General features: G+C 36.1%; 5 protein-coding genes and 1 pseudogene across 15 annotated transcripts; 3 read left to right on the top strand and 3 right to left on the bottom strand.

Annotated features, from left to right (window-relative positions):
* Window positions 1–8,301: 8,301 nt before the first annotated feature.
* EYS (eyes shut homolog) lies at window positions 8,302–908,703 on the top strand. The gene is made up of 49 exons (XM_061989098.1): window positions 8,302–8,479; window positions 143,021–143,875; window positions 145,638–145,751; window positions 187,838–188,031; window positions 190,177–190,304; window positions 194,649–194,763; window positions 216,753–216,912; window positions 224,602–224,706; window positions 224,971–225,110; window positions 228,117–228,283; window positions 238,120–238,373; window positions 248,846–248,950; window positions 332,327–332,440; window positions 334,260–334,382; window positions 348,464–348,568; window positions 366,882–367,004; window positions 368,717–368,830; window positions 370,009–370,122; window positions 370,564–370,677; window positions 386,825–387,022; window positions 390,619–390,740; window positions 421,090–421,211; window positions 444,807–445,066; window positions 454,060–454,156; window positions 454,401–454,508; window positions 455,088–455,233; window positions 474,299–474,470; window positions 474,993–475,071; window positions 488,422–488,621; window positions 550,248–550,372; window positions 553,120–553,244; window positions 558,442–558,694; window positions 631,059–631,249; window positions 632,728–632,816; window positions 647,815–647,965; window positions 678,868–678,980; window positions 704,346–704,575; window positions 741,653–741,817; window positions 753,016–753,169; window positions 789,574–789,682; window positions 794,062–794,282; window positions 855,528–855,700; window positions 870,625–870,807; window positions 874,583–874,749; window positions 874,921–875,065; window positions 880,337–880,511; window positions 884,813–884,985; window positions 898,358–898,519; window positions 907,505–908,703. The coding sequence occupies exons 1-49, from the start codon at window positions 8,302–8,304 to the stop codon at window positions 908,701–908,703; spliced, it is 9,129 nt and encodes a 3,042-aa protein (XP_061845082.1).
* On the top strand, window positions 462,304–466,372 carry LOC104553467 (cathepsin B-like; annotated as a pseudogene).
* Window positions 908,704–911,651: 2,948 nt separating the features above from the next.
* Window positions 911,652–959,895, bottom strand: PHF3 (PHD finger protein 3). Of its 11 annotated transcripts, XM_061989522.1 has the most exons (17): window positions 959,629–959,895; window positions 952,426–952,553; window positions 950,597–950,865; window positions 941,849–942,010; window positions 938,844–940,662; window positions 928,598–928,925; window positions 927,723–927,900; window positions 927,021–927,171; window positions 926,741–926,897; window positions 925,668–925,784; window positions 923,193–923,324; window positions 922,111–922,243; window positions 920,953–921,148; window positions 919,231–919,378; window positions 917,273–917,362; window positions 915,859–916,054; window positions 911,652–914,696 (listed from the first exon to the last, which is right to left on the bottom strand). In XM_061989522.1, the coding sequence occupies exons 2-17, from the start codon at window positions 952,497–952,499 to the stop codon at window positions 912,523–912,525; spliced, it is 6,324 nt and encodes a 2,107-aa protein (XP_061845506.1). In that variant the 5' UTR covers window positions 952,500–952,553; window positions 959,629–959,895; the 3' UTR covers window positions 911,652–912,522. The 11 variants fall into 11 exon arrangements, with proteins under 11 accessions (XP_061845506.1, XP_061845513.1, XP_061845509.1 ...); XM_061989529.1 differs by lacking the exons at window positions 950,597–950,865; window positions 952,426–952,553 and adding an exon at window positions 942,565–942,720; XM_061989525.1 differs by lacking the exon at window positions 952,426–952,553 and having other exon boundaries at window positions 950,597–950,773.
* Window positions 959,896–969,920: 10,025 nt separating this feature from the next.
* PTP4A1 (protein tyrosine phosphatase 4A1) lies at window positions 969,921–976,099 on the bottom strand. Its single transcript, XM_010206328.2, has 5 exons — window positions 975,982–976,099; window positions 974,347–974,439; window positions 973,860–973,990; window positions 972,749–972,823; window positions 969,921–971,586 (listed from the first exon to the last, which is right to left on the bottom strand). The coding sequence occupies exons 1-5, from the start codon at window positions 976,084–976,086 to the stop codon at window positions 971,469–971,471; spliced, it is 522 nt and encodes a 173-aa protein (XP_010204630.1). The 5' UTR covers window positions 976,087–976,099; the 3' UTR covers window positions 969,921–971,468.
* Window positions 976,100–976,435: 336 nt separating this feature from the next.
* Window positions 976,436–984,215, bottom strand: LOC133624838 (uncharacterized). Its single transcript, XM_061989535.1, has 2 exons — window positions 983,959–984,215; window positions 976,436–976,531 (listed from the first exon to the last, which is right to left on the bottom strand). Exons 1-2 carry the CDS (start codon window positions 983,995–983,997, stop codon window positions 976,436–976,438), a joined length of 135 nt encoding a protein of 44 aa, XP_061845519.1. The 5' UTR covers window positions 983,998–984,215.
* A 39,726-nt stretch (window positions 984,216–1,023,941) lies between these two features.
* On the top strand, window positions 1,023,942–1,083,554 carry LGSN (lengsin, lens protein with glutamine synthetase domain). Its single transcript, XM_061990985.1, has 4 exons — window positions 1,023,942–1,024,055; window positions 1,070,492–1,071,476; window positions 1,080,086–1,080,264; window positions 1,082,349–1,083,554. Exons 1-4 carry the CDS (start codon window positions 1,023,942–1,023,944, stop codon window positions 1,083,552–1,083,554), a joined length of 2,484 nt encoding a protein of 827 aa, XP_061846969.1.
* The last annotated feature ends 69,879 nt before the right edge of the window (window positions 1,083,555–1,153,433 follow it).

A 1,153,433-nucleotide genomic window follows, 5' to 3' on the forward strand; every position in this document is an offset into this window, starting at 1 on the left:
TTCCTCCTTGATGGGTTAAAAAATTTGATAACATTAATTATTTGAAACTCTGAAGTTCTCAGTGAACTATTGTCATCCTTTGCTGTTTTATTAAATGTACAGAAAGAATGACAGTGGAAGTAATTGGAAAATATGTGGCTTAGAAAGGTTAAGTGACTTTCCTGAGGTCACAATGAGGATTTTTTTGATCTCTTGACTTGAAGAGCCATATTTAGTTCCTTCTCTAGCTTAATCCAATTAGTAGCTCAATCATTAATTCAGCCCAAAGAGCAATTATTTTCAGCTATCTGCTTTTGTCACATAGTAGTTGAACGTACCTTATATGCTCTGTGGGAGAAGGACACGAGTTCAGATGCATGTTTACTTTTGTGGAGTCCAGAACTTAAGGAGATGATAGTGGATTTATGTTTTACTGTGCCTGTACTAGACAGAGGACTCAGCCTCTATATGATCTTCAGAAACAGACATGAGTAGCTGGATAATTCTTCTCTCCCACTTCAGCATACTTACGGACACTAAAATAAATTGGTTTGTGTTGGCCTTTAAATAAATGTGCTATAGCAGTTGGCACATTTTTGCTTTAAACATACCTTCATGAGGGCTTGTCAAAATATGGTGCTTCGATTGATTATGCATTTAAAGTGAGTAGTTCTAGAAATGCATTTACTCCACATGATTTAGCATATTGCCCACTGAGTTGCAGATTTTTTTTGGATTTTCCAAATAGTGCCAAGAGATCACAATAAAAGTACAGTGAAAGCTGCTATTGGAGCTTTGTTAGGAACTCGGGGAAAAAAAGGAGAATCTATAACCTTTGGAAGAAGGGGCATGTAACTCAAGGACAATAAGGATGTTGTGAAGTTATGAAGGAAGAAAATTAGAAGGGCCAAAGCTCAGCTAAAACTCAATTTGGCTACAGTTGTAAGAGACAAAAAGAAATGTTTCTGTAAATGTATCAGAAGCAAAATAAAGGCAAAGGAAAATCTCCATTCTTTACTATATATAAAGAGGTACATAACGACCAAGGTTGAGGAAAAGGCTGAAGTACTTAATGTATTTTTTGCCTCAGTCTTTAATAGTAAGACCATTTGTTCTATGAGTACTCAGCTCCTTGAACTGGAAGACAGGGAACAGAACAAAGCCCACTTAGTCCATGGGGAAATGGTGTGCAACCTGCTGCTCCACTTTGACACACAGAAATATATAGAGTCAGATGAGATCCACCTAAAGGTGTGGAGGAAGCTGGTGGAAGCACTCACAAGACACTTTTGGTCATTTTGCAGTAGTTTTGGCTAACTCGGGTGGTCTCTGTTGACTGTGAGGTAGCAAATGTGACAGCCACCTACAAGAAAGACTGGAAGGGAGACCTGAGGAGTTACTAGCCTGTCAGCCTGACCTCGATGTTAGGCTGAAAGGTAACAGACCAGATCATCTTGAGTACCATCATATAACATGTATGAGACAACCAGATCAGGCTGGAACGATGCCCATCAGAAACACGTGGGAGTGTTAGTTAATAGCCAGATGAAAATGAGTCACCAGTGTGTGCAAATGGCCAAGAAGGTGAATGGCATTATGGCTTATACTGGAAGTAGTGTGACCAACAAGACCAAGGAAGTGATCATTCCCCTGAAGATGGAACTTATGAGGCTGCACCTCAAATATGGTGTTCAGTTTTGGGCCCCTCAGTGCAACAAAGTCATTGAGGTCCTGGAGCAAGGAATCTGGAGAAGGCTGTAGAACACAAGTCTGATGAGAAATGGCTGGGGAACTGGATTAGTTCAGCTTGGAGAGAAGGAGGCTGAGGAGAGACCATATTCCTCTATAACTGCTTGAAAGGAGGTTGTAATGAGGTGGAGGTCAATCTCATAAGCTACAAGCGACACAATGAAACGGCCTCACGTTACACCAGGGAGGTTTAGATTGGATAGGAAGAAAAAATTCTTCACTGAAAGACTTTCCAAGCATTAGAACAGGCAGCCCAGGGAAGCAGTTGAGTCACCATCCCTGGAGGTATTTTAAAGATCTGTAGATGAGATGCTTAGGTACATGGTTCAGTGCTGGATGTGGTAGTGTTAGGTTAATCTTCAGATTTGATAATGGTTGAACTCTATGAGTCTTTCCCAACCTAAATGATTCTGTGATTCTGTAGTAAGGACTGTAGAACTACACTACTGTTTTCAGTTTATTTTCAAGTCGTACATCTCTCTCTGGTACAGAGTTTATTAAAAACACTTAATCAGCAACACTTTTTTTTTTTTTTTTTCTGGCTGAGGATACTGCAACACTGGAGTATCATAAGGGAGAAGAAAAAGAATCTGTGAAATTATTGAGCTGAGCTCACTCATGAGAAAACCTCTGCATTTGAAAACGAGCCTAACAATTTTAAGAGAGTTAAATGGATGTGTGAAGATTCTTGGTAAAAATGTGCAGTTATTAGAAGAGTCCTTAATATCCAAAGTATGTTAAAATCCTAGAATGGTTTGGATTTGAAGGAATCTTTAAAGATTATCTAGTTTAACCACTCTATAACAAACAGGGACATAGTACATCTTTATTCAATCGCTTCTCTTAAATATTTGTAATTTACATGTTCAGAATACAGACAAGGAATTTTCAAATCTAAAAGGATGAGACAGCAAGAAATATTCAAAATTTGGCATTTGTTGCCAAGGAAACTTTCTAATCACCATCTGAGGAAAGTGACTGAAAGCAACTGTAGTGCACAACTGCATTCAGCTGCTACATGACTAATGCAACTACAGCATAGGAGGGCAGTAATTAGTATGTGAAACACACTGAGGTATTATGTGCTCTGCTTCACTGAAGAAAGATCCAACAGTGCTAGTAATTCACTATATTCCAATGACAACTTTGATTCCTTCCATAAATAAATTATTAGAACTATCATTTTATGAGAAACAGTATTTTGCACTATGCATCATTTCAAAGCCTGAAGGAAGAAATTTTTTGGAAAAGTTATCCATGGATGTTTCAAAATTAGACAGTAGTTAAAAATTTATTATCCTAATTACTGAGAAAAAATTCAATAGTTTTATTTTAGAATTAGTCTGACTTCCTTCACCACATCATATATGAACTATTGGATGCTGAAAAGCTAATAATATTTGCAATTAGGGAAAAATTGAAAAAGTGGAACTGGAATATTTACTAGGCTTAAATATTAGAGAAATGATTTTGTGTATGTGTTCTGAAATAGGATATCTGTTAGATATAATTTAAGGTATTATTATACAATCAATGCTGGGAACCACACATAAACATTAAGAGCTGATGAAATTAATAATCAAATACATTGGCTGAAATGTGTACTTCATTTTACAGTGCTAAATGTTTTATTATTTTACCTGTTAAAAATCAAATATAGTTCAACATTTGCAACTTCTATTACAGATTTTTAATGCCTTCCAAATAATAATAATAAAAAACTGTTAATATAGTTGTGGGTTTTCCTTCCATTAAAATAAATAGTTTTTATCATTGGCACTGCACAATTTATACAAAGAATTGAAAAGATGACAGAGTATTTGGGTACATGTAGCAATATATAGCAGATTGTTTGGGGTTTTTTTTCATTAAGTTCATGTTGATGGATTTGACCTTTCTAGGAGAAGTTACAGGCATTAAAGAATCATTGCTGTTACTTGTCTAGCAACAGAACATTGACTGTATATTTAAAGCCTGGCATGGATGTCATTGTTAGAAGCTACATGTCCTAACAATAATGAGGTCTATTGCTGTCAAAGGCAGACACTTAAAATAAATTTAAGCATATAATTATTCGTGCTTGTGTCCACTTTCACTCATCTGATGGTCTGCATTTAGTGTATTTTCTATACAGGGAGACTTTGCAGAGGACAAGCAATACAGTTTCTTTTAGAGTTTTATCATTAATGTCTTAATAGGCATGTGTTTTCTATTAGATACCTAAAGGTCATCTATCTAAAATTGGAGAATTGTATAGATCAAATTGACATACATTTCAGGAATTCCATGTGTTTATATTTAAGTTGTAGTTTAATATACAATTTCTAATTGTTGTTCTTACAATCATCCATCAGATGATTAGATATATTGAGTAGTCCTTCAAGAACCTTTTCTTAAACAGATTATAGAAACAATATACAAGCATTCTGTAATAAATATCAGATTGTTTATGATCAAGATAGATGCCAGGGATTAATAAAATGAGACAAAGAAAAAAAAATAAACTCAAAAAAACAGCACACCAAAACCCATAACAACAAAAATAACCAAAGTGGGAAAATAAATAATTATGTGATTTTGTAAAAATAGGGATTAATTTACAAAATAAAATTGTTATTTTGAATAGCTGTTAAAAATGAAGTTCCAGAAAATTCAGTAACTCATTTACTTACATCTAAAGTTATTTGTAGCTAGAAGATATAGATTTCTTTAATCAGATAAAGGCATTTGTATTCATGGAAGCTATTATATATTAAATGTACTTTTTCATTTTAAAAAGAAACTTTCAGCATTAGAAAGACTGTGTTGGTGATTATATTAATGTACATCATTATCAAGATCCAACAAGGTTTATTTTGGATAGATTTCTTTTTCAGGGTTGTGATGTTTTTTATTTCATTGGCTTGTTTTATTTTCTATTGCTAAATCTGAAAAATTCCTCAGACTACTTAGATTACTCTCCCAGCATTTAATATATCTGCATTTTTTAACCACATTACACATTGTCTTTGTTGCAATTACTGTTAAACTATGCTTGTAATAACAAAACAAAAAACAAAAAAAGAGAAAAATACAACTTTTAAATATTGCCAGCATATATAGAAATATTTGTGTAATGTCATAGAGTTTTACAGGATTTTAATTTGATTGAGGGCTTTTTTACGTTTTTTAAAATTCTTCAATTTATCTTAATTTTTTTTACAGTAATCTGACCAGCTAAATAGTGTTATAGATACAAAGTGATCTTTACTACCACAGTCTGCATAGCTTTTATGCACATCAAATTATTACAGAAGTAACTGTATAAAATGAAATGCATTATATGATATGTTTGATTCTTGCTCTAGTATTGGTACATGTCCTCCTTGTGTCAATGCCTCTTAAAAAAGTAAATTGCTAGCCAAAAAAGTCTTCTCCAAATGTGAAGATTAATGAAACTAGGTAAGAGTATATATAATTCTAGTACAGTATCAGTTTATTGCACTGTAGCTTGCACTCATTGGAGGAAGAAATGTATATATATTTAGCAGATGCCCTCAGGTAGAAATGTTCATCTGAAACCTGGTAGATTTTGTGGTTTCAAGTATTTACCACTGCATAAATTAAAATGTATTTATTTTATACCATATCTGTTCTAGTCCAAGATGAAAGCATGCTTTCCTCTCTATTAATCTCCCCAAATATATATTATTTTATTGTAAGCAATATTGTTCCTACACTTATTAGTGATAGCTTCCATGAGATTATTTTACGTGTTGCTTATCCTTTCCTTGTTCTGGACAAAGTTTAATGATACTATGTACAGAACTATTAAATGTAAATTATTGTTCTTTCATTGTCTATCCTCTCACTGGCTGCACCAAAATAAAGAAGTTTTCTCAGACTAAAACATCAAACCCATTACAATCTTATGGCTTACCTATGTCATTTCCTCTACCAAAAATCTTTAAGAGCATCTTGCTAAGAAAGTACTGACACCACATACCAGATCCTGTCACCTCTTTACCCTGACAAAAGGAGAAGGAGGCTAAAGAAAGAGGAATCTATTTCAGCAAACTCCATTCCCTCTTGATGTGGAGTACCAAGTATGGAATCTCCACTCCTTCATAAAACTACATCAGAAATAATTAAGAACATGTTTTCCTGCAGAACTATATCTATCATCTAAGAGAACTTCTGTTTATACTTACGTTTAAATGCACAATGAAAAAGACAAAATTAGGTGAGAGGAGGAAGTTAAAAAAAACCAAAAAACATAATGAAGTGAAACTTTATGTTTAAGAACATAGAGACAGGAGTAGGTTTTTTCTTTTAAGGCTGTTTATACACTGTCCCATACACTAGAAATGCCGGAGTCTCTTTCTTGTCCTTTTTTTTTTTTTTTGTGGAATACCTCTTACAGAAACATTTTCTTCTTAGGTCACTTGGCATCTCTTCTGATAAAGTACCTTCAGGCAAACTTTTCCTCCCCGAGTCCCATGCTTTGACTTTGGCACAGGCAGACAAAGTTTGTATACAAGACCTCTGAGAGCCGTCTGTAGTCTTGAAGAAAACAAAGTACTCTCCCCTCACATTCACTTTCTTTCTTACCTCTCACCAAACATAAAATGTAAAGCCTTCTCTCTCTCATTCTGTGCTTCTCTCAGTAGCACAGAAAACCTAAGAACACAATGACAAATGTAATGGGATGGAATGTATTAGGAGAAAGCAGAGGATGGGCTGGAGTAATGGAGAATGATGGTGACTTGAAAGAGAGAGACTAGTAGGGAAACATACAAGCACTAAGATTATGTTTACTATTGCTTTTAGATTTCTATCTTCTTAATAGAAATTAAAAAGCAAGGTGTTATCTTTAAACATGAGAGTTATTACTTTTTTGTGAGGGTATAATGCTCAGTACTAGGATTTCTAACTTCTACCACGCTGTCAATTATGTCAACACGTAAGTATAGAAAAAAAATTTATTAAAAGTTTTTCCAGAGAAAAAAACTGATTTCATTCCTTCTAGAACTCACTGAAATTGTAGTACTCCAAACTGCTTAGTTATCCCCAAAATTCAGTGTCTGGAACTCTCACCAAAGAAATTATGTATCTACTTTTTCATATTCTCATTCTGTTCTCTAAAATGTACACTATCATGAGAAGAGTACATAAACATGCATTATCTCTGATATGTTATTCCCATTAGCCTCAGAGCTAGCGATACCAGAATTACAACAATAGGCACAATATATATGCTTAGATATGATGAGTAACATCTTGGGTGGAGAAACTGTTTTGTTTAGAGACTCAGTTTCTGCTGCAGATTTGACCAAATTGTGTATAGGTAATGCACATGGAAATACTCAATAGAAAACATTGCTTGCAGACACAAGAATGGTCACATAGGTCAGACTTCTTTACAGATCGATGTTTTCCATGTAGTTTGAAAATAATGGATCATGTATATTCCAAGTACCCCGCTGAGACCACAGGGCATATGGATGTGGGTATTCAGTAAAAAAAAAGGTGCAAAGAATCAGTTTTGGACCAGCTGATGTTGCAATGATCATGTTGCAAAAGACATCATCTGAATAGGGACTGACCATTCTGTTCCAAAGATTTGCTTCCACTTGTGAGTATTCTTAGGTAAAGAATAACAAACAATATTTTCTTTAAACACTATTTCTCTTTCTAAGCAATACATTCCTAGAAGGCCCAGACCCCTCCAGAGATAATGGTGCAAATTCCTTTTTCTCTCCTGAGAGATTTCAATTTATACAATACACTGTATCTGACTGGTGTTATCCGTGAAACACTGTTTAGGAAATTTATTGGTGCATATAAATTCTTTTGGGGTTTTTTTCATTACTAAGTTCAGTCACAGCTTGTCCCAATGTGTTTCTTGGCTCATTCAAGTATTGTTTTTTCTGATGTTTTGACTTTGTTTAGACGTTTGTTTAACAAAATATGTATATTTCTGTAGCTGTTGAGCACTCACCTGCTAAGTTTTTATGTCCTGCTGAAATTACATCCCTCAACTTTTAAACCAAATGACCTTAAGAGTAAAAATATTAATTAGGAGATCAAAGATGCTCCAAGGACCAAAGTCTTGTGTTTTCGTGTTAATGTGGAACCATGATTTTGGTAAAAGGGGAAGTAATGGTGACTTTTGCTCGAATGTTGCTCAAAACTTCCTCTGGCTGTAAATCAGAACCACTTTGACAGAGGCTAGGCCAATCACACACCTCTGCCACCACCATTTAAGATGGGCAAATCTGCAGTGGGAGAAAGAAGTGTAAAGGAGTGGGATGAGAGAGAAGTAATCATGCAGTCTTTAATGCTAGTGAAAGAAGAGAGGAGGAGGGAGGTGTGCTGGAGCAAAGACTCCTGTGCATCCCACAGTGAGACAGTAGCTGTCCCCCTGCAATCTATGGAGCATAACGACAGAGCTGATACGTGCCAGCAGTTCATGGAGGACCCTATGGCAGAGGGGGTGGCTGTGACCGGAGGGGCTGTGACTGTGTGGGGAAGTGATGTTGGAACAGGATATGCCTGGATTTTGTGAAGAGCTGCAGCCCTTGTGATGGACTCATGCTGGAGAGGCTCCTTAAGGACAGTATCCTGTGGGAAGAGGAAGAATATGAGCAGTCTTCTTTGCCTGAGGAGGAGGAAGAAGAGGCAGAGACCACCACTGGAGGGACTGACCACAAACCCTATTCTCCATGTCTGTGCGCCACTGAGGGGAATGAGGTAGAGATATCAGGAGCAGGTAGGTGAGTCTGGGAAGATGGAAGATCTGGGAGGAAAGTGTTCTTAAAGAGCTGTTTGCACATTTTCTTCATCATACTCTTCAGGGGTTTTTTTTTCCCCTGTTTGTTCTGGTTTTGATTGATGGCAGTTTAAATTTATTTTTTTTCTCTTCCATAAGTGTACTCAAGTCTCTATTGTCTGAAACTGTAACTAGTGAGCAAGACCTTCCTGTCCTTATCTTGATGCACAAGGGCCTTGGTTATCTTTTCTCTTCATCCCACTGCAGGATGTGGAGGGTGACTGAGCAGCTGTGTGGAATTTCCACCCGACTGGGCTTAAATCACAACAGCTTGTCTAAGTATGAACCTAAATCTATGTCTTCAGAAATAACCTCATCTACTTACAGACTGCAGGTGTATGATATAATTAAAATAATAGCTCCAGTTTTTCTTCTAAGTATTCTTTTCTCACTGTTGATTGGTTATTAGATTTGTGCCTTCAGTAATCGCTCTGAACATGAGGTAAATGAGATAGATGATGCAATAAGTAAATATTTTGGTTTAATAAAATCACAAGCACTTCCAGATCTATTCCAGACTACCTGTATTCATAGCTATCAAAAAAATAAGATACAATTAAAGGTATAGCTCAGAATAATTAGACTTCAACTTTCTGTTTTCAGTACTATTTGTTTCTTTTCTGCGTCATTTCACAATTACTGTATTTTTTTCTTCTGTCTGCATTATTTCTCTCTTCTTTCCTATTATTATTCTCATTCCTGTTCCTCTTTCTTACTATCTCAGACAATTTTAAAAAATGTCAGCATATTTTAATATATTTTTATATTCAGTGTGTTTTTACATAGTCAATAAAACATTTATCATGCAAAACAAGATATAGACCTTATGTATTTTTTTCAGTGACAAAAGCTCATGCTCTATAAGTGGTGTTAATCTTTTTACTATCCTTTAACTATCTTTTCCTACTTTTAATTTGAAAAAAATATTTATTTCTGTACTATTCCTCTTTTATCCCTTCTCTTTTTCAGTCATGATGCAGGACAGATATGCAGATGTTTTTGTGCTCCTCTACAGAAAAAATATCTAACTTAAACGGGTTTTTAAGTATTGTAGAAACTGATCTTCCATGGAAATTTCATTGTCATTTTGTGTTTAGTTAAAAAAACCCTTCAAATATCTGCATCTAGCATTGTAATTGATAAAAATTAATATTTTTAAATTCGACAGTGTTTCATAAACTTGCTTTTCATTCATATCATTCTCAATCTTCAATTACTTAAAGATATTTATTACCTGGACACAGTGTCTACTTTCCATTATAAATCCTGTACTACTGCTTTTAAATTCCATCCTTACAGACATTCAATTAGTTTATCTAGCTCTTTTAGAACTTCACCAAGATTTCAGGTCTCAGAAACAAATGTCCAAACCAGAACTGATAGAATTGCATGACAAAAAATACCTGCCTTCAAAATATATCAATGCAACCTTTACCATACTGAAAGTAAAACAAGCAAAGAAACGCATGTTTCTTGTGGAGTTCCTCAAGTTTCCATTGATAACATTGTAGGAGTTAAATGCTATGAAAATGTTATTATGTACATTGTGACAAACATGCTTTTTTTATAGATGACAATTTGACAGAAGCTAGTAATATTCTTCATTATACTTAGGACTCTAGCCCACATCAGAACTATACATGAAAAGATGTATGCAAACGTTTAGGTTTACAGTGTAAAAATAATCTCTAAGCAACTACCCTTTCAACAGTGTAAACATACAGCTTTACTAAATTATTAAATTAATGTGCAAACAAATCAGAATCAACATTTCATTCTTCATTTCAATCATTTGCGAGACTGAAATTATTACTACTGAGACAGAAAGATTGTAATAGAAAACTGTGACTATTCCTACATATTCCAGATACATCTTCTGTGGAATTCTCCTTGATTGTCTTGTCTTTAATGATCATAGCTAATTTTTGCAATGGACCAGTACAAGATTCACATGGATGTACTTCTTTCAAGTAGACTTAATAACAACCTATTATGAATTAATATGCAAATTATACACTTTAAATCTTACTTTGATGTAATTATCAAGCATAGTTATTCTGAAATTATGACTGTATTTCAAAGGAAATAGTTTGCTAGAAAGACTCACACAGCTACCATTGCCCATGACTCTGAACCCATCTCATAGTATAAAACAATTGTCTGTCATTTATCCTTACTTTTTTTAGACTTGCTCATTTCAGTGTGTGAAATCATTAAATCATTAGATTTAACCTATACTGCAGTTGTAACTGAGACACAAAATGCATAAGCTCAGTTCTAACTGACCAAAATTCAACTAGTTCAGATATATTTTTGAGATGTCTGACCTGCTCTTCCATTTCACCTCACTTGTTTAACAAACTTCTTGCTCCACTTGCTAGGATAAGGCCTTTTAACTTAGTATAGCATACTGGATTTGCATAACAAGTTTTCAGTGGCAGGAGGGCTACAGTGGTGCTTTCTGTGGAAAACTGTCAGTAGCTTCCCCTATATTTTATAGGGCAAATGTCAGTCACCACTAAATATGACCCTCTGTTACCCAAGGCAGAGTTTATAAGCAATGGACGTAAAGCCTCTGTGATTAACATATTTGAGTACCCTCGTGACCAAGAAGGCCAATGGCATCCTAGGATGCACCAAGAAGAATGTGGCCACCAGGTCGAGGGAGGTTCTTCTATCCCTCTACTCTGCCCTGGTGAGGCTTACTATGGAGTACTGTGTCCAGTTCTGGGCTTCCCAGCTCAAGAGGGACAGAGAACTTCTGGAAAGAGTTCAGTGCAGAGTGACCAAGATTATCAGGGTACTGGAACATTTTCCTTAAGAGGAAAGGCTGAAGGACCTGGGACTGTTAAGCATGCAGACAAGGAGACTGATGAGGTATCATAGAATAACAGAATGGTAGGGGCTGAAAGGGATCTTTAGACATCATCTAGTCCAATCCCCTGCTAAAGCAGGTCCACCTAGATCAAGTCACATGGAAAGGCGGCCAAGCAGGTCTTGAAGACCCTCCCTGCACAGCTTGTGCCAATGCTTCCTCATCTGAACAGTGAAATAGTTTTTTCTTATGTTTAAATGAAACCTTTTGTTCCAGCTTCATCCCATTACCCTTTGTCCTGTCACTGGATACAATAGAAAAAAAGGATGCCCCAAACTCCTCACATCCACTATTTAGATATTTGTAAATATTAATGAGATTCCCCCTCAGATGCAACAAAGTTTACTACTTCACCAAAGAAAATCTATGTTATGTACTAGTACTACAATTTGTACTACTGACTTCTTTGCTAAACCTTATATGTTCATAAAAATAGAAGAGGAGGGAAAAACAACTACAGTTATCATGAATTTTCTTTTGATAGGTTTACAAGTGCTTGTTCAAGGTAATGAAGCATTACTAAAAATGATAATGAGAACAAAAACATCGGAAAGAGGAAGACTAACATCATATTTCAATAGTTTTTACTTTACATTCCTATGAGAATTACAGTTATTTGTAACTTGAATCTGTTACAGTTCCATTACAAATTCAGATTTAATCCCTACTGTTGAAATTGCTCTACTAGGATTTTTTGAGATTAGTTTTTCTTTTTCTTCAGGTGTGCAATATCAGAGAAGAAAATACTTAACAACTGCAACTAGCTAGACTGTTGATGTTTATTTTGCAATAACAATCATTCCATACATTATTTAAGCTCTATTTAAACATATTTTTTTAGGGATGTGATGTGCTATCACAAAAAATGCTATTAACAGAGCATTGATGAAATAGAGCTACTAGACAAGGCTAAGCACTCTACAAATCATTTCATGTCTTGCTATGTAATGCCACTAACTTCCTTTACTGAAATACAGAGTATGAACTTATATTTAGCTTTTTATCAAAGTTAAAAAATAAGAGTACTTTATCAGGAATTTACAGATAAATATATCTCTTAACAATGAGGCAAGTATAACTGAAGACATTACTTTGACAAATACAAATAAACGCTGCTTACCTGGAGCTTACCACTCCCAGAGTAAAACCAAGAGGGAACCCCTCCAAGCACTCCTAATCAATCAGTGAAATGTCAAATAATTTTGTGTTAGAGTAGTCTTGGAGATGGTTCATGGCAACTTGGCTGACTTTGCTTAAAATATATTGTACTGTAAGTATTCAAAAACTTCTGCTGCTTAAATATTGTGATATCATAACACCTTTAAATTGTGCTTGTTTCCAAAGTGATAGTGCGATTATGTTCTCATTTTTTCAGTACTTTCTAACAGTTGCAATTCAGCTCTCTAGAATTTTCAAAACTCTCTTTTTTTTTCCAGTTTTTACTGTAAACAACTAAGATAATGGCAGAATGTCAAGTAACTACAATAGCAGTTGCAACAGAAAGTTTTACTAAAAAAGTTAGTACATTCACTGCACCTGTCAAAAGTAATTAAAGTGATATCTCACTCTTCTATGTTTCTTAAGGTTAGGAACATTTAATTCTATCCCCTGTTAGACACAATTTTAGGATTATGTCTGTAAAAAAAAACAAAAACAAAAACCAAAAAACATCTTTAGGTTCAGCACCTGGAAAACATGCTTTTCTGAGCCAAGGATGAGGCAACCAATCCTTGCTATAGCGTAAATGTTCATAACACCACTAATCTCAGTTTCACACTCCCATGTCTGGAAATATCTTTCAAAATTTAAGCATATAGATTGGATTAATAGAGAAGTAATTTTGGGATATGGTTCATCTCACCCTAAGCGGATTTCTGAAACAAGTCAGACAAACTACATCTTAAAATTTATTCTAGATACTTAAAATAAAGGAAACCTTGATTCTTGATATCTAAAATAAAGGAAAACTTGAGTGAGCAGAAATCATAGAGATTTATATTAAGGTTCTGCTGTTACAGAATCACAGAATGGTAAAAATTGGAAGGGACCTCTAAACATCATCTAGTCCAACGCCCCTGCTCAAGCAGATCACCTAGATCAGGTCTACACAGGAACACATCCAGGTGGGTTTTGAAGACCTCCAGAGAAGGAGAGTCCACAAACTCCTTGGGCAGCCTGTGTCAGGGTTCCCTCACCCTTACAGTAAAGAGGTTTTTCATTAAGTTTAAGTGGAACTTTTTGTGTTCCAGCTTTTGTCCATTTCCCCTTGTCCTATCACCAGACACTACAGAAACAAGTGTTGCCCTATCCCCTGTTCTGACAGTGTAAGTTGGATATCTGTCATAGGGCCAAATTAGACTTTACTATCTATTTATTTATTTGTTTGTTTGTTTCATTTACTTTCCACTATAAACACCTGTGTTAAAAATTGCACTGAGATAGACATTTTAAAAATCAACTCTTTAAATTCTCTTGAAATAAATCACCTACAGATGCTTTCATATAGGTTTCATTTAATTTTGGTTTTGAAGTCAGTTTAATTTTTAAAAAATATTTTTTTGTTGTTATTTTCCCCAAAAATGTATGTCTTTTTTCTTACGTATAATAACTACCAATAATTAACCAAATATGACAATGTTACAGAACAAAAGAATAAATAACATATTTTAATCGTATGGTAAGAAGGAATAATCTTAAATTTAATATTTTTAAGCTTTTTACACAATGAGGCAAACTCTTAATATTGTTTTTTAACTACATTTTTCAGCATGACATTACTACTTATCTATTGTACTTAATTCAAATATTACACTGTGTAGAAAATATTTTTATTTTACTAAAGGTCCTTTTTACATTATTCACATATCCTTAAAAAACATTCATAGTCACAGTATTAGTTTGTTAAATTTACCAGATATTATTATCTTTATTTTACAAACAGGAATGCCAAGGGATAAGGAAAGTAATTTTTTTTTCCTATAATTACTTATTAGTTTAAAAAGTTATATTTATTAATTTGAAGAACCTGTGCCAATAAAACAAAGATAAACTTTCTGGGGTATTATAAAACACAATTAGCATTTACTAGCTAATAAATACTTATAGTGGTCTCCATTGTGCAAATAGAATTATAACTTTCAAAGTAAAATACTGTTCTCAGCTGCAGCCATTTAAATCCAGAGTGACTCCATGTGTGTTTTTTTAGTATTTTACAGAAACAACTTGCATTTATTTGCAGACTTGAGGAAGAATTTCAGATCATACCCTAGAGCTTTATTAAATTTGTTTTGTGGGATATTATTCCTAAGGTCTTTTATTAAAAAGCACACATTACAGTATTTTAGGAAAGAGCTGAAGCAATAAGAGTTACAAGAAGTCTTCAGTTTTTATTAAAAACAGAAAGACTTAGTGTTAAAAATGAATGTAGGAAATTATTTCTCTACCGAGAATACTTCCTGAAAACACTTTGAGAACTCATTATCTAGCTTTCTGTTAGGTTATTTTCATTGTTCTAGAGTTTTGGGTTTGTTCAGTTTTTTGTATCCTTTTGCATGCATTGTTAATGGATGTTAACAAGCACTATTTTTCACATGTCAATATCAGGTCTGTATGACACAAATGCGAGTCTTTTTCTCAGTTATTTACTCTAATTAGAAGAAAATGAGAGGATATGCTAAAAACGTGTAAAAGCAGTTTGAATTTTATATATATATATATACAAGCATATTTATAGAGTGTTAGCATTATAGTCAGTCTTAGAAAGGAAATTAAAGACTTCAACTTCGAGGAACAATGTAAAATCTTTCTATATATGGATCATTTTTATGTTCTGCTCTCCCCTACAAGGAAATCAGATATCACTTTGCCAGATTACTGCTTTTATCCATCCTGCACTTTGAATAGTGATGACCTCCAAGAAAGACTTTACACTTTCAGAGTTCAAGAAAATCCCACTAGTTGTTGTCTCTGAAACATCATCCTTCCCAAAGGCTTCTGTAGTTATCCATGATGTAGGTAATGTCTTTTTAAGATTTACAACCAGCATTCAAAAGGCCCAAAGAAATTTTAATTTAATAGTACTCTTCAGAGCTGTGAGATGTAGGTCTGAGACTTTTATTCACATCCAAATTTATATCAGTATTTCTCTTTGCAACAATTAACTTTGTTTAGTTGCAAAATTCACGGAAAGTGATATGATGGGTTTAAATACTCAACAATGTCAAGTATCTTGGGCTACTTTCAGGTATCTTGGGCTACTTTATGTATGTCTAGTTTCCAAAGAGGGAATGCTTTTTACAATATTGCCACACTATCTTTCCACAAACCAAATCAAGCCAAACCAAACCAAAATAAAACAAAATAAAACAAAACAAAAGCAGTAAATTAGTCTGAGTATCAATACAGTAGATTTAAACAGGACTAAAATTATTTATTCACTATTTGAAGTTCAGTTGTACTAATTTAAGCTCATAGAAACCTGAATTATGAAATAAAAAGGTTTTCTCTTCTGGCATTTTCAGGAAAACCAAATGTTAAAAAAAATTCTACTTCTAGACAGAATGATGTGAATGACACCATACAAACCTACTTAAATTCTGATTATCTGTCATTACTCATGTATACATCTTAAGTATTTCCTTTTTCTTCCTCCAAAATGAAATCGAGAATCTGTTCACAACCAGCAAGAAAAAAAGGATAATACTAGTGAATATTGCTTCTTGAGAGTCTTACAGCCAAAACGTCGCTATTAAGGTCAGTTGTTTTGTGGGGTTTTTTTTATCAGTACCATAAATTGCGTATGATATTTAACTTGAGGAAATAATTCAATTTTTACTCTCCATGGTCAAATTTGACCTATAATATTCGTTGCTTATTCTGTATTTATAAAAATCATTGTTAGTGACAAGAAGACAGTACTTTGTATGTTACTTTTAGCTCATTTCATAGAATCATAGAATGGTAGGGGTTGAAAGAGACCTTCAGAGATCATCTAGTCCAACTCTTCTGCAGAAGCAGAGTCACCTAGATCAGGTCACATAGCAGCATGTCCAGGCAGGTCTTGAAGACTTTCAAGGAAGGAGATTCTGCAACCCCTCTGGGCAGCCTGTTCCACTGTCACCCTCACAGTGAAATAGTTTTTTCTTATGTTTAAGTGGAACTTTTTGTGTTTCAGCTTCATCCCATTACCCCTTGTCCTGTTGCTAGCCACAATAGAAAAAATGGATGCCCCAACCCCTTGACACCCATCATTTCGATATTTTTAAATATTAATAAGTTCTCCCCTCAGTCTCTTTTTTTCAAGACTAAACAGCTCCAGTTCCCGCAGCCTTTCCTCATATGAAAGATGTTCCAGTCCCCTGATCATCTTGGTGGCCCTGTGCTGGACTCTCTCCAGAAGTTCTCTGTCCCTCTTGACCTGAGGAGCCCAGAATTGGACACAGGACTCCAGATGAGGCCTCACTAGGGCAGAGTAGAGGGTGAGAAGAACTTCCCTTGACCTGCTGGCCACACTCTTGATGCATCCTAGGATTCTATTTTTATAAAAAAAGATTGTATTTATAGTCAGACTCACTGTCACTTCCAATCTATTCTTAAATTCATCTTGCAGCTGTCATTTCCATTCTTGTTCAGCATCACTTCCACACAATACTTCAAGCACAGCTACTAAGGGCCAAATATGCCCTTTCCATATACAACAGGATTCCTGCTGGCTTTAGTGGCAGTAGTAATCATGTAAGGAATAGAGTTGAATTTACTGTCTGTTATATTCAGCAGTGCAATCAAAGAAAGTTTAGGTTGTTTTGATGTTTTTTCATATACAGAAACCCAGTGCTATCAAGGCAAACCAAGCACTTTATTTCTCCTTGCTTGCTGCAAGAACTAAAACTTAGCGCATGCTGCACTACAATTCCTTTTTCTTCAGATGTCAGAAACATCTGAAATACTATTTAAAATACGAAATATGACGTTTGAGATATTTTACATACATGCATAGAGATAAACACTGACTTAATTGTGTCTTCACAAGAAGTGAGAGTATTTTTCAAAAATTCATATCTTCCTTCTTTCAAAAATGTTACTGTATTGAGAAACATAGAAGTTTGATTGTAGTCACCTAAAAAGTCAACATTATCAATGATGGTAAGAAATGTTTAAAACATATCAGTGTAAAATAAAATCAGTTAAAAATTAAATAGTTAATTTATTAAATCTAATTAACTGCAAATATATGATTTATCATTATTTTGTAAACTTGTAATCCATACTTCTGCTTTTATATTCTTTGCAAAGAATATAGATTAGCTAGTAAGATTTTTAGTCTAAGCTAATATAAATGTGGAATATAAAGTTTTGACAACCATTTTCTCTATTATTTTGTATCATATGTTTCTTATATTTTCAGACTTCCTAGTTTGAGACATCTTCAGAAAGAGAATAATGAAAATATGAAAAAATTCAGACTATAAACATAGTTACATTTCAAACAAGATTCATATAAATCACCAAGACTGAGAGTTTGCACCTGCAGAAGTGTAACAATCTGATAATGAAATGTAAGCCATAACATACAAGCCATCAGTACATCTGCCAGTTTTGAGGCTTCTTCCTCCTGGCTGTCTTAAATACATTTAGGCAAACTTCTGTTCTATGTAGGTTTCTGTATGGCTTACATAGAATGACTGAGACTTTAATTGTCACCTAGCCAACATTCTGGATCTATGGCAATATTATTTCTAGCTATGAATCTCTCAGTAGATGTTTACTTAACCTCTTAAACACATCCACAAGGTCTGTGTGTATTTAACTACTCCAGTGTTACCACCAGAAAGCTATTCTTAGACCGTAATCAAAATATCCCTTTCTCTGATTGAAACCTACTTCAAATGAACATAAAAAGCAGATTTTTCCTTTCACCCTAGCATTAACTTTTGATGAATTTGGAAAGTATTAACTTTTCTGTGCTTAGTCTAAAGTTTATAAATTAAATGTCCCTTTCTAAATCCAACCTCGTGCACTCTGTTTTTATACAACTGGTAATTTACACTATTCTTATTTTGATCCACGAACTGAGCTCTTTCAGGAAGTTAGATGTGCATGCAGTTCCACAGAACAGACCTCAGCAATGTAAGGTAGAGAAGAAGATTCTCTTTCCATACCTTGTAGACAAGTTTTAAAAAGTTATCTTTCAATTTATTAACTACTTGTAGTACTTGATTTTTTTCTCCACAATAATTTTTACGAAACTGCTACTTGTCTTAACCTGAACCTGTATTTATGCACATGACTATTTTTCAGTGCAAAATGAATATTTTTTGTCTCTGTTGAATTCTATCTTATATTTCTTCAGATTATTTCTCCAATTTCTTTAAGTCATTTAAAATTCTAATTCTTACTTACAATGAAAGTTCATCTCCTTCAGGTTCATATAGTTTGCAAATTTAATGACCTCCATTTCATCATCTATATGATTACCGAAAATACTATAATTGGATTCTGCACAGATCTCTAAGGAACTTTACTGATATTTCACTTTAATAATGATTCTTTAACAATCAATAACTAACTTCAGGAGCTAAACATTTAACTAGTTTTTTAATAGTTCTCACAATATCTTACAGTAGTCTCATCAAAGTGTTTTCTAAGAGTACTGACATAAATCAGTACATTAAATCTGAGTAAGAAAAACAAATTGACAGACATTTGTGAAAGCAATTCAACCTTGTGAAGTTTTACTGTATCTTTTTCATCTCTAAACAGTCTATTATTGGAATACAAAGCTGATCAAAGTAATATATATGCCAGCAAAGATGAGCTTCAAAGAAACACTCAAATAGCTTAAAGTAGTGACATGTTTTGTAAAAGTTGTATAAATCGTCTTTCTAAAATATTCAAGCACATATATGTGTGAAGAGAAGAATTAGGAATACAAAATTAAGCTGATCACATTTATATCAGCATTTTAAGCAGTCTGCAATTCACATTATTAATATATCTACTTACACAGAAAATTCAGAGTGTTTTGAGTGATAAAACTAATTTAATTTTCAGATATGCAACCAAGATCACTGCTCTGTTATTAAAAAACGAAAAAAAAAAAGGAAAATCCTTATTGACGTTTTACTGTTAGAACAGATGTCCATCATCTCAGCCACAAATCTTTTCAAATTATGCATAAAAGGGAAGTGGGTTTTCAGTTTTCCTCAATAACAACTTTAAAAAATTAGGTAGTATTTAATATTTTAAGTTGTTCATATTTTTAAATTATATCCTAGTATTTAAAAGCAAGTGTTTATTATCTCTCCTGAAAATTTAGTACAAATGGTAAAAATGTTTTTTTAAGAACAAAACTTATTGCTAATGGAAATGAACAGCATTTTGTGTACAAAACCAGAGGGATCTTTTCAAGACTGTTTCTTAGTGTTACTGCTTTAACAGCAAGACTTGGAAGGGAGGGAAAAATAAACATCTAAGTCCAGGTGGATCTGACCTGCCAGCATTATCCACCCTAAGTCTTGTCAGTCATGATCCATGAAGTTGGCTGAGAATTTAATCATTCATAAGGTAAATATGCCTCTGAAACAGTCTTTTTTTAATCATAAAATACAGATTGACTCATTTTGATCTACAGAAAGTAAGAAAAGGTGTTGAGCCCCAGGTGTCTCTGATGTGAGTTACAAAGTTGCACTTTTTATTGCACAAATGAGTAAGTAGAGCTCGAGGTTACAGAGTTCAGATGAAATATCTGAAGAAGTTACTGACACCCCTTTCCTTGTGAAGTAATGGTAGTTATACAGTCAGAAAAGTAACTCTAATATTAATCTGGAGGACCTAAACCATAATTATGCAACTAATCACAGTTACCTGTGATTTGACAAGATATTATATTCTGATCAGAACAATTTTTCTACTTTCTTTGTGATCAAATGAAATAGACCTAATTCAGGAATGAAAGTTAACAGAAAAAATAAATCACAACAATAAACAATTCAGTGTGCAAGGATCAGAACTGTTTTGTTCAATCCTGCTTATGTGGTCACCATGAAAGGCATGTCACAAATCACAGGCACTGCAAGTTACTCCATGGAATAGGTCTGTTTATTGAAAGCACTTACACCATATTCTGTGCAATGATCAAGGGAAACAAGACAAGATTTAATAATTACTATCAACTTTTGGAACTAAGTTTTAGCATTGACATCCCTCAGGAGACCTTGATGAGGAAAATACATGAGTGGAATCTGGACTTGAATGAGAGATTCACACAATGACAATGTTCATTTCCACCTCCACTGAAGTTTTTCAGTTGTGACTGAAATTAAGAGAACTCTATTTTAACAATGGAAAAAGAGCACTTGGAAAATGAACATATGTAAATTTAGAGGTTATAAAATTCTACTAATGATCATTCATGCTGTACATTTTCTTGTTAAAATTGACTTTTCTAGTGGTTTTTTTCTGAGTTTGGTGAGATTTGAAATGCTTAACTTATAAAACAAGGAAGTAAAATTTAATTTACAGTGTCTTATGTGCACATGCTTTAATTTTGCTGTGTAGAATATTTTTGGGTTTTTTTTCTGTTCTCCAAACGTGAGTCATCAATAAATTATGTTTTAAATTGTATTTTAAAGAGAAGGTTTATGCCCCCTAGGAAATATTTGTCTTATGTTAGTCACAGAGGTTTAGATAGAGATTCCTAACTGACTTAAATAGGCTCACTAAACTGAAATCAACAGACTGTACAAGGCAGATGTGCTCTCAATAGCAAAGACAATGAGAACAAAACATCTAAAACAGCTGCTGCATAAACAATGTTAATGGAAGACACATAATGATCCGCATATAAAGCTATAAAGATTAAATGATGGAATGACAGATCCAAGGGGGAGAAGTACACAGGAAATATCTTAAGAACAGCTTGAAGTGATAAGTGGTCAACATTTGTGAATGCTGGAGTGAATCAACAATGGGCATTGAGGAATGTATATGGGCACTCATGGAAGGTAGAATACTGTGCTGTCAGTGAGATAAAGAGCTTTAGAAGACACAAGGCTAAAATGGGATTGAGAGACCAAGGAATGTCTTCGATCTCTTGCTGTTTTCCCCTTCAATTCAAATTTTAATAACTGTTGGTAAAAGATTATGCGTTTACAAAATGTCCTGCTCAATATCATCTCAATCTTGTCAGTGTGCTGTTTTATTTCCACTAATTGTACCATTTATTACAGTTCAGTTGGTTCACAGCTGATAACAGTAAAAAAATTCTCCAGTGGCAGTCTTACTAAAGAGCTCCATGCTTTCTCTACTGCCTTTATCAGACATTAATAAAGAAACTCTTATTACTGAAATGCGCTGACATCATTGATTAGGTTTTTGAATATAATAGAAAGTAAACAAAAACATTAATTTTAATTTTGAACTCCATTAGGAATTCAAGAGTAAAACAAAACTGATGCCTTCAGAGTACAAGTGAAGCTTGCTTAATTGAGCAGCAGATGTATATTTTGTGGTTTATAAGGGAAACCTCCAGAATAGATGGTAAAAGCACTTTAAAAAAATGAGAGCATTTTCCCAACAAACTGTCTATGTAATTCAAAGATTTTTTTTTTTTTTAATTTTCTACACATTAGAGGAAAGTAAAGAAAAAAAGACTGATATTTTAATCAGTCACTGTAAGATGTCATTGACAAGTATTGCTATGTCATACTTCAGTAATATTTATACATAGAAATAATGCTGAAAAGGCAAACTTTAAGAACTCTGACCAAAGTCCTGGCTCTGTTAAAATATGCAGCACTTTTACTATTTAGTGAAAACAGGACAAGTTTATATATCTTATGGTATTCGCTTATGCTGGTCATATCTCAGCTGCAAAGGGTTTGGGTCCAGATCCTCGACTAATGTAAATCTCAGCATAATTGAACTGAGATCAAGGAAATAAAAGGCAGTAGAAAGAAATAGAGAATATGCAATAGAAGTAAAGAAGTGAATGAGGACAGATTTTGCTGTGATTCATATAGTAGAGCTTTTTTAAAAAAAAATCGAATATTTATTTTTTTTCTGCAGCATCAGATGATTCCTTGGTTACGGTTATTGATGATGCCCAATACTAATACAATTCTGTTGTTTTTCTCTCAGGGTCTGATAATGATCTTGCACACTCCACTTCTGAAGAGTGCTCAAAGATTTTTGCCAGACATTTCTTTCGTCATGTAATGTGGTTATGGCAATATCCCTCCATCTTACAATCTGTTGTGGGTTTTTTTCTCTTACAGTGTTTTCAAAGCATTCTAGTTGATTGATTTTTGAATTTAAGAAGACAGGTCATGTTTGGAACAATCTTCTGTATTTCTTATTTTGTCATTTTGATTTACACTGTCTTTAGTTCCTCTTTTCACCTTCTCCATATTTCTATCAAAAAAAATCCCTTATGATTTCTTCCATTATATATGGATCACCTTCCATAAATATTTAATGATTTCTTCTTTTTCTAAAGCTTTTAAAACCACTCACCTTTCCTGCAATTTTTATCATTCTGGTTATTGAGCATCATCTCTTTTCTCCTTTTTTTCAGGAGTTCATTGAGAATAACTAGGAACTATACTGAGGACAATGTACAGGATCCTAGAATTATGATCTGATAATTCTTATATACGCTAGTTATTGTGGCAGCCATGAAGATCTTAATGTACATAGCCTTCTGGCCTTATGGGAATGATACGATCTCTTGACTACTAGTCTCATTCTTCTCTCCTTCTGTTTATCTCATCAATACAAGTTTTGTTGTACTGAATGTGCATTTAGTACATTTGACAACCGTGGTATGATAATAAAATTTATCATACCAGGACTAGAATATATGACATTGGGATGGAGTGAGGACACTATTTGTTCAGCTAAGAGAAAAGGAGACTGAGGGGTGAAGATTGATGTCTACAACTTTGTCATGAGGAGGAGTGGAGAGGCAGGTACTTACTTTTTCTCTCTGATATCAGATGACAGGATGTGAGGGAATAGTTTAGATCTGCATCAGAGGAAGTTCAGATTGGATATTAGGAAAAAGCTCTTAAGTGAAAGAGTGATCAAGCACCTCCTCAGAAGAGTTATGATGGTCCCAATCTTGTCAGTGTTCAAGAAGTGTTTGTACAGCACCCTTAGATAAATGATAAAGCTTTTAGGTTGTGCCATGTTCAATCTCGAATTGGATTCTGTAATCCTTGTGGATCCCATAAAACTCAATATCTTCTATGATTCTATGATAGCTGTAGAGAAACCTGAAGATCAAACTGGAATCTGGAAAGTTATCACTTAACAAAAGCAGATATTGTAAGAGTACTTGCCCCCACTCTACCTTGAAATAAGTTTTATTCTGAAGAATCATCTGAAATTTCATGAAAGCTGTAGTATGGAATTGTGTATTTCTACTTGACTGATGTCACAGAATCCATCACTCGATGAAAAATGGTGAACTATTCACTAGAATTCAGAAAAAGTGATGGTTAAAAACAACTTTGATGTCTTAGTAAACAAAAAAATAAAATATTAGAATTCCAGTTAGATGCTTGGACCTTAAAGTTGTATGATACTTATGTGCTGCCAGTGAACCTAATGCTTATGCCAATGTTTACAGTACGCATAAAAAATATAGTTTAGTTTTATTGCTATAACAGACACAATACGCAATACAAAGCAGAAACCCATATGAGTTAGTGACTACTTCTTATAGAAAAAAAATGTTGCCCCATATTAATATCTAAGAGGATGAAAACACCTGAAGTAGCATGGAAGAGTTAAAGAAAAATATGGGTACTCTCAAATATCTTGCAAATTTTTGTGTACTCCACCTGTTACACACACAGAAACCATGTAATGATTTAAAATTACTTTTAGAGAGTGACTGTAAATATGCAACACCAATCTCCATTGGATTACTCTCATTGTCTTTTTTCTTATAAGAACTCCTCTGGTTACCTTTCTGTTACTGTAGCTGGTATTTAATTGTTCAAAATAATTAGTGTAACAAACTGTGTACTTTTAATGGTTGATGGTCACGTTACATGATAGTTAAGGTTGATGAAAATTTCTGAATTCACTTGAGGGCAAAAATTGCATTTGTAATTTCCATATTATTACTATTCACCTAATAAATACAGTAAATTGAACTGTTAAAAAGATTTAAAATATTAATGATTAAGATAGAGACAAATCCATCATAAACTCCTTTAGGTCCCCTTTCTGCCCTGGATTTGGCTGGGATAGGGTTACTTTTCACAAGAAGATGTGAGGAGATACCATCAGGACAGTTGACTCAGGATAGCCAAGGGAATATTCCATACTATACTAACTGATGTCATACTCAATATAGAGATCTGGCAACTGGCTGAGGAAGGGAGAATTGCAGGAATCATGGTTTGAGTTAGGACTGAGAATCAAGTTTAGGGTGGTAAATACTGTGTATCACTTGCTTTGCATATTTCTTTATTAGTATAATTGTTATGACTTTCCCCTCACCTTGTTCTGTGAAATTGTCCTTATCTCAATCCACAAGGTTTTATCTATTTTTCTGATTCTCCTCACCATCCAGTCAGGGACAAGAAGTGTGCAAGTGGCCACATGGTTCTTTGCTTTAGCTAGGCTTAAAGTGTGGTTTAAGCCACAACAGTCCTTTTTTTTGTACCCAAAGTGGGACCCAACAAGTACAGAAAGCTGAGAAAACAACAAGCTCGACCAGGCATGCTTAAAAAAAATGTGTTATATGCATTTATTACATTAGTTAAATAGTTGCTTCTCACGATGTTTGTTTATTTGTTCATGTAGTGGTGTTATGTAAACTCTTGGAGCAGTGAAACAGGCTGCCCAGAGGGATTGTGGAGTCTCCTTCCTTGGAGGTCTTCAAGACCCGTCTGGACATGTTCCTATGCGATTTGATCTAGATTGACCTGCTTCTGCAGGGGGGTTGGTCTAGATCATCTCTCAAGATCCCTTCCAAACCTACCATTCTATGATTCTATGTATTTCCTGCAATGCTGTTTATGACCTCTAGGTGAGAAATGAGAACCATCAGTGTGTTGTACTAGTTAATATTAACTTGTATGATTATATCACTATCAGTGAAGTTAAGCTGCCATTTGCATGCAGCATTGTTGTCATTCCTGTACCCTGTTTCCTCTCAGAATATATCAGTAGTTGCATCCAATCTATGAGGAGGGCAAGGGAGGATACTTTCTCCTACTCTTTCACTTCCTCTTTCACCTTACCTTGTAAACCTTCTCTATCAAGTAAAAGAAATAACATGATTTTGAACAGGGCCTTGAACAGCAACAAACCTTTGAGCAAATTAAACAGGAGGTTGTTCAAGCATTAAATCTTGGGCCAGTCCAGATGGAGTAAAATGTAAAAAATGTGGTCTTCACTGCAGCTGGGGAGGCTCTGGAGGAAAGCATCCAGGGAGACCTGAGGTTGATCCAAAGGAAGAGTCTCTACAAATCAGGCAACTGATGCCATACTTTGAAATGTTTATTTTATTTTAAGACATGGTCTAATTACAGAAAAGTATTAAAATCCATGATTATTTCTAGCAATTGATGTATAATTCCCAAAATATCTGTAGTGGTTTGGCCCAGCTTGCACAGCAGGACCACAACAGTCTCTTGCTTGGTGTCCCCATTCACCCCCACCCTCGTTAGGATGGTGGAGGCCCCAGTGAAATGGGAGGAAAAAGATAAGCAAGATTGTTGTGGATTAAGACAAGGGCAGGGAGGACTCACTGCCAATTACGGTTCCAGGCAAAACAGACTCTAGTACTCGACTTAGAAAGGAAAGTAGGAAAGTTTACTCTACAAGAAACAGAATGGAATAAAAGCAAAAAGGGAGTAGGATGATGAGAAAATTACAACCAGCACTTTAAGATCTCCCTCCCCCATCCCTCCTTTCTTCCTGGGCCCAGCTCACTGCTCCCCATATCTCTACCTCTTCCCCCTTCAATGGCTCAAGGGGGCAGGGAATGGGGGATGTGGTCAGTCTCTCACAGATGGGCTCTGCCTCTTCTGTCTTCTCAGATGAGGATGACTCCTGGCATTCTTCCCCTGCTCCAACATGGGGTTCCTCCCCTGGGATACAGTCCTTAACAAACTTCTCTGGTGTGGGTTGTTCCCAGCAGCTGCAGCTTCTGCCGATACAGGGTCCCTCACATGGGACTCGGTCCTTGGTGAATATCTCTGGCGTGGATTCTTTGCCATGGTTGCAGTTTCTGCAGTTACAGGGTCCCTCTCTTGGGACAAGGCTTCTTCTGGGCATAAGTTTAATGAGCTGCTTTGTCGTGGGTTCCTCCCCACAGTTACAACTGTGGATATTGGGTCCCTTCCTCGGGACACGGCCTGCTCCGGCCATAGTGATAAAAGGTCCCTCTTTTGGGACATGGTCTCTTCTGGCCATAGTTTTAAAGAAGAAAATCACTACCCCTGGCTCAGGGTCTGCAGTGAAGTGGTTGGGTCCACCCCACAGGACACAGCCTCCTCTGGCCTTAGTCACTGTCCCTAGCTCAGGGCCTTCAATTAAGTGAATTGCTGCCCCTGGTCTGAGGCCAGCTTTAGCAAAATGAGTCTCTGCCCCTGATATGGGCTCATTATCAAAATGAGTCTCTACCACTAATGCAGAGTCTTTAAAGAAATGAAAATAAATCTCTGCTTCACCAGCTCTCCCCATAGAATGCAGGGGAGTCTCTGCTCCAGCACACCTCCTTCTCTCTTTCATCACTGACCTTGGAGTCCGCATGGTTGTTTCTCTCACTGTTCCTACTCTTTGCACCACCACCAACCAGAAGAAGAAGGAAGGGCAGAAGAGGGAAGAAGATGGAGGAAGATGGAGGAAGAGACCTCCTCTTCTGACTTCTTAAAAAGTGATCGTGGAGGCATCTAATTGGCTCAGCCCCAGAAGTGAATCTGGCTCAGAGCTGGGGAGAGCTGTGAGCAACTTCTTACAGGAGCCATCTTTACAGTCCCTTCCCCCTTACCAGAAAAGGCTGTCATGTCAAATCATGACAACGTCCAATTAAAAAAAAAATAAAATAGCAGTTACCAAAATTATATTTTTCTCCTACAGGTGCCTACTTGTCAGTCATGAAATCTGTAACAAATTAGACTGAGTATTTTGAAAGTACTTTGTACACTATATAATTTAGCTTCATCAGGTAATATTTAGTTAAGAAAAGAAGAATAACTCAGAATATTTTATAGAGTTTAACATGAGCTCGATATCAGCTACTTTACCTGCATTTGAGCATTGAAAAATGTTCTTCTCTAAGAAAACGATCTTCCAGTGAAACAGGCTCCCCAGGGAAGTGGTCATGACACCAAGTCTGTCAGAGTTCATGGAGTGTCTGGACAATGTTCTTAGTCATATGAGTAAATTTTATGTAGTCCTGTGAGAATTAGAGAGGTGGATTTGATGACCCTTACAGGTCTCTTCCAGCTTGAGATATTTTATTATTCGAGGATTTTATAATTTCCATAATGAAAAAAAATCCAGAATAATTTTCCTTTCTATTTTAAGAAATTAGTAAAAATATTTCTTCTTCCATTATTTAATATATGAAATTATTTTATATTTAAATATTACTCTTTCCCTTAGTCTAACAGTTGCTCTATTAAATTACTTTTATTAAAGTTACCTTATTATTATAGTCACCATGATGAAAAATATCTAAAAATCTATATTCTTTATTTATGGTAAATCTGATGCAAAAGGTTTTATAGGTTTTCAGGTTAGTTTAGGGATCTCGGGTTTGTGTAGGTTTTGATTGATTGGCTTTTCTTTTTGATATACAGATGATGTCATTTCTTGATAGTTTAAATCTCAATGGGAAAATACTTTCTGCAACTGAATATTTTCTAGACCATGATCATGGTGAATAACTAGAACTTTGCCCATGTGGATAAAAGGGATTAGCTTTTCATGCTAGGTTATTAACTGAAGGACAGAGAACTTCTAGGGAGTCCAGTGCAGAACCACCAAGTTTATCAGCAGACTGGAGCATTTTTCCTATAAGGAAAGGCTGTGGGATCTGGGATCGTACAACCTGAAGAAAAGTAGACTGAAGAGGGACTTCATTAATACTTATAAGTATTTAAAGTAGGTCAAGAGGATGGTGCAACACTTTTTTCTGTAGTGTCCAGGGATAGGAATGGGGGTAATGGACAAAAGCTGGAACACAAAAAGTTCCACTTAAGGAAAAATTTCTTTACTCTAAGGGTGATGGAGCACTGGTACAAGCTGCTCAGGGACTCTCCTGGACAGGTTCCTGTTTGACCTGATCTGGGTGGATCAGCTTGAGCAAGGGGTTGGACTAGATGATCTGTACAAGTCTCCTCTAACTCATATAATTTGTATGATTCTGTGAAATGTAAAGGGAAAAAACCCACAGAATTAGTTCTTTAAATAAGTAATTAAATGTATAATTTATTAATATAACATGTCTAATTGATGGAGAAAAAGAATTAGAGTAATCCCTCAAGGAATGATTTCCCTAACATGGCAGAAGGAAGGATTTCCATTTCACAATGCATATCTAGAAAATTGAAGCATTTTTCAACAAACATTATCTTATAGTCATGTACTGCCACAGTTGATTTAAAAGTAGATGAAGATTAAACTATTTTTACTTATCAAAGAGCTTGTATATTTCTTACTACTTAATTCCCATGTAATGAATACTGAATTAGTCAGAAGGAGAGTCAAACCCATTACTGTGATGTGATGTGTTGGTAAGTGCTTCTGGGAATCACCTGTTAAAACAGGTGAAAGAAAGTAGGTTAGAGTAATTTTCTACCTCCTTTTGTAACTTCAGTAGTCTGTATCTCATATTAAATACCATTGTTGTTTAAAACAAAACAAAAAATTAAAAGCTAATGAAGCTAGACTCAACTATTGATCATAAAGAAGAATCATTCTCTTGATATTGAATAATAATTGAGAACTGATAATCTGGAAGATCATTGGCTGAAGATGTCTATTTCCATTCTGCAGTCAAAAAGCATTCAATAGAACAGTGCAGAAGAAGGATTGGAGTGACAGGCTAGGAAAAATCTTTTGCATTAACTTTTTGGCTGGCTATCAAAACCACATGATTGCACTACATACAGGTAAGTGGAAAGAACAGTTTAGATAATCAAGATGAGAGATAATGCACTTGTTTATTATGGATCTGGACCCATACAAAATATGTCTTTCAGCAATTATGCAAAATATTCTGGCTAATTTTTAATACATTAGATGTGGGAATCTAGAGAAGAGCCCAAGGCTGAGCTGATATGCAGTTAAAGACTTATGACAGTGCAGTGCAAGATTATTAATTAAGAAAGCAGGCAGATTTTAGGATAAAATCTGGTTAAAGAAAAAAAGAAAACAAAACATTAGAAAAAGCAAAGAAAGATATAATAAAACTGATTTCAAAATGAAGTGTATGGAAGAGGGCAGGTAATTGATTTTAAAAAAACACCCTGAATTCTTTAGTCACTGCTGTATGAATTTCTTCCTAACTAGTTTAGAGAATCTTTTTTATTCCAATGTTTGGGGGAGCTTTGTTGTTTTTGATTTTTTTGGGTTTTTTTGGTATTGGTTGGTTGGTTTTATTTTTTACAGGGCTAGAGGAAGGAAATTTTACCAAAGTAAAGTATCGTTGTTGCCTTTTAACTCTATATCTGATGTCTACACATATTATACCAGGATAGATTAATAGAAGAGTGATTTCGGTTGCAGGTATTATTTGTAACCCATACCAAAGAGATTTGTGGGAGACAATTCAGACAGTATTATTCTTATAAATAAAAGGAAGACTGGGCAAAAATTGTAGTCTTACATTGTGTAGAAGTTCAGGGTTTTTTTGTTAAAAAATTAAAGAACGATTAAAGAATGTGAATATTAAAAAGAAAGTTCAATAGGAAGATTGAGGGAATGAGTGTGAATAACAGAAAAACTTGAGATATGTATATTTTACTGAGTGTTCTGTCCCTAGCATCCAAGGATTAAATTGTAGGTGCCCTTATCCTCAAATCAAACAGTATAAAGGTTTTATGTGACATGACAATTTAAAATGTTGTATTCCTCGGCAGAATTTCTATTCATTTATGTAGGTTTTTCTGTGGAATTTTGTCTGTTCTGTTATTTTTCTAAAGGAAAAAAAAAATTAAAATATCTAAACTACATTTTCTGTGACTTGATGTAGACTTGATGTTCATTGAAAGTAAGGTTTATCTGGGCTGGGAATTACGAAATAATTGAAAAATCTGGTTATTCATTTGATTCAGGTGGGAAGAGATTACACAGTCACTTTCATTTGGCTATTAGAAAGAGTTTACAGATAAAGAATGGAAGTGAGAAACAGACTGACAGACATATTTGTGATCTCCCTGAAGAGATCACAGCTGTGGTATGACAAGAAAATGAAAAGGGCAAGGATTTTAAAGTCTCGTGTTTAATTTTCCCCCTCCATAAATGGCTACATCTGAGATTTTAAGGGCTGTATGTTGTAGTGAACGAAACAGTGTAAGTGGCTGTTGTGTACCTTCCAGTCCTATAATGTCCTTCAAGAGCTCCATTTTTTGATATCACAAATAATCCTACATTTTTTAATTTCATTCAGAAAGTGAAGGTGGATATTGGTTTGAGTTTTTGGGTTTGGTTTGGTTTGGTTTGATGTTTTACTAATGTGTTGAATTAACCTTGGCTGGCTGGCAGATGCTCACCATGACACTCTCACTCCCTCTCCTCAGCAGGACAGAGGGAAAAAATAAGATAAAAAACTGGAGGGTGAAGATCAAGACATTTTAATTTTCAGAAAACAAAGACTGAAAACAGAAGCAAAGGGAAAAAGATTTATTCTCTACTTCCCATCATTAGATGTCCAGCCACCTCCTGGTAAGGCTTCAATACCCATCCAAGCTAGATCCAATATAGCTATGTATGTGCATATCTGTGAACTCATACATGCTTTGGCAGAAACATCCTACTAAAAGTCAATTTAAACTGCTGGAAGGAATAACAAATTCATAAAAGAAAGACTAAGGAAGCATAGTCCTTATAAAAACATTACACTAAATTAGATGATCATGTTGCTAAGAAGAAATAAACATTCTACAGCAAACATTTCAAGCTAAAACTTGTTAGCTAAAACATTTCAAGTTAAAATCAGCCAGAGCTGTCCCCATTATCTCAGCATCGGAGCAGTCAGGTGAAAATGTGCTCCCCTGCATGACGGCTGGAGTCCTTTCACATATCTCGCAACTTGCTCAGGGATAGGGATTGGATAGTAATTGTCTCATTCATAACTTGGGCTCCTCACTCAAAAGGGTCAGAAAACTTCTGGAGAGAGTCCAGTGCAGGGCCAATGAGATGATCAGGGGACTGGAACATCTCCCATATGAGGAAAGGTTGTGGGAACTAGGGCTGTTTAGTCTGGAGAAGATTGAGGGGGGATCTTATTAATATTCACAAATATCTTAATGATGAGTGTTAGGAGGTTGGGACAGCCCTTTTTCTGATGGTATCTAGCAACAAGACGAGGTAAAGGGATGAAGCTGGAACAAAAAAAGTTCCATTTAAACATAAGAAAAAACGATTTAACTTTCAGGTGAGGGAGCCCTGGCACAGGTTGCCCAGGGAGAGTGTGGAGTGTCCTTCCTTGGAGGTCTTCAAGACTCACCTGGATGTGTTCCTATGCGACTTGATCTAGGTGGACCTGATTCTGATGGGGGGTTGGACTAGATGATCTCCAAGGATCCCTTCCAACCCTACCATTCTATGATTCTATGATTCTCTTCCTCCTCCTTTTGTGATGGTCCTGCCTCTGTTTCTTCCTTCCTCCTTTCTAATTGGAGTTTCTTCCTTTTATAAGAGAGTTGACTTTTGCATCCAACATTATTCTTCTCTACAGGGACGACTGATACTGGCAAAGGTTGTTTTCCTGATTTGTCTGTGCTTGCTACCAGAGTTTGAGTAGCTATGCTACCTGTTGCTGGGGTCTGTGTAGCTACAGTGCATGTCATTGGGGCTGGGTTAGCTGCAATGCCTGTCAGTGTATTTTTCCCCCCTTCTCCCTGAGGGTGCTGTCTAATGTTCAGTAATATTTGATATATACTAGCCAGGGCCTAGCACAGTGCAGTCAGCTGTGTCTCTCTGGAATAGCCATAGCATTTTCTTTTAAAATACTCTATCACTCCATCAGGGTCATGTAGTTGTTCCAAGGTGAAATTCCAAATCATTGGAGGTCAGAAGCTATCTAAATACCTGCCCATATTCTCCCACATTCCATTCCACCCGTTACTATCCAGCCTTGAGGCAGATCTTTGGGTGAGAGTTTTAACAAATTTTACTACCTTAAGCAAGATATGAAGCATATTCAGGAGACATAACAGTAAAAGCAGGATGACTGGAATGTCCCAAGAATATCTAAACTTCTCAAATGTTGTTGTTACTAGCCAGAAGGAGAAAGAGGAGGTAAAAGGGTAGGAGAAAGTATCCCTCCCTGCCTTCTCCATAGGTTGGGTAAGATTACTAATTCATTCTGAAAGTGATCTTTTGTTTTCCCTTTGGTTCATAGTTACATAAAATCTTCAGAATTTGAAAGAAATATTGTCTTTATATTGTCATTAACAAAGATCTCTGAAGAGAGTTCTTCCAATTTTTCTGAGACATGACAAATCATAGGATTATTTATCTTCTAAGTTTTATAAAGTTATTATCTAACTTAAATTTCAACAAAACCAAATATTTTGTATAGCATGGAATATCTTAAGATTATGTGAAACCACCCATGCTAAAGAAAAGAATGAAGGATAATATGAGTGAGGGATTTTTGTGTAGCCTCAGAAAAAAAGAGACCAAATTAAATGATTTCCCAAGCATGCTAAAATATAGATCTATGCATCAGGGTCTTTATAGAATTTTACTGGTTTGGTTCCTAATCAATAGAGAGTGTTGGCATCTGATTGATTTACTAATCTCATTCTTGTGAAATCAAGAACCTTTATTCTGTTTATAATTTAATTGCATGTATTGTATGATTGTGTCAGGGTGCTTGGAGGCTTGGACAGACTTTTATAATAATTTACAACTGATTAAAACAAAAAATATTAAACATAATTTAGCAAGCCATAGTAAGAGAAAACAATTAATGAAATCTGACTGAAAAAGTATACCTCTGCTCTTGGATATACATTATTAAGGAACGATTTATAAATTATGGTTTTTTAGTGCAAAGACAGTGTCCTGGGTTTGGCGGGGATAGGGTTAACTCTCCTCTGCCACCACCAGGGGGCATGGCCAGGCTGTTTCCTTCCATGTGACTCACGCTCAGAACATAAGGGCAGCAGCCGGGCAGTGGTGTCGGGCTGCACGTCAGGCTGCGTTTACTTACAGCACTTACTTACAGCGTCTACTTACAGCGGGCATTGCTAGTTTTCTATGTCCCTCTGCCCTTATTGTAGCTGCTTACCCTTTGTGGTGTTCTATTAAATTGCCCTTTTCTCAACCCACAAGGTTCTAGAACTCTCTCTTGATTCTACTCTACTGTGGCTAAACCACCACAGTCTTTTTGGTGCCCAGTGTGGAGTATGAAGGATTGAGATAAGGACAGGACTGACCAGAGTGTGTTGAAATTTGTTATACAGTTTTCTTACATTGGTTATATGAGGCAACTGGTCACAATGCTTGCTCAGCTGTTCACATGGTGATTCGATATGAACTCTTACTTGACTTGCTCTAGGTGTTCCCTGTGGAGCTGTTTATCACCTTGGGGAAAATAACAAGGACCACGATTTTGTTCTACTGGGCTCTTTTGGCTTATGATTATATCATTGGTTACAGGGCTTAGCTGGTATTTGTATACAGCATTTTGGTCACTCCTATACCTTGAGATTTTTTAAATGATCATTTTATTAACAAAGAACCATAATACCTGTTTTGGTCCTTCCTAGATATCCCAGTGTTACTCCACATATTATGAGCCTCATTTTTTCCTACATTGTAGGAGACATGGGACAAGCAAGTGATGTCCAAGGAAAGGAAATGTAAAAAAAAAAAAAGAGAATACTAGAATATTGAAAGAATGCTATGAAAGAAGGAACAGAGCTGCAGTGTGCTGTTGATGTCTGCAGAAAGACTTTCTAGAGCCCTTCTATTCTTTCTGATCACATTTATTCTTTTATATCTAAAATAAATCACATTTGCATATGGGATTTTCTGTCTGCAGATAGAAAAATAAATATAATAATATCTATTTAATTGAAATTATTTTATTTAAAATTAACTTTATATCATCATTGCTATCATGTTAACTTTGTATTACACAGCATATAAATGTGTAATTTTTTTTATGAAATAAGGGAAACAGCATATGTTTGATAAAGGACAGAAAAGTATAACACTTAAAATGTTCATTAACCATAAATGAATAGGAGGAAATAAGACAGTATACGAGTTACTTGGATTATTCCTTTCTCTTATGACATTAAACTAGTTTTTTTTTTCTTTGGGAAAGAATGAAAACCATAATGGTTTGTTTGCTACTATGTCTCTAGAAAGATTTTGTTATTTTTTTTTTTGTGATTCTGTTTCACATATAGTTTCTTAGTTTAATCTCTCTCTTGTGCTTCTTGTGCTTTTCTTATCCTTTCCTACTTATTACTCAGAAATTTTAAAAACATAACTTCATATACTATTCAGGGATTGAAGGAACATCAATGAGAATATTATAATGTTACTCTATATTATTCGCTCCCTACTTCATAGAATTTCACAGCTTTTTGAATGTTACTGGCTTATTTGAGTTGCCTATGTTATCTAGATTTAATTTTGAGACAGCTAACTTGGCATATGTCCTCAATAATGTCAGTATTTTTATGAGTGATAGGATATATTGTGAGCAGAGAGTGGGAAAACTTGTCTTTGTATTTTTTATTGTTTTTGCTAATATAAGTAAGTTATTCCTTTTGATTAGGTACAAAAAACATAAAAAACCTTCCATGTTTTTGTCTTCCTATGTTGGTAGAAGAAGACCATTCATAGGGCTTGTTTCCAGTTCCAGAATATTATGCTAGGCACAAGATGAATTTTGAGATGAACTAGCCTTATTCATAATCCACCCAAAGAACCTGGAGTATCTTTACTTGTGATATTAGCTAAGAGCAGATAATGGCTACACGTTTTTACCTAATGCTTTCTGATATGTTTGCAAATGTAAACATTGAATACATATACTCAATATATATTCATTGAATATATATATATTATATATATTATATATATATACTCCTGTATTTGTTTGGCTTCCACTAGTTCTTATTTAATGTTTATATTGTCCTTGAAGACTAGAATAAATTAAATATTTTCTGTATTACATGAAAGAAAAATCCAATCAAAGTTCGTATAGTTGCATCACAGTTCAGATGACAAAACATCTTTTTTCCTTTTGATAACTCTTCAGATCAAGACACATGTGGAGGAGGAAATGGATGCTTTTTTAAAACATCTTCAACTCAGCTGCCGACTTTTTTCAGTTTATGAGTGAAATAAAACTAACAAAGATAAAATTCCAAGTTAGGAATGGAGGCTTAGTAGCAGAGTCTTCAAACAGAAGAAAATTTGATGGGGATACCATTGAAGGAAAGTCAGTGTGAAGTATCACACAGTGTTTTCACAGTTCCTTGTCTGATTAATACCACAGCTTAATGATTCCTGTCCATTATTGATGTGTTGTACTCACTGATTTATACATTAACTTTGAAAACAGTACCATAAATAAATTCTTGGCATGTGTTATTTTTTCTCTTCTTACTGGGTATTGGCACTAGGAATAAGAATGCGATTATATATATTTCCCTGATGAGTGTGCTGTGGTACTCCTTCTTGTCCTCGATGACTTTTACAATCATCAGTTCCCCAAACTATAGGAGAACTAAGCCTCTTGGGAGAGACAAACATGTTTTGCTTAGATGTTGGTTTAAAGAGAAGTACAAAAATATTTCACTATCCTATGTCTTTTATTCTACCATTTCCCATTCTCTATAAGAAAGGCTTTTTAAGTGCTGCCATAGTCCCATTGGATTCATACTCTGAATTCCTTTGAATTGCAGTTTCATGTCTTAACACTTACCTCACATGTAGCACTTCTTTGTTAGGATGGGGAGTTGTAACAGCCTGTAGATCAAATGAAAGCACAACAGCAGTAGCAGTTTTTTTATGGATGAAAAGTCTTGGGGTCAAACTCAGATGTGATTTAAGAAAACAGAAGAGAAACCTATGTATCCTTAGCAGAAGTTCATCTTCTTAGAAGATCCATTATTTTTAATTCAGAAACATTCATCATTTCTATATTCATAACTAGTCACTGAAGCTATGTGTCAGGAAACATTGAAATTCTACTAAATAGAAAATAGACAAACAAATAAATGCTAAAGAAACTGGAAAAAGACAATTTAAATATCACCATCTATAATGCAGTTCAGGCATGCTTCCTATTGCACACAACAAATCTAAGTTTATTCACACCATGCTGATCTTTTATAGACTTCGAGCTAAATTTTCTACTATCCAATAAATTGGAAAGGTTTTGTGTGTCAGGATTTTGTCTGTATTTTTTTTTTCAGTAATAACACCTACAAAACTTAACCATACAAAGGTAAAAATTATTAAAGGAATGGGTCCTTATTTTCATTGTAATGATTTTTTTTTTTTTTTTGAGTAAAATATCTACACCACTTGCTCAAAAGTTTACTCTTGAATGTGTCTGTAAGTCTGTCTTTTTATACTACTTTTGTGTTCAGGAAAATTTAAACACCATAAGACAAGGTAACGGCCTTCGCATAAATAAATAGCAATTGGAGAGAGGAAGATAATTAACTGTTTTTTTCATTCCAGTCATCCAAATATAATGGGTTTAATGAAAAAAGTAAAGATCTGACTACTGATGAGGGTAATTAAACTTTGTAAAATGTTGTCCAGGGAGATTTTTGAATCCATATTATTTGACTTAAAAAAAATAGGTGAAACAAATGTGTTAGGAACACCTCAACTACAACTGACTCTATCCTGTGGCAGAGAATTTGATTATATGATACCTCAAGTTCATTTTCTGTGTTTTATCACACTACAAATGCTGAGGTAATCATGCCCACTTTTCTAAAACAATACTGGAAAACAATTAGAAGAGATCAATGTACAGTAGGACATATAGCACTATCAATAAAAGTCTCTGGCCTTCAGCTTAGTACATACTCGCATGGATTTCTGAAGACCCTTAGCGTCTTCATTATCCTGTTACTACTCTACCGTGTGACAAAGCAGTGAGTGTGGGGCTAAGATGATATCTATATTATCAACCAGAGCAAATAAAAGACTTTTAGCTCTTTACTGTAATTCGAGGGAGTTTCAGGAAGAAACAAACTGTTCTGACTTCTTTTCTGTCTTTTGTTAACTGCACCAGCCATGCCGTTACTCAGTTTCCTTGAGAAGTAAAATAGGTCTGAGTTGTTTTGGGTTTCTGGGTTTGCGCTTTTTTTTCCAACCTGAGTAGGTACACTATTTAATCAGACAAAATTTCTAGTATTGCAATCTAGGTGCTATGGATTCTAGACAGTTTGAGAGTTCATCATTACTTAAGTTGGAATTGAAGCTACTTTGACAACAATTACATCTCTCTTTAGTAAGTTAACTACCATAAAATTTCATATTTCACCACTGTGTTGGTTTTGTCTGGGACAGAGTTAATTATCTTCACTGTAGCTACTCCAGGGCTAAGTTTTGGATTTGTGCTGGAAATGATGTTGACAACATATGGATGTTTTAGTTATTGCTGAGCAGTGTTAACACAGAGTCAAGGCTTTTTTCTGCTTTCAAATATCCTGCCAGCAAGCGGGCTGGGGATGCATAAGTAGATGGGAGGGGTCACAGCTGGGACAGCTGACCTTATCCAACCAAAGGGTTATGTCAGACCATACCACATCATGCTCAGTATATAGAGCTGGGGGAAGAGAGAGAAAGGGGGAGAGTTTGAAGTGATGTCATTTGTCTTCCCAAGAAACATAATGCATGGTGGATCCTGGCTTTCCTGGAGGTGACTGATCTCCTGGCTGCCCATCTGACATGGGGAATCAATTCCTTCTTTTTCTTTGCTTATTAACAAACCTTTAAATATTTAAATATTTAGATGCCTTTAAATATTTAAATATTAAGATGCCTTTATCTCAACAAATTAGTTTTCTCACTTTTCTGATTTTCTTCCAAGTTCACCACAGAGGAGTGAGCATCTGTGTGATACTTAGTTGCTGTCTGGAGTTAAAACATGGCAACCATGTGTCAGACTTCATCGGTGGATACCAATTTAAAGCAGTAAACAAGGTTTCAAAATACTGCAAGTTTCACAGAAAAACAAATTTCAGAAGCAAGGATGCCACACGCAGGTAGTCTATATCACAAAATAAGACCATCATAGGATTTTATTGAGTTTATAGTAGCCTACACAAGAGAAAAATTGTTAGTATTGATAACATTATTCCCAGAAATAATTTTTCATAGATGATTATAAATAACAAGTTTAATAATAACAAATTTTGATTATAATCATCCAAATAACTCAAGGATGCTTCTAAATATTGTATATTGTTTAATTGAACATAAATATTTAGGTATTAAAAATATTTATTTATTTTCTCTGACTTTCAATTGAATAACATTTAACTGACAAGACTGACAAGTGTGCTTCTACATTTCATTTATGAAATTTGAGTTTGTAAGGGATTATCACATCCAATGGAATATTTTTCCAGCCTGCATATACTTTGAGTTCTTTTAGTAAGAAATCCAAGTGTTCAGTCACAAGGGAAAATTGCAGATATCCTGGGATATCTAAAAATGACGATAACAGAAATCATTGTATGCTTTTGCTAATGTTGTCTACAACATTTTTGGGATTCACTACTTGTCAGAAAAACATATTTCTTTGAGTAAGCATCTCTATATAGTTTTCTTATATTTCATGCCATATGGGATAACTTCCTCTCAGAAAACACTGTGCTCAAGATGCTATGATATCTTTGTATGAAAACCAGCAGTTCAGAAGAATCTTATCTTTCCTCAGCAAGGATTAAAGATACTCTACATTGAGAAGTGCTACATAATTTAAGAACAAAAATAAAAAATTGTATAAAGGGCTGATTTGGTTTATGTTAAATACATCTAATTCTACATCTAAGTCTACATATTGTTACTTGTGTACTACTCACATTGGTTTGGTCACACTTTAACTGATCTGGACTGTAGTATTGAAAAGTTATTCAAGCATACAAACAGGTAGGCCTCTTGGCAGCAATTCATGAGATATTCACAGGCAATCCTCCCTTTTATTGTATTATACATTCCTCTGAGGTAGAAATCACCCAAAGTTTCAGCCTGTTATTGTTTTACAATGCAGTCAGAATTATTCCTTACTGTAGTGATGCAATCTCCTGGAGGAATTTTCTGACCTTCTGTCAGTCTAGAATTTTCTTTTTATAGTAAAGAGAGTGATCAGAGCTCAATAATATGAAAAGACAATATAGTTATTAGTTTTGTAATTAGTAGCATTCTCACCATGCCCAGGGGTATCCAGAAAGTTTGCCTTGGAAATCTATTTGATTTCTTAGTTTCTGGTGTGTAGTTCAACAGCATGAATAAATGTAATATTCACAGTTTCTCTAAAGGTAAGCTATTTACATATAACACTCGAGTTATCTTAGAATACATCCCTTCTGATAGTTTTATCCATAGTGTGATTAACAGAAAATAAAATTTAAATGAATTAGACAGATAATTTGGAAAACATGAGGATTAAATTATTGACCTTATTCTCAAGGTAAAACAAGTTATTAATGAAAATTATTTCTTGATCATTTATATGAAGTACAGGTGAAAAGAAAATACTGTTAATTATCAATGTTTACCACTGGCAAATGAAACACACTGTAATTATTTTTAAAGAGAGTTTTAAATTGTGGTAAACTTTATTTCTCTTCAAGAGAAATTAACCACATTTTCAAGCTTACATTTTATCAGGTATATACAGCACAAATACGAAAGGAGGGAAGAAATGAAAAAAAAATCACTTAAGAAAATTATATACTTTGAATATGCAATAAAATTAGACATTAGAATCAAAATAGAAGTAATTCAAAATATAGTCACTTTAAGTACTTCAACAGTAATTAAAATATAAAATGTACAGAAGTACTTCAACTATATTTGTATCTTCTTTGTTCATTCAAAGAAGTGCTCATTATTTGTATTCTTATGTTTAAGTAACTCTGTTCTACTCTGTTATTTTTGTGTACTTGGACACTTTCAAACTTTACTAAGAAAATTCATTGTTTTTCAGAATTGCGAGTAATATAACTTGGCATAAGCTTATTAAAATTCATGACCTACACTTCTCTATCCTCATAAATTCTATTTTAGATCCAGATCCACATCAAAAATACTCTTATCTCATTTTGGTTTCCTTGGTCTAGACTACAAAATGGTAGGAAATATTTTTCCTTGACTTTGAAAACATCAGTTAGAAGCTTAATGGACACTTCCATTGCATTTCACTTTTTGGTAAGTCTTTAACTCCACCTTAACATTTGAATAACCTTTTAAAACAGATTCCATCCAATAATATTTAATTATGGGAAACAATTCATGTTTTACAGAAGAAATTAAAAGTTTGCACCCTTGTTTACACTTGGCATGTTTATCCTTAAATTATTAATAATTCCTCAAAGTATTTCCTCTCTATGATTTCTTTTTCACAGTTCATAATTTTTTCTTTTTATATTGTTTTTACTGTCAACTCTACAGATTAAATACATCACATCCATATAGTGAAATTGTTTGAATTTTACAAAAATCAATTTTACTTAACCTCTGCAGCAGACTACAAAAAAATCTTATATGCTTATGTTTGGAAGTTTAATTTTTTGTGTGTGTAAACACACAATATAATTGTCTTCTGTGGTCTTCATGAATATTGTAGGTGAAGTAAGAGACAACAGAATGAAAATAAATAAGAAATTAAAACCACTTGGAATTATTTGTCATTTTACAAGAGTACACTATGCTGTTATACTACATTATCTAATCATGCTTTTTATTTTGCTAAATCTGTTATGTTATACTAGCAGCTGTAATAATAAGTTAAAACAGAGTTCTTATTTATTACACTAAGATGCTTAATAGTACAGGGCTCAGAGTTCAACTGGGCTTGTAGAAATGTACCTCAGGAGTCAAACACACAGAGAATCTATTTTCTAACATCACATTTCTTGAGCATATGGTGAAAGGAGTAGGGTACCTGAAGCAATTAAACAAGATATCAACCATGTGATATTTGCTGCAGGCACTCTGCCTGCAGGATGTTGATGCAGACAGAATGCCTCCAAGAGTATTAGACAATTGTGGTTGGGAACAACTGTTAGTATCAAGTTTTAAATGGATGCAGCATGTTCATCCTTACATAGGCTTTAGAGTACAAAAAGGGCAAAAGGGAAACTGTGCACCAATTTAACACTATTTTAAACCTCAACACATTTCTATGAAAATAATGAGTTTTCTAATGACTTGTGGTTAAAGATCAATGATATTTAAAACTCAAATAAACTTAGAGGTTACTTTAAGCTTACTACAACAGTTCTCTGAGATATTCCAAAATGAATTTAAAAAAAAAAAATAATTCAAACGTGGGACATGTAAGAAAATTTGAAGTATGCCAATACCTGTTTTACACCAAAAAATACAATATCATGTCTTTTTTGAAAGACATAGAAATGGTCCCAGAACTATTCCACCACTAAGACCTCTTCTCCCCTGCCCACCTTTGTCCATGACAGAATAACAGAATATTCAAACTAAATAAAAATTCATCCTAATTTAACTTAAACAGTACTGGAATTTGTGATGTAGCTGGCATTAGGTCCTATCAGTGTCCTGTGTAGACAACCATTGAAGAGGAATCTCTGTCTCAATTCACTAAAGAGCCAGAGTCATAAATCTGGAAATAGAGGTTCAAGTTCTGGGACTTAAAGCCAGCCAAGAAGGCAAGAACCGCAGAGCTGCCAAAGGGAGGAACAGGGAGGGAATCAAATTGTTGGCCTAGCTGAGCAGATGGTTTACAAACAAGTAGTGCTTTGTTTTTGCCATAATTTCACTCATATTAGTATTTTTCATAATTTCTGTAATTCTAACAAACCAACAATCCTGTCTGAAAACTAGTAAAAAAACACCTGCATGAAACTTCTGTGATACATCTACACCTTATTTAAAAGATTTCCATTAGATTACTCTTAGTAAAATTTATATCTGATATTTCTATAAAATTAATAATCTAGACATACTGTTTTCTAAGTGGATTAAATGTAATGATTTGAAAGTTTTTGATATGGTAAAATGCATTCAGAAAGCAACTTTGTAAATAATAAAAACTTATATTATGTTTTTATAAAAAACCACAAAGCTGCTACAGAAGACCAGACCATAGATCACGTAGTAAAGCACTTACCTCCTCAGTGGACTGTGTCTTGTGTAATACTGCCTAGCATTTGTAAAGTTTTCTATATATTCAAAGCACTGTGAAAACTGTAATGAATTAATCATAAATCTTGAGTAATTAATTTGTTGCACGTATACAAGCTTGGAACAAGTTCAATGTTGTTTTATTACCAGTGCAGAACAGTTTTAAAGCATCTCAGAGTGTTTAGTAGAGGTAAATAATTCCAGTATCAGAATCAAGGTAGCTTGAAAAAAAAAAGAAATTAAATACCCCAAAATATGTAGACCTTGGTTTATTTTTCCCCTAAAGTTTTTTTAGGAGGTGGGAAAATTTCAATTCATAATTAAGAAATTAGTATCCATAACTCAACTGGGTAGCTTGTCTTAAAGAAATAGAGTGAGAGATGAGATTAACCTTTTTCAACAGGAAGTTGAATGCCAATCTCTGGGATGAGATAGGATTGAGCTTCTCCATAAGCTACTAGCTGCTCTATGATGTAAGCACTCTTATTTTATTAAAGTAGAACTTTTATTATACTATGAAACTCAGATATTGTTGACATCCTGAAAAGTTACACAGAAAAAATGGTGAGCCCAATACTATTCAGAATTAGTGAAAGAAGAACAGTTTTGTGCATTCTACTTACAGTTGCTTAAGATTCTTGTGTTTCTTCAGTACTCCTCTGAATGAATATAAAAATAAAATCATAAAAAGCTACATCATATAATGCTTGTCTTCACAGAGTATCAGCATGCATTCCAAATTGACAGATGAAGTCCCTACTATATCTTATAGAGTTCACTTCATACATTTTTGAAATGCAGACTCTGGGTTAAACTCAATACCTGTTTAACAATGCACAGCAAACCTCACATAATGTTTTACTAGAAGAAAAAGAAATGCAATGTCCAAATAAAATGCAGGTGGATTTACTGGCATACTGTAATTACTTGTGTTGGAATTTTTCCAGGACACTGGGGTTAATACTCCTACTGTTATGGAAAATCTCGCCAGCTATTTAATGTCTTCAAATGGCTGAAGTATGATTTGATGTCTCATATAAAGTAGATGATGAGAATCTTTGAAAGGTCTTTGTATTTGAGTCTGCTTTCACTCTAGTTTGAGGTAGCACAGCACTTACTGTTCTACGTAGTTGCTAATGATCTATATTAGCCAAAAAAGAAGAAATGTCAAACCTTCAGAAAGTCTTGCAATCCTCTAAAAGCTGTAAGGGGTTTTTTTCTTGATATTAGGCACATATAATATTGAAATATGGGTTATGACTCAAAGAATCACTCTCAGTATATGATGTAAAATTATATGGGAGATCAGAAAGCAAGCCCATTCATGGTTGTATTTCTAATATAATCTCGGTTCCCTCATTATTCTGAGCTGAAATAATAACTCTGTAAATAAGATCTCCCTACATAAGATACAGTTCTTAAATCTTATTAAGGAAAAATCACATTATATACTGGAAAGAAGAGCTTGTAAGCAGTATGTGAAAAATACATTAATGTGCAATGAGAGCCTTTCCACAACCTGTAAGAGAACTCACAAGTATCTCAGTCCAGACAAAAAAAAGTACTTCGATCTTTCTAGTGTAATGATTTATATACTCAGAAAACAAATATATTAATGTAAATTATTTTTCAGAAAGTTATCTGCTTTAAGTATTCAAAACTAGTTAAGACTGTTATATCATGGAATATTATTTATTCAAGGATTTCACTAAGCATGTGAATGTCACAACATATTCTAACCCTTCTGTTACTTTTCAAACAAACACAGGTTTTGACAGACTATAATAATCTCAAACATTAATTCTTATAATTTTGTTTCATATAAATCCTTTAATGGTCTTTAAAAAAAATCTAAAAAGTTACTTTTTCCTGTATTTTACAGCGCTTGCAGTTATAAATATGCAAGTCAAAATGGAAAAGAAGACCCTGCCATATAGACTTTAACTTATTCTTGCCTCTGTTTTAGCTATTTCAAGGTATCTAATCTAATTACATTATTCTGACACTTTTTCTAAATAAAGAAATGATAACTCACTCCTTATTTTGTATCAAGGATAAATAGTGGAACTGGCCTGACTTTTCTAGTGACTAAGGAAAGGGTCTGACAGCTAGTTCAGAATAAATCAGATGTTCCAAAAATGTGGATAGGACGATCTCTACACTGCAAAGAATAAGTGTCCCTGGAGATTAGAATTTGTCCTTGAAAATCTACCTTAAACGTCATTGAATGGTAAAGATATTTATACTTCTAAGAAATATGTTTTCCAATTTATATTCTAAATTTTACAGAAATGCCTTTAAAATACACACTTGAAGATGTCAATTATACTTCTAATTCACTCCTTTTGAAAGCTTTTCCTTGTGTTCTTTGTTATAGGGCGAATGAAAAGAGTGGCTCTAACACTTCAGATATTAGGAGTCTGAGTTTTAAACATTATGTATAGCTTTATAACCTGAGGCGCTTTCCTCCTTTGTTTACTGATGTAGAAGGTAAAGAGACAGAATTCAAAAGTTTTTATTGCAATTTGATGTTATTGTTTTCCTGCATCTTTTCTTTCATAGTGTTAGAATCAATTTTACAGAATTGTTCTTTGAGAAACAGTGCATTTTATAGAAATCAAGTACTTTGACCAAACAGCTAACGATAAAATTTCACAATAGTTCTCAAACTATTATAATCAATAGTTCTAGATGTAAGAGAGCTCTAAGACTATTCGTAACTTCCCAATTGAAACATTCTTTAAATTAAAACCTTTCAGTTGGGCACAAGAACTTTTAATTCACATTTGATATAATACTATGCTGTAAAAAAAAGACTTTTGATTGTTACTTGGAAAAGTCAGAAGATGACCTTTTATATTTTCCTCTTCTAAACAATGAAACATAAATACTTGCTCTCAAAAACTCTGGAAAATTATTATAGTATTCACAATGATGGGATATGTGGGGAGAAACACAGTGCACTAATTAAAAAATAGATAATAAATTGAACAAATGCTGCAGGTACTGTTTACTATGGATTTCTAAAAATGAAGGGAAGTATTTACTCTCTGGATTGTATTTTTCCAAGAAAAAGACATAGAGTGTCGTTACATTAAATTGTTCTACTTTAAAGAGTTTTTGCTGGTAACCTGTGTACGTACAGATTATAAATAACGTGTAATACTGAGGACTCATTAATTTTCTCAGAGTCTAACCACAAACTCTATTTCTAGTTCTGTCCTTTTTACTTGCAGTTTAAACTAGAATTCCAGTAATCTGTAATGCAGGAATTAATGTAGGCAAAGTTTCTGAGTCTATAAAGTTGTTTACTTTAAGTGAATTCCTTTTGTAGAAAAAAGTCGCTTTTCCGCCACTCAAACACCCCTCAAGTCTGAATGCCAAAAAAATTGGGACTTTCCTCTGTCTACCTAACATATTTGCTTACTATATTTTTGCTTTTTTCTTTTAAATGGCTCTCCCAAGATGATGAAAAATCTCTTGTCAGTGTGTTATGCTCAACCCCTCACAATCCATTTAGTGAGGTGATAGGCAGCACAAGAGGTTGGAGTATGTTCCTGGTGTCACCCTTCTACTGTTCATTTCTTATTTTCATCCTGTGGTGGATTGACCCTAGCTGGATACCAGGTGCCTACCAAAGCTACTCTATCACTTTGGAATGTGGGGTTATATTGCACCTATATCTGCTGCTTATTCCTCCTCAGAGGGAGGACTTCTCATACTCTTTCTGGGCTACAGTGTAGGGTCTCTACCACAAGATACAGTCCTACACAAACTCCTATAATGTGAGTCCTTCTAATGACCTACAGTCCTCCACAGACCACTAAAATGTGGGTTCTTTCCACGTGCTGCAGTCCTCCAGGAACAGACTGCTCCAATGTGGGTTGCCCACAGGGTCACAAGTCCTGCCAGAAAACCTGCTCCTGTATGGGCTCCTCTCTGTCCACATCCTGTCAGATGCCTGTTTTACACAGGTTTTCCTTGGGGTCACAGGCTCCTTTGAGCATCCACCCACTCTGATATTCAGTCCTCCTCCAGCTGCAGGTGGATCTCTGCTCCACCATGGCCTCCATGGCTGCAGTGACAGAACCTGCCTCACCATGGGCTGTACCACAGGCTATGGGGGAATCTCTGCTCCATTGCCTGCAGTACCTCCTCCCCTCCTGCTTCACTGACCTTGGTGTCTGCAGATTTGTTGTTCTTACATACTCTCACTCCTCTTTCTGTTGCTGGTGTTTGCTCCAGTTTTTCTCGCCCCTTCTAAATCTGTAGTCACAGAGGTATTACCACCATAAGTCATGGCCTTGGCTTCAGACAGCCATGGATCTGTTTTGGTGCTGTCTAACATTGTGCCTTTTGGACACAGAAGCGTCTTCTAGCAGCTTCTCACAGAAGCCACTCCTATAATCCACCCTCCTACCTTGTTGTGCAAAGCTCCTTGCTTTCTACTGCTACTGTGTACTGGGATGAATTCCCCTATGGGCTGCAGTATCCTCAGGTGTATCCCTGCTCTGGGATGGATCATCTATGGCCACAACACAGATCACCTGTGACTTGCAGTCATCTCTAAGAGGCAAAAGCAGAGAGATATGGTCTCATTTCTGAGAAGGACTAAGAGGCAGAAAGGTGACAGGAAGGATCAATGTTCCTGTTCATTCAAAACTCTGGAAGCAAAGAAATACAGAAATGTAAAATGTGGAGATTCAAATACAGCAGTGTGTTATAGTAGCAGAGTCTGAGCTTTACCAGAGTTGCATGACATCTTCCAATTAGTATTGCTTATGAGAAAAAACAGATACAGATAAACAGCTAGTACTTTACTTAATTGTTATGAAAGGAAGAGTATGAAAATAGATGCCATTAAGATCATAAATCATATTATGAAGCAGATACACACATAAAGAATTTATGCACACTATGTAATGAAGCTCATTTGTTAAAACATGAAACATTTTACAGAGAAATCGCAAGACATATTTTTAAATGCACATTAAAATACATCTCTTTATAACAGATCCACCAAATGGACAATTCTCAGATAAAATATGCCATTAGTGTCAAATTGTATTATATAAAAAATAATATAAATATACCACTTTTATATTTTTCATATAAAATTGTTAATATTAGAAATTTTAATCACTTCCATTGCTTCCAGCTGTTACAGCTGCAGTACTGTGTTTGATCCTCAGTTACTAGTGGTAACACACTATTAATTCTGCTACATCTCCAGATGCAGTTGGAATATTGTTTGCATTTTGGAAAGAAATTGTTTAATAGTTATGTTGAAAATGGAAAGGCAATTACATGAAATGAAATACTGCAAAATAACTGTCCTATTGTTATTCAGGAAGAACAGGAAATTTAGTGTTCCTGTGAAAAGATGCCTTTAAAACAAAGATACTTCCTCAACTGTGTCTGTATGTTACCTAGGAGAGTGTTGTTTGGTCTGAGGTAAAACTACACCAAGAGTCATGTTAACAAAAGAAATGGACAGTCATGGGCAAGAGATCAATATCATGTCCCTGTTTATTAACTAATTTAAATGTAGAAAAAGACTTTATGGCCAAACTCAATTATGAAAATCCACTCTGTCTTTTACCTTAATGCTAAACTTTAGGTATTAAGCAATTAATTCATTATTTTCTATTTTTGTAGTAGTCTATTACATATTCCTTACAAAAACATTGAGTTCTGAAAAAAAAAACCTCAAGTGAATTTTGATCCAGGTTCTTTTTAGTGTCTAAGAGGACCACAAAACCTTGACTGTTGACTGCTTTATTGGTTTTGCTCTTAAAATGTGTTTGTTTTGTCTAAATTCATTTCATATACCATCCATCTTGCTGTTACACGTATATTTTACACTGAGAAGTCTTCACATACTTTTAGATAGGTTATGATTCTTTTGTCTTCTAAGTGTTCAAGTAGACTATGGGTGAAATCCAACTCTAGATTCAGACACTTGCATTTTGTTATCTGTACCTTAGCTATCTACATGTCAACTACATAGAAATCTAAGCTTTCCTTACAGTCCATGGATATCTAATAACACAGTCAAAAGCTCCTTGCAAAATTTTAGGGCAGATATATCTGCTTTAGAATGAGCTACATGTCTCCATTTGATATCAATTGAATTAATTAAAGTCACAGTTCAGTTGCACAATTATGAGTCTTTCATGACATTTTAGACACTCTAAAGGATTTGAGATATCCACAGTAGACTGGTGAATGTGACACGGGACATGCAAGAAAGACATGACCTCCTAGAATGATACCTGAAGGACAGAATATCTCAAATGTACCAGACATATAGGTAATTTAGTGAAGTCTGACTGTACATTTCAGTATAAAGGAACTTTAATTGTTTTGGCCACTTGTAGATATCTACACTACAGACAATTCAGTGTATGGATCTGTATCCAATGCAGCCCAACTTGCATAGGCTAAACCCAAACCTTTGTGAAATTATATCTCAGTTTTTGTACCACTTTCGCAAAGCAAGTTTTCAAGCAAAAAACTGACTAATATTCCAATATGGATCCTAATAATGCTGAGTGAACATATTTGATGGTTTAGCCCTGGCTAGGTGCCAGGTGCCCACCAAGTTGTTCTGTCACTCCCTCTACTAAACTAGACAAGGGAGAGACAAATACAATGAGAGGTTCATGAGCTGAGATAAGGACAGAGAGATTTCTCAGCAATAACCATCATGGGAAAAATAAACTCAACTTGAGGTGAAATAGTTTTATTTATTAATGAACAAGCAGAACAAAGCAGGGAAAATAAGAAATAAAACCAAATCTTCAAACAGTTCCCTCACCCCTCCTTCTTCCTGGGACTCTCCTTCCTTCCCCCTCAGTGATATAAGGGATGAAGAATGGGGGCTTATGGTCAGCTCATTATAGATGGACTTTGCCATCGCTTCTTCTCAGGAGGAGGCCTCCTCACACTCCTCACTGTTACACTGTCTCTACCATGGGAGACAGTCCCTCATGGACTTCTCCAGTGTGGGTCTTTCCCATGGGCTACAGTACTTTGTGAACTGCTCTAACATGAGGCCTCCCAATGGGGCAGCTCTTCACACACTGTCCCAACATGAGCCATTCACAGAGAAAACAGTCCTTCAGGAACAGACTGCTCCAGCCCGAGTCCCTCACAGGATCACAAGTCCTGACAGCAAACCTGGTCTGGTATGGTCTTCTCTCTCCAGGTCCTGCCAGGAACTTGCTCCAGCGTGGGCTTCCCACAGAGTCACAGCCTCCTTCAGACATCTACTTGCTCTAGCATGGTGTCCACCATGGGCTGCGAGAAGAATTCTACTCCCCTGGGGACCTTCAAGGACTGACTGCAGGAAAAGAGCTGCCTCACCATGGGCTGCACCACAGTTCACAGGTGAATCTCAGTTCTGGGACCTGATCACTTCCTCCCTCTCCTTTTCCACTCACCTTGGTGTCTGTGGAGATGTTTTCATATTCCCCCTCCTTGTCACTACTGCAGTTAAATAACTGCACAGCAACTTCTTCCCTTTCTCAAACATGTTAATCACAGGGGTATTACCTCAATCACTAATTAGCCCAGCCTTGGTTAGCTGTGGACCTATCTTACAATTGACTGGCATTAGCCCTATCAGCTACAGGAGAAGCTTCCGGCAGCTCTTTGTTTAAAGAAGCCACCCTGGTAGCCCCCTGCTACCAAATCCTGGCCCAGGTAAAACCACTACAACTTGCAAAATCACCTTTTTGTTCCTGCTTAACAATCTTCTATCCACATTTCTATGAATGAATTTAGTTCTTCATTGTTGTGCATCATGTTTTGTGTAGTTGGCCTTTCATGATGATACTTTAAATCCTTTTTCAGAATTAACTGACAGTTTTGGCTTTATTGAAATGAAAACCAGTTGCAGAAGGTAAACTTGATATTTAACTAGAATCACAGAATCACAGAATGGTAGGGGCAGGAAAGGATGTCTAGAGATGACCAACTCCCCTGTCATAGCAGATCCACTAAGATCAAGTTACACAGGAATGTGTCCAGGTAGGTTTTGAAAACCTCCAGAGAAGGAGACTCCACAGCCTCCCTGGGCAGTCTATGCCAGTATTCCATCATCCTTACAGTAAAGAAGTTTCTCCTTAAGTTTCAGTGGAACTTTTTGTGTTCCAGTTTTTTTCCATTACACTTAGTCCTAAATACTCTTTTTTATATGCCAAGATAAAGAAACTCCAATACAGAATTAACACTCTTCTACTGCTACCTTCTGTTCCTAAGATCTTAACCAACTGGAATAACGTGCAATAGGGATTACTCTAGCACATTACATTTTACAAGCTCCTAACACTGTTAGAATCTTTCTTAAAGTATGTTACCACTAAAGAATAAAAAAATTAACAAGCAAGAAAAGTAGCAGTACACTAGAGGCTCAAAGGAAGCAAAGACAGAAGTTTTGTCACATAATATTAAGTAATGGTATTGTTATTAAATTTAATTCCTCCAGAAAACAGTTCTTCAACACAAGAGCACGTTAATAGATTTTGTCTTTTGAGGTTAAGGGTAAAGTTCATTGTTTCAGTAGACTTCAGCAGAGGGGCAAGTTATTTATATGAGGAAAAAGATAGTCAATAAAATATAGCTGTAAGGCATCTTGTAAGAATGGAGGATAATTTAAAAATCGATGTATTATTCAGTGTCAAATAAGCAGAAATAAAATGTTCTTTTTTCTTTGGTGCCTTTGTGGAAGTCTTGCTGTATTATAAGTTACATGTTGTCTTTCAAAGTGCAAATCTGTCTTTGCCTTTTCTTGCAACCATAATATGTCTAGAGTACTGCGATCAGTCTAGAAGGTCTGTAAGACTATCAGCTATCTTGATGACTGGAGATATGTGTCCATACTAGAACATGAAATTAACATTTCAGATCTCATTATAGATCTTTAATCTGAATTGAGGAAAAGCCGATTATTTCAGTTTTGCTGTTTGTGAGTTAAAAATACAGTAACAAACAAACGAGAAAATAAGCTAACATGTTGCAGCTTACAACTGCAGAGCAAATGCATGCTTTTCAGAAAACAGAGTTGAAAAGTAATTCAGTAAGGGTGTGCTACTTCTAGTCATTTGCCAGATTTTGATTTCCTGAATGTGCCAAAATATTTTTCAATTAAAAAATCTGAAAAAAAGGCTTTTTTCTAGTATCATTACTTTAAAAAAAAGAAAAAAACCCCAAATGGTAGAGTACTTAAATTGCTGGTTCATTAGATGTTAGCCTTTCATTTCAGAGGTTGTAAATCACTTCTTTTCAGACAGTGCCAGTAAGGCTTTATGTATCACGTAATCCCATTTAAATTCTGCAGTGAGAAGCTAATTGAGACTTAAGTGATGTGTCATCCCTGTACAGGCCATCTGCACAGGCTGAATTACATTCTGAGGCGGCCTATGAGAAACTAGAGTACATAGTGGCTGCTTGTTGGAAAAGTATAAATTTATATCCATATCAATAAATACGATAAAATTAATTACAGGCTGTAATAAAATAGTCCAGACTTCTGTATTTCTATGTTGGTTGATCAAGTTTAAATCAGAACTTATTTTCACCATCTCCAAAGAAGCTCAAATTTGGCTGATTTTGGCTTTATAATTTACTGCACTGTAAGGAACCAAGTGATTTGACCCAAGACTTTATCCTCTGTGTTTTGTATATAAACAAATAAACCAATGTTCTTTGAGATTTCCAATACATTTACATTAAATCCTCTCACCCTCCTAACTCTTTCACCATTTCATTTTTAGGTAATGTAAGACCATAGTAGCTTCTGGATAACCAAATGGATACAATCTCTTTCAAAATCTCTAGGAGTTCATTCGTATAATATCTTCTTTTGTCCATCTGAAGACATGTAATTGATGCTTTCATTAAACAAGCATTCAGTCCACAGTAAATTACATGCAAATGGGCAGCAAATGACAATGTCGTTGTGTTTCTTTCCCTTCTCTCCCCTCCTAACTATGCTGGAAAACATAAAAAGAGACAAAATAGCTTGTGGATGGCCTCTCATCTTGACTTGGAATATTGACATAAGCATCTTGTTCTGGTGATCACAGTCATGAATAACTATGCAGGTATTACTGGAAACAGAAGGACCAGTCAGGTAAGCATCCTATATTTGCATAGAGATTGAGGAATAAAATTAATAATTATCAGAGAGAAATATTTTTCTAAAAGAGACTGCATATTAAAACTTAATCAATGATGCTGTACTTTTTTTCTGTATATATATATCTATTTTTGTATTTAGAGACAGGAACAGAGGAAGAACATGGTCAAACAAGTAGGCAAAAACACCCCATGACAACAGTGGAGTGAAATTAACTGATAACAGACTGTGGGGGTGTGAACAAATGCCTGCAGCATACCCAAGGCATGTATTAATCACATCTACTACACATTCTGCATTAGGGTTTATAATTTTAAAATCTGCACAGAAAAGTAAATCTTTTGAAGGTTAAAGTAATTTTAAACACTTGATTGTAGTAGATGAGATTCCCGTGGAATATATTTAACTTTTTATTATTAGAATAATAATTTTTTTTCAGGTCGTTTGTAATATATTTAATTTTCAACAAACCTCCTTTACATAACTGAAAGTGGAAGGAGCTGTCAAACTGAGAGATAGCCAAGTCCTGAGATGAAGGATAAGGGCTTGTGTACAAAACTCCATGTGTTTGTGCTAAAACACCCTTGTGTCATTTTGTCCTTTAAAGTTAATGGCAGGCATGTACATGGAGTTTAGAAATAGCTTCTTGTTTAGGGATGTTTTTACTTTGACTGATGCTTTCAAGGATTTTTTTAATGTATTCCTTCCCCTCACAGCAAAATTGCAAGAAGATCAAATATAGACTGAATTCTAGAAGGCTGTAAAAGAATACCAAGCTCTAAATTATTAGCTATATCGGTTGGGGATATTTAATCTCCTACTAGCTAACATACCTATATGGTGAAAGGGAATGCAGGATGAAAAAATCATCCTTCTTGATAAGAAAGCACAGTTTACTAGCTCCACTTTGATCAGTGTTTTTTAATGGGTTTATGTAAGGAGTAGATTATTGAACCCTGCAAGTAGTTTTCAAATTGTTTCCTTTCAGATAATGATGCTTCTTGAAATGAAAAAAAAAGAAATAAGAGGATGATAGCTAATGAAAAATTCACATTTAATACTAATCTTTCAGATGAAGGTATTGTACCTTTCTTAGCTCCATAAAAGGATTATTTCCTCTGACTTACACGAGCAATGAATCAGATCCTGTTAAATACCAGCTCTTAATACACTTCCGCCAACAAAATGCTTACACAGGTTTTTCATAGTGTGAGGGAAGTACAAACTGTGCCACAATATTTCTCTATTAAAACAAAGCAACTTATTTTCTTTAAGAATGAAACTTCTTCTATCCAGTTGGTAATAGGATAACAGCTAGGATACAGGATGTCATCCATGAAGGAGAATGACGATGTGGGGAACTGAATTTAGGAATCTCCTGAAGTATGACAGCAATACTACTAAACTGAGATGTTTATAGACCACAGACAAAAATATTTTATTCTTTGATTTCATTTCCGTTGCTCCTGAAATGAAAATTCTGTATTTTTTTATGAAATATTTAATCAAAAGCTCAGTTTGCTATAAAAAAAATTCTGAGGGAACATTTTCAAAAGGTATAGTTCTTTTTTCCAAGACAAAATTTTGTCTGTGGTAAAGCGCATGAAAGGCTTTCCTGAGATTTTGAATTCTTGAAGTTGAATAGTATTTATAGAGCAATAATGCTGTGAATTGTAACTTATTATTCAAATAAAGGGAAAATGTGAAGGACATTTGCTGCCATCAAACAGTACCTGAGCAGCTAATGCCCTACAAAAATTGAAAAATGAATTAATTGTAAAAGACTAGACATTTAAATTAATTCCTGTCATAATGATCAAAACCAGATGTGAGGATGATGAAGAATTACCTCCAGAAAATGTGCAGAAAAATCATGGCATGAACAAGCTTAGATATTTAGATATTTCTGTCATAGCCACTTTTGTTTTATCTGTCACTAAAACCATGTTAACTTTATAAGTCTCTTTAGTTATATATTTATGTACACTAACAAATACTAATAACCACAAGAAATACAATACTTTAGGGTATTTTCTGTTAAAATTTCTAAATCTCAGTGAAATCAAGACTCCCTTTTTGCATATCTCAGAACAATCAAGAGGAAGAAGAAAAAGTAGATTCCAATACCTATCAGAGACCTTGGAAAATAATTTAAATTTCCTAATACTTAAGTCAGGTTGGTTTTTACAAGTGTTTTTTTATAACAGAAATTAAAATATATTAAAAAGCAATACACCAGAAAAAAAAATAAAAGACTTTCATTTATATAACTGGTTACATTAAAAAGTACATATAAATGTTTTTTATTAATTTAATTGTTTAGTATTCTACTAGTGGATTTGAAGATAGCTTTATGAAAAATTGGCCCTAGAGTCTGATGCTGTGGTTTATTGTGACGTAATACTGGTTTACGTAGTAAGTATCTTTAGGGTGAAATGTTCTCTCCTCTGAGTTAAAAGCTAAATAAAAAGCCATAACTATTTGTATCGGTGCATGAACTGTATCGTTTGGGTTTCAAGTTTTAAATATACCTGAATTTTCTTATATTTTATTTCACTATTCTTGGCATGTAGCCCAAGACCAGCAGAAAAAGTAATGGTTTGAAGTAATAAAAACGAAAAAGAGAAAGTAGATATACCTGCCCTTCCAAAACAATGAGGAATTGTCCAAGGTTGAATTGCTAATGGCAGTCATTTAAGTCTCCTCACAGTTGAAATAGGTTTGATTTGAAAAGAGAGAATATTACCCTAAATATCAGGATCACTCTCTTTAAGTGCTAGATGAAATATTGCCTTATATTATTACCTTCACATTTTCAGGTTGTTGTTCAAGCATGTATTTCTTGAAAATATATTGCCAATACAGTACTTGAAAAATAGTAGCAGTCACGTTTCAAAATGTATTTTATTTTACATCTTTCTTTCATCCAGCAATTACAGCATTTGTGTTCTTTCTTTTATTCTTTGTAGTGTTATAAATTAGCTAGCCATAAAGTCATAAATTAATTATTACAAAAAAAAAAAAGAAAAAAAAAAGAAAAACTTAACACACAAAATAAAATGTAAGTCTAACCAGAGAAAGCTATATGTCTGTGGTTTACATTGTAGAGCTAGAGAAAAGCAGTAAAGAAGACATTTAGAAAGTAAAACTTGTTCTTCTAGTGTATTTTGATATTACTATGGCTGGGATGGCAGAGGCTTTAGGCCAGTTTTCATCCTGTCCAAGGACCCAGGAGTAAAAATACATCACAAGGATAGTTTGGATCTTAATCCAATAGCAATCCCTAATGACCACTGAAGGAAGCAGGAGGACACTGAAAGCAGCATGACAGAGGTGTAACTGGAGTGGACCAAGATGGGACTATGGCTGGGGCCTTTCCTGGAAATGTAATGAATGTCCATGTTTACTGTAAATATAAACTGAAAATTCAAAGGCTGGAATGGGCAGGTTTGCTGAACAAATCCCCCGTGTTCCCAAGCGCTGCAATAAAGAATACTTGTTTAATAGTCACATTGGCTATTGAGTCCTGATTGGCTTCTTCATGGCATCAATATCATCATGATATATGTGTATTATGTAATTAGGATTACAGTTATGATAGTACATAATATGACAACATTAACCAAGATGCCTTGAAGTGTTTATTTCATTCATATATTCTCATATATACATATATTTACTGAAGGGCAGACATGACGTAAAGTAATATCTATATAGGTAAAGAGCTGTCTTCTCTAAGCTACTATCAAACATAAATCTATAGATAGTTCACTGGTGGCCATTCCCATTTTGCTTGCAATAATGTTTCCTTGAAATCTTGCCAGATTTATGTTGTAGTAAGAAAGAGTTTTGAATTATTTTCTATTGTTCATTATTTATTTTTATGTAGCTTCAAATGTATATATTTAACAGTGGAATGAGAAAATATATGGTCCTTGCCCAAAAGAGTCTAGCTCTCACAAGGAAACAGAAAGAAATGATGCACACAATTTAAAGTGAGAATGAAATTACTTATAGGCAATTTCCTGTGTAGTCCAGGTATGGATTTTTTTTTTTTTTTTTCCAGAAAAGCATATGAGAGAAGAAAATAACCTGTAACAAACCACTGGACTAGCAACCTGGACTGTAATATCAATGAACAGAGAATTTTTGAGTTTTTTCTTGATATGATATCCACATTACTATGCCACTTCACATTGATATGCTGTTAAAACTGAGCCTAGAATCAGAAAAGCAAGGATTTTTATTTGAATTGGCAGAGTAGTTATTATACACTAATTTATTCATAAGTGTGAATTACTCAGGAAGGGAAGTGATTATAGTATATTAACTAATGGTAATATGCTCCTTCTGTAGGTCTATATGTGGCTGAAATTTGGGAAACACCAAAAAAGCCTATATATCACTTCTGTAAAAATAAGCAGGCAGACTGACAACCCTTCAAAAAAACTGTGCATGTGAGAAGTTGTAGATCTTCCATATTTCCCACTTTACCTCCAAGGTGCAAACCAACCAAACAATTTGATATTCCCTTGATACATCCATGCATTACACATAGAAATCACATCTATAGATTGATAAACATTTATTTGTAATTCTATGTATAAAAAGGCATACATTTATCAATTTCAGACCAGATAAAAGTAGTATATATACACAGATATATGTATATTTTAGTATCTGTGTTAGTGTCCATTGTGTCTACAAGAGAATAAATGACCTAAACACTAGAGAAAGTATTGTCTGTGAGTTTCAATACTAGTAAACTATTAATACTCTCTGGTATACTGCACTTTATGCATTTTTCTGTGTTCACAAAACTGAAACAGATGAACCAAAATCAAGTTAAATTTCTTGAGCAGAACATCAATCTCAGTCACTAACTATTGTTCATCTGTTGCTACATATCCAAAGCTTGCAGTATCTGAATTATCTTGCTTACCCTGGAAGTGTGATTATAACTCCATAAATTTCATTATTTGCATGAATATATAGCTGATATAACCATCTTGTTGTAGATGTGAATTTTTTACACATAAATGAGAAAATGATTGACGAGAATCATTTTGAAGGATAGTAATTCATGAGGTGATACACTTGAGAATTAATAGTGAAGCCATTTCCTAAGAGGACACTTGGTAGCATCCCCAAACAGCTTAAAATGCTATATCTTGGTAAATTGAACTACTTGTATAGATAATTTGCTACAACTCTGTTTTTTCGAGGTATAATTTTGATATTTCTCATATATTTTCCTTCCTTTTGTGTTTGAGTAGTGTATTTTCTCATAGTATTATATAATACTTTTAAGACTGAATAATTCTGTCGTATAGCAAGAGTGATTGTCTATTTTAACCAAGTTCATTCCATTCTTTTGAATATGAATTCAGCAATACTTTGAGACTATTACTATTTGATTCATAACAGAGTTTCATCTAAAATAAATAACAGTAGCTTTTTCAAAGCAGGAGAATTTATATTCCAGTCATGATTTCCCATGATAATATCTATTCACAATAACAATCAAAATTTTTTAGTGTGCCTTACCATCATACACTTTCCCATATATTTTATAATGTCGTATTTCTCTCTCCCCCATTATGATTGTGTAAGGAAGAGTGTAACAAGTGGCCTAGATTCTGAAAAGCATCGTGGCCTTCTTTGACGATAAATCTTCTGAATAAAATGATATTCTTAATCCTTGTCATGTTCAATTTTTTTAAAAATTGTTTTTGCTGGATAACCTACATTAATAATTTCCACTAATTCAAGAAACACCAGAATAATTTTACTTTATATTTTCCTAAGAACCATTGTTGTAACCTCTTCAAGTGTCTCTAAGATAAAAACGGTGAATGTACATACAGTACTTACTATTCAAATATTGAATTTTTTTTTTCTTTTATTACATTCTGCACTGAAACATTCTGGAAATTATCCTTCCAGGATGTTTTCTAAGCTATTGGATAACATATATTGAGTGGATTTTTTAGCTGCTTTTGGCAAATATTACATTTTCCCAAAGAGGACTTAATCAGAAGTAGTCTAGAACAATAAATTAAATTTTAAAGTGGTGAGCCACTTGGAATAAAATATGGAGGAAATATTAAAAAAGTTAAAACATCTTTCATTTGTGAAATGTTGACACATTTTATTCTGACGTTTCAAAAAGAAATTATTTTCCATTCAAAATAGTTTTAATTTAAGAGTAGTCTATTGTTTTAAGATAATTTTATAATGCTTAATTCAAAAAAGCATTAGATTATTTAACAGAGGAATACTTACATTTTCTCCAAATTAATCTCAATATTATTTTGTTGTTGATATTGAAGACAATTCTACTCTTTAAACTTCTAACTCTTATTCAAAAATCAATAGGAAAAAAAAAGATCTGTTCGACCAGCACCATTTTTAAATTGTTTTATTTTGACCATAAATCAACAGTAAATTAATAGTAGTCATTCCATTACTATTTAAGATCCAAAGAGTATATATAATAGTGAAATTAATGAGATTTTACTAAGCAAATTTATCCTGGTACTTGCTTGTTTTGGGTTTTTTTTTTTAAGGACTATAGGTAGAGGTATTGTTTGGACCTACCACTGACATTATCAGAAATTCCCTTTGATGTAAATTGTGAGGTCTATTGATGATCTTCAGGTTCAAAACACCTAAGTATCCTGGAGATTCAGACTTAACTCACTATAAGACTGAATCAAGTTTTAGCCTTCAAAGAAGGATAGATCAATTGCCTTTGTGTGTTGTTTTAGACCTTTGAAATGGCAGACTTTTCTACTCTGTTTGGGGAGTAAAGTTTCAGTGGCCTTATTCTTGAATGAAAGGAGTTGCTCTTGTGAATACAATCAACAGAATTCCCAGAATTCTGTAGTGGGCTGGGATACGTGTTTATAAAATGCCTTGGAATGAAAAACTGTTGGTGAAATAATAAATATTATTTCTGTGCATTTATAGAAATATTCCAAGTTACTAAATTCAGAAATACTATTTTGCAATTGTAATAGTATTTTAAACTTCCTCTCAAAAAATAAAAAAAATTACAATTCTAAATGAGTGATTGAATATGACATAAATCTCTGAACCTGAATAGTTGTAGGCCTCCATGAATCTGGAATTATTTGGAATTTTGTTCTCCTTTGATCCCTTTCTAATAATAATTAATGAACTTAAACACAAGAACTTACATCATTTTAAGTTATCAATTTAAATACAAATGATTTGAGGAAGTAAAATAGATCTTCTTGAGATAAAAAACCTGAAATGTTTTTCAATATGTGTATATAAAATGCATAAATGTTATAAACTTAATATATTTAGCAAAGGTTTTAGGAAGATTATTTACCTCCTCACAGAGCTTTCAGACAGGTTATATTTCACTGGTATATATTTTACTTACATTAATAGAAATCCTTTGTGTTTCTTATCAAATTAACACATTTTAGACTATGAAAGTATTCTTCTGATTTATTCTTCTGGTAAAACATATTCAAAACATCTGTAATTAATTCTTATTTCTTGTCAGTAGAATTACTGTCTAGTCCCTCAAGTAGACAATCTCCAGGACAATACCATCTGATGCTGTCATTAAATCCTTAGCGTTAGGTTTCTGTAGCAACAGAAGAGCTCTCCCTGCTTCACTGTCTGCATCTGAAATTCGGAACAGAAACAGTTAATCTTGCACGGGTTTCTACAGGTTTTTTTTGACAGATTTTATCTCAGACCTTCTGTATCTGGAAAGAAGTGGTAAGTAGGTTTAAAGTTTGTGATTATTAAACTATAGGGCTGTATTTTAGTTGTTGATATACATGCACACCAGATGGTGGCCTGCTATATTCATCACCAGATTAGAAAGATAAAGTCTGGGCTATATGTAGGCCTACACACATGCTTATGAGGTTTACTTTGTAAAGCACAAGAAGTTACAGAGCTTTTAGTGCTTATTTAAGACAATAAATCTTGAAAAGCTTTGTTTTCATCTGATTATAAATTTGACAGGAATAACATATTCCCAAGGTGTTTAAAGTTAGTTTTGATATTATTGTTTTCAGTGATATCCCTCTCCGGGTTGACAATAGGAAGCAATATGCGAGTTACAAAGAGTACCTCATCTAGGAGTTATTGTTCACAGAACATACAACTGTATTTAACTCAAAATACAATAATTAAAAATTGTGACCAGAACTCACATATTGTTTTCATACAGGAAAAGTGGAAAATGGTTCTGAATATGATTTAGTCTCTATGTACATGGTAACACATTCTAAATGAAAGCTTTAAAGTATTCACTAAAAACCTTTATTTTTTTCATTGCTAGGACAACTAGATTTTCGTAAAGCCAGTAGGAAGTCAGCTCAGCTAGCATGGAGAGCTCCCAGATCGGTGGAGTTTTGAGTTTCGGTTTAGTAACTATACTTTCTCATTATATTTTTATGATCTTACTTTGTTGTTGCTATGGATAGCATGCATGATATTTACTTAGATAATTCCATGTTTTGGAAGCAATATTTACACAAAATGTAGTTGATACAATTTTAAAAACACCTTCATAAATAAGCCTGAATCACTGTCATTTCTTGGTGTAGAAAACTTCGTTATGATAATCATGAAAGCTATGATACAAGTTGAGTAAAACAGTTCTGACTGTGGCATTACTTAAACCAAGAAATTATGCCTTTATACTTTTAAAAGTTGGAAGAAAAAAGGGTAAGACTTTTATATAACACACATTTTTGTGTATACAATTACAAGAATATGGGTTTTTTTAATCAATCTTTTCTTTTTCTTTCTTCAAAATTTAATTGATGTTTTTCTACTATACCAGTGATTTTTCAATAAAGTAATCAATGTTTCAATTAAAAAAAATATATAAACACAAAATAACCAATCCTATTCAAAATCATTATTTCGGAGAAACAATTTTGCCCATGGGAACACAATTGAGTATTTAAGGCTAAATGGAAGCACAATTTATTTGTTAAGCCATTACTAAACCATTTGACTTGGAGAATCACAAAAGGGAGTTTACCAGCATCTTAATCTTCTTTTAGTATTTTTTTCTATAGATCACAGACAAATAATATAACTAAAAATAATTGTGAAAATACTTTCAAAATTTGGGGTAATTTTTTTACTTCTGATACACATTTATGTTGCAGAAAATATGTGGACATTTGCACACAGGTTCAACTATATTTTCATATAGTTCTCTATTTTTTACTCATTCCCAAATATTGAAATTTTGCATGAAGAGCGAAAAAATATATAGGCTTTAAGATTTACCTTCTTTTTAAAGAAATTTCTCTACTGTGAAAATGTTATATAATGAACATTAAATGTTAGCTAATATATTATTTGTTAAACAGAAACCTACACAATTTTTGTTCCCAAACGCATTTGAAAGAGTTGATTTTCTTTCTTGTGTCATATTTTGTTTTGATTTGTGATTTTTTTTCCATTTTTCATAAACTTTTGGTTGATAAAGAGGGGAAAAATATGTGTGAAAAAAAGATTTGTTGCAGAGTGGACATAGTGATAGGAATTGCCTGTAATAAATGCATTCGCATGATGATTTCATGTTGCTGGTATCTCCTTCTTCTGTCAGTCTGGCAACTTTTCTCTTATGTCAATCAAATTAGTCATATTTGAACCCCAAATTCCTGAAGCTCATTTAGATATGGAGACTTGATTGATAAAGAAAAAAAATTTCATTGTTTCACCAATCAAAATCAAACTTTGTCTGGAAAAGAAGTAAAATATAAAATAACAGCAATATAAAATAAATTGCAAGCCTCTAGTTGTTTTGCAAAAAAATAAACTTTTTATAAAGTATATAAATCAAATGGACAGATAATTAATGTCAAATCTACTGAAAAAACTACCCTTGCAAATGGAATGTCAGACTAGATCATAATCTGTCATTCACAGAGCTGATGACCATGTGTACTTTCCTAAGCATGCCTTGAACAAGAGTTGTAGTAAAAGTCACCTTCATACTAAAATGTATTTAATGTAAATTTCATGCTTAAGTGTGAAAGATATTTAAAATTAATAAAGATTTCCAAGTTATGTGATGACAAAACTGTTCTTAGCTATAAATATATATTGAACTTTGACTTTCTGGATCATATCATTATTGCAGTAATTATAAATAATGATTCTTTGTTAAATTAAAAGAGAAAAAGATTCATTTTTTAAAAAATAAATATTATTCATTGATGAAAGCTGTAAAACATGTTGGCATACTTTACATTAGCAAACTGCTGCTGTGCCTGTAGATCCTTTCTGATCCCCAGTCTTTTACTAGCTTTTCTAATCTTGTAAGGCTTCCAGACAGCATGTTCCTTTGGAAATCTTCCTATAGACAGTAGCTGCTATCATTTTATGCACTAATACTGTAAAATTTAAATAGGGTAAATATGCAATTCTGCATGAAAGCAGTGGTTAGGTAAAGTTACTCATATAAATAAGTGGTTGCAAGGCAAATACTCTATGGCCTTTTTTTCACTAGATGTTCATATTCTCATGTTATCTTCAATGACATGTTACTTTTTAACATCAGGTGCTTCACAGACTGAATGAATGTTTCTTGCCTGGTTAACAGCACCTAGAGAGGTGATTGATGGAGTATATGCGTAAAAAATTCAGAGGTAAAAGATTCAGTTACACACAAGACTTTCCTTTCTTGAGTGGGTACACAAAGCTCTACTCTATTACCAAAAAAAGGAAAGAAATTAGGTGGGATATGAGAGTTAGGTAGCCCACCCTTCGTAGGAAAAGGGTATTTAATGCATCTGGAAGATTTTACTATGACAAAACAGGGATATTGAGTTCCTATAAGATTGGCAGCAATTTTGAAAACAGTTCTGCAGTTAAGAGATTAACATGGATTTTGATGAGAGTCTCCTGCTTCTTGTAAGGTTTAAGCTACTTGCAATCTCTTGTGGAGGGCCTTAACATTTAATCCATATAATTAAAATTTTCTCATTGCTTTCTCAACCAGTTATTGTGTGTTTGATACAATCTAGGTTACCTTCAATGAGATACTTAGATGATAACCTCAAATCCTGATATTTAAAGAACTTCAGAAAGACACAGAATATTTAGAAAACACCTGAGCTTCTTAAAAATTATATTTTTCCTAAACATTAGCTTCATGAACTAACAACTACCTTGCAATTGTTGAAGTAGAAATTATTTATTCAGCTTTAAGATGGGCACAATTTGGAGCTCGTGTTGGGGAGAAAAATGAAGTTTTATTTCCATTCATACTAATGAAGAAAACAAAATAAATTGTAAGAGATTTCTTTTCTTTTATTCTTTCAAATTTGATTTATTTAATCCTTCCACATTTAGATTAAGCTATTGAACTAAAAGTGCTCCTCCACTCCTCTTTAACTACATATGTAAGCAGGGAATTTAAAGTCTTCTTTAATACAATATTGTGAAATGCATAAATGGCTAAGTAAATCTGTTTTTGCAGATTTTCAAAGAAATAGTTGTTGCTTACATACCTGTGATTTACAAAATTCTATTGATTTGTAATAGTGAACAGAAGTGTAAATGTGGCATCAATATTAACATTACAAAATGTTATATATTTCATTTTGGTATTTTTCTTGACACAGACTTAACTTTGGAAGAATATAATCAGCTAAATTCTGTCTGGTCTTCCTCATAGCTCTTATATGAGAAACCTGTGGTTACATTGAATATTTCTCATATTGTAACACAGTAGCTGGTCAAACAAAACTTGAAACAGTACTGGGTATGGTGTGCAAAATCCTAGACATTCTCTGTTTTGTGTCCATTGGCCAATAAGATTCAGCACAACACAGCAAGTAGTATGGCCCAATTAGATTTAATCTTGACAGCCAAACCACTAGTCTGGAAGATTTAGTATCCATATTATACATTTCAGGATCTTTATTTTGGATTAACTGTGGGTTCTACGTGGAGACTTAAATGCCTATTAGCAGTTGAAGTTGTTACACATTAATTTCCTTTGAAAGCAATCCTATTTATGTGCTATATGATATGATCCAAAGCACCACAATCAGGTGGGGACAATCAGGTTATTCACTTAAAAACCACAGTCCTGATCCAAACAAAAATGCTAGATAGCACAGCTTCTCCTTCAACTATAGTCTTGTACTTTTCTATGTCTTTATGCACTGTTATGTGAAATAAAGTGTTTTGAAAACCAAAACCCAGAGCTGAGCAGTCTTTTTACTGAGTAGTTGTTGCCAATGAATGATTTAGGTATTAGATCAGTTGAAGAAAACACTGTCAAAGGTATTAGTAAAACCAATTTTAATATGGATTTTTAAAAATTTAATATGGATCTGTAACTTAGAGTTCAATGGCAAGGTTTCCTCTATTATTTTCTACAAGGGAGAAACATACAAGAGGGAAATCAGATTGGGGTTTGTGTAAAGTGATTTGTACAGAAATTGGAAGCAAAAGTGTAAGGGAGATCCACTGAATCACAAGCTTTAGAATGGACTGACTTGATTTTTACACTCCTTCTCAGAGAGGACTCTAGGTGCAGCTGGATCCACATCTAGTGTCAAACTTGGTCAATGGCATTTATGTCTAACAGAATTAATACAGAAGGTAGAGAAAATATTCTTAACAATATTTAATCATCAGTTTGTTATCAGAGTGATTTGCTACAATGATTTAGTTTAAAAATAATAAAACTTACACAAAACATACAAAGCTTCTGACTGAATAACACACATACGCATTTAATGAGATTAACCCAGGTTTTTCTCATTTTGGTCAACTGTAAAATCAAATGATCTTCAAATCCTGAATCTGAACAAAACTGAAGTGTCATGAATTATTCACTCTTTTCCATTGTCAGCATTCATCAGCAGACAATGGTTAGCCCTTAGTCAGCATTTTACCAGCAGACAGTCTTGGAAGTTGTCAAGCACTCCTTCCACAAAAGGCATTCCAGCTCAAGGGGAGAACCAAGGGCACAGACTGCTGCAATCACAGAGAGCTCAAATAATTTTATTTTAAGACTGCTATTTATAGGATCACAAAATAATTGACTTTGGTCAATATCATTTCATTTTGGTCACAGTACTTGTTTGGTAACTTCTAGATCTTCCAGAATAGTCTGAGAACCAAGTAGCTGGAGTTGGTGGTTTGTTTCCCAGAGAGCAAGAGTTCAGGTCCAATTAGGGAGTGCCTACCCATTTTAACTCACTGTACTTACAACCAGGACCATATAGTACTAGACAGTCTTGACTCACTGCACTTGTAGCCGCTATGGGAGAGTGCCAGATTGTCTCAGTTCACCATATAGGTAATCAAGGCAAGAACATGATGTTGGCTGGTTCCAACATAGCAATGCAGCCGAGGGATGAAGATCTGTACCACCACAGTAGTGTGTCCTCTTTTTGAATCTCTGTTAATTTTGTTGTTTGTTTGGGGTTTGGTTTTGTTTTTTTTTTTTTTGTTGTTGTTGTTTGGCTTTTTTTTTTTTGGAAAATTCCATTTTCAGAGATGCAAGGAGATATTTTGGAGCTTATTAATTGTTCCCCTGTTTCCTCTCTTCTTGAATTTGTTTACCTTGTGTACTTGTAACTAGGTAACGAGGTAACAGCTTCAGGCAGTAGAAGTCACATACTTTACCTTATTTAGCACATCATTCTCATGCCGTAGTTGTTGCAGTTTTGTCCATAGTAATAAAGATTTGGGAAAACTATTAAAAAAGAGATAAATGAAAACTAGGAAGAATAGATATATTACTATGTCACTGTAATTTCCTTGATTTGGCATCTCATTCAATCCTCTAGATACAGGCCTGCAACTAGACCCTGCCCCACTGATCACAAATCTCTGCCTTCTTTCCTTCAACCAGTTAACAATCCACTTCACTACCTGATCATCCAGCCCACACTTTTTTGGTTTTGCTGCCAGGATGCTGTGGAAGATGGTGTGAAATGCTTTCCTGAAATCAAGAGAAACCATATCCACTGCACTAGCACCATCTATCCACCTGGTTACATCTTCATAAAAGGCTATCAGGTTGGTCAAACCTGACCTCCCCTTGGTAAAGCCAAGTTGACTGCTCCTAATCATAGAATCATAGAATGGTAGGGGTTGGAAGGCACCTTTAGAGATCATCTAGTCTAAATCCCCTGCAGAAGCAGGTTCACCTAGATCACGTCACATAGGAACATGTCCAGGTGGGTCTTGAAGATCTCCAAGGAAGGAGACTCCACAACCCCTCTGGGCAGCCTGTGCCACGGCTCCATCACCCTCACAATGAAATAGTTTTTTTCTTATGTTTAAGTGGAACTTTTTGTGTTCCAGCTTCATCCCATTACCGCTTGTCCTGTTGCTAGCTACAATAGAAAAAAAGGATGTCCCAACCTCCCGGCCCTACTCTGGACTCTCTCCAGTACTTCCCTGTCCCTCTGGAGCTGAGGAGCCCAGAACTGGACACAGGACTCCAGATGAGGCTTCACCAGGGCAGAGGAGAGGTGGAGAAGAACCTCCCTCAACCTGCTGGCCACACTCCTCTTGATGCATCCCAGGATGCCATTGGCCTTCTTGGCCACTAGGCCACATTGCTGGCTCATATATAGCTTTTTATCAATCAGGACTCCCAGGTCTCTCTCTGCAGAGCTGCTCTTCAGCAGTTCAACCCCCAGTCTGTACTGGTGCATGAGGTTGTTCCTTCCCAGGTGCAGGACTCTGCACCTGTCCTTGTTGAACCTCATGAGGTTCCTCTCTGCCCAACTCTCAAGCCAGTTGAAATCCCGCTGAATGGCAGCACAGCCTCCTGGGGAATCAGCCAGCCCTCCCAGTTTGGTGTCATCAGCCAACTTGCTGAGAATACACACTGTCCCCTCATCCAGGTTGTTGATGAAGATATTGAACAAGACTGGCCCCAGAACTGATCCCTGTGGAACTCCACTAGGACTAATGACCTTGTTCTCAAAATTCTTGGGGACAGCACCCAGGATAAGTAGTTTCATCACCTTTCCAGGGATGGAGGGGAGACTGGCTGGTCTGCCATTCCCCAGCTCCTCCTTCTTGCCTTTTTTGAAGACTGGAATGATAATTGCTTTCCTCCAGTCCTCAGGCACTTTTCCTGTTATCCACAACTTATTGAAGATGATGGAGAGTGGTTTAGCAATGCATTCTGCCTGCTGTCTTAGCACCCATGAGTGCATCTGTCATGGTTTGACATGAAGCTGTTTCTGGTAATGAGGAACGGGCTTTAAAGAAGTTGCTTAAAACTCTCCCCAGCTCTGAGCCAGACCTACTATTTGGGCTGAGCCAATTGGGTGTCTCCACTATCACTTTTTAAGAAGAAGTGGGAAGAGGAGGGTTATTCCTGTTCCTTCTTTCTTCTTTATCTTCTTCTTTTTGCAGCTGATGCTGGTAGTGGGAAGAGAGAGAGAAGTAACTATGTGTACCCCAAATTCAGTGAGGAAAGAAAGGAGGAGGTGTGTTGGAGCAGAGATTCCTCTGCATCCTGTGGAGAGGACTGGTGAAGCTGAGATTTTGTTAAAGATGCTGCATCAGGGGCAGTGATTCTCTTCATTAAAGACCCCGTGCCAGGAGCAGTGACTATGCTCAAAGAAGGCTGTATCCCATGTAGGGGACCACATATTCACAGAAGTTGTAACTGTGGGGAAGAATCCATGCCAGAGAAGCTCATTAAAACTATCCTCAGAAGCGACCCTGTCCCATGGGAGGAACCCTGTATCTGCAGAAGCTGCAACTGTAGGGAAGAGCTCAGAACAGAGAAGTTCATTAAGGAATGTGTCCTGAGGGAGGGAACTCATATTGGAGAAGGGGAAGAATGCCAGGAGTCGTCCTCATCTGAGAAGAGAGAAGTGGTAGAGTATATCTGTGAGAGATTGACCACATCCTCCATTCCCTGCCCCTCTGAGATGTTGAGGGTGGGGGGAGTAGAGATATTGGGAGCAGTGAGCTGGTCGCAGGAAGAAAGGAGGGATACGGGAGGGAGATCTTAAAGTGCTGGTTGTAATTTTTTCAATCATCCTACTCTCTTTTTGCTTTTTCTTCCGTTCTGTTTCTTGTAGGTAGTAGAATAAACTTTCCTTACTTTCCTCTCTAAGTCGAGTAGTCATGTCAGTGAGCCTACGTTGCCTCTAGTATTAGTTTTATCTGCAATGTATTTGAAGAAGCCCTTCTTGTTGTCCTTGACCTCCCTTGCAAGGCACAACTTCCACGAGTCCTTAGTTTTCCTAGTTGCCTCCCTACATCCTCTGACAACAGTCTTATATTCATCCCAACTGGCCATCCCTTTCTTCGATGATCTATAGACTCTCCCACTCGAGTTTGCCCAAGAGTTCCCTATTATTTCCGTTCCTGCTACTTTACAATATTATGTTTGTCCTTTTACAAAACTGATGTATTGCATCACTGATTTATAACATTAAGAGGGAAAATATTAGGACATTAGAATCTTGTCACAGTGTTGAATTATTCTCTTGTTTTTAAAACTGTTGATAATATTACTTTTTATCCTAAAAGAAAAGAGAATCTTGTGGTTTTGGAACCTGAAACTCTGAGGTATTTATCATGCTTCATTTTTGCTGAATAGCTTTAAAATGAACAGAATTAAACTCTCATTTCTTCTTTTGCTCCTAAATGTTATCTTTCCTTCTATAACCACAGTGCACAACAATATCTCATATTCTTGAATATATTGATTTTCAGATTATCTTATCTGAATTGTATTTGAATGGTATATAAAAAACTATTAGCTGTAAGATGAAGAATCTACATACTTCTTACACACAGGTTATGATGTAATGGAAAATAAGTCTAGGTTTCCTTAGTCTTACAGGATTTGTGTTTGTCTGAACAAGAAGAAAAGGATTTTCAAATTCAATTTTTGAAGGAATGCTTGGATAAGCATATAAATAATGTCATATTTTGTAATGTTCTTCAGTTCTGCATTTAAAATACATTATTTCAGGTTAAAATCAGGCTGTCTCAGTGAACCACCAGCAGTAAGTTTTGTAGATTTAAAACACTGATGTTAATGTATCCTCAGTAGATAGTAAAACAATATGACTAAATTATTTAACAGTAGTGTTCATAGATAAATACTACACAGCCTAAAAGTCCATGACTACAGCATAGAGGACCCTTGATATGTCTGTTAATTTCTCTAGATTGTAAATTTTTTGTCTTGCAGGTTGACAAATGACTGTGGTATGTAATTCATAGAATGTTAGTCACTAGAATAATTAAAAGTAATTTTCCTTTCTGTTTTTATTTTGAGGAAAAATTGTGGGCTATCACCCCAATTTCCAAAACATCTAATCAAAACAAAAAACCCCTCTGATTTTAAGGCATACTTTGTAACATAGTACAGGTAGCAGCCTTAATAAAAAGTGAGAGAAAATGGTGAAAAACTGCAATATGTTGGAAAAAGCAAAGCTTTTTATAAAGGAGACTGGCAGGATGGAGTGAGCATCTGTCCTTTTGATCTATTATACAAATTTTCATCTCAACATGAAAAAAGAGGAATTTTTCCAAACATGTCAGTTTGGCCAAGCTCTGTGTTTCATCTCTACTCCACTTCTTCTTAAGCTAAATTAAAAAGACTTAATTTCTTGCCTGTTTATTGATTTGCATAAGTCACAGCCTTTATCACTTACAATAAATCTCTGCATGATGATTCACTGTGTTGAAGGAAGGACAGATCTGGTTTCTATTTTTGTGACTGATAATATCCAAGCAGTCACCTCTCTTATGGCATTTGAAGAGGACAGAATATGACAATTTCAAGATTATTAGGAAGGTGGGTTTAATTTTGTACCCTGTCAAATCCTTGCAATAATCTTTATCACAAGAAAAGATCCATGTAGTATAATTTCCTTTTCTCATTACAATCATTGCCATAAGAAGGAGAATCAACATGTAATTCACCATAGTTATGCAGTATAAGAGACTACCAAACCATTAACACCATTTTCTGAAAACTGCCACTAATCTATTCCTTTATAAGAGCAGAGGTTGTGACTGATTAGTAGACTGAACTGTACACTGTCAAAAGGGTTGAGGTAACACTTTTGGCTATTTCCCACTGCAACCTCCTACAGTCATAATGTACAACTGAAAGTGTTATGTGTTCTTAGCTTCCTGCCAAGAACAAATCAGTTTGACCAAGTGCTGGTCCACAGCTGGAAGGCTGCCTGAAGTAACAAAACAATCATGTCATACTAAAGTGCCTCACATATTAAGTCAGACACAGTGGGATTCAAGGATTGCACACAAAATATATCTTATTGAAAACCAAGACAAAAGCAAATCCTGTAATCAGGGCAGGATATTGAATTGCATATTTACCTTTTATTGGATTTTCTTTTGTACAGAAAATCCTTTTTACATTACATTTTAGTAGCATATTTATAGGATACATTACTGTGAATGTTGAAAAACTATGTCAATGGCAATCCATTCCTATATCAGGTGTAAATTCAATACAGTGAATGAGTAGTGTGTACTACCCTCACATCACACCACTTGTTTATGTCTTCATTTTATGTCTCATTGTTTCCCTGAAATATGCTTTTTATTGTTTTATACATCTTAATCTGAGACTCATTCAAAGAGGTTGTTTGTTTCTGGCCCCGTACGAATGGTAGTGTTTGAGCTCAAATTATAAAGTCTTTTTACCCAGCTCATCAGCAGATTGGCTATCATTTTACATACTAGTACAAACTGTATTCTAGACACTACTTCAGACACTGAATTGTACTAGAAGCTGCAAAACAATGCTCTTTTTCATCATCAGAAGGTGTGTTTTTTTTCTAACACTGCTGCAGCTAAAGGCAGAGCAACTGTGATATTCAGTAACAAAAACCGGGACAGAGAGTAACTAGGAATCTCTGAGATATTATTGCTAGCAAAACAGGATATCCTTTGCCTGTCATTGATATTAACAGTCTTCTCAGTAGTTGTCAAACAGAAAAAAACCATATTTTTAACCTATGGCAGACAGACTCTGAAACACTAGCTACAATATCCACTTTAAAAGAATTACTCAAATCATGCTATAACAAAGAAGCAGGCGTTGCCATTCTTCTTGTTACTGTGGAATATTGCTTTAACCTTTCAGAAAAGATATATTGCAACAGTATTATGTAGACAGGTTTTTGCAGAGAACTGTCAGAAAAAAGTGTAAACTAAAAAAACCCCCAGAACTATTGCAAATTTCTATCATTTTCAGCAAGAGTGATAATGCTCAAAAAACAACTAGTCCTTTTTCCTCTGCTGTTGCATTTTTTATATGTGCCTTTTTACAGATGTTTAAAGTAAACCACAGCTACTTCTTTCTTTTTCTTTCAGACCACTGGCTTTCTCTGTGTTGTACCTGCTTCACTGCTCCACTGAGCCAATGCTTATTCAGTTTGATTCAGAGTCAGATACAAAACTAACTATTCCTCTCTTCCTAATAGATAAAAAAGGTGGTCTAAGAAAACATGGTTGACCCAAGTACAGGAAAACAATCACATATGCATATGCACAGTCTAATCCCTCAAACTGCTAAAAGAAGTATTCGACACAGAAATTATTTTTTAGTATCTGCTAAGGAAAAAACTTTGATGGGAGAGGTAATTAGTGTACTCTGCAATTCCATTTCAGTAAAAACTTTTACCTTGCCTTTCATATTCTATACAGAATATTATTTCCTTAATTAGGATTAGAAGAGTTTGTTCTCATGAATTGAAGTAAATCCAATTTTTAGAGAATTTTAAAATCTATTGTATATATATATATGTATGTATGTATAACTTGCTCTTTTTGGTTTTGAAAGTATCAGAACTCAGATCATCTAGTGCAAAATGTCTTATGTTTAGCTACTTAGCTTTCCCCCCCCCCTCCCCTTTCAGTCATACTATCAGAGTTCTTCTAGGCCTGTGTGTTTCCTAGTGAGTTCTTTCACTAGGAGCCATCATACCTCCTGGCTACCAGCTGAGTGTTAAAATGCACAGTGACCATAGAAGAATGTCACTTGGTTAAGTAGCTGACACAGCAACTTTGTGAAGGGCATAAGTTAATACAGCATCTTTCCTTAGAAAAATCGTTCAACTTATGCAAAGACATTTGGTCAAAGAATCTTGGTGTTCAGGACTAATTTTCAGATGGTTCAAACCACTTAGGTTTTGCTTGGTTCAAGTAGTTGTATTTTAGCTCTTGCTGAGATTTGAGTGCTGTGATTCCCTGCTGCCTACACTGGCAAAGCTCTCTTCAAAAACTGCCCTAGATTTGACTTTCAAGAAAATATAACACTAGTTTATGACACTAACTCTTCATAAGAGCCTGGATCACCTTGAAGACAGTGTCTGAGATCACTGCCTGGAGAGATCCATTAGGAGATTGTCCATTAGGAGAATTGTATCAACTAGCCCCTATGAGATATTATCCTGACTTTATTAAGCAGATAGACGTGGCACAAAGACTCCAATAGGTAAGAAAAAGAGACAAAAACCACTTTAGCTAATGTTTCAAGAGTGTTTTTAAATGAAAGTTTGAAATGGATTTTATATAATCTATGTAGAATGTTAGTCCTACTTTATATGTTCACAGCAATTAAACGTGGAAAATATTTTTCAAGTGAAGTTTCTTTAAAAAAATAGAGAATTGCTGAGATGATATAAAGCACTACTGCTTAATAACTTTCTGAATCAATATACTTTATCTGTTTTCTCTTACTTTAAAACTTCAAAAGTGTCGTGAGGAAAAAAGAAGAGTAATGGTAACTATGCTTTGAAGATAATGGGTCTCCTTCTCTGGAGACATTCTAAACCCACCTAGATGAGTTCCTGTGTGACCTGCTCTAGGAGGTCCTGCTCTAGCAGGGGGGCTGGACTAGATGATATTTTGAGGTCCCTTCCAACACTTAAGCTTCTGTGATTCTGTGATTTTTCCTGGAATAACTTTTACTCTAAAGTTTTAAGGTGTCTGTGTTTTTATGAGCATAATGAATGAAAACTTTCCATGTGGGTCTTTGGCTGACCTGTACTGTCCATCTTTTAAGCTGATTTTTATATTGATATTGCAGTGAACAGGCCATATAGAAGGAAGCTACTGTCCAGCTGCTTTATATGTACATGTTGCAATAGAGCTGCCTAATCTTTGTATCTCCTTGTCTCAGGAGGGCTTGTGACACATTAGGATGGCAGGAAGTTCTTGTTATCATTTTATCAAAAGCTTTTTTTTCAACAAATTTCCTGATGTTATGGTGGAAACCGAAAATAGAGTATCATAGGTCTCCATCCTATGTTCGGGTGGCATTTATTTTAATTTAACAATAATCATAAACAAGACTTTTATTTGCTGAAACAATTTGGTAGTCAGACACTTTATCTCCTCTATTTAAAATATGTCCAAGAAATAATTTGAAAATTCTGGATTTATCATTTACAGGTTGTCCTTCAATAGCCTTATTATGATGGTGTGCAGAAGGGGAATTCTTAGAGATCACAAACACAGAGGAAAGCCATGTAAACAGCTAAATATAGGAATGTGGAACTTCCTGCTGGAATGCTCAAATTAACTGTGCATCTGTTAAGCTACTCAATTTTTTATGTTGAAACATTGAACTATTTGGAGTATGGTTAATCCTGTTCTCAGGGCATCAAGTTCTGTGTTGCTTGGGAAATCAAAGTGCAAGAAGTTGTTTAAGCTTTACAAAAATGCAAGCATAGACGTGCACAGCTACAAACTGATAATGAATTTTTGCTAGAATTGTTCTCTTATAAATAATAATGATGTGATTATTGTAATTAAATTCTAAACCCAAATGTTGATATGAGTTTCACTAAAACTATTCCTACAGCCAAAGCAATCTCACCATAGGAATTGAAGTGGTGAAAAAGATACAGTTAATACATACTATAGTTAAATAAGGTGTGATTCATTGTATTGATCTTTTGGGATAATAAGCTGCATATATTTTAAATTTTAAACATACAGAAATTTAATAATAAATTTATTTTTAATAATGTCATATATTGATTTCTTTGTTCTTAAACTACATCAAGTAAATAGTACAGTAATAAGAAAATATTTCTATATTTATTCAGAAAAAATATATAAAAATGATTCCAAGTCAACAGAATTGGAGATCTTTCACCTATAAAGTAATTTTTTAACTTATATCATAGTTCTTTTAAAAATTATAGATATTCTAGCATTACTAAAAATAACAAAAATCTAAGTATCTTAAAATACTTGGAATCCAAAAAACAACTTTCATTTCAGTAGACTATTTTGTAAATAGAAAATGAGTGTGATCTGATAATTTTAAGTAAGTTCTATGCTAAGTTTCTGCATATTTAGATAACGTAGTTATAAATATGGGGAGTGTTCCACTTTTCACTAATTAGGTCACACAATGCCATTTTCTTCAGAACTCCATGGCTTTGTTTTCTAAGGATCATTAATACATATACTGTCAAGTTTAGATCTAGAAGCTTTTAAAAGCAAGGATTCAAAGCATACAATGAAATTGTGTATAATAAGGAGTTGCTAATCAAAAACATTAAAAATGTGGGTAAAATATAGATCTCTTGACTCAGCACACTATCTGAAAGCTACAAGATTGCAATCATAACAGGGTAATGAAAATGGATTTAGCTGATGCCATTTCTCATTTTCATTACCATCATTTTCATGAGAATGGATTAATATTGTACTATTTTGTATTCTCATGGCAGTTTTTGTCACAAAATGGATTCATGCCAAGCCATCTTCTGTTCCTGTTAATCTTTGTCAAGAAGGCAGGACACCAAATTTTTCATGACCCATTGATTTGGTAAGAATATGTAAAACTTTCACAGTCCTGTAGACTTCAAACTTTTTTTTTGTTTTGAACAGTCTAACTCTATGTGATACTTACTGCAGTACTATAGCAAAGAACAGAAGTCAAAGGAAACATAATTAAACCTTTTTTTTTCCCTCTAAATATGATTTGTGGCAAAAACAGTAGAAAGTACAAAAATATAATATCAGTGGAGATTAGTGAATAGACGATAAGGGACTTACGTAACTATTTAGAGTTTTACATCTATAAATGTAAGGTTATAAATATAGGTCAAAAAGTCATATAGCAGATAACTGTGTTCCATAAATTATGACAACAGACATAAGGAATTGATTATAATAAAAATTAAAACCCAACATGTTTCCATTTTTGTGAAATATAAAGGGTAGAACTTTAAAAAAAGCTGGCAGATAGCACTTCAAGGAACATATACAACCCCTTTTATATGGATACACATTTATGCATTCATGTGATAAATTATTGTGCCCATCTGAATTAGTTTAATTTTTTATCTTACTTTTTCTTCATATTGGCATTTTGGTCCATACTGGATACATAGCTGAAATATTTAGTAATAATTTTGAACTAAAAAAACTGCATACCAACATTACATGATCATTAATCATTAATCTAAGACATTAGATGTCTTACAACCTGAATGTGGTTTTGCTTTGAAGATTACATGCTGAAAGAAGGAAATAACATGGTAATTTAACTGGAGCAGTGGACATGTATGTAACTCTCCTTTAACACGTAAGGAAATATCCTTATTCCTGTAGTTAGAAATACTGAGTGTCCATAGCAAGGTGGTGAACTCATCATAGCTGAAATGTCTACAATAAAATCCGAATTTGGAAAAAAATCTGTTCAATTTCTTAGATGTTTAGCAAATTATTTTGAGGTACATAGAAGGCATTTTTTTTTAGAAATATGAACATCTTTGAATACTTTATCCTTTTCCCTGTCTTTGTATCTACTTCAGTATCCTTTGCTTGAGCTGAACTTAAAAGTTAATTGTAACATAAACATTAATCAGAAAGGGGAATTTTCAGTCTATTGAGAATCTTTTGCAAGTCAAATCTGATCAGCTAATGAAGAAGGAAAGTTCTAAGCAGTATAGGACAGAGTATATTAAAGCCATTTTCCAAATCCTTCAATAGAATATTTTGAATGAAAACTGAGATGTTCGTGACATCGATATTATCTTTTTTTAATGATACTCAGCTTGTAAGAACAACTTTGAGACCCTTCTACTTTACCTAGGGCTTTCCCACTCATAGTACATTAACTCTTTGCAATGATCTGTTAAATGAAAGTTTGGAAGACAAATCATTTTATAATTACTTGTTGTGGTTGGCCCAGCTAGCAAAAAAGCACCACAACAATGTCTTGCTCAGTGTCCTCCATTCATCCCCACCCTCCTTAGGACGGCAGAGGCCCCAGCAAAATGGGAAGAATAAGATAACTAAGGTTGCTGATTAAGAAAAGTGCAGGGAAGGCTCACTGCAGTTATGATTCCAGGCAAAACAGAATCCAGTACTTGACTTAGAGAGGAAAGTAGGAAAGCTTGTTCTATTACCTACAAGAAACAGAACAGAATAAGAGCAAAAAAGGAAGTAGGGTGATGAGAAAATTACAACCAGATCTCCCTCCCCTATCCCTCCTTTCTTTCTGGGCCCAGCTCATTGCTCATAATATTTCTACCTCCTCTCCCCTCAGCAGCTCAGGGGGTCAGGGAATGGAGGATGTGGTCAGTCTCTCACAGATAGACTCTGCTGCTTCTCTCTTATCAGATGAGGATGACTCATAGAATCATAGAATCATAGAATGGAAGGGATTGGAATGGACCTTTAGAGATCATCTAGTCCAACCCCCCTGCAGAAGCAGGGTCACCTAGATCAGTTTGCATAGGAACATGTCCAGGTGGGTCTTGAAGACCTCCAAGGAAGGAGACTCCATAACCCCTCTGGGCAGCCTGTTCCACTGCTCCATCATCCTCACAGTTAAAAAAAAAAATTAAGTGGAACTTTTTGTGTTCCAGCTTCATCTCATTACTCCTTGCCCTGTTACTATCTACTATAGAAAAGACAGATGTCCCAACCTCCTGACACCCACCCTCTAGATATTTATAAATGTTAATAAGATCTCCCCTCAATCTCCTCTTCTCCAGACTAAACAGCCCCAGTTCCCGCAGCCTTTCCTCATATGAAAGATGTTCTATACCCCTGATCATCTTGGTGGCCCTGCTCTGGACTCTCTCCAGCACTTCACTGTCCCTCTGGATCTGAGGAGCCCAGAACTGGACACAGGACTCCAGATGAGGCCTCACCAGGGCAGAGGAGAGGGAGAGAAGAACCTCCCTTGACCTGCTGGCCATAATCTTCTTGATGCATCCCAGGATGCCATTGGCCTTCTTGGCCACGAGGGCACATTGCTGGCTCATGTGCAGTTTACTGTCAACCAGGACTCCTAGATATCTCTGTGCAGAGCTGCTCTTCAGCAGTTCTACCCCCAGCCTGTACTGGTGCATGGGGTTGTTCCTTCCCAGATGCAGGACTCTGCACTTTTCCTTGTTGAACCTCATGATGTTCCTCTCTGCCCAACTCTCAAGCCAATTAAGATCTTGCTGAATGGCAGCACAGCCTTCTAGGGAATCAGCCAGTCCTCCCAGTTTGGTGTCATCAGGGAACTTGTTGAGGATACACTCTGTCCCCTTATCCAGGTCATTGATGAAGATGTTGAACAAGACTGGCCCCAGAATCGATCCCTGTGGAACTCCACTGGCCACAGGCCTCCAACTCAATTCTGTGCCCTTGGTCACCACCTTCTGGGCTCTGTCATTCAACCAGCTCTCGATTCATCTCTCTGTCCAAACTTATGAGCCTTAAGCTTGGCCAACAAGTCTTTAACCTCTTCCTCTTCCACCCAGGGCAACTCCTCTGCTGTCCTGGCCATCCTGTTATCCTTTCCAGACTGGGCTTCCCAAGGGTCAGCCTTGGCCGTAAAGACGGAAGCAAAGAAGGCATTCAGTACTTCAGCCTTTTCTGCATCCTCAGACACCAGGGCACCCTCTGTGTTCAGCAGCAGGCCCACATTCCTCCTCACTATCCTACTGCTGCTGATGTACTTGAAAGATACCTTATTACTGTCTAACATCCCTGGCTAAATGTAATTCTAGAAGGGCTTTAGCCTTACTAGTTGCACCCCTGCATGCCCTGACAATGTTCCTATACTCTTCCCAAGAAGCCAGCCCTTGTTTCCACCTCTCATAGTGGCTGCTTTCTGCCTGAGTTGTCCCAGTAGATCCTTGCTCATTCATGGAGGTCTCCTACCTCCTTTTCCTCCATTCTTGCGCATTGGGACACACTGATCCTGGGTTTGGAGGAAGTGGTACTTTAAGATTGACCACCTGTCATTGGCATTTGTACCATCTAAAATCATATCCCATGTATGACTCCTTGCATTCTTCCCCTGCTATGATACAGGGTCCCTCCTATGGGACACAGACCTTAATGAATATCCCTGGCATCGATTCTTCTTCACAGTTGCAGCTTCTGCAGCTACAAGGTCCCTCCCTTGGGACATAGCCTCTTCTGGGCGTAAGTTTAATGAGCTTCTTTGTCGTGGATTCCTCCCCACAGCTACAGCTTCCATGAACATTGGGTCCCTGCCATGGGACACAGCTTCCTCCAGCCATAGTTACAGTCCCTTGCACGGGGTTTTTAATGAAGTGAATCACTGCCCCTAACTGAATTTTTAGCAAAATGAGTACCTGCTCCTGACATGGGGTCATTATCAAAATAAGTTTCTGTCGCTGATGTCAGGTCTTTAGTAAAATGCAAACAAATCACAGCTTCACCAGTCCTCCCCACAGGATGCAGGGGAGTCTCTGTTCCAGTGCAATTCCTCCTCTCTTTCCTCACTGACTTTGGAGTCCATATGATTGTTTCTTTCACTCTTCACGGTCCTTGAACCACCAACAGCAAGAGGAGAAGGGAAAGAAGAAGGAAGAAACAGGAAGAAACCTCCTCTTCCAACTTCTTAAAAAGTGATTGTGAAGCTGCCCAATTGGCTCAGCCCCAGAAATGGGTCTGGCTCAGAGCTGAGGAGACTTTCGAGCAAATTCTTACAGGAGCCATCTTTACAGCCTCTTCCCCCTTACCACAAAAAGGCTGTCGTGTCAAACCATGGCATTACTGAATGAAGTGAATGCTAGACTAAAGTGATCTCTGATTTCTAAAAGTGGTCTTCTTTTTCCCACCAAATTGAAACTGAAAGTTTGATTGTTTTTTTTAAAATTTTCATTTGATTTTATAATTTAAGTGGAAAAAATGCTAACATGAAATTTAAAGAGAAGTCTTTCTTTTCCAGTGAAAGCATTTATAAGTACTCAGACAGAAAAATAGAAAGAGTTACGAATTCTTACTGTGTAATCCTTTTCTGAATGCTTCTCAAGGTAAAGAAGCCTCAAGTTGTTTTCAAAGATGCTCAACAAAAGGTGTCATATATACTTAAATTTCCCTGACTACATACTTTGCAGAATCTAGTTGATCGGTGCTTAGCTATTTTGAAGGTATGTCAAGTCCTTTCAGGCTAGCTTTCAATATGCAGAATTTTCACAGAAATATCTGAAATATTTGTCAGATAGTTTCCTATAAGGCCTTCTGGATGTTCCTTTTGCCCTGTGTTCTACTTCCTAAGTAGCATATTATGCATTTGCCAAGGAAATAGATAGCTTTCAGTTGAATACCACTTTGTTTCTGGTCTTTAATGCCAGGTTTGTATTAGAGTATGGGATTCCCTTTATCATATGGTATGGATTTCCGTTGTTTATTTTGCATATGAAGAATTGTAAAAAGAGGAAATACTGCTTACATCATATCATAGAAGTGGAAATAAAGTGGGAGCTTTTATTTTGCTGATAAATCTTTCTGAATAGAGCCTCTTGTATATCCAGGATCTAATTAACAGTGAGTAAGCTTTTATTCAGGATATTTTATATTAATATCTTTCATTGCTTTCAAATTTAGCTTCAGAAATCTTACTAATTATTAAATATCTATAGCTGTTTGATGCTGGATTATTTCATGACAAGTATATGAATTTTTTAATGAGACTCTACTTTGACAAATAGTCTTTATTTTTCATGGGAATAGTTTGTAGACCAACAGTTTTATAATTTGATTTCAAAATATTACAGCTTCTTTTCTCTTTCTGTAGGGCATGAGGCTGAAATATTACAATATATTTTTAAAAGAAGAGGACCAAACATATTATTTTAAGCACTGTCTTGTAAACTCATTGTCCACTTGTGTTCTTCGTTTTCATTGTTTTAAATTACCTGGAGACAGGTAATTATTTACCTGGAGACAGGTTTTCCCCATGTATTAAAATATAAAAATAAGTTCTCTGCTGATTAGATCTGTAGCATCAAAATCTTCAGGTTCTTTTTTTTTTAATTAAAAATAACTGACAGAATACAATGCTATATTTAGAAGGGGGGAAAAAAAGCAAAAAAAAAAGCACTAAGATAACAAATGTCTTATCTGTTATCCCCAGAGTTGATGACTCATCAAGTAGTTTCAATTTAAAAGACAGATTTGCAAATGAAACATAAGTCTCTGCTCAAGGGAACGTTGATTAATTAGATGCCAGCCATAAAATTCATATAACAGGTTTGGGAGCAAGAACCAGAACTTAGAATTGCTTTGCTGACTCTACAGGGTCTCACTTTCACAAGGAAGGAAAGTGAATTTCACAGCCTCATGGCAGCCATCTGCTTATACAAAGTAATCTCTAAGAACATATATCGTTCAAATCCATTTAAAAAGGGAAGATACTGAACCTTGTTCTTGCACCTCTTGCATGAAGGTTTCAATAAGAAGACAAAAAAAAATTAGAAGGCAAGAGAGGTCTGACCCCCAGAACTCACTACAAAAAATTCCACTCTGTAGCTTACTCAAATTTCTTCTTTACTATGTAATATTACTCAAAGGCAAAAGACTGTGTCAGGTGATGAAGAGAACTGAGAAAGTGCTTCAGGGTTTCAGTCAGAGAAAAAACTCAATGATGACAGAGGTGGAAAGGAAAGGTAATTTGGCTAAATACTAATTTATATACATATGAGCTACTTTGAATAAAGTAGTTTTTGTGACTGGTTAAAGTGATTGTTTATAGTAGTCAGTATGGCTATTGATGTTATGAATATCAGAAAAAACATAGAATCATAGAATGGTAGGGGATGGAAGGGAACTTTAGAGATCATCTAGTCCAACTCCCTGCAGAAGCAGGTTCACCTAGGTCACATAGCAGGTCACATAGGAACATGTCCAGGTGGGTCTTGAAGACCTCCAAGGAAGGAGACTCCATAACCAATCTGGGCAGCCTGTGCCACTGCTCCGTTAGTGAAATAGTTTTTTCTTATATTTAAGTGGAACTTTTTGTGTTCCAGCTTCATCCCATTACCTCTTGTCCTGTTGCTAGCTACTATAGAAAAAAAGGGATGTAAAATATTTTCAAAATTAGAGTTTGTGAGAATTATCTGAGTAATAACGTTTAGAAATTGTAAGTATAATTAGTTCACTAATTTATAGATTGACCAATAAGTTATGTTTTGTTGTAAAGGTATCCTTCCACAAACCATGCTATTACTTCAAAGAGATTGGTTGTGAGGTAGGAAAATAGAAAATATCATAGTTTAATAAAATGCATATTTTCTCATATAATACCTCATAAAATAACACCCAGGTGTCATTCAATGAAAAATTTTGAAAGATGGGGAGGTACTTTTCCATGTCTTTCATTATTAACACCAACTTTAGAAGTATAGCTATAGGGGTTATAGACTATGTGTAGCCATAGAGGTATAGACAAGTGCAACAGCCCACTGTGGTATCCCCTTCCTTATCATCACTGTTTGACATGGAGCTGAAAGATATTTTCCAATTTGTTTTTTGTCTTTTTTTAAATGAGTAGTCATAAAGCAGAAAGCAGTGACAGCCAAGTTAGGCCTTTACTCATCTCTATGTCACTTTTTCAAATGATCACTCAGTCATGAATCCTTTGTAGAAAGGCCTATATGATGTGCTTTAAAAATTTTATTAGTATGATAGAAGCTTGGTTAATGGCTAGAAGCTTAAAGGCACTACTGTGATATAAACACTAAGCAATAATTTTCCTGTGAATTGTGACCATCCTCCATCAGACTGGATTGTTATGAAACTTCAGAAAATATAAAAAAGCAAAATATGTATTGTTTGACTATTGTTGCTTAGTAATTAAACTAATGGCTTGGAAGACAACAATTATTGCTGGTAACATGTACATAGACAGTAACAAGAACAGGGACATTTCATGCTCACTTATGGAAAGACATGCCTGTCTCATTCAGTTTTAATCTATCTGGTATCAGGTGTATTTGAAAGGATATTCAGTGGTTGTTTCCATTAAATTGAGGATGTTCTTCCCTCAAGGACTATAGAGGTGCAACAGCTCAAGATAAATTTCTATGTGGAATAGAATTCAATTGTTCTATGGAACAATTCTATTTCTATCTTAGATGGTAGAATTTGCTTTTAGTATGAGACAAATTGATTATCTAGAAACTAGATTTATTAAATATATTGTATTCATAATGTCTGTTAATTAAAAAACATTCCATACACATAAAAATAGAAATGGCAAAGAACTCTAATGACTTCTCATTTAGACTAAAAGACAGCTTAATACTTTTTTTTTTTTTTTCTTTTTCTGTTTCATATTGGAGTACCATTGTCTGTAGTCATCTACAGAGATTTTTCCACTTCTTCAAAGTTCTGGTTCCTTAATGTAAAATAATTCATATCTTCATAACACAAATACTTAGACGTTTAGATATCTTGCTTAATTGTTAACTGACGTCGTGCAGAAGAAAACAGATACCGATTTTTACTTTCTTAATGTATCCACAGATTTTTATTTATATTGTGAGTGATTTTTTTTACTGCAGGGTGTTTCATGATCACAAAGATCTAATTTCTAAACAGGTGAGAGTGACCCTCCAACAGTATGTGATTTCACTGAAAACAGTAATTATTTCAAAATAGATTTTATCACTTGTTTTTAAAATCAGTCTTAACTAGTACTCAGTAACCTCTTTTCTTCATAAATTTAAATGTAAATTTCCTGAAGTCTAGAAATATAAGTAACATGCTAATTAATAGTATATTTTAAAATACAAAATACTATTATGAGAAAAGATAACACACTGTAGAAAGTAGGATACATTTAAACATTAAAAAATAATATTTCAATATCTTCAAACAGTGAAATTTCTTCTATATATTAGTTCTTAATAATTCATTTAAAAGTATAATATTTATAATAAGGTCTATGGTTTAACTGAGGTTATCTGTACTCATAAATGATAAAATGATAAATAAAATCTTACTCAAACCTTCTTATGGATGATGAGTCCTCTTTGTGGGTCTTCAGTAAGATTCCTAGTTTGATTTAACATAGTTTAAGGTGTGTGGAAGAGTATTATGGAAGAAAAAAATCTGGAAACTATTTATCTCTCACAATAAAGTCTAATTTTCCTTTGATGTTAATTTTCTCTTGTTTTGAGAACATTTCTAGGATTCTTAGTAACCAAATACATATTACACTCTAGAAAGGATCATATTAACTGAGGAAATTACAGTGGAAAACATTATTTTATAACTTGTTTAAATTAATGTGTAATTTTAAGCACCTGGAATTTTTTCTAATGTAAAAAGTATATTTTCTTTATTATATTGCTCAATGTAAACGTGAACACCTTTTTCCTCCCTTAACCACTATGTATTTGTGTTTTATATACCCTTTTTATAAATAAAACCAAAAACAATTAAACCCAAAACCTAAAACTATCAGGGCATTGTAATCTTCCTGTTCCCAACATAACTGGCAAACATCTATGCTTTTTTTCCACAAACTAGTACCTCAAAGATGTAACAATATTCTTGCTAATAACTAAACTCATTTTCCAATAGCCTCTTAAACATTAGTAGCCTTGGGGCATCAACTACATCTCTGGGAAGCCTGTTCAAGCATTTAAACATCTACTTGTTAAAGAAATGCTTCCTTATGACCAGTCTGAACCTGCTGTGATGAAGCTTTAAATCATTCTCATGTGTCCTGTCACTGGATACCATAGGGAGGAACTTGTGTCCTCCCTCTCCACTTCCCCTCTTCAGGAAGCTGTAGGGAGTCATGTGGCGATCTTCAGAGATGAAGGCCCCACATTTTCCTCACACTTGACTTTTTACCTTCCCTCTTGGCGCGTGTTCCTTAGGCTGTATTTCACAGTGTCACAAATAGGATTTAGCTGGAACCAGTCCTCTTCCTGTTAACAAGAATGTAGTACTGTGTCTTGCAGGTGTTGCTGCTACTGGCAACATCACCAGGCCACCCACACGGATCACTCAGCTCACCAACAGCTGAGGGGACAAGATCAATACATACTCAGTATGGATGATACTTTATTCCAATTTATTGCTTGTGCCACGAACTTATATCTGCCAACACAAGCACTTCCTTTCACTCCACCCCATGCCCGTCTCTTCTCTACTCTCCACTTCTCACGTTACAGTCTGAGATCTTCCGGACTCTTACAACAGCAGGCTTATTGGCAGTGCAGACGTCTGACCTCCATGGTATTTAAGGACCCTTAAAACTACAGATAACTTTACACAAATAGTTTCACTCCACCAGCAGGCACAATTTGCAAGCTAGTAGACAGTTTTCTTAAAACTTAAACGGCTTCACCTATGAGCACACAGAGTTTACAAGTTAGCAAAAGCAGTTTGGTTAATACTTTGTATCAGTAAAGTAGCAAAAATAGTTTGGCTAATACTTTGTTTCAAATGGAAAGCCACTGTTCCTGCACTTGTGGTCCTCATACTCAAGGGACCAGGTAGTCCAAGATCTGACTAAGGCAAAAAATCATTGAATGCCTCTGCTTTTTCTTCATTTCTCTTAGTCAGATGATCATCCTCAAGAAGTATTTATTAGGTGTTTTCTGTAGACCTCTTCTTGCTGTTAACATACTTTAAAAAAACCCATTTCTTATAATTTGACATAATATTGGCCAGTTTTGACTGTAATTGAGCTGTAGACTTTCCTGTCCTCTCCCTGTACATAGGAACTACAGTTCTGTAATATTTCTGAGAAGCCTGAACTTCCTTGCAGAGGTTATATTTAATCTAAGTTTCTCTGAAAACCTCTTTGTTATTTAAATTAGTTCCTAATTTTCAAGTTTTTTATTTAAGAAATGAATTTTCTTGTAACATTTTTAAGCAGAGTTAGTGAATACAGACAATATTTATTAAAACATAACTTTCTTCTCACTTCTAAAGTTGAGCAAAGTGTTAAAGCATTGTAGTAAATTGGTAAAATTCTCTCTATTAAAGAGGATATAAACAGTTCTATCATTCTTTATAATATCTTCTCCCCTAAAAAGCTAATGCAAGGAAAGAGAAAAGACAAAAACATTTTCTTCATTGCTAGTCTTCATATATGCAAATTAGTTAGACCAGATGGTACTGAATGATGCTGTTATTTGAGATGCCTGCAGCATTCAATTTACTCCTCATTCATCACTTTAGTCTGCATTGTCCATGTTAGGTACCCATCTGCTTCAGGATTAGTGCTGATGGATCCATTTCTAGAGAAAGCATAAATAGGTGACCTTCTTTTTGAGATACCGCATGTCCAGGAGCTCAACACCATTTCATGGCTCTCTGCCAATTATTGCATTCTTCCATGGACTATATTTTATTTAATTGCCTAATAAACTGTCAGCTGTATGGAAGATGAAAAGATCCAAATCTGCTTGAATACATCCAAGATAGTCTAGACATTAATGGAGATTCTTGTTATTCCAGAAGTACAAGTGCAATATTATCAGGCTTCCTTTGAGAAGCCCAAGGAGACTGATTGGCCTCTAGCTGCCAATCTAGAAGTGTTAATGTATCTGTGACTTATCATGAACACAATACAGATGATTCTGATATATCTGGTTTTCTCAAAAAGGCACTAATGCCTATATGTAGGAACGTGGATTCATCCTTTGGTCTCTTTGTTTCTTGTTGAGAAGCAAACCTAAAGTATGCTCAATATTCTGCATACTCTTCTTTTATGCAAAGTTATTATACAACATTATATAAATAGCTACAGTTACTCTGAAACAAAGGACAGCTTGGAGAATAAGACATTCCATTGTTGCAATAGTTTAAATTTAACTTATTGCCATTTCATACTTTTAATACTAATTGAGTATGTTTTCTTAAAAGGTGCTTGTTTTTTGTTTTATTTATACAAATATACAAATAGTGAATACTTAGTACCTCTACTGTACTCACAGTTTTGAGGAAAATACAAACAACAACTTGTATATAATTTTATCCTTCACTTTTGGAGGGCCATTCAAAAATAAAGTATATATTGTGTCATTAAAAATAATACAGACATAACATATGTTCCTTTTTGCAAACACTATTTTTTATAAAAGTTTTAGCTATCATTCCTGTAGATTAAGAAATAAGTAAAACTTTCAGATTGCACATTCAAGTAATTATCACAATATAAATCTGTGTTTTTGCAAAAATAATATGCATGTTCTAGATGAGTTCTGGGTTTCATTTCTACACAGATTTCCTGAAGAACTTTTTCTATACACAAGAGATGTACTATCAAGTCAATGTCATCAGTTTTCCTATTATATCCTTCATGTCCTGCAGCTAAGTATATGTATTGAACAATTTTGTATCACGGGTCTTAGTAGAGAGAGCAAAAACTACACTTTTCTAAAAGCAAAAGCTCTATTGTTTTCCAAAATTCACTCACTAGTGTCAGTTCCATTCAATTTTCTTTTCTTTAAAATAAGTATAGATGTTAGCAAAGTTTAAAGAAACCCTTCAATCTAAAGAATGAGATTCCTGTAATGTTTTTAAAAGAAAAACTATTTTGTTATTTCCTAATTTAAATATAGTTCCTCACTATGATATCTAAGCAAATAATAGAAAATGGGGTTTTTTAACTATCTACAGCATAGTTCTTCATTTTGTGTTTATAATTAAGGCAAGAATTGTGAGTACAGAGAAGTTTTCTATTGTGTGTGCTTACTCTAAAGTGTTTTCTTTTCTTTAACTGTTATAGCTAAATCCAGATGACAAAAAATTCTGGAAGAAGGAGTTTTTTGTTTTAAGTGTTTCTATATTAACTGTGATACTGCTATTGTTGTTATTAAGAGATATATATATAGATATATATATATATACACATTTTATATGTGAATGTCAGAGGTTTCATACATATATGTACCCAAGGAAGTCTTTAAGTTAGATTCAATTCTTAGTGTGTAATGATCGATTTTGTAAATAAAGATTTTAAGATAGTTTGTAGGTTGTAGTGAGAGATTTAACTAGGTTTGCTTTTGTAATTAAAAAAGCTACCTATTTACTTCAAAAATCTTTTAGCCATTCCCAAGGTACTTCAGAAAGAACTGTGGTCTAAGAAATCAATAGAGAGTTTAATAGAGACGACACCAGTTGACTGAGGCATTAGATCCCTAGCAGTTAGATGACCAAGGCTGATTTTTAATCTTGTGTCACTTGTGTCTGTATAAACTAATTCAGTATATAAAAGTCTTATACTCATGAGATATTTGAGATTTACTATCCAAAATAATTGCCAAGCAGCAACTATGTGAAAAAAACCCAGAAATTGAAATAAAAATATTTGTATTTTATCTCTGTTTTTAAGAACGTGACTAATTTTCTAATATCATAAATTAATCCTTCAAAAATTCCTTTTGCAACCTCACATGCTGTATGGGAATATAATTAATCATGTCAATGTAATTGCTTAAGAGTATATAGATTCAATAACGTCTCTTTCAAGTGAAATTCCTCAACTTCTATGTCAAAGTACACCTAAAGTCTTTCAAGTTTGTGGGGGAGAAGAAAGACAGGCTTTCCAATTTTGATTTACAACATTTTTGTTCCTCTTTTTTACTGAGAGTAAATATTTTAAAAAAAACCCAAAAAATCAGAAAGATCCGCTCACATATAATATTCTGACAAATCAATCATTATATAAAAAACATTATGGCCAGACTTCCATATAAACTAAGCAAATTAGCATCTGTCTTCTGTAACTGAAAACCAAACAAAGCTTGAAAGGGTGTTAAAAGCTGCCTAAGGAGCAGTGGCCTATTTCAGAGGAGAATTACAGTACTGCATAGCCAAGATTCTCATTTTTCCTTCATTGTCAGTAACTCTCTGTAGCACAGTTCATCTTTATTCTGGAGAGGAAAGCTAAAAAAGCCAGGAAATTACACCAGTCCTAAGCCCTTATCTTTTCCTGGCTTGGTCACCTGTGTTAAAAAATAGCCTGACAAACAGGGTAAAAATGCTTCCAATTATCCAGAGAAACCTAAAAGGACCATTTTCAACTAATTCTGTCACAGAAATCTTTTAGTGCCCACAACAAAATACTCTTGGTTTCTGAAATCTGTTACTGCAGGTTTTCTTATAGCAATTGTGAAGATTTAACTTGTAAGCAGACTCTTCTGTTAAAACCTAAGTGTTTAAGAAGCCACTAAACATCCAAGGCTCACATAACTTATACTAATTCAAAAGAAGAAATAGACTTTAAGATGAAATATAAATAAACATGTAAAGTGAATTAATGTTATAGTGGATTCCATTTTTGTGAGTGCTCACATATGCACACATTATACTCATTCATGTGAACAAACTGGGGAGAAATAGGTGGCTTGGCATACTAACTGCTATTTTTCTATTAGCTTTTGAGTACAAACTTTTTGTTCATGTTTTCAAAACTCTTTCAAATCTGTATTTCCCATGAAAGCGGTCCCTTGTACTCCACCACTTCTCATTTATATCTCAAAGATCATAGAATCATAGATCAGGTCACACAGGAACACATTCAGATGTGTTTTGAAGACCTGCAGAGAAGGAGATTCTGTATCCTCCCTGGGCAGCCTGTTCCAGGGCTCTAAAGGTAAAATACTTTTTTTCTTATGTTTAAATGGAACTTTTTGTGTTTCAGCTTATTTCTTTTACTCCTTGTCCTATCACTAGATACAACAGAAAAAAGGGACCCCCAACCTCCTCACATCCATCATTCAGATATCTGTAAATATTAATGAGATCCCCGGACACATTTATATTCAACCTGATCTAGGTGGACCTGCTTCTGCAGGGGGGTTGGAGTAGATGATCTCTAAATGTCGCTTCCAATCCCTACAATTCTATGATTTCTCCTCAGTCTCCTTTTCTCTAGATTAAACAGCCTCAGTTCCCACAGCCTTTTCTCATAAGGAAGATGCTCCAGTCCCCTGATCATCTTGGTGGCCCTACGCTGGACTCTCAAAAGAAGTTCCCTGTCCCTCTTGAGCTGGGGAGCCTGAAACTGGACACAGTACTCCAGATGAGGTCTCACCAAGGCAGAGGGAGAGGAGAATCTCACTGGACCTTCTGGCCACATTCTTCTTGATGCATCCTAGGATGCCATTGGCCTTCTTAGCCACAAAGGCATATGGCTGACTCACGTTCAGTTTATTATCAACAAGGACTCTCAGGTCTCTCTCTCTATAGAGCTGCTCTCCAGCAGGTCAACCCCTAGCCCACACGTGCATGGGGTTCTTCCCCTTGAGATGCAGAATTCTGCAATTGATTACTCTGCTCTTTGCACTTGATTGCCTTGTTGTTCCTTCCAGAACTCGGTTTTCTTTCTATGTAATTTAACAATACTTTCCTCCTAAGACTTAAGGTTATGTCTTTTGAGGTTTTCCTGTTTGAGTTCACAACCTTTAATACCTGAAATAGACTAGGAAGATTTATTTTTATACAGATTTACTTTTATCAGGTTGTCTCTACAGGATTAAAATGTTGAAAGGCTTAATTCAGTCATTGTAGGTAAAAAAATTGACTAAGAAAGTTTACTCAGAATATTTTTTTTCCCAAAAATAGAGATCAGAAGTTTCAAGAAAATTTTTATCTCTCAGTTTCTTAAACTTTAAGGAAGAGAAATAGCTGCTCATGCCAGCTATACCAAAATCTCTGTGTCATGAAGTTCCTGACTGAAAGAGATGGCAATGAAGAGAATATTCTGATGATGCATTGCTGATTTTTTTTTTTTTTTTCCCCCAATAATCTTTTCTAGACATCTAATTCTGGAAACTGCTGGAAATAGCACAACATTGTCATGTTGTTACAGTGATTAATAAATGACTGATGTTTCTGGACACTGTTAAAAAGGTAGTCATACTGTTGCTAAGTGAGCTATTTTCTGCCAATATATTGTCTTTTGGATTATTTAGAACACAAAATCAATTGTTATGTAACTCTTTATGTCATTGTTCATAATTCATACACATTTAAGTATAAGCATTTCACAATAAATTAAAAATATTCCATGTACACTGATATTAAAATTCTCACACTTCATAAGTAAAATTATTTTCCATGATGTACTGAAAAAGTATTTGTCAGAAAAAAGCGCAGTTTTTCAGTTAGTTATATTCAGTTTCAGTTATAAGTTAAAGGTCAATTTTTGGGTGTTTTCTAAAACTTTAAAGAGTTTGGTTTTTTTTAAAAAAAAAAAAAAAGAGATAATGCAGATTGACCAGGAGAATTTTATTTAAACAAAGAATAATATCTGTAGTAGTAAAGAAAGAAAATGTATCTAGCATTACATTGAAATATTAAATACAAGCAGTTTAATGTTGTGTAGGTTTTTATATTTATATATATAGTAGTATATTTCTGAACATTAATTTTAAGGGATTTTTATATTACATCAAAGGAAATAGGTAGAATTATATTTATTTCACATGTGTTTAGCATTACAATATTATTTCTTTCAGTAATTTTTTGACATTTTCAAAGTAATGAAATGTGACTTTTGTAGCAGGACTGGCCAATATTTAACACTGATTTCTGGTAACTACTTTGTCACAGCCTGTTCTACTAATTTTGGAATTAGTATTATTCATGTTTTCTCATTTTTACTGAGATGATATATGTTCATCAGACTATTAAATGATGAATTGCTGCATTGTGTGAGAAGACAGCCTGCACAATGAATGTGCAGAGTGAAAAACTATGTTTTTGCTCTAAAGAAAGTTTTTGAAAACTTGTTTAGCTCCATAAATCTATTATGACATCTATAAATTTTAGAACTGTCCCTTCAGCAAATGCCTCTGTTCCTCTGAGTCTGTATGTCCACCTTCTAGATGCATATCCTACAATTCTTCAAAGTATGCCTACATTTTTCCTTGGTCTGATTCTCATCACTTAGATTGAGGCAAAAGAATTGCTTTAATTTCTTTTTAACATATTTATTTTAGACATCTTTTTCATTCACATTTTAAAAGCAGAGAGGGAAGCAGTTCTAATTATATAGCATTTTCATATGATTTTTTATTCTTTCTTTAATTCCTATGGTAGTGATTTTCTCTGATGTTAATGATGCCAGGGGATCTTTGTCAAAATCCTTGTCCTTATCTCGATCCTGAGCACTCTACTGTTTTCACTATCCTGCAGAAACCCACTTTCTGAATCCCAGGGACTATGGAAGCCTGTCTGTGTAAGGGCCCTGACGTCTTTTTTGAAGCAACGTCTGTAGACTAAATGTTCATACTTAAGAGAAAAACTTTGCCCCAGGTGTTGCTGATATTCTGACTTCAGTGGCAGAACCTTGTTGCTCTGACCTTAATACTCACTGAGCACTAAGACTCAGCAAATCAATGGTGTTGATTCCTACATCTGATTCTTTTTCTTCAGTGACAGAACTGAGCTGACCTCACACAGGAACAGATGGATGCCCAAAAGATATTGTGATCCTATTGGAAGTCTGCACTGGAGCAGACTCCTGGTAGGACTACGAAATTATGGAGAGAGAAGCCCACAACAGGTCAGACAGGACGTGTGACAAAAGCCCACACTGAAGCTGTCTATACCTTTAAGACTGCATCTCAGGAAAGGAACACGCATTGGAGCAGTTTGAGGAAAAACTGTAGCCACTGAGAAGGACTCACATTAGAAATGTTTGTGGAAGACTATCTCCCATTGGAGCAGGGAAAGGTATGAGGAGTCCACACCTCAAGGAGACAGGAGAAGCAAAGATTATGTGTGATGACCTAACCTCAACCCTGCAATCCTCACATCTTTCATCACTATTGAGAAGGTAGAGAATTAATGAGTAAAGCTAATCTTGGGAAGAAGGAAGACATGAGGGAAAGGGTTTTTTAAGATTTTATTTCTCATTATTTTACTCTGATTTTATTGGTAATAAGTTAAATTATCTTTCCCCAAGCCAAGTCTGTTTTACTCATTACATGAACTTCTGAATTATCTCTGCTTGTTCTTGTCTCAACCCAAGAACACTTCAATATATTTTCTTCCCTGTGCAGCTTAGGATGGAGAATGATAGAGCAGCTTTGAGGCACTTGGTAGCCAATCAGTCAAACTACCCTACTAGATTACATCATTTTGGTAAGAAAATTTTTTATTTAAGAATTATTTTTAGGGGAATATTCACATTTTAATATAATCTCCAGCATACCTCCTCTCCTGCTTCTTCACTGACTGCAGAGGTGCATCCATCTTGTCCCACTCTTCAACTGCAGATTCCCCTTCTTAAATAGTGATGGCAGAGGCAACAGACCCAGACAAGCCAGAGATGGGTCCAATTAAGAACCACTGGAAGTTTCAATAACTGTTTAGGGGGATCACTACCTAACACTATGTGTTATCAACATTATTCTCATCCTAAATCTAAAATATAGTACTATATCAGCTACTAGGAAGAAAATTAACTGTATCCTAGCTGAAATCAGGACACTTAAGCACATAGCTTTAACATAATTCCTTACAGTGCACATACCCCAGCTTGCTGCAGATGGAAATCTCTAGATAACTCTCTCTGAAATATCTAGAGTTTGCTGTCAATTTCAGTGGTAGCATCCAGCAGTTTTCTGTTAATTGGAGGTTGCAGACATTTTGTCAAACATCTCATTTGATAAATTGGAACATCTTCTAGTAGCTTATTGCTCTATATTCTTTACATTCTCTTTCCATCCAGTCTCATAATTTAAAGAAATTCTTTGCAGCTTTAGACACCCAGGATTATGATTTGAAATTGCCAGAGTGACGTGACAGAAGTGTGCAGATACTAAAATCCTGTGTCTCTTATTCAGAAATGAATGGGTTTATATCTAGGGTTCCAGCATGGACAAAAGTAATTGAGTGCTGGTGCTTTAACAAGCTATTGCCCACCAGCTGAGCTTCTACAAATGTGCATATGCATTCTATTAGCATGGCCCAATTAGCTGAAATCCTTGCCACTGGAGTTAGTTCTGATGAATAGTTACCTCTAGGAAGTTTATAGGAAAGGTCTCATTATATTGTATTGCCTGCAAAATAAAATTTTTGTTTATGGATTGGGCATCCACAGTCTTACGCAGTGAATATAGTAAAAATACCATTATAAAAATAAAAGGATTAGGAGATTTATGTTGTTTTCTCCATTTCTTCTGGAATTATCTTCAGTTACTCAGAGGCTATAATTGGGAACTGACTTGCAAAATGAGACCTAATCCTTATTATCAATGTTAAAGTAGCATAAAGAAAGCTCAAGTAACATTGGATAAAATGTTAATCATATTTATTCAGATTTTTCTTTTTAAACTCAGCTTCTACATTTCAGTGTTCTTGTTTCATTTTCACTGCATTTTTTTTCCTTCCTGAACCAGACAATATTTCCATGTTTTTATCAAGAAAAGGAAATATAGAAATGGACAAAAAATATTCAATGTCTTTGGAAATTAACACCTGAATGAACCTTGTCTATAGAAGGACTTATTTAGTATTTATTTTATGGCTTTAAATCTGTGTCTGGCTTTAGAGTCATAGTTCTGTTGGACTATGCTTCTTTAAGGCAAGTCATTGTTTATGTTATTGAACTGAAATCATGATGACTGGAAATAACAATCTATTTATTCTTTTAAATAGTCCTATCATTTAACTATGTTTTTTCCACTTCACAAGCTTTGCATTCTTTTTAGTAGCAGAACACGGAAAGTAGAAAGGCAAATTCTCTCAAATCAGAGACAATATATTAGCAATCACATAATTTTCATACTAATATCACTTTTGATATTAGTATGCACACATCATACAATAAAAACAGTGTCATAAGACCGTTAGGTCACACACTGTAGGATTAGAAAATAACTGAATTCTAGTGCTTTAAAATTGTAACTCAGTTTCTTCATGTTCACTCTATGATACTTTAACTTCATTATCACTATTTTTTCACAGTATACACTCAGACATATTTATAGCAGAGAAGGTAGCAATGAATTCTTTTGTTTTAATTTCACTGTTTTGTGGACATGTCAGTTATCCTATGCTAATCAAAATCTCACTCTATAGATAAGGAGCAATAATGGTGTCATGTTGTTACCATGAAGTAAAAAATACCTAGTGGTTGTAATGAAACAGTTTAAAACAGATGTCACAAAAAAACTACTGTATGACTTTGAAGACCTGAGTAGGGAAAATGGGATTAAAACTAAAGTTTTTGTCTTTGTTGTTCAGAACAGTTCACATGAACTTTTGTTCTAAACTGAAAATTCATCACTGGAATCAACAAGAAATGATTAAGAATTGAGCATACTAGTCAATTTCATCATGATTATGATCTACTAGTATGATATAACTTCATGTAAGGTAATGCGATGGTTTAGGAAATTATTTCCTACTATTTGAAGGAAATGAAGACAAGGCTTTATATGATTTTATCATATAAGGAGAGGTAAATAAGGTTTCATCCATTGTGATATAATCTTTTATATCTGAACTATAAACATAACAGAAAAATACAACATTGTATATTTAGATGGTCAAGCATCTAACAGCCATCATTTTATGCAGGGGAGAAAACTGTTGGGCATAGAAGACTGTCTTTTGATTTTTTTCCTTACAGTAATATAGCCGTTAAAACAGGAACAGTAATTTTGAAAGACATTAACAAAGAATGTTAGAAAAAAAGCTGGAGACATTCTAGGAAGCAAAACAACTACTTCCTTTACTTTTTACTACTATGTTAGCAAAGGCAACTTACATTTGACTTTTTAACTACTATGTTAATTGATTAATTTCATAAGTAATGTTTACTTATGAAAATGAGGATCTGATAGGCAAGAAAATCCAATTAAGATGAGAGAAACAACACATTCAGAAAACACAACCTCTTATTATGCAACAATTGTATTTTCCTCTTGTAAACTCTACCAATAGAAAACAGTTATCAGGAAACACCTTGTTTTTCATTTAGAACTAGCAACATCTGAATTACTCATATTTTTTCTGTAAAACGGTGGTTTGCATGCCAGCACACATTTAATACTGTTTTTTAATAGCAGAAATGACAAGTGTTTTTATCTACTCATTTATGCTATTCAGTATTATTCTTATAAGGAACATAATATGGAGCAAAAGTACAACTTCACAATGTTTAGAGGCCCAAATCATGCTTCAGGAAGTTTAATTGTTCCATATCTCTGTCATATAGTATGATATTTTCAAATGAAAGATAATATTTTCGTGTTTTAAATGACATGAGCAAAGTGAGATAGCTAATTTAAAACTTCTTCGATTCTTATCTGAGAAATTTAACATAAATTTTAAAGTTTAATATGCAACAGGAAGAAAATATCTTAATATTTGCTAAAGTATCCAAAATGAAAATGTCTGACCTATGATTGTATGTAAAGTATGTAGATTGGGAATTTATTTGTCCTGTTGTCAACTAAGAGATACACACGAAAAAAGGAGACAGTTTTAATTAGCATATCTTGTGACATGCATAATACAGAAACTTGTCAAGACTTTTTAGATGACCCAGAAAAAAGTATCTCTTTTCTGGAAAAGGAAAAATGATAACAATGTAGAACATAAGATATTTTATCATTATAGTTTCTTTTTTAAGGTGTAAGTCAAGCTATTTTTCTCCAGAAACTTTCATTTGTTAACCAATAGAAATATTCTGGTTTACACTATACACCTGGGTAAGTAACCTGTCAAAATAATAAAACCACCAGATTAAGGACATATGATTTACCAAAGCTTTGACAGGAGCTAAAGATTCCTTCCTTAAGTCCTTCTAAAGAGATAATACTATTTAATAATGCATAAATTCTTCCTAAGAGCATTTTTCTGTTGAGATACTTTTTCTACCACAATTGCAAGTTCATACAATAATGTAATTGTTATCAAAACATTAAAAGTTTGCTTTTTAGATCAGAGTCTTTTGAAATTACTGTAATATTCTAGTCTTATTTCTGTTGTTTCTGTTGTGAAATGTTAAGAGGGGAAAGTGTGAAGTGGGAAAAAACAACTCTAAATATAAAATGTTTTATAGCTTTTTTCTGTGTATATTTTAAAGGTAAAACAGATAAGCCTTCTAATAAGGTTTATAAATATTGCTATCATCCAAAAAAATGGTGTTTGAAATATTTCAGTCAGTCCATAAAAGTAACACATTTAAACTTCTTCATCCCCAAAGGGAGAATAAGGTAGAGAGAATTTCACACACAATATAAAGAAAACTCTACATAGAGATTAAAGAATGTTGCCCTTTTGCTCAAAATTGCACTATATTAAATACATAGAATCATAGAATGGTAGGGATTGCAATGGATCTTTAGAGATCATCTAGTCCAATCCCCCTGCAGAAGCAGGTCCACCTAGAAAGCTGTTGCTGAGATTTTACAGAGAAGGAAAGAATTAACCATCCTATGTTCAGTTAACTCAGCAGCTATAACTTGTTCAGCATCAAATATTTCAGCTTTTCTGTTCAGCTGGATATAATTTTCTTATTTTTTCTGGGGATTTTTCATTCATGCTTTGAAAGAATTTCTAATTAAAAAACCCAACAATTGAAATGCCACAAGAATTAACATATGCATTAGACTTTCTTCAGTACTTTCATTTGCTCTGCCCATTTTTATGGGCCTCTTGCTATATAATAATTAATAGTGTCACTGACCTAAAAGCACATCTTCAACTTTAGCATAAAAATAATTTAATTTACAATTACCTGTTGTTTATGTGTCTAAGTTCAGAAAAACTCCAGACTAAGGTACTATACTCTTAAGTCATCTGAAAATCTATCAATGTGGATCAGTGGAAGCAAAATAAATTCAAGGTACTTCACCTAAAACTTTCTCCATAAAAACAAGGAATCAGAATTAATTATACTCTGAAAAGCTGAATACAATTCTTTTTCCTCATGTTCAAGACTGATAAGATCAAACTACAAAAGATGCTGACAAAAGGAATGACAATGATAAAGTAAGTAGGTAGCTAATCTTATGAGCGAAAAGGGGAAAAAAAACAAAACCCATGGTTTGTTCAGTCTAGCACAGTATTTCTAATATACTGCCAGGAGACAGAATTATAATGTTAGAAAGAGCTTACTATAGCTGTGAAATGTATGGGTTTGTCATAAATATTTACATTGCCTAAGGAACTATTAGTTTTCTAGAAGCTAGGCAGTGAAATTCTCTGTGCATATCAGATGCAATCTAGCAAAAGAATGACAGAGAAAGATTATGGTACCTCTTTATAAATACACCAAGGGTATAATCATCAGCAAAGAAAAAAAATTCCTTTTTTAAGCCATGAGTCAATACTGGCACAGTGGTGTATAGATACATACTGGTTGTGGAAATATTTAAACATTTGAATTGAGAAATTATAAAAAAACCTAATAGTCACTAAATATGTCCTAAGCAGTGCTTTCACAGCAATAAGGTTGGTAATCACAAGAAAAAAATCACAAAAATAAAGTCAATGTGAAGAAAAATCCAACTATTTTTTTAAATTGTGAGGTTTCGGGCTATGATCACTGCAACCACACAGGCTCCACCTAGGAGCTCCCTTTCAGACTTATATTTCTAAATATTTGTTAAAAACAATCTTTCTGTGTCAGAGCTTCTATTGACTTGGAAAAAAAATAATTATACTTGAAATTTTATTCTTAGACCTTGATTGTATGATGCACCTGACTAGTATAAATTTCTTACTCTTTATCTAGATATGGAGGCAAAAAATAAGAGCTAAAGAAATAAGTAATGCTAATAATGATAGCCATACAACACATCTCCAACTTCTTTAAGGGACAACATTCTTAGAGCACAAACTGATAAGACAGTGCAGTAAGAGGGGTTTTTTTTTTGCAAGTAGTTGGAGATGGGGCTTAAAAAAGTGTAATATATTGTCGTTTCTTATTAAGTATTGTCATTCATACCAAGTACCCATTGAGAAATCTTTTTTTAACTGAAACTTTAGCCTTGCAGTCAAGATCACAAGACAGTGATATTTATGCATAGGTATTTTTTAGAAGAGAGAAATATGAGATAACTACACAAAAACAGATAAAACCATTGAGCTTAAACTGTTATCCATTATTTTTTCAGTATTCGAATTTTGAGAAATTTAGTTTTACAGAAATACAACACTGGTCATTTTGAACATCTCTAATATTGTCCCCATACTAGTTTATAGCTGATTAATCTTATTTGACTGGTTTCACATCAGCAATCCTCCTTGATGCAGAAGTTAAGGAAAGTTGTGCTTACTGTTTGATTTCAGTTTCACTTGGCTTTATATGGAAAGGAAAAACTCAAGCATAACAAACCTGAACTCAGACCCCAAATCTAGCTACATTAGAAAGTGGCAATGTTCTAATATGAGTCATTAGAAAGTAAAAAATAGAAGTTCCTTTTGTATTCGCTGTTCATAACTACTAGAATACACAACATTATGATAGTCATAGTTTATCTGTTGCATTTATTGTTTAGCAAACTACACAATATTGCTAAAGAAAGCTAAGTTTTGTGGAAAGGGGTAATACCCTTTAGCAGATGCTACTAAGCGACTGAAAAAAAAAAAAGAGCTTTCAGCACACTAGATTTATTTTATTTCTCCAGTTAATACACTATTATCTGAATAATTCAAATATTACTAAAATGCAACTTGAAGTCTACTAAAAAAAAAAGTGTGCAAAAATATTGATATAAATCATTTACTGTCTATGATTTTAATGTTGACTGAGTCTGCAAGTTTCTTGATAAGTTGCTTTCTAATCAACAAAAGGATTAAATTATTTATTCAAGTGCATGAAAAGGCAAAATAGGAACTCACATCCTATGCAAGAGTGAATGAGCACTATGAAATGATGTGATTCTCAGTACATGAAGACCAATTAGACTGTGCAATATAAGAAAAATCACAAAAGAGAAATATGCCTAAAAATTTCTGTGAAATGAAAATAACTTGTTGATACTTAAACAAATAATTGAAATATTATTTCAAACAAATAATGAAATATAGACAGAACCTTTTCATCACTCATTTCAAATTAGTTCCGTACAACTGGTGTTTTATGTCTCCTATACCTTTCCTAAACTACAAGTACTCAACAGCATTCATTATCTTGTACTTTAAAAGCTATCATCACCATGGGGCAAGTCACATGTTACATATGTTACACACATGTAATATATGTTACTCTCTCTAGACATAGAACTGATCATAAATATTCTGAAAAAAAAATTATATCATGTTAAGAAGTGCTAATTATTTGTGTCTGAAACGGTAATTTGGAACACGTTCTGTTTCATAACTTTTTGGTCACTTGAAGGTAGGGTTTCAAGAGGCACAACATAGTATAGACCAAACAGATTGACTATTTGTAATGGTTTAGCCCTGGCTGGGTGTCAGATGCCCACCAAGTTCTTCTATCATTCCTCTTCCTGAATTGGATAGGGAGAGAGAAATATAATGAGAAGTTTATGAGTTGATAAGGGCAGGAAAATCACTCACCAATTAGTGTCTTAGGCAAAATAGATACAACTTTGGGAGAAATGCTTTGATTTAGTAATGAACAATCAGAACAGAACAGAGAAATGAGAAATAAAATCAAAGCTTAAAATACATCCTCCCTCTCCTCCTTCCTCCTGGGGCTCTTCTTTCTTTCCCCCTAGTAGCACACAGGATTGAGTTTACAGTCAGTTTATTACAGATGGACTTTGCTGCTGCTGCTGCTTCTCAGAGGGAGGCCTCCTCACACTTCCCATGGCTACAGTGTGGGGTGACTCCCACAGGAGATAGTCCTCCACAGACTTCTTTAACGTGGTTCCTAGCATGGGCTCTTCCCTCCTCACAGGCTCCCAGGTCCCGCCAGGAACTTGCTCCAGGATGAGCTTCCCACAGAGTTACAGCCTCCTTCAGGCAACCACCCGCTCTGGCACAGGGTCCTCCACAGGCTGTGAGTGGATCTCAGCCCACCAGTGGCCTCCATGGGCTGCAGGGCACAGCTCTCTCACCATGGTCTTCACCACAGTTCACAGGGGAATCTTTTTTCCATGGCCTAAGCACCCTCCTTCTCCTTCACTGACCTTGTCCACAGAGATGTTATGTTCTCACTCCCTGCTGCTGCTGTTGCAGATTAGCAGTTGTGTAGCAACTTCTTCCCCTTCTCAAATACTTTGTTCACAAAGGCATTACCTCACTAATTGGAGAGGCCTTGGTCAGCTGCAGGTCCATTTTAGAATTGACTGGTACTGGCAACAAAACAGGCCTAAAGCTATTAGAGATTTTCATTTAAAGTTTGACAGAGATTCTTCATTGTTTTGCACTATGCTGTAGGTGTGTTTTACTGCTACAGAGAAAGCACTGGGCTCAAAGCTGAACTTGGAGAGGCTTACATTTCTGTTTAGTAAGGCCCTAGCCATGGTCAATGCTGTTGAAATGCTGCCTAAGCGCTAAGACTTTCCAATATGCCTATCATATCTAAGTCTTCCTGACTGGCTGATTAAAGTTAGTCCTAAATTTTCTGATGGAAAAGTGTTTTTTTCTGCTATTTTGAAATATTTCAGATAAAGTGAGTGACCTTTTAGGAACTCAGAGAATTCGGATTTTGTTTTAATCTCAGTAGGCTGCTGCAAAAGGAGGAGCATTACCTATGCTGTGTTGGCTTTTCAAGGCTCACTCAGAGGTTACTGGAGACCAGGAGCTGCTGTAGGACTCCTGTTTTTGTCCATGGGTTCTGCTGCCTGCTGAAATTTGACAGTCCAGGGATCCAAGGAGATGCTTCTAGGGAGGATAAATAGTGCCAATGTGGAATTCAGATAGAATCTCTCTTGCAAGTATCTTCAGATCTAATGCATCAGCTCAGCTCCTCCTCTTTTTTAAGGAGAACAAATAGGGCTTGTATGTGTGGTGCTCCATATGCATTTTGCAAAAAAGGCTTACGTTGATATGGGCAACTGTAAAAAGCAGACTGATTTAACTGATTAATGGTTTTGAGGGATGTTGGTTTTTTTAGTTGTGTGGGATTTGGTCATTTTTAATGCCAATATTTCTTCACTGCTGTATGCTTTTGACACATTCTTTTTCTCAGTCGGAGTCTAGCCAAGATTCTAATGTTTTATTACTGGATAAGTACAATTTGCACATGAAATAAAATATCCAGAACTTTGCAGATATGTTCTGCTTCTACATTGTTAGCTATTTGACAATTCCATAGAATTATAGAGTAATTTGGGTTGAAGAACAAACTGATAAAGTCACTTAGTTCAATTCTGGCCAGAACAAGGCCAACCTCATAAAGAAGAATGAAGGTCAGAAAAAACTGTTCTCAAAGGATAACATATGTGGAAACAGTGACAAGAAATAGGAAATATCTGGTGCAAAGTTACTTTTCAAGAGTCTTGGAAGAAAAAGCTGTGAAATAGGCAGACCTAAACTTAAATTGTATGTGTTGATATCAGCCTAGCTGTTTAAAGACTAAACTAGAAAGATCTCTATGCTGTGCTGACAATAAGAGCTGTATGACAAAACAAGGATATTGATAAAAATAGAGTTTAGAAGCTTAAATCAAAGGGTTCTTCTCCGCCTCAATGGACAGTTCCCTACATCTTCCTTCTTAATAACTTCATGACCACAATTGAGATAACATAAAAAGTAATTCTTACTTTTTACTAAACCATTACCAAAACAAATAACTTTCCTTAAAAATGTTTTATTAATTATTTGTGTGTTTAATAGTTCTTTGTCAGGCAAATGTCACCAATGTTATTTGGTAGACATTAAATCCATTATTTGGCCAAGGGAAGGAACTTTTACTTGATACCTGAATATTTAATGATATAGGATATTTTTCTTTCTGTTCTTCAAAATCCCTTATGTGTTTTGTATCCCACAAATATCAGGAAGCTGTGCACAAAAGCCTAAGTGTACGAGCTGGTTTCATTTTATCTGTTACTTCCAATTCCAAAATACCTTGTGTTCTTTATTAAGCCAGGCAAGTTTGTGGCTATATCAACCTTTTTTTTTTTCTTCTTCTTCATCTGTTTCTGTATGTTATTACATTAACACTCCTGTCAGAAACTACTTTTATTTCACTAATCTGTTTTTGAAGGTTTTCTTAGGGGTGTTTTGTGGTTTTTTGTTGTTTGAGGGGTTTTTTTGTTTGTTTGTTTGTTTTATTTTGTTCTCCTCTTTAGCTCTTAATAGGTAAAGCTGCTAAAATCCATGGTCATTCACTTCTTTCAGTTTTTTTCCCCCCATTAAAGTATCACCTAGTGATAGCATATTCTGGTGTGGAGTTTTTTTTACATAGAAGTAAATTAGATTTTGATGAAAGCAAGGTTGTACTCTGCTTGAAACAAATATGCTTCCCATTCATAGTCTCATGTTCTATTTCATTTTGGAAAAAATAATTAGAGAAGAAAAAACTTATTTTTCTTCTGTATTTTTATACTGTACTGTACTGTATTTTTATAATGTCTAACTGACATTATAAAAATAATAAATATTTAATGTCTAACTGGACATTATATCCATTTAGGACTTGGATTATTTTGTAAATAAAAATTGTATTTTCCAAATTTAAAAAAGTGTCATAATGTTTGTACATACCTGTATTGTTTTTTTCTCAGACATCTAATGTTCTCAGCATAAAGAGAGTTTGGTGATTATTATCACATTATCAGGAAACAGCTGGAACCCTTATGACTTATAAGCCTCCAGATGTTCCTAAAATTGTTAAACCAGAACTCTGAGTCAGACTAATCTAACGATTAGAACTCATTTAATCATATTTCAGAGAAACCATGATAAAGTTTTATACCTGAGAGAGATTTCCTGCAAGATTTGCACAGATTATTTGGATTGTCATTGCTTCCTTCTCTTTGTGTGAAACAGACACAACAGTGGTTCCGTATCCCAGATCTGTGTGAAAAAAGGGTACAAAGATTAAGAGTGTCCTTGTAGTACAAATAGGGGGACAAACAACTGACATCTCTTGGTCGAGATTTTGACCAGTTCAAATTCATGACGTTCCAAGAATGAGTGTCTTCTTCCAGCCTCATCAGAACTCAGCCACTAACATTTTGCCATTCTATGGAATGCCATTCCATTCTATGGAATGCCATCTATTTGTCCTTCTCCTGCAATTTTGGTATCCACCATTTTCAGTTCTCTGACAGCACTTATTTTTGAGTTTGTGATGTTGATATCTTGAATTTGTAGCTTTCCTCCCAAAATATCCTGATGATCTTATCTTTAAATGAATCTTACAAATGCTCAGAACTTTACTATTTTAACCTATCTTGTCCAATTAATTTCAGTTATACATTATCAGTAGATCCTCACAACTTATAAGTCATGTTACTACCCTTGATGTCTATCTTCTAGACTATACTAAACCATTGATTTTCAAACACTTGTCACATTAAACTTAATTAAGGTCTCTGTGGAAAGTGGTTACTTTCTAAGGCAGGAATCAACATGATCATTTTAGGCCAAAATGTGAATTGAGTTTGTCATATAGTACAGTTAAAAAGAGATCATACAGATGCAAAGAAAGGTAAAACTTTTGTTGCAACACTTCAGGAGAAATGTTAAAGCAAAGATGTTATAAGGGAATTACTGGATATACATTACAGTGTAGTTCAAGGTTCACAACTTTCTTTCTATGCAAAACATTCTGATTTGTTCTGTTTTATTCTGTTTTACCCAATTTGTTAGAGACAATATAGCTTGACATGTACAGACTGTCATTTTCATTATTTCAAATTCCATTCTCCAAAACCAACTCTTCAGGGAAAGATATTATTTTAATGATATAGACATACAGGGACTAAGACAAGCTCAGGAAGGAAAATGTAATTTGCAAACTAATGAGGATTTGAATTTAAGACTCCAGTGCCAAAAGGGAGTACTTCTGACAGCCCATATCCATCTGTATATTAGATAGTAGTATTCCATAAGTAATATGTTGTTATGTGACGTGTTACACATGGGTTTTAAAGATGACTAAATTTAATATATGTCTAAAATCTAAAAAGATAAGAGTTTCAATTTCAAGTTGGTGGAAAATTATTAAGGTGTCAAATAGATTTGGTAATTGCAATTAAAGTAAAAATGTTATTACAAATCAGGGGTATATTTTTGAGTTTGTCACTATTACTCCATCCTCTTCACTGCTTAAATTCAGCCTTCTCTTCTCTTCTCTTCTCTTCTCTTCTCTTCTCTTCTCTTCTCTTCTCTTCTCTTCTCTTCTCTTCTCTTCTCTTCTCTTCTCTTCTCTTCTCTTCTCTTCCCTCCCCTCCCCTCCCCTCCCCTCCCCTCCCCTCCCCTCTCCTCTCCTCTCTTCTCTTCTCTGCAATGTAAATAACACTGTTTATAGTGTTATTTACCTGTTACATCAGTTCACTAGAAGACTTTCTTAAATCATATGAGTTACCACATTTCTTTACTCCACATGGAAGTGAAAGAGACCTGGAAGGGAAAAAGGTGAAAAAAAAAAGAAAAATCTTCAGTCTCCATAGATAGAAATTTGGTTTTGCATGTATTTTTTCAGGTTCTTTCAAGCAGTGGAAAATACAGTGAAAGAAAATTTCATAAAGCACAGTAATATGCTATTAAAAGCTTTCTAAAAATCGATATCTTAATTGCTGCATGCTGTTATCTAATTTAGCAGAACCTTCATCTTCCACACTGTGCATGTTACCATTTAATGTATACTAGCAAAACTCCCCATTGTATTCAAAGTCAATTTATGAAGTTTTGTAATTTGAAATTTATTTGCATAGATACAACTTTTTAGTTAATGGACCGTATGGAGAGTATACTAAATTTATTCCATAGAGACTAAAACCTTACTTTACCATGAAACATGCACATATAATCAGAAGTGGAAGCTTCACCATGATGCTGTACAAATATAGGTTTAATCTTATCTGGAAGGCAGAGAAATTCAGTCTCATTGCCACAACTTATCAATAAAGCTGAACAGAATCAGGTAATACTTTTCCCCTTTTGATGGACAAATAACACATTGTAATGATGGAAAGATGCATTTTGTTTGGGAAGAAAAAATGTATACTGTTGCACTGATGGGTGAATTGATTTGAACAATTGTATCCAGCTCAGAGAAAAGTTATAAAAAAGCTATTTTGTTTTGGAAATAAAGTCCAGAGGCTAAGATTTTCTCTTCATAGCCAAGGCATATGAGTTCTGATGGTGTGGCAGTGGGTCAGGATAAAGAACTAATAGTTTATTGATTTTACATAGAAGAAATTCTATCTATTTTCTCATAAGTTTAAGGAGACATGTATAGGTTACTGATGTGAGCAGATGTGATATTATTTTTGTATAGCACTGGATGGCTGAGGTTCTCATTTGTGTGAGTTTATTAGTGGTTTTGTAAACTATTGCACTCTCATTGTAAATACTGAAGTTATGTTGTGGCCCCTCAAACATTAGAACTATCATTTTTGTAATGGGAAAAAAATGAGAATAAAATTCATGTGGCAAATACTGACATAAATTTTATAGAAGACACAAGCTAAATTTTACAGTGCAAACAGAACAACAGCATATTGTCAGGGATTAGGAGACAAGTATTCAGGAATTTAGTGTGGAAGTCCTCATTCACTAATCTATCTGTACAATGGGTCTGTTTCCGAAATGGAAATAACCAGTACATCTTTCTTTAGTAAAGTACAGTGAAAGGTTAAAATTATTATAAAATAGTATACATATGTAAATAAGCTATACCATAATAAGCTATAAATAAGCTGTAGTGTCTATATCATGTAACCACGTATGTGTAATTAAATATGTATATATATTTTATTGCAGTGTATAATTGTGACAAAAACCTCTAAACAACATATCTAACCAAAATAACATGATAATGTGTACCTGAAAAGCATGACAAAGTGCCATATACTTTTAAAGTAACTTTAATTGACATAGAAAACAAGCATTCTCATATCCCATTCTATGTACAGAGCTTTTAAATAATTTGTTCTCTAAGATTATTTTTTAAAGTCAATGAACAGTCTTCTTTTAATTATGACATTACAAAGCAATAATTCAAAGATCACTTGATATGATTCTGTTGTGTTACTTTATTTTACTGTCACAATATATTTATTGAAATATTCTTTCCTGCATAGCCTATAGCAAAAAGTAACTTGTCTGACAAGTAGGATCTAATATTCCAGTGAGAGTGATGAAAAATGCCCTATCTTTTTCAGTAAGCATATTTTATAAAGCACACAATAATATTGTTATCTTCTTTCAAAATATAATCTGGATACAGTCAAACAAATGAATCTTTCATGTTTTTTTAAGTTTTTTTTCACTGTGATCAAACACAAAAGACTTGTACCATTTCTTGCCTGAGTATTCTGTTCAGTTACCTCTCTAAGTAGTAGTTTTATTTAATAAAATAACACAATATCAGAACTACCGAGGATATGAGAGTTCCGTATGCTAATAATTCATGCATTATCCCAGCACTACATGACTGTTTTTTGAAGTACACTCACTCTAACTTAAAGAAATATATTAAAAAAAATATGAATTCTTGAATTACGTGCTTTTAAAATACTTCATTTAGTCCTATTTTCAATAATAAGGTCAGTCCATAAATATTCTAAAAATATGTCATAATTTTATGTGTTAAACTGTTTAGTTATGTTTTAAATTAACTTTTACATTAGATTAAAATTTAATACAATATGAAAATATCCTTAACACTACAAATTACAGGCATCTTTAATTTCCTTCCTACAATGTTACTTCTTAATGCGTACATTTTATGTAACATGACATATAACTGACCTTTTTTACAATAGAAGTAGATACTTTGTATATAGCGTGAGTGAGGAATACTGTGCCAGGCAAGAAAAGCAAGTAATGTATTTATTACTTCCCGTCAGCAGGCAAGTGTTCAGCCATCTCCAGGAAAGTAGGGCTCCATCGGGCAATGACACTTACTTGGAAAGACAAATGTTATCACTACAAATGTCTTCCCTTCCCCCTTTCTCTCCCAGAATATAATGCAAAGTATGGCATCATACAGTCTGGAATATTCATTGAGTCAGCTGAGGTCAGCCATCCCAGCAGTGTCTCTTCACAACTTCTCGTCCACCACCAGCCTACTTAGTGGTGGGGTGGTATGAGAGGCAGAAAAGGGCTTGACACTGTATGAGCATTGCTTAGCAATAAACAAAACATGCCTATGTTATCAGGATTGTTTTAATCACAGATACAAAACACAGATCCATCTAGGCTACTATGAAGAAAATTAACTCAATCACAGCTAAAACCAGTTCAAGTAGACAACACAGTCTTAACAATACAAATATTCAGTGTTTTAAAAATTCTTCATATATTTCATGGGTTTATACTACTCTTTTCCCCCTAATTATGTATAGTAGGTCATGCCTGAAAACTATTCCATCTACAAAGAGAAATAAGGTAAACTTACACTAAGATTCTCTGTAATTTTCAAGGCAAACTAAAAATTTTGACTAACAATTGCCAATTAGATGACAATGATTTAATAAAGAAGGATAAGAGATTTAAATCTTTTATCATGAAAAATCGTAAAATATATTTAAATAAAAAGACAGTTTTAACAGCTTGTGATTCTGAATCAAGACTTTTTCCTCACTAAATGAATTGTCACATAGTGTCTCAAGGTGGTAATCTGTTCTGTTTTTATTAATACCATTTTGAAATTTGCACTTGTTGCCTTCAGATAAAAAAGCTAATGTGGATGTCAGACTGGAGATGTAGGTTTTCATCATATACCTGACATTTTTGAGAAATTATTTTGAAATAATTAATAATTCTAAAATTCTAGTATTTAAAGATACAATTAGAGAGAAGAATCAAATTTAATGGGAATAAAAAGGAACTGCCTGAAGCAAAAGGCTTTATTGGACACGTGACAAGATTTTTTAGTCCAGGGATGGTCAAAATTTACTTTGCTTCTCTGGAATGTGATTACAACTCAAGACTCTTGCACCTTTATTCACTTTCTGGTGTACAGAAACTCCCCTCCCAGAAGATGGATTCTTTTTCCTGAGTATCTAAATGATACATTATTGATTTGCTTCAGATGGAGACAGTTTAGCACATTATAACTGCTGTTAAATGAGGTCTTTTTTTACTATCTTCTGCAATGCATTCTTCCATGGACGTGTCTTTCCTTTTTTCAGACTTTCCCTATTCACCACTGTATTAATTTTAATTACAATTATCAATTTTTTCATCATATTTTTGCTATTGTGCATAGGTTCAAAGTTGATGTACAATAATAAACTCAGAAAAGATTTGCCTTGCTAATAGATTTTGAAATAGATTTTTTGATAGATATATTTTTGGAAAAGAAGAATGGAGTTATTAGTGCAGGGAGAAAATCAGAACTTGTTTTTAGATTCTAATCTAAAGCTCTAATGATGTTTAAATATTCAGAAATCTTTCAATTTGTCTGTGATGAAGAATGCTATATTATGGAAGGCTCCAGCAAACTCTATAAGGTCTTAAATTTACAGAAAATGTCAATTCTACCTGTTAGATACAAGAGACTAGGGAAGATTCCTTCAAAAGTCCGTAATAAAGATGATGTTTTGATTTTTTTTTTTTTTCTGAATATGATACAGTTTTTCTTTTCAGAAAGAACTGTACACAAAGTGATCTAAAAGACCATGGTAGGAGAAATTGTTATGTATGAAAAACTGAGGGCCAAAGGTACAGTCATCATGTTTCATCTTTTTGTACTTCTGATATATCTCCAATATTAATGAGATTTGTAGGGCATGTGGGAATCCATGTGAACCTGGAAAACAGGATATCAATACTGAGAAATATAAAAGTAGGAGAAATCTGGTCCATCTTCATGCTGTTGTATGTATCTTTTCATCTAATAAAGACATAAGGTCCATCATGCAACCATTCCATTTTCTCCTACTCTACTTTTAAGACTGTCTCCTATTATCAGTTTCTGATTCCTTGATCACAGCTGTGAATTCCATGTTAACTTTCCCTGTCTTTTTTATTCATTATTGAGGATATATGCAAGCTGAGGTCTTGCACAAGGGCATTATTATATAAAATGTTATTTGCTGGCAATTCATGATCTTTTGGGGTGTGCTTTTTTAAAATATGTATTTTATTTTGTCTCTTTTTTCCTTTTATCATAGAATCATAGAATGGTAGGGGTTGGAAGGGACCTTTAGGGATCATCTAGTCCAACCCTCCTGCAGAAGCAGGTTCACCTAGATCAGGTCACATAGGAACATGTCCATATGGGTCTTGATTTATCGTTCCAAACTTCTTAAATACTTTTATACTAAAGAAAATTAATTATCTCTAGTTTAGCTGCTGAGAGCCCTAGTAGCAAAGGGTGCATCCTCATCACAGGAATTGCAAAAAAAAATCTTAACTGCACTCTTAGTTGGAATACAGAAATTTCTTCAGGGATAAGAAAGGTCGCAAGGAAAGAATCTGGAAATGCTTCTGTACCAACCTCTTTTCTAGACTTGATAAAAATGTTTTAAGTAGAACAACAATTCACAGAAATCAAACTTAATTCCTTTAAATACAGAAACCATGGTTTAAAAGTGTGAAGATATGGACTGCAAAACTAAAAATTGATGTCACTAAGCCATAAATCTAAGCAAAATTGAACAATACACAGTTCATTGGCACAAAGGCCCAAACAAAATCTCAACAATTAGAAGGTACTAACAGCCATCAGGATTACAAATTTGCCAAAAAATATTTTAGATAGTGGATTATTCTGTTTGCTGGTATCTTAGCTGGCTTTTCCTCATATATTTGTCCCTTTTTTGTTTCCATTCCTACAATTTGTAACAGTGTCTAAATGTAATCTTTAGGGTAAAGAAAGTTTCTCACCTCTGGATCGATAACAATTGCATTGACCAGCTACATTAAGGAATAATAGTTATTGGGTCAGGGAATATTTTTACACTTGAGATAAGCCAGGAGTATAGTTAGCATTGCTATTGGAGGCCTGATATACTGCAGTTTTGCATGTGTAAATATAGTGAAAAATTAAATTGACTTTGAGACTTGACTTATTCTGGCATGAGAAAGCTTAATCTGGATTCTGGTGTGTTTTATTTTAATTTATTAATCAGGACTTTCATTATCTTATCTGAATGACATTGCTGCTTAACCTCATTGCCATTTTATTTGCATTAACAGTAGCATTATAATCACTGACAGTGATGACTTGTGTAACTCATTTGTTCTGTCAGTTTCTTCTCTTGGACTCTGTTTTACAAGCTGCCACCTTTCCTTACTTTCATTTCTGACCATATTTTAAGGAGAGATTAGTAAAAAACTTGTTATATAAGCCTAAATTTAAAAAAAATATAGAATCAAAACACTTAGAGTGGGTTTCTTTTCATTCCCTACTGTCCGACCTACAAAGGAAAGGAGAAATTTTATGAAACTCAGAGGACAAATCTGTGAGGTTTTTGAAGATTTGGCTTTCCACTTTAAGAACTGTTACTGATGTCTATAGCCTCCCCATTTAATACAATATCTTTTGGAAAGTACATATTTTAAGCTTTGCTGACATTAGACACTTTTGCTAGATATCTATTTACTTGTGCTGAAGTAACAGATTTCATTTCCCTCATTAAAATCACATGATGTGGGATTGCCTTAAAAGGCTTGAGCAGGAGTAGAAAAGACAAGTGCTAGGACTCTACAGGAATCTGCCTTATATCTATCCAAATGTATCTGCTTAGCTGAAAGTTTCCATTGTCTTCTATCCTCTATGTTTCTTGCTTTCTTCTTCCTTTAATTCCTTCTGTTTTTTCTTCTAGGAAATACAATGGTTTAAATAAAATACATTTTTTAAGGGAAAATAGTTACTTTACATCTCTTACCAGCAATGACAGTGGAATGACTAATACTGTTTGATGAGTGAAAACAAGATTCTTAAGTGCCCCAGTTAAATATAGAATAAATTTGTCACTGTTCTGAGTTTCCAAGATTTTACTTAAGTATTGTTATTTTGTGTCCTTGAACAACAGCTTTTCCTCTACTACTTACTTTTTTTTTTGCATTGTACATTCAAATGCACTAAGCATATTTCATAGAAAGTAGTTTTAGAAGTTTTTATTTTCAGTGATATTCAGCATCTTTTGCACTATGAACTAGATAAGCTGTTGTGATCTAGATAAGATATAAGATAAGGTAAGACAAGACAAGACAAGATATAAGATAGTAAAGCTGAAAGGCTGAGATTTGGTAAGGTTGCAGTTATAATAAAATCTTATAACACTATACCTAAAAACAAGTAATTTGAAAAGAGTAAACCACATCCACTTCACATTTCTTTTCCAAGAGAAAAAATAAGTTGACATTCTCATTGAAATGAAGTTTTCTTAAACAGTAAAATTTAAAATAATAGAAAAAAAGCAAAGTGGTACTGTATAAATGTCTGTAGAAATGTCTCATTTTGATCTAGGAATAATTTTTGTAGAAACAGTAACGGCACTAATCTGAAGGAGACATTTTGCAAAATTCTTAAAGGAAATATAACAGCAATTTTTAGCACAGTAAATGATGAAATCATTCATCATATTCAGTTCCATTATGGACACAAATCAAGAGACTGCTGTTTATACATATTTTCTAAAAAATACAATGTAGGGAATTTTATAACCTAAGAATCCAAATGAAAATTAGACCTTGTCACTTCTTTCCCTTCAGATTTTTAACAGTCAGTCTTTTGTAAGCAATCTTTGATTAATAAGAATTAGACTTAAAAGGAGAATAGTTGGGCTGCAATAATGCTTTAAATTCCAATTTTTCACAAAATCTAAATTCCTACAGTAACTTAAATGATTTGTATCTTTCTCATGTTCCAAAGTTTGACAATTTCAGTTAAAATTATCATAATGAAATTCATAAATATTATAAAAGAAGATGGATTTTGGGTATTTAAATATTTTTTCAGTGGTTATTTTTGTTCAATAATTTATCCCCTGCTTTTAGGCCTATTAAAGAGACAAAATTTAAAGCTGATGTAGGAACAATGGTAATTTTTAAAGGATATAATGTTCGTTTGAAGCAAAAATTTTCATCATTCTATGTTAGGAAAAGAATTACCTCTTAGAGGTAATGAGACTATTTGTAAATAACACTGGAAAGTATCATTAGTATTAAAAAATGATGCAGTCCAGGAAAATCAAGAACAATTTCTGTTCTTATTTTTGCGTCATTTTCTAGCTGATAATATATTTGAAATACTTCTATTTTCCTTGTGCTTGGTAAAGTTAATTTACATCATAATATAAAGTATAGATCATTGTCTTCATGAAAATGATTTTTTTTCATCCTAAGAAACAAATAATATGAAGTCCTTTCAGAACCTTGTAAAAGAACAATAATTACAAGTTCACTCAACTTCAACACAAGCCTCACTAATCTGTCAGTCACTCTACCAGAATTACTCTCTGGAAGGCACAGGTTCATTCCACTGACTGTAGAGTGCGGTTTGGAAATGGAGGATTGAAATTTATGCATCAGGCAGGTGATTTAGATTACTTGGGCTGAAACGAGGCTTTAACAACCAATTACAAATTTCCTTTGAATGCTGAAAATGAAGAAGAATAAAAAAGCAAAATCACTACAGTGTAGTTCCAATATAATGAAAAGTTTTTGGTTGTGGTGTTTTTTTTTTCTTGTGGCAGAATATTTTAGGATGTGGGATTCAATTTCTAATTGAATTTCAATTAGAAATTTCAATTCTAATTTCTTATTCAAACAGTGGCATACAGGGCATCCCACTGAAGCTCATCAGGACCTTTTTATATGTGATATAATTATACCATGTATTACACTGTCTAAGAATAGACCCTTAGAGTAAAACAAAGATAATTTCTCCAATGTTCTCCATTTAATGGCAGAATTAGTAATGATATCCAGTTTCAGAAGGAGTATATGGTGGATATGAGGAGAAGGCACACAGAACAAGCCAATGATAGTCTGATAAATATCTGCAAATGCAGAATTGAGAAGTGATCTTAAGATTACTTATTTCAATAACATGAACTTTATTGGATGTGAAAAAAAATCCATAATCTTTTGAAATGCTTCAGAAAAAGGAGTCATATTGTGTCTCAGCTAAAACAAATATATACCTTGATAGAGTAGCTCTTCCCTGTCTATTTAGAGAGACCATGAAATCCTGATGTATTCCTTCTTTTTCAGTTAACTGGACGGAATGTTCATCAATGCAACTTAGTTTGTTGGAACATTGGTTTCATTTTAGTCACTGCACCCAAAATGGATTAACTTCTAGAAGAAGGTTAAATATTTATTTTAAGAACATTTAAAGGAAATTAATTACTTTGACAGTTACTCCAGCTTTTGAAACCACTACACAGTGCTTAGGCACAAATATCAAGTTAGACTAAACAGATCAGATAAACATTGAAGTACATGAAATGATAAAAGGTATCAGGGAAATGTATATATATCACTAGGAAAGAAAAATTGGCCCTATGCAAATGTATTTATCTTGCAATTCTGAAAATGTGAAAGTATAAGAAGTATATTAGTTAAAATGTTCTCATGAACTTACAGAATTCCCCTCAGTTCTTAGAAAAATAGGCATAAAAACCCTTCTGAGTCTTAGAGGTTACGTCTGCCATGTTCTGGAAGATCTTGGACACTTTTGCATGTCACTAAACTCAGTCCCCTGATAATGTAGGCAACTATATTGTAAACTGATTTACCTTTCTAATAAAAATAGTAAGATATTTTTATCTCATTCTTCTGACTTAGTATTCCACAACATTGATAGTTTGAAGTTTAGAAATATCTGAGTTTTCTTCTTAATTTATTTCTAGTGCACATACATGAATTTGTTCTTCTGCCAGCACCGCACTTTAGCTCTCTGATTTGTTTATGAGAAATTATAACTCTTTATAGACTTAATTTCACTACAATAAGTAAATCAATCTGGTTTAATATTTTCATTTAATTTAAACAAATTTAATGATCATTCCTTTTCTGCATTTGAATAAATCTATTAAAAACAATGACTCATACCATATACAAGAAAGAATTGCCCATATTTTATGTGGAGCGTAATAGGTTCCTCATATGGTAACACTGTAAAGCAGGATATTCAGAATGATAATTCAAAATATTGTTATTTGCTCTGAAGCTTATTTCTTTCTATTAATTGATAGACAGACTTTTATTACAATGAAGATGTCTCAATTAGCAGGTCAGAGCAATTCTTCCCAATAGTGTAGATTAAGTCTCTCCTGTTTTGCACATTGGTCCAACTCCTTACCCATTGCAAGTTCGTGGCCTGATCTGCCCTACAAAATTCAATGACTTTTTCATGTCTCCATTACACTACTAATTGATGCATTAATATAGACAAAATTTTATTCTCCTTTCACTTTCAAACTCAGCATCTCCATTCATACAGACTTTTCTTATTAGTAATCATGAACTTTATACTAATATAATTCCATTCTTCCTGTTCTGATGATGCTTTCCGTATCTTTGGGTTAGACAAACATTATTAGTACTCTGTTACCTTTTTATTCTTATTAGTGAAATCCCTAGGATACTAATTTTCCTTTCATCCTGATGTTTTTCTTTGAATATTATTCTGTCTTCAGTAAAACACCTTACAACTATAGACATCATTCTCTACATTTAGAATAAATTTCTGTGGCTCTACATTAAACATTTTGCCTCATATTTCTCCAGTTTAAGAAAAAAATAACCTGCATATTACAACTTTTCTCATAAAATCAACATTAGAGAAAAAAGCACTGCACTTGGAAGTAGAGTTAGCACTTAATTTTTTGTCATGTATGAATTAACTCCAAAAATTAATTCTGATGTGTATGTTCATGTATATTCATTTTTTTGCAAATGTAAATTGAAATACAATGTCTAAATAGTACTTTCTTTCTTAATCTCAGTTTCACATTATTAGAATTAGTTAAATGTAATTCTTGATTAAATTTATTTTGTTGAAAAATGAGTTGAGACACAAAGAATTTTTCTAATTTCAGTAGAGAGTATCTCCCAAATATAGAATAACTAAACTAGGCTAGTGTTGGGTTTGTGTGGAGACTTTTCTGGTAACAGGAAAAGGGCTACAGTGGTGGTTCCTGTAGAAAGTTGTTCAAAATTTTCTCTGACTATGTCAAATCCATCTCTGGGAATGAGCTAACTGGTCATCTCTGTGATCACTTTTGAGGATAAGCTGGAACAGGAGGGGTTGGAGGTGGTGGAAGGAATGAGATAGGAGAGAAATAGCCATCTAGACCCCAAGGTCAGTGGGGGAAGAGAGATGTGCTGGAGCAGAGATTCCCCTGCATCCCGTGGTGATATGCCCCCTGCAATCCATGAAGAGTAATGGTGGAGCTGAGATTTGCCAGCAGCTCATGAAAGAACCCATGGCAGAGGGGGTGTCTGTGCCCAGAGGGGCCGAGACTCTATGGGGAGGTGGCATTTTAACAGAATGTGCTTGGAGTTCTGCTGTTGTGAAGGACATCCACACTGGAGGAGTTTGTGAGGAGCTGCATCCCTTCAGAAGGACTCACACTGGACAGGTTCTTTAGGGACTGTATCCCTTGGGAGGGACCCTGGTTGGATCAGGAGAATGAGAGGACCATCCATGAAGGACTGACTGCAACTCACGTACCCTGCCTCCCTGCATGACTGAGGAGGGAGGTGGTAACAGGAGCAGGAAGCTGAGCCTGGGAAGAAAGGAGGGATGCAGGAGTAAGATCTTAAAGTGATGGTTGCATTTTTCTCATTATCCTGCTCTATTTTTGCTATATCTGTTCTGTTTCTAACTGATAGTGGATTAAACTGATGTATTTCCAAAGTCAAGTAGTTGAGTCTGTTTTGCCCAGAACCATAGCTGGTAAGTGAGTGTCCCCTGCCCTTTTGTCGATCCACAAAGCCTTTGGTTATCTTTTCTCTTCCCATTTCCCTGGGGCCTCCACCATCCTACAGGAGGTGGGAGTGTGTGGGATGAGATGAATGAGTGACTGCATGGTGCTTTGTTGATGGCTGGGCTTAAACTACAGCAGTTAGGTACTCTTTTTGCATTTGAGATAGATTATCCATGAAAATGTTCATACAAATATTACACTAGAGCCTATTCGTCACTTTTATGACCTGATTCACAGTAATCTCACAGCAAGAACAGTTAATCCTGTTATTTGCCTTCTGAGGATTTTAAAATGCAAAAGCTTGTTATTTATGACTTAATTTAGGACATGATAAAAGTTCTCCTCCAGGTGAGAAAAGCTGCTGCTTTTATATTGACTCTGAGGATATTATATAATTGAAAGAGGTTTAAAAAAACAGTGTCTCAGTTATTGAGCAGTGCCAATTCCACTCAGCTGTGTATACTGTTCAATGTGACAGTCTGTTAACTGGAACAATCTGTGAGTGACAGTTCTTCAGGAAGAGTTGGTTGATTTTTTTTTTTTTTAAATGAAGAATTGATATTTTTTTCCTGTGCTTTCCTGCTATTTAAGACTCCTTTAATAGATTTTTCTAAAATACCTTTTACACATTTTTTTACTTTATTAGTTTGAATATTTATGTTGTAATTATTTTTAAATTTCTATGCTACTAGAGTATTATTGTTTTAAGATATACTAAAGAATTAGGATATTTATTACACTGGCTTTAATTTTTACCCTCAAAGCCCCATTCCCAACTCCCAGTACAATTGTTCTATTATCAGAAAATGTAGGCTACTTTTTAAACAAACATGCAGCAAGAATACTTTTTGATATAACATCTAACAATGTGATGTAATTTAGCAAGGGTAACAAAACTCTCTGAGAAAAAAAATTACATGCTCTTTTCCATTGAGATCTTTTCTGTTTTAATTTCTTGTAGAAAGACAGAGAAACATCTAACTATTAGTTATAATGTTGCTTTCATGCAAACATTAAGCTAATAATATGAATCCCAGTGAGAAAGCAATAGGGATGAAATAAGATCTGAATTCTCAAGATTTGAGAATGTATTTGTTTCAATCTCACTAAATCTCAGATTTATTTTGTAACATTCCTAACTTCCTCTATCACAGTATTCTGTAAAATAATTTGTAAAATAATTCTGTAGATGTTTTGGCACTGATTGTTAGTACATTTGCAATCCCACACAGATCACAGACTTCACGTTTAAGGTTAGAAGTACTAACTTATTTTAATATAAATGTGTAGTATAGAAACACAAGTAATGCCCTTAAAGAAATTTTGGGGTTAGACACTTTTTCCCCCCATGCCTGGTAAACATACGATATGTCTTTGATGTTTCTATGGTACGCATAAATCTAATTTTATTTGCTTCGAGAAAACAAATCTACCTTTCAGAATGGTATTTTTATGTTTCATTCTTGGTTTACACCCTGATTTAGCTTAGTGAATCTCTTGTCCTGTTTTCTTTTGAGTGAAAATTGGTTTCATGATGTTCAGTGTCACTTTCTTCAAGGACAAGATAAATCCCACTGAAGTCATGGATGGGAGCTGTTCTTCAAGCATGCCCCAAGTAAATATATTATTTTGAAAGAGGATTGTGCTACATAGTAATACTACATAATCTTAAATAAATTCCCTCCAAAATCTTCATTCTTGCTCAGGCCTCACCTCAACAGGCTGGGCCATGCCTCAAACCTTAGCTGTTCGTAACGCATACTGAGATAATGACTTACTGGAACTGATTTCTGAGTGTCATTATGTACTTTCTTACAACCTTTGGGCACATAGCAATGTGGTGGGTTGATCCTGGCTGGATGGAGGCTCATGGGCTCATGGGTCAAGATAAGGACAGAGAGATCACTCAGCAATTACTGTCATGGGCAAAACAGACTCAACTTGGAGAAAATTATTTTATTGCCAATCAGAACAGAGAAGGGTAATGAGAAACAAAAAATAAATCTTAAAACATCTTCCTCTCATCTGTCCCTTTTTCTCAGTTCTCTATCTCCTCCCTCTTCCCAGTTGCAAATGGGGATAGGGAATAGAGGTTCATCACAGATGGTCTCTGCTGCTCTTTCCTCTCAGGGGAAGAACTTCTCACATTCCTTCCCTGATCCAGAGTGGGGTCTCTCCCATCAGAGACAGTCCTCCACAAACTTCTCCAATGTGAGTCCTTCTCATAGGCTACAGTTCCTCATGAACTGCTCTAATGTGAGTGCCTTACATGGGATGCAGTCCTTCAGGAATAGACTGCTCCAGTATGGGTCACCCACTGCATCACAAGTCCTGACAGAAAAATTGATCTGATGTGCACTCCTCTCTGTCCGTGGATCCACAGATCCTACCAGGGCTTCCCATGCAGCCACACTCTCCTTTGTGCATCCACCTGCTTCAGTGTGGGGCCCTTCCCAGGCTGCAGGTGGATCTATGTTCCCCCATGGCCTCCATGGCTGCAGGGGCAGGGCCTCATCATGGGCTGCACCATGGGTTGCAGGGGAACCTCTGGTCCAGTGCCTGGAGCACCTCTTTCCCCTCATTCTTCAGTGACCTTGAAGTCTGCAGATATTTTGCTCTCTTGCATTTCTCTTTTTCCACAGTTACTGTTTGTGCAGTAACATTTTTCACCTTCTCAAAAAATGTTATTGCAGAGGCATTACCACAACCACTGATGGGCTCAGCCTTGGCCAGGAGTGGATCAGTCTTGGAGCCAGGTGGCACTGGTTCTTTTGGACACAGAAGAATCTCTGGCAGTTTCTCACAGAAGCCACTGCTGTAACTCCCCTATTACCAAAAGCTTCCTAAACAAAGTGTACACAACAAACTTCTGATTTCTAACACTGATATATGGAAAAAAAGGTGACACTTAAGTAGTGAGATACTCAGATCTATTGGTGAAACAGATTAAATTCACATCTGAAGACTAATTTCCTCTTACCGAAACTGACCTTCCAACCTTTCCTCTAATTTTGCTTTCAAGACAATAATTTAGGGGCTCTGTGTGTGGTCACTGATCTCCATGAAAACCTCTTTTCCCCATTTTAGAGACTTAGATTTGTAGTTGTAAATATGTCCTTAACCTTTCTACTGCAGGTACTTTCCTAAACTAGGAAAGACAGAGAACTCACTCATGACTTTACTGTTGCAACTAAAACAGACTTGGGGAATTTGACTTAATTTAACAAAACCTAAACATTTACTTACGAATTGAAATACGGAGAAACACAGAAGATTAATATTCTAAACTCTCAGGAACATACCTTTCCATTCCCATTCCCAAGCTCAGCTCTCCTTCCCACAACCTGATGTCCACTCCATTTGTTATTGCCATAGGTTGCATGCAATCACTTTGGCAAGGGTGACACAGAAGCAGGATCAGAGTGTAACAGTATCTGTCTGATACTTTCCTCTTCTCAGTTGTCTCTTCTGCTCCTGGATAAGTCCATGGGCTGTAGTCCCTGCAGAGTTTCCCAGTGCCAGCACAAACTTGTCCAAAGCCCTCAGCCCCTTCAGGAATGTTACCTTCTACTACCCTGACCTCGTTCCCTTTCTCACTTTGTTCTTTGCTGTCCTGATGTTCCATTTTTCCTTTCTCAGTGTTTCTTTTAATCTTTTTAAAGTGTGTTCTCATTGAGGAGCCACTAGCCTGAAGGTGGGCTCAGCTGTGTTTTTGGATGAGTCTGTTGTAGAGATGACTGAAACAGGCTATGTCCAGCACAGGGTCACCTTTGATATCCTTCTACAGAGGTCACCCCTGCATATCCTCTCCTCTACCCCTGCTACCAATACCTTGCCCTTTATGCCAATTAGCACTTACATGGATTTTTTTTATAAGACATTGTCACTAGTCTAACCCAGTATCTTCTGTGAAAATCACAATATTTATCTTGACTGTCTGATTCTTCATCAGAGTGTATCTTGGCCAAGTTAGAAAAAGTGATGTGGCTTCTGCATTTAGATAATCAAAAGAAACAATCAGCTGAGTATGATTTCATTCAGGCATATCAATGTAAGTGTGGTTTTACTGGGATTTTTTCAGTGGCGGAGAGGCAGTTGATAGGAAATAACTGCAAATCGGATGCTTAGTTTATTTCTGAAGACAGAAATAAGCAGCTAAGTAGTGTAGAACATGAAAACAAAATACTTTTTTGAATAAACAAATTAATTATTATTTGGCTTTAAACTGCACCCTTCAGTAAGGTACTTCAGCAGATGCTACCTCAGGAGGCTTCAGCAGGTGCTCTTGAAATGAGATCCATGAACCTCCTAAAATCTACTATGTACCATTACCTGATAATAACTTCTTGTTATTATGTTTGGCTAGAATTCAGTAAGATAAAAAGATTATAAAATATTTAATACACAAACTATTCTAATAACACTTCATTTGTATGTTAAAATGGACAGGAAGTCCATTCAGAAAGTTCTATGACAAAATGCCTTTTTAAATTAAAATTTTATATTAAAAAAGGAGAATCCCAAAATTATAGTATGTATCAGATCGGTACATAATCAAGTCTGTCAAATAATTTACAAGATAATCTGAGGATGTTAAAATAAATTTTCTAGGCTTGGTACTTAGATCCAAACACTAAACCAAATCTACTTCAAGCTTGCAAAAATAGCTAACTAAAATCTTCACCTAATTTTTCAAAGCAGTCTCTCATTGTATGTTTATTTTCAAACGCAAAATTTATGTTTAAATTGTGATGAATGCTTTTTGAACAGCATTTTTTCCTTTAAATTGTGTGGTTTTCCTTATCAAGCTTTTAGGAAAGTAAAATTAGCATAGAAAAGTATTAGCAAATCAGACAAACAATATTACTATTAATAAAATAAGACTATTTCTTATTACATTCCAGTTCAAGACTTATGTTCCTCATATTTTTTTCCCAATACTAATTTTGCTAATTTTTCTTAACTGTTGTTTATGAAAGAAAAATATTTTAAAACAGATTCTGTCAGTTTTGGGGTTTTTTTCATAGCAAAGTTTATTCTTGCTCAGCCACGTGTAAAGATTTCCCATCTTCAGCTCTAAGATTTCCATCCATGACTGCCTGTTTGTCAGTTTCTCACAGAATCTCCTGGAGCCTTCACTCACATGACTCCTTGTGCATTGCATTAGATCCTGCAGCTTGTATACAAGGCCCTTACTCTGATTGTACTTCATGCCTCTAAGAACTCATTTCTCTGATTCCATAAGCTTGGAGGCATCTAACCTAATAAGTTTATCTTTATTTTTAATCCTATCCTTTTTAATTTTTTTTTGTAATTTTTCCATTTATTTCTTCTCTGTCTTTAGAACGTAAAGATCCTAATGATAGGGATTAGCTTACAAATGCAGATATGTCTTGCACATTGAGAGTGCAACTATAAAAAAATTTTATTGTTATGTTATAGAATATATGTATGAATACAATATGCAATGTTTTGAAGATGCTGTCCCTCCTCATTTTGGAGCAAACTGTGATTTCATTAGGTAACATGACATCCTGTAAAGGTGAGAAATTTAGAAATAGGAAAAGAACAGTAGTATTTTCTGGACAAGATGTAACTTTAATTTAAAATTATCCAATGGTAGACATACACCCCAGCTCAGCATAACAGGAAAAGAAAGGGAGATCTGAACAAAAAAAACCCCAGGTAATCGGTATCTCTGGATTCTAGAAAAAGCTATACCACGTCTCCTTTGAATGTCTTTATTAACAAGTCTTGGACAGGATGGTTAATTGCCATCCTGCTTGTCTGAGCCGTTTTCCCTTCCATATTATATTCCCACTTAACAAATTTCTTTGGCAGACAATCTCTACAGCATCTGCATGCAGTTGCCATGATCTTTATCTCAGTGTTACTTTGTTTGGCTTTGCTTTTGCACCACTTTGACAATTGAACTCTGCTAGCAGCCTTGAAGAAGGAGCTGGTACACAATTGCTTTGCCTTCATTCTTCTAATATTGTTATTTTCCTACACGACTGAGAAAGAACTTCAGAGAAGACAACCTAGGAGACACAGGAATGTATACCTCTACAAGGACATGAGAGCTGCATCTATGTTTATAGTGATGATACTAGTATGAATTTAAAGCGTGACATTTCTGCTATAAAGGGAGAACATTTTGTACTGTTGCCATCTGTTAGTTTCTAGATAATGTAGATTTTTTTCCATGCTCTTTAATTTGATTATTCATAACTTAAATAGCTGGTGACAAAGCATTTCCTGAAACTGCTGAGAATACATTCCAGTTTCAAATTTTCACCGTCATTAATGAAATCAGAATTTTTGGTTTTTACTTTACATACACTTTTCATTGGTGTATGTTGTGCTGTTGTTTTGTTTGAGGGATTTTTTTTTTTCTCCTTGTAAGCCTTGTTTTTCTTTGCATGTTAAAAGAAAGTACTTTAAAATATTCATACCATGTGTATTTTAGGTCTGCATTGGACCTGGATACCAGTTTTCATTCCCCAAGCTGGATATAGCCTGTTGAAGTTAAAACTTGTAACTACATGGATTAAATGCAACAAATTAAGTTCTTTCTTTGTAACGAACTTACTCAATTTCTATGTTTTCTGTGATATAGTATAGTATTAAGGAGAACTGCAAAACAATTACAATTTTACTCCTGTTTTCAACATTAGATTTCCTTCAGTTGCATAGTTAAAGAGGTCAGGAAGCCTGTCACCACAGAAAACCAAAATGTTTATCAAAGACTCTTTATTCAGTTTAATTCCATAAATGCAGACTGAAGATGAACAGAGTTATTTAAGATCTGAATTAACTGTATGTAACCTAAAAGATATGTTGGGGTACTCTCAGGTGATTTCAGAATTAATGTCTTCCAAGTTCATGCAACATCTTTATCTTCTAACTTGCATATATTTCATAGAATCATAGAATGGTAGGGGTTGGAAGGGACCTTTAGAGATCGTCTAGTCCAATCCTCCTGCAGGAGCAGGTCTACCTAGATCAGGTTGCATAGGAACATGTCCAAGGTGGGTCTTGAAGACCTCCAAGGAAGGAGACTCCACAGCCCCTCTGGGCAGCCTGTGCCAGGGCTCCCTCACCCTCACAGTGAAATAGTTTTTTCTTATATTTAAGTGGAACGTTTTGTGTTCCAGCTTCATCCCATTACCCCTTGTCCTGTTCATAGCTACTGTAGAAAAAAGGGATGTCCCAACCTCCTGACACCCACCCTTTAGATATTTATAAATGTTAATAAGATCACCCTTCAATCTCCTCTTCTCCAGACTAAACAGCCCCAGTTCCCACAGCCTTTCCTCATATGAAAGATGTTCCATACCCCTGATCATCTTGGTGGCCCTGCACTGGCCTCTCTCCAGAAATTTTCTGTTCCTCTTGAGCTGAAAAGCCCAGAACTGGACACAGGACTCCAGATGAGGCCTCACCAGGGGAGAGTAGAGGGGGAGAAGAACCTCCCTTGACCTGCAGGCCACACTCTTCTTGATGCATCCCAGGATGCCATTGGCCTTCTTGGCCACGAGGCCACATTGCTGGCTCATGTTTAGCTTATTCTCAATCAGGACTCCCATGTCTCTCTCTGTAGAGCTGCTCTTCAGCAGTTCGAGCCCCAGCTTGTACTTTTGTATGGGGTTGTTCCTTCCCTGTATATACACATATACTTTTCAATATTAACAATAAAAAATATTTTAATGAAAAAACACTTTGCAAAAGAATTTTGGAAGTGATATTCCATATAATTATGTAAATAGTTTAATTTCAGGTTTAGGAGACTTCATTTATTTTTATCTGGTTACTGTATTTGTGGCTAATTATCCTTTTATAACAAATGAAACCATGTTAAACTCTTGGTATGAAAGTGCAATACTTTATTCTTTTCAGGTCTATCATACAAAAATTGTAGATAAAGATATCTAGGATGAAAGGCTCTATCATAAATATAAAATGAAATAACTGTGGATCAAGGTACTGGCTCATATGAATGGTAGTGTTTTTACACTTCTCAATTTTATTATTCTCTAAAAATCCAAAGAACCTAAGGGTCAGTGGTTATTACTTTTTCATTCAGTAATATCTACTGTACTTGCACTATTTCTTGCATGACAGAGATGGTGCTATATCTAGATTAAAATTATGGGTATTGTGTTATGTTTTACCTGGCCTACTACTTTTAACAATGCAATTGGTTGTGGAACTAATATTACATAGATGATGCTTCTGGACTACATTATTTTTATTTTTTAAAATGACAATTTTATGAATGATAAGATTCTGATAAACAGCAATTTTGAATTCCTGAAAATTTTGGACAGCCACAGATGTCTTCATGGTTAGTCTGGACTACTTAAGAAATCAGCATTATTCTTGAAATCACAATACTTTGATATCTGTGTTTTATTAACAAAATAATTTATCTCCCGTAATGATTATTTGCTTGGATGAGGAACGATCAGATATGTATTATTTTATAGACTAGAAAATAGAAAATCTACCTTTTGAGCAGCTTGTATTTATAATACAGCAACATATAGTAACATTTCTGATAATTAGTTTAATTGACTCTCCTTTTGCTCTGTCACATCACAATAGCTTCTGCAAGTATGTATCATTACCTCCCAGTCACTGGGAAATTGTCTCAGGAGTTAACACCTCTTTTCAAGTTCATTAACTATTCTCATGATCATCACCTGAAATGCTTGAATAATCAAATCTCATTTTCCTAAAGGGTATAACTTACCTCTGTAAATATCTTTTACAGTGATTGTATGTGGCATCATTAGCACTCCTTCACATGTTCATGGGAAAGTGACTTTTACTGTAAAGATTATACTTTCTACCATATTTCACTCAGCCAGAATATAGTGTTTTGACATTGGTGGTACTAGATTTGTAGATGGGAATCTATCCAGTAAAGAAATAGTCCTAAATGTTGCACACTACAAGATATATTGGGCTGAGAAATTTTTTTTTTAAATGAAAAGACTTTTTTTTGTTATTATTAATTTTAAAAAATAATTAGTTCCTATCTTTCTCATCACCTCACCAAAATTTCTTATATTCAAATCTCTGAGTTTTATTCACACAGAATTCATTTGCTGCACTATTTGGTAAATATAGGAAAACCTACCACATTATATTGGGGTTTTGTGGTGGGATGTATTTGATACACAATTGAATGTAAGAATGGTATGGTAAGTTTTTGTAATTTATGAATATCTGTGGTTTTGTCTAAGGACAACTTAGGGGAGGTAAGTAGGTTTCAAAACCAATGTTCAAAGATACTCTACTGAGGTTGCTTTCATAGAATCATAGAATGGTAGGGATTGGAAGGGACTTTTAGAGATCATCTACTCCAACCCCCCTGCAGAAGCAGGTTAACCTAGATCAAGTCACATAGGAACGTGTCCAGGTGGGTTTTGAAGACCTCCAAGGAAGGAGACTCCACAACCCCTCTGGGCAGCCTGTGCCAGGGCTCCATCACCCTCACAGTGAAATAGTTTTTTCTTACATTTAAGTGGAACTTTTTGTGTTCCAGCTTCATCTCATTACCCCTTGTCCTGTTGCTAGCTACTATAGAAAAAAGGGATGTCCCAACTTCCTGACACCCACCCTTTAGATATTTATATATATTAAAAAGATCTCCTCTCCGTCTCCTCTTCTCTAGACTAAACAGCCCCAGTTCCCACAGCCTTTCCTTGTATGAAAGATGTTCCATACCCCTGATCATCTTGGTGGCCCTGTGCTGGACTCTCTCCAGAAGTTCTCTGTCCCTCTTGAGTTGAGGAGCCCAGAACTGGACACAGTTCTTTCATGCATTCTTATTTGTTTACTCATTCAGATTACGAAATAGGAGTAAGTAAAACTATCTAGGAAAGAAAAAAGTTCTATTTGAAAGATTTGTGACAGTCCTTCATGATACCTCTGAAAAATATGTATATTGATGAGATGAAGGAAAGGAAAATATCACAATAAGGAAAGGGAGAACATAATAATTACCAGAGAGGTCAGGAAGATTTTTATGACATAGGAGATTTTGGAGATACAGACTCCATGTACTGTACTAATAAATTGAATGACTTCATGAGACTTGTTTTTTTTTTTGTTTGGTTGGGGGTTTTTTTTTTGTCATTTCAATATTAAATTACCAAACTTCTGTTTCAAAGTCAGCATGATTCATTTACTTTTGGAAAGAATACCTGGTTTCTAATATACAAAGATGGGATGTTATGTCAAGGCAAAGTAAACACTGAAAAGAAGGAAACTGGAAGCCATATGAATTGTTTCTATACTTAAATATGCAGAAAGTAAAAAACACATATGAATTTGAGTTAGATTAGAAAAAAATCCGACACAAAAACTTTGGAAAAAATATTAAGTGACAGACAGATAAATGTAAAAATCCAGCATTTCTCAATTTATTCAGCTTAGCATTGGCTGTGTAGAGGTAAGATGCTGATTAAAATTCTACAACAAATTTATGAATACACTAGTAAAAAAGGGATGCATGCAGGGTCCTAGGAAAAGTTTTTCATTATTTGAAATTTAGAAAACAAGGGTTGTTTGGTGGTTGTTTTTTCATTTGAATAATAGATCAAAATAAAACATGTACAACTTTTAAAATATTTTGTTTCAGATATTTGACACCATTCAGCCACTTGATCAGTCCTCTCTCTCCTAGTCGGATGGAGGTGAGAATCAGAAAAAAAACCCCACAATGGTTAAGATAATAGCAGTTTAATAACTGTAATGACTGAAATATATAATAATAGTAAAAGTAATTAAAAAGAAAAAATCAAAGAGAAGACGATGATGCCCAATGCAATTGCTTTGCACCTTTTCACCAATGCCTGAGCAGTGATCTGCCTCTCCCTGACAGCTCCCAAAGTTTATATACTGAGTGTGATGTTCTATGGTACAAAACAGTCCTGTGACTAGTTCAAGTGAGCTGTTCTGGCCATGTTCCCTTCCATCTTCTTGTATACTTCCTCACTGGCAGAGCATGGGAAACTGAACAGTCCTTTACTTAAAATAATGCTACTTAGAACAACTAAAACATCAGTGTTTTATCAATATTATTCTCACACGAAATCCAAAACCAAGTACTTATAAGAAAATTAACTGCTTCCTAGCTGAAACTAGAACAGTAAAAAACACATCAAAATTTATTAGAGAAGATTCTCCTCCAAGTGTCTTAAAATAATCAAAACTAGTTATTTTTTTACCAGTCCTGCTTATAAATGGTGAGAAAGTATGTAAATAATCATAACTTACAGAAAAATATTTGGCTTTTGTCTCTAGGAAGCCTACATTTTTCAATTAATTCTAGAGACTGACAGATTTCTGCTCAAAGTGTTCTACACTGCAGTCAACCTATGACAAATAATGTGAGATGTCTCTGCATTACTTGATGAGGTCATTGCTCTTGTTTCTCCTTTCCTGTGTCTATATGCATAATTTCAGTATAAATTTGAAATTATTAAATTTAATGTACTTCTACCCCTCAACAGATTATAGTAATTATCTATTTAAACTAAAGATATGATCATGGAAAAAGGAACTAGTTTAAGAGGATTACTTATGGAATTGGATTTATACTGAGGCCAATGTCAGACCACTTTAATTCTGACAGGTCTTGCTTTCATGGCTTAGAAGTCAAACCTTCAACAGTTTTAAATGTATCCTTTTGTAATGACGCAGTATATCCACAAAAGAAAGTTGAAAGATGCATTCACAAGACAGGCCTCGGTACAGAGTAATAACAGATGTGCAACTCAAGAAAATACCCCTCTCAGAAGGCTATTACAGCTACAAATGGGAGAAATGAGTAAGATATAGTGAGGAAATTAAAAGAGGCTTTTAACTACTATATGGTGAGAATACAAAGATCTTTTGAGAGGTAAGATGTGCCAAATGGAAAAGTGTAAAGGAATAAAGCAGAGGTGTTGGAGTGGGGGTGAGGAGATCAGAAGGTCTGAGGTTCTGAAGATAAATGCATTTTTAATGACTTTCCAGAAAAGTCAACATATTTCTGACCCTGCTATAAATTTTTTCCCTAACCTTTTTGCAATTTGCAGACTGAGTCTGTGAACATCCATGGAGTAAGTATTTTGCTTCTATGTTTGTGCAAGCCAATGTGCAAGAATCTTTATTAGCTATAGGAATAATATACGTGACATTTACTGAGTACCAATTAATAACAGTAATGACACAGAGAAGGCACAAAGTAAGTTAGAAAAAAAATGTAAGAATGAAATGGCAATTCTGTGCAATGGTTACATCTCAAGTATTTTTCTGTCTTAAGTTAAAATCTTAATTTAGATATTTTCAAGCCTTTTAGTGAAATATGTATCATGCTTCTATTAAGACAGATCAAAATGAGAAGGCTTCATTTAAACAATATTGAATGATAGAGTTGAGTATATTTTCAGGTAAGCCACTGTCAGAGTCCAATACTTTCTCACCAGATAATTTTAGAAAATCTACATGTGGAAACTGTAATGTTTGTTATTAAATATATTTATTTAAATAAACTTGATATCACATGGGAGTTTTGATTTATCATAGATATAAAAAATATACTCTATAACACAATCAAATGTAAGTTAAACCTATCAAAATACAGCAAAAATTACAGTATGATGTTGAATCACAATATCAATGTAATCTCTGTTACTGGTGTCTATAATACACTCCCTGTCACAATGCTGTGTGTCTTCAGGCACTAAGAAAGAAAATCTGTATTGAAACTTGATCAAACTCCTTGCTCTCTTCAAGATTATTTTACTACTTGTCTGGGTTGTATACGTGCAATTGGATTTATGAGCTATTGCATTTAACCATGTATTCACATTTCCTGTGCTAGTATTGTTAACTCAGGAAGATGTTCATACTTTCAATGAACTCAGGGAGAAACAATTACACCATGAGTTGATCCACTCAACTGTTGGCAGCTGTTCATCTAAAACAAAAGTCCATGTTTTTTTCTAAACTTCATAAGCACATCAGCTTTTCCCATTTCCTCTGAGCCTTCTTGGGAAATCCTCTTTGACCAGCCTGATATCCTTCTATGGGTGTATAACCGGCTGGCTAGATGAGGGGAGAGCAGCAGATGTCATCTACTTTGACTTTAGCAAGGCTTTTGACACTGTTGTCCATACATCCTCATCAGAAAGCTCAAGCAATGTGAGTTGAATGAGTGGACAGTGAGGTGGATTGAGAGTTGTCTGAATGACAGAGCCCAGAGGGTCGTGATCAATGGCACAGAATCAAGTTGGAGGCCTGTGGCCAGTGGAGTTCCACAGGGATGGATTCTGGGGCCAGTCCTGTTCAACATCTTCAACGACCTGGATGAGGGGACAGAGTGTACCCTCAACAAGTTCCCTGATGACACCAAACTGGGAGGACTGGCTGATTCCCCAGAAGTCTGTGCGGCCATTCAGTGGGATCTCGACTGGCTTGAGAATTGGGCAGAGAGGAACCTCATGAGGTTCAGCAAGGACAAGTGCAGAGTCCTGCATCTGGGAAGGAACAACCCCCTGCACCAGTACAGGCTGGGGGTCGAACTGCTGAAGAGCAGCTCTGCAGAGAGAGACCTGGGAGTCCTGATTAATAAGTAAAAAATGATGCTTTGTCTCATTTCAACTAAGCATGAGCTTTTGAAAAACTACTGCAATACAGGTGGTGAGCAAAAACCTCAGTAAGCAATGTCATCAAGAATGAACAGAGCCAAGAAGTTCTGGAAAAGAATAGGGAGGAGGCCTCAGAGACTGAAGGAAATATTGACAGGGTTTCTTGGTTTTGGTTTGTTTTGGTTTTTTTTTTAACTTTCCTAGAGAGAATGATGTAGTTTTTTTAGTCCAAAAACCTATGAGAACTACAGGACCACAGGAAAGGGTATACCATTCAGTTACAGAATACTGTTCAATTACACAATGAATGTTAGTAATGCTGTTGAAAAAACCCTTTTCTATTTGTCTGATCAACTGTAACTTACAGATATTTCATTCTAATTCTCCTAGAAATACAAAACCGTCAAACTGCTGAAAAAAATGAAAAGTGTATCTGTTTCAAAGCTGTAAATGATTTGAGGTCAGCAGCATTCAATCAGTTTCTAGGTTTAGAAGTTCTTGAGAGATTTCATTGTCTTTGTCAGATCTTCTAAGGGTTAGATTTTGCTTTGCTTTGAGTTTTGTTATTGTTTTATTTTTTTTCCCTGATCTCTGATGAGTTTTACCAAAGCCTACTGGGAAAAATGAAATGCTCACAGCAGGAAGCACTGAACCAGTTTCTGCATTTCTCTGACAACTACATTCTACAGGCTTCTCTCAGAAGTGAAATCTAAGCTGGCACATGCATTTCTTTCATGAATGATCAGGAGAACAGCAAGAAATGTCTCACATTTGTGTGAGAAATTAATGTTCTGAGATCATGATGAGAGTCTGAGTAAAATATAAGCATTTTACCCATCAAAAATATACCATTGAAACAAACTGGTTTAAAGAAAAGAAAACCAAAGTACAGACACCAGTGTAAATTAATTTTGATGCATCAGTAACCTTTTGCTCTGAGACAGAAAGCATTGCTGCTTTGACTAGTAACACAAGTAACATTGAATAAAATCACCACTTGAATAAAAACAGCTTGAAGTCCAAATCAGATCTTTTCAGGCAATTAAATTAAGCACCAGAGTTTTACAAAACTTTCTGTTCTATAGTGTTTTTCTACAATTGAAATAGGTGAAAAGATCCCTGCTTCCTCAAAAGTAGAGAGTTTGAATACCGCTCTGGGAATACTAAGACATTTATGGTAGCAAAAGATAACTCATTGTGATCATTATTTATAATGATAATCTGGAGATAAGTGTTGACACTTTTTTTTTCCCCCTATCTAAAGGGATTTTTGCCTCACCATCAGTATTTGAGGATTATTTCATAGAATCATAGAATGGTAGGGGTTGGAAGGGATCTTTAGAGATCATCTACTCCAACTCCCATGCAGAGGCAGGTCCATCTAGATCAGGTCGCATAGGAACATGTCCAGGAGGGTCTTGAAGACCTCCAAGGAAGGAGACTCCACAACCCCTCTGGGCAGCCTGTACCACTGCTCCATCACCCTCACAGTAAAATACTTTTTTTTTATATTTAAGTGGAACTTTTTGTGTTCCAGCTTCATCCCATTATCCCTTGTCCTGTTGCTAGATACAATAGAAAAAAAGGATGTCTCAATCTCCTGACACCTATCCTTTAGATATTTATAAATGTCAATAAGATCTCCCTTCAATCTCGTCTTGTCCAGACTAAAAAGTACCAGTTCCCACAGCCTTTCCTCATATGAAAGATGTTCCAGTCCCCTGATCATCTTGGTGGCCCTGCGCTGGACTCTCTCCAGCACTTCCCTGTCCCTCTTGAGCTGAGGAGCCCAGAACCAGACACAGGACTCCAGATGAGGCCTCACCAGGGGAGAGCAGAGGGGGAGAAGAACCTCCCTTGACCTGCAGGCCACACTCTTCTTGATGCATCCCAGGATGCCATTGGCCTTCTTGGCCACGAGGCCACATTGCTGGCTCATATTTAGCTTATCAATCAGGACTCCCAGGTCTCTCTCTGCAGAGCTGCTCTTCAGCATTTCGACCCCCAGCCTGTACTGGTGCAGGGGGTTGTTCCTTCCCAGATGCAGGACTCTGCACTTGTCCTTGTTGAACCTCATGAGGTTCCTCTCTGCCCAACTCTCAAGCCAGTCGAGGTTAGTGGTTAGTGGTTGGCCTTGATGATCTTAAAAGTCTTTTCCAACCTGAATGATTTTGTGATTTTACAATTCTATTTACACATTGTGCTAGGAATGACACCTCATGGCTATGTCAACCTAAATGTTTTTAAAGATCTGTAATTGCATGTTGCATGTGTAGTTAAGGCATGTTTGGTAGCTATAGAACATTTAGAAGAAAAATGCAGTTGATAAATCTGAGATTGTGATGTCTAGGACTAAGAAAAACACACCACAACTGAACTGACCTTTTAATACCATGAGTCATACAATTTCATTTAATGTCGTTATTCACATGTCCAATGATTTTGTTTTTATAATATAATATATTTCAAAATACTAGTAAAACAGCAAGCATATTCTGGATATGTATTCTGGATCATATGTTCTAGGCAATTATTTTTTCAAGCAGATATTATCTTTTCTCTTGTGCTTCACAAGTCTCTGAAATAGTATAATCATACCCTACATTAAAGGTCTGAAGACTTTTTCTAGTAACTGATTATTTCCAGAGCCTGTTGTTTAGTTTTGAGGCTTAATGGGATTGTCTGACTTATCCAAGCTATCAGATTTTCTTAGCCTGCAGGACATGTCCCTGTACTCTGATCGCCTCTTGGAAATTATCCTTGGCCTGACATCTCACAAATTCTGCTTGAGAACTGACTGTTAAAATACAAGTTGGTAATGACTACAACAGCTTCAAGAAACAACCTAACAGTTTAACAGTATAGAACAATATATCTTTCTTACTTGCAGATTTGATAAACTGATACTTGGTTACTACTATAGATGTTGCTATTATATTTTACATTTTTTACTTCCTACCATATGTTAAATAATACTGTTTGATTCTTTGATATTACTAACAACTCCTATCCTGTGGTTTTGTTTTGGACTTTTTTTAAACTGTTTAGTAGAATAAGTGGCTATTTTATTATGGAAAAAATGCATTATAGAGTTTAAAAAAAAAAATACAAACAAAAGACTTAAATAAAACTGAACTCTTGCAATTCGTTCTGAATACTTTGATAACTATTCAAAAGAGAGTTACGCCTTCATTTAACATCTAGCTTGTTCCTATGCTGATTCATTTTTCAGTTAAGTAGGACATCTAGCAGTCTCCAATAATGTTCTTTATTCTGTTCTCAATTATAGTTACAATAGACTGTAATAGTCAAGCAATACTTGACTAATATGGTTCCTTAAGAACGAGTAAATCAGGTTAATACTTTCTCTAACACAGTATTGAGGTCAATTCACTAGACCTAAATCATCTTGAGTTGGAAAAATGAATTTTCTTTTCAGATATATTCTAGTTTTCAGGCAGATTGGACTTTGTTCCTTTGCTCTAATTAGGGAACAGTTCTGTTGAACACAACAGAGTTTAACTCTTGAATAGTTTTGGAAATTAGTTCTATTTTAGTTCACATTTAACTCACAGACATATCTACATTTTATAGCAGCATGGAGCAAAAAGAGGATTTTTCAAGTGAAACAGTGAAACTACTTGCCACTGCTACTTTACATTCTTTTTTTTGTTGTTGTTCTTTTGGGTGTTTGATTGCCAACTAGCCCTACACATCTAGCCCTACATATATGGATCAACATCCATTAATTGCTGAAGTACACTAGGTACATTCTTGAAGTGTTTATTTCCAGTTTGTTTCATCTGAAGATTCAGTTGTTTTGAGATTTTTGTGTTATGTGAAGTTAAGTAAACTAAGACAGGACCATCTGAAGTTGGTTTCAGAAGTGTGTTTTTTATCTTAATGAAAAGGTTTCTGTAAGTGCACCTTACAATAAAAAAAAAATCAGTATAGGAAAATACCAGTTATAGAAAATAAAAAAACCTCAAAGAAATGGAAAAAAGGTGATGACAGATTTAAAATTCATTTTCAGATCTGGGTATCTAGTGCATCAAAAATGAATTTGCTCACCCCCACAGGCTTATGTTATTACTATGGTTCTAAAATTTGAATGCTGAAGATGTAAAAGATATACAAGATTGAGATTCCTAAGAATACGTCTACTTAGTATTTACTATACAGTTGATCCTAATTCAGTACAAGTTGTCTTAGTGACTACTTTCTAAATCTAAAAATATGCCAATTTTTCTAGCAGAAAAGAAAAATGTATCAAAAAATCCTAGAAACAAGATCAAAAGAAAAAAATATTTGTGAAATCTCTGTAATTGTTTTTTATTTGTAAGAAACTGTATGGTATTTGAAATGGATTTTTCGAAGTGTAGCTATTGGAATAACTACTAAACAGTGTTGGGAACATATCTATGAAAGTTTTAGGCTTTTAAACACAAATTACAATCAACTATCCAACTGCATCTACATTGTACAGTAAAATGTTAACTTCAACTGAAGAATGAAAAACATTGAAATCATTTATTGAAAGTAGAACATCTGTTTAACTTTTAAAATTAGTTCATAGCAATATAAAACAGAGCTAAAAATACACTGAGAGTCAGATTTAATAAAAAATCAGACATTATTGGTCACATAGAAATAGTTTTACACTTAGAATTTTTCATTATATAATAATCTTCTATTCAACTGAGAAATACTATCACTCAAGGTCTAACTGATACAGTGCTCGTTTCTGCATGATCCTTTTTTTCGATAGCTTTCTATATTCACAGAGGTCTCAATTCAAATACAATTAAGCTAATGTAAAGATTCCAACGAGATGAGTGTTAGATACTTCACGTGTTATTTAATTTGTTATATTATGTCAACCACAGCTAATTTAATTACATTAGCAGTACTTTGATCTCAAACTCTTTCATTGTTTAGCTTTTACAGAAAAGAAGTATTATTTTCCTGAGAAAATTCCAATAACTTTTCCAAAAAGAAAAATTAGCATATAACATTCAATTATGTTGGATAGGCAAATTCTTGAAAGGAAATAAAAAGAATGAAGAATGATTAGCTGACTTTCTCACTTCTCCAATCAGGATTTATAGATGACATTCCAATACTTATCTATTTATGATACATAGAAACTATAATGAAAAAAAAAAAAAGTCTTTTCAAAGCACTAACATCTCATTCATGAATCACAATATATGAATATTAATCATGGCAAACTGTTTTAAAACAGGAACACAGAAGGCAAACCTAGTGTGTCTTTCTAAGTATTTTCTAATGAAACTAGTTGTTTCCACATTGAACAATAAAATCACCAACGCAAATGATATTACCTGGACAGCAGTGGAAATACAACAGGAACTGCAGAGAAGCAGAAACCTCAAGGCAAATCTAGCAGTAGACCCAGAGGTCAGTGGCAGAAAACTAATATTGTTGGCTTTGGCATCTTACCTGCATTTTAATTCTGAACACATTAAGTAAATAAAGCTAAGATTTTACTTTGTGTTTAGATTCCTCTTACAGTTTTATGCTGGCCATCATACTTTTAACTCATTCTTCTTGAATATTTCATTTCCAAGTTTAAAAAGTTTGCATATGCTTTACTGGCTTGAGTAAATATTTTTGAAGTTTGAACATCAAACAGAAAGGTAACATGATGATGAGTAAGAGAAATATGTATCCCGGTGTAACTCATCTGTTTTTGTTTCACTCTTCATATACCACTAATCAGGGAAGCCGTTTGAAGGAATGTAACTGAAGTAAACACTCCATACATGTTTAGATGAATGTCAGTGCTCTTTATCATCATCACTTTTGGTCACTTTCATGACTTTGTTCTGTGATTGTGTTACAAATATTAAGGGACTTGAAGCTTCTTGTCCATTTTGAAGCTTCTTGTCCATTGTAAAGCTTGTGTTGTCAAGTGCAGTAGCGTTAAAGGACAGAACACATTTAAAATCAGCCACATTCTCTTTTAATACAACTGTAGTGCAATGAACTAAATATTATTTATGTAAATTAGAATGTAGTTTAAGGAATATTAGAAAGGACTTTTATCACAAGAACACAGTGTGTTACTTAGCAATTTCCATTTTTATTATTTCTAACAATGTTTTTTTTCCCCCAAGCATCATAAGCACCATCAGTGATTGCAACAAATCTTTGAAATTCAACAGTATTAAGTCAGTGAGACTAAGGGAATGCCATTCTCAGTGGTTTGTGAAATTATCTTCCGGTTTCCCTGAGATAAAAACTTCTAAAAATGTCATTTTCTTTTATAGTTTGTACCATGACCACAATTTTTGCCAAATATATAATGCTACTGCCTCGGTAACCCAAGCTATATCAAGCATATTGACAACTGGAGAAGTAGATTTACTTTGTACAGACATACTCTGCACAGACTATCTGTTCAAGCAAGCTTCCCCAAGGTTTTAAGCCAAAAACCGAATCCATATTTTATTCAAACAGTGTGTTCGATTATAAGCTGTTTAACAGATAAAATCAAGGAAGAAAGAACACTTACACAAAGGGTTTATTACAGCTCTTGTTTATTGCACTGTGCAAATCATCGATTGCTCTCGTCTCAATGACTTTCTAGCTTGCCTCAAACTCTGTGTGCTTCAGTCCTTAGAAGGTATTGTCATCACTTTAGAGGTCTGTGACTATTCATCAAGAGTTGTAAGTCCACAGCTACCTACTGTGCCTGACTCACCAGTCCCTTAAAACATCTCTCCCTAACATGAAACTTTCATCTTTCTGTCATCTTCTGTCACCAATGAGAAGGAAAACTAGTTCAAGTGGAATCCACTTTTTAACTCTTCTCGAAAAGAAATTATAACACTGAACAGAACATAAGTTTCAATGGCCATTAAGAAAGAGTGTAGTAGGGCACTTAACTGGGAGATGAGACTAATGTGTTTTGATTCTTCTATACACAGTTCTTGCATTTAAGTTACATAAAATATGTTACTTTCTTATTCTCCTGCAGGAAGTGTACTTTAACAGGCATATGTACACTTGGGTCTGCTTGTATGAAGTAAATTGAGTGAAAGACTAGTCATCAGAAAGCCCTAGTCATTTTATTGCTGGCTGCACCACCATTCCTTTTGTATAGTATAATGTAGAAATAAGGATTCTGAATTTTGAAATGCAGCTAAATTCATAGTCTAGCATGTTCAACATTCTAGAAAATTGTATTAGAAAACACTGTATGTTTTGGATTATATATAATAAATAAGGAAAGGATTGTTTGCAACAAATTAAGATTGGCATAAATAATACATAGTTTCTAAAGAATTATTAATTTTTGATGAAAAATGAAAAGGTACAAAGGACAACTTGATGTGTTGACACAACTAGTGCATACTGTTAAATTCAGAGGGTAGAAGTGAATTTATGCAGGCACTGTAATTTATGTCATTTCCTGTATTAAATGTACATACTAAGTAATGCTTAAATTTGCATCAGAAACAAAGTGAGCATGATATCACAGTCCCGGGGAGAAGGAAATATGGGCTGTTCTGAAAGGGAAGAGTGCTGCGAGGGGACAGTGGCTGTGGCTTCAGGGACATGGATCACTTCCAGAGTAGCCATGCAGGAGTCACAGAGCATGTCTGGAGATGGCACTCAGAGCCAGTCAACAGTCCAGTGATTCCCAAGCAAGCCCACAGTGAGAAACTAGATCCTGAGACCAAGCAGGTATTCAGGTAAGTTATATATAAGGTGAGGTGATAGTTCACTTGCAACATAGCCCAGACAGGGACAAAGAGTGACAGCCTGAGCTTAAATTACACTCCTGAGCAAGGTGGGGGGCCCTAGTAAGCCCTTCTGCCATCCCCCTGTCAGATTTTTTCACCTAAGTTTGGCCTATGGTCATACCCATCCTACCTGAGTTGACCTCAAGCACACATAGGCAGTTGGCAATGTGTGGGTGAGATGTGGGGAAGTGGCAAGAGGAGGCTCATTCCTGGTCCTGACATGGTGATATAAGATTCCTGGTTTCTTCTCTTCTTTGATAGATTCTTTTTTTTTCCCAAAGTATCTTCTGTGGGTTTTTTTCAAGTCTTACTTAAAATGTACCTTATTTATGTCATTAATATTCCATAACTCTTACTAATGGAAAGACAACATAATACTGAACTGGAATGCAAATAACTTGGTATTCATATTTGCTTTGAAATTACTTCCCTCGGGTTTTGTAGAAAACTTTCTGTCTTAGTTCTCCTTTAGTACAAAACAGAGCATTGTGCTGCTTTTCACCCAGCTTCATGTAACTCAGATTTAGATTTCCTTCAAGTATCTTACTGTGTGTCCATAAGACTCCCAATCTTGGGCTTTTATTGGTCTTCATCAATGACATGGAAGCACCTGTGATTATAAAAACAGGCCAATTTTCTCCTTACTTAATGTAGATCTAAAATAAAATAGCTATCATAATCACTTTCAAATTTTATTTCATGATATCATTTTGTCTCATGATATGGCATCAGCATTTTACAGATATTTAATTTCTTGTCTGACTTCCTAAGTCATGTATGTTAATATTGTAATTATTTCATGCATAGCTCTTTACTTTTTGTACTCTTCAATATATTACTCTCTCTTTTCCTCTTGGTTTTTGTCATGATTTAGGCCCATCCAGGGACAAAAGACCACGATTAGACTCAAGTACCACCACTTATGGTCCTGGACAAAACAGACCAGGCTACTCAGCTTGGGGAAGAAAACAGAAAATAATTTAATCCACCACCAACTAAAGCATAACCATAAAACTCCAAAACATAACAAACAGAAAACAACACAGAGTGGTACAATGATGAAGAGCACAACCAGCCCTTAAGACCACCTTCTTCCCATCTATCCCCTCTTCCTGGGCTCAGAGCCCTGATCCTGGTGTCTTTCTTTCTTCCCCCTGTGAATGGCTCAGGAGGGTAGGGAATGGGGATTTCCAATGACTTCTGTTGTTTGTCTCTCCTCAGGGCAGGTGGTCTCCTCACTAATCCTCCCTACTCCTCCTAAGGGTCCCTCACACACCTGACAGCCCTGCACAGGCCACTCCAACATGTGTTCATCCCAAAGGCTGCAGCTCCTCTCTGCCTCTCACGTGGGTCTGCTCTGTGGCCCACAGGCCCTCCAGCACAGCCTGTACAATGGCCGTCTCCTCACAGTCTCCTGCCTGTCTGGGTGCACTCATCCGGAGCTGCTGGTGGCTCTCAGTCCTGCCATTGCCCTTCATGGATTGCAGGGGCAGTCTGCCTTCTCGTCATGAGTTGCAGAGGAGTCTCTGGTCTTGTGCTCCCCCTTCCTTGCTCCTTCTCTGACTGTGGTGTTTGCATGGTCACCTCCATCTTGCACCACTCTTACACCTCCTCCCAAGCACTTCAAATTCCTGTCCTTAAATAGTGATGGCAGAGGTGCCAGATTGGCCAAGCTGGGCTGGAGGTGGGTCTGAACCCAAGAACTGGGGGAAAGTCAGAGACCCCTTTACAAGGTCTACATTACAGCCTCCTCCTCCAGTTGCCAATCAAAAGCGTCTCCTCACAAACCCACAACAGTTTTATTGCTAAAAAAAAAATATTCTTTTTTTCTCTTTTGATATTTATTTTCTATCTTCCTCTGTTTTTTCCAATGGTTTTCCAAGTTGTATTTCTTTACCTAACATTATTAATCTTAGTACTTCCATGACAGTCTTTCGGTTGCATGAAGACTAATAATAACTTTTGTGAACTCAGAATATCAAGTGTTCTAATACTACTGATTACTTCTTTTAAATTAGTTCAGAAGATTCATTCCATACAAGGCATATTTTCTTCACCAGTAAAAATGAAGCCTGTATATGATACCTGAACTATGTATAACTACAGGAAAGGCAAAATATAAGTGGGCAAGAACTCTTCTGCACTGGACATGCAAAAGCTTTCTTTTTGAAGTGTCTATAAAGAAAAATAACCCTTTATAAACATCTATTTCAGTAACTCCAGGGAAAATCTCATTATGAAAAATATATGTAAAAATGTGTCGTGGTTTTGCCCAGCCAGAGCAAAGGGGAAGAAAACCGCGACTCCTCCCCCTCCCCCTCTCGACGGAACGCTGAGGGGATCGGAGAGGGAGGAAAAAAAGTAAAAGAGCCCGCGTAAGTTGAAATAAGAACAGTTTACTGGGGAAATTGAAGAGTAACAACTATAACAAAGACAAGGGTATATTACAAAGAAAACTGGTGAGTGATACAATTGCTCACCACCCGGGACCCGACGTGAGCGACCGCTCCCGACCGGCGACCGAGAGCCCGCGCCCCCCGGAAGAGCTTATTCCGGGGCAAGAGCTTATTCCGGCCAGCCCCCACCTGTACCCTGGGCATGACGGTTAGGATGGTATCGAATACCTGCTGGCCAGCCTGGGTCAGCTGTTCAGGCTGTGCCCTTTCCTGGTTCCTCACGGGAATTAACTCTATCCTGGCTCAAACCAGGACAAAATGGATTGTTGAATATGGGATTTCTAAATAAAGAGTAATACATAGTGTATCATTTACACCTGATACTAGTGTCAAATGTAACAGTATCTTTAATGGATATAATAGTTCAACACTGCTATCTTAAAAGAAAAAAATTGTGAAATGATCCAAACTACACATTTGGTAGCACATTTTCCATAATGGTATCATTGAACATCATGAGATTCTGGGAATGGGAATGGCCTCAAAACAGAAAGGCTATGAGTATTCTGTAACAGAGCTAGTAGTTTTCTTGCAGATACATGCCTTTTTTTTTTTTTTCTTTTTTTTTTTTAAAGTAAGGAATTATTTCCTGGGGCTAGAAATATAGAGATAGAAATTAGAAACTAGCCTACTTGCCTGACTATGGGACTGGGAGGTTAGAGTACTTAAACTAATTGAAGACAGAATTGAGATTCAGTAACAAAATTAAAACAAAAAATATTCTGGGAGAACTATCAAAGTCTAGTTTTCTACCCTTTCAGAGTTTAGTATTCTAAGCCTCAAGTCTGCTATTATTATGTATTAGTCATATCCACATCTCTATGATACCTTCAAAGACTGTTTGACGGTTGCTCTTCTGCACAAAAATTTTTAGGACAGATTCACATACACTGCAATGTACTAATAGGACATGGCTAAATTTTTTATGTTTTCATCCTAATTTAGATGACAATAGGACAGAAAGAATACTATTATTTGACATCATCCTACAATTTTCAAGGGCTCACTGAATCATTTAATATTCTCCAACTCAACCTTTCCACATAAAATGTCTTTCCTGTACCACTTTGATCACTCAGCATATTACGAAAAAATATTTTTGATATACATAAAGACAAGAATATTGAATTAAATGATGTAATTAAAGTAATATTTTAATTCACATGTACTTTAGAGATAAACCAGTTGCATGTGGGTGTAAAAATGTGCATGGATATATGTCATTCCATATCCTGTGTAAAAATGTAAACAATCTAATTTCAAAATAGAAACACTTTTGTTTATTTTCACTAAACAGCTTCTATTTCAAGATACAATTTATTCTTTACAATAATTTTCTTATTTGTAATTGTGAGTTTAGAGGTCATAATCTTAAAATGTAAGATAAATATACTGAGGGAAAAAAAAGCAATATAAAATTGAGAGACAAAACCCTTACATTTAAGCCAAATTCAACTGCTCCTAACTCAAAGTTGTTAATAGTTTCTAAGGTATTAAACGTCATATTATGTTTTCATCATTTCCAATGTAATGGAATATACTAAATGAAAATCAAATCTTTACCAATAATAGAAAGAAGAAAAATCTGATTTTTGTTACAGTGATGTAGCTCTGACCAGTTAATTGGAAATACTCCAGTTTCTAATTAGTATAACTAGATGTAGACTTTGTTTTGGTTTATATTTTCTATTTTTATAATGAGGCTTTGAAATTCAACTGTATTTTGTGTGAAAAAGAATTATTTTTCTCTGAATTCCTAGGTTGCCATGGAAAATACGCATGCACCTTAAGGAACAGATATTCTGAAGCTATACTGATTAATGAAGCTACTGTGAAAGACAACTGCCATTTGCTAGGTGAAACAATGACTAAGACACCAGTAGTTTGCATGTTAGCATGCATTCTTCAGCTATGTGTTGTAAATGGGCAGGTAATATGTGAGAGGCAAATGACTGCTGAATGGCGAGTGGAACCAAAACCTACTGTAATAAAATGGACACCAAAGGAAAATATCTGCTCAGACTTCTACACCCAATGCTGGAATATGAATAAAAGTATTAAAATGGAAATGGAAGAACAAAATCTCAGCATTCCTCAGATATGCCCCTTACAGCTTCAACTAGGTGATAGTCTCTTCATCTCCTCTGAGCCATCATTTCAATCTTATGGAATGAATTTGTTAAATGTCTCCAAGGAAGAATTTATTAACTGCCCTAAAGCTGGATTTCTTCAAAAACAGTTGATTTTTATTTGCCAGATAGGAGGGCTGCATCAAGTTGACCCTAATTGGCTTGGTGTTGGAACTCATTACTTTGCTGAGCTTCATAAACGAGGCCCACTATTATGTAACATGGGCCTTCGTCTGAATGTAACTGTGAAGCAGCAGTTTTGCCAACAGTCTCCAAACGCATCGTTATGCTCTGGGCATGGCAAATGTCTAAGTCATGTTTGGGATAAAGCATATCATTGCCATTGTTTCTCACAGTATTCTGGAAGATTCTGTCAGAAGTTTGATATGTGCTCCACTAAACCTTGTCACAACAATGCTTCTTGCACCGAGAAATCAGAAATTTCTGAAGATTCTTATGAATGCATCTGTCCTTCAAAATTTTCAGGTATTTCTTTTCTCAACTAGGAATGAATGTTACATAGATACATTTTTTTCATAATGGATAATAAAACCGTGAGACTAACATTAGCAATGTTTTTGTGTAAATTGAGTGTCCATTACCACTACCACATCTGCACTTTTGCATGTAGGCACAGGAGACTGTCAGTTGAAGACATTTGCTTATATTTATGTGTGCGTTGTGAGAAAAAACAGAGTAAGTTCTTATGCTTCTTTTTTACTTAAATGTAAGATGCAAGTGAACTCACAAAAGTAACTGCGTTTGTTCAGCAGTTCAAGCTTGTTACAAGAAGCAAAACAAAACATTCTTTTCTTGAAGATTGTTATGTTCTGTAAAAAAGAAAAAAAAAAATTAAAAAATCCCCTAATTCTGCTTGGGAAATATTGCAGTACTTTCTCCCACTGGAGAAAAAGAAACTGAATTTCAGATTGGATTACCAGAGAGTACAGTATGATTAGATACATTACCTAATCTTTACCTCAGTTTCATGGAGGAAGAAAAGAGGATGAAAGAAATTACAAGTATAGTATTCCTGCATTCAGATCAATGGAGTCCAGGAATCCTTTAGAAAATATCAGAAACATCAATTCACATTGCAAAAGGGATTTTTGTTGCTCTTTCTCTACTTATGTAGAAGAATTTTAGCAATATTCCCTTGATGGAGTGTGCTTCTATGCTCTTCCAATAGCAATTTTCTGCTATGAAATGCAGCTGATGAGTCAAGAATGAGTAAGGTTCATAGAACACAGAAATGAAGGTTATGTTGCATAAAGTTTGCTGTAATTTGATTTTAATTGCTTTTAAACTGGATAATAATTTGGTTACTAATACATTTGCAAATAGAAGTCATACAGGTATGAACAAATCAATGTCATGAGAAAAATACTTTTAAAATTTTTCAAAGTTTAGTAAAATAGTGTAAAACATTGATGGTATAGAGTATGTTTTCTGTTTTATAATGTCTGGAGACTGTGTAAAATGCTTTGAAAGAATATAAAAAAGTGTCTGGTACTACCTTAATTCAAATTAACAGAGAAATTCATAAGCAATTCTGTTCAAAGCAATCAACGTGCTTAATGTTATCAACAAACAGTGCTTAAAAGATTGTATTAGCCTATAGAGGGGAGTGCTATTGGCAATATTTAAACAAGACGAACTAGCAGATTAAACAATCATATATTACAGACGTGACTACACAAGAATAAGGAAGGAAAAAAGTCTATTAAAATTCTGAAAAGTTGTTGAAGTGTGAATAATGTCATAACAACAATTCAAGTGGTAAGCATAATTATCCAGTATTTAGACCAATATGCTGTAATAACATAAACAATTTATAAGTGGAATTGTAATTTTCAGAAAGCTACATTTTAAGAAAACTTCAGTGAGTTTGGACTCCATAGGAGACTTTTTGTTTACAATGCTGGAAGAAACTGTAGGCTATATTCATGTCAAAAAGAAACAAATACTACATACTCTACTAACAGCATTTCTGCATTTAAAACTGTATGTGAATTTGTAACATGAATATGTGTATATGGCACATGAGGTTGAACACAGTAGCTCATATTACAGTAGCTGAATATCTATCTTGCTTTACAACTTTAGTAATTTTGAAGAAAACTGGCGACCAATATTGGCACATGTACCTGTTTGTCCATTTATCTACTTAGTAAATGGTTTATATTACATTTAAATTTTACATTTTATTAACAAAAAAGTTCAAAGTTCCATTATTCCTTTTAAATAGGTAAAAACTGTACAGAAATAGTTGGACAGTGCCAGCCACAGACATGTTTCAACGGTAACTGCAGTAATGTTACTCCAAACACTTTTCTTTGTGAATGTGACAAGGGATTTGAAGGTAAGAAATACCTTTGTTTCCTGTCTTATAATAGTGGCTTCCTCTGTTATAATAACAGTGTGAACTTTTATTCTGTTAAACCAATTATTTTAGATAATTTTTGAACAGTTTTCAATTTCCTCCATTTTTTATAGGTTTTGTCAAGTTATCAGATTTCCATGCAACAATTATAAAATAATTGTGTACTACAGTAAAACCGTATAAATGGAAGAGATTTTTCATAACTAAATTCTCATCATGGATACCCTTCTCATAGTTACAGTATTCCAAAGGAAGACCTATAATCAGAAACTCACTGTTTCTCAGTTCCAGTGTTCACATGGATAGGATCAGAAGCTCTTGGTGGATTATTTAGAACTATCATGACACCTGCATTCATAATATTTTAGAAGAAAAAAAAAATCACTGAGTAAATAATCTCATTATTTAGCTGTGTGTCTTGGTTAAAAAAAAAACCAAAAAAACCCAACTGTCAGAAACTACTAGATTTACTTATGATATATTGGACAAATAAGTTTTTTGTGAGAAAAACTTGAATTAAAAAAAATGTCTAAAATCATGCTATTGTAAATACTTTTTCTTGGGCATCAGGATAGCAGCCAATATTAAGAAGCTATTCATTCTTATACCTCACAGCAGAGATTTACTGTGTTGATATAAGAGAAGCAGCAATACTCAGAAGAATATTCTTTAAGACTGAGTAAAGCATAAAGCTAACAGTTGAATATCCAAGGACAGTAAACTTTTAAAAAATGTTTTTCTTGGAAGCATCAGTTATTCCTGACAATCACAGAACACAAACAAATAATTACATTGAGATGAATAACAAAAAGAAAAAAAGAAATCTAAGAAAAAGAGAAAAAAAGTAAGAAGTCACAGGCATCCAAGAGCAGGTATTTATTTTCATAGTGTTTCTGAACATTCTTGTTGACATTTTAGTTAAGCCTGCATAGAACTGTAATTTTAAAAATGGGAAAGACATGCTTTATTCTAAATTCCTTTTAAATCTAATTTATATTACCCTCCTTTTTCTCTTTCCTTCACTGTAAGACTTGTCATGGTCAGCATCATTCTGAGAAAAATTTTAAAAAAGCAATTTTTCTAAAGATCCATTAGTAAAGTTTAATACAGCTAACTTTTCTGCCATGCATGGTATATATCTTTGTAGAACACTGACTTTTGTCCCTTTCACCCAAATAGTGTGAGCGTATTTCCTTTCAAATTTTCCCCACAAAAATATTTTGCAGTCTTTCAATTTGACCTAATGAGGGAGAGGAAGGGAGGAAACACCCAGATACAGTAAATCCAGACTCATCATAACATGAAAACAGTTCGATACGCTTTGGAGGATGGCAGTAATCATTGTAATCTACTCTGCAGGTAGTCAGAAACGACTGCAAAGGAGAAAAGGAGACTTTGAGTGTGATTTGGCTCCCTTTCTATTCTCCAGGTATCTAAAAGATGATGGAGAATATTTCTTGTCTCTCAGCATAAGTATCATGTAAGGAGAAGGCAAACTTTGAGGAATTTACCTCTTTTTTCCTACTCTAATATAAATTGCCTCAGGTCCTGTTGTAACAGGAAAGTATGTAGCACATCAGAATACTTTGAAACAGGATTGATTGACTAACATAAAATATAATTTTACAACTGTTTTCTGGCCAAATGTGGTTGTTTTAAGTCTAAATTTCTTCCTATGATCCCATGTAAAAATGTTTTTTATCATTAATCAATTTCAAGAATAGATACCTAAAAAGATCCCTGCCAACCCATGGGAAAAAAGAAATTTTTCTATGAAAACTGAAAATTTGCTGTTGTTATTTCATCATGGCTGTTATGCGGTCGCAGACTAGATGAGTTGTACAATTATGAGCCTTATATCTCAAATGCTATTCTGAGAATATGAAGTTGGCAGCAAATTCAAAACAGAAGAATGTTTTGATGTTGAACTAGTGCACAGAAAACACAAACATAATACCAAGATTGTACAAATGATGTTGAAGATTTGATGTACCTTTATTTCAAAATGAAGTAAGACACTAGCAGTAACTAGTTCACATGATATATGTTATTTTCACAAGATGTACAGAAATTGATTATAAAATTAGTTTTATACTTAGAATCACAATTATTGTTTATAAGCTTTTATTCAAAATATGTAAAGGTTGGTTTGTCAAAGTTGTGTTCACAAACGTAGAATGGTCCTATTGGACTAAGAATGCATCTGCTCATGTTAGGTTTGAATTTTTAATTAATCATTTAGTTCATTCTCAGAACTCTTTACTTTTTTCTGAGGGAACACTTTTAAAACAATAGCAAACAACTAACATTAAACATACCTCTATTTTTGTGATCAAACACTCCAATTCATACCAGAATTTGCACCCTTAGACTTATTAAGAGATTTTTAGAGGAAAGGGATCTGGGTGAAACAAGGATGGGATGAATATAGAGAGGAAGGAGTTATAAAATAGGCTAGCAGTATGAGCAGTCACTGGTCAGTACACTTCACTCACTGAGCACTGCATCAAATCATTGTGGTCTATGCAGTCTTCTTTTTTAATTCCTTTCTTAACTCTCTTTCTATGTAAATTCCACCTGTGAGTGCTCTAAAGTTCAGATGCTAGAAACCAGAGAGACAATAGGGACTGAATTTGAGGTCTGAAATTGGACTTAGGTGACTGATGATAGTAGTCCTAATGTCCGTGGTGCCAGCAACTGGACTGAATGATGGTCTCACCAACAGCAAGTCATACAACTGTCTGTAGTGAGTGAATTACAGGAAACTTCTAGAGAGAGTCCAATACAGGGTCTCCAACATGATGAAGGGACTTGAGCCTCTTTCTTATGAGGAAAAACTGTGGGATCTGGTACTGTTCAGCCTGGAGGAGACTGAGGGGCGACCTCATTAATACTTGAAAGACATATGTCAAAGGAATGGGACAGCCTTTTTTTTTCCCTAGTGTCCAGTGATAGAGTTAATGGACAAAAGCTGGAACATAAAAAATTCCACTTAAAGAAAAATTTATTTACTGTAAAGGTGATGGAGCATTGACACAGACTGCCCAAGGGGAGTGTGGAGTCTCCTTCTCTTGAGGTTTTCAAAATCCTGCTGGACACGTTCCTCTGTGACCTGATCTAGGTGGATCTACCTGAGCAGAGGGATTGGACTAGATGATCATTAGAGGTCGCTTCCAGCCCCTGCCATTCTGTCATTCTCTGATTTAGTGCCAGTCACTGGTGTCAAACCTTAAGCTATTGAGGCTCCTATGGCTGATGCATCTGGTACAGGTGAAGATTCCAACATCAGCAAGTGAAGAGGGGATCAAGAGTGACAGGGCTTGTGTGCCTGGGCACAATCCATTAGGAAGATCAGAATGTTTGTATTCTCACCTAATCTGATATGTGGGCCTATATATATGTTTGTGCATGTGTAATTCATTAGCAGACTTCAAGCTGGACTATCTGGTGAGTAACAGGCCCAGGGTCTGGGCATCATTATTAAATGAGCTGAGGTCTCACACGGCTACTCAGGGGCTCCATGAATGCATCTGTCCTTATGAACTAGAGAGTAAAGGGCTGTGTGTTTTCACTAATAAGCTTCAATCCTATCAGTCAGAGAGGAAGACTTGAATTTAGCTGTTTGTACATGTGTTTTCTGTGAGATATGGAAGTGTTATATATGAGAGCTGTTAAAGGCAGTGCTCTGTAAGTGGGCAGTCTGTGTAGGTGGTTGTGTTGATGTTCTTTGCATGTCTGCCTCTCTGGCTTACATGTTTATCTTTGCTACTGATTGAACCTGCAAACAGGTAAATAGGAGCTACATCCATTGACTTGGGACAGAGATTCTTCCAAGTTTCTGGGTATGCTAGGCTGGGCACCAAGAGTTGATAAGAAGGCTCCTCAGGTCCCAGAGCCCACCAGGGAAAATGCCTTTTATACATTCCCTAACAAGAGGATGTCTCAGAAATTCTGGTATTTGTTATGGTACTGCTCTAAAGCTGCATAGAATTTTAATGAGGCACAGTCACAGCCTATAGGAAATAATGGTATCTTAACTACCTCTGTAAGGCTTAGTGTGCTTACCCTAGACAATGTTTGTGGATTAAAAGCAGTTTTCTACTTGAATATGTTTTATTGAATCTAAAGAACTTTTTACTCCTTAGGTGTAAAGATGGGAAGTAAAAGAAGTGATTAAAACCTCTTTGTAGGGCACTTGAGATTATTGGATTTTTTACATATTCCTGTAAGGGAGACCTACATTTCCTGCCTTCCCCAATGCTGCAATTAGCCTCCTTACAGGTCCATAATGAGTTCACTTCTCTCTTTTGGGATTATAATGAGGTGTTTTTACTTGGAGCCACTTTGTTAAAGCTTACATCATCCAGGTGCTTTAGTTCAAAATGGCCTTTTCACTTAAGCAGTGAATTACAACCAAAGTATTTTGAAAAAGGTCATCATTGTAAAAGGACTTCACTATATATCTATGGAAAAAAGAATTTATTATTTGTACAATTAGTGTTTTAATAGCCTAATAGTTCAATTTCTCTAATATTAACACTCATAGCCCAAATTTATACTCAAAGCCTTATTAAAAAATAACTCTAAAAATCTTATACAAAAATGCCTTCCTACTATCTATTTTCTCTGCTGGTATTATGCTCAGCTTTCCAGTGCCCCTCTTGGTCTCCACAGCAACATAAATGTAAAGCATATATGCCTGTTCTCTGATCCACCTACTATATGTGTTTCTTTAGTAATTGTTTTAAATTCAGAGTCAATGAGTTCACATTTCATTCACATCATGTTTGATTATGATATCTTAGTTATTACTACGTTTTTTAGGGATTTGTGTTTCCAGAGATTGATTCAGGGAACTGAGACCCTGAAAAGACTACTTCAACAATGAAGGAATATTCTAGTTAGAGAGTTAAGGTAATTGTCCATAAATTATGAGATAAGAATATGTGCCAGAATTTTCCACATATTTTTTGAGGTTAAAACAGTTTAAATAAATAGTCATAATATACTCTTATAAACATGGCACAGATCAATCTGACTTAGTTACTAACAAAGATATATATATCACAAAGACTTATCAGAACTAGACTAAATTCCAGAAACGTTTGACCTCGTGAATTTAAGCTTGCTTAAATTTACTCTGCTGACATGATTTCACTACACACTTCAGTCATCTATTTTTCAAATTTCAAAATTAGCAAATAAGTTTTGATAATTTTTCTCCATGGTACAATATTTTTTCTTGCCTTTACTAATATATAACTATTGTAACAAATTTTCATATTTATTGAGTATATCAACTCAATGTTACGTATATTCAATCAATGTAATGATTGAATATATCTCTGATAGCACTTTACAATAGACAAGTATAGTTACTCTGGGACAACAAAACATGTAAATTTATTGTAATTTGCTATTAATTACTAAATATAAAGTACAGAATAGAGTGCTCCAAATGCTGAGCAGCTCAGAGATCCCTTTAAAGAAGTGAACTAACTTGCATCATATTTTCTCTATTATAATAAGGCAAATTCCAGTAACCTTTCCCAAAGTTAAATGTAAATCAAGACCTTGGAGAGTAAATTGTACATTTCACTGACACTCTAATCCAATATGTCAAGTAGTAAGTCTTTAAAAAAATGAATTGTAACAAATTCTATTTAAAAATTAGCGAAGGTTGTTGACCATGAAATTAATAATAATACTTAGTTCTACAGTAAAAAAGTGGAAATTGCCCTATTATAAGAGAAGATCATCAACTCAAAAATAACTTGGAAATACATGGCAACGTGCAAACCTTCATGAGTGCTGTACAGATTTTAAATATATTGCTTACAAGATGCTTTGAGGATATATGCTTGAGCAGTGACGAAGTGAACAGTTTAGTTGATGAAATCTAGAGCAGAAAACCGAAAGATAAAAGGGTTAGCAATAGGCTGCCGAGGGAAGTGTTTGAATTATCATCCCTGGAGATATTGCAAAAGATGTGTAGATGTGATGCTTAGGGACATGGCTTAGTGGTGGATGTGTCAGTGTCAGGTTAACAGTTGGACTTAGTAATCTTTAAGGTGGCTTCCAATCTAAACAATTGTATGAGTCTATGACTCTAGGACTCAGTTCAGGATTTTTTTCCCTTATCTTTTCTGTTTTCCAAAAGCACATTGTTTGTCCATACTGGGAGAAGAGTCATCCTAAAATTTTGTGTGAAAGAAAGTTTTTTTATCATTTCTAGTTTTATTTAATTATCCAGCTTTGTCAAAAGATTTTTATCTTGACATCTTGATTAGAAACTTTATTTTCTAGGATTTTACAAACAAAATCCTACCTACAAAGTGAAAAAAACCCCATAGTAATTGAATTAGTTGCTACTTTATTTAAAAAAAAAAGAAGTAAAGCTATTTTCTACTTGTATAAACTGAGATTCATCTGTAGTCAGGCTACATGTGTCTATAGAACAAATCAGCCAGTAGAAAACATTTTTTATAAGGACACATATATGAGAACCCATGTTATTTATAATAACTACTGTGACAGTTTGGTTCAGAGTAAATTCCTGGCTTGTTTTGTTTTATTTTACTTTCCTGAAAATGAATTAATTTTTCTACATATTTTTCAGAGAAGGGCTTTATTTCCTATAAGATTATTAATATCTTACTCCACAATGAATTTCTAACTGAATAATTTTTTATTACCTCTATTATATTAAATCTAGTTTTAAATAAGTGCTTGTGAGTTTTTTAGTAGTTGAAGCAGAAATGCAATTCTCACTAAATCTTAACTAAATTAAATGACTAAAGCAGTCACACTATGTACTTTAAATGAATGACTTTGTTATGAGGCTGCAGAGCTTCCACTGTATTAAGTAATATATTTTTTAATTCTAATCCATGGACTCCCTTTGAGTCCTTACTTCGTTGTCATTCTGTGCAGAAATGAGATGATAGAATATAATGTATTATCAGGATGCACGTCAGATGGAAACTTTCTTATCTCCTTAGAGACAGAAAATCTCTTCAATCTTTGATATGTATCTGTGATGGGTTTGTGTGGACCCATTTTTGCTTGATAACAGGAGGAAGGGGTTGTAGTATTGCCCCCATAAATATATGCAAAATTTCCCCTGTTGCTGAGGGCGACCCAACTCTGGCCTGACCCAGCCAGTCTAGAGCCTCTGCCATCCCTAAAGAACAGAAATTTGTAGTGTGTAAGAGATGGAAGAAATAGAGACAACCACCCAGACCCTACAGTCAGAGAAGGAGGAAGGAAGGAGGAGCACTGGGCCGAATACTCCCCTGCAGCCCAAGACGAGAGAACAGCTGTTGCCCTGCAACCCAGAGAGCAATGGTGGGACTGGGTTGCAGGTTCTAGGAGGACACCATGCCAGGAGGAGTGATTGTACTTGGACAGGCAGGAGACTGTGTGAGGAGGCTGCCATGGTGTGCTGGAGAGCCTGCAGGCTGCAGAGCAGACCAACACAGGAGGTGGAGAGGAGCTGCAGCCTTTGGGATGAAGACACAGTGGCCCATGCAGGGCTGTCCAGTGTGACAGATCCCATGCTGGAGAAGGAAGTACTGGTGAGGATTCCTTATGCCCTAGGGCAAGACAAGCAGCAGGAGCCATCAGAACAGGACTGACTGAAAACCCCATTCCCTTTCCCCTCTGTGCTACTCAGGAGGAGGAGGAGTGAGCAAGCAGCTGCTTGTGGTTCTTTGTTCCCAGCTGTGTCTAAACCACAATACTATCCTTCACTAGGTGTGTTCACTAGTAATTCTTACATTACTTTCTCTAACTGTAATTTCTATAATTTTTAATTATTTTTTTACAGTTCCTCAAGGAAACCAAAATAATTTCTGCACATAGTCTTGCAAAGGTATTGAGGAAAAAAAAGTTTGTATTTATAGATATTATAGCTAAAATATACTGATAATATTGAACATGGAATTAGAAATAATCTGTTAAATATATTAAAGAGTTAAGTGACTGAAACTCTACTGTATGAATATCCACAGCCAGTGAAATACTCTAGTTATTCTATCCCCTTTATGCCCCCTAAGTTTACTCTGCAAAATCCTTCTTTGAGCTGAAAAAACACAAACTTTTTTCACTTGACTAGTAGTCTGTAAGTACTATGCTTATTTGAATCACAGAATGCAGTGACGATAATAATCGTATAATAATGATAAGAAGAAGAAGAAAAAAAACTCCACAACTGTTTCCAATATGCAGTTGCAACTCTTCTCCTCCTTACACATTTCAAATGTTTTATGTTCAAACAAGATTGATATTTCATCCTCTGATGGCATCCGTTGGAAGACAAACCTGGATTGTGAGATTGAACAACTAAAGACACAAGAATGTGTGGCAAATGCTCTTGTGTGTTCCCTGTTTATATAACACTAGCTGCCTTGGTCTTACATAAGTAGGAACAGCAAGAGTTTATTTTTTGAGAATAGTTGGTGTTATTAGATCATCAGTGAAGGAAAATGAGCTTCTTCAAGGATACTATTCAGTCAACATTACCATGGACTTTTAGTAGAATGGCAAGCCTATATATCCATATTGTGTTCTCCCATGAACAATATTGTAAACATCAACTCCAAACTTGCAAGGCTCTGGAAATTCATCTCAAGCAACATTGATTTTTGTCTCAGCTAGACATTCACCAAGATAAAATTCTTAAATGTGAGTGATTACATGTAGGCATAAGAGCTAAGTGATTGTACGTATAAGAGCTAATTGTTCAAAATCGTATTGCATTCAGTGAATATTTAGTCAACACAAAATCTAGCAGATTTAATCAACTGAGTGCCAGATGTTGAGAGTTAACTGAAACGTTCTCCAAGCTGGTATTGCTACTGGTACTAGCTGGTATTAGTATTTCACAACTGGAAGTAATGGGAATGTCAAGACCATCAAGATCTACTTTAACGGGTAACCATACAGTTGTGTAAAATTGTGTTAATCTGAGAGATGAACTTACTCCTAGCATTCCTCTACAGGCTAAAACTCTTATTAATAATTAGTCTCAATCTAGAGTTGAGACTAATTACAAAGAGTTTCTAGGTATTTAGCTCACATGTTTTTTTCTCGTGTCATAGATATCTAAACTTAAATAATACTCATAAGTATATTAAAGAAAACAAGAACATTTTTCCCCTGTTTACTCTCTTCTTGAATATCATATTTTAAATGCCTAGAATCTTATAAGGAAATAAACTTTCATTTCCACCCTTTCCACATTGCAGAGTGAATATGAATGGCATTCTATATTAAAAAACTCTTTCTATACGTTACATTTTCCTGTTTGTTTTTTTTTTGTTGTTCAAATGTCTGCATATAAACATTGCAATATTCTAACATTATATCTGAAATAGTTCATAGTATCATTTATAATTGTATAGAAATATGAATATGTAATAGTTCACTTTTTAAAGACTAAAATCTTGGAAAAGGAAAAATAATCTTAAAAAATATTCTTATTCTAAGAATCTATTGCAATTATAAGTTAATCATTTAAATTTATGTTTATGCTCTGTGCATAGTCATGCAGAATTCTCCGTACTAACCTAAAATATATTTGTAGCTAAAAGCATTTTTAAGATTATAGGTTTGAATTTTCATTTTGAGTTTCCCCGTTGTAAATCACACAATACAGTAAAATCCCCAAACCCTTTTATATTTAGAATTACAAAATATATTTTTTGCTGAATGTCTGAAATCCTCTCTTCCTCAAGGGAGGCAAATTTTAAATGACAATAATGACAGATGAGATGTAATTTGCCCTTAAACACAAGTTTTCTTGTATTAGCCTATCCTCATTAGAGACATCAGAACCATAGACACTTTAGTTCCAGAACACAGTGGGGAGCAGAAAAGTATGGGTTTATTTGCAGATCCAGCTACTTCCTCCCTTTCTGCCAGGCCTAAGATGACTGGTGATTATGAATAATTTACAGTTGGTACTGCTGGCATCAGTAGTCACTGGGAAATGGATCATTACAGTTTCCAGTAAATGCAGACTATTAGGAAATTTAATATGGAGTAACAGATCAGGAAAGAGATGAAAATTCAAGTTCAATATTGATTTACAAGGTATGAGGATAACATGGAAAACTAGTAAGTGATGTACTGATATGGAAGGGGTCAGTAATATAGATTAGAAAGGAAACACAGAAGAATTTGAGCTGCTAGTGAGTAGCGAAGAAAAGGATAGATGAGAGAAAAAAAAGAGAAACTTTGGCTTGTTATGGGATGTAACTGATTTAAGGTTGCCCATAGGGTAAGGGTTTGGAAATAATTCAAATAAACTAGTTTAATATCAGTGCCTTGAAGTGTTGGTGCAGTATGAAAAAAAAATAATTCAATAGTTCTGTGAAATAAAATGAAACCACAGGGCACATAGTAAACATGGATGTTATTACAGTCAATGTCACTTCTATAAAAGGAAATATTGCCTCACTTGTCTGCAGAAATTCTGCAAGCCCATTATTAAACATGTGGAAAAAGGAAATTCAGTGGATATAATACATTATGACCAAATGAGCACAGGACACTGATTTTCAAAGAATCTATTTTTGGATAACCCTTTATTTAATTGGGCCAGATCCTAAGTCTTGTGAAAATTTTTATAAGACAGTTTTTTTCACCTTAACCTTAGTCATTTAACTAAACATTTAACACATTCAAACATATCGTGGAAAGATTTCTTTTAATCTTGCCTCCAAATGAAGACATCTTCAGTAGCAGAAGTGAAATTTCTGTTGAAAAATGAACTCTTCTGCAGCATTTACATAGAGATTTTTGTAACCTCAGTGTTCCAGGATTTCTGTGCCAATATTAAAAGTTGGTACGCATACAAAAGCATAGTAAGATGAGTTTTTTCCCTTCACTTTCTGAGTCTCATTACTTTTCGCAGGTAGCTAATATAGCTGTTTATAACAATTTCTCTTTAGAAATTTGCTCATTTTAATCTGAATGCAATCGTAGATGACTTTCTGTTTAAAAAAAATACGGTAGGAAACAATTGTTAGAGAGGCACATTAACAATACAATTTTCTATTCAAAGAAGCTTGGAGATCAGCAGATATGGGTTGTGTGGGATGGAAGCAGGATTTCTTCCTGTATTTTCTTCAAGTGCTTCATGTAATTGTTCTGAATAGAGAGAAAAATTAACCCGATATTGTAGCATACAATGTCTATTGTACTTTTTATTTAAGCAATACCAACACAATATTGTGACAATAGGTAAAATAAGAGAAGCTATAAGATACAGACTGTGTCTACAGTATACAAAATCTGTGAAGGAACACAGATGCAAGTCATATCCAAAAGTCATGATAATTCAGTTTTACACAGCCAAGAAAATTTACATTGGAGAATGAGTCAAGTGGGATATAATATTTCAGAAATGTTGGCAGACATCAGGACTAAAAAGCAAGACACACTGACTGTCATCTCTATTTGATGGAATAACAGGCTGAAAGTGCTCATAACTTAGGAAGTAGCACAGAGCAATATTGATATCAAAAATAATTGATAAGTTTTTTATCTTTTCCTGAAAATTCATTTATGCTTTTTACAGATTAAAAAAACTCTAAATAAATAGATAGGTACAGTAATGACATAGTCACTGTCCTATAGGCCCTAGTAGTTTAATTGCACTGATGAAAATAACTTACACTGATTAGATGATACAGATAGACCCTTGCAATATAAAAGCCATTTCAACTCAAAAGCCTTTCAATATTTTTTCAGAAAACCTAATCATAAGTAGACAAGCCAAATCCAACAGCAGGAGATTATTAACAGGAAATATTTTGAGACCACATTGTGTTATGATCATTAAGAACAACAGTAGTCTAAGTCCAAAAGGATTCTCAGATAAACAAGTAGTATTCTAGTTTTAAGCAGTCAAAGCATATGCCTCAAGAATGACATAGTATAATACAATCAAGGGATAAGTGAACTACTATGAATGCTACAAGATGCAGATGTTATAAAACATGCAGCATGTATGCACATGCCATGTAGGAGCTTGATTGTCTGGTTTTATAGACTACATCTGTGAGGTAAAATTTGGTACACGTCTTGAATGTTATTAACTGAAGGAAAAGTGGGAGACAAAGAAAGGAAGAGAAAGAAGACAAAAATGAGGAGGAAAGAAAATGAAGGAGAAAGGAGGAGGAAGGGAAGAGGAAAGAAGAAAATGAGAGAGGAAGAGAAGAAATGAAGATGAGAAGAAAATATTGGGCAATTTCTCAAAACTCTCACCATGACATTACAGGGAACTTCTAGAGAGAGTCCAGTGCAGGACCACCAAGATGTTCAAGGGACTGGAGCATCATTCTTATGAGGAAAGGCTGTGGGTTCTGGGACTGTAAAGCCTGGAGGAGACTGAGGAGGGACATCATTAATACTTATGAGTATTTGAAAGGTGTATATCAAGGGGATGGGGCAACAGTTTTTTTCCTGAGTAATCAGTGATGGGACTAGGGGTATTGGACATAAGCTGGAATACAAAAAATTCCACTTAGGGAAAAACTTTACTGTGAGAGTGAGGGAGTCCTAGCACAGGCTGCCCAGGGAGGATGTGGATTTTCCTTCTCCTGAGGTTTTCAAAACCCTCCCAGGCATATTCCCGTGACCCGATCTAGGTAGACCTGCTTGAGCAGGGAGGTTGGACAGGATGATCTTTAGAGGTCCCTTCCAACCCCTACCAGTCTGTGATTCTGTGACATCAAAGCTGACTGTAAACTAATGGTACTATCAAAATATTTCATTGTTCACTTTGTCATGATGTAAAATCTCAAGATCTGTATAATGAGGTATCTTTTGCAACCCACATTACTCCTGTAAAGAAGTTATATTCCTAAAAGACCCACAGTCCCAGTCAGACAAGTGGTTGAAGGATCTAAGCACATGTAACAACTAGTGATGATTGCAGTATAATTCATTATGACTTCATAGAATTACGCATCTGATTAGTTTCCCATATTTATATTTCACTTGTGAATTACTCTCTAGGAAGTGCATTCATCTGTGAAAAATTGTCATTTTTTTACAAAAGGGACAAAATATATTTAATATACATAACAAAGTCAGATATAGACATTATTTTCTACTTTAAATAATTCTAAAATCTCAAGATATTTTTCTCATATTGTCTTTTACATCTCAATAATACAAGGATCTTCTCTTTCAAGTTAGAATATCAATCACTCATACTGAGCTATTTTATTTGACATTGATGATGCACTTTGGAGTAAACTCTATAATTAAATTACATTTTTTAACAACCGATTGTATTTTTTATGTAATTTAAAAGGGATTCATGTTGATAAAGACCTAACTACATAGAATTTTACTGTAAGTTCTCAAAAGTAAGAAGGAGAAGAGTATGGTTAATAATAGTCTTCATTACTGTACAATTAATATTTATCAAAATAATCTTCTAGAAAATGAATCTTCTTGAAGAAATCTTAGATTATGTTAATGTACTACATTGGACTTTGGAAAATAACAGCATTTGTAAGTTCTAAAATATATATAAGTATGTAAAAGGTACAAACAGAACTGATTGACATTTCAGATGTTGATATAAATCACTATCTTGTGTTATTGTTGTTCCTAACCTGATGAACGTGACAGAGAAAACATGACATCAACATTTGTGAGTCTTTTAAGACTAGGAAAGTGTGAGTAATGCTGATGCAGATGATGACACTACAGCTTTCAATACACAACAATGCAATCTTATATAACTAGGAGAAAAGAAAACACAATCTTTACAAAGGGCTTTCATATTTGCAAAAGAAGGGGCTGTTACTTGATAGTGTCATTTAAAAATATGGAAAATTATCACAGAAAACCAGAAGAGGATGAGATACTAAAAGGTAATTTAGAACCCATCCCCTTCCATCTGGGTTTTAGCTGTATTTGTCATCATAAGGCGTGTCTCTTGCAAGCTGCTGGGAATGGGGCTGGCAGGGTAGCCAGAGCTGCCCCATGCCGGATACAGCCAGTTCCAGTCGGCTCCTGCCCATCCACCCACTACAGAGTATGGTTCAGCCCTGCAGCTGAGGCATAGACCTCTTTGAAAATGTACTTAAGTTTTAATGTTTGACTTTGTTTCTCACCACTTAAATCTGTTCTAACTATGAGCAAATTAATTTTCCCCAAGTTGAGTGTCATTTGTCCACTGCAGGAGTTGATAAGCAACCTGCCTACCTTATCTCAACCCACAAGCTTCCTCATTCCTATTCTTCCTATTTTCTTACCCTGTCCTGTGGCAGAGGGGCCATGAGAAAACAACAGGGTAGGCATTTGCCCTTAGCCAAGGTTAAACCACCACAATCATTCATACCAATATTTTTTCAAATGTTCTTAAAGGTCTCCAAAGATACAGACTTTACAAACTCCAAAGACACTCTATCTGCATCATTAAAAGTTTTCTTACCAACTGACTTAAATATTTTTTTGTAGTTATGTTCAGTGCTATATCTTGAGCATAGTAAACAGAACTGTCTTCTTATTTGCAAGTCTGATGTATTTGAAAATTTTTATAGCTCTGCTCAGTCTTATCTTCTTTAGTCTAGACTACTCAAAATAAATTAATCACTCTGCTATTTTCTAGGGACTTTGTTCCAGACTTTTTTTCTGAGGCTTGATAGTTAACTGACTCATCTATAATTTATAGTTTTCTCCTTTGTTTGCTTTCCTTTTTGAAGTTAGACATTACACTTAAATCTATTATTTCAGTGTAATGAGCTGATATTCTAGGCAAGGCCTTGAAGATAGTTACATGCATTTTTGAAAAGTGAATATTTGCTAGTGTAATAAAATCTACTTAAACATTATTTCAAATTAAACCCAAAAACCAATGAAGCAAAAAATACCCTCTATGTTTCCTTGTTCTAGGAGAACTGAAGACATAGAATATAAACAGAGAAGCTATCTTGAAATATAGTTATAATTATATTGTAATAACCCAAAGAATTCTACAGTCTCCATCTGTTACACTATGAAGACAACAATACTCATAAGTGCACCAAGTATAGGTCTATTAATATTTTTGGTATATGGAACAAAGACAATGACAAATGAAAAAATCTCCAAATTTTTCTACTTCTTTTGAAGAAGGCAGAATTAGCTGCATAATTTTAAGTCTAGTTGTTTCAAATATTTTATCTAGTTTAAATAGACAGTCATTAAATGCAAGTAACCAGTTCAATCACACACATTTAGAAAAGTTTCAGATCAAACAGTGAATAAAATGATCTTTAATTACAATGGAACAATACTTCAATACATAGTAATACATTATAGGATATCAGAGTGAACAGCTCTGCATAGATAGTACTGAAGCATGGCATCTTCAGAATCAGTTTCTTTTCATGTCATCTTGTGTATGATATAAAGGCACTTCCAGCCATGCTATGAGTTATGGGCAGCTTCATTAGCTTATGACACAGCTTCATCTTGGTAATTGGCCATTTGTGTGCATTCACTGCTGTCTTTGATATGTTTCTATATTTCCAAAACCTCTGCTTTGAACCCTCAGGGATCCCTGCTACAGTCCTGTAACATTCGCTTTCACATACCTGTCTAGTCTGCAATAGGTCACAGTGCACAGCATTGATGTTCAAAAACATATTACTGTGTATCTATCTAACTGTCTATATATATATCAAGTAATTTTTAATATCAGACTACTATAATTTTTGTTACAGTTTTAAATGTGGGGGATTTTTTCAGATTATAATGCAATCATAATACAAAGTCAGTGGAGATACAAATTTTGATCTTACTTGGTTTGCCCTAGAATTGTGCGTCTCCCCACAACGATATGTACAGAAAGGAAGCTAGTAGGTTGCATGTCTAAGTAAAATGCATAAAATCTGATGGAGAAATTCTGTGAAGTTTATTTCATTAGCAAAACAAAAGGAGGTGAGTTGAATAGTATAAACAAATGGGGAAAGAGGGAATGAGAAAATTTTTTAACAAAAATTCTAGTCAGTTGTTAATTTTAACTATTTTTTTCCACATCTACTAGATACATAGAAGAAATATCATCAATAATATTATGAGTTAGCCAGTTCTGTAAAATATTGTTAAAGGGAAAGGTACTATTTTTCTTACAGCTGCAAAGTAAACCACTTTATTAATCTTTCATTTAATAAAATAAATATGACAATCGGTAGAAAGAAACAAAAGCATTTCCACTTCTTTCCATGGGACCAGAAGAGAATATGTCTTTTAATTTCTTAAAAGTTCTGTACAGCTACATTGTCCAGAACAGTGCTCAGTTTCATACTGCAACTATAATCACTGAAGAACTACAAGGATTTAGAGCCAAGACTTAATATTAACTTTTTATATAAGTTAAGCAGAGAGTGTGACACCAAAAAAGAGAATATAGTGGAGAAATGCCAGAAAAAGGAAATGTAAAAACACATAAAAGACTGGTTTCTATAATAATGAGTTGAATAATTGTGAGATCTCATGTGAGATAGACTCAGAAGGTCATATTAGCTAAGAGACTGAAGAGAAATAAGACATTAAAAAGAGACATTTTAAATCTGATAATTCGTATTTAAAGAAAAAAATAACTGAAAACAGAACAAAAGATTAAATAGTGAAAATCAAAAATAATAGAAGTGTTTGAAACAAAAACAGAGACATCTTTTGCAAAAAGCCAAAACTGAGTGTGAGAAATACCAGTCATGCATGAGAGCCTAGGGCAGCCAATGAGGTTGATGAATGAAAGGTAGCTCAAAAGTGACATTAACCACAAACCATAGCAAATGCCAAGAACAAAAGCACTCTACTCCAGCACAATACTGGGCCTGAAATGGTTGATATGCCAAAAGCTCCATTACATCCACAAAATATATCACTATTCATTTTTCTGGAAGTGACTGGATATGGGGATGATGGATGACTAGACAGATAGATAATACAACAAACAGAGATTGCTCATGGTTGAAATGTCATTATTCATATTTAGCAATCACAGTTGGATTGGTGAAGACAAAGCATACATTGCAATATATTGGGTTATGAAAACATAAAGATGTAATATTTCTTTTTAGTTCTACTCTTGCTACCATTTCACTTACAGTTATGAATTACACTTACAGAGAGAAAAATATCACAAGACAATAAGAAAACTTCAGAATAGACAATATCCCTGAAGTCTCACGAGCTCTGACATAGCAAATGTTAAAAATAATAGTAATTCTAGAAAGTGGACAAATATCATAGGAAATAATAAAAGTGACACATTCAATAAAGGTACTGCCACACTGAACAGCAGGCTGTTAAAAATTATCAACATTAAACAAGTAACAAATTTTCAAACAAAAGTAGTTTAAAATAAAATCCATGGTTTATGAGCAAAAATAAAAGGTAGTTGTTAGTATTTCACAGTGATGTGATAATAACGGATTATGAAGGAGAAGTTAAAAGAATAAAACTAAAGAATAAACTGAATAGAAGATATTTTCTCTTTTTCTTCCTTCTTTTCCCATTTCAATATCTTACATTAATTTTAGCTTTAACTCCAATTATTGTTGTACTAAGGATTATGCAAGCAAAAATAGTTCCTCTCCAAAGATTTAATGACTGAAGTAACAAATCATCTGAATTATAGGAAACTGTGGCTGAAGCTCCAAAGTTACTCAACAGGACACTGTAGGAAATTATAATACAGCTCACGTGTCATACATAAACACCTGCTTATTTACTGAATAAGTTTAATGACAGTGAAATTCTATACGCATAAATTAATTCAATAGTATGTTGATGTATCCCAGTTTAATATGCAGGACATATCAACAGAAGGTGAGTGATTAACCAAAAATCATATTTCATGGACAAGACTTTTGATAATACTTACAGTAGCAAAAAGATTATGCACAATAGAAATCATAGTACCTCACTGCTTACCTGTTAACAAAAATGAGTGTTACTATGATGAACCATTTTTTACCCAGTGATTCTATTGCAGCTCCTTATAGAAAGATGTATAATCTCCACCTTGGTTAATATTACAAGAATCTAGTTAAAAAACTATAGCACTCAAATAACATATTCCTCTATAAGCATTCAAAAACACTGTGGTTTGCAAATTTGTATCTGCTAACTGCATAGAGAGGTTGGAAATATAAACCTTCAAAGACCGGTTCAAATATGCATGAGACATGATCAACACTGACTTAACAACAACCCATTAATGACTTGAGTACAAAAGGTAAAGCTGTGGTAATGAAATTTATGAAATATACCAATTAGGATCCTTTGTCAATAAAAAGGAAAATTAGGAAAGATTTACAGAAGGATTTGTCGATGCATGTTCAACTTTGTGTCCAGTAGGACCCCAGATTCCTCTCTGACAAGCTGCTTTCCAGTTGGCCAGATTACAATTTATAGTAGTGCTTGGAGTTATTCCTCCCCATGTGTAAAATTTAACTCTTCACCTTTTTTGAACTTCATGAGGTTCTCGTCAGCTTATTTTTCAAGTCTATCAAGGTCCCATTGGGTATCAGCACATATGACTCCTGATGTATCAACCACTCCTTGCATTTTTGTGTCTTCTGCAAATTTACTGAGGGTGTATTCCATTCCATCAATCAGATCATTAATGAAGATATTACATAGGACTGGAACCACTATTAATACCTAGATGTGCACTGTTAATTCTTGACTTCCAAGTAGACTTTGTGCCACAGATCATCTCTCTCTCGGCCTGACCTTTCATCAAGTTTTCAGTTTACCTCACTAAGTGCTCCTCTACTCCATAATTCACCACGTTTTAAATTTGAGTGTTGTGGAACATAATGTCAAAACTACAATTTCAAAGAAGGCAATATACACTACTCTTCCTCATCTACCAAGACAATCATTTAATTGTAGAAGTTTCTCACATTGGTCAAGAATGACTAACCCTTGGTGAATTCATGCTGACTACTGCAGATGATTTTCTTGTCATTCATGGTGTCAATGATTAGCTGCTTAAGACATGTTTTATTCACTTTGTGCTTACTTGCATTCACATGACTTTGGGCACTTGTCAGTCCTGTCTGTCATTCCCTCAGAGGACTGTTCATAACTCTCTCCCTCCCCCGTTTTTTTCTAGTTTATATCCTTCTTTATGAAGTCAGCCATCCTACTGACATTACATTTGCCCTACCCGTTCTAAATGGATCCTATCTCTCCAAAAATGTAGCTTGTTCATTGTTATAAAAGTGAAAATGCAACACAGCGCTTTCATGAGAACATGGGACTCTGTCGTCCAAGAATCTGTAGTTGCCTGCCTTTTTGACAACTAAAGCACTGGGAAAGAACTGCTCACTCTGCCTTGACTTTATATTTGGTTTGGGACTTTCGATGCAAAACTATGCCACTAAGTAGCATATGTTTTCAGTGTATTGTACTCCTGTTAATTCCATGTAATATTATCAGTTCATCTAACTCAATATTATTTTCATATGAGTTCTCAGCGCATGCTAATTGGGAAAAGGAAGTCTGAATGGGAGACAAAGAGACTGTTGTAAAAGAAACCAAGGATTATTTAAGAATGCCGTGGAATAAATTAAGGATTATTTAAGAGTTAATTCATCTTTATTAAAGAAGGAAAAAAAAAAAATATCTTTAGTTAAAATATAAAATAAAGAAATTTATAATAATAGAAGATTAACATGATAAACTAGTTGTTATAGTTACCATGAGAAGTAAAAGGCAATAGTGTCACTGCTGCCTTGTACACAGTGATAAAATAAATAAGTTAGTATTTCCCAGGTGAAGAAAATCTGTTTTACACCAAGTTCTAATGATATTAGTTGTCTCTTTAAAAGCCTTCACATCAAAATACCTGTTGTCTGTTATATGTCAAAGGAAATTACATAATAACAGCACAGAAGATAACAAGGTAAATACTTTCTTAATATGAACATGTGTTATTTCTGACTTTATCTCCACAAATTAATCTTGTGCTAGCTTTCTTCACATAGTGGGTCAGACTTACAAAACCAACTTCAAATCAAATCATCAACATCTAGGTGGAAATGGTTGTAGTTATATTTGCTCAGCTAATTTAATTGGAGCATACTTGTTACCAGGCTTTCCATAAGAAAGAGAGAAATATAACAAATGGTTTGTGAGTTGCAATAAGGACAGAGAGATCACTCAGCAATTAGCGTAGTGGGCAAAACAGATTCAACTTCATCCCAGTAACTCCCCTCACTACCAAACCAGGCAAAACCACTACATAAGTACAACGTGAAAGACGCACTATACAACAAGTTATTGCATTGCAATGTTTTTGTCATCAAAAGATCTAAAAAGCCTCTTTTAAACAGGGACCTAACACATTATGAAATAAATATAATTTAAAACTTGTCTGAATAATGAATTTATTCCTGAAGCCTTCTGAGAATCTGATAATATTGAAGGCTTTGAATTGGTTATATAATGTTTTCATTAATTTTCTGTTCTGTTACAATCTATCTCAACTCAATCAGTGTCATAGTTGAATCCCAGCAGACAGCAAAGAACCACATAGCTACTTGCTCACACTTCCCCAGTCAGATGGAGGAGAGAATAAAACTGACAACTGTGACAAAACTCATAACTTGAGATAAAGACTAATAAATAGGTAAAGTAAAAGCCAGTCATGCAAGCAAAACAAAACACAGAATGAAATCACTACTTACCATCAGCAGGCAGGTTTTCAACCATCTCCAGGAAATCAGGGCTCTATCACATGTAACGGTTGATTGGGAAGACAAATACAACCACTCGGAACATCCCACCTTCATCCTTCTCCCAGCTTTTTATTGCTCAGTATAATGTCATGTGATCTGGAAAATCCTTTGGGTAAATAGGGTTAATCTGTGTCCCCTCAATTTTTTCTGTACACCCTCAATCTACTTGCTAATGGAGTGTTGGGAGAAGTGGAAAAGGCCTTGAGGCCGATTAATCACCAGTCAGCAATAACTACAATATCCCTGTATTATCCATACTATTTTGATCACAAATCCAAAATACATCACCATAGCAACTACTTTGAAGAAAATTACCAAACAACCAAAAATGATGCACTCAAAAGCTATGGATTTACTAGAATTTCAAACATAATTTTTTTTTTTCTCTAATACTTTTATCAGTGAGAGAACCAATGTAGTTATTATCGTTCCTGAGACATCATGTTTTTCTTTGTAGAGATGAAAATAATTTTTTCACTTGAAAAAAATTTCATATGAGGTTTGTCTAAAGCATAGATTACATGACCCGTTAGTGTCTCCTAAATTTATGTGTTTTATGGGAATAACATAAGTTTCTGCTGAAAGGCTCTATTGCAGCTGTTCAGTAGTCTTAAGCATATCACAAAGGTGGTACTGTTACTATCTGCGTCTTGATGGGGAGTTTAAGTTTCATTTACCATTTTGCCAGGAATGCTAGGTGAATGATTTAATGTTGTCAAATTCTTCATTTTGCAGTGATGATTCAAGATTTATCCTCAGTGGACAGAATTTTATCATCTGCATCAAAATGTTGCACAACATCAATATCACATTTCAGGCCACTGTATAAGTGTTTGATGTCATATCATTTATCCACTTTTTTTGGCATTTATACCTTTTTCATTACTACTTTGAATTACTACTGTAAAGGATCTCTAAAGATCATCTGGTCCAATCCCTCTGCTCAAGCAGGTCCACCTAGATCAAGCCACACAGGAACACATCCGGAAGGTTTTTGAAAACCTCCAGAGAAGGTTCCCCATTTTTACATTTTTCTCAAGCTTTGTGCCGTATTTATGCTTTAACAGTACCCTGATGAAATTATATTAAAAAAAAAAAACCAACATAATATGTCTCACACTTGCCTTTGACAAAGTGAGGAACCTCCTCTGAGGTAGTGGATACTGCTTGACTAGCATCCTGACTGGCAAAAATATGACATTTAATTCATCATCATATCATCTACTCCCTCCCTTTGTTCTATGGCAGAATTAGCTTCCTTGTAAGAAAAAAAGGTAGTTTGTTATGTTACCACAAGACAACTGCCATATAGATCCTAGTCAGTGTCCCCCTCATTTATTTTTTTTTAACACATTCTAATGCACAAGCACTTTTTAATGGAAGGTCCTGTCTCTTATGACCCCAGGAAGAAATACTTAGACCCTATAAAGCTCATGTTAAATGGTACACTAAAATTTATCAGAGCTAACAAAACAAAGATAAAATAACATAGGTAATCTTATATCTCTAAAGATTTAGTTAATGGTCCTTCAAGCAATGTGAAGCATTCCATGTTGACCCTATCCATGGGAATGGTTACTCCATTTTGTTCATTCAGGCTATTATAGGATTCTCTTAGAAAAAAATCTTGAAAGCTTTCTTGTACTTGAAACTTGGTGCAACGTTATCCCTAAGCCTTTTTTTTTTTTCTTAAAACAAGCTGAAGCTCACTTTGTAAGTCTCACATTCATAAAACTTTTGATACTTCCTGTTCTTTAAGCAGGATTTTATGCAATGTTGCACTTTCTTTTTCACAATGGTTTTAAAATTGATCCAGTAATCTGAGATAAAATCAGATTATGTTTTCTTCAACTATTTATGGAAAGCAATGCCAAATGAACTATTAAATTTAATATAAATAACATTATAAGACTTGTCTTTCATAACTCTAGACTTGTTTCACAGGATTTGTAGCTTACAATTGAATGTTGTCTTTTGTGTTTGTCATTATATGCTCACTTCATTGTCTTCCAGGTATTTTCAAATAGCTTGAATATTTGGTATTTTCCATGTGATCTTTTAAAAGTCTAGGGGGTATTAAAAATTACAGCCATTAATTTTTTCTTCTCTGCGCTGCTGAGTAAATGGATCTGAACCCTTTAATGTGTTAAAATTGATATTTAAATAGCAGTTGTCAGGCATCTTGTGACATATAATATCCCACAGTTTGATGCTTTGGCAAGTAAACTGCATGATACATTGATAATTCTGACCTCTGTAAATTTTGAATTGCCTCACAGTGATGAAACTAAAAAATTAATATTCCTAGACTATGAATCTAGAAGTTTTTCTTCAAAGTTTCTTGAAGTGCTGTACTAATGATGACCACCTGAAACTCATATTTTTTCTTTTCTTCTCTAAGTTTATGCTTATCTAGGTCCTTTAATAGGAAGTCAAGAGCATGTAATTTGTGCCATCAACTTTACAGCATTGTAAAGATAAATTTTTCTGACTTCCTGTGCTCCTTTCATCATAGTGAATGAGTTGCCTCAATAGTAGTAAAACAACTAGCTGTCTCTTTGTAACACTAACAACTGGCTTACCAGTTCCTCAGGTAGAGAAAACAATCTGTCAGTAATCACATACTATTCTTTTTGTTCCTCCAATATGCCCACTCAGGTAGCTTCAAAGTCTTTCAGTTGAGATTTGTTAAACAAGCATTTCTAAATTCCAACTATGATATCTGCACATCACTTTCTCTACTTTTCTGCACTGTAAGAGTTAATATATTGAAAAATAAAAGGAATAACACAATATTGCTTTAGAAAAGATATTCATATTGTACAATCACAGCAGCAAAATTTTGCATAATCCCATTCCAATTTTCCTATCTGTGGCTGTTAATTATGTATTGAAATTTCTGCTGAAAAAAGAAGATGATAAAGTGAAAATTGTTTGTCTTAATATGGTGAATTGATATAATTTTCTCATGTTTGATAGCATAAATTGCAGAAATCTCTACAAATTTATGTTAATTCAAACCTGTCGTGTGTGTACTGCTCAGAACTGCAACAGTTCCACATAGGAATAAGTGCAGTTTCTGAGTCTTTAGGACTTACAAAGTAACACATCTCAACTTCTATCCAAAACCTAAGACACCTAGGACCTGTTGGAGTGGTCGCAGAGGAGGACAACAAAACTTATCATAGGGATAGAACACCTCTCCTATGAGAATATGCTGAGAAAGGGGTTATTCAGCCTTGACAAGAAAAGGCTATGGGGACACTTTCTTTTGGCTTTCTGGAACTTAAAGGAGACTTACAAAATAGATGGAGATAAACTTTTTAGAAGTGCCTGTAGCAATAGGACATGGAGTAAGAATTTTAAACTATTAGAGGGTTGATTCAGATTAGATATGAGGAAGTTTTTTATGATGTGGTGAAACACTGGAACAAGTTGCCCGGAGAGGTGGTAGTCAGGTTGATGGGGTTTTGAGCAACTTTTTATGGTTGAAGATGTCCCTGATAATTGCACAGGGTTTGGACTAAAAAACTTTTAAAGGTTTTTTCTAACATCAACTCTTCTATGATTCTATTACGTCAAATTAGAAACTCTGCATCAAGAAAAAAAAAGTAGATAAGAAAACATTTCACAGGTTATAGGAAACATTTTTTATTTCTATAGAAAACAATTCCATTTATATAAGCAATTTTTTCAACAACAAGAAATTACTGAATCACATTTTTAGTGTAGTGCTCTAAAAGCAGGAAATTATTTTCTAAGTACTGTTTTTTAATCAGCTATTGCATACATGACTATTCCTAACTAATTGTAGAGTCTACACATTTTGGTGCATTGAACTCTGCTTTTCTAAAGTATTTTGAAATCCAAATCCATAACAAAAAGCCATTCTCAATATATTTTAATGATTTGTTTTTATAGACACAAATTTGTATCAATCTTATTTTTCCATGAGACCAATTTGATTGTATTATTTCAGCAATCATTTACAAAAACAAAAAAAACAAAAAGAAAACCACAAATCAAACAGTAATCTCTAAATAAATACACATTTAAAGCTGCAAGAAATATGTTTTGAATGAATTGAATTGCAACTGAAAGATAGTCATGACTTTAGTGCATGAGTAGCAAATGAATTAAGATTATATTCAGTTTTATGCAAAAAAGTAGACAAACTTCATCTTCTTGCGCGCTTCAGTTTTAAATCGGATTTAGTAATTGGTGTTTGCATTATTTCTAAAACAAAATTGATTTACCTATTTCATAATAGAGTTTTTACAAAACAATGAAGTTCCTCAGTGCAACAGTCTCTTATGTCCACCAGTCATATTAGTTTACCAAATTTCTGTTCCTATATAGAATCATAGAACCATAGAACGGTTGGTGTTGGAAGGGACCTTTAGACATCATCTAGTCCAACCCCCTGCAGAGACAGGTCCACCTAGATCAGGTCGCATAGGAATGTGTCCAGGTGGGTCTTGATGACCTCCAAGGAAGGAGACTCCACACCCTACCTGGGTAGCCTGTGCCAGCGCTCCAACACCCTCACAGTGAAATAGTATTTTCTTATGTTAAAATCGAACTTCTTGTGTTCCAGCTTCATCCCATTACCCCTTGTCCTGTTGATATATACAATAGAAAAAAGGGATGCCTCAACCTCCTGACATCCACTCTTGGGATATTTGTAAGTGTTAATGAGATCTCCCCTCAGTCTTCTCTTTTCCAGACTAAACAACCCCAATTCCTGCATCCTTTCCTTGTATGAAAGATATTCCATACCCCTGATCATCTTGGTGGTCCTGTGCTGGACTCTCTCCAGAAGTTCTCTGTCCCTCTTTTGCTGAGAAGCCCAGAACTGGACACAGGACTCCAGATGAGGCCTCACCAGGGCAGAGTAGAGAGGGACAAAAACCACGCTTGACTACAAAGTTACTTTTCTTGATGCATCCCAGAATGCCATTGGCCTTCTTGGCCATGAGGGCACATTGCTGACTCGTGTTTTGTTTATTATATAAAGATATTTTCTGAATATTTATACTTCAAAGACACTAAAATTTTGTGAATGAAACATACAAACATACTGTAGTAAGATTTTGTTAAATATGTTCTTTGTTACAATAAGGGAGTATAGCTCTATTTTATTAAAATTAACTGTGATTGCCTGTAACTGTTACTTCTCATGGTGTGGATTGTATTTTTTCTGACTGATATGGAGGATTTCTCTGATCATGTATAGATTTATGAACTTTTGTGGCAATTTAGAGAGAATATTACTTTTTCTGCCTTCACTGAACATTAGTATAGTAGAATTAGAGTGTCAAAAAAAAAAAGCAGATGTTCTTGATGATTGTTACTTGAAGTGCATAAATATCATTTATATGTTCAATGACTGAAGACCGTCATTGAACATATAAAACTGGGGTAGCTTGACCCTAATTATGGCATCTGCATGTTAGACAAACACAGAATACCAAGATCATGATGCCTTTAGAACGAGGTTGCCACAGTGAGGTAGTAGCTGTTTAGAGGCTATTTTATCACAATTTTGAATAGATATCGAACTTAGCTGTTAATGTTCTGCCACCAACACAGAACCTTTTATGAGCTCTAGACTGCAGCTTCTACAACCTCTCTGTATTCACAAACTAAATCTTCCATGCTTAGACTTGTCAGTCCTTTAAGTTGACTGTGAATGATCCAATCCCTGTACTTTCAGGTGTTCTGTTACTGTATGTTGATATAGAACACAGGCGTACACTCATCATTTGATTTGTCCAAAAGAAATCTATTTCACTGCAGGAAGAAAGAGCTTAATAAGTGTTCAGTACAAAAGACTGTAGTTTCACAGTTTCTTGCTGTTATTATTGGCCTTTTAAAACAGCTGGTACTCTCTACTCAATTAATTTTGTAAAAGATCACTAAGGAGACACCATTTTATCAACACTTGACAGTAATATGCTGTGTTTCTATTGTTTTATAAAAAGAAAACAATCAGAACTATTCTTGAAAACAATTTTATTCAAAATACAGAAAGCTTTAATATACTGTGTTAAACTATTGTACAATACAGAAGCTTGTGTGGATGCCTGTTAACACAAGAAATCATACATGGAGATCACCCCTGTAGAGAAATGCTGTGCTTTGTGTGGAGTAAAGTTATTTGGGATTTTTTTAAATTATGAAAATCATTTAAATGATGAAAATCATTCTCTAACATAGAGAAGTTACAAATGTAAAGCAAATTCTATACATATTCTGTTGAGATTGATTCAATTTTCCTTTTGTTCGATGAATATCTTTGCAGAAGGTAAACTTGTAATACCTTTATTCTGACAACTTGTTGAGTGAATTGAACAGTTGAGTCTTAAAAAAACCACAAAATTCTGTACACTTTACTATTTTAACACATATTGTGCACATTCTATTCAATACAGTTATATTACTTAAACTATGTTAATAGGGAAAAATCATTACCGTTAGTTTTCTTATATTTGAAATTTTCTTCTTGTTTTTAAGAACATGCTCTAGAGAATCATTTCTTTAATTTGATGCTGACGTTTGTTATTTTTCTCTTACTTAAGTCCTTAGTGCTTTCTGGTCAACTTGTGGTAGTTTGTTCAAATGTAAAGCCACAGTGTACATGAGCAGTGATTTGAAATTCCTTTTGACACTAAGCATAGCTACAGGAGCATATCAATCTATAGTCAAGAGAACTGCATTTCTTCTTTGTCTCCGTTTGTTACTATGACTTATTTCTTCCCTCTGGCTTTTCAGCTTTCTCCCAAGTTAATAGGTTCTAAACTCTGAGATACCTGATATCTTGTCTTGTCATTAATCACTCTGAAGTTAACAGATAGTACACCTTTCAGCACTATCTTGACTTTAACTTTGTCCACATAGTAATGAATCAAGGTCATGAAAATATAGGATAGTGTCATTTGAAACAAAGCCTCTTTTCTTTTCATATCAGACAGTGTTTCATTTTAAGAAAATCTTTTTATATTGTTTCGAAAGAATGGCAGCCGAATTGAAGTTTATGTGTTAAAAAAGATTGTAGCGCAGAAAATTGTAGACACCACAATTTCATGTAAGTATATTTGAATTAAAGCAATTAACTTTATTATTTATTACAATGTAATTGTAATACATTTATTTCATTAAAATATTATAAATAATAATGGGTTTGCAGCATCATTACAGTAATATTATGTAATTTTAATTATTTTATAATTAAAAAATGTAACATATTCAAACCTTTTACCATGTAATTTCAATTTAGAATTTTCATATTTTGTCCAAAATTGAACAAATTATTGGTCTGTACATTCCTGATTATACATTTCATTTATGTTCAGGTCAGGACTTCTAAATAAAGAAGTTTAAAGAGTTTGCAAATTACTTCTAATCCATTGTTTGTTCGTAATCCATCCTGGACATCGTTCATCTTGCCTGTAAAATAGGTAGAAATTTCAATGCAGAGTAGAAAATTATTGTTGTTTGATTGTTTAGTTTACTTTGTAGAATAATTCTTCCAATTCTGAACAAGCAATTAACACAGGACATCTTTTACCACTCTTCAGGGAGAGGGAGTTTAACTCTGGGAGTTTTGATATATTTCAACAGGTTTTAGTTTTGACTAACAATGATATATAAATAAAACAGGTCAGTGTACTAAGAATGCAAATCTCCTGAAAACCGTCCAGCACACTAATTATAATCACACAAAAGCAAATACATCTTGTGTACATTGAACCTAGAGCACAATACCAAATGTATGAAGTTTATTCATGTTAGAAGAAAAAAATCATAATATATTAAGTATACATAAGTATACAATTTCATTACAATTGTATACCTCCAAATGCATAAATAGATTATAACATTCTATGTACTTTATTGTTGGACTGCATCAATAAGTATAGACCTTTTACACCTTTGCTTAATGGAAACTCTTAAAAGGAGTCTCTGCACAAAAATGCATATACACATCTTCTAAAGGCGTTAAGTTCTGTGCTCCTCAGCTCAAGAGGGTCAGAGAACTTCTGGAGAGAGTCCAGCACAGGACCACTGAGATGATCAAGGGACTGGAACATCTTTCATACACGGAAAGCCTGCAAGAAATGGGGCTTTTTAGTCTAGAAAAGAGAAGACTGAGGGGAGATTTCATTAATATTTACAATTATCTAAATGATGGGTGTCAGGAGATTGAGGCATCCCTTTTTTCTATTGTATCTAGCAATAGGACAAGGGGTAATGGGATGAAGCTGGAACACAAAAAGTTCCATTTAAACATAAGAAAAGAATATTTTACTGTTTAGATGATGGAGCCCTGGCACAGGCTGCCCAGGGATGGTGTGGAGTCTCCTTCCTTGAAGGTCTTCAAGACCCATCTGGATACATTCCTGCGTGGTCTGATCTAGGTGGACCTGCTTCTGTAGGGAGGTTGGACTAGATGATCTCTAAAAGTCCCTTCCAATCCTAACATTCTATGATTCTATGATAAGAGATTTAGAGAGATTAAGAGAAAATCTTCTATATGCTAATTAATAGAATAGTAATAGTAAACATATTATTACTCAAGCTCTACAGTACCTTCATGATTATGTAGAATATTTGAAATATTTAGTGATACTATATATTAATAAGAATATAAGGCTGTGTAGTCACAGACCAGGTAGAAGAGAGATTGGAATTTAAATAAGTCAGTTACTGACACCACTAATATCACTTTAAAATAGCTAAAATGTACAGACTGGAATAAGGACAGCCATCCATCAGATCACTTTAAACATGTAGGTAATTAAAAGAAATTCATTGGTCTTAGTTGAAATATTTCTTTGAAAAACAGACAAAAGATTACTTCTTCCCTAGTGAACAACTGAGCAGTTTTACAGTAGAAGCCTCCACACAGCAGTGTGACAAACAGAATTAAAAATAGGTGAGGAGACTTGCTTTTGCAGAAGACTGCTGGAAAGGAGTAAGGTTTAGACAGCCAGAAGGCAGTGGTGTTGTAAAGAATGTTCTAGAGACTAGGGTAACCATGCAGTTAGACAAGACACCAAGCCCGGAGGCACGAAAAGATCTAAAAATAAACCATGGAGGAGGAAAAAAACCCTATGTATTAATTTCTTTTACTCTAGCTGGATAGGTCATTTTGAGGTTTTTTTTTTTTTTAAACTTAATTGTTTTAGATGATAACATCCGATCTTTTCACGTTTTTTCAGTTAAAGCAAAAATCAGGTGTTATATGGGAACTCTCTTTAAAGAAGATATTCAAAGTTGTGACTTACTTGGTGATCTGCTCCAATATATTTATATGGCCCTGAAAAAAACTTAATTTAAATACATAACTATGTTAAATATATACAGGGTTATGTATTGTTCAGGAAAGACAGACTGACAAGGCGTGGAGGTGGAGTTGCTCACTATGTGAGAGAGCAATTAATATGTACTGAATTGTGCCTGGGTGGGGATGAGGAGAGAGTAGAGTGCTTATGGGTAAAAATTAATGGCCAGGGCAAGGCAGGTGATATTGTTGTAAGAGTCCGCTACAGGCTACCTGATCAGGAGGAGGATGTAGATGAGGCTTTCTACAAACAACTGGTAGCTGCCTCACGATCACAGTCCCTGGTCCTCATGGGGGACTTCAAGCACCTTGATATTTGCTGGGATAGCCACACAGCCAAGCACACACAGTCCAGGATGTTCCTACAGACTGTTGACAACAACTTCCTGTCGCAGATGATCGAGGAAACACCAAGGAGGGGTGTGCTGCTGGACATGGTACTGACGAATAGAGAGGGCCTGGTTGGGGATGTGAAGGTTGGAGGCAATCTCGGCTTCAATGACCATGAGATGGTAGAGTCCAAGATCCTGTGTGGAAGGGGCAAAACACAAAGCAGGACCGTGACCCTGGATTTCAGGTGAGCCGACTTTGGCCTCTTCAAAGATCTACCTGGACGGATCTCATGGGATATGATTCTAGAAGACAGAAGTGCCAATGGGAGCTGGTCAATCTTCAAGCACAACTTCCTCCAAGACCAGGATCAGTGTGTCCCAATGCTCAAGAAAGGAGGAAAAGGAGGTAGAAGGCCTCCATGGATGTGTAAGGATCTGCTGGGACAACTCAGGCAGAAAGCAGCCACCTATGAGAGGTGGAAACAGGGACTGGCTTCTTGAGAAGAGTACAGGAACATTGCCAGGGCATGCAGGGGTGCAGCTAGGAAGGCTAGAGCCCTTCTAGAATTACATTTAGCCAGGGATGTTAAGGACAGCAATAAGGCATTTTTCAAGTACATCAGCAGCAGAAGGATGGTGAGGGGGAATGTGGGCCCGCTGCTGAACACAGAGGGTGCCCTTGTGTCTGAGGATGCAGAGAAGGCTGAAGTACCAAACACCTTCTTTGCTTCAATCTTTACAACTAAGGCTGACCCTCGGGATGCCCAGTCCGGCAAGGATAACAGGATGGCCAGGACAGCAGGGGAGTTGCCCTGGGTGGAAGAGGAAGAGGTTAAAGACTTGTTGGCCAAACTTAAGGCTCATAAGTCAATGGGTCCTGATGGGATGCATCCTAGAGTGCTGAGATTGTTGGCTGATGTGATTGCTAAGCCTCTCTCTATCATTTTTGAACAATCATGGAGGACAAGTGAGGTGCCTGAGGACTGAAGAAAGGCCAATGTCATGCCAGTCTTCAAAAAGTGCAGGAAGGATGACCCAGGAAACCACAGGCTGGTCAGCCTCATCTCCATCCCTAGAAAAGTGATGGAACAACTCATCCTGAATGTTATCACTGAACATATGAAGGAAAAGATGGTTATCATGTGGAGTCAACATGGCTTCACCAAGGGGAAATCCTGTTTGACTAACCTGATAATCTTCTATGAGTGCATAACCAGCTGGCTAGATGAGGGAAGAGCAGTGGATGTCATCTACCTTGACTTCAGCAAGGCTTTTGACACTGTCTCCCACAACATCCTCATCAGAAAGGTCAAGCGGTGTGGCTTGAATGAGTGGACAGTGAGAAGGATGGAGAGCTGGCTGAATGACAGAGCCCAGAGGGTGGTGATCAATGGCACAGAGTCGAGTTGGAGGCCTGTGGCCAGTGGAGTTCGACAGGGATGGGTTCTGGGGCCAGTCTTGTTCAACATCTTCATCAACAACCGGGATGAGGGGGACAGAGTGTACCCTCAGCAAGTTGGCTGATGACATAAAACTGGGAGGACTGACTGATTTCCCAGAAGGCTATGCTGTCATTCAGCGGGATCTCACTGGCTTGAGAGTTGGGCAGAGAGAAACCTCATGAGGTTCAACAAGGACAGGTGCAGAGTCTTGCACCTGGGAAGGAACAGCCCCTGCACCAGTACAGGCTGGGGGTTGACCTGCTGAAGAGCAGCTCTGCAGAGAGAGACCTGGGAGTCCTGATAAACTAAAAATGAGCTAGCAATGTACCCTCGTGGTCAAGAAGGCCAATGGCATCCTGGGATGCATCAAGAAGAGTGTGACCAGCAGGTCGAGGGAGGGTTCTTCTCCCCCTCTCAGGCCTCATCTGGAGTCCAGTGTCCAGTTCTGGGCTCCTCAGCTCAAGAGGGACAGGGAAGTGCTGGAGAGAGTCCAGCGCAGGGCCACCAAGATGATCAAGGCTATAGAACATCTTTCATAGGAGGAAAGGCTGCAGGAACTTGGGCCGTTTAGTCTGGAGAAGAGGAGATTGAGGGGTGATCTTATTAACATTTATAAATATCTAAAGAGTGAGTGTCAGGAGGTTGGGACATCCATCTTTTCTATAGTAGCTAGTAACAGGACAAAGGGTAATGGGATGAAGCTGGAACACAAAAAGTACGATTTTGACATAAGAAAAAACTATTTCACCATGAGAGTGAGGGAGCAGTGGCACAGGCTGCCCGGGGGGATTGTGGAGTCTCCTTCCTTGGAGGTCTTCAAGATTTGCTTGGACATGTTCCTATGTGACCTGATCTAGGTGAACCTGCTTCTGCAGAGGGGTTGGACTAGATGATCTCTAAAGGTCCCTTCCAATCCCTACCATTCTATGATTCTATGATCTGTGTACGTAATAAATTTTATTCCCTCGCAAAATCACTTCTGAAGGCAATTTTTTAAAAAAATCCCAACTCATTCACATCTCCTTCAATTTATCTGAAAACTTAAATCATCCAGGTGACATTCCATTTCTTTGAGGAAATCTAAAGGACATCAAGATTTAAACCGAGCCAAAACAATCTACATCAAAACCAGAAAAAAAATGATATTTAAAAAATCCAAATGAAACCAAATAAAATCAAATCTGTCAATTATAATATCTTAAAATCTAAATTTACTTCAAAAGACAATTATGTGATTTGTTACCTAGACCAAATTGTGCATAAACGATACTGACCCATTATAATATTACTTCAAAACAAAGGAATTTGCAGAGATGTAGTGTGACTCGGCTTGGGGTAACTTGAATGATACAACAATTTCTACTGGAAACAATACTTAGTAGGAAGGTGAAAAAGGTGTATGGGAAGTAAGCTTTCAGTCACATTACAGCATAGTTCTATATAGCTCTCCCAACAATTGCTCTGTCCACACAATGACTTGCTCCCTCCCTCTCTATTTTGTAAATAATTTTGTGAATGAAATTTCAATACAAATTTTTCCATGGAAGAAGGTGTAAAATCAACAAGATAGAGATTTGGACAGAAAAGCAATAGATTGATGCATAATCTGAATATTTTTTAAACTACTATAACTATTTCAGTATATATATATATATATATATATATATATATATATACTAGACAGTCTTTTGCTTTGATAGTTAAAGGATGAAGATGCTACTGATTATCTTTGTGGCAGTATCTTGTACCTGTCAGAGTGTGTATTGCTTATGTAGTGCACTGAATATGTGATTTTTTTATATTACTAGTCAAAGCCTTCAGGATGTGTGCTGATCCATCAGTGCAGAGGCTCAGCCTTACCTTGACCTGAGCTAGATTTTATGACTGCTGCCTCCTCTACTCCAGCTACATCTCTGTTGATGGTCTCTCTGAGGAGGAGGGGACATGACCTATTCCTACTCCCACAGTCAGTGTCAAACAAAAAATAACACTCTGTTTGTGTGTGGCACAGGGACCTGGGGGCCAAAACTTCAGCTGACAGCTCAGGAGAAGAAATTTGTCTGTGATTATAAAATATATATATTTTTTTTAAATCAAAACACACACATGCAAACTCTAGAGTTGAAACATAGGAGCAAGAATCCCCTTTCATGAACATCATGCTTTCCATCAAGAAGGCATCAAGGTCCCATAGCTAGGATTTGAATATCTACCTCTTTCTTATTGAGAAAACAGAAACTCAACCTTGTTTTGGTGGTTTAACCCTGGTTGGGTACCAGGTGCATATCAAGTTGTTCTATCACTTCTTCTCCTAAACCGGACAGGGGAGAGAGAGATATAACAGGAGATTTGTGAGTTGAGGTAAGGACGGGGAGATCACTCGACAATTAGTGTCATGGGCAAAACAGACTCAACTTGGGGATAAAAAGGTTTGATTTATTAAATAACCATTAAAACAGGGAGATGAGAAATAAAACTGAATCTTAAAACACCTCCCCCCACCCCACCCTTCTCCAAGGACTGTCCTTCCTTTCCTCTAAGCGGCACAGGGGATAGGTGATGCAGGTTGTGGTCAGTTCATTATAGATGGACTTTGCCACTGCTCTTTCTCAGGAGGAGACCTCCTCACACTTTCCACTGCTACAATGTGGATCCCTCTCACAAGAGACAGTCCTCCACAAACTTCTCATGAATTTGGGGAGTTTTTGATCATGGGACAGCTTACATGTCACCAGGGCTACTTCAAAGACAAATAGTCTGTCACAAAGTGCAAAAAGGATCCTAAGGCTCATTAGGAGACCTTTAAATGAGATTTGAAGGGGGAAAGGGGCAAAGCCAGACTTGATAGAGAGAAATCTGGAGGTAGCATGTGGGCATCTGGTCTGCCATCTCAGTGGAGGTAGGGGTGTCAGAAGCCACAGAAAACCCTGAAAATGGTCATGTAGGGGTTAGGATGTAATGTTAGGACCTAACCCTCATGTAGGGTTAGGACCTGTTTTCTTTGCTTCTTGGAAATCTTCACTTTGTGCTCATGTTGCTTACCCTTTTGCTCACAGCTCTGCCGGGATTCCTGCAGTTTCAGTTATATAGAGGAGCAATTTCATCCCTTCCTTCCTGCAGCCTTCTTCTAATCCATAGTGCAGTAGACAAGAAAATTTAAAACAGGCAATGTTCTTTTATGCTGTTTGCTTTTGATTTTTACAGAACTTAACATATACTAATTTATGCTGTTGTTTTATATGTAGGAGGGAAAAAAATGACCTAACAAGTACCTAACTTTTTCATCAGGAACTCACTCCTCCAGAAACACAAATTCTCTTAATTCTTAAGATTAAATGTCTTGCATAATGACATGCCTCCAGAAGTTTTCACTCTGGGGAATATTTCCAGACACAAAGTCACAGGATTGATAACACCTCTATTCAGTATACTAATCTTTCTCCCTAAGCTAGTAATTAATTGTCACTGATAGAGAAAGAATGACAGTATTCATTGCAGAGGTTTCTTTATTCTATTCCCAATAACTATAGGAAGACTGACATTTATAAAATCTCAGAATATTGGGTTTTGTACATGTTAAAAAAACCGATTGATTTTCCTGCAAACAACAAATTATTTTATAATTCACTGTTATAATTTTCAATACAATGTATCAGTATCATTTACAAAATATTCCTTTAAGACTTTCAGCCTTTATTGAGTTTTTATGTCTGAAATTTAACACTTTAGGGTCCTGACTCAAGATTTGCATCCATCTATACCTGCAAAGTAGATATGCTGGTTTTAGCTGGGATAGACTTAGTTTTCTTCATATTACATAGTGCAGGTCTGTGTTTTGGATTTGTACTGGAAATAGTGTTGATAATGCAGACATATTTTAGTTATCACTGAGCAGTGCTTACACAAAGTAAAGGCCTTTTCCCATCCTCCTCCCCAGTGAGTAGGATGGGAATGGACAAAAAGTTGCAAGGGGACACAGATGGGACAGTTTATCTCAGCTGACCAAAGGGATATTCCCAACCACAGGACATCATGCTCAGCCATAAAACTAGGGAAAATATTGATGTGGGGGCTGTTGCTCAGGGACTGGTTGCGCATTGGTCAGTTCAATAGTTTTTATTTGCATCACTTGTCTTTCTTGGGATTTGTTTTGTTATTTTCCTTTTCATTACATTTAAAAGAAAATCATAGAATGGATAATTAAATCCCCCGCGGTTGCTGTGACTCTGCCTCCCGGCAAGACTGTCCCCCTCACGAGAGCTGCCTGCTCCTGGAAGCTCTCCTCACTTCTCCTCCTCTCCCTGTGCTCCAGGAACCCCTGGATGACCTCAATCAGCCACATAGCCGCAAATAAACGAACCTTGCCTCCGCCATGTCTTGCCAATAATTTTTTTTTTTAAATCCAGTCGTTTAAAATAGTATTGAAAGCATACATCAATGTGCTTCTACATGCTTTTGAATGTGTAGCCTTTCTACATCTTTTATGTAAGTTTGAAGTGATGTCACTAAATTTTTCCAAACGAAAGTTTTGAATCATACCTTTACAGTGTTTATCTGACCTCATGATAGACCATAAATCATGTTAAAGTTGTTAAAATCTCATAATAAATTTTAAAAGACCTATTTAAAGACTTAATTCTTTATAACTAATTTTTGTTTATTTTGCTTTTTTGCTTTACACAAGAAGCAAGTAGATTCTATTTGAACAGAATAGATAGAGCTGCAATTTTTTTCCTTTTTTTTTTTTTTAACTTTCTCCCACACTGGTATCTCCAGCATAATTTTTAATTGTTTTTAAACTCATCCACTTTTAATCACATTTTCCTCTTTTTTTTTTTTCTATTCAGTACATTGACACAAGCCTTTAAAATGTACATTTGCTTTCCCACTAAATTATACTTTTTTTTCTTACCTTCTTCTTCATTATATCACATTTTTTGTGTACTGTTTGGAGATGAAAGACACTAATTTTTATATAATCTTTTTATTAATAAAACATTAAAATAAATATAATTTTAATCATATTGTTACCATGATTATTTGAAAACGTTACTTTATGTACAAGCTTTGCTTTTATGTATAAGCTTTCCTTGTTTTTTTAAACTATTATTCTATTTACTTTTTATCTATATTGAGTCCATTCTGTTAACATAATGATTAACTTCCTTTTTATCTTGTACTGGCTATTAAGTGGGCAAGTATGAACAAAATAAAAAAGATAATGTCCTACACAAAAAGAAATAGTCTTTCCTATAATAAAAATGAAAATATATAAAGATTGGACTGCTTTGATATCTAATGAAATATTTTGTTTCACCTATAAAAGTCGATGAAACTGCCTACCTTCACTTGAGGGACATATTCTGGTACTAAATTTCCTTGCATTATCTCTGTTATTTACTCAAAATGGTGTGAAATATTTAATTTAAATCTCGCTACTGATATAAAACAGCACTTTCAGGTCCCTCAACAATGATTATGATGTTTCATTTCCTGTGAACAATGAGAAAGTTATTTAGATCTCCAATGAAAAGAGAGTAAACAAAGACTAGTCTTGCTATCTGATAGACTTCCTTCTTTTTTGCTTCACAAAGAATTTGCCAATTTGTTGGTGTCTGGCATCTGTTTATGTACAGTTACATACTTAATATTTGTGTGAGGGCTTACTTTCATATTTTGTACTTTTGCAGTTTGAAATCACACAGGCTTTTGTGTTTTTACAAAGAAAATTTATTTTCCTCTCAGTATATTGTCTTGATCTAATATTATTTGGGATTTTAATAAAAACCATGCACCCATTCATACCTCTAGAAATCATAATGAAGAATATCATGCCCAACATTAGTCCATAAGCTCCAAGAGACACCTCCTCCTCCCTAAGACATAAAAAAAAATACTTCAGAATTCAGAAATATAGAGAAGAATGTGGGCTGTTAGGCACATACCTTGCCTTTCAAAATAGGAAAGATCTTGGCACTTGAGGGGCAGCTGAGGAGCTGAATTAATACTATCTGGAGAAACTGTTCCCTTAGGGAAAAGTGTGATTAATCACTGTATTTTTAAAACCACCTTCCCAAAAACAGAGATTTCATGGAGAATTTCAGTCATTCTTTTCTGAAATCTAGATTGACAGTACAATAAGTAGATTTCAATTCAAGCTTTATGAAAACTTTATATTCACGAACGAAAATTCATTTATTGGTTTTGATTAGAAATGCATAGGAAGATGCAAATACTGTATTAATAATTCTTTCTAGAAAGGGAATTTTGAAGTATTTTTCAATTTTAAATTTAAGAGGAAGGGTAGCTGACAAAACTCAGGAAAAATAGAGGGAAATTGATTGGACTATTTATAAACAATTGTTAACTGAGCTATGCAGATAGAGATTTGCTTAATTGCATAAATATTTTGACTTAATCAAATGAAGTCTGATACTCTTCAGGTTCAAAGATTGTTATTTTGGAATTAGTTTTACAGTGAAAAGAATGCTAAACATTATTAATGGCATGATATCAAAAGAACATAATATGAGTTTCTATAATTTCCATTAAACTAAACATATTAAAATCGTCACTGTTTTTATCAATTGAATTACCACACCTGTCTTCATTGCCAGATTTTATTGTTTACTGCCTATTGTGTATCTTGGTCCTTGTTTGTAGCTCCTAGCAACCACTTGTTTAAAAAAAATCTGAAAATAAATATCTCCAACTAAATAGTTCCTTTTTTATTCTAAACATGATATATTATTGCTTTATTCTAACTAAAGTAAAAAAAATTGAACGTATATGGGTGTAAGATATATTGTTTCCTGAAATAGTCTACTATGACGTACGAATTATGTTCTAGAAATACTGATTTTTCATTAAAGGAATAATAAAGTAGTATGTTACTCCTTGGAAAGAGAGATGTTTGTGTAAATACAAAATCCAGAAAGACTTTTATTAAAAATAAAAAAACTATTTATTTATTTAAATTAATGACCCCAGATATTTCTGTAAATGGTACTATGTGATATCTTAATGAACTGACTGATGTTTATCAATTGTATCAAGAATGTCTTCATGGCCAGTAAAGCTAGAGAAGGATCTAGAGAACAAATCTCACAAGGAGCAGATGAGATAGCTGGAAATATTTAGAAGAGGAGGCTGAGAGGAGACATGATCATTCTCTACAACTTCCTGAAGTGGAGTTGTAGTGTGGTGGAGATCAATCTCTTCCCTCCAATAATGAATGATAGAACACAGGGAAACGGATTCAAGTTGCACCAGGGGAGGTTTAAATTGAACATTAGGAAGAACTTTTTAACAGAGTGGGTTATTAAGCATTGAAAGGGGCTGCCCAGGGAGATGATGGAGTCACTATCCCTAGAGATATTAAAAAAAACCCACGTAGATGAAGTAGTGAGGGAGATGGTTTAGTTTAGTGTTGCACGTCACAATATTAGGTTAGTGGTCGGACTTGAAGATCATAATGGTCTTTTCCAATTGTTACCATTCTATGAGTCTATGATTGTTTTGACTTTTGACAGATTAATAATATGGTAGTGAAATTAATGAAGACTGGCAGATCTTGTAGGTTATGCATCAAATCTATACAGTTAAAAGATTTTGCCTTATACTTCATAAAATTTAAGTCTCAGATTTCCAGATGTGTACAAACAGTTTTAACATGCACTTGCAATTTGGACTGAAGCATTGTTCCCAGCTGCACTGTTCATTGCTTAAATGTTGTCATCTTTCAGGGGTTTGCATTTAATTTCAGATTATATAGATCTATTTTTTATCCTGTTCCCTCTTCATTTAATTCTAAAAACAAATCAGTAAATATTAGCATGGCTTTGAATTTAATTATTTATTTAAACGTACCTAAACAAGAGGCACTGACAATGACAAAAGGCTAAGAAACTCTTGGTAATGGTGGCAGAAAAAATGGGGAGGACTGAATAGATTTGGAGGCAGAAACAATGATGTGAGCGACTGATTAATCTATTTGTTTTTTGATACTTTCTGTCTTTCCTTTGTGTAGAGCAGTTGGGGCCATTGTTTTGCTTATTTGTTTTCTCCTGATTAGTAATGAGAGTAGGACAGGAGCACTCATTCTTGTCAAATGTGCCCAATTAAAGTGTTTTTTTAATTAAAAAAAGAATAAGAATTAATATATAACTTCATCTATGACTACTGCCAGGGTGCAATATAGTGCTAAATTATATCAGGACTGCTACATACTAAACTAAAACAATTTTAAGAAATGATTCATCAATTCACCATTTGTCATGTTACAAATGTTCTCTTATACATGCACTAACACCAGATAATAGCCTTGTTCTGAGGAATGACCTTCTTAGCTTTTCCTATTAGTAAACCTTAACATCTGCAGGTTGCAATATGGTTTTACTGCAATTTGATTACTGTGGTGATGAGGAATAGCAACAAATTTAAGAAAGATTCTCTGAATATCCTCCGATGTGAAAGAGAAGTGAATAACATGTCTTAAAAAGTAGATACAATTAATTTTGCTGTATTGGAACTACTATTTCCAAAGAACTAAATGATAAAAGGAAATTGTGTTTTGATCTTTTTTCTGCTAATGAGATTTTCTTCTACAATCTGTGTTGCTTCAGCTGGTATGGTATATAATAGAGTATAATATTTAACTCTTCTGCTAAATGTTCTTCCACATACAGTTCCTCTATAGAGCTGGTCTGTTGGTAAAGAAATCATTAGAAACCTGCATACTTATTTATAATTTATTTAGAAGTAATTAACTATGTTTGTCTTTCAGTTTACAGATCTGAATTAAAAATATTAGATCATTTCAAAAGTATACATATTTTTATAAAGTGTATTATGAGCATCTATTTTTAATTCAATTGATTTAAGTAACTAACAAAATGTAGAATCAATACATAGTACTGCTTAAGAATAGATTTATTAAGTTAATGTTATTGCTCAACCAAATTATTGCAAAATGCATCTGATGTAGTCTGTAACTTTGTTAGAAAGATGGTTTAAATCAGAGTACCAAAGTATAAGATAAGTAAAAACATATTTGCTACTTAATTTTTCAGAAGGGAATGGTTAGCTGCTGTTATTCTCCTGTATCTTTGATGTTGCACAGTTAAAAAGAGTTCATCATCCAAAATCCTTAGGTTTTTCATAATCACTGAGGTATGCAGGCAGATTAGTAAACCCTGGACTGAGGTTACAATGACTGAACAGAACATGAGAAATTCTTGGACATAATATCAGAAGCTCTTGCTCTTAACAAATACCTGAGCAAATGATTGAAAAAAAAGTTACAGATGTTATGATGAGTGATGATTGGATTTCATGGACAGTTAAGGGAGAATTTTGTGAGAGATGGGAAAGCTTCATAGATAATTAAAGAGTGGGTGAGGAGGTAGTCTTAAAACAAACTTAAAACTCATGCTGATATTCAAGGGATCTATTAATGTGGGTTTATTTGTGCATTTAGAAAATGAGGGACTGTGTATGTTTACTGGAGAGCTTCAATACTAAGTAGACAAAGTGGAGGAAAAAGTTTGAGCTGTCATTGCTCTTCATGCTCATACAAGTGCTGTTTATGTTTACGTGTGGGAAAAGACACTGCTCTTCATATTGATTCATTTATGTTCTGTGTATTGTATGGTTGTGTAAGTACCTACTGAGCACATTCACCTTCACTACTGACTGGATCTATAAACAGGAATGGGAGCAACCTCCTTGTCTGATACTCCACTGGATTCAGCTTCCCTCAATAACATCCTCTGAGAGAAATATATTCAGTGACTGTTTAGTTTGCTCTGGGACTGTGGTTCTAGTTCTCCTCCCTTTGCTACAGATGAGTTTATTCACTCCCACATACTTCTACCATGTTTGTTCTCCAAAATAAGCAAAATGTAATGGAACATTTTAAGGTTATTTTATATTATGATAATTTACAGTTGTCCTAGTCAATAACTGGAGTTTCACAGTGTAGACAATTTAAGAAAAAAGCTTTAAAAATTAGCCTCTCAACCCTTCCTAAAATTAAAAAATTAAAAATTTAAAAGAAAAAAGAACTAATGAGAAATAATAGGGAAATACAACATAGTGACAAGGTCATGTTTATGGGCAGTCTATTAAGAAGCATCATTCACTCAGACAATCCATAATTTTTAATGTTTATTTCTTTTAGGCCCATTTTGTGAGAAACGTCGTGATCCTTGTGCATCTCATCCATGCCTAAATGGAGCCATATGCCAATATGATCAGTCTGGATATAGTTGTGATTGTCCTGTTGGTTTCCTTGGTCATAACTGCGAAATTGATGTCAACGAATGTTCATCAATGCCATGTCAGAACAGAGGCACATGTATCGATTTGCCAAATGTAAGTATATACTTCAGAGATCCCTATGAGAATATAGAATCATGGAATCTCAGAATCATAGAATGACTTGAGTTGCAAGGCATCTTTAAAGACCTTGTAGTTTCAACTTTGTTGCTATTGGCAGGAACATTTTTCACTAGATCAGGTAACTCAAAGCCTGATCCAACTTGGAGATTAATATTTGCAGGGATGAGACACCCACAACATCTGTTGGAAATCTGTTGCAATGTCTCACCATCTTTATAGTGAAGAATGTCTTCCTTATAGCTAATCTAAATCTACCATTTTTTAGTTTAAAACCTTTACTCATTGTGCTACTCGTACAGGCCCTAGTCTCTCTCCATCTTTCCTACAAGTTACCTTTAAGTATTGAAATTCCTCAGTAATGGCAGTTCGTTAGGCTAGTGGTTGGACCTGATGACCTTAAACGTCTTTCCAACCTTAAAGATTCTACGATTCTTTGGAAATGGTTATCTAGACAATTCCTTATCCATTGAATAGTTCTTCCCTCAAATGCATTTCTCTCCAATTTAGCAACAACATTGCCGTGTGAGATGATACCAAAGGCCTTTTAAGAATCAAGGTAGATGACATCAGTTGCTCTTCTCTAATCCACTGATACAGTCACTCCATCATAGAAAGCCACCAGATTAATCAGGCATGATTTGCCTTTTGTGACATCACGTTGACTATTTCTAATCACGTTCCTGTCATTCATATGTTTTGACATAGATTTCTGGAGATTATGTTCCATGAAAGTGCCAAAACATTAAATTACAATGTAAATTTTTAAGCTTGCTTTGCATGCTTCTTGAAGAAACACAGTACTGTCTCAATGTGCAGTGTTTTCAATATTTCTACATCTAAAAATCTTAAATGTCACATTTTTAGTTCTGTTACTTGGCAATTGCTTAAGAAACTATCAATATTGTTTGGACTTTTTTTTTCTTTCTAATAAAATCTTCTCATATAAACCATGGTACATCAGTTATCTTTATTAATTAGTGATTTGTTTCTTGCTCTTCCTGTGTTATGCTTTTAATTCCTTTTGTTCTCCTTTCTTTTTGTAAAAAAGAATAAATTCATGGAAACTTACAAAGGTTTGATAATAGAATAAGATCTGGTCATACTTCAAGCTGTATTGCCATTATTATTTCATTAGCATGACTATTGCAAATAACTGTGATGACACAGAACCAAAATAATGACAGAAGTGTTCAAAAGCTGTTGCCACATTCCAGTGATACATGTTAACAGAGAGAGGGGAAAAAATTCTAAATTGCTGAGCAAATGTATAGGTTTACAAATTATGCAATTGAAATACTTTGTCTAGTAGATACACTAGCACATAATTTTTTGTAAAATTATATCTATAGAAAAACATGCAACAGCTTCCTTCACTCATACAAAAATAGCTCAATAGATGTTAGAGTTCTTTGATTATGCCTTCAAGACTGATTCTAAAGGAACACTTGAACACTTCCAATTTCACTAGAGGACTAAACTCCTTTACTTTATGACATCAAAAGCCCTATAAAGAACATTATTTTAAAAAAATAAGTATACGAATGTCAACTCTAAGAAATATTTTGTTTTGTGAATTATCTTACTGTTCTCACTGGGCAAATTACACATTTCAGTAACTGACAAGTCTTTCTTCATCATAGAGAAGCATATTCTCTGCTTCATATTGAAGGGGAAAAAGGATACATTCTGTTTTCTTTCTTACTCTAGCTACTGAATATTTTTGGGGATCTGATGTATTTTGTGCACTGTTATTGTTTGATAGGTACAAACATGCATTGGAATAAATTCAGAAATGAGGAAAAATCCTAAATTAATTATCAAACTCCTCCTTGATTCAGTTATGAAATCACAAAGCTGGTCAAATTTAGAATTGGTGTATTTTCAGCTATCAAATCCAACTGTGCTATAATCTGTGCTGGAAGGCCTATTCCACTTGTCTCAAATTATGTTTGCAACCTATCTGGGGCCAGGAATGCTTTTTGTTCTGCCTTTGTACAATGTTCAGTATGATGAAATCCTGTCCTAGTTAGGGTCTCTATAGTAATGGAAGTAAACACTAATTTCTATATTGCCTTGGGTACAACAAATAATTATTTCTAATTTCCTTCTCTCCTATAGGATGTGACATGTGTCTGTCTGCCAATATTCACTGGCAAGTTCTGTGAGAAAATATTGAATCCATGTGATCTATTGCCTTGCTTAAATAATGCAACTTGTGTAGCTCAACAGCAGACCTATAACTGCCGGTAAGATTAGAACTTCATTTATTTCAGTATGTTGGATCATTTGGTGATATCCCACTGATTGCAGAAAGAAAAGATATCATCCATCACAGAGAAAACAAAAAACCTATAAACTTTTCTTTTAAACATTTTTTATTTACTTTTGGTGCTTTATTGTGTTAATCTTCTTGAAAGCTTTAAAGTCCTACAAAAATAATTAAAGTGTTTAAAGAGTTATAACTTGTTTCATTATTAATTCTGTAAGACAAAATATAGAAATTCTGACATAGTGATGAAAAATGAGGTAATTATACTACACATAACATGTCCTTTCAGGGTATGTGATATTTATGTTATTTCTGAAGTGAAAGGCAACTGATTTTAATTTTTAATTTCCACACATGCATCAGTAGCTCTTAGATTAACCCCTCAAGCAGCATATGAAAAGGTGTTTTATTCAGAAAGACCGTGCTAAAATTATCTATTAGAAAATAACATAAGTCATCCAGTGTATAATTTCATTCAATTTAAAATAGATTTTAAGATATTTTCTTACACCACTATGGAGTACAATCTGTCCTCTTCCCTTTTGCTTGACTTTTATCTGCCTACCTGAAGTAAGTTCTGTTAAGCATTACAGAAGTACAGTAAACAACTTTAAAATTTTAGGATACTCATAAAAGCAGAAAATTGAAAGCTGTGTGTACACAAAAGTCTGAAAGCACATTATGGACAAACTTAGAAACTACAAATACATAACAGCAATGTAGAACATAAAGTTACAGTCCATCAGAAGAGATTCAGTTGAGAAGTTTGAAAATTAAAATGTAAGTAGATCTATGTTCACAATTTTCTCAAAGAGTAAAAAGTACTTTCAATTATTTTATACTTACATCTAAATATATATATATATACTTACAAACAATATATACCTACAAACAATGTGTATATGCATACAAACACATATAAACAATGCATATACACACACATACATAGAGTTGGATCTCCCAATATAGATATGTACAGCACAGAACAACAGTGTTAACATTAGTTTTCCAATACTGTAAATCAAGATCTAAGCTATTAATAATTACTATTATACAGCATGTTGGTGCATGAATTTATATGAAAAAATGCCTGAGGTTTACATTTAAAAATATTTGTAACATAAACAATTAAAGTCACTTTTTAAATTGTCTTTCTTTATATATATATATATATATATATATATATATATATATATAAGTTATATATCCTGTCCCTGTGTACAATGCATATTGAATAATTTATAATTTCACAAAGTTCTGGTAGAAATTATCTGTCTTGTGAACTTCATTGTACTGTAGAAATTGGTTAATAAAAACAGCTATGGAAAGGCATGGCAATTTAACAGTGAGAGTAAGAGTGGAAGTCATTATTTAGATCAATATAACAGGAAGTAAAAATGAGCCTTTAACAATCCATTTATCTTCATTATCAAAAGAAACAAGTTCCATGCTAAAGCTAGATACTGTATATTTTAGTTTTGGGCACAGATGGTACAACCCTGTATACTGCTAATATCAAGCCTTAAGATCCTGTCAATATCAGTGGTGTCTAGATTTTGCCTTTTAATATTTGCCTGTTATTCATGAATTCAGTTTTCCTACCTGTAAAATACACATTTGACAAGACAGGCAAGACACATTTATGGAGAGCTAGTTTGAGAAATACATTAAGTTATAAGGTTAGTATTTTTAACACTAATAACACTCTAAAAAAGAGAAATATACTAGAGAGAACACTATAAATAGAGTAATGGAGAATGTAATCCCCCTGCAGAGGCAGGGTCACCTAGATCAGGTGGCAGATCACCTAGATCAGGTAGCAAACTTACACTTTCTTCTTTGAGAAAGTAGTTATTTTCTATTCTAAGGATATAATCAGTCTCAATTTTATTTTCTCCACCTCAATTATGATGTATGACTATCTTGTATCCTAATCCCATCCTTTCAGTCTTGATATCATATACAAGTTTGTACTAAGAACATTCCTTAAATGTCAAGATTTAAGCTGAATTCAAACAGATAGTAAACAAAGATATTCATCACAATAAACTGTGATTGTTTACTTTGTCTTTTACTCTATTATCCATTCTTTCAGAGAGCAAAAAGTCACAAAAAAAGGTGAAAAAGTATTTTGAAAGTATTTGTTCTGTTAGTGTCGTCTTTGTAATTTGGTCAACTTTCTTACTGTTAATTGACTCTTACGGTCTGACATATGTGTGTCTATTGTAAAACAGCAATTAAAAACTAGGAAAAATTGTATTAAGAAGCTTCTAGAATTGTCTTACTAAATTATCTTCTATGAAATAGTCAGATTACCCAAATAAATTGAATCACAAAAGCTAACTCTTTCACTGGATTTCAGAACACAGGTAAAAAGAAATCATAAAGAAAAAATCATAATTGAGTTGTTCTTATTTTGATTTAAGTGTTATTTAAAAGTAGAATTCTAATAAAAGGAAGAAAATCTGTTTGTTTGGGTTTTTTTACTTTACAATGCTTTTATATCTAAATACAATATATGGATGAATGGTGTTTTAATATAAAGGACAACAAATACAGTAACTGTTGAAGTGAGTACTTTTGTTTAGAGGGAAAAAATAAATATATAACTATCTAGTATATTTGAATATTCTCAAATAATAACATCTAAGTATTAAGGAAAGCTCTTTTTTAGTTAAGGTACATGAACCAGAAATTCTTTTCATGAGTTTTTATTACAAGTACTTGAAATGGTACCTGGCAATTTTTTCAAGAAGGTGAGGATTGTGTAGTCCATTGTTACTTGTGTAGAGTATTCTTCTATGGTTGTACCTATACTAGCCTCAAATAATCTAACCATTTGGAGAAGATTGTTTTATATCCTCCTATCTATGTCCTACACGTGGACTGTGCAGATACATTGCAGAGATTTCTGGTGTAATACAGCTCGTTTAACACTCCACCAAAGGTTAACAAATGACTCCAGCTTCTGGACATGCAAGATGCCACTGTGCATTCCTACGAGGAATATCCATTCTCATCGACTAGATATCTTTAACTGTTTTAGGAAATAAAACTGACTTAGATATTTTCTATTGAATGTTGCTGTCTGACTGTTTGCTATATCCTTCATTTTTGCATGTTAAATAACTATGAGAGTCTTCATCCATTCTGAAACCAGGGATGGCATTATTTTTTGAAATGGGGAAACATCAGTAAAATAACTTGAATCTCCTATCCATTAGGAGTAAGAACATATAAAAAAAATATGTATTGACTTCATGATTTTCACTTCAGAGAGCCATTAGACACAGTACCCATCAGAAAAAAAAGCTAAAGAAACTTCTCGTCTACTAGTTTTGAGTTTCTTCACAAATACAATTTTTCAGCTAACTTTGTCCTCAAATTTATAGACAGATAAATGTTCTAAGCATGTCTGTAAGAATATGAGTGAATTTGACAGGGATTATATATCTACCACAATACAAGAGTTTTTGCAATCTGGTTCTTGCTTTTTGCACATTTTGTGCAAAATATAAATACTTAAATATTTTTTTTCTGCGCTGTTTCATTGTTGCTTTTGAATAAGACTTGTTTTCTATCCATTTGAATCTCATCTTTTTTCTTAGTGCATAGGAGATTTTTTTTTTAACACTGGAGGGCTAGATAAGAAAGTTACCTTCTCCTACTAATATCAAGTGTTGACAATAAGCAGAAGAAAGTTTTGCAGCTCTTTTGACCATAGAAGAGTTACCTGCAGCTGTTGCCACCATACAGATCCAAAAAACTGTTAAAAAATAAAATGCTACTTTTATGTTTTAAAGACAATACCAAATTACAGTTAAGCAAACACAGAACCAACTATGCATTGTTCTCTCCACAGATTCTTTGCTTTGTTTCTTACGTAGCTAAGCATGTCATTATAGACAACTCTTTGTTACTCATTAGTAGTTATTGATGCTAACTACTTTAAACCTCATTTATCATCATATTTTTCTCTTCAATGTTTTAATTAACCCATCCTTTCTCATAAATCTCTGAAACATTGTTTATAGCTTTTTATTAAATATTACTTCATTCTAGAATGTTTTGCTTTTTTTTCTTTTGAAGATTACATGAAATATTGGTATGAATACTCTTTAATCAATGAAAAAAATATTTACCATAGAAGCAAAATCATTCAGATTTTTAACTCCTTGAAAACATGTTCTTTTTGCTTTAAATAATATATGAGACTCCTTTTGTAACAGCAATAGCAATATTTAATAGAATTATGGAATATAATTAAATACCATTAACTTTTAAAATGTAAGTCCTCTAAAATACACCCTTGTATTTGCAGCTGCATGCCAGGATTCACTGGAAAGAACTGTGAGGAAGTAGTTGACTACTGTAGGCTGCTCAGCATCAACTGTCTGAATGAAGGATTGTGTCTTAATATAATTGGAGGATTCACTGTAAGTAATTTAATACATGTTAAACTAATTCAGTGCTCCAAAGTATAAAAATCTCAGACAAGCAGAACTTGAAATACATTCATTATTCTAGGAGACGAGGGTCATACATTTATGTGCTATATTTAAAGAATAACATAAGGATGACTCACTTGCATAATACAGATTTCTTATGACTTTTCTAATAAGATTGTGGTTTGTACTATATCAAGTAAAAGAATCGAAGAGTATTTTTATAGTAAAGAATATATAACTAATTGTGGTCCAATACTGTTATCCATGCAGATAATAATCACAGCTGTGTTGCACACTGCTTGAATTCAGAATATCTGTTTCCATTGCTTTCTCCAGAATCAAATTAGTAATATACACACAAGCACATTTTAATTTAAAACAAAGTTAGAAATGGGACGGTGAAACTGCAAAGTGGTGAATCATAGAATGGTAGGGATTGGAAGGGACCATTAGAGATCACCTAGTACAATCCACCTACAGAAACAGGTCCACCTGTATCAGATCACATAGGAATGTATCCAGGTGTGTCTTGAAGACCTCCAAGGAAGGAGACTCCATACCCTCCCTAGGCAGCCTGTGTCAGGGCTCCCTCACCTCAACAGTAAAATATTTTTTTCTTATGTTTAAATGGAACTTTTTGTGTTCCAGCTTCATCTCAATACCTCTTGACCTGTTGCTAGATACAACAGAAAAAGGGGACGCCCCAACCTCCTGACACCCACCATTTAGATATTTATAAATATTAATGAGATCCTCCCTCAGTCTCCTCTTCTCTAGACTAAACAGCCCCAGCTTCCACAGCCTTTCCTCATCGGGAAGATGTTCCAGCACCCTGATCATCTTGGTGGCCGTGCTCTGGACTCTCTCCAGAACTTTCCTGTCCCTCTTGAGCTGGGGAGTCCAGGGCAGAGAAGAGGGGGAGCAGAACCTCTCTCGACCTGCTGGCCATACTCTTCTTGATGCAGCCCAAGATGCTACTAGCCTTCTTGGCCACGAGGGCATATTGCTGGCTCGTGTAAGTCAATCTGCAGCCTGCATGGGGTTGTTCTTTCTCAGATGCAGGACTCTGCAGTTGACCTTGTTGAACCTCATGAGGTTCCTCTCTGTCCATCTCTCAAGCCAGTTGAGATCCCACTGAATGGCAGAAAAGTCTTCTGGGGAATCAGCCAGTCCTCCCAGTTTGGTGTCATCAGGCAACTTGTTGAGGGTATACTCTGTCCCCCCACCCAAGTCATTGATGAAGATGTTGAACAAGACTGGCCCCAGAACCGATCCCTGTGGAACTCCGCTGGCCTCCAACTCCATCTCGATTCTAAACCATTGAACACCACCCTCTGGGCTCTGTCATTCAGCCAACTCTCCATCCTTCTCACTGTCCACTCATTCAAGCCACACTTCTTGAGCTTTCTGATGAGGATATTATGGGAGACAGTGTCAAAAGCCTTGCTGATGTCAAGGGAGATTACCTGATTTGTACAGAAGTTCTTTGTTCATCCATGGAGACCTCGTGCCTCGTTTTCCCACTTTTCTACACATGGGGACACACCAATCTTGGGCTTTGAGGTAGTGGTGCTTGAAGACCAACTAGCTCTCTTGGAAACTTTAACCATCTAGGATCCTATCCCAAGTAGATCTTTCTGCTAGGATCCAAGTAGATCTTTCAAGAGGCCAAATTATCAGTGATCTCAATTACCAGGAGTAAGCAGCTTTTTACGTTGGCCTCATTCAAATACTTGCACTTACACAGATCTGTAACAAACATTTTATTTGAGAATGATAAAGTTAGTACACTAAGCTTATATAAATCATAATTTCAGAAATTAATGAATAGTGTTTTACTGAAAGAAGTATGTACCTTGTGTCTGCTAAATTCTGATTAAATTTGTTTTGAAATTTGTGGTTTAAGAACATTTTTAATACTACTTGCAAATAGACCTTAATTACAGCAATAGTATATAAAAGTCTCTTACTGCAAAATCTGACTTTATTTGCAAAATACTGCACATTAGAAAGTTCTATTAACAGACTGAACCATCCATACTTAGAAGAACATAGTTCTAACTTTGCTGAATATACTGTATACATTACATTCATAGAAGAATAAAATGGCAAGCAATTCTGTCTAAGAATTTCTCTCTCCTCATTGCTGGTAGCAAATGAAACAAAAAAAATACTTAACTCGGTTTAGCTGCACTTGAATAGAAAGGTACATGAAAAGAGATACTGATTTTTTTTTTTAATCTCCCAGGTAGCTTACCAACATGATAGAAATGTTAGATTCAAAACATGAACATTGCTTTTACCTCTTTTCAACTAATTATGTTCACTTATATAAAGCAATAACAAAGATTCTGCTGGAACTGGGGCTGTTTAGTCTGGAGAAGAGGAGATTGAGGGATGATCTTATTAACATTTATAAATATCTCAAGGGTGGATGTCAGGAGGTCGGGACATCCCTTTTTTCTATAATAGCTAGCAACAGGACAAAGGATAATGGGATGAAGCTGGAACACAAAAATTTCCACTCAAACATAAGAAAAAACTATTTCACTGTAAGGGTGAGGGAGCAGTGGAACAGGCTGCCCAGAGGGCTTGTGGAGTCTCCTTCCTTGGAGGTCTTCAAGATCAGCCTGGTCCTATGTGACCTGATCTAGGTGAACCTGCTTCTGCAGAGGGGTTGGACTAGATGATCTCTAAAGATCCCTTCCAATCCCTACCATTCTATGATTCTATGATTCTATGATTCAAGTAAAACAGTTAGAATGTAAAACTGGTGTAGAATTCTAAAATTGTCTTGATTGGAAAAGACCTTTAAGATCAAGTCCAAGCACTAACCTCACACCAACAAGCATTAAACCATAATTTATCAGTTAGTATATGTTTGACATATGCAGACATTGGAGTAAATACTAATCAAATACAAAAAAAAAGAAAATAAACCCCAACATTGTAAAAAAACCAAACAAAACTTAGGATCTAAACCTCACAGAACAGGTGGGTTTTTTGTTTAAAGTTTGTTGCCTATAAAAGTGAATAGTATAATATGGTACCTGATAGAAAACTAGTATGACAGCCTTTGGGACTGAAGAATCAGACTGAACAGACAAATGGAGGAAAGCATGAAGCATACTAAAGTGCCAGATAAAAACTTCTGTTTTTTTTTTTAACTGCATATTATGCTGAACCATGGTTCAGAGTTATTGTCCTTTTCTTTGACAATGTTGTGATATTTTATTAGGAAGACAAGCAGCTGTACATCAGTTGTCGATTACTTTTCCTAGAAGACCCAAACAACTATGGATGATTTCCAGGCATTTTTTTTTTGTTTCTTTTAGTTGTAACTTTCTTGATTGTAATTCATTTTTTCCTCACAGAAAATACATATTTTCAGTGTTATAAAACAACCAAATACTGATGAATAATTTGAGAATTCCAACCAAAATAAATTTGACTGTTAGATTATTAAAAAAGTCTAAAAATCGAATTTCGGAGTACTAAAACTTATATAAACATTATAGGCATTTATATAAGTGGCAGTAAGGAGTCCATTACCAAAAAAAAAATCAAACAGCAAAAAAATCATGGCAATATATTTTTTTAAAATTCAAGGCATTGAATCTTGATGTCTGATTTTATTTTTTTTTTTTTTTAATGAATCTCTGGTTTAGATTCAAAGAGTATTAAATATTTCAAACTTAAATGGTAGAGTTTTCTTTTTTCAGTATTGTTGTAAACAGTTATTGGCACAAGTCCTTGACCAGTAATTAGTATTAATTATAAGTAATTATAACATGGATAGTTACTGTTTACATTTATTATACTTCGTAATTGACTATATATTTCTAAAATTATTTCTGCCTCTGCTAAGAAATAGCTCTGACTAATGCATGTGAACTATATCCTAGATAATAATGCTGGTTACAGGAAGTATTTATTGATGATTATGTGTGATGATGGGAATTGTTCCTTTTTAGGAAATGCGGCTTCTCCTTTCATTTCATGTTCTCATATTTCATGTTTGTATAGCTCAATTCTCATATCTCATCTTTTAGAGTGCAGTTATAGTAATAATAAATAATTTTCTTTGTTTTTTCTGTTGTTGCACATCATACTGGGAACTAAAGGCATGAAGCATATATTGAGATAGGATTTATCAGTAGAAAAATAGTATGTATTTCATAATTAATTTGAGCTAACACAGCTTAATGAAAACATATCGTATCAGACAAAGCAGATTTAATGAGATGACCTGACAGATGGTGATGGAAAAATATTTTCTGCTGCAATTCACTCATTAAGCAAAATAAATCATTTAATGGAGCAAGTTCAGTTCTAAGAAGAAAAAAAAAAGATCTTGATGACACTTCAATGGTTATAGAAAATCAGGTTATTGACATAGGGAAATAGTTTTGTTTCTAAATATTTGCATGTTTTGCTTTTTGTAGCACACATCTCACATATCCCCTCCCCATCCAAAGGAAGCAGAAGATACAATATTTTGTGTAGCTAGATGTGCATGTTATGGCCAACTGTCAAGATGACTGAAAAAGACCTAGAGTTCTGTCTAAGAGAAATTTGGGATTTAAAAAAAAAAAAAAAAGATCTGTGAAGCAGCTGTTCTAATTTTAAGCTATTGCCACTTATTTGCTTGTCCCAGGCAAAACAGATGGGCAAAACTTTGGGAAGAAAACAGAAATTAATGTAATCCAACACCAATCAAAAACATAAAACCCAAAACATAACAAACAGAAAACAATACAGAATGGTACAATGATGAAGAGCACTACCAGCTCTTTAAGACCACCTTCTAAGCACTCCTCTTCCCAGGCTCAGAGGCCTGATCATGGTGTCTTTGTTTCCTCCCACCCTGAACAGTTCAGGGGGACAGGAAATGGGGGTTTCAGTCAGTCTTCTGATGGCTGCTACTGCTTGTGTCTCCTCAAGGCAGATGAGCTCCCTGCTCCAACACAGGGTCCCTCACAGGCTGGGCAGCATCCCGAGGGCTGCAGCTCCTCTCTGCCTCCTGTGACAGTTTCTGTGGCCCACAGGCTCTGCGACACTGCCTGTGCCACGGCTGCCTCCTAACAGAGTCTCCAGTCTATCTGGGTGCACTCATGTGGAGCTGCTGGTGGCTTTCAGTCCCCCTCTATGGGTTGCAGGGGCATAGCCTGTATTCTTGCCATGGGTTGATGAGTGGGCTGCAGTCCAGCACTCTTACTTCCTTCCTCTCTCTCTGACTGTGGGATCTGAATGGTCATCTCCATCTTGTACCACTCCTCCATCTCCTCTTCGGTCTCAGATTTGCCTTCTTGAATAGTGATGGTAGAGGTACCAGATTTGCCTGGCCAGGCTGGAGGTGGATCCATCTCAGACCTGGGGGATGTTTTGAGAACTGCTTACTGGGAGCAGCACTGCAGCTCCCTCCCTCTGTTACCAAGTGGCTCCACACAGTCCCATGACAACTAACTAAGAAATGAGTGAATATTCAAAGAATAAAAAATATATTAATTTGGAATTATTGTCAGTTGTGAGAATTTTTAATGATCTCATGGAACTTTGTTCTTGAACTTGTTATTTCTAGTATTTTAACGCAATAGAACATGCAAAACTCTTTCTGTTGAAATGTGTAGATGACTACAGAAATGGTAGTATAGGAATAATATGCAAATCTGATCAGAATTTCTTGGTAAATTCTACTACTTAGAAAAAAATGTGTTCTAAGAGAGGTGACTGTGGTGCTGTACGCATAGAAAAAATGAATCATGCAATAGTGACTCTTTCCTGACAGTGGGTGACAAAGAAGAAAACTTTGAGCTCAAGATGGATATTAAATTTGACATCACAATACTGATGAAGACAGAAAGACAGTCCCTGTAGTCATAAATAGTGTACTCATATATAGAAACATTTGTAAGTTGTCATATTTCTGTGACTGACATTGGAAGGTACATCACAGGTAGTTTTATCATCTAAGTTGTTTTAACATTGTTGAAAAACTGTAAAATGAAAAAAAATGGTGTATGGAAAATTAACAATTAACAATGAATTAATTTTAAAACTATATTCTCCAAAATATGCACACATTCACAAAGTTAAACCAGTCCATGGACTGTCAGTTTTCTTCAGAATAAAAACAAAGGAACAGTTAAACTTAAAATACTTAAGTCTAAGTACCAAAAAATGTTTAAGTCACATGAGCAAAGAGGTACTTATAATGTTGCCCCTAGTTCTGTGCAGATACCTCTTCTATGCACTACTGATTATACCAGAAACATTTTCAAAAATTATTAGACAATAAGGTACAGTGTGATACCATCAGATCAATACCAGGTCGCATCTGTCTTGACCTAGTTAGTAAGTTTACCACACATTAAATTCTACGAGGATCTACTACTGTGGAATCTAAATCTCAAAATCACCACTGCAGACTGAAAGCCTGGTAAACTTATTGTGGATTGTTTTCAGTAGTCAATACAGCAGATACAATATCATTCCACTGATAATGAAAAGTTGGGAAAAGGATTATATTTCTCAGATTAATCTGGGCTCTGTAGAACATCAAAGAAATGACTTGCACTTTGTTAGTGTCTATAACAAAGAATGGTAAGATGCAGCCTTGCCTCAGTTTAAGAAATCTGGATTTCATTCGGCTAAATCACTGTAATAGGTGACAACTACAGTACTTGGACTTTACAAATCTTCCTCTTTCAAAACTACTACTATGTAAAATTCTATTTTTTTCTATGGATTTGTTGATTATTTCAAGAACTCTGCTATTGAATTTCTCCTATTTTGCAGCTGCAATATTAGAATCAATGTTTAAAATCTGGGTAATAATTTTTGAACTGCTGAATAAAATACAGTACATTTTATCATGACATAAATATACAAATAGAGTATAGCTTATTTTCTTTGATATCCATCACCAAAAAAAATTAAATTAATGTTAATAATTAAATTAATATCTAATTATTAATTACATTAATACTATCAATGAATACAGGTTTAACATAAACCATACCTTTACAGTTACTGTATGAGCTAATTACAGTTTCCAGCAGTCTTTTAATACAACTATTCATCTACATTTTTTGTCAATATGTTAACCTGCTTCTTAAATTATATTTTTTTTAAATCTACCCACAGAGACATGTTTCCATAGACTTTTCTACTCTCCTGACAACTTTTTTTTTTTCTGAAATGTATTTTACAAATGGAAAATTGGTGCTTTTAATTTGCAGTTGATAGTATTTCCTCAGTGCTTTTAATATGAGTGTCTAAAACAACTTATGGCTATAGATATCTGTTACCTTTATCCTTGTGTGAAGACAAGGAAAAAATGAGCAATTTCCAAAGGACAGCTGACAGGGAAAAAAGAGCTGTTGTTTCTTTCATTCTAATCATACTACTGCCACATGTTAACCCCCTGGGGACATGCAGAGGTTTGAATAGAATTCTCACAGTGAATGGTCTCAGCAAAAGGTAAAGAGTGCAAACAAACAATGAATTATCTAGAAATGTAAAGCTGTTCTCTAGGTCCCAAGGGGGAATCAGGTATGTAACTATTTATCCACAGCAATTGACTTAGATCAAGGCAAGAAAAATTCTCTCTGCTTAAAATCCCAAGAAAAAAATCCAAAGAAACAAGAGACACTGAAAAAAAATAAACTAATCTAGTGTAAATTATGAAGATCACAGACTGTTAATTAAATAAATTTTGATAACTGGAAAGAAATGCATTTTCTAAAATGTGATAATGGGAAAGCCATGAGTATAAAGGCTGTCAAATTTCTGACATACCAACTGTCTTTAGTTTCTAGGGAGAAACCACTGAATTGGATAAAATTTACAGAATTCAAAAGCCAGTTATGATTACCTACAGAAGTGTATTTGAAGGAGAAAATACAGCCCGACAGCAGCTGCAGACAGGGAATTCAGAATTACTACATACTCTTTCTTATTTCTGCACTGCCATACACTTATGAAACCACATGCAGATGAGAAATGTATTCCACTTTCTACAAGGTGTAAAAACGTTAATTCATAACTTTTTTTTTTATGTTAACAGCTCATTACTGTGTTATGAGTAACTATCTTTCAAGTTACATAGTCTGTGCAATGTATCCAAGTCAATTTTGTCAATAAGCCTTTCTCCCACCATCCTAACAAACCAGCAACTTGTGTAAGCTTATGTGCTTGCAGTTATCAAAGGAACAGAGTTATATAAACACAAAACCTGAGGCTAAAAGATGAAATGAAAGGAATGCCATTGTAAAGTCCATTTCCATTTGCCTGAACTACACTTGAGACAAGACCTAAGCAAATTATACATATTGCCTGAATAGTAGAGCTATGTTGGTGAGCAAATGAACACTACAGTAACATTAAGGAAAGATACAATAATCTATATTATCATTCTGAGTTTCACAATTGCATCCACTGTTAGCTATTCAAAGTGAATATTTAATTTTCTTTGAGAAGCTGTACTGTCACTTGAATGTGAAAGTTTATGTTGGAATCATTGTCAATAGATGTCCCTGTGCCTTCCAAAAAAATAGCAGGATTTGTTGTTGATTTCTGGGTAGTGTTTACACAGTGCAGTAGAAGTAGATTAGGGTGTTAAGGGAGAGTGAAGCTAAGAAAAAAGAAGTAAGGATTTTAACATCTACAAGTAATTTGCAGAATATGTGTTCTGTAAACAGATGTTTGTATATACCTGGGGAACACTGACTAAGGAAAACATGTACCAACATGCATATCTTTCAAAGGATTGTTTCCTGGTCACATAGGGGTTTTTTTTTACTTTTTTCTATGGACATGCATTTAATACTGTATATCAAATAGTATGATCCACTATAACAGGATAGAAAATTAATATAATAGAAAATATTGTTGTCTAGAATCTTACCCTATAGATGACTCTGTGGTTGTTCATGTTAGATTTCATTTGATCCTTTTCCTCAAAACCATATATCAAAGTCATAACTGTTATATTTGGAGCTTTATAGTGAACCTGAGATACTTAAACAGCAAAGTGTGAACCAGGAGGATACATGATTGGTAAAGTAAAATCATAAGTACAAACGAATTATCAGTAACACCATGGGTCACATCATTCTAGTTTAAGTTGAAAAAAATAGCAAATACATGCTGCCCAAAGATTGTCAAGTTCTCTGGCAAAGCAGAAGAGACTTGTATACTAACACAAAGAATTGTCTTCACCAAACCAGTATGTTCCTTCTGTGGGGATAAGGGAGTGAGGAGAGAGAAGAGAATTTCTCTTTACCCTGTCTTTTTTCCTCATGTCAGAAAGCTGGTACATGGTACATCATCGACAGAACTTGTGCAGAAATTGCAATCATGCAGACAGAGCTCCAAGTTTCATCTCTAACCAGATGAGATTTGCCCTTGTTGGTGCAGAACCAGACCCATCAGCCAGCTGTCAGGCTGGGAATCAATCTGCTCTTTTCAGAAAAGTGGCAAGCACTGCCAAGCCCTGCAGGCCTGCAGTACACCCTACATCAGCCTGAACAGTCTTTGTGAAAAATCTGCTGCCATAGCTCCCCTTTACCACTTTATGAGTTCTTCCTTGAGAAGCTTCCTTGGGAAGTCCTAATGCTCTTTGATAATAGTTTATCCCCAAAGCTCTGGTTGAATTTATAGCTTTGAAGTATCTCTATGCAGAATTAGCAATAATCTTCAGAATTGAGCTCCATCAGTCACACTGCTTAGATCTTGCACCCTTAAGAAGGCCTCAGGCTTATTCTTAGAGGAGTCATTTGTATTTGTTGCATAAGAGGAGAAACAAGTTCTAGATAACTTATCCAGAATCAAAGAAGTATAGTTGAAAGAAAACATTACCTTGTTTAACAAATAAAGTTCTTTAAAAAGGAAAGTCACTATGGCTCTTTTAAACTTCTCTGCACTGAATCAATCAGCATTAGTTTCCTGAGTATAAAAAAGCTGTAAGGAAACGAACATTTAATATTTTTTACATACTATATATTAAAGGAGTTGGAGTGATAAAGATGTTATGAATATTTATAACAACCCTACCAACCATGTTAGAAGAAATAAAAATTGGCACCACAAAATCTACATCTCCCAGATGCAATTTTATATTTGTGTACAACATATACAATAGGTCATTGTCATTTTCCTTTTTAAAAAAAATCTCACCGCAAGTTTTCTCCCTGTGGACTATTTGAGCAATATAGTTCCATCTCTGTGAAGCCACTTTTATAACATCATTAATTGTACTGATATCTCTCCTGTATTTGGCCTTCCAGCTGACTGTTCAAACAGCAGTAGTTCAAAGTCAGATACTTCCATTAGTTTGCATAAGTTAATTAGTCCACTTTCTTCCACATAGTAGCAGTAATTTTACAGAAGAGTTTACATAAATTTTCAAATGTCCTATACAGTTTTTTGCTTCTTCAGTGTTTAATTCAAACTTTACCAAAAATAACACTTTCCTGCTTTTTTTATCCTATCGAAGTAAATGGCATCGGAGCACTCAAGATACATTTCAAGTCTGCTGTAACTTCTGAGAAATACAGAAGTTAATGAATGGTATACAACTTCATGTAATAAACTAAATCTCCTGCTTTACAATAGTTAAAAGAGTTAAAAAGTTTAATAGTAGTTACAATTAAATGAAAAATAATTAAAGCTTTGATCATGTAACAACTTTACATATCTTTATACAATGAATGTTAATTGATCTGTTAGAATAGTACATAATTAAATCTGGACAGTAAAATACACCATAAATAACCAACAAGAATGTTTTTTTAAGTTTTTAAACAAAATGTCTGAAGTTAGTCAGTAAAAAAAAGTCATAAGCCAGCAAAAATAATGAAAAGTAAAATATATAAAATTGGTAAATGTTACAGTGATAGACACGCTACATGATCAGCATGAAATATTGGGTTTTATTCAGCTAAGAATAGTAGTGTTTTTTTATTAGGTTATTAAGTTATTAATTTTATACTCTTAAATAGTTACTATACCAGTGACTGTATAACCTACAGCCAAGATGCTTTTAATTCATATGGAAAAAAAGGTGAAATATATAAAGGGAAATGAGAACTTGTACCTGAAGAGAGTGAAATATTCATTAAAAAGACACCACATGCATTCATAAGTGTCTGTAATGCAATTCCATGCTGTTCAAAATCAGAAAGAGAAATGCTAACAAGCAACTATAAAATTTCTTCCTTTTTCAGTGAAGAATTTTATTTTTTACTGCTTATAGGGGACTGAAAATTGATGTACATAAAAGTAGTGTTGGATACCAAATAGTTACAATGTTAAAAAAAGTAATTCTTTTAAAAATTCTTTATTAATGAGTGTTTCATTGAGCAAAGATCCTATATATTCAATAATATATAATAACATAAAAAATGATGTTGTTGCCTAACATAGCAAATAGGCAATTCAAACAATAAAGAGAACAGAAAAAAATAAGTATGTCTAATATTAAGAAGTTTGATAAATAGAGACAAATTTTATTACCTTTGGACAAGATTTTTAGTTTGTTTGTATGACTGCATATCATCATACAAATTGATAAAAAAATGTTTCTACTGGATATAAGGAAAAATATTTTCATTGTGTAGTGAATCAAGAACTGGAACAGGTTACTCAGAGATGTTTTGAAGACTTCAAACTTGTATATCTTCGAAGTTCAACTTAATAAAGTCCTGAGGAACATGATCTGATCTCATAGTGGACCATGTTTTGAGCAGGAGATATTACTAGCAACCTCCTGATGCTCCTTCCAACCTGAATTATACTATGTACTGTAATGTACACTAAATAACCAATAAGGCAATCTACAAGCAACAAAATAGAGAAACTTACAAATGACATGTTTAATTTTAATATTTTCAGTGATATAATGCCATTGTTCCTCATGCCTGCAGGGTGATGATGGAAAACTCAGCTTTAGTAAAACAGAATTTTATTTTTACAGAATAATATGATTATTGGAATTGGAAATATATTTTATATATAGTTTCAATCAGGAAAAGAATTTAGGTTTTCTGGTTTAGTAGACTTAAATAGTTTTTCTAGTTTTAATAGTATTTTTATGTTTTTAAGTTAGAGGAATACTTAGTACATGATATTTGTACTGTAGCTAGTACTTATTATCAATTAAATTAACAGTTTAAAGCTAGCTTATTTTATAGAGAATACTTACTTCATAGAGAATGATATTACTCACTGATATCAAAGACAGCAGGTGACTCTCTTTCTCTCAGCTCCAGATGGTAATTTTGAGGGATGTTCTTGCTCAAGGGGGAAGATTTTCAGACACACTGCAATGGAGAGTATGCAGAAATCCTCTTACACATGCAAAAAAAGGCATTGGGCTTTTATAGAATAAAGTGATTGACAGTCATCTTGTTGAATTTACATCTCTGTAGAACTAGTAGCAAGATCTATTTTCCAGGAACAATGTTGCAGCATTTAATATTTCTTTTATGTTGGCTGCAACACCAACCAGAACAAGTTAGAATATTTTTAAATGTTTTTCACATTGAAAAGTAATTATGTCAATTTTCCAAATAAGATGTCCTGATGGTTGAATGATCTTCAGCCATCAAGAATTAAACTGGCATCCCAGAATAACAAAGGACCACCATAACAGGCATACTCACTGCCAACTAGAAAACTTGAGCTTTGATTATTCACAGTTAAGAACAAATTAAACAAACAAGCTTATGTAACACCAGTTCTAGAAAACTATGAAAAGAAAGTAGTGGTCAGATCTTTCACAATTTCAACTTCCACTTCTATCTCTTTAGTCAGCTGGGGTCATTTTCTCAGCTGTGTTCCCTCTGAACTTCTTGTAACCTCCAACCTATCCACTCGTGGGGTGGGGTGAGAAGCAGAAAAGGTCTTGATCCCAGTACTATCAACATTATTTTGAGCACAAATTCAAAACATAAAAATATACTAGCTACTGTGAAGAAAATTAACTCTATCCCAGACAGAAATACCAGAGTAAGCTAGCTGAATTTGGGTCTTTTTTATCAAACCTATCAAATAATAGGTTAAAATCAAACCTATGTTCAAGATTTAACTACTTTACAAGGATAAGAAATTCCTCAAATCTCTTCTTTTCTGACTTTCCCATCTAGTAAGAAATGGGCTTCTTGAGATAAGGATGTTGGCCATAGAGATTGCATAAAAGTTCAGCCAGTCAACTCAGTACTGTGTACTTCTGAAGTACATAATTCATATGAAAAAAAAATCTTTAACTTGTTTATTGTCAGTAAAATTAGACATGCATTCTCCATGTGCTGTATAGATTTTGTTTTGCCTTCAGCATCTGTTTCCAATACTGCACAGCAAGTTTCTGGTACACATTATAGCTTCTTGCTGATTATTTTTCATCCTTCAATATCTATCCTATCTTCATCATCTATCAAACACTCAAAAATGCACATTTTAAATTTCCCTTTCTAGCTTATAATTAAATATTAATAAAATATCATTATTTTATAAAATCTGACAAAAAGGGACGTGGCAGCTGTTCAAACTACACAAAAGCCAAGTTCATCGTACCTCTCTCTCTGCAAGATCTGCACAGATAGAGTTCTACTTAATCAGAAGGCAGAGGAATACGCTATAAAAAAAAAAGGTATTTTCTGGTTTACCCCAATAGGTCCACCTGAAAAATAAAATAATATAATCTCTACTAAAATTAATTATTTAATTCAAACTATGATATTTTCTGCCACACCCCTAATAGTTTTACCTAAAATCAGGGATTCACATGAATAAATATATCATATTAGAGATCACAGAACCATACTTCGGGTTGCAAGATGCCTTTAAATGTCATCTAGTCCAGCCTCCCTCAATGGAGGACATCTTCAACTGTTCTGGTTTAGCAAGGAGCAGCTTTTGGCTTAGTAACAGGGGGAGCGGGTTGCAGTGAAGACCCGGTAAAGAGTTTGCGGACCCTCCCCCGGCTCCTGGGTTCACACCCACCTCCGGCCCGGCTGGGCCAATCTGGCGCCTCTGCGATCACTATTTAGGGGACGGGAATTTGGAATGCGAGTCAGGAGGTGTAAGAGGGATACAAGATGGAGGCGACCACGCGGACCCTTCAGCCAGAGGAGGAAGGAAGGAGGAGCAGTAGACCGGAGACCCTTCTGCAGGCCGTGGCGAGAATGCAAGCTGTGCCCCTGAAACCTGTGGAGATCCGTGGCAGGACTGAGAGCCACCAGCAGCTCCATGTGAGTGAGCCCGGACGGGCGAGGGACTGTGTGGGGAGACGGCCATGGCCCAGGCCGTGTTGGAGAGCCTGCACGCCGCAGAGCAGCCCCACACGAGAGGCAGAGAGGAGCTGCAGCCTTTGGAATGGGTGCACGTCGGAGCAGCCCGTGCAGGGCTGCCATGCGTGTGAGTTACCCCACGGACTCGCAGGGAGGACTGGTGTGGAGTTCACCCGTCCTGAGGAGGGACAGATGGCAGAAGCTATTGGGAGCAGACTGACTGAGACCTCCACTGCCTGCCCCCCCCGAACCGTTCAGGGAGGGGCAAGGTAAAAACCCCGGGATCAGGGCTCTGAGCCCGGGAAGAGGGGAGGTGTGGCGGGAAGGTGTTCTTAAAAAGGCTGGTTGGACTCTTCATTGACGTATTCCTCTGTGTTGTTTCGTTTTGGTTATGTTTTGGGTTTTTGTGGGTATGTTTTAGTTGATGTTGCATTAAATTATTTTCTGTTTTCTTCCCCAAACCGAGTAGCCTGGTCTGTTTTGTCCTGAACCTTAAGCGGCAATTAAGCCCTCCCTGCCCTTGAGCAATTCTCAGCCTCTTCGGTACTTGAGGCTAATCGTGGTCTTTGTTCCCTGATGGGCCTAAACCAGGACATCAACTATATCAGGTTGCTCAGAGCCCATCCAACCTGACCTTAAATGTTTACAGGGACATAGCATCCACCACGTCCACGGGCAACTTGTTCCACTGTTTCATCATCCTTATCATAAAAAAATTCTTTCCTTATGACTGGTTAAAATCTAACCTCTTTTAGTTTAAAACCATTACCCTTGCTCTATCACTACATGTCCTTATAAAAAAAAAGTATCTCCCCATCTTTCTTATAAGCTTTTATTAAGTACTGAAAGTCCATAATAAGGTCTACCCATGGCCTTGCCTTCTCCAGGATGAACAGTCCCAACTCTCTTAGCCTATGCTCATGGAAGAGGAGTTTCAGTACTCTCATAATCTTTGTAGTCCCCCTCTGGATCTGTTCCAACAGTTCCATATCTTTCCTGTGCTCCTTCAGAGATGAACACAGTACTCCAAGTGAAGTCTCACAAGAGCAGAGAGGTAGTATCAACTCCCTTGACCTGCTGTCATGCTTCTTTGGATGCAGCTCAGGTTATGGCTCGTCTTCTGGGTTTTGAATGCACATTGCAATCTCATGTCCAGTTTTTCATTTATCAGTACTCCAACTCTTGCTCCACAGGGCTGTTCTCAAAGTCTTCATCTCCCAGCCTGTATTGGCGTGGTTGAACCTCATGATGTTCACATGGGCCCACTTCTTGAACTTGTTCAGGTTCATCTGGATGTCATTACATCTCTCAGGTGTGTCAACTGCACCACTCAGCTTATTATTGTCTGCAAATTTGCTGAGGGTGCATGATGTAACTAATTTCCTAATTTCTTTGGGATATGAATCAGTGACAAAGGCCTTGCCCCAAGTTCAGAGTGATCAATCTCTCATAGTATCTGTTGATGTAAGAGTTTAAATTACAGTGGAATAGTAGCTTTCCTTACCTTGTTTAACAATTGTTATGTAACTATGTATACATATTTGTTATGCATTACAAATGATGGCTCATTCAAATAAAAAAATTTCATCTGAGGTCTATAAAGACTGAGATAGGAAGGGGAAAACAGATATCCTTTCTTGCTTGAGTACATCCCTGAAGGGGCTCTGGAATTCCTAAAAGAAGTCTGAAGCATCTGCAAAGCTAGACTGCCACCAGTGAGACCCCACACTTAACAACTGACCTATTCATAAACTACACTGCCACAACATGGAAGAATATTTGTTCTGGATTATGTTTGCCTGAGCAGCTGAAGAGGTACAGGAATTACTGTCGTCACAGAAGATACCTGCTTCAAGAGAAAACTGAGCCTCCCTTGCAGGTCCTTTAGCAACTTAGACTAGGAACCAAATGAGTAACGGGAGTTAGCCACTTTAGCAGCCATTAAGAACCAACAATGTGGTATAACATAAACAGTATGTGGTATACTGAATATCTCCAAGTAAGGACTTTGCTATCTCCAATATACTGTAATTGAAATAACATTGCTAAAGGAGAAGCCTAATCAAAGAATTTCTGCTGAATGCTTGCAGTCTGTGAACTGGGAAAAGAAAACCAATGTAAGCATCACTTAAGAGTTATGAAAATGGAATTTGAAGTTTCCAAATCTCTAACAGAGTGGAATTTGTTAGGTAGGATATCCATGTGACAAAGCAATGCAGTGAGTTAAAAACATGGAGTGGACTTTTTTAGTATCTTTTATAAGACAGTAATATCATTAAAATAATCAAAAAGGTTTACCCTGTACAGGACAGGTATGGTAAGTTACAATCAACTAATTTTCTCTTTTTAAGTTAAAAAAATCACTCACATGTCCTAGTGCAAGATAAGCTAGCAAGTTGTTGTTGTAAAGTTTTAAAACTTAGCCATTACAGACAAATCAGAATTTATTGACAGCTATAGAATGATCCTTATTTTCATTTTGTACATAATTTGAAAGAGAAATATCCTAAATTTCCCTTTTGTAAAAAGATATGTATTCCAATTGGAAGAAAGAAGAGATTAAAGAGATCGCTTCAAATATTTCTCTCAATCCAGTTCACTATGTAGCAACATGTATGTTAACTATGAACTAAGTTTCCATGTTTCTTGCAGTTATTATCTCCTCAGTTTGAATTACTTCCACAGCTTTACTTAGGAATACATTATACATACCGAAAAAATTGGAAGCAGATTTTTTTTTTCTGATATTAAGATAAGGATTTTATTTTCTTTATTTTAACAATTTTTGTAGCTTTATCAACAATAACAAAAAAGTACTTTTTTTTTTCATTTGGTCAACAGCATGATCTAACTTCTTTAGATTTTGTCATAAATCAATCATGCAAGTTCCTAACATTGAGAATATCTGTAGGAAACACTGAGAAAATAAACAACAGTAAGGATATGCACATCACTCAGACTGTTTTTGTAGAGTGTATGAAAAAAAAAAAAAAAGGAAAAAGACTTGGGGGTGTTAATCGACAGCTGGCTGAACATGAGCCATCAGTGTGCCAAGGTGGCCAAGAAGGCCCATGTCATCCTGGCCAGTATCAGAAACAGTGTGACCAGCAGGGCTAAGGAGGTGATTGTTCCCTTGTATTCAGCACTGGCGAGGTCTCACCTCAAATACTGTGTTCAGTTCTGGGTCCTTGTCACTTTAAAAGTGGACAGAGAGGGTTGGGAGCAAATAAGCCCCCTTGCATTCTAACTCTCCTTACTGAGGTTTTGTAAGCTTACAAAAATACAGGGCACACACTCAAGAAGGAGTAGCTGCTCCTTGGAGGCGGGTATCCTTTGGCATGGAGGTGTGTTTTGGTACTGGAGTTGTGGTGAGATGGGAGTCGATCTTTTCTCTCCAGTAATGAATGATAGGACACAACAAATGAGTTCAAGTTGTGACAGGGGAGGATTATTAAGCATTGAAAGGGATTGTCCAGGGAGGAGGTAGAGTTACCATCCCTGGAGATATTCAGAAAACACGTAGATGAAGTATTGAGGGATGTGGTTTGGTTTAGTTTGGTGATGGGCTTAGCAGTGTGAGGTTAGTGGATGGACTTGATCTTAAAGATCTGAGAGTAAGAAAAAACATAGGAGAACATGTAAGATAAGAGGAATTGACAGCAATCATATCCTGTTTGATGTCTAAGTTTTGAGTTGAGTAGGGGTTTTCTCTAAGTACTTTAAAAGTAGTAAAGCACCTTATAGACAGGAAAATCTTCATATGTCCGATCATCTTATCAGGCAATTGAAAAATGAGAAGGAAAACAAAAGGTTAATGTAGCAATTTTCAACAAAACTATGGGTATGTTGTTGGAGTGATTTCAATTCAGCTGAAAAAATTAACTAAATGTTGGTAGAAAGTGTTGACTCAAGAATTCCTAAGACTTGTCTTTTAATTATCCTCAAAAGAATTCAAGTAAAAACTGTAAATAGTTATTTAATTCCTGTTCTTGCCAATATGTTTCAACCCAAGTGCAGCAAAACCAGTTTGCTAGATGAAAAGTAAATTTAGTCTTCACATTTGATCTCTGAGAACAGATTTATTAAGTGAAGTTATATCCACTAGGAAGAGGATACATGAAACATATTTATATAAGTGAACTTATTTGAATAAGTTCTTTCTTACAGAATGACTTTAACAAGTTATGTAAAAATGGAAATAACTGTTAAACAGTTTTAGCCAGTTATAGTATATATTTAGTGGCTGAATAGATAAAAAGTTGAGTCTTGTCAATGAGAATTTAAAAAAAATCCTTATAAAAAAATAATCACAAATGAGAAACTATCTTATAAACTCCACTTTTTATAGGTACAGCAACTGGAAATAAAAGAGACCAAGGATAACGTAAGCACACAGAAGTGACTGACATTCATTGCCTCTGCTCTGTTTTTTTCACTTGTAATGTTTACTTTCAAGTTTCCCAAGTCTCTAAGATGAGTGGCAAAATTCAGAAGACAGAAGTACTATGAATGATAGAAGAATGTAAAACTAAAAACTACTTAGGGCTTGAAAGGATGTATATAAAAAAGATGAGGGAGTGGATCAACATAATTTGAAGTTGATAAAGGCTAGCTGAATCTAATATTAGTTTGCATTATTAAAAGCATAGCCAGCAGATCAAATGAAGTCATTAGTCCCCCCTGCTCAGCACTTATGAGGCCACCTCTATGTGGCTTTGGGCTTCAATGTACAAAAAAACCACACAACTTTGACAAAATTGGAGGAAGTTCAGCACACAGTTATCAACATTGTAAAAGTGTTGCAGTACATGATGTATGAGGAAAGGCTGCAGGATCTGTATTTGTTTACCCTTGAAAACAGGAGTTGAATGGGAATAGAATTGTTTTCTTCAGCTCCTATTGTGTGATCACAGACAAGACAGAGCCAAACTTTTCTCACAAGTGTACGGTAGTAGAGTGAGAAGAAATTGGCACAAGTTTCAACAAGGGAAATTCTGACTAGATATTAAGAAATTGTACACAATGGAGTGTGATTGTGGTTTTCTACAGAAAAACTACAAGCACTGCAGCATGTTACCTGGAAAGACTAAGGATTTACCAACCTTGGACATATTCAGATTCTGAGCAAACAGCTTATATTACTGTATTGGGATTGAGGTGGTGGTGATTTTCCACAACAGCCTTTGTAGTGCTGTGATGTCTATTGGTAGCTAAAAATATGTATTGATAGCACATCAATGTTTTGGCTGCTGCTCACACAGCATCAAGGCTGTCCCTCCAGCATTCCTTCCCCCATCTTCAGCAGTAGCTGTGGGTGAGCAGGATCCTGGGATGGCCATGGCCAGGACAGCTGGCCCAGGCTGACCAAGGAGATACTCCATACCATATGACATCAGCTCAGTAATATAAACCCAGGGAGAGGAACAGGAAGGGGGACGTGATTCATTTTGGCCTTCCAAAGCAGCTGTTACGTGTACCAAAGTCCTGCTTCTCTGGAGGTGGCCAGACATCGCTGCTGTAGAGAGTAACAGCTTATTTTGCTTTGCTTCACTTCTCACACACGTGACTTTACTTTTTCATTATTAAACTGCTTTTATATCACCTTACAAGACTGTCATCTTATTTTTTCCCCTCCCTGGCTTGCTGAGGAGGGGAGTGATAGAGAAGTGTGGTGGGTATCGGGCATCCAGCCAGGGTCAAACCACCACAGTTATAAAGTTGGCTTGTTCTGAGAAAGCAATAGGACTGTATGACCTCCAAATTTACTCTAAGCCTAAATTATTCTTGAATTTCAAGAATTTACATACATTTATATACTGAATAAATAATAGTTTTATAGGTTTGTTTGCAGTGTTGTATACTGAATGACAAAGGCAGACATACTCACAGACAATATTATGTAAAACATGCCAACTTGTTTTTACGTTTTTATGATAATGTCAAATTTAATCAAACATAAGAACAGTACACAGGCAGTGTCAAGTGTTTCTGGAAATTGAGGGGAATTAAATCAGGATATTGTTGTGTAGATATTGTCACAGCAGAAAGATACAGCAACAGGAATTTGGAAATTGGGACTAAGGAATATACAGCCTCTGGAGAACATTATGTTCTTCATGGAAAGTTAAGTAACACTAATTCTGTCACATATCCTGTTCTTCTTATAACCAGGTCACCCAAGAGATGACAACCTACTTTAACTATTTGCTGTTTCTGTAGTTCAACTCAAGAGTTTTGCAAATGTGGGATTCTCATTGCTGCAGTTATCTTAAAGGCTTAACTTGGCCACCTGAATACTGTTAATTTTTACAAAACATGTATATCAGTTAGGAAATCAGAGATTATTGTAATAGGAATGTTTGGAAGACTGATAGGTAGGATCAGTTTAAACTTTAAAACAAACCTTTACTGAAATAATTCTTAAGCAGTATAGTTGATGCTCATAGATTTTACATATATTAGTCATTCTCACTATGCTACATGTTGTTGTTCTGTAACATTATAAATTACCTGTGACTATACAATACTACGGAATTGATGTCATACAGACAGTGCTGATGGCTATGGTCCTTGTTGGATCTTAATTCCTGAGATCCAGGTATTTTTTCCTCACAAGCTTTTTGATGAGAAGTCATTCCTGAAGTGAGTTTGCCTTTTTCTCCATTCTTCATATTTGATGTTCTACATTATTTACCCACTCTGTTCCTTAAAAAAAAATAGTCTTCTCCTGATATTATTTGCCTCGGGATATTTGTGTCTTGTCAGTCATTATTCTGTATTCAGCAATACATCCTGCCTATTTTCTATGTTTTACACTAATCTTGTCCTTTGGCAATGCTATGTTACTTATATGATGTGTAATTGAACCAATGTCTATCCCTTTGATGGTCACATTGTACACATACTCATGCAAAATGCTTGTGTGACTGCCTACAACCTCATAGTATTCTAAAATACTTCTATGCTTCACAGAGATATTTAAGAAGCTAATATAAGCTTGTATTCTGATACGATATTTTCAATGTGGTTTTTGTTTATGGTTATAATCGGAGTCTTCCATTTTTTTAATGGCATGTCTTGCTCCTTGAAGGATATTGAAGCAAAAAAGGTCTGCCAAACTGTTTCTGTCACAATATAACTTAATAATAACCTTTTCATAATAATGGAAAACAAGTCATGATTATATTATCACTGTCCCAAAACAAAAGACGTGTAATGTGTGAAGTCCACTGAAGAGATCTCCATTACTCTAGATATTTAGAGTTTTTTCTTAAAGGAGCACTTCTAGTCCTGTACTCAATATCTTCATGAGATAGCTTCAAATCTTCCATATATCTTCTTTCATATGGAGAAAATATTTTTATTTATTTTAGTTAACAGATAGGGTCAGAATGTGTAACAGAAATGCCATCTTATGTTTTCTCATTACTAGTTGGTTACTGTGTTTGTCCATATCTTACTGACAGTAGTTATCTTGCAGTTTCCTCCTACTTATGTATCTTCTTTTCCCACACTTTATCAACAGATTTGGCAGATGAGTTCTGCAATTACTGGCATGAAAATAGATTCATTTGGATCTAACACCCTGAATACTTTCACTTAATAGCAGCAAAGAGTTTTCGAAAAACTTTCACATTACATTTTCACTTGGTTTTTCTTCGTGTTTTTTCTTTTGTTTTTATCTAGTGCCTCTGTTCTCCTGGATGGACAGGAGAATTTTGCCAATTTGCTGAAAATGCATGTTTAATTTACCCAAATAGTTGTTCTGATGAAGCAACTTGCATTGATATGAGCCAACTGAGAGTGCAACCTGTATTTCAATGTTTGTGTCCTCGTGGGTTCACAGGTAAGGCATATACAAATCACATAGAAGTTCATAGTTTAATTTCCTTTTAAATATTCAAGCATAGTAATGCTGAATTTAAAAAAAAAAAACAAAAACAGAATAAAGAAATATCTGGAGTGGTAAATATATTTCAACTCTCTGTTGTGATGCCTTCAAGCTCTAAATCAAACTTACAGATTATTTCTGAATCTTCTAATTTAGATTATACTGAAAAACGACCTAATGTGAGCTTCAGTTTAAGAGACTGAGTGTATCTCTACATGCAGAAATTCTGCATATAAGATAAATTTCTGACTTCTCAGTCTAATTTCTAGAGATCTAACTAATGAAAGTAACAGTGTCCAGGGAGATTATTAGTTTGTATCAACCTGTATTTGGTCAAATAACTTTAGTTATCATTCTGAGAGCTGAATCCCAGCTTGATGGGTCACCCATGATTTCTGCAGCTTAATTTGCAATGAGTTAACTAATTTATTTTGCTTGACTTTAGAAGTCTAAAGTAATGTGAGACCTAGAAATAAGTCTTCAAGGCTCTACGTATCATCAATGAGTATTTTCACAGGGGAATTCAGACCACCTGTGTTACATAATTATTAGTGTTTTTCTGATTACAAAAGAAGCCTAGAAAAAGAGTTTAGATTAAGCATATTGTTTTTTAGCTGGCAAGGTAGACAATTCTAGTCTTTCCTCTAGCCTTATCCTTTAATTAGAGACTCATTTAAGTCAGATTCTACAATCCTTCACCAATATTTGGTTACAGAGGTAATGGAAAGAGAAGCATTGAATATGGTTCAGATCAGTTTTAGGTAACATTAAGGAAATAGACACAAGCCATATGTGTATCAATTTAAAGATAAGTGTCAAAAAGATCAACAGAATTTTAAATTTAACTAAATTAATCTAAAGAAATATTAGTAAAACACAGAGGAAACAGACTTTAAATTTACCACTGTTAAAAAACAAACAAAAGACTATTCCAGAGAGTTGTAACTGTCAAACTTTTTCCATTTCCTCCGTGTCAATCTGTATGATTTTCTTTTTTCAATCTGATCTTGGGTTATTTTTTATTTATGTGACAGCTAAAATTCTGAACATTTAAAAAACTAACCTTTCACTACAATACTTCAAGGCTTTTGAGGTAACAGTAAGGTCTCTACTGTAGAACCTAATCATGACACAAAAGTCTGACAAGCTGTAGTAAGAGGTGATATATGTATGTAATTAATACAATTTAACCTCACTAAACACTGAGTTATGACAGAGTTCAAGTGGAAATTACTTCAGTGTTAAGGGACATCTTATATTAAGGTCAGGATTCTTTCCCTTGTGGGATCTCATGGAAAGAGGTTCTTCAAATTGTAGTAGACTTTTCTTTTTTCTTACTTCTTATTTTAAAATAATCAGTTGCTTCTTTAGTCTTGTTCCATGATATTTTTCATTTACACCTGTTTATTGTTTCATTCATGTATTTGAGAAGGAAGGGAGGGAAGGACAATTCAGTGGCAATTTTGACACGTTTATTAGACTCTGAACTGAAGAGTATCTGCAACCAGAAAGACTAATGCAGTTTCACATCTAATTGTTCTTTATAAATTACAAACACTACAGCTGCAGCCTTTACACTAACATTTAAGTCATATTTGGAGTAGACTTATCTTAAGGAAAATAAAATATGACACGATGTAACATTCTCAGCTGTGAAAAACAGAGCTTTGATTTAAAAATAAATAAAAAAAATCATTTTTGTTTCATACTCTTAAATGGCCTTGGCATATAGATACCAATGCAATTTTAAAATACATTTGTTATTTCTGTTCATATGTAAAATATATTTTGGATAATTGACTCAGAAAAGTATCCATGTAATTGGTTTAAATGCTCAAAAGAGACAACAAAAGGGTTATAAAGTATAATTATTTTTTTAATAGATGTCATGACTCCTGTGCTTTTAATTTCCTTCTACAGTTAGTTCTGTATTTTTCTTTTTCTCTTCTCTGAAAGAGGATAAAAACCTTTCTGTCTACAACAGTGTATGTGAGTAACATGGCTTATGACATTGAAATGAAACTATCCATGTCAGCGATTTCTCAGGTTTTGAAAAGTAGACCAATTGTCCTTGAAGAAGCTTTCTCTAATTAATTACTGTCTTTCCTTGTGTGTAGAGCAATCATATTGGCAGGAATCGATTGGACATGTTAGACACTTCATTTAGCTGGCAGAAAATTCCTTTAATTAAAATAATCTTACTGCAGCTAGAATGAACTGCACCCCAAGCAAACTCACCAATCAGAATTTAAAGTACTACTTCAATTACATACTTTTTTCTCATTTTAAATTTTCATTTTAGAAGGCTTATGAGATCATTCACAGATTTATCCACTTTCTATTTTCTCGTTTTGTTGGTTTTTTATTAAGTTGAGACAGAGTTGCTAACTTCTGTGGGCAAATATAAACAGACTTGGATGATGCTTGTATTACTGAACTATCTAGGTGATTTAAAGCAGCCTTCAGTAAAAAGTACCTCTGGTGCCATAATAGCTAATATGCCAGAGAAAAAGATATGTTATATGCAAGTCCTTGTATCTTTCACTATCTGGTTAAGACAAAGCTTATACTATTGAACAAAACAATGGTACAGCCTCATTCAAACCGTTCTATCTGGTTAAAGTCACATTTTAAACCTATTTTGTTCTGTAAAATACAATTGTGGCATGGTTTAATCACAACGGGAATCTAAGTACCACACGGGTGGTAACTGACTCTCCTGCTGTGGATTAAGGGAGAGAACTGGAAGAGTAAATACAAGAAAACTTTTGAAAGTTGAGATAAAGATAGTTAAGAGGTGAAGTAAAATCTAGGCATGCAAGTAAAGCCAAGTAAGGAATTCATTCACTGTTTCCCATCAGCAGACAGGAGTTAAGCCATCTCCAGAATATTTGGGGAAGACCTCTATTTCATGTTGAGGTACAGTGCAAGCCTTTTAAGTCTCAAAAAACAAATAGATATAAAAGAGCAAAAACATTTCTTCCACAGCTCTATTCTCTGTACTAAAGGTGAGCTGGTGTAGGAATTTTTGTAGCATCATGGGAGACCCCTATATACAGGACTGTCACTGGAATTACACGGCAGTATGTGTCTCAGCAATAGATATTGTCATTTTAAGCTTTGTTCATTGCACATTGTTCGATCAACTACTTACAGGAGCTATCTTTACAGCCCCTTCCCCCTTACCAGAAAAGGCTGTTATGACAAACCATGACCAATGTTTTATCATTTGAGAGAGAAATTGTTAGAGCACAGAAATTCCAAGCATTGATGACCACGAATTGAGCTAATAGAATAAAAGAAGTCACTTGCTAAGTATTATTAGAGAAATTTACTCAGAATACTTCATTAAATGAAGAAAAAAAGGAATACCTTGCTGTTTTGCAGAGGATTTAATTTTCTGTTAAAGAACTTTCAGTGGTACTGAACTCCAAAAACTGCTTTCATCCACCTTGGTCAAACATATGTTTTGTTTTGTTTTTTTTTTTTAACTAAAGTACAAAACTCTTGACCTTTCATTTTCTGGGACTCCAAGACCAGTACTCAAACCAGAGCGATACTCTTACACCAGGGACTGAATATTGAAATAGTAACAAGGTTTCAGATACACGGTGAGAATGTTTCCTAACACAAGGTGTTCACTTGAGAGTTTGGATTCAAAGTCAAGTGCATAAAACCCAAACTACTTTGTTGCTTTCTACTCCTGCTCTTCACTTCCTATCAGTCTACCATGACTCATTTTATTAAGGAATGTAACATACAGATTTCCTCAGGGAATTTTCAAGACTGCTAATTAGCATTAGCCTGTCTCCTCTGCCTATACATCTACTGATGCCTATACTTCCCTTAGTTACTCATTCAGAGTAAAATGAATCTAAAAGTCTTTTGTCCATGGATAGTTACCTTAGTCTCTCACAGACAATACTAGTGCATTATTCATATTCATTATGTAACATATAAATCTGCCGAAAAATGAATTAGCATTTTTCTTTAAGAATTCAGAGAGGCAGCTGGAGAGATAGTGTACATTCAAATAGCAGTATATAACCCCCTAAAACAAAATCATTAACTCACCACTAAGAAACAGGAGGGAAGTATGTCTTTTATGTATATTCAGTCAAAAAGCTTCCAGAACAAGTTGTTTGATGTCATTGAAAAAGCTGATGATTGCTAATAGTCCCAGAGACACTTTTTCTGATTCTCAGATAAGTCTGTGTTGATTTACTCAGACAAGTACATCATTTAAAATCTTACCTGGGAGCAAAAATTTTCAACAGCACTATAAAATAACGTACCACACTAATGGGTATAAGACATGATAAGATATGTGATGCAGATGTAAATACAGCCTGTTGAAAAATAGAAAATGCATTGAAGAGATGAACAGCATGATCATGTAAATGTAATGAATGTTTTTCATAGATACCATGCTTTATTTCATTTTTTAAAAGGGCTTTAATGTTACATCTTTTAGCTCTTGAAATTTTTCTGTATAGTGGAACCATCATCAAATTGAGATTTAGTGTTTTTGAAGAAATTATAATGAATGAAAATATGTTAAAAACACGATTAAGAAAAACAGTTACCTATTGAATGTCATCTTGTCCAACTTTCCTGGTCAAGCACAATCCCTTAGAGCAGGTTGCTCAGGACCATGTCCAGATGAATTTTGAATAGATATTCACATGGAGACTCCACCACCAATCTGGGTGACTTGATATAGTTCTTCATCACCTTTGCAGTAAAAAAAAAAAAAAAAAAAATAAAAAAATAAAAAAAATGGTGTTAATGCATAACCTCAATTTGTGAATGTTTGTGGTAAAACTTGGTTTTACCATAGAATTTGTCATTAAACAATTTAACTTGTAGAAACACGTGCTTAGGTAAAAAAAAATCTGTAAGATAATTTAAAAAAATAAACAGTAAACTCCTCTCTCTTGTGTTGTATAATTTATTTATTTTTCCTTTTGTAGTTCTACCTGCTGAACTTACTCTTGATATAAAAATAACATACCTAATTGTGCACAAAAATCTTGTATCAGTTTCCTAAGTATTGTATTTCTCAATTATTCAGCCCTTGCTGACTATGAAATGATAATTAGGCATTAAAAGCTAAGTGGATTACTGTGGAGATCTCTCCTGACATTCATTTAACACTTAATCAGATCTTAATACCATAAATTATGCATTTATTGGCAGTGTTCACATTCTAATAAATGTTATAATAGTTTGGAATTGCTAGGTTTTCTTGACCTTATTGTGCCAGGAAAAGTTCTGATGTTTGCTTAAAGAGTAAAACTGTTATAAGAATTCCAGATTTATCAGTAAACAATAATTTAAGTCTATTTGATTGTACTAATATTCATTCATAAGAGTTTCTTAGGTAATATAATTCCACTCTCATGAATAAATATGAAAAAATGAATCCAAAATACATATTAAGCTCAATTTTATTCCCAGTTTTTTGTTGTTTGTTTTTTTTTTTTTTCCCCTCCCCAGTTTTTCCTTCCACACCTTATTAAGAAATAAATGAAAAAAACCCACCACATTTCCCAGGAGACAGAAACTTCCTCAATACATTCAGTTGACTGCAATTAAAATATCTATTTATTTTTTAACTTCTCTTTTTGTCAACCAATATTACACAAAGTTAAATTTAATAACTCTTGTCCTGATTCATACCGTGGCTTTCAGAAAGTATTGCTCAGAACTCTGTATCCTCAGAGATACAGATACATACAGTTACCATTTGTGCCAATCAAAACTGAGCAAATGAATCTTGTAAACGTAAAGTCAAGTTGTTCACAGTTTCCCATGTAATATTACATATTATAATAATGAAAACCAAGAAGAGACTATTTTCTCTATTAGTTCAATTTACCAGTAATATCATACTTTAAAAAATATTTCTAACTCTGTAAGTTTTATAAAATAAAACACATTATAAAGTGTAGAGTAAAATCTACACTTGTCTATTGAAAAAAACATATATAAGAAGACATTTTTGGCTGAGGAGCAAAGAGATAAAATAAACATTAAAAGACTGTACAGTATGCCAGTCAATCTCTTTGTAAATACAGAAGATTGTACATGGGGTTCAGCATGTGTTGGCCCAAGACAAATTCCTGCATGACAAATCACAGAATTGAGGCCTTAATAAGTATATTGCTGTTAACATTTACAGAGATCCATAAAAACCAATTTTTAGGTCATAGTTAGACACTTCATTCCAGCATATTAAAGGACACAGTTTATGTTTCCTAAAGCTTAAGTAGTTTATATTAGGAATGGTTTACAGGGAATGAAATTGACAGAAATCTTTTGCTGAAAGAGAGGTATAGTCATCTCCTTACCAAAATTTGTACTATTAGTTCAGTTTCTCTTGATGTCTCTAGCTTTACATCATAAGAAAAGCTTATTAGGATTTTTAAAATAATGCCAATATTTGAAGTAAAAATATTTCTTTTTTCCTTTTTTTCCCTAATGAAGAATTTAAAATAGAATATTAGCTTTTGACATAACATTTTACAAAACATACTGTCTGATTAAAGAAATTATCATTATTTCTTGTACATCTCTCCCAAATATTTTTTCTCCTGTGCAGTTCTTCCATATTTTCTACTTTTACTGCTGAGTGACATAACACTGATTACAATTTGATGGTAAACCCATCAGTAATCTACTCCTATTTTCTTTTCTGAAGTTTTTATCTTTGAAACTTTTCAAAATTTCTTCACAGTTTTCTAGTTTCTAGATTTTTTCACTTTATTCCATATCTTTTCTCAAATTGGAAAAAAGAAAAGAAAAGTAATTACTGAACTCCTGCTGTAAAAATAGTACATAGAAAACAAAAAAAAATAATGGAAAAGGGAACAATATCACATCAATAACAAGAAGAAAAAAATCTTTTAAACAGAATTCATTATATTGTTTTCAGTACCAAAAAGAGTAAAGAGAAACCTTAGTGTGTTTTCTTTATTTGTCCAATCTACTAGTTTTCCAGGAATAATGGTAAAGGTGACAGCCTTTTTTATTGATCACATTGTCAGAAATATATTTCTCTTCAGTATTTTTTTTTAAAACTGTCCAGCTTCAAGTTCAGTTATTTCTTCCTGCTGTGCAAAAAAAAAAAAAAAAAAGCACTTCAGCTAAGTAAACAATGACACTAAAGGTTATTTCAGAAAAATGTAGACTACCTTTTTCCTAGCTAAAATACAGTCTAGAAAAAACACGATGAAATATACACATAATAGAATCAGAACTCTCGAGTAAAGATCAGATTTGACACATGTAGCAGTAAGCAGCAGAAGAATATGCAAAAGTCTTACCTCCATTTCAGATAATTATTTCCAGTTAAAATACCTTCTCTTCAGCTCATCTACCCTTTTGGATCTCATCTGCAATTGTTTCTCAGTGCTGAAAGAGTGTATTTTGACTTTTTTTTAAGACTCCAAGAGGTTTTTTCAATGTAAAGACAGAGAGAAGGGAGTCTGAAATTTTACACAAGGTCTTTAAATTCTAACCTGTATTACAGAAAGATTATTTAAAGCAATAATTATTTTACCAATATTACTAATATGATTCATTTTTAAGAACCTGATATTAATTCATAATCTTATCGGGATTTTTTTTTTTCAACTCCAGGCAGATTCTGTGAGGTGCAAATTGATAAATGTGGTTACCATGCATGTGAAAATGGAGGAACATGTGTTGACTATGAAGATCATTTTAAGTGTGTTTGTCCTATAGGTGAGTAGTTGGAAATTTATTTTATTTTCTAAACAGAGCAATGAAAATGTCATCCAAATATTTAAGAACTAGTGACATAAAAATAGCAGTATAACTCAATGAATGCAATTAACTTTTTTATGAAGAATTGCACTTTTTGCTTTTATCCAGGAAATAAAACTGCTAAATTACTCTAGTAAAGTGGTGTTAACTGCTAACACCCTGAACAGACATAATGTCAATATTCTGAATGAACTGTGATTAAACATTCTCTTTGTGGTGCAGGTTTTGAAGGTGAAAGATGTGAACTGGATATTGACGCCTGTCTATTCTACAATATAAGCTGTGCCCCGGGAGCACTGTGTATGGATAAATCTCATGGATTTAATTACACATGTTTATCACCATGTATTGGAAACACAGAGGTAGGATAAAGTGATATATTCCCTCCAGTGTTTTGGGGAAATCAAACAAGTTATTCTAGGAGTAGTGAGCTGATGAAGCCCCATTTCCCGTAAGTTTCCTAAATTATAATAATACTCATTCTTGATATACTCATGCTAACCTGACTCTTTCTTGTGTAATATGCACATTTCAAAAATGCATAATGTGACTAGTCTGGTCATTGCTTGACAAACTATGTAGTATCTGAGCTTGTCTTGTTTTTCTTATTCTTTGTAGGGGCTTTTCTTTTTTTTTGTAGGTTTACTCACTGATATCTCGTTCTGTACCCTTCTTTCTCCTGATGTATTGTGAGTCTTGTAATAACTTGAGGTGATAATTCCTTGAAGTGTTTCACATGTTTAAAAGCTACTAGAGAGAAGGCTGATGCTACCTCAATGCATAGAAAGAATGACAAAAACACAATTTCTGTTAAAACCAAAGAAATAAAGAACATAATTAAAACTGAACAACTAAAACAAGACTAACTACACTGCAATGAGAGCTTAAAATTAAATTAGAAAAAAAAATAAAATAAAATTCTCCCTGCAAGTTGCTTTTAGATGATCACAGAACATGGTAATAAATCTGGTTTTTATACATTCAACGTTTTCTAGAAATCTGTAAGTTAGTTTTCATCAATATAACATCCATTGTGTACTTTAACAAATATATTTACTGTATCCTCACTTTGCTTCATAGAATCACAGAATCGATCTTTTCAATTAAATTACTGATTTGGCTAGGTGTCATTCACATCAGGGTGGCCTACAGACCTAGGACATTGAGTTACTGAGATTTTGATATGGGTTAAAATAAAATACTGTTGTACTTTTTTATTTTTATAGTTATTTTAAAAGCTTTGTACAAAATGTTATATAGCCCTTTCAAGCAGCTACTCAAACATGATAACCAGTGTTTCAAAGGCTTAATCAATTCCCTTACTGAAATATATTCACCATAAAAATGTACTATGCAGACAAGGCAATGTGTTTACACAGAAACAATCAGCATTTGTGTCACTTTGAAGTCCATTGGTACACGCTCATCAATAAAAATGAAATGTAACACTGAAATACTATCTCAAAGGTTTATATTTAAATTGTTCAGCATCTGGTAAATTTTAACAGTTTTATGTTTCTAAGTGTCACATTGAGTGCAAATTTATTGTACATAGCATAACACAATAATGATGCAGAAATAATTATGGCTAGTTAGGATTGAAAGTAATGGTGTGCCAAGGATGCTGATGTATGCTACTAAAGTATTTTATTGTAGTGTTTGTTTAAAAGCCCTCACACATATTTAATTTACTTACATAAACATTTAACAGACCATCATAAACACCATGTGGGAAAAAAATAATTATATATATGTATCTATATATACTCACTGTATGAGCTACTTAATTTGGACATAATGCGAATAATTAGTACATTTTCTAATGTGGAAGGGAACAGAAACTAAAAGGAGTGATATGTATGGGTTTTACTTGTGTTCTTAGTCTACTGATCATTCAAGTACTGTCTTTGCTTAATGGAAAAAAATAAAGGCCTTATTCAAACAAAGGAATATTTGTATACTTTTTGAAATGGTGTAACTAATAATTTGAAACTAAAGTTTTGTATGACACAGTAAATTACATAATTCAGCATTTAATTATTTATTCTTTGTGGCTAGAAAGTAAATATATATTTTTACATTCTTTTATTTTGTTTCCATTTCCAATGGTATCTTAGTTATGCCGAACTGGGTATTCAGCACAATAGATTGAAAGGATGCTACTGTTTTAAATATTTTGTTAATAAACAAGAGGTAAATGTATTCTGTAAGCTTATTTGACCTATTTAAGCATTGAAAAATAATAAACCTCAAGACAAAATCCTGTTGAAATATTTAAATATAAATGTATGAATTCACATGAAAATGAAAAAATATAATATTTTCAAAATTACATACACAGGAGTTTTCCTTCAGTTTGTGTTGAGCAGTGTTTTTCTTCAAGAAGAAGTCATATTGAAAAATGATCCCATGCTAATTCTGAAATAGACTACAGAGATTATAGAAAAAATCTCTTAATTTTAAGGTCAATTTAAAACTTAATCAAAGAAAAATGAATGTGAGAGGATTTCTGCCAAGCACTGTTATTATTACAATTCTTAATGACCTTATAAAGAGACTCAGACTCAATCAAACTGAAGTACTCATGCATTGGGTCATCTTCTGGAGACTACTTTTTTTAGAAATCAATTGATTAAAGGGAGAGGTCTTAATTGCTTTGAAATGAAAATGTAGTTATCCATTTTTACTATAGTAAAATTTTCATGGAAATTAAATGGGATCCTAGAAGTAAAATGAAGAAAGGAGCATTCACTGAAACAGCACTTTCTGTAATTCTTGAAGGAATTTTAGTAAGAAACATTAGCAAATAGAAGTTAAAAGAGAGAAATGCTATTCCACTTTATTTTTATTAGTTTTTAAATATCCGCACGTTGTAAAGGAACAAGGTACTGGTCTTTCCAAAGCATAAATGTTTTTCATAGATGTATATATAAAAGATGCAAGAATAGCTTGTAAATCAGAATTATAATTAAAAAAAATTAAAATGTTCAGTTATTTTTTCTGATAATCACAAACCTAAATTATACATACATTTTAAGCACTGGAACAGTTCTGTTTTTTCAGTGGAAAAGTAACCAGATAGTTGATTGACATTCTTCCTAAAACAAGCAGATTTGAAGGTCAGTTGTAAAAGTACCATTGTTAAATTGTATCATAAATGCTTCTTTCTATCTGAATATTTAATAAATGTATATGAGTTAATGATATTCAGTATCTCAGGTTCTTAGAGATCTACCTTTGTAACATTACTACATAAAAATATTAACTAACCGTCTTTATTACCAATGTCTTATTCAGTTAAACTCTTTGAGGAAAAGTCCAACACATAAGGAAAAACATCTTCATGTGTTTGTATGTTTCATCTTCAGGTTTGTTCAAATGGAGGTAGCTGCTTCTACAATGAAGAAAACCATAGATCTCACTGTGTCTGTGCTCTTGGATGGACGGGACAAACATGCCTGGAAAATATTGATGACTGTGAGGTAAACCAGTGCCGACATGGAGCCACATGTGAAGATGGAATTAATAAATACAGGTACTAATATGATACTTTCCACGTAAGACTTCATAAAGATGTTTATGCCATAAGAAAATCCACTTCCTTACAAGAAGAATTACAAAGGGAGTTGCTATTATAGTTTCCTCTAATTATTAATAACCTTGGATACTAACTTTCAATTAACCATGTGCATTCAATAAGACTGTGTGGTCTGAAATATTGCATGGGAAGCACTGGACAAACATATTAAAATACTATGAAAAAATTTTAGATAAAGAAATAATCTTTTAATAAATTAGAAACACTTTATGAGCTTGAGTGTGTCACGGAGTAACTTCTATTGGAAAAACTTGAATTGTAATTTTCAAGGGAATATTTGAAATGCTGAGTTATTTATGGATTATTATTTTTTTAGGTATTGAAAAAACTGTCAAGCATGTGATTTCCTTAGTGAGCTGTAAAATTCCATAGATCTTTGAAAATTAGACTACAAAAGAATGGGGAAAAAAATAAGTGGCAAAGGATTTCTTCAATAAGCAGATTTTGTCTGTTCTTATCAGACTTGAATTATTTCTTTTTCCTTTAAAAAAACAGAATAAAATATCTCCATTATATCTGTGAATGTATTTTGAAATTGTATTTAAAAATTAAAGTAGAAGTAATTAAAATTTTCTTCCACTCTACCTGTTGTTACAGGATGTTTTGTAATAATAATTTAAATCCCCAAATAAGCACACAAGTACAGATTAGTACATGATTCTCAGTATGCCAGAGTTAAAAGGAATTTTTGTCAGTGAAGATTTTTTTTTATGAGAACTAAACTATTCCTTCCTTAATAATAATGGTATTTCTCAAGAGTTATTTATTGTCATTTCCCCTTTCCCATACATTATGAAAATGAAAAAGAGAGGAAATGCTAAACTGAACTACTATAGTCACCTACAAAGACTCTTACAGTTTGCATGTCTATTGTAAAATGTGTGTGTCATTTGTGACAAGGCATGTATTAAGAGTTGTATTTGTAGCAAAGTAGTTTCAGGAAGACATAAGAAAACTAGCAGTATAATATAGAGAGAATTAGATGTGCAAGTGCAATTAACAACTCTACTGAGATTCATTTTTAAAACTATTAAAGTCATTCAAAACATCACTTAACTTCATCATCTTTATTTATTAAGAAAGCCAAAAATTTATGTATTAGGCTTTTATTTATGAGAAAGCAGTGTAAAACTAGAGATTTTTCTCCTATCTAAAAAATCTCAACTTCTAAACCAATTCATAAACTGTATTGTTCCAGTGGTGGCTTTTTGTAGTAATGCTATGGCCAGTAAAGCCTGGAAAATATCCAACTTGACTCCAAGAACATTGTGTTCCACGAGTTGTCAGTTTTTCCCAGACTGAAAAGAAGCATTCAATTGTATGCAATTTTTAAAAAATTTTTCTCTCCTTATAGTGGAATATTTTTTTTTCTCCTCTCATTTTTCAATTACCATTCCAGACAGTAGTGTCACATAGGTGAATATTTAACATATGCAGAGAATTTTGAGTTCAGGGTGGGGAATTGCTCTGGTTGGAGGAGGACTTTAAAACTATGATATAGTATAATATTCAGTAATGCTACATGATAAGACCATCATGATCACAAGAGGAGTTTTAGGAGTCTTAGGAGTTTTACACTCTTGGCCTAGTGAGCCTTTTACAACTAAAGTGGCCTCAATCACATTGACACAAAGCCTATGAATTATTGTACTTCCAACTGAGCCTGTGCTGTTTGAGATACCATAAGTTAATCAGCATGTATTTAAAGTGATAAATTGTGCAAAGAATTACTGCTTCTGTCATTGAGTTGATGATGTAGCTGTCAATATGATGAATCAGTCAGATATGCAATAGATAATTGCATCCACATGCCAAATGAATCTATTTACCATTTGTCACCTATATTTGGGAGAATAAAATCAGAGAAGATTCATTATCTCAGTACATAGACCTGTTCATCACATAGAAGAACTGTTTTAATTTTCCTTTCAAAAGAACCTGTGTTGTTTCATTATATTCTCTGTAGGAGAAGAGAGAGAAAACTGATGTAATGTGTCTCATTGTGAAGCATTTCATGAATAATTAAAGTGAAAAAATCCTTCCATCACCTACCTGGTTTCTTCTGTTTCTTCAGTTCAATCTATTCAGATGAAGTTCTGTACTTATCATAGCCCCAGGAAAACCCCATAAAAAAGACTGGGAACTACCAGATTAAGACACGTGAAGAAGGTGTATTATAGGATTTACCACTGTTTAAAAGGCCATGATAAACTAATGTTTTAAAAATATATTTTAGTGTGTAGAAATAGCTCTGGGGACTGCATTCCATGAGAGGAAAGCACCCCATTTAGTAGCTTTGATCTGTTGTAAAGCTTGAATTGTCAACTCATTTTTCAGTATTCAGTATATAAATTTCAACGTGCATAATTTAACCTTGAATTAATCTCATTAGGAAAGAGTAAAGCTTTTACAAGTGATGCATTGTTAAATAAAATGCCTTAAAATATTATGGGGTTTTTTTGCAAGAATGTGAGAAGTACACATAGGTTAGATAAATTTTCACTATCATAAACTTAAAAAATATACTTTATACGTCCTTGACTTTTTCCATTTTCTGCCAGCTGGATAAATTACATTTCAATTAGGTTTTTTTTATATCTAATTTTCCATCTTTAAGTTTATTCTTCATATACTATATATACAACTGACTGCAGGACGTAGTTGAACAGGCCACATGAAGTTAAGTAGTGATATACACAGTTTTCTATGGCAACAACAGACTTCTCGCACTATAGAAAAAGGAAAAATAATCTTCTTTGCTTTGTTACAACTCCAGAAGGTAGGTAAATATATGTCACAATTTGTTAAGGAATATCTTATACAACAACATTTCTGCAGAGATCATAAATGCTTACAAAAACAAAACTAAATAACATTTTAGTTTATTTAAGAATTTCTATGTAGTTCATATTTCAAATAAACAAACAGATTAAAAATATTGAATAAATGAAATGAGTATGCTTGGACTACTACAATTACAATAACTATAACAAAAAACCATCAAACACATGTTTATTTAAAAAAATGGTTTTTTAATAAACTTATTAGTAATGTCTTTAGTCTTCAGTAATGTCAAACCAGTGCTCCTATGTATCTTCTGTCTCAAGACAGAGTATAACTGGTTCATCTCCCAGCATAACCACCTCTTAAGTCTGGGTTTTTTACTTTTTTTTTTCAGTCATTTTAGTAGTCCACATGTTTTGCACAGTTAATTGATCAATGACATAAGTCATACTATATCTCTTTAGTGCAGATAGTCTATGGTGATATTGTAGCAGCTGCCCTGCTTAGTTTAATTAGTATCAGCTTGCTTATACGTACTTGCTCTTCTAAACCTTTGGTGATAAAAGTTACATTCTACTGCATATTTGTAGGACTAGATTGCAGCTATGCTATAACCATCTGCATGTGAGTTATACATTCCTTAGACTAAATTCCATGCCTGACATATGCATCTCCAATTAACATTTATTTCACAGGCACATCAACTTATTGTTTAACTTTAGCTACATTTAAACAGTGGAATAGCAACAAAAACTTGTCTGCATGGTATGTGTGGGAGCAAAGCAATCCACAACCATCAGTTGTGTTTCGCATCCGCTACTAAAATGCATGTTTATAGCAAAAACACTGAGATACTGGGTTTCTCTCCTCGGATTTGTTACACTTTAAATCTTGCTATGGGCAAAAGAAAACATACAGAAGCTAAGGAACCATGTTTATTCCCATTAATGTTAATACAAAACTTCATATTTACTTTTTCTTTGATTCTATGATAATCCTTTTAACTTTCCCTTAGTTTTTAAGTTTGACATTTTAGTTTTTCTTAAGAAAGTAGAGAAGCATTTCAGCTTTACAGCAAGTGAAAACTGCAAATCAATCCATGATTCAAAGCTTTTTATACCATATTTAGTATTTTACTGCTGCTGATGTGTTAATGCAAGGTCAAATTCATTAAAATCTAATGTGATTATGGTATTTTTCCTACTACAAATGTAAAAGACTTAATTACTTGAAGATCATTAGTCTTTATCTTATTTCTAAGACAAATAGAAAAGATATTTGAAGTTCAGCTATGTCAGAGTTATACTAGCACAGTGTTTAAGAAAACTGAGTTCAAGACCCACTTCATAGATTGACTTAGAGTTGAAATTATATAATGTATTACACATCTTGTATCATTTAGAATCTTATAAAAATACTAAATCTACAAATAAATGCACTTAGATTCTATAACAATGGGCTCTCCCATTCACTTTCACCCCACACCTTACTGGAACCCTGATGAGGTGATAACGACTGCTGGTGGTAATAATGGAAGCATAAGGTCATGATGGCTGCATTCCACTCAAAGTGGACTCAACAGAGGCTGATATTTAAAGGTCATAAAATTACACTTAAACTATTATGCATTAAGAAATATGAACAGTGCAGATGTCTAGTAATGTTGAATATACAGTACATAAATTTAATCACAGAATCACAGAATGGTAGGGGTAGAAAGGGACCTCTAAAGATTATCTAGTCCAACCTCTCTGTTAAAGCAGGTCACCCCAGATCAGGTCATAGGGGGAACACGTCCCAGTAGGTTCTGAAAATCTCCAGAGAAGGAGACTCCGTACCCTCTCCAGACAGTCTGTGCCAAGGCTCTGTCACTCTTACAGTAAAGTAATTTTTCCTTAACTTTAAGTGGAACTTTTCTGTTTCAGCTTCTTTCCATTACCCCTTTTCCTATCACTGGACACTAGAGAAAAAAAAAAAAGGATGCCTCATCCTCTTGACATATACCTTTCAAACACTTGTAATTATTAATGAGGTCCCTCCTCTGCCTCCTCTTCTCCAGGCTGGACAGTCTCAGATCTTACAGCCTTTCCTCATTAGAAAGATGTTCCAGTCCCTTGATCATCTTGGTGGCCCTGTGCTGGACTTTCTTCAGAAATTCTCTGTCCCTCTTGAGCTGAGGAGCCCAGAACTGGACACAGGACTCCAGATGAGGCCTCACCAGGGCAGAGGAGAGGAGGAGGAGAACCTCCCTCCACTTGCTGGCCACAATCTTCTTGATGCATCCCAGGATGCCATTGGCCTTCTTGGCCACGAGGGCATGTTGCTGGCTCATGGTTACTTTATTGTCAGCCAGCACTCCCAGGTCTTTCTCTGCAGAGCTGCTACTCAGCAGGTCAACCCCCAGCCTGTACTGGTGTACGGGGTTGTTCCTCATGAAGTGCACTTGTCCTTGTTGAACCTCACGAGATTCCTCCTTGCCCAACTCAAGCTGGTCAAAATTTTGCTGAAAGGTTGCACAGCCTTCTGGTTAATGCAGTTAAACTTACAAAAAAAATATATAAAACTTAAAAACCTGTCTAATTTAGAGATTTATTGCATAAAAATGACCTGGTTTTATGTGAAAAATAGACACATTTAAAAATACAGATTTTAAATAAAGATGATTAATAACTTACTTGTTTAAATATATTTAGCCTGCCTATATACAACAAATACAACAAATATACAATAAAATACAACAAAGTTATTGGTAAACATGGTATTAGAATTCAATGTAAATTATTATGAATAAATTATAAGGAATTTATTGAACCTCTAGATTCTATCACGCCTAAACTGCAGTCTGGATTATAAACAAAAAATTATTATTAGGTTTAATCCTCAACACACAGTAAGAAATTAACTTGCTGTAAGAGGACTTACCTACATTTGCATTAATGTATATATTTGGCAAACACTAACAGAACAAAACTTCTTTCTGCACTCTTGGTTTGTAGTTTTACATTATTTTGAGCAAATCCCACAGATTTGGAATTGACTCACTGCATAAAGTCAGCCAGTTTGTTTTACATGACATTAATATCTAGTTTTAAAGTTATTTTCTAGTAATGTTTACATTGAAGAAAACAACTTATAACTTCTTCTATATATTCAGTAAAGCAATAATGTATAATTAATAGCTAAACCAATCAAACTTTTCACATTGAAGTAATAAGAGAAAACTTTATGATTTTGTTTATTTTTTCCTGAGCAAAAGTATAAAGAGTCTAAAATAAAACACTGAGAGCTTAATTTATCTGAAGCAAATGAATCATATAATGTTGAAAGACATGAAGTTATCATTTCACCAGGAAAAAAAAAAAAAAAGACATTTAATTATTAGTTTTTTTGTTTACTTCAGACAACAAAGAATTAAAAATTACAATACTCATAACATCATTGCTTGAAGTATGGAATTAGAAGATTGAAACTGAAACTAGGAGATTCTCTATTACATCTGTTTCTATGTAGTTCTGTGGTCTCTGATGATAACCTACACAACTGGAAAATTCCTTCTCTTTATTCTCTCTTCTTTAGGAGAGCTGTAAGTTAAATATTCTATTCAATATTAATAATAAGACCAATGTGTTCAAAGAATGATTGAACAGTTGCATTTCACAATGTACTCATTACTGCATAATAGTCAACTAAGGAAATAAAGTGAATAACTGCATCAGAAAAATTAGTATGACTAAGTGAAGTTTTACTGTTGCTGAATTCAGAAACTATGAGCTAAAGGTAAGTAAAAGTGCACATGCTTCTATGTTTATGGACAATGAAATTTTATGTAAATCAGCATTTACACTTAGTTGTTAAGCAACAATAGGAGATTATTTGTATGAACATAATTTCTTTAGAAAGTGAGAAACAGAGTCAGCTGAAGCTCTTGAGAGGAAAAGATTTTTCTCTTACTAAGGAATGAGATATGATGAGAGAATACAACAGCTATGCCTACTTGAGTAGGTACTGCAGTGCAGTAGCAATGAATCTGTAAAGCAAAAGTGGTTGTGTAAAGGAACTCACAGACACATCATAGAAGATATGGACTTACTTCAAGCAAGCTCTATTTTGGTCCATGGACTAAAAGCCTATTAGCAGTTGGTGTGCTTTAAAGGTACTCCAGGGACCACATTTACTGATTTAGTTTCAGCTGAAAGAAATCAATGTTACATACTCTGATCTTGCTCTGCAATGTGATAAAAAATACAGTTTGGACAGACACAAAATTTATCATAACAGTTTTCTGTTCATCTGGTCTAAACCAGTTATTCAGACACACTTTGAGACAGGAGGGAGCACAAAGGTAGACTTCAAGTGTTACAAAAAAGATTCCTGGGGATCAATAAACACAAATTTGAAAAAAAATTTGACTAGGAAGCTTAGAGTTCCACAGAACAGTCAACAATATCTCCTTATAATGACACCTTTTTATTGTATTCTTCTTTTAGTCACAACATGAAAGGGAAAAATCACGTAATTTTCCATGTGCTCTGAAGCTACTCTTGAACTCACAGAGCTGCACTAATGTCCACAGATTATCTTGAGAAAAAAAAAAAATTATTCGTTTAAACATTAAGAACTATTATTTATTTTTTTATATATATATATATATATATCTTTTCTGTCTTCCTTTTACTTCAGAGGTATTTCATTAGGATCAAAATAGAGCTCTTGTGGTATTCTGCCTTTCTTAATCTTCACTTCATACATAGATAAAGTTCTTTGGTGTTTCAAATTCTCTCACGTCAAGAAGAGTTGCAGGTAATATTAGAGCTTAATTTAATTGAGAACAAAGTATAACAGTGGTAGATATAGTTATGATTTCCTTAGTCCAAAAGTCATAATGCAAAAAACTTGTGAAATTACATTAATGGTTTTTTTTCATATGATTCTTTCTGTACACAGATTCTTACATGAAGTCTTTTTCCTGCTGACTTACAATTATTCTGTTAGAAATTTACTACAGATATAAAAACATTTAATTGTGAAAATTTTGTGGAAATTTCCAACGAGTATGACAAAAAATGAAGAAATAAAAAAGGGACTGAAGTAAACAGACAAAATAAAGAAATAAAGAAAAAATATTCTTTCTACCAGAAGGATTAATATGGAAACTTGCTATAATCAAGGCTTCCTTAACATGTTAGCTCTTTCCAGCTTCTAGATACTATCTCTACAGATCAAGATTATTATAAGATTATTTCTTTCCACATGATAAGACCTCTGGCCATGATAAAGAGATGACCAATCAAAGAAAATATTGTCAAGTACAAGGGATTTTTTAATTTTATGAAATATAGATCAGCTATGAGATAATCAAGCTTTGTTTTCATTCACACATAAAAGCCCCGAGGCTAGAAGAAAGGGAAGATGTCTCCAGTCTTACACAATGTATATGTCATCTTAGATTGTATGAAAAAAATATCTTGCTCAATTTGAAAAAAATATCTTGCTCAATTTCTATAAAATCTGATAGATTCTGTGGGTTTTTTTCAGTTACAAACAGACGACACAATCTTCGTTTCTAATGATAACCCTTTATTATACTGTTTTTCATGTTCAGAGCAAGTAGGATGTATCTCATGGTTTGGGCACAACCACTAAAAAGCACCACACAGCCACTCCCTGGCTTCTTCCCTCCCTGATGAAACGGGGACAAGAAAACATAACAGCAGACTCGTCTGTTGGGACAAAGACAGGGAGGGATCAAACACCAATTTTGGTCACAGACAAAACAGATTCAACTTAGGGAAAAAGTATATCAATTTAATCAGTTTTTAATAAAATCAGAGTAGGATAATACAAACAAATCTTAGAACCATCTTCCTACCACTCTTCCTTTCTGATTTCTCTGCCTTCTTGTCCCGCAGGGGGATGGGAAAGGAGACTGCAGTCATTTCATGACAGTGTCTCTCCCACCTCTGTCTCCTCAGGCAGATGACTTCTCACACTTCCATTGCTCCAGTGTGGGGTCTCTCTCATTTGAGATAGTTCTCCAGAAATTTCTCTGACGTTAGCTCTTCCAACAGGGTGAAGTTCTTCACAAACTGTTCCTACGGGGGTCTCTTCTATAGGATGCAGTCCTTCAAGAACAGATTCCTCCAGTGTGGGTCACCTACGGAGTCACAAGTCCTGACAGCAAATCTCTCTCCACTGGTCCACAAGTCCTGCCAGGAGTCTGCTCTAACATGGGCTTCCCACAGGGTCATGGCCTCTTTCAGTTATCCACCTGCTCTGATGTGGGGTCCTCTCCAGGCTGCAGGTGGATCTCTGCTCCTTCACAGACTCTGTGGCTGCAGGGGCAGGGCCTCACCATAAGCTGCACCATGGGCTGCAGGGCAATCTGTGCTCTGGCACCTCCTTGCCTCCTTCACTGAATTTGATGTCTGCAGAGTTGTTACCCCCATATATTCTCTCACTACTTTCTCCAACTGCATGCTCTTACACAGTAACTTTTTCTTTTTCTTGAATGTATTATAATAAAAGTGTTACCACCATCACAGTCTTGGAGCTGGCTGGCATTGTCTCTATTGGAAATAGAATCTTCCAGCAGCTTTTCACAGAAGCCACCCAGTAACCTCCTGCCTACCAAAACCTTGCAACACAACCCAAATAGACAAGCAACTAATAACTTTCAGAAAATAAATTCTCACCATGTATAATTCCTACAGTTTATAGTAGGTTTTTTCTAATATTTTAATTTTGTCATTGAGAGCTTGATATAGTTAAATAAATAAGATTTTAGTTATGTGTAGTTCCATTTAATTATTACAAGCAGTCTATGTGAAATAAATCTTCTTAGTGACTGATTAAAGGTAAAAGAAAGCAGGTTGAAAAAAATCATGATTCATTTGTGAGTAATCGAAAGTGAAATTATTTTTAACATTATTAATCATTATTAACCTATGTATTCAAGATTGAGTTTATTTTTTCTTGCATTTCAATAACAGATGCATATGTCCCATTGGTTACACTGGCACGTTTTGTGAACTTCATACAGACAACTGCATTGGAAACCAGTGCTCTGAGTATGGTTTCTGCCAGAACCACTTGCAAAATTACAGCTGTAACTGTGTGCCTGGATATGAGGGATCCTTCTGTGAGGATGAAATTAATGAATGCTCAAGTTCACCTTGCAAAAACGGAGCTACGTGTATGGATTTAATTGGCCACTTTTCTTGTCATTGTACTGCTGGGTTCAAAGGTAGGATTTCTCTTTTGAAGTGTCTAATACTAATACGTGATTTTCCAATTCTATGTACATGACATTTATATGATTATTTAACTGCAATTGTATATATATATATATTTGTGTCTTTGTATGACTTACAAGATTTTTATCGGAATTCGTATGGAAACTATTGGACTATGTCTCCCAATTATTCCTTAGCTGATCTTCCCTCCACTAAATGTACAGTTCTAAGCATGAGCTTTGATACCTTGGCAAAAAACTTGATCAAGTTCCAAGTCACAATTTTATTTGTATTCTTTTAATTTCATTGTTATGCAGACATAAGTGTCATGGATAAGTTGATAAGAGATGTTTTGGTATAAATGAGGAAAATGTAAGCATGAGGAGGAATGAAATTAGTAATATCATCTCTCTACACGTATGGAATATAAACAGCTATATTTATATGAGTTTTCAGACTCTCTTCTTCTAAGATAAGGAATCTTCTTACTTTAGACATCTATTCTAGGATGACATGAACTGTAGATTCTGTGTTGAATTAGATGAATCACACACAAGATGATAACACTGATAATTGTGCAATTGTTCTATTTTGTGTGAATACTCAGACTATGTGTGGGAGGTAGAAAATAATTTTTAATCCAGCAGTATAAAAATGTTGCATTTCCAGCCTTTAGACTGCATAATGTAGCACAAGCACTAGTGGTCTGTATACTTCTCTATTTTTATTGAGAATCGGTATTATGCTACAATTAAAAAAGATAAAAACAAATCACATGGTATGAATAGTGTCATCTATAATACCTAATCATTAATTTACAGCTTATTCTTCTAAGTTGCTGAATGCTCTTGCTCCATTTCAAAGAACATGTATAATACTGGATTTGTAAATCCCAGTTAAACCACTGAGATAATATGTGTCTTTGGATCTTTCTGGGTCCCTGCCAAAGTGCTGAGCTATTAAGTAATAATAACTTCAGTGCTAATTTTTCATTGCAAATTCTGGCTAGCTACACTTACTTTTAACATTTTAGCACTACATTTTTTATTTCAATTGTTTTTTAATTAATCTATATGTATATAAAAATATACATATTTTTATATGTAATAAATTTACGACTTTCTTATCTTCCATTTGAGTTGAATATATAATTTCTTGTTTTTTGAATACATATTTAATAAAATTATTTCATGATCATTTATTAATAAATGAGTAACAAACAGAAAAATATCCCTGAGGTGGCCTAAATTCTGTTAAAATAACACAATGAAATGTCTCATTTTTACAAAATCTATCACAATATATCTCCATTTCATTGCTGGAACTTCAATCCTTATTTTTTACTTTGTTGGTCTTCATGCGAAACTTCAACTATCTCAAAATCTACTGTAGAGACAATACAGTGGGGTATAAGGTCTAGAAGAGTCCTTTGGGATAAAACCCTGGAGGGAAGAGGGCTCCAAGAAAGCCTATCACTTCCTCCAGTCTCAAGATCAGCTCATTTCAAAAAGCAGAAAGTCATACAAAAATACCAGGAAATATGTATGGATTATCAGGGAACTTCTGGAAAAATTCAAATATCAAAAAAAAAAAAAAAAAGGAGAAACATACAGAAAGTAGAAGCAAGGACAAGTAGCCTGGGAGGAAATACAGAGACTTTATTTGAGCATGCAGTGATAAGGTTAGGAAAGTGAAAGCCCAAATGCAGCTGAATCTGGCAAGGGATGTGAAAGACAACAGGAAGGGAAGAAGTATGTACGTGACAAAGGCAAGGGTATGGAAAAGTTGGGTCTGTTACTACATTAGAAGAAACCCTGATGATACTGGATATGGAAAAGTTTGAGGTACTGAATGTCACCTTTGCCTCAGTCTGTTCTGATAAGACTGTCTTTCAGAAATCCAGAGATCAGAAGGAAAGTCTGGAGCAAGGAAGATGTACCCTTGGTGGAAGAGGCTCAGGTCAGGAAATACTTAAACAAAATGGATATAGGCAAATAGGTCCTGATGGGAAGCATCCACAAATGCTTTAAGAGCCAGCCAGCAGATGTCATTGCCAGGTCACTGATGACAAAATTTAATTGGTTGTAGTGATTAGGAAGAATGCAAAGGTCACTTCTGTCTTCAAGAGGGGCAAAAAGGAAGACCTGGAGAATTATAGGCAGGTCAGTCTCCTCTCTGTGGAGGCAATGGAGCAGCAAATCGTGGACACCATGAATTACAAGAACATCTTCTGAATACTAAGTCTGAATTAATCAAGAGTTAGACATGCTTGACCAACCTGATAAACTTCTGTCTTGGTAGATGAGAAGAGAGCAGTATATATTGTCTGTCTTGAAATTAGCACTGGTTTTGGAACTGTTTCTGACAATATTCTCATGAAAAAGCTGTGATGAAGTAGAAATTGAATGAGCAGATAGTGAGATGAATTGAAAACTGAATGAGCCACACTCACAAGCGATCAGTGTCATGAAGACAATTTGAAGGCCAGTAACTAACCGTGTACTGCAGGAGTCAGTAGGGAATTCAGTCCTGTTAAACATCTGACTGATGGAACAGAATGTACCCTTCAACAAGTTTTTTGTTGACACAAAACTAGGAGGAGTGGCTGACACATCAGAGGATCATGCTGCCATCCAGAGTGACCTCAATAGGCTAGAGAAATGGACCAACATTAGTCTCATGAAGTTCAATAAAGAGAAATACCAAGTCCTGTACGTAGGAAAGAATATACCCAAGTACCAGTACATGCTGACATTTGACCAGAGAATCATAGAATAGTTTAGTTTGGAAGGGATCTTAAAGATCATCCAGTTCCACTGCTTCTGCCATGGTCAGGAATACTTTCCACTAGACCAGGTTGCACAAAGCCCCATCCAACTTGGCCTTCAGTACAGGGATGGGACATCTACCACCTCTCTGGGCAACGTGTTCCAATGCCTCACTACCCTCATAGGGAAGAACTTCTTCCTAATATCTTATCTAAACCTATCCTCTTTCAATTTAAAGCTATTACCCTTTGCCCTATCACAACAAACACTTGTAAAAAGTCCCTCTGTGGCTTTCCTATAGTCTCCCTTTAGGGACTGGAAGATGATAGAAGGTCTCCCCAGAGCCTCCTCTTCTGCAGGCTGAACAGCCCCAACTCACAGCCTTTCTTCATGGGAGAAGTGCCCTCTGATCTTCACAGCACTCTTCTGGACTCACTGTAACATGTTCATGTCTTCTCCTGTTGGGATCCCCAGAGTTGGAAGCAGTACTCGAGGTGAGGTTTCATGTGAGTGGAATAGAGGGGCAGAATCACCTCAATTGACCTGTTAGCCACGCTTCTTTTGATGCACCCGAGGATACAGTTGTCTTTCTGGACTGTAAGTGCATATCATTGGCTCATTTTCAGGTTTTCATCCACCAACACCTCCAAGTCATTCTCCTTAGGGCTACTCTCAATCCATTCTCTTCCCAGCCTGTATTTGTGCTCGAGATTGCTCTGACTCATGTTCAGGACTTTGCACTTAGCTTTGTTGAACTTCATGAAGTTGTCATGGGCCCACATCAGAAGTCTGTCAAGGTCTCTTGACCTGTCACCTTATCAATTAAAACTATAATCCTGTTGTAGAAGGCCGTCAAATTTGTCAGACACAATTTGCGCTTTAGTGAAACCATGTTGGAAAACAAAGAGGTGACTGGAGACAGCTACGTACCTTAGTTAGCACAATCTCCGGGAGGATCCATTCCATGATCTTGCTGGGCACTGAAGTGAGACTGACTGACTTGTAGATCCCCAGGTCTTTCTTTGTTCCCTTTTTTAAAAATGGGCATTATGTTTCCCTTTTTCAGTCAGTGTGAGTTTCACCGGACTATCATGACTTCTCAAATATAATGGATAGTGGATTAACCACTTCATCTGCCAGTTCCCTCCAGACCCACAGATGCATCTCATCACATCCCATGGACTTGTACAGGGTCCTCAGATGGTCTTGAATCTGATCTTCTCTTACAGTAGGTGGTCCTAGTCTCTGCCTTTGTTGTGATCTGAGAGACATACCTGGAACATTTGCCGGTGAAGAAGGAACCACATCTCCTGTTTCCTTCTGGAGAGAAGGACATTTTCCCTAGTCTTCCTTTTATTGACAATTATGCCTATAGAATCTTTTCTTGTTGCCCTTGATGCCCTTGGCTAGATTTATTTCTATCAGGGCTTTAACTTTCTTAACCCAATTTCTGTACGTTCAGATAATTTCTCTGGATTCCTCCCAGGCTGCCTGTCCTTGCTTCCACCCTCTGTAGGCTTCCTCTTTGTGTTGGAGTTTTTCCAGAAGCTCCATCTGGAAAGCGGTTCTGTGGAGAAGAATCTGAAAGTCTTGGTGTATGTCAGGCTGTACATAAGCCATCAATGTGCCCTTGTGAAAAAGAAGGTAAATGCCTAGGATCAAATGACAGGCAGTTTGCCAGCAGGTACAAAGAAACGATGTTTCCTCTCTACTCAGTACTAGTAATCATATCACACCTTGAGTATTGTGTTTCCATTTCTGTGGTCTCCAATACAACAGACACATGGATCTAGTGAAGAAAGTCCAGCCAAAGGCCACTGAGATGACTAAGGGGCTGGAACATCTCTCCAATGTGAAAAAGCTGATGGAGCTGAGACTTTAGTCTGTAGAAGATAAGGCTGAGGAATGGATCTTATCAATGTCTACAAATACCTAAAGAGAGGGTGAGCTCTTTTCAGTGGTACCCAGTGAAAGGACCAAATGCAATGAGAAAATTGAAACACAAGAGGCATTGTCCAAACATCAGGAAATCCTTTTTTTTTAGTATGAGAGTAATTGAACCCTGTCATAGATTGGCAATGGTCACTGAGGAATCTCCATCCATAGGGATATTCAAAAGCCATCTGGACATGGTCGTGGGAAACTGGCCTTAGGTATCACTGCTTAAAGGAGACTGGACAAGATGGTCACTTCCAACTTCAACCATTCTGTGACTCTGAAAAGAAAGACTTGCTTGCATAAATGGTATATTACTGTAAAAAAATATTGTTTTTCATCCAATGAGGTACTATAGAACAACATTTCCATAGAAATAAATTCAAAAAGAAATATAATATTGCTAATTTAGCATAGTTCATTGTTACATGTACTGGATATATTGAAATCTAATTTTTCAGAGAGTTTAAACTACAAACAATTAATAAAAGGTTGTTTAAACTTACAAAAGTCTTATTACTGCCCAAGTAATTACTTTTTCATATAGCTTTTGAGTGTTTATGATCCTGGGATATTTTCCAGCACAGAACAGATTTGAAGCTTGGTCATTACTGCATGTATGAATCAGAGAAAAGTATTTCAGTGTTATATTAAACCACCACATTTATTCTTATCTCATTTTTTTTTCCATGTGTGTTTGCTACATAATTTATGTGTAATTCAACTTTTTTACACATCCAGATTTATTTCTTTTTTCTTCATAAATAGTAAATCCACTTTCAAAAGAAATATCAAAGACAATAGTAAATAAATTAATGAGTAAACCAGAAGTTATTGTTGCTCGGGACTCTGTACATTGTTTGAGGAACTATCATATTTTGTGTCCTAGGATTCCTGTATTTGTAAGTAAGCCATGAGTTCCCACTCACCAGTTTGATTTCTCTCCTGCTAATAAATGAATCCCTCTGTACTCTTGGATATAATTTTAGAACTAGTTTTTATTTCAGAAGTTAAATTTTATATAAACAACTCATAGCTGTCTCCTCTGTCTGGATGATTGATTGATCTGATGTCTACCAGCATTTCTCAAATGCTTTGCATTCCACTGCCTATGGATCCCTTAGGCACTATAATGAGATTTGTTAACATGAAAAGCATGATTGGATTTGGTAAAAAAAAGTTAATCAAAATCCAAGGTTTGGATATTTGCATAGTAAAAGCAAATACTTTATAACATCATATACCACAATCTTTTCTTTTGAACTGCAAACTATTTGTGATGGAAACTTATATGGCGACATTTTGTAGATATCTGGAGTACTCTCCATTGCCTACAAGAGAATTTGGGTTGTGTCAAACTTTGAAGTTTGCAGTATAATCTTTACAAATTGAGTAAATAATTTTAAAAATTAAATTATGCTGTTAATCATTTGATGACCCTCTCTATCCAATTGTCTCTCAAACATCTCTGGGGACAGTGACTCCAGCACCTCCCTGGGCAGCCCATTCCAATGCCTGACAACCCTTTCAGTAAAGAAATTCCTCCTCATATCCATCCTGGACCTCCCCTGGTGCAACTTGAGTCTGTTTCCTCTTGTTGTATTGCTTGTTACTAGGGAGAACAGACTGACCCCGGCCTTGCTACAACTTCCTTTCAGGCAATTGCAGACAGCGATTTAATTTCTCTTTTCAAATAAAAGTATTTGAAAGATACAAAGACAGCTACTCAGAGCTTGAAGACAGGAAATATTGCCCCATTGGTTTCTCTTAAAGGTTTGTATTTATATGATATTGATTGTATAGTTAAGATTTAGAAAATCTTTTTATTCTCAATATATACTCTATCTCATATAGCAAGGTACTGACCAATCATTGCTTTACCCACGCATATAGCATATAACATTATTAAGGCTCATCACCCATGCAAGCCTTCCAGTGGCTTTTTGAGTTTAACACAGATATATTCTATATATGATATTTTCAATATTCCTCTTTTTGCCCAAAAGAGGAAAATAACATGGACATTTTTTATGTCATTCTATTACTTTAAATTTTTGTGCTTTGTTTTTACTTTTTTATTCCACAAGTACATCAGATAAGCCACATAGCATGTGAAGTCTATTTGAGAAGAGTCTTCTCTGTGTATGTCCAAGTGTTTCTGTACATTGTACTCAGAAAATATGGTTTCACAATAGCTTCACAGATTCCTTGATTCTCTCTGAAATATTTTGAAACATACTGTCCATATATTTTTTACTCCGAGGACACAATTTCTTAAATGTCCTTAGTAACCCTTTACAGGAAGTTTTGGGACGTGTTTTGTCAGATACACCTACCAGATATAACCAGAAGTGCTAGTTATTGTCTACAGTAAAAAAAACCCCAAACAATTACCTTTATTTTCAGTATATATGCATTTGATTGGTAGAAATCGCACTAAAACATGAAAGCTTTCCCAAGTTTTAACATGACTAATAGGAAAAGAAAGTTATTATCCTAGCCTCCGTTGAGATTTACACAATTACCAAAACTACATGTGAAGTTTTAGATGAAAAATAATATAATTTTTTCATATCTGTAGGTAATATATTTTTCACTGCCTAGATAGCAAAATTAGAAGGAAAACAAAAGTAAACTTAGAGCAATTGTAACAGAGATGAATAGAAACTGAAGTCTTAGCTGTGGATGCCAAGGATACTGCAAATTGGTCAGGAAAAAAACAGTGTACTGTCTTTATTTAATGTGGTAACAGTGCTTTCAGTTGAAATATTTCACAATGTTTGGTATCTTTGTAAATAATTCTGCAAGTACTGTTAGGTAGCACAACTTGTAAATCTATCAGTGGTTTTCACAAATATTTTCATCACTTAGGAGAACGGTATTCTCAGTGCTTGATAATGCAGATGAAGATGAGTGGTGTGTAGTTGCTTCTTTGTCAATTGAAGTAATTTAGCTGTAATAACAATCTAGCATAAAATCAGTACCTTTATCGTCAGAGCAGGGAATTTGGAGAGTTTTTTGTGTTTGGTTTTTGTTTTTGTTTTTTTTTTACATAGGTAAATAAAAGAATGCCTGCAAACAGATAGCTTTCTGTTAAACAAGATTATTATATGTATCTCTACTGTACAGCATCAGTTTGGATATTTGGGATTAATAGTCTGTATTGAAAAGAAATATTTTTATCTAAGGATTGTTGCAAAGTTGATTAACAGATTAAGGAAAACTATAGTCATTGAAATCTTAAATAAATAGAGGTTAGTGACATGATATTAGAAATTAAAATCAGTTTCTGATGCCACAATTGAGAATATTTTAGCTACACATTTTACCACATGCTCACTTTTTTCCAAATCAAGATGCAAAATAAATTATCTTTTTTGCATTCTTTCTCATATCGACAAAATCATTATACGTCCTTTCAGACTTGGAATGGAAGAATGGCTTTGTCTCCTTTCTCATCCTTTCTACACAGAATCAAGTTTTGTCTTTCCTTTATACAGCTAAAGCTCCAACATTCATCTCATGTCCCAAATTCCTATGGCCTTCATTGTTTCATCATCCTCTCAGGACTCCCCAGATGTTGTATCACTTCATAGAGTTCGGTTAAAACATAGCCAGAGAATTAACCTTTTGATCATGTGTCATTTTGCCTTTGAGTTTCTCTAGGGTACATCTTGCCCAGTACATCCTGAGTTTTATTCCTTTTTGGAAATACTCAGTTGACCACTGCCCTCAGTGTCTTTGATCTTTTATCTTATTTCCTACTATCCCATCAGGATTTCCAACCTGAACGACCAATTTATGATACTGCTCTAAAACTGTTGCAACTGCCTCTGCTTGATCCATTTCATCCCCTAAGGACATGTTTCTTGAGAGTGAATACAGGACATCCTATATTGCATTAGATACTGGCATTTAGGGAACTGAATTTCACTCTAAATGCTCAGTTTTAAAGTATAGATCAGTAGTCAGAATCTACATGTAGTTGACTCATTTTCCTGCTTGATGTCGCATAAGAAAGAAAAGAAAATCAAAGAAATTGTAATTATACATGTTAGACCTATGAATGAAAATTATGGTACTATACAATTCAGTGCAATATCTTTACTCCTTTAGATTCAAGAGAAAAACAGATCCATCTTCACAAAGAGACAGTGAGAAGTTAACAAGTCTTTGGCATTATTCCATCATTTCCCTTAAAAATACATTTGCTTTAATTCAACTGTTTGTCTCTGAAGGGTATGCAGCAACTCAAGGGAGGTGAAAGAATCTGTTTCAGGGATTTTTTTCTTGTATATACTGCAGCTTACCCATGGCTTGTGGCAAGATGACTTACTTTTAGAGGAAACTGTTTTTGCTGCTCTCTGCTTGTTGATGCAGAAGAAAAGAACAGATGCCAATACATTTACCTTCCTCAAAAGAGACTCACCATAATCAGGGACTGAACTGTGGAAATGTATCTGAACTAGAAAATATATGGAAAGCAGAATATCAGAAATAGATTGGAAAGGCTGCACATAGTGTTGTCACCTTATCAGCACTTCAAAGAAAAATTCTATATTTTTTTTTAAATTAAAATAATTTAGAAAAGGATTTATACTTTGGCCAGTCCTGACTGTATTTCTCACCAGTGCCCCAGCACACTTTAAGTAGCACTCAGCAGCTGCTCCTAGCAGATAGCTTTTGAGTTACCTGAATTATCTGTGGTCTCTGCTCATGGCTCCTTCTCTTCACCTAGATATCCTGAAGTCTTATGGGAAATGCAGAAGATGTTTAGAGGCAAGAAAAACCCTAATAAGAGCCACTCTGTCATAAGTTTATGTATGGAATAGAACCTAAGTGTTACCATGGGCTTCTCCAACGAAGGCCTTTTATATCTAGTAGATTCACAGGTTTTAAGAGCTGAATGTCTTGGTTCATATGTTTGTATGAGAGGGCATGTATGTGTGCTGCAGATAAGAGACCAAATATTTTCTGCAGTGCAAAGAATTCAGGAGTATTTCAGCGTTCATTTTTGTTTTATTTTCTGTGAGTCTCAGAAAAAGCTCAGCGTGCTTTGTACACTGCTGACCTGTAATAGGTATGGAACATATAATTTACCTCTGTATTGCTGTGGCTAGAAACAGTTTTTCATGCTACAGATCAAAGGAACCCCTATTGTAGGTTACAAATCTACATTTCCCTATACTTCCTGCCTTTACTTTTAATCATTTCATTCCCTCTCTTCTGTATTTTGCCTCATTAAATATTCTTCAGTGACTTGATCATCCTCCTCCTTTACATCAAGAAAGAGATATATCAAGTATCATACTACCAACAACTTTGTGTAGAAATAGATAGACCTCTACTGTTATATCACTAAATTGGTATTGGCCTGATATTAATATACAATGATATTTTGTCATTCTTTTTCAAAGAAGATAGTGAGTGAAATGAAAGAAAATGATTGACACAACTAAACAAAACCTGCCTGAATATAGTCATTTCGTATAATGGAAAAAAGCTCCAGGATTATGCATACCCTCAGTAGGAAAGCTTTCTATGTCCCTGATTTTCATGCCTCCAACGTTGTCTGTCAAAATGAACTGTCTTGTAACCAATGAAGCAGAAAAATTCATGACACATAGGATGTCTATGTACTATGTACTCAGTAAGTGCACCTTGGCCACTGGGGTCAACTTTTAGACTATGACAATCCCATAGTCCTTTTTCATTACAAATATGTTTCTATGATTTGAACATGTCAGCACATTGTCTTATTTTTTAATCTAAAATTTCAGGAGAAACTTGTTCTGTTCGCATGCACAAGTGTCTAGACAGACCCTGTTGGAATGGAGGAACATGTGAAGACGACATAAATGGCTTCAAATGCAATTGCCCATCTGGTAAGCACTTAGCGTTTTTATAAAATTGCTAGTTTGGCATAATGTGCAAGTTCTACATTTATTACTCAGATGTTAGAAAATTGTATACTGGGAAAGCATTTTACTTACATTTTGAAAGGTACAGAGATAGTTATTTGGACCAATCAAAAGGAATTTTTTTCTCAATGAGAGTCAATGACAATTTCCCTATAAGTACTTTTTAAAAATTAGTTTTAAAAGTGTCTGTACCACTGGAACATAATGGTAAAGAAAAATTACCAAACTGGAGATTTCCAATTATTTAGTGTCTATTTGTGTAGACAACTTATAGCAACATTTTTCTTCCAAAAAAGTGTAGATTTTAGACAGTAAAGAAAGTTGAAGTTTAGCAAATATCCAAAATCCCTGTCTTTGGAATTTTATTCTACTGGCCATGTTAATTATAGCTAAAAGAATTGGACACTACTCTAAATAATGTATGATGTCAATCTGGTTGCCTGAGAGTGTGTATTTTGCACCATCTGAAGTGCCCAGAAGTAATCAAGATATGGTATGAGACTGAAAAATATGATATGTCCTGTGTGACTTGATCTAGGTGGATCTGCTTTGGCAGGGAGCCTGGATTAGATGATCTCTAAAGATCCCTTTCAACCTCTACTAATCTGTGATTATATATATACATTTATTTATGAATCCCAAGACAGATCAGGCCAGGTGGCAACTGAACTAAGTAGACAGTGTAAAAAGACCCAGCTGAATAAAAGGAGAAAAAATAAAATATATATGTGCTGTATAATTTGTCATTCTACATGTTATTGTATGTTGACTAAGAAAATACAGAAAATGATGGATAAGAAATTCCTGACCCAAGAAAATCTTTGATCAGGATCAGCAGACTTTCTCCAGTTTTTAAAATCATTGTGGCTAGAAATCACTGGTAAATTCTAGAATAATTTTTTTTTGACATGTACATTTTTAAGATCACTGTTACTATGGAAAATTAAGTCAGAGAAACTAATTTTTTACAGTCATGGTCTAACAAGACGTACAGTACTAAGATGTTTAGAGGAAAAACTGACAGTGATCAGTAAAACCTAGAAATGTTGGGGTACTGAAACACAAGTTTTTAACCATCCCTCTCAAGAAAATTAACTGATTTTAAGGAGACTTTAATGTATTTAATATCAAGAGATCCTTAACTGCTTTAAGGGTGATATCCTGCTGAGTTAGGAACTGAAAACAATACTGAGTTATATCCTCAAAGGTAAGACATTTTCATGTCTGTTGCTTCATTGGGACAGATGTAGACATCTGTTAAAGTGCTTTACTGAATATTATTGTCAGTAAACATTAACAGAAATATTATCTGTTTTGTTCTTCTGAGATGGAGATTCTCTTATTGAATGCACTGCTTTGCTGTCCCATGTTTAACTCCCATTGGTATTCCCTAACATTCTTAAATGATGACACCATTTCCCTTCCTTCCACAGATCTGAAGGGAAATGTCTTTCACATAACAGAATGTAATCAATGATAGGAAAGAAAATGGTTGTGATTTTGTCTTTGTAGGTCATTTGTGCCTCTTTTCTCTAAAGAAAGTAATTCTCTAGATATGCCTTATCTGATTAATTTTAACATTTTTAGTCTGTATGTTTGATATGTCTATATATGGTTTCACCTGTTCCTAACTATTCATTTGTGTGTTGTGCCTCTGAGGTTAACCTAGGTATTTACCTGGAACAATGTGTTTTATGAAATACACAAACATATACTAGAAACTATGAGTTTCATTCTACCGACTACTAAAATGCTCTACATGGAAGTTGTTCTTTATCATTGTCAGTAAAAGGATCAAGTAACTCTCAGTGAACCAGAGGTTATCTGTAGAAATGATAAGTTAGTTTTGAAAAGAGTTATGATTTTTTATATTGGTATTTGCAGCTACGTTATTAATATAATGGCAAGATGAGTTAGAGAGGAGGAAAACCGTGTAGTGATGTGCATACCTAACAATGAGTTGAGAAGATAACTTTAATCTAAATGTGATACAATTTCTCTTTGTGCCCTTGGGTAAATTAATTATTATCCAAGTTCATATTCTCTAGGTGAAGATGTAGATAAACAAATATAATCATCTCACAAAGATATTGCAATGATTAAGTAGATAATGTCTGTAAATTGCCTGAAAACAAAAGTTGCTATGTTACTGGATTTTTTTTTTTACTGCTAGCTCAATTCTAATAAGAATATCACTTCAAAAGATAAGACAGCTAACTCAAGCTAATCCTTAAGTGAAAAATGACAATTTATGTCTCCATATTTTCATTGATGATCAGTGGATTGGATATATGGAAAAAAAATAGGATTTACTTATCAGAGGATTTATAATTGCTGGCTTTTAGCAAGTAACAGTAAATAAATAAATTTCAGTAACTAAAGTAAGTAAAAAATATTTTTAAAAATACATCTATCTAATAAAAAAAAATGCAAGGGAACACAGAGAATTTAGATATGCTCTCATAATCAAGTTCTTGTAAATGCAAACACTTGTATCTGCAACTGACTCTCTGTCTAAACTGGCAATAACTTGGTTTGCAGTGTCTGTTTTGTTTGGGGGTTTTTCAATACATTTTCATTCACATGTTTGTTATCTTTCTCCATTTCTGTTTTGCCTGCTGTGGTCTGAAATGGTCTCTGATTTATTCTTATATTTAAGTATATGGTGATGTCTTCCAAAATTAGACCTTTCAATATTATCAAATAATATAGAGTCATGAAATCATAGAATGGTTGAGATTGGAAGGGACTTCAATGATCATTTAATTCCAACTCTCCTGCTACAGAAAACGACACCTTCGACTATATATACTATAAATAATGAACACAATGAACTTTCCTCTGTATGCAGTGGAGGTTGCATTTCTATTTTAATTTAAATTATTTTACCATGAATTGTAATTTTACTAGACACAAGATACTTCTGTTGGATGAGAAACAGAATCAAAGAATCATGGAATCATAGAATCATAATATGGTAGGGATTTGAAGGGACTTTAAGAGATCATCTAGTCCAACTTCCCTGCAGAAGCAGGTCCACCTAGATGAGGTCACACAGGAACGTGTCCAGGCAGGTCTTGAAGATCTCCAAGGAAGGAGACTCCACAACCTCCCTGGACAGCCTATGCCAGGGCTCCATCATCCTCACAGTGAAATAGTTTTATCTTATGTTTAAATAGAACTTTTTGTGCTCCAGCTTCATCTCATTACCCCTTGTCCTGTTGCTCAATACAGTAGAAACAAGGATACCCCAATCTTTTGACATCCAACATTTATATACTTGTAAATATTAATGAGATCCCCCCCCAAGTCTTCTCTTCTCTAGACTAAACAGCACCAGTTCCTGCAGTCTTTCCTCATCAGGAAGATGCTCTAGTCCTCTAATCATCTTGGGGATGGCCCCCTTCAGAAGTTCTCAGTTCTTCTTGAGCTGGAGAGCCCTGAACTGGACACAAGCCTCCAGATGAGACCTCACCAGGGAAGAGTAGAGGGGGAGCAGAACATCCCTCGACCTGCTGGCCACACTCTTCTTGATGCATCCCAGGATGTCATTGGCCTTCTTGGCCACAAGGGCACATTGCTGGCTCATGGTTAGTTTATTGTCAACCAGGACTCCCAAGTCTCTCTCTGTAGAGCTGCTCTCCAGCAGGTCGACTCCCAGCCTGTACTGGTTGCAGTAAGAAAGTTCCAGAATATTTAAATCCAGGTTAGTTAGTGATATAATTAGCAAGAGGAATTCTGTTTAAGATTCTTGAAATACAGTGAAAGGACCTTAAAAATAAGTCTTATAAAGTGGGAGGAAAGGCCTTAGGCAAACTTTCTGCTTAGTCCTTCGACAGAGGCAAGTGTTGAGCCTATAACAGACATGCTTGGTAGATGGCACTGAAAAAACAAAGAAAGAATCAAAATCTCTTTTTCAGCATAGTAAGATGTCTTGTGCTGTGTCATGGTTTCAGTCCAGCTGGCAACAAAGTATCACACAGCTGCTCTCAACCCACACACACTCTTGCCCCACGAGTTGGAATGGTAGAGGCCCCAGTAAGGTGAGAGGTGAAAAGATAACACAGAATCTTGTGGATCAAGACAAAGACAGGGAGGGGTCACTGCCAATTACAGTCCTGGGCAAAACGGACTTGACCAGAAGAAAACAAGAACAATTGAATCAACTACCAAATAGAACAGACAAAAAACAGTGAATCAACATTTTTATCAGAGAAAAAAAAACAATAGTGGAAAGTGTTGGATCTGCTCTTGTTCCAAAAGATAGCATGTACATTTTAAAAATTCATGGATTCACTGTCTGTATATTTTACTGCCTTATAGCTTCACTGTACACTCTTCTTTTATATGGCTCAGTGTTCAGAATATTTTTATTTGTCCTTCTTGTTTTTTGTGATTTTGACAGTTTATATTGCTCATTGAAACATTACTAATTTGTTTGCTTTCAAGTTTGCTTCAGGTTATATTCTGAAGATGTGCACATGTCGTCCTTTTCGTTCTGAGCCCAGTGGTATTTAATACTTTTTTTTTGCATGATGATAATTAGTACTTAGAAACTCTTATTAGTTTCAGACATGCTCACACAGACCAATTTAACCTCTGTTTCTTTCAATCAGACTAATTAGCAAGCTTCTTTTTTATTTTATTTTTTTTACTTTGTCATCTGAGCATTTGTATTCCTTTTCTGATTAACCTGGTATTCATTTTGTTTACTTGTGTTTTTTTTTTTTTTTACTTCTAGAGATGAGCTATGTTAGTTGATCTTTTCAGTTCAATTGGGACATTCATAGATAATAAATAATTTTAGCATTTCAAATTTGGGGAGACAGTTTAAATATATTTTATTCTTTCTTTAATTTACTCTAAGTAAAACATTTTCTAGATAACCTTTACAGAGAGTGACTAACTCTTTTATGCATCTCTCTCTTTTAATCTTTCAGCTAAATGTCTGTAAGAGTAAAACGAATGTTTTCATTTTTGTATGTTTCAGAATAGGTAAATATGCCATTAGTCATTGCCTTGCATCTGAAAAGTTCTTATGGTGTCATCCTGTTTTGAGAAAAATAAAATCATGAATGACTTGAGGAAGATGAATTTTTTAAGTAACATAAAGCCTAAGCAGAAGCTAAATAAAATTATAGCAACAAAAAGATTTCTAACCTGACCGTTTCCATGACAATCTCTCATGGAGTTTCAAAAACCATTTCTGCATTACTCTTGTGCTACTCATCACTTTCACTGTATGTTATTTCCATAGACAGATATTTCTGTTTTATCTATATTAAAAAGTCAGGTGAAATACATCATATAAGGTAATTTCTTATGTCTATTATAATAGTGTTTATGATGTCTGATTTATATTAGGGACAATTATACTATGTGGTTCATGTATGCATTTTCACTTTACAGTAGCATAGACATTAATCTAATACAGAAAGTTTAATAGATTTAGGTAGGTTGGTTGATTTTTTTTAAGTGCAACCATCATTGTTATGAAAAAAAAAGGAAATAGTTGGATATACTAAATATTGCTTTCCTATTTTGTAGTTGTGGAGACAATATGATGAACATTTCACTAGAGTTACCAGTCTCTTACTAGAGCTTAGTTACGAGATCAGTTACCAGAGCTTAAACTGAGAGGGCTTTAGATTTAGAAAACTAAGTTTTGGAGAGCTGAGGGTAAATGAGATGAGATGAATCCTAGCTGAAATCATTTTCCCTGTGACTCTAGACACAGCAGTAAAAATGCAGAGAGATCTCCTTAGCCTTATTCTGATACTTTTTTTCCATCTTTACAACTGAATTTTGGGGATTTTTTTTCTGGATTAACATCATTTTCTTCTCTGTTATTCTCATTATAACCTTAAGATTCTGAAAAGGGTTATCTGCTTTAATAAAATACTTTTTTTTTGCTTTAATCCACTGACTGGATCTGAAAAGGACAAGTAGAAGGTGTGTATGCATTATAACTAAATGCGAATCACCAAAGAAATAACATGAGGGAAGTTATATGCAGCACGATGATAAAGGCAGAATTGCAGTCTCTATAATCAGTGAAAATAAGTTGTAATAAGGTACTATGAAAAAGTTAAATAAAGTAAAACCTCACAAAAGCTACCACACAATTTTATTAAGTTCAACATAATTGGAAATTCTTTTTAAAGAATGGCTTGGGACTGAAATAATAAAGCTACTGTCTGAATTGTTGAAGTACTCTGAAAAGGACTGAGGCAAACTGCACACTATTTCAATACATTATACCTCCCACAACTGAAAATAAAAATTTTAACTAATTAATAGCATGGTTTTGTTGCAGTCAAATTACAGTCTAGATTGGTCATATTGTTCATCAGTTGTTGCATCCAGCCTTAATAGGCAGTTTTCAAACTCAGGTACTCAGGCCAAACACAATCACAAAGGTCTTAGACCAGACACTTTTCACTTTAATGGCAATAAAACAATTTTGATGTAATTAGCAATAAAATAAAGGCTAGCAGTCATAAATTTGGCATAACTGTTTCTTCAGAAGAGAGTACGTGTACAGCTCACTGGAGTCCCAAATTAGGGACAGGTCTATTCAGGCTACTAGTTGTACTCAAGTATAATGATTATTTACATGATGAAGCTGGGTTGTCTTCATAAGGGTAATTTTTCCAGAGAAGTTTTCACTTTTCTTAAGTATGAGAACCAGTTATGTCAACTACTTTGAGTTATATATATTCTTAAATAGTCTGTACGTTTTAGAGAACTTGTTCATCTATACACCACTTACCTTGCTATATTCTTCTTTGGTGCAGATTGATTTTTTTAAAGGCGTAATATCTTTCTGATGTTTTTCCTAAATTAGCTTAAAAAATATCATTAAAAAGTTCTTGGTTACATGTACAGTTTCAGTTTGCATTTTGTAGATTTGTAGATTCAATCTGATGTTTGTAGATTTTTTATGATCCCTAGAAATTGATATTACATATCAATAATAAAAATATATAACAACATATTCTTTTTCCACCTTACACAGATGTATTTCTTCTCCTTGAGTAGTTTCAGTAGTTCTTTTTTCATCCATAGAAGCCTTTTGCCTCCTTTTCCTGCATTGCTTGCTACTTGTGAGGACGCACCAGTCTTGAGGCTGGAGGAAGCGGTGCTTAAAGATTAACCTGATCTCTTGGGCAGTTCTACCGTTTAGAAACCTGCCCCATGAGACTCTTCCAAGTAGGTCTTTGAAGAGCACAAAAATTCAGCTTGCCTGAAGGCCAGGGTGGTAACCTGACCTGGTGTCCTGCTTCTTTCACAGAAGATCTTGAACTCCACCATCTCATGGTCACTACAGCCATGGTTGCTTCCAACCTTCACATTTCCAATCAGGCCTTCTTTATTTGCTAGCACAAGATCCAGCAGCACAATCCTCCTTTGCAGCCCCTCAGCCATTTGCAACAGGAAGTTGTCATCAACATTCTGTAGGAACCTCCTGGACTGTGAGTACTTGGCCAAGTGGCTTTACCAGCAAATATTAGGGTGGTTGCAAACTCCCCTGAGGATCAGGGATTGTGATTGTGAAGCAGCTATCAGTTATTTGTAGAAAGCCTCATCCACTTCCTGATCAGGTGGCCTGTAGTAAACTCCCACAACAGCATCAGCCACACTACCCTGTCTCACTCATAAACACTCAGTTTGTCCCTCATCCCCATCCAGGCAGAGCTCAATACACTCTAATTTCTCTCTCACATAGAGAGCAACTCTACCTCCTCTCCTCATTTGCCTCTCAGCAGGATCTTCCCCTCGCAAGATCCTGGTGGATCTCCACCCTGCTCCTCCACTTTCCCTGCTCTGGGAACCCCTTGCTGTCTCCAATCTGCTGTTCAGTCACAGAAATTGAGCCTTGCCACTGCCACATGTCTCTCCAGCTGACAAATATATATCATGACAAGTGTCTTCATCCTCCGTGACTTGTTACCTTTACTGAATTTCACTGACTTCTGTCATGTTGCACGGTAAACTCATATCTAATTTGCTGCCCATGGACAGTCATAATGTCCACTGAAGGACTGTCTCTCTCTTGAAGTTTCTCCTGTTCACAATATTTCACTCTTTTCATTCCTGTGAACCATTCCTGTAACACAAAGACTCTAAGTACTCTTCAAAGTGAAAGGAAGATTATTTCTATCCATTGTTGTGGTAAAGTTACATAACCATAGCTTCCAAGGAATGATATAGAAAAATAATTAAATAAGATTATTGAAAAGTTTTGTTCCCTTTTTCCAGAATAAGAAACTCACAACAGAATTATACTCTGCCTTCAGAATGAAAAACTAGCCTAGGATAAAAATAAGGTACAAATAATAATAAAAAGTGCAATTGTTATGTCAGTATTTTGTCAGAGAATATCTCAGAATGAAAAGATTCTCTTTCAAACTAAGGCTATAAAAAACACAAACCAAAGAAAGACATGGTCACGTTTTTTAGTATGTTTTTTTCTTCTAGTATCAAGTGCTTGGAGATTTCTGGCTGATTGTTTTCTATTTGTGATTGATTTATTTGTTTATTTTTTCTGAAAAACCTAATGATTTTGATTTATAATTCCTGTTTTATCAATATCTTCCTAGTAAGGACACATCAAATCTGGATTCAAAAAAATCAGTAATTCAGTGTAAATGTTCTCTTCCCTACCTTCCTTTATTGAGATGGAGAGCGTAAGAGGCTTTTCCAGTGGGAGGTTCAGATAAGGAATTAAATCTTACTGCTTTGTATAATTCTCCTGAGTGTTTTCTAATCATATTAACTATGAACTGAACATTGGGAGATTAACATCTCTAGCTACAGTTAGCTTTTTCAGAAACTTTTATTTGTTTTATCCTCATTCAACTGAGAAAGCTGAATACAACATCTTTAACTTATTTGCAGTCTTTTAATGCATTACAGGAATCTGCAAAAATTTTCTGTCTATAATCTAAAATCTATTGAATGGCTCTAAAGTCCTGTGAATTACAGCTTCTTCCCTCAGGACATGTAGAATTTAAGGCAATAACTGTATAATCTGATACAAGGGTTTTAACTAAATGAGATTTTAATGTATTTTCCTGTTATACTTTTTCATCATCATTTTAGTTTTTCTACACTATTTGTAAATCATAATTCAAAAATAACTATTTATGAACAACGATTGTGGCCTTAATAGGTGTTCCCTCTGGCTAAGCCACATCTTTTGAAAGTCCTTTGAAACACTTGGCTTAAATGTTTCATACTGACACTTTTCCAGGGGATGACTGGGCATACGCCTCTGCCACAGATATCACTGTATTTACCTAAATTCTTTAAGTGTATGTAAGTGAAAAAATCTAGCCATTAACTTCAGTGGTTGTTGTATGTGTAAAATTGAAGGTATGATGCAAAAGGGTTCAATTAGGTGACATATGTAAGCAGGCTGAAAATCTGTTTAATATTAAGCATTCTTACTAAATATTTCACTTTCCTTTTCTCTCAGATATGAAACACAACATGTATAAAAATATTCTTTTAACAAGTTTGTCCACTCGATAGACGAAAATGTAGGGTCTTAGGCATCCACATATAATTTCAGCTGACAACGACGACAGTGGGTTACATTGGTTCTCTGGCCTTTATTTTCAGAAGGAAATTTTTTTCTCTTTTCATTTTCAGTATTGATCCAATATTACTCTTCTTTTGGGGAATAAGGAGAGAGGAGCTCATACTAGCTTAGCAACTAAGTATGAAAGACTAAATGAGGGTGTCTGCTGATACAGTACTTGAAAGAGTATGATGTGTGATGGACAATATTTCTAAAGAAATTGGATAGTGGTACATCTCCCTTTATTTTTCAGTGGTATTCAGTTCAAAATCCATTGTTGCTTTTTCCTAGTAAATTGAGTTATAATTTATGAGTTACATTTATTATTATGTATTTAAGTTTCAGGTTTTTAAAATATTAAAGGATGATGTAGCTTATGCATATTGAGTATTAAGGAATGCTTCAAAATATGCCTTTGTTTAATCTCAAGTCTTTTTTAATCACAATTTTATTTTTTAAAATTTACATAAAATTTCATCCAAATCTTCTTGAATTTAAATCAGATTAAACATAGCATTTCTCTCACAAGTTTTAATAATGTATCAAAATTTTTTATTTAACGTCTCTAGGTACACTGAAAGACACCTTTTAAACCCATGTCAGTTCTTTTACACAGGCGTAGAAAACAGCTCAGTAGGAATAGAAATTCAAAAAACTGCAAAAAATATCCGCTTTTCCTTGTTAGATTCCTTCTAGGAATACCAATCCCCTCAATAATGCTCAAAGTGTCAATATGATTGCTGTAATTGAGGTCACTGCAAAAAAATATTGTAGCAGGGTACAACCATAATCATGTTCATTTAGCTATTTGATAAGTACATTACTGATGACTTCTTCCAAAGTTTTGTTTTGGATATTTTTTTTCTTCTAATGCTCATTACCAACTACTTTCTAGGATCTGCAGTTATAGCACCAAAAAGAGCATATGCATACATTCATCTATAACTCTTTATCTACCATGAATAAAGATTTGGTGTGGGGTGGGGTGGGGTGGGGTGGGGTGGAGATGGAGGGCAAAGTGTAACCTATGAACTTGATCCTAGGAGCTTAGTTCTTTACACACAGAGGTTACTGAAGTCACCCAGTCACTGAAGATAACTGTCTGAAATTAAAATTCTATTCTGATCACTTTCATTATGTCATGCATTCATGGTTAGTCCTATGATTTATTTATCTAGTCAAAATATGGAGGTCTAAACTGTCTTTGTTATAACTAGAACATTATTTAGGGATGGTATTATTTATGAAATCTTGAATACTTGTCTTTGTAGTATAGTCTATCTTTTAGAAATTCCCATTAATGAAAACATAAATCTTCAAAATTCATTGTTTTTGTCTCCTTCTTCAGCTTCTGTTATACTTTATTTCAAGAAATTCTGACATTTTTTTCAAAAACAACTTAACCATTTGCCATTGCATACTCAGTTATCTTAGTCTGTCACTTGCATTAGCTGGCTGTTAGCAAAACAGTTCTTGTATCTTAGAAATACTTCTGTGTTGAAAAAGGCATGCTTAGATTTCACAAGCAATTTCTTTTACTCATATGTAGCACAATCAAAAAAGTAAATCTCAAAAAACTTGGCTTACTTATTTCTTCCTCTCTCCCTTCTACTCTGGGTCAAGACTTTTACAATACAATATTTACAGTCTTTGCTACTGTAGTCAAAGGGTTAAAGTTCCACTAAAAACTAAGTCATATAGCATTTTTTATTAGTCTTCAAATTTCTATCTCTATGTCAAGCATGAGAAGCTGGCATTTATCAACGACTGATTTGACTGTTTTACCTGAGAGAGTCAAAGATTCAGCAATCCAATCTATATATTTACGAGACACATTAAAATCTCATCTTGACAATGGAAAGGAATTAAAAATTTAGGACCTATTTCACATGAAGTTTTAAGTGTCTACCAAGTGACAATTCACTCTTCAGAGATATCTTTGTTTTTTCACTGATGTAAAACTTATTGGGAAGACTAGATGAACTGTGTCATGCAAATCTATGCCGTAAATATTTATTATTAGTAATGCAAAGCCCATTCTTGCTTGTTAATTGCCCAAATTTTATTCTTCCCTCTCACATCTCTAAGTTGTCTTTATTTTTTCAGGAATATGTGGTGGAAAGGTGTATTCATGAAACAGCTTTCCGTTCCCACCCTTTTTAATTGGAATGAAGTAATATATGTAAGACATAAAATCATGAAACAAGTAATATCCTGTATCACTAAGACCTGAAAGATTGACAGTGGCATTTGTAGATTTGAGTATTGTGACATCCTTATCATAGACTGTAGTTTTTGTACATTTAACATAATATGCCCAAATTTAGCGACATGAAGGTCAAAATCCCTCATGAATTTTCCACTGTACTAGAAGAATGGTAAAGCTCTTAAGTCAATAGAAGAACCAGAAGTCAGCTTTCACTTTCATGGAATTTATAGAAATAGCCCTTTTAGAGTAGCAACTTTCTAGAATTTGAAATTAGTCAGTGAATTTAATGGCCTATTTTATGTATATATTTATGAAAAATCATAAAGCTTATTTAATGAAGAATATCATGACATAATGTTTATTTTGTAAGACATTAGGATAAATACAATAAACTACTTAAATACTTAAGATATTTTTTCTTAGTCTCCATTTTCTAATTTTAATTATCTGTCAAATTTATAACAGATATAATTTTTAACAAGATAAAAAGGATAAGTTTTTGTATACATTCTAACATATGAAAGGTTATCTTTCTTTGGAAGTAGAAATTAATAGGGAAGACATTCAAGAAATAATAAGATCTGACATTTCATAAAAAGCTTTATTAGAATTTTGAGGAAAAAAAGCAGAACAAGCTTATATTTCAGGAAGATTTATACCTAATACAAAAGATAGGCTGTCAGGACATTATTAAGTTGAATACACTAGCTATCTTGCTACTTTATATAAAGGCAACTGGAGGAATATCAGCAAAAAAAGTATCAATATGTATAAAGTTACTGTCATTTCTGAAAATATATTGATCAGACAATTGCAGTTGCTAGCTGTGCATGTGATGAATTCCATAATTATTTATTCTACTTAATGGAATCCACAGGAATCAGTAGTTATACTAAATGTCTTCTATTTTTTTATTTACTGTGAAAAAATTAATGTATTTCAAATCATCAAAAGACAAGTCATTACCAACCAGACCTGATTACTCATGAAATGTACATGAGAGAGCTCCAGAGAAACAATCCTAAAAGCTGTAGAAGGAATGAGTGAGTTAATTAGATTTCTTATGCAAGTATCTGCTCTCTTATTGAAACTGGCATTTAAACTTTTTACACTTCACATCTAAAATACCGTGTGGTTTGACTCATTTTCAAATTAATATGACACGTCAGAAAAATCGTGCCAGTTTTTCACCTCTATACTTGGAGAAACTTGAAGTCTGCTTTTCTCAAAGTAGTACTCCAAAAGAATAGATTATTACTCTTCTGCAATAGTTGCTGCCCCCCCAACAAAGAATCATAAAATCATAGAATGGTAGGGGTTGAAAAGGACCTTTAGAGATCATCTAGTCCAACCCCCCTGCAGAAGCAGATCAACCTAGATCAGGTCTCACAGAAACATGTCCAGATGGGCTTTGAAGAACTCCAGAGAAAGAGACTCCACAACCTCCCTGGGCAGCCTGTTCCACTGCTCTGTCACCCTCACAGTGAAATAATTTTTTCTTATATTTAAGTAGAACTTTTTATGTCCCAGCTTCTTTCCCCTACCCCTTGTCCTGTAGCTAGGTACAACCGAAAAAAGGGATGCCCCTAACCTCCTGACAGCCACCATTTAGATATTTGTAAATATTAATGAGATCCCCCCTCAATCTCCTCTTCTCTAGACTAAACAGCCCCAGTTCCCACAGCCTTTCCTCATATGAAAGATGTTCTATACCCTTGATCATCTTGATGGCCCTGTGCTGGACTCTCTCCAGCAGTTCTCTGACATTCTTGAGCTGAGGAGCCCAGAACTGGACACAGGACTCCAGATGAGGCCTCACCAGGGCAGACAAGAGGGGGAGCAACACCTCCCTCCACTTGCTGGCCACAATCTTCTTGATGCATCCCAGGATGCCATTGGCCTTCTTGACCACGAGGGTACATTGCTGGCTCATATTTAGTTTATTCTCAATCAGGACTCCCAGGTCTCTCTCTGCAGAGCTGCTCTTCAGCGGTTTGACCTCCAGCCTGTACTGGTGCATTGGGTTGTTCCTTCCCAGATGCAGGACTCTGCACTTGTCCTTGTTGAACCTCAAATATCTAAAGGGTGGGTGTCAGGAGATTGGGACATCCCTCTTTTCTATAGTAGACAGTACCAGTACAAGGGGTAATGGGATGAAGCTGGAATACAAAAAGTTCCACTTAAACCTAAGAAAAAACTATTTCACCGTGAGAGTGAAGGAGCCCTGGCACAGGCTGCCCAGAGGGGTTGTGGAGTCTCCTTCCTTGAAGGTCTTCAAGACCCACCTGGACATGTTCCTATGTGACCTGATCTAGGTTGATCTGCTTCTGTAGGGGGGGTGGACTAGATGATCTCTAAAGGTCCCTTCCAACCCCTACCATTCTATGATTCTATGATTCTATGATTCTATATTGCAATAAGTATTCAGAAAAAAAAAAAAATAACAGTGTTCAGCAAATGATCCCTTCACTGAGCTTCTTTCCACTCTCTCTACTAATAATCTCTTTAATTGAAATGCTGAAACTGCTTTATTTAAAAAAATTAGGAAATTACTCTCATTTAAGAACACCTAGTATTCTTTACGTAGAATATCTCCAAAAATATGTAATATGTTATGTCATGTATGACACAAGTTTCTGCCAGTCTGTTGTCTTTTTTTCATTTTATTTTATAATTTCAAAATAATAGTAACAGTTGAGTGCAAAATATTAATATAAAGAAATCCAAGACTATGAGCCATGTAAGGTTCCTGTACTAGAGTTTCTTTGCATTAATGACAGAGTAATAGGCTCAGATGATGAGTATACCAACTAGATGCAGGTCAGAAGTTTCCATGTATTAACAAGAAAGATCAGCTCATCTAATAACATTTTAAATCAGCTATAGTTTTCAGACACAACTGTTTCTATTTCTGTAGTCTTATTACTCTAGAACACCCTCTCACTTTCTTAGAAGTCTCTCTTGTACTTCAATTTTAATGATAAGTATACTGGCAGTTGTTTCTTTTGCTCTAAATGACAAGCATAAGAGTCTTTATTGTTATTGTTCCTCATATCTCTATCAATTCCACATACTTTATTTTAATACAGATAGTAAATGCTAAAATAAAGTATGTGGAATTGATAGATTCTATGATTAAAATATTTATAATGTTGTAATGCAGGTGGATGCTCTCTGCAAATAGAAAATAACTGAAAATAGAAATATAATGAGGTAAATCACAAAACTTCCCCCCAAATTTTTGTATTTTATATTCCAACTTTTATATTTTTCAGTTGTTTATTTTGGTTCTTATCCTTACTAATATCAGTTTAAAATAAATTTATTTCTGTTTTGTTTTATGTATCCTACATATTAACAGATGAATCAAGTTGATAACTAGCCATGGTGAAAAAGTTAAAATAACCTAGTGCTCCAGTATTTCCTTGTGATTGGGTGCTACATACAATCTTGAAAGGACATTTCATGTATACTTAATATTAAGAATATTCACCAATACATATTTTTTGCTGTTACTAAATTTTATTCTTTTAGTTGAATTTCAATGATTATTTAATCACAGTGTATAATTACCACCCTGATATTAGTAGTCCATCACACATATTAATATTCTTAGATTTCAACTGTTATTTGAAAATATGGAAAGTTACCTGAAGATTTTGTTGCCTGGCACACTGATAGGGACTGTACCACCACTACTCTGTAAGATATCTTTATTTGAGTGTTATTAATAGCATTTTAACAAAAATAAAGATCTAAGGACATATGCATCAGAACAAAGAGTTCAGATCTCAAGGAAGATATGTCCTTGGGCTTGGGGTGAACCTAAACTGGGACAAGAAGAATCACACAAAAATAAAATGTAAAGCACTGTAACTGGAATAATCCCAAAAAACACAAGCTGACATCTTTATTCCTACAAGTGGATAGGGGTATATATCTGACAGGAAAGCCCTGGGGTCATGATGAATAATAAGGTGAACTTGAGCAGATCAAGGGACGTGGTTACTCAGCTCTTGGCACTTTCTAGGCAACACCTAGAATATTGTATCTTCTCTGGAGGACAGAGAGGAAAGTTGGAGAGTGTCCCGCAGAGATCCTAAAATGATTGGTGGTTTGCAGAACTGAACAAATGAAGAAAGGTTGAAGGAATTGAGTTAATTCAACTTAGAGAAGAGACAGCTCAAGGGGCATCTAGTCACAGCTTTCCAAGAGCAAAAAAAGCTAGTTACAGAGAACATAAAGGGTGTCCAGAAACAGAAGGGGCAACAGATATAACTAGCTTCAGGGCAAAGTCTGTATGGATTAAAGAAAAGGACTCCTCATCATGAGAACAATTCAACATCAGAATAAATTGCCCAAAGAAGTGGTGAAATGCTCATTACTGGAAATGTCCAAGACTTCTCTTGCCAGAATCCAGGATAACCTAATTTAAGGCCCTACTTTCAACAGGGGTTTGGATTAAATAGTTTCCAGAAGTCTGATCTTACTTAGACTTTTTTAATATTCTATACTTCTAGTTTCATCTAAACATGCTGTTCATAGATTGTTTACATGTAAGATGTGAACTACTTCTGTATATCAAGGCCTCATAACAGTGGACTGATCTTTAAGTACTCATTATTTCCAATTTCTCTGTAACTTGATCTTATAAAGAAGCATAGAGATATCACATTATTTCAGTATCATTAACTGTATAACTTTATAATTATAAACTGTATAACTTTCTTACAAGAATAATTGGGTGAGGACATCCTCAGAGGGAGACATAACATTCTTTATTCTGGTAGCTATCTGATGTGAAAGTAATGTAATACAGCACATCAGTTGACCCTATAGTGATACCCTATTTTTTTTCAAATTTGTTAAGTCATAGAGACTTATTTTGTATCTTACCTCTAGCTTGATGTGTTTGATATGACATTACTAAATACATCATTTCTGAAATTAATTGAAAATTTTTGTCATGTCAGAATAGAAGCAGAATAGACACAAGAGAATTCTGCAATTGCACAAACCTGGTAACTTGCTTAGCTTTGACAGGAATACGAACAATATTTTCATGACTATTGTTTCAAAAAGTGTATGACTTTTTCATAATATTTCACTAGCAGATTTGAAGGTTGACTTTTTTCAAATATAGTTGTTCAAAATGGATTGAATATCTTTTCAAATATGATCCTTTATTTCCTGGAGCTGCAGGATCATTCATTATTTATAACCAGTCTTGCAGTCTGGGTACGTTCTGAATACCCTCTGAAAAGTCAGAGCTCATATAGAGATGGACTGACACTGATATGCACAGCTTTTCATACATTAGTTCTTTAAAAGACGTTTTGTCTGAGGATATGCAGATACTATGATGTCCAGTTATGTTCTAAAATACATCACTGGTTAAAGTTCATCACTCAAGATGTTATACAAAACAATTTACTCCATAAAAATAACACGAGTTGTTACTTGCAAAGGTCAATAGGTCTTGCAATATATACAGTGTAATACTTCATAGTACTTCAAACAATTGACTTAATTGCCTTTTTATTCACTTGGTAAATATCTAGGACTCCATTTTCATGAAACCATTAAAATTATGAACTTACTTTGTAGAATCATATATATGCTTAATATTTATACAACAGCTTTGCTTTTAAGTATGATACTGCATATTTAGTTAAGAAAGATGTATGGTTTTGTGAAGAAATTACAATATTTGGTTAGTGTGATAACGTTATCATCTTGAATACATACATTATAAATTTTGCAATTAAGTCAATCAGTATGCATGACTTAAAAACAATAATTCCATGGTTTTCTCACACTACATAGTATTCAAAGTCTGCCAGAATAAACTTAAGCTAAAACTGTAAGATTTTATCTCGTAACAGCGATAATGAAACTCTCAACCCAGCTGTTCTGTCTTATTCTCTGAAAGAAACTTCTCTTTGTTTGGAGAAGATAAAAGATAGAAAAAATCATCAAATCATAGAATGGTAGGAATTGGAAAGGACTTTTAGAGATCGTCCAGTCTAACCCCCCCTGCAGAACCAAGTCAACCTAGATCAGGTCACACAGGAATGGGTCCAGGTGGATCTTGAAGACCTCCAAGGAAGGAGACTCCACACCCTCCTTGGGCAGCCTGTGCCAGGGCTCCCTCACCTGAACAGTAAAATAATTTTTTCTTGTATTTAAATAGATCTTTATGTGTTCCAGCTTCATCTCATTACCCCTTGTCCTGTTGCTAGAAACAATAGAAAAAAGGGATGCCCCAACCTTCTGACACCCACCATTTAGATATTTGCCGATATTAATGAGATCCTCCCTCAATCTTCTCTTTTCTAGACTTAACAGCACCAGTTCCTGCAGTCTTTCCTCAATGGGAAGATGCTCTAGTCCTCTAATCATCTTGGGAATGGCCCTCTTCAGAAGTTGTCTGTCCCTCTTGAGCTGGGGAGCCTAGAACTGGACACAGGTCTCCAGATGAGGCCTCATCAGGGCAGAATAGATGAAGAGCAGAACCTCCCCCTCCCCCTAAAAATATTTTTCAAAGTCAGTTACTGAAATTTTTTCCATTACTACAAAATTAATTTATTTAAAAGAAATTTTCATACATTTTGCCTAGGCAAACAGTGTGAAAAATCTAAAGATGAGGTCTAATTTCTCAGAAAATATTCTATAGGGTGTATTTGAAAACCTGTTTTTTTAAGTTCATTGATTTTACAACAGTGAGTACATTAAGGACAGTACAAAATATTATGCAATACTTTGATACTACAAACAAGATATTTAGGATGAAGATCAAGTATGGAGGATAAGTACTATCAATATGAATAAATCGTATGGTTTATTCCAGACCAAGAGCTTTTTTAGTCAGGATCTAGTGATCTAACTGTAGATCTTGCAAAGTATGTAAGCATGACCATTTCATACAAGTATGAATGAAGAAATACATCCAATAAATAAGCTAATAGAGTAGTATTATTTTCCATTACAGCTGGGAAATGTCTTCCAGATGAGAAGAAATGGTTGAGTCACAGAGATTTTTTTTTCAATCTTACAGAGAGACATTTTTCCTCCGTGCTGTAGCCTTCCTTTTCAAAATGCTAACAAAGGACATGAAATAACTCCTCAGTTGAAAAGACAAAGCAAAGTAGGAGCAACAGTTATGCTAAAGTGATTTAAAGTAAATAAATAAATAAAAGAACCAAAGGAAAACAGAGGGGAATGTTATAATCTCTGCCCCAGGGCTGTTGCTGAGCAGAAAGCCATCATACACTTGCTAGGATTTCTCTGTGCAAGTAACCATTTGGATCTAGACAGAAGAATATGTACTGCCAATTCTCTTTATACTGCCTCTCTCATCCCAGTATGTCATCTCTGATCATTGTCCCTTCTACTGGGAGACAGGCCTTTTCATCCCTCATAAGTAAACAGAAAAGTAGCTAAATAAAACAAATCAAACCCAGTCGTCTCTTCTATTCATGTATGTAGATGTAGAATAAATGTGTAGCATAGAGGGTTGTGGGTTTGGTTTTTTATCTTTTATTTTTGTGGTTGGAAGTGTGTGTTTTGTTATTTAAGGGGGTTTTTTTTGCATTTAATCTGTACTTCTAAACTTTTCTTTCCAAAGGATTGGTTCTTCACTGTGTAAGCAAAGAATAGAAACCAGTGTATCTAAAGTTGTACAGTCTCAACACATATATAGGCTGTTATGGTAATATTAATGTTTTCTTATCTTGCCATCATAATAAAAGTTATGTGCGTAAATCTATCAATCTTTGGCTCTTGTTCTTAATTTTATTGATAGTCAACAATAACAGAGGAATTCAGAGGGAAGTCACAATACTGGAACTGCTTACTGTAATGATATTCTCAGGCAAGTTGACATAAATATATAAATTATAATATATAAATTATAATATACAATGATAAATAAATGCATTATGTAATAAGATATTTATTACATATAAATTTTAATATGTTTTTATTTGACATGATAAATTAATAACAGTTTTATTTGTTTAATAATATATTTATTTTAAAAATAGAATAAGAAGATTTACATGAAAGATCTTTACTTAGATCTTTCAAGTACTGTGCTGAGGAAGGTCATCAAATACTTATCTATCTAAATGTTAACATTAGTGTGTTAACTTACATATATGTATGAGCTGTGTACTCTTTTACTCAGTCTTGCTACATTATATAAAAGAGGAATTTTACTTTTTTTTTAATATTGAGTTAAAAAGTTTTTTTTTTCTAATCCATTTCTGTGAAAGCATGGATTTAAGCAACAGTGTGAACTTTGAATATCAAGCTCCATGGCATCTTTTTGTCTTATATTGTAATAGAAATTAAGTTGTTTGTGTTCCAGATTTACTCAGGAAACAACAGGTGTTTCAGCTTTACTGAAATTTCATGACACGTTCATCATAATATTGCAGATCTCTTCAGTAAGATGAGGTGAATCCCACATTGAAGCTTTCACCCAGTAATATCCCAAAGAAAAACAGACTTTGTAGATCAGTTTTCAGAAACTGAAAACACATGCAGAGTCCCTAAAAGCAATCTTGTCAGTTCTCAATACTAAGCTCTTAGGCAGAGATAGTATTAATTTTACTCAGCTTGAGCTACCTTTCTCTGAAATAGTCATGGATAAACTACATGACTGTGTAGTAAGCAGGGGAAAAGAGATTCTTTTAGTGAATTATTCAATCATTTTTAGATATGTATTTTGGATTAAATCAATCATATTTCAAAACTTCTCAAATGATGTCCTCTTGGTAAATGTAGATATCTGCAAGAAAATAATTTTATTTCCTTGTATGTATTTGAAGTCTTTCCTATGGCTTCATGTGTGTTTGTGCATTTGTGCAGCGTCTCTAATGCACAGGAACAGGACTGCAAAGACAAAAGAGTGTGAAATTTAGCCAAATAATTCAGAAAATACAGAGAGAATGGCTATTCTAAGGCATTTCAAAGTATATCCTTTGAGCTACAAGTACCTTTTCTTCTTGAATAGAATATGACTAATATTTCTGAGTACTGGGAAAGGAATAAGCATGTGTATACATGCCTTTGGGTTTGATTTTAAACTATCCTGTAAAGAAAAGTATGTCTCGAAAAAGTATTTTTAACAAAGAAAACACACAGGGAGGCTTAAAAACTTCTTTTGTGCCAGTGACAGCTATATCCAGCAGATACTAATCTTTTGGATTAGCTTAGGAAAAAAATGAAGGAATGAACACCTGCTGACAGCAATCTGTAAATGATATAGTTTGCATTACTGTGTGGTGTTCATTATTACCATGAAAGGGAATTTCAGTAGCACTTGAAATATCCAGTGTTTCTTAAATGGTTATGGAGTCTCACTTAGAATCATAGAATCATTACAGTTGGAAGAGACCATTAACATCACTGAGTCCAGTCTTTTTCCCGGTCCTATCAACCACTAGACCATTTCCCTAAGTACAACATTCAGTTGTCTTTTAAACACTTCCAGAGATGGAGACTCCACCATCTCCATTTTTCTTGCATTTTCCAATTCTTATCTCTTTTAAATCACTTTTATATGAATACAACCAGTGCGAGCTGTAATCAAAATATTATCAGAATAAGAAGAGTTGATTATTCTTTCTGTAAGTAGTGCTCTATTATAACTTGATAAATTGTGAAAATGTAGGCTTTCTCCTGTGTCTTTTATTTGTAACAGTAAATTAGGCTTGAAAGACCTTGAGAGGTTATATATATGAGTCTTCTGCTCAAAGCACATGTAACTTGAAAGTTAGACCAGGTTGCTGAGGGGTTTTTCTAATCCAGATCTGAAAATCTTCATTGACAGTGATGTCACAGCCTCTAAGTGACCTGTTCTAGTAACTCAGGGATCAATCGTGCATCTACTATCTTTCCACAGGTTCATGGGTCATAATTTGTGAGAAATAGCTGATATATTTGAAGGAAGGTTGGACAGTCTGGGTGAGCTAACCAAGCTGGAGAAATGAGCCAATGGACCTTCATGAAGTTCAACAAAGACAAATGGGAAGCTCAATCCCTAGGGACAGAGCAATTACATGAATCAGTACTGCAACTAATGTGCTGGGGAAGAGCACTGCAGAAAGGTCCTGAGTGAATGTCTTGATGAACAAATTAATGTGAGGCAGGACTGCATTCTTGGTGTGATAAAGGCTAAATACACAAAAAGCTGGTGAGTGGCTTGATCCCACTTAACTGATGCCAGTTAACTTCCCACACATCTGCTAGCTTACTGCCCTACAGGTGATCTGGAAAGAGGATCAGAAGCACAAATGTTTTGTGTATGCAAAGCAAAATAAGGAATTTGTTTACTACAATCCATTGACAGGTAGAGATTTAACCACTTCCAGGAAAGTAAGACCTCAGAACACTTAATGGTTAATTGGTAAGATCAACACTGTGACCACAAATGTCATCCCTTCTTCTCCTTCTTTTCCTGATATTTTATTACACAGTATGGTGTCATATGGTATAAAATACCCCTTTGGTCCATTGGGATCAGTAGTCTCTCACTTCTTGTGCACTCCCAACTTACTCTCTGTGGGGACAGAGTAGGAAAAAGAAAAGCTCTTGATACTGTGGAAGTACTGCTCAGACATAGCTAAAACATTGATGTGTTATGAACACCATTTTTCTCAGAAATTCAAAGCAGCACCATACCAGATACTATGAAGAAAATTATCTTTATCCCAACTAGACCCAGCACATCTCTGTTAGTAACATCATTGCCAGCTATCTGGGGGAAGCCGTTACTGCACTGGGGAGGCCACTTCCTAAGTAACATGTCTTGTTCTGAGCCCTAGTATAAGAATATGTTAATAAAGTAAGGCAAATCCAGCAGAGGATCACTAAGTCAGTTAGAAAGCTGGAATAAATAATTTGGGAGCAGATGAATGGGTGCTTTGTGTAGCTCATGAAAGAGAAGTCAAGCAGACAAGGCTTTAATTCCATTCTAATGGGAATTAACAGAAAAAATGGAGCAGACTTGTCTCTGACATGTACAATAAAAAGACAGGGAATGATAGTAAAAAGTTGTAGCATATCTTCCAGAGAGGTTATGGAATCTCCATCCTTGGCGATTTTCAAAATGTAACTGGACACTTCACCTACCTTTGAAAGTGTATCTACTTTGAGCAGGAGACTGAATTAGATAACCTCTCTCGTTCCAACCTAAATTACTCTACAATTCAACAAATCAGTTATTTCATCTTCCTATTGCCCACTGGACCAGTCTATAAGAAAATACATTATTTATTTCTCTGTGTGATCATTCTTTTTCTTCTTTTAAAGACTACCTACTCCAAATCATTTAGAGTATTAGCTGATCTAGGTAGACTTGCTTCTGCAGGGGGTTTGGAATAGATGATCTCTAAAGGTCCCTTCCAACCCCTGCCATTCTGTGATTCTATGATTCTATGACACAAACTCAGAATTTCTTGTGCAGCTTTCTGAATCATTTCTGACATTATTTCAATAATGGATCTACTTTTTATAATTAATACAAAGCTCAGTAGTTTTATGCAGTTTCCCAGTTAGGCTTAAAAAGTAGTTGATTTCTATCCAATACAGAATTAATTTACCTGCACTGGTATCTCTCAGAGAATAAGCTTTTGTTGGTAGTTTTCTGCTGTTACATTTAAAGATTTTTTTTTTTAAGAGATAAAAAGAATGTTTTTTAAGCTCCTTGAAAGAGAGTCAAGGGAATAAAAGAACACTCCTTGTCATTTTACCTTTGAAATGAAGCCATTGTGTAAGTAAATATGAGTCATTCGGATTTGCTGCCTGCTAAAGTACTTACGTGTTGTAATACTGTAGATATATATTGTTTGAATTACAATATCTGTAAAATTGAGCTTCTGTAAAGGTTTGAATCAGTGAGATGAATTGAAGATGTTTTAATGTGTCTGTTCCTGAGGCACCTTCTAGATGACGACAAATAGTGATAAGGCCTCTATTAGACTGCACTTCATAGGGTATGAAGCTGTAGTCTGGGTTACTTGAAAAGAGTAATGAAAAATCAAAAGGTACTTTAAAAGAGAAAATGAGTTTTCATTCATATATCCAGAAGACATCCTGTACTATTGCTGTGTTTAAGTGTCTTTCTATAGTTTGATTATTAACCTTTGTTTTTAGGAACTTTGTAACTCAGACATTTTAAATCATATTACAAATGCATCTTATTGATCCAAATGCATGCATAATAATTTTTGGTTTTAAAATTAAATACACTTAATCAGACAGTAGTAACAGCCCAACAAGATGTTGCTCTTCAAAGATCATGTGCTGAACTGGTGACATTAATTCAGCTAAGGTCAAATTTGAACAAAGCTTAGTTAAAAATAGTGGGTTGGATGGTTCTGTGAGCCAATTCAATCTCTGAAATATCTGGGAGATCAAAAAACAACTGAAACAGAAGAAATAATGAGAAGAAAAACTCAGAAAAACTAAATGTCAAGGCCTGAAAATGCAAAGAAAGGTAACTGTGAACTCTGCAAGTATCTTAGAGACTGAAGTCAATTATAACTTCACTTAAAACTGTGATGAGTAATTCAGGTCACCAATTACAACTGGTCTACTCATAAACTTGGCTATTGCATATATAGATCTCTTTTTCAGAATTAACATATTTTTCACAATCCACCTTGAAACTATTTTTCTTTTGCCTACACTCAACATAAAGCTGGGAATCTACTCTACTTCAATGCCTACATTTTCCTGTTTCATGATTTAATTGCTAACCGTTGTTCCCTTGCAAGTCACTAACTATGGAAAAGGTATACAAAATACACATAAAATTTTTCGTATTTTAAAACACATTTAATTCTTTTTTTTACTAGAAAAATATTCACCATTAACATTCAAATTAGCTGTGCATTCTCCTTTCGTCTTCATCTATCCAGTTTCATCATTTTCACCCAAACATAAAAGTGGACTGCAAATTAAGTGGTCTTTCAGTTCCTGATTAGAACATTTTAGACTTCAAGATATTCTTAATGCTTATTGTATGAATCACTAAATAATAAACTACTGTGTTGGGAATCCTTTCAACAGTGTTTACTAGAAACCTACGAAGGAAAAGTTAATCTGCATACTTACTCATAGATGTGCTGGGTTACAAAAAAATCAATTTTAGAGCAATCGATTGTCAAAATCTGAAGGAATCTTCTCATTCCATACCCAATTTGACTGGCTATTCAGTAACTAGATATCTTAAACATTCCATAAAAACAAGTTCCTATGAAGTAATCCAGTATCAGAAAGTGCTTTCTCTATCCAGCCTTAGTTTCCTGCTGTTGTAAGTCAGTGTAATTTATAATTCTTTTTACAAACCTAACCCAAGTTTTGGATAAAAGCAGTAAAGTTTTTTCCATGCCTTCTGTAAAGTTTTTCTGGAAACTCAATCACTTTGATGCCTTGCAACCTTATTTCTATTCCATTATAGTATGTTTATACCAGTTTATTTCTCTGTCAGTACTATTCTTTTCATGGAAATATATTTTTAGGAGAAAAGTTAAGCTTATTTATGCCTCTTTTGTGTAATAAATGCATATTAAATTTTTCCAACCCCTTTAAAAAAAACTTTTTTCTCCTGTTATATATATATGATATTTTGATATTTATTAAAAGATTAATGTATATATATATTAAAATATTATGTTTATCAGTGCAATAGGTAGAAAAATTCTATAGATATATATTTTTTATATATATATGATTTATGTGGGTCACAAGACATCACATTAAGAGAATTGCTTTCAAAAATGAACATGAATAAAGATTTAATAGCTCATAGGTGACAAATGGATAAGATGTATGCTGATTTGCTCTTCCTAAGGAAAAAAAACCCCAGTATGTAACATTATTTGTAAAAGACAACTGTCCTCACATAGCCATAGCTATCTATACTGAGCAAATCCTATACAATTGTTCTGCTCATGTACAGATTCAGTCCTGAGTTTGTCACATCTTTAGGAAATGAGCAGTTTCACATGCCAATACCAGGTGAATGCAGTCCTGATTTTACTCAGCAGCTTTTATTCACTGTATAAACTAACCACTGTAAATTAATTTGAGTTCCTCTGAATTCTTGTCTCAGCATGAACTATATATCCTTTGCATATGTTTAGTAAGTTAATAACTTGCTTGTGCATTGCATAATTTTATAGCTTATCAAATTCTTTGAAGCAATTGAGTATCATATTTCATTATGCTTTTGTTTTATTTATTTACCATCAAATACTCCAGTTCAGACTTTTCTGAGAACAACACACTTTTAAAAAACTTAAAAGTACCTTACAGCTATTTTTTTCCAAGCAATGCTTTCACTTATATACTTTATTAATGTGGTTTTTAACATCTGATAAAAACCTCTAACTGAGTTGTACTTCACAGCACTCAGACATATTTATTTTTCTATATGTCAGAATAACTGTATATTAGGTGCTCCAACACTTCATTTACTGTTTCCATTGACTTTGCATTTCAGCATGACATTTACTGCTGCCAGGTTTATCAGCATATTCTGAAATGAAAGTTTGGCTTTCTAGTCAGAAAAAGAAAGTGGTATCTTGTAATATAAGTTGCATTGGAATATATTCCTATATTCATAAAAATATATTTTATCATCTTTTTCCACCTGCCTGCTTCGATAAATTTCATACAAATGACTATTTTTCTCATAATCAATTTCAAGGAGAATGTAAATATTCATGAATTCATCTCAGCAATATTAATTTGCTGGAGTTTTATTCCCCTGGTAGGGAGTCTCTGATGCATCTATTATAATTTCACATACTTTTTCAACTTGACAGTGGTAAATGAGATTCAGGAAACATATGTTTCTTCCATTCATACAATTTAGAGAGTGATAATAAATTATTGCAATCATAATATGTTTATAACTATATAGGAGAAAACAATTCATGCAAGAGAGAGTCACAAATACATCCTTCCCTAATATCTTTTTTATGAGTTCAGAATATATGCATTAAAAATTATGTGTATTCAATTATGTGTGGTTGAGAATTCTGATAATTTAAATATTATTTATTTTATTCTCAATATTGTGTATATGCCCATGCACAATACAATTTAAAGCCTAACCTTTGAATAGAATGAGTGAGGGAGAGGGAAGGGAAGGGAAGGGAAGGGAAGGGAAGGGAAGGGAAGGGAAGGGAAGGGAAGGGAAGGGAAGGAAAAAGTCTTGCATTCCTCTTACAAGTCAGCAATATCGTGGTATTTTATTTCTATACACATTGCTGTCAAATAAAGATTGTGGGTGTGAAGAAGTCAATGACAGTCCAGCAATGCTGTGCAAGGAGACTGTGTAATTTGAAAAAAACCATCTATACAGAAGAACAAGGCTTATTGGAAAACGTTCCTCATAGGAAATCCTGTATAGTGGTCTACAATGCCTGCCCATGATCAGTTGCTATTATACTATTGATATTAGTAGAAGGATTAGTTTATTTTATTTCACTAAAGTTGTTTTAATAAACATACAGACAGAGAGTGTAGCAAAAATATGCATTAACCTGCAATATTTTGTTCTAAAGTTAACGAATATCTCACTTAAAAGTTCCCCAAATCTTGTTTCTTACCAAGTTCTTGTCAGCATCTGTGAAGCATTAGCTACACGTGGGTCAAAGCCCGGTATGAATTCACAGAGTTCTCATTCTTAAGTCTGTTTCTCAGGAAGAATGTTGATTCACATATGTTTTTACAAGATGCCTATGACATGGACTTGTGCACAAAATAAAATTTTAGGTATTGCTTGTTTAAAGTTGTTCTAATATTAGTATCATCATCTTTATTAATAGCGTAGTGGTCACTCTAGTGGCTCAGTTTTCCAAGTATCAGAGAAGTATCTTTTCATTGTCATTATGCTTGGTTTTTAATGTTCCATATTCAGAAGTCTGGTGAAGGGAGGGATCAGAATTGTCATTATAAGATAATGAGTTGCTCAGTTGGCATTTAACAGTAAAATAAAAAGTATTTTGCTAGCATTCAAAGTTCTGCATGACTGTTGTTGCTTCAATCAATATAGAGTCCCGAGTAGTCCTAAAACATTTTCATTATGTCCAAGCATGACTGGAGCCAGAAAGCTTCTCTATAATGAATAATAATAGAATCTTAAGGGTTGGAAGGAACATCGAAAGATCATCCGGTCCAACCCCCCTGCCAGAGCAGGACCACCTGGAGTAGATCACATAGGAACTCATCCAGATGGGTTTTGAATGTCCCCAGAGGAGACTCAGCATCCCACTTGGGCAGCCTGTTCCACTGCTCCATCATCTTCATAATGAAGAAGCTTTTACTTGCGTTTCCGTGGGATGTCCTATGTTCCACCTTGTATCTGTTGCCCTTGCCCTGTCATTGAACATCATTGAGGACAGCCTAGTTCCATCCTTCTGACACCCATCCTTTATGTATTTGTAAACATCAACGAGGTCACCTTAGAGCCCCATCTCCCTCACCCTTTCATCATAAAGGAGATGCTCCACTCCATCATCTTGGTGGCCCTGCACTGAACACAAGCAGCTCCCTGTCCTTCTTGAACTGAGGGGCCCAGAACTGGACACAATATTACAGATACAGTCTCACAAGGAGGAGAACCTCTCAGGACCTACTGCCCACAGCCCTTCTAATACACCCCAGGATGCCATTGTCCTTCTTGGCCTTGAGGCCACTTTGTTGAGTCATGGTCACATTGCTGCACACCAGGATCCCCAGATCCCTTTCCCCTACACTACTCTCTAACAGTTCATTCCCCAACTTGTCCTAGTACATGGGGTTATTCTTTCCCAGATGCAAGTTTTTCCAGTAGCCCTTGTTGAATTTCATTAGATTTCTCCCCACACAGCTCTCCAGTCTGTCCAGGTCTTGTTGAATGACATCACAGCCTTCTGGGGTGTCAACTGCTCCTCCCAGTTTAGTATTATCAGCAAACTTGCTGACAATGCCCTCTGTTCCCACATCAAGGTCATTAACAAATAGATTGAACAGTACCAGTCCCAGCACTGACCCCTGAGGGACTCCACTAGATACAGGCCTCCAACTAGAGCCTGCCTCATTAATCACAACTCTCTGCCTTCTTCCCTTCAATCATATTAACTATACTCATCATTCAGACCACACTTTCTCAGTTTTGCTACAAGTATGATGTGGGTAGAGAAAAAGGGACATGAAATTAGTGAAAAGTAAGAAGGGCTGTGTGATAATCTACTGATTTTCCTTCATTTCATACCATAAGATTGTACTTCTATGACACCATGATAGTTGTACTATTTCACAGACACTCAGAGCAGGTAGACTTTGGTTCATCTAATAGGTACTCTCCCTAGAGTAGATACTGAGACAAGCATAGCAGATGTACGCTGATGGATCAGGACTAGCTTAGGCTGGGCACAGTCTACCTGCTCCTCTGGAGTGTTAAGGCAGAATGTAGTAGTACTTCTGTGCAAAGATGGGAGATTGTCTCAGTGACATGTCAGATCCAAACATTTCAGACCATAAGTAGCCCACGAATTTTTTTGTTTATTCGCTGTGCTCCAATATGTATTATAAATATGTCCTTGCCTTTTTTTTACTTTTTAAGATGCAACTTTATTATTTTTTCAGAACTACTTGTGTGATTTTTTTATTTGTGTGTGCTGCAGTATGAAAACATTGTGTATGCTTTAATCTTGCTGCATACAGTAGATTTTCAGGAACTGGATATTGATGTTCGGATTTATATTTCTGAAACAGATATTTGTGTGTACTACGGCATACCTATGCATCCACTTGTGTATCCATATAAATATAAATAAACAAGTTACACTGAGGTAGTAGATGACACCTCACAGACTAATTGTTCCAATAGAAAATAGTTTACAGGGTCCTAATTTCAATCACCATTCAACAGAAGAGCAGTAAGGCTAAGAAATGTTCATTGTCTTCTATTCTGCTCACAGGAAAATCAAACTATGGATTCTTTCTTAGGACTACAACTACAGATGAGTAAACCCAGTTCCCTTGTGTTTGTTCTTCAATCGGCATTTATTACCAAGCATAGAACGGGGCAAGTGATTCTGCCATCACATAGGACCTTTAGCCTATATTTTACTTAGTTGTATGAAACTCATATGATTTCCTGAAGCCTATGTAAAGCTAACTATAACATACCAGGTCTTTTCCTAGTTGTAAGTTCTATATTTTGCTTTCATATAGTCTTGAGAAGATAGTTCAATGTGTCGTAAATGAATTTACTGTTATGTAACACTCCTTGCTTTGAAAACGCAGTATAGCAAACTAGGTCAGAATGCATTCAGAAATGCTGAACCCTGTAACAAGAAATACAGCCATTTTGTGAAAAGACTCCATGAATCTATTAGTAATTTTCTTTACATTTAAATTGCAAACAATTGTATTAGCATGTCTCTAGGCTCCCTGTAGAGAACCATTTCAAATCAGACCTATGAGGGATGTTAGAAGAGAACAATGTAAGTACAAAGATATTCTCCTTCTGTGTGTCTGGTGATAAGGAGACTTACTCTATAGTTGGCTTTTTCTGGTAATAATTAAGACATAGTTAGGTAATGGAAACTGAAAATGCAGTACTAGATGAATGATTGCAATTAGAAACATTCTGTAGCAGAAAACTAACACAGAACATCAGATGAAATAGAAGTAGTTTCCCTCTGGTACAAAGTGTCTCTGACAGGAATGTGACATATGTATAAACAAAGCATATAAACAAAGGCAAAAAGAATAAAGAAACAACTGCTGCCAGTTGCAGAATAGGACACATCTAGTGCATTTTATTTTTCACTATTTACTGTATAAGACTATGGCTCTGGTTGGTAAAAAATCATTACTTTTATGGGTTTTTAAGCATATGTGTGTTTGTCATTGATTGCAAGTTGTTGCAGAAATTAATAACAGTAAGGTAGTAAAAAATACGTTTCAGGTGTGCAGTCTTTGTATTGGTAAAAATATTCATGTACAAATAGTCTTTTATTGTCCTATTAAGCAGATATGTGCTCCATCAGATATTTCTGTAGCTTTCAGAAAGACTAAGTCTTAGATTTGTAAGTCAAATCCCTGCTTAGAATTTCAGATTTTTTAATGTCCATAGGCATTTATTAATTTGGCAGTAGTTAGGAACATGTACAAAAAAGATATATTTTTGATGGATGAGGACTGAAAACCTTCCTCAAGCTAAGAAAATTGCCATTTTCCATTGTTGTTTAATAAAAAAATAGAGTAACAGTGCATTTTCTTTTTCTGTAGCACCAGTGTTAGAATCATAGAATTGTAGAATCATAGAATGGTAGGATTGGAAGGGATCTTTAGAGATCATCTAGTCCAACTGCCCTGCAGAGACAGGTTCACCTAGAACAGGTCACATGGGAACAAGTCCAGGTGGGTCTTGAAGATATGTAAAGGAAGAGAGGTAGAACAATTATACAGGAAGAAGGGTATAGTTTTGGTTCCCTACTCAGCTTACACCTCCACCACTGAGAACAATGCCAAGCCTAACTTATCAGACTAGCATATCACTTGGGCACATATGTAAACCCATTTTGTAGTAAAGATATCACACAGTGCAGGTTTCGGAGTTCATAGATGTGAGAAAACATGCAAGGCAGTTTGTGCTCCTCAGCATCCTAACACTGACATACTCCCTCTGATAGTATGAACTTGTCTTCAGCCCTTGTTCCCAGGAATGTTTTTGTACTCTGCTTGAAAATAGGTCTGAGCTAGAACAGGTATAGACAAAAAATTGTCTGAATTGCCAGTCACAAGCTTGTAATTCCATTTTTTCTCTCCCAAATATTGCATTTGTAACTGTTCATTCTCAGAATGAAGCTGAGTACAGGGTTCTGAGACTGCATCCTGTTGTACAAGTCTTGCTATTGCTTAAATATGTTTAGTTAAGAATAAAAATGATGTTGTGCCTCTACCTTGCCCTATGAGTGCTTCATTACAGAATTGTACAATGCATACATATAATATATGCCTCATTTTAAAACAGAGGTTGACTTCAGTACATATCTTTCACATTCTCATCCAGACACTTTAAATCTGAAGAGAAATCACTTTCCTGTTTCCTTCTGACTCCTTTTCATAGCTTGCTGCCTGGTACTTTGAGAGCTACAGGCTGACTGATTCCCACTTACAGAGACAGACAAAGCTGAGCAGTGGATTTTATTGTGACACTTAGGCGGGTCAAAAATGCAACTAGATCTAATAAAAATAATAACATAATTTACATGAGCCAACAATGTACTCTCATGGCCAAAAGGGCATCAAGAAGAGTGTGTCCAGCAAGTTGACAGAGGTTCCCTGCCTCGTACTCTGCCCTGGTAATGCCATATCTGAAGTAGTGTCCAATTCTGTGCTTCCCAGTTTGTGAGAGACGGAACTTCTGAAGAGAGTCCAGCACAGGGCTATCAAGATGACCAGGGTACTGGAGCATCTCACTGATGAGGAAAGGCTGCGAGAATCCACATGTTCAGGCATACTTATTTGAAAACTATAACCTGTAATTATTGAATAACCTAAATATAAGGAATATTGTAGTTAGTGACCTACTCTTAGTAAGAAGTATACATATTTATTACCATAAACATGAGGAATACAATTTGAGGATAAATCTATGGGTGTCTGTCCATGCATGTGTATGAGAGAAGGAGAGGAATTGCATTGATTTGATTTAAAACAAAGGTAATTTATTTGAATTATGCCATTTTTACATTATTTTGTTCCAAATTTTATAATAAAGTCTACTAGGAAAAGATACTAAAGACAAAGGAATTGGAAGTCAGATGGAAAAATCTTTTTCTTGTTGTATTTCATAACGATATCATGAAACTTTACTGTTTATTTGATCTTTTCAGTTCTGACGTCACTAATAAGGGATTATAAATGTCTCAATCAGCTGTAACTGACAAAATTTCTGCCTTCATTACAAACTAAAATATATACAAGGCAAATGAAAAAGTGAGAGAGAAATTAATCCGAATTTGCAGGTCTACCCACTACAGTCTTTTCAAACTTTATGTAGTCTTTTTTTGTAAATGAGTTTCATAGCTGTCATTCTGATGTATTGATTTGCACAAAATATTCCTCAGGGCTCTGTGACACTCTCACTAAAAATAACGCAGTGTGGGGAAAACATTGCAGCAAATTGACATTAATTGTAGCAAAAATGTGTCAGTAGAATGACAAATTTAGTTTGATTTGCTTTTTCATACAGTCTGTATAGGAAATTATACATCTAATTATCTTTCAAAATGGCTTGTACTTTAACCATGCAATATTCAGTGTAGCTTGAAATAGTGTCCTTACCACTGTGTCTTAGGTGGATGATTTGCTAGCTGATGTTGCTTAGAGCTAGAGTCTGTTTAGTAATTTTTATTTCACACTTTTCTATCTGCAGATATTTGTATTGCAAGATTTAAAGTTTCATATGGGATTTTTTTGGGAAAAGGAGCCCCATTCGCCATAAATCTAATTTTTCCTATTCATTAAAAAAAAGAAAAGATTGCACCTGAATGGTTGCACATATATGAATAGCAGATACAGATCTGTTTTGCTCCATTCTTTGCCTTGTGAGTACTTCATGCTTATCAGAATATCAATAAACCCTAACACATGTGCCATTGTGAACTAAATGCATTATAAAAGTAGGGGCATTAGCTTTCATGTTCTTTTTTTCCCTTCCAGTCTTTCTGGCTTTGTAATGTATGTCCTCTCAACTTTCTGTGAGTTTATTGACACAGAGTTCTCAGGACAATATAGTTCATGTACAAATGCACAGAAAACAATTCAAAGTGATATTATGATATGAAGAACCTCCATTCTTTAAGTAAAAATGACTTGATACAGCTCTATTGTAAGCTGTATTGAACTTGTTAGATCCATTCCACGTAATGACTGACCTGTTAGCAAAAGTGATAGTTTATACTGAATGTTAAAACTAGTGTGTTTCTGTTAACATTGAACTACATTGTGGTAGATAATATTTGGAATGCTTATTTAAGGTGCAAACTGACAAGAGATTTACCTGGGAGATTTCAAATGTCTTTAGGCAAGAGAAAACTTTTAAGCTTGGTCTTAAAATTACTCTGCCTTGAGCTTTTAGTTAATGTGTAAAACAACCTTTTGCATTTATTATCATTTCATCATTCCATTCCTTTATCATGTAAAATTTATGGTATCACTGGGAGATAGGTGCCAAGTATTGCCCATATAAGGAACTGTTTCAAGTCTTAAAATCTATAACAAGTTTAATGCAAGATCTGTTCAGAATAGGGGCATATCAACCCCAAAATGTGATCCCAAAGAGACTGCATAACCCGAGAAACAAGTGAAGACTGCTCATGTAGCTTTGTAGCTACATTATTCATACTAGTAAGATCCTCTTTTGTAGATTTCCTGTAAAGATGCAAATCTTGTCAAAATCGTTAGAGAGTTTTCCCTTGAATGACTTTTTTAAACATTAGGCTAAAAAGTCATTCATTTTCGTCTCTATCTCCACATTTTCTTTCTCATTTTATGTGATCTTTCTTTACTAAGGAAGAGAAAAAGGTGAGGTTTGCATCCTTTAAAAGATATCTGATGACTTTGGACTAAGGTACTCTCCTGGTAATATGAAATGTCAGTGCAAATAACTTCAGCATCTGAATTTCTCCAAATCAAGATTTTTCATGTCAGTGGTTAGGATTCAAGATATAAAGCTTTAAAGTAGTAGGAAAACTCTGTCAAAGAGCAGTAAGGGTGACCCCTGCACAGGTAGTTTTCCACAAATAGAGGTTGTAGAGGTATTGATTCTCAATAAAAGGATTCCAGGCTTTGCTCCTGAAGGAGATGGAGACAGATAGCTAGAGATGAAATGGATTCAAGTCACAGTCATCTGAGAATATTTCTTATCAGCCTGCTCCTGGTGGTTTCCCATTAGACATATGAATTTTGTCTTTTCACAGCACTACTGTTGCCCCAAATCCTGGTATGGGAACCTCAGTGTTTTACTTTAGAATTTTAGAATCAAAGTCATGTATTACACTGTGTGACAAATGGCTTTCTGGAGATCTGCAGTTCTAAAAGGAAGGTATGAACCTTTTGAAGATAAGTACAAATTGTCTTACTGAAACGAGGACAGAACACCAAATTGTCTCACTGAATGGAGGCCAGAACAATGGCAGGAACAACATTTTGCAGTGTCTCTGTTTTACAATTATCTTTAATTACAGTACAGAATATGACTTTCAAAAGCAATAGATTCAAGAATAAAATAATCTAATTTGGAATATACTAGTGTGTTGATTTGGCTTGACTTTCTAACTTCCTATAAGCCAATGCAATCTCCAAATAGTAATAAAGCTCTTTTGTGTTGAAGAATTGGGCCAGTTCTGTTTCATACCTTCATCAAAAATATGGACAAAGGGATTGAGTGCACCCTCAGGCCAATCATATGAGGAACAACAAGGTCAAGTGCTGGGTCCTGCACTTGGACCACAACAATCTCATGCAATGCTACAGGCTTGAGGCAAAGTGGTTGGAAAGCTGTCCATCAGAAATGGACCTGGGGGTGTTAATTGACAGCCAGCTGAATATTAGCCAGCAGCATGCCCTGGTGGCCAAGAAGGTCTTCTGGCTTGTATAAGGATAGGATAGGATAGGATAGGATAGGATAGGATAGGATAGGATAGGATAGGATAGGATAGGATAAGACAAGCCAGCAAGACCAGGGAAGTGATTGTCCTCCTGTACTCAGCACAGGTAAGGCCACACCTTCAATACTGTGTTCAGTTTTGGACCCTTCACTACAAGGGAAACGTTGAAGTGCTCAACGTTCACCCATGAATACTGAAGGAGCTGGTGGAAGTCATTGCTAAACCACCCTTCATCATCTTCAGTAAGTCATGGAGAACAGAGATACCTGAGGACAGGAGGAAAGCAAATGTCACTCCAGTCTTCAAAAAGGATAAGAAGGAGCACCCAGGGAACTACAGACCGGTCAGCCTCACCTCTATCCCTGGAAAGGTGATGGAACGATTTACTCTGGGTGCTGTCTTCAAGCATTTAAAGACAAGAGGGTCACTAGGAGCAGTCCCCCTGCTTAACCAAGGGGAAGTCATGTTTAACCAACTTGATAGCCTTTTCTGAAGACGTAGCCAGGTGGATAGATGGTGGTAGTGCAATGGATGTGGTTTATCTTGATTTCAGGAGAGTGTTTGGTACTATCTCCCACAGCATTCTCACAGCAAAACTGAGAAAGTGTGGTCTGAATGATCAGGTAGTGAAGTGAATTGTTAACTGGTTGAAAGGAAGAAGGCAGAGAGATGTGATGAATGGAGCAGGGTCTAGTTGGAGACATGTATCTAGTGGAGTCCCTCAGGTGTCTGTGCTAGGACCAGTACTGTTCAATAATCTTGAGGGAACAGAAGGCACTGTCAGCATGTTTTCTGATGATACTAAACTGGGAGGAGTGGCTGAAACATCAGAAGGCTGTAATGCCATTCAACAAGACCTGGACAGGCTCGAGAATTGTGTGGGGAGAAATCTAATGAAATTCAACAAGGGCAAGTGTAGAGTCTTGCATCTGGGAAGGAACAACCCCATGTACCAGTACAGGCTGTTGAATGAACTGTTAGAGAGTAGTGTAGAGGAAAGGGACCTAGGAGCCCTGGTATGCAGCAGGATGACCATGAGCCAGCAATGTGCCCTCGCGGCCAAGAAGGCCAATGGCATCCTGGCATGTATTAGAAAGGCTATGAGCAATAGATTGAGAGAAGTTCTCTTCCCCCTCTACTCTGCCCTTGTGAGACCGCATCTGGAATATTGTCCAGTTCTGGGCCCCTCAGTTCAAGGTCAGGGAGCTGCTAGAGAGAGTTCAGCACAGGGCCACAAAGCTGATGAAGGGAGTGGAACATTTCCCTTATGATGAAAAGCTGAGGGAAATGAGGCTCTTTAGCTTGGAGAAGAAGAGACTGAGGAATGACCTCATTAATGTTTACAAATACAAGGGCAAGTGTCAGGAGGATAGAGCCAGGCTCTTCTTAGTGATGTCCAATGATAGGACAAGGAGAAACATGAGGTACAAGGTGGAACATAGGAGATCCCAAGGAAACATGAGGAACAATTTCACTGTGAGGGCAAGAGAACACTGCAACGGGCTGCCTGGATGGGTTGTTGAGTCTCCCTCTCTGGGTACATTGAAAACCCACCTGGATGAGTTCCTATGTGATCTATTTTAGGACGTCTTGCTCTGGCAGAGGAGTTGGACTAGATGATCTTCATGGTCCCTTCTAACCCTTAAGATTCTGTGAGATTTTGTGATTCTGCACATCAGGGAAGGTTTAGTTTGAATACAGGGAAAAAGTTATTCACAGAAAGATTTCCTGAGGAAATGGTGGAGTCATCATTTCTGGACTTATTTAAAAGACCTGTAGATGTAGTGCTTAGAAATATGGTATAGTGGTGACACGGCAGTGCTAAACTGATGCTTGGACTTGATGAGCTCAAAGCTGTTTTCTAATCTAAACAATTTCATGATGCTGATTGCCTTTGTCAGTTCGACAGGAATTTAGAATCTTGCAAACTTAGAGCTGTGACCATTGTCCTCACATCACATTTACTTCACTGTAAAGTATGTAAATCATTTTTCTATTTTCAAATAAATATACTGTAAAGAAAAAAAGTAACATAAAAATTTCCATTCACTTAAAGAAAATAGTGTTATTTTAGTTGATAAAAAGTGTGCAGTATTAGTTACAGCAGCAAACATTTCACTGAATTCTACATAGTTTTCAATTAGTTTTAATTTCAAATATTGGACAGGTTTTATAAAGTTAAGTATATAAAAAGTATTTTTAAAATGCATTCATAGAAATCTACAGAAGATGAAAAATTGTCCTTGTGCCAGTATTCAGAGGTATTTGATTTTTAATTAGTAAGCTCATCTGATTGCATATGGATTGTGGAGGAATTGAGTTACGAGGTAAAGGTTTTTAATTACCACTACCTCAAAATTAGGAATTTAAATTAACTTTTTTCCTATTTTATGCCAAAACCAAATTTATTAAATGGATTACCTCTGATACATTCTTACAGTCAAGTCAAGATATCTAGCAAAGAAAAAGCTATAGTCAGCTAAAATGTCATAGTATTACGTGCAAAAGGAACAAAGTCTGCTTGAGATGCAAAACTATCAAGTTTTTATAAATGTCAAATGCTCTTTTCAATATAATCTCTGTTTGCAATAGTGCTTTGTCTCTTTTGTTCTCTCTGCCCTGTAGATTTTTTTTCTTTTTAATATGAACCCATTATGTGGTTGTCATTATTAAGCCTCGTCATGAGCTACCTCCACAATTAGCCTTTTTTGTTTTGTCAGAATGATTTAGATAGTAAGAATATTTTGAATATGAGTAAAGAGTTATTAATAACATCCCTTGTGATTTATGTCTCTAAGGGTAATTTTTAGTAATAAAACTCTTAATTTTGTTTGCTGGCATGATCTCACTGCATGTTTATATAAGATTTAGATATTTTAGAGCAAGGTCAATTACCTCAGGCTAAAAGTGATAAAATTACTATGGTTACAGTAAACATGAGTAAACACCCAAAAGTCTGTATCAGCTTTTTATAGAAATGTGGGAAGTTCTTCCAAGATTTGAAAGAAACTGCATTACCTATCTCTAAACATTTTCATCTTTTGTAATGACAAATCTATATGATAGAACCAGTCTTTCTATATAATTTCCTGAAAATTTCTTAAGCCTCAGTTCAATCATGTCAAGGAGCTTAAACCGAATACAATGGCCTCTATTATTTTGATTATTACTGAATGAAATAGAGTTTTGCCTCCATTCTAACACAAAGGCTATGTTTTCAGAGGGATTTAAATCACGCCATAACTCATTTTTAAAAAGTAAATATTCAAAGAAAAGAAAATAATAAAAAAGAATAGGAAATCAAGTTACATTTTGTTCCTTATTCTAGTCATATGATCATTTACCAAAACTTTTTTATTTTGGTAAAAAACAGGTTATCCAAAGGCAACAGCAAGTTATTGTGAAATTCCTATTATCTATTCCTGTATCAGGAACAGTTTTGTCAGCAGGAGTATGGAGGTGATAGACTTTGGTGAAACTGTATCTCAAATACTGTGTCCAGTTTTGGGCTCCTCCCTACAGGAAGGACATGGAAGTGCTGGAGAGAATTGAGAGGCAGGCTACTAAGCTAGTAAAGGATTTGGAGCATGTATCCTATGAAGAATGGCTGAGGGGCTATTTATCCTGGAGAAAAGAAGGCTTAGGGAAGACCTTATCACTCTCTACAACTACCTGAAAGGAAGTTGTAGCAAGGTGGGGATTGGTCTGTTCTCCCTAGTAACAAGCAACAGGACAAGAGGAAATGGCCTCAAATTGCACCAGGGGAGGTTCAGGCTGGATAGGAGGAGGAATTTCTTTCCTGAAAGCATTGTCAGGCCTTGGAACAGGCTGGTCAAGAAGGTGGTGGAGTCATGGTCCCTGGAATGTTTTGATTGTAGATTCATTGTAACTTTCTCCTTAAACAGTTTAATAATGCTGTCCCAGAAAGACCAATAAGAAGAATGGGAATGTAGAGTTTTATGGAAGGATCAATGATCTCATAAACTGTGGAGGTGATGGTTAGAGGTGCATGGCTGGTCCTATCTGTGAAAACACATAACCATCTACAAATGCCTATGAAGGAAACATTCTTAAAAAAAATTGAAGTATTTCTGATACATAGTAGGTAGGAGCAAATATAGATAGCTATAGATAACAAATCTAGGTAGTATATTTACATTTCCAATACTGCAGGATTATTTTATGAATTGTAATTTAATTGTGAAGTACTTCTTACTTGTTTTTCCAGAGACTAAACTTTAGAGACATAATATCATGGAATCACAGAATCATAGAATGGTAAAGGTGCAAAGACCTCCAGAGATCTCCTAGTCCAAGGCCCTGTTAAAGCAGGTTCAACTCAATTAGATTGCAAAGGAACTCATCCAGGAGGTTCTGGAAATCTCCAGAGAGGAGATTCCACAATCTCTCTGAACAATTGTCAAAACTGTTTAAGTAGTTTAGAATCCCAAATCTCATAGTTTTATCCAAGCAAATACATTTTAGAAATTTAACTTTAGGATATGCTTTTTTTAATGAGTGATCCAATGCTTTATTTTGTCTCATTTTTCAGAAGTCTAACTCCTGATACCATTAAAAATGTTGTTCCATCTTCTTCAAAACGTCATGTTTAAAATAACAACTTATTTCTCTTTATTTATCCTCTATAATAAAAGAGGACAGGCTAAAATTATAATATGTATCAAAACATAATTCCAGTAGCCAATGCTGAAGATAGATTTAGCATGACTAAGGCAGTGTCTATGGTATGTAGCCATATTGTACTGAACTTCCTCAGTCTGCTAGAAATGTGTCTATTAGCCTAGAGAATAAGCTAAGTATAGCCTAGGTAAGCTGATGTCTGTTTATTACTGACATTGAGTTTCCCTCATCCTTGAGATATTGACAAGATAGCACACTGTCTCCTCATTTTAAAATGTCTGATGAAAAATTGCAGTGGACAATGTTGAATGTCTAAAATTAATTAAAGTGTTTAAAGTGAAAAATATAAGAGGTTGTTTTATAAGGAAGATATAATAAAGATTTGTATCATACTTCTTAAGAAAACTTCCATAATGTAGAAAACTGACAGAGAAATGGTCTCTTTAGTGATAGAGACACAAGAAAGTCTTTAATAAAGCTGAGTGTCTTCTATCTCTATAGCTGTAAATCAGGCTACATGTCTTTCTAGAAGCACCAAGTGAACTGTAATGTCCTTTTGTCTGCAGAAAGTCAGCTCAGGTTGAAGTCCCTTCTGACATTAAACTACTCTACACATAACACAGTTTACTCCTTGCAAAAGTTCTAAACAAACAATAATCAAACTGTTAACTTCACATACGTAGTTTTACATTTGTAGTAAACAAAAGTAAGTTCTCAATGTTGTCAAGTGGACATTGAATGTTTGCCAATTTGAAAACAACACAATTAACAGGGAAAATTATTTCCATTTTTCTACTGCTCTGATTGCTGAGGAAGAAAATAGGAAAATTAATGTTTGAAAAGTGTCTAGTTATTTTCTCTTTTAGACATACCACCTGAGAGCTGTCATTACATCTTATGAAAATTTGACAAGATAATTGATACTTTCAATATGGAAAAAAATCTACAATCTAAAAGCTTTAAGCATTAATTTTTTAAGGAAACCATGATATGTTTTAAAAGCAGTTAAGTGGAAAGCCTAACAAAAATATGTATGTTTTATAAAATAAATAAATTTTTAAAAAATCCGAAGACTATGCTTAATATTTTAGATTATAAGACTTCTTTTCTAACTTATATAGTTATGAAAATCAGGAAATTATATGACTGGTCTCCAGTGAGTTATCAAAGCTCAGTAAAAATGAAATAATCTAATTCTGCAGATATGTGTGAATACAGGTTAATATTTCATGTGTCTGTGGTTTTCTGTTTGTGTCACTTTACATCTGCAGTTGTTAACTTTGCAAAAAAAAAAAGAAATAGCAAAATTTTTACTAGATTGGATAGATTGAAATAGATTTTAGATAGATTGAAAACTATCTGGGACTTATGCTTCCTTGGAGTGAAAATTTGTAATAAGTTATTTCTTTAATATAGTGTGTTTTGTAACATTTAAAATAATAAGAATTATGTGGTTTATAATTACATATCTCAAGTGCAATACAGATTATAAAACAAAAAAAATCAGATAAAGACTTGGTCTCCAAGGACCTTCTGGAGATCATTTGCATCACTGAATTACATTCCTCTAATTGAACTACATTCTGTTTGTCAAGATAGAACTACATTGAAGTTGTTTCAGAATCTTGCACAGTAATTTTTAAACAATCTGTAAAAATAAGATATCCCTAACTTCCATGAGCAATCTTTGCACTATCTTTTCCTTCTTAAACAGTCTTTCCAAAGTGACATTTTAAGTTATTAAACTCAAGTTAATCCTTTAAATGACAGCCTGTCCTCTTTTTAGAAAAATAGCTTTAATCACTTCTTTTATTTGTTTCTGCTCTTCTGTAAGGGTCAAAATCATGCCATTTGCTTTTTAACTGCTGTGGCAATATGGTTTAATATTGCTTCTGAACATCCATGTTTTCCCCTAACTGAATACCTCAGTTTATTCATCTGTAAAATATCTATAATAAAGCACTTTCCTCCCTCACAGGGGTGTTGTAAGGTTTAATGAGATAATAATGTGCAGTACTCAAGATCTTCAGATAATAGATCATGTGCAAGTGCAAAGCATTAATTATTATTATTTCTGTCCCTCAGAATATACTTTAAATTCAAAATCCATCAACATGAGGATATTTAGGGTTTTTTTTGTCAGCTTTAGTTTTCTGACTTTTCTTCAGCAGTATGCAGTGGGACTCATATTTCTCATCTGGATTTATTTAATTTCCTAGAGTTCATATCTTGCAAACTTCTGGTTTATGATAGATTAAAAAAAACCAACCCAAAACAAAAATGAAAACAAAAAGTTTCATTATAACTTTACCACATTTAAATGTAGCACTCAAAGGAAAATTTCTGTTCAATAAAAATCTAAAAATCTTTTCTTCCTACTTTAAAAATTTAGATAGATTCAGAAGAGTTGTCTATGAAAACAAGCTTGCCTCATTAATTTGACATTCTACTACCACAATAAAAGTCCAGAACTAGGTTCCTAAGCTTATATGTAGGCATCTCTAACATTTTCAAAAAGATGACTGTCTTGTAATACCCAGAAGTCTAATTGTATAGATAAATGAAGGCTGCACTGTAGCCCAACAAAATTTTGTATCCTAAATGCAACACAACAGCTTGACATTGGAAATAAGTATTATGTATCTTAGAATAAAATACGAAGGCAATGTTTGAGTGTGCAGTCATCTGATATAGACACAGAAGACTATATGAGGCTGAAACAGTCAAACCTCATTTAGACTTTTCAGTTTTGCTTCTTGGGACCAGTCTCTCAAATAAAGGGCCCCAAGAATCTCTCCTGAGCCTTGATTTGGAGAGACTCTGCTGGAGACAGCCAGCCAAAAAAACAAGGACCTACAAGTACTGAACTCTAGTCATACTGTAAATTTCTACTTTCTAAAAGACACGTTCTAGCCACCAGAAGAGCTGGAATGAGAATCTCCTCAATCTCATCTGTCATTGAGAAAATGAATTCAAGGAAAGGGAATAAAATGAGATTGGTGGGAATATGGCTGCTAGTATAAAGATCAAGGCATTTAATAGACATTTGGGGTCTTGTGAGTCTGTTTCATAAGCTCTTTTTGGTGAAACGGAAAGAAGCAAAAGGCATAATAATTAAAATGTCATGTTGGTAATAACAATAAAGTTCATCAGAATAACACCCAAAGGTATATTGACTTTGAAGGCTTTGAAGTTGTTGAGTATGAAGGCACTGCTGCCTTTTCAGTTTAAATTCCTAATGCAGTTGAAAGATAGCAGACTTTTCAAAAGCTTTGTACAATTTACTTCTGGAAGAAGATGGAAGAGATTCAGGAATATTCTGTAGGGCAAAGAGCTCAGAAAGTGACAGCAGTTTTATGTCAAAATGTTCAGAATCAACAGTGACTCACATGTTCTGATCTCAAGTCAGGCACAGAAAATAAGAGCAGCAGGGAAGACGTATTTATTCACCTTATTGTGACTCAGCTTGTAGAAAAAAAAATTGCAAAAACAGGGAGAATTGTGTGACTTAAACTATACTGGATTTCTTTTAAAAAGTTACATTTTATCTTGACTTTAAAATTTTCCTTCACCTTTTTCTCAAATTAGTATAGAATTTTATTTTGAAAACATACTAAATCAGTTGCTACTTATTAATAAATGATAGTATCTGAACATAGACATGTATTAAAAAGGAATAATTTGTTGCTAAATAGTCTTATTGTTATTATACATTATAGATATTAAGAATTCTATTCTTGTGTTTGATTACCTTTTCTCTCTCATTCCACCTACTTCTTCAGCCCTTGTCAATGAAATTACACCGTATGATATACAAAGTGCTGCTCTCAAATACAAGTGAAGAATTAGTGCTTGAATTAATTCTATCTGTTAAAAATACTATTTGTTTTGTTAGGAAAGTTGCATGTGTACCATCAATCCCCAGCTTTTAATTTGTGCTTAAATTGCTTATAAAATATTTTTATATTAAATCATATTCAATACATTTAATATATGCAGCACTAATGATAACAGTTAAGGAATATATGCACAGAAATGCATAATATTTATGAGCAAATAACATTGTAGAAGACAGCACTATTCTTCTGGAATTTATGTCCATTCTTTCCGTGTATTTTGTTGTAGTTGTTTAAGCGGTTTCTTTGTAATTAAGTAGTGAAAAGTATTTCTATCATTTTCATTATCTTTCATATCTTCAAAGAAAAACAAGAGGCATTTAGAAAATGGATCTTCTGAAGCAAAGAAAATTACAAGAGTATTATATGGATCAAAAACAAAATTACAAAGTATAGGCAATACCACATTTGAAGAGTCACTTATATGTTCACAGTATGAACAAGTCATGATAATTAAAGCAGTTAACCATGCTTCTCTTTTTCTCAGGATCTATAGCTTAATACATTTTTAAAATAAAGTTTTGAGTAGTTCTTAATTTCTTTTCAATATTATTATTAGAATATTAGAAGTATTCTGGAGTCAACTAAACTGCTATGTTAGAGTTACAGAGGGCAGACTTTGATCTGTTTAGGAAATTGGTTTGGCAAAGTCCCTTCAGAGACAATTTTTAAGAGCAAAAGAGTCCAGGAAGGTTGGATATTCTTCAAGAAGGAAATCTTGAAGCTGTACCTATGGGCAAGAAGATGAGCTGGTAGAGCAAAAGATTGTCATGGCTGAACATGGAGATTCTACTGGAGCTTACAAAAAAAAAAAGACATTAAAAATTTTGGAACAAGGGTCAGGCAACTCAGGAGAACTTCAAGGAGGTTCTGAATTTATTTAAGGAGAAGATTAGAAAAGCCAAGGCACAAGTAGAAATTAAGCTTTACGTTGTTGTATAAGACAATAGAAAAAGTTGCTATAAATATATCAGCAACAAAAGAACAGCTAAAGGGAATCTTCATCCTTTAATGGGCTCAAGGGGAAGCACTTTAGAACAGTCTGATTAATGACATATATTGTCATCCGGCACAGAATTATCCACTCCTTCATTAAGACTGCCTTTATTTTTAGGTATTGCATAGGAACATCTTATCAATGCTTTATGCAGCAAAGTGAGTCAATTGAAACAGACTTTAATTAAGTGAAATAAGCATCATTTTCATGGAAGCGGGTCTTTATTTTATACCGTGACCCTACATACAGTTTAAACTAAAGGCTGTCAGAGTTACACTATAACAAATTCATTTTGCACAAGTAGAGGGAGGAGTTTTCAATCCTTGTCATACCCTAATTATCTAGAATTTTTAAATTAAAAATTATTTTCCTAACTTTTTTAACAAGAAAAACAACTGCGAGTCAGGGTGAGCAAATGGATTGCTTGGTTTTACACTAAAGTCTTGCATAGCCCTTTTTTGTTGCCAAAATTTCCTGCTGTGTCAATGAATCTCAACTGACTTGACTTGTAATTGCACCTTACAAATATAATAAGTGTTCTTTGAACTATTAAAATGTCTATTGCCTTGGATCTTTCCTAAAGTGGATACAAAGTCTAAAGAGAACCTGAAAGATACAGAAGGATAGTAACAGAAACAAAGCTAGCTGATGCTTCTCTAAGCTTCTGATCATGTTTACACTACAGTGTGATAAGTAGACCAGAGAGCAAAATGAAATTGTTCATAGTTTCCAAGTGGCCTTTCATTCATTCTATTGGATATATATTAGGAAAATCTCTCTTGATTATGAGAGTCTCAGTCTTTTCTACAGAGATGCAGTTGTTAGAAAATGATCTCTGGGCTTTCTGGAACATATGCAGCTGTCTCGGCTTTCCGTATCTTGGGACAAATTGTAAATATTTCAGATGTGGAATTAATTTTGTACCTAAAACTACTAGAGAAATGTGTAATGAATTCGACATTAGCGTAATGTATTACAAAACAATGTAGGACTAACTATATCTGATCTGCTATGATCACAGACAACTTCTGTTTCACAATGATTTGTAGACGTAGCAGGCTAGACTCTTCGTTTTTATGCATATATTAGTAAGTTTCATGTGGCATTTGAAACAGGTGTAACATATTTTGAGGAGAAATCTAATGAAATTCAACAAGGACAAATGTAGAGTCTTACATCTAGGAAACATCTAGGAAACAATAACCCCATGTACCAGTACAGGTTGGAGAATGAACTGTTAAAGAGTAGTGTAAGGGAAAGGGATCTGGGGTCCTGGTGGGCAGCAGGATGACAATGAGCCAGCAATGTGGCCTCAAGGCCAAGAAGGACAATGACATTCTGGGGTGTATTAGAAGTGCTGTGGGCAGTAGGTCGAGAAAGGTTCTCCTTCCCCTCTACTTTGCTCTTGTGAGACCGTATCAGGAATATTGTGTCTAGTTCTGGGCCCCTCAATTCAAGAAGGACAGGGAGCTGCTTGGGTTCAGTGCAGGGCCAGACAGATGCTTAAGAGAATGGAGCATCTCCCTTATGATGAAAGGCTGAGGGAGCTGGGTCTCTTTAGCTTGGAGAAGAGGGGGTTGGACTAGATAACCTTTTGAGGTACCATCCAGCCCTTGAGATTCTGTGATTCTGTAATTGTATATTAGGTGCAATGAAGTGTGTAAGGTATGAGAAAAAAACAATCACTGTTTTCCTTTTTTTAAAAAAAACACTTAAAAAACTACTTTATAAACTTTTAAAAATTACTCATTTCACATGCTAAAGCTTCTAATATTTCACTAGTTGACCAAACACCAAGGCCATAAAAAACTAAAAGCATAGATTTCTAAAGATATTAACCGGTATCAGCTACTTAGTTCTCTGGGATAACTCAATATTATCCTTTGGCCCTGAAAATGACTGTGACTCATCATTCTTTGGTAAACAGTCAGAGTTTCTAATATGTACCTGTTTTTCCTCTCATGAGGGAGGAATCTTAATTAATTAATCTGAATGGCTTTCAGATTAATCTAAAAAAATAGCAAACATCATTAAGAGAAATTTGTTTTGATTGATTTGGTATTCTTCTGACCTACCATTGTAGGCTTTCACATGATTCCTCATGTCAGTGATACAATTTCTAAAATTTTCATACTGACTTTATCTTTTTTTTCCTGCTTGTAGGTCAGTTCTCATTTTGCTGTAGTTTTGTTGTTGTTGTTTGAAGAAAATTGTATTAAATCATATATATGCTGCTTTGTACTCTGTGTTGTCTCCCATGGAATAAACTTGAAGATAAATTATGACTTATATAGGCTGTAGAAAAGAAAATTAAACTAATAATCTGACAAAGATCTTTTTACTCCTCGATCAGTAAATAGTCAGAATTGTCATTTATCTTTTTTTAGAAGATTAAACTGAATTTTGAAGTGAAAAATACCATTTATCAGCAGTATATTCCTCACCAGGAAGTTTAATACTACTTAAAATAAAAAGGTTAATTTAAAAAATAATTTGCAGTAAATGATGGCAAGGAGTACTTCTCGCTGTGTGAGCTTTCAGAATGATTCACCTTGCAAATTCGATTAATTTTCTTATAACTTTCACAGTTAGATGAAAGCATTTAACACAAAAACAAAGCTGGGGTTATAATATACGCATTAATGTTTATTTCAACCAGACAGAATTTATATCTAGAACTATATCCAAAGAATGTGGAACTTTTCTTCTACCACTTTCTTTCTTTCAACGTAATTTAAAGACTTTGGAATTGAACAGTGGAATGCTCTCATGTTGTAGCCTAACTACCATATTAACTACCTAGAATTTTCCTGGCAAAAGTCTATTTATGAATTCTGTTTTGTGTTGTAGAATCTAAATATTTCTTAGAAATATGTTGAATTCAACAAAATTCTGTCTAATTGTTGTGAAATTCATCTGGGTTTTAGAGTATTCTCTTCTAGGAGTATGTTAACCAAACAGAAGTATATGACATCTTGTCAACATCATGGACAATTATTTCCCAAATGATTATTTTTCAAAATTTCTATTCCATGGCAGATTTTAAAATTGGTTCATATTTCAAGACCATCTAAGATATAGAATGACCTAACTCAGTTTATCAGCTCTTAACCTGTTCCCTGCTTATGTCTTCTGACCCGCTGCAAATGTTTTCTGGAACTCCAGAACCTGGTAGGTTTACACAGGTAAATGGCCTCATTTCAATTACTAAGATCATTAGTATTGTTTTTCTAATAGTATATACATAGTGTCTATGGCCGTTATACATATTTTCCTTATGGATAGAGGCTTGAGAAGTATTTGGGAACCCACTGACTGACATGTGAGAGCAAACAAATGCAAATGAGTGAGAGGAATCTCATGAGGTTCAAGGGCAAGTGCAGAGTCCTGCAACTGGGAAGGAACAACCCCATGCACCAGTACAGGCTGGGAATTGACCTGCTGGAGAGCAGCTCTGCAGAGAGAGACCTGAGAGTCCATGAGCCAGCAATGTGCCCTCGTGGCCAAGAAGGCCAATGGCATCCTGGGATGCATCAAGAAGCCAGCAGGTAGAGGGAGGTTCTGCTTCCCCTCTCCTCTGCCCTGGTGAGGCCTCATCTGAAGTCCTGTGTCCAGTTCTGGGCTCCTCAGCTCAAGAGAGACAAGGAACTTCTGGAGAGAGTCCAGCGCAGGGCCACCAAGATGATCAGGGGACTGGAACATCTTTCATATGAGGAAAGGCTGCAGAAACTGGGGCTGTTTAGTCTAAAGAAGAGAAGACTGAGAGAGGAATCTCATTAATAATTGCAAGTATATAAATGGTGAATATGAGGAGGTTGGGACATCCCTTTTTTGATGATATCTAACAACAGGACAAGGAGTAATGGGATCAAGCTGGAACACAACAAGTTCCATTTAAACATAAGAAAAAAATATTTTACTATTCAGTTGACAGAGCCTTGGCACAGGCTGCCCAGGGAAGGTGTAGTCTCCTTCCTTGGAGGTCTTCAAGATCCATCTGGATACGTTCCTGTGTGACTTAATCTGCTTCTGCAGAGATGTTGGACCAGATAATCACAAAAGGTCCCTTCCAATCCCTTCCATTTTTTGGTTCTGTGATTCTGTGAAAAATATCAAGAAGGATTTTGCTGATTAACTCAACAGCTCAGAGTTAGCATCTGTAGAGTACTTAGCCATTCTCTGTGGCCCATCCTAGGGTTGTGACTATATTTTTCTCCTTCTCATGTGAAATTCCAGGTTTATAATTCTACTGAGCTAGGAATTTAAGGCTAAACTAGCTAACCTACAGATTTCAACTAATTTGTCAACTAATTAGCTTTTCAGTGCTGCTTGATATTCACAACTACTACTAACTTGGCAATTCTTGTCAATATAACTATTGAAATTGACAGCTGACAATTGTTCTCAGCATGAAAGAGAAAGAGTCTTTCTCTGTCATATTTTTGAGAAATTATTCTTCTTGATCTTTTTCTCTTTTTTGAATGCTCCTGCAAATTAAGCTTACTTAGCAACCACCCGATAAATTAAAATGAGTTAATGCATATTAAATTTTAAATGTAGCCTGTCTGCATAGCTGTAGCAAAAATGGTACAGATTATTTTCAAGTTCAATAAAATAATTAATGTTGAGGGGAAAAAAAAATTTGTTGTCTCTTCACGCCTTCGTGTTCTTCATACCAGTGTATCTTGAGTTAATGCAGAAGATATTGTTATTCAGTGCAGTTGACAATAAAAAATACTTGACATATCCAGATGAAAATACATTATTGATTGTCCATGAAAATGACAATGAACTACGACAAAACTTTTATCCTGATCAATTATCGAACTTACCAAGAACAAGAAAGATATCTTCAAACTTTTTGTTTTTAAAATTATTTTTAATGTAATAATTGTTATTAAATGAAAGATTAAAGATTATGGTTTTATCAGTCTTGGGGTCATTGTAGCAGAAAAACACTGGATAAAGATTTGATTTTTTTAAAAAAGGAACACAAATATTATCTATAAATGATTAAAGACAGGTTTTGCATGATTTCTACTTACTTTGTAAGCTTTTTTTGAAACCTATCTAGAGGGCAAAAAAAATATCATTTTGATTTTACACTGCACAAAGACAAGGTTAAAATGCTTTTGATTTGAAAGATTATAATATTTTCACTAGAAGTGGTAGAGAAACAAACTAGTGAGTATTGAAATAGATCTTGTTTCAAGCTAAAGATATGGATGAAAAGTTGAACATAAGACAGCAAGATGCACTTGCAGCCCAGAAAGTCAATTGCATCTTTGAGGATGGTGAAACACTGGAAAAAATTGTCCTCAGACATGGTAGATACTTCACCCCTGGAAAGATTCAAGGTCAAGTTGGAGTGGGCTTTGAGCAACCTGATAGAGATGTCCTCCCTTAAGGAAGACTAGATGGCTTTTAGAAGTCCCTTCCAATCCAAACTATTCATTGATTCCATGATCCCGGATTGCGTTAAAACAAATTTTGAAAAGTATGGCCAGCAAGTCAAGGGAGGAGATTCTCCCACTCTACTCTTGTGAGGACATATCTGGAGCATTGCATCAAGTTCTGAGGTTCCTCACACAAGAAAGACATGTACTTGTTAAAATAGGTCTAGAGGAATGCCATGTGTATGACTAGAGAGCTGGAACACTTCTATGAAGAAAAGCTAAGGGAGTGGAATTGTTTAGCTTGGTGAAGAGAAATCTTTGGGTAGACCTTGCTGTAGACTTTCAGTACGTAAAAGGAGCTTATAAGAAAGATGGAGAGACTTTGTACCAAGGCTTGTTGGGGTAGGAAAAGGGGATAAAATTTTAAACTTAAAGAAAGTACGTTCAGATTAGATATAAGGGAGAAAACTGTTATGATGAGAGTGGTGAGGCATTGGAACAGGATGCCCAGGGAGGCTGTGGATGTCCCATACTTGGGAGTGTTCAAGGCCAGGTTTGATATGGTTTTGAGTAGCCTGATCTAGTGGCAGGTGTCCCTGTCCATGTCAGGGGAGTTGGAACTAGATGATCTTTAATGGTCCCTTTCAACCCGAATAATTCTGTGATTCGGTGATTCAATGACACAATATTTATGTTTTTAATATCTATTATTATAACAATCTTTTCTTCCATTCAGTTTTTCCTTCCTTTTCTTTCTTTTCCAATTACATTAAAATTTCCAATGCTTAAGGTTTAAATATGCAAATTTTCTAGAGCGTGTACTAAATTTACTTTATCTGTGATACAATCTCTTCTTTGTGTGATACAGTCCCTATAAAACCATGTAAATTAATACACGACATACACACACTTTGTAGAGGTAGAAATTACAATAAAAACTTTTAAGAAAGAGATAATTGAGTTCCCTTTGTGCTGAATAACATTTTGCATTCAGAGACCTTACCAAGGAGCACTCAAGCTCTGTTAGAGTTAAAAGCAAGATTGAACACAATAGTAATAGTTACATATCCTGGTATCTGGCAGCAAACAATTTTGAATGATTTCAAATTCAGGACAAAGAGGTAATGAATGAAGATTAATCCTTATTGAAATGAATTCAGTTCAGATAAAGGCAAATTTAAATGTTTCTAAAGAATACTTAAACAGATTAAAATATTTGCAATTATAGATGAACTAGAAAAAAATAACTCAATTTTTCTTAATAAAACAAATTACAGATTATCAAACTTAAGTTTTACCATCACCACTTTTGATGACCTTTACAGCTTTAATAAAGAATAAATTATTTTCTCATTCAAAGTACTGCTAGTAGACAGTGAGGTACAAAATGTATATATTTAAAATTAAATTTCAATACAGTTAGCATAGTCATTTTCTGACTATCAGAGATTTGTCATAAAGCATACTTTAGTTTAAGAGGTCATATAGGGCAAAACAGTCTTTGTTATAAGCCTGAGTTCATAATATTGAAGCATATATTTAACTGCATCTTCAGATATCAGTATGACTTTAATTCTCACTGAAGCATAACATACATTTCCTGAAAATATGTGGACAGTATTACTGTGGATATGATTTTAATAGTATGAGAATATCTTGAGTTAAATTAGTAGTATTTCAAAGTTTGATGCTTTATCATTGCATTTATTCTTTGTATAATAGAAATTATTTCACGTGCAAAGAGAAAAACAGTGTCTAGTTCACGTTTACTCTTCTGACATGTACCTCTGCATTTAAGTAAAGTTTAGAATGTCACAGGTAGCACAGTTTATAGAAAAACTATTTTGTGTTAATTTTTTGAAGCATCAAGGATTTGTTGACATTAGTGCTGTAATTCCAATGGATTAAGTCTAGGGGCTTAGAGTGTTGCATGGTCATGAGTTCAGCCTAGCAGGCCGTGTGTCCCTACATCATATGACACCAGTAATTCTGAGTAGTTAATTCAAATATCAGATACATTTCTTTTTGTCACAAATTTTGATGTTTATGGACATAGTACTATGTGCCATAAACTGAATGTTTTAAAATTGGAGATAGGATCCCATTTAAAGAATTACATACCTGAAGTTGGATAAAAACATCTAGTCTTGCTAGATTCTTTCAAGTAAAACCACTGTTTTTCAATGACTATACTACAAACGTAGGCACTAACTTACAAGGATTTCTTCACTACAGACACTGAAAATTTAAGTGCAGTCTAGATTCCACATTTATAGCAGAGACTTTTCTCAGTCCCTCATGATTTATAAACTTTTAAGATATTATTCCAAAGCATAGTAGGCAAAATTCATGTAGTAAATTCTACCTTTGGCACCAACAAGTCTACTCTCTTACTGCATTTTACTTTTTATCTTTTTTCATTAGAAAAATATTTTATCTTGTAATGAGACTTTGTGTTACTTCTTGTTGAGGCACCAAACCTTTCATACAGTGTATGTTGATATGACCTTTGGGTCACTTCAGTATTATTTTTAGTCATGTACTCTTTCTTAGGTCTCCACACAGAGTGCAGTGCAATTTGGCAGTTCACAGGTTTTTCTGAAAATTGTGCTAATTTGGGTATTTATTTTATGTATTTACACCTTCACAGACATCACATTCAAAATATCAATGGTTATCAATAAAATTAAAGGCAAAAACTGCAATGCAGGTAAAAGTACCTGGAATCCATATTTCAAGTATAAAAAAGTCATTGCACAACTTAATATTTTTTTTCTGAAAAAAAAGAAAACAAACGTTTCAGGAATAATAAAAGTTATTGTCAAGTCAAACATTTGACTCTTGCCTGAAAACTGTTTAAATGAGAAGAATAAGCTTACCCGTAACAGCAGATAAGCATAAGTCAAGTGGGAGTGATGGTCTAAGAAGAGATTAATTTCTGTCAAATGTTCCTGATAGTGCCTTTCTGTTTTGCAATAATCCCTAAAATTCTTCATCATACGTGAATATAAACTCTGTTTTCCATCTTATTCTATTTTTAATTGTGTGAGGAAGTGATGAATAAGAAAATCTGTATAGTTTAATGCCAGAGGGTGTTGCCAAAACATCTGCTCCTGCTTTCATATTACAGACTCTTATCTTCCTCCCACTTCCCCATAGTAATCACTAAGATATATCAGTCCTCTGATATAGTTGTAGGGCACAGCTTGTGAAAAGGGAATTTAAAAATACAATATGTATTAGGACTGTGAAATTATATGAACAGGAAAATAGTAATTTGATGTCATAAAAACATTAAAAATGTTAACATAAAAAAGAATTGACAAAATTTAAGATTCCTTCTCAAAGATAAATCCAGCAATCAACCTGACCACTAGTATGTTAATAGCTTATACTTGCTGAGTACAGCAGCAGAAGGTTTTGGTGGTCTCTGTTCCATATTCTCAATAGCCTGTACTGTGTCCAGTCTCAGTAAACAGAAATTTATTTACATGCTTTGATCATAGTTGGAGAAGAGTATGAATGAGCTATTTGCAGATCTGTAACAGCTGGCATGACCAGTAGCAACTCCTGAAACAAAGTCCATGGAAAACAGAATTATCACAGCAGTTGCCTATCACTCAACAAAAACAGTTCAGTAAAGGAGCAGTCAGATATTCCACTACTTCAGAAGACAAAGTAGAATGGCATTGGAGGAGTTTGACAAATTGTTTCACTACAACAAAAAAACCACATTTGAAAGATTACATGGAATTAAGATTACTTGTCAGTAAATTTTAGCCTTAGTTCTGACAATGCATCTTCCTAAAGGCCTATGTCACTGCATATCAGTTTTGATTTTCCCAGCAGTAAAATAGAGACTGCATTATTTCAGCACAGTGTTAATTCTTAGTTCTACCAAAAACACATAGGAAGAGTTCAATTCATAAACTTCTAGAAAACATTATCTGCCTATACAAGGCAGATGCTATTCAATCCTCCCAAAAGCCTATTCTGTGTCATCAGCTATTTCTTTATTATCTTCATAATTTTCTCCCCCAGTTTATAATTAATGAGACTGAAACTGAATGAAGAGTATCTCATTCATTGGAATGAGTATTTGTTATCTAGACAGTAAAATGATAGGGAGGATCTCAAACTGTCTTTAGCTATGACTGAGATTTCATACATTAACAGAGATGTTTGTCAGTGATCATTTATATGAGAAAATGTTATACATATAGCTCCTGGTTTTACTCTGAATTTCATATTTTCAATGAGTTTAGCATGGTTGACCCTTAGAAACCTAGGTCTTTTTTTAAAAATTGAAGGGTTTTGTAATATTTAAAAAGTATCACAGAATCTTAAGGATTGGAAAGGACCTTAAAAGATCATCTAGTCCAACCTCCCTGACAGAGCTATGAAATGGATTTCTCTTGCAAATTTATGTAACGTAACCAAACGTGACTACCATGCCTCTAACTTATTACCATGGATTTATGGAAAATTTAGTAATCTTACAGAGTAAGTGTCTATAAATAACTTATTTTTTCCTCTTTGAAAAATTATCTACACTGTATTCAACAATTTTTGTAAGTAAGGTTTGTCTATCAGAATGAGGTTCAAGTGAAAATTGATTTACAAATACTTATTATTAGGGAAGCTTTAACTTATTTGGCTTACAGTTTCTATATAATATTTCCTTAATATAGTCCAAATCTTTAAGATCAATGATCATTTAGCTATCAATAAAAAACCTCAAGGTTCCTTTCTATCCTTGGTCCTAATTATGTGCAATCGCTTCTTACTTTGAAGCAACTAGGAATAAAAAATAGATGTTGGCTCCAGTGCATCACCTGTTCTCCCTTGGGTTTATGTTTATATTCAAGATTCGTGATTCAATGGTATTGTGAGTTTTTTTTCTGATGACATGGAGGGCTGTTTACTTCTGTAGACACTATCTTTCTATGCAGTTCTGAGGTAAGAACAAATGCTGGAAAAAAAAATCTGAAGAAAAAATAATAGGAATATACTCTATTAATTTAATGGTAAACAGAAGACTATAATTCAGGTGAAAATGATAATTTAGGCTGAATTGAATAAGTCATTGTAAAAGATTTGATGTATCCCTTACTGTCCTTGATGATATCATGCTTTATAGATTTTCTTTCTTCTACAATAACTTGGCCTAAGTCAAACAATCTGTAAACAATCTATATTACTTTCCTCTACATGGTCTAACACCCCAAGCCCTTGATGGGCTAACAGACCAAACCTCCCTTCTTCCTCCAAGACTACTAGCACTGCCTTACCAAACAGAAAGCATCTTGCATGTCTTATTTGAACTTTTCCAGAGACTTTGCTTTGTTGGCGTCATCCTGCTGAATGCCAGACCTTGCCCATGATATCTTCAACAATCATAGAATCATAGAATGCTATGATCCTTAAGAAATTTCAATCCTTAACAATCCTTAAGAAATCTCTTCTTCTCACATTCACAAGGAAGGATTCTTGCTACCTTGCTCAATGTTACATTAAAGTGGGCTAGAGTTGCCCATTATGTTGCCTTTGGAGTAAGTTTTCCCTCCTTGTTCAGCTCACAACCTAGTATGAAGAAACGCAGGGGAGAAAGTGCAGATAACCCTCTTTAATTCATTTAGAGTGCTAAACACAGAGATTATATTAGTCCAAGCCACCTCTTTTGGTGTGGTCTGACCTCAATGGCTGTAACAGAAGAGCTGCAAGATCACAGCAGAAGTGAGGAACATAAGAGGTCTGCCTAAACCTTAATAGTTGTTAATGACAATACAATATGCTTTCTACTACCTCTTTTTTTCTGATCATTCTGTAGAAATGATTTGTACCTTATGCATATTTTCTTTCTGTAGAGATAAAAGAGATCCAGGAGATAACCTGTAAATAATGAGAGCAACACTTTTTGTTCACAACTGTACATTGACATTACTGAAATTCCATATAATTTCTCAGATAACGGGCCTCTTTTTTTTTAGCTCATCATGTCTGGAGTCATCTCTTTCGATTCAATGCACACAACTAAATGGCTATTACAGCTTCTGTTGGGTCACAGGCTGTTTGTACAGAGAAAGTGTGTCCAACAGCAGCTCAGATACATTCCTATCCTGTTGACATAGGGACAAATTTGTGTTGGCAAGGATGCAGGGACTCTGTACCACTATATATTACTTAGTCTGCCTAATAAGTCTAACTTGCATAATTCGTAATTTGTCAATTTAATTTGTGCCACAGTATCTACTTAGCACAATTTTGGCAAAGTTGCAATCATCTCCCTTCCCAATAACAGCAGATTAACTCCTGTTTACACTAAAGTGACCTTTGACAGACCTTTGTTCTAAAGGCAGCCCTTTGAAATCAGTGATGTTCCACAAACACGGTTTTGGGGTTCATTCATGACTGATCTCTGTTGTTAAACTGCTCCATTACATCACCTACTCAGATGCATAAAGACATTTAACCTTACATGAGAGCCTCCAGCCAACTTCAATTTCAGACCAGATCTGTTAACCTAATGCAGATTTTCTTTTTCAAGTGGAAAGAAGTATACACCTATTTTTGTAGTTGCCAGTTATAACAGTAGTGTCAAGATAAAATACGTGTTGGTAGTTGGTCGATGGTAAATATTTTGTTAGAGATGAAAAAAACAAATGCAATAAGAATTTTTTAAAAAATCAAAACATATCTGTTTGAAACAAACAGAACAGTGTCAAAAAGAGTATATGTTCATTGACTTTAAGCAGTGGAGTGTTTTTTAGAATGCTTATGTCTTTCATGGATTGATAATAGTGTTTGCTTTGATAGCCTATGTTTTGATCACCTATTTGATAAAGGTTCCCAACTCTAAGCATTAAAAGTTTGAAAGCTTGGTATCTAATGTGTTAAATAATTGCAGCAGACAAGTCATTACTCACAAGGTTTACATAATTATCCACACAATTTTAAAGTGCAGCATATTAGAAAAATTTAATGTATTGTAACTCCTGATTTACGGTTAGATCAACTAAATTCATAAATACTGCTTCAGTGCATTTATGATTATATGTATTTTGCTTGAGGCAAGCCTGACAGCCTGCATATCCATACTACAGTCATCTATTCTCTCTCCTCATATAAACAATTAAATGAAGATGCATACTCCTAGTACCTAGTGAAGGGGAATAGTCATACAATTTTTTTTTTCTTTTTTATCTTAGCAGGTACCTATTTTAACTGATGTAGTCCACTTTTTATTTAATTTGCTGAATATTTTTTATTTTCTTATATAAAACTCTTAATGAAATGTTTTTCATCCTTGATTAAGCACATTCAGTGTAGAAATAAAATTAAATGAGGAAAAATAATTCCTGGCAAATCATTTTATTCAATGTTTTTACAGTCATTATACAATGAGGATTTAAATTGACTTGAATGTGAACAGGGAATGTAGAACAATGCCCTAAAACACAAAAAGCCATGGTTATTCTAGATATTTATCTGGTGCTCTGCTGTCAGGAGGAGTTAAGATGAATTCCTATAGTCTTAACGTGTTGATACCAGTACAGAAGAGATTAAAGTAATTGAACTACTATGACTGAAGAAATTATTAGCTTAAATATAAAATATCAGATAAGATATATCATGATGGAAAACCTTATATTATTCATATTTTAATTTTTAACACAATCACCTCACAAAAGTAATCATGAATAGAGTATTAAAGTGTTATTTACCTCACAGAAATAATATTCTTAAAAACAACAATGAATGTATACTTGTGTAAATATTCTTGGATATTTCTCGTCCAAATAGAAGAAAAACTATATGCAATGGCAAATATGTTCTTCCCAACAAGTTTTATGAATGAAGAACAGACCACTTCTTTCTAATATAAATCATTGTACTTTAATGCTGTTAATTTCATTGCTGACTTCTCTATATCTTCTGTACCTTGTCTTCATAGAATGATAGAATGATACAGTTGGAAGGGACCTTTAGAGATCATCTAGTCCAACTCCCCTGCAGAAGTAGATTCACCTAGATCAGGTCGCATAGGAACATGTCAAGGTGGGTCTTGAAGACCTCCAAGGACAGAGACTCCACAACCCCTCTGGGCAGCCTGTTCCACTGCTCCCTCACACTCACAGTAAAATAGTTTTTTCTTATGTTTAAATAGAACTTTTTGTGCTTCAGCTTCATCCCATTACCCCTTGTACTGTCACTCAATACAAGGGGAAAAAGGGATGTCTCAATCTCCTGACATCCATCATTTAGATATTTATAAATGTTAGTAAGTTCTCCCCTCAATCTCCTCTTCTCCAGACTAAACAGCCCCAGTTCCTGCAGCCTTTCCTCATATGAAAGATGTTCCAATCCCCTGATCATCTTGGTGGCCCTGCACTGGACTCGCTCCAGCACTTCCCTGTCCCTGTTGAGCTGAGGAGCCCAGAGCTGGACACAGGACTCCAGATGAGGCCTCACTAGGGCAGAGTAGAGAGGGAGAAGAACCTCCCTTGACCTGCTGGTCACACTCTTCTTGATGTATCCCAGGATGCCATTGGCCTTCTTGGCCACGAGGGCACGTTGCTGGCTCATGGTTACTTTATTGTCGACCAGGACTCTCAGGTCTCTCTCTGCAGAGCTGCTCTCCAGCAGGTCAATTCCCAGCCTGTACTGGTGCATGGGGTTCTTCCTTCCCAGGTGCAGGACTCTGCACTTGTCCTTGTTGAACCTCATGAGGTTCCTCTCTGCCCAACTCTCAAGCTGGTCGAGATCTCGCTGAATGGCAGCACAGCCTTCTGGGGAATCAGCCAGTACTCCCAGTTTGGTGTCATCAGGGAACTTGCTGAGGGTACACTCTGTCCCCTCATCCAGATCACTAATGAAGATATTGAACAAGACTGGCCCTACAACCAATTGCTGTGGAACTCCACTGGCCAGAGGCCTCCAACTCTTTACTACATTCTGACTAATGAGTTGTATAAGCTATCACGAAAAGTGTCACAAATATGAGAATGTATGGAAAACATTAAAATTTAGCAAATACTGTTGGATAAGTCATCTTCCAACATTTAATTACAGATATATCTGACTGTCTGACAGATTATTTTATGCATAGTTATAGCTATTCTGTGTCTGACAGATTATTTTATGCATAGTTATAGCTATTCTGATTATAATGTTGATGTAACTTTAAAACAGTAATTATTCAAAGTTTAATAAATACTTCCCACCAAAGTACTGTCATCTTCCTGAGCTTCAACTATTATTGGAATAGCAGGTGAAATCCTTACTATGAAGGTCTTGACTTGGGTAAGTTAAGAGGTGATCCATAGAAATTAGATCAACAGAGAGAATCCTATTGACTTCAGTGGGATGAAGCCATTGGAGAGCAGTCTGTGAGCACCATTGCCAGCCAATTTACCCACAGCTGTCTACTTTTCTCTACACTGGAGCTGATGTTTTCCTGTAGAATCATCTAGCTGACAATTGTAAGCCTGCTTGCAATAGTACTGCCTAACAACATATTTTTAAAGATTTTTTGTTTACAGAACCAAAACAAATATTTCAAAAACCTACAGGATTTCTTGTCTGACTTTTTGTGCCTCAAATTGTAAAGGTTTTTCAGTTGTCTGAAAGCTTTGGATAGTTGGACCTTATTGGTTTTTGTCTTTAGGAGTTTTGTTCTGGTCATCTCAAATTGCTTAGTTTTTATAATATATATTTATATATATTTATAATTATATTTATAATATATATTCCAGAATACCTGGAAAAAGTTATGCTAGCCACAGTTAAAATACGTGGTAGCATGGTTTATTTGGGAGTATTCTTAAACCAGCCCAAGACTGAGATTTTTTCCCTTATAAAACATATTATCAAACAGCAGTAATCTTAATGTTATGGCTTTTCTGAAGAGTATGAGGAAAAGTGCCCTAAATTCAACATTACATGATAAGTAGCTTAAGTTAGCTATTGGTGTGTGACTGGAACAAAAGTGCAGAGGGGTAGCTGTTCTGTAGATATTGCAAACTATCCTATATAAATAATTACCTCAAACTGTATAGTACTATAAGATGAAAGCATAAATCTTCTTTCTATAAAGACTTTAAGGTCTTTCAACATTTAAAACTAAAATTCCTACTCTTTGCTATAGGCTGCATCTCCTATCTATACTCTGAATTTGGTGTAATAAACCACAGTTACCATGAATGCTAAAAGCAAATTTACATATGGAAAAGAAGTATGCATAATGACAGATATGACAAAAAATGATAGCTCTATTCAGAACTGGCAATGTGAAATATGTTGAGAATCAGTATTTCAGTAGAAGCAGTATATCTCCATTGTAAACAGAAAATATATACCATAGAAATACTTATAATTTTTTAGAAAACCTGAATATTCCACTCATTTGCAACATAAAAAGTAAAATGAGGAAAGATAATTGTATTGTAGTTAACCAGAACTAAGTATATATAAAGGCAGAAGAGAAGGCACTGTAAAATAAAGCTGTGAAAACCCTGGAATGAAGTAAACCAAATACAGGTCAATGAACTGAATAAAGCTATCTTCAGTGTTTACTTCTGTAACACACACATTTTTTAAGCTTTTTCTTGCTATGCAACGATTTTATACATTTGATTTGGCAATGCTGCAGTCACAGGAGCACATGTTGTAAACACTGGAAAATCTGGCCCTGTACTCAATGCATTCCTTTTTCAATAGCATATAGCCACAGTTCATTTACAATATAACATATATCCTACCTTTCTTCTTTTCTTCAAATAAAAATAAAATGTGGTATATCCTATACCTGGATGCGTTATCTATTGATAAATGCTGATTTTGGCTGGACAGTGTTTATACTGGCACTTGCATAAAGCTATGAGCCACAATCCAGCTAGCTCAGAGTCCAGCTCAAATGGCTAGGTATTAAATACTGCCTGTGTGAAAATTCTGACGCAGAGAACAATATTTGAAGCATTTCATTCATCTTCAGGATACTGCAATTCTAGACAGTTTCTGTTTCATCTTTGTTTACTTACCCTGCAGAGAGATTCAGTTGCATCCTTTTCATCAGTGGTTAATGAGCTGCAGTGCAGCATACTGGCTTTTAGATTCCTCTTTTCTCTCTGAAGTGAAGGCATTGTACTCCATCTCTCATTTTATTTTCTCATTTGTAAAAACAAGAACTAGTACAGTCAGAACTATGAATGGTGTAGGTGAAACCTGGTTTGCCTTTTCAAATCTGCCCAAAATATGATAAATTGATTTTCTTGTTTGTATATCTGTTTCCATTTCTCTTCTTTGGCTTGTCTAGGTGAGCTCTAGGCTCTTAAAAAAATGATGTTGGTATGGGCCATAAATATATCAGCATTTAGAACAATAAAACTAAACATCTGAATAAACCAGAATCAGCAACAGAATTAACTAACAATTAAAAAGCAATTAATGTAAGAGAAAGGATATATATATTGTCACAACATAAAATCTCATATCAGTAAGCTTATTTCCTTTTAGCCAGAAGCCTATTTTCTTTTCTTAGAATTTCTTTGCTATTGTTTTCATGTTGATATGAAAACTGCCTGGTAGTATTTTTTAAATATTTCTTCAATCCAAAAAGAATCAGAAAAAATCACAGTGAAAAACTGAGAAAAAAGAAAAAGTCGACAGATGGTAGTTAATTGTTGAGTGATATCTGTTAATTTGAACAGAACTTCATTAAAACTATTTCAGATAACTATTCCAGCACCACAATATTCAATTTAAAGATTCAAAACTTCAGGTATCAAATGACTGAAGTCCAAAGGTAAGCATAGATAATTAAGTCCTGTAGTGACTGACTAGTTGTAGACTCATGAGAGGAAATACATGTTGACAAGGTGAGAGTCATTATAACCTACTGCTTGTGCAGTTGATATGTCTGCATATGAAAACCGTAGGTGTCTTAAATCCCAGTTAAAATAAGAAGTGCTGAGTAATTTTCTCATATAATTAATTATGTGGTCAGGTAAACTAGTTCCACTCACAGGAATAAAAAAAAATGAGAGATTTAATTACTTAGTTGTGAAGTATATCTTAACTTTAAGTGAATCTGTCTTATTAAACTACTTTAGCAATTGTTTTATGTTGTTTTATGCATGTTTCTGTAAAAAGAAGAAAAAAGTTGAAGGCGTTTGAGGTTGAATCAAATTGGATAAAAAATCCTAATACTTTAGATTTTCTGGTAATCTCAGAGAAAAGCTTATTGGATAAATCCCACCCACATATGCTGAAGTAAGTCCTATAAGCAGGCATGCTATGGCATTCTAAATTAATGCCACTAATAATGTTTCTATAAACCCTTTGATCTCTTTTTACCACACAGTTTTGTCACAGTCTTTAGAGACCAAGGACCCAGATGGTCTCTAGCCTGTTCTCACCAATAACAAAGACCATAAAATGCCTATATTATAGCTCCATTTCCTACTTTGAACAATCACAAAGAGTATGAGATGAGGATAAATGTTGCATTGATTTTGGTGACTGACATTAGAGTGGAACAAGTCCTGAACAGTACATGTGAGGTTTCTGTAATTAGCTCCTGCCTCAGACCACCCTGCCACTAGTCTCGTTTAGTACAGTTATGCCACATCCTCCCTTCCATTCTGTGATGTCATATATTGATTTCTGGCCACATTTCTGAGCAGCATGCTGTCTCTGTTCAGTAGGAGTCTGCAGCACTGTGCTGCTACCTAACTGAACCTCAAAGAAGTCCCATTAGCACCCTCTCAGAAACAGCTAGTTGCAGCTAGGGCTATGGACAGCTTTCTGGTGTGTAACCTACTCACTCACTCACTGACAGCCTCTTCCCAGCATATGATGCACAAAGTCTCACACTTTGGAAAGTAATAAATCAGTCTCCCACACTCTTTCTGTGTCTACTGCAAGTGATGTGTTTTATAGCCTGGCTGATTTTCAAAAAATAAAAAATTTAAGTCTACGCTCATGCTTGAGTCCTGAGTTTGAAAGTTTTTATGAGATTTTTTTTATATTGCTGACTCTTCATTTCTACATGAAGGTGAATTTTGTGCTATACGAATGGAATCCAAGTCTAGTAGAGTATTTAATTACCTAAGTAAGTCTAATTATGTAAGTGACTCCACTGAAATCAATATCATTCCTCATACACTTAAATTGTACCCCTACAAAAGTGCTTTCTTGGATTCGGGCCTAAAATATTTGAATTGGAAAATGTGTTGCTTTGCATTTCAGAGAAATGTAACAATAAAGGGGAAAGTCTGAAAAATTTTCATATCTAATGTGTGCTTATTTAATAAGGGTTGATTGTGTCGATAGATCACAGTAATAAAAATTATAAACCAGCAATGTCTAATTTGTCTATTGATTCCCTTCAAATAATTTACAAAGCCCGTTTTCCTCATAAATATGGACATATTTAATTAATATATTTTCTACACAGTCCTGTATGAATTAAGATGAAGTTTTATACAGATTTCATTCAGACCTGAACAGAATTATAGTTTACTCTTACTATGACTTTTGTGAGCCCAGGCTAGAACTGCAGTTGAGCTGAAATTCAGCATTACAAGTTTCCATCTGAGTAGCAAATATCTAAAAGTAAACAAAATTAGTAATAATCACAGGCTACTGACGACTGGAATGGCAAAAAAATAAACACGAGATAGAAAGTCTGCTGATAAAGGTTGTCTTCTACATCTTTATATTCCATGCAATATTACATATTTGCTCAGACAAATTAGATTGACTGATACCTTTAAGACTACCTTTGTAAAACAAAGTTTTGAAGACCTGAAGCTTTCCCAAATTGTTTCAGAAATGTCAACCCAAGAACTAAGTAAAAAGATTACCATAATGGTCTCACTGATAATATTCTTCCAATTAATGTTTAACCTCTTTCACTTCATACATCAACATCTTATACATAACATCATATTTTGTATCAGTGTGTCAATTTTATTTGATGTTGCCAATTTTCTTAAAATAGTGATCATTTATATCTATTATGTTGCTGCCCTTGATTCATGTCTAATTTCTATCCAAGTCTTACTATAATTCTTTTCTGGAAGTACTGTCAAGTTAACAAAACTAAATCTCTAATAGCTCTTTTAATCGGACATTTAACGTAGAGGTAAAAGTTGTGTCTGCGTCTCCAGTCTTCTGAAGTTTTTATGTTATTCTGATCTTTTTAATAATTAATATTAGTTATCAGAGATCGTTTTGATAATTCTTTTAACAAACTTGAATGAGAATTTTGTGCTCCCTAGGCTGAAAATTTAGTAAATTGAATACTTTTAGTATTTTGTCTTTTAGTGTTATCCGTAGCACCGATGAAATAGAAAATATTTCATGATCGCTGTAAAAATAGGAATAGTTCGTAAGTTAAAAAGAAAAATTGGTCTTGTCTTTTTAGTATTCACAGTATTTTTAACAAATGCTTTAACCACGGTAGAGGAAAATGAGTTTATATACATTAATGAAAATTTTGTAGCATTGTCCATATGTAACACATTTTTCTTTTCAGTATTTCACTAAGTTCACTAATCTTACTTATTATTAATTTACATCTTAGCTGTAGTTCTTTGTAATTGCATTTAACTGTGATGACATAAAATTGATATATCTGTTAATTCTAAAGTGAATTATTTTTAATATGGCTTCCTTATATTTGCAGTATCATAACACTGTGTTGTCATGCTCTCTGTCATGCTATATGGAAGAATAACCTTCAGTACTTTCAGTAAAATGCTGAGATATACTATCATATAAACTGATAAGGATGGATTATGTTGAGATTTTAACAGATTGATAACATCTTATCTTACAGCTGCACACATACTTCTTGAAAGTAGGAAAGACAATCTACCCTCCACTGTGACTATTAGCTTTTTAATTGTCTTGGACTACTTGTGTACAAGAAACCATTAAATCACCATTGGAAAGGAAGGATGTGCATGGTGGATGAGAGCATCTGTGTTCTTAATTTCTAAGTAAACATATTGCACCTGTTCAAACACTACTTCTAACACCTATTCAAGAACAGCTCAAGCTGATATATATTCTTGGTCAGCTGCTTTTTAAGCACTTGTTACTGGAATGGATTACTGAGACGAACAAAACAGTAATCCTCTAGTCATAACTATCCTCAAGTTTGTGACAGGAATGTTCAGAGACCACCATTTAGATTTGATTCCTTAGGAGCAATTTTTGTCTTTGAATTAAAAAATATGACTTCTAAGGAAAAGTTAATAAAAAATAGTAGGTTCTCACGTTTTGTTTCAGAAGCTGAAAAAAACCTTTGTAATAAACCTGATATCACAAGAAGAAGTTACTGAAATATACATGCTAAAAAGTAATTTGAAATGTACATTCTTTTAATAAAAATTTAAGAATCAGGAACACAATCTTTGTGCCTGAACCAATGTGCACAGAAATCAGATCCTTGTAAGGGATTTGGTTTATATCCTTGTACAACAAAGGTGAATTTCTACATTCCATTAGACTATGGAAGTATAAGGAACCGTAGCAGATCTTGCTATCTTATAAATTATTTTTACCACTTTTTATGCCTATAAGACTGACATTGAGTTTTGAGAGAATAGTGATAGGAAGTTAAATTTAATATGAACCAAATCCTATATGAAAGGTGCAATATTTAAATTGCCTGCCTGGTCATCTCTTGTGTTTCTATTTGGATGAGTTCTAGTTCTTGACATTACCTCAGATATAATTCGATTTTTTTCATGTTTCAATATAACATAGTGAACATTTTCAAAATAAATTTCATGGTCTTAAAAACATAATAGATATAAAACACACATTAACTACATCCTAGGCAGCAGATCCTGCTGTTTCTCTACATTGATATCAACAATTCAATTTACATTATCAAAAATGCTTTCATGAAATCTCAGGTATGAGAAGGTGCAGAAGTGGTTTTTTCTCATATTCTTGTATTCTAGGAGACAGTTTCCAAAGCTGGAAGGAAGGACACAGGAGCCTGATTTCCACTGATTGCTAATTACAGTTAAACACCTGACTTCCCTTGACAAATTAGATGGGGATTAACTCCCACAGATACCTTTCATTTAGTCTTACCAAATGTAACAACACAGGTCACATATCTAAGTATTTTAGTTTATTAATTACACTTAACATTTCTTCCCTGACTGGTTCTTTTATAAATATTAAGTCTTTTTAGCCTTCCTAGGAAGTAGCAGCCGTTCTCAGATCCCAGGATAAAAAGGAAGTTTCATCTAACAAACTCTTACTGTATCTACAACTTTTGGCAATTTCTTGATCTTTAAGTTCCACTTATCCCTATTCCTGACATAATTGACTTTGTTGTCACAGGTTTTAAGTTTATAACAGTTTACTGAAAAGATTTGTGAGAGATGTGAAGAAAATTATAGTCTTCTAAAAGAAGCATTTATTTCATGATCAGCAGCTTTCAGCAGTGAGAGGAAGGAGATGACTGATTCAACGACTTCAGTAGTTCTTACCAGTTATATATTCCTGTGACATGCTACTTCTAATATCATCTGATTCCCACAAAATTTCCCTTAAGAAATAGCTACTGACTTTATAGGAGCTGTAATCACTTTGATCTGTTTTTTTGGGTGTTTTTTTTTAATTTTATTTTTAAATCAAGGAATACTATTAGTTTAATCAGATTCATAAACCTCAAAGCATATGATCAAAAATCAGTAAGCAACTGATAGAAGTCCATGTTCAGTTTGGAAAGGCCAAAATTAATTACAATCTGCAGACTTTCTTTTTTTATGGATTATAAATTTTATGAAGAATTCACCTAGAATGCTAAAACTAAAGTGAAATTTAGTTGTAGGATATGTGCGGACAGTAGTATGCTAAGTTTTGTCTGTCACATCCCAAAAAAGTATTAACATTCAAATGATCTTTTTCTTCCTGATACTCAAATGACTGCAGAACTATTTCTTTTTAACTTCTTCTTAATTTATCTTGTCAGGCTTTCCCACTAGGTAGTTTCAATAATAAAGTATAATAGATATCAGAAAATGAATTTCAGTTTAACTCTCAAGGATATTGCTCCAAAACCTGAATGAGTCACATTGTTTAGGACACCCATGGGATGTCATTGTATTTGTTTTAAGTGCTTCTATTTAAGGACAATGCTTGTTCAATATTTTTACCAGCACCATGCTTACTTCTTAAATGAAACATTTCTAACTACATAGCTAACAGAATACAGAATTCTCGACTTCTGAAACTCCAGTGCTTTGTGTCATGGAGCAACACTTGACACACTCTTTATTCCCATACCTACTGGGGAAACAAGCATCCTTGCAGAAAACCACAGAAAGTTCTTTTGTAACATCACACAACAGAAATGACACAATGCTAAATAACTTTTCAATGCTGTTTAAATTTAACTTCAGCAGACCTCTTATTATCTGCTTCTTAGTTGTTCTGTGAATACAAACTTTCAAGCTAGTGTTTCTCTAAAAAAAGAGAGCAAAATAATTTTGTCTGTATATGGATCATATTAAACTGAAATTTAATAAAATATCTAGAAAAATGCAAAAGAATAGGGGAGTAAACAAGAAAATTTATAATTTAGAAATAGTGTGAAACTTTTTGTTTTCACTGAAAGTCCTAGGAAATATAGGTCAATGAATAAATTGAATTACAATAATGTTGACTAAAAAAGACTTCAGGTAAGTGAGACTTTTATGAGGAAAAAAAAAAAAAGCGCTTTTGATTGGTTAGTAAGGATATATTGCTTCCATAAAGAAAATTACTGATTGTGGGAAATATACACATAAACAGATACTTTAGTACACTTGAAAAAGCAATCCCAAAATTATTTTATTAACAAAAGCATTCAGAGTTCACAGGTACATCAAAATTATTAGATTACAGAAGGCAAATGGAAATTTGAGTAAGTGAGGAGCAGATACTCTGTTTCTTTAGATTATGGGTGCATGAATAATTGTTTTCTAGTTACAAGGTTTTGTTTGTATATCTGTAAAAGGTGAGTTCCTGTAAAGGGTAAATTTGCAAAACAATGTCTTGATTTAGACTAAAGGAAGACTTTTGACATTGAGTACAGATCAATTCATGATTAACTGAAGATAATTCTGATAATTTACTTTTATATAAAGTTCTCTTACACTATATGTGTGTCAAAACTTTGTGGTTAGGTAGAGTTCAATTCAGAATAGAAGAAAATAAAAGGCTTGCATTTCAGTTGATATATATCATTAACTCATGATGGAATAACATTGTCATGCTGTACAAGTTTGAAAGATTTTTTTCCCATCATAATTTCACACTGTAATGACAGCATGATAGACTCATAATGGGCTCCCTATAGACACATACAAAAATCATTTTGTCATGGTTATCTCACCTTGTAACAGCATTGAAAGCAGTTGGTCTCTGTGGTCTTGCATTAAACTGTCACATCATTGTTAAAACTGTTTCAGGAAATGATGATGGTATATCTTGATTATTATGAAAAAAGAACTATTTCATTGTCCATCTTCAGTGGTTCTCAAACCAGATTACTCTCCTGTTCATGAATGGAAGGGGAAAATATTTTTCAGTAGTAAGTGATGACAGAGATTAACCGTTTTATTTGCTTATTTAACTGTCTCAAAATGATCACACCAGCATTTTACCATGCCAGTAGTAAATCTTGTGGCAGTATTTATGTTTCTAGGTACCTGCACGTTGGCTTACCCTGATTTTCAATCCGTTTTTAAATGTACTCCAAACACACAATTTTTCTTTTTTCATAATAAGCTAGTCTCTAGACAGGACACTCAATTTTTTAAAATTTCTGAGTATTCTATTTGCTGTCCTTGTTTGATGTCCATGGAGATGTACTGCTGGTGAAAGGATAAAATGCAATGAGGAAGAGATGGAATTAAGATATTCTGACTGTATGTAAGGAAACACCTTTCAGCATGAGGACAGTCAAGAAAAGGAATAGGTTGTCCATAGAGTTCATGCATTCTCTATCCTTGGGAGTTTTCAAGAAAAGACTGGATTAAGCTTTGAACAATCTTATTTGATTTCATAGTTGAAACTGATTCGAACAAGCAGTTAGACTTAGGTAATTGCCTGAAATCCTGATTTATTCTATGATTTTATGATTCTGTGTTAATCGGGTTAAAAACAGATGGTAATTCAGTTTACCCATTTTATTTCATACTATGATTTTGTTTCACAAATACAGAAAAATGCATGTCTGAAATATCTTCATATTTCTAAATAATCTAAATGTGTAGTACTTTCTGACATTATTTTTTTTTATTTTGAGCCATCACAATCTATTCTATCTCTTATATTTGATATCACATTCTCGTACACTAGGCTTAGACAGAAAAATAATCGGGAGGCTGATAGCATATTTGGCAGATAGTTGCAGAACTCTATATCAATTGGTATATAATTAGTACAAGAAATTAAAACATAATAAACTACATTTCTCTGTGATAAATGTATTTCTAACACTTCAAAACCAATCATCAAGAATGTCCTTCAATCACTTTCTTAATTGTTCTGGAAGTAATACAGCTGCAAATATAATGGTGGGTCTTTGCCAACTTGTAAAACTCTTCTGTAATTGTTATGGCTAGCAAAATTCTATTCTCAATAAAACCGGTAAGGATTAATTAGAAAACATATAAAGAATGGGTTTTTTGCTATTATTACTTTTTAATTCCTATCATTTATATCTTTTCTGCTGCATTATTTATTTTGGTATTTAATTAAATTTTTGAACAGAAAGCTGAACTTGCTGCCATAACAATAAAATATAGTGGAACTTACCTTGTTTAGCATGTAACAGTCAATATTCTATCACAAGGGTCAGCCTCTGTGGGTCCATCATCATTAACATGTCTCTCTGCATCTATTCTGAGATAATGCTGAGGTCAGGGAGAGATAAGAATTTCAAGAACTTATTCTTGTTACCTTCTCAGGGGATAATGAGAGAAATAGACCCATCAGAGACCTTATCACCACTTTTCCGTGTTTAAAGGTGGTTTATAAGGAAGACAGAGAAAGATTTTTAGAAGGCTTGTATTGACAAGAGGAGGAGCAATAGGGTGAGTTTAGATTGGACAAAAGGAAGAAACATTTTATAATGAGGGTAGTGAGACACTAGAACAGTTTAGCCAGACAAGTTGTGTATGCTTGATCCTTGGAAGCGTTTAAGGTTTGATTGGATGCGGCTTTGATTAATATAATCTAGTGAAAGATGTCTGCCTATGGCTTGAGAATTGGACTAAATGATCTTTAAAGATAATTTGCAATGTAAACCTTTCTATGATTCAAGACTAATAATGACAATAGTTAAAACCACAAGACAGTTTATTATCCATTTGTAACTGTATTCTGGATGGTCTGTTCTATCAGTATGGAAATGAATGCATCTCATGTGACAATTACCAAAACCTTGAACAGAATACTTCTCTAGTTGACTTAATACAGGCTTTTAGATATAAATTTGCCATCTAGTATATTCCTTGTTTAAGTAAAATGACTTTCTCTGACAAGGAAAGTCACATATTTTGAATCTCTTCAAAATTACATCTTTGATACCAATTAAGCCACTGTCAGGTGCAATAGTGTAAGTCACAACCCCTAGTGGATCTGAATCATGGGATTCATTTAAGAACAACTCAGATTAGAGCTCTTATCATACAATTTTATCCCACACATTCACTCACTTGATTCCTTCCACGCTACATTTACCATGTTTTGATTCTGTGGGAAGCTCAAGCAGAATGTCACGCTGGTTCACACTGAGCTGCTGCTCAAAGTTATCACTCTTGGGAATTAATGACTACAGTCCCTGTGTATCCCCTGGCATATGTTTCCACATATCTCTGATCTATATTCTGTTCTCATTCTCCCAGGATCTTTCCTCCAGTGAAGATCTTCACCTCCTTCTTTATCACCTGCCTCCTTTACAACACTCCTGCTTGTTTTCAGAATATCTTATTTTCCAGCACAAGCTTTTCTCTCTGAAAAGTCCAACTCCCAGTTTAAATAGTCTTTGTGCAAAGTGGCAACAAATGATGAGATGGATAGTGCTCTCTCATGTCTCTCCATTAACTGCAAGACAATACAGACACATGGTGACTGCAGCTAATAAGATGCAGGCTTCTACATGAGATGTTTACCCACATGTACAATTACATGTTATCTGCTAACATTTTCAATTTAGGCTTCTTTTTTTTTTCCCTCTGACTATCACATTATGGATTTATATTTGTGATAAATAGTTATCAGATTTCAAGGACGACAATCCAACCAGTTTCACTGGTCATATTCATCATTTTTGCCTCTAAATTACAGGAAATCAGGAAGCCATCATTAATTCTCATCATGGTTTAAGCCTAGACAGGAACAATGTACCACGCAGATGCTCATTCATTCCTCCCCCTAAGTAGTGGTATCAGGAAAAGACAGCAAAGGGCCTCATGGGTTGAGATAAAGCGTGAGAGGGATCACTCACCAACCAGTCCTTTAAGGTCAACTTCTTCCCAGCTCTTCCCTCTTCTTGGGCTTTGCTACTTCCTCCCAATGTCTCTACCTCCTCCCCACTTAGGGGCACAGGGGACAGGGAATGGGGATAACAGTCAATCCTTCCTCTCAGATGCTGTCACTTTTTGCTTCTCAGAAGAGGAGGTCTTCTTGCATTCTTCACCTGCTCCAATGTGAGGTCCTTCTCATGGGAAACAGTCCTTCAGAAACCTGCTCAGTGTGAGTCCTTCCCCGAAGGCTACAGATCCTTACAAACTTCTCCAATGCGAGTCTCCTCCACAGTAATAGAACTAAAGGCACATTCTACTCAAACACCACTTCCTCACAGAGTCATAGCCCCTCTTGACATAGCCATTTCCTCTACCATGGGGTCCTCCATAATCTGCTGTCAGATCTCAACTCCACCATTGCCCTCCATGGGTTGCAGGGGGCCAGCTGCTGTCTCTGCTCCAGCACATCTCCTCCTCACGTCCCTCACTGACCTTGGGTTCTATGTGGTCACTTCTCTCTCTGACAACTTGTTCCACCTCCCACTCAACATTTTTCCCTTCTTAAATAGTGATTGTCCCTTCTTTCAGAGGCCACCAATGCAACTCCTCCACAGTTACCAAAAAATAGCTCCACAGAAACCGAACACAATTATTTATATTATAGAATTTGTTCAGTCTTCACCAGTAGGAGTCAAAAAGTAACATTCAAGTCCTAGTTCAAATGATATGTACTCTGAAATCTTTGTCATTTATATTTAAGGTCAGCCTCCAGACTATTTCTAAACTTAAGTTTAAGTTTTAACTAGGGTAAAACTGTACTTTGCTGTTCTAGTTTTGGCTGGGGTAGACTTCATTTTTTTTGTAGTAGCTGATACAGTTCTGTGTTTTGGATTTACTGTGAGAATAATGTTGGTAACACATTGATGTTTTGGTTGTTGCTAAGCAGTGTTTATAGAAAGGACATTTCAGTTTCCTAGTAAGGAGTTGGACAAGAAGCTGAGAGGTAGCATGGCCAGGACAGTTGATTCAAAGTAGCCAAAGAGCTATTCCATACTGTAGAACATCATGCCCAGTATATAAACTTGAGGGAGTTGGCAGAGAGAGACGGACCACTGATCATTGATCAGCAGATGATGGGCAGTTGCATTGGGCATCACTTTTTTTTGCTGTTTTTTTATTCTTTCACTCAGATTTACTTCTCCCTCTTTTTGTTAAGTTCCTTTTCATTGCTACTATTATTGCATATTTTTTATTATCATTATATTTTATTTCATTATAGGTATTAAACTGTTCTTGTCCCACTGGGAAGGGGAGGAGCGAGCAAGCAGCTGCATGGTGCTTAGTTGCTGCCTGGGGTTAAACCATGACATTTACTTAGAAGAACAGTTAATTTAAACAGACTTACAAATCTAAGGAGTTGTGGAATGATTAATATTCTGTTGCATTATTTAAAATAAATTAACAATCTTTCATGGTTTTTTAGATGTTTATCTAGGAAAAATGACGTCCATGTTGTGCATCTGAGGGGCAACCAGCATATCACAGTTATATACATGAGGATTTTAGTCTCCTGGTTAAAAAAGTTCCCATCTGGTTAGGAGAGTCCAGATGTACAATTATTATTTATCATACCATTTGTCTATTCTGTTTCTTTTACAATCAACAACCAAGAATAATTTTGAGTTCAGTTTAAAATCTGTTAGAAAAATAAATATAAAACATCTCTACAAAAAAACAGATATAATAAGAAAGGAAATCCAAACAAAAGAATGTCAAGCAAAAGTAATTCTTTAAATTCTTTTGAATATATTGGCTTTAATATATTTATACCAGGAAAAAAATTCCGATGTGTAGGTGTGTTACATTTTCTTAAAACTGTATGCATTACTTATTCTTTTTATTCAAGCTGTAAATCCTGTTATTCTCAGGTCTAGAGATATAAATGAAACAATAGTTGTCCCTGTGCTGACTGTGGTAACAGGTATGTTCAAGTTCTTGCTTGGAACAGAGTAATTTGTGGGGACATCTGTGGCTTTTTATCAGCAGGAGGTATCCAGGTGCTGTTCATGCGTCCTTAGTTTTGACATTGCTTTACAAATTTGTCTGCAGTAATGACATCCTCTCAAAAAGACAGATATAAATGATTAAAAAAAAAAAAAGGTTGTTCTTAAGAGATGGCAGAAACCACTCTGATGCTTTTTATCTTTAGACAAAAAATTCACGGGTCATTTGAAAATTAGAATAGGTTGAAAGAAAAGCCTAGAAGATCTCCTGCTGAACCACGAGTAAAATCAGTAAGCTTCAGCTTGCACAGTTTTTGTACAATCATCCTGTCAGGGGGCATGGTTTTCTATTCAGGCCCACATTACGATTTGTGTGACTAGCATCTCCCACATGCAAGTCTGTCTTTATTTTTCTCTGCAAGGGCAAATCATACAGGGTTTTTTTTAAATAATTGAATATATGTACTGTCTACTATATGTTTGTTCTTAATTCCTATTGAAATTTGTTCAGCAGTCTTGAATTGGCTGTCAAGAAAGCTTTATCTCCTGTACAAACAATTCTAACCCTTGCACTAGAACATTCTAATGTGCCTGTTCTCTACTTGTTCTGAAGTTTCTTAATACTTTGGTATCCTAGGCTCAGACTACTGAGACCTTAAAAAATAAAAATGACATAAAATCCTGCAAGAATGCAAGGTAGTTTGCAGAAGACAAGATAGCTAAGTTATGGATACTCCCCTTTGCCTCCTAACACCATGGAGTTAGTAATGACTTAACCCTGAATAGAGAGAGATGTAAAACAAATCATCGGTATGCAGATTTATAAAACTGAAACATATGGGAGATTAGATTTTGTACTTTACTGCTTCTAGATTAATCTCCAGTATTCCATTCATTTTGTATTTGTACTGTAATCAGAAAGTTAAGTATGTTTGTTGTGGACACTCTCAACTGGAATAATTCATTCCATGAAGTTTGGTGAGTATCATATTCTTTGCACAACTGGGGACTTTATTCTTTCCTTTTTAGGATTTACATGCCTTTATTCTGTATATCCAAAAATTGCATTAAAAAAAATTATTAAGGTTTCAAAATCTGGGAATCCCAGAATTAATGTTACCAGTGATTTATGATTCCCTCACTCTTCCTCTCTGTGCAAATCCATTATAATCTGAGGCTGCATAATTTCATTTCACTTTCTGATTCCTCTGTTGTGTGACAGGCTCTATGCTTCCCTGGTCATTCTACTAGCTGTTTTTTACATGCTTTTTTATTAAAGAATCATAGAACAACTCGGGTTTAAAGATATCATAGGTTTGTGAGGAGCTGCTTTTGCTTGGTAAGAGGGGTACAGGGTTGCAGTGCAGACCCAGTAAAGAGTTCTCTGACTTTCCCCCGGTTCTTGGGTTCAGACTCACCTCCAGCCCAACAGGGCCAATCTGATGCCTCTGTCATGACAATTTAAGGATGGGAATTTGAAGTACTTGGGAGGAAGTGTAAGAGTGGTACAAGATGGAGGTGACCTTCTGTATCCCACAGTCAAAGAAGGAGGAAGGGTGGAGGGATGCCAGACACCAGAGACCCCTCTGCAACCCATTGCAAGAATGCAGTCTGTACCCCTGCAACCCATGCAAGGCAATAGCAGGACTAAGAGCTACCAGCCCCTCTGTGTGAGTGCACCTGCACAGATGAGAGACTGGGTGAGGAGATGGCTATTGAGCAGGCCTTGCTGGAGAGCCTCACAGAGCAGACCTACACAAGAGATAGAGGGAAATTGTAGCCTTTGGTATGAATACACTTTGGAGCGGCCCGTGCAGGACTGCCGTGTGTGTGAGGTACCCCACGGAGATGCAGGGAAGACAAGTTAGGAGCCTATCTGCCCTGAGGAGAGACAAAGGGCAGAACCCATTAGGAATAGACTGACTGAAACCCCTATTCCCTGCTCCCTTGAGCCATTCATGGGAGAAGATAAAGACACTGGGATCAGGGCTTTGAGCCCAGAAAGAAGGGAGGGATGGGGAGGAGATGGTCTTAAAGGACTCGTGCTCTTCATCTTTGTACCACTCTGTGTTGTTTTGTGTCAGTTATGTTTTGGGGGTTTATAGTTATGTTTTAGTTGCTGGTAGAGTAAATTATTTTCTATTTCCATCCCCAAGTCTGATCTGTTTTGACTGGGACCATAAGCGGCAATTAAGCTGTCCCTGCCCTTTGGCAATTCTCAAGCCTTTGGTACTTGAGTCTAATCATGGTCTTTTGTCCCTGGATGGGCCTAAACCACAACAAAAGGGACCTCAAAAGATCATTTATTCCAAACATTTGTGGGAAACAGAGCCTATATAAGACTACCTATCACTCTCTCCAGTCACACCTGGAAATCTTCCACTGGTGATGACTCTACCACCTGCCTGAAGAGGTTATTCCAGTGAATATTCTTCCTGTAAAAAGTTTCTTTCTCGGATCTTCTGGAAAAAACAGTGCTTTCCTCTAACAAGACACTTCCTTTATTTTGCCAATATGCATTTGAAGTAGAAAATGCTGTGCCATCCCTATGGCTTTCTATCCAAGCAGTTCCATGGGCTGAATTGTTGTTCCTTTGTTCTCAGAGGAGGCTTTTAATAAAATAATGATCTTTTTTTGGAACTAAAAATGTGATCTCAGCAAGGAGAGATCACACATCATTGATGGAAGTGTACACATTTTGGTTTCTAAATACAGTGTTGGGACAACCATAGTCATCATATGAAGTAAGAGAGTAGAGGCCAAAGGTTTGAAATACTCAGATAGAGGAATGGTAAATATTTGTTATTGAAGCATTTTGAGGAGAAAAAGGAAATATGTATTCTGCATCTGCTTGTGAACCAATAAACGGCTAGCACTCCCAGTGTAATGGTATATATGATATTTTAATACAGGAGGTTGTGTTTTATTAAGAAAGTTATACAATATGGTCATTGCTAATGTATTATTGATGTTTGATAACACTACAAAGCTTCCTTTAAAATACAGCAATAAACTTACAACTACAAACTGAAACATAGACGGTTCCCTCTGAACATCAGGAAATACTTTTTTTGCTATGGGAGTGACTGAGCACTGGCACAAATTGCCCAAGGAGACTGTGAAGTCTCCATCCTTGGAGACATTCAATAGCTATTTAGACATGATCCTGGCCAACTGGATCTATGTGACTCTGAGGAGAGGGTTTGGACCAGATGACTTCCAGAGGTTCTTTTATATGTGAAATCATAGACTTGATGTACTCATAAAAGACCTTCCCGACAGTTGTAGAGCAAAACACTGACATGAATTCATTCATATCAGAAAGCTGCATGCTTCATTCTCGTGGCTTTAACAAGTGGGAAGAAAAGGAAGTTGATCTCAACTGTTTCAAATTTGATTCTTAATGTTCTTTGCATTTTCCACAGAATAAATTTATCTTTCCATTTTTCTTCTGTTAGTAGTGTTATATCCATCATCAAGTTACCTTACATTTCAAAGTCTATTTGGCAATGTTCATAAAACATAAAATAGGAATATTTTACACACATGATCATAAATGAAGTCTCATTTAACTAGACATATAGTTTCACAGTTTTGGTATTATAAACTAATGAAATAAAAACGTATTTCCTCTAACACAGTGTTTCATGTACTATCTTGCTAGCAAGAATTTTATGTTCTCTGTTAACATTAATGTCCATTTCTTCTCATATTTTCATGTACATGGAACTGACAACACCTGTATGGTACATCAGTTAAAATCATATCAAGTTGATATTATTTCAAGCATGCAGATATATTTATATTGTAGTTGACTTATTTCTTCTATTTTCTTGTCTAACTTTATTCTATTATGTCAAAAGTAGGTAATTAAGAATGAGTACACGGTTTATAATGTGGCTGAAAACACCTCTCATTGCTCATTCTTGATTTTAAAATAATGCAAATGAAGTTTACTTCATTTATGTCCTTATGTTCTTCCAGAAAATTAAAATACTTAATTGATGTTTGTAAAAAAGTATAATTTGTCGACATTCTGATCTGCAAGAAATAAACATAATCAAAGTATATGATGTTATATTGAAAATGAATAATCTACTTCAGCAGAAACAAATTAAGATAAGTACAGATTACATTCAAATTGCTTTCTGTCTGCAGGACAAATTATTTTTAAAATGCTACAAGGAAGAGACAAAGAAATAAAAATCTATCAACATGACAGATTCAAATCTTTCAGAGTGGATAATTCACATGCAAAACAATTCTATTAAGGAAAGATTCAACTTAGACCTTTAATTTCTTCCCTCACTATCTTTAAGTTGGTAATATACCAAAGACAACTTTGAATAGTTGTAACAGTGTCAAATGAACTTAATAGTGAAAATCTTTAACAAGGAGTATCTGTTATCTGCAGCTCTGCATTTACCACTATGATATTTCCCTTTGCTTACTAGTGCTCCTATAAAAAATATCCTCAACATGTCAGGACAAGACATTAGATTTTTACAACCCTCCTGAGGAAGGATATCCCCACCATGACTTGTCACAGAGTGTTGTTGCAACATCCCAAACAGACATCTTGAGGGCTGGGAGCCCTTTTTTTTTTTTTTTTTTCAGGCTACCTCCAATAATAGGACTGTTGTAGGATCCAAATGTGTGAGTTTTTTCTGATTCTGAAAGGGCAGTAGTAGTTCTTAAAACATTTTCATGTTATTAGCAAAAACTATAAGAATGTCAATCTTGCTTCAAAGTGCTGTTTTCTAAAAAAGGGAATACTATGAAAGATGAGAGTAGCAATAGAAACATTTTATCTCCTTTTTTAAGAATGAAGTCTTTCTCTCTGTGCCTCTTAATTTTCTGTCTTTTTAGGGAAAAAAAATTGAAAAGTTGTTTGAGGCAGGTTACAGACAACTGGGTTTTCAATCTGAATCAGATACCATCTAGTTAGCTATTTTCAATAGGATGGAACTGTTAGGAGAAAAAATAATCTAACTAGTTAAAACTTTACAAATTGGCCTGTAACAACTCCGTTAGGGTAAGTCAGCAGTTATGCCTATTTTTGTTTCCCTAAAGGTCAAAATGCTAAAAAGCATAGGCAAAATTAATTTATCCTGCAGTTTTTTAACACATTCATGTGCAAAACAGCTTTTTGTTTATCTTTTCTTCTGCTCCACAGTTTACATTATAATATATCAGCTCATTCCAGTGGTTTTAGCATTTTGCATATTTTTTCCAAATTTCTTCAGTGTTGAATATCATCAAAACAAATTCAAATATATAGATCTTAGTTCACACTGTAAGCCTTTCTTCATTATACTTCAGATTAAATCTTGGACTTGGGTTGTTATTTAGTAGAATACCAATTTACCTTGTCTTCATTTGGGAAATGTAAGTTAGGAGCAAGTGAGTTGCTAGCTCTGCCCTTTTTCCTTACAGTGAAAATTAATCAATTTTTTTGTTTTTGTTCTGTAGCTCTGACAAACTGAATTTCTGCCTTCAGATTCCTAGGCTAAATAGTAAAGTAGATAAATGTCTTCCACCGTTTCCAGCTTTAGCCATGCAATCATATATTTTAAATTGTCAAAAAGTGGAATATGATACAAGTTAAAGCTTGAATGGCTCAAAGTTTATGAGATAATATCCATGCAATAACTTGCTTTTACTACATCCAAGAACACAGATCTTGTTCACTTGTGATTTGCTAGAAACTATTGAAATTTAGGACAAATCATCATTTTACTAAAAAACAGGTCTGGTCTGTTGTAAGCTGCCGAACGGTGGTGATGCTGCCACAGTCCCATGTTCCCAGGTCAAAATATTTGCAAGGATAGAAAGGTTTTTCCAAAAGGCACATGCACACACATCTACAGTGTATATATATATATATATAGTCATGGTCACCCATACAGACCAACACAGACAGGAAATACAGCAGTTCCATGAACACAACACCAACAGCTTCACCCTATTTATTTCTCTGACCAGCCAGGATTAAACTTAGTTATATACACATACACGTAAGTACACGCATACATACATTTATATCATCTATATATCATCAAAATACCATGATCTAGACACAATAAACTCATTATATCCATAAGATAGTGAATTCTTAAGATATTACCCTATGTTATATATTTTTGTTTACTTTAAGAGCTCAGTATGACAAAGATTAACTGAGATAAAGGAAGGTTTCATTAAATGGGTCATCTAGGAGTGTGTAGGACCATATGCTGCAGCCAGCTGCTGTTTGTGGAGATGACATTTACTAAGGTCCACCTCTTTTCTTCTTTTTCTCATAATATTCTGTAAAGAAATCCATACCTGCCTGACAATGGGAAGTAGTGAATGAATCCATTGATTTGCTTTCTTTGCCTGCACAGCTTTTACTTTCCCTACTAAACTATCTTTATCTCAACTCACAAGTTTTCATTACTCCTCCATGTTGCGAGGGAGGAGTAAGTGTATGTGCAGGGATTAGTTGCCAGCTGGGGTTAAATCATGACAACTAGGTCTCCTAATTTATTCAATTCACTTCTTTAGCAATGTAGCATTCTTCTATTTTTTTCCTTTTTTAATGCTTGTCTAATCGAAGCATATAGGGACTTTTTTTATAAAAGTATGGGATTTCCACTTTGTGTCCTCAAAATTAAATAATTTTTCAAACTCTCCCTTCTTTTCCTGTATATTCCTCCCTTTCAATGAAAATCTGAATATATTTTCTATTTTACTCCTAACCACAGATTCCCATTTTGGTGGTATTATTATTCCTTAAGTATAGCTATCGTTATGATTAGGATAAGGTCAATCTGGTCATAACTTCAAGCAATATAAATATAAGATAGGAACAGTCTTTACCTTCCTTTAGAGAATTCTTTTAACCGTGTCCTTTAATTCAACTTTATTTTTCTGTGCTTTTCTCAGTTCTTAGGAATTTACTATCACTCTGAAAATTAGAATGTGTAACAACTTATCTTGCCATAAATTTTGCCAATACCTATCCAGCATTGTCTGTTTATACTGGGATGATATTCCAGAGTTGATAATCATCAGACTGCATGTCTAAGTAAAATATTCTCTAGTTTTTCTGACTAGTATTTGTATTATTATTTATTATTTAAAGAATAACTTCAGTTATTCTAACTGGAAATTCTTCTTCATCCTTGGTATTTTTTCCAGTCTAGGGAGTGGAGATGGTGTTTTTTTCAGTCATTATTTAAAGAAATCTAACAAGATATCTCAGCTGCCTAATCTTTGGAGGTAAAATGTGCTCTGTATCTTCTGAGCTATATGGAAGTGGTGGTACCAAATACCTTTATAGGGAAGAAAATTATCAGTCTGTTTGACAGGATTGCTTTGCACACTAGAATCATAGAATTGTTTTATTTGTAAAAGACCTTTAAGATCATTGAGTCCAACCACTCACCTCACATCACCAAGACCATCACTAAACCATATCCCTCAGCACCTCAGCTACATGGCTTTTAAACATATACAGGGACGGGAACTCCGCCTCCCTCTGCAGCCTGTGCCAGTGCCTAGCAACTCTTGCAGTAAAAAAGTCATTCCCAATCCAAATCAAACCTCCCATGATGAATTATTCCAGGGACCAGAATTGCATCTAAGTATTTCAGATCTTAATTTACTTTTGATATTGAATATGAATTTAAAGGCTACATTAAATATATCACGTAAAATAGAATAAACAGTAAAGATATGTACAAGTAAAGTTACTGAGGAAACTTGATTAGCAGTGAAAAATAAAGCACCAAGTGTTATATAATAATTTTGTTTAATATATAAAATAGAACTTGATTGCTATATAATAATTTTATAATACTTCTGCTTTTTGGAAAATGAAGTCTGTTATTGTATATCCAAGTGATGGGAAAATGAAGCTCACTGGAAGTTAGGACAAGTGGGAAGATCCTCGGCTCTTGAGGCTAGTTCCACAATGGCACAGAGAAACAAAAAACTAACCCAAAAGGGACCGTTTGGAGTTCCCTGGTTGGCCTTAAAATATTTCAACATAAATAGAACTGGTTATTTTTCTTGTGTTATGTTTGCAAGTCAAAACAATGTTTCACTCCTATGGATAGTTATGTAGAATTATGGGGAAAATATGATACAAAATAATCAAGAATAATCCAAATAGTGATGATTGTGTGGTGCATTCTGAAAAAAAATCAGATAAGACTGAAAAAGAGGTTCTTTGAAAGCATATTTGACTTCCCTTGTATTCTGTGTAGGTTGTGCTCTGTATCTTATGTGAGAATCCAACTATATATTAGAATTCATAAACAAATTCTGCAAAAAAAGTGGGAAAAGAACTCACATGATCCTTTCCTAATTTATAAAATTGTTTTAATGTATAGATTAATTTTTATTTAGTAGCTTTTAAAATATTTTAAAAGATAATTTTAATAATGATAATTTTCTGTTTTGCATAAATAAACGGCAGTTTGACAATATGACATGCTTTCACTACATATCTTTTGAAATTTGTGTCCTGGGAATCTAATATAGATAAGAATGCTTTTTCCATCTGAATAATTACACAAGGTATATGGAAAGAAACTGAACAGAAGAAAAGAAAAGCATTCAACAGGAACACTCATTTTATGTATGGATTTTTGTGAATGAAGATAATCATAATGGAACTAAATGTGCTAATGGTTGTGTATAGATTAGTGGTGATAATTAAGATAGAACAAAGCTACAGATGTGTGGTGGGTTGACCTTGGCTCACTGTCAGACCCCCCACCCAGCCACTCTCTCACTCTGCCTTCTCATCAGCATGGGAAAAGAATACGAAAAATTTTATAGGATGAGATAAATACAGGAAAATCACCTATCAGTTATTGTCATGGATAAAAAGGACTCAAATTGGGGAAAATTTGTTTAATTTATTACCAGTTAATGTAGGTTTGAATAGCGAGAAACAAAGACAAGTTAAAACACATTTCCCATTCCCATTTTTTTCCCTAGGATCAACCTCACTCTTTCATTCCTTACTCCTCTACCCTAATATAAGGATAGAGGACTCTAATACAAGTAAACTAATTGAAAATCTGTATATTGTTTGTATAATTCGATGCATGTCTTCCTATTTTCTGGAAGTACTTCTTACTTCGTTTATTGCATTATTCAAGCAACAAAGACATGTATTTGTAATAATGAATAAGAAATAAGTGAAATTTAAGTGGTTTAAAATTAAATACAGAAGTTCTGACTTCCAACTCTCTTTTTCAGAAGATTATGGAGTGTAATACCCCTTGGTTTTAACTACAGAACAACATTTGGAATAAAAAAATTCATATTAATAGCATACATAAAGATGAAGAAAATCAAAGTTTGTCTTGCTTCCTTTGCAGGTTTTTCTGGCCAGTACTGTGAAATAGAAATGAATGAGTGTGATTCTGCTCCCTGCTTGAATGGTGCTGTCTGTCAGAATGATGTCAACAGCTATGATTGTTTTTGCCCTGAAGGTATGTTTTTCAAAATTATTTATTTTTATTATCTTTGACAATTTTCAAAATTGCCTGCACTCTGCAAAAATATCTTCTTGACAGTCTTCACAACCATTGTTAACATTCCCTTTATGGGAAAGTCATTCATTCTTTTCTGAAGTCTCATTTACATTTTTGTCCACCAAGGCACCCAATAAAACAAGCATGATTTATAAGAATGGAGACAAATATATTTGCAAGTGCTACTTTTTTCAGATTGAACCTCATGATTGTCTGAAGGAGTGGATAAACACAAATGAACAGTATGTGAAATCCACAGAAAATGTAATCGATGAACTTATAGAGAAAATAGTTTATCCTCATGTACTAACTTGCAACTTTATGACTTAGCACAGCAAACAAATTACAATGGCCATAATAATGACTGTAATACATCTTCAGTACAAGAATCTATTAAAATTTTCACAAACTAAACCAATGTGTTATTCAGCACTTATAGTCTGTCTCTTTAAAAATGCATGTTGCTCAGTGATATTAGAAATGTAGGAACAAACGAGTGGTTTCAAGAATAAAAATAGTTCAAGGGAAAAACAAAATACTTTAAAACATGAAATTACAGTTTCTTTGTGAAATATTTTCAGAAATGATTTTCTTCTGAATATTCATATGTTTATATAAATCAGATTTCTAAAAAAAAAAAATAAAGATTATGATTTATAACCTGGTATTATTTTGCTGCATTTTAAAAATTCTTGTACTCGTTTGATTTTCATCTTCAGATAGTACTATTTTGTAAATAGGGACTGATGATGAATTCATTTCACAGAGATTCAGGTATTTGTATTACAGCATTACAGTGGTAATGATAAGTTTCAGAAAAATAAAAGTAATTCTCATAAGTACAGCCTTGGTCATTAGTTGAAAATAGAAGCCAAAACAGATATTGGAAGGTAGTTAAAAATTAAGTTTGGAAAAGATCATTCTGCTGTTTTATCTGCCTGGCCAGCTTATAGAAAAATAAATCTTAGAATATAAATTGATAATTTTGTGACTTAATCATTACCCATGAGACATGGGTCTGATTAAACTCTAGATGCAAATGAGGACTGTTACTTGTATACATTATGAATGAACAAAGGCTAATTCTAAAGTTTTATGGCTTAAGGATCAGTGGAAATTGGTTCCATGGTCAGTTTGAGAAATTATGGGAATATGCCTTGCACTGAGGGTGCTGATAGCATAGCATTAGTCATGGTCTTCCTGCAGCCATGACCTGTGACAGCACTAATGATAGTCATTTTGTAGCATGACCATGAATTAGAATACATTTACAGAACTGTAAAATGTCAGATATTGGAGTACAGATTCTCCAGTAATTTCAAGTACAAAAAATCACTGTTGAACTTCTGAGTTTGGTAAAAGTCACAATGACACAAATAAATAAGAAAAAATAGAGAAGTAACTATTTAAGAGTTGGTTTAAAACATATAATCAGATGTCCAAATCCCAGAACCACTTATCTTCACCTGTTATGTTCTCAAAATAGCAGATAATACATAGATTTTTTAGTCTCTACTAAATAAAACTACATTCTAAACTTGTTTTCAATTAGTAACTCATTTTATAGTGTATTTGATGATCAGATCTATTTTCCTGTTAATGACAGCAGGAAATCTTTTACATAGTTCTTTCAATAAGACTTTGAGAAAAAATTATTAAAAGAGTACATCAAAAATCATCTATTTTTTGAGAAGAAAAAGGCTCAAAGATATGCTTTAGAAAAAAATTCACAGATGATACTGAATAATACATAGCTATTTGTTTCTTTCCAACCAAGGATTTGAAGGTCTGAACTGTGAAATCAACTTTGATGAGTGCACGTATGGCTTTTGTAAAAGCAATTCAACTTGTTTAGACCTGGTTGCAGACTATAGCTGTGTTTGTCCTCCAGGATTCACTGGTAAGATCTATTTTAACTCTGGAAAATACAATAAATAGTTAATTTTTTTTCCTTTCCTTTCTTGAAATGAAAAGAAACTCTTTCTAATTGCATTTTTTCAGTGTTTTAACATTAAACAAACTAAATTCAGCTGTGTTCTGTGCTACTGGTAATCTACTTTAATTTCTTCACTAATACGATAAAAATTGAAACCAGTGTGTATACTGTTTTATTAATTGATTGAAAACAAAATGATATTTTTCTGAGAAAAAAACCCACCTAGTATATGAAAAGCAGGTAAATAGCGATAGCTATAGTTGGTGTTGCTTGTCTTCAGAAGATCATATCACAGCCATACTTGATTGAGATAGAAATGAGAATAAAATTTTATAAGGAAAACATTTTATTTTCTTCAAGAAAGATGCCATCAGATCCTTATGATAAATAGCTTGTAAATTACATAAACTTATCTTACTAGATTTAAGAAAATAGCTCCTGCATCAGGGCTAGTCTTCATGTCCCCACTTTCTGCCAGAAGCAGCTAACGGGATCATTGAGAAATCAATAAAACTGTCTTAAAATATGTCATCTTAACAACTAATATACTGTGATGTCAGGGACTGGAACACACTGACTTTCAGCTGCTGATTTCAGAGAAGTAAATGGAGCAGCATTAGTCATAAGAGGTAACAGAAAGATAAGCAGTGACAGTGTCAGGTATCATACACAGTGAATGTTGTAACAAAAGACAAACATATGTACAAAAAGCTCAAAATCTGTGGTAGTCAATGAAGAGGAAAAAAAAAAGAAACATTTTATGGAGAAATAAAAGGCTAAAGAAGCAAATAGAGTAGTGAAGGATGAGGAAGCAAAATTAAGTTAGGAGTACATGGAGTATTTCAGGTTAATAGTGACACTAGTGACATCTAGTTTAGAAGCATTTTGTATCTAATTTTGTCAATGGTTAAAAATAGACAGAAGGGATATAAGAAAAGTAAGATGATACATAGTGATTTAGGATCTACGAAAATTATAATAATTGAAGATCCCACAGAAGTCTATGATTTTGCATGATTCAAGCCAACATATTCTAATACTATTTGGCATTACAAACAGAAATGTGCTGTATTTCCTATAAGATCACAAATATTTTTTCTTTGATAATTGGCTTTGCTGTTGTAAGTTTGCATACCATAAGCTTGTTTCATGTCAATCATGAAAATAATGCAGGTGCTTAGAAAGTATTTGTTCATACAAATAGAAGCAATTTAATGCAATAATTTTAAAAGAATGAGATTTAAAAAGTTTAATCTTTCTATACTAAGTTGCAATCAGTTTGAACTAAGTGATGCAGGAAAAGACATTCCTTTGAAAACACACCTACATGGCTTTGGGATATGATGGAATCCATATTACAGAACCAGAACTATAGACTAATGTGTGGGTGTCACCAAGGCAGCCTTGAATAGAATACATTCTCCTTGGGAGGAACCTATTATCCTAGATTCATACTGATGCAAACAGTTTGCCAGTAACGTGTCTGTTCATTCCAAGATGAAAAGGATTCAATATCTGTGAAAAGTAAAACAGTTACCAGTGAGTTATGGGTAGTTTTTAAAGAATACTTCAAGATCTATGTTGAAGTCACAGAAGTTCACATGACTGCATAATAGACTTTTATGAAAAGTCTTCAATTTCTCCTTCATTTCCCATGTGAAAGATTTTTTTGTCATGAATGTACAATTGATCTCATTTCATATTGGCTTGTTTTTGTGAGACAGGACAGCTCTCAAAAGAAAATAGATCAGCTAGTCTACAGATTGGAATTGAAAGTGAAGATAAAGATATTCCTGATTACACTGAATATTTTCATCTGTGCTCATGCTATTTGTGTAATAAATGCAGTTAGACATTTTGGATGTCATTAGGTCTCCTCTCTCCAGGCCTATTAACAACTCTTTCAGCCTCCCTAGTCAGTCTTTGATGCAAAACAGTGAAGTGAGCTTCCACTTTCTAAGAGAAGCAAACAGTGGTAAAGAATATCATGTCTTTCTGAATTCTAGGACTCAGTTTAAAAGTGAGGGGGAAAGACAAGAAAACAGGTATCATGGTAGAAGTCTGTTGCAGATATCTTGGTAGAAGTCCATTACAGACTACCCAAATGAGATGAAGAGTCAGACAAAATATTCTATAAGCAACTGGGTGAAGTATCACAATCTCTAACCCTTGTTCTTATGAGGGACTTCAACTTACTAGATACAAATATACAGCAGGCAAGGAACAGTTTAGGAGGTTCTTGGAGTGTGTAGAATATAAATTCCTGACACAGCTGGTGAGGGAACGAAGTAGGGAATGTGCCTTGCTGGACTTGTTCACAGGTAGTAAGTTATTCCTCTATCAGAGAGGTGAGATGGGGAAGAGAAGAGATTACAAGGGGACAGTTGTCTCACTGGATTCAGGGTGATATCTTCTCTGACACACCTCTCTTCGTTCTTCAATGACTTTAGCATTTGCATGGTCGTTTCTTTCTCATCCTGCTTCCCCGCCTTTCATCTATTCTCAGCCACTTTGTTCTACTACTTTCTTTTTCCACTGGAGATTTTCACTTCTTAAATAGTTATCACAGGGTCACTTGATTACCTCAGCCTTGACTAGGGATGAGGGAGCTTCTTACAAGGGCCATCAAACACAATGATACGTTCAAAACCTTTTTAAGGGCAAAAGGAAACATAATGTGTATAGAGATTTTTTTTTGCTGTTTATCCAGTTAATATTTAAGTAATGTAGAAATCCATATTAAATAATGAATGTAGAAAAGTGCCACGAACAGCACAGTCGGAATCGTTTTACTGGGAAATTTATTAATACCTATCAATTTTCTTTGGTATTATGTTCAAGTTTCCAGTGTCCCTGGGGTCCGGTTGCTGACAGTTTTACTCTTCTCGAGGAGTGGGGGAGTTCAGCCCTTAATCATTAACATCTTGAGCCCTTTCCCAAGAGTAAGATAATGTTCCTTGGGGACATTTCTTTCTCCTTAGTCAGGGGTCCAGCTCCTGTTGTTTTTATACTTTTTCTCATGCAGTCTGTATACATCTGCACTGCCAGCTGCAGCCTGGAAGTTGTCCCTGGCATGGTTAGCCACAGGCAGGGTTTGTCTGGTTTGTCAGACAGGGACTAGGGGGCAGGGTGTCACTCCCTCCCCAGCGGGGCCACTCCCAGAGCTGAATCTGGAGCAGAGGAGATAGGAGTCACTGTCCCCAGCACAGGGATTAAACCAGTGGTGCGCAGCAATGCTGCACTCTGGGGGCAGTGCATAGCTGGAGCATTCCTCTGTTGAGGGCAGAAATTGTACAACAGTTAACTTTGACTACATGTTGGCACAAGTTAGATAGTTCATCAACAAATCAACCCTGTTGATCGCATCTTGTACTTTTCTGATGAGACTTGATCAAGGAAGCCAAATATGGAAAAAATCCAGTAAATATACATGGTTGATTTTGAATTTTCTTTTTTTTTTTCTGATACTTTGCTTTTCTAGAATATTAAAATGCATTTCTAAAAATATTTTATTTTTAACACCTGAGTAGGTCAGATCTAAAACCTGTTTTAAGCCTAGATGTTTGCATGTCTTTCTGCTTACTGTCTCTGAGGAAAGCCAGGAGGATGGGAACATCTAAAACACCTGAAACAGCTCTGAGATGAGCAGGGAATCTTCTTGCAGTTTTTGCTCCTAAGTTCAGTTTTTATCGTTAAAAGGGTAAGCACCTGAAGGCTGTCAGCTTTGCAATTTGCTTCATGAAGTTTCCTTTACTCTGAGCAAGATACACAGATAGAGAGAAGCAGCACCTAAGACAAGAAAAGACTGTTAAATCAAAGCTTGCTCTCAAATGCCCTCTTGTGGGAGTCAGCACACACAGGATCACTGTAATTACCCCATAGCAAAGTGCTACTGACATGCACAGATAGCAGCACTGTCATCTCCTTCCCTCACAGTATTTTGTTCATTTTACCATTTAGAGGAGTTTCAAGAACATCGGGCAGTTGAGACAGATAAAGACAGTCTAAGTCTGTTAAGCTGGCAAGCCTCAAAAATTAGAAAAAAAAGTTTGCTCAGCACATCCAGACTAGGGAATTCTGGTCCTTATCAGAACTTAAAATATGGAATTTTAATATTGAAAAGTAGGAAAACTTTTGTACTTTATGTAGTAAGAAACTTTTAATCAAAGCATCCATCAGGTGGGTTGTTATGGAACTTACAGGTTCATGTCCAGATAGGTCTTGAAGACCTCCAAGGAAGGAGACTCCACAATTCCTCTGGGCAGCCTGTGCCACTGCTCACAGTAAAATAGTTTTTTCTTATATTTAAATGAAACTTTTTGTGTTCCAGCTTCATCCCGTTACCCCTTGTCCTGTTGCTAGCTACAATATGTTTACCATTATCAGGATGCACTATGAGTCAACAGTCAAAATCTACCATCAAGTATATAAATAAGTCTTTAGTCCTTACACAGCAGATGGAATAATTTTTACAAGCTTTTTAACATGCTTTCTGACAATCGCAGAATCACAGAATCTTAAGGGTTGGAAGGGACCTCGAAAGTTCATCTAGTCCAAACCCCCTACCAGAGCAGGGCCACCTAGAGTAGGTCACATAAGAACTCGTAATCAAATCTATATAGTTTCTTTTGTCATTTCCTCTCATACTATGAGCTTTATGAATCCTGTAGTGGGTAGTGGGGCTAAATAAGTGGTCCTTGAAACACTGAACATTTGAAAACCAAAAATAGAAACAGATGGGCAGTGTATTCTAGCTCAATTTACTCCATCATGAGGCAAAAGGTGATACCTTTTTTAGTGCTTTTAGAAATCTTTTCCAATGTGTTCTTCTTCTGCTCTTTTCCAAGCTTTATTTTCAGTAAGCCTGCAAAATCTGTTTTATTTTAGGTAGTTTTGTTTGACTCAGATGGTTTTAGTTAATATCAGGGTCCCTGAACAGTTTAAAATCATTGAGTCTCTCCATCCTCCATTCTACACTAATCATATCTGGTTATGTCCTCAACAATTCAAAGGAAAAAATTGGCCTGAGAAATCTATTGCTGTTTACTCATCTTTAGAGATGGTGACAGATACTCAGATGTCACCCAAATCACATACATCCTGTTATTGTTCCACATCAACGAGTCTTATAGAAGCTGCCCAAAAGCCATGTTTTCTTTTCTCTAATATTCCTTAATGCTAAGGTTTTCCAAACCAATGCAAAGCCTGGTAGCTGAAAACTGAAGAGACTGGGATGGTTTCCCTGCCTTTCAGCCAGCAGAGCTCTGACTCATAGTGAGACCATGGTAGCATGAGAGCAACAGGCTGACTGCCTTTCCTGCTGCTGAACTGCAACTGTTCCAATGGGCTGCTGGTTTTTGGAAACAGAAAGTGGACTGCTTAAGACAGGCTTACCACAGTTGGGCATGCAAACTTAATATGCTGGAAAATAAACACTATTTATGCGTACATGGAAATGTATTTAATACGTATTTCAGTGGTTGTTAGAGAAGGTTTGCTGTCACTTGTGAATGTCCCTGCTTCCACTGGAAGGAATTCAGGTTAGAACACTGAGTGGAAAAAAAAGATCAGTAGAGTGCAGAGAAGTCTTTTTAAGTTTCATCATGCTGCAAATTACATTACATAAAAATGTTGATAAACTAATACATAAAAACTATTGAACTGCACGAAAGAAAAACAAATCAATTATAGTTCAGTAGTAATGTTTTTCCAGTCAACTAAGAAACAAGCAAAGACTCCTACTTTTTGTGAAACATCAAATGGCACATTTCTCCAATAGTTTTCCACTTACAAATACTAAGAATTGTTAGTTTAAATTAGAAAATGAGTAATAATAATAGAAAAAACTGACAAAAGATAAATTAGTTCTCCAATTGGGAGTTTAATTACTTTATATAGGATTAACTTTATCTTTGCTCAATTGAAGGTGTTATGTGTAATTTTTTTCTGTTTATCTCCTTTATTGATATAATGAGAGTTTTTTCAATAGCGGTGGTAATTGTCATGCGTAATAGAATGTATGTGTAGAACAGACATTAATATCTTGATGATATGACTGTGCATTCCATTAATTTAAGAAAAACTGTAACATAATCATTCAATATGAATAGGATTGCTTTTCAACAAAACGAATGTGTCAGTTGCTAGGAAGTCCTTATCAAATAAAAAATGAAAAGCAATCTTGTCTGGAAAGCTGATACAAAGATTAAAATGCAGACAGAAGACTCTGGAAAACATGGCTGAAATTCTTAGTCTCCCTGAATTACTGTGGGAAATCAATCAAATTTGTTTGTAACTCAATACTTCTTTTCATAAACTGTTTCTCTTTTCTTCTTTTCTTTGTATATGTTTTACATTCATGTTCTAAACAGTTAAGGTCATGGACAACATCACACTGAACAGAACTATGACAGCACAGTGCATAAAATGTTTACTTTTTACATCTGAGTTCACCTGTAAAAGTAATGTGGATATTGAGGCAGAATTTCTACCTGTATCAAGATTTTTATTATAACCGCCTTAATTTACCTGCTAGGATGAAATTTTCTGTTATGACATGAGTAATCAGTGAATGAACTCTGACATAAAATAATCTACCTCCAGTCAACTTCCTCAGTGCACGTTTTCCATCCCTTTCAGACAGTCTGTTAATGAATTTGAGAAATGGGAGTGGCATCTTTTATAAGAATGGTTATCTCTAGGTTTGTTTGTTTAGTTATTTTTATATATAGTGAATGGTTCTTCCTCTGAAAAAAATCCATCAAATTGACGATGGAAAAAGACTGTTGTTCAAAACCAACTAGCATTGCACCAGAGGTTTTAGTACTAAATTATATTTCCCAGTATACAGTAGGCAGTGTTTTTAAGAATTGAAACAATTTAGCTTTGGGGTATCTCCTTTTTTTTGACAGAGCCATATTATAAAAGACAAAACACTCAGTATTGGTATGATTACACTATGTAGTGGCCATATATGGTGCTATCTTTGATAATCTGTTGGGTTTTTTCCTTCATCCTATGGCCTTCCTTTCCCTTCCCTTCCCTTCCCTTCCCTTCCCTTCCCTTCCCTTCCCTTCCCTTCCCTTCCCTTCCCTTCCCTTCCCTTCCCTTCCCTTCCCTTCCCTTCCCTTCCCTTCCCTTCCCTTCCCTTCCCTTTCCTTTCCTTTTCTTTTCTCTTTCCAAAATTAAGGAAGACTAAAATGAATAAGACAAGATCCACCTGGTCACTGGACAAGTCCTGAGGCCTCTGGTGTTAGACATCAAATCTTTGGCCTGATATTAGCAATGACAATGCTGTGTGTACTGGGTTACAGGGCTGCAGTGATGATAACAGGTACATTACTGCACAGCTTGACTCACTTCACTTAAACAGCAGGTTGACTGGAGACTACTGCTGAGGAGTCTGGAGACAGGGGGGAAAAGGTGCAGAGTGATGTTTCTAAAGCTGTTTCTGTGGCTTTTATCAGAAGATATTTTTCCTTTGCACTTTTGCAGTCAGTCAGGAAACAGAGATTGCATATATTATTTACTCTGGCAGCAGCAGAGAAGCACCTGACAGCTAGTTTTCCTAGCAATCATGAGAACCTCCAAGGACAGAACTTGTACTTTTCACATGATGACAATGCTACAGAGCCTGGCTGGCTCGGGGTACTCTATTGCTGTCACAGAAATACATCTGGCTCACAGAATTGTCTTGTTATTTTCCCAGAAAAGACCCATAGAAGACTAGGGGATAAGTGAATTTATTTAGGAAGTCTTCTAATAACCCATAGATTGCTGTTGTATGCTCTACATTAGGTCTGTATACCTACAGACAGTTACTGTTGCCCATTAACCACCTTGTACTGATTCTAATTACTTAATTTTGATTAAAACATACAATTAATCTAAAAGCATTAAATCATCATTTGAATGCATGAGAAGAAGCCAGAATTTCACTAGCTTTTTTTTCTGGTGGTAATCACTATCAGATTTAGAAGTTTATGTTAAATATTTTATTTAAATTCTTGTCTTCAACTTCAAGCTAGTGCATCTCATTACCTTTTCTACACAAAATGAAAAAGTCTCTTGCTACCCAAGTATTTTCTCTTTGTAAAGATGCTTATACATTGTAATCAAGTCACTTGTTTTTGTTTGTTCTAAATGAAACAGATGGAACTCTTTAAGCTTTTGCCAACAGCATGTTTTCTTCAGTTGTTGAATAAATTGTGTAACTTTTCCTGCATCCTTTCCACTTATTTTTAAATATTGAACATTGTAGTCAATGTTTTATGCAGAAGTATTTCACACATCAATATTCCTTCTTGCTTTTTTAATTACATCTGAGATTTTTTTTTTTTCTCTTACATCATTGCAATAGAGCTCATATACTGAGGTCTTCAGCAGTCCTTTTCAGACACTTTTGTTGTTTCTCACATACAATTCGAACATACAATATAAGTTTGGTAGCTACAACCTACATACCTTCCTTTTTGCTTGCATCTGGCAGATGCAAGTGACCAGAAGCAACCTGCAGTACACTCCAAAATTTAGTTTAACTAAACAAAAGTTATCACAAGATTTCAATTACTGCATATGTTTACTTTCCCAGGGAACAGAGACGCAGGAAAGGAAGTGAGAGTGAAAATACAGAGTTTGTTTAAAAGTGTTGTAAAAACAACGTAAGAGTTTTTCACATTCACGTATGCAAAAAGAGGCTCAAGGAAGTATGACATTACTCTTTTATCTCATTATGATTTCCTCACGAAAAGATTTGAGGGGTGAATGTAAGTTGAATGTGTCAAAAGCTGTACTACTCTTTGTAAAAGTAGGACTTTTCATCTGTCCTTCTCTGTCTTTAACCATGTACATTTGTGGTGTGCATGAAGAATTTCCACATGCTAGTATTGATAGCTTTATCCTCTTCTCTTGCATACTGCTTACCTGGACTTACCTCTGTCTTACCTGACTAATACAGAAATGTATTTTGATGGAGAGTAGAGATACAGATTTGGATAGAAGCACTAGATTCCAAAGCAGAAGCTCTATTATCACACACCAAGTTACTTGAGACTTTTACTGTACCATGAGGCAAAGCAAATTTCCAGACAACCCAATTTAATACATAAACATAAAAGCCTTTCTACCTTTTTCAGTGTTATGAACATTGTGCGTGTACCCTGTAAATTATATAATCATACCCTCAGAACAAAACACTAAAGATGATCTCTTTCATCCTCATCCCATCAGAAATCATGTAGTATGCTATGGAGATTCTCACTTAGATTTCTCTTTCCTTAAAGAGGTCCAAAACCGTTCCTTATCTTTCCTCAGGCAATCTTTCTAGTGTTTTATTATACTAATCCTTAGAAGGAATTCCTTATCATCTAATCTTTCACTGTAGTTAAAATGAATTATTTCTTATTCTATCTGCTATGAACACAGAGAAAGTAATGACATTTGCAAAAGCCTTGTCTTATTTTATGATTGTCATCACATTTCTACTCAAATCTTCCTTGTTTAGTCTTTACGGCCTGTCATGGTTTGACATGATAGCCTTTTCTGGTAAGGGGGAAGGGGCTGTAAAGATGGCTCCTGTAAGAAGTTGTTCACAGCTCTCCCCAGCTCTGAGCCAGACCCACTTCTGGGGTTGAGCCGATTAGACGCCTCCACAATCACTTTTTAAAGGAGAAGCTGGAAGAGGAGGTTTCTTCCTCCATTTTCCTCCATCTTCCTTCTTCTGCCCCTTCTTTTTTTTCTGACTGATGGTGGTGCAAGGAGTAGGAACAGTGAGAGAAACAACCATGCGGACCCCAAGGTCAGTGATGAAAGAGAGGAGGAGGTGTGCTGGAGCAGAGACTCCCCTGCATTCTATGGAGAAAACTGGTGAAGCTGAGATTTATTTTCATTTCTTTAAAGACCCCACATCAGCAGTAGAGATCCATTTTGATAATGACTCCATATCAGGGGCAGAGATTCATTTTGCTAAAGCTGGCCCCAGACCAGGGGCAGCGATTCACTTCATTAAAGGCCCCAAGCCAGGGACAGTGACTATGGCTGGAGGAGGCCATGTCCTGTGAGGGGGACCCAACCACTTCACTGCAGACCCCAAGCCAGGGGCAGTGATTTTCTTCTTTAAAATTATGGCCGGAGCAGGCCGTGTCCCGAGGAAGGCATCCAATATCCACAGCTGTAACTGTGGGGAGGAACCCAGGACAAAGCAGCTCATTAAATGTATGCCCAGAAGAGGCCTTATCCTGAGAGAAGGACCCTGTAACTTCAGAAACTGCAAAGGTGCAAAGAATCCACACCAGAGATATTCACCAAGGACTGCCTCCCATGTGAAGGACCCTGTATCGGCAGAAGCCACAGCTGCTGGGAACAACCCACACCAGAGAAGTTCATTAAGGACTGTGTTCCGGGGGAAGAACCCCGTGTTGGAGCAGGGGAAGAATGCCAGGAGTCGTCCTCATCTGAGAAGACAGAAGAGGCAGAGCCCATCTGTGAGAGACTGACCACATCCTCAGTCCCTGCCCCCCTGAGCCGTTGAGGGGGGAGGAGGTAGAGATATCGGGAGCAGTGAGCTGGGCCCGGGAAGAAAGGAGGGGTGGGGGAGGGAGATCTTAAAGTGCTGCTTGTAATTTTCTCATCATCCTACTCCCTTTTTGCTTTTATTCCATTCTGTTTCTTGTAGAATAAACTTTCCTACTTTCTAAGTCGAGTACTGGAGTCTGTTTTGCCCAGAACCATAATTGGCAGCGAGCCCTCCCTGCCCTTGTCTTAATCCACAACAACCTTGCTTATCTTTTTATTCCCATTTCTCTGGGGCCTCTGCCATCCTAATGAGGATGGGGGTGAATGGGGGCACCAAGCGAGAGACTGTTGTGGTGCTACTGTTCTAGCTGGGCCAAACCACGACACTGCCTCATTCATTTTGATAAGTCATGTTTTGGAGTTTTCTGTCATTCCTCTCATGTTTATGTTCACTGTCTTCATTTGGTCCACACTTTTCTTGAAAGTAGCTCATGGCATATTGCAAAGCACTCCAAATGCAGCTTTAATTCACCTAGATGAGAACAGAAAGACTAATTTATGCTTCTAATTGGCTATGTTCTTTTTTTATATATATCAGCACGCTATTTGGTTTGAAACATAATTCCAGGGTTTGAAGCTACTTAACTTGTGATTTGTGCTAGTATTATGTCTTCCACGTGTTCTGATTGCACAACATTTGTTATTTCAAACTCTTTCTCCAATTTGTCAAAGTTTATGAAGACTTCCAATCCTGTTTTCCAATGCACCTTTTTGTGTTGTCATCAATAAGTTTACTTTGTTGCCCAGCATCCAATCTGTTGTTGAAAAAAATTGAGTGGAACTAGATGGACAGTAGACCTCTTTCAAATCTGGACAAGCCATCTGTTTTGGTAACAAACCCACTAATAACTAATGTATGAATATAGATTTCCAATAATTTTTACTTATCTGATAATATTCTCTTACAGTTCATATCTACTCCAGTTATTAGTATTTCACATGAGATAACATCAGAAACGTTAGTGAAACCAAGGAGTATAACATGATCCTTTGCTTTTTTTTTTAATCCACAGAGCTTGTAACTCTAGTCTAGAAGAGAATTGGTTTGCTTATATAAGGTTCATTTTTCAAATAAAATATTTTATATTTCTGGGTTCTTACAGTAATCAGTTTAGATTCTCGTCTTCATATTTCCATCAGGAACTGAAATTACACAAATAGATCTACAATGTCATGGCTCTGTGTTTTATTCTTTTTTAAAGGTTGACTTCATTGAGTCTTCAGGTACCTTACTTATCTTCCACAAGTCCATAAGTCAGTCAGTACCCAATGTGAAGTTCATCAGATCAGCTTATTTGAACATCTAACTCATCCAATATTTCTTCAGACTACCTTCTCTACTCAACATTGAAGTTTTCGCCTTTAATCGTAGGTATCAGTTATAACAATCCACTTGCAGCTGACCTTTTTACTGAAGACTGAAGCAAAAGAATTATTGAACAATTTGACATGATTAGCATAATCTGTAACCATCCTTCTCCATTGAAAGGCAAACCATAGCTCTCTATCTTTAGTGCTGAAGTACTTACAACATGACTTCTTGTTACCCTAACCATCCCATAACAGCTACATCTTATTCAGTGCCTTTGCTGCTCTGATTTCGTGCCTATATACTTATGTTATGCTTCTTAGGTTATCTTTAGTAACCTGACATATTTTTTGTTAGTTGATCATTTTTATCCTTCAAGAAACAAGAAGTGCCAAGTTGGTCTCCTAATATCCAGTGTCTTGCTCCCACTAAAGCATATTTCATCATAGCGAAAGCAACTACTTTCTTAATCACCTTTTTACTTTAGTTCAATCTCTCATCAGGTTTCACATAAGAAATTCTCTGCATTCTTTGCATTTTTCCGAGTTCTGTTATTATTATGTTTTGCATCCCCCTCTCCTCTAAATTCTCATGAATCTTGATTACTCTCATCCAAGTTCTTGACATTCTTTTCCTCATATTCAGTTTTACTTAGAATCAAATCCCAGAAAATCTCTGTTTATAGTTCCTTTTTCAATATCAAATGAAAAACATTGCAGTAGCACAATCAAAAAACTTGACATTCTTGAATGATTCCTTTAAAAAATGTTTTGATAGTCAAATATTCTATCACTCCTATGTTCTTAAGGATTCTGCTATTTCTTTTTATATATATATATATTTAAATAGCAAACAAATCAAACAAAAAACTCAAAACCGATCCAAAAAACCCCTACCAATTAACCAGTCAAAAAACTCAAGAAACCTAAGCTTTCATTCAGATTATTTTATTGGATTTGTGAGCTGTACTGAACCATTAAATACAGAAGATTTTGTGTGAGCATGTGAGATTTCCCACATATTTTTAAAATCATATCAAGCTTTTATTATTGTCTTTGTCTATGACCTTCTGCGTCCTTCCTCTTAAGGTATTTTATAAATATTTTAAAGAAACTATGCAAAGATAGGGATTTTTTCCTTCCCCTGTCTTGTCATTACTTCTTATCCTCTCCATTGTGCTTGATTTTTTTAGATTCTGTTTTTACCTGTTACTCAGAAAATATCATATGGTTAAGGAAGGCAAAAGTACTGAATAACACCATCTGACAGTATCTAGCATTGCTGGAATGAAACCACACACGATCCTTTAATCCAGTGGCTTCTTAGATTAAGATTCCTAAGAGGTATTACCTATTTGGTATATCTGATCTGAGTGACACAGGGTTCCTTCTGTCACCTTCTGGGTAGAATATCAATGACCATTCTGCTTGCTCACATCAGTGACAGTTATAGTTTTCCCTTCCATCACTGGATTAGCACCTGGTATTCATGGGAGCTCTTAATCTCTGTAACTATGTCTTGATATTGGATCAATTTTGGATCTGAAAGATCCAAACCAGGTTAGAGCTTGCTCTAAACTAATACAGGGAACAACAGAGAGGTGAGGGACTATAAACCTTCTTTGCTATGCACAAGGAGTTAATTTCTTGCATAAACCACCTATTACACTGTCTTCTAAATATTGTCCTCTATATGTCCTCTGTATTGTCTCCTATATTTTTGTTGTTTTGGTTGATTTGAATTAAAGCTCAATTAAATTTTTTTAAAGACATGGATAATTTGGTTTTCTATTGGAATCTGAGAAATGGCTTTATTCATCTAAATATAGAAGAAATACATTTCTTATTCTTACTGAGGTTATTGAATGGTTTTAAAACTGTGACATGCAATTCTACTAATTATGGTATTAAGATGTGATGCTACAATATACAAAGAATGTGTCTGCAAATGTATCTCATACTTATTCCTTTAAAATATTTAATTTATTATCAGCTATGTTCTATGAATATCTCTAGTTTTAAAACTTTCAAATAGAAATAAAATAATGTTTTCAACCTGAAAAAGTTAAATTATACAGTTGTCATTTGTACTATGAAGCGGCTTTTCTGCTTTCCCAAACCAAGCATGATTTATAATTTTAATGTTTCATTTTCTTTTCTGTCAGATAAAAACTGTTCGATGGATATTGATGAATGTTCCTTAAAGCCCTGCAAAAATGGAGGCCAGTGCCATGATTTGATCGGCAAATTTTACTGTAGCTGTTTGCCAGGTAAGAGGTCAAGTGATGTTTCGATAAGAAATGTTCTGTGGTATTCAAGAAATAAATATTTTTTTCATAAGCACACAACTAAGTAGTCAATTATTTTGCTTGAAAAGATAGGACCAAGCAGACTTTTTTAAAGCATATACTATAATTGCTAAGCATCCAGTGTCAGTAGAATTTATTTACAAAAAAAATGACTTGTGTACCAGAAGTCCTGCTTTAGAAACTGATGAATGAAGAGTTTCAGAAATCAATGAACACTTTCAGTGATAGTTCACTCCAGAATCTTTGAGTAACTCTGAATTTCTAGATCTTCGCAAAAGTTCATTTTCTCTCTTTTATGAATGTAGAATTGTTTTGTTTCTATCTTTTCTACTAGCAAAGGTAGACTTTTAAAAAATTCCTTATGATAAACTGAAGCAAAAAATGAGGAGAGTTTCTACAGTAGTCGTAAGGGTTGCTGTTGAAGGTTTACTCTGGCTGGTTGCCAGGTACCCACCAAAGCCACTCTATCACTCCTCTACTCAAACTGGAGAGGGAATATTATGAAAGGCTCATGGGTCATTATAAGGACAGAGAGATCAGTCGGCACTTACTGTCATGTAAAGATCAGACTCAACTTGAGGAAAATAAATTTCTTTTTATTATCAGTCAAAATCAGAGTAGGATACTGAGAAACAGATACTAAATTTTAAAACACCATCTTCCCCTCAACCTCCCATAGGTAATGGCAGTTATGGTCAGTTCATCACAGATTGTCTCTGCTATTCCTTCCTCTTGGAAGAAGGACTCCTCACATTTCCCTTGTTCCAGCATGGGCTCCTTTATCTATGAGTCCACAGATACAGCCAGGATCCTTGTCCAGCATAGGGTCCTCATGGGGACACAGCCTCATTTGATAGCATCCACTGACCTGCTCCTCAGGCTGCAGGTGGGTATCTGATCCCCCATGGAGTTCATGGCTGCAGCAGTAGGGCCTCACCATGGGCTGCAGAGAAATCTGATACAGTGCCTGGACTATCTTCTTCCCTCCTTCTTGCTGAGCCTTGTGTCTGCAGAATTGCTGCTCTCACATCATCCCTCATCTCTTCGGTTGCAGTTGCAGTTACACAGTAGCTTTTTTCCCCCTTCTTAAATCTGTTATCACAGAGGTGCTACCACTATTGCTGATGGTCAGTCTTGGCCAGTGGTAGCCATCTGGCCATCTTGGAGCCATCTGGCATTGGCCAGATTCTTCTAGCAGCTTCTCACAAAGGTACCTTTGTAGCTCCTCTCCAGTACCAAAACCTAATCACACAAACACAATGTAGTTGCTTGCAATGATGAGAGAAGCTATTAATATTTAAGTCATCAATTATATTAGATATTTTGTCTGCCTTCATATGGCATACCTTACTTTTATCCAACATTCAGTGTCTTACAGATATATGAACTTATATCCTTATATAACTTGAATGTGAAACATAGAAATACACTCACAGTCAGCATTGTCACTAAATCATAGTGTATGAACATAAAAGTAACTTGAAAATATACATAAATGCATACGTATATTAGATATACAGGAATGTATGCGTGTGTGTATTATACAAGTAATTCATTTACATACTGATACAAGTTCTTTCAAGACCAAAGGGTCTCCAAATAGAATTTCAGGATACAGAATATCAAAGTTTTGTCCTTTTTTTGTGGTTGTTAATACTATTAATTACTGTAGCTATTGTGTTAAGGTTGGATTCTTATCTGTTGATGTAATAGGTTTGTTTTATTTTTAAAATTGCAAAGCAAATGATATTTCATTATTCTTTCCATTTTGGATAAACTAAATGTCACACCTCATTTGTCAGGGTGTTTTGCTTTGTGCAGTCACAAAACAAATGACTATGGGAACATCTGCCTGCTTTACAGGACTGAAAAAGTGAGACCATATGCATGAAATTATTATTAAGATGCTGTAAGAAGCGCACATATGAATTCTCAGATTGTGTACACTTCACATTAATAATTTTGAGCACTCATTAGATACAGTCTTTGTGAAATATTAACATATCTACAAAACACAGGATGAAAATGAATGACAGATGGTATTAAATTCAGGACATTATGAGGTTATGCATGTACTGGATTTGAAAGAAGAAAGCAAAGAGGTTTATAAATAAAAGAAGACAAACTGTATACAATAATTATGCATCATAAGGATCAAGAGCACAGAAAACAGAACAAGTAACACTGAGACACTAGTTGTTATAGCAGCTTCCAAGCTCCTCTAATGAACTGCAGAAAATATCTTTTGGGATCTTCCTTTATGAGAAACACTATCTGGCAGGCTGCAACATTGAATAGCTTCTGGAGGACTTTGCTTGTTAGTTGTTTCCTTTTTAAGGAGTGTCTATACACACTGTCTTCACCTGACTGCTAAACAGGGATTGTTGAGTAACTATTCAGTTGAAGCTTGGAGAGGAGATATAAATCTTGTAGATAGAAACAAAATTGCTAGAAAGTAGAAAGTAGAGATATGTTAGTTGTGGCAAGATGGTCCTTGAAACTGTACTCAAGACTAAGCTATGTGCAATGATGGTGGTCATGTGCTATACGACAATCTCCAGTATCGTTTGAAGAAAAAAATCCAGGCAAAACAGAAACCTTGATGTAGGCAATACTTCTGAAACATTATGTTACTATGCAGCCTTTGGGCTGCAAATAGTACTTCTTTCTGGGGTGAGGATGATGGTGATCTCATCTATGAAAGAGGTGAGAAGACTGTGTAGCATCACAGGAAATGAATAGAGGAGTTCAGTAAGGTCTTTCAATCTACTCTGTAGAGACAAAAGTCTGAGCTGCATGATGCAAGGAAGGATGAACAAATCATGCTTCAAGGAGCAGTAGATAGAGATTCCCAAGTTGGAATGCAGGAGAATTCTGATTAGATACTAAAAGGGAAGAAAACCCACTCTGAAGGTGGTTGACTATTGGAACAAATTGTCTGGAAAGCTTGTGGAATCCCCATTCACATATTCATAGTGAGAGACATATTCATATCCTAAGAGGACAGTTCCCTGAACTATCTGATATAGCTGGTCTTTTTCTCAATGACCATTAGATTAGATGGCCTTGAGAAGTCATTTCCAACATAAATTATCTTGTGATTCTATTACTAAATAGGGAATCTTAGACCAAATTTATGTACACTTACAAATATAATACTTAAAGTTGAATATGAATGGAACTAGATGAACCTACACACACTGCAAGTATTTAAACTCTAATTTTTTTCCATATTCTTAATTTGGATATCGTTTTTTATAAATCAACTCTGTAGCTGAAAAAAAATAAAAGGGTTAATTTACATGCAACGTTTTTCCAAAGCCAGAGTTTGTATGAATATTTAAAAACTTCTCAAATATATTTTTTCATATGTGTTAGTTTAGCCTTTCACTAGGAAATGATTTCATATCTGTACTGAATTTTAATAAGGTAAAAAGTCAAAATAAAAAGCAAGCACAAGTGGTGTAATAAAAATTTTGTTACAAGAATAGTCCATCATTGGGAAACCCTGACTTGAAATGGCAGAGAAATACAGTTTGTGTGAGAAATGATGATTCACTCTTCAAAATTTGTAACAGGTAATCAGATATATATGGAAATATTAGTCTGGAAGGTTTTGGATTTGTAGAATGATTCGGGAAAGAAAAAAAATATGAATGGAATGGAATAGAGCAACTGTCTTATTAAAAAAAAAAAGACTCAAAGTTTGCAGAAGAAAATTATGAAGGAGAGAAGGCTTAGAAAAAAAAAAAATCATGAAAGCAGGGGCTAAATCTGAAAGCAGAACTGTTGTTCACCAAAGCAAACTAAACACATAAAAGAATTTTTAACAGATTTTTTTTTTTTTAACTTATTACCAGAGAATGTGACCTTGTTATAGAATCCATTAATGTTTGGCAAGGAAGTAGACAAATTCACAAACAAAAGGTTATGAGTAGATGCTAAAAGATCATTTGACTTCTTTAATGTACTTGAATGGTTCAAGATTTCAAAAGGAGCAGAATGCTTGAAGCAATTGAGCTATGATGCTCTCACTAAATAGCATCTCTTTTTCTGCTCTCTGACAGTTCTAGACTAGATAGATTATTTAACTGACTGCATTTTACAGTAGGTTCTCAAGTTTTTGTCTTTTAAAAAAACTCACATGTAAAGCGCAGTTTCTTTCCCATCCCCATTCATACCTCAGTGATATATTATCATTGCTACACCTAACTGAATATATAAATAATTAATTTTTTTTCACTGGGATTACTGGATAATTAGCATGATTGCTGTAGTAAAGTGATTTTGAAGCAGAAAATCCTGTCAGTTGAGTTGCTTGAGTTGATGGATTCAACCTAGAATCAATTTTTGTTCAACTTCATACACTGAATCAAAGGAGCGGTACTTCTGATTAAGAGAAAACTCACACACAGAAAAATTGTAAATCAAATTCTTCCTTTTTTAGAGGTTTCCTGTTATTAAAGTTTACTGTACCATGAAATAAGACTGTACTTTCTTTCAAACCTTTCTGGTAATCCTTATTATGAAATATAAGCTTATATATGAAAGTTTTTATTCAGGAAGAAGCCTAAGGAAAAGTGTTAACATGTTGTGACTCAAAAAATAAAGTGAATCATCTAGATTACAGATGGGAAATGCTTATGAAATCATTCAGTCCTTCATGCTACTTCTATCCAATCACTCAACATAGAATTTGACATTACTATTTTTTTGGGTTTGATTTTAAAACTGTCTGATAAAAAAATCTCACTTTTTTTACATGAAACTATTTATCATTTTACCAAAGAGATTATCTGATGAACATTTCCAAATTCCTATTACAAATTTCTTGCTGAAAGTCACGATTCATTTATATAATTTGCAAGTCATACATTTTTCTTATACTTAGGACATCCTAACTTATACAGGAATAACATTCTTTCTAAAGAAGTCCATCTAATCAGCTGCAGAAATGTTCAGCAGCCTACATTTACAGAAGATGTTTTGAGTATTCATATAGCAAAACAGTACAGAACTGCTTGAAAACACTTGTTGTTGGACTCAATATATCAGACAAATAGAAGTTAATATATTCATATGATGTTAGCTCTTTTACAAAGTCTTTGTACTGAAACTTCTATGGATAGTCATATACAAGAGGTATTGATGACTTTAGGAAGAGGGCTGAAGCCATTGGTAATCAAAACTGTTGGAGAAACAGAGGTTATGCAGCTCGCCACCTATTTAACTACATTTACATAATAATAATACACCAGTATATATGCATTTATGGACGTGTCAATGTGCAGAATCTCTTCATTGCATGTTTTCAAAATATTTTCTTATCAGCATAAGTTATCCTGATATTTATAATACTTGATAAACAGCTCTATTGTTCATAAGCCTAATGGAGGACATACTAATGAAAAATGGAGTTCTTTAAAGACAGTAACAGAAATGGAGTATATTTACTAATGACATTTATATAGGTCTAACAAACTATTTTTTAAATCCAGGCTGTACTTTTCTTTTTGTTAAGAACATAGATGAATTTAAAAAAATTCTGCCAAACACTTCAGTTTTTCTTGTTTATGTATTTAGTTTAGTCATTCAATTTTAGGCAATTGCAGTGACAGTGCTTCTTGTTGCTTACAAAATGAAAAGCTATAAATGTCAAGGCAGCAGAAAGACATCAGTTAGTCTGTTTTATCTTTTCAAACTCTGATAATTTGTAATGATTTTGTAGTGCAACATTTTTCTGCTTTTAAGCTATATAGAGAATGGACAGTTAAAATGTGTGAACATAATATAAGTAAATAAAATTTAGGGATATATAAACTTCTTCCTGCTTTCATTATTTTCACTAGGAGAACAAGATGACAGTGCAAGAATATGTTTAAGTTTCCACACTTGTAATTGTCATACATTCATTTTAAGTTGTAGTACAAAACAACAAAAAAAATCCAAACTCTGTAATTTCTACTTATGTGAGACTTCATTATATTATTTTCCCATAATAAGTCTTAGTGAGGTTTTTCATACAAAGATTGAAATATGTGTAATTTTGAGAATGTAAAAGAGAAAAAAATATTAAAAGCATTTATTGAAATAGATATACTTTTAAATCACTAACATTTTATGAAAGATAAGAAATAAATGGAGAAGGAAGAAGAAAATTCACAATGACATTGAATGCCATTCATTATACATAAACACAAACTAGGCAATGTAAAGAAGCATATAAAGAGGAGCAGTAGAATGGAAAATATGGAAACCAAAACATTGTGATGAAAACAGGAAACAAGAAATGAAGAAAGGACAAATGAACAATATGCTTTACAAAGATCATTAAAAAGTCCCTTACAAAGGTTTTATGCTAAGGGAGAGTATGATGAAAGAGAAGATAAAATCATTATTAAGAGAGCACCTGGCAAATTTGTCATTATTGTAAAAGAATCCAAACTTATTACTTGTCAAAGTTTTACTAAATGACTTTCTCTTTTACAATTCCAATTTTCTTCCTGTGTTTCTGTCTTTATCTATAGTGCTTCATACCAGTGGTAAGTGAAATTTTCCTGCAACAAAACAAGAAAAAATTGCTGTCATCCTCTGTATTTTCTCAAACTGTGCTGTCATTCATGGGGCTAAAAATACACGGAAAAAAATTCTATTGATTAACAGCTCGTTCGTAATATCAATACAATCCTCTAACTCTAACAGATGACTTAAAAATTTGACATTTTTCTAATAGGAAGAACACTATTTATTTCAAAATGGATAAGAAGACATTGAGTTACTGTTAACAAAAGCAGACACAAAAAAATGTCTTGGGAAATACTGGAATAATCCATTACAAATCCCTCAGGTGAAGAAATATCTCTATGATAGTCTTTACCTTGAGTCTATTCATTTCTGAAGCTACTATAACAGCAGTTACAAAATGGAATGCAATCATCTTTTTCTCAATGTTAAACAGCTATGTTAAAGACTTGTTAAAACCTTCATAGTTATATTTCACAATTCAGCAGTTACACTCTTCCATAAAGGATTTAACTCCCCAATTGTTGACCAATTTTTCATTTGCTGCTTCTATATTTGGCATCTCTATGTTTTTCTTATTCTCTGATACATTAATGGAATATGTTACCATATTTAAGTGACTGTTAGAATGAGCCCATTTACATATAACAAAAAATTAATAAGATCACCCCAAGCAAACAAAGAAATAAAACCACAAATTAGGATTTCTTACTCAGGTAAACAAATTAATCAGATCTAGAAAGCCACTTAATTCCCATTTCACAGCTGAGAAATCTCAAGATTTTTTTATATTCATATAATTTCTGCAGACAAGAGGAATCTGACTTGTAGCACATCTAGATTTCTACCCCACAGTATTTTTCCAGGATTTACCATAAAAAATGTTTTCCTCACACCATTATTCTTTGGTATGCATGATTCTTTTCTCAATAATGTGCACAGATATCACAACTGTACAGTTACGTAGAAAATGGATACATATGGAGTACTATGTCCAGTTCTGGGTTCACCAGCTCAAGGGAACTTCTAGAGTCCAGTGCAGGGCCACCAAAGTGATCAGGGGACTGGAACATCTTTCATACAAGGAAAGGCTGCAGGAACTGGGGCTGTTTAGTCCAGAAAAGAGGAGACTGAGGGAGGAACTCATTAATATTTACAAATATCTAAATGTTGGGTGTCAGGAGGTTACGGCATCCCTTTTTTCTATTTTATCTACAGGACAAGGGATAATGGGATGAAGCTGGAACACAAGTTCCATTTAAAGATAAGAAAAAAATATTTTACTGTGAGAGTGATAGAGCCCTGGCACAGGCTACCCAGGAAGGTTATGGAGTCTCCCTCTTTGGAGGTCTTCAAGACCCACCTGGACATGTTCCTGTGTGACCTGATCTAGGTGGACCTGCTTCTGCAGGGGTTTGGACTAGATGATGTCTAAAGATCCCTTCCAACCCTACCATTCTATGATTCTGTGCTGAGGGAGATGGTGAAAGTCATTGCTAGACCACTCTTCATCACCTTCAGTAAGTCATGGAGAACAGGGGAATTACCTGAGAACTGGAGAAAAGCAAAAAGGGTAAGAAGGAGCACCCAGGGAACTACAGACCTGTCAGCCTCACCTCTATCACTGGAAAGGTGATGGAATAACTTATCCTGGGTGCTGTCTCCAGGCATTTAAAGGACAAGAGGATCATTAGGAGCAGTCCTCCTGCTTTACCAAGGGGAAGTCATGTTTGACCAACGTGATAGCCTTTTCTGAAGATGTAACCAAGTGGATAGATGGTGGTACTACAGTTATTGACAGATCCACAATAAGAATAAGATAAGAATGCAGATAAGCAGGCACTTCTTCATTATGCAGCACTGGGGGGTGTGGGGGGGGGGAGGGGAGGAATAGCTCCATTAGTTACCATTTTCAGGGTTTTTATACAGCTGGAACAAAAGAGTCACATTTGCCAACACAAGCATGCATAAAATGTCCATCTATCAATTTAGCCCTTCACCTTGATTGGTTCCCAACAAACACAAAATTTCCAAAATCACAGTGATTGGTCAAAAAAAGATATCAGTCCCTTTGTTTTAGTAACAACTAAGGTAACAGCCAAGGTAACCTAACAAATACATTCACCAGGGTCTTGTAGCTAACAGGTCCCCATCAGGTGTGGTATGTAACTCTTGCAGTTTGATCCTTATGTGATTCAAATGAATACTTAATCAATAGGTGTTTGAGTTATTTGTAAGTGCTTAGCTAATTGATTGAACTATTACCAGGTGATTAACAAGTGCTTAACAAGTGCTTGACTGCTTATTGTGATGATAAGTTGTTTACTAATATAATTGTGTATCTGCAACACAGTGGATATGGTTTATCTTGATTTCAGTAAAGTATTTGACATCATCTCCCACGGTATCCTCATGGCAAAACTGAGAAAGTGTGATCTGGATGATCAGATAGTGAAGTGGATTGTTAACTGGTTGAAGGAAAGAAGGCAGAGAGATGTGATCAGTGGGGCAGGGGCTAGTTGGAGGCCTGTATCTAGTGGAATCCCTAGAATCTAGGTGCTGGGACTGGTACTGTTCACTCTATTCATTAATGATCTTGATGAGGGAACAGAGGGCACTGTCAGAAAGTTTGCTGATAATACTAAACTAGGGAAGTAGCTGACACCTCAGAAGGCTGTGCTGCAATTCAAGGAGACCTGGACAGATTGGAGGGTTGAGCAGCAAGAAATCTAATGAAATTCAACAAGGGCAAGCGTAGAGCCTTGCATCAGGGAAAGAATAATCCCATGTACCAGTACAGATTGGGGAATGAACTGTAAGAGAGTAGTGTAGGAAAAAGGGACCTGGGGGTCCTGGTGTGCAGCAGGATGAGCACGAGCCAGTAATGTGCCCTTGTGGCCAAGAAGGCCAATGGCATCCTGTCATGTATTAGAAGAACTGTGGGCAGTAGGTCAAGAGAGGTTCTTCTCCCCCTCCACTTTGCTCTCATGAGACCACATCTGGAATATTGTGTCCTGTTCTGGGCCCCTCAGTTCAAGAAAGACAGGTTGCTATGGGAGAGAATTCAGAGGAGGGCCACAAAGATGAGTGGAGCATCTCCCTTATGATGAAGGGCTGAGGGAGCTGGGACTTTTCAGCTTGGAGAAGAGGAGACTGAGAGGTAATCTCATTAATGTTTACAAATACATAAAGGGAGAGTTTCAGGTGAATGGAGCCAGGTTCTTCTCAACGATGTATAATGATAGGACAAGAGGCAATGGGTATGAGCTGAAACATAAGAGGTTTCAAAGAAATACAAGGAAGAATTTCTTCACTGTGAGGTTGAGGGAGCACTGGCACAGGCTGCCCAGGTGGTTTGTGGAGCCTCTGTGTCCAGACACATTCAAAATCCACCTGGATGTGTTCCTGTGTGACGTACTCTAGGTGGTCCTGCTTTGGCATATGAGTTGCACTAGATGACCTTTCCTTCCAGCCCTTGAGATTTTGTGATTCTGTAATTTTTTCTTTCCTTATTTTTCTGGGTTTTGTTAAGAAGTAATGCAGTTTTACTTCTGCTTTCTCACTGGTGAAGCACCATCATTTTAATTTCAGTTAATCTTGCTACTGATACTCTAACTAAGACAAGAATCAAGACATGTTACTTAACTTTCTAACTAAATTGCAACATTTGAGTGGTAAAATATTTTTTACTCTTAGATTACTGATCTGTTCCAATGAACTATGATAATGTTTAAAAAAAATCACTGATCTAAAAGCTGAAGTCAAATATTTCATACCAACCTACTAACAGCATTGTTTTTTCTTGGATTCTGACTGATTATGTGTGCTTTGCAAGTAAATATCTCAAATACTTATTTTGGTCTAGTTACACAGAATTTTTATTATAAAATATCAAAGTAGCATGTACAGACACTCCTTTACAGAGAGAGAAGAGTATATCTCTAGAATTTAGCTTTAATTATCTGCTGAACTTTTGCACTTTTAGGTCCAGTGGTTATGTTTCATTAAGGGATATATTACAATGATCTATGAGATGATACAACAACAAAAAATATGGATAAATCAAAACTATTTCTTAGACAATTTCTTACTCTCTTTTTTTTCATCATGCATAAAGGAATCTATAAATGTCATAGCTTTTTGCTTATAAATTACAAGAAGAGATTATATCGAAAAGAATAGCAAATTACTTATTGCTAATAAGCAAGGTATGTACTGTGACACACACGACCTTCACAGTATATCTTGACATCTTCCCAGAAGAAGGTGCAAACACTTTGCAGTCTTTCTGGTAAAATGAAAATGGGTAACCAATGTTATTTCATAAGATTTTTCTTCTCCTTCCTACTGTTGTAGCTATATTATTCTTCAGTTGTAAAACAGCTTCGGGTGCTGTTCTAATGCATCATAGTACAAAATGATAAGATAGTCTGACACATTCCAGGGCAGCAAGTACCAGAAGGAAAACTTACTCTGGTTTCTTAGTGTAAAAAATAAAGAATCTGAAGTTGCCTTCTGTGGTAGAGTAATCAAAATTGTGTTGTAATAGTTGTAATGTGATGTGTTTCTGTAAGATTTATGGAGTAAGTCTTTGCTCATATTTGGTTCTCTTTCTCTCAGTTTTATCCATCTCTTAGGGGAACTGACAAAAGAAATTGTACAGTATTGGAAGATGCATTTTGTGGCCCTTTTTGTAGGTTTGAGGGTTTTCTTGAAAGAAAAACAGAGTAGAGCAATAGTTCTTTTACGTCTTCTCATGGAATTGTATGGCTTAAGGTCCAGCTTGTCCAAAGCAGAAGAAATAGTCATTCAAGTCAGGATGCCATGACAAGTGATGTACTCATTAGCCCTTAGTGGCAGAAAACAATTGTAGATGGGGAGAATGAGAAGAATGTGACAGGAAAGTCAGAGATCTTACAGAGAAATTTGACCACTACTAGCAACAGTTTGTGAAGGCACTGTTCTTAAAAGAACTTTCTAGGCAATTAACTTCTATTCTGCTGTTTTACTCTATATTCAAGAAGATGCGAAGTACTCTTAAAAAAAAAAAAAAGATTGAAGAAAATGTATAGCTGGTATTGAGTGATTTTTTTAGAAGAAAGTAAAACATCCATGTTCTTCCAAAGAAAGAAAGTTGTTGACAGATGATAACAAGTTTTCAACATCCTTTCTGCTTCTTCCAAGTAGAAAAAGTACATTGAACTGTCTAAAAGGAAGACCTTTGACCCCCCCCCAAAAAAAAACATTCTGGAAAACACTTAGATGAAAATGCATAATTTAATTCTTCAACTGTCTTCTTTAAAAATGATTCAGAGCATTTTCAAAGCTGTTGGCTTGTAGATAGGTCAAATAATACAAATGTAGAAAAGAGCAGAGGTCTAACTGACCTGAACTGTCAGGTTGAACTTGAATACTGAAAAAAGTACTAGACAAAATGTAAAGACGAGCAACTTATAAGTATCTAGAAATAACAAAAAGATGACAAGCTGTCACTAGGAAACACAAATTTCTTGAGCAAAATGTAGGAAACCACTGTAATTTCCATTCTCAAATTGTAATAAACCTTCTGGATAAGGAAGAAGTAGATGATATATCCTAAGTGCATTAGAATTCTTATATGAATACCAAGGGAACATTCATAGTGAAACTACCACTAAGTGATATATTACTCATCAGAAAAAATACAGTAGAACACAATAGTGATTCAGTGCAGAAAAGAATTTCACTTGAAGGGTTTTGAGTCCACTAATGTTACTCAACAGTGTGTGTCATGGTTTAGCAAGGAGCAGCTTTTGCTTGGTAACAGGGGGAGGGGGTTACAGTGAAGATCCAGTAAAGAGTTTTTGGACTCTCCCTCAGCTCTTGGGTTCAGACCCACCTCCGGCCCGACTGGGCCAATCTGGCACCTCTGCCATCACTATTTAGGGGGTGGGAATTAGAAGTGCTGGCAGGAGATACAAGAGTGATACAAGATGGAGGTAACCACGTGGACCCCACAGTCAGAGAAGGAGGAAGGAAGGAGGCGCACCAGACCAGAGACCCCTCTGCAAGCCATGGTGAGAACACAGTTGTACCCCTGCAACCCATGCAGGGCCATGGTAGGACTGAGGGCCACCAGCAGCTCCATCTGTGTGCAGCTGGACAGGCAAGAAACTGTGTGAGTAGGTGGCCATGGCACAGGCCGTGCTGGAGAGCCTGCAGGTCGCAGAGCAGACCCACATGAGAGGCAGAAAGGAGTTGCAGCTTTTGGGACAAATGCACATCGGAGCAGCCTGTGCAGGGCTGCCATGTGTGCTAGGTACCCCACGGACTTGCAGGGAGGGCTGGTGTGGAACAAAGGGCAAAAGCTATCAGGAATAGACTGACTGAAACTCCTATTCCCTGCTCCACCCCCCCCCCTTCCCCCCCCCCCCCCCCCCCCCCCCCCCCGTGAGCTCTTCACTGGGATCAGGACTCTGAGCCTGGGAAGAGGGGAAGGGTAGGGAGAAGGTATTCTTAAAGGGCTGGGCGGACTTTTCATCATTGTACCACTCTGTGTTGTTATGTTTGTCATGTTTTGGGGTTTTATTGTTATACTTTAGTTGATGTTGGATTAAATTATTTTCTGTTTTCTTCCCCAAACCTGGGGAGTAGCCTGGTCTGTTTTGTCCTGAACCTTAAGTGATAATTAAGCTCTCCCTGCCCTTTGACAATCCTCAGGTCTTTGATACTTGAGGCTAATCGTGGTCTTTTGTTCCCTGATGGCCCTAAACTTTGACACTGTGTTTCATCCATGACCTGGATGATTGAATTGGGAATATTGTGATTGAACTTCCAGATGGCACCAATCTAAGAGACAGGCAAAAACTCTTTGATCTGGAAAAGAAAGAAGAATCAGTTGAGTGAAGATGTATTCTCTTTAACAGTCATGAACAAATAAATACAACTTGGGAACAATCAGGCAGAAATCTGCTAAAACAGATACAGAGAATTGACACCAAATGAGATTAAGCAATTTACGGATGAAATCTCCATGCTGAGATATTTGGTCAGGTGTTCTGCTTGCACAAAAAGTGAAGTAGTTCCCTGCTATATGTCAGAGTGTACCAGTAGGCTTATGACAATCTGACCTTTCCTTGCTGACTTGGACTTCCCAGCTTCATCTTGGACCTGGCTTATTACTTCAGGCTGTCTTGTCATCATTGGACTGTGGCAGACCCTGATTATCAGCACTGGACCTACTCATCTCTTTTCATTTGAGTCCTGTGGGACTGTATTTCTTCTCAGTATTTTAAAACGTAATATTAGGATGTAGACTTGCCATCTGTAGTCATCATGTGACATGACTGCAAAGTGTGTGTTGCCAACCATAAAACATCTCCCAAAGCCTATTAATATTTTATAGTCTAAAGGATTTGCATAGTGATTTTCCCTTTTCATTACCTTTTCTCTATTTTGTTTAACTATTCTTTTATTAGTTGTATATTTAATGCATTTTTTACATTTCATATCATTTTTTACAACAATTTTAAATGTGAAATTCTAGAGATCCTAAAGGAAAGTAGGATTTCACTATGATAGGTATTTAATCTCAAAAAAAAAAAAGACTTGTAAGTTATTATTATCACATTCAGTGCAAATAAGGAGAAATTATCAACCATTAATGCATAAGAATTTTAACGACAATGAAAATATTGTCCAGGTTTTAAATTAAGTTATTAAATTCTTACATTTGTTTCTTTCAGTCTAAGTTTTTCCTAGCTGTAATTTTAACAAGAACCGTATCACTCTTTCCCCAGAAGTGATATTTGTTCAATAAGAGTGAATAAATGCACATCAAATCATGCTGACCCTGACAATAACCCTTAATGTGAGGTTCTAGTTAACAGCTTCAAATGTACCTGCCATCCACAATATAAGGAGCTGTGTAGTAAAATTGCCATAAATCACTGTGTGGTTGGACTATGTCAGGATTGATCACAATGCAGTGATCACCCTGGAGAGTTTAAGTGTCACAGTCTGACTAGTAAAAATCACTTCTGTAATGAGACATTTGGGTTTGTCAGAAGAAATGTCTGAATAATGTAAATGTGGCATTTTGGAAAAAAAAAATCTGCTGCTAAATTTCCATTATCTAACTTCATGAAACTCTTTTGAGTTTCTATAGCAGAAAAATAAAGCAGCACTTGCACATTTCTTTTTACAGGAAACAATATATTCTCAATACTACTGCTGAATCTGTTTTGATGCGAAACTTTATACAAAACCAGATGTTTGATATTAAAATTGGGCTCTGAAATTACCACTCTTTCTTCTTGAACTTAGTTTAGTAACTTCAGATACATTTCTCCATGCTGTAATACTTTGATAATTAATTAAAAACACAGAAATAAAAGTACTTGTAAGTTAAAATCTTTATTTCCCATCTAAAAGTTATAATGAATATTTATTTTTTGTTTGACAAACATGAAAAATCATGTGAGCTTCTCTATATTAATTACCTCCACTTCAATGACAGTCACCTAACCACATACAGTTCTACATATATCCATGTATAACTGTTAACACCATTAATGTTTCTATTTTACTGCTTTGTCATAATTTTTTATATTAGTTTTATGTAGTACTTCAGTAAACAGATGTTAACATCTATTTACAAAGACAAAAATGAGAGAGATGCTTAAATTTTTAATAGCAATCAAGAGGGAGGAAAACCTCAGCTGTGTGTGAATGTTACACAGCTGGTGTTTGGGATGGAATAGAAACATAGCTTGAAGATACCTTTCTGCATCCACTGACTTGGAAACCAAAGTGACTGCATGTATAAGGACTTTTAATATGCATTCTCTTGTATTTACGCCTCAAAAGCTTGTTATACAAGCCAAGATTTCTAAAGTACAATATGTTTCGTCAATTCACCCTGATGGTCAGAAGTGGCTGTCTGACTTCATTTAACCAGCTGTTAAAAAACTAAAAAATCTTCCAGATCAGGAGCTCTTCAGTTGTGTCCTAAGGACATGGTTTACGTTTCCTTTAATTTTAAGATTGCGATAAAGTAGGCCTAAGCAGATCTGAACTTTAAAATTTTTGTAATCATTTATTACTCCTGATCCCCACTTAATGAATGCTGTAAAACAAGGGTTTTTAACATTTTCACCGTACATCATAGGAATACTAGTTTGTTTAAACATCTGTGGTCAAAAGTCTTCCTTTTTCTCTTTAGTATAAAACGTCAGATATGAGGCAACTCAATGTCACACTAGAATCTGTTCTGGCAATATCTATGATTTAGAAACTTTTCTTTAAAAATAAAATGTGAAGTTCAAAACTTCAGCCAAATATGGTATCCAAGTTTTTAAGACCCTGGAAATAATTATATTTAGCTCACTGAAACAAATCTCTGGTTTAAGTCTTTAGTGTCTTTTCATGTTGTAATTGTTAAATTATAAGACATTAATCCAGCCTCTTTTGTTCTTCTCTGGAAAACTATTTTTTACAAGAATCTTTAGAATCTTTTACAAATTCTTTAGAAAATGTTGAGATGCTCAGTTCATAGGGGAACAGAAAAGTATACTATACGCTATAGAATCATGGAACTGTTTTGGATGGAGAAGATCTTCAAGATCATCAACTCCAACCACTAAACTAACACTGCATCATGTCTACACATCTTTGAAATACCTCCAATGAGGATGATGCTACCACTTCCCTGGGCAGCCTGTTCCAATGTTTGATAACCTGTTGTCTTGTTGCTTGTTAACTGGGAGAAGAGACTGATACCTACCTTGCTATTTTGTCCTTCTTATACTTTAACTCACTGATTTTTTATGACAGTACTTAAAATATCTACATCTGAAAACTAGAATTTATAATTAATACTTGGATTCTAGTTTCACATAAAAGGATTTATTTTAATTTATTTTATATTAATTAATTTTAAAATATTTATGGGTTTTGAAAACAACCATTTTCCAGCGAAATAAAGCATATTTATTTGAAATTATTGTTCTGGTTTAGCAAGGAGCAGCTTTTGGCTTAGTAACAGGGGGGGCGGGTTGCAGTGAAGACCCGGTAAAGAGTTTGCGGACCCTCCCCCGGCTCCTGGGTTCACACCCACCTCCGGCCCGGCTGGGCCAATCTGGCGCCTCTGCCAGCACTATTTAGGGACGGGAATTTGGAATGCGAGGCGGGAGGTGTAAGAGTGATACAAGATGGGGGTGCCACGCGGACCTTTCAGCCAGAAGAAGAGGAGGAGGAGGAGGAAGGAAGGAGAAGCAATAGACCAGAGCTCCCTCTGTAAGCCGTGGCGAGAATGCAAGGTGTGCCCCTGCAATCTATGGAGATCCATGGCAGGACCGTGAGTTACCAGCAGCTCCGTGTGAGTGAGCCCGGACGGGCCAGGGACTGTGTGGGGAGACGGCCATGGCCCAGGCCGTGTTGGAGAGCCTGCACGCCGCAGAGCAGCCCCACACGAGAGGCAGAGAGGAGCTGCAGCCTTTGGAATGGGTGCACGTCAGAGCAGCCCGTGCAGGGCTGCCATGCGTGTGAGTTACCCCACGGACTTGCAGGGAGGACTGGTGTGGAGTTCACCCGTCCTGAGGAGGGACAAACGGCAGAAGCTATCGGGAACAGACTAACTGAAACCCCCACTGCCTGCATCCCCGAACCGTTCAGGAGGGGACAGGGTAAAAACCCCGGGATCAGGGCTCTGAGCCCGGGAAGAGGGGAGGTGTGGCAAGAAGGTGTTCTTAAAAAGGCTGGTTGGACTCTTCATTGATGTATTACTCTGTGTTGTTTCATTTTGGTTATGTTTTGGGTTTTTGGGGGATGTTTTAGTTGATGTTGCATTAAATTGTTTCTCTGTTTTCTTCCCCAAACCGAGTAGCCTGGTCTGTTTTGTCCCGAATTTAAGCGGCAATTAAGCCCTCCCTGCCCTTGAGCAATTCTCAGCCTCTTCGGTACTCGAGGCTAATCGTGGCCTTTGTTCCCTGATGGGCCTAAACCACGACAATTATTTATAAAGATCTAAAATAAATTGTGCTGTCGTCAGTGAGTTATGTGACTTTCTAAGTAAATAATGTCTTTAGAAACCATAATATCATGGCAATTCTATCCTAAGTGTAAAAGACACATTCATATTCTATCTTTGAATATTTTTTTAATGCATATATAGCCCTCAACGGGAAACATGGATGCTCAATGACTCACAAGATTAAGTTTCTTATTAACTGTAAGTTAACTGGTTAAAAAAATCAATATCAATTAGTTGCCAAGACCTGTCAGATCTTGTAATAGCTGCTTTATAACATAATGTGTTGGGACAATTTCTTTTTTTTTGGCTTGGAAATATAGAATGTGTTCTTAGTGTGGTGTACAGAACATCAAAATTAAAATGGGAAGGATTTATCAAAAGTATACCTAGTGATATTTCAATAAAATTAATAATAAAATTCAATAATATCTGCATAAAACCATTTCAAGAAATTGACATTTTATCAAATTCTCTTGAAAATCTATTGTATCAGGAATGATTTTTATCATTATTGCAAGTAGAGCTTTATCATATCTCTTTTGTTTAGAATTTACTTACTTTGTATATGAAACTAAAACTTTCACAGAAACTGGAATATTTTGCTCTATCTTAAGTGAAAGTTAGAAATATAAAGAAAGAACACAAAATCACCTAGTAAGATTAGCCTTTCATCTGTCTGTTTTCTTAGACTAAATGTTATAATAAAGCTATGAGTGTTTTTGTTACTCTCTTTTTCATCAGGTTTTACTGGTCAGTTTTGTGAAGAAGACAATGCTGCTTGTTTGTCACAACCCTGTGGAGCTTCCAGCATCTGTAAAGACATATTGGGTGGCTATCTTTGTTTCTGTGCACCTGGTTTTGTAGGTGAGGTCAAATGAGTGTTGTTTAACATATGTTTAAGTCAGTCCTAAACCACAGAAAGTAAGGTTATTCAAAAGTAGGAATAGATATAATTTAGCTGTGTGTCTCTGAGTCAGTCAGAAGAAACTTTGGTTTCCTGACATAAAAAAATTTTTGTCTGTGTAAGAGTATTCAGCTCTAAAAAATTACTGACTATAAGGGACTATTTTCACTCCACTACTCTTACTTTATACTATTTTAGACAGGGTTTCTGTCTTACACTGTTGTGATTTCAACTCCCAACCATATGCGGGATGGTCTGAATTTATCTGCTCTGTGCTTCCTGGAACAATAAGGCTTCGGCAACAAGGGCCTCAAATGCCAAATATATATTCAAGATTCTGCGCAGGTTAATTTCTCATGTTTAAACCTGCCCTGCAGGTCATTGTCATTCATACAGAGTCTGGTTAGTTTGGTTGTGTCAGAATACAGTCATGGTAATTCCAGATCACTCTGGGGAAAAAAAACAACCAACCTTTCTAGATACAGATTCAGATCTTTTTGATCATTTGTATCATGAAATAAGTAAGAGCAGTAGGAGTTCTCTGAGTAGCTGATCAGCTTTACAGCTCAGTCTAACTGTGAAGATTTTGAAAGGGCTCCTAAAGCAGGAATAGAAGGATTCTATAATCTCTCTCAATAGTCAAGGAGACAGAAGCAGTTAGAGGAATTCAGATCTTAGGTAGACTTCTAAAACTGTTGCTCTCTATCCTGATGTTGACATTATTTGGATGAAATAATCTGTAGTATTTGAGTCTGTAATATAATGAAATATTATACCTTGTTTCTATGATTGGTTTCTTTTTTATTATTATTAAAATACAAAGTATTTCTTTTATGTTTGTTTCTTTTGTGATAATTCTTGATGAGCTCTTATTTTATTGAAATCTTTTTTTAGGTTCTTTACACATCTACATAGTAGTGTATTAGTATTTTTAGTTTATATTTATGCTCTGCACAAATAAAGCCCTCAAAACCCCTTTGAAAATCAGAAATTTTAACCTACCTTTTAGGCAGAGGTAATAATGAATTTGCAGCCATTACCATTTGTTTGGATAATTCATATACAAAATGCAAATAAATACTTTCTGAGCTGTTTTCTGTCTTGGACAGGAAAAAAAATTTAGGTACACCATTCTCAACTAGAAATAATAATCTTTTTTTTTTTTTTTCCTTCACATATTAAACATATATGGTAATATCTAACCTTCTGATCGTTAGATTTTTTTAAAAATTAAAAATTGATTATAATGGAAACCTTTTCCAATATTTACCATAAAGATATTTATAAAAAATATAGAAATCTTAAAATGTATGAAAAAGAATACTAGATAAAAATACTGACAGTTTAATATTTGGTCTTAGAAAATGTACTTACACTTGTGAGAGGTTGCTCAAGGTTTTACTAGCCTTAGAATATGAAAAGGTGCAGATATTTTAGTACATCTATAAATTAGTCTATGAAATTCAGATCTTTTTTTAAAAATTATATATGATATATACCTTCCACTTCTGCCTTTAATCAGCAAGAAATGAATTCCCCAAGGACAGTTTATGGCTCACTGGTAAAAGTTCCCATAACTTAAACTCAGTTATTTCATTTTGTTGTTGCTGCTTACATTGGTGACTCACTAGTTGTATGTTCCTAATGGAGTGAATCCTTCACTTGTTTCCAGGTAATAACTGTGAGATTGAGGTGGATGAATGTCTTAGTGATCCTTGTCTCAACAGAGCTACTTGTGTTGATCATCTGAATGCCTTCAGTTGCATCTGTCCGAGTGGTTTTCAAGGTACTAAAAAATCCATAGGTCTATAACTGCATAATTCTACTTTGAATCTTGAACTAATTTTTTAACAAACATGTTGGTTGAAATGCATTTATACTTATTTTGGTGTCATCTGAAGATATAGACAGATAAATTCAGTATAAGTGCATCTGGACCAAAGTTACCTATATTGTTTTCCTGACAGTGGAGAATAAGGTGTTTTCTGCAGGCTGATGGTTTAGCTATTCAAAATGGATCAGAAGTGTTCAGTGAAATTTTGCAAAAAGCAAATTTGATTTTCTGTAAGCTTTGTAAACTGTTGGCAGATTTAATATAATAAAATCACAGAAAAAAAAAGTGTGGGAAAGGTTTTGTTCTTGACATATTTGTACAATGTATATGAAAAATGTAATCACTTTATAAGTGGATACATTAATATTTTCAGCTACTCTCTGCTTTCAACTAAGATTAGGAATTTAAATTTTAAAGTTTATTGCTTTTCTTTTTAGTGCATAATTTTTTAAACATCATGGATTTTTAGTCATTGAAATACAAAGAAATCTATAATTCAAATGCCACAGGGCAAAATCATGTATTTCTACTAGTAGTTGTATTCTATTCCACTATTATTTGCATTTTTGTTTACTAAAATTCTTTGAACTTCTTAAACCTCAAAATTGATGTAATTTTTTAATTTATTCTACAAATGATAAAAAATTAAATTCACTCAGAAATATTAGCAACATTTTAATATAGTAAGTAGCTATATGATTACCTTAGCTGCAGTCTAAACTGAAATATATTGTTTTCTTGTCTAAGTAAAATTTATTTTTCCATTTTTTGGGATTACATCTGTTGCCTTATCATGAACACAAGTATTATTTCCTTATGTCATTGTAATGGAGTCTTATATATCTAAAGCAATTTGTTTTCCGTTCTTCTATATTCATATAAAAAGAAATTTGCCTGCATTAAGCATTAGGAATCTATTCAATAACTGTACTTCTAATATTTTAGAAAAAAACAGCGACTAGCTTAAATGTTAAAAATATCAGCATACTCTCATAAATGCCCAAATCTGGATATTAAAAAAGCAAGTTAGATTCAAGCAAGAGCTATATTCAGTTAAAATGAATGTTAGTTTTTAACTATATGTGCTATGTAGTAACTTCTCTTTCGTTTGCCTTATTGTGTATTTATAGGTACAACTTGTGAATCAAACATAGATGAATGTCAGTCTTCTCCATGTCATCATAATGCATCATGTGCAGACCTTACTGGTGGCTTCGAATGCATCTGTATACCTGGCTTTACTGGTGAGTTGTATTCTCAGTAAAACTTGTTTTCCACAGCCAAGTAGTCCACACAGCATCCATTAAGACATCATTGACTAATTTGCTTGTGTTTCCTTCTCATTTCTCTTTATCTGCCCTGGTCTAATGTTTCATTTGCATTCCAACAAACTGGAACACTGACTCCATCTGTAAACTAAATAGCACAAGATAAATTAGCCTGCATTTAAAATGCCTTCAAAGCTTCTACAGCTTTAGTTACTATTTAGCAACTCAGAAATAAGTTGTTATGTATTCCTGCTGATAAGAATTAAATGGATGCTGACATTAGTATGTGTGACTCTTTATTGGCTGATTTATGTTTGTTTCTCCTCACAAGTTGCTTGAGATTCTTGTGCTGCAAATGAATTAGAAATTGGCACCTGATTGTCTTACTAAGTGTTCAAATCTTTCATCTTTTCAAAGGTGTAAGATGTGAAACAGATATAGATGAGTGTGCTTCATTTCCTTGCAAGAATGGAGCCACCTGCATTGACCAACCTGGTAATTACTTCTGCCAATGTTTGGCTCCATTTAAAGGTAATGAACACCAAGGGAGAGGGGAAAGCAAATGTAATTAACTTTAGAAAGTGTTTCTGTCGATTGTCTGAACTCATTTCACTCTTCCTACAACATTATTAGTCTTTCATTCTCTCAAACAAAGCTTTTAAAGTGACCAGCCAGTTATGCCCCAGGCTGCAAGTAATGTGAAGTAAACTTTATTTATACATCTACTAGGAGTGGTTATTTATTAATCAAAATGGTACTTTAAAATCAGATTGTTAACAGAATAAGATTATTTACAAAATGAGAGGCATATGCTCATTAAGCTGCTTTCATAATGATCAGTTGTTTTTCTACACATTTTCTCTCTATTTTAATTGGTCATGTCATTCCCTAAATTATTTGTTTGCTCCCAGAAAACAATGTGTCATTATCTTGAAATCCATAAATTGTGTGTGATTGTTTCTGTTCTTTTAAAGGAAACACACTTAAAATGCAAGCTTCATTGTGACCTTTTTAATAGAAATTTTGGGGGGTTAATTTTAAATACACATTAAAACAACTTAAAATAACAAATACTGTGGTGGTTTTGAGCAATCTAACTCAAGCAATAATCTCAATTTAAGACACTTGTTTTATAAACTAAATACAAACACATTTTTCCTCCTGCAGTTCAATAAAATGATAAATACTTAAGATTCCAGAATAATCATTAAAAGGCAATTTTCATTATATGTTGAGACAGCAGGGCTTTTCCCCTTTAGGGAAGATGGTTGCATTAAATTAATCATTCATGAGAAGAGAGTGAGCTCTCATGTTTGTTCTTATTATTCTAGTTAATTGTTAAAATCTAGTTTGTCATTTTTATTAGTTTTAATTTATGTTCTACTGAATAAGATCTAGTATAATAACAAGTAAATGAATGCTGCAGCATCAGAATTTCCTTTGCTTAGAAAGATGTGAAATCATTTTCATTACAGTTAGAAATAATAGTTTCTTAAATACTTGTTTCATAGGGAGACATATTTTCAGAAGACTTTGGCATTCCTTTAAATACTTAAGTCATTAAATTTCAGAAAGTTGATATGTCTGTAGTGAGGAAGCTAGAAATGTCTAATATTCTTAATGGAAAAGTTTACTGAGATTCTTTGAAAAGATACTATTCTTGGTACAAAAATTCTAAAATCTATGGGATTCATATTGAATTTTTTTTAAGCTCTTTATTTTTTACAGGTTTATTGGACCTTTCAAGATCAAATTCTTATACTGATATTATCTAGATTTACACTTTAAATAAAACCAGAATTAGTTTAATATGAGAACTCTACCTCAGCCTCACCTGTTCATGCACTGTGAATCAATTAAAGACTGCATTTACAGAAGTAATGGGTAGTTAAACTAGTGCCCACTAATTACAGAATTAGTTTATTAAAAAGTAAATATGTGATGTTAATGTTAGAAGTTATCTAGAAAAATCTGGGCAGAGGGGGGTAATATTTTCACAGAACTTTTTTTTGCTGCTTCTGTTATTCTCAGTGGAAAGGCATAAATGCTATATTGTGAATGTTTTAATTTACTTGGAAAGTAATGTGAAGCTTTATTTCCATAATAAATTGCAATAGTTTGATTCTTCCATCACAAAATCTGACTTGAAGGGTATGCACTACTATTAGGACTATATAGTATACCTAATATACAAGATGTTTTCAGCAGAACTGTACTGTATAGAACATTGAATTTAGGAATTCAGAGTATGATTTGGATAGTCATACAAAATGCAACCTGTCAAATTAAGCTGGAAATGGAATCTACCTATAGAAACTAGTTTGCATCCATTTGTCTTCCTTCCTGATTTCCTTGACTATTTTCACTTGTTTTTTTTGATAAGAGGACTATGCAAGATTATTTTCAGAATGTCCGGATTTTTCCATTTTCCTTTTTCTTCCAACTGATTTTCTCTTCTTTCAAAAAGAAAACCAAAATATTTTCACGTTTTTATTTTCTTTCTACTTCTCTTGATTGTAACTATAGCTACTTCTTGTCCTTCTGTGCTGCAAATTTTTTGATATCCTGCATATGTATTTTTCTATTTTAACAAAGTTTTACATTAACCTTATATGAATATCTTGTTTGGACTTGTTACTTGATGTAACAATTCTATGATTCTATCAAAAGTGTTCAGAAATTTCATAAAGTACTATTATAAACTCATAGTTTCTTGTATTTTTATTGTGTGTTTTGTTCATGTTTTTTTTAACACATGGATTTCTGTACTTTGACAAAATCTTTTAACTCATTCCATTGGCTTCCACAGCATTACAAGAAGATATCCAAAAATTTTAAGGACAATGATGATTGAGCAGAAGTGTATATCTGGATTTTTCCTCAGTTGTTCTACATTTCATATTACACAAACTCTACAAGCTTGATCTGTGAATTCCCGTTTAGTTTTACTGTGTGCACAAACCTTTTTAGAAAATCCAATTTTCTAATGAAGTCAATGAATGGAGAGCACTGGATTATATCTTCTGATGCTGTTACTGCAACCCTCACAGAGGCAAAATGATGCATTCTCCAACAATGTTCTGCTGACAGAGGGTTTCCTCATAGTGTTAATCACTGACTTTTCTGTATATTCTACTATTTCATTTGAAGTATTGTCACTGAAATTGTTGCCTTTATCTTTTCCCAAATGTCCAGCTGGACAGCTTCAGTGGGCTAGCAGTCCATCTAAGTATATTTCCAAATAAAACTGGAGAAATTTATACTCTTTCCAGATATGAAATAATATCCGTGTCAACTTCTGATAATGCTCTGATTACTAAATAAGATAATTGAAGTATTTTCATCCCATTTCAGCCAAGTTCATTGTCCTGAGGAAGAGAAAATTGAATTTCTATTTTCCAAAATTACAGAGCTTTATGTATAGTCCTGATAACATACAAAATAATGAACTTCAATTGTTGTATACTTTTATATCATAAAAATATCATAATCACTCTTTTGACTCAAGATTTAGTTGAACAAAACCAAAAATCTATACCAGATTATCTTATTACTGAAAAAAGTCCTGTGCAAACCCACATAGAAATCCTAGAAGTTACTGAACTTTACTGAGCACATGTTCTAACTAAGCTCAAATGAAAAAAAAAATCTAGATTTATGTAATATACTTTTACCATTTGAAACAGTTTTGCAACAAATACTATATGTGCTTCTGACTATGTTCTATTTGTGACACTTCACTTCTAAAACTCCCATTATCTTTTTCTGTCTGCTTTCACTAGTGTTCTATCACTGCCTTGAGTAGTACATATTACTATTATACCTCCCACATTAATATATTAATATAGTAATAATAATGCCATTCTGACACTTATACATACTGTAGTATAATATTTTGTTCATACAAGATGTAACCTAGGTACCTATGTGGTATAGTTGCTTCTGCTTGATTCTAATGTATTAGTCCTTGCAAATATACAACTACTTTAGAACTATCTCTCTCTTCCACCCAGTTTTTATCGTATCCAAGGTACAATGCTGTTAGTCACGTATTTTGGACATATTTTCTCAACAGACATTCTGAATTTAAGTTGTTCAGAATCAGAGACCAGCTAGTTTTCTGTTTCATTCCCTGCTGGCAAAGTAACTATTGAACCTGGGAGCAGGAGGGAAGATAAACATGATTTGAGTGCAGAACAAATTAAAGATTTCAATATTAACAACAAGAGACAAACAGCTCAGAAGTATATTCAGTAAAAGTTCTGGCCAATACATTATTACTGATAATCCTTGTCAATAATTTATCTACTAGTGTTAAGTATTCCTCTCAGCCCTCTTATGAGCTTGATTCCATTATAATATCCTAGCTGGGGAGTTATAATAATAACTTTTCTAATACGATATTGATTCTACAATTGTAGCTTTTCTATAATAAAATCATAGTTCTTAGTAAATTGATATGAAGCTTTTCAGAAGAGATCAGAGCGTATGAGAAGTATGTTGTGAAACTGTTATCTCATTTCCAGGCCCTAACAGTTTCTTGGAAGGCAGAATGAAAGCTCACGTGTCTCTGCCAGGAAACACTATCTTCTGCCATTAAAAATTCACATACAATTCAAGAACAGTGTGGTTAGCAGATGTTATAGTTCCCATTGTTATATTTTATCTCTATATATTTTTTATCTATATTTATATCCATTTCCTTCCATGTGAAAACATGTTAAATGTAGACCTGAAAGCATTTATTTATAGAAAATAACAAAATCCAGAAGTTATTTATGAATATGATTTGAAATCAACATGCTGTTTAATTTTCAAAAAGATAAAGACCCCTGGGTCTTTTTGGTTAAGGAGCAAAAACTCCAAGTCTCAAACCTACCATATTTTTCATTCCCTTTCCAATCTCCATTATAATTTAGCAAAGCATATTTTTTTGTTTTCAGCTATTTATTTTGTTGTAAGGCTGAAGCATACTTATTGTATTCTTCCATCCATGTAGTTAAAATCAGAAGTGGTTTTTTTTGTTTGTTACAGTTTAATTTTCTTTCCTTAGTTTTAAGTCTTCACATAACTTACACCTGGAGTTGCTAAATTAGTTTACAGATTTTATCTGGCTCTTGCTCAGCCACATTAAGTTAATTCCTTTGTTCAAAGATACCTTAGTATAAAAGGTGATATGTAAAAAATGCTACACTGATAAACATTGGTTTACTGTTTCTTTGTAAAACTGGGCCATGACACTGCAGATGAGTCTTTCTTACACTTTTGGCTTGTTCTGGTTGCAAAGTACCTCTAGGTGCATCACCTCGACCTTTTCATCCACATTCAGATGTATTAGTATTTTTTCTAAAAACATTGTAGTATAGTCAAATATTCTCCTGAACAGCCAGGGACATAGTTAGTTGTAATTATTAGACATCATTTTGTGTGAAGTGGGATTACACTTGTATCAGGAAAGTTGCTTTTCAGTATTCTTAGCATGCAAAAGGAGAATGATCCTACCATAACTTCTAGACCAGCTCATTTTTACAGAAAATAAATTAGAACGTATAAAGCTGCTTTAATTGTACTTGTGATTGAAAGCTAAGAACAGATCTTGCAGGCCCACAGCAGAACTGCAAATTTTCCTTATTTTCTACACTGATATTTAAGGAATATATTAACCAAACTGCTTTACCAGCATTTCTTTGACCACAGACTCAGAGAGTATTCTACTATTCCCACAGAAAGCTCAGGAAGGAAGAAAACATCAAAATGTTACTTTCAGGCAGAGTTTATATATTTGATATATAATAGCCCTGTAACAGTTGACATGAATAAGTTGCATTTAACTGATAGAGTAAAGAAGTTTATCTTTTGATCAAAATTATTACAGGACTCATTATAAAATGCATTGTATGTGTTTGGTCTAGATGTTTCTTAGATGTTTCTAATAGAGATGGCCTTTTTAATCAAATATATGTAATTGTAGAGGAAAATTGAAATCCAGCTCTGAGGAGATGTCTGCTTATTTGTTGCAGCTTTAATGACACATGTCTTTAAATGGGTTCCAATTAAGATTAAAGCAAAAATGGTAATTGTCCATTAAACATGTTGCAAAAGAAAGTAAACTAGAGAGAAAGGCAACTCAGCAGAAAAAAAAATGCTTAAATCTGTTGAAAAGCAAGAGTAATAATGGAGTTTTCAGCATAGGACACTATTACAGGAACAGCTAATTACAAAACAAATAATAAGTAAGAAATGAAAGTGCTCATGAAGGCAAAAAACTAGAATTGAGATAATGAAGCAATTACTTTTTAAGTGCTCATAGGCCAACTTTCAGTCTTTCCTGTGCCAAGACCTATGAAAAAAGGCAGTTTTGCAGGACCTGTGGCCCTGTCTAACATATCTCTGTGTAAGACCGTAAAATAATATCTCCTATTCAACATCAGTTTATTTTTGTTTGTGCCTTCTCTTGACACTGAAAAATCAAATAAATTTTTACTTAGAGGAAGAATTAAAGTGATGTATAGAGCTATGAAGGTCACTTTGCATTACATAGGAGCTTTTTGTGGGTAGAGAAGTAGCCACATTTGTGGTATATTATCTATAAAAGCTGCATTGTCTATAAGCAAAAAAGGTTAATCTAAAAAGCTATACAATACTTCAGCAGATATCAATAAGATCTATGACTTGCTGCTGGTTCATACATGAAGTCAGTGCAGAACTTCTTTGGAATTTTTTCCTGTTATTTCTACTTATTTTTCTGTTATTTCTAAAAGCTGGCATCTAGATACATCAATACAGGGTTTTTTACCTCCTTAAAGAAACAATTCAGAGAGCAAAACCTTTGCTATTCCTAGTGTCAATTTAGATGCACTTGGGTGTTATAAATACCCACAAGGGTCTGGGAGATACAACAAGATCTGTAGGAGGCTCGTGTCCTTCAGAACAGCACTGAGAACCTAAAAAAATCTCTAAAAGCCATCATTGCTTATCTCTGTCCACAGAAATTCAGTGAAGTATGCATTCATCTCTGCTTCAATTTGCACCTTGAGACACATCTTGCTCCACAAGAAAAATTTTCTAAGCTTTTATGGCCCTGAGTACCCTGGGAATGCTGCATGGGCAAATCCAGTCTCCTACAGCAGTTAAGGGATTTGAATTTCATTAGTCATTCTGTGAGAAGAATGTACAAGAACCTTTGTTACAAGGAGATTTAAGTTATGCAGATGATACAAGATACATTCATTGGAAATGAGAATCTGTATGTATCTGTCCCTTAATTTTCCATAATGTACTAACATACCACATTTTTTCTAAGATTTAAAACATAGTTATGCTTTTCCAGTAAATTCTGAGGACATTGCTGTTGCTCGAAGAAAAGTTTACCAAATTTCAGAGATTTTTTTGGCTAGTGAAAAAAATGTTTGGCAGCTTTATTTTTCTACATGGTAAGCCTATTTATGATGTAAGGTGATCTTTCTATACGCAAATAAAAGTATCAGCTACTATAAATCAAGTTTGGCCAATTTGTCAAACTTTAAGAAAATGAAAACAGGCTCTGAAAGCAAGGAAGGTTTTGGATACTCAAACTAAAAACGACCATTATTATATCTGAAAATTACACCCAGAGGTCTTAGGCCATAAGGAACAAGTAAGTTTGATACCAGTTTTCTGTGCCTTTTCTGTATATATTTGTAATTTCAGTTGAATTCTCATTTAGTAAAGGGAGAAAAAATCAAAGTGAAATAAAAGCAATGCCATATTTTTCAGTAGGAAAGAGATTTGGAGTAATTGTTTTCCACAATAGCATTCTTTTATTTTCAGAGAAAGAATAAAACATGTTTTTATGTTGAAATGTGAGATGCACACAGGTGGATAAAGTCATATATTCACTATTTTTTAGTCATAAACTTGTATATTTCAGAAGAGAACAAATGCATATAAATAATAAATTCTATTTCTATCTATTTTTACAGAAATGTATACAGGTATGGATCAATCATATATGCATCTCTGTGTGATTTTCATTTTAAATTTTGCGATGTGAGTCTATCTCATGTTTTGTTCCAGCATTGCTGCATGGTCTGCATTATCATATAAAATTAAGGAAATGGTTTTTATTTGAAAAGTACTAAGCATTGCTTTTCAAATATCCTTCCTTCAAAAAAGCAGATAAACACTGTTATGGATTTTCAACTAATATGAATTTAATCTAAAATGCTTTTTAAAAAAATCATCTATAGAATCACAAAGCAATTTCTTTCATAGAAATTGGAATTTACATTTGAAGGAAAATAATAGATTTGTTATAAATTTGAAGCGAAAGAAAAACTTGTCCTATTTTTAAAATGTTAGAGTAGATTTTTTTCCATTCTTTTCTTACTAATATACTTTAAACAGGTGTGATTTTTCATTTTGTTGAAGCAAAATGCTATTAACTTCACTCATATGATATATAGTTTGTTTCATCAAATTCACAATGGTGAATAAACTTTAGGCAATGCTACTGAAATCAAATTATATCAGTTTCATAAGGTTACTGCAGCTGAAACTCAAAAAAATAAAATAAAATAAAAATTAAATACTTTACTTAGCCAGCATCTGAAGATCAGAAACAAAGATCAGATCAGCATCACTGATGGCACTCACTTCATAACTTCACAGCACAACTAGTTCCTCTAACCCCAGTCTGGTGTCCAAAGGTAGATGCTGCTACTTGGTTGGTTCTTCCTCTTATCCAGAAGCCTATATACACCATTTGGCAATGACAGCACTTGGAGTTTTCTTACTGACTGATATGAGCACATATTTAACATCAATCACAGATATTTTGTGTTATTTAGAATATTGCTATTCAAATAGCATGCTTATTCTGGTGCTAGCCATAGATAGTTTATTTTCACTATATTGTCATAATCAGATACATTTTGTCATTCTATCCATGCTTTTATGGCAAAATGCTGACTTTGAAAGCTATTGTCAGATTTAATTCTTTAAAATGTTAATAGTAAACGTGTTTTTTATTAAATTATTCTCTAAAAATAACAGCACTGAAAAGGTGCCATTCGTGATTATAAGGGAATTCTGTACTACACCTCCAAACATTTCATGTACAGATATGCAGAGTAATTAAGAGACAAATGTCAATAGTTTTGCATAAAGAAAGGAAAACTTGTCTTAAGTAATTTATTTTCTATTTCCTTCTTATAAATTATGCTTCTGACTTGAGTAATAGGCTTAACATAAGTCTTGTTAAAAACAAATCTATTTACAGTGTTTATTTATGATATTAAGAGATTGCACTTTAGCTTATAAGCAAACACAGTAGAAAAGGTAACTGATTCATATTAGCAGAATGATATCTCTGTGTGCAATATTCTTCCCATTGTTAAACAAAAAGAGAATTTTCCAAATAAATTACTAATAATTTAATACATATTATAAACCAACAGAGAAGCATAGCATAAGCTATAAGTATATGCTTCCATAGAGAGAGAAGTATAAAATTTAAATCATAATAGTGTGCCACTGAAAAGGAAATTTAATTATTTGTGCATATTCTTTTGGGGTTTGTTCAGGTTTATCCTAATAAAGAGGCCTTTAATTTTCTAATAAAGGCAGTCTATTTTTGCAATCAATAAAATAGAGTGAAGAATTAAACAAGCAAAAAGGTTAAATTTGTGTAATGGAAATAAATATGATTGGAAATAAGTGCAGTTGGAAAAATATGCTGAATTTATTAATTCATTAATTAATTTCTTTGTTTGGTTCTTTCACGTTTGATCTCTTGGTCATACATTCAATTTTTTTCTTACAGATATCTATAGTGAATATTACCTTTTTACTCTGTAATGAAGATTTTTAAAAACCTGATGTGTCAGTGGGAGAAGAGAGTTTATAAACTCTTTCCCTGACACAGTATTCCTTTCTGTCAGCAACCACAGACCTACTATTTCAGAACCTTATCAGATTAAGCCACGTGCATTTTTTTAAAAAAAGTCTACCTTAAACCAGTCAACTTTCTTTCCTTGTTTTCTCGCTAGTTACACTATTTACCATTAATAATACATTATATAATGATTAATGAATTTCAGAATTGTTTTAAAATAATGCAAATAGTGGTGATCCCCTGGGTGAGGAATATTGATTCTCAACTCAGATGGTTAAAAATTAATTGATTCAGGGAAAGAGACTGAGCAGGTGAGAGAGTCTTCTTATTTTCTCACTGTTTTGTTTTCCCAGACTTCCAATTTGAATATTAATGAAATCTTTGCTATTTCTGACAGTAACAGAAAAAGATTTTCCATGTAGAGATATGCAGGACATTTGAATGGGAGGAAAAAGATTGAATTTCTAATTACAGAATTTTTGAAGGTCCCGAAAAAATTGTTTAGAATATTACTGGCAATTAATACTATACCACATGATTTGGTCTCATTTGGTAAATAGAATAGTGAAGCTAGATCATCAGCTACATGACTACATTTTAATTTACTACTTTTTATAACCGTCAGGATAATGTACATATTTTTGCTTTATTCTCTTTTGCTTTACTACAGTTGGATAAAAAAAGCAGTAAATTGTTTCCCCTAATTCCTTAAAAAGAAAGGAAAAGTCTTTTTTTGTCAGGGAACAATTTTTGTGTAATTTCAAACCAATAAAAACTTCTCTGGAATTCATACCCTTCAGAGGAACTACGTTGAGTAAGAATCTGAAGAAGTATAAAACCCACACTCCTGATTGCAGAAAAGCATGGAAGGGAATTGGATGAGCTCCTTACCAGCCAGACGTGCATACTGGTTGAATTGCCATGCTGTCACGAGAAGGAGTTGGGGAGGAGTGACATGCTCATCATTGGTGATGACAAAATTGAGATCAAGAAGTTCTTCTTAGACAACTTGAAGGGACAAAAGTCTGATAGTCACAGGAGGTGGATTGGAGGAGAGGGGAAGGATAGGTAAAGAATATAGTCAGGCACTGGGATACAGAGACTCTACAACTGTAAAGACTGGAAGGTGATAACTTCTGACAACTTGAAGACAACTTTCTCTTCAGCTATAGAAGTTTGCATATGGAATAAATATGGAAGAGTCAGTTCCATCTGGAAAGGCATGCAAGCTGTCTGTCATGCACCCTCACCAGTACCACTAAAATGAAGCAATGGTTGGCAACAGATAAAAACTCCCTTCTCTGAGGGACAGTGGAACCCATCTGTAGGTCTAATCTGATCTCTGAGAAAGTTTGTTTGGATGTCAGAAGTCTGGATTTGGTGTGTGGAGAAGAGATTACCATGGAGCCCTCTTTGACCAATGAGGTCCGATAGAGAAAGATGTAATCAATCTAAAAAAAAAAGTCTGAGAACATCTTTGTCCACAGGATTGCTAACTCTGAGAAGAGAGTTTTAAACTACATCAACTAGAGAATTCAGAGAAAAACCTAAAGGGAAGTGGAGTTACAGGGATTTGGAAAGAACTACCTGTGGGACAGCATGATCAGGGAAGCCATCAGACTTCCTTGGACAGCAACTGAAGGCCTACCTCAAGTGACTGAGCACAAAGTACACAGCATAGGAAAGAGTAAGAAGTTTATGTGCTTTCTACGAACTACAATCTCCCATCGTAAGATTAACACACAGTGAGACATCACACATTACTGATTTGCTGCGGTGGATGGATGCCAGCTTTTGAAAGAATCCAGCGCAGGACTACCAAGATGATCAGGGCATTGGAGCATTTTCCTTATGAGGAAAGGCTGTGGGAACTGGGGCTATTTAGTCTAGAGAAGAGGACACTAAGGGGACAATCTCATTAATATTTACATGTATCTAAATTATGAGTGTCAGGAGGTTGGGACATCCCTTTTTTCTATTGTATCTAGCAACAGGACAAGGGGTAATGAGATGAAGCTGGAACACAAAAAGTTCCATCTAAACATAAGAAAAAACTATTTCATTGTGAGGGTGATGGAGCCCTGGCACAGGCTGCCCAGGGACAGTGTAGAGTCTTCTTCCCTGGAGGTCTTCAAGACCCACCTGGGTGTGTTCCTGTATGACCTGAGCCCCCAGTAGTACAGGGGATCAGGAAATGGGAGTTGCAGTCAGTTCATCACAGATTGTCTCAGCTGCTACATCCTCCTCAGGAGGAGAGGATTTGTCACATTTTTCCCTTACTTCAGCATGGTGTACCTCCCATGGGAAACAGTCTTCCATGAGCCTTTATGTGAGTCCTTCCCACAGGCTGCAGCCCCTCAGGAGCTGCTCTAACATGGGGCATGGGGCTCTTCTGCAGGCTGCTCTCCTTCAGAAACAGATTGCTCCAGTGCAGCCTTCCCACAGAGTCACAGCCCTCTTCAGTCACAGTTAAAAAAAAAAGCTCCAGCTTGGGGTCCTCCATGGATCCTCACGTGCAGATAGATCTTAGCTTCACTATTTCCTTTCATGGTTTGCAGGAGGACAGCCTACTGTCTATCATGCATTCTATCATGAGCTGCAAAGGGATTCCTTCTTCAATAAGTTTAGTGTCCACATGGCTATTTTTTTTCCCATCGCACTTCCTTTTTCCACTGTAGGTTTTATCTTCTTAAGTACGTTACTGCAGAGGTGCATGTTTGGTTTTACTTTGGCTGGAGGTAAGTTCAACTTGGAGCCAGAGGAGATTCTAGTAACTTCTCACAGGGATCACCAATGCAGCCCTTCCCCCACTATCAAAAAACTCTGATACATAAACCAAATACACATGTCAACATTTGTTAAAACTTATGAAAAGAACCTGAAAGTGCAAGTTACCCCTGTACCTTCCTTTCTGAATCTATTCACATTGAACCATTTACATTTCAAATATTTCCCAAAATCTTCTCAGAAATTGTGAGATAGTAAGAATCAACTTCAGATGAAGCTTAAAATAATTTCTTAATTTTTGAATATAAAAAATACATTTTTACCCATACTTTGTTGAAGATCACTGGGTTTTGGAGGGACTTAGACCAGACAAAAACTGTTCAGTTATTGTTTGATCAATTATACAATTTTCTATACACAGGGTAGAAAGAAAAGACAGAAGAAACATGATATGCTATTGAATCAGTAGAGCAAAATGTTTGAAATTTAAAAATCATACATAGAAAACAGGGGTCTGGAAATATATTGAGAGGGTTTTTTTACAAAAAAAAAGTAGCACTTTTCTGAAATATATAGTTAACTAATATTGCAATTAAAAATGTACAGTTTGTTATTATTCATATGACTATCCTATTTACCTTAGACAAATATTTGTAAATAATATTAAACTGTGGCTTTCAGGACATAATATCCTACCAGTTTCTTATTGCCTCTTTATTTTCCAATTGTTTATCAAAACTGTTACATGAAAAAGTGTCAATATCTAGCATTGGAGAAGGCTACTACAGTAGTCGAAAAATTATGTACTGTGGTATAATCTTTGCTTTACATACCAGAAAAATCTACTACTCTCACAAACACTGGGTATATAAGAAGATTGGCAAATCTATTCAAAGTTTCCTCCATTGACAGAAAAGAAAAAAAAGTTCTGCATTATTGGATCATCTGACAGTTCCACTTATTATTGTGAGCAATGTGTTATAATTCATGCGGGCATGAACTCCACTTCAGAAATCAACAGAGTTGTCACCCATGTCAAGCTAATTTGGTATAAAGATGAAAACTTCAGGGCAAAAATCTCTATGTACCATATGGCTGCTTTTGCTTTGAAATTCCATGAATACCAGATCTGAGGATGTCAGCTGCCTATGGCAGAATCATCCTGCACTGGAGACACTACTGGTGACACAAACACAGAGAACAACTTGTGCTGCTCTTTTTCTCCTCTGTCAGTGTGACTACTGGGGTTATAGGGTTATTGGGGTTTTTTTATCTCAATTTTGTTCCTACTTGTTGCTTTTACTGTTAGAAGCCTTAAGATTTCAGCCATTAGATGATTGCCTTAAAGTAAGGAATCAGCTCACCTAAATTCCTGCTGATATTTTGGACAGCGTATGTTTCATTATTATGAAGGCCTGTTCATAGTTAGCATGATACTATGTGATTAACAGTTACTGTGTGATTAACAGCAAAACGAAGGAAGGAAGCTAATGTGGAATGGACTAACAAAATTTTGATACAAACAAAGGATAAGTGGGTTCAGTTGACCACAGCCAATACTAAGCATAAAGTATCTGTGTGCCTGACTCTTCTCCTTTGTAGCAATGCTCAGATGATTTTACTGACAATGTATGACAGTAAATATAAAAGTAGTTGTCCAGTATAAAGTTAAATGATATTGAATCTCATGGATACCTTAACATTGAAGTTATCCAGTGAGTGTTTCTCATCCTTTCAACATATGCTATGAATTGAAGGAATTTTAGACTTTCAAACAAGTCACAGAATAGGGCTAAGTGGCTTTGTAGCATGATGCCAAGCACTATGCTGTAATTAGTCTTGTTTTTCTGAAACTGTAATGAAATATTCTACATATTCCTCTAGAGTAGGCAAACCACTTAATTGATTTAGTTTCCCCAAAATAATATTTTAAAAAAATGTATGAATTGCCAGTTGGTTAGCAAAGTCTACGAACTTACACTTGCCATATACCTTAGGTGACCTGTAACACCGGTTGATTCTCAGTCAGAAATTCTTGTCTGAAAGTTGGAGATTCAAAAGGAATTGAAAATTCCTACTATTATCCATCTCATGAACGTGTTTTGTCTCATATATCAGGTTCATGTACCCCGGCCCTGTCACCAGGGGCTGCAGGGCCTGTGTGAGGAGAGGCCGGGGTGGCCCCGAGCTGGCCACAGCCAGTCCCAACTGACTCCAGCCCACCTGCCTCAGGGCACTGCTCAGCCTCCCAGCCCATGGGAACATCAGGGAAATGTATTTAATAAAGGGCAAATGCTGCACAACAGAGAGAAGCAAGTTAAAGTAATTGAGAAACAGCTCTTTGAGCACTGAGGAAAGAGAAGGATGAAGGTGAGGAGATGCTTCAGGCACTAGAGCAGAAATTCCTCTGTAGCCTCTGGAGAACACTGGCCTATGTGAGATCTGCACTGGAGTAGAGGAAAAGTATGCAGAGGGAGGGGTAGAAGAAAATAGTTATAGGCTGACCACAACCCTCACTTCCCATCCCTCTCTGCTACTCACAGGTGGAGAAGAGTTAAACGAGTCTGGAGTGAAGGATTGAAGTTGAGCCTGGGAAGAATAGAGGGATGGAGGAAGATGTTCTTAATTTTATGTTTGTTACTTACCATCCTATTATGTTTTTAATTGGCAACGCATTCTATCAGTTTTCCTAAAATCGAGTTTGTTTTGCCTGTGACAGTAATTGGTAAGCGATATCCCTGTCTTTATATTGACCTGCAACATTTCCCTGTTGAAGGAGCATGAGAGAGTGGTTGAGTGAGCTTCTGGCAACCAGTAAAGTTCAGCCCACAGCAAACTAGCTATATGAATTTGATTTTCGTCATGACTACCCAGGTGTTTTATTTTGTAGTGTTACATTACCTATCACTGGGTTAAAGCTGCAACCTGCTTAAGGAAGAGGAAGACTCTTGGGGCAGGAAGACAGTGGTCCAAGAAGGAATGGCTGTGCAACCAGAGCTGACACAAGGGCACCAGTACACCTAGTAGTGGGTAGAGGTCCTAGAGTAGAGCAAGCCCTGGGAAGCTCTGACAGAAAACATAACATCGAGACAATGCAGCCTCAGCAATCACAGAAGGGCAGATGGACTTCAAAGGAGCTCAGAAGGCCTGTGCACAGTTTGCTGCAGCCCCAAAAGTCAGTGAGCTCTGTCTGAAACTAAGCCTGAAAGAACAAATTTGCCTTCATTAACACTGAGGGAAAAGAGGCAGCTTTACAAACCCAAGCCCATTTGATCTCTTTTCTCTTTGCTCTCATTTTGAGTTTCGTTAGTGGAAAACATGAATCAGCCTTGCTTATGTTCTAACAAACTTAGGCTCACTTTAAAGGGACTTTTAATCTTTTTTGATCTGTTTATTGTAAATTAAAGATTTAGATGGGGGTATCTGTGACCCAAGATCACTATCACACAGTCCCTTGATTAGCCAGATAAACATACATAATCTGTTATACACTAGAATGTGTGTTAGGAAAGAGTAGAGAGGGACTGTGGCAGATTTTCTATTGTATGGAATTTTTATAAATGATGGAGTCACTATTAAATACATACATAATTTCTGTAAAATAATTTGTCTGTAGTCAGAAATTACAAGTAGAATAATTATACAAGATTACTTGCATTTCATTCATTTTTAAGATTATGGATTAATGTATAAACAGCTCGTATGGCAGCTGTGACAACAGGATGTCAGGAAGAACTGAGGAAGCTTCAAACCAAAACTAGTTTTTTAAAATACACTTTTTGAGCCATTTTAGAGGGCAAGGTTAACCATAAAACCTATAAAATATTGTCAAGGTAGGTATCATGGTTTTAAAATGCAATATCATTATAGAAATGAAACTGAGAAAATCATCTGTGTTTGTAATTCTATAACACAAACAAATCTTTCTGCATGGTATTATATATATATATATACCTCTGAGACCCTATAAATCAGTTTTAACCAGGTATATAAAGAAAATACAGCTCATAATAGGCAGCAGCTACAGGGATATGTTCATTAGTTAAACACTGACAGCTTTGCCATTTTCCTTTTCAGGTTTGAACTGTGAGTTTAGGCCTTGTGAAGCCAGCAATCCCTGTGAGAATGGAGCTGTGTGCATAGAAGAAATGAATTTGGACATTTTTCCCCTTGGATTCCAGTGCCAGTGTGTGAAGGGCTTTGCAGGTCCACGTTGTGAGATCAATGTCAATGAGTGCAGTTCTAACCCTTGCCTCCACGGATACTGCTATGACAGTGAGTTCAGCCTGGTTACTCACTTTAATGTAGAGTAGTCTTTCTGTTGAAGTGTCTGTAGCTACTGAGTTGCTCTAGGGAGAACAGTGGATAATTTACTGAAATTTAGCTTGTCTATAGCTCCACAGCCAGTACCGGGAGAATTACTTTTGCCAATATGCCTCAAATCTTGGCACTGGGGTTTGTGTGTTCGGCAGTCAGAATGGCAGCTAATGAGAAATTTTAATGAGATCTGTGCTGTCTCTTTTGATACCTAAATTAGCCAAACACATCTTACAATGCATTCAATGAAAGAATACTCAGGTGCTGAACAGGGAACTCATGGAGTAGTTAGGCAGTGTATGTCATAATTCTAACAAGCCCAAAACCAGAATTAAATATCAAACTGATGCAAAATGGAGTGTCTGTTAACTACTAAGTGCCTTCTAACACATAACTATGTAACTTACACTTTCTCTGTTATACTTAAAGGTTTTACAAGTAACTTGATTAATTACCATACTATATTCTGTCTGGATTGGCGGGCTAAGTTTAATAGCACTCATTATGTATGGAGTACTTACTGGAAAGTTTTATGAGGCTATTACCATGTATCAAACACATTCTACACTTGGTACAAAAAAAAAAAAAGCAAGTCTGAGAATGCTGAGTGAAAAGCAGAATGACATCTAGAGGTTATGTAGTCAAACCTACATGAAGCTGGACTATCAACAGTGTTAGAAAAGGTCAGTCATATTTTTTTCTATCTGAGTTTTAAAAACCTCTAAGGACAGACAAATTCCACAAACTCTTTGGAATAGCCTATTGTACTGATGGCTTATTCCAATCTTGAAGTACTCATCTCTACTCCTCCACCTGCAGTGTCGTGGTTTGGCCCAGCTAGCACAGCAGCACCACAACAGTCTCTCGCTCAGTGCCCCCATTCACCCCCACCCTTGTTAGGATGGTGGAGGCCCCAGAGAAATAGGAGGAAAAAAATAAGCAAGGTTGTTGTGGATTGAGACAAGGGCATTGAGGGCTCGCTGCCGATTACGGTTCCAGGCAAAACAGACTCCAGAACTCGACTTAGAGAGGAAAGCAGGAAAGTTTATTCTACAAGACACAGAACGTAATAAAAGCAAAAAGGGAGTAGGATGATGAGAAAATTACAAGCAGCACTTTAAGATCTCCCTCCCTCATCCCTTCTTTCTTCCCAGGCCCAGCTCACTGCTCCCGATGTCTCTACCTCCTCCCCTCTCAACGGCTCAGGGGGGCAGGGAGTGGGGGATGTGGTCAGTCTCTCACAGACGGGCTCTGCCGCTTCTGTCTTCTCAGATGAGGATGACTACTGGCATTCTTCCCCTGCTCCAACATGGGGTCCCTCACATGGGATGCAGTCCTTGGTGAATATCTCTGGCGTGGATTCTTTGCCATGGTTGCAGTTTCTGCAGTTACAGGGTCCCTCTCTCGGGACAAGACATCTTCTGGGCATAAGTTTAATGAGCTACTTTGTCGTGAGTTACTCCCCACAGTTACAGCTGTGGATATTGGCTGCCTTCCTAGGGACACGGCCTGTTCTGGCCGTAGTCACTGTCCCTGGCTCGGGAGCAATAATGAAGTAAATTGCTGCCCCTGGTCTGCAGCCAGCTTTAGCAAAACGAGTCTCTGCCCCTGATACGGGCTCATTATCAAAATAAGTCTCTACCACCGATGCAGGGTCTTTAAAGAAATGAAAATAAATCTCAGCTTCACCAGTTCTCTCCATAGAATTCAGGGGAGTCTCTGCTCCAGCACACCTCCTCCTCTCTTTCATCACTGACCTTGGAGTCCACATGGTTGTTTCTCTCACTGTTCCTACTCCTTGCACCACCACCAGTCAGAAGAAAAAGAAGAAGGGGCAGAAGAAGGAAGAAGATGGAGGAAGGAACCTCCCCTTCCGACTTCTTCTTAAAAAGTGATCGTGGTAGCGTCTAATTGGCTCAGCCCCAGAAGTGGGTCTGGCTCAGAGCTGGGGAGAGTTGCAAGCAACTTCTTACAGGAGCCATCTTTACAACCCCTTCCCCCTTACCAGAAAAGGCTATCATGTCAAACCATGACATGCAGAAATCCCATTTGAATCTCCTAAGCTGTAACTTTTAGCCATTGGCCCTTATTATATCGTATAATGCTTCAAAGAGGAATTAAGTTCTGTTTCTGCAACTACTTCTGAAGTTATGTTATGTAGCCCTCCTAACTGTTAACTTTTTCCTGAAGAGACTAATACAAACCAAGTCCATCTGATCCAACTTTTCCTCATAGGATCCTTGCTTTAAGTGCTGAGCAATCATATTTGTCTTCTGCTACACCTTCCTGTTTCACCACATGAGTTTTAAAATTAGAATGATGACTTGAGAATTTCCTTAAAAGTCTAAACTTTAATGCAAATTTAGAAAGGATCAAATTTACTTGTTAGTTTTAGATGAGATCTTAAAGAACTGATCCCAAATTAACAAATATATCATCACCTAAAGCTCTCCTAGTTGAAAAAAAAAATAGTTTCAATAAGCTTTAGGAATTCTGTTTTTACATATATGGGAATAAAATGAGTAGCTTCATTTTTTATCTAGTAAATACTATTTCATAACGAATTTACAGATATATTCTATGTACTCTACATTGGTTCAGAGATACTTTTGAAATGAAATTGAGAAGAGCACCAGTAAAGTTTTTCATGCTTACAAAATGCCAGATCTTTGGGGATAGCTTGTCTTTTTGGTGTCTCTGGACTTGAGATGTACGATGTGGACATGTCAGTTCCTCTGTACTCTATGCACTGTCTGCTGAAAGTTGGAATCCTGAGGAAGCTTGGAAGCTCTTAGCAGATGAATCATGTTCCTGCTCTGAAGGACTTGAAGCATGTAATGAATACAATAGAAGTTACATGTGCAGACACAGTGGCAGAACAGATTTCATGGTGAATTTCAGTGATATTGAAGAATTAAGTGTCTTCTTTGGGGTTAGAATAAATGCAGGCCTGCAAGAAGTGCAATTAGTGCTGTCGTCAGCTCCTTATGTGGACATATCACTCTAAAGATTCCTCTCTGTTTGGATTATTAATGATGAAAAAGGGAGAGGATTCCTGTCATTAGCTTGCTAAGATTACGATGAAGCATGGAAGTGTATCATAGGTTGTGCCAAATTTTACTGAGGCAAGATTCCCTTTAATATAGTGGTATAATTGGAGGCAGTTCTTACCATAAAAAACCTCAAATCAAACAATATTTAACTGCCTCATCTCATTTAGATACAATATCAGATGCCACAATAAAATCTTATGTACTTTCTGTACAGTTTTGTGATGGAAAATTACTCACTAGCTTATGAGATTCCTTTTTCAGAAGCTTTCATTGATTTATAATACTTATGTCAAAATACTTAATTGTTTAAGTAAAATGCAGTACATGAATCTGCTTTCATTTTAAAATGATGCTTTCAGATATTAACATATCTACATCTTTTATGTAAAGCCAGTACAAATCTTTTCCAGATAGTAGTCATAACTGTAACTTACTTAATTTTACTACATTCAGTTGCTGTTCTAAAACATTCTTAGTACTAAAATTCTATCTCTGTTGCAGTTGTCGATGGCTTCTATTGTTTGTGCAACCCAGGATACGCAGGACTGAAGTGTGACCAGGATATTGATGATTGCATAATCAATGCTTGTAAACACAATTCTACATGTGTTGATCTACATCTGGTTAGTAGAGAATTATTTTTAATTAAATTAGTTGCTAAGTTTTGTTCCTGAAGTCTAAAGCAATACTATTGTAAGTTCTAAACCTCCACACAATCGATACTCCTGTCAAGAGTTGTAGAATTGTGTTTTCTCATCACTGGCTTTTTTGTTTATTTGCAATGATATAGGCAGTGAGAAAGAGGAATGTTTTTATCATTTAAAAGCAGCTATTGAATCAACATGGTTATATGGGACATTCAAAAGGAGTGGAAAATTTTCAACTAGACATGTTTATGGCCTCACTATATGTGACAGGAATAACCATTCACACCGATGACATTGACTTCAGTGGGGCTTAGAAAGTGTCTTACCTCCCATAATGTCTTTTAGTAATTCAGCACTTACTTCTGAATTTCTTTAACTATATTAGTCCATGAAACATAAATAATGTTAAAAATAACATATTTCTTCTCAGAAATAAAAGCATTTTATCAACTAGTTTCTTCAAGGGAAGAAAGGAGATGACAGATATTCATATTGTATAAACTTTGGCACCAGAGGTGGCCCATGTTGTGTCACTTCCTCCAAGAATTTGTCAGGAACAAATTTGTTTTTAATATACTCAACAGGGACATTAAGACTATATAGTATGAATATTGTCCTTAACAAACATTCAGACTATCAGAGAAACTAGGTGCAGTTAAAAAAAAGAGAAAAGCTTGATTTTTTTACCTTGTTTCTCCCAGCATATTTGTGAGTATATTAAACCATTAAAATGTTAAGGCAAGGTGTAGAATTCAGATTAATATTAAGATACTTAAATGTAGCTGTCTACATATGATATATAACATCTAAGCACACATCAAAGATGCTAGAATCCTTGCTGATGCTGTCAGCACAACCCAGAGAGTGAATCAGCTTCCTGTCTTGTGGATGTCCACTTTGGGTGAACTGAGCAGCCTCATAGGCACAACTAACTGTACAGCTAGGATGCATTATTACTGACACAGACACCCATGTTTAGATGTCTGCATTTCCAGCTGCATGCCATCCAGGGTCCCAGACGTGTGTGAGGCATGTGCGGATTTCTGGGGTTTTGTTTTAGTTTGGATTTTTTTTGGTCTTTTTTTTTTTCTTTTCAGTAGTACACACATAAGCAAATTACACTTCCTTCTGATAAACACCAGTGGTAGCCCTCTTTCACTCTTTCCTGAACTTGAACAGAAGCTATATGCTTCAAGAGAATTTTCTCAAATCTTCTCTGATTTTCAGAGCTGTTTCTTATTTCCACAGTTAGAACACTTGGAGAATCCAGAGCTTGGTACACATTTGTTCTTGTCTTTGAATGCTCTTGCAAATGTATTTTTTAAATCAATAGACTGCAATTCATATTTCAAGCTCTCATACTGGAAACATACCAGCATCTTAAAATCATGTTCTAGACTATTCCAAAAATAAATATTCTGCTCTCAACGTATATACTGTCCCTTTTTCCATGAGATTGTATTGTATATGTAGACATTTCAGGTATTATTCCTAACTGCAGCTGATGCTTTGACTGAGACTCATAAAATGGAGCTGTATATGCAAAAGTTTAAACAACATCCTTCCCAAAGAAATAAGATATCAGAAATGAACAAAATTTGGTTCTTTATTAAATAAATGTATAATTGAACCAAGAATATCTGCTAAGTTCTACTAAATGAGTTGTAATATTGATCCATAGAGAGTTTTTAATTTAGACTATATAAAACCTGTCAAAGAACAGTAGCTCACTGCATTTTTTAACTCTGTTTTAGATTTTTTTTCTTCTTGTGCCTCTCATGGGTTTGTTCTCTTGATTCATTTCTGTTACTTTTTGTCCTGCAGTATCTATACATTTCTCAGCTTCTTTTCACAGACCTATGCCATTTTGTTTTAAATGGACTGTGACACAGCAAATCAGTAAGATCCATTCAGATTCATTGTTTCAATGTTTTTTTTTTTCAATTGTTCTATAGTATTTTAGAGCTCTACTAAATTGAAAAACTAGTATCAGCATACTTTTAAGACAAGAAATAGGGAATGACTAGTAGTTTTATTTTGTTATCGCAATGTTAAAGCAATAATAAGTCATTGCCATTCAGTCCTTATACTTTCTTCTTCTCTATTCTCCTCTATTGTATATTTACTTAAACTAAAACTTCCGATATAAGTTTCTGAAATAACTTTCATGTGGATTATCTTTTAAGTTGACTCTGAAAAGGGACATAAAAGACTCAGTTGCTAAGTGATTGCATTACTCAGTTTATATGCAGCTATATTATTCTACATACAATGCCCTTATTGTATTCAATATCAAAGAGTATTGAATTTCTTCCACATCAAATGATGCTGTTTTATACACCAAAATTCCTCAGTGGTGGATGCAAAGAGGATTCATGAATTAACATATATTCATAGAAATAGAAGGAGACTCATTCCCTTTTCTTCAGCCAGACCAGTTGTAAAAGAACAGGTATTGAGATAACATTCCACTAGAGAATGGATCTTAGACGTTTAAAGGATCTTCTGTGACTCCTGTAAAAGGTGGGGGATGGGGAGCAACTGAGCCGTAATCAAGGAATACTTAAAAACAGATGGAGATATCAGGGGTATTCATAATTTCACCATTAAACACAATTTTCTTCCAAAGATATATTACAGTAGCCTTGTAATGTAAGTCAAGGACCAAAAATCTTAATGTGAGAAATAATTACAAGATACACTGTAACTGCAACATATACTTTGCAGCTTTACCTTGGCTCTCCAGGCAGTAGGTGGCATTAAGCAGTTGGATCACAGGATGAGATTGGCAGACGTGAAGTACACAGCTGGATGACAGATCTACATGACCTTAAGGAGGGTCCAATTTTCTACTGCACCTGAGAATTACAGTTACTCAGGAGCTACTATGTACCAACATAAGCCACTATGAATCATATTAGGCCCAAGGATGGCTCAGAAATAATTTGCTATTCTTATGTTAATAAAAGTTTAATTCTGGAGTCCAAAAACTCAAATATTTTAATGTATTTTTTTCTAGGTAAAAGCGAGACAATTAACGTTTTCAAATGACACTTGCAAAACATATTTTTCCTCCTTGATGTTGATAATGTTATGTGATATAGAGCCTTAAAACTAGATATCCATGTTCTCTTAACAATACATCAGCAAAAAAAGGACACTTATGTGCTGGGTTTACCCCAGCTGTCAGATAAGCATCACATGGCCACTCACTCTGTTCTCTCCATGGGGTGGGGGAGAGAATAGGAAGAGCAAAAGCAAGAAAACTTGTGGGTTGAGATAGTTTAATAAACAAAGGAAGGAGAAGAGGAAAGAAAGAAGGCATCTACCTTCCATGTGTGCAATGATGCCCAGTTTACAAGCAATGCCTACCTTTACCAAACCCACCTCTTATCTGTCCTTATTATTGATAATGATGCTACATAGCATAGAATTTCTTTTTGGTCAGTTTGGATCAGCTGTCCTGGTTGCATCCCCTCCTACCTTGCTCCGCATCCTTAGCATACTGGTTGAGAGAGAGGGAAAAGAGAAAACCTTGATGCTGTGTAAGCACTGTTCATCAGTGACTAAAATTTTTGATGCCTTATTAACAATGTTGTGGTCACAAATCCAAAACATAACACTGTACCAGCCACTATGACGAAAATTACCTCCATAATAGTCAGACATACTACAGAACAGAATTCCAGAGAAAAGACATATAGTGAGCAGCAGCTGGAAGGATAAAAGCACAGTGTTCTGCTTAACTAACTATAGAGAGAAACAGGAACACAGCATTGTATTCTCAAGATTCCATAAGTGGTGGGGCCCCAGAATGTATGGCAAAATATAAGAAAAAACAGTTATAACTCAGAAAACACTATGTTGGAGTTGCTCATCTTAAATTTTGAGCATCTTTTCAATTTATTCAGTTCCCAAATTTGTTCATATAATGAGATGGCTGGGCACTACATTAGCTATCCATGTTAAGGAAGCAGAGTGTTAAATAGTGACTAACAGACATTCAAAATTAACAGATGATTTTTTAAAAATAAAAGATCCTCTTACCAACATATCAACTTCCATCTATCTTAAAAATATGTGACAAATTATGAATTGCTTTTCTACAGAAGTATCATGGAAGAAGAAATAATTTTACTTATTACAATCTATTTGAGATGTAAAGAAGAGGAGTTAATTAGAAACTTCCTTCATTAGGTCAGCTAGGACAGAAAAAATTAAAAGCTAGTAATACTTCTAACATTAATAACACAGATACTTATCCTATATATTCTCAGTCATTGATCCTCTCAAGCAGAATTGTCATCTTCTTTTGTAGCCTGACTATAAAAAAGGAAATGGATCCTGGGAAGTTTGATCTGACACTAGTTGTCCTTCACAAATCAGTTATCATCCTTTCTTTACATTTTTTTTTAAACAAATATTTCTCATTGAAGTGATCAAGTTTTCACAGTACTATGAAACATTTGGCCAGCCCCACGAAAAAAAATATGAAACCTCAGATTTGCATTCATGTAGAAATAATGCGATTGCTCAGTAAAACTGGTAGATCAAAATAATACAATGAGAGAAGTATGAGAGTGGTTGAAAGATTATACTGTTGTCACAGCAAAAGATGTGCAGCCCTCAGTAATCAAGGTAAAGAAGAGGTGGAGCTTTCTGCATCCATTTTAAAAGTAATGAATAAAAATAAAATAAAACCAAAAGATACAAAAAGTAAAATATTTTACAAGAAAAAAAAAGCTATCAAACAGTAAGTGAAAAATAAAGTTCAGAATATTGGCCTCTGGTTGTGCTTATGAAAAGCAGAGTTACCCACAGTAATTTGCAAATTCTTCTAAAAAAATTAAAATAAGCAATTCCAAGTGTTGTATAAACTTGAGATGCTGTCACTAATATTTTTTATAAGATCAGGTACTGGATATTGGGATATTTGCATTTTAAAAATAATAATAATAGTAACAGCTTCATGATAGCTGTGACTTCAGGTTTTGTTTTTACTGTTCTTATGTGAAAATATAATGCAATTCCTGATACTTCAGTGTATATGGATATTCATGCAGCAAATTCTAATAGATCTTTCTTCAGAGCTTTGTTTCTGGAAGCTATTATCTCTGTGTATTTACCACATAGTAAATCAACAATTATAAACTGTAGGTAAATTTATAAATGTATAATTGTGCTTTTATTGCAATCTCATATCCTATTTATGGTTAACTATCTATCCCTGCTTGATTTAAGACACAGTTGTTTCTCCTTCAATAATATGTAATGCAAAATGTATGGAAATGATCTCTCCAGTGCATTACCAGAAGATATTGTCAGTTTGAACCTAAAGAAACAATAATTACTTGTTTAGTTTTTGATTTTAAAGTAATGTTAAAAAAAGGCTTATAACAAGGTGAAATTAAGTAATTCAGGTCTTTTAGGAACTAACACTTTGGCTTGTAGGGAAGGTTTTTGTGAAGGGTGGAGAGAGTTGTATTAATTTTCAAACTTTTTTCAGAAAAAATATTCAGAGTTGATAGGAGGTCTATACCACAGATCCTATTTCAAGAGTATAACCTACAAGTAGGTTAGCTCATTATATAAATTCTTAAAGGAAGATTAATTGGTAGAAACTCTGGCACTGAGAACAAAGTAGTACTTAAACATTTACGTTACCCAAAAAGAAATTCTTTAAGTCTTTGGACTAATCTAAGATAATTTCTTACATTTCTCAACTACCCTAATTTCCATTTAAAACAGAATCTCCTGTAGTCTCTGCTAAATAGGAAGAAAAAGAATAATCTCCAAAACTTATAATTTATTTTAGAACATCCAGAGATACTCAAGGTATAATAAAGTAACTGAGCTTCAGGAGTGTCATGGTTTAACCCCAGCCAGCAACTAAGCATCACATAGCACAGAGCCAATTACTCACTCCCAGCCTTGTGGAATGAAGAGAGAATTGGAAGAGTAAAAGAAAACTCATGTGTTGAGATAAGAACAGTTAAAGAATTGAAACAAAATAAAATAATCATAACAAAAATCATCATGTAAGGGAAAATAACAAAAAGAGAAAGAAATAAAACCCAAGAAAAACAAGTGATGAAAATGAAAAACAATTGCTCACCACTACCTGACTGATGCAGCAGCTCTCTAGCCAGCTTTCCCTCCTATTTATATACTGAGCATAACATTGGTATGAAATATCCCTTTGGTCAGTTTCGGTAAACTATCCTGGCTGTGTCCCTTCCCCCAGACTCCTTGCTGGCAGGGCAGTGTGAGAAACTGAAAAGTACTTGACATAGTGTAATAACTACTCAGCACCAACTAAAACATCAATGTCCTATCAACATTACTCTCCTCCTAAATCCAAACCACAGTATTATGCCAGTCACTAGGAAGAAAATTAGGTGTATACCAACTGAAACTAGAACAAGAAGGCTTTTCCTCATATCTGATGATAGTAATTGGTATGACACTTGAAAAGACAAAGACTACATAGGTTTGCATTAATGAAAAAAATTACAGATTTCTATAGGAGTGGAAACTCTTTAAGACCTAAATAAAGCAAACAAGCTCTGACACTGAAATTGATTTGAAACAGTATCTTGGTTTAACTAAAGACCACATATCGTGAGTGACAATCAGTATATAAAAAGCAGTAGTCTCTTAACATTTTTGAGGTCACTTAAATTCAAGTTGCATTGTGTATGACACAAACTTTTACACTGACTTCAGTGATAGAATCCATGTGCTGAAATTGTGAATGTGATGTTTGATAAATCAGACTACCAATTGCACATCCTAGAAAAGAGTTATACAGCTGCTGATGTTCACTTAAGAAACTAGGAACCATAGCAGTAGTTCTGAAAGGTACTACTGCTAATACAACTCACTGTGCTGCCCTGAAAATTTGACTTGACACCCCTGATATATTTAATCTTCTATCTATATTTAGTTCAAAAAAAGAACAGTGTCTTCATAGCCCTTCAAGAAAAGTTTTTTGAAGAACGTCTAATGAAATAACTCCCTCTCTGACATGTCCTACTGAGCTATTGGATACAGTGATACGAACTAAAAGCTTAGTCATTATGGGGTGAACTCCTTTATGCTCTAGTAAGTCCAGTTTCATCAAAGACGTTGGAATGCACACAATTAACTATTGATTTACTGACTCAGGATAATGTCTTTGATATGATCTATGGAATTACACATTATGCAGATAATTATGACGTCTTATGCCCTACTCACCCAATTAAAAGTTGAAGTCAGAAAAAAAGCCTCCACTTTCCATTAATATGTTTTATTATATTGCTTTAAAATGCTTTAATTTTATTTTTGAAAGAAATTGTATACATACCTGAAAATTCTTCACTTTAATAATGTAGTAAATACCATAGGAGTGAAAATATTCTATTGTCTTTTCCATAAATTGAATAAAACAGTTACAAAGTAGAGGAAAGAGTGACTCAGAGGAAGTTAAAGGTGAGCTTTCCAACGAAATTTGTGATCAGTTGACAAATGAAAGTGACAAATATACAGGAAGGAGATCCACGATAGTGTGCTGCAAGTTCTCCCAGGAGCTAGAAGGCTGGACCAAAAAAATCAGTGACAGCAGAAGTAGTGAACTTCACAGCATAAGGATCAGAATGGAGAACTGTGGCCTGTTTGTGGACAACATAACTCTAAGTTCAATTTTTGCATTACACTGACATTATTATTTTGTTTGAGGTGGGATATGAAGTGTTTATATCTTTGAAAGCATCAAAAGACTGGCAGTGGTATTATAGAGACTATGATAGAGTCCTACTTTGGAATTCATTGACTCATAAGGAAGAGAATTTCACACAGGAGGACATAGCTGCAGAGAAGGGGATACAGTATATTATCTGTATTTAGTGGATTTATAGAGCAGGTCATGGAAGGGTGTAGGTCTACAAAGAATTTACTCTAAGTTAAATGGTGCAATTTATCAATTAGTCATCAATTAGTCTTTGAAAACTGCCCACAAATATGTCTTTACCATATAGCACAGAAACATAAAGATCATATTTATTTTTCAGTAAAATGATGATGAAGTAATCAATTTATTGTGAGATAAGGCTGAACATCAAGGCAATTACTGAAATGGAGCTCTCAGATTGTAATATCACACCCCCAAAATTGCATTTTTAGTGCAATAAGTCACTGTCTCTAAAGCCAAGTCAAATGATTCTGGGTAGGAATTTTTAAATCTCATCTACATATTATTCTGAGAACAGTGTTTCTCATTTTCTCATGATGTAGTTTTGTGATATTTACCATTAAAGAAGTATATTGGAAGTATTTATTTATTAATTTAAAACACATCTCCTATTAACTTGAGTTTCAGATGTCAAGTTCAGTTCTCAAAATTGCACATTAACCTCAAGATTAAGAAATAAACAAAAGGAGGAATTAGTTTCTATCTATTAAAAGATATTTGCTAGGCTAAACCTAATTCAGCTAAAGTAGAATTCAGTGTAATTTCCTTAGGGAAATGTTCAACTGAAACCATAAAATAACTCTTGTGGTTTCCTTCTTTATTCTAAGTACAAGAGAACAGAAAAAAACATGTTTCCCTTTACTGTGCTTCTAAAGCAGATCGGTTTCCTCATGCTCTTTTGTGTTCTGAATGATGGAAAAATATTTAATCCACGTACGTGAAGACTTCTTTATGGCATTTAAATGGAGAGAGGCTAAATGTGATGAATCATTTTTAAAAAACCTTAATTCTGACATTTCCTAAATTTTGAATGTATATGACCTTGCACCTCTTGCATTTTATTTTAGCATATATTTTGTATAAACTAAATGTAATGGATCCAAATAATTACATGAATTACATGAATGAGTTTTGGTAAGGAAATCATCTTTTGCCATCCATACAGCAGAAAATTTTACTTTCTAAATGTGAGCCAATGTTACCCAGTTTCTGCAAAGCAGTCAGTCAGATGTCCAGGTTTATGGAGGGGAGGGGAGGGGAGGGGAGGGGAGGGGAGGGGAGGGGAGGGGAGGGGAGGGGAGGGGAGGGGAGGGGAGGGGAGGGGAGGGGAGGGGAGGGGAGGGGAGGGGAGGGGAGGGGAGGGGAGGGGAGGGGAGGGGGGGGGGGCGGTGGTGCTACAGGGTGGCTTCCTTATACAAAGATGTACCAGAAGCTTACCCTGTAGGTAATAGGGCTAATGACAGTCACTTGTAAGATGGACCCAGGCCTGGCCAATTAGTAATTGATGTAATGTGATTAACAGATTTGAGAAGGGGAAGATGCTGCTGCAGAGTTGTTGAACTGCAGCAGCAGAAGGGAGTGGGAATATGAGAACATCTCCACAGACACCAAGGTCAGTGGAGAAGGAGGTGCCCAGACACTGGAAGAGAGATTCCCCTGTGACCTATGGTGAAGTCCATGGTGAGATATTCCCTGCCCCTGCAGGTATGGAGGTGACAGGGGTGGAGAGACCCACCTACAACCCATGGAGGACCCCATGACAGAGTGAGTGGATGCCTGATGGAGGCTGTGACTCTGTGGGAAGCCCATACTGGAGCAAGGTCCTGATAGGACTTAGAGATCCATGGAGAGAGGAGTCCATGCTGGAGCAGATTTGCTCTCATGACTTATGATCCTGTGAGGGACTCAAGCTGGAGCAATCGATACCTGAAAGACTGTTCTCCCAGTGGATGACCTATGTTGGGGCAGTGTGTAAGGAGCTGCCCCTGTGGGAAAGACCCATGCTGGAGCAGCTCATAAAGAACTGTAGCCCAGGGAAAGGGCCCATGATTGAGAAGGGGCCCATGATTGATGATTCATGAAGGACTGTCTTCTATGGGAGGGACCCTACCCTGTATCAGTGGGAAGTGTGAGGAGGCCTCCTCCTGTGAAGAAGCAGTGGCAAAGTCCATCTGTGACAAACTGACCATAACACTCATTCCCCTGCACCTCTGAGAGCGGGGAGGAGGGAGAATTCAGGGAATAAGGAGGGGTGGGGAGAGATATTTTGATATTTGGCTTTATTTCTAATTTTCCCTGCTCTGTTTTCATTGTTTATTAATGAAGCAAACCATTTCTCCGCAAGTTGAGTCTGTTTTGCTTGTGATGGTAATTGCTGAGCTATTTCCCTGTCCTTATCTCGACTTGCAAGCATTTTGTTATATTTCTCTCTCTCCCATCTAGTTGAAGAAAGGGGGTGATAGAACGACTTGGTGGACACCTGGCACCCAGCCAGGGTTAAACCATCACAGTGTAGTATGTCTTACAAACAAATCTTTTAACTTCATTGTGCAAAAAGAAAACTCAAAATCCAAACAAAAAAAAGTCCAAAATATCATCCATATATTCTCTACAATTTGGTATTAAACGAGAAAAAAAAAAATCTCTAATATTTAAAATACTTCTGACCACAAGTTTTCTTATATCTTTATCTGTTTCCCACTATATATTCTCATTTATGAAAATTGACTTTTTCTTTTTTTATGAATGAAAGAGATATTACCCGAGGATTTTACGTTTCTGCTAGGAGCAAATTTGCCTACATTATCAACTCCAAGAACTTCATAAAGACATCTGATGCTTAACTTTAGAGGCACTGCTGTGTCCTGCTATAGGAAACTGATAATCAAATGAGAAACAAAATCAACTATTCTGATAATCCTTCTCTGCAAATAAAACCCATTAATTCTATACTACCAACTGTGTCAATTCCTATACTGTGTCAGCAGGGAATCTGCTTTTGGGCACCCTGAAAGCAGCTGTCTCTTCTCTTTCTGGAGCTTAAGACTCCAATTATATTTATCCATACCATGATATCCTTAGGTTTTTGTGTGAACAACTTTTGATTGTCACCTTTAATTGACTTTTCCAGAAGTCATATCTGGACTTTAGACATAGTACTGTCTGGCTTCAGTACAAGATAAATTCAAAATTGAAGTATTTATACTGAAAAATTCATATTCTAAAACAAATAACTGAGGTGGTAGTAAGAGGGAGAATATCAAAATGATTGTACAGCAAGACTTTTTTCCAGTTATGGAAATGAAAATGCAGCAAATGTTTGAGGATTGAATAAAACCAGACAGATGCTAGTGTTTCAATATTGGGAGAGAATAAAAATAGAAGCAAAATATTCTCCATAAATATCCTGTAAGTTGTATAACTGTATTTACCTTGGAGTGCGTATATGAAAGGGAAAATATCTTTATAAGCATAGGACTTGACTATCACATTTGCAGGTACCTGCTTCTAGGAGTGCTCTAATTGAGTTCAGAAGGTTTCTTCTGGAAAGGAGAACCAAAAGTTTCTCAGATCCTGATAACACCCAAGCCTTTGTGTTGTTACATTGCACAGTTATGCCATAAAGACAAATGCCCGCTGAAGCTGCAGTTAAAAATCCTTTTATGCTACACTTATTGCACTTCACATAGTCTTGCAAGAGTTATGGTATTTTCACCCTGAAAAGAAATTCTGTATGGGTGAAACAAAGCCATTTTGTGCATGTAGTGGGAGAGGTTTTTTTCATTTGTTTAAAGAGATCATAGAATTATAGAATCGTTTCAGCTGGAAGGGGCTCAAGTCAAACTGTTTGCATTTCTAGAAAAAGTTTAAATATTACTTCTAGTCTATCAATTATAGACTATGGTGTAACAAAATAAGTTTTGCTGTAGCAAAGTAAGCTCTGAAGGAATAAAGAGCAACTGTCTCTTCCTCTTTGTATAAGGAAATGTGAAATATTTCACATGAAGTCACAATTTATCTACTTATGTTTGTCATCCACAGACTAGCAGGTCATTTGTTAATTTTAGTAGACCTGTCTAACCTCTATTTAGAACTACCTTCAGGCTTTTGAAAACTGCTTGGTGCTTGTCATGGAAAATATCCCAGAGAAAGAATAATTACTCAATTTTTTTTTGTTACTTTTAAGTTCTGTGATCTATCCTACTTCAGATTTTAAAATTATGTTCCAGTGATTCTGACTGAAAAAGTGGGAGTAAAAAGTCAAGTTTCTGGCATCCTTTCATCTTGAAGAAGTGGTTGTAAAGGCATACAAGAACGAGCACTGACAGATAGTGCTGTACATGACATGTCCGAATACACACCTAAGAATAGCATGTATATTGGAGGCAGAATGGGAAGAACTTTACTTACTGGAGGATGCTACCATTATTTTTTCATTAAAAATTAGAGTTTTTACAATCCTTAAAATCTCTCTAGAAGACCTTTGTAAATCACGTTATACTATTCTTATCACACTCGTGAGATTAATTATCAAAAATAATTATTTAACTTTACTTATTATTGTGTTGATGATTCATCTAACTAAGCTGTTTTTATATGCAGATTTTACTCTGTCACAGTTTACTGACATTTCTAAACCATCATATTGAATGATAACCTTTTCTTCATGCTGAAAACTTTCTCTGTGTTTTCATACAAAATTCTGATATACCATATAATATGTAACTTGTCAAAGTCTGTGATGAATTTCATTGTGTTGACTGCCTCTGCCCTTCTCCTTCATCAAAATGCCGTTTTACTGCACGGCACTGATATAGAAAGGGTATTGCCAGACCATGTGATAAACAGATGTTTTTACCAGATTAGAGAAGACCTTTTTCTTAAGTAATAAAATAAAATGAACTACATTAAATTAAATTTAAAATATATAACTAATTTAAATAAAAAACAAAAAATAAATCCCATGCATTTAACCTTATTCAACAATATACGTTGTAGAATCCAGTTATCCACAATTTTCATAGTCTGTACACACAAACTAATACATATAAACTAGAAAAACCTTGTGGCGTTCATTGTTGACAGCCAAGTAGATTAGATTCACTCATTATTATGTATTCCTATAATTTCCCTCAGACTGTCCACTTAACACTGGCTATCTTTTGTTACAAAAAGCTATGCCACCAGCTAGAAAAACATTTCTTACAGATTCAGGCTCTGTATGTTCTTGGTCATATACCACAAAGGCCATAAAAAGTGTCATGTTTTAGGGGAAGGTTACAGACATGGACTAACTTAAGGTTTTTATGAGATGTTAGTCTTACAAGTAGTCAGCTAACAAATTATTTTCAAGTTACAAAATCTATACTGAGATAAAAACATGTCAAGGTGCTTAGCATGTTGATTGATAAACATGAAAAGGATTTCCTATCACACTAATTAAAATATTATGGAATATTTATTGTAAGTGATACTTTCCACATGCACACTAATCACTGAGTCACAGAACCATAACTCACCTTTTAGCATAGAAAATTGCTTTAAATTTCAAGCATAGAAATTGCCTTAAATAGAGCTAAAATTTCAAAGGTCTCAGGCTAAAGATAACATTTCTTACTGAAAATGTGTGATTGCAAAAGAGATTCTGGAAATATAGCTGCTCAAATTAGCTTAACAGGCTTCTGAAATGGCTTTTTTAATGCTGAGCAAACTATCTAATAGGTCTCTGTTTTAACTCACTAATTCAGAACAAATGTAAATGCAACTTGTTGGCCTCCCTAGGCAAAGTTCTTGTTCATGGTTCTGGATTTCATTCATAAGTGGTGGATTCAAAGTTTAGCTAATTTGAGAACAACTTGGTATTATTGCAAGGAATTTTTCTGTGGAAAAATGTTTGCCTTGTCGATCATTTTGTCTTCCTTTCTTCTGTCTGTGGCACAGTCTTGCTAAACAATTATCTTTTTTTTAAACAAATAATTGCTGCTTGTTTCTATTTTGTAAGTCAAGTGTAAAAATGAAAAAGGAAAAAGCTGAAGTCCTCTAAAGTGTCTTCTAAGGCCTGTTTATGTTAGTTTGTATTATAAGAATACTCCAAATCAAGCCTCACATCTGTAGCCACCTACTACATATAATTTGCACAATGGTTAATATAATTAGACTGTTAAACTAATCCGTGAAGTTGTATTTTCAAAATCTCTTCTCTGATCACATACATTCAGTAAGAAATTTTATCTTGAACTTGAGATCTTTGAAATTTTAGGTCTATATAAGGTAATTTCTATTTGTTGGATGATGCAAACAAGATTTCTCTTGGAAATCTAAACCAGAAAACACTCTTCACATGTGACTATAATGACCTTCAATTGTTAATCTTCAATCTGTGGGATTAGATAAAAACTTTTTTAAAGTTAAAACCTCAGAATCCAGTAGTGGGTATGTTGAGTCCTTAGGGCCAACAGTTTTCAGAGATTTGTTGCTATTCCTGACTGCTAGGGTAGATAAAGCTATAGTCTGTTGAAGTTTCACAAAAATACAGCACAATTCATGTTCTCTTAAATATTGAAAATATCACTTAGAGTTAAGCTTTTCAATTTATGAAGAACTATGTGTCTGAAATTTACCTCATGAAGTCCATTTCTGCTAAAAGCTTTTTGGGGTGATTTCTTGCATAGTAATGTATAAAGTAACTTCTATCTTACATCTTTAAATTTATTTCACTCAGCTAGACTGATTAAAAAGATTCCATGGGCTCTCAACACTAACACTGCAGCACTTTTGATTCTCTCAATAATATTTTTTTAATGTATTAGATCGATTGATGATTCTATAGCAAGCTCAGTGATGACTGGAAGAAGATAATAAATACATATTGTCTTTTGCTACATGTCAGTAAGCAAGAACAAATAACACTAAAGTCAGATGGAGGTCTTGAAATATTTCTGTTAAATTGGAAAATCATATAAGCAAATATATCAATATCTAATACAGGAAAAGTGAATTTCTTTTCAAAATTAATTAATATGGACCATAACTAAATCCTGTCAGGCAAATTTTACATTTTGTTAGATGCAGTTGAAAAAAAAATAGATGTCCTTTTAAGTATTTTTTTTTTTCAGTCAGCCTATATCTTGCAGTATTTTTTTATTCATTATAATTTATCTCATAGCGTTTTTCTCTTATGAGAATGGAAAAGAGGGAGATGAAGAAGACGTCATACAATTTAGCATATTCCATACTAGTCATAAGGACAACTTATTCTTATTTCCATATTTTATCTATCCTATTTCAGAGAGGAATTTCGAATCCAAACTTTACTAAAGATGTACTCTGGCAATATATATTCTGTTTTATTTGGATAACAGAAAACTGAAATATCCTGAGATACTGGCCAGAAAATGTGATTTTCAAAACTAATTTCTAATAGTTATAGTAATAGATTTCCATAGGACAGATTGTGAAAATAGGAGATTACGTCAGATTTTTATATCAAAACTTTTAACCAAAATTTCCTTTCAAAATAATTGTGATCATTTCTTATTATTTCCTCTTTACTCTCCCTTATTACTTCAAGTTCTGCAGTAATGCTTGTTTTAGGCTGACATATAGTAATCTAGCGTAATGGCTATTTGCAGCCCTATTTGAGGATATACTCACACATCAATCAAACATTGGTTTAACTAGGAGTTTGCTGAAACAGTAATTACATATGCATTTCCTTCTTTGAGTCATACTACCAAGACTTTAAAAATAATTCATAACAGGCATCTCCAGCACCTTCTGGATCTGTTGTAAAAATGAAAGCCTTTTTAGAAATCTCTACTAACATTTTAATAATTTCTGAACCTGTTTATACTATGGCAAAGAGCTGATGTATTACATGAATGATTTCTTATATTTGTTTCAATAGAGCTTCAGCACCAGTCAGAAAATTCCTGAATTTCTCAATAAATTGTTACCTGCCAGATTAGTTCTGTTTCAGTCAGACATCATATCCTTCATTTTTCAGTCTAGTTCTCTTTTCAAGGTTCCTTTGTATAGAATTATGTTTCTATTTATAGGAAAAATAGATTATTTGAAATAAAATCATCACGATCTTAATGTAGACTCATTCATTTCTACTAAAACAGTAAATTGAACAATGTCAGAGCATGTTCCCTAGATTTAAGATCAAATAAGAATTTTTAAGAATTAAACCAAGTGTCTTTATTCTGGTCGCTAATAATGTGAGTATAATTAGCTAATAATTGATTCTTGGTTCCATGTCTCTCATTTTGTCATTAGAAGCTCTCAACACAAAAGTATACCTCACTGTTTTATTTGTTTTTGAGAAGCATCTATGAAATTCATAGAATCATAGAATGGTAGGGATTGGAAGGGACCTTTAGAGATCATCTCGTCCAACCCTCTTGCAGAAGCAGGGTCACCTAGATTGTGGGATATAAAATTAGAAAAATACATTTAACTTTCCACACTTGTAGTTTTCATCAAAATCACAAATGGTATCTTATGTCAAATACATCTGAATAGCTAAACTGTTCAGATACTATTACTCAGTCAAATAATACTGTAAATTTTTTACCATTGTATGAAAAAATATATATTCTTTTTTGTGACAGGATATTAAAAGTTAAGAATTAGCACCAAACAGTGAGATTTTAAAGACTAAGGGCCTACCTCTGCCTATGAGCAAAGGTAAGGAGGTGTCAAGAAGACAGCATTATAGAGGAAACTCACACCTTTTCTGAGAAATGAGCACAGCTGGGTGTTCATCTGAAGGATCTGTATCTGATCCAACTACTTATAGTTTAATACCTACCTTTCACTGCATTTACATTTGACTGATGTCAACCTATAGAAAAAACCCAAATAATAAGGTCCTAGAATTGTATTGAAGAGATATTATACATTAAGAATTGATCAAAAGGTGATTTCCATCTGTAGAAACACACTTGATTGATAGAAAGTGACACTAAAATATCTGCATATGAAAATGCAACAGCAGTTTCTTTAACAACCACTTTACTTGAGTGTAAACAAATATACAAGAATAAGAAACTCTGGTTCTTCTAGTCCAATCTTAGAGTAAAAACTAACTTAGACTGACAGAACAGTTTCAGACTTTTACTTCCTAATGCTCAGTTACAGATTACTTCATATTTCTATGTTTTTCTTAATTAAATAAAAATTACTGTGTAAATGGACTTTCCTAAAATTAATTCTATAGATACCTTAGTGGATGTCTGTAGTAGTCACTGTGGGATTGATCCATGTAACAAGGGGGCTTTCCATATAAATACAGTAAATGTTAATCAAGACATCAGAAAAGAAATCTAAGAAAGGAAAAAATCTGGCTTTTTCACTTATATTTCATAGGACACCTGAACCAAGGGTGTTGTTACATTGGCAAGCAACATAGATCAATGTAAAAAGTGAAACAATAGGAGTTGAGGCCTGGCTGAAACAATGTACATGTTTTGGGGCAGAGCCTTACAATTTCAGACTAGTTCAAATGCAATGAACACAGTCCTGTGGACTTAATGATTGTTACTTGTTGAAGACTATTAGGTGTGCTCTTGAAGCACTTATTCTGGGTCAGTTTCTTTCAAAAGTAATCAACTGATATATGTATCCTGAGACCTCTGTGATATGAGGCAAAGTGCATTTAAGAAAGGACATCTGAGAAATTAGTGTCAAAAGAATATTCTCAATCTAAACCAAAACATTAATGAGTCTGAATCTTACGGAGTCTAAGAAGTGTATGAGCATGTTTATTTTTAAATCACTTGGGCCAATAGATTTTTAAAGGACAAGTCATATGAAACGGCATTTTGGATAACACCTTGGAAATGATTCCACTAATTCAGGAGGAGTTTGTGGAGTCTTCATGCCCAACTGTTCTTCATGATACAAGTGACAGATGTAGAACAGTAATGTGGATTTAGAAAAAAAAATAAAATTCAATTGCACTATTATGAACAATGGAAGAATCTGAAATTGATTTTAAAACTGGATAATTAATAGCACAAGTGTTAGTTTTGATCCAGTTCAAGTATACTGAATCTCATCTAAGAAAATTAATACTTTTAAAAAGTATTAGACTTCTTCTGTCTTTACTGAATATATCTCCTCCTTACAACAACTATTTAAATTTTCTGTTATTATTTTGATCATATCAGTTATTTCACTGTTACTGATGTACATCTTTTTTAATCTTCCGTATGATATATCAGGTTTCAATCCCAAAGTTTCCTTCAGTTTGTAAACTGGCAGACAAGCAGAACACATATTGAACGTAGTCGAGTTTTATTTAGACAGGGTAGATATCTTCATTATATTTTTCTGTCTCTAACTCTTGGGTGAGATAAATATGCACTGCAGTCTTAATTTTTGTGAAAATATCATTTCCCAGAAATATGTCATAGCAATACTTACATGCTTATAACTGAGAAATTGTATATTCAGAAGGTGTCTTGGCCATGATTATTTCTGAACTGTACCTCCAAAGTGTTTGAAAGTGCACTGGTTGTGCCAGGCAGGAAGACTTTCATACCTGTAGCATCAAAACCAGACACATGTGCAGAAATGAATTTAGCAGATTTTGAGCTTCTCTTCCTCTCCAAAAAATCATGAGAATTCAAGCAACTGCATCTCTTCCACCTTTGTCTGAACTCCCCTCAGGTTACTAAATTTTACTCACCATTTAGGGTAGAAAAATAAGAAGAGAAAACAATTAGTCCAGTTTGTTCTTTTCTTTATTTTTGGGGTTTTTTTTGTTTGCTTATTTATAGAATCTTAAAATAGAATCATAGAATCGTAGGGATTGGAAGGGACCTTTAGAGATCATCTAGTCCAACCTCCCTGCAGAAGCAGGGTCACCTAGATCAGGTCGCATAGGAACATGTCCAGGAGGGTCTTGAAGACCTCCAAGGAAGGAGACTCCACAACCCCTCTGGGCAGCCTGTGCCAGGGCTCCCTCACCTCACAGTGAAATAGTTTTTCCTTTTGTCTAAGTGAAGAATATTTGTCTTTTTTTTTGTTATTTCACACTGTTCTTGCTGGCAGTAACAACAGACATCTCCTCTTTCAGCCAGTCCGTGGTAATTTTCATATTTCTTGACCCTGCTTCTAGACTTGACTCTTGTTTTTACCACATATCACTGCCTCATAGAACTGCTTCATGCTTACCTATAGAATCTTTAAAATTCAATTCTGTACAGTCCTGTATAATGTTACAACTTATTAATGAGAATATAAGCCCCTCTTATTTGGCTTTTTACATATTTAGATGGCAAATGGGCTTCTTTCTTCCACTTCCTAAGTATAGCTTTCTTTTTCATGAAGGAATATATGGAAGGAAGCTTGATATGTTTCAGGAAAATTTAAACATGAGAACAAAGTCATTGTCTCCCACAAAAATTCTATGTGTATGTGTACAGCTACTTTTCATTATTCTATAATTGTTTACTAATACAGTAGCCATTCTGAAAGACTTTTTTTTTTTTATCATAAATAAGCACCATTCTATTTCGCTTATAATACTGAGATCTCTTCCCTCATCTATTATTGAGTACAATGACAGTAACTAATCCAGAATAGTGCTTACTTTAGCATTTTCCATACACATCAGTAAATGAGTTTTCTTTATTCTTGTTCAAAGTATGCATATTTAATGAAATACCAAAACAGCAAGATACTCAATCCACTTCACACTCTCATGATTTCTCAATGATTTTTGCTTTTTTCTTTTCTGCTATATTATCTTTCAGAAGATGATACACGTTATGAAAATGAAAGTAAGAGCAGGAGCAATTTTAACTTTCAGTGGTTTTAAGCAGTGATATTTGCTAGCTCTTTATACACTTTTCAGAGACGATCATTTAATTGAAGAAAAGACTTTTACATTTGTATTTACATTTTTATATTTGTATCTTAAGTAATTCTGCAACGATCTACTTGTTTTTTAAAACATCTTTTTCAAAGAAGCTGGTTCAATTTTTTCCCACTAAGTTGCAGTCTTTAATTTCCACCTCTCTGTCCTGTAGCTCTTGGTATAAAACTTTATACTAACTCTTTCATCTTATGATTACAACATCCTGTCCCTTCTTTATTTAGCCCTATAGTGGCATGTGAGTTGCTACTAAGAACAAAGTAAGTTATACTTTTTCCATACTGAAGGAAAGTGACTCCACTTTGATAGCAAGTAAAATCCAAGAAAAAATTCTTACACTGACCTTCTATAATGTCTCAGATCTATACTTCCATTTTCACAGAATTTAGACTCAAGTCTGGGACTGCAGTATAAAATAAATCATCCTTGATATATTAAGCTTCAGTTTCATTAACAGTAGAATCTACTCACTCAGTTTTCATACTGTAAGCAGAGAGTTAAGAGCTTTGGGCCTTTTAAGACATTCTTATATACTGCTACTATGCTTTTTAAAAGAAAAAACTGAAGTTTTCTATTAAAGCTTAAAGACAAAAGTAAAAAAAAAAACAACAAATTATGCTAAGAATAATATTGATTTAAAAATAAAGTTAAATAAAATCATAGAATCATAGAATCATTAAATGGTAAGGGTTGGAAGAAACCTTTAGAAATCTAGTCCAACACTCCTGCTCAATCAGATTCACCTCAATCAAGTCACATAGGAATGTGTCCAGGCTGATTTGGAAAACTGCAGAGAGGAAGACTCTACAACCTAAGAGTATACTTTCAGCAAGTTCGCTGATGACACCAAATTGGGAGGACTGGCTGATTCCCCAGAAGGCTGTGCTGCCATTCAGCGGGATCTTGACCAGCTTAAGAGTTGGGCAGAGAGGAACCTCATGGGTTTCAACAAGGACAAGTGCAGAGTCCTGCATCTGGGAAGGTACAACCCCATGCACCAATACAGGCTGAGGATTGACCTGCTGGAGAGCAGTTGTGCAGAGAGAGACCTGGGAGTCCTGGTTAATAACAAACTAAACACAAGCCAGCAATGTGCCCTTGTGGCCAAAAAGGCCAATGGCATCTTGGGATGCATCAAGAAGAGTGTGGCCAGCAGGTTGAGGGAGGTTCTTCTCCCCCTCTCCTCTGCCCTGGTGAGGCTTCCTCTGGAGTCCTGTGTCCAGTTCTGGGCTCCTCAGCTCAAGAGGGACAGGGAAGTGTTGGAGAGAGTCTAGCTCAGGGCCACCAAGATGATCAGGGGAATGGAACATCTTTCATATAAGGAATGGCTGAGGGAACTGGGACTGTTCAGCCTGGAGAAGAGGAGACTGCAGGGGAATCTCATCAATACTACAAATATTTAAAAGGGGATGGGGTAACATTTTTTTTCTGTAGTGTCCAGTGATACAACTAGGGATAAAAAAGCTGGAACACAAAAAGTCCTGCTTAATGAAAAACTTTACTGTTCAGGTGAGGGAGCCCTGGCACAGACTATCTAGGAAGAGTGTGTAGTCTCCTTCTCTGGAGGTTTTCAAAACCTGTCTGGATGTATTCCTGAGTAACCTGATCTAGGTGGACCTGATCTTTAGAGGTCCCTTCCAAACCCTACCATTCTGTGATTCAGTGGTTCTGTAACCTCCCCAGGAAGCCTGTTCCAGTGCTCCCTCACCCTTTCAGTAAAGAAGTTTTTTCTATGTCATCATATGTTGTTGCATAAATTTACAATTTTACTTTCCCTTGGGCATACAATCAAATTGAAATATTTAAACATGGAGTTCAGTGAGATGTGTGAAGTAAAAATAGTTTAAAATATAATCTTTTTAGGTGTTATATCTCAATATCCTTAATAAAATATTTTAAGAAAAAACTATGTTTTGCATGCAAAAATACCCTCTCTGCCCCATTCTTCCCCTAGTTCAAAACATTGTAAAAATATAACAAAGTGGAATGAATTTCAGCAAATAATGCATACCAAAGTTTTGTAGAGGGAGGACCCTGACATGGGTTACAATTCTTTGGAAGTGATGAAGCAAGAAATTTTTAGGAAAGCCCAAAAAACAAATAATTTGTGAGAATAATGTTTAATGGTAATATTTTTTTGTTATCTTTTTATATTTTCCAAGTATTATCATCTTAATATTGTTTCATACAGCATTACAGTACCTCAGGAAAAAAACAAAAGGATGATACTGTAAATGAAGAAGAGACAGTAGGAATCTTGCATGTGTGTCTTGACAAGCCATGATCCTAAATTTATATGCCTGAGATTGTTGGTGGGGAACATACTTTTGTGATCTTATCTCACGGTGCTCTTGCAGTCTTTTTCTTCTACATCTCTCAATTCACAGCTTGACCCAGTAACATATGATCAAAAATCAGATTTTCTAAAATTCTACAAATGCTAATAAGGATGGCTAAGTCAGAGGTTATGCTCTTTCATGTTCTCATTGCTCTGAATTGTCAATTCCCTCTCTGACTTTCCTATCCTATTTCGTTACTGCTTTCGTCCACTTAAAGCTCCCTAGGTGAATACGCCTCTCCAGGGTCCATCACTGTCTCATTGCTATTAGCTTTGTACTTCTGTTGCCTTATAGTATCCCATCAGCTGCAATAGCTACACAAATCCACATTTTTTTTTTTAGTTCTTGCTGGAGTCTGGTTATGATCCCATAGGTAAAAGAAATGGATAAATCTTTAGTGGTGGAGACAGAAGGAAAAAGAGTCAGTGGTGTAATGATGACACAAATGCAATTTACATTGATAGGAAAAGAAGAAATATAATCTATCACACTTTTCACAATCTTTTTTGTGGCTTCTTGATGAGATTATCTGTTTTATCAATATGCTGTTGAAATCCCAAGAGTGAAGAGAAGCCCTAATCATGCACTAGCATCATAAGTTGTAATAGATTTAAGAAATATGGGTAGTTGGTACACTGCAATACTATTAAAAGGTGTGGAGCCACCATGAACTCCTGTGGGCAAGTATTCTCATTATTCAGAAATAGAACTTCATTACAGTAATAAGAAGCAAACTCCAGGAAGGCCCACAACATGCAAATTACAAAAGATTGCCCTTAATAAGATCAAGCTATCCTAGGGAGTGGAAATGAGACAGAAGAAGTTATAGCTAAGATTAAATATATTTACAACCTTACAAGATTAGAATGAAAGTCTTTATATTTGCTGCTATCAGAGAAAAAAAAAAGCCTTTTATTTCTCTCATGTGAAATATGACCTAACAGGAAAAAAGTTGTTGACCTCTACCACACCAAATATAGACAGAACCATAAAATCTGAAGTCATAATTTCTAAAGCATAACTGCCCTAGTGTAGTCAAATTTCAGCACAAATTATTGGTACCTTTATTGCTTCATCATAAATACTATTAAAATATGTAAAATATGAAATTAGGATTTTATTGTAAGAATATTTTTATTCACTTTTCTCTTACCTGTATAAATATTTCACAATGGAAATCCCTTCTTAATAGTCCTTTAGTATGCTAATAGATCTAAAAATAGCTTGCATTTTTATGAAAAAGGGAAACATCTTATTAAAGTCTGGAGCTGGTATTGCTTTTTAAATCATGTTCTACTTTTCAAGGAAAAATAGGAGAAACATTCAAAAAAAAACCCCAAAAATATGAGACTGAAAAAAGTTTGTAAAACTAGGAGAGTTTAGTCATTATGCTATTTCTCAGCTTATGTAGCCTGTCTTCAATTTTATAATTCCTTTCTCTCTCTCTCTCTCCCCGTCTCTGTCTCTTCTGTCTAGTAAACTGTATCTTTAAAATGGGGATAACAGTTAGCTAACTAAAATGTATCACAGTATTAACTTCTGTTTCCTGCTCTACAGCCTTTTTATTCATATTTTAAGTGATTTTTTAAAAGAACTCTTAAAACCAAATTCATATTGTTTTCTCAGTTAAATAATTTGATTTTCAGAAGAGTATTTGTGTTTGAGATTTGGTGACTTATTTATAAATATGGCACTACATAACAAGTAAATTAAACTGTCAGAAACTTTTATGAATTTTTTTACCTGTGAAAGCAACAATCACTGGATTACTCTGCTAAAGAGACTCTTCCAAATTCTTAGTGTATAAATCAGCTTCAAGTATGCATTATCAGTCATGTAGTGTTAGTTTTGGACTGTGAGTGAAGAAACTGAAAAGAGTGCTGAGATTTAGTTTCTAATACAGACTATACCTATCAAGTGCAAACATCTGCTCTACTGTGCTTTTATCCTGGAATAAATTCTAGAAAATTGTGCTGCATTTAGTGACTCAGAATCTGAGGACTCTTTTGTGGATCCCAACCCACCTGGCTCCAGAGATACATTGGCCTTCCAGGAGCCGGGCTTAGAATGCCAAAACTCTCAGCAATAAAGATTATTAACTTTCCCATAAAGGCATGCACAGAGCTACCTGGACATTAGTAACTATCTAGTTTTATAAACTAAATATATGGGAGAATTTCCACCAGATTTTAAACTTATTTGTGTATTGTTTTAATTGAAAAAGCAAAGTATGATGACAAAGCTCTGAAAATTAGCACTGCCAAACCTGCAAGAGTCACAAATTCAGAATATGGAATCCATGTTCTCATTCTTTGAGATTTCAGACTTCCAATACATGCCTTGCTCGTCTCTCTGTTGGTACAGCTGTGACCACAGCTCCTGTCAGTCTTAACTATTATGTTAAGTTACCAAATAATTTTGTTTTATGGAACACAGTAGTTGTTCTACTGTTTTTTCTCATTTTATTTTAAAACCTACTGGCAGCAAAGAAAAATTTTATTTCTGTCTGACAGTATCTAGATTGTTCCTTTGGATTACCACCGTTAAACTCCATAGCTTTCATATTACCTGAGATCTAGTGGCAAACTGAAATCTCTGGACAAGCTTTTAGGTAGGTCAAGTTCCTTTTGGTACTTCTGCTTAACAGGAACGTGTTTATGACCTTTCACTATTCATTGAACAATTGAGCTAAATGTCAAACCAAATATGCTGAGCAAAGGCTGGTACTCAAATAACTGTCACTAGCTGCACTAGCAGTTTATTTTGCACAAACAACTTCAGGTTGCTGTTTTTCATTAGTTTTCCTGTGTTTTTCAGTGCCTGTCACATTGAAGGTGATTTATTTGGCACATTTCCTAGTAAGCTCTCTAGGAGAAGAAGGAAAGAAGGGTATAAATAGAATAAATGGCAGATGTCAAGAAATAGAGACAAAAATTGATCTATCACCAATTATTAATTAATCTCAAATTGACCTTGGTTTGTTGTAATAAAATTACTTCCAGTCTGGTTAGATTAGGGTGATACTTAGAATTGTATTTCTAAAAAGAGAAAAAAAAAAAGGAATAAAAAAAATTTTTTACCAGAAGTCCTTCAGCCTTTCTAAGAAGTATCTGTCACAGTTCTTAAATACTTCTTATGGCTTTCTAATGCTCATATTTCTTGTAGTGTCTCCTATAATAACATTTAAAAATAACTAAAAAATGTAAGAACGCAGAGGCACAGGTTTGTTAGTGAGTGTTTTTCCTTTTTCTGCAAAACATAGTGTTTAATATTGGCCATTCTCAAATAGAAAACCTGGGTCAATATGAATCATATAAAATAATATTTAATAGTTTATATATAACTATATGTGCTTCATATATATCTTTATATGTAACAATAAAGGCTATGATACATGTTTGTGTCTCTCAGTATGTTACAGATGAATCTCCACAGTGAAAACCAAATCCAACAAGATTTCTGCTGGATTGTGAGAACTGACATATCTGAGCAATAAGGGAAATAATTGTTTAAATTCTAAAGGCACAAGGCAGCATTTATTTGAAGTGAGAACATGAAATCTAAAATAATTTGAAGAGAAGTCTATTACTAGCATTAGTCATAATTTAATTTTAAGAGCAATAAACTTTCAGCAGTTTCATATTTTTACAAATGTGCACCTTTAAAATGATCGATATCAAAAGCAGCTATGATTATAAATTTATTAGCAAAGCTAGCATTATATGAAATGATGGTTTATAGAGACTTGCAATGCAAATAACTAGTATTGCCATTTAAGATAATTTTCCTTCTAGTCACAAATGTCAGTAAATGTAGCTAGAGTTGTAAATACGCATCATATCTAGATATCAGCCATATTTTCAGCTAGAGCTTGCATTCAATAAAAATGTGTGCTTTTGCTGCTAGTGCTTTACTGAAATAAGATGAACAATATACATTTTGCACATGTTTAATAAATGCATTTAATATACACAGATATAAAATATTACAAAGATACAACTCATTACAGTTCATCAAACTTTGTCTATAGTATCTCTTTTAAATACACCTATTCTTGCTAATTTAACTAAGTATATAGGAGGTTGGAGAGATAAGCAAATTAAGAATGTTATTTCTTCCTCCCATGTTCTTAAAATTTAATTAAAAAAAATTCTGTTATATCCCTTATATCAAATAATACATAGTTTATGAAAATTTAGGGTGAAAAAGAGTAGAAGTTGCTTTGGAAGGACAAATAAATATACCAGAAAGAATTTTCAGTGTCTCAAAAGATTTCTTATACCCTTGAATGCAGAGGTAAACATAGTGACAAAGGACGAAAAAAAAGGTTGAGAAATGCCTTCTATGTCTCAAACTTTAAAGGCGAAACCAGTTGTTCTCTAGGTACCCAGCTCACTGAACTGGAAAACAGGGTTGGGAAAAAAATGAAGCCCCTGTAATCTGAGAGGAAATGGTGTGCAACCAGCACTTAGACACAAGTCAATGGGACTGGAAGGGATCCATCCAAGGGCACTAAGGGAGATGGTGGAAGTGCTCTCCAAGCCACTCTCCATCATCTACCAGCAGCTGGCTCACTGGGGAAGTCCCAGTTCACTAGCAGTTAGCAAATGTGACACTCATCTACAAAAAGTGCTGGAAGAAGGATCTGGGGAACAACAGGCCTGTCAGCCTGACCTTGGAGCTGGGTAAGATTATGGAGCAGATCATCTTAAGTGTCATCATGTGACATGTTAAAGGACAACCAGGTGATCACGCTTAGTCATCATGTGTTTATGAAAGCCAAATCCTGCTTGACTAACCTGATCTCCTTCTATGACAAGGCGACCTGTTTAGTGGATGAGAGAAAGACTGTGGATGTGATCTACCTGGACTTCAACACCATTTCCCACAGCAGTGTCCTGGAGAAATTGTCTGCCCATGACTTGGATGGACATACTCTTTGTTGGGTGCAAAACTGTCTGGATAGCCAAGCCCAGAGAGCAGTGGTGAATGACGTTAAATCTAGTTGGCAGCCAGTCATCAGTGGTGTTCTCCAGGGCTCAGTGTTGGAGCCTGGTCTATTTAACATCTTTATCAATGATCTGGGTGAAGGGATCTAGTGCAGACTCAGGAAACTTGCAGATGACATCACATTGAGAGGAAGTGTTGATCTGCTTGAGGGCAGGCCACACCTTAAATAATGTCTTCAGGTTTTGGCCCCTCAATAGAAGAAAGACATTGACGTGCTTGAGTGTGTCTAGAAACACACAATGAAGTTGTGACTGGAGGAATGGGAGTTGTTTAGCCTAGAAAAGAGAAGGCTGAGTGCAGATCTTATCACTCTCTACAACTACCTGAAAGGAGGTCTCTCCGAATGAAGAAGTGGCAGGACAAGAGAAAACAGCCTCAAGTTTTACCAGAGGAGGTTTAGGTTAGATATTAGATTTAGATATTAGAAGATTTTTTCTTCCCAGAAAGTGTTAACAAGCATTGGAGTGGGCTGCCTAGGGAAGTGATTGAGTCACCATCCCTGGAGGTGCTTGAAAGATGTGCTGATGTAGTGCTGAGGGACGTGACCTAGTCGTGGATGTGGCAGTGTTAGATTAATGATTCGGCTCAGCCATCTTAAAAGTCTTTTCCAACCTAAATGATTTTGTGATTCTATGATTCTAAGATATCTTTTTCCCCACTCTAACATTTGCTTTCGTGCACTGATAAATATTCAGAGACTTGATAAAGTATCAGAAAAACTTTTGAAATAATAGAAGATATTTAATAACTCATTTGAATGTGGCAGTGATGTAATAAAAATCAATTACATGTGGGTTAGTTATGTAATTTGCCTGAAATGTATTTTCCTTTTTCTTTCCTTGGCACATTTCCCAGAAATTTGTTTTCTCTTTCCAAGTCCATCTCTCAGTATTATATTTGAAAAATACAAAATATTTTAACAAAATCTTTTCGTCTTCTATATTAACTTTTGATTTAGAGTTACTTCAAATGTTTCCTGCTTCTTGCATTCATGATGCCAATTTTATTCTCTCTTTACAGAGAATACTTTGTAGTTCTTGAATTTGAGTTCAGCAGGAAAGAACAGTCACAGTAAACTATCAGTCAAGCTTTTTTTTTTTTAGTTTTTTAGAAAATTGAGTCCATAGATTCCAAGTTGTATTTAGTTGCATGGAATAGCCTCACCTATGTAAAACACAAAGGACAAAATGTTACTTTATTTTTTTTATTAGAATATGTAGTAATCAGTATATACTGAACTCATCTTGAATGTGCAACCTGCTTTAGTGCAATTATATTTCTCTTAATTTGCTCTATAAAGAAGTTACTGACATTTCTTTATTATTTTTCAAAATATTCTGTCTTAACTCAGATATTCTTCAATTTTATGTTCTGACTTTCATAATTTATCTCTGAGTAAAGGAAATCCATATTACAGAAATCAAGGTGTTTCCCAAGTAAGTATAGAAACTTTGTTAGTCAACATTACCACAAAAAAATGTCAAATGCTGGCAAAAATATAAATCACGATTTTTACAAATTTGTTAGTGTAAAATTTGTTTTGACCAGCTGTAGTAGAACACACATGTAAATAACTTGATTTTAAGTACAGGAATCGTTTGTGCTCTTCCAAATTATATAAACCTCAAGACAATCACACTGAGCTTTGAAACATTAACTTCCTTCCATTTTGTTTTGATATCTTAGTACCAATAAAATACTCCTAAGCTTTTAATTTGGTGAGATACAGTAAAAATGTCATCATAGAAAGGTCTAGGGCAACTGCTCAACATGCAATCAGAGTTCTGATCCTTATATTTTATTTCTTTTTTACATTATTTTATTATCTTTTATTTATTGATTGCTATACTGTAAAACTGTATTAGGAAATTAAATAACTTCTCCTTATATTAATGCAAAAATTCATAGGCTGTATCTCTTTGAAACACAAATACATCTGCTGTTTCCAAAGTGCAGATTCAATAACAAAACAGCTAAAATGCAGCAACATGACTTGCAGAGTGTAAATACCTATTGATGTCAGGATGCTGGAATGCCACGCATTTGATTATAATGCTATTGCAGTCTGCTTATACATTCAGCTTTTAAAATAAGTCCTAAACTTTTTAAAAATCAATCTTAAACTTTTTCTGCTCTACATTAATGGCTTAAAATTGATGTGGATTTTAGTAGGCTTTAAAATCTCTGAAAGCTATCACAGCATTTAGCAAGTAACTAAATAATTCTCATTAGTCATGCTTACCATTAAAATGTTTCTTAACTTTTGGTAGAAAGAAGCCTTGTTATAAGCAGACATGTTACAAAAGAAGCAATTAAAACTCTGCTGCATGGAAGTGCCGGCATTGCTGCCCCTCTCTGATTAATAAACAATTCAGCAGATGTTCACATTTCTCCTTTTTAAAATGTGTGTGTTTGTTTCTTTGTGGAAGAATGTGTGTTTTTGATGGTGTTTCTTTTTGGTTTTGTTTGTTTTTCTGTGTAGAACATTGCAGGAACATTGCAGTTTCATGCTTTTTACTTCTGTGGGATTATGTCAAACATACCATTTCATGCAGACAACAGATAATTTTGAAGCTGCAGATAATACTGGACAGTGGTTACAGTTTGGTATGATAGCTTTCCAGTGTGATGAAAAATGCCCTATAATACATGTAATTTTGAGATGGCTATACACATTATTGAAGTTTCATTCAGTTTAATCAGTCAGAAGTTTAGCCCTCGCAACACCTGATCATTACTGTATTTAAAACTCCCGTCATAGATCTAGAAGACTCAGTAATTACTACACCCAGATTTTTATCTAATAAACTGTAATAGGAGAAAGTATTTCTCATGTCATGAGTTGTCTAGTACTGTGTTATTAAGATACTGATGCACAACTTCATATTAAATGGGTGAAATAAATTGGATAGCTATATAATCCCAAGAATTTCCATAACAAATTACTTTATATTGATTTCTGTTTGGAATGCATGCTGAATAGTACAACACAGATGATTGTAAATACCTGTCTTTTAGTCATGTCAATGTAATATCTAAGCAGTTTTAAAGGTGAGATTATATCTTTTATTAGAAAAACTTGGAGGAGGAAGGAAAAGATAGCAAAGTTTTGAGGTACACGATTATTTATACAAAAAGCTACATAATAAATGATATTGCATACCTACCTCATATCTTCTTTTTTTCATGATATTATAGGTCAAATTACTGATGTAGTTTTGTAAATTTTCATGCTTTGAAATGATGAAGTGCCTGTAAGAAGACAAAAAATGCACAGCTATTAGTAATAACACATGTTGCCATTGTATTTAAATCACAAAAAGTAACAGATTACTTATTTTACTTAATACATTACAGCAATACCAATGTGTGTGTTTGCCTGGATGGGAAGGAACATTTTGTGAAAATGAATCAAATGAATGCAGTTCAGAGCCTTGTGCAAACAATGGCACGTGCATGGATCTTTTCAACAGCTATCGGTAAGCATAGCATCTTCTTACTATATGATTGTGTTCCAGGAATGATAGACATGTTATTACTTTATTTCTCACCTTGGGGAATGGAATGTTATTCTACAAATCAGCAAACACTTTTTATCGCTTTACATTCATTTGAAGTCAGCAGACACAATTAATAGTGGGTGGAAAAATTTAAAACTATATCAATTCAAAATGCTTAACAAATAATGTAATCTGGAACTGTATTTTACCAAAGAAAATATAGAATCTCGTCTTGTCATATGGTCCCTGTAAGCACAGGAGATGCTTTAAGAGTAAAAGTTGTGGGAGTGGACAAAGTGGGTCTCTCTTAGGTGACGCGATTATATCCTTGCTGCCACCTTGTGGCTTAAAATGACAACAAAGTATTAATTTAGCTAAAATTTGCAGTCACGTTGGGAGAAAGCATGAGGATTTGACACTACTATTTTTAACTTAAACCCTAATCTTTATTTCATGCATGCATTTGTAGAATAAAAATTACTTTTTTTTCAGTGTGATGAGAATAAGAACTCTGCAAACAATTGAGCAATCAGCCTCTGTTATTTGTTGCCATGGTTTATCTGTTATGATGTCCATACCAGAACAATTCTGTATCTGAATATAAACCTCTAATAGATACTAATATTGCTGCACAAAGAACACAGTGTAATAACTGCACAGTATACGGTCTAGTTGTTGTGCAGTGGTTATATTCCTGGTAATATAGGCACTAATCAGAAAGAAAACCTACCACAGACAAAAACAGATAGATGATTCTCTAAATAAGCAAAGATAACTCAGTTAACTAAGTTAAATAATACACAATATAGTACAGTATAGGATAGTGTAATATACTGTACTATATTATATTATTTAACTTAGTTAAATTAATCTTTGCCTATTTAGGGAATCATCTGTCTGTTTTCATCTGTGGTAGGTTTCCTTTCTGTATTGTCTGTAAAACAATATAAAATAAAAATACTTGTATAACATAATATAATATAGTATCATATAATATCTTTTTGCATGAATGGTTAGAATTTAACTGAACTATTTTAAATTATTCTAGAAGTGCATTTTTTATAGTATTAGATGTCTTATTTTTGAAAAATAAGACATCACAGAAAACTCTCGTGAGATCGGAAAAAAATGGTGAAAATAGTTTTAATTGTCTTTTTTTCCACTTAAGGTTGTTAGTACATAAAATAATTTGTTAAAGGATTTTTAATTTTGTAGTTCTTATTTTTGTGAAATGTATAGTTCTTTGTAGTCTATTAGACTGTAGTTATTTGTAATCTACAAGAAAAAAAAACCATCTCCTGTTTATTTATGATTCATTATATTATAGCAGTTTGAATTCTTATATGATACAACGGATTATATAGGCAAATATACAGTTTTAGCATGGACAACTATAGGTATGTGAATATTTTGTAACCATGTATTGCTACCTGGCCTTATGTTTTACCTATTTTTTCAGCCTCTGGAAGCATTATATATATTGCAGAAGGTAACATGTTTTCCCTTGATTTTATTTATTTATAGCTGAGTCAGCTACATATGAGCAAATCCAAAGACTCCCTCTAGTTTAATGAGGCAAAAAGATGCTCTAAAAGTACTTTTCTGGATTTGGCAAATACTGAACTGTTCCAGAAAATGTTTACAATAGAGTTGGTTTGAGCTGTAAACACTGTACATGTTTTTCTTCAGACCTATTTGTCCTAGTAGATGTAAAGAAGCAGGAAAATTGGATGCGTCATTGAATCCTCATACACAGTTGTCATGTTAAGCAAAAGAGAACTAATTTCTTCAGAGATATCTGTAGTTGAAACCAAAAGTTTAAGACTTGGCAACTACAAGGAAAATTAGTCTAGACTAATGTTTTTGTTGTATAATCTAAAGCAATTTCTTTTCAGTCATTAGAGTTGTCCTAGTTTATACTCACAGGTGATAAAAGAGTTTCTGCTTTTTTTCACAATTACTGTTAATATTTTAAAAGGTGTTACTTTTAATATTTATTAAATATTAAATAATAGTTAATAATTTAATAATTATTATTTATTAAATATTTATGATTTATTTTTAATATTTTAAAAGATGTTACCTTTTTTAAACAAATTTCTCTTAAAAACTACAACAAGATGAAGTGTTCATCTCATGGTAGCTAAGCACTGGCGGTGGCTAATAGCCGATTCTGAGGACATCCAGCGACATTTTTAGCACAGGATAACTGACTTCTTAATGCCTAATAGAAAAGATCTTTGACATTCCCGAGCCACTCCTAGGCATTGTTTTAGGCAAGAGCTAGTTGGTCTGGACCAGAATCAGGTCATGAACTTCTTTGAGAATGCAGTGATGACACACAACGTAGTTTCCCTGCCTGTGGCCATGTTCCGCCACAGCCTATTTTCCTGGTCTAAGTTCAACTGCTGAAAATGATTCTCAGAATTTTCTGAATTTCTTTGAAGCTAATCACACCACTGCTGGTACTTGATATCTCTTCTGACTTAAACGAATATAAAGGAATTCTTTGATGTCTTTGATAATAAACATTAGCTTACTTTCTCTTAAGTATTTGCAAATCCTTCTGAAAACATTGGTTCCTGATAAACTAGATAATTTATTGTTCAGTAATATAAAAAATATATATTTATTTGAAAAAAAAAAGGTAAAATACTATAATGTAAAAGGAAATATTTTTATACCAAATTTCAAATTTGTAACAATGAAAATAACGATTCAAATCATAATTAATAATTAAAAATATTTCTTTTAAGCTTGTTTCTGTATCTGGCACTATTCATTTTCAAACCTTGACCTGAAAACTTGCTGTCAAAATGGAAGGATCAAGTATGCCAGAACTAAATGGGTTTTTTTTCTCCCCTCTCACTTTTTTCTTTGGCACATGGCACAGCAAGGAAATTAATTTAGAATAGTTTCATGTATATATTTCCAGTACTTCGTAAACCTCACTCTAATTCTCATGATAGTACAATCTCTCAAGTGAAGTCTCTGAACATTCATAGACAGATGCATCTATTACCAGCTGAATTCCCTGTTTCCTCTCTATTCTATTGTATAATTTCTCCTGGTACATTTGAGGTTTTTCTCTAGTAACATCAAACCCTAATTAAAGCCCTTGTGTCTCCTTTGCTGTTACCAATTTACAGGAAAACCTTAAGTGAAAATCTCTTTAATTCTTTTCAAAAAATAATAGAAAATACAGTTTTATGGATCAACCAGTGTTTCTAATGATGTAGAGTAGCTTGGAACTTGGCTGTAGTTATTATGGAATTAAAATTTGGATAATCAATCAAGTATCTTTCCCAAGTACTCAATTCTTTCTGTATATTCACATTGAATCCCACAGAGTCATGCTATTTGCCCTTTTGTCACTATTTGTTGTTGAGGTTGCTATAAAGATTAAAGATATATGTTGTTTTTGTTTTTATAACATAAAATAGAAATCTCCATTCTAAAAGAGAAACGAGACTTAACTTTTTTATAACAGTTCTAGGGTTTGCTTCAGTAGAGACAAGTTATCGTCTATCAGAAGTTGACTCCATCCAGCAAGATACCATTTTATAATCTCTGCAGAAACTGAAGTCCCATTATATTGTTACTTAAAAAAAATATATAATTTATTTTTTATGAAATCTAAAATATATACAGAAGAGTCATACTTACAGTATCATGGTTCATTGATTGCGACTCATGCTGACTGTATTAATCAGTTGAACAGTGCCAGTCCTTGTACGAGAGTTCTATCTCTACTCTCTATAACTTTAAAGTATAAATTTTTTTCATTGTAACTTCATTAAAGATAAGTTTGTTGCAAATGAATAGATAGACACATATATCAGTTAGGAAATTAGTCATGGGAATGGTTAACAAGACTGTCAAAGTATACAACTTCCACACTTCAGAATGTCTCTTCAGAGGTTTATTGATATTCACTAACATTACACATTACCCAAAGTTAATTCATAATCATTATCACTGCATGTACAACATCATCAGTCCTTATCATTTTTATATATTTGTTTCTATATTTATTCATCATTTATACAATCATGCAATACCATGGGACTGATGCTGTTTAGTTAGCACTGCTAGATGTGTGTGTTCATGGTTCTTAGTTGCTGAGGTCATATCCTGGAGTCCATCACTGAGGGAAGCAGGAACCACAGTGGTCTCTCTTCTTTTTCCTCTGTCTTCCCTAATTTATCATCAATATTTTATGCTTCCTGCATCCTCTTTTGGAATCAAAGCACCTTCTGGATTTTGTTTGTTCTTGCAGAGACAGGAATCTTTTTGCTTGCTCATTCTTATCCAATGTCATCTACCTGTATAGAGTTCTTAAAAAGAGACTAGTCTTATGTTATTAGAATGTCTTCAGGGTTATACATAGTGTGAACTTTAATTATAAAACTGTTGCAGAAGAGGCATCATTTTTTTTTTGCTATTGTTTTGGTTTGGGTGTTGTTTTCTCCTTTGGAGAGAATTTATTTGGAAAAGCAAAGTAAAAATCATCCTCTGCATTTTCTCATAACTCTGTAAGATTTATTGTAGAAGCAAGTGTCCTAAATTCAGGATGAGAGAATATGTATTAGAACTGCAAGTAAATGCATGCATATTTATGGAGTATAGTTTTAAGATATCCTTATTTCTAAATGAATGGATTTTAAACTATCATGGAATTCAAAAGTAAATCGTGATACGATTAGAATTTGAATGCTAAGTTCAGTCTGCCTTCTGTTTTTACTGAACACTCCTTTAAACTACTGCTGTAGTATTTCTTACTTTTTCTCCCCCAGAAGCAATAAACAGCTTTTCCTACAGATGGGGATCAGCTTGGCATTTAATGGTCCCAGATGCCAAACTCTGCAACGTTTTTTTGCAAGCAGCATCTGCCTTCTTAGCTGGCATTTCTTCAAGGTTCTTTGGCTAGCTCTTCCTCTCTTGCTGCAGAGACATTTCCCCAAACATTTTTTCTGTTGCACATCTTTAGTTCTAACTTGTCAGGGTTTTTTTCACCCAAGTACCAAGTTATGTAAGTGCCCCTTTCTTACTCAAAAGCATCTTCAAAAGATTTATATGGACAGTCAGAAGATTTACTAATGAATTAGCTAATGAAATTTGTGAAAGCACAAATAAGTGTTTCCTCCAAAGATAACAAGTGTTTTATAGTTTCATCTCTGCTAATACTGCTAACAACTGGGAATGTGTAGTGTGCTGCTTGTGATACTGCAGTGTGTGAAATCAGCTTAAAGGCTTTTGTTGCCTTAGGCAAACAACAAAATATCATTGAGTCATCTTAGTAGCATCTACTTAGAAGTGACTGTCATTTTGCACCCCTTAGGACATATTTTGGCCATTATTCAACAGTTTTATGAAAGGACAATGGCATTTTTATTCAAAATCCCAATGAAACATGAAATTTAAAGCTACGCACAGAAAGAACCCAGAAAATACTTCCCCCAGCAAACTAGCTTCGCCTTCCTGCACAGTAGAATAGCTCCTCCTGGTATATTTAATCATGAACTGGCTGATGTCATTGTGAAGCCACTCTTCATTATCTTTAAAAGGCCTTGGTGACTGGGAGAGGTTCCTGATGATTAGAAGAAAGATAGAAGATACAAATATGCCAGGGAATGGAATGGAATGGAATGGAATGGAATGGAATGGAATGGAATGGAATGGAAAGGAAAAAGGCAGAAAAAGGAAGACTTGAAATTGAAACATCACTTCTATCTTCAAGGAAGGCAAGAAAGAAGATCTGGGATACTACGCATCAGCCTCACCCCAATCCCCGGGAAAATGATGGAACAAATAATCCTTGAAATCCTTGCCACACATGTGATAGGAAAGAAAGTAATTGAGAGCAGGAATTTACAGTTGAAAGCATCACTGCTGATAGTATTCAATGAGATAACTGGCTTGACGGATAATAGAGATCTATGGATGTTTTTTTATCTTTACTTTAACAAGACTTCAGATACTGTCTATCACAATATTGTCATAGATAAAATTGGCTCAACTGTCAGGCACAAAGAGCAGTTGATAGTCAGTCAGTCATGATGTACCCACAAGGTCAGTAAGGAAAGTCAAGATTATGTTGGTCTGCGTTACGAAGAACGTCAAAGTCATATTGACAGAGATCCTTCTCCTCTACTCAATTCTTGTAAGATACATTTGGAGTGCTGTGTCCTCTTCTAAGCTCCCCAGTATGAGAGACCTGGATAAACTAGACAGAATCCATCAAAAGACCATTAAATTGACCCAGGGACTAGAATACCTCCATATGAGGAAACATAGAAAGAAATGGAACTATTTAGCCTAGAGAAGAGAAGGTGAAGGAAGATCAATGTGTGTAATACTGGAGGTGAGAGACAGGAAGAGGGCACAAGAAAAGAAGACAGATGAATTCTTTTTAATGGTGTCAAGTCAAAGGACAAGAGGCAACAAACAGAAATGGAAATACAGGAAAGTCCATTTAAACAGAAGAAAACCCTTTTTTACTCTTAGGAGACTGAACACTGCAACAGGTTGCTCAAAAAGGTTGTGGAGTGTCCATCCTTGGAGACGGTCAAAATTCAACTGCATAAGGTCCTGGGCAGCCTGTTGTAGTTGACCGTGCTGTGAACATCAGTACTGAACTAGGTGATCTCCAGAGGTCTCTTCCAACCTCAATGATTTTGTGCATTTCTATTTCTTTCTATAATCATACAGATTTTTTTTTGTCTGTTTATATGCATAGTTCCCTCAAAGTTTGGGTGTAAGTAGATGATTTTGACAGCAAAATTGGGCAAAAGTACACGTGAACGTAGACATTAGTTACTCTGCACCTTAAATCCCTTTTAAATTCAGTCTACTCTTATGTTCAATTATTTGTATGTGAAATATGCAATTTTGTATTTACAGTTTTTCAGTGTTGATATGTATTTTGTGAATCTGAAAATTTAAGTTTCATATACATCCATAAACTAAGATGTTTATACTACATGTAATTAATGTAGTTAGGAATACAAAGTAGTGGACTAGATACATAACAGTGGTATTAATTCAACAATATCTGATAATAAAATCTGTATGGAAGCATTTAAAAGACAAACATGACGGAAAGAGCTAAAGAAATAGTGAACTATGCTTCTGGTTTCTTTTCTCCTCTGGTGGCTGAAGCGAGAATGAAGGAAAAAACCCCATTAATGTAAATTTCCCCTTCATGTTGTCTCCCTCAGATGATAAGATGAGGAGGGATGAAGGTGACAGTTTCTGTAAGCACAGCTTGTAACAGATTTATAACAGATTTGAAGAAATACTGAGATATATCAGTTCTTATCTCTCCACTGACAGGGTGTGGAGACTGAGCAGGCTGAGTATCCTTTCTGTTAAGGTAAATTCTTAAGAGTACATTGAGGTATCTCTTATCTTTCCTTAAACCTAAGCTCCTTGACCTGAAAATCACTGCTAAAGAGAAAACAAAGAGAAAAATGGACACAAAGACTGTGGGCCAATGGAAAAATCATCTGCAAGGAATAGTTTAAAACTGTACAAGTACACACTGAGAAGCCTGAGATGTCTATGAAAATAATAGTGCACGTAAAAGACATAGAAATTACTTGCATCTAAAGATGAAGAAAGGCTAAAAATAGTAATAGCTTTGCAGAGATGTGAGGATTTTCACTGCAAGAATTTCCCAAAACTGGATTAGAAAACTGCATGTTTTTGCTTTTTAAAAAAGGAATTGTTCAACAAATTAATTCAGAATTTTCTCAAAGGCATTGAGGTGAAGGAAGCAAAGGTTTGGAGAAACAGTTTAGATAATCTTAAAATACTCTTGTTCAGATCTGATGGTGCTGTGTTAGAAGGCAGGTATCTGAGCTAATGTGCTGGATGAAAGAGTCAATAAAATTTAAGTATTGCAAGAGAGATAGAGAGTTGTGTGCTTATTATGAGATTTGATCTAATAAATTAAAATTGGGAAAAAAATATCCTATTGCCATCAGTGCAAATGACAAAAAGTAGGATTTTTTCTACAATTATTTTTTAAAAATTATTTTTTTAGCCATATCTTACCTTAAAAAGAGTATTTGACTTTTATTACTTGGTATTTTTCTACCTGACATCTTCAATGGAAGTCATTCTTCCATCATGTTATATAGCACTTAAATAAAAATTTAAATTCAATGACTTGTCTTCAGTAGCTACAATTCTGGGCAACAACAAAAACGTTGCCTCCACTAAGTATTCTTTGCAGAATGGAGATGGAGTGAGAATCAAACCTAGGATCAATAGAAATAAGATAGGCAATGAACAGAAGAATTTCTGAAAATGTTTTGACTTCACTACCTCATTATTTTTAATCCAAATGTCTTTTTGTTGCAGATGATTCATAATATGCTCAATTTTGCCTGTTCTTTTGCTCTTCATTTAACAGCTCCCTCAAAGTACATTCACTTTTTTAATTTATGAAACCTTAGTAAAATAGGAAGTTTAAACAAACAAATAAACCAAAAAATGATGCTGACAATTTAAACATTGCTCATTAGAAATAAATGAGATGACTACAGGTTAGATATGTCATGCATCTACAGTGTCTAATACACACAAAAAGGAATCAAATTTGGAAAGGATTATGGGCATTGCCACTGACACTATATCCTGCTCACCATGGAGAATGGGTAATAAACAGTTCCACATAAAAGGACAGGATTTGGATCCCCATTTTATAGTAAATACAAAATCTGCATTTCATTCCTTTGACTTGAAATGTTAGTAAAATCTACATGTTGCACTTCTTAAAGCAGGTTTCATCAGTTTCATAGCTATTATTCCTTTTACCTACCTTCTTAAAGCAACTCTAAAATGGTTAAGAAATGTTTTTGAAAATTAATTCTGTCAGTTTTAACACCAAGGTATTACGTGTGTTTATTTTGTACTTAACTCCTCAGCCAAAACAAAAGCAAGGTTTCATCCCCAGTTATGAGGCATTTTCTTTTGAAGTAGTGAAAGATTTTTAGAGAATAGCAATCATAATTTCCTTGTTACTAACAAAATACAAGACTTTTTTGCAGACAGCATTTTTTCTGTTTTGGGAGATAAGAGAGAGAAAATGAAGCCTGACTATATATTTAGTTAAAATGTAGGTGGTTAGATTATAGTTATGTCAAGCAATTCAGTAGTGAAATACTATCTAGCCCAGTCAACATTGATTTCCATCAGTGGTGCTCAGAGACCTTAGATGAAGAGGCTATATTACTGTCTTTAGGTCACTGGGGTGATAAACATAAATTATGTGAAAACGAAGTCTGCAAGGCTATTAATAGAACAGAGTAAAATCTAACATTTATGGAAACAGTAGTACATAGGCTATAGCTAATGGAAGTAAAAAGAAAGAGAATTCTGGTTTGGTTTGGTTTGGTTTTCCATCTAAAATGTGGTAAAATAAATTAATGTATGTTTTTTTAAAGCTATATTTAAAAAAAAAAAAAGACATTGTGATCACAACTACAAAATTCATTTTGAAGAATATAATAGTACATTTAGAATTAGAAAATACATACTTGAAAAATTATGAGTTATTCAGCTAAGCTTATATCTTTGAAATTATTGCTTATATGAGTGCAATATGAGATATATGTACACATGTACAAGTTCTGTGAAATTGTTCTAGTATAAGTTGTACAAAATCCATAATTAGAAAATCAACATAGTCTTCTCCACCACTAGTTTCTCTGGGTAATTGAATTTTAGTAAATAATCTTTTGGGAGTTGTCTGGGATTTAAACTCTTGTGTTCTCTTAAATTAACAGAAGTGTTATATCAAAGTTTCTTTGGACTGTAATTACAGATAGTGTAATATTGGAGGTCCTCACTAAAGCTATGCTTACTCTTCAGCAATAGCAAGCAGACTGATGTTGAATCTGTAATTAAGATATTTATTTCCACCAAATGTCAGTTTCAATGTGTGAAAAAATATCTATCACAGTTATAATGGAAGCCTTTATCTTTGAAGGTCACAAGCAGAGAAAAGGGAGCACAGATACAAAAGTCATATCTCTCTATGAGCATCCCTAAGTATTGTTATGTGTGTCTCTTAGGCTTGTTCATTCCCTACCTGGGAAGAGCAGTCATGAAATTTTTATTGGTTTACTTTATTGAAATAACTCAGTGAGACAGCCGTAGTAGAAAGTTAGATTGTTTATACTACAGTAGATATCAAAGGTAGATAAAGACATCACTGACTCTTGGAGACCAACTTAAAATCAGTTTTATTGTTTGTTTTTATAGCTTTAAATCAGAACAATAATATTTTTAAGATATTTTTAAAATGCAAGAGACAAGAAATCAAATTTTGGTTTGCAACAGAATTTATAGTAAGGAAGTATCGACCTCATTTTGTGACTGCAGTTTTTGAGCAGTATATACTTAATGTTGATAAATACTGGCTGAATTGAACTGAACAGTGCTTACTTTTGCTCTTTCTCTGTTGTTTATATGCTTGAAAGTTGTAGCACTCCTTTGTAAAATATTTCATGGGTTTAATTAAATAATTCTTCCTAGGCAAACCTACCAAAAGCCTATGTAAGGTGATCGCTGGTACATTTAGTTGTGGCAAGTTGAAATGTTACTGTCACAGATATTTGTTGGAAGTTATGGCCCTCATACATGAATAGGTGAATGGTAAAATATTATAATTTGGCATATCATTTTAAATCAGTAATGAAGGTCAGTTTGAGCAAAGCCTTTTTTCTTTTCTTTCTTTTGTTCTAATAATAAATGTGAGAACCAAGTCTTGCTTCTTAGTCTTTTCCTAAAACATTTTCTAGACTGGCAGTATTAATGACAACAAACTCTGTAGCTGTTCCAAAGGTTTTACTTCTTATAGGCTCCTTTGAAAATCTGAATTTATAGTTTTTAAATTGTGAGCATTGTGAGAGATGTTCACATGCTAAATGATTCAGCAGATTAATTTTGATGTATAATTGATTACTGCTGAGTGTTGAAAATGCTTGAATAGTGCTCTTTAAATGTATCAAGTTTGATACTATATGTTTAAGTTATGTCCTGATGAACTGAGGTATTCTGCCCTACTAAATATATGTCTGGTTTCAGCAGGGATAGATAATTTATTCCAAGTAGCTGGTATAATGCTGTGCTTCTGATTTGAGAATAACATGTATAACACACTGATATTTTGGTTGTTTTTAAGTAATGTTTATCTCTAGTTAAGGTGCATAAGAATCTGGGAGGAGGTATGGCCAGGAAAGATGATCCAAACTAGTCACAGGGCTATGCTATACCATAGGATATCATGCCCAGTATATAAACTGGGAGGAGTTAGTGAGGAGGGTTGGGTCACTGTTTGGGTATTGGTCAGGAAGTCATGAGCAATTGTATTGTGAATAATTTGTTTTTTCTTTGATTCCATTTCTTCATTTTTTGTTATATTTTTCACATTATAATAATTATTATGATATATTTTATTATAATTCTTGTTATTATTTTATTTCAATTTAGTTTAAAACCTGTTCTTATCTCAACCCATGAATTTTACCTTTTTTGGCCAATTTTCCTCCTCTTCCCATTGGAAGGGACATGAGTGAGTCTAACTGCAATACCAGTTATCCATGGTTATCGGTTGTTTACAGGCACTTAGTTGGTTCTAAGCATAAAGTAGTCAATATGTTTATATTTGGAATTTAAAAAAATTTAAAAGGAATATTATTTCACATGGAAAATTAATCTATTTGTTCAAAGGCATGTTTTTTAATGTCTTTGCTTCAATTCCTGGATTTGATAGAGGTTTTGTGTCAGACTGAGCAAAAAACATAGTTTCTTCTGTGATAGATCTCCTTGAAGCATGAGTAGATCCAATCTAAAGATCAAATGACAATACTAAAAGTAGCTTAAAAAAGAGGCATAGAACATTAAAAATAGAAAATAAAGCATCTTGCTTAAATGACAGAAGTGTTTTCAGAGATCAAAACCAGTCAGAAATACATCTTGTCTGTTCAAATAATTATGCAGAGGTCATTTACATAGACTTGTGAATTGGTGTCCATTATGTTAAATTATTTTTCATGTCAAATTTTCTAAATGTCCCAGTAATCTTTCTGCAGGATAAAATTCATGTTGCTTTTACTTCGTCAAATTTCAGAGTTGCAGCAAACTATCTACCACTTAATTTTACTGTGATAATTATTACTAATAAAACTAGCAGTCGGTCTTCTTTTGTTGCCTATGGTGAAAGGAACAGGCCAGGAAAGATCTTTAGTCCTCCAGAGCAAAAGTATTTTCCATTGTTAACACTCTACTTAAAGAGTTAATTTTTCTGCTCTGTAATCACTGCCATCTCTGGTGATGAGCTCTGAAGTCAATTGACAAAACTACTGTTTCACTGCTAAACTTTCTGAATGAAACAAATGTCTCTCCTGCTGGGGCTGTTACCTACTTGTTATTTTTTCAGTGCAACATTCTTCTTCCTTTCAGATTTCTCAGGACAAACAGAATCTGTCCTAAAATCATTGTACTAAAATACAGTAAGAACTACCTCTAAAGTCTCACAAAATATCGTAGAATCATAGAATGGTAGGGTTGGAAGGGACCTTTAGAGATCATCTAGTCCAACTCACAGACAATACAAATAATATAAACTGAAAAAAAGACATTGAGTTAATTTCCATATCAACTGGGCCCTTTACATTAAAATCTAGTAGAGATTTCCAAAGGGAAATACCTCTGAAGGTAATAGTTTCCACAGATGCAGCAATAAACCCAGTACCACCGGATTTGTCTTCAAAAGCTAGTATTAAATTAATATGGGGGAAGCACAAGAAAACAGACAACAAGGGAGATGGAGCCTTTTGTTCAGGAATCCTTCAAAATGGAGAGTCTTCCAGATAGCTGATTTATTCAACATCTGAGTTCTAAACAAGTCAACTTTATGTAATATCAGCTTCCTGGATACGGCATGACAACTGATTACCTCTGATTCTTGAAAGAATGAAATAACACTTCTTTTTTCCTCTGTCAAAGTGAATCGTCAGCATCCAAGATACTTGAGGTAAATTCCTCACTTACTGTTCACCATAGCATTGATTCTGTGTTTTCACAAGTGAAGTTTTTTTTTCTCTGGCAGACCCAATCTTTGTAGAAGTTTTTCCTGTAAAAAGACAGCAATTGTCAGATTGCTGGATGAAGTAGTTTGTTTCTGTTGTCCTGATTATTGTTGTTCGAGTGTGGGATGAAGGACACACAGGCAAAGAATGCAGTTCTTGATGTTAGTGACAACAGATGGTAAGATAAAAAGGAATGTATGTCTTTTTCCCTTTACATTTTGTCAGAAATGGAATGAAGCCTAAAGCAGTTTTACTTCATCAATGACTGTTACTCAAAAGAACAGCTTCACATGCCAGAATGCATGGACATCTTATATGGGAGTCTGAAGTAATTTAAGAAATTAATGCTGCTACTCAGGAAATAATTTTACACACTGAACACAAATTAAGACAGATCTTTCCTTCTCTTTACCCTGTATTGTGTGCTAACTTGCTAAGCTGCATTCCAACTTTTTCTTACTACTATGATGCCCTTCTGATATAACTTGGATAATTTGGAAGTTCCTGTCTTTTAAGGGTTGATTTGTTTTGGTTTTTTTAAAATCTTTTTATAATTTGTTTTTAAAATCTTGAACATGTTAAGCAGTTTTTTCTAGTATCCTAGACAATAATGAAAACTGTAAAGTAAAAAAAATATACTCCCAAAATGTGATTTTCTTTTTTTAATGTATTCATTTCTGCTGCATATAAAATAGGAGTTTCAGGACGTAAGGCTAATGGGAAAGGACTTTACCAATTGTTTTCTACATGGTCATGGTCTATGAACAAGACCATTGATATTTTGTGGTTTATAGCACTATGACCTGAGTGACAGTAATAATAATGTTTTACTTGTTTTGTTGTCTTTCCTAATTAAAACTATTCAAAGTATTCTGTGTTGTTTTTCAAGTGCAAACATTTCTTCTAATGAGACTGCCCTCTAGTGACAGTCTTATTAGTGAATTTGAGTTATTTTAACTTTTCCTGGATGAAACAAAAAACAATACAATTTCATTTGGACTTATAGATAGGAGGATTTGCTGCAAAATCCTTCTTGAGATAAATATGCAAATAATTTGATTGATCTGAAAAGGAACTGGGTGTACTTCATCTCTGTGGTCCAATAGTTTGAAAGTTGCATCCAGTCTGATACAAGATGTATTTTTATTTAGGTAAACGGAAAAAGAAAAAAGAACCAAAAATCTGCATTAAAAAAATGGGAGTTGAAAACTGAAATACTCTTTGTAAGACATAAAACTCTGTTTCTTAAAACATTGCAGCTGAACTAGAGCTTAATGTAAAAGCTGAAATATAGCTTGCTGTCTCATTGAGCTGAATGCTACTTTGTGAGCGTATGAATCCATTGCTTTAGATAGAGGATTAAGGAAGAAATATCTGGAAAAAAAGTCAATGCAACTTTGACCGTTTGTTCCTCTAAAATATTTTTTCTTTGTATCATGTCCTTGAATACACAGAATATTAGGAATAAATTTTAAGTATTTCACCAAAAGGAAGAATGTGAGCAGAGGACCATGGGAACAAAAGTACACAGAACAGAGAAAATATATTCTAAAAAAAATGAAAAAAAAGACAAGGATAAAAAGGCTGAAACAATTAAACTTGATGGGAATGAAGACTACCTAAACCCTCTAAAGTTCTTCTGTATGCATCAAACGTGCAAAAGGCACTCTTTCATACTATTATTAGGAGCAGAAATGTAATCTTTTAATCTCTCTTTCCAGCCATGTGTCTCCCAAATCCTTTTTCTCTAGTTTGGAATCTATATCCAATTCTATTTCCAGCTTTAAGAACAAGCCAAAAAGGTTCAGTGTACTGTATTTGTGAATTTTATGTATTTACTTGTATTCTACTTCATGTTTTCTGTGTAAAAGGGATAATATTTCTGATTTCTAATTCACAAATATAATAGCAGAAAAAGACATATTAATCTTTCTTAAGAATGACAAAATACAAATAGATTTTTTTAACATATGCATCAGGAATATATTATAAAAGTATAGATCTATCCCTTGGAAAGGGTAAAAACTAAGGAGAAATCAAGCAATTGCCGTGGAGCCTTCTGTTTATGGTCTCATACTTTGAGTAGGATGTGATAAAAATTAAGAGTTACATATCTGATACATCAATTTTATGCCTGCTTTTTTAAAGACAATGACTCAGTTGTTTCTGTGCTCAGGAATACATAAAGCTAACAGGAAGAAGTATTTATCATTATGATTATTAAAATTATTATTATTAAAATTACATAAACTATATCAGATTGAAATTTTAAAATCTCTTAAAACGTTTTTTTTTTCTTCAGTTCTATAAGAAATTTATGCTAAATTGTTCACTGTTGGACTACTTTTTAGTAAAGAAATAGAGCTGCCTCTGAAATGTCAGGGATTTACAGTATATCAAATTGAAGAAGATAGCATAGTACAAAAAAACTCAACCGACAGAATTTAATAGTAAAAAATACAGGAATTATCTAGACTATTAGATAGTATTTTCCAATTTGAGAAAAATGGTTTGGTCTAGATAGATCTTCATGTATGTGATAGATCTGATAGAACCCTAAATTCATAAGCCTACCTGCACTGTATGTTTTATAGCCAATAAAGATAAGTAGATGGAGACATTCCTTACTGTATTGGGTTTGTGTGGAGCCACTTTTTCCTTGATAATAGGTGGATGTAATGAGTTCTTGAAACTTCCCCCAGCCCTGAATTGGACCCTCCTCTAGCGCAGGTGGGATAATCTGGCACCTCTGCCATCACTACCTAAGAAGGGAAATCTGTAGTGTATAAGAGGAAGTGTGGGACAAGATGGAGGTGATCACACCAGCCCCACAGTCGGAGGAGGTCCTATCAGATAGAGAAGATTCTAGCAGGTGGTGGATTTTTTTGTTTGTTTTTTTTTAAGAAGCCATCCCTGTAGACACGCACTACCAAAACCTGGCCACACAAAGACACTAGTTTATGTCATATGATCATATACATGAAAACTGGAATAAATTTGGATGAAATCAAATTAGAGAATACACTCAGAGAATGTCATGTGATGCAAATACTACAGGATATTCAGTTTATGGCACAAGACTAGAACTAGCCTGAAGTAAACCAGTCAAAACATACACAGTGTTTATATCAGGTATGCACCAAGTCTTTTGCTTCACACATCTCTATTTGTGCTGTACTATGAGGGCATAGCCTTTGGCTCCTTTCTTTATGACCTGTCCGGGATAGGTATCTAAAAGAAGATATCTGCTGCTGCATAGGCACAACCAGTGAAATCTGGACACTCATCTTTTCTTATGACTTTTAAAAATGGGATTAAGATGATATTTTGTAACAGGAGAGGGTAAGAGGTAATATTTCTTTTGAGTAGTTACTTTCTTGCTGTAGACATTTGTGCAGTTTGGAAAGATATTTAACATCTGGTCATAGCAGATATGAGCATATTGAAGGATCAAAACTGCTGGATAATTGATCAGCTGCTTAACTATTTCTTCCTTTGTTTAATCTTTTTATGCCCTGATCTTCATCCCTGAAATCAAACCAAGCTAATATTTATTTCATTGCTAATGAAACTTCCTATTGTCAGATTGACAGTCCAAGGAGCTGAGCTTCCTAACTAAATACTGTGATGGTAGTTTAATACCACTTCCTAGCACTGAACTGAGAAGATGAGCAGGTAATTCAGTCTCCAGTCCCTGTGCTCAAATTAATAACTCAGTTTACAAAAAGTGATGATACCTATTGTAGTAATTGTAATAATGAAGGATGATGTTGTAATCATAGAATCATTTAGGTTGGAAAGGACCTTTAAAATCAAGTTCAAATATAATGAACCATAATAATGAAAGGTGTCCTAATATTTCTCAAAGGCAAAGCTGAAAGGCTTATATCTAACCTACTTATGTGCCATTTTTGACTGGGACAGCACCTAAACACATCCAAGATTTATCTAAAATCCAGTTAAATATATGTATATTTGCTTTCTTTTTAAGTTAAGAGTTGCTTAGGACAAATGCAAACAGGAAGACATGCTATTCCTAAAGAAATAATGGTCTCCTAAGTTATGATACTGTAATACTTTCACAATGCCTGGCACTCCTTACATTAGTCAGGTGGACTTTGGGGACTGGTTGTACATCTGCACTGAACTCTATGATTCAGTACAGGAATTTGAAGTAGAAAGCATCTGTGTTGAAAAAAATCTTGTTATTCATATTAACAAGAATCTTTCTGGCACACCTCGGAAAAGGGTAATGAGTGAATAAATTTATAACACTGCACTTTTATTTCAGAAGTTAATTGATCCTACCTTCTTAATCACAGTAATAAAGTAAATAGTAACTTTAGTCTTTGCCATTATTATCCTTTATGGCTTTACCTTGATCATTCAAACATTCCACCCATTGCTACTACTCATAAAGATTACTATATATGTCTCACTTAAGAGTATGTAAAAAAGAGTTGAATAAAAAGTACTATTACTTTTGTAATGCAAATCAGATTGAGAAACTAGCTTCATTCTTAGTCTTGTGTGCTTTCCTGTCACAGTACACTTCTTTCTGCATGGCTGCCAGCTGCAGTCTGGCTATAACCTCCAGCCCTCCTAACAAAAAGTCCTATGCTTTGTTAGGCAATGACTGTAAATGTGGGCAGAGGAGGGTTGTCACTCCCTCCTAGTGGGACTATTCCTAGAGCTGCAGCTGGAGCATGGCATACAGCAGTCACTAGGCTGCAGCACAGTGAATGAACCAGCAACCATCAAAGACTGAGCTACTGCACTGCTGAGTCAACACACAGCTTAGGGGCTTATACAAGCAGTGGCAAAATTCATAGTATCACAGAATCATAGAATGGTTTGTTTTGGGAGGGATCTTTAAGGATCATCTAGTCCAAACCCTCTTCCATGGACAGGGAGATCTTTCACTAGATGTAGTTGCTCAAAGTCCTGTTCAACTTGACATAGGAACATTTCTAATGATAGGGCATCCTCAACTTCTTTGGGCAAATTTTCCCAGTATCTCACTATACTTACTGTAAAAAATTTCTTCCAGACTTCCTCCTATCATTGGAAGGACTTAATTCTCCTAGTCCTTCTCATGAGATTCAAAGGCTTGAGAGATGGGGAAGAAAGACTGGCATGGAAAACTGAGGCAAAAGAATGGTTGAGTACCTCATCTTTCTCCACTTTGGTTGGCCCCAATTCTTCTGTCTTTTTTTTCACAGAGGTACATTTTCTTTAATCTTCCTCTCCTAGATAACATACTTGTAAAAGTTCTTCTTATTTTTCTTTGCATCCCTTGATAAATTCAACTCTAATACATCCAGGTAATATCCTGTATTTTTCCAGGAATATATGTGCCCTATTTCATTGCATATGCATTCCTTTCTTCAGTTTGTCCATGAGGTCTTTACTAGCCCATGCTGGTCTCCTGCCTTCCTTTCCTGATTTCTTACATGTGGAAATCAAGAGCTTTTATACTCTAAGAAAAATGTACTTGAAGAGCGGCCATCTCTGTTCAGTTCCTTTGTCTCTCAAGATTCTTTACTATTGGGTTTCATCTGCTAATTCCTTAAACAACTGAAAGTTTGCTCTCCTAAAATTCAGGATCCTGGTTCTACTCATCAACTGGATCATATCACTCCATATTGTGAGTTCTGACAGGGCTTCAGCACTGCAGCCTATGCTGCCGCCAATCCTGACCTCTCTAATTAGTTAATGTGTCACATTTGATAGGTTACAAATGGAGACCTCTAGGAAGAAAATAGAGAAGGAATAACGGAAGTGATGATAAAGAGAAGCTCAGATAAATTCATCAGGAAGAAGAAAAGGCAAGAGTGGATTTTGAGGAGAACATCTATAAGTGATATATGAGAGTGAAGAACTAGTAAGACTAGAAGAGCATAAGGGAGAAACTCCTAACAGGGTTTTGTAGGTGAAAACTATTGGAGTATGTAAGATGGGTCAGATAAGTGCCTGAGAAAAAAAGCTCATTGAACTTTCTGAGAATAAAAGAAAGTCTTTATGGGAGGCAAGAGAGAGATAGATGAGCATTTAAAGCCTCTGTGGTGACTGGAAGGGCATATCTTTAGAGCTTTGTGGTGTGTGTTGGTGCTATAAATTCTAAGCTATGTATACATTGAAAATGAGCTCTCATTTTACTGCTTCAGATGATCCAGTGGTCTCCAATTTACAAGAAATAAATTCACTTTTCAATTCTTCAGGCTGCTAGTTGATTTGATTGGATGGACTAGACATTATAAACTTTTACTGTAGAATAGACTATTGTTGTGTGTATTGTATAATTAATAGGTCAACCTAAACTTCATCGAGCATCTTGCCATTTCTCAGCAAGATCCTGTCAAATAAAGAGGTCAGTGAATGATAGCTACAGCATATCTGAGGGTTCTTCTTAATATTCCTGTTGCTTTGATTGAATTGCTAAGGAAAAAAAAATGTTGTGCTGCATCTTGAATACCTTATTTAATTTAATCCATTTTTTTTCTGTAGAAATGTCTGCATCTGTGGCAAAAGCAAGTGTTTTGACTGATATTTTCTGAAAATTTGATACAAATACAGAGGACTGAGAAGACTGGTTTCTTCTGTTCTGTTGTAGATGTCTGAAAGCAAAAAAAGATCTCCTGAAATTGGTTCTGCTGTGATATAAACATCTTCATTACTGCTTTTGTCAAGCTTTGTCTATTTTCCAGTGCTTCTAACTGAGCTAGGTTGGAATGAGCTCACCAAAAGGATTTTCTAATAGACAGAAAATCACTTTAGAACTCTTAAGATTCAGAGTAGGTTGTTGTTTCAGTTGGCATGATGAAAAATGGCTTTGGTTCAGGGAAGATCTTGTCAATATGTGTAAATAAATGATGAAAGAGAGTGAAGATGTTGGAGACAGACTGTTTTCAGCGGTATCCAGTGACAGGACAAGAGGTAGTAGACAAAAATGGAAATTCAACTCTAAGATAAGAAAATGTCTTTTTAATGTGAGAGTGGTCAGGTGCTGGAACTGGTTGTCCAGGGCAGTAGTGGAGTCTCCATCTTTGGAGATATACTCTAAACAACACTGGACACAGACCTGAGAAATCTCTAGTTGGCCTTGTTCTGAGCAGAGGGGACTGCATGAATCTCAAAGTATTTTTCCAACATCAACCATTCAGAAACGCTTAAGACCCTTCCCTGTATTTGATTCCTTAAAGCCTATTAGGTAGAATATAAGGCAAGTGATACCAATATATTTTGCTGCAATCCGAGGAAAAAAAATAAAAATGGAGTTTCCAAGCAGATAAGAACCAAATAAGCCATACCCATAATATAGAGATAAAAGAAGTTAAAGCATTAACATTAGTCACGAGTACCATTCATGACTATAGCTTGTAATTTTTAACTGACCGTAATATTAAACAGGTAGTAAAATACAAACTCATACATATAGTTTATATCGTATATTTTTATTACCTTCTTTTATTTATTTCTGTTTGGAAAGCTTTCAAATCTATAGAGACATGTATGGAAAGTCAACAGATAATATTTCTGAAAGCTTATCTATATGTGTTGGAGGACATTTACTTATGTCATAGTCAAAACATTGTGTGAGGCTTACATTATTTAAATAAAATAAACATGAGTTATTTGATTTTGAATTATCAATGGAAATACTTAAATTTGATTATTTAGAAGAAAATATAGAGATAAAATGTTTTCATGGTTAATTTTTAAATATGACATGCCTTATTTAGGGATTTAATTTTTGTAATTTTGTGAGACTTTCATAAATTCCTTAATTATTTGAAGAAAAGCCTTGTAAAAACTAGCTTCAGAATTTATGACTATGTGTGAATAAAAATGTTGGTGGTATTTATTCTTAAGAGAAGATTAACTTTTTGAGATTAGCAATGATAAAATTGTTTCAGATGCCCAAAGTTATTTAGAGTTCTATTTGTTTAGCTTTATGTTGCTTTTATACTAAATATACATCTTTTAGATTTATTCAGTTTCTAAAAAAAACCCTCTGAATATATTCCAGGCAAATACAGCATAGGAATTTATAGACAATAGCAAACTTTTATGCTCAAAGAGGTTTTGATTACCGTTTCATTAATATGATAGTTTTTATACATATAACTTGCAGTTTTAGAGATTTTTTTATAAAACTTAACATTATTTGAACACCAAATACTGGGGAATTAATTTTAAAAAATTGATATGATTTTTAAATTATTTAGGAATAAACATAAAGTTACATAGGGAATGTCTGTGATATTTATAATTCTCTCTTTAGGAGATACACGCAAACTTTAATTGTACTCTGCTAGCACTCTTAGAAATTGTAATCTGAGTTTACGAGTGGTCTCATAAAAGCATATACTAACTCTTTTATTTCCTTGAGCATCCTAGGAATCAGTTTGATTTTTCTAATGTGAACGAAATAGTCATTTTGAAAAAGGTGGTTTGTTTAGATTTTGCTTTCTGACTAGATAACTTGCAAGAATAACAAGTCTATTAGCTTAACTGATAATCTACAGTTAAAAAAATTCTGGTATATCTTTTAATACTCTTACACTTCCTTACCTTGTTTAAATAGCAGTTCTGATACAGAAAAAATACTGTCTTTAATCTTGAAACTAGACCTCAAGGTAAACCCTTGTATATATCATTTAACATTTGATCAGACCATCAGAAACTTTTAGTATTATTGTACTCTTATCTATACTATGTTATTGTCTCCTTTACATTAATACTGACCTTTGCATCTCGGTTGGTAGTTGGGATGCATTCAGAGGAGGACTAGCTAGTTGTGTAGTGTAGGTAATTGCTGTTTCAGTGATCTTCATCTGACATAATGTTCCCTGTGGCCATACAAAACAGTTCTGATAACTCAAAGGCAGTTATGAAACTCATTAGGTAAAAAAAGTGAATGGAGCATGTTTTATGTTTGCTCCTCTGCCCCTCAGTTATACCCGTAACAGTTGAATCAGTTAAGAACTGAACCCCGTTCTCATAATCTGAAGTGAAATTGGCTCCATTTAATGAGCTTTCCAAGCTACAAACCACTACATATCACTTTGTTGTGGTAGTAATTTATTCAGAACTTTGCTTAAGAAGTCAAGAAAAAAATGAGCAGTTGTACAACAATCAACATCTAAAATATTTGATCTGATCTATTGGGACAGAATGTTCTTCTATATCCAGTCAGTGATTTGGAAATACTTAATTTGTAATAGATACTCATGCTTTTATAGATTGACTCCTTAGAAGAAAATTAACAAAGCAATGAGCAATGGGTGCACTGTTATTCAGCATTATTCAGTGAGTATTGCCTCTAGATACCAGTTTGAAGCTACCCTTGTATTGCAAAAGCAGATATGTTTGATATCCTTAAACACACTAACAAAACATGTTTATAACCATAGTTCCAAAAGTGTGATTTGAGTACTGTGACTGGTAAATAAGTTCTCAAATGTGGGTTTTGTCATAATTATTTTAAGAATGCCTGAATGTCTTTTGATAGTTACAACTATTTGTCTTCAAAAACGTAGTAACCCATTTTTTTGAATCCTTACTGCTAAAACGCTCAGAATTTTCAAATTATAAAGTTTCTTAATATTACCCATTTCCTTTCATGTGACAGGGAAATTAAACACCACAACCAACCACAGAGCATTAATTTATGTTAAATTTAGTTCTGTCATCAGTGGAAGTAACAAGAACATACATATTTTAAAGCCCATAGAGCTTGCTTTTTTTGAGGCTAATGAGGATTCTCTGAAAACTGTGAAATCAATAGCAAATTATAATCTTTGAATTTCTAGAATTTTATAATGTTTATGTTGTAAAGAGACATTTATCTAATTTATAAAGATAGATTATTTGCAGTCAAATGTAGTGTAAATTTTTGTCCACGTTTTCTGTGTTGTCAATAACAGGTGTTTACAACAACAGACATTAAAGACAATATGATGAAAAGAGGACCTTTCTATCACATATAGTGCCTTTGGGTTCCTACTTTTTCTTAAAAGTGTGTTGAATGCTACCTGGTGCATTTAATTTCAAATGCTGAAGTATCTAATTGACACCTACTACCATATATGTAAAAAAAAAATTCTGATACCGAAGCTTAAAGATATCTACATTCCATACTTGATTATTTGAGGTGTTGCTTCATCTTTAAGAAGATCCACATATAACTCTGTCAGCATTACCTAAACTAGGTGGTTCTCCAAGTGAGTAAATCCTGTGATTTAGAAGTGATTTTGCTTTTGCTCAGATACATCCTGGTAGAAGAATCTGAAGGTAACTTATTCGTAGTGCAGACTGATAAAATTGGAAGGAAAAAACTATGCACAGGGAAAAAAAAAAAAGATTTCAAATTTTTTTCTTTAAAATGGAGATAGTTGTAACAGAATTGACTGAATTGCTGATTTTCATTGTGCCACCTTGACAACTCTTCTTTAAAATTTTTTTTCAGATGCATGTGTACAGCAGGGTGGACAGGACCAGACTGTAGTGAAGATATAAATGAATGTGATTCTGAACCATGCTTGAATGGGGCCACCTGTTATGAATCTGTTAAGCCAGGACAGTTTGTATGCATTTGTCCTCCATTTTACACTGGTGATTTCTGCCACCAGCGCTTCAGTCCCTGTGAGCTGCCTTACAATCCATGCATAAACAATTCAACCTGCTTAGCACAAGTTGATGGAAATCCAATGTGCATTTGCAAAACAGGTAAGAATTTGTATAGTTAATCTTTTCTGTTGTCTATTGAGCTGCAAAAATGTTGCAAATATGTGTTGAATTTAATGCTATCTTCAGTGAAAGTAACAATTTATAACTTTCAAAGTACATGAAATCTTCATGAATTACAGTAGGTCTATTGCTTATGTTAAAAGACTGGTACGATAACTGTCAATTTGCCTACTATTAATTTCTTCTATTAGAAGAAATTACATAGACATACACTTGTCCAACAAAATTAGCAAACTAAATTGACAAAACAGACAAGCAGAAACAGACAAAATATATACAAATTGATAAAAGTACAAAAACTAGAGCAAATTGGAAATGGTTCATTTTCCTGCTGAGCTGTCAGGAAGGCCTGGCACATCAGGGGAGTAATCGTCCCCTACCCAATGGATAGAGTGGACGACTCTCTGTACACACAACAAGCAAAAATCACATCAGGTGTTGACAGCTTTCCTGGACCATGGCTTAAAAGACACAATCTCTACCTGGATGTACAAGAACGACTAAAGTGGAACCGAGCAACAGTTTAACTATGCAGAACACAACTGTTCAATTTTGCATAGGAATTGAAGGTTAGATTAACAAATTAAAATTAAAGTGAAAATTTAATTAGAGAGAGTATGATTATTGAATTTGGAATTTATGCCTGGTTGATAATAAACTATGAGCCAGCAATGTGCCCTCATGGCCAAGAAGGCCAATGGCACCCTGGGATGTATCAAGAAGAACGTGGCTAGCAGATCAAGGGTGGTTCTGCTCTCCCTCTGTTCTGCCCTGCTGAGGCCTGATCTGGAGTCCTGTGTCCAGTTCTGGGCTCCCCATCTCAAGAAGGACCGAGAACTTCTGCAGTGGTCCAGCACAGGGCCATCAAGATGATCAGGGGACTGGAACATCTTTCATATGACGAAAGGCTGTGGGAACTGGGACAGTTCAGCCTGGAGGAGACTGATGGAGAATCTCATTAATATTTACAAATATCTAAGTGGTTGATGTCAGGAGGTTGAGGCATCCCTTCTTCTGCTGTATCTGGTGACAGCACAAGGGATACTGAAAGGAAGCTGGAACACAAAAACTTTCATTTAAGCGTATGGAAAAACTATTTTACTGTGAGGGTGAGGGAGCCCTGGCACAGGCTTCCCAGGGAGGATGTGGAGTCTCCTTCTCTGGAGATATTCAAAACACACCTGAATGTGTTCCTGTGTGACCTGATCTAGTTGGTCCTGCTCTGGAATAGGGGTTGGACTAGATGATCTCAAAAGTTCCTTTCCAACTCCTGCCATTCTGTGATTCTTTGAATACATAGAAGTCATCAGTATTTATAGTTTGGGGTTTTTTAATATTAAGACAAATACTACCACAAGTTACTGATTTTTAAAATATAAAAGTTACTGAGGTGGTAAACATGTTGCTTATTGAAGTAGATTTTAGAAAAGTTACTTTTTAAAAACAGCTTTTAGTACAATGTATTGATTTTTAAACCTTTCTTAGCTATTACCTGTAGAGAGGCATGTAGTTCAAGCCTTTTCTTAACATTCCTCAAAAGAGTTTTTTCAAAACAGTTTTGTGCATAGTTTCTTGAAAATCTAAAGCAATACCAACTACAATTCTCATGGATTCTTGGAGCTTGCAGTTAGGCATCTTCAGGGAGTATCATGCATTGCTAATAAATCTTGGAAAGTTAAAAATATTTCAAAATTGAAAAGGCATAAAGGGCATAATTAATGAAATAAGTCATTCATGCTAAGCAAACTTCAACCATTTATTCAGGGTGCTATCAAAAACCAAAAGACAGTAAAATGCAGAAATTTAATTAAAAGTTGTTTATGGAAATCTATTACTGCAGTTGTCTTTTCTTTTATTCTATTTCTGTCTGTCATGTGCCTCCCTTTCTCTCACAATAAAACTGTCACAATTGCAGATCTGATCACAAAGGGAAGTCACACTGACATAAATTACTCCAGGATACCTGACTTAGTATCAAATGGCACCTTGCCAGTGGTTAAGAGTCCAGTCTTTAGAAGGTATAAATCTTTAGCAAGAGTTGCAAAGTGTATCTGTGCTTACCAAATTCTAAATATTATCTTCAGGAATCCATACTTGAGATGGATACAATAGGACTACAAATCCTGCTATTGACTTTGATACTTATTCAGAATAAAAAGAGAATATTCACTGACTACAGAGAGATGGAATTAAGATGCCATACTAGGGCAAAGAATATAAAAGCTGATGGAATAAAAATTATGTACAATCAAACTTGATGAAAGACATTAGCCTAGGACAGAATTATTACAGCAAATTGATAGGGAGATAATTAAGTCATGGTTAGTAGTAGCATAAGGCAAAACTACACATCTTTGTCTTTCATGCATGTTGGTGAGTTAGTTGTCTGGTTTTGATTTAAGTTTTTAAAAATTCTATAAACAGTATAAAAGTAGAACTTCGTTTTGAAATGTCTGCCCTAGCTGTAGAGGTTTACTTCCTGGAAAGAGTCAGATTATAACATTAATAATGTAAAACTAGGCTCTCATAGATTGCAGAACAGTGTCAGATTATGAGTTTAATTTAAAGTTGTCAATATTGGAAGGTTAAACAGCTATAAAAAATATGATCTCTACCATTGTTTGCCGATGTATTCATGATTGCCGGAATGTTATAGGGTAGACCATAATTGTAAAAGTTTAGAAATCATTGCCTAAGAGCAATTTTCCCAAGAAAGGTACATGTATATGTGTATAGCAAATATTGAATCCTGTCATTAGTTTCTTTTCAAATGCTACATACTAAATGCAAATGAAACAGAAGAGGAAATGACAACTTAGGACAAATAGCCATTTTTTTTTATTTTTTCATTTATCTATGTATTTTTCTGTTGCTAAAGAATTTTGTTCTTGGAATTAATAATAGAAATAAAAATTTCAGAGAACAATAGAGAAAGATAAGAAACATGAGCAAAACTATGGAATATAAATACTTTAGAAATATTTGTAGTTGAGCCTGATCAACTGTTCAGAAATTACCCAGAGTCTACATGAAAAGATCCAAAGAGAAACTCAACTGTGTACCTAAATGAACTAGCAAGTAAACTAGAGGATGAACATTAGACAATGCTGTTCTAAATAATGGCAAGGGCACGTGTTCCTTTCATGAAGGAAACTTGAAGGGAAAAAAGGAAAATTAAGTAAAAACGGTGCAGTTTTCTGAGAACAACTGGGTTCTAAGAAGAAATTACTGAAAAAGATGTATTCAAAGTGAAGGAAAACTATGACAGGGCATGCAAATACGGAGTGAAAGATCAGCTAAGATTATTGAATAGGCAACTTAATGATGAAACTGGAGACAAAAGGTAACAGTTATCACAGAGAAATGTGAAACCAGGGAAAATACAAGCACATAAATGTTACGGAGAATTAACAAGACAAAATAACTTGCCAACATAAACCATGAGCCAGAAGACATTTAGTGTTTTCTAATAACTTTTTTTAACAGTGATTTACTGTTCTGTGAGAATTATTAGTAGATATATCTAGGCACTAAAGCAAGGCAAGGTTAGTAGGAATACCAGATACCGTTGTTTCTGAGACAAAGACAGGAAGGGAAGGACAAGGTTTTTGAATTCAGAGGGTTTTTAGAATTACTGCTTCTTTTATGATGAGATAGAAACTAACCCCTTTTTAAAAAAAATAGATACGAATCTTCTTTCATTAGTCCAAGTAATACCTTGAACTAAGGATGTGTATTGCAATAGAAGCAATATTCTCAGGAAACATCTGTAAATACACCATATATTGCATATATATATAAATATATATATATTTATATACAGAGAGAGAAAGTATTCACACCAAAGTTTTACCTTCCCCTTTGAAAATATGGGTTATTTGGTGAGCATTTGTTAATTCTATAACATTTAATCAGTTAGGAAACTCAGAAGGGAAATTAAATCAATGAAATGTATTTCTTATCGAAACCAATACCCCAGGAAATCTGCATTAATTTGACCTCATGTAGATGTTCACAGTTTTACACTGAAGATGTATGCATACAAGTATACAGTATATATTGAGGTAGTCCCTCTGTTTTCTGTTTATGGTTGATGAAGAAGAAAGCAGTTTTCTGAGGTAATTCATGTCATCCAAAACCAGATAGAATCAAATGACTAATGCTATAGACATTTTTATGTCACTGTGCTTACTATATAGGCAATTTAGGGCAATTTGTTTACATGGTAGATGGACTGAATTCCTTACCAGTTGCTTGTTGCATAGATTTCTGTAGAAAATTTTGTAATCTCCAAACTTCTAGGGAACACACCATTTTAAAGAGGAGTGAAACAAAAGAATGGATAGAAGCAATTTTTGTCATTATAGCACACAAGTAGTCAAAAGTTTTGTAATTTTACTTGTGCTCACGGTATTTTTAAAGATAAAACTGGAAGCCAAGAAGCTGAAAACCTGGTTTATGCAATAGAATTACATGGGTCATAAGGTTGCAACCACACGTTTTAGAGTGTCTTGTTCTGGAGAAAGGAGTTCTGGAGACCTAAGGAGAGTACTGTGGCATCTCTAATGAGAAAAAACAGCTACACTTTGTACTGGAATTAGTCATCTTATTTTTTCTTTATCTTCCAAGTACTTTTACCAAACGCAAGATTTTATGATTCCTTTCTTGATGCTTTAAGGCAGTTTCTGAAGTCCTTGTTTTAATCAGTTCTTTCCAGAACTTTTCCACTCCTTTATCAGACTATTGATGACAACTCTTTCCCATGACACCTTTTTTTAATACAGTTTGTCCTGGCATTCTAATGATTATTTTTATTTGCTCTATAGTATCTCATGTCTAGAAGCTTTTAACTGAGACAAAATATTTTTCAGCCCGTGTCTCAGATAAGACTAAGTGAAAATTCTTGCAATGCCTAAAATTTATAGTATCAAGCAGAACTAATAAGCAAATGTTTAAGAACAGAAGTTATATAACTTAGAGATTGCCATTGTCAGATTTCTAAGCCCTTCAGCAACAATTTCTTATGCATGCATAATGTACAAAGGAAAATACCTTTTTTACAATATCTAACATTTCACACACCTTTCATTTTTTATATGCGTACCTACCTATGTTGTACTGAATAACCTAAATACCTGCACTAATAATTATGGGACCATTGTGATAGCTCTGCTGCTTACAAGCATTGATTTGTAAATGGTTCATGTGAGGAGACAAATATAATCCGTGATATTGTTATAATCAGAAAAACAGTAGAGAAATTATGGGAAAAACATCCCATTAGTCATCTGAGGCATCTGCAGAGTTAAATTCTATATTTCTCTGTAATGAAATAAGGAGATGAAAATGACCATAACTAATGGCAGATGTATAGCTTCTCTGTCTCGCATAGTCATGCACTTTGAAGCTCACAGAAATCCCATGGATAGAATGGAAACATGCAATAGCTGTTTCCTGTATTTCAGGGAAACAGAAGGAAAATAGGATCTCTCTCACCTTAAGTAACGACATTTAGGTCTTCATCCACCAATAGCCAAACTACCATAGGATGTTGGAATTTCTATAAACCCAAATAAATGTCTCATTCTACCTGCACATAAATTGTAAGCAAATTTGAGCATGCTGTCACAACCACTAGTGCTAATATTCAGTGTAAGAAAAAAATAGGGTTTGAGATTAGGTGACCTACTCTGGGATGTTCTCCATAGAATACAAATATTTTTAGATCTCAGGTGACTTACATGCTAACTGAACTGTTAAAAATACACAGAATTAAAAGAAAACTGTTGAACACAAAGAATTGTGATGGTTTGTCATTGTTTTTCATCTCCGTTATTTTCTGAAACTCTTATAGTTGCTGTTGCTATGAAACTTCCTCAAAACAAAAAGCTATATATTTTCCCTAAAATGATAAATAAAAGTTTTAAACAAATTCTGTCTCTTTCTATGATTTAATATGTGGATAATTGGTAATACCAATGAGATTCTGTTTATGTCTTTCTCTAATGTGACAGAAAAAACACTAAAATATATTTCATAAATAAAAACATTATGTTTATTTGTTGGACTTTACAATGACATTTGTCCAGCTAGAAAAAAAAATTACACTTGTTTCTTTAATTCCATATTCAAAATCTGGACCAGATATTTAATTAAATTAGAGAGGTATACAGAAGTAAAAATGTGAGCCATGTGATCTTCCCCATTGATTAGAGACATCTTTTAAAAGTTCATAATGGTTTGAACCAAGTTCAAATAAATAGCAATATGTTCAAAAATTGCATTTTTAAGGAGTCATTTGGATTTGACAAGTGGAAAAGCTAGCTTGCCAAGTATATGGTTGGAGGGCTACATCCAATCCTTTACATATGTTATTGATTTACAGTTTGAATCTTAAGCTTCACTGATTGTCAGTAGCAGACATTTAACTGTGCATATTACTACATATGCATGGTACTATACATGACTACAGTAACAATACATCGCAGTAGCAATACATCACAGCACCATTTGTCAACTTTTCCAGTAATGCACCACTTTACACAATAGTTTACTTAAAATATTTTTTTTACAGTTCAAACAGATTAAATGTATTCATAGTATGAACTAGAAATTAAGTTTTGTTGAAATCATTTAGTGAATGCTTTTTTACAAACTGCAAAGTTCCTTGCAACTGAAAAATGTTTATTTCAGTAAAGTATCTGACATGTTAAACATTTTAAATCATTTTCTCCCCTATTGTCTTTTTTCCTTTCTCTTGCAACACATGAAATAATTTGGGAACATATCTACATGACTGTAAAACTTGCATCCATAAATGATTTTTAATGGGAGTATCCAAGAAGATCACAGCTTTTTGTACAGAAGTTGTAGGTTGTACAAAACAACCTAATATATTACATTATTCTAAAAATTGCACTTACGTATCAAAATTACAAAAAAAAAATTAAAAAGTCTAATTTTTTTGTAACATAATTAATTGCACTGTGTATCTAAAAAAAATCCTCTAAATAGTTTTACCATTTTTAACAGTATATGTCTTTATGAAAATAAAGATTTACTTTTTTAGTAAAAATGAGCAAGATAATTTCTGTCAGCTGGCAAAAGATATTACACTGAATTTAATGTGGGAAATAGCCAGTAAAATTTTGTGACTTTTTTCTCCAAATTTATAAATAATTGATGAAGTAGCATAGCTACTGTGCGTTTACTTGCTTTATATCTTTTCAAGGTAGCTATGTTTTACTATGGGCTCAAAATGTGTAAAATCACAATTAAAAAATATGTCTAAATGGTGTTAAATATATTCACTTCAGTACTATTTACTTCAAAATGTCTATAAAACATCCACAGAGAAGTGAGGATGAGAAGCAGCATGATTAATAACCTTAATATTCCTGTTTATTTATTTTAATCTAACAGCTCTGGGTTTGTTTTCTTAGAAAGATACTATATAGTACCACAAAAGAATAAGAAACTATTCTGTATAAGTTGATAGTATTTTTTAATTTGTTCGTTGTTAGCTTCACACCCTTTTCTGATTACTTTATGAAACTAAAAACCATCTATATATCTTTCCATATATCTATCTATACAACTTCCTCTTTCAGTGTCTTTCTCTCAGTGAAGTTCTATTTCCTCTGTCTATTGACACAGCTTTCTACTCTGTAACAGAAGCTAGTTTCAGAGATGCCAAACATTACAAGTAAATTATAAGTCACAGATAAGAAAAATGGCTATAAATAATACTGCAGTCCTGGTCTCTCACATTCATTATGCTCTTCAATTTCTTACTCAAATCAGAGTTAAAGAAACATGACATTGTATTTTCTGGTCTTATTCAGTGGCACCAGGTTAGTACATGTCAAAAGAAGCTCTAACACTAAACATTGAATTAACATGTCACAGCCCAAGTTAGTCCTTTTTTCTTTAATCAAACTTCAGGCAAATATAGATGAAGGCTCCAGTTGCAGTATTAAGATGCAGATTATACATACTAGAGATAAGAAAATTATTGGGATTGTTCACTCTAGTTCATTTGTAAATAATAAGCTAAGACATTCAGAATATAACAAGTTCACCTGTGCTGAGGGAGCTGCTTCAAAGCAGTACACTGGGGCAGAGAATTTTTTCCCTAGTATGACAATTCTATCATTAAGTTTATGTAAAACTCCATACAAATAGTGGAGTTATATATACAAGTAAATATATACCCACTTCACACTCATGATTTTTCTGAAGAATAATGTCATAATAATACAAGTGACTATAACTGAAGAGTTATTTTGAAATACAGTCCAGGCTTTATTTTCCATCCTTTATTTTAAAGCATGTTAAGACTTCTTATGCTCTCTGAAAATTGACTTGTTGAAGCTAAGTAACAAAACTAATTGGAGAATGTTATTTTAGGATTGCATCCACTTGCTGCCTCTGATCTTAGAGTCAGAGAGCAGTGAGGGCTAGCTGCTTCAGAAGCAAAGGTAAGCCAGGAGTCTTATCAAGGTTACCAGGTCAGGGACTTCATTGCCAAGGCTACTATCTGATGGTATCTGAATGAGCTGTGCCAGTGATTGTCCAGGAACAATTTAATATGCCAGTTGTCTTGTCAAGGCTACAGGGAATTGGACAGGTCCAAGGTCAAGCTGAGGAGTTAGTCTGAAAGCTGAAGTCAAGAATGAAGATAAACAGACACGTGGCTAGGCATGTGCATGGCTACAACAAAGGTCAGTTAGATTCTAAAGACAAACAGCCTCAGCTTTGATGCTCCCAAGAGAATGGGTAGTCACTACTGATGCTTCTTTCAGCTCTTCCTTGAACAGCTTCAAGAGCAGATGAGGTTTCTCAGGCCCATCACTTGCATTTTCTAAGTTAGTCCTAAGCTTAGACAACCAAACTTCCAAGTGAATCTACATCTCTTGTAATCACACTAGGTAGTAGGATTCACTCAATCACAGTTGATATCTTTATTTCAGGATTTGAGGGTACTTACTGTGAAGTTAACAGTGATGAGTGCATTTCCCATCCATGCCAGAATGGAGGCCTCTGTGTGGACGGGGTTAATCATTACAGGTAAGTGTCATGGTTTAGCAAGGAGAAAGTCTGTGGCTTGTAACTAATAATGACAAAAATCTTATTTCCTGGGCTGTAGTTACCATAGTTTTGTGCAGCCTGTTAAAGTACAGCATTTTGTAATGATAAGAAGAAAATAAATGAAGTTTTGGAACCTCATAATTCATATCTCTCAATCTGCCATATTTTCCCCAAATAATTTTGTCTTAGAGTAAAAGTATTATAGTGACATTCTTTTTCCTAGATGCTCCTGCCAACATGGCTTTACTGGGACACTATGTGAAGTGGAGATTAATGAATGTCTATCAAGACCCTGCAAAAACAATGGAACTTGTCTGGATCTTATAAACAGGTTAGTAACTACTACATGAAAAGCAATTCTCTGATTTCTTTACTTATAAAGTCTGTTTGTTGTCTTGTGGTTTGACTATCAGCCTATGACGTCAGTGTTAAAATGAGGTAGACAAAAGCTGCTGAGCAAGTTATTTGTTTCTTATGTGATCTGAGAGGAAAATAGAAGGCAAACTGTCTTCAGTACAACGTGTTCTTCTTCTCATTACCTTTTTTCTTTCTTTCAACAATGACCTTTTCTAATGTAAATGTTTACTAAAAGTTTAGTGTATGCAAGAGAAAATATTATATCTTGTGTTTATTCCACAACATTGTGTAGTTGTTCGGAGATTTGTGTAAAAAAAAATTAGTAATTCCTTATATCTTCCGTTAAAGCTGTGCACATCTTTTTTATTAGTTTAACAAGGAATGAATTACTTTGCTTGCTTCAGGAAAATGGAAATAAGAAAGTCTGTTAATTATTTTAGTATGTGTGATTAGGGAGACCACTTGACATAAGGACATATGTATAACTTCAGAATATTTGAATAGATCATGTTGTTTAGATCTCTTTGCTTAGTTGATTTTCCTTTTTCTGAAGATTCATTTGTAGTTGTAAACCTGGATACTATGGGTCTCTGTGCGAGATGGATATAAATGAGTGTGAAACTTTGCCTTGTTTGCATGGAGGAACCTGCATCAACAGGCTTGGAGGCTATCGGTGTTTATGTCCCCCTGGATTCACAGGTATGGCTGGCTTTCTACCACATTGGAAATGTTAGCTGAGGTCATTGCTATAAAATAATAATAATTTAAAAAAAAACGGGTAAAACCTGGCCTTTTCCAACAAAGGAAAAGCACACAGAATCATCTCTTTACAGGAGGGTAAATCAATACTAATTTAAACAGAACTTTGCTAAGTTGCTCAAGATATTAATTACATTAAGACTTGATTTATGATTTCTTCATACATTCAGGTGAAATAAGTTTATGGAGAAAATGTATAGTGGAAAATATTTTCTGAATTCAACCAAAAGGAAAAAAAAGTATTACCATAGTTAAAGTTTACAAACATAAATAATGCTACCCTTTCATTTGAATTTGCACAGAACCATAGCAACACTTTGACATTTTTGCTTTTAATGTTAATCTTTACATTTTTACAGAACTAATGATGAAATATTTAATGGGAAGAGATGTGGTAAAATTTCACTAAAATAATATTGCCATTTATTTAAATGCTCTACATGCTCTAGAACAAGTAGTTCCTACTTCATGTTTTAATACATCCAGCTTAAGTAACCTAAAAATATATGGGGTCAAATGACTCTGTTTGAAGTGTTTACAATTGTCTGTCTCAATTGGTATCATTTCTGCATTCTTTCAGCACAATTTCTTTTCTCTACCCATTCCAGCCTGTGATATAATTCCCCAGTCTGATCATTCTCATTCCATACCTCCCACCTTTACATGGGAAAAACCTGGCCTGGTTTGTAAAACCAGTTGAAAAAAACAGTGGCTGAAAGTTCTAAGTATAGCTCTTTATTCCAGATCACAGTAGGTACTGTTTATTGTTTTTACATTGATGATACTTGAATGTTAGATACAAAAATAAAGCTGAAATATACCTCCTGAGACACTGAATCTGAAACCTTGTTTGTTCAAAGAGCCAGCCATTCATTCATTGAATTTGTACTGCAAATGTTGTAAAGACATAAGCAACTCTAAACATATGCTTTGTAATTTATCAAATATGAGACTTAATGTATATAGATGATACATTTTTGGGGGCAAGAAAACACCAGACTTACACAGTCATCTTTTAGCACTAAGATATTCTTCTAAGTGTATCTTGCTCAGGGATTGTTTTTTTTCTATAAAATTCCAGAATCCTTTGATTTCAAAAATGTTACAGTAAAGACAGGAAATTTGCTCATAATCTAAGGAAATGAAAGGAGAATGAAAGGCCATGTCAGATTTAATTTTGGCTTGGTATGTTACCAAACCTTTATCAGAGAATTTGAAGATACAGTGCAAAGATGTGGAACTCCTATGACCATTTATGAAATTCCAAATTAAATAGAATATAATCAGCAATTTAAAACTAAAAGCAAAACAAGGAAATATAATCACTTACTATAGCTATATCTTCATTATCACAAATCAATGTGATATTGCATTCTGAATGTACATCGGCATGCAATTCTGTAAAGGATAAAACAAGAAAAAGTACATAGATGTGTATTCCACTGAGTTTGATGTTAAAAAAATGTTTAATTAAAATGCTAATGTTACTTTTTCTTCAGCAGTGCAATACAGCATCTTAGGAATAAGTAATTAAACATAACATATTGTGATCACTTACCCTGAAGGTCATTTTCATCATTGAGGTCTTAATCTCTTTATAAATCTTACCATATGAACAACCTTATGTCAAAGTGTAATCCAGATGATTCAGACATACCTCATGTGAAATATTTTTCATGTTCATGAAACCTTTAATTTATATTCAAGTATAAACCATAAGTGTCTGGGTTAAGAGGTCTGCTGTAAAAAGGGTTTAATAAGAGTACAAATTTTTTTGACTGTAGAATTTCATTTTATAATTCCTAATTCCTTCTTTTGAAAGGATTCTAAGATTACAAAGTCATTACTGCCTTCATTGACAGGCTTGGTAATTCTTAAGTGTATTTTCAGATTTTCTTGTTTGAAACTAGCTAAATAATTCTAAGATCTCTTGCAAAGACTATAGGTTTTTCCTAAACAGTGTTGGGTTGGCCAGTTGCCAGTTACTCACCCAGCCTCTCTCTGTCACCCTCTGTGTTGGGTAGGTGTGCAGCCATGTTTTTGGTAATAGGTGTAGGGGCTACAGTGGTGGCCCCTCTAGAAAGTTGCTTGAAATTTCCCTTGGCTTTAAGTTGGACTCACCTCTGACCAAAGCCAGACCAATTGAGTGCCTCTGCCACATATAAGAAGGGAAAATCTGCAGTGAGTGGAGGAGGTGGAAGGAGTGGGATGAGAGAGAAATGATCATGTAGACCCCAAGGTCAGTAAAGGAAGATAGGAGGTGTGCTGGAGCAGAGAACCCCCAGCCCTTCATCTGATGGTGAGATGGCAGCTGTCCTCCTGCAAGTCATGGAGGGTAACAGTGGAGCTGAGATCTGCTGGCAGCTGGTGGAAGAACCCAGGACAGAGGGGACAGCTGTGCCCAGAGGAGCTGTGATTCTGTGGGGTGGTGACATTGGAGCAGAATTTACCTGGAGTTGTGCTGCAAAGGAGAAGACCCACGGTGGAGGAGGAGTCTGTGAGGAGCTGCAGCCTTGGGAAGGACTCATGTTGGAAAGGTTCATTAGGGACTGTATCCTGTGGGAGGGATGACACATTGCAGCAGGGAGAGAACATGAAAAGTCCTTCCTACCCTGAGGAAGAAGGATTGACCATCCATGAGGTTCTGAGCATGAACACTATTCCCTGTTCCCTTGTGCTGCTGAGGGGTAGGAGGCAGAGATAGGGAGCAGAGATCTGACCCTCAAAGAAGGGAAGGGTAGAGGAAGGAGGTCTTAAAGGGCTGGTAGTACTTTCTTATCATCTTACTCTGTTTTTTTCTCTGTTGTCATTGTTGGCAGATTAAATTGATTTTGTTTTCTTGCCCAAGTTGAATAGTTGAGTTTGTTTTCCCCAGGATTATAACTGGTGAGCAAGCCCCTCCTGTCCCTGTCTCAATCCATGAAGCCTTCGATTATTTTTTCTCCTCCCCATCCTACCACAAGTAGTGTGAGTGAATGAGCAGCTGTAGGCACCTTTATTTCTGTCTGGACTTAAACCATGACATCCTCAGCATCAGGACAAAAGAAAATAAAGATCAAAAAAGTCATGGGTCAAGATAAAGACAGGGAGATCACTTACTAGTTATCATCATGGCCAAAACAGAGTTGATTTGGGTAAAATTACTATATTTTACTGTCAATTAAAAGAGATTTTTAGATGTTAAGAAACTGAGATAAAATAGAGAAGCACTTTCTGCTTGTCTCTCCACTCCCTGCTCCTCCTCTCTTCCCTTCACTGTCTCAATGTCATTCCAAATCCCAAGTGGCTCAGGGAGATAGGGAATGGGAGGTTGTTCTTAATCCATAACAGCTTCTCTTTACTGTTCCTTCCTCCTAACACTAATGGCTTGCTCCTGAATGGGTTGTCTCCCCAGGCTGCAGTCCTTCTCAGATATACCTGCTTCAGTAAGAGCTCTCCACAGGCCATAGTCCTCCAGGAAATAATCACCTGTTTCTATGTAGGGTCCTTCATGAACTGCAGCGTTGATGATGGCTTGTGTGGAGAGTGCTTTCCACAGGCTGCAAGGTAATACATACTCCACTGTGGACTCCTCCATGTGCTGCAGAAAAATCTGCTCCAGCACCTGAAGCACGTCCTCTCCCTCCTTTGACCTTAGTGTTCACAATTGTTTCTCAGCTCCCCAGTCTTCACTCAGAGGAGGTGCAACCACCTTGGCTGAGGGGCTCAACCATGGGTCCACTGGAGCCAGATGGAACTGTCTGTGTCTGGCATGAGACAGCATTGGTCTCTTCTCACAGAGGGTGCCTTGCAGCTTCCCACCTATCAACACCTTTATACCTTCACCCCATACTCAGAATAATATTTTGATGGCTAAAATAGAATGTGTATTAAACTGAGATATATAAATTCAAAATTCTAATTCAAACCTCCCTTTATTGGACATCTGATCCAAAAGATGTCTAAAAACGACTAAGTACCATGAAATCACTTTTTGTTGTGAAAGTCAGTTATAATTTTTGCAGAGTAGTAATTATTCCTTAATTCTAAATAACTATTCTCTTAATCCCAGATACACCCTTACAATCTTGTCTTCTCTATGAACTCAGTACAAACTGACATTTTTAAGTGACTAAGGGTGCACTTATCCTGTATGTTAAACCAAGTTAAAATCTTGGCTTAAATAACTCATCTTCTATTTTATCTTCAATGCCAGTTTATCCTAGGCCTCAGAACCTGTTGTTCATCTTGTCTATGTGACAATGAAAACTCTGCTCTGCTATTTATATAGCAGGCTGACCTAACAAAAAAAGTCCCACAAGATCCAATCAATGTAAAAGGAGAGAGTTTTCTTCCCACCTAATTCTATAGTTTCATACTGCCATCTGACTCTGGCAATGATTACATCTGCATTCAAACCTCTGTCTGTAATCCTTGTTATTGATATCCAGAGGAAAAGAGCACTATACTATTAACTGAAATGTATATTTATTTAGAGTTACAGGGGAGGAATCTCATGGTACACTCCCTGAGATGTCAAAGCAAGATGTATCTTATGTATCAAGAAAGGACAAAACCTATTGGCAAGCCAAGAACAAATTTAACATGTATATTGACAGAACTGTGTTTCTGTACTAAATGTGGATGCAGTTAGATCTGTCATTTAGCTTAATGATTAGATGGCTTGCATAAGTTTTGATAATTTTAGGTTCAGTGAACACACCATCATGACAGGGCAAATTTACATTAGGTATTTTCCTGAGAAGTGTTGAAATGCTCATGTTATAAATTAGACTTATTGTAGGGAAAGGACACTAACTATACTTGTTGAGCTTCAGCACCTTTTAGTAAAGATTTCCTGGGCCAGAAAGAGCATAGAACAGTGAGGTGTAATCTTATTAAGTACTTCACTTGAAGTGTCAAGTCTAGACTGCTACTTCCCTCATCCTCTCCTGAAAGCCAAGTTCAGGACATAAATATTCTTTTTCCTCTCAAAGTGACTCACCATCTACTAACTAGAGCCTTAAGCCAAACTTTAACCAATTAAACCTTAGTCTGGTAGCAGCTTTGTTCTAGGTACTGCTAATCATTGTTCAAGGAAGACAACGGTCTAGAAGGTATGGCAGATCAGGAAGGATGAATAAGAACCACGTAAACAAACCCATATGCAGACAAGAAGCAAACATGTGGTGAAAGGAGTAGGGATGGATTACTTAGGAGGAATATTAAACAGTTTCCTAGGTGTGCAGATTTGAAATTAGGAAAGGAAAAACTCAGCTAGAGCTGAGAATACAGAAGGATACAAGAAGGTTTTCTATCTGTACATTGGTGGCAAAAAGAAAGTCAATAAAAAAGTCAGTCTGCTTCAAATCAGTGAAGTTACTGAACAGATAAGAATCCTATTTATAAGAAAAGTAGGTCTCTATAGAGCATGCAAAGTGTCTGGTCCTTAAGGAGACAGAGTCAATAGCTGTCTAATTTTTTTGTACAGATTATGCTCAAAATACACAATGCTATAGTCCATTCATAGTAAGTGTTTGGCAACAGTAACTCTCACTGTGTACTCAAATTAAATCTGGTGATTACAAAGTTGGATGACAGTATGCTCGCCTTGTTTAGTAAAACATAATTGTTTTGGGTTGCAGATTTTTGCCTCTAGGGAGAAAAATCCTTGTCTTTTGGCAAAGTATATCTAAATGCAAAGTGTTTGTTCTTCATGCTCATTACTGTCTAATTGGAACGTATTTAATATAGCAATTCTAAGGTGATTTCATCAATGTGTTATACAGTTAATTGCTATTAATCTTCAAACAGAACAGCTTCTTTTTCTGGATTTACAGGGATCAGTAAAGAGGAATAGAACTAACTCTGCTTCTTGTTTTTGACTACTGAAAAAAAACCAGTATGTTAGTTATAAATTTTGAATTGTGAATAGCATCAGTATAGAAGACACAGATTTGTAATGATAAAAAGGACACTGTTCATGCAATCATGTACATTTTAGGACTTACACTCATTTCCTATAATACCTATTGCCTAAAGTGGTGTCATGGATTGAGAGAAAAACTCGTTTTCATCCTCATAGTTTCCTCCAAGTTTCTGCACCTTCATAGAGGTTAGTAAATGCAGTAACATTAACAAATAGTTTCAAATAACCTCTTCTTCATTTTTTTTTGTATATGTCATTCCATATAGACCAAAATGAAGTCTCGAGTCTAATTCTTGTGCATAATGTAAGATTATGGTGATGTATCCTCTCTCACATTCCCTCTCTTTCTATATCTGGTCTGTTTAATATTAATCATTCATACTAAGTGGAAAAAAAACTCACCCAAATCAAATCAGAAGAATTATTTTCAATATAAAATATAAAACATATAAGTCATCCATACATTCAATTAGTTTATGTGAAACATTTTTACTCCATATCAAGCAGATCTGGAAAACTTTGAGAATAGTTTCTTAATTTGTTAATGAAAGTGGAGAAAGGTGATCCCTTAGACTAACACAGCTCAGAGCAGTAAGCATACTATACAGCACATTTCAAAATTTGCAAACTAAATTCAGTGGTCAAAAAAAAATCAATTTAGCTGCCTGAGAACAGTGGAAAGTCTTGTTGCCTCTCACAAAGTAATGAATTTGGATGAGACTTCAAAGAATTTGACACCATTCTTATTATTTCTGACTTGTTGCCACAAAGAGGCAATCAAAGTAATCATAGTACTGCTACAGTACTACCACTATTGATCATTATTTGTAATTATCATCATTATTATCTCTTCCTCCAGAAAACCTTACCCCACAAGAACAGAATCACTGTTGTCTTCTAATTATGGAAATGCTGCTGTGAAGTTCTGTGGTACGCCTTATGGTTTTGATCATGATACTCTACATATCACATAAGTATCTTTCCTAGGATTCACACATACTATTTAACAGAACAGGAACATTGAATAAAAATGAGACAATCCCCAGCTAAAGAAGTAGTGGCTGTGAAGAAAGTGCAGGGCCTGCTAGGGTGGTATGGGGTCATGTGTGATGGTAGAGAATCCCGTCTTGTAGCCAAAAAGTGGCTGTCAAAGTCCAACCTGTATGTTCTGGTGGTCTTTACCAATGCTTGCAAAACTCTCTACTGTCCTTCACTCTCCAGTGACTTGATCAACCATGTAAACAAGTTCAACATCACCTGGAAGACAGAGCATAACTTTCACAATACTTACATGGTCTATGTGAACATCTGTGATGCCTTCCTAGGTGGACCCACGCTAAGGGTCTAAGCTACCAGAGAGGGTAGATTTTACTGCAGACATGGACCTGCTTGATAACATTGACTCACAGAGATAGCGTCTTAACTGTCAATGAGATAAGAGAGCAGGGCTCTTATGGTTCTTTTTGGACTTCTGATACCTTAGAAGCAATTGCAGACAGAATCTGCATTCACACAGACACCAAGGTGAGAGTGGAAGTCTTGGCTTAGACCTTCTTGTCATGCTGCTGTTACGAGTGTGACATGGAGTGCAGGGGTGGTTACTCTTCTGGCACATGGATGTTCTGGACAGAGAGGGGCCTTGTGTCTGGACCTCTTTACTATTCCCATGTGGGCTGCCATCCTTCTCCATCTCACCCCTGTCAGTAACATGCCAACAACTTCTGGCCACCATGCACCAGAAAGGAGAGGAAAACCCCTAGGTGCAGCTGGTACTGTGAACTTTGCTACTTGCAAGGAGAGTAAGCACTACAGCATCACATACCACAGTGTCCTTTATTGTGAAAAGGAAATCATGGTTGAGATCTAAAAGAACATCCCAATGTTCTTGTAAATAAAGGACCTTTTATTGCCTATGAGGACTTCCTAGTGTACAAGTCTGGAGTTAACCAGTATCTGTCTAGAGAGCAGCTTGGAGACCATGCAATCCAGATCCCGGTCTGGGGGATAACCAATAGTCATCTGTACTGGAGGATCTGCAACTTCTGGAATATCAGCTTTGGAAACAATGGTTACTTTAGAACAATTAGAACTTAAGCTGGACACTGCCATAAAAGATAGTAGGAAAAGTTTCTATAGATACATTAGTAACAAAAAGAGGGCTAAGGGGAATCTCCATCCTTTAATGAATGCAGGGGTAAGCACAGAGACCAAGGATGAAGGAAAGGCTGAGATACTTAATGCCACCTCCACTTCCATCTTCACTGGCAAATCCATCTGTTTTCTGGGTACCTGGTCTTCTGAGCCATAAGACAGGGACAGGGAGTAGAATGAAGCCCCTTTAGTGCATGAAGAAATGTTGAGTGACCTGATGCTTCACTTTGATTCACACAAGTCTATGGAGCTGGATGGGATCCACTCAAGGGTGCTGAGAGAGCTGGTGGAAGTGCTCACCAAGACATTTTCGATAATTTAGTAGCAGTCCTGGCTCACCAGGGAGATCCCTGTGGACTGGAGGCTGGCAAATGTAACACCCATCTAAATGAATAGCTGGAAAGAGGATCCTGGAAACTACAGGCCTGTTGGGCTGACGTCAGCACCAGGGAAGGTTATGGAACAGATCATCCTGAGTGCCATTGTGAGACACACATGGAACAACCAAGGGTTCAGGCCCAGTCAATATGCCTTTACAAAAGGCAGGTCCTGTTTGACGAATCTGATGACAAGGTGAGCTGCTTAGTGGATAAGGGAAAGGCTGTGGATGTGGTCTACCTGGACTTTAAAAGCCTTTGACACAGTCTCCCACAGCATTCTCCTGGAGAAACTGACTGCCCATGGCCTGGATGTGTAGATGAGATACCGAGGGAGACAGTTTAGTGGTGGGCTTGGCAGTGTTAGGTTAAAGGTCTTTTCCAAGACACAATTGTATGATTCTATGATTCAAAATCATCTGAGTACAAGACCACTGTAGCATTGAGTTCGAGATCATGTCAGCATCCCCAGGATGGAGCTATGGGGCATTCACTGCTCAAAAGATTGCTGGTGAGCTTGTTGATCTCTTGCACCAATGTATTTGGTTAGCCTGGACCCTTTCTAATTCAGTCTGCATTGGAAGCGTAGGAAGCATTAGCTTTGTGCTGGGACTTGGGTCTTGTTGGTGCAGTGGAGGTGGATCCTGCTGGGAAGACATGACCAGGTGTGATTTGTATACTCTTGACTGGCTTGGTTTGACTGCACCTGAAAGCATGATAACATGTGACTTGAATTGGATAAACTTATACCTATTCATGATGAAATGTTAATGATGGGGCTGGCTCTGGCCAGAGCTTCTTTAAGGCTCATTCCTTATGCATCGTTTGCTCTGCTCCATCCATTTGACTGCTTTTTAAACCACCTGTTCTTCAGCTGTTTAGTTGCTTTTTTTCTCCCATAGTCTGAGGTTATTGATTCTAGGGAAGGGCCTGGCTGGAGTTCCATAAGCCATCAAATGTCCTGAAAACATCCAGGAGCACATTGGAAAGAGCAAATTACTTTTCATTTGTGGTTGAGCAGCTTGGAGTGTATGCAGCTTCAGATCACATCTTGGCAAGGGTGCTGCATTGAAAATTGGTGTGGTGCTTTGGGACTGCAGGTGCTCAATGATGAGCAAAAATGAGGAATGTTCCTTAGGTCTGCTGCAAGGACGTCATGCAGGTGCTTGGAGGTTTCTCACTGCAAAACTCAGTACAAAACTGAAGTGGTTTTTTTTTTTGAAGCCACAGGTGTTGAAAAATAATAAAAAAACCTTACTTTTGTTGTTAGGGGGAGTTGCAATAGCTGCTTAGGAGGAATCATGTACTTTGCCAACACTAATATAACAAAAGAAAGTTGTGGGTTTTTTTTTTTTTATTTTAAAGCACAAAGGATATTGCTGAGCTGAGGCTACTTGCCTGAAATATCTGAAGCAGACTCTCTCCTGCACTTTAAAACAGTCCTTTAACTTCTGCTTACTGACACTGAGAGAGAGCTGTGGTGTACACAATCAGAACAACTGTGCCAATAAAGGATTTTTGGAAACTCAAACAAAATAAGCAACAACAGAAAAACGGTTTCACTTGATGATCTTAAAAGTCTTGTTCAACCTAAACAACACTATGGTTCTATGGAATTGATAGTATAAATACAATGTATTAGATCAGTGTTTCAAGCTAAAGCAGATGTAGAACACCTTCTCTAAAGATGTTTTGAGCTGCTTGAAATGTAGAATTCAGGAGATAGAGCTATCCAATGAAGACATTTTAGAATTTGTAATCAAGTGATTATATTTAGAACTTATCTATTACAGTAAGCTATTAGATGACAATTTAAATTATTTAGGGCTTTTAGAGCCAAAGTCAGTGCTTCACATGGTACCTACAACAAATTAAAGAAATCACTGATGCAACTGTTAGAGCTGTTTTCTAATTGTTATTGCTAGCAAGGAAAGTGTCTCTACTTTTCACCAAGTGTAACTTTGGAAGGGTCTTCGAATGTATTCAAATATGCCACTGTGCAAGCTTTAAAAGGCTTTCTATTCTGTAAGAGTTACCAGGGCCCAGGGGATTGAAATCTCAATTTCCACACAAATTGCCTTACTACAAATACTGTGACAAAGGAACTTTTAAGCAGCTTTAATGTGAGAACACCATGGAGGAACACTATGCATCATAATGCCAGTCTATTCTTCTGTGATTCTGTGATATTTCTTTGAGCTTTGTGTAAGTTGTAAATGTGCTTAATGTTTAAATCTTTTATATTATTACAGTATTTCTAAAAGATAATGTTAAAAATGAAATAAGAATATTTTAATAGCTGTTTCTGATGGTGTCATTTTTTGCTGTGCAGTAAAATAGTAATGATTGCAAATCAGTTAGATAAAAGCATAAAATTCATTACTTAAAAACCTGTGGATATTTCAATCAGTGACAGCAATAAATATCTAAAGCAGTGTCTGCTGAGTGGTGGTTTCACTTTGCAGAACTCAATATGCTATATGTTGGAACAGTCGGAACAACAGTGTTGGAACAGCACAGGTTGTGCTTATTATTTCTGAAAACTATGGCCATGGTAGTGTCACCGATTTTTTTTTGTTCTCTGTAGGTTTGTCTGCCAGCAATCTGACTTTTGTCATCAACAGGATTCAGAGAAGTAGATAACTTTATGAAGAATATTTTTTTCACTGGAGTAGAATGGGTTGACTTTTCATGCTACTAGTTTTCATCTAGTAGTTTTCTTAGCAATTTCATTGTATTTTTTCCTAGTTTGTAGTGGAAAAATGTATGAGGCAACTCTCTGGGTCTCAATGATTACATGACTTGGATCTATTTTCTTTCCCCGCAGTCAGACTAAAGTACTATTCTAAGTTACTGAGTTTTTCTTTGAAAAAAATAGTGAAGGTGGTTTGCTATTGCAGTTAAATGAACCAAACAATGTCTAAGTATACTGCCCAAGGCATGCCTGTATTCAAACTAAGCCATTTTCTCACTGGTAAAACTATTTCTAGTTATTAATATTATTTTTTAATATCTATACTTTCTACTTGTCTGCATAGAGTCTCAGTGTGTGATTAGCATAAATCTAAATGAAAAAGAGAGCATTCTATCTTTTTTAATACATTCTTTTTAGTTTTTTTGGGGGGGAAGATTGAATTTCACCAGAGTAGTATAAATAGCACAAGATTTCTGAGAATTATTAGGCTATAAGGAGATATACGTTATTCACAAGTAACTTTACATTTTAAAATTATCAATTTCTTGTTACATTATCCTTTGCTTCCATGCATTCACTGCATGCTTTTGTTCCCATGCATTTTGCCGTTAACCAGGCTAATAGGTCAAGCTACTATGGGAAATTTCATTCTTGAATTTGAATTCAGATTAGAAGGGACCTTGTGGGGTCTCGAGTTGAATCTCTGATTAAATCAATGCTAGCTATGGAGTCAGATCAGGCTGCTTAGGGTCCAGTTGAGTCTGGAAAACCTCCACGGACAGTGTTTTTCTTGTTTCTGATGAGCCATTTAAACTGTAATGTGAATACTACATTACTTTATAAATCATGTGATTCCTTGTGTACTAAAAAGAGAAAGACACGTTGAGTTTTCAGCTACACAGCAAACTTTAACTTTTATTTTAGTTTGACTGTAAAAATACATAAGTACTTCAGTTTTAAATAAGACTATTACAGAATACATAAAACATGGCTAACAGAGAAGAAAATCAAAAGCTGCAATAATCATAACATCAGCATATTCTGGAGACGTTCAGGTGATAAGGAAGCAGACGTTACTATATATTTTTACACAAAGCTATACTATAACATCTTTTTCTTGATGCCTTTACCACATAGTACAGCTCTCTAACTTTCCCTTATTTAAAACTTGTTTTTACACTCCATTTTACATTACAATGGTTAATAAACAGTGACTATACTGAATAAAACATGACTATTTATATGTAAGACTATGTGTGTGTGTTAATGTTAATATATGCACAATATATTAAATATTATACGTACAACATGACATACCAGTACAGTTATTTTCTCCCTCTTGGCTTATACTAGTTCAAATGAGAGATACTTTGATATCAGAAATTTGTATTTCCCTTGCAAGTTTTCAGTTACCTTTTAGTTTTAGAAGCTTTTCTCAATTTTAATGATTATCCATTAAAAAACTTATGTTCTTAAAATCTAAGTTGAAATGACATAAATGTTGAATTGATATTTTCAGCTTGCCTAACTACAATATGACCTCCTCTGTCAATATGACAAAACTACGAGATTTTTTGTCATGTTTTCTATATTCAGACATTAATTAATAGATTTTACTTTCACTGCCTTCAGATTTATTTTATGTTCCATCACTTTCTGTAAGTTTATTCCTATGTGAACTGAATCATAATTCTGAACTGCCATTTCTTTAGAATCATAGAATTGTTACAGTTGGAAAAGACCTTTAAGATCATGAAATCCAGCCACTAACCCCATACTGCCAAGTCTATCACTAAGCATTTTTTTAATATCTCTAGAGTTGGTGATTCCTCCCTGGGTAGCCTGTTCCAGACTGCTAATAACCCTTTTGGTGAAAAGGTTTTTCCTAATGTCTAATCTAAACCGTCCCTGGCACAACTTGAGCCCATTTCTTAATGCATAGCTTGATTATATAATTTTATAATCCAGTAAATATGATTTCTGCTTTTAGCAGAGGGAGGCTAAGAGGACCCAGTAGTGCATGGATTCAGCCTTATTGTGACCTAATATGGATTCCACTGTTTTAACACCTATGCTGGGGGCAATGTCTGCTTCTTCCTCTGCTTCAGTTTCAGCTTTGAGTATGGCCCCATTCGGGAGGGGGATGACACCCTGCCTCCCAGTCCCTGCCGGACAAACTATAGTCTTTTGTGTACTACTTGAGAAAAGGAAGTGATCTGTGGTGGTCAAAGGTAAAAAGGGAAACCCAAACAAAGCCCAATAGTAGGTGAAGAAGAATATATCAACATGATATTCCACTAAAGAAAGAGAAGAAAAAAATTCACCACCAGGCACATCATATTCCTCCAGGCAAAGATGTCATGACACTGGCAAATCTTTACAATGTCACTGTGTCCACCTTCCATCTACAGTTTTAAGGAGAAAACTTTACTGTCACACTTGAAACTCGCAGCAGTACTTGAAGCCTGAACAAGGCAGGGTGAGGGGGGGAGGGTAATATAAGCATTTAGACTATTTTTATAACAATGCTTTTCAGTTCTGATAATTTTTACTATCAGACCATTAAAATAGAACTGTCATTAAATTCTAGGTTCTCTGTATGGTGTGCTCCCTTTCACTTGTCACAAGATTATGGATTTTTTAATTTCTATTATTTTTAGTATAAAGTGTTCAAATCACTAAGATCTGATGCTTGATCTCATGTTCTCTATGACTAGGCACAGCAACAAGCCAAGAAGTAATTTGCTTAGGTAGATTACTGCTTCTGATTGCTGCATCATGCTCCACTCTAGAGTTCAAATATTTAAATAACAAACAGTGCAAGCTACCCATGATGTTTTTCTATTTAATCCCTCTGGCTCTTGCATTCACTTTTAATTTAAATGAGAAGATAAGATTTCCAAAAGCCATGTATGCATATCAAAGATCCCAAACTGGTATTTAACAGAAAATAATATCTTCAAAGTTTTAGACCAAGCAAATTAATCTGTATTTGTCTTAATTACTTTGTCTCCTGTAGTCCAGTAACACATCTGTCATAGTCAGAACTATGAAGTAATTTATAGGGGTTGTTTATGTAAAGGACAGGTTCTGTGGCATCATAGTCTGTCTCTCAAACCAGTTTTGCAGAATGCTTGGATATGGCTATGCTAGGTTAAGGATAAGTCTTTTCAAATTTAAATTGTTCTACGATTCTAATACAACAAGATATTTTTATTAAAAATTTTGAATAAGAATTGAAAAAGAAGACAGGTTTCAAATTAAATGACAGTCATACTGGAAAAGAATGACAGGCTGATAAATTAAAGGCATGAATGATTTCCAGTCTTTTTGTGTCTACAATAAGACACTTTACAAATTAAGTATATTTTGCTCTCGTACATAATTTAAATCAAAATCTTTATTCATATCAGGATGGCTTAATCCAGCAATGCTAAGGGATTCATGCCAAGGGTGTATTTGGACTGATTTGTTCAGAGGTTATTAGAGTGTAGATTTTGAATTTAAAGGAGACATTCTAGCATCCAAATGTAAATTATTTTTTATTTAAACTTTCAAAATAATTTGAGTCAGTGCATTTTGACAGGAACATTTGAACTAGTTCCATTATTGAGCAAGTTATTTTCTTTATTAGAACTGCTATTTATTAGTATTAGCTTTTTCCTGCGTTACATGTGTACATTTTAATTTTTAAACCTACTATACCAGTAATTATTGTAATGAGTATAGTCTGTATTCACAGTAAATGTCAGAAATTCAGTTTAGAATGTGAATGATAACATAGACTTTTACTATCTATGTGTGTCTGAAATGTTTAACACTGACAGGACTAAAAGTTTATTTTGCATATTAATATTGTTAAAACTTTTCTTGTAAGAGCAGAACAAGGAGATATTACTACAAGGCTTTTCTGTTCTTTACATGAAGAACATTCTTGGCAGAATCTAATCTTAATTATATCTCATGATATCTGTTTATTAAGGAACCTAGCACAAAGTTGTCTTTCTCTAACTTCTGATGTTACTCCCTGCCTGAATTTCAGTTCCCATATTTCAGATATATCTGGAAATTAAAGATCCTTTGTGATAGTAAGTATTCTTTTAAGCAAAGACTGCCTTGAAAGGTGGAGCACAGAATTTCACAGTATTTGTATAGAAATAAAGACTATTGTGATATGCTCTTGCTGAACTCTAAGGAGTGAAAGAACTGAGTCTGAGAAGAAAAACTTTATGAAAATATTATTTCAAGACTCATATTGATGTTCCTAAAACATTTACACTCACTACAAAAATAATTAAAAAATACATAGATTTAGAAAATGTAGACCAAGCTGCATTACATGGTTAAGTATGTTTGCAGCTAATACTAGGAATAGGCTTAATTTCCCCTAATTTGAGTCTTTTAAGAGCTAGACAGCTAGTTCAGATTACTCATTTAATTTTCATCTACAGTCATTGCCACCACTAGGACATTCAAGGTAAGAGACATCCAAGATGCTTTTCTCTTTCACCATTTTAAAGCAAGTTTAGTCACCTATCTTAAATTACCTGCTAAATTTTACAATAGTTAAAGTTTGACGGGATGTGGTACACTGACTTCACTAACACAATATTATCTGTATTGTGCTGTCTTCATTGCCACATAGAAGCTGAGGAATGGACAGATGCATTCTGCCCACTGTCATTTCCACAAAATCCAGTCTTTGTAGAAAAATAATTTTACAAGTTTTTAACCTTTCATAAGCATATTCTGTCTAGAATATGAAAAAATAGTTACTTTCTTCAATTTACATAGTTATTCTGAGAGGTTTACTTTTTCATTAGTTGATTAAGAGTATTTTACTGGATTGTCCAAGGGGAAGTATGGTAGTGTTTACAAAAGTCATGTAACCGCACAAAAAAGGACCATTTATTTGCATTAGCAATATGGATGACTGGTTTTAATTTGGCACTTTGATCAGAATTTTACTAAACTCTTTACTCCTTTCTTTTTTCCAAATCAACCAAGGAAGTTTTTGGACACTTCAATGAAAGTGACTTATTAATTTTGTTCTAATTTAAGAGCTGTTACAGATTTGATTGCAATTATATGGCATTTTATCAACACTTATTTTTTATTGTGGCAATTAAACATATTATCACATTCAATTTAAGTGTTCATGTTACAGAGAAAGAAGATCTCTTTAAATAATGTATGTTTTGAATATTTCTCCACAATATGATAATTCTGAGTAATTCTGAATACTTTAATTTTTTAAAAGGAAATACTGCAATAATTTCAATGGTTTTAAAACTCTTTATAACTGTAAGTTTATTTCTATGAGTAAAAGGAAGATATAAAATACATTTTTCCCAATATATCTTGTCTTTTGAACTATAACTTTTTGTAATAATTTATTGACACATTAAATTTAAACACTGAGTCTTTTTTTCCCCTCAATCAACTAATGGATTTTTGCTGCTTTGGCATTGTATTCATTGAGCTGTTCAGGCAAAATGTATTCAATGTCACTGAGTTACTAGATCATTGTAGATCATTTTTAGAGCTGCAAGTCAAGTGAACTCAACATGTATTATTGTGTAGTACTACCATCACGCCAATGCTTTTGAAGGCTTCCTTAATAAGAATAGATTATGAATTTTCTTTTCTAATGCTGATTTACTAGGAGAATTGTATTTTTAATAGTTAGATCTATAATAGAACAGATTAACTCTGTTCCTGAATTTAGATTTTGACAAAGCGTTCACAAAATAACTCCTTCTGAAAGTTTTAAGTTCTGATACGTAGCAGATATCAAATAAGAAACCAGTGATCCAGAGAGTGTGACACTAAATGAGTGAGTGTCCAAGGAGCATGAACCATCAATAAACAATTGAATGCTTGTATGGGATGATGCCTTCTACTTTGTACCAATATGTAGTTTAGGATAGTGCAAGTGCCACTGCACCAAGATGTGGTCAAATACAGACCCTATCAGCTCATTTTCTTCAGAATACCTGCCAACTCCAATGTCCTGTCATGATTTTCCACTAGATCAGTACTCTAGGATTTTTGGGGTTAAGGCCACAGATTTCAAAAGAGAATCTCAAATGTTGTTTTATTTTCTTTGTCTCAATGAAACTGAGTATATATTGTGAAAATATTTTCACATATTTAACATTCATATTCACTTGAATTTTACACTATTGATCTTCAATAGATAAAAAACAGTCCCTATGATCTTAAAGTAACTATCTGTAACGTGTTAATAAACTTATTGCAAGTGCCCGATTTTGACATTTGGCTGTATATTCACACATGAACTAGACAAATGTTAGAATATCTTCTTCCTTTCAATGAATTCCTTCCTTTAAAAAGCTGCCAGTATCTGGGTGCATAGGAATGATAAAAGGCTATAGGAACTTCTAAGTTACTCTTCACATTTTTGTATAAAAAAAGCTGATTTAGAATTAATATGGGAATACTTAAGTAAACATCTCATTGCAGAAAGGCAAGAAATGGCTTTCATTTTTGTGGTGAAATGGAGAGCCAGATGAATTGGTATAAATTCTGGCTTTTGTACACTTTCTCTGCTCCAGAGGAGGACTTTTTGTCATAAGCTTTCCTTTTTTCTCCTCCACACCTGCTGTGGCCCACATACCTGAAAAATCAAGAGAATATTCTTGCATGATCCCTAGTGTAATGGTTTTGGCTGGCATAGAGCTAAATTTCTTCATAGTACCTTGTATAGTAACATGCTTTGAATTTGTGCAGAAAACAATGTTTAAAACACATCAGTGTTTTATTTTAGTTTAGTAGTTTAAATTTTTTTTTTGCTTTTCACACCACCCTACCAGTGAGTAGGCTGGGGATGCACAAGAAGCTGCGAGGGGACACAGTGAGAACAACTGACCCCAATCAATCAAAGGGATATTCCAAATTATATGATATCAAGCTCAGTAATAAAAGCTGTGGGGGGAAAAAAAGAGGAAGGAGAGAGGTTTGGAGTGATGGCATTTTTCTTCCCAAGTAACCATTATAAGTGATGGATTCCTTTTTCCTGGATATGGCTGAACGCCTGCCTGGTGACAGGAACTAGTGAACAAATTCTTTATTTTGCTTGCATGCACAGCTTTCTCTTTACCTATTAAGGTCTCTTTATTTCAGCCCACAGGTTTTCTTATTTTTAATATTTTGTTTCTCTGTCCATCCTAATGCAGAGGGTGATTAAGTGGTTGTGTGGGGTTTAGCTGCCTACCAAGTAGTAGGCAGTAGCTCCCTACAGAGCAAGCTATGTAAATGTTCGTTGTTAAATAGCATTTTGTAAAGCAATTTGAGTTGAGTGGAACACACGTGCCACTAATTTTCAGGAAAATTAGAAGCAAAAACGTGCAGCACCATACCTCTCATAATGAATGTCTTCAAAAATATTTCAAACAATTTTATGTCTTGCATCATTTATGGAAAACCTCTCCATTTCAATTTCATTTTGAGAAAATAAGTACTACAGTTAGATCACCACTAAGACATATAAAATTTTATTTCTGTATTTCTCACATAGGAAACCTGTGCTATCTTTATGACTATAAAAATATTCCTCTTTAAACTTCAGTTTCTCCATTTAATTATTTTGCTTGCAAGCTGACCCTCACAGCCTTCTTGCCTTGCCATAATTATACTTTATCATTGTAATATATTGCAATATAAGTATTCTTTTCAGTATTTGCACCTGTAGATAAATCCAGTAGGATATTCCTTATTGATTAATATAATAAACTATATGAACAATTTATGTAAATAAAAACAGTTTATCTAGAATTATTACTGTTAATAAAAAAAAAGTTGATTTTAGTTTAGAATTTAAAGCTTAATCATATATCCTGTTTTTTACACAGGTGATAGATGTGAAGTAAATATTGATGAATGTATGTCTAATCCTTGCCTCAACAATGGAAGTTGCATTGATGACATAAATTCCTACTCGTGCCACTGCAGAAGAGGTTTTATTGGAACAAATTGTGAGATAAATGTTAACGAATGTATGCCAGATCCTTGTCTTCATGGAAGGTGACTATTTTTATTTAACTATTATTATCTCCAAGATAATGTAGCTAACTAGCAGTATTTAAGATTTAATGACATGGGAAGGCTGATAAATATACTTTTAATTATGTTCTTCCATAAAGTGAGAGTACAGGCATGTTTAAAGATGACAGATGTTGCCTGCTTAAGCTATTGTAATATAATATTACACTATCTCAGTTTCTCTTTCATTTTCTTTCATTAGCATAAAAGTTTTCAGTACTTGTGGATTAATTAGAATTTAATATACTTAAATGCAAATCTTTATCTGTTATATGCCAATAGATTGAAATGGGAAGATGTTTTTAATACGACAATCTATATCCTTATAAAACTTCTCAGCACCCATAATTATGCATTTGAAACCTATTACTAAAACTAATTAAAAGTGCCATGAATTTCAGAAGGTTAGATCAGACTATTATTTTGAAATATATGGAACGATACTACTGGTGTTGAATCTAGAATTACAGAGCTTCAGCTGAATAACACTATCTTGTATTTCAGATGCATAGATCTCGTTGATGGATACCAATGCTCTTGTGAATCAGGATGGACCAGTTCAAGATGTGAGATAAATATTAATGTATGTCTTCAAATTTTAATTTAATTATAGAAGAAGAGTAATATGCCACTTACAAATCATTTTTATTTAAGTAACTTCTGACGAGTTGGTTTATTGAAGATGCATGACAGAAATTCAGTTGTATCAAATCCATTCTAAAAATCTCCTTATTTGTTACTCACATGAATCTACATAAAAAGTAAAAAACTAGTGAGAAAATATCTAAGAAAATTTAAATGGAAAGTGTGAATGATAAATCTGAAAAGCTACAGCAAGCTAAGCCAACATTTCCTGAAAATCATTTATCCCTCAATTTGGCATGGATGATATAAGTAAGTACTTGATTTTCATTTCAAGCCCCATTTGCTCTGTCTTAACTGTATATTTGAATAGTAAACATCAAGGTGCAATATTTTACTCTGAAAGGAGGGATGACTCAAGTTTAAAATTTCAAAATCCAGGTAACTGTAGAGTTCTATTATACAAAATACACTACAGACTTCCTTCTCTTAAGCTCAAGAATACTTTTTTGTTGCCATGGAGAAAGGCTGTGGATGAGAAAGTATCTATTTGTGCAAGTCTGTGCCTTGAAGATACTCATAGTCACCAAACCACCTTGGAGAAGATGATTATGTCTGGCATAATAATGAAAAGCCCTTACATTGTTGGACACACTTTGGTGAAGTATTTAATTGATGTAGACTTTTTCAGGTTTTATGCCAAGTAGAGTTTAATCAGATGTTTGGATATGATCCTTTTAAATGTGTTTGATCTCATGAGAAAGTCTGGTATGAGATCTGCCTCCCCTTTCAATACTGTGATTCTGAGTTGTCAATAACACATTCCAAAATGTTATTCAAACTTCTATTTAACTGTGTGTGGTGGTTTAGCCAGGTGTCCATCAAGTCACAATATCACTCTCCCTCCTAAACTGGACAGAGATAGAGAGAAACATAACCAGCAGTTTGTGAGTCAAGATAAGGTGAGAGAGATCACTCAGCAATTAGTGTCACGGGCAAAACAGACTCAACTTATGGAGAAAACCGATTGATTTATTAAACAAACAATAAGAACAGGGAGATGAGAAATAAAATTGAATCTTAAAAAAACCTCCCCCCACCCCTCCCTCTTCCCAGGATCCTCTTTCCTTCCCCCCAGAGACACAGGTAATGGGGGGAGTTGTGGTTAGTTCATTACAGATGGATTTGCTGCTTCTGCTTCTCAGGGGAAGGCCTCCTCACACTTCCCACTGTAGGGTCCCTCCCCACGGAGATAGTCCCTCACAAACTTATCCAATGTGAGTCCTTCCCGTGGGATACAGTTCCTCACAAACTGCACCAGCATGTGTACTCCCATGGGGCCAGCTCCTCACACCCTGCCCCAACGTAGGTCACCCACTGGGAGAACAGTCCTTCAGGTACCGACTGCTCCAGCCTGAGTCCCTCACAGAAACGCAAGTCCTGACAGAAAACCTGCTCTGGTGTGGGCTCCTTTCTCCCCACGAGCTCCCAGGTCCTGTCAGGAACTTGCTCCAGGGTGAGCTTCCCACAGATTCACAGCCTCCTTCAGGCATCCACCCACTCCAGTGTGGGCTCCTTCATAGGCTGCGAGTAGATCTCTTCTCCCCAGTGGCCTCCATGAGCTGCAGGACACAGTTGCCTCACCACAATCTTCACCACAGGTCACAGGGGAGCCTCTCTTTCAGGGCTGAAGCACCCTCCTCCCCCTCCTTCTCCACTGACCTTGGTGTCTGCTGAGATATTTTCACATTCTCACCCCCTGTTACTGTTGCAATTTTGCAATTGTGTGGCAACTCTTTCTCCTTCTCAAATATGTTATTCACAGAGGCATCATCTCCATCACTAATTGGCCAGGCCTGGGTCAGCTGCAGGGTCCTTGTTAGAACTGGCTGGCCCTAGCCCTGTCAGCTACAGGAGAAGCTTCTGGCACATCTTTATTTAAAGAAACCATGCCTGTAGTTCCCCCGTGCTACCAAAAGATCTGGCCCAGGAAAAACCACTACACTGTGGTATGTATGTAGGGACCTTCCATTATTTTTTCATATATAGCTAAAAGTACCACATAACTGAAAATATCTCATTTTATGTAAAGGAAGTATGGTCTATAACTTTTCTGTTGAAAATGCATGACAGTCTCACATAAGGAGTAAATCTATCTGGAATATTATCTTCCACTTCCTTTACAGAAAGAAAAAGTCAGAAAATAAGTAATTCTGCTCAACAGAGTGTGCATCATATTATATTGCAAATCTATGTGATTATCATCTGTTGCCAATGCTAATATAGGATACCCTTGGGTAATATTTTCTCTAGCAACATCCATGATTTACACTTTCCTCCATTTTAAGAGAATAAGAGAATAGATGACCTGTACACAACTGCATAAAATCATATTCAAAAGATAATCACATTTCATGTTGAACTGTTTAAGAATGCATAGATCAGAAATTCATAGAAAGAAACAATATACATATATATTTGACAAATAAGTCTGTCAAAGTGATGGCTTCATTTTCTGATATTCATTCCATTTGCATGCAATGTGATTCCCTGATTAGACTGTGCTGCAAGTGTCATATTTTTAAGGGCTCTAACACTGCATTCATCCTACTTAGACGTATATCATGTCTATGCAAGACTTACAGTGATGAACGAGGCTTTCTGACTGTGTAGAGATGTGTGCCTCTGAACAATCACAGCAGAATGATGTGTTACAATTATTTTGTTCTAGGTTAACAGTAACCATTTTTTTGTTAAAAAAATAATTAATTAATACAGGTAAATATATTTCAATATTTTATTCACTGGAAGATAAATTTATTTGTGTTAAGGTTCATGCAACTGTATTGGGTGTAGGTGCCAAGGTTTTGTTTAGAGGGAAAAAATGCAGGAGCAGCCTCTGTGAGAAAAGGCCAGGGGCTGCCCTGTGCTGGACAATCTGTTCCAGTCATCTCCAGCAGAACCACCACAGGACAGAACTGAGCCTCTCACCCAAGATGGTGGCATCTCTATGGAAACATATTTTAAAAAGTGTATAACTGCCTAACAGAGAGAAGAGTGAGAAAAAAACGTATGAGAAGAAACCCAGCTGATATCAAACTCAGTGAAAAAAGGAGGGAGAGGAAGTGCTCCCAGGGCTGGAGCAGAGATTTTTCTGGATAAATCCTTGGAGTTTTTCATCCTCTACATGTGTAATATTATTTGCAAGAAAATACATTTTAAGACTTTCTCAAGTTGTCTAATAGTTTTAGGAAAAAAAATAAGCACTTGATATCTTTATACATAGAGCCTATAACTTTAGCATATCCAATATGGAGTGTGGATTTTGGAAGTTCCCTATCTACTTAATTTTTAAATTGCTTTTTCATTTCTGGATTTCATTCAAGAAAGATTAAGAGAAAAAAGATATGCACAATATGAATTAGTTGCAACACACGTGGTTTAACATTTTCATATTTTTGAAATTATAAGATTAATGTAACTGAAAACTGATCTTTTCTCTCTAATACAGGTAAAGTAGATTGCTAATCTGGTCAGTAATAGCGATTATTGTTATTGATAGACATTTCTTATTTTCTCATCTTTTTTTTAACGATGACTAACAAGAAGTCATGGGGAGTTGTGCTTCTTCCATGCTCAGCTACGACTGTCTCATATTATCAAAAAGGGAGCAAAAAGGATTTAGAGTCAGGAGAATATTCAACTTGTTAGTGTTTCTTCTTGTATCTGATACAATACTATTGTCAGACTGCATCCTAGTATTATTTTATTTGGTCTGGTTTTAGTAATCTTTTATTTCTATTTTCATAAACTACAGAAACAAAGGGGAAATCGGGAAAAATAACTAATTTTCTACACAGAGGCACACAGATGCTACAAATGCATATGCAGAGAACAACGTTCTCCTAGTCAGAGCAGATAAGCAATTATTCACCAAGACTTGTCAGTATGCACATAAGACATGAGACTAGACTGTCCTACAATTACCTGTGAACTGATTCAGGAAAAACAGAATTCAGCTTACCTGCCTGAGGTGCCTTCGTGAAAAGTGGTTGTCTATGCATGCTAGTCAATGAAAATGTGGTGAATATTCAGTCAGGTCTGCAGAGTTGTCCAGATAATTTTGAAATGGATATTTGAATTTCATTAGTGATTCTAGACTCCACTGTCTGAGATGACTGGGTCTGAATGGACTATAATAGCCAAGCCAGAGAGTGGAATCCTCTCCCAGAATTCGCTCTGTGTATATGGAGAATATAGGTGTATGACAAACATCGATGAATGTACAAAGAGCCTTAGGTGAACTCAGTCCTCTTTATAGCAGCTCTGTAGGACATTTTCACACTATTGTGTAGTTGTACATATCACTGACCAGTTTAAAGGGGGCTGAGTAAGTAGTTTATTGAAAGAATTTAAACTAACATAACATTCAAACAAATAAGGTAGTTTATGCTCAAGATATAGATAGGTAAATCTAAAAGTAGGAGGACAGGAAGCTACCCACTTTATTTTGCAAAGTACAACATCTGTGTCCACTCACTCATTCAGTGCATGCAATACTCCATGGACCTCCTGACCTTGAGGTAATAAGTTTAAGTTCAGTGATTGAATTAGAGATTCTATTAAATTGAGAAGTAATACGAAAATAGAAAATAGAAGTTGGAGAGGTAGAGAAATGGATGAGATCTACAAGAATGTTGCAGAAGAGTTGCACCTCCAAAGTGGTGAGCCCTCTGAGGACATTCCACTGATGTATATATATATCTGGTCTCTTCCATAAGAAAAGCCTATCAACTGATATAACAGCATCAAGGATATTCTAGCAATAGAAGGTGTCTTGAAAACATAGGTACATAGTTAACTGGATTTATGACAGTAAAGAAACTTTGGATACAAAGTAACCTCCTTTGCATCTGGAAAGACAATGGATCTCATAGTATGTCTGGAGAAGTTACTTCAGTGTACTGTAAAAGAGTTGATAATTGCGACTTGTGTTGGTAATCAGTAATGGAGGAAAGTGTTGGATGGATATTCTGTAGGTTATAAATTTAGGCTGGTTGGGAAATAGAAGTCTAGGAGATGCATCTGGCTTTCTTTGAAAGACTGAGAGTTCCACATGAGACCTGAGAGACAGAGATTCAGCCCCAGTGTGAGTAAAATGCTAGTATAGACAAATGCAATTCAACTGCATTTGAAAATGGAAAACCTTTTTAAATTGGAGGAACCTATAGAAGAATAGATTACATCTTTATCATCACAGAACGTGGCTGCTGAATTAAGATTTAAATGATTGTAGGGGCATAGCTAAACTAGATACTTGGGAAATGATGACAAATATAGAAAAGTACTATTTAAGAACTTAAAATCAGAACATGATTGATGTTCAGCATGCATCTGAAGAGACTAGTATCTGGCTCAAGAGGTCTTAATGACAGAGGTGATGTCTGTTAGTGATGATAATACAGCCAGGTTTATGACTGTACTATGAGAGAGAAGGCCAAATAAATCCATCAACCTTTAACAAATGAAAAGCTTGCCCACATGGGAAGAACAGAAAAGTTGGTAAAGCACATTAGTTCAAATGTTGGCAGGAAGTTCAAAAAGCTAAAACACAAATTGGAAGGTATTTTGTAAAGGATACTCTAACTTGCAAAAATCTCTTCACATCCGTCAACACCAGGATGCCAGGCAGAGAACTAGTGAGATGGCTTGATGGCTTGAGTGAAAAATGGACACTCAGACAGGGCAAGGTCATCATAAGAGAAGCTCAGTGAATTCTTTGCATTTGAGGAATGCCAGGACTTACAAAATGGAGAGTGAAAAGGGGGCAAATAAGCTTCAGTGTAAGATGATAATCTTGCAAAAAATAGCCTAATACTTACCTGCAACTGAATTCAGAAGTGTTAGTTACAATTTAGGAATCATAGAATCATAGAATGGTAAGGCTTGGAGAGAACCTATAGAGATCATCTAGTGCAATCTCCCTGCTAAAGCAGGTCTGCCTAAATCAAGTCACTCAGGAACACATCCAGGCGGGTTTTGAAAACCTGCGGAGAAGGAGACTCTACATCCTCCCTGGGCAACCTGTGCTGGGACTTCCTCACCCTTACAATAAAGAAGTTTTTCCCTTAAGTTTAAGTGGAACTTCTTGTGTTCAGGATTTGGTCCATTACCCCTTGTCCTATCACTGGACACTACAGAAAACAGTGTTACCCCATCCTGTTGACATCCACTTTTAAATTTTTGTAAGTATTGATGAGGTCCCCCTGCTGTTTCCTCTTCTCCAAGCTGAACAGTTCCAGGTCACACAACCTTTCTTCATAAGGAAGATGCTCCAGTCCCCTGATCATCTTGGTGACCCTGCACTGGACTCTCTCCAGAAGTTCTTTGTCCCTTTTGAGCTGGGAAGCTCAAAACTGGACACAGGACTCCAGATGAGGCCTCACCAGGGCAGAGGAAAGGGGGAGCAGAACCTCCCTCCACCTGCTGGCCACACTCTTCTTGATGCATCCCTGGATGTCATTGGCCACCTTGGCCACGAGGGCATATTGCTGGCTCATGTTCAGAGGTGCTCTCTCTGCAGGTCAACCCCCATCCTGTACTGGTGCATGGGGTTGTTCCTCACCAGGTTTTTTCCAGCAGTATTATAGAGAGAATATTGGGCCAGATACAATATATTGCTGCTGTTGTTGTCTAAAAAATAGCTCTACTTACAAAGAAAAATTTCAAAGTAAAATATTTTTGTCACTTTGAACTCCTTTTGAATTGAATTACATTGGATAAAATAAACATTCTGAAATATGGAAATAAGTTTTCCCAGTTTATTCCACAAAATGTTGTATGCATACACTAATATATATATTTCACTAAACGCAAAAGCTTTTTAAAGTTAATGAACAATATGGATATTAAAGAAAAAATTACAAAAAAATAGACTAATAATTTCTTCACTAGAAAAACATTTTTTTGTTATAGTGTTGTGAAACGTAAAATAGAAATAAGCATCTGGAACAGTCATGTCAGTTCCTAATGTAATGACTTTTTCATGGTAGCAATACTATTGAGATTTATCCCAAAGTAAAAGTGCATTTCAAACTCCCATTTGAATGGTAAAGTCCATAACTTAGCAAACCACATAGCTGAAATTAAGTTTTAAATTTGGAAAAAGAAACCTGAGCCTTTTGGTCTCTTAACAGCAGTTGTAACAGTATCAGATCGTTGAACTCATGATAAATTAAATAAACTGTGGTTAAAAAAAAATAAATTACTGAAGTGCCTATGCATGGTTTCTGACTAATGCACTGAACCATGGCTGTTTTGCATAACTATGAAATCATATTAAAACATTAATTGTAAATTTCTGATTAATACTGTAAATTTTTTTTAAATCTAAATTCAGGTGCATTAAAAACCATATGCTTTAGCCCAGTAATTAGTTTGGAAAGTGTTTATTTATAGCATTGATTTCTACCTACTTTTTTAAGATTCTAACCCAAACCCATGGCCATGTGGCTTTTTTTTATTACAAAAACCTTCACTTTCGACCTGAGAATATAGTTGCCCTCAGCCTTGTTGTTAAATGACTGGAAATATGATTCTTTAAAGATCTTTATTTTGAGGTGCAGTATCTAAATTTGAATTCCTTTCTTATCTCTTCCTTTTCAACTCTATCAAAATCAGGTTTTAAAACTGTTGTTCTACCTTCTGTGAGTCAGTGGCTTCCATCTGGAATCCAGTTTTCTCATAAATATCAGGATGCTTACTTACACTCCCTGAACTGATATTTAAGCCACTATCTGTTTCTGTTTCAAGTGTTACCTTACACTTAATCACTTCATAGTTGTCCATAGGAAAACCAAACAGCAAATGGCACTTTGGGCTTAATATCATAAGCATTCACAGGAAATTAAACCATATCATGCACCACATACTTACAAGTATGGCAAACGATAGATTTGGAATTAGGCTATGTATATTTCTGGATTTGCATGTGTAATTTATGTTAAGAATTAGTCCATTTTATAGTTACCTTTTTAATATAAAGTAAAACTTCACCTCAATAAAAATGTATCGATCATCACAATTTCTTTTTGCTTTTAATCTCTTATATAAAAATAGATTTTTAAGTATTGTTAGAAAGATTTTTTTATTTCTAACCAGAGATTTCAAGGACAACTAATACAAAATAGTCTTTACTGTAGGAAAAGGGAAAAAAATTCCAAATTTCTAAAATGCATTTGTAGATTTTGTTTTAAGAAATAATATTGAGGTCATACATTATTTAGAAAAAATGTGAATTTTTATTATTCTTATTAATTTACTAAAATGTGTCCCCTTCATAATTATTTCAAGCTATGGATTGTGACTTTGAAGATATAATGTAATAAGTAGAAAGTTAGGGTTTCTTAGACTGACCTCAGTTCCAAGGACAGAAGTCAATATGGACCCATAGATTTGGTTAAGGGAGCAGCATGGCTTGAATAAAGTGTTGTGCCTTTCTAGGTCATTCACTAGAGTCCAGATTTCAGAATAATTCACCGCCAGCAGAACCAGTGAGCTGTATCATGACAGGTGGGTTCTCTTAAGGGAAAGTCACCTCCTTCTAAGTACATCCAAGATATACTATTAACATTCCAAGAGCAAGAAATAATAAGTTATTGTGCTTCAGTAAATGTAATGGGTAATTTTTGTGTTGCTTGACCCAAGGTCTCTTAACAAAATCTACCCTTAAAAGAGCTGCATAACTAGAAATCTTAATATTCTTTCAGGTTTTTTTTTTTTTGTCTTGACTTTAAATTGTCTTGCTATGATAAGAAAATCAGTGACTTAGAGACAGAAAATCACCGTCCTATTTTCCTTTCTGAAGTCTGTATACTTCTTTCATTAACATCCCCATGAAACCTAATACTTGTATTTCACTTATGCTTTCCTAAAGCATAAGGTTCAGAGATATATCCAGTCTTTATCTTAAAACAAGAGTTAGAAGACCAACTACTTTTAAGAATTTTGCAATGGACTCTCAGGAGTAAAGTTGGGTCTTTAGCTGGACATACCTGGATTTGTGAATCCAGGTACTTATTTTTGTACTTTCTCTGGAAGTTGGCACACTCAATACTTCTGATGGAAATAACTGCACTGCCAACACTTCTCTCTCCATTTTCTTTGTGATATACTAAATTTAAGAACACTCATAAAGCCATCAAGGGTTCTGGAACTTTTTATTGAGAAGAACTCACACTGACTATTGCTTTTAATAGCTAGAAACAGACCTGTACTCCATGAATTTGTATAATCATTTTTAACATTTATCATGTGAAAAAGAGGTGTATGATGTGATAATGTTTTTGAGAAAAAATATGTCCTAAAAAATTTTTAACTTATTATTTTCCTTAGACTCAACTTACACTTCATCTAGTACTTAAATAATTTATATTTGACACCTTTTATAATAAACAGATGCTGGAATTTTGCACAGTGTTTCAGTTTCCACTACCCATAAAAAGAGGAACAATCTTCCATAGTATTGTAATGGGAGTTCATCTTGATAGCTTGTCCATTATAACTTTCCAATTCTTTCCAAGGTCACTGCCTGTTAATAGCACATAAGCTCAAAGGATTTCTTGTTAAATCAAAGTGGGAAAAGGGTATGCTTCACAGGAAAAAACAGATTCAGAAAAAAAAGCTTTCTGAAAGGGACTCTTCCTTTGGATGAGAATAAAATGTGTTAGATTGGCTAAGTGAAAAGTTAATAAAACCCTATCCAAATAAACAGTTGTATCATTTATGTTTTGTTAAATTTTATTTATTTATTTATTTTTAAGGGAGATTATTGAAGCTATTTGTGCTTCAAAAGATGAGCTGGGAAGGAGGTATTGGTATGCTGTAAAATGTGAGTACTGGGCATCATTTACACATGTGATGATGTGCGAGGAATGAGCAAAGCACCTCAGCTGAAGTTAGTAAGGGACACTTTATTTTTGTTTGTTTGCTTTGATGACAGTGGAAGGAACAAATCCCTTCAGAGTAAGAAGAACGTGACAAAATGAAACCTGAGGATAGCTCTCTGACCTGATTTCCTTGGAAATGGACAGCTGCAACCCTGATTTGACTGAAGTTGCCTATGAAGGGAACAAAGTAGAAAACGGGAAGGGAAAATGTACAGGGCAATGACCATCATAGAAAAAGCTAGGCAATGCAGCTCATTTTGGCAGGTACTTGCTCTGATATGACAGAAAAAAAAGTTTTACAGCCTATGAATAAACAGGTGTGATGAATTAACATTGTCTGGTTGCCTGATGTCCACCCAGTCACTGCTTCTCCTCATCAGGATGGAAGAAATAAGAACAGTTTCTGAGCTAAGATTAGGGCAGGGAGATTGGTCATGGTTACCAATTACCATTATGAGTAAAACAGATTCAGCTTGGGGAAGATTAATTTAATTTACTGTCAGTGAAAAACTAAACCACTTTCCTCTCAATCTACCAGAAAACATGCTCCTGTGCAGGCTCTCCTTCTGCAGCTCCTGTGAGGAGTCTTATCAGCAAGTTGTCTCCATGGGCTGTATCTTCTTCTGGAACTACATCCACGTGCTCTGACATGGTGCTCCTACATGTGGCAGTGTGGCTATCTGCTCCATTATAGTCGTTTATGGGCTGGAAGAGGGCAACCTGCTTCAAAATAGTCTTCTCTGACCTTTGTGTCTGCAGGGCTGATTTTCACATTTCATCTCTCATGCTTTGCTTCACAACTGTTTTTACTCTTTCTTAAATACACTTCCCCAGAGGCATCACCGTGTTGTCTGTGAGGCTCAGTTATGTCCTGCAGTTGGTCTTTTGTAGATAACTAGAATTGTCTGTGCCTAGCACAGGGCAGCCCTGGTGTCTCCTCACAGAGGCTGCCCCTGTTTTACTCAATGAGGTTACTTGTAAAATTTTGGTAGGGTTGCTGTAAGTTTAAGACTTTGCCTTTGAAGCTTGAAATTATGTATTTTTAACTTACAGATAGCATTTCAGAGTTTGTAAAGGTTAAAAATACCCATTGAAAATAATGAGATTAAAAAATGTAAATAAATGAGCAACTATGACACTTTTATACACCAACAAATATGTGTTTTGGAATGACTAAAACAATTAAGCTATGTTAATATTTTTGTAGCTTTCAGGTTTCTTACTCAAAAGCAATTTTCCTTTGACAGGATTCAATTCCTTCTAGGGAAGAAAATGAAGACTATTACTTTGGGAACAGGGCAACTGATGTGCCCAAGAGTCCTTTTTTCCTACTATACTGTGGAAGAGAGAAAATATTTCTAGGACTATGAGCCCTTGAAACTGTTGCTCTGATATGGGAACTGTTTGGTTAAGGATCATAGTTAAAATTCAGTATCATATTATAAACAAGAAGATAAAACTGACATTGTGTTGATGGTTAGGCGAGCTTGTCTTCAGGGAATCAGAGTAGCTGAGAATTTTCTGTAGAGACAGCTATTCCCTAATGCCAAGTTTTAAAGTCAGTCTCTGGTAGAATCTGAAATAGGCGAGACTTGGTAGCAGCTGTGTTGGAATAACATACTATCTAAAGTCTTTGGTCCTTTTGACTATGAACTACAGAATTTGGTAGTAGTGTAGCAGCTCACCAGCTTTGAGATAAAGTTATTTGTGGCATTTTTAACATAGCTGTGTGTCTTCATTGACACACATTGAAGAACAATGCAGACTAGCACATCTCTGGTAACAATGCACTCTGTTTTTTTACAAGACTAATTATGAACTTTTAACGGCAGTGATAGGTGTGGTTTCTTTCCTAAAAACTGTCTCATTTTTATGTTATTGTAGAAAATAATTACTGTGAGCAGTTTTGTGAAATTTCACAACAATATATTCCATAGAAGAAAATGAAAAGATTTTACATTATGTTCAAAACTTGATATGACTGTGATGATGTATGGAGCCAAAGCTGTGAATATTTGTCTGAGCTTTAAACTTATCTTTAGTTACTTTATTCTGATTGGTTTGGTTGTTTTGATTTTTTTGTTTTTTTGTTTTTTTTTTTTAAATTTAAACTCTGGAATTATAATCAAGGGATAAAACCACCCATTAATTGATAGATTTGTAATTTATTCTGCTAGTGGACAAAGCTCTAAAAACAGAAGTAATAGAGGTGGATATAAGTGAATAGAAGTTAAGAAAACTAGATAGGAGAAGTTGCTGGAATAGAAAAAAAAAAAAAGCAGAAAGTAAGAACTGTGAACTGAGATTTTTTTTTTACAAATAAGACAAAGACTTTCACTGACCAACAGCAAATGTAATTAGTATAGTGAAACACTACTTCCAGAACTTAGACATGGGATTTTTGGCAGTCCGTGGAATTATCTTCGTCTTTCTGTGGGATGTATAATTCAATTAATTTATGTAATGTTCACCAATAAATCATCTTACATATACCCAGCTGGAGAGCTTAGAGGAAAATAAGTTGTTTTCTTACAATTCCTCACGGATATCTGAATTAGCATTCTGTCATAGCAACTGTAGCACCTGCAGGAAATCTGGATGCCCTTGGATACCCCTAAAGGATTAAACCTTCTAAGGTTACTTAAGTGTGAGAATAAATTTTAAATACTGAATTTAGCTAGACTATTTAGGTGGTAGCAGGAAAATAAAACTCCTTTGGGTTATAGGTAAAACTAGGTTTCTGTGCTCAAGGGCAAACCCACATTTTTTTTTACACTGGCAGTTGAACTAGCTAAATTCTCTTGTAATTCTGGAGAAGTTTTAATTTGCTGCTACTCTACATGTTCTCAATTTTATGACTTTCACATTACCTTTATCAGAAGGAAATGTTATTATCTGAATATGTAAACAATTCTACATATTTCTCCTTGTAATATGATGCATTAACTGGTAATAAGAAACCATTTATCAGGAAACACTGAATAAAAGTTTGTGTGCATTTGTTAATATACATTATTTTTTATTCTTTCCAGAATTGTCTTACTAATGTGACTTTTTCCCTGCAATGGATCTTATTATAAAAAACTTAGGAATAATTGTATAAACTATGGCTCAGAAACATGTTTTAAATTTTTAATAAAGAAATCATGAATGGGAAGCACATGCTTATTGCTGTGTTTCTCCAAGATTGACTAGTAGGAACAAGCATGGTTTCAAGAGTGAGCATGAGTTGTAATCTCTACATAGACAAAAATTGCCTCAAATTAGAGACTTTTATTTATTAGACCATAAAAAAGTCCAAAACTTTTTCTAGTCTGCAGTCTCTTGCACTTACCGTTGAAATTCATGAATAAATAATGTGTATTAAAGCTGTGTAGTCAATGTGTTACTATTTCTCTCCTCAGGAATGTGAATCTGCTCCCTGCATTAATGGAGGTTCTTGTCAAGATGTAGTCAATGCATTTGTTTGTACTTGCCTGAGTGGATACACTGGCAGGTTTTGTGAAGTTGATGTTGACATTTGCAGTGAGCCCACACTGAACTCAGTGCTCTGTTACAATGGAGGCGTATGTATTGATGGACCTGGAATAACTTTTCATTGCAGGTTAGTATGAATATCGTCATGTAACTGCTTTAGTTGATACTCTTTGATTTGCTAAGATTTCAGACAGATGTTGTTGCTGTGTGCAGTATATGAACTCAGTTGAATTTGATGCTCAATCTAGTGCTCTTAAATATTGTTATCTTAAAATATCACTGTTTAACATCATGTCTTTTTATCTGGAAAACCCTTATAGTGCTTTTCAGAATTACAAGTGGAAGCTTCTGACATAAACTGACCTAAAAAAAATTTAAATAATTGTATTTACAGATATGTATGTACTCCTGTGTTTTGTGCTCAGAAAGAAAACTAATTTACAATCAAATTTAGATGACAGGTAGTTTTTATAGTATGTATGCACAGGTATATATCCCAAGAAATTTCTTATGAAGATCCAACATCTTCATTCTCTGACTGTTTAAGGCTTTTGACTAAACATATGTAGTCTTATAGCTTATATACTTGCAATATAGCAGAGCTCCTTTAAAATTAAGCTACTCTGTAGATTGAATATGTTATTCTCTACTAATAATAAACATATCAACTCACAATTATTAAATCCATGTTCAGTTACTACATTTGTAGAAATATTAAATACTAGGAAAAGATTTTATATGCATATTTTAAAATGTGTCATGAATTTTTTCTCAAATACAATTCCATGTTCAATATCAGGTCCAAACCTGTCCAATGTTAAATCAAGAATGATCATTCTTAGTTGTGTGTAATAATTTGATAGCTTTATAATGTAGTCTAAGAAATTAAACCAATTTAATTTCTTAAGAAATTAAGAAGGTAAAAAAATAAATGTATTACATAAATCTGTGGCTCAGTTTTCACTAGTTGATCCCTTGTATCCTTTTCTTAATAATCATGGAATTTCATTACTATTCAACAGAATAACATGGCAAATGGCCTCTGGACAGTCAGGAATTACAAATACAATCTCCATGTGTCAAATGAGATATACTAATTATATTTATGGTCATAGAATCACAGAATATTTTGTGTTTGAAAGAGACCTGTAAAGATGATCTAGTCTAACTCTATGCCATGGGCTAGGGACATCATTCACTGGACTGGGCTGATAAAAACCCAGTCCAATCAACATTTCAGTAATGGAGCATCCACAACTTCTCTGAGCAACTCATTCCAGTGTCTCACCACTCTCTTCATAATAAAAGTCTCACTGTATCCAATCTAAATCTACCCTATTTCAGTTTAAAAACAATGTCCCTTATCCTGTTGCTGTAGACCTTGGTAAAAAGTCTTTATCCATCTTTCTTATAAGCTCCCTTTACATATTGAAAGGCTGCTATAAGATCACCCCAGAATCTTTTCTACTCTAGATTGAACAGCTCCAACTCGCTAAGCCTTTCTTCACAGGAGAAGTGTTTCAGCTCTCTGATCATTTTTCTGACCATTCTCTGGACCTATTTCAGCAGGTTCATATCTTTCTCATGCTGGGGAACCCAGAGCTAGATGCAGTGCTCCAGGTCTCACAAGAATGGAACAGAGGGTCTCCTTTGACCCTCTGGCCATGCTTTTTTTTTATGTCACCCAGGATACAATTGACTTCATGGACTGTGGATGTCTACTTTAGCTCATGTCTTGTTTTTCATGTACTAATATCACAGAATCACAGAATCTCAAGGGTTGGAAGGGATCTCAAAAGATCATCTAGCCCAACCCCCCTTGCCAGAGCAGGACCACCTAGAGTAGGTCACACAGGAACTCGTCCAGGTGGGTTTTGAACATCCCCAGAGAAGGAGACTCCACAATCCATCTGGGCAGCTGGTTCCAGTGCTCTGTTACCCTCACAGTGAAGAAATTATTCCTTGTATTTCTTTGGAACCTCTTATGTTTCTGGCTCCATCCTATCCCCTAACCTTTTTCCTCAGAGCTACTCTCAATAGACTGTTCTGATAGTGGGGGGTTGCCTTGACTAAGGTGCAGGACCTTATACTCGGCCTTGTTGTGCTTAATGAGATTAACATGGGCTCATTCCTCAAGCTTGCCAGAGTGCCTCTGGATAGCATCCCCTCTCTCAAGTGAATCAGCTATAGCACTCAACATGTTGTTATCTGCAGCCTTGTTGAGAGCCATTGTCTATATCTCTGATGAAGATATTAAATAGTGTTTGTCTCATGATAACTCAGATATATTATGATTTAGCTTAAACGTCTTAATGCATGTTAAGACAGTCAATATTAGCTTACTTCTGCGGTGGGATGCTACCTGTACAAATTAATCTTCCAAATTAATTAAATTAAATTACTTTAATTTATCACGTCTTCTACTTGGGATCTTACTCCAAATATTATGAGAGTAACTACTTTTCACTTGCTTCTGAGTCCAACATTGGCCATCAGGAGGAGCTGCTCAGGGAATCAGTCAGGAAAACTATAAACAATTAAAATCAAGGTTTTTAGGGTTGCCAAGGTTACAAAAGGCTTTCATGAGTGATGTAAGACTACAATAAGGTAAGTTGATGTGAAATATGTCTGCAGTCCTGCAAAAAGAAGTGTCATACTTGATATAAATTTCTTCTTGAAAGAGATCTGGATAAAAGACTTTTTTCAGCTGAGTGCTTCAAAGTTGATATGCATTAGAAGATAGACATAACTCCCTTTCTTGTCCTTCAACAGCTGCTACCATTCCAAGTAATGTGTACAAGTGGAAACTAGAAACATAAAAAGATGAGTAAGTCAGGTGTCAAATGTGAATATTGCGATGCGAGTGCTACCTTTTTCTACCATTTCTTCTGCTTGCTTTAAGAAATCTGAACAAAACTCATACAGACAGGAATAGGACTGATACAGAAAATGGAAGAGCAGAATAACTGAAGAATAAGGAAGGGAAAAACAGCTCCTGCTCTAGCAAAACACCACAAACATCCAAATTAACACTGAGTCTGTTACACACTCAGTGTTGAATGGGCAGAAGGAAGGATAAAGCCAACATTGTTTAGAGTGTCCTTGTTTTGTTTATCTGTTTTTGAATGTTTCTATTATTGTAGCTGGTAGAACTGGAAACAGCAAGTAACAGAAAGCATCCATTAATGACTGTTAGGCTGCCTTAAATGCAGGCAGCACTGGCCGCTTCAGCCATGACGTATGTGCTATTTTACCCAGTAGTACAGTGAACAATTCAACTTTTCTTAAATTATATGAGAATCAATTATATGAAAAACCTTATAAGCTTCTTTTTAAAATAAATATGAAAGATACCCTCTGGGATATCCCTTAAATTGTGTGTTATCTGAAATATCTTTCTATCTTCAATTCCTTAGTTTAAAATTAAAATAACTCATTGGAAATGAGAGTGGTGCTGGGAGTTGTAATTTGGTTCTGTTCTGGGCAGACTGCCACTGAATCAAGGCTTCAAGAAAATATTACCACCTGAAAGTATGCCCACCTACCTTCCTCTTTATTTTAGTCTTATTGTTTAGTTTTATTAAAGGAACTGGCTGCCACAACAATTCTATATAAATGAACAAATTAATAACAAAGCTGTTGTTGGGGTTATAGGGGTTTTCAAAAAACAATTCAACCTAACCTATGTGTGGTTGATATAAACGTAACAGGATTCTGAAGACTTTTCATAGCATTTTCCATGTGTCTTGAGAAAGAGAAACTGTTCCACATAACATATTTTTTAATTATATTTAATCCACAGTTGGTTCATCCTCACTTTTGCACCTGTTGGTTCTACACTATCCAGTATATTTGACTTGGGATATAAAGCGTAACAGTAAAAATAATGATTTAAAGAATTGCTTCCTCCCCACTCATTCCTGCATTGAGCCTTTTTTGAATATGCCTTCCAGCTTCTTCCTGCTGACTAGGTTCAGAAGTCATACTATCTAGAGGATTATCTTTGCGATGCTTTCACTCTGATTAAGTAAAAATAATGTCAAGAAACCTTAGGACAGGCTTTACCTTGAATTAAGTTATTGAATATTATAACTTCATTTTACATTTTTCAACACATTATAGTTCATTTGGGTTTTGCAATGTTTTTGTTAAGGAAAACAAACGTAATTTTTGATGTCATTCTGTCTTTGTCATCTACTCTGAGTAGTCTTTTTTCAGGATTTAAAAGTATTTAGTGGTAGATTATTTTGTTGGGTTTAGAAATATGTATGGTCACAAGTAAGTTTGACCCTATTCTTTGATACACAAAGGGAAACTGGTGTTTTTTAAATCTACTTTTTTGAATTATATTTGACTACAGTATTTAGTTCAGAACTCAAGCTTGTTTATCAGCAACTTTCAGAGATTATACTCACAAGATGATACTATGAGCTTTATTTTTGCATTCTAAAGGCAGATAAGAGTGAGTATTTGACAAAAAGAATATCTGATCAGCGGATTATAAAGGATTTTCTTCCAGTTCATGAGGTTTTATTATGAAAACATTCTAATATAAGAATATATCATTATGCTTTTCCTACAAATAAATTGAAATTATTTGTGTTTACTATATCTACCACTCCTTATTTGTGACTATAAATTGATTGTAATGAATGCAATGACAAGTAGTGAAAGGTTATATAATGATCTTCATAGTCCTATATGTATGTGAGAAAAGTTTGATGAACCTTTGATTCTCATTTAACCAAGCATTCACTAGCATTTGTAAAAGGATACAACCTATTACTTGGATACTAATCTAAAGAAGCAAATAATGTTTTTGTAAATGATCATAGTAGTACATCATGTATATCAGCTGATATCCTTGAAATATCTTGTCAAAATCTTTAAAATACATAATTTTTGGACATCTTCAAGTGGTAGAAATTATGGTGGAGGAATTATGAAATCTGTATAATTTAGCCTAATATCTGACATACATAAGGATAAGGGACTATGATTATGACTGAGGATATACTATTTAATATTGATGGAGAGACTTCCACAAAAACTGTTAGCAACTTAGGGTTTTTTTTTTTCATTCTTGTGATTCTTAATGAGAATCACAAGAAGTGAATGTCACTTCGCAAGACGAGACATTTGGCACTTAGGAAATACTTTCAATTTCTTCTTGTAATTATTTTTCCCTTTTCTTTCTTTCAGTAAAATCATATTTCTCTTGAAAATAGTTACATTGCATTCTTTTATATGTTATCTTTGTTTAATATTTTTCTTACCACAGCTAGAGAAAATGTAGAATGTGTAATTAAAAACCAAAGCTGTCCTACAATCTTGTTTATGTGCTGCTTAGGAACAGATGGTAGAAAAAAATTAAGATTAGTACATTTGTATTCTTGTAGTCTACTGATGAGGAAGCAAAGTTTATATTTTTAAATGTCTTTTTTCCAGTTTGCTTCTATTTTAATTTGCTTGATCTGTGTGAGCACAGTGTCCTACTGGAGCCCAAGGCCTCATAACAATCTAGGGGCTCTTCAGGGATCCAGGAAGGAGATTAAAACAATTCAAGAGTGGAGATGCTGTATGAGCAGAAAACTGGAGTTCAAAAATCATGTTACTCTGTAGCTCTGGCACACAGATTGCACGTTAAGATATGTGATGATTTGCATTAGACTAGGTGTAAAGTAAACAATATACTGTAGTATGAATCAGATTATTGTAGAGGAAGGCTAGAGAGTCTTGAAGGGTAATCTAGGCAACTGTATCTAAAAAAAATGCTGTTTAATTCTGTCATTGAATGTAAAAAGAGTTGATCTGCATGATTTCGAAGAATCCAATTTGTCTGCGTTTTGATAAGTGACAGTGTATTTACATTAAAAGCCACTCCAGTTTACAAATCAAGCAAAATCAGAGACACACAGAATCACAGAAAAAAGTAGATTTCAAGAAACACAACTCAATATGTATTCAGTCACATTTGTAACTCATTGGCCCCATGAGAAATTCTCCTTAGGAGGCAGTAATAATCCAGTGTGCATTTGAGAAATGCATGAATTGCTAAGATGATGGAGTCCACCTTAAAGAAGTGAGACAGAAATTCAGGCATCATAATAGAATAATAGAATTGTAGAATCTAGTTCTTTTTCCTCCAGGCAGCTTTCCAGCCACATGTCTCCAAGCCTGTAGCTTTTTCTGGGGTTGTTGTGGCCCAAGTCCAGGACCTGGCACTTGGCCTTTTTAAAACCCATACAATTGGCTTCAGCTCATCAATCCAGATTGTCCAGATCTCTCTGTAGAGCCTCCCTGCTCTCAAGCAGACCAACACTCCTGCTCGTCTTGATGTTGTCAGCAAACTTACTAAGGGTACACTCAATCCCCTCATCTAGATCATTGATAAAGATGCTAAACAGGACAGATCACAACACTGAGCCCAGGGGAACACCACTGGTGATCAGAAGCCAACTGGATTTAACTCCGTTGACCACTACTCTTTGGATCCAATCATCCAGTTTTTTACCCAGTGAATAGTATCATAGCATTATAGAATGGTAAGGGTTGGAAGGGACCTTTAGAGATCATCTAGTCCAGTCCCCCTGCAGAAGGTCCACCTATATCCATCCAAGCGATGAACAGTCATTTTCTCCAGGAGCATGTTGTGGGAAACAATGTAAAAGGCTTTATTAATGCCTTCATAAACAACATCCACAATGTTTCCCTCATCCACTAAGCACATCGCCTTGGCATAGGAGGAGATCAGGCAGGACTTGCCTTTTATGAAACCATGCTGACTGCTCCTCATTATCTGGTTGTCCAGTTCATATCATATAATGGCACACAAAATTATCTGCTCTATAACCTCCCACAGCACTGGGAACAGACTGATAGGCCTGTAGTTCTCAGGATCCTTCTTTTTTCTTGCAGATGGGGGTCACATTTGTCAACCTCTAGTCCGCTGGGTCCTCTACGGTGAGCCAAGACTGATGGTAGATGATGGAAAGTGTCTTGGTGAACAATTCTGCCAGTTCCCTCAACACCCTTGGGTGGATTCCATCTGGCCTCATAGACCTGTGTGTGTCTAAGTGGTGTAATGGATCTGTATCTATTTCCCATGTACTCATTTTCATTCTGATATAGAAATTCGAGAGTAACAAATTACATATTTTTTTTTAAAGAAAGGTTAATTTTCATTTGATTACCTCTTTTTTTTTTTCATGTTTTGACACTCAGGTACAAAGAATTCCACTGATTTTACTCTATCTCTTGCTTATATATAAGTCTGAACACGAAGCAGTCATATTAAAAGACACACTTCAAAGTCATAGGCTTACAAAAATGCTTCTGTTTGCAAGACAGCAGGTTGCACCTACATAAAAGCAGAAGCAGACCAGGCTTGCATAACACTTCTACGTGTTCTTTTGCAGATCACAGAGGAGAATGACTGCTTGTGAAAGAGGTCTGGAAAGTGACCAAGGTCAAGCTTCTAGCAGTTACAGATAGAGTGCAAATACTGGGTCAGAGTTGAATGCACTCACTTTGCACAAAATTCTGTGCTAACCTACATAGCTCACATCTTAAGTATGTTAAAAGTATTTCCTTCCTTGATACAGCAGATATTACAAGATATGTTTAAAATTAGCATATGATTAGAGCTATTGAGAACAGGGAAACTAAGATGGGTTGAATAATAATGATATATCTGGTAAAACTGATCAAAGGCAAAGTTTACATGAATCATGAGAGTGATGGCAGACCTTGTGAGTATAACAGATACAAATCAATACAATAAAACAGAATCAAGAAGTAAAAGTGTCCTGTAATTTCAACATTTTTCAGAAACCTCAGCATTCATATAATTGAATGGAATTTGATTAAGGAGAAAGAAAAGTATTACGGTATTTTGGAATTATTATGAAAGATAGAAAACATTCTTAGCTCTTCTGACAATTGCAGCCAAGAATATGTTGCACTATCATTTTCCGTATGACTTCCTAGTTAAATAGATGATAAAAGAAAATGAGATGCCACCATACATAAGAAGCCATCTTTTAAAATTAAATGTCATTTATTGGTGCTGTATGTTCAATCCTCCATCCCAAAAGCTATAGAACTCTTCTTTGAAGCTGTTCATGTCAACTGCACCTTCACACAATAATCAAAAGTTTCTCCTGTACTTAAAAGACTTAATATGTGGAGTATTTGCACAGCAGTGTACCCCCACTAACCAAAAGAGAAGCTTAGTGGTAAGGTATTCATTTTAAGAATGACTCCAATGTTATGTGCCATGTAACAGAAAAGGCATGGTTCTGTTGGAAGATTCTTAATTGAAATTCTCTGTTTCATGTAGCTGTTGATAGCTTGCAGGATCTGACCAAAGCTGCAGCATATACCTTACGCAGAGTTATGTATTTCTGTTTCTCAGAGCAGACAGATAAATGCAAAAAGAAAGTGATTTTATCATACAAGAATGATTTCAATTCACTGAAGTATCTGAATCTCTTAAAACAGAAAAGTCATAAACCAATCACTTCTCACTTTCATATGTTCTGTGAATATGTACACAGCGCTCTCTTTCTTTCTCTGTCTCCTCTGTATGAAAACAGATGCCCCTCCATTTATGTTTGGATAATGAGATGGCTTCTGCATGGCTTGTTGATTTCATAGTCAACTATTTTGTTCTTTAAATTTTGTGAAGCATGAATATTTTAGGGTTTGCATTGTGTGCATGTATTGGGTTACATGAAAGCATAAGAATGGATGTCCACGTTGAAGCCAAGAACTGTTTGTATGCTATTTCCAATGGTGACCATAAGTGGATTGCAAGGAAAGCGTATGAACAGTGTAGGGTGTTATTTGTTCTTTAGTACTTGCCCATGCTCCTTCCAACAGGGGTTTCCTGGAGCACGTTGTAGTTTATATCAGCAGAAACTGGTGAGTCTCTAAATAAACTTCTCTGAGGAAGGAGCTTTGCCTAGGTAATCTCCAGATGTTCCTGCCAACATCAGCTGTTCTGTGACAATAGCATTCAGCAATTAGACTCGTAGGTCTAGACTGGTGCATGAAAAAAAGTCTCTTTTTAATTTCAAGCACTGCTCCTGCTAGCATTATCTAATGTTCCCTGTTTCTATTGTGTAAAAGGAGGATGAAAAACTGATTTCAAGCCATCTTTTCCCTGCTTTTGTGATCCACTGCCATATTCCCCCATGCTCCTTCATTTCAAGGCTAAAGATTTCTAGGTTTTGCAGTCCTTCCTACTTCAAAAGTAATCCCAGACTTTTTGTCATCCTTGTTGCACCTTTTCAAGGCTTTTTGATATCTACTTTTTTCTTTACTGACATGAAGGGACAAGAAATACACTCAGTAACCAAGCTATGGCCACTCTATACAGTGGCACAATGTTTTCTGTCTCCTTTTCTATTCCTCCCATAATAACAATAACTAAATTTTCGTTGATGCTGAGGGGAGAGGGAACACAAGTGCTTCATTTTTATTCTTAAGTTGGCTCATCACTGAACTTTAGATTCCATGGAGAAGTTGGCTTCTATACTATTTCATGTATAATTAGTTTATCTATAAATATGGATATGAATATTTATGCATTATTTTTCTTTACACTGCATTTCCTCATTTAATCAAAATCCCACTCTGTCAGAGAAATAAGAACAGATAATTACATTGAGGACAATTTCTAACCATGTATTGCATTTTATAATGTTAGATGCTTGTCTCACGATGTGGAAAATACTAACTGTAATACTATCAAAAGAAATAGTATAATTAAAATGCTTATCATGTCCTATATTTCTCTTACTTTCTGGATATGTAATAAAATCATTTGTTTATATACATGTAAACTTCTAACTAACTGGTACTCAACATATTTTTTACACTTTCAAAGAAAAACAAAACTGTAATCAGAAAAATGTTAATATGTTATTGAAGAAAAGGTAATTCTCCAAGTGACTATGATTTTTAATTATTTATAAATATTTTTTAGAAATTTTGTTAAGAAGAAGTTTTGGTGCTCATAGCTTGCACACTTTCCAGTAAGTTGTGCTTAATATATGCCTTATTGCTCCCTTGCTTATTCAGATTGCATCAAATTGATGATGCTTTTTTTGTATGCTATTGTACAAAAGCTGATGGAATATATCGTAACTGTAAAAAGACAATACATCCATTTTAGAGAGATTTCTTCTGTTCCAGCAAATTTACCAGGTCAAGATCACAGGATTCAGGAGTATTTAAGACAAACAAATAATGGCTGTAGGACCTGGAGCTGCTTAGCCTAGAAAAGAAAAGACTAATAGGGGATCCCGTTAACACTTAAAGGGTGGATGTCAGGAGGATGGGGCAACACTTTTTTCTGTAGTCTTCAGTAACAGGACTAGGGGTAATGGAAATAAGCCAGATCACAAAAAGTTCCACTTAAATACAAGGGAAATCTTCTTTGCTGTAAAAGTGATGGAGCCCTGGCACAGATTCCCCAGGGAGGTTGCAGTGTCTGTCTCTAGAGGTTTTCAAACCTACCTGGATGCATTCCTTGCGACCTGATCAGAGTGAACCTGCTTTACCAAGGAGATGGACTAGATGAATCATTTTAAATACCTAGAGAGTCATTTTGCCAATTAAATAACAAAACAGAAAATGAAAAAGAAAATTGTAAGAGGCTTTAAAAGTGGAACACGGAGAAAAGGAAGGCATTAAGAAACATTCCAAACCTCTATAATTTAATGGCTAAGTATTCTGTCTTGTTGCATTTTACTAGTGGTATTTGCAATGGTAGTACTACATCTAGTAAAAATTACCCACTTTCCTTACCATTTAAACTTTTATAATTCAACAGTAAAGTGCAATCTGCTAGAGAACTAGCATTGTCTAAATAATTGCAGACAGTAGTGTCTGGAAATGAGACACTAAAAACTAGTAGGAAAAAACCACACCCAAGAGCTAAACACAAATCTAGTACAAATCACCCAGCAACCCAGTCTCAAACTAAAGCCATTTTAAAGCTTATACTTGAATGGTTATTACCAATTGTTATATTCTGGGTTTTTTAAGCAAACCTTTTAAAAACTCATTGCCTGAAAGCACATAGGATGCTTTCACTTTACTTTTCTTTTTCTCTATAAATTCTTTTCTGAATTCAGAAACAGAAACCAAACAAGAACAGTTTCTAGGAATCACATTCAAGTCTCCATTATACAAGATTTAGTGACTGAAGAGTTGGGCATTTTCACGTAACAGAATATTTTTTTTCTAGCCACATATAGAGAATATTGAATTCAACATTACCCAACACATACAATTCCAAATAGAATCCAACACCTTGAACAAGATTTAAAATTTTACAGTGCTTTAAGATGTAACAAATTGTCTTTTTCTTCAGAATTCTATATGAAATACTATAACATGCTACATAAGTGATTCACACATACATTGCCTTTGATATTTTTGCTGTTACTGTCTTCAAACTTGATATTTGTGGCATTCTTATGTTTTCTTTCTATAATGTATATTCTGAGTGCATATACATAAATGGCAAATGTCTTGCTAACAGCAGCTTTGACTTTTTATACTAATTGTTGACAAAACTAATGATAAATTTATCACAAACCTTACAAAGTAATTTTAGAAAGATTCCTATATTTGATTAGAGAATTAATTGTATTAATAATAAAATCTTTATTAAATTAACAAGTTATATAATAGTTGAAACATTTAATATTTTATAGCTTAAAAACTTTTTGCATTTTATAAACATGGGAAACATTACTACCTTGTGTCTTGAGTGACAATCCACAAATTAAAAAAAGGACTATACATCATATGAGTTTATGTTATATCAATTCTTATATCTATATATACATACATAATTTATAATATATAGTTCCATATCTATGGAACCGCATGTAATCGGAGAACAACAATACTCTAAGGTTTAGTATCTATCATATGAAAACCACTAACTCAGATAGGAAGACACGGTTTACTGGAATTCTTGAGAGTATTCTGTAAGAATTAAATGAACGTGCTCAATAGTGTACAATACAAAACAGTCTCAACAAGGATAAAAATGTAGGGAAAAATATTATTTCTTATTTTAAAATACAGATAGATGTATTAGCGCTTCCATTTGCCTGTAAAAGAATGGCTTTTTCTAAATGATATTCGCTTGTCCGTAAACTTTAGTCACATAAAGAACTTGAAAGACAGTATATTTCAAGTCAGTGTACAACACAACAATATTTCCACATGTTTTGATTAATTAATTGGTTAGTTGGTTGGTTTTTAAAGGATAATTATTGAAAAAATTACAATGTAACTTATGTCTATTTGGCTTAGTTGTACCCTGCATGTAAAATGTGAGAAAACAAAGTAGGGTTGGGAAAAGAAGGTAATTCACTGTAGCTTTATTTTTAGCACAAGCAATTTTACATTATCATTCAGATGTACAGATTGTTTCTTACTTTTTAGAGAGTAGTGTGGGCAAGGGAAAGGAAAAAGGAAAAGAGGGCACTATTCTGGCAAGTTAGTAATTTTTGAAGCCCAAAATTTATTTCTTTTTTCCCATCTAAGCTCTGAATTAAAAATGGACATTTTATAATTAGTCTCCAAGGGAGCCATACCATTTTTGACAAGTGCACGTGTGGGCAGTACTCAGGAATGTAGTTAGTTATACCTGGTAATTTTACTTTAAATTTATAAATAAGCATATATAAATTGTCCTGGTTTCAGCCAGAATAGAGGGGTTTTTTTTTCCTAGTATGTTTTTTGAACAGTAAAATCTCTTCATTTATTATGTTTGAGGTTTTTTTTTTTTTTCATTATCAAGCAACCATTTCCTATTTATAATCCTTCCAGCTATTTAGCGATGTTTGATACAAAGCTTAGAAAAGGGTAAAGAGTTTTTTTATATCACAATATTGTAAAGTTTAAGCTAGATTTCTATCACTTTTAGGGCTGTTTTATAAGTCTATTGATAACAACTTAAATTTGTTTTGTGTCATGTTTTTTAAATCTCTCAATATTTTCCAATATCTGCAGCTGGTTAGATTCAGAAATTGAGATGGGACTCTAGGTGTTACATTGTGAGCACTGAAGTCATCTTAGTATGACAAACTCTTAAAATAACAGAATGATAGGAAGCTTGTGCAATGCCTTAATTGTATTATTTGAAGTATTTTCTCTAGAGAGGTAGAATGAACTAGGAAAAAATGAGAAACATCTGATTTTCACTTTAGTTCTTGCCAAATTTGGAAAACTAAATGAGTTTTAATTAAATTAAATTTCTAGATTATTGATGCTCACTCCAGCAATCTACAGGCTTTTTTCCTGAAATTCTCTCTAATGAGAAGACTACTAATCCTGTTACATTAAACATTGTTTAGGATGTCTCTATTAAATGCTGGTTGAAAATAAGAAAGCAGTACACATTCAGTTTTTCATAAAGGGCAATACCATTAGCAACTATCTCTATTTTAATTTGTTTTGAAGAAGAGTATAATTTTTATTTATAATGTTAACAAAATAGACTTTTAAAAAGTTGCCCCTTGACAAAAATTGTCTGACATACTCTTTCTTCCCTGCTTCAAAGGGAAATGTGCTTTAGCCACTAGTAATGACTTATTTTGTTCATTGATTCACTTGTATCAATAAGTTTGTGTTATATCAATTCTTATACGTATACATACATAATTTATAACATATAGTTCCATATCCATTTGAGACAAATTTCTTCAAGTTGCTGCACATAATGAGAACAGCAATGCTAAAGGTTTATTATCTAGTAGTGGCCTACAACTCATTGAATTACAACAAATATCAGACAGTCATTTTATGTGACTATAAACCTGGATTTTGTCTGACTTCTTCTATATTTCTGAACTACATTTTAATAATCTTATTTTCATAGTATAATAATTTTAAAATAAATAAACAAAATCAACAACATCCTCATAAACAATTACATTTTCTGACTTATTAGAAAAAAAATCTGGAAAAGGCTGTTGAAAAGCTCCTTCTAGAGTAAGCTGTTTTACTTTCAGAAATTAAGCATTAACATATGCATTCTTTTGAACTGCAATTTGCTTTCAAGATTTCTGTTTTATATGTAGCAGTTCTCACATAAGGGAAGTTAACATGAGTGATTTTATCTCTGTAATCATACCTTCAGACTAGATATCAAAATTCTGATTGTCTTTAGTTAGGTTTTTACTTTATTAGTTTCAGGAGAAGATTTTAAATATGAGATAACATATGGATACAAATAAATTTGATAATAACTAGTAGATTGTTCAGACTGAAACATAGAATCATAGAATCATAGAATCATAGAATGGTAGGGGTTGGAAGGGACTCCCAGAGATCATCTAGTCCAACCTCTCTGCAGAAGTGGGTTCACCTATATCAGGTCTCATAGGAACATGTGCAGGCTGGTCCTGAAGACCTCAAAGGAAGGAGACTCCACAACCCCTCTGAGCAGCCTGTGCCAGGGCTCCCTCACTCCTACAGTAAAATAGTTTTTTCTTATGTTTAAGTGGAACTTTTTGTGTTCCAGCTTCATCCCATTACCCTTTGTCCTGTTACTATCTACTATACAAAAGACAGATGTCCCAACCTCCTGACACTCACTCTTTAGATATTTATAAATGTTAATAAGATCACCCCTCAATCTCCTCTTCTCCAGACTAAACAGCTCCAGTTCTCACAGCCTTTCCTCATATGAAAGATGTTCTATACCCCTGATCATCTTGGTGGCCCTGTGCTGGACTCTCTCCAGCACTTCCCTGTCCCTCTTGAGCTGGGCAGCCCAGAACTGGACACAGGACTCCAGATGAGGCCTCACCAGGGCAGAGAAGAAGGGGAGCAGAACCTCCCTCGACCTGCTGGCTACACTCTTCTTGATGCATCCCAGGATGCCATTGGCCTTCTTGGCCACGAGGGCACATTGCTGGCTCATGTTTAGCTTATTATCAATCAGGACTCTCAGGTCTCTCTCTGCAGAGCTACTCTCCAGTAGGTCAGTCCCCAGCCTGTACTGGTGCATGGGGTTGTTCCTTCCCAGGTTTAGGACTCTGCACTTGTCCTTGTTGAACCTCACGAGGTTCCTCTCTGCCCAACTCTCAAGCCGGTTGAGATCCTGCTGAATGGCAGCACAGCCTTCTGGGGAATCAGCCAGTCCTCCCAGTTTGGTATCATCAGGGAACTTGCTGAGGGTACACTCTGTCCCCTCATCCAGGTCATTGATGAAGATGTTGAACAAGACTGGGACCAGAACCAGTCCTGGTGGAACTCCACTGGCCACAGGCCTCCAACTCAACTCTGTGCCATTGATCACCACCCTCTGGGCTCTGTCATTCAGCCAGCTCTGGATCCACCTCACTGTCCACTCATCCAAGCCACACTGCCTGAGCATTCTGATGAGGATGTTGTGGGAGACAGTGTCAAAAGCCTTGCTGAAGTCAAGGTAGATGACATCTGCTGCTCTACCCTCATCTAGCCAGCTGGTTATGCACTCACAGAAGGCTGTGTCAGGTTGGTCAAACAGGATTTCCCCTTGGTGAAACCATTTTGACTCCCTCTGATAACCATCTTATCCTTCATATGTTCAGTGATAACATTCAGGATGAGTTGTTCCATCACTTTTCCAGGGTTGGAGGTGAGGCTGAGCAGCCTGTAGTTTCCTGGGTCGTCCTTCCTACCCTTTTTGAAGACTGGCATCCTTTCCTTCCATGATCTATAGACTCTCAAGTGACTATGTTGTTATAAGTAGTACAACAAAAAATACCTTTTTTTCTGACAAATTAGCGCTTTTTAAATTTATTATGGGTGGCTGATCACTGATGTTAGCACAACAGAGAAGTATCTGTTTTCATTGATTCCTTCGTTTATACTAACGGAACAGGGAGATTGCAGGTACTGAATTTCTTTAAACTGACAATCTTTGTAACACATTGTAGTTGTATCCCTTAGATGCCAGCATATAAGTCTTTCTTTTATAACAGCTGTACAGTTCACTTACCTGTATCCTCTTGTTTAGCAACTAACAGCTGAAGGATTCCAGATGATAATGGTGGTGCACTTCTTAATGGAATTTTTTCAGGTATTGTTATATTTGCACTCACAGGGAACACTCCCTACATGTCCTCATAAAACAACTCATCCTGTTATTTTGAAGTTTTGCAGCTGCTGCTTATTTTCCTAGATTTTGCTTGTTTTGTTTGTTTTTTCTGACATATTTATTTCATGAAATTTGAAATAGATATGTTTGGAATGAGATTGCTCCAAGGCAAATCTGCTAGAAACAGATATTTAGTCTTGCTGCCTCCTTCTTGTCCATCTTCTGAGTCTTTTCCAGGCTGCCTCCAACAGATAATATGCATAACATTACAGACCTTGAAGGCCCTGGAAAGATTTAAGAGCCAGCTTGATTATCACTAGGTATCTCTATCACTGTATTTTGTCTGGATGGACCAGTAAAATCAGCAGCATGAACTTTGACCAGTAGTTCAAGCACAGAGATGCACTTGCAGCAAACTGTCAGTAAGAGAAACCAGATAACAATGTCATACCACCTTAATTGATTATTACTGCTGTAATACAACCAAATTGAGATGAACAGAGTAGTCTTTGTAATGTTTTAGTGAGTTCCATTTCATATTTCCCTCACTGAATTTGTTGTTTAATTAGAGCTATGTGAATTGAGGATAATATACCAAGCATAAGTAGCCAAATTACCATTTGCTGCTGCTAAGTGTTCTCCTCTTTCGTAGAGTTACAGTACAGAAATAAAAGACTTCAAAATAAAAATCAATGCTTCCTAGTTTTGGGGGCCTTTAGGGTAGTAAGTTGAGTGTGTGACTGACTGATAAAAGAATTTACACCTTTGGGGACAGAATCTTAATGCCTTTCCAGTTTGTGTTCTCTGTAGTGGAAGTTGTGTTGAAGATGACAATACCCAATTAAATTCATTGTTCTGAATATTGTCCTGACACTTCATTTGTTTTTGTTTCATAGCTGTGGATATTTTTTGAGAAGAATGATAGAATTTTCAGTGATTATACTATTTTTTGCTTTGGTTTGTTTGAAAAGTTGAGTCAATATTAATGTCATAGTCAGACTTCTTGGTTGCCTCATTGTGGCAGGTGTGCAAAATTAGAAACTGAAGAAAAGAGAAGCCCAGATCCCTAATAATATAATTGTGTTAAGGGATGCTACCAGTATGAGTCCTTTCAAAGGCCTGAAGTAGCATGTGTGGTGCACATTGTTGAGATTATTCGTAAATTGAGAGCAAAGCTGAATGCATGATCTGCTTTCAAATGAGAATGAATGCTGCTGCTAGTACCTCAGCATGATGTTTTCTTTACACTCAGAGCCAGTCATTTCAAAACAATAAAGAAAATCCTCTCCAAGTCACATCTCTCCTTCAAATAGAACAATGCTAGCTGGCTGAGAGCAGAAGATTCCTCTGTTCCCTTTTGATATATAAATTCAGTCATCTTCTTTCCTCATGATTCATGCAGTAATATCCTACTCCTTGATGAAAATTGACATCGGCAATATTATATACATATTTATCCATTTATACATGCATACATATATGCTTATATATACACTGTTCTGTTGTAAAATATGAGTTTACCTGGATATTTTTTTAAATCCAAATTTTCAGAACTGAATACATTATTATATTAAGCCTTATCACTGTAAATTAAAAAAAAAAAAAAGTGTCTTTATCTGGAAAAATAAATCTAGTTTCTGAAGAAAACAGTGACTAATGGCCTGTGTACATTGCTACAAAGACAAACACACAAAGCTTGAGACACATCAGGATGTTCAGAAAATGTACTTGGTCTTTTTCAGTTCAGGACTCCTGAATTTTACCTTTAAAAAATGACATCATTGAAGACAATGCAGATGCCAATGATTCTAGAATGTCCTTATTTACAAGTAGAATGATTTTAAAATAGTATGACATGGATGGGGTATGAGAGATGTTAGATAATAAATATTTAATATTTCCCATTAAATCCATAACATGCATTTAATGTTTATTTTTAAACAATAGCCAGCTAATTTTAAACTTTGTAAATTTCTATTATATTTTTGATCTACCTCTCTTTCCAGTTCAAATTGATGTTTTCTCTCAAAGCAAAATAAATACATGTGATTCTTTCAGAATCTCTCATTAGTTTGACTTTGTACCTTCCAAGCAATACACTGAATAACTGGGGTAGCAGAGAACCTCACCAACTAATAGAATATACCTTTTTCAATATACTTTTTGAAGATTTACAAGCACTAATCGGTCATACTCTTGTAAAAGCTATCAAATAATGAATTTCAGCCAAGGGAAGAGCTACTGAATACTGGGTACTTCTCAGAAAGGATTTAACACCTCCATGATTACATTCATTCTGCATTCATCACCGTCCCAGTTTTCTCATGTATTACCTGACCATTTACTACTTATACATTTCATTAACTTCAGTTCTTCACTCTCTCAATTTTCTAGAGGCAGCTCTATAGAAGCTGTTAAGCATAAGCCACACTCTGAACCTTACACTTGTTCAGACACTCCATAATCTGAAAGTGAAAGTACAGTAAACAATAAGACTATGGGAGATATAATATCCTGTTCTGTTTAAAATGTAGTACGATCAGTCTTTTGAGACTTATGTGTTAAATGCAGGCAAATCAGAACTTGTAACTAATCCAAACTTGTAAAAATACTAACAAAATGCTATAGGAAATATATTTTGCAGGTCTGAGTTTGAAAGCCTGCACAAATAAAGAGAAATGTATCAGGTACTGGAATGCTATCATAAATGAAATACAATTTAGTCTCACTTTTTTCCATACATCGAAGGAAGCATCCTGAATCACATAGTGAACCAATCCTTTCCTGGGTGCAGACTTCATCCTTTCACCTCCTGGGTTCAAGAATGCTAGCTGATATATTATCAAACCTTCCACCCCCTTCCTGACTAGCCCTTCCCCAGTTATCACCATAGGAGTCAGAACAGCAGTTGGGAAGTGAGTATTGCTTCCTCTCTCAGAGTCTGAGTGTAGAAATGCACAAGGCAGAGAGAAAGAGAGTTCCATACAATATTACAGCCCTCAGCAAGAAAACATAAAACTAGAGCTATTGAGATAAACAAATACAACATTCTGGTGAAACTTTTAAATATTTATTTATTTTAATATCTCTGATTGATAAAACACATTCTGTTCTATTTGATTCTTGCCTCTTTCCCCTTTTTTCCAGAAATTAAATACAGTGTAATGTTTACCTTGACTTTGAAATTTTAAGAAAATGTTACAAGGAAAGATAAACTTCATAAAGAAACATTATAATTTTTACTCCCTTTGCAATGCAGCATAGAAAGTCTACTGATGTGTCAATCACCTCTTCAAATCTCTGTTTTTGCCATGTAAAAGCTGACAGTGTATTCTTTAGAACATCAGCCAATGGTAGCTGACTTCCTATACAGATAACAGAAGAGTAGACTTTGTTTGTGTATATATTCATATGTACATTTCAAAAGTCCACAGAAATCAACATCTCCATTTAAACTAAACTTTTTTGTTATTAAAGATTATTCTGACTTTCTTTCTGGTCTAACACATTTATTTGAAGTAGCCTTCCAAACTGAGAAAGAATATTTTTGTCTTATGAAATACCACTATATTACAGATGATTTTCAGGAATAATGACTGTAGCCAGTTTTCTAGGACAATCATATCAATAAAGCCCTCTACTGCCAACCAACCAGTTCTTTAGAATTGTGTCATTTTTATGGTTCCCCTTATTTCCTTTTTCTCAGTTTAATTCCTCTTTTTCATGTTTGAACTGTTTCTTCAGCAAAAAAAGTTCACCTCTTCACTGTGTGAATTCTTGTGTGCTAATGCTGTTTCTGACTGACTGATATGCCTCAGTGTCCTGAAAGATTATTTCACGTATTGTGAAATTATTTCCAGATCATCGTATTCTTGATAATACACCATATTGAGATCAACTGTACTAAATCCTGAACAAATCAATGTAGGCTGATCATTTTATATTTGAAATAACATAAAAAAGACAATAAAAAGACAGTTCTATTTTAAAAATGGAAATTAAATAATAACGATAAACTCTGTTTCTTAGAAACAGTAACCAGCAATAGGCAAATGTGAGAAATAATACTTTTTAAATGGAGAATAATACTTAATTTGCCTTTGTCACATTATAACTGTGGCAGATGGCTTAGCACGAACCAGCCACTCGTTCACCTTCCCCTGTTAGGTTCAGGAGAGAATCAGAAGGATACAAATGAGAAAACATGTGGATTGAGATAAAGACAATTTAATAGATAAACCAAAAGCTGAGTGCGTAAGCAAAGCAAAATACTACTTCCCATGGACAGGCAGGTTTTCAGCTATCTCCAGGAAAGCTGAGCTTCACAAGCATTACAGCTACCTGGGAAAACAAACACCATCACTCCAAATGTCCCTTCACCATCTTTTTTCTTTCCTTTCTTTTATTGCTGAACATGACATCATATGATACAGAACATCCATCAGTTTTTCCAGCTGTGTCCTATCTCATCTTCTTGTGCACCTTGAACATATTCATTGACAGGGCTGTATGAGAAACAGAAAAGACCTAGAGGCTGTGTAAGCACTGCTCAGCAATAGTTACAACACTGATGTTTTAGCAACACTGTTCTGGTCACAAATCCAAAATGTTGTAACCAGCTACTATAAAGAATATTAACTCTATCCCAGCCAAAATCAGTACAGCAAATCTCTGTACAATCTCCAGTGAAATTTTAAACTTCACTTCATGTAGCCTTTATTCTACTTCTGACTTACTGGAATATTAATTCCCAGTCCTGAAAACTCAGATGTCATCTGGGACTAGATAATACTACTTTCTTCAGTTGATATTAACTAAATTTCAAACCAGTAATCATATGGGCAAAAAATAAGATGCCAAGACTATTTGAAATAGGTGCTTGAAATTAGACTATTTGAAAGAATTAATTAATATTATAGAGTTCTACCAAACTTCTACATGCAGTTAAACGAAAATGTCAGGCTCTTCATTTAAATTTCCTTTTTGTTACATTTTGTTACGTCTTTACATTACCTGTCTCACAAGGTAACCTCTAAACTTAAATTTAGGCACTTAAATTTAGGTACTATATACCTTGTATATAATTCTACAATATATACTATAGCATCATAGAATGGTAGGAGTTGGAAGGGACCTTTAGAGATCATCTAGTCCAACCTCCCTGCCAAAGCAGATCCACCTAGATCCCAGGTCTCTCTCTGCAGAGCTACTTTCCAGCAGGTCAATTCCTAGCCTGTACTGTGGCATGGGGTTGTTCCTCCCCAGATGTAGGACTCTGCACTTGTCTGCGTTGAACCTCATGAGGTTCAGAAAACTGTCAGTGGTTATATGCAGGATTCAGGAAGTAGATTGTGCTTGTACTACCATAAGGTACTTTAAAGGTAAAAATACAGATTGAAATTTGTAGTATATGGTTTTTTTCTTTCTTTTTTATCATTTTGATGGGTTACCCGGGTGAGAAGGTGTCTATATGTGCATGAATCACCAATCATTAACAATCACACAATGTTTCACATGATCTGGATAGGTGTGTTAAGCTTTAAAAGACCTGGGTACTAGCAACTTAAGAACTTCTTAAGCTAGTGTACGTTATCTGGTGACTTACTATAAACTAAAAGATCTAGCTTCAAGTACAGATTTCTCGGAATCTTGGGTTGGATGTTTTGTAAGGAAAGAGATATGCCATCTTGATAGAGCAATGCTTCATAATGCAGAGTTTATAATTTACTTAACTACAAATTTACTGCCTAACAATTGCTATTATTTTGTAAACATAAAATGGTCAAGTGAGCAGTGATTCTTGGAGCATGGCCTTATGATACATGAAATGCTCTTAGCAACACTCATACATTTTTATGGAGAATAAATGAGAGTTGTGTCCCTATGTCTGATCCTAATGAAAATGTTGATTCTCATATGTCAATATGAATCTTTCTGAGAGCTTTACACAGCATTTAGAATCTCACTAACAGCTGTTTCTGTATTCTTCTGAGAAGGATATGTATTTTGTTTCCCCTATGTCATTGTACTACTGCTGCCAGCAGTTATTTATTATTTGTAATACATGTATTAACAAACATAATTTCTAAAAAGAAATCTTTCAAAAGCTTCATTGAACTTCTCTGATCCAATTTGTCTTCTTTTTTCAGGATGAAACTCAAATGCTTAGATGTGATCATTTTTCTTTTTGCATGTCCATGGCAGATGTTCATAATGAGATTCCTGTAGATCTGTACCAGCAAAACTGTGTAGATTGGCAAAAATGTTAAAAGAATGTTAGTCATTATTGATGGTTTCCCTAGAGTACCATTGATTAGTCTGAAAAGAATTCTGTTAAGCAGAATTTAGTTACTCTTATAAATAGATCATAGATATTTCTTTCTTTTAATCTGCTACTGGAATAAGAATGGAATGGAAATTAAAGTGTATTTAGTAACAGCAAATAATGAAATTTCAACTATATAATACATTTGTTTGGGAATGTATATGAATTGCTAAAAGTTAAAACAAAAAAAAGAAAAAAAACAACTAGAAAAAAAAAAAAGACTTTTCTGGTAAGACACGCATAAGAAGAAGTAATGGAAGTGTTTAATAAAAACAGGCGAGATTCACAGTTAACAAAACTGTTGCTATACCCCACGATACATCACTTGTAGTTGATGATCATTTTCAAAAATTTGGGGATTAATATCTTCATGTTAAGTTATCTATTTAAGTCTAAATTTAGCTGAAGATAAAGAAAAATGTTTTGTACAGCATTATTTTTTTGTTTAAAAAGCTTATTGGCTTACAGGTTTTGAAGTAATAAACCCTGAAAGTTGACAGTGGAGAAAGAAGATCATTCCTTCCGGATTTATCTCAGTTCAGTTTTTTAAATCTATACAAATGTAATCAAGTGATAAGCCTTAAACTTGATTTAGCCTATTAAATTGAATCAAATCTTTTAAATTCCATATTCACTGTGAATGGTATATCCAAGTTCATCTGGATCACTAAGTATATTGTTTCTAAACCGAGTTTATTCTAGCCCAAGGTGAGGTTTGTAACTACTGATGGAGAGAGTGGTGAGATCAAACATTTGCAAATAAAAGTAAGTTGCCTTTTTTTTTTAGTTTGAATTCATAAGAGTGCTTTAAAATGTGGTAGAAATTAATAGCAAATGCTCAGAAATAACAATATTAGAAGCCAAGGAAGATGTAGAGCGTTCAAATACGTCACTTCTAAGAAATACCAAAAAAAATAGTGCATTCCATCATTACCACAAGAGCAAAAGAAAACAAATTAGCACAGTTAAAGATAGATAAGGAAAGGAGGTGTTGATTCCACATATGCCTTTCCTTGAAACATGCACAGGCTAAGAATGTGATTCTGGTGTGTGAAGGGGCATTTCAGTGAGGATGTTACCATTTCTTTCTGAGATCATTGTTAATATTTGCCATATTTACTTGTTATTTTTGCTGTTAAAAAGTAAATGTAATTATGAACATTTCAGTTGTCATCCAGATCCAAATTACATCAAGTTTTTATCTATGAAGATTATATGTACTTTCCTGTCCTAGATACACACTATAGAACTTTAACATTTTCTATCTATCTGAAAACACAATTTATGTCCATCTGATATTTTGAGGGAAAAGAGATCTTTGAAGGAAACATTGATTAAAAATATTGAGCAACTCAATGTATGTTGTAAATGAAAACAATCGTAGAAGTAGATATTCTTGTAATAAAGCATGTTTTCAATTTACTTGTGATTAATCTGGAACCTTTGACATTTTAAATATAAATCAATTCAGAAGATAAATTTAAAAATTTCGTTAATTCATTAAATACCTACAGTATGTATATATATACCCACATACAAATATGACTCTATTTAGAGATATTTTTTTCAAAGCAAAATCTGCTATAATGTATGACTGTCAGTAGCAGATAAACATATCCTTTGTTCCCTTTCAGTTCTCCAAGTACTTGCATTCACCTCTATTCCTTTATTGCCTTGAAATCTGAAGCTTTAAAGATATGCCAGTATAACATGCACTCAGTTATCTTTCTCTTGCTGTGTTGCCAGGATTCTAATTTGCAAATTATCAGATACATCTTCCTTCTTGTCAAAATGTCTTTTACTTTATTATGTAGAGCACAACCATCTGTCACACTGGCAATATTATTATGTGCTGTTTCTATTAGATAGTCTTCATTGTTTAAAGTGACTGATTTTTCTGCTTAAAATAATTTTTTTTTAGCAGGACAAGAGTGCTTTGGAGTGTGGAGGTGTGTGCATTATTGTTCCATTATATTTTTCTTCTTGTTGCTCTTTATTTACAACTCACATGACAAACATTTAAGCTTCACTGTAAACCAATGCCCTACTTTACTTGGGGAACAAATAAAAGCTGGAGTTGTGCTACATTCAAATTAATCAGGCGGGCCTACAGCAAAATTCAGTGAAGATTGGTTTCCCCCTGCTGTAATACTCTGTGACTTGAGTTATCCTCACAGAAATGGTACGTATTCCTTCAGGTACTACAACTTAATCTTGTTGCTATACAAGATAGTGCCCCCTTTTCCGTTCACTTATCAGGGCATAGTCAAGTCTTACATTGTAAATGAGACTCTAAAAATTTTCATGTTTGACAATCTAATCTTCATATGTAAATTAATTTATGTATAAGAAGCTTATAATAAGACATTGTTTGCAATCGGGAATTTTTCACATATAGGAATGAATCAATGGTTTATTGCTAGCCTAACCTTTCCATTACTATAGTTCTTGATTTTTTTTTCCTTTCCCACAAACAGAACCCAGGTTTACTTTCTTTTTAAAAGTGTAATATGGAAACTTCTTATTTTACCTTTATGAAATAGATCGCTCATAAGTGCTGGAGATGCCTCATTTTTTAAGCTTAATTATTTTAAAATGGTTTTCAGTCTTTCTGTAATATCGCAGTGATTGTCTCTGTCCCTAGGTATATAATAGCTATTCTTAAGTTGTTATCCTAAATTATTCTCTCGAGAGACTAAAGCCAAATATCAGACCTAGAGACAGGTGCAAGAGTCATTCTCTCAGATTTCTACTTGTGAGACACTAAGCATCACGAAAATTGTTTTAACTTCATGGTATTTCCCTAAAAAACCCTGTAATTTTCTTCAGATGGTAATCTATGTGGGTATCAATGCAAAATTATTTAACACCAATAATATTTTTATAGTCTATTTTCCTTCTTCTTAACATAGTTCAAAATGAACTCAACGGGAAGACAAAACCAAAGAAAGAAAAAATTCTACAACACTTCTTGGCATAAAGCCTACATGAGAGATTATATTGTGGGGAGAAATCTTCTGGCTTGTTAAAAAACAGTGGAAATATGACGCTGTCGTGGTTTTTTCCAGCAGAGAACAAAAGACCACGATTGGCCTCAAGTACTGAAGAGGCTGAGAACTTCCAAAGGGCAGGGAGAGCTTAATTGCTGCCTAAGGTTCAGGACAAAACAGACCAGGCTACTTGGCTTGGGGAAGAAAACAGATAATAATTTAATGCAACATCAACTAAAACATAACCGTAAAACCCCAAAGCATAACCAAAATGAAACAACACAGAGTAGTACAACAATGAAGAGTCCAACCAGCCTTTTTAAGAACACCTTCTTGCCACACCTCCCCTCTTCCCGGGCTCAGAGCCCTGATCCCAGTGTTTTTACCCACCCTGAACGGTTCAGGGGTGCAGGCAGTGGGGATTTCAGTTAGTCTGTTCCCTATAGCTTCTGCCGTTTGTCCCTCCTCAGGACAGGTGGACTCTGCACTCATCCTCCCTACAAGTCTGTGGGGTAACTCACACACACGGGCTGCTCCGATGTGCATTTATTCCAAAGGCTGCAGCTCCTCTCTGCCTCTCGTGTGGGGCTGCTCTGCGACGTGCAGGCTCTCCAACATGGCCTGGGCCATGGCCGTCTCCCCACACAGTCCCTCGCCCGTCCGGGCTCACTCACATGGAGCTGCTGGTGGCTCTCAGTCCTGCCATGCGTCTCCATAGGTTGCAGGGGCACAGTTTGAGTTCTTGCCACGGCTTGCAGAGGGATCTGTGGTCTGGTGCTTCTCCTTCCTTCCTCCTTCTCTGGCTGAAGGGTCCGCGTGGTCGCCTCCATCTTGTATCACTCTTACACCTCCCGCCTCGCATTCCAAATTCCCGTCCCTAAATAGTGCTGGCAGAGGCGCCAGATTGGCCCAGCTGGGCCGGAGGTGGGTCTGAACCCAGGAGCCGGGGGAGAGTCCGCCACCCCTTTACCGGGTCTTCACTGCAACCCGCTCCCCCTGGTACTAAGCCAAAAGCTGCTCCTTGCTAAACCAGAACAGACCCTACTTCCAATACTCTGTCCTGTGATCATTTTTGTTCCTGGTCATGTCTGCAATATGGTATCAGTGTTATACATGGAAGGAATAAAGTACATGCTGACTTTCACAAAATCCTCATCTTCTTGAGTGCTATTTCCAGAAGTTTACTTTTTTGGGGTTTGAGGGTTTTTTTAATTTACAGTGTGCAAATAAAGTGTGCATATAGTGTGTCATCAATATCACCACTACAATAGAAAAGTTCACTGAGCCAACTGATGTATCTACTGGTTTTTAATCTTTATTTATCAGTTTCTAATCTATGGTTGAATAGACAACTGAGTTTTCATTAAAGAAACCAACTTAAACAACTGTTTGGCACTATCACGGATTTCAAATGAAGTTTTAGACACCACAGTGTTAACCTTTGCTGAATCACTTTCAGCTTCGGAATTTAAACGTATTCAGCTTTTCATAACTCCATGAAAAAAGTGAATCATATCAGTATGTTACTGATTTTAATCTTTTTTTCTTGTTTTTTTTTTTAATGGAAGAAAAAATATTTAAAAATTATAAATTACTTCTTCTATTTGAGGATTGCATGGATTTGTACTGATTAAGATTCTGAACAATACTATTTCAAAACATTGAACCTTCAAAGTTTAAAATTCATCGTCTTACAGTGCATTTATCTCCCAGAGTTAAATTGGAAATTCTAGTAGTTGTAATTTATCTATAATTTGATTTTCATCAGCTACATTGCACTTGAGGGTTTTTTTGTTGAGTTTTAACAGCTAAAATAATTTTACTAGTTCTCCTAGACTGATTGACCTCCATCCCTGGAAAGGTGATGGAACAGCTCATCCTGAATGTTATCACTGAACATATGAAGGATAAGATGGTTATCAGGGGGAGGAAACATGGCTTCACCAAGGGGAAATCCTGTTTGACCAACCTGATAGCTTTCTATGAGAGTATAACCAGTTGGCTAGATGAGGGTAGAGCAGCGAATGTCATCTATCTTGACTTCAGCAAGGCTTTTGACACCGTCTCCCATCACATCCTCACAAAAAAGCTCAGGCATTGTGGCTTGGATGAGTGGACAGTGAGGTGGATCCAGAGCTGTCTGAATGACAGAGCCCAGAGGATGGTGATCAATGCTACTGGGTCAAGTTGGAGGCCTGTGGCCAGTGGGGTTCCACAGGAGTCAGTTCTGGTCCCAGTCTTGTTCAACATCTTCATCAACGACCTGGATGAGGGGATAGAGTGTACTCTCAGCAAGTTGGCTGATGATATCAAACTGAGAGGACTGGCTGATTCCCCAGAAGGCTGTGCTGCCATTCAGCGGGATCTCAACTGGCTTGAGAGTTGGGCAGAGAGGAACCTCATGAGGTTCAGCAAGGACAGATGCAAAGTCCTGCATCTGGGAAGGAACAACCCCATGCACCAGTACAGGCTGGGGACTGACCTGCTGGAGAGCAGGTCTGCAGAGAGAGACCTGGGAGTCCTGATTGATAATAAGCTAAATACAAGCCAGCAATGTACCCTTGTGGCCAAGAAGGCCAATGGCATCTTGGTATGCATCAAGAAGAGTGTGGCCAGCAGGTCAAGGGATGTTCTCTCCCTGCTCTATTCTGCTGTACTAAAATGACATCTGTAGTACTACATTCATTTCAGGGCTTCATAGTTTGAGAGTGATAGAGAACTTCTGGAGAGATTCCAGCAGAGGGCTGAAAAGATGATGAGAGGAATGGAACATCTCTTCTATGAGGAAAAGCTGCAAGACTTGGAGCTCAAAAAGCGAAGACTATGAGGGGACTTTTATTAATACTTATAAATACATAAAGAGTGAATGTTAAAGGAGAGCTGTCTCTTCTGTAGTGCCCAGTGGCAGGACAAGGGATAACAGACAAAAGGTGAATCACAAAAAGTTTCACTTGAACATGAGGAAAAATTTCTTTACTGTGAGGATGACAGAGCACTGACACAAGATGCCCAAGGAAGTTGTGGATTCTTCTTCTATGGAAGTTTCCAAATCTGCCTGGACACATTTCTGCACAACCTGATTGATATGAACCAGCTTTAGCAGGGAGGTAGGACTGGATGACCTCCTGAGATTCCTTCCAACCCTTATCATTTAGTGATTGTTTGTATTTTTCACCGTGCAGAATTCCAGTTTTTATATTAAAAATAAAGATGGCAGGGACTTATTAGTCTTTCTTGTTCTCTCTTTCTGGAAAATAAGGATCTTCCCTCTTCTTTTTTGATCTAGTCCCATCTGTGGACTGTGAAATAATACAGCCATTTAGAACGTGTATTAAGACCTCCAGATACAACATACTAATGAACTGTAAAATTATCTTCTCAGCCAACTGACTCTGGATGTCAATGCCTCTTGGAGAATATCCAAGAGAACATTTCACAAAGCTCATGCTGAGTTTTCTACCTGGCCAAACACCGGGAATGCATGGAACAATACATATAAGCTCCACTATAGTTCTATTACCTGCAGCTGTTTCTACAAAATCTAGTTCATGTCTGACATCTCACATTAAAACAGTCTTTTCTAAGCTCTGGCAAGCAATGTACAGAAGTACACTGGGAAATAGATTCTCCTCAGCCTCTACTTCTCTCAGACTGAGAGAGAAAATCCTGAGATGGATGAGAGTTGTCTTTGTGCTCATCTGGCCCTCCACCAATTCTTTTTTTTAGTTTCTTGGTTCAGCACCATTGGCAAATGAGACATGGGAATATTTCATTTAGAAGTGGAGAGCAATTTTGGAGAATCAATGATGAATGTCCTGAAGTGTCACCTCATCAACTACTTTCAATCAAAAAATATAGTTGTTGTGGTAAAGGTGTTAATAGTAGTTAATTTACCCATATTTCTTAGAGTGACTTCACATTCCTTTCTTAGAGACAACTCAGATTAAAAGCAACAAAAGATAGAGTTGTGACCTCCAGAGGAAAAAATATGTACCTTGGGGTTTCCCCTTTATATACACAATTCCTCTGTTAAAACAGCCATCAGAGATCCCGACTCTTCAAATCCCTAACTTTAAATCTCACAAAGTGTAAATCATTCTCTAGTGAAGTTAGAGGTAAAAAAAGGTAAAGAACTCTTATTTGCAGAAGATTGGTTTTCAGTGCAAGAGAATTACTACAATTAAACGATTTAGGTTATATGTTCATCTGTTCTGGACTAGTTAGTGTTCTGTTTGCCTTTTCTATTACTAGAGAATTCTTAAAAAATATAATCATTAAAAAAAACCCAACCAAGCAAAATCAAAATGCAGATTAATAGTATAACGTTTTGTTAGGTTCTTCCAAATATGTTATATTAATTCTTTGTGTATATGTGAGTATGTATGTTAAAATATGTGCATCTGTGTGTATGCTTATTGCTGTTTATGGGCATAAAATTAGATCAGTTGATATCACTTTTTATTTGTTATATGTACCTGAATAGATTAATAAAAATTTATGTTTTATTACTAAATTTAAATATTCAATCTGTGAATAATGTAGTATCTTTTAAATTAAGCTCTGTAGAAAGTTTTAATATAAAAATGTATAAATATATGTAGAAATATAAACAATAATTGATTAGTTGTAAGTTGCTTGAAGATAAAGAAATAAATGTATTGGGAGAAAAGTCTCAGCCCAAAAGCTGATAATTTATAAGTGCTGTAATGAGAAATTACAGTAAGGTTGAAATAAATATGAAATACTAGAGTATTTATGAGGAATTATTGTCTGATGTGAATAGATACTTTAGTATAATTTTTCATTTTTTCATTCTGCCACCATGCCAGATCATACTAGAGGGATTTTGGCTTTTTCCTTTGTGTTACAAAATAGAAAGAATCAAAATCCATTTGATTCATGCAGAAAGCTGCTATCTACTTTTGTTAATAATATATTGTTAGACCTTTTTTCCCCAAATAATTTCAAAGAAACGTGATTGATTCGCATGTTTAGAATTAGGGTTAAGTTTGAACAAAAGAGAAAACCTATTCAGAAATAGTAAGAATGAATTCACCAAAGGAAAGTCAAGCTTGACCAACTTTATAAACTTCTGTGTCTGGAATGATCGACTTGGTAGGTGAGGTGAGAGATATCCAAAAGACATCTGGATATGATCCTGAGCAACCAGAATTTTAAATGTAAATGATAGCACTATGATTTTTTAAAGTCTTCTGAATTTACATGATTCTGTGTCTTTTTCACATCATTTTTAAAGATGGAATTTCAATATTTCTTTAGAAATCTTTGAATTTACATTGATCATTTAAAAAAAAATACTAACCTTGCTCTAAAAATGGATTGTGACAACTTTAAAATTCCCATATTTAAAGTCAGCGTAGGTTTGTTGGTGGGTTTTTTTTGCATTAAACTCTCATGTGCATATGAATACATTAGAACTGATTTCTATACAGCAAAAAACACTGTTATATAATTGCAGAAACATTGTTTTCCTCAAATATATATTGGGCTTAGAGATTTTGGAGTGTAGAGGGACAATTGAATATACTGCTATTATTTCAGTGACACGGGAAAATGCCTAGAGAGATATCAATACAAAGGTAATAAATTTCTGCTACCTTCAACTAACCTGAGCTTTCTGAAAAAAGCTTACAGACATAAATACAGATAGGTTGGTATGCTTCAAATAAAACATTTAATTACCATTTTTAGTATACAAAATGTAGAAACATGAGGTCTTAAACACAAAAAAAGGGAGAGGAGTCATCACAACTAGAAGTACTTTGGAGAAAACATTACAGGAAAAAAATACTCATTTTAATGTAACATATAACAAAAATATAACTGTGCAAAGTGGTTGAGAGTTTATATAATTCCATTTAATTTGTTTTCCTGCAGAATCTGGACTGTAGACATTTAAGCATATATTTCTTTTTATAAAAATAGTAAATGTCAAACCAATTATTTTTGAATGTCTGGTGAGGCTAGGGTTCATGAAGATCTGTCTGACAGGACATAATATACTGTGTTAGAATATATCTATTGTAGAGATCCTCCAATGTAATATAGATTAATCTTAACATAATTTTAACTAATTTATGCTTTTACTTTTATTGGTCTTTCTGTGCAAAAGGTTGAGTCCAAGACACTGGCTACCTGGCAAATGAAATCTGCTATCTATCTTCCTCTCAAAACTTTCTACAATGTTTTATTCCTGCCAAATCCTATTACTGATTTATCTAGACAGGGAAGAAAACCAAACCTGTTTTTCAAACTCCATTTAAGACCTATATAATTAAAACTAATGGATAAACTGTATATTACATTGTCAAGATGCTGTATTTATAAATATTGTGCATTCTATCTGTCCTAGCAGTATTTTATGAATCTCTCTCAACTAGTTGACTCAGGTAGGGGCAGGTGTCTACTGTGGTCAGAGAAAAACTTATACATTTTATTGTAAAATATTACCTTTGGTCAATTCTTCAACCTAAAACAGCAAAATTCTTAAATGTTCTGGTTGTTCAATCCCAAATATACTTTATTTTTCACATTTTAGTCTTTAAATTAGAGTTAAAAAAGAGGATTATGGCATTGATTAAAACATCTGCACACAGAAACACTTCTAGCAGTATGACTAATTTAAAAATCAGACTGTAGAAGTTTTTTGTTGGCCAGAGAGACAATTGATTCTTCCATGAAAGACTTGTATTATACAGAGTCCTACTGGGAACAAAAAGAAATGCATAATAAACAAATGAAGTAGAAGTCACAAAAAGATTAACCCAGACTAGTGTAAAATTAGGAAAAAAATGTAATTATATCTATATCAAAGAAATAAAGAATTTAGAACAGATATTAAATTAGAAAGGTGTGAATCAAAACAAAGTTACTGTCAAGGGAACATCATGATCTTGCCTCAGTTAAGAGTGGAGTTACTGATAATAATGAGTGATGGGCGAGAACTGTGTGTGACGAGCTGTTGTACAAGCAGTGGATCAAAAAATTGAAACGAGGAACAATTCTTGAAACTACTGGAAAGGTGTAGCATGATAAGGGTTTGAGTTGATTCAACTGGTGGCCTGTGCCAACATCTGGTAGATGCTGTGCAAATACTGTTCTGCAATGGCTAAAACGTTAGCTAAAACATTAATCATCAACACTTTTACAGTCACAAATCTAAAAATCATAGCACCATATATGTTGCTACAATTAAAATTAATTCCACCCAACCAAAAGCTAGTATATTCCTGTGATGTTTACTAGATGAGGCAGACATGTTCCTAATTAAGCACAAAAAAGAGTTAAGACTTTTTGACTTTTTGGTTGTACCTGCAGATACATCATCAGGAAAAGAAAGAAAAGCAAAAACATATTCTACATTGCTCTGAAAATTCTATGCCTGTGTTTGAGATAGAAAATCACAGTCTAATACCAAATTCTCTAGGACTTGTTCCTTCTGTATAGAGATGAAGGAGATCAACAGATACGTTTCACAAGTTGCCAATTCTGGCAAAAGTACTTTTCTTTAAAAAAACCATATATCAGTTTCCCTCCACTGATATCAGTAGTTCGTTTAAATATCTGACCAAGTAGTTACACATATCTATCAGGCTAAGAATGAATTTTAAAGTTGGTTATGTTACCAAAATCAACATATAAATAAATATATGGGTTACATTTGATAGGAAGACAAGATTTAAGGATCATGCTTGTTATCAAAGATTTATTGGTACATGCTAATTCATTAATGCATTTTTCAAACAAACCAATGAGACTTCAGTACCACAGAAAATCAGACATCAAAATTAATCACAGCTAATATAGTCTTAGAGTTATAAATTGCACAGCATTATCAGTATCTTTAAATCTCTGGTACTATCACGTTCATCATTCGTATAACATTATAATGAAACTCTGCCAACCCTGAGGTAGTGTAGCCTTGGAATACTTCCACTAATGTCCAGTATTACACAGCTATATTCAAGATTAATAGAAACCCTTGAAGTTTCCTTATTAATAGTACTTTGTCTCCTACTGCATTAAGGCAAACATGGAATTATCATTTTGATCAAGAAAATCAAACTCCATATAACTCAGTTTTAAAATGGAGTCAGTCTTTATAACAGAACTAAGGATATTACTTACATTCCTTGTAATGAAAACACTAGCAACAAAAGCCCATTTAAAAATTGTGTGAAGAAAGAAACGAAACTCACGAAACAAAAGACTGTTTCCTTTTTTTGAGACTTGAATATAAAACCAGTAAAGTCTTCATCAATAGCTAATTAGCTAGACATACAATTCTAGCATATGTATATTAATCTTACTAGTTTTCTACATTTTTGAAGGGAAGAAAGAACAAATAATTTCCTTTGGATCATTGCTCTGCAGATGGAGTGTGACCGGTAGTCATCAGAGAAAGCTTTTATTTTCACCCCACTTTAATGCTAACTCCAGAATAACTTGGATACACAACAGTGCTTCATAATAGATGTCGCTTTCATTTTGTGAATTAACTGAAAAATGAAAATACATAATAATAATAGCAGATGACTTTTGTGGATTTATTAAACTGCATGCATTAAGATCACAGTCAAATAAAAGTTTCCAAGAGTGGAAAGTATTAATATTCGCTACAAAAATAAGAATGTTGGAAAACTACTTAATACTTCTCAAAATCTATTTCAATCATTGACAATTTCCATCTCTGTTTTTTTAGCAGAACCACATAAAATAATAAATGCTGAAATAAATAAAACAGTTTATCTATGTTCTCCTAACACAAGACATTCTCTAGTTCTCTTTAAATTGAGTTGGTTTTACAATTCTTTTAACAATTTCTCATATAAGTTATGAGACTCTAATTAGAAAGGACCATCCAGATAAGGAGCTCTTTTACATTATATACACATATATTTCCACATCTGGTCCACATTAGCATTCACGATAATTAATATTATGTGACTACCTGTGACTCTGAGTAATATTCCATAACTCTCCATTTTTTAATTGTTTAATGGGTACAACACTTTTAAGAAGAGTCCTACTTCTACCAAACTACAGTCTATAATATTTTTAAATGCAAGCCAATTTTGATTTCAGGATCACATCTCATTCTATTACTGATGTACTGTGCTTGAATTCGGGCCCCTAGAGACCAAACACGTGTGCTAGAAAACTATTAAGTCATCTATTCACTTAAAGTATTTTGCATGATGTACTGAGCACAGCCTTCTCACTTGCATCTTATTTAAAGGATTGTGCTTTTATAACACTATTTTATTAGCTTAGAATGATTTGCCACAAACTTGCTTTTTTAAAACCTCTTGTAATTCATGTGATGTTTCTTAGGCAGAATGTTCTGGAGAAAAAATGTTATAGTGCTCTGTCGGAGTAGGTAGTAATAACAGAAATCTGGCATATCTCCCCAGTAATAAAATTCTACCTCTTGGTAAAGAACTGCCATTTTGGTATGAAAAAAAACTTAGCTCATGCAATATTTATGTCAGTGTTGTGTTTGGTACTGGACATGGTAACACAGGTACAGGTGATACATCTTTTTGTGTGCAGTGCAGATAGCTGAGGCAATTCATCTACAGAATGAAACACACACATTTAAATTTCCACATGTGCTTATGTTTAGATGTACACGTACAGTCAGCTTTCTATGTTGCTGCTGTAGTCAACGAAAACCACTCAGTACAGTCACTGCAGTCTGAAAAGCAGTTCAACCCTCCCTTGAGACCTGGAGCTACAGCATCTGTTTCAGGCTCTGTTGCCTAAATATTGATATCAATGCCACTGTAAATGCCCTAGAGTATCTAAAACTTTCACAACAGACTAGCAGATCTACGGCAGATCTGGTATCAGTCTGTGCCTGCAGACTCTAAAGCAGAATCATACACCTAAGGACATACAGCTATATATATATATCTCTGAGCTGGGTTGCTAATTGTACTGGCAAGGTGTTTATCAAATATTATGAGATCTAAATAAGGACATACATTAATATCTTAGTTTATATAGAGTGCAACTTTGAAATATCTTTTCATTGTCTCATTTACAGTGGGAGTGGTCTCAGAGTACACAAGATTTCTTTCAGATTGAATGAAACCAGAAGATCTGCTCCAAGACCACAACTAATAGTCTCTAAAATCAAATAGTTTTGCCCACAGGATTAGAGCATAGACAGTTTAAAGATAAAAAAAATAAAGAAAAATATGAAATGAATACAGTAGGGATGTCAGATGCTGAGAATCATATGATTTCATCTTCAGACCCTCCCCTATAAGTCCCCACATCTTGCAAATATATAATAAGCCTTAGAGGCTGTATTAATTAGATATTTGCTTGTTGATGTCTAAATTTAGATCCTAACTGTGTATATTCATATCATGTACACACCAGCTACTGAATTAAGAACACTTTAGTGGGAGCATCTAGAGAAAACAATTTTATAGTATTTGATCTGTGAAAAACTTTATATGAAAGCTTTAAGAGTCCTAGACTCTGTGTATCCTGATCAATACTCTGACCTATATTGGTCACCATAAAACACTTTTACTTTTTCCTCAATTTAGTAATAAGACTGTGTTTTTTAAGAAAAGTTAATTACTACTCTACATATACCATCTGTTACAAGGCACCCTTGTTTAACTCTGATTTGAAGCTATATCAGAGAGGCAAACTGCGTTCTTGATTAGTATTGATTGTTTGTGTAGTTCTGACCTCCACAGATTGTAACAGGGGAATTAAGGCTGGGGTAGCTGCAAGAGCAGAACCAAACACCTCAGTAACATAAAATATAAGATTTATTTGCTGAGTGGAATGGATTTAGCAAATGTACAGCAATTCCCGTTATACAACACACACATTCATACAAATACGTTCACTCTGATCAAGGACCCAGCTCCTCTCGTGTCATTGTGACCAGCACCACAGACATGTCAGTACTAACAAGATAGTCACTTCTATCTAGTCCCAGTCCTGGATGATAGTCTGACCTTTACATGCAGCACTTCTATTTCAGGCTCAACCCTCTCTGCAGCAAATATGTTGTTCGCAGACGTGTTTGCCAAAGGGAATACTTTTTTCACTACTCACTGCTTTTTAACTGGTATGGCTAGTACAATGGGCCTGCAGGTCAAGTCATCCCAGACAAATCTTCACAGTTTTCTCCCTTTCTAAGCCAATAAGTGGTCTTTGCTATTGGTCTTGAAACAAGCCAATTACTGGTTCTTGAAACAGTGATCCTTCCTGCTGTTGAATGTAGAATGGTGTATCCAAAGGATGATAACTGAAAAAATGAGATTATGCATACACAATGAGTTTAAACAGAAGTTAACAGGCTTAATGAATGAGTTTTTAGAAGGAGTTTTATCTATGTTTTGCCAGAAAACTAAACAGTTAAGGGTAGCAATTACTCTAAATATATAATATATTTTTCTACAGAGCTATAGAATGTGTAGGATGCAAATGAAAATTAATGTTAATATTATTAGGGATTATGATCCATGTGGAAATTAATTTTTAATATCTGTTGCAATCTAGAATCAGCTATTCTTGACTTCTAGTATGATTATGATTTCTTTAATATCTTTAACAGGTCAAAGTACTAATAGGGAATGCTAAACTTACTTTCTTCCTTGAGCATCAATATTTCATTCTTGGATCATAATTCTAGATTTTGGATTTTCTTATATGTATATTCACTACTTTTGTAGGTCCAAATGATACTTTTTTCCCTCATCCAGTCTTCCCATTTAACAAAAAATACCTGGAAATGGTATCTGTGTAATGTTACTACTTGTAACTGGGAAATTCTTATTATTTTGCCAGTGTCAACTATTACAGTGACAATGATGCTAGGAAAATAAAAAATATTTCATGAATTACCAAGTAAAATCATAACTTCTTTTTCTTTTCTGAAACCTCAGATAAATATTTATATTGGCAAATCACTCATTGCTATTCTCTAGCTGTTCTGTTCTGTGTAATCAGAGCTTTTGCATAGTATAACACTGGAATAATAATTCCTGATAAATACAAGGTACATATATTTTAATATTTCAACTAAAAGAGAAGACTACAGAATATTTGTATTTTATACCAGGCACTGCCTAGCAGAAAACTTGAAAGCCACATCAAGAACTTTGTTTTCCTAGAGCAAGCACCTGCTGGATTATGAGATTATGTGTAATACTCTGGCAATTTGCCAGCACTTTTATTTATATAGATTTGCACACTATGCCTTCTAGTAAATCTCTAAGCACACTTTAAATCAATGGTCTAAAACCAAAAGGACTCAGTCAGCCCTAATCAGATTTTGAAACATCTGCAGCTTTATAATTGACAACTGCTAAGTTTAACACAACTGCCTATGGAAAATAGATTCTTTTAATAAAACCATAGCAGTGTGTCTTCTTGTGTATGCCAAGGTCCTTGAGATTCATTTCTTTGCTGATTTACATCTCAGCCACATTCTACATGGCATATGGCCTTCTTAGATAACTGCTGCCATGCTTTCTAAAACTTCTTCATTTGTACGGAAATGAACATCCAGCATTCAATCTACATCAAAGCATCTGGTCATAGAAACAACACATGTGCTTAAACATGCATATGCACTTTTGAAGTTGCAAATATCTGCATACACAAATCAAGTGCTTGCCATGGAAATGGGTTTCCTGAATCTATGAGATTTAATTTCTGGACATGTCTAAATATAAACATTTTTGAGGTGTTTTCTTAGCCTTTTCTAGAGGCTGCCCAAAGAGACTGTGGAATTTCCTTCTCTGGAGGGTTTGAAAATCCACCCAGATCCATTCCTATGTGACCTGATTGAGGGAAAACTGCTTTAGTTTAGATTGGACTAGATGATCTCTAGAGATTCTTTCCGACCTCTACCATTCTGGGACACTGTTTTTCTGCATAGAGTATATGCATAAAATATAAACTTGTGTTTAATTCAAAAGACAACACTAGGAAAAGAAAAAAACAACTCTTTCAAATACACTTCTTTTGATACATTTTCTTGTATAGAGGCATTAAATATGCACACAGGTGTTTGTATGAATATGTGTGTGCGTGTATTTCAAAAGATAAAATGCTGTGTTCAAATATATATAGTTTCTGCATATACTTAAAAAAAAGTGATTTTGCTTGAAATGTTGCATCATATTGCTGATCTAGAATGTTTACTTGAAGAAGCTTATATAACTGCAGGAGATTATTCTAGTAGAAAAATCTCTGTATGTATAGTCGTACATACTTATTTATAAGATTATTTATATGCTTAATGAGAAAAAGTGAAAAGTATGGAGCTCTCACTTTCTTCTTTCTTCAAGTCCTTCAATTTCTGTCTTTAACACAACATCACTGTTTTCTGTCTATAGAACTCTGTTGTAGCAAGAAAAGGATTTTATCTCCGTGTTAGATGTACTTTACTTTTCTTCAACTATTGTTCTGGATATAGTAGTATAGAACTATACATGCATTTAAAAAAATTAATTTTATGTCGTCCTTAACCGAGACACTGCAGTTCATGGTAGAACCAAAAATGAAAAACAGTGATTGTAGAAATATTTGACAAGCCAAATCTCCAATTTTTTCTTATTTCTTAATCCAAAACTTAGTTTGTATATTCCATGTTTAAACTTGTGTAAGACCTAAAGCTACTTTCAATGCCATTCTTGATGAATATGTATACAGTTACAGGCAGGAGTCAAGACAGTTACAGATATTTCTTCTCGAGGAGTAGGAAAGTTCAAACTTTCACACAGATCAACCGTATAACACTGAAGGACAATATATGGAAAACTTGATATGGGATGAATAAAGCCTAAACAAGAGGAAGCACTATGTGTGCACGGGACACCCATTGAAAAATTCTCTGCAAGATAAGTGAACTGCCCTATGTTCAAAAGGGCATACCTCCCAAGGAAACTTTTGTTGCTGTTATTTTCTACTATTGACATGGATAATTTCCTGCTGCCACTGAATGCAGACTTTAAATACTAACTGGGGCTCATGAACCTCTATGCAGCTTTTACAAAACCTTACTGCACAGATCTAGTAAAAAATGGCATCTGTGGAACGATTTTTAAGAAAGGCAGTCTGAAAAAATAAGAGATGTTTACATTTTTATTGTTAATTAGAGTGAGAGAAATCATGGTAAACATCTCAAATAATTATATAATGAATAGACATACTATAGTTCTAAGTTAGTTGAGTGATAATTGTGTTACCATGTACATACAAATAAAAACAAAATGAAAATCTGAGAAAAAGCAGGATTGTACTTATACAACTGCATCTCATCTTCTGACGTTGAGTAATCATTTACGTTGCTGCTGAATGTGCTCTAAGCAGCTAATATGAAATATAATATTAAGCGTCATATGATCATAACCAACATTCATGGGTTACAGATTATTAATTCTGATTGTTCTGTATTTATATCAGATAGTATTAACAAGTCAGTATTGATTCATTGAAAAAGATTAAGCTAGAGAGTGTTATCCAGAATAACATACTAAATTTAGATCCTTCTAATTTCTCTAGTTGTTTATGTTACTTTTGAAATGTCTACCATATGAAATGCTTCAGGAGTTTTTACTGGGATGAAACCACAGTTCCTTCTCACTAATGCTTTGGATGACCTTGAATATCTCACTCCTCTTTGTACTCCCATCCCTCTGGCTTAGTCTATTTATATTGCTAGTACTTTCTCCCATCAGGTGTAGAGACTCTCAGATCTTGATATGGCTATTTTGATGTTGCATTTATACAAATTATAATAAAAGTGACAATAAATGTGTCAGTGATGTGATTCTGAGTCTATAAAAAAGCCCAGCATTTTCATAGTGGTTTCTTTGCTAGAGAGATGGAAATAAATTGTTTCTTGAGTCCCTCTAAATATATGTACCTTTTCCAGAATTCAACGGAGTCACAGAGACTTAATGTGCATAAAGCTCAACTAATATTTTTCTATGGGTGGCAGACTGTAACTGAAATTATTCTCACCTGTGAAAGTCACTGTAGCTGAATTCTAGAATCCCTACAGTATTTCATTTATCTTTGAGAGTTACAGGCCAACGGCAGTAAAGTAGTTTCAGTCACTCATCTTTTTTAAGGCTTTAGATCACATCCAGCCAAAGAAGTTAAATTAATGATTTTCTTGTTGTCAGTAAGAAGCAAAAAGAGAAATATATTACTTATAACTGCTATCTAGTGAACAGTTATTGACTTCAAAAGAATGAGCAGATCAGGCTTAGAAAGTCACTTAGTTCTGTTGTGCAAAATCCCAGCATTCTAAATTGGCTAGAATGAGAGAACAGTGGTGTAAGAGAAGCATAAAAATTACAGGGATTGGGGCAATTTGGTCTTCTCTGTGTGTGCTCAGCACAATGTCAGAGCCTGTAAGACTAAAACAAAAGTCACAGGGCGTCTTTGGCCTCTTTTATATTGCTGTAAAATGTATTTCAAAACTGCAGAGAGATAGGGGAGACATGTATGAATGGCAAAAAAAGGATGTGGCTGTAGAGCTGGATTTTTATTAATTTCTTTCACTGACAGAAGCCACGAGGATGAAGGAAGGAACTAATGTCATATTCTGACAAATCCTCTCCAAAAAGGGATTACCTCTGTGATAATTCCAATTTATCTAGTTCAATAGAGATGTCAGAGGAATCTTTCCAGAGTGTGGTCTTAATTTGGCCAAATTTGAAGTCAAAAGTCTATTAGATCTTAGAAATAAAAGAGGAAGTTCTCCAAAACATGCTACAGGGTTTTATAATATGTTATTAGGTATCACTGTATTTTTTTGTTTGCTGTTGTTTGTATTTGAGAACCATAGGATTCAAGAAAAAACACATTCTATGTTACTTCTGCTTCCTCCTTTGCATTCCGTATCAACCAGGTGAGCAACAAGGTGTGAGAAGCAAGAAATTGGGAGAGAAGAAATGAGTAGAGCTAGAAGCAAGTAGAGACAGACTATAATGCAAATACAAGGAGCTCTATCGTCCTCCAAACAGTGAGGAGTTGCCCCAGTGGTCATGCCATAACTATGTTGGCCAGACTGCCTTCCAGAAAATGTCACCCTCGTGTTCTCCACAAATGTCTCCATGAGGACAGTGATCTAGCTCATCCTCAACCCAGGGTAAGGAAAAAACAGGATGTTTCTGGTCACCATCTACGATGGCCTGAGATATTTTCTGGGGAAGTGCCCAAATATGGCCACGTAACATGCACACCCAGTCTCCACTGCTGTTATGAAAAGGCATTTGTTTCTTCATTGGCCCTTTCTTGTGTGAGCATGTGGCATAAACTGTCCAGATATTGCATCCAAGTGTAGAAGAAAAACAGATTATGAATATTTTTTGGCAAGTTTTTTGTTGAGATCTTCCCATTTTCAACAGTTTTGGTGGCAGGGATCCTATTAGATAGTTTGTGAATACTTTATTGATTTGGACAGAGTTTTTGCTTGGTTGGTTTGCTTTTTGTCCCCCTTCCCCCCTTTTTAGTTTTCAGAGGTGAGTTTGGGGGCAATGTTGGTTTGTTTGCTTGTTTTCTGCCTCTTTCAGTAACCTCTCATCACTCTGGTAGCTGTTGGCACAGGTTATTTCTTGTTGTGGTTTAGCTTCTCCATGAACCCAGACTGAAGCTTTCAGTGCCTTCTGGCAGCTTTCAGGGCTTTTGCAGCTATTGGCTTCTGCAAGCTGGTTGTTTATGTACTGATTGCTAGATGTTTCCCAATAGGCCAGTTGGTGATGTGAGGGGGTTTCCATTTTTTTAAATCTTCCATCTTTCTCCTTCATTCCCCTGCAAACAGATTTGATATTATGGAAGATTTGGGTCGTATTTCCTACTGGTAAAATAAGATCATCGCCATGATAAGGCCATGACAATGTTTAAAGTGCATTTTCCTGATTGTTAGAAAAAGGAACTAAGTTATCTCCATGTTTATTTTTCTCCCTCCTGTGATCTCATGGCATGTGTGAGGAGTAGCACAGTTTCATGAGTTCCCAGGTTGCGAAGCAATGCAGGTGAGGGTTATGGCCACCTCACATGATTAAGATCTGAAGTTTTGACAAAAGAAAATAAAGCAATGGCTTAAATAATATCAGATAACTCTCTTAATGGATATTTATGACAGCTCTGTAAATTCCAGTAAAAGATGAAAAGTAGAGGATATCAGTTAAATCAAATCTTTAGGGGTAAATGCTAATTGTTGTTCTTGAGTAGTTAATCATAAAATCTTAACTTTCATTACCACTGTCAGTGGAGGAAGTCTCATGTAGCTAAATGGGCAGGCTTTTTACCTTATCAGATAGTTAGGCCTAGTCCTGCATTTCCTATTATGGTTTGAGCTGCAGAGTGCAAAGGAAATGACTGAATATATGAGCACTGTCCTGTGGTCTGATGGGTGGGATTTAATTGTTTAGATAGAGTTGCAAAGGAGAACACAAAATATATGTTGGAACTGCAAACTGTTTTTTATCAGCCCAGTGCTCTAGTATACCTCATAAATACACAAAATTCATTAGCAAATGCGCTTAAATTTGCTACATTTTTATTTTCCTCACTGTCCTTTTTTTGGTGTTTGCTCACACAATGTCCCCTCATGTCCTAAAAGCTGATGTTTCAAGTCTTCCTTATGCAAAATATGGAGTTATTAGCATTCTGACGTCTCCTCCTGATTTTTTGTGTCACTTTGGATTTCTTTTATGTGATTCCACATGACAGCATGCTTTCCTCTCCCATGCTTTCAGCCACGTTCCTCCTATCCACAAAAGGTTATGGTTTGTCTGGTTGTTTTTCAGTGACTCGGGAGATGATGAGGAGGAGAGGGTTGACAAGGTCCCCAGAGGGGCCATCCACAGAGCTGAAGCTGGAGCAGGGGAAATAGCAGTCACTGAGCTTGGCATATATGCTACACCAAAGCAAATCCAGACCAAGACAAGTTCAGACAAAGCCTGAGACCCTGCAGTCTGTGTCTTGCTGTTAATGGCACAAATCATGTTTACTGCAATACAATAGGTGTTAAGTGCAATTGTAATTTCTTTTCTGAATCTGAGACACGGACAGGGTAGTAAATATGAAATTGGACTTCTGGGAAAGATAAGTACTTTCAGAGAAGTAGTAGGAAGCCTGTTGGAATGCATTAGAAGGCCTAAATTGCTACTTCATATTTCTGTGTAGGTGATTGAATCCCACCTGTAGCACTACAGTTAGCAGCCAAAGGCTAAGGAACAAAAATAAGCAGAAAACACTATGCACTGCAAATGGCAAAGTTGAAGCCTTTGGAGAGTATAAAGGAAGTTCTAAACAGAGCTTGACAAGTAGAGTGCACAAAATTGAGTACATAATGGAGATGTTCAAGGTTGGAGATGCAGTTTTAGGTAGATAAAGATTCAAACAGAACTTTCCTAAAAGGTTCCTAAAAGTAGTTGTATTGTAACAGAATTGTTTTGAATGGACGTAAGAGGATTAATGTCAAAGGTACTCAATAGTGATGGAATAAGATGGAACATACTGTTTCCACTACTATTCTTATATTACTGATTTTGCAAATATAGTTTAGCACTGAGCATTAGATAACACATTCTCTATGCTAATACTCATCCTAGCAATTTTGAGGTGGAGTGAGAAGAGGGAAAGAAATTTCAAGATTAAGATTAAGATTAGTTTTAAGATTAAGAGTTAACTTAAATCAGGAACTGGAGATAATCCTTTGGCAGCAGTATTGTAGCTTAGCAAGAATAGGTATCAGTATTTGAAATATCAGACAACATAAAGGAAGTATAAGTTTTTCTTTCGTATATTCAATAGGTATGTATGTCTTCTAAGGGGAATATTTATGTTAAGGAAAAAGAAAGTTCTGAAGTCATGGAGAAAAAAATAAAATTACTTTTTGCTTTCATTGTCACTTAGAAAATGCAAGTGCTAATTTCTGTAAATATTCATGTTTAGTCCTAATATTTACTTTACTTTTCTGCTTATACCAGATGCTGTAGGGGCTGTGCATGTTTTATGGAAAATATGTGTTAGTAACAAAGTGCAGAGATTTCTTTATATGTATACAAGTTCTTGCAATTAGATAATATTAGAAGAAAATCAAGTGATTTTCTAGTTAGTGTAAGGAGTTCTTATTTAAAAATCAGGTTTTGTTTCACCCCCATTGACACCTATACAATCTCTCCAAGAAGTTGGCATATATTCTTCCACTCTATTCTCCAACAGTCATCAGATAAAGCAATAAATACATGTTAAAAATAGCACAGTAGATACTATACTTGCACTGAAATGGTTCTTCACAACTCCTTTTTTCCACAATTTTCTTTTATTGTGTCAAAATTGTTTTCAGTTCTTTAGGAATTGCTATAGCTTTGTGCAGCCTTTCAAAAAAAGTGCTCTGACTTCTTCTGAGGGAATACTGTTTTCAAGTGTTTTAACTACATCGATGGCAGTAAAATATGTCCCTTGATAAACAAACTGACTTGACAGTGTTCTCTACTACTATTAAATGGAGTTATATACTCACTTGAAATGTCTGCTACACAGAAATTTCTATGGATGCTAGTAATTGGGACATATTGTAATATTGTTCAAGATGTCCCTGCACATTGCAGGGTTGTTGGACTAGGTGACCTTTGAAAGTCCCTTCCAACCCATATCATTCTAAGATTCTATGATTGTCTGATCATGCTTTTGGGGAATCTAAGGTAACAGTTTTGATGTTAAATGAGTTGTTCATAGCCATTAGAGACATTTTTTTTATTTATCACAGTTTCTACTTGTTATAGTAGTTCGCCAGCCTTCTCCCCCAGCCACCACTATGGGAAAAATGTTAGCATTTCTCTCCAGCCAAAGAAACAGAAATAGTAACTAGTCATATACAGGTAGTATTTTTTTCAGGTGATACAATTTCATCATTTGTGTAAGTCAGTCTGGGTTTGGAAGAGGTTATATGAGATTGTAGGTCTAATTGGAATCTTAGCAATCTTGCCAAAGTATTATTAGATGAATTCTAAAAGTACTAAGACTCACAATGCAAGTTATCCAATTATTGCAGTTTAAACACAGCAGGAATAGGTTAATAGTTAAAACTGACAAACTTTTGACCTTCAATGGTTTTGTTCAGGGGGAAAGTGTTATGGTGAGTTGTCATTCTGTATCATTTACTAGGGGAATGTGATGGGAGTTTCTTCATTCTCATACTTGACAAGCTTATACTAAAGGATACTTTTAAGCATTGTCTAAAACATTCTGCATGTTATTTTCCATTTCTGTATTACATCTGCATTTCTTATATAAAGTGTGTTTTACTTATGTTGGAAGCTTGTCTTCTTTTTACTCTTAAAGCCAATTTCTCCTATCTTCTGTCATCTCTTCAGTGATCAGTAGTTAATCAGTAATGATCTGTCATTCCATAGAATCATAGAATCATAGAGTGGTAGGGGTTGGAAGGGACCTCCAGAGATCATCTAGTTCAACCTCTCTGCAGAAGCGGGTTCACCTAGATCAGATCACATAAGAACATGTCCAAGCGGGTCTTGAAGACCTCCAAGGAAGGAGACTCACAACCCCTCTGGGTAGCCTGTTCACTGCTCCATCACCCTCATAGTAAAATAGTTTTTTCTTATATTTAAGTGTAACTTTTTGTGTTCCAGCTTCATGTCATTACCCCTTGTCCTATTGAAAACCTATACTATTTTCCAGCTTTTGTTTCCTACAATAACACATGATTTATTCTGTACATGATAAACTGCGTCACCAGAATAGTACTTGCTACCACTATCTGTTACTCAAAGAGCTATATCAGAATTATTAGAACAAGAGACATAGCATCACAGAATTGTACAAACACAAGCAAAACACAAACAAATTTATTAACAGTGCTGGAGCTAAAAAAGCTAAAACAAAGCCTCAGGTGAGCATAAGACAAGTCCAGACAAGATCTAGGTAGTCCTGTTTGAGCAGGGAAGTTGGCCTAGATGATCTTTAGAGGTCCTTTCCAACCTTTACCATTCTGTGATTCTATGATTCTATGCCTGATAAGCCCCAATCCAATGGCCTTGAAGTGTTCGAACATACCCCGTGGTTTCTCCTTCAGTAATACCACATCTACTGAGCTAAAGGACTAGAAAAATGAGACACGGGAAAAAAGTGTGATGATACTAGAATTTTTTGTAAAACTGAGAATATTTTCTCAAACTATTTTCTTGAACTATTCAAAATCAAAATGGCTAACACTGACAATCATCTGAGACAGGCACTATGAAATTATCCTTGAGGATTTTAACAATAAAATGGGCAGATTGGTCTTGACAGTAAATAGCAGCCTGCTAATGAGGTGCTCACAGTTCTGTATTATAACTGTAGTATCAGAGTTGGTAGATACAGAGGTCTTAAATAGTACTTGCAAAACTAGACTGAGTAGTACAAAACTTTTTATATAAGAAGGGTTATTTTCTAGGTAACATCTCTTCTTTCCTGTTCTTATTTAGCATTTTGTGAGCTCTTCACTTGCTTTGTAAGGTAACATACACAAAGGAGTTCAAGACATGTCAAGCATTTGATGTGAAGGATCATGAAATATTGGCAATGATCTTTCACATTAGATTCTGCATTGGTTCACAAAAGAAAAGAACAGTGTGACAAAAAAAACCCACAGCAAGTAAATAAAAAAAACCTCACCAAAAATGCTAACCCAATCACATAAATGAACACCTGAGTTTTAATAGAAATCAACTGCTGACAGAGATTACTTACGGGACAAACTTGTGTGCAAGTAAGTTAACCTGCAGTCTCGTTGACAAGAACAGTTTGTGGACAGTGACAAGGTAACAGCTTAGTCTTCTGGCAAGTTTTTGAAGCAGTGAGAAAGGACAACTTCCCAAAGTTCTGTTACTTCATACTTCAATTTGAAAAGCAGGAGTTCTAAGGAAGAACTGAATCTAGTGGATCATAAGCAAGCCCAAATGATTTCTCTACTTCATCTGTTAGAAGGCCTGCTTCATGAACCTAATATCATTCTGTGACAAGAAGATTTGCTTAGTGAATAAGGGAGAAGTTGTGGATGTTATCTACTTGGACTTCTCTAAAGCTTTTGACACCATTTTCCACAACATCCTCCTGGAGAAAATGTCTACTCATGAATTAGATGAATGTATTCTTTGCTGGTTAAAAAAAATGGCCATATGGCTGGGTGCAGAGAGTGGTGGCAAATGGAGTTAAATCCAGTTGGCAGCCAGTCATCAGGACTCAGTACTGGGACCTGTTCTGTTTAAAACCTTTATTGATGAGGGAATGGAGTGCACCTTCAGTAAGTTTACAAATGATACCAGATTAGGTGGGAGTGTTGATCCACTTGAGGGCAGGAATGCTTTACATAATGATCTGTACAGGCTTAATCAATGGGCCAAGACCAATTGTCTGAGATTCACAAGACATATGTGTTGGGTCTTGCACTTACTTGGATCACAACAAACCCAGGCAACACTATATGCTTGGAGTGACCGGAAAGCTGGCTTGAGGAAAAGCACTTGAGAATGCTGGTCAATAATTATCTGAATGTGAGCTAGCAGTGTATCCAAGGTAGACAAGAAGGCCAATGGCATCCTGACTCGTGGTTGTCATGGTTTTGTGAGGAGACACTTTTTCTTGGTAACAGGGGGAGGGTGTTGCAGTTCAAATCCGGTAAAGAGTTCTTTGACTTTCCCCAGGCTTTGAGGTTCAGACCCATCTCCAGTCCATCTGGGCCAATCTGGTGCCTCAGACATCACTATTTAAGAACTGGAATTGAAAGTTTTTGGGAGGAGGTGTTGGAATGGTACAAAATGGAGACAACCCTGCGGACCCCACAGTCAGAGAAGGAGGAAGGAAGGAGGAGCATCAGACCAGAGGCCCCTCTGCAACCTGTGGCGAGAATGCAGACTGTGCTCATGTAACCTATGGAGGGCAATGGCAGGGCTGAGAGTCACCAGCAGCTCCATGTGAGTGTGCCCGGATGAGCGAGAGACTGTGTAAGGAGGCAGCCATGGGGCAGGCCATGCTGGAGAGCCTGTGAGCTGCAGAGCAGACTCACATGAGAGGCAGAGAAGAGCTGCAGCCCTCGAAATGAACACACGTCAGAGCAGCCCGTGCAGGGCTGCTGGGTGTGTGAGGGACCCCACGGAGGAGCAGGGAGGACCAGCAAGGAGTTTGTCTGCCCTGAGGAGAGATAAGAGGCAGGAGCCACCAGGAACAGATTGACTAAAACCTCCATTCCCTGCTCTGATCCCTTCATGGGGGAAGGAGATAAAGACACGGAGATCAGGGCTCTGAGCTTGGGAAGAGGGGAGGGAAGGGGAGAAGGTGGTCTTAAAGGGCTAGTTGTGCTCTTCATCACTGTACCACTCTGTGTTGTTTTGTGTTGTTTATGTTTTGGGGTTTTATGGTTCTGTTTTAGTTGGTGGTGGATTGAATTATTTTCTATTTTCTTTCCTCTTTCTATTTTCAAGCCCTCCCTGCCATTTAGGAATTCTCAAGTCTGCAGTACTTGAGTCTAATCTGGATTTTTAGGAATTCTCAAGTCTGCAGTACTTGAGTCTAATCTGGATTTTTGTCCCTGAATGTTCACTGTCATGGTTTAGGCCCATCCAAAGACAAAAGAGTACAATTAGACTTAAGTACCCAGACTTTGGAACTGCTGAAAGACCGGGAAGGCTTAGTTGCCTCTTAAGGTCCCAGACAAAACAGACAAGGCTACTCATCTTGGGGAAGAAAACAAAACTTAAAATAATCTGCCCCAAACTAAAACACAACAGACAGAAATATCCAACATAAAAATAATACAGAGAAGGGCAAAAGATGGAAGTGCAACCAGCTCTTTAAGATCTCTTTTCCCCCACTCTTTCTCTCTTTCCAAACTCACAGCCCTGAGCCCAGTGTCATCACCTCCTCTGTCATAAGCAGCGCCAGGGGCAGGGAATGGGGGGGTGCAGTCAGTCCTTTCCTGATGTCTCTTGCCACTTTTGACACTCCTGAGGAGAAGTGCTCCTTGCCAGTCCTCCCTTGCTCCAGCTCAGGATCTCCCACACACTGGGCAGCCCTGCACGGGCTTCTCCAATGGGCCACTGCAATCCCAGTTCACCTTCTCTGGTTTGGGGTCTAAAATCTTCACTGACTCTGACCCGGAGTCTCCAGCTCTCATCTCTTCTCAGATGTGGTCTCTGCTTCTCATTGCAGGCTCCAAGAATGTCTCTGGTCCAGCATTGTTTTTTTTTGTCTTTTCCTGTCTGTGAGATCCATGTGATCGCTTCCATCTTACCCTTCCCTTCCATATCCCTCCATGTACTTCAAATTCCCATCCTTAAATAGTGATGGCAGAGGTTCCAGATTGGCCCAGCCAGGCTGGAGGTGGTAGAGCCAGGGGAAAGTCGGAGAACTCTTTACCAAGTCTGCACTGCACCCTCTCACCCTGTTACCAAGCAAAAGCAGCTCCTCGCAAACCCATGACACTGACTTGTAGCAGAAACAATGTGACCAACAGAACTAGGGAAAGGATTGACCCTTGTGTTTGACACTGATGAGGCCACATCGCAAATACTGTATTCAGTTTTGGGCCCCTCACTACAAGAGGGACATTGAAGGGCTGAAGAGTGACCAAAGAAGAGCAACAAACCTGTGAAGGGTCTGGAGAACAAGTCTTACAAGGAGTCGCTGAGGGAAACCGCGATTGTTTAGCCTGGAGGAAGGGACACAGAAGAGATACCTTATAACTCTCTACAACTACCTGAAAGGAGGTTGTAGTAAGGTGAGTGTTGATCTTTTCTCCCAAGTAACAGGTAATAGCATGAGAGGAAAAAATCTCATCTTGTGCCAGGGAAGGTTTAGATTATATTAGATGGTAGGAAAAAAAATTCACTTAGATTATCAGGCTTTGGAACAGGCTGCCCAGGGAGGTGGTGAAGTCAACATCCCTGGAGATATTTGAAAGACATGTAGGTATGGTGCTGAGGGACAGAGTTTAGTGATGAACATGGCAGTGCTAGTTTAACAGTTCCACTCAATGATCTTAAAGGTATTTTTAAAGGTCTTTTCCAACCTAACTGATTTTATGCTTCTGTGTTAGCACATTTACACATCTGGCTGGGAGTAAAGATGCATGGAAATTCAAAAAATGCAAATACACTCCCTCTAGCCAACCAGCCACACTGATGAGTACATAGATGTATTTACAGGCACTTAACATAATGGCAGTCACACAGGAATGATCAGCACAGATTACCTGACCTAGTCCTTCCTCTCTGGTAGAAGGTGTTAATTTTCAGTAGTGGTACTTACACACAACCTCTCTGTCTTTATTCAGATATAAATCTGTATTAATGTATCCCTCGAATATTAGCATGGGTCTGAAGTCCAATATCTACATTCACACTATAGGCACCTTACCCAATTGCAAGCTTAGACCTTTGGTCTTTCCAGATACTGATCTTATAACTGGCTTGACCAGCTATAAGTTCACACACACAATAAAGCAAGGGTCACATAGAAACTGGTACTGGAATTTAGTAAGAGGTGGAGGGAATGGCTAGAAAAGCATGCTGATGAGAAGGTATTCAATTTAATTTATTACTTTTCTTCTATTTTCTTTTTCCTTATGATGAATAGCTGTTAAACAGATATCCTTAGAAATGAAGTGTCCATACATTCAAGATTTCCTTAAGAAAGTGTCTAACTGATCCAAGGGAAAAAAACAGGTTGGATTTACCTTTGAGATGTGCTCTATCTCAAAAATCCCTCTAAGTCTAGAGCAATGTCTTTAGTAGCTTATTTCTAACAAAGGAGACAACTGCAAAGAGTAATTTCTTTTCAGTGAGAATTTTATAATCTAGTATATACTCCTGCAGATTTCTCCCTCAGGATGGCTTTTAGCTTGGAACAATGAGTACTTTGCACGTTTTTTAGGAAACAGAAATCCCCAACTGTAGACACTTGTCCATAATTTGTGACTTTTCAAAATAAAATACTTCTCATGGGTACTGTTTGATTCTGGCTGTTTATAAACAGGAAAAAATTTAAGACCAGAGTCACTTAGAATAAGGAGAAACTTTAGAAAACAAACGAGTAAATAAGTTTTTCATCTAGTTGGCTTTATAATATTGTTAGCTTTTAATATTGAATGGAGACATAGATACCCTCAAGCTATAAATTGTCTCTTCCTGAAAGAAAGAGTTGAATCACTTTCTGGAGATTGCAAGGTAGGATAAATGTTTAAAGTGGTATGAATTGCTCTCTGAAAACACTTGCCTGCCCTCACTGAAAATATGGAAATCTTAGATGTCTGGGCATGAGGGACAGTACAAATAAAAATTGCTCTAGTTGATTTTCTGTCTTGGCCAAATTAGGCTGAAGACCATTTAAGCTGCTTTTATCATCTTTTGATGAGTGTTCCAACACAGAGTGCACTACCACAGTAATAAATGGTCTTTTAAGTGGATCTATATAAAATCAACTTATTCAAAACTTCTTTTTTCATATGCATGGTTCACAACATAGTCATATAAAAAGCTGTTTTGAACCATGAAAACTGAACAAATAGAAGAAAAATAAGAAAATACAATATGATATTAATCTGTTTTGTTGTGTCCAGCAGTGTGAATGAGTGTCTGGATAGTACAGAAGTATGTCAAGACTGATATTATAAGAGTTTACATCAGCTAAGAACCCGTCTTAACATATTCACATACAAGAACTGTTTGTAAAAAGGTCAAAGACACTTCTGTCTGAGTAGGGATTGACCAGACAATGATAGCTTTTCTGTATGTGTAATTTGAGTGCAAATCTGGATTATTTTATCAAACTGATGAATGATGGCTTTCCATCAGTCCTGAAAGGACACATACACGTACACAATCAGTTCCTCTTTTAATTTTGCCCACACTACTGGTGTGTGAAGAAATTCACCTAGATTCTATTGGATAGATTAATGAAATAAAGGAATGTGTTAACTCTAATACACGTTCATCAAGGCTTAGCTTTTCTGGATATTTTACTGTATTCATTCTAGCCAAATCTTTTGTGGATTAACCTTCCTTATAACACTGTTACACCCCACCAACTGTGATTTTGCAAGTATGTAATTTATCACTTAATAAGAATGTCTGTGTTAACTGCAGTGGGTGATTTTACTGACAGTTAAACCTGCTTCTTCTCTTAGGGAAAATAAAGGCTGTATTCAAGTAGGCTGAGAAAGTTTAAGGTCTCTTATAGTGAAAATGACCTTAGAAATAACAGAACTTTTTATTACCTAATGTTTAGTATGTGTTGTGGTGATCCCGAGACATTCAGAGAATTAAGACCCTTATTGGCCAGTTATTTTTATAAATTAAAATGAGGACAGTGCCCCAAGTAGGTTAATGTGTTCTAACTGGTAAAAAAGTGGTTTTATTTAGCCCATATCGCACTTATTATAGTTGGGAATAAAGCTTTAAATATCGTGCTTACTGCCCTACCATTGCTTTGTCTTTTTTTTTTGTATAGATAATTTCTCTATTTTGTTAACTTTTCTTTCAAGCACAGAAGAGTGCTGAAAAGTGCAGATCTTCTACCTCCAATCTTGCCTAACTATCTGAATCTTTTTTGAGCTATTACATGCAACATTCCTCTTTTAGGAAGAAAAATGCCTTGCACTAAAATACCTAGAATAGGCTGCTCTCAGTGTTGCTTTTCTAAGAGGAATATGAGTAAACTGCTTGTTTCCTTCATTCCTTACAAATTATTGATGTATCAGTTCATTCTCTTACATTTACCCTTGCAAATAGAAATCTCAGGCAACAGAATGTAGTAGAGATGGGGACAACAAACAGAGATAAATGTTTGTTATCTTTAAACCTGTTGGTCTTCTGTAAGCCTATGTTAAGTTCAGATTGTTAATGAGAATCTGGGACTGTGAAAAGTGAAGAGATGGCTAAGGTCACAAACTTATGTTTGTAGCTCCTGTTCTAAAAGCAGTTCTCTAAGAGAGCTGCACTAATAATTACCCTTTTCAAAGTAATTTTACCTTTGCAAAACTACATTCTATAAAAAAATGAGGATGAATATGGAGAATTTCCTTGCTATAAGCATCAGAACATTTACAAGATCTGATCCTAGATCTCTTCACCTATCTATGTGACATTTTGTTTAATTTTTCTCAGTTAAAATTTTCATACAAATCTAAAATATTTTCGTAAGTGAATGACTTCTCCCATAAACTAAGAACCAAAGCAAAAAAGGAGAAAGATTGCTTATGTTACTTCAGGCTGTAAATCTCTAGGAAGGATTCTGATGCTAAAGTGATTGGAACACAACTGTAGATGAATAAATGGAAGAAAGTGTTCTAAAATAAAATATGCACTCAAGTATGTTATTCTTTTTTTTTTTCTTAATTCATATTAACTATTCTTTAAGATAGAACTATTGTTTTCTGACAAGTATGGACAGCTATAAATTATTTTTATTCGTTCATTCTAAGCCAAATTTTACATCAGAGGTAAATAAACTTGCTTCTTTCTTGGCAGTATCTCCAAGGATAATTCAAAGGAGGAAAGGGAAAGAAAAAAAGTAATGTGATATGCTAGAACTCTAGCATGGGGAAAACTTCAGCATGTCAATATTCTAAAATTTACAATCACAATACCACCCATGGAAAGGATTTTAGAGGAAATTATCAGAGAAAAGCTCTCTTGGGAGACTTTTGTAAGGTCCCCGCGTTTTACTTTCTCAAATTCTCTCCATAGAAATATTCAAATTATATCAGGAAAAGCAAATTTTAGTAGTACTAGAGATAAGACAGCTGAATCATGCTATTTTGAACTCAGAGTCCTTGAGTTTATGGAGATAGCCAGTTTAACTCACCAATTAAAAGACGTTACCAAAAAAGATGTACACTGCTCTTTGATCTCTCACAGGATCGCAGAAAATATTAAGAGCTCACACCGATATGTACACAGAAGTCAGTGATTTTTTTTCCTGCTATCATTTTTTCAGAATCTAAGAGCAATTGAACTTATATATATATATATATCTATATATATATATATAGCACACAGATTGTTTATGTCATCTGCTGTGTCATCACCAGAATTCACAATCTTCAGACCAGACAGCAGATAATTCACTTTGATGTGATATCTTCATTTTTCAGTTTTCCATAGAGAATTACTGCATTTGAGCTTAATGTGACAGAAGGTAAAAATACGTAGCTGGTGAAACATGCATGGGACTAACTAACATGCATGGGACACTAACTTGCAAATGAAATAAGTTTCATTTTTCAACAAAATGCTGGTATGGTCAGAATTTTGTCTGGCTCATGTATTTCTTGAGAAATGGTAATTTCAGTTGAATAAAAGTATTTATTTCTTTTAATTTTGCCTGTAAGTAATACTACTTAAAAGGGTGAAATTGATGCATTGACTTCCAGTAAATTGAAACTTATGATCCAAAAGGTTGGCTGCTAGACAGTGAAGGACAATAACAGCTACAAACTTATTTGTCACCAGAGATGAATTTTCCCAACAAATTTTTAAAGCTTAAGAAATTATTTTGTATATGTATTATTTAAAATCAATCATTACTCTTCCTCATTTTTTCTTTAAAATTAAAAAGTTTCTGCAGAAGTTGAATGTGTTGAGACTATTCATGAAGGTCATGCATTTCACAAGAAACATCTGTAATTCTCTAGAAGGTGGTTGAATTATCCAAATTTCCTTGCTCTTCCTATTTTCTTTCCAATCTGGCATATGAGCGTCGATTAAATGTATGATAAGGTCCACGTTTGATCGATTTTTCACTTTTTTAATTTAGAAGGTAAAACTTTCTATCACATTTGAAGTTGAGAATTATGGTCGAGATAATAGAGGTCTGATTGTAGTGAAAGTTAAAAGGAAAAAGTTGCCTCGCAAATGTCAAGACACCTTGTGGTCCAAGATGATTAAAACTAAACTGTTTGCTATATGAATCCCAAGGTGCTGCTATATCTCAGCTTCCATGACATTTAACCAGTGACTTTTTATAGCTTGTTAATAATGTATAGCAATGACAGTGTAAATTTGCAGTGACAGAGCTGGCCTATTACAGGAGAGCAGTTAACAAAATTTATTTTGGACAGAAAAATGCAGATTTGAGAAATAAAAAAAAATCATTGACTACCATCAAAAAAGATTGCATATTAACAACACTATTTTAGCCAAGGCAGTTGCTCAGGAGAGGTGATTTTCATACCAATATTTTATTCGGTCAAAGTCCTAATTACCTAACCAAGAGGTATTAAGAAAACATTATCCCATTCCTCAAGATTAACATCTGTGAAGAAAAATTGATGTCCCAAACAAATTTCTTAGTGTGGCCTGGTCCATAAAGTTCATTGCTTTTACCAGGTTGAATGAGCCACATAGGCAGGTAAAGGTTATAGCTCAAATGCTGTCTTATAAGTACAATTGGTTTTAATCACTGTTCCCAGATAAACCTAATAAACTTCAGTGTTGTAGAAACCATGTTTTTTTCTGAACTTTATATCTTGCAGATACACAAATTATTCATAAGCTGTAAAAGGTCACAAGGCAGATGAAGAGAGAAACAGAGAGAGGAGGAAAAGGGTACAGATAAAAAATAGACTCAAAAGATGAGTTACAAAACAGACTCAAAGATCAATGAGTTACAACAGGATATGAATTAAACTTGTGGGGAAAAAACTGGCTGACATTTGGGTTCTTGAAAATTTTCTTTGAGGCTGAAAGTTTACTCACGCAGAATAAATTTTGCTATGACTGCCACTGTAGTCATAGATCAAAATCCTTCATTTAATTATCAAAATAAGTCATTAACTAATCACTTCAGAAATATTTTAAATGTAGAATTTTATGTAGTAGAAACAAATGCATGCCAGCAAGCCTTAGGATACAGAATTAATATGAAATAAAACTTACACAAGAGTTATTAATGCTGCTTTTTTTTTTTTTTTACAGGAGTTTTACATAGGGCATCTTGGGTTTATATTTAAAACATCATTTAGGAGTTGAAGTCTGTTATTGATTTGCTCACTCTTTATATGCAAATATGTAGGAAAAAAATACAAACAATTTGGAAAAGCTAAAATTTTTATTCTAAAATTCTAGTTTAGCTAAACTTAATTTCTACATGAAACACTTGAGCAAATCTATGAAGTTCTTTTACCTCTTCTCTGATTTTTTTTTTTTAAAAAACACAACATTTTTCCTATTATAAAACAAGCTAATAAAATAACTTAGCTTTTTATTTAAAATAATTTTTAGGACTAGAACAATTGTGAAGATGTGTCAGATTTTTCTGTAATTAGTGTTCTGATTAATAATCATGAATACAAAAGACTATAGACAGTTGAGTTTTCAATTAAGTGTGAGGAGCTCAGGAAACAAGCATTCAGATAGATCTTTTCTCAGCTGTATTCTGATTTGTTAATAGATTCCTTTGCTGCTCTTTAAATCTTAAAAAATCCCAAGATTGCTGCTTTGATATGAAAACACTGAAGTTCTTAGGTTTGATCTGATGAGGTCTGGACTAATGGAAGAACTTCTTCCTTCTCCCAGTGTATGTTCTATGAATTTATTACAAGAAGTGTGTGTTTTCATCTTATTATTGATTGAAAAATCACTTCCAACTTAAAAAACAATTAATGTATCCCAATTATTTATTACTATTTGGTAATTTTCCCTGTCACATTTTCTATTTTTATTATTTTGTTTTATATGGTCTCATAGGTGCAGCAGCTCCTGCATTAGGTTGTTCAATGTTTTATATAAAGCCAGGACATTTTACTTTTGTGACAATTAGCCCAGTTCTGACCTACTGTATAGCCAGCTTTGGGGTAGGATGTCTACAACACTGTGAGACACAGCCACTTAAATCAGGTAGATGGCATTTTCTCTGACCTTTGATTGATAAAATAACAGTAATGTTACAATTTCCCATAGTTCTGTAAATTCAGAAATATTAAAATAGCAAATGCTGAAATTGTTTAAGATTGTTAAATCTGTGAATGTTTTTAGGACCTTTTCATCTTTCCTAAATAGATCAGCAAAGTGCATATAAGCAACACAACTCCACTGTCTTCCTGTATTTGCACAACTTTCTTAGGTTTAAAAGTCAATTCCTCATTAAATTAATGGGCAGCCTCTTAGATAACTAAGCCCTCATCTTGAGTGAGTCATCTTTCTTGAAGCCTGAACCTTGTAGCTAGGCCAGCTTCAAGCTTGCAAAATTACTTTTTTACTGAGCCCACAACAGGCCCATTCTCCAGACCTTTTCCTCCTTTTTCCCTGATTTTGTGTTACCTTCCTCACTCAGCTTAAATGTCATGGCTTCTTTCTGCAAGAAGGCATTCAGTGCATAACTATTCCCTCTACTGTTATTGAATCAAAGTATCACAGAGCTATGTGAGGCAGGAATAAAGACCAGCTTCTCTGAACCCATAGTGAATCTTAATGAAAACCATGGTGAAAATCATCTTAAAGCTAGAACATAGTAACAAAATACATATTCCCAACTGTATTTGGTTTGTGTGGCAACATTGCAGGGTGGCCTACAGAAGTGATTTTTGTGAGAAGATGCCAGAATCTTCTCTTGTGTCCAATAGAGCCAATGCTAGACAGCTCCAAGATGGATCTGCTGCTGGCCAAGGTCAGCAACAGTGGTAGCACCTCTGTGATATCTTACTACAGTGAGAACAGCAGGAGAGAAGAATGAGAATATGTGAGAGACAGACCTATGTGGACACTACATCAACATAACCCTGCTGTTCAGGACCCAAGCAGAAGAGACTTACTAATTTCCAAAGACTGAATCTTCCTAGGTATCTGCAACCTTTTGTGACATCAAGTGTGAGTGAAAGGTACAAACCTTTGTTTTTTGGGTCATTTTTTTTTTTTTGCCAAGTAAGTGAGTAAAAGAATCTTTGATGTTACGGAATCATCTAATGATAACTAATGAACTTCTCACACTGAAGATCTCATTGTAAGTCAAATTTGAAAATTCAACTGTGACAGAAGCATGGCTTTTTTGGAAGAATAAGACTGGAACTATCTGTGCTTTATCAGTCCCAGCACTCTCCAGGAATGTAGGGGTATCGGCAAGGAAGTCTAAGGTAGACAAGGACTAGTTACTGGAAAGGCTGAGAACGGACACTGAGAATGAGGAAATTAGTCTTCTACTAGTACAGAGTCTTTTGTTCAGAGCTGGTTTTTTTTAGACTTTCTAAAATAGTCACAACCCTAGTGAAGCATCATTAGGACACTAGCTCTTCCTAACTCAGGATGAGCAGAGCATGGCAACTTCATCACAGCCTGACCCTTCTTTTCTATTTCTTAAAAGCCTTTTTCTTGTGTCCCTTAAATATGATTTTAAAATCAATGGTCTACATTTTAACTTTATTTCCCCTTTCTGCTTCTTGAAGTGGCTGTATTCTTAGACCACTAGTGTCTCTATATTTGTTCAGACTGCATTTCTCTACCCTAAGTGTTCCTAGCCTCCTGATCTGTTAGTATGCTTGCTCCCTCTCAAATGGCCCATCTGATCTCTCTCAAGACTTGTATTCAGTAAAATACCTCGACAAGTAAACTCATCCCTTACTCATCATCTGTCTTTTCTGTTTTCATATCAGCTAATACCTCAAAGATGATGCACCTTTAAAATAATCGGTGGACTTTGCTCCTGATTTAGGAATTTCAGCTTGGAAGTGCCTAAGAGGTTATAGTTGCACTTCAGGGTCATTTTCACTCATAGGTTTCCTGGATGGTTTGGGATTCATTTAGTTATAAAATAGGTCTTACCAGATGAGTGGTATAACTGGCCACCAATTGTAAATCTCTCTATATATTTTAGTGGTAGTTTTAACTTAGAGGCACTTCTGTTCTTCATTGTGCTACTTAAAATAGATACTATTGAAACAACGTCATATCCAGGGCAAATGACATTTAGCTTCGTACAGAATCTATGAGGTCATCTTAATAAACGCCTACATTCATTGTAGAAGACAGAGCTATTATTCCAGCAGAGATTAACACAGATTAAGGAAAGATTGCAAAATTGAAAGTTTGCAAATATCATCGCATCACAATTTGCAGTTAATGTCAGATGCAAGTTGAAAATTGAAAAGAACTGGTGTTTGTAGAAATTGTATGTTGACTAGTAGGCCATGCCTTTCTGGAAGTAGGAAATGAACTGTCATCTTCTGCACCACACTAACCCTCAGCTAAGCATTTTGCTGATATGCTTCTTTTCATCTCTGTTCTTAACTACTGTGTGAAAGTACTACAGTTAAATTCTCTGTTTTCAATCCATCCAGTTCAATAGAATATTTTCAGCCTTTTGTTCAGTTATTGCATTGGCATATGCTCAAATTAAGATGATCACTTCTGATAATGACTGATATAAAGGTAAAACAGAAAAGAGACTGTATTTGCATTATGTGATGTCAGTATTTTACATAAGAAAAAAAAAGCTGCAGAGAATAATAGAAAGAGAAAGATCTTTGCCGTCATTCTTATAAACTGTTTATAATTAAATTATGATTGCATTATTCTTACAGCAAATTAGCAGTACTTCTTTTGATGCCTTTCAGTACTGAACTATTGATCTTATGTTGACATCTAAGTTTAAAAGCTCGGCCACCACACTGTATTAGCTTTCTTTATCAGTTAAGCTCTAAGAATTATTTGTTACTAAACCCAGACAGATATTTACAAATAAATTCATAAATTGTTTTTGATAAATAGCAATCAATGTACAGGACTTGTAGTGATCATACTTTGATATGAAAGCTACCTAAAAGTCCCTGGTTTTCATTTACAGAATAGTCATATCCCAAGCACCACATAAAAATACGATCCAAAGTATTTGAGTTAGGTTTAATGCCATTTATAACACAAAAACTGTTTTCCATATCTACTTACACTTTCTAATGTCATTTGTATTTAAATTCTATTGTTTCTGTCCATCTAACTCTCAAAAAAAAAGAAGGTAGATAAGAATGTGGAGAGGCAGAACAGAAATATAAATTTATTAAAAAAGGGAATAAGAATGAAGGTGAAAGTGAACAAAACTGTAAGAAATTATTGAAGTGCTTGTCATTTCCAAATAAGTAATAATTTCATTAAAACTCTTAATGAAGCATAGAATTTATTGCAATTATATGACAGGTGAAAGCTGGTAACATTAAAGTATTGCTATATGACTTGAAAACACTTACCAGTAGCATACTTAATGTCTGTTGTTTCAAAATTGTTTCAAAATTGTTTATTTAATAGAAAGCCTGCCTCTGTAGTCATGAAATATCATTTATATCTAATTATGTTATCTGAACACAAGCAACCTGAACACTGTGTTATTGTAATAATTAGAGAAAATGAAACACATCCATTTGTGAAATGCTTGCAATATTTTTAAATATTCCTTAAGTGGAATGATTAACTTGTGGGAAAAAGAAGTATATCTGTATGTGTGAGATACACATACAGATATATTTGTTTGAATATACTCCGTAAGAGTGTATCTGTAAAGCTGTGCACATATATATGCAATGAAGTATCTTAATAATAAAATTAGTGAAATTTTTGAGCTTCATTAGAGGTCTCCTGAGTCTATGTGGACCAGTTATAGTTATATGTTGAAATGACATTCTGGTATTAGTGATCACATAGGTTTTACAATCAGAAAAATATAAGATGACTAATATTTGATAACTAGAGTGCTAAAGAAAGAATGGTCCCCAAGGGTTAGCTTTTATTCTTCTGTTACATTTAATAGTGCAATATTTCTCAATAAGCAGTTTTCCAAGCATTTGCAGTTACTTAGATAAATAAACTATTTTAGTAGACAAGCAGTATCCCAAGAGTTTATAAAGAAAGGTTTGTATTCACCTCGATAGAGCCAGTAATCTGTAATAGAGGTCATTATGTTTGATTAGATCCAGATTTGAAAATTGTGGATGAGTTTTGCTGTTACAAATCCCCTAAAAGATTGCTATAGATTACAATTTGAAACTTGAAAGAATTCCAGTAAAATACTCCTTAAAATTGAAAGGAATATATGTGACCGACCTGGATGAGTTCCTGTGTGACCTACACTACATGGTCCTGCTCTGACAGGGAGGTTGGACTAGATAATCTTTTGAGGTCTCGTTCAGCCCTTGAGATTCTTTGATTCTGTGACTGGGTCCTCTTAATACCCTTACTTTATCCATATTGTTTCCCCATAAAGTATATTTTATATGATGGTTATGCATAGTATAACACTTTGGAATGTTGTTTGCTTCAGGTGTCTTGCTGGATTTTCTGGAGAGTTTTGTGAAATAGAAGTTAATGAGTGTAATTCATCACCATGTCTACACGGCTCAACCTGTGAAGATCATATCAATGGATACACTTGTAAATGTCAACAAGGTAACAGACATCTGACAGAGTATTCTTAAACAATTAGAGTTTTGGATGAACACTGTTACTACTTAGAAAATCAGTACATTATATCAAGATCTTTATTTGTATATGACTTATAATTTAAAACAAAAAATGACTTATAAGTTAAAACAAAAAACAAGAGTATTCATTATATTGAATCAAGAATGTGTGTGTGTGCGCACATGCACATTATGAACTCCATTGAGTGGAGTGAGTCACTCAGTGAAAAATTTCTGAACTTTGCCAGAGGGTCAGAATTCATGATCACAGTGGTCTCTTCTGATCTTAAAAGTTGAAGTCATGACCTACCTTCAGTATCTATGTATCTTTTTTCCTCTCAGCACAGTTACACAATGGAAATTCCAAGGGGATAAAGCTGTATGTCCCCTTACTCTACTTGGTACTAGATATGGCCACATACATCTTCACCTATGTAGAAGACTTAAGAACTTAAAAGATACAATTTTTTATCCTCACAGAGCCTCACATAGAATACATTGTCAAATTCAACTTTTTCTCTCCTTATTTTTAAAGTTAGTAATACTTTAAATATATTTTAATATAGACTTGCACAAATTGCTTGCCAGCCAAGGACTGTAACTACAGTCTTTATGTACACTGAAATGTTTGATATAACTAGAAAACACTTCTCTAAGGCCTTGAAACTCACTTCTATTGTTTATATGTTTTAAATACCTTCCGCCTCAAGTGCAAGCTGCCTTTCTTTTACGTTTATTTTAATATTAGCATTCATTAGTAGGGATGAAATATCTACAATTTTTTTCCCCCAGTAAAAGACATCAGGAATAAAATGCATGCATTAGGTATATTCATAATGTTACTTTTTTCCCCCTTTTAAAACAAATTAACATGATATTTTCAAATGTGAATTGAGTCTCTGAAACACTTGAAGAGATTAAGGTTATAACTCAGAAAGGAGTGAAACTGGAGAGTGAGGAGAACTTTTGGGAAAAATAGCTTTTTGGAAAGTTGCACAACTAAAGAAAGGAGTTAGATGATGAAAAAATATCTTCCAGAGACAGAAAATAGAAATGCCTGGAACAAATCTGCTTTTATTTTAAGCTTTTACTGTTCACATATGATAGGTCTCAGATTTCTCCGGTAAGCTTCACCTATAGAAACATGGAGACAGGTTTAAGTATTTTTGAATTTGTAGAGGCAACTATCTCAGGGAACTTTCCACAAAGCAGAAAGTTGGAGATATCCAGCAACAGATCCACAGAGGAAATTTAATGAAATAGCAAAGAGATAGCAGCAGGATAGAGGTAGGAACAAGACAGTTGATTGCAGCTTTCTAAAAACCTCCGGAGAACAAAATGAAGCATGCAGTGACAGCATGTGATACCAGAAAAGGGAATTGATTCACCTCTGACTAATCTATTTTGCAATGGATCATGAATTTTGTCAGCTATTGTTCCAGTAGCCAGCCCCATACTCTTAGAATAAGAGATGGATATTTAGGATCTGTGGCTGCAGCTGCAGGCAGTTCAGGTGCAGAAGCAGCACAGAGATATGTAAACTGTATTCTAACAGAATCTTAGACAGCTTAAAAGCAACAACAGCAGCAGTTAGAACTAATGATGATCTCACAGCTGAAGTCTTTAGTTGAGACAAGCTGTGCTGCTACCTGGGCAGTTAAAGCGGGACTGGTATGTAACTTAGTGGGTTAATGTGGTGCATGCTCTGAGGCAAATGTAGCAGAAACTAGCTTTGTATCAACTGAGGACTGATAGGGTTTCTTTAGACTATTGGGGCTTTTGGGAAAATTTAATCCAAGAAAGAATAAATCTCTAATGGATGGTGGGAGTATTGTGGCGTAAAGTCTGATGTTCTTCAATAGCTAGCCATATTTTACAAAATTCTGGGTTTGTATTTACCAAGAAAGTGGGTTGCTTCCAACTTAGCTTAGCTACCAAGGAGCAAGTTCACTACAGATGCAAGTACCATGATCTACAAACCATCTTCCAGGTCAGTTTTCAGCCTCTGATATATGGGTATACTTGGTTGTCAAGCAGACTTTTCTAAGAAATGCACATAAACAAAAATGCTGGCATTCTGACTACTGAGGTACAAGAAGATGGTATGCTAATGTTATTCAAACACAAACCTAAATTTGCACAGAAATTGTTCTCCTCATTGATTTGTCTCAGAATTTATCTTTTAAACATTTTCATTTTATTTTATTTTATTTTATTTTATTTTATTTTATTTTATTATTTTATTTTGTAGCTGTTCGTGTTTCTAGTCCTCCAATATTCCTTCCCCAATGTGGCAATAGTGCACAAATTAAATGAACAGGATAAAAAGGGCAAAAACAAAGAAAGGTAATTCTGTAGCCTTTCCCTTAAATTTTGAAAAAATATTGCTTTGGTTGCAGTATACAGATCTAGAATAAGATAAAAGGTTTCAGGGAGTGTTTTACTCTTGCTAATTCTTAATCATTAGAGAAATAATGAAACACATAATTCTGCAGATGAAGGTCAAACCATCAAGTCGATTAATTCAGTGATGAAAAGATATATTCAGATTTCAGGGACCTGAAACCTGCTAAAGCAGGTCCAGCTAGATCAGGTGGCACAGGAACACATCAAGGCAGGTTTTGAAAATATGTGAGGATCTATTATAGGTACATGTAGCTGTTTCTATTTGATGATAAATGAATTTAGATTTTAATGTATCTTGGTTTGGGGTTTTGTTTATTTTCCTGATAGGATGGGAAGGTCTTCATTGTGAGCTGGATGTTGATGAGTGCATATCCAACCCCTGCATACATGGCATCTGTGTTCAGAATGACCCCAGCTTTGGTTATTTATGTTTTTGCAAGCCAGGATTTGTGGTGAGATGCTCTCCTTTCATTGCTTTCCCTGAATGTGTCTATTCATGAAATGAATAAAATGATACAATGAAATTTCTGAAAAATATAATATTTTAGTAACTGTTCATTTCTTTTCTTTGTATTTTTCACTAAAGGGAGCTCTAATATTCTAGAGAAATATTCACCTAATATCCATGAAAAGTGGAGATGTTGAAGTGTACACAACAGCATTGTTACTCATCACAGTACTTGAATATTGTTAAACACAAATTAATTTTTTTAACCTACCAATTAGTATTTTTATTTAGCATACCAATTTATATTTTTACATGCTAAGATAACTCATACTTGAAACTATTGTGTACAGACACATATTTTGAAAATGAGTTCCTTGAAACTAAACCAAATAGTTTCTTTGAATGCTTGACCCAGTGGGTTTTGGTCTTATGTTTTATTCTCTTTGTTTAAAAGATTCTTTTCAGTATGGCTAAATGCCAGTGCTATATATTCATCTAGGGTTGAAATTTCCATGCTGCCACCACCTTTTTTGTGGCAGTTCTTTCTGTAGTTGAAGACATGCAGTTGGCACTTACAATTTGACTTTGTGCTTTACCTCATCACACTTCAGGCTTAACTTAATAGTATCACATAACAGTTTGTACTTAGTAACAAAAAAAGGAGTACATGTTTGGGTTTTTTTTCTTTTTACTTCAATAATTCTTACTCTATAACTCCAAGTTTAGAACTGTTATTTGAATATCTTTTCTTTATAAATGATGACAGTGATGTTTCTTTTAACAGCTATGCCACATTTATTTGGTGTGTTTTTGTAGGAAAAACAGACAGAACAGATCACTGGAAGTAAGATTTGGATTTATCTTCATAGATAAATGAAAAAAAATCAGTCTTCATTTCTTCTCAGACACCACATTTATCTCTGTCCCATGCCTTTTCTCTCAAGGAAATACCCAGTATATATTAGCACACATAAAGGAGCTGCTGTAAAGTGTCAAGTATGTTGCTTCGCAAGGGAAGGCAGGACAGGACCCAAGGATAGCAGCAAGATAGACAGGAACAATGGCCTTACAGGTAAGGGAGTTAGTCTTGTTGTATCCATGCAAGGATAACAAAACAAGACCAGTGATGGTGAAAATCATCCAAAAGGTTCTTCCAGAAGTCCAGGTACTGACAGGCAGTTTCATGATCACAAAGGATGTATAAGCCAGGAAGTCAAGGCAGTAAGGCAAGGTCAGAATTAACAAAGCACAAGGCTTATTATATCAGTCGTTAGCTTTATTGTAATCTCAGTCAAGGACCAAGGACAAGGGCCTGAGTTTAGTTTCTAAGATCAGATATTAAACCCCAGGTGAGACACCTCACATCTTTCTTGCAACTTAGTTCTTCTCACCTTGGGCTGATCCATGGTTGCACAACTGCACCTTGTGAGACTTGACCTTCAGCACAGGGACCTAAACCTGTAAGTGTGAAGGAAGAAGTTGCAGAAATAAATATCAGAAAAATTATGAGGCTGATCGGGGCCTTGACATTAATACGTCTAAAATACAAGAAGACTTTTGTGTTAATGCTCTTATTACAGGACGTTTCTGAGTCCTTCTTCGCACACATACACATCTTTAAACATTCAGACAGACAAGCATATCAACAACTCCTTCCAATTTTGGATCAAGTGAAATCTTGTTGAGGGTCAACACTGTCTTATCATCCATTATTGAAGAGTTTAAGTCATATTTGACTTAGTATTAGCTGCTGATGCCTGAACATAACTCTTTGAGCCTGGCAGTTAAGACAGTTTTCAGTCCATGTCCATTCATCTAGTACACATTTTATCAGTTTCTCTGCAAGGATATTATGGCAGAAAACATTCAAAGTCTCACTAAAGCTGAGATAGACAACATCCACAGCTCTTCCATCATCCACCAAGCCAGTCATCTCTTCATATATGGCTATTGTGTTGATAAAGGACTATTTCGCCTTCATAGCTCAATGCCAAATATTTCTAATTACCCTCTTGTCCTACCTGTACTTAAAATTGGTTTCAAGGTATTATTGCTTCATCAGCTTCCCAGGAACTGAGGTGAGGCTGACTGGCCTGAAGTTCCCTCGATCTTCCTTCTTGCCCCTCCTGCCATATGCTCACTTCCAGTCACCGGGATTTTCACCCAGTTGCACTGACTATTTTCCCACAATTTTGTAAAATTTGTATTTTTCTATAAGGACTTGGTAGATTTAAAAAAAGATCTTAGTAATCAGACTAAATTTACTAATAGACTATCCTAACAAGGAAGAGATTATTCCATGAGAGTCAACATAATGTTTTCTAGGGTGCTTTTTACAGACTAGAATAAGTAGCATTGACACTTCACCACAGACCATAGCAACTTCTCTCTTTTCGTCTTCAAAAGCAGTCTGGCAATCAAAACAGGGTCAGGTGATGATAAAGAGTACCTTAGTTGAGGAACACAAGCTTTTTATATGAAAAACAGTCAGACTCTCATGTTAAAATAATCTCTTTTTGATCATTAAGTATTCATAATTATCCTGCACAAAAAATTGTAACAGAGAAAATCAATGACACAATTTTTTTCATATTTTTCTCTCACAAAAGAAAATCTGAATTCAAATTAAAACCACCAGAGAAGCAGCTTAAAATGTGTATAAAGGAAGTATTTTTTCACCCAGTGAAAAATTCATTGGTTTGATTCAATGTTGCATGATAGTGCAGAGATCAAAAGTACAAATAAGTCAAAAAATGAGTTAAAAGGATAGATTAATCATTATTCACACTCCTCTTCTTAATGTTACCCTAGTAAATCTTTTAATTAGTCCTTGTCAAAAGTTGAAATATTATATTTAGTGGATTATCAGATTCAAACTCTGCTTGTTTTTTTTTTTTTTCTTGTGTTCTCCAAGTATTCATTAATAGCTCACTGAAGATGGAACTGGACAGATATCTGACCTATGTGATTAACTTTCCTATTAGTACATAACTTGGGCTTTAACAGTTCATTATGTTGCAGAACAAGCACTTGTGGAAGAAAAAGTAACAAATCTTTAATGTAGCTAGAATTTAATTGTTCTGTTTTCAGTCCCTGAGATTCCACTATGCTTTGGGAAGTCCACAAAAAGAAAGAAAAATTGTGAAAAAAACCAGAAAATATTTAACATAACTATCTTTAGTACGGAAGTTTAGTTAGGGTCTAAACATCTCAAGATGTGTGTTTTGTAGGCCCCCGATATTTTCTGCTTCCTAAGTACAGGGTGGAAACAGTGCAAGTCCAGAGATACAAGTATTGAAGGAACAGTTACGGTGTGTGTTAAGTAAATCTTTTGTCATCTATGTATGTAAAACTATCTGAAGTATGGATCATGAATTTTCTCATAAATTTTGAGAAGACAGAGATAATCAGCAGTAAATTGAATAAATGTTTACTTTTTTGAATAGAAACATCTACAGACATATACCTACTTTTAAATACAAATCTATACCATCTGCCTGCATGGAAATTGTCAAAGCATTTACAGACACTTTCAAGGCTATCAGATTTATCTGTGACTATTTAATGTACCCTTCATGCACAGTGGAGGTTTTTCACATCTGTTTTGTTTCTATGAGTCATAAAATCACAATCAAATGCACTTCACCATTACAAGCAATAGTAATAAAAATGTACTAATTCGTCACAGGGAAGGTCAGAATGAAACAAGGTTTTTTGGGATTATTAGACAGAATTCTCATTCCAACTGATCATTTGTGCTACACATGGAAATAGAAGAGAGCAAGAACAAAATGTGTGTTTTATCATTGTATGGAAAGCTGACAAATAAATTGGTCTGCTGTTCCTTCATACTTTGGAATACCGATACAGTGAGTGAATTTTTAGGATGTCATGAGATTACTAGGTAGCTCATCTGATTTCCAAAACAAATTAAAAGCTTGATTGAAACAAGCATGCTTGTATCTAAATCATTCAAAACTCCTCAATTTAACCTCTTCCTTTTTAAACACTGAATGATTTAAACCACTGGTAAGAAAACTAATGTCTACATTCTGCCTCTATCTCTCTTGTATCTTCTGTTATTTCGTAATATCATAAATGAATTCGATAATGTTGATAGAGATCTCAGAAAACGTGAATTACTTCAGATTCTGTGTAAATAGCTAGCCAGTTAGATACGATAAAGACTATTTAAGCATCTTGTCTGAGGGAAAGTATGCAATGAGAATGCTCACTAAATGCCAAAGTATTTACTTGGATTTTCTTACATACATCCCAGTTGCAGGAGAAGCTTCAATTGAAAATTATATTATGAGGATAAATTGTCAGAGATGCATGTCTTTTAAGGACAATATTGCATATTTTAAATAGTTACCTAGATATGAAGGATCCTTCTAGGTTAGCTAATTTAGCTGCATCATTTCAAGTAACCCATTAGTTAATTGCAACAAAAGTGAAAAGAAAATGAACTCAGTCTCGGCTTCAACATATATTTCATATATTTCACACTTCAAGAATACATTTAATTAACATAATTATTGCTGTGCAAAAAAATATATTATTTCTTGGCTTTTTTACAGACCATTGAATATGAACATTTTAAAATTATTATAAGGAAGGATTTTTCAGGCTTGCCATGAATTGTTAGTCTTGATAAAACGTAAAAAGTGAGCGCCAGGTCCAATTTGAGATGGACATTATATTTTTTCTTTTCTAAGAGCTATTTTTCATCTTCCTATGTTAACAAGGTGTTCTATGAAGATTTGGCAACAGGCAATAAATACTGAGCTTCATTGTGTAAACTGAAAGAACATTACCTTCACAATCAGAACAAACCAAAGGTTTTTAGACAGCTGAATGACTGTACAAAGTTTTCTGTGTAACTACATGCTATCTAAAGATAATTATTTTAATCACATTTTGTTATTGGTGACAATACTATTTTTGACACTTTGCAATTATGTATCTATAGGGAATTATTTTTATTAATAATTTGCAATAATTTAGTTAAAATCTATAATATCCAACTCTACTATTAAAATAGTTAAGCAATATTATACACATGATTAGATTTGCTTTTAAAAGTGCAGACAACTTAGTATAACCAAACAACATTTTAGAATCAAAGGAAAGCAAAACTTTCAGCTAATGCTACCATGAAATGCAAATTGCCTTAAAAATGGCTTTTTTTTTTTTTTCAGGGACGAAGCTGTGAGCTTAATTACAATGATTGCCTTATACAGTCCTGCTCTGCTGGGTTTCTTTGTGTTGATGGAATAAACAATATCACCTGTTTACCTACTATCCCTCAAAGCAAGAAAACTGTCACTGAAGTGGCTGAAGTGTTTCCTGCTGAGATTTTAGACAATGACCTTCAATCAGCCCTGGCTATATCTGTGGAACTTTGGTCTAAACATGCTGCTTCTGATTTGCATTCAGGAGAGGTGTCCCAAGGTAAGCAGAAAAAACAGCTTAAGTAATGTTTAAATCACCCTCTCTTCCTTGTTAATGCTTTTTAAATGGTAAGAATATTCAAAAGACATTAACTTTCTTCTTAAGAATACTGTTTTCTACTTCCTTCTAATCCTTTGATTTAATTCATCATCTTTGCATAACTGTATTTACATGTAACTGGAAAATGACTATTTTCTCTCAAAAGAATTTTTCCCGTCTTACACATCCAGTAGGGAAAACTGTCCTTTCGTTTAGTTCTCAGTTTGCTTTGTTATTGTGGAATTTCATATGCCTCATATTTTGTTTACCAATCTTCTCTTCTTCCTTGGCTAGTCAGCACCAGAAAGACAACTTGCCTTACTCCATGGGGAGTTTGATTTTCCTTTCCTAGTTCTCATGTTTTCTGAGCTGTTAATTTTATGTGCATTTAGATATTTTTTAATAAAAATCTATGGAATGAGTATCTTGATATCTCTACTGTGTTAACTATCTATGGTGATTATTTTGAGAACTCACAATATTGCCTGTCCTGTTTTTTTAAAAAATATTTGAAGAAAAGTCAACCCTAACAGATGTACAACATTATTTTGAAGATTGTACATTCATTCTGGTGAGTTCATTTTGCTAAAGCTATTGTTGTACAGGTATCATATCTATAAGTCATCCTCTTCACAGTTAATTTCAGATTTTTTTTGCTTATATGTTACTTTTGGCTAATTGCTTGTATAAGTAAGAAGTCCTGTTTTTTTTTATTTGGGTAAATGAATTTTACCGGAAGTTTGACTTCTCTAAAGACTATTCTTTTGGGGATATGTCTAAGCTTTTATAAAATTCTTAATAGATAATATTCCTTCTTGATGTAAGTAATGACACTGAGTCATATGCAGTTAGTAAATGCAGTTACATCTGTGTATCTTCTAAATTACTATGTCAACTAGTTTGCTGCTGTTCTCAATGGGTAACATCCATAATTCATTTATTTTATGTTGATTCATAGTAGGAGATTGATTCAGAAAATTTAATACTTTTGTTCTAAGCAGTGCCACTTGTTCTGATGTTGGCCCTCTCACAGAAAAAGAATAATGGGAAGGTTTGCATTTACTCAACTCCTGAGGTCACTGAAACTGCTTTTACGCTTTTTTTAAGAATATATTTTGCAGAGCTGTATTTTCTGCTATGTAATACTTTGGCAAGACCAAAGGTTTTGGTGGACATGTAATTTCCTGTAGATTCACTTAAGGACCAAATTTATTATTTTTTTTCTTTTCTCTTATGTGGGTTTGATATTGTTTTTTCTACATTTTTATCCTTAAATATCTAAAATGTAGGGAAAGTCAGATATTTTCAATTGCTTCATACTTCCAACCTCTAATTTGGCTAAATTGAGCAATGGACAAGGAGGACTAATTACCACTGGAGAGTCTTCAAAAATATTTAGGATAGCAACCTCAACAGATGTTCTCTCTCCACACTTTCTTAGTTCTGTAGTTCAGGTCTCTGTAACAATAAAGTCTAGTATCATATCTGTACCACACATGACTACTGATACTTCCATAGATTTGAAGTCAGTACCTCTTTCCTAGCACAATTATGATATAATCTCATTTACCACCATTTCCTTAATGTTACTTTCTGTTTTCCCATAAGTTTGATCATTAAAGCAGCACCAGACGCTTGCTTTATGTGCCACAAGTTCAGTAATTAGCAACATACCAGAGGCCGAAATGAAATTAAATACTGAGTCATTACTCTGCCATAAATTACAGTTTACAACTGATTCTACAAACGCAGATTCAGTTCTTTATAGGATGCCTATAGAACTATAGGTCCTAAAGAACTGTCTTTTCAGCATCAGAAGAGCAGTGAATATTATGAAGTCCTTCAATAATTTCTTGTTCCACTACTAAGATACATATCTTAAAACAGATATCTTACATTTTACTAGTCATGAAACTCAAATGTAAACACCTCTTCCTAGTGAATATTTGACTATTACTGCTTCATCTGTCAAAAAGAGACTCAAAAATATCAATTCACAGTCTACTGACTCTTTGAGTGAATTAAGCCAAATATGTGCAACATGTTCTATGACTGGAATAAAACTGATGAATTCTCAGACCAAGTTGTTCATAGTAAACAATCCTCATTTTATGAGACATTTTTAATTAAGTCAGTGATATTAACCAGCTGGTACACAGTAATGAGAGCTTCTACTGTATCTTCTGGATATTTATTTTTCATCTAGGAAAATAACATCATCATTGGAGTTCATAGAACTGTCATCTTTGCATCTCATTACAGGAAATACATCTCTGATTGAGAGAACTGTCTGTTCTGCTTTTTCCTTCAGAAAAATCTGATATTTGTTTGTTTTCCATGTTTTGATTCACATTGTCTGTCTATTTTTCCTTCAAAGACCATCTCTTTATAACTTTCATCACACCTTTTAAAAAAACAAATGTAAACTTGACAAAAAGTTTAACTACTCTTGAGCAGTTGAAATTCAACAGAGGAAATTCAAAAACTGCCAGAGACAAAACTATATGATTCAATTATGAAGATCTGTCATTCCTTAAATCACCATATTTTCTTAAACATTCAGCTGAGTACTATATGTCAAGAACCGTTTTAACTCACATAGTAAGAAGTAGTTCTGTGTTCAAAACACACCTATTAATAAATGTAGGTTTCAAAAACAATTTGGTCAAAAGTTCTTGATGTGTATTTTCTCCCTAAAAAACTTCAGCTGTACCCTTACTGGTGGGTACTCTGAAAGTCTGTTATTATTTGAATCTTCTAATGATGAGTTATCTTATTTGGTTTTATCTGCCCAAATCTCATCTGTTGCAGACATAAATTTGTAGTGTTAGTGACAAAACATTTCTCTTTATATACTTGTCATCCTATTTTAAGTTCTGCCTTACAAAAACATTAGCAATATTGTACTGAAATATATGACATGAACAGACAATACTGCTATGCAAGATAAGGAACTTCTTATTAATCTCTAAACACAGTCTTTCCTAGATTTCATAGTATATCTGCAGTGAATGCAGTTTCTGGCCTTTGTCACACAATGTTATTTGTTGAGTTTCTAATTTCTCTTCAAACAACTTTTTGAGGTGTAAGGTGTCTTTGTACAGAGATAAAAGTGTCTGTCAAGGTTGCAAGGTGCTTGGAACAGATTTATTGTTTCAGCAGCAGCCTGTTCAATGGATATGGCACCTGCTGCTGTACCTGACACAGATGGTTATTCTTCATGTTCCGCCGCATAGGTTACTAGATCAATATAGAAGCAGGTTGGAGGCTGCTATAATGCTCACAGGCAATCAGTGACTGAAGAGTTTCACTTCACTACAGTTAAGTTTTCAGGATTTTGGATGTACATTTCATCACACATATAAAATCAGGAGTTATCTCTATGCTTACAGTATACAAGTATGATTATTAATATTTTAAATGTAAACACAGAAAAAAGTACTTATCTCTTGAGATAATAGTTTTTTTGTAATATATAATTAACATACTATTTCTTAATCTAAAATGAGATAGATGATGGCTACATTTTTCAAGAATTTTGCAAAAAAAAAATTGCAAGAATATCGCAGAAATAAAGTTGGGAAATTAAAAGAACAACACAAAAACCTATAAATTCTAAAATATTAGAGGATATTGGTTCATTTGGGCTAAGTTTTTTTTATTGTGTTTTTATAGATATACTTTCTACAAAATGAATACTCATAAAGTCAAGGAGAGAGTTATATTGTGGGTTGTTCTTTGTTTGAAGGTTTGTATAGGAAAAAGTAGGTTTATTTCATTGCTTTAAATCACACAGAAAAAAATTGCAAAGGATTCTAGACTATGAAAAATATGTATAAATATGCCAAAAGACAAGTAAAATTCTTTTTCTTTAATGGAATAACAGTTGTTTTCCTATGAATACTTGACCATGTAGATTTCATTCTTAGTATGCATGCATACAGTACACATACATAAGATCTAACTCTTTTTGCCAGAATTGTCTCCTGATACTCTGCCTGCATTCATGAGGTCAAGTTGTCTGAGCACACCACTGTGGATTCCAACTGATAAAGATATAAATCAATATATAAATAAATCTCAAGCTCTACATCTGGTGGATGACTACTGTTTTAAAAAAGCTCCCTCTGAACTTCCAAAGAAAAATATGTTAGACTTTAAATTTTTTTTCCCCCCTTATTCTTTTGATACCTTTAATGTGAGTATATTTGCATGGATTCTGTCATACACTTTTCAAGTGTTTCTTTCAATACCTGTGTGTTGCTCAGCACCTAGTGGAGTCTTTGGCTTCCACATTAATTCTTCTTGTTGACTTATGCAATATCAAGAGAGCTGTAAATACCGAGATCATAATATTGCATACCACAGTTTATTTGGCCACCATTTGCTTCCTCTTTGAAAGGAAGAGACTTAAATATACCAAGAAATAATTGTAACATACTTTCATCTTTCCTGTAAAAGCATCAGAAAGATTTTGTCTCCTCACCCTTTCTGACTTAGAAAGCAGAAAAGGACTTAAATTGAATGGACATCACTTGGGAGTTAAAGGAAACAGGTATTGTTGCCATGACTCCAGTATCCAAATGTTCAAAATACATAAATACACATAAGCTATGAGGTAAGGCAAAAGAGACCTAAAAGGCCATATCTATCCAAATCTTATTTACCATGGCTAGATATCTTTTTTGAAAAGGAAATAATACATGAGGAGAACAGTGCATCCCCAGAAGTAACACTTGACATTGTATTGATGTAGAAGAAATCCATGCCTTGTTTAATGGAAGAAATAGGACTATTATAAACCCATATGAGAAATGGTTTTGTATGAATAAGGTTTTTAATACACTGGGGTATTCACAGTAGAAGAAATGTGTCAAGCTGTTAAACCTGCTGTATGCTTCTGTGCTTACTACACAGTGTATTTAGTAATAACCTATATTACTAAAACTTGGGGGAAAAAAGACTGATTATCCACCATAGATAACTTACACCCTGAGGAAGATGAATGCCACACACTTTTCATATGTTTTAGTGCTGTTATTCTCATCTGACAATGAGTTCATACATTACAGCAAGTTCTAAGAGAGTTTAAAGTAACAGGGGCCTCTAAAAAAGGGCTATGAGATATGGGAACTATGTGGCAGAAATGTATATTCTTTGGTTCAGTCTCCAGGTATGCATTTTAACTACTGTACCATTGCTTGTGGGAAATAATGTTTCATAAATACATTTATTCTGAGAAAAATACATGTTTATAGAAAAGCTTTTATGAGACCAGAGGGAATGATACAAGTTCTTCATCACATAGAAAGGCCTGTTAGCACTCTGCAAAGTACCTTATGCACACTAATATACCTATAAACAACATAACCACACTCATGTTGATATGAATATTGTTCTGATAAAAATTATAATAGCAGAAGAGCTTCCATCTAAGTTTTGAAAGCTATTTAACATGAAGATATTCAAATAAATTTTCCTTAGAGATAGATTCCATAAATATCCAAAGATTTATGAAGACATTTAATGATTTTCTCACTTGCTGCCTCTGGTTCAGATTATGAATCTCAAGCGTATTGTACTACCAGTTTGAAAAATAAGTCCATTTTTTAAAATGTAGGGTTATTTGGGAAAATTTGGTCTGCACATTTACGGTTCACTTCTGTAGTAATGGCTGTCATATAGGCTTTCAGCAGCAAAAATAAGACTAGGGAAAATGCAGGTCCTCTGCTGAATGAGATAGGGAATCAATGAAAAAAATACATAGAAAAAGCCAAGGTACTTGGTGCCTTCTTTGACTCAGTCTTTAGAGATATAACTGGCTTTTGGGAATCACTGAGACCAAGAATAATTTCTGGAGCAAAGAAGAGGGTGAATTGAGGGAACATTTAATAAAAATGGACATATATCAGGTCTGTTGGACCTGACATAATCAAATCTCCACAAATGCTGAATGAATTGGATAAAGTCATTGTGAGGTAACTCCTGAAAATTTTTGAAAGGTCATAGTTGCCAGCAGAGGTTTCTGGTGACTGGAAGAAAACATGTCAATCCTGTCTTCAGGAGGGGCAAGAAAGAAGATCCGGGGAATTACAAGTCAGTCAGCCTCACTTCTATTTCTGAGAAACTGATGGAGTAATGACACCTGGAAACCAATTCTAGGTACAAGAAGGACAAAAGGTTGATAAGGGATAATTGACATGGAGCTATGAAGAGGAAATAGTGTTTTATCAACCCCATAACCTTCAATGAAGAAATGACTGGCTCAGTGAATGAGAGGACAGTAGTTGATGTTACCTATGTTGACTTTAGTGAGGCTTTGAACACTTTCTGCCATAATGTCCTCTCTGAAAAAGAATGGACTAGATGAGTAGACACAGTTGAACTGAAAAGTGTCTGAACTGACAGACTCAAAGGGCTATGTTCAGTGATCAGCATCCTGACCTACATTACGGAAAGGTTTGAGACCAGATCAAGGGAGCTGTTATGGAAAGTTTTGAGACCAGGTCAAGGGAGCTGATTCTTCCCCTTTGTAAAGCACTGGTGAGACTATACCTGGAGTCTGGTGCCAGTTTCTGTCCCAGTCACAGAAGAGAGATGGACTTACTCAAATGAGTCCAAGTAGAGGTCATGAAGATGATAAAGGGCTTGTATCATCTCATGTATGAGAAGATTCTGAGGGAGTTGGGATTTATTAGCCTTAGGAAGACAAGGCTCAGGAAGCGATCTTACTTATCAGAGGAACCTTATATCTATGGTCCTGTGTCCAGTTCTGGGCTCCTGAGCTCAAGAGGGACAGGGAACTGCTGGAGAGAGTCCAGCACAGAGTCACCAAGATGATTAAGGGTATAGAACATCTTTCATACGGGGAAAGACTGTGGGAACTGGGGCTGTTTAGTCTAGAGAAGAGGAGATTGATGAATGATCTTATTAACATTTATAAATATCTAAAGAGTGGGTGTCAGGAGGTTGGGACATCCGTCTTTTCTATAGTAGGTAGTAACAGGACAAGGGGTAATGGGATGAAGCTGGAACACAAAAAGTTCCACTTAAATATAAGAAAAAACTATTTCACCGAGAGTGATGGAGCAGTGGCACAGGCTGCCCGGGGGGTTGTGGAGTCTCCTTCCTTGGAGGTCTTCAAGACCCACCTGGACATGTTCCTATGCAACCTGATCTAGATGAACCTGCTTCTGCAGGGGGGTTGGACTAGATGATCTCTAAAGGTCCCTTCCAACCCCCACCATTCTATGATTCTATGATTCTATGGTGCCAGAGACTTCCCTGTGGTGCATGTTGACAGGAAAAGCAACAATTGGCATAAATTGAAATGCAAGAAATTCTTAATTTTTACCTTTTTTTTTTTTTTGTACTCTTAGGACAGTCCAGCATTGGAACAAGTACTGGACCAATTTGTCTGTTCCTGTTAAGTGTGTGGATGGCGGAGTTCACAAACACATCTAGGAGACCAAAACCAGTAGAGCCAGACATTAATATGAAAAACACATGTCAGAGAAACAGCGATACTATACAGCAGTTAACTGATTTATCATCTGTTATTTATGGAGATTAACACATTAAACCAATACTGTGGGGTGGATTTTCATGCCTCTATTGCACCCCCTATTCACACTGCTTAAATATTTATGTTCAATATATATCATTATTTCCTTTAAGACTGCTGACAGGTGAAGTGGGATATGAAAATACAATAGCAGTTAAATTGGCACATTCTGCAAAGCTCCTCATATGTAGTATTACTCTTTCTAAAATCTTGCACAGTCAAGCTTCAAATTTTGATTTCTCACTTGCTCATGTTCAGTTGTTATGAATTAAAAACTCCTAGCAGAAAGGAAAATGCAGAACTTTCATTGTTTTTTACACTCTTTTCCATAATAATGTAATGCTTTTCCATCTTTCTCCTTAATCAAGTTTGATTCAATTATATGAAACAGTGCATGCTGAGGACATTTTGCCTTCTGATTCTGTGATACTAATTTGTATCTGTTACATTCACAAGGTCTACCATCACTCTCATGATTCCTGTAAACTTTGTCTTTGATCAGTTCTGCCAGACATACCATTATTATTATTCAACCCATCTTAGTTTCCTTGTTCTCAATAGCTCTAATCATATACTGATTTTAAACACGTCTTGTAATATCTGCTGTATCAAGGAAGGAAATGCTTTCAACATACTTAAGATGTGAGCTATGTAGGTTAGCACAGAATTTTGTGCAAAGTGAATGCATTCAACTTCGATCAGGTATTTACACTCTATCTGTAATTGCTAGAAGCTTGACCTTGGTCACTTTCCAGACCTCTTTCACAAACAGTCATTCTCCTCTATGATCTGCAAAAGAACATGTAGAAGTGTTATGCAATCCTGGCCTGCTTCTGTTTTTATTTAGATGCAACCTGCTGGCCATCAAACAGAAGCATTTTGATAACCTGTAATTTTGGAGTACATTTTTTACTCAGATTGCTTCATGTTCAGACTTCTAGGCAAGCAAGAAATAAAGGAAAAACAGTGGAAATTCTATGTACCTGAGTGTCAAAACAAGAAAAAGGGTAATCAAATGAAAATTAACCTTTCTTTTTTTAAAAAGTACATAATTTTTTACTTTACATTCAGAATTAAATGAGTACACAGGAAGGTTAGTAAACCTGCTACATAGCTTAGACACAACTCCATGGGAGCAGGTAGGATCCACCCAAGGGTGCTGAGGGAGCTGGCGGAAGTGCTCACCAAGCCATTCTCTGTCATCTACCAGCAGTGCTGGCTAAACAGGAGGTCCCAGTGAACTGGAGGTTGACAAATGTAACACCCATACACAAGAAGGGCTAGAAGAGAGATCCTGAGAACTACAAGCCTGTTAGCCTGATGTCATTGCTGGAGAAGTTTATGGAGGAGATCATCTTGAGTGCCATCATAAGGAACATATAGGAGAAACAGGGGTTTAGGTCCAGTCAACTTAACTAACCTGATCACATTCTACAACAAGGTGATCGGCTTAGTGGATGAGGGAAAGTCTGTGGATGTAGTCTACCTGGACTTTAACAAAGCTTTTGAGCTTCCAGTGCTTAACAACCTTCTCAGTGAAAAAGTTCTTCCTGTCCAATCTGAACCTCTGCCAGTGCAACTTGTATCAGTTTCCTCATGTCCTATCATTCATTACTGGAGAGAAGAGATTAACCCCTACCTCACTACAGCTCCACTTTGGGAAGTTGTAGAGAGTGATCATGTCTCCTCTCAGCCTCCTCTTCTCTAGGTTAAACATCCCCAATTCCCTCCTCCTAAGACTTATTCTCTAGACTCTTCACCAGCTTCATTGCCTGTCTCTGGACACGCTCCAGAACTTCAATTTCCTTGTAGTGAGTGGCCCAGAATTGAACACAATATTCAAGGAGTGGCCTCACCACTGCTGAGTACAGAAGGACAATCACTTCCTTGGTCTTACTGGCTATGCCATTTCTGATACAAGCCAGGATGCCATTGGCCTTCTTGGCCACCTGGGTACACTGCTGGATTGTATTCAGACAGTTGTCGATTAAGACTCCCAGGTCCTTTTATGCTAGACAGCCTCAGGCATGCAGCAGGAGGTTGCATGTGACACAGAAATATGTATTGTAAAGTCAGGACAGGATAAGTAAAAGTCAGTGCGCAGTGAGGTAACGGGACATATTTAAGAACAACACTGAAATGGTACAACAGGTTATTGGTCTTGAAGAAAACTAGAGTTCCTGTACTCGTCCCAGGTTCCCTTCAGTTTTGATAAGTGTATTAAACTTAAAAATCTCCATAATTATACCGAAGGAAACAAGAGGTAATACCTTCTTATGAGTAAAACTGTAGTCCTCCTACTCTGTGTTATGTAGGCTCACTATTTTATGTTTTCGGTACCTCTAACAGGCTTGTAGAGTTATAAGCACAAGTGGATTATGCACCTCGGACCTTTGACCAGAAAGGTTGTTGTGTTCCAAGTAGCCAGTAAATCTTTGTGTGTAGTTATGGAAAACACAAAATGATGTCATAAGACAATCTCATTTTTTCTTTTGATGTCACATAGGTCATTTTATCGTAAAGACTGAACGGATTACTCAATGCCCTTGAGATAATTAAGCCTGATTAACAGTAAGCTGCCCTGTGGCTTGACTTGGTCTGGCCAGTAATTTATCATACATAGCTATTATATTTTCCTTCTTCTTCAAAAGAAAGATGAAGCACATTTTTCACTATTAGTTAGGACACTACCCAGCTGGAGTAAATTCTCTTAAGTATTTGTTGTTTGGGCTCTGCTTCAGAAGTTAGAGGTATCTTAAATACCTTTATACATCTCTTTCCTAGCACTACTGCTGTGTGTATAACTAATTAGTGTACAATGAGCCTCTGTTACTTCAAGAGAACAAACAAGAAAGCTGAGCTATGCCTTTTCTGCATGTTTGAATAGTTCAAGAATATACCAGAGGAAAAACATTTTACTTGTCTTATTGGCTGGAAATAACTTCTCCTGAACAGTTTTAACATTCAGCTTTTGAACACAATTTTCACCCACTGTTGTGGGGAGAAAAAACTGGTTTAACCTCTCTTGGCATAATTTATTGTAGAGACTCTTTTTTTTTCTTCCATGCTGGGCAAGTGAAAGGCTGTTAATCCTTAGTTACTTGTGATTTGCATTGTTGCATACTGTCATATATTCCAGAGTCTGAAGAAACTCTGCATTATAAAATATCAAAAGCATTTAATCATATGTCAATTCAGTCATTGTGTGTATCACAAGTGAGTTTTGTACTAGTAACTCTAAAACTAAGCATTTAAGATTAACTATGTTTAGTAGAATTTATTTAGTATCTCAATAAATGAGTCAGAAAAGTTTGGATGGCATAAAACATCTTGATAAATATTCACTTTAGAAACAAAAGTTAAAAAAATGTGCTATCTTTCATGATAGAAGTAGGAATGAAAGAAACAGAATATTTTCATATTTTCATATGTTATCACTGAACATATGAAGGATAAGATGGTTATCAGGGGGAGTCAACATGGCTTCACCAAAGGGAAATCCTGTTTGACTAACCTGATAGCCTTCTATGAGTGTATAACCAGCTGGCTAGATGAGGGGAGAGCAGCGAATGTCATCTACCTTGACTTCAGCAAGGCTTTTGACACTGTCTCCCACAACATCGTCACAAAAAAGCTCAGGCAGTGTGGCTTGAATGAGTGGACAGTGAGGTGGATGGAGAGTTGGCTGAATGACAGAGCCCAGAGGGTGGTGATCAATGGCACAGAATCGAGTTGGAGGCCTGTGGCCAGTGGAGTTCCACAGGGATCAGTTCTGGGGCCAGTCTTGTTCAACATCTTCATCAACAACCTGGATGAGGGGACAGAGTGTACCCTCAACAAGTTCACTGATGACACCAAACTGGGAGGACTGGCTGATTCCCCAGCAGGCTGTGCTGCCATTCAGCGGGATCTCGATCGACTTGAGAGTTGGGCAGAGAGGAACCTCGTGAGGTTCAACAAGGACAAGTGCAGAGTCCTGCATCTGGGAAGGAACAACCCCATGCACCAGTATAGGCTGGGGGTCAAACTGCTGAGGAGCAGCTCTGCAGAGAAAGACCTGGGAGTCCTGATTGATAATAAACTAAATATGAGCCAGCAATGTGCCCTCGTGGCCAAGAAGGCCAATGGCATCCTGGGATGCATCAAGAAGAGTATGGCCAGCAGGTCAAGGGAGGTTCTTCTCCTCTACTCTGCCCTGGTGAGGCCTCATCTGGAGTCCTGTGTCCAGTTCTGGGCTCCTCAGGGACAGCTCAAGAGGGACAGGGACGTGCTGGAGAGAGTCCAGCACAAGGCCACCAAGATGATCAAGGATATGGAACATCTTTCATATGAGGAAAGGCTGCGGGAACTGGGGCTGTTTAGTCTGGAGAAGAGGAGATTGAGGGGAGATCTTATTAACATTTATAAATATCTAAAGGGTGGATGTCAGGAGGTTGGGACATCCCTTTTTTCTACAGTAGGTAGTAACAGGACAAGGGGTAATGGGATGAAGCTGGAACACAAAAAGTTCCACTCAAACATAAGAAAAAACTATTTCACCATGACAATGACGGAGCAGTGGCACAGGCTGCCCGGGGGGTTGTGGAGTCTCCTTCCTTGGAGGTCTTCAAGACTTGCCTGGACATGTTCCTATGCAACCTGATCTAGATGAACCTGCTTCTGCAGGGGGGTTGGACTAGATGATCTCTAAAGGTCCCTTCCAACCCCTACCATTCTATGATTCTATGATTCTATATTTTTCCTTATGTAAAAAAAAACAACTTTCTTCCAATTTATTGTGTGTAGCATGAGTAGCAGTGTATCTTTAAATGCTTGAGCATCTGTCAATATTTTTCGACCAAGTAGTCTCAGTTTCTCCTGATTTCTTAGTTTTTAGTTTGAATTTTGAAATGCTGATGTTTTAATCCTTAATTAGAGATTACACCAAATATTGGCAAACATCCTAGTATATAGCATTTCCCCTTAATTGTCGAAGGCTACTAAAAGAATACTAATATTTATGTCACAATTTTATTCATTCTTCTTAATGATCACAATTAAGCAAAAGAAAGTGCTAAGCACGCACAGTACAACAGTGCACAGTGAATTTTCTTTATGATCATTTACTTTATACTACGAATACAAATTTCCATGAAATAAATGGATAGGATCATATCTTAAAGGAAAATTTAAAACAGTGATTATCTTAATTATCTCCTGTGATTCTGGTTTTAAAGATCACATCTTGAAAATTGCAAGACATGGGTCTGTATAACAAATTTCCCTATTTCCTTTTTTGGTTTGGTTTGGGGTTTTTTTTGTGCACAGTTGCTTTTCTCTAATCTCTTTAAAGATAGTTTCCTTGGTAACCTTAATTTTTTATGCTTGCAGTCACTTGATACTTACATAAGACCAGGGCATTGTACTTCAAGATAGGATTATGAAATATATCTTTGTGTCCAGTACAGTGCATATATCATATCTATTTCTGGAAAGGATGGAATGTTACTTAATGACTTCTAATGAATGACTTTGAATATAGAAAAACGAATAGTTCTTTCATTGGTGAGAGGAATTTACTTGTTTTTGTACTTTAATATAAAATCACTATGAGGGAAATTGAATTTGAAACACGACAGAATTACTGGTGGTAGGGAAGGAAATATGAACTTTTATTTCTGGACATATTGGAAATATGAACTTTTATTTCTGGACATATTGCAAATCTTAAGTTCTACACACATGCAGAGACAACTTGAAAACAGTAATTTCTGTTTCAACTTGAGACAGGAAAGGCATTCTTTTCCCCTTCTCCAATAAAGAATTGTTCTTTTCCTACAAGACTTTTCATCTCTGATCCTTTCAAAGTTCTCTCTCTATGTCAGCAAGAACAAACTTTCTGCAAAGCCTAGAGGATGAAAGCTGCTTCCATTTCTACTGAGCTTTGTAGTGAAGGTGAAGTGCAGGCTAGACTTCATCACCTCCCCATAGAGATCTGAGGATTAGTGTCCTATTCGGAAGAGGGAGAATTCTCACTAGCATGTCTTTAATGGAAATCCTGGCCAGAGAGACAGGGTCTTTACTAACCCCAGCTGTGGAAAGGGGAGACATTAACACTCTCATGATGGAAAGAGCTTAGATGTGGAATCCTTGATAACACTTATCCCATGGACTTTTATCAGAAAACATACCGTGGATTTGACAGAAGAGAATGGCTAAGGGTGTAGGGAAATAGATTTTTCCATTAATACATTAGTTTTCTTATAGGCTACCCTGAAATTTTCAAACTGTCTAGTAAGCAATATGTCTATGTGGCCGAGAAGGCTAATGGCATTCTGGGATGCATCAAGAAGAACATGGCCAGCAAGTCGAGGGAGATTGTCCTCCCCCTCTACTCTGCCCTGGTGTGGCCCCATCTGGAGTCCTGTGTCCAATTCTGGGCTCCTCAGCTCAAGAGGGACAGGGAACTTGTAGAGAGAGTCCAGCACAGGAACTTCAAGATGATCAGGGGACTGAAGTATCTTCCTTATGAGGAAAGGTTGTGAGAACTGGGGCTGTTTAGTCTACAGAAGAGAAGACTGAGGGGGAATCTCATTAATATTTACAAATATCTAAATGGTGGATGTCAGAATGTTAGGGCATCTTTTTTCTGTTGTGTCCAGTGACAGGACAAGGGGTAATGGGATGGAGTTGAAGTTCCATTTAAATATAAGAAAAAACTATTTTACTATGAGGGTGAGGGAGCCCTGGCACAGGCTGCCCAGAGAGGGTGTGGAGTCTCCTTCTCTGGAGGCCTTCAAACACAGCTGGACATGTTCCTCTGCGACCTGATATAGGTGGATCTTTTTTGGCAGGGGAGTTGGACTTGATGATCTCTGAAGGTCCCTTCCAACCCCCACTATTCTATGATTCTATTATTCTAATTGTATAATGAACATAGATATCTAAGAGAGAGCTGTGGGGAAAGAGGAATTAGCAGATGGTTTAGATAAAATTACACATCACAAACTGCCAAGAATTGATTTTGGTTAAATAGAAGCCTTGTTAGTTTTTCAGTTTGACACTCTTTTGACTTTAGTTACTTTGGAGAGATGTATGCCCTCTTGGTCTCTAAAGGTACTCTCTTATGCATTTTGATCTTACAGATACAAATAAACACTAAAAGTTGTAGATTCTAAAAGTTGTTCTTATAAGCTAATGAGTACAACACAGAAATCGCTATGGCTAGGTGAATTAGTTTAGCCAGTTCATCTCATACAGACTTCTCTTTACTTTGGAGAAGACTGAGGGATGACTTATGTTTACAAATACATAATCTGTGGGTGTCAGGACGATGGAGTCAGACTCTTCTCAGTGATGTCCAATGATAAGACAAGGTACAAGGTGAAACAGAAGAGGTTCCAAAGAAATACAAGGAAGAATTTATTCACTGTGAGAGTGATGGAGCACTGGAACAGGCTGCTATTGAGTCTTCTTCTCTAGAGACGGTAAAAAACCACCTGGATGAGTTCCTACGTGACCTACTCTAGGTGTTCCTGCTATGGCAGGGGAGTTGGACATGATGATCTTTCGAGGTCCCTTCCAGACCTTCAGATTTTGTGATTCTCAAAATTTTCTTTTGTGGTTTTGTTTGTATTGTGTTAAAGAAATTTAGAGCATTTTAGAATATTTGTAATCCCTTGTTTAAATGAATATATAAGCCTAACCATTGACCTAGTTAGTAATATTTTATATGCTTAGATACATTATAAAAGATTAATAGAACAATAGGAGTTGTGATGAACCTTCAACATGAGGTGCATGAGACCTCACAATATTTGGAAAAGGACAAACCAGTACTACTTTAGCCATACTTACTGCAACTTTTAGCTGTGTCCATATGGCATCTGGTAAAAAAAAATCACGTTTACTTGATTTCTGGCTTCTTTTAGATCGTAAGACATCTATTCTATGATTTTATGTTTTTTACTAAATGTGTTTTGTTATTTGGAAATTAAAAATTTAGAGTCTTGAGTTTTGAAATTTAAGAAGTGAAACTGAGAACTTCATTATTAGTGATCTGCATTTACAACATTCCTTTTTTTTATTAGCCTATATTAAAAAATGTGTGAGAGAAGTGAAGGATTTTTATTTCCTGAATTAATCTTTGAAGTGAATATATCTATTATTGTACCTGTGTCATAGTTCTTCTATGTTAAGTATCCAAGTTATGTTTTCTTCTAGTACTCATTTGTACTTTTTTTTCCTCTTTTTTCTTAACCTCAAATATATGAAGTAGAGTACTTACCAGTGACATTGTGCTGCTTAGTTGTATTCCTGACCACCTCTAAATTGGTGAACTATTAATTCTTATTATTTTTATCTAAGATTACTGGAGAAACATCTCTTCCCATTGAAGAATAAAAAATAGAGCCAAGTTTTGTAGTACTGACTTATCCAAAATTCCACAGTTATGTAAGATGTTTTCACTGTAGATTCACCACATTTTATTTTCTATATTGAATAGACAGTCACAAGATCACGTAAAGAACTATTGAAGTCTGTTATTTATCTTACCATCACTTAAAGACAGTAGCTTCAATAGTAGTGTATAAAATACTGTATCATGACAAGGACTTAGCAAAACCTCAGAATTTACACTCCTATGTGGTCGATAGCCCAGGTGATGAACCTCAGTAGCTCACATAAATAAGAATGTTAAAATATCTCAGTTAAAAAGTAATTTTTTTTTTTTTAATGTCTACAGCAATAACTACATTATGATTCAGTTATTCACATTAACAGTATACTATATATACTAAAATGGGTCAGGAACAAAACCACTTGATCCTTCAATCACAACATACTGTGAGAGTTTTACCTGTATTCCAAATACCTCCAGAAGAAACTGGTATGGCTGAAGATGATAAATTCTGAAACTCTGGCAGGCTAAACATAAAAACATAAGGCAGGTAGAAAAGCTTTGAAGAACAAGTAGCAAAATGTGTCTAATCTAATGACATGTTTTTATCCTGTATTTGAAGGTCAGCATATCAGTAAGTAAATCCACAAGGTTGATGGATAAAGGGGAAAACGGAGTAATGGAAAAGCCGGGGCCATTACAGAGAAACTGAAGTCAGTCTTTACATTTTTATGGTCTTTATTCTGTCTTCACTTATAAAAATCTCGGGAAGCATGGATGGATACCTTCTTTGAGCGTGAGTCATAAAAAGACCTTTATGGAAAATAATCTTCATTAATAATAGTTGAATAAACAGAAAATGAACATTAGACATTACCTGTGTCAAGTCAGTTTTAGGCAAGAGATCAACTCCAATGACACAGATTATTTTAGGAGAGCTCCTGGAAACTGATTGATATTCCACTGTATCATGTAAAGTAATAGAATAATATTTAAGAATATAATCAGTGAATATATAGCTAAATATGACCTAGTTAAGACTAGTCAACGTGTTTGTGTATTTTACAGAGCAATTGTACCCTAAAACCTATTAAAAGGATTAGAAGAGTTAGCTGTCATGTGGATAAGGCTGGGATTAAACCAAAACATGGATCACAGAATCATAGAGTGGCTTGTGTTGGAAGGGACCCTAAAGACATCTACTTCTAATTCACCTGCAGGGTCACTTTCCACTAGATGGCTCAAAGCCCCATGCAACCTGCTCTTGAACACTTCCAGAGATGAGGCATCTACAGCTTCTCTCTACAGCAACCTGTTCCAATGCCTCAGTGCATTGTCAAAGTGAAGAATTTCTTCATTACTACGTTAGGTTAGATTGGAGGCTTTCTAAATTTTCAAAAGTCTACTGCTAAGTCCCATATAAAAGACTTTTAAGAAAAGTGACAGCTAAAGAGTAGGAAACAGTAAAACAGTAAATATGTGTTGCAGATGATGATCAGTAGAGCTGGATCATTCTAAAAGCTGTTAATTTCTTTCATGAAAACAAAATAATCAATGTAATGAAAAAACAGTTCACCAAAGAAATCGAATTATTCAGCTGACAAATTGTAGAAGAGCCTTATGACACTATGGAACTGTATTATGAAATGGCATAATGAAATTCAGCACGTTTGAAATGGTGCTCAGGTATGGAATGAAGATAAGAAAAACTGACACAGTATACAGTGACAGGCTAAGGAGCAGAATTTGGGGTTCATGCCTGATATTTGTAGGAGAGTGTCACCTCAGTGCTGAGTAACCATTAAAAAAACCTCAATAGATCAAGTGTTAGAAATTATTAAGAAAATAAATGAGGAATTCAAAGATACAGCATAGATGTTAATCTCTTGAATGCCACTTTGGTCTTCCCATCTCTTTTTAAAGAAATGTAATCAGGAATGATTAGAGAAGAATATTGAAGTTATTAGTGTGCAAGCCATCAAAGCCCTATCTGAGAGACTAGCAGAGACATTTGTATGTTTGATCTCTTCTTGCCTTTCTACAGTCATTCATTTGAAATACTACTGGAGAATGAGGACTTCTGAAATCAAAGAATAAGTCTGTTACATTTTCTGTGGTAAGATGTGGAGTTACATCCTCATTCTGAAAGAATTCTTGATTGGTTGTCATAAATTAGTGTTAAACAAATAAACAAGTTCAAATCATTTTTGGTTCATCTGTCTTAGTACAATTTAATAGTTGATTTATTTTACCTTGAAATGCCAACACAGTTGAGCCCTTTTTTTAAATGACTTTGATTCTGCATTGAAGATTACTTTCAAATTGTTAATCTTTATTTTTAATACTTAGTCAATTCCTTTAAAATCCTTGCAACACTGTTCTGAACAGCTAGTTATGTTATCCTCCAGCACTTTTTTTCATATGTAGTGCAAAGAAGCTGTAAAATCAGTAGAATTCAATTCCTAGGTACAACTTCTTAGATAAGGATTTTCACAGGGAAAGGCATATGGCCTCATTGCCTTACATGTTGATTTCTGCTTTCTCACAGACCCTGGAGTAGACATCTCCAGGATAGAAGTATAGAATTTTACAACCATTTGGAATAAGTATTCCAGAACAATACAACAGAAAAGAAACTGAAAGTGTGTCATGAAACCTGGGACCTTTTTTCAGCTTCCTCATGACAGCAAGAATACCAAATAATTGTACCAAATCTTGACAGTTGTTGAAATACGGTTAATGTAAAAAAACCCAAATCTTACATTATCTATATTTTTCTAGAATATATTTGTCTAGGGGAAGAGGAACATATGGAGTTAAATAAGACAGGGCTAAGGAAGCAATTGTACCACCTGGCTATTTTTAATGCAGTTTTTGTCACTTTTGTCACTTAAATTCATAAATTAAATATGCCAATTAAACTTTTTTTAAAAAAAGAAAAAGCATCAGGGGGGTTGGACTAGATGATCTTTTGAAGTCCCTTCCAATCCTTAAGATTCTGTGATTCTGTGAGATATAATTATCAGTGTCAGGCTGGAAAGTTACAGTGGCTTTACTGGTTTAATAATTTGTCCTGAAATAGTACTTGACAGTTGAGGTGAGTAAACCTTGTTACATAAATCATTATGAGCCTTTTGAACTCCCTCAGGCTAGTTAGAGAACTGTAGATGAAAAAGGCTCGTTCAGTCAAATATAAATCTGTTCCTCAAGGTTTGGGAATTTCTACCAAAATTGCTGCCAAAAATGAAAACAAGCATATTTCTCAAATGGTGGCAGATTTATGAATTTCTTCATTTTAGTGTTAAGTGGGAGACGAGGCTTTCTCTGCATGTGTTTTGCTTTTAACATCACCCAAAATAATATGCAGTTCCTTAGGTTACAATATCTAGACAGAGATCTGTAGTGTATGCCTACATTCATAGATAGGAATATAGCCAATACAAACATCCACACCTAAGAAAAGAGAATCGTGTTCAGGCTTTTGCAGGATTTTTGTTTATGTTAAGTACTGACAAGCTATTGACTTTGTCCTTTGTGCTTATTTTATAATGCATTTCTGTCTGTCATAAGGCTATAGTGCCAAAGCTCTACTTTGTCAACTTTTAAACTGCTTTGCACTTTGAAATTTTCAGTGTTTGTTTACTTATTCCTTGCATATTCTGGGTTACAACAGTTTCACATATTTTATGGAATGGATAAGAAATATCCTTAAAATCAAATAAGTTAAATCTATGCCCTCTATGCTAGAGGGCATAGATTTAAGTACATTTAGGTTGTAAATGGTCTAAAATTGAGGGATTCTAATGAGATGAATGAATGAGCAATTGAAGCCCAAATATCTGCAGAGGAATTACTTTCAACCTGTAAGTAGATAAGAATAAAGAAATGCTGAGTGCCAATAGTTCTAGATGCACAGAGTAGCAGAATATAATTACTAAATCTTTTGAGTTGGGGAAAAGATATCAGCAGTTTGAGATATTGGCTTTGTGTATGCTGGGGAAAAGTGCAGTAAACCCCAATCATCTTGTCCATCACTACCTCATGTTTCTTTAGGTATTACTACAGTTTGTTGCCTATCAAAAGGTACAAAATAACCTGAATTTGGCTTAACTTTTAACATTTTGAGTAAAATGAGTCAACATAGAAGTGCTGCTTTAGGCTTTGAAAACACGGGACTCCCATAAGAATTGAATAACTCCTATATAGACTTACATTTGAAGAACATTTTTTTAACTATAGATCAAGAGCTTAAGAACCTCTGTGTTGGCATGCAGAAGAGCTTTGCTCTGTATTTGTTTCTTGAATGTTTAATGTTTCTTGAATTATCCAATTATTAATAGCTTTTTTTCCATGGACGTGTCTTTTATTTGTCTTTATTAATGGAAAAAATATTTATGGGTAAACTAGAACTATATGGGAAAGTAAACAGTATCTTAGCAACATGAAGAGTACTTCATAACCCCAAGAAAGCATTCAGCAACAGCTTTTGACTTGCTGGATCCAGAAAGCATTAACATGGAAACTACTACTTATGAAAATGTACTTTATAAAAAGATCTCTGAAGTTTGCAGCAGTTATGTGATCTTTTCTGCTGCATGTCCATATAGCCTTTACAGATCTCATGAGGGAGCAGTAGAACGAAAGTGGGAAATGCAGAGAGAGAAATTGTGTCTAAGCATTAATCTAGATGGAGAAGAGAATAAGATGGATCATGGAACAAAGTGAAGAAGCAAGAGCTGGCTTTGCTGTGAAAGAAAATGCGGTGATTGAAAGATAGAGAACAGGTGGGTGAGGAATGGAAAGAGGACAAGGAAGCAGGGGCATGTAGCAGTGTATTGAGTTGGAAATAATCTTGAGTTGCAATAATCATAGAAAGCGGCAGGAGAACAAAGATTTGTTTGAATAGGATGCAGGAAAGACAAAGTAGGAGACCCAAACAGGACTTTTTGGATAGCTTGGCTCTTGTTATATATTTTGCTTTCTAAAAGTATCTGTGTGCTAAATTTTTCTTTTTTATATGATCATGGTCAGATTAATTTGTACTTAATAGATCCAATACTACATTCATTGACTTGTATGGAATTGTAAATTTACGGAATAATATTATTTATGAGATTGTACAATGTATTTATAGCCTTGTTTAAACTCTTTCCCTGAATTTTCTTCAAAACTCTAATGTCTACTGGAGTCTACTGATAGGTTTAAAAAATGAGCTTGATCTTCTCTGCAAATATAAATAGAGCACTTATGACATATTTTCTGGTGAAAATCTATTACCATGACTATAGTTTTGCCGGGGGGAGATCAAGTACTGCTCTGATGGTATTAATTAGAGGGTGAAGAGGGTGAGCAAGAGAGGGAAGATGGAGTTCTGATGTTGAAGAGAAGGCAGACAGTACTTTTTTTTTTTTTTTTTTTTTTTTTTTTTATAGACATGGGAAAAGAGACGTGCCATGAGGCAAAATCAGGACACAGTAAACTCAGAGATCTTGTTTCCTTAACATTGATGTAGGATTTTGTTATATTTTTGTGTGGTAGAAATAAAGTTACAGCTGAAGAAACGAAGAACAGACTTCTTGAAAGTATAGTTGTATAATACTTGTTCTTATATCAGAGTCTCTTTGGAATAAATTTTTATAATTATGTAAGGACTATGAATTTTTATATCCTCTAAGGATTATGTAGTTTAAAATTTAAAGGCTAGGTCTGACAACAAAAACCTCTATGTAGTCTCTACTGAGTCCCTTGGAAAAAATCTTACTGTTACATCTAAAGTACAGCTAGATTCCTCTTCTCTGTTTTTCTCAGATGCCTCCCATTCTCTTTTACTGTCACAAACCCCTCACTTACAGTATCTTTTGTTCTATTTATCCCAATGGAATAGGTTTACTCTTGACAAAGGACCCTTCTCCTTCCTCAGCCTGCAGTGTTTCTGATCAATAGCAGTACAGTATATGGGCAAAAGAAAATGGGTATTTCTTCTTTGCTTCTGCAAGTTGTCCTTCTAAAGGCAAACTGTGAACAAACAGAAAAAGATAAAGCCTCTGACATCACTAAGTTAATCACTGTGTTTCAAAGAGTCTGTCCTTGAGCACAGTAAGCTTTAGTGAAATTCTTTTAGCAGTGAAGAGGGGAGGGAGAGGAAGTGAATGTCAGGGAAACAGGATAAATATTCACTTCTTAAATGAAAACAGTTATTAATGTAAGCAATCACCGGGGGAAATACTGAAAAATACAGGACCTAGAACTTAAGATACTCTGGGAATCTTACAGAGTGAAAAGTATGAAAAATTAGATAGTGTTTTGACTTACAACAGGCTATGAGTTGAACCAGTGTCTTTTCTCAAGAAGATATCTATAGTGGTACGTATTCCTGAAGACAATGAGTTCTCTATCAGCTCACAAACTTATTAATTATATCTAGTGAGTATGTGGGTTTGGGGGGCAGATAAGGTGAGGGTAAAGTAACTTAGAAGGAGAAGGTACTCTGGGCTTCATAGACTCCCCTTTCTCACTGATTTACTTCGTATTTCTATTACCTCTCTTTCTTCTTTTTTAAAAACCAAAACTCTTTGTCATATGCTACAACTGTTTGATCAAAAGTTAATAAATTCATTTACGGTATGGTGGGACTTAAAATCCTATCATTTCTGATACTAATGAAACAACGCCCCTGCTGCAAGTAAACAAGTGATGCTCCTTCAAGAGTCGGGTGAATTGACTTTATCTTGGAAGTATGTTTTGACATAAGGATATGAGTGAAGACTATCCTTTTCTCTGTGCAATAATGCTTCAAAATGTAAGTTTGTAAAATGCCAAATAAAACTATTCTTTCCCAAGACAGAAATGTTATTGCCAACAGCTTTAAAATGAAAAAAAAAGGAAAAAAAAGCCCTGCCACATATTGAGATTGTTGCAAAAGACACAGCAGTAGATTTCAGAGCTATGAAATACTGATATCTCTCCTCTAACCTTGCGATCCAGTAGAAAGTATGTTCATATCTCAATTTGTTAAGAATTTTATGGAAAGACAGTTTATATTAAGGCTTTTATGGACAGTTGATATAATAGTAGAACTTGACAGAAAATACTTGTATAAATAGTCAGATTCTATATGAATGTATAAAGGATAAACTGTCATTTGTGCAAACACCCAGGCAATCAAAAATCCACTTGTATGCATACTGATCGAAAAAGAGCATAGTGGCTGCAACTGAATAGAGCTGTTAAAAATTGAATCAATTTTTAAATATTTTGAGAGTAATACTTCTGTAATGTTAAATTTGAATAGAGACAATAGGGTTTCTTGAAAGTGACCAGTCAAACCCATCATCAATGTGTTTTACACTGACTAGTGAGTAATACAAGCTTTATTGTTTGCATTTTACCTTTTAATTGTTTACATATTTAAAAAGATAATATTAGTGTTTCAAAATAACTGGTTGAAATAGATGACTGCGAAAGATTTAAGATGTCAGTCTTAGCTGATAATAAATCACATTGTTTGACATACAAGGTAAAATTCTATAAAAAAGAAAATTGCAAGGGAGATTTTTTGTTGTTTGTGGCTTTTTAGCTTAACCTAATTTGGAGGCAGTATCTACTTTTTAACATTAAAAACCCACAAAAAAAACCTCTTTAACACACGGTGACTTCATTTTAACCATATTTTTTACAAGGGAAGACAGAAAAACAAATCCCTTCTTATAGTCACAATATCACATTCTCTGAATGCTGTCATTTGTTGATTGGTTAAAGTTGGAATTGTAATTACAAGCAGCAGTGTTCTCCCTCAACTCTCACAATAGCAGAATGAATTAGAAAATGAATGCTCAAGCTAATATAGTTCTACTGGTTTTTTTAATCTATATTGAGTGATGTTCACCACTCTGGTAGATCTTAGAATCATAGAATGGTAGAGGGGTTAGAAGGGACTTCAGGGATCATCTAGTCCAACTCCCCTGCAGAAGCAGGTCTACCTAGATCAGGTCGCATAGTATCTTCATAAAGTAAACAAGTATCAACTCAAATGTGACTTTATAATGTGTAATGTGAAAAGTATTTACTAATATCAGTAAACTTGCAAGTATGTCTGTGTAAGAATACTCTATAAATTTAAGCTTCTGAAAATTAAGTAATTCTGTATTTTAGTAATTACATAGGTCCTCTTTAAAAGAAAATATTTATTTATTTCCAACAGTATTTGTGAGGTTGAACAAGCTGAATCATATTTAGGAGAAGTTTTAAAAAATTTAAAAATCTATTTCAAATAAAGCACGTAGCAACTGTGTTAATCCAAGTGATACCTTTCAGTTCACCATTCTTTTTCTCAGAGTATATCTTACCATATTTTTTCAAAAGCTAATTTAAAGCCTAATTTATTGAAGAATAGCCATGCTATTGCTTGGGCACTGAAAGAGGTAAGGAGAATAAGGAGGTTTAAAGGATTTGCACCTCTGATTCCTTATGGAGAGTTAGTCATGGCTCCATGAAGGCAGTGGACATAATGCTGCATACCACCTTGAATATTCTGCATTTTTCTGCTGTATTCAGCTGGCTCACACTTTCTGCAATAGAAAATAATGTTCATAAAGAAAGACGTGTCATAATGATGCTGCCCAGCATCTGAAATACTGCAACTCCAGTAGCTCAATCAACAATTTTCTGGTTGCAAAGATACAGAGCAGACTCTGAGTTGATGTACACAAATTATTTAAATTTCTTATGCTGCTCTCCTGTGGTAGAGAGGAGACCATTATTCTGACTGTAAGTAGAGAATATTTATTCAGGTTTTAACTAACCAACTAATGAGGCACCCATAAATACAAGCAACTGTGGGATATAATCCACAAGACCAGTATAAACTATTTTAAAATAGGCTGCTAAGATCTACTGATTTTGTAAGTGAGGTGTTATGTGTAGCCAGCATGGGAAACATGGTTTAAACACCTGTGGCTGCAGCTCAAAAGATGCAATAATTATGTCATAAATAGTGAAACAAGTTAGTTGGCATCATATTTGAGTTCCAGGATCAAGTTCTTACACGACGAATGGTTCAGAAGAAGTGAAATTTCTGGAAATACTTCTTCCTCAAAAAGGAGATAAAGTTGTGAGAAGTAAACGCATAACTGTACAAGTAGTTTTAAATTAAGATTTGAAGTTTAAAATTTCACACCATTTGCTAAAAGTTATGTGAAATTACAGATGGAGCCAGGGCTGTAAAAATGAGGCTGACTGGGTTTCACAGACAGGTAGCTGAAGTACTCAGGAGGGAGTTGGAATACAAGGTTGGAGCGAAGCCAAAACCAGCACAAACTTAGGCAGAAATAGAGCTGCCAAAGGACTTTATGTGTTGGTATATTCAAAGTAGGAACATTGGAATTAAATCATTGTTACAGCCTGTAACAGAAAAATATGGGGGACAGGCTGACTGGGGACCTAGTCTGTTCAGAAGAACCTTGGGAGCTGCAAGCTGAGAATGAGTCAGCAGTGTGCACCGGCATGGTGGTGGTATGTTAAGCTTTTTCATGTACTGTCACTCACATATCCATGTTCCTGCAAATCCTGATGGAATCATGGTGGGTTCTCACGGGACGTACACACTGGTGACATGTAAGTCACCTCTTCTTTCCCCCTTTCCTACCTATTGGTCATATCTTTTGTTTTACATTTGCATAGCTTAATCAGTTAGTGTGTAGCAGTTGGCCATGTCTAAAGCATGTTCCAGTCAATGCTAATGGCATCAGCTTTTAGCTAATTAAAGCAACCTATAGGGAATTTGAGAAGTTCTTAATGAAAACTGCATGGCTGTTGTGGCAAAGCTTATGCACGAGATGATGCAAAGAATGCTTGTCTGGACATGTGCTAAGTCTGTAGACTTAAAGGTAAAATTTTCAGGTAAACACCTGATATACTGGACTCTCTACATCACTGCACAGATTACAAATACTTCTGCAGTGTTTATTTCCCTCACCTTATGGAACTGCGGCTCCTCAGGGCAGTGATAGTTACATGACAGCATTACTTCAAACTTGCAGAGTACACACTCACTATTTCAAGTCAATTACTGGAATACAAGTACAAAATTCCTTTCAAAGAAAGATCAATGAGAAAAAAAGTTTGTTTTTTTTTTCCTCTTTACCATTGTTCAAAGGCATTTCATAAACTCTGTGCTTCAAGGTAGCCTTTGCAAGTGACTTTTTTTAAAAAAAGAGTGAGTATACAATTTTATGGACACTGGGAGGTTAGTTAACCATAAAGCACTGCTGAATCATTTCAATTCAGCACTGAACTTAATGTTTATTTTTCACCTTCCCAAAGACAACTTTTAATATTTGCCATAACAAATCCTAAGTGAGCACAACAACATGATGGACTTTAAAAATTAAAATTGGAGAAATTATAAGAAAGTGGTGCTGGACATGTTCCTATGTGACCTGAACTAGGCGAACCTGCTTCTGCAGGGGGGTTGGACTAGATGATCTCTAAAGGTCCCTTCCAACCCTACCATTCTATGATTTTATGATAGTCTGCCTTGATCAGCCAAGATAGATTTAAGTTAACACCTCTATTTTTTTGATTGGAAAATGGTGAATGCCTCATTAAACTTTCTGATGTCACCCACACCTGTCTACACTCTTTTTATATTATTCTTCCATCCTTCCTTCTCTATTTAGCAAGAAAGCCATCTTCCTTCATTTTTTTTTTTCCCCAATCTGTAAGATGAGGGACCAGACCACTCAGTATTCATAGTATGGGGACATCACCATTACATGAGACTAAGGAGATCTTTTCTGTTTCCTTGTCTCTATGTTCTTAGTGTCTAACATCATGCTTACCTACATTGACTTCCATTTCCCATTTTATTGCTTTATAAGTTATTCTACATTAGTTCTGGTTCACTTGGTGTAACAAGCATTCACTCAGAAATTTAAACCGTTATGACCTGCTAGAACTGAAGGGTAAAATGTAGGTCTGTGATTTGAGGGAGTTATTTCAGCTTTTAGTTGGAAGGTTGAAGAGTCACAGTGGACATTTGATCTTAAAAATAGAATAAGGTGCATGTTTATTCTTTTGTCAGGGTGACTTTTAAAGCACTGTATAAATTATTATTTTCTGTAGTAATAAGTTTAACAACAGTTTTATGCTGAGTATCTCATTGCTTATGATCAAATTGGTCCTTAACCATTGTTCCTGTTATAAATCTAGATAAATTGTATATATGCATGTGTGTACACAAAGGATTTTTTTTATTCTTGCCTCCAGAAGGATAGGATATATAATGCATGGAGACTGGCATTATGCAGTTTATTAACTGCTCTTTGTCAGGATCAATCTCTTCTTAGCCTAAATTTCTGATCCTTTGCTCTCAAGATCAGACCGTTATTTTCAGTCACTCTCTTCATCATTGCTAGGTCTTCATTAGAGGTAGGAGAGGCATGAAATACTTTACTGATACTTTAATGTGAATAAAACAACATCCCACAAACAGTGAGATTTAAATCTAAGCTCTCAGAATACAAAGAAAAGCACAGTAATTCTTGATGTAGGGTTTTATACATAGAGTTGTAATTAGAAGTAGCAGGATAACAAATTTGTACAGGATAACAAATTGCAGTTAAGATAATTGACCTCTTGCTCTGAAAAATAAAAGAAGAAAAAATGTTTGTGCCTCCTTCCTGCTTCCCACTCCCTGCAATTGAAAGTTCCACACAAACAGGTTCAAATGAGAACACAAGTGAGATTTTGCGAAGCTGGGGAAGGAATGGTAGCATTTCTAGCTACTTCGTCAAAGAAAAGAGAGAAATAGAGTGAATGCTGAATAATTTCTAGCCACCACAAGGTATCAGGAACATATTAAATCACAGCTCTGTTGTGATTGCTTTTATATATGCCATCCAGTCATGAATCAGTCTGGTCTTCCTTAAAAGTGTATCAAAGTTGGTTCTTTCAAATTGATCCATGTCTCAATACTACTTTTTTTCAGATACTAAAAGTTTATAGTAGATTTGGTTTTGTATCAGGGACTTAGCATCAATGAGTAGTTCTGTGGTAATATGGCTAGTCCTCATCACACAGCAGGAAAGTAATGATTCTTTTTCCTCTGCTCTCTTGGTTACAGTTGGTTTTGCATTCACAGCTTAACACACACCAGTTAGATTTGATTCCTCACTAATGTTGGCTACTATCTTTCTGATTCTGGGTGAGAACTTCAAGCTTCTAAAGTTATTTTCAGTTCACAAAGATGTAAATCTGCCTTCATAAACTCTGAGCAGATATATGAGAAGTGGGTAGCAGGTACAGTACCACTGGCATCACTCTCAAAAATAAAACCATTAGAAGTCTTGCCAAGTGAATTGAGAAAGACCTTAACTCCTTTCTTCAGGAACATATCTGGTAGATACTGCCTTCAGCAGCAGTAAAACAAAAGTCCCAGCATATTCTGAATGTTTTTCCAGAATTTACCTTTTAATTTATTACTGTATGTCTTAAAGTTTTCTTAACATATTTTGGTGCCAGACCTCACATAAACTTTAACAAAGGAACCTAAGTGCAGACACGGACCTTTGACTGTTCAAGCAGTAAATCCAGTAAAACATCTAATACTAGTAAAGTGACACCATTTACTGTATAAATACTTTAGATTATCAATCTATGTAACACACAAGAAGCACTTGGGAGGAAATGTGATGAGAGAGAGACAGGAGATTGTTAGAGGAAAATTGAAAGAAAAGAACAAAAGTCTGACATATCATTAGGAAACAGAAAGGAAAAGCAAAGTTTGATCAGTAGAAATGTTTTTAAAAGATTCACTAATAAAAGAGATGAGCAGCCAGTCACAGTAAAAAGTAAAGATACAGCTATAAGCAAGGTACATAGCTTTTATGGGTTTTGTGATGCTTGGCTTATAGACAGTTTTATAAGCTCTTGTGACAATAAAATGTTTTTTCTTCTTTATTTTAGGAGAGGAAAGCACTCAGAATGTGGTGGTTATTAATAAATGTGTTGTCCATTTAGACTTTTTAGACTTCCTAATGCACACTGTAGCTAAAAAGAATAACCAAAACACCCTTCTAAATCTCTCTGTAACAGCTTCTATTATTTGGAAATACTGAAAATATAGTGACTGGCAACTTGTAACTTCCAAAAGCTTTTTGTTTTAATGATGTGATCCTGATAGCTATGAGATACATAAAAAAGCAATGTGTTCAGAACGAAGACTTGGCATTGTTGGTTCTATTGGTTTCTGAATGGCTGTAACTTCTTTAGTCTACCACATCTGCAGAATGATTTTAGATATCCACCTACACTGCTTATCAGCCTTTCATCAACAATTTCTGATTTACTGTTGTATCTGTCAAATCCTTGGGATGGGGGATAGGTAATAGAACACCACTATATGTACACAAGTTACATGTAAAGCTTCCACAGAAGCTGCTGTTTTCAACTTGAATCTGCAGTAATGCATGCTAAAAGCTAACATGAACAAGAAAGTTATAGTTTAGAACCATAGAGTGTTCATTTTAAGAGAGATGTCTGGTAAACTGGGTTTTCTTCAAATAGGTTGTTCCGGTAAAAGACCCATCAGTACAGCCTTATGCAGCTAGTTTCTTCTGTGCTCTGACAAAGCCTTATAGTTCTATTGTGGTTTAGTATATAATTTCAAACAATATTAAGTAGGGAGTAAGCAACGAGTAGTTCAGTATCTGATCTCAGAGGGTGGTTTTGAAGGGTTGTAAATCCAGCATCTTTTCCATCTGTTACTCAAATTCTGACTTTATTGCCAAAAACACTCATGTTTCAATGTACTGAAAGTACCTTAGCAAAGAGTGACAATGCTGAGTGAAGAAGTGAATCAAAATAGCTTTCTATTGTCCAGTCTTGGTACATTGCTTCATGGTTTAGACAACATGAGAGAGGAGACGAGTTTTCCATTGATCTTCCTTATTGGCCATTGTAATTTTTCAGCTGATTGACTAGGAACATTCATAGAGCATTTCCTTGCCAAAAGACTTCAAGTTCTGTGTCAGGAATTTAGAAGGCAAGCAGTACTACATCAAATGGTTAGTTAATTAAATTCTTTTGTGTATCTGGTCATTTGAGAGAACCCAGAAGACTAATAAAGGGAATGTGAGCAAGAAGGTAAAATCTAAAGAACACTTCTGCACAACACTGCGAATCTTGTCAGACTATATAAAATGTGTATTTTGATGCACAATAAAAATTAACCATAAACATTAGCTCTCAAGTAGAACAAATGACATTAATTCCTCTTCTGTCATCAGCAGCTACCTGCATTTATAGGGAATATATTTACCTAATCCTCTCTAACTGTATGAGCTCATAGAGGTCTGTATCAGTATATATCTGTCAAGAAACTCCAGTGAAATCACTACAGCCTGATGAAATAGAAAATTATGCTGTTTTGTATCATTCTGTTCTGTTCTGGCAAACGAGATAAATAATTCTCTGTAAAATAGAATGACTGCCTTTCTGTCTCTTACTGAAGAATTAACTCCTGGCCTTATCAAAATGACAACGATATTTACAGTGGCTTTAGTTTTTATATTTCATGTTACTGAGATTGTATTACCTCATATCCCTTGATGTTACTCTTGCTTTAATATGCTGTCACCTAAGTCACTAGCATTGAATCTGGAGAAATTTAAAAGTCTAGAACTATGGACATAGTACTGTGATCTTTGTATTTTAACTGTAACATCTCTAACTTTTCTTTGAGTAATTGGAAGTTACATTCCAAGACATCCTGAAGCCAAGGCAGAGTCCCAAATCTGGCAGGATAATGTAAAAACAAGCTTATGCAGAACTAAGTGGTTGTCTCTTTCAATCTAACATGCCTTTCTGAACATTAACATCTTTGGTTTCTCGTATTATCTTTCTGAGAATCATAGACATAAATTCTTTCTCATAAGATGACCAGGAAAATTACATTGAAAAATGTAACTATAAAGGTGTATTTTCAGAAGAGAGAAAACAGGCTGAAATGAATCATAGAATCATAGAATGGTAGGGGTTGGAAGGGACCTTTAGAGATATCTAGTCCAACCCCCCTGCGGAAGTAGGTTCATCTAGATCAGGTTGTGTAGGAACATGTCCAAGTGGGTCTTGAAGACCTCCAAGGAAGGAGACTCCACAACCCCCCTGGGCAGCCTGTTCCACTGCTCCGTCACTCAATGAGATATGTACTGAGTAAGTGTGAAGACAAAACCCTGATCAAAACTCTCACAAAATACAAAAGACATGAAAAGATACAATCTTATCTCTTGCTGAAACTCATAGCAATGTTATCGTGTAAGGAAAGAATAAAATGGCTTTATAAAACAGAATAAACCATGTTGGAAGACTGGGCTGGTACAAGCTGGAAGAAAGGTTTCTGTATGTGTTGGAAGCCTTTATTTACCCCTTCTGTCATCTGAATCTTTAGAGAATTGAGGGTAATTAGAGGAAAATGTATAGAAACATCCAAGGAAGGTCTTCTTACTTAATCCAGGTGCGTTTTTTCATACCTTTCATTCTATTTTCTCTGTAAATAATGTGTATTGGTAATCTTTACTCACATCTTATTTTTATCTTGTACATAAGTCTAATTAACCGTGTGGAAGTCCTTAGAAGTAACATTTTTGTATTCCATAGCAATTACTCTTCACAATAATGGTGCACAATAATGTAGATACTGTGTTCTTTTTTTTTTTTTTGATAGCTGGTATGGAAGCAGACAATCTTCCAGTGATCCAAGATAGCCAAAAGAACTCATTGAAATGGTGAAAGGCTGTAAAGATGATGTCTAATCCTCAAAACTGGAAAAAATTGTATGAAAATCAGAGCCTCATTGTTGCCAACTCTTGAAAGAAGTGTTATGCTCATTATAGGTCTATTGATCTTATTGCCATTAAACGCAGTAGTATAAACAGATTATATCAAATAGTGAGCAATAAAAAATCCATTGAAAACTTTAATTTAAAAAGTCCAGTATAAATCTTATGTATATTACCCTTTCTGTACTCATGCTAGAGATCAAAATTTCAATGCCACTCAGCAGTTCATGGTCTGGTTTCAGAGTAAACACATTCAAGTTCTAGCCAGAGGAGGTTAGACAGGTCTCACTGCCAACCTGCAAAGGTAAGTAATGCAGTTCAGAAGCCAGACTGGCACACAATAAAAGCAGTGATGTGCTTGAGCTCAGCTTAATGGCGCGATCATCCATCTGCAAAATGCATATGCATTCTTTCGACACTATCTCCCATAACATCCTCATCAGAAAGCTCAGGCAGTGTGTCTCGGATGAGTGGCCGGTGTAGTGGACCAAGAGCTGGCCACTGACTCCCCAGAAGGCTGTGCTGCCATTCAACAGGATCTCAAACAGCTTCAGAGTTGGGCAGAGAGCAACCTCATGAGGTTCAACAAGGACAAGTGCAGAGTCCTGCATCTGGGAAGGAACAACCCCATGCACCAGTACAGGCTGGGGATTGACCTGCTGGAGAGCAACTCTGCAGAGAGAGACCTGGTAGTGCTGGTTGACAATAAACTAACCATGAGCCAAAAAAGTGCCCTCATGACCAAGCAGACCAATGGCATCCTGGGATGCATAAAGAAGAGTATGGCCAGCAGGTAGAGGAAGGTTCTTCTCCCCCTCTCTTCTGCCCTGTTGAGGCATCATCTGGAGTCCCGTGTCCAGTTCTGGGCTCTTCAGCTCAAGAGGGACAGAGAACTTCTGGAGAAAGTCCAGCACAGAGCCACCAAGATGATCAGGGGACTGGAGCAACTTCCATATGAGGAAAGGCTGCGGAAACTGGGACTGTTTAGTCTAGAGAAGAGGAGACTGAGGGGTCATCTTATTAATGTTTACAAATATCTAAATAGTAGATATCAGGATGTTGGAGCATCACATTTTTCTGTTGTATCCAGTGACAGGACAAGGAGTAATGGGATGAAGCTGGAACATGAAAAGTTGCTGTTCAGGTGAGGAAGCCCTGGCACAAGCTGCCCAGGGAGGGTGTGGAGTTTCCTTCCTTGGAGGTCTTCAAAACCCTCCTGCACACGTTCCTATGCAATCTGATTTAGGTGGACCTGCGTGAGTAGGGGGATTGGAACAGATGATCTTTAGGGGTTCCTTCCAACCCATTCTATGATTCAATCACAAAACTGATATGTTTTCTCCACATTTTGTTACTACATAATGTCAATTCCTGAATCTCCATCTAAGTAATTCTGTAATATTTATGTGTAATAGCAGAGAACATTTCAAAATAAGAGCAAAAATCCTTAATTGTTTCAGGGATATATTTGACAGTTATTTTAAAATCTATCCACTGTGATACATACATTGAAAGTTATTTCACTTTATAAGAGAAAGTGGAAAATGAAATGCTAAACTCTAACTTCTTCAGAAAACTTGAAAGTTAAAAAAGCTGTCAAGATTTGTGAATCCTTTATGGTATTGCTGCATAGGAAAGACATCAAATAACTAACAATGAAATCTGAGAATAAAGTACATTTGATATAACAGAAATCAAGAAGATCTAAAAAAAAATTGTAACTTTGAAGTTCTTTATCATTAGAAATTTATCAAATATCTTTTTTACAGCATGCTAATTAATTTTCTATACTTTACGTACATTTATATTTCCTTTTGAAATCCTGCCTATTGTTTCTAAATCATTGCTGCTATTCAAACTTCTTCTGGATCTTAAGACCTTTAAAAGTTTTACTGGTTTGCTGAAAGTATTATCTCCTCCAGCTGTTATTGAAATAGTAATCAACTGATAAGTAGCTAAAGGAAGTTTTTTGGGTTTTATTGTTCAGTTGGTTTGCTTGCTATACTTTTTTTCTGGTTTTAATTTGGACAAGTCAAGAAAGTCTAGTAAACACAGAGTGCTGTTAGAGCATCCTGCTGTCCCTCTGGTCTGCATGAATACAGAATAATGGGAAAGATACTGTGCTCTCAGATACTTACTGGTGGTTTCAAGCTTGACCAGTAATATCAGTAGGATAGAGTAGAATTTTAATGCTACCTTTCTCTTTAATGGTAAACAGACTGACTTTACCTTAAAAAAAAAAAAAAAAAAGGGAAAAAGTTGCTTCCTTTTATACACATATATACACTACTGTTACTCATATTTTTGGATTCAGAACATATCAAGAAGTAGCTATTTTATAAATCATAGTATGTGCATCAAAACAGAGGCTTGCTGCAAAGAGTGATTGACAATGTTATCTGTCTTAACTGAGAACTAGTAATGGTCATTCTCAGTCTCAAAGAGTCAGAGAGGAAAACTTGACACAGTATAATGAAGGATCAAATCTGAAGATATTTTAGAAACACAGGAGAATTTCAGTTCCTTTGAAGAATCACACTTATGGCCTAACAGATTGAAAAGCCTTTTAGAAAGACATTGTCCTTCACCTGTGATGCTTCTAGTGAAAGGAGTAGTTATTTGATATTTCACATTTTATAGGGAGATGTATTTATGCTTGATACCTGTCTTGTGGTTATTTTGTTCATCCTGGAAGCTTAAATGTATACAGTACCGTTATCCATTTACTAGTATGATTTGAGATACATATGAGTTTAGCCCTAGCTGGGTGCCAGGCGCCCACTGAGTCATTCTATTGCTCCTCCTCCTAAACTGAACTGGGGAGAGAAAAATATATTGAGAGGTTTGTGAGTCAAGATAAGGACAAGATGACTCAGTAGTTAGCTCCACAGTCAAAACACATTCAACTTGGGAAGAAATGGTTTGATTAATTCTTTTTTTATATTCAGCTATATCTACAGGTACATGAAACCACAGAATTATGTTCAGAATTCTCTGCTTTTGTTTGCTCAATGATCTTTTTCTAGACTAGGCTTCTTTTCTCATCACACTTCTATTATCATTAAAATATGTAGATGATTAAAAAACAACCCCTTTTGTATCCCTCTGCATGGATGTTTTCCTATACTTTCCAGCTCTTGCTTGGAAAACTCTTCTTTAACAGTAGCATCTGGCATGCAACCAATAGGTAACAATATCTTTTAGCAGTCTTCCACCTGCACTCAGGGCAAACATCAAATAATCAAGGGAAAATATAAAGCCCTTCTTTTCCTTCAATATGTACTTCAGTCCTGAAATGACTATACTAAAAAAAAGTCATTGAACTTGCTTTTATGGTTCATTGTTATATACTACTGTATACTTTACTGGCATGTTTTTACTGATTTTTCCTCTGATGTTTTATAATCAACACTAATCTAAAACTGAATTAATATTTTATTTTGTATACATTCAACAGAACTCAGCTTTATTTGCAGTGTCTTTTATCAAACTGATTTCTCTTCAAATTATGCCCTCAGATCCTACCACACTAAAGATAATAGAATTGTAAAGATGTAATTTAAAGTCTATTTTGGGAATAGTCAGTAGCCCAAGGAAACACTTGACCTGCAGAAACTTTATTACTAGTGATTTTATTCTTTCTCTTGATTAAGTATCAAGTTGACTTTCAGATCCTGACCTCTTTCTTTCCACCAAGAAAATAATTTTCTTACAAACTTTTGAAAAATCATATGCCGCCGGGCAGAGAATTCACACAATAATTTTGCTGTCTGTTTTTGGAGTATAACAATTTTGTCTCTTTTTTTGGTCATTTTTTATAGCAATCTTAATTTTAAAACAAACAACTTTCATGAAACTTCAACCAGGAGCACAATAATAAAGTATGCTAGGGAATAAGAAAGACAAAACTGAGTATGACCAGAGTTTTTCAACATTCTGAAAAGCTTCTTTTTTTTGGCGGTAAAAACATTTGAAAACACAAAACAATGGAGATATACTAGATATGGTATATTGCTTCTCCATCTCCTCATAGTGGTATCCTAGCAGGACAAGGATGCTTGTTCATCTCAGAATTTTCAAGCGGTAATTTTGAAAATACATCACAAAATTATACAGTCTTCATAATGGTAATGGTTTGAACAGATGTGCTGCTGCTCTCAGGCTAGTTATTCTAAGGGCCTTGACTGGCTGCTGAGGTGGCATGTATTGCAAAGTTCTTTAGAGTTTAGTGTTGCAAATGGTCTAAGAAAAGAGAAAAAGACAAAGAGGAAGTCTGGATTTTCCCACTAACTACTTCCTGAAGCTGAACAGTAACCTAAACTAAATTTGCTTTTCATGATTCAGAGGGGTTTTATTTCTGTGTAGGAGCAAAATATGGTGAGTATCTGCCTTTCTAGACTATAAATTTTGTATTGTCATTCCTGAAATAGAGTTGTTGTTGGCCCTTGTCATGTCGACTGCAGTCACCAGGTGACCACTAGTTACCTACACAGGGAAATTCAATTCTACCTTTGTGAGAGAAAAGGTTACACATCCTGGGTTGTTTCACCGTTATTTAGTGCTTTACCGGGGAATGGGAAAAGGGTGTTATTTTTTAAATAGTCTATTTATGTATACAGACAGTAGACAAAAGTTTGAGTCCCAGTGTTCCTATGAAATAATCAAGTAACACTGTTAGCATTAAATAAATGTAAGGAAAAGGGCCTTGCAGAGTTCACACCTCAACTCTCTCATCATCCACTGGAAATCATATGTTTTTTACATTTACACTTAAAAACAGAAAGAGTTCCAAGTGCAAGTTTTCAGTGATAATTTTGGATCTTAATGGTCTCTTACACTGGAGAAAGAAGATGGATAGTTTCTTGACAAAACAATTCATTGTTTCCAATGAGAATTTGTTGGTTTCTAAGGAATTTGCTGCAATCTAATTGTAGTGAGACTTAGACTTTTGTAGTTTTATTTTCCTTTAAATAACTAGTTAATGTAACAGAGGCAGTATGGGAGACAGGTTGCTTTGGTTTTCTGAATTGCCTTAAAAATCAAGAAATACTAGTGGAGAGAAAGTAGTAAGTGGGATTTTTTTTGCTTGATACAATTCACACAAAACCATTTTTGCTTCTGCAGAAGAGTAACAAACACATCTAAGTCCATTTTGCATTGGAAGTGAGAAACTTGCAGCAAAATTCACATTCTGCTAAAGGAATACACAGAGGTATACAAGAGTGAAGACCTTTGCATTGTGAACTGAGACTTCTAATGTTTCTTACTTCTGAGGCCTGTAAGTTTTTCATGTACAGTCTAGCAAATAGTTCACTAAACTAAAAAGTCAGGTACAAGACTTGGTTCATGTGAGATAATTCTTAATTCTCTGTGCCCATGTGGCTTTAGCAGATTATCCCCTGAAAACTGCTGCAGAGTCAAAACCACTACTTTTTTTTGTCTCAGCACAGTCTTACTATAAGAGGGTTTAATGCAAATACTGATAATAACCGACCATTTAAAATAAAGAAGAAATTAACTAAAACTACTTTGAAGTAATATTTAGAATTCATTATTTTATACTTTTTATTTAAAATTGAAGGGATCTGTTGTAACTAGACATTTCTTGTTAACTAGAGAATTCATATATATGCTTCATTTCTGGGAAATATCAGGTCAAGAAAAGTCTTGGCTGAAATTTCTTGATCTGATTGTTTTTCTAACGTATGGATATAAAATAGTTCATACTACTACTACCAGCGATAATAATACAACCCCAAAATAACAAAAATGAGGTTAATGAATGATTTGATTTTACTAGATTGAGTTTACTGTTTATCTACTTTAAACAAATTAACAAATCTTACATGTAACAGTTTTCTTAAATGGTTTTACAAGTTCCCATCAATTGTTAGTATTATTTTCTCATTTGTGTGGATATAATGAGTATGGTTAGATCATTTTGTACACAGGTGTGTCCAGGTACTTCAATAAGTTCTTGCTCTGATAAAAAACCCTCAGCCTGTTTGAATTCTCAGGAGGAGGTAACATGAATGGCAAGTGATTATGTTGTGCCAAGAAGTGTTCTACCTAGAGCAGGTACCAAAATACAGTGCTGTAGCTCTCTGTTTGTGACAGAGGCATCTGTTCTGTGACATCAATTGTAGACCAACCACAATGCAACAGCCTTCATTATTCTGCATCTAATGTAGCACAGTCCCATTTTTAATATTCCCACCAGTGTAATGGCTGCACAGAGTTTAATTCTTGATAGCTTTCCCTGGATGTGAACCATAGACAAATGCCTGGTGAGCAGCTGTATATCATTTAGTCATCTCCCTGTGGAAAGCAGTCATTTGAGCTAGATTTAAAATTAGAGAAGTCATAGACTTTGTCACCTACAGAGTTTCCCCTTTGCCCATAATGGGGAAGAATAATGAGTTTCAGTACAAATTGTAAGGGCTAAAAATATTGCTTTGTGCAATGAAAATTGTACTGTTATACATCACTTCCCTCTTCTTATGACATTTTCAATCAGTTTGTCAGCTTTCACTGGTAGATAATTTGATGAAAGCTTTGCACTGAGTAAGGGTTTTTGCTCAGCTGTATACAGCAAAAATACTGCTTGTGTCAGGACCAATTAATAATGCTGAGTGTGTTTTCATACATGTGAACAACTACTATAAATCTTTTTTCCATGAAACACCAGGATCCATAAGAATAATGTTAGCAATAGGTACTAATGGAACACTTTGTGGCTGATCTAAAGATGTTACAGTAGCCACTTAATAAATGTGATGACAGCTGACAAATTTCTGATACTTTAGGATCCCTGTAGACTCCTGGTAGCTTACTTTAAAGCTTCATTTCTTGTGTTTACCTCTAAGCATCCTGAAAGTTTGCAAAGGCATATACGGGTGTTAGCCCATGTTAACACTTCTCTCTCTTTCTGGTCTTCAAGCTTAAGACATTTGATATTTAGAAGCTTTATTTGTGGGGGTTTTTTTCCTTCTTTTTCCTTGCAAGGCTAAAAATGTCTACTATTCTCATTGCATTTATGATCCAAAGTACATATCATTAAGAAATATGGGAAAAAAATCTGATAAGGAAATATGGAATGTCTAGCAATATTTCCAAAAAATAATAGCATCTCAGTTGAAAATGAGTTGTTTATGAATCTGGTATTATTAGACCCCCACAGGATCTTCCTACTTTTTGCTCACTGGATATGATATGCCAAGTGCTAGGGAATGCAGAACTCACTGCAACAAAAGGATCCAAGCAGCTGAAAATTAAATTGAAAAAGTTAAGGTGTCAGATACTTGACTATTTTGAGGAAAGCTGCTTTTGTTCTCTCCAATCTTCTTTCATTTTTTTGCTCATAAGTTACAGAAAGCTTCTTTATTCCTCTGTAAAATGCTTTCATACTATTAAGCAACTTTTTTTCCTGCAAGGAGTTAGAAATCTACTTTTACCCCTTAAGACTGTTGCCCATATATTATATGTGCCAAGGAAAAATCCCTCTTGTGAGCACGTTTTGTTTTTAATTTCATGATACCAGCAACACATTAGACCTACCTTAGGAATAGCTAATTTTTCCTTTGATACTTTAAAGTACAGTGCTGTAACTTTTATTGTCTCTGTACCTGCAGACCTCTCTATATGAGAGCAAATTAAAAAGACAGATACACTGAAGTTAGTATACTGGTCAATTCTGTTCTCCAGCTGTTTAATAGGAGCACAGGTTGCAAATCATTAGTGATTTACCAGATTTCTTATGATCCCTGAACTGTAATCAACAAATTCATTAACAAGACCTGGTACAATTCTACTTTTCTTAATTCTTTTATCTAGCTCCCGATTAATGTGCATTACTTTCCTGTTAGGCTTGCCTTTAAGTACTATTTAAGGATTAGCTGCATGTTTTTAATATTTGTACTCATTTAATTCATTATGTCATAAAAATCCTTCCTAATAACACATATATTTCTAATTTTACTGATTTTTCATGTATATTCAATAGTTAAATTGAGACAATGACACTTACACTGTATTTTTTTAATATACTTCATAAAAATTACAAAGAGAAAAAGACTGGTTTGTTTTCTTGCTTGTTGTTTTTTATAAAAAAAGGATTACATGTTTCAACACATTATAATATTTTTCCAAGAGATTTTAACAACCTATAAAGAAAATAGATTTTCATAAAGATGCATTTGAAACCAACAAAAAAAGTAAAACTATAAAATACTATCTATTCCACAAGTATTGCACAGGTAATAACTATAAATTCATGTTGTCTGACAATGAATGCAATTTTTTTTAATGTTCTTCATTTGAAAAAATCCTAGCTTGAGTCTCAAGGGTTGTATTGGTGGTTGGGTAGGAATATGATTGAATGCACTGTTAGATGTGTCATGTTTCTTACAGAAAAGAGGAGTAGATGAATGGATCCACACACAAATGATGATATCTGAGGACTGTCAAGTGAAATCTTAAAATGTACGAGGCAATCATTCAACTGCCCTAGTAAGGTTTTCAGAAAAGAACATATCAATCATTTTTCAGTGAGAGCATCATTTCTATCTTGTTTCTTTTTTCAACCTCTGCTTCTAATGTGCTGACTTCATAAAAGTTGTTTAAGCATGTCTCGATTTCCCTGTCTCTACAATGGGTGATTAATATATTATATCTCGCCAGTCAACTTATTATTGCATATCTCTTTACCGAAGGAAAGTGGCTTGTAAGGAAAGCACTATCTATAAATTTCCTTCTTGATTTTTTCACTGTAGGTGATCAGTCTGTGACTCTTGTAAGTACAACTACAAAGGAAATATATAGGAAGCCAGTATTTCTTTTAGAAGTGGCTGTGGTGCATACCTGGTTCCATTATTGAAGTCACAGTGTTCGGTTCAGAATGGAGTAGAATCGTAGAATAAATCATGGAATAGTTGGAGTTAGAAAGAACTTTTGAAAGTCATCTAATCCCACTTTTCCTGCAATGAGAAGGGACACCTTCAACTACATAAGGTTGCTCAGAGCTCTATCAAACCTAACCTTGAATATTTCCAGAGATAAGGTATCCAGCTCCTCTTTGGGCAACCTCTTTCAGCTTTTCACCATCCTAATTGTAAAAAAATTCTTATATCTTGTCTCTTCTTATATCTACTCTCTTTAGTTCAAAACTATTACCCTTTGTCCTGTTGCTACATGAAACCCATCGTTCTTATAAGTGCCCTATAGGTATTGAAAGGCTACAGTAAAGTATCTCCAAATCCTCTCTTCTCCAGGACGAGAAACATTCTTCTGTCTTCAACTTGTGGCAGAAGTCCTCAGAACATTATATTCTTAATGGCTCTTGCTCTGTGGGAACTTAGTTGTGCTATAGAACAAGAGAGCTGGAATAAATCAACTCGTGTGATAAATTCCTTTAGATTTTTTTAATACATAAATAGTTATTTTCCTCACTTTGGAAAAAAAACAAAAAAAACCCAAAACCTACTAATTACACAATAGAAGACATAGAACCTCTTTGTCACCGGAGAGGAGAAAGAAACACCACCACGCAGTGTGCCACTGATATGTTAGATTTCGTAAGGGGACCAACACAATGTCACATACATATTATTCATTGAGACCTGCCCATGCTGCTGTGATAAGAAGGCACCATGGAGCTCAGAAGAAGAAAACTGGCTACTGTTGGCACTGTAAACTCTGGCATCACGCTGTAGCCAAGCAGCTAAGAACAAACACAAAACTGTTGCACATCAGGGACTCTACATCCATGAAAAAATGTTTCCCCCCATCTTTATCATTTGTTATAACTTAGCTTTGTAATCACTGAAGTGGTCGTGAGGGGTGATAAGCGTGTTCGTAGACAAATTTCAGCACAGGCTAACAATCAAATCACTGTGTGATGCTGCCATGATGCATCTTTCCAGCAGCTTCAGATGCGGTTTTTGCTGTTGTTTAAACATTCATGGCACATGCCATGCTCGTTGTACCTCAGGTCTTCTTCCTTCTGTCCCTTTGAACCAGGTCCCAAAACCTCACTCCTGTTCACATTCGTATTCCTAGTCAAAGCAAGGCCATGATAGTGCTTTTTCACATTTTAAACATCTGTGAGGAGAATTCATGTAAATAAATTATATTTGAGACAAGTTTGAAACAAAATAAAAAGCATTAAGAGGCAGAGAAATTGTTTCCTATGCATATGAGTACTAAACTGAGCACCACTTACTTTCCCAACCTGATAATACTGCACATAACTCAGATCTTAAAAAAGAAAATAAACTCCTTTTGCTTGGAAATATGACTGAAATTCACATATGTGCTTTTTTTAAAAAAAAAGATCCTGATAACATATTAGTAACTATTCAGAACATTTAATAAATCTTCAGAATTCATTAAATTCATACTGAATTAAATTATTGCTTGTCTGTTATAAAAGCAGACATCTTTTCTTTGTGAACAAAAGGTATTCTGATGCTAATCTCAGATCATTCATAGTCACACTGCTGTAAAGAATGTATTTATCTATCCAATGTGTTTTGTAATAGCAAAATTAAATATTGTGCCTTTGTCTTCAAAACAATCAATACAACATATTCCAAATTTCTGACTTTTTAGGTAAAATCAGCTGCTTGTTTTATTAGATGTGCTTATGTGCATTTATCAGCTTTGGATAAACCCTGTGATCTGATGTAATGGATCATCTAATATAGTCTGCATAAAGGATTAATGTGGACAGAAATAGAAAATATGGCACTGCTTCAAAGACACTTTTTTAACCAATAAGTGTAGAGTTAATGTATGTATTTTCAGATTAGTGAAATTTAACATGGTTATTGCATCAGAAATGTGTATTTATAGCATGTACCTGTATGTTTTGCATTCATGTTGTTTCTTATACCAGAAGGCTTATTTTATACTAGATTAGATAAAATAACTTGGGTTTAAAACTAAATTATATTTCACTGTTAAGCTTTTTATGATAGGCATCTAAAAAACTATTAAAAAGTACATTTTCTTAAAAACTAACATTTAATTTTGCAATTTTGCAAGTGCATTTACAGCTATGTTCTCAGTAGTTGACCTGTTCGTGTGAGAAAGTTTGATTTCAGAATAGCTATGTTTTGGCTATAGTTATAGTATAATATTTGTACTTATATAGGTATGGTATAATATGGTAGTTATTATGATATAATATCTTTACAATATTATATTGCATTTTTATGACCTGCTTCTTTTAAACCATGTTTATATGTCATTCTTCATTCCTTTTATTTATGCCCATTTATTAACATCACTTCTTTCATAATCTATTTTTATATTATTTTTTAGCATTATGAAAACATTTTACTTTAATTGTTGATACTTATATTTTCTCCAGATTGTTAGCTGTAAAAAGCTAATTTTAAATTAGAAAGCATTTGATCTTATTTATTTATTCACTTAAATCCAGGCTTTTAAAATGTAGACATTTAAGTAACATCAGTGTCCTTAAATAATTTTGGGTTGTAAGATACACTTGGCTATGTCTTATCTTACCCAGAAAGAATTATTTCCCATACAATCTTTCAAAACTAGAGACTCTAAGAAAACAAAATTAAATAGAACTTTTCCAGGAATTCCTTAAAACAATCTGTGTATTTGGCTTGACAAAAGTATTTGATGCATACTTATCATGATTTATTCAGTTTTATGATGACAATTAAAAAGGAAATGGTACCTTTATGGAATATTTTTCATATTTTTAACATAAATTCTACTTTGATTTCTTTAAATTTTTGTTGTTGTTCCCTGTACTTTCTTTAAACAATTAGTGGGTTACAATTTTTAAGTTCTCTATTCCTACAGATATTACGAGTCAGGGCAGCAAAACTGACACTTTGGAATTTCAAATGGCAGACTTTGACCTGTTTAGGAGGTTACTTGACAGAATTTCTTGGGAGTCAGTTTTGATGGGCATAGAAGGCCAAGAAGGCTGGACACTTTTTAAGAAGGAAATCTTAAAGGCCCAGGAACAGGCCATCCCCATTTGTCATAAGACAAGCTGGAGACACCAGTCTGGAAGAATAGAAGATTTGGCTTAAAATCAGGGGTAAAAAAAGAGTTTATGGCCTGTGGAAGAAAGGGCAGACCACTCACAAGGAGTATAAGAATGTTGTTAGATTATGTAGGGAGTTAATTAGAAGGTCAAAAGCCTAACTAGAAGTCAAGCTGGCTTTAGTGATAAAGGATGATAAGAAAATTTCTATAAATATATTAACAAAAAAACAAAGACCGAGGAGAGCCTCCATCCCCTATTAGATCCAGAAGGAAATTTGTTAATAAAAGACAATAACACTGAGGTGCTTAACCGCAGAATCTAAAGGGTTAGAAGAGACCTTAAAACATCAACCTCCCCTGCCAGTGCAGGACCTCCTAGAGTAGGTTACATGGGAAATCATCCAGGTGGGTTTTGAACGTCTCCAGAGGAGACTCCACACCCTCCCTGGGCAGCCTGTGCCAGTGCTTTGTCATCTGAATAGTAAAATAGTTTTTTCTTATATTTAAATGAAACTTCTAGTGATCCATCTTCTTTCCATTACTCCTTGTACTATTGCTAGGTACAACAGAAAAATTGCTGTCCTAACCTCCTGACATCCACCAATTAGATATTTGCAAATAATGAAATTATTTGCAAATATCAAGAAATATCAAGAAAAGGCATGGTGGCTTTTTGGGTTTTTTTTTCTGTTACCTTTGCAGTTTGTTAAGTGAGTTTGGCATTTTACAGACATGTGGAAACATGATTCTTTTCCCCATAGAGCTGACAGTAAATGTGTCAGAGTATAGAAGGTTAGGACAGGAAAAGGAAAGTGAGAACTCCAAGAAGATGAGTATGTTTTTGTTGATTCCTCACTTTGCATCCTGGGTATGAAAATAACCCAAACTTGTCAATATGTCTTTATAGCATGCTGTTATCAAGAAAACTATACTATTCAGTAGAAACATCATACTAAAATATATTTTTTTTCTCTCTTGTGGATGTGGGAATCACTTTGCACAGAAATCCATTAGGTTCAACAAAAAATAATGTTCATATCAATGGCAGAATTGGATCTCCTTCTTTGTCTTCATTCCAGAAACAACCCTTTTCCAAACAGTCTGTAGTGATGATAATGACTGTGTTTAAAGCATTATTTATCTTCCATAAGAAACTCATGTTTGTCTAACAAAAGCCAAGTTTGTGTACATGGGATGATCTCTCTGCAAAATATTCCCTTTTCAGCACGTTAACTTTATTAGAGAAAGCTGATATTTCACTCCTTCACTCAGCTGCAAATTATGTCTTCTTTTTTCTGATACACAGAGATAAGTGTCTATCAGAAAACTTGTATTCTACATGAAAATTGTGATGGGTAAAAGGAAGCTGATGCTATTACAAACAACTCAACCTATGTTGCTTCTAAGCATTTCAGTTTATTGACAAATATGATTATTGAAATAAATCATGGTTTAAGCAACAGAAGAGAATTTAGATTTTATTTTTACCCCAGCAGTAGGGATTGTATAGGGAAATATTAGACACTTTACTACTGTGACCTCTAAGTGTACATGTTCCTCAAGGCACTCAAGAGGTGTGTAGATGACTTCATGATGACTTCATCAAGGCTTTTTTTCAACACTATATCCTGATGCAGTTCCAAGTGCTTGCTGTTACACTCTTTCAATCAGCCTTCCAGTTCACCTCCTGAAGCAATGCATTGTATAACATTAATTTTAATTCATTATCTCATTGTCCCTGTATGCTTTCCACAAGCTCAATCGATGTAGTGAAAGAAGATTTATCTTCTAAATCCAAAAAAACCCAGTCCAGGAAAAAATTATGGCAAAAGTGAGAGAGACAGTGCAAACCTATGGGAAGTGAATAGCCTTGTAATTACTACTTACTTTTTTTTCCCTGATATTCGTTCTTTGAGTACTCGTTTTTACAAATGGACAAATAGTAGTGTGTCTGTCCTTCTAAGGGAGTCCTATTCGAGCTTGTTTACTGTTAATAGAATGCAGAATTCCTCAGCTATTGTCAGCTTTAGGAGATTAATTTTTCTTCTTGGGATGTAATTTCATCTTTGTGATGTTGTTTTTCACACAGTCTTCCATGAAATTACATTTATTTACCCCAGAGTACTGATTAAATAATTACTGAGGCTCACAGTTTTTCACCAAGACAGAACAAGTTTGTGCTACCATATGAATGACAGGGAAAATTCTGTGAACTTCTACTGTTCCATATGATTCAGGCAGAAACTGAGACAACTAGCTTAATGTTAGTTTTATATACCATTCCTATCTAATTGTGAATAGTTAATTTAGGTTCACAAAGATTCATAGAAGCACAGAAGAGAGGAGCTTATCTTAAAATTAATGGAGCTTGGGTTTTTAGTTCTATGTGAGGTCTATTCAGTTTATATGATACTCATCCTCAGAGATCGCATCTTGCACTATCGACATTTAATGAAGAGACATTCCAAATAGAAAACAGGTTTCTCTCTAAAGGATTTTCAGATTTGTATGTAATTATGTTCAAGATCTAAACTAAGTGGAGTTTGCAATTTTGTTTATGATATCTAGAAATAAACGCATACAATCTCATAGACTGAGATGAGGTTCAATTTTGACAAGTAAATGTAAGTGTTGCTAACTACTTCAGGTGACTGAAATGTGGTTAGTACTGTTAGTGACTCTTAGAGAGCTATTTAGCTGACCAAGACTTAAAATCACATGACTAAACAGAAGGCAACTGAAACAGTGGATTATCCTGTCCATATTAGAAGACCTAGATTATCCCCTGGTTACTGAAGGACTAGAAGACACTATTCAGGTATCCTCACCAAGTAGGTTATGGAATCTAAAATGGTGCCAAATTTCAGGCAGCTAAGTGTCTGCACTACAAAGCTCCACCAACTCTAGTGGGAATTCAGTATGTCTTTATATATTTATCAGAACACTTCTATTTAGACATTTACATCTTGACCTGAATCTCATCCCTAATACACATTTTATGTCTTGTAAAAAAGCTCTCAGAGCATCTGAGCTCTCTGTCAACAGAACTATTCTATAGGGAAGTTGGGAAGTCAGAGATAGGACTATAGTTTATGTAGATACAGAGGACCAAGCTGTAAAATTGCTTGCTGTGATGCAGATATCAGTTTATCAGCACAGAGATCAACATTGAAATCTGCTGAGAAACCTGGCCAGTTGTCCCACACTGGCCAGTCGTCTTCTGACATTTATACTGTTAGTATAATTTTTTGGTAATCACGAGATTCACTGCACTAAATACAAGCAACAATTTCTGCATATCGCAATTGTTTTAGTTCCAAAATCGTTAGGAATCCACTGACACACTATCTCAAACATAACACATTGCATTTAATTGGATGAGCACGTGTGTGCCTTGAGAAAGCTAAAGTTGCCTCTGCCATAAAACACACAATTATACAAAGTCAGAGGGGTATGGCTAGTCAGGCAGAGTGAAAACTAGGCCAACATCTACTTAGTGAAGACCAGGGGTTTTTAAGTTATAGTGACAATGGACCCCCACGTATGCCTTACTGATGACCGTATGGCTGTATATCACAACTGTGTGGAGAGGATTCTAAACTCTTTTTTCTGTTTTATCTTCTCATGAGAAAATATCAGGAGACAGAGGTCTCCTTAGGGCTGCCATTTTAAAGAATATTTCAACACATTCCCAACAAGTGTAAGAGCCAAAAGTAAAACTTCTGCTAACTGCAGTGCCTTGAAGAACCATGGTAACTACAGAACAAGCAGCAGCTTGTACACTATGAATAGATTTCTGATACTTTCATCTGCTATGTTAACAAATAATTGTTACTTTGATGGTATATCTACATATATTAAAATTGCTTGCAAGAAACTATCACCTTTTAAAGACATGTATTTGGAGACTTTTTAGTGTGAATTTCCAAGACAGTGAGTAGAAATAAACTGATATATGCTTGAATTTATTAAATTTACATCTATAATTGTATAAAAATTTGCTGTGGAAGACTTTTCAGTCTCATTTCTCACATGAAATATAGCTTCCACCACTCAGACTACTGGCAATGACTAAAAAGTGGTTCATAGCCTTGTACATCTCTTCCTGTTGATCTGCTCATGTTTGGGCCAGATGCAATCTCCTTGATTCCAAAATTTCCAAGTGTCCTTTGGAACAGTTCTTCCCATTTTTGTATATATGTCTATTTTGCTTGGATGTTTCCTGAGCATTTAATTTTGATTATTTCCCTTTCTTAAATTGTACTTAATACATTTTTATTTCTGCATATGTCAGCTCACCTAAAGGGAACACAAATATTTACTTTATAAAAAATTGCACACTGAACTCTACCTCTGTTTGCAAAAGTCAGAAACACTACAGAATCAATATTATAAAATCTAAGCTAAAGAAGCTTTGCTTTGGTGATATTTATGTGTCTTTTCTATGCTTTAATTTAAAAAAAAAAAAAAAAATCAAAAAAAGGTTTCATGAAAACCATTGTAGCTGCCATGAGATGGAGCACTACCTGACTAGGCATGCCTTTATTAAATCTGTTAACTGTAGAAAGTATATCAAAGGCTCTAGATGGAAAATTCTTCCCTAATAATGAGACAGCTGTTGACTGAACTAATGAATTGATTCTGTAAGTTAGTTTTCCTCCCATGTACTGTAATGTTTTAACTAATATACACTTTAAATGTGATGTTTTCAAAAGACTGTTTGCCGTAGCTGCTGTCTTTTGTTTCCTTTTCTGCAAAGTCCTCCATTGTCATTTTCGCTAACAGTTGGTGCAACTTATGCTATGACAGAATTATTAGCTAATACTTGTCGCCTTCTTAAGCTCAAGTATTATATTGGACTTAATACATGTATAAAAAAACTTTTGAATAGTGATTCACACCATTAAATGCCTCTTAAATGGCTATACAGGTTTTGCCTGTTCATCTCCTTTTGAAGCAGAAAGTGTTCACGGGTATAATAGATTTTCTGTGATCTACAATGACAGGTTTATAGGTGTAAAGCATCAAAAGGCCTTTTCTGGTTCTGCATTACAGGTATGATCACTTTAAGACCACTAAAAACAGTTAAGTTGCTGAAGCTCTCATATGTGAAGCAGTATTACAGCCCAGTGATACTATGTTAAATGAGGGACCAGAGGTAGAGTGAATTTCAGGGAGATAATGAAAACGAAATGTATTATTTGGAATTAGTAAATACAAATTAATTCTGAACCTGCCCTTGCAGTCCAATGCACAGTTGTGTTCTCATAAACAGTCATAAGGAATTTCTATAAAACTGCAATCTATATGGGCTCATTAGTGGAAAAGACTTTATTCTGATTCTTCAAGGGAAGAGTATCAAATAGAAAAGAAAGGTCCTAGTTGCAGCACGTTCACCAGTGTTCTATTAATGCATTAATGAAATGTAGAGCATCTGGGTATGTGTCAAAGTAACTAGAAACACTTCTAATCTTTGCTTAAGATTTTATGGCTTGCTTTAGTTTCACACAATTCTGCACAGCCAGTTAAATCAAATGGAGCTACCTTAGATTTAATCAATCACTGTAAACAGATGGAAGCAAAAGATAATAGAACACTCTCTTGTTTATTCTGCAATTTTTTATACTTTTGTGACCAAGTTTAATCCCTTTGAAGTGTTTCTAGTCTTATAAGTTATTTACTTTTCTCTTAGAGCCTGAGAGAAATAAAAAAGTGTTATTTAAACTCTTGTCTTTTATCATTAGCAAGCCTGTCCACAGGATAGGAACATTAACCTGCTGAGGAAACTCTTTGAAACTCTTTTAAAGAAAGTCTGTATAGCTGTAGGTTGTAAATGAATTCTCTTTTCAGGATTATGATGCCGTATTCTCACTCCTTTCTAAAGAACTTTCTTGACATCAGCAGTAATCTAAAGCCTTAGGCAGTAGCTTAGAGGTGAAAATTGAAAGGGAAGGTTATAAGAGGACAAATACATTTGTATAAACAAAAATTTTCTATAACCAAAGGAAAAATAATGTTAGCCTTTACCTAGAGACACCAGAGTGTCATTATACCTTTATTATTCTTATTGGCTCTAAATAATTAGTTATTTTTTGCTATAGAATAGGAAGGAGGAAGTCTTTATGATAGACCCTGGCTCTGAAGAGGCTACACTTGATTCCAAAAATCAATCTCACCAGGAAAAAAAAAAAAAAAAATTTACACCCCAATTCTATCCCAATCCCACCTGGTACATTGAGGTTCCATTACACTGATGATGATAACTCAGTCCAGAGGGAGTTAAGTTCTCTTTAAAAAGAATCTACCCATGTGTTCAGTGAAGTTCATGCTTCTAATGTAAGCACTGTTACTTTATACGTGACGGAGCAGATAGCAGAGACAAGATTAATCTATAATGAAATGATCTATTGCTACTTCAGGACAGAGGATATTTTACCAGTGCACTAAGATTAGCCATTTCATCTGGAACATAGGAGGCAATGGAGCATTTGTGTAGAAAGCAGTTGTTCCAAGTTAATAAATAATACTTTTTGCTGAGAGCATTTTTTTTCCTTCTCCAAAACTCAGAGCTATTTCACTGCATCAGAAAGGATATACCTATGCTTATGGTAGAGTGTTAAGTCAAAAAAAAGGGCTGAAGTCAAAGTTTCCTTGACTCAGCTGTTTAAGGGCATGCTGCTGTTCTTGGAGAACAGTAATAGATGTTCTCTAAGCAGCCTGGCTTTACAATGTCTTCAAACCCCACTAACTTTTGCAGCAGGCAGTCATGGGGCTTTTTCATACTGGAGAGGTCAGGAACTACAAAAATATGGGCCACATAGGGTAGGCACAAAGTTCTCTAACCATTCATACTGCAGGTGGTTTCATGGCCTGGTCTGAGCTGAATAGTGATGCAGGTCTTATTCTTTATGGTTCTCTGCAAATTGTCAAGTCTGGACGTAGTTATGGTCTTTGGTTGACACAGCACAGAAACCAATAATGTTTGGACTTGAACATATTCTACATACTGATGAATGAAACGTGCTGTGAAAGCGAACACAACTCTTTATACTACCATTAAAAGATACTGTTCTGAAAAAGTCTCCCCAGCAGCAGTGGCTCAAAATTAATCACATGCTGAATGAACATACTGCAAGCCAAACAGAGGAACTGGTCAACAGATTCACTTCATGGCTGTTAGTTTGCCAAAACAAGTAGAGACAAAGAAATAAAGTGAATAGAACACCATTGGCAATCTAAACAGAGAATTTCAAACTCTTAATCACAAAAAGACATGCAGACAGAACTCTCACAGTAGACAAACCAACCTGCCAATGATTATCAGCTCCCTCTTTGTGTTATAGGCAAATCTCTATAGGTTCCGGAGATACTTATTTTTCTCAAGAAAGTCTGCTCCTTGTTGCCAAGCCACTATAGCAGTTCTGTTACAAGTGATCAATGTGAACTACCACCACATTTTTTAATTGCCTTTAAAATTAATTATGAGAAAATTTAACCTTTTAAATTTAGTTGTTCTTATTACCATTCTCATTGTCAGTACAGAGTATATGTATTGAATAAGCTGTGAGAATTGTTATCAAACTATTCCAAGGCAACTTTAACGAAAAAAAGTCACAAGAGCAGCAGAAAACATAAATGACAAGAGGTTTATATGATAAAATTTGATTTTGTTAAAATATTCTACATATAAATTTTAAAAACAGGGACTTTCTGTCTATCTAGAGTAATAGATGAGGATAGAGGGAATATAGAAAAAATTGATATGTACATTTTCCCTCTATAGGACGTAAAATATGTGGAATCAACATTGAATGATTATAGAAGGCTATTTTTATAATAGGACAAATGTAGATCTTTTAACTTCCACAATCTGAGATAGTGATCAATCAGACTGTGTTTTGATTTAGATAAGTTTCTACTAGCAATCATATCTGAGATTGAAACACAGATGGAGTTTGGGATTCATCATGCTGAAGTCTCTAAACTGTTCTAGTAAGAGATTTGGCCCAGACATTTTTCAACACTAAGTCCTGTACAGTCAAAATATATAATAAGTCATTTCCAGAGTTCTCTATTAGCTTAGAAATAACCATAAAATAGCCTTTTTTCCTTACTAATCTATAGATTAATCTGAACTTGTACTGCACAACTGGGGTGTGAGTGATATACACATGCCTGACAAGCCATTGCACAGTGCCTAAGGATCATTGTCAGGCTGCAGCTGGCAGCCCAGGAGAAGAAAACAGAAGAAGAAAAAGAAGACTCCAAGCCTAAGAAGAAAGAAATATAACACTTTCTGGTGCAGGCCTAAGGATGCTGACAGCTCATTGCTGAGGAAGAATGGCAAACCTTGGAACACAGCAGTACACACTAAGTACGTGACAGCTAGAAAAGTGAGAGATAGTAGGAATACTTAGTTTTAGCTATATTAACTAATGAGGCACTTCTATAGTAATTATATAGTATGTGCTATGAGACCTTTCAAATACTATTTCTTGCAGCCATATAAATGGTGTTTTCTCTTTTGCCTATGGCAGGATTTTGTGTCTGACACTATACTGCCTTTATGCGGAGAAATAGCTGTTTTGAGGATGTGATTCATCTCAACAAATGCATCTAAAATTATTCATATAAACCATGTTATAAGTGTTCTTGTCTCTCCATCCACCATAAAGCAAATCTGAATCCTCTTGTGGCTCCCTGCTCTCGGAGAAATGCCCTCATCTAAGACTACAAAATCTATACTTTCCTCCTCAAGTTTTTCATTAATTTTGCCACTCTGAGGGACAAAATGCCCTCTGTGCTAGCTTTCTATATAGTAGCTAGGACATTTGCTAATACATAGAAGACACAGATACTGAGTTCTAGACAGAGAAACAAATGAAACAAAGTTTCTCACTGGCTGAAGAGTGTAAAAATTGCTTTGTAGCATAAAGATGAACAGTGTCACTACTATCACCTCTGTGGCACTGCTGTAAAGGAAAATAATGGTACCTGTTTAGTTCTTCGAAAGTGCAATTGTACATGTCGATGAACAGCAAAAATTTCTGGCCTTCAGCTTCCAGGTGGATGGATCTGCAGGAGATACTGAATCAGACACCTTTCAGCTGATGAGGACTCAGATTCCCAGCCATTCTTTTCCTTGGTTTCTATTACCCAGTGTTAGCTAGGTTCCTGCTTTATGTACAGGTTTTGGATTATTGTTCAAACATGCTTAATTCCACAAGCACCGCATAGTTCTTGATCTTGTTTTAAGGGGACAGAAAGAAACAGTACAGGGATTTGGTCATGGTCACTCTGTTGGAGATGGTGCTCAATCAATTCCCTGAGTTATGTTTAAAAAAACAAACAAAAAAACCCCCCAAACAAATATACACCGTTTAGCAAACTGCATTTTTAGATAGCTATCTTTACATTGGTCTAGATTTTTTTCAAGACCAGTGTATCTGTTTATATCTTTTCCAGAATAATTAAGCAGTTTAATCCATTGCAGTTCTGGTGGGATTTTTTTTGAGGCATAGCGCAACTGATTTAATACACCAAAAATGCATAACATTTCACAGATTTCATTTGCAAATATATCTTCTCTTCTCAGCCTCCATAAAGAAATTATTCATTTGTTTACTAAGATAGAATTTCATAGTGTTTAAAGGTGATCTGAATTCTATACTTCTCTATATCTATGGAACAGTTGAAGTCATACAGTCAAAATCCTGTTGCAATGCACAAGTCCTCTAATGTTTCTATCCATGTGTCAGCCTTGTTCACTGGGCTACAGCTAGAAGTCTTGGACATCTCCCACCATTTCTCTGTCCCAGTGGATTTGAAATTCAGTTCTGCAGAATGACAGTATTAAAACATTAATACGATCCATAACATTTCTAAGGAAGATGAGAGCTGTAGGTTAAACCTTTTCAGGCACAAGGGTTTTGTAATATATGTCTCCCTTGGCTGTAATGTGTCTGTATATGTGAATTGTCGTCAGGTATTAAATATGCCAACTGTCCATATAAGAGAAGAAAATACTGTTCCTTCCTTCAGAGTGCTTAGCACCGTGCTCCTTATGGATAGGAAAGCATGCTTTGTACTTTTAGTTAGGAAGCTGGTTTTAAGTTCTTAACTCTCTGCACAGAGCTCCATGTGCTGATCAGTTTAATGTTGTTTCAGCTCATTTCTTGTGCCATAAGAAGTTGATCCTCATTAGACTTTTATAACTATCAGCATCAGGACAGTTTTGTTTCTATCCTTAGCAAGTTGATAAAATTTCTACTTATGCAGAAAGAAAAGCTTGAAAACAAAGCTGATGAAAACAAAAGACATGGAGTTTTCTTATTCACGAGAATGTAGCTTTCAATGCTCACAATTGGCATTATTGGGAATTTACTTTCATTTAAAACTTTAATTTGAAAATTCCAAAGATATAAGATCAAATTCCAGCATTTTATTTCATTTAAAGTAAAATAATTTAATTTTATTCCATTGAAAAATAATTATTTGGGGTGGGCTGTAAAAGACAGTGGCTGGATCTTCTGTGTGCCCCTAACTATGCAATGTTCTCTTTTTTTCCTTTTTGGATTTTGTTTTTCTAATTTCCCTATCATTTATTTATAATATTAGAGAGAATGAAATTCACTTGGGAATGTTAAGCATAGTCATTATGTGCTGGCCTGAAGTTTTCCTTAACAACCAAATTGACCATAAATTTCCTGTCCCATGAAGAGAAAGAAGCATAAGATCTTTACAAATCTATTACAGAAGATAAAGTGAATGGCGTCAACAGCTATAATCAATGCTTTCAATATTTCTTTAACTCTGGAAAGACCATCCTAAGTAATACAGACATTGCATGCTGCCATAAGATACATTACACTCTAAATCTTTCTGTACTGAGCTAACATAACTTTTCAGGACCAGACCTCTGTATTTCAGGCTCTTTCTTGTTTTCATTAATGACAGTTTCACCAAAAGTATGTACCATATGTGCTCACATTGTTAAAAAAATATACTGCAACTATTTTTTTATTTTTGGTGTATTAACAATTGAAAACAATAAATCTTTAATTCTATAGTGTTTGTCTTTAACCAAGTGATTGTCATATGAATATTTAAGGTGAAAATCATAGCTATCACACACATGTCTATAACAGGCAGCTATTCCTTGTTTTTATATTTTTTTTAATGTCTGAAAATGTCCATTTCAAAATGCTTACTTTTCTTATCTAACATTTCTAACAAATCAAATCAGGATTTTGGAGACAATTTTAAACAGAGGTGGGCAAATGAAACATCAACATATCCAAGATTATAGCGAATAATTTTTTAATACATTTTATTTGGTGACAATAAGAGGTTTTTTTTCCCATCCTTACCTATGTCTGCTGACAATTCCTGACTTACTTATAAAAATAAATAAATAAATAGTATGCTCTAATTTCCAAATAGTGACTTATTTTATGCAGGTTTTTTCCTCTTTGTTTTATTCAAATACATAATCCAGTGTTTTCCAATAATTCCTCAGTGACTGCTGTTGTGTGCTATTTAAGAATAAGTCAGTATTTGTAGTTTGATTTTCCTGGGTAATCTTTACTTGAAGGCATCAGGGACAATAGTGTTTTTCTTAGTTGGTATTTTATATAGGACGGGTAAACTCTGGGCTTACCAGAGCTGAGTTTGGATTTCTGTGAGAGGTAACAAGTACATTTAGACAGAAGTGCTTGGCATATTGCCAGATTAGGCAGAAAATTGAATAACAGAACAACAACAGATAAGAATTCTGCATGGGCTTGGCTGTGAAATAAGACTGTTACCAGCTTCTATACAAATTCTAATTTTTCCCTTAGTCCTTCCTCAAATTCCTCAAACATTTCTGTATTGATTGTTTACATTTTGAGGAGATTAGAGATATCAGAAGCAGGTAAAATGGTCCTTTACAAAGGGTTTTTTTAACTTTGAAGATAAATATATAGATTATTTTTAAAAATTAGTGTTATGCACTAGATGCAGAAAATATGCTGGGTTTACTCCCAGTTAATATCACTTCATCAATATAAACAATCATAAAATTAGGTGAAGGATACTAAGGACTGGATATAAAGTTGCAACACTGATTTTTCTGTAAACAGCTTATTGATATCCAGTTTTTATCTTAAAAGGGGATAGGCACATTAGGAAATATTTTATGTGAAGTTACAGACATCTGGTCCATTAAAACTCAGAACTATAAGGGGCCCATCTTGAAGCAGACTAGAGTTGTAGTGAATGTGCTGCTTGGATGCACAGAGATCTATAAAACCAAACTAAAACCTCTGTCTTCACTGTTTTTACACATCGGTAATTCAGCAAGTGACTAATATAAAATCTAGGGTCTTTGTGCCTGTAAAAGGAAGTCTTTGAAGAGTTTTCTTTCTGTTCTTTAAGAAATTTGTTTTGAGATGGGTTCAACTTCCTACTGGACTTCTCTCTCCATTGACTGAATAGGACAATGTCATACAGAGCTGCTTTCTAGATTTGTATAGATAAATTACATAACCCAGCAATTGACCAAGTGATCCATTTAATTAATACTAATTCTGAACCTCTGCTGTCCTGCAGAATGGGTTTTAAATATAAATAGCTATATATGTTTTTTTTTTTTTTTTCTCTTTGGGATTGGTGCTCTAGCAACAATTTTTAGTGATATAAACTTTTTTAGCCATAGGGAACTTTTTTATAAACTAGTAAAAGAAATAGATTATTCTGTAAAAACTATGAAGGAACTGAGTAGATTTGCCTTGTAAGTGAATTGACAAATAGCAATTGTGAGAGCATTGTCTCTATCTACAGTAACTTCTCAGTAAAGGAGAACTAAGGCTTACTGTGACACAGAAAGTACAATAACTTTTTACAGCTAATAACTGTATAAAACTGGCATGATTTCTGTACCACCTCATAAAGTTGTGGGTTAGTTTCTGTGGTCCAGACTTATATACTAGAATAGAGCAAGAGAATTACTCTGATTAATACGGACATAAGCAACTCCCTCTCCTAAGCTGGACAGGGTAGAGAAAATATAACAATGTCAAGATAAGGACAAGGGACATCACTTGGTAATTACTGTCACAGACAAAACAGACTCAACTTGGAGATTAGTTTAATTTATTCCCAAACAGAACAGAGAAGGGTAATGAGAAATTGAACCTAAATCTAAAAAACACTTCTCCCTCCTCCACTCTCACCATTCTTCACAGGTATCTACCTCTTTCCCTTCAGTGGTAGAGGAAACTCAGGTTATTGTCAGTTTATCATCTCTGCCACTGCTTCCTCTCGGGTGGAGGATTCCTCACACTGCCCTTGGGCTCCTTCCCAAGGAAGACAGTGCTCCATGATTTCTCCTATAGGGTCACAAGTCCTAACAGCAAACCCATTCCAATGTGAGCTCCTCCCTTTATGCCCCCCCAAAGCCTGCCAGAAACTTGTTCCAATGTGAGCTTACCAAAGGGGTCACAGCCTCCTCTAGGTGCATCTGCTCACTCTGATGTTCAGTCTTCCCCAGGCTACAGGTGGATATCCGCTCCCCTGAGGCCTCCATAGTTTCAGGGACATAGCCTCACCATGGACTGCACCATAGGCTGCAGGGGAACCTCTGCTCTGGTGCCTACAGAACCTCTTCCCCCTCCTTCACTGACCTTGGTATCTGCAGGGTTGTTGCTCTCATTCTCCTCTTCTGACAAAGTTTGTTCCTGTGTAATAACTTTTCTTCTCTTCTTAAATATTTCATCCCAGAGGTGTTATCTCAGTCAATAATTGATTCAACCTTGGTGAGAGGTGGATCTGTCTTCTAGCCATCTGACGTTGACCCTATCAGATACAGGGAAGGCTTCTGGCAGCTTATCACAGAAGCCACCCCTGTAATCCCCCTCACCTGCTACTAGAATTTTGTTATGCAAACTTGTTACACCTGAAGAATAAGAGTTTAGGTTTGTTTTCAATTTTCCCTTAAACAGAATCAAGAGTAGATGCTGGTTTTGTAATATTTTTACCTTAAATGGTATCAAGAGTAGATAGTATTTTTACCCATCTTCTTCCTAATTCTCTCTCGATTCTTATTCGTGACTGTTGTATTTAGGATTAGGAGGCCATAAGAATTTATTATAAAGCTTAACGTGACATTTTCATTTCTGACTTTCACTTTATGACCATTCTGAGTTACATATGAATAAGACATCTGAAAACATTCATCTGACCAATAGTACAGAGCTGATTGATAGAAGAATTTCAGAGTTCTTTTTCAGAGAAAGATCATTTTAAAAACTTTATCTCCTAGAGTTTCTAGTTCTTCCACTTAATTGTGAAAGAGTCAGCACCATGCCATAATGTGAGAAGCCATTTTCTCTTTGACATGAAATGTAAATCTGTACACCTACCTTCCTCTCAGCTTCCATTAGTGACATTACTTCTGATGCCTGGTTTCTCCTCTACACTATCTTTTACTAGCTTGGATAATTTTGTTGTTGCTCATTTACTAGAATCACAATATATTCTTAGTTTTAACTGGCATACATCTATGTGGGAGGCTGTTATCTTCTACCACCATCTGCTCCATACATACCATTGGACCTATTCTAAACTCAATCACTCTTTCCAGCTTTTGTTGTTGTCATCTTTATCTTTGAGATCTATTGAAAAAACTTCAACTATACATACATGCCTTTGTAACACAGTCAAATATCATGACTTCTTCAGAAGCAAAAGTTCTTGTTCTTGCCACCTTAGTTACCTCTGTCATTTTAATAGCAGACATCTTCACCTTGCTTTCACCTTTTCCTTCACAAACAAAAGTGCGTGTGTAACTGTTTTGTTTTGCAGCCCTAGCCAAAAGCCAGCTACCCAGCATTTTTAAACCATTTACCTATCATCCATGTCCCCTCAGGTTTGCAATTACATTTCTGTTTAACTCCATGTAATGATCAAAGTGGGAGAACTTTCCACAAATTCTTGTTTAGAAAGCCTCTATCCCAAAAAGAGCAAAGTTTCTTCATAGCCCAATCTGCATTTAAACCACAGACAGTGCAGCCAAACACTGCACAAACACTTGTATTTATTCTGAAGCAACAAGAAATTTCCTATTTTTCATTACCACAGACAAATTCCATACGCATCGTTATTTCAGAAGGTGTCCTGTGTCTGTACACTTCAATCTTATCTTCATGATTCATGTAAAATCTTTGCTACTGAAAATTTGTCTGAGGGCTTCATTTTGCACTTGTAAGTTCTACACAGGGGAAATTATTCTGCAGTGATTACACTGGAACTCCAAATTTAAATTTAAATTTTTCAGCATATAAATTACTTCAAATGTGTATTTTGAAATAAATTACCTAAACTGCACTATCATTCTGAATCTTACCCATCCTTTGAGCTACCAGTTCCCATACTAAAAAGCTACCAGATAAGAATTTGCATTTATATGTTGCAAGTGACTAGATCACATACAAAAAAGGAAGGAAAGCAGCTGGGACCATATATTACATTATTATATATATATATATATACATAATTTATACATTTTGGTGTTCTTCAATACATTGTGTGTCATAAATGACACCCACTACATTTTCTGATCCTGTTTTTAATTAAAGCTTCATTTGTGTGACCTTCAAAACATTCACTGAGTTTTATGTGGTGAAACATTTGTCTGCTATGTTATTAATGATTCATTCCTTATTTGTATTCTTAAATATTCATGGCAGTATTTGTTTCCACAGTACTTGTTCACATTAGCAGACCTTAGACCACTGTGACTCAGAAATAGGAAATGGTATGTTGTATGCATCTGTCTTATGCCTCCTATATTGGACATCATCAGGGAAGCTAATACTGCAAATGATAAATGTTTTTAACATTTACTGAGTAATTTTTTTGTTGATGCCTTATATTCATACAGATCTTCATTAGAATTCATAAGTTAAGCTGGAGTAAAATGCATACCAACACAAGACAGTCTACAGGATTTTAATATTGGATCTAAGATGAAGGAAGTAGAACTAAGGCTTGCCATGGTCTTAATTGAGTGCTTTAGTATTTCTTTCATGTCAGCCACATATTTTCACAGCAAAGTACTCTGGGTGAAAGTAGAGAGGTATAGACAGACTGAACATAGTACTACATGTAAGATATTAGTTGAAAGAGTCACAGCTTCACCAGAAAATGTGAATGAGGTATTATTTGAGAGTACTGTGGCTTTGCTGTTAGGATCAATAGCATCAGCCCTATTTTTAAAAGACAGCTTTATAGGGCACTACTGTGAATACTACCTGTGTTTGAAGGTGTAGCTTCAGTTGAGACTGTTTTCAGGTTCTGTATGTCCAAGATAAAGACAGATTCTGCAGCAACTACATCTGCCCAGTAACAGTTTTGACACCACCCTGAGAGCTGACATACATATTCGTGACCATAACAAGGCATACTGAAAACAGAAACATGTATTTGGCCAATTTAACTGCAACTCACTTGGCAAATATAGGATTATGCAAAGTTGCATCTGCAGTAAATACAACATATGTACTTATATAGTGGTCAGTTTAGTGAAGTGTGTGCCATTAATAGGTAAAAGTAATTACCATAAATTATGAGGCATAAGTATAGCCACTGTGCAAGCCTTACAATGCCATCTTGCCACAGTATTTCATCAATGACTGGGGAGAGATGGTTTTCAGGACAAGCATAGTTTAAATCTTAGGAATCCATGAGATTTTCTACAGTAACCTTCAACAGGAAGAAGTACACTGTTTATAATATTTGTCAGCAAATCACCTGAATGTCACTTCTCCCATAGCAGCATACTGCCAAGAAAATTCAAGCTGAATTAATAAATCAAAATGTTGGATCTGTGAAGATTTGGATCTGGAATAAAAACAAATTATTCCCAGAGAGTTATTATCCTTCTGCACACTAGATACCTTTTATGCAACCTCAACTAAATGCATAGAGTACACAGTATTGCTGTAAGTGCTACTTTCAAGCAACCCATAGTCAGATAGTCCATTCCCCTTCTTCACGATGTTTTTTTAATTATATTAGAAAAAAACAAAACACCATGAAAGAAATTTTAAAAATCCATCCCTTTTATCAGTGGATTTGACCATTTTGATTTTTTTTTTCCCGAATTTCTGTTTTATAGTCAGAAAATAATCTTGCTTAAGTGATTGACTTGGTATAGGGGGTAGGGGAAGAAGGATGAATATTGGCCTATATTTTCTTGTGTTAAAGACTTAGGACCTTGTGCTTTTAGTGTGTACTTCCTCCACTTCATTGTAAGATTTTTATTATTATGCTATTCCCAGCATTCTAGAGTAACCACACTATAGAGGACATTTTAAAGCCGTGACCTTTGGTATTGCTTGTAATCTTTAAAATAGTTAATAAGATGTTAAAATTAATTCAGTTCTGTTTGTTCAAAGTCTAGTTGTAAGACTGAAAATAGCAAGCTGGTTTATGAGTAGAAAAAGCTTGGTTTCTTATGGATACATCTGTTTTTCTCCCAGTGGTAGCTCAAATGCTTCGCAGCCATAGGAGTTATCAACATTCAAGTAGTGTCACTGGGCCTGGTACTGGCTGTGTGCCAGCTGTCAGTACTTTGTAGAAAGGGCAACAGAAGGGAAATATTTTAGTGAGGTTTGTGAACTTCTGCTGAGAGAAAGCCAAATTATCCTGAAGGTGTAATGTTCCTGATTTCTACTGTAATAGTACTTGATCCTCTCTATGTCCCTTATGGTCCATACAAAAAGGAAAGAAACAACACACCTTATAGCTGAAGTAGAACCACACACAGCTGAGGTTTTACCTTATTTGATATGTTGATATGTTTTTATACCTTCAATGAGAGAATTTCTCCTATTCACCTGATAATTGCAGTAAAACTTAAAACCTCTCTGCATTATCCATTTTGAGTAAATCCACATTGAAAAATGTCATCTGACTGGCAAACAGCAGTCACATGAGTCTCATTTCATCTCACTAAGCTGATATTGTTCCTGTCCTCTGATCATCTTGGTAGTCCTCCACTAGATTGTCTCTACAAGTTCCCTGTCTCTCAAGCTGGAGAGTCCAGAAATTAGTATTAGTACTCATTAACATTAGAATAAGTGCCTCAGAGTTTTTATTATACTACCGTTCTTATAAACCTTGAACTTGGTTAAACTGTACTGCAGATATCTTATCCTGAATTTATCTCAATATTTCACTATCAGCAATTTTTTTATGTCGTGCAGCTGTAGTTTCTGGTTTGATTATTGGTGGAATTCATTTAGCACTGATGGTAGTAGGAGTAGCATTAAATATGACCCTTAGTGGTAAATGAAAAGACAAGAAAACCATAAAGATTTTCAAGTCCATTGGACCAATTAACATGTCTTGTATGTCAGTCTTCTGTAGGTCTTGCTTTTAGAGAAGACATTTCTGTCAATCTAATTTAAATGTCAGTGGGATACACCAAAAGTTGCTTTAGGACAGGACCTCAGTAAGGGTTCGCTAAACCCAGGAAAAGATAATATAGCAGATAGACATCTGTTATTGTTAGATATCTGAGTGCAAAAACAGGCAGAGAAAATTTAACATCTGAATGTAAGTAGCTAAAACTGACAATAAAGCATTGTTCACAGGCAAGTAACAGCATTAGAAAAAGATCACATTGCATGAGCATGATGTTTTCAAAATTCAGTAAGTATAAGGAATGAGAGAGAGGAAACCCCAAAATTTTAGATAAACTGCATATATATATATGGAGTTTTAAGGGGTTGAAATACATATATTTATCACCTACATGAATAGCAAATAATTACTTCCAGAAATACAATGTAATCGTAATTGTTCTGGCAAAGTAGAGCACGGCCACAGTTTACCTGTGCTAGGTGATTCTGGAAAGATGTTAAATTGAAAGTGCTGACCTGACTGTCTGTAAATGACCATCAATTTGGCTGTCAGATTGCAGGCATCAGTGAAAATTGGAATAGAAATCAACAGAAATTGGAAGCTTCATTTTAGGCATTACAACTGAGTATCCATCATCCTAAAATAATTTCAAAGTAATTCAGGAATTCTCTGCATTCAGGAATAAAGGTGCAGGAGTTAGAGCACTCTAAACTGTTATACCTGCAGGAAAAAAAGGGTGTATCTGATTGCCATTTAGTTTAAAATTGACTCATTTAAGTTATACTTCTGAAAGATTGTTGGAGCCCAAATGTTTTCCTGGCATATACCATATGCCAATGTGAGACATAGGCCAGATTGCTGGGCACAGTCCAGCACTTCAAATGCTCCTTTCCATGGGGAGCTCTCCAGAAGCTCTTTTTCTTGGCCCATAAGAGTCATAGAAGAGGGTCAAAAATAGAGCTATTTGCTGGTGCTCAGTTAGTTTCCTTTATGCAAAAAAAAAAAAAAAACAATAGTTTAAAAGAAGTTCTCTTCCTCCTTCACAAGAGATTTTTAAAAGTGTGAGATTTATGTATTTTATATATCCAGAAATTTCATATGTATTGCCTATATATGCTTCAATATATATTAAATGTAAACTATTACTGTGACTATAATCTACTATTATCCTTGGACATAAATAAATTTAATGTCCATTTCCACCCAGTATCCAAATACTGTAAATAATAATCAAATAATTCATTTACATTTTTTAAAAGGGATTTTGCTTCCACTTTTCATGAAATAAATCCCTGTGTTGCAGTGTTGGCTTCTCTCTGCTTTCCAAAGATCTTTATTGTTAGTGCATATAAATATTTGTTTTTAATTATTGAAAAATGCATTGTGTAAGAAAGTCTTGTATGTATAGATTTTTTTGTTATTTCTAACTGTACTTTTTAATTCTTGAACAGAATGGAGGAAACCGAAAATTAATAGAAAATATAGCCAATTTTCCCCTTTATGGAGTGAGCAGGGAGAGTAAGTGCAGATCCAACTATCAAAAGCATTGCAGAATAACTTTTGAACACAAAGGGATTAGGACTGACAACATGAATGTGCAGACGTGGCAGATGTACGTGTGAGGAAAGATACACACTAATTGCAGGAAAGGCAAAGACCTTCTGATTTTCTGTTTTTCCATTCCTTTAAGGCAGTTGAATTCTACGCATGTGTTTGTGTACGTGTGTATGTTTAGGCTAGAAGTGTGGAGGCTGTGAATGACTTAAAAAAAACAAAAAAAAAAAAAGCAGAACTGAAACGAAAGTTCTAAATATATATTTTCCTTTCAGAAAAATTTTTCAGTCTACTCAAATGTGTAGCTCTGTGTAAGCGTGACAAAGAAACAATAAAGAGGATTTATTCTTAACTGTTGTTTTCTTTGCTTGAACGCTGCTTGTGGGCTGCACTGGCAACTGTTCTGGATGTTAACCACATTTTATTGTTGTCTAGCATGCCACATTAGTGAACACTTCAACTTTTAGAGAAAAACATAACTACAACTCTCTCCTAGACATACAGTACAGACTTCTTTGACAGCATAAAATATAGATTCACTGTGACTGTGTGGATGTAATGTGGAACCAAAGATCAGGCATATCACAGTGAATCATAGAATCATTATGGTTGGAAAAGACTTTTAAGATCATTGAATTTAATCACTAATCTAATACTAAAGTCCAAAGGCCAAGTCCAACACTGAACTAAACCATATTTGTCAGCACCTTGTCTGTCTCTCTTTTGAAGATCTCCTGGGATGGTGACCCCACCACCTCCCTAGGCAACCCGTTCCAATGCTTAATAAGCCTCCCGGTGAAACAGTTGTTTCTAATGTCAAATCTAAATCTTCTCTGGTGCAATTGGAACATGTTTCCTTGTGTCCTATCACTCAGTACTGGAAAGAAGAGATTGACTCCCACCTCACTACAACTCCCTTTCAGGTGGTTGTAGAGAATGATCATGTCTCCTCTCAGCTTCCTATTCTCTAGGTTAAACATCCCCTCAGCTACTCCTCAAAAGATTTGTGCTCCAGACCCTTCACCAGCTTTGTTGCACACCTCTGGACATGCTCCAGCACCTCAACGTCTTTCTTGTAGTGAGGGGCCCAGAACTGAACATAGTATACAAGGTGCAGCCTCGCCAGCGCTGAGTACAAGGGGACAGTCACTTCCTTGGTCCTGCTGGTCACACTATTCCTGACACAATCTAGGATGCCATTGGCCTTCTTGACCATGTGAGCACACTGTTGTCCTTTTCTGCCAGAGAGCTTTCCATGCGCTCTGTCACCAAATCTGTATCATTGCCTGGGGTTGTTGTGGCCTTAGAGCAGGACTTGGCACTTGGCCTTATTGAACCTTATATGACTGGCCTCAGCCCATCACTGCAGCCTCTCCAGGTCCCTCTGAAGAGCCTTCCTGTACACAAGCAGGTCTAGACACTCTCCCAGCTTGGTATCACCAGCAAATATTATATCTGAAAACAGAAATAGTGGTTGAAGATGATGGTTATTGTATTTGGGAGAATAAAGAATAAAACTTTTGGATTATGTTGCTGGGGCTGTCCTCCAGGACTCACTGGAATTAATGACTTTATTTTAGAATGCAAAAGAGAGTGATTGACATGACTCATTAAATGTGAAAACTCAATGAAATGCACTTTTTTGAGATAAAACATGGAAACGTAAAGAGGTACTTTGAGCATACTGAGAGTAAAGGAAAAACATTGCTACATACATAGACCACCTGAGACAGGAGGCTCCAAAAGAGGTTAAAAAAAAGCACCATATGATTAATACTATCCATTAAATTCACTGTCAAAGATCACAAAACTAGCTCTTTGTAGTTAGGACAGCAACCGTGTCTATACTGTATAAGTTACCTGTTTCAATTTAAGACTATTTTCTCTTATCCTCCTGTCATTCCTGTCTACAAAGGGCCTGACTATATCCTCAATATCCTCTCTTTGTGTACTGAAAGACTGCTGTTAGCTCTCCCTCAAACCTTCCCTGAAGGCTTCTCATCTTCAACATGAACACCATTCTGGATCCTTCCTCTGTCATGACAATAGTTTTTCCTCTCTTTTTGTATCTGGGAACCTTCAACAGTGATTGAAATACAATTAAAATCGTGCATGCCTGTTGGTAACATGAAAAAGGTAGTGTGCACCTGCAAAAAGCAGATTCTCATTATCAACTGTGATCTAGGTGCAAAAAAAATTGTACGGAAAAAAAAGTGAATGAAGGAAGTGCAAATGGCACTTTGGTTTGTGGAATGGTTTATTGGTATGAAGTACAAAGTTTGGATAAGCTATAGCTTTGATAAAGTATTTAACTATAATTGGTTAGGGTCATTGTTTGAAAATGTGCTCCAGGGTTTAGAACAGTAATATTTTACTGAAGATATCAGTTCCATCTAGGAATGGAATTCCCACTAAACTGCTTTACGCCTAAGAAAGACTGATTTATAAAAATCGCCTCTCTTTTTTTTTCAGTAGTTAACTTCAAGCTAAAAGTGATACAAATGAAATTTACTTTTTGTTTATGTATTTCCCATGTTCCTCAGAAAGTGAATAAATAAGCCAAGATATAGAATTTCACAGCAAAGTATCATGGCTGAACTTGCTTTGTGCCATCCTGATTAGAGGACTGAAGTCTTAATTATGAATTAAGAGTGAAATTATTTGTTTCAAGGTGATTGAAGAATTGTTTCAAGCACTAATCTCTCCAACAATATATTCACAAAAGTATTTGTTGAACTTTAACATTCTGTATATGTTCATGTAATTTAAAAGGGTATTATGTATGAATACTCGGGAGAATGAGATGATGGGGAGGGCTAACAAAATTCAATGATATTTTACCTGACTTGCAATCTGTAATTCTTTGCAGCACTTGTGTTTTTTTTCTTCAAGTGTCACTGGTTGAGAAGCTTATCCATCCTATAACAGCACATATTGAGTTAAATTCATTTTCCTAGAATCATAGAATGGTAGGGGTTGGAAGGGACCTTCAGAGATCATCTAGTCCACTCCCCCTGCAGAAGCAGGGTCACCTAGATCAGGTCACATAGGAACATGTCCAGGCAAGTCTTGAAGACCTCCAAGGAAGGAGACTCCACAACCCCTCTGGGCAGCCTGTGCCACTGCTCTGTCATCCTCACAGTGAAATAGTTTTTTCTTATATTTAAGTGGAACTTTTTGTGTTCCAGCTTCATCCCATTACCCCTCGTCCTGCTGCTAGATACAATAGAAAAAAAGGAATGTCCCAACCTCCCGATATCCACCATTTAGATATTTGTAAATATTAACAAGATCTCCCTTCAGTCTTCTATTCTCCAGACTAAACAGCCCCAGTTCCCACATCCTTTCCTCACATGAAAGATGCTCCAGTCCCCTGATCGTCTTGGTGAACCTGCGCTGGACTCTCTCCAGCACCTCCCTCTCCCTCTTAAGCTGAGAAGCCCAGAACTGAACACAGGACTCCAGATGAGGCCTCACCAGGGCAGAGGAGAGAGGGAGAAGAACCTCCCTTGACCTGCTGGCCACACTCTTCTTGATGCATCCCAGGATGCCATTGGCCTTCTTGGCCACGAGGGCATATTGCTGGCTCATGTTTAGTTTATTATCAATCAGGACTCCCAAGTCTCTCTCTGCAGAGCTGTTCTCCATCTTACTTATAAGAGTTTCCTGTCATACTCGTCCCTAACTTCTCTTTAGTTTATGGTAATTGTCTCCTGGCATACCTACTCTTAAGTCTTCACTAGGTTAGCAAAAACACTCTTGCTCCATCTTGTTAGATGTGTCAACAAAACAGCTAGATGTTTTGCTGTATGAGTCAGCTGCTTGTTAGAGCTTTCCCTCTTAATGGTGAGAATCAAGGCCCTCATGTCTTCCTCCCTCACACCCAGAGCTCTACAGTCACTCTTGATAAATCAGATTACCCTGGCAGCATTATTGGTGTCCACATGGAAAAGCAGCAAGAGTTAACCACGTGTGGGCTGTGCAAGCTCTGCTAGTTCTTGTGCAAAATTCCAGACCCTGGCCCTGCCAGGTAGTGAGCCTCTGGAGACACAGTGTTGGACTGTCAGATTGTCACCTCCATATCCAGCAGAAGAGAATCTTCAGTCATGAACTCACTCATTTTTGCAGTCACAAGCTCTGGGCTGAGATGGCTCTGAAAGATCTCCTGGACCATCTTGTTTGCCTTCAGTAGTGCCCATAGCACCTGTAGGTCTGCCAGTTGATCAGAAAGTAACTTCTTGATGCCAGAAGTCACAAGCTTTCAGCACATATAATCTCAACAGGCTCCCTCCCTCACTGTGATCTGTAGGGCTGTGGACTCCAGCTGTGCCTGATCCCTTTCATTGTGTTTCTTGGCTTCCTTCTTCCACGTATTTCTGCAAAAATCCTCATTTTCCCTGATGACAGGCAGAAACCTCATCACTTCCCACAATTCCCTCACCTGACAGAACAACTATTGGCACCAGCACATGTTGAGAGACCTGCCCACAAGCAGCAGTCAAAGAGGTCTGCAGCCAGTCTAGTGAAACAGTCCTTGCTCTGACCTTTGCATTTTGCTTTTCTAAAACTTTTTTCACTTGGCATTCCCAGGTTTAAGTAAACATAACTTTTTTTGTAAACATGGCTTTATACTGTTGTGAGAGATCTGTTCCTTCTTTACAAAAAAATAAATTAAATTTCCAAATGGCAAACCAATTTCTCATATTTTTCACGAGTGTCCTTCCACAGGCCACAGTGCCTTCTCTTTGAAAGTTGTAAGGCGTTTCTAATTAAAATAATTGCAAATGAAGTAAAAGTTGTGTCCATGAAAGAGGGAAAAATGATAGCTTGAACAGGAAAGTTTTATTCCAAGGTGTAACATAACATAAAAGAATAGGAGTAGAAAGAAGAAAAGTCTTACTGTAATAATCTTCTCAAAGCCTTAATCCATGAAAATGGCAGAGTATGCATTAGATGTAGAAATATCCTGAGACAGAAACTCCATTGCCCACAGAAGTGTATGCTCATGAGCATATTAAAAGTTCTTATTATTCATCTGTGCCTTTAAAAACCAAGACCTACACTTGTCTGGCTCTTAACTCGACAGTTTGAAGGCTTCTACTCTGAAGCTGATGCAGCTGAAGCTTAATGGAATGTAGGAAACCCAGTAGGCAGTGGCAAGGGTTAATGAATCTTGCCAGTCAGCTGGGTTGCAGACCTGCCTGTGTATGTGTTTGCCACTGCAGCTAGGTCTCAAACCTTTTAACATCTTGAAACAGAAAAACATAGAGTTGTACACACACAGGGGAGTGAGCTACAGCAAAAAAGATTTTCTAGGCCAAAGGGCTTTCCTGTTTCTTAGGAAAGCATGTGTTAGACATTCAGGGTGAAAGATAAAATACAGCTTCAATTTTTCCTTATTTTTTTTCTAAAAGCTTGGATGATGAGCACTCTGCTTTAGGACAAATAGCAATCTAGGAAGCTAACTCCAGAGGTCAAATGAAAAAAAAAATGCATGTAAGTGTAGCAGAAGGATTACAAACAAAGCTTATGTTCTATGAAAACAGATTGTGTACTGTCAGAAACAATGTGAGAACCTTTGTAAGTAAAACCACAGCAGTGGATATTGTTAATAGTTATTGTGGGAAAGCATGTAGTCATTTGTGATTCAAGTAGCACATTTTTATGGGTTTCACAAAAACCTGAAGCCTGATAGATATTCCTCAGCGCTTTCTCTCATTAATTCTTTCCACAATTACAGACGTGAAGCAATTGAAGCAATTTTACTTCAGATGATTCCATTAAGAAGCTTTCTGGTTAGCAGCATAAATATATTTCCCGTAAGACAAACTGGCCTCAAATCCATGGAATAATGGCATATATTGTCTTGCAAGGCAAAATTGTTTCTGACCGTAGGAAGACAAAAAGACATGGTTGTCAGAATGAAGTACAACTTTTTTCTGCAGTGCTCTGTGTATTTTAAACAATTGTACATAAAAAGCTAAAGGCAAATGCCACTACCTTTTGCTTATTTGGCCTTTCTTGATATATACTATATAATACAGTGTGGCCTCAGTTACCAGAGTTAGATTATAGTTTCAGGAATTATTAATGAACTGCTTTGTTCTCACCCACCTTTTTTGTTTTTCTCCTCATGATTTACAGAATTCACTCTCTTGTAGTGATATATAGAGGCTCAGTTGGTTTGTGTTAGCAAAGCATCAAAAAACTGACATAATTTTGACTTATTCTCATATGTGAACATAATTATGAACTGAACAAGGTTAAAAAAAAAAAAAAACCACAAAAAACCCAAAACACCAGAAAACCCAAAACCAAAAGAACACACAACTCCAAAAATCCTGAGCAGGTACAGAATTAATTAAGACTCCAGGGAAGAGATATTCTATGCAACTTTGCTGTCTTTCAGCTAAGCTCGTCTCTTAGCTGGAGTCAAAAAGAGGTGGTTAGATATCCGTATCTCAGGAGTGTGGGGAAAAGTGAGTGGTTTCATGGGAAGAGCAAAGCCATCTGCAGGGGCAGTTCAGGGCAAATGGAATGAGGGAAGGATTTAGTGCTCAATGGTGAACCCAGTAAGGAAAACAAACAAGGGTAAGGGATTGGAGGTAATCCTGTAAAGCTGTGTCTGCTCTTTCTTAGATAAATTGTCTTGTCTGAAAAATGGAGGGAGTTTTCTCTGCAAATTTGAACATTTGGGGTTTTTAAAGTAAGTTTTCTGAAATTTATACATATAGGTTTATTTTTCAAACTAGAATTTTTAAAGATTAAATAAATTTCAAATCATAAGTTCATCTTTTTTGCATCATTGGTCATTGATTGATATTGCTTTCATTTTTTTGTTTGTTTTACTGTGTGTTATATGTGTGCATATATCAGTGATTCATTGCTGTTTCTCTTTTCACTCCTTCCTGAGAATTTAAGAGCTTTGTTCAGGATTTTACCACAGTGATTCTGGTTTTCTGAACTTCTCAAAAGTCATAAAAGGATAAAATTCAGTGTAGTTTTACATTGATATATAAGAGTACAACATTAATAGTTCTCAATTTATCCCAGTATCATTGATGTTCAGAATGTAAACATAGAATCATAGAATGGTAATGCTGGAAGGGACCTTTAGAGATCATCTAGTCCAACCCCCATGCAGAAGCAAGTCAACCTAGATAAAGTTGCATAGGAACATATTACTACATACTACAAACGTAGTAATGTATCTGCAATTGAACTTGTTCTCCTAATAGATTAAAATTTGACCTATTTTGGAAAGTAGAAATGGATCTCTGACAGTCAAGGATACTCAGAATCTCTGTATTGATGATTTGCTAAAATTTGAGCCAGGCAAAATCAAACTATTCACTTATGTGTTATACATTGTATCTAGGTTCGTATTGTTGCACTAACATTTTTAACAAGATGGGTAAGTTGGTAATAATTCTTTAAACTTTTATCAGCTTCATAAAGCCGATCAGACAAATACTTGTTTGCTATGTTCTTCAAGTGACACTAAAGCATTTTTCTGCAAAAATCAAAATAGGTGTACTAAAATGAAAGAGCTAAGCTCCTCATGTTACATGTGTGGCTGGGGACACACATTTTTAATTTCTTGTGAGCACATAAATGTACTGACCTGAGGCTTGGCTATAATAGCAAGCAAAAAAAAAAAATAAAAGTGTGACTATACATCTTACAAAAACACATCTGAAAGAGAAAGGAAAGTATTGACAGAGAAAGAGAAGGAAGGGAAGGGAAAATATAAAAGAAGAGAGGAAGGGAGCAAGAGAGGGAAGGAAAGAGAAACAAACAAAAAAGGAAAGGAAGAATAAAAATAGAAGAATTAAAACTTAAGAAAAAGGAAAGAAAAAAATACAAAGAAAAGGAAAGGATTAAAAAAAATTACTGCATCCTTTTTAAGTGTACTATTCTGTCACCTGATTGGCCTGCAGCCATATATTCATATACCTTTTCCATTTTAGTAAGGGCTGCATTTGTCCTTGACAGGTATTGCGCAGGGCGATAAAGGTTAAAAGGCACCTAGATAAATCAAACAGACAAGTTAGATGTATTCAGAAGTGAAATTTTCAGCTTTCACCCTGGCACATCCCACTGTTTACTTTAGATAGAAACAGTTGACATATTTGATTAAGATGTGAATTTCATAATTAGGTCATGGAATGTCTTCCTCCCTTTCCATACCATGTGGTTTCTGCAAAGACTTCAAAGTCACTCATTCATGTATCAAAAACTATGTGAATTCCTAAGTTTAAAAAACTCTTCTTGACTGATGGTGAGCCAGATCTGCTAGATACATAATAAGTGCTACCATTTTCATAGGCTTTTCTTTCAGGCATTGATCCTAGTTGCTTGTTTAACTTGGTTTCACTTAAGCCTTTATGCCTAGTTTTATAAACCCTCAGTGTTAGTCTTAGTCTTGCCTGTCTCTTTGACAGATCTAAAAGAGTATCTTATGTCTTTGCCACCATTAGCAGAATAAGAAAGCAGTTGGTGAAGAAGAAAAAAGTCTTTGGATCCTTATATCTCTCAAAATTCTATTTACAGATTTTAGTTATGCTCACTATTATGGTGATTCTTACCTGGAATTTCAAGGCTTACGTTTGAACAAACAAAACTTCATCCACTTGAAATTTAGGACCTACACTCCTCACGGTCTACTGCTGTACATTGAACAGAGCCCAGAAACAGTAGGACATTTTTTAATTCAGCTTTCCATCAAACACGGCACTTTACAGGTAAGACATTGAAATCTCCCACATTCTGAATGAAGTGAATTTAAGATATTCTGTTTTATATATGAAGTCCAAACTAACTGAACCTTCTCATATGCAAGTCATTAAAATTGTGATAAGGGAGGCTGTGGAATTGAGTGAACCCTCACAAGGAAATTTACTGTGTAAGGGAATAGAATGTGTCATTGTTACCTTGGGATTCTGAGTAGAATACTTTTATGTGATTTGTCATTTTAATTCACAGTTCCACAGGATCACAGAAGCCATTTGTTTGGTTTTCATGAATGAACTAAATAGGAACAAATTTGTTTATAGACTGTAAGGCATATAGTGTGTGTGCCAGTATGTCTTTACCTTTGGCAAATTATTCTTTTCTGAGGAAGAGATAAAGCTTGAGCTTTATGAAGAGATAGGAAGATACTAAAAAGGCTATAAAAAGATATTAAAAGAGGAGCTTTTTTTCTTATAATGGATCTTCCATTTTCCTGTTAAAAATTTCAAAAAGTTTGACTGTAATCGTATCCTTCTGTAAGAATTGTGAAATGACTCATAGGAACAGCATATTTGAGTTATATTTTCCTCCATATTTTAAGAGTGTGATCATACTAAAAAGGTATATAAATTGCATTTAAATAGAAAAAAATAAGAAAACTATTTTTTGCTTTATTTTGTTGTATTGTGATTTACTGTGTTTTATTATATTGTGACTCTCTTTGTGCAGAACAAATGAGATTAGTCAGGGGCAGGAAGTTATCCAAGGTTTAGAAAATGTTGACGGCGTTAAGCCCATCTTACTTGTATTCATGGTAAAGTAATGATGCAGAAAAATATTTTTATCATATCATAATATATCATAAGCACCATAAAATATGAAAGTACTTTAATTGACAAAAATCTATTCAGAGATCCCAGTGTGCCATGTTAAAACTAATTGAATTCACTTAATCATTCACAAAGCCGGTCAATTAAATGTAGATTTAAAGCCCAATGAACAAATGGTTCTAAGCTCACAATCAAGCTACAATTACAAGTAGACAAACCATGAAATCAAGTGCTTGTTCACATTAGTATAGGAAATTAAATGGTGTTCCAAAATGCTCTAGCCTGCATGCTACATTACGTGTTTGGAAGTGTAAGGAGGCCATAAAATGGTAAGTAAAATTCACCCGTGGCCAATGTTAATTTCAGCTAGGTTGCAGATGGTCAACTTCTTTGCAAATCAGGCCTATAATATCTGTTTGTACAACACATGAAGATTAAGGTATTTTCATGAAGGCTAGAAAGGATATGTTTGCATGTATATTTCTGGTGCAATAGACTTCCTGATCCAGATTTTTAACGAAATATTAGTTTTCCACAATACACATGACAGCCTTTAGATTTTTATGAAACCATTTCTTATTTTTAAATTCAAGTTTTCAAGCCTGCAATTGTTTAATTATAAGAAAACATGTAATAAATACATTTTTCCCACTTCATAGTACCAATTTTTATGCGATGAAGCAGAAGTCAAAAACATCGCTACTACTGCTAAAGTGGATGATGGATACTGGTATAAAGTACAAATTAGGTAAGTTCTTACTGTTGTCTGTGTTTATAATTGCTACAAAGATCATCTAAGTTAGATATTAAATTCCAATGATATCTCATTAGCTATAAGTGATACTTAAAACTGTGCAGAAAAAATCAAGTTATGGCATTGTAGACTACAACACATAGAAAGAATTTTTAAAACTACAGTACAGTTGGACAGTGCTTATCACATAAGTGTTGTACTTCATGGAAATAAATTTATTCTCATGGAAACCATGTACCATAGTAAACATGAATGTTCAGACAGGGAAGTAGTGGTGTAGTAGGTCCAGGCTGCTTAGTCCAGGAAATAGTCGAATTTCCAATAAAGAGAGTGTGACTAATAGAAAACAAACCTTGGGAAATATATCCATAGGCTGAAGCAGCAACATTACTTATTTTTGCTGTCACTAACTTGCAGCTCATAATAGGATATACTTACTACTCCTGTAAAAGAATACTTGCAACTGAAGGATTATAAAATAAAAGGAAAATGAGGTAAGCAATATATATGCCATGGTCTTTGTACATAGATGTATCTAATGTACTAATATCTGTGCTGTTAGCATCCACAACCTTTTAAACACATGGAAGATAATGTTTTCTCTTCACTTTACAAGAAAATTAGTCATGAGTATGAGTGAGCTTTCCAGGTGCCTAGTTTCTCTTAAAATTAAAATAGGTTCAAGTCCTCTTGTCCAGCAAGAAGAATGAGAACTAGCTATCTGCTTTTCTATTAGGAGTAAATGAATCTGTAAAAAGTTTGCAGAGGAATACAGAAGGAACAAAAGCTTTTCACTAGACTAAGCCTTTTATTCCTATATCTGTCCAAATGTAGCTAAATGAAGCACCTTTTCAGGGCAACTACAATTGGATCCTTAGCTTCTATGGGAAACCAAAGTGGTGATTAAATCCATGATATTGTGCCTTGCTGTCTTAGATGTGGCAGTGAGTAGTCAGTGAGAAGAGCAACAGTTTGTTGCTGCTATTCAGTTATCAGGGTTTTTTTCCAGAATAGTAAACCAGGCTCAAGCTTCAGACCACAGTGTAAGACAATACTAAAAAAAGGAGCAAAAGTAATTCATTGCAGTTGTGCTTATCACTCAAAAAAGGGAATAACAGGAAACCAAGCTATACTAATGGAAGCTAAAAGCAGGTGTAATATCCTCTCTGATGAGGAAGGAATAAAAAACATCACTATGACACGACTAAAAGTAAGAACATCTAAAATCTTGAAGGAACGCAGTTCTGTTTATTTCTCTGGTTTTGGCTCTCAATATGAAAATACAGAAAGCAGAATTGGAATTTCTTTTAGAGACAAGATGCAAAGATAATAAATGCTTTAAGCAGCTTCTATATGAATGGTGATTAAATAATTAAAGGCTCTGCAAGACCATTTAAGGCAACTGAGGGAGAATACCAAAGAATCCCAGGAGATACACAGAAAATGGATAAGGGCAGGAGACATTACAATTTAATCTGCTAGCTAGGCTAATCTATTAGAATCATATTGTTATTCTTTTGTTGATCACTTTAAGAAAGATTTAAGAGTCTGAAGAGAACAAAACTATGAATACCTGAACCCTCAGTACTGTAGGAGACTAAAAAACCAAAATCTTTCCCCTGACACTGGACATTAGTCAGGAATGCTTAATTACAATGATGTGAGTGCACATGGTTGAACTCAGTGTTCTTAAAGGTCTTTTCAAAAATAAATGATTCTATGATTGTAGAATTTAAGATCTTAATGGCATGGATGTCAGAAAGATTTAGTTAGAAGTTGCTTCTTGTTTGAATGTAATGCATCTTCACATGCTCGAGTTACTTTTCCGTACAGTATATACATTTTCTTAATTATTATAAGAATTACTTTACTTATTTTTCCTTTCTTATCAGGTAAATATATATTTTTGACAATTAGACTTGACAGAGTCACTCTTGAAATATGTGTGTTGTTTTATGAATTTAACATCTAATTTAAACAAATATAGAATAATATGGCATACTATAACTTTAAATAACTTCACTGAAAAATTGACATAGCTTATTTGGCAGCTGTCTAGAGCTTTGCAATCACTGTTTAATGTTATCAGAACCAATTTGCAGTAAAATATGTAAATTTTGAATAATGGTATCTGGGAAGCTGGAGAAGTCAAGATGGGAATGTAGGACATACTCAACACTGTAACAGTGGATGTCCACTTAGTTCTGCAGATGTTAAGTAGAATGAACAGACATCATGGCTAGGAATAATATTATTTTGTTCTAGTATGTTGAAAGAAAATGGTGATACTTAAATTAGTTCTAATTGTTTGGAGCTCTTTTGATGTGGCTTTGTGTTGAAAAAAAATACTATTTTTCAAAGTCACTAAAATCAGTGCATTTTAGCTACTGAAGATAAGAGTATACTTCCTCTACAATATCACATGAAATCAAAGAAATAGACTTAAAAGTAGTAAGTGTTGTATAGTACAAGTTGAAAGACAGTGAAAATTAGATTATGATAGTATCTTCTTTTTTTTTGCTTGCAGGGAAACATTTTAACGTTTCCTTTATCCCACAGAAATCATTCCTGGTGTGAAGAAAATAATTTTTTAATGTTTCCAAATGTCACACCTTTTAATGTTTGCAAATAAATATGTATATTACTGTCAGAAAGTACAATGCATGCAGTTCTCATAGTTGATCAGAATATTCACATTGAAAATAAAAAAACAGGATTGCTGAAGCATGTCTTTTCTGATGATGGAATATTGTGACTACAACAATTATAATAATTTCATAAAATTATATATAATAAGACAATTTGCATAAAAATCTGTAGATCTTGATAATTTTGGATAGGATTTAGCTTTTTACCTCTGATTAGTCTTAATTTATGACATTGTTTGCTAAAATAATCACAGAGCAGTGCCTTAGAATTCCTTTTAGGTGTAAACTAGTACAGTTGATTACTAAGTGTAACTACTAATGAAAATCATTTAGATGTTTCACTCACATTTCTGAGCATATAATTTTGATTTTCTTAAGTGTTACCATGAAAATGAAAGAGTTACAGTGAAAAATAAATATAGGCAATATCCTAAAGAGATTAGATTTCTGCAGGGTATTAGGAAGGGAGGGAAATATTAGACTCAGGCATAAGAAAGTTTATGTTTGATTTTGTTGTGAAGACACAGTTCTCTTACTTCTAAGGCAATGGATGCTCTACCATAGTCTTCGCATTCCAGCCCTTACAAAACTGGCTTCATTACCTGCTTTAAAATATATCTTCTTCTATCATTGTCACGAAAACAATTTGATAAAATAAAATATTCTGCAGATCAGGCTGAACTGCAACAGTGGTATTAGAAATTTGTCCTTTAGGTGATCCACTATGCTCCATTTCAGAAATAAGTATTTGAGCACTAGTAGTAAAAATGTCCTTGATTAAATAAAAAAAAATAATCTCAGATACCAATTGTCAGTTTCTTTAGCAAATCTGTCATCTTATAAATCGATTATGTAGTAGATGTCACAAATAAAACTTTCTTTAAACTGAATCCATTCACTTTACATTTTTTTTAATTGACTGTGACCATTAAGATTAGAAAACTGGTGTAGATGCTCCATTAGTCTAGAAGCTAACTGCAAAACATTATAATTTGTTTTTTAAAGTTGCATTATTCTTCTCCTTCAATTCCTAATGTTTGTAATGTTGACATTTAATGTTTGTTGTAGACTTTCAGTGATTGATTGTCTTGGTTTTGAGATGTAAATGGTTTTTGATTTCTATAGTCAGAAAAAAAGATCTTTTTAATCATGCCATAATGCAACATATGCTCAATATGGGACTTGTATATTACTTGTTTTCATAGCTTTTTATGAAGGATTGAAATAATTCATATGGTGCAAAATATGCTGTATTTATTAGTATTCAGAATATACATATACATTTTTTGTCTAGGGATTTCTGGCAGGTAAGAAAAACAAGTGACAGATAAGGTGGTTAGAAAAATCTGCAGATGTCTCTCGTCATTTTATTTCACTTTTATTATAACTTCCTATTTTATTTGGTTGGACTCGATGATCTTAAAGATCCCTTCCAACCGAAATGATTCTATGATTCTATGATCTTTTCACAAAGGTCGTAAACATTGGCTTCCATTTCTAACATAATAGTACACATGTGACAGGTCATCCATCTGTGATTTCATGTACCATGTGAATGTCACTTACTCTACTTGATGAAAGCATGGCTTAATCAGCCATTTCCTCAAAAAAACAGTCTAAGCCACAAGGTATTATTAGCAATGCAGCTGCTTAATTAAAGAAGTATGTTCAATATTTATAACACAACAAGAAGTGATTCTATGGAATACCATTCTATGATTCTAAATGTGTTCTTCAGATAAGATAGCTTCATGTTTTTTTCATTTTCTGAGGAAGATAACGATGGACTTATATCAGCTGCAATGTTTGTTAAAGTGCTAGAACATATGTAGGGTCAAGCCTGATGTATATTACCAATACAAATGATTTAAGAAGACATTGGACCTCTAAACTGGCCACTGACAGGGTCCTTGCAAACATACTTTCCTAGCCATTGGCTGTGAAGGTCTTTCTAACAGTACCTCCTAAAGTATGTATTGTAAAACTAAGGTTGTTTGAAATATAACACAAGTGATGACTTTACTCATAATTTCTAATTTTTGTATAGTCTGAAACTTTTCCTAGCTCCATGGTCTTACTTGGGGAAAAAAAAAATCCAGTTTATTACATTTAGTACAATTTATTTATTATTTATTAACATTGGTAATAAAATGACATTTCTTGTTTCATAAATTCCACTGTACTTTGATTCTTACTTAGGTTATATCCATTGCAAAAAGGCTAATTCAATTAAAACAAACAGAATTGTGCATATACTTTAGGTGTAGAGGTATTTCTATTTTAAATGGAAGTAAAATCATGAAAAGTTTTGAAATAAAGATACTAATGTCAAGACCTGAATTAATAAGGTGGAAACTAGTTGATCAGGAAGTATCAAGAAAATTAGGATTATTTTTTTCAGTTCAGTTCGGAATTTTTTTTTGACAGAGATAAAGAAATTTAACCTAAAATACTTATGGTGACTATTACACAGATCAACAGGGGGAAGTGAATAATATCTCACAAAAAGGGCATTCTGAAATACACCTGAAAGAAAAAATGAGTATTGCAAAAGTAGCTGAAGAAGTAGAAAAATAATTTCTATGTCTCAAAGATCTCTGTTACACTGTGATGCCATTGCTGCCACTGGCAGATCATGACAGAGCCACAGAAATGACAGCATTGGATTGAAGCAAGAGTCAGAGAATCTAATTTATGAACTATGATATTAAAACCAAATATGAATTTTAAAAGAACACTAAATAGACAAAAAATTTTGAAATCTTCCTAATCTGAAACAAACCTTTATGTGTTTTATAGTTCATTTGGCTAACCTGCACAGTACATTTAGAGAGAATTAATTTAATTTTAATCCTTTCACAAATAAGTAGAAGGGGAACTGAGCTGGTAACATTCCCTCCTGTGGCTGAGTTTATTCATTTCTTTATCTCATAAATACCTGATAATTTATGTGTATCTTAATGTATATTTCTGTTTGGAGGTCAAATGCTTCATAAAAATAAACTTTAGCTTTATAATAGTTCTCAGACTATACTTCCTTTTTGTCGAAGTATATAATCTGCATTTTCTAATGACTTGCACTGTGGAAATGCACTGTGGAAATAATTACTTTGTAAATGCTAGAGAGTAGTAGCAATGTGAATTCAAATACAAATAGCATCTCTCTAAAAATTTTCACAACAGTTAAACAATAATAAACTCGAATAAGTAAACTGGTCTGTACATAAGCTGAATACTGAGAAGGCATTAATGACATCTGCCACTGAAGAAATATTAAGGAAAACGATAGGCAATCAATGAAACTACAATTACCCAGTTTGCTCTGTGACTAAGCATAGATTTTTATAGCTGAAAGTCATTCTTGTGTAAAAATGTTAGAAATTAGTTTCATGTACAGTGTGTTAGTGCAGTTATTTTCTATTGATCTTAGATATTTTCATAGTACCAATTAGTTGAAATTATTTTTTTCTGGAAAAGAGAACATCTTAAACTTCAGTAGCAGAACTACTTTACCAAAACTATTATCTATTCAAATGTAATTACCATGAAAAACTGAACTAAATTTTTACTTTTTAGATTCACAAACTATTCTTTTTCTTCATTACTTACAATTGCCTTCCTTTCTCTTTCTTTAGTGGAAAAGGCAAAGAAACAACATGCCCTCTTTTACTGATTGCTGCTTATCACTAAATTCCTTATCTTTTAGAGATACTGTCTCAACAATTTATGTATTTGCTGGAGGTTTTTCCACAGGACATATCTTTTGCTGATTCTGTGTTTAAGCATATTTAAATCCTGTTCCATTATGTGTGATCTATACTCCTAACTACATTCCCCACATTGTTAATCTCGCAGACTGTTCATAATTTTATTCACAGAATAAAAGAAATTTTTAAAATATTTAACTTTAAAGCAAAGTAGTAACAACACTGACTGATGCTTTTTATACATTTGAAATAACATTAAAAAAACATTATAGGATCCTATTTCTGAATGGATTTTCTTATTTGGAAAACAGATAACACACACAATCCAATAGGGATTTTTATACACTTAAAGGTTCTGAGCCCTTTGACATCCTAAACGAAGTGATTTTACATTTTCATGTTTTCACATGTGATGTCAATATATTTTATTCAATAGATGCATATGAATTAAGAGAAAATACACCAGCTATGGCAAAAGAAGCTTACAGAAAAAAACAGCGTAGGATTTAAAAAATATTTTAGAGATATTCTTTTTTACTCTACAGATGAACACAGTACATCAACTAAACACTATATAGTAAAGTAGCATGGAGTATTATTTTTATCTAAGATATTTTTAAAACCTCTTGGCTTTAGAGTTTCAGGCTAGAAGGGACAACTCATTCAGCCACCAAGGGACAACTAGCTTGACATCCTTTATGTCCTAAATTATCTATATTTTTGACAGCAGCCCATAGACTTCACTTAAATCAAACCTTTCTGTTTCTTAAATATTTTCCTGAGATATATTCTACTTTGGTCACCTCTTCCTAAACTCACAGCATTGGTGTGGAATTTATATATCAAAACGATTCTGGCTGGCAAACTCCAGCCAGTACTTCAGTGAAAATCTGGAAATGAAAGCCAAGTAAAGATTCCTTTCTGACCCTGATAACCCTGTGTATCAGATATGTGACCTTAACTACAGGAACAAGTAGTGGTACACACCTGAGAGGTGTAATTTGATGTCACTTCAAAGATTTTTTTTTTTACCTTTTAGATATCTTTTCACCAAAAAACTCAAGCTCTGCTGTTTGAGACATATCCCAGAGAATGGGGAAAAAAAAGAATATTTAGCCAGGTCTGTGCAGGGAGAAAAAAGCTGTTAGTCACTGCACAACGCATTTGGAAGCCTGAAAGTAAAAGGTTTGTGAAAATAATTGTACCAAGGCAGATATGAGGCAGCATGAGTGTTTGAAAGATGATACAAGTCATCCTTTTCTCACTGAAGAAAGAAGAACATGCAGTACTGCAGACAAGTAGTATAGTTGTCTTGTTTGTTCAGACACTGCTATGGGAATACTGTATGCTGTAGCTCCTACTTAGTAAGAAGGAAGCTGTCTTTCCACTTTATTCTGTGTGTTTCCCTTTCAGTTAGTCATCTGGGGGCACGGAAATTGCTCCTTTCCTAAATGAAAATAAGCTTTATCTCCCTGAAGGACAGGACGTAAAAGTGTAAACTGGGAAAATACTGAAAAGAAAAGGAATCTGCCTGCTATGGGAAATAGCCACTAAGGTGAGAGCCTTATAAGGCTATGGAAGGAAGAAGATTTTGTTCAGGACCAACAGTAAATAGTAAAAAAAAAAAATCAATTTAATGAGTAAATTTGCTTTCAAGCTTTTATTTAGTCTATCACATTTTTACATTTTCACTTTTTTAAAAACTTACCTTTTAAAAATCTGGTTATCTTGAGCTCAAAATAAAGTCTATCTTTAAAGAATCTTCCTTTGAAAAAGTCTGAATTGTCTCCTTTTTGAGGAAGTGGCTTCTCCAAAAAGACATAAAATGAGGCTTCCCTTTAATCTGACAACAGATTAATGTGGCCAGAGCTTATATAAAGAACTGAATCAATTAAAATCAATTTTATTATCAGCTAAATTATTTCCTTAATGCAAAATGCTGTGAGAAGAAGGAAGCATGAATGCCCATGAAATAAAGACTGAAACTTAATCTTTTGACTAAATTGTCAGTGAAAACACACATACAGATGTATAAGAAGTGCCAGTGACCCAGCTTCTATCATATCTACTATACATAGTCACAGTCCTCCATTCCTTTTCAGAATTTCTGTAAAATGTTATTTTTCAGCTTGTTTTCTGAAAATGAGCAATTTAGCTTTCTTTCAGAAACATTTTCTTCTGAAAAAAATCATGCTATTACACTGATTAAGTTATGTGAGCATACTACTTTTTTAACATTGTGTGGTAAAGATCTCAGTTCTGCATTGCCAGATATGTCAGAATTCCCTTTGCTATTCTGAAGTCCCTACAAGTGATTTATTCATTCAACAAGAACTAAGATATCAAAGAGAAAGAAAGAATAGTGGAAAAGGATAAAACCTAGAAATTATGACAGAGAAGTTTGACGTTAATATTTTCATACCTTGCAGTTACTTTTCAGAAACTGAGAATAGGGAAAGTAGACTTTTTTCTTGCATATCTCTCTCAGTATACAAAAAATCCTACAATGATCAAATAATCTAATAAAAAGATATAAACTACGTGCATTTGTTTGCAGATAAATAATATTTTATTTTACATAAATGCAAAGTAAAAAATTCTTAATTGGAATGACAAACTGTCATGAAATGGAAATCTTCCACAAAGACTGACTATTTTTCATAAACTTCATGAATCAACAGAAAATACTCAACTGCCTTTTTCTAACAGTTCGATGTAAATGAATGCAATTTACTTAATTATACTAAATTGATCATAATAACAGTTAATAGCAACTTAATAATACCAATTGGTACAAACTGATGTTTTACAGCCTCTTTAAGATAAAAGCATACTTAGGCATGCCATATCTTGAGTACAAATCATATTCTACACCTTCTGAGAACTCTGCCATCAAAGAATACACTCAAAAGTTAAAATTTAGGATCATTAAAAGAGACAAACTTGTGGTGCATAGTGATCTCTTCTTACTCAGATTATCTAACTAAATAAATACTAAAAAATGTTTCTGCCATTGCTACTTTCTTTTACCCTGGATCTCAATAGAACTCCTTAGTCTCACTACTGAAAATGAAAATTTTTTACTTTAGCTTTTAAAACAACTTACTGCAGGGACATAAATATAAAAGCTGTAAAGTAAGACTTTAATAACGGGCAACATACCTAAAACTTTTTTCTATATTATTTTATGAGGATTATCAAAGTATGTTTATGTCTACTAAAGTGTGTTCAATGTTTCGTGGCTCCCTTGACCCTGTGTCGCAAGCTTATAAATGACGTTAAGAACACAGAGAGTGTATAGAAACCAGAAATAATGTTGGCTTTTTAGAGTTCGTGCAAATATTAATTCCCTCTGTGTGTCTTATGCAGTGCAGTCTTTCAGTTTCAATTGAAATAAAATGTCAGTGTTGCAAGTCTAGATCCAACTCTAAACTTGTCACTGTCTTAATATTTCAATAGAGTAAACCTTTTTACTAAATGACACTTTCTTCTTCTTACGTCAACTTGAGGTAAGTGCATGTTGTTTTCTAAATTTAATTTTTGTAAATAGTATTCAAGGTTGTTACAATGTGAGCACCAGGAAACTTGTAGTTCTCCAAAGACATTGTTTTTGTTATTGTTTGTCATTTTGTCATTGTTTTGTCATTTGTTTGACATTGTTTAGGTCATTGTTTTTTCTCTAGCTAACTTGATGGTAGCAAATAAAACTGAAATATGAAGACTATTTTCTGGACCTGGGGCCACCTGGCATATCCCAGATCATATCTATAAAAATACTTACTAAAAAATTGACTAGCAAAATTTAAATTAGGAATAGTTTCAGAATCACACTAACCAGTGAACTTTCTTATTTTCAGAATTGAAGGTGATAGCTATTCTGGGTGGCAACTAACAAAAGCTGTGATAACTTTAGAAAACCATGGATAATTGTATGTCAGGACTTGAGCTCATGTTGTAGACCTTTTTGATTTAATAATACAAGCATAACCTCTGTGAAAAGAATAAGGGGGACCATATTTATTAATTCAAATATGAATCACAGAATCACAGAATCACAGAATCACAGAATCACACAATGGTGGAGGTTGGAAGGGAAATCTAGAAATCATCTAGTCCAACTACCCTGCCAAAGCAGGTCCGCCTAGATCAGGTCACATAGGAATGTGTCCAGGTGGGTCTTGAGGATCTCCAAGAAAGGAGACTCCACACTCTCCCTGGGCAGCCTGTGCCACTGTTCCCTCACCCTCACAGTAAGATAGTTTTTCCTTATGTTTAAATGGAACTTTTTGTGTTCCAGCTTCTATCCATTACTCCTTGTCCTATCACTACATACAACAGAAAAAAGGGATACCCCAAGCTCCTGACACCATTTAGATATCTGTAAATATTAATGAAATCCCCCTTCAGTCTCCTCTTCTCTAGACTAAACAGCCCCAGTTCCTGCAGCCTTTCCTCATATGAAAGATGTTCCAGTCCCCTGATCATCTTGGTGACCCTGCCATGGATTATTTTTTCTCATCTGTTAGGGAAATTTACATCATGCCTTGTCATGAGCTTCATTGTTCTTATATATTTAGTTATATTACTTTCCAAGACCAAATTAAGAAATCAGCCCCAAATCCAGGAAATACAAGTCTACTGTCAGAGAGAATGAGAAAAAATATGCAACATGGGAGCATGTGTTAGCTGGTGACACAATCAATACCAACTGATGTAAACAATCTAAAATGCTTCATCTTATACTGACAGTGAGTATAGTATATTTTCTAGTTAAATAAAGGTACTGAGGGTAATATGAAACTCTGCCTTAATCTCTAAATGTAATTTCTGTTTGTTTGGGTTTTTTTTTTACTAAGAAAAAAATCTCAGGATTGTAGAATTGTAGGATAACTCAGACTAGAAGGGATCTCAGGTGGTTTCTAGTCCAACTTCCTGCTCAAAGCAGTATCAATCAAGGTGTTAGACCAGATTGTGCAGGGCTTTTATTCATCCAGATTTTGAAAAAGTCCAAAAGTGAAACCTTCTCAATGTCTCTGAACAGAGAGGTCCACTCTTCAGATGATCCATTCTTAAAGTTGTCTCAAACAACTTTGCAAAGCCTTAAGGGTTTTAAAACCAGTGCTGATTCAAAATTGATCCGACTTTTTAAATGTACATTAAGAATATGTAACTCACTTATCTGTGACATTTTTTGAAATTTTACAGAATAAACATTGTATTGCAGGGAGTTGTTTGAGTATGAAACCAGAAAAAAAAGAAAACTACTAGCTACTAAAGGAAAACAGCAAAACATGCATTGGCCTTGATTTTTTTTAAGCCAACAAATCTGTAAAATAATAAAGAAACACAGGGAAAATGAAATATTTTCCCTAGCTCGAATTAATCAGTTGTCTTCAATAAAATCAGGGAACTTTGGGATTTTTTATTAGAATATTTATCAATAAAATTTTTCTTTAAATCTTGTAGTTCACAGCTCTGACACGTCTGATTGCAAACCTGTCGGCATTTTTGTTTAATACTCTGCACATTAACATTACAACTAAATAGTTCAAGGATAATTACTGAATTGTTTATTCTTGTTTACCACAATCACATTCAAAGTGAAATTGCTAGAGACAGGTGAAAGTTTCTCTTTTCCAGAACAAGAGATTTCCCTTTCAGGAAAAGCAGATTAAAGATTTATTCTCAGCAAGGCTGCACAGCATGGCTGACTGATGCTTAATACTTTATCTAGACATCCCTCTTTCATCCCTCCTCTTTCCCCATTTGTTTTATTACCTTTTTACCATTTTATGATAATCCCAAACATGTCATTTAATCATCACTAACAAATGTCAGCAAGTAAGGACATTATGTAAAAGGATTTGGATTTCATGCAGACATTGTCATGTTTAGGTACCATTATCCCAACAGTTATCAAATTATTACCTGACCTTTCCATCCTTCCAACCTGCAAGGCATTGGGCAATGGATTGAATACTGTTTAGACAGAACTCATCTTCAGGTTATAATTAATAGGCCAGTATTTAATCATTACATTTATGTGAGCACAAATGAGGAAACTGTGAACTATTACTGCTGGGTTGGACTGAGGCACAATTACTGGTAGCTTACCCAGCAAAAGTGCTTGAGAGTTGCTGTATGCATTTCCACATTTATAATTATGCAAAAAGCTCTGTCATCTTACTTGACCTTTAAAGAGCCCAGTGTGCTGATTGTAGAAAAAGTATTTTAAAAGCCTGATGGAAATTTCATAGAGTGCATATAGGAATCAGTGATTGTATCATCAGCAAATACTAAACAATAATGGTTTGAGGTTGTTATTCTAATTTGGTCAGACCCTGCTAGATTCAATCAAATACAATCAGGGGTGCAAGGCTGACATTCTAACAAGCTTAAGGCAAAGGCAGCTCATGCTACTGAATTGCATTAACTTGTCTTCTGACATAAAGTACTGGAAATTGATTTCAGAATATGTTTAGATATGCATACAAAAAAACCTCTGCATTTCCATTATATAAGCTGTTAAGGACAAACTAACAAATAGGTCTAAAACTAATTTGAAAAGAACTACCTGTAATCAGTTATAGTATTAGCATCTCAAAATGTGTAAAAGAAACAATCATTTAAAAAATAAAAGAAGTTGTTTGGGGGGCTTTCCTTTACTTCACACGTCTGTTAATTAGTTTTAAAAAAATAAAGATATTTGTCGGTTCCCCTCCACTTCCACTGCAGTCTTAAGAATTCTGTTTACATTGAAACTAGTCATTTAAAATATTCAGGAATATTTCTAACCTTTTATTATGTTTTTACTCATAAATATATCTTTTTATCTGAAAGAGAACAATTTTTTTTTAATATTTAAAACCTCATATTTTTCCTTAAAACTCTCACTACATCTTTCTGCTGTAGAATGAGTATAGCCAATATGTCACACTGGGTTCAAGCCTCAAGAAAAACTGTTTGATCATTGCAAACAGAGCTACTGAAAATGCATGCACGAGGTACACATTATCAGCAAACTTCCTTTGCAAGCAAATAATGAAAACAGTGTGGAACAGAACCTTGTGTATGTGCCTAGACACCCAGCCATTGCCCAACATATACAAAATGTGGCAGGAAAATGTTCCTTTTCTTGATTGCAATTCTGCAATCAAGATTCGGTTCTACAATTTTCTCCCTTTTCACACTCATATTAGCTATTAATAAGAAAGTTTTTAAAAACTGTGTAAAGACAGAGGTAAAAAAAATCCCCTTATCCTTAAGAAAATTAATTAATTTAATCCACAGAAATAAAAATTGAATTTGTTTCTTTTTTTAATATTAATTTTAAGCACAAATCAAAATTTTATATTCTTCATCTGAAGTTCTTTACCATAGTATGGAGAGGCCAATTTTGCTTAAAAGAGCATTTATAGTCCTTTCTGTTAAAAAGCTAATATCATGTTTGCATATTTCTTCTGAAAGTGTGTCAGGACCAGAATTATACAGATAACAAACATAATTGTTTGCATGTGTTGTTAGTGCTAAGTCTCCATCATTTCAGTTAAAAAATGGTAGAAAACCTTATTAAATAGTATATGAGAAATCCTTGACATATCATTAACTGAAAAAAAGATTGTGAAGAAAACTTTCCACACTCTATTTCTAATCGTTAAGTTTCAGAAGTTGATTTTGCATTATTAAGAATAAACCACACACATACTTTACCTACAGCATACAAACTAAATTGCAAGCTGTTGTTTTTACAAGTTGGGGGTTTTTTTGGTATATACTGTTTTCACATAGATCTTTTGTGGCACCTGTATTACAAAGATACTTGAATATTTTAAAACATACAGCTGATTGAACTCTGATTTGTATTGTGTGGAGAAAGAAGAATATGCTCAGAATTCCTGTGTGAGAGACTGTTGTTTAGTTGTGATATTTCTTCACTCTGGTTTCTTTCATGAAGACAAAGTGTTTACTGCCAGTTGGTTACCAGAATGTAAATGAGCTTTGCATAATTGAAGAAAATCAAATTGTTTACTTTACACCTTTAGTTTATTGTTAACAATTTATGCATGCTGTTAAAAGTAATACTGTTAAGAGGGGGTGTGGAGAGGGGGAGGTAAAAGGGAATGTTTGCATTAATTTTAGGGTCTAATATTACTGTCTTTAGATTCAGGAATGATGCTTTTAAAGATAAGTATTACAGATAATAGTATGCCTGCACTCTCTAAAATGCAGTTTATTTTAAATTGGTTTTCAGGGTCATGTTTTTTTTGTGTGATTCAAAGGAGGGATATTTAAAATATTTGAGGTCAGTAGATGTCTTTTTTCAAATTACAAAGCCTTCTTGTTACTGTTAAAAAAATTGTCAAACTTTTTTATTCAAACATTATTATGTGCTTTTGATTTTTTAGCAATTACACTGCTCAGATTTACGATATGGCTTATTTTTAATGGAAGTTCAAACCTCAAATGAATACCAATTTACAGCTTGTTAAACAGCTTCTTTTATGTTTATAGTCTTTAATATAAAAACAGCTACTTACATTATTTTCCTCACTGTTTTTGTAACAGTATTTTTTTCAGATAGACAGTAATGTAAACAATACAAAGTGGTAAAATATGTCCATTTCTAAATTTATGCAGGCAAGTCATGGTACCATGTGAAGCAGAAATGTCAATCCAGGGGATCTCTGCAAAGACAAGTATACCTACAAATTTCTGGTCCAGTTCACATTGGCATGAAATAGGATCCATGTTTATTGGTGGTTTGCCTCATCATTATGCAGTAAAACAGGTATTTTTTTAATTCTTTCTTTTTATTTATGTTTATTATTTTGGGAGTGGCATACTGAATAGAATATTACTGAAGACATTTAAACTATGAAAAGATAAAAATTACTTAAAGCTGTCAGATGATTCAATCTAAGGGATAAGTATAGTCGCTTGAAGAGTTTTTCTGGTGCATGGGACTTTGGTAAGTGCACAGCAGCATTCTGTTCTGAAGTCATGAACTACAACTATGTTTGCTTTAAGTGAGAAAAGTTAAGGAGCAAAAATGATCAAATTTAGAGAACGTAACTATTTGCTCAGGTGCTAGCTCTGTGAAGATGTGAAGAATATAACTGCATCGGGTTCCTTAATGAAAAAAGCTCTCTGCTTGCATCCTGTGCTGGCACAGATAGGTCTAAATAAAAATGGACCAAGCAAGAGAGACCCAACCTGTGGAACTGCATTAATGAAAGAGAGACATGGTACAGAAGCTTGAAGATTGAAGTATGCAGCTAGGTTAACTGTTTATTCAGGAGTGAGCCATAATATGCAGTAGGGTAAGCACAGAGCAAGGGAAACATACATACTGAGATACGCAAAGGGTTGAAGAGAAGTGAATCATTACTGAATAGTAGTTATGAAGGAATTTGAGGTAGTCACAGTAATGAATGTATATCACTTAAGTGACTTCCAATGGTGGGGGGCGTGGGGGGAGGGGGGAGGGGAGTTGAAGAAGGATGAGTGTAGACAGCAATTTCTATTCTAGTCTCTAACACTCAAACTCTTCACACTCACAAAGATCAAAGTCACAGTCCCTGTAATTCATTTGGGTCTGGTACCATACATCCAGGGGACACTAGGTCCAGCTCCTGGCAGCATGGCCCCTATGCAAAACAGTTCCCAGATGACTCAGCCTTCTACATCTTGTCAGGTATCTGAAGTCCTTCTCTGCACTCAAGAGGCTATTGTCCTAACCATATGGGGTTTCTTTAAATTCAATTTTTGGCTAAATGTGCCAGAGATCTGTTAGTCATAGTTCCAAATCAATATCTTTCCCCTTATCTAAAGCCATTGAGTGTTGCTATGTGAATTACTTCATCTTCTAGCCTCCTATCTCAAATGTGTTACCAGAATGTAAATCCATTCACCATTACTCAACAAAGATTGTCTGAGAATCTTTTTGTTTTCTATCCATAGTGGAATAAACTGAACTGTTAGCACTGAGTCTAGCCCTGGTCTCATCTACCTGAGCAGTGCTCTTTGGATATGTCAGCCCACAACTGTAGCAAAGTTAATACACAAATGTTTTTGTTTTCCCAGGGCACAGTAAAATCATGTACTCACAGCTAGACATATGTATTCCAGATTTCAAATTTTTAGCCATACTTTTGGACAGGTCTCACTTTGTGACAATTGTTTCAACCTTTTTCTTTCTGTTCTGTTCTTCAGAAAGTGAAGGTCGTCCTATCATGAAGCAAATGTAGTAATTTCAAGCACAGACATGTTTTCAATGCTGCTATTGTAATGCAGCAGTTCTAGATTACTTTCACCTTATAATAAATTGTACAGTAATCAACAAAGTGGTGATACTGTTGAGATACAACTTAAAATTTCTTGTTAATAGATTTTTTTAGGATTGCAAAACACTCAGCTAAAAGTGTATTTCTAAATACCACATGTTGGTATTAAAAAAATGTGTCAAATAGTATTTGTAGTCACATAAATTTTTCCTTAGTTCAGATGTTTGTACACGAACTATCCATTCATCTGGAATATTTTATCCTCTTAGTTGCATATGAAATTTTAGTTACTTTATTTTTTTTTTAATTTTATTATAAACATATCTTCATTATTTGTTCTATACTACTAAGATATAATCAAGTATTTTCAGTGTTTAAATTGCCTATCTTCTAAGAGTTAAGAGAAATGTTTTTGTAGATTCTCAAAGGAATTCATAGTGAAGGCTTCAATCCATGGAGTGTATGTAGGAGGAGAAAAAGAAAAAATATATTTGAGGGTTATATATAATAATGGATATGAAAGAAGAAAGTTTGAGATGGTAAACAGCTCTTCAATAACAAAAGATAAAATAAAATTGAGAAAATAGATTTGCTTTAGGTAAGTTAAAATAGCAATAGGACATAATGCTTTAAGAGTGACTTACTGCTAAAACATTTTGCCTCTGTGTGTGTTCTATTGTCATATAAAAATAGGTTTCCATTCTTTAAGGATGTTGCAGGTGAATAGATTATTCTAGTCTACACAGGACTAATAGGTGAAATGTTATGGTTTAGGCTTATTATTTAGATAACGAATGTGGGACTGTATCCAAGTGCTCAAGCTGGTGGTACTTAACATCTATTAGTACTTGGAAAGCATATGTTCATATAACTTCTCCTAAAGGTAAAAATACATCCTTGACTCTCAGTTGCCTCTCTAGTTTACCATGAAGGTTTTTTTGGGAGTTTGTTTCTTTCTGTCTGAGATTACCTCAGCTATTTCTTTCACTTCATTTTCTTTGATCCTTTGTGATTTTTCTATTCAATTTGATCTTAGTGGCTCATTTCACTTTTTGTTTTTTTCTTTTTCTGTAGCTTAGTTTAATTTTCCTTATCTTTCCCATCAAGGTCTGTTGGCTAAAAGCCACATACAGTCTATAAAGGCTATCTTTTTTCGTCTTGTCAGGGAATGGAGAGCTGTGTGTCCAAGTTCTCTTCCTGTGGGCCTTTCAATACCAGCAGAAGGAAACCACTGCTTTGAACCAGCAGTCAGGCTTCTATTGTAAAACCTTCATCATTCCTGAAACAGAAAAGTCTTTTTCTGGCCTTCATCCTGCAGTTTGCTTCAATGGAGATTTCTGCTCCTGCTGAGACTCAGCTTTTTCTGCAAATACTCTGATCAGTCTTGGAGTAAAGTCTGATAATGACCTTTGTGATAAGTATAGTATCTGTCTAATAATACATTGTCTTGTTTTAGATGAGCTCTTTCTCTCACTAGGGTAGTTCACTCTACTGTTGGTTGTCCTACCTTCTAATATTGTACAAGTTGTAGAGAGCAGTGACTTCAGACCCTAGACTGCTTCAGTTTCATCTAACAGTAACTTCTAGCTGTCAGTGACAGAAACTGTTGACACAGGAGTTCTGTATTATTGCAGTTGGCTCATACTTCACTATTATCAGGCTAGATTCCTCTTCTTTTCTTTATAAGTGAAGTTTGATATGATCTGTGAATCCCTCAGGGTAATATATTGTGTCCTCTGAGGATTTCCTATACTGCAATTTCCATATCAGTTCTCAGGCCTCTATGCCTATTTTTCTACACATTTATTTTTGTCTGTATATTTATTATTTGATATTTCTTAGAATTAGAGTGCCCTCAACATGTAAGTCATGGTGCAACAATTAGTCTCTGCCTTTCAGTCTGAAAAAGTTGAAGCCTTTCCAAAAATGAGAGGGAATATTACCTATTTATCTTGACTGCCTGTTGTTCTTCAATGCCGTTCTGTATAAGGGGTATTATAAGGGATAGTCTTTTACTCTTTCTCTAAGGGAGAAAATTGTTTTAGTTTTCCTTAATGATTGGTTAGGAAACCATAGTGTCTTTCAGGATTTATTAAGAGAAGTTGCTATTTCTTTATTTGTACTCATTGAGGTGTTTTGAGTCTGTTCTGAATCTGATTGGCATTCTGCCTCTTGTACACTATTTTGAACAGAAATATCAATAAACAGAGTCAATAATAATTCTAGACTGAAAGGCCTGATAAACACCAACTATATATGTTTCCAGTGCCCAAGGTAATAACAGACTTAGCACACTATTAACAAAAGTTTTAATGTCCTTCCTAGTCACCCTCTACTGATTTCCCTAGTTGCTGACATATCTTGGGAAGGCACCCCAGGAGAACAGATTACAGCCCTGCTCTCAAGGCACATATTTAAAAGAACCGCTGTGACATCTGAGGAAGCAGTTCCATAATACTCAATAGAATTCTTCATTAATTAGAAGTTCTCAGATTCCTTGGACCTCTGTACCTAATGGCAGTGATTAGTGGGGACAAACATCACTAACAGCAAAGCAAGATAAAGTTATGGACTAAAATAAATCAGGCGTATTAAGTATCATGGGTCCAGATGGGATGCATACAAACATGTACCACTGGTTGGTGTTATCACAAAGCCACTCTCTATCACATCTAAAAGACTAGGTCAAACAGAGGAGAATCCTGATGGCTGGAAAAAGACAAATATGATGTCATCTTCATATTCAAATAGGCCAAGGAGGAAGATTTGGGTAATCATGAGCTTACAATGGCACAATTTAGTGCCTGAGACAATTGTAGAAACAAATGAAGGACAAGGGGGTCCTTGGGAACAATCAGCATGGATTTACCAAGGTGAAACACTACCTTATGATTATCTTCCATGTTGAGATGACTGACTCTGTGGACAAAGGGAGGACTGTGGATATTCTTCAGCTTTTTTCCCAAATTCATCCTCACTCCCCACTCCTTTATCTTCTTCCCCTGAAGGGTACAGGAAGGATAGGGAATGAAGATTGTGGTCAGTCCATAACAGTATATCTCTGACACTCCTCATACACATCTAGAGTTCTCTGATATTGTGTACCCACATGCCAAAAGACACAAAAAATATTTGCCTGTCTATGAATTCTGAAGGATCTGAAGACATGGGTAGTAATTGAGATAACAGATACCTGCACTGGTACACCTTGGACAAATTCAGCCAAGTTCAAGCACTGAAAACTACTTCACACACAGGAAGAAATTGTTTCTATGAGTCTCTGTAAACTGTCCTTTGCAAAGCTTGGTGAATTCATCTGACAATCTAGGAAGGCAGAGCTGAGCAGTCAGGAGGAAAGCTAGTCTATAAATAGCTGGCTGGCAGACATCTCATCCTGCTGTCTCCACACAGTGAAAAAACTCCCATTTAATTCTGTGACAGATTTTTTATTACTTATTTTTAAATCATATCCTGTTTCTTTGTTAAAGAATGTGACAGGCATACTTCAGACTTGTCAGATCTAAGAAACAGTCAAACAGTAAAATCAGTTAAACAGTTAAATGGTATCATCCTTTTAACACACTGGGATTTTGAAGCTTTTTGTGATAGCTGTTTTCTGAGACTTAAAAATCAACAACAGGAGAATAGAAACCAGACAAAAAACAAGGAAAAAAAAAGGATATTTTAAATCAGAAATTGAAAAAAAAAAAAAAAATTCTTCTAAAATCTCAAGAGATGTTTCAGAATAATTTATTTCACTCTAGCTTCAGTGGTGTTAATTGTTTACAAGAGCCTGTTCTTCTGCAGAGAAGATTGGTATACTCAAAGGGAAATTAAAGATTGTTTTCAAATACCTAAAGCAACAGATTATTTCACTAATAGTGCTATTTCTGCTCTTATAATTACTCCAGTAATTTATATTTCTAGACTTAATAGTATTTTAGTACTGAGAATGTGAAATGTCATTATATCTTTGTATTCCTTTTCAACATGAGCAGTTCTCTGTAATTAAAGTTTGCAAATATTGAAACAGAGAAGTTTCATAAGGAAAGGAAGCTTCTGTACCAGGAGAACAATCTTCTAATGTATATGTGGATATCACTATCCCCTTGTTACCAATGGAGAAAGTGTAACAGATAATTAATTGAGTGATATGCTCAGGATCGTGGTATTGTAACTAAGATTAGATGAAAATCATTATACATCTAAAGTCTCTCGGTTGGACTGCTAGTCCATACCTGTGGGAACTTTTTTGAGAGGATGCATATTTTAAATATATAGATATAAAATATGGTGTTCATATGTAAGAAATCATAGCTTTCTTATAAAAAAAAATAGATAGTATGATATCATAATCATATGAGGAGACAAAAACACCCATCTAGTCTTAGAATATTTTAGGTATCACTATATATAGATAAAATGTCATAAACATGTTAATAAATGATTGATAAAACATACCAGATGACATTCTGTCGCACTTACTCATTCGTTGAATTAAATGACACTGAGTGAAGAAATAGACAATGTAAAACAGGTGTTGCAAAATACAGAATTAGGCACTTAATTTGGAATGATCTGAAACCAGTTTGCTGTATGTTACAGCTGCTGTGCTTCCATAGACCAAAGCAACAGTAATCCCTCTGTAACTGTCTAGTTAGACATAGTTTATGATCCATTTCCCTTGCCAGAGCATTGCAAAGCAGTGGGAGAATTTAGTACAATCTGTGCACAGTATTCAAGTTTTATTATCTGGCATTTGCTTTAGCTGATAAAACTGCAGAAGGGGGATCTGACTGTAACTTTCACATAATAATTTATAATAATATAATATTTACACAATACTTTCACATCCTGTTACAGTAACCATCAGAGATGAGAAAATTACGGTGGTCCTGACCTTGTTAATGCACTCTGGGCTGCAGTGTTCTGCTTGAGAAGGTTCCTGGAGGAGACAACAAATGAAAGGACATCCAATGTTTCATAGGATTACAAGGCATAGTAGGCTGTTACATTGCTGCAGCTGTTTGCTACAATGATACAAACAAGAATGGATAAATTGAAACCTTGCAGGCGAAAGTTCTTGAAACCCCACAGATTTCCTGTTGTTCTACAGTAAATTTTTAATTTTCATAATTATTAATCATAAGATTTGTAAAACTCTTTTATTTTAACAGAATGTTGACTTCTTGATTGTGAGTCAAATTACCAGATTTGTTCATAGAATCTTCCAAGTTTTAAAAAACTACTTGAATTTTCTCAATTTCTTTTTTATCAGTGTATGCAATGACACCTGCAGACTGGTTAAAGCTTTTTTCATTAGTTCATAAATTTGCTTAGCAGTTGTTCAAAGAATATCTCATATTTTATATCATTTAAAGCATCATCTATTCCACTACTTTAAACTCAGTAAGAGGGAGCTAGGTGCCAGGCTTTATTCTTCACTCAAGGTATAGTAGAATATAGGTGCTTAAGTTGTAGCAGCTATGCACTTGAGTTTGAGGTTCTGTTGTGATACAGAAAATGAAAATGAATAGTGTTGGCTCCTCTATGCAACATTTTCATATGGTTTACTTTCCTTACACACGTTATATGTCTTTTGAGCCTGCTCTGTTGTCTGATTTGTGATTACAGTATTCAGAAAGACTTTTCCACAGTGTTCGTTGGTTTGAAATGCATTGTACCTCCTGAGGAGTATCTGATCTCTTCTTGACATGACAGCCTTAGATCCTGACAAGTATTTTCCCTTTAATGTTCTATTTAGGATATGCTCTGGATCTGTCTTTGCATCACCCAAATGCTTGTTATAATTAAGATCTCTGCTTATTCTTCCTTAAGCTATTTCATATTTATATGCTTTTATACAAACATATAGATGGAGACTAAGTAAAAATTTGTCACATCACCAGAAATACGTCTTCTACATGGCACTCATTGTTTTATTGACTATTGTTACATTCACTGCTGAACATTCTTCTTTAGATTGAAAAGTCATTGTCTACGTGCTCTGTTCTAATCATTTTTCTGAAATCAGATGTCCTGTTTCTCAAGTGAGAAGATAATTCTGCAGTCTTCTTTAGGGAGCTACTGTTTATATTGTCCTGAATACTTTGCTGTAGTACTTTGTGGATGTGTTTACAAGCACAGAACTCAGTTGGAAATATTTGTGGCAGGTAACCCATGCGAAAACTGACCTAGTATTTTTTGTTGTTGTTGTTGCCTTTTTTAAAACCAGTTTATTTACCTAAAAGAAGTTTTTTTCTCAATTTCCCATGATTATTAATTTTGTTTAAAAACTTTGTGTGGGGAATAATGTCAAAATATTATTGAAAATTAAGTTAGTTATGCTGTTTGATGACCCTCTTGTATAGGCCCATTGATATGTTGAAGGAGTTGTAATTGGGGAAGCATAGCCTCCTTTTACAAAATTTTATACTGATTCTTTATGGCATATTGTTTCATACCTACATTCTTCATTACAACCTTTAGGAAATTACTTCTCAATATAGATTTGTTGGGGGTTAATTTGGTTGATTTATTTTGACCTTTCTTTGTTCCTTTTAAAAAAATGGTATTGTATTTGCTACTGTTCTCCAGTTTGGTACAAAATGTGATTTAAGTGAAAAGTTACTTACAGTATCTCCAAGCTTCCTATTTTTCACATTTCAGAAAATTTTAGATAAGTACTAAAACAATCTCCTCAGGAACGTGGTAAAGTTCCCGTCACTGGATGTTTTCAATATGTAATTGAACAGATAATGTTATCTAAGCTCCCTTTCCCATGAAAGGTTGGACCAGATGATCCTTTGAGGTGTCTTGCAACCTGGGTTGTTCTGTGATTGTGTGTTTCTATGATTGTATGTTTCTATGATTGTATGTTTCTATGAGTATTTATTTCTACCTAAAACAAATTATATCCCAGGACCTTTTTGAATATGCATAGTTTTGTTTAATTTATCAGATATGTTCCCTTTACATCCTGCACCTTTATTTAGGCCTGAAAGATGCTGATTAGTAGGCTTCTTATTCTATTGTTTTGTTATTCAAGCCCCTTTGTTTTTAAAAGTCATCCTTGACTTTAGTTTGTTTTTTCTACTGGAGTTATGTATAAAGTTGTCTGAACCGTATGGAAGTCTTTTTCTGTAAACTGCAAATATTTTACCCATTTTACCCATTATTTTTCCATTTATTTTTATCCTTTCTAACCTTGTCCTACTTTAGCTAAACTACTCTTGGTGAATTTTTTAAGTGTTTTTTTCTCTCAGAAGAGTACTGAAGATTAATACATTATAGTCAATGGTTTTAAATACTTTTTTATTGTTATATAATGAAAGGGATCCTATATCTAGCTTAATGCAAGACCAAGAATTTTTTCTCTTGTGGTTTCTCTAATGGTTCCAAGAAACCATTATTTACAGCATCTAAAAATGCAGTTCCTGCATAATATCTTGTCATGATTTCTTACCAGACTGCTTGGAATTAGTATCTCCTTCTACCGTGTTTTCTGCCTTTCTAACCTTTCTAACCTACTTTAGTACTTAACAAGACCATCTTTGTTAGGCAATATATAACATAGATCTAATATCGTATGATTATTTCTGTGAGAAATTTCAGTGCAGAAAGATTTATGCTAGTTTGTATATATTTATTTCACTACTTTCTTTATAGTGCCTTTTTTCTTGTGCTTCCTACACCTTACCTAATTTTTATACTTAAATCACGGTAACCTAGTGTTTCTTTTTCTATTGTCAAGATGCTTATCATATTGTTTGACCACTTCTTTTTTCTTTTCGAATTCAGATATCTTTCTGGAGGCAGTTACCTGTACTTTAAAAAGAAATAATAATTAAGTGGTTTGATAAAAGGAAAGTTATGTTTAAAACATACATATTGTTTGGAGTTTTTTATTACTTTTTTCTTTTCTGTAACATATTTACCTAGCTTAGTGTGGTGGTTTAACCATGTCTATGTGCTCATCAAAGTTGTTCTATCACTCCTCTTCCTAATTCAGATTGGGGAGAGAGAAATATAATGAAACACACTCAGCTTGAGATAAGGACAGGGAGATGACTGAGCAATTACTGTTACAGGCAAAAGAGACTCAACTTGGGAAGAAATGGTTTGAGTTATTAACAATGAGAGCAGAGTAGGGAAATAAGAAATAAAAATTGAATCTTAAAGCACCTCCTTCCACCCTTCCCTTCTTCCCAAGTGTCTACCTCTTCCCCCTCAGTGGCGCAGGGGATCGCGAATGGGTCATTTCATCATAGATGGACTTTGCCGCTGCTTCCTCTAAGGAAGAGGCCTCCTCACACTTCCCACTGCTACAATGTGGGGACCCAGTGTGGGCAGACAGTCCTTCATGAACTTCTTCAACATGAGTCTTTCCCATAGGTCACAGTTCTTCACAAACTTCTGTAGCATGGACCCCCAAGGGGTCACATGTCCTGATAGGCTACTTGCTCCAGTGTGAGCTCCTCTCTGTCCACGAGTTCACAGGTCCTGCCAGGAACTTGCTCCAGCATGGGTTTCTGACAGGGTTACAGCATCCTTCGGGCATCCACCTGCTATGGCACGTGATTCTCCAAGGGCTGCAGGTGGACCTCTGCTCCCCTGTGGCCTCAATGGCTGGAGGGCAGGGCCTCACCATGGACTGCACCATGGACTGCAAGAGAATCTCTCCTCCAGTGGCAGGGCACTTTCTCCCACTCCTTCTTCAGGGACCTTGGTATCTGAAGAGATATTTTTCTCATTTTTTCATTCCCTTCTTCTGATGCAGTTTTCAGCACCTGTGCAGCAACTTCTTCCCCTTCTCAAATATGTTAATTACAGAGGCATTATCTCAATCACTAATTGGCTCAGCCTTGGCCAACAGTGAGCCCATCTTAGAGCAGATTGGCACTGGCCCTATCAGATACAGGGGAAGCTTCTGGGAGCTTTTCACAGAAGTCACCCCTGTACCCTCCTTGCTACCAAAACCTGTCTGTACAAGCTCTAGACACTCAGTTGTATCATGGCTATTCTGACCATGAAATTTTGATTTTTTTTTATAAAAGTAAAAGATAAAAAGAAAAATGTGATAAAATGAAAACAGTAAATCTGTTTTAAAGCAATTGTGATATTCTGTAATTATGACTACTATGTAATGTTAATGTACTGTCTTACCCAAACCCATAGATACAAAATAACAGTATATATGAGACATTAGATATTTTACTGCAAGTTCTAGATGTATGCAATGTTTCTCTGTTAGGATTTTTTGTTATTTGTATGTGTCATGGATTAGGCCCGTCCAGGAACAAAGGACTACCATCAGCCGTAAGTACCAAGGGCCTTTGGAAACCCTAAGGACAATTGCTACTTATGGTCCCAGGCAAAACAAAGAAGACTACTTAACTTGGGGAAGCAAATGAAACTTGATTTAGTCTGCCACCAACCAAAAAAACATAAATGGAAATACTCAACTGAAAAATCAATACAGGGTAAGGTAATGACAAAAAGTACAGTGAACTCCTTTAAGATCCCCTTTCCACCCTCTCTCCCCCTTCTCAGGCTCAGGCACCTGATCCTCATGTCTTTATCTCCTCCCATCCAGAGTAACACAGGGGGACAGGGAATGGGGATTTCAGTCCCCATTTCAGTCCCCTTTCCTGATGGCTCCTGCCACTTGTCTCTCCTAAAGGCAGCCCAGTTCCTTGCTGCTCCTCCCTGCTCCAGTGCAGGGTACCTCACACACTGGGTAGTCTGCACAGATCACTCCAACTTGCACTCATTCTGAGGGCTGCAGCTTCTCTCTGCATCCTCTGGATTGGGGTCTACTACACTTGCCCCTCTGGCACAAAGTTCTCCCAGATCTACTGGCAACTATTAGTCCAACCAGCACCCTCCATGGGTCACAGGTGTTCAGCTGCACTCTCACCATGGGCTGCAGGGAGGTCTCTAGTCCAGTGCTCCTCCACTCTTCCAACTTTTTAACGGTGGGGTCCACATGGTCACCTACATCTTGCCCCACTCTTCCACCTCTTCCTACAAGATTGACTCAGCTGGGCCAGAGGTGGGCCCAGCTCAGAGCTGGGGGAAGTTTTGGGAACTGATTATGGGGGCAGCACTGCAGACCCCTCCTGCTGTTACTAAGCACAAGCAGCTTTTCACAAATCCATCACAGTGTGTCAATAGCCCTTACCATCTTAAAGTGGTATCTTGCTTGGTCTTCAAGGCCAAAAAATATTGAGAAGAAAAATCTAAAATGTTCCCATAATACTGTATTACTTGCTTATGTTCTTCTTTTCAAATCAATCTGTGTTGTAAAGTCTGCAGGTGATAATCTTAGACATTGCAGTATCTAAGATATCATCTAAAAGAGGTATGTGCAGAGAACATTGTAGTGAATAGTGCCACATCCTAGTGTGGGGTTTTTTTAATTAGATTAATCAGTATACCTATTGGAATGTTATTGGTCTTTTTAATGCTTTTTCTTAGATCTGAATATGCTCATGTAAGTGGTCTTGAGAATTATTGGCTTTTCTACTCGAAACAAGTTTGAACTCTTACTGAAGGTCGGTATTGGTACTATATGATCCTTCATGCTACAAAATAAAATGTCCCAGCTCATACAGACTGCAGTGGCTTTGGGTTATGTTAGTTATATTAAAATCTAAACCTAGACTATGTTAATCAAAATGTACAATAAATCTTTCTAGTATTTGTCACAAAATCCAAATTTATAATATTGGAAATGCAGAATGGAAAGCATAAAAGCAGATATAAAGAACCTTCTCTTCTTTTTATTCAGTTACTGATACAATTTCCTGAGTAATTCTTACCAACTTTACATTGAAAAATTCATATTAATTTGAATGATTGTACTAGTTACAGATTACACTTCATATTTTATTAGGAAGATCAGACTTCTTTTTGATTGTGAACATGCATATGAAAAACACTCTTCCCTTTTCTGCCTTTTCTCCAGCTACAATTCGTAATAGTTTTACTGCTTTTAAAAATTTCTTTAGAGTTGACTTAGAGAAATTAGAATTTCATGTGTGTTCATACGTATACAGGAAATGTTTTGCATTATATAAATAGAAATATTGGTATTTCAAATAATATTAATTATCTCTTGATATAAGTATATTGTAATGATATAATTAATAATATTTTCCATAAAATGTACCCAAATCATAATGATATAATCTCACATCAGAAAGCAAAAAATATCCTTCACTGCATTAAATACATAGAGCAGAAAGTATTGCTTGTGAGAAATCAAGATCTTTTCTCAATGATCATCTTCTGCATGAAAGGAGAGAGATAGTTAAGGTTTTATATTAACTGATATATTTTCACATGGTCATGCTTCATGGACGTGCAAAAATTTTATTACTACCAAAAATCCTACATAAAAAATGCATTTACACTCCACATAGATAATATGTCAATATTTATATTCCACAATATAAATTGATTGCTATAACTGGGATTAAAAATGTAATTTAGTCTCATTAGATAATGCTAGAATGCCAAGTACAGAGCTACAGATCACCCAAACCAGTGATATTATAGTTTCACTACATTCTTGCAGAAAAGAAGCCAATGAATATTCAGAAATTCATGGTCCTGGGCCATTTGTGCAGTAGGTCTTGTGTAGGAGCTGTCACACTTAATCAGAACATTCAAAACAATGAATTTGAACTCCAAAACTCCGGGCAGAATCAAGGACAATGTGCCAAATAGATTAGTCCTGTTTCCTATTTGTATGAGAGTCCTGATATGCGTGCCTTTACTTAAGTTCTCTTGAAGCTTTCTTATGCAGTTAGCAATAATCAGACCTCTATGTGCATGGGGAAATCAAACTACTGAAGCTTATGAGTCTGAAATTAAAGGAATATGATGAGAAAAGGAAAAGACAAAAAACTAGAGAAGGCTGCTGCTAATCCTGAATGATTATGATTGCCCCTGTCTCACTGAAATCCCCTCAGATTTTGACTTTATGGAAGTATTTTTCTCAAAAGTATTTTAATTGTTTCATCCTTACAGCATAAGAACTCAGACTTATTTTATTCTAAATGCTTGACGCTAACTAGATATCTAAATTAAAAGACTGATACAAAGACATCATCAAAACTTTGTCTTGCTCTCTTGAGATATTAAAAAAAACCCCAACCATATAGAGGAAGGAGACGTAAACAAACTCTGCATTTGGAGATTTTAATAGGACATTTAAGTTCAGATTTCTGTTTAGCATGGAAGAAAGATTTTCCTTTTTTGACTAATATTTCCTATAGAGAGAAATACGTGGCTGAAAAATAAAAGATAAATTAAAAGTAAAATAGTATGATTTCTAGAGGCAACTGGTGAGTGCATCCAGATGAATTAATATAGCACTGGAAAAATACATATCTTTTTGAAAGAAAGTACATGTTGTATATTCCTTTGTGACACCAGAACGCTTTTCTACTGCAGTACCTCTAGAGACCCCGTTCAAGCTCTTTCTCTCCTCTTAGTAAATATGTGAAATAGAAGAATATCTGCAACCATTCCACACTGTACTGAGCTAAATGCTCTTCTACTTGATATTTCTTGCCCCAAAGTTGTCTTTATCATTTGGATTTTAGGAACTCAACTTTGTGCCAGCTGTGGGTCTGTATTTTATTTCCTAAAACGTGTTTTTTGTACTGATGCCAGTGATTCAAGTTGTATCTAAGACAGGTCCATTGTGGGCATTCACTTATTTATGCATTAGGGAAACAGTGGGTTCAGTGTGAAATAGAACCAAGGAACTGGTTACAAACGGCATAAAGAAGGCCAAGGCACCTGACACATTCTTTGTTTTGATCTTTACCCATAAAACCAGCCTTCAGGACCACTAAGCCCAAAAGACCATCTGGTGGAGAAGGACTAGATTAAGGAGTCCAATATTGGGTCCAATACTGTTCTAACATCACAATTAGTGAACTCGATGATGGAATAGAATGTACCTTCAGCAAATTTATAGATGATACAAAGCTAGGAGGAGTGACTAATTCTCCCGAGGGTTGTGTTGCCACCCAGACGGATCTCATTAGATTGGAGAAATGGGCTGACAGGAATCTCAGGAAGTTCAACAAGATGAACTGCGAAGTCCTGTCCCTGAAGAGAAATAACCCCATACATATTGGATCTGGACAACAAATTGGTAAAGGAGGATCTTGGAGTTCTGGTGGACAAATGACACCCCATGAGTCAGCAATGCACCCTCGAGGGAAAAGAAATTCAACGGTATCCTGCAGCTGTACTAGGAAGAGTATTTCCAGCAGGTCAAGGCAGGGGATTTATCCTCTGTACTCAGTGCTGGTAGGGTTTCAGAATTTATGTGGCCAGTTCTGGACTTCCACAGTACAAGAAAGTCATGGAATTACTGAAGCATCTCCAGTACAGGACCACAAAGATGATTAAGGGACTGGAACATCTATCATATGAGGAAAGATTGAAAGAGCTGGGACTGTTCTTTTTAGTGTTCTCTTCCTGTAATATCACTCTAGGCCCTTTGCTCACTAACCCTCACAGGATTTGACTCATTGGTTGCTCACAGGGCTGCTGGTAACTCTGTCTGTCCGTTATAATTCCTGTTTTAAACATCTCCAAGAGATCCCTTTCACGCATAAGCATTTCTGTGATTCTGTGCTCTACGTCTACTTAACCACCAAAGAGAGTGCTGATACTGATACTAGCAGTCAATGATAAAGCACATACTCAAACTCTGTTTGTTTGCATGTCTCCTTGGGAATTCACTCTGTTGAGTTTTTTACTCTGGAGACTCAAGTTGGAACTTTCCTTCAGGGTACCTTCTGTGCATTGTCAAAGTATGGCAATGTGCCCAGGAAGGAGACAGAAACACCTGTCTCCTCACTGACATGAATGTCTTGAGATTTGTTGTTCTTGGACTTTGAGGGTTTTCAGGTTCAGCCTGCCTTCTGCTAATCCCGTGTGCTGTTTGATCCTGGAAACTTCTATCCAGCGTTCAGAGTTAGGGTAGATACAGTGTAATGGAAGTTTTCTTCTATATTATCCCATGTAAGATTATTTTCTATTTGTGAGGCCTTGTTGGAGCTTGACCATGCAATTTGGCAACTGTTACCCTCTTACTGTCATCCATAAAATGGATGAACTACAACTGCTAAAACCCTAGGAATACTGAGTACCTATATGTATTCTGCTGTCTTTTTCCTTTACTTTCTTGGCTGTGTCAGAGGAGTATAGAGGCATGTGCTTCACAGGAAAGAGGGATGGTAGGAGACTGACTGCTAGAAAAAAAAGGCTTATTCACCTATATTCCTCAGAATTACCTAGTGAACTGTTTAGACTTTTTTCTTTCAGTAAGAACTCAACAATAAAATATCTGAAACTGCAGAATCTGCCTTGAATTGTACCTTAGAGGACTTTTCAGCCACTGTCGCCAATTATTCCATAGTGCTCAAAATTGTTCATGATCTATCAGGCTCTCATCTTGTTCTTATCCTTCATACTTTTTGCACATGACTACCAAAGAAAATGGAGGAATTTACCCAAGAGAAATTATTTAAGTCCTTCACTCTTTTGAAGCCATGCTGTCATGTATCAAGTTGCATCCTCTGTTGGGGTGCTCCTTAGTGTCAGCCTCAAGAGTTATTTAACCAGCTTCTCAGATGGCAGCTCTTCATGCATCGTGGATTATCTGCATTATTCCCATCATATTATTATTGTATATCACCAGCCTTAAGTAGGTGTTGGAGGACTTGATATTCTTTTTCTAATTTTACGTTTTCCTGCATGCAACAATGATATCTTAAGTTCCTCTTATATTCAGTGCTTGACCTTAAATACAAATCATCATTGGGCTAGATGATCTCTAAAGGTCCCTTCCAACCCTACCATTCTATGATTCTATGATTTGTTTAACTTCACCATTCTGCTGCCTTCTAAGCCTATGTCAATTTTGGGAAAGGTAGTGGATCAGCACTGGATAAGGGACAGATATCCTAGTTACTCATTTACTACCCATCCTCAACTTGATGGGGAAGCAAATAAGATGAAATAGCTTGTAGGATGAGAGAAAGACAGAGATCTCATAGCAATTAACGTCCAGGATTCCAAAAGCATCCTGGTAACAGCCACAGCCTTATTTTGCTGGTAAGAAATCTCCTTGACACCTTGCCTTGATGGGTGGGCTGATGTGGGAATTGTTCTGGGAAAATATTTTAAGTGTCTATGTGATGTTTTGACTTTTTGACAACCTTGTTTCTTTAACTATTTGTCTTTTCTTTCTATTCAGTGTGAAAAAATCAGGGCAGTTAGAGATATTTGGGATGACATCTTCTGCTGAGGATGTTTAGCCCTTTTTGCCCAATAGTTTTCCATGTTCTCAAATTGTATGACTTACCTGGAAATGTGACAGTCTGTATGTGCATAACACCCTTTCAGATACATTTTTTGTCTGTTGTTCATGGTCTAGTCCGGAAGACACTTTTTAAGAAGTTGTTGTTGTCTTGAAAGTGTCAGCATACAGAATTATGAGTTGAGGAGCATGCTCAGGCAGTCTGCTACACAAGATCTGTAGTGTTTGATGGAGCTATGCCTTCACATTGACATCTTGGAAGTCATTTCAAACCATAAAGTGTATACCTGTGAGAATTGTAAGTGTAGATTTGCCACCACATATAACACCACATGTTATACAAACAATGAAAGAAATAATTTCCTTTGACTGGAAGCAATGGAGCTCAACAGATGGCATGATCTGTGAAGGTAACATTTCAGTAGTGTGTTTGCACGACCCTTTGAGATTTTTTTTGGAAAATTTCAGCAGGTCTGGTGGATGATTAAGTGAGAAATAAGGCTTGAGCAGTTAGCAGATAATTTTCATGAGCCCTTAGAGGATGTGTTTGGTATCAGTCCCTTCCAGCAAAGCTTAAAGCTTAAACAAACTACGGTGAAGTGACTTAATGCAGCAGTGCTCTTCAGTGCTTACATCCCAGACATCTGTTGTCTAATCACTTTGAGCTCCATCCAGACACTGACTGAACATTATATTGTTTCCAAGCAGCATCCCAAAGCTTGGGAATAAAGGCTGCAATCATTCATTGCGTAAGTGTATTCTGGGGTCTTGTGTAAGAAGCTTGATGGCAGACTATCTGGACTGAAAATGTATATGGTCACACTTTCCTCAAAAATGTGAAGGTTTCGCACAGAAAATTCACATGCAGTCTGCAACTACATTTGTATGGCTCCTTACTGTGGTTTACACCTTCCTTTCAGTCTCTTTTTCAAGGCAGAATTAGATCTTAAGAGTATTGATGGTGTTCACTATAAACAATGAAGAAGTTGTAAACAATGAAGAAGTTCACCTCTCAGAAAAGGGGATATGTTGAACATGCATACCAGCAAATACCAGTTAGTGACCTGTAATCTTCCTTTATAGCTCTTGTGGTGGTAAGGTCTGACAGTGTAAACCTAAACGATTAGCAGAATATTTAACAGAATGTGTGGACCAGTCAGGCAACTAATGCAATAATTACTCAAATGACCCTATCAACCAGCAGTTCCCTGGATTAGTTGCCCACTCTTTCCTTGTATGTTCAGGAACTGTACATTCATCTCTTGCAGACTGGTTCTATCTGCAATTGACGAGAATGCACAAAAATTACCTTGTGTTTATGCATTCTCTGCAACACAGATAAAACCTAAGGAGTTGATCTCCTTTAGATATCAACTTACTCATCTGTTAACTTGGTTTTGATAAGGGTAAATGTCTAGGCATAGATTGTATCAATCAAACCACAAAACTCAAGCTACATGAGAAAAACTGTTATGCAAATTTATTACATTTTAATAGACAAAATCAATATTAATTTGTTGCTATTTTATGTATGTGTGATTTTTCTCTGAATTTTTTCAAAAGCAGAGAGGTTTATGCCACAAACATGAAGGTTTGGGTGTATATCTCCATCCTATTAAAATGCAAATCCACTAGAAACTTTTCAGGAAAAAGATGACAATTTGCTGCTAAATCCCACAAAATCCCATTTAAAATCACTTTACTGATTAAACTTGTGTGCTTTGGATGGCAAATGGAGCAAATTGTTGCCATTTCTAGTAAATACAAACTCAGTAACCAAAAGCATGCATATAGCCAGAGAATGTATTAAGGTAGTTTATTCATTATTCTAAAACCATGGAGTGTCACCTGAATTGATAATAATAAAAACATCTTTGCTCTCACAGATGTGTTTTTACAGTATTATGGGACAGAAGTTTTGGAGTTTTTTTTCTCACCTCTGTTACCATTACTGTCAAACTAGTGTTTGTAGCACTTTTCATTTCTCTAACATCTTCAGTGGTAGTTGTTTGTATATCCATGCACTAACTTAGAGTAGGTATTACATCAACTAGTTTTGTCAAGTGCCTGTGAAATTCTGGATTCTTGTTGATTCCCTGTACTGGGTCTGGCTGGGATGGAGTAGTTTTCTTCATAGCATCCAGTATGATGCAGTGGTTTAGACTGTTGGCCAAAGCAATGTTGCTAGCACAGGGATGTTATGGCTGTTGCTGAACAGTGTTTACACAGTGACAGGAAGGGAGGGTGGGAAGGGAGGGGGGGTGGCAGTAGTAGACTGGGAAGAGACATAGCTGAGACAACTGATTCCAAATGACTGAAACTGACTGACTAATTGACATACCATACGATGTCATGGTCAGCAATAAAACTGGGGAGAAGTTTTTGCCAAAGTAGCTGTTGCTCATGGGTTGGCTGGGCACTGATTTGCTGGAGGTGATTGCTTTTGCATCACTTGGGGTTTTTCCTCTTCCTCCCCCTCCTCCTTATTAAACTATCTTTATATCAACCCTTGAGTTTGCTAACTTTTGTCCTTCTTCTCTCCACCATCCTGTTAGAGGGAATTGAGCAAGTGACTGGATGAGTCTTACCTGCCACCTTAGGTAAACCCACAACATTCGCTCAACCTCATTGTCACCCCAGAGTAACCTTGGCAGGTAACTTCTGTCATGTGCTCACCATTAATCTCACTCAGTATTGTCTGTTGTATTTCTGTCAGGTGTTACTGTTGATTTGTAGGTCTATCGGTAGCAGATGTGTCCAGAATTGAGAGCCCTACTCTACTAACTGCAAAACACTATTTCTTTCACAAGAAAATAACAAGATCTTTGTTAGAAATACTCAGAAACACTTAGAAATACTAGCATAGCCAGTATGAAGAGGTCCTACCTATATACTATTTGTATATCATATGTGTGAGTCCCGCAATAAAAATCAGAATTTCTGAAATTAAAAAGAGTGTTAGTAATTCCTTAGGAGAAATGTGATAGTTTATCTTGAAGCACATGAAATCATAAGTGTCTGGTTTATAAAAGGCGGGAAAATATACTGAAAAGTACTTCAGCTAGAAAACAGTCATGTAAGGTTATACGCTTTCCCTAATCTTTCATTGAAGGGAATGTTAAAATATGGATTTTCCTCATGGAATCCTAACAGAAGGCAGTATAAATACTCTCACAGTTTATGGCTTCCTCATCTGATGCAAATTACAGGAAGTTACTGGGGCATGATATTCTGTATAGTCTTCTATAGTCTCTGATTAAACCAAAGAAAACTAATTCTTCAAAACATAAACATCCCAGGTTTTAACAGAATAAAAGTTAGAACATTTCACCTCTTCATAACAAAGGCTTTGTGTGATGTCAGACAAAACAGGAGAAAAATGGTTAGATGCAATCCTTTCCTACTCATCATGATACTCTAGGAAAACCCTAGAAGTACTCCTCCAGTGTCAGCAAGACAAAGGTTTTTGGTGACAACTGCAGTGTTTGTAGCTTGGTATCTCTACTTATTTGGAGTCAGTCACTCTTCTTGCCCCAATGTGTTTAAGTTTTGTTAAAGGTCCACCTCTGAATTTTGGCAAGTTTTATTTCACTGTTATGCTTTCTACTTCCATTAGATATCATTCTTTGCTGGTTTTTTGTTTGTGGTCTTCATTATTCCCAGTACCATCTTCCAGCTGGTGATTTCCAGACATTTCTGCCACTTTAATTAAGGAAATTTCACCCCTTCCATCTTCAATGTTTTCAGTTCTTTAACTGATTCCTTTAATTTTATAATTTTTCCTTCCAAAAATCATTATTAAGGATGTAGTTTTGTTTTTCTAAGCTCTTTTTAGATAATGATAATTTCTGGTTGGTCTTTCAAGAGTTAAACTGTCTGCTTAGTAATTCTATAGCATCCTTAACATTAAACAAACTAAAATATGAGGTATCATTGTCTTTTTAGGCTTAGAGTATATTTGAAAAATTAAACAAAAAAAAAAAATCAAAAGTTTGACTGAGGAATACTCCATCAAAATCAAAAGCACTTGGATTTCTCTACACGTGCTAAGTTTGTCTCATAGTTGTGTGATTTCCCTCAGAAACTATTTCTTTAATAATGTTAGTGATTTCTCTCCACGTTCATTCTCAGTACCAGGATCTTCTGTTCTCATTAATCTTCTACTTACAACTTTCAGTAACAATATTACTTCAATAACAATAAATTGACTTTGCGTATCTTGGCAGCTTTGACATTTCACTGTGTTGTTTCATTTCTTTTCCCAACTGCAAACAATGTAGCAGAGGCAGTTTTTATAGAAAACTATAGTAAATGGAAGCCATTCCTGATCCCTAGCAAATAAGCCCTTCAGTGCTGTTTGCTTAATGGCTTCACTCTACACTAAGTACCTGAATGTACCATGGGGCACGCAATGAATAGCTGAGCCTGAAAAACGTCAAATAGCACATTTCCCAAGCCAGCAGCAAGTGCACATTGTTATAAAGGTAGAAATCAACTAAGCTGTTGGAATAAAAAAAGAAGGGTCAGTACTAAGAGAGGAAGACAATGATCAGAGTGTTTGTAAATTTGTGGGTTTTGGTGTGTATCAAAAAAAGAAGTAACGGAAGAACTAGCAACTGTTATGCAATAAATCATTGGAAATGGAACTCTTGCTTTGTTCTTATCTAAATGATATGAGATTTGGAAACCATAATAGTGACATAAAATCAGTGATTTCCTATTTTATTACCATAGAATCACAGACAGGTTTTGGTTGGAAGGGGCCTTAAAGATCATAGAATCGTAGAATCATAGAATCATAGGATGGTAGGGGTTGGAAGGGACCTTTAGAGATCATCTAGTCCAACCCCCCTGCAGAAGCAGGGTCACCTAGATCAGGTTACATAGGAACGTGTCCAGGCGGGTCTTGAAGACCTCCAAGGAAGGAGACTCCACAACCCCTCTGGGCAGCCTGTGCCAGGGCTCCCTCCCCGTCACAGTAAAATAGTTTTTTCTTCTATTTAAGTGGAACTTTTTGTGTTCCAGCTTCATCCCATTACCCCTTGACCTGTTACTATCTACTATAGAAAAAAGGGATGTCCCAACCTCCTGACACTCACTCTTTAGATATTTATAAATGTTAATAAGATCACCCCTCAGTCTCCTCTTCTCCGGACTAAACAGCCCCAGTTCAGTCTGGAGACTGATCATCCAGAAATATCATCTAGAAAGATCATCTAATTCCAACCCTCCACTATACCAGATGGCTCAAAGCCCCATCCAACTTGGCCTTGAACACTTCCAGGGATGAGGCACCCACAACCTGTCTGGGAAATCTGTTCCACTGCCTCACCATCCCCATAGGGAAGAGCTTATTAGTACTAATGAAATGTTTTTGAAAGCAAAAAGGAGTAAAGATAAGTAACTGTGTCAGTGTCTGTCACTATCTGTGTGAGTTATTATAATGAGGAATTTGTAGAGTTCTTACAGAGAAAGACTTGGGGTTCCTGGTGGACACCAAGTTGAATATGAGGCAGCAACATGCCTCTGCAGCAAAGGAAGTTAACAGTATCTCAGGCTGCACTAGGAGGAGTGCTGCCACTATGTCAGGGGAGGTCACTCTTTTAACTCTATGCTCAGTGCTGGTGGGGCCACAGTAGGAATTGTGTCCAGTTCCAGGTTAGTCAGCAGAATCATGACAGTACTGGAGAGAGTCCAGTAAAGGACACAAAACTGATTAAGGAAATGGAGTACCTCTATCGTGAGAGAAGGCTGAAAGACCTGGGATTGTTCAGCTTGGAGAAGAAAGGACTTGAAGGGATCTTATTAATACATGAAAATATCTGAAGGAAGAGTAGAAAGAGGATAGACACAGGTTTTTTCAGTGGTGTCCAGTGACAGACACAGGACATGCCAATCAAATACTAGTAAAAACATTTTTACTATGAGAGTGACTGAGCAGTGGCACAGGTTGCCAAGATTGGTTGCAGCATCTTGATCCATGGAGAAATTCAAAAGTCAGTTGGACATGATCCTGAGTAACTGACTCAAGGTGATGTTACTTTAGCAGAGGTGTTGGACAAGATGACCTCCAGAAGTCCCTTAAAACCTCAATCATGCTGTGATTCTGTGCAATACCACAGATTATGTGATCTATTGTTGTTCTTTGTCCTAGCATCCTGTGTTTGTTGCTATGGCAGATGTAGGATACATGATCAGTGCCTAGCAAAGGTGGTTCTTCACTCTCACCTAATATTTCTATTTCTAGGAGAAAACTGGGGGAAAGAAATATTTTTCATGATTGGTTGTACTTTATTGCACTTTATTGATGTATTTTACTACAGATTATTGTGTCAGTAGATGCCTCAATGACTGCAGAATAGTGGAAAGGAGGACTTAGAGCCCTCTGAGTATCAGATCTCAGTACCATGATACCTGTAATCTCTGTGAAGACAATAGAAAACTAAACACTATTAGCTTATAAAGATGTATATTGCATCAAAACTCCTTTTTGTATATAATTCTAAAGAGTTTTAATTGCCTTGAAAATTTCATGACAGTTGGAAAGGTTTTTTTCAACTAGAAGGAACGTACTAGAGAAAAATTAAGAACAAATTATAATGCCAAGAAAGGGAAAGTGGTTGACCCTGTGGTATTTGCCCAGAATAACAGCCTGAGGTATGTTTAGAGTAAAAATAAAAGAGGTAAGATTTCACCTTGAAGCAGGTCAGCACTGAGGCTTAAGATGGTCCTAGGAAGGGAGCTCAGTTCCAAGATCTGACTGATGGAAGCAAGTAAGGAAGCAGTTTAGAATCTGCCATGTATGTCTTTTTTAATACTTTTTAAAATTTTTTTAAAGTGAAAAACTTACTTCATACTTCCATTGTTTAGAATATTGTTTGATTTCTCTTCTAAATCATCTAGTACATAATGTGGGTTCATGTGAATTTGACATTTTTGTCTATTCTGGCTTTCCTGAAGAGTATCAATTCAAAATAAAATTTGTAAATGTTGTAGACACAAACTCTAAGAGCATAAAACTCAGGGTAAGTATGAGAATCTTTGGACCAGGTTTGTCTTTTGACAAGTATATGAACAGTGTAGGAGTCAAAGTGGGGAAAGATAGAACTGAGAGCTGAAACAAAAAGAAATATTCCACATAAACCAACATCTGCTTTTGGCAGTCAGTAGGCAGTGCAGAGATAGTTCATAACTCTAGGGAAACACATACTGTTGTAAGTCTCTCGGGACTGTGACTCTCAAACTGGAAATGCAAGCTAAAAAAAATAATTAGGTAACCAAATCCAACTTCTTACCTCAGTCCTGTGCTAAAGCTTTTCATTTCCTCAGGAGAGGTTGAGAAAACAGATCACAAGTTCACTTCTCACTTATGGTAAGTTAAACTACCATTAATCTCAATCTATGCTAGTGTAGGCTGCCAGGGAGGTTGTGGAGCCTCCTTCTCTGGAGGTTTCCAAAACCCACGTGGATGCATTCCTGTGTGACCTGATCTAGGTGGACCTGCTTGATCGGGAGGGTTGGACTAGATGATCTCTAAAGGTCCCTTCTAACCTGCACCATTCTATGGTTCTATGATTTTCCTATGCTGTTATCTCTGTCTGGAAGGCAATGCGGACAACAATGGGTAATAACCTGTCTATTGTATCATCAAAAATTGACATTTAAAATGTTCACTCATTGGTAGAGTTTATTACTTTTGAAACACAAAAACTTGTCTTACTCTAGTAAGAGAATTAAATATATTTCAGAAATGCATAGATTCTTCTTTGTACACTATGATTAACATTTTTATGCGATCTCATGTGTATACACCTCTCATCACATAAATATGTGTGGCACATCTTAGTGACCTTGGAATACACACATGCTCCTAAATATCTTTTTACATGTCAGGTAGCTCTCCTTGTTACTGTGTTCCTAACACTGCAAACCACCATATTACTATTTCTAACGTAGTCCTGATAGCTTATAAATGTTACACTGTTAGAATTATGACTCTCTGAAGTATTTTTATGAAGTTAAGGCACTTGCTGAAAAGCGAAGTGTACCAGACCATATATTCCTTATCTCTTGTGTGAGGAATAATGTGTTACCTTGAAACCTCTCTTGCCATAGAAGAGATTGAGATAGAAAAAAAATTATTTACAATATACAAAAAACAGACAATCCTATGGCAGATGTTTATAAAGGATATAAAGGCATGATATAAGGAAGCACAAAATCATAAAAATTTATGAAGATATTTTATCTCATATTTCTCTTCTCCAGCTTAGAATCTACCATATTCATCAGGTTATATTCACTAACGAAAAACCTTTTTAGTTGGAACATTTTAAAGTCTTTTATAGCCATTTTTTTCCTTCTGAAGACCTCCAGATGTTCCAAAAAAATACAATAATTTTCCTTGAAACATATGTATTTCCTCCTTTTGCCAGAAATAGCCTTATCATCAGCGTCAAATCTATCGGTGCATAAACATATGCATTTGATACAAACATCTCTTGACTTAAATGTTTGTAGGTCTGAGCTTTTAGCTATTGGTTGGACAAGAATCATAACTACAGAAATTGACTGATAGTTCACATTGATGGACTCCAAATATCGTTCTTCCAAAGTGCTATAACACTGTATTATATCGACATAGCATGACAATCAGTATGTCTGACTTCAGCATCACTCTGAAAAGGTGAAGTGCAGCTAGATCAGTTAATTTCCATATTTAGTTTTTCAAATTTCACTCTACATGTTGTAGTCATCTCAGGCCAAAGTATTTTCCAGCTTGCTCATAGACAAGGTCTAATACCACATTAATAGAGAATTAAAAAAGATAAATTGGATAAATTGCAGTAGTTGAACTTACTAAGAATTTCAATAGCAAATACAGTAAGTAAATCATGTGTTATGCTTATAAGAATAAACACTAAAATTGTTTACAAAAAAACCCCAGACATTGCCAGCCGTAAAACTTATGAAGCTCCTTCCTTACTTCACAGTCTTCCTATCACTTCTGAAATGTAACATTCCACTTTCTTAACTGCAACGTAAGAGTAAGTTTAAAAGATAAGAATCTTGTCCAAGGATAAACTTTAATAAAAATAGTAAGGGAATTTCTCAGTACCCTTGAATCTTTTAGACTTACTGGTTTTAATTAATCCTTTGTGGTTCAATGAACCATTTGCAGCCAGAACAAACTGGAAACTAACAGTGAAACACTTATGCTCAAGTTTTAGTACACCAGTCAATTTAGATGAGGAAGTGGTGCAAGAGGGAGGAATGTAAATGTCTGTTATACAATGATCTGGCTCCAGCAGAGACTAGGAGCAGACAATTGACCAGTCTGGTTCCCGCTGTAAAGCACAGAAGTTCAGGATGTGTTTTATCAATACTGATTCTCTCACAGATCCAATGTGAGAGAATGGTCTCAACTCCTTGCCCTACAGCACAGTAGACTGGAAGAACTTCTGACTTGATTTCCCATAATTGGAGAACTACTAGTATAGCAAGCTTTGCTACCCCTGATTTGAGTTTCTATAGGAAATGAGAAACGAGGAGGTGAAATATAAACTTGTACCACCCTAGGCAGTTTGGCATTTTTTACCCCTCTTCTGGCTGTTTTATTATGCTTTACCACTCTTGTTTCATGAAAGTTTTGTGATTGGGTTCGAGATAGGATAAATATAGATTCGAATTAACAGCAATAAATTGTTTAAAATTTTAGTAGAAGCATCTACATAAAAAAAAAGTTGCTTCTTAACACCTTTTTAATTTTCTTAGTACATCTGAATTAAAATTATATTTTTGATGTTTGGCTCAGATTCATGATTTTAGTATAAAATCAGCTATTATACAAACATATCAATTTAATGAAACTGTGATATTCTGGATAGGTTTATACAATGTTTCGTTTCATGACTAGTACTGGTCAAGATGTAGGAGAGTTTTCAGCTCCCTTGTCTTTCATCCACTTTATTTTATATAGGGTGACAGGTAGGCAATTTTACCAATACACCTTCCCACTTTTTCTTCCTAGTACTCGTACGGAAGCTGAAACAATATTCCTTTTCCCATATTTTATGTGGTTTATTACTTTTGTTTTCAGAATCAATACCACTTTTCATTTTCTTTCACATTTTGAAATGTCATTAAGCTCTAACAAAAAATTCTGTCTATTACATTATCTAACAATAAAAATGCATGTGGATTAAAATTGAAACTGAGTAGGAAAAGTATTTCAAAAAGTAAGTACTAGAAAGTACAGTAACAAACAGCACAGATAAATCAAACCCACCACCACCACTGTCTACTTCAGCAACACTTCTCAGAGGAAGGTGCATTTCTCTATAGTTAATGCGTATTAACCAGAGAAACATCCATTTTACTTGAACTACTGGAGATCAAATGTGCAAAGTTTAGTTTTGATCGACGTTTAAAAAGTTTAAATAAACAAGAGGAAAACAAAGTTAACATTTTATAGTCAAGGTGTTGTCTGAGTGACTAATACCAATTTAAAAAAAAAAATCCCCCGAACTGTAATGTCTTCAAGATATTGGGAAAAAATCCACATCCTATCTATAATACATTGTTTGAATAAACTCAAGTTTCAGTGCTCACTAAATGGTCTTGTTGGAATCAACATGTTTTCTTTGCCTTAATGCTAGCATGGTAGTCTGTACAGTGTTACTTTGTTCTGTATTTAATTCATTATCTAACCCAGGAATAGGAGCTGTAAAATGACATTCCTTTAAGAATAAATTCTTAAAGAAGATTGGGATGAAGCTGGAACACAAAAAGCTCCACTTAAATATAAGAAAAAAATATTTTATTATGAGGGTGAGGGAGCCCTGGCACAGGCTGCCCAGAGGGGTTGTGGAGTCTCCTTCCTTGGAGGTCTTCAAGACCCACCTGGACATTTTCCTATGCAACCTGATCTAGGTGAACCTGCTTCCGCAGGGGTGTTGGACTAGATGATCTCTGAAGGTCCCTTCCAACCCCTACCATCCTATGATTCTATGATTCTGTGATCTCTAAAGGTCCCTTCCAACCCTACCATTCATAATTCTATGATTCTTTAGGGGAGAAGGGTCATCACTGTCACCTATTAAATTTAGACTTTTTTTTAAAAAAGGGATTATTTTTGTTTTTTCTGATTTTTTTCCTGGATTTTATATTGATGTTCAATTACAATAGGTTTTCAGCACGTTAAAACTGAAGTGGTTAGTCAAAGTTGTTGCTGTTTTGCCAATCTGTAGAGAATACAGAACTGAGAACTTGATTAATTTCAGAATTCATTATGACCATTTCATATAATTTGAATCACTAGCAAGAACCAGATCTAGAGAAATTTTTCTCTCAAACTTGATTTATATCTTAGAATTCTGTATTAATTTCAAACTGTTCATCATATTATTAGTAAATATAAATAAAACTATTATTAGAGTACTAAAAAAATGTACCTGGGATACTTTTTTTATGCTTCAAATATTAGAATGTGAAGTTTTACAGTCTTTTGCAGACAGTTCTAAAATTGGACTCCAAAATTAGACATATTTCAAAAAAATCACAAATATTAGTGATTAGAGTATCCTAGTACCTATAGTGAGAATTTTTGAGATGCATAAAATACATCTGGAGCAGAAACAAATGAGGAAAGATTGTACTAGACTTTGTTTTCTTTTGAAGTTTGAGTTTTTTGAATAAATTCTCTGATCATAAGCCAAATCTTGTTATATTATATATGAACCTGCAGTGAAATGACAGAATGCAAGCTCATTCCACTACCAACTCAATTTTAGGTTAATTCTACCTAACAGTAGCTCTAATTCAGTCTAGTCAGTAAGAGATGTTAATAAACGGTTTGGCATATATGTATGAACTTTTCCTACCAGGTAAGTATCCGTACTCATTTTGTCAAGTACAAAGGGCATTTAAAGAGCATGGTTACTATATGTCAAACATATCTGCATATTTTTTGAAAAGTGAATTGTAATAAATTATATTTCTCGTGTCTCTATGAATCTGATGTTTTCAGGCAATTGAAGTTTTACAGTTTTCAGCTTATGAATGTATTTATCCAAATGGAAGGAAGCTCTACTACATGTGAAAACTACATTTCAGTACTCTGCTAAAAATAAATTACTATCTGTTCTCAAAAATAGCAGAATAAAAGCTACTTGCTTTTGATTATTTGCATCAATAGTCATTATTCCTATATATATCTAAGAAGACATTATGTTTTTGTATAGCCTGCATAGCAGTTCAAAGGCAAGTAATTGAGTAAAGTATTTAATGATGTAATTAAAATTACAAAACAAAGAAGTAAGAAAAAAGCAAACCCAAACCAACTTAAACACAAACCAAACAAAAACTCAAAAACCCCCACATCTACCATTCCCATGATTTGGATGTCATTTTGAGTGATGACCACAGAAATTCTCTTTAAGACTTTCAGACAACATTTTATGGACTTTCTCTTTTTTTGCTACTGTCCATTAATTTATTTTAAAACATTTTCCAGTAATAATTCAATATGAGACAGATCTCTGCTGTATTCCTCCTAAAGAAAGAGTTCTGGCATGGGAACCTCCCAGAGCTACTTTATATTAAATTTTGAGTTGGTGAGTTCATTTACATTTCCTGCTAGAGCTTTATCTCTTTGAACACTCTTTTTATACTTTGAGAGTCTATTGGCCCTACAGCCTTTCTGGCAGGCTTACTGCTGCTATTGGGTTTTTAAAAGCATTTAATGCTTGCCATCATGCTTTTAGCAATTTTTTCCTCAAGATTTTTTTATTTTCCTTTAGCTAGCCTGTCTTACTGGGTTTTCACTGCCAGTATTTATATAACTTCTTATTTCCCTTCATTTAGACATGACCTCAACCTTTAAAGGATGTCTTTTTAGCCATCATAAAAATTTCTAGCTTGCTATTGAAACATTCAGATTTTTGAGGAAAACTAAAGTCTTTCTTCTTCTATCAATTTATTTACATTTTATGTGAACTGATAGCTTGTTTTAAGAATTCATTTGCATGTGCTATACCCCCTGGGATGCTCCTTTGAATTTCCTTTTAAAAAGTTCATTCCTACTGTATGAAATGATGGGTTTCATTTTTTTATATCTGTAGATATCTAAACCTATAGGTATCTAAACCTGACTTGATGGTCAGTGTTAGGAACTGATCTTCAGTGTTAAGGACAAAGCCAAGACTTGCTTGTCCATGGGCTTAGGACAGTATTCATTTCAATGCCTCAGGTCATACCTCTTCCAATGTTACTATCTCTTCTTCCTGAATAGTCTCCTGCGTAGTACACTTGCATGTATCAATGACTGTTATCTTCATGGGCAGTCCTAGCAGTGTTTTTTTTCTTATTTTGTCATGAAATTTATTTTATAAACTATGGAGCCTTACCTCTTTTGTGGCCCCAAGGACAGGTAAACATGACCAGCAACTTGTCCCAGTCCAGTGGTGAGTCCCTAAAGTCACAGTTGCAACATTTTGGGTGGTGTGTTTATACATTATAACTGTCAACATACTCTGTCAGTGGTATTTTACAAATCAAATTATTGGTCCGTGTTTTTTCAGTAACGCTACAGTGATTCCTATTTTTAAAAAGTCCTTTGGCATCTACAAAACATGATGAATGGTCTTAGATGCTTTTTGAGTAGGGGAGTAGTAAACCTAAAAGTAGACTTTTCAAAACTTCCTTGTTTATCATTCTCTGTGACGTGTGATAATCTATAAAAAAAGTAAATACTTGATTAAAGTTAGAGATGTCCACTGTTTGCTGGTGTTCACTTTTTGCTGTCATCTTACTATACCTGTCATGCTGTCAGCATGTCCAAAGCTCTGAGTTTATTCTTAAGTCAGTATTGTCTACCTTCTTGTAATATTTTTTCACTATTTTTTTTCATTGAATTCCATTAGAGAAAAAATAGAGACCAGAAGGGTTCTCAAGTAGGGTTAAATTATGTTTCAAATCTTCTGTAGAAACAATTAATTTTAAAATCAATCACAAGGATAACAAGCAAAACAACTGTGTGCTTTTTCTCCTTTGTAGATGCCTGGACCTGTCTACAATTTCACTGGCTGTATACAAGTTGTAGAAATCAATAATGTGGGACCTTTCAACTTCTCTAGTGCTGTGAGAAGAAATAATGTTGACAATTGCAGGTAAACTACCCTCTGTGCCTTTTTAAATTGGAAAAAACCTCTCTGTGTTGATTTTGCTTTCTTCCTTAAATAGGGTGACCATTTTAGGTAATTTTAACAATGCTTACAGGAAAAAAAAAAATATCGAGAGGGATATTGTACTTTCTTTTATGTTCCTGAAGCATTTTATTTATGGAAGATGCTTTCTGCAGAGTAGTTCAATTAAGCTTGACAGCTTATTTAGAGTGAGTTTTCACCTACTGAATGCTGAAACACAGTGTACTAAGCAAGATAATCTGCAACAAAACACAGAAATAGGAAGCAGGGTGATGTGCTAGCTTTGTTTCTACTTATGGTTTTGGGATTTCCATTAATCTTGTAACAAATACTGATGACACTGCTACACTTACTCTGCATGAGATTCTGAAAAAAATCTGGAAAGTATTGCTTCCGAATACATTAAAAAAACCCAAACCAAAACCATTTGGTTTCATTATTGCATATTCACATTGCTATTGGTCATGCTGTTGGTTGAAAGAAAAGGCTACACAGAGACAACAGTGTAGATTAGAATTCTATTCTGACATAAAAAAATGTTTTAATATGGATAAGTAGAAAACAAAGGAAAGGTGGATTGGATTTATAGATCACAAAGTCTTTCACAACAGAGGACTATTTTTGTCATGGGACATATGATTTATATTCCTGGAGATTTTGTATAAGCCTTTTTACGTATGAATTTCTCCCTCCCCTCCCAGTATTCACAGAATTGTTTAATTAATGTTTGTGTGCTCATTTAAGTTTTAATTTAGAAAGCCAGTGGTAACTGACTTGATCATTAATTAAAAATCCATGAGATCTGACCTCTGCACTCACATAAACACATCAGATTCCAAGTTATGATCAAACCCATTATCTAATCAACCACTAGCCTCAAGACCTAGGCATTTAAGCTTTTGCTGGTAAAGCTTACCCTGAACATAAAGTTCAGCTTGTTGTACATGCACAGACCTGACATCATTTCATTTTGAACAGTAGCTCAGTGTCATCTCCTTGTCCAAACTTGAGAAAGAAATAAATCTTTGTACCCTATCGATTCCCTAAGATATTTTGTTAGGAAGGTGTCCTCTAAGTGCATTTAACAGACAGTTGAACGTGTAAATCCTGCACAAAGTACAGAACTTTGGCCCCTGTTGTGACCTCAGCTAAGAAAGAAGCGATGGCTTCACTCTTGCTTTTCTGCAGAGATTTTTTCCTGGACAGAACTGTGGTCTTCACTAAAATGGGGCCACATACCCTTGTCTGTCAAACTATCCCTTTGTGCAGAACAGAAATTCTTGGAGACAAAGGCAAGTAAGAAAAGTACTTCATGACTTTAATTCATGTATTAGCTTAGGGGAAAAACAATCTTCTCCTCAAGGCCTATGTATATATTAGGAATTCAATAACCATTGCAAAAATTCATAAGCTATCTCATGTGTCTTCTCTGGAAATTGTTCTTCAGTTTTTGCACAGGCATTAGAGCTTTAGTATCTCAAATACTAGGCAAGATGTAGCTCTGTTTTTTAAACTACTAGGTAGAAGAGGGATGAATAATTTAAAAATCTGGATTGTTTCAATCTTTTGTGCTTTCATTCTCAAAAATACCCCACTTTATCTGAGATAGATGTCTACATCCTTGTGGTTTTTTACATTCTTTGTTCATCTTTTTCTATTGAGTAGCTCATATAACAATTAATTTAAGAACTTTCAAAACCAAAACTCAATGAAATTTTCTTTCTCCAGTCTGTGTCCACTTTATCCCTGTATACATCATCTAGAGGGATATAGGCAGAAAGGAAAAGCCTTATAATGAAATTTGGCTTCATTTCCTTTTAAAATTTCTTTAATTTAAAATGCTATATTTCTGTTATAATTTAATCTATAGAACTATATGCCAAGATTTATTCCTTTTTCTACTGATTCATAGCTAGCCAATTAGCATAGGAAAATGGTTGATATGCTAAAGTATAGATATTAGAGATCACTATACTCAAAGCAGAACTCAATGATCACAGTCTAAGGCTATTTCTCACAAATACTGTGTAAAGTTAACTAGCTAGATGAGTAAAGTGACATGATAGTATAGATGAGCTGTAGCAATATCTTGTACGTAAAAGGATGCTGGAAGGATGTTTGGCCTCCTCAATCCTCTATCCTGGACAGCATGTTCCTTTTGCCACCCTGCTCAGACCAGAATGCTACAGATGAGCTTAACAGCTTCCAGACCCATGCAGTCTACGCAAGAGCTGGTTTCATTGTGACCCGTCACAGCTATTCCTGCTTGTGAAATGCTAGGAAACAGAATTGCAATTAGTCTGACTTTCCATTGGTGGCATGGCTTCCCAAAGGAGTGGACTGCAGAGAAGCCTGGCAAGCATTCTCTTTACTTTTTCCCTGCCCTGTGACACATGAATTTTCTATCTCCCCACACATGGCAGTTTACATCATCCTTTGCTTTTCACTTGAGACATAACCCACAGACATCCAAATCATCATCAGTCCTTACATATAAATCCTGCCAACCAGAAAGCACCTAGGAAGCCCGGTTGCTGTTCTCTTTTTACAAGACAGGCTTCTTGGAAAGAAAGAATTGTTTTGAGAAGGAAGAAGAAAGTAATTGAAGAAAGTTGCTTAAGTAGGGCAATAATGGATTACATATGTTGCAAATGCAAGTATTTGGTGATACCAGAAAGTCTGCTGTACTCGTGTTTGCAGAATTCATATGGTTCTGTTGATGCAACTTTGCTATAGTTGAAGCTGCCTGGCAGTAGAGACTACTCTACAATGTGGCAGACAAAGCAATCCCATTTCTTCCAGCACAAACATCTCTGTATCTATTATCTAGTGACACTAAGTAGTTCTGTTCTTGCTGTTCTATTTTTATTTCAATCAACTTTCTATTTGTCATCATCTGTTTGATGACTTCTAGGCCTTTTAGATACTATTGCTTTTGCATATTTAGCTATACTATAGTGGTATTATTTTACCATGCTGGGGTTTTTACTTCATGGTTTGCTTCATTATTGTGTTGTAGAAGGTCAGCCAAAGGGAGATATGCAGGCAGGAGCTTCTTAGAGTGTGTGGGCTTGTGAGTAAATTTTTAGATTATTAATTTGTAATAGGTTTGAAATTTACTCAAATGTGTTCTGTGATTTTTTAACTGGATCTATTTGAATTTTAAAATACCGAAATGGAGAGATGATATGTGCAAGGAATATAGAGACCTTTGAAAACCAAATTTTAGATACAGTTCATTAACCTTTCCAAAACTATTGACATCATTACTTCAGGAGAAGGCAATATCATTGATATACTCCATGTTACTGATTTCAGAGCTTTCTTATCACATCCTTAAAAATCAGAAATGTAAAAAAAAATGAAGCTGTAGCATTAATTTCAGTAGCATATGTACTTGACTATTTGTTGTCTAAACTGTCCTGAATACATAGTGCAAAAATTCTGCACAGGGCCACAAAGATGATGGAGTGGAGCATCTCCCTTATGGTGAAAGAAGGAGGGAGCTGAGGCTCTTCAACTTGGAGGAAACTGAGGAGTGACCTCATTAATGTTTACAAACACATAAAGGGCCAGTACCTGGAGGATGGAGCCAGGCTCTTCTCACTGATGTTCAATGATAGGACAAGGGGCAACAGGGACAAGCTGGAACATAAGAGATTCCAAAGAAACATAAGGAAAAACTTCTTCCCTGTGAGGGTGATGGAGCACTGGAACAGGCTGCCCAGATGGATTGTGGTCTCCTTCTCTGGAGACATTGAAAACTCACCTGGATGAGTTTCTGTGTGATATACTCTAAGTGTTCCTACTCTGGCAGGGCAGTTGGACTGGATGATCTTTTGAAGTCCCTTCCAACCCTTAACATTCTGTGATTCTGTGATTCATATTTCATAACTCAAATAACATATATTGCACAATGGGAAGGATTATTTTAACTTAGTAGAACTAAATGAGAGATGGAGACAATGTGAATATTGCCTTTCATCTTATTTTGGAAGTAGGTGTTTCATTCTGCTTAAATTCAACAGGTTGATTGATAAAGGCAGCACTGGAAAATTGGATAAAGTCAAAGACCTTAAAACTTGCAATAAACCTGATCATTCTGAAAGATGTATGTGCACACTCAGAAACATTGAAGTTTCAAGCATGAGGCTTTAATTCAGTTAACGTGTGAAGTCATGGCTCAGATCCTTCTGCTAATCACAAGCAACACTGGATAAAGTTGATAGATATGCTACAACATATCAATATGATGGGGAGGAGATAACAGCCAGTAGGAATGTATTGCATTGAGGGCTCATCCTATGACAAGATGTAACTAAGGTGGAGTAGGAAATGACAGAATAATGTCACGGGTAAGAGGATGTATTTAAGCTTTGCTCTCTGAGAGCAGATTTTCAGCCACAGAATTCCTCTGAGTTATGTATTTTTTGCTTTCAGGAAAGGTAATAATAGAACTGTATCAATTAGTAAAGGTCAGCCTCCAATAGGTAGTTTTCTAGAATTTTACTAGACTCTATAGAAGTATGTAAATCTTGTCAAAGTTTATTTTAGGATTCTGTTTAAACTATTGCTGTCTCGAAGTTGTGAATATATATGCAATTTCAAAACAGATTATATAATGACCAACAGTAGTAAAAGAGACAATTGGAAATAACAGATCTGTGATTAGATCTGTTGAGAAATTAAATATTTTTTATTTCTTCCTTCTTCTGAAGCAAGTAAGAAACTTGTGATGTGTTAATGCAATACAAAGCTCTTGTAAGGGTTTCAGAAAATGTTACTGGAAAAGATTTGCAGGATAAATGACTGTCACTTTCAAGTAGAGCTCAGAAGACAGATATAAATGAAGCTTTGAGTCCTACTATTAAAAGCTGCTATTTACTGACGCTTGTTCTAGTATCTGGGAGCTAGGACTGCTGTATGTTCCTGTAAGAGTTTATGGCATGTAGTAAATTCAAAGGTTCAAAACACACATATATAAAATATGTACATATACATGCACATATGCATAAACATATATCTACCCAAGAAAGGTTTTGTTCTTATTTTGAAAATTCCTAACTAGGAAAGAGACAAATGCTGTTAGCTGTTTTCATAAGAGGAGTCTTACTGATTAATGCAGAAGTATGAGGCTAATTTGCACTCACAGACAGGAGCTAATAAGCAGAGTTCTTCACTGTTACCCATTAGACAGGTTTCGGGTTATTTTTTTTAAAGATTTTATTTTGCTATTAATTTATCTTAAGATTTTTTTGCCCAGGTTAAAACTGAGCTTTATTTCAGCAAAGACTCAGATTGCTAGCTGCATTTAGGAAAGAGGCTCTTGCATGTGCATTACGCAAGCTCCATTCCATCAAGAGGACTGATGGTTTTCCTAATGCACGGCAATTTTCTCAGGAGCTATATAACACATTTCGGAGATCTCTACATGTTTTCAGTAAGGCCTCAGTTCCACTTTCCCTTCACTTATCTACTTTCCAACAAGGTCTAAATCCATTTCTTTATGTGTGAGTATTCCCTTTTGTATTCTTTAGTTTTCTGTGATATTTTTACAAATGTCCCAACAGACTCCTTAACACTCTTGTGAAGTTCAGTCTTCCGTGCAATGTCTTTTCTTCTATGGAACTTCCTGCTTTTTCAGAATATTATAAACCATCATAACTCAGAGCCTCTGACATCAAGTATCTGAGATATTTGATTTCTGTCTGTGGTGGCTTAAGATAGCTGTGTGCCAGGTGTGCATCAAGTTGTTCTATCACTCCCCTTCCTAAACTGGACAGGGGAGAGAGAAACATAACGAGAGGATTTTGAGAACAGACTCAACTTAGGGGGAAATGGTTTGATTTATTAATGAACAATCAGAACAGATTAGGGAACATGAGAAATAAATCCCAAATCTTAAAACACCTCCCTGCCACCCTCCTTCTTCCCAGGACACTCTTTTCTTCCCCCTAAGTGGCACAGGGGATGAGGGACGGGAGTTGCAATCAGTTCATCACAGATGGATTTTGCTGCTGCTTCTTCTCAGGAGGAGGCCTCATCACACTTCCCACTGCTACAATGTGGTTTCCCTCCCCAAGTGAGACAGTCTCTCAAGAATTCCAACATGGGTCTTTCCCATGGGCTGCAGCTCCTCATGAACTGCTCTGTCATGGGGCCTCCCACAAGGGTAGCTCTTCACATACTGCCCCAACATGGGCCATCTACTGGGAGAACAGTCCTTCAGGAAGAGTCTACTCCATCATGAGTCCTCCACAGAGTCACAAGTCCTTACAGCAAACCTGCTCTGGCGTCGGCTCCTTTCCCCACAGACTCCCACGTCCTGCCAGGAACTTGCTCCAGGGTGAGCTTCCCACAGGATGCCTGCTCCTTCAGGCATCCACCCTCTCTGGCGTGGGGTCCTCCACAGGCTGTGAGTGGATCTCTGCTCCCCCTCACCGTGGGCTGCACCACAGGTCACCAGGGAATCTCTGTTTCAGTGCCTGGGCACCTCCTCCCCCTCCTTCTCCACTGACCTTGGTGTCTGTGGAGATGTTTTCACATTCTCACTCCCTATGGCTGCAGCAGTTCAGCATCTGTGCAGCAACTTCTTGCCCTTCTCAGATATGTTATTCACAGAGACGTTACTTCAATCACTAACTGGCCTGACCTGGGTCAGCTGTGAGTCCATCTCAGAGCCGGCGGGCACTGACCCTATCAGATACAGGGAAGCAGATGCTCCTTGTTTAAAGAAGCCACCTCTGTAGCCCTCATAGTACCAAAAACCTGTCCCAGACAAAAACATTACACTGTCTTTGGAGTTAACTACATACTTTGAGAAGAAGGAAGTTGGATCTACTGAAAGTAATTTTTTAGCTGGTTGTGAGAGTCAAACAGCTACTATTCCACAAATGGAAAGTGAAAAGCACTTACAGTGGTGCATACTGTTTGTTAGAGTTCATCTTGAAAGTCCCTACAATATCCAAGTTAAGGGTAAAGAGTTTCTTCATATAATTCCACCTGAGCTGAAAAACTTAAATTCAATCAAATGTACAAGCTGACTCAAACCTGAAGGGGAAATTAGAGTTCCAAACTTCAGTTCTTTTTTCTACTTACATCTTATGAATAAAATGCAAGATCTTATAAGAAGAACAGAGCTTCTGTTATATGTGAAAGTGAGATTACTCAAACTATAAGTTACATTTTACACCTCGGGTAATTATGTTTGTATTTTTTCATTAACAGTTGGGAATTATATGTTACTTCTGAAACAGAAAAAAAAAAACCCTAAACGTATAGTGCTCCTCAAGACTGTAAAAGAAAATAATTAAATGAATAATACTGACACTACTTAAACAAGCTTTTTGTGTGTTCTGGAGTTAACAGATTGAAGCAAATATTTCTGAAGTACTGAAGATAATTATTCAGAAATACCATTCGCTTGCACTCACCACAACACTGCTTAATATTATGTTAATAACAAGTCTGTGCAATTTTAAGAGAGAGAGGTAACAAGCATTTGTTCTTTATGCATTTATTTTGTTATTTTTTCTCTCTCATCTATGGCTTTTACTGAATGATAACTTTTTCTGTGTGCTCCTAATTACTCCTTCCTGCTTTTCCAAGTGCCTTAGATGCCTTTATATACTTTCATCTTCTTTTCTTGATCTACCCTTCTTGATTTCCTTCTTCTTTTACAATATGTGTTAACAATGTTTTCCTTTCTTTTCTGAGATTTAATATCCTATGTGACTTCCTTTCTGCTCTGTGTGTGTATGAGAATTGTGGGTATTTTTCTGTTCCCTTTCTTCCTTCTTTGTCATTACTATTCAGATGATGACTTTTCAGTGATACAGTCTTCAATGTTGTAAACAAAAAACAAAAAAAAAGCCCAAAGTGACAGATATAATCTTTCCTACTGTTACAAACCCTCAAAATCATTGTAAATTGTTGTGTAAGATTTTAGCTCAATCTTTTGAAGTATTTATTCTGTAGAAATTGCTTGTAATAGATCTTAGACAATGACATGTGTCAAATATATGCAGGTGAGATAATGTGAATTTATAAATACTAGATTTACATCCCTATTTCTCGAGAGTTTTTCCTCTCATCAGCATACCATAAAACTAACACCAATCTTTCTTGGGACAAATCTATTTCTAAAAGATTAATAATAATGTTTTGCCATATTTATCTTGACCTTACTTTACCTTCTGTAACTTTGGATGTAACGGCTGTTTCTTAATTCTGTCAACAGAATTCAGTGTCAGTCATTGTTTATTACTGTGTCTGTAATGAACAACTGTCACGAGATATTAATTTCTACTGGAATTGCCAGGTACCTGCATGGAAGGTACTAAGACAAGTCCCAAAGAATATCTTCCATTTTTTCCTTCTGTTTTTATCAAGGAGCCATTTGGAAGTATATAAGTCAATGTATGCATACCTACAAATGAGTGAGGCAGTGTGTTACTGCAAATAAATAATATCTTAGTTAAACATTTGGGAAAAGACTTTGACACAGTTGCACTGAAATGAAATTTTGTTATGACTAAGACTTATAGGGTATTTAAATTAAAGTTATGGCAATGAAGCACCCCACAGCCACTCACTTGACACACATACTCTCACCTTTCATAGGATGATGGAGGCCCCAGAGAGATGGGAGGAGAAAAGATAACCAAGGCACTTGTGGATCAAGACAGAGGCAGGGAGGGCTCACTGCCAATTATCATTCCAGGCAAAAGAGATTCAATTACTTGACCTAGGGAAGAATGTAAAATCAGCTTAATCCACCATCAATTAGAAACAGGACAGACAGAGAGCAAAAGAGTAGGATGATGCAAAAAATACAACCAGCACTTAAGACCTTCTTCCTTCATCCCTCCCTTCTTCCCAAGCTCAGCTCACTGCTCCCAATATCTCTACCTCAGCTCCCTATATCTCCCCACTCAATTGCACAGGGGGACAGGGAATAAGTAAGTTATGGTCAGTCCTTCACAAATGGTCTCTGATGCTTCTTTCTTCTCAGAGGAAGAAAACTTTTTACTTTCTTCCTCTGCTCCAACGTGGGGTCTGTCCCATGGGACATAGTCTCTAACAAATCTTTCTGGTTTGAATCCTTCTCAAGGACTACAGCTCCTCACAAATTCAATTCCTCCAGCACAACTCCAGGCACTTTCTGCTCCAACACTGCCTCCCCAGAGTCACAGCCCCTCCAGGCACAACCACCCCCTCTGCCATGGGGTCCTCCAAGAGCTGCAGGCAGATCTTGGCTCCACCGTTACCCTTCATGTGTTGCAGGAGGACAGCTGCTGTCACTTTTCTCATCCCACTCCCACCACCTCTTCCAGCTTCTCCTCAAAAGATGATCTCAGAAGCATCCAATTGGCTCAGTCCCAGAGCCAGAGAATGTTTTCAGCAACTTTCTACAGAGGCCATCGTTACAGCCCCTCCCCTGTTACCAGAAAGAACTCCACAAAAACCCAACACAAATGCTAATCTAATTGGTGGAGAATTGTAAGGTTTCAGTTGTATATTTTTAGCTGCAGTAAATGAGAAGAATCCCTTTTCTACTCTATATCAAAGATTTGTAGTTCAAGTAACCTTACACATTGCCACAACATTTGAGTTGGGTTAATGATTGTACTTACTACTTTCTTTACAAATTTTTTCCAGTATTTATACTTCCTTAGAAATTCTGACATCCACACAAGAACTATGATTTAATTTAATTAGCTTTTTAAATGTAAAACTATGGAAAAAATGTATCAAGAAAATAGTTTTAATAATTATTAAAAAACTCATTTTCTCATGAATGAATGCAAGCTTTGAAATTCAGATTTCAGCACTACTTCCCCTAACAAAAAAATATTTTGAACATGAAAACTGAAGGTTTTTTCAAGAGTTAAAAACCAAAAGTATTGGATTGAGAACAATCCAACTTTCCTACAGAACTGAGGCAGATTCACAAATTAAAAAGTAAATTTAAAGCCATTTTTCAAAGTTCTTAAAACTTCACTATATATATTTTGCACATCACTAATAATATCGTGTGTCATAGCCATTGCAATATTCTTTGGAAACCTTGCCTCAAGTGGTATGGTTCAGTAGCTTCCTGAAATAATCACTCAGGCTTCTAGTCAAACAAGTATGTGTATAATAAAACTCTCTTCTTCCACTCTCTTAGAACACAAAAAATAATCTCAGTTTTGTTCTGCCCGTCTAAAACTTGCAGATGGGTGGGTGGATGGTTTGACAGAATCCAGCTTTAAAAATATATCCCTATATTTTTAGTCTTCTATTTATTATGAGCAGTAGTTCAGAAATGTCAAGTATATAACAGGAGCAATTGTCTGCTGTAGTGGATTTGTGTGGCCAGGTTTTAACAATGGAGAGCTGCTGGAGCAGTCTGTTCCTGAAGAAATGTTTCCCCTGTGGATGAGACCCATGCTGGAGCAGTTTGTGAAGAAATGTAGCCTGCAGGAAGGGTCCACAGTGGAACAGTTTGTAAAAGACTGTAACCCATGAGAAGGACCCACACTGGAGAAGTTCATGAGCAACTATCTCCCATGAGAGGGATCCTGTACTGTATCAGTGGGAAGTATGAGGAGGCCTCCCCCTGAGATGAAGCAGCAGTAAAGCCCATCTGTGATGGACTGATCATAACTTCCATTCTGCTAAGCCTCTGATTCATTCTTGTTTCCCTACTCTGATTGTTCATTAATAAATCAAAACAGTTGTCCCCAAGTTGAGTCTGTTTTGCCCATGACAGTGTTGTTGAGCTATCTCCCTGTCCTTATCTCTCCTTGTGAGCTCATTTTTAGATTTTTCTCTCCTCTTTCCAGTTTAGAAGAGGGAGTGACAGAGAGTCTTTGGTGGGCACCTGGCACCCAGTCAGGCTTAAACCACCCCATCTACAAACATGAGAGTATATTGCATGCTTTCCATATTGGACTACAGTCACAATTTTAGTGTTAGTATTTGATGTCATTCCAATTACAGAAATCTAGAAATAGAGAAACAAAAAAACAGTTTTGTTACATACTCAGAAATAATTAGACTTCAGAGAAGGTTTCCATGACTCCCAAGTTATATGTAGAGAGTGCTCGTAATGGAGATGTAGCTGCTTTTGCTATTATACCAGACTGTATTGTGAAGAGAGGCTTATTAGATACGATAAGTAAGAATAAGAGTCATACTAAAAGGAATAATTTACCTAGTGGAAGCTTGAATCAGTATAATACATTCTTTTTGACTTTCGTCGCTTTGAGATTCACTTTTGAATCTGATACACAAGAAATAAGAAATCTGAAGAGCTGCCTTCAACTTCTAATGATCAGGACACCAAGAAAAAAGTCTGGAAGTTCAGTGTTAAACTGTCTAGCACCTCTCTGCTAGCATCCATTCAGTATCCTTCCGTGTGTAACCGAATAGACCACAGGACTTCGTGACTTCTAAAATATTTGTGGATTTTTAACAAAGCTAAAAGTGAAACAATCAACAACGTCACAAAATTTTGTTTGTTTTTATAGGAAACAAAATCCATCACAAATAATATTTCACTTTTAGAAAAATATTTTGAACATTTTTTACAATTAAAAAGATGGCTTGAGCTTCTCTTTATCAGAATATTTTTTATAACAGCCTCCTATTTCAGATCTAAAAATTATTAAAAATTTAAATTTTCAAACCCAATTTTTTCTTAAAGTCCCTTAAAGTATTGATATATAAAAGATGCCCATTGTATTGATAAGCATAATGAAAATATAAATGAGTTTTATGAATATACAATTCATTCATAAAAGATATTTGCAATAAAATAAAACTAATCTAAAATAGCTCAAACATTGCCTGTTTAATTACTACAAGAAAAGGAAAGTCTGAAAAAAGGGAATATGTATTAATTTCTTAAAAATTAGTTTTCTATAAAACTACATATTTGAAGTTTTTCTTTAGACATGATAAACCCCAAAGGAACAACGATGTCCTGAAGTGTTATTTTTAGTTAACATAGACAAGTAACAAGGAAGTCAATTTCTCAAAAAAACTCCAAAGGATTACAATTTTAAAATTCCACAAATAAATTGTTGATACTTTTTTTAAAAAGGTATGTAGAAAGACACACTAGGAATATGATGTCTTTGGGATTTTTTTCTAAAAAATGACTAAGGTATATAGTGTATACAAATACTACACATCAGACATTTAGGAGGTCTCTTTAACACAACAGAGACCAGCATGTTAGAACCAATGGCTGAAAGCTGTAACCAGGATATCTGAATAAGTAATAAACCAAAGAAGCTGTAACAGTAATGATAATTAGAATTGATACAAACTATGAGTTGAAAAGGTGGCTGCTTCTTGTGTTGCCGTGATAAAATTAGACTGTGTGTCTTTCCAGACAGGTTTTCCTAGACTGTCATAACTTGTCATAGAATCACAGAATGGTTTGGCTTGGAAGAGACATTAAAGATAATCTAGTTTCACCCCCCCACTAGATGAGGTTACTCAGAGACCCATCCAGACTGGCCTGGAACAATTCCAGGGATGGGGCATCTACAGTCATTCTGGGCAACTTGTTCCAGTGCCTCAACACCCTGATAGTAAAGAACTTCTTCCTAATAGCTAATGTAAACCTCTGCTCTTTCAGGTTAAAGATATTACTCCTTGCTCTGACACTACATGCCCTTGTAAAAAGTCTCTTTCCAGTTTTCCTGTAGGCCCCTTTTAAGGTATTGGAAGGCTCTTAGAAGGTTTCACTTGAGTCTTCTCTTCTCCAGGCTGAACAAAGCCGACGTTCTCAGTCTGTCCTAACAGGAGAGGTGTTCCATCCCTCTGATTTTCTTTGTGGCCTTCCTCTGGACCTACTTGAACAGCTCCATGTCCTTCTTATGTTGGGGACCTCAGAGCTGTATGCAGTACTCCAGGTGGAGTATCACAAGAGTGGAGCAGAGGGCCAGAATCGCCTCCCCTCAAACTGCTAGCCACGCTTCTTTTGATGCAGCCCAGGGTAAAGTTGGCTTTCTGGGCTGCAAGTGCACATTGCCAGGTCATGTTGAGCTTTTTTTCAACCAATGCTCCCAAGTCCTTCTCAGAACTCCACTCAACCCATTCTCTCTCTGCCCAGCTTGTATTTGTGCTTGGGTTTGCATCAACTCATGTGTAGGACCCTGTGCTTGGTCTTGGTTGAGCTTTGTATAAGCCCACCCCTGAAGCTTGTCAAGGTCCCTCTGGATGGCATCCCTTCCCTCCAGCTTTTCAACCACACCATGCAGCTTGGTGTCATTGGTAAATCTGCCGAATGTACACTCAATCCCACTGTCCATGTTGCTGAGAAAAACACGTTAAACGGCACCGATCCAAACACCAGCCCCTGAGGAATGACACTTATTAGGCTTAGTATGGTTGTAACTGCAGGAAATATGAAGAAGAGATAAAACTGTGATGTAAGTTGCATTTTAAAAAATGCATAAAAGTTTTAAAGAATAAAAAATAAGATAGATGATGCAGGCATGGTTGCATGTCTACTGTATGTTGCTGAGCGATTAATTGCCATGGATTCTTATTATCAGGAAAACTTTACATCTTAAATGTCATAATTCCTAGGTCCTAAACCAGAAAATATTGAACAAACATTATTATTTGTTAAAATAGATAATTATTTCTTACTGTAATATATTCTTATTTAAATGAGTCTGTAAATAAGATATTATCTGTATTGACTGATTAATACATAAACAAGTTATTACCAAGAGCCAATAAATGGAGCTGCTAAGCAAAATTTTATTTACTACAGAGAAAGGGGATTGTTTGTTTAAGACAGTAATATTAAGTAATGCAATACTACAGAGATATATCATCCTTCAAGAGACCTTGGTTATAAAGTTAAGAAAACAGTTGTATCCCTACAACTACTTGATTGCAGTAGAAAAACAAATATATTTACCAGTAAAAGAAACATTCATTCCCCTACAAAATTCATATAAATATTTTACAATTACGTAATTTCTCAAAAGCTAAATTGATTATAAATAGTTTATTTATTTCTTCTGTATCTGTAACCTGCAGGACTGTTTAATCCTACTCTTGACTCTTGTGCTGCAGTACTGTATATACACAGTGCATCACTGCCCCCTGCAGCCTTGAAATACTAGGATAACATTAAAAAAAAAGCCCACTAAAAATCTATTTCTTTGTTGAAGTAACTCTTCAGTAAAATAACAGCTTTAAATCCTGCTGTAACCTCTCCTTTTTTTTTCTCCTTCCTTCTTTAAATTGAAATCACAGGTCTTCTGTAAGGAGAAAATGCTGCAGAAATTTAACCTAAAATCAAGACAGATCTTGATAGATTTGTGAGAAGAAAAAATCCTTTTCTTTCTTCCATAAAAGAAGGCATATGAAAAGTAGAAACTGGAAGCATAAAAAATTTAGAATATATGTGTAAACTTAAAAATGAAAATTCACAAAAAGAAAATCTGGCTCTCAGGAGATAAAATCCTGTAATATGTAGATGTTCAGAGTATACAGAAATCACTGCTTTGTGTGTGCAAAAGTGCAATAGATATTCATGTATATTTTTTTAAATTCACTAAAAATCACATATATAATATAAAGTTTGGTGCCTGTGACCTCTTCTTCAGCTCCTACTCACATTTTTCTCAACTAACCGGTAAACAGAAACTATAAACAATATTAATTATGGATTTGTGGATTTCTTTTGAAGCTCCGAAGATTAAAGGAGGTACTTGTTGGTCACAGTAGTAGTGGAAATATTGAGTAATTACCTATGTATGGGGAAATTGAAGGATTTCAGCTCATAAAACCCTGAGTTGTAAAAATTGCAAGCAATGTCAAAAATAGAATATGAACAAATGAGTTGAATTTCAAAAACCACCTGTTTCTATGCTGTGCAAGAACTTGTTAAGATCAACATGCTCCAGACCAACTTTCTGAAGACAAATTTCCCCACATTTCCTCTCTCCACTCAATTTAAAATTAAGAGGTAAAAAGAAGATGCTGTACTATTAGCACTCATACAAGTTTCTAGTTGACATAAAAGTGTGTGTTGTCATTTCTTAACTGCCAAAAAAAATCCTTATTTAAATAACAAGATATAATACAAAATTTTTACCTCTCTAAGCAGCAAGGCTGAAGGCCAAATGACATTAGCCAATTGAAAATTCAGTAATTTCTTAGAACTAACTGTCTAATGTATTTCACTGATGCTATAAAATTGAGTAAATACTGTGTGGAAATTAAGGGAAGTGATTATATCTCTTCAGTTACTGGGCACTATAAACACAAGTGTGACATCAATAACTGGCTTCAAGCATTTACTGACTATAAAATCCATTTCATAAACCAGAAGATATAAAATATTCTTGACTGTATTAAAATATATGAAATAAATTTGCCAAATTTTGGAACTCTTAAGGGGCATGATAGTTCTGCTGCAAGTGAGATTAACTTTATTTACAGTAACTGGTTTGAGGTTTTTTCCTTCAGAAGAAATTTCTATTATAAACATAATAATGTAAGTTCTCTAATTTGATAATATGGCCATACAATTAAGATTTTATGAGGTTTTCATCATACTTGACTAATTGAAGGAACATACTTTTTACTAAAAAAGGTATATTTGCACCTCCTAAGCCCCCATAGCCCTTTGCAAATTGCAGTGCACAATCTATTTACCATGATGGCATTTATTTTTATTATTTAAATCAAAAGTTTAGACATTTTCAGTCTTGAATTCTAAATGAGTTGTCTACATTTTTAACAAGGAAAACAAGAGAGTATTTTTTAAAAAATAAAAGAAAGAAGGTAAGCACAATAAAGTACTCTCATATCTTTTAACCTCCTGATTGCATTCAGACTATAGCTTTCATAAAAAGTTTCTTCTGTTGATACAGTTATGAAGATTTGGCAGATATTCATGAATCTGACCTGCTTTGAAATAATGACCCTATTAAATTGTTTTAAATTGATGCTTTAAATACAGATGCCCTTCATGACGTAAAGTTACTGAAGAAAGAATGGCAGAAAATGGCAATTTAAACGATAAATCTTCACTGTGACATTGAGAGCATTCTCCCAGTTTTGCGTCAAGTTTCTTCATGTCTCTAGCTTTGAAACTTGTTTAGTAGTTGGAAAGATCAGTGACTTTTGGGAACTAGTGCTGCCTAGTCTCAAATTGTAACCAGGTATTTAAACCTCAAATGACATAGCATTTGGGTTCAGGTAGTGTTAAGATAAACAAAAGCTTTTAGGATCCATAGGTGCAAAACATGAAATTATTTAAATGTTACCCTAGAACAAGTTTACCATCTGATATTTTAAATAAAACATACTTTCAGTTCAATATGTTCTCTGACTCCCTGTGATCTTGCCACATGACAGTTTTGGGGTTGATAAGAAGATGGGAGGGCATGAATAATCCATTGATAATAAGCTAAATATCAGCCAGTAATGTGCCCTCGTGGCCAAGAAGGCCAATGGCATCCTGGGATGCATAAAAAATAGTGTGGCCTGCAGGTCAAGGGAGGTTCTGCTCCCTCTCTACTCTGCCCTGGTGAGGCCTCATCTGGAGTCCTGTGTCCAGTTCTGGGCTCCTCAGCTCAAGAGGGACAGGGAACTGCTGGAGAGAGTCCAGTGCAGGGCCACCAAGATGATCAGGGGACTGGAGCATCTTTCGTACGAGGAAAGGCTGCAGGAACTGGGGCTGTTTAGTCTGGAAAAGAGGAGATTGAGGGGTGATCTTATTAACATTTATAAATATCTAAAGGGTGGGTGTCAGGAGATTGGAACATCCCTTTTTTCTATAGTAGATAGTAACAGGACAAGGGGTAATGGGATGAAGCTGGAGCACAAAAAGTTCCACTTAAACATAAGAAAAAACTATTTCACTGTGAGGGTGAGGGAGCCCTGGGACAGGCTGCCCAGAGGGGTTGTGGAGTCTCCTTCCTTGGAGGTCTTCAAGACCTGCCTGGACATTTTCCAGTGACCTGATGTAGGTGACCCTGCTTCTGCAGGGGGGTTGGACTAGATGATCTCTAGATCTCTAAAGGTCCCTTCCAACCCCTACCATTCTATGATTCTATGATTGTCACCATTTTTCTGTTAAGTAATCCTGGTCGAGAAAAGGCAGCTGCTTACTTATTTACAATCTTAACCAAAACTGAGTAGTTTCGTGCAGAGCAGTGGCATGTTGTTTTTCTGCTGCATTTGATCTTGATTTTTGAGCAGTTTTGAGTGCTGTTCTGCAAGCTGAAAGGAAAAACAGAAATCTGCTGACAAGACATCTGGAGTTTCCTTTCCTTATTTCTTGTTTATGAACTGTTACACTTTTCTTACAGTTGTTCACGCTAACAATGAAACTTCTCAGTCTTGATGCTACCTGTTGCTATCAGTATCTTTTAAGATTTTCGTACGCTGCAGTCACATTCTCTTACTAATATTGAACTCATATTAGTCTCTTCATTGCCAAAATAAATTACTTAAATATTCACTTAAGAAAGATCACTTTAGATTGTAAGAGAGTGAAGTAAACTGGAAAGGTATGTGTTTCATAGAGAATGATTTTAGTCACTATTTTGAATACTTAAAAATGGTTTAGGATGTTTTTTATCTGTATAATCAAAATATTAATGATTTTAAGTGTCACATAGGGAGCAGAAGTAGGAATTTGTCCTCATTGTCAGAGTTAATTTGTTCAGTTTCATCTCTAGTTAATGGAGAAAAATGGTATTTTTTCTTAGAATTGAATGAACTGGAGATGCCTCTCTCTGCATATAGACTGTCAACAGGGAGAACCAAGGTGATCAGCTCAGGCAGGTTTCCAAGCTCTTAGATAACGTTTGACAAAATTAATTCTATCCTAGAGTTTATTGTCAGAAGAAATTTCTTCGAATATTTATGAGTAAAAAGTCAAATTTGAGTGGTATTTTAATGTCTTTGAGAATTTGCAACTAAAAGGTTATTGAGCATGAGGTCGTAAGTATTGAACACGTTAATTACTTTATTATTGATTATTCTTATTGCTACTGTCATTATCATCGTTGCAGTCTTTCATTTGCTCTCAAGTAAATTGAGAGGCCTCGCTATCAAAAAAAAAATTCTAATAGTTTTCCAATGGCATGAGAGACAAATATTCCATAATTTTTCGTATAAAGAAATGCATAGTATATTTCCATACTTTCTCATATGAGAAAGAGGGAAAAGACCTCTACCATCATTGCCTCCCACACTAGGGCACTTTAAAGTACGATACTGTTGGAGGGAAAAAAAATAAATTAATTGCAACATTAGCAGGCAGTAGATAAGGAGACACACACACACACAGAGAGAGAGATAACGGAAACTAAACTTTTGAATTCTCAAACAGAATTCTCCTCCTACTTGATGGCTGAAATCAATAGGAGGTGGTTGTGTATTTTTTTTGTGTATTTTTTTTTTAATGTCTGGATCAAACAATAGTAGTACATCCTGAAACTTCCAATTAATATATATGAGATAAAAGCATTATTTAGGAGGCTATCATGAAAACATGTGGTCTTAGACAAAAGAAGCAGGCCAGGAAAGAAGTTAACGTTCAGGCTGGAGGATAGATCCCAGAAGTGGGGCAAAGTGCTGAAGATGAGAAAGATGCATGAAGGTCAATATCAGCGGTGCACAGGGATAAGACTGGTTACTATGAGCAGTGGCTTAGTATGAATCAACATGAACTTCCAATCAGTCTTCCTAGACCAAGAACAACCTCCCTGCTGGGAAGGAAAGTGAAAACCTAGTGAACATAATGGGGTATGGATTGGAACAAGGGCATAAGAGAGTGTGTGAGAGAAACAAGTAGGGTAGAAGCTATCTCATCAATTCTTAATTAAATCCCAGTACACAGATCCACTGTGGGCTGTTCACTCTCTTGTCTGTGACGTGAGCTTTATTGACTATAAAATATTTTTTTTCTTCATAGAAGTAATGCACATAAAGGCTTATTATTTCAGTTCCTTAGCTGTTACCTTGTAAAATGCTATTTAGGAAGTTTTCAGCAGTATATTTTTTCACTCTATCTGTTGATATCACAGGGATTTTTTGACCTGTGATATTTACAACATTCTTCTTTATGCACACAATGTGAATGCAGTAATATTTTAATTAAATGCCAAATTACTGATGAATAAATGATGTTTGTGTTTATGCATGCCAGCCACTCTCCAACATTAAGATATAATTAGAAATGAAGTCTGGAAGAAAGACTAGATAATGCATAACAGTATTCTGTATTTTAACTCTTTCTGTGCTAGTAATTTCTGCATGTCTATCTCATCTTGCTTGCAGGCCAGTTCTCAGAATAATTTCAATAATGTGTGGTACTGAATGTTTTTTTATATTCCCATCTCTCTCCATTCACATATTCTTTGAATAGTAAAATGCTTTCTATCCAGCAGTCTTAATTAATATTTATAAAGCAATATAGGCCTCCCCTGCTTCTATTAGGTAGGCAAAAACTATTTTCAGCACAAGGGGAAATAAATGCAATAAGAGATTAAAGACTCTGTCTGTGAAAATGATTTAGATGCCTAAACTACTCCTACGTGAGTTATCTGAAAACAAAGTACGTACCTTCAAAGCTGCATTTATCTTTAATAAAATAAAGGTGCATTGAAGTTCCAGACAGACAAAGTGTATTTTTCCATGTCTGAGCTAGAACAGGGGAAAATTTTGAGCAACTTCCTACAGGAGCCATCTTTAGAGCCTCTTCCCCATTACTAGAAACAGCTCCACACAAATCCATGACACTTTGGTAAACAGTAGTGACTCCATTCAGATATTGGAATTTTTTAAATAGCTCACACAGCATCTCTGTTACAGGAACTCAATTTATCCAGTACAATTTCCTCATCCATTTAGGATAGGGACAGAATGGTTCTATTCCGATCTTGCAGAGACTTTTCAGAAGGACAAGTACAGTGTCACATTAAAAGAACGATCCTTCTGATCTGCTGAGAGAATCTTCAAGGAGAGAATGAAAGCATTTTTCCCATTCAAAACCACTAGTTTCAAGGTACAAAAGTGATTGCACAAATCAACAAAAATTTGCAGTTCTCAAGCATTTCAAGAGTTATTTTTCTAAACAGCAGCTAAGATTAAACTGGGAAGAGATTTTTCTCACTGTGGCTATTGACTAAATGTAAATCAGAAAGATGAAGTCCAGACAATTTCAAAACTAACTTAAACTTCAGAAAGTTGATTACTCTCCTTTCTTTTGAGTTTAATGTTTGGATGATTGAAGGTCAAAAGGGGCTTAAAAGGGAGGAGAAGACGTGCTACAAAACAGCAAAGACAAGCCAGATCAGTGTGAACAACTGAAAGATTCAACTCTCACTTTCTTGTGCAAGCAAGCCAGGTAAAAAAAGGACTGGATTTGGTACAGAAATTCAATTCTAGTAAAGCTATTATTTGTCATGTCCTAAACTTAGGAACTGAGAGGGTTTTTTGCAAATATCATCATGGGAAAATTCACTTTAATGTCTTGTTTAGGAAGGCTTTTGCTATTAAACTTTCAACATAAAGCATTGTTGCTGCACATTCTGTGTTATATTATCTGTTGCAAAGTCTATGGAATCTGCATGCTTTAAAGTAAACAGAACAGGAACATGTCTCAGTGCATGTATTTCCTTTTCCTCTTTCCCCTTTCACCTATCTTTCTATACATGACATTTCTTTATATGTCTGGCACTGCTATGCATCCTGCAGTTCGGCATTTTTTCTTTAGATTTGTAAACTTCATTATATCCGTTAATTGCATTCTCACATCCTCAGCTGCATTGTATGTCGAATATATTATTTGCATTGCCAAGAGTTCACACCATTAAATGAGATGCTGTGTGTGCAAAAGCAGTTGCAAATGATGTTATACCAACTGCGACTTTTTAAATGGAAAGCTGCAGCCACAGTATCACTGAGATCTGCTACCAAATGTTGTGCCTAGTAGGAGGGAGAAGCTGGGCTCATAGCCTGGAACATAATTTGAGAATTTAATTTTTTAAAGAGACATACCTGATTATAAGTCGTATTAGGAAAACAGACACCTGATTCTTCCACACCAAACAAAGGCTGCGATAGTGAGGAAATAAGATTCAGGTATAAACTGCTGAACAAAAATAATCCTTCTCTGGTATTCTTTTAAGTTGTTTTCGTGTTTACTGTGTTGAGTGATTTAAGTGGCTTCTCCAGTAGGGTAAGCACAGATACACTGTTCTGCGGCTTCTTTGAAACCAGTGAAATGCCATTTAAAGTATTCTTCTTGATATGGTTGTAAACAGTGAAATAAAAAGCCTCTAAAAGGCTTTGTTCATTCTTGCCAAATTACATGTAAGGTACTAGTCTTTTATTCCTGTTTAAACCAACCAGTTTCATAATGTTTTGAAATTATATTCTACCACGCATGTAAATGCCCCTGAAAAAATCTTTCCTTTTGGCTCCAAACTCTAAAACATTTGCTTAAAATAATATTCTGTCACAACCTAGGGATAATGGTATGTACACACAAAAGCAGTTGGTTCCCAGCCCAAATTGACAAGCTAAAAATACAGACTTCCTTATCTCACTCATATCAGATAAGGCTAAATCCATTACTTCAGTAATAAAATGTTAAGTGTGTAAGTACCAGAAGATACAGGAAGTGGAGATGTTATCATATCAATGGGACTCCCTTGCCATTGCATGGCTCATCAACCTGCTTCATGGGAAAATGTCAGAATGCTTCTGTAGACATGACTGTCATCAGACTGATAATGAATTACTTGGAGAACAAGTTGCTCTCTTCACAGGTCTCAGTTTGAAGTTCATTATACAGATAGAGTACCCCTATAAAAAAACCAACAACTTACATTTAGGTGGAATTTATTGCATTTCAGCCTATGTCTATTGCCCCACAATCTTTCTCTGGCTACCAGCAAGAAGTGTCTGGCTCCATCTTTTCCATTTCACAGAAGCACAGAATCTCAAGGTCTGGCAAGGACCTCAAAAGATCATCTAGTCCAACTCCCCTGCCAGAGCAGGATCACATAGAGTAAGTCACATAGGAACTCATTCAGGTGTGTTTTGAATGTCCCCAGAGAAGGAGACTCTACAACCCATCTGGTCAGCCTGTTCCAGCACTCCCTCACCCTCACAGTGAAGAAATTCTTCCTTGTATTTCTTTGGAACCTCTTATGTTCCAGCTTGCACCCATTGTCCCTTGTCCTATCATTGGACATCACTGAGAACAGCCTGGCTCCATCCTCCTGACAACTACCCTTTAAGTACATGTAAACATTAATGAGATCACCTCTCAGTGTCCTCCAAACTGCCCTGGCTCCCTCATCCTTTCATCATAAGTGAGATGCTCCATTCCATCATCTTTGTGGCCCTGCACTGACCTCTCTCCAGCAGCTCCCTGTCCTTCTTGAACTGAGCAGGCCAGAACTGGACACAATATTCCAGATGTGGTCTCATGAGGGCAGAGTAGAGGGGGAGGAGAACCACTCTTGACCTACTGCCCACAGCCCTTCTAATCCACCCCAGGATGCCATTGTCTTTCTTGGCCACAAGGACACATTGCTGGCTCGTGATCATCCTGCTGTCTACCAGGACCCCCAGGTCTCCTTGCCCTGCACTACTCTCTAACAGTTCTTTCCCCAGCCTGTACTGGTACATGGGGTTGTTCTTTCCCAGATGCAAGACTCTACACTTGCCCTTGTTGAATTTCATTAGATTTCTCTGTGCCCAACTCTCCGGCCTGTCCAGGTCTCGTTGGATGGCAGCACAGCCTTCTGGTATGTCAGCCACTCCCCTTAGTTTAGTATCATCAGCAAACTTCCTGATAATGCCCTCTGTTCCGTCATTAAGGTCATTAAGGAATAGATTAATGAACAGTACTGGTCCCAGCACCAACCCCTGAGGGACTCCACTAGACATAGGCACAGGCCTCCAACTAGACCCTGCCTCGTTGATCACAACTCTCTACCTTCTTCCCTTTAACCAGTTCACAATCCACCTCACAACCTGATCATCCAGCCCACACTTTCTCAGTTTTGTCACAAGGATGCTGTGGGAGACAGTGTCAGATGCTTTATTGATATTGAGATAAAACACAATCATTGCACTTTCCACCCCCCTCAGGGATTTATACAAATTGACTAAACCCCCCCTGAGCCTTCCCTTCGCCAGGTTGAAAAGTCCCAGCTCCCTTAACCCCAGTCATCGGCCCCAGCACTGGGGTTAAAACAACACCACCCAGCTCAGCCCCTGCATTGCCAGGTAAAGGCATAGCTGGGGCCTCTCAGATGTTTTAACATTTTAACCCACAGTGCCCCTAAATCTACACAGTAGTAGTTGCCAGCTCTTTTTGAAGAGAGGAGAGCATAGGGAAGGGGGAAGCACAGTTGGTTAGGGTATGTGTGATTTTGGTTTAACAACTAAACATCGAGAATGATCCCTAACTGGTGTATTCCTGCCATTCAGTTGATCATACATCTCCTTGAGTGGTAAAGAATGTAATATAAAATAAACAAGACTTCAAATTGTATTGACATCTATATTTAGACAAGCATTTCAAACTGACATACACTCAGCTATGAAACACAAGGTTGCAGGCCTTTAAAACTCAGCTGTTTGAGCTCATCTTGAGATTAAAAACAATGTGTTGATGCTTGCAGCAAGTTAGAAAGTCTTGGTGTGCATTATTGACCTGAGAGGCTGTGACAGGCTGGGAAATTGAAAAGGAAAAAACCCAGAAAATTGTGGCCTTGTTGTGCAGTACTAGTGAATCAAGTTTTGCCTGATTTATTTTTGTTACACTCTGTCAGAACTTCTAACACCTCAGTTACTAAATTACTTTAAATGCTTCCCAACTTTTTATTCAAAAAAATGCTCTAGTTAAAGTGCGCTGAGACGAGGTCATTACTTATTCACAGCAGCAGTTTGAACAGCTTGTGAGTGCAGCTGCAGACTTTTACCCCACTAACGAGACCAGGCAAACTCTTTGCTTTTGCAGTAGGGCAGCAAGCTTCAGGGTGTCTGAAACAGGTGCTGGAACTTAATCAGTCAAGCAACATCTAGATGCAAAACCTCCAGAACAATACTGCAAAGACTGACACCCTGCAAAAGACTAGCAGCTGAACTGGGGACAAATCAACCTGCCAAGGAACTTTAATTTCATTCTTCTCTGCAGATTAGAATGTCAACCAAAAAATGAAGCGCGGTTGTATTACTTGGGCTCCTAAGATTTCATTTGAAGTAAACTTCTGTGATATTATTACAGAGAAAAAAATAATAGCTTCCTATCACAAAGGGGATGTAAAATATCCACAGCTGGAAATTGGTGCTTCCAGCAGATACAACAGAAGTTGACGGTCAGGCAGATATCCTTTCCATTCAGTATTCTACCTCTGACAGAAACTGTGACCAGTTCTAAGAAGTAAATTTTGCAATGATTACCTATAGGATTATCTGTCATTAGAGAAAGGGTCTTACTAATAGCTAGGAGCGAGAGCTTAGCTTGTGCCTTGATTCCTCCCCAAGTTTTGTTTAGTTTTTGTTGGGTGTTCTATTACACAAAGCAATAGCCCTCAATTTATATTTTTAGTGAGTCACAAGTTTGGTGCTTTGGATGAAACAAAAAGCAATATTAAACAGAACTGATAATTAGGACAAACAGGTGGTATTGCAAACTAATTTCTAGCAATTTTGAAATAGGAAATAATTAATATTAGGAAACTTATTAACCTGTCAGTCTAATAGATAATGTGAGAGCTCAAACACTGAGAAGAGAAAAATAATTTTACTCCAAACAAAAAAAAAATTATGGAAAAAATGAAAACAAATCAAACAAAACCTTTCCCCCCACACACACACACACACTCTTATTTCTAGGAATTAAAAGATACTATAATGCTGTACTACAGCATTTTCCTCCTGCACACACCTGCTCAATCTACTCCTATGGAAGTCATCTCCTAGAACAGCCTTATGTGATTATAATAAATAAAATATTTTATAATATTGGCCTGTATGTATTTATCACTCTATTGTTGACATCCACCAGAAAATGAAGTATGAGAGCACATACAAACTGTGCTGCATGCATGGAGGTTATTTCTTATTCCCTTGAAAGGAAAAATGCCTTGATTATGTTTTTGTTAGATTTCAGGATGGGGAATTGCTAAGGAACTCACACTTTGTTAAATATGATCTGAACTTCTAAATAAATAAGTAAAACCAAACTACAGTTTTTAAATGAAGCTGTAATGGCAAAATTTGATGTCACGATTTTTTTGTTTTGATGTGTTGTCTCTATTCTTTCAGTATTCCTGTACCCATACATCTATCAACAGCATTCCCTATGGTTTCTTCTGCCATGCCTGAGTTGCCTGAGCCTGTTGTACCCTCTCAGATTTTCCCTCAATTGCCATCTGTATGTCAGGAAGGAATCTGCCGTAACGGAGGGACTTGTCATCCTCTCTCTCTGCCCACTGGGGCCACCTCATTTCAGTGCGACTGCCCACTGCACTTCACTGGTCGGTTCTGCGAAAAAGGTAACTGTGGTTCCTTCTTTCTCTATTAGTTGTGAAATGCAAATCTTATACTTCCTTGGAGCAGGAAAAGGGGAAGAAGTAATGGTCATCATGTTTCTCTGCTTTCCATTTCAGTTACTGTTGGTCACTCCAGAGTAGGTCATTAGTGTATTTAGAATAATTGGAGGGTAAGATGGGTGATATCAGTCAGGCACGATAGTATGAGGGGTGGGCTTGAGCTAATGAAAACAAAAATATTAGTTGTGCAAATTGTTGTGCATGGTGTTAATGCATGTTTGCAACCCAGTATTTATGGGACAGAAGAAAGTTAACTTTTGAAAATAGTAAGACTTTCTCAAAAGATTATGTATATTCCATTTCTGCAGATTATTCTTTTTTCAGCACTGTTCCTGGTTCTTTGTTCAAAAAGGCTTTTTTTAATATGTGGTTCATTTGTGCTTCTGTTATATAAACATTACTTGTAATACACAAATTAGTTAAATGAATATTAATTATAATTTGAATAGAATTTTGAAAAAATTTAATCTCTTTGAGAAATCTTGGCTGAATACTTACCTCCCTGTGACAAAGAAGTACATTTCAGTCTATTCATCTTCCTAAGCCATTTTCTCCTTTAAAGCCTAACTAGTACAGGCCTATTGAATCAATTCAATGGAATGAGTTGACTATCTTCCAACTACATTTTCAAGAGAACTTCATGTGTTTATCTTACCTGTGTAAAAGGTCCCCTTCTCTCTCTTTCTGTAACTTTGTTTCAAAAATATTGTGTGAAAATAGGACCGAGTCATGACTACCTGAAGAGCAAATTAAAAGCGGGAAACTGTTATAGTAAGTTGCAGCTGTAACCAAATCTCTGATGATGAGGACTGCAGCATCCTGCATTAAACACACTGGTAACAATTCCAGTCAATAAAATCAGAATACAAGGTTGCAAAGAAAAAAAAGTCCTGGATCATGTAGCTCCTTTTTGAGAATAGGACCTCAGCTGTATAGTCATATCATACTTTTAACAGTTGAATGTCTAGTTTCCATGAGATATCTTGTGGGGTTTTTTTAAACTTGGAAGAGATGCCATTTGCTCTGCTGATGCTTTCAGGCATGCTTGACAATGAGATTTTAACAGTGATCCATTTTTCTGCATAGGATATCTTTTAATAGTTCTGTCACTGGAAGAGGAACACTTATCTTCTTTTTTCCCTTTGTGAAAAGATGAATTAAAGCGTTCTTCTTTTTGCAGAGTTCTGCTTTTACCCTCTACAATCCCATCATCAATACAAGGAACAGCCGCCTTTGCACTTAGCACTTCTGGGTCAGCCAGGGCTGCAGTATGTGATGGGCTTATCGACAGCTCACTGGGGCAGCTACAACCCGGGGCATGTGCTGTCACATTGCATGTGTATATAGATCAGGATCAGAGTTGATGTATCCTCTACTTAGCAGCTGAGAAATAACTGAAGCATAATGTGATTTTATTTAATCCTAATGTTTGAAAGAGATTGATAATTTAGTGTAATGAGACCAGAAATTGCCTGACTGAACTATCATTATAAACCTTTGATATTCAGGGACCAGTTCTTCATGATGTCTGGAAAGAACTCCTAATTACAGGAGATAAGGGCATGTGTAATCATTTTATAATTATTTACTACAGACATTGCAAGGGAGAAAGTAAATTATCAAGTATGCAATCCAGAAACCTTGTTCCAGTCAAGAAAATTGTCTTTGATTCCTTAAAAATAGCCATGATCTGTTCTAATCATGCTTTAACATATACCTGTACATTTCAGTAATATGTACTTATTAATCATCTTAGTGATCTTCACTGAATTTCATCACGAATATATATCATACACTCAACTGGTACAGTAACACGCAACATGATGTGTCATGGGGTCTTATATGCAAACCCTATGTAGGCATCTTGGCTTCATTAGAATGTGTGCATTTGTTTATTTCATATTTAGATTAACATACACCATTTAGTTTCTTACCAGCTGTGTATTTCTGACAGCACATACAACCACCTTCCTGAGGGAAAGCAAGTAAATGTCATTATCTCAGTTATGTGATGCAACTTGATAGTGTTTTATTATACGAAATATTGCATTTACCTATTTGATTGCTTAGTAACTAATAAACTCCAGCAGCTTGTTCTGCCCTCACCAGAAATTCAGGCTGAACTGTCATTATAGTTATACTAGGGCAAGACAGTTTATTTAAATATATAGTGTATTTACTGTAAAGAATCAGATATCTCTGAAATCCAAAATGTGCTTAAATGACAGTTTTGAAAAGTGGAAATCAATCTCCATTTTTCTAAGGAAATAGAAAATTATGGACATGAACTGGTGTTTTTTCTGAAGTCAAATTGAAGGTAATAACATTGAATGTATATTGAAGTATGCAAAGTGAGGATTTAGTTTAAAGCATATATGTGCAACAATTTGAAGCCTCAACTCCCTTCAAAACTGCTTTCAATATTTTCCTTTTTTACTATAAATTACCAAAATTATCTAGGAATGAAAAGTTGCTACAAGTATTATTTAAAAAAAAAAGCAAAACAAACCTGCTCTAACTTTAAATGCAGCATAGAAAACTTGCTGCCAATGGAAACTGAATCTATTTCTGAGCAGTGACTACTAGGTCATACCATAGAAAGGGAGGATTGCGTAGACAGTTAAGAGTAAATAGTGTACTCTAGGCAAAAAAGGCTTTTTGATTACAACACGAAATGCATTGTTATTTTCTCCTTGAAACAATTATTTATTATTTAAACTGTGGTATCTGCCTCCTTGTGAGATTCCAAAACACAAGTGGAAAAATACTAACGCTGCATTAGCATGAAGATAGATGCTTGTCTATTACTGTAAAATTCATAGTGATAGGTTTGTTAAATCACTGTCTTGCATGTACAAGGAAGTATGTCCCTGACTGTTAATTATAAGATTAACATTTTTAAAGTCTCAAAAAATTTTAGTATTCTCTAAATGTTTAATAAATTGTTCAATAAAAAGAATATTCAAATGTCATATGTCAAAAACAGGAAATCTGTTTCATTTGATATGTTTCCTGTGTATATTCTGTACATTACTTAAAGGTCAAGTCCTTCCACAAAGCTGTAAAAGTAGGAGTAAAATGAGAGGCTGTTACAGTCATTTAACTTGCAACAGTCTCACCTGGAGAATTTGCTACATTTGTTCCCTAGGATACTTGTTGAATTCTTGATTTATTGAGTAGTACTTGATAATATTCTTCTGAACATCAAAAGTTTCTGCAAGTAGCAGCTTTTCTAGCTATTGCTCTGAAATAACATTTCTAACTTCTGTCATTGTCTAGTATCATTTATCTCTGACTTTTTTTCTTGTTTCTATATATTTGGTTTTTAAAATAAATGTAGTTATTCCAATTTCTCTGATTTCTACCATAAACAGAAGCATACAGTCTCATGTCTCTAATAGGTCATAGATCTTTTTCTGTCCTTAACAATGTTTATATGGTATATGTATGATTTAAATCAAGCCTGTGATAATTTCCATCAAAAAGGATTAGAAATTGGGAATCATATAAAGAGCTGTGGGTGAGGCAGGGAAACTGTGCATACTAACTTGATGTCACAAGTTAGAGCCAATGTCTAAACTCTTGAACTATACTGATTTCCCATAAAATACATTTATTTCTACATATAAAGCTTTCACATGTATTAGCTTTTGGGATAGATTTGAAAAAAAAAAAAAAAAAGAAAGAAAAAAAGAATAAATTTACTCTGTAGCTTTAGAATGTTTTTTAGAGGCTAACTGAAAATTAAAACCACAGTAGGCTAGTTAAGAAAAATGAAATATTCAGCCAGAAGTGCACTGTACATTGGCTTTGATACACTAGTTGACATTACAGAAATTGTAAAGTTGTGTGTAGGAAGTAGCTCGCCATTCCCAAACGGTTTACTTAACGCAATAAAATTCACCAGAAGCACTATTATAATGAGCAACAGAAAAAGGAATTATCTAAATTAACTCTAATATTCTCTTCACTTTCAGTCATGGATATAGTCTTGCACTTTGATTAAGACTAGGAAAACCTTATGATTTGTAACTTGTTAATACCTCATACTACCTTACTGCCCCATTTCTGTATCATACACACATACATGATGAAACAGTGAGAAACAAATCTTTCTTCTCTTGTTACCTCCATGATTTTGATTTCTTAGCAAGAGGTTCTATCAGACTTCAAAGCACAGCTGAAAAATGGTACTTAGTATTTAAACTACAGATATGTATCTATTTATCATATGGCTCAAATGTCATGGATTAAAATGTGATCTTAATCACACAAGTTATCACTTCACAGTGGTGTATATGGAAGATGCAGGAAGGTATTAAAGGGGTTAAGTATTGTTTAAAGATTTTTTTTTTCTTTTGGATAGGAAAAATACAATAGCTGTAACATTTTGTTATAAAGGCTTGCATGGGTAAGTCCTTTTTAAGAAGTTAACCTTTTACTTCTGAGAAAAACAATTGGTGAAGATAGTAGACATCTCTTTATATCCTTGTGTAGATCAGACCTGGCATTTTAGTATGTGTAGCTTTAGGCATCTGAATCATTATTTCATGTCATTAATGTGGATGAAACTTTCCTTGTAATAGTCATCTTTAGGAGAAATGAAACCATTTGATTACACTACTTTTGACAAGTACAGATAACAGTAAAATAATGGCTAGTTTAGAACTTGTGGGGAACGAGCACTCCTCCCCTTATTTTCTGCTTGAAAATGTCGGTATAAAAATTGTCTCTAAACTTTGAGACCTATTCAGTCACTAATCTCCCAGATCCTTTGAGTCATATTGCATTCAAAGATAACCACTGTGGCATAGGTAATAAATACTTGCTTTTTTCCTTGCTTTACTTTTCATGACATTTTCTGGAAATACCTTCTCTCAGCAACACGTGAATTGCTGCCATTTGTTCCGTTGGTACTAATTTGCTGATAATCAAGTCATCTGCAGAAATGTTTTGTGTCTCCCCAGGCAGTATGGCAATGCTTATTTTGTGAGCTTGAATCATTTACATTCTTCCACAGGAAATACCGTATACTGTAATAAAGCAGGTGAAGAATTAAATAATGTCTTTGAGCTTTATTATGTAGGCTGTAAGAAAGAGACAGAAAACGGATTGTTTTTAAGGCATAGAATAAATAGTAGTTAGTTAAGTCCTTTAACAATTAAATTAGCTATCTTACCAAGTTAGAGTGACAGTATATTGTGCTAGCTTGAAATTTTGTTATTTCATGCCTGGATACAAAGGTTTGCAGCTGCCAGTCCACTCCCAGAATACTTTCAGGAGGTTCTGCTAGCTGAGACTGTGAACATCAGGATTCTCTAGGGACCTTACTAAAGCATTCTACTCAGGGCTATGCTGACTGGCAAATCCTTTCATGTCACTTTCCAAAGTGAGTGCTCATTCTGAGAGGACACTTGCTACTTACATAATGTGGTTGCAGGAGAAATGGCCTTGCTCTTCCTGGCCTAAGTATGAAACCCTGACATTTGCATGAAACCCTACATTATTTCTAATCAAGAATGTCTTATGTGTCTTTTCATAAGTCTTCACAGAACGCTGGTGTTTGTGTTTACACAAAATCTCAAGCTATTGTTGTTTAAAGTGGAGGAAAATTTACCATATAAATGATAGCAACTCAATGCTTTGAGGCTACTCAAGACAGGAAACCTCCCTTTGAGGAAGTCAGCTTCACTTATATAATACACAAAGCCAATTTTTCTTTCCACCATTATAATTTCTTTATATTTTAGTAGTAAAATCGTGACAAAATAGGCAAGTAATTATACAGCAAAAACACTTTAGTTATTTAGCTATTTTTAGGAACCTAGGAAATTCAGGATCTGAAAGATGTATTTCCTAGTAGTATAATATACTTACATACTTACACTCTATGTGCATGTAGATCCGTTATGTGCAGAACGTGTGAGAGGTTTGAAAGCTTTGAAGCATGTAGAGTCCTCCTGTGTTTCAGTGGAAATACTGAAAATATTGACTACATCAAACAGAGAAAAGAGTTGAGGCATTGCTCAAAGAGAAATTCAAAGTACTGTCAGATTCCTACTCTCTATCAGATTCATATTTAAGACAGAAATTTGCATAAGTTAAAACAATTTTCCTACATGAATTGCATTGGCCTGTATAAATAATTTTCCTTAATGAATTTTTTAGCCCTATAAAAGACAAAATAAAACCACTGCATTATAACTAAATAATAAAAAACTCTTGCATATTGCATACAATAGAAAATACGCAAATATGGGAAATAAACCCAAGAAAATAAAGTTAAGCATCCCACTAACCTTCACCAATTGTAGTGGAAAACTACAGATTCATCTGACTTTCAAAATTGTTTTCCAACACTTGACATTATTCTTAATACCATAGTATCGAAATAATCATAACTGATGTGATTCTTTTTATTCATATGAACAATTTGTTTCAGCAACTGGTGAACTTCTGCAAAGAGCGTAAATCAACCAAAACATTATATCAGTAAAATATGTATGTAGTGACAAAGTACAGCATTTAGAATTTCTTTTAGACTTTAAGAGCAGAAGTCTAGTCCCTGTTGGGCACCTGTCTCTTCACATACACTTTTGAGTATAAAAGAGAGTATCCTATTGGGTTTTTCTTTTGCAGCACAGAAAAGGTTTATCACTGCAGGTTAGTCTGAGGTTTAAATTATAGAGTTGTTATTTTAATAGCCAAAATACTCTCATAAGATGGGAATATTCTTACTAAATATGTGTGTACTTCGTTAAATACCTTCTTAAGAGCACAATAAAATCAATATGTAATCCTCTGCTTTCCTGGAGATTCTTATAAGAACTCTTATTATATTACTTCTGCCTTTGATATAAAAGTATTTTAAATCACTAATAAAAATATTGATGCATAGAAAAGGTGCAGAAAATCAAATATTTCCATGCATTAAAAAAAATCAAGTATAAAGGGATATTTCACTCATTGCTGAAATCCAACGGACTGCATAAATGTCTTCCTTTAAAGATTAATCCAGACAGACACAAGACAGGAAATTATAAGACAAAACATGTTTCTAGACAATCAGATCATTCTCCCATTTTTTGACATTTCTGGAGATCAACTTGTGTGCAGTTGAGAATAAAGGGAAGAAATTCAGAATAAAGTCTGAAAATTTCCATGAATAATCGAGATGCTGATGCTTGAGGATCTGAAATTCATCTGGAAATGCTGGGGAGAAAAAAAGACTTAAAAGGAACAGTAATAATGAATTTTGTCAAAACAGAGTATTGTGATCCAAAATATTGGCTCAAAACATGTTTGATGCAAATATCACCCTTGTCATTTTGTTTTGTTTGTAAAATGGAAACAAGTCAGTTTCAATGAGATACAGGCATTTGAACAAGGTGATGAAGCCTTTGGTCCCTGTTAAACATGTGAAAAAGTTGATGACACTTCAAGAAAAGATGGAGGAGCAGGATGAACAAACTACTACTGTGACACTTAACAGCAGTCAAGATAGATTTCTGAGGTTGCATGATAGGGCAGCTCAACAGTGAAAATATTCTTGAAATGCCAATCTCAAAAAGTGAAATGAAATGAGGAGTTACAAACAGAGATATTCACTCAATCCAGCTGAAGGGATCTCACATGAAAAAAGAAAAAATCTTGGACACAGACAGTGCTAATAAAAACTCATAAATATTTGAAGAAATAAACTAATATTTTATGCTTGACATTTGTACAAATTATTTTTACTTTTAATATTATCATCTTATCTCATTTCAGAGGCAGTCTATTACTTTGTTGTTAACACGAGGCTTCAGAAGAGATCTTACCAACCTCTGCATTTCTCTACATTTTCTGTTACCTCTGAAAATACATCATACATTTTCTTCATTTCCAGAACAGAGACATTCTTCATTCCTCCTTCTGGCTCCACTATTGGTACACTGAAATCCTGCTGAGTTGTCACAGTTTCAGAAGCAACAGATTAATACTGTACTATTATATTGCTATGATTTATTTTTCACATAAGCATCTTGCCAAAAAGTATGTAGGACTCTAACTCTAAGTAGTTGTGAAGCTTACTCCTAATAATCAATAAGGCTTAGTCACTGTGCATGACATTAGAATTTTTTTAAGTTCTTCATTTATCTATGCCATGAATTTTTTCTCATAACACAGTTATTTTCACTTTCTGCTATAAAAGATGCTCTCCTAACAAACTGACTTCCCTCTTTTTACTCGTGAGTCTTTAGGAGAATATATAATCAGACAATGTCTGCCAAAAAATTAAAGGTGAGGGAGAAAAATGCTGAAGACATCTATAGAAATGCTGTGAAATATCATTAAAAGCAATGTCTTTGCTAATAACAGAAACGCTTCTTACTAAACCTGAACAACACTGTTTCTTCTTTTCTTTCTTAACATTGTTACAGACAATGCAACAACAAATTATGTCTTTATTTCTTTTCCAGATTTATTCCTCCAAAGACTGATAAACTGCATGTGTATAATACACAAAAAACATATAGAAACACTATTTTTTAACTTTGTAATGGTTTTGTCTATTTTCCTGCCACCCTTCCTCATTTGTTTATTCTCTCTGTTTTTTTATTGTAACTGTTACGGTGCTTCACAACTGGCCAGCTTCCGTCAGTGCAATGTGAATAAAACAGAAGGCAACTCATTCTGCAACTCCTTTTCTATAAGTCACAGTATAAAGATAGGGACATTTTTAACATCTCTTTGTATTTGTCACTCTTACATGTATGAGAGTCTACCAAAAAGAAGGGAGACCTGGTCTGAGGGTTTTCAGTCCTTGCTCAAATGGAAGGGGATTCTTTCTGTAAAGTACTTGCCCACTGTTACTCTGTCTGTACTCCAGTTATGGGGAAAACATTTCTGATTTCTAATCCAAACCAGTTTAGCTTCAAGTTAAATTTACAGATACAGTAAAGCATGTGCAAGTACATTGTGTACCATCTACAATATTGTTCTGTGAGGTGGTCAGAGCCATGTAGCAGCTACTCAACTTGCTCACCTAGAACAGCATTGGTTTACACTAATCTGCTCATTTCCCGTGAGTCAGCAGGAGTTGCATTCTATGGTAACGGCACTCATGGTGGCTGTTGCAAAAGGTGGTTGTGGTAACCCCCATAGCATGCAATAACTTCAAAAATTTGCTAATACTTACTAAACAAACTCTGAATTAAATTATGTCTTGGTAGAAATCTAGGTGCAATTTTGCAGCCAGTCATATTTAGTCCAACTGAGTCCAATTCAGACTTTTTCCTTTAAAAGTATGAATATTTCCCTATTGTCATCACTGAATAAAGGCCAAGCTATGAGTTTTCTTCCTTTAGGGTAAAAAGCAAATCTTTATTTCTGTTGCTTCCAGTTATTATTTAATAACTACTCAGAAGAATAATGATGACAGTAAAACTGTTAAAAAGTTAACCTTCAAGTATCTTTAGAATGTCTGCAAATATTAACATTGCGTCTTTTGCCCTTAAAGTTCTTTGGACAATAGTATGAGTAAAGTTAAACCAGTAATTTTTGCAAACAATACTTCACTATGAAGTGTTGCGAGGTCCTTATTTAATTCCTTTTCTCATCTTGGAATCAGTTGATCATTCAGATCCTTATAACATCATAAAGAGCACGAGGCTTAATAGAATTAGCAGCCATTGTGATCTTCAAAATTAATAGACTGGGCTGCCAGTGAAATGGGAAACTTCATGAAAATTTGGGGCTGAAATTTTGTCAACATACTGGTTACCTAAAGAGGGAATGTTAGAAAATGTTTGGATAGTTTGACTAAAGAGCTGAATAAGTTCACGGCTATCAGCCAGATATTATTTCAGAAAGTACATCCAAATACTCGTGTTACAATTTGACATTAGAAATTACCGTGCTTTACTCAACCTATCTTTAACCACAAAACCTATGGCCTGTGTTTTGTGTCTTTCTGCTGGTTCCATGAGCCCTTCTCAAAATCTGAAATAGCCTGCTGCTTATTTTCATTGCTTTTGTGACCACTGGACCATTACATATATGATATATCAGAGAACACAATACACCACTCAGCTTAGCTTGGTGCACATGTCACATCAGATCTACTCTTGTAGATCTGAGTAAAGGGATAGTAAAGAGTAAAGAAAAGGAGGAAAGGTTTTAAGGAGGAATAATAAGATATATATATATATTCTGAGATGGCCTGAATCACTCTAGCAAGACCACAGGAATGGTTTTCTTTGACAGTACATAATGGATAATAAAGCTGAATTGGAGGTAGCAAAGAAAAACCCTTATCAAGGTGGAGCACAGATATGGATTAGTTTTCAGAGAGCTTGACTTGAAAAAGATATGTCTTGGATCAAGGTGACGTTATGAAGCTTTTCAGAATTAGTTTCCTGGAGCCAACTCTTCAGTTTTTTCATGGCTACAGTAGATGAGGTACTTGCACAGACAATGTTCAGTGTAAGGGAAGAAATAACAAAGCCAAATACACTGAAAGAAAAGTAAAATAGACTGTCACAAATCAAAGAATGTGACTGATTCTTAGTCAACACAGAGTGCATTTGAGGGAAGAAAGAAAAATCAGATAAGGAAGTGAAAAGAGCATCCCTGCCTCCACTCCCAAAGTAAACATACAATAATTTAGCAGAGCAAAAGCCTATTCCTGGGAGCAGTTTAGGGAAAGTACTTCAGCATGCCAGAAGCATCTCTGTACACTCTGCAAGAAACTGATATCCCAGTTACTGATGTATTTTTTTCTATTGTTGTCTGACAAGTTCTGTGCTTGTCAGAGATGCAGTTACTGTTAAACAGCACAGGAGACTAAAGATCAGACTGTTCTATATTCTTGAATTAGTCTCAGATTCACTGTATGACCTTGGACTTCTATTCCCACACTGCAATTCTTGCTGTAAATTCTTCTGCAGTTTTTGTAGGATCATAACAATGTAATTCTACTTGCCAAGTAAGAATTCACTCTTCTGTTCTTAATCTAAATGCTCTTTAAGATTTCCAGGGCTTCCTAAAGGAGGTCCGTATTTATGTCCTATTCGAATTATAGAATGCCTAATAATTCAGATTACCTGCCTTTGAAGGCTAATACAGTATCATAAACAGCATGGAGCGCAATGAATTCGCTGGTACTCTAGGCAGGTTTCACATATTAAATGAAATATATCTAACAGCATGTCCCACAAAGGTAAATTCCAAAATCATATTTTCTGCCAAAGAACACTAGATCAACCAGAGGTTGTTTTCATAGGCTGAATCAACCATCTTTAATGAGAATAGAAACCTTAGACCGTGGATGCAGGCAGTTCTGTGTTAAAGCTCAGTATTTAAGACTAGAACACAAAGTTTTAATTTTGTTTCTCTGAAACAGGCAGGTGTATGCTATCAGTGATTTTTTTTTTTGGCAGGGGGGTTCGTCTTTTCCCAGAAAAAAATTTCTTTCCTCAAGGGGAATCTTTTCTGGATTTGAAAACTCAATACATTAATGTGCCAAAGAAACTTGAGAATTCATTTGCACTGAACAAGTGGGAAAAAGATATCAAAATATGTATTTTTCTTTATCACTACTGTCAACATACATCAACCATCCATAATTTGTTCTTGGCAACAAATCCTATTTTTTATTAATAAAAAAATATGCCTGTCAGTCTCACAATTACATAAAAGCAATTTCCTTCCATTTTAGTGGAATCAGTTGCAGATACAATTTAAAAAAAAAACCACTTTATCTTGGTGTAGTTTTCCTTGGAGATTTTCTGATACAAGAGAAAACATGCTCTTGTAAGTTAGATATTCAACATACAGGTTTCTAAACATGTTGAATACAGTAACTCTGATTTGTGATTTTTTTTTTTAATTTATTTTCTTTTTTTTTGAGAAATATCTAATTTCAGAGTTTATCTGGTTTGGTACAGATTTCAGAATCTTACAATCTGAAGAAAATCGAGGCCCCATAGTATAAGTATTACTTGCCTTGCCAGGATGTACGTCTGTTTCACGACATGATAACTTTTATCATACCATATTACAAATTCTGTATCCATTTTTGGATACACATTTGGCCTTTTGAATTATATTTTGACCAGATGCAGTATGATTGCTCCACTCTGTGTATGGCTTCATGATCAGTGACAGATGGTCATGCACTAACTTCATCTGAGAAATAACTGGTCTTGAAGGAGTGTGTGAAGAAATCAAATATAGCGTAATTTTATTAGCATGAGAATTCACACATTCGGGAAAATTACTACCATCTGTGTGCATCAGGGCAGCATCATGCCTTATAGACCAGATATGATTCATGCACTGCCAACTTTGAATAGAAACTGAGTTAGTATTTTTCTGCACAAGATCATGCAGACAGGCCTCTCTATGTTCATCCAATTGCTGTCCCTGGTATACCAGAAAGACATTATTGCTTACATTTTCATATATGGCTATATGTCAGAGGTTTCCGAGTATGACAGAAAATAGAAAAATATGATAATTTTATTCCAGGCTGTACGCTCCATCTACAAGAAGATGCTTTGCCTGGAACCTGATCACTAGACCATATTTGCCATGACTCATCCATCAGGTCTGCAGAACATTGCAGTAGAAAACTTCAGCAGACATACTCTCCTCATACCATACGAGAGAAATCAAAAACTCCATACATCTTTTAAAGACCTGGACTTAGCTTTAGATGTTGATTAGCTCCTAAAATACAGATGTCAAGCAGGATGTCAAATCAGCAGTTTCTAGACTTTAAGACCTTTCAGCTCCCCTCCTCAGTATCCTCCTGTTCAACCTGAATCTCTGGTCACAAAATAAAGAAGTCCTATAAATAACAGACAACCTTTCACAGGCTTTACAAACAGATTCACTTTTCTTCATCAGAATACGAAATACTTTTCATGTTGCTTCTGGAGATACCTCAGGCCATTTCTGATACTAGTGAGATCTTCGTACTTTTCATCTTGGAGAGTTTATTACAACTGATATAGAGCAATTTTGTATTTAATTTGGTCAAAGATTATTTGGCTTCTATGTACTTAACTTTTAATGTCAAACAGTTTTCTCCCACCTTCCTTTAAAGTAAAATTATTGAAGATTTTGATTAAAACTGGTGTTAAATCCATTAAAGTTCCAGCCACATCTAGGATCTTAATCTAATATTTTTAGCCTATTTTAGCCTGTCTTAAATCAGTGGCAACATGATTCTTCACAGATTTAATCTTAAAAGTCATTTGTGTTTGGCAAGAGAATAGACTTCTGAGCTATGAGAGCACTTTCTTTGTCTTCTGTCTGTATTAGCAATTTCCACCTCAGTTTTTGAAAGTAATAATGGAAATGCATTTTAATTCAAAGTCTTAACCTATCAGTTCTATTTTCTAATTTTTATCCTTTGTATCCTGTAAGAGCCGGTAATAGCTTTCACATCTTCAATGTTCACTATGTTCTAGTCTTCTGTCTTCAAATCCTGGAATCATTCAGATATTTGCCAATACTTTCTGCAGATGTCTCAAAAAGGAATAAAAGGCAAAGCTGTCTGAACTCTATTAAGATGATTTTAATCTGAATGAAAACTTGCTGTTGAGTAGTCTATCACTTAGAAGTTACTTAGCCAGCATTCCCTGGTATCACTGGAGTATGTGTGTAATTTGAATATTGATAAAACAGCTGCAGGCATCCATTTATAATCTCATGAAAACTGCTGTCATTAGATCTTGAAGAGCTTGAGATAATACATTTTGTTATTTGTGCTCTTAGCAACAGAGTGTAAGAATTCTTGTGATGTCAGTTCCAGGGAAAAAAAAAAATCAAATAAATATTGAATATGAACTACATTGAGTGCATTTTTACCATTAGTGAAATGAGCAGGCTACACATTTTAAAGAAGTACCTAGTATGATGTGATTAAGTTCTTATTCTCTATTGCAAACTCTAAAATTTATGAGATAACTATCTAGTAAGTTACATGTATGTTTTAGCAGTAATTTATAGAACTTAGTATTGACGTATGTGTGTCAGCCCTAGATGACGTTTTTTGTAATGCAGTCATTTTTATGACACAGAATGATAGAATCATAGAATGGTAGGGGTTGGAAGGGAACTTTAGAGATCATCTAGTCCAATCCCCCTGCAGAAGCAGGGTCACCTAGATCAGGTCGCATAGGAACATGTCCAGGTAAGTCTTGAAGACCTCCAAGGAAGGAGACTCTACAACCTCCCTGGGCAGCCTGTTCCACTGCTCCATCACTCTCACAGTAAAATAGTTTTTTCTTATATTTAAATGGAACTTTTTGTGTTCCAGCTTCATCCCATTATCATTTGTCCTGTTGCTAGCTACTATAGAAAAAAGGAATGTCCCAACCTCCTGACACCAACGCTTCAGATATTTACAAATGTTAATAAGATCTCTCCTCTTCTCCAGACTAAACAACCCCAGTTCCTGCAGCCTTTCCTCATATGAAAGATGTTCCATTCCCCTGATCATCTTGGTGTCCCTGCACTGGACTCTCTCCAGCACTTCCCTGTCCCTCTTGAGCTGAGGAGCCCAGAACTGGACACAGGACTCCAGATGAGACCTCACCAGGACAGAGTAACGAGGGAGCAGAACCTCCCTTGACCTGCTGCCCACACTCTTTTTTATGCATCCCAGGATGCCATTGGCCTTCTTGGCCAAAAGGGCAAATTGCTGGCTTGTATTTAGCTTATTATCAATCAGGACTGTCAGGTCTCTCTCTGCAGAGCTGCTCTTCAGCAGTTCAACCCCCAGCCTGTACTGGTGCATGGGGTTGTTCCTTCCCAGGTGTAGGACTCTGTACTTGTCCTTGTTGAACCTCAGGAGGTTCCTCTCTGCCCAACTCTCAAGCCGGTTGAGATCCCGCTGAATGGCAGCACAGCCTTCTGGGCAATCAGCCAGTCCTCCCAGTTTGGTGTCATCACTGAACTTGCTGTGGGTATACTCTGTCCCCTCATCCAGGTCGTTGATGAAGACGTTGAACAAGACTGGCCCCAGAACTGATCCCTTTGGAACTCCACTGGCCTCCAACTCGATTCTATGCCATTGATCACCACCCTCTGGGCTCTGTCATTCAGCCAGCTCTCCATCCACCTCATTGTCCACTCATCCAAGCCACACTGCTTGAGCTTTCTGATGAGGATGTTATGGGAGACAGTGTCAAAAGCCTTGCTGAAGTCAAGGTAGATGACATCCACTGCTTTCCCCTCATCTAGCCAGCTGGTTATGCACTCATAGAAGGCTATCAGGTTGGTCAAACAGGATTTGCCCTTGGTGAAGCCATGTTGCCTCCCCCTGATAACCATCTTTTCCTTCATATGTTCAGTGATAACATTCAGGATGAGTTGTTCCATCATCTTTCCAGGTATGGAGGTGAGGCTGACCGGCCTGTAGTTTCCTAGGTCATCCTTCCTGCCCTGTTTGAAGACTGGTGTGACATTGGCCTTTCTGCACTCCTCAGGCACCTCACCCATCCTCCATGATTGTTCAAAAATGATAGAGAGAGGCTTAGCAATCATATCAGCCAGTTCTTGCAGCACTCTAGGATGCATCCCATCAGGACCTGTTGACTTACGAGCCTTAAGTTTGGCCAACAAGTCTTTAACCTCTTCCTCTTCCACCCAGGGCAAGTCCTCTGCTGTCCTGGTCATCCTGTTATCCTTGCCAGACTGGGCTTCCTGAGGGTCAGCCTTGGCCGTAAAGACTGAAGCAAAGAAGGCATTCAGTACTTCAGCCTTCTCTGCATCCTCAGACACCAGGGCACCTCAGTGTTTAGCAGCAGGCCCACATTACCCCTCATCATCCTATTGCTGCTGATGTACTTGAAAAATGCCTTATTGCTGTCCTTAACATCCCTGGCTAAATGTAATTCTAGAAGGGCTCTAGCCTTCCTAGTTGCACCCCTGCATGCCCTGGCAATGTTCCTATACTCTCCCCAAGAAGCCAGCCCCTGTTTCCACCTCTGATAGGTGGCTGCTTTCTGCCTGACGTTTTATATAAGGAGACTGTTCAGTATTGTATATACAAATTAAACACTTAATAAATAATCTGATATATTATATATGCAAATTAAATTTAAAGAAGACATGTAACTGAATTAACACTGAGAAGTCCTTGGTATTCTGTGACTTACTTGGAGAGAACTTCAGAGAAATTTAATAATGTGACATTAGCACAGCCATGAAAAGTTCTGCCCATGAGAACAGAAGTCTTTAACTAAAGTTTGATGAGAAGATTATTAATAATTGTCACCAAACTAGGGTAAAGTGGAACATGAGAGAAGTATTAATAATTGTCACCAAACTAGGGTAAAGTCGAACAGGAAACTTGCTGTGCTATGTTACTATTGATTGTGACCTCCTAGAAGGCTTCATTATCAGCCAACTATGCACTGCTTATAAATGCATTAAAGTCCTGGGACAGATCCCTCATTGTTAAAATTGTCAGTTTAATCCTTAAAGGAGACGGGATGCAGAGCCTAGATGTGTGCAGTCCCTCAGTTACATCCCTCTTGCTCTTCTGCTTCTTTCCAGAAAATTTTGTTACAGACTATAAAGTATTCTATTGATTGAGCTCTGAAAGCTGTAAATGTGATTTATGAGCTATATTTGATTAAAAGTGTGCTGGCTGCTCTGGGAGACACAGACATTTCTTCCCTTTTTGGTCTAACACTGTGTAAATCACTGAAATCCATTGCCTGAGAGAGTGTGTCCTTATAAAGACTAGTGAAAATGGAAAGTTGTGTTGGAAAAACAGGTATGAGAGCTCCATTTTAACTCCAGTGCTAGGCAAAAAAAATATGCAGGGGCATGGGAGAACTAAAACACTGTAAACATTTACTGCTGATAAAGTAACACAGTTTTTCCAGCAATTTTCTAAGTACAACAGTTTGAAGTCAGTAAAGTAAAATTTGACAATTTAAACAGCTAAACTGTCACTCCTGGCATTGTCCTTTTAATTATACTTTTCTTTGATATATATTACTATGTATCCAATTTTCCTTCAACAGCAAGTTTTGTCTTCTAAACAACCATGTATAGTGTGAGAATAGCTTTTAATCCGACAACACATTTTCCCTGCTTTCTAGAAGCAAGTATTTGGCTTTCAAACCATTTACATGTGAAATAAGAGACATTGCTTTTGTTGAAGTCAATTAAACATCCACTGAAGGTATGTGATATGCATTGGTGCCCTTAGTACTAATTAAGATGAGGCATTTTGTGAGTAGCCACATGACTTATTTCTTGTGTCTGATATCCAGTAAGGCTACACTATGTAATTTTAAAAGAAAAATGTCACTCTCATCAACCCGTAAAATTGGCTAGGACATTTTAAGCAACTTCTTACAGGTGTCATCTTTACAGCCCCTTCTCCCGTACCAGAAAAGGCTGTCATGTCAAAACATGACACACCGATGTTAATTGCACCTTTCTTGGAACAATATGTAAATAGCAATACTGTTGTAGCAAATAGAAAGTAATAGAAACCATGTGATTTTAAAACATTTCAAATTATTTATGAATCTTTAAGCATACATTCCTATTCATTCTCCTCACAGACATGCTTTAATCAAATCACTAGCAGTTTTACAGACTTCTGACTTCAAACAGTGCTTCGAGTCAGGTGTAGTCAATTGTACATTGCCTTCCCTGCTAGTAAGAATATTCAGTGATTGGATTACATCCCTCCTATTTCACTGCAGCACTAAAACTTCAGTCTCATTTGTTCTGAAGCCTCTGCAAACATTCAGTGTTTCTGACTCCACACAGCAGTGTAGAGACCCAGTTTTCTGGGTCTGAACAGATCAGTGCCTGTCAGAAATTTGGGAGCAAATCATAAAACACTTTCCTTCTCTCTTTCATTCTCTACTTCTGTATACAGTACAAGTCCAGGAAGCAACACAATTTTAGAATCCTTAAAACTGAGGGGTTTTTAGAAATAATTGTACTAGTACATGCTTGATTGCTCACCCACTTGGACACCTTTGTCATCTCTGGCCACTAGTAGGAAGGATTCATCAGTTGTACTGTACTCTAAAGGTGCCGTAAATGTTACTTAACTGTAACAATGGAGGACACTGAACACTACTTCAGTTGTTAGACTTTGGCTGTTAAGATCTAGACTACCCTTCAGTGATAGGAATCTCTCTTCTGAGGGAAGGCAACGAGGCAACTGTACTTTAAACTATAGAAAGAGAATGAGAGATCAATTCAAAATTTTAAAAGCATTTGACAATAGATTAATCTACATACTTCATATGTCTATAGAGTCCTTTAAATCTGAAGGCAAGCTTGTGTTGTATGTTCTTGGAGATGCCTATACGTGAATCTGTTTTTTTTTCCCTAAGGCAGAAAATTTGTTTTAACGCCAAAACTATTCATTAACTTTGCTGGAAGTATTCTGTGCAATGAGCTCAATTTTGTTAAAACTGAATAGTGTAAGAGCACTTACATAAGCAATCACTTTACAATTGTCTGAAGCCCCTTTGTAGCAGCTTTTCATGGGGAACACTATAATCAGCATTTACATTGGGATATCAAAGTGGCAGCAGCAGTGGTTGCTGTGGTGAGGCAATTCAGAGTAGGAAGAAGTCAAGCAGAGCGCAGTGGCGCCGCAGCCCCCACCATCTACCTCACCCGCTTCCGATTGGCCCTAGTTCCCGTGGTACCTGGTGATTGGCTGTGCAGTGCAGAAGCTCCTGCCCAGTGCTCTGGGAGCCTCTCTACAACACGGTGTTGCCATTAGCGCTTAGTGTGACAGGGGAGTGGCCTGAAGGTCAGCAAGGCTTAACCAGCTTTATGCCATAGTAAAGGGAGAGTTAAACTCAAAGCCTGAAGCAAAGATTTTGATTATCATCCAGATAATACTGTGTTGTGTTTTAACCTGTTGGGCTGCTGCTGAAGATGCATGTGTCCAAGCTGCCTGTTTTAACATGCATGGCTGACTATTCCTGTGAGCATAAACAGTTGAATAAGAATACTACTTTTCCCATATAAAATGAAGGTAGTTCTTAAGCTCATTAAGCAATTGGCCATTGTTTTATGCCACCGTATATAAGTGTTATTTTTTATATTTATTGCATTTTGTTCAAGTGGGATCAGTGAATAATTCATATTGATGTTATTTGGATTCTTTTAACACTAATGATACCAAACTAGGAAATTTGATAATGAACCATCATTTCACTGAGGCTGCAGCACCAGCCTAAGGCAACAACAGCCTTTTTTTTTTCCCACTGTTACTGTAATCTAACACTGAATTCTGAATACAAGTAGAGATACAGAACTAAAATGATTTTGGGTTTTTTTGCTCAGATGCTCTTTAAAGACATGAGATATATAGAGGCATTAAAAGGCAAAAAATGTTGTGAATATGCTTGAAGCTCATGTAAGGACAATTCTGATATTTCTGATTGTTTGCTTAAACATTGAAGCTTTTCATTTATGGGGAAGAAAAATAGCACAATCTACAAGTGCTGTGTAACCCTATCGCATAACCAGATACTTAAGTACTCCATAACTTTTAAAATTACTTTTCCCAGTTTCGTTGCCCTTTCTTTTTGTTGGCACTTTAACCCAGGCTAACAAAGACAGCAGGCTTAGTATATTCCATGGTTATGCAGCTGCTGTTGCATTCTCACTTCTGGGAAATTCTGACAAATTGTGAGTGCCAATCTTTGCATGGTAGTAAAGCCCAAGCAAAGCAGAGGTCTCTCAGCCCCTGTTGACCACTGTTCTCTTTCCAATGGTTGTACCATTTTTCCCTCCAAGCATAGGAGGCTGCCCCGTCTTCTCTTGCATTTCCACAGACAATAGAAATTTTGCTAGCTTTATTCATTTTCATGCTCAAAGCATGCTGCTATTATATACAGTCTGCAGTAGTTGAAGTATAATCATCTTGTGTTTGTTTTGAAACATAATAATAAAGATTAAATAGTTTATGTGCAGCTGCTTATTGAGGCCACTTGTACGTCATATCCTTCAGAACACAGTCTTTTTAAGGGAAAGGTAACCTAGTAGGCCTAAATTTCGTTTCAGCTCATCTTGCAGCCTGCTTTACCAGATGCTCAGTGCATGATTTCCTTAAGGCAAGGTGCATTCTTCACAAGTGCTAAAGACATATGAATATAACAGAATCAATTCCAACAGGCTCAAATACCTGCAAAGTTTAAAAAAAACCCCTCCTGTCTATCATGTTCTTCACAATAACATCCATTACTAACAGTATCTCAGATTCCAGATATCTTAAACTATTTGCTTAAGCAGCTGTGCCTGTGACTGGACGTATTTAGCTGCTGCCTCAGCCATGTATCATGTATTGCTGGGCTTTTTCAGCATCTTGTCAGCAAATGACAGCCCTTTCAAAGGATTTAAATAAAATTATCTGTTAAGTAGTATACTAAGTTTATATTTGCATTTGGCTTTATCAAACTCCATGAATCCACATTTCAAACTTAAGGTTGTGTTATATCTTATTATTACTGGCAATACCTCCATGAAGGAACTGGATAACAGACATCGATAATTGAATCTTCTGCCCTATTTTATATAGTTTCTGTGAAATTGCATCTTATTCAAATGTCAAAGTTAGCTGTGTGGCACTTCATAAATGAATCTATCCCCCTGCAGCATTTCCAAATGACTTTCAGGTAAGGGGAACACAGACTATAATATCGTGTGTTTGCAGAGAGTTTTCACTGTGTCTAGACAGGTCAATTTTAGAAAATGACCTAGACGGTTGGAAGTATATGGTTGAAGACTAAAGTACAGTTCTGTGACTAATGAAGGCATTTCAGGTGGAATATCTGGATGTCACAAGGATGAGAGACCTGCTGCTTCTGACAAAATGTCGGCTTGTTGTTTTATGGCTCAGTATCGTGGAATGGATATTGGGCATAGACAGTTTGGGATGCATCAGGACAAGTGTAGCCAGCAGGTCAAAGGAGGTTCCTCTCCACCTCTACTCTGCCCTGGTGAGGCCTCATCTGGAGTCTCATGTCCAGTTCTGCGGTCCTCAGCTCAAGAGGGACAGAAAACTTTCGGAGAGAGTCCAGCACGGGGCCACTAAGATGATCAGGGGAACGGAACATCTTTAATATGAGGAAAGGCTGCAGGAACTGGGGCTGTTTAGTCTAGAAAATAGGAGACTGAGGGGGGATCTTATTAATATTAACAACTAAATGGTGGGTGTTAGATCGGGACATCCTTTTTTTCTATTGTAGCTAGCAACAGGACAAGGGGTAATGGGATGAAGCTGGAACACAAAAGATGCCATTTAAATATAAGAAAAAACTATTTCACTGTGAGGGTGAGGGAGTAGTGGCACAGACTGCCCAGAGGACTTGTGGAGTCTCCTTCCTTGGAGGTCTTCAAGACCTGTCTGGACATGTTCCTATGCGACCTGATTGAGATGGACCTGCTTCTGCAGAGGGGTTGGACTAGATGATCTCTAAAGGTCCCTTCCAACCCCTACCATTCTATGATTCTATGATTCAGCTTGGGTAATTTCAGGAATATGATACAGTCATCTATTTAATGTCCTCTCATCAAAACATTTGTGTTACCTTGTTTTGATGATAAAAAACTTGGTACCAGTTTGTTTTGGTCACTGTGCAGATAATTTTTTCTGTCATAGTTTGTATTAAAAAACCGTACTGTGGTATACCCATCAGCAGTAGAATATCTACACACAGCCACTCAAGGAGATTCTCTTAGTAAATAACGATCTTTTAAAAACTTTGCAGCTATGTTTTCTCATGTACTTTCTGTTACCACTACTTAGTGGTGAAGGAACCTCTCCAACTTTAGTAAATAGTAAACCGTTAGTAAATAGATAGTGAATAGAAAAACTGCTGTTAGTAAATAGAGAAGCCTCTGGATTTAATATTTTAAATCTATCTTGAACAATAGAAAAAATAGTCATGCACAATAAGTCTCAAAATCCACTGTCATAAGACTCTTCAGTGTTTGCTATCACTTGTATATATTTCATATATAAATTGCCATAATATTTTCATTCTTTATGTATTTTGCCTGTGATATCCCAATGAACCACTTAGAATGATAAAAAGTAACAATGTGTGAAGTGCCTTTAAATGAATGACAGAATCACAGATTCAGTTGCTGTCTTAGCTTTTGCATATTGTTATATACTGTTTCCGTTTGTTTTCAGTGTCATGTGTCATCAGTTCTGCCTGATAACGTGGTATCTGTTTATTTGGGAGGATAAAGTGTGATTTATCTATTACAATGATGAATGTTTCAGAAATGTAGAATTCCCATTGATACAGATTCTGCCACTTGCATATTTAGACATTAGGTTCCATTTCAGGGAATCTATCCATGATTTGAAGACCGTAATGATGTAATAATATACTTGTCATCAGGAATGAATGCAGCATGAATGCGTGACATTATGCAGACTATTTCCCAGCTGCCTCATGTATAGTGTGGAAATATCCACTGTCTGTGCATCCCTTAACAGTTCTCACTCAAGCAATGAATGTTAGACTAGATGATCTTTAAAGGGCCCTTCCAACCCTAGCCATTCTATGATTCGAAGTGTGGATGATGGGCATTATCCTGATGCATAAAGGTCAATAGAGTTTAGGCAAACATAGTCTGTGAATGTTAATTTTCTTGGTTTTTGTTCCATCTCTATGAGTTAAATTCTAGCATTCTAGTAACATCTTTTGCATGAGTCAGATTTCACATGGTCAAAATTTGTGCTGAAAAATTGAAACTCTGTTCTAAGGAAATGTGAATTAATGCTCCACTGATGCCATGATACAATATCTAATCCTAATCTATGTGTAGCAGAATCAAAGAAATATATTGTTACAGATTTTGTTATGAGAAATTTCAATGGACATTTTATGTCAATATTCAATGTCATACCTTTAGAGGCTGTAGTTACATATTAAGTGTTGCATAACTATGACAAAAACACTCACACAAGGTCATGTTGCTAAAAATTACCTACTAAACAGAAAATACTGAACAAAAAGTGTTGTAATTTGCTCCTGTTATTGTGTGCAATAGTTGTACCACTTTGATTACTTGAAATGTAATTATCATAAACCTCTTGTCATACTTGAGAGTTATTTATTTTGTACAAAAAATCAGAGCAGGACCACATCAGAACAGCATTTGCAGGAAAAAGATATAACTCTCAAAAAACAGTTTAGCAATGACAGTCATTGTATTATACTATTGTAAAATATGATCTGATGCAGAATGGACAAATTAAATAAGAACATGAAACAAAGACATAGAAGCTTTTGTTGAGTGTGTGTTGGGGGTTTATTACTACTATATTGGACTAATTAAGCTATCAACAGTTTTCTGGTGCTTTAGAAAGCTATGTTTTCCACATGCCTGCCCCAAGGCAGTACTACTCACTTCATGATTCCTATAAGAGCTAACAAAATTTTAAACCTGTGAAGTGCTCTATTTTCTAAAAAGCTAAATGCTTATTTAGGTTTTGGAAGCACAAAGATGCATGAAGCAAAAAGCTTACTTTTAGAGATATTTTTTTCAGAGGCTGGGTAAAGTGTGAGTCCACTGTCTAATTTTTCACCTAATTTAGGATATTATTGTAATTCATGGTGATAAAAATTGAAACTGTAATGATCTCATTTGTAAGATGATTTAAGCTAACATTTTACTGTGCACTGAAATGTATTGAAAGGATTCATGGTTCATATGATTAGATCTTATCTTAGGGCACGGTAATGAGCAGCTGAAGAACAGCAACATTTTAAGTGAACTACATAAGTGAACATGAGTATAGTGTCAGCATTTCCACTGTTTCTGAAACTGTGACTCCTTTACAGAAAGATATTCCTGTTTTCATTTTCATATTAGCAAGTTCTTGCCGTCATATGTCCTTTGATGTTCTTTTTCAGATAAGTCAAACTTTAGCTCTTTCATTAGATGGTAGTATTTGTGAGAAGAAAAAAAATCCAATTAATTTAAGGATGAGTTACGTTTATGTTTACAGATAGAGAGAAGAGAGGTAGATATGTCTGTATGAACATGAGGGTTTTGAACAGGAATTTCTCCCGTGATGCTTATAGAATTGAGAAATTACTGAGAGTTCAGAGCTCTTGAGCTTCCTCTGTAAATTTATGCTGGTGGAAACAAGTTTCTTAACAGAATATACTCTCCTTTATTCCTTTTGACATTAGGAATGATAGATTGTTATATTTTTGTTATGCCTATATACTCTTGAGTCATCCAGACATTTTTTATTTGTAATCTGATATTGCTTTATCTCATCATTCTCAGCAAATGTGCTGAAACTTTTTTTTTAAAGTTTTAAGATAAATATGAAGATCTTCAGGATTTGCTGTTTTCTTCTGTAGCATCATATCTTAGTCTCTGTTTTTAAGAGAATCTAAGGTTATGACATCAGGATTTCACTTTTATAAGCAGCTTTGCTACATGCAAGTTTCATCTGTATTACAGTTTGGCTATTTCTAGCAACAAAAATCAATGGGATGGTCATGAGTCTCATTGTGGGTTTATCTGCCCCAGATACAAGTCTTGACTGGAGGATTCAGCACTTGAGAATAGACTTACCACCTTGACCTTTCTCAATGCAGATCTCATATCTCAGGATACAGTATCTCAGATCATTCCTTCTCATTGCCCCACTTGAATATCTCCATGTTGATGTTTTTCTTAGTGGAGCTTTAATACATGAGCTGCACGACCTACTGTTCTGATGGCTTCCCAGACTCCCTGGGAAAACAGAGGGATTGCTACTCTAATTGAGGAGAAAAAAAATTATTTATTTGCTTTGTTGATCTACTGTGACTTTAATTTCTATGTCCCTGATACACAAACATAGGCAAAGAAGAATCAACATATTTTGTCTCCAGGTACCCGTAGAATCAGTTCAGTTGCCACACTTTCTATTCCATGGCACAATTGTTTGCTGTAGTAGCAGATATATTAATTTATTGCTAAAAAATAAAAAAGGTTACAGAGTTCTTCATATAAATGAATATCCCTATAGATTAAGAAATTAATATGTCAGCTTGAAAGACTTAGGTGATTGGAGAAAGTATCAGTGGAGTCTTCTCTCTAGACTTTCAAAACCCACCTGAATGCATTCCTGTGTGACCTGATCTAGGTGGACCTGCTTTAGCAGGGAGGTTAGACTAGATGATATCTAAAGGATTCTTCCAACACTTACCATTCTATGATTCTATGATTCTGTATTCATGTTCTTATTTTTTCTTTCTTGTTCCTATTTTACACTTTTTAAAAGTCTAACAAAGCCAACATGGTAACAGAGTAAGACTACTACTATGTGTTCATACTAATGACAATATGGTTTCCAAATTCAATTCATATTTGGATGTAATTTTGAAAATGTTTTGTTGTTGAAATAATGGCTTTATTTCACAACATTTGTTATTTAAAATCAGTATGAAGCTTCTTTCAAAATAGTTGTTGCTCAGGGACAAAGGAGCACATGCTATATAATGAAGTTTTAGATATTTATTGTTTATATACATGCTGTGCATGAAATAAGAAAAAAAAAAATGTCATTTTGTTGACCCAAGACATGATAGGATACTAAATATATTTTATGATAATTTATATAGTTAATGCTCAAACTTTGTGGTAGAAGTCACTACCATGCTTAGCCTTACAGGCTCCTTATTTTGGCTTTATATTACTGTATCTGACATTAATAAGTAATGTAGAAAACCAAACCAAATGGTAAATTTGAATTTGTATAGGCATGTGTTAAAATAAATGTGAATTTAAATTAGTCTTAAGACTGCTCAATGTCTGACTCTGATGGACATGAGATAATAACTATAAAGAGCACTTTTCAAGGTGACAGATTTTAGTTATTTTGTGTTTTATCATCGTTATAAACTGAAAATAGTATACTAATGAAGTGGGCTTTTCCTTTTTCTTATATTTGTGGGAAGCTGTTTGACTTCAGGAAAGTGTATAGAAGTCTTTTTTTTTTTCAGATGAGAGTTTTTCTTCTTTTTTTATTTAAAAATCTAGAAATAACAGCTGACAGTCCAAAACTAATTAAAGTGATTTAGTAGATAAATTAGATTAAATCTGTCTTGGATCATTTACCTGCAGTTCATCCATTGTGATACTTTTTAGTAGATTTGTTAGCAAATGAATGTCATAAAAACCCAGAAAAGCAATTACATTTTCCTATCTGAAATCCATCAGCACTGAGAGTGTTAGGAAGACAATATCTGAGGTATGACTCAGAATAATATATGTTCTGAAGAGGAAAATTCAGACAGTACTAAAATGCAGTGTACCTTTGTTAATAATTAGATACCACAAATAAAAGGGTAGGTGTTCCTTATCTTGGGACATTTTCTTAACATATTTTTGATTTTATCTCTCTTCCAAAGTGTCTTGAGATTGTTTCTTTCAAAAGAATAATAATCCCTGCTACTGCTGTAAACTGTATCTGAGCTATACTGAATGATAGTTCATTGCAGCCTTGTTTTTTCCTCCTGTATTCATTTTTCATCTATGATTTGAAAAGGAAGTAATTTCATAGTTGACTATTTGTAGGCAAACGTTAGTAAGACTGACGAGGAACTTCTATTTAAAAGTAGCAGTTAAATGTGATATCAGTATTGTTTTATCCACCGCTTTCTTATTTTCTCTATCATTTACTGAAGGATGATAATACCATGTAGTGTTATTGGCAGAGCTGTGACATTTCTATAAGGTTGGTTTAAAATTGCAGTTGCTCATCAGGCTGAGAAAAATTTGTACAAAAAAGTAGTGAAAGTAGTTCTAAAATTTAAACTTAGCTCAGCTCTGTTAATGACTTTAAATAAAATTTCCCATCCTAATGTCCCATGTCATATAGAAAAATGTTTGATAGCATTTGTGCTTTGTTATGTAAAGGCATATTTTAGGGTTGGCTCCACAGTTCAGGACCATGGTCTCTGGAGGCAAAGAATTAAAAAGGTTATCTAAACTGTCAATTAAAAACTGGATGCAGCATATCCATGGTGCAACCTCTACCTATTCTTGAGTTGTACCAGTCATGCAGCTAAAATCACGTGACTTATTTTGCTTTTACAAAATTAATTATCTGCTCTATTTTTTTTTTCTGTTGCCTGCATTGCATTTGGCCAAGACTGTCATTCTGAAATGACCTTTCAGAGTTTCCTGAATTTACATTACAAAGTTAGAAGTATTTGAGTTTTTAACCTATTCTCAAGTTAACCATTGTTGCAGCACAGACATTAGTTGTTTTCAATAAAACAAATCCTACTCAACTCTGTTCATCTCACCTCTACTTACAATCATACAGTGGTAGATGTTGGAAGGGACCTTTAGAGAACATGTAGTCCAACACCCCTGTTCAAGCAGGCCCACCTAGATCGGGTCACACAGGAACACGTCCAGGTGGGTCTTGAAGACCTCCAGAGAAGGAGACTCCACACCCTCCCTGGGCAGCCTGTGCCACTGCTCCCTCAACCCCACATTAAAATAGTTTTTCTTTATGTCTAAATGGAACTTCTTGTGTGCCAGCTTCCTTCCATTACCCCTTGTCCTGTTACTAGATACAACAGCAAAAAGGAATGCCCCAGCCTCCTGACATCCACCATTACTGAAATCCCCCCTCAGTCTCCTCCAGGCTAAAGAGCCCCATTTCCCGTAGCCTTTCCTCATAAGGAAGATGCTCCAGTTCCCTGAGCATCTTGGTGACCCTGCGCTGGACTCTCTCCAGAAGTTCCCTGTCCTTCTTGAACTGGGGAGCCCAGAATTGGACACAGGACTCCAGATGAGGTGTCACTAGGGCAGAGTAGAAGGGTAGCAGAACCTCCCTCCACCTACTGGCCACACTCTTCTTGATGCATCCCAGAGTGCCATTGGACTTCTTGGCTATAAGGTCACATTGCTGGCTCATGTTCAGTTAGCTATCAACCAGGACTCTCAGGTCTCTCTCCCAGTTTGGCGTCATCAGTGAACTTGCTGACAGTACACTTGAGAAATTGCTTTGATCTTGGTTCACTGTACAAGCTTCCTCTGTAACAGTGAATGTAATATTCCAATGGAATTTATAAGTGGATTTATTTCAGCTTTAAATAAATCAATATCTAACATGATAGTAGAGTTTGTTTACCAAGTTGTCTATGATTTTATGAAAAAGGGGGAAAAGAGCCTATAACAGCAACATCAGTAGCTTCATTTTGAAATGACTTTCAGGAGTTTGCTGGTAGAAAAGAACAACATTAAACTTTTACTTGAGATATAATAAATGGTATAAAATTCTTATTTCTGGCTTGCTAAGGAAGATGAATGATTTGGTAGACATGCAAATGTCAAGTAAAATATAAAGTTACTTGTCCAGAGAGTTTGTCTTCTCATGTGCTATGGTATTTTGTTTGTACAAAGCATTGATCCAAATCGGAAAGGGGAAGAAAAAAATACTCTTACTGAGTTCAGGCTCTCATTTTCAAAAGCTTAAAGCAGACAATTGCTCCACTCGACCTGTAACCAGAAATTAGTTTTTCAGGTCCTTGAATTGATGTGGATTCTTGCTGTAGTATCCTGATAAAGAACTGTTCCTCTAAACTTTAGATCCATAGGGTCATATGAAGTGAAGAGAAAGCTTGTACAGCATGATTTGTACTTCTAATATAGCCACTTAACTGTGATCTAAGAAGTTCACTCAAGCAGAACAATTTTCTTTTCTTTATATTCAGTCTTCAGAGAGGGATTCCATCTGTCTTTTATTCCCATGAGTGACAAATATTTCTCTTCTGGGCCTGGTGTTTCTCCCTCACGTATTCATCACTTTTCTTTCTCTGGATTACATCTACAAAATGCTTCTGGACTCAGAACTCCTTGCAATGATTATAATGTAATTTTTTTGGTATATTATTTACTACTACATTTTTAAATTGTCGTTAAAGATGGCCCATCGGACACAAATACATTAGGTTGATGAAAGGTCCTTGGATACCCTGTAGAAGTTGCTATTCAGAAAGATTTCCTAGTAAAATAGTTAATAACTAGAAGTTGCTCAAAAATGTCTATGTTTCTCTTTTCTAAGTAAAAGAAATATATTGTATACTAATTTCATATGATTCCATTCTATCTTTAGCACTGGTGTTTACCAGATAGGTTTATGCCTGTATTTCCTATCTAAACTTCTGGCCTGAAAATTTCCCTTTTAAGACAAGTGGAAAAAAAGATAGACTATTTCGGATACTTTCTTATAGTTGTTGGAAGCAACATATAAAAAAATGTGCAATGTCTCAAAATAATAAATGATGCAGAATAATATAAACAATTAGAAGCAAAAAAAATTGTGTTTCCATCAATAGTTTTTAAGCTCTGCTTGAGAAACAGGTTCTGCAACAGTGAAAAAAATCAGGAGTCTGGAGTGTTATCTAGATGGAAGATTCCTTTTCATCTGCCTAAATATGACACACACTGAAAAAATCTGAATGTTTGTCCCAGTGAAACCTTTATAGCCAACTACTTATCAAGTATTTTTCTTATTCTTTTGGATAGGAATGTTAGTTTATATGTTCAAGCACCATTGCAGAGGATAAAATCAAACTCCACTGACAGATATAAAAGTGATTGAAAATGCATCAATATCTCATAAAGCAAAAAGATGGACTTAGACTTTTTATAAACATGGCATTTGCAAATAAATAAAATAGGTACACATTTTTCTGATAGTCTGTAAAACAACAGAAGATTAAATTATTGGGTCACATTCATTTGTGTAAGCAAACAGTTGTCACGACAATGAGTAAATTATGATCTCTAGTACACTGACATATTATGAAAAGTAAGAGTTTCCAAATGTGTTCTGATAGCTGCCTTTTTCACCCTGAGAACCAATACTTACTTTTTTTCTCACTTTTTACCAGTTCATTAGACTTGAATCAAAAACGTGAAAGCTAGGGTTCAAGTAGACCTTCTGTGATATTTTACAGAACAAACATACTAATGAGTGAATGTCAAAAGATTTTTGTAAGTCCTTGCTTCATTAAAATTTACCATAACGTGTTTCACAGTGACCTTAAAAACAACCAGCTTTTCATTATCAAGTATAGTAGTGCATTATGACAACTCCAGTGTAAATTGTAGTTTGATATTCAAAGCCTACCTTGGATTTTACCATATAATTATGAGAGATTAAAACTATAAATGAAGGTACAAAAGACTTTTATTTCCCTCCTAGATTGAACTGTTTTAAAAATCTGTATTTTTTTAAAAAACCCTCTGGTATTTTTGCAGGATGATCTTATTTCCTGTCAAGTATGTTCGGCTTTAGAAAAACATTAGATAATAGCTTCCCAATTTCTTTCATATCAAATTCAGGAAAACAGTTAAGCACATATGCATTATTTTGAATGCAAGTAGTAAAGTATATCTGATTAGGTTCTAGTATAAATTAGGAACATTATTTTCATTTCACAATCCAAGACACTTAGGAGCAAAGTAATAAATTTTGGAGATGAAACTATTCAAATAAAAGATAAATGACTGACTTGTTTTCAAAGCTACTAAAAACATCTAAGAAGATGCTAATTTTGTTTGCGGATTTAGACTAACAGCAACTAGATTGTTTGGAATTTTTCAGTATTTAACTTCTTGATTATTTTAATACCTTTTCTTGAGGTGTTGCTGTCATAACTGTTTTCAAAACATCTTGAACTGAATATGAATGAAGAATTTTCCTTTTTATGTTCTCATATCAGTCTGTTCTGCTTACACAACTGATCTTACTTTCCATATCTATGTATTTTCCAACAAAATAACATAATTTAATAATTACATAGCATCTCAGCTGGGCATGTTTAGCATGCTTTGTGGTCATTAAGTGAATAAGGTATATCTTTTCCTGAGAGACAGGTCATCTTCTTTCTTTTACAGATACACAGGAGCTGGTAGAAAATACTGCATTCTCATCTGCTGTAAACTAGTGCAGTTATAACTGCTGATGTAGAGTTGTACAGACCTTCAGATGGAATGCACGGTCTAAGAAAAAAAAAAAAAAAAACGTTATTCTTCCCTACTTACAGCTGCAATAGTAATAATGAGGGCTACAAAATAAGAATATTAAAACAATTTTTTCTTCCTCTTTCCCAAAGCATATGAACATCTAAGTGCTTTACTATGATTTTGGTTTGTTGGACATTTTGTTTTTGTTGGGCAGAGAGGAACCTCTTGAGGTTCAACAAGGGCAAGTGCGCAGAGTCCTGTATCTCGAGAACAACCCCATGCACCAATACAGGCTGGGGGTTGACCTGCTGGAGAGCAGCTCTGCAGAGAGAGACCTGGGAGTCCTGGTTGATAGCTGACTGGACATGAGCCAGCAATGTGCCCTTATGTCCAAGAAGGTCAATGGCATCCTGGTATGCATGAAGAAGAGTGTAGCCGGCAAGTTGAGGGAGGTTCTCCTACCCCTCTACTCTGCCCTGATGAGGCCTCATCTGGAGTCCTGTGTCCAATTCTGGGCTCCCCAGAATTCATTATTTTTTTTAAATACTTTTGACCTACATAATCTCTTGTGCCAATAAATTACCCCAAATAAATATGCATTCTATGAAAAGTTGTTAATAATTCCCTTGTTTTTTTCAAGCCTGTGACCTTACAGTGTTGAGTGCCCTTAGCTTTTGTGTCACAAGACACAGAGTGGTCATTTCTTATTCATGTTTTCCTATGCATATTTTATCCATGTTGAATCGACCTGTTTCTCACTCTGGAACTATCCCTTTGATCATCCTTGTCTCTGTGTTTTATTGTACCTTTGCAGAGGCATGTTACCAGGCTGCTTGGAAAATTCAGAAGAGACTTCTGATAACATCATCTGCTTTATTTTCCAAGAAATCTTTGTACTCTTTTTCTAATACTGCTCCATTTGTATGACAGTTTCCTTCAATGAAAATTAAAATATATCCTGTCTTAAAGTATTGCTTATTTGACTCATTGCCTCTCAGTACTTCCTCTGTGTCTTCACGATTAAATATGCTGCCTTTCTGCCATTGGAAGCCACTAGCAATCTGCAAAGTAAGAGATTAATTCAGTGATCTGAATTCAGATCTGACAGTTGACAGCAGAGAGCATTATCAAGAAGGCACCAGGCTGAGCTGATAAAGGAAAACTTGTACATTTTATGCCATAAGGATTTTTGACTTATAGTGTAGTTGTTCATTTACAGCAAGCAGAAAGCTTTTGTGCATTGAAACAAATGAATGAAAGCAGCAAAGGCAACGTTTATTTTGTTCCATATTTTGTTGTCTGGAAACAGCTGAACTCATCTAATCAATTATTTCATAGATTTCTAAAGTTACATTCATTGAGGAAATGGTTATGGTGTTTCTGTACTACTGCGTGTGTGATGCTTGATGAAATACCCAAGTAAGAATTTGTATGTACTAGACAATCCCTAGGAATTTTCTATATCATATTTATTTCATTTTTATTTTCTTCCCACCGTGAACTTGAGATAAAAGAATGCATCACTGAGGGTATTAGTTTTGTTTCCCTGGGATATTTTGAGACCATGAGACAGACAGCAAATCACATCCAGTCGCTGGATATTGCTGTTAAACTGACTTTTATCTGCTGAGGATATTTCCATTCTTGGTACTATGGAAAAGATTTGCGGCACTTGTTGGCAAAGTTTTTATCATCCATACTTTTACTATAGTCTTTTGAATTATGGAAATGAACAAGCGCAGAATCTATCTGTAAGTTTCAGGTCTCTGTAGTAGGGTACTTACCCCTGTACTTTAAAAATATAAACACTAAATTCAAAGTGCAAGCCCCTTACTATTCAGATATCCTGTTCAGTTCACAGCTCTAACATTTAAACTCAGTTCTACTGTATTCATTTGTTTTTACCTAAAACAAATCCTCCAGGAGGCCGTTTGGCTCTGATGGACACACATAAAATGTGAGAATTGTTCATCTTATTTCAGAAATTGCTGCTGTACCTGTTGACAGCTAAGCTAGTGACCCTCTAGCAAGTGGAGAGAAATAGGTGGGTTTAGGTCATGAGCCATCTGGTCTTTTAGATTTTTATTGTGAGGAGAATCAAATCCTAGGATTACCCATTTGTCCTCATTGTTAAAGAGGACCAAGGATTTTCAAAGTAGTTATCTACCCTTCAGATTGTAGACAGTGTGATCAGATGTTTGGTTGCTTTTCTTCTACCTCAAGATGAATGCATTACTTCCTTTACTAGAGTATTTTAATTACGAGTTTTTTTCTCATAGTCATCTTGATTATTAAAAGTGTTACTTATTTCCCTTTTGAATTTATTTAACAATGGCTGATGCAGTTAATGGATCTTATTTTCTTCAAGATTAAAATTCTATTTTAATAGAATTCAGTAGAATTAAGTAGAATTCAGTACTAAGCCAAACTTGTCATAAAAAGCAAACAACCTATGGAAAATTAGAGATAGGAATGGAAATAGACAGAGGCCAATTTACTAGCAGTGGAAGTGTATTCTTCCCCTTACTGCTGTGTACTTTCTAAGACAAAGTAAGATGGGATTATAATAGAAATTTTCTCAACATTTTCTCAACATTTTCTTGTTATACAACGTACTGTTATGAAAATTATAGTCAATAATATCCCAGATAACCTATTGATTTCAGTAGAAATGTCAAGCCTTCAGTTAGAACATTAAAGTATAATACTTAGTACTATAGAATGATGGAATAGCTTGAGTTAGAAGGGTTCATCTAGTCCAATCCCCCTGCAATAATCGGGGACATCTTCAACTAGATGAGGTTGCTCAAACTGCCATCCAAACTGGCCTTGAATGTTTCCACAGATAAAACACCTACCACCTCTCTGGGCAACATGTTCTAGTGTTTCACCACACTCATTGTAAAAAATTTCTTCTGTAAAACTATTATGTTACTCATAGTTGATTATACCTTAGTACTTACAATGTGTTTTTATATATTAATTTGGTTAATTATTGTATTATGCTCCTTCTTGACCACTGATGTAGTTAAGTATCTAAAGATGAAGCTTGTTTGATCAGTTTAGATTTTAGACACCTGTGTCTCTTAAAACACAGAGTTTAGGGACTAAAATTCATGAAGCCATTTTGCTTATTGAAACAAGGACATACTCTGAGTATGAATGAACTGTACAGCTTTCAGAAGTAACATATTATTTTTCTCACCAATATGTTTGAGACCCTTGGTGGTTTTTTTTATGGTCTGTAGAGTGTTGCCTTTGTCAGAATCCTGTGTTAGGGTTTTTTGTACTACTATTTACCATAGCTTTGTGTAACGGATCTACAGTTATCTCTGTAATGTAGCAACTTCACTAGATCTTCACTTAGAATGATGGTATTTCTTACTTTTTTAATAACGATATTCTAATATCAGAGATTTCCTAACAATGTTTTTTTAGATTTTTTTTCTTTTGTCGAGTCCAGAAATAATGATAATTAATTGTTTGTTATTGACAAATATTGAGGGTATTTAAAATGTGTATCTACTAGATGCAAGATAAGATAACTCTATTTAATGGATATTACTACAGACACCTTTGGGATACCTACACAGTTGTCCTGGTTTAGCAAGGAGCAGCTTTTGCTTGGTAACAGGGGAATTGAGTTACCATGAAGACCCAGTGAAGAGTTTGTGGACTCTCCTCCTGGCTCCTGGGTTCACACCCACCTCCGGCCCGGCTGGGCCAATCTGGCACCTCTGCCAGCACTATTTAGGGACGGGAATTTGAAGTGCTAGCAAGAGGTGTAAGAGTGATACAAGATGGAGGTGACCATGTGGACCCTTCAGCCAGAGAAGGAGGAAGGAAGGAGAAGCCATAGACCAGAGACCCTTCTGCAAGCCGTGGCAAGAATTCAGGATGTACCCCTGCAACCTATGGAGATCCATGGCAGGACCGAGAGTTACAGCAGCTCCGTGTGAGTGAGCCTGGACGGGCGAGGGACTGTGTGGGGAGACAGCTATGGTCCCCAGGCCGTGTTGGAGAGCCTGCACGTCGCAGAGCAGCCCCACACAAGAGGCAAAGAGGAGCTGCAGCCTTTGAAATAAGTGCGCGTCGGAGCAGCCAGTACAGGGCTGCCATGTGTGTGAGGTACCCCACGGACTGGTAGAGAGCACACCTGCTCTGAGGAGGGACAAATGGCAGAAGCTATCAGGAATAGACTGACTGAAAACCCCACACCCTGCCCTCCCGAGCCGTTCAGTGGTAGAGGAGGTAAAAACACTGAGATCAGGGCTCTGAGCAGGGGGGGGCACAGTTTACCCTTCTGTAATCTGACAATAAATTAAATCCATTTTTCTTGAGTCTCTTTTGCCCGTTGACAGTAGTTGCTGAGGGGTCTCTTTGGCCTCGTCTCAACCCATGAGCCTTTCATTGTATTTTCTCTCCCCGATCCATCTTAGGAGTGGGAGTGGTAGGGTGGCTTTGATGGGCACCTGGCATCACAATTAGTTTATTTGGAATTACCTTTATTATTTTCTGAGATTTAAGGAATGAGAGAATTTGTGTACTTAAAAAAAAAATTGTAGCAATTGAACAAAGTTACAGAAGTGAAAATTAAAAACTAATATAATTAACAGTAATTTATCCTGATAGCCTGTGACACATACAAGTTCATTTTTAAGCCAAATGGAGGAGAGTGCTCTAGCAAGTTTTCATGGGTACATTTTCCTGTAGAGGATGTTCTGTCAGATCATGTTCCCTGAAGTTATTCCCTGCAGGATCTGAGGCTACTCAAATCATCTCCCTCCCCTGCAATATGGGACACAGAAAGCACAACTGGCCGTGTCCTGTTTTAGTACTTCTTTTTAGTGCTTGAATTTGAATACTTTACAGTTGATTCCTCTTGCTGGTTAGAAGCTTTTTCTTGGTGTCTTGTGTTTAAAAAGCTTTTAGTGGCAGCTTTGCTTTATTGTGCTACCTGTAGAAGTTGTGTTCCTTCTTCTGATCTGCACTTCCTGTAGTCAATCTCAATTGCGAAGATGAAAGCTCAAGGATATATCCACTGTTTAGCTTTCTCCCACTTAGGCTCTTCTTAATTCCATTTCAAATGGCAGAGAAGAAACCAGGGGCAGAATTCACAAATAAAGAAAAAATTAATAAAGTGAATAAAAATTTGAAAAATTATATCCACGTGCTAGTCATGACCTATATGTAATCATCAGCCACTAATCCATTGTATAGTTTTAGTTCACTAAATTAAACATTCCGTTGCAAAAATATTACCCAAACTCAGATTGCTTTTCATGCTGATCATTGAATTTGGCAATGAATTTGGACAATCTTTAAGCAGTATTGCCTAACTAGGACATTTTAGACATCAGAAAGACATTCTGCTTAACCTCCGTTAGATTTTCTCTGTTTTTTCTTGAGTGGCATTATTATTACAGCTACAGGGGAAAAATCCCAAAAACATAATGACAAAGGTAATGAATGCAATAAATGCTACAAATGTTAAGCCTTCACAGTTATTTTTTTTCATTTAAGAGTGTTTATTTTCAAGATAGGAAATGGAAAAATATATGTACTATTCAATTGCATCGTCATGATGATTTCAAACCAAGAACATATGAGCATCCTCTAAATGAAGAACTGTGATTCTGTCAGAACTGTAGACCGGAAGTATTTCATAGAGATGTCGCAGGACAAAAATTATGTGTGATCATATCTGTAAATCTAAAAATCTATTAATATCTTTTGAACTTTATCTTCTGTCAATAGTCCTTCCTGTAATATCTTTTCAATTCTGGTAATATGCAGTTGCTAGAACATTTTCATTTCCTTGCATATTTACTTTGAACGTTTGAAATTAATGTTTGAATTTGTACATATGCTCTGTGAATAATACAGTTGATTACACTATTTACAGGTACTTAGAAGAATAGATTTTTTTTTTAATGTGCTTTGCTGATTATCTAATATTTTCTCACCTTATTTTGTAATAAAATAATACAATTAGCTTTTGTTTGTTTATTTCAGACACAGCCCTTTTTTTCCCATCTTTCACTGGAAATTCTTACTTGGAACTACCTTCTCTGACATCTGTATCTGAGACCAGGACTGCATCTGGGCAGGAAACAAGCAATCTGACGACTCTATACTTGACAGTGAAAACAACTGCTCTAAATGGCACAATTCTTTACAGTGAGTACCAACGATACTTGAAGTTAAGTATCGGGTTTATCTCCTTCAGGTCCTTATTAACTTCACTGTACATCAGCTGCTTTAGCGTACATTCAGCAGCAAAATGAGTCATTAAAATGCAGTAGAAGCGTTTTGGTATTCTAATGCATGATGCATTATAACATTTGAACCATCATTCTTTGTGTTCTTGTGGAAAGTTCTTTAATTTATGACTCATTGAGCAAAACATAACTTACAACTGGAAATGCTGCTTCCTGACAAGAAAGAACACAGTAAATATATGACTCCAGTAATAATTGTTACAGCTCTAAAATACAAATGCTTAAGAAGTTTTGAACGATTTATTACAGAGAAACAGTTTCTCTGCAGTTGGGTTGAGACTCTCTTCTTATTATAATTGTAATCTTGGTTCCAAAGATTTTTAGATTTGCAGAAGTATCTTAATTTCTACAAATTTGCCATATTTCAGACTGTTTACTGTGATTTCACACTTCAGAGGATTCTTTTGTGGTCCTCGGAGAGTGTCCTTGCAGACTTGGATGTGTGCTTGTTAATACTAGATAAGAATGTTGCTTCTTGCCTGCATATTTCATTCCTCAGTGTATACCATAAACTTCTGAGACTGTATGCTTTTCACTAGTCAGCAAGAAAAATAGTCTTCTCAGCCAGTTGAATATTTGTTATATATTTTAGCTTTTAATTTCTATCCAAATAGAAAACCTGGAAAGTGAGGTGATTTCTTCCTGAACTCAGAAAGAGATAGAAAAAAAAATGTTTGTGCAATCTGTGTGATAGATATGCTTTGCCCTTTGCAAACACATAATCACTGCAGCTTTCTAGGGTTTGTCTACACAAATTAAACTTTTTGACTTAATATAGATTATTTTGATATTTTTTTGTTATTTTTATTTTAATCAGGGAATAAACAATGTGAATTAATCTGCACTTTGTAAAATATTTGTAAATCAGGGTTAAAAGTAGTATAAGCTTCATGGCATTACGTAATTATGCCTTTTATTATTATCTATATAAGATTTCCTTTGAAAGAAAACACTGTAGCCTCAGATTGAACATTTATGTTCACTGCTTTTAAAAATGCTGTCTCAAATTCTTGTATGTTATATCTGGTCTGTTGCTGCACTTCATTTAAGCTAAATGGCTACAGAATTTGATGAATACGAATAAGTGTGATGTGGCAGTTCTTTATGTTGAAGTGTTTTGTATTAGTTATTTCAAGAGGAGTTATTTGTCCTTCAAGAATTCAAGGAAGGTCACTGGAAGTACTTTGATTATATTTGGCACCTAATGATTTTGTTTGCTTCATCACTGAAAAACAGTTGGCTTCCAGCCAAAGTTAAAGTTATCTGCCCATAAACCCTGAGTAAGCATGTTTGTTGAAAATAGATAAATAAATGCAAATCCAACGTGGAAGTCCCTCTGCTATTCTCAGGAGGAAGTGATGTTCTCTGAATATCTGGGTATGTGTACTGTACTTCTACAAACAGCATGAAATTTGATTTTATCTCTACTTGTTGGAAATGCTTCTTGATCTGAAAATTTACAAAACTGAGGAGGGATGGTGGTTAGAATAACTTTGAAATGCAATTTGTACCATTGGATGATGTTTGCCTAGATTACAGCTCAACTATTTCACACATAGTGAATTTGCTGATCTTTGCAAACATCAAGTGTGCATTTGTAACGGAAAATCACATTCCAACTCTTTCACTATCTGTGCTTTCCAGTAATTACAAACAAATCTAAAATAATTTCTCCTCTATTGCATTTTATACAGAGATTACACAAGCAGTATATCCTCTCCTGTTTGTTTCCATCCGGCTAAGGCAGAGTTACTAAGCTTTAGTTATTAACAGAAATTCCACACTTCCATTCACAATCATCATTTAAAATGGAAGTGCATGGAAAAGCATATTAAACTTGGTAATTTTTAGGAGATCTCTCTGCCTTTGCTTTTATGTTTCTACACTTGTCACGTTAGAGCTAGACTGTATTTGGATGTATTGGGATTCCTAGAATAGTGTTGAGTTCTGATGGACAGCAAACTAACCATGAGTCAGCAATGTCCCTTGTGGACAGAGGTTCTGCTCCCCCTCTACTCTGCCCTAGTGAGGCTTCATCTGGAGTCCTGTGTCCAGTTCTGGGCTCCCCAGCTCAAGAGGGACAGAGAACTTCTGGAGACTCCAGCGCAGGGCCACCAAGATACTCAGGGGACCGGAGCATCTTCCTTATGAGGAAAGGCTACAGGAACTGGGGCTGTTTAGTCTAGAGAAGAGGAGGCTGAGGGAGGATCTTATTAATACTTACATTTAAAAGATGTATGTCAAGGGGATGGAGCAACACTTTTTTTTCTGTAGTGTCCAGTAATGGAACAAGGGGTAATGGACAAAAGCTGGAACACAAAATTTTCCACTTAAACATAAGGAAAACCTTTTTTACTGTGAGGGTGAGGGAGCCCTGGCACAGGCTGCCCAGAGGAGTTGTGAAGTTTCCTTCTCTAGAGGTTTTTAAAACCCACCTGGACGTGTTCCTGTGTGACCTGATTTAGGTGGACCTGCTTGAGCAGGGGGGTTGGACTAGATAATCTCTAAAGAGCCCTTCCAAATTTTGTCATTCTTTGAAAGAGTAGCGGGAGTACATTTGGGGTAAAGGGTTTTTATTTTAAAAGAAAGGCAAAATAATATCAGAACGAAGAGTAGAACTTAGGGAATTTTGCTCTACAGGGATTTGTTTCATAAACCCAAGCTAGTATCTCTATTTAATGAATTTATTATCATATTAAAAGCAGTCATTGTGGTTTTTCGAGGAGAAAAAGTAATACATAGTGTATACTTCATAATTTGTATCTTTTTCCTTGTCAATACAAATGAATTTCTGAGGAAGTGGATAGATGTTCAGCTACCAGTTCATAGTTTCTGTGGAAAATTTTTAATACCATATTTTTGAGGTGATTAAAATAATTTTGTTATAGCAGTATTTGAGCACTTCGCATTCTTTGGAACATTTATCTTTGTACTTTATGGAAATATATATGTTTGCTTTCTAGTTACCTATACCTCCATGCACTAGTCACAGCTCCTTGCTTCCTGTCACACACGCAAAGAGAGGGAAGAAGGGAGAGTCAGAATGCAGTGCTATGGGTTTTGTTCTCATCCTGACACTGAGCTGGGATAGCTCCAAGAATTTGGGATAATATTTAAATGATTTCTGGAAATCTTTACACTCACTTTTTCTTCATTGGGTCTCAGTAACCAGTCATACGTGCTCTCTCATTCCCCTTGTTACCCCTAAAATGGGGCTTTACCCGACTTGCAAGATTCCACAGTTTTAGTGAACAGGTTAATTTCTGCTAAGATTAAAAAAAAAAAAGGATAAAATTTGGACTTCTTCTTGGCTGTTGAAGTAGTGAAGATAGAAGTAGTGAAAGACTACATATCTTGCAGAACTCTGATACTATATCTAAAATTAGTTACATCTTAGCTGCACATTTCCACTTAGTCTTCCTCGGAGTCTTTTCCCCTTTCTGTAGCATGAATTTCTTCCCCTTAATTTTGCTCTTTATTTTTCTATGTCTCTTTGGTAATTAGATTCCCTTCCAAATAATACAAATTTTTGTTATGACTGTCCATATTAATATGCATATTTAGATTTACATTAATGTAAAATACAATGTTATATATACTTGTAAACCAAAAATATGTCCAGTGTTTGGGGAATGAATTCTATAAATATATACAGATTAGCTAGAATTTTGTAATTTCTTATTTCTGTAAGCAGGCACCAAGCTCTTGTGTCAGATAAACATAACTTCCTTCATGAGTTCATATGCTCTCTCTGTTCTTCCTTCATTCGTTTTTTTTTTCTCCTTACTCTTTTGTCTTCCTTTCTAATGACTTCAAAGAGAAGCTGCTGTTGTCAGCTGTGCTCCTGTTAATAGGAGTACAACTCCAGCTGCTGCTCTCTTGAAGCTGTGTTAACATCAAACAGCTGAGAAATGAACTGTCAACAGAAAGTTGTCTTGAGGCTAGTGCACTCATTAGGCACAAGGACTACAGAATTATTTAAAAGGACTTAATGTTCCTGACATTTTCATAATGTGTTAATACACAGATATGCACTATAGCTCCATAATTAAGTCTGCAATAAGTTTTACATGTTTAGAAAGAAAAAAAAAATCTTTGTCAGAAACTTTTTTAAAAATCAGAAAACAAACATTGATCTGCTTGCTTCAGGTGTATTTTACTAGAAAATATTTACACGTTTTGACATTTTTTTAAGTTACTCCACTTTCAGATCATTCATTTTACTAACACACATGATTTTACCAGCCAGTGATGAGGATATGTCTGTTTCTCTGGCAGATAATTAGTAAACATTTAATTAAAGTCTGAAATGTCACACAAGATGCTTTTGATATACAAATGCATTGGAATCAGAAAGTTTGCATAAGAAGAATATTTAACTCAGAATCTTAAGGCAAAATGTGAAAGGATTAAAACTTCACTTAGTACAGCAGCCAGTGAGAATGAAAAAAGAACTGTCTTCTTTTGTTCTTATTTATGCAACTGTTTTAAAAGAAAGAGAAGTGAAAACTTAAAACTACAGATATATCGCTGCAAAACCTTCTAGCAGTTAATGTCAACTCATGTAAGAAAAATAAAATGTGTGTATGCAGAAAACAAGCCTGATTATAGGCTGACAGGTAGAATATGAGAATCGATAGCTATGCTGGGCATAACACTATACAAAATTGCACCATATGGCTGTTGAAAAGCATTTTTTTAAATTTGATGCCTTTATTAGCAAAGATTTTATCAATGTTTGGTTACTAATGACTAACTTCTTTGTGGAGGCTGCCAAAAAAATATATTGTCTATTAAAAACATGGAGAAAGAGATACTACATATGTCACAGGCAAGGAAAGTAATCCAAGAACTGGTTTTCCCATCATTTTTAATAGCTTATAAAACATCTCATTTTAATATAAAGACAAATGTACTTTTCTTAATAATGATGTTTTTCCTAATTATTCTTGGTATGTATCAAAGAAGCATACAAATGAGAACAGTAGATGGACTAAAAATGTCTGAGCTCTTTGCAGTCACCTTACCTTTAAATTATTGGTAGAATGTGAGGAGATTTCTTTTCCAATATGTTTTTATATATATGCAATTCTTATATTTCTGTTAATAAATATTATCCATCATTTGATAAATATTTCTTTGCTGAATACAGTATTCCTTATTGATTTTACTGTTTTCTTGACTTAATTTCATCAACATGTCAAAGCAAATTCTGATATTTAGCCACAAAGCAAACTAAATTGCAAGTGGTCATGAAAAACTTTATAGTTATAAAGTTTTACTTTGTTATTTGCACTTTTAAGAGAGTCAGCATAATACTGTTCAGAAACCCTTCAAGGACAGATTGCTTGACTTCTACTATATATGGTAGTCTATAACTTCTGACAATTGGATTTCAGACATCACAGCCCATGTTTATAGCATTCCTTAAGGACACCAACTCCGTTTTCATAAGTTGTGCTCATAAATTATTTTTCTGTGCTCTCAGAATCTCTTTTCCCAGATCTACCCATATTCTGTTTACCCTACTAAAACTAAACATGGACATTTCAGGCGATTTAGTCACAGTCTGTTTTTCTGTTATTTCAGCTGGTATTCTCAAACAGAGCATTTCATGGTATCCTTCCTCTATGTTCAAAATATGATTTTGCTTAATAAAGCTTCATACCATAGCTTAATGGGAATTTAAATCTGTCTTTTTCTAGATAGGCAAACCTTTCAGCAGAGTGGTCACTTGCTTACCATCGTACTGATGTACAAATATAGCCTTCCAGCTTGCAGTTGCCTGTGAAAGAATGATTGCTGATGTCTGGTTTCTTTTATCTGATCCACTTACATAATCTCTACTCAGGCCAAGATAAGTTACCCCTAATATCAAACAAGATTCTTTTACTTTTACAGGTTCCTTGAATCTGTTTGTTTTGCTTAAGACTCAGTCTTTTCCTATGAAGACAACTTCTCATCTTATATACTAGGTAGCATCTGCTTTTTTACATTGCAAGAACAAAATTCTTCAGATGGACACTACTTCTTCATGCTTACTGTATGTCGTGGTTTAGGCCCATCAGGGAACAAAGACCACGATTAGCCTCGAGTACCGAAGAGGCTGAGAATTCCTCAAGGGCAGGGAGGCTTAATTGCCGCTTAAGGTTCAGGACCAAACAGACCAGGCCACTCGGTTTGGGGAAGAAAACAGAGAAACAATTTAATGCAACATCAACTAAAACATCCCCCAAAAACCCAAAACATAACCAAAATGAAACAACACAGAGTAATATATAAATGAAGAGTCCAATCAGCCTTTTTAAGAACACCTTCTTGCCACCCCTCCCCTCTTCCCGGGCTCAGAGCCCTGATCCCGGGGTTTTTACCTTGTCCCCCCCTGAACGGTTCGGGGGGGCAGGCAGTGGGGGTCTCAGTCAGTCTGCTCCCAATAGCTTCTGCCGTTTGTCCCTCCTCAGGACGGATGAACTCCACACCAGTCCTCCCTGCAAGTCCGTGGGGTAACTCACACGCATGGCAGCCCTGCACGGGCTGCTCCAACGTGCACTTATTCCAAAGGCTGCAGCTCCTCTCTGCCTCTGGTGTGGGGCTGCTCTGCGGCGTGCAGGCTCTCCAGCACGGCCTGGGCCATGGCCGTCTCCCCACACAGTCCCTCGCCCGTCCGGGCTCACTCACATGTAGCTGCTGGTAACTTTCAGTCCTGCCACGGATCTCCATAGGTTTCAGGGGCACAGCTTGCGTTCTCACCACGGCTTGCAGAGGAGTCTCTGGTCTACTGCTTCACCTTCCTTCCTCCTTCTCTGGCTGAAGGGTCCGCGTGGTCGCCTCCATCTTGTATCACTCTTACACCTCCTCACTTGCATTCCGAATTCCCGTCCCCTAAATAGTGCTGGCAGAGACGCCAGATTGGCCCAGCCGGGCTGGAGGTGGGTCTGAACCCAGGAGCCGGGGGAGAGTCCGCAAACTCTTTACCGGGTCTTCACTGCAACCCGCTCCCCCTGTTACTAAGCCAAAAGCTGCTCCTTGCTAAACCAGAACACTGTAGAAAAAAAAATAAAGGACTTGCCTTTCAAACAATCTTATACCACTTAGCAGATAGTATGAAGTATCCTATTAGTCACCTGGAAGTGTGACTTATAAGCACTCTCTAGACTGATGCAAAGCAGTAACACTTGTTGAGGTTTCAAGGAGTAATGCTACCTTTGGAGAGGCTGTCTCAAATCTTTTACTTTACTGGTAATAACAAGAACTTTTTTACCAGTTTTTACTGGTGGAAAATGTGAATGGACAGTCACTGAGAAATAAGAAACAAGCTGTTAATTCATAACTTCACTTCTTCAAAACATATTGTCAATATATACATTCACATCCCTCCCCCACTTCATTCTCTCAGAATTCATAGAATCACAGAATTGTAGCGGTTGGAAGGGACCTTTAGAGATCATCTCGCCCAACCTAATTGGAAGTAACTAGAAAATATGGAGGATGGAGAGAAGAAGATAAGGAAACAAATGGTGCAATATGTGCATATATCAGTTACTCTAAGGTTGAAAAGCAGTGAGTTTTTTAAGTGATGTGGCAATACGTTTTGAAAGACAATTTTCGGACTATTGTAGAAGCAAATTGTAGAAGCCAAAGGCATAAAATTCAGTCAAATTAAAATAGCTTTGGAGTTAATTAGGTATTCAGAATACAAAAATGTCTAAGCACAAGACTTTCAGTAGGTCATCAGGATTTGTAACAGACTGAAGAAATGCTGTACTGACTACAAAGCTGCTCTTGAGGAGGGAGTTTGTGTTGGAACTGTTTCTGCTATGAACGATACAAAAGCAAATGCTAAGGAAATTGCAAGAATCTGTTGCCTTTATCTGCTATCTGTTGCCTCTGTCTGTTTTTTTCTCAAAATCGATCATTTTCCCTGAGTAGATTTTCCAGTAAGTAGCTGTTTCCAGTATACCCACATTCTTGTTACTTTACTGAGTAAAAATGGAAGGGATGTTCTAAGCTGTGGTCAACTCCAGCAGTGGTAGCCCTGGAAGTCCTTCCTGTCCAGCTGCACAAAGCTAGTCCAGAGACTTGGGGATCTCCATCCCAGGCTGACAGACTGCTGGTTTCCCGTTGGCATGTTAAACCATGAAAAGTTAAGCACATATCGCAGAGACACACGATCATGTGCACACATGCAGACACACAGAGAACATGACACACATGGCTACACAGGCTGCCACAGACAAGGTATTCTCTTCAATAGCACCTGCCTAAGGACTCACCCAAAACATTGACTGTAGAAAGACAAATTCTCTCCTCTCGGACTGGTAGAGATATAGAAATCCACTAGTGAAGGCACACACATGACACATGCTAGATTCACAAACGCTAGCAAATTTATGGATCCTTCAAGTACCAGTACAGTCCCCTATGTACATCTGATACCCCTACCCAGATGCAAGGCCTTCTTATTTCTCCCACAGGTCCCCTACTTGCTGGCTCATGGATAGATGCATGCACTCACATCCCCATTCCCCAGGCACTCCAAATACTAGCATGGACCTTATCTGATGCTTGGACCTGAGGCCTCCTACTCACAGGTAGTACACCTTGAAGTTTGCTGGCAAGTAGAGTCACCTACACCCAGAAGCTGGCACAAGGCACACAGGCTGGGACCTGTAGTCCCACTCCAGCCACTGACACTGTCTTCACTCACACTAGTCAGTCCCAGCAACCTACAGCTAAGAACATCACCCAATCATCACCCAGTATCAGTAGCTGGTACTGAGACCCTCACTGGCTGCAATTGCTGGCACCACAGGCCACTATACTTGGTCTGACTCCAGTTGCTGGCCTTAGATTCACTCACACCTCTCAGCAATTACTGACACCTAGTCCCTGCAGCCCCCTGCACACACACCCCCACACAAACACATACTACTCTCTCTTAGTAGCTGTTTTTTGGGACACGTAACATGAGTACCCCAGTGGTTGGTGGCTGAGACCCCCCATCTGCTGCAGTCCCTGGTATTGAGACTCTCACTAGTTCAATTAGCTAACATCACAGGCTGGGATGCCTACACCCCCAATCTGACTCCAGTATCTAGCACTAAATCCTCTCACACTGTTCCCCTCAGTAGCTGGCACTTAGTCCTCGCAGCACTCCAATGCATGGAACATTGACTGAGATTACCCAGAGATATAGTTAAGACAAGATGTAGTAAAAAGACAGGACAGACTGCAGTGATCAGGTGCAAGGGTCAGTCAAACAAGCATGCTTATCAGTTTCATTTCACATGCAACCCTCTCCTTTATACCACTTCAGATCTGTTCCTTCTTTGCTCAGTTCCATTTGTACACATTGCCTCATTGGTTCGCATAGTTCCACCAACAAAACTCTCCCCCAGTATCATGGACACTCAGGTTTGCACCCTTCTCAATTGCAAAGTTTAGGTTGACACTCTTTGAAGTAATGCTTGAAGTTTCTTGATAGCCCATCTGCTAATGTGACTGACAAGGTTGGTTTCTTGTCATTGTTTCTGTTACTGTTTGTTTGTGATATCTGTCTTTTGCTTGTTTCCTTCCCCTTTTCCTTATCATTCCATTTTGACAGGATCCTCAATCAGATAATCTAACTGAAATAAGCATTCTCACACTCTGCATGCCCACACCGGTTGGTGTAACTGGCCAGGTTTGGTTCTTGCTACCATATCCATTTGTTGATCAGGTTTGTACCTCTGCATGTTTTGGTTTTCCTGTTTTCCTTACCATCCCATTTGCCAATGTTGCTGATCAGATAAACTTAAGGAAGCAAATGCTCTCTCATACCATATATGCTCATAAAAAGTTTATATGTATGATGTATGTGTTGTGTGCTTTTTCCCAAAGCAACTACAGACAATTGATAGGAGATGTGCTCCAGACAAGCTGGAGAATTGGATACAAATACAATTCTGGAACTGAGGGTTACAGATTTGTAAACATTACGATTCTGGAACTTAAGAAAAACATCATAATCTTCTGCCCAAATACTGCTGAGCAAAATACTGCTGTCCAAAATAATTTCCAGTTATAGCTGCCAGGTCTATTTTAGAAGCCAAACCATGTGTCATCCATCATTTATATACAAATATTTTCCTAGTGCAAGTAAAGAAAGATTGAGACATATCTATATATACAAATATCTAAATATATGTATTAATATACAAATACAAATATCTAAATTGTGGGTGTCAGGAGGTTGGAACATCCCTTTTTTCTATGGTATCTAGTGACAGGACAAGGGGTAATGGCATGGAGCTGGTACACAAAAAATTCCAAACTATTTCACTGTGAGGGTGAGGGAGCCCTGGCACAGGCTGCCCAGAGGGCTTGTGGAGTCTCCTTCCTTGGAGGTCTTCAATACTCGCCTGGACTCATTCCTATGCGACCTGATCTAGGTAGACCTGCTTGAGCAGGGGGTTGGACTAGATGATCTCTAAAAGTCCCTTCCAATCCCTACCATTCTATGATTCTATTCTATGATTCTGTGGTATTTTTTAAATAGCTTTTTATTCTTAGTTTGAACTAAGTAACACAGTATGTCTGATATTTTTAGGTAATTATTCTTCTCATAAAGTCTGAATTATATCCTTAATTGGGAAAGGTGAATTGTTTATAATCTTTAGACAGATTGAAAGAAAGAGGAAATGTTCTCTTATATGTGTATGTTCTATAATACAGTTTAAAAAGCTGATTGAAATGGTAAATCATAGCATTACAGTATTTTCATGATTTGCATTTGTCACCGTTGTTGCCTTAGAGGTACTGTTGGATATAGAGAAAAGTTCATCTTCAATTAATGCAAAAATCTCCATAAGGGTTATGCAACTACAGTGGTATAAAAGTAATTTTTTTTTCTCTTGGTTATTCTGTTTGACTTATTATCAGCTCTTGATACAGAATTTAATTTTATTATCATAATCACTCAGAGTCTCATATATGGATAGAAGACTTCTCAACATCACATAGGCACTATGACTGGCAACAGTATTGCAGTGGTGTGGAATACATTTGCAAGGTCCTACACTTTCAGAACTGTGACTGTCTCTATTTTCATTTTCAAAGCTAGTGAAAGGAATTTTGGAGAACAGTTTCTTCACTTGTATCTTGTGGAGGGAAGACCAACAGTTCGATTCAGCTGTGGAAACTCTCAGAACATTCTGACTGTATCTGTCAATCAATCCATTAACAAGGGTGTACTCATCCCTATCACAATAAGGTAAGAACTTTGGACCATGTCACAACAAGGAGTTTTAGTCTTGCATATTGAGCAATGAAATGTGACTTTGATTTTTTTTTTTACTATAAAAAAATCAAAGTCATATTAGAAAGCAAAATTGTATGCATATTTGGAAACTTTTTTCATAATGTACAGTCCTTTATTGAATATACATTTCAGTTCACACAGATTAGTTCAGTCTTTTGGAGAACTTGTAAGTCATTCAAACTTCAGACAATTTTATAGATACAGATGAAGTTAGTTTGATAACTGAAACAATTTAAACATGTTGGAGGTTACAAATGGGCAAATCATAAGTTGTGCTTATTAATGTGCACATTGAACATGTTGAATTTGTCATCAGAATTCTAAAGCTGAATATAGAACTAATTTCAGAAAAATTAAAAATGAGCTTGCTAACAGTATCTCACTGTGCAGTAAACTGTCATATCTATGTATGTAACTGTGCTCTCAGCAGTACTGGCTGACCAATATTGTCATTTTTCATCTAATACACATAATAGTTTACAGAATGGTTAACATAATTTTGAAAGAATGTTATTATCATGCCTTGGTGATGCAAGTTAGGAAAAAGGTAAGAATGAAATAAAATAGCTGTGTTATATTAGTTACATTAAAATAAGGGTAAAGTATTTAAGGTTAAATTTAAGAATATTTTTGAAAAAATTCTGACATCCATATAAAATTCTGGGTTTCCATGATTAAGATACTATTTTATTTATTACATAGTTGAAGTATCAGAGCTAATTACTGCACCTGTAAGCATTTATGATATGAGGAAACTGGACAAGTTATTAAGTTAAAGGTAGTTTTTTCCTTTACCAAAAAAAAGGAAAGTAAAAGGGTCTGAAGATTTCTGTATTTGCCTTCTAAATTGTTTCTATATGATGTAAATGTTACAAAATTCTAAAATGCTGCTGATGCCAGGAGATTTGATATTCTCAGTATATACAATAGGTTGATATGGGAAGAAGAGACTGTTGGGAAGGGTATTAGATTTTATGCTCACTGAGCTTATAAGTTTTGCCATATTCTTTTAGAAACAAACTTGTTAGAACATAAAACCTCATTTCATTGTATGGAAGGATTAAAGGATCTGCGATTTAAGAAACTGTTTCATTTCCATTGTATGTTTCTTCCCAGACACAGGTCTGCACATTACTCTGTTCCCTTTAAAACAGGATTGTTTTTTTTCCTTTTATTCTACATTAGTATTAAGGTCTAGTATTAATGAAGCAAAGTCACTAGGATACATTCAAATCTGATTACTTGTTAGCTGACAGTGTATTAATCTATCATAGGAATTTTGTACAAATTGTAAATGTATATGAAATTGATAGAGAAAACTCTATCCCTTCCTCTCAGTATGAGCCAACAGATAGAGATTTTTGTCTGTTAGAAGGTACTTGATAGAAGTATTTAGTTCATTACAAAAAAACAATTCCAAATTTATTTTTTAATCTCAGAGACCACTCGTTGGTCATCTGTCTGTACTGTATCAGCTCTGGTAGCATTGTCTCTACTTCCTAAGATTAAGATGTTAAAAAGCTATCGAAATTCCAAAGCTTAATAATATCTGAACAGTGAAAGCAGTTAAATGGCATTGAAAAGATCAAATCTAGTTTCATCTTTTTTACCTTAAAATTAACACTTGCATATTTGTGGCTTCATTCTCCATGTTATTACACTAAAAACAACTGTCAATTCAATTTACACATTACTTTGGTTGCTGGAATTTATACCACTATTTTTAAAACAGTGACATACTAAAGCTTACAAGGTGTGATTGTAGATTGTGACTGGCAGGGATTTACATGCATCTGAGTTTATGGGCTTGGCCTTCAAAATGAAGAACGATTATTCTTGTGAGCCCTTCTAAAATATAGAAAGAGCCGTATATCCTTCACTAAGCAGCAATAAAATTGCAATCCTTCAGCAATCATCTTTAACCTCTGCCAAAGAAGAAAGCAAACTTGTCAAGGCGTTTGTGGCCCCCTGGGATCTCATATCATAGGCTAAAATATATGAATCCATGACAAAACTGTTGATTTGTGTTCTCTTAGTGGCTGTTGAAGATAGATAACTCTATCTGTGTGTTTTACCTGCAAAATTAATTATGTTTGCTCCTGTAATGTAGAAAAAGATACAAAGGCTGGAATAAATAACTCTTTTGGTTACTGTTAGAAAACATTCGAATTAGAAGACAATATTTCTCTAAAATTTGAATTTGAATGAGTCTGTAAGATCACATTGGACAGATATTTCAGTCCTGGATGCAACTATGGCTCCAGTGGATAAGCAACATAATTAACACTACCAATAACATCTATAGAAGCAGATTTTCATCTTCTCAGTATTTTTCTTTCAAAATTTACCATATACAGCAAGCTAAAATATCCCCATAGTTTACAGCTACACTTCTTAACTATATGATTAGTTTCCTTAGATATGGATGCTTTTTTCAAACCTGATGAAGATTAAATGAGTTTTAAATGTTCAGTCATTGTGTTTATGGTCATTGTGAATCAGCAGCTTTATAGAAAAGAACAATAAAACTCTGATTACTTCCTTTTTCTGACTTGCCTAAAGAAACTAGGGAGATTTTACAATATAGTTGTATTCATTGTTTTAATTTCTGTTTATTTTAGAATTACGTGATTGCTTGTTTCAAAAATGTGCATTTGTTTGGGTTTAATTTTTTTAATTGAGATTGTATTGATCTACATAGTTAAAGCTTTGAGCATGTACTTGAGATGTCACTTGGATTGCTTTTATGAATTTATTCCTTAAAGTTCTTCAAAGGACATTAGTTCAAACACAGTGAATTCCATGTGTGGGTTCTGAAATGCATTTGCCTAGTGCAAAATTTGCTATGTGTTGTTTGTGGTTAAAGTGATGTGACTGTCACTGGGGCCAAATGATGTTTCTTCAATTCAGTGGCTGAAGGAAAGTACCTTTCCTTTAAAAGTTTAAATTGCTGTTCTAGACACCAGATTACAAAATTACAAAGTGGTAGGGGTTGGAAGGAATCTCTAGAGATCATCTAGTCCAACCTCTGTGCTAAAGTATGATTCTTTTCTGTTTGGAAGATTCTAGACAAGCATGGATTAAAATATTGCCATCTTATTCCTGCAGAATTGACATATTTTTGCTCTGGAATTTAATAAACATAGTGCCCATCCCCACAGTGCTTTATCATTGTATTATGTATATTAATATTGCATGTGTATTCCAAGTCAACATATCAAATTTAGCTGTTTCCAGTTTTTTGTCACACTTTAATTAGTGGTATGGATGTAAGCATTTACTCATGGATGAGAAGGGCACCTTTAGCTGTCCATAAAAGTCTTTATTTGTTAAATAAATTATTTTGCTAATATTGTTTGGCCAACTCTTGCTTAGACCATACAGCGATACAGAAGATAGTGAAGTTTATTATTTGGTCTTCATGCTTGCATGGCAGATGGCACATTCTGAACTGTGAAAGTCCTCAACATATGTTTGTACTTCCATATGGAAACTTTGGCAACACATGCTGTACTAAGTGCAAACTACATGATTATACTATCAATGTCCATGTTTTTACCTACACTTTCAATTCCTCCTTTTCCACAGAAGAGACGGTTGTTTGAACTGCTCTTACAAAGGTGTTTTTTTATTCTATATGCATTCTAAAAATGTATTTGCAAAAAGAATATGTTCATCACCATCTATACAATCTGTTGGGTCATTTTGAGTCATGAGGTTTATCTGCTTTATTCTCTCATCCTAGAGATATGAATGTTTTCATATTAGTGAATACTTTTAAGTCATCTTTTTTAGTATTTGCAGGTGCTAGGTGCTTTGCATAGTGTGCAAATATTATTTAAAAGTGCATTAAATCAGTAAACCAAAAATTTACTTATTTTCTGATGATTTACCATTGTCTCCAACATTACAGTTACCTAGAAATACAAAAATTTTTCACTCAATGAATTGGAAACATCTGAGCAGATCTTTGTAAATGTCAGTGGCTTTGGGTTTTAATAAGTAGATAGCATAGTTTATATTCATGATGAAGACATTTTGCTGTCTTTAAATACTCTTAAGCTTCACATTTGCAATACTGAGTTCCAACTATGCAATGAATAGGAAATGAAAAGTATTTTGGTACATGAGTTCAGCCAACTTGATGCAATATCACCATCATATTACCACACCTCCTCTTTCAAAGACATTTTGAAGATTAACAATGAAAGTAATCTGGGAGAGATTTAAAAACTATTATTCCATCATATGAATTTATAAATTGCTTAAGAAAATACAGTAGATGTGGTTTTGAAATGGAGTATCTTACATAGGGTATATTTTAAATTTTTAATTTAAAATCAAGCATACATGAATCATACTCATGGGTTGCATTGCATAAGACTAGAAATGTTGTAGGGCAACACATAGATTTAATAAATTTTGAATTAACTTTGTAATTACTTTTGGAAGGACTGTATCTACAACTAGACACATTTATATTTACAGCATTTTCTATAGAAATGCAAGTCTTGATGACTTGACATAAGTCTTAGGGGGAAAAAAACTACAAGTGACTTTCACAGAGATGATTTTCCACTAAAATTATCTGTAGTTGGTAGTTTATATATGGTCTTATCAAAACAATTGCAGACTCAGTTCAGTTTGTAATGTGTATTTCATAAAATTTTCATAACATTTACCACTATAGGGTAGGAAATTTTGTGCAATATATGCCTGTATAGTGTTTGCTCTCTGAAAACATTAATCTTGTTTTACATAGGTAAATACTAGTAAATACATAGGTAAAACATAACTACTTCTGTTATTCAGTCTCAAAAATAGTCCCACAATACACACATTATGTCAAAATAATGCTTATAAATTCTTGTATCTGCAATTAAAATTGACCATTCGATGGAACATTAGAATCAACTAGCAAAATTATTCTGTGTTGCCTGCTAGCTGAAACAACTCAAATAAGAGAATGGATTCTTAAGAAGAGTACTGAAAATATTACATTTGTTTTTTGTTTCAATTTTAGATTTTGTGTTTGAAGAGAGTATGCAGTGTGCTTAGAAATATATGTCACTTTCTGAAGCATGTTTTTTGCTTTCATTCAGCAACACTATTCAGTATTTTGTCAGTGGTCTGACAAAGCCAACAAACCAACTGCCGTGGCTATTCAAGCTCATTAGCTACTCACTTGAAGAGCAGATGTTTGAATTCCTGTACCCTTCATGCTCTGGTTTAAACTAGATCTTCTTAAATTAGCTGACTTTACAGGAATATATCAAGGACACAGAAACATAGAATCACATGATTGTTTACAGAATCACAGATTGGTAGGAGTTGGAGTGGATGTCTGGAGATCATCTAGTCCTAATCTCCTGCTAAAGCAGGTTGCTTTGACCAGGCTGCACAGGAATGGGTCCAGGTGGGTTTTGAAGTGTTCTGGACTCCACAACCTCTCTGGGCAGCCTGTGCCAGGACTCTCTCACTCTCATAGGAAAGAAGTTTTTCCTCATGTTCAAGTGGAACTTTTTGTGTTCCAGCTTGTGTCCATTATGCCTTGTCCTGACATTGTGCACTACAGAAAGACAACTCACCCTGTCCTCTTGATATGATCCCTTTAGGTATTTGTAAGCATAGATAAGGTCACTTCTCAATTTTCTCTTCTCCAGGCTAAACAGCCCTGCGTCTCTCAGCCTTTTTCTCATCAGAGAGATGTTCCAGTCCCCTAATCATTTTCATAGCCCTGAAGGGTTTAGGTTGGAAGGGAACTCTTGAGATCGTGCTGTACAACACTCTTGCTCAAGATGGGTTACACAGAGCACGTAGCACCACGTTCAGATAGATTTTGAATATCTGAAAAAGTCTCCAGTCCCTTGTTCATTTTTGTGGCTTTTTGATGAACTCGCTCCTCTAAGTCTATATCTTAGTCTAAGTCCAAATTTTCGCATCTCTGTCTTACCAGATTCATAATCAGATAGATTATGTCTCTTTATTCATATCTCTAAGCACCACATCTACATGCCTTTTAAATATCTCTAGGAATGGTGACTCTACCACCTCCCTGGGCAGCCTGTGCCAGTGTTTAACAACACTCAGTGAAAGTTCTTCCTATTGTCAAATCTAAACCTCCTCTAGCACAACTTCAGCCCATTTCTTCATGTCCTATCATTCATTATTTGGGAGAAGAGACTGGCCCTGGGGAACATGACTGGTGACTGGCCACCAACTGGGTTTAACTCCATTCACCACTACTCTTTGGGTCTGGCAATCCATTTTTTTGCCCAGCTAAGAGTATATCCATCTGAGCCATGGGCAGCCAGTTTCCACAGATGAATGCTATGGGAAACAGTGTTGAAGGCTTTACTAAAGATGTGTAGACCACATCCATAGCCTTTCCCTCATCGACTAAGAAACTCACCTTGTCATAGAAGGAGATGGAGTTAGTCAAGCAGGATCTGCCTTTCATAAATTCATGCTGACTGGGCCTGATCACCTGGTTGCCCTGTTCATGCTGTGTGATGAGACCCAAGATGATCTACTCCATAACTCCCCAGCACTGAGGTCAGGCTGATAGGCCCATTAAAAATTTTTATTTCTCATTTTGAAATGTAATTTTGTTTGCCTGCAGGCATAACTCTGAGAACTATGTAAAATATTAATCAATCACCATAAAGATTTGAGGATTTAACTTTTCAGTAATGTACAAGACACACAAAGAAATGGTTTATGATGATGAGATAAAAACCGTGAAATATTTCTGAAGCAACCTTTGTCTTGTCAGTGGTAAGTTTTACATGAATCAAGCTTTATATTTTGTATATTGACTGTCTCAGTGAGAGTGTCTGGAGAGTGTAGTGGTGGAATGGAAGAGTTTATTAATCTTTCCATTGGTTAAGGTGCATTCCTGGCCAATAGTTTTGTTAAATTTTCACCATTGTCCATCTCTAAGGTAGAGGATTATATTTTAAAATAATGAAGAATGCTTATATTCTCAGTTTTGACTAATGTTTTATTACGTCCTTCTTTCTTAAGATAAATCAAGCATTTCAGTAATACCCCTCATACTCTGATTTTCATTGCTGTCAATTCTTGGTTTAAAAGAAATTCTAAGTGATTGAAAACAACATATTTTATTTGTATTTTTCCTACTAGAATTGAAATCATAAAAGGAATAGGACTAATGCAGGATGCACGAACTTTAGCATATCAATATGTTTAAACAGGACCAGATGTTTAATGACCATGGTAATCTCTAATGTATGTTCAGTATTTCATTTTTATGCATAGGAAAAATATGTTGGTAATTAGATATGTGAATAGATTGGTTTTTTTGCATGCTGTAAACTTCTCAAAACATGACTAAGGTATTGCAGTTTAGAGTAAAACTAAAGTAAGTAATAGCTAGTGTAATTTTCAGAATCAAGAACAAAAAGAAAATCTCATTTTCCAAAGAAAGCTCTAGGATTAATAATCACATTAAAGAAAAAAATTTCAATGCAATGTTGGTAGTTACAATAGTTATTTATTACTTTCTTAGTGACTGATGTTGCTAATAGCTGTTGTTAGTTTATGCGATTTTACTGAGGCTCAATGTCACAATGTGCTGGATCTTCTAAAGACAATGAGCTGCCAATTCACCATAATTAAGTTATACATTATAAAAAATAATGAATGCACGTTATTACCTTTTCTTTTTAGATTTGACTTTGTGTTACAGTTTTAAAATTCCAAGTTTTAAAGAATCTCTCTGTTTCTGCAAGATAAATGATAAGACTAAAGAGCTAATAGTCTGAATAACCAAATTCCCATTTTCCAGACACAGCTGCTTTGAAAGTTCTGTGCTTTGCCTTTCAGCAATGTTACAGCTAAAGTATTTATAAGTGTTCCTTTTACTATATCACGGAAAATCTAAATTGCATTTAACCTAAATTGCCAGAATTTTGCTAAGTTCTTTAGAACTCTCCCTTCAAGTATTAGAGAAGACACTAATGGTGCATCCTGATCCATTCAAGTGTGCCTTAGTCCTTTTTTTCCTGTGTGCTGCATAAAGCATGGTGTTCCAAGTACTGTTGATGTGATTGCTTTCTCACTGCAGCTTCTCTAGATAGATAGTTTCTGCTTCATGATGTCATGTGATTCACTTTTTCATCTTCTTGTTGCTGGGTGAGACTCCATGAAACAGACAGCAAAGATTTTAAAATGCTTGGCTGTTCCTTCTGTTCCAGAGAAGCAGCAGAATGCAGAGTTCTCTGATCTGCTTGTCAGGAAGAACAGTTATTTCACATATGTTATAGTGCAAAGAGATTTCAGTAATATTGAAGATATATGTTCTACATGAAACAATGCAGATGTCTGTTACTTGAAGGAAAAAGGAGTAACTGGATTTCAGAACAAATAATAAATCATTAAAATTCAAGATATTTTGGTGCATTGACAATAATCTTTTATATACTTCCAATATTCTGAAAATGTCAATAGTTATTTATTTTTAAATTATATAGAATTCAGAGAAATTCATTAGCTTGTCATCTAGTCACCCAGTCCTTTTCAGACTGGTTTCTGTTAGTTTGGCACAGCACATGGAACTATGGCAATAGAGTATATTGCCAAATAACTTAAAAAACTGCCATATTGTATTTGTCCTAAGAAGTGAGATGATAGTAAGTGTTTATGCCACTGTATTTTTGAGTTCTGAAGAGCTAAACCAAAAAGCATCTGTGAAGGCAAAGCATTTTTTTAATTCTCTTCCTCAAGCCTGTTGCTGCTTAAGTGGAAGATCAATACAGAAATAAAATTGGTTCAGTGTGATTGTAGCAATTTGCAATTCTCAACAGGGTTGCTTTAGCTGAAAGTAATAGGAACTGCTATTTGCTCTGTAGATACTGAAAATCAGTAAAACTTTAAAACCAATAGGCAGCTAGCCTTTGCATGAATGTCCAAAAAAGGAGTAGTGGAGGAAAGGGGAAGGAAATTTATCACCTGACAAGCCAGTTTAGATCCCTTTGATACACCTCATGAACTCCAGTAATTGTAGAGGAATCAGAGAATAGGTCTCCACAAACAATGAAACAGGCAGTGAAGTCACACAGTCGAGACTGCTGAAGGATTAGTTGAATTTTCTCCTCAGTGCTGAAGAGAAAGGAGTATTCATCTTGGTCTAGGTGATCAGCTCCTAGCTTAACAGCCAACGTGGTTTTAAAGTTTGACCTGGCTTAGCCTGTTACTTAGTTTGCATGGCTCTAAAGTGATAGTAGTACTTACCTGTCTCGGAAAGATGTTCAAAAGATTAAGTGTCCCGGGTCAAGTTAAGTACTTAAGCACATATCTCAAATTACATTGAGTTCTTTGTGCATGATCTATATTTTGTACTACATTCAGTCCAGCTCTGTGACCCAAAATCATCACAGGACCTCAGGTATGCTAACTTGGAATCTCCATTTCATACAATTCATTGGAAATCCTTTTCTCATGGTGGATGGGGAAAGGAAGAAACAGTGATGTTTGTTGTTCTGTTTACTATTATTTTTTAATATCATTTTTATAACTTCTTGCTTTCTAAGTGAATTTTTGCAAGATATTTAATATATAGTTTGCACATATGCAGAGAAGGAATGAAAAAAGACATGAGACATCTGATTGTTTCAAGACTAGTCAGTTTAGGTCTATTTTTACATACTAGTAGTGAGAAAATTTGGTGCTCTAAATTGACTTGATTAAAGAGATTATTGAGTAAAATTTGCACATACATCTGTTAAATAGTCATCCTTAGGAGTCAGATTCGAGAGATATGTGAGCTACATCTTTCTGAAAAAAACTAATTTAAGGAACACAGGAAAGAAAGAAGATATTTCTTTCCATTTGACTGAAGTATACCAATTATGTGACTAACTGATATTCTGGAATATAGTTAATACAGCTAGGAAAAGCTGTTTTATTCATTTCTCCACCATCTTGACAGTACTTTTTATCCATTTCTTAGTTTTTTGAAGCACACATTGACCTAGCTTTTTATTAGACCAAAAACTATCCATGAAACTTTCTTCTCTGCCTGTTCACCGTTGTATGCCACTTACCTTTCATCCCACTCTCTTTAGTGTTGTTGATCTATATTCTATGTAGCATACCTTCATCTGAAGATGCTTGCTTATGTTGTGACTGCTACTAGATCTTGTCCTTGGCAGGGCTGGAAATACAGGGTGAAATAAAAATGCACCTCACTGGCATCTAATTGCAGATGAGAATTTAATCTGCACTGTTCTCCACCTAAGAGCCTTGTCATCTTATTCCCTCATCCTCCATGACATGTTGAAGAGAGGGAGTGTGAGAGTGGCTGGGTGATCATCTGGCAGCTGACCAAGGTCAACCCATCACAGAAGGAACTGTGAAGTGATATAGAAAGTGATTTTTCTACATTGCTTGCATACCTAGTCATGTGGGCAAAACTTTGTAATACATATGTGACTTCTGTAGTTTATTTAAATTATAACCAGTGTTTCCTTGTATTGGATAAGGTTTTATTCTTCTGTTGTTCAACAGAAGGTGAGTGTATTGTAGAATTCTTGTAGTCACACTGTAAGTGTTAACATATACTGGACATAGAAAATAATTAATGTCTATCGCTACTGGTGCTATTTTCTTTCCAGTCATGAAAAACATCTTGCTGCATTAGAGGGTATTTCAAGATACAGTGACTACTTTAATATAGATTATAAACAGGTTCTCAGGAAACGCTGCATTTCACTATGAAGTGACAAACATTTATGTAAGGTAAATCTGCATCTGAGCTCTCAATCCAAGTGAACTATGTTAAACAGGCATGTAATGTGGAAGTTTGGAGTACATTAAAATAAAAATCTTCTCTGGGTTGTGGACTGCCTTTTCTAGAGGCATTGCTCAGTTGCATTATTACACATTTGCTGTACATTTCCCCATTTGGGAACACAGTGCTGATATAGCACCTATTCATATCTGTGCCTTGGGATATGTGTCCCAGTGGTGTTTCTTCTACAGCTTCTATGAGGTTTGCAGTGCTGGTCAGCCTTTTGCATTGATGCTGTATATGGCTTCCCGCTGAACTGATAGATTTTAGCAAAAACACCAGGAACTAGGGATCTATACATTGTCACAGAAATTGTTTATCCCCCCTACAGTTCACATTGCCTTGTCAGAGCTGCCAACACCTAGGGGACTAGTAGTAATGAAAGATGTGGATGTGGGAGCTATAGTGTAGCATGCTGTGTTGCCACTAAATTACTCAGCAGCTGTTCCAAACACCTTCAGAAAATGCATTTTCTCTTGCATTTGAATACATTTTATGTAAATCTGATAGGTGGTTTGGCCCCTGGGTTTTGTTCCCAGTACTGTCATAAACAATCTTCTGCAACCTCTTTTGTTCACCCATCTGGAAAATAACAGGATTATACTTGCCTGCCTTCTGGGGGAGGGAGTAAGATTTACTCAATGGCAAATGTTGTGAAAAATACAAATCTAAACACCAGTCTGTGGCTGACATAAGACAAAGCATGTGTCACACATGAGTGATTTAGACTTTGTATCACTTAAAGAAATATCGACAAAGGTAGTAGGGAAAGTTACTTTAATATGAATTTGTAAAAGTTTGATTTTACACAGTTTGATGATGTGGTGGTTTAGCCTGGTGTCCACCAAGTCATAAAATCACTCCCCCTCCCAAACTGGACAGGAGAGAGAGAAATATAACTAACGACTTTTGAGTTAAGGATGGAGAGATCACTCTGCAATTAGCGTCTTGGGCAAAATAGACTCAACTTAGGGAGAAAAAGATTTGATTTATTAAACAAACAATAAGAGCAGGGAGATGAGAAATAAAGGCATCTTAAAAACATCTCCCCCCATCCATCCTCTTCCCAGGACTCCCTTTCCTTTCCCCCCAGCTATGCAGGGGATGGAGGATGGGGGTTGTGGTCAGTTTGTTACAGATGGACTTTGCCACTGCTTCTTCTCAGGGGGAGGCCTCCTCACACTTCCCACTGCTACACTGTGGGGTCCCTCCCCACGGGAGACAGTCCTTCACAAACTTCTTCAGTGTGGGTCCTTCCCATGGGCTGTAGATCCTCATGACTGCTCCAGCATGGGGTCTTCCATGGGGGTAGCTCCTCACACCCTGACCCAATGTGGGTCATCCACAGAGAGAACAGTCCTTCAGATACCGACTAATCCAGCATGAGTCCCTCACAGGATCACAAGTCCTGACAGCAAACCTTCTCTGACGTGGACTCCTCTGTCCCCACGGGCACTCAGGTCCTGCCAGGAACTTACTCCAGTGTGGGCTTCCCACAGAGTCACAGACTCCTTCTCTAGTGGTCCCTTCCAACTCCTGACATTCTATAATTCTGTAATTCTGTGATTGCTATTTATAAGATCATGAGATGACTGATATAATATCTCTACATTGTGGCCACAATCCTTGTCAGGTGACTCATCTCCCAGAATGGGCTATGACATTGACAGCTGGAGTTGATGGTACCTTTCCCCAGCAGCAGGAGTTCAAATACAATTAGGTAGCGCTTAATCATCCTAACTCACTGTTCTTGCAACTAGAATAATAGAGTACCAGATTGTCTCGACTCACTGCCTTAGTAGCCAAGATGGGAGAGTGCCATGTATTCTTAGTTTACCACATGGGTAATCAAGAGAAAAACATAATGTTGATTGGCTTCGACATAGCAACAGAGCCTAGGGAGGGGGGTCTGCACCATCACAGCACAATCTAACCATTTTTTTCCTTGGCTGAAAAGCACTCTATCTGAACCAGGAAGAGAGGAAGAAGTTTGAGATTACATCTGGAATATTGTGCCCAGTTCTGGGCCCCTCAGTTCAAAGATGGGGCTGCTGGAGAGAGTTCAGCACAGGGCCACAAAGATGATGAGGGAGTAGAGCATCTCCCTTATGATGAAAGGCTGAGGGAGCTGGGGCTTTTCAGTTTGGAGAAGAGGAGTCTGAGGGGTGACCTCATTAATGTTTACAAATACGTAAAGGGTGGGTGTCAGGAGGATGAAATGAGGCTGTTCTCAATGGTGGCAAGTGACAGGACAAGGAGCAATGGGTACAAGCTGGAACATAAGAGGTTCCAAAGAAATACTAGGGAAAACTTCTTCACTGTAATGGTGAACTTGAACAGGCTGCCCAAGTGGGTTGTGGAGTCTATTTCTCTGGAGACGTTCAAAAATCACCTGGATGAGTTCCTGTGTGACCTACTCTAGCTGGTCCTATTCTGGCAGGGGGGTTGGACTAGATGAGCTTTAGAGGTCCCTTCCAACCCTTAAGATTCTGTGATTCTTCCTTCACCTTTAACAGAAGTACATACCACTTTGTCTTAGTGAATTTATTTTGATTAAATACTCCTATAATCTGTCTGTAGAATCTGCTTTACTTCAGATTTCTGACTGTATTTCATGTAGATAGTGAGCTTAACACTTTTATCATAACACTTTGTGAATGACACTTCTTCAATTCCCACGTAGAGCAGCATGTGTACAAGTGGTTTCACTGAAAGCAGAAGGTTGAGATCTGTAAGACAAAACACACTCACAGCAACACGAATGGAGTTTGTAGGTAGCTTGATTGTGACAATAATCTCAGCAGCAGCATATGCCAAATGTATATATATGTTTTTCAATTTTTTAACTCTGTGTTGATGCACTGAGGTTCTCACAGACAATGATGCAGTTTTCCTGTTCTTTCTTTTCTCAGTTCCTGCTCCAATGGCTAAGAATGCTTTCTAAAGCCTCTATTATTTCATATGGTTCCTCTTAATGTCTTTAAGACTCAAATTTAAGGCAGAAAATTATTCTCTCATCCCACTCCGTCCACAGCCTCTCAGAAAGAGCAACCCTTCTCTTCCAGCTTTTTGTTCTTAAAAACTGATCACTGAGACACCCAGTTGGCTCAGCCCCAGAGATGGGTCTGATTTAGAGCTGGGGAAAGTTTTGAGCAACTTCTTAACAGAGATCACCATTATATCCCCTTCTTCCCTGTTTCCACAAACAGCTCCATATAAACTCAACCTACTGTCAAAGTTAAAAAGAAGCTTAGATCTTGGAAAGTCCTCTCATTCTTTATAACAGATTCTGTTGATTTTTACTTTGATGAGTTAATGTGTAGAACAAAAACTTTATTCAAAGACATGTAATGTGTGTGTGTGGAGCCGCTTGTGCTTAGTAACAGGAGTAGGGAGCTGCAGTGCTGCCTCCATAAACAGTTCTCAAAACTTCCCCCAGGTCTGAGTTTTGGACCCACCTCTGGCATCACTATTTAAGAACAGAAATTTCTGGTGCATAGTAGGAGGTGAAAGAGTAGGGCAAGATGGAGGTGACCACATGAATCCTTCAGTCAGAGAAGAAGGAAGGGAGGGGGAGCATCAGACCAGAGGCCTCCCCCACAGCCTGCAGCAAGAGCAGCTGTCCTCCTGTGACCCACAAAGGGTGCTGGCAGAACTAATGATTGCCTGCAGCTCCAAGAGATCCACATGCCAAAAGGGGTGATAGTTGCAGAACCCAATTCAAGACAAGCAGAGAGGAGCTGTGGCCCTTGGGATGATGCAGCCTTGTCAAAGCAGCCCATGCAGGGTTGCCCAATGTGTGAGGGAGCCCACACTGGAGCAGGGAGAACCAGTAAGGAATTCATCTGCCTTGAGGAGAGACAAGCAGCAGGAGTCATTGGGAAAAGACTGATTGAATCCCCCATTCCCTGCCCCCTCTGAGCTGTTTGTGGGGTAGGAGATAAAAGACACCAGAATCAGGGTTCCAAACCTGAAAAGAGGGGAGGGGTAGGGGAAAGGGAATCTTAAAGGGACTGGTTACACTTTTCATTATCCACCCTACTCTCTGTTGGTTTTGGTTGACTATTTCTGTTTATTATGTTTTGCTTGGTGGTAGATTAAATTCTTTCATTTTCTTCCCTGAGTAGAGTAGTTTTGTCTGTCTTATCTGAGACCATAAGTGGTGAGTGAGTCCTCCCTGTCCTTAGTGGGTTCCAAGAGCCTTTGGTACTTAACGGCTGATCATAGTCCTTTATTCCTGGATGGGTCTAATCCAATACAATCCAGCACTGTCAGAATCACTTCACTTCGTACAACTGCTTTGTGATTTGAAATGATTTGTGCATATAATTTAGATTACAGCAGATCATGTTTTCAAGAGAGTGTGGAATTGTTTTGGTAGCTTTCGTGTTCTTATTCATGTAGTGGTAAATGAGTGATTAAATGTAGAATATATTTTTGTTTTCAGTTAGAATTTTTTTTATTATGTTTTGAGTTTTTTCTTTTTTTGGTAAGCTACTTAAAGTCTACTTTAAGAGGACAGGACAAGAATAACATGTCATTTTTCTCAGTTATGAGCAGGAAGATTGTTAAGTATGTCAAAGGTTGCACACTAAATACAGAAGACCAAAGGGACAAAATATTTACAGCTGCATTAAGTGGGAAATGAAGCAGCACAGAATTGTTCTCATCTCACCTTGCACAAGTTCTTGAACCCAACATGAAGTAAAATTTTGCCACCTGCAATTTTCACAGCATAGTGCTGCTGCATCTTCAGATGATGAAATAAATTTAATTACCTAATATCTGGGAAAATTGTAGATACATATTCTATGTTTTTCAAATCTTACTGCATAACTTTAAACAAAACATTGACTGAAATTTAGCTGTTCTGTTCTTCCAAAATGCATATTCAATCATTTGAGATCTTTTATATGTCAGTAGCTAAGAGTATACTTGTTCTTTTTAATCTCAGGTAATTGAGAATAGTTTGCTATGAGCTAGAAAGAATGCCTGTAAAACCATTGTGCTTTAAATTACTGTCATAGCTGGAGGACAAGTAAACTCCAAAATGTTGTGTTAATCAAAGTTGAGTATTAAAACTTTGCCTAAAAATCTTCTTACTCTCTTCTTTCAAGTTTTCTCTCTGAAAATAGTCATGCTGCCTATTTATGTCAATGTGGAATTGGTTTCTGATTCCAGCCAAATAAAGGCAGTTTTTTCCCTACCTACATAAACTCTTACATTGGCATTCATCAGTGACGACTGAGGACAAACACAAAGCCTTCTTTGCTCCCCTAACCCTTCCTGAATGACAAAAGGGTGATAGAAGAAAGACAGTGAAAATAAAGCTAATTAATCATGTAGTCGATTTGGTGTAATAGATTCCCCACAAAACTTACTCTGCTTATCTAATTATATACAGTGCATATTACAGTTGAATCATCATCAGGATGCACCCAGCTGTTCATATGCCAGGCACAGGTGTTTGGGTTTATCTTTTTTCTTTCTGACCAGAGAGAAGCCTATTTTTGTTTGTTGTTGTGGGGTTTTAAATTTGAAAAATAGTCCAATAGCTGTTTACTGAAAGCAGTGGTAGGATTAGCTGATCTAATCCTGCTTACTGAATCTTTCTGCCTGCTCTCCTCCTCTGACTTGCAAATGAGAGGTAGATGCACAAGGGAAGTTTTCCAGATTCATCATTAAGAAAAACACTTAAGATTGACTGAAGACAGACAAGTATCTAACTGCTGCAATTTAATCAGTACAGTGACTATATTCCTTAAAAGCAAAAGTGAAATTTAGATGGATATTTCTTAATTTCTAGTAACTTCGTGCAGGAACAGTTACGTTGTGATAAATGCAGAAGTTACACTCATTATATGATGTATTTGGTATTACTAGGTTGTGATCTTGGGCAAATCTTTTCATCTGTCTTTGCTTCAGCTTCTTTATAGTAGAAGATTCACAGAGATCTTGCCCAATTGCTCTAATGTCACTGTATTCTCACATATATATACATGTCACAGGGAGACTCACATGCTGCCTGCCCTCTCCAGCAGTCTGACAAAATGCAGCTGTGGTGCTGAAAAACAAGAATCAGTTAATGGCTTCCTCTGCCCTTAGTATCTTCTGCCTGTATACACATCAGATTTCGTCTTGATGTGCTTGATTGGCTAGTTATTCCTGGAAAAGGGATGATACCTCATGAGTTCAAGGCTCTATTACTTCCCCCTGTGGGGCAGTACTTTGATGCACAAGTTTGATATTGGTGGTACCTCTTCTAGGATCTTCAGAGCACCTTTTTTCTCACAAAATGTTACATAGTACATGGTGGAGTTATGTAAGCAGTCTCTTGGTATGAGCATTATGTGGCTGCTAAGTCAAGTATTAATTTCAGTAATTTTCAGGCTTTCAAAAAGCTTCTTATATTTCAGTACATAAAGGTAAAGTTTGTAATATGCTTTGTAATGTCAAATATTGTATTTTGTTTGTTTATGAACTCAGTCATTTGTTTCGTAGTTCTCCAAAACTTCATAATATGTTTATCAAAAGCACAGATTGTCCAAACATTTTCATCTTCTTGATTTTACACATGAAGTGTGACTTACTACTAAATAGGTCAATTTAAGGGTAAGATCAAACAAAATGGAATTTATTCCTACTGTGGAAACAAATCTGAACTGAATCACACTTCCTGTTGGGAACTTTGTGATTTCACTTTGTTTAATAGGATAGTTAAATTTACTCTGATTAAATTTGTACATATTATCTACACTGTGCAAATCAGAGGTATCTTAATTTGAAATTAATTTTTTTCATTTAAAAAGGTTTATTCTGATAAATTGAAAATTTACTCAATGCTTTAATTTTTACCTAAAATGTCGACATGGTTAATATCACTGAGAGTCTCTTTGAAATTAAACAGTTAATCTTAGGGTTTTTTCTGGTAGTGAAATATTTTCTAATATTTCCAAACTTAATATGTGCATATTTACATTCATAACATTTAAGTAAAAAAGTGGACATAAAAATGAAGAAATAAAGCACCTCATCTGTAAGAAAAAATTGGATTGTTCATGCACAGCAATGGCCACTGTTGTGTTTGTTTACACCTCCATAATTTCTTTAAAAATTTACATTCATAAAATATAATCCTGTTAAAAAGTTATAGTCCTACATAAGTTTTTATCTATCCATGAAGAAATGTAACACATTTCACATCATACAAGTTTGCCATGAACACCTCATACTTTCTGTTTCTAAAATATGATGAAAGTAATCTATCATGTTCACAAACCAGTAAACTTAATAAAGAGTGGCCTATGAACAAACATTTACTCATACAAACTAAATGTATTGTATTTACTTTATTTTTCTTTCAGTTAATATTCATGAATATTGTGCAGTACTTATTTTTAAAATAATACAGTTCAGCTCAAATATACATCACTAATCAAAGTGATTGAAAAAAATGTGTAAGACATTTGTAATACATTACCAAATGTACCTCAGGCTATTTAAGAGAGACTACTCTCTCTTGAAGCACATCCAAATGACACTGTAATCTATATGTTACCTTTTTATATTCAAATAGGAAGTAAGTATTAAGGTACTGTACTTTAATGTATGTTTAAGAGCAGCTTTAAAGAAGATTGCAGCTAAAATGAGTTTAAACATATCACGATAAAGCAGTCTCTTCTTGGTTTTTTTTTCCTTTATAGTTGGTTATAGTTTAGCAAAAGGTTCTTACCTGTTCATTCTGCATGCTGTGATATAGGCAGCTTCAAGTACAAAGTACATATGAAAATATTATGAGAATTTTTTCTGACATAGCAACTCTAAAACTCATACTTTTTTAATGATGGGGAAAATCACAGTATATGTGTTGTCATCAGCAGACTGCAACAAAATACCCAGTGTCTCTTGTCTATATAAAGATGAGTAGACCCCTTTAGTTGATTTAAATGACTCCAGTAGACTGCAATTTTTGTGCAATTTTGTATTTATGTACATATTCTAAAAGCACAGATCTGCTCTATTCTGCATCTTTGTGTGTTCAGAGAAAGAAGTTATCAGTCAAAAAGCATTTTTTTGTTAAATGCAATCAACTGATTACATTGCCTGGCAGTTAGGCTTCACAAATCAATAAATCTTAGGTCTGGTAAGTAGGTATGTCATTTAACATTTCTACCTTGTATTATTGGCATCAGGTGAGTTGCTCCTACTTTGTGGAAGTAGATTTGCAATATGCCCAGCACTTTTAAGAAATCAGAGTTATTTTTCCATGTACTGAAGAACACTTAAATAAATTATGATGGCAAGGTGTAAGGTACTAAAAATACGCCTCAGCATTGCTGGCAGCATAGTTAACCACTGAAACCACATTGCTCCAGCAACCAAGGAAAGTTCTACCCGTTAGAGGTGCTTATACATCCTGTTGTCTCAGAATACATATCCCACTGTCTCGGAACATACCACCTCTGCACATGCGTCTGGGCCCAAGGTCAGTCAAAGAGTGTAAACAAGAGATGTGGAGGAGGTGCTCAGACCTTCCAGAACTTTCCAGGACCCTCCACAGATGGTACTGAGCATATGCCACACCACCAAAGTGAGAGGTGTGGATATGCTGAGCAGTTCCAGTTCATTGATTATGCAATGAAACAATGTTATAGAAAGCATGATCAGCAGAGAGGGGGTGGGAACATTCCACCCACTGAACTTAATGGAACATCGGATGAAACATTGTTATGGAAGAAAAGAGGACTGTCAGGAGGTTATGGACTCAGAGTGGTGACTATTGTAACTTAATCTTTTCTCTCTCACTCTTTTCTTTCTTTCCTCCCCTTCTCTTGTGGGCAAAGTAAAGTAGTTTAGCGCTTGACTCCATTTTGAGTCTTAATTTTATTCCTGAGAATACACAAAACCTGATCACGATAACCTGTTTGATTGAACATCACTCAGAAGTTAAGCGCAACCACCCCTAGCCACCCAGAATTGTCTGAGGTCAGTTGGAAAGTAAGAGGGTTTAACTTCTGCCAAATTAATTGCAACCCAACAGGGTACCATAACAGAAGGACCTACTGCCTTTCTTATTGATGACATCAAAATGAGAGACAAAACCTTGGTGAAGGTTGGAGACACAGACATTCTCTTAACTGGTACTACAACTTCGTAAGAAAAATGAATTGTTCATTCCCATTTTCATCTGGGCTACAAAGGGTGTATTACACTTCTGCAGGATACTCTACAGGCTTGCTTGGCCTTTTGATTGTGGGAACATAAGAGGTAATGCTTACCACAAGTAAAATGTTAGTGATAATTCCTGTCATACATATAAAACTATTGTTTAGAATAACATATATTTGCACTTTCAATGAAACTAAAATAATAATTTGGTAAAATAACCAGTACAGTAGAGAAATCATCCTATTTTCAGGTGCTGTCCTGGGCTCCGTATTCCCTGACTCACGTTCTCTCACCGTGTTTTCAGTTATATCAGAAGCTTGTGAGATGTTAGGACAACTGAACCTTCAACATTTGTTTGAATTTGCCTTTTTCATTTTCGTCTTGAGTGGAGTTTTTGCCCCCCAAAATATATCACATATGTTATTATTTTTCTTTACTCTTTTGTTTGTTCTGGTTTAACCATTCTAGCAAAGCACAATTCAAATATATACAGAAAAATTTGTACCACTGTAGGCAAGTTATTATAATCATACTGTAGGTAAACATTGGTTGTTTTCAGAAATACATGTATGTGTATATTTTCTTCAAACTACATGTCTCATATTTCATTCCACATGAGACCATTTCTTCTGTACATACACCCATATACCACTTTCTTACTTTGCTTTATTTTTACCATACTTCCATATGCATGAGATTCAGTTAACTGTCAGGTAGAGGTGAGGTTTAAAAAAGAATTTTAAGGTAGTATATCACAGTGTGCAATGCAACAAAGTAAATGATATCCAAATAGATACTTAAATTTGAGGTTTTACCAAGTGTACTGATTCATCTTTTGCCAGACTTACAACAATGTTAATTTGCTCCCCAGGAGATAATACTGAATATTTCTTATATAGCATTATACTCTGCTTCCACTGATATTACTGATGTTTTTAAATTGAAATATGATCCAGTATTTTTTCAGTATGTTCAAATTCAATGTAACTACAAGTGATTTTGTGCTTAAATAGAATCATATGGGTCACAATTGACAGATAATTATGTTTCTCTTGAGAATTAAAGCTCTCTAACTTGGTGAAGTCTTGTACTTTTTATTGAGATTTCTTCTTGTAAAGTTAGTGTTCAGCAAATTTAGGCTTCAATTTATTCATTGTTTAGAAGTCTCCAAACTCAATATAATATTTCATTGTTGCATTTGATTACTATTCTGCCTTTTTCTAAATGAACAAAATCACTTAATTTATTTCTCTTAGAGGAAGACATATGACTGTTGAGATTAGTGTTACGGAGTTTGTTTGTCATTTTGTTTACTGAAATGGTTTCATCTGCATTTAATAGAAGAACAGGTCAAAATCTATTATGTAATGACTCATTATAAAAAAGGTTTCACTCTTTTCCCATAAGAATACTCTTTCAGTCAAGGTTATATTTTAATTTCCATCATTTTTCCATATGTCTTTCATACTTTTTGTGTTACATAGGCTTTAACTGGAAGCTTTTAACTGAGGGAGAAAGCAAACTTTCCTTTCTGTTGTTATATCATTTTAAACAAGATTTCTTGAATTTAATTGCATTACTATTAAAATCAGTGAATTAGACAAGTTAGGGGGAAATGAACAATCTCTGCAAAAATCTGCAAGCACTTTCCCTGAAGATGTTCATCTCTGTAGCTTCAGAGGAGAAGTCCTTCTTTTGGGTGTAATGTAGACTGAAAGAAAAGTTAAAATAGCTATAATGAAAATTAAAATAGCTTTGTTCAGGTGCAGCAAATACCCCTCTCGTACATGAACCTGAGACAATGCTGTCAGAAACAGGACAGAGCAACAGTATTCAAACTTGAAGATAGATTACTGAATTCAAAACCACAGGTTTTTTGTCAGCACTGAAAATTAATGTCTCCATCAATTCATCTAACAAAAAAAAAAAAAGCCCACAAAATACCCAAAGAAGGCTATTATGATCCAATGGAGAGTAGTCAGTGCAGAAGCACAAGTATAGTGCATATATTCCATTCTTCTGAAATGTTCTGAAACTCAGAGTAGAACATAAAATTTTTGTAGGAGGTGGTGTCTAATGTCAGGATCAATTTTGCAGCAATCTATTCTTCCACTACTGATGATGAATAATGATAACAATAACTACAGTAATGATGATGATAATTATTCTGTTGCTTGTTCAAAACTCTGCATAAGTGTTAATGCTAACTCTTCCAGTATCTTTGTGTTATTCCCATTTTTGCATATGCAAAAGGGAGGTGTCACAGTCTGCTAGTTGGTTGCCGCAGTGTGCTGATGTATTGTGTTTAAACCAGCACAGTCCCTGTGAAGTCAATGGATTTGCAAATCTACGACTAAGAGCAGAATTTACACTTTTCTTTAAGGATGCAGTCATACCTATGACCATAGGAATGGATATCTTTAAAGCTGTGATTCATAAAATATCTGTGTGTTGAAGAAAAGAATTCTGCTGAAGTAAATGATCCTTAGGCGCATGCTGCTTGTCGTATACTCGGTGATATATGCAGCAGAAAGAGTCCCATTAGCCCATCTGCTAACAGATTATATACTTGACTGTTGGACTAGTAGGGCTGGAGTAAGTGAGGCATAAAGCAGGGTAAGTAGAATCTAGCATAAATAACATCTATTTCACCTAAAGCAGATATTACCATTTTCAGATAGTAATGTGCTTATCCAGAAATATGAATATCTGGGGGAATTTTTAGATTCTATTTAAAGTGTGATAAACTGTATGCCCACATTAAGTAAAAGAATGCATCTTCTGTGCAATGTAGACTATTATCAAGGAAGATAAAGTTTATTTGTTCTCCTTTTGCTACCCAATTCTACTAGCATCACCACAGTAAAAGACAAAAGGTACAGTTTAATTCCTCACTCTCTGTAAAGACGTTTATTTCTTAACTGAGTAGCATTAGATTTGTGTATAATAGAACCTAGTCTGATATAAATTTAGCAATGCTGACCACTGTAGTCACTTCTGTTATAGGCCTGTTTGTCTGTTATGAGATCTGTTCACTCTTTACTTTGTAATGGGCTAAAGACTGGAAATGTCATATTAATTTTTAGAGCACTTTTTACCAAATCTGAAATAAACTTTTCAATGTTAACATTCTCACTAAATCATATGTAGTTTCTTCTGAGATAAATGTTAGAATTATAGAACTGCAGGGCTGCAAGATATCTTATGTGACTACTGCCTTAATAGGGCACAGTTGCACTACATTTGTCATACTTGCAATGCTTATGCCTTTTCTGACAGATGTTGGTGTAGTTTGTCCTTAAAGCCTCCAGTGAGGGATCCTGTACAAACCCATGCAGTCTACATCTGTATCCATATTATTTAAAAAAAAAAAAAAATGTCATTTCTGACATGGAGACAAAGGAAAGATTACTTATTTCTTGTTTTTAGCAGCCTTCTACATGCTTGGAAATTATATTATGCCTCTCATTTGGCTTGTCTTCCTCAGCTTTGATTTTGCCTGAGTGACATATTGATGTCAGACATCCACTGCAAGAATGCCAAAGACTAAGGAATATATCTTGGGTTTGATGAAACCTGGATTTAAACTTTTCTTGCAGGTCAATTTTCCATATCTCCGGAGGTTCTTGAAGCACTTTTCTACTTTTGATTATCTTGACTCATGTATTCTTCAATGCAATGCATCATTTGAAGGCTATTAGCATGCTTTATGTAGCAGCAATGATAGAAATGAGGGAATGCAGATGCCAAATATGGGGATGATAATAAGAGGAGATCAGAGATTAGTGAAAATGGATTGTACAAAACTCCTGCCAATTAATAAAGGGGGTCATTAAGAAATATGGCATCATTCATTGTTATTACCTTGGAAGAAAAATGCCTTACATGTCCACTGTGTCTATAGCTATCTTACATCCCGTTAATATACTTACCTTTTTTGTAACAGGATGATATTGTGGACTTATTTTCAGCTTTTCATCTACCCTTAAGGATCTTTACTGTGGAATTTTTATCAGCTCTACAGCTGTTTCCAAGTCCTAGGAGTTTTCAAAACTCACTGCAAAGTATGTTTGGCTTATAATTACTATGACATATTAAGTGCTGTGTTCATTATGTTAAGAATAGATTAGTTACTGCTAGATTATGTGAAAGGACATGACAACAAGCCTAGCAAAACACCCCCTTAAAAGCTAACTGGAAGAAGCTGATGATTTGTACCAAACCAATTTCTGATGAATCATTATAATATTATCTCTAAAACAAATAAAATATCATAGGAATAGAAGAGCAGAGTAAACAAATGGGATTTTTAAATATCTTTTGACTTAAAAAAAAATAAATAATAATTTTATCCAGCAAAGTAACAGCAAAAAGTCAGACTCAGACTGACTAATCTTTTCATATTAAAACTGGCTAAACATGTTCAGAGTTCATCTGGTTTGCTTTGATAGTATTTAAAATATATTCCCACAACATGTTAATAATGGAAAGCCAAGAAGTGCTCTTCCCTTATGGATACAATGTTTCTCATAGCTTGATATATGTATGAATGGAGAAGGCTCATCAACTTTAATATGAGAGCTATGTACAGATGCCATTATTCTTCCTGAATTAATCAGAAGAGCTGGCCATATTTTTCTCTCTTGTGTTAATGCAAATCTGTTGACATGTGACACACCTTTTTAAAATTTGGACTGTTCTCAAAAAAACAAACAAGTACTATGATGACAGTTTAAGTCAGAATTTTGACAAATTACATTCTTCAAATGTACAGTAAATTATGCTAGTTGAAACTCTAGTACCTTTTTAATGTCAAACTTTGTATTATCTTTATACAAAATAGTATAAACTGTCTTTAAAAATTATTTTAAATTGTAACATAATACCAATTTTCATAGAATCATAGAACAGTAGGAGTTGGAAGGGATCTTTAGAGATTATCTAGTCCAATCCCCCTGTAGAAGCAGGTTCACCTAGATCAGGTCGCACAGCAACGTGTCCAGATGTGTCTTGAAGACCTCCAAGGAAGGAGCTTCCACAACCCCTCTGGGCAGATAGTTAGATTTTTGTTAAGAAAGCTGTTATACACACACATACAAAAGAAAGCTATTATACACAAAAATCACATGGGAAAGACCTATAAGATTTTTCCATGTCTTGATGCTTCTCTCATTCAGACATGTAAACGTGAAGATTTTTTAATCCATCTATGTGGAAAAATGAAGGGAAAGGAAGCATTTATTAGAAAAATTGCAATATTATTATTTAAATCACTCTGTGTATTACAGAGGAGCTCTAGTGTAAATATCACATGTATAGTTCAGTTCAAACTTCCTCATACATTTTGAAGTGTTGACTGATGAGTTATTTTCCACAGATAATTCCAAAAATCTGACAAAATCAAGTGTCTTCTTTGTATAAAACAAACCTGTTATGAAATCTATAATCAAATGCAAATAAAAAACATTTAATTTAAAAAAAAAAATTCATGCTCAAAGTTGTGTCTGAGACTAGTATTTCCATAAGACTGCGTCTCTGTGTTCAAGAAACAGCTAGATCATTTCTTTTTATGTTTTTGTGATTACTAGAGCAGAGAAGAAAGATAAAATTGAGTGCTTGCAAGACTTTCAAAGTCAAACTGGGTTGGTATTCTAACAATTCAGTTTTCAGAGGTTTTCAGGAAGTCTTTTTTGCAACTCTTTCCACTGAAAACCATAAGTAGTGTTTTACAACAATGAAATATGTAACACATAGGAACAAACAAAGCTGAAGACAGAGCACTATATAATAGTAAAAAAACCCACAACCTTCAGTTCAATTTGATTTTTTTTTCCTTTTATACAGCAGGCAGTAACAGCATCTATGATGTCCTTTTGAATCAAGAAACAGCAGTATAGTTCTGCAGGATCCACTATGCCTTAGAAATATACCACGGTAAAAAAGGCATAGAGATATACGAGTAATATAATTTGTTTACTGGCTATAATACTCTTATTATTGGGTACAATTACATCAGAGCAACAAAAGACAGGATAGGCCCTCAAAAATATTCATGTGCATTACTATGTCCACTCTTATGTATGCTAATTGGCTGTCTTTAAGAGCTCACTCTCAAACTTGTTCACCTTTGTATATTTTTCTGAGTTCTTCTTTTCCTACATATTTTAGTAAAGCTAATCAAAAAACAAGGGGAGAAATTAAGCAGAAATAGCAAAATCTATCTTTTAGCAGCGTTAGGAGGGACAGCCTTCAATATGTGGATATAAGAAAAGTGTCAGCACTAATGGGGAATGGAAAGTTCAGTGTAATGCTGCCAAAGACTGTTAACTGTTTTTCTTCACATAGCGAGGAACAGCTCTTGAATCTTACATGAATACCAGGCACTCTAAGGCTCAATTAAGAAAACACTGAAAATAAATCACCAACAAAACTGTCAGATTATCTATTCCATCAGAAGAGCCTTTAATAGCTAGGGTTTCTTTTCTTCTTCAAACACAGATAATGGAAATGACCCATAAGGATCATCAGTCCAATGCCCTGCTCCTCACAGGAGTACCTAAAACTAAACCATATGACTAAGAGCTTTGTCCAGATGCTCCTTGAACTCTGACAGGATTGATGCTATGACCACTTTCATGGAGAGCATATTCCAGTGACAGACTACTCCCTCAGTGAAGAATTTTGTTCCAAAGTCCAATCAGAACTTCCCCTAATGCAATTTCATTAAATTTCCTTGTGCTCTATCACTGCTCAGCAGAAAGAAGAGATCAGTACCTCTCCCTCTACTGCTTTCCTTGGGGAATTTCTAATCTCCAATGAAGTCACTCCTTGGTCTTCTGTTTTCCAAACTGAACAAGTCAGATGATCTCAGCCCCTCCTTACAAGTCTTGACTTTGAGACCTTTTACGATCTTTGGCACTCTCCTCTGGACACACTGTAGTGTTTAATGTCTTTCTTTTATTGAGGTGCCCAAAACTACACACTACTTTAGGTGAGGTCACACCAGTGCAGTACAGAGTGGGACAATCACCTCCCTTGACTGGCTAGCTATGCTGGGCTTGATGCACACCAGGACATGGTTGGCTCTGACTACCAGGGCCACACTATTGACTCATATTCAAATTGTCATCAACCCAAACCCCCAGACATCTTTCCACAGGCCTGTTCTCCAGCTTCTTGTCCCTCAGATTGTACATATAAGCAGGATTGCCCCATCACAGGTGTAGTATGGCACTTGCTTTTGTTAAATTTCATATTGTTTGTTACTGCCCAGCTCTCTCATCTATCCAGATCACTCTGTAAGACCTCTTTATGCTAAAAGGAGTCCATAGCTCCTCCTAGTTTAGTAACATTTGCAAACTTGATGGACATTGTATTACCGTGTACAAATCATTTGTAAAAACATTGAAGAGAATTTGAGCTCTGGGGAACCCCACTAGATACTGACTGCCAGACTGATGTAACTCCATTTACAATAATTCTTTGAGTTAACACGTCAGCTGGTTGTTCACCCAACATATTATGGACTTGGCTAGCTATGTGCTGAATGTTTTATTCAGAAGGATACTTTGAGAGACAGTATCAAAAGCTTTGCTAAAATCTAAACCCACAACATTTACTGGCTTCCCTTGGTCAACTAGATGAGTAACCATGTCATACAAAGAAACTGAGTTAGCTTATCATGACTTTCCCCTCGTGAACCCATTCTGGCTATGACCAATGACTGCATTGTCTCTCAGATGTTTTTCAGTAACTCCTGGAAAATCATTCTTCTGAAGTGAGACTGGCAGGCCTGTAATTACCAGGGTCTTCCTTCTTTCTTTTCTTGAAAACTGGGATATTTGCTCACTTCCAGCCGACTGGGACATATCCAGACTCCCAAGACCATTGAAAAATAATGGTGTGAGGTTCTGCAATAGCATTAACCATATTTTTCAAAACCCTGGAATGAATCTCATTAGGCCCCATAGATTTATACACATCCAGCTGGAGCTGCAAGTCTCAAATAAAGTCAGTCATAAGGGCATCAAGGAGTTACTGAAAGGCACTATTAGGAGTCAAAGCCATTTGGGATTTTTCATCTTCCATGCTTTGGTCTACCCCCTTCCCTTGTCTCTCTCCCCCTCTCCCCTACTAGTATGCCTTTACAGTTCACTGAGCTCACAGCAACTAGAAAATGTGAAATTTGGTGTTGAAAGGCTAAAGGTTATGACAAATGTTTCATCGATTTCAAATAAAATGTCAGACATAAAATGAAGCATTCATTTTTATAATTGTCACTTCTTGATGTTGTAAACGAAAGGGGAAAGAAATACCAAAATTTGACCTTGTTGAAATAGAAGAGGGTAAGAGACGTGAACATTTCCATGGAAACTGTATTTTGAAGTAAATTATGGGAAGAAAAGGTGTATTTTTTATAATGACATTTTTTAAATATATTTTTTAAGGGAAAAAAAAGTGGTGAGTGCAAAAATTTTGGGAAGAAATACTAAGAGGTTATTAAAACTGTAAGACAGTACAGATTTCATTCTTGCGAATTGAATGTGCCAAGTCAAAAGTAAAATCACTCTTCTTGAAAAATCTCTTGTATTTCTTGACAGCTGGTTAGATATTCCCTTGACAACTACTCTGGTTAATCAAGAGTGTAAATGAAGCCACTGTTTCAGTGTTTTGCAGGAGTCATTTTCTATTCTCTAATATCAACACTGTTTTCATGGAGATTTTTTCCTGTGATTAGCTCTTAAGTTGGGCTACTGCTCGTCAGCTTGTAGGGAGAAAAACAGAAAATAGTTCTAAATATAATCCTCCAATTGTGACATTATAAAATGGATAGTAGTGTAATGGCTTTTTAAACATTTTTCATAGGGTCAGAAACCCTGATCTGCTAAAAGTGTAAGATCCTTGTTCAGAAAAAAAAAATCTTACTGTAATAATTTAGCATGGTTAAGAACAAAGGCCATTTCTCATCATAACGTTTGGCATTTTTTTATACCTGATGATCTGACATTTTAATTTTGTTATGCCTCTCCTTAATCTGTTAGAAATAAAGCTGCACCTTCAGCAGTGCGTAGAAAACATAATTGTTATAAACTAAATTTTGTTAAGTATGTTTACATAACCATGAATGCACCATTTTTACCTGATTACATTAGCTAATTACAATGCATGAATGCAGTTAAAAGTCTTCTAGAAGTTATAGTCTCTGGATCTATTCTTATCTGTATTGTGAAATATGTAATCAGTTTAAGATACTTTCCCGTGTTCCCCTTGATACAACCTGGAAACTAAAGCAATCATGTTATCAATTAGGGCTTCCGTCAGTGTTTCTAATCACTAGAAGTATGAATTTTTGCTTTCACGTTTTCTGCTGTGCTCCTTTAGTGCCACCTGGTGACCAGGTTGAAAGAAAAATAAATAAATAAATAGCTAGATAAAGACATATGATTGCATTCCCACGTGGAAAAGTAGCTGTGATAATTTAAGCTAAAACACTTGTTTGCGCAAGTTTCTACCAGGTAACATTTGATTTAGAAAAGCTTGAATCTTAGCTAGTTTAGGATTGTTTCTTTGAATATTACTTCCAGGCCTAGTTTAATCCAATACTTATATCCACAATTCACAGAATCACAGAATCTTAAGGGTTGGAAGGGACCTCCAGAAATCATCTAGTCCAACCCCCTTGCAAGAGCAGGACCACCTAGAGTAGGTCACACAGGAACTCGTCCAGGTGGGTTCTGAATGCCCCCAGAGAAGGAGACTCAACAACACATCTTTGGAGCCCATGTCAGTGCTCCATCACCCTCACAGTGAAGAAATTCTTCCTTAAATTTCTAACATTACACTATGTTAGAAATTCGGTCCCCATGAACATAAGTAATGGCATTAATCACTGTACATAACTTCAGGTTTACATCTGTTGAGGTCTATGAGCCTTTTGTAAAGAAACAGCCTCTATAGTAAATCCTTTCTTAATTCATATTCTGAATGACTTTATATAAAATCTGCAGCAGCCATGAAAAAATCATGTTATTCTAAGCCTAGCATAGAAAAGAAGCTTGAACCTCTTTTTATTTCAAATATGTGGAAACAAATATTTTACTATATCAAGCCTGTATCTTAGCATCTACAGGAACAGGTTGGACTCCACATGGCTCCAGACCTTTTTAGAATATTGTGCATAACATTCCCATACATTCTCCCCACACACATTTTCCATAACTACTCCCTCCACACACACAATTCTCTATTTCTCTGTGAATCCTTTTTATATCATTATGAGTGTGATGTACATGAATCACAATTTTGGTGCCTGACAAAATAATCCTGCAATAGGAATCATATTGCATTCTCTCCTGTCACTGCTTCTGTAGGGAAAAACACACTGGCTTTGAATGCAACCAAAATTGCCACTGAGATGTGAGGCAGATGGATTGAGATGCCTTCAGCATCTAAACGAGTGAAAAGGCACAACTGAACTAAATATACTCAAAATTTAAGATGTCAGTGATTATCCACTTTCATATCAGGTGTACTAATTGTGAGGTCAGTATCTCATAATAAGAGGTTAATTAGAGAAATGAAGAAAAAATGTCAAGAGAATAAATCATTAGTTCCATTTTATCTTTTCTAATATGGATTTCAGTCACATGAAGTAATACACCTGCATTTATCACTTTCCAAGGTTAAGGTAGATTTAATCTTATATTATAAGAAAAATATTATCAAAGTAGAACTGTATGAAGTGGTATTTTAGTTCAGATCAGTTCTGATGCAGAATATTCCAAGTGCATTTTTTCCCATCATTTTTAAAAACTAGTGTAATTACATCTTGCATATGTCTATATTGTAGCATTTTGTTATTTTTAATGCTCCAGTAAAGATAAGGACAGCATGTCTGTTTTAATTGGCATTTTTCATTATTTTCATAATTTTCTCAGAAAATTGTCTTTTCAGCCATAATTTTCCATGCTCTGTCTCTTTCTAAAAGCTGTTCTAAACATGTTTAAGTAATCTAGCAAATTCAAACAGTCCTAATTTTGTGGTAATGTAAGCATGAAAAATATTAATTTTGTTCACATTTTAAATGACAGTTTTTCCCTTCTGTGATACAAGACAGAGAGAAACTTCAAGTATTATTATTGGCATACTGGGATGCATCAAGAAGAGTGTGGCCAGCAGGTCAAGGGAGATTCTTATCCCCCTTTACTCTGCCCTGGTGAGGCCTCATCTGGAGTCCTGTGTCCAGTTCTGGGCTCCCCAGCTCAAGAGGGACAAGGAAGTGCTGGAGAGAGTCCAGTGCAGGGACACCAAGACTATCAGGGGACTGGAACATCTTTCATATGAGGAAAGGATACGAGAACTGGGGCTGTTTAGTCTAGAAAAGAGGAGATTGAGGGGAGATCTTATTAACATTTACAAATATCTAAAGGGTGAGTGTCAGGAGGTTGGGACATCCCTTTTTCCTATAGTAGCTAGCAACAGGACAAGGGGTAATGGGATGAAGCTGGAACACAAAAAGTTCCATTTAAATATAAGAAAAATCTGTTTTACTGTGAGGGTGAGGGAGCCCTGGCACAGGCTGCCCAGAGGGGTTGTGGAGTCTCCTTCCTTGGAGGTCTTCAAGACCCCCCTGGACATGTTCCTATGTGACCTGATTTAGGTGAACCTGCTTCTGTAGGGGGGTTGGACTAGATGATCTCTGAAGGTCCCCTCCAACCCCTACCATTCTATGATTCTATGATTACTTGCTCAGAAATCCTTGCAAAGAAAGGAGCAAATGCTGGAGAAGATAGCGGTAGCATTCCTAACGCATACTCCCGATTACTGAGCAGAAGGTTGCTGCTTATATCCTGTGTTTTTTTCTCACAATTCAGTCACTAATATACTGACTGACATCAAACAAATCAGTTCTTTTCTTTGATATTTCTTTGCTGCATCTATTAAAAACAAACAAACAAAAAAAGCTTTATGTCCTTTCTGAATTTTGTATCCCTTTGAGGAACCTAATGATCAAAATCACTTTATCATAGCAGCTGTTTATAGACACTTCTTTTTTTCCTTTGAAATTTATTTTTTTCTTTTTTCTGACATGTTTCCTTAAAGGTAAAATGGATCACCAGTTATGCATGTGTAAGGATGACTGTGCTATTATTGATATGAATCAAATATACTTGGGCTTAGTCTAATATGCTTGGACTTCTCTACAGAAAGACACTACAGTAAAGACCATGTCAGCATCAAGGAATCTTTCAACTTATTTTAATTGTGCCTATGTTGAACCTTACACTTTTTTACCCCCTTGCAAAGAATCAAAACAAGTGAAATTATGAATACAAAACAATGAGAATGTGTTAATACCAGCATTTACAATGAAAGTCTACAATACTAAATTTGGCTTGAATGGCTGATTACTTGAAGATGATTAGACTGGCATAGACCATATTAGTTTTTCTTTTTATTAGACTAATATTCTTCTTTAATAACTTTGCTACATCACTTACTATTTTTTTTCTTTGTGGGCTGGACTATTAAATATTTGATATAAGGAGCTAAACCTTGAACTGATTAAGACACAAAAGCAGACTTGGATTTCATAAACCTTTTTGAAAACCAGGAACAAGGCAGAGGCAGAGGGTGGGCTTTGCCATGAATGTGTTAGATCTATATTACAATTTACACTTATAGTTGAAGGCATCAATGGAAGGTTATGAGTTGGCTTTCTCCAAGAAAATCCTGAATGGGCTCATTGTCTTCTATCCAAGAATGTCATATTTATATACTGTGAATTACCTAAATTATTCCCAGTAGCTGAAATATGAGTATGAATAATAAATGGAATTAGAGAATCACAGAATCAGAGAATGTAAGGGTTGGAAAGGACTTCCAGAAATCATTCAGCTCAAACACCTGCTAAAGCAGGTTCATCTTGATTAGATTACATAAGAATGCATCCAGGCGGGTTTTGAAAACCTCCAGAGAAGGAGATACTCACACTCTCCCTGGGAGATCTGCTGCAGTGCTCCGTCATCCTCACAGGAAATAAGTATTTTGCATGCTTAAGCGGAATTTCCTGTATTCCGTCTTATGCCCATTACCCCTTGCTTATCCTGACATTGGAAGCAACAGAAAAAAAGACTTGCTTCATCCTATTGATACTCACCGTTTAGGTATTTATAAACATTGATAGGGACCCCTGCAGCCTTTTCTTCTCCAGACTAAACAGCCTGAAGTCCCACAGCCTTTCCTCATAAGAAAGATGGTCCAGTCCTCTAATCGTCTTGGTGGCCCTCTGAAGGACTCTCTCCAGAAGTTATCTATCACTCCTGAACTGAGAAACCTAGAACTGAACCCAAGACTCCAGATGAGGTCTCACCAGGGCAGAGTGGAAGGGAAGAGAACCTCCCTCTGCCTGCTGCCCACACTCTTCTTGATGCATTCCATAATCCCATTGGCCTTCTTTGCCACAAGGGCACATTGCTCGCTTGTGTTTAGTTTGTTATCAACCAGGACTCCCAGGTCTGTCTCTGCAGAGCTGCTCTCCAGCAGGGCAACCCCCAGCCTGTACTGGTGCATGGCGTTGTTCCTTCCCAGGTGCAGGACTCTGCACTTGCCCTTGTTGAACTTCATGAGGTTCCTCTCTGCCCAATTCTCAAGTCAGTTGAGATCTCACAGCCTTCTGGGGAATCAGCCAGTCCTGCCAGTTTGGTGTCATCAGGCAGCTTACTAAGTGTAAACTCTGTCCCCTCATCCAGATCATTGATTGAGATGTTGAACAAGATTGTCTCCAGAACCGATCCCTATAGAACTCCACTGGCCACAGGCCTCCAACTCACTTCTGTCCCATTGATCCTCTGGGTTCTGTCATTCAGCCATTTCCACCTCATTGTCCACTCTTCCAGCACACACTGCCTGAGCTTTCCAATGAGAATATTATGCAAGACAGTGTCAGAACCCTTGCTAAAGTCGAAGTAGATGGCATCTACTGCTCTCCTTTCATCTAGCTAATTTGTCATGCCATCATATAAAGCTATAAGATTGGACAAGCAGAATTTCCCCTTGAAGTATGCATGTTGATTCCTCCTGATAACCATCTTCTCCTTCTTGTGTTTAGAGCTGGCATTCCATCATCTTTCCAGTGATGGAGATGAGGGTGATTGGCCTACTGTTTCCAGGGTCCTGCTTCTTGCCTTTTTTTGAAGACTAGAGTAAAAATATATTTTACATTCCAAGAATTGATTGGAAATCATAGTAGATGGAAGTACTTTCTCCAAAATTGTCTTTAATCCAAATATCTAAAACTATCACAAAACTATCTGTCAATACACTCAGTATTTATCAGTAAGAAACTTCTGTTCACTGAGTTCACATTTTGTAATGAAATTGTGAGAATTAGCTGATCTTCAGAACAGCAGATGTTGCATCTGGCTCCTTATATTAGAAATCAAAATGTTATACTATCTTTAGACTACATAAGAAGGAACTTAAAATATATTTTAAAAAAACATGAAATTATTTTAACCTAAAATAAGAAAGAAAAATGAACACTTTTCAAGCTCATTTTAGTAGTCCAGGGTTCTGGGACACACTTCAAAAGGACGTAATAGAAGATGCCATTCAAATATCTCAGTCTTGAAAAAAAAAAGAAAAAGAAAACGTTCCTTGTTAAAAAATAGGAAAAGTGTTACATTCTTACAAATGTGAAATGATATAGTACATTTCAACTCGATGCAGCAGAGCACAGTGAAAAGTCAATGTGTTAGTATTGACTGAATTAGCTGTGGAACCAGAAACAATATAACCATTGGAATGGTAGGATTTATTAATACGGGTACATCACTTGCTAATATAGATGTAATGCCTATAAGACTTGTGTTAGTTGACGCAGGGTTTTTGCTGCTTGCTCAGAAATCAGTGTATTGCAGTGAATGTAATTAATATTCATTAGGGGCCTAATGCTATGTCAATTTATGTCAGTACAATGTACCAAATAACTTCAGAAGTGAAAGCCCAGAGGGACTGTGGAGTCTTCTTCTCTGAGGACATTCAAAACCTACCAGGACAAGTTCCTGTATAGCCTACTCTAGGTGGTCCTGTTCTGGCAGGAGTGTGGACTAGACCATCTTTTGAGGTCTCTTCCAACCCTTAAGATTCTGTGATTCTGTGATTTTGAAAGCATGACAGGTCTCGATGTGGTTCATCCAGAAATAAATTTGTCCTTTAAGATCAGTAACATATGTTTCTAGTGTTCAGGATATAAAGGGCTTTAGAATACATTGAGTTTTTCATTTAGCATTTATTCAGATTTAAAATGGAAAAATTGTCAGTTCATATAAATGTATACTCTTTTAAAGTATCTTTTTTGTAACATTTGTGAAATACAGCAGAAAAATATAACATTCTTGTTAAAGACCTTACCCTGAAAACTTAATTATATGGATTTGACTGAGCAGTTTTGTGTGTAGAGTGCATGTAGTCAGTAAACCTTAATACGCTTCCCAAAAGGAGGCCCATCACATTTTCTTTTAGTGCGTGTGAAAACTGAAAGTGAGGCAGAGTAGAATTGGGAAGCACTTCTACAGAAATAGCAGAACTCAGTTTTAAAAGAATCTGGCGACTGCTATTCTTCTATTCTGCCATTGCTGCTACAATGTTTATGCAAATTTCCTTTCTAAATACAAACCCAGTGTATTTGAAAATCGTCTTATTGGATTGATTTTTTATTGCTGATAATATTAATAGCACTTAATCAGATCTCATCATAGAAAGAACCTGAAGAATTCTGTGTTTTACTGAACATTCACTAGTATTTATTTTACAAATTCCCTTAACCTTGTGTTCTTCTCTATCTCTGAAGCTCAGTACTGGAGTTTACATTAAGAGCACAGTTCTCATGTAGTGATAACTATATCACAGTGTAATCTTGCTACTCAGAGATATGCAGCCTTTCATTTCTTATTCCATTTCTGTTTCCCCTGTAGGGCAGGAAAAGGAAATTTCCACCTAGGGAGTCCAGCATCATTCAACATTGATGTTACTTGTTCAACAATCCTCTGTACTAGGGAGACCGTATGTCAGCCACAGTTAGCACTTAAAATTTATCAATACCTACTTATGCATGTGAAGATCACTTTCTTCTTTGTCTTTTATACATTTCAAACACAGTAGGAAAGCAATAGAGGAAGGACGTTAGCAGAAAAAACTTACTTCTTTTGTCTCCTGGGTAGTCCAGGTAACCATGAAAGTGGAATTATTGGTGACCAAAAGTTGTCACCCTTTATGGAGGCAGAAGTATTTCTTTCACCTTGCCTTTGCTGTGTGTTTGAATGTTCTCCTGTCAACAGCATAAACAGTAATGGGAACTTCTGTTTCCTTCCAGCTATGTGTTGCCTGTGAGCAGTCCTGAAGGTTACTGTATGATTGAAATGACTGCAGATGGAAATCCTCCTGTACAGCACAGACTGTCCTTCCCATATCGAGCATCTCAGGTGGGTCTGCAAAACATCAAAAGATAGTTATTGGCTTTGAACATTTCATCAGCATATTCACCTGTCAAAGGAGAACAGACATTCTAACTTTTTCTACAGGAAGAAATATAATTCCTCCTCAAATATCATTAGGTGTACTTAATTTCTCTTTAATATATTGTCTTTTCACATGAAGCGTCCTAAGTATTTTCATTAATTTCTTCAGTTTACTTGACTCTGAAACTTCTATTTCAACTGCCTAAAGTTCATTGAAGGCACACTGATACTGCAAGAGGAAAAAAAAAAATATATTTGCAGTGTCATTTTGCCATGGTGTTATCAGAAACAGTTCAAGTATTGTTAAGCAGCAATTCTGATTACTTTTTATTTGCAAGCCATTCTGTATAGTGGAGGGTGGTTATGAATCATCAGTGACTTCACCTGGTGTCAATATTGTTGTCAGGACTCCAGTGCCAAATAGTAACTGTAAAAATTACTGTCTCCATTTTGAAACTGATATCAGAAGATTCATTCTAAATGGGCAATAGGCCAACTTTCACATATACTGAGTTTTTGTTCTTTTTCTCCATGATGACCCTGTTATGCATTCTCTGTCACAAGATTATTTCTCATGATACATTTTAAATTTGAAATCAAGAATTTCAACCATGATTGACAGCACACTTTATAAGTATGTTCCCTAGAAGGCAGGACAGTTAACTGTAGAGATGCTAATCATGATATGCATCTCACAGAATGCACTGTTGGTTACTCTTTACAAAATCTACTCCTAATATACCAGAGCCCCTGTGTTCTTTACAAAGTACACAAGCAAAGAAAGAAAAAGAAATTTCTTATCTGTAGCAGGACTAATGAATTTCTTTGCATTACTGGCCAAGCTAATTTTTTTTACTTCTCAGACAACAAATGAAGAAAGACATTTTCAAATTAATGTTTGAAAAGTTAACCATAGAATCATAGAATCATAGAATCATAGAATGGTAGGGATTGGAAAGGGACCTTTAGAGATCATCTAGTCCAACTCCCTGCAGAAGCAGGTCCACCTAGATCAGGTCGCATAGGAGCATGTCCAGGCAGGTCTTGAAGACCTCCAAGGAAGGAGATTCCACAACCGCTCTGAGCAGCCTGTGCCAGGGCTCCCTCACCTGAACAGTGAAATAGTTTTTTCTTATATTTAAGAGAAACTTTTTGTGTTCCAACTTCATCCCATTAACCCTTGTCCTGTTGCCAGCTACTATAGAAAAAAGGGATGTCCCAATCTCCTGACAGCAACCCTTTAGATATTTATAAATGTTAGTAAGATCATTCCTCAATCTCCTCTTCTCCAGACTAAACAGCCCCAGTTCCCACAGTCTTTCCTCAGAAGGAATATGCTCTGGTCCCCTAAGCATCTTGATGGCCCTGTGCTGGACTCTCCCCAGCACTTCCCTGTCCCTCTTGAGCTGAGGAGCCCAGAACTAGACACAGGACTCCAGATAAGGCCTCAGCAGGGCAGAGGAGAGAGGGAGAAGAACCTCCCTCTATCTGCTGGCCACACTCTTCTTGATGCATCCCAGGATGCCATTGGCCTTCTTGGCCACGAGGGCACATTCCTGGCTCATATTTAGTTTATTATTAATCAGGACTCCCAGGTCTCTCTCTGCAGAGCTGCTCTTCAGCAGTTCAATCCCCAGCCTGCACTGGTGCATGGGGTTGTTCCTTCCCAGGTGCAGGACTCTGCACTTGTCCTTGTTGAACCTCATGAGGTTCCACTCTTCCCAATTCTCAAGCCAGTTGAGATCCTGCTGAATGGCAGCACAGCCTTCTAGGGAATCAGCCTGTCCTCCTAGTTTGGTGTCATCAGTGAACTCACTGAGGGTACACTTTGTCCCTTCATCCAGGTCATGGATGAAAATGTTGAACAAGACTGGCCCCAGAACCAATCCCTGAGGAACTCCACTGGCCACAGGCCTACAACTCAGTTCTGTGCCACTGATCACCACCCTCTGGACTCTGTCATTCAGCCAGCTCTCGATCCACCTCACTGTCCACTCATCCAAGCCACACTACTTGAGCTTTCTGATGAGGATGTTATGGAAGACAGTGTCAAAAGCCTTGCTGAAGTCGAGGTAGATGACATCCACTGCTTTCCCCTCATCTAGCCAGCTGGTTATGCACTCATAGAAGGCTATCAGGTTGGTCAAACAGGATTTGCCCTTGGTGAAGCCATGTTTCCTCCCCCTGATAACCATCTTATCCTTCATATGTTCAGTGATAACATTCAGGATGAGTTGTTCCATCATCTTTCCAGGGATGGAGGTGAGGCTGAACGGCCTGAACCATGAGTATTACAGAAGTTAATATCATGTTAATATAATCCTGTATTAAACCTGTTATGTTATTAACAAGACTTCCAGGAATTCTTTGTGTCCTGGTTATACCAGTTAAGTCAGTTAAGGTACAGGACCTTTACAGAAATAATGTGTATTATGATGTTCTGTGTTTGAACATCTAACATGTCATGACAAAATGAAGAAACTCAGCAGAGCCTAGTGAAGTTGTTCTGTGGTACACTGGATCCACTGGGACACTAGTACACTAACCCAAAGGTCAGTGCTTTTGTTAAATAAGTCCAATAATAAAAAGATCGGGTTGCATGAAGAGTGTTAAAAAACACTTTTCTTATCACAGACACTTTACATTCCAGTACAATATTTTGCCTAATTCTAGTAACAGGTTCAGGAACAGAGAGAAAGCATCTGTCTGCAAACATTACTTACAAATCTTGTCTGGAACTATTCTGGTTTATAGCTTTGTTTGAAAGGGAGCCAAAGTCAAGTGATATGAAGTGAATTCAGTAAGTGCTGAGCCAGCGTCTTTGAATTCCTTCCTCGTGAAAAATCTGATTTAATTTTCTCCTTTCTCTGAAAGATGTAGGTTGATTTTATTCCTTCCCTTCTAAATGAAACACAGTTTTGTAAGCAGAAGAATATTTGGAGGTATTCACGTTCATCATATCTCCAATGTTCACTTGAAATTTTCAGCAATCAGGACTGATAGCTCCAGGGCTGATAAAAGCAATACAGGAAACAGCAAAGCAAAGTCATATGGATGTGCAATTTCAGATAAATCAACATGATATTTTCCTGTTCCTAGTTCTTTACAACTGATGTCTAAGTAAAGCACTCCTTCACTATAAATTATCTTCTCATATGTTTTATACATGCTATGATACAATTTTTATTCCATTGGTTTATTGTTAACGTGATTTGAATTGGCTGGGTTTCACCCTCTTTTGGACTGACAGTATTGTACAAATAAATGCATCACAGTCTGATGCACTTTATAAAAAATTGTGATTTCTTTCAATTCTTAGTGACCGATATTTATGAAAGGAACTTAGCAATATTGAAATCTCATGTCAGAACTTGGTGGACATGGTCTTCCTAGACTTTAGTAAACCCTCAACACAGTCTCCCACAGCATCCTCCTGGAGAAACTGACTCCTCATGGCTTGGATGGACTTAATCTGCCTTTTGTTGAAAACTGTCTGGATGACTGGGCCCAGAGGGTGGTAGTGAATGGAGTTAAATCCAGTTGGTAGCTGGTAACCAGTGTTGGTCTTACTAGGCTGAAATGATTCTATGAACCCCAGAATGTCAGGCATCCACCTGAGGAGCAGAATTCACAGCACTAAATGAGTCACAGATCCTTTATATGTGATGGGCGAAGGTTTAACTCCTAGGCCAAGAAACATAGGAAATACCATAGCAAACACGCATATGATTTGGTCAGTCCCAGTATGAAATAGTTTCTCTGTGTGTTTCTCTGTCACTTTTATGAGGATGTTCTAGGGTTTTCTGGCTCTAGAATTTACTACATAAAACTTTCCAGTTTACCCTGGGCTTCAATACAGCAATCTGTCTTCTTTCATTCATTCAAAAAAAGTAAATTATTTTTCCTGTATTCCTCTTCTCTTGGAGTCCTGTAGGTTTCAGATCCTAAAGAAAAGCTTTCTCTTCAAGTCTATGGCTTCTCTTGGGTTTCTGCACCAATCTTCAACCATGAATGTAAAACTCATAGTATGGAATGACAGAAGCGATGAGAAAACCTTACTATGTTTGTTGTGATTAAGGCTGGCAATTTCACTTTGTGTTTCATGGGATGTAAGTTAACATATTTGAATATATGCAAACACATTAAACTACTTTCTTTACATGGATTTACAAAAAAAAAAAACAAAACACATTTTGAAAAAGAATCCCTTCAGCAACTATCATCGGTTTTGGCCAGCTTCAAGGGATAGCTATTTCCTTTATCTCTGATTATTATTCATTCATTGCTTACAGTTATGTCACAAATCATATTTGCTTCTGACAATTCTCTACTTGTTTCTACAGATCACATTTGGATCAATCTTCCTTGGAAACGTTCCTGTTCATGAAGATGTTCATCAGTGTGCTGGGCAGATACATGGCTACAAAGGGTGCATTAGGGATTTTCAAGTTAACCACAAAGAGCTGTTCATCATAGATGAGGCAGTTGGAGGGAGGAATATTGAGAACTGCAATGTTCCAATATGTGATTATCATCCATGTCACAATGGTGGGACCTGCACCAGGTAAGAGTTACATCTTTCATCACCTATTCACAACACGTGGCTGGTAGGTTCATCCTTAATGAGAAATTGCTATTGTTTCCTGTGTAATGAAGAAATTCAGTCTTTCATCTTGATAATATTCAATAGAAAATGTGACATCTTCATGCTTAACCAGACATATTTTTTACCTTATTTACTTACATGAAAAGAGCTATAAAATGTAATTACATTGACTACACAACATACATGTTGGGCTGCTGCCAGAATTCCTTTGCAACCAACTAGATCAGTTTCACTACAGGGCTCAGAGACTGTAGACTTTGTATTTTGGGCAGAAATGCAAAAAATCTCATCCTTCCATCTAAAAACTCTATCTTACTAGGCCTTGTACCCTCACACATCTTTATGGTGTCCCCCTGGGTACACAGCACAGGCCTTTATCATCATGCTGTGAAAACACTTAACAAGTAAGTTAGCACCTTCAGGATCCATGAAGAAGCATTGTCAAAGAACCTTTGAAAGTTAAAATGCACCATTCTGGAAGAGGAATTGGTGTCCAAAACAAACATCAACTAAAAGCACAGAAGATGATGGTTCGGTTGAATGACAGTTCAGTTGAAGCACCGTAACTTTTTAAGACATAGATCATTGTCTAAGACACTAAGCATTTAGGTACCATATTTCTGTTTAAAATTTATAGAATTTGTGAAGTAGCTCACATAGAACACAGTCTAAAGTTTTTTTAACACTCTGGACCACCATGTGTTTCTTAGATTGTGAAAACCTTGAATCAAAGTTTTGAGGTGCTTCTCTGCCTGTCTTGATTGATGTGAACACACAGAGAACACCAAATGTTTTTGATCTCAAAGTCTTGTTTGACTACAGCACAAATGAAAGCAGGGCAACATTATGAAAACATAAACAATTTCCCTACCTAACTGGTGAAACTGAGTGTGCACTTGAGAGTAATGAGTCCATTTTTTCTCTGTTGTTCCTTGCCATATCTCTGTCATTCTACTGATTGGCCTGTCATCTACCATTATGGAGTACTCTTTCATTTAAAGCTTGGGACTTGAATAATTCATGACTATTGGATTTGTTTCCTGCCTTTCTGCTTTTCAACTGCTGGCCTCAACCCTTTTCAGAAAAGCTTTTGTTTTGAAATGGGTCACTGTTCTTCTGCCCAGAGGAGCCACAGAAGACTGTGCATGTGCAAACCAGGGATAAGCAGCTCTATAAAGGCATGAATTTCGTTATTTTCTGCAGCATCCAACTGATTTTCAGGGATCACCTACTCCAAACTCAAGAACAATGTGTTCCAATGAGCAGTAAATCAAGTGGCAGGAAGCCTGCATGGATGAATAAGATGCTGCTGACAAAACTCAAACACCAAAAGGAAATGTACAAGGGGTAGAAGCATGGCCAGGTGGCCTGTGAGGAAGTATTCAAATGCAGAGGAATGTATCCAAATATACAGATATGGGGTTAGGAAAAAGTCCATCTGGAGATTGATCTGTCAGGTGACATGCACAGCAAAGTCAAATGCTTATACAAGTTTAACAGGAGCAAAAGGAAGACTTGGAAAACTGTGGGCTTTCTGCTGAATGAAGCAAGTGTTCTGGTGACAAAGGATCCAGAAAAGACTGAAGTATTCAGTGTCTTCTTTGCCTCAATCTTTATTAATAAAACTGTCCTTCAGGAATACTACTCTTCACAGACCTGTAAGAGTAAGTCTGGACCAAGGAAAAATTACACTTGGCAGAGGAGTTCCTGTGTGACCTAGTCTAGGTGGTCCTGCTCTGGCAGAAGGCTTGGACTAGATGATCTTTCAAGGTCCCTTCCAACCCTTAATATTATATGACTCTGAGAGGAGGAAACATTTAAACCAACTGGACACATAGAAGGAACCTGATGAGATTCACAAATGGGTGGTGAGGGAGATATCTGATGTCACAGCAAGGTCAATCCACACCTAGAAGACTACCTTTAGGAAGGGCAAGAAGAGGGATCTGAGGAACTACAGGATGGTTAGCCTCATCTTGACCTGTGAGAAGCTGATGGAGCAAATTGTCCTGGAAAGTTTTTCAAAAAGTATGAAGGCCAAGACAGTGGTTGAGAGTGGTCATCATTGGTATATGAACATGAAATTGTGCTTAATCAACCTGATAGCCTTCTCATTGAAATGGCTACCTTGATGAATGAGGGGAGAGGACTCGATATGGTTTACTCAACTTTACTAAGGATTCAATACTGCATACCACAAAATCTTTAGTGACAAACAGTTTAAGTTCTGGCTAAGTAAGTTCACAGCAAGGTGAACTGAAAGCTGGCTGAAGGGCAGGCTCAAAGAGCACAAAGGATCAGCAACACAAATTCCAGCTGGAGGCTTATCACTAGCAGAGTACCCCAAGTCTCAATACTGGATCAAATATCACTTAGTTTCATTGACTTACAAGATGGGACAGGTAAAATCCACCGAGTCACAAAATCATTTTGGCTGGAAAAGACCTTTAAGAACATGAAGTCCAACCACTAACCTCACACTGCCAGGCCCATCAATATAGTTAAATAAACCATATCTCTCAGCACATCATCTACATGTGTTTTGAATATCTCTAGCAACCCAATACAATGCTTCATAACCCTCTTGGTGAAAAAGTTCTTCCTAATCTCCAATCTAAACCTCTCCTAATGCAACTTGAGTCCATTTTCTCATGTCCTATCATTCATTTTTCCTTGTCTCTTCGGAACCTCCAATGAAGCAGCTTGTACCTGTTACCCCCTCTCCTATCACTGGACATAATTGAGAACAGCCTGGCTCCATCCTCCTGACACCTGCCCTTCATGTATTTGTAAACATTACTGAGATCACCCCTCAGTTTCCTCTTCTCCAAGCTGAAGAGCCCTGCCTCCCTCAGCCTTTCATCATATGGGAGATGCTCCACTCCATCATCTTTGTGGCCCTGCACTGAACTCTCTCCAGCAGCTCCCTGTCCTTCCTGAACTGAAGGGCCCAGAACTGGACACAATATTCCAGATGTGGTCTCACAAGGGCAGAGTAGACAAGGAGGAGGACCTCTATCGACCTACTGCTCACTCCCTTTCTAATACACCCCTGGATGCCACTGGCCTTCTTGGCTATGAGGGTACATTGCTGGCTCATGTTTATCCTGCTGCCCACCCGGATTCCCCAAGTCCCTTTCCCATATACTACTCTCTAACAGTTCATTCCTCAAACTGTACTGGTACAAGGGGTTATTTTTTCCAAATGCAAGACTCTACACTTGTCCTTGTTGAATTTCATTAGATTTCTCCCTGCACAACTCTCCAACCTGTCCAGGTCTCGTTGAATGGCAGCACAGCCTTCTGATGTGTCAGCCACTCCCCCCAGTTTAGTATCATCAGCAAACTTGGCTGACAGTGCACTACACACTCGCCCAGCTTCATGTCATCTCAGAATTTACCGAGGGTGCACTCGATCCTCTCATCCAGATCATTGATAAAGATGTTAAACAAAACAGGCCCCAACACTGAGCCCTGAGGAACACCATTGGTGATAGGCCAGCAACTGGATTTTACTCCATGAATAAAAAATGAATTGATAGAACACAAGAAAATGGACTCAAGTTGCACTAGAGGAGGTTTAGCTTGGAGACTAGGAAGAACTTTTTCACCAAGAAGGTTATAAAGCATTGTAACGAGCTGCCCAGGGAGGTGGTGGAGTCATCATCCGTAGAGATATTCAAAAGCCTACAATTCTCTGGGCCCAGCCATCCATCCAGTTTTCCACCCATCTCAGAATAGGTCCATCCAAGTCATAGGCAGCCAGTTTCTCCAGGAAGCTGATGTGGGAGACTGTGTCAAAGGCCTTACTAACGTCCAGGAAGACCATATCCACAGCCTTTCCCTCATCACTTATCCTTGTCACCCCGGAAACAAGGGTTAAATATAAAGAAAGAAGTGATTGATGCATCAAATGGGTCTGCTGCCATTGAGAGGGTCTTTGACAGGCTGGAGAAATGAACCAACATGAATGTCATACTGTTCAATAAAGAGAAATGCAAAGTATTGCACTTCAAGTGCCCCAGGCACCAGCATCTACTGAGACTGCCTGGAAAGCAGCTTTGCGAGAAAAGATTTGCCAGATCTTGGTGGATAACAAGTTACGCACAAATCAGCAATGTACCCTAGTGACAAAGTGAGCCAACAGTATCCTGGGCTGCATCACAGAATAATAGAATCATAGAATCGTTTCAGCTTGAAGAGACCTTTAGAAAGAGTGTTGGTCAAGGGAAGTCATTCTTTCCCTCTCTTTCATCTGGTTTGATGATTTTCATATGTATGTACATAGTTCTTCAGTCAGTTCACAATCTGTCCATATTGATTAAGCTTTATCTTGCTAGAAAGCTCTAGATGCCATGTTTCATATCCAAGTTCTGCAACTCTGATTTCACATTGTTCACTTGTCAGAACAGAATTTGCTTACTCAGATGCTGATGATTCCTCTTAGCTGTCAAGACTAAACAACTAAGGAACAAAAGCCACCACAATAGATTATCTTGCAGGATTTGGAGGTCTCACTTGGACAGGTTACTACATAGTGGTCTTTAGAGGAGCAGTTCCTGCATCCAAAAGTCCTGAAGCTTCATTTTGTCCACAGTGCTTGCAACATTCCGTTTCCTGGAAAGTTAAATATCTGAGAACAGGCTACTCCATCACTGTGTAACATGTAATCAGGAAAACACTTTCTGCTTTGCTGAGAAGTGTCACAGATCTAAAAGGCTCACTTTTTCATAAGTCAGCTACCTATCACCACCATTTTCTTTGTAGAGGTTATAAACAGGGTGGCAAGTTGGGATGTAAATACGACTGTGCTAGCAACCATTTTTCAGGACGATTGGCAGGCATTTTACACAGACTCTGTCTCACAGTATGCCAGTATCAGAAACCCCTTTGGAGATTGTTTCAGTTGGCTGTATACCAATTTGTTTTTCCATAGTTTTGAGCACCTTGAGGAGATATGGGAAAACAATGACTTCTATGTGTCCCGATCAGACTTGGAAAGCCTGGCTACAAAACCTTTTCCATCTGGACATGAGCAATTTGCAAGGTTTATTTCTCTGAATCTGTTTCTCAAAACCTAAGTCCATTGCTTCAGTGGGTGAAGTATCTCCTGAAAGGCATTGTGAGAGATTCTATCCTATAAACTCTTCCTGTACTTCCTTCCAGGCAGTGCCTACTAATACTAGGAATCTATTTAGTAAACGTGCATACTGGTAGCCAACTCTATTCAGTAAATTGACCATATGTGTTGGGCTTATTGTCACCTTCTTCCTTCAGTACTTTCATTATTATGGTACCTCTTTATTACACTTCAATTTATCAGTTGCTTTATCCTAGCAACTATTTGATTAATTACTTGGTCATCAATCCACTGCATCAGCTTGGTTCACATCATGTCATGTGTGGACCAGGAAAACTGAAAAGCCAGAGGTGGACATTTTTTGTATAATTTAAGGAGAAAAATTTCCAAGCTTCAGTTCAAGTGTTCAAGTGGTGCATGTGGACTGTACAACCATGTTATCTTCAGAAAATGAGTCATACTCATGAGACTGCAGACAATGACAGACATGAATAATCTATAATGTTCAAAATATTCCCATCTACACCATTAATTGTCTGCTGTGTATTTCTTACTGAAAAAAATGTGTTTTTTTTAAATCAGATTAAACAAGAAAAAATTTGACAATTTATAAAAAACTATTATTGACTTGTTTAAGATTTTTGCCAGTTATTTCAATTATACCGTTTAGCAGCAAGAAAAAAACATTTTTTATTACAAGTTATTCTTCAAGTACTTGAAAACTAATTAGGGCTTTTGATTCTGAAAAGCTGTGAAGTATTACACAGAGAATGTATTACATAGAGAATATATCTGCCATGTTTTATAATGAACACTGGAGTTTGTCAACAAGACACATTTTTTACTGTATTACTTAAAAGAAAATCACTTGTCTTTTCTCATCATCAGTGAAAGCGTTCATCCTATTAATTACAATAATTACATAGAAGAAATGTATTTGACAGAAAAAAATCTTTTCTTCGTATTTTTGATTAGCAAGAGCCAGGGATTAGCATGTACCTTGTTTTCAGATACAAAATTTGGGGATTAAAGGGAGGTCAACAGCTCCCTGTGGTCTAGTCACTGGTTGCATCAGGAGCTCTTCTGGCATGAGGGATCTCATTCAGTGGGATCTCAACTGGCTTGAGAGTTGGACAGAGAGGAACTTTATGAGGTTCAGCAAGGACAAGTGCAGAGTCCTGCATCTGGGGAGGAACAACACCATGCACCAGTACAGCCTGGAGATTGACCTGCTGGAGAGCAGCTCTGAAGAGAGAGACCTGGGAGTGCTGGTTGATAATAAACTAACCATGAGTCAATAATGTGCCCTCGTGACCAAGAAGGCCAATGACATCCTGGAATGCATCAAGAAAAGTATAGCCTGCAGATCAAGGAAAGTTGTCCTTCCTCTCTCTGCCCTGGTGAGGCCTCATCTGGAGTCCTGTGTCCAGTTCTGGGCTCCTCAGCTCAAGACAGGGAACTTCTGGAAAGAGTCCAGCACAGGGCCACCAAGATGTTTAGGGGACCGGAGCATCTTTCTTATACGGAAAGACTGAGAGACCTGGGGCTATTCAACCTGGAGAAGACTAAGGGGAGACCTTATCAGTGCTTAATTAAATACAAAATATGTAAATAAATATATAAATACCTAAAGGGTGTGTGTCAAGAGGATGGGGCCAGTCTTTTTTTTGTAGTGTTCAGTGACAGGACAAGGGATAACAGGCATAAGCTGGAACACAAAAAGTTACATTTGAACATGAGGAGAAATGTCTCTCCTATGAGGGCAAGAGAACACTGGCACACAGGCTGCCCAGACAGGTTGTAGAGTCTCTTTCTCTGACAGTCTTCAAAACCCATCTGGTTGCATTCCTGTGCAACCTGATCTAGCTGAATCTGCTTTAGCAGGATGTTGGCTCAGGTGACCTTAGAGGTCCCTTCCAACGCTGACCATCCTGTTATTCTGTGATTTTGCGAATTATATTTTGACTAAAAGATCTATCTGTGTATAAATGTCATGGTTTAACCTTGATTGGCAAACAAGCACCATGCAGATACTTGCTCTAGCCCCTTACATTGGGATGGAAGAAAGGATAGGAAGGGTAAAAGTGAGAAAACACACAGGTTGAGACAAAGACAGTTTAATAGGTAAAGCAAAAGCTGTTCGTGTAAGCAAAGCAAAACAAGGAATTCATTCACCGTTTCCCATCAGCAGGGAGATGTTCGGCCATCTGCAGGGCAGTAGGGCTCTGTCATAGGTAATGGTTACATAGGAGAATAAACGTTGTAACTCTGAATGACCTCCTTTCTTCTCTTTTCTCCAGATTTTTATTGCTGAGTATGATGTCATATGGTCCAGGATATCCTTTGGGTCAGTCAGGGTCGGTTGTCCCAGCTGTGTCCCTTCCCAGCTTCTTGTGCTCCCCCAGCCTACTTGTTGTTGAAATGATATTATACCAGAAAAGGCCTTGACTCTGTGCAAGCTCTCCTCAGCAATAACTAGAACATCCCTCTATTATCAATGCTATGTTCAGCACAAATCCAAAACATAGCACCGCAGTAGTTACTATGAAGAAAAGTATCAGCCAAAACCAGAACAACAGAATAAAAGCCATTCTGTTTCTAGAGTATTTAAACATATACTGCATCAGATGAGCAGTTCAGTACAAATTTAAACTTGTATTTCTTCATATAGACTTCCTTTTTTTAAAAGGTACTGTTGTTGTTTGGCCCAGCTAGCACAGAAGCACCACGACAGTCTCTAGCTCGATGCTCCCCATTTACCCCCACCCTTGTTAGGATGGCAGAAGCCCCAGCAAAATGGGAGTAAAAAGATAAGCAAGGTTGTTGTGGATCAAGACAAGGGCAGGGAGGGCTCGCTGCCAATTACAGTTCCGGGCAAAACAGACTCCAGTACTTGACTCAGAGAGGAAAGTAGGAAAGTTTATTCTACAAGAAACAGAACGGAATAAAAGCAAAAAGGGAGTAGGATGATTGAGAAAAATTACAGCCAGCACATTAAGATCTCCCTCCCCCATCCCTCCTTTCTTCCCAGGCCCAGCTCACTGCTCCTGATATCTCTACCTCCTCCCTTCTCAACGGCTCAGGGGGGCAGGGAGTGGGGAATGTGGTCAGTCTCTCACAGATGGGCTCTACTGCTTCTCTCTCCTCGGATGAGGATGACTCCTGGCATTCTTCCCCTACTGCAACACGGGATCTCTCCCCTGGAACACAGTCCCTAACGAACTTCTCTGGTGTGGGTTGTTCACAGCAGTTGCTGCTTCTGCCGATATGGGTTCCCTCACATGCGACGGAGTCCTTAGTGAACATCTCTGGCGTGGATTCTTCTCCACAGTTGCAGCTTCTGCAGATACAGGCTCCTTCCCTTGGGACATAGCCTCTTCTGGGTATAATCCTAATGAGCTTCTTTGTCATGGGTTCCTCCCCACAGTTACAGCTTCTGTGAATATTGGGTCCCTCCCATGGGACACAGTCTTCTCTGGCCATAGTTTTAATGAGTTTCTTTGGCATGGGTACCTCCTCACAGTTGCAGCCATAGTCACTGCCCCTGGCATGGGGTCCTTAGCAAAATGAGTCTCAGCCCTTGATAGCAAAATGCAAACAAATCTCAGCTTCACCAGTCCTCTCCATAGAATGCAGGGGAGTCTCTGCTTCAGCACACCTCCTCCTCTCTTTCCTCACTGACCTTGGGAGTCCACATGGTTGTTTTTCTCATTCTTCCCTCTCCTTGCACCACGATCAGCCAGAGAAGAAGAAGAAAGGACAAAAGAAGGAAGGAACAGGAAGCACCCTCCTCTTCCAGCTTCTTCTTAAAAAGTGATCGTGGAGACATCTAATCGGCTCAGCCCCAGAAGTGGGTCTGGCTCAGAGCTGGGGAGAGTTACGAGCAACTTCTTACAGGAGCCATCTTTACAGCACCTTTGCCCTTACCAAAAAAGGCTATCATGTCAAATCATGACAGGTACTCTCCTATGTAAATGTTCTGTTGCTTTTGGAAGCACTTGGAAGTTCACTAGCTCTTTCTCTGCACTTTAAATCTGTGCTAATGTAGAATTCCAGAGATGAGTTAATTTCAGAAGAATAAAAAAAGACAACTATTAAGTAAATTTAGGATTTGAGTGTCATATAGTTCTGTGACTAATTTTGTGAATTCAGAGCTCGTTGGATTTGAAACTGTGTGTTTTAAAAGGTCATGGAAAGATTAACATAGGAACTTTTTAATATTCTGTGTGTCACCCTGATCATATGAGCCAGATGTTTCAAACTGAGCTTAGTGTTAATTAAGAAGACACATCTGTGTGTGGGAAATAAACTCATAAAATTACTTCACAAACGATTCGACAATTATGTCAGCCACTAAAATGGTAGTAGTTGATTAATACATTTGTTTTAAATTGCATAAAGACTCAAGAAAATGTAAACATAGACAAGCTTAGCTTTTATAGTGCATAGTACATTCTCAAAGTTAATTGCTCCCACAAACAGTCATGTTTCTAGTGTCTGAAACTATTCTCATGGTGATTATTCTTACTGTTGTTGTTCCCCATATATTGATGCAGCAGATGGGTCCATTAATGTTAATCAATTAACCAAGACTGAAAAATCAAACTCAATTAACAATAAATTTCAATACAGAGACACTCATCTTCTGATTTCAACTGCCACAAATGCTGTGATTACAAAAATTGCACAAGGAATTAAATTTTTCAATTTTCCTCCCCTGGTAATGTAATAACTACCTTCCTCATATGTAGGTCTCATTCGGACTGTATCTTTTCAGCTATAAATAGGAAAAAACATATATTAAATCATATTTCAGATATTATCTTTTTTCTGCCTGACAGGATATCACACAATTCTTCTTAAGCCTTAAAGAGCACACCATCAAATTAAAACTTCTACCAAAATCATTTTATAAAGTTCATCTGATAAGGTTCTGAAAGGAAATTTTATAGTTGAACTTGGCTAAGTGGTATAATTCCGTGTTATAGATACTGAGGAGACCAGGTGAAGCAACTTAAGTTTTGTGATCTATTTTTAGTATATATTCTCAATGTCAGTTAAAATAAACAATAGGATGCTTACAAGTGTAAAAACTCCAGAAATTACTGGAATTATTATTCTGTTTTATGCTTATGCACACCATTATTTAGGAAGACTAGTTTAGGGGCAAGTTTTTGTTCTTTTTATAAGATTAAGTAGCTGGTACAGGTGGAATTTCATACTTATGAAAGAGATTCACATTTGTAAATCCATTGTTTTTCCTTATGCTTCCTTCAAATTGCACTTCAGTGAAGAAAAGAATACTTTCAAATTTATTTCCAAACTCTTTTCTTTTTCTGGCAGAAAGATTGTTCATCATTTCAGGTTCCATAAGATCCTCGGAAAAAATAATGCCAAAAATCTTTCATGAGTTGGAAAGATAATGACTTTTTGTTTCTCAAAATGACCAAAATCCTACCGGACATTTGTTACATCATATTTTCTCAAGAAAGTCAAACAGGTGAAAGAGGCGATTTTATCTCTAATTTTCCTAACACTATGATCTTTCTGATAAAAGGAATTGCATTTCATGGAACCACAGAATCACAGAATGGTAGTGGCTGGAAGGGACCTTTAGAGATCTAGTCCAAACCCCCTGTAGAAGTAGGTCCACCTAGATCAGATTGCACAGGAATGCATCCTGGCTGGTCTTGAAGACCTCCAAAGAAGGAGATTCAACCTCCTGTCTGGGCCGCCTGTGCCAGGGTTCATCACCCTCATAACGAAGTAGTTTTTTCTTAAGTGGAAAAAGTTGTATTCCCACTTTTGTACATTACCCCTTGTTCTGATACTGGACACGACAGAAAAAAAGTTCTACCTCATCCTCTTAACATACACCTTTTAAATACTTGTAAATATTAATGAGTCTGAGAAAAATCCCAGTTCCCATAGCCTTTCCTCATAAGAAAGATGCTCTGGTCCCCCGAGCATCTTCAGGGCCCTGTGCTGGACTCTTTCCAGAAGTTCTCTGTTCCTCTTGAGCTGAGGAGCCCAGAACTGGACACAGTACTCCAGATGAGGCCTCACCAGGGCAGAGTGGAGAGGGAGGAGGAGAAGAACTTCCCTCCAGCTGCTGGACACACTTTTCTTGATGCATCCTAGGATGCTATTGGACTTCTTGGCCACGAGGACAGATTGCTGGCTCATGGTTAGTTTATTATAAATCAGGACTTCCAGGTCTCTCTCTGCAGAGCTGCTCTCCAGCAGTTCAATCCCCAGCCTGTACTGGTGTATGGGGTTGTTCCTTCCCAGGTGTAGGACTCTGCACTTGTCCTTGTTGAACCTCATGAGGTTCCTCTCTGTCCAACTCTCAAGACAGTTGAGATCCTGCTGAATGGCAGCACAGGCTTCTAGGGAATCAGCCTGTCCTCCTAGTTTGGTGTCATCAGTGAACTCACTGAGGGTACACTCTGTCCCTTCATCCAGGTCATGGATGAAAATATTGAACAAGACTGGCCCCAGAATCGATCCCTGTGGAACCTCACTGGCCACAGGCCTACAACTCGATTCTGTGCCATTGATCACCACCCTCTGGACTCTGTCATTCAGCCAGCTCTTCATCCACCTCACTGTCCACTCATCCAAGCCACACTGCATGAGCTTTCTGATGAGGATGTTATGGGAGACAGTGTCAAAAGCCTTGCTGAAGTCAAGGTAGATGACATTCGCTGCTCTCCCCTCATTTAGCCAGCTGGTTATGCACTCATAGAAGGCTATCATGTTGGTCAAACAGGATTTCCCCTTGGTGAATCTGTATTGACTCCCCCTGATAACCATCTTTTTCTTCGTATGTTTTGAGATGGCATCCAGGATAAGTTGTTCCATCACCTTTCCTTGGATGCAGGTGAGGCTGACCAGCTTGTAGTTTTCTGGGTCATCCTTCTCATCTTTTTTGAAGACTATTCTAAGACTGGAGTGACACTGGCTTTCATTCAGTCCTCAGGTGTCTCCTTGTTTGAAGTGGTTAAGTCTCATATGAAAACTCTGGACATTTTTTTCTCAACTATATCCACATTTCTCTGACCTTACTTTTCCTTAAGGCAAAAACAGAAAACTCAAAAAGTAACCCCAGATCCTTTCCCTTGAATATTAGATAGCAAATTGCTCTAATCCACAGCTGTGTTAACTTATCTATTTCAAGACTGAATTAGTTGAATTATGTTTTTCTCAATTCTGACATCAGATACAGATTATCATTTTATTATACTTGTTTCTTTGGCATAACAGTCTGAAGATTAGACTAGTACAGAGAAGAGATTTGACAAATCAAAGCTGTATTTCAGTAAATTGACAGTATTAAGAGCTGATGGTTTAGACTTTAGATATTTTTAGGAAATTGTGTGATGATTATGAGGAAAAAGCAAAACAAACCCATAAATATTATTTTATATACTAGTACACAACAGTTGTTCTTTCTAATTTAGAATTTCAAATACACAATTGCATTGTTAATAATTAACATGTGCTACTTTCTTCAGAATTTGTTGCTTCACAATGTCATTTGATCATAGAAGTATTGTTGAAATAAAAAATTCTATCAATTGAAAAATAATCCAAAAAACCCCAGTCTGGAAAAATTGATGTCCAAAGAGTAAACTTTCTCTGTTTTTATTTTAGACAGTGTAATGAGGGTTCTGTTAAAAATGCATGTGGAAAAAATCAATCTTTTCTGTGTTCAGATCCTCAGTTTTCATCTTTGATTAGTGTGAAAAGTAACATGCTGAAAACAAAGCATGCAGGAAAATCAAGGATCAAAATATAAATAGGACTTCAAATTCCTGACTATTTAGATAATGTGCAAGCTGTGCACAAAATTTATTGAACGTGACATTTATACATCATTTCAATTCAATTGTACTTAAATCAGAGAAGCTGCCATGGCAAAAATTTTAGTATGGGTCTTGAGGTACCGGTAAGTACCATTTTAATACCAATGATTGTAGACTTAATTGCCAGAAATACTATGCGAATTTTTCAAGAATTACAACACAACCAAATCAATATTTCTAATAGCTTTGATTCCAGAAGGGATATCTTATTTGGAATTGCTTTAAAATATAATATATCAGCAAAATGAATTGAACGCTATCCTCTTCCAAAGCCAGAATGATGTGAAATATATGGAGAAATACTTAATGCATATAGAGAAATACTTAATGCATTGTTTAACTCAATGCATTTGTCCAACTGGAGAGGTAGTGCACTCAGCTATAAATCCTGACAAACAGTATAGCTGGTACTGTATGCTGTAAGTTTTATCATATGTAGTATGTGTATGAAATATGTTAGATTCTCCATATTCATCGTAGTAAATAGTTTTAGTGAAATGTCAAAGTTTTCCAGAAGGACCCATTATATGCTTTAGCTGTTTGTTATAAGTTATTAACAATAAAATTACAAGACCGGTACCACAGAAGATGAATAAGGCACTATCTGTAATATATGTTAGAACGATCTCTAAAGGTCCCTTCCAAATCTACCATTCTATGATTCTATTATTTATTCCTTTACTGCTAGTCTAACATATACACCTACCTACTGCTGATAGATTTGTACACTTCAAGCAATGAAAATTACATGGAGGGGGCTGGGGGATGGAAATTATGACATTTCAGTGATTTAGAGAAACCTTCTTTACCTTTGGTATCTTGTTGAGTTTCAGAACACGCTCAATATTCAAATGGAATTTGAGAAGTCTGGATATGAGGTATCTTCCTGATACAGAAGTTTCCCACGTCACCAAATTTAGTGAAGTTACTTCATCTCTTAGTAACAGCATTTATTTCAGTTTGCTATATAGAAAGAAAGGAATCAGCATTTTTTAACCAGTAACCCCTGGTTATTTTGGTTTAGTAAAACCGGCAAACTTTGTGATCATGTATACAGATAAATCCAAAAAGTGCTACCCACATATGCGAATTTCATGCTGTGTATTCATGTAGCACATTTAGATTAGACTTCTTTTAGTTTTCCACACATAGGTAAAATATAGCGTTTAGGAAGGAGAAAGACAGAAATAGAGGAGATGTTCTAGCTATACGCAGATCTGCAGGTTTCCAGCACTGATCAAAGGCAAAGACAATCTTATTACTCTTTCACTTTTTTCTCACTACCTATTGTCGTGGGTCAATATATGAGGTGTCTGTACAATCTTTCCCTCAAATGGTTCGAATTATTTCAGATTAAATGTTAGTCTCACATATTGTAAAGGAGGGAATGTGGATTTTTTTCACTAGGGAAATCTATTGAATATTGTATATTACTCTTAAGTGAAGAGGAGCATAGAAGATCAATATGTTCTCATCAAGAATCCGGAGATTTAAGAATTATTTGGGGGCCTGCTAGAGAATTAGTACATCCTTCTTCAAAAAAGACTGTCTTTGACAAAAAATGTGTATGAAACAGCTGCACTTGAAGACTGATTCTCCATAACCTATAATATCTTAGGAGATATAAAGATAAAAGTACACAAAAAATCCATTCATCCTTCACCAAGTCATTGGTTAGTCTAAGACAGTCTCCCACAGCATCCTCCTAGAGAAACTGCCAATCCATGGCTTAGATGGAGGTACTCTTGCCTTGGGTGGAAAACTGGCTGGAGGGCCAGACCTGGTGCTCCACAGGACTTTATGTTGGGTTCTGTTCCATTTATCATATGTATCAATGATCTGGATGAAGGGATCAAATGAATCTTCAGTAAATTTGCATATAACACCAAGCTGGGTGAGAGCATAGATCTGCTTGAGGACAGGAAGACTCTTCAGAGGGACATGGACAGAGTGGAGCAATGAGCTGAGGCCAATTGGATGAGGTTGAACATGGCCAAGTGCTGGGTCCTGCACTTGGGCCACAACAACTCCATGCAATGGTACAGGCTTGCAGCAGAGTGACTGGGAAGCTGTCTGCCTGAAAAAGACCTGGAGGTGTTAATCTACAGCAGCTGAATGTGAGTCAGCAGTGTGCCCAGGTGGCCAAGAAGGCCAATGGCATCCTGGCCAAGGCATCCATTTACCCAAGATGAAATGTCCCAGAGAGAAAACAGTTACTCAACATCTGAAGTTTTGTTTTAAACAGTTATTGAAATTGCTTCTCTGTGCAGCACATTAGAGACCCCCCTCTATATTCTCCCGTCAATTTTGTCAAGATTACAGAGAGATATGTAAGCCTTAATTTCCAGAAGTTCTGGTCATGATATCTCTTTTCTGTTTCCAAACAGACTCTAATAGCTGCTAATAGGATGTGAGGTTTTATAACTTAATTACCATGTCATCATCTTTACTGTAATCATCAGAAATTAGTGTGACTTAAATATCTGAGTGGGAATACAAACACATGTGTATGTATATATACACATATACATACACATAAGGGACTAGATCGCTTCTCGTATGAGTAAGGGCTGAGAGACCTGGGGCTGTTTAGCCTGGAGAAGACTGAGAAGTGACCTTATCAATGCTTATAAATACCTAAAAAGGTATTTATAAGGGTATTTATAAATACCTAAAGGCTATAAAGTCAAGAGGATGGGGTGAGTGGTCTTTCTGTAGTGCACAGTGTCGGGAAAAAGGATAATGGGCATAAGCTGGAACACAGGAAATTCCATTTGAATATGAGAAACTTCTTTCCCATGAGGGCGAGGGAGCCTTGGCAATGGCTGCCCAGAGAGGTTGCGGATTCTTCTCTGGAGGTTTTCAAAATCCACCTGGGTGCATTCCTGATCAAAGTGAACCTGCTTTAATAGGGGGGTTGGACTGGATGATTTTTGGAGGTCCCTTTCAACCCTGACCATTCTGTGGTATGCACTCAAACAATGTAATTATACAGTGGCTGTAGTTGACTGTAGGTATTGTTCCTTTGTTGGTAATTGTCTTATCTTCATTTTACTGTAGATTTTTATAACATTTTGTTGGTGGAGATACTAAGGGGAATTGCGTTTGTTTCGTATTTCCCCACAGTTGTAAAGATGAGGACACTGAGAAAATAGGTACAATCCCCAATAGACATGTGAACTGACATACATTCAGAGTGAATACAACTAATGAAGTATAAGTGAACAGCATTTGTTCAAGATGCATTATTTTTGTCCCCTAAATAACCATTTTTCTCTATTTTTGTCTATGGTAATCTTAGCCCTTCAACTATTCACAGTTTTAATTCAATTAATTTTCTTTGGAATTATTCACATCATGGGCCTGAAAAAGCTAAATGAAATCCACTGTAAAAATACACATAAATATGATAGAAAATGGTATGATATCAACAACAAAGAACTTTAACCTAAAAAAAATTATTAACAACAAGATATTTTTGAGTTAGAAACAGCATTTTGAACATAAACCTTCAAATACAACATGAAAACTGTTACTACCTGTAGGCTGAAGAATATCCAGGAATCATTCATTTTTTGCAGTAAGATATGATAGTATAGAATCATTATATTTCAATTTTTCAAATCCATTCAATTTTATATCCACTTTTCCATTCTGTAAACCTTTTTCAGAAACAAGGCAGTGTATTTCTAGGCTTGAAACCAAGTATGATAGTTCATTAACTTAGATTTAAGCTCCTTGAACACCTTCAGGGATTAATTATGGACTTAACACCTTTCCAAAATATTCAGATACTGATTTAAATCTCAAAATTCAAGCTAAGTTTGTTTTCATCATGTTATCATATTACATAATCCAGATTTTTTTCTTGTCATTCATTAATAGTCATTATATTTTTACATGGATTAGAGTCACTACCTGGAGAAACATGCTAATGTAGTGGAGAGAATAAATTCTTTAGAAAAATCTCAGGCAAACTGGACTGAAAACTGTTTGGAGTTAAGAATCATCAACAAAGAAACTATATATTGTAAAGGTGGCTAGCTTTTTCAGCCTTCTTTTAGCTTTCCTGCAAGCAGATTTCATGGAGAGGTTAAGGTGAAAGTTTGCCAATGGTTAGAATCTCTCTTTCTGCTCTCCTGGACACATGGTCCATAAGGTGCTTTTACTCCAAATTATATTATACACCTTCAGCTCATAATTTCTTGACATTTTTTTCCCTCAGTTCATGCCTTATACAAGTCTATTGTCTTTTCATCCAAAAGATCCTAAAAAATTCTTTCTGGTGGCTAATACCAAACCTATTAATTAGGCAGAAGGTCTAAATGCCAGCCCCCATGCTGGAGACTTCTCAGAAACAGTTATGATCCATTTTCTTTTCCCTGTTCTTTCTTTCAGTTTCTGATTCTGTCAGTGTGATTCTTATACCCTTGTCTTCCCCAGGGTAAAATTTGCCTACTTAAGATTCACTTAAATTCTGAAAGCAGAGTTTAAGTGGGACACAGGCTTTGCACATCCCCTTAGAAAACATCTCCTTGATTTGTCACTGTTGCAGGGACAATGGAGCAAGAGTGCAATGTATAAACATGCATCTATCTGGTTTCACAATAAGTTAAATATAGCCACTCACATTTTAAAAACAGTCTTGATGCAGTCTTGAGCATCCTGACTATTTTTCCTGCTTTGAAAAACAGAGAGGTAGACAAACTGTTTTTCACTCTTTCTGTATACCTATTTAATTGTTAGGTATTGAAAATCTTTGAGTGGACAAACATAAGATGTTTTTAACATTGAAATCTGGATGTAGTATGTGTGCTTAAACTGCAATGAAAAAGACAAAGCAATCAGCAATTTTATTTGCTTTACAAGCATTGAGTCTCAGCATCCAGATTTATAATGTGATAGTTATGCCAGATCAAGATTCAAGGCTAAATTATAAAGTTGGATTTCAGCTTCAGCAAATGCTTTTTGGGTCCTGCTGTGTTTCGCTTAATAGCAAGGACAAGTGGATTCCATCTGTAGGAGAGCATGTTTTGCATATGAACTACTGCAAGGCAAGAGACAATACTGAGATGAGGCAGAATTCAATATCAGGACATTCATTTTATTTATGGACAGTTCTTGTTTGTTTTCAAGCAGATCTTTAAAACTGGGTTGATGATTTAGAAGCAGATGTAGGATTATAATAGTTTTAAAATGAGAGGATGATTGTCCTGTACTTTCATGGTGAAATGCTGTGATTTAATATGAACAAGATGGCATTCATGGGTATGAACTAATCTTGTTAGGTACAGAATATGTGCAAATTGATAATTGAAATGAACATGTGGGAGGTTTTTTTCTGATTAGAGCTAATCTAGTTAAAACCTCAGATCTGATCCATTCCTATGTATATATATTTGTGGAGCAGCAAAAACAGTTGCCAGAAACAGACCTCCAAGGAAGGAGACTCCACAACCCCTCTGGGCAGCCTGTGCCAGGGCTCCCTCACCTGAACAATAAAATAGTTTTTTCTTATATTTAAGTGGAACTTTTTGTGTTCCACCTTCATCCCATTACTCCTCGTCCTGTTGCTAGCTAACTACAGAAAAGAGGGATGTCCCAGCCTCCTGACACCCACCCTTTAGATATTTATAAATGTTAATAAGATCACCCCTCAATCTCCTCTTCTCCAGACTAAACAGCCCCAGTTCCCGCAGCCTTTCCTCATATGAAAGCTGTTCCAGTCCCCTGATTGTCTTGGTGGCCCTGCGCTGGACTCTCTCCAGCACTTCCTTGTCCCTCTTGAGCTGAGGAGCCCAGAACTGGACACAGGGCTCCAGATGAGGCCTCACCAGGGCAAAGTAGAGGGTTGGAGACAAAGTAAAATGGGTTTCTTTTATGTCAAATTTCATCTTTTTACTTGGCAGATGTTTGACTATATACTTTGCAAAAGCCCATACATGCAAAAGAGCCCTTTTCTAAAAAACAAACAAACAAAAAAAAAACCCAAAAAACAAACCCTCCCCCAAAAATGGCCCCAAAAACAAAATCAAACCAAACGGAGGTCAAGAAAAATACTTGATTCATACAATTCATTACAAAAATACATCAAAATTCAAGTAAACGAGTGCTTCAAAAATCTCCTTTTTTTTGTCAGGAAAACCCTGGTATCTCTGGCTGGGAAAAATCCTTATTATCCATGTTTTATTCTGCTGCATCTGTGTGAATCATTGTTGTTCTTGTCTGGGCTGACTTTAATCTTCCAGTAGGTTCTGAAATGGAAGGGCTGTGGGTCACTGCCACCAACAGCTGGAATGCCACACACTCCCCCTGAGACAAATGGACCTTGCACTAAAACCCCTATGGACAAAATGCAGCAGATCCTAGAGGTGAGCTAAAGGAGGGCTTTGCAGGGCTGGTAGTAATTGGATTTTGCCAGTTTTTTATGACATTTAAATAAAACTAGGGCTACAGAGAAAGTAAATCCCCCAGTAGCATATTCAAGCATTTTTTTTCTCATAAAAGCACCTTCCTACTGGCAATAGCTTGCCAGAAATGTTGCAGTTTAAATTTCATAGAGAGAAGGAAAAAACCCTCAGCTTCTGACAGTCCTTATGTCAGCTAACGTTTGAAAGGCTCTGAGATTTACCAGAAAATAATAATAATAAAAGATTGTGCTGTGTTGAGGCCTATTTAGTCATTGTGGGTTTGTGTATTGCAACTATTTTAAGATGCTTAGAATTTTCTTTGTCTCCTGTAACTTCAGTCCCTCCTGCCATTGCATTTTTATCTCTGCTGTTTTGGGTTTTTTTTTTAAAAAAAAAAAAAAAGGCACACAAAAAAGCACACTAAATTAAGGCCACAGGAGAAAAGGAATAATAATGCCCAGAAGTGGTGTGTCATATTCTGTGACTGCTCCCAGCTTTTTTATTCTGTGTTTTATAGCAATATCATTTTCAATAAGGAAAATTCAGGGTTGCTTACTTCTAATAATTGTTCTATGGTGCTTAACGTAGTAACTATCGGCATGAAAAGTTCTGTGTGCATGAGAAGGAAGGGAAATTGTTGTTTGCTTCCATTCAAATATATCCTCTTTTTTCACTGCCACTATGGTACCTGAGGGTTTTTTCCTATGGTTTTCCTGATTTTATTTCCCTTTTTATGTTACATTGAAGAAGAGTGCTCTATGTGGACTCATCAAGCTACTTCACTCCCGAAAGAATTTCTTATGTGTTTCCAGTGAGATTTAGTGAATTATGTATTTTGGTAGAAATGCTGTGTTTGTGAAGGTATCCTTGCACAGTGTAGTGTGTAAGCACAGATTCAAGAGCCTTCATGGCATTGCATGCATTGTTTGCATTCATAGTACAGAAAGCATTATTTTATCCTGCATTTATAGTATAGGAATTAAGCTTGAGGGGATTTTTTTTTCATTTTTTGAAGCAGAATGAGCATAAGAAGAAACACAGGAACATATATATTATCCTTTTAAAGAAATAAAACCAACATATTCCCGTCATCCATCAGAGTCACCTTTTGTTAGAGCGGACTTATTCCTGTAACCAGTATTTCTTCAAAACACTTACCTTTCTTCAAACAGAAATTATGCACTGACATCTGAGTCACAGAGACAGAAGTACATATTCTTTCAGACAGCATCTCCAATTATCTTTCTTGACAGTAGATGTGAGGGACACACTCTTCTCTAGCCAAATATTACAATCTACTGTAGTGCTACTATACAATTTACTGTTTGCATGTACAGGAACTTCATTGTCTAATGCAAGACTTGGAGCTAACACTGCCAGAGGAAAAAGAAAGAAAATGGAGCTTGGTTCACGTTTTACATCTGAGATTACACGACTTTAAAATGCTGAGATTCCCTTGCCTTCTGTGGCGTTACTCTGATTTATACCAGTGAAGTGAAAATCTAATCAAGCCCACAGCTGGATACATTCAACAACTTTTTGTTCACCCAGGATAACTTTGGATTGTATTGATCTGCATTATAGAACTGAACAGAAAACAACAGGAGGGAAATCTGAGACAGTGTCTCATTTAGAACCTAATAAAAGTTCTTAAGGTGCTTGTTTCATTGCCATGCTCAACTGGATCATCCTTAGAAATCGATGAATGACCTCAAGTCAGAAGCATGCATAAAAATGTCTTGAACTTATTAAGTGATTTGTTTCTATGGATAGACTGGGGGCAGGGCTGATACCACCAAAACCACTGCAGATCTGTTGATTAAAAATTTGTCCAAACTTTGCCTTTATTACTCTTTTCAAAGAAGTGCAGCCAGCTAGAAGGGGAGAGACAGGGTAGTGTAAGGAGAGATGGAAAACAGCAACAAAGCACTGCTGGATTCGTTTCAGACTGCTGAATGAATGGCTCTGTAGGAGAGAAATTGCTATGGTGTCACTGGCTTGCTGCTACCAGCAAGTGTTACTATGGATGCCGATGTAAAGTGAAGCTGGAGAGACGAGAAATCCACTTGCCACCCACTTCTGGGACAAAGGAAAGGATAAAACTTGTTGCACCTCTAGTGACAACGATCATAGATAACTGATGCTGGGAAGTCTGAGAATTTGTCTTTTGGGGAAAAAAAATGTCTTTTCATCTTGAGATGACATTGCAACCCTTACCATAGAGTGACTAAGTGATCCACATAGATGTGATGAATAACAGCACGAATAGATTGTAAATTCTGAGCTAACATAAAGTCAATACTGTCACATTTGTCTTTCACTCTTTTAGGCATCAGTATGTATTTGATGTTACTGAAATACTATGACTTGATGTGTTCCTTAAAACTCACTGTTAGTTGAATGCATTCTAGCTCGTAGTTGAGCAGTACAGAATTTTTGTACTCCAGTTTAAAAATGGCTTTTGAATAAGTGCAGTGCAAACAAGAGAGAGTGATTGCAAATTAACAAGTACAGATCTCCTTGTATTGGAGTGAACATGTAGGCGAGTATAAACCTGGCCTGTTTTCTCAACATTGATTTAATAGAAAAGGATGATTAAATCAATATTGTGTCCCAGAATCACATCAATATGAACAAGAATCCAACATCTCAAGGATATGTTACAGCCAGGAGACTGACTGACTTGTTTCAATTATTTATAGTGATAGTATGCCAATAATCCTGACTATTTCATGAACTATTAACATTTTCCATTCTCACTGTCATCCTGCTTTCTGGAAGGAGTTAATTATTACAAAGCTGTCAGCTATTTCAGAGATCTTTAGCACAAAAGGATGATATGATGATATTGTGTAGCATTCCTGAAATTTTACAACACTCTTCCTAGAACAATTTTCCAATTAATGCATTGAACTGTAAGAAATTCCCTTCCCACTCTGCTTATTTGGGTAAAGAAACATATATTAACACATTAACTAGTTGCTTTGGCTTGGTTTTACTCCAAGTAGGAGATGATGAGGGTTTTTTCTGTCCTCTGTAAACATATTACCCTTTCCTGCATGCAGTCTCCATAGCTACTGGTAAACAGCGTTATGTTTGCCTTATTCTTTCTGTTTTGACTCTAACTCTTTTTCAGAAAAAAAAGGAGGCTGATTTTTTTCAGGGAACAGAAATCTTAAGTAATAGCCAACTAGTTCTGTCTGAAATGTAGGAGTCTAGTTCAGAACTCTCCTTTATTCTACAGAGAACGTGACTCTGAACCTTTATGTCTGGTTTTAGCCAACTGAAGGCTTTCATCTGTGTTAGATACAGCTAGAAACAAATCTGCTACAGTGCAATATGGATAATTATTTGGATGTCCACATTTGCAATTTTTTCTGTCTATACCTATTTTCTCAATTTAGACAGATTTTAGGTTATCTCAGACAGTAATTCAGATTATTTGCTTTCAAGTACTTCTTAGCTCCTAGAGATGTGTAAAATTAGCTGATACTTTCATTTTGACTTACAGTTTCCTAAGCAAATAAACACCACAGTCTCTGTGTGTGCTCAGGCTTATTTAGTATAAGAAGTTATACGCAACCTGTACTTGTAGTTCTTTCCCTATCTTAATTTTTTACAGATATTTGTCACAGGGAAAAGCTGCTCAATCCATTTGGTTTAAATCAAGATCATTTATTGATCTATTAATGATGTATAATTATTGATTTATTAATAACGTGGCAATAAGTGTACTAAGTATTCAATATCAGATTAGATCATATAAAGCAGTATTAAATACTGAAGAAGGTTAATATTTCTGTAACTAATCTACACACAGACACAGTGTGTGCCCTCCCAGCCTCTCATAAGTGGTGTGGATTTTGCAAAGACTGAAAAGTTTCTGTCCCCCACATGCAGATTCTGCTGTGGAGATGTGAGTGCTCCAGCTGAGCAGCCTACTGAGGCACTAGCATGGGTAGGCACCCCACAGAGCCCCACACACACTATGAGGATGAGTCCTCCCATGCCACCCTCATACTGTGGGCTGGGTGCAGGCTGCTTCTGTCAGGGAATGATTGGGCCTCATCAAGGCAGGGCTGGGGATACCAACAAGGGGCACTGCTCCTGACCTTATCTCTCCGAGCACCTTTTACAAATGTCTGAATTGCATTGCAATTCAAGCTGATTCCATTGTTTCAGAAGTCTCTTTGCATTTCCCTGATTTCTGCTTTGTTTGTCTCTGGTGGAGTTCCTCCTTAGTGTTACGAATTTGAGACAAACAATTGGGTGGTTTTTTTCGTATCCCATCACACACGTTTTTACACACTCATGTCCCTGTGTTATTGGCTGTTGTTTTCAAGAATATCCTGCTGAAGGTGGATATTTTGTGCAGTGAACACAGGAGGATGATGCCCTCTCTTCACTGGCTGGTCACACACTGTGTTTGATGCGCCCCAGGATGTATTTGCTTGGCTGCCTCGGCACACTGCAGACTGCTATTGAGCCTGATGCCGACCAGCACTCCAAGATCCCTCTGCACAGCTGCTCTCCCGTCACTCCTCTTCCAGTTTAGACTTGTGTCTGGTGTTACTGTGTCTCAGATGCAGAATCTGTTATTTTAACTTCTTACATTTTGTCCCATTAGCCATAGCCCAATGTACCAATCTATCTAGACTCCTCTGCAAAGCCTTTTGTCCCTCAAGAGGGTCAACAGCACCTTCCAGCTTTGTATCATCAGCAAAGTTACTAGTTCTGCTACTGCGTCCAGATCATTGATAAATACATTGAACAGGACTGGCCCTAGAGTTGAACCCTGAGAAGTACTGCTGGTGTCCAATTGCCATCAAGGATGCTGGTAGGGACAGTATGAAAAGCCTTACTAAAATTCTGGAAAACTACATCCACAACCTTATTTTCATCCTTTTTTTCATCTTTTTCATCGTTACAGAGGGATCTATATAGGCTGGATGGCTGAGCCAAGGCCAATGCCATGAGTTTCAATAAGGCCAAGTGCCGAGTCCCGCACTTGGGCCACAACAACCGACAGCAGCGCTACAGGCTTGGAGAGAAGTGGCTGGAAAGCTGCCAGGCAGAGAGGGATCTGGGAGTGTTGATTTACAGTAGCTGAACAGGAGCCAGCAGTGTGCCCAGGTGGCCAAGAAGGCCAATGGCATCTGGCCTGTATCAGGAACAGTGTTGTCAGCAGGAGCAGGAAGATGATCGTTCCCCTGTGCTTGGCTTTGGTGAGGCAACACCTTGAATTCTGTGTCCAGTTTTGGGCCCCTCTCTACAAGAAGGACATAGAGGTGCTGGAGAGGATCCAGAGCTGGGCTACCAAGCTAGTAAAGGATTTGGAGCCCGTCTTATATGAGGAACAGCTGAGGGATCTGCGGCTGTTTAGCCTGGGGAAAAGAAGGCTCAGGGGAGACCTTATTACTCTCTACAACTACCTGAAAGGAAGTTGTAGCAAGGTGGGAGTTGATCTGTTCTCTGTAGTAACAAGCAATAGAACAAGAGGAAATGGCCTTAAGTTGTGCCAGGGGAGGTTCAGGCTGGATATATGGAGGAATTTCTTTACTGAAAGGGTTGTCAGGCTGCTCAGGGAGGTGATGAAGTCAAAATCCCTGGAAATGTTTAAGAGATGGATGTTGTACTTGGGGAAATGGTCTAGTGATTGATAGGACTGGGATAAAGGCTGGACTCTATGATCTTAAAGGTCTTTTCCAGATGAAATGATTCTGTGGTTCTGTGATCAGTTAAGCAGATGAGTATATCATAGAAGGATACCAAATTAGTTAAACAGGAGTCCTATTCTTTTTCTATTATTTCTATTATATTTCTGTGTGTGTATATATATATACATATTTCTATTTGGTGACGGAGCAGTGGAACAGGCTAACCAGAGGGGCCTCCTTCCTTGGAGGTCTTCAGGACCCACCTGGACATGTTCCTATGCAACCTGATCTAGGTGAATCTGCTTCTGCAGGGTGGTTGGACTAGATGATCTCTAAAGATCCCTTCCAACCCCGTACCATTTTATGATTCTATGATTCTATGATTATATCAAATTTTATGATCTGTTTATGTTGTTTGGTTTTTCCTTTGTAATATTTAAAATCTTCACATTTGAATATAAAAATATCTTGGGCCTGTTATTTTTCACACTGACAATATACAATCTCCTTGTTAAAATTAAATAATTTTGCTAACAAAGTTGTTCATTTGCCCTTCTTGTTAATAATTATATTTTCTTCTTGCTGTTTGTCCTCTCATTGCTCTTATTAGTTTATGGTTGGAGGATCTTTGCTTACCTACTTTTGTTTCCTTCATCTGTAAATAGGATATAAATAGTATATCTCTTGTTTGTCAGTTTTGAGTTTGCCAGATGCAGTCCAAAAATCTGTTGTTCCAGATACTCAGGTTGAATCACCTGCTAAAATTGTTTTTGCAGGTATTACCCAACAATCATATGTCCCCAAACTTGTGCTGGAACCACGCTGTTCTAGTGACTATATCATACTTTTAACATCCTTCTCTTGAAGCTTGAAGATTTTTGTTACATTTCATAGCTGTTCTCTACAGTTAGATTTACATGGACTGCTCTGGCTGTTATGGTACCTAGAGACAAATTCACTCTTGATAGGACAGCATTCACTTCAATGGAGTGGCAACTGCTCACATCAGCAATGAATTGGCTCAGACTTCTCAAATATCCATGGAAACAATCAGTACCAATGTAGAATGTATGGTTTGGTTTCCTGTAAGGCCAAGGAGAGGAAGCTTCCTGGAAACATTCCCCTGCATTCTATTCAACCTGTCAGAGCACATTAGTAGAATATACAGAATCCTTCCTCAGCAAGAATTTAAGTGTTCTTCATTGGCTTTATAATTCTGACAGAGACATTAAACAGCTCATATAATGTATTTTATAGAACGTAGGTCATAGTTTATCTACATGCAAATTATTAAAACATTTAATGTCATACTAGAAAATAGATTTGACATCTTGATATCACTTTTTGGCCTGTAGCACTACCTTCAATTAATTTGCTATATTTACCAGAATTAAGTAGCAGTTAATTTACTATATCACCCCACACATATTTTCTTAGGTGTTTTAACTAATCACTAGAATTTACTCTGATATGTCTATGACAGATATATCAAATAATGTATATATAGCAGCAGAAAGCATGCAGAAGATGATGATTTAACATTTACAGCCCAAACTGCAGGCAAATACACTTGCGTGATCAACATTTGACTGTTTAAGGTAGCCTGTGATCTTTGTTTTCCAAATTAGATACACCTATTGAGTTCAAACAGAAAAGTGTCACATAAACTTGTCCCTGTCCAGTACAAATTTCCAGTTCTAGATGAACTTTTCAAAGCTTTGACAGATAATGCTGGCAGTGTCTGTTCAAGCTGTCTGTTCCACTTTTTTGTTGGATAAAGGAATGCGTACCTGCAACTCATCACCCTGTTTGCCATTTTAGTGTAAGCCAGGTGGATTTCTAATAAGGTACTGAACTGTGAAGAGGAGTAATTGAACCATGGTTATACATTCTGTCCTACTGATTGTCCTGCAGTGGTATTGCCTCCAACTAAGGGGTGGGGATCTTTTAGCCAATTTGACTGTTTATGAAGTATGTGAAAGGCAGAGATTAGAGTATCCTATACATTGGGCAACAATTTACTGCTCCCTCTTGTCTTGCTAGGTTTGGTGGGGGTTTTTGCTAAGGGTTTTTTTGTTTAGGATCATAGAATACAAATTAGGGTAACACAGTCTCTATTCCCTTTATATTCTGCATAACTGAAATACTTTCTTTTATTTGTAAGTCCACTAAAACCATAGATTTGACGACAAGTGGAACATTGAGACTGTCTAATTCAAGAGATTTAATGACAAGTGGGTACATTGTGATTGTCTAATTCGAGGTACTCCATAAGTTTCGTCACCATCTGTTGACAGGCCTGTTATTTTTTATTTAGCTGTAGCATATCTCTTAAAATACTTTCAGTCTTTTTTACTGTTCCAACATAATTAGTGCTTTCTGCCACTTTTGCAGTGAAAATCATTTACTGATAATATTTACAGACAAGGAGATTCATTAACGTACCTCCGTCTTTCCTGAGAGAAGGCAGTGCTGCTCTTCATCCAAGGCATATGGTACAGCCAAGGGTTGAGCCTTATGGTAATACATCACATCTAGTTCTTCTTTCAAACTTTCTTCAGTAGACACAATTCAGTGTTGTATTTGAAAGCTGAGGTTTTGTTTGGTACTAAAAATAATTCATCGGCCTTGTATTTCCTCCTTTCTGACAAACACTTTTAATCAATTATGTAATCATTGTGAAGAAGGGTTTTGTATGGCTGTAGGCAGATGTTTCATATGACGTGAAATACAGAGAGTAGTTGATTTGAAATTAAATAATGTCCTAATGTACGTGTCATAACTTTGATGTCACATTTAGACTTTTGGTACAGTTAAAATTATGAAGGCCAAAATAGTATTCACTTTCAGATTCAATTTGTTTACTTATATATATATAAAACATAAAGAAAGATATTTTTCTATTAATAAAAATATCTAGGCATCCAGTTCTATCTATGGAGTTCTAAATAAGTACTAGTTGGTACTTACATGTCTGTACTAAAAGACTTGATGAAGAGATGCCAGATAAGATGAGATCTTTATTCAATGGGCTTAGTGAGTTTATCATCAGGAATATTGTTTTAAAGAGTTTTAAAAGATTGGCTATTTTTTAGATTTTTAGATTTATGTACTAGTAGAGATAAACTTAGGTTCAGTTAATGTTTGGTTACTTAAAGCTGTAATACTTGATGTCTCCATTAATTGTATTTTATTATTCACCTGTGATGTTTTTTAGAGAGACTTACTAAGTACGCTCATAAATTAAAGTATCACAGATTACAAAGCTCCTTTTTCTCTTAGACATTCAAAAAAGCCATGTAAGACAAACTTATAAACAATAGCAAATGCTTCTTTGCTACATATTTGACTGAAGAAAATTTCTCATTTTGTGATGCAGAGTGAATGTCAGAGCCACACTGATAATGTCATATTTGATAGTTACAGACTCTCACTTTTCCGGTTCGTAAATTAAAATTAATGAGCGTTCCATCTTGCAAGTATAGGAGAGCATTATCAGAAGTCAGCATGTAACTGGAGAGGATATTTTTTTCTTAATTATTTTGAAGTCCCTTCTCCCACCACCTTTGTATATTTTAAAACGTTCTGAAGATTTTTGTTATTTTCCTTGAAAGTGCTAAGTAGTCATGCTGAGTTGCTTGTGTGAAAAGTTGGTCATATCAGTGAACCAGCAAAGTGCTCACAATTACATTTTCTTAATATGTAGCAGAGTTGTTTCTCTGTCTTCATTACTAAGCCTTATTGTTCCATTAGAAAGATGAGAATTTACCTTCATGGATTTTGCATTTTACACTTCAGTTTTTAGACTTTATAATAGTGACATTTCTCCATAGCTGAACATTTCTCTATAACTTCTCATAAGCTCTGTCATGGTTTGACATGACAGCCTTTTCTGGTAAGGGGGAAGGGGCTGCAAAGATGGCTCCTGTAAGAAGTCGCTCACAACTCTCCCCAGCTCTGAGCCAGACCCACTTCTGGGGCTGAGCCAATTAGACGCCTCCACGATCACTTTTTAAGAAGAAGCCGGAAGGGGAGGTGTCTTCCTCCATCTTCTTTCTTTCTTCTGCCCCCTTCTTCTCTTCTTCTGGCTGGTGGTGGTGCAAGGAGTAGGAACGGTGAGAGAAACAACCATGTGGACTCCAAGGTCAGTGATGAAAGGGAGGAGGTGTACTGTAGCAGAGACTCCCCTGCATTCTATGGAGAGAACTGGTGAAGCTGAGATTTATTTTCATTTCTTTAAAGACCCCGCATCAGCGGTACAGACTCATTCTGATAATGAGCCCGCATCAGGGGCAGAAACTCATTTTGCTAAAGCTGACCCCGGACCAGGGGCAGCGATTCACTTCATTAAAGGCCCCGAGCCAGGGACAGTGATTTTGGCCGGAGGAGGCCTTGTCCCGAAGGAGGGGCCCTTTATCACTATGGCCGGAGCAGGCCCTGTCCCGAGGAAGGGACCCAATATCCACAGCTGCAACTGTGGGGAGGAACCCACGACAAAGCAGCTCATTAAACTTATGCCCAGAAGAGGCCCTGTCCCGAGAGAGGGATCTTGCAACTGCAGAAACTGCAACCGCGGTGAAGAATCCACGTCAGAGATATTCACCAAGGACTGTGTCCCGAGGAAGGGACCCTGTATCGGCAGAAGCCACAGCTGCTGGGAACAACCCACACCAGAGAAGTTTGTTAAGGACTGTGTTCCGGGGGAGGAACCCCGTGTTGGAGCAGGGGAAGAATGCCAGGAGTCATCCTCATCTGAGAAGACAGAAGCGGCAGAGCCCATCTGTGAGAGACTGACCACATCCCCCACTCCCTGCCCCCCTGAGCCGTTGTGGGGGGAGGAGGTAGAGATATCGGGAGCAGTGAGCTGGGCCCAGGAAGAAAGGAGGGATGGGGGAGGGAGATCTTAAAGTGCTGGTTGTAATTTTCTCATCATCCTACTCCCTTTTTGCTTTTATTCCGTTCTGTTTCTTGTAGAATAAACTTTCCTACTTTCCTCTCTAAGTCGAGTACTGGAGTCTGTTTTGCCCAGAACCATAATTGGCAGTGAGCCCTCCCTGCCCTTGTCTCAATCCACAACAATCTTGCTTATCTTTTTACTCCCATTTCACTGGGTCCTCCGCCATCTTAACGAGGGTGGGGGTGAATGGGGGCATCGAGCAAGAAACTGTCGTGGTGCTGTTGTGCTAGCTGGGCCAAACCACGACATTATTGGCGCCCAACGTGGGGCCCCGAGTCTGTGGGACTTGGAGCATTACAGATTAAATTTGAGACAAGGATACTAATTGGGAGTGGTAACGGGCAAAACATGAACTGTACTGCTGACTATTGAGGTTTTAAGTGGTTCTACCTTTGGTGAAGGGACGAGGGGTGGATTTTTAACACCTCCTTAAAAAGCAATTCGTGAAGGCGAGGGGTGGAATGTCATGGTTTGACATGACAGCCTTTTCTGGTAAGGGGGAAGGGGCTGCAAAGATGGCTCCTGTAAGAAGTCGCTCACAACTCTCCCCAGCTCTGAGCCAGACCCACTTCTGGGGCTGAGCCAATTAGACGCCTCCACGATCACTTTTTAAGAAGAAGCCGGAAGGGGAGGTGTCTTCCTCCATCTTCTTTCTTTCTTCTGCCCCCTTCTTCTCTTCTTCTGGCTGGTGGTGGTGCAAGGAGTAGGAACGGTGAGAGAAACAACCATGTGGACTCCAAGGTCAGTGATGAAAGGGAGGAGGTGTACTGTAGCAGAGACTCCCCTGCATTCTATGGAGAGAACTGGTGAAGCTGAGATTTATTTTCATTTCTTTAAAGACCCCGCATCAGCGGTACAGACTCATTCTGATAATGAGCCCGCATCAGGGGCAGAAACTCATTTTGCTAAAGCTGACCCCGGACCAGGGGCAGCGATTCACTTCATTAAAGGCCCCGAGCCAGGGACAGTGATTTTGGCCGGAGGAGGCCTTGTCCCGAAGGAGGGGCCCTTTATCACTATGGCCGGAGCAGGCCCTGTCCCGAGGAAGGGACCCAATATCCACAGCTGCAACTGTGGGGAGGAACCCACGACAAAGCAGCTCATTAAACTTATGCCCAGAAGAGGCCCTGTCCCGAGAGAGGGATCTTGCAACTGCAGAAACTGCAACCGCGGTGAAGAATCCACGTCAGAGATATTCACCAAGGACTGTGTCCCGAGGAAGGGACCCTGTATCGGCAGAAGCCACAGCTGCTGGGAACAACCCACACCAGAGAAGTTTGTTAAGGACTGTGTTCCGGGGGAGGAACCCCGTGTTGGAGCAGGGGAAGAATGCCAGGAGTCATCCTCATCTGAGAAGACAGAAGCGGCAGAGCCCATCTGTGAGAGACTGACCACATCCCCCACTCCCTGCCCCCCTGAGCCGTTGTGGGGGGAGGAGGTAGAGATATCGGGAGCAGTGAGCTGGGCCCAGGAAGAAAGGAGGGATGGGGGAGGGAGATCTTAAAGTGCTGGTTGTAATTTTCTCATCATCCTACTCCCTTTTTGCTTTTATTCCGTTCTGTTTCTTGTAGAATAAACTTTCCTACTTTCCTCTCTAAGTCGAGTACTGGAGTCTGTTTTGCCCAGAACCATAATTGGCAGTGAGCCCTCCCTGCCCTTGTCTCAATCCACAACAATCTTGCTTATCTTTTTACTCCCATTTCACTGGGTCCTCCGCCATCTTAACGAGGGTGGGGGTGAATGGGGGCATCGAGCAAGAAACTGTCGTGGTGCTGTTGTGCTAGCTGGGCCAAACCACGACAGCTCATAAGCTGGAAGTATTTATTACTGCGTTCCTGACCATACTTATTATTTATACCTTAATAAAATAGAATTAATTTATGAACGCGGTAAAAGTTTTGGTAATTTTTTTTTTTTTTTTAGTTTCCATTAGTACATGTTGATAATAGGGCTAAATAATTACTACCATTCTTGTGAAATATAAGATTTTTTTTCTTTTACATAGTCAGCAAGGATTCATGGCATCTTATCTGGTATGCATCTTTGTAGAACAAGGTCAAACTTCAGCTTGTAACCCAACAAGACCATTAATAAAATAAAAATTAAGTTTGAACTGGCATGTCTGAGTTTATAGAAAGAAGTGCCATATCTTGTCTGCAGAAGCAGCAAGATGGCAAGAATAGTAATTTCTTGGCAGTTGCAGCTATGCAGAAAATGTCTTCTTGAGCTACTTATAGAGAACATTTTTCCTTAAAGAAGCCCAGAGCGAAAGACATATCACATAGCAGAAACATGTCAAGAAGGAATTATCTGGAAACTATTAGAAAGACTGGGCTGGAGAGCTGGAAGTTGAGCAATAGCTACAGAGATCTGGTTTTTTTCAAGATTAGCGTGGAGATAAAAGAACTGAAAATTACTTTAAAATCTTACACTAATTAATAATCCAAGTTAGACATGGATTGTTGTCGAGTCCATTTACATAAAAATAATTGGAACTGAGTGTTACAAGCTGCAACATTTAAAAGAGTGTAGTGCTAACATGACGGTCTGAATCAGCCTCTCTGATGGGAGAAGATGCTGAAATATGACAAGCCAGCATAATAGATAAGAAGCAATGGTTAGAGGCAAATTATGATTAATTAGTGCAAAATATAGATTGGAATTTTTTTGAAACTTGAGAGAAGATTTAGTTTCCTTCATAATTTACAAACAGACTGAATATGATGCCTAAAACTAGACAAGGCAATAGGAGTGGGAAGTACCCATGCCATTCACTCTTTACATTGTGCTTACCAACTTCAGTAAGGAAGGTTTCAAAACTGATTAACTGATAAATTGATAAATTAAATATTTCAAGGAAAGAAGACATCAATGTCTATTTCTCACCAATCGAGTTCAGTTCAGTCAGTTCAAGCAAAATCTGAAGTTGGACAGCCTGTGAAGTCACCGGGTTAAGTAGAGTCAAACTGTTCTTTTATCTTGGATGATAATAGACAAAGATTAACCTGAGGCTGCAAATGTAACTGTTTTGTTATGTGCCAGTTTATCAGTCCCTTCAAGCTGTAGTTGTTTTCTTGAGACTTTTTTCTTTATAGCAGCTTGCTTGAAATGGCTGCAGAAGCACTAACAGACCATAGAAAAGAAGGATTTTTAGTGGAAATATTGAGGCAGTGGTCTGAATCAGCTGGCTTCTACAAAAAAAATTTCAATGTTATTAATCCATCGTCTTCCAGAACTCCAGGAACTGAGTCTGAGATGGTCTGAAATGGTCTGGAGAGAGTTATATACTACAGCATATTTATTCTCCTCAAAAGATCTTACACAACTGAGACTTGGGGCACTTTACCTTGCATTCTGTTTGTTAATTACAGATGAGAAATGCCAGTTTTGAGGGAGTATTTGATGGTGAGGAGAAGAAACTAATAATGTATATTCCGCTTGAGGAATCTTAACTAGGGATTGTAATTCTTGGCAATCCTTGGTGGAGAAAAGTGACATTTTTTTATCAGTTGTTAATTTCTCTTCAAAGTGTGTCTTTTGGCAAGTTGGAAATCAACTAATAACAGAAAGTTAATACTTGACTCTTGGCTCTGCAGATTGAAGTTTTTTATACTCTGCTGATCACTGCTTATTTATTTTTCTTTAGATATCGTGGTCTTTATTACAACAGAGTAGGGCTTAGCCTGACACAGTGAAAATCAAATTAGAAACAGTTCACTTCATCTGATTCAGTTTTCATTAAAATCCTTTAAATAATACATTAGTACACATTACTTCTGACATACCCAAAAGTATGACACTGATCCTGTTCTGACCTGCCCAACTTATCTGCACACTTGGTAATTCCAAGTCATGCATTTACTTTAGCTCAATGTAAATTGGAGTTCTGCAGCAACAATCATAAATGCTTCTAATGCTTTCTTGAGTTTGTATAAAGCCTGCATGCTACTAGTGTTGCTCTAAATGGTTTCTGCCTCAAGGATGATTATAAAATCATTCCTAACAGCTTCCTTTCAATTTATTTTATATATTAGAAAAATAAATTTTCTTCAACACAGATTTATATACTTACCCTCTGAGGAAGCTTATGAAATATGAGCAAAAGTTTGACATAGCATTTTAAAGCTGCATGTATAAATGTGTTTACCTGAGCAGACCTTGTCGCTTGTGATAATATATCAGTAAAGGATCTCCACAAGGTCCACCTGACCCAAAAGTGGAAGCAGAACAAATAAATAATTGTCTTTCAGAAAAAGGTCATGGTAAGAGAGGTGCAGATACTCTGTAGGCCTATTGTATTTTGCAGTGAAACTATCAGACCTGTTAAGCTCTGTGATGCTGGTCCACTGCTCAGTTGGAAAACCCAGGTGGAAAAGAATCATTTTTGCTGATTCATCAAGGGACACTCATCCCTTTAAATAATTTCAGTTTGGATGTCTTAGTCTGATGATAAAGAACACAGCAATATCCTTTCAGATGAGACATTAGACATGAGCCTTACTTTCAATTGCTAAAGTTTTTCTGACACTTCAAAAATACATGCGGCAAAATTCACCCAGGTGTAACCCACCAGTTGGAAAACAAGAGGGATTCTTGCAGATCTGCTTGCACATCCAAATAAATGATTATTTCCTGCCCAGATGTTCAGTACTCATTAAGCCACTCTTGTTTTCCTTCCTTAAGAAAGCCACATTTAAGTGGCACAGAACGATCCCTAATGTATATTTTTCAATTTGATTTAACTTCAGAAATTGTGGGTTGGTGTTCCATAGCCTAAGCTACTGTGAGCTTCACACATTAGTAAGGCGTTCAGTCACTTTATTTTACACAGTAGAGTCAGAATACAGTTTATCACCAAATTTACATCCCTATCTTGATTTAAAAGGTTGGGCTTGTTGTTTTTTGGTTTTTTTTTTTAATGAAACATATTAATTGAAGTAATTTTAAAATGAGTCCTTTGACAAGTGTCATGTGTTGCATGAAAACTTTTTTCCAACTACAGCAAAACCTCTTATCTAGATAAAACTTGCAGAAATCTTCTGCATTGATTGAGATAGTAGTAAAATCATTTTTTAAAAGTTCTTTCTAAATGGTATTCTCTTCATTTCAGCATCAGCTGAAGAAAATATTCTTCTGCAAAGTCCACAAAGAACTTCTCTAGCATCATCTGCAGTATTTAGTGATTCAATATTCTTGGCAGCCTTTGGCAGAAATGGTAATTCTGATCCAGAGGATATTCTCCAGAGGATAGCATAACTTCATATAAACAGACATAACAAGCATTTCAAAATAGGAAAAATTCCCATGGAATTCTCTGTAAAAATTAAAAAAATTAGCTTTTAGCCCTTATTGTAAAACTAGATTTCCAGAATGAAAAATTAAAGAATGTTTCTTTGTACTGCAAAAAATTCATGAAAAATAATCTTAATTGAAAGCTATTTAGAAATAATATGGATGTGTGTGTGTGTATAGTTATTTCAATAGAAATATCCTTTTATCTTGTTGAATTCAGTGAAAAAAAAAAATGAGCAAGAAATTATTATGGATATTGAGAAAATGGCAAGTTCTGCACAAAGCAAAATATATAGAAAGTTCAGGAAAGGAATGTAGAACATAGGTCTATACCCACTTCCACAGAAAGCATCTGATTCTTTTCAGATTAGAGCAATTGTCGTAATGTAGGAAAGATTTATCAGTCTTTCTGAACACTCTGAATATTTTCATGAAAGATGCTTTGGTCTACAATAAAATAATAAGCGATATGGTCAAATTCCTCTTTAGATATGAAACAATACCCTCATGAGTACAATGGAAGTTTCAGATTTATGTTATGGGCAGAGAGGAACCTCATGAGGTTCAACAAGGGCAAGTGCAGAGTGCTGCACCTGGGAAGGAACAACACCATGCACCAGTACAGGCTGGGGAATGACCTGCTGGAGAGCAGCTCTGCAGAGAGAGACCTGGTTGATAATAAAATAATGGCCAAATAAAGCATATATGACATAGTTGTCAAGTTTTAATGTGTGATGGATTTGCTAAATAATACAAAGTTCTATCATGTCTGATCATGCATTATTCAATAGATTTTTTTAATGTCTGTTACAATGTATACTAAAGCAACTGAAATTCAAGAAGTCACTCTTGTGATCTTTGAACAAAGTCTTCTGGTCTATTTTCCTTCATCATACTCTTGCTGTCATATATGAAGCAATTGCTATGAGAGGCAGGTATACAGGAGACTATGCTTGGATGTAAAGTGTGAGCTATGGTAAATGGTTCACTGTCTGTAGTACTGTGATAGAAGGGAAACTAGGAAGAGGTAAAAAAATAAAAAATGTAATAAATAACAAGTTCCCTGCTTTATGCATGTTTGCATTTGTATTGCTTGCTTCTTATGTCTTCATCTGTTTGCAGGTTCCCTGCCTCTTTTAATAGAGGGATATTTACTAGAGATTCCTTCCCCTGAGATAATAAGAGTTATATTAATTTTTTCTTATTTAGTTGTAATTTTTTTATGTCTCTTGTATAAGCAAACAAACCGTTATATGTACATAATTAACTTTAATGGGAGCCCGAGTAAGTACTATATGACAGCTTCCAAACATTTTTCAGAGTATAATGTCATTACAGCTTTCCTCTGTACTATACCTAATACTGGCAGCCATTTTAGATAAAATTTAAATGATTACATACATTTGGTTTGGGTTTCTTAGGGAAGAGATACACTTTTCATCAAACTATGCTGGTCAATCCATAAATCTTCTTGGAATCTGCATGACAGGCAGTTTAAAATCTTAATTATAGAAACTAAAACACAGGAGGCAGTAGGAGAAATTATCTGGAAATCGGAGCCTTATTTTGGCCTATATTCTCATTATTTTTATATATTTACATATGGTATATCATTTTAAGTAAAATATTTTACCCAGAGTATTGAGAGGGTGGCATATTCGTTTGTGTACCTATTAGCACTATTGGATTTGTTACTGACTTTCCCTGCACTGAGGCATGTAGTGACTCTATCTCATTTTCGTTGAAAGAGTAATGTGAGCACCTCAGCTTTGCAATAGAATAATAAACAGTGCAATAGAAAACTTGTTTAGGTATTGCACTACTTAACAGAAAATACTGAAGCCAAAGAAAACTAGAATTTCTTTCATTTCACCCTTGTTCCCCATTGAAATCATGCAGATTTTCTGTACTAAATCTCAGTAATTCTAACCTTACAGATTTGATATCTTACTTTTTGCTGCCACCTAGAGTATTTTACAGTATGTAGCTGAGCTAAAATTGAATTTTTTGTAAAAAGAGACATGCCATTAAAAGCAGTTGGATTTGTATTTGTCATATAAAAGGGAGGAGAAAATAGACTATATTTTTCTAACAGTAAAGAATTTCTCCCTGTGTAACACAGCTCTCTCTATGTGCTGTATATTCTCCTGGGAATTGTTCATCTCTGAATCTTTATTCAGCATCATTTATCTTGTTTAAAGAAATTCTTTTAATTCTTTACAGCCATTCAATTTGTTTGTGATCCACAAAAACTTTTAATTTTTAGACATACATTTATTAATATTTATTCTTCTTATTTCTTGTAAAATATGAAATATTATTGTTTATTAAACATAAAACTACTGGGGGAAAAAATTGGAACATTCTGAAATTACAATCATTCTGTTCAATAGCTACATGTTTCTGAAAAGATGTCTTACTTGACAATTGTTTGCAAAGCACAGCAAGTTTGAAGATTTTATTATAAACGCAGGCTACCTAACTGACAAGTGAGTGTTTTCATCATTAAAAATGTTAAAAAAAAACAGTGAACATCCTTCACTGTATGTTTGGACTGCACTAATGTTATTTCACCTGTGTAAGCAACTTCCATTTGACTGACTGCTGTAATAGTTAATAGCTAAAATCTATCTTGAAATTGAAGTCATTGTCAGGTTGCCAGTGCCTGTATTTCTCATTTTTTCTTTATCTTGATAAGGAGTAAAATGAGCAATAAAATACTTTCTGAAGTTATAAGTTTCTTTGTGCTACATTATTAGCTAAACTTATGCTGATACACATTGTCCAGGGACTTTGTGGAGTTTCCATCTTTGGAGATACTCAAAAGGCGTTTGGACATGGTCCTAGGCAATTGGTCATAAGTGACCATGTTTGAACAGTGGGATTGGACCAGTTGGACTCCAGAGGTCCCTTCCAACCTCAACCATTTTCTTGTTGATTGTGCGATCTTGAACAAGAAATACTGCTCTGGCACAGTATAATTTCCTCTATTTTTTAAGGAATATGAATCTGACAGCTATTTTTGTTAGCCACAAATATCCTTATTAGGTGGATTGTTCTGATTTAGTTTCAGTCTAACAATTTTAAACATTCAGTAATGGCTCGTACTTCTGTTAAAGGATTTCATAAAACTTCCTTCTTCTATATTTTAAAATATATCAGCTATCATACTGGATATAAGGTTAGTATGATCCTGATTCTATGGCTTAGTCAGAAATGCCTGTGTATATTTCAGAAAAGGAGCAAGTGTGTGGCAGAGGAAAATAAGATGGAGAGAATTGTTTTTAATCTTGTTTGCTTGACATTGGTAAGAAACAGGATTGTACTGCTTTGGGGTCCTGTCATGCCAAAAAAGTGTTACACGCTTAAGACAATGCCTACCTACTTCAGGACTTCAAGAGGCAAGGGTATTCCTTTCTGGTAAACTATGTGAGCACTGACTTCTGTAATACCTTTATATTGACTGAAAAACAGGCTCACTGACTGGCAGATGAAGTCTTTGGTTTCTCTGAACATGGATTTTTTTACATCTAAGGGTGTCTAAAGAACAGTAGAATTATGTGTAAGATTATCATGACTCCTGAATCTCTCCCTTGGTTTTATAAGGTCTGAAATAGCACTCAGCAAGATAAACATGTTGGTTCTTTCACCTTTTTCTGAACATGTGCAAATTAAGCAAAGAAAATGGAGAAGCAGGGGTGAAAGGAACTTAACTGACTTACAGTGTTTCTTATAATGCATTATAGATTGTTAGGAAAAATACAACAGTAGTGTGCTGTAAAATGATGCCTCTTTGCATCAATGAAGGAGGATAAAGTAGCAGTGTTGAAGAGAACATCTGAGACACTAAGAAGAAAAAAAAAAGAACAACTTACAATACAGAAGTGGCATAATTTTAACATCTCATGCATTATTAAATAGCCTATGATTTTTGGGTTATATTATGTCTCTGCTATTTTAAGAAATGCGTAAAAATGCTGTGCAGTATTATTTCAATAAAGCTTTTATGTAACTGTATAAAATTGCAGTATATTACTGCAAATGTACATAGTCTTATTGCAGCAGAGTACATTAAGATAATGCTAAACCAAGGGCATCATAAAGTAATATGTAATAAATTCAATATAGTAGTGTTGATTTATCATATTAGTATAAAAGCATTAATTTATCCAGATGACCACATAGTTTACACTACAGAGGGTTGCCAGAGTCATGAACATTGCAAATTGTCGTAAGGCAATTCCAAAACCTGACTCATGAAGTCTTTCAATTGTGTTGCCTAGTACTTAAGCCTACTGCTGTGGATACCAATGCTAGAAACAGCTAGTTTCACTTTGATAACAAATTGCAAATACATAAAACATTTGTAGCATGCTGGGCAGACTTTCATTTGCTAAAACGGTTCATTCCCCAACTGAATATAGAATGAAATTACCAGACTGTTGTTTAACTTTTCAAGCATTTAAGCATAATGAAATAATCTTACAAATTGTAGTTTAGTGGTACAGATCTTGTTCTCAGGCACAGAGACACAGAGAACCCCTAGCACATATAAAAAACCAAGCCCTCAGCAATATGAACTTTATTAAGGAATGTGTGGGTGAGGTTTGTCACTCCTGCTTATACATAGGTTTAAGGAGTGGGGCAGCAGTGAGATATGAGCCCACTCATTTTTCCAGCCTACAGAGAAAGTAGTGGAGGAGGAATTGTAAAAGCTACCAATCTATTGACCTCTTCAGGCTTTCTGTTTGTATCACTGCCATCTCCATGGTGTTTGAGCAACTGCATGAACAGATCCGTTACCATGGTGTTCAAATATTATATTGCCAGATCTGACTATTTCTGTTTCTTACATACCTGTTAGAATAGGGCACAATCCTCAGCGATTTCACAAGGCACTGCCTGAGCAATCGTTAACATATAATGTTAATATCCTTTCATTGGACATCACTTCAGATGGAGTGGGAGGTGGGGTTAAATATGGAAAAGGAGAAAGCAAACTAAGACGTAAAATAAAAATATTTCACAATGTTAAGAGGTTATTATTACCAAGGGGATTTATTAGTATGATGCATATCATCTCACAGTTTTCTCAATAAGAATTAAATGTATATTGTACCAGTAGTCTGCATATAGATTCAACAGAGAACTTGGACTAGAATAAACAGAGGTCTGACATTTCCATAAGTTGTTACAATGATTTTAGTTGCTTTACAGACTTCCAGATCTATTTTAATTTCAGTTTTCAGAGTCTGAAAACAGACTTGTTAAGCCAGCTGCTTCCAACAGCATCTTTACTTTGAACTTCCCCAACTACAGCTTTTGAAAAATGAACTCCAGTATTCTTTCAGAGAGTGTTTTTAATTCTAGTTACTATCAATCTTTCTTTGCAAGTTATTTTGATAGAGGTTTCACTATCATCTCCATTTAGGATTTATAGCATTTCAAACAGCTGCTCTTGTTTGTTTGTTTTAAATGACTGAAAACTATCCAATAAAGCAGTGGAAGGAAAACTTTTCCTAAATTATTGCATCCAGTATAGCCATCATGTCCTAGGTTTATCTGCCTGGGTTTTTTAAAAGTTTGAATATCTGCTTGTGATAGTAATACTTACCTACTAATTATTATCACTTTTGTCCCTCCTAGTCTGTATTGGGTTTCTTTTGATCATTTGTAAGCAGAACGTAAACTTTAAAAAAAATATGCTTATAATAACTCCAGTTCCTATTATTTTAGAGAAAAAAAGCATGTTTATTCTAAAAAATCAATTAAGCTTGCTGGAACACAAGTAGACACATCAAAACTAGAGAGCTTATGTATGAACTTCAGTGAAGGGAATTCAGTTTTACAGAAAAGTTTTCTTGGTAGGTACTAAGGGTTCAAGCAGGCTTATAGAGAATATCTGAAAGCCTTTATTATAGTGGTGATGTTTGACCAATTTGGTTAGCACTGAAGCATTTTCAGCATGTCATGCAAAGTAAGTCCCACACCCATTTGCATGTAAATATCTTTACTAAGTTTACCTTGTCAAAGTTTAGTAATGCTATGATATTGCTTTTACTTCTGAAACTTTGCTTTTATGAGCTTGCCTTCAAGTTCAAAAATCATAGAATCATAGAATGGTAGGGGTTGGAATGGACCTTTAGAGATCATCTAGTCAAACCCCCTTGTAGAAGCAGGTTCACCTAGATCAAGCCACGTAGGAATATGTCCAGGCAGGTCTTGAAGACCTCCAAGGAAGGACACTCCACAACCCCTCTGGGCAGCCTGTGCCACTGCTCCATCACCCTCACAGTGAAATAGTTTTTTCTTATATTTAAATGGAACTTTTTGCGTTCCAGCTTCATCCCATTACTCCTTGTCCTGTTGCTAGATACAATAGAAAAAAGGGATGTCCCAACCTCCTGACACCCACCATTTAGATATTTGTAAATGTTAATAAGATCTCCTCTCAGTCTCCTCTTCTCCAGACTAAACAGCCCCAGTTCCCACAGCCTTTCCTCTTTAGAAAGAGGTTCCAGTCCCATGATCATCTTGGTGGCCCTGTGCTGGACTCTCTCCAGCAGTTCTCTGTCCCTTTTAAGCTGAGGAGCCCAGAACTGGACACAGGACTCCAGATGAGGCCTCACCAGGGCAGAGTAGCGAGGGAGCAGAACCTCCCTTGACCTGCTGACCACTCTTCTTGATGCATCCCAGGATGCCATTGGCCTTCTTGGCCACGAGGGCACATTGCTTGTTCATGTTCAGTTTATTATCAATCAGGACTTCAAGGTCTCTCTCTGCAGAGCTGGTCTCCAGCAGGTCAACCCCCAAATAATCACAATAATTTCCTTAGTTTGGAAAAAATGAATAATTTAGCATCCAGTAATTTTCAGCTCTCTTTTCCAAATCAAAATCTTTCAGTGTTTAAAGACAATAAGACAGAGATACTCTCCAGCCTCTACACTAACACATTGAAAGGAATAAATATTGCTAAATGGAAGTAGAAATTCCATTCATTCAATTTAATCACTAGTGTTGGATGAATCTATGAGCAGACAACATAAATTGTAACAGGATTTGGTTTAACTATGCATTAATTACTTATCTGGATCTTATTTTTCCAGTTCATGCTTATCTTTTTAACTCACCCTAAAAAAACCCAAAATTTATTTTCATTTTACAGATCAAGAACGTTAGCACAGAAAGACTTTCTCTTCCGTTAGGTAAAAAATTGTTCAAAGTTGTGTCTTGCTATAACATGAATTCGTTTACTACCAAAGAATCATAAACGAAGTTCTTTATAATTCATTGTAGCAAAGGAATCTCATCAGGCTGCTTTCTAGGTGATATGTGGGTTGCTATCTTAAGCATACTTCTCAGTGAAAATATCTAAGAGATTTACCTAAGATCTGAAAATCTGTGGCAGAGAAGGATTTTTCCAACACTACTGTTCCTCACATATTCTAATCCTACCACATCTTCTTCAGCAGGACTGAACAGCAGTGAGCTTTGTACCATCAGAAGCATTCATTCAAAATGCAGATGACTGTTTGGCAGTCATTTGGGTTTTGATGGTTTTGACTCTTTTCTTCCTAGAGATTGACCGGCTTTAAAATGTGATTTTCAATGGTTACTGCTCTTCCTGAGAAATAAGACATTTCACATTCCTCAGAAACTGGGGCCTTCAGGACATTTGAAACACTGAATATGCTGCTACTGACACTTGGAGACTAGACAGTAGAAAGTTTACTTTAAATTTTATCGATTTTATCTGTCTTAGTAGCTCTATTAACTCATTTCTAGGAAAAATACCAAAATTTGCAAAATTCCAGGTGAATGTCATGTTTTGTTATCACCATTTTCATCCTGAACTCATAATAATGTTTTCCTTCATATTCCAGAAATAGCTGATGGCCCTTTACAATTAGGATGTGTTTATATCCTTATCATCTCTGCACAACAGCTCTTTGAGGAAAAATTGCCTTAATCTGTCTTGAATTGAAACATCTTCAGAAAAAGTCTTATTTTACTTCAAAGCATCTTAGAATATGATTATCAACTTTCTAAAATAGGTATTTTAAGGGTTTAAAGACAGCAGGATATGGCATAATAAGCAAGACATCATTTTCATTGCTTTTGCTATACAGAATGAGGTCTTTTCCTAACTTTCTGTAATTCATTATTTTTAACAGGATATGCATTTTAATGATTGTGCAGTCACTTTTAAACATTGCCTGAAATACAAACATAAAAGGTGACCTGAAATCACAAGGGAAAGTTGCAGCTGCATTATAAGAGACACCTTCTAACTAAGCATAAGCATGTGTCTGTTGCATTGATATTGTTTACCTGTTCTCCCTCATATTTTAGAATTTGAATGTTAGTTTTATGACACTTAGGACAAAGAATTAGGGCATGAGGTTCACTGCATACATACGTTTTACTGTCTTTATCAAAGGTCGTGATAAGTAGGTCATTCTTACAATGACATAGAATCATAAAATTACAGAATGTTCAAAGAGTGTTATGAAAGGTGTTTACAACATCAGGAGACACATGAGAAAAGCAAATAGACAGTAATTGTTCATCTTCTAAAAGAAGAAATTGTGTCCATCTTATGTAAAAAAGGAGATAAATTCAAATATGGCAGAGGTAGATGCTTATGTAACACTTCATACATAAGCAGTGGCATAGAGCCACATTAACATAGATGCTCAAAGTTGACATGGATATAGAAAGGAATCGAATAGATTCATGGAGAAAAAATGTCTATTGAGGAGCAGCTCTGCAGAGAGAGACTTGGGAGTCCTGACTGATAATAAGGTAAACATTACCTAGCAATGTGCCCTCAAGGCCAATGGCATCCTGGGATGTATCAAGAGTGTCTTACCCTCCGGTATTTCTTTATACAAGAAAGATTCTGAGAAGATCACGAATGTTAAGCAAAGGTAAGAGTTGCTAAATGTCTCTATAATGATACATGTTCCTCAGATGATTATCTTGGTAGCATGAAGCCTGCCTCCTATGCAGACCTTTATGGATTTCAAGGATTACACTAAGCCAGACCAAAAGGTCTCTGCACATTATGGTGTGCCACTCAGCTCCCCTTAGTGTCAGCTCCAAGGATATATTCACAGCTCTGTGAGCATACTACTGGGACTTGTACTGACTCCAAGGGAGTAGGTTTTCTGTATTTGCCATCACAGAACCCAGGCAAGGAGTCTGCTGTGGTCTATGGGCCAGCAGGTGCAGAGTCAAAAGTGAAGTGTAAAAGCCTTTAAGGATACACAGGATTTCTGCTTTCTGTTTCTTGATTAAATGTGTCTCAGCCTGATTGTCACACAAATCCTGACCTGCTAGAGAACTCACTCTTGACAAATGTTTGTTGTTATCAAAATGCAGAAGAATTGTGGGAAGTTAATGTCCCTTGCAAAGTCCAGATTTTCCAGTCTTTGGGCCACATCTTTCATCCTTGAATAGCATGTCAAATGCAAACTCCTCTGTATGGCAGTGACTGTATGGCAGTTCCTGCAACTGTAGCTTCCAGGCCCATTTGCAATTTGTCAGTTACTCAGTGAGGTGGGTTGATCCTGGCCAGCAGTTAAGCCCCTCCCTGAGACATTTGCTCAATCAGCTCCAGCAGGATGGGGGTCAGCTGGAAAGGTAAAAGTAAGAAAACTGATGGGTTGAGATAAAGACAATTTGATAAGTGAAGGAAACAAACAAAACAAAACAAACACAAAAATTAAGCAAAAGCAATTATTTACCCCCAGCAGAGCAGTGCCCAGCCAGTCTCCATGCAATGGCTACTTTGGAAAGACAATCTCCTAGTTCTCATTGATCTCATGTGATCTGGGATATCCTTTGACCAATTCAGGTCAGCTATCCTCTGGCCCCTCCCAACTTGCTGCTCACTCCCAGTCTACTGATAATGAGAAACAGAGAAAACCTTGATGCTGTGCAAGCACCATTCAGCAATAGCTAGAACACTCATGTGTTAAACTGCTTCAGTTACAAATCCAAAACATGGCACCATACCGACTGCTATGAAGAAAATTAACTCTTTCCCAGCCAGATCCAGTACAATGCTCTGCAATAAATATTGAGAGCCTGATTCCCTGATCTGTTGCAATAGTAGTGAACAATGAAATATCCACTAGCTTACACTTCATTAATAGGTCAATATACAAAATCATAAATAATGTCCACATCCACCGGCCTCACGTCCTGTTTAGATTTTAGAGGGAGGATGTCCTCACTGATCATTCCTTCAGCAGCTTTTTTGTTGGGAGTAAGACACTGTGAATAAATGAAGTACAGGCTTTAACCTAAATCTAATGCAGGAGGGATCTAGCTAGTACTCTAGCAAATTCAAATTCCAAAAAAAGACTCATGCTTTTCAAATCCTGCATGGAATTCAACTCAGAAGAAAATTAAACTAATGTTTTTTTCTAATATCTGTCACAAGGCAGACAACCTCATCACTGTGAAATGTTTGCAATATTAGAAGTGTCATGGTGATATAATAGGATAATAATAGTAAAAGTGAGCTTTAAAAATATGAGCATTTTTAATGGAAAGCATTTTCTAAGGGGAAAAAACGACCTTTTATTTTGCTGCTGAATGTGATAGAGTGTTAATAACTAAGGTTTTCACTTTTTGCTTCTTTTCTCTTTGCCAGTCCTAATATTTAAAAAATTCTTAACTTTAGAAACATTACCAGAGTAGCAAAAGAAAAAAAATGTCATGTGCCTCTACTACCCTATACTGTTTCAGGTGAGGAGGTGTAGCCTGCTGTCAGTATGTCTTGGCCTTGGGACAAGTCTTAAAAGCAACAAGTTTCCACTTAAAAAATGCATGTCATGTATGATAAAAGGAAGTATGGCTTTTTCTGCCTGCAGGAAGAAAAAAATCCTGAGTTTCTCCCATGAGTTAATAAGATGTCAAAAATAACTCACATACATGAATTCTTTTTCATATCTCAGTAAAGAAAGAGTACATGATATTGCCTCATCAACCTCATTGCTGGGAGATCACTAGTTTTCATTCATAGGTCAGTGCACATCTGAATCCTGTGAGCTGCTGTGAACATTGCACTAATATCTTCTGGGATTGTGGGAAGGAGGTTGTTTTCTGGTCATCAGATTGGCTGCAATAAAGTGTGTTTTGGGGCTTTCTCACAGGGTCTCTGATATGCATTTGGAAAAACTCTGGTGTAGAAATATGGCAGGTGATAGGAACATGGTGCAAGTTGTGCTCTTCAGAGGCTGCGTTCCCTGGCAGGCAGGAGTGCACAGTGGCTACAGAGCAATGCATTCCTTGGAATGATGATGAATGGGGGACCACGCTATTTAATAGCTTAGGCAGTAAGAGGACGATGGCTTTTCTCCAGGATGTTTAACCTTCATAAAATAGGACATAATACTATTTCAGACACTGCCTGCAACTGTTTAAGGATGAGAGAGGGCACATTACCGGCCATACCCTGGCAGGTGGTGACATATGAGGAAGGAGTGATTAATGTATGGTTTGTGATCCTGGATGATTTATACCAGTAATTCTTAGATGACTTCATAGATCTAGTGCTCCTTGCATCTTATTGTATCACATCAGCAGCACAGCTTAGCTATGTATACAAAAAGGTATTTGATAAATAACAAAGAGAATGCTAAAGGGGCTGCACAAAGGCTGTGTTTTTCTTGTCTTCCCTAAAGTTGAGATTTATGAAGTTCCATGTAAAATAGATTAGCTTGTATGTTTGAGGCTTAGCTGTGGAGATAAAAGTAGACAACTATATCAAAATCTTTGTTACAGTTGCATATATTATAGACTTTTTTAAAGCCATGTCAACCACTTTTTATGCCTTCTACTTATAACTTTTACCTGTACAAGTTCAAATATTCTTTGTTTACTAAACCACTCCATTATATCTATTTTTTTCTATTTTAGCACTTATTATAGATGCTCTCACTGTGCATGAGTTAATGTTTAATATTAACAGTGTAATTGATGTCATACATAAATATTGTGCTGTATAGCAATGAAAAATTTAACCTCCTTAAAATATCAGCAACTGCATGGTATTCTCCCTGCAGAAGTGATGCTGCCTTAGTCATCACCTATGAAGTTGAACAATTGCGTCAGAGGAAAAGCTTAACATAAAAACACCCTAGAAATGAATCAATCCATTCTTCCAGTAGTACAATTTCCAGCCTAGTATAAATCCAATTGCTGGAACACAGGAATATCTTGGTGTAAAACCTGTTGTAGAATACTAGAAGACATAGAATTATATTGCACTCAGAAAACATATTTAAAGGTAGCCATACAAGTTAAGAGACATTTCTGCCAGAAAATATTTTATACACTGCAAAATCTTGAGACACTCAAGCGAGCTTCTTACAACTGCAGCACAATTCTTACTCTGTTTTCTTTACAATCACAATGCAGATTCAGTCTCAGTTAAGACAATCCATGTTCAGTTGTACTAGCAGAAAGCTCTGGCAGATTCCCTTCCCACTGTCGTGGTTTAGGCCCATCAGGGAACAAAGGCCACGATTAGCCTCGAGTACCGAAGAGGCTGAGGATTGCTCGAGGGCAGGGAGGGCTTAATTGCCGCTTAAGGTTCAGGACAAAACAGACCAGGCTACTCGGTTTGGGGAAGAAAACAGAAAATAATTTAATGCAACATCAACTAAAACATACCCACAAAAACCCAAAACATAACCAAAATGAAACAACACAGAGTAATACATCAATGAAGAGTCCAACCAGCCTTTTTAAGAACACCTTCCCGCCACACCTCCCCTCTTCCCGGGCTCAGAGCCCTGATCCCGGGGTTTTTACCTTGCCCCCCCCGAACGGTTCGGGGGTGCAGGCAGTGGGGGTTTCAGTTAGTCGGTTTCCGAGAGCTTCTGCCGTTTGTCCCTCCTCAGGACGGGTGAACTCCACACCAGTCCTCCCTGCGAGTCCGTGGGGTAACTCACACACACGGCAGCCCTGCACGGGCTGCTCCGACGCGCACCCATTCCAAAGGCTGCAGCTCCTCTCTGCCTCTCGTGTGGGGCTGCTCTGCGGCGTGCAGGCTCTCCAACACGGCCTGGGCCATGGCCGTCTCCCCACACCGTCCCTCGCCCGTCCGGGCTCACTCACACGGAGCTGCTGGTGGCTCTCAGTCTTGCCACGGATCTCCATAGGTTTCAGGGGCACAGCTTGCATTCTCGCACCGGCTTGCAGAAGGGTCTCCGGTCTACTGCTTCTCGTTCCTTCCTCCTTCTCTGGCTGAAGGGTCCGCGTGGTCGCCTCCATCTTGTATCACTCTCACACCTCCCGACTCGCGTTTCAAATTCCCGTCCCCTAAATAGTGATGGCAGAGGCGCCAGATTGGCCCAGCCGGGCCGGAGGTGGGTCTGAACCCAGGAGCCGGGGGAGGGTCTTCACTGCAACCCGCTCCCCCTGTTACTAAGCCAAAAGCTGCTCCTTGCTAAACCAGAACACCCACAAATACCACTGTGACATGAATTTTATTGCTGTTTGACAAATTAAAATATTATGAATGGTAGCATAATTTAAAACAATTTAGATACTCATCTCTTTGACATCTCTTTGACACACTTAAAAGAAAATGGTAGTGTAGGTAGGTCCAAAAGGAAAACGAGATTTTAAAGAAATTTGCTTGTCACATAATAGAAGATACTGTTTAACTGTAATTGTAGATTTACATTTTAAATAGTTCGGTCAAAAAAATAGTTAATTAATGTTTCTAATCAGTTGCAGTTCAAGATCTGTTAAAGTCCTTAGTTTCATTTAAAGGTCTGTTAGAGTCTTTTTCTCATAAATGATGCAATGTTAAATTTACCTAACAATTTGTGTCAATTATTATATTCTCTGTTTACATAGATCAGATATAAAATGTTCTAAGTGAATGTTAACAAAGTTGGGATCTTACAAATGAAATTTTAAAAATGAAAATAAAAGCCAATGGAAAACTATACCACTTTTGACAACAATATAACATTTACTACTTTTCTATCCCTGACTGCATGTCAATTTAGTATAGAGATTGTGTACCACAGAGAATACAATTCAATCATAGCTGTGCTTCAGCAGGACTTGCCACCTTCTTGCATCTTTTTTTTCAACATCCAACACACACACACATATAAAAAGTTATTATTGACTCTGCATACAAATTCAATATTTTTTATCATTTTTATTTTGTAGACAATTGATTTGTATCACATCCTGCTTTCTTGCACAACAGCAAATTTTTAGTATTAACTTTTCTGGATTAACCTTCAGTAAAGCAAGAACTCTTTTTTTTTCCTTTTTCTTTTCTGAAATGAGGAGAAGCATGTGCATCAAAGAATTCAGCTGTGTTACCAACTTCTGTAGTCGCTAAGTGGTTTCATGGAGATCTTTGTCTGCATTAAAGCATCTGCCACTGTGCTGAAAATTATGATCCTCATGAAACTAGTCATCTGGTTCAGACACAAGCTGAACATTCACACTATGGTCTGACTCTTCAACACATTAAAATCTATTCTGTTGGAAATTCGGTCACAGGTAGGAGTTTCAAGAGAAACGTACACTTTGATGTGAAAGCTATTTAGTTGTGGGGGGACCTCAGCTCCAGGGAACTAACTTCCAGTCCTGAATCCCTTAAAAAGGCTTTACAAAGCATGTCAGCAAATGGAATCAGTTAACAAAGAGTTTGTTCTCCTTTGACTGATATTTGTGTAATTCATTTGACTGGCACAGATTACGTGTATTTTTAATTTTTACACCTGCATGATAAAAATGCTTACAAAACCTCAGATGCTATCAAGTTCTCATGATTCTAAGGTAATTTATGGTACAAGTCTCAAATAACCTTTGGACTCCAGGCCTTTTTCTAAGTCAGTCTTTCAGTACTCAAGCCTCTATGAAGCTTTGAGGTTCTAGTCCGCACCCCAAGGTTACTTCTTTTTGTCGATAAATTTATAATATTAAACCATAAGGAGTTCAGAAGTAAAGAATGGGATTCCAGTTTGCCTTCTTCTGTCTCAGCACCTCAGAATTAAATTTCTGCTTCTAATTATGCCTGTTTGTGTTGTAGTGTGTGAAAAACTGTAACTTTTCAAGAGCATCACAGATTTCAGTAAAGATGTCCTGATTTAGCCAACTGAATCTAGAAGCTTGAGAAAACTCCAAACATCAACTATCATTACCAAATCACTATATACCCACAAGTAGGATGTTTCATTTTCTTCCCCATCCTATTAACTGATCTGTTGGAATAATCTCTTGTGATTGCTAGCTCTATCATGCTCCCTCACCTGATAGTGAAATGTTTTTTTCTGTGAGGGTGACACAAGCTGGTTGAAGGAAGTACACAGGAAAGGTTGAAATGTACTCTCTTCTGACTGATTTAGCCCCATCTTATTTTTTCCACATTGTGGGTTGGGTTTTTTTAAGGTACTGTTATTCCCTTTGTGTAGTAACTTCAAAACGTGTGTCCACAAGGCATCACAGTTCATTCTGTGCTTGTTTCTATGGATACACAGAGGGCATGCCTATAAAGCAAAATAAAGAGATAATCACTGTAGAAAAGATACAACTAAGGCAGTTCTTATGAAGACAGAATGAGTAGTAGAAAATGGTACACAAATGGCCCTTTGTACCAATTAGAAGAGTAATCCGCAAAACAGAATTTTTCAGTTCCATTTTGCATTGGTTTAGCCTAGCGTGTCACCCAAATATATTAATTCTCAACAATGGGACAATTTTAACTGTTACAGTTCTTGAACCACTGAAAAATGCCAAAACTCAGTTTCATAGTATTTGATTTCACAAGTTTTAAGGTCCTTCATAAGCCATAGGCAGCAATAGGTAAAATTTAGAGCAGAGGTAGCAATCAAAGTAAAAGGTCAGCTTACAAGATAGAACAACTAAAGCTGTTGATAGAGACTGTATGGTGTAAAGATTAAAAAAACATGCAGTGATTGCAAACATCTGACTTCAAAGTTGTCAATAGTTTTAGTAATCAGCACTCTCTTGCCCTTCTTATCACAGAATTGCAGAATCAAAGAATCTTAAGGGCTGGAAGGGGCTTTGAAAGATCATCCAGTTCAGCCCCCCTGCCAGAGCGGGCCACCTAGAGTAGGTCACATATGAACTCATTCAGGTGAGTTTTCAATATCTCCAAAGAAGGAGACTCCACACCCATCTGGGAAGCCTGTTCCAGTGCTCCCTCACCTTCACAGTGAAGTTTTTCCTTATGTTTCTTTGGAACTTCTTATGTTCCAGCTTGTACTTGTTGCCCCTTGTCCTGTCATTGAACATCACTGAGAAAAGCCTGGCTCCATCCTCCTGATACCTGCCCTTTACATATTTGTAAAGATTAATGAGGTCACCCCTTAGTCTCCTCTTCTCCAAGCTGAAGAGCCCCAGCTCCCTCAGCCTTTCATCATAAGGGGGATGCTTCACACCATCATCTTTGTGGTCCTGCACTGAACTCTCTCCAGCAGCTCCCTGTCCTTCTTGAACTTAGGGGCCCAGAACTGGACACAATATTCCAGATGCTGTCTCACGAGGGCAGAGGGGGAGGAAATCCTCTCTCAGCCTACTTCCCACAGCCCTTCTAATACACACCAGGATACCACTGACCTTCTTGGGCACATTGATGGCTCATGGTCATCCTGCTGTCCAGTAGTTGTGCAAGCTTAAGCAATTAGTCTTTGTAAAAAGTTCATGCACTCTCCTACAAGTAAGCTTTAACTTGTAGGAGAAAAACGTGGTGCAGGTCAAGATTTGGTCTTTTAGGGAGAATTAATTGTAGAGACTCGGATAGAGCCATGAGCAAAGGAAATCTATGAAGTTTTCGTTAACTTTCTACAGTTCAGTTAATGTATAAACAGAAATTCTGTCCTGCAGGGATTTCTTACTGCTTCTGAGCGTTAGTGGCACCCTAGAGAAAGGATGCACATGACAATAGTATTGTAGCTTTCTTCTCATCATTCCTAATAGTAGAGGAAGATACCTGGACTACAATGGGGAAGTGAATCTCAGTGAGATGAGATGGGATGAAAGTGACAGACAGAGGATAGCTTTAAGAGGCGTTTTAGTTCAGAAGTCAAAAACATGGTATTTTGCCATTGTGAGAAGTTTTCATACTAAATTTAACATGAAAATTTTTTCTACAGGCAAATGAGTTTTAGTTATATCTCAAGTTATACTCTTTCAAAGAATATGTAAAAGTCCAGGCAGTATATTGCATTGCCATCTTTATTGATTAGATCAGTGATGCATTTTTGGTGTATTAATCACATCATGACAAGGTACAAGAAATGTACATTTTTAATATATATTTGTTAATGTTGTTATTTAATCATTTTTGCCATAATGCATAGGCAGAAAGAACAAGAGGCTACGTTTCACCAGCCACTGCATATCTGTCCACAAATACTTACTGCTCCAAGGCGTGATTTGTAGGGAGAAATATTATCTTCTGTTTCAGCTTAGAGAAGCAGAAAAAAACAGCAAGATCTCAAGGCCCATAGATAGACCAAAAAATACAATTAAAATTTTAGATACTCTGTGCAAGTTTTAAATAGGCAAAGTCGAAAGCTATGACTTTCTCATGAATGTTAAAATCTTGTTGCAACAAAACAGCTCATAGTCATCCCCTTCCATGGAAAAGCATTATTGTAATATCCGCTCTGTCCCAGTTAAAACTTCTTCTGGCTCTGTTAGCTGTCTAGATAAAAAGGCAGAGTGTATTCCTGTGCACCCAGTTCTGTGTTTTCATTGAGAAACAAGCAATCAAGATAAAAATTTTCTTTTGGCAACCACTGAGAAAAATAGGGTGCAGATATAATGTGAGAAGATGGACCTGCTAACAAATGTTCAGTTCAGATTCTCCTCCATGGAATTAATTCATTCAGAATTTAACTCTTGTGGTGTCTATAGGATTACTAGAAAAGGGAGAATCCAAAGTGAATGCTAAAGATAACGATAGCTCAAAGAAGCTATGGTTTGCCTTGTTTTATTACAATGCTGTCAGGTTTTCATAGAGCATTTTGTAATCACTGTTTTTATTCAGGAATGTGTTGCATTTCATTTTACAAGTTTTATAAAAACTGACACTTATATGTAAATATTGCATCTTATTACACACAGTAAAATGATCCCCATTTTGTTGAGCTAGGAACAGAAAGTTCAGAAACTGAGTTGAAACTATAAGGACCTGAGATGGTACCTAGGGTTGAAAAGAAAGTTGGGTGTTTGAATGAATGGGTGGTGTTGGGAATTGTGTGAAGAGGACAATCAAGGTGATGATATGGTAATGACCTCTAACTTACTCTTTTATATGAATTCTTAAGAGATACCTGGCTTCCAGTCTTACACTTAGACCAGACTAACAGAAAATACTGATCATCAATTCCTCATGATTAAGAATGTTTCTAAAATAGAAGGGGTAATGGGTACTAAACAGATATGCAGGAAATAATGACCCACTGATTATTATAGTAGCAAATAATAGAACTGGTGAGAATGCAATGAAGAAGTGGTTATGAAAAGGTATTTCTGTAAGATAAATTCAAATGGAATAGGAAGAGTCTGCATCTATGAAAGCTTATTAAATACATAAATTTAAAATCTGATTTATAAACAGAAAAGAAAAAAATGCCGAGAAGAAACTGAGAAACAGAGAAAAATTAAAACATCTAGTTTTACACTAATTTTATTTCTCTTTCCACAGTAGAGAGTTCTGGATTTAGATTATGGTCAGTATAGTTCAAAATTCTTATGTTGTGAATTCAAAGTAAATGCTGTTATTTTATTAACTATTCAAGATTTTCTTGTTCAATTTTCCTTTACGATTAGTGTAGTAAACTGCAGTAGCTCTCTAAGTAGACTTTGAAATCTTGGAAATGACTAAGGTACATAGTTCTGTAACCTATAAATTCATTTAACACCAAAGGAATTAATTTTGTTGTGCTAAAAAAAATGTTTCAAATTTCTAACAGCAATGAGTTATACAACACATATTTAATGAAAGCAGCGCAACAAGCAATATGCCGCACACTGACATTCGTTGTTACTGCTTTGGACATGGGGCTCAAGAGTCCTGCAAATAGTAGATATACTGAAGCAAAGGCTCTAGGAGCTGCTGGGAGCAATTGGAAATTTTATGTCCTAAAGTATTATGAAAGATTTTTCAAAGGACAAACAGAAGTTAGGCAGCATGTGATTTCAGTGAGAAGTATAGATCTGCCTTCTGTCTTATTATGTAGAAAATGGTTATGTGTTTCCCTACCCATGTTTCATATAGTGCTAACATTTTAGTATCAAAATAATAGATTTTTTTTAAATCATTTTTATAAATAGATTTTAGTATATGATAACATCTATTTACAATACAAGGAAAGAGAAAATGTAGATTTAACTGAAATGAGACTTGAGAAAAGAGGGATGTCAGAGCTAATTACAGTCCTGGATATGATGGACGGTGATGGACTCAGCCTGACAGACCGTTATTTCTCTTCCTAGATGTGACCAAGGAATGGATTGCTGCCCACAAAAATTGTTCTCACCAAACACTACTCAGACACTACTTGCTGTACTTTTTCCTGAGGGATCCTTAACCAGCCACCATTAAGTGTAATGTATCTAGAAGTACTTGATACCACAGTTATATATCCTGTTATGTGACAGGAATGGTCATAACTGTCACATTACAGGACAGGACTTTTTTGCATCATACTTTTTAATGGTTGTGTATCCTTCCTGTGATGGGGAATCACCCGTATATTCACAATCTGAGTGAAAATGCAGGTTAAAGACATTTTATAAAAGGCTCCAGGAGAGGCTTTATGAGCATCAAAAGTTAGATAGTACTGTGTTATAAATGAGTACATTTTAAAATAAATTTTAATGATGCTACATTCTTGAAAACAGTGTCTTTCAAGGTCTGAAACAGATATTTTGCAAAGAAGCAAAAGCTTTCCGTCCTTCATCATTTCTGTAAAAAAAAAATCTATTCTTCTGAAGTTATAACTACACAATAGTGCATTCTTATTCAAGGAAACTTATCTACATATGCTTAATGACAAAACTGAGCAGATGCTTGTTATGTGACTAAGAAATTTAATAAATTCTAGGAAATTTAAATAAATCTATTAGCTGGATCCTATTAAATATTTTTTTTTATTTGATTTAAACCATTTTGTACATTATTGTCTCTTATGTTGACAGAAGTCAAATGAGGTGCTAGAATCTTTTTGTTACCCCTATTATCCTTTTTGAAGTGGGATGGGAACCTTCCCACTCCAATACTTTTAACCTGGATCAAAGAATTTGGAAGTACCTTTTAAATATGAGCTTCTATTTACTCCTTGCAAGAACCAATATAACTCTGAGTATAAATCTGACCCAAAGAAAGTATAAAGCAAAAGCTTTTTTCCATAAAGGCACCCAATCAATCTAGAGATATTTTCCCTAGGAGTTTTCAAAACCAATTTAATTCAAAAGTGATTTAGGGTTGGTTTACAGAGCCTGTCAGTGATTCTTTACATAAAGGGAAGCAGCTTAGAAAGTTGTAGTGAGTTGACCCTGGCTGGATGCCAGGTGCTTACTTAAGCTGCTTTATCACTCCTCTCCTCAACTGGACAGCTGAGAGAAAATACGAAAGGCTCATGGACCAGGGACAGAGAGATCACTCAGCAATTACTGTTGTGGGCAAAATAGACTGGACTTGGAAAAAAATAGTTTCATTTCATTAAACTAAAGTAAAAAATAGGAAAAAAAAATCAAATACATTCTACTCATTCCTCCATTCCTCTGAGGCTCAGTTTCACTTCAAATTTTCTCTACTGTTTTAATGCAGTGGCACAGGCAGATGGGGAACAGGCCTTGCAGTCAGTTTATCACACATTGTCTTGTGCTACATATTCTTCTCAGCAGGAGGACTCACACACTTCCCATGCTCCACTGTGGGGTCCCTCCCATGGAAGACAATCCTCCATGAACTTCTTCCGTGTGAGTCCTTCCCACAGCTGCAGTTCCTCATTAACTGCTCCAGCATGGGTACCTTCCATGGGACATTCCTTCAGGAACACGCTGCTCTAGCATGAGTCCTCCACAAGGTCACAACTCCTGACAACAAATCTGACCCAGTGTGGGATCCTCTCTGTTCACAGGTTCCCCACTCCTAACAGGACCCTATTCTATCGTGGGCTTCCCACAAGTCACAGCCTCCCTTGAGCATCCACCCGCTCTGGTGTGGGATCCTCACCAGGCTGCAGGTGGATCTCTGCTCCTCTGTGACCTCCATGGCTGCAGGGGCAGGGCCTCACCATGGGCTGCACCATGGGCTGCAGGGAAACCTCTGTTCTGGCATCTGCAACACCTCCTCCCCTCCTTCTTCACTGATCTTGGTGTCTGCAGAGATGTTCCTCTTCCACATTCTCACTTCTCTATGGCTGCAGTTGCTCAATTGTGCAACAACTTTTTCCCTTTCTCAAATATGTTAACCCAGAGATGCTAACACCGTCACTGATGGACTCGGCCTTGGACAGTGATGTGTCTGACTCAGAGGTGACTGCCATTGGCTCTGTTGGACACACAGGAAGCTTCTGGCAGCTTCTCAAAGAAGCCGCTCGTGTAGCCCCAGCCCCCTGGCTACTGTAACCTTGCCATACAAATCCAATACAAAAGTGCTTTCAGCAAAAGGAAAGGAAATTAAGGTTTATCATCAGAGCCTGCAGAATAATAATCCCTGATAGGGGAAAAAGGAGTCAAAACAGTAAAGTTAACAAAAGCACTGAGATGGAGAGAAGATGCTGTAATTGAGGAAACCTAGGTGAAAGTACTAAAGCAGCAGGAGAGCTGAATTGATTTTTGTGAGCTATATAATACAAGGAAAGATTGGAAGATATATTGTATACTAGAAAAACACCTGCTGTGCATAAGGAAGAAATAACTCATTTATATATTGTCCTTTGATATTTTTAAGATTATTGATGAGATAAGGTTTTCCTTCTGGCTTTCTCTGAATTTGGCTACTGTACAAAGCTTTCAAAGGAAGATCCTAATCAACTTTATATTATCCTAGTGTTTTCTAGAAAGAGATTTAGCAAATCCTTACATGAAGTGTAGTTCAATTGGAAGTTTAAACTGAAAAAGAGTTATGTTCCTTTCAGTTTTCAGCAATTTAAACCAAAATGGCCCTACAAATAAGTAACAGTTACATACTTAAAATAAACTGAATTACATTCACTATTTGTTAACTGAGGAATCCTGCTAAATGGTTCTCTCCAGATTCCACAGCTTTGTCCCAGGTAATATAGTGAGAACACTCAAAGAACTTGTGTCATTAAATATTGAAACCACTGCCACATGACATTTTTTCTATTCTCAGTTTAGCACAGTCATGGTTAAAGGGTGTTGAGTACGTTTCAGGGAAGACCTCTCACGTATGACTACACCAATGGCACGTACAGTGGTTTCAATGGGAATCACAGAACATAGGATTCTTAAGAGATTAAAAAAGCATTACCATATGGAAAATTATAAGCTGCTTTGGAGAACTACAGCACTGTATCATCAGACTACAAAGGATGTCTATAACACATTGTATAGATGGATTACAATATTTTCTTTCTAAAATGGAACTAGCTTAAAAGTCAAAAACTGTGGTTAAATACAGCTGTGACTGTATTATAAATGTTTTGCCATCTGGTCTCCTCTGCATTGTGCAACATCAAAAAAAAGAAGTTACAAAACCTGTGTTGGAATCCCAAAACTCTCATCTTCTTAAACAAAAAATTATTTCATTTAATCAGATCACTGATGTAGTACTGATTCAAGGAGAAGAATTTGTATCATTGAATTACCAATATCTTGTCATACTATGCAAATGCTTCTTGATGATATTTTTTCCAGCCTAATGTCTAGACGAAAGATCAAAGGAATATTTTAACATGGGATATGGTAATGAAAACTGTCTCACTTATCGCTTCAGAGGAGGCTTGTAAGAATGTCAGAGAACAGTTCATCTTCCCTATACTTTTTTCTTAGTATATCGTAAGGTTGGTGACATGAATGATGGTGCTCTAGGCGTATTGTTCTTGTGTCTTCCATTCCTTTTCCACAATATTCTGTCTCTTCTCCCATTTTCTCTGTTTGTGATGTTCTTCCCTCATATGATTCTGGATGGTTAGAGTTTTTCCTCTATCTATGATTTGAGTTCTCCACTTTAAAATCTGAAGCCTTTTTTATATAAAATATTCACTATGGCTGCCTCATTTTCTATTGGTGGCTTATAAATCTCTATCCATATTAGCAGATAATGTAGTTCAATAGAAGCAGACATACAGGGCAAATCGTTTAATGCTGAGGACCCAACATTCTCTTTATTCATATTTCAAGGAGCTTTAACTCACACTAGATCTGATTTGGGCCCCCAGGCTAGATGCCCATTAGCAGCTGGAGTACCTGAGGTGTGACCTTCTGGTGCAGATTAATCTGGAAGAAATTGAGTTTATGTACTCTTGAGACTGGTCCACAATGTGAACAAAGGCATTTCATCTGGTGACAACAAAACCATGCTCTGTATCTTAACTCAAACACTAATCTAGTTAAATAACACATTTCAGCATTTATATCTAATGGTATGCCTCAAAATTCTGACATTTTCCTTGTTCCTTTCGTGCCTTATTGACTTTCTTCAGCTTGTGTATATAATTATCCAATGACTTTTCCTTGGAGCCACTCACAAGCCCATAGCATAGGCAAAAGGTACTACCATGTTGATCTGTTATCCCCTTTTATTTCCTTCCTGCATTTAAAAAGGACAGAAGGATATAATGAAATTGTGAAGTCCATTTGGGAGAAGTCCTTAGTCATTCCAACATTTATGTATTTCTTGCAGCTGAATAGTTCAGCAGAATATGGGAGACCTTGTCCTCTTCTTAACCAAGTACAGTGACAGACTGCTTTGAGAGAAAATAAGAAGTCATTTGGGATTTTGTATTTCAGTACACTAATTCTTGTGAATTGGCTGTGATATTTTTCTGTGGGATTAGCTGTTATATTTTAAAGCTTGCTATTACTTAGTAGATTTTTTTTTTTTAACTGGGTTTTTTTCCTCACTGGGAGTCACTCTTCTCTGTTATTAGGATGTTATGGCACAGTGAATTGTTAGAACATTGCTCATTTTGGTAACAATAAACTCCTGACAAATTGTTATGAGACCTGTTGTTTTTAATCTTCTTCACAATAGCAGAAGTATGAATATAAAAATAAATGGCCAATGTTGATGTATACAGCTCAATAGAAGAATGTACGAAAACCATTTCAAAGGTGAAAACTGAAGTCTCTGTATTTTGGCAGTCAGTAGCAATGATCTTTTTTCTCTAAACAAACAGAAACACATTTGATAACTAGTTTTAGAGATTATCACCATCAGCTTTAGATTCCCAGGAAGATTTCAGTTTATTGTTGTCTTTTTAATTAGCTGAACTGTGTAACATCGATATTAAAACCATTGAAAGCAGGCTTCTTGATGCTGCACAAACTAAAGCAATCCAGTATCTCATTTACATTCCTCTCCTGGTGTCTGCAGTAGATCTATAAATAGAACAGGCTACACACAGAAATTTATTATTGCAGCTGATAGCAATTTTCTTTTCCAAAGGTGTCTGGAGGCATTATTCATGAGATTCATTCTGATAGACTCTCCAGCTGAGATCCTCACTCCCCAGAACTGTGGGTGGTCAGTTTAGAAACACACTAATCAACCGCTCTGCACAAAGACTGTCACAAGACTTACTTACTTCACTCTTCCAAAAAAAATAAAGGACTTCTCTCAGCTCCATATTATTTTCTCTAACCTGCTTGCATGGATATTATAAGCAGTGAACAGATTTTTAGGCATCCCATGTATTTGACATTTTATCACTGAACATCCTAATGATGATGCCATTTTGTGGAAAAACATGATCTCTGTGGTTTGATACAGCTCACATCATTTCTTCTGCATTCATACCCCTGGGCACATGTGACCTTATCAAGAAGAAAACAGACATGTTTCTGTTCAATAGCAAGCATGTGTAGTAATCACATGAACTGACCTAGCTGTCATCTAATTTCAGTTATAAAACAAAGGGAAAAACAGATAAGACCTTTAATGAAATTAAATTTATAATAAGTGATAGATCGGTATGTCTTACACTCCTCTTTTTCCTATCTGATTTTAATTTCCTACTGTATCTTACATTGTGCTTTCTTTGTATATATAATATACAAAAAAATATCATTCATACAAACAGAATATATACAATTCTCAGTGTTTGGTTTTATCACCGCTTGAGACTTATTACAACTGATTTTTTTCCCTTGCCTGTTCTGATATTCTTTCTATGTCTGAGAACACAAGACATATGAAAGCAGAAATATTACCAGTATTTTCTGATTCAATTTCAATACAATCACTACTGTATTCATATTTCAGTTTTCTTTACATCCTACTGTGTTGTCACAAGCTATATGTACTATGTGAATGTACAACGTTTCTCTTTGAAAAGTAGTAACTCTACATTTTCTGTTTTCATTTTCTTTCATTTTCTCAGATGTAATAGAAGAGCTGTTTTTTCCGTAGTAAATATTTCAACTACGTCATGAAAGCAACAGCATAAATAACTATTGAGACATTAGAAAAGTCACATGTTTTATCATGAAAGGAAAGATAAATTACAAAATTAAACTCAAAAGTTTTACTCGAGTCAGCCATGAAGCATTCTGGCATCTCTAATGCCAGGTACATAAGCAAAAAAAAAAGAGTAAAAACAAAGAAATATATTACAACTGTAAGTCAAGTGTCACTGATTTTCTGTGAGTAGAAATATCATCCTGTTTTTTAAGCGTGTTTTAGTACTTACACATTTTTTTGTTGTTTTTAATTTAAATTTTTCAGTGATGCAGAAAATTGGTTTTGTGAATGCCCCAAACTCTACACTGGAAAACTCTGCCAGTTTGCAACTTGTGATGAAAATCCATGTGGAAATGGTGCTACATGTTTTCCAAAGTCTGAGAGAGATGCTGTTTGCCTTTGTCCATATGGAAGATCTGGCATCCTCTGTACTGATGGTAAGAACTATATTCCTCATGCCTTGGTCATAGTTTCTATCACTCATGTGAGCTGTGATAAAAAAATCATTATAAATGTTCTGAAGGCAAAGCACTGAAAGTGACCACTTCCCCACCTACAAACACAACCCAAAAACCAGTCACAAGTAAAGAATGTCTGAGCTAAGCACTCTCACTGCGTGTTGTTTCATAAAAGTATCAGCCAAAGAAACAGAATCAGAGGGGTGAAAGAAGCTGAGAGTAAACAAGCTAGGAAATACCAGGTAGTCTATGATCTTAGAGTAAAACCCTGAGAGACGTATTTGACTGAGAACCCATTTGAGAAATTAATTTCTCCTGTAGTTTGACTTTTCCTCTACTTAGGGAAGCATTACTTTGTACATTTTGTAAACAAAATGAGTGTATAAACAATACTTTCTGTATTGTAAAAAAATACCATTATGTGCTAAAATTTTATTCATTTATAAGGTCAAAAAGAGGAACAAATTAAAAATTAACAAGTGCTTTGCTGTGAAACAGCAGACAAGATGAAAGGAAATTAATAAAGCTATCTAAATAGGTCATTTTGACTATTATTATCAAATTAAGAGCTTTTACCCATCACGCATTGATTATAAAGACTGTTTGAAGTCAGGAATTCCTGTGTGTGAACGTCCAAGGTATTCTGTTCCCCTAACACTCAAAGTAGTAAGAAGTAATGATTGAAAAATCTACGTATAGAAAATAATCACTGCTTCTGAGCTGATTCAGCAGAGACTCTAGATGTGTTTTAAAATAAATACTAAACAATGTTCAGTTTATATCAAATTCTATATTGTCTTTTTCATCATATCACACACATCTTTACCTCTTATTTGAAATTTTCATTTCCAAAATATTCAGTAAGTGAATGTTTATGTTTTATTCATGTTCACTGATAACTGACAGCCAGTAGTAAATATATAGGCAAGAGTATGAAAGACATATGATACTTCCTTGGCAATCTTTCTTAACTCACAGTAGCACAAGACATTGGGGACTTCATGTGCTGCAGGTGGTAACTAGGTTAGCCCTAGATAGATTCTTTTCTTCCAAGCACTGCTTTAATTGGTCGTTGAGTCCATGTAAACTTGATATTCAACATCCTGTGACAAAGAGCTCCAGAGCTTAAGTATATAGCTTGCACAGAAGTACTTGTGCTTGTTTGCTTAACTGCACCAATTGCTAATGGCATTAATGCCTCAAGCTTCTGTGTTAGAAAAGATGTTTCAGAGTTGTTACCTGTTTCATGAATGCTTCCCTGTTTATCTTCTCAATGACTCTCCTGAATCTATATATATCCTTATTATAACCTTCCCAAAAATATTTTTTAACAATCCAAGCTGATTCATATGGTTTTGGGACACAGCGATGCTGTATCTTTAGTCATCAGAGTGCCTTTTCTCAGTTCCACTGCATCCTCTTTAAAATGGGGGTCCAGAGCTGAACACAATATTCAAGATGTGATAATGCCACTGCTTTCTACAATGCTATTTGATATTTTCCTGGTTTACTCTGTTCATTTCTTAACTATTTATTTTTTTTATTTCCTTTTATGAGTGCCCTGACATTTTCATGAAACTGATGATTAAAACTCCTAACACTTCTTTCTTTAAATGCTGATGGCAAGTTCAGAGCCCTCCATACTGTATCTAAGGATAGGACACTTTCTGTAATCTACCTCAATTTACGTCTGTCAACACTGAGCGTCATCTGATGCCATTTCTCTATAGTTGTTCAATGAGACTCTTTCACAACTCTTTGTAGTTAACTGACTCTAAATTGAGAGTCTGAGTAAAAATCGAGATAATCTAAATTGAGAAAAAGTGCACAAATTTGTTATTTCAGTTAGACTACAGGTTAGACTGAAGGTTTTGAGTGCACAGAAAGAATGAAATTTTATTGAGTGGAAAGGGAAAACTCTGTCTGGATCATCACTGTGAAGCACATACAGTGGGGAAGAACATCCAGCTTCATCGGACAGAGTGTAAATCTAGGGTCAATAAATCCACAACATAAAAAATTACTGAAATACAAAAAGTCATTTTATTGAACCATCTTAAGAGTTCAGAAGGAACAGAAAAAAACTGAGCACAGAGTCTTGGGAAGCTGGACTTACTTAAAATGAGCTGCAAATGTGGTTTTTTTTTTTTTTTTCACCATATACATTAAGATTGAACAAAGAGAGGAGAGACAGTGCTGTGAACACTGGGAGTAGCTTTAGAGGTAGCCCTAGCAACAGCAAAGCCATACATTTGGTAAGGTATTTGAAGATAATGATAGATTACCTAATTGCACTTGTAGAACAGTGTACATTATATGAGAAGCAGACGACAGAGTTGTTTACTTTAACAACATGAATGGCCCAGATACTAAATTTATTAGAAGACATGATCCATAAAATTTAAAGTCTAAGAACACACATTTTTAATGAATCACCTCGTGTTTAAGATATACAATAATATTGTCTCTGCTATTAAAATTTGTAACCAAGTGCATGTTACTTTGTGTCTGAGACGCTGAAGGAGAGCTTGTTTCTCCTAAATGCTTACCAAATAATAGTTGGTCTTCATCAACAAGAAAAGTGCAAGATGTTACGGCAATTATTTGATAAAATGGATATAGAAAATGCATCAAACAGGACTGCAGATGTCATGCCAGCATTGCTGCTCCTACCAGTAGGGATTATACAAATAATACAAAGTAAGGACAAATAAAGATGTGGGCAAACACACAAAGGAGCGTACTACTACAGGTCTTGCCTATGTCAGACTTCCAATTGCCATCTCTTAAGAGTTGTAAGTCACACTAAAAATTATATCAATCTCTACAAATATGTATGAAAAAGTGAAGATAAAACTATTGTCACTGTTAAATGGTGGGAAAAAAATAAACAAAACTAAAACACTTGGCACGACAAGTTAAAAATACATCATTTTACAGGGAATGCACAACATTCTGAAAGTGAGAAAACTATAGGGCTGGCATAAATGTAACAAATGAGGCAAAAATTCAATGATTGTAACTTATATTAGATAAACTTTTATAAGTATACAAAACCATCCAAGTTCCTGGGACTAATGAGAACTTTTCTTCTATTTCTGAAGACACTGGAGAATACTGCAGTCTAAGCACACTGGGAACAGTTGCTCAGAGTTTATCTCAGTTATACTGTGCTTGGTTTAGACATAAGAAAAGCTTCCTAAAAGCATGTCCATTTTTGCAAATACATATAGTAAAATGCATCATTTCTCACTACACATCTTTCCTTGCTTTTATCACTAGATGACCATGTTATTATAACTGCAAGTTTCCCATTATATGTTGAAATCTCTCTCAAGAAGCTACAAAGCTAAGGTATAATGGGTCAACAGGGATGGGAGATGCTAATATGTTAGAAGAAAGGACAGGCAGCAATGATCAGGTGAAGCACATGGCCAGACAAGCATGTTGACCAGCAAACTATTTGCATGTGACTGGCCCCTTTTGTCCCTGTATTCCTCTATTTTTCCATATTTGTTCCTTCCCAGATCACCTAATTCCTTCCTTTTCATCAGCTTTGGTTGCTCCCTTGAGCAGCTACATTTCTAGTGCAGTTCCAAAGTCCTCTCTTCATCTGCATCCTGTGACATGTCCCATATCCCACGGCAGTTACACCATCTGTCCATCATTGAATTGTTGTGGTGCGTGTCACACCTGGACTCTGGCACTGAGGCTCTCCTGGGACAGCCTTGGGAGGGGCCAGATTGGGCATCCTCTGAATCCTTGATTTGGATTCCCACATGCCTTTGAGCTCAGTGCACCTCTGGGACTGTGGGGACAGACCTGTGGTGGGCTGATGGCTCTTGGGATAGAGGCTGGGAGTAACTGGAACAGGGTATTCATTGAGTTCCCTCTGCCATTATTGCTCTCTGCTGCTTTGTGGGGGTGTGGGCAAACATTTATCACATAACTAAACATTGCTGATTTGAAGAGTCAAATGCCTGCATGCCTTTCAACTCAGGGAGGTGGAGTTGCCTGAAACAAAAATTTAAGCACTTACCCAAACAGAAAGCTGGGACTGTTTAGCAATGCATATCATCAATATGCAACAAATTGGCACAGAGACTATGTTTAGATGTTGTGGTTATCTCCCAAGTGACTCTGGTTTTTTTAAGCTGTACATAAAGGGACCTGTACCATTTAAACTGAGTCCAGTTACTGAGCTCTGGCTTTTCAATAGTTTTGTGTTAAAGCGGCCAACATTCAAGCCCTAGTCTGATAAATTTTCTTTCACATTTAATTTAGCAAGAAATTGCTTGCATTATGTTTCTTGTAGATTGTAAATCTCCTTCAGTATTTAGGATCATACTGGTGAATAGAAGTGTTTACAAATAGCACAGTTTCTGACCAAATGAATACACAGTCTCCAACTGTAGGAGGATTTTTTTTCTGTAAAATGCTTTTTAAAAATTTCTGAATGCATTTGACTTTTACTTCTTTTAAAAGTTAGTTCAGGAAGACATCAACAACTTGTTACGGAAGCAAGCGAGGATTCAGTTAGCACTAGAACTGCCTGTCAGGGAAATCTGTAATTTCATAAAATCAAAGACTTAAATAAAAATCTGTGTTGTTTACTCAATCCAAAGAGAAAATTAGAGCTCAGATAGCTAGACAAATGTCCATATCACCATATTTCAACTCTTAAAATGCAGAGCACTGCATTTCAGTGATTTGAATAGAGATGGGGCTAAATAGGTGTTTTGAACATGAAATAAATGCCATCATTTTAATGAGCCTAAACTGTTAAAATATTAAACCATTACTGTTGTATCTCACTAAAATAACCAGAGTTTAGGACACTGTTCTTGTATCTCAAAAAAAAAAAAAATTGTTATTATATCAGTAATCGGTTTTTACTTCTTTTTTCTACTTTTTTTAACACTTCCATCTAAGTACAGACTGGATATGTTCTTTGTTTGGTACAGGAAATTAATATAGTCTATAAAATATAAGGACAGTGTGTTTGAAATACCTGGGTATAAGGAATTTTTTTATATATGACACCAAAAAAAAAGGAAATATCAGGGTATTATTGTATTGCAGTTGTGATGGCTTCCTAAATGTGAGTGAAGCACAAATGGTTCATTCATCAGGAATAGAAATGAACACTTGGACTTCTAAAATCTTGCTAGTGCTGTTAATTATATGTTACACAAGAAAGTGTACCCTTCTGGGAAGCTGTGGCTCATAATGTGAAGCATTTTGTTAAGCCAGGAATCGAGAGGAATCGAGAGCAAGGGCTACACAAAGTTCAATTTAAAAGAGAAATTTCAAATCAATGTGCATTGCTAAGATGAGAAATTGTGTCAATTGCAATATTTTAGACTAAATTTCAGTATTTCAGTTTCATTATGTGTTTCATGTATGAGCATATATGGCAACATAAGATGGAGTCCTAACTGTGACATTGTATTTAACACGCACTCACACACATACTGAAAGGGCCATCCGCAGCGTACTTTCACAGCAATCTGTAACAATGTTCCTTGAAACATTTCTGAGCAACATTTATGGTAATGCCCAAAGGATTCCAGAAGGTTTTCTGTAGGATATATTCCTCCCATGTATAAAATTCATTTCAAAGTGCTGAAGTGGGAATAGTCAGTTGCTCCAAGCTCTGTAGAGTGAAAATCAGCCTGCAAGTGAATTGCTTCTCTCCAGCTATGTTTGGCACACAATGTCACCTTCAGAGTTGTTTGAGTCTGAGACTAAAATGTACCGGTTCAGTGACAGCAGATGCCCAAAGGAATTTACTCAGATTAAAAAAAAACCAAAAAATTGCATTGCAAGGTTTCTGGTCAGTGGTAAGAGACTTTGGGGATTGCTGATCAGGGTTGCTCTTCTTCCTGTTCAAGAGAATTTGTTTTCTGGATAATTTGCTTTTAGCTGGACCTTAGTTCCCCCCTCCCCTCCAATGTGAGGAATGTCATAAAAATTGTACAATGCACACATAGGCACACTCACACACTATTAGTGGCACTGTTGTATTACCACTCCTTCAGGTTCATGTTTTCATCCTTGAGCAGGGCAATCACTTTTATAATCTCAGCTTCCAAACAGAAGTACAAGTTATGAGCCATTACAGAAATAAACTAAGCTACTAGGGCATATGGGCTCTGTGACTAGACAAATAAAAGGAATACCTAAGTATTTACTGGGGGTAGGGAGTGCAATTACCCATTTAACCTGAATTATCCATTATGGGAATCACTAACTCTGCAAGTAATAGTCTTTCAGACATCTGGAACTCTCAGCTGGCACTGCAGCACTCTGCACCTCCAGCACCCCTTGTCTTTTCCTCCTTACACGTCCCAATGTTTCTGGTAAGAAAAGCAGGTTGCCTATTAAAGAAAAGAGCTTTCATGCAAAACTAGTAAAACAAGTACACAGCAGCACTATGTCGTAAGTTAAGCAAGTGGGGCAGAAAATCAGTTTGACTGAACAAGGAGCTCCCTCTAGAGCTGAAGAGAAAAAAGAAACTATGATCTCTGGAAGTGAGGTCAGGCTTCACAGGAAGAACACAGAGCTGTGGTTCACTTATGCAGGGAGATGACACAGAGTGCTAAACTCAATTAGAATTGAAACAGGCCAGTGTTTTTTTCAGATAAAAAGAAAAGCTTTTAAAGTATGTTAATAGCAAGTAATCATCTAAAGAAAGCATTGGATTGATACTGTTGGTCATCTGACTTAATAGGGATGAAGAAAAAGTGGAGGCACTCAATGAATTTTTTTCCTCAGTCTTTAATAATACTGATAGAACTTGGGCTACCTGGTTGCCTGAGTGTGAGGATGACAAGTGCAGGAAAAGTTACTTTTCATTAGGAGACAATGAAATTGTAAGGAATCAGTTGTATCAGCTGAATGCTCACAAGTCCCATAGTTCTGAACAAGCTGGCAGATGTTATAGCAGCAACCCTCTCTGTCATCTACCAAAGACTTGGGGAGTCTGAGGAGATCCCTGCTTATTGGAAGCTGGTCAATATTATTGCAATCCTCAAAAAGAGCATGAGAGATGACTCAGAGAACTACAGACCTGTTAGTCTAACCTCAGTTCCTTGAAAAACTGCAGAAGACTACACTGGGTACTACTGAAGAGCATTTAAAGAGCAATGCAATCATCAAGCATAGTCAACATGGGTTCACTAAAGGAAAGTCCTGTTTAACTAATTTGGTATCCTTCTACAACAAAGTCACTTGGTGAAATAAAGGAAGGTGATGTATATAGTTTCTCTGGATTTAAGTAAGGCTTTTGTCCTGTCCCTCACAGCATCCTTCTGTACAAGTTGGCCAACTGTGGAATGAGTGGGTTCATGCTGCACTGGGTGAAGAAGTGGATGAAGGTAGAGCTCAAAGGGTTGTAGTGAATGAGACTATATCTAGTTGGCAACCAATCACCAGCGATGTTCTTCAGAGTTCAGTTCTAGGACCAGTCCTGTTTGAGATATTTATCAGTGATCTACAAGCAGGAGTTGAATCCATCATTAGCAAATCCACTGATGATACAAAGATGGGAGGTGCTGTTGACTCCCTTGAGAGATGGGAGGCCTTGCAGAGAAGTCTAGATAGATTGGAGCATTAGGTAATAATTAATGGGATGAAATTAACAAGTAAAAATGATGGATTCTGCAGAGGTTCCCCTGCAGCTTGTGGTGCAGCCTATGGTGAGGCTCTACCCCTACAGACACAGAGTCCATCAGAGAGCAGATTCTGTGGCTCCTCCCCGCATCAGAGCAGGTGGATGCTTGGAGGAAGCTGTGATGCCATGGGAAGTCCAAGATGGAGCAGGTTCCTGACAGGATCTGTGAACCCATGGACAGAGTGAAGTCCAGGCTGGATCAGGTTTATCATCAGGACTTTGTATAGAACCCACACTGGAGCAGTCTGTTGCTGAAGGACTGTCTCATGGAAGGTATCCATGCTAGAAAAGTTCATGAAGAACTGCAGCTTGTGGGAAGTTCACGTAAAACTGTCTCCCATGCTCTCACACTGGAGCAGAAGAGCGTGAGGCGTCCTTCCCTGAAGGGGAATGAGCGGCAGAAACAATTGTGTGATGGAGTGACCATAACTCCCCTTCCCTGACCCACTGTGCCACTGTGGGCAAGGAAGTAGAGAATTTGGGACTCGAGCCTGAGAAGGAAGGGGTAATGAGAAGGTGTTTCAGGAACTGGTTTTATTTCTCATTATCCTAATCTGAATTCACTGGCAATAAATTAAATCAATAAAAATAAATTTTTCCCAAGTCAAGTCACCTGTGTTGCCTATGATGGTAATTGCTGAGTGATTTCCCTGGCCTTACCTTGATCCATGAGCCTTTCATTATATTTTCTCTCACCTGTCCAGCTGAGGAGTGATAGTGTGACTTGGTGGGCACCCAGCATTCAGCCAGGGTGAATTCATTTTGGAAGACCAGAAAGTAAAATGCTTGGTAGTAATTTCCATTCTTTTTCCAATTTTGTCTTTGCAAATATGTGAGCAGGTATTTAGGAGAAATTAATAATACCCATAGTGTATATGGCTGCTGATCTGTAGCCAGACATTGAGCTGATAACTGTTCACAGTTAGTCAACGAGAATATAAAAAAAATGGATTATCTGGTGTATATCTGCAGCCTGAAATCTTCATCACATTCTATACCTTTCATTTGTCTATTTTTTTGCAATGTATTGCAAAGCTGTGGTTCAAGATGTATTGGCAGTGGATACTGAAAGGAACATTAATTTTAACTCATAACAGAAAACTCAAAGATAATGACACCATTATTCTCTTTCTTGTCATTTTATTCTCTCCTCTTTGTTAAGACTTTTTTTCAAACTATAGTTGATTTCTCTTTCACCTCCCACTTTTATTCTCTAATAAGATGAGCAATGTTAAGTAGGTAGTCAACCATATTAATATATTTATATAATGGGATAATTTGTCATTATTTGTTTGTGAGGCAATGGGACATATCACACCTAATTACTTTCTCAGTACTGAGAATGCAGAACAGGACAATGATGAGTGGTGTAGGACTGACAGAGAAACACAGGACAAGATCAAGGATAAAAAGTTGATAAAAGGCTTCAGTACTCTGTCAGAGCAGTATGTGGTTTAGATATAGTGTTAATTTGGAGTATGTTTTTACGTGGCCCCTAACCAGAGTCATGGGGACACATCTCTATTCTATTCTTTACCACTTTAGACTGTATTCTGCAAGAGGGAAATAACCCAAAGTGGTGAACTGCACCCTCTGCTATTTCAACCAGACACAAACATTTTATAAATAATATTTTGAAGGTCTGTGTTTCAAGGAAGAGATCTTATTGTGAGATTATACAATTTTCTGCACAGGTTTTATTCCATAGCTTTATAGTGAAAATAAAGAGAAAAAAACCAAAAAGGTGGAGTTACCTTGCTTGCCACAATTTTACCAATCACAGTGTTTTTCATAGAAGGTTATTATTTTAAAATTTCTTTAAAGTAAAAAATATGTAAGGCAAATTAGTCTCTATTAGATTCAAACTGAAGGTTCATGAAGGTCTTTCCATGAAGAGTATCTCAAAGACTGAATTTTTTGCACTCATGGACATTAACTGATAACCTTAATTTTTTTAGTGTGATTGGATAAAGATCTCTTAATAAATGACATTTAGTATACAGAACAAACAGGATTAAAAATGTATAAAATCCATAAGCAGTGGTCCAGAAATAGTTAAGATATAGAATAGCTTTTGAGCTAGATATTATGAATTAGCCAGAAGATTTTTTTCTCATGATTAATGAACATTTCTAAATATATTTTACTCTCCAGAGCCCAGCATAAGGAGAACTGTTTTCAAACACTTACTGCATGTACCTACCTGCTAAGGTTAGGGTAGTTAATTAGATGTTGCTTCTGGCTTTTACTAGGTGTGAGAAACTGTTTCAATACTGTAGAAAAAGATGTGAAAAACTAAACCAAAATAATGTGCAACAGTTTTCATGAAACATGCCTATGGGGCTCCTCTTGCCTCATGCAGTATCTCTTCATTTAGTAATCACATATTACATAGATAGAGCTCCACATGTTGGTCATGCAAGCATCCAAGCACCATGAACACACAAAGCTCACATCACCAAGGGGAGCAAGGGAAGGGTATGAGGATTGGTTGAAAGGTGCAGATGGTGCTTCCACGAGCCACCAATATAAAAGGATAGTTAGATGAGGGAATCTGAAATTCCCGAAGTCTGTCAGTGGATCCCATCTGAATTAGAAGACACAGTCTACTTCCTCCTGGTAATCACTGTTTCATAAATCTTTGTGTGCCAGACATTATGTTTAGCCCACTATCACTGGATTTACTGTTGGTTTAACTTGGGTAATTGTACTACTGATTTGTATTTGTTACTGTGCTGTTATTCTGAGATAAATTGTTTATCCTAAAAGATGTTGACTGGTGATGTTTTTTGCTACATCTAGAACCTATAGTTTGGCAGAGATGTCTTAAACACCTACAATGTTGGATATGTTGTTGAATATACTTCATGGCCCCAGTGAAATGCACAGTAAAAACTGTATGAGAAGACCATAAAGAGCTGAGAGGAGATGCTCAAGTTGTCAGACAGAAATTATTTGTGAAAATTGCTTCTTGTTGTCGGTTTTGAAAGGGGCTGTGCTCAGACATCCAGGGAAAAGAAATTGAAAGGTCACTTTGCAAAGAATGTTCAGTGACTGTCAAGAGCTCAAGTCTTCAACACATTGCAGACTTTGTGCAAATAATTTAGTTGCTGAGTGCATTATGGTTCCCATGCTTTTAAATCAGGAAAAAAAAAAAAGTGTGTCTTCATTTTCATAGAATATTAGTTCAGAATTTCTCAATCATTTAGCTTTTGTGGCAATGAAGACCAGAGACAAATAACATGCAGAATGGGAAGTAGTTGCAGGATATAGAGAAGGTGGGCTTCATCCCATCTTTAACTTTAGTATTATAGCTTTAACTTTAGAAACCTATAATACTCTAACAATCCAAGGCTACTTTTGTATTTGGCGGAGTGAAGTAAGCATTTTAGAATACCACTCACCTGACCTGTATAAGGCAGGTGTTTTATATGAAAGACACTGCATCCTAGATGTGCTTAATTTTTCCACTGACATAAAGTGCAATAATAAGTGGTCACCTGTTCTGTGGCGTCTGTATCACAGATGCCCTCATTTGTTTAGATGACTGTCATGCACTGTGTACATGTGCAGATTACTTCTAACGAGAGGGCAGCTTGGGGCCTAGAAAGGACTCTTTCCTATAATAAACAAATACAGAGAAATACAGGTAAAAAATACTGTGAAATGAAAAAAAAGTCTAATGATTACTAAATACCAATGTGAAATAAAATGGATTTATATTACATTAAAAAAACTACTACATATCAGAATTCTTTGTGAGGGTGCAGAAAGTATGATTATATGTAACTTTTCCTCAGATGTAAAATGCAATTCTTGTATGCAGTTCTGGTAAAATATAGGTAAAATTGTAGGGCAGGTAAATGTGTATCACGTTTTGGATTGAAGATAGATTTGCCATCTTCTTCCCATCTTCTTCTTCATATAGATGTTCGTTCAGAGTGCATCTGTGTTAAAGACCATGGATGCAGGACATTCATTCATTCATCATGCTCTCATAAATATCTATCATGTCTTCAGCAATTCCCAACTAATATGTTACATTGACATTCTCTGATAGACATTCTTCAGGACTTTGCACAATATTCTTTAAAATATGGCATTTCTGCCTAAGATGTTTCAAACTTGGACTAGTGCTGAGGTGTCTCCAAGAAGCCTGCTCAACAGTGTCAAGATTTTGACATTTGACAGTTGAGCAAATATAGCATACATGATCTGTCTGTAGTCACTGAGTATTGCCATCTATATTGACTGGTATTAACATTTTTTTGTACCATTTCTTATCTTTCTCTATTACTTTCTGATATTTTTTTGCTATAGAACTTCATCATCAATTTGGCCTAATAATTTTTCTTTCAGACCTGTTTTCTTAGACTTTATCCTAAAAGCAAGAGGAAACACTAAGTGAAAACACAATTCAAGAGAGAATGGCCAATATTTTCAGTACTGTTGGGAGCACAGGCCATATATAACATCACAGGCTACATGTGAATGGTGATAGTAGTCTCTGGAGTCTGGATAACAACTTTCTATAAAAAAAGAACTTACTTGAATAACGTATTTGACTTACTAAGGCCCGTTCCCACTTCCCCCTTCTTAAAAGACTAACACATGTCTCATTTTAGGTAGACTTATTTAAAGATAAATGAGTTTTTAAAATAACTTTAAGTTGGAACATTTTTGTTATCAACTGTTCTATTGTGACTCCAAGGAAACTTCCACCCAGTAAATCCATTACTTTGTTACATAAGGAAACACACAGAAAAAAGCTGACTCTCAGTAGCCCTGTATTTGCTGCCCTCATTTCAAAGAACCAAACTATTCTTGCTTAAATGAAATATGGTTTTAGTTGTAAGTATGAATCAAGATCTTTGAGCCTTTTCTTCTACGATGGTCCGTACTGCAGTGAAATTGAAACCGGTATGTTGTAATAATCCAGTAATATGGATATACATATATATCACAATTTTCTGTATATTGTGCCACACCTGGTCAGAGGGAGCAGACTGTCCATGTCCTGCTGTTGTAGATCACCATGCAGGACATACTTCATACTGGGAATAAAGTGTTTTGCTCTGCTGGGAATAACTTATCAGATCACTTCTCAGTGATCTGTGTCAGCAAACTAAATTACCTGGCTCCATGGAGGTATATGATAGAATTTGCCTTTCCCATTATAAAGGAAGGTGGGACAATACAATAAACATGTAGGCCTCTATTTTAAAATCTTCTTGTGTCTTAAATATTTTGTGTATTATTAAATAGAGAGAATCATAGAATCATGGAATCACAGAATGATAGGAGTTGGAAGGGAGGTTTAAAGATCATCTAAATCTGGATTCTATGATGCCACTGCCTGGAACACCATCCTGGGCCTTGAAAAGAAAATCCTATGGTGACATGGCACTCCAGAAAGAATTGAGTCAGATAATGGTTGCAGGAACTGGGGCTGTTTAGTCTAGAAAAGAGGAGACTGAGGGGAGATCTTATTAATATTTACAAATATCTAAATGGTGAGTGTCAAGAGCTTGGGACATCCCTTATTTCTATTGTATCTAGCAACAGGACAAGGGGTAATGTGATGAAGCTGGAACACAAAAAGGTCCACTTAAATATAAGAAAAAACTATTGTACTGTGAGGGTGGACTAGATGATCTCTAAAAGTCTCTTCCAACCCTACCATCCTATGATTCTATGATTCTATGATCTAGTCCAACCTCCCTGCAGATGCAAGTCCATCTAGATCAGATCTCATAGGAATATGTCCAGGCAGATCTTGAAGACCTCCAACGAAGGAGACTCCACATCCTCCTGGGCAGCCTGTGCCAGGGCTCCCTCACCTGAAAGCGTGAAAGGAAAAGGAAGAAAAAAAAGGAAGAAACAAAGAAAAAAAGAATACTTTGTATTAAAGGAGCTGCCTGTCTTTCATCTCTTCCTGAGAACATCAGATTCAAATAGGGAGCAGTTGTTTTCCCTCCAATGCAGCACATGATTCACAAAGGTCTGAGACTCGTCTAGTCAGACTAGGTTGAAAATAAACTCATTGCCAGTTTTTTTCTAATTAAGACAAAATCACCATTTCATATGGAAATTTCCTAGCTCCTATTTAATATCACAGAACAAGGCATCATGTGCCACATGTGTGTACTGCTTTATAAATGAGACCGTACGCTCCATGTTACTGCAGACTCCAAGTCTGTGCTAGAAAAGGTTTGTCAGAGCCTTTTGTCTGATGCTGATGCTGAGGCAACATCTGCCACTTCAATGCTGATATGGCAGGTTTTCCAGGCTGCAAATTTAGAAACAGATTCCACAAACTAGATATGGTGATAACATTGTCATGCTTACATGTGACTGTAGCCCTTAGGGTATTTAGTACCAGTGCTCCATTGACTGTGTTAACTGGACAGATGTGTATATCGACTTGATTTTATTTGCTCTTTTTAATCTCACATCTTTTCTCAGCATAAATTCTAATCTTTTGTGTCACAAAACAGGTAGGTGTTTGAATGAACTTGTAGCCTTCTCAGCTTTGGATGAAGCAGGAGGATATAGATGACAAAGGTACTTCAGAAGAAGCTACATAGTTTGCTTCATCAGTGCCCAAGATAAAGGAAATTCAAATTAAATCAAACCTAAATGACATTTTAAAAAGGTTAAATAATTTATCAGTGCTGTAAATTATGCATTTTGGTTACTGAACGATGGAGTAAATGCAAACAATATCCTTCTTGCAAGTCCTATTCATTGTACTGTAAATTCATCCTTTCTTGATGTTTCTTTTTATTATTCATCTATCTATGAAGATGTGTGTCAGAGATGGCGTTCCTTTTAATAGGAAAATTTATTTGTATGTTTTCTTTACCTGAGTTTTGAGCAAATACTGCTCTGACAGGAGTTTTGGACTAGATGATCTTTTGAGGTCCCTTCCAACCCTTAAGATTCTGTGATTCTGTACTTGTATTTGTAACAATGCTTTCTAGAGTCCAGAAGATGGCAGTAGTTGACAATAATTCATTTGTAAAATTAGCTTATTTACAAAAGCTGGAAAAGATAACACTCAGAGGAAAGACAAATTGTATCTACATGTGTGTAAAATATTACAACTTACCAAATCATTAGTATTATTTATTAGGTTTTCATTTCAAACCTGTGCTATTAATAGAACTTGCAAATACATCTGTTAAATAATTGAGTGTAACACCAAATTTCTTATTTTTTAACCCAGCTATTCATATTAGTCAACCGAGTTTCAGTGGCACAGATGCCTTTGGCTATACCTCATTCCTGGCCTATTCTACAATCCCAAATATCACTTTATACTATGAATTCCGCTTGAAGTTTCAGTTGGCAAACCACCACTCATCTTTACAAGACAACCTGATCTTTTTCACTGGACAGAAGGGCCAAGGTAAGCTTTATTTTCGTTATCTGTTCTCATAGGTTTTCAAATACTCATTAAACAAGTAGGATAAAAATACACCTATTTTTTTCTTGATTCAATAATCTCTTCAATACCATATTGTTTTGTAAACACACAGTAAACAATCAGGTTGTGTAAACATTTCTTTTCTTTAAGGAGAAGTATAATTGTTTCCGGTATTTAAAGTCAACAGTTAATCTGTCTCTCAAGGTAACATATTTCTGAACCAAACAAATGGAAACCAGAAGATTAAGGTTCTCTTTTCAGTTGTAAACATAGATTTCGTTATTGATTGTATTTATTTGGTGTGCAGTTTTGAGAGATGCTGTCTGAAATCTTGTTCCACTGATACTTATTTTATTGGAAAATCAATCCATTCACCCAACGTGTCACAGCCTCTCTGCCATTTCTTCTTCCTGTGTCCTCAACTGACCTGCTACTGGAGCAGCCATGAATTGATGCTATTGTCACAGTGGCTGCCCTTCCATGGCCCATAGGACTCTCAACAACGAAAGTCAGCCCTGTGGCAACCAGAACAGGGCTCTGTGTTATTTATGTAAAATAAGAGATCATAACCCCTGAGATCATCACTCAATGAAAGTAAACTCGAGCTAGCTGTGGATAAGTTCTGCTACAATCCATAGAGCAAAATATTTAATTTGGTCTGATTAATGCACCTGAGAACAGGTTATATAAATCTACTTAAAATCATTTGCAGTACTTGAAGTATCTCTTCACAGCACTCCAGTGGCAGGGTGGCATAGCCTCAGCATTCAAAGGGGGTAAAATTGCAATATTACTTGTGTTCTGTCCATCTCAGCATTGCTGTCCACACAGGACCCATAATATCGATGAAACTGGAGAAAAAATTAATGACACGTTAATGCAGACTTAAAGTAGACAGGGTAGAAACTAATTGGAATTGGAAACATATTACTTATTTTTGCTTTAATTATTTCTGCAATTGGAGCATGAACTGGTTTTTTGTTTTGGAGCTGTCCAAACTGGATTGTTGAAGCCTAGGAGGGAGGTTTGTCGATGTGTTGTTAGGTCTAAACCTAGTTCTTTTGCAATACAAACACAAATGAATAGTTAGAACATTCTTTTTAGTGACAAGAATAAACCACTGAATTTAGGTAAGTTTTTGCAACCTTGGAAACAGAATTTCAAACTGTCAGTACAGAAATTGTAGGAAATGCAACCAAACAAAAACTATACCAATTTGTCCACTATGTTTACTCAAGAGAGGGATGATACAAATATGAAATATATAGCACCAATGGTGCAAAATAACCTGATTTTTTTTTTTTAGTTACAGCAATTAAAATATATTTTTTATTTTCAATGTTTAAAAATAAATGACACATTGCACTACAGTTTGTCTCAAAAAGGCCTGCCTGCAGGATGTATCTTGTACTGTCAAACTCATAGGTCTTGCAACCATATTTATCTGAACTGAGCAAAACAAAACCTTACTGATGTACTGATTTCTACTAATGAGGATACTAGCATTCTGGCTTGTCATATAGTTGTCAATTAGAAACCTGACTTCTTATTATTTTGTATATCACTTTTTTCATGAACACTGCTGTAAAGCAGTAATGTGTTTCTGCAGCCCCAGGTCAAACAATGGGTGGGCAGCAGAGCACCAGCTGTCTGCAAGACTGAGAAACAGTGAGGCATTTGGTAAATTGATGTGTAGCAGTTTTACGTATTTTCTCCTTAGTTTAAATGGTTGCAGAGACTGAGTAATCCCTTTTTAATTACCAGAAAGCAGTAATTCTTACCAAGTGATTATTTCACACATTATTTCACTGAGAGAAGATGCTGTTGTTATAATAATGAATGTACTTTTACCGTATGTGAGGCAACAGTGTTGTCACCATGAGGAGTGAGAGTCTTTTCACAGTCTGCAATCTTGTTGTAAGGAATAGTTTTTAATATTCTGCTTATATATTCCCCTTTCTCCATTTCATCTCATTCTCATAGTTAGCATTTTCTTGCAGTACTCTGCCTGATTCCCCTTCACTACCATCTCTGTCTAAACCATGAGCACTGATGTCATGGCTAATCTCTTGTGACAAAGCCCAGAGGGTGGTGATCAATGGCACGGAGTCGAGACAGAAGTCTGTGGCCAGTGGCGTTCCACAGGGATCGGTTCTGGGGCCAGTCTTGTTCAACATCTTCATCAACGACCTGGCTGAGGGGACAGAGTGTACCCTCAGCAAGTTCACTGATGACATCAAACTGGGAGGACTGTCTGATTCCCCAGAAGGCTCTGCTGCCATTCAGCAGGATCTCGACTGGCTTGAGAGTTGGGCAGAGAGGAACCTCATGAGGTTCAACAAGGACAAGTGCAGAGTCCTGCATCTGGGAAGGAACAACCCCATGCACCAGTATAGGCTGGGGATTGACCTGCTGGAGAGCAGCTCTGCAGAGAGAGACCTGGGAGTGCTGGTTGACAATAAATTAACCATGAGCCAGCAATGTGCCCTTGTGGCCAAGAAGGCCAATGGCATCCTGGGATGCATCAAGAAGAGTGTGACCAGCAGGTCAAGGGAGGTTCTTCTCCCTCTCTACTCTGCCCTGCTGAGGCCTCATCTGGAGCCCTGTGTCCAGAGAGTAATAACGTAAAATCAAAAGAAAATCCACCTGTATTGCTTTCCCCAGGAGTATTTAGATTGCAGTACTGCAAAAGAACGGCAGCTTTTGTCACCTGTTTCCAAAATAAGATTTTTCAAATTTTAGATGAATTCAGGATGAATCATTGCTAATTACCTGGAATTAACAAATCTATCCTTTCCAAAAACTTACTAGTTCTTTATTTATGAGAGGAGGTAAATAAATATGAACATGAAAATGAACATGAACGTGAACATGAACAATATAAATATAAATATAAATATAAATATAAATATAAATATAAATATAAATATAAATATAAATATAAATATAAATATATGGATGTGCTTATTATCAGACAGAAAAAGAATTGACAGAATTTACATTCCTCAAGCCCATATCCCTGTTGCTCCCCTTACCTCTCAGCAGCAGGTGCCCTCAAGTTTTGAGGCTGTTAAAAGTACCTATTATGGAAGCTGAAACCATACTGGACTAAAGCCATGGTCTATTCTTACGTGCAACTTGGAATTTCAATTTGCGTTTTTTTTTAACATGTTGGAAAAAGTTCAGAATTTATTCACGCTTCAGGCAGGCAGAACAGCAACAACTGCTAAATCCAGCAGGTTCAACAGGTTTTGTGGATGTCACTAACCTACTGTACTGTGAAAAAGAACTTTCTCCAAAAAGCCTGCAAATATCTTTAGAATCTCTGTGGTCTTTATTTTTACATCCACAATACTGTAAATAGTGTTACGGGTTAGACACTGAGTATTAAAAATATATACAAAAGTTAAAATCTTGGCTAAAATTTTCTTAAACTGATGTGTTTTCAGCTGGAACATAAAAAGTTCCATTTAAACATAAGAAAAATCTGTTTTACTGCTCAGGTGATGGAGCAGTGGAACAGGCTGCCCAGGAAGGGTGTGGAGTCTCCTTCCTTGGAGGTCTTCAAGACCCGCCTGGACACGTTCCTATGCGACCTGATCTAGGTTGACCTGCTTTGGCAGGGGCATTGGACTATATGATCTCTAGAGGTCTCTTCCAATCCTACCATTCTATGACTCTATGATTTGGAGCATATTTTATGCATCAGTATGCACTAACTCCTGGAATAAGTAGTTACTCTATTTTGTTTTTTCAGATCTGAATGGAGATGATTTCTTGGAGCTAGGCCTCCGTAATGGCAGAGTACTATATAGCTACAATCTAGGTTCTGGCACAGCAACTGTCATTAGTAAACCACTTGATCTGACACTCAATATTCATGTCATCCATCTTGGCAGATATCTCCAAAAAGGTTGGCTGAAGGTAAGGAATTATTTCTTTTAGAAGCATTGCGTTTAGATTAAAGTCCTGGGGTTTTTTTCCCCTTTTATATTGAAAGCCTAAAAAATACTTTTGTGCTTCCCTGTTAAGTTTGGAGGATTGTCTTCATTGGGAGTTCTTAAATAATGTAAAATATAAATGTTTCTTTGGAAGGTGGATGATCAGAAGAATAAAACTGTCACTTCTCCTGGGACACTGGTTGGACTCAATGTCTTCAGTCAGTTTTATTTAGGAGGCTATGGTGAATATACTCCAGAACTCCTACCAAAGGGATCCAGATTTAAGAATGGCTTTGAAGGTAAATATTATACTATTTTCAATTTATTTTAAAACATGCATAAGATTATTTCAGTTGCCTATGATATAAAGATCTAAAATCTCTGTCTTATAAGGAAGCAAATTATGATTTCCTTGGCTGATATTCTTATGTCTTTTTTATTGTTTTACTATAACTAAGAAACATGACGCCAAGAGAGTCTTTCACAAATAATGGTTAATATTTTCTGATAAGTAAATATACATTCAATAAGTAAGTTATTTCTTCTTATATGTCCCTGTTCCTCATCATCAGTTCAAAAGAACTTTCTTTCTCTATAGTATAGTAATTTAGATTATTTTTCCAGCTAGCTCTGACCATTGTCACTGGTAGTGCTGGTTTGGATAACAGTTTTCATGTTGAAAGCTTCTTTCTGACAGAATATCATGAAATCTGATTTTTATTTCATGGCATCATGATCTAGGTCTCTAAACAGTACCTAAGTAATTCCTAGGAGGACTATTTCAGTTTTTTATCTAATAGATAATAATTCCAATCTTGAAATGGATATTTGAAACTCTAGAAATCTTAATTCATCTCCTACTAGATCAGTAATGAAGAAAAAGGTTTGTTCATAACACTTTTATTTGCATTCCTGACTTCCATAGAAATAACGTGCTCAATATTTGTGAGGTAAACTTCAATATATTTTAAGCACGGGAAAGGCTTTAAAATAAAAAAAAAAAAAAATCACTTTGCCATAGCAGAGCAAAGTTTGAGTCCTCAATTATAAAATTGGGGGCACATTATGAAAGGCAAGCATAGCAATAAAATTCACTTTCATAGACTATTACACTCCATTTCCACTAAGACCACATAAATGCCTCTTTTTCAGACATCACCTTATTTTTTCTTCTTACACAGAAACAGCCTCAAAATCTATTTATTATCCTATAACCAGCTTTTCACTCAGAAAATTGTATGAATTAACAATTCATCTGTCTCCATCTTTTCAGGAAGTACGGATTGAATATTTATACTTTTGGTAGCTTCTTAACAGCTTGCTAATTCATAGAATCATAGAATCACAGAATGGTAGGGGTTGAAAGGGACCTTTAGAGATCATCTAGTCCAACCCCGATGCTAAAGCAGGTTCACCTAGATCAGGTCACACAGGAACATATCCAGGCAGGTTTTGAAGACCTCCAGAGAAGGAGATTCCACACCCTCCCTGGGCAATCTGTGCCAGGGCATCACCCTCACAGTAAAATAGTTTTTCCTTATGTCTAAGTGGAACTTTTTGTGTTCCAGCTTCATCCCATTACCCCTTGTCCTCTCACTGGATACAACATAAAAAAAAAAAAAGTGATGCTCCAACCTCCTGTCATCCACTATTTAGATATTTATAAATATTAATAACATCCTCACTCAGTCTCCTCTTCTCCAGACTAAACAGTCCCAGTTCCCGCAGCCTTTCCTCATAAGGAAGATGCTCCAGTCCCCTGAGCATCTCGGTGACCCTGCGCTGGACTCTCTCCAGAAGTTCCCTGTCCCTCTTGAGCTGAGGAGCCCAAAACTGGACACAGAACTCCAGATGAGGCCTCACCAGGGCAGAGTAGAGGGGGAGAAGAACCTCCCTCAACCTGCTGGCCACACTCTTCTTGATGTGCTGGCCACAATCTTCTTAATTCACACCTCATAAACATAATGGCTATGCAGGTATTTTAACGGTGTCAATATTTGTGAGGTACTTCTGGATTTTTTATAGACATGTTAATGTTAGGGGTAACTGACAGGAATGTCTGGTGCTTCACCTTGAACACAAATCTTTTGCGATTTTTTTCAGGTTCCTCATGTTGCAACTGTAGTGCAGTGGCTAAATTTCAACAAATAGAGGATGAATATTCTTCCAAAAAGCAACAAATATTTCAAAGTTCACCTGTTGTTAGTTGCCATATTATTTATTGTGTTCTATTACTGTTTGAAAAAAAGGCCTCCACCTCAAAATTTTGTCATGTAGCACATTGTAAACAATTTTGCTTTATCCATATCATTGGCAGTTATTAAGTCTCCTACATTTGCTAATTCATTCTATGCTCCAGTTCCCAGTAGTAGCTTGTTGCTGTTCTGCAGAGCATATTGACTTTCAAGGAAGATACACTTCCCTATGACCAATTTCACTTTCTTAGATAGACAGCATCTCATTCTTTCTTCTAGCATAGAAGTCTCCCATTTCAGCTCTCTCGCAGGATCCTCAGGATCAGAAATAAACCCCCATAGGCCTTATCCAGGGTGTGAACTGAGATATCACTAAAACAAAAGAAATTTTTAAACCATTTTACTTCAGCCAATCTGCAGCTGTAAGGAGGTCACAGAAAAGCTCTGGAAGTGACAAGATAAATTTATCTAACACACAGTTGATTAAACCATTCAGAATTTTGGAAAATTGTTATTGACTAATTATAAAAGGTTTATTAAAACCTTTTTTCTTCTAATGCCAGAATGTATCTCTCCTTTTGTAAGCAATCACTATTGGATCAAGAAACATTGAGGTCAACGTTGCTGCTGCAGACTGTGTCCCCAGTGTTCTACGTGTGATCATTTAGGATTTTTACTCTGTACAGCTACTGTTTCAGACCCTTTCCTCCCTTACCTAGGTGTTGTTCAAATAATTTCCATAGGGGAGAAGGAAACTGAAAATAAATGTCTTTAATAAACTTTAATTTAAAAATCAAAATATTGGGAATTTTAAGCTTAGAAAAATTGAGGATCTACAGGTTCTTTTGATAGGCTGGAGAATTTTTGATGTTACCTTGAGCAATTTAGAAAACTTTCTTCATCCCCTGTGAGAACCTGAAGAAACTATTAAAGGTAGAGCTCAGACAAATCAGCCAAGCTCATGGGCAATTTTAGTACTTTTTTTATTATAATCTCTGAAGTTTCCATAATCTGTTGTTGGTGGGGTTTTGGTGGTTTGTGAACTCTCCAGGACTTTGGTGAAAACTATAAATTAAATTGAGAGTAAAAAAAGGCATTGACCGAAAGCTCTAAGTGTAGCATAAAGAGTCACTAGACAAAAGATTGTAAACAAAAGGGCAATACATCCTATATGAGTTCACTGTCTTGCTATGTCTGATTTAGGCTTACTTGCATCAAACTCTGAACTTTGGGATCAAAACAACTTTAACTCAAAAATTCAGAAACTTCTTTTGAGTTCCTTTTGCAAACTTGGCTGTGACAGAAAATCTCTTCACTACTCAGAATAGTTGGCAGTCTCTCATTAAAAGAGGCCCAGAACTGTCAGACCAAAGGGAATTCAGGTCAGAAAGAAGGCTCATTCATCAGCTGAACCCTGTCCAAAGGTTGTGTAGTGCTTGCTACAACAGGCTCAAATTGTTGCTCCGAGTCCTTCCTCTGCATCCTACTGACTAAGAATTAGAAGAAATAAGAAAATTAAACATTCAGTTGAACTAAAAAAGCTGGGACAAAAATACTCTTGTCCCTCTTATACACTTTGTTTACAAGTGCTCAAGGACTGTTTCTAACCTAGGTATTCTCCTGGTACAGTTAAACTAGTCATCAACACAAATGTCAGTTCATTTTCCATTATGCCCTTACCAGTTCTTGGGTACTCAATGTGCTTTCCATTGTTTACACAGAGCTCTGGGCTGCATTTTCTTAGCGCTCCAGCAAGACTCAGAAGAACAGAACATGCTTTATCTGCTTCTGATAAATAGATGAACCACTAGTTAGGGTTTGCTGAGCATACAGTGGCCTAAAACCAACACTGTTGAAAGCAAAGAAGCAGTAATACAAAGACTGTAAATAATCATCAATCTAGGTTATTTTTAAATTGTTTAACATGATTTTTTTAATTACCAGTTATGTGTCAATATAAACAGAGTGTCATGGTTTGGCCCAGCTAGCACAGCAGCACCACAACAGTCTCTCGCTCAGTGCCCCCATTCACCCCCACCCTCGTTAGGATGGCAGAAGCCCCAGTGAAATGGGAGGAAAAAGATAAGCAAGGTTGTTGTGGATTAAGACAAGGGCAGGGAGGGCTCCCTGCCAATTACAGTTCTGGGCAAAACAGACTCCAGTACTTGACTTAGAGAGGAAAGTAGGAAAGTTTATTCTACAAGAAACAGAATGGAATAAAAGCAAAAAGGGAGTAGGATGATGAGAAAATTACAACCAGAGCTTTAAGATCTCCCTCCTCATTCTCTCCTTTCTTCCCAGGCCCAGCTCACTGCTCCCGATATCTCTACCTCCTGCCCCCTCAATGGCTTAGGCATCAGGGAATGGGGGATGTGGTCAGTCTCTCACAGATGGGCTCTACTGCTTCTCTCTTCTTTTCTGTGCTTCAATCTGAAGCTTTGGCTACTCTTTTCTCTTGGGATATCAAGTTATTAGCAAATTAAAAGAATATCAGGGCATAGATCTAGGCACTGCCATTCTGTCACTTCTACAAATTCCTACATGATCCCTGACAAATATTTGGCCTGTGACAAGTATTGTTTCTCCAAACAATTATTTGATGTATTTAGAGACTTAACATACTCTAGGAACCATTTCCCATCAGTAGTCTGGATGCAGCTACACTGTTCTGGAAAGTAATTAAAGTTTGGTAGTGTAATCATGAGTACACCAAGTTACTTGACCTTAGGACCAAGTAACAGGCCCTGGAAGTGTTTATTTCATTATACAATGAACTTTTGAATTATTTTCTGAGATTAAGAGCCTAAAGGAACAGTATGTACCTACTTTAAAATGAAATCATATGCAACATAATCTTTGTGTACCAGGGACTGCAGCATTTAAGAAGAGGAAAATTTGTGTCTTTCCCAAAGAGGATCCTTTTCAGCCTAAGGAAATTCAAGTCTACATTGACTGCCTGCATTATATTAGTCAGTTAGTGGATTCTTGAATATTTTACATTAAACAGATTTCTTAGTTTCCATAAACCTTTTTTTCTGACTTGTTTTTGAACACTTTTGTCTGATATGGATGCATTCCTGTAGGAGCATACAGGTCTAATCACAAAATTGCACCTAGTCACTCCCTTTGAGAAATTACTTCTATTGTGTGAGCTGTCATCAAATGAAGGAACTTACAGTCATCCACTCACTGGTCTAAACAATAAGTAGTCGTATAGCTTTAGCTCATGTGAATGATATGGTTTCACATTCATTGAATGGAGGAATGGTGGAATCTATTCACTGAGGGCTGACACCATCCTGATGTTTGGGGTTTTTTTACTTCCTATATTTCTGTTTTAAATGTCATTCATTTATTTATGTGTTTACTTTTGAGGTTGCATTTTTGATGTTCAATTTCGAACCAGCATGAATCAAGAGTTTAAATCACCAGGGACTCCAGAAGGTCACCCTAATTTCGGTCGCAGTATTGGACAATGTAAAGATTCCCCATGCAGTTTAATAAAATGCAGAAATGGTGGAAAGTGCATGGAAAGTGGTTCTACTGTTTAGTAAGTACTTTTTTTTCAAGTTTTTGTAGACTAGATACGGTAGACTAATCTCTAGACTAATAACTACAGTAATTTAGTGGCTTAATGACAGATATCTCCAGGAGACCATCATCAGGAAGGAAGGAAGAAAGGAAGAAAGGAAGGATAAAATTAGGTTATGACACTTGCTGGATAACTTTTTAAAGAAATCCATGGACTGGTTCTGCTCCACTGAAGTCACTGGCATCCTCCTTATTACAAAACACATGGGAAGAACTAGATGTTTAAGAAAAACTTTTTAAAACTAAGCTTATCTAGCAGAGGACAAGTAATGGAGAGGTTTACTGTCTTAATATGGATCATGTGGCAAAAGCAAGTGACAATTGTTTCCTTGAAATCAGTACTTTCATCTAAGAACCCCTTTCATAAGTAAATCACTGACTGTCCAACATCAGGAAGTTCTGAGACAGTTTAAATCATTAGGAACATCCTTTCTTAACACCTGTGCATCCCTCCTTCCTGATCAGTCTCTTGCTGATACACACAGTTCTCTGTACCTCCAGCTGTGATTTCTGTGGATACTTTCATGACCTTCAAATGCACCTTCCATGTTCACTCTTCATACCATTCTCAAGCGTTCATTCACCATTTACTTTCTAGATCTGCTGGCTGGCCTGCTTATATAAGACCTTCTTAATCTATTTCAAACAAATCAAGTCGTTTTAATAAGAATCTCATGTTAAAATTGTTTGAACTGGGTCAGTTCATCATATAAGCTGTTAACCTGTCTTATCTATGGGATAATAAGTGATGGTGAGGAATGCTGAGCCAGAAGATGAGTCTCGGGTTTTTCATGCCTTATCACTAAGTGTAGAAGTGCCCAGATTGTAAGGCATACAAGAAGGAAGTGCTTTTTTAGTTCCAAATTACTGTTGTGTGTCAGTATTTCCATTGCAGTAAGTCTTGTTTTCAAACACTTTTGTAATGCAAATGTAAAACCTTTTCTGAGCACTTTTGATTTTAAAAGTATCTGTCAGGATTAGTTATTCTTGTTTCCCCTCACGTGCTTCCACATGTGTTCATTTATTTACACATATTTGCATAACTCTTAGAAAGAGAATAGTGGTGATCTAACACATCTAAAGACACTGACTGAAAACACTGCAGACAGCAAGGCAGATAAGAATTAAAAACAGGCTTTGTATTGTGGAGTCTATGTGTATGATTTTTCTTCAAACCAAAAAGGCTCTAAGGTACATGGTGCCTCCACCAGTAAGTTCTAGAGAACCTTTGTAAAACTATGTGTCAGGGTTGAGTGGCAGCTGGTGACCCAGCTGCATTGGAAGATTGACATTCAAGGCAAAATTCTCTTTCATCATTGTAGTTTCAGAATTTGCATTACAGGTTTGTTTAGGGATTGTTTTAAAATTGTCAGGGTGACTTAATTTGGTTTTGGGGGATTAATTGGTTGGTTGGTTGGTTTGTTTTTAATTTGCAGTGACCTACTACTGAATTGCATTCCTCTCCTCCTATTTCAGGACAGCTAGGTCTTCACAGACTATGTATATATGCATACATACAACAGCAATGATCACTTCTCCCTCTCACAAAAGATGTGGAATTTTGCCAAAGAGATGTGGCTGTAGCATGCATTTTTGTCAATGTGTAGTAGCTGGCAATACCATCTCACATTTTCTCAGTGGGAATTTCTTTCTATTTTCAAATCATCCATGTTCCTTTGAAGAGTAGAGTGATTGAGGGAACTGGATTTTAATTCAAATATTTTTCTCCTGAGATGACATTTCACTAGAGGTTTTTGTTGCTGGTTTGAGCTATTTTCATGTCTTGCTTTCAGAAGTATGTGTACTCTTAAGATGCAAATTCAGTTGGTATAGGGATAATGCTTTGATTTAAATAGAAATATACAGCATTACACTTTACATTCTCCTGGCTGACAGCAGGGCACAACTATTATGTTCTAACAAAAGAGAGAGGAAATATTTGAATAATAAAATGAAAAACTTTATGTTCAAGGAACAATAATATCCTCCATAATTTTATTTATGGCACAGAATTGAAAAAAATAGAAAATTACATGTTTGAAATTTGTGTATGATGTGTTATGGCTATTGACAAATTTAAGAAGGATATCCAGAAATCTCCAATAGTTCGGGTAGCATGATGTATCCAATACAAGCCAATATGGATTTGAGATGTCCTACTGTATCTGAGATATTCATGTGATGTTGACAAATGTGACAATTCCTCCTGGAATAGTAGTTAGAAGCCAGATGAGATACCTTAGGGAGTTTCAGATGGCACTAAACATCTACCTGATCTCAACTAGTCTATATCATCAGGTAAATTAATCAGACCTCTAATCTCCATTGAGTATATGCCCATTCTACATGTAGACACCTAAATTCAGGTGTCTGAATTTGCAGAGCTGTAAAATCATTTGTTTGGCTTGACACCACATTTACATTCTATAGGAAGTTGCAGGGCTGAGCATGCAGCGTAGAGCATGATATTTTAAACATGTTGACTGTAAGAATGTTCTTTTTTTTTAGTTTAGGAAACTACATTGCACAGCCAACAAAATATAGAGAAAACTAGACCAGCATGTCAGACCACCTGATGGAAAGGATTGGATATGCTGCCTCTTCCCTTATCCTCTAAAGACTAGGAAATTTTGAACTTCTCAACCCCAGTCCAATTCAAAGTGATAAGCAGAAGAGGTTGCATTCATTCACAGACCTTTGAAACTGTAGGCCATAGCAAAAATGTTCAACTCTGTGCAAATAATTTATAACTCATTTAAAAACTTAACATCCATTACATCCTTAAAGACAAGAATGAAAAGAAATTTAAACAGACATATGCAGCCACAAGCAAGGGAAAGGGGAAGAACCTTTGTGTACGCTGCCTGACAGCAGCAGCTTCAGCTTCAAACACACTGTTTTACAGACCAAGAAGTGGATCATTCTGATTGCACTCGGGGAGTTAAATTACTTCCCCTTCTTGGTAGCTTTCATGCATCAAAGCATAACATTTATAGCTGAGACAGAAAGCGTTCTGATGCTGACTTTGATGAATCGAGGTGCTTTTGCTTTTGCAAGGTCCTGTCCTGTTCTCCCCTTCATTGCAAATAGCTGTTTATCACACTGAAGGGCTTGTTGGCTGTGCTTTGTTTACATGTTGTCTGATCTGAAGGTTTGGAAAAACAGCAGAGTTTCACAGACTCCTCATATCTTGCCCAGAAACAGTGGGCTGATTAATGGAGAAAGTGTAGCTCGGTGAGTTTCAAGACCAAAAAAAAATTAAGATTTTGCACATATGCAAAAAGATACGGAATAGGAATTCAACCAAATATAGGACTTTCATTCTTAGCCTTGAGAGACAATGCTTCCAGGGAAAAATCAACAAGTGCTTTTATTTAAGGGAATTTGGGTTTTTTATAACATATTACTAATATCTAAAAAACAAATAGGTCTAACATCACTGTAACTATTTTAAAATGTTTTAATAAGAAGGGCACTTTTTACATCAATGCCAAGTGCAGTCTGTAAACAACAATTCAGAATTCACACTGATTTTAAATTAACAGGTTAGTGTGAATTTTTGTGTTATATTCTTCTGGCCTGGAATAAAGAAAGACATAAAGAATAGCGGACACTAATAAGTCCAATGATTCAGTCCATTTAGAAAATGTGTTTGTTGCATAGATTTCCAACCATAAATACATAACACTCAGATTGCCATCTCTCTAATGCTCAAATCCACAACCCTCTTCTACGTCAGTCTACCTCATATGTGCCAGTAATAAGAATTTAGCCAATGGGTAAATGAAAGGCAGTTGCTGACAGACTCCTGTTACTAGCTAAAATTTTGAATAGTTAACAGTTGCCTTAGAGTGACATCTGGTTTTACTTTTATTACTGCTTTTCACTGCTTTCCTTTCTCTTTCGGTGTCCATTTTGACACCTCCTAGTTTATGAAGCCAAGTTCTTATTGAATTATTTGTAGAGTAAAACAGAAAAAAAGCCAAAAGCTTTTGGGTATTGTGGGGTTTTTTACAGATGCTAATGTTGTAATGCTGAGATTCAAAATAAACTGTTTCTTACTAAGTACCTTTTTATTTTGCAATTAAAATATCAAAAGTTAAATAAGAAACTTTACTAAACCTTTTTATTAGCCATTTTGGTTTAGATGGCTGCATATAGGTATGTAAACTTTAAAATCTTGCTTACTTTGCTACCAACATGTTTACTTCTTTTGGTAATAATGTTTCAACTTTCCTTTTCTTTACTTTCCCACTGCAGCTGTGACTGCCTGGCTGGATGGAAAGGTGCATATTGCACAGAAACAGTGTCAGTTTGTGAACCTGAGCACAGTCCTCCAAATCTGTGTAAGCAAGGCAGTACCTGTGTGCCTCTGCCTGATGGCTACACATGTCACTGTCCTCTGGGAACAACCGGTACATATTGTGAGCAAGGTAGGTCAAATGGTTAGTGTTCTGTATGAATGCTTATGTGATAATGTCTAGGCCAAAAAACACAGTATTTTGTAATATAGTGGATATAAAAGAAGGACAGAGAGCTGCTGGAGAGAGTTCAGTGCAGGGCCAGAAAGATGTGGGAGTGGAGCATCTCCCTTATGATGAAAGGCTGAGGGAGCTGAGGCTCTTCAGCTTGGAGGAGACTGAGGGGTAATCTCATTAATGTTTACAAATACATAAAGGGCCAGTGTATGGAGGATGAAGTCAGGCTCTTCTCAATGATGTCCAATGATAGGACAAGGGGTAATGGGTATAAGGTGGAACACAAGAAGTTCCAAAGAAATACAAGGACTAATTTCTTCACTGTGAGGGTGATGGAGCACTGGAATGGGCTTGCCAGATGGGTTATGGAGTCTTCTTCTTTGGAGACATTCAAAACCCACTTGGACGAGTTCCTGTGTGACCTACTTTAAGTGTTCCTGGTCTGGCAGGGGAGTTGGACTTGGTGATCTTTTGAGTTCCTTTCCAAATCTTGTGATTCTGTAATTAAATATGACATAGAGACAAAGAGTACAATATAGATTTTATTTGAGAAAGTGGGGCTCCTCTCTGTTAGAAAAATAAAGTCATTTAAAGCTGTGAATTGTTAGATATTGGTTTTTTACTCTGCTTCTTTTTGATACCATCAATTTTTTCAAAACATTCAACCAAATTCAAGGACAGCACAGTATTGTTAGATACCTAGAGGACAGGCAGCATTACTGAGCATTGTTATAGCATTCCGTTCAATTCCCAGCCTCACCCTAATGAAGTACATTGAGAAATACACTAAAGAGCTCAGTAGTACATTTCTGAGTACACTGCAGAAGTAGAAAGCATCTGTGACTTTATCCAGTTTCTGCTGACACTAATGGAGAAGTTCCTGTTGACTTCACCATCTATTGGGTAGAGATGGACTGAGATTGATAATTAAAGATGCAAACATCAATGTAGTAATCTCCAAATGTCAATTCTATCTGGCTTGCTTCCAACATGTCACCCTCAAAGCATGTCCTCACTTTGCAGGTTTTGCTTTCCTTCCCTTCATGTATAGGAATCCTCTGTCTATCTGTCTGTTTTCTACTCTGAGAGATTGCACAAGTAAATATTCAACAATGGGGATACACAGGTGCTACAAGCTCAGGGATGTTTCCTGTAAGTGTTTGAACCACCTCTTTGCGCAAGGAAATGTACTACAGTTCACATCCTATTCCACAGTGTTTAGATTCAAGCTAATATTCTGCAAGCTTATGTTACTACTTCAAGAAGCTCTCTATGTATCTTTTGGAGAACTACAGTTACTGTTAAATAACTCCAAACTGTCTGCCAAGGTCCAGATTCCCTTGTTGTGCCTGCAGTTTCAAGCACAAATCTGACAAACTGAACTGCATTCAATCTAATTTGCAGTCCTTATCCTATAAATGGATAGTTTTAAAATCCCACTGCAGAAGGCACTTGCAATTGGTAGGCTCAAATAAAAGAGAACACAGGTTCTGGAAAGTTGTTAAATTCTTTATCCTGTGCAAGAATGTGCTTGCTTTGCTGCAACAGCTTCTCAGGGCTCTTTATATGAACTTTTCAACTCTGAATCCTCATTTCAAGTGAGTTTTCCAAAAGTAATGCCATCAGGACACTGATACGAGGACATGTGCTGTACGTAAAGTTGGTAATTAATCAGCTAAATGCTCCTGTGTTCTGGTTTCAGAACAGATTTGAATCTTCTTGTAATGGCCACTATTAACAGTACAAATAGCTTATATCTGAGCAACAGAAAACTGTATTTCTTGTAGAATGTCATCCTTTTAGTAATTCCTCCACCTGGTAAACACATTAGAGGGGTTCTTTCTGTTTTATTGAAAAGGTTTCCTTTTGTGAACAGGGACTATGGGTCCTGACCAAAATCTTTGCCCTGCATTTCACCTTACTCTGGCAGAGTAATGAATTATCATGAGATTTTTCAAAGCAGTTTGCACTTCTATTGGATGGCAAATTGCTAAAAAACAGCTGCTTATCAAGATCGAATATCTCATCTCTGGATTGATGGTGGTTATTGGAGCCAAAAGAAAAAGAGACAAAGAGCAATGGACAGCCCAAGAGAGAACAAAGGGAAATTAAATGATGAAGACTAATGAATGTGCAAGGAGAAAGGTAAAAAATGTGAGAAAAAGACAGAAGAGATTTATGAGGCAAAAAAGCAGAGAAGAATAACAAAGAGTAAGAACAAATAGGGCTTTACAAAATAATAGCAAGTGGTAAATACAGTACAATAGAATGAACTGCAAGAAAACAAGTCAGGTGAGGTGAGTAGATGAGGTTGGTGGGGTAGAATCACAGTACTAAGGAAAAGTACTCTGACCACAAATGTTAAGGGTATTTAAACTGCCAATAATCAAGCACAAACTTCCCTGACAAACACTAAAAATATTTGTGGTTCTTTATGAATTATGTATATGAGAGATGAAAGCAGATGCACAGACAAGAACATAGATGTTCTTAAAGAGTAATGTGATGTTTCCTGCTTAGAGCAACAACTCAAATGACCAAGAATGCAATGACTGTCAGCACAGAGATATGGTACATTATGATTAAGCTTTAGAAGTTGGAGCTGCACTAACAATTGTTCAGTAGATGGGAAACTAAGTTAGAACAACAGTAAACCCAGGGAGAGCAAGATCAGTTAAAGAACACAGTTTAAATGGCTCATATGGCCTTCAACTCACAGTGCTTACTCGGTCCACTCTCATGATACTCATTGACAAAGTGAAATACTGAGCAATATTCTCAGTATGTTGCAGTAAGATGGGTATTCAATAACATATTTTAGAGGAAATTACAAGGATCCAATCCACTTGATGAGGAGGGTAGCAGTTTCAATTACCCTGCATTTCCTATTGACTGTACATGATCAATTATTATTCAACAAGTAGTACACAGGTATTTTTTGGTCTGACATTGTGAGAGAAAATATTCCATTATATATTTCAACCTGCCAAAACAAGTGCAAGGACTTACTTTTCTAGAAGAAAGATAAAGAGATTTAGCAGAGGTGACTGAACTGCAGTAGGAAGATGCCTGTGAAATGTAAGACCTGCTTTGGAAAGGCAAGCATCCATAAGGAGCGCTAAGAAAAGAGGAGAGAGTTGGAAATTACACCTGAATGAGTCCAAAGGACAAAGCTTTATCAGGCAAGGTAGAGTAATACATTAATTCCAGAATAATTTAAAGGTTTGCTTCTTGGGCCCATTGTGTTGACTGAACCCATTTATGCTCATAAGACAGGATGGTTCTTCAAGTGTGTTAATTTTCTAAAGAATTTACACTTTCAGAAATAAAAGTGCTTGTAATGAAATGGGAAGGAAATGGAAAATTTATGCAGGAGTCTTTTTTACTTAGTGTTAACATCGCCATCTGGACTCAGACCACTTCTAAGACTGCTTGTGAAATATGAAGCAACAAATAATTCTATTCCACTGGTTTGAGCAGGTCATACCTGTAAATAGTAACACAGCAAAATCAGTCCAAACCCCAAAGTCTACAAATGGCAACCAAACATTGACAAGATCTAGCACAGTGTTAGTTCTTAGTACTTCCCTAACCACAAGGATTCAGAATATGAAGTAAGTAGTTTAGGGTTTGTTAATTTTTCCAGGACAGTAAAAGATGATGTTAATAAAATTTTTTGTTCATTTGACTCAAATTTTTCAACTGAAGTACCAGACAGCTCTAAACTGTCTTATCATTAAGTAAAGCTTCAGCCCAAAGCATCTTATAATTTAGTCTAGTTATTTCATTAACACACAACATTCAAAACCAACAGGAGGTTCCCAGCTCTCAAAACTTTGGCTGAAGAGTTTACTGCATGGCTTTAAACTAGGTAACTAGTTAAACCAGTTTCTAGTTTGTTCCATTTGGCCCAAAGAGTACTTTTGTAATTAGATATCTCAAAGGGTGTCAGAAGAAGGAGAAATCTCTGCTTGTTTCAGCCCTCCTGCAAGACACTCTGCTGGAGAAGAAGCAACAGTCTAAAATCCTTTTGCTGCTTTGTTTGATTTATAGGACATCATTATATATGTTAATACAATGTCTTTTTCATAACTAGTAATTACTGAGAGATGTGAACATTAAAAATACAGACATGTTATCCATAATGACTGTCTGCAATTATATTCTAATCTCTACTCAATTGTATCTCATCAGCTTATTCCTCTTCTAAGAACAGTGTCACTGGTTCAGGCTCAGCAGGCAATGAAGCACCACTCAGTCTTTTGTTCACCCCAACCACACACCCTTACCTTCCTTAAAGAAAGAAAGAACTCTCTTCTTCCAGCTTCTTCTTCTGTGAAGTGGTCGTGGAGTGGGCAAATTAGCTCAGACCCAGAGATAGGTCTGAGTTAGAGCTGGGTTAGAGGAAAGTTTCAATTGACTTCTGACAGCAGATACCATTGCAGCCCCTTCCCTGCTATCAGAAACATCTCCACACAAACCCATAACACTATGTGTGAGGCCAGTATTCCTGTCTCTAGCAGTGGCCAACAGTGAAGGCTTAGACAAAAGTTTAAGACAGCATATATATATATATATATATATATATATATGACGTCTCCCTAAAGCAGTCTTCTAGCATTCTAGATTTTTTTTTTGCCTTACCACTTGTTTTAATTGAATAAATCAAGTCTCTCACCTTGACACAAACAGTATCATTTAAGGCAGTGGAAAACCTGAGCAAAAATAAATTTGAGGTCAATGTAGTTCCTCTGACATTCTGTTAGGCATTGAGAAACATTTACACATAAGCTAGAATTCCTCTAGCTATTAAGCATATGAAATTTATCTCCTACATAACTTATTTGGTTTTGCAGAGGAATGAGGAGGACTTATAATTTAAGATTAGTTGAATGTGAGGTTTCACAGACCTGCTGATTGTCTCATTTTAGGGCATAGCAGTGTAATATTTGGAAGATTCTATAGATGGCAGTATTGGAGAAGAATTGCCATTTGCTAAAATAATAACGTTTTCATCACACTATTTCTTCAAAATTTAAATTATTTAGCAGTTTTCTTTAGCAGAATTACTTTGTGCCACATACTTCCATAAAATCGATTAAAATATCTTTTTTTCACTTCAATGCTTCAGAATGGAATGCTACCGCTCTTTTCACAATAAGTTAAGAAATAGATTTCTTTAACCATGTATTAGTCTCTTAATTCCATAGCTACAAATACTGCCTGGCAACATACAACTCTTCAAGAAATAAATGCAAATTTAAAGGCTTTTCACTGTTCTGTCCTCAATTTAATGAGATACTTATCAGTCAATAAAGCCATTGCTTTGATTAAAAAAGATAGCAACTAATCTTCTTTGGCCGTGTTTATCAGCTCCAGATGACTTTCTAGATACTGTTCTGATGTCAAATTTCGTTATTCTGACACAAAAACACAGCAAAGTTTTGAAAATACCCAATAAACTGACAGAAAAAAAAAAAAAAGTAATGACAACTCTGTAACTATTGAATCCCTCTTCATAGTCATGATGAATCACAGAACATAAGAATGAATGAATAAACAACTGAACAAATGAATGAAAAGTGGAAGAAACTGACTTTTGGAATGATTTTTACTGTAAAGATTTTTTTCTTTCTACATTATCTAGAGCATTACTTGACAGTAATACACAGCAACCACTCAATGCCCCGGGCATTTCAGTACCTATAATAAGCTCACTACCAAAGCCAGGCATGGATTAAACATTTGTAGATTCTGTTTGTATTACATTTTCCTAATTTCTTTGTGATTAAGCATTCGGTTTGACTATCACAATGCAAATAATTGAATCCATATCTGTCATATCCTCAAAGAATATAATAATCATTGAGTGAGCTTATTTTTCATCTATTCTATCATCTAACCTCTTCTAAAAAATTTTTGTTAATGGAAATATTGATTGGCCAGAAGAAACAGAAATAATCCATACTCTGGCTACAATATACATATCTTCAGGGGTGGGACAATTAGGTTCAGGTTTCTGGCCCAACTGATTTACTAGTACTGAGGTTTCTCTCCTTCTCCTGCTACAGTTTGCAGACTCACATGACTTGTTCTTAGGCATACATCTCTTAATAAGTGTTATAATGAAAGACTGAGGTCTGCTGTTCTGGCTTTAGCTAGTAATAGCTGGTTTAGACTGTGAAAAAAACAGAGATCTCTTTAGAGATTTAGCCATTTACTGCTAGCTGCTGCTTCTTAGCTAATTAGCCCTCTAATTAGCAAATCGTAGAGATCACAGCTCCACTGCAAGAAAATCAAACAGAGCTATAGAATTCACTTACAAAATTGCAATCCTCTCTTTCAATATTGTCCAGAATAATGATTGCCTCAATCTCTCCTCTTCAGAGACAGCAAGGATTACCAATGGCTGCAGGTCTGGAAAAATTACAAGGTTTACAAGTATGTTATTTAGCCATTATACTCTAGTGGTGTTAATAATCAGTAATTCTGCTTACATGCTTTTCCTCTTACTGCACTAAAAATAGAAGTCGAACTATGCTCTTCTTTTTGCTACACAGTTAATAAATTATGCTGAAACAGTTGATAAGTTATGAAAAGTTATCTCTTCGAAGATTAAATAAAAAGTGATAATTCAACAGAAAAACACATCTCCATTTAGGTAAGATTGAATTTTTTTTTTTTTCATTTTTTCTAAATATTTGCACAGAAAAAGAGAAGCAATGTCCTTGCTACATCAGTAATCCCTGAGCTACAACTGTAAGCACATTGCATCTTAAGGTCAAGATTTTCATGCAGTTGCATTTGTCATTGTTTTCCAAAATGAAAAAAAAAAAAAAAAAGTAACTGGTGGAGCTGCTCACTCTCTCTCTATGGAGGGATGAAACCACTGACAATTTCTAAGTGTGGAGTTTAAAGCTTTCAGGCATGTGTTTTTTGCACTGTAAGTGCCAGGGCCATGAGTGTATCGTCTCACTGCCTCTTGAGGGGGTTTATGCTTGGTCTCAGAGCCAACCTAGAGATGGGGCTAGCATCTGGCCTCAAGGGCAGTTCTGCCAAGAAGACCCAGCAGCAGCTTCCTCCTGTATTGCTTCAGGAGCAACTTTTAGAGGCTCCTGCCCTTGTTTCCTCACTGAACTACACAGCAGCAGCATCACATCTATGCCTCGCCTGGCCATTTTGGTATGGACCTCGACTCTGAACTGCAGGCTGACTTTTAACAGTGTCTCATCACCTGCCTAGTGATCTGCCTCTGGAGCTGACCTGACAGTTCCCCCTGGGCTGTGTTGTTTACCTCACTCTGGGTAGGGCCCTTGCTTGAGAGGCTTTTGTACTGCCAGCCATGTGACATTGCTCCTGCGCCCTGCCTCTCATCTCTCTGCCCTCACTGCTCCCTGATAGTAAGCCTGGCTTCTAACACCACCAGAAGGAAACAAATACTGAAACAAAATGATGCTTGTGGTCAGGACAGTAGATAACTTTACAGAGCTCTATGAAAAAAATCTTGTTTGATATGTTTAATTGCAAAAAAGATTTGAGAGAAGAAAAGCAAAGTGATATAGTTAGTATCACAGACTGATGCGTTCAACCAAACCAATTTCTGTTAATTTGGCCCTGTAACTATTATGAAACACTGCCAGAGGTCTTGTCAAACTTAAAGTGAACAAAACTCACTGCTCTAGGCTTGCCATTGAGCCACCCATCTCCTCACAGAGAGCTATCAGACTGATCACACACGATTTGACCTTGTCACCATCTTGTCCTTTATGTGCTTAGATATCGTGTCAAGAAGGTTTTACTCCACAACAATTCCCAAGTGAGGTGAAGCTGACTAGCCTATAGATCCCTGCAACATCCTTCTTTTCTTTGTTGGAAGCAAGATGTTTTGTTGATGTTTTGCCTTCTTCCAGTTGTCAGGAACTATCTATAATGGCCATGAGGTTTCAGAGCTTACTGATAGTGAGCAGCCTCATGGTGATACAGGCCGTGTCCCTCAGCACTCAAGGATGCATCTTGGCTGGTTCCTTGCCCACTTGTACCTCTGTTTAGCTGATGTGTTCCCAAATTCTTCATCTGTCATAGATAATGTTTCACTTCCTCAAGCTCAGCCACTCAGCTCAAGGATGTGAAAGGTTTGATCAGGTTTGATCAGGTTTTACCAAGTAAAAACTGAGCCAAAGAAGATTTTCAGTATTTTGGCTTTTTCCATGTCTTTTGATACTAGGTCCCCACTCTTTTGACAAGTGGTCTCAACATTTTCTTCAACCATCCAGTTGGAAGCTCTTCTTGTTTCCCTTCATATCCTTTTCCAGTTTCAACCCCTGCTGAGTTTTGATTCCTAACTCGGTCCATTCAGCCTAGCCATTGGCTCTGTATTGCTGCTGAATAGCCCATCCCTGCTTCCACAGCCTCTATGCTTCCTTCTTGGACTCTGAGCGAGTTTTTTGTGTTGCCTGTTTCACTTTTTCTACTGCAAGTTTACCTGACATGTTGAATTAGAAAATGTGCCCGCTGAAAGTTCTGAGGCAACAAGCTGCTTGAAGAAACTATCAAAATGTAGTGCCATCAAAATGTAGACACAGACATGTGCAAGCACTTCTGCTTCAGTGGTGGGAATTGAGCTGCAAAAATAAGCTAGAAAGCTTTGTTCATAACAACAGTTGAATGCAATATGTGTGCATTACAGGGTGGTCAAATGAGGACACCAGGAGGAACCTGAAAGGTGTTAATGTGTAGTAGAGTGAAAGAAAAGCACACTTCAGCAATAATTCTTGCAGGAATCTTGTGTTCCCATAGCTTAACCAGTCTAAAGGGATTTAGATTTTCTCTTGGTATCCTGTAGGAATGCCTAGCTTCATCAGACACTAGTACTCAGCTTAGAAAAGTGAGTCATTAATCAGATACAGAACGAAAATGTTTGCTTAAATGCCTGTTGTGCTTACAATGCACCACACAGGGCTGAGTGCTCTAGTGAGTAATGTAGAACAGCACAAGTCCTAAAAATTTAGCTATTGAATTGGCAAAGGCACCCATTCAGCCCATTTGTTTTAACAATAAGTTTCTCTGTAGTAAGCATATGTAACATGGGAACTGGAAATTTGCCTGAGCTTCATATTTTCTTGGGAGGGGAGGTGTGTTTCCAAGAAAAGAACAGTAAACTACCTCGGCATTAGACATGACATATTAGTTTTGTATATGCCTGCCATAAAAGCAAATTGAAAAGCTTAAATTGTCTTATTCTTCACCTTAAATGTTTGCCTATCTACAGATGTCATTTAGGAAAAGTTAAATTTTATATTGATCATCTCTGAACACTGCAGTAGAGTTAAAGCATCCGCACCCCCTGTAGCTACTGCTACTGCATTGTGGCAAAATATGTTGCTTTCTGATATTTGCTAAGGTATACTTATTGGGAATAAAGCTACTGTTTTAGTAAAAATGGAATAAAATATTTGCATCTTGAGAGTCTCAGAATGAAGTATATTCAATATTTTATATGATATCGGTAAATCAGGATAATGCTTCCTTTCTAATGTATTCTGACATTTGCTGCTGAAGATGTGGGTGTTACTTTTTAATATTCTGTTTGTAACATAAAGCCATAGATTTAATTCGTTCTGTGAGTGATGCTATAAAATCATCTTTTTTCATCCTTGTTCTCTCTTTCTGCTCCAAAGCTTTTTATCACAGCAATCTTCCTTTCAAATACCTTCCAGTGATATGCAATGTAGCATTTCAATCCTGCCACAGCTGAATGTTTCATACTACCCATTGTCCCTGCTTCCTTCATAAGCAGTAAAGAATTGACCACACTGACAAAGTGAAACTGAATCTGACAGGAAGACAAATGCTTCATTGTACACATCACCTGGTACTTTCAGGTGCCCCCCCTGTACACTTCACCTTTTAAGCAGTAACGTATTTTAATACAAGATTGACCACTGTGGCACAGTTCCTCCGTATGTAAGTCTCATTGTGCAAAAATTAGCTAAGCAAACAATGACTTCTAAGTGAGGCATAAACCAAAAATGTCTATGTACAAAAGTCATTCTTATTTCTGATTTTAAAATCTGAAGACATCAGTAGAGGGACTAAATCTGTAACTACTAATGGAAAACATCGTCTCTTAGCTACTGAAAAAAAATACGAGAACCTAAAAACCCATATGAACATTAAGTATGGTTTTGTCTTTTCTACCTGATAGTGTTTGCAAGTTTTACTGATCCATTTAGCAGCTTTTATTACTATTTATCTTCCAGGGTAATTGCTACTCTCAAAACTGCTTTTACTTCTGTCAGCTTTTAAGTACAGATGCTGGGAACTTCACGTTTCTCATGTTGTGTAATATACTGCTACAGACACTACCCAGCCTTGGTATGAAAACAGCTATTAGGATGCTTAGGATAGGAGTAATTTATTAATGGAATGTGCTTGTGTAAGAATATATACATAGGCTGAATAACAGCTCATCAGAAGCCTGATTCTGATCATTCAAGCATTTCATAAATCCATTATAATTTAAATTCCAGACATTAAAACTTCCATTTAGGCTTACTGAGAATTTGTGAGGTTAAATCCATGCACCTTCCTCAGAAGTATTAACTGTAATCTAGTGATGAGATGACAGAGCCCAGAGGATGGTGATCAATGGCACAGAGTCAAGTAGGAGGCCTGTGGCCAGTGGAGTTCCACAGGGATCGGTTCTGGGGCCGGTCTTGTTCAACATCTTCATCAATGATCTGGATGAGGGGACAGAGTGTACCCTGATGCAAGTTCCCTGATGACACCAAACTGGGAGGACTGGCTGATTCCCCAGAAGGCTGTGCTGCCATTCAGAGGGATCTCGACCTGCTTGAGAGTTGGGCAGAGAGGAACCTCATGAGGTTCAACAAGGAGAAGTGCAAAGTCCTGCATCTGGGAAGGAACAACCCCACGCACCAGTATAGGCTGGGGATCGAACTACTGAAGAGTAGCTCTGCAGAGAGAGACCTGGGAGTGTTGGTTGATAATAAACTAAATATGAGTCAGTAATGTTCCCTCACTGGCCAAGAAGACCAATGACATCCTGAGATGCATCAAGAAGAGTGTGGCCAGCAGGTCGAGGGAGGTTCTTCTCCACTCATACTCTGCCCTGGTGAGGCCTCATCTGGAGTCCTGTGTCCAGTTCTGGGCTCCTCAGCTCAAGAGGGACAGGGAAGTGTTGGAGACAGTCCAGCGCAGGGCCACCAAGATGATCAAGGGTATAGAACATCTTTCATACAAGGAAAGGCTGCGGGAACTGGGGCTGTTTAGTCTGGAGAAGAGGAGATTGAGGGGTGATCTTATTAACATTTATAAATATCTAAAGGGTGGATGTCAGGAGGTTGGGACATCTCTCTTTTCTATAGTAGCTAGCAACAGGACAAGGCGTAATGGGATGAAGCTGGAACACAAAAAGTTCCATTTAAACATAAGAAAAACTATTTCACCGTGAGGGTGAGGGAGCCCTGGCACAGGCTGCCCAGGGGAGTTGTGGAGCCTCCTTCCTTGAAGGTCTTCAAGACCCACCTGGACATGTTCCTATGCGACCTGATCTAGGTTGCCCTACTTCTGCAGGGGGGTTGGACTGGATGATCTCTAAAGGTCCCTTCCAACCCCTACCATTCTTTGATTCTATGAATAAAAAAGCCGGTTGTATTGTTACTACCCATTCAAGAGGCATCCTTGAGGCATTATCCTGGATCCTGTATAATGGCCCATCTGTCCACTGGACACAGTCCACTAGGAACACCTTGAACCCTATTCAGAGAGGTGGCATGACAAATAAACAAATTACAGAACCTTGCAGCACACTGACTGTGTGCCAAACTAATAAGTAAGGCCTATCTGAAACAGGCAAGGCAAGGTGCACCTGTATAGCAAGTGAATTCATGAGCAGACACTATCCAGGAAACGTGTGTGGAAAGATATCATAAGGTTGCCTAGGAACGTACCACAGGGTACGTAGATCATAGAACCATAGAATGGTAGGGGTTGGAAGGGACCTTTAGATCATCTAGTCCAACCCCCTGCAGAAGCAGGTTCACCTAGATCAGGTTGCCTAGGAACATGTCCAGGCGGGTCTTGAAGACCTCCAAGGAAGGAGACTCCACAACCCCTCTGGGCAGCCTGTGCCACTGCTCCGTCATTCTCATGGTGAAATAATTTTTTCTTATGTTTAAGTGGAACTTTTTGTGTTCCAGCTTCATCCCATTACCCCTTGTCCTGTTGCTAGCTACTACAGAAAAAAGGGATGTCCCAACCTCCTGACAAAGATACTCGATGAAAAAGATACTTGAATGAAAGCAAGTTACTATGAAACTATGAAATTGGGAGCACCAAAATGAAGAAAGATATTGGCCTCTTCTAAGACAAAGAGCATGGCTTCATCAGGAAAACTGTGAGAAGTGCTGCCCATGTTGAGTTCCAGCATTTAGCACTGCTGTTCACTGAGCAGTAAAAACGACTTGCCACACACATATCTGAATGTACTCCACACATCTAAAGAGCGCAACGTATTCCAGTGAACCCACAAACAGAACAACCTAACAAACACATAGTAATTATTAGCTAACATTGAAAACAAAAAAAAAGGAAAAAATGGAAGCCGTATCAAGTGACATAAACAGAATAGGAAAGTGTAACCATTAATCATCTGGCTGAAGGAAGTTAAGTCACACCAATTTCTTAGGGAGTCTATGAATAATCAGCACTGAGTGGTAAGACAGAATGACTGTGCACAGTTCAAATGTGTATGCTGTATCTCCACTGCAATTGTGTGAAAGTGCTCCATTTCACTGTAAGACAGGACAATTGAAATTACCAAGCATTTCCTTATGATTATCCTAAAATCGTATTTCAGCAACTTATGAACACATTCCACTTAAAATGTACATACTCATGGCACGCAAAGTAGCTCATTAAAAATTCTCCAGTGACGTTTTCATCTGTATGGTGAAGAAATAAATGTTTATTCTGAATCCTGCAAAAGTATTTTGCGTTTGGATTTTTAAACAAAGTAGAGTTTATAGTTACATTTCATTGCAAATGAATACTAACAACATCGCTTCTTTTTTATTGTAACTACAGACTTGATTGTTAATGAAGATCTATCACACAGAAGACAAAATGGCATTGATTTGCCATTATCTAAGTTTTATTCTGGATCTAGGTTATTTTCAGTCTTTGGAAAAGGAAGAATTGAAAGTATTGGGTACAGCATTTATGAACTATACAAAATAACTGCAGAGATAATAATGCAGTCCTCTCAAAAGATCTTTCAGAAGACATTTCCTCTTGTATTTTTCAGATATTTCCATTAGTGATCCATCTTTCAAAGGTAATGAATCATCATGGATGTCATTTGCACCCTTTTCTATCCGGCATAAGACCCACATCAAACTACAGTTTCAGCCTCTATCTCCAGACGGTATCCTGTTTTACACTGCACAGCATTTGGGTACTCAGTCAGGTAAGGAAACTCCAGCCTGCTGGCATCACACCCCCGGATATTTTTTTGAAAAACGGAGTACATTGAAGTGATTCAGGCATTCAGTCTCTGTAACATACTGCCCACATCATTTTCTGATACTTCTCCCAGTTTCAGTGCAGCTACGCTAGCATTCAAAGGCTGGGGGTTTTGACTCAGTGTCTTAAGGTGACAAAAAATAAAGCAATATAAAAACTGATCAAACATGGCACGTGAAAATGAGAAGACTATGGGACAGCTAATGAAGTTCATTGGGAGTTTAACTTCTTGTTGTATAATGCTGAAAACTTGCCAGTGCAACACACGAAACATACAAATTCTGCTTTTGCCAGATGTGCAGTGAAAAACAAATCTAAACAAAATATTTCTACTGTTTATAAAAGTATTTTAAACTTTACTGAGTTAACATTTCTAAAACTTCATGGCAAGAAAATATAATTTGCCAACCAGGGTAAAACCATTTTAAAACTTAGTCTTTAAGTTGTAAGTTTTTTCTAATTATTTTATGAACATATTTCATCTTTATATTCCATTTATGTGGTGTCTTGCATGTTTTTAAAAAGAAGCATTACATATTATATGTCCAGTTTTGAACTTCTCAGTTCAAGAAGGACAGGGAGCTGCTGAAGAGAGTTCAGCGCAGGGCCACAAAGGTGATTACAGGAGTGGAGCATCTCTCTTATAATGAAAGGCTGAGGGAGCTGGGGCTCTTCAGCTTAGAGTATCATAGAATCACAGAATGAGACTGAGGGGTGATCTCATTAACATTTACAAATACATAAAGGGCGGGTGTCAGGATGGAGCCAGGCTGTTCTCAGTGATGTCCAATGATAGGACAAGGGGCAATGGGTATAAGGTGGAACAAAAGCGGTTCCAAAGAAATACAAGGAAGAATCTCTTCACTGTGAGAGTGGGAGCACTAGAACAGGCTGCCCAGATGGGTTGTGAGAAGGAGTCTCCTTCTCTGGAGACATTCAAAACCCACCTGGATGAGTTGGTCCTTCTAGGTGGTCCTTCTCTGGCAGGGGGGGTTGGACTAGATGATCTTTCGTGTTCCCTTCCAAACCTTGAGATTCTGTGATTCTGTGCTTCTCTGATTTTGTATCCTCCATAACATCATCTTAGGGAAAAAAAACCCCTACTTAACTATTTATCATCTATTTTTACATTCCTTTGTTCAAAGCCTAAAGTTTGAGACGTTCCAATAAACATACTCAACCACATATCTATATAAACACACATATGCCCAGTTTACCGCCTTCTTCTGTACACAGACACTTTAACAGGCTGCACTTTGGTCAGACTGATAATACATCATACACTGCCAGCACCTCCTGTTTGCCTTGTTCTAATTACAACCACATATGGAGAATCAGCTTCAAAGGAAAACATATGGAACATCTGTAACACAAACACTTTTTTTTGCAAAGAACCCTGTCTTCTACAATGAAACTTTTATAATTCTATCAGTTACAGGCCAAATTCTGAGATCCTCAGTGAATAGCTCAGTCCTGTAGAAACTAAAGCATTGCATGGGCCATGAAAAATAGAAGAGAAAAAAAGATCTCTCTTGAAAGAACAGTCAGAGGTCATGGATGGAGCTAGCATATAAAGAAATTAAATATCTCTTTGGAAGCATCAAGGAGAGTGCTAAATCTATTTAACTTAGGAGTGGTTTAGCACGAACATGCCCTCATTCTGTTGCCATTCACAAATGTTTAATTTGCACAGAAATAAATACTTTCTTTAAGTCACTTTCTAGAATCATACCAGTTTCATTTCAAAATAAAAAACATCTTCTACAGAGAAACTTAATTTCTTTACACATTTCCTGCTTCCATTTTCACAGGCCTGAAGTTCTGAAAGGTTTAGGAGAAGCTAATCGTCTGGGTCTTTATATTTGCCTTCATATAATCCTGTCAAATCCAGACAGAATTAGACTGATGAAAGACTCATAAGTATTCTTAGCAGCCAGCAGATGTGAAAGAGCTTTCTGTTGGGGATTTGTTTAGAAAGCACTTTATGTAAAGCCTTTTATTCTACACAGTTATGTAAGATTTAATAAACTGATTGCCAAAATCACAGCATATTTTTTCTAAAATTCCTTTTTAATAGGAAATAATTAGAACCATTTTTTTTTCCCTCACTAGTCAGTGCTGGAGTTTTTTTAAAAAGAAATGAGCTCTGGCTATGCAGAGAATTTAGCAGGGATACTGAGCAGCACAGTTATACATTGACTCAGCTTGTCACTCATGTAAATACCACCCCGGGACTTTCCCCTCAGGGGAATTGGCCCCTGCCAAATAATCCTCCCATCATTAAAAAAAAGTGTCTAGTAGGTGAATGTTGTTGAAACGTTTCTTTCTTGCTTTGCTCTTCCCAAAGAACATTACATGGGTGTCTTGGTAGGTGGCTAGTTACTTACTCAAAAGTTCCAGCCTCCACTCCTCTAATAAAGCCATTGCTTCATTACAGACATTTAAACACCTGGCAAATTGTCACAGAATAGAATAGAAAGCATCCTGCAAATCTTCATCTGTGAGCAGAATGTCCTACAATTCTGTCAGTCATTGCTTTTCTTGCTTTGTCAGTTGTTTCTGAATGTGTATCATGGCTTGAAGTCTGGTATTACTGCTCCCTGCAGGCCCTAAGAAAATAATTTCCAAAGTTTGGCAAAATTTAAGTGGTTAGCTGTATTAATAATCAGCTGGGAAAAAAAAAAAACCAAAACCCAAACCGTGACTAAGTGAGCTGTGTATGCACATTTTTGTTTGCAAACTTGCAGACAGAATGGCAAGGGAGCTCAGCCACCCCTTTCAGACTACTTGTTTTATTGCAATGAGGTAAAAATATGAGAGATACAGACAATCGTATGCACTGTCTCTGAGTGAAGTCTCTGCAAATAACACAGTGTGCTGCAGTTCAGAAGTTCAGTAGTGTCAGTAGGAGGCCATCCCACTTCACATTTTTCTCCAGTGTAGTGTATCCTGTTTCTACCAACAAAAGTGTGAGCACTCTATTGAATAAATAGTCCTTAATACAGACAGGGTTTGCTGGATGCCCATCAACTGCTTGAACAATGTACAATTCAGTCCATTTACATAGCAACCTCTCTATGAACTTGAAGGCATTGGGACTCTGAGTAAAAGGCAGTAAGGTGCATCACTGTTTCGTTGAGTCATAGCATTACAGAAGCTTTACATTTGTTCATAAAGGTGAAATACTCTGTAGACTGCCTGAGTTGTTCCAGAGCTCAGGCCAGGGTGAGGGAAAGGTTTGGTGACGGATGATGAGAAAGAAGAGTTATGCTGGGTGACTAAGAAGAAAGTCAGGTTACTAAACAGAACGGAATGACTCACACTAAATTTAATACTCAACATTTACAATGCCAGTGCATACCTGGTCTGAAAAAACCTCAAAACTTTACCTCCTGATATTTAAGGCATTTCAGTTTAAAAATCTGAAGCATGAAAATAACAGATAGGTAACACAGAGGCATGTTGTCTGCAAGGTTTTCCAAGACATTATTTATGAATCATGCAATTAGGCTAAAATCTTCTGGAAAAAATCAGAATTTTTAGAACATTCACAAGGGAAGGGTGTTGTTTTCCTAATCACAGGTTCACGGAATCTTAAGGGTTGGAAGGGACCTCAAAAGATTATCTAGTCCAACCCCTTTGCCAGAGCAGGATCACCTAGAGTAGGTCACACAGGAACTCATCCAGATGGGTTCTGAATGTCTCCTCTGAAGAAGACTCCACAACCCATCTGGGCAGCCTGTTCCAGTGCTCCATCACCCTCACAGTGAAGAAGATTTTCCTTGTGTTTCTTTGGAACTTCTTATGTTCCACCTTGTGCCTGTTGCCCCTTGTCCTATCACTGGAAATCATTGAGAACAGCCTGTCTCAGTCCTCCTGACACTCACTCTTTATGTATTTGTAAACATTAATGAGAACACCCCAGAGAAACAAATTGGTTATCCATTCAGTTTTAGAACAGAAACTTAAGAGTTGTTCAAGTCTTCTGTCTTGGGAGATATGTTTCCTTAGAAAACAGGGACATCATTTTTGCTTTGTTACTAGTTTGGTATCATTTTTACAGATTAAATTGGCAGCGTGGGAAGCAGAACAGCCGGCTGTCTGTGTGAAAGAACAGACATCCCCATTGTCCCGAGTTCTCTTGCTTACAAAGTGTTGTTGCCACAAATTTTCCCCTGGCAAACAAACCAAAACTGAAGCTAGCAAACTGAGGTCATTGAAAGAAGGTGGCTCCTTCTGACAAAATACACCAGGCTGACAGTAGTGATGAAACAGAAAAATTTTCTTCACCAAGGAGAACAGTATTTTTGAAAGGTGAAGCTGAATGGCCTAGCCTACTATTAGATAATCATCCACCCCTTCTGGGTGCCTCAGCTTTATTCTATCTGCAGGGCTGTTCTGGACCCTAGCTATGCCCTTCTGCTCTGGGCTGGTGTCGCAAGTGGAAGCTGGTGGAGTCACCATCCTCAGAGACATTCAAAAGATGCATAGACGTGGTGCTGAGTGATATGGTTTAGTTTAGTGATGGGCTTGGCAGTGAGAGTTTAGTGCTTGGACTCAATGATCTTGAAGATCTTTTCCAACTGTAATGATTCTATGATTCTGTGATTCTATGGAATCTGCCTACTGCCACAGTGACTTTTCACATGGTTTGAGAGATCTACAGGCTTGGCTTGATACCTGTTCTGTCTCACATTAGCAGTGAGATGAAACTCCATACATGAAAGCCATATCCATGGGTAGGTCCTCTAAGTGCACATTAGAGGCAGTGGCTATGGTCGTCTCTAGATAAAGGATCAAGTTCTGACGGCTGTTACAAGCTGCCAAACCTGCCAGCTGACTGATATCATGCTGTATGCCTCACTCAGACTGCAGCAGAGACCAAGTCAGGGTTAACAAACTCCTCAAGGCAAGGAAGGATGCAAAAGTTAATGAAACTGCTAACAACGAACTTCAACTGAGCAGATGTTCAATTGGCTAGCAGTGGTGGTGGCTGCAGAAGGGTGGGAATAAGGCTCATCTCTCTGTCCTTTACTCCCCTGTTCAGTTTATAGCCCTCCTTCTTCTGCTTTGCCTTCTGACCTTGGCTATGGGCCTTATTCTGGCTCCAGGAAACATTCAGAAGATCAGCTGTGAAGGACAGCTACTAGTCAGTCAGGTTCCCTCTCATGTGGAGACCACAGTGCATCACCTTCCTACCCACAGAGTAGACATTCAGTTGGAGGCTGACGTGGCTATTTCAATCCCTGCTACACAAAAAGAAGAAAAAGTTCCGCTCCTGGGAGAATAAACAAAGGGTTACAGAGTAAGAGGAAATAATTCAGGTCCATGGAAAATCATACTGGATATCAGGGTGAAAGGAAGACTGTAAAGGATGATGAGAAAAAGGGAAGAATGAAGAAAATGCAAACTGAATTCAGCAAAGTGGGAAAGGGTATTGAGCAAAGATAAACCTGGAGGTACAACAGTTATAGAATGCATCATACCAACAAGAGGCAGTAATACTGCTGGAGACACTGGCACTTTATTATGGTGGCTTCAAGATGTCAGCTTAGAGTGAAGATGAATACTGAAACCAACGCAGGGTATGAGGTTTCATTAACTGGGAATGATTCCTGGGAATGTAACTGCTTATGAGAATATAAAGTTCAAATGTTCAGTCACTGAGATGGTGCTGATGACCAACATTTCTGAAAAAGAAGGAGGAAAGAGCAACTGACATTCTGGATTTGAGCTAGAGGATGGAAAGGTGAGGTAAAAGCAGCAGAAGACAAACCGAGGCCAGCAAACATCCATCCAGAGATGCTATCTCAGGGCTCCAAAATAGCTGAAGAAACAAAGTCTACAGCTGTTTTGAAAGCATGAAACCACTGCCTAGAGCTCTTGAGACACCTGCGCTACAGAAGCTGTTGAAGCACTGAGCTCATCCAAAGCCTCTGTCCGCAGTACAGCATGGAGGCTTCTGCTTAGTAACACAATGAGAAAAAGGACAATCCTCAGATAAATCTTTGCATTTTCAACTGCACAAAGTTTTGGCACATTATGATGCGGATAGTTTCTTGTGGTAACATTAAAATATGGTGGCCTGAGAGTGCTTATGCATGATCCTCTCTCAAGACCAGGATATACAGGCTCACAGGCGTGTCTAGATAAAGGCTAAACATGAAATGGCATTATCACCATTTGGGAGAATTTAAAACTTGATTATGTGACTATAGCCAACTTGCTTACAGACTTACATACTTATTCAGAATAGTAACAAGCTGAAAAATTTTGTGATGTATTGAGAAATCATCATAAGAAGATACAAGCAGGTATCACCATGTATAATCCAGTAGTAGTGGAGTCTGTTTTGTCCAGAACTGTAATTGGCAGAGAGCCCTCCCTGCCCTTGTCTCAATCCACAACAAACTTGGTTATCTTATTCCTCCCATTTCGCTGGGGCCTCTGCCATCCTAACAATGGTGGGGGTAGACTGGGGGCACCGAGTGAGAGACTGTCATGGTATGTCATTGCTGGGTGGGAAAAACCATGACAAGTGGTTTAAAATAGTGATGCAATTTCTGTGCTGGCATAGGCCTGCAAAGGCTTCAGCTGTGCAACCCATCCCTCAGAGACAGGGCAGATTGAGGTCCCTTGTCAAAAATGCCACTGGCTGCTCAAGAGGAACAAAGACAGGCCCATAATTTGTCTTCACTTTGAGAGGACATTTCAAGGGCATTGAGCACAGAGCACATTACAGTCCTAAAATATTTTCAGCCAGTTGTCCCCGAGTAGTACCTATGGCATAACAAACTTCATGGAGGAATACTAAGCTGAAACCTGGGATCAATGTGTACGTCATAAAATTTATCTCAACACTATGGTGCTCTTGCTAAAGACCAAAATGGCAAGTCATCTGTGAAAAGTGTCTAATCAAGGTAGTAAGAAAGTGCTTTGAGAGCCTCAGGGAGAGCTGAAATGGGAAGGTTTCATTTTGCTTGTTGACAACTAGTAGAAAAGGAAGTTAATCCAATTTGAAGAGAGGCTTCAAATTTTTGTTAGAACACAACCCACAGTCCTCTGCCATAACCTCATATTGCACTGTAGATGGCAGATGCAATAACACAGATTTGCTCTTGTAATAAGACTAAATAAGACTCCAAAATGGGCTGCAAGCACATTAGCAACAGATATCATTAGGCTTGAGTGAGAAGCACTACATCTAACTGCTGAAATTGTGTCCATTTTTTCCTAGGCATCACTAAAGCACCGTTCTCTAATGTCACCTCTGATAGATCATTGTCAAAGATGCAAAGCTACCAAAGAACTTTGCTGCAGGCTGGGAAGTCTTGGAGAACTTCCAGCTTCTCCAATTCTTGATTACAAGACAGATAAGCAAGAAACCCCAGTCAGATGTTTTCCTTTTTCCTATACAGCAAAGAACGAGTACTCATGTCCTTATGCAAGTTTGCATGTCTGGGTAGGAGAGAGGACTAAAGGCTGCCAGAGAGGTACTTCAGAAACTTTTTCTGATGCTCTTTTCTCAGTCCCAGATTGAAATCTTGATAGAAAAAATTGAAAAGCATGTTATATACTCTACTCAAACAAGGAAGATGAGTGCATTCAAACTACGCACTGAAAAACTTGGCAAGCCTAAAGCCTCATCACTGAGCAAGAGAAATGACAAGTGAAGAGAATTACCTTCATTTTCTGAAATTTAGAAAAAAAAAGAATAAAGCAAGTACTCAAAAAGAACACTGAACACAGAGCAGTAAAGCAGATCACCACAACTAGAATGCTCTGCTACTCCTGGGCTGGAGTTGAAAGAGGTTCTTCCCATGGGTGTCTTGGGGTAGGGAAGGCAAGGCATGAAGCTGGTGCTCTACAGCCATTAATACAGCTGCTATATCATCCTGCCTGAATGGGAACCTGAACAATTGCTGGAGAGGCATAATTTTACTAACTTTCACACTCCTCCAGTAAACTTAGTCATTCATTTTTTAAGACAATGTAATTTAAGTCAGAAAGACTCAGACCTCCAAGAAAGAAAACTTCACTATTCTACTAACATGCTCACCTTTAAGAATGCTTAATCTTTAAGGAAATTGTACTTTCCCAATTTAAAAGTATGTCTTTGTTAGCAAAATACTATATGAAACCAAAGTCTTACTGGTAACTATCATGAGACTAAGATTACATTCAAATTTAACATAGTTATGAATTAAATTTACAAACTTACCTTAAAAAACCCAACAACTTTATACCTACTATTTCCAAAGGCAGTATTAAAAAAAAAATTGCACAGGCAAAGATCAGAAAGTTTGAAAATGTGACTTTGATTTGCACTTTTCTGTCCTCTTCTGTCTTACTCCCACCTTCTCCTATTAAACTCTGTCTCTGCCCTTACACACCCTTCCTTCCAGCTCCTGTTTCCTAACCTTTGCCAGCTTTTCTTCTTCACGTTTCTAAGTAGTGGGAAGTGGTTCTCTCCTCTTACATTGCCTGTGAGGCCAGAAACACTGATAGTACAAGAAAAGACAGAAACTTCCAGAGGACAATTCAATAAAAACCTTATCTGTTCCTACAGCTGTCAGATTATTAAACCGAAACATCCCCAATGCAAAAAGCAGTTTGAGGGAAAGCAGAATATGTTCATCGTGGGTAAATCTTCAGCACATTAAACGGACAAATACCTCAGGCCTTTGTTCAGCATATGGAAATTGAGAGAGTTCTGGCATTTGTAACTTGGCCAGAATTTGATTCTTTTTTCATGGGAACACCAACTCACAGCGATCATCTCCCTCTGTGTGATTTAGATGCTAATGGTATACAGCTACCAAAACCAAGTTACTGAACTGAGGAAGTGCAGGCACGAAAGCATCAGGGTTATGAATATGCTGTTCTTCAGAGTGCTGCCTCTAAAACTATTTTATACTGTTTTTTACAGGTGACTTTCTTTGTATATCATTAGTAAATGGATTTGTACAGTTACGCTACAATCTCGGAGACAAGACAGTTATCCTCCAGGCCTCTCAGAAGGCCCACACCAATGGAAATAGGTGGCATTCACTCCAAGCAGGAAGAGTTGGTAACGAAGGGTACCTAGACCTTGATGGTATCAACATTACTCAAAAAGCACATCCTGGAATGAACATGCTAGACACGCACACGGACTTTTTTGTTGGAGGGGTGTCTTCCTTAAACCTTGTCAATCCAACAGCAGTAGAAAACGAACCAACAGGTTTCACTGGCTGTATCCGAGAAGTTGTTATAAACAACAGGGAATTGAAGCTGACTGTGACTGACCCCAAAGGTGGAGCCAATGTCGGTGACTGTGACGGAACAGTCTGTGGGTACGCAGTTTGCAAAAATAATGGCACGTGTCAAGTAGAAAATACAGGCTTTTCTTGTTCTTGCCCAAGAGAGTGGACAGGGAGCACATGTGAACAATCTATTCACTGTTCACAAAACAGGTGTGGGTCTCAAGCTCTCTGTATTCCTCAACCTACTTCATTTTCATATACCTGTGTATGTGCACTAGGCTGGTCAGGCAAATACTGTGATAGCAAAGTGAAGTTTTTTATAGCAGAGTTTGTTGGCAGCTCCTACATTAAATACACAGATACTTATTATGGAAACAGAGACCTCCATTATAGCCGCATTTCTTTAAATTTTACTACCCATGAAACTGAAGGCTTAATAGTATGGATGGGAAAAGCTGAAGATGAAGATAATGATTTCCTTGCCATCGGTCTTGTCAATGGAACATTAAAAGTTGTGATTAATCTTGGAGAAAAAGTATCTGTTCCTCTAATTCACAGCAAATACTCTACCTGTTGTGATGAAGGATGGCATTTCATCACTGTAGTACAAAACCAAACTTGTATTAAGGTGTATCTTAATGAAGACCTAATTCTTTTTGAAGATATTGATCCACACAGAAAATATACTGCTTTAAACTACGGTGGCATTTGTTATTTCGGTGGGTTTGAAATTGGCAGGGAAGTCAATGCCGTCACTACAGGGCTTTTTCAGAAGGAATTCATTGGTAAAATTAAAGATGTTGTGCTCTTCCAAGATTCTAAGAAGATTCCACTAATGAAAGCAGAAGGCTATAACGTTTATAATGGACATTATGGAAATTAACTGTCTAAGACTCTTTACAAGTGATTGATGCCCTTTTCCTCTTGTTTGTTTTAGGTGGCAGTCTTTGTTTAATGTCCAGTATTAATAGCACATATACAATGTGATCAGATTTTGTAGTCATAATAATTACTTAAACATACTCTTCAGTATTTACTTCAAAACAATGGAACGGGTCTTTCCTCTTTATTATGCTGGAAATAGTTCTGTATACAAATGGGTCGTAGTTAGCTTATAAAGCCAACCGTCACCCCAGTATTGTTTTTGCTTCATAAGAACAGACAACTTACCTGTTTCTCCCAAACTCTTTAAATTTTATTAGAATGCAGTGTACGTCTTACAGTTTTGTGTTATTCAGGTCAAGTGTAAAAACTTAAGTATATCACTTCCCTTCCAGTTTGAGGCAAAATGCACGTTAGTTGTAATGGGAATTATGTCTGTAATTACTTGTGAGTCTACAAAGACTCTTTGATTTCCCTCCCGAGTCTTTATTCATGGCATAAGCATTTCTGCAGAAGGGCAGAACTTAAGCCTGTCATCATACTAAGATATGTCTTAAAGAGGAAGGAATGATGTTAAGAGCAGAAAGAGTGTTTGGCCTCATCACTGCCCAGCACCGAAACATGGCCGCTGGCTTCTCCAGCGAGGTCTCCCATGTCTACCTATGTGAAAATATTTTGGTTTTACCCTTCACAACTGGCACTTGGGAACGTGGCACTCTGCCAGTCTTCTATTCGTACCAGCTCTAAAACTGTAAAGTCTAGGAACTGCTTTCCTTTCTCTGGCTTGTATGGCCCTAAATGAAATCTTTACTAGACAAAAGTTTTGGTCACAGTAAACTGAATTTCCGTGACTATACTTTTCATAAATTTATAATCTTCAAAGTAAACACAGCTCTTCATATATAAGTGCAGAACTTCTATTCCTTCTGAAAAAGCTCAGTTATATTCTACTTCAGTGAGCAATAAACATAGATCAAGTTCTATTTTAATGTGCTTAAACAAATGATTTGTGATGGTATCTACACTTCTCATTTGACTGTTGGCTTACTATGTAAGTAAAATACTTAATAAAAATAATAGTGGTTACTTCCCATCTTTTCCTTTTTTATTTCACTGTTGCTCAAAAGCAGATCATAAACCACCACCTCCTTGCACGGCCGTGCACTGAACAGTCTTCAGTGGGTATCTATTAGAAACTAGTAGCTATTTCTGTTTTACTTTTTGTCTTTCCATATGGAGCTGAGACAATAAGCACAGTAAAGCTAGGTGACAAACATTAGTTTCCACATAACCATTAGTATGTAGCAATGCATGCACTGTCAAGTCAATGATAGATAACTTAAAGATAACTAAGGGGCTTCTTCCCCTCTTCCCAACGGGCAGCTCATAAAGGCCGCTTGGCATTTGAGCTGGCCCCAGATTCTTCTTCTCTTCCAGTCTCTCTTAGGAGGGCCTTTTATGGCCATGAGATGCTGAGGAAGGGAATGTATCTAGGGTTTACCCTGGTCTCTCTGGGGCTCCTGGTGTACTGCCAGTTCCTCATCAGCACACACTGCATCTTGTGGTCTGAGAAGTGATTTAGTGTAAAACAAGGAACAAGTAATTGGAGCACTTCCAGCTAATAAAAGTGTTGGAAAGAGAGTGACTGAAGGCATAGGAAAAGACAAAGTCCTTTAATTCCTGCAGCAGTGGGATTTATTCCCATTACACTAACTCAGATTCTAGGACCAAACCCTGGAAACTGTTGCTGCTTGTTAATTTAGACTCCTAACAAAATCCTCCCTCAAGAGCTGTTTTACTGTGGCTCTCTTCGGGTTCTACATACATGAGGCAGGTAACAAAGCACTCAGTAAACCTGGAAAATGTTCACATGTTCTTTCCAAATGAACTTCTGTTAGGTTCTGGCAGAAAACATTCCCATCCCTTCTATACAGAAGGTTGCAATTTTTCCGTGCTCCCAGTTTACTTTTAGAGTACAAACAGATGTGAACATGAGAGACGGATCACCAGCAGACCAGGAGTAGTCTACTTTTGAACATATCAAAAGAAAACCCTCACAAGCAGAGCTGATAACTTTAAAACTTACTCCAAAAACCAAAATAATCACTTGGTGCATTTCTATGTCTAAAGAACTCTGATGTAAATATTTAAACAACACAACACATGTATAATACTACCAGACATATTCAATAGCACTACTGCTACATAGACCATCAAATTACTTTGGAAAAGATGAATCACTCCATGTTATTATGCCATAAAAGTTAAAAGTTTAAATATTGTTTCTACTTACTAACAAACTGAGGATATTTTCGGCATGAATCTTCTCAAGTCTAAGAAATGTTACTTAACAAAAGTCTACCACTCCCTTTACTCAGTGCAAGACTTTTAATTTTTGTCAATTTTACCATGGAGCTACCTGTAAGATACCCCACATGAAATTTTACCTTAAAATATATTCATAATTAAAATGAACAATTAAATGTGTTGTTTAAACTGGAAAGACTTCCCTGGAAAGAAAAGGCTTTTCTATAGTGAAATGCAAAATGCTGTGTCATTACGTAAGGGAATGTACTCAAAAGTGACAAACAAAAAACACTGAAAAACAGAACAATAATTTTTTTTCTTTATATGGTAAAGTTGAATGTTTATGTTGTTTCTGACAGACTCCAAGAAATGACCAGTGTATTTTTCGAAGTCTAAAAGCAGGAGATTTTAGCTTCTTTTCAAGTTTACAGGTTTTTTGCTTTTTGTGTAGATGTTAGTTACTAAAAATTACTCATTTACTAGAAGCTCCAATGGTACAAACATCCTTCCTGCCCCCTCTCCCCACCTCCCGAACCTCAAAACGACCAAGCTATGAAGTGTACAACAAATGTGGCATTCTGTAACTCAGACTGCTATATTCGTTCAGCCTAAGTTTCAAACCTACGAAATCAAACACACACAGTATGTCAGAAAGTTTTATCATTTTAGAATCAAAATATCCCTTAAAATATTTACATTTTACAGTAAAAAGGATAGCAAAACACAAAGTAATGTACAAGCTTAGGTATTCAAGTTTTTGAAGCATGGAAAATGGTGGGAGAAATGGATTTACTACTACAAATCATATTTTCAAGAACTTAGGTTAAAAAATGCTTTCTTATTAAAACAAGTGCAGTTTAAAGGAATAACATTCGAGCAGCTCAGCCTTCCAATTTCTGGTCACAAACTGCTTCAGATGCTTAGGAATTACTTGAAAAACTAACGAAATACACTTGAATTATTTTATTGAACTACTGAGTAACTTTAAAAAAAAAACTCTTCACACCACCAAGAGTATTGTAGTTTGTTGTAACCTGTGTGGATTCTGAAGCTTTGCTACAGTCTTTAAAAACAGTGCAATTTAAAAAGAAGGTTTTTGTATGAAATTCACCTTTAAAATTACCAGAGCATCTTAAAACAGAAGAGAGCACAAATTACCAAAGGCAGCAACTATATTGCAGACTTGACTAAAGCCAACTTCATCAGCTAAGAAAAGTTCTAAGCCTTTATTGCATATTAATAAAAGAAATCTGTAAAATTTTTGAATATACAGCAATGTAAATTCTTTAAAAATATTAAACTCCTACTTCTAGCGACAGTTGGTATAATGAAAAAAAGGATGAGTACTGGTACATAGAGTGGTACCAAAACACAGACTTGTTTCTGCAAAACACCAACAACGAATAAAAAAGATGGCACAATCCTAGCAGGCTTGTTTTGTTTATACAAAGTTTTATGACATTACTCTTAACAGTTTATTTAAATAGGATTTTAAAAGACTGCCTGCATCTTTTTACCTCTTGCTTTTAGTTCTGTCACTGTGGTCCCTATGTCTCTCTCTGTTCTTTTCACTTTCTCGTTCTCTATGCTTCTCTTTGCTCTTCTCCCTCTCCTTATCTTTTTCATGAGCCTGCTCTTCGCTTTTAGGCTTCTCTGTCTTTTTTTCTGGATTTCTAGTCTCTCTAGGGCTTTTTCCATCAGCAGCCCTATCACTGTGTGGAGATCGCAATCTTTCTTTGTCTCTCTGTCCTTCCTCTCTACTCTTCCTCTCTCTCTCCTTTTCCTGGTTTCTGTCTCTGCGCCTATTTCTTTCAGAATCTTGCTCCCAGTATTTTTCATTGTTCCACTCTTTTTCGTGTCTGTCTTTCTTTTGGTGATGGGATTCACTGTAAAATCTTTGTCTCTGTTGATCATTTTTTCCTCTACTGAACCCTCTCTCCAAATGCTGTTCTTGCCTGCCCCACGGATCACTGTGGCGTCTTTCTGGTCTCCTGCTGTCTTTACTCTGAAAAAAATTTTCTGGACCCAAAAACCTTGATTGTTTGTGAGCCACTTGTAGCCCTTGGGCAATGGGCCCGGCAAAGTGTTGCGGATGACCCGATAAATGAGCTACTGGTGGCCACGGCATCATTGGATTTTGAGGGAAACCGAAGCCAGGAGGAGGGAGAAGCGGAGGTGGCAAATGAGGAGGAAATCCAAACATAGGATTGTTTTGCGGAGGGAAGTTATGAGGTGCAGGAGCCTGAAACTGAAATCCAGGCGGGTTAGATTTAGAATGCTGAAAATTCTGCTGTGGAGGTCTGACAGGCGAGAAGTTGCCGCTTGTAACAGGGTTTGGGACTTTGGAAATAAATTCAGAACGGGAAGAGTTTTCAGTTTCAAAATGAGATGAAGTTGCTGTTGGTCCTCTTCTAAATGAGTTCACTGTTTCAATGCTTTGCATCAGTGCATCTTCCTGTGAGTGTTTGGTGTCTTCCGCTTGCGACGCAGCCGCGGCCTCTGCTTTGGCTGCAGCTGAAGCGAACTGTGTCTCGTCGCCCTGCGCCTCACCCTGATACGCAGTTGCGCCCGCCTCTCCAGAGGACTGTTTATTCTCTGGTTCCGTTTGATCATTTCCTGAGGCATTCTGTCGGTCTTCGTTTTTGCCGACATCCCCTTCTTTGTTTTCCGAAGGGTTCGTCTGCTGGCTTCGGCCAGCTGCCTGCCGTGGGTCTCTCTTAAGATTAATAAATGGTGGCGATTTAGAGGTATTAGCAGTGGCACCTTCAGCAGAGCCTACGTTAACGGTGTTCTCGCTGGGCTTTTTCCCTGTGTTTGTTGAGGAAGACGACAAGCTGGAATTTGTGGTCCTTCTAGCTTCCTGTGCTACATTATCCTTGTCAGTTAACTGCCGCTTTAGGTCATTTTCTTTACTTTCTTCAGTTTCTTTATTTTGTGACTGAGACGATAAGTTTGCTAAAAATGCCTCTGTGGAGACATCTGGGGGCTTTCCCTTGAGACTCAGTCCAACCAAAGGTCCAGCACTTCTTGCAGAACTTGAGGTCCCCACAGCTGCTGCATCCACAGTTACAGCAGCACTGTTGGATTCTTGTTGATCATCTAAACCAGTCTTTGCTTCACTAACTTCAGTTGTTACATCAGCAACATCCATGTTTTCTTCTTTTAAGGCTGTCTGTTCATTTAGTAACGGTATGTCTTCAGCAGGACTCGCTTCTGACTTGCTCTGCTCATATGCCTGTCCTGTTGTACCCAACAGGCTTTGAAGAATGTCATCCACTGGCAATGGTTTGTTTGCTAGCTCCAGAGTAGAAGGCTGATTTTCCCATCCAACCAAGACTCCAGGAAGAAATCTGAGAGGCTTTGGTGGTTCATGTTTGGTACTTTCCACCAACGGTTCAGTAACTGATGGAACATCTTCTACGTTAGATTGCTGAGGCTTATTTCTCTGCTTGTGGAGCACAGTAGTAAAGGAATTAAAAAAATCATTTTCCTCCTCTTCTTCTAGTGCCACCTCGTGATGAGAGACTTCAGGTTTACTTGGCTTGCTCTTCTTCTCTGGTGGCAAGGTACTTTCAGAAGGCTCATCCACAAAACTACTAGTAACGTTTGTAACAGCAGTAATCTGCCTCTTCATTTTCTGTCGAATTATCAATCCCAGTAATAAATTTGGTCGATGTAGTTCAATTCCTGCACAAAATTATAACAGCAATTTATCATCTCCTTATGTTTTGGTTAAGGTAATCATTTTAACAAAAACAAGTCCCATATTCTTAGAATTTATTATAGAAGGTACTCATTTTAAGGCATCTGAAATTTCTGTCAGTACAAACAATACTTAAAATAAGAAAAATTGTACTGCTAACACAAGAAGTATGACTTCCAACACACTTTAAGTTACCATATAATCCACTATAACTTTCAACTACAGAGTATGAGACAGTTGTATAAGACATCTGGTCATGTAAGTTAAACATCACATTAGTCTAACACGGGTGCAGTCTGGTAACAGCAGTAACAAAGCACAAGAGGAAGAAAAGTAAACCGCACACTTGCAACCACAAAGTCTTCCTCATCAATTTCTGTTAGATGTGTTTCTTCAAAGATTTACCAACAGTGACTTTCTGAAATGCTTCTCTCATTCCAGGAAGGCACTGTGTTTCAAGGTATACTATTAGCTATCTCTTCACCATGTACTTTGTTCTGTGTAATTTAAGTTTTTGCAAAAAAATGATGAGTAGCAGATGGTCCTCTCTTCATTTTGTCCCTGCCTATCTCAAAAGAAGAAAACATTCACATTTTTTTATAACCAAAATTAATTGATATAAAATAACTCAGGTGTAAGCAGAACAACTGAAAGCCATTTCAGGATCTTCTTCTTGCCCACCTGTTTTTTTCAAACTCTCCATGGGGTTTTTTGTTTTGTTTTGTTTTGGTTTTTTTAAGGATGTTTGGAATACTTGAGAAAACAGAAATTACTACATTTCAAATAATGAAAAAGACTATTTTAAAGTTACAGTATCAATTTGGAACTTGGTATGTCTACTATCATAGTTCATTTGCTGAGAATGAATTTACTGAGATTGTAACCTACAAAGCCACCTGGGTTAGAGGAAGAATGTAGTAAACATGAGGCAAAGTTACACACAGTAACTTTTTTCTACAATAATACTTTAAATATCAGAACAATCTTACAATGGCAAATGAATGTCTTTTCAATCCAGTTAATATAATACTATGGAAAACTCATGTTTGAGCAGAATAGTCAGTGTTTTTAAATTTTATATTTCTGCTGTAGCTTGCTTTAAGTAGCGATACGGTAATAAAGTTCCAAATTCCAAGGTGTACTTACCAGGCCCATCAAAAGGCACAAGATGATGTGGGACTTTATCTGAGGACCCTAAAGGGATGAGGTACAAATCTTTCACTTGCTTCATGTTATTTGCTGCTACACCATAACGTTTTCTACTGCTGAAGTAGGCAAACAACAATGCATAAGATATCTGATCCTCTTCAGTTACTGGGGTAAAGCGAACTACACAGATCTCCTGTTTAAAAAGGGAGAGAGAAAAAGATGGTTAGATATTATTTTTTAGGGATTTTTATTGTTTTAGTGACTGCTCTTTATTTAAAATTACAGTTCTGAGGAAAAGAAAAAAACCTCCCCCAGAAGAGAAGGAACAGCAGAGAAGACAGACGGATCAGAAACAAGGCCAAAAATAATTAAAGAAAAATGGAGAACAGAAATAAAAAGCATTTAGCATAACAAAAAAAATTACAGTGCATGGTCAAAAACCACCAATGCTTTATCAGCCAGATAAATAACAACTTTTAGGGAAACATGTCAGCTTCCAAGGAATTATTCTCCTCTCTAGCAGTACTAGAAAGCTTTATTTTGTAGTATAGTGTGTCTAAGATACTCATTAACACTAGGTGAAGACTGGTATTCAGATCCCAGAACTACGACCGAAACCCAGCTCAGGACCCCCATGCTGGAGCTGATGTCGTTTAATGGCTTAATTAATGACCTGGAAGACAGGACAGGAAACCCTCTGCAAAACTGAGACATCATCTTATCGGGGTACTAGCCAATACAATGAAGGCCTGGTATTCAGAGGGTCCTCAGCACGCTGAGGACACTGGCTGCCCTTTGTGAAGGTCATCCAAGGCAAAAGCTGAAACTTGCGCCTTGAGACAGAATAACCCCATGCACTAGGACAGGCTGAGGGACTGACTAGCTGGAAAGCAGCTTGGCATGAAAGGAGATGAGGGTCCTGGAGGAGAAGCTGAATGTGAATCAGCAATGCATCCATGCCAAGAAGGCCAACTGCATGCTTGTTGTTAGAACCAAAGCCACCAACAGGCCAGTTCCGTTCTATCCAGCACTTCTGAGCATCTGGACAACACTATCTAGTTTTGGGCTCCTCAGCACAAGGACAACCTGCACACAGCAGGACATACCCAGCAGAGGATCAGTGAGATGGTTTTACATACCATAACAGGATCAAAATGAAAGGATAAGACTTGAGACATGTGGTATCCAAACACCCATGACAAGTTGCTGTCTCAAAGGAACACAAGTCTTCACAAGGAGCAGATGACAGGTTAAGGTTAGATGGCAAGAAAATAAAGGCCATCAGCTGCCATCCATCCCATTCAACATAACCACACATAAAACACAGTTTTCCAGGGGAAAAAAATTAAAGATGTTTAGGGTGAATAAGATGTACATTAGACAGAAAGCTTCTAAGACATAAAATTCTTACCTTGGTCCCTGATGCTTTGATTTTTTCTACGTATTCCCAGACTGTGTGAGGAGATATCCTGCCACCTACTTGAATACTATCAGGTAAATCCTATGAGAAAGGACAACAGAAATCTGAGTCTAATTGTGGTAAAGCCTTTATCCAGTATCAGTTTTACATATTCACAATATACTGCATTATTTTAGTTCTAAAATACTAATTTTCAAATATCAGTAGAAGGTATAGAATTTAATGTTTGGATATTTAAATTAAGATTTTCAGTGTCAAGACAGTGATCTGTTAATTCGATCAATTAGTGATCATTCCACACGGATCATCTATACCTCCCTAAAATTATTTACTGAAGTAACATTAACTGCAAACATAATTAAAGTGCTCTGCAGACACTCAAGCTTTCTGTTAAGATCAAACTGCTAAGAGCTTCACATCTATGTATACAATAAACCTTCAAGATCTTAATCACAAGGGCAAAATATAACCTACATACCTGTGTATATACAGAGTATGTGTGTATATACATACACAATACATGTGTAAAAACAGACATAGACTTGCTCTTGGATATTAACAAGTTCACTATTCATAAGCAACAAAAACAGACTTTCAGAATCACTTAGGAACACCTAAGTAAAAACATTATTTTAAAAAACAAAGCAGAGGAGCCCTGAGAAAGCACATCATATTTGCAAAACAATCCTTTAGTATTAAAGGGTACTGCATGCCCAGCACTCTACTGAAAATTACAAAAAAGTAAAAATAATCCCATTAATAGAAGATTTAAGTCCTTTTAATTAGAAAGTTGATGCATCCTGTGTTACTGGCAAGAATACTGAGCCTTACAAGCTCTCTGATTTTTATCTTATGACATGCCCTTTTCCTGCTTCTCAGTCACTGATAAACTTTTTTTTAGAGGTGACAATAAGGGTCTTACAATGGAAAGTTAGGGTCAGAATTGCCACCAGATAAGTAAAAAATTAAACCCTGTTACACAGGGTTTAATGTTGTAGAAGATGGGAAGACCTCTTGCATTATCAACACCAGAAACCACCAACAGAGACTTATTTTTCAGAAACTGGTATCAACTTGTTTAATGCTTTGAATTCAAAACCAAGATACAATTTCCTTCCCTTTTAATTCAGAAAAATACATGCCATCAAGGTGGTTATTTCAGTAGCCAATTCTGTCCTATATTCCCTGGCTACTTTGTACTGTAGAAGATGCTCTATTATAAATAAAAAAACCAATTCAACTTTTATAAAACCAGCTCTAAAAACAGAATCATAGAATCATAGAATGGTAGGGGTTGGTAGTGACCTTTAGAGATCATCTAGTCCAACTCCCCTGCAGAAGCAGGGTCACCTAGATCAGGTCACATAGGAACATGTCCAGGTTGGTCTTGAAGACCTCCAAGGAAGGAGACTCCAGAACCCCTCTGGGCAGCCTGTTCCTCTGCTCCATCACCCTCACAGTGAAAGAGTTTTTTCTTATGTTTAAGTGGAACTTTTGTGTTCCAGCTTCATCCCATTACCCCTTGTCCTGTTGCTAGCTACTATAGAAAAAAGGGATGTCCCAACCTCCTGACATCCACACTTTAGATATTTGTAAATGTTAATATGATCATCCCTCAATCTCCTCTTCTCCAGAGTAAACAGCCCCAGTTCCCACAGCCTCTCCTCGTCTTCTTATCCTCAAGAAATACCTTACAGTGAGATGCAAAACATCTGGAAACACATCAAATAATATGAAATCTATTGATCCACGGGTCCACGAAGGGTAAACTGAAGAATATTTTACTTACAAATATACATCTTAATCTATATTCTCCCACAAGCACTTTACTCAGTACAACGATCGCGGCTTTACTGCCTTTCATCATTACACAATTATTAGCCTACAAGGTAAACAAATCACTAAATTTAACAAATGAATTGTCCACTCTTTGCAGTAAACATAAATACCTCTGTTAAATACTCAAATGAGCCAGACACTGGATAAGCCTTAATAACAAACTTTGCCACTGATGGCATATTGATAAAACCCTTCCAGATGAAATTCAGGCGTGCCAGAAACAGACTTTCACATTCCACAGTACCAGGTGTTTCCGATCTAAAAAATGACAAATGAAAAACCATTTTGTTTAGAACACGACATGTCATGCAAGATAATACAGATCATAACTTTTCTTTATAAAAGAAATGATGCATCATTAAGATTTTTCTTTTTCAGTTAAGCATACTTGAGAGTCAATGAAAAGAGACAGGCTGACAATCATGTTTCTTAACTTCCAGTGGAGTATATCCATGTTATAAGATGGAGAACGTGATACGCAGCACATTAGTTCACTACTATATCTTTTAAGAATGGAGAATTTTAGTCCAAGAGTTATTAAAGTAAGTTATTAAAGAGGACACACAAACATATACAGGTGCTGGAGACCCAAGTAAGATCTTCCCCTGCCACAGTGAGGAGGTGAGAAGACAACATACTCCCTGCTGGCCTGTCCTCATTCTGCTTTCCAAGCTCCTATGGTTTTGTTGCAACACTGTTCACCACCTGAATATCTCCATGTCCCTTCCCTTCCTCATCTCACAAGTCAGATCTTCATCTCTTGTCACCCATGCATCACTTCCACGGATTCTATGAGTGCCTACTCCCAATTCCAATATCATCACCTCTACAAAACTGTGGACTTCCTCCCTTAAAAAAAACCAAAGCAAACCTGTTTTGTCAACAAAGCAGCTACAAAGAATAAATGGAAAGATTTCACTAATTTCAGAGGAGAATGTTTCTCAACCAGAGGGTTTCCTCATAGAAAAGGTTAAAGTCACACTTCAACATTTGCCAACATGTTATTAACAAAATATTCTAGGCATGCTATTAGCAGTTTTAAGCTAGCTGCCCAGTACTACTAGATGTTGTGTTGCTACAGTAACATAGTAACCTACATTTCTTTCTGTCTATGCTAGAAAATACTTCCACAAATTTTCAGCAAGCTATTCATAAAACAAAGACTTGTGTCCTCCATAAAGGATCACACTGTCCTGATAAATGCAGGATTTCAGCACAAATTCAGTTCTAAATAACCAGGAGTCACTGTTTTTGTAGAAATCCCTCCTTCAAACTAGAAAAAAAAACAGCCTCATAAATTGTAATTCCCTTTAGTGGATAGCAGAGTACGGAAGAAAACAAAGAGCATTGCCAGTAAATATAGCAAAACATAAAACAAGCTGCTGTAAACTGTAATTTCTAGACAAGTGGTGCTTTGAGATTTGAAGCTAGCCTGATTTAGAAGGAACAGATGCTCTGTTTAGAGCAATCTCACATTCAACTGCAGCACTGTACATACTATGTCCATCAATTTGAATTCTGTATCCTGACTTTAACATGAACTCATGTGCCTAAAAGGACCTTGTTGCACTAGAAAAGGTAAGGTAATTTCCTTTTCCCCAAAAGAAAATGTGGTAACCAGAACTGTGTAATCATAGCAATATATATAATATTATTTATATAAATGCACAGCATCACTTACTCCAGCAGAGAACCCTATTGCTAGGAAGAACTGTACAACTTCAAGTATAAAAATGGATTAATGAAATGTCATTAAAAAAATCAGCTATAATAGCTTAAAAAGATTAATAATGTCTTTCATGTAAAAACACTGTTTCTACAGTTTATATTACTTTGGGAGAGGCGTTAATGATGACTTTGATGAGTCTTGCTTGTCATCTTCCAGTAATTCTGAAGCTAAAATACTCGATGTTGAAGAAAGAGCATCTGCAATGCTCTCTGCTTCATTGTCTGACTGCTTCCTCGCAACTCCAACCGAGACTTTCACTTTTTTCGCAGACAGGTCATCAGTAGGCGGTGCCATCCGGCCTGCAGAGAATGAAACGTCATGGGGTTTCTTTTTTGTTAAAGAAACAAAAGAGTATTTTGTCTGAAGACACTAAAGATGTGCCAAAAGAACTAACTTTTGCCACTGAGGTGGGATGGGATAAAGAAGTTAAAATACTTATACATATTTATACCATGTAATGCAATGTTGACAATATTACACATAAATATTGGCAATGTAACAGGATAGGATACAGATGTGAGCAATCAGCAACAGCACGTACATCTATTAAAGGTGTTTAATGTTATAAATAACATGAAAGGGATTTCTTTCTCTGAGGTTTGGACTTTTTTTAAAACAGATAAGTTTATGCCAATAGCTCATCACAGAATCATAGAACGGTAGGTTTTTTTCAGAAACTGGTATCAACTTGTTTAATGCTTTGAATTCAAAACCAAGATACAATTTCCTCCCCTTTTAATTCTGAAAATGCATGCCACCAAGGTGGTTATTTCAGTAGCCAATTCTGTCCTATCTTCCCTGCCTACTTTGTACTGTAGAAGATGCTCTATTATAAATAAAAAACCAGTTCAACTTTTATAAAACCAGCTCTAGAAACAAAGAATCATAGAATGGTAGGGGTTGGAAGGGACTTTTAGAGATCATCCAGTCCAACCCTTCTGCAGAAGCAGGTTCACCTAGATCAGGTCATACAGGAACATATCCAGGTGGGTCTTGAAGATCTCCAAGGAAGGAGACTCCACACCCTCTCTGGGCAGCCTGTGCCAGGGCTCCCTCACCTGAACAGTGAAATAGTTTTTATGTTTAAATGGAACTTTGTCTATTCTGTAAATTACAAAGTAAAACACCGATTCTACATCTTTGACAGCAAACTGTGGAAAAAAATCAAATTTATTTACATTCTTGAGGTATATTGAGATTTATGACTGAAAAGTATTATACTAGCATGATATATTTATTTTGATGTACTTTTCAAAATTACCTATGCAGATTTTGCAGTTAAGATCAAAGAGATGATTTTTATGTTGACTTGTGGTATCTGTAGATGCAGATTCATTTACGTCTTTATCTTTTTCAGCTTCCTCTGACTTCTCAAACAACTTCACATTAGGTTCCTAAGGAAAGTTAAACATATTTCAATTATCGTTTTTTTTTTCCTCTGTTAATACTCCTAATATTCCTATTCACATTGCTTAAATATTTTATGGTATTTTCTTTCCTTCAGGCATAAAACTCTCCCTTCAGCTCTATAGCCTAAAAGGCTATTGCAAAGTCTACAAGTGCATTAAAAGAATGACTTGGTATTTCACAGAATCACAGTACTGTAGGGGTTGGAAGGGACCTTAAGGGATCATCTAGTCCAACCATCCTTCTCAAGCAGGTCCACCTAGATCGGATCACTCAGGAACACCTCCAAGTGGGTTTTGAAGAACTTTTGAAGACTCCACATCCTCCCTGGGCAGCCTGTTCCAGTGCTCCCTCACACTCACAGTTAAATAGTTTTTCCTTATGTTTAAATGCAACTTTTTGTGTTCCAACTTCATCCCATTACCCCTTGTCCTCTCACTGGAAACAACAGATAAAAGGGATGTCTCACCCTCCTGACATCCATCATTTAAATATTTGTAAATATTAAAAAGATCTTCCCTCAGTCTCCTCTTCTCTAGACTAACAGTCCCAGTTCCCGCAGTCTTTCCTCATAAGGAAGATGCTCTAGTCCCCTGATCATCTTGGTGGCCCTGCACTGGACTCACTCGAGAAGTTCCCTGTCCTCTTGAGCAGGGGAGCCCAGAACTGGACACAGGACTCCAGATGAAGCCTCACCAGGGCAGAGTAGAGGGGGAGTAGAACCTCCCTCGACCTGTTGGTCACACTCTTCTTTCTAAATATCTTGTAAGTAAGACTTAGAATATTTTCTAATATTGCCAGAATTCATCATACAGTCATGGACACAACACAGAACAAACAAAAACACCACACCCAGATGCAAAAAACATTATGGATAAAAGAAAAATTGAACTCAAAACAGACCTAATATGTAATTATAAATGTTTTATTTCCTACCTGAATTTCCATAACTTCTTCTTGTTCTTTCATCGGAGTTTCACTTTCAATTTCTATTTCTCCTTTGTGAGTAATTTTCGTGATAGGTCTTCTTTCAACTTCCCTCTGTTCTTTCTCTATCATTTCAATTGTCTGCCAAAACAAGAAGTTATGGATATTTACTTCCATACAATGCAATTTGAAAATCCACAAATATAACAACATATGACTGCAATTAGGAAATCCTCTTTGGAAAAAGGAACACATTCTTATTTTGCAAGGGCCACGCAGTTTCATAAAGCAACGCACAAGCAGCTGGTCTAACTACCTGCGCTGCAGCAAGGATTTACCAGGCTTGTATATAAGGAAGTTATAAAGCAAACTTTCAATGCTAAATTTATTGGCAAATCTGATTTTCCAAGAGCTAAAGAAAAAAAAGCTTCAACACTTTTCCCATAGTAGTAAGGACAATGTAGGAGAAAACTACATATATTTGTTTTCTTTTTTCAAGAGTTTGTTTTTTAAACACCCAGGTAAATATATTATTAAAGTAACAGATATGCTAATTCTGATCAGCACTGCTGTTTTGCACTCTTGCACAAAATAAACCATAAACCATTATTTTTGTAATTGCTTCTTCAAGCATATTTCTGCTTTTTTAACCAGAAAGTCTGTGTTGTCTGTCCCCAATATTTTAACTCTGGTTTCAAAAGGAAACAAGGATTCTGTGATTGCATTATCTGTCTGCCAAATACCTACAGTTAGTTTTGAATGCTGGGGAAACTTAAACAAATAACTAAAGCAGTAAGTTGCAGTCTCAAAGTTGCTTAAATAAATAATACAGTCAAATGATACAGTGCTTAATATCTTCCATGCTGTATTCCATTTCAGCTCCTAGAAATCTTGAAGAATTCTTCAAGATCCTTCCGTAATTTTTGAGCAGAATACACTTCTTGTTTTGAAGCTGTTTCTCACAGCAGTGAAATATTGGTTTGTATGTTCTGTTTTCAGTATTTTATTGATGTTTAGAAAAATAAATGTAATAAAGATGTACTAAATAAGATAGGCTTTGGATAGCTACAGAATAAACAAATTCTTCATGCCTTTCTAGGCTGCCAAATCACCTTTGAGATAGAATAACTAAAAACTGGTTTTGCACAGGAACTAGAAAAAAGTTGTGATGATTTATAACAGGTCTAATCACAATATGCAAATAAAAGGAAAAACCGGGAATAATTAATGTTGCAATGCAAATTGCAGTCTCTAAAACAGCAGCCCACTGTACTAAACACTCTTTCATTCTGAACACAGAGAATTCAAGGGGATGAATTTTCATCTATTCTGTGTTATTCTATCTATTAACTTTTATGCTATCTATTAATTTACTTTTTGTCAGAAGTCATCTGATACAACCCTCAACTCCTAGTATCATAAAATCCAAATACAAAATGTATACCAGTTAACATTACCCAAATTTTATGCCTTTAAGTCCTACAAAGAGGCATACAAATACCAAAGATTCTGCCAATGTATATCCATATTTTGTGAACTAGAAAACTTGATGCTGTGAATCAGACATTTCTAAGCATGTGCAGTTGTCACCAGACTAACTGCGCAACAAGCAGGGTAACATCTAAGAAAAAGGCATTTCCATGAAAGTGATACAGAATCTCGTATTCCTGCTTCTCTTTCTAAACTGTCAACACAGCTAGAAATATTTTTCTCAAAGCAGAAAGTGACACTGTAACATTCACACTAACCTAACAGACCTCTTACACTTTGTTAGGAGTTTTGGGTGGTGGGTTTTTTTTCCTTTTAGACTGCTTTTCAGACTAGTACATCAGGTTCTCAGCTTCAGGTTTACTTCACAGAATCTTAAGAGTGGGAAGGGAACTCAAAAGATCATTCAGTCCACCCCTCCTGCTAGAGCAAGACCACCTAGAGTAGGTCACACAGGAACTCGTCCAGGTGGGTTTTGAATGCGTCCAGAGAAGGAGACTCAACAACCCATCTGGGCAGCCTGTTCCAGTGCTCCATCATCCCCACAATGAAGAAGTTTTTCCTATGTTTCTTCAGAACCTCTTAAGTTCCAGCTTCATCAGTATGTAAGTTATAAGCAACATCAATTTGTTTTGTTAGTTCAAAGAGATCTCTCTCCCTTTCTAAGAAACTGGTATCTATAAAGCTCCAGCTGAAAAGCTTGGAGGAAATAGGGACAAAGCACCCTTCACTCCAGACAGAGGAGCGAGCAAGCAGCAAAAAACTGCCCCACAAAGAAAAATGGTTTCCCCCTTTCCAAAATTTACTACATTTCTTTCACAACTGTCCTAACAGCAACTTTGGGTTCTGATTACTGAATAAACTATAGAGATCCTCTTGATTTGTCAGAGGTTCTTTGTGTAACGTGATCTGTTCTTTCTAAACACACTCCATCTAAAAACAGAAGTTAAATATGCTGAAGCAGTCAACTGAACAATCTAAGTTGAAAAACCTCACATGTCTGTTTTCCCTCTGTCTCCAAGCAGCCAGTTCTTTGGAAGCTAGTTCTTCTGGACTCATTCTTATCAGATGCTCTGGAGTAACCTCTCCTTTCAGTACTTTCTTAAATAATATCTAAAAGAAAGAAGAAAAGTAAACTATTGCTATCAAGACAAAAAGAGCTCAGAGCAGGAAATAAAGCAGAGAAGCAACATACATAATACTCTGTACAGTTATATTGATCATGTGGTTTTGTGGTTATCTCCCATTGGGATTTTATAACATAAAAGGATTAACTCCAGAGCTCAACTTATTCTACGTAATAGAATACATCTACAAATACCCTTCATTATCAGATGTGTAAATTAACTGTTGTTCGAAACAAGAAAGTGAGTTTATGTTTATTGCACCAGTAACTCTGACTTTTCTTTTTAAAGGTGCAAATCCCCTCTATTACACAGCAGAAAGAAGCGAGTATTACAGAGGTTGTCTATGCTTCTTCACTGACTGAACTGAATTCCTAGAGTAAAAAAAAAAAAAAAACTCACATAATTAAGCAGTACAAGCAAAAAGAAAAGTATGAACAAAAGCTAGTCTGTTCATATAATTTACCTTTAGTTAACTGTACTAGTCAAATACTATAGACAAAGCAACTTGATCTGAATAACTGATAAAAAGACAAAAGACAGAAGCTGAAAGTGTAAGACACTGAATAATGTGGTCATAAGAACTCAGAAGACAGAGTGAAAACCAAGCTTGAGAAATCTGGGTATGTAACAGCACAATGAGAAAAGATAGTGGACAAAACCCAAAATAAGCACAGTAAGCACCACAGAGTTATGGGGAGGGAGGCAGGGACACTCAATCAATCAGCGGTAAACATTAACACTTATCAATAGAGAACAAGTGAAGAAGAACGCAGGGAACACAGAGTGCAAAAGGACAAGCAACATCAAAAAGATGAGGAAATCTACAAAAAACCCCAACAGCATTAATTATGAAAGTATTAATAACATATCTACATAGAAGATTGCTCAGTTAATCTACAGCAAACAATTTTTTGTAAAGCATAACAGACAAATAATACATACATTATTTTTAGGATCTTTTAGATTGAACATTAAACTTCTGTACTTGTTCTTATACTTTGAGTCAGTGTCCCGAAAAAAGGAAAAGAGTTCTCTTTCAATCCTTGTGGCAACTTTTGCTGCTCTCTCCTCGGGAATCTTTAAACTGGAGTCTGTCAATCTGTGAGAGAACACAAGGATAAAAATTACCAAATGTTCTCAAATAATTAATGGCTTTTTTCTCTACCTCCAAAAAGAAATTACAAATACAAATGAATAGTTTAATTTAATAATATATCTTTACCTTTTCATCAGAATTTCCTTAAGAGACTGCTTGACACTTTGTCTTATCTGATCAGCAGAAGGTTTGGAAGCTGGCACAGCTGGCAGGTGTGTTGCACTAACAGACCCTTTCTCAGTCTTCTTTTTCTTAACATCTTGTTTCTCATGAACACCTATCAAAAAGCACAGTTAAAAACTATAAGCTACTGAAGCCACTGCTATAAACTTTTACTGTCACTGGATGTCATAAAGTTTAAAAATAAAACTGCTAAGAATTGACCTTCAGGAAGAAGTAACAGATTCACACAGTGGGGTGGCTGGCTTTTTTTTTTTTCTTGGTTTGGAATCTGTCTTACATAGATTAATCCAGAAAAAAAAAATCCTCAGCAGAAACAAACAGAGGTTTTGCCCTTTAAAGGTATTTTCTTCTACACTGAACCAAGACGAACCGTGCTTATTAGCTTGAGCATCCTCTACTATTCAAACAGTAAACTCTAACACATCTACACAAGAAATATTTATCAGCTACATAAAATCTTAAAAGAAATGTTTAATAAAGATCATAAACACTTTGGGAACAAACAGGTCTTCTGATTACTGTCACTTGCACTACAGAACATGGTTTGAAAAACTGATATAAAAACCCTGATATTATAAAGGTCATCATCCTTCACTGTAATCGTGTATGAACTACAATTTGAAGTACTTCCCCAAAAGTCACTACCTGATTTCATGGATCTCTCAACCACACTAAGGGATTCTTTACTTGTTTTTTCATTTTTATCTTCAGGGGACCGACGAGGAATTACAGCAGTTTGTGAAACTTTCCGAGCAGGAACATGTTGTGCTTTTTTAGTGTCCAAGTCTCTGGACTCCAAAAAGCTCTTCCCATCACCAGATTCCTGAAATAAACATTTACATGTTAGCACACACTACTCAACACTACAGTGAACCACTGCAACTACCACGCATTTTCCCCCTTTTTTTTTTTTTTTTTTTCTTTTAAAGTATACTTAAAAACCAATTGTCTGGACATACACACCATCACGTAATATCTTCCAAAAAGTTACTGAACAGCATTCCAGATTACTGCTTAACAGTCTCTCTGAAATATTGGCCAAAGATACATCACAGCAACTTGCAGTTAAGCTCTGCATTGAAAACCAACATGTAAAACATGTAAAACCAACATGTAAAACTAAAATAGCTTTCCTAATGGATTACAGATCTTTACAGGAACTGCAGTTTTTATCATACAGCAAATTGACAGATGCCCCGTAAAAGAGTTTAAAAATCTGAAAGAAAAATGTGTAAAGTTCTTCACCATTTCCACATACATCTAAATGTATAGGTATGTATCCACACACATACATATGACAGGCACACTGACCCACTCAATGGAAGGGAAGCTTAGTAAAATTATCTCAGAAGAGTGAAGCCAGTTAGAAAATGAAGCAATTCTGAAAATAGTAATGGAGAAGTTTTAAATTAGACTCACGAAATTGTTTGAAACGTGGTATTTTAAATGGAAGGCAGTTAGAAGGAAACTCCTACACTCCCAATGATGAACAGAAATTTAAGCATTAAATAAAGACTCACTCGTTTGAAGATTTTGACTTTGTGCTTTCCAGTGTCTTCAGTTTGCTTTGTTTTTTCAGTTGTTACATTTAGATTACAAGCAGGTGTTTGCTTCGACATCCCCAGTTTTTCATACTCAATCGCTTTTTCTTCTCTATGGATTTCAAGCTTCACTTGAGTATCTGGTACACTCTGATCGAAACACTCCATTTTTTTGTCTTCTTCAGCACAACATTTCACACACACATATTCTTTATCTTCTTCACCCATCTGCTGTGCTTGAGAAAGACTCAGTCCAACACAATCACCATGAAACCAATCATCACATCTACCACAACCTACCATAAACCTGAAAATAAAATAAGATGTAAGTCAGTATGGATATTGTGACAGGAGATACAGCAACTTGAGCAAAACCTACCACACTTGCTTTGATTTGTCCATCTCAACAATTTGTTCTTACCTGGCAAGTTCTTTTTTTTGCAGCTTTACATCCATCTCCAGCCTTACGACATGGTATGATCTTCTCAAGAAATAATCTTTTGCTTTTTTGCCTTTTTCAGCAGTCCAAGGACTATCATAACCTCTTTGTTTTTTGTAACCTGCTACCAAATCCTACTCAGAGGACTTTTTCAGACTACTATGAAATAATTGATATGAATGTGAAAAAAAAACAAACCAAACCTCACCACCAAACAACAACTCTAAGAACTACTAAACTTATGTTCGAAAAGACTTGAAGATTTTGTTGCAAGATCACGTTGTCCTTGCATTCCTTCAAATATGATCATCATCCTAACAGCAGAAATGTATCTACAACTGCAGCCTTCCAGGGCAGTAAGAGATGTTCAAGCATTTTGACAAATATGATGAGCACAGAAACATCAAGTTGTTCTAAATTAGTTGGTATTTTACATCACATTCCTTAGACCATCATTACTGAATGACTTCCAGGAAGCTTTTATTCTCTTTACTGGTGAATATGAGGCCAAGAGTTTGGCTTCCAGCTACCTCTAATTTGCAGTGACTGATCGCTTTGTTTAAAATAAGGAACACACCACTTCTGTGTTGCCCAGTTATTTTATTCAGAGCTAACAGTTATTTAAAGAATGTTTCCAACACCAAAATGAGTATAATTTAAGAACATCTTTCATCTCAGTCACTTCAACTGCTTTAGGTACAGAGAGTATTTTCAAAGTGCTGGAAAGATCCCTTGGTCTAAAATAATAACTTCTGACTATTTTGTAGAAAAATTTTAAAACTTCACTGAGTATCAATAATATCTAAAGACACTGAGAGGCAATACTTCCAGTGGAACTATTCGGGAAGGACGTAGAATTCCAGTTACACAGGTTAAATACCTCAAAACTCTGTTTCAGGAGATTTCTATGGTAGTGATTTTTTACAATCCTTTCTTATAACAGTGAACCTGACATCATTGCTAAAGATCTGCTTTCAAATGATGTAGAAGACCTCCTGTATTATCCACTTAAATTCTCTTTGCCCTTTTACATCTTTCGCTTGTGCTTTATACTTACATAACTGTATTAAACATTTGTACTGTTATACATATTGCCTGGATGAAGAACACCCAGAACGACTGCAAGTGGTGCAAGTTGTTAATGCTGAAAAACTATTTAGTGAATTATGCTTTCAAATTCCATAGAAGACAGATCTGATTTTAAAAGCAATTCATAAAATACTAGTTGTTTCTGAAATGTATTCAACAAGCTAAATACACAGATCTGTAAACCCCGTTTCTTTAATCTAATATCCTATAAACCGCTTCTGTAACATGACTCTAGGGAAAATGACTCCTTAGCTTTGTTCCTATTCAAACTAGGATCTGCTATGTGATGACTTACCTACTTTGCAAAACCACAGAAATATTACAAAACTCTCATTCTCCAGAACTGTAAATGAAGGCTTCATGTAAGTACTGTATTCATGAACTACTGGTATCTCAAGAGATGAAAATTCTTAATAACAGAAGATGTTTGAAACGAGAGAAACAAGAGCTTTATGTTCTGTCCTTGCTTACCCCAACTAATTCAGTATTAAATTGTGCTGCAAGACTTTTGATGCAAAGCGAGACTGCAAAATTCTAAAGCTTCAGCAGTTTGAGAAAAAAAAAAGGTCATTTCCAGCTTCATCAGACTATGATGCTGTTTGCTAGGTTTGATTAAATCAGTTTTTAATCTCATATGTGAAGAAAACCATTTTCTCTTTTTTTCTTTTCTACCTGAGCTGCAAGTCCATTGATTGCATTACTTCTCAATAGCAAACAATATCTTTCCATCATCTACTTAATAGTTTCAATTAGGAAGGCAGAAGTTCCTTCAAATTTTGTCAGTATCTCCACTTCTTCAGATCCACGTTCCAGCAGGGTGAAGACGCAAGAAAGGTAACATTAAGCGACAACTGCTTCTGATGGTCTTACTGGAGTAATACCATAGCATTCAAAAACACAACAGAAAAAAAAAAGAGAAGCAATGGAACATCAACACAAAGATGATTGCTACAGCCAAACATGGAAGGACAGAAAATACAGCTGAGCACCTATTTCACAACTGCAAGGATCCACAAGAGGATGTTTTACATAGGATACATCTTGCACTATTGCAAGAAAGAACTAGCAAAAGCTGTGGGAATGCTAAAATTGGTTAGGAAAATTCCAAACATAAGATTTTCTGCAGAGTTGAAATAAGATTAAAGCATACAGTCAAATGCTTCTTGCTCAAAGGATATTTTGGTGTACTAATGAACTAATGCCCTTTGGTTAAAAAGGAAGGAAATAAAAAATATACCATCTTGAAGCCACAACTGCTACTACTGGAATTTTTATTTAAAATATACATTCTTTTTCCCCAGTTTGTAAATTCAGACATGGGAGATTCTTTTTTTAAAACGAGTATGGCAGATTGCAAACTTGAGCAACCAAAATAAAATTTTGTTAATGGTGAGACTAAATCTGCAGAAGACACTGCATATCCTCACCTTTAAATTGATGGCACATGCAATTTTTCAGCTTAGCTCACACATATTAAGTAGGCAGTAGAGATGGTGTATGATACAAGTAAAGCACCAGGATGAGCATCCAGTCTTACATCTTTATTTTCAGATTGAAAAAGAAAAAAAAAAGGTAAATCTCCCTATAATGTACATACTCAGCTCCAAAAAAGATCACTCTCCACTAAGAATACACATCAAGAATGGTAGCTGTCATTCAAACCATCTCAAGCAAACTACTGAAGATGGAATATCCATTTGGCTTCATTCTAGTCTTCACAATAAGGTTTCAATTATACTATATTTAAACACACACAAAAAAGTTTCAGAACTCCGAAATAAGACTACAAGAATCTAGCAATGTCCATGAAGTCCATACTATAAAACAGAACACAGTGTTCACCACTGTCTTGCTTAAACCTAGGTATATAAAATGGTTATGAAGATACTGGTGGTACCTGCCTAAAAAAATAAACTATTTGTACTAGTATTTTCACACTAGTCAACTGCAAGACTGCAACTTCTGGGGCTGGGAGAGAATGTACTGATTTTGATGCTAGTAATGTAAGTAATCATTTTTACCATAAGGTCACTTTCACATCTCTATCTGCTTCACTCATCTGCACGCGAAAAATAATTATGATTTTTAACAGCAATTATAATTGGGTAATGGGCAATGCTCAAAGACTAAAAATGGGAGTCAAGGGAAACTGAAGCCTGGCTTGAAGGATCAAGGATGTCCTCTTGCACAGCTGTCAGAGTTGTGACTGAAGAGGTTCTGATATCTTGGACTATTAAAACCAAAGATTCTGACTGTAGATTGCTTCAAGCTTGAAGTCCAGGACTTTTACCCATGTTGTAAGGCTGGATTGGAAGATGTAAAGCTGAAAGAGAAAGAAAAGTGTGTTTTAAAATATTAACCAAGACATATTCAATGAAAGAATTGCTTTCACTGGGTTTTAACATAAAAAACAGAATTCTCTTTAAGAAAAAATCTAAAACGAGACAACAGGTGACATCAGATAGCACTAGAGTTCACTGGGATCTTTGCACAGAAAATGTTATTGCTTCATTCCTTTAAAGAATCCTCTTGTAGTCCACACATCAGCATGAAAGGAAATCCCTTAAAATCAGAATAGATAGTGTAAAGAGAGAAAACAATGCAAACTTTCTCTCTTAGGACTGTGATATTTTCTTTGGTGTGTTATTTGCAGTTAATTAAATCCATCTGGTTTGTTAGATGAAAACCTCAGGTTTGGGAAATTTATATAGAAAATATACAGGCCATGTTTTAAAATTAATTAAATACATTAAAACTTGTGTCACAAAAGCAAGTTTCCGGAGAGAGCAAAATGGGCAGACATCATCTTATTCAAAAAACAATTGTTTGTTTTAAAGCTACATTTATGAGTAAAATACAAGACAAAAATTTGGGAGATGATGGAATATTCAGTGTGGGGCAGTAATGAGCATTTTAAGATTAATTAATAATGCAAGGTACATTGCTACAGAAAATAATTTACTTTAGAATAATTGCTTCTGTTTAGTCCTTTGCATTTGTGGTGCGTAGCATAGGGAAAATACTGCAGTAGGAACCAAATCTTCATCTTAAAAATATTCAAAACAACATCCTAACCCAAGCTCATCCAAGAGGAGTAAAACCACCATTCAGACACTGTTTTAGGACTTATGTATTTAAAGCATGTCCTACATGTGCATTTGGTCCCTGCTTAACAGCACTGTTCACTGATCTTCTACAAAACTTCTTGTAAATCTGTACTACTGTTACTAGAAGAGAAGACAGTCACAGCAACTTTAGGACAGCCTATGTTCCACACCAGTGAAGTAGTATGAGCTCAATTCAAAGCTTGAGTGAAATGAGTGTTTGCTAAAAAAAAAAAAACCCTAAAATAAAATCTACACTACCTTGTCGGAGCACACACACATGAGCAGCTTCCTTTGTTTGCTTTTTGTACAAGTCTAACACAGGTGACAAGATTTTTCAGGTTTTAATTTTCTAGAAACAAGAACAACCTGTCCTCAAAGAAACATTACTAGCAGATCTGAGTTTGCAGCATAGCAAAGACACTGAAAACTTATTTTTGAAGTATTAAATTTAAATGACACATCTTTTCTGTAATAGAACTTTCTTTTTTCCTTAAATGTATCATTTTCTTTGCTGTTCATGTTTCACGAACCTCTCTAAAAAGGAAGTGAGCAAGGAGAAAAGCAAAAAAAAAAAAGGGCACATCTCCCATCATTAATCAAAGGAAGCTCCATTGCTGTGTGGATTCTACCCACATGTGATAACTTGTGGGATCAGTAACTTGCAGGATCAGGATAATACGTTTTATAAACTGCATGTATATACACAGATACTCTATAAACCCATGTATTTTAGACAACTCATGCTATCCATTTGCCTGATTCCCTAATGGTACTGGTATTGATAATAATCCTGCCAGTACTGCAGCATAGTAATAGTCATATAAAAATCTACAAATGATACAGCTGTAAATACAAAACACTGGAGTGTCTCTGTTCTTAATTATACATTACAGTACTATTGTGTTTACACTGTCATTCAGTTTTTCTACAGCTATGGATGGATATGGATTATAGCCTTTAATGTCATAAGCCTTTTCACAGTGGAAGAAGCAGTAACAAAGGCAGAAAACTTCAAAGCATCACCCATGACTGTAAATTGATGACATCTTGCATAATTTTGCAGTTTAACATACTCAGATGTACTAAGATGTACTAAAATTAAGGCATCATAATTACTTTAATTACTGTTTATATAAAGAATGTAGTAACAACAATGATTAAATTTGCTATATATGTATCCACCCTTAAAAAAAAATGTACATGTGGCTGCAGGAACTGGGGCTGTTTAGTCTAGAGAAGAGGAGACTGAGGGGAGATCTTATTAACATTTACAAATATCTAAAGGGTGGGTGTCAGGAGGCTGGGACATCCCTTTTTTCTATTGTAGCTAGCAACAGGACAAAAGGTAATGGGATGAAGCTGGAACACAAAAAGTTCCACTTAAACATAAGAAAAAACTATTTCACTGTTCAGGTGAGGGAGCCCTGGCACAGGCTGCCCAGAGGGGTTGTGGAGTCTCCTTCCTTGGAGGTCTTCAAGACCTGCCTGGACATGTTCCTATGCGACCTGATCTAGGTGAACCTGCTTCTGCAGGGGGTTGGACTAGATGATCTCTAAAGGTCCCTTCCAATCCTTCCATTCTATGATTCTATTAAAAATCCCTACTGGATTTGCAGAAATCTCAAGAGGAAGTCACCAGCAACAAGTTAAAGTTACAAACTTCCCTTGTGACACAATGCTTTCTAGAAAATTTGATTAGAAACATATTCTCTCAAGCTACATTCTATCAAACATTAATCAGAAATTGGCAAAATTTCTTTCATTAAAAAGAACAAAGACAAGGGAGACAATATGTAAAACATGAGTTGGGCTTTTTCAATCTGTTAAAGAAATGAGTTCAGCTCTTCAGCCTTGCAGAGAACTTCAACATCTGCAATGAAAAATGGAGAAACTTATAAGCCCTTACATCAGAAAAATGCATATAAGGCATTCAAAAAGAAAAGTTCCACTAGCAGATTTCTCAGTGTCTGCAGAGCCGCCCTCTTCATCTAGCTTTTTGTGAAGAAATTAATTTTTTTTCATCAACTGTCTTTCAAGATGTCAAATCCGTCTTCAGGAAAAATAACTCTTGTTTGTGACAATGCTTTAACATTGTCAACATTACTTGAACTTATTAATAAGTTGAGGTAGTAACTTCAGTCTATCATTTTTCTTATTATACGTAATCTATAGATTGAGGGATAAAAATTTATGCATATGATTTGTGTTATTAGCTGATGGGAAAACATGGGATAGCAACAGGGAATACAATGGCAAACTCAAGTCGAAAGCAATACTATGATAAGTAACACAATTCGAACTTTGCACTTCAAAAGAACCTGTTTCAGATGTGCTGGAAACTATGAAGTACAAAAAAGTTACATTGTAATTCTCAGACTTGGGAGAAACAGAGGGTTTCATTTTCCTATGAAAAAAAAAATCCCAATTATTTTTCAGTTATGTTGCAAAGGTAAATCTCTGAACAGGAATCAACACAATACACCAAGTAAACAGTCTGAAACAATTCATCCTAGAGCCTAACATTGACTACCCACTCTCTGGATGATGAAGATATAAAAAACAGCTATTCCAGCTTATAAGCATCAAGACAAGTGGAAAAGAGATTATGAAAGTCATTATCCAAAGATCAGGTGGCAAAGAATGACAATCTATTAAAAGTAAAAAAACTCAGGCATGACGCTTATAACACAAGACATGTTATAACTTGAAAACTTTTTTGACCATTCAAGTCATATGTCTGTAAAAAAACGATTCCTCCTTTCCTACTCAAACCAGCTGTATCTGCAGTGCAAGGCACGAATGCTTTGACTCTGCATGTACCAGGCAAATTATTGAGTGTATTCCTAAAGATAAAAACGTACTCCACTTGTCAGGTGCCAATGCTGAAAGGAAACAACATACAAGTACCATCCTTGCACTGTTCTAGCAGGCACACTAAGATAACTCTGAGGCTATGAAAGGCCTACATAGGCATTTCCTTTGGGGGATTCTGTACACAAAGCTGATGAAATCATCTCCACATATTATCTTCAATCTGAATCAGTTTTTCAATCTTAGTATTACATTAATAATAAGTTAGTGCCTTTGCATTTATTGTGGGGAATACAAAAATTTCAAGCAATGGGGAATACAAAAATTTCAAGTGACTAGTTCTGTTTTGCAGATAGCATTCTAAATGCATTTCATTAATATGCAATTGAAAAAGTGAATGAAATAAAATCTTAACACTATAGTAAATTTTTACAGTTTTGATGTTTTTTTCCAGGTGATAAAAGTGAAATTTATCTTGTTAAGCTTTTTTGCCTCCTTATCACTGCACTGAAAACGTTTTCTTATTCTTGCACCAATAAGTAAATAAACAGAAATTCCCAAGGCACACAAGACAAGAGTTTTGCCTCCTCCTCAGTCTTAATGACATCAAGTAAATCTTTAAGGTTTGCCTTTTATTTGTAGTATACAACTACAAATCAAAAGTAATTTAAATAAATTTAAACTTCATTTTTTAGAATAATGATGACAGAAAGTGCTGGACTGACAGTCCTAAGTTTTCTGTTATAAAGTAGGGGACTGCTCACTGCAAGCTTCCTCTCTTCCACTAGTGTGTCTCATTCACATTATACACACAAAAATTCTGTGTTTATGTATTAAATTTCTTTCTTCATTTATCAAATCTGATCTTCTCCTGATGAAACTGGTTGTGTCAATTGTTTTGTAACACAGACATATTTTGAAAAATACAGATCTTAGCAAGACTGACATTACAAAGTTGAGGATACCAATAATCACCCTCTATAGCAATTCATTGGATCTCTCAATGTGGCTTAACTGGTGATCAATCCTTATACTACAGTATTCTTCTAGCAGCAATAAGAGTTGGCATGCAAAATTGGTTTCATGCATTTAATTCTGTATCAATGCAAAGTATGTGTATCTTCTGTAGCATTACTCTACCCTTAAAAACTAAAATAAGCAGATTTATTTCTGCCTCACTGCTCTATCTTCCCAACACTGGTTAGATCCATTTCATATTAAAAAGAAAGACTTTCTGAAAAACAAAGCCAATAGAATGCTTAAAATGTTTAAACCAAAAATACAGGCAAAACAGGACAAGTTACACTGAAAGCTAAATTTTTAACAGATATCAAGCAGCTTAAGACCCAAATATGCAACTTTTGCTTTGAAAATATCCACAGAAGCATTTTTTCATCATGAAGCAGACTTTTGGAATTCAAACAATTAATTGAAATATAGGCTATCCACGTACTTCTACTATTATGGTAATACATAAGATGACAAAAACTAAGCAAATGCAAGCTGCACACATACTGCAAACACCAATATAGATGCACAAATGCTAAAGGGATAGTCCTAACAATACAAGGATTTTAAAAAATCATAACAACAAAGCCACACAAAACTAAGTCTGAGATCCCCCTTCAATCAGGTAACTCTCACCAATGGGGCAGAGCAAATCTAATGTTAATTCTGTAGTACGCCACATTGATGAAGTCACTATAGTTACACAGTATATAAGTTTTACGGAGTCATTTTTCAAATATGATATAGTAAGAAAAGCCCTTGTAAGCTTTATTGATTTAAGATACCAATGAATGCTATTAAAACCTCAGGCACCAAAGATAATTGTTCCATATTTCACACATATATGGAGCTCTAAAGCTCATTCACTGAAAACTAATATTAAAAGTTTATCCCACATAAGCAAAGGACTAATCAGAAACGTCTTTAATTTGAAATAAAGATCTGAAAGGGTTGGCAGGCTGAACTACAACTAAGAAAACAGTCCTTAATTAAATCTAGAAAATACGAAGTGGTAATGAATTCTTATTCTTGGCCTGATAGTTGATTAGTGGAAGCCAATGATCCTTTTCTATTCACTTACAGCACTAAAGAGTAATTTCTGTTGTAGACAGACATTACCAACTTCAGATGCAACCCCATAATTAGGTTGAGTTACAGGTAATTTCAGATATGCCCACACAGAAGTTTTATAGGGCTTGAGACTGATGTTTTCTTCTCCTCCTCCCAACTACTTCATTACTCCTGGTACATTAAAGTCCTACAGTAATGATTACATAACTTCAAGAAAAAAAAAAATAATCTGAATCTCTAGGTATAAGAATCACACTTCTACCAGATAGTCACGCATAAACAAACATATGATTTTTTTTTTTGTTAGTTTGATTGTAACCATCCAATTTGGAGGTTTCTCAAGAGAAGGAAATGACAATCTGGAACACAGACATCTTAGGCTTATTTCTTTTCTATGAAAAAAAAGTCAAGTTTTAAAGTACATACTTTAACAGCATAGTGGAATTACACATTCATCAAAAAAAGAATTTGTATAATAACGTTTCTTGTAAAAAAAAAAAAAATTGGGTAAACTGCATCTAAAAAGAAGGTCTATGAGTGCAAAGGAAATTAACTGACAGCCTAACAGACAGGCTTCCACAACAAGGCAATGCCTTTTTGTTTAGGCACCAGCAGTATGCAACATTTGGTGAGAGGGAAAAAAAAAAAAAAAATCTTCTGAGACCAATAATAAATTCCTCAAACACAAAGCCACACACACCTGTTCCCATGCGGCTTTTTACAAAAGCCACACTGCTTACTGGGCACCCAAACATTTTTGCTATCACTAGCAGAGGTATGTTCCAAGCCTTCCCGTTTAACAGTTGAAATGTTATCTGGAATGAACAAAGGAGGTTCATCAAGTGAAAGACTTTTGCTACTTCTTCTCTGACGAGGTTGGAGGTTCTTATCAATTCTTTTTGATTTATTTTTTTCTTTATCATCCTCCTTCAGATGTTCCACAACAAGGGTATCTTTTGCCTCTGTCTCTTCCTTTGTGGAGCTATTTGTTTTTACCATAGTTGCAAGCTGGTGTTTCTGACCCTGGGCTTGCTTCTGACCAAGATTTGAAATATGTCCTGATGATGAGTGCAGAGAGTGATGGGTATCTTTAGAACTGCTCTGATGAGTAGGAGATTTCTCACTTGCTCTTTGAATTGATGACTTCTGTACTTGCCCAGCAGCCTGGGCCCGGGGTATTTTTTTCAGCATTGTATTGGTCTGCTTTTTTACAGTCACCACTGAAACACAACTCTTTGCTTTCAAACCCACATCAGATTGTTTCTTCCTAATTTTAACTGGGTTATTTGGATGCTGATGACTCTCTTGCTCATCTGCATTCCGCTTCAGACTTGCTGAAGAAGGACTGTGAACACCTAAAACAGTAAGACCAGCTCTTGTTCTTGAATGTGTTATTTCTTGTTGCCCTGTACCTGACTTCTGTCGAGAACCCGCAGTCAGGATTTGCTTATTCTGTGTTACAGATTTACTATGCCGGGGCCTAACGTTCTTTTCACATTTTGATGAAATGCTAATTTGTTTATCATCATCCTGAAATTTTGATGCCTCTGGGCCCTCTACTTTAGCACTGCTGATCTGCTGCTGTACGTTTTGGCTTGTTTGATCAAGAACAGTGCTTTCTGAAATGGTAGTTCCCAAGTCAGTAGAAGTAAACTCTTCACTTTTCAAGTCTTTATTATCAAACTCTGTACTGTCCAATAGTTTCTCAGATGAAGTAACAGTTTTCTCCACTGTTTTCTCATCTCCAGATTTGGTTGTGCATTCCTTTACCGACAATGTATTTTCATCACGAACTTCCACATTGTGAGAATCTGAAGTAAAATCAATCCCCTCTTCTACAGAGCTGGACAAATTTGAAACGGTCTCACAAACTTCACTTGGATTCACGCAAGCATTAGATGGATCAGTAGCATTTCCAGTTTCTCCACTTTGGTCATGCTCTTCTGTTTTCTTCTCCAGTTCCTCTGTTTTATTTTCAGTCTTTTCCTCTGAAGAAGTTTCAGAGCCCATTGAACCAATCACATCATTTGCTTCATTTTTAACAGCAGTAATTTCAGTATCTGCAGATACCAAACAAAGTGACTCAGCATTCCCAGATTCAGTCTTTGCTGAAACCTCTGTTATTTCCTTTGTTTCTCCAGAAGGAGAACAGGCTCCTGTTAAATTAGCACAACTTAACTCTTGGGATGTTTCCTCAACTTTTTCCTGCTCAAGGGTTTCAGGCTTTATTTCATTCACCTCTTCACATCCAGGAAGACATTTTACATTACTTTGGGATGCTGTTACTGCTGCTGCTGTTCCCTCTGTCTGGCCTGATCGTCTTGTACTACGCCTAACTTCTTTAGGCTGATCTGTTTTCAAGGGTGCAGCAACATCTGTCTCTTTAGCTGGACTTTTCTCTTGTTTCTGTCCACTTTTTGGAGTGGATCCACTTTTTACAGATGATTTCTTGGTATTAACAGGAGGTGTAACACTTGAACGTTTGGCTAGTGTGCTCTGTCGCAAACTCCGTACTGTTTCTAGGAAGGGAAAAAGAAAATGTCTTAACAACATCCTTCTCTTTGCAAATACAAGCCTTACCTAGAATAGAACTGATTTAGCCTGATATAGCTTACTGGACACAAACAGAACTTAAAACTTAGTTGTTTTTTAAACTAAAAAAATCCCCAACAAAACAAACAAAAAACCACCACACAAAACAATTCCCCTCTCCCCTCCAAAAATCCCAATTAAGAAACAACTGTCTAAGAAGCTATAAATTACTAGCCTTCGAATTTTACACTCACACAGTTTGAATGTAAAATATCGTTAGTCTAATGGCTATAAAAGTGATGTTACAAATATAAACAAAATCCACTCTACTTCGCTACCACTCAATTTGTTTTACCTCAAGCACAAATTGCATAATTATATGGTAGTTAGAGGTATAGCTGTGAAACTTACAAAGCCTTTAGCAAACACGGTATATGAATGACATTCAGTTACATTCTCACTTGACAAGATCTCTTATGTTCTCCAAACAAGAAACCATCCTGGTGACTTTTTAAAAAGAATATTCACCAGCTTTGTACTGTAGGCTTGTATTTAAATTGACTTGTCTACTAAGTAATTTTACTTCATTTAGCTCAGCCTACTCTATAAAGGTGAAAAGCAAAGCTGTCAATAACTCCACAAATTCAACAAGTTCGAAAAAAACACAACCATAATCAATTAAATACCACACAGAATGTCAATATTTGACGAAAATACTTATTAAGTACATTGAGAAATTTTGATGGAAGACTCTGTGACTGCAATTACTATAACCTAATTTAAACTGAAAAGAAAATAATTAAAAGTTTAATTGGAAATAAAGAGACATGATAACCTACTAGTCCAATGCTGTTTGCAAATACAACATGCTTTTGTGGGTGAAGAACCATAGTGCTAAACTGATGCAGGTAAAAGTATCAAACTCTCGAATACGAGTTTAGGAACCACAGGCCCTAAATGAATATGAATACATCAAATATTTATCAAAGGGGAATTCAATTTGAGTAGTATCCTACAGATTCTGACTTCTGGCTGCAGTGTATAAAAAAAAGAAGTGTGTACTTGAATTCACACCACCAAATGGCAAAGCTTTACTTAAGTTTATAAAGGTGTGTTTAGAAAAAATCCATTTACTTCAAAGATACAAACAGACATAACCTATTGAATGATCACCTTGTGCCATCAAACGTGGTGATTTTCTGGGTGATGTAACTGATGTTTCTTCAGAACGACTCCTCAAATTCCTGCTAGGTAAAACAAGCTCATCATCATCAATGGTATCATTACCACTCTCTTTGACTCCTTCTTCATCCATAATCTCATCAAGACCAATAACTGGAAAAAACAAACAAGAAAGAGCCTAAAACTTAAAATTATCAAAAACTGTTGCAGCTGTAATGCTGAGCAAGACAAGGGAAGACAGGGAAAAATAAACAAATTTGCCATCTAAAAACAAACAGGGGAAAATGAAGAAAAGCAAGACAGAAAATTCCCATGTGAGGCAGCCTCAGTATAGAAGAAGCTATCACCCAAAGCTTAAAATTTCTGTAGATAGTCCCCATAGCTTCTTGATGAACTCACTTGGGTTTTTTTTGGATGGGGCCATAGGAAGGTCCCCAATCTTAAAGAGGATCAGCTGTCCCTCACTGCCCCTTCCCACCTAAGAAAAAGTGAAGCAAGATAAATAGCAGAAAGAGCTGATCCAGAAACATAAGAAGTTTAAAATCACAGTTTTCTCACAGAATACAATTTTTTAACCCTAAGTCCCACCCACATAATATAACCTGCATCTACAACCCCTTTTTGGAAGGGCATTGAGTGCAGCATGCACTAGTCTCCCAGGAGAGTCAGAGAACTTTGTGTTTGTCAAGTTCCTATCCTCCACTAACCTGAGAAGGATCCCAGAGGTTGCTCCTGAAAATAGGTTTCCTAAAAGGCAGTCAGGCCACTGTACCAGTCATTCTCCTCACTTTCTCTAAGTTTGGTTCTGCAATGGTAGACTCTCCTATCCCAAGATCCTACGTGTGATTAATGAATCCTGGTCCCTGTGGGATGCGAAATTTGTGAGCTCAAGCCAAATACCCAAGTGATTTTACAAAACATGTAGGAGGATCTGACAAACACAACACAGACTCCAATTAACCAAGTATGCCTGTTTTTCACTATTCAGGCACCTACCTAGAAGCACTTTTAAGATAAACTGACTCATGACAGAAATAAGATATCTAAAAATTACTAACAATTGCTTATTTAAACCTTATTTAAATTAATTACCTTAGAAACAAAAATAAGAAGTTAGTGGAAATAAAAATTGTTGGAATTTTTAGACAATCTCAGAAATTGTCAGTTCCTGCTCCTTGTGAAGTCTGATGCTACTGCAACTTTTAAAAAAATAATGCTCTTGTGAAGGTACTACAGTAATGAGCATACCTTTAAAATAACACAAACTGGAAGTTGTAAAACACTGATATAGCCAAACAGTGCTGAATAATCAAGTCTACCAAGACTGTAATTCCATCCACAATCATCTGTCATGATCCACCACCACCTAAACAACCTGTTAATTTTCAATTTCAAACATTAGAAAGAATTTGAACAGTCTCTTAAGGAAGGCTGCCCTTGGCACGAGGTATCTGGCACGCTGGACCTCTGTAATCAGATGGCTGCCAAGAGCTGAAAGCTAGTAATTTCTTGAGCTGACAATTACTCATTTTATTTTAACTATAATTTTTAGGTACTGCATTGTATATGCCAGTTCACAGGACAAGTATGTTTCCGGAAATTACTGGCAGCTTTTGCCTTCTAACCCACAGAGCCACCTCCATATCTGTGCATGTGTACATATATACACAGATATCACACTCAAGCTGCAGAAGACTGATAAGGCTGGTCTTACTCCACTCATCCAAATGTTCCTTGATCGGTTATTTGCTATAAGCTACATACTGGAAAAAAGAACATGCTGACAAAAAGATGGCATTGTAACTGCCCTGTTAGGCTTTGTTTTCCCCTAAAAATCAAATACTGGCCATTGTCCAAGATAGATAACTGAATGAGACAGATCCTGATTCCAACTCTGCTTGCTCATCCTCCCCACAGCTCTGCACTTTGGTATTAGCATTCTCACTGAATAGTGTTCCTACAAAATATGGAACAAGTATTTGGGAATAGGCTGTAACAGAGGAGGCTCCTTTCAGATTCTCTTCTGTTTCTTCAGTGTAGAACTAAATTACTAAGCTAATGAAGACAACATGACAAATAAAAACTACTGACAGCTTCTGAAGCAGTTCTGGAGCAGATTTTAGTGCTGCTATTAGAACCTTGCGTTTTAAAATGTTCTTGCTCAAGTTACTGAATTTACACACCCTTCTTTATGAATAAGGGGACACGGTCTATGAGTGACAGACAGCTTGAAATATTAGAATTAAAGTATTTTCATACTTACAAGACTCTGTGCTGTAGCTTTAATTTTACAGAGGAATTTGAAGCACAGAATCTTGCTAATTTCAAACCACCTGAGCTACAACTCAGCTAGTACAGCCCCAGGAGGCCCCCGGATGAGAAGCATTCAACACAGACCCTGCTGGGAAGAGAAAAAGTGACAGAGAATAGTAACAGATACAGAGGAGACTAGGGAATTAAAGTATGAAAAAAAAAAGTTAAGGTAAAGAAACAGCACTAGGAAAAGTAAACCAACAAAAGCAAAACCAGATAGAACTAAAAAGAAAGATAGAGATGATCTTAGAAACAAATATCTAATATTACCAATAATAAATACAGAAATAAGAAAGAAAAAATATAGAAGAAAGGAAAAATAAAGAAAAAACATAGCTGAATAGAAAAAGTTGTACATCAGTGTGCAATTGAACAAGAAGTAAATAAGGAAAATACAAGACATATTGTACATATTCATACTGAAAGAACCAGTGGCCTTCAACTTAATATTTTGAGTCTCTTCATTACTTGTAAAGTATTTAAGTTTCCAAACTACTGTGCTATGCTACTAACTCATTGTTATATATAAAACAACAGGAAAATGTACAGTAAAAACAGCTTGCTTGCAAATTTAAAGTACAATTTCTCATATGTTAGAACTAAAGCAGGACCATTTCTTAACTCTTCAGCAATGCAAAATGGAGGAAAACAAGTGTTACTAGATGTGGGAAGAGGAAGGAAGAAGATAATATCCCTAAAAAAGTTATCAAAATATTTGAAATATAAAACCTTTTATTTTTAACATAAGCTTTCCCTTGATTATCTTCAGCTAAAATTAGACAGAAATATCCATGATTTTGACACACTGACAAGCGTAGAACTAAATTTCTTTTCAGTAGATGTTAGCCCTGAATTTCTTTCGCCCAGCTAACCACATGGAACAGACCTCCACTACTGTTGCTGCTTTGTGTTGTTATAAATGCTACATCCACCTGAATTACACCAACAGGAAGACTGAGCAAGTCCACGGTGGATTCCATATTTTAATTCTGTAAGCATCATAAATTACACGAAAACGGTTTAACATTTTAAAATTTCTACTACGTTACATAACATAAAAACCTAATGTTTCACTTTGATGTAAAGAACAGTAACAGTCTAAAGTAGTAACTAACATAGTCCAAGTAAGCCTTATGAGCTAACAAATGCTAGGAAAGCTACAAAACACACGTCTGGATATTGAAATAATATCATTAAATCTCAAGACTGTAAATGAAGATGGTATATTTTATATGAAAACCTTTTTCCTATTAATGCATATCTTAAGGAACCACAGTTAAAAACGTTGTTAAAAAAATATGTATTTTCAAGTTAAATGAAGTCACTGATGATACAACTGGCATAAGAAAACACCGAATTCCAATTGTTTTACAAAAGTTTTGCTGCAAGCCTGTAAATTGTTTGAGAATTTGCCTTTGTGTGCCTTGCAGTGGCTGCTCAGTGCAAGAAAATAATCACAGTAAGTACCATGTGACATACTAATGAACCATTTATCCTGGTTCTCCAGTAATCCCTAAAGTATAAAGATGGATTTTTCCTGTCTTTGGATTAAAAGCATATGAAAATCAATTAGGACTAATAAACTTAATACAGCATGCATATTGACAGAGGATCAAATCCCCCTTTTGAAAAAAGATGAGGTTGCATCACAAGGCTATTGATTTATGGTCCTTTAGCCACGAGAGCCTGCTATTTTGGAAATAAATAGTACAAAGCACAAATTTTAACAAGTAAAAACATAGCAACAAACCACGCACTTCAAGTCATATTAAGTTATTTTATTAAGACAGACTTTAGACAAGCTCTGTGATCTTTAAATACATAAGCTATCCTGAGTTCTATTACAGATTCAACCTCTCTCTACCCATAGAACTCTGTAAAACTGATTCAAATAACTGAAGTCTTCAGAAGAACCTAAAATGGAGAAAACTGGTAGTTTGTTACCTATGAATAGAAAATCACGCAAAATAAACATTCTCCAGGTTCGCAATATAATACCAATGTAATAAATTTAAATTTTATACAGCAAAGTTACTACCTTGGTCACAAGACACTGTGCAACTGTTCACCCAGACAGCTTGAAGGGAAGAAGGCATAAAGAGGTAAGAAAACAGAGAAAAAACTGTACACTCAAGTTTGGGTTGCAATCTGAAGGTTAGACTCAAAATTACTTCATATAACACTCAGCTTTAGTGAAGAGCCTGAAATGGCTAACAGAGCCAAACAGGACACTAGTTACAGAAAAGAAGTATCTGAAGCTAGTACAATTAGTTTGGAAGATTCAGCAGATAAATCGTAATTTTAGCAGAAGCAATGCTGATTTCAACAGTACTCCTGAATAACACACTAAAACTCAAAAGAACAGACTGTATTTAGGGCAAACACTTTCCCACCAACAATCCAAAGGAAGAAGGATAAAAAGAAGAATTTAAAAGATGTCCCTAACAGTCTTTGTACACTCTTATAGGGTCAGTCTTAATTATCATTTGAGAAATACCTGATTTGATATACATAATCAGGAACTAAACTGGTTAAAAGTTTGATTTTTATTATAAAATACAGAAATTTCTCCAGATTATATGCAATTCAAATTCCATTCCCTCTATTACATGTATAATAAATCAAACTGCCCCAGTAAATGACATCCTGAAAAGTTACAGAATTTGCGACAGTTGAGAAATACAATTTAGTCTGAAAGCTGGTTGTTTATTTCACTGGCATGTGGCTAGTCTGACCTGCTATGCTTACAAGCTTATAAAAAAATCAATGGATAAGCTTCCAGCATGTCTTCCAGAAAGAAATAACAGAACAAAACAGAAAATCTATCACTATGGTACCATACAAAGTAAAAAAAAGGTGCTGCTCTCAAGAGTTAGGTCATATCCTAAACTTCAGGTTTCACTTCCGATCAAGGAATTGCTCAAAAAGGGGAAAAAAAAAATAGTCATCCCAAAACCATCTATCCACATCCAGATACACCATCCAAATACTAAAGATGGCCAAAGCTGTTCTACATAATCTACCCTTCTGTATTGGTCATTCAGTTCTTGAAAGCCTGGCCATACTGATGAACAGAAGCACAGAGACATCTAAAACATTATATGGGACACTTCTGATTAAGAATTAAATGAAACCCAAGTTGTTGAAGCAAAAGACTCATGTTGTCAAATTCAGTCCTTTAACTAACAAAGACAGCAGTTGTATCAGCTTCCACTATCTATACCAGATCTTTCTGCTAATACCTACCTTGAGACACTAAATTATCTCCATTACTGTTAAGCTCCTATGAGCTGCAGTGAATAGTTAAAATCTGAGGACAGCTTGTACCTTGACATACTGAAATAAGAGAACATTTTCCAACTGTATTAAGATAGCAGTAATCTTCTCAGTCTAGCTTCACAAACCAGCAACCCAACTACATCTTTATAGTTAAGCAGCTGCTCTTCACAAAGACATCCTAAAAGAATTAATTTGACTCATTCTTTCCAATTTGTGTAAGGGTCATATAGAGTTACTTCTGCCTGTGTTCAAAGCCATTACCAGGATCACCTGTGGCAAAAAAAACCCCACTTTTTCTCTTCTTCCAACATGTAACTGTTCAAAGCAGAACAAGCCAATCCCATTCTATTAAGCAGGGGCAATTATAGAGCAAGTTCACAGAGTAAACTAAGACCAACCACGTCATCTAACTGAAAAAAAAAAACCATTTAGAACCAGCACAACTGGATTCAGGCCATGGCATGAACATGAGACTGCTTTATTGGTACCAATAGCTCTTTTTACCAATGTATGGGCAACAAACATCCATTCTCAAGCTCCCTCCTATTTGTCACAAGATGCTTAGCACAGGAAAGCTATGGACCTGTTGGAGAGGGTCCAGAGGAACGCCCTAAAAATAATCTGAGGGCTAGGGCACATCTCCTATGACAACAGGCTGACAGTTGGGGCGGTTCAGCTTGGAGACGAAAAGGTTGTATGGAGACCTTATTGTGGTCTTTCAGTACTTAAAGGGGGCATGTAAGAATGATGGAGAGAGACTTCTTAGCAGGGCTTATAGTGATAGGACATTAGGTAACAGTGCTAAACTTAAAGAGTGCAGATTTAGACTACATATAAGGAAGGAATTTTTTATTATGAGGGTGATGAAACACTGCAATCAGTTGCTCAGAGAGGTGATAGATGCCCCATGCCTGGACACATTCAAGGTCAGATTGGATGGGGCTCTGAGCAACCTGATCTAGTTGAAGATCTCCCTCCTCATTGCAAAGGGATTTGACTAGATGACCTTTAAACTCATTTAAGGTCCTTTCCAACCCAAACTGTTCTATGATTCTATGCTACTATCCTCTCCAAAATAAACACTTAGAATCTAAGTCACAAAACTTGCACTTTCTGGGTAGGTGCTTCTAAGAAGCAGTGATTGGCAAATAAACTTCAAGTCACAAAAATCTATGTGTGTTTGTCTTATAGACAAGAACTTGAGTTGTTTAAAGAACATACAACCAATTGTTACTAGTAACCATCACATGCAGTCAGATAACTTCGAGCTCATCATAAAAAGTGCTTTAGTATTAACAAAAAGCTTAGTTCATAGTCAACAACATGCAATATAAACCCTAAAATTGACAGATGCAATGTTGATGAGTAATAACATTGGATTAGGCCTGTAAATAACGCCCAACAAGAACTAAAGTCAATGCAGCAGTAAGAAATTTGGTATGTGGGTAAGTAGGCCTGAAGTAAGCCTTTCTCAAAGCTTCAGACACACGAACACACCCATGTTCACGTAAGAAATCTCTTCTTTAAAACACAATGCAAGTTCTTTGGGTTGGAGGCATTTAAAGAAAGCATCTTATTTTGTGCATAGGTTTACAAATATTCTTGAATACCGCTCAAACCAGGCTTTCAAAGAAATGAACCACACCATCTGCTCCTTCATGAAATCTAATACTACTTTGGCCTAATCACCTCCTCAGTCCAACTATTTTTACCTTTATCTCTTCAGCTTGCTCACAACAATCAAATTGGAAGGATCAGAACACAGCAAACTATCATTCTGTATGACACACCAATAGTGTTGTAGCTCTAAGGGCATAAGTAAGCCAAGTTTTGTGGGAAGAGTTATGCTTTTTCTTTTTTAGACAAATTGATGTTGATGACCTGCTTTAGCAGGAGGTTAGACTAGATGATCTCTAAAAGTACCTTCCAACCCCTACCACTCTATGATTCTATGATGTAGTGGTGGGCTTTTATGCATACTATTTGGAAAAAAAACACAGCCTTGGTATGGGTAATTCTTCCCAAGGGGATTGTCATCTTGCAGAATTGCATTCTTACCACTATACTATATAAGCCATGTTAGACTGGAGCCTCAGATAAATAAATCATGATCTAGATGAACACTCAAGGAAATACGATAAGCAAAGAAATTTTGCTTCAAAGTGATAATTGTTACTATCAATTAAAAAACACTAAATGCATACTGTGGTGCTACCCTCTCAGAATGAGGACCTATCTTATCAAGTCCTACAAAATGAAAGCAACAGCAAGAACACTTCATGTCCTTTTGGATATCTTCTACATTAATTCCAAATTACATGTTTTAATTTACCTGCTGAAAGGGGCTCTACTCTTGTTTTCAGATTTAAAATCAAAACATTAAATTTACAAACTCGATATAAACCAAATTCCTTTAGTCTGCACACATCCTGAAAGACTATTCCCCCAAGTAAATGAGTAGGCTCATTTATCTTAATGGACCTTAAAATTTGTGATTATTTATGTATCAATAGTATTAATGATTGCACTGCTGATCCCTTTCAGGAGAAACACATGTCAAAAAGCCCCCAAAAGGTCTCCTGATAATTTCCAAAATATCCAGCTGTTCTCTATTAGTTTTTTAAATGCAGTATAGGTTTACCAGAGGATGCAGTGTACAACAAGAATCTGCATCACTGTTTTACTGGAAGTAAGTAAAAAATGTAGAGGGGAGGAATTTGGTTTAGTTATGTACATTGTACAGTTTCAAGCACATTGAGTGATAAAAATTTGTTTGGTGGGAGTACTCTGAGATCAGAGTAGTAATTTATACAAGAATTACATTACTATATTTTTTGAAAACAGCTAGCAACTTCACTGATCAGGCACAGTACTTACAGTAAAGAAATCACTACTTTAATTTGGGAATCATTTACACATACTCAAGAAAAAGCTTAAATTACTTTTGATCCAGATTAGGAGCCTCCCTCTATTGCTATGCAACAAAGTTAAAAAGAATTGCACATACATTACATATCAAGCATGTGCAACAAGAAGGGCAGGAAGGAGATAGAAATCCCAAATTATTACTTCTACATTACAAAAAAGGGTTGGTACTAGAGTACAACTGTATTTTAAAGTGTAATCTTAAAAAACTGTAAGATTTACCTGTTGAACAAGGCATCTGGAAATTGGGATCATTGCTATCCAAAACAGGCAAACAGAACTGGGCACTTGCAGATCCTAGCATAGGATCCTTATCGCTGAGCATGTTCTTCAGCGAATCCTCTAAGACATTTTGACTTGCACTAAAATCCTCACAGACTTCATTCTCCAGGTTGGATCCTAGAAATAGGGCATCATCTAAGTGTTCAGTAGGAATTAAATGGTTAAATGTATCAACTATATCCATGAAGGCTCCTGTGTGTCTTTCAGCCCTATAGAAAGACAAGAAAAATACCATAAGAAAATAAGCTATAAATTGTAAACCACCTAAGAAACCAGCAAATTGTTTTGGCTGTTTTATTTTGTAAAGAATGTTTAAGGTATTTTAGAATTGTAACCAAAAAAAAAAAAAAAAAGGTTATGGTTTGGAATGGTCCACTTCTTACCTCAAAATCAATTCTCTAATTACCTTTAAAAGAAATCCCATGCTAAGTTAATAAAAATTCTGCTAACAGCATCAGACTGCTGGCATTTCTACAGTGTAGAACATGGGTAACTAAAACACGTCTTTTCTAAATTTTGTTTAAACCTTATCCAACCCGAGAGGGTGGGACACCAGAGGGAGGGAGAAAAAAAGAAGATTTGAACCTGGTTAGCAGCACTGAGAGTGCACAGCTTTCTTCATCTTTAAATGGAAAAATGTGAGGTTAGCTTCCAACTACTATCAGTGAAGCTGAGCAGGTTCTGGATCCTGCCATACTACATCCAAAATTGAAAAGGACCATACTTCCAATTCATAGAGGAACTATCAAGTACTTTATAGCAAGTATTTTTAAGCAGCAAGGCCTTATCTGTATTGTTTTTGACCTTTCATTACATCCAATAGAACTACAGAAATTTTATATGAAATTCTGATCTCAATCAAGTACATGAAAAATCTGAGCTGGCTTCAAGAGGGTCAAGAGCCTTTCAGAAACTCTAATTTTAAAGAAGTTCAAGTAAAACTTAAGGAACTGTATTCAAAGATGGCAATTGCATTTTGTAAGATGAAATTCCCTATTTTTTAGATCACTTCTCCATAATGTAGCAGAAACACAACTAAGAAGAATGTATAACTACACAACAGAATGAAAAAAGACATCAGTAAAATGTTTCTTCAGAAGTTTAGCATAAGCATATACTTAAGAGTGGAGAGAGATAATTATTGTAAATATGGTCACAGAGGCCAGGAAAATGGAGCAGTGCAGTAGCGCCTGGCTTAATTTGGTGTATAGGAAAGTCTTGGAGCACAGTTTTGGCACACAAAGCTGTTCAAGCTTTTATAAACAGGAAAAAGACAGATATTCTCTTCCACGTCTTCCTTCACTATCTTCTTCCCACACACTAGACAGGATTTTTCATCTTTTCTTTTTAAATGAATACATTAAGTGAGAAATGAGATTTAGAATTCATAGTGCTTGAACTACTTTCCAGATGTCTATTCCAGCAACTTGCCACTAAATAAATCTAGTACTTATTCACGTTTGTTAGAACAGCAAGCATGCTTCCTTACGCAGATCAACGGGACATTCCTGTTTTGGCAATCAAGACAGAAAATCCTAGCCACACACATGTAAGAGCAATTCTAGTCCTACTGATGCAAAAAAAAAAAAAAAAATTAAACAAATTTACTAAATCTACAGGCGAGCAGGAAAAATGTTTCATTTTTGTTTGTTTAAAAAAAAAGTACATACTTTCTTCTGTCTCCTATAGGGCAGTTCAGAAGTAAATAATCATCAGGTATGGCACTATGTCTTTGTAGAGCATGGTGTCACTCACGTGGTCACACTCACCATGACAGAACAGTCTCATACACAATGCTTTGATCAGCAAGAAGGAAAGTCAAGCCAGGCCAAATCAGGTGCATGCAGTAAGTAGGTCACAGGCTTCAGTAGCAAGCAAGTTGGAATTTGTACTCCCCCTTCACCAAAAAATGGACTATTATTATCAAGCAATGCAGTGCATCTACATATAGACCATGCCAGCTAACACCTATTCACAGTTGTCAAAATAACTTTCAAATCTGGCAACAAATAAAGCAGCAAGCTAATGGAGGGAGGGCTATGCCGCACTGTGTAATCTATTTTTATTATGCTACATAGTTACAACAATCTGATACTATATAGGATGAACTACAAAACCTGCAGTGGCTTAAATTAAGAAAATAAGTACTTAAACACCCTTTTGTAAGGATAGGGTTTTCATATTAGCACCACACTAGCATAACAGTAACAGACAGAGGGTAAAACAATAAACCTTTACATGAACAAGTACCAATGACACTACAACAGAAAAATTGTGGATTACTGTCAGAAACCTTTTGCACTCAGTTAAAGACAGTCAGGAGCTTTGAATACATTCACAATAATATATCTCAATGGTTTCTATCTGGATAGGAAGGGAACTACATAACAGTTACTCGATCATTGCTGTCGCCAAAGCAGTGATGATCACTTCATTAAGAACTCTGTTAAGTAGCAAAGCTCATGCAGAATGCTAGCTCTTGCTACAAAAATTGATGCTGACAGAAATTAACCTTTGCCTTCAGCCACACGATGAAAAAAGCATTTCTATAGTTTTGCAAGTCTACCACACAGCCATTCAGAACAGTAAAAGCACTGAAGAATAACTGTCAAAGCAACTATATGTGCAACGGCCACAGACATCAACAACAACACCTAACTAGCTATTAGAGAAAACTCAAGAGGAAATTTTTTGAAAGCTTTATTTCTGGAGTACAAGCCTATGACCGAGTTCAAGTTCTATCCAAATTTTTCATTAAAAAAGTCAACAAAAGGATATAAACTAAGTAGTTTTGCATAAAAATGCTACCACCATGACACTCAAGATTAAAGAATTTGTTCTACAATTTTTAAAGTAGAGACATTATCCCAGTAAGGTACATGAAGCCAAAATTTTGCTTCACCTGGTTTAAGAAATTCATGTTCAATTAACTGCATAACTTGTACAATACCAAGTGTAGGAAATTATTTCTAGCATTACTAAATTAACTATCATATGAAGTGTACTATCTGCAAGATTAACAATGAAAGACATACTTCCTTCTAGACAGCCAACTGTTAGACACAGTTGCTACAAAAACTAAACTTTCCCTTACACAATGCCTAAAGGGCATGAATTTCCAACAGTTACTTTTGCATTTGAAACACTTTGAATACCAGGAAAAATAGCCAGAGGTACAGGTAAAAAACACAGTTACGTTTTTTCAGGGTTACTTATTTCCAATGCTGTGTCCTCCACTTGAACCAGAAAGGCCAGTGGCTTGGCATCCTTCACAGCAGAATTGCACATATCGAGCATACTCCCATCCCATCGCATAGTAACTCAAAAAGTGTTTTCCCACTGGGAAAGTAATCATAAAAAAACAGAATACGAAAATTCTCATGTATGAAGAACCAAAGAGGAGCATCCACGAACAAGGCAAAGGAGCAAATGACCAAAGAGGAAGCCCCAGTCAGGTTCACTTGGACAGATGTGAAACTTCTGCCCACTAGCTCCTGCAGCACATACTGACTGCTGCAGCACACAGCACAGCATGATAGAGGAGTGTGGATGCAATGAGATCTGATCACCAAGAAAAGCTAAAAGCGTAGATAGCATTGTCCTCACTTTAAGTACACTTCTCTTACGTACTCTTATTATTCTAAAATCCATGTTAAACAGAGGCAATCACAAATGATAGCTGTCTCTAGATATCCCGAGTGTTTCTCAGCCATGCATACACTGTCTTTGCATTCTAAATTAAGTCTCACTTACATAACAAGTCTAAGCAAATGTTTAATTTTCCAACTATATATTTCAATTTTCATTAGATATATTTGTCATTATATTACTTTCCTTTACATAGGTTTTATTGAGTTTTAACATTACTCCTACATCATTTTTACTAAACAAAAGTTAGGTTTCATATTTTTAAATAACATTCACTGTAGTCACTTTCTCTTCTCTCTCTCTGCCCAGGGAGTGGCTTTCATCTATTAGTTTACACTTTAAACTTGACTTTCCTACGTTAGCTTATATATTAAGAATGTAAAATAGAAGTTCCTGTACGTTTAATGATTGTCAATTTAAAAAGAAATCTGGTTTATGAAGGTACTCAGAAGTTGGACTTCAGAACAATAAAATATTTCTACAAAGATATTTAATGAAAAAAATCACCTAAATTGGGATCAAGGTGGGGAAAATCTGAAGGAACCTAATCAATGAAAGAAAAGACTCAAACTGTTTATTTAGGATCTTTAAAATCCTACAAGTTGAAGATCCTATCTACTTTATCAACCTACATGAACCAGTGAGTCTGAAGCTGCTGAAGATGGCACAGTTAACATTACAATTCTTCCTATTTATGTACCTTTCTAAAGAATGTCTATTGATTCCAATTCAATTAATCTGTCTAAAGCTTTTAAACGCTTTTGTAAATCTAGTTATTGACTGGACACTACTTTGGAAACATTGCAACACTAAAAATAAAAGACTTGGTCTCTTGCCCTGTAAAACACCTTCCTTCAGTTTACACGTTACAAATGACTGATAGCAAGGACTTGTAATAAGAGAGTCCATTAAAAAAAACATATTATATTTATTTCAAGTAACAGTAGTCAACGCTGGTCAGGAATGTATAGAAAAGGAACAGAGCTACCGGGATCAATACTGTCTTAGATGTCAAAACAAATGCAAAAAGCTGACTCGGCAATGTCACAGAGGAATCAAATGCTAAGTAACAATACCTGACAAAAACTTTTCAATAAGAGAGGGAAGTTGCACCTTAATTGATATGAAATTAGCTAAAACCATAGGCAATAAAAAAGAAAAAAAAAAATCCCTCACCTGAGTCTTTTGATAACTACTGTACCTAAAAAGTGTATTCTAGGTATCAATCATCTTTGTTCACCAGAGCTGTGATGTTGGACTACACCATGTGCTCACTGATACCTTAACACTTACAATCCACCTACCAATCAATGTTGTTTCCAACTGCTGATGCTGGGCACAGGCAAGCCTTACTACCACCTTCCCCCTTCCTCATACACAAAACTTTAAACTGTAAGGCCAGAAGCAACTAACTGGAAATTGATGCTGAACTGCCATGTGTCCATGTTTTAAGCACTAGAAGCTGCACTCCTTCTTACAATGTTTATGAATATTACAGCACCAGAAGCCAGAAACATGAACCTGGTCCTCTCTAGTAACAGATTTCGGCCAAGAGAGCTTACAATCTGAACAAGTGCTGCGATAAAAAAAGATCATCAATATCAGTGCCTCAGTGGCAAAGTCCGTAAGAAAACCTAAACTTTAGTCCTCTCACACCAAAGCACTTTCTACTCTAGTTCACTTTGGCTCATATTCCACCACACAGGGCAGTCTTCAAGAATTAAATTAACTGACAAAACATTTTTGATAGGACAAGTGATGTGATTCATGAGCATATGAATTGCAATATAGCCACGAAAATGTGTTTGGAACTGCTAAAGGAAATTTCTATGTTTTTTCTCAAGAAAAGGGTACAACACTTGGATGGAATATGGTTTGCTGAGCTTTGGCCTTTGAGCATAATCATATTTGGTCTTTCTCATTCACCAATCTCTCATTTAAAATTAAAGATTTAGCTTTTATTGACACCAAAATCAAAGTCCTGCCACAGATCGAAGAACAAGAAATGTAAATCTGAGCATGTCATTCAATCTTAATAGAGCTCTGCTATACTATTTTTGTGTTTCTCTCACCTTGAAGTCTTCAGACACCAACCGATCCAAGTCTAATCACCCTGCTACTAAAATTTCAGTAGTCTGACATCAGCAATGACGACCACATCCCAAAATCTATCTATAATCTGAAAGTACATGCTGCTCCCCTCACTGATACAGAAGACCCCTTACTACTTGCTAGCAGCGTATTTGAAAGAAGGGCAGACAGATCAATTTTCTTCACTAATCCTTCACCATCCAAAAGCACTACATTCATCAGCCAGAACTGTACCCCATTTTAGTTAACAGGAAGAAAAAGCAAATTTAAAACAGAAAAAAGAAAGAAAGAAATAGAAGACAAAGAAATTCGTCAAAATTACAAAAATACCCTTGTCTTAATAATAAAAGATCAAATTACTGTATAACAGAAAATCCACTTAACAGTTATATTCTGAACAGAATAACCTCTCCTCGATAAAGTATATATTCCTAATCCTCACTTTACAGCTAGAAGCAGTACATAGTGCTGCACTAGAACTTGTATTCTGTCATAAAAACGTCTTTACATTGTGAAGCCTTCCCAATATATTTTGTAAAATGTTTTCCTTTGCTGGACAGTCCAATCAATCAATTCTCTTGAGTCACAGAAAAATTACACATAAATCAAAGATAACACATAATTTTATTAATCTCCTTCACTGCATATACCTCTAGAATTTGTAAGCTCAGTATGTTTCCCTCAAAAACAAAGATGAAGATAGATATTTTTCCACCTCTACCACTATGCTTTTCAACTCTTTTTCACCCTCCAGTTCTTTGAGAATTGCTCCAAGTATTTTCAGCTTGAACATTGTATAAATGTTAAGCCATATAGCAGGTTACAGTAATTGTCAGTCACCCTAGATAGAACAATTTTACTTGCAATACCTTTTGAATTTGTCAGTGTCTCTCTGACAATGATTTGTTGGGAAACAAACACAAGAATTTGGGGTTTTCTTTCAGAAATAAAAGCTTAACCAGTAAGTCTGGTGAAATTTTCCAGAGCAACATACCAACCACCACGTAGCCATACCAAGAGCACTCAGGCAGAAGCCACAAGCTGCCCATGTTATTAATTTTTTGCTGCTATATAAGGAACACACATATTCCAATTTAGTGGATTTTGTCATTGCCACTTCCCAATAGTACCTTTCAAAAACACTCCCTTGTCATTAAAAATAAATCAGTTTCTGATATAACATGCCTAATAAAACAATGAAAGTTCATTATTTCCTACAAATAATTTCTCTCCCCTTAGGTATTTTTAAGACTTGGATTTAAATAATATTTAAGTTGACCCAGGAAAATAATTTTTTTTAATATAAACTTTCATTAAAACAACAGTTCAAAAAATTTATACAGCATTCTGCTCTTTGAACACGAGTACAATTTACTCCATGAGGTTGAGCTAAGCTTTCTAAAAAGAAGTTACAGAAGTATGTCATAAGAGTGACAAACTTTTCAGAGCTTTTCCTTTCTTATAAAAACCTTACTTCAGCTGACTATATTGAATTAGATCTAGTGAGCAGAGTTTGTAGTTAGGTGCCTTTTGAGCTGCTTGAAATTCCTGAGGGTTTGCAAATGTAAAATGCACATAAAAACTGAATGACTGAGAAATAGGCAATGACAGCTGAAAAAAATCTACGCGTTAAAAATTCCACATTTATATGCATAATCTTTACTGTTAATACAGAAATTAGAAGCAGAAGCTACTTGGTAAACTGAAATGAGAGCAAGAGTTAGCAGTTTCATTGTGGGCTACACACTAAGGGTAAAAACCATTCAAACTTGAATTATTCTAAGAAATATAAAGTCCAGGTTTTCAAGATCTTGCTTACAGTGTGTCCAAAAACATAATTATGTTAATTAATTAAGCAAAACAAACCATGAACTAGTGTTGTTAAAGATATGCCACGTTTATCATCCTTATATTTGATCCTACAATATTTCCACTGTTTAGCCACATTAGCGTCCATTTTTATAAATGGAAATGTATAAAAATTATGTAATAGATTAACAGCTATATAAAAGACATCACCGCAACTACAATGTGTATAGTACAATTGTTAGCATCCCACGTTCCTGTCTTCCCTATTTTTATGCTTCATTCTGCAGGCTACTTCTAGTAACTCAACTTAGACTGTACAGACTGCCCTTCATCCAAGGCCTCTTCTCATGCCTATTAACTGATGTCAATTGTGCAGACCATATGGAAAGCACACTTGCAACCTCATGGGCAGGCGATGACTCCTCTAAAGCCCTACAGATATTAATCATTTGCATTCCAGCAGCAAGCACGAAGCATAGACATACTGCCTCAGAAAAAGTGTCTGATCCAGGAACAGGATCTGGAAATACCACCACCAGGCCACTAAATCTCTCAGGTACTGTCGACGACCACGTTTTCTCCTGCACTTCCTACAGTTAGTACTATACACAAGAGTTAAATACAGAAACTGTTGATGATGCTAAGTTTGAGAGACGGGAGGAGGAGCCCAGAACAGGTCAGCCCAATAGCAGGAAGAACAGCAGGGTCTAAACTGCTGCTTGCTCCTCGGGTTTGTATGGGGCAACAAGGCATGAGCGGCTCAAGAGGTGGGAAGTGACAAGCACTGCTAAGAAGGGGCAAGACCTAATAAACACTGGGCAAAGAAGGCGATGCAGGAAAGCAAGGGGCAGCACGGGTCCGCGCAGAAAGCCTGCGGCAGGGTCCCGCACGGATGCCGCAGCGGGCCGAAACGGAGCGGACCGTGCAGGCAGAAAGGCCAAGGCCAGAACGCCATGCCAGGTGGCAGGGCGAAAAGCCCGGGGCCCACAGCCTCCGCAAGGTCAACGTCGGCGCCGCGCCCGAGCAGAGCGGAGCAACACAGACGGGGGTCGGCCGGGCAGCGTCTCCCGGGCCACTGCTACACCGCGGGGCCGCCCCTGCGCAAAGGACCGCCGGCGGCGCCGCCTCCGCACCCCAGACCGTGCTGGCGGCGGCGCGGCGGAAGCAGGCCGCGTCCTCCCCGGCAGACCAGCCGCACGGGGCCGCCTCACCAGGCCAGGCCAAGACAGGCCGCGGCCCGCTGCCGCCACGGCAGTCCGAGTCCAAGCCTGGCTGGCTGGCCGCCTGCCGCGCCCCAGCGAAGGCAGGACAAGGCCACGCAACGCAATGGGCCTCTTCGTGTCGTTGTGTTCCCCTCCTCCACCCCCGTCGCCTTCCCCCCTTTAGCTGCCGCGGTACGGCGCGGCCCAGCAGCGGTAACTCACCCTGCTCTCCGCCGCCCAGCGCTGCCCGGAGCCGCGGAGGAAGCACTCAGCGGCCGCACCGAAGGGAGAGCGGGCGGCGCGCGCAGCCCCGCGGCCTGCAGGAGCGGGGGCGCGCTCGAGCTCCCCCTACCTGGGCCCAGGTGGTCCCGCTTGCCCCGGCCTGGGCTGGCCTGGGTCGGCCTGGGTCGGCTCGGTGCGGCTCGGCTCGCGGTGCCGGCCGCGTGCCCGCTGCCCCGTAAGCGCGCCCCCGCGGCGTGAGGCGAGCGGTGCCGCGCCGGGCCCGGCCGCTCACGTGACGGCGCTGTTTACGGGAGGGGGAGGGAGCGGGGCGCTGCTGCGGTGCGGGGCGCAGGCGCGGGCCGGCGGCAGCCGCCAGATGGGCAGCGTTTTGCCGGTGTCGTGCTGCTGCGGTCGCACGGCCTGTGGCCCGGTGATGGAGCTGCTCTGGCGGGCTCTGCCGCGCCAGGCCTGTGCAGACGCTTGTCCCTGCGGCCGGCTCCGCAGCCCAGCGGCGGGGCCCCGGCAAGCCGCACGGGGCTGAGGCGGGAGCAGCGAGGAGTGGGCCGTGCGCCCGACGGACCTAGACTCGAGGGACGGTGGTCGGAGGCCGGAGGGCTTGCGGGTTTTCCCCTTACCGCAGTGACGCAGGGGCGGCGGGGCACAGGTCGCGGCCTGCGCTGAACACGGCAGCCCCGGCACCGTTCTGACCGGGCTGTGCGTGGTTCTGTAGCAAAGTAGCTGCCTGGCTGGGCACAGCCCCCGTTACACAACCTTCTCGGTGTCAGTCCTGCCGTGCACCGGTGGGCCATGGCAGATCTCTTTCAACTCTCGATGTGCCAGGTTCGTCGGTTCCTACAGGTTGATGAGGCACAGTCTCCACTTACTGTCAGTCCCGGGGAGATGTGTCTCACGCCACCTCTTAGCATGCACGTTTTTTCTTTGGCCTTCTCTTGTAACAATTTGTCCATGCGCATACCTGTGGCATGCATTTACACAAACCCCCAGCAAGGGGGCTTGTATGATGTGAGCTTGTCAGGCTCTCAGAATCTGAAGTGATGTAGTCTTTTCATAATGTTACATAAGAAAAGGATCCTCTTAGTTTGCATTATGGCATTAGTTAAATACAACATAAGTTACACTTGTTTCAGCCCAATGACCAGTGATTTATTACATATACCAAGTTTCAAATTGAATACATCCCCAAAAGGGAAACAGACTTTGAATATTATTTCCAAAATTCTGAATACGTGGTCTTTATATATTCCTCATATTCTGTAATGAAATATAAACATTTCATAGAATCACAGAATCCTAGAATGGTAGGAATTGAGAGGACCTTTAGAGATCATCTAGTCCAACCCCTCTGCTAAAGCAGGCCCACCTAGATCGGGTCACATAGGAACATGTTCAGGCGGATCTTGAAGACCTCCAAGGAAGGACACTCAACACCCTCCCTGAGCAGCCTGTGCCAGGGCTCCCTCACCTGTACAGTTTTTCATTATGTTTAAATTGACCTTTTTGTGTTCCAGCTTCTTTCCATTACCCCCTTTCCTGTCACTGGACACAACAGGAAAAATGATGCCCCAACCTCCTGACATCCACCATTTAGATATTTGTAAGTCATGAAATCCCAAATTTTATGACATCAAAGACAAGAACTATAAGAAAACGATGAGGAAGTTAAAATGGATTGGTTTTCCTTTTTTGAGACTTTGAGCTGCATATTCTCTAGGGCCTTCTGATGTGCCATGAGGGCTGAAATACATTCAATATCTTTTTTTTGGCTGCCATCACAATAAGAAAGGAGACTTTAAACTGAAGGTGCAACAATGTTTTCAGCTGCCACACATGGTAGTTATAACAAGATAATAATACCTTTGAAGCAGAGCAGTTTTTAACCCACTCTAATTTTTTTCTCTGTCTTTCTTAAGTCACCTTTATGCAAATCACCACAAGTTGGGGATTTTTCCAGTTTTCTTCCTGTGCTTTCCCAGTTTCAGAAATTCTCTGTCCTTTCCAAGGCAAGCATCTTTAAAATAATATTGCCTTCTTATTATGGCACAGAACTGAGCTACTGAGCTGGTTGCATTAATTTAATCAAAAAGTTTTTAGGCATAGTCTTTCAACAAGATGCTAAACCTCTGATATATTGTTGAGATTATAATAAGAAATGAAGTTACTGTCTGAAGTGAAATTCAGTTACACACATTTGCATTGCATAAATTTTCTGACATTCAACCCTTTTGCTCTCATTACTTTTGACACAAGCAGCAGGCAAAGCACTGCCAGTAATCTAATCATTGTTCATTACCCTATTCAGTTCTTTCTTTGCACTTTCCAAAGTGACATAACTCCAGTGACTCATCTCAGTTTAATAGTGTTTGTGTACTTCTCTTTGGTCATGATGCCTGCTGTGCCAGTACCTGTATAGTCACAACTGCCTGTCACGCATATGGTGAGCTTTCCCACCTGTACCATGTTGTGGTTTAATCACAGAATCATAGAATGGTAGGGTTTGGAAGGGACCTTTAGAGATCATCTAGTCCAACCCCCCTGCAGAGCAGGTCCACCTAGATCAGGTCGCATAAGAACATGTCTACGCAGGTCTTGAAGACCTCCAAAGAAGGAGACTCCACACCCTCCCTGGGCAGCCTGTGCCACTGCTCCCTCACCTTCACAGTGAAATAGTTTTTCTTATGTTTAAATGGGAGTTTTTGTGTTCCAGCTTCATGCCATTACCCCTTGTCCTGTTGCTAGATAGCATAGAAAAAAGGGATGCCCCAGCCTCCTGACATCCACCATTTAGGTATTTGTAAACGTTAATGAGATTAATGTAACATACTTTTTAAAAGAAAAAAAAAAACCACAACGAGCAATTTAATAGGTATTACAGAGATCTTTGTATACAATGATGGATCACCTGTGTGCAGTTACAGTTGCACTGTCTGCTGTGTGTCCTCAAGATGTTTTTATTATGTCATCTATTTACACACAAGCTATGTGGTAATAGTCCAGATCTTGCAAGTTATTTCCACAGGAAAGCAACCTATTTATTTTCAGGAAATGGTCTACTAGTGCCCTGAACACAAGAGAAAGCAGCAGCAGCAAGCATGTTTTTAGCTTGTAGTTCCAAGTCTGGTTTTAGCCACAACTCACTCCAAGAGGTTTCAGAGTTATTTTTCTACATCCTTCTCTTGTCTTTTTTTCCCAAAGAGTATTTTTGAAAATATGCTATATGTAGTCAAGTATCACACCAGTCTTAAACATGGCTCACTTTTGAGTGTCAATTACTAATTCTCCAGATATCAAAACGTGGAAAGGAGTCAGATTGCTCCATACATTTAAGTGAATGAAGAAATAACCGGGTATGGTAGGAGACGAACAAGTTTTCTTTCTCCCATGCTCCACTTAGTGTTTGCTACTGTTAAGAGCAGAGATACATTGTAGCAGTAGGCCAGTAACTATTGCCAGGCTAAGAAGTATTTAATTTTCTCAAAATACTTGAGGTAAATGATTTTGAAAAGCAAATGTAGCATGTTTTGTAAATTACATTAACCTCTTAGAATGTCATACAAAGCAGAGTGAGACCTCTGAAAGAAGTTAAACTATATATACTACAGCAGCAGTTGCATTTATGTACTGAAATTTATGACACTGAAACAAGTGTTTTTTTCTGCTATTTTCTGAACAGTCATATATATTACATTTGCACCTCTTAATAATTAGATAGCTGCCTTTCATACACCTGCCATGATTTTTTTTTTTCCCAGGTAAACAGCAAACTGTCAGTTCACAACATCCAGGCTTTGCCACTATCAATAGTTCAGAAAGCTCCATGGTTTGCTTGTTTGACATTGATTGGGTATAAAGTATTGTGAACTAGTATCCTTAGAAAAATTTAAAACTTTTTCTGTTTCTTGTACTAAAAACTCTTTGACTTTTTCAAATGTGGAACAATAACACAAAATAATCTAAAATTTTCTAGTCCCGTAGGGAAAATGCATGTCTTTTAATTAACAGAATCTGATTTGAACACTGTTTTTCCTTTCCTTGGCTTATTTAGTACAGGAACTGGGACATGTTCTGCTTTCCACCAAGTTTAAAGACCTTAAAAACTTGCCCACATAAAGCCTCAGCAGCAGCTGCCAGTCATTGGATCAAACAGCAGCTGCATGTCATGCTCTGGAAAACAGCAGAACACCATAGGGTTCCACAAGTGAAAGGGACTCTGGCTTTTAAAATTAACAATATAGCTTGGTGAACAAAGGCAATGTTATGAAGACAATGAATGTTTAGTCATTGATTGTATGACTAAGAGCAGATTTTAGTAGACATGAAACAGAGAAGCTACAAGTTGTTTGTTGACAGTTATCTAATGGAATACACAGATCTGGGACTGAAAAAAAAAAGACATTTTATCCCAGAAGACAAGATCAAGTTGTAAGGATTTGCAAAGATTTGTGTAAACCACAAAAAAAGGGAAATAATCCTCGAATGACATTTTGAAATGCTGGAGGAAAGACTACAATAGCTAGCACAAAACAGGCCTTTGAGACCTACTTCACAGACTAGTTTGGGCAGTTGCCTATGGAACTGCTGCTAAGAGTAACTAATCCTCTGAATACCTGAGATTTCACTCCAGTACTGTTTACCTTCATTTTTCTGTTTTGAGGAGACAACCATACAGTAGTAAATGATGGTTAAAAAATAATTTTATCTTGGAGAAATTCTCATTTAATTTAATTAAATTAATTAATTCTCATTTATCAGCACTTTTATCTATATTTGTAAGGAGAGATCCAATAGAACATAAATTAAGAACATTTTATTCATACAAGTAATTTTCTATATAAGTTTGTGTAGTTTTATTCATATACATTGTAGTGTGTACATCATATACCTTGCATTAAAGATCTGTGCAAATTTTCTGTAAGGCTGCTTTCTGACTTGTGAGATTTCCTCTCTGCTTTCCCAGTAAGGCTGAGCATCGTGTTTCCTTGGCGCACACATTCTCCCTTCATTTCTATGCTTTATGCATGTTGTATAACCACTTGCCTGAAGCGTTCTTCCTGCCAGCAAGTGTGACACTGCATCCAGTAGCAGGGGCCAGAGTGTAGTGCTAGGAGAGACTGGCCTTCTGTAATAAGAGGATGCCTTCTTGCTGGCATTTCTGGATCGTGGGGCCATTCTTTTGAATATCAGAGCACAGAACCAAGAGATCTTAAGGTAACCACTGTACACAAATGAGGAAATTGTTTCTTAATCAAGAGATTCTCAGTAAAAAAAAAAAAAAAAAGTAAATAAAGACTTCAGGAAAAATGCAATAAAATACATCAGTTTATGAATGAATTCACCCTCTCCCCAGCCTTCCATTATTATCTTTTCTGTCTCCTATACTTTTTCAAACCTTAGAACTGTTCTACTAAATCTCCTCCAGTTTAACTAATATTTCTAGCATGGCATAATGATCTATGGAAATTCTATTCTGCATTTGAGTCCACCTATTCTTTTGCCTCATAATTTCTTGTTAGCACAGGCCCCAAGCTACCCATTTTTTCCTCATTTTTAGGCGTAGACACTAAACAGTACTAGCTAAACAGTACTATGATTGCATTCTAGCTAAGTGAGAACCTACATAGCCGTGCATCAAAAATGTTACATGATGTGGACTGGTCACGGGGATGCTAGCTGAGCACTGCTGGGCTCTGCAGCAAATCCATCTCTAGGCGCAGATAGCCTCTGTTCCCAGTGTTCCTCAAGGACAGTGACTGGGTACACAGGGAGATAACAGCAGTTGCATGGTTCAGTCCCAACCTTATCTGTAACAGATACAGAAACTGTGCTCCTGGGTGCTTGCCTCTGACCTTGGCACCATACATGAATAGGGTAGAACAGACTAGAATATTTCAGTTGGATCTACAATGATCATCTGATCCAACTACCTGACCAATTCAGAGCTATCCAAATTTTAAAGCATGTTATTAAGGACATTGTCCAAATGCTTCTAAAGCACTGACAGGCTTGGGGCATCGATCACCTCTCCAGAAAGCCTGCTCTTTGATCACCCTCTGGTGAAGTGCTTCCCAATGTTCTTTCCTGACACAGCTTTGAGCCATTCCCACACATCCTTTCACCAGATACCAGGGAGAAGAGATCAGCACCTCTTGCCTCTGAACTCAGAACGAGTCAGTCCTTTCCTAACATGGATATTGACTTTGAAATTGTTATCATGGGAAGTATCCTCATTTTACAGCCTTATTTCCATAAACTTTGTCTTCTTATTCAATACTGAGACATAGTAGAGAAAGATGGAGTTAGGAGCAACTAACCTAACTAGACTAGATGGGATGCATGCAAGGGTACCATTGGAGCTGCCTGAAGTTGTGAGACTCAAAGTGATCGGATGTTATAAAATTGTCTGACTGGCTAGATTAAAATAGGAAATTGCCAACAGTGTGTGCCTAGAAAAAAGTATGCCCATTAGCCAAACTAATCCTGACTGGATGAAGACATAGCGTGGAGACATTCCATATGGGTATACCTGAGGCAGCACCTGAGAATCACACCTTACAAAATGGTGGAGAATTGGGTAGCCCATCCATGGGATAGGGGTGTGTTAAAACCTTGTACATCACACTTAAAGTGATGATTGTACTGGCTGTACAAGGGAACACCTTCATGGTTTTGCAGACTTGCTATGCAAGCATCGATTTTATGTGCTTTCATTAGGATGAACTGAAAGTTGTTGCAGAGCTGATTTGAAATGGTAAAGGTAAGCTCATGGTTTGCACACCCTACCCTGCGACAGACAGATTTAGTGGGGAAATGAAGTCAGACTAGAGTGTGTAGTTTCCTCGTGACAATGATGAAGCACCACTATCCTGTTCAGTATCATAACTACGGTCCTATGGATTGGCAAGAAGAGTTTATTGCCTTCAATTATTCTCCTTCAAAGCCAAAATATAATTCAAGTTCTGACTCCTTCAGACCAAGCATCTGTGAAACTCACAGATAAGGTATGGCTATATGAAAAATTTATATGAAAGATAAGGATCTGTTAGTCCACCAATAAAGTGGAATTAAGACTCCAGCCCACTAGAAATACCCTTTCCATACACTTATTTAGGTTTTGTTACACTGACACAGGTTAGATGTAGTGTTGAAACCAAATGTCTTTTACTATTTGATTATTTCTATGTTTAGGATCCCCATGTATCTAAACACTGTGGTATCTGGTTTTCTTCAGGTACGCTTTTAGAGAGTTCTCATTTGAATCAGAAACTGAAGCAGGCAACTTGATCTTCTGGCACTGTCCTTATCGTTTCTTGTCAGACCACTATTTAACCACTATTACCTCACAAGGATGTTTTCCACCGATAAGTAACTTGTTCTGTTATTGAGATAATTAATTATCAATGCACTGAGGACAGGATGCATTAAAACAATATCTATCAAAATTAATAGCATTCATGCAAGCGATCACTAAGAGGAAAATAATGCCTAATAAGGCTTGCTGTGGTTACTGGTAGAATAAATCCATATCCATAAAAATCAAATCAGGTTATAATTGTCTATACTTATTACACATTAACAGCAAGGTATGTTGAGAGAAACACAGTGCTTTACCCGATATGTTGAACTACTGCCCTTAGACCTAAGTCAGGCAAGATTTAATAAATCTACCTGTACATATCAGCATTGCAAACTGAATTTGCTATCCCATGCTCTTTTACAGACTATGCTCTCACCTTTAGAGAGCTCTTTGTCTAACCTGTTTTAGTTACCTCTTTTAGGATATGATTAGTTGCCTGAGAAATGAAAGAATCTCTTTCAGTGTAAGGGAAGCCTCTACTGATATGTAGAAGTCTGCATTTGTTTAGACAAGTCCCTGCGACTGGTTAAAAATAAACCACCAAATTTCAGCCTGATGTTAAGATTTGAAGTATAACTACCCTTTTTATTACAGCGGGATTACACAAATACACACAAAAATATAACGTTCCAAATTACTATGATCTCTGGCTTGACAACCTCCCCCACACTTACAGAAAATACTTCATGACACAGCAAAATCCCAACAGATCTGAACTACTGCTTTGAATACCACCTCTCTCTGTAACTATTTAAATTATGTTGCACATATTTAAAAACCCCTCACATTGAAATAGCAGTGTCATTAGTGCTTCACAGTCAGGCACTCAGAAGCTTAAGGTCATCAGAGAAACCTTAGTCTGGCCCTCTCGAATACATTTCATTACACAAGACTTTCCCCCTCCCTCATCTCACTTCTAAGGAAGAACTGCACACATGAATGAGGACTGCTTTATTGTTTTTCTTATGGACAAAAAGGGTCTTAAGTCTAATCTAGAATTTGTATTTAATACAAAATCATGTATTTTCCTACTTTTTCTTCTGTAATATAGATAAGTCTGATTACTTCAGAAATTACTGAAATTATCTCCACGAATGAATGGATTTCTTTTTTACATATGGAGAACTGAAGACCAGGCAGATAAACAATCAGTCCCACTAACTGGGTTTGAGTTCTCAGTCTGAAATGCTTCAGGATTCTTCAGAAATATGTAGTATTGTGTAACTTCATATATAATGAAGTATAGTATTTACCAGTTTAAATTGTTCAGCAGTTCCGATAATTTGGTTATCTGGTAACTGAGTACCTTGTTTGACTATCTTGTCTCTGCATTATTTAAGGACTACATGACAGAACAATATACAGAACCCATCAGTTTTCAGTTATAGTAACTGTAACATCACGCTCTTCTCCTCATTCCCATAAATATTTGTGATACACACTATGGAATCCTATAAACACTGCCACCATTTACCATACTTACCCAAGCCATTAGGTCCACAGCACAAAACACAGGCTAGTAGACAAGGATGTATTACCATGTCATTAAGTACTGCCATTACATAAACTCTTGAGAAAAGGATGAAACAGTTACTTCTAATTTTAGGTGCTTAAAATGACTGTAACACTGGAACTCATCTTCCATGCCAGGCTTTAGCCTTAAGTAAAGACATACTTTATTTAACTTGCTTTACGTATTTCAATCTGCTATTTTCATGTTGTGACTACGGCCAACATTTTAGTCCCTATAGATTTACCAGAGCTGTTACACAACAAAGGGACATATTCTGCCCCTTGGGGATTCATTTGTAAATGTGGAAACAGTTCAGAAGTTGAGTTCATCTTTGCTTTTAACAGACACATAGTCTCATTTTGCATGTTTTTTGTCTTCAGAAACCTCAGTTTACCAAAATCAACTGAAGGCCAGTCTCAGAGTTCAAAGGTCCAAACTTACATCAATAACATGTTAGAGCTCTACTTAAATACAGCCTTCCTTACCTGTGTAATTTCTGTGGAGACATAGCAAAATCTGATGTATGTACAGCAGCTACACCAAGTAAAAAATTCACAGGTAGTTGAATTCACTGTTGTTTTATAAGATTCTTCCTAGTTCCAAGAAATGAGATAAAAATATTAATTTGCTCAATTAACTACTAATCTCTGTTAAACCAGAACTTCTAACCATCTGGTCTACTGCCAAGTTCCAGAAATGTGGTAGGTTTTGTCTTTCCAGTTGTTCCTTAAGACTAGTCTATCTTGACAGTTGGTGACTTTGACTGTCATTTGAGAAGAAAAGGCTTTCTTTCCTTAGCTAAATGAAGCTGTATTCCTTTAATCAAAATACCTTTTCAATCAAGTTTAACTTCCAAAGGAAAGCTGAACTAGTCAAGTTTAACTGCTTTACAGACTAAGCTAAATTATACTGTTTCATGCAAAGTGCTCTTCAAAAAAGCCATCCTTTGGAAGTCTTATAGAAGCTTGTTGTACATGGCATCCCTCCTCAGCGTTTAAAAAAAACCAAAATATATTTTCCCATAGGTTAATTTTAAGCAGACATGCTTGAGCTTATGATCATCATTAAAAGCAGAACCTCAGGTGGCTGCTAAGGGTAATCTTCCAAACTTCCATCTCATGAGGAAGTTTGGCGACCACTCTAGAAGCTCAAATGCATGTCTTGGCTCACATGATTTTTGTGGCAACTTTTGTCTGGACATAGTTTCAGTCTTGACAATGAAGTACTGGATCATACTATTTTGTAATTATATTTTAATGCTGCCAATATAAGTGTTCTCCAAGCTTTAGAGATGGCCATACTCTTCTGCATTTACTGCAAAAATAGTCTCAAGAATGCTAAACAAGTAATTTACTTCAGTACTGGGGAAGCAAAGTCACAAGTAAGCTCCATAAAGAAATACTGTACTTTCTACTATTCATTTTTGTCCACATTTATTTATGAGTAAAACAAACAGCAAACATAACAGCAAACATTACAGCAAAGGGGACATTCAGGCCCAGATTTAAAAAAAGAAGAGAGATGCCTGGATAGATTCTGAATTTAGGCACCTCAAGGTCGCTGACAAAGTACACAAAAATAAGTGAAAGTCATGAGCATTTCCGCAAACTTCGTAAGTGCATTTCAGTATTTATTTAGATGTTTAAGCTCTCGCACTAGATTTTACAAGCTGGTGAACACTGGCAAAATTATTTCTCCCACAGAACTATAACCACACATTCCCAAGACAGTATAAATATATGGCTGAACTAACATTAATACACATCACCATTTTATCAATTACATAATAAAACAAATTATCAAGTATCCAAATATTAAGTTACGCAGCTTGAAAGGCATACAAAATATTACAGAGGTCTGCCCGAGTCATAGCAGAAACTCAAGGAGGAAAAACAAAAGAAAAAACAATAATTAAAAAAAAAAAAAATCACACTTTCAACAAAGCAATAGTTGGTAAACAACTTTCAATAGGTACAGTAAAAGAAACTACAAGATTTTTCAGAAATTTTCTGATTAAGAATTTTTAGCTACGATAACAAAGCATTTCTACGTTTTAAAAAAATATTTACTAAAGTAAAGGGCATATTCTATACTTCCTGCACGAGACAAAGGCAACATTTTACTAGAAATATTAAATAGCTCCTCCCAACCTTTTCAGGCCCTCTGTTAAGTTGCACATCAAGTGTCAACATTAATTTTACTGTAAGGCTTTTTGTCTGGAGACATTAAAGACTTGTGTGCTTCTGTACAATTTAAAAGATTTTCTACATGAGTAACCAGAGTAATGATTTGTAAAATGGAGAGGTTCAGATAACAGAAAAGTACAGACACTGGGGTAAAAAACCTGCTGTAATTCATAGTATTAAAAAGACAAACTGTGCAAATCCTGATAACTCTAGTGCGATTGTGGGAGACAAAAACATAGGGTGAGCAGGCAAGGCTACCTTAGAGGCCATATTCGTTCATCTTAAAATGACTGTAGAAAAAAAGATAGTAAGGTCCGGATAAGCTGGTAGTTCTCACATCATCAGAACTATGCTCATTTATAAGGAAAACCATGTACTCAATATGCTGGGTGTTTTGGCACCTAATCTCTCTACAGATTTATTTATTTTAGTACCCCAATTTTTAGCAGTTGAAACTAGGCGGGAAAGACTCAATGGCATGATTATAGAATATCTGAACTGGTAATTAATGAGCAAGGAGACAGCTCAGAAACAGAGTACAGCAAAAAAACATTTACTGGGTCTCCAAACAGACGGATATTTACCTAAACATAGAAGTTGCATTTCTACTAAGCCTTTAGCCTATTAAAATACTCCTAAGGAAGCTTCCTTTACTACCAAAAATAAAGAAAAAAAAAAAAAAAAATCAGACTGATGTCTTTGTCATGCAGTCTGCTTAATTCTAGTTCCAATCCTTTATTCCCAAAGAAGTACTATAGGCCATTGAGCTTTACTGAATGCAACAATTATTTCTGTGACCATTGGAGTCTTTGAAGCGCAGACGCATCTTGGGGCGGTATTTCTCTAGGTACAGAAGTTGCTTGCTGTTAAAAGCTCCACGCCGCTTCCTAGAGCGATGAAAAAAACCCAATTTAAATAGAACACTAATATAATGCCCAGTGAAATAATATCATCAAGCAGAGAAAAATATTTTTAGGTCGCTGAAAAAACCCCACAGCTCATCATTAAGCCAAGACTAACCAAAATAAGGATACCTAAAGTTAAGTGCCAGGAAAGAGGGTGGTAGCTTCCTTTCTCATCAACTCATTTGCACCACATGCTCTTAGCATTTTAGGCAGCGTTTTAATCTCCGATACACACAAGCCAGAGATTTTGCATTAGAAGAAACTTGCATTAGAAGAAACTTCAAAGGTAAGCTAGAGTAGATGCAAGATAGCAGTCTTAAGAAAGCTGATGTAGTCTTTCAAAATAATTCTGAAGAATACTACAATATTAAGTACAGAACATTATAACTCCCTGTAATAAGAAGTGGAACAAAAATTGAGCTTTCTTGGTCTTATTAAAACAAAAGTGTGTGAAAGAAGGTTCTTGAGCTTTTGGAGTATGTATCAGGTTCCTATTCCTCACTTCATATACATCAACTTAAGACGCACAAGCTGAATCTAATTCTTAAAGGCTTGGCAATTATGCAAGAAGCATTTTGTTTACGTGAGCTGCAGCTTCTTTTAAATCTGAACAAAGCCTGCAAAATTAAGGCATTGAGACTAAAATTGTTCTCATCCACCTTACAAACAGGAAATATTTTTGCTGTGGTAGACTACCAGAAAAGACTAGGAGGAACTGTTTAGCACACTTTGATCTCATACACAAGAATGGATTCACAAACATGAATGAGTGTTAGCTCTAGATAGCAGAGAGAACCTGAATTTCAAAGGTATTGATATAACTGAAAGTTAAGGAATTTTGTTTAAGTTTGTATTTTTTTTTCCTTCTACTTTTCTGTGGGGACCTTTTTGTTTTGAATTTCCCCCCTTGCTTTCTTTTGTGTTCCTTGCTACTCTTAAACTTTCTCAAATAATTACTGATTCTGGTTTCCATAGGAAAAAAAAACAAACCAATCCCACAGCTCAAGTCTTACAACAATTGTATGTGCTGAAAAAGGTAATTAGTACTAAAAGACAAGAACATGATTCAGAGTTCCGTTTAGTGACCAAAGACATATCAATGTATTAAATCTTGGAAACAGAGAGATGTTAGCTTCATACTTACTGTCTTATGAACTGCACTGCATCTTCATACTTCATTCCACATTCTATCAGTGCAAGAGCAACTAAGACTGGAGCTCTGGTTAAAAAAAAAACAAAACAAAAATAAAACAGAAATTTAATATTTGCTAACATACACTTTAAAGAAGTTTACTTTCCTCAGTTCTCTTCTCTGTCCTTTATTTCTTCCCAGCAGAAGCAGAAGACATGCAGAAGCCAATTCTACATTTACTGAGCCATTAAACCATCTTTTTTTGAGCTACCCATCCTCATTCAGAAAGGAGTTCAAGTTACCTTTGGTCAATCTTTGTTCTTCTTTTTTTCATCTGACTTTACATGTAAAAGTGGGCAGCAGGAATAAAATGCAAGTAATCTTTACTCATTTGTTTTGACACCAATTGATTTTGGGAGAGTTGCATATGGGTTTCTATTCCCACAAACAAGCATCCAAGAGGAGTCAAATTGTGTAAGAACTGACAAGTCCTCCAAATAACATCACAAGTTTTAGGAACAGATGCAATCCAAAAGCTGCTGCACACCCCCAAGGTCATCAGGGGAAGGCTGATGAGGGCTCAGGGCAAAATATTTAGCTTTATCTATAAAAAAAACGTTGAGGCTCAGTGTTACAAATGAGACAGAAACAGCTTTAGGACTTTGGAAAACACTTCATTCCCCAAGTAAGAGGTGTATGAACTCTGGTCTTGATGTGTTGGAACACCACACTTATTTGTGGCTAATGGTTATAATACCCTTGGTACAAGGGCACTGGCAGTACTGGTAAAACAGAGCTGTCACTAAAACTCAAATATATTAGAAAAAAAGACAACATAGCAAGACAAAAAAAATCAGTAGGACACTCATCAACATGCTTGATACAAGAACATACTTGTTTACTCAGTATTTTTTGTGTGAGAGCTGTGATATCATCATCATCTGTTGATTAAAAGGCCTTTAAGTCCAATTATACATATAGCTATTTCTTGCCATCTGAACTACTTTGAAGCGTGAGGTCACTCCAATACTGCATATGTGACTATTGTACATCTGCCTCAAACTTTTGTATTAGATCTTAACAAATATGACCAGGGATGGCAATTCAAGAAAACTTTACCCACCTTCCAAGACCAGCAACACAGTGTACAGCAATACAACAACCAGGTTCTTCACGAAATTTAACTTTAAGGAGGTTTAGCCAATCATCAACAACCTGGTTGGATGGTGGAGCACCGTCATCAAAGGGCCAATCCTAGAATATAACATGTACATAAATATGTTATGATAGAACTCTTTATGCTTGTATGCGTAATCACAGAGGACAGACAATGGACAAAAGAGCTGATATCTAAGGGTACCAGTCAAACTTAAGGTTTTCTAGTAACGTAACTACAGTAGTACTAGGAATATATTCCTTTCAATCAATTTTTCATTAAGAAAATGATTCTGCTCAAAAATTCATTTTCTTCCTGATGAGAGAGGAAATCTACATAGCTTTTGCCTCTGTCAGCTGCTGAAATACATTTGCATTAATAAGGTGTTGAAAAGAAATGTATTTTTTTGGCATCAAGATGAGCTGGTTTTAAATTTGGCTTTTACACTACTTACCAAAACCTGAATGCCTTCTTTTTCCACCGGAGCAGTGTCATAAGTAGCTTCACACACTCTTACCACTGTGGTAACACCATACTTCTTAAGTTCCTAAGGAGTGAAAAAAGTGCCTTAAGAGTAAACTGAATTCACTTACTATTTATTATTCTCAACAGGTTAGCTTATTAAATCATTCCAAAATTTTCAGTAAGTAAACTCATGTAAATATCTTGTGACAAGCACAGAAAGCCAAAAATACCTAAAAACCTGTTGTACTAACAACACATACTTTTGAACTCTTGTGCAAATGTAACAAAACTTAGTCTTCAAATTACATTGGATCAGACTTTTTTTCTTTTAAAACTATATACAGGTAAATATTTATTAAATAAGTAACCAATCTCCAAAAGATCATTCATTTTAAAACAACAGAAGTTTCCTGGTTTGCAAAAATATCATACTTCATTAAAAGCATTTGGAGCGAGGTTTAGATCTTCCTTTTCTCTACTACTTCAAACAACAGGTTTGTAAGACCTCTTACTGTTAATAATCTTGAGCACAAGACAGTAAGTTCCAGAGCTACTGTAACTAGAGAATAACAAAATCTAACTTTCCCTTTTGCCATTACCCTCCAATTAAAAAAATAAGTAGGCAACCACTCCTCATTCTCCCTGCAATAACCCACCATTCACATTGTAACTATCACTGTAATGACTGAAGCATAGCACTTATTTAGTTGTGAGAATATACAAGCAAGCAAAGGTTATCTCGCTATGTTTCTTGTTATGTATCTCACATTGAATGCAAAATAGAGGTATAATGCACCTGAAGTCTTAGCTAATGAAGGACTGCAATACAAACTCAGACCTTAGTAGGAGAGAAAATTGCACACACTTTTAAGAGTGCACTTTATAGTTCCAACATGCCAGCTGCAAGGTTTATATGATAAATTCATATACTAGCAATAAAGGGCAAGCAACCTGGCTTTAACCAGTAAACTATTTCACAATGTACCAAAACACGTATAGCCTCAGAAGCTTTGGATGCAGACTAAGCCTTCTGCCACAAATTCCACCCAAGTAGATATTACAATACTCAAGAGGATTCTCTTAAAGCTACACTAGTACCGTGAGCTGCTAATATTGAAGGGAAAAGGCAATGAAAGCATATGGCGATCCTGTTATTTTGTTCCTAAGGTTCTGATCCACAATGTGCAGTTGAAGTAGTCTCTTTTTAATCATTGTGCAATAGGCACACGGAAATATTACACCACATTTTCTAAATCTAAATGCGAGTTCCTACCACTAGTATTATCTTTGCATTGTTCCACACATAACTCTGCCAAATATTTGTTTTCAGAGCAAACAATGTACTTAATGTACAATGTATTACACAGTATAATTATTTATTTGCTTAACTGTCAGAAGTAAGTTTTTGTGAAGCAAAGCTATCTGAAGGTAAAACGTATCTGAACAGATTTGTCTGTAGGTCACAGCATCACTATTAGAAAGAAGTCAATATACGAACAGTCTCGTTACTTCTTCATGTTGCTTCTACAGCTGTTATCAACTAGTTAAGAAGGAAACTGGTAATATAGCATGCTGTTCAGGCATTGAAAAAGATATATTAGTGAAAGTTCTGTCCTGGCCTTACCTCTATAAATTTGTTTAAGGTTGCATTGGTTGGATTGTGTGTGATTAGGAATCTCATGTTCTTGTAGGTGATTTCCACAGGAGCTGGGCGGTTCATTCGGGCCATTTTGATTTAGTTAAACATGCAACAAGATTATGAAAGGATTAAAAAAAAATCTAATACAGAAGTGATGTCGAGAAACTGAAGTCTACTTCACTACACTCCACGTGAAATTCTCAGTGCTTGGAAGTATGAAGTTGGGAGCAATGGGAAATGAAATGAACCTCCTAACAAGAAGCAGCAATTCTTCAATCCAGTAATACTGAGGCAAAAGAAAGGCAGTGCACTGAGGTTTACCCCATCCAGGTCTGAATTCTGTTGTTAAATGCTCTGCCAATTTCAATTCAATACTTCTTATCCTGGTCAACCACTCTTAGAGGGGCTTCTTGGTGGAGTAGTAATGAATTTCTACAGTTCACTTGTCTGCATAGAGGTCGTGCTGTGCCTGGCAGTAGTCTCCACTGCCCTTCAGAAACTCCATAAATGTGTGACCAAGAACACCACAGAACTGCTGTAGAGAGAAGGAAACAAAAAAAATTATAATGAGCACAGGTGAAGTAGGATTATTTTGAAGACACTAAGCATTATAAAAAGAAAAAACGGCCATTAAAGAGTTCCACAAGGTTTACGTTTTCTAATCCAAGAATCATGTTTGCTTAAGAATCCTGTTACCTTTCTTAGCAAGGATTGCTTGAAAAATAATACATTTAGGTAATACAGACTTTCCATATATGGTTGTTTCAACACCAAAACCTGAACCTACTACAGTCACCCTCAACCTAAGCAGTCCCATGAAAGCAAGGATGAGATTCCTTGAATATTCACATTGAGCATCAGACTAGAGTTTAAACAAAACTTACAGTCTATACACAGATGCAGAACCCCATGTCCTAAAGGCCAAGGACTTATTTTGCATGTAAGCATCATCAATTCACATATGGAACACTCAGTAGAGAAAATGTGCATTTAAATCCACCTGTCTCAAACAGAATGTCTTAAAAGTAAATGTGAAGTCTTTGTGGGCTAACAAAACAATGTGAGCTTTCAAATATATTTTGAGACTTCCAAAGCACACAGATTTCTAACTAAGGAGCATTTCACATACTAAAGGCTGAAAATACATGGCAACTTTCATCTGCTTTTAGCTGCCTTTTGACACTGAAATTATTATCAAAATAGGGGTAAAATATCCACAATCAAGTTTACTGAACAGGTTATTCCTGCCCAATAGTGTGCTACTTCGCTATAGTTAAATTGACATATAGAATTCCTGCAAGACATACAAGCAGGCAGTAGATAGCTGATGAACTGTTCCAAGTCCTATAGTCATTTGTAGATATTGCTACGGAAATTAACAAACATGTGCTTTGATGCACTATGGAACATAACAGCAGAGGAGTTAAAGAGTTTTGTGCCCAGTCACAGTACCACTGGTGCTGCTGATACCTGCCTAGGAAACAGAAGGGAAGAAGAGGTACATTTTGTTTCCCAAGTGACAGGTACAAGCTGAATCGAATGCCTTCTGAATATATTTAGGTACTAGAGAAAAATGGCATTGATCCTACATCTATTTAGCAGAAAAAATGGCTTATGTTGTCCAGTGAACTACAACCATTGGAAGGAATCCAGGTATTTCTGTGTACAAACAAAATATTGCTGAAGACACTTTGGAACTAGATTAGCTGAGCATGTAGTGTTACAGAATTGCTATCACAAGACCAACTTTCTTAAAAATGTGACTTTTTTTTTTCCATTCTAGTTGAGACATAGCAACAACAGTCTTTTGTCTTAATAAATCTAGTTTCTAGCAAACAGAAGCTGTAACTTCACTGTAGTAATGTTCAGGTTTATTTTTTTTTAACATACGAGTTCTATGCACCCATGTCATCAGGAAAAGCATACATGAGAAAATAAGGAGAATAGGCAGTATTTCAGAGCTCTACATCCATAACTTCCTATTCAAAGAATCATGGAAAAAGTAACCTGTGCTAAAAAGCTTCCCAATCCTGAGAAAGAAAATTCAAAAGATCAGGTCTTAAAAACAACTGTACAAGAAGTCCTGATAATAGCCAATGTCTTAATACGCTTTACCAAAGGGCATGATGAAAAAGCTACATGCAAATAGCACTAAATCATATACCCTAAGACTACAGTGAGTCTATCTAACAACAATTAGTATTAAGCTGCAATAGATTTTAGAAAAAACAGAGCAAACGTCTCCAGGCACCTTTACCACATTTTCAGACTGCTTCCTGTAAGACATGTAGATGAGGTGCTGAGGGACGTGGTTTAGTGATGGGCCTGGCAGTGTGAGGTTAGTGGCTGCACTTGACGATCTTAAAGATCTTTTCCAACCAAAATGATTCTCTAAGTTTTATGGACGTACCTCAATGACAAGTATGGTTTGCAAAAAAGGCCAAAACCACCTCCCTCCCTCCAACCTGCTAACAAATACCAGAAAGAAGTTAGTAGAGAAAGTAATAGGACAATTTCATATACACTTTTTCTGCCACTCCAGAGATAATAGCATTACAATTTCTGTAAAAACCATAGGATTAAGTTTGCCAGTTCCTCATTAAAAAAACACCAGTTTTTATTTGTCGCAACTTGAGGGAGAGAGAATTCTTAGTAGAATAGGTATGAAATGAAAAGAACAAGAATGATCCTCTGAAGTCAAAGGCTAACACAGCCAGGAGAACTCAGACTGAGAACTCCTCCAAGAATAATCATCTGACACAGCAGCTGTGCCCTAACAGAAGGCAGGTGTGCATTAAAAGACTCCTACGACCAGACCTAGGGAACACCTAAAATAGCAACTGGAAAAAAAAAAGAACTGAAGATAGCTTATTTAAAGTCACTTTCAATTAGTTTAAGAAGCAGAGCAGCAAAAAAGGGACAGGACAGCTTTAATCAGATACAGCTGCACCAGGTTTTGTGCTGCTTTTCACATGCACTGGCATATGTCTAGACATGCACATGTCTATCTCTTCCTAAGACTGCTAAGAGAAATGACAGGCAGCCCTTTTCCCTTGTAGAGGTAGAGGCTGTCAGAAACAGCCTAGAAAAGTATACAAATAAGCTTGAGAAGATAGAATGGGGTCATTAGGGTCAAGAGAAGACCTCTCCATCTGCAAGATGGAGATTTTTTCAGAGAAAACAATGTAATCAGAAACAGTTAACATTACCTCAGGGCAGGTAGTAAATAAGAAGAGGGATTTATTCAGCCTTGTAGTCAGGTCCTCTGTAGTATGCAATTAGGAGTATCTAGTATCAATAGGATACTAGAAAAACTCATCATGGGGTAAGGAGAAAGGCAAGCAGCAAAACATTACTTAAGTAATCCTATTTTTTTTTAATGCAGATTGTTAATCACTTCTAGGAAACAATGTTAAGTTTGAGTTAAGTTACACAATGTTAAGTTTGAGTTTTATGTGTAATTAACCCATACAAATGAGTTCATTTTGTTAATACTGACTTAACAGTACTTAGATACATCAGCACCCTACTAATTCACACAACTAAAGACTTAATCAAGCATGTGTTTGAGTCTCGCTATTTGCCTTGGCAACTGCTGCTGCCACATCATAAAGGAGCAAAGCTCACATTCTCCTTTGATGTGAATGCCATCACTTCTCACCATTGCTAGCCAGAAAGCTTCCATGTAGACCAACTCCTTAAGGCAGCAACACACTGTAATATCCTAAGACAGCTTTGCCAACCTACTTTAGCTCTGTTTCAGGAGTCAAAGGAACATTAAAAGACAAGCACTACATTGTCATGCTGTTTCTGTTATGGCATTAAGCCAGAGTACAAGGCTTCACCCATCTTCAGTGAAAAGACCTGGAAGGTAAGAAATCAACTCTAAAAATAGTGTTGAGGTAATTAAGACCATCTTGTGCTTGGAGGGAATTCAAGTGCTATCAGCATCTTCTGAAAGGCTTTGAAATACATATTAAAAATTACTATATTGTCTCAGACAGTTAACTGATCGGTGGGTAAGTAATCAAAAAAGTCCAGACAATGTATGAAAGCATAAGGCTGCATGGGTGAAACTCAATACCTAGTACTGTATGCAGAAGTTCTGTAACAAAATGACACTCAGCCATTGCTTGTTACCACTATCTTGAGTGCTCCCGCATACTCTTTTATATTTATGTGTGAGTTTTCCTTGAGGAAAATTAATGCTGAAGGGTTTTGGGAACAGAAGCAGCAGTTTCTACCAGCATCAGGAAACTAAACAACATTTACACTGTTAAATCCATCAAAACAAACTTGGAAAATAAAACTAAGGTTAATATGCCAGGACCACTTATTAATGGAAGGTATCCTGTCCAACATGACACAAAGTGATATTAATTATGGTTGCACATTCTACCATAACTTCTGCAAGAAGTTGGAGAATAGTTTATTCAAGCAAGAGGCTTTAATTCATGCCTTCATTTCTGACAGGAAGCTAAAGTACCTGTCATCACTGGCAGGTAGATTCACATATATGTTAATTCTGCGTTTGAAATCATCACTCCAGTCTGGAAAAAACTGCTTGTGAAAGTAATCTATTAGATTGCTATCAAAATGGGGAAAACAGAGGGGTTATCTCATGCTTTTGACATTCCTATTCACAATTTGTTAGCATCTTGAGATGCTTGCTTTACAGTTACATGATGCTTCGCTCTTATTTTCATAGAACATGCTGGATGGTTCAGTTTCTCAATCCACCTGTTCATAGACTAGAAACTTTTATACTTAGAAGCAACTACATGATATCACATGATCTGAAGTAAAGACTCACCACACACTGATCTACTGAGACCACAGATCAAAACTAGAAAAATTAAACTACATTTCATTACAATTTCAGAACATCTACAAGTTATTTATTTTGACCCAACAAAAAGTTACCAAAGGAGAGAGGGACAAACATCCCTGATTCCCTCTTGCGACTAAAGGCCTAAATAGCAACTGCTAAGGTTGAAAAGAAGGGCTGGGAGGGTAAGGGGTACAAACTGTAGAGCCACAACTTCATTAAGTATTGTCAACAAGATGTAACTTCTAGCTACTGGGCACACTGATAACACTACCATTTTGGACCAGAGGAAGTGACCCATGGCCTAAGAAAATATACCTGTGTTTCATAGACAAGAGATTCCAAAGGTTTATTTTAAATTTATTACAACATGCACCATGAAGTAAGGATATTTCTTGTGATTAAAGTATGCAATTTAGGGGGAAGAAAAAGTTATCTCAAAACTTCATGTATAACAAGTCAATGCAACTTCTAGAGGTGATGAAACCAAGGCCATGTGACTATGTTCCTAATTCTGCTTGGACCATGAAAAACAATCACAAACTCATACAAAGAAACCTTAACAGATACTGGAGAAAATAAGACATCATAGAAATCATTGCACTCCTTTGTTTAATACATCCTCTCGAGTTTCTGGAATCAAAGAGTCTCAAAACAACATTGTCACTTCAATAGCAAACTACATAGATCTGTCATCCTATTAAAAAATTATTCCATTATGTTTTAAGCAATAACATAAATTTAGCATATATATGCTAAGACAGTGATTGCACTATTTTATGGAGTCTAAAACAAGTAAAAGTGACAAACAAGAAGCTGTATTTGTGAAGAGCACTGTAAGGAGTTATGGTCTTATATTTAACCCAGAAGTATCTCTTGTACTGATCTGACAGACTAAGTTTTAGGGGTTTTTTTTTGTTTTTTTGTTTTAATAAGGTGACAGTCTGTTACTACTTTAGAATTCAGTAATACCCTGATCTGGGTGTTCTGGCTTATCTTTAAGAGAACTGATCACCTACAGTCAACCTACACATTGGGATAGATCCAGCATTCTCATGTGGTATGTATTCTGTCAAAAAAGAAAGGTTTCACAAGACAGAAGTTATTAGATAAGGTTGAATTACATTTATTTACTACCTTACTGACACATTTGGTTTCAGTAAGACAATGACATCCTTCTTCCTTAGCCCCTGCTATATCTGTCACTCAATTTTCCTTCTCACTCTCACATTTCCTCTCTCATGGCTGTGCAATTTCTCTATTGCTTCTTCTACACTTTCAGCCTGAAACAATTCTGTTCCTGTGAGTTTCAAAATCCCTTGCTGTTCCATCAGTGGAATAATAAGAGCTGACATTTAAGTGTCAGCTTCAGAGTTTTTAATTTGACAGTTCTGCAAGATCTTAATGAGACAGGGTTCATACTTTTGAGTCTCTGCCTTGGAAACACTCTGCAGATACAGTTAGACATATTGGAAAGTTCTCTCCAGCAGCAATAAGAAACATAAGAATCACAGGACTCTCATGCCACAGAGACTGTGCATTTGTCAGCTCGTATTTGGAATGTGTGTGGCTGGCTACCAGACAGCAACCAAGACCTGCATATAACCACCACTAATCCTGCTTCTATTACCATATATTACTTGTTTCTGATAATGCTTTGCCTGTCTTGCTTCCCTGCAAGGGAGGGTATACTACCACCAGTAGGCCTTGTGTTGTTTGTGCTTACACACAGTGCTTTGTGGTCACTGGTGTTAGGCAGCACCTACTAGCGTAGTAATTACAAAACTGTGATCTACCTCCAGAAGGAAATGCCTACCTTGAACGAAAAGTCAGAGGGCAATGTCTCAAAAAGCAGGTTCAGTCAAAATTCACGTACTTAACTAAATTCGAGAACTTGTGAGGGTAAATGGCAGACTGTTGGAGAAACATGCCCTTCAGCGTGTATGACTCCTCTGCCGACTCCGATGGCTCCCACGGAGCTATCTAAAAAAGCCTAAGCTGACGCGGGCCGGCCGCACGCGCGCGCGTACCCCATCCTTCCTGCAGAAACCTCATTTGGGAAAGCATTCACGTCCCCGCTCGCAGGCGGTTCCGACTTTCCTCTCGAGGGCGCCGGAGACAAAGGGCCGCTCTCGCCCTCGACCTGGCGGCGACCGCGCACGTGTGGCCGCGGCGGGGGGCGAGCGCCGGCCGCGCCAGGCAGCCATACAGCCGCGAGCGCCGCGGCCCGGCCGCGCTCCCCGCTGCACCACCTGGCTGGCGGGCGCTCGCAGACAAGCCGAGGCTTGCCCGGAAAGCCCCGGGCTCCGGCCGCCCCAAGCGCCGCGCCTGCCGCCGGCCTCCCAGCCGGCCCCATCTCTCCCCGGCGGGGAGACTCTGTCCCGGCCGCGACACCGCCCTGCGGGCCGAGCCGGGCCGGTGCTCCAGCTGCGGCGGTCACGGGTTCACATCACGCTTCGATCAGGCTCCCGACGCGGAGCCATCTTGTCCCCCGGAGCCGCCGCCCGGCCCGACCCGGCCTTTCCACAGCAAGGGGGGTGCTGAGCCCCACCGCCTCCGCGCACCCGGCCTGGCACGGCGCAGGGCCACGAAAGCCCCGGCTGCGAGGTCACTGCCCTTCCAGCCCGGCAGCCGTCACCAGACAGACACGGTCGGGGGGAGGCCGGGCCGCCGCCGGGCGGGGCCGGCAATAGACGGGCTCACAAAGCCGCTTTGTGCCAGGGCCGTGCCGCTCGGAAGCCGCAGAGAGATCGCCCCCTCCTCTTCTCCCCACAGAGAAGAAGAGAGGGGCACTGGCAGGCAGGAGCGAGAGGAGAGAGGCGCCGAGGCCGGGAGGAAAGTCGAGCCACGCCGCGCCGCGCCGCAGCCGGGCTGGCGCGGTTCTCCTGCGGCCCGCCTGAGAGAAGCTCCAGCCTCGAGCGGCGAGAAGCCGCCAGAAGCCGGCGTGGCCCGGACGACAGAACAAAGAGACAACATGGAGGAGACGGGGCGGGGTGGGGGGGGGGCGAGGGGAGAAGGAGAGGCGCGGGAGCCAGATTCAAGAGGGCAATCGGCAGGGCGAACGCCTGTCAGGGTGAGGATTCGGGGGAGGCGGCCCGGACCGGGGCAGGGGGCGCGGGCGGGCGGGTACTTACAGGAATATGGTTACTCATTGAAGACTGTAGCCTGATCATACAGCCGGGGTGCGGGCGCCACCGCCGGGGGCAGGAGGAGCAGGACCAGGAGGACGCGGAGGCGCTGGAGGCCGCGGAGCTGCCGGAGGGGGTTCGGCGGCGGAGCGGGGATGGACCATACAGCTGCGACAACGGGCGGCTCTGCGGGCTGGCGCGGAGCGGACGCGGCTGCACCAGGAGGGACACTCGGCGCCGCCTCCCCCACAAGCGCCCCAGGACCCGCCCCTCGCTCACGCACGTCAGCGATGAACGTCGCTCCCGCCCAATTAGAGGCGCCGCCAGCGCGTCCGGGGAGGGAGCGAGGTCGCCGGGCGGAGGCGGGAGGGAGCCGAGAGGCGGAGGCAGCCGGCGAGAACCGGTTAGTGAATGGAGCGGGTGGTGGCGGGTCGGGGAGGGGCGCGGCGCGGTCAGAGCGGGACGCGCGGGCTGGCGCGGCGAGCGCCGTCAGGGGTGGGCCGGGGCCGAGCTGCGCGGGAGCACCACCCCCAGCTGGCCGCTGCAGGCGGCTTCTCCGGGAAGCTCCTGGCGCGAACGCCGGCTACCCTGGGGCAGCGAGTTCTAGACTCTTCCCCGCGCCCCTGATGCAGGGTGGGCGGCTGGCGGGCTGCAGCTGCTGCCGTTGGTCGCTCACTGGGTTGGGGGGCGCCTGAGGGCGAGGGCTGCGGGGCTGCCTTGCTGCGTGGCGTGGCCGCCTTGCTGCGTGGCGTGGCCGCCTTGCTGCGTGGCGTGGCCGCCTTGCTGCGTGGCGTGGCCGTGCCGTTCCCTGTGAGGGCGGCTGGAGGCCCGGTGCCGTATTGCGGCCCTCTGCCGTCAGAAACAAAATGAGAAGTTGAGCGGCTACGGCTCTGCGGGCGTTTTAGTCCCTAAGCCCCTTCGATCTCGGGTCTCAAAGCCTCTTTTACGAGTTTTAATGCCAACAGGAAACTCTTAGTGCGTTATGCCTGCAGATAATTCCGTCCTTTTAAGTCGAGATAAAATCCATGATTTCTGGTTTTACAGATGGGAGAACAGCCCAGTAGGCCAGAAGTGGTGTGAGAAACAATATGGGCTGTCTTAGCCTTGTGCTCTCTCGCGCCGAGGAAACGCTGCCTGCCAAGGCACAGACGTTACGCAAAGGCAGACAGCTCGTGGGTGAAACCCGGCGGTGGGAAACCCCCGTGATACCGCTGCAGTGCGTAACCGATGAAGATATGGGAGTCAGTCCCCAGCTGGACACCCTCAACCTGGAAAACACCTTAATGTGGGTCAGCGCTGGCTTTATGAAATGACAGACTATTTTTAGCTTCAGTTAGCCTCATGCTGTTCTAGTTACGTTTATCTAGCTAAGCCTTTCTTCTGTGTGTTATTGTTGCTATACAGATTACAAGAGTCTGGAGAAGTTGTTTTTTATTAAAAAAATAAACAGCTCAATTCTGTATCTCATTATCTTGTATTGGCTTGTACAGAGGCACGGCTGATTTGTGGTTTTCCCAAATTTTCTATTTTTGTGTAGGATTACAGAATCCATGGTTTGTACAGAGGAGGCTTTTGTGATGACTGACAGGAGAGATGTGTTATTCAGAATGTATCTGTGTTAGTTTTCACTCCACCTGACTTCAGGTTGATTTCTGAGCAGCAGCCATGTCTCTGCTAGAATAATATACTTGGCTTTTAAGGGCTATATATCTGGGCTATATTTATTTACATTTGTGTTTTGGATTTAATGACTAATTCAGGGCACGTGTCTGAACTAGCAGCTACTTCCACTTTTCTATGTAAAACTTCATGGAAGTGTGCTCAGAATCCTGTAAAGTAAGATGATCCCAAGGTCAATGGCTGCTTGGAATAGAAACTTTTTGGTGGTTACAATGTTAAGAAGCTTTTGGGGGAGAAAGGAGGAAAAGTCAACACAGCTTCTCATATCAATAAAGCTTGAGGAATTTTCTCTAGATACAGTTCTGAGAGAGATTAAACAGCTCTTTACCTGCTTTAATATACCTACTGTTTTGTTGGGGTTGTTTTTTCTCCAATAATGCAAGCTTTTGTTTACTCTTTCTTTGCACATTAAACTGTTCAAGATTTTGGGATTGAATTACTTTCTGGTGCAGCTTCCTTTCAGTATTGTACCATGGTAGTTTGGAAATAAGGCACCTTTGGCAGCTTCTTTGAAATGGTATACCCTAGAAGAAAGGATTTAGTTCAGAAAGCTTTTAGTCTATAAAACATGATGTTTGGGTTAAGTATTTTTGAAGAAAGAATGCCTGTGTCATTTTTACTAATCCTTATTTTTACTCTGATAGACCCCCTTAGTTGTGATTAATTGTGTCATAATAGTTTACACTTAAGATACAGTTCCTGTGTTTTAGTGCTCTGAGATGACAAAGAGATACTTGAAGCGTTAGAGAGGCATAGGCTATGATAAAGTGGTCTACTGTGTCATTAAACGTAGGGCAGAATCAAAGACATTTATAGGAGAGATAGACACGTGGATAGTTACAAAGTGCCAACTAGCGAACTCATGAAACAAAGTAAGTTGAGGAGACAGAAAGTAACAGAAAGAGACAAGTCTCCTTAAGAATTTTAAAGATAAGAAAAAGATAAATACTTGTAAATTTGTGGAGTGAATTCAGAAGAGACTGGTATGATAATTTTGAGAAGCAAAGATGTTATCACTGCTGTGGTATTGGGAGCAATGATATAACTTTTATCATAGGAGGCTATAGTAGGACAAAGTTTTAATGCATTTTGTAAGCAGTGTGAGTAGAAAAGAAAATTTGGGCATAAGATGAATGTCCAGCCCTTATCTATCTAGCTGAATATTATCAGGGTTTTTTTTAAGTTTTAATACGAAGTTGGACATTCAACCAGTCAATTTAAAGAACACCGAAGTTTCATCTGTCGAAATGGTAACTTATATCTTACTTTATTTTGTTTTATAAAACCTACTGTTTTGTAATCTGTGATAATTTGATGTTGTCTTAATCTCTTCAGTGCAATACAGAAAAAAAAACCCCTTATTCCTTTATGTAAAAGTCTGTTCTGTACAGCTTGTTAGCTGTTTTTGTCAAGAAAGGGAATCCTGATAAAATTAGGAAGCAATTTTGGCTACTGAACATCTTTGTCAACCTTCCTGTACTTATAAAAAATACGTTATATTAGTTTTTAACCAGAGGGACTAGAGCAGGAAGCAGTCTTCAACATACAGTCACACAGTGTCCATACGTCACTTTGAAGTGGTTTGTGTTCATTTCTTGTTAGTACACGTGTTCTGGTTTGAGAATGCTGCTTCTATGAGATTCATGAAAGTTAAACTTTAAAACATCACTCTTAGGTTTTAAATACGTATCTCAATACATCAACTAGTGTAAACATTACTTGAAGATTAAATACAAATACTGATTCTTAATGTGTTTATTTTTTGCAGGCACTAGACTTCCTTGTTCCCTCTAGTCAGAAATCAGTTGTGCCTGACATTTATGTGGGTTTTCTGTATCATAACACAAGGGCAAAAAAAATCCAAGCAATTATGTGCTTGAAAGGAGTAGCAGAATCTGATTTTGTTTTAAGTATCAGTTGGATGTAGTTTCACAGTGTTTATGTGGGCTAATCTTACTTTAAATTTCAATGGAATCAGTGGAATTTTATATAGATATGGATGTCATGTCCATTACTAGTCGATCTGTATGGAAGTAACATATGTACTTAAGGATTGGTTGGTTAGATCTTTGATTTACTGGTAGCTTTATGTGGTGAAATTCAACATGTCATGCCAGCATTGAAAACGGTGAAGTAAGTTGACTATGACCAGGTTAGACTGTCATCTAGGAAACTCATACATGACTAAGCGGATGAATTAAAGGATGAAAATGTAATTAATGCAAATCAATGTAGTTCTAGGCAAAATGTCTATTGTAAAGAAAGCTAACCTAATGCTTTGACAAGGTTACAAGGTTTGCATGAAAGTAATTGCTTAGCTGTAACATTAAATGGTCATGTTTTTGAACAGATATATCAAAGGAATGTAATCAAAGATCACTAAAAAAACAACTGTGACTGATGCAAAGACTGATGAATAGTAATAGTAATGATATGCACATAATTCTGCAGAGTAATCCAGATTACAGAATCACAGAATGGTAGGAGTTGGAAGGGACCATTAAAGATCATCTAGTCCAATCCGCTGCAATAGCAGGTCCACCTAAATCAGGTCACGTAGGAACGTGTCCAGGTCGATCTTCAAAACCTCCAGAGAAGGAAACTCCACAACCTCTATGGGCAGCCTGTTCCAGTGCTCCCTCACTCTTACAGTAAAATAGTTTTTCCTTATGTTTAAATGCAACTTTTTGTGTTCCATCATTATCTCAGTACCCCTTGTCCTCTCACTGAATACAACAGAAAAAAGGAGGCCTCAACCTCCTGATACTCACCATTTAGATATTTGTAAATATTAAAGAAATCCCTCCTCAGTTTTCTCCAGACTAAACAGCCCCAGTTCCCGCAGCCTTTCCTCATAAGGAAGATATTCCTATCACCTTACCATCTTGGTGGCCATGGGGTGGCATCTCTCCAGAACTTCCCTGTCCCTCTTGAACTGGGGAGCCCAGAACTGGACACAGTACTCCAGATGAGGCCTCACCAGGGCAGAGTAGAGGGGGAGAAGAACCTCCTTTGACCTGCTGGACACACTCTGTCTGATGCATCTCAGGATGCCATTGGCCTTCTTGGCTATGAGGGCACATTGCTGACTCGTGTTCAGTTTATTATTAATCAGGACTCCCAGGTCTCTCTCTGCAGAGCTGCTCTCCAGCAGGTCAATCCCCAGCCTGTACTGGTGCATGGGGTTGTTTTTCCCCAGATGCAGGACTCTGTCCTTGTTGAACCTCATGAGGTTCCTCTCTGCCCAACTCTCAAGCCATTTGAGATCCTACTGAATGACAGCACAGCCTTCTGGGGAATCAGCCAGTCTTTCCAGTTTGGTGTCATCAGCCAACTTGCTGGGGGTATACTCTGTCCCCTCATCCAGATCGTTGATGAAGATGTTGAACAAGACTGGCCCCAGAACCGATCCCTGTGGAACTCCACTGGCCACAGGCCTCCAACTCGATTCTGTGCCATTGATCACCACCTCTGGGCTCTGTCATTCAGCCAGCTCTCAATCCACCTCACTGGTAGTCCACACATCCAAGCCACACTGAGATTTCTGATGAGGATGTTATGGGAGATAGTCACTGTGTTTTAGTGGAAGGTCATACAGCTAGAACCAGGAACAGAAGCAAGAGTTAGAAGTTTTTCAGAATGCCTCTGTTTAATATAGAAAGAGTTCCTGAATTATAATGAAGTAAGCCTGTATGAACTCTGAGGGAAATGCTGTGGTAACTGTAAAAATGTTCCTGACACAATCCTTAGATATGTTACATGGAATTGTGAGAAGTAGTAGGATTTTTATTTTTTAAGTAACATTGATACTAACTATTGAAATACCATGACCACAGACCTCTCAAATTACCTTATTTTTTGATGTTAAACCCTTCAATGTGGCTGGAACTTGTGTGTGGCATTTTTCATGTGCCCTATTACCTACTCCTTTTGCACTTCGTGTTCCTACTCTTGGCCCTTTTTCTCCTCTCCCTTCAGATTAGATTCAGTGCTGAGATGTCTCTCAGATTCCGTGATCTGATGAACAGGGTGTGGGACTAGAAGAGACTGCAGGATAGTGTCCATTGCTTCTGTAAAATTTGAGTCATGGTAGGTCCACAGTTGTCTCTTAAAAGAGATAATAATGCATTTGCAAAACTGCAGGAAGACTGGAAATAGTGAGACTTGTAAAAGACTCTCCCTATTTAACTAAAAAAGATGCATTGATATCTCACACGGAGAAACTAAAGGCTTCGAAAGGTTTGTTAATTTGAAGGGTAAAGTGGAATAGATAACAGAAGTCTGATACACACTGACAAAAAGTTACTGGCTTCAGTACAGGAATGGCTGAGTGAAATTTCATACGCTGTGATGCAAAGGAGATCATAAACTACAAAGTACCAATTTCACATCTTGAGGTAAGAATTTAATGGGGAAAGAAGGCTTTTAATAGAAGATTCTCGATTTGATTTTTTTTTTTTGTAGCTAGTTCAGACTTCTCATTTATATCAATTTCTTAAATTTTATCTTACCTGGGAATTCTGGTTTTAGTATTTCTGAAGTTCATTAATACTTAGAGCTTAACTGAGTGCTTCTTTGTATTTCTTCTACTGATGATCATTATTTTGTGTTTGTGAAATACTGAATTTCTTAGTTTTTGTAAATTTTTACTGTATCTTCATTTCTATGGCTTGGTCTCAATTGTTCTCTCCTCCAGCATATTTTCATCTTTGCTGTTTGATGGATGTCTTCAGTCAAAATCTGTTTATTCAGTCCTTTTAAAAGTCTTGATGGCTGTTACATGTTCATTTCTCTCCTGTGTCCAAATTCCACTCCATAGCAGTCAGAAAAGCTGTTGTATTTCCGTGGCCTGGGCCCACATACTGGATCACAGCGCACATTTGAGCCCTTTGCTGCTGGTGCATGGCGCCTAAGGAGCAGTTCTAGTACAAGATTGATGGAACAGAGGTGTGCCCTCTGCTAGAGGGGAGAACCTTTCTGCTATGGAAATTTTTGTGCTGATATGCTGGAGATGCATGTGATATATTTGTCATTTTGAGACAAATTAACTGGTTGAAGAGTGATACAGAATTAAGCTTATTATAGGAAATCCATGTATGTTGCTCTGTCACGTTACTGAAAGACTTTACAGTGGATTCTTCCTGGTTTTTTTGTTTCTTTGGCCACATATATTTATAAAAAATACAGTGAATTCATTATGAGGATTTAGCACAGACCCTTTTTCCCATTAATGTTATGCACTTCATATACAAGGTGTGGTATACTAAAGGTTTCTGGTACAGAATCATGATCTTGAGCTAGGTCTGTGGTAATAGAAATTATTTTTCATTTTCAACTCCTAAAACTGCTGCTTGTTTTGGAACAGAAGGTCATTTCAGTTGCCTTCTGGAAGTCTGATAGTATGCATTGGCTATGGTTGGAAGTAGAACTACTACCAATATTTCACAAGTACAACCAAACATTATGAAGCCTTTTTTCACATGTTTATTGTGGGAAATCATTGAATTCCTTATGTTGCTTCTGTCTGTTCAATGAAATAATTGTCTCTGTTATGGACTTTATACCCAATATGTGTTAAAACTTTGGAGATCTACTAAAAAAGAATTTTTCATGACTGAAGAAATTACGATTTTTTTATAGATACATGCTGTAATTGTCGCTCAGCAGGTTTAACATTCATAATTGACACGTAGGCAGCACATAATCCAAGTAGATTGTAGGAGTAATCCAAAAGATTAATAGTTTTTCAAAAAAGTTGCACAATATTGCTCACAAATAAGTTTTATGTTATACACTTTTACAACATGTCTACTTACTTTCTTGTATTGCAGTAGATTAAGCCTACATATTAGGAAAGTTGGGCCTTTTTTATTTCATTTCAGTTAGATTTTCTCCAAACACTCTTTTTGGAACAGTCCAGTGGTCTGACATTCTGAATATGTCGTGGCATTTATCTCAGCAAGCTGTTTAAGCTGACAACCTGGGAATACTTCCTCAAGACATGTTAGGGGGTGAATCAGAGCCTAGCCATGGGGATGACGAAAAGAGCCTTTGGCACTAATAGTACTTTCCATATTTGCTGTGACTGTTTATGTAGGAAATTGTGGCATAAAGATCCTATACAACTGCTGTTACAAAATTGCAATCTAATTATGATTTTTTTTTGTTACTATCTTTCAACAATGCTACCCACAAGGTCTCTTAAACTGGTACTTTAATAATATCTTTGACATTTTTGTGGCAATTACAGGAGCATATGGCAATTAAAGGGACTTGTAATGATTCTCTTTCAAAAAGTTTTTTTGTGTGAGTGTGAAAATTCATTTATGTTTTTGGTCTAAAATGTTAACAGATTTTACTGCCTTGTGCTACTAGTGCTGCAGCCAGAACTGAACAGTGATCTCTTTGCTCAGTCTGTTCAGATTACTGCAGCTATCAGTCACTCATTGCCTGTTCAGCATCCCCTCTGCACTGCTCCTGCTTTTTTTCCCCTCTGTTGCTAGGGAGGAATGTTCATTGATTTTTCTGAGGATTTTTCGTGCAGCAAAATACCAACAAATTACCAAGACAGGAAAATTTTACAGGTCCGATTGTGCAACTCACTATATTTTTCTGTCAATTGATATGCTGTCCAGCCATTAGACTCAAAGTTTGTCTTGTTGTTTACTAGTTAAATTTCATTATCATTAAAAGTTGTTGCTTTTCGTTTTCATTCTGAGATTTGAATAAAAAATGAAAGATGGAAGCCAAATCTGGTAACAGAAGCTCTCTTGCAGTTCTATTCTGTGCTCAGATACAAGCATATACCACTAAATGACAGTTACTGTTATACAAGAAGGAAATTTAGAACATGTCTTAGAAAATGTGAACTATGGTATTTTCTTGTTAGGCATACATTTCATTTTGCTGCTTCTTTGCTTAGTAAACGTTTCTGTTTTGTAGTACTGTAATTGTCAGTGTATTAGAAAAGATACATCAGTATTCAATTTAACAGGAAAAACAAGTCACTTGGAAACCAAAATATATGTACTCTTATGAGCCACAGCTCACAAATAGAGAGATTAACTGTTAGTATTTTAAACAGAGAAAATAATGTGTATTTAAACATAAAGATGGAAGCTGTAAGCCAATATAAGAAAAAGATAAGAATTTTCTGTACTTTCTAACCAAAAAAATAGTGGTTTTTCTATTCGGTTTTAAACAACAAAGCATCTGAAAACTGTCAGCCTCCATGAGCTAGTGCTGAGATTATTTTTGATCCCTAATTTCCTTTGCCTTTTGCTTGAGTAAACTGATTGAGCAAATAAGAAAATGCGCTAAGTCTTTGTAAGGAAGAAGGACTTTCACTTGGTTTTGCAGTGTGTCTCAGGCTATCAGTAAATACACACTTTTTGCAACACTGACATTCAGATGGTGATGTACGTCTTGGGCTATTTTGCTTTCTGTCTGGCAGAGGGACTCAACGCCAGCCTGTACTATCCATCTAGTGAAATTGCCTTTTACCAGGGCTTGCACAGTCAGAATGTTACTTTGGCCAGCAGTCAGGTAAGGCTGCCTATGTGCCGCTAGTGCCAGGCACCTTTTCAGGTTTTTCAAATGAGTAGTTCTGAATCTGCTGTTTAAATCCAAAACCAAGGATTGTAATATTGTTGCAGTTGACATGTCAATTTCTATTTTCAGTAATGCACGCTGTAGACATATACTTCTCAGCAATAAACCTGTTTTCTGAAACCTGTTTTGTATTACTTCAATATTTCTGATGCCACGTGGATAGTATTTTTAACAGTGAGAAAATTAACATCTCCACACCAAGAAGAGTGTAACGTACTTGTTTCTACACTGTTTAAAAGCAAAATTCTGGAACCACTGCAGCTATTTCCAATTTGTTTAAATGTCTGTGGTGTGGGATTGCACAATTCCTGCCTGAAACACTGATGTATACTTGGAGATGGAGTAACAATTGTGGCAGTTTCCATGACTGCCCACTTTGTCGTGAAAATATTATGGCAGTCATTTATTTCTCCGATTTTCGGCTGCTTCTTGCATTTTCCAAACGTATGTCCAAAAGGCATGAAGCACCCATCACATGCATGTCTTCATCATAATATAAACTCTTAGAATTGAGGGCAGCATGTTTAATGTGTCTATCATACAAATGGAGAATAGCAAGAACTGTGGGGGCCAGAAGTTCCCCACATATGTGTGGTGGCAAGCTAAAATAAGTACCGACCTTAGAGCCAGAAGGGAAAGATAATCCATTTGCTTTGTTACTAGGGACACTACTTGGAAGGGCACTAGGTAATCTGGGATATACCATCATAACCACTGGAGTAAGCAAGTACAACAGTAACAAGTGTTCAGGATATACTTCATTTATGGAACTGTAGATAATAGCAGGTAGTTTAGTTTAAGGTCGTCTGAGTAGATGTGAAAGTATTCTGTCCTGTGGATGTACCCACTGTGGATAATCCTATATAATGAGACTTGTCCTTGAAGCAAGCCTTGGAAGGTAGGGAGGAAGAAGAGAAAAGTATGGATCCAAATGCCAAGTCTTACTAAATAGGTCACAACAAATAATTCAGAAAGTCTATCAATATTTGCAATGAGAGAAAAGGGTGAATTACCTCTTCAAGATGACAGTAGAGACAGTATTTCCAGCATACTCTCTCTTAGACAGTTGAAAGACTTCATTACACCAAAAGAAACTATATGCAAAGTTCTCCTAGTTAAGTAGAATACAATTTTTAGGAAACAGACAAACCCAATATTTTTTTTTAATATTTTCTTTTTCTGCAGTACCTTAGAATAACTTAAATCTAGAAGCAGACACTACACCAAGTAGACTTTTTAAAGAGACCAGATTCTAAACTTTATTTAACATCTTTCTTGTAGCTTGTAATTTTATTAGAAATTCCAGTTTTTAAATAAACTCTGTCGTAAAAAACACAACTTCTAATATAAATAAATATAAACAAAACTTCTAATATAAATAAACTTCCACAACTTCTGATATTTAACCAGCAAGATATATTTCAAGATTTAATTTTATTTGATCATTTATAAACAAGCAAGAAACTGGAGACATTTTCTCTGGACAATGAGATATCAGAACTCTGCAGACAGTATTTCTAAGAATTAATGCTACAAACTTTGGAGAGAACCTCTGAAAACGAGCACATTATGCTGCTTGATGAATGCAAATAAAGGCCCCAAAACCTCTGCTGTCTATATTTGGCTCATAAGGCAGTTCTGTGAACCATACATTTTCTGAAGCCTCTCCATCTGCTAGTGATTCAGTAGGTCTGGACAGACTTATTGAGCAGAGACTTTCAGAACCAAGCACTGTTTGTACAAGATGAAAGCTATCAATCTCTCTCTGATTTGATTAAAATATAATGGAAGGTAATGGCTTTTTTTTTTTTTTAAGATACCATCATGAATGCAACTGCCCATAAATACTTTTTCAACTACTTATATTTTGAGGCTTTATGACTATGCTGTTTTCTGGTTTTATGTTCTTTCATTATCCTTATTTAGGAAAGAATGATACAATATTTTAGTCTCCTTTCAGAAAGTAGCCTGAAGCCTTTATTCAGGTTTTACTCTGCTTTATTTAGGCACATTCTCACATATGAAACTAAGTTTGGAAACAAATAAATATGACTTCCAATTAAGAGCTGAGCAAACGATAAATTTTGCCTTTGGAAACTGATCTTTAGATTAAAAGATTACTTTTCAAAACCATCTAAATTATCTAAGAGCATAAATCACTAGGCAATAGTCACTTGGGGATGCCCAGCCTTAAATGGCTCCAGCGTAAGGGAATTCACACTGTTCATTAGATGTAATGGAGTCCTGTTCAAAACACGAGAAGACCTAGGAGATTAAGAACGGAATCAGTAGGAGTCAGCACAGGTCACTGGGAGATACAGCAGGTAACAAAATGTAGATGAAAAGAATAAATCTTAAATAACTACTGACTTTTGAGGGACGAGGCTGACTTTCTTTAGTTGTACTGCAATCAAAACAAAGGAAGAAAGTAGGCAAACATGCAGTAAAAGTTCTGAACATATCCACAAAATGAATATTTTCAGAAAGTAAAACTTTTTAAAAACATAATGGCTTCTAAGAAAATTTACTAAAAATACTGATTGGTTAAGAAGAATGGAGAAGTTTCGGTACAGCCTGCAGGCAATGAAAGTCATCAGCAAAGTAAATGGCTACTCCATTCAGTTCATAAATACATTTCAGCCTGTGCAGCACTGTCAGGATGCTTGAAACAAATTAATGTGTTAATTTATCTCCTTATCCATCATAGTCAAGAACAAAAAGAAAAAGAAGGTTCCTACCTATAATTTTCTCATTCACACACTGCCTGACTCAAATAGATTCATTCTCTAGAAAGAAACTAAAGCAGCATGCATTCTTCATTATTACTATTATGTAACAATGGTTGTGTATTGCTTTCTCAACTTGCAGTACAAGTTCTTCATTTTCACTTACCTGTATTTAACAACACTTCCTTCTGCTTTTTCTCTGCTGGCATTATAGGGCCCAATGAATAGTAACAATGTTGTTTCCTTCATCTTATTTGCCACAAAACTGTGTATTTTTTATCTAAGTCCTGCGGTTTGTGCATTAGGTTACCTCAGTCTTCTTTAGAACATTTTTCAAGGATTGCAGTTTTAAACCTCAGAAGGAGAGGTGAAATTTTTTTACATTATTTCCCCCTCCCGAATGGTCAGGAATAAGTTTATATTTAGTCTTAGGGATCAATTGGTTATCATCTTGATTATTCTCTGTGTATAATCTCCTATATTGTCTTTATCAAGTTGCCCCGACCCGAGCTATGCATTCATGCCTATATGTTTGCATGCTTTCTTTATGTTCTGTCTTCTGCTGTGTTATTATATGTCAGAAATGGTCCAAAATGTTGTCTTTGAAATAACTGTCATTGCTTTAAGAAAGTGAATTACAAGAAGTTACATTAATCTGGTATTGCATTATACAAGAGGTAGTGTAAAACAGGAAACACAATGATAAATACGGAAAACCCTGATCAGAGGACTGACTTGTAACACAGTAAATCTATGAACTGGTATTCATACAAATTCAGGCACTTAAGTGAAGCTAAATTAAAATAGAATCATTTCCCTTCAAGTGGAAAAACAGACATCTAACTTTGGGCTGCACCTCATTTAGAAACCTGCTATAGCATAGGATACATTCCACTTTTGCCACCATGAGTTGTATGTCAGATGTGAGTTACTGGTCTAGGCTTCCTCTCTAATTCATAGAGAGAAAGAAGTCTTTCTAGAGGGTAATTAGTCCTGTTCTGGGAGAAGTGTTTAAGGTAGGATAAATTGCTTTTCATCAGTATTTTTCTGGACTGTAGAGAAAGAATGAACAATTAAAGTAAGAACCTATATTTCATACTGGTCACATGTGGTAACATGAATCCTGCTCCCCATGGGCAATTTAAGATGGATGGTTATATAAACTCCCCCATAGTTTATCACAGACTCACAGAGAGTGGTTGAGGTTAGGACACGCCTTGAGGTCATCTTTCTCAAGCAAGGATACCTAGAACTGGTTTCCCACATCTGTGTCCAGACAGCTTCAAGTACCTCCAAGGATAGAGACTCCACAACTTTCCTGGGCAACCTGTGCTAGTGCTCAGCAACCCTCACAGTGAAAAAGTATATTCTGGTGTTCAGAGAGTCTCCTGTGTTTCAGTTTGTGCCCATTGCCTCTAGTCCTGTTACTGGGCACCCCTGAAAAGAGCTTGGTTCCATTTTCTTTACGCCATGCATTCCAACTGGTCTCTCATGTAAAGGACAATCATCGCTCCTTGTCTTTGTAGCCTGTCTTTCCTGAAGAGCCAGTCACCCTCCATTCCATGTGCCTCCTCCGTATTCAAATGCCCAATTTTTTAATTGGTGAAATTATAGGATTGGCAAGGAATGTAAGACTATTCAACAGCTTCAGACACATACAGCTTCTGATATTAATGATGATATTTCCACATCTATCTAATTATAGTTCTATTTGTAGTGCTCCTTAGCTTTGTGTTAGTGTTTAGTCATGCTAAAGTGTACACATTCAGTGCGTCAAACTGTGTGTAATATTTTAAATTAGTGGCCATAAATATTAAGATTTTTCCCTTTTAACTGTCATAGTAGACAATGTCTCAAGCAAAAATAAATCTAAAAAATAAAGGGAAAATTCTAAAGATTACATTTTAACACCCTGAATGCATCTAATTATGGCATGTAATATAGTGATATGTAAAGAATAACCATGTTGAAGTGAAGCTACTTCTTTGAATTACAAATATCCCCAACAATTTCTGATCAGAAGAAAAAACTACCTTTGTGTTCTTTTGGAACTCTATAATTTATGTGGGATTGAGTGTTGTGCCAGAAGTGGTACTCCAAGTCTTGTGAATCTAGAATGACATGGGCTCTTATTACCAATGGATTTAGTGTATTGCTCATCTGAAATAATTACCCCATCAATACCTAAAACCAGAGTAAGTATCTGGCTTAGTTCACTGAGTCAGAGGAAAGCATTATCTTCTGAGTCATCAGTATCTTCCCATACCCTGCCTGATGTTTTGCTTTGGGTAGTGCTACATACTAAATCGACTTTAATCCACTTAGCTTGTGAAAACTGCTAGAATTGCAGCACAAGTATAACTATTGATAGATATATTCAGTCAGTTGACACAATGCATCTACTTACTTTACAGAACATAGTTTTCTGCATTTGTTCTGACACATTCTGACACATTTGTTCAAGACACATTCTCTTAACTCATCATCATCATGAAATTAAACTATGATGCTGTGTTTAGAGTATCGTGTTGAAATGACAGGTAGAGTACTTGCAAGACCTAAGAATGTATGCTCATATTTCAAATTATGCAACTGAATCAAAATTTCTTATATTTAAAATGAATTTGCAATCTTTAAGCCTATGGGAGAAATTTCTGCTTTTGCAGAGTTTAAAACCAGTCTGATCCCTTCTGAAAGACAGAAGATCAGAGGAAAACTAAGCTAAGAACTTCAGAAAGTCACTCAGTCCATGTTTCTGTCCCAAAGAGTTATGGATCAGTTCATGTCACTCCTGACAGATGCTTTTTTAATCTGTGCTTTAATATTTGGGAAACTACAACCCTTTAGCCATTGGGTTTATTTCTCTGTTATCCTTACCTCAAAAACCATAAGGAACAGAAACCATCATAATTTAACTTTTACAGCATTGAAAGGTGCATTTGACCTGAAAGGATTTATGCACTTTTAAGAAAAACAAAATAAATGAAGGTTCTCACTTGGTTTCAAAATACAGCCATGTCTTGGTATGGACCTATATCATGACAAGCCCTTAATAAGTGTCCTGACTCCACCAAGGACTTGTTGTGGTTTAGGCCCATCCAAGGACAAAACACTCTGATTAGACTGAAGTTCCACAGACCCTGGAATTCCCGAAGGACAGGGAGGGCTTAATTTCCACTTATGGTCCCGGACGAAACAGACAAGGGTACTTAGCCTGGGGAAGAAGATGAAACTTACTTTAATCCACCTTGAACTAAAAAGCGTCCAGTTTTGGGCAACTCTCTACAAGAAGGACATTGAGGTGCTGGAGAGGATCAAGAGCTGGGCTACCAAGCTAGTAAAGGATTTGAAGCACTTCTCCTATGAGGAACAGCTGAGGGATCTGGGGCTGTTTAGCCTGGAGAGAAGAAGGCTCAAGGGAGACCTTATTGCTCTCTACAGCTACCTGAAAGGCAGTAGGCAGGGGTCCATCTGTTCTCCCTAGTAACAAGCAATACAACAAGAGGAAATGGCCTGAAGTTGTGTCAGGGGAGGTTCAGACTGGACATGAGGAGAATTTCTTTACTAAAAGGTTTGTCAGGCATTGGAACAGGCTGCCCAGGGAGGTGCTGGAGTCACTGTCCCTGGAGGTGTTTAAGAGACGATTGGATGTTGCACTTAGAGAAATGATCTGGTGGTTGATAGGGCTGGGAGGAAGCCCTATTGATCTTAAAGATCTCTTCCATCTGAAATGATTCTATGATTCTATAACAAACAGAAATACTCAATGGAGAAATAATACAGAGTAGGGTGAATGATGGGAGTGCAACCAGCTTTTTAAGATCACCTTTCCCCCACCTCTTTTCCTAGGCTCACAGCCCTGAGCCCAGTGTCATTACCTCCTCCACTCATAAGCAGTGCTGGGGGCAGGGAATGGGGGGTGCAGTCAGTACTTTCCTGATGTCTCATGCTGCTTATGGCACTCCTGAGGAGAAGTGCTCCTTGCCAACTCTCCCTTGCTCCAGCTCGAGGTCTCCCACACACCAGGCAGCCCTGCTTGGGCTGCTCCCACAGGGTGCTGCAACCCCTCTTCATCTTCTCAGTGTTAGGGTCTAAACTGCTCACTCCCTCTGACCTGGAGTCTCCAACTCTCGCTCCCTCTGTTACAGGGTCTCGCTTCTCTTTGCTGGCTGCAAGAATGTCTCTGGTCCGGTATTGCTCATTCTGTTCTTTCCTGACTATGGGGTTCATGTGGTCGCCTCCATCTTGCCCTTCCCTTCCATCTCCCTCTACGCACTTCAAATTCCCATCCTTAAACAGTGCCAGATTGGCCCAGCCAGGCTGGAGGTGGGTCTGGACCTCAGAACTGGGGGAAAGTCCAAAAACTCTTTGCTGTGCCTGCACTGCAGCTCCCTCCCCCTGTTACCAAGCAAAAGCGGCTCCTTGCAAAACCATGACAGAGCTGTAAGATGTTAAATTTAATCCTCCCTTGTATCTTCTGGGATTTGAGCCTGCATGTTAGACTTTCTTAATCCTCATACTATATCATGTCTTCAATGTGTTTAGTGAGTGACTAGGTCCTCAGTCTGTCCTGTTACCCTTCCACTCTCTAACAAGACATAAAAACCTTTGCTGAAACACATGTGCCATTCCTGTTACTGAAGTCTACCTTCTTAGTCTTTTGGTGTCTGACTCACCGATGAATTATGCTTTTTATCCATGATGGAACAATAACATCAGTGATCCCAAATGGTCCAGAATAGACCATGGATTAAACAAACAGGATTTTAAGTTAGGTCCATTTGTTTTTGGATAATGATTTAAACAGAAGTCTCAAATATTCCAAGGTGGTGCATTAACAACTAGTAATTTGTTTTTGCTGCTGGATTTAAAAGAGGAAGGAGATTTCAAGGTGTATTTCAAGGAAGGTGTATTTCAAACATATTTTAAGCAATTCAGCATAATAGAAAACTGAACACTAAAAGGCTGGCAATGAGATTAATGTAAATTTAGAAGAGACAAATTCTCTAGACTGTAGAGTTATTGAAGCTCTGTTCTGTGAATATACTTGACCTAAACTATGAACCTAAACTATGAACCTGACTTTAATTAGTGTGACACAAGAAGAGGAATTTGGATCTGGTTACTGCCTTCTGATAGGGGCATTCAGCTAAATTGTCTTCTGCTGCTTATCTACAAGGTACAATAGCTCAGTCTTTATTCATTTAAAAGTATGCCTTTCATGGTGTTGAAATAAAAGATAATCAGGTATGATCTTGGACAAAAAGTTTACATTTGTCATGCCTTTTAATATGGAATAAAGACTTTATAAAGTACCATTTTGATGCCTGTATTAAAAGTTGTTTGTTGGTTAGTAATGTCTGAGATCTGCATGTAATATGTGAGGAAGTTCTAATAATCCAAAATAACGTTTACTTTCTTTAACAGCTTTTCTGCTCAGTGGACACAATATGTGATAACTTCTGATTTTTGTATTAAGGCTTTTCTAAATTTATAATTTTTAAAAAAAGTTTAAATTAGGTATTAATAGGTAAATTAATGTTTTTAATAGCTCTTTGTCAAAGTTCTGCTGGACTAAACAGTGTAAGGAGGACTTTGCTAATGCCCTCTTTCCTGTCAGGAGTAGTAGTCATCTGGTTAAAAACAGAGCTTGCTGTATAGGTGCATTAGTATTCAATGTACATTCTCCTAACTTGTAAGGGCTAAACCTGATCTTTTAAAATGTTTTTCAAAATATAATTAAATATGGCAGATATTATTTTTTCCCAGTTTACATTTCTTACTTAACTTACTATATTTTTTTACAGATATGTTTTCATTTGCATTTACTGTTTCCAAGATCAAGGTTGTCTTATTTCAGCCATGTATTCTTTAGTGCATTTTGTGACAACTTTACATTGCTAATAATGGGGTTATTTATGAAAGTAAGCCAGACATGGTATATAGGAACAAAAGAGAAATCCAGTAGCAATAATTTCCTTGCAGTCTTAGGTATGGCCCCCCCGCCAAAACAAATCTTTTCAGTTTGGATTTTCCCACTCAGTAGGAGAACAATAGAAAGAACCTGATACTTCACTGCACTTCAGACACAAGTTAGATGCCTGAAACAGGAGGCAGTACTCAATTCAAGCATCTATCTGTGACCATGGGAGTTGAAACACTACTTCATATTGTGTTGTCTGCAACAACATTGTTTATGAGTCCCAGCATGGCTTATTTTTTCACACTACTTAAGGCAGTGCTGATTTACCTTGGCTTTTGAACCACAGTGACTCTCAGGTTCTTTTTAAAAGACATTCTGCCTAGTCATCTTGCAGTTGTACTGGTAAAACCTAAACAGCATAATACTTTGAACTTGTCTTCTTTTTTTATTGCATTGATCTTTTTTCCAATTTGTTCAAGCATCCAGATTCCAATTCTGTCATTCAACCTGCTTATGTACTCTCCAAAAACTAATATAAAATACAACTATAGCAAATTACTCCTTTATTTGTTAATATAATGTACTGATTATATATTATTGAGTAGTACCAGTTGTAAGGAAAAATTCAGTGGTTTTATACTCAGTCATCTCTCCTTTTGCACAACAAGCTATTAATTTTAAATTTGCTTTTAAAAAATAGTTAAAATAGTTTCCCAAGTGCTTTCACACCTATCTTACTTTAGTTTCATCAAGATATTTTTCTCTGATTGCTTGAGGCAAAATCTTGTTACAGTGTCAAAAAACTTTTTTACCAGTTAATACATATGTTTTGTACCTTTGCTATCCACAAAGCCTATTGCTTGACTTAGGAGGAGATGAAAGTAGTTTAATGCAAGGGATTCCCTAAAAGTCCTTAATGACTTTCAAATTGTTTGATTGCTTACTGTAGTATTTTTCTGAGGATTGCACTTGGCTGACTACTTAGTAAGTTTCTAGTTCCCTCTTTGTCTCCCTTTAAAATGTGTTATAATTCTTTTTGTAAACTTATTTGCCCCCTATGGGTAGTGTATCAATTAGAAAGTTCTCTAGAAAATAGAATACATGAGCTTGAATTTAAAGACAAATTTTAAACCTAAGGCAGACCTTCCCTTAGCAGTGTGTTAATCTCAAGGCAGTTATGCAAAAACCATTCCATTGCAGTCTAGAAGGAAAAGAATAAACCTGGATCCAGGCTGCTCTTAAGCAAGGATTCATGGACAAGGATTCAATTCACAAGTAGACAGGAATGCCTTACTGTTGTCTGGCATCACATGCAACATTTCTGGAAAGGATGGATTTCAGACATGTTCCTATCCTTAGGATACTTCACTGTCTGGACAGCAGGGTATCAAATGTTTGTGTTGTGACTAAGTGACTTACATACTGCTATGTGCTATATATGTCACATGATGCAAAATCCTCAGTTGTGAAAACTACTCCTAGACCAAGGATTTAAATATTTTTATTTGATCTCTTTTCAGATCTTCTTTGAATAGAGGACGCTGTGTGGAAAGGCTAAGGGAAAATACTGTTGAAAATACTAGGGACAGGGAGGGCACAGGAGCAAACTATTAGAAAGACAAGTGCTGTTCAAACCTAGGAGCAGACCTGATAGACACCGTGTTGAGCTTTCTGAGAGGACTGTCTGATTATAGGCTTACTGGATTTTGCTGCCTTTTTTACAAAGTTAACAGCATCTCTCTAAAAAAAAGAAAAAATCAGAGAAAAAAAGAGTACATGTTTAGGGTAATTCTCTTGCAAGGGAAACTTATCTCTTTAAAAGCTTTCGTAACTCCAAAATGCTGTCTGGCAGAAGTCCAGCACTTTTCTTTTGGGATTTTTAAGATCATTGCTTCCTATACAAATTGTTCTTTGTCCCACTGATCTTGGCCAGACAAAGTCTAATTTGACAGTGCCTTTCCTCATGCAGGCCAGATCACATGGGCTGTAGGCCAAGGGCTGTAGCTGGTAAGTCCTCTTTGTACTACTGCTTCCATTTAGGCGCATTGGGGACCTCCTAATTACGGTAGTGACGTTATGTTCTCCTTTGCTGTCATCCCACCAAACTTCTCTTCCTGTGTTAGTGCCAGGCAGAAATGTTGCCTGAAGAAATGTGAAGGAGTGCCAGTGTGGGGAAAAAAAGAGAAAAATTATTTTTAATCTCAACTAATCTTTCGATCAACACACCATTACTGAACTCCATTTTAATAGTATTTTGTGAATCACATCCACGGAATGCCGAAGAAAATAAAGAGGACATTGTTCATTTCCAAAGCACACAGGGCACTCAAATGCTTTGACTCTAGTCTTTACAGCAGTACAAACAATAAGGTTTGATACCCCAGAAAAAAGGTATATTACTTCCCATTACTGGTTCCTTCCATCTTGTTTGCAACCTGTTTCTGCAAAGAGCACCACAGCTATTTATAAACTGCAAGTGGGAGCTGAGAATAGGAAGGGTTTTGTGTTCATATAATGACAATGTCAGGAGAGCAATACTTTAGCTAATTTCGGATTACATCTGCAAAGCTCTATTTTTATGATTGTAATACCACTGGTATTTTGGGGACTGAAGTCTCTCAGTCATAGGCTCACCTTCATGTGATTTATTTCTTCTTACGTATAAATTTAAATCAAGTTATGTTAAAAAAACCCATCTTTTTGAGTAAAGTAACGCTGAGTAAAGCTTTTTGGCCTTTAATTTTAGCTGTATGAAATTAGTCAATAGGACAGACAGTTTACCAGAAAATACTGTTTATCAGAGAAGGCCAAAAGGTGGTTGTTACAGTACCAGGTTATTTTTAGGAGAGAGTAGGAATGTAGGTGGGGCAGTTAGATTCATTAAGGGAAAAAACATGTCTTCCAAAGATCTTGCAGTGGTATAAAATGCAGGACAGTTGTAGTGGGTCTGAATGTGCCTACAAATGAGCATCTCATATTATTTTTCTGTTTCTCCTTTCTTTTGTTCTAGGTTGTACAAGGGAGTGGTGAGCCTCAAATTTGTAATCTTACTCTTTGCAAGAGAGGTATCATTAGAAGACTAGAATTTTCTAGATGAAAATTCTTCTGTAGTTCCTTTGCCACTAAGAGCTATGGTGTGTGGTTTGGAGCAATTTGGCCTGGAATTATTAGCTGGCAAATGCTGGCTGCTAGGAAGAAGAAAAATATAAAAGATAAAACCTTTTTTTCCCTCACTTTATATGCACTCAGATAAAATACTGTAGAAATACTAGCTAGAAGAAAATTGACTTTTGTCAACTTTTTTGAACTATTAGGTTCTATTGCCAGAACACAAACCTGGAACTCAGTGCACCACCTGCTTTTGCCAGATAAAAATTACAGAACAATATATACATTTTTAGATTTTCTAAAAAAAAATAAATAAAATAGTGGTTTAGATTAGTCAAAAAACTACTTCATAGTTGTCAAGTCGCTTCTAAATAACAGGACGTGCAGTAGGACTCCAAACAAGTTTGCAGTTTTGATTTACACCTTCTGGAACTGGAATTGAAAGCAATGCATTATTGTTCAGTTCATGGGTAAAATACCTTTTAAACTCACTGCTTATATCTGTTGAACACAAATGTGTTGCGAGGCAGCAGGGAATGAGTCAGCACCAGAGTTGTTACTGTTTTTAACACTTCTATGGATATGACTTGGAAAATACAGTGAAGAAAATGAGAACTTCTTGATTTCTGCAGAAGACTACTGAAGAATAAAGAGACATGTACAGCCCTTTTAAAATGCAGAACAAGTGTAGACAACTCTCAGTTAATAATTGCCAATCGCCTTTTGTCACTGTCTAGTGATTTTGAGATTTGAGATGAGAAAGGCACGGGGAGCCCGTGCCTTTCAGCTATCCAGCTTGTTAAAAGAAATGGTAGAATAGAAACGTAGAACAGTGACATGAAGTTAATGAAAAAGTGGATAAACTTCCTTTTCTATATACATTGAGGATTATGTAAACTTGTACTTTCATATAGTTACAAAGCAAAACCAATAATGTCACTATCTGATAATTGCAAGTAAATGATAGAAATTTACAATTATTGATGTCAATAGAGAACTGGTTTAACTCTGGTACCTATTTAAAGAAATATTTTTACTTGTTAATATTGCTATTTTTTCATGAATGGGGGAAAGGGCTAGATTTATCAGGTAACCTTGCTATTGAGATTTTTTTAATCACTGTGGTTGTACTAAAATAAACAACTATATGTGTGTAAAAATGCCTTGTTGTTTGGTAAAGGTCTATTATTTGTCATCCTGAGACTATGAATAAAGAAAATATCCTAAGTTTTTTGTTTGTTTGTTTATTTATGCCATTTACATGCTTAAATGCTAATATAGGTCAGCAATCTGTAGCAAAGACTTCCCAAACCTTTGTTAGTGGCTTGAAAAGCTCAGAATCCAAATATACCTGGTCTTTGGACACAATGTCCATAATCAAATGCAAGTCTTTCTACTGGTATTTAGAGGCATTGAAGTGAAGTACTGATAGCTTATGACTTGTTGCCCAAGTTAGCTTAAAATTAGCCTTCACATACCAGTGCTTGTGCCTGCGTCGTATTCCTCTTCCTTCTTGCTGTATATGGTCTCCATGCTTCTGGATAAGGCCAAGGAAGAATCATTTGTATGCTGAGGGAAAAGCAAATACTGACATATTTTATAACCAGCATAATTTTAGTAAATTGTTGAGTAACTGAAGGAGTAGACTATACATGCCAGATTCCTGAATTAATTTGGGAGAATTAAAGGAGACTTTGTGCAGATAATCCAGTAAAGATTTTCTCTTGAGGCCAGAGCTTACTGAGGCACGACCTTAAAATTTCAGTCAGTAAGATGTAAATAGGCAATGTTTATTAAAATATGGAATGGGGCAGAAATCTCCTAGGGAATCTGTTTCTGAAGTTTGGAGTTTAGAAGCACAACCTACAAGTATATGTTTATCCCATGAACAGTGGTCTTTATGTGGTCCAGTGGTCCAATGATCTTTACGTCAGTCTCATTTAAGTACCTTGCTGTTATTTCTGTGCTATGTTTAAGTACCTTCACCTTAATCAAAGATGTGTAATATGTGTGTTGTTACTGAAACTCCTGTTTTTTTCTGTTATTGCTGTCTTGTAATCTGATTGGCTAAATCATTAATGTATGATAGAAGAATAAATGATACCCTGCTCAATGATCATACCTTGGATTTTCAAAGCATTCAAAAGGAGCCTACTCCATTTTTTTTCACTCATCTTTGAATATTCTTGCTTTTATGACTGAGTCATTGATATTAAGAACTCAAATCCTTAGCAGATATAAACCTTATAGTAACTTGTTGTTTGTCATGGACTTGTTCCATAAGTCTTCATAATTTATTAAGTTTTATCATGATATTGAGAATGATTTTGATAAGGAACAACTTATGTAGATAAATAGATATGTATACAAACTCAAGTGATCTTTTACATAAACAAGAATCCACAATGAAATATACAGTATTATTGGTAAAGGATTAAGAAAGGCACAAGAACTCTTCTGTTTTTAAAGTCCGTCTTTGTGAGAGATAAATATTATCAGTGCTTCAAAAGTCTCGGTCTGAACCATCTGCTTTCATGTATAAAAACAAAAAATAAATAGTAATGCATATATACATACATAGCTGACACTAGTTCCTTTAGTACCAGTCAATTTGAGTAATCTTAGTGAAACTCATAATCAATTTTTAATCAATTTTGTGTTGTCATTGTGTAAATCAATAGAAGTAAAGAAAGCATGTGGCAAGTTCCATTATCACCATCGTTTGAAAGCTGCAAAGATGACACAAAGGTTCTCTAAAACTTTGGGTTAGAGCTTCACCTTTCAGAACTCTTTCTGTCCATCCTGTCCACTTAGCTTTTTTTGGTATTTTGCAAAACTGATCCCAGCTGTTTGGAGTAAATATTATTACAATTACTTGCAAGAATCACAATCACTATCTGATTCAGATTTGAATAGAAAAAAACGTACCGGAAGAACAGCTTTTTTGGATAAATTTACGGCAAAATGAAACAGTTTAGATCCCTGGAGGAATGTTTGGAAAAATATAGGCAGATTAGGAATGGGATCAAGTCAGGCCTGCAGCAACACATCTAGCATTTACATCTAGAATTTATAGAGAACAAAGATGACTGCATAATCCTTCTATAATTAAATATATTTTAAAAGCTACTCTATTTTTTATCTTTTGGAAATTCTGATGAAACATTTAGAAGGAGACAAGGTAGAACATTTTTGTTACAGTGCTCAAAATATTAGATGCAACCTTTCTTCTGACTGTAATGCTAATGGTTCTTTGTGTATTTTGTAGGGAAGTTTAAAACATATTGCCATTATTGATATAACATGGGAACCACAATGCAGTGCAGAATTAACTTAATTTTTGCTTTTATTACGTTTAAGATGCAGTGTTCAAAAGCTCTTCTTTTATGCAATATTGTATTTGGTCCCTAGCTACTTGCTATGTCTAATTAGTGTCTTCACATGTATTTGAAAGCTATCCTAACACCTGGTATCCATAAGACCTTCGTTATGGATAAACTTGCATTAGTGCAACAAATATCCCATCAATTTTTTCTTGTAAAAGGTCCAGTGAATAAACCAAGTTCAGACTGTATCTTGCTTATACTATATTGCTTAAAATGGTGAAGATGATTATATATATTTTTTTGTACAAAGGAATTCATCTAACATACATATTGTATTTAGTACATTCATTTATCTTGATCTCAAGATTCATTGAAAGTTTCATGTTTTCTTTACATTTGTGATCTTTAAACTTACTAAAATGTGGATGGTGTTCCAGACTTAACTTTGATATATTACAATAAAGGTTGTAGTTATTCTTTTGTACGATTTTCTATTGCTTCCTTTTAGTTTGTCTCTAGTTTATCACTGAGATAAAGGACTTTTACTTTGTAAGATTGATTTGCTACGGTGAATTTCTCCTGCTGCTATTTTAATCTTTGTTGATCTGGATTTCTGGTGACCTCTCTTTCAGAAATTGTTTTGTATAACCTGTTTGTTGGGGCTTTTTTCTTAGGATTTAAATAATTGCTTTCACTAGGTCCCTGAGATTTTATTTGTTTCGTTTTCATCTTCAGGATTATTTCTGTTTTACATTAGTTGTGTTATTGTTTTCTTAACTATCACAATGTCGAGGTTTAGTCTTTTTGTCTATGTTCTGTTTTAAAACACTGTTTCTAGAAATCTGCCTGCTTGGATGGCATACAAATAAAACAGTTCAAGTCTTTTTTTCTGACAATGGACAAAGTTTACCATAGCATCTACACTTTTTGGTGTTTCATTGAGTGAATATATTGTCATGTTATCTTTTCTATCAGCTATAAGCTACAATTTCCACTTTATTCAAATTCTAGTTAAAATGTCAAGATGTGACTTTCCTAGGACAATTTTTAGGTGAATATGACACTTTCTTTCCAAGTAAATCTATTCCTTTATTAATTGAGAGCCAAACCTGTGAAAGTAAGCCATTGACAATCCAAAGGAGAGAATATATTCCTGCTAACTCCCTTCATATCTTTAGGTTTAACATCAAGGATGTATTTTTATGGCTGATATTAGCTGGCAACAGTTAAAAATGTTATTAAGTCTATGGACATGTAGCACAGAATAAAATTTCTAATCTTCCTCAAAGTTAAATGATGCTAAAACACAATGGTTGATGTAAATGTCCCTGAAAGGTGAAACACGGCAAGAAATGGTAAACTGTTATCTGTTCTGCTGTTCATTTATCGGATTTCATAGCCTCTACACAGAAATCTGGGAGTGAATCCTTTCTCCATTACTGTATCAGTAATTTATTTTTCATTATGGTCAGCAAATGAAAGATTAAAATGTTTATAAATAGAGCTCTGTGCTCAGCACAACTACACAGCAGTAAGCATGTTGCAAAGCAATGGGGGATGGTGTCTCTGAAGTGACTCTCATGAGAGTTACAAACAGACAAGGCAGGGCATACAGTGAGAAAACTGTAAAAGCAAACTACAGTCAGTAGCAATTAATAAAAATTATAAGGAGAAACAATCAGACAGTCAGAAGTAAGTCTTTTTCCATTCAGAAACTGTAGAGTTTGCTGTTAACTACAGACTTAAAATGCTGTTGCATCAAAAATTCACTGTTTTAAAGACTATAGATATATATACAAACATAAAAATGTGAGTAAGGTTGAGAAATCAAGCACTAAAAAGTTTAAAAGTGCCAAAATGAAGAAAGCCTCTGCAATCTTCATTTGACATTCAAATGTCTATGTATTATGATTCATGTATTATGTGTTATGCACATATTTAAAATATTGCCTAATTCATTACAGCTTACAGTACACACTGTTTAAATTCTTCTCTGAATCATTACCTTTCTCACAGATTTTTCTATGAAATGTGTCACTTGTATGTGAAATCACCACAAAATTAATTGTTGTCTCAATGCCCATGTGAAATAATGGAATGTTCTTTCCCTATTTGACTTGTAGGATGCTGAAATATGGAGAGATTGTCAAAGGAATCCAATAATTTCACGTGTTTGAGAAGGCTGAGGCCTCATTTTTTCAAATAAGGTAGTATTTTTAGCAATTCATATGTATAGAGCAGAGGTTCCTCTGACAACTGTTACAGTCTGGGTGCATAATACTTTAAAAATCAGACTACATGTTGCAGTTTTAATTTGTACCAGAACCTTTCTGAGACAGAGCACCTAGGGACAGCCAGGAAAGGGAAAAATGTCCAAAACTCTATGAATGAGCACAGTCATTCACTTTATTGAGATGGTGCAGGAACAGCCTACTCATCACTACAAGCCTTGTAAAGCTTTAATTTGCTCAGGGAGTATGGAATCTCTAAGAATTTTGACTGTTGTCTCTCAGAGATCTCTATGTGTGAGCAGCACTATAAATATTTATAACGTGGCCATTTAAGATAGTATTTCACAGGGACAGTGACAGATCCATCCTTGAAATGGCCATATCTTGCTCAAGTTCGAAACTATGACACAAAGTATAGAGGAGGGGAAGACGGAGGAAAGTAAGATAGGGCTAAAATATTACCAAGAAAAGATCTCAGAGTTTTTAAAAATCTGTACCAAAAAAACCCCTTTTTTTTTCTTAATATTCTTCTTGCAAATAACCAAAGAATTATTGATAATGTTTTCTAAAATTTTCCAGGGTCAGACAGATTTCTCGTATTGACAATGCAGCATAAGAAACTATTGTTGGCAAAGTTTAAAATAAGTGATACAACTTCTTCTACTGGAAAGTATTGGCTGTGGCTCTCTCAGCCACTTGCCCTTCCACTAATTCTAAGGGCTGCATTCTACTCTAAATCACACCAGTACAAGTCCAAAAGAATTTAATTTCTGTAAAAGGAATAGCATCAGTGCAAAAGTGATATCACAATCTTAAATGTTAAGAAAAAAACACAAACAAACACACAGTGCCTCATGTAGACGTAATGAATACTGTACAGCTAAAAATGAGGTGATGAAGTATGGCTCTTTTTCCTCACTAAGTATTTAGCAAGTATTTCTAGGTCCAGTTGTTTATTGAGACACATTCTGGCAGTTTTTCTAGGAGAAAGCCTAGTAATGCCCTACTAGGGCATTAACTTCAATTATCTGTATCCTGACAATCAGAATCTTTTTTATTTTCTAAACGCACGTCAATCCATCAGCTAAAGCACGTGGAGAAGTACATATATATTTTTCAGAATGAAATCCACTGATGTTCATAAAAGAACAATCCTGTGTCAAAGGATCTTAAGTCTCTTGCACTTTTATTGTGTAAATCAGGAGTTATTTCAGTGTCAGAGGAAAATACGTGACTTCTAAACAGGGGCAAATGAGAGGAACGAACTAATTTTAGTGAAGTTATATTGAATTAGCACTGTTAGGTTAGTTTACCTGGGAGTCAGATAAGAAGACAATACTTAAGTGTATGTCAATAAAAGGACAGAACAGTCATGAATTTGAACTAAAAAATGTACCAATTGTGATAAATTAAGCATGTTTTCCCTCTTTTTTTCCTTTTGTATACTAAAGTAAAAAAAAATAAATCTATGAATGTCTTATCTTTCTAAGCAAATTCCATTGTCCAGAAAATCTATTTAGATGAGGAATTATAGTCAAGACTCTGACTTTTGCCTTATTTCTGCTGTAGCAAGAACAACAGTATCTTTGCAAGACTAGGATGACTCTTACCCAGTTTATGTTGCCTTTATTTCCTTACTAATCTGGAAATTAAAAATATCAGATAGTAATTTGGACTTTGTATTTTCCTGGACATAAGTCAAATGTTTGTTGCACATACATGACAGTGACTTTTTTCATAGCAGCATCTTCCTTTCCCTGTATTAGGGAAATTTCCCTATTTAGTTATATCCGCACAACAATATGATTGCCTGTCTCCAAGTATTCTTTGGGAATATATTTTCAAGGATCCTATGTGCATAATAGAGGCTTTTGCATAATAAATTAAGTGCTCTTCAAAATATGCTATGGTTTAAGAAATGACTTGGATTTAATAAGATTACTTTATTTCTGACTGGAATATTCTTTGTCTATCTTGTTGAGAAAATGGAAACACTGGGACTAAATCCAAAACTCTACAAGAAAACTTGTACTGAAAATACATGGAGTTTACCCTCAACAATTGCAAAGAGGAAGAATATATTGACATATTAACTGCACAGAAGAAAGATATTAATTTGTGGGTAGAAATTAATAACCACTGTATTTTTGTAAATGCAGGAATTAATCATAAAACTTGGTTTTTGCAAAGGAAAAGTTTAGTGATTTGAGGGCTTTATATGCTTCTTTGACAGATTTCCAGTTTATATTTCTAATATGGGTTTTGAAATTATAATAGATAAATGTTAATATATATCCACATGCATGCATACACCTGCCCATCTTTCCACAGTTTTTAATACATATTCAGAAGTACTCACATTCTGAACTACATAATAGTGCAATGCTTTATCATTCTTTGTCATCAATATGTGACTATATTCAACTAAAAAGGTTCTTCCTTATTCCATCAGAGAGCTTTATTTCTTGAAGAAAATAAAACCAGTGAAGAAACAGAGTAATTAAATTTGATTTTTTTCTCATAGAAAAAAAACCCTCAACCAAACAAAACCAATACGGAGCTAAGAGATAAGGTTCAGAAGACATCATTGTGGAAAGAGGACAAGAAGAGGAAAGGAATAAAAATGAAAAAAATTAATCTTATAAGGTGTTAAGTGAAAAAAAAAAATCTGGGCTGAGTTACAAGAAGAAGAAAAAATGAAACGAGGTTGAAGTCATCTGTCCTGGACTCATTTTGTTGACGAGATATAGGAAATATCACCTTCAGATGTCTGAATACAGTTGATCCATTGACTTGTCAATCAAAAAAGGATTTCAGTATACTAATTCCACACCACTATAGGAGTTAGTGAGTGAGGATTAGGGAAACAGGAGGCTTGCTTGGGAATACAATTTCTGAAAAGTTAAATGATATTAAAAAAAGAATAAACTGAATGGAAAAGGTAAACCAAAGAGAGGGAAAGAAGAGGAAAAAATAAAAAGAAAATCTTGACATAACATCTTTTTATTATTTTCAGACAGACTTTCATGTTTGTTATTTTCCTGGACAAATTTTTACCCAAAGTGATCAGTTGATACCCATGTGTAACAAGTGATTGATGCTCTAATGCCTCTTTAGATAATGAAAATTGATTGTAACAGAGGGCAGTCTGACTCTGTGAACAGCTACTATGTGTGAGTATTTCATGGCATGACTTGCTTGACCTACGTTATTCCTGGTTTAGAGCACTGTAGTGAGCAACAGATGAACATTTTCAAGCTTGAATGCTCATTTATGTCTTTAAACTAGAATTAAACAAATAAATAACCAGGGATCATCTGTGTTGGTGGAACCAACACTTCTGAGTAGCTTCTTTCAGAAAAGATGCTTCTTTCACTGTGTTCATGGCTTCTGACTTTTATACTTGAAAATGTTGGCTTCATTCCTCAGAATGTTTCTGTGCTATCTGTAATTTTTCCACCCCACTATTTTGCATTGTCCCTCTGTTTAAACTAAGTGTTTTCTCATAGGTCCTGAACAGAGTGGATGAAAACTGTCTCCTGACATGATTGCCAAACCAATTTAGAGGATGTTCTTATACCATTTCTGATGAATGATAAAGACATTTACAGTCTATGTGACAGTGGATATACAGATTCTCTCCAAAAAAGCAATAGTTGAGGCACCCATGTGAAAAGAAAAAATGTATGTTAAATATTTTGTTTTAATATATCAGGTTCTGCAGCAGTCTTCCCCTTTAATGTGAGAACATTTTGATTAGAAGATTGTATGGAAGAGAAAAAAACTCACACTAAACCAGTTTAATTTTTATAACATGACTATTCAGTGGACAGAAAAGACAACAGAGTAGTTTTAAAATGGGACATAGGAGAGTCAGGCTTAGATTTCTGTTTCAGCGTATTTTATATTTTTCAAGACTTTCAGCTGTAGTATTGGACAAAATGGAACAAGCCACTAAAATAGATTTAAGTTAGCAGAGGATAAAAACTGCAATTTAAAAAAAAAAACCTCACAGGAAGGTATTAAACATTTACAGATACTGACCTGTCAAAACAGAGAAAGAATCACTTCAGCCTTTAGGCTACTGACAGCCTATCCTAAGGATAATTTACGTTAGTGACTTTCAGCATTTTTGACAGAAAAATGGCAGCAGGATATCCCCAATCTGTTACTGCAAGCAAAAATAAGAAGTTGCATATTCTGCTACTCATTTTACATTTTCCACAGATGTTTTTTACATGATACCTCTCCTGATAGACATGAAAAATTAATGATGAGATTTTAAAATTTGTCTGTGAATTACACTATGGCCAGGATATATGTGGGCTTGTGGAAAGCTATCCATACCTCCATTAGGGCTTATTACCCTTGCTTTTAAATGTATTTCTTTTGGATGTAATCCAAAAGAAATAAATAGTACTAAAAATATCAAGGGCAACACTTTTTTCTGCAGTGTCCAGTGACAGGACTAGGGGTAATGGACAAAAGCTGGATCACAGAAAGTTCCACTAAAGAACAAATTTCTGTCCTGTAAGGGTAAGGGAGCCCTGGCACAGGCTGCCCAGGGAGGGTATGGAGTCTCCTTGTCTTGAGGTTTTCAAAATTTGCCTGGATGCATTCCTGCTTGAGCCAAGGGGTTGGACTAGATGATTTCTAGAGGTCCTTTCCAACCCCTACCATTCTATGATTCTATAATTCTATGATTCTGTGATTTTATGGAGTGTCCAGGACTATAGTGCTATAGTCAGCAAAGAAAGCATAGAACCACGTTTGGGTTGGAAGGGCTCTTTACATGTGGCCTAGTCCAACCCTCATGCAATGAGCAAGGACATCTTCAACTAGATCAGGTTGCTTAGGTTGCATTCATGTCTAGGTCTGTCAAAAGTGTGTGGGTGGAAGGATGCTAAGCCCTCTGTAAAACTTCTACATGTTCTAGCTCCAGTTAAGGGGATGGAGAAGGGATGGCTATTGGGGAGGAGATATTCCCATGGGACTGCACTGCCTGTGCATCATCCTTTCCTTGGCTTCACACCATAACCACCTGGAGGAGTCGAAGATTTTTCTTCCTTGAGCTTTGTAAAGTGACTCAAATCAGGGCAAACACGAACACAATCAAAATGAAGTTTCAAAGGGTATTTGTTTGTAACAGCAGGAAGAATAATAACAATTTCATTAAGAAATTACTCTGTAGTAATGTTTAAATGAGTAAAATAGATTTAAAAATCAACACTGTGACATCTACAATACTTAAAAAACTGTTTTTCATGATGAAAATTAATTAAAAACAAAAAGAGATCCTGAACTATACCATGAGCACCATATACAAAGAAGAAACGAAAGTTAAGAGACTGCGCAGTTCTGAACAGTCAGCAAAGAACTGCTGACAAAACCCCAAAGTCTTGATTTCTACTTGTACTCTTATATCTGTACAGTCACAGTCAGCTTATAAACAAAGAACAGCACTAAAAAGAGCAGATTTAATCTCATTCTGTGGAAGCTGGGAGTGTTTTATTCAGCACTGAAACTATCAGCAGCCAAATGTGGGGGAGATTTATCTTTTCATTAGATACGAATATTGCTACGTGACTATACAAGAGATTTCAGATATCAGTGTTGACAGGACTTTAAGAGCAAGAGTTTACTCTCACTATGAAAAGAAAAATACAATCTGATCTCTTACAGTAGAAATATCTGAACATTTTTCCCTGGCACATTATCTGTGAATAATGAAAAATTCATGGGAGCTGAGCAGTAAATAATTGCTCCAGCTGTACTGAATTTCATGTCACATAGTCTGTGCAGTGTTAAACTTTCAGGAAATATTAACCCAGAGAATGGTACCCTGTGAACACTGAGCGTAGATACCAACAACCAACCAGAGCAGATATAAATATGCCAATTTTTAACTCTGTAAAAACAGTTCTACTACACAAGATGGAACTTTATTTCAAGAAATATATAAATTATGCATGAATTAATGATATTTAATGTTATTTGATAAGTGAGAAAAAATACAATTTGGTCACAGTAAAAATGTCAATCATGAAAAACAGAGGGACATTCATAAAAAAGCTGTTGCAGATATGTGATTTGGAGACACATACAAAGAAAGACCAATGACATCTAGAGCAAGACATATACATGACAGTGATATTTGACTAGATATTAAGACCTTTAAATGTAGATTTTTGTATTTAGATGTATAAAAACTAGAACGTAAGAGATTCCAAAGAAACACAAGGAAAAATTTCTTCACTGTGAGTGAAGATAACAGAGCACTGGAACAGGCTGCCCAGATGGGATGTGGAGTCTCCTTCTCTGAGGACATTCAAACCCCACCTGGATGAGTTCCTGTGTGACCTACTCTAAGTGGTCCTGCTCTGGTAGGTGAAGTGGACTAGATGATCTTTCAAGGTCCTTTTCAGCCCTTAAGATTCCGTGATTCTTCAATTCTGTGATTCTGTGTACAGACATGCCTCTGGCCTCATTATAGTCAATGGAAATCTAATCAACACAGGTGGAATCTAAAGAACATTCAGTTCACCTTAGAGCAGACATTAAAGTTATGACCTTAACTAGCAAATAAAAAAGTTCTGCAGCTTAGATACCTATAATACTTAAATTTAGCTGTCTTAATCTCATACTCAATGCAGTCATACATCAAAACCTTTCTTGTGACAGCTTTAAGTACTGCATTTCAGCGAGTTATTCTGACTGTCCTTGGTGCTCAAAGCTTTTGTTGCTGCACTGTCCCAGTTTAAGCAGCTCAGTACTTGTCTTCTCTTTGCTGAAATTGATCCAAAAGCTACCCAAACCAGCTGTTAAGACTTCAGAAGGATCTGATCTGAAAATCTCATTCCGGATGTCCCTAACTCTACGTAAAAACTTGAGATTCTTCAAATTCAATCAGAGCTCTAGTTAAGACATAGCTAATAGAAGACATAATAATTATGATTCTGTTATCAAGACATAATTTAGTGAGCACTATGGCTGTATTGCCACATTGTCAAGACACTCACAGAAGGCACAAATTTCTTAAAGAAATTCTTTGCTCAAGTAGATTATAAGTTTTGTTTAAACTGCTCTGTCTTTGATCACCATTTACAACCTATTCATCATGAATATTCATTTTATTCTCAGCTTTGTGGGAAATTTATGTAAAGAAACCTCAGTGAGAGAACCTGCAGAAAATTATTTTGTGCAAAACTGATTTCAGTCAGCCTTAGGTTTTCACTCATGCACAGAATGACAGAGTCATGGAATGATAGGGATTGAAAGGGGAGGATTGTCTAGTCCTCCAACCTCCCTGCTAAGGCACATTAACAAAGATCACGTTGCACAGGAACATGTCCAGGTGGCTTTTGAAAACCTCTAGAGAAAGAGACTGCACAACCTCCCTGGGCAGCCTGTACCAGGGCTCCCTCACCCTCAGAGGAAAGGAGTTTCTCTTCACATTCAAGTGGACCTTCCTGTGTTCCAGCTTGTGCCCATTATCTCTTATTCTGTCACTGGGCACTACAGAAAAAAGACTCTCCCCATCCTCTGGACACCTATTCCTTTGATATTTATAAGCATTCCACACAACCTTCTCTTCTCCAAGCTAAACAACCCCAGTTACCGCAGCCTTTCCTCATAAGGAAGATGCTCCAGTCCTCTCATCATCTTGGTAGCTCTTGGCTGGACTCTCTCCAGTTCTCTGTTACTCTTGAACTGGAGAACCCAGAACTGGATGCAGAACTCCAGGACTGGACACAAAATACCCACTCATATACACATACTCACAGACACAGAGATGCATATATCTGAGTGGTCTCACAAGGATCGTCTGTGAGTGAAAAAGGTTATTGATTGTTGATTCATTGCTCTTCAATACCATTTAAAAATTAAACATTATTTTAGGGTGATTCTTCTGTTTAAGAATTTAATTTCGCTTTCCATGAATCTTAGACAATGAGATGCCTGTTGTATTTGTTTTTTCATTTGAAGTGTCTTTTAAGTTACAATCTACTTTCCTTTTAGTGTAAGAGAAACAGAAATTATGCACACAGTATGGTGTATCTTTATTGGTATGCTCCTGTTATCGGACCATAGGCCCTCTCATCTTGACAGAACCACATTCCTGTCTTTGTCAGACTGACCGATATCAGTTTTATCCTTTGTCAGCAACAGGCCCTTCTTTTAGCTCTTGGTCTGTTGTTTGTTATAAAACCATAGAATAGTTTGGATTGAAAGGAACTTTTAAAGGTGATAAACTCACCCCTGCAATGAGCAGGGACATCTTCAACTAGATCAGATTCTCAGCCCCATCCAACCTGACCTTGAATTTTTCCAGGGATGGGGGCATCTATCACTCTCTGGGCAACCTCTTCCAGTGTGTCACCACCCTCATCATAAAAGATTTTATCATTATATCTAGTCTGCATCTGCCCTCTTTTAGTTTAAAACCATTACCCCTTGTCCTATTGCTACAGTTCCTGCTGAAAAGTTCGTCCCCATCTTTCTCATAAGCTCCCATTAAAAACTGAAAGGCTGCAATAAGGTCTTTCCAGAGCCTTCTCTTGTCCAAGCTGAACAACCCCAACTATCTGAGCCTATCTTCATAGGGGAGGTGCTCCATCCCTCTAAATATCTTTGTGGCTCTCCTCTGGACCCTCTTCAATGGTCCCCTGTCTTTCTTATGTTAGGGACCTCAGAGCTGGAAGCAGTACTCAGTGTGAGGTCTCACAAGAGTGGAGTAGAGGGAGAGAATCACCTCCCTCGACCTGCTGGCCATACTTCTTTTGATGCATCCCAGGATAAAGTTCACTTTGTGGGCCACAGGCACGTATTATGTCCAGTTTTTCACCTACCTGTACCATCAAGTCTTTCCTGTCGTGCTTTTGCACACTAAACATTTGTATATGTAATTAAGTCCCTATCAATCTCTGTTACAGCTCTCTACTATTGGAGCAATAAAGAAAATGAAGCTTTCTTTCACTTCACATATATAGCCAAGCAATTTTAATTGCAGAATAAGTTGAGTTTACTAACTTGTCTGTCTCTTACCACCAGCTGAACCTCACTCAGCTGGAAAGGGCTTAAGGATAGCATTTACAGTTAGTGGAAATAATCTAACAAATACAAATCTTTAAAATTGTACAAAAACCATTTGTCATTAGGTAAATGAAACTGACTTTTTCATTCTACTGACATTTAAACTAGTGGAATTCTAAGTCATTGTAAACAATACCACCAAAGTCCTTTGTTTACTCAGTGCTATTGGTTTCGCTAAGAAATTTTTGTTGTCTCAAATCAGGCAAAAAACAAGGTACTGAACTTTGTTATAAAAAAACATAATCAAAAAGGAAAAAAGGACTGTACTCTTGAATATTTTTTAAAGCAATTTTAATTTTAACTACAACTTCTACACCTTTTTTTTTTAATGAGGACCAAGGCATTTTCGTCACTAAAAACATTTAAGGACAGAAGAGAAATTTCATCAAGTGTGACAAAGCTATCTTGCACTGCAGCAGAAAGACTAAATGACCTTCTGAGGTCCTTTCCAGGCCTGTTTCTTATTATTTTGTTACTATCATGTAAAAGTCACAATTATAGGATGATGAAATTTCCATAACAGTAGGAGGTTACTCTATGTATAAATATACATATACATATACATATACATTTACATATGCATATATGTATATAGTAGTGTGTGCATGTATACATGTATATACGTACACAATTTGTTAGTGAAAAAGTTCTCAAGTTGGTGTTTTAAAAGAGATATAAAAGCAAAAGCTCCTTCTCATGTTATACTTTTCAATAGGCCTGTCTCAACAAAAAAATTGAGAGTCTACTATTAAAACAATCTTTTTCATAGCTGATGGAACCTTAATATGAATTTACAAAACCTTCAGCTTTGGGAACATAGGGTGTATTTGATTTTAGAAGTTGTTATGAAATCTACTGATAAAAGCAGGTGTGCCATATCTGTGCAGAGCTAGATTATTTGGTAGAGCAGATTAGGGCCAGTTCAACATGTGCTTGCAAGGTCAGGTCATGAATAGTCACTGCTTGCATTAGAAAAATCATATGTTATGTTTTTGTGCCAGTTTTTAATGTATATATTATGCAATCTTTTGGATTGTCTTGTATTTAACTTTCTCTTTATCTTCCATGGATCTGCCATATCCAGCACTTTTCTGATTCAGAGCTCAGCTGCTGCCCTAAGAGGCAGCTACACTGGAAGCTGACTGACAGATGTAGCCACTGCTTCTATTTAACTTCCCACTTGGGCTGGGGTGAGATCATAAACACTGGAAGGACCTTTGCAAGTGATGATATTCCTGTTTCAAGCATGTGAGTACTGACGTATACCCAGCCACTGAGTCACTGCTGAGCTCAGTGGGACACTTAGAGCATGGAAATTGTGTAGTCCAGATGGCCTGGCTGGCTGGAACCCGCTAACTTCATCACCACTTCTATTGGTCCTGTCCTCATTCCACTCAATTTCTGAGTTTCCAAAGAGAAAGAATGAATGTTAGCAGATGTACTATAAGGATTGTGAATGGATGCAGAAGTTTCAAATGGGGACAGCGACATTCCCATGTATCACACTAGGGAAGAATGAGTGGCTGTTAGCAGTTCTTTACTTGAACTTGTGTTAGGTCTTGGGGAATTGGTTTCATTTCCTGTCATGCTCTGGAAATGAGCTCAGGAGTGAACTCAGGAGTATCTTCTTTATATTCTGAAATAGCGAAGACTATGGTCAACCCTAGCACACCAAGGGGTGCAACTGGTCTGTTTCAAGCAGGGACATGAATAATATCTATTTGTTCAAGCCAGGAAAATATTGCATTGTGTCTAGTGAAGTTTCAAAATGCGGTACTGCAAGGAAAGATATGTACCCAGGCAAGAAATATAATAATCTGTGGGTCACTGGAAAAGCAAAGATTTGCAAAGAGTGCATACTATGCCATATATCTGCAATATGTTTATGTCTACTGAATGGCATTCTTCAATAAGGTGGTTATTGTTCCTTCTGTGAAGATTAACTGATTCTGCTTGGGGAAAGAAACTTCCAGAGGTGATAGGATAGGTCAAGAGGAAAAGAATGAAGAGTTGTATTAAAGACTTTGATGCCTGCATGTGAAGGAAAGACTGTGATCAGTCTGTGAAATCAGTCATTCAGTAACTGTAATGTGACAGGGACATTGGTAAGTGGGATATATATGGATTTTGCACAGATGCACCACAGATCCAGAGATGAAATAGATTCTGGGCTGGCCTTCATATCTATAACTTCATAACTATTTCTCTAAAAGCAGAGTGGGTGTAAAGCCAATTACACCCAAAGTCCCTGTGTGCGAAGCACCTAGAGCCTAGATGTGTGCCCATAAAATGGAAAACAGAAGCAAAAGCATATACATTCAGATACACATAGAAACTCCTAGAAGAGAACCAATAGTACTGCTCATCTGGGATAGCTATAGAGTCCCCTGTGGACACTGAAGCTAATTTTGTTTGGATTCTGCTGAAGCGAATTCTCTGCTGGAGATGCTTGTGCACTATTCAGTGAAGCCATTAACAGATCCAGAAACAAGATCTTCATCCCCAAGAAGGAAGAAATCATCTTCTCATAATTTAGAAGATCTGATAAGGTTTCCTGCCGACCCTTAAAATACCCTTCCTTTCTTGAGGTCCTTCAGAGTAGAAATGAGGCAAACAGCTGAAGTTAATAACAGCTTCAGTCATTTAATTCTTCTTCACACTCAGGGCATCAAATTTGAGAATCCTGGATGACTATTCTGAATATGGATTCTTTATCTCACAGATGGAACAGGTAAAGGCATCAACAGAAATTGGACCTGCTCTGTATCTCAGAGTTTATGCTGTTCAGTGTATGATACTATCAGGGAACAGTCGATTTCTATCTAATCCAGTTGTGCTTAGGCAAAGAACTTGTTTAGAAGAAAGATATTTTGGATGATGTATCAGCATCCTAAGGACATCAACATGTAGCTATATCTTACTATATTTACCAAATAGTCAGAATGTACGGTTACCTTTATCAAAGTTCATTTGTTAGCACTTTATCAAAATGAATGGTGTAGACCTGCTATGGCAATGAGATATTTTATGTCGTAAGTTCTAACAAGGTATGTTGCCAACAAATTGTGATTGCAAACACAGTGCTAGTAACATAACAGGAGAAGAATGTGAGGAAAGGTGATTGCATACCCTTTTGCTTAGGTGTTAGGGAAAAAAAAACCCCACATGGTTGTCATGGTTTGACATGACAGCCTTTTCTGGTAAGGGGGAAGAGGCTGTAAAGATGGCTCCTGTAAGCAGTTGCTCAAAACTCTCCCCAGCTCTGAGCCAGACCCATTTCTGGGGCTAAGCCAATTAGATGCCTGGCACAATCACTTTTTAAGAAGAAACCGGAAGAGGAGACTTCTTCTTCTTCCTGTTTTTAATTCTTCTGTCCCTTCTTCTTCTTCTGAAACAGCCATATGGACTTCAAGGTCAGTGATGAAAGAGAGGAGGAGGTGTGCTGGAGTAGAGACTCCCCTGCATTCTATGGAGAGGAATGGTGAAGCTGAGATTTATTTGCATTTCTTTAAAGACTCTGTGTCAGGGGCAGAGACTCATTTTGCTAAAGCTGGCCCTGGACCAGGGGCAGTGACTCATTTCATTAAAGGTCCCGAGCCAGGGATAGTAACTATGGCCAGAGGAGGCCGTGTCCTGTGGGAGGAACCTAATCACTTCATCACAGATCCTGAGCCAGGGGTAGTGATTCTCTTCATTAAAACTATGGCCGGAGCAGGCCATGTCCCGAGGGAGGGACCCAATATTCACAGAATCCACAACAATCTTGCTTATCTTTTTACTCCCATTTCGCTGGGGCCTCTGCCATCCTAACGAGGGTGGGCGTGAATGGAGGCACCGAGTGAGAGACTGTTGTGGTGCTTCTTTGCTAGTAGGGCCAAACCGTGACAATGGTTGCAAAGAATTTGAGTAAGCAAGCATCAAGTGGCAAAGACAATAAAATGTAGCAAAAAAACCCCAAGCAGAAGCACAAAATTTCAGCTAAATCCTTTTCAGTTTGGATGCAGTAGTGGTAGATGACATTTGAACGAATCTACACTTCAGCAATAATTCAATATGCAAACCTACAAATTATGGACTCAACTTTGAAAGAGCAAATTAAAACATTATTTTCTCTCATTTATTTGTTTGCCTTTGTAGTGAGAAAGTCGTAATTTAAAGAGAAATAATTTATGGTCTGTCTGATTGTTCAGCAGGTGTACTGAATTTAAATATCATTAGGTTAAAATTTGCCCTACTGAACTGGTAAATACGGTAATTTACAGACAATTAGCTGCTTGCTGATGTCTTTCAGATGCTGATCACCATGAAACATAACCCAGGTGCCATATCTGCACAAGCAGTTCCTGCCATCCTTCCACTGGAGTATATTCATCTGGACATCAGATTTCACAGGCTCATTTCAGCAGTAAGTAAAGGTTTGATATTGTGGGCAGATTTACAACTATCTGGTGCCTGAATTACAGTGTTGTTGAGTGGTAATGTGGTAATGTGACAAAAGCAAACTGACAGAAGCATGTAGTCACAACTCAGACTGTCTAGAATTTTGCAGCTATCAAAAGATTGTCTATTCCCAATACATTTTGCGAGTAAAAGTTATTAGAAAATAAGCTTGTTTGTTCTGTTCTCATGGAACCTCATAGTTATGGACTTGTTAATAACGTAGCCTTTTGAAATTGATCTGTATCTTTCCTTGGCAGGGATCTAGAGTCCATTGTTTATATTGCTTATGTGTATCTGGTTTATCGTCTGTGCTATTTGAGCTGCTAGTAATCATTTCTACAGAGCATAATATGACTCAGAGTCCACATGTCCAGTAATCTTCCTGGCTTCCGAGAAACATTATTTAACAGTAATGATAAGAAACAAGTACGTTCCACAAAATAATGATTACAGTGTTCAAGTTCTTCACAGTAGGCAAGAAGAAAGTACACTCGTATGCAGAACATGCCAAAAAAAGAGAAACAGAGCTACGTGAAGGAAATGATAGAAACATGGAATAATTCTGCTTCGGAGGGACCTTAAACATTATTTGGTTCCAAACTCCCTGCCATGGGCAGGGACATCTTCCTCTAGACCAGCTTGCTCAAATCTCCATCCAGCCTGTCCTTGAACATCTCAAGGAATGGGAAGTCCACAACCTCTCTGGGCAACCTATTCCAGTGCCTCACCACTCTCACAGTAAAGAACTATCTAAATTTACCCTCTTTCCATTTAAAATCATTAACCCTTGAAGTGGTTTATTATCAGCATGAAACCTCAGTAGTATTATCTTTTCTGAACTAATTATTAGTTTTCAATGGTTTCTAAATCCTTTACTATGTGCACAGGACATCATATAAACTAATTAGTAATTACTAATTAGTAACATTAGTAATAAAGTTGTGAAAGGTTGTCTGCTTCCAATTTTTCCATCACCTTCCCTTGGCTATTCAACAGCACAATGCCTCCTTATCCATTAGGACAGCATATATTAAATGAACAGGCAAAACTCCAGTTCAGCCTCATAGAATCATAGAATGGTAGGGATGGAAGAGACCTTTAGAGATCATCTAGTGCAACCCCTATCAACTTTTCATCTCTGAGAGTAATGAAAACCACCAACAGGGGCTCCACTGATACTCCCTGCAGCAGCACCTGTCTTGCCACTTGCTATTGTCTAGACTGAAGCTTGTCCACAGATTCTAAAATGAAAAATGGTCTAAAATTTTCATTCCCTAGACTACTTCATATTAGACAAAGACCTCAGTCCTGAAAGTGCAGGAAATAAGCCTGGATAGTTTCAATAATTTTCAGAAAATTATCCTCCGCTTATATTACTGAGGATTTACACAAGCACATCCTCAGACCTTGTACACCATGAATGATTGTCAGTGCAAGTGGTGTGATGTACCCCAATCAATGTGCCTTGCTAATGAAGGGGAATGCAATATGTTGAACAAGGTCATTTTCATTTGGAGTTTTAATTGTGAATATGCCTTTAGGATGCAATAATCTTATCTCTGGGAATCACACTGAGCCCATAAATTCTATCATTTAAACCAGACATCAAATGACAAGAGCTTCTCTTCAGGGCCAGAGTTAGGACAGCATCAAATCAGTAATTTCATCACTACCTTACAACTGTTATCCCACTACTGATAAAAAGTCCATCCATGACTTTTGCTTTAAAATGTTCTCATTTAGAAAAAGAATGAAGTTCAGCCTTTCAATGAGAAACCAGTTGAATTCCTTTGTAAAAGAAGAACCTTGTTAGATCAGTACAGACATCTGTCTAGCTCACTGCTCAGTCTGTGGCAATGGCTACCAGTAGGTTCTTTGGGAAAAACAATAAAACATGGTAAGCATGGAATAATTTTTCCCATGGTTATACCCTCATACTTTTGATCAATCTGAGACTCAGAGACTTTCAGAATAGAGGTCTTCCATGAATTCTTCCATTAATTTTGTGTAATTGCTTTCTGAGCCCATTTATACTTTTCGCATCTACAACACCCTATGGCAATAAGTGCTACAATATAATTACGTGTCACATGGAAAATATTTCCTTTTTACTTGTTCAAAACCAGTTGCCTGGTAATTCCATTTTGTTCCATCTTGCCTTTGTATTATGGGAAACAGTGAATAATTGTTCCCTATTCTCTCTCTATTCCTTTCATGATTTCTACATACTTCTCTCCAATTTCCCTATATTTATTTATTTTCCATACTGAAGAATCATATTTTATTTAATCTCTTCTCATGTGGAAACATTCAAATTCCCTAATTATACTTACTTTCTGATTTTACTGTGTTTCTTTGGGGAAGATATATCATATTTAATTTTCATTTGTTCTTTACTGTTTTCATAGCATTTCTTGCTGTTCTCTGTTTTGATCACTTCTGAATATTGAAAAGATGTTTTCAGAGAAATATCTGTAAGATCTACTTTAAAGATCATTGAAATCTAGTAATATATCAACTTCATGATGATAGATATGAACATTCATTCATAGAGAATGGATAGAGAATATCATAGAGAATGAATGTTGTTTGCCCCTCTATCATGACACCAAACTGGGAGGACTGGCTGATTCCCCAGAAGGCTGTGCTGCCATTCAGTGGGATCTCGACCGGCCTGAGAGTTGGGCAGAGAGGAACCTCATGAGGTTCAACAAGGACAAGAGCAGAGTCCTGCATCTGGGAAGGAATAACCCCATGCACCAGTACAGGCTGGGGATTGACCCACTGGAGAGCAGCTCTACAGAGAGACCTGGGAGTCCCGGTTGACAATAAACTGAACATGAGCCAGCAATATGCTCTCATGTCCAAGAAGGCCAATGGCATCCTGGGATGCATCAAGAAGAGTGTGGCCAGCAGGTCAAGGGAAGTTCACCCAAGAGAATTTTCACCTACTTCATCGTGTCCTTTCTTGCATTTGTACTATGTAGCCAAACAATTTTTTTGTTCTGTCTACAATGACAGTTCCAACAAAAATGATGGCGAGTGCTGTTTTTATCCAGTTAATCCCTTGTCCAGTGCTTAAGGTACAATCCAAAATTAGTTGGGATTAAATTTCCTCAAGTAGTGGAGAGTGCTGAGGTTACATATCCACCTCGCTAAAGGAGATGTGACATCTAACTGATCAAAGGGCAACTCTGTGTCCTCTGTTTTAAATATAGTCCTCACTGCTGAATTCTTCAAAATGTGGCTTTGAAAACAAACTCTCCACTGATAAGTCAGAATTTTCAGCCTCTGGGGATTGGTGAACTTAACTGTAAGTTTAAGAAAGACAGTAAATCTCCATAAGAAGACCAGCCCCCTATCTTTTTTTTTTAAGTAATTCCATTTAGGAAACTTCCTTTTAACACGTAGCTAAAATTCATAAGTCTGTAGATTTTAAGAGAGTATCTCAGAGATTTGTGTTCCCAGCTCATCTCAGAAAAGCAGAATATCTGCTGTACATCTCTCATTCCTTGGCTGCTTCTCTTTAGAAACAGCAGATCTCTATGCATTTCCCATTACTACAAAATTCTGCATTAGCCAGTAAGCAGAGGAAGTTGGGTAATGCTAGATTAGGTCCTTGGACAATTAAGAAAAACATTTTTATTTTAAATTCAGTGTTGGAAATTCTTATTACTACAAAATGATTGGTTGCAAAGAAATAAAGCAGTAATTATGTGGGTCGAAATTTACACTGAGCTGAAATAGTATTCCAGAAGTATTACTAGAGATAAACAGCCAAAGGATATTTCTGATAATTAGAGGTGATTTCCAACTGAAGAATTAAACCAAAGTGATGCAGATGCATTTTACTGCCTTTTAACACACGATCTAACTCCTATTGTCTTTCTGGTTTTTTTCTACTACTGATTGTATTGTAGTGCCTTTAGCTAAGCTTACTGTGGGCAGAAACTACATTCTGCTGTGGTAGAAACCGGCTTTTTATTTTATACTTGTACAGAATTCATAAAATAGAACGTAACTGAAACACCTATAAAGGATAATTAACAATATTTTACTACATGACAAAATAAGAAATCATGTTCAGTGTTGAAATGTATCTAGTAGTAAGACATGATAGATTAAAAAAATATAACATTAAATGAAACTTTCTACTGTCATAGAATCACAGAACAGTAGGGGTTGGAAGGGACCTCTAGAGACCATTCAGTCCAACCTCCCTGCTAAGGCAGGTCCACCTAGATCAGGTCACACAGGAACACATCCAGACAGATTTTGAAAACTTCTGGAGAAGGAGACTCCACAAATTTTTTGGACAGCCTGTGCCAGGGCTCCCTCATCCTCACAGTAAAGAAGTTTCTCCTCATGTTCAAGTGGAACTTCCTGTGTTCCAGCTTGTGCATGTTAACCCTTGTCCTGTCACTGGGCACTACAGAAAAAAAGACTCACTCCATCCTCTGTACACTCATTCTTTAGTTATTTATAAGCATTGATAAGATTCTCTCTCAGTCTTCTATTTTCTAGGCTAAAGAGCGTTGGGTCTTGTAGCTTTTCCTCATAAGGAAGATGCTCGAGTCCCCTAATGATCTTGGTAGCCCTCCACTGAATTCTCTCCATAAGCTCTGGGGAGCTCAGAACTGGACAAAGTAGTCTAGATGTGGCCTTACTGCAGGCTAGAGTAGAGGAGGAGCAGAACCTCCCTCAACTTGCTGGTTGCCACACTTTTTGTGTTCCAGCTTCATCCCCATTACCCCTTGTCCTGTTGCTAGATACAATAGAAAAAAGGGGTGCCCCAACCTCCTGATACCCACCATTGAGATATTTGTAAATGTTAATGAGATCCTCCCTCAGTATTCTCTTTTTTAGACTAAACAGCCCCACTTCCCACAGCCTTTCCTTGTATGAAAGATGTTCCATTCCCCTGATCGTCTTGATGGCCCTGCGCTAGACTCTCTCCAGAAGTTCTCTATCTCTCTTGAGCTGAGGAGCACAGAACTGGACACAGGACTCCTGATGAAGCCTCACCAGGGCAGAATAGAGGGGGAGAAGAACATCCCTTGACCTGCTGGCCACACTCTTCTTGATGCATCCCAGAATGCCATTGGCGTTCTTGGCCACGAGGGCACATTGCTGGCTCATGGTTAGTTTATTGTCAACCAGAGCTCCTGGGTCCCTCTCCACAGAGCTGCTCTCCAGCAGGTCAATCCCCAGCCTGTGCTGGTGCATGGGGTTGTTCCTTCCCAAATGCAGGACTCTGCACTTGTCCTTGTTGAACCTCATGAGGTTCCTCTCTGCCCAACTCTCAAGCCAGTCAAGATCCCACTGAATGGCAGCACAGCCTTCTGGGGAATCAGCCAGTCCTCCCAGTTTGGTGTCATCAGCCAACTTGCTGAGGGTACACTCTGTCCCCTCATCCAGGTCGTTGATGAAGATGTTGAATAAGACTGGTACAGATTTGTGCATAAGACTGGTCTGACTTGTGCCAAATGTTTTTGATACCACTGTTACTGGTATAATCCTTAGACTGATATTTTTTTCCTGTAGAAAAGCTGCAAGAAAGAAGGAGTTGTACAGTTGCTTTATGGTGAGATGTTTCAAGGTTCTGAGAGCACCAATTGGCCTTAATAATCCTGACCAGGCCCACCTAGGACCCTCACTCTCTGCACTAGGACTCTCACCTTCATTTCTCCTGAAGTCTGAGCTTCCTGTCTCCTGGATAGACCTCAGACCTACGCTGTAGGTGGCTGATCTCCTGGATGGATCTCTCAGATGTATTTCTGTGCTTGTTTCCAACTTTCATGTTAAAAGGGGACCAAGTAGTTTGGCAGAAAATAAACCCTGTTACGTTCTAACTCCTCACCAAGGTGGGGAGTCAGGTATACCTAGGTTTGAATTCTGAGTGATGCTCAATTTGCCATGACTAGTCCAGGTGTGTTCACCTGCTGTGAACTATTACGATTCTGGATACACTGATAGTGGACTGCACCTTTAGTCCAGTCATGCTCATTAACTAGCATGGCCACACTCCAGGATTTGGTCATGTTCAGTAAGAAACTGTGACAACTGGCTACTTAAACAGTGCAGTTTTATTCATGCAACAGATACATAGGTTCTTATGGATTGCTGGTGATAGTGACTGTCTGCAGGAAAAAAACACCTGCAAAATAGATATATAAACAATACAGTGCATGAAGTTACAAAACACAACCTGGCTATAGAAAGTTAAAGAATAACTACTCAGTGTAAGGCTCACCCAAGGCATCCCAAAGGGGTAGAAAGAGAGGCTCAGTCTGTCAACTGATCCCAGGAGTCAGAAACAGTCTGTGAGGGAGATTCCCTGACTTCTTTGTGATGATGTTTCCCCCAATACTCTCCTTTTAACCATTTTGTACCTTCTTTTACCTTCAAGGTGGAATTTGAGTGATTTTAGTCATAAATACCTTTATTATGATTGGTGTAAAATTCTCTCACCTCGCATTTAAAGGTGGAGCTTATAAAGAATTCATGGACCAGACTTAAGGAGAAGTGGTGGCACCTCAGAGGTGGGGAGCCTTTGGGATGGAGGTGTGTTTTGGTATTAAAGTTGCATTATAATGAGCAAAGTTCACACAAAGGATAGCACTTTGTCAAGACTTGACAGACCTTTGGCTCAGAGGACCAAATGTGCTTCTTATCAGATCTAGAGGACCATCTCATTCTCATGTATCATCACAGAGCCTGGCCACCCAGTCTCCACTCTGCTCCACCCTTCATGAGTTGTACCTTTCTTTAGTTTGTGAACAATGCTGATTTTTAATGTAAGTTTCAATATAAGTTTTAATTTCCAGGCCACTTAGGTAATTAATGCCACACCAACTCTGTTTCCCTCTACACCTTTCAGAACTTTCTGGATGTGCCTGGATCTGCTTCATCTCTTGCTGTGTTTGTGGCTGTTCAGGGACCCTGTTATCAGCTCCTGTGGCACTATGGCCTGGTTATGAGGTGCTACCTGTGTTATGGTCACCCTTGGCTCCCAGTTAGCCTTCCCATGGGACCTGTCTCTCACTGTGTCTGAGCATGGGTTTCATTTCTATTTGTAGCTAGAACTGGTAATTTCAAGGAGAAATTTTTGTCAGAATTGCTAAGTAAAAAGCAGCTTTGCAGAAAGATAATAATCTTCTGTTGATTAAAAAAAAGCTTTTTCTTTCCTCACAGAATTCTTAAGTTCAACTTCTTATTGCCTGGTTGGTTGTTTTACATAACTTAATACTGTTATGTTTAAGCATTAGATGAAAAATAACCCAACATGTTTTCAGCTGAATAGCTATTTAAAAAAGTAATAAAATGAGCTAAGAGTAGAGTATGCTGCAGTGTTCAGTATATGCTGTCCAAGGATGTGGCTGTGGTAAAAACATTTATGAACAATTCAGTGTTCACATTTGGATGATGAAGGAAGATGCTCTGAAATCCTTTTTCTGACCTCTAGAACCAGTGGTGTTTCTTTAGCATTTTATTTTGCTTTTCACTAACTATTTTCTGTACCAATAATGCTGTCAGCTTTGTTCTGCTGTAAACCCTGGAGTCTGCCTGAAGTAAACTGGGGATTGCCCACAGGATTTCTCTCAGCAGGGCTGTGGGGACAGCAACCTTCAACAAGCAGACAGGAGCAACCAACATGGGACTGCCTATGTTTTCAACCACCTAAATGAAAGTTCATTGTTGACAAATTTATTAGCTTTGTAATGCTGCCTTTTTTAATTTCATGTCCTTTGTGACCTGAGCTATATTGTGTTTGTTTTGAGATCTGGTGCAAATATAGTAGAATATAACTGTACTTGCTTGTGGGCACTAGCAAATTAGGTGATGATGAGTAATCTGTGCTTTCAGATTTTCCCTGAGAACTGTTCTGAAACACAACTTAACAGATGTGTCAAGAAGAAAATAAGCTATATCAAAGTGGAATATTAAACAATAATTATAGTGTAGTTTGATTAAAATAAACTTCAACTGCCAACTGATCCTCCTATACATTTCTCAATACCATGTCTGAGGTGAAATCTGTGACCCTGTCTTCCAGTTTAAGATGGCTAGATTGGGAGAATTGATATTTTTTAACCTCCTTTTTCCTTATATGTATCTGAATATTTTATATGTATAAGTACGTATCTGATACACGCTTTTATATACAAAAGTGGACCGTTTGCTTATCTGTTGTATGGTACTTATGTTTATAAAGAATAAAATATCAGGACAGACATAAGATCTTCCATACTTTTCCCTAAAATACCAAAGAAAATTGAATCTGATTTACCATCTCTCAAATAATCTTCCTTTAGTAAAGTTGCATTAACACTTCCTGTTCTTGGAAGATGCCTTACAAAAATTTAGTGTGCAATTCTAATTCTAAAGACAGCATGTGCTGCCATGGGTAAGCAGAGTCTGTGATGATGCAGCTGTATTATTTTTAGTAACTTTAGAAGCTCCAAGGAGTTACACAGATAAAAAGAACTTCATAAAGTTAGATAAATGCAGTGAATTAGCAAAAATATCAAGCTTAAAGGTCTATTTTTGACTCAGCTATGGGTTTGGTTTGGCAATTCACATAGAACGCAAATACCACATCAGAGCTAAGTCAGTCAGATGGCACTGTTATAAGATGCCACATACATTCCTGCCAAGGTCAGCAGCCTACACAAATTAAGCACTCAGAAGCAAGCTGGAAAACTCTCATCAATGGCATATGAGCAGGTAAGGTTTTCTTTTCTGTATTGTGAGGATTGATGTGTGTTATAGGATATTTTCCAATGGACAGAAAAAACCTCTGTTGATTTGTTACCATGTCTTACTGCTTCCAGATGTCTCAGATGAGTGGCTGTTACTTTGCTGCTATAGCAGGCCTGTTATTGGGCAGCCACTGTATTGTGTGAGCCAGCGTTACCTTTGACACCCGAAGAAAAGGTAGAGGTTTCCAAAGATTTAGAAAAGTGTTTTCAGCAAGATGGACATAGGGAACAGCCTCATCGCCAGCTCCATGCTTTGTTGAATGCCTGAAACTCTAGTATGGAGAGACTTAGACCAGGAAAGTATATCCCCCTGTGGTTTCCCAGTCCTGAGTTCCCTTTGAAGGAATACCTACCCTAGTTCACTATCCTGGAAGTTGGAGCACTTACCCAGGAAATGGAAGACCTTGGCCACCACCCTTGTTCTGGGAGATACCAAAACCTTCCTTGTCTCTGAGTGTCCTAGTTTTGGCTGGGGTACGGTTCATTTTCTTCCTAGTAGGTGCTACAAGGCTACACTGAGAACATTTTGGTTACTGATGATCAGTGCTTGCACAGTGTCAAAGCCTTTCCTGCTTGCCTTTCCCTGCCAGCAAGTAGGCCAGGGAGGCACAAGAAGCTGGTAGCAAACATGGCCAGGATAGCTGATGCCAACTAGCCACAGGGCTATTCCATACCATAGACAGTCATGCCCAGTATAGAAACTTGGGGGAGTTGGCGGAGAGGGGTGGATCACTCCTTGGGCATCAGGGGGTGATGAGAAATTGCACTGGATATCAATTCAGTTTATTTGTTGTTTGTTCTTTACTGAAAGAGTTGTCAGACATTGGAAGAACCTGCCCAGGGAGGTGATGGAGTCATTGTGCCTGGAAGTGTTTAAGAGATGGCTGGATGTTGCACTTAGGGCAATGGTCTAGTGGTTGATAGGGCTGGGTCAAAGGCTGGACTCGATGATCTTAAAGGTCTTTTGCAGCTGAAATTATTCTATGATTCTATTTATTTTTATTATTATTACTACTACTACTATTATTATTATGACTCTAGTCCACAAACTGTTATATTTCACAAGGTATATATAATATTGTTGCACTTCATTGCAGCCCATGAAAAAAATGTTGTGAAAACATATTAAAGATGCAGTTTATTACAAATACAGATGTATTAAATTGAAGAAAAATAAGTGGTGAAATAAATTATTAAGAAAAACAAAAACTGACAGACAATTGCAGGCATTCTCTTTGAGAGAAATCTATTTTCTGCTCAGTTACAAGCTCAGTAATGAAAAGATCCATTTATTGCAGTCTGAAATGTAAAAGAACTCATACTAGATCATGTTGTATGAACTGTATGCTCCAACATTGCATCCAACACTAAATATTGCACTATTGTACAAGAATCACATACAAAAACTTTTATCCTCTGGGAAAGTTCAGCACCCCTTTATATAAAGAATTGATTTTACCACCTCAGAAAATTCTAAATCTAGTCAGTTAGGAATTTGCAAAAATACTTATGTTGTGTTTCTCCTCATTAGCAAGCTAAGAAGTGCTCCTTAGCATTCAGAACCAACTCCAACACTTCAGTGAACAGATTAATAATGAAGAGAAAATGGGAGAAAGAAGCTTTCCATCCTTTAAGAGATTGTTTAGATATGATGAGATTAATAGCAATCACTGGGAGATCTGAAACAACAATCCATCTTCAAAAATTTCCCAGGTGATAATGGCACAAAGAAGTGAAAGCCAGACTTCAATAAAAATGTTGCAGTCCTATGGGCAGCTCCAAGTCCTAAGATCCAATATTTCTCACAGTTTAAAAAACAGATCCAAATCTTTTACAGTTCAGCCTCAGGCTAATGTAGAAACCTTCACTTTAATGCAGTCAAACTAATCTTGGAATACACTTTTTTTTTAAGTCATACAACAGTATGTGTTGAGGTTACTCTGCATACAGGGTGATTTTCTGAATCCTCCCTAATAACCAGAAAGTCCTGTCTGATTTCTTTACATTGGGCAAAATATTAGAGATCTTAAAAATAATTAAACTTCAAGTTTCATGTAAATCAATGAACACCTAGAGGAGAGGAAGTCTGTTAATTAAAGCCTGTGGTAGAAATTTATTCTCTATTAGAATGTGAATGAAAAAGAAGCCTAGAGCCTGGAATGAAAAACTTCATTTGGACAGCACAGTTTGTGAAAAGCAGTGGTTCAAGTGCTCACATCTGTCCAAAGTCAATCAAGTATGAGGCACAAATTTCTAAGACTCTGAGGTTTATTATCATCAATGTTCAGGAAGAGATTTGGTTTACTTAGTAAATAATTTATCCCTTCATTTTTTGCAGTCTGATGTGCCCCTACTTTTGTCTGGGTTGGGAGCAGAAATACAGTAGCACTGCGAGAAAGATCAAGACATTTCTGAGCAAGTCTAAAACAGAAAGTCTGTCCAGTCATGTGAGAATAAATTTGTTATGCGTTTTCCAACCCATCTTCTAAATTGAATAAGTTTTGATAATAAACATCTGTTATAGTCTGTCTTGTTCCAGTTGTTCTTTGGGTTGTTTCTGGATGCCTGTCACCTTAGTATAAGATATATTAGTTCCAATTATCTAGTCTAAGACTTTTCTCTTTCCGTAATATATCATTTACAAAGAAACCCCTAATTGTTAGGGCTTACAGTACTTTGTACCTTCTTCACATCTCTGATTGAGAAAAAGCTTTTTCCTGATTGCTATTTCAGAATCTCTGCTAACTGTGCAAATACGCGTGAGAAAGTCTGTAAGGAAAATATGTAGATGGACATATACACATTCAGGCTTCATGAAGAAAAAAGTATGAAATTATGGGTCCCTTTCCAAATGCTTATGGCCAAGGGAGCCAACATCACAGAAGCCCAAATATGAGATTGATCCAAGTATAGTTTAGGACTTGGTCAATATTACAAACCTATAGCCAAGTCAGACAATTTTTTTTTTCCTTTCTCTTCTATTTTTCTGCAATGCACATTAAATGAAATTTAATGCTTTGAACTTGCAAATGCTAACTTCAGTAGCTACCCTTTAAGTATATTTGCAGGGAGATTTCCTAAAAGGCTTCATAAAAAAAAAAGGCTCATTGTTTGAAGCTCAATTCATCTTTCTGTTAAGACTGATCAAAATAGTTTATACAGATTTTCATAAGCTGTTTGCTCACACTGTGTATTATTTGGCTTAGTGATCACAGTTGAAAAGCATGATTTTAATAAAGAAGTTGAATAAGTAGATTAAAACAATTTTCAAGGGCTGCCTTATTCCAGTGGTTAACAAAGTAAACTAGTTCAATCAAGGCAAGTTATATATAGTGTGCATATTACCATTACTTCACTCACTTAGTGATTTATATTCATATTTATAGTAGTCAACATATCAGAGATGATGAGAAATATAATGTTTCAATTACCACCTGAGCTCCTTGATATCTTTTTATAACTTCTAATGAAGTAAGGAGAGCTGTTGCTGTAAACTTTAATTTTAATTAGCATCCTCCAACCATCCTCGAATCAATAATATAATTCCCTATAAGGGATGACTGAACTAGTCACTTTGAGCACATCCCTTGTACAAGGACGAATATATGTTCCTGTGAATGTCTATGTTAGCTGCAGATGGATTTTATTGACTCAACTATTTAAATGAAAGCATTAGGTGAAAGAACTGGTAGGAAAGAGATTGTTAATACTAGTATCTCAGGTGATGTGGGCAACAAGACACATAAGTGAGAGTTGAACAGGTTCCCAAGTGTGGAATTGGGAGAGAATTTTGCTCAGGAGTGTAGCAGTCACAGACTGTTGAGGATTTTAGAGGTTTCCTAGCTTCATTACAATCATGCAGGTGTATTCTGCACAATCACATTCCTGAAAGTGTCGGAGGGAAAGTGCTGGTGACCTTGGCTGCTCTTTGTCTCTGCTTACTGTGCCTTGATTCAGGCTTCTGAGATGCCACTCTCTCTGAGCTGCCTTTGCTTCTTCAGAATCTCCAGCAGATATAAAATGAAAAGTGTGAGAGCGTGTAGTCCTGTGATTACTGAGAACTTTGATATTCATCAGCCAGTAATCATACATATGAACTGAACACCAATGCAACCTTTCTGGGGAAAGAACAGTCAATCTTACTGAGCAATTTCTACGTAAAGGAACTCTGCTAATTTTCCTGTATCGTTTAAAGCTTCTCCAGAGTATTTCCTTAATGAAGAGTTTAAAAATATGTGACCCCGGCCAGACATGTGGTTGTGACACTAATGTTGCAGCCATTAATGTTTGAAAGAGAGAGATCTAAAGCTCTCTGACACTGAGGCAGGACAAACTGGTCCCAGTAAAGAAAGATCCATTTAATTGCATCCCATCATTACAACACTGTTTATGTAGAGACAGTGTTGTATTGTAATACGTTTTTTTTTTTTCCCCAGATGACTGAGTAATCTCAGAAATTGCGGCTTGCCTGGGATGCAGGTAACCATGGTTACCGTTGTTGCCTAGCGACACCTGCTCCTGCCACTTCTGCACAGCCCCATTCAGCTGCTGCCCCAGACCAGCTCCCTTGACATAGAACAAGTTGTTTAGGGCTTATCATGCAGTCAAGAATATTAGAATTGGGGTTTTTACATGAAAAAAAAAAGAGGGAAGGCGCTGAACTCTGGTCTCTCTTATAGCAACGTAAATCCAATTGCTGCTCAAGGCAGGATGCTATTCGGTGTGTTGGTTATAAATCCTCCGGTTTTGCTGTAAGACATAAGTTTGCACAAAAGTTCATTTGGGGCAGGATTTAAGGGTATCGATTAGTTTCTCAGTCCAGACACAGAACAAGTACTAAGATAAGAGAGTCTGCCTCAGTTACTGGGTGAAATGCAGCACTATTTTGTTTAGAAACTAGTAGTGACTATTTATGTAATTTTAGAAACAGAAAATACATTTATTTTATAATTAAGATTTTTAAATATCCTCATAAACATGTTATAAATCATATTATCTCAAATATTTTATTTTAATCTGAATTAATTGCAAATTAAGAACAATAAATTTTAGCACACTTGGCTATGAAGGGCTTGTGAAATGCTGCTGTTCTATGAGTGCCATGACTCACCAACATCCAGTTTTGGTATGCAGAGGTCTATGGTTGATGTCACAGCCTTAGGCTCTGTGCTTCAGAGCATTTCTCTCAGAATGACTTGCAACTGTTTTTCACCTGAGCACTCAGGATGGTATTCGTGGTCTGACTGGATTGCTTACACAAACAGGAGAACAAATTGCTTATGTAAGTCATGCGCTTTTGGTGCAATCTTATCTCTCTGTAAATAGGGATGCCCTTATCTTCCTCCTCAGCCTTCCCCTTCGCAGCACTCAACAAAGCTATTGCCTTGAAGTAAGAACAGAGAAAAGAAAATAGTTCCTATGCTTACAACCCTGAGTTTGGCCTTCCAAGCAGTGTTCTGTTGAACAGGAGCTCTTTTAGAAGCTTGTTTTCTGGAGGATCTGTTTGTTTTCTGACTCTGGTACATACAGAGGTGCAGTTCAGTTAATGTGCTTTATCAGTAAGCTCTTTGAAGTACCATTGTTCTCCTTTGGTTAATTCTTGCTCATTACTTCATTAGGGTTAGTGCTACAGGTCATGTCGCTTAAGCTAAATCTTCCAGGTCAATAAACTCAGTCATCTGTAGTGACAGACCATGAACCCATTCCCTGGTTTGGGCTGGATCAGCTCAGACTCCTCCAAGCAGTTCTTGAGCACTGCTTCGGAGTTAGTACAGAACAGTGGCTATTCCCTCCAGGCAGTTTGGAAGCAACTACAGTGATTTGAAAGGAAAGTGGTCAGTAATGTAGACACAGAACATTTCAGCCAGTTTCAATACCAAAGAGAAATTCTGTGCATGTTTAATCTTCTGTAGTGTAGTGTTTTATTTAAGTGGTTTATTCCAGCAAGTTGCTTACGTGCCACCTCTTGAGTAGGTTCAGCCTGATCACTTTTTGCAGAGATGCAGACAAATATGGGGCTTTCATTCTGCCACATTTCCCGAGACCCATTCGGAAATTTATAAACCTGCAGAAACTGTTGACAGTTTTCAACAGTTAAGACACAGATCTTCTTAGATCAATGTGTGGCATTGTGAACACTAATGTTTTAGGATGCATTCCCTGTATGGTGATGATAGACTAGAAAGGACCACTTAGATCCACTGAATGATATTCATCTGTGTTTATCTGTTAATTCTGGTGCTGTAATGAGATTGTCAGCAGTAGTGGGTTTGTGAAGTGTGTAGCAAATGGAGTTATGATTCAAGACTGCAAATAAGTTCTAGAGTTCAGTAAATAAGGAAATAGCAACAGCCTTAGCCAAGCCCTTTTCGCCGACTGTGCTGCTTAGTGTCTTTGTGCACTGAGAAAAGAAGGGACTTGCTCACTTGGAATGTTGTCCAGAATCTTTGTAAAAAGTGCATTTCTCTCATTTCTGTGCCTTTTTTTCAGAGTCTATTGAAATTTTCATTGCTTTTCTTCTTCTCTTTTTTTTCCCCTTGTAATTCCATGTCAGGACCAGTCTACAATTACATCCTGCCTTTCTTTAAGTCAGTATATCCTATTCTTAGGATTAAAGTTGTATTTTTTTCTTTGTGTATGTTGTTCCTTGTAAAAGGCTTCCTGGTTGAATATAATTTATTTTTCTGTGTTAATTTAGGATAATAGTTCCCCTTGCCTCTTTTGCAGCCCACATACTGATGCAACTTCCCCTTGTTTTGTTCCTAGATAAGTATTGCCACAGTGCTTTAATAAAATGATGTAGGACTGTTTACAAAAGAGTGCTTATGTGGTATCTTACTGCTTTCACAGGAAGCTTAACAGCTTGCAGAACAGTAAGTGGCAAATGTTTAGTGCAACATTATGCCAACTTGAGGACAAACTGTTCCTCTCCGGAATGTTTTCAGGCTTAAATGAGAGGAAAATCCCCCTCGCAGAATGTGAATTCTTGGAGGCGGCAGGGAGCGACTGCCACTTCTTTGCCTTGCCAACAGCTCCAGTTCTTAAGCACCTTCCAAGGCTTTTTCAATCAGCCATAGCAGCAAGGAGTAATAAAGCTGTGACTGGCTTTTCCAGAGGAATGAGGACTCCTCTTTCATGGATGGGATGCTAAATCTTCCAGCCTGCCTTAGACAGCAAATGTTGGCTTGTGTCTCCAAATGCTGGGACGGTACTGGGGAGGGAGATGTGAGGCCATGGCAAATCTATTAACGTCAGTAACCAAAGATTAACAGTGTAGCTGAACAGAACAATTCAGAATTTTAACAGTGATGAGTCAGACTAAAATATACGGCACTTCAGCCACATATGTGAGACATCCATCAAGAAGATAAGTAGATATTAAGGAATTAATGATTAGTTTGACTAAATAGTGAAAAGAGCTGAAATTAATACTATTCTCTCTGTTAATCCTCCTAAGAGGTAAAAAATTGTTGGCAGGTGGGCTCTGCCCATCAGCAGTGTTCTTCATCTCTGGACCTTGACCTCAGTTTAAAATATTCTTCTGGTTTTCTGTGGCTTATTGAGTCCTGGATTTGTTAAAGGGGAACTGTGTGACTGTTAACTGTACACGGATCCAGGGCTATCAGACAGTGGCTGGAACCACTGTTTCGGTCTGGAACCTGAAAGTACATGAAAATACATTGTGTGCTTTCAATTTTACATCCAATCTTTGGGGTAAAGAAGCACTTGAGTTCTTTGCAGCTGACAAGGTGCTGGTGCTGTGAATTTACCATTGCAAAAGTCATGACCCTCAAAGTCCCAAAAGTTCCTGAAGACTTTGTAAAGTCTAAATCAATTTCAGCCCTGGATGCCCCAGTCCTTCACCTCAGAAGCACAGTCTAAGTGGGCAGGGAAAGAGGAAATTAAAAACTCATCAGGTGACACCTGTGATTTAATAAAGAAATATCACTCTTCACTCTAGTAAGAGTTGTCTTACAGGGTAATAACACCTAGATCAAAAGTCTCTTGAAGTTGTCGTTAGAGTTTAACATATAGTAAAGAACAATTTTACATTCATGATAAAGTGAGCTGTCATGTTTCACTATTTTTCATTAAAAAAATATTTTTTCTATGAAACATCCAGATTTTGCAGAAACTGTGTTTTCCATGAAAAGCTTTCACCCAGATTGCCTTCAGGTGGAGGCTGGCAGGAGCTGAGGCATTCTCAGGCTTCAATTGCATAAGGATTTAAATAGAGTCAGCATGTGATTTCAGACCTGCTCACTGGAAAGTATCCCACAGCTAAAACAGCCAGAAAGCACTCCTTGGTGACTTGGCCACAAATTGCAAACTTGGTAAGCAAATTACTTTTGCAAACCAGCAACAGCAGAAGACTTTCTTGACAAGGTACACTGGTCAGAGATAGGCTGAGAAGATTAATTTACTTGATAAAAAAATCCTTTTAAAAATGTATATTTCAGTGTTCCAAATTTTTTACCTTCACATAGAACTAAATATGTTTATTTTTTTTTTTCCCCATGAAAAAGAACCATTTTTCCTCAGAACCCATTAGTCATTTTATCTTCTCTGTTCCAAAACTGACAGGCAAAACTGTTAGGCAGGTGAATTTCAGAGAGTCAGTATATGAAGAAATAGTAGGTTTATACAGATATGATTTTAGTTTTTCAAGTGAGTGGAAGCATTTCAGGAAAGGAACAACTAACTAGAAGTTCCTCCTTATAGAATCATAGAATTGTTCTCAAAGAAGATACCTTGATACTTTTGAAACTGGATTGTAAACATGGAGTTTGGTAAGCTTTTGAGGGATTATTAAAAGTCCAAAAGTACCTTTATCATGTGGAAATCCTTCAAATGGAAATTCTGCCCTGGTAAAGAAAAAGGAAAGAGTATGAGTGACAAAATATTTATTTGTAAAGAGGATGTAATGAGAAATGTAAGAAAAACATTACATTATGACACATGATCCATTTTTCTTGTGGATTTCCAACACCAATAGCTGTTTATAGTTTTCTGAGGTTTTTTTCCAGATGATTAAACCACGCCTGTGTTAAGTGATAAAAAAGCCCATCATAATAAGGACATATGATATGGCCTGCACTTCCCCTTACATCCTTGGCAGCAGTTAGTCTGCATTGATAAAAAGAAAAGACTGGACTTAAAAATTAAAAATTGTGTTCAATTATGAGGATCTTCACTTTCATTATGAGAAAGTGAAGATGAAAAGAACAGTAGCTTTAATCACAGTATTATGCCTCTGAATGTGTCTCAATGTTCATTAAGCACAGAAATGTCAAAGATCAAGGTATTTTCATAATCTTATTTTTCTCACTAAAAACTAACAGCATGTTTTTTTTCTCATAGAAAATTTAATTCTAACAATGATTATTTCTTTTTGGTGGTTTTACAATAGCTGCATCAACTTGTGCAACAAAATGAGAGTTAGTATGGTAGCAAAATAAAATACAGCTTCATTTTGTTTTTCTTCAGTATCTTCCACAGGCAGTATCCATCTTCCTATGTCCTAGGTTCACTTACATGTGATATTAAGACTCCAAAGTGTGACTGCAGGAAGGACTAGTAGTCTGAAAACAGCAGAAGTCAGTAAGTTTTTTGTGATGTTCTATGAAAGTTCTATTGCTGCCACTTATTTCTCTCGTATGTAAAATTATCATAAAAATGTGTGTGAAAATAGTGATTTTCATGACAGTCTACTGCAATGTCACTTATAATTTTATTATGTTCATGGAAAAATAATTCATTTATGCTGCAGTATTATGGTAGATAGTAACTAGTTAGTGGTAACTAACAGATGTTTAATTGCTCCTCAAAGATGAAAACAGTTAAATGGCTACAAAAAATGGTGGCATTAATAATTATCAAAGAATAAACATTCAGTTTTCATGCAAATGTTTATTTTCATAATAATAAAAAGGAAAGCTATAATAATAAAAAACCTCCTTGTAACTGCCTGTGAAAAGAGAATGCTTTTCTGAATAAATTTTTCCACAACGCAATAGAGGTTCTCTGAAAAAGATGCATTCAGTGCACAGTAGTGGTTTTGATTCATACAGGCAAAATCAATTATTAATCATCATTTCTTGAACAGATTAATTAGAGGTGCCTCTTCTGTGCAGTGAGTTCCCTATCCCAGTAACTAATACATCAATGAGATAGCATAGGCAATGTGCATCAAGCCAGTTCTGAAAAATTTCCTAAGTAGCATAAACACTTTTCCTTTGGAAAGGGAGACTCCCATAGGAGTCCACAGCATTGCCTTTTAAATCGTGATATTGCAGCTATTCATTAGCTCCAGGTACAGGGTATGTGGTGCAAGCCATAACAAAGCTTCAGGGCTGTACAGTGAAAAATATGTTTTCCTAAATGTTCATAAAATAATTTAATACAAAATCTCATCAGTGGAAAGTTTGTACCATAATAAAACTTTAAAAGTCTCAAATATTTCTGGTGTTCCATGGTAGCATTAAATCTCCTTGACTGATTAAATAGGTTCACAGGTTAATGACCTCTAAGAGAGCTTTGTTTTTCATCACAGTCCTGTAGTATTTTGTTTCTTTATGTTCTCACTTTAGGCTTAACTATGAGACTGAAAAGAGGAGCCAGAATAAAGAACATCTGCCTGAAGGCAGTCAATGACAAACTGCAAGCAAACCCAGAAAAAACAGACTGAAGATATGTACAGACTGGAATAGAAGGGGCCATGACAGGTGAGTCACTTATTTCAATAAAGAGCAAACCTGAGATCCAGACCATATCAGCTATTCATAGTTTAAAACAAAATGAATAAACCTCTTTAGAACAACATAAAAAGCTTTCAGACATAGTCAGGGATGTGTTGAAAAAGATACTTTTAAAACAGAAATTAAACATAAACAGTAAGTATCAAAACTTCTTAAATTGTCAAGAAAAAAAGCCATAAATTTGTGTTTTCAATCCCTGGAGCAATTGACTGGGAGGGACAAAAACACAGTGTTCTTCAGGGAAGCTCATCCTGCCTTTAGAACTTCATTATAACTATAAACAAAGGAGCTGAACCAGGCTAAGTAAACAAAACTAGAAACAGTGTCTTCTCTTAAAATTCACATGCAAGTACATTCAGAAGTTTTGTTTTGTTTGTTCTATGCTGTCCTGCTATTGCCTAGTAACACTTTCAAACAGTGCTGGCTACCACTTCAAAGAAGAATTAGTAAGATTGACTTTCTCTCAAAGGAAATATTGGCTTTTTGGTGAAGGTCTGAGCCTAACAATCAGTTTTCAACCTCAAAATTCTTGGTTTAAAACTATGGGTTTTTTTAATGTGGAATAGCATTTTTGTGCCTTGTGGAAACTGCAATTCAATTGCTAGTATCCCATTTTCTTTCATAATTATCAGTGAAAATGCAGCATCTCACATGAAAAATTACCACATTTTAGTGTTTAGTAGAAACAATTTTCTTTTGGAAACAAGCCAACCAAATACTGGAACTTTTCAAATGGCAAACTTGAGTTCAAGCTTGTGATGCATGAAAAGCAAAGGCTATCTCTGCCTAGCAACTTGCAAAGCTCTGGTAAAAGACACCTGACTTTGCTGTTGTCAGTTCATATAAACTCACATATGAAAACCACAATGGTGGCCAAAAATCAAGGGTCAAGCTGCACAGAAGCTAGTGATCATTACACCTACAGTTGCCTCTGAAACCTTGATTTAGCTACCATAGGAATCCATTATCTGCGTTAAGTGTAAGAGGAAAAATGGGGAAGAATAGGATATGGTTACATAATTAAAGACTGTATTGAAGTGTAATTGCAGGAGGGAACAGAATAAAGGTTGCCAGGAAATAATCTATCTGATGTTTCCCATCTTCCAGTGTCAGACCTCTGTTCCTCAGCTTGCATTCCCTGGTAGGTGGTTGCAAACCACAGCTGTATGGCTAAAATTCTAAATGATGGCAAAATGACTTGCAACCTAAGTAACATCCTTTTTGCACGTTAGTTTTGAAGTTAATTTCTTAGCTATTGATTTGAAAAGGTGATTGATAGCTTTTTTTATATGACACTATAAGAAACCCCATCACCAGATTTGAACCCTCAGTTGTTTTTCACATCACTGATGTCAGAGCTTGACAAAGCTGACTTCTAGACAATAGGAGTCTGTTAATCTTTGTGGAAGTATGAGTCCACATACTAGTGCTTAGATGGTCTTGTGAAGGAGAAAGACTAACAAACACAATGATTCCTCTGTGGAGTGAATTTGTACTGTGTGGGACCTCTTGATTGGGAATGAATAGCTTTGGCCTCCTTTCAAATCATGGGTGAAAGAATCCTGCTCATTTTAGCATATGTTTTACATTCCTAGTCCTCATTTATAGTTGGAGATCCTCAAGCTCTCTGTGCGCTTGTGCTAAAAAGTATGGGGTTGGTCAAGTGCTGAAGGCAGACTGTTCACTGGGTGAAGTGTGATCTGCTTTTCATTCTTAGCCATGAAAAATACCCAAATCTGTAGAATCTGACTCAACTCCCTGTCACTGAAATTCAGTGACAATTCCTACCTTATATTTATGTGTTTACTTGTTTGTGAAATTGACAAATATCAAAGATTTGGTGGAAAGAATGATGTGTTAAGAACTTCTCTGAGGAAATGCAATACTGTTTTGTAAGAGCTAGTCCCTTGTACCAGTATCTCATTGTTGAAACAGTCACAGGAAGGTTACTGCAATAACAAAAAAGTTGTAAAAAAAAGGAGACCTTGAACACTACAGTTATTTATCCTAAATTCATTTAAAGATGATCTCGTGCAGCTGTGCAAATGTCTCCTCGACACTCTGTATGGATGCTGAGTCATTCTGATGTCAAATGCCCAAAGCCTGCAGGAAATTGCTGATTTGTTGTTGCTGAGTCATAATGGCATGTACATCTTGTTAAGTTCATCTGGCATACAGGTAGGACTGATACACATCTCTCACTCCTTGCATCTCTCCTTGTCTCTCGGGTTGGGAGCACTGCGGTCTGCTTTGGAGATGCCCTTAGAGAATAATGCTAAGAATACCTCCTGATGATGTTTATTTCCTGGCTGCTTTTTGAGCTCCTAATTAAAATGGAATGGTAGGTGGAGAATAAATGATTATTACATAGATAGACTGGGTCATTAATATCCTTTTAAACTACTTTGATGTTTCTATTAAAAGATCTTTTTCCCTGCTGCAATAACGGAAAGAGAAGAAGCAGGATCAGTATTCTGTTGGTGTGAGCAACACCACTTTTTATGCATCAGTGAAGGCACCAGTGAAGACAGCTTTCATTCCTATTGTACAATATTGGCTTTAGTTGTTTATATCTTTTTTAAGCACTGAGTTTAAGCCAAAACTTTTCATGTTGTGCCTCTGCCCACTGGCTGAATTCTGTAATATTTCGGCCAAATAGTTCAGCTCCTTCGGTGAATGAGCCTAGGAACATGTTAATTGTTTGAGATCTTTTCTGTAAAACTCTCCAGCACCACCCTGGTCAAAGCAATGATTTTAAGTTTGTCAGGGGAATAGCACTGATGTAAAAAACAAGCCTTCCATTATGCCTGTGAAAATCTTCCCTATTTCTTTATTTTTTAAGTCTGAATAGTTATATCAATTGCCATTCACACAGGTTGGAGAAAGTTGTTACTGTAGGCCTTTTAGATACCTCCTGTGGAAAATAAGGATCGCTAACAACTTTGTTGCCATTTTAAGTTTCTACTTTACCCTTTGCTGAGCAGGGTTGTTGTGTGTTCTTTCCCCACAAAGTGAACATGCTTCAACCAATGACTTTGGATACACACAGAAACTGACTTTCTGTGTCCTGAACCACTTCTAACCTTACACTGGCTTTCTATCTGTAGAAGAGGAAGGAACATAGAACAGTGCTCAGCTGAGAAAAGAAGGAATTGCAGAAAAGGAAATTGGTGAGATGGGATCAGTAGGGAAGAAAGAGAAGAATAAGGTACAGTTGCATAATGGAGCATAAGATTTCCTGGAGACTGACTGTGGAAAGGATGAAGCCCTGTCTTTTAGGGTCAGAAATGAGCCTGGGAGAACAAGGTTTATTGGGTAAAGAGACTAGAACAAACATACTGGGAATATAGGCAAGGACTAGGAAAGCAAGGATAAGAGTGTAGTACCTTGAATTATGGAAGGATGAATGAAAAAAATGAGAGGTTACAAGAGGAAAAGCAGAAGAATTCTTAAAGAAGAAATAACACAAAAGTTGTCATTCAGTATTTGTCCCTCCCTGCAGGTTGGAACTCAAGGTGCTGGAGATTTTCCTTTCCCTTAGTACAAATACCCGTGAAAACCTAAAGAGAAAAGTTAGAATGTTTATCTGCAAGTACAAAGACTGTTATATGCTACAGATGTATTATATATTCAAATGTACTAGGACACTGAATTAAATTTGCATATCTTTCATTCTAATGTTATTTAATTTCTGCTTTCCTAACTTAAAAACATTTAAAATGGTCATTCTGTATCTTCATAGCTTTTTTATCTGGAACACAGGAAGTTTCACATGAGAAGCTTCCTTCTGCTCAGGTGATGGAGCCCTGGCATAGGCTGCCCAGAGAGGCCGTGGAGCCTCCCTCTCTGGAGGTTTTAAAAGTTCACCTGAACATGTTCCTGTGCAACCTGATCCCTGCCTAAGCAGGTGGATTGGACTAGACAATCTCTAGAAATCCCTTCCACCCTCTACCATTCCATGATTTTGTGCATCTTGAATGGTATTTGGTTTTGGTAGGCCTTCCTTCCTTTCATATCTATTTACACTTGAGAAGGCAAAGCAGTAGACACTCATATTGCATATCAAAGTTTGCAATGATTCTCAGCTTCTGTAGGATGTATCTAAAATAATTACCCTTTTTTTTTCATGGACAAAGGCTGATGTACACTGCATGAAGTTTAATTGTACTTGAATTGTGTTTTTCTGGGGCTTCATTTGATGTATTTGCATTGTTCCAAATGCAACATTTAACTATAAGGTGAAAAGCATCAGGAAAATTAGTTTTTACTAATCAGTATTATTTATATGTTAATATTTGTATATTAATATGCCGTAGGAGAGGGTTGAAGAGAAAGATTTGGTTAGCATGGAGAATAATAATGAGATTATTATATCTAAAATTCATGGATAAATCCAGGCCGTGTGACTCATCATTATAATGACTAATAACAAAGTTTTTACCTAGCCTCTGAGAAGCAATTTATAAATACTTAGCTAATTTATAAAAGCAATTGTTATCCTGATAGAAAGTGTCATTGACACTAATTTTGTCCCATTCTTCATCTCATAGAACCAGTAAGGTGGGAACATTCATTCTCTACAGCTCTCCCAACAAACATCTCCTTGAACCTCCAGATCCTAGGTAGTGTATTGAGAGGAGTACTAGGCTCTGGTGCTCCTCTGTGAACAATTGTCCCCCTTAAGAAGATTCTTTTCTCTCTCCAACATCTCAGAGAACAAGAATGGCCATACTGCAAACACACATTACTAATGGGATGCTTAAACACCTGTTCCACTCTTTGTTTTAATCTTTTTCCTAGGCAGGTGTAGCCTGGCAGCAGTAAAGTCACAGTCTCAATATTACAAGGTCAGATTCCTCTGCTGTTTTTGTAGTGTCTTTTACCACAGTCTCCTATATCTGATGTCCTTATGCTTGATTAGATCAGATATGGATCACTGGAAGAAAAACAACCACCCCGTTTTAAATTACATTGAATCAGTAGCAAAGGAGTGGGAATTTGGCACCTCTTCTTGTTCATGTAAGCAGATGGGGTATCTTTCCTCATATCCTCACTAGTACACATATTTGGAAGGGCAGATAGTCACTTAGTGAAAATGCAAACAGGTGTCTGCAAAGAGTATTAATTTATTAATAAAAGTAGCTACAGGATAGAGAGAGTCAGTGAGGAGAAGGCAGAAGCATAGTATCTATGAACTGTCCTGATAAGGCAGTGGGAAAGATAAACTAGAAATTACATCTGCACAATGCCTTGATTTTCCAATCTATGACAATGTTGTTTAACTTACTGAAAAATTTTACAGAAGTTCAAGATTTGCTAAATAATGACCTCTGAAGTAGGGCACAGGGGGGCAAGTTGCTCACCGTTGTTAAAGCTGCAGGAAACAATCTGGCAACTGAATTTTTTCAAAGGCTCATGGCACAGATCATAGGTGTTTCATAGCCTAGAGGCTGAAGAAGCATATGAGGATAGAATATTTTATAGCCTCCTATGTGCTGTACAGTCTCTACTTCTTTTTCCTCCATTGGGCAGCCTAAGTGTAAGCTGGTATATGAATATGACCAAGAACAGTTTTTGGATCCTGAGGTTAACTGGGACTGCATGACCCATACCCTTATGTCTAACCTCTCATGTCTTCCCAAACGTGTTTGGCATCCCTAAGACACTTGTTAGGAATGGTCCATGGCCTATGCTAAGCCCTGAACTGTGCCAAGGCATTGCTCAGTGGAATGCCACCTGGCATGTGGGCATGTACAGAATTCATGTCAGATTCACTGGTGGAGGGAATTGGTGTAATAGTCCAGTATTGACAAGGAAGAGTGATGGTTTAGGGCCCCAAGCACAATATTAGAGGGCCTCTCAAACTTATTTCATTACATGCCTGCAGTCTATCCATCTGTTGTGAGCATGGGGGTTTCCATACCATTGTCTGCAGGTCTATCAAGCTATGAATCATCCTCACAGGCTTGATTAAAAGAACAGTAATGATAATATATAAATCTATTTGTATAGCTTTGATCCAGTGGTATTTCAAAGGATAGAGCAGAAACACTGTGTATATTTGAAGGCATCAAAAGCAGCAGACTTAACTTCACTCTGTCCAGTTCCTTTCCTGTTATGAATAATGAATATTTAATTCAAGGATGCTTGCTACAAGTATGACGACAAATGACATTTATAGTACCCACTGATAATTTCCAACTCAAATAAATGTGCAAAATTGCAGCACAATGATGATAAACATATATATATATACCCTCTGCTGCACTATGTGCTTCTGTTAATATTAACTACTTCTAACTCATATGGTTGATTTTTATAGCCAAATCTCTTTCTACTGTTGAAGATACAGTCTCAGTAACAGTAAACAACAGAAAAAGCCTCTGATTATTTCCTCCTCCTTCTAGGGATAGACAGCACTGTTATCTTAGTAAGTGTGTAAGATACGGACAAGCGTATGGAAGTAATCTCTTTTTCAGAACGTCTGTGGTTTGCTTTATTGAACGTGTATCCAGGTCACTGTAACTTTTTTAAATGTGGTATATAAGGCAGCTCTGTGTTTCTATTCTTCAACAGACATACTGGGTACTGACAACCCCATTACCTCTGCTCCGTAAAGATCCTTAGAGATGGTAGATGGTATGTAGGAACTGAGAAAGGCACTTTAGAGTGACTTGGTAGCTCACTGTCTAAATCTATTTTCAGCATGGTTTTTCTGCAATTCTTTGAAAATCCTTTAACATTGATACCAATGCAGTTTCCTTGAGAGCAATAGAAAAATATACTTGATTTCTCTGTAATATTTTCTGACTTTTAGAGCTATTATTTGGGAGAAATGGGTTGGTTTTTTTTGTTTGTTTGTTTGGGGTTTTTTTAAATAAATAGATCAATCATCCTAAATTCAGCTCTGAAGTAGAAATGTGAGCAAGAAAACAGAGTGAGTGTGTCTTGTAATCAGTCCAGTCTTACATGAGACTGAAGTATTGGAATGCATTTAATAATAATGCACAGACATTGCATGATGTCATCCCAAGACACAGTTAAGGCTAGGTATTTGAGTTTCCTATACTTTAACATGCATTTTACTTTAATCACCTACCCTCAATAACTTCAAATTATCATAGCTTTTTAATTTGGATATAAACAGAGTGAAATGACAATTAACATTAATAGACTGAATCTCAAAGCTTTTGGAAAGCCCTGGTATCGAAAATTGTTTATTGGGTCCTCAGGAGATTTAAAAACCCCTTTTGTTATCTAACTCACATTTAAGTCACAGATTGAGTCACCTGCCTTTGTGAGTATTGATAAATGGCATGAGCTTTCACTGAAGTAAAAATTGCTGTCAGAGGATCAGTAGAAATAATGACATTTAGATGTGTGGGTGTAAATTTCAAAAAGCATCTACTTCCTGTTATGAATTTGACCCTAATTCTTTAGGCCATGAAAGAGAAGTTACTTAAACTGGTTGTATAAGCTCCTAGGGTGTTAAACTAGATATGGATTAATGAAATAGAAAGTCACATCTCTTCTGAGTTCCTGAAATATCTAGACACTTCCCATTCATGTGTTCCAATCTGTTTAGCTGTATTTATTTTTCCAAGTTTGGCAAAACTAAACCCCAAGCTTTCAAGTACGGCTCTTCCAAGAGTTCTCCTTGAGACCAGGAGCAATAGTGTCATGAATCTTGTAAGAATTTCTTTCTAATAAGATTTCAGCTGTGGTGGCAGACTAACAGCATAGAAACAATTAGAACTACAGCCAGTTGGAACACTGTTACCAAAGTATTGAAGTACATCAGAGTGAAAACATTTTACAGAAATGTTTTTAAAAACATAATGATTCTATTAGTCTATAAAAAGTTTATTTTCTTCAAAGGCAGGAAACCTTCTTGAGACTTACCACTGGTTTCGGGGTACCACCTAAAGGCATTGGATATCCATGCCTAAGTCCGTGCGTGGCCTAACATGTAGATAAATTGAGACAAGGCTTAGCTTAATTGAATTTGATGTTGGTTGTTGTCACAAGTTACACTCATCTTCATCCCTTTTCTAAATGTGTTTAAGAAGTTCTGGCTTCAATTTAACACTGGGAGAACAAATGTTACAAAATGAAATTGGCAACCTCAGTCAGCTTTTTTAGAAATTCCTCCATTAATGAGAGAAGAATGTAAGGGCTCTCGCAAATTATCACAACCCACATTCAAGAAGAGTGTGGCCAGCGAGTCGAGGGAGGTTCTTCTCCCCCTATACTCTGCCCTGGTGAGGCCTCATCTGGAGTTCTAGTTCTGGGCTCCTCAGCTCAAGAGGGACAGGGAAGTGCTGGAGAAGGTCCAGTGCAGGGACACCAAGATGATCAGGGGTATGGAACGTCTTTCATATGAGGAAAGGCTGCGGGAACTGGGGCTGTTTAGTCTTGAGAAGAGGAGATTGAGGGGAGATCTTATCAACATTTACAAATATCTAAAGGATGGGTGTCAGGAGATTGGGACATCCCTTTTTTCTATAGTAGCTAGCAACAGGACAAGGGGTAATGGGACAAAGCTGGAACACAAAAAGTTCCACTTAAACATAAGAAAAAACTATTTCACTGTGAGGGTGAGGGAGCCCTGGCACAGGCTGCCCAGAGGGGTTGTAGAGGCTCCTTCCTTGGAGGTCTTCAAGACCCACCTGGACATGTTCCTATGCGACCTGATATAGGTGACCCTGCTTCTGCAGGGGTTTGGACTAGATGATCTCTAAAGGTCTCATCCAACCCCTACCATTCTATGATTCTATCAAATTAGTTGAATCGTAAATGCACTTCAGCTATTATTTTTCTGCAAATAGAAGCTGTCTAGAGATGGAGAGTGCCTTGCAGGTTTAGTAATAAGCCTATAACAAAGCAAAGTTTACTAGTAAATCCCTTGGCGTTTCTACTTTCTTCCTAGCTATTCCTTGCATCTTTTCTTCTGTAGCAGAGATTTATTTTATGCTGAAACTAAGCACTCTGTCTTGTCTAAACGATGTAAGAAGTTCTTGTTGGTTTCAAATCAAGCACCTACAACATCAAGATATTCCATACTCGATTTCAGGACTGTTACACAGCTTTTTGACATAAACAATAAATCTGTGTGGATGGTGCCACCTAATGTCAACAGGGAACATAACTATTTTCTGTTCACGTTAGTGGTTGGGATTGAAAGGTTAGGAATTTAGGATTCTTTTATCCCTTCTTCTTAATTATCTAGAAGGTTATTCTGCTAGAGATTTCCATGAAATTAACAAGAAGGTCTCATTCCTAGGAGATTCATTTCTGGTCTTTTAAAATCAATATGTTTTGAAGTATTTCAAGTTTTTTAAACATATAAAGTACAGAAAATAATTGCCTAAAAGTCTCTTAGGTTTAGCTACATGCAGCTCTACTGGCTTCAGTCACATTCACCTAAGAACATTTTCAAACACCACTGGAGAAGCAGACAGCAGTATCTAGTAGATCTAGTAGATACTCTACTCACTGAGAAGAAACAATGGAAAATGACTCAGAGAAAGCCTAATAGAATAGCAGCTCTCTTATGTCCTCCTTAACTGTGGTCTATATACACTGCTGCAGACTTAGCCACGATCATGCCCAATTGCTCCTTGTGTATACTTAGAGCTGTCATCATTTACACCAATAGAGTCAACTCAGATTTTGAGTGTGTACCATGTTTTGCTGCAATTTGCCTCTTCTGCATTGCTGTAACTTCCAGTATTGAATCTCTGCTCTGTCTGAACATGATCAGAAATGTGGTTTAAGGAATCTTCTCCGTAAGAGGAAATGGGATTTTAAATTTGCATGAAGGCAAGGAGAGCTTAGGTATCTACCTTGACATTATATAAAGACATTATGGAGACCTGCCTTCAGATGCTATATTTCTTAGGCCATTTTTGGATAATCAATGTGGTAACTGTGAACTTGATATAAGCTGAGCTGTTTGATACAATGCTTTACAAGACATAGTGCCCTTGTCTCTTTACTTGTGTAAACAGGCTATATAATTCTTCACTTTTTTTCCATATGATCAACCAAGTTCATTCAGTCGTGGAGGTTTGGGTGAGACTGAGTGACTGTATCACTTAGAGTGTTTTTTGTAACTTCTTTCTAAAATTATGGTAAGGATTCTTGATTAAAACCATTTCAAGCATATTTATGAATAAAAAGGATAAACATTGTGACTGTGGATGGGCATTTTCATTAATGAAAATTCACTAATTCTCTTGCCCTTTCTCTCCCTGGGCTCATGTGTGATGATTGTAGACAGCTGAATGATGCTTTAGTCACAGAACTGTCATTAAAGCTATCAAAACCATGTAGTTAATTCTCTCCGCTCAACCTTGAAAACATAAAAGTTACTATTTATCCCTGAATCTATAAGGATAGGCAATTTTAACTGGCTTATTGCTCATGTGGTAAAAGGTTTCCTTATATGAGTAGAATTATATTAAATGTTCAACATTACTGCAATATTCTTTGGATCTTTTGAGAGCACCTTTATAGAAACATGAAGATTTATGAAAAAGCAGAACAATCGGATGAATCAGGACAGGACTTACAGGAATCAAAAGTTCAGTCGTTATACAGCTAGCAGACAAAAGGGGTGCAGTATCATCTACACATTTAAGAAGTCATTAGATGAAAAGGTTTTTGAGTCAGCAATGACCTTTTTATTTTATCATTCGCTGACCACACCAATGTACACTTTAAGTAGCTTCTTCCTTCACACAGAAAGAACATTTTTATTGCAAAACCAGACAACTTGGCTGAGGTTTCTATTTTGCATAACATACTTGTATCATTCTGTAGTTTAGCTGACCATGGGACAGCAGAGATGGCTGTTGTGCCAGAGTATAAAATCTAAGAGGACAGTTTCTTTCCACGTATGATCTGGCACATCTTCTTCCTGGTCTCTGTCACATTGATTGGTGGTGGGACAGAAAATTTCACTTAATAGAATCCCAATCAGTACAGTTTCATTTTTCCAATCTCCTGCCTAAATCATCTTTTTAGATTGATTAATACTCTATCCTCCTTATCCAACACTTAAGAGGCTAAAAATCCTCCTTTTTTGTGCATATCTAAGTGTGGGGAAATATTGTGCTGCAGGCTGCTTATAGTCCACATTCCCAGGTGTGCTCCTGACTCTGACCTGACTTCACTTCAGGACAAGAAATGCATTTATGTCATCTTTTGCTTGACTTTGCCTCTCTTGAAAGGAAACTCAGGAGTGTGAGTAGCAGGGGAACTAAACTAAAGTGCAGTAAGCAGTCAGGTCTGCACTATCTAGGCCAGAGTACAGATCAGGTCATAGTGGACTAAAAATGTCTACAGAATCACTGAAATCAGTGAGGCAGACCAATTAATACCAGTGGCAATCTGTACACGACTGAATCTGGACACTATAAAAGTCATGAGGACTTTTCTAATTGAGGATGGTTCAGCATAGGATTTGAGAAGGAAAAAGAAAAATCAAACAAAAGACCCTTTCCTCACAAACCACCAAACTCTTAAAAGAAACTTTCCTCCAGCACTGGTTTGTTTTTGAGACTTCCTTGAAAACATATAATAGAAATATGTATTTTTAAATGAAAGCAGAAATTTTTAAATTGTCTTGCTCAAGGGCTCCAAGAACATCAAAAAGCTATTGTGACATTTGTCATAATATTCTTGAGTGCTATTAATATATCTTTGCAGCGTTGCTTATGATAATTGAGGAAAAAAGGACATTTCTTTGATACCATTGATTCTGTATATGCAAATAAGAAACATTTTCTTATGTATTTTTGCGGTTAATTTTGGTTAAACTCATATAAATAGACTTCAATTTTTTTACAGCTGTGATTAGTTTACCCATCTTTTCTTCTGATTGGTCTAGTTTTCTTGTCCTAATTAGGAAAATATTTGAAGACTGTTTACATCCAGTTGTGACTTGGACATGGAATGATTTTTTCCTTTTCCCTTGCTTCTCTCAGACTAGATATTTTGGGCAGTAGAAGAGAAAGGGTCTTGATGCCTTTTTCCCATATAACCATTTAAACCACTGAACTGTTTGGTTTGGAGTCTAATTACTAAACTCATCCCAATCATTTCACCAAAATCCTATAAATATTGTTGGGTTCCAGCTAGTGTGATCGATCTCACAGTGTAATCCTCTTGGACTGAAAGAATATAATTGAAAACAAAAGGACCTCACACCTTGTATTCTACACTAAAAACAGTGCAAAAGTTGCCTGGTAGAAAAGCTAGATAGAAAACAACTTCAACACAAAATACACAATTTTTTATAAGGAAGAGATTAAAGCTGGTACACCTTCTGTCTAGAAGTGATATATATAGGATCAAGTTTTAATCAACAAACTACAAAAACAACTACAAAAGTTTGAAGTAAATATAATCACTGAGCACGGAATTCCTTCCCACCTATAAAATGCTAAAAATTTTGTATATTAAAGATAATTTCCCTTGTGTTTATTATAAGATTCCAAATGTTACCTCAGAAAAATCCTAAAGTCAGCAGGTATAAAGATTTTTTCTAAAAAACAAATGTATAGCATGGGCAAATATGTACATATTTTGTTTGATTTCTGTGACTTTTGCCAATGTATTAGTACAGATTGAAGCTGTAGACAATTAATTTCTCCTGACTGATCACGTACACATGTACTTCAGACAGGCAATTAGAAAATTCAGAACCAGAGAATGACTTGCAACTATAAATCGCAAGAAATTAATAACTGTATTATTAATAGTCTCAGATTACATCCTGAATTTCCCAATTTTCCTATGGTATATGTTATTAAGTGATTTATATGTCATTAATGTACTGTGAAACTGCTGCTCAGTTCCTCAGTAAAAGTACTTGACAAGCCATATATCAGGAAGTCTGAAATATTTGCACACTGCAAGGAGGTTGGATCAGTCTGTTTGCATTGCACTGGAAGGGTGTTTCTCTGTACTGCCATGGAGCACCTCTCACTATAGTGTTAGCACATTTCAATGTCGGCTAACAGTCTGCTGTTTGTTTTAACTAAAGAGAATTCAGGACCTGTGTCAGCAGCACATCTAAACTCCTTTCCTGTCTTCAGTGGAAGGCCAAGAAAGTTAAGCACCATTTTACTCCTCTTTCTCCAGCATACAGGGCTAACCCTGGAAAAAAAAAAAAAAGAAATTATGGAGGCATGATAGTCATCTTGTTGTGTTTACCTGGAGAGCATGGAAGACATGAACAAAAGCAAGAGGCAGAAGAAGTAGGAGGCCATAGAGACCTTAAGAGGACAATTACTTTTCCCTGTCTTTCTGCTAAAACAGAATTGTTAGACAATAAGTGAAAAGGCTTTTTAAGACTGATTGGAAATGGAAAAGTTGTAGAGTGTGGTAACAAGTAAAAAAAGGCAGGAAGAATTAAATCATAATGCACTGGTTATGGTCCATGCTTCTTCCAGCATAGGTTCATGGCTTCCCAAATTAGCATGTTTCTGGAATGAACTCCCAAGATTTTATGCAGGGTATAAAGATGTATAGTAACAGCACCTCAGCCTGTGACACTACTGTGCTGGTGAGTCAGGTAAGATTGGTTACATTTGCCATGAATTTGTGCAGTCATGTGGAAGAATCTCAGCTGCTGCAGAAGACAGTGTTAGTGCTTCTGTTGTGCAGCTTCTGATTCACCTTGGAGACTGTGTTATAGGTAGACAGCATTACAGGGAGAGCTGTAAAACTGCAACACTGCTACTAGTGGTGACATGATACATTTTGCAGGATTAGCAATTCAAGCATTACCCGGATTTAATTAAATCAAGATTAATTGCTAATTACAATGTGGAGGGCCAGGTGCAGCCATAAGGTTCATTGGGAAAAATGTCTTGCACCTTGCTTGCTGGCCTCAGCTCAAGTTAGATGTGGTGAGATTCAGGTTCATGCTATGAGGCAGCCTTCCCACCTGATGCCATGCTGAAAGAGGCATAGGAAATTATGGACATAAATTACTAACTGCTGTGTGGTTTTACAGCTCCTCATTCATAGCACCATCTGATGTGTAGTTGTGTGTGTCTCCTGGTAAGTGAGTGTTTATTGCCATCAAAGAGGCAAAGGAGGAAGAGGAAGGTGGGTACAGGATTTATTTTTCTAGGTATGGTTTTATTTTGTTTCAAATTTAATATTTTTCATTGCCTATCTAAACTCCTTAACATTATTTTGTAATTGTTTTATTTAGATTTCATTACAGTAAGAGCTATATACAGGAGTGAGTAAAGTAGTGAAATAAAAGCTACCCTTTGAGGAAAGACTTTTGGTGTAAGATTATTTAATATATGAAAAACAGACTGGAAGAGAAATTCTACTTTTTGCAGAGAATGAAAGTAAAAAAATAAAGTAATAAATAAAGGAAACAGAATAGTTTCCAGCTAATTAGTAAGAGTAATAAAACAATGGAAAGGATGAAAAAAATATTTGATTTCTCTTTTTAGATATGTTACAAAGTCATATGGGTTTGATTGCTTGTGTAAAAGTATCCCTTTAACTCATAGAATGACAAACTCTTCATGATCTCCTAGTCAGTGATTCCTTATAATTGAAAAAAGCATTTTAAACTTTCAGCATAGAAAATTAATTGACTGTATTCTGAAGAGTAAAAGGTCCCTGCATTTTGTTGCACATTTGATGTATAGAAGACCAAGAACTGTGAAAGTTGTAATATGATCTGATATTTTAATGCTGAAATTATGGAGAAAAAATGTTAAGGCTACATTTGAAGCACAAATAGTGCTACAGTTTCCAATAATCAACCTGTGATACTTTTTCATAACAGATGTCAGTATTTTCAGGAATTCCTATAGAAACTCCTCCTTATAGAACCGCTATAGACTCCTCCTCATTAATAATATACTTCATATAATCATACTTTTGACATTGAGTTGAGTAATGAATGATAAGAGAATTGCAGCCAAGGGTTAAAAGTATTTAAAAGTGCTTGCTTTGTATATGAATAAGCTTTCAATTGTCACCATAGTTCTTACTTTGGGTAATTTTAACAAGCTATTTTTTTTCCAATTTTATCTTCTGGAAATATGAAAAAATGCCAAGACTGAGTTTTCGTAGTGCTAAATGCCATTCTTAACACCATGCTTACTTGGATTTATTGAGTGATAAGTTGTTGAGAAGTGTTGCTGTAAGCACACATGATATGGTTGTCTGTAATGTTATGTCAACTCAAGGAACTTGAATGAGTGAGATGTCAGTTAATCACAATCTTTTGAGTTCATATTATATCTGATAAATAAAAAAAGTAAGATAAGTTTAACTATCTGATCTTTCAAATGCTTTTAGAGATCTACTGCAAAAAAGACCTCTCCACCAATATTAATTAACAATATGCAAGCACCTAGAATAACAGTCTAGAACTGCATTTTGTTCTTGCAATGTGTTGTGCCTTCCAAATCCCTGACCATGTGCTTCAGTAACATATTGTTGTTATGATGCCCAGTATAGGCTTTACCTTTAAGGAGCCTAACAATGGAAGCTTCTATTCCAGAACAGAAATGGCTTGTTACAGGATAAAAGCCTTTTGTGAGGGGAAAAGTTGAGCAAAACAGTTTTATACTCAGTTGTCTTTGTTTCTAGGCAGGCAGCTAATAATGTGATTTTTGTCAGTTTACTACTTTAATACTGTTCCAGAAAGGCATTCTCATGACCATGACATGTTGTGGTTTTATGGTTCATCATCTACATTGCCTTCTGGGAAAAGAACTTTACAGCAATTCTGTTTTAACTAACTACCTGTACCTATAAATATGGGATGTCCTTCTACTTGATATTTACTAGGCCATCGCTAATAGTGACCTGAACTAGCATGAAGTGGACATGAACAAAAAGGAAGATCTTACTCAGCAGGTAAGAGACTGACTTTGAAAGATTTCTGAGCAGATTCTCTGATATAAAATACTTTTTGCACCTCAAGATTTCAAGTGAGTGAATACTTCATCACAGGTTATGTACAAGGCTCTTTGTGCATGTATGTTGAGCATGGTCTAGTTCAGAAGCAAATGCAGGTCAAAGAAAGGCTTCTTGTTTATGCTGAAAAATCTGTATTTGCTTTAGGAAGCAACTCTAACACATTCTAACTTCCTATTTCTTGCATTTATTACTTTATCAAAAGTAATAGAAGTCTGAATCTGATCCCATTAATATTTGTGGGAAAACAGATTATCTTTGACTATTAATGTAAATGAAAGCATCGAAATTTGTGGACCAGATTCTGACTTGTATTAGAAAGTGTCTTGAGTCTCTTGAGTCAGGCTGCTGACCTAAGTGGAGCTACCCAGTTTCTGAATGAGTGCACTGAGAAAACAGATTCTAGTCCAGAATTTGTAACATATAATTTCAATAATGTAAAAAACCCCTCAAAACAACAAAAACTGTTATTTTGAGTATTATGCAGAAGACCTCATTGTGAAAACATTGAAGTGGTTCATTAAAAGTATTAAGAAAGATGTAATGTGCCTTGGAAGTATTAGTTCAAGCAGACTTCCTGAGACTACTAGACATTTTATCAAGGTGAAGAAATGGGTGCTTTATATGCAAGATAAGCACCTACTCTGAGTCACTGGCTGCCTCCTAGACCATTCTTGTATATGAAATGAGTCATAGAAATAGACACGAAAGTCCTGCAGATCATTAAGTCCATTCCCTCGCAAATGTCTTCCTGAGGATTAGTCGACTGTTAAATGGATCCTGCTTTTAGATCTCATTTATGCTGCTGTAAATTGAAGATGACACTGCTGGCGTACTTTTGTGGTCCAAAATCACTGTGAAGGCAAAACTAGTTTCTTTATTTTGAGACTCTATCTTATTTTAGGGATTTTTTTTTTCACATGGTGCAGATGGCATAGTCCCAAGGAAAGTATTTGCAAATAACTTTGCCACAAGGACAACTCTACTGCTTTGAAGCAGCAAGAGAATCCTTGACCTTGAGAAGCTCATCTAGTAATTGCATATACAGTATGAATGATTTGGATGGGACTAGTGGATAAGGGCAGATGTTAGATGTGAGAGTGGGTGGCATGATATCATGAGCTAAACTCATTTTATTCATTTTCAAATGGTGGAAGTTAATAATCTTGATTGTATTTAGAAGTTTCAAAGAATGAGACTGCTTCTGCTCCTATACAATATCACACATATTCCTGTGACCTATGGCAAGTGTGTGCTTCATCTTCTCTAACTGTAAAATAATCACATGTACCTAATATTTATGCCACTTGCAGGTCCTTCACTAGGAGGTTTTTTGTAGCAGTAAATCACTCTCAAAAGGCCACTTCATCCAAAAAGGTCACTGAGGGAGAAATTAGTCACAGCAATATCTTGACAATGTGCTCTTCACATCTCTAGCTTATAAGCAATTGGTGTGTGTTTATCATAGTGCATGATAGCACTGAGAAAAAGCCAAAACTCCTGTCTATACTTGGAGCTATTCCCTGAAAATGTCTGCATTGTGTTCCGTGTGACTCCATGGCCAAATTCCCTCCTGGTACAAATCTATGTAACTCCAGTGAAACTGTATTAATTCCCAGCAGTAAATATTTTGTTCCTGTGTCCTCTACTCCTTCACTGCCTGGTTAATGAGAGAGTCTAGTCAATGCTTTCCATTTGTCTGGGAAAGAGGCAGGTAAAGCACTTGGACATGGGTATACTTACTTTATGAGTGGTGTTGTGAAAATCTTAAGCAGCAAGTCCTATTGACTTGGCTTCTAGTTTTTCAAATCTATTAGTGCACAAGAGAGTTAATTATACTTGACCATACTAACCTGGGGGAGCTGTAAAGAGTAACCTGGTAACAGCCAGAGTGAGCCAGAAGAAGTTCCTCAGAGTTTACTGTTTCATAGCAATTGAAATACTTTGAAAAACTATTTTTGAAAAAAAACTGGAAAAAAGTTCAAACAGAGTGAATAATGTCACATGTCAACATCACTTGAACAATAGATTTTTTTTAATATGTAAACATTTTGTTTAAGTTTTTCAACCTTGTTTTATATGAGAGAATTAAACCCCTTGAGCCTAAGTGAAGCAGTTTAACTTTTCATAAAAAAAATTCACTCAAACCTACCTCTGATATCTTTTATCTTGTTTAGTTTTCTGTGTTTTCTAATTCTTTATTATGGCAGATTTTGACATTTTGATATTCTTTGCGAAATTATACTTTTGTTCCTGAAAAATCTTCAACAACAACTCAGGAAGATCATTATGATTTGACCTCTTAACAACACTTAAAATAATAACTAAAATTGATTAATGAAACAGAAACTAAAAATGTGACTGAGACCTCAGTGCATATTGCTGTGTGTTTACATCACATTTTTCCATAGCCATTAACAGGAACACTGGGTTTTTGATTAGATATACAAAAGCTCCTGCTAGAGTTGCACTTTGCCTTTTTCAACATTTTTTTCTTTGATAGAAATCTTTCTGCAGTTATTCATCTACAGTTACTCAGAGCACCTTTTGAACTAACTCCCTTTTCCCCTTTTTATCATTTTTCCCCTTTTCCTCATTTCCCTCTCTCTTTTACATTTTTGAGAGGTTTATAAATGCCAGTAGAGTTCATAGTCTTGCCTGAGGTCATGACACAGACAAAAAAAGTAGATAAAAAAAAAAAAATAAAGTCCCTTCTTCAGCCTCTGAATTTGCCTCATAGGACATTACAGATATATTTACAGTCACCTATTTAAAAAATCCTTTTAAGGTAAAAGTTTTAAGATTTGCCTTGGATTTCCACCTGTGTTTCATGCACCATAAATCTCAGCACTTATTATTCTTCCCAAAGACAACACTTCAAATTTCCAGATTCCTCAGCTTGTGGATTAGCAGGTTTACAGATAAACAACTTTTTGGCAGTGCTGTATTTTATGGTATAGTTAATGTTCTACTTCAAAGCTTGTACAAAACGTAAAAGTGAATGCAAACTGATGGAGAGAAATTGCTTTAAATGTATGTTTTCTGTGTTACCACAAGTTTATAAAATGTCTGTCAGCTGTAGAAGTCTGATGGCATGGTGAAAGTGACATGTAATTGGCTTGAGTACAGCAAGCAATTTCACCTGTATGCTTGGCATATTTGCTTGCTGATACTGTTCTCTTCTCTTCCTACCTTTGTGGTGCCCTAATATGCTACTCTAGAGCACAAGTGTAGCTATTATTCTCTGCTCATAGTCAGAGATGTCCAGAGTCTTATACCTGAAGTGGTACAGTAGATAGCTAGTGAAGACAAGCAAAGCCATTATTCGTACGAGTGGAGATTATCCATAAAGTGAAATGAAACAAGATACTACTCTTTCTGCCTGTTGTAGGATGATCCACCTTTAGTGAAACCTTACCAGGTACAAACCTCATTGCAGAGGGTATCAATGTATCAGCAAAAATTGCAGAAGTACTGATAGAAATCAGAAGCTGGGGGAGTGCCAATGCTTATCAATGACAATTAACATCAGAAATATTTTTAGAAAAAAAATCGAAATCTCAGATTTGTTGAATACTGTGTCCCACACTGTTTATGTTTTGGACCTAAGCCTTCTAGTTGGATTATTTGAATCACCAGCTCAGTGTTTGCTCAATAAGAAAGAGGGGCACATTTTGAAACTTTTAAGACCTGTGGCCATATTAATGGCATGTCTGTTTTGCTTTCATCACAGTAGGACATATGGTTTCTCGAAATTGTCAGACTCTGTATCCAGCTCACTTGCACTGTAACTCTCTGAAGCTGATATTTTACTTAATTATCCATGAGTTCAGTAGGAAAAACTTGATTAATAAGTCCTGTTTCCTGGATGCTCTGACCTCTATGCCCAAGCACTAGGCCTTTTCTGATGATAGACACCACAGAAACTACTAGACAAGTAAGGCTGTGTCATAACTCATGCAACATGACTGTCTTAAATATGAAGGGATGCTGTATTTATACCTTACAACAAATCTAGTCCTGTTTAATTCACTACAAAAGATATTATGAATGATTTCTAAATGGGATACCAAAAAATGTCTGAATTCATTTCTGAATGAATGCTCTTTCACAGAGTCACAGTGTGCCTTGTGCTGAAGACCTTAATCTATAGGCTGCTTTCTGTATAAATATAGGACTTTTTTTTTAATTTGAAGGTAAAACTATCATTTGGTTTTATTTTTTAAAGCAATGGGTGCAGTACCTTTCAGGTCTATGATCAAAATACACTACTACAGTCTCAGTTTCATCAAGGAAAGAAACCCTTTGCAAATGGCACATTAATTATTAGAGTTATATCACAAATTAATGTTTCCATTAACAAATTTGGAAGCAATCAGTCGTTATCCAGATCATCTCTATTCAGAAGCAATTTGTTTTGGTGAAAATTATTATATGGGGATGTCACCCTATGTTTGTGAAACTGTTAGGAATGTCTAATTATGCACATAGGCATAATTAGACATTCCTAATTTTCTGACATTTTGTTTCCAATACACAAACTATTTTTTGTCTCACTTCAGTATACAGGTGCTCTAAAAAATGGTGAGCTCATCTTCAATCATTTTCTTGAATGCTTTTGCAGATATTACAATAGAGACAACAGGCAAAATCTCAGTTTAACTTTTAAATTTTCAGTAGTTAATTGCAAGCACAGAGAGCAGGAATACATCCTAAAGCAAAAATGCAGATGATGTTGTGATTATGTCGATAGTTTCAAGTTATTTAGACGAAATTAATTATGAAAACTTTGTAAAAAAGAAATTGGGCAACTTCTACCATAAAGGATATTTAAGTAAATGTTTTTGTAAATTAATTAAAAACTAAAATCTTTTTATGACTGTAGATTTCATAGCTGGAACGCTTTTTTTCTCAAAAAAAAAGTTACACATCCAGAAACTTAACTTGATTCCTCTTCTATTTATAAATTATTTGGATATTTCCATTTTGCAGACACCGATTCCTTCACCCCTGCTCTTTCTCCCTCAGCATCATTTGCTTTCTTGTGTTGCTAACGGAGGTGGTAAAATTCTCAATTATTCTCCATGATAAGAAGTTTTTATCTGCTTTGCTATTCAGTTCCTTCATCATGTTTATATCCCATAATGATGGAATAATGTAGGAATTAGGCCTATTCTACATGTGTGAATGTGTAGAGGTATCAGCAATACACCCAGAATATTTTGTGGATTTATTAGAGTATTATTTGGAAATAAACCCAAGCTTTTAGATGAAGAAATGGGTTCATTTAAAGGCTGAGTGCTAAGACTGGGGTAAGCGAGAATTTCTGTTGTGAACAAGCTGGTGAAGTGCTTGAGTGCAAGTGGGCATCACAAGCACATTGCTGTGAAGATATGTGCATAGGAGTTATAGGCACAGAGTGACTTATCCTCCCTATAGTCCTGGTGGCCATCTGCCTTCCATGCTGACTGAAATGCCTCTACGAGCTCCCAAACCAGTTGTAAACACAACACGTAATGGAAATTTAGAGCAAGGTGGAGAGAGTAAGGAAATATTTCTGTGATCTCTGTGTTAAAAGAGAATTAATAAGCCTTTTCTAACTAGATAGTGATGGGAAATAGTATAACGAGAAAGCAGGAAAAATAGGGAGGAATAACACAGAAAAAGTGAGGTATCAATGACCCTAGTGGAGGTCACGTGACTGTTTTCTTACATACACACATCAGATGCTGCTTGTCTTCTGTGTGCTTTTTTCTGACAACAGAAATCTCTTGCTTCATCCAGACTGGCATTCCAGACTTTGCTTTTGTGCAGATCCATACTTCTGGAAATTCAGAAATTGGAGAGAGTGCAGATTATTCCTTTGTGGAAAAGGTAACAAATAGTCTAATTCAGAGGATATCTCTTGATTTCCCAGTGTTTTTACAGATGTTAATTCCAGTCCAATCCAAACAAACAGGTGGTTTAAATGAGGAGCAACCATTGCTGCCACTTTATTGGCGGTAAACAAAGCAGAGGCAAGGCTCGTTTATTCTTGGCTGTGTGGCCGACTGAGGTAATCCAGGGGTTCCTGGAGCATGGGGAGTGGAGGAAAAGCGAGGAGAGCTGCTAGAACCAGGCAGTCTTGCTGGGAGGTGGAGCCACAGACACCAAGGGGGGGGGGGGGGGTTTAATGGTCCCCCAGGGAGCATGGGCGACCAGGAGCGTGGTGAACAGGGCCAGCAAACAGGGAGTGATGCAGCACCCAGGTGTGATGCAACAGTTTGCATGGCAAGGCAAGCAAGGAGGATGGGCAAGGACAACCCCACAGCCCATTTAGAAAAACAGAAATCAGAGAAGTGCCCCAGTTTCAGCTTCAACCTAGCAAAATGGTGAGTATTTGCCTAAGTACTAAAGCCAAGATGGACAAAACCCAGGTGAAGGTCAATGCATCCACTCAGAGCTGGTTAGTAGAGAAGCTTCGGTCCAGGTGGAGTGCAGGGAGTCTTTAGACTGCTTAGGGACCTGTGCTTCTGAGGCAAAAATGTGTCATTGGTGCCCTAAAGTTCAGGATCTGAAGCACCTGGTGAAAGAGCTACAGGAAACTGTGAGTAAACTCTGTAGTATTAGAGGGGAAAAAGTGGAGAAATATGGAGGCTTCTGCAATCAGGTGCAAGCCTCCAGTGAATCCAAAAAGTCATGGACCCTGGTTACAAAAATAAGAAGGACAAAGGCTTCAAAGCCCTCCTTCCAGAGTGCCCACTACAAATAAGTATGAGGCTCTTGTGACAAGGGACTTCGAGCAAGTTCCAAAAGGGGAAAACCCACTAAAAAACCCATCAGCTGCTCCACCTGCAGTAGGTAATGGACATCGTAGGAAGAGGTGATGGGTGCTTGTTGTGGGTGACTTGCTGCTAAGGGGCACTGAGAGACCCATCTATCGAGCAGGTAGGGAGTCAAGAGAGGTGTGCTGCCTGGCTGGAGCCAAGATCAGGGATGTGGCTGAGAGAGTGCCATGGCTGGTCAGGGATGAAGGCTAGTACCCCTTACTTGTGTTCCATGTGGGTATGATTGATGGCGTGAGGCATGACATCTCCAGGATCCAGATGGATTTTAAATCCTTGGGGGAGTAGGTAAAAGGTAGAGGGGCTCAGGTTATTTTCTCCTCTATCCTGTTCACTAGAGATAAAGGAGGAGTTTGCAATGGAAAAAGCAGCCAAGTGAACTCCTGGCTGAGAGGCTGGTGCCAGCGGGAAGGCTTTTGGTACTTTGACAATGGGTCCTTCCTTGGAGACTACAGCTTGATAGGACGGGTTGGGATTCATTTCTCCTGTAAGGGTACTGGAATATTTGGGAGTAGGCTAGCAAATTTAATAAAAAATTAAGGGACTTGGGGGGTGGGGGGAAAAGCAAAATAGAACAAGCTGTCCCCTCTAGCTGGGAAACAGGGCAGGACAGGGAATGCAGTGATAAAAGCCCTTCATCTGCACACTGGGCTGAGATACGGAAGACTGACCACCTGGAGAAAGAGCCAAACCAGGGAGGAACTTCCTGCACCCACTCAGGGGAATCTGTGTGTTTGAGTAAGGCCCTGCGCTGCCTCTACACCAATGCACGCAGCCTGGGGAATAAGCAGGAGGAACTGGAGATGTGGGTGCAGATGCGGGGCTACGACCTCATTGCGATCACAAAGATGAGGTGGGACAGTTGCCATGACTGCAGCACAGCCATGGAGGGCTATGTATTGTTCAGGAAGGGCAGGCTGACAAGGCGTGGAGGTGGAGTTGCTCTCTATGTGAGAGAGCAATTAATGTGTACTGAACTGTGCCTGGGTGGGGATGAGGAGTGGGTAGAGTGCTTATGGGTAAAAATTAATGGCCAGGGCAAGGCAGGTGATATTGTTGTTAGGAGTCTGCTACAGGCCACCTGATCAGGAGGAGGAAGTAGATGAGGCCTTCTACGAACACCTAAGAGCTACCTCACGATCACAGTCCCTGGTCCTCATGGGGGACTTCAGCCACCCTGATATTTGCTGGGATAGCCACACAGCCAAGCACACACAGTCCAGGAGGTTCCTACAGATTGTCGACGACAACTTCCTGTAGCAGATGATCGAGGAAACACCAATGAGGGGTGTGCTGCTGGACCTGGTACTGACGGATAGAGAGGGCCTGGTTGGGGACGTGAAGGTTGGAGGCAACCTCGGCTGCAGTGAGCATGAGATGGTAGAGTTCAAGATCCTGTGTGGAAGGGGCAGAACACAAAGCAGGACCGTGACCCTGGATTTCAGGCGAGCCGACTTTGGCCTTTTCAAAGATCTGCTTGGATGGATCTCGTGGGATATGATTCTAGATGGTAGAAGTGCCAATGGGAGCTGGTCAGTCTTCAAGAACCACTTCCTCAAAGCCCAGGATCAGTGTCCCCCAATGCACAAGAAAGGAGGAAAAGGGCTGGCTTCTTGGGCAGAGTATAGGAACATTGCCAGGGCATGCAGGGGTGCAGCTAGGAAGGCTAGAGCCCTTCTAGAATTCCATTTAGCCAGGGATGTTAAGGACAGCAATAAGGCATTTTTCAAGTACATCAGCAGCAGAAGGATGGCCAGGGGTAATGTGGGCCCGCTGCTAAATGCTGAGGGTGTCCTAGTGTCTGAGGATGCAGAGAAGGCCGAAGTACCGAACACCTTCTTTGCTTCAGTCTTTACGGCCAAGACTGGCTCTCGGGAAGCCCAGTCTGGCAAGGATAACAGGATGGCCTGGACAGCAGAGGAGTTGCCCTGGGTGGAAGAGGTTAAAAAATTGTTGGCCAAGCTTAAGGCTCATAAGTCAATGGGTCCTGATGGGATGCATCCTAGAGTGCTGAGGGAGCTGGCTTATGTCATTGCTAAGCCTCTCTCCATCATTTTTGTACAATCATGGAGGACAGGCGAGGTGCCTGAGGACTAGAGAAAGGCCAAGGTCATGCCAGTCTTCAAAAAGGGCAGGAAGGACGACCCAGGAAACTACAGGCCTGTTAGCCTCACCTCCATCCCTGGAAAGGTGATGGAACAACTCATCCTGAATGTTATCACTGAACATATGAAGGATAAGACGGTTATCAGGGGCAGTCAACATAACTTCACCAAGGGGAAGGTTGAACTCATGAGGTTCAACAAGGACAAATGCAGAGTCATGCACCTGGGAAGGAATAACCCCATGCACCAATACAGGCTGGGGACTGACCTGCTGGAGAGCAGCTCTGTGGAGAGAGACCTGAGAGTCCTGATTGATAATAAACTAACCAGCAATATGCCCTCGTGGCCAAGAAGGCCAATGGCATCCTGGGATGCATCAAGAAAAGTGTGTCCAGCAGGTTCTTCTCCCTCTCTACTCTGCCCTGGTGAGTCCTCATCTGTAGTACTGTGTCCAGTTCTGGGCTCCTCAGCTCAAAAGGGACAGGGAAGTGCTGGAGAGAGTCCGATGCAGGGCCACCAAGATGATCAGGGGAATGGAACATCTTTCATATGAGGAAAGGCTGCGGGAACTGGGGCTGTTTAGTCTGGAGAAGAGGAGACTGAGGGGAGATCTTATTAACATTTATAAATATCTAAAGGGTGGATGTCAGGAGGCTGGGACATCCCTTTTTTTTTTTATAGTAGCTAGTAACAGGACAAGGTGTAATGGGATGAAGCTGGAACACAAAAAGTTCCACTTAAATATAAGAAAAAACTATTTTACTGTGAGGGTGAGGGAGCAGTGGCACAAGCTACTCAGAGGGGTTGTGGAGTTTCCTTCCTTGGAGGTCTTCAAGACCCGCCTGAACATGTTCCTATGCGACCTGATCTAGGTGGAGCTGCTTCTTCAGAGGGTTTGGACTCAATGATCTCTAAAGGTCCCTTCCAACCCCTACCATTCTTTGATTTTATGAAACCAAAGGCTGTTGGTTAAGTTTCTGATTTTTAAATACATGCTTGAGTAGTAGGTGTTCACAAGCAATATAGCAGTTTGTCATCACCTATGATGTGATTTATATTTTGATTAAACTGTATTATGGAGTCTTTTTAAAGACATTGTGAGACAATTTAATCTCTACCTTGGTAGACTGTGAAATAATTACCCATCCACAATATTAAAACCTCTACTGTTTTTGAATTTGATTGTATCTGATTTTGATTTCTTATCATTTTCCCTGTCACCATCAGATTAATTGCAATTGTGTTAGGATGGTTAAAATTAGGAGGGGCAATGATGCAGATACTTCTTGATATTCTTTGGGATAATCACAATCAGGTTAATTTTTGTATATCTTTTTTTGTCCCTTCTTTACATGTCTACATCCATTTAAAACTCTGCTCACAACACTCAATATAATTCATAGCAGTGCCATATATAAAGGTAAACACCATCTTCTGGCTCTTTTCTGTTTGTACATCCAAATATGGGTTTGTCCTTTTGACCACTGCCCTGGTCAAATTAGATCCTGAAATTAATTTAAAAGCTGTTTATTTTCAGGTTTCACTCCTCATACCTATAAGGATTGCCAGAGTTCTGTGTTTTATGACAATAAGTTTCCTTTTAAAACTCAAATGTCTTTAATATAAGCAGGAATATGCTTAAATGTTAAGTATTAATATATTTTTTTAATATTCAAAAGGCACATTTTGACAAATGTCATATAGTCTACAATGTTTTATATTTTAATCCAGTAAATCTGCTGAAAAACTGTATCATGAAGGCATTTTCAAGAATTTTGTTCTAACACGTGAGAAAAATAAAATTCAGTGAGAACTGAAAAAATAAAAATAGCAGAATTTGAGGGTCAGTAAGTGTCCAGAGAGGCTGCCATCAACAAGAAGTAATGCAAGTAACACAGGGTACATGCAGCTGGTGATAGTACTCCATTGCCATATTCTGTTTTATTCATGTATATTATTTGGTTGTGTATTTTATTGCTGGTTGCAGAACACATCTGAAAGTGACAATGATGAAGTTGATGGCAACAATATATGTGGTTTGAGAAAGAAAAAGGGAGTTAGAGGTCCTACAAAATATGTTCCTCCTTTAGAAAATGAGAAGATGGATCTGTCTCACACCTCAAAAATCCCAGATACTACTCACCTTCAAGAAACCACTGGCTGCTCAGAACCTCAATCTCTGAAAAACCTGACTAACTTTCCTCCAGAACAAGAGGAGAGAGGAAGTTCTGACAGTTCCCGTTCTGGCAGTGATGTGAAAGAAGATATGTCTGGAGCAACAGAAGATATCCAGGAAAACACTGATCCTGGAAAAAAAATAATAGGGAAAGTGCATGAGGAAATAGATATACCAGCTAAAACGCAGCAACCCATGGGTGTGCAGCCTGCAAGAAGTGCAGGGAAAGCTTGGTGCGCAGAGTCAGCAAGCAGAGGAGAGGAGGGTAAGAAGGCAGAGAGTAAGCAGGAAGAAAGGGATAGGATGGAAGAAGATGTTAAATTTCATGTGACAAAGACAGGCTCCATGTGCAGTACTATAACCACAAAAGGAAGCAGTACTAGAGAGTCCTTCACAGGGGCACCCGACGTTTCTAAACGAAGGCTACAAGAGTTGACAAACCTGTTGAGTGAAGGTCCTCTGTCTGCTCATGGGCCCAATTACAGTGGCATGGCAGGTGGCACTTTTTCTCAGAAAAATGTGAAACCTTGGGAGAAAAGAGCTGACAAGCAGGGCCGACTCTTTGAGACTTTTAGTCACCATTTTGGAGAGCAGAATCGGAAGTCCCACAGTTTCCACAAGGAGGGAGTGGAGCAGCAGAGCAAATCTCTCCTGGTCCTCAGCTGTGCTGGGTCTGATCAACAGCAACCAGCAGGATGTGACATGGATCAACTTATTCTAGGAATATCATCAGCTTCTACACATGCAGAAAGCACAACTCCCGAGATTCAATTTGACTCCTCTGCAAACCACAATGGTAAGAATACTTAAATATCACCTACTGTCATGTAAATAAAATGCTCCTGTTGTTTTGTGGGATTTTGTTTTGCTGCAAACTTTAATTACAGTTAGTGTATGAGAGAATTGACACCTGTGGTTTCTGTGTGACTGGAATGGTACAGAAGTTGTTCCCTACATCTGTGATGCTTTAAGGAAGGCATTTATGAAGCCCAGCTGCCTGCCGAAAACTGCCACGCACAAGTGGTCATGTCTTTTTCACTAAAACTGAAATATTTCCACATTTAAACAGAGTGCAGGCAACATTTCCCAAGGGTCTATTAGAGTTGGCCAAGCTCTGATGGTACCTGGACTTCTTAAAATTACCTTTTAGTTAACATTTCTAGCAGTGCAAATTGCTACCATGTAGGGATGATTTCAATTATCTATCCCGTGAGAGGATTGGAATGCAAAACATCTCACATAAACTATAGATGAAGAAAAGTAAATGAGGCAGAGAACTTCCACTTATCTTCACTCTGCTCAATAAGTCTGTTTTGGAAGTGTTTATAATGCAAATTAATTGCTACTAATAGGCTGTGGTCTCTTTGAAACTGTAAAAGCTATACTTCCAGGCTAGCTGGATGAGCAAACTGAAAGTTACTATTACCTATGATAATGTAATGGGCTTAAGAAGTTCATTGTTTGTGTCTATTCCAGGAAGCACACACACAACAATTTACCAGTTGAATAGATACCAGAATAATGAAGTTCCAGGAACATCAGCCTTGGATCATATTATCAGCTTTTCAGGATAGATATCTTACCCTTTGACATCACACTGACACAAGAAATATGAATCCCTTTTCTTCATTGATAAAATCCTTTGCCCATCATTAGCTGTGTAATAAAACACAACAGAAGCAATTAAATTTTTACAACAGTATTAAGTTATTCTGGTTTTTTGAAAGTCTCCTTTGAGATGGTAGAGATATTGTTATATGGAGTCTAAAAACAGACAATTTGAATGTATCAAGTGTTTTTAGCCACAGAGGATTTTCTCAGTAGATATATTGTGTTACTGAATTTGAACAAGTCTGAACAAGATATCTATGAACATTATCAGTGTTAACTCAGGACATTGCATGAGAAATATAAAGCTTTGAGAAGATATTTAGTCTTTTAACCACTCTCTATTCATGTCTGTTAGAATAAAGAGGTTAGAGGTTTGTTTCTCAGCCTACAATTGATGCTGTTCCCTCTCCAGATTACATTGTTTTTCACATTACTGAAAGGCTAGCAAAATGCATTGTCAAATTTAGATTGCTACTGTTTTCTCACTGCCTGCAAAACCAGCAGATATATTTCAAAGTATAGAAATACTCATTCTTTGTCATAACACCATTTGCAAACCAGAGGGAACTGATGAGAGTAATTGTAGATTCCAGTGGGAGATTTCAACCTGATTTTAACCACTTAAAGTGAAGTGGCTAATCCAAGTTTATTACCTAGAGAAAGACAGACATTTTGCCTTAAAAGAAGTAATAGGAAGTGATGAGAAATTGACTTCTGGAGTTGCCCATTACTTTTCGCTCAGTGGGGAAGAAGTCCCGTGATGATTAGTTTCGATTATTTGCCTAACTCTTAAATGCCTAAAGCTACCTGAAGTTAACTCTACTCTGGATTATTGTTAATAATAATGACTGCAAGAGAACTATAGATGAGAACTAACTATGAAGGGAAGCTGCAGAAAAAGGATGGAGAAACATCCAAACATAAAAGTTTTGAAATCTCATGAGATTTGGATTCTGTTTGACTTTACCCCAACAGGACTCCATGTGTGTTTCTACTAGTAAATGGAATGCACAGAAATAATTTCTACTGAATAAGAAATGTATGTATTTGAAATTTAATTTTTGTGGTATATATTCAATAACTTCACTGAAGAGAAGTTTTGGATAGAGCTCTGTACTGTTTAATGAGCCTTTCTTAAATAGTGTTTAATTGCTGCCAGTGATAATTTATTAAGATTGAGATGATAAAATCCTAAATATTTTATTTTCATGACTAAAATATTATTTTAAATATTTTACTTACTGAAGTGCTTGAAGCCTTTGACCTAAAGCTATCTTGACACTGAGTAGATCTGAAATGCAATTCATGTGTTTTGCAAGTTTTGCAATACTTGAACTTTCAAATCTATTCAGTATTGACAAACGGCCAAAGTAGGAATATACTTTATTATAAAGTACACAGCTAAGGGTCAATCTCTAGAGATCAGCAGTAGAAAGGCTAAGACATATAGCTGAGTGTAATTCTGTGTATTGAGTGTAATTCAGTGTCGTTCTGAAGACTGAAATACAGTCATGCTAGTTACGTGGTTAACATCTCTCTAAAATCAGAGAATCTTAAAGGTTGGAAGGGACCTTGACATGTCATCTAGTCCAGCCCTCCTGCCAGAGCAGGACCACCTAGAGTAGGCTGCACAGGAACCTCTCCAGGTGGGTTTGGAATGTCCCTAGAGAAGGAGACTCCACAACCCATCTGGGCAGCCTGTTCCAGTGTTCTGTCACACAGGGAAGAAGCTTTTCCTTATGTTTCTTTGGAACCTCTTATGTTCTAGATTGTAAATACATATATTTTTTTTTCCAAAATTATGATTGGAAATTGTAAAAATACTTCTACACGTGTATTTTGTCTATTGTTCTATTGTAAAAGAAGTGCTTGGGCATGGGAAAAAACATAAAAGAGGCAGACATGCAAGATATGTTGGTGAGTATGAAAAATAGTACTTGATCAGCATCAGTGAAACTGGAGCTAAAGCTCTTTGAATCTAATTCATCACCATGGAAAGATAAAAATGAGCACGTGTAGCTATTAGATAAATATACTGACTGCATTTTATTTGCATAATTATCTATAAATGATAATTTTGTAGTCATTAATAATCAGGTGCTTATTAAGCTGTTTAAGTGCCTGCGTTCTTGGGAGACCAAGCAGGAGGTTTCCAAACAGTAATATTTCAGATGAAATTTCATGTATGTAACATTTCATAGTATGTACTGAGATCTTACCACATGCTGCTCTGCATACTGTTCAGAGTATTTATACTCTGTTAGACAGAGAGGATTATCTGAGCAATGTGAAGTTTCCAAGCATCGTGATACACCTCATTCCTCTATCAAAATTTTCACTTCTCCTGTGGTTTCACTATCCTGTGCTTATCTAGAAGAGATATGACTGTGTCCACTGATTTTGCTCAGTAAATCTAGTCAGTAGTGAGGAAACAGAAACAGAGATTCTTTGGGAGCTGTAAGGGGACAATCAAGGGATATAAATGGACACAGGAGATATACATAAGGTCCTTCTCCAGAGAGTTCATATTCACTACCTCTGCAGTCATTCCTGCAGAATAACTGCATCTGACTTTGGGGATTACTTGGAACTCTATTTTTTGCTTGTAGTCTATTATTTTACCTAAGCTTTTTTTTTGCATCTTTCTGAAAGTGAAAACCCGAAGTCATACTGTTCCTTTGTGTTCCTTCCTTGTGTCCTATGTGCAGTTCAATAGAATTTTTCTAAGTTTTGTTTTCCTACATTTTTAACTCAACTTGAATATAGCAGGGCTGAAGCTCAACTTCTTTCTAAACTTTCTTGATTGCCCTTATATTCGATTGAACAAACCATCCTATCTCCTGCCCTTTTCTTTCCTTTTCTCTCTGAACTGAGACATATACAACTTGTTGGGTTTTTTTTTAACCTCACAAGCTCTAAGAGCAGCTATTTTTCTTCAAAGCAAACCAAAACCCTTAAGTCCTTCAGCTTTCCTACAGATAGCTGAAAACTTCCTGCTCTGTGACTCTGTATGTTTTTTGATTTTTCTCCTCAATCTATATGAACTAACAATGTTCAGACAATCTATATAAACTAAAAATGCACCATCCTGTATTTCTTATCCATTTTGTTTGCTTTTGGGCAAGATCCAACTCACTTGTCTCTATTACCTGTAGTAAGCTAATTATCCTGTGACTCTGTGAGAGAAAGAAGTAAATCCAGCCAGTAATTCTTTCTGCCCATTGGAGTTGCTTAGTTTCTTTCTGATAATAGTGAAAAGTTGTCAAAACTGTTAGTTTAGATCTAAAATAAATGAAATATATTCTCTAGTTGATCTCTCTGCCAGCTTTCTCTCCTTCTAGAACATACTGAAGAGTACTGAAGAGTTTAGTCCATATCTTCAATACAGCACAAGATCTTTTCTTCCTTAAATAACCTTGATTCCCATTTAATGTGTGCTCTCACTCATTCTCACTTTTTTTTGGTTTAAATCAGGTCAAACATTTTTAGATCAGAAGAGGCTATCTAGTTTGCAATATTGTATGTCTTAGTTCATGCAACTTTGCTCAGTGATTTCTCCTTAAATCTTAATTTTCTGTTTGAGTTCAAAGAAAGACATGCCATTCTAGATCCATCACGTTTAGGATTATTAGTTAGGTGGTTCTAGTGGCTACTGCTAATCTTAATTTTTTTCTCAGACAACTGCATATTTTGTTTTCAAATCCTCTTGCCTGGGTGGAATGTTTTCTAACTTTTCTATAAAGCTTTGATAATCATCTCATTCAATACAGAAGAATCATTTTTATAAAACACTCTGGAATACAATAAAATATAGGTGATTTATTTTATCTTTTATCTATTGAGAAATAAAGTCTTATTTTATATTTTATTCTTGATGATGTAGGTTCCCTGAGAAGCTGTGTCATGTTGTCATACAGTTTGGAAAGAATAATTCCTGCATGAATAAAACTGTTTGTTGGTCTTTAAATTAGCTATAAAACTCACAATAAAGTGCTTAGCTTTTCTATAGCCACATCAGGAAAAAAGCTTGCTTCACAGTTAAGATAAAAAATAAATATAGACTATCATGAGACAAAGAAATATATGGAAAAGATCTTGAAAGTATCAATATCGAACAGTTTGAAGAAATGGTGAGGAGAGGAAGTGACAGGAAGAGTTTGGGGGAGGACTGAGGGAAACATGTCTTTCTCCAGTGCATGATTTGTATCTGGAGTCTACCTGCTAGTGTCTGCTATTTTTGCTTTATCTTACATTGGTGGTTGTGTTTCTCAGTGAGAAGTTTCCAATATTACAATATTTGTTAGGTCAGCCTGTCTCTGTCATTGTCAAGTCCCCTGGCAAAGTGAAGCATGCTCTTTTTGTTTCTTCAGTTTGACATGGTCACCTCTTATAGAGCTGAGAAATTGTTTGTTTTAGCTGTGGTATGATTTAATAAGGGACCATGGGACAGGATTTCTTTGAACAAGCAGATAATGACAAATTGATCTGGGATGTGTGCATTTTCTTCTGCCATGATACTTTTCTGTTGCTGAAAAGATAAAACTGATGTAAACTATTTGCCCTAGCCTGATAGCAGCAGCCCTCAGCAATCTGAACAATTTCAATGTGAATAATCTAAGAACAGCACCACTCTTCCACTAGAAACAATACGAAGAATATAATTGGTATTATTTTTAGATTTTTGGTAATATTTGGGATTTACATTCTTAATATTTTTTAAATATGTGAAGATAATTTGTTTCTATTTGTACATATTTTCTACTAGTTGTAAAAGAAACATAAGTAATACTAATTGTTTCTCAGTGGTAACTTTAATGTAAAAGGCAGATAGAACCACAGAAAAACAAACATTAAGTGTTTTTCTGTGAACTACTGATCTGATACCAGTATCTGAAGTTCTGTTGGAACCATTTTGCTTTAAGAAAGATGACTGGCCTGGATTTATATTTGATATTTGAAATGAAAACCTGAATCAAAATCTGAACCAAAAATCTAAGCATCTTGTGAAATTTGCATACGTGTTTCCAGAAGTGGATTTTCTGACATGAAAATGCCATAATTTCTAGAGATTCAGGCTACTAGGGAAACAGTTACACTCTTGTGAGGGAAGATTGTGTTCATGAATGTAAGACTTTTGAACTGCATATCTAAATCAGTTGTATCTGTCTAATATTTATTAGCTGCCTTACTTCCGGTCATGAATGCTCTGGATAATGACTGTACAAACTGGGAAAGAGTACTCAGTTCCCTACTATACCTTTCCAAACTTTAGTCATCATGGGGTTAGTTTGCCAGTGATTTACTTACTGGCTACCAAGAAAATATATTTGTAGAAAAGTAAGTACTATTAGTAGTTATTTACTAAATATTATCAGCAAAACAAATCCTCTTTCATATTTCCAAAATCAGTCAGATATTTTCATGATGATTTATTTTTAATCTATCATGCAATTCACAGAAACTTATTATTTCAGGGGGAAAGATAATCTGCAAATGATATTAATGATGAACTGCCTCTAAAAAGTATATGAAAACTGTGGGAGTGTTTCTATTGATTCTAATAGATAAAGGCTCTTGTAAATGAATAAGTATCTGTCTTTTGACTAGTGGGCTGTCTAGGCTGGTGTATAGCCTCATTTTAGACTTATTTTAGATCAATATAAAAATTTTAGTTTCTTCATTTAAAAAGATCTATCATTAATCATAAGTTCAACTGGAGAAGAATATTTGTTGCTTCTTCAGTTAATTATTTTTCCCGGCTTAATGTTCTATAAAACTATTATTTGGTAGGAATTTTCTGTTAATTTATGTTATTTCAGACTATGGTTTTTAGTTGAGTATTTAGGCATTCAAATAATTTTATCTTGAAGACAACATGTATATATAAAACCTAAAAATTTAACTTTGTTATATGTTTAAATTAAATATATTTGTCACTTTACTTTTACAATCAATTCATACATCATTAATATGAATGAGTATCATATTTATGTTTTTATTAGCTATTGTCTTTATATGTTATATCTCTTAGGGATACTGATTTAGATAATCAGTTGAGTCAGAGTTAAAGTTATTGTTTTTCATGAATTATGTCTTTTTTACCTGAAAAATGTTTGTTGCAAATTTAACAGGCAGTGTTTCAGGAAATTATAGAAATATTCACAATATTTACAGAAAAAAAAATGTCATTAATCTAATGTTAAAGATTGCCAGTCAAACTTTGAGTAATATGAAGACATAACATCTTCATATGATGGTTATTAGACAGGAAATATCTACCATCTTTGTACAGGAAACTGTAAACATAGTGCTAAATCCCATATTCTACACATTTTCAAAGTCAAGACCCTCAGGTTTCTGTCCCTAGAGTTGAGGAAAATGCTACTTGCTGCAATCTGTACGAAGATTTTCAGAATCGTTAAAAAAATTATATTAATCTAATAAATAGCCACAGTTTATTAACTGTTAATAAACATTCCATTGATGGTCCAGTTTGTAAAAAGGTCAAATCTGCTAACTGGCAGTAAATAGTTATGTTGTAAAATAACATTACAAAGTGACCAGAGCGATATTCAAATAACCATTATCTGTGTGACATACACAAAACAAGGTCAGTTTACATATTCTCCCTGTTTGTGATTTGACAGCATCTGTAACAGAGTGAGTGTTACACAAATTATTAATACTGGGCTTCCATATTTAACACCAATCTTTTGAAGGATGTAGTACCCTAGTGTGTATAGGAAGTCAGAGGAAAAAAGCCTGTCTCCATAAGCAGCTTACAACTGAAGCAGAGCAAAGGGAAAGATCTCATGAGAAGTGGATGTGTCAAAATTTTTTTTTTCTTGCATCTACCTCATCAATTTTTATTCTATTTTTCTGTAGACACTGATATTCACTTAAATTTTTGTCCTGTGTTTTCACTTGTCATTCCTCAAGGGGCACTGTTAATACTTAACATCTGCACCTCCTTGCCATCTGAAACTGGAGGATGCTTTGGTAATATTCAAAGCCTCTGAGAAGCCTGATTACTTTTTCATATTTTTTTCATGTCATAATGTCCAATTTTACCCTTGATCTTGTTAGCTTAACTTGTATGATAATGACATATAGATAGTGAAAAGAAAAACAGGCTGAGATCAAGTGGAAGTTATTGTGCCTAGCTCTTTGCTTCATTACAGCAGTTATACTCAGATGTTACTGCTATCATGTCCAGAAGTCTATACAATCCTAAAGCTGCTGTAATACAGATAAGAAGACAACTCTATAACAACAAATGCATAAATGCATAAAACTTCCCTTGAATGTCTGCACCCTGTGGTGAAGACTGTAATCCTCCTCAGAAGATCTTGAGAAAGGCTTAGTAGAAGACAAGTACCTTTTCAATCATGTTTCTGTATCTATGCACATTGAAAAAATACAGCATCTGAATTCTACCAGTTTTCAGTGGAAAATAGGTATCCAGCTGCTATATTTGCTCGTTTAAAACACCTCACAACCTAGCTGGGGAGTCTCTTAGGAGTTCCTGGCTTTCCCATGCTATTCCCCCGTGTCCTCTCATCAACTTGAAAAAAAGTTATAGACTATTAAAAAAAAAATCGGGGATATTATACAGGCCATCAGGGGGAAAAAAAGTAGAAGTGATCATTTGCAAAAATGTTTCCTGATCCATATCTTTCTCATATTTTTTATTTTCACACTCCATGTCAGTTTCCCACTCTTGCACTTACAAGAGCGGCCTGGATTCCAGAATTCATATTTTTGTTTGACGCGAGCATTCCTTTTCACTTACAGCATCCAGCAGAGAGCTTGATGTAAACGGCCTTGGAATTCCAACTCTCCTTCACCTCTTCTCTCATATTGAATTTATTGAGCAACAGATGGCCAGGGACAACGTACAGTTTGTCAGATTTGAATCAATAGATCTCCATGGTGTGTCAAGATCAAAGAATATTCCTTCTCGCTTTTTTCATGTAAGTTTTTTGGTTTCTAGCTGTAGCTTTGTGTTTTAATGGCCTTGTCCTTAATTTATATTGTTTTTACAGTGCAAGCAGAAACTCAAACTAAGACCAATTTTTCTATTCTCTTCATTTGTTGATGTTCCGAAAGGATCTGGAATTTTATCATCTTTGTAATCCTCTATTCCTTTTTTCCCCTCAAGTAGTGATCTAAATACATAAGTCTAGTAATTTCAGTTCTTTGAACTCCTAATAATCTTTTCCCTGAGAATTGTCTTTTCAGGTTCATATACTATAAAGTTTTCTTTTTACTGAGCAACAGTAAATTGAAAAAAGAAAGAAGTAAACACTGAAAGAAAGAAAATGCCTAAATGAAAATCCCTTTATTTATGTAGAATTTTGTGGCATCAATCACAGAAGAAATTATTACTGGGTTGCATGATTACTTAATAGTAATATTTGCAGAATTAATAATTCAGGAAATAAGAACCATATTAGGAAGCAATCCTTGCTGTGTCTATCCTTTACTGATCAACCTTTTCAATATATTACTTCTGTGATACTTCATGTGCATAACTACATTATGTTTTCACTCACATATCACTACGAATATTTTAAGCTTTATTGAGTGATTACAAAAAAAGATATGAACATGAAAAGATATAGTGTGCTTTTATTTCAAACCTCTTCTAAAGCCTAAGCCATGTTTTTGTTATTTCTCTGTCAGATTTTGCTAACCTGCAGCTCTGTCATCTAGATACATTTTGTTCTTTCTGATGTCATTTGTTTTTTATAAAAATAAACCTTCTCTCAGTCATTTTAATTCTTGTAAGGGATGGTAGGTTACTTGCAACTTCTATTTTAGTTATGTCAAATTGCAAATGTCTAGATCAGCATGTTCAAAGGCAACTTTTATGTTTACCTTACTTGCCATCTGAACAAATTGGAGATTTGCATGACAGTCTAAATTTTTGGACACTAAAAAAGATGTGTATATATACACACACAGGCATGTATATATACAGAGCAACTGAGTATTTTTTTTCTCCCATTTTTGGTTGGTAGGAGAGTTGGAAAAGGGAGAAGTAGTACTACAGGGAGAATTGCTTCTACTGAACTGCCACCTAGTTAAGAGAAAGCAGATGTGTTTTTATTTATTTTCAGACAAGCCACTGTATGCAATTTGAAGTATTTTCCATTCGGATGGTTTTTTCTTGTTTTTTTCTCAAGCCTCAGAGCTTGCCCCTTTCTCAGTTTGTTCTGTCTCCTCTGCTCACTCAGATGGTATTCCTTTCCCTTAGAAGAATGAAAGTAAGATATAAATGTGAGCCAAATTTAACTTGATAGAACTCAGCATAATTGCAATTTTCATCAGCTGAAGTTTTGAACACAAAGTAAGTTGTAAAGGTGCTTGTTTGAAGGCAGATGATCCTCCTTGAGGTCTAATCTGCATTTCATTTGCATAAAATGAAGCTCTATGTTCAAATGGAGAGGAAAGTATAATTATGAGTTTATCTTGCTTGTTACATAGAAGGTGAGAATAAAAACATAGAATAATTTCTCACTTGGCAATTCTTCTTTACATTTTACTCCTAAATTTATTAAGTCCAGAAAGTGAGAATTTTCACTTAAAATTTGTATCTGAAAAAGAACAAAGTATGTGCTATGAGCAGTAACAGTCTGAAATTGTATTGCCATGAGTCTTAAGTGATTACTTGAATCTATATAGAGGAAGTGCTCAGAAGATGTGGAATAATAGAACAATTATAGATAGAAATTTGACTTGTAAAGTTTTCATCTAACTAGTGATGTCCATAATTCTATAAAGACCATGCAAGATAAATGCTGAACACTTTTTCAGTCTTTTATGAAAATGTAATAGTTATTGAGATATTTGATGTCAGGGTTTTCATATCAATCTTGTATAAGAATGTTCTGTTTCATAACTGCATATTAACTAGCTGTTGCTTTCCACTTCAGTAATCACTGCATTTTAGGAAAAACACTACGGATTATCTTATTGATAATCTGATTTATATATATTTTACACACACAAAACCACTTTCATTCAGTAATCTGTCATTCTGCTCTGTGTTTAGGAGAAAGCGATTAATGGTGTTGCCATGCCCAGAAGTTACCTTGAGCTGACGCTGAATCCCAAAGATAATGAATTAGATTACATAAATGCAACCAATTTTAACTGTGACATAATTCTGAACCCCGATTTATCAACGTTTCGAATACTACCCTGGACTGAGCAGACTGCAAGAGTGATATGTGATTCCTTCACTGTGCTGGGCAACCCATTAATGACCTCACCGAGGCACATTGCCAAGAAACAGCTGAGCCAGCTTCAGGACAATGGCTTTTCTCTGCACTCTGCCTTCACTTATGAATTTTGTATTTATGGCATTACTGAGGTTGTAAATTCGAAGACAATATCCTTTCCTGCAGCCACAATACTAAATAACCATGACCAGACTTTCATTCAGGAACTTGTTGAAGGAATGTATTATGCTGGTGCCAACATTGAAAGCTTTTCTTCTTCCACTGGACCTGGGCAAATGGAGATCACTTTTCATCCAGCATTTGGCATAGATGCTGCTGACAGTGCCTTCACATTTAGAACAGGCATTAAAGAGGTGGCTAAGAAGTATAATTATGTGGCTAGCTTTTTCTCAGAATCAGGATTCTACAATTCAGGGGCTCTGTCACATAGCCTATGGGATCTGAATGGCCAGAAAAATTTGTTTTCTGCTGGTTATGGAGTTGAGGAGCTCTCAGATGTTGGAAAAAATTGGTTATCGGGTCTCTTGGCACACACAGCAGCTATCAGCTGCTTGATGGCTCCTACCACCAGCTGCCGTAAGCCTTATTCAAAATACAGTAAAGAATCAAAAGAGACTGTAAATGCAAAATGGGCATATAATGATAACAGTTGTGCCTTTAATGTCAAATGTCATGGTGGAAAAGGCACTCACATAGAGAATAAATTAAGTTCCGCTACAGCTAATCCCTACCTGGTTCTTGCTGCTACTATTGCTGCAGGTCTAGATGGAGTAAAGAGAGGACTTAGATATGATGATGATGAAATGCTCCAAGAGGAGAATGACACTTCTGATCTGAAACATTCATCAGTGCCTCTGAAACTGGAAGATGCTCTTGTTGCACTAGAGAAAGATTCGTGCATAAGGGAAGCACTAGGTGAAACTTTTGTCCGATATTTTATTGCCATGAAACGCTATGAGTTAGAAACTGAAGAAATGGATAGCGAAAGGAATAAGTGCTTGGGGTATTTTATTTAAAAGGAGCACTCTTTCATAGTGATGTGTAAGTGTATGCACTGGATGGCTAAGCATATTGAAATTAGTAATATATTTTAAGATGTTTTCAATGCTTTGGGACTTTTTACCCCTCTATATATAGTACATCTTGATTATATTTTATTGTCTGTGAACACTCAGGACAGTGCAAAGCCGATACTCATGAAATAACATGAATGGTCTTTAAAAAAACAGGTATGGAGGGTTTTTTATATTTAAGTGAGCTGGGAAAGGAAGAAAAAAGGTGAAACGAAGAAGAGTAATTGTACAACTGTAATGGGACTATATAATGTGCAGAAAGTAGGGATAACGGGATGTGTGTGTGTGCGAGGAAGACAGAAGAACTAAGAAAGGAAGGGAGTTCTTGTTCAGCATGGTTATGGAATTCCTCCTAACCTATTCAGTAGCTAAATGGTTACTAAACCAGAAGAATCTGAATTTAATTTAAAGCTTAGGCTAGAATGGTTGTAGGGAGAGAGACAAAGGACTGAGACTATAGAACCTGAGAGTCAGGAATCAGTATCTTAATGGGCATAAACAAAATCCAGGAAGAATAATAATCTATCAAGAATTCTGCAACTGAATTAAGTTTACAAGACTTTTAGTGGGTAAAGATACTAAAAGAAATCAAATGATGGCTTGAAGAGGGAATGATTCATAGAAAGTTAGGAGTGTTAGACCACTATGCAATACAAAAGGAACTGGTATTAAATGTGTTTTGATAATGGGTTAATTCACAGTTGAATTACAAATGAGGGAAAGAGGAGTAAAGAAGCCAGAGAATTAAGAGCTTAAACTGGACTTTACTGGGAAATCCAATGTTACAAGGGTGAGGAAGACAACTGTGAAGAGAGGGACAGAAAGATTAGTTAAAATCAGAGAGAACAAGTGAAGATGTGAATTCATAAAATGACAAGAGGAAGAAAAGACTTATCTTAAAATTAGAAATGGCAGCTAGTGTAAAGGAAAATGAAGATTTTAGAATGGCAGGAGGTGGGGTTTAGATTGGCTCTTTTTTGTTACTGTTGGTGCTGTCATCCTTTAATAATAAAAATAAACTCTTCTTTCATACCCAGCCTCTGCATTAACAGTTATTTCTGATGTTCTTTATCTTGTCACAGTTTTTTGATCTATGTGTAGCAATTTGTGAATGAAAGCATTAGGTCATCAGTGTGATGAAAACAAGACTAAATCAATGACTATCAACTTGCAAAACTAGAAGGTGTGAACAGAAATGTGCTAGTTGTCTACTGATAGTTCTACCACTCTTCACCTACAGAGTATTGTACTTGAAATGTAGCACCTGATATACTAAAACTTTTTGTGACATTCCAGAGAACTCACTTTATACTCGACTAGCAAGAGGAAATAAATAATCTAAGGAAACATGATAAATGCATTTTCTTGTCTTAGTCTGTGGTTGATGGGTGGATTTGCTTCTCTCCCTTACTCATTTGGCACATTTTTTTGTTGTGCCCCAGATCATGCAACTGTTTTTCTTTGCTCCAGGCTGATTTGCATCGGCCAGGTCTAGCCTTGCATTTAAGCAGAACATCTCATTCTGAAAAAAATTGCTTATCTCTTGCTGCCCTGACACTCTGTCAAAGACTCTAGGAATTGTCTGTCTTCTGATATGTCTTCTGTCTTCTCTTTCTGGTCATCTCCCACACTCATCTTAACAAGCTCTTGGCAGAAGAGACCCATAAAAATTCTTTCCTTGCTCAGACAACCTACTTACCGTACTCATTATTGTTTCCAGCAGTCACAGAGGTTAATAACTATTCCTTGGTTCTTCATCTGTCAAGGATGTACTGAAGCACAAGACTGCATGTATGATGTGTGTCAATGTGATAAGGTTTCGGTATGGCAGCAAATACACTGGTTAAGCAAAGTCATACCAGAAGTGGTTATGGAATGTTTATGTATGGGCATAATAATCTTAATTTTAGCATTTATCTAGAAGTCAATCTTGAAATAGAAACACATTCCAGACTTTCCAAAATACAATTTCAGAACTGCTTTTCAGTATCTACTTTTCATGAAGTATTATTTAAAAGTAAAGCATATTAAACAACTCACAAGTTAATTCAACCTTCCCTATGAAATATAAAACTGATTCACATTGCTCTTTCAATTCGAGTCTTGGAAAGCTACCTTCATATATCATATTTTAAAGTCCAAACCTCAGAAGATATTTATGTTCACTTTCTGTATTCTACTTCAGGATCTGATTATGACTATGACAAAATGAAAGAATCAGGAAATAGTGTCTATTTTTCTCTTAATGATATATACTTTATATATATATCTCTTAATTTTATATGTTTATTAGTAGGATATCATACTCCTACTAACATCATGACAGTTTTCAAACCATTTTTCTGGGGCTTTGTAAAACACTGTGGCTTGTCTTGTATTTGTAACTATCACTGTATACAGTCACTTTTTAAGAGATAACATATAATGAACTTCTATAAGTGAATTTACTGAAGTTTGTTATATATACTATACATATTATGTTTTCTCACGACAACAGTGAAGAAATAACAACAGACCTATACCTTTTGTTGAGTATGACCAGCTGTCTGATTAAATTCAGATATAGAAACCCATTATTTAGAAGCAAAACCAACTGACTGAAACTAGTGCTCTACATTTTATCTATTATCAAGATAAGACAAATCAACAAGGTAAATCTCCGCTTATTTTCTAACTAATCTTCAATGACATAGGCTCAGAAAAGATGATGATGTGATTGAATAAAAATATTTCATATTTCTGGGAAATTAATTCCTTTTTTAATCAAAAGTTCACAAATGCAACTTGGAGCTAGTGTGTTCTAAATTTTGATCAAGATTTTCTTCTTAAATATGTTCTATATTATAAAAATAAAATAACTCCAACTCTGTGGGAAAACATGAAAAACATTTATTTCAAAATAAGCAGTTATGAATTTTTAAAGTTCTCTGCATCCCCAACTACATTTTCATGCATATTCTTTAAGAAGAAAACTAGAAAAAGATAACTACTTCATACTGCTCAGTTGAAATGAATTACTATTGACTTTCAACATATTGGAAGGTGGCTTTTTTCCAGCATGGTAAAGGCATTATGGTAGTTTGCAATTCAGGCATGCAGATAGATAAACACTTGCTAGGCTCGCTAAGCTTTTTGATCAATGCCATTAATAATAACTAAATAAACATTTCCTCAAAATAGTAAAAGATTTTTTTTTAACCAGAAAAGTTAGAAAACCTTTTCATAGTCAACAGCTAGCATATATAGACTTTCATGGCTCCAGCCAGAGGGCAGTAGTGTACTGTGCAACTTTCCTCAGGGAACTCAAGCACTCTGCTGAAAAATTCCCCATTAAAATACACTTGCATATTTCATACATATATTTACATTATTTAAAAAAATCTGGAAGCCAATACATACCTTTTCATTTATTTATTTAAGCTTAGCTAATGAATTTGCATGGCCTTTTCAATAAAGAATGCAATACAAGATTCAAAATATTGCTTTAAGTCTTGAAAACACTATGTAAAAATCTAAAGGCACATATCTATATTAATGTGTGTGTATGTGTATCATCTTTATGTATTCTTTACCAGCATTGCAACAAAAGTACAAATCATTTAATGGCAGTATATGGTATTTGTAATTTAATGTAAGCCATCCCTGGAAATTCTTTCATACTTACCTCTTGTTAAAATGCTTTAGGAAGTCTACTTGCTCATAGGGATTGATATTTTTCTTATGCTGATTACCTTCTTTTCCAAATAATTTTTTTTTCTGTCCAGTGAAAGAAAATCCTAAATACATAGTGAATAAATGCATCCTAGCCACACCTATTCCGATCACCTTTCTGTTTCTGAACAGAAATCCAACTCCACTCAGAATTTAAATTGATGGAATTTAATTATACATTCTACATATCGATCAGGCCAGGGGACAGACATTTTTAAGTGGTTCTGACTATATATATGTATATGGCTTTGATCTGCAAGTATGCTTCCCCAACTGACATTTTTTTTATATATATTAAATCTCTTCACAAAGTTGCAATATTCAAGTCTTACCGGGCCCTCTTCTCCAATACTTTCTTTGCAACAACTTCATGATATTTTTTAGCTAAAGAGTTCAACCTTGTTCAAAATGTTTCAAATGTTTGAAATAAAAATTGATCCCGCAAGGTTATTGCAGAGTATTAATTTAGCTGCTCTGAAACTTTGCAGTTTTAAAGCATTTTAATACACCATCTGTGGAAAACAGATAAATGTGGTCCCACAGTTATGGCAGTAAAGGAAGTAAAGGGGAGAGGAACTATTTGCAAGCAATTCCACTAAACATGTTTGCTAGACTTGAGCAGGGGGGAAAGATGTGAAGGCTGAGCAAGTGAGAGTGGTTTGTACAAGCTCTAATTCATCACCTGAGAAAAACCCAGAAAGGCAGTGGTCAGGAGACCAGCTCCTGGATGAAGAATGATTGGCTGAAAGTGAAACCAATTTGGTGAGTTTGCAACTACAGAGTAATTTTCTTTGATTGAAGGTATGCAACAGCAATTGTTCAATTTAATCTATAATTTAAGAGGGTTTTTTATTTCTTTGCTGACAGTAAGCTCTCATCATATCATCCACAAATACTGTTTTCTGCCATCTAATACTGCCTATCGTATTCCATCCTTGTAAATGTTATGTCCCTAGTTTGGCACTCTTTTTAGTTGTTGCTTTGCGTGTAAGATGACATTATACCTGAGATGGAACCTGTCACTACTTACAGAATTGCAGCTAATACACAACATTGTTTTATGCCTCTTCCATACACACTGTGGTGGTTTAAACCTGGCTACGTGCCAGGTGCCCATCAAGTCATTCTATCATTTACCCTCTTCAACTGGACAGGGAAGAGAGAAATACAACAAAAAGTTTGTGAGTGGAGAAGAGGGCAAGGAGATCATTCAGTAAGTATTGTCACAAGCAAAGCAAACTGAACCTGAGGAGAATTTGTTTGATTTATTAACAACCAATCAAAACAGAGCAGGGAAATGAGGAAAACTGAATCTTAAAACACCTTCCTCCACCTCTCTCTTCTTCCTGAGTTTCTATCTCCTCCCCAGCAGCAGTACAGGAGGCTGGGGAAGTGGGGTTACTATCAGTTCATTGCAGATGGACTTTGCCGCTGCTTCTTCTCAGGTGGAGGCCTCCTTACACTTTCCACTGCTACAGTGTGGGATCCCTTCCATGAGAGACAGTCCCTCATGAACTTCTCCAATGTGAGTCCCTCCTGTGGGCTACAGTTTCTGATGAACTGCTCCAACATGGGTCATTCCCATGAGGTGCAGCTCTTTACACTATGGGTCTCATCCACAAGGAAAATAGTCCTTCAGAAACTGCTCCAGCATGGATCCAATCCCCCACAGGGTCACAAGTCCTGACAGCAAATCTGTTCCAGCATGAACTCCTCTACCTGCACGGACTCCCAGGTCTTGCCAGGAACTTGCTCCATAGTGGGTTTCTCACCGAGTCATAGATGCCTTCTGGCTTCCACTTGTTCTGGCTCTGGGTCCTCCATGGGCAGTGAGTGGATCTCTGTTCCCCTCCTTGTCTGCAGGTGCAGGACCTGCCTCACCATGTGCTGCACAGGTCACAGGGGAATCTCTCTTCCACTGGCGGGCACCTCCACCCCTTCCTTCTCCACTGACCTTGGTGTCTATGGAGATGTTTTTCTCACATTCTCACTCCTTTCTGCTGCCGTTGCAGTTCAGCATCTGCACAGCAACTTCTTCCCTTTCTCAAATATGTCATTCACAGAGGCGTTACCTCCATCGCCAATTGGCTAGGCCTGGGTCAGCTGTGGGTCTGTCTTAGCAATGACCCTATCAGATACAGGGGAAGCTTCTAGCAGCTCTTTTTAAATGTCATCCCTGTAGCTCCCCACCCCAACCCCCCGCTACCAAAACCTAGCCACACAAATGCACTACAAGACTCTACATGGCCTCTCTGTAGAATATCAAGATGAATTCAAAGCTGTTGGGTGCAGACTAAACCCATTGAATTTTAGACACTTTACTGTTACGCTTCAGTTAACATCTTAGTTCCCATAGGACCCCTGGCTACTCAGTGGCAAGTGACAGATGTCTTCAAAGGGCAGCTAAAATACTGATTTCTTTTCTGTGCTGTATTGTTTAAGTTCTAGTGCAGTAACTTTAAAGTTAAGGCTAAGGATGACCTTACTGAAACCTACTTTCTTAGACTTTCTTTGATTGTGTACTTTGGCTTGGAGAGAGTTAATGTTTTTCATAGCAGCCCATATGGTGCTGTGTTTTGGATTTGTGACTGTCGGTAACACACCAGTGGTTTAGTTACGGTTGAGCAGTGCTTACACAGCAGCAAGGTTTTCTCTCTCTGCTTTGCTAGCAAATAGGCTGGGGTGGACAAGAAGCTGCAAGGGGTCAGAGCAGGGACAGCTGACCCCAACTGACCAAAGGGATATTATGTACAATTTGATGTTGTGCTCAGCAATACTATCTGGGAGATAGTCTTTCCACACTAACCTTTGCAGGGAGACTGACTGTGCATCGATCTGCTTGTGGAAAGTGATGAGTGATTGCCTTTACATCACTTTTTTTTTTTTCTATTTACTTCACTTGTAAAGGTGCTTTTATCTTGACTTATGAGTTTTTCTCAAGTTTGCTCTTCCAATTTTCTCCCCCATCTTGACAGAAGTATGAGTGAGCAAGCAACTGGGTGGATGCTTAATTGCTGACCACAAGTCAGCACACCACAAATAGCTATTTAAATACTTGTGCCCCTGGCCCAAGACAATCCCAAGTGAAAGACAGTGCACTGGCTAAAAACCTTGGAGTTTTTGGAAGAGAAATAATGATGTATAGCATTAGTACTACTAGGATTTTTGTGGAAAAGCTAGAAAAGTCTGAGGGTTTTGAAAACTGGAAGATATGAGGCACACATAATATACTGTCTATGTCTGGGTGTTAGATGTCTTGGAGAAAATGATCTTTTCTGTATGGCACTTTATTAGTGGATAGATTAGCAGCAAATGTGTTTCAATACACGTTCTGTGCTCTGGAGGCTGCTTTTTACACTTAGATATTTCTTTGGCTGCAGGTATTCTTTGCCACATGGCAGCATCAGTGGATTATTAAAGTCCAGCCTATTCTACAGCAGAACTCAGTGAGCACATCATTAGAAGGTCACAACAGAGCTGCACAGTGAAATCTCTGTGCCCCCAGTAAATCAGAGCATTTCACACTGGAGTATATGAATCACTCAGCTGAGTGATTCTGGAAGTGAATAAGAAGAGTCTAACAATGAAGCTACACCATAAGATTCTGTATATTGTATAGCAAATCAATATAAATTTACAACAGAATTACTAAGCTTCTCTGTATTACACACTAAATCATGGAGATTCACAATAGGGTTCACCTTTAAGCTCCCATGTAATATATGACAAACCACTGAGTTACAGCATAGCCCATCCAAAGCCTTGCTTTATTTTGCCTATTATTATTATTGCTGTAGTGTTATGGGGATGTCTGTCTTTGACAGATAAAGTTAAGGAAAATGGCAAATCACTTTGAGTATGTACATGGAATGTGGCCACCTTTTACTGATTCAGATTTGTGCTTCCTTTGGGATGCTCACAGTGCTGCTTGGAAGCACAGTAGCTTTGCAGCACATGAGGACATGTTAATAAAAGAATTTTTATCACCCAAGAACACTGAGATGACCTCTTTAGTGCAGCTGTTCTGCACATTGCTCCATCACTGCTGACCTGCAGACCTCACTTGACAGTGAGGTTGAACTTATCCTGGGGTTCTGTAGGTTGCCTTAGCAGCATATGCATTCATTAAGCAAAAACTTGAAAGTATCTTTAGTCCTCTTCTGGGGAAACTTTGCATTTCAGTGAAGTCTTTCTAGTGAAATCTTCACTAGATATTGGTAAAACAGTATTTTCAAGAAACTCTGTAAAAATATAATTTTAAAACTTACTTTAGGTTTTTGGGCTTTCTTTTATGAGTAGCTCCAGATCATAGTCATTAACATTTTGTTTGGCTAATATTTTCACTGCAGACTTAGGGAAGTACTCTTAAAGATATATGCATACAGAAGTATTTGCGCTGTCAAGTCAAGTGTGTTGGGGGTTGGAAGGAGAAAGAGAAATTTCATGCAGAAGAACAAGTATGAATAAAATCAGCAGAATGAAAATTAAAAGCTGATGTTAATCACGGGAAAGCAAAAGAAAACAGAGATCATATGGCTGCTCCAGGCAAAAGGGTTGATCCTTCACCCAACTGAATACCTAGCACATGACAAACCAACAAAGTGAGTGGCAAGGAAGCATCTAGAGGCAGTTTCCAAGTGGAAGTTATTTTGGACAAAACTTACAAAGCTTTGCAAAGTTCATTGTGTTAATGGAACTTCCCAACACAGAGCATGTTTGTGACCTTGAAGTGCATATGACCAACAGGATCAAATGATGTCATTCCACTGAAACATGAAATATTAGTTATAGAAGCCACATAGAGACCAATGGTTACTTGGTCTAATCACTGGCTTCTCTACAGTTCCTTTAAATGTAAATGTCAAATTAATCTGTCATTTTAAAAATGACCTGACTCTAAGCCCTGGAAGAGACACTGCATGCTATAGGACCTGTGTGTGATCTATCTTAACTCAACAAAGAGCCAACTGAGGCAAATAGTCCCATGGCACCTCGAAGATAGTAGTTATTCATCTGTTCAGCTGTTGCTTCATCTGAATCTTGCTCGATTTGAGAAGCCCAAAGCTTTCTGCTCTGTCCCATGGGTGTTGCTTTTCACCTGAAATGCTGCCTTCTTCCCCTTGCCCCTCTACTTGATTCTAGGAATGAGTGTCCAAACATTGGAACAGGCTGCTCAGGGAGGTGTCAGAGTCACCATTCCTGGATATTTAAAAGGTGTTTAGATGAGGTGCTTGGTTTTGTGGTGGGCTTGGCAGTATGAGGTTAGTGCTTGGACTCCATGATCTTAAAGGTCTTTTCCAAATGAAATGATTCTATGATTCTTAGACAGCCGTATAAAAGATGAATGCCCATGAACTCAGACCAAAATAAATAGAAATCCATTTAGTTTGCCTCTATTGCATCCTATAATATTTTAAATATAAGAAATATCTAAATAATAAAACTTAAATTTGACCAGGAAGCTCCAAACTTGACAGTCAAACATTGCCATCATCTTAATTTAATATCATTTGGCAGATGACTATCACAGCAGTTCTGTGCAACCTTTTACCATGTGAAGGCACTCATCCAGCAAATTGGTGAGTTCAGCGTACAGCTTCTGCAGCAACAGAAAGTTTCCCTCAAAGCTCCCATGAGAGTTCCCATAAGGGGACTCATGCATTTAATGACACTCACATCTCTATCCAGATTAGCTTAACTGATGACTAGAAGTGTACCTCCAAGGGCTCTGTCTGATAATAAACTAAACATGAGCCAGCAATGTGCCCTTGTGGCCAAGAAGGCCAATGGCATCCTGGGATGCATCAAGAAATGTGTGGCCAGCAGGTTGAGGGAGGTTCTGCTCCCCCTCTACTCTGCCCTGGTGAGGCCTCATCTGGAGTCCTGTGCCCAGTTCTGGGCTCCTCAGCTTAAGAGAAACAGGGAACTTCTGGAGAGAGTCCAGCACAGGGCCACTAAGGAACTGGAGATTCTTTCTTATGAGGAAAGGCTGTGGGATCTGGGACTGTTCAGCCTGGAGAAGAGGCGACTGAGGATGGACATTATTAATGTTTACAAATATTTGAAAGGTGTATGTCAAGGGGATGGGACAACACTTTTTTTTCTGTAGTATTCAGTGATAGGACAAAGGGTAATGGACAAAAGCTGGAACACAAGAAGTTTCACTTAAGAAAAAACTTTTTTAATGTGAGGCTGAGGAAGCCCTGGCACAGGCTTCCCAGGCAGGTTCTGGAGGGTCCTTCTCTGGAGGTTTTCAAAACCTACCTGGATGTGTTCCTGTGTGACCTGATCTAGGTGGACCTGCTTGAGCAGGAGAGTTGGACTAGATGATTTCTAGAGGTCTCTTGCAACCCCTACCATTCTGTGATTCCATGATTCTCTGAAAAGTCTTGAAAACGGAAGAGGCTTTTATTTTAAAGATACTTGAGTAAGAAAGAAATTAGTCAGAGATTTTATTTTGTGGTGTTTCTTGTTGACTTGTAAAAGTTAAAGTACTACTGATATATATATATATAGTTAGGTTTGTTTTGTTTTGGTTTTTTTTTTTCGGTAAGGCTAAATTATTCAAATGAGCCTGTTTGGAACAGAGCTGTAAAAATATTTTTTCCTACAGCAATGTTGTAAGTGGAGATGGGAACATGAAGAAATGGATGATTAAGCAGAATAATACCCAGTCTAAAAAATCATAAAATGTAATTACCATCTACTAAGAAAAAGAAGAATTTCAAGAATGGTTTTATTCTCATTTATTTCTTTCTGTTTTACTGGGTTTATTTTCAGAGAGAAGAGAAATAAAACCAGTATTTCCATAGCCTTCTATCTGTGGATTGCTGTGTATTAAGCATGATTTTTTTTCCCCATGCAAGAAAATAACTTTTTTGCATTTACATATTCTTTTATACCAATCAAAATCAGAGCCAATAATTGTATCAAACATTCTTACAGTAAGCAAATCTCACCTCCAGTGAGATATACAGAATCTTATTTATTTTAGCACAATGACCCCAAATAATGGCAGCATTCAGTTCCTTGACATCTTTCAACCTGTTTAAATTCTAGGTTATCGCCTTGTAAGATTTTACATTTTTAAAGATAGAAGTGGGGAAAAAAAAAGTCCATTCTGCTTGTCAAAATCAATACTTTTTTTCCAAATCAATATATTTTTTTACTGAGTAAATCATAACAATGTAAACAATTATTATCTGTAAGAAGACATATTCTAGCTAGTGATTCCTGCCATAGTAGGCTATGATGTCAGCTTCTGGCGTATCAGATCTTAAACTGTGAGAATCCTCTCTGATCCTTGTAAGGGTACTATTTTTTCAGATCCTTTAATTTAAAAATCCTCTCCTGAATACCTCCTTAGTATTTGTGGACTTGCCTCTGTTTTTTCTTATCCTCACTTTAAAACAGTTCGAATCCAACTACTTGAGAAGAGCAGTTCTATACTTACATCATGGTAATCACAGAATTTAATCCAACAGTTCATTCCTTAATTTTATCTTCATGGATGGTCTACTTGTTCCCTCCTCCACATCAAACTGAAGTTACACAATCAGATCTTCAGATAAGTGTATTCTGAGGGATGTCTCTCCCCATCAAAGGTAAGTGAATACGAGTCATGACTTATATATATACGTTTCTGTTTACAACAATTAACAGGACAAAAATCCTTGTTACCTGAACATCCAGAATGGAAAAAGGATAAAACTTGCTTTGATCCCTTTCTGGTAGGGGACACACAGGTTTCCATTCCACAGGAACTGAGGTGAAACAGGATAAGAGAAAGCTAGAGTATATCAATATACATCACAGTAAAGGATAACACAGATTGTGGCCTAAGCAGTGGTGTCTTGAAAATCTCTTGTAATTACTAGTCTGGAAGCAGCCCTGAGGCACTTTGCTAGCTGTTCCTTCCCTAGCATAGCCTTTTGTGTAAGGGAGAAGGTGGAATCAGATATGCTAGTTTCCCATACAAATTGCAACTAAGAACTGTACCAACACAATATAACACCTTCCACAGGTTTATTGATCCTTAAAAAGGGAATCTCTTTCCTTTTTTAACTCTCTTCTCACTGCTAAGCTGTTCCCTGCTGAATGCAAGGGGTTCATTCCCTATCATGTGCTGGCTGCCTTATCTCAGCATATTTCAGAGACAAGGACCCTTTTGGCAGGCTGCTCTTACTGATCCATTGTCACTACCATCTTGGGATGGCCTGGGTTCCTATAGTGAATTGTATCTTCCCCATCTGTGATCTGATTTCGAGAGAGAGATCTGCCTATATCTTCTGCTATACCTTAGATATATAGCCACTGTCTAAAGTCTTCATATTGCTTCACTGACTGCTGCACTCTGAGCATGTAACTTATTTCACCTGTTTGCTTAGGCACTTTATACTGCTCTGTGTGACTCATTATTTGTGTTGCAGGACTGGCTACAGCAGTAGTCTGCAAATCAGGAACTGCAACTGGAAGCAGAGTGATAGTAGGAGATATAAGGGAGTGTTATAAGAAATACTGTTGGTTTTTACCATATTTGCATTTGTGTGTCTGGAGGTGATTAAGAAGAGAATCTGCAATCATAAACAATTTGAGAATAAGCCTATGGTCTGTAGTAATGATTACATTTCAATAGGCAAGGTACAATAGAGACAGCTCTTGAAGACAGAAACATATGGTTTACAATCCAGGTAGCTCTTTATATAATCTAAAAAGATGAGGATGAAATAGTATCCCTTCACCAATGTAATGAACAGTTACATAAAGGTCTTAGAAATAAATGCCAAAAATATTTCAGCTAAAGAACAGAGGCATTTCACATCTCTGGAAGTTTCCTGGTGTATGTTTTCACAATGGTGAAGATAAAATTTGCCTATTTGGATGCATTGTAGATTGGCCCTCCATTCAGCAGCCTGACGCATTGCAAACTATTTATTAAAAATGTTTTAGCAAAACAAATAAATGTCTAATCAGTACCTATGTATTATTCACAGCTACTTCATGTTGTCAACAAAAGGATTCAGAATTTGCAGAGGCTTTAACATCCTGTCTTTTTGCTAATTAAGAAGAAATAACCTGATGCATTCATTTCTTCATTTTCAAAGGGTTCTCAAGGTGTAGTCGCAATGATGCTAATTGCAATCAATTAAAGTGGCAGTCTATGCAGAATATATTACAGTTATCTACTTATATTTACAGTTTTCAAATTATCTGTAAAACCTCGCTAAATATTTTGAATTTTTTCATCAAAGTAGGTTTATAAAGTTTCCAGTTTTAACAATCCTTCTCCATGTTCTACAGTTTTGACTGAGAAATCATTGAATTGCAACATTGTGATACTATTAGCATCATAGACCCATAGAATCATTTTGTCTGGAAGACACATTTAAGATGGTCAAGTTCAGCCTTTCTCCTAACCCTATCAACCAGTAGACCATTTCCCTAAGTACAACATCCAGCTTTCTTTTAAATACCTCCAGGAACGGTGACTCCACCACCTCCCTGGGCAGCCCTTTCCAATGCCTTACAACCCTTTTGGGAAAGAAATTCCTCTTCACATCCAGCCTGAACCTCCACTGGTGCAACTTGAGGCCATTTCCTCTTGTTCTGTTGCTTGTTACTAGGGACCAACCCCTGCCTTGCTACAACTTTCTTTCAAGTAGTTGTAGCCAGTGATGAGGTCTCCCCTGAGCCTTCTTTTCTCCAGGCTAAGCAGCCCCAGATCCCTCAGCTGTTCCTCATAATGAGATGGGCTCCAAATCCTTTACTAGCTTGGTAGCCCAGCTCTGGATCCTCTCCAGAACCTCAGTGTCCCAATATTCCTATTTTCATTCCAGCTTTTAATATGAATTATATGCTTATAAAATTTCAAGTGTGTGATTATATATCTATGTCTCTTTTCACTTAGGAAACAAGCTAAATCAAGAATATCTGAATGCATGTACAATATTAACAGGACAGATCAATATTAACAATGTTACCATGTGTTATCGTTGGTATGATAATGATGGAACCTTGTTTTACACCAAACAGAACAAAAATGTTCCCATCCTCAGTATAATCACATCTTCATAGTAGTATTTTTTTTTTCTGAGCATCCTCTCCCAAGATAGTACTGTGCTCTCATCAGATCTTCTTTAACATTTTCTTCAGCTTTAGGCAAAAACAATAATTAATAAGACTTGAGGAATATAGAGCTAAGTACTAAATGAAAATGCCTGTTTTAATCTCTGACAGTTGCTTACTTTTTGATCTTCAGGAATTCCTCAGATTGACTCTAGATAAAATTGTATGTTATGAAAACTATTATGCGACCTGATCTAGGTGTACCTGCCTTAGCAGGGAGATTGGACTAGATGATCTCCCTTCCATGGGACTCTCAAGATCTTTGTTATAAAAAGAGGTCTGCTAAAGCTAATTAAGGACATTAAAGTAAAATTTGCTTCACAGAAACTGTTATCTGGAAAACCTTTCAAAGTGTCTGTACTTTGAAAATGCTAGGTAGAAAAAAAGTTTAAAAATAGAGATTTAAGGCTAAGTCTGTGATAGAATCTTTTTATGATATGGTGATACTAATTGTGGTTGTGAGTATATGAAGTCTGGGAGGAGAATGAGTATCTTAGATAAACTTTTATACTAAAAATAATGATGCCTTTTTAAAGGTTTTTTTGGTAAGCTATGCAAACTATGAGGCATTAGACAACCTGATGTAATGGAATGTTCCTCTGCCTATCATCTTTAAAGTCCATTCCAGACCAAATCATTCTATGATTCTATGTAAGGTAGTCTAAAAAACATTACTCTATCATCTAAAAAATTCACAATACTTAGTAGTACAGTTTTCTATAATATTTGTAGTTGTAAATCCTAGTGTAAACACAACTATACCAGTGCAAAAAACAATGTTGCTACTGCAATTTAGTTTGTTGGAGTGAAGCTGTATACATTACACTGTCAAAAGATGTATCTTACTTAGAAATGTCTCTCCTTGCAGCTGTACAATAAATCTTTTTCTAATGCCAGCTAAGTCTATGATCTTTCATTACCCTTTATTTCTCTCTTCCTTTCGTGAGACTGTCCTGGTTTATTTAGATTTCAATGGTTCTCATTGCAGTTACATTTCAAGGGTTTTACAGCACTAGCCCTTTGCTGAAACCACAATACATCAGAGTTGATGGTTTCTCAAACAAACTTTTTCTTGATTGAAAGCATCTTTGTGGGAAAGTTAAAGGAAGCTGGTTAAAAAGTTGCAGCAGCTCAATGCTGTGGTGGTGCACAAAGTTTCAGCCATAGGGGGATTTATTGATCAAAAGAAAAAGCCAAATATTGTGCATCCTTGGAAGAGAAAGACTTATTTATCACTCCAGTAAACAAGCTGGCAGCTACATTCAACAAAGTATAAATTTCTTTGCAGGCCTTCAAAAATAGCTCATGTGGCAAATATATCATTAGTTCATTTGAGAGACCCCAAATACTCATAAACTTGTGTAATATGTGGCAATACAAAGAGATGATACAAAACCTCCAACAATACTGTAGTTCCTACATTCTTTAGTCTGATAAATATCCTGTTGAGAAATGTTAAGTTTTTCTGGAGGGTATAGAGGGACCTCGCATAAAATCTCATAGAACTTCTCTCCCCTTTATGAGGAGACTTAAGAATTAGTTTTGACTACTTTCTCAAATGTAATGAGAAAGGGGATTTTTTTTTCTTTTGTGTCATTAAAAGATCCTTTACCTTCACAAAACTCTTACTCCCTCACGTCATGTCTGGGCTCACAGTGAGGGCTGTGCCACACTGCCCAACCTCACTAAGTTCTTAAGCAGGTCTTTCCTGCTCCTACATGCAAGTCTTTCTCCTTGCACAAAGTTTTTCAGGAGTAAGGCAAAGCTTGGATTTAGAGACAAGTTTCAAGACAGAACACTCTTAGCAGCTAATAGACACATCTAAACATTTTCCCTTCCTATTGCCTTTTATTTTGTCTATGTGGGTGTAACACATAGAAACGACATAAGAAAAGTAAACAAAATTTAAAATATTTATTATGTTTATATTATCAGACATGATAATTATGCAAGACAGTTTATGCAGGAGACAAGCAGTATCTTTGTAAACAAAAGATTCATGACCATATGCTAGTAATGCAAGAAGAGACAAGAAAAAAGAGGAAAATCATACTTTTGGGGAGAAGATTTAGTGTGGTACAAAATAGAAACAAATTTGGGTGACTAAAAAAAAGTCGTGATTTTGTCCAGTAATACCGGTTGTTTAGTAAAATACTATTTGTCTCTTCAAACCCACATCATTGCTATTTGTAAGACCTATCTTTTGCACAGAACAACAAGAGGAAAATGTAACTATTCTAAAATAATACAGCCAATTGTGCAATTACTTGAATCTATTTATGTACACGGTAACTACATTCAAAGTGAAAGGAGAAGGTCTTTGTGTCACATTCAAATATACAAGAAAATGCACTAAACAGATCTTATACAGAAAGCAGTATGCTCCTTTCCATCCACTAGATAGAGCTAGGGGACTTCATGCATCGGTGCAAAGTTCTTGGCATGGCACCTGTGTTTCTTCTGCCAGGAGATCTGGTGCTCCTCTGTACTGGTCTGGAAATATAAACATGTTTTCAGAACTGGGTAGGTTTCTGTGTTTAAAAGATCATATTTTTATCATGTGTTGAATCATATAATGGAGCAGTGAAATAAAAAATAGTATTTCCTTCTTTTATCCTTAAGGTTTTTACATTTGTAGAATATGGCCGTGAAGAATCTTGTTATGTTTTTATTATCATGTATTAGCTGTCTTCATACTAATAGGAGAATTTCAGCTTCAGTTCTTACATCAGAAATACATTTTTGCCTTATCTATCTGACAAAATGACTAGGAAAACAGCTAATTTAACCATTGAAAGACAAATTTTTGACATGTAATGTCTCCCATTATTAGATTTTATTGCCTTGGCAGTGACCTAGTATCTTAAAAATGTGTGAAACTGAACATAGTGTTCTGAGATTTTGTATTTTTGTAAAATTTGAGTTTTGGAACTTATAACAGTGTTGTGTTTGCGTTTTTTTTTCTTTTCCTTGTCAATTTTCTTGCTTTACTGGAGGAAGAATACTGTGAGATTGAACTAGAATCAAACTAATAAAGTACTATAGATATGAATCTTAAAAATGTGTAGCTCCCTTAATGATGCATCTGGGCTAGGGAAATAGATTTTTATTGATTTTCTATAGTTTCTTATGAAGTTTTTTTGAAAAAAATAGCACTTGCCATTGCAGTGTAGTGAATTAAATAAAATGATTCAAGCTCTTTTTTGAAATTGTCTCTTATAGTTGACAATGCCTTCCTGAAAGTTAGTGCATTTGCAAAGGAAAAGGCTGGCACATAGATTCGCAATTCAGCACCCTGAGAGAGGGATGAGCCTGCAGGAGGCAGATGGAGGTGAGGCTCTGTCTGCAGCCAACTGGACTGCTTTTTGGCTCTCACAAAGCTTGCAACAAGGCTGTGACAACAACTAGAGACAGACAGAAAAAATTGTAGACATTTGAGGGAAAATGATCAGTGTTTGAGAAAAATGAATGTTCTTGTTTTTCTGTATTTGGGGCTTATTTCACCCTCCTTTGAATTTATTGCTTATGTTTTACAGAAGAACTACTTTCAGATGCCTGAGTGTGAGAGGAGGGAAAGGGTAGGCATGAGCAGGCAAGAGGGCTAAACCCTTGTGCTGTGCATAAGAGGGGGAGAAAAAGGAATACTAAGCAATACTAATACTAAAGCAATACTAAGTGATTAAGGAATCCAGGCTCACACTGCAGAACCCCATCATTCTGTATTTGAGATTTTTCTCTCCTCTGACTTCTGAACTGGTTAGCTCTAGTTATTTTGCTTGTTCTAGGGATGATGCTTCTGTAAACAAGCTTGACAGGCTTTAAAGCAAGAGTTACAGCATACAGAGTGTAAAATGTTGTGGAAGTCAAAAGCAGATTTTAAATTAGGATGGATTTCCATCTCTTTCCAATATTTGCACCAAAGAGGGAGAATGAACATTTCATGTAGCCCATGGTAGGTTCTGCACATTGTATACTATTTCTGATGATCATAAAATGAAAGTTAAATGTGACTGCTATGTAATGGAAGTGTGGTTTCTCACTGATAAGAGAGCTTAATTCTGTTGATCCATGAATAAATAGATGTTTTCAAAATATATTCAAGTGCAATTGTACTCCTTGCAAGTCATAAGCTGGGAGATATAGCAAAGATATCAAGAAATAGCCACTCAAGTTTGTAGTCTCAAGGCAGCATCTCTCATATTTAAATATTTACAAGAATCAGACTAAAGAGTTTTTCAAGAGTTGAATCTCAAATGTGGTTCTGTTCCTGGTAATACTATATTATGCTTTCAATCCAGGGACTCAGTGACTTTATTCACTAAAATACAGCTATGAACCCCAAGACAAGAATCAAATAAATTGGAATCTGTTTTAGTGTTATACAAAAGTTTTTTCTCCATTCCTCCATAACATTTGCCAGCATAGAATTCCTTTACAGCTTTCTTAGTATAACCCTATGACTGAAAGATCCAGGTGCACAAACATGCACACACACATACACAATTAAATTCTGACGTATACCTGAAATTGCTTGAACAGAAAAGCATAGCATTTAGCATAGTGCTAAGTATTTAAGCTACTAACCTTTAGACTGCGATGAGCAATGGTTTCGTATGTTGATTTAATGAGATAATATACCCTTCTAGGAGCCAATGTGTATTTATCTGTTTTCTGGTTCTCAATGATATTTCATGAATGTCCTAACTGCAGACTGAATTGCTGCTGTCAAGATTAGAGACATTCATCCTGCTGCTCTGTGGTTGAGATGAAGATGTTCCTTTCAGTGAATAAGTTCAGTATTTATTTCTATGATTTCTATCCAGCTTTTTCACAGATTTATCCCGGAACCTGATGCTATCAAATCTAGCAAGCCTCAGTGAATCTACTGAATACACAAACTCTGTCTGCTGGTCCTAATTTTTCCATGTCTACCCAGACATAAAATACTTTGATCATTATTTTTGAATGAGAAAAGTGTTACCAATGTCCTGTCAGGCTTACCACTACATAGAATGACTGGAAATTTGACTTTCATTTATTTTCTTCCATGAAAGTTCAAATATACCTTCAGAAAATTTTCAATGTTTTTCCAGTTTTCTGATTTAGAGACCAGTATAAAGCCCCAGATTATTAAACTGTGTAACTCGGGACACTCTTGTGTATCTGTGAGAAAGCAGCAGTGCAAAGATTATTAATTGGACATACAGTATATTTTACTTTACAAAGCTATTTTCTCAAGCTGAAGAGTATTTTTTCATCTCTTTCTTCTTCAGTTTTGCTTTCTTTTAGATCTAAATTAATTTTGAATTCTCTTTACAAATAAAACAGTATGGGAATCAATACCTTCCAGAATTCAGATAGAGCTGTTTTGAGTAATTTCTTTTGTTCATTGAACTAATTTTTCTGGGCATCATCTTCAGTGAAGTTGAAGTATCTGTCAGGGCTGTGTCACTCTTGGTCCTTCCTATATGAAGCAGACACCAGTCATTTCATTTTGCCTTATTTGTACACATTGTAGGTGTCCATCTCTAACCTAGTCGCTTTAATTCCTAGTCCTTGATTTTGATGCATCTGACCTGTTACAGACTTCAGGTTCTGGATGAATTGTACCCTAGCACACTTATTTTCTCTTCATTCGCTAAAAATCTTTAAAAATCTAGCCTGAATTCAGACATTGATATTGTAGGCATCTTCATTTGGTCAGATTAATCCTACTCATCTAATCTACTTGTATATTTTATGTGAATGTTTCAAGAATAATGCCATTATACTCAATTGTTGAAAGTAATGTGTAGAAACTCTGCCAGTACTATTTCAGCTCCAGCAAACTCTATTTAGCACTTGTTCATTACTGAATTATTCAGTACACATGTAAGATACTGCAACTTCCCTTATAAAGCCAAATGTATTCAGACTAGAGACCTGATATTTGGATCAATAATGGCAATCCAAATAAAAAGTGTGTTTCTTTTTAAATTATACCTGTCTTGTTAAATTATACCCTTCTGTGCATTGATAGAAAAACATTCAGAGAAGACATTAACAAGACGATAAAGCTCAAAATCAACCTATATTCTGAATACTCAAGCTTTCAGCTAAGGAGGACACTCCAGGGCACTTTTCTTCATTACATTATGATGAAGAAATGATCCTTAATATTTATAAATGATTTTCAGCATCATAAAAATGATTGATCTTCAGCAAAGAGAGCTCTGATTTGCTTATGTGTATATTTTCTATGTTAGTCTGTGAAAGATAAATTTTGCTAAATTTTTGCAGAAAGTGAAAATGTTAATGTGTAGGAAAGTGCCAGAAAAAAAGATTTTTTTATTTTCCACCCTGTCTTTTTTCAAATTTTAAAAAATACTTTATACACTGATAAACACAGATTTCAAGATGTCTAGATGTCTAGGACATGAAACAAACTACCTAAATCTAATGTGGAATCTAACTTTTTTTTTTTTTCCTTCAAAATAAAACCTGATAAAGGTATCTAAATAACCATGCAACAAGTCTATGGGGCTGAATTGGATCCTGCCAAGGGTACTGAAGGAGCTGGTGGACATATTGGCAAAGATACTTTCCAATCTTCATCAGCAATAGGAGGTCCCAGCGGACTGGAAGGTAGCCAATATAATGCACATCTACAAGAAGGGCCAGAAGGAGAATCCTGGGAACTACAGCACTGTCAGTCTGATCTCAGGGATGGGGAAGGATATAGAATAGATCACCTTGAGTATCATCATGTGGCATGTACAAGACAGCCACATGATCAGGTCCAGTCAGAGTGGGTTTGTGAAAAGCAAGTCCTGCTTAACTAATCTGATCTCCTTCTATGACAAGGTGATCCAGTTAGTGAACAAGGGAAAGGCTGTGGTTGTGGTCTACCTGGACTTTAGTAAAGCCACTGACAATGTTTCCCACAGCACCATCCCGGAGAAACTGGCTACTTATGGCTCTGACGAGCATACTCATCTCTGGGTAAAAAACTTTCCAGTTGGCCAAGCCCAGAGTGGTGGTAAACTGAACTAAATCCAGTCGGAGTCTGGTCACCAGTGGTATTCTCCAGGGCTCAGTGTTGGGGCCTGTTCTGTTTAATCTCTTATGATTAAATGATCTGGATGAGGAGACTGACTGCACTGACTGCACACTTGATAAGTTTGCAGATGATACCAAGTTTGGCAGGAGTGTTGACTTGCTTGAGGACAGGATGGCTCTTCAGAAAGATCTGGGCAGGCTGGATGGATGGGCCAAGGCCAATTGTATGAGATTCAACAAGGCCAAGTGCTGAGTCCTGCACTTAGGACACAAAACCCCTATGCAGTGCTTAGGGAAGACTGGCTGGAAAACTGGTGGAAAAAACCTGTGGGTGTTACTAGGCAGTTGGCTGAACATGAGCCAGTAATGTGTCCAAGAAGGCCACTGGCATCTTCGCTTATATCAGAAATAGTGTGGCCAGCAGGACCAGGGAAGGGATTATCCTCCTATACTTGGCACTGGAAAGGCTGCACCTTGATTACCATATTCAATTCTGGGCCCCTCACTGCAGGAAAGACGTTGGGGTGCTGGAGTGTGTCCAGAAACGGGCGACAAAAATGGTGAAGGGTCTGGAGAACAAGTCTTATGAAGAGCAGCTGAGGGAGCCGAAGTTATTTAGCCTTGAGAAAAGGAGACTGAGAGGAGACTTCCTCATTCTCTACAACTACCTGCAAGGAGGTTGTTGCAAAATTGGTTTTGGTCTCTTCTCCCAAGTTACAAGCCACAGGATGAGTGCAAATGGAAAAGTTATGCTGGAAGAGGTTTACATGGATTACTAGGAAAACTTTCTTCACTGAAAGGGTTAAACAGCAGTGGACCAGGCTGCCCAGGGAGGTGGTGGAGTCACCATCCTTGAAGGTATTTAAAAGACAGTTAGATGAGGTGCTGAGGGACATGGTTTACTGGTGGACTTGGCAGTGCTGAGTTAATGCTTAGACTCAGTGATCTTACAGGTCTTTTTCAAGTAAAATAATTTTATGTTTCTATGATTGTATGAACTTTCAGACTTTGGCAGTTTGTTGTGCCTAGCTGAAGCAGAGATGAAGTAAGCAGATGATGCGGACGGTAGGCTGAGGGCGATTTATGTTAGGATTTCTCCTTCCCAAGTGTTCAAATATCATTGTCATAAAAAGGACAGAAAATTAGCTGTCCACATTTATTAAGATGATGAGAAAGTGATTTGAAAATAAGATCTTCCAAAGGTGAGGTGCTCCCTGTTGAATATGCAAATAGAAACCAGCTCAGATTGTGGGAGTCATCTGGATATACTTCTGTGGCCTGTGGACAGGTAAGTACAACTTCTTTTAACGTTACATGGAATAATTTTTTTCTTTTCACTTTGCCTATGATTTTCATTCCAAGAAGTTACAAAGTGAGACGTGATTTGTACTGAGTTGTGGGTGAGCCATCAATAGCCAGCACTATGAATAATGAATCAAAAGCCTCAGAAGAACTCACTTTAGGGGCTGGCTTGGTTACAAACAAAACAGTGAGCTGTAGGATTCACAAAGATTAACATCAACTTATTTTTCTGACCAAGACTATTTATCATTCAATGTGTGTATTTTATATTTTCTATTTTAAGTAAATATAGGACACCAATTGCCACATCTAAAACCTACGAAGTAGCAAGCAATATTATACACCAATGTAGTGATATGTAATATGAATATTATGTATTAAAATAACTTTTTTTTCTAGTTAATTTCTTTTATACTAAATTGTTGATACTGTAATTATGTATTGGGTAATTATTTATCTGCTGATGTATGTTTCTTTTACTTGTTACATTGACAATTGTGGGAAGAAGTGAGATTTGCACATTTCTATATAGATCAGGATTTTTCTAAACTTTTTGTTCTTTCTGGTCTTTAAGGGCTTTGTAGCAAACTTACAGATAATTTCAAATATTTTGCATGCATCTGGTTAGGGCTAGCATATATAAATTTGGGTTTTTTTTAAATATTGCGTTTCTGTGGTAAGGTTTTGGTGGTGTGAGGACTACAGAGGTGAGCTTCAGTGGGAAGCTGACAGAAACTTCCCTCAAGTCCAACACAGCCAATGCCAGATGGCTCCAAGATGGACCCATCGCTGGCCAAAGCTGAGTTCATCAGTGAATGTGGTAACATCTCTGGGATAACATATTTAAGAAGGGTAAAAAAGTTTCTACATTACAGGAATTGAAGCCAAAAAGAGGAGTGAGAATATGTGACAGAATCTACTCTGCAGACACCAAATTCAGTGAAGAAGAAGAGGAGGAGCAAGCATCAGAGCAGAGATTCCCCTGCAGCCTATGGTGAAGCCCATGGTGAGGCCCTGCCCTTGCAGCCAGGGAGGTCACAGGGAAGCAGAGAGTCACTCTCAGCCCAGGGAGGACTTCACATCAAAGAGAGTTGATGCCCAAGTGAGGCTGTGACCCTATGGGAAGCCCAAGCTGGAGCAGGCTCCTGGCAGAGCATATTAGCAGAGAGAAGCCCATGGTGGAGTTGGTTTGCTGCCAGGACTTGTGACTCTGTGGGGGACTCACATGGAAGCGGTCCATTTCAGAAGGACTGCACTCCATGGAAGGGATACATGCTGGAGCAGTTGACAAAGAACTGTAGTCTGTGGGAAGGACCCATGCTAGGGACATATAAATTTGAAGTAAAATTCATCCTAGGAAGAAGAGAAGGTTGGGGGAGCTGTTTGTATTATTCAGGTTTATCCACCTCTAATTTGATTGATAGTAAATGAAATTATTTTTTCACCAAATTGAGTATGTTTTGCCTATGATATTAATTGCTGAAGGATCTCTCTCTGTCCTTATCTCGACCCGTAAGCATTTTGTTATATTTTCTCTCTGCTGTCCAGCTGAGAAAGGCTTGGTGGGCACCAGGCATCTGGCCAAGGTCAAGCCACTACACTATTTTTGTCTGAGACTTACAAGCAGTTTAAAAATTTCAGATAAGAAATCAATACATTTTGTTTAAGTAGTTGATTCATTGACTAAATTACAAAATAGATTAAATTATTTAAAAGTATATATACTACTATTTCTATTGATATGAAAATATAATCAGTGAAAGGACAACAAACCCAATAATTTTGATTAAGCCGTGCTTCTTGTTGGCTTTGAGAAAAGACTCTTGCCCAATTATTTTCTCTTCTGATATTGATGTGTTCATCTTAATTTGAGAAAGTTAAGAGAAGAAAAGTTTTCTTTGAAAAGTGTTTCCAACACTCTTATTTGCAAAACCATTGTTAAACATCCTAGTGGTAGCCCAATGGGATATATGATTCTATGATTCTATGATTATGGGCACTATATATTTTATCAACTCCAGATTGCTTTTTCTTTTTTTTTTTTCTTTTTTTTTTTTTTGCCTGTCTTTACCCTAAACTTTCTCCTAATGTTTTTGGTAGGTGAACTGAGAAAGGATGAGAAACATGTAGTGCTATTATATCTACCTATGATAGGTCAATTGTTTTCATCGATATCTGGATGATGATAGTGCATTCCAGCTAAGGCAGTTTCTTGTAAAATGTTAAGAGTTTCCAGGGAGATAATCCACAGGTGATCAGAGAAACAGAGTATAGCTGCTATGTATTGAAAAGTTTCTGAAGATGAAAAATTCTGGAAGAACTTGAAGTAATTCAGAGAGAAATACAGCTTGCTGAAGAAAGAGAAACACAGAAGAGCCATTTTTAACTACAGAACCTGAGGGGAAGAAGAAGAATTGTAGCATGAAGGAGACCTATCTGTAATTTGGAGGAGAAAATCTGAGGATTTCTTGTGGTCTGATGGGAAAAAAAAGACTCAAGAACTGTGTAATGTATTGTCTATTACTAGTAGACACTGAAAGATAGATTAAAATCCTCCTCAAAAAACTACTGAGAACAAAAAATATAATAGATTTCTTGATGAATCTGAGCTTGGTAAACTCTGTAAACAATAATGTAGCATAGTTATTTGGAATGGTAAGGAACGTAATCAGGGAATTAAAGAGATTTTTTTCTCATCTTGTGCTCCTTAATAAGCAAATGGATGTGCCAGTGCCATTAGAAAAAAAATAAATAAAATGTCAACCTCTTGCAAAGTTTCTTTCCTAAGAAAGTCAGTCCTAATCTAAACTGTGCTGGAATCCTCTTCCACAGCTGTTTCCAAAAGCAACCCTTAGAACACAAGGAAAAACTGTGCAATCCCAGACCTAATTTTATATTGCACACACTGTTCTGTTCTTAGGCAGAAGATGATGGAATATAGTGCATTTATCAGAATTGTCCATATAATTTATCATAGTATCACTGGAGCTATGTAATATGGATGATGTGGTGGCCTATGTAGCTCAGAAAAGAGCAGATTTAAAGAGCAGATTTAAAGAGCAGAGTTGGTTCCAATTGGTTTGAAGAAGGGATTTCCCAATGGGCTTTTCTCAGCTTGCTCTCCGTGGTATGTTCCTGCAGTGTATTGCTGCCATCAAAACTTGCATGTCTTTTAGTCGGCCAACTAAGAAAGTTAATGCTTCTAAAAATTAATTTAAAAAAAAATCAGCAGGACTAGTAGGTTGTAGTTATGTGCCTGACTGCATAAGCACTTGTGCTGACATAGAAGAAGGCTGGGAACTTGTCATAAAGAGCAAGGTGAGATTCAGTTGACTTCAACTAGCTTAATCTTTCTGCAGAAGAGCTAACCAAACTTAAAGCAACACATTTTACAGACATAGCACTTAATTATTGTTCTGATACCTTATTTTCACCTTTCTCTTACTACAAAGGTGATGAATCATATTGTAGCACTTTTGTATTGAAATTACCAGAACACCTGCTGATTTGCCATGGAGGATCTTGCTCATAGTGATAACAAAAAATATAGTTATTCAGATTTCCTTCAATGAGAGCTATATTTGAATTTATCCACAGTTGTGTTGTGTGGAAATCATAACACTAAAATTGACCTCAAAATGTCATTTCCTCTTTCTACTTTTTTTCCACTTTAATCTGGATACAAATCTCGGTAGAGTGCGGAAGCTAAAAATATATCTCTTGTGCATGGATATGTCATTTCAGCAAATCTACAGTTCTTATTCTGTAAAGACATAGTATTGTAGAATTCAGATGCAAAAATTCAGCTACAGTGATTATTTTGCTCAACCATTAGCCAGACACATTAAAAGTGCATGTAGAAACACCCTTTTTAGATTTTTTTGATTCAACTGTGCATTTCTCAGTTGTTTGGATTTTTGAGTTCAAGTACAATTAAACACACAAATGTTTTCTAATCTGAAAGTAACCAGAATGACAAACCTTTTGATCTTGCTCTGTCATGAATTAATGAATAATATTTTAGATTATAGGGAGAGACAGCATTTATAATGGTGATTTTCATTACATCAGGCATTGAATAGGTCTTTCATCTAGGGGTGAGAAGTGACAGAACTAAAAAGAATCATAATTACAGATACATATTTTTTGCACAATAAAGTAATCAAAGGAAATGTTTTGTTCTTCCTTCGAGTATTGTCCTTAAAGCCTACTGAAAAACAGAAGAATCATAGAATCATAGAATAGTAGGGGTTGGAAGGGACTTTTAGAAATCATCTGGTCCAACCCTCCTGCAGAAGCAGGTCCACCTAGATCAGGTCACACAGGATTGCATCCAAGATTGATCCTGACAACACAACAGATAAACCATAATCCCAAATGCTTGAAAAATGGTAATATAGCCCTACAGATTTCCAAAAATCAGTCTCTAACTAATGTGTTCCTCATACTTACATGCACTCTTGCACTTTCTAATAGTTCAAATAACTTCCCCCCGCGCCTCATGTGAGTCTCTCAGATGATCTCCTACCTGAGGCCATGGACAGGTGCCCATGTGATCCTACATGCATTCTTAGGAGGGATCCCCCCACACCACCCCTCTGTTGTGGATTACCAACTGGGCACAGAGTGCTCCTGTACCCCATGAGTAGCTGCTGGGCATGGCACAGGCAGGGATGGGGATGTTGCAGGGTGATGTCTAGCAGTGTGCAACCAGGGACATTTATCCTTGTCTGGCTCCAAGGCCTCCTCCAACACTTTCTACAAATTTCTATTTCTTTTACACTGTTTTTCAGGCAGTTTCAGTAGTTTGCTTCTAATTTCTTGCCTACTGTGTAATCTAACTAATGGTTGTCGTGAAGGTCCTCTTTAGCATTATTAGTTTGGAGCAAATGCTCTCTCAAACAGGTTTGCCTGTCTCATCACACACACTGTTGCACACTCATATACTGAGTTGGGTGTAGGTGTCAAGGTATTGATAACAAGGGATTTGCTTAGTGATCTCACTGTTTTTACCTCCCCCATGACATTTTCATCTTACTCCCTCTCCCTGTACTGCTGGGAAGTGGGAGTGACTATCTACTGTTGTCTATTATTCTGGACTGTGATCATGCTAATTGGTGCATTCAGAAAGATTGGAGAAATTATATGCCACAACATGAAGGAATCATATATATATATCACAAACCCAAACAGAGAATGTATTTTTAGGTGTTTTCCAAAATTTTGCATTTAAGAGGCGAGGTCTGAACATTCTTCCCTTGTGCCTTTACATTTGAACCTGTAACTTGATATATATTCCATTTTCTTTGCATTTAGACTTGTATGTTCAGTGTGTTTTGTGGATACTGATTCTGAGAAGGATTTATTAGACAAGATTCTCCTGTGAAAAGTATTGAGTTGAAAGGTAAACTACAAGCAGCATACAACAGGTCTTGAATAAACATTTAGCTGGTCTGAGAAAGAAGAGAGATTTGCTACTGATCAGTTCACATGTTTGTGGAGATAGGTGTAATACAAAAGGAAGAACACAGATTTTCATATTCGACATGTCCAACTTTACTACTAGTCAGACTTAAGGTATTTCATTTTGTCTGCATTTTAAACAAATTATATTTCCATATTATTCACCGGTACAACTACCAAAGTTTCATGTGTTAGAGGGAAATGAGATATATTTATCAAACACTAGGATACAAATCTGAACAGAAGCCCCACCTGTTTCATGTATGAAATGGAAACCAGCGGACTCTGTGTTCTGTCCTGCATAATTTTCAAGCAATAAAAATACTTCAGAAAGAATGTTTTCATTGGAGAACTGGAATAAATTTGGAAAGACAATAGGTTATATTATTTCATCAAGAGTCTGCCTCTTAATTTTTAAATAGATTGATTGACAAAGAAAAAAATGTTATTAGTTCAGTCCCAAATGAAAAAAAAAATCAGCTAAATATAACTAATTGCTAAATTTGCATGTGTTTTGTGAAAAAGGAGTTAAAAAATCACATATGTAATTCTTCTGATTGATATTTTAACATTAATATACATTTTACATTTTACTAGATTATAATGAATATTTTCCAGAATTTTGTAGAGGGCTGAGATGTGACTAGAAAATCTTCTGATTGACACAGTAAAATTGTCTGATTGGGAAAAAGGCACAACAGTAAGAAAAAGTTTCTGAGTAGTTATTACTGATCCGAAAGTGAGAAAATTTGAGCATAATCTCCTTAAACACATTTACTTCCAGTAGTTGCACCAAATGTGAGGGTTTTCCCTGGATCAAGGGGACAATCCCAGGCTATCCAGGGCTAACTGCTAGTGGTCAGAATTTCTAAGTCTTCCCAAACCTAGACAGACTTATCTTTGCTCTTTGGTGTAAGCTACGGCCTTACCTATTTCTCAGTCTTTTCCAAATCCCTCTTGAATCCTGCTGTGTCCTTTAGTGTCTGAATCACTCATTCCAGAGGTCTGGCAAAGATTAGAGTGTCACTGTCAAAAAGGCCCTGCAGTCTAGGGAAACAAATCAAAAAGCTTCACCTGGAAACCAGAGCTTCTGTTTAGCTGCAGCACTTAGCAAGTTCTTTTTTCCCTTTAAATGCTTTTAAAACAGATGTTCTATTTTAATTTAAAAATGTAGAACATCATTACTAGCCAGAAAATTTGTCATTGCAGGCTTTGAATTCAATGAGAAAAAGTATTTGTGTACAAAATGTAATTTGTTTCACTCATCACACTCTAGTATCATTTTCCTGCTGGCAGTAAAAGTTGTATGGTTCTGTTAGCACAAGTAGACACAAAAGTGGCTCAGTATTCCTGTTTCACAGAATCACAGAATCATTACAGTTGGAAAAGACCTTTAAGATCATTGAGTCCAATCACTAACCTCACACTGCCAGGCCCATCACTAAAGGAAACCAAATCCCTCAGTATCTCATCTATGTATCTTTTGATTATCTCTGAAGACATACTTTGCTCTCATAGAAATACTGCAATGCAAACGACAAGTATTTTTCCACCAGCTGAAAAAAGATGTTTCAAGAAATAAAATGGTCAGAGACATTGTATTCTGAGGCCATAAAAGCAGGTGGAATGTATCAAAACCGACCACCTAATTGCACCATCTCTGTTACTGTGACATTATCAAAGCCAATATAATATTAAATATTGCATGGATAAATTGATATATGAACAGACACGTTTAGTAATCTGTGGTGTCACTTTGACTTTGCAGAGATGATAGGCACACTCCTGTATTGTAATTCCAGGAAAACTCCCACTGAAATCCCCTCTAATCACAGCTTCAGAGTTAGGTCAATATTGATGTTTCTAGACCAATGAAGTTAATACTATCTGTCTGACTGTACCCTGTAAAACTCCCTACAGAGCCCTCGGAAGAAACTCCAGTGGTTTCTTTTAACTGATTGAGAATCAGTTCTTACAAATGATGTATTTTCATATCTGTTTATAAATATTTATAACAATAAAAATAATATTAAATATTCTGCAGAACCATGTTAACCATGTTTCCTCACCCAGAAACATTCTGGATTCAGACAAGACACACACTGTAAAGTTTTCTTCGAATGCCTTGCAGGCTGCATCTTCTCTTTTCTCTCAGGAATGCGGTGCTCACAGAAGATATTTGGAGGACACTAATGGAGTCACTCTTTTTTAACATTACAAAACCAGCTGGTGGCTCATGAAGCAGAGCTGTAGAAGCTATTCTGCCTGTCCTGAAACACTGAAGGACACTTTTTTTATGTTCAGTCCCTTCCTCATTCTGGTTTTGCCTAAGAGAATATTTAATTTCTGATGAGAATATATATTTTTATACCCAAATATTAAATACCAAACCCTATATTTAAGTTTGCAGATCTGCAAATTTGGAATTGAAATACAGAAATGTACCTATGTATAGTGTTTGTTAAAAACAGATGAGGAATGGGCAAACAAAATTTCATCTCTGTTAAGAAAAACAAATGGACAGTAGTACCAAATAAAAGCTGTTTAAATTAAAAGTCTAAAGAAGGAATGTATTAGGAAAATTATATTAAAAAGTCCATCACATTAGCAGCTCTCAAATGAGGTGCTTTTGCCTGTGCAGCAGTCATTGTGTAAAACTTAGAGTTAGTCTTTTCCTTTCTTTCCTGTCAAATGAATAATATCAGATTCTGTACTATGTAATACTAGAATGAGCAGGGCTGTACTAACTGCTAGAAAAATGCATTGCTGTGTAAAAACTCATTCATTTTGTAAATGAAATAGTTTCAATGGAATTACAGCAGGATCAAATGTGTCCCTGGCTATTTAGATCTGTCAAAGTGCAAGGTTTTAAACTTTTAAAAAATATCACTTTGTAGGGTTTGAAGGTCAGGTAGGGCTACATAGGATCAATTTATACTAAGAACTGTGTAGGGTTTTTGATGAAATTGGTGAGAGATAGAACACACAGAAAAAAGTGGAAAGCCTTCTCTTTCCCTAATGATAGCAGTGGATTTTGAAATTAAGCACAGCAGGTAGAGAGAAATCACAGAATCACAAGGATTGGAAGGGACCTCGAAAGACCATTCAGTCCAACCCCCTTGCCAGAGCAGGCCACTTAAAGTAGGTCACACAGGAACTCATCCAGATGGGTTTTGAATGTCTCCAGAGAACATGAGAGAAAGTAAAGACATTAAAGTGGTTAGTGCAAGTAGGATAAAAGAAAAAAAAAACACATAAATGTGGAAATAAATGTAAGCATAATTTCAGAACAAGTTAAATAAAAATCTTTTCAACTTTAAAAGAGAAGGTAGAAAAAAGTGATCTTGAAATCCTTCTGTTCCAAACATATGATCTTCACATTAGTTTAGTTTCCAAACTAGCCATTCCATCATCCCCTATTTTTAGGAATCTAATTAAAAATCTGATATTTTGAATGAAAAGAAACCCAAACAATAGAATTCTTTTGATTGTGATTCTTTTGATCTAAATAACCATGTAACATCTATCTAGCAACAGTTAAAAACGTGCTTATTTATTCCATTTGTGCCTGAAGGGCCACAATAAATGGCACTTGCCAAGTTACTCACATGACCTGGAAGTGTCAAAAAGTGGGTACCAAAAACAACCAACCGAAAAATTGGGAATGTAGTTAGATTTCTAATGACAGAATTCAGCAATGTGGTGAAGTTTCAGATTAGCTAGAGGCCAGCAGTGCAATCAGTTCATGAAGAAAAAACCTCTTTGCTAACAGTGTTCCCACAGCATTATCAACATCTTTTACCCTTTCCATGCCTGATTTTGTTCAAGGGTCCTCTCTGCAGACCTGTAGGAAAGTTGCCAGTTTTCTGGAAAAAAAAAAAGGATTTGTTCCTGAAGTAATTTGAAAGGCTCTCACAGGTGCAAACAATGGAAGCTGTGTTTTTTTCCTTTGTAAAACATCATTTAAGTAATGTCAGCAAAGTTCAGGGGCTGGATTTAAGTCAGTTTAGTGTTTTAAATGTTTTTGGATCTACACATAATGTCATGTACTGGCAATGCTATAAAATGTCAATGTGGGTATTGTTAAACATCTTGTGGAGGATGAAATCTGCCACTCATTCACACATGGTCTGGAACCAATCATGCATTCTCCTTGTCAACCAATCTATAAGATATATGAATTTTGCAGATGGTATGTGCTTTTACATTATGTTCATTGAAATATTCTGGAATTCAAACGTGTTTGAAATCTGTGACAACTTCCTTCCTGGTTTGGTCTGGTCTTTTTTTTTCTGGTTTGTTTGTTTTGTTTTGTTTTAATTTGGGTTTTTTTTTGGTTTTTCCAATCTCTCCTTTCCATAGATCGGGTTGGCAGAATGATTTGTTTGAATTTACAGACAATTGAACTATTTTCTGTCTATAAATATATCACTGAAGACAAGTATTCAGTTTGCTTGCTACACTAAGTAGAAGGTGAATGTCAGAATGTTAGAATAATTTTTATGTGACTAAAAATGGGCTAGTATCCAGTAAACAGAAATAGATTTTATTATAAATAGTAAAATTCACTCCTACAGAATGGCATAGGGAGTCTCTTTATTGACAGTGTTGTTAGGGTCTCAAAATACTGATAAAAATACCTTTAAAGGTATGCCTTGTTCTTCTCAGAGCCAGCTTTGACTTATTGATAATTAGGAATACTTATCAGAACTCAGGATATTTTCTCTTTAATCACTGTTTTGAGTAAGCTTATGAAGAACCACTGAGATCATATTGTTACGATCTACTTTGAATGAGGGAACAAGTTGAATGGGGTACATATACATTTATCAGGTGTTCACTGTACTGATTAACTCCAAGAAGAATAAAACGACTGTTGCTCTCTTCACAAGCAAGAATCATAATTTCATAAAGGGTTCTTACACTGCACATGGACAGCATAATTGCCTGGAAGAGACAGGTGCTGCCTTACTCTGCATGCTTCACAACTTCAATGCTTCTGGGAGAAATATCTCATGTGCTGTGCAGGTATGGAAGTAGAGCACTGAGTACAAAGTCTTACTATTTTAGCCTCTGTGCCCTTGTGGCCAAGAAGGCCAATGGCATCTTGGGATGCATCAAAAAGAGTGTAGCCAGCATGTTGACGAAGGTTGTGCTCCCTCTTTACTCTGCCCTGGTGAGGCCTTATCTGGAGTACTGTGTCCAGTTCTGGGCTCCTCAGCTCAAGAGGGACAGAGAACTTCTGGAGAGAGTCCAGTGTAGGGCCACCAAGATGATCAGGGGACTGGAACATCTTTCATATGAGGAAAGGCTGCTGGAACTGAAGCTCTTTAGTCTAGAGAAGAGGAGACTGAGACAAATTTACAAATATATAAATGCCAGGAGGCTGGGACATCCCTTTTTTTCAATTTTATCTAGCAACAGACAAAAGGGGTAATGGGATGAAGCTGGAACACAAAAAGTTCCATTTCAAACAAACCTAATCTCTTTCTGAGAGAGAGTAAGCCACTTGTTGGATGAAGGAAACGCTGTGGATGTTGTCTACTTTGACTTTAGTAAGTCAGTGATACAGGACTGGGGAGGAGTGACTGGAAAGCTGCCAGGCAGAGAGAGAGACCTTGGAGTGTTGATTGACAGCAGCTGAACAGGAGCCAGCAGTGTGCACAGGTGGCCAAGAAGGTCAATGGTATCCTGCCCTGTATCAGAAACAGTGTTGTCAGCAGGAGCAGGGGCTGATCGTTCCCCTGTACTCTGCTTTGGTGAGGCTGCAACTCGAATACTGTGTTCAGTTTTGGGCTCCTCTCTACAAAAGGATATTGAGGTGCTGGAGAGGATCCAGAGGAAGGGTACCAACCTAGTAAAGGATTTGGAGCAGGTCTCCTACGAGGAACAGCTGAGGGATCTGGGGCTGTTTAGCCTGGAGAAAAGAAGACTCAGGGGAGACTTTATCTCTCTCTTCCTTTCAGGTCTTTGTAGCGAGGCAGGGGTTGGTCTATTTTCTCTACTAACAAGTGATAGAACAAGAGGAAATGGCCTCAAGTTGAACCAAGAGAAGTTCAGGCTAGATATGAGGAGGAATTTCTTTCCTGAAAGGGTTATCAGGCATTGGAACAGGCTGCCCAGGGAGGTGGTGGAGTCACAATCCCTGGAAATGTTTAAGAGACAGGTGGATGTTGCACTTACGGAAATAATCTAGTGGTCGATAGGGTTGGAACAAAGATTGGACATGATGATCTTAAAGATCTCCAGCTGAAACGATTCTATGACATTCTAAGCCAACTACATTGACCAAAATAATTTCAGTGTTGTGTATGAGCCTCATCTGCCTCAATGTAACCTCCCACTGTTTCTTCTTGTAGCCTTAAAGCATACTATGGAAGGATAAAGCATACTCTGGATTGGTTATCAAGGGGAGTTAACATGGCTTCACCAAGGGGAAATTCTGTTTGACCAACCTGATAGCCTTCTATGAGTGCATAACCAGCTGGCTAGATGAGGGGAGAGCAGTGGATGTCATCTACCAGCAAGGCTTTTGACACTGTCTCCCATAACATCCTAATCAGAAAGCTCAAGCAGTGTGGCTTGGATGAGTGGATGGTGAGGTGGACGGAGAGCTGGCTGAATGACAGAGCCCAGAGGGTGGTGATCAATGGCACAGAGTCGAATTGGAGGCCTGTGGCCAGTGGAGTTCCACAGGGATTGGTTCTGGGGCCAGTCTTGTTCAACATCTTCATCAATGACCTGAATGAGGGGACAGAGTGTACCCTTGGCAAGTTGGCTGATGACACCAAACTGGGAGGACTGGCTGATTCCCCAGAAGACTGTGCTGCCATTCAGCAAGATCTGAACCGGCTTGAGAGCTGGGCAGAGAGGAACCTCATGAGGTTCAACAAGGACAAGTGCAGAGTCCTGCATCTGGGAAGGAACAACCCCATGCACCAGTACAGGCTGGGGGTGGAACTGCTGAAGAGCAGCTCTGCACAGAGAGACCTGAGAGTCCTGGTTGATAATAGACTAAATATGAGCCAGCAATGTGCCCTGGTGGCCAAGAAGGCCAATGACATCCTGGGATGCATCAAGATGAGTGTAGCCAGCAGCTCAAGGGAGGTTCTTCTCCCCCTCTCCTCTGCCCTGGTGAGGCCTCATCTGGAGTCCTGTGTCCAGTTCTGGGCTCCTCAGCTCAAGAGGAACAGGGAAGTGCTGGAGAGAGTCCAGCGCAGGGCCACCAAGATGATCAGGGGAATGGAGCATCTTTCATATGAAGAAAGGCTGCAGGAACTGGGTCTGTTTAGTCTGGAGAAGAGGAGACTGAGGGGAGATCTTATTAACATTTATAAATATCTAAAGGGTTGGTGTCAGGAGGTTGAGACATCCCTATTTTCTATTATATCTAGCAACAGGACAAGGAGTAATGGGATAGAGCTGGAACACAAAAAGTTCCACTTAAATATAAGAAAAAACTATTTTACTGTGAGAGTGAGGGAGCCCTGGCACAGGCTGCCCAGAGGGATTGTGGAGTCTCCTTCCTTGGAGGTCTTCAAGACTCACCTGGATGCATTCCTATGCAACCTGATCTAGGTGAACCGGCTTCTACAGGGGGGTTGGACTCGATGATCTCTAAAGGTCCCTTCCAACCCCTAACATTCTATGATTCTATGATTCTATAAACTGTATTTTCATGTATCAGTACCATGCTGAATATTATAGTGGTTTTATATCATGTGCTCTTAATATTTATAATATTTTAAATCTGCAAATCTGATATACCATGCAGATGCCTGTGAATGGTGCTGCAGTTCTGTTCTTCAGTGTAGAAGCTGGGTGCATGAGAGCTTTGCCATAGTACCTGCAAGTGAGGATCTGCAGTACAGACACAGGGTGCTAGCTGGACTAATGGCACACATTTCAAATGTATAGATCCCAAACACTCAATATTTAAATATATGAAGTTAATTACAAGTGAGAAAAACCTGAATCACCAACATAAAAGATATATTTGACTTAAATAGTCTGTCACTTTTGTTTCCACCTTTTCTTATCTGTATGTAGTCTTCTTAGCAGGTTATTCCTAAGAGAGAGACTAGATTTCCTTTCTTTTTCTAATGTAACTATCTAGACATTTGAGATTACACATATTCTTATATTTGTTGGGTTATACGTATCAAAAAAACTTTAAATTCAAGATGATGTGGTAGATGGAAATGATTCACCTACTTTAACCATGTAATTATAAAATATTTTTAAAAAGGGAAATATGGGTCTCAAAAGAGTTATTAATCTACTCTTAGACAGTGGATTTAGAATGAGATATACTATCTTGAGAAGTGATTGTGTCTTTCCAGTGCTTATAGAGAAGGCCCAGGAGAGACGCCCAAAATACAGATGCTTAGTGTTGGGACAAATGTTATTTTTACGGGAAAAAAAAAACCAAAACCAAAACCAAACAACATATTTGTAATAACTTATTTAATAATGACTAGCATCTTGGCTTCACAGCACCAAGGATCTTACTTGGTCTCACCTGTGTATTATGCTACCCTCTTGGTGTGCCTTTGGACCAGGATCTGGTGTGCAGTGTGACCTTACAAATAATTTTCTGACACAAAATAGGGAGTAGGTGAGAATGACTGAGACATGGGAGTAAGTGGAAGAAGACAAAGGGAAATTGAAATCCTTTAAGCTAATATTGTCTCTGAATAATTTGTATCACGAAACTACCGCCTAGGGCCAGACAATTAACATGAAACGGTTTTCATTATCATAAGTGTTATCAAATGCAGCTGAGATTTACTTCAGGAAATACAAAGAGAAACATTGAGTGTGATTGAAAAACAAAAAGTTACTGAAAACCATTAATTCTCACATTTATTTTTTCATATCTAGCAAAGACATTCTGAAAACGTTTGTTTCTAAAAAGAATGGGTCAATTTATTTATGATATGTTTAAATTTCCCTTTTCTTCATTCTTCCCCCTAGAAAGCTTAGCAAACTTGTAAAATGTAGGGAGAAAAATAGATTTATTCCTTTTCCTCTTCCTTTTCCTTTTACATTTCCTTTTCCTTTTTCTTTGCATTTTTCTTTACATTTTTCTTTTTCTGTGAAATTGTTTCAAATAATGCAAAATAAATTTAAATAATTGTTGTATTCTTTCAAACTTTCATTGTAAGAGTACAAGAAAGTGAGAAAATGTACAAACTCAAATGTTTTAAATCATATGTTACAAAGAAAATGAAGCATGGAATTTTCTAAGTTGATTTTTATCTTGACTAATTAAAAAATGAAACATTTAGAATTAAATTCAGACTTCTAATATTCCTCTAGAACTCTGCTTTATAGTTTTCTGACAAATTACATTGCTTAGGTTTTCATCATGTTAACACCAAGCAGATTTGCACTTATTGCACAAAGTCATTTTACTTTTTGGAAAAATCATGAATCAAACGTCACTAAGTCCAAGAGATTTTAGCCTAAACAAAAAAAAAAAAAACACCCAGGAAATCCATATTCTGATGCTCTGTGTGACTTTAGGAAGGTCATTTTAGCTTCTCCATAACTCAGTTGCTTATTTGCTTAGTGTGGAGAAATTACTTCAATTTTTCATTGAGATGTACAGAGGATAAGTATATTACAGTTTTGATTCTTTTTGGAGACTATAGTGATGAGAGTCTAAAAGGGATTTATTGTGTAAACAGGTAGGTCAGTAGCTGAACCATGGCTCTTAGAATACCCCTATCCATTGACTAGCTCTTGTTAATTTATGTCTTTTTCATTTATGTCTTTAACATCTTAAAGCTTCCTTTTCATATGAAGCTGAATTTAAAGTTAGTCTTTTCCAGGGAAAGAATCCTTATTAATATTGTTATTATGCTTGTGTGGAGAATGAAATAAAAATAATGTAGAAAAACCCCGGATGCCTTCCATTTTAAGGCTAACATCTTTTACCTTTGCATTTTTCAAAGGGAGAGAGAGTAACAAGTATATTTTCCATGTCCTGTAGAGTTCTGCACACAGTCATCCAATTTCTCAAATAATATTCAAATTAGTTTCAAACCTTGCAATTACATTTTCCCCTGAAGTAAAGTAATGGCATTTTTATCTTAATTTTACTTTCCCCATCTACAAAAGTAGCATTACTTCATGCTCTAGCCTCCACATTAGACTCTGGGATGTGAGAAAATTATGTAAGTCTGGAGTTATCGTTGAGGAAATGTACTTTGCTGCATCACACAGTTCAATTTAGATTAGGAGAATGGAAATAGTGTTTGTCAGAAATGAAGAGAGGAATCTAGTTTTAAGAGTTAACACACTAAATGAAAATTGCATGCAGTGTGGATGAACAATGCTGAAACATCTTTAAAGATATTTTAAATGTAATCACCTATTTCCACATCCTCTGTTTGCATATTGGAAGTGTATTATTAGATCTTTAGCTTATCTCTTGACTTGTAGTTGGACTCACAGAAAGTGGTAGTCAGAAGTGCCGAGTTTTCAGCAGGCCTGGTTCACTTCAGAGGGAACTGCTGAATGGTCAGTCTTTTGAAAAGCAGATCAGTGAGACTCTAGTTCTGCATGTGGTCTTCTTGGAAACTCTGCCTGAGTTCAGTGACTCTCTCTAGGGTTTAGGATTTAAAACAGAGGTCTAGACCTTTTCTTCACTGTATACATATTTCAGAACTAGACCTCTGTAACCCTTCTTTGAAAACCTTGACCTATGGATTTGTTCAGCTTCTGAAGGAATGAGATGGATGTCATACTGAATTCTTTTGTATTCAATCATATCTCATTATCTGATGTGACCTCTGGAGTTACTGTTTCATAACGAGCATGATCAGTGTCCTCTCTTTACAAAATATAAAGGAGGTATTAGTTCCCTCAGATTTTTTTATTTTTAAAATATTTGTCTCTTTCCTTATAATTTTCCTGATAGAATCAATAGCTAAAACTGTATCATAACACTGCAACAACAGTAATAATCTTAGCAGAATGAATGCCAGAAGCCCTACGAAGTTCATTTGAAAGTCTGCATTTGTAGACCTCATTTTTTTTTCCTAACATTTCTATCATAATGGCAGCTTGATGAAATTTTTATACCTAATTCTATAACACCCATAGATGTAAATAAGTATGGTAGTCATTGTTTTAAAAAAAATATTTACTGCATTGAGTTCTTATACTCCTGGGAAAATCAGGCTGCAAAGAATTGCAAAAGACTTTATGAAATGTTATGATTAAGCAGTCAAAGAAGAGATGGAATTTAGTTTTATGTGAAACAATGCATTTGGTCAAAATGCATTAGAAATGGCTCTTACTACTCAGGAGGGAGATCTGAGGTTTTATCTTCTAACTCTCTGAAAACATCAGCTCTGTGCTTAGTAGCAGTCTAGCCAGAATTAAGAATTGTAGAGAAAAAGAACAGATACCAGAAAATATTATTATGCCATTGGAATACATTTTTTAGTTCCACCCTCCCCCCTGCCTTGCGCATAGTGTGCAGGTTTGATCCTCTCATTCAAAAAAATGACATATTAGAACTAAAAAAAAGATTTGGGGAAAGGCGATGAGAATGATCAGAATTAGGAAACAGTTTCTGTGTGAGTCAGGACTGACTTGATAAGTCTGCTGCAGCCCAGACAGAGCTGATGCAGTGGTAATATGTCAGGTATCTGCAGAATGATGGGAGACGTGGAAAGCAAAATTAGAAACTGTGCATTACCTTTGTAAGTAGGAGAACAAGGGCATTGTAGTGGGTATTACTCCTCTGGAAATCCTTTCCCAAGGATTCTGTGGAAGAGAGATCAGATGAGAAGAACTAAATAAGCATCCACATCAGTCTCAGGAACTACCTTGAGCATAAAACAGGAAAAGATTGAGTGTACCCATGGGAGATCTCATAAATGCTTGTTCTGTTTTTGCTTTCCCCTAGACTTGTGTTCACTGCCACTGCTAGGGATAGGATAATGATGAGCCATTTTTCTCATCCACTATAGTCACTTGTAGATGACCAGAATTGGATGTTGTGCGGTAAATGCACACACTATTTTAATCACAGTTGTGCAAGATGGAAGTGGTATGTGAGTGTTGCCAGGTTTTCTTTATTCTCTGAGACTATTAGCATGTTTATTTATATTTCACAGGCAGATGACTTTTTTGAAGAAATTCCATTCAAATAAAAAAAGAAATTACAGAATCACAGAATCATAGAATCTTAAAGGTTGAAAGAGACCTCAAAAGACCATATAGTCCAACCCCTCTGCCAGAGCAGGATAACCTAGGGTAGATCATGCAGGAACTCATCCAGGTAGGTCTGGAATGTCTCCAGAGAAAGAGACTCCACAACCTATCTGGGCAACTCTGTCACCTTCACAGTATTCCAGTGCTTTGTCATCCTCACAGAAATGTTCTTGTGTTTCTTTGGAATCTCTTATGTTCCATCTTACACCCATTGCCCCTTGTCCTATCATTGGCCATCACTGAGAACAGCCTGGCTCCATCCTCCTAACACCTGTCCTTTACATATTTATAAACATTAATGAGGTCACCTCTCAGTCTCTTCTTCTCCAAGCTGAAGGGCCCGAACTCACTCAGCCTTCCAACAGAAGGGAGATGCTCCATTCCCTTAAGCATCTTTGTGGCCCTGTGCTGAACTCGCTCCAGCAGCTACCTGTCCTTGAACTGAGGAGCCCAGAACTGGATGCAAAATTCCAGATGCAGTCTCAGGAGGGCAGAGTAGAGGGGGAGGAAGAACCTCTTTCTACCTACTGCCCACAGCTCTTCTAATACTCTCCAGGATGCCATTGGCCTTCTTGACCACAACAGCACATTGCTGGCTCATGCTCATCCTGCTGCCCGCCAGGACTCCCAGGTCTCTTTCCCCTACACTACTCCCTAACAGTTCATTCCCCAGCTTGTACTAGTACATGGGGTTATTCTTTCCCAGATGTAACACTCTATATTTGCCCTTGTGGAATTTCATAAGATTTCTCCCTGCCTGACCCTCCAGCCTGTTCAGGTCTTGCTGAATTAAGATGCTCCTTGGGCACCTGAAAAGTGAAGTATTTTCAGTTGAAGGGAATTTTCACATTTTTTAAACCTCAAATCTATAGATGTTTCCAAAATGTGTGTTGAAAAAAAAACTTTAGACCTGTTAAACCATCACTCCAGACCAAATTTAATTAAAGAAGTTATAGAAGTATCGTAACATAGAAGCATGTTTTAGCTAGAAAACTGTAAGAATCTATCCTGTAACTCTTAGGTATTTGAAATATTTGCTTTATGAAATTGTTAACCTTGTAGAAGTACAAGCTCTACCAAATTGCTAATCTTTTGCAGAACATCTGACTCCTATTGTTATCCATCAAGAACAGAACTTGTCTTGGACCAATCAGAGTGAAATAAATGAATAAACAACCACTCAAGCCTGTCTTGCTGTTTGGATGAACACTAGGAAGCCGAAGGACCACTGAAAGGAGGTATGATGGATGTATAACCTGGGCAACTGAGGCAGGACAATGGGTGAAACTAATGAAGAAATGCAATGAATATGCATATCTAGTCTATATAAACGTAGAAAGTTTTGCATTAAATGGTGGTGGAGCAATCCCCTGTGTGCCCAGCACTGCAATAAAGAATATCTGCTTAATAGTCACATTGGCTATTGAGTCTTGATTGGCACTTTCTTGGCATCAAAATGACCATCACATAAATATTTGTGCAAAATATTTTTCCTTCCCTGGACTGTTTGACTTTCAATCAGTTCTATTTCTCTTGAACAAATAAATGGATATATCCACACATCATATATTACTTCATATTATTATTACTACTTACAGTGCAAGTAAACAAAAATGGAGACCCTGCAGTTGCAAAATGTTTAATTCATGAAGTTCATTGAATAATTTTAAACAAGAGATGTGTTGTATTAAAGAATGTAAAATGACTTCTATGAGTAAACTACTTAAAAGTCTTGCATTCAACATCTGTGATATTACTTTTGAGGCGTTAAAATACAAAGACAAACATAAAGTCAGACACTTGAAGTATATTCCTTCAATTTCTTGTTGCCTGGAACATCTGTCTTCTACTACAAACTGAGTTATATACCCTCTGTTTCCATAGCACATCATTTAAATGTAAGGCAGAAAAAGAACACTACTTGGAAACTTTAAACATAACTTTGCCATATGCTGTCCGATTACAGAATATTCTTTGTTTTTCTCAGCTCAGTGAATTCACCGAGCAAAAGTGCATTGGCAAGCTACCAGATCCCTAGCACTTTAATTTGTTTAGAGATATTTATAATTTTAATTATTTACATACATTATACTTCAACTGCCAGAGGTATTTAGACTTCTAAATGAGGCCCAGAAGGATCATTTTGATAACACTCAGATGATTAGCTGAACAAAGGCCCTTTTTCTTTTAATTGGTTGCAGGCACCGAGTGTGATAAAGTCCCTTTACAAGCTTGTTGCTGAATTGAGTACAAATGATGGAGTGATATTATACAAAATAGCTGGAAAAAAATAACCCCACCCTATACAAGGTGGGATTTTCTTAATGCAGTGTCTTAGTAACATACTCTACCTAAGCACAGAAGCAAACACTACTTTAAAACAAACACTGCTTAGGAAGCCAGGCACACCACAGAGAACCTAGTAGGTGACAGTGCTGCACCTACGATGTCTCTCAGTTTTATTTTATGAGATTTTAGTGCTTTGCCATGTGTAAAATCTCCAGTGAAATTAGCCTGCATGTCTGAGAATAAGCTCTACTTGGGGCTTATTGCAAAACAACTATGAATGATGAACGTGCTCTAACTGATAAATCTGAGTGACACACGAGCATGTCCTATGTCTCCATGCCTATGGTAAGAATAACTCTTTACCAATAGAACTCAATGAAATATTTGGATTAATTTTTTTTCCATAATAAATGTACAGTTTTGTTAACACTGACTGAGGTGCTTTTCAAATGTGTTAGTTTCATCAGTTCCTTCTATCTCCTTCAAAATTATGGAAAATAAAGTGTCTAACAGGAAGAGACCCTGAAAAGAATACACAGTGTCTAACAGAAAGAGATCTTAATTGCTGCAGACAAAACGGGATTAACTGAAAGAAGTGATGGGGATGTTAATGTAGGTGATGAAAAATAGCTTTTGAGTGGGGCATAAAATAGTCAACTGCTGTTAACTAACATTGAGTATGGTAATTAAAAGCCCTTTACAAACTGAAAGATATGATCTTTCATAATTTTCTTTATGTGGATGCTGATTTCTGCCTAAATTTCAGGTGCAGAACATTCAACATTCCTTATATTTTCATGCATCCAGGACACATTTCCTTCTTTCTTTTCAACATGCACAATTAAACATTATTTTTCTCATTTTATGCAGTTCTCTTGCCAAGACTGATAGACTCTAGTCTTTTCAAATTCAATATCAAAATCCCCCGTTGGATTTATTTCCCATTTATTCTTCTTCATTAAGGATATAGTTGATCTTGTTGAAGATTGTAAGAAATACTGATTCAGCCACAGCCTCATGAATAATGCTCTGAGTTTGCAAAGCAGTAATTCAGTTAGCTCTTTAAAAAGCAGAGATTAATAATCATGAGGACCTGAAAATGTTCTATGAGTTAATTGGTGCCTTAACATTGCACAATGGAGTAATAGAAATGAATGGAAAGAAAGGAGAAATAGCTCAATAATCTTGCTGTTTGTCTTCAGAAATGTTTTTCTTTCATTTTCAGCCTGACACTCAGCCAGTTGTAAACCAGAACTGCAATGTAATGATGCTGTAATAATGCAGAGTAACTTATTTAACAACTAGGCAAAATTTCAAGGTTCCTTTAGTAAATAACAGTGCTGTTGTACTTTGACAAGTAATAAAACTTGAGATGCCTGTTAGAACTTGACCCTGGTGCTCCATCATCTGAAGCCAACAAATATTTCAATTATGTAATGAACAGAAAGACATCTTCAGATGGTTCCTTACAACTTCTTGCAGGGTTAGGAATGTAGCAGGAGGTGGTCAGTGTAAAATGCTCCTTGGTAGGTAGTAGCCCTGGTGTTCTCAGTGTGTTCATGTTTCCTGCACATCTCAGCTGCTCTGAGAACAGTACAGAGAGAGGACAAGCTCCCTAGATGGTCAGGTCTCTGAGGTTGAAAAAGAGAAGTCGGTGTCTTATTGGTTTTGTATCTGTCTCACAGAAAAGTGCTGGTATAAGCCCATTGTGCTCAGACCCACACAAACGACACAAACCCCTCATCTATCCAAGACATTTTCTGTATAGGGAAATATCAATCAGTGAAGTTTGTTAGATGCTGGTACTTCTTTGTCGAGTTCTGCAAAAGCATCCGTGTCTTGGTGATTAAGTTACCCAGTACTCATTTCAGATTTAAGCTTCATGGAAAACACAAAGTAAGCATTCTTCTGTTAGTCTTATTTACTCTGTTGTTTGTGCTGCCTGCTCTAATATTTGTGCTCTGAATGTACTGATGTCAGGTTGCCAGTAAGATACAAAATGGTGATGAAACACTTATTCCTTCAAAACAAAGGTCTCCTTTTATTGGTTGAAGGCTTCGATTCAAGACTTCTCTGATTACATTTTAAAATGCTAGTCTCCTGTTTCCATGACGCTGCTCAAGTTGCCAGATCATAAGATATTTTGAAATAAAACCCTATATATATGTGTTGAAGCTGTGCAATTTTATACAACTATTTAAGTATATTTAAAAAAATATTTTTCTTGTCCAGTGGAAGATGTCTGATAATCTTGTGCTTAGTATGCTCCTGGATGAGATCTGGAGGCAATCCCAGCAGGCTCTGTATGGTCTTGGTTTCCTGTTTTTTGCATTATGCCTGCATCTCAGAAAAGCTACAAGGGACTGTAACAGAGTAGGTGCTCCTCAGGCTTACCTTTGTCACCTAAAGCCATGAAAATACTCACAACTGTGAAATTTCCTAATTAGAAAGATTGCTTTGTTGCTGATGAAGTGAACTTAAACTCTTTCCTGAGGATCATAGCCATGCTCTGTGAAGAGGCAGTGAGGATGTAATGTACTTGTTGAAGTAGAAGGGCAATATTAATGGATTCAAATGGAGTTTGGGTGAGCCTGAAATTCCAGCTTCTGCTTCCTGATACATTAGGTCAGTGAGTACAGTAAATTATTTTCTGAGATAAACCCAAGTTCTTGAAATGGTAACTTTCAAATATCGTAATTTTTCAAATATCAAACATTTCATGTTTGAAAACTCAAAGTGTTAGCAAGATTTCAGAGTTTTTAACCAAAAGATAACTCCATTTTGGTTTCTACATAATCAGAAAAAAAAAGAGTTCCGATTAAAAATGCTATGTTACTAAAAAAATGAATTTTGATATTTCATCTGCATGGTGAAACATATTCCACTCTCCTTTCTATTGACCAAGTCAATTTAGAAGGTGAATCAAGTAGTTTGCAAGTACATTAGTGTTGTATTTGCCCTTCAGTACATGATCCATGTGGCAGTTTGGTGGAGGAAATACAAACCATTGTGATTTTTATATTTTTTATATTTGCTTGCTCATCCTCCTAACAAAACTAAACAAAACATTACCAAATTGATATACTACCATTTCAGAGAGCTAATTAAATGTGGCACAGGGTGATGATCATAATCCAATGGAATATGACAATAATCCACTGTCACTTGGATTGTGACAATCCAAGTCACAATTAAGATTGAATCAATAAAGTAAAATATTCAAATGATCAAATCACTGATTAATACAACAAGTAATCAAGTTAAATTATTCTGCCTTATTCTTGCATTGGAAAATTTGAAAGGAATGTCATTGAACACTCATTTTGACAATAGTAAAACTAGTTGCAGATTCATAATTAGAAGTCTGGAATTTGGAGAGTATGCAATAGCATTCAAATTAATAGCAGTTTTAGATGACTTTTTCATCTTGTCTTCCTTTAAGTTACCTGGTAGAGAACACTTAGTTTAAGACATGTCTGCTACTGCAGGGTTAATGACAGCACTTCCAGAGACGAACCTTGCTTTTCCAAGATCACACTGTATGCTTTGCTTGAGGTATATTTCCAGTCCAACAGTTGGATCTGTGAATTTAGGCCAGGCAGTGTGGCCCAATATTATTAGAATGAGCAGTCTTTGGGCCCTAATTAATTTTGGAAGTATCCTAAAATAATTTCTTCTAGCTGGAGTGTAGGTAGATGTTTTTTCAAGAACACAAACACAAGTTGTAATTGAGATGCATGCCTAGAATTTTGATTATGATCTTTTATCTTATGTTAAGCCTATTTCAGTAATTAACCAGATTCTCAAAAATAATACAAAAAATCTATCTAGCATATATCCTCCATCACTCTTTTTTCCATCAAAATAATTTTCCTACTCTAAATAAGGGAACTAAAACAAAAAGATTTTTAATCTAGAAAAAAAAAATTCTGAAGCTGCTATTACATTTTGTTACAGTAAATTACATTTATAACTAAAACTCTCAAGTTTTCCCCCAAATCAGCGCAGAACTAGGTGCTGTGTATCATATAAGTTCCATCTATTTTGTGACCCACTTACATCCAAATATATAAAATGACTTCATTTATTGAGGAGTTAATCCTTACTTCCCATTACTGAAAGGCATGATTAGAGGAATGTTCCTTTTTAAATAAGCAGGAGGAAATCTAGTTTCTTTAGATTTAGTCTGTAGCTCTTTTAGGATGTGCTTAGCTGCAGAAAATTATATTCTCTATATCTTTGCAGACATTGGAAAGAATCTGTGTTTACCTAAAAAACAAGGAATGCAAGAGTATTATCGTTGAATACAAGGCCCATAGAACCCAAACAAATTGATGGAGGGAAATTCCAGTTAGAAGGCACAGACCTGGAGGAGATAGAGCAAAATTTTTATCAGGTAGAAAAGATATTGATAATTTGTATAGCTGCCATGCATTGTGGGATTTTCTAGGTTTACTATTTGACAACAGGCACTGGCATTTGGGCAAAGGGTTTTACTTTTTCATGTTGAGTTTTGGAGAAAAGATATCAAAGTAGTATATACATGTGCAGTTGTTTGAGTATTATTTTTGCTACAAATGCTTATCTTAGAGAGAATGTCAAGCATTAGGTGTTATCTCTAATTTGAAGAATGATTCCTAGCACTGAGTTCAAAGTCGAGAAGATCTGTGTGGCTCATGGAAGTAGTAGAGGACATGAAGTGTGTTCAGTAGTGGTTTTCCCTCAGCAGGCAGGAAGAGAATTCTAACTTTTCTACCATCTTATTAATTCCTTGACATGGGAGTAATCTTGAATTTCAGACTCAGAAGATTTCTAGTTCCCATTTCAATGACTTGCCTTAGTCCATAGGTCAGGCCAGTCTACCTTAAACTACTCCATTTATACATGAAATAGTGTAATTTGTTAGGTTTTTTCACCTCCCTCACAGACAGTCACTCCACAAATAGTAGGTTTATTCTTTGCTTTCTAACATAATCTGTAATGGAGCAGACTTACCTAAACCCTCTTCCATTTGAGGAAATATTTACCTAATCTTCTACATGCAGGAATTATAAAGGCACTATTCAAAAAAAAGTTACTTCTGCTATACAAAGTTTTAGAGCAAAAAAATCATTTCTTGTCAGGATTATTAGTCACTTTTGAACACTTGATCACATGTCTTTATATAGTAACAATAACCCATGCTTTCAACTCAACAACTCTCAATATTTTAACAGGGATAAAGAATACATGATTTTATTCACAGCTGAATGCTAGGTCTATAAATTGTTTAAGTCCGAACTGCTATGAGCATTGTAGTAACAAAACACTAAATCCTATTTGGACATTGCAGCAGTTTAGATTAGAATTCTTCTGATAATATTTCACACATCCCATAGCCATCTACATGCTAATATTTCCAACAAATTATCAGATGTTATTCTACTCAACCTTTTTTTTTTTCATAAATGACCTGTCGTATTCATAATAACATCTGCATTTGCTGACAGTTTTTATTTTATCTAGTAGAAACTACAAGTCCATAAAGAAACTAATTGTATAGTTTCATGGTTGGTAATATGGTTTCTAGTTTTATAACTAGCAAACTGATTTAATATAAAAAAATTATCCCAAAAGTCAAGACATTTTTCAGACAGCTGGACTAGTTTTATAAAGGACAGATAATATTTCATAGTTGTTTCTCTAAGGCATTTTTTGTCTTTTCTGACCATCTCTGAATAAAATTTACTCTTACATTCCACTTTTTTATCCAATAGTTCTATTTGACATCACACTTTCTAAGTTTATACTACAAAAAAAAAAAAAAAAGCTAGAACAATAGACTCTTTTCTCCCCATATGCAGAGCAAAGACAAATATTTCAAGGCTCTTAAAATGAATCTAAGAATTACATCTAAAAAACACTAAAGGACCATCTTGGCCTGGAAAGGAGCAACATAATAGTAGGATAAGCATGAGCTGGCCAGTTTCTTCTGATCTCTTTGTGTCACTCTCACATTCAATTTAAATACAACAGCCCAAGATCAAGTTGATCTAAGGTGTAATGATACCCTCTGACAAGTTAACATGATTTGAATAGTTTGGCACCTGCATCTCTTTCCTTCTGGTTATTGTTAGTAGCTGAATACATTGACAAAAAACATCTTAGTAAGAAAACATTTTTATAAAAATTCCTATGTGTGCATATTTCCCCATGCTCCTTCCTTGATAAATGTTGACAGATTACTTTGAACCAGATAATTCTGTCTCTGACTGGAAGAGACTGAGTGCCTGGAATGTGCTGCTTCTTTCCAAGGTCTTCCACTGATTCCTGCTCAACCTTCAGCCTCCCTACCTTTAGCAAGCTTTACTATTGAGCCGCAGAGCCTTCTTGGTAGAATAATCTTTAGCAGCTGTATCTTGCAGTATTCACATGTTAGCGGTTCTTCTTTGTCTACCTTTAAGACATTGAAATACTTGTGTCAATCTTCTTTCTCTATTACTGTTTCATTTCCTATTGACTTCTCTGCTATAAAACTCTTTGGATATAAGATCATCCAAACTACTGTGATAGCCCTGGTTTGATTCTCATCTGTTAAGGACTGAAGTCTGGTTATTCAGAGCAAAGGGTAAAAATAAGAAGGTACTCAATTTACAGTTAATTAGTAGTCTTTATTTAACCTATTCTGAATTAGCCTTATGCTAAGATGATATTGTTTGGTAAATCAACAAGTGGGAAGTATTTGTAAGCATGACATCCTGTTTTTCCACATGCTTCTTTGCAATGCAGTATGTAATTCACTTATATTTCCCAGGTCCAGCAGAATTCATAGTTCTGTAGTTATCCTGAGCATGTTAACAACTGATTTTACACATCCAGATCTTAGTAGAATTCTCTTCCTGACAGTATGTACAACCCCAAGCCTGCCTTTGTCATTTTATTGTTACATCCTGTGTTCTCTGCTGAGATACTAAGATCCAGCATCACTGTTACAGGAGTGTCTGATTATGAGTTTTATTGCTTAAATGTTGGGATAGCACAAAAAAAATGTTGCTTGGTAGGAATTTATCACTTTAAAATGCAAACTTCTTCTGGGAAGAAAGAAATATAACAAGAGGTTCATGAGTTGAGATAAGGACAGGGAAATCACCGTTATGGGCAAAACAGACTCAACTTGGGGAGAAATGGTTTGATTTATTAATGAAAAATCAGAACAGAGCAGGGAAATGAGAACCCCAAATCTTAAAACATCTCTCCCCACCTCTCCCTCTTCACAGGACTCTTCTTCCTTCCCCCTCCCAGAACACCAGAACACCAGAACCACCAGAACAGAGAGATGAGAAATAAAATCAAATCTTAAAACACCTCCCTATCCTTTCCCCTGAGCAGCACAGGGGATGGAGGATGGTGGTTATTGTCAGTTCATTACAGATGGACTTTGCTACTGCTGCTTCTCAGGGAGAGGCCTCCTCACACTTCCCACTGCTACAGTGTGGTGTCCCTCCTATGGGAGACAGTCCTACATGAACTTTTCCTACATATGTCCTTCCCATGGGCTACAGTTCTTCATGAACTGCCCCAGTATAGGTCCTTCTCATGGGGGCAGCTCCTCACACCCTGCCCCAACGTGGGTCACCCACCGGGAGAACAGTCCTTCAGGAACAGACTGCTCCAGTGTGGGTTCCTCACAGGATCTCAAGTCCTCATGGCAAACCTGCTGTGGTAATGGATCCTCTCTCCTCGTGGACTCCCAGGTCCTGCCAGGAACTTGCTCCAGAGTGAGCTTCCCACAGAGTCACAGCCTCCTTCAGGCATCCACCTGCTCCAGTGTGGGGTCCTCCATGGGCTCTGAGTGGACGTCTCTTCCCCGTGGACCTCCATGGACTGCAGGTGCAGCACCTGCCTCACCACGGTCTTCAACACAGTTCACAGGTGAATCTTTCTGTCGGTGCCTGGACACCTCCTCCCCTTCCCTCTCCACTGACCTTGGTATCTGCAGAGATGTTTGTACATTCTCACTCCTTTTTGCTGCTGCAGTTTAGCAACCACGCAGTAACTCCTTCCCCTTCTCCAATACATTAATAACAGAGACGTTACCTCAATCACTAATTGACTCGGCCTTGGTCAGCTGTGGGGGTCATCTTAGAATTGACTGGCCTTAGCACTATCAGCTACAGGGGAAGCTTCTAGCAGCTCTTTGTTAAAAGAAACCACTGCTGTAGCCTCCCTCTACCAAAACCTGGCCTGGACAAAACCACTACACTAGGCTAAGTCTATTCCACAGAAAGTCTGTAAGTTTGCTTGTAGGTTTGGTATCAGCTTACTGTTTTTGAGCTTAGTCCTTATGCTAAATTTTACTTTAATTGTCAGATTTGTGCAGCCATGTCCTCTTTAATGATTACCTCGTAGCTCACAGGCTGGCAAGGCACTTTATTTGTTATTATTATTATATAATATGAAACTGATGGATGAAACTTATATCCTTGTATAATTGAGACATAAACCAACTCATTGGTTTATTCTTACTCTTTAACTAGGTCTGAGGTTTCAGCAGATGGTCAATATGCACAATGCATATTCTAGAGCCTTTGGAACAAAGAATACCAATAAAATGAGCTTTGTTTCAGTAATTAACAAAAGTATTCTCTCCCTTCTTAAGACAAAGGGACATTCCAAATTTTGAGTTTCAGAGGCTTACCCTGAGCTTTGTCATGCAAGCTAACTTGTTTCTATTGTATCTTGGGGAGTACTTTGGACAAAGTAACTCTTAGCTTGCACTATTTAATTTTCTTTTATTTTCTACTCCTCCCTGAAATGAACTATCAGAAGTGATTTCCAGGGGAAAAAGCCCCACAACAGTCTAGTTTTACTTCAATACACTGATACTGTAAATAAACTCAGTAAAATTAAACCATCTTCATAGGAATCTATGGGTACAAAATTATGGTTATGAAAAATCTCTTCTAACTTTAAATACAAAGATGTTTTGTGCTTGAAAACTTATACTTTTAGTAATTATGTTCCTTTTTATTAATTGTTTTCCTATTTTTTAAATTATAGACTCAGGAAGAAAGCTCGAACACAGCAAGAGAAAATAGATCTCTTATGGTATTTGTCAGGAAGCAAAGGAGTCAACTAGCAGCACAAAGGTGATGGTGTCTGCATCAGTTGAAATCAGATTGAAATATTTAAGGTCTTACTTAAAAATATGGTCACCATTGCTTGATGGATTATTTAAAAGAAAAGAGGAACAGTGTGATGGAGAGATAAACAAGAAGAACAGAACTGGATGTGAAGCAAAGGAGTTGACAGATAAAAGATAGAGATAAAAATCCCAACAAATCATCCAAAATGGAAAAACAATTACAGGTATAGACATAACAGGAGAAAAAAAGGATAGAAATGTAATGTACTTGGAACTTAATAGAAATATGATGGGACACAGAGCTTGACAGAAATTCTCCTTTTTGTATGTCTTTCATTTGAATAGTTAATCTAATTAATTTTCCCTGTTTGAGATAAGAATTTGAGTGTTCTATGTGTATTTCCTAATAACGACAACAGTTTTCTCTTTAAGACCTTCCCAATTCACTCGAATGTCAGACACTTCCTTATTTTTAATACTTCTATGACAGTTTTTTTTTCAGGATCTTGAAAATTTGTATCAGATCACAATCCACTTATACCAGTATCCTATCTTCTACAATTGCCATTTAAAATTGAAATGTGGGGAAAATACAAGCACAGACTCTGCTTCCTGTCATCTGGATTACAAGCATAGGGATTCTTACATCAGAGGCTGCATCTACATATCTGTGTTTAACAGCAATTAACAGATTTATTTTACCCTTTTAGCATCAGTAACATCTTGTAGTATTGAATTTCAGAATTTAAAGACACACTCTATGAAAAATACTTCTAAAATAAAAATATTGCAAATCTACTCTCCTTTACATCTTGAGTTATGATTATTGAAAATTGCTCCTTAGTAATTTATCCACAAACTTAATGTTTTTGTATACCTTTCAAAACCTGCCTGGACATCTCATGTGACCTGATCTGCGTGAACTTGCTTTAACAGAAGAGTTGGACAAGATGATCTCTGGACATCCCTACCATTCTATGATTCTACGATTATATTTACTGGGCTTTAAAATGCCTCATAGAATCATAGAATCATAGAATGGTAGGGGTTGGAAGGGACCTTTAGAGATCATCTAGTCCAACCCCCCTGCAGAAGCAGGTTCACCTAGATCAGGTTGCATAGGAACACGTCCAGGTGGCTCTTGAAGACCTCCAAGGAAGGAGACTCCACAACCCCTCTGGGCAGCCTGTGCCACTGCTCCCTCACCCTCACAGTGAAATAGTTTTTTCTTATGTTTAAGTGGAACTTTTTGTGTTCCAGCTTCATCCCATTACCCCTTGTCCTTTTACTATCTACTATAGAAAAAAGGGATGTCCCAACCTCCTGACACTCACCCTTTAGATATTTATAAATGTTAATAAGATCTCCCCTCAATCTTCTCTTCTCCAGACTAAACAGCCCCAGTTCCCACAGCCTTTCCTTGTATGAAAGATGCTCCATTCCCCTGATCATCTTGGTGGCCCTGCACTGGACTCTCTCCAGCACTTCCCTGTCCCTCTTGAGCTGAGGAGCCCAAAACTGGACACAGGACTCCAGATGAGGACTAACCAGGTCAGAGTAGAGGGGGAGAAGAACCTCCCTCGACCTGCTGGTCACACTCTTCTTGATACCTCCCAGGATGCCATTGGCCTTCTTGGCCAAAAGGGCACATTGCTGGCTCATGGTTAGTTTATTATCAATCAGGACTCTCAGGTCTCTCTGCAGAGCTGCTCTTCAGCAGTTCAACCCCCAGCCTGTACTGGTGCACGGTGTTGTTCCTTCCCAGATGCAGGACTCTGCACTTGTCTTTGTTGAATCTCATGATGTTCCTCTCTGCCCAACTCTCAAGCCGGTCGAGATCCCGCTGAATGGCAGCACAGCCTTCTGGGCAATCAGCCAGTCCTCCCAGTTTGGTGTCATCAGCCAACTTGCTGAGGGTACACTCTGTCACCTCAGCCAGGTCGTTGATGAAGATGCTCATCAGTATATATAATCTGTCTTGGAATGTGGCTTAGTAGAGCACTTGTTCAAATCCACAGAATGAGTGGAGAGTCAATGTGTGTAAACAACAACTCAGAAAAGTTGAAGTTACTTTCCATCAAAATGTTAAATGTATACACACAAAATTCCAGTATGTGCTGTTGCGTTATAGCGTCATCTGTTTTATACCTACTCTTTCAACTGACCAGGCTTGAAATACAATGTTGATCTATAACAGGACTTAGATGTCTTGAAGGATAAACTACACCTCAGAAATTACCTTGTCATGGTTTGACATGACAACCTTTTCTGGTAAGGGGGAAGGGGCTGTAAAGATGGCTTCTGTAAGAAGTTGCTCAAAACTCTCCCCAGTTCTGAGCCAGACCCACTTCTGAGGCTGAGACAATTAGATGCCTTCATGATCATTTTTTAAGAAGAAGCCGGAAGAGGAGGTTTCTCCCTTTCTTCTTCCTTTTTCTTCCTTCTTCTATCTCTTCTTCTTCTTCTGACTGGTGGCGGTGTAAGGAGTAGGAACAGTAAGAGAAACAATCATGTGGAATCCAAGGTCAGTGAGGAAAGAGAGGAGGAGGTGTGCTGGAGTAGAGACTCCCCTGAATTCTACAGAGAAGACCCGTGAAGATGAGATTTATTTTCATTTCTTTAAAGAATCCACATCAGCGGTAGAGACCCATTTTGATAATGTCCACGTGTCAAAGACAGAGACTAATTTTGATAGAAACCCCGAATCAGGGGCAGAAACTCATTTTGCTAAGAACTCTGAGCCAGGGACAGTGACTGTGGCCAGAGCATGCTGTATCCCAAGGGAGGGACCTAATATTCACAGAAGCTGTAACTGTGGGGAGGAATCCATGACAAAGGAGCTCATTAAACTTATACCCAGATGAGATCTTGTCCAGAGAGAGGGACCCTATAACTGCAGAAACTGCAACTGTGGCAAAGAATCCACACCAGAGATATTCACTAAGGACTGTGACCGTGTGATGGACCCTGTATCGGCAGAAGCCGCAGTTGTTGAGAGCAACTCACACCAGAGAATTTCGTTAAGGACTGTGTGCCGGGGGAGGAACCCCATGTTGGAGCAGGGGAAGAATGCCAGGAGTCGTTCTCATCTGAGCAGAGAGAAGTGGTAGAGCCCATCTGTGAGAGACTGACCACATCCACCATTCCCTGCCCCCTTGAGCCATTTTGAGGGGGGAGGAGGTAGAGATATCGGGAGCAGTGAGCTGAGGAAGAAAGGAGGGATGGGGGAGGGAGATCTTAAAGCTCTGGTTGTAATTTTCTCATCATCCTACTCCTTTTTTGCTTTTATTCCGTTCTGTTTCTTGTAGAATAAACTTTTCTACTTTCCTCTCTAAGTCGAGTACTGGAGTCTGTTTTGCCCAGAACTGTAATTGGCAGTGAGCCCTCCCTGCCCTTGTCTCAATCCACAACAATCTTGCTTATCTTTTTCCTCCCATCTCGCTTGGGCCTCCGCCATCCTAATGAGGGTGGGTGTGAATAGGGGGCACCGAGTGAGAGACTGTCGTGGTGTTCCTGTGCTAGCTGGGCCAAACCACGACATATCTTCGTCTTGGTTTTTTATTCTTTGCAATGGACCTGAATCAGAAGTCCAATCATTTGGCTAAATTACACCAAGGATTATCTATTCTCCATTAGCTACCACTGCAAAAGTATTTTGCAAGCTGTTTTAATACTATAAGCTAGTGGATATTCAGAATGTCATATAATCATAAAGAGACTAATTTTGTGTTCTTACATAAGCAAAACTCCCATTAAAATTATTTGGCTTGTTGCCCAAATTGGATTGTCAGATCAGACATGGAGCTACTAACAGATTGCGAGCACTGTCAGTCCATATACCACTCCCATTACAGAGCAACTGATTTTGTTTAAATTCCACTTACATTGTTAAAGACAGAAATTTAATCTAGGAATTAAAGATAACATCAGTCTGATCAATATTCACATTATCCTCACAGCAGTAGATTTAAAAATAAGGAACTACTTACATTCATTCGTATTCAAAGCAAGTATAGCCCATGCTGAACTGAGAATAGAGAATGCTTTGGGATCTCCAAAGATGCTATAGAAAGCAAATATATACTCATATCTCCAAATGAGTGCTAAAGTTGTATTTTCTCCCTGGCCTCTCTCTTGAGATAAAATTATTTTACAATACCTCTCTCAATAACAGCACTTACAGATTTTCTTTGGCTGAGCTTTCAATGATTGGGTTTAGTCCTGAAAGAGAGAACTCAGTAGTTAAAAGTATATATGACAATGTCATCTGGACCTTGTACAAATGCAGTGTATGTATACTTCTCTCTTCCCTTGAAAGAAGTAGACAAGGCTACGATTTTCTTACATGTAATCAAGAAAAGTCTGCTGAAAATGTTAATTAATTTGGAGCAATCATCTGTCACTTCAAAGTCTTAGGACACATTTTTAACTTTGTAACCTTACTCTGATGAAAAATGCTACATAATTTAAGAATGGAATATACAGCATCTCATGTAAATGGTGATTCTTTTCTACATTAGCCAAACGAAAGAGAAAGTGATGGGTACTTGAATTAAAAATCTCAAATAAATAAGACCTTTGAAATTCTGCCAACAGGCTTCAGAAACCTTTCAAGAATAAAATTAATATTTATGCTTGTGACAAGGAAAAAAGAGAAAGATATATTCTTGTTACGATGATTTCTTGCTGAAATCTTGACTGAAGTACCAGATCCATTCAAGGAAAATGAACATTACAGAAATTATAACTAGCTAGGTTATAAAAGAAATTATAGCATTCTAAGTTGACACAACTGTCTCCTGTAGATGCTAGTAATTAAATTTCTTTTATCTGGTGAAAGAAGTGCTGCCAGCTTCCTATAATGAACTCAACATCACCTCAAGGCTTTTAAATCTCAGCACTTTTACAGTCATGGAGCAAAGCTGAAATGACAGATCTCATGTATTTTATGATAGAAGTGAACACTGTGCATACATAATAAGTTGTACAGAAGTGTATAATGAAGAAATTGCTAGAAGAAGTCAAGATTTTTTAAAAAGATGTGTCTCAGAAGAGAATTTAAGCTTTTATGTATGGGATTACAAATTTCACTTTCTTTCTTCCTTAAGTATTGTAGACACACTCGAGAAAAGCAGTATAGTGTGCTAGCCCCTGTGACTGCCACATTCATAATGAGAAGCCTGGAAACTACTGTAGCATCAAACTAGGATTCTCATGACTTTCAAAGCTAAGCTCCTCAACTGAAAATCCTGAGACTCTCCATAGAAACAGTTTCATTTTTGAACCATGTTACAAGGGGTCGCAGATTTAGGTGGACAAAGTTATTGTACAACTTTTTACTCTTCATAGTGAGGTTCTCAAGGACTTAACTATATGTGACAACAGGAAATAGAGAAATCTCTGATGGGAATGCTTAAATAATTTGTCAGAAGAGTGGAGAAGTTAAAAAAAGTCTTCAAAGTGTTTAGATATTTTATTGGCATGACAACCAAGAGACCTATTGCCGGTTATAGAAAATGCTCACATACCTCAGGTGTGGTCACTTGTTCTTAGTAGAATCAGAGAATCATAGAATGGTAGGGGTTGGAAGGGACCTTTAGAGATCATCTAGTCCAATCCCCTTGCAGAAGCAGGTTCACCTAGATCAGGTCACAGAGGAACATGTCCAGACGAGTCTTGAAGACTTCCAGAGAAGGAGACTCCACACCCTCCCTGGACAGCCTGTGCCACTGCTCCCTCACCCTCACAGTGAAATAGTTTTTTCTTATATTTAAATGGAACTTTTTGCTTCATCTCATTACCCCTTGTCCTGTTGGTAGGTACAAATAGAAAAAAGGGATGTCCTAACCTCCTGACATCCACCATTTATATACTTGTAAATATTAATGAGATCCCCAGTCTCATATTAATGAGATCTCTCTCTCTTCTGTCTACTTTTCCTTCCCAATCACTGCTGAGCTGCTGTAGGTTGCTATGTGCTCTTCTATGTATGTTTATTTGGAGCATGGAATTAATGGATCAGGATCACAAAGCTTCTCTTCACCCTCGTTGAGTAGTTTCTTTTTTGTACACATTAAATCATTAAGCAGTCTTTTCTTGCCACATTGAATCTGTAGTTTCATGCTCCATCAGCTTGTTTCCATTTTTTTTGAATGTAGATTTAAATTCTGTTCTGTTTGTACATCAAGCTCACCAACGTGTTAGTATAAGCAGTTACACTGACAGTTAGATCCCAGACCATTCTAACTGTCTACAATATTTTGATTTAGTGCTTTATTAAATAAAGTAATTTGTTTTGTATGAGATGGGTATCTTGTTCACAGCTCTGTTGACCAGCTTTCTGGTTGCAAGATTAGGAAGAATTCTTAAAACATGATTGATTCTTCTTCAGAGTTTTTTTCCTACCTTGTTTGTGCTAAGTATTGTTTTTGATGATTTGTTGCTTTGTTTCTGAAGAACAATGTTATTAACATCAAATCAACTATCTTTAAGTGTCTATCATTGAAATATCCAAATAAAACCATTTTCTCTGTAATTCAACTGCTTTTCTGAGAAATTCTGCCTTTGTAATGACCTTTTTTGTCACATTTCTCAAATGTTTGTTTTATCTTGCTTCACATACATTTATTTATAATATTCTACCCACAATAATGCAGCATGTGACTCAATTTGCAGCTTTTTTTTCACCCTCATATAAAGAGTTAGTAAAAAAGATAATCATAGAATCATAGAATGGTAGGGGTTAGAAGGGACCTTTACAGATCATCTAGTCCAACTCCCCTGCAGAAGCAGGGTCACCTAGATCAGGACACATAGGAACATGTGCAGGCAGGTCTTAAAGACCTCCAAGGAAGGAGACTCCCCAACCCCTCTGGGCAGCCTGTTTCACTGCTCCCTCCCCCTCACAGTAAAATAGTTTTTTCTTATATTTAAGTGGAACTGTTTGTGTTCCAGCTTCATCCCATTACCCCTTGTCCTGTTGCTAGCTACTGTAGAAAAAAGGGATGTCCCAACCTCCTGACACTCACCCTTTAGATATTTATAAATGTTAATAAGATCTCCCCTCAATCTCCTCTTCTCCAGACTAAACAGCCCCAGTTCCCGCAGCCTTTCCTCGTATGAAAGGTGTTCCATTCCCCTGATCATCTTGGTGGCCCTGCGCTGGACTCTCTCCAGCACTTCCCTGTCCTCTTGAGCTGAGGAGGCCAGAACTGCACACAGTACTCCAGATGAGGCCTCACCAGGGCAGAATATAGTACATGAAATCCCATTTAAGTAAAATAGCCTAATACATACATAATATGGCATTCCTTTGGCTATGTTCGGACTCAAATAAATAGTTACTTTTTACAAATAGATCTTCAAACAATAAGATTAACCAAACTGTGATTTCCAAATAATTGAAGAACTCATCCTAACACACATTGGAAAATAAAGTGTGTACCACAGTGACTGCAGTCTTTTGTTTTTACCTTTACTTTTCATCTCATGGAATCATAGAATTATTTTGGTTGGAAAAGACATTTAAGATCATCAAGTCCAACCACTAACCTCACACTGCCAAGCCCACCACTAAATGATGTCACTCAGTACCTCATCTCCATGTCTTTTTAATATCTCCTGGGATGGTGACTCCTTGGGCAGCTCATTCCAATGTTTAGTGAAAAATTTCTTCCTACTCTCCAATCTAAACCTATCCTGGTGCAACGTGAGGACATCTCTAGCTTATGCATCTGCTCTTTGGACTCTGTATTTAGTGAGAACTTGCCTTAATTTTTTCTAGCAGTCAAGTGGTCTGTTGACCTAAGCACGGGTCAACTAACAAGCCCTCTCTTTTGAGTCAGTTTGATTATTTTAATAGGAACACAATTATTTTCTGCTCTAGCTCCTGAAATCGCATGGATGATTTTGTTTCATTGTTTTGAGATTTTAAGAGTAACAGAATTAACACAGTACAGATTGGGAAATCAGGTAGGTTTAGTCTTTGGTCCATCAGTGATCTGTCAGAGTGAGAAAATCAGTCTAAGAAATCAAGTGTTCTAGGCTGCATGGTAAGTAACATGAAAAATTTGCACTCATATCAGAGATGAGCCTGTTCAGAATATTTTCTTTTCAAGTATATAACATGTATTTTTAATTTCCTTTTTGAACCCAATGTTCTTTTCATTAGTTTTCAAGATTTTTAATCTGATAAATGTAATAAGTTGTATTTTAGGAATGCATACATACTCTAACAAGTATATACAGACACCTTTTAGAACGATAGGTGCCATACATGACCTGCTCTTGAGCTTATAGTACTTAAGCATTTCTAACCACTATCACTATTAAGATTTGAAGTAAGTTTTATAATAACAAATTTAGGCTGATGCTTGTCTGTCACAGTAATTCCTTCACTCAAATGATGTAACTCTTCTTTTAGTAGATCTCACTGTCATGTACTATCTCTTAGATTTGTATCCCTTTCTTTTTTTCTACCTGCAATTTACTATTAGTCTTACTAAAGGAAGTTCACAAAATTGGTATAAACATTATTTTCCTCTTGAGTTATTTAATTTTAATGAGATACTTTTCCTTATTAATATGGCACAGGAGACATTTTGTAGCAATGGGTTGTGTTTCACAGATAGAAATAAACCAAGTTTTTGTTTTGTACTATAAATCATTCAATCAGAGTAAAGCATTCAGTGTACTTTTTTCCACAGTGGGAGGCAGATGAGTAGAAAATGTTTCTTTCTTTGCAGAAATTGAGCAATTCATGTACATTGAACAGGTGCATTGACATCTTCTGACTAGTCAGGATTTGCCTCCTTACCCTTAGGGAAGTCCATTTCTCCTCTCTGCATTACAATTCTGTCATTGTGCTAAGAAACTTCCCAGTGACAGATTTTCAGCTCTCCAGAGGAACCTAGAAGACTTTGTGTTTTGAACATAGATGATTTTCCACAATGAAGTAGGTGAGCAAAAGTTTCATGATGTTTCCTTCTCTTAAGCATACAAAAATGTGCTCCTATTCTTCCATCCTCTTCTCAATGCATAATAATGAACATATTTTTTTCTAGTAATTTGTTAAAATGATCTGTAAGTAGCTAGGAAAAGATCTGTAGATGCCCTACAACTCCATGACTTTTTTGTAGAAGGAGAAGTGTGGAAAATTGTCTCAGTCCATCCACCTCAGTCAAAGAGCTCTGTCTTCCCAGATCATCTGACACAATCATGTATGAACAGCTATAAGATCATAGAGTTGTTTGGGTAGGAGAGGACTTTTAAATGTCCCTCCTTCTTTTTTTCAGTCATGATCATGCCTGTCCATGTAGCGTCTCTACAAAAGAATCTCCCAGACCCCAAGGAGAAGGAAGCCCATTACTATTTCCACCTCACAGATGGCAAAATGTAGCAGTCTGTAGCCTCCTGCTCTGTGCTGTGCACTGAAGTGGGAAGGTGACAACAGAGTCCCCAGTTCCAGGCCAATATAAAGGTATAGGGCTTTCCTTTCACTGATTCCTCTAACCTTAGTGGAAAGTGTGAATATTTCCCTTTCTTCTTATATCAGCTGGATACTTGAGGCAGGAATCAAGACAGATTATAGAAGAACCAGAATTGCACATTTCCTCTGAAATGAGGTGTTATCAGGTGGTTTCTCTAGGCAATATACCTATTGTTAAACCATAAACACCTCAAATGGTCATCTTATTTACACATCACTTTGAATGTATCTTAACTGAAAGGGAGAATTTATACCAGTTTGCCCTCTGTATGTTTTGGAGGTAACATTTTTTAATCAGAACTGGAACATTTACATTGAACTTTATTACCCCAAGTGGGTTTTTGAAGGACGAACTCACTCTCCTTTGGTTATGAATGACGGCAAGGGAGACAGAATGTCCCAAATCTGAGGGTTTAGATACCCTGCATTATAGCTCAAGATACATGGTCAATAGTAGACCTTTGGTTATTTAGTTTGCCACATTTAGAATTTCCTTCTTTCTCAAGTATCTTTCTGTCTCCCATCTTATGCTGATGTCCACAAGAATATATTATGAAACATGGTTGGGGAATGCTCTGCAATATTCAATGTTCAGACTATGTTGTATCATAACAGAAATAAACTCAACAGCAGAATTCAGATGTCTGAATGTTTTTACCCCTTTAAAATTTTTTATTATTCACCACATTTTGTTTTTAATATGAATAGTTCTCAAGTCTTGATTACTACAGTTTACTTTTATTTTTCTGAGACAAAAGTGCTTTCCTTGCTTCCTGCCACTGCACCCACTTATCTCTTGTTAGATGTTGACTACTTTTGGGTAGTTCAGGCATAATCAAAGTTTTTTAACAAAATTGCTGAGGAGTTGCTCAGAACATTAGGAGGCACTATCTACGTATCTGCACTAAATCTACCTGATATTAATCAGATTCAGTGTTTATCGATTGATAAAATTTTGTCCCTAGAACCCATAAATCTCTGAATTTTCAGGGAAAGTTTCTGTTGTGTGAAACAAAGTGGAAATGGCAGGTTTGAAAATAAATTTGTGGAGTTCTATATTTTTATCCCTCCATCTTAACTTAGCACCATACCATAGAAATTGTTTTCACTCATTGTGCATCCACTTCTTTCATAAAGCAAGGAGAATAACTGTTCTCTATTAGAGGCAAGAAAACGGAACATGGGTAAAAGCTAGTTAACCCTTAGAGTGAAGGCTGTTTGAATATCCATTGTTAATATGGGAAGCCAAAAAGAGTGTTTTGTTTCTTCCTAAACCTCATAACGAAATGCAGTTATGGTGCCAACTGAGGTCTATTACTCTCACTAGTATGTGTATTGTGAATGGCAGTATGTGGAGGCTGAGCACACATTAACATCATGTTGCTTTGAGGAGTGTTTGCTGTTAATAAAAGCCCATCCACACAAAGTATTTACAAGTGCTACTTCTTTACTACTTTTTTTCTACACAGAGGATTTCAACATGTCTCTTCTCCCTATACAAACCTTTATTTTCTTGAACAAATAAATCAAATTGTCATCTTTAACATTAAATTTGACCCTATTTTAACTTGTGAATAAATCTTCTGTTATTCCGTAAGAACTACAATATTAATCTGCTTTCAGAGAACTGTCATACAAATGTAATAAGTAAATACACCACACTGTCTAGAAGGTAGAGAAGTCTATATGATCCATATTTAAAATCGACAATAACTACCAGTGAAAGTTCTTGTCTGAGAAAAGATTTGTCAGTATGCTTCACTGATTTTGACTAAGGTGTATTTCCCATTTACAGAAAGTGTGAAGATTTTCAGCTAAAAATATAGACCTTATGCTCCCTACCCAGCTATCCAGCAATTCCTCCTATTTCAGAAATTAGGTAGCTGAAAGCTTAGGTTTGGATTGCACGTCACTAATAAAGATTAGAACAAAATTCATGTTCTGAGATGTCAGTTTTCCATGTCTTTTAGAATGCACACCGAAAATGCTTTTCAACACTTGAATAGTCATCCTTGGACAAATATGTGATCTGGTTAGAATAAAGGAAAATTATAAAAGCCAGCTGGATTAAGCTAAATGAGAAAATATTACCTTTAAATAGAGAGTTTTTCAATTGAATTCATAAATAGCCAGTGAGGAAGGGACTGTATCATAGTTGTAGGACAATTAATAGTGAATGCCTTATTTGGTTATTCACAGGTATTTCCCATTATACCCTGTGTGTATTTAATCGAATTTCTATAGTTTGGTCATCATCTTTCACAGATGAAGTAACAAATGCTCATCTGCCTGCATGCTTGAGTTGCCTGATCTCCAGAAGAACGTTTGTGTCTTGCTTTTGTCTTCACGTTGCTTTCCACTGATAAATTCACCAAGTATATAGGTAGGGGAGCAGGTGGAGGGGTGGAGTCTGTGTGCACAGGGATGTCACTGAATGGATTTATTTTCAAACTTCCACTAAATAGCTGCTAGAGTAACTAGGAAGAATCTTCACTATTTCATTAATTTACAGCCTATCTCACAAATATTACAGATGCAAAATGTTACAGATATATTTTCCAAGAGAGCTCTGGGAATCATATGTGTCCAGCCAGCTTTTTCTGCAGTGACCAGTTTATCTCAAAATCCGAGGTTTCAGCAAGTTAAACAAATCCTGAATTAATAGCCCTTCTGAACTGAGATGCTATTATTTAATACTGTTCTGCTCTCTTAGGCAGTGCTAAAAATTATAAGGTCTCAACCTAATCCTATCTATAACAAGATAAAAGTACTTATGTCCAAATGTGACGAATTTTAGAAGTTCATATGACTATATGGGATGCACTGTTACCTTACAATAAAAAGTATATGGTTTTATAACTACAGCTAAAAATATACAGAAAGCTAATATTATATTAGCTGAATCTTTACAGAGCTGCATACAGTCAATTTTATAAATATTTTAAAGTTCTTTTAATATGCATGTTTCAAAGCAGCATTCTTAGAAGTATAATACCTGATGACAAATAGTTTTAGAAATATGTCAAGCTTTCTCTGTATCAGTGATGCTAGACAGAGTAACACATAGTTTTCCTGTATTCGTTTACTGTCTTTCTTCTTCTTTTCAGGGAACTACAAATGTTTTAGATTGATTATCTTAGTATTTTATAATTTAGTTTTGGAAGTTCTCATTAAGGCAATTCCTCACTTCAAACAATTTTTTCCATTTAATCAAAAACAAGTCAGCACCATGTCAGGAAGCATGTATTCTCATAAGCAGTGATTCTAGTAATTGTTAATTCTTTTAATTTCATACATGAAAGCAACTCTTTCAAGTCTTATTAATACACATATTTTTTTCCAGAGCTCCTAAAGATCTCCTTTTAATGTATATTTGTATTTGTTTGTTTCTCTTTTATGATACCCTCACACACATTTGTCTCTCATTTTACTAAGTCACAAATATTGTTATATATATATATCATGAAAACACAAAAATGTTGGTAGATTTAACATACTAGTTAATCTGCAACTGTGGAGTTTATTATACAATAAAGTGACAAGAAGAAATGTTAAAAACATATGTATCTAGAATATGGGTTTGAACAATATAGAATATACACATGCCAATCCAGTAAGTACCAGCAGTGAGGTAACAGCTGCAATTAAAATTGTTCCACATAAAATAAATTAATTTTTCAAGTGAAATCATGACTCTGTGGATGAAGCTTTAACAATCTCTGGTTATGTTTCATGACATAAATTCAAATTGATATCTCTATTGTCTGTACCGTTAAATATCTTGTGTATCTCTGATTTCAGCAGTTTCAAGGAGTTCAACAGTAAGCTCTGATGTGAGATTTGGCAACGAAAAAGTCATCAATAGTTTGAGTGAACTTGAATCTTTACCAAAGTATAGGAAATTTTTCCAGATAGGAAAATGGAGATTGTATTCAGAAAACTTAAACATCTTTATTATTTAATGGAAAATATTCAAAAGGATAACTATAGACAATCATGTTTAAAATTAATCATCTTCTGTATGGCATTAATAGAAAGTCATAAATTGAAAAAATATCCAAAATTAAAGAAAAAATTCTTGGATATTTTAATTAATATAATAAAATTTATAATGCATTTTAATATTTAGATACATTTCTTGATTCTGAAGTGCCAGAAACTTTACCTTTGCTGTCCTAGCAGTGAATTTACATTAGTTTCATTTGAAGATATGACTATCTCAGAAAGATATATGACACAGACTTATCTTTTTATCACAGGCCAAAATGCTGGGCTATCTTTTCTGTTTATTAAGTAATGGTTCTTTCCAGGTAGGCACAGGAACTAGAAATAGTTATTGATTTTGTTACTCTTTTCTCACAGGAAATTAAAGGCTTTCTCTAAAGCACATAAATCTCAGGTGGGGAAGATAATTAATGCATTCTGAGCATATGTTAGAAATGCATGACTACTAAAGCAAAGAGGTCAGACCTGTTTGAAAGGTTAGCCAAATTTATACATTTTACGGTGTTGCCGGCAGGTGTAAAAACTTGACATATCACAGTTGCATATAAGGATTTCTGAAGCTATAAAAATAAAATAAGATACATCTGTCCCAGAAAAAAAATATTGTATTTTGTACATTTATTGTTCAATTAAATGAGTACTTTCAGGCACTCAGTTGCAAAGTTACCAGAAGTCATAAAGCAGATATTATATTACAGTAAAATAATTGTTTCAGCAATAATTTTGTTTGCAATTCAACAATCACAGAATTGCTTTGAGTTGCAGAAATGCTCTTTCACACCCTGAAAACATGAGAGGATTATTTTAGATATCTATAAACAAATCCAAAAATAATTTTTCCCAGACCCCAGGTCTGTGGGAATAGTGAAACCACATTTCTTCCTGCAAATTTTTTACAATTGCTGTATTTAATTAACAGTTTTATTTAATCCAATTATTTCTTCTATAGATTGTTTATTACTTTTTTTTCTTTCTGTGTGGACTAGGGAAATAATTGATCTTAGTTAACTACCTTACATCACTTTATGCATTTGTAGACAGTTCTGTCTCCCTTCATCCATCTTTTTTAGCAGACTGAACGGTCCTACTCTATTAACCTTTCTTTGTAGGTCCTATCTTCTGATCTTTTAATAAGTTTTATTGTTCTCGTCTAACCCTTCTCCAGTTTGACAGTGTCTGATTTAAAATGTGGTTTTCATGCTGAATGCATTGCTCTAAAAAAAGAAATATGGCAGAATGCCAAAGTAAGTTTTTACTTAAGACACTTGATCTAGGTAAAGACTTAGCAGCTAATATACGTGTTGAAGTAAGCTCCCATTTCAGCTCATAGGCCATGCACAGGCAAACTGATCATTATGTAATCGTTTATCTTTTTTTTTTAGTTTATCCCTCCAGTTGTAATGAATTATAATATCCAGAACAGCTTGCTTTTCAGATGAAGCCAAATATTGCTTTTTCAGAATGAGCAATTTTTTCTGTATTTGTAATTATCCATCATCTGGAGTTAAAATGTTCTGAATATATTCAACTTCAGCAATACAATGGAACTGATTCAGCTGAAAGAATGTAGCTGCATAGAAATGGAGTGTCTAATTTAAATTTTGCATATAAAACTCAGATGTTCAAACCATTAAGATCTCTTTCAACATTCATATTGCAGATTTGCAATAATTTTTCCTGTTTGTAAGGAAAGAAACTTTCAAGATCTCGTTTAAATGGAATCTTTAAGATAAATATTTTACCATGAGCTTATAGAGGTGCCTAGCATTACAAACAGTAGATTTGGAGTGCAAAGTAATACACAGAACTATACCTGTTAAAATATTATTGATTACATGGTTATATATATTTTTTTCTTCATATAACCCCTACATTTCTTACATTGTAAAATGTGCTTGGTTTTTTATTCAATATGGAAGAAAACATTCCAACTCTTATCATTATCAAACAAGTATATTCAACATAGTAAAGAAATAAGTGATTTTTTTCTAATATTCTCTTAAATGATGACATAGTTATTCTTTTTCTTATGATTTGCTTTGAGCAGCTCACATCCTATGTCTTATAAACTTCAGATATTTGTATATGCAACAGCCCAAAGGTTTAGTGCTATTCAAGCACAATAATCATCTACTTTTATGATTTTGTTTCTAAGCATTCTTAATAAAATCCTTGGACAGAATGAACTGCATGCTTCTGACATCTTGACATTTTGTTGTCAGATGATCAATTTAAACATCAAGCAACCTTTCAATCTATGCATTATTGCAAAAGTGTCAGTTTATTTGTTTACTGGGCTATATGCTCTGAAGTGTTGTCTCTTTTTCCCTCAAAGGTCAGTTTGAAATTTCTTTCATTTTCTGAAAAAAAAAAACCTATGAGCTTTTCATAAAGTTGCGGTCTTATTTCTATCTTTTCTTCTCAGATCAACAGAAAATGGCATCAATAACGCCACCAGAGACACATCAATCTATACACATGGCAGATATATCATCTGTGAAACTAGTTCAAGAAAACTGTCAGGTCTCATTGGGAAAATTAAGCTTTCTATTAGGTGAATGAATCATATATGACAAACACTAAATGACAGGTTGGAAGAGGCTATTGTTCGTGAACTGCATCTCAACTTCAAGTTCCTTCTCACTTTAGAATTATAGTAGCCAGTTCTTATTTCTCTTTTGATTTGTATCTATTTATATATAGGCTCAGAAAAATCTGTTGTGCTGTTCCATAGATTCAGGAAGATGCACTGTAGGAAATGATTCAAGTTATTATTATTCTGATAAGAGAACAAATTTTAATTCTCAAGACTTCATTTAACAAAAAAAAACAAAACAAAACAAAACAAAACCAGCCTTATAACTGACTTTTTGTCTGATTAGTTTCCATTGTTTTTATCCTGTTATATTTATGTGAGAAGATGGCTCTTACACAGAAATGGCTAACATTTCACAGACTGAAATATAAGATTAAAAATAAACCAATTGAATGTAGTACTCCATTGATGTTCTTTTTGATTGTAGTTACTGGGAAAACCACATAATATTTCAGTAAATATTTTCATATAAGTATGTTCTCTGTATTTTATTGTTATTTTGTTTCTCAGTAGAGGGAGTAATTACATGTTAGAAAAAAACTGCAACACTGACATGGGTGAAAACAATACTACCTTACCACTGTAATGTAGGAGATCATAACGTGGCCTTAAAAAGCTAATTACTCCATTTCATGAGGTTATTCTAGGAATGGGACTAACAAAGATTACAGTTCACAGTTGTTCATCCCTTCTTATCTGTTCTTTTATGCTATCACAATAGTATACTTCTCTGCCTAATACTTCAACATTCTTTCCTGTTCTTTTCCTATATATTACTCTTTTCAGTTACTTCCTCCTTTTGTTTCTACAAAGAATGGACTAGCCACTGTCTCTTATCAAGATTTATATTTAGAGGAAGATAGAGTATATATCTCAGAAGTCTCTTGGGGAAGCTATAATACACATGATCATGATATTGCATTGATTACTAAAGAATTAAGATTCTTGTGAATGAGCTCCAAGATTAAAAGGTCTTTCTTAAAATATCTATAAAAGTTATTTTGTTAGTTTAAAAAATATTCTAATGTCTAACAACCAGCTGATTCTATGCATACTCCTAAAGTGCTTAACCCTGAGATTACACAGGATGCTACTGGAAAAAATCAGATTCTGAATCTGTTGAAAAAACACACTAATTAGATCTTTATTTTGAGAAATGATCACTTCCATTGACAGCAATATGATGCTTTTGTTCTTTCACTGATTCCAGAACTAAGGAAAACACTGCCTATCCTCTTGTAATGCTGATATAATGCTGATGTATTGGTGGAAATCAAGAAAATCATCCCCTGTATGTTTAAGAGAAAGTATTTTGTTCTAGTCTCTTTAGAAAAAAAAGAGGAAACAGAATGTGAGAAAAAAAAATAGGAACTGAGAGCTAAATTACAGTAAAGAAAGAACTAATGATGACTAGCTACAAGATAGCTATTGAAGCTAAGACAAGAACAGCCTGGAGTGACAGTCATTTCAGAACTGATTGGTCAAAGTGCTAAAATTAATTACAACAGAAAAGCTCCTTTGTCAAAGTATGAGATTAGAGGGAATAACCTCTGAAGTCTTGGGCCTGAATTTTTACTATATTCTAACTGCAAGTATTTTTGGATGGCTCAGAGTAATACTTAGCCGATCAACTGCAAACAGATACACAGATAAATACAGATGTATCACTAACATGGTGAATCTATCTTTGAAAATACGTTGAATTACATTCGGCTATCTCATTAGCTCTGCAGCACATGCATTTACATTCCAAGTATCTGAAATGCTGTAAACAGCCAGACTTCCCTTTTAATAATTAAGCTGTCAGAAGAGCATTTGTTCCATTACAGAAATGGAGAATTACTGCCAAAATCCTCTAATACAGTCCTTCTGGTGTAGTAGGAAATTAAGGATATGAATAACACATAAATGTTTAAGAATAACAACATTATAAACAGATATCTCAATAAACAGATATACACATATGTACATACACATGTGTGTATATATATATATAGTAAGAGAGACAGTAAGATAATGATATCTTAAAAAAAGCTTAAAAATCTCTTTTGTTTAAAAAATGTTACAGACAAGAGTGATGACTGACTGCACAATTTTTATATTTGCCCAAAACCACTATCTTAAACAGTTATATCTATGCAGTTATATTTCACCACCGAATCTTACCTCAATGAGTTATTAGGTAGCTATTATTAATTTTCTTCATCTTTCCAACTGATGTATATCCTTTGGCTTCACTTACCAATAGGGCTAGGCACCCATCCAGATGCATTCTCACTCACCTCCTGAAAAGGACAGAGGGCGTTGAAACTAAGATGAAAAACCTCATGGACTGGAAAAGATAGGGAGATCACTTACCATTTATCTTCATGGGCAGAACAAACTTATCTTGGGGAAAATTAGCTTAATTTACCGGTCTATAAAATAGATTTGAATAGCAAGAAGCAAAGA

The sequence above is a fragment of the Colius striatus genome, chromosome 2 (assembly GCF_028858725.1).
Source record: "Colius striatus isolate bColStr4 chromosome 2, bColStr4.1.hap1, whole genome shotgun sequence".
Lineage (NCBI taxonomy): Eukaryota > Metazoa > Chordata > Aves > Coliiformes > Coliidae > Colius > Colius striatus.

Excerpts from the sequence above, each read along its gene's own strand:
- EYS (XM_061989098.1), top strand. The coding sequence starts at position 8,302 with ATGCTGGAGAGGCTCCTTAAGGACAGTATCCTGTGGGAAGAGGAAGAA. Across the intron at positions 390,741-421,089 it reads CATGTGTTGATCTACATCTG|CAATACCAATGTGTGTGTTT; the intron begins GTTAGTAGAGAA and ends AATACATTACAG. Across the intron at positions 553,245-558,441 it reads TTTGCAAGCCAGGATTTGTG|GGACGAAGCTGTGAGCTTAA; the intron begins GTGAGATGCTCT and ends TTTTTTTTTCAG.
- PHF3 (XM_061989522.1), bottom strand. The coding sequence starts at position 952,499 with ATGCACCTGATTTGGCCTGGCTTGACTTTCCTTCTTGCTGATCAAAGC. Across the intron at positions 927,901-928,597 it reads AAGTCAAAATCTTCAAACGA|GAATCTGGTGATGGGAAGAG; the intron begins GTGAGTCTTTAT and ends TGTTTATTTCAG. Across the intron at positions 925,785-926,740 it reads TAAAAGATCCTAAAAATAAT|ATATTATTTAAGAAAGTACT; the intron begins GTATGTATTATT and ends TCTTTCTTTTAG.
- PTP4A1 (XM_010206328.2), bottom strand. The coding sequence starts at position 976,086 with ATGGCCCGAATGAACCGCCCAGCTCCTGTGGAAATCACCTACAAGAAC. Across the intron at positions 973,991-974,346 it reads AAGAAGGCATTCAGGTTTTG|GATTGGCCCTTTGATGACGG; the intron begins GTAAGTAGTGTA and ends GTTATATTCTAG. Across the intron at positions 971,587-972,748 it reads GCAGTGCAGTTCATAAGACA|GAAGCGGCGTGGAGCTTTTA; the intron begins GTAAGTATGAAG and ends TCATCGCTCTAG.
- LOC133624838 (XM_061989535.1), bottom strand. The coding sequence starts at position 983,997 with ATGATCAGGCTACAGTCTTCAATGAGTAACCATATTCCT. Across the intron at positions 976,532-983,958 it reads CAATGAGTAACCATATTCCT|CAGTTCTGTGGTGTTCTTGG; the intron begins GTAAGTACCCGC and ends TTCTCTCTACAG.
- LGSN (XM_061990985.1), top strand. The coding sequence starts at position 1,023,942 with ATGCTGATCACCATGAAACATAACCCAGGTGCCATATCTGCACAAGCA. Across the intron at positions 1,071,477-1,080,085 it reads CTCCTCTGCAAACCACAATG|CATCCAGCAGAGAGCTTGAT; the intron begins GTAAGAATACTT and ends TTTCACTTACAG. Across the intron at positions 1,080,265-1,082,348 it reads TTCCTTCTCGCTTTTTTCAT|GAGAAAGCGATTAATGGTGT; the intron begins GTAAGTTTTTTG and ends CTCTGTGTTTAG.